The sequence below is a fragment of the Leucoraja erinacea genome, chromosome 10 (genome assembly GCF_028641065.1).
Source record: "Leucoraja erinacea ecotype New England chromosome 10, Leri_hhj_1, whole genome shotgun sequence".
In the NCBI taxonomy this organism is placed as follows: domain Eukaryota; kingdom Metazoa; phylum Chordata; class Chondrichthyes; order Rajiformes; family Rajidae; genus Leucoraja; species Leucoraja erinaceus.
This window is the reverse complement of record NC_073386.1, coordinates 44,915,930-46,032,265: the sequence shown is the minus strand read 5'-3', so window position 1 is coordinate 46,032,265 and position 1,116,336 is coordinate 44,915,930. Positions and strand designations below refer to the sequence as shown.

General features: G+C 41.5%; 10 protein-coding genes across 24 annotated transcripts; 7 read left to right on the top strand and 3 right to left on the bottom strand.

The window, feature by feature from the left end:
* Positions 1 to 237,464: 237,464 nt before the first annotated feature.
* gorab (golgin, rab6-interacting) lies at positions 237,465 to 260,463 on the top strand. 2 transcript variants are annotated; one of them, XM_055642114.1, is made up of 5 exons: positions 237,465 to 237,660; positions 252,198 to 252,630; positions 253,715 to 253,816; positions 254,677 to 254,817; positions 258,144 to 260,463. In XM_055642114.1, exons 1-5 carry the CDS (start codon positions 237,603 to 237,605, stop codon positions 258,595 to 258,597), a joined length of 1,188 nt encoding a protein of 395 aa, XP_055498089.1. In that variant the 5' UTR covers positions 237,465 to 237,602; the 3' UTR covers positions 258,598 to 260,463. The 2 variants fall into 2 exon arrangements, with proteins under 2 accessions (XP_055498089.1, XP_055498090.1); XM_055642115.1 differs by having other exon boundaries at positions 237,466 to 237,660; positions 252,198 to 252,564.
* A 16,022-nt stretch (positions 260,464 to 276,485) lies between these two features.
* Positions 276,486 to 305,516, top strand: LOC129701115 (paired mesoderm homeobox protein 1-like). 5 transcript variants are annotated; one of them, XM_055642112.1, is made up of 6 exons: positions 276,486 to 276,711; positions 276,974 to 277,946; positions 282,226 to 282,401; positions 287,350 to 287,525; positions 301,292 to 301,395; positions 304,709 to 304,847. In XM_055642112.1, exons 2-5 carry the CDS (start codon positions 277,697 to 277,699, stop codon positions 301,362 to 301,364), a joined length of 675 nt encoding a protein of 224 aa, XP_055498087.1. In that variant the 5' UTR covers positions 276,486 to 276,711; positions 276,974 to 277,696; the 3' UTR covers positions 301,365 to 301,395; positions 304,709 to 304,847. The 5 variants fall into 5 exon arrangements, with proteins under 5 accessions (XP_055498087.1, XP_055498088.1, XP_055498085.1 ...); XM_055642110.1 differs by lacking the exon at positions 301,292 to 301,395 and having other exon boundaries at positions 276,489 to 276,711; positions 276,974 to 277,510; positions 277,687 to 277,946; positions 304,709 to 305,516; XM_055642113.1 differs by lacking the exon at positions 301,292 to 301,395 and having other exon boundaries at positions 287,350 to 287,539; positions 304,709 to 304,849.
* A 75,153-nt stretch (positions 305,517 to 380,669) lies between these two features.
* pde4dip (phosphodiesterase 4D interacting protein) lies at positions 380,670 to 745,202 on the top strand. Its single transcript, XM_055642108.1, is given in 49 exon segments — positions 380,670 to 380,905; positions 415,450 to 415,499; positions 421,212 to 421,279; positions 547,328 to 547,438; positions 562,668 to 562,744; positions 603,197 to 603,320; positions 604,375 to 604,541; positions 606,073 to 606,232; positions 610,683 to 610,736; positions 622,917 to 623,054; positions 623,667 to 623,786; positions 624,791 to 624,883; positions 626,774 to 627,010; positions 627,668 to 627,826; positions 630,200 to 630,313; positions 633,256 to 633,393; positions 634,795 to 634,974; positions 635,800 to 635,994; positions 638,416 to 638,604; positions 640,699 to 640,804; positions 641,731 to 641,858; positions 643,699 to 643,815; positions 644,191 to 644,328; positions 645,161 to 645,273; positions 647,661 to 647,800; positions 659,580 to 659,680; positions 661,160 to 661,371; positions 666,156 to 666,582; positions 669,103 to 669,289; positions 671,472 to 671,588; positions 678,226 to 678,757; positions 679,651 to 679,886; positions 680,557 to 680,608; positions 702,041 to 702,294; positions 711,227 to 711,361; positions 712,233 to 712,409; positions 718,485 to 718,730; positions 720,693 to 720,824; positions 725,236 to 725,375; positions 725,378 to 725,427; positions 727,872 to 727,993; positions 729,474 to 729,692; positions 730,151 to 730,267; positions 734,049 to 734,275; positions 735,312 to 735,455; positions 737,519 to 737,657; positions 739,700 to 739,746; positions 741,353 to 741,404; positions 743,466 to 745,202. Coding segments are annotated over 49 exon segments (7,566 nt in total). The 5' UTR covers positions 380,670 to 380,684; the 3' UTR covers positions 743,630 to 745,202.
* A 554-nt stretch (positions 745,203 to 745,756) lies between these two features.
* On the bottom strand, positions 745,757 to 777,445 carry LOC129701113 (5'-AMP-activated protein kinase subunit beta-2-like). 2 transcript variants are annotated; one of them, XM_055642107.1, is made up of 8 exons: positions 777,330 to 777,445; positions 762,036 to 762,270; positions 760,769 to 760,917; positions 757,132 to 757,225; positions 756,391 to 756,505; positions 753,873 to 754,006; positions 749,722 to 749,790; positions 745,757 to 748,187 (listed from the first exon to the last, which is right to left on the bottom strand). In XM_055642107.1, the coding sequence occupies exons 2-8, from the start codon at positions 762,201 to 762,203 to the stop codon at positions 748,110 to 748,112; spliced, it is 807 nt and encodes a 268-aa protein (XP_055498082.1). In that variant the 5' UTR covers positions 762,204 to 762,270; positions 777,330 to 777,445; the 3' UTR covers positions 745,757 to 748,109. The 2 variants fall into 2 exon arrangements, with proteins under 2 accessions (XP_055498082.1, XP_055498081.1); XM_055642106.1 differs by lacking the exon at positions 777,330 to 777,445 and adding an exon at positions 773,556 to 773,992.
* A 21-nt stretch (positions 777,446 to 777,466) lies between these two features.
* On the top strand, positions 777,467 to 811,414 carry scyl3 (SCY1-like, kinase-like 3). 5 transcript variants are annotated; one of them, XM_055642104.1, is made up of 13 exons: positions 777,467 to 777,916; positions 785,714 to 785,899; positions 792,031 to 792,144; positions 792,305 to 792,361; positions 793,042 to 793,144; positions 794,682 to 794,787; positions 795,733 to 795,810; positions 797,032 to 797,171; positions 798,148 to 798,332; positions 805,781 to 805,949; positions 807,121 to 807,303; positions 808,562 to 809,313; positions 810,154 to 811,414. In XM_055642104.1, exons 1-13 carry the CDS (start codon positions 777,752 to 777,754, stop codon positions 810,205 to 810,207), a joined length of 2,292 nt encoding a protein of 763 aa, XP_055498079.1. In that variant the 5' UTR covers positions 777,467 to 777,751; the 3' UTR covers positions 810,208 to 811,414. The 5 variants fall into 5 exon arrangements, with proteins under 5 accessions (XP_055498079.1, XP_055498077.1, XP_055498076.1 ...); XM_055642102.1 differs by having other exon boundaries at positions 795,730 to 795,810; XM_055642101.1 differs by having other exon boundaries at positions 794,676 to 794,787.
* A 2,375-nt stretch (positions 811,415 to 813,789) lies between these two features.
* Positions 813,790 to 858,645, bottom strand: firrm (fignl1 interacting regulator of recombination and mitosis). The gene is given in 25 exon segments (XM_055642099.1): positions 813,790 to 814,318; positions 814,993 to 815,115; positions 816,839 to 816,919; positions 818,637 to 818,741; positions 819,356 to 819,469; positions 820,715 to 820,810; positions 824,364 to 824,486; positions 826,792 to 826,977; positions 832,631 to 832,720; positions 836,380 to 836,431; positions 836,814 to 836,896; positions 837,964 to 838,150; positions 839,609 to 839,739; positions 840,861 to 841,008; positions 841,613 to 841,677; positions 844,271 to 844,360; positions 845,993 to 846,082; positions 846,084 to 846,132; positions 846,351 to 846,435; positions 846,543 to 846,708; positions 850,129 to 850,269; positions 852,490 to 852,594; positions 853,874 to 853,962; positions 856,641 to 856,681; positions 858,161 to 858,645. Coding segments are annotated over 25 exon segments (2,730 nt in total). The 5' UTR covers positions 858,250 to 858,645; the 3' UTR covers positions 813,790 to 814,117.
* A 4,428-nt stretch (positions 858,646 to 863,073) lies between these two features.
* usp1 (ubiquitin specific peptidase 1) lies at positions 863,074 to 891,677 on the top strand. 2 transcript variants are annotated; one of them, XM_055642096.1, is made up of 10 exons: positions 863,074 to 863,226; positions 864,272 to 864,376; positions 868,835 to 869,006; positions 872,318 to 872,447; positions 875,168 to 875,275; positions 875,752 to 875,921; positions 880,476 to 881,209; positions 885,408 to 885,566; positions 886,579 to 886,780; positions 889,613 to 891,677. In XM_055642096.1, the coding sequence occupies exons 3-10, from the start codon at positions 868,843 to 868,845 to the stop codon at positions 890,364 to 890,366; spliced, it is 2,421 nt and encodes an 806-aa protein (XP_055498071.1). In that variant the 5' UTR covers positions 863,074 to 863,226; positions 864,272 to 864,376; positions 868,835 to 868,842; the 3' UTR covers positions 890,367 to 891,677. The 2 variants fall into 2 exon arrangements, with proteins under 2 accessions (XP_055498071.1, XP_055498072.1); XM_055642097.1 differs by having other exon boundaries at positions 863,169 to 863,278.
* A 413-nt stretch (positions 891,678 to 892,090) lies between these two features.
* dock7 (dedicator of cytokinesis 7) lies at positions 892,091 to 1,026,630 on the bottom strand. Its single transcript, XM_055642095.1, is given in 51 exon segments — positions 892,091 to 892,976; positions 893,494 to 893,661; positions 894,749 to 894,855; positions 895,878 to 896,021; positions 896,708 to 896,944; positions 897,324 to 897,413; positions 898,861 to 898,986; positions 908,003 to 908,017; positions 908,264 to 908,395; positions 909,204 to 909,347; positions 912,392 to 912,584; positions 915,629 to 915,729; positions 917,953 to 918,111; positions 918,231 to 918,383; positions 919,358 to 919,492; positions 921,610 to 921,706; positions 927,113 to 927,130; positions 928,652 to 928,748; positions 931,156 to 931,291; positions 931,687 to 931,869; positions 932,655 to 932,809; positions 936,786 to 936,955; positions 938,136 to 938,275; positions 939,341 to 939,511; positions 940,205 to 940,318; positions 941,098 to 941,238; positions 944,142 to 944,237; positions 945,105 to 945,191; positions 950,929 to 951,018; positions 954,019 to 954,194; positions 956,308 to 956,472; positions 957,984 to 958,215; positions 959,854 to 959,940; positions 962,073 to 962,174; positions 964,177 to 964,315; positions 967,959 to 968,029; positions 969,465 to 969,582; positions 991,973 to 992,201; positions 994,622 to 994,715; positions 994,857 to 994,999; positions 998,458 to 998,623; positions 998,897 to 998,977; positions 1,000,453 to 1,000,602; positions 1,001,748 to 1,001,814; positions 1,004,859 to 1,004,944; positions 1,007,438 to 1,007,650; positions 1,008,187 to 1,008,316; positions 1,008,410 to 1,008,478; positions 1,011,630 to 1,011,805; positions 1,023,493 to 1,023,595; positions 1,026,481 to 1,026,630. Coding segments are annotated over 51 exon segments (6,477 nt in total). The 5' UTR covers positions 1,026,519 to 1,026,630; the 3' UTR covers positions 892,091 to 892,933.
* Positions 977,067 to 980,604, top strand: angptl3 (angiopoietin-like 3). The gene is made up of 2 exons (XM_055642098.1): positions 977,067 to 977,888; positions 979,412 to 980,604. Exons 1-2 carry the CDS (start codon positions 977,340 to 977,342, stop codon positions 979,523 to 979,525), a joined length of 663 nt encoding a protein of 220 aa, XP_055498073.1. The 5' UTR covers positions 977,067 to 977,339; the 3' UTR covers positions 979,526 to 980,604.
* A 4,971-nt stretch (positions 1,026,631 to 1,031,601) lies between the features above and the next one.
* atg4c (autophagy related 4C, cysteine peptidase) lies at positions 1,031,602 to 1,081,599 on the top strand. 4 transcript variants are annotated; one of them, XM_055642091.1, is made up of 11 exons: positions 1,031,602 to 1,031,677; positions 1,037,759 to 1,037,868; positions 1,039,810 to 1,039,893; positions 1,051,052 to 1,051,285; positions 1,051,592 to 1,051,946; positions 1,057,292 to 1,057,362; positions 1,063,965 to 1,064,110; positions 1,069,744 to 1,069,822; positions 1,074,807 to 1,074,883; positions 1,077,823 to 1,077,942; positions 1,081,219 to 1,081,599. In XM_055642091.1, the coding sequence occupies exons 2-11, from the start codon at positions 1,037,793 to 1,037,795 to the stop codon at positions 1,081,393 to 1,081,395; spliced, it is 1,419 nt and encodes a 472-aa protein (XP_055498066.1). In that variant the 5' UTR covers positions 1,031,602 to 1,031,677; positions 1,037,759 to 1,037,792; the 3' UTR covers positions 1,081,396 to 1,081,599. The 4 variants fall into 4 exon arrangements, with proteins under 4 accessions (XP_055498066.1, XP_055498068.1, XP_055498067.1 ...); XM_055642093.1 differs by lacking the exon at positions 1,031,602 to 1,031,677 and adding an exon at positions 1,031,737 to 1,031,754; XM_055642092.1 differs by lacking the exon at positions 1,031,602 to 1,031,677 and adding an exon at positions 1,031,739 to 1,031,864.
* Positions 1,081,600 to 1,116,336: the final 34,737 nt, after the last annotated feature.

The following is a 1,116,336-nucleotide window of genomic DNA, read 5'->3' as shown; positions in this document are numbered from 1 at the left end:
TATTTAAGAAGCCAACTTTGATTTCAGATGTAATCAGCAAAATCCAACCACTGATAACATTACCATTCAATGTTGCAGAGCAATCTTTAATTTGAAGCTATAAAATATGTCTGATTACCCCAAATACATTAGACATGAGGTGAAATTACCATTTGAACTTTTTTGTTCTTATTCCTTTCCCTGGATCCAGCTGACAGTAAGAAAGTGTAGGAAGGAACTACAGATGCTCATTTAAACCAAAGATAGACACAAAAAGCTGAGCAACTCAGCTGGACAGGCAGCATCATTGGAGAGAAGGAATGGAGGAAGAAGGAACTTCTCTCAAGTGATGCTGCCTGTCCCACTGAGTTACTCTAGCAGTAACAAAGTGTAAATTGGTGTTCACTAGCTGATAATAATTGATCAATTTCTATAATGAACTTCTTATGATGATCATTTTATCCGTACACATTTTCAGGGAATTTCCACCGCAATTGGCGGCGCGTTCAGACGCAACGGCTTTGCGCTCCCAAGTCCGAGTCAATTCAGTGCAGCCCAGTACCAAACGCGGCTGTGAAAATAAGGTATTAGTTACTTAAGATGATGTCGGATGGAAGCTGCATACCCAAATCTCGTTGCACTTATGTGCAATGACAATAAAATATATTATTATTATTATTATTAATTGTTCAAAACCCACCCTAATTCCAATTATCATATGCGATTGGATGCTCCTGGTATCAAATTCAAATCGCAAATTAAAACACACTTCTTTTTTTAAAAAACACACTGGTTCTGGTTCACACTTGGTTAATTTATAAAGCATAGTTGGTGTTCTCTGTTCTTGAAGATGTATATAGAACAAAATAGGACAAGGAGAAAAGCCACAACTATAAATTGGGGAAGAAGCAGGCAAGGTTAAGAGAATAGTGTGTCAATATTCTCACTTATTTAGCAATGTGAATACCAGAAGTTAGAATCTTGGTCAATAATTATTCCTTTACTGAGTGTGCTGAATTGTCAGAGGTGCCATCTCTTGGCTGATCCCTAAACTGCTTTCCTACTTGTTAATTGCAATTGCAGAAGTGGAAATTAAAAATGTCAAGAGCATTAGGTTCTTCCAGTGCCTGACAACATTCACCCCTCATCCAATTTCAACAGGAACAAAGGAACTGGTTATGTATCATATTGCTGTTTATTAGAGCCTGCTGAGTGCAAAGTCGTTGCTGATCTGGTATCACATTATTAAGAAAGCTTTAATGATTTCTATAAACAAACATTTCTAAAACAACTCGATGCTGATTCAAAGTAAAATTATAACTATAATTGAAATTTCTAGTAAATCACTGTACCAGAAACAATTTCAGATTTTATTGTAATTTACAATATGTGCAGTTCTGCTTAATCATCATGCATTTAGTGGGATCTTGTAAATTGCTCCTCAAGTTCCATCAGTGGCAAGGGGTGGATATGAGAATTGCTCCTTAAAATAAGTTATGCTGAAATGTGGTTTATGACTAAAATCATCAACAGAATAATTTCCCACTGTACATTTTGGAGTAAATGGATGTGAATAAATGTTGATTTTGCTTTTGTTCTAGTGTGTTTTTGTATATATAGATATATATACACAAAAACATATATATTTATTTCCGGTGGCGGCGCCTTGTGGTTGAGGCTCGCCTGCAATCCGTCTGTCTTTTTTCTTTTTTTTTGTCATGTTAGGAGTATGTTTTTGGTTTATTTTTAGTTGTGTATATGTGGGGGGGGGGGGGGTGGACGGGGGGGGGGGGGAAACTTTTTAATCTCTTCCTTGAACGGGACATGACCTTTTCCTGTCGTGTCTCCGTTTCGCTGGGGACTAACATCATGGAGCTGGCGGCCTCCAACAGAAATCAACCTGAGGGCTCCAGTCGTAGAGCCTGCGGACCTACCATCACGGAGCTGGCTGACTTCGGAGGCTGTGGTGGCGCTGCGGCTGCGACTCGACTTCGGAGGCTTCGGCCGCAGGCCCTGTGGACAGTAAAATCGGGAGCTCGCAGGTCCCTGGTAGGAGGCCGATTTTCGGGAGATCCCTCAAAGGCAACTTCGCCCGCCCCGAATTTTGACGGATTTGAATCGGCCCGTCACAGGGCCTTACATTGCCCGGCGCGGCTTAATCGGCCACGGGACTTACCATCGCCCGCCGGGGGCTTTAACTTCAAGAGCCTTGATCGCCTCGAGGCAGCAGTTTGACTGCCTGACCGCAGGAGAAGAACAGAGAAGGGATAAGACTTCTGCCTTCCATTGAGGAGGTGTTTGGAGATTCACTGTAATGGATGTTTGTGTGGAACTGTGTTAATTGTGTGGGTTTTTTTTGCTGTTATGACTGCAAGGAACGATATATGGGATGTATTTGCAGACATATATGCGGACATATTTTCTGAGCTTCTCATGTCACATGTATAAGACAATGCAGTCTGCAATGGACTTTGTTGAGCATATACAGTGGCTTGTAAAAGTACCCCTTGAACTTTTCCACATTTTGTCACGTTACAACCACAAACGTAAATGTATTTTATTGGGATTTTTGTGATAGACCAACACAAAGTGGCGCATAATTGTGAAGTGGAAGGAAGATTGAGATGCGGCCTTTAACATGAACAAAAAATATTGCACAAAATTGACTGGACAAAAAGGGCCAAATCTAACAGTTGTCAAAGTGGTAGATAATGCACAAAGACAGTCCAGTCACAGACTGCATCAGAAAATGTAGGGGTCATCATGAGGCACAGAAAGCCTCCAAGTTATACATTAAAAGGGGGGAAATATGTCTCCAATCAATAATATTATCACAACAGCTGGTGAGAATGAAAGTATTTGGAATGATGCCACACACATATACAAGATGATGATCTGGTTGTTGAAATCAGGCCGGATACTTGTGTGATGTTGGCACACTTGTACTCTGTAAGACATCAACATCCCATTTACCAGAGTAGTAGAGAGGTCACGACATCGATATAACCCAGACACCACCAATGATGTAGAAAGTTCAAGATCTGGAACCTGTAATCAAAGATCAGGAGAAATAATTAGCAACTATATAGTTACTCTAAAGATTTGTCATGATGGTATTGCAACTTCAGTGCATTTCTGAATCATGTGATGAGATGAATGGATGAGTAGGTAAGCATCTCCATTCGAAGGTTAACATTTGAATGAGCACGCTATATCTTTGCAAATGGCCTCTATAAATGGAAACAAACTATTACCAGTAGGTACAAAATGCCATGACCAGGAACAATTACAGGTGCTCTGACATCATGCCAGGTCAAATGTTTATGAGTGATGCAAGAAAAAGGTCTTGTGGGAAACTGCTCAAAGTAGACACAAAATGCTGGCGTAACTCAGCAGGTCAAGCAGCATCTTTGGAGAACATGGTAGGTGACGTTTCAGGTCAGGACCCTTCTTCAGACTCCTTGTTTAACCAATGTATGTACGTCCATCCATCCGAACATCCATCCATCCGTCCATCCATCCATCCATTTCCTATCTATCTATCCTCTATCAATCTATACATAACTAAAACTCTGATCTTGTTATCGTCCGTTTTGACGGTCTTTCGATTTGCGCAATAACGGTTTGTGAGGGGGGGGGGGGGAAAAGGGGGGGGAAGAAAGAGGGGGGAGAGGGGGGGAGGGGGGGGAGGGGGGGGGGGGGGGGAAGGGGGGGGAGGGGGGGGGGGGGGGGGGGGGGGGGGGGGGGGGGGGGGGGGGGGGGGGAGAGAGAGAAGTGGAGACAACTTTTAGGAAGCCAGAAGCTTTACATTACCAGTCGGTTATCCTTGGTTCTGAAAACTACTGCTTACATTTTTTTTCCCCCAATGAGCCAATGAAATTCACTGGTCAGCACCGGATACAGCCTAAGAGAACCTTCCACCTCCTGGCAACCCACTACGACCTCTTGGCGACCCACCTACGGCACGAGAATTCTCGCTACTCTCCATGGCGGCTTCATTCTGGTCGCCGCTAATTTTTCAACATGTTCCCAGCATGCGGGCACTCCTCACGACCATGAAGGCAACTCTCCGGCAACAACCCGCGAACATGTGGCAACCATGTAGCGACTGCATAGTCTCCTGCGGTCGCCTGAAAGGTCGCCTAAATGGGACAGGCCCATTAGTAAGAACCTGCAAATTTAGACTCACCTTCTCTTTTCACGGATGCTGCCTGACCTGGAGTGTGTTTCCAGTTCCATGTTCAGTTTTTATTTCACATTTAAGCATTTGCAAGATTTTGAATTACAGAGTGGATTGCTGGCTGGCTTCAGGACAGTAAGCAGAGAGTGGGAATGAAGGGTAGCTAGTCACCATGGAATAATGTGGGTGGTGGCATTCCATGAGGATTAGTGCTGGGACCACTGCTATTCTCAATTTACATTAGTGATTTATAGTTTGGAAGCAAAAGTCACACACCTCAGATTCACATGGCCTTAAAAAATGGAAAATACCAGGGTATACTACTAAAAGAATACATTTGAAAAGTAATAAAATAATGCGAAATCTGTGTTGCACCTTTGTTAGACCCAACTGCTATTAAATAAATATTATAAAATAGATAGTAGACAAAAATGCTGGAGAAACTCAGCAGGTGAGGCAGCATCTATGGAGAGAAGGAATAAGCGACGTTTCGGGTCGAGACCCTTCTTTGGACTGATGTTGGGGGGGCAAAGAAAGGAAGAGGCAGAGACCGTAGGCTTGTGGGAGAGCTAGGAAGGGGGAGGGGAAGGAGAGGGAAAGCAAGGACTATCTGAAATTAGAGAAGTCGATGTTCATACCACTGGGGTGTAAACTACCTAAGTGAAATATGAGGTGCTGTTCCTCCAATTTGCACTGGGCCTCACTCTGGCAATGGAGGAGGCCCAGGCCCAGAAAGGACAGATTTGGAATGGGAGGGGAAGTTGAAATGCTGAGTCATCGGGAGATCAGGTTGGTTAGTGCCGACTGAGCGGAGGTGTTGGGCGAAGCGATCTCCGAGCCTGCGCTTATAAAATAGATAGGTGTTATATGTTGTTAAAATAGATATTGGTGTTATATGCATCTATAAAATAGATATATGTTGTGAATCTTCAGAAAAGATATGCAAGAATTATGCCAGTATTATGAGGATATACAGTGTCTTGCAAAAGTATTCATACCCCTTGAACTTTTCCACATTTTGTCACGTTACAACCACAAACGTAAATGTATTTTATTGGGATTTAATGCGATAGACCAACACAAAGTGGTGCATAATTGTGAAGTGGAAGGAAAATGATACATGGTTTTCAAATTTTTTACAAATAAAAAACTGAAAAGTGTGGCGTGCAAAAGTTTTCAGCCCCCCTGAGTCAATACTTTGTAGAACCACCTTTCGCTGCAATTACAGCTGCAAGTCTTTTAGGGTATGTCTCTACCAGCTTTGCACATCTAGAGACTGAAATTTTTGCCCATTCTTCTTAGCAAAATAGCTCAAGCTCAGTCAGATCGGATGGAGAGCGTCTGTGAACAGCACTTTTCAAGTCTTGCCAGAGATTCTCAATTGGATTTAGGTCTGGACTTTGACTGGGCCATTCTAATACATGAATATGCTTTGATCTAACCCATTCCATTGTAGCTCTGGCTGTATGTTTAGGGTCGTTGTCCTGCTGGAAGGTGAACCTCCGCCCCAGTCTCAAGTCTTTTGGAGACTCTAACAGGTTTTCTTCCAAGATTGCCCTGTATTTGGCTCCATCCATCTTCCCATCAACTCTGACCAGCTTCCCTGTCCCTGCTGAAGAAAAGCATCCCCACAGCATGATGCTGCCACCACCATGTTTCACAGTGGGGATGGTGTGTTCAGGGTGATGTGCAGTGTTAGTTTTCCACCACACATAGCGTTTTGCATTTAGGCCAAAAACTTCAATTTTGGTCTCATCTGACCAGAGCACCTTCCTCCACATTGTTTGCTGTGTCCGCCACATGGCTTGTGGCAAACTGCAAACGAGACTTCTTATGGCTTTTTTTCAACAATGGCTTTCTTCTTGCCACTCTTCCATAAAGGCCCGATTTGTGGAGTGCACGACTGTTACGACTCCCGAATGCAGGTACTTCAGAGCCGCGTAACATAATTCAAAAACCAGGTTCAAGTTGAAAAATAGTTTTAATTTTTCAATGGAACACAAAACCCAAACCTGATTCAAACAACCCAGTCAGGGATATGGATGGACAGTGCTCCAGCCAGCCACGTAATGGACCGTCGAACCAGAGACTCTAAAACCTGCCTAAAGAGATATAACCCTGAAACAAAATACCCGAAAACACTAAGGTCAGCCCTTATCTGTCCCAATTCAATATTTGTTAACAAGTAATGGTGAAAGTACATAAAGTTCTATGACATGTGGCCAGGCCTTCCTCAGCTCACACCAGCAGGCTGCTCACGTCAGGGTCGACAAAGAAGAGAGAGAATCCTGGGAAGCTCTGGTATTTAAGCTTCAGATGAGTCACCCGTCACCTGACGCAGCTTGGCCAATCGGGTACAGGAGCCTTTAACCCCTTGATGCCAGACTCACAGCCAAGAGGCCTGTACTCGGGAGAGAAACAGAGAAAGGTAAGTATATAGCATTCACTGGGGGGGGGGAGGAAGCGCCTAACAACGACTAATAGCTTTCCTGTGGACAGATTCTCCCACCTGAGCTGTGGATCTCTGCAGCTCCTCCAGAGTTACCATGGGCCTCTTGGCTGCTTCTCTGATCAATGCTCTCCTTGTCCGGCCTGTCAGTTTAGGTGGACGGCCATGTCTTGGTAGGTTTGCAGTTGTGCCATACTCTTTCCATTTTCGGATGATGGATTGAACAGTGCTCCGTGAGATGTTCAAAGCTTGGGATATTTTTTTTATAACCTAACCCTGCTTTAAACCTCTCCACAACTTTATGCCTGACCTGTCTGGTGTGTTCCTTGGGCTTCATGATGCTGTTTGTTCACTAATGTTCTCTAACAAACCTCTGAGGCCTTCACAGAACAGCTGTATTTATACTGAGATTAGATTACACACAAGTGGACTCTATTTACTAATTAGGTGACTTCTGAAGGCAATTGGTTGCACTGGATTTTATTTAGGGGTATCAAAGTAAAGGGGGCTGAATACTTTTGCACGCCACACTTTTCAGTTATTTATTTGTAAAAAAAATTGAAAACCATTTATCATTTTCCTTCCACTTCACAATTATGCGCCACTTTGTGTTGGTCTATCACATAAAATCCCAATAAAATACATTTACGTTTGTGGTTGTAATGTGACAAAATGTGGAAAAGTTCAAGGGGTATGAATACTTTTGCAAGCCACTGTACATGTAAGGAACAGATGGGGAGACTAGATTTATTTTCTCTTGAGAATAGAAGGCTGGAGGATCTCGTAACATTCTTCAAAATAATGAAGTGTTTTGATAGAGTGGATGGGGAGAAAATGAAGGGAAGAGTAAAATCAGAGGCCATCACTTTAAGATCAGAGGAAAATCAGAGGCCATCAATTTAAGATAAGATAGTCATGAAGAAATCCAATAAAGAACTCAAGTTTGACATTAACACATATGCCATAGAAAAACTAATTTTGAAACAATTAATTAATTTTATTGCTGAATTAAAGCATCATGTTGAGATTGAACAGGGGCATACATTTTGGACAGGAACAGCTAAGTGATTCATAATTCATAATTACCGATGTAAATTTTAAAAAGGAACCCTTAAGAATTATGTATAGCCACATTTCTCTCAGATGATCATATTTACCAGGGAACCAAGGAAAATGTGGCCAGTTAATGAATTGTGTAGCTATGAAATAGACACAACAATATTGAGAAACATGGGAAGGATATAAGATGGGATGAAAAAGATGGTTGTAATGAAGGTTAGAGGGAGATACAGAAGGAGAAGAGGATTAGAAAAATAGTTTGGGACAGGAGAGGTAACAGGAGCTGCTCCTCGAACCAAATTGGTGCTGAAAGTATCTGGATACATAACACAACTATGCCAATGTAACGATAGAGGATATTGTTGGAGCCAAAAAGGTCAAATGTTGCACAATTCCAGAAACTAGCCAGGACCTCTTGACAACAAGGACAAGGCAAGACTTTCTGGTAGATAGTAAACCATTGAATGAGATTACTTGGGACAAAGTTGAAGGAGTAAAAACAAACATGAGAAGGGACATTTTAATTTCCACTGCAGGGACATATATGCTTAACCATATATGTATGCTATACAGTGCAACCAAATTATATCCTTCATAGATTAGAATGTGATCAATGAATGGTGGGTGGGATTCATTACCACAAGAAGAGTAACACAACATGCCATATCCTAAAGAGCAAGGTGAAATGGAATGCAATGTAATATAACAGTAATAGTTCTGTAGTTGCTTCACCTCCAAAAAGACAATGAGCAGAGAGTATTCATAGGGGAGTTTAAATGAACTTTAGATCTGACCATGTTCTGACCCAGGCTCGCTACAACAGGCGTGTGTCCTTCATCGGCCCTCGCCTTCACTGTCCCATTCTTGTCCCATATGGTTTCCAGCTCCGTTTCAAGGCCTTCCACTTCATGGCCAACCAGGATCTAAGATACCTACAGTCTAACCATCACTTCTCACAACAGTTCTCCCTCCATACCCTACACTCTCCACCTTCTGGCCGTCCCAGAGCTCCAGCCCTTGTTCTCTCAGACCTGCATTGGCTCTCAACTCCACTTCATCTCTGCCAGATCCACACCTTCAACCAGCACTTCTTCACTTACCTGATGCCCATCAATGATCACAAGCACACTCCGCTCCAGACCATGACCCAACCTTGCTCCCGACTGTCCCCACCTGCAGTTTGTGCCACATGCCTGACCGCCTGCAGGATAGGACCCGCAATGCCATCAGGCGGGAAGTCAACGCCAATGACACCGAATACAGGCGTCTCCCCTTGTCCGGGGCCAATCGCCGCTGGTCCTCAACTCCTCCCTGGCTGCAAGCAGCCCAAGACCACTGCCTTTGCCTGATCCGACTGCTCTGCCAGCTTGGAAGTACCTGGGGGTGTCGATGTTGTTGGTTCGTATTGCTTCTCTGGCTAGCCACAGGCCAGGAACTATTAACTCTCCTGGTTCCAACTGCTCCCCCCTGTTGCTTCCAGGCAGGAATCAAAAACACCACCACCACTGCGTCCCACTGCCCTTCCTTTAATGCTAACCGTATCACTTCCCCTGTTATCCACTCATACAGCACCCCACACAAGTAAATCTGAATATTTGGCAACAATACTATTCAACGCAACAGAAACTGGGAGATAGTCCTCATATCATTGATCCTGCAAGGCAATATGCTAGTTCAGCCAAGAACTTAAATTCTCATGTCTTCCAAACCTTATGTTGCAAATTCCTATTTGTGTCCCTGTGACCTGACGAGAAGGCAAATTGGTATTTTTCTCTATGCTCCTTCTTTGTGTTGTAGCATCGGAATTAATTGGGTAGCACACCAACAAAAGCTTTTCACTGTACCTCGGTACATGTGACATTAATAGACCTGTACCTAAACCTACACAGAGGGACGTTCCCAAGGCTTGCTCTTGCATGGCTCCTAGTGGTCAGTTATGGGAGCAATAACTGAAATAAATTACCTTGAGATATACACAAAAAGCTGGAGTAACTCAGTGGGTCAGACAGCATCTCTGGAGAAAAGGAATAGGTGATATTTTTGGATAAGACCCTTCTTGATCATCGTTGCAGGCTTTGATTTGTCCTTTTGCATACCTCTCTTAGTTCTTTGTTTTATGTACCTTTTCATATCTCTTATTTCCCTCTCCCCTGACTCTCCATCTGAAGAACGGTCTCGACCCGAAACGTTACCTGTTCCTTTTCTCCAGAGATGCTGCCTGACCCGCTGAGTTACTCCAGCTTTTTGTGTCTATCTTCAGAGGAAAGTATTATGTTCGGGATGAAACTGATAACATTAAGAATGATCATATCAATAGGGTTTAAAATAAGGAAACCAAAATAGAATATGATGAATCTGCACAAATATCTGGAGTGCAAAAGGTCAGATAATAGTTTTAACAAATAAATTTGAAGTACTGCCAAAACAAGATAAACTAGCCAGATGTGGTATTGGATTGCCAGATGTTCTGTCTTGTTTATTCCACAAATAACAACCTTCACTGTCAGCCACAGCTGCATATGTTTTCATTCTGTCACTTAAGATATTCTTAATTAGTTATGAAGTAAATGATAAAAGTTAGACTCATTCCATAATGGATGTTGACAGAAAATTTGTCAATCTGTGATGCAGATTTTCAACTTTGATCATCATAAAGCAGCGATCATAAACAAAGTAACTGTTCCCTAAATCACTTCTGATGGGAGCACCATCAAACATCATTCTGGAGCAGACACTATTTTGAGAAAAGCTTACAATTTTATCATCACACACAGAGACCTAAGGAAGTTATTCAAATCATCCATATTTTTGTCAGATTTGTTCAGTCAAAAAGTTACAAAATAATTATAATGGCCCGGTTAAAAGAAGATAATGGCATTTACATTTGCATGCAAGCTAATAAAACTGATGCTGAAATTGTGAATCAAAAACCAAAAATGTTAGAACCATGAAGCAGATCAGGCACCATTTGTCAAAAGAGAAACAGAGCTATTGCTTCACCTCTGATGGAGGAGTGAGGGTGGTGGGGTGCTTTGATCTGAAACATTTACTCTGTTGCTCTTTCCACATATTGCTTCCTGACCTGCTGAGCATTTCCAGCGTTTTTTTAATTTGCAATGTGTCAGGTTTGACTGAACAATATGCAGGTATCTTTATTATCCTAAAGAAATAACTGTAACCTCTATTACCATCTGCAAATATTAACTCTACTGCTTGTAGACCTGTTCCCTATTGTAGACCTAACAGCTCAAGCCTTTTCCCATGTCTATTTTTAGAAAGGGACATTCCTTAAAATCTGGACGTTTCTTATTTCCTGCACTGGGCAATATCATCTTACTTTTATCCACACGTTTATCCATTCCATAGCTGTACAGCAAATCACAAAACTAAAAAAAAACTATACCTTGTGAGAAAAAAAATCACTTCCAAATAATGCATGTTTACCATGTACATCCTCTTTTGTGACTTAATGTTTAGCATTTAGGTTTTGTTGCTTTGTACCAAATGGTTCAAAACCATGAAAGGTTGAAAGGTCTGTCTCTACATATTTCCTGTCTGGATCCAGCTGCTGGATATTCACTGAAAATGTCATTATTTATCATTGTAACCACATCACCTCCTACCTTTATCACTGCTTTCAATTTGAATGAAGTCAACAGTTAGGAGACAGAAAAAAACAAACAGGTAAAATGATTAAGTAGGAGCACACTGGTAAATCAGGTGCAATGATGTGTCCATAGAAGAAACTTCAATACTTTTTCATCTGCTTTCAAGAAGGTACAACACATTTTCAAGTAACTATGTTGTGAACAGCAGAAACCTCAGTTAACCAGGGAATTTATCTAGATGCTGGCTTGGAAATTGAACCTTATAACACTATTCCAAACTCTGAAATAAAATACAATGTGATACTGCAGCCTGGCACTGTAGAAATGGAATAAAGGTCTTCCTCAGCTTACAAACACATGTACAGCTCACACATACAACCCAGTGTATGGGAGAGCGACAGGGTGGAGTTGCTGGTGGCTGCAGTTATCTTCGGTTGTGTGGGATCTCAATTTGTAGCTGTTATTCTGGATTTAAGAACTGTTTGTGTCACGAAGAGTTCTCGCAAATGAAAACTTGCTGTAACCTGGGAAGGATCTTTAATATTCAAATGCTTTATCTTATTTATTTTATTTAAAGATTTACTCTCTGCTGTAGAGAATATCCTGTCTCACAGAAAAAGAAACATCCTTCAATTCACCGGGTAAATATGCAAAATAAAATGTTGCAGAGCTATTGTGAGAGGGCGGTGGAATGGGATTATTTGGATTTTGTCTACCAATGGATTGAATCGCCTCTTTTCAGTGTAACTTTATTCAATTCTGTGAATCACTGTGAGTGCGAGTTCAGTGTCATCCAATCACAAATTGATGACGCATTATATAATTACCAACAGTTTACACAGACCTCCTGAAATGATGCACATTGTGATGTAGTCCTTCATTAAATATCTCCATGTTGTTGACTTGGAGCTGCAATTTTCTCTGATAAGAAATCTTGGGTATCAAGGATCATCTTTCAGATCCCTTTGATGGCGGGGAAGTCAATACCCTTGATATGCCAGGTAATCTCAACCATGTTCTACAGTCCACTTCATTCTTTTGGCTTCAAATTACTGAACCAAGCTGAAGCAATGAGTCAGTAAGCTCTTCATTATACCCTTGGAAATGTTTGCTAGAGTATTTGATGACATGCTGAATCTCCCCAAACTTTGGCGGAAGGAGAGGCGTTGGTGAACGTTTTTTATGAATGCATCAATGGGCTGGGCAATATGAGGGCCAATCTGCATGTTATTGGCCGATACAAAGCAATGGATGCTAATGTTTCCTAAATATTTTTTTTCATCTCACAGGAAATGCATCTTATTGTACTCTATGTGTTTGATGCTCTACTGACATGCTTTACTTCATTGCAAGATCACTGAGATTCTCATCCAGATGCTGTTTATCATTTAGATGATTGTCATTCAGGGCCAAATGCAGGGAAAGGAGGCATCTTGGTCAGCTTGGAGGCGTCTGACCCAAGGGCCTGTTTCCATGCTGTATGACTAGGCTCTGATGTTTGGCCTAGACTCAAATGCATCAGGATGGACTCATGCGCCTCCCTCTTCAAACATTTTGTGAAGTGTTAAACAATTATCCAGACAACAAGCACACCCTTGGGTAGGATAATGTGCTGGAATGGGCTAGGCTCAGCATCTCGCAGTCTAACGGCCATTTCTTGCCCACTTGCACAGTCATCAAGACACTGTTGTAATTCTTGTTAACCATCTTCACTGTTGATAATACCAAGTAGTTTAGTGTAATCTGCAAACTTCCCAATCATGCCTTGTACATTCTCATCCAAATCGTTCATAAACAGCAATGTGTCCGGCTCTGACCTCGGAGATACACCACCAGTCACAGTTCTCCAGTACAAAAAAAAATAAAATTCCGCCACTGCCCTCTGCTTCCTGCCATCACATCAATTCTGTATCTCCCTGGGTCTCATGTGATTTAACCTTCCAGAGTAACCTACCACATGGAACATTATCAAAGGCCTCAAATGAAGTCCATATAAACAGTCTACAGCCCTGTCCTCGTAAACTTTCTTAGTTACTTCTTCAAAAAACTCAAATGGAATTCATGTGACATAATCTCCCATGCACTAAACTAAAACCATGTTAACCATCCCTAATTAACCCGTCTTTTTAAATGCATGTGTCTGTAATCCATCAGGATCTTCTCTTGTAATTTTCCCGTCATACATGTTAGATTTACTTGTCTATGGTTCCCAGGTATATCTTTGCAGCCATTCTTAACCAAAGGCACAACATTGACCACCATCCAGTCTTCTGGCACCTCACCCATGTCTATCCTTGATTCATTTATCTCAGCCAGGACTTCTGAAATTTATTCTCTGGCTTCCCAGTGTCGTGGATATATACCTGATCAGGCCCCAAAGATGTATGTGTCTCTTGGATATACTTAGTTATTATCTCCGCCCCTTCCCTCCCACCTATTTGCCAAACAATCTCTCCTTATTGAATTCACCTATCACCTATCAGCTTTTGGCCCACCCCTTTCAACCAACTATCTCCCTTCAACTCAATTTTCTACAGTCCAGATCTGAAACGTCATCTCCCCGTTCTTATCTATGCAGCCTGACCAGTTGAATTCTTAGAGCGGTTTGTTTTTTTGCTTTGAGGTCACTACTTGAATATTTGTACATCCGTTTTTCAGTAAACTTCTAGTTATGCAGCTACTAACTAACTTAATTCTGCTGAGGGGAGAAAGATATTATCCCTTATCCTAATATTTCCTTCGTCTGATTTCTGGTAGCATAAAATAGATATCAACATTTGGATCACAAGATTTTTACGGTTTCTTCCCAACATCCACTTCTCTCACTGAAGTAAACAGCCACTGCTGAGTTTCTGCACTGGGGGTTTGTCTTTTGCCAACAGATTCCAGCATCTGCAGATCTTTGTATCTCCCTGATTACACTTCTTTTATTGAACAATCCTGGGCAGATTTTGAAACAAATCAGCATCCTTAAAATTGGCATGAAGTCCCTACACACTAGGAATGCAGGAATTTCATGTTGTAAAATCCAAACAACATACAGGCCAACCTAAATGGTAACAATCCAAATGGTTATTTACATAAAAGTCTTTGCAAGTTTGTAAGAGTTCAGTGATTTACGTGTTATCCCAATACGTAGAGCATAAGCTATATCCTTCAACTGAAAATGTATTTTCTTCATTATCTTGACAATTCTTTTTAAATATTATTCAAGCGATGGAACACTTCAGAATCGAATAATGTTTAACAGCTTAAATATACACACGATCAAACTTTGACATCCATACATACCAATAAGTCCAGACAATGGCGCTGCAAAGAAAATACAAACAGAACAAAATAACAAAAAATTACATTGTGGGATGCATACTTTCATGACACACAATTGTGATATTATATATGATGTGTCCATTAATAACCACAAGTTGAAACGCGATCCTTCTCAACACTGTCAACATTCACAGGCATAAAATTTGTGGAATTCTCTTAAAAAGAACAGAACGAAAGATGCAAAATTCAATTGAAAAAGAGGGACATTTTCAATAAACGTCTTTACGTGGGGGAATAGGGTACGGTAAGGGGGATACCGTCCTTCAGTCGCTTCCTGGAGAGGACGTGACTATTATTCGGGTCGAGTCCTCGCCCCCCTCACCCCCCCCCAGTGGTCTACCTACTGGATTGGTGCGGCCTTTCCTGCCGGGACCGACCAGAGCTCGAGCAGCGGCGGCGCAGCGCCGGATACATAGCGGGGTGGGCGATGCCTTACCGGGGATCGCCGTTTGGAGCTCCGGAGTGCTGGGCCTGCTGCACTGACATCGCGGAGCTGTGGTTCGCGGAGCTCCCAACGCGGGCGGCGCTGATCAACAGTCGACGCCCGCTGATCAACAGTCGCTGCGACTCCGCCCGGCTCGGCCTGTGGACTCGGGAGCCGCGGACTCCGGTGGGAGGCGGCTGATCTGGAGGTCCGGGCTGCTGAGGATGTTCTCCGTCGGGGTTCGGCGTCGGTGTTCCACCGTTCCCGGCGTGAGGGCCTGAGCATCGGGCCGCCCGTGGCGGCGACTGCGGGTGCTCGGGAGGCCCCGACCACGGGTGAACATCTGGGAAGATCGGCGGGGAGGCTGGCTGGACTATGGTACCTTCCTCAACTTTGGTGCCACTGTGGGGTTATGTTGTGTCGTGGACTTCTGTGTTTGTGCTTTTTTTAAATATGTTTTATTTATTTATTATTTATTTTTATGGTACTTGACTGTAAGGAAAATCCATTTTGTTGTCTCTTATGAGATAATGACAATATATTGAACACACTCCAATACAATACAATAAACTTACTTCAGCTAAAATGTTCAACATGGTGGTTTCAATTAACTACATGTGATTATAATCTTACATGATCAGCAGTGATTGGGCTCTATTGGTGACTGTTGACAAATATTCAATCTTACTGAAGGAGATGCGTCAAATTACCACATGATGCCAACTCTGAAATTAAAGGAAGAAAAAAAATATGAATTTACTTTAACGACAAGATCATATAAAACTAGATTTTGTTTAAAAAAACTGAACTGAACTCATTCCAGTCCTTTCAATCTATCTTTGAATATTCTCTTTCAATTTCGACACACTTTCTCTTTGTAACTCTATATCACTGCAAATTCATCTTTAAAAAGTTACATCAATAGTGTCATAATGCTTGCCAAAAATAATTTAACTCTCATACAATAAAGTTACCAACACAGATTGGGTTGACCACTGCCACATCAGTTGCAATCCTGCAAATACCTCCTATGCAAATGTAAATATGATGGATTATTTTGCTGTATTTGTCGATAAAGGTCATAGTTATTCCCATCTGGAAGGATCATTAATCAAAATTATTTTTGTTATAATATATCATGCTCCAATTTATAAAACCTAATACATCACGTTTTCTAATCACTTTCTCAATCTGCCCGGCCATATTCATCAAACTAAATACATAATTTTCCGTTGCTAAACTGCTTTAAGGATCGCACTCTCAACTTCATATTATTTCTTTGAATTCTTGCTGTCAAAATGTAACGTCACATTCCTCCACAACAAATGTAACCTGCTATTTAGCTGTCCATTCTACCATCCTCATAGAGAGTCATATAGCATGGAAATAGGCCCTTCAACCTAACTTTCCCATGCCGACCAAGACGCCCATCTACATTAGTCCTACCTGCCCGCATTTGGCCCATTTGTCTCTAAATCTTTCCTATCCTATACCTGTTCGAATATCTTTTAAATGTTCTGTCAGAGCTGAAGATTTTATGCCCCTAAGAATCACAATTTAACTCATAAACATCACCTCTCATCTTACTCGAAGCTCAAGATTACTATTCTTTGTGAAGATGTGGGAAAAGGATCCAGAAATGTATATAATTAAATCAGGCATATTTAAAGCTCATACAGCTGGTGAATATTCATTGCATCATATCACTCAGAGGTGTTGAACTTCAAAGTATTACTATCTCCAAAGTGATTTGAATGAGAAACAAAAGTGAGATTAGGTCAAACAATCACTAACTATTACATTTACCAAACTACATTTACTCGCTCCATAGATGCTGCTGCACCCGCTGAGTTTCTCCAGCTTTTCTGTGTAACATTTACCAAACTGTTTGATTGAAAAAAACTTTGGTTAAAGGGGCACTAATCGAAATCCAGTCACCAGGAGAGAAAATACCAATCAATGCCTTCTTCCAACATTAGTACATTTCTTGATCAACAAAGATTTATATTTATCCCGTATATTTAAGAAACCTAAATAACTCCAATCATTCTACTGAAGCAGCAACAAAATAAAACTTGCCATAGGGTCACATAAAAAGAAGACTACAAACGTTTTCAATAGATAGGCCTTAAGAATCCTTAAATGGGGAGAGTGAGCTGGAGGGTTGTTAGAGGAAGTAAAACCAGAGTTAAGCGCCTTGGCAGCTGAATAGAATAGTTACCAAAGATGATATGATTACATGCAGGACTCTTGATTAATCTATTTTGAGGATGATAGTTGGATGTGGATTAGAAAAAGCAATGTTTCACAAAGGTATGAAGGAAGGTTTCAGCAGCAAATTAGACTAGGCCAGAGCAGAATAAACCAATATTGTAAAGGGGGGAAGGTGGAAAAGGTTAGTGATTCCATGGATATGCGTTTCAAAACTCATTACGGAGCCAAATATGACAATGCCCAGGGCATCATAATATTGAGTTAAATTGTCCGACCTGCAAACCTGCAGTACTAAATGTTGGGAGGAACTGAAGATGCTGATTTAATCCAAAACTAGACACAAAAAGCTGGAATAAAGTCAGCGGGACAGGTAGAATTTCTGGAGAGAAGGAATGGGTGATGTTTCGGGTTGAGACCCTTCTTCACACTGGTCAGGAGAAAGGGAAACAAGAGGTATAGTTGATGATGTAGAGAGATAAAGAACAATGAATGAAAGATATGCAAAAAAGTAACGATGATAAAGGAATCAGGCCATTGTTAACTGTTTAAGAGGGAACTGCAGATGCTGGGGAATCGAAGGTTACACAAAAAAGCTGGAGAAACTCAGCGGGTGCAGCAGCATCTATGGAGCGAAGGAAATAGGCAACGTTTCGGGTCTGAAGAAGGGTTTCGGCCCGAAACGTTGCCTATTTCCTTCGCTCCATACATGCTGCTGCACCCGCTGAGTTTCTCCAGCTTTTTTGTGTAACCATTGTTAACTGTTTGTTGGGTGAAAATGAGAAGCTGGTGTGACTTGGGTGGGGGAGGGATGGAGGTGTCCTCTGTCCTAACCAAAATAGTATAAAGTTATGCCCAGTCCACCCTTCCCTTATACTCAATACCCCGTATAAAGAAGGCAAACAGTCCCATATGCCTTCTTCACAATCCATGAGAACACTGCTAAGGAAATATCGATGGTGTAGTGCTCGTGAAACGTTTGTGGCTGCAGGAGTCAGTACTTTGAAGCTGTATAAATTCATTTGCAGGATTAATGACTCTGAAAATGTAATTATCATGGTCTTATCAAACATAAGATTTAGCACTACATGCTACCAATCCCAGTTGTGGAGACATTGGTCTCGTTGTAGGACACTGATCTTTCTTCTTATTCTGGATTTTAAATCACGTGTTGTGTTTTTGTATATAATTTATGATGCTCTTATAAGTAACTAGACTAAGTGGGACCCGTTGGGTCCCAGTCACACGGGAGGCCTGGTCCCCCAACGCAAACCATTCCCCAACGCAATATTCCACCACTCACCCATAGTCCCTAACTACGCAGGCAGGGGGCTGGGCGATTGTGGGGGGGGGCTGTGTGCGGGGGGGGGGGGGGGGGGGGGGGGTGTGGGCAGGGGGGGTATGTGGGGACGGGGGGTTGTGAGGGAGGGGGGGGGATGTGGTGCGCGGGGGTGTGGGCGGGGAGGTGTGGGCGGGGAGGTGTGGGCGGGAGGTTGTGGGGCGTGTTGTGGGGGGAGGGGGGGGTGTGGGCGGGGGGGAAGTCTGAAGGAAGTTATGGGGGGAGGGGGGTTGTGGGCGGGGGGGGGGCGGGGGGAGAGGGGGGTGCGTGTGGGGGGGGGGTGGTGTGTGGGGGGGGGGAGGGAGGAGTGAGCTTGGAGAAATGACAGGGGAAGAGCCATGGGCGAGAGGAGGGTATCACGGGGGAGAGGGGGAGGAGCCAGCAAGGAGGACCAGAGGCTGGAATTTGCAGTGTGATGGGGACTCACAGTGGGCGCTGGTCGCTGGTCGTTCTCCTCCACCGGGATCAGAGTCTCCGCTCGCCATTTGGCGACATCGGCGACATCTCCGACTGGGCCGGGCTGGGTCTCCAATGCTGGGCTGGACTGGGCTGGGTCTCCGACACTGGGCTGGGCCGAATGGCCTACTCCTGCACCTATTGCCTATTGTTTCCGACTCTGGGCTGGGCTGGGCAGGGTCTCCGATGCTGGGTCTCTGATGCTGGGCTGCTTGGGGCTGGGTTGAAAATTGTGTCCTGTTGGAAACCTCCACCAGCCATTCTCAGCTCCAGTAAAGAAGCGACGGCGCAGGAAGGGGCGGACCGTCCCGGTGAGTGACAGGTGAAGAGACTAATGAGCGCGGCGCTGAATGGCTGGAGAAGAGATCGATCTGCGCACGATTTTTTAAACCTTGCTAACTTTTATGACATTCAACCGATCGGAACAAAATGGTGCCATCGCAGCATAGGAGAATGGTGAGTGACCTGGCGAAAAATCATTGCGCTATCGCGAACTGTTTTTGCGCAAATAGAAAGACCACACAAACCGGAAGATAACAAGATCAAGAGTTTTAGTTATGTATAGATTTACTAAGCTTTTATATGTATTTTATGGTGTTTTTATATGCAATGTATTTTATGTAATGTCGTCTCTTGTCTGGACCTTGAGTCTGAAATAAAGTTTAATAATAATAGTAATAATCCTCTCTACCTTTGCTATCACCATATCTTCCTACGTGACAAAGTTAATATTAGCCAGTATATCTTTACCTTTTTATTTTCTTTCTCATCAAGATATAGTCAAGTAGCTGTTATCATTTTAGCTAATGGCATAGAAATAAGTGTGTGTTGGCGAACGGGACAATGGTGAAAATGCCTGTAGTCCAATAGATAAAATATTGGCCTTTTAGGTCACAAAACTAATCTCAACTTTGAAGAATTGATTCAGTTTGTCTCCAGGTAATATTCTCACCAGAGGGTAACATCAATATAAAATACTAAAGAGTAATTAAGATTCAAAGTTTAGTGGGCAGACGCAAAGCCAATGTTGACGTAAATAGAAGGCTAGTCCAAATTAACTTGTCATATTTGATTTAAGCAGGACACTCCTTCCCATGCATTGGGTCTTCCATTCCTCAGTTAAACGGGACTGGATAATATTCCAAAATATAAGAAGAATTAATTGAATGAATGGTAAATCACGAGGCCAGGTGAACATTTTGCTTGGTTTCGACCAAGAGGACTGAGTTAAAATTGACCTTAATACACCCAGCTACAATATTCCAAAGATTGAAACATGTGCCTAATATCCTCAATGTTGCTGGTGTTGCTCTTATTTTGGTGCTATATAGTGTGAACAATTCATTTTCTGTTTGTTTACAAATTAATATATTCCCTTTGGAAATTTAGAAGCCATAAAGAAGAAGCTGAATGTTCACCTTGTTTTGTAACAACATTATATTTTGACTTGGTCTCTTGCTCAGTATGCCAAATGATGAAAAGTGATGAATAATGAGCTGTCACTTGTGACTTATCTTCTTTTCCTCTTGGGGGAGCAGTAATACACTGTTAGGATTATTTGAGTATTTTACAACAAACCTTGCATTTTCCATTCCACTATTTTTATTAATTCTTAATTAAAATATTGTGCACTAACCTAGTATTGTATTTCAGATTTTTAAAAGCATACAAAGCACACAAGGAGGTCATATTGTTATCACACAGAGTGCAGATGTAACTCTAAATGCAGAGCTGCTAACTAATTATTGAAAGGGTATTTTTAACTTTTGGCAACAAAATGAGGCAAAAAACAAAAACATTTTTTTGAACAGTAATAAAAGCTAAATGTTAATTGAAGGAATATGGGCTAATCAAATCTCTGTCTAGTTCTGGTACAGGAGAGGATGGCAAGGACGACATTAAAATGTGAGCATGACTTGAACCTTGTAGCTGTGGGGAAAGATGAGAAAGCTCGCATTGTGTTCTTCAGAACATAGGAGCATAGGGAAGATGTAACTGAAGGTAGACACATAATGCTGGAGTAACTCAGCGGGGACAGGCAGCATCTTTGGAGAGAAGGAATGAGATGCTGCCAGTCCCGCTGAGTTACTCCAGCATTTTGTATCTACCTTCGATTTAAATCAGCATCTGCAGTTCTTTCCTGCACGAAGATGTAACTGAGGTGTGTAAAAGGCTTACTCACAGTATATAGGAAGAACTTATTTCCCTTAGGAGTTAAAAACCAGAAGGGATGCCTCTTGATGTGTCAGGTGCTGGAGTCTTGAGGGGGATTTGCAAAGCAGCAGTGGGTGGTGTCTGTGTGGAACTTGCATGTTCTTGCTCTGATCATGAGGATTCCTTCCACATGGCAGAGATGTGCTGGTCAATTAATTGGCCACCATAAATTATCCTTTCTCCTTGGCAAGCCGTTAAAGAATGAAAGGGAAATTGATGGGCATGGCGCGACTCTCGTCAGCAGCGGCCTCTGTAGCCCGTCCGCGTTTTTATTATTTTTTGTCTATGTTTATATGTATTTTTGTTTTTTTTGTTGGGGGGTGTGTGGGGGGGGGGGGGGGTGGGGGTGGGAGGGAGGGGGTAACTTTTAAATCTCTCCCTGCACGGGAGACCCGACCTTTTCTTGTCGGGTCTCCGTTGTCGTTGGGGCTGCAATGAGGAGCGGCCTCCAAAAGAAGAAGCCGGGGACTCTGGTGCCGACTCACCTCACCGTCGCGGAGCTGGCCGAGACCGGAGCGGGTGGAGCGGTGGAGGAGCGCTGCTGCTGCTGCTGCTGCTGCTGCTGCTGCTGCTGCTGCTGCTGATTCGGAGGCTGCAACTGCGGGTCTGCGGACGGCGGCACCGGGAGCCCGCGGGTCCCTGGAGGGAGACCGCTTTTCAGGGCTCCTGCAACGGCGACTTCTCCCGCCCGAGTTGCGGGGTCGAAGAGCTCCTGGAGCGGGGCCTAACATCACTGCCCCGCGCGGCTTGGAATGGCCGCGGGACTCTGCGAGCACCCGCCGGGGGCTCCAACATCAAGACCCGGTGTGCGACCTCGCACCACCCGGTGTGGCTTTAATGGCCACGGGACAATCGCCATCGCCAGCCGGGGGCTTTGACTTTGACTGTCATCTGGGGGGGGGGGGGGGGGGGGGGGGGGGGGGGGGGGGGGGGGGAGAGTGCAGTGGAGAGATAAGTTTTTTTTGGCCTTCCATCACAGCAATGTGATGGATGTTTATGTAAAATGTAAATTATGTTGTGTCTGGGGTCTATTTGTTTGTAGTGTATGGCTGCAGAAACGGCATTTCGTTTGGACCTCAAGGGGTCCAAATGACAATTAAATTGACTATTGACTATTGACTATGTGAGAAAAAAGCAAGTTGTGGTGCTGGAGGAAATGAGGAGGGGGAATGGGTTTTTAGAGATTGTTTGCTAATTATCAGTGCGGACCCTTTCAGCCACATGGTCTCCTTCTGTGTGGTTACAAGCAAACACTCACAAATTACCTCATCAACTGTATCCGCTATTCCAGGTGTCGACTCCTGTATATCGGCGAGACCAAGCGCAGACTCGGCGATCGTTTCGCTGGACACCTCCGCTCAGTCCGCCTAAACCTACCTGATCTTCCAGTTGCTTAGCACTTTAACTCCCCCTCCCATTCCCAATCTGACCTTTCAGTCCTGGACCTCCTCCATTGTCAGAGTGAGGCCCAGCGCAAATTGGAGGAACAGCACCTCATATTTTGCTTGGGTAGCTTACACCCCAGTGGTATAAACTTCGACTTCTCTAACTTCAAATAGCCCTTCCTTTCCCTCTCTCTCCATCCACTCCCCCTTCCCAGTTCTTCCACCAGTCTTACGGTCTCCAACTACATTTTATCTCTGTACCGCCCACTCCCCTGACATCAATCTGAAGAAGGGTCTCGACCCAAAACATAACCCTTTATTTCTCTCCAAAGATGCTGCCTGGCCCGCTGAATTACTCCAGCATTCTGTACCTACCTCACAAATCCAATTGTTTCTCTAAAACACTTACGGAGTAATACTAAACAAACAACCCCGATCAGGATAAAATGTTGAACCAGGACTGCATGGCAAGGTCCACCCTTCAATTTTGTCCTACCATTCGTTATAGCTAATGTCCTCTAACCTGGGCAGCATTTCTTCTTCTGCATTCTCTCCAAAGCCTCCATGTTATTTTTGTATTGGGACAACCAGAACTGCACACCTTCTCCTCGCCTACCTCTTTAACAAACCTTGAAATGATCACCAGGCCAGGGGATTTATCTACCTTAATGCTTTTACGATACCCAGTTCACCTCCTTTTTGATTTCAAAATACCCTCACCTATTAGTATACCGCATACTAGTCTCACTGTCCTCCATGTCCTTCCCCTCAGTGAATACCAATGCAAAGTATGTGTTTAATATCTCACCCACATCCTCTAATTCCAAGCATTAATTCCTTCCTTTATCATTGTGGGCCCTATACCCTCCCTAGTTACACTTGCGTTTTTAATGTAGGTATAAAAATCCTTGGTCTTTTCTTTAATCTAACTTGCCAATGACATTGGCCCTCTGAATTCCTTTCTTGAATTGTTACCTGCTTTCTTTATATTCTTCAAAGGCCCAAACTGATTTCATCTTCCTAAACTCTTAATTTTCTTTTTAACCAAATTTACAACCTCTCTCATCATCCAAGGTTCCTTTGCTTTGCCATCCAGGAGTCAAGAGTCTAGAGTCAAGTCAAGTCAAGTGTGTTTAATTGTCATTTGTACTGAAACAAAACAATGAAATTCTTACTTGAAGCAGTACAACAGATTTGTAACCACAGTGCTCAATAGCTAACATAATAAAGAAACAAAAGAAAAGCTCAATAAATTAAAAAAATAATATATAGTGCAAATCGAAAACAAAGTCCGAAGTCTCTACTGCAACCAAGACTGTTCGTTGTTCAAAGTTTACTAGAGTTTGCAGTGTTCAATAGCTTTATGATTGTTGGGAAGAAGCTGTTCCTGAACCTGGAGGTCACCTTTTTCAGACTCCTATACCTTCTTTCCAATGGCAGGAGTGAAATGAGAGCATGGCTTGGGTGAGATGGGTCCTTGATGATGCTGGCTCCCTTTTTGATGCAACAACTCCTGCAGATCTCTTCAATGGTGGGGAGGTCAGCACCTGTGGTGGATCAGACAGTGTCCATCGCTTTTTATAGTCGCCTACATTGCTGGGTGTTCAAGCTGTTGATCCAACCTCTACTCTCTACTACACACCTGTAGAAGTTCAAGAGAGTATTCATCAACAATCTTCTCAATCTCCTATGGAGGCATTGATGGGTTTCTCTATGATTGCATCATTGTGCTGGATCCAGGACAGATCTTCAGAGACAGGCAGGCCCAAGAACAAAGTTGTTGACTTTCTCCACCACCGACTAAGATGGAGTTGGATCTGTGTCTGTCTACACATTCATGGGTATATTGTCCCTCTTGCACATTGGAACATGCTGCCCTGAACTCAGATAAGCTGGTCTTTAAATGACTCCCACTTATCAGATGTGAACTTTCCCAATTCACTCTTGTCTAATAATGTTGTAATTTGTCCTCCCCCAATTTAGTACTCTCCCCAAAGATCAGACTTATATGTATTCAAAACTATCTTAAAACACTAGGAGTTGTGATCACTGTCCCCAAAATCCTCTTCCACTGCAAACATTCTACCTTTATTTACTCAAACAAAATGACTTAATAGTTGAAACACCTGTGTTAAAACTCCTGTTAACCTTTTTTGCTGGCAGATGCTGGCACAAATTTTCTTCTGCCACTAAAATGTTCCATGCATATCAAGGATTGAGTTTGAAAAGGCAACTTGGAAGAGTCAATGGGAAATCTCAGGTTTCTTTGAGGCTGATGCACCAGTGTTCTCTAATCCACTCGTGGATACAGGATGTGATTCTGCCCAGTTCAAGTTATCAATAGATCTATTTCATTCCGATCATTCTATTTGGTAAATAAAATAGTGACGAACAGTTGTATAGTTTTATAATAATTTTTTCTGTAATTAGTACTTCTCCTGAGGATAGGGTCATGTTGGAAATTGTTCTGTTTCAATGCAGCATTTGTGTTATGTTTGGTGTGTTTCCATGCGAGAGTTCCACATCAATTGTAGACATGTTGAATTTGTTAATTCATCATAAGGATTGTATTTTGGCAGAACCGGTCACATAACAAATGTACGGGTGATGTCACTTTAAATGTACCAAGCAACATCTGAAAAATGGCTGAACATACTCCTACAGTTTGCGATTGTGAAAATATTTCTTTCACGGATAGTCCATAGAGACTAAAAAGCTTCAGGCATTTCCTGCAGGTTAGAGCCAAGACAGTTAATATAGTTCTTGCCAGAGTCAAATCATTGGTGGTTATGCGATTTTTTTTGCTTTGTTTTCCTGAAAGTCATGAGGCCAGATTGTGAAACTGCTGCTGAAATGGACAGAAATGTGCATATTTTTCCCATGGTACATTGCAGAGGAACGTTGGAAATGCACACATCTCATTGTGCATCAATCTTTTTACAAACACCAAACCACTCAGCAAGTGAATGGATAGTTCTGGTGAATGTTAGTTCTTCCTCCTGCTGCGTGAGATTATTAATTCACCATCAGCTTGATATCACAATTGTTTAAGCTAGATCTAAGGTATTGATGATCCTCAATACCACCATTGACTCTTCCTTGAATCCAGCCCAGCAATCATTGTTATAATTGCCAGTACATCATTTTGATTTAACAGGTGGATTTCATGATGATTAAGTGAAGCCTTCCTTCAAAATGGGGTAAAAGCTTCAGGGTTGCTGGGAGATTTGGTCTATTTAGAGTTGCTCTCTGCAGAGCTGGGACAAGCTGCGAAGAGGTGCCAGTGTGTTTGGAGCTTCAATACAATTTGTAAGCAATGAATGAGATAATCTGCAAACCCTGTCAATTAGGTGTAAAATGCATAGAATGGATTGGATGGCTGCAAACCAGACATACACCTTGTAAAGCATTGTAAATAATGTTGCAGAGTTTGTCGTGTCTCTGTCTGAGCGAGGCCTGGAGGGCTTGAACAGGCAGATACGAGGATCGAACCCACGGTGGGATAGGTACAGTAGTTGGACTGTGACGCGCTTTTGTTAAAATAAAATTTGTTTCAAGTGCTTGATTCAGTGTTTTTACTGAAACTAGACTGGGGGAAAGCTTAGAAATGAGCAATTATCACATGCATGGATGGAAATTGCAATATCACTTTTAAATGACATCAAAACAGTGCTGTAGGTCACCCAAATTCTGTCAGTGAACATCATAGATCTTCAATGCGTAGTTTGCAGATCAGCATAGTGGGTTTCCCTGTATAATGTTGCACTGAAGCTGGTTTCATTGAAGATTAATTACATGTTCTCCCAGCTGCCAACAGTTAGCTCAGCAGGTCTGAAGCCCTCAAGAGAGTGATCGTGTCCCTGACCACCAAGAGCAAAGTAGCCAAGGTACACTTGTGAGATTGTGGTTGAGTTTGCATGTGGTCCCGTCCCGTGTGGACAAAGAATGCAATTTGAATGTAAGCCCTCATGAGAGTGCATGGCTAGAAAAACCCGAGTGTTCTGTGTGTAAATATGAACCGTGTGTTTAAGACAAGTGACATTGAAATTCTCACACCAGAATACTTCTATGTGCTATTCCATTGTTGACATAATCTGAGGAAGTCTAATGCCAGAAAAAAGAGTGCTCGTGCAAACAAAAGTCTCATTGAAAAGTCAGGAGTCAAAATTCCTGACAAGGGTTAAGACGCTGAGAAATGTGTACAATATTCTAAACACCCTGCGAAGGTAATTCGCAACGGCACAGCATTAGTTATTCCTGGAGTTATGCAAACAGATTTTGAAGCCATAACTCACTGCTTTAAGTTATTATTAAATCTTCTCAAATACTGGCTGGATTACAAATATTAAAATCATTTTAATGGGCCTGTCTCACTTAGGCGATTCTACAGCGGACTGCCGGCGACTGTCAAGCTGCCGGCAATCACCTGAAAAACCGGCAACTGGAACGGCGACTGTCAGAGTGGACACACACACACACACAAACACATCGCTTCCTTCACCAGCCCGTTATGCAGGCAGGGGACAGGGCAAGCGGGGGGAGCGCTGTCTAAAAAATTCACACGGTGCAAAGCCAAGGTGAAACAGACACACCGCGATGAACAGGAAAGTTGGCGCTGTAATAAGACGGCTAAAGCACAGTGTACGGTAAGTCCTGTAAAAGTGGGGGGGAGACGGGGAGAAGGAGTGGTGACAACTTTTAAGAAGCCGGAGATACACACTGTGAAGCTCGGCTGACATTTAACATTACCAGTCGGTTATCCTTGGTTCTGAAAACTGCTTCTTACCTTTTTTTTCCCAATTAGCCAATGAAATTCACAGGTCAGCACCGGCTACAACCTACGAGAACCTTCGACCTCCTGGCAACCCATTAGGACCTCCTGGCGACCCACCTACGGCACGAGAATTCTCGCTACTCTCCATGGCGGCTTCATTCTAGTGGCCGCTAATTTTTCAACATGTTGAAAAATTGATGGCGATCATAATGAGGCCACGATTCGTTTCCAGAATGCGGGAACACCTCACGACCATGAAGGCGACTCCCCGGCAACCACCCACGAACATGTGGTGACTGCATAGTCTCCTGCAGTCGCCTAAAAAGTCATCTAAGTGGGACTGGCCCATAAGTGTGTGGCTGAATGCCCGATATTCAAAGGTCTGCTTTCAAATGTCACATATTGGCCCAAAATACGGCATCACTCGACACACAAACACCCTGCAAAGGTATTTTAAAACCTGCAATTTCATTTCTGTTTCTTCAGTCTCAACTTGTAAAATGCAAATGCATTTATTTTTACACAAGAATGCACACAGAAAGTGAGAAGCCAATTTGACACATAGTGTTTTTATGGCATGTATAACATTTGTAGACTGTTCCTGTTTTGGGGTTTCAAAACAAAACACTATGCTGATAGTTGTATGAAATTTGATTGGCATTTTAATTAAAGATTTAATGGAGGCAATGTTGACTTCATGTGAAGGTGAATCAAATCTGCAGCAGGCAGCCACTTCTGCCAATTTTCATACAAAGTTGTTTATGGAGGTCATTGTTTCGAAGTTTAAAAATCTTCCCTGCAGCGCACCTTGTTTAATCATCTACCCAATTTGTCGACAGACTCTTATAACACACGAGAGTGAGAAGGTCAAACAGATTGCCTTGACATCTCAGGCAGAGTAATTTACTATATTATCTGCTGGATTAACCTCTATATTCCCCATAGAATTTTGATTTTCTCATCCGTGATCACTTTCAGCAATAATTGAGGCAATTTCAAACGGGTTAATTTATTGATGTCATCCAATGTATCGATGCAACATAATGCAGATGGCCACATAAACAGTCAATAATTATTTCGGTCCCAATTAACGTTTCAGGCATTAAGATTTAAATATGTTTCCTAAATCTATTTTGATTTGAGAGAAACACTGAAGCACAGTAACAGCATGTGAGATTTGTGTTTGTGGCAACATTAAAAGTGCCACATGAAGACGGAACAATAGCTAAATCATAGATCAAAAATCCATGCCCTGCAGCTTCTATTTTAACATATCAGTAGTGGGTAACCTAGGCCAAAAATATACTGTGGGAAACTTCCTCTCTCTGCTAGCTTTCATGATCCTTCAAGATGGTAAAATAATGAGCCATGATGTCTCACTCACATAGTCTGAATTCTGATTCATTACCCACAAGAACAACATATTACCCTGTTATTAGCAGTTTTCCAGATGAGTCATGGATGTTTGGCAATGTTGGTTCCAGTTATAAAATGGAAGTTTCCAGTATTGGTGGGTGTGAAGTGGATGTTCTGTGAAGATTGATATAGAGAACAATTGAACCATAAGGAAAGTTCAATGGCAGGTATTTCCTGTCCTTTGATCTATGCATTCAAAAATCAATTTTCTCTGCAGGACAGAATATATAGCAAGGATTTAGGGCAAAAGGTAATTGTTTGTTTTCCTATTTTTATGCCAACATGACTGGAAGGAAAGTAAATTTCCCTTCCACAGTTTAGAGCAAAGTGAGCCCAGAAGATTTAAAATGTAGACTTTCTAATAGCTTTAACCAAAGTTGCCAAATTACCCCTTTGCTATTATCATGTCATAAAACATAAAGAAATATCTTTACTGTCACTAAACACATTGAAATGTTTCCATGGTCTGTGGTTTTAGTTAATTGAATGGAAGTATGTAGACAGTGAAAGTTATAGTCATTTAATCAACTTACTGAGTAATTTAAAAACTTTGGAGCTACATGAGCTGTAATAGGAAAACTGAAAGAACTCAGAAACTGACATATTTTAAACCTATTTTAAGTTTGTATGTTCTTTGTTTCTTGGCCAAATGTTATTCCACAGAGATCAGGGAAGCGAAGATACAAGGATTGTGAACGTTTTCTAAAGCTGATCCCATTTATTTTTATTTTAAATCATCATCCTTGTTTTTAAAACCTTCCGTGACCTCACCCCTCCCACCTTTGGAGACTCCTCCAAATCTCCAACCTTTACCTCTCCAGCTCTTTTTTGGCATGGCTGGGTGTCTCCAGGGTGTTATTCCCTATATGGAGGATGCCTGCGTGTGATTGTTTAACTTGGGGAGACCAGTGCACAGACAGCCACCCCACGGTCCTTGACAGATCTGGATCAGGATCCAGTAGCATGGAGTCCAAGACGACCGGAGACCTTTTCCTGCTGCAGCCTTCATCTATCTACCTTCCCAGCCATTGTGACACTCCACTAAGGTCAGCCATCATCCTCCGCCTGTTCCACCATTGAGGACTTGGTTGGATTGCTCTTTGTCAGAAACCTCCCCCTCGACCTTACCTCTCCAGCTCTGGTCCTCGAATATCTCTGATTCCCTTCACTCCACCAGTGTGGGCTGTGGCTCCAGCAGCCTTGCTCGGAGTACTGAAATCACACCTCCTGCCCCCACCCCTGTCATCAGCTCTTTGTGTCTCTACCTCCCCTTCCTCCTCATAAAATACCTCTGAAAACACGTCTTCAAACAATGAACATTCCAAATTCCTTCATATTCAATACCATTTCTTTCCTCCCAATTCTCTCCTTTTTGAATGTACTGTACCTTACAAATTTGAGGCTTTCGACCATTGAATATTCTGCTTAAATCCCTGCAACCAGGCTTCATTCTCAACCTAATACGTAAGCTGACAGTTCAGAACACATTTCTGCTTCCTCATTAATTCAACGTATTTTGATTTTTGTAGCGCTGTCCAACTCAGCCCATACCTCAACTCATCTGCTGCTGAAACTCTTATCATCTGAGTTTCTTTTTACCACGACAAATCTATTCAAACTAGAGGTCTCTTTGGGTATGCAATTGAATCCAGTTCAAAGTGACGCTAGCTAATCTAAACAAGACTCAAGGACTATGATGTTTTCTGCATCTAAACCTGACCCAACTCAGAAACATTTGCAAAATAATGATAATACAGTAGCAATGTTACAAAATTTTGAGATTTAAAAAATCAAGTCTGCAATTTATCCCATCAGATAAAGCATAACAATAAGTTTAATTTGACGCCTAATTCACTTTCATATCTCAAGTAATAAAAAAGTTATGGCCATTTTCATACTCGGAAATTAGCATCTTGTTCCCTATTGATTTTCTATGGACATAACAAAAAAGCTGTGATCGTGGACAGTCAAAAGCACATAACCTTCTTAAAAATTAAGAGAACTGAATGAAATTTTCAGTTATCATAGATTGAACCATTCTGAAACAAATATAAAATAATCTAACTTGGATGACCTGAAATTAAAGCATATAATTAGTTAGTTACCCAATTGTAGCTAATTTCAAACTTCAATTTACTAGATCTAAACATCTATCCATTTCTTAATAAATGATTAACATTTTTAAATAGCCCAAGTGTCCAAATAATATTCACAAATAATTCACAATAAAACATGATTTTTAAATCTCATTTACATCAATTTATAGGCCAAATGGAAGGAATTTAGTGTTCAATTGCTGTAAATTAAAGTCAATTTAAATCGGCTTTCTAGTGGGTTCATGTGGAACGCGCTGGTTTAGAACCTTCACATTGCGCTAGATTTATGCCCTCAAATGCCCAGAAAAATACTGCGGGATATAAAGAGCCAAAAATGAACTACTCGCTATAGAAAACTTAAATTACAGGGTTATATACATGCCCCATTTAATGTAAAAATAAGGTACATACCTTTAATTGTTTGCTTTATAAAACCCTGGGGCTGCGAGAGGTTGCGGAGTGAGATAGTGGTTTTTAAATTACTCTAACTATTTTACAAGGCCATAAAAACTAATAATACCTTTTGCGACGGGGTCTTTCAGCGATTTTCCGTTAATGATTTACTAGGCTGAACATTTTCGATTGCAACAGCCTAGTAAAAATCGCGTTTTAAACCCGCCCACTCTAAACAGCGCCAAAATCACACACAAGGGGTGGGGCAGATGCTCAGCCACGATTCAGGTAGGTTTTGTAACATACCTAAATACAGATGAGTAATACTGCATTTGAGAGGACACTTGCAGTAACACTAAGTAAATCACCCCTACCTGTTTAAAATACATGGTCCAACCCAATCACAACCCAATTGTTTCAATCGACCTGACCTGACCCTGACAAATGATCGTCCCATCACATTTGACTGATTTTATCCTTAGAAAATCTGAAGTCATCCAGAAGTTTGTTTCTGCCTTAGAGCATACTTTCATTCATCAATCCTCCATTTGATGACTTATATTGGGTTCTAATTAACCAATGCCTCCGTTTAAAAATTCTCACAATTTTTGATGTATCCATCCGTGCCCTTGCTGCCCAATACCCTTGAAAACTCCTCCATCACCTGCAACAATTAGCGGTATTTATGCTTCTCCAGGTTTGGTCCCGTGGACATTATCAAATTCAATCACTCCACCATTGCTTGGAGCGTATTCAGCTGCCAGGGCCTTAAACTGGGGAATTCCCCTCCAGAACTTCTCCGTCTCTGTATAATTCTTTCCTTTTTTAAATATTTTAATATTCCTAAATTCTGACAGTGATCATTTGCCCCCAATTTCTCCTTTGGTGGTTCAGTCAAGTTTTGTATGAAAACATTGATGTGAAGTGCCTTGGGACATTTCGCAAAATTAAAGGCAACTTCAAAATACAAGTTCCTGGTTTATTCACTGATTTCACCTTTACTTTGCTGAAACCACAGCTCCCACATGGATTTTTTATAATATGGAAACACAAATTTGATTCCTTGCTAATCCAGGTGAGGATTTTTGTATGCTTTCTACTGTTTAAATCTACCCTCTAACAAGAAATATATGTTTTCCAATGGTTTTATTAACTTGCTTTTCCACTTTTAGTGATGGGTAGATCTGTCAACCCTAATCTCTCTGGCTTACTAATTTTTACCAATGGTCTTTGCACTCCTTCTTTCAAAATGTACAACCTCACACTAAGCTAAATTAAATTGTATTTATCATCACACACCCTTTCTATATATTTATTCATGTTGTTCTGTGCCTTGTGGTCTGCATTACATTACTTTACTTTAGACTTTAGAGATACAGCGTGGAAACAGGCCCTTCAGCCCACTGAGTCCGCACCGACCAGTGGTCACTCCGTACATCAGCACTATCCTACACATGAGGGGCGATTTACAATTTACAGAAGTCAATTAACCTCCAAATCTGCACGTCCTTGGACTATGGGAGGAACCCAGAGTGTTAGGAGAAAACCCATGTGGTCACGGGAAGGATATATAAACTCCATACTTAAAGCACCTGATGTCTGGATCGAAACTGGATCGTAGAACTTATGAATGGACATTGTAAGCCGGAGGACCTGGTCCTGTGCTGTACTGTTCTATTGTCTATATGTTCCATGATAGGTGCCTGGAATCCCAGATGCAGAGCAAGAACAACTGCATCACCATCACTAAAACCAGGAGTTGGAGCAGCAACACCAGAGCACCAACAGTCATGACGGAAGTTGTTGCTGCAGCACCAGCTGCAACAGCAGGAGGAGCAGCATCACCAAGAGCATGGCACCGGAGGGAGGCAGACGCATCACTAATAGTCCAAGCATCACAGACACCAGCACTGGCATCACAACAAGCAACACCACCAGAATCAGACACAAGGTGAGCATCTATACCACCAGCAGTACTACCAGAAGCCTCACTAGTGGCACAGCCTGCAACAAAACCACAAGAACCAACTAGTGGAGCACCTGCAGCTATTTTGAGACTCTAATTGAATAACAGGAAGATAAGAGCAAAGTGATGCACCTTACAGGGTGCACTCCTGGTGACACTGTGTTTGAGCTGATTCTGGGTTCATTGACATCCAAACAGTAGTGCTCAAGGATATTCAGATGGTGGCAGCAAACATTTAGGGTCTCCCAGAAGACGGGTTCACTTATGGAGTAGGTGGCATGAAATATTAGCAGCAGCCCAGTTGCCATCCCACCTTCTCAACAGCTTGTCATCCAGAATATGGCGGGGTTGTTTTGCCTTTTCATCATCTTTCAGTCGGTGGCCCAACATTCCATAAAAGAATGACTTTAAAGTTTGTTTATAAGGGCAAGCAATGATATAATTGTGCCTGCAGCATTGTTTGTCAGTATGACTAGTGTTCTATTTTGTGGCTTTGTCTTGCCACATTGGTGTTCACTATACACATAATTTGCCTATCAATGTGCACCCATACTAGCCAGGAATGTTCACCAATTGCAGGGACCTTGCACTCTTGACATGTAGACAAATTCCAGGAGGCTACCACAATGCATTTATTCTGCAGCAGTCAAGGCTCGCTGCCATCTTTGAACATTCAAGTACATCTGACGAAGTCGTTGAGAAACAATAACTGCTTAGACTTGGCGGATGACCCCATTAGAAACCCTGCTAATATTTCTACAATGACCGTCAAAACATTAACAGATCAATTTACTGAAGATGCATTTTGGTTGAGGTTGCACACCATTCCCTAATGGGGCCCACCCACCCTGCAACTTAATAAGCTTACTTTGTGTCCTTCCCAGTTCTAATGAAGGATCTTCAAAATGAAATTTTAACTCTGTTTCTCTTCCCACTGATATGGTCTGACCAGCTGAATATTTCAAGCATTTTCTGTTCTTAGGTCCATCAAATAATTGTCAGTTAATGACGATTCCCAAGAAAGGGGACAGTCCAAACGTCTAGCTCATAAGTTCATGTCATAGGAGCAGAATTAGGCCATTCTGCCCATCGACTCTACTCCACAATTCAACCATTGCTGATCTATCTTTCCATCTCAACTACATTCTCCTGCCTTCTCCCTATTACCCTTAACACCCTTAATAATCAAGATTCTGTCAATCTCCATCTTAAAAATACTCAATGACGGTCTCCACAGCAGTCTGTGGCAATGAATCCCACAGATTCACGACCCTCTCACTAACAAAATTCCTCCTCATCATTCTATAGAACGTCCTTTTATAATGAGGCTATGGCCTCTAGGCTGAGACTCTCCCACTGGTATTAACATCTGGCATTCACCATCAAACTGGGAATCACCAATTACCAAAATCTTAACTATTAGCTACAAAAATATAGTTGTTTCAAGAGCAGGACTCTAAGTATTTTAAACAACCTGTTCCACTTTTATTTTTGCTTTATTAAGCTTTATATGCAGTAGTGTTACACCATTGAACATATACAGGATGGCGTTTTGGTCAAAAAGAACAATTTTTATTCATTTTGATGCTTCTTGTTGAAAGTTCCACTCTCTTAAATTCTGGCTGTTTGAGACTGAGGCCAAAAATCTTGTGCTTGATAATCATGGGCCCAATTTTGCCAAACCAATTAACTTGTGGAACTCAAGTCATTTATTCTTCTTGAGCAAACTGAATTGTTACTGTAGCCAAGAAGATACCAGGTTTCACTCCAAAATCAATTCAACAGCTACTTTTAAGTCAACCACTTTACCGTTTTGTTTTGAAGTACTTTTTCACCGCACACTGCTTCACTCCACTGATTAAAGCCAAGAGAATGATTGATGTGCAGCCACTCACGGCAAACCTCAAAGTCAGCATCTGCAGTCTCTTGTGTATCAAAGTCATTTTCTTCATTTAGTAGCAATAAAACTGCATTTCTTTCACTTCTTGTTTTTGCTATTGAAATGCCTTTTGAACCTTTCAGTCCTTAACATGTCATGGGAGAGAAATTCGTCCCCAGTTGCATGTGACAAATGTGCAATAAGGTGGCAGCTGTGTGTTGTGCTCCACTTCAAATGTCTGACTCTGGTGATTCACTGAACAAAAAGGCACCAGTAGAATTGTGCCTCTTGTTACAAAAATAGTTTGGTTATGATTCGGCCATAAGACACATCAGCCAAGCCTGTGTACTGAATCCGGTTAAGCTTTGCCAAAGAGCAACAGTTGAATTTATGGTAATGTGCGGAGTTACAGGTGCAATGAAAAATCTTGCTTGCATTACAGGCACATACGATCAGACAACACACAAAACAAATCACACATAAATCATACATAAATTACACACACAACTAAAAGAACAATAACTGTTCAAACACAAGGCATTGGTCCAAAAACATAATTAAGTGAGAAAAAAAAGCAAATTAAATGAGAAATAGGAAAAAGTTATTGACCATTATTTATCCCCTAAGGAAATTATCTGGATGCAGAATAGTAATATCTACTGTACAAGGCAACTCAGGACATGTTTGCAGAAGTAGTGATCTGTCTGAATCTTCCACAGAACTTGGACAGAGGCTGGTGAGCAGAGAGGGAACTGAGTATTGCAAGCTTTACAGCCACTTATTTGGTTGCAGCTGTTAAAGGCACAAACATTTAAAAATTAATTTTTGCACACTTTCCCCTCTCCACCTGTCTCCTGAAAGACTTATTTATTCAGAGCCGCTCCCCTAAACTTCCCCATCATTTTGCCACAAGTTATGAATACAGTCTTCTTATTCTCTTGTCTCTACAACCTTCCACAGCCAACATTGTCCTTTCAAATGGGCAACCACGCAAACAGGCAGCAGAGAACCACAGAACAACATAGCCTGGTAGTAACCTCAGTAATAGCTTTCTCCTTTCAGGTCTTTTCACTGTTACGCAGTTATAAGTCACTGATATAAGTGATCATTTGCCTCTTTTTACAGTGTTGGAGATTAACAATGTCAAAATTAAGAACAAAGAGACAGAATAATCTGGTTAGAATAAAATCACCAGAGGCAATTATAGCTTTTAAGACAGAACTCTTGAATTAATAATAATAATGCATTTTATTTGTGGGCGCCTTTCAAAAGTCTCAAGGACACCTTACAGAATTTAACAAGAGTAAAAAACATATAATCAGAGTAAAATAAATAATAAAGACATCACCAATACACAAATTAAAGACAGAATTCGATCCAAAGAAAAAAATCAAAAACATAATGTGAAGAGAGACTGGCACTGAATGAATCATATGAAGCATTTTTAGAGACATTCTTGACAATTTATGATCGACATTGTCCATTGAAAGAGTATAGACACAATTCCAAAAAGAGGATGAAACCATGGTTAACAAAGGGGTTGGAAAAAGCTTGTACAAAGACAAATAGGCTTTATAGGGAATTTATTAAATATCGAACAAAGGAAAAGGAGGACAAGTACAACAAATATAAAAACAGACTGACATTAATTATGAGATCACAAAAAAAGATTATTATGATCAAATGTTGCAAAACATAAAAATAATATTAAGGCTACTTGGAGTGTACTTAATGATATAATTAAAAATAGTAGTAAAATGGATTTTCCAACATATTTTGTAAAAAATGACAATTACAGAGGACATTGCTAATGAGTTGAATGATTTATTTGTTAATGTAGGCCCAAATTTGGCAAAGGAAATTAGCCTTCCTGGAGATGAAAACATAAATTTTGATTTTGAACTTAACAACAGCAATTCAATGTTCATTGTTGGAGTTTGTGAGAGTGATGTGTTAGAAGTAGTCACAAAGTTTAAGGATAAAAAATCAACTGATGGTAACCCCATTGATATGAAATAAGCAATTGATTGTGTCCTCGAGCCCTTTACCCATATATGCAATAAATCCTTTCTAAAAGGTGATTTTCCCAATAAAATGAAAATGGCTAAGGTGGTTCCAATCTATAAAAATGGTGACAAACAAACATATTGTATCAAATTATAGACCTGTGTCTTTGCTACCTCAATTTTCTAAAATACTTGAAAAGCTATTTGTGAATAGACTTGATGACTTCATTGATAAATATGAGTTATTGAGTGATCATCAATATGGGTTTAGGAGTAATCCATCAACATCTTTAGCGGTGATGGATTTTGTAGAAAATATAGCAACAGCAATAGATAAGAAACTACACACTGTGGGTGTATTTATTGATTTACGTAAAGCATTTGATACTATTGATCATTCTTTACTTTTGCAGAAATTGGAAAGTTATGGTATAAGAGGTGTCACACAAAATTGGTTGGGAAGTTATTTAAGTAATAGGTTTCAGTATGGAAAAAATTAATAATAATGAATCACAGCTTAGAAGAGTAACCTGTGGTGTTCCACAAGGTTCGGTACTGGGACCTAAGTTATTTATACTTTATTTAAATGATATTTGCAAAGTATCCAATATGTTGAAGTTTGTTACGTTTACGGATGATACAAATGTATTTTGTTCAGGGAATGATATAAAAGAACTATTGAAAACAGCAGAAAGAGAATTGATAATGCTAAATAAATGGTTTGATATTAATAAATTATCCCTAAATGAAAATAAAACAAAATTTATATTGTTTGGTGATGACAGGGTTCATTGTGAAATAAAATTGAATTGAATGGAGTTGATTATAGATCATAAACTTTGTTGGAAGCCACATATAGAATACATCAAATGGAAATTATCTAAATCCATTGCTATTCTTTACAAAACAAAGGATCTGTTGAATAATAAGTGTTTGTATATATTGTATTGCTCGCTTATAATGCCATAAATGTCATATTGTGTTGAAGATTGAAATGTGTTGAAATGTATATAAAACAAATATAGACCCTATAATTAAACTCCAGAAAAGAACTATTAGAATAATACATAACGCTTCTTACTGTGAAACTACAAATCGATTATTCATACAGTCCGGTACCTTAACATTTTTGGATATTGTGCATGTAAAGACATTAAAAATACTTTTCCGAGTTAGGAATAAAAGCCTTCCTGTTAGTATTCAAAAACATTTTTAATTAAGAAAAGGACATTGTAATTTAAGAGGGATGTTTATTTTTGAAACATGTAAAGTGAGAACCAATGTAAAATATAGATGTGTCTCAATTTTGGGAGTCAAATTATGGAACGGGCTTAGTGATGAGTTGAAATTTTGTAGCTCTCTGTCGAGTTTCAAAATAGCGTTAAAATGTAAAATAATTAAGGATTATAATGTGAAATTATTAAAATGTAAAATATGTAAGGATTACAATTTAGAGTAAATGTTATTATTTTTTCTTTCCTTTGTAATGCTGATATTCTGGGTTATCTTACCTCATGGATTGTATAGGATAGGCAAAAATAAGCTTTGTGGCTTCAGCCTATTCCTTTTTCGGTCATTGATTATGTGAACGTTGTGTGAATACCGTGTTGGTTCGTATTCACACAGATTGTAAAGTTTTGTTCTTTTTAATGTATGACTGAAATAAACTAATCATTCATTCATTCAAATCATTCATTCATTCAAATCATTCATTCATTCATTCATTCATGCATTCATTCATTCATCATTCATTCATCCATCATTCATTCATTCATTCATTCATTCATTCATGCATTCATCATGCATTCATGCATTTCAATCATTCATTCATTCATTCATTTAATTCATTCATTCATTCATTTCATTCATTCATTCATTCATCAATTCATTCATTCATTCATTCATTCATATTGAAATCCCAAAAAACATTAGCATCTGAAAAAAACAGCCTTTCAACTAACGCGTTCAACCACATAACCATATAACAATTACAGCACGGAAACAGGCCATCTGGACCCTTCTAGCCCATGCCGAACACGTATTCTCCCCTAGTCCCATATACCTGCGCTCAGACCATAACCCTCCATTCCTTTCCCGTCCATATAACTATCCAATTTATTTTTAAATGATAAAAACAAACCAGCCTCCACCACCTTCACTGGAAGCTCATTCCACACAGCCACCACTCTCTGAGTAAAGAAGTTCCCCCTCATGTTACCCCTAAACTTCTGCCCCTTCATTCTCAAGTCATGACCCCTTGTTTGAATCTTCCCTACTCTCAGTGGGAAAAGCTTATCCACGTCAACTCTGTCTATCCCTCTCATCATTTTAAAGACCTCTATCAAGTCCCCCCTTAACCTTCTGCGCTCCAAAGACCAAAGCCCTAACTTGTTCAACCTTTTTCTGTAACTTAGTTGCTGAAACCCAGGCAACATTCTAGTAAATCTCCTCTGCACTCTCTCTATTTTGTTGACATCCTTCCTATAATTAGGCGACCAAAATTGTACACCATATTCCAGAATTGGCCTCACCAATGCCTTGTACAATTTTAACATTACATCCCAACTTCTATACTCAATGCTCTGATTTATAAAGGCCAGCACACCAAAAGCTTTCTTTACCACCCTATCTACATGAGATTCTACTTTCAGGGAACTGTGCACAGTTATTCCCAGATCCCTCTGTTCACCTGCATTCTTCAATTCCCTACCATTTACCATGTACGTTCTATTTTGATTTGTCCTGCCAATATGTAGCACCACACACTTATCAGCATTAAACTCCATCTGCCATCTTTCAGCCCACTCTTCCAACTGGCATAAATCTCTCTGTAGGCTTTGAAAATCTACTTCATTATCCACAACCCCACCTATCTTAGTATCATCTGTATACTTACAAATCCAATTTACCACACCATCATCCAGATCATTGATGTACATGGCAAACAACAGTGGACCCAACACAGATCCCTGTGGCACCCCGCTAGTCACTGGCCTCCAACCTGACAAACAACCATCCACCATTACTCTCTGGCATCTCCTATTCAGCCACTGTTGAATCCATCTTGCTACTCCACCATTAATACCCAATCATTGAACCTTCTTAACCAACCTTCCATGAGGACCCTTGTCAAAGGCCTTACTGAAGTCCATATATACAACATCCACTGCTTTACCCGCATCAATTTCCCGAGTAACCTCTTCAAAAAATTCAAGAAGATTGGTCAAACATGACCTTCCAGGTACAAATCCATGTTGACTGTTTCTAATCAGACCCTGTTTATCCAGATGCTTATATATATTATCTCTAAGTATCCTTTCCATTAATTTGCCCACCACTGACGTCAAACTAACAGGTCTATAATTGCTAGGTTTACTCTTAGACCCCTTTTTAAACAATGGAACAACATGTGCAGTACGCCAATCCTCCGGTACTATTCCCATTTCTAATGAAATTTGAAATATTTCTGTCATAGCCCCTGCTATTTCTACACTAACTTCCCTCAATGTCCTAGGGAATATCCTGTCCGGACCTGGAGACTTATCCACTTTTATATTTCTCAAAAGTGTCAGTACTTCCTCTTCTTTGAATCTCATAGTTTCCATAGCTACTCTACTTGTTTCTCTTACCTCACATAATTCAATATCATTCTCCTTGGTGAATACCGAAGAAAATAAATTGTTCAATATCTCCCCCATCTCTTTTGGCTCTGCAGATAGCTGTCCACTCTGACTCTCTAATGGGCCAACTTTATCCCTCGTTATCCTTTTGCTATTAATATAGCTGTAGAAACTCTTTGGATTTACTTTCACCTTACTTGCCAAAGCAACCTCATATCTTCTTTTAGCTTTTCTAATTTCTTTCTTAAGATTATTTTTACATTCTTTATACTCCTCAGGCACCTCATTTACTCCATGCTGCCTATAATTATTGTAGATCTCTCTCTTTTTCCGAACCAAGTATCCAATTTCCCTTGAAAACCATGGCTCTTTCCAATTTTTACTATTTCCTTTCAACTGAACAGGGACATAAAGATTCTGTACTCTTAAAATTTCACCTTTAAATGTACTCCATTTCTCTTCCACATCTTTCCCATAAAACAAACTGTTCCAATTTACTCCTTTTAAATCCTTTCGCATCTCCTCAAAGTTAGCCTTTCTCCAATCAAAAATCTCAACCCTAGGTCCAGTTCTGACCCTCTCCATAATTATATTGAAACTAATGGTATTGTGATCACTGGTCCCGAACTGTTCCCCAACGCATACCTCTGCCACCTGACCCGTCTCATTTCCTAACAGGAGGTCCAGCACCGCTCCTTCTCTAGTAGGTACTTCTATGTATTGCTGCAAAAAACTATCCTGCACACATTTTACAAACTCCAACCCATCCAGCCCATTTACAGAATGTGTTTCCCAGTCTATGTGTGGAAAATTGAAATCTCCCACAATCACTACCTTGTGCTTACTACTAATATCTGCAATCTCCTTACATATGTTCTCTTCCAATTCTCGCTCCCCATTTGGCGTTCTATAATACACCCCTATAAGTGTTGCTACCCCTTTCCCATTTCTCAGTTCCACCCAAATAGCCTCCCTAGACGAGCCCTCTAATCTATCCTGCCAAAGCACTGCTGTAATATCGTCCCTGATAAGCAATGCAACACCTCCACCTCTTGCCCCTCCAATTCTATCACACCTGAAGCAACAAAATTCTGGAATATTTAGTTTCCAATCACAGCCCTCCTGCAACCATGTTTCACTGATCGCCACAACATCATACATCCAGGTGTCAATCCAGGCTCTAAGTTCATCCACCTTTCTTACAATGCTCCTAGCATTAAAATATACACATTTAAGAAACCCACCATCTCTTATTCTCTGTTTATATTCTTTTTCTTCTCTCTCCCCTACATTTTGGGTCAGAGTGCTACCATTCTCTGCCTCCTGCCTTACACACTGACTGCTCGTTTTCCCAATTTGAGTCCCTCCCCCCAACCATACTAGTTTAAAGTCTCCCCAGTAGCCTTTGCAAATCTCCCCGCCAGGATATTGGTCCCCCTCGAGTTCAAGTGCAACCCGTCCTTTCTGTACAGGTCGCACCTTCCCCAAAAGAGGTCCCAATGATCCAGAAACTTGAATCCATACCCACTGCACCAGTCCCTCACCCACTCATTTATCCTCCACCTCGCTCCATTCCTACTCTCACTGTCGCGTGGCACAGGCAGTAATCCTGAGATTGTTACCTTTGCAGTCCTTCTCTGGGAAGTATTCTTCTTAGGTGCTTGTTAAGGATTTAGGATAACCTGTTTCCACTCCAGTTCAATGGATTGAGGAGACTACTGTGGGATCTGCAGGTTTTGCCACAAAGAGGGCAGAAGATGTTTCACATGAGGTTGGGAGCTGGTGCCCTCTTTCCACTGTTTATGCCGTGTTCATAATGCTTGGATTCAAAGTTCTCAATGTCATCCAGAACGTACTTTACCCACTTTGGAAGGCCATGGGCTATAGGTTGCTGGGGATGTTACTTTTCATAAGTAAGTTATGGGAACATGCTTGAGTTTTTTCCTCTGTCCATCTGTTAAAATCTTCCCATTAACAGAATGCCTGTTTCAGAAATCTGATGTTGGGCATGTGAATTGGCTTGACTGATGAAGCCAATTGAGTGTAATGAAAAGCCTTGATGGTGGGAATGTTGCAATGTAATACATGGATTTTCTGAAGACTGTATTGGTGATATTTCTCCAGTGCCTTAAGATACCTGTCACAGGTAAGTCATGTCTCAGTAGAGTACAGGGGGGTGGGATGGACCACTGTTGCCCAGCGTACCAAAGGTTTTATGTTGTGTTTGAGCCTTTGATATTGGTATTGGTTTCTTATCGTCACAATTAGAAAACATATACATGGCAGGTGTTGGTGTGTTTTCTTAGCTCCGGGCAGGTGGGATAAGTGTAGATGGGCCATTTTGGTCAGCAACGACAAGTTGGACTGAAGGGATTTTTTCCATGCTGTATGACTCTGTGACTCTGCTATCAAGTATGGAGGGAACACTTTGAAGAATACTTGATGTGAATGCTATAAGTTCATCCCAGGGCACTATGATCTGGTTCAGCCATGCCACCATCCATGACAGGCAAAAAACTGAAAAATACATATGCCGGCCTTATAACAACAAGGCTTTGTTTCTGAAACATGGCAGTGTGGAACTTCAGTCAGAAATCCACAACTTCACCTCCCACATCTGGGAGGAGGAAGCGGATATGCCTGGGATTTCACAGATGTCGTGATCGTGGCCATCCAATTGCGGTAACTACAAACGGGTTTCCCTGATGTCTGCCATAAGGATAGTCGCAGCCTGAGTCCTCACCACCCCCTCCCAGTTGAAGAGCAGCTGCCTGAATCACAGTGTGGATTTTATCCAGCTGATGTACAGTGGACTTGTCTTCAGAAGGGAAGGAAGCAGCATCAGTCATTGAACATTGCCTTCAATTACATCACTAAAGTCTTTATCAAATGAAAGGATACTTTCAGCTCCAGACACATAAACATCTGCTGGCTACAATGATAAATATTTAGGCCAAATAAAGCACCAAATTACTTTAAAGATGCTACTTCTTGTTCAGTCAGATGCTCAATTTGAAGTTCTTTTATCTTCTATTTCATTTTTGTTCTCAGTACCTCAGACCCTACTTCAAGCAGAAAGGGTTTTAGAGGTTCATTTTATATTGCCATGCTTCAGTGCTCACACAGCAGCTTGCTCTGGGCTCTCTATAGATCTTGCAACTGGTTGCAGAGAGTTCAGCAATGTATTCCAGACTTCCAGGCCTGCGTTCTACAGTGCAGAAGTTGGGTATTTGAGGTTACATTTCCATTGCTTGTTGGGCTGATCAGCCAGACATACTTCACATCTGGCCCCAGCCATTGCTGGTGCATCCAGCACACCATTCATTTCTTGCTCACTGACCCATGTGGAACGGTAAACTCAGGTACGTTTTGTGTGTTTTTTTTTAATTCATAGCCTAGTTGTAATTAGTTATCAGTAGTTTTGTACATTTTTAAATAGATTATCGTTTGTTTTTTTTTTGCCCATGGATGGAGTCTGTGTTCCTACTGCTCACAGCCAGTCTTGCATCAAGAAAGGACCCACTACGTTGGGTGCGTGAAACAGGCCCGTGAAATTGAGGGCAGCCAGAAAGCTAGCACACGCATTAACTGCAGGATGCTGTCAGACACCAGATCAATCTCTCCCATTACTTTAGCTTACTTACTTTTCGTTAGAACTTTGGTACTTCAGTTTAGGAAGAGCCAACACAACAACCTCCTGAAAATCACACAGCCTTTCATTCATTAACATGGTTCCCATTCATGACCACTTTGCCAGAGAGTGCTTTTTGATGTTCTATCTGATGAACAAACAATCGATTTGGGCGCAAAGGTGACGCAAAGGTAAAGTTGCTGCCTTAAGGCGCTAGAGACCTGAGTTTCATCCTGACTATGGGTGTTGCCTGTATGGAGTTTGTACATTCTCCCTGTGATCGCATGGGTTTTCTTCAGGTGCTCTAGTTTCCTACCTATAAGTGTACGGGGTGATCGCTGGTCAGTGTGGACTCATTGGGCCGAAAGAGTCTTTTTCCACACTGTATTTCTAAAGTCTGAAGTCTAAAGTCTAATCAATCAACACAAATTGTCCCTCACTTTTGATGCTTCACAGTATATTCACACGTTGCTTGTCCATGTAGTTAATAATAATAATAATACATTTTATTTGTGGGCGCCTTTCTAAAGTCTCAAGGACACCTTACAGAATTTAACAAGAGTAAAAAAACATATAATCGGAGTAAAATAATTAATAAAGACATCACCACTACACAAATTAAAGACAGAATTCAAAAAAATCAAAAACACAGTGTGAAGAGAGAGAGCAGCGGCAGTTAAACCGCACCAGCGTCCACTCTCCCTTCCGACAGTCATCTTGGACACAAACTAAAATAATCACTTACACACAAAAATCATCCCCCCACAATGGATACCACTGTGGGGGAAGGCACAATGTCCAGTCCCCATCCCCAGTTGTCCCAAAGTCAGGCCTATTGAGGCCTCCACAGTTGCCTCTACGGAGGCCCGATGTTCCTGGCCGTTCTCGCCGGGTGCTGTTGCCCCGGCGTCGGGAGAGTCCTCTCAGCGGCTGGGCCACCTGGAACGGCCACTTCCTTACCGGAGGCCGCGGCTTCCGAAGCCGACAAGGCCGCGCCGGTTTGGAGCTCCCAGGCTCCCGATGTTGAAGTCGGCGCCGCCCGCTCCGCTCCGCAGACCCGCAGCCCGGAGGTGTTGAACTCGGCGGTCACAGCTCACCGGATTTCCAGCGCGTCGATCCAGCGCGGCGACCCAGCCAAGGCATTGCCCGCTCCGCTCCGCGATAGCGCTCCAGCGCTGTGCCACCACCGAAGCCGAGGTGCTGGGCGGTCCCCGCCAGGAAACGGCGCTCCACGCCCGCTGGTAGGCCACGAGGACGGGTCGACGGGCAGCCCGGAGAAAAAGCTGCCTCACCAACCAGGTAGGGACCTAGAAATATAGTTACCCCCTTCCCCCCACATTAAAAAGTCTATTTCTCCCACAAACAAAACACAGGACTCACTAAAACTACAAAAAAAAGTGAATTAAACGGACGGATGCTGGTTAGCAGCCGTTCCCCAAGATGGCTCCTCCTCCGATTGTTACATCTACACTGCTCCTTTAAACAAAATATTCTCAAGGCGTGGCTTAGGCTGGCAATGTCTATTTCCTTCAAATTTCCTCCTTAGCCTGAGAAGATGGTGAATGACCAACAGAATGATTTGGCCAGAAATTCTAGAGAGAGGTAAGAGTACACCGCAATGTTGTAAATAAGGGTAACAAGTAGGGTATATGATGGAAACTGTTGTGTTTTGAAAGTCAATGCAGCAACATCATAGGCAGACAAAAATGTTGGAGAAACTCAGCGGGTGAGGCAGCATCTATGGAATGAAGGAAACAGACAATGTTTTGGGTCGAGACCCTTCTTCAGAGAGTAACTTCATTATCACTTTTACTAGTTTAATTTAAATTCATGTCTTCTGCAAAATTCATCAAGGCCTTTGATTACAGGCCCATTAGCCAAACCATTAAAGCAACGTAAAGTTAATTTACAGTACTTCCAACTACATGGGCTGCTTACATCTGCTTCTCTTCTTCCAGGGAAGGTTAAACATAACCACAAAGAACAGAACTCAGAGGAGAAGTGTTGAGTAATTAGTTGCCCTTCAGCTGCTTCGAGTAAACTAAAAATAATGCTGCTTAGCATGGATGTTATTGAATCTTAGGGAGATGCACGTCCCTGCCACCCAAAAGTGGACGTTAGGCTAATCCTATTTCTACACTCTTGACCCATAGCCCTGCAGTTATGGCACAGGTTCTTGACCAGTACTTTTTTCATGTTTCCAACATGCACGTTATTTATGCCGTAAAATATATAATTGGATGTATAAGGTAGACAGTTGTCCTTCTCAAAGTCATCAAGTGTCATGGTGTTTTTGAGGGCTTATCTTTCGTCACTATTTTGTTCTATGACGGGTTTGGTTGATTTCCGAAAGGGCTCTGTTCTCAGTAGGCTTCAAGAAAATAAACTTTCTAAATCCAGCCTCAATCTTCATGTAAAACAAACACCTCTTGGGCACAGAGTTGCAGACAACCACAACGCTGAGAGAAACGATTTGTTCTCAACTTCCTACGAAGTCTTTATCAATTAATTTAAATCTAAGTCCCCTCATTACTAACCACTCTCTAAAGAGAAGTAGCCTTTACCATTTACACTACCACAGCTTCTCATAACTTTATGCTGCTAAATTTTCACAGTTAAATTTTCCATCAGCCGTCCTTGTTCCAAAGAAATTACATCACAGTGACTTCTCGTAACTATTATTCTCCAGCCGTGGTAATGTCCCTTTAGATCAGCTCTGCATCTTTCCCGTAGGTGGTAGCCATAGTTGTACACAGTTCTCCAGTATAGTTTAGATATACATACAACATTGAAACAGGCCCTTTGGCTTATTGAGTCCACACTGAGCATCGTAATCCCAATCACACTAGTTCTATGCTATTCCATTTTCACATCCACTCCCTGCAAACTAATGACAATTTACAGAAGGCAATTAACCCTCAAACCCACACGCTTTTGAGATGTGGGAGAAAACGTGAGCACCCGGCATTAGCATTTCTGTGTTACTTAATCTTCTTCACATGTGAATTTACACATGCAGAAAAAGCAATGAACTAGTGTTAACATAAACATAGAATAGAACACTATTGCAACAGGCCCTTTGGCCCACAATATCCGTGTCATGGTATTAAATTAAATTAGTCACTTTTCCCTGCAGGTAATCCATATCCTTCCATTACCTAGATGTTCCTGTGCCTTTCTAAAAGCCTATTAAAAGCCACTTGATTACTTTTTGGCTTCCATCAACACCCATGGCAGTGCGTTCCAGGTGCCTACCATTCTCTCTCTGTGCAAAATAATTGTCCCACATATCTTTTTGAATGTTTCCACCTCTCACCTTAAAGTTATGACCTCTATTCTTTGACATTTATACCCTGGAAAAAGGTTTTGATTGTCTACCATATCTATGTCTCTCATAATTTCATAAATTCTGTTAGAACTCCCCTCAGCCTCTGACACTCCACAGGAGGTGTATGCGTTAGGTAACTTTTTCAAAGTGCTGGCACAGGCTGAATGGACCCATGGTCTCTGCAATATAAATCTAGGATTCTTCTTTCACTTTCAGCTTCTTGGCAATACCTAATTAAACTCTGGATTCACACCCTATTGATGAAACATGAAATGGATGAGGAATCGGTATGACCAATTTTCAGGTCTCCAGCGTTCATATCTTACCATCATTCCTGGCATTAGAGTTGAACATGTAACCTAGTATCCTTTTTCATGCTATCATGAATTCTTAAATATTAAATGTTTTATGTAAAGTATGCAAAGGATTTGTTCTGCATTTCTATTGCTGAAACTTGGTGCCACCCTCGTCTTATTAAGTTCATTGTGTCTTACTCATTGTTTGCAGATTAATCACCACATGGTGAATGCATTCCTGTGGTCATTGGTCATACTTGTACCATACAACATGGAGTTTGTCATTAATTATAGCTCCATTGTACCAACTACCACATTGTACTGTCAAGGACTCAAAGCTAATTACTTTTTTTATTTGATGGGCACATTTACTTTATGTTACGAGGAAATTGAAATACGAAAATACTTAATATGCCACCTACATTTGAGGAGTTATTTTAGCAAAATCAAAGATAAGCATGTATTCATTAATACTGTGAGGTTTCATCTGCTAAATCTACCAGTAATTAGATATCACAAGGATGCTGGATAAACAAAGACATATCTGGCTTCCATATAGATTCAATTTTTAGTAGTGAGCTTTATGCTTGATAAATGGACAATTTTATTTTGAAATCTCGTGATGAGACTACGTGAAGAACCTGCTAGCCCGCATGCGCGTCAATGCGTAGTCGCATGGCGCAAGATTTAGATGCATTCGAAATACTCGCAATACTGGAAATCCTGATTGAGAGGCTGGTCGAAGGGAATGTGTTCCGCACACTGGCGACCGAGACAGGTAGTTTCAGTCAGATGCCTGCGGCAGAAATACCTGGTTCAGGGGTGCATTATGATATCTCCCACTCTGAGGGAGGGTGGTTTGAGGATTATTCGTGGAGACTCTGACTGTGGGGTAGTTGATAGTGAACTTGAATTTCCACAACAAGTGAATGATCTGCTTCAACTCAAGTCTTATAAGGATCTGCTGGCACTTGTGACTAAATCTGCCATCCCTTCGGGGATGTGAGAACCATGAGAGAAAGAACTGGCAAGTAGCATTGGTTACGACTTCTCATCAGTTGATAGAGAAGATCATGCAGGACACTGCTGGACAGTATGCTAGTCCTGATTTCTGCCAGACACTGGAGGTTAATGCTACCATTTGGGGCTATCTGAAGGGTAAAACAAAGTCAAAAGACTTTAAACTCCCAGCAGAGATTTCTCAAAGAAGAATTACGGCCTTTGCAAGGTCGGTGGAGGGAACTCAGGTGTCTAAATTGCAGTAGATACCTTAACACTTATGTGTTATGCACAGTTTGAGCTCAATTGTGTTAGGATGGTATAGGCATGAGATCAACCCAATATATGCTAATTTTGTGCAAGGCTAGTATGTGCAGCCTGCAAGTATCTCTTTGGAGAAGACTTGGGCAAGCAAGTAATAGACTTGCAAGAGGAATTCAAGGCTGCAGTGGGTGTGGTAAAGATACCCTTAATGGGTAAGACTCCCGTTTACCTGCATGCATATCATCCCTACCAAGCGAGCGGCAGATACCGCTACACTGAGGCTGGTTGGAGCACCAGGCCTACACAATTAAAACCAAGCCAGAGGGCTTTTATTCGCAGGTTTTCAGCGCTCACCATGGAGGCAGCGCACTCCACATACTCAGTATCATTCCCTAGCAGGCCACAATGCCAGAGACAAGAGGACAGAGCAAAGTCTAGGGTCAGTTGACTCTATTGATCAACCGCCTAAGGCCATTTTGGTGATGTCAGTCTCAGGGGTTGCTGGATCTTGGTGGTTCGGGGTGATAATCACCTTTTGACTATTATTTTATTGGCAGCCTTGGTGGTTTTTATAGCAAGTGCTCTCTTAGAAACTGCCTTGGTCACCGTCTGTCTCGTCATGGACAGCAAAGCGACAAAGAGGAGGAGGCCGTTGAGGTATGCAAATATTATTCCATCAGTCATCTTATTGTCAGCACAGTATATGTGCTGACAATATTCAAGTCGGAGATAGGTTGAGACTGTTCAAAAACAGGTGGGGACAGATAACCTCCGATCCTTCCATTTTACAAATCATAAACGGTTATAAGATTCAGTTTCTGGCTGATCAATTCCCCCCGTGGCAAGGGAAGCCAAGACTACCGTACATACAGTCTAAAGAGGAAACTATGGCTATCCAAGTTGAAACAGAGAAATTTCACAAAATAATTGAGCAGTCTGCCCATGAACAAGAGGGGGTATATTTCCGATATCATCTCAAGGTTGAAGAAAAGTGGAGGATGCCAAATCATTCTAGGATTTGGCTAGTCTGAACATGTGCTTGGAATCTAACCATTTTAAGATGGATATTTTTCATTCAGCAAAATAGCTGATTACAGACGATTGCTTTAGGGCCTCAATCGATCTCGAAGATGCATACTATTCCATAGCAATACACGAGAGTCACAAGATATATCTGAAATTTATCTGGCAAGGCCAGATGTGGCAATTTTAAGCTCAACCTAAGGGGTTGAGTTCAGTCCTAGGCTATTTACAAAGATTCTAAAGTTAATGTTGCCCTACTCAGATCTAAAGGGCATTTTGTCATGGAGTTTATAGAGGACATGCTTATTGTTGGGAAGAGATCAGATGTCACAGAGTCAGCTGTTTCAGCAACCAAGGCACTCCTAGAATATCTAGGGTTTGTTATTCATCCAAGAAAGTCCATACTGGAGTCGGCATTATCTATAACATATTTAGGTTTTGTCATAAACTCTGCAGATATGTCTGACCCTACCCACAGATAAGACTCAGGGTATTTATTAGTAGATGCCTCCAAATATAATTTAAGACGAGACAACATGAATTACAGTAGTGCCAAATTGGCCTATTCAACCATGGCTTCCATTGTAAATAAGTCAGCTGAAAGAAGCTCCTATATTTGCTCGCAGACACGAGCAGTGGTTAGTTCAACCTATCACTCGTGCACCTATCACTGCATGGTTATATGGAAAGTTTTGTGAAGAGACACATGTGAGCTACTTTTAAACAGAAGTAGCAGAGGTTTGTGGGTTTCTTTCAGTTTGGGTTTATGAGAAGCGACTATATTATAGCGCAATTAACACTGCAGGTACTGCTTTGTCATTGTATCTAGTACTAGAAAAGTGGGACAATAAACAATTGGTTCTCACCCACTGGTGACTAAGGTTATGGAAGGTGTCATTTATATGAACACTCTAAAGCCTAGATACAAAGTAATGTGGTATGTGTAATCAGTATAAATTTTTATGCAGATTATCATCAGCTGTATCGCTAACGATGGAGCAGTTACTCTTAAGTTAGTCATGCTTATGACACTGATGCGCGATGAGCACGATGAGCACAGTCTTTACACAATCTCTGTCTGCATTTTATGCGAATGAACTCATAAAGCAGAGCAGGCACGGTCGGGTACAAATTGGAGTTGACAGCATACCCACCAGATTGGAGATTGTGGGTGTTTATTATGTGAAAAGGTACACTGAGGTTACTAAGAACCTATGAGATGAAGGAAAGGTTTCTTCATAGTTATATAATAGTTTCACAAGAGATTGTCGGTGCAGTCTATTTCAAGATGGATAGAGTGTAAGCAGCTGAAAGTGGCAGTGAATACAAGTAATTTCAAGTCTCACTCTACCAGGGCGGCTGGCTCGTCAGCAGCCAATAGAATGGATATTCCCCTTTGATCACTTTCTTGTAACAGCAGGAGGCTCAGATGAACGCACTTTCGGAAGTTATAAAATTTCGTTGAACATGTCTGGACGTTTGCAGATAGAATTCTGAAGAGTGCTACATGAGCTATTGTCTAACTCAAAGGCGTTGGACTGTGGTCCAATTAAGGGCGATGTACATGTATGTAAAGTTAGCATCATGTTGTTAATGGCCCATGTCTTTTCTATCATTTATGATTTATCTGTGTGGTGTTTTCACATACGGATTGGTTTACTGCATGAAACCACAGAGCTTCAAAGGCTTCATGTACTCATCACGAGACTTCAAAATAAAATATATATATTAAACGAGAACTTACCGTTTGAAGTTTGATCTTTATTTTATGAGAAGTTGGAGTGAGAGACTACGTGCCCTCCACTCCCAACCCTGAATCTCATAAAGATCATTCGATAAGTCAAGCGTTATTAATCTTTCTATAGTTTAATTTGGTGCAAGTGGTCTATGGTTTCATACAGTTGCTTTGAAGATTGACGCGCATGCGGGCTGGCGGGTTCTTCACATGGTCTCCCACTCCAACTTCTCATAAAATAAAGATCAAACTTCAAATGGCAAGTTCTCATTTAATCTTTCTATTATTTCTTAATCATGTGAAATTACTGCATTTTAGCATCTCAAAATTGCCAGGACTACCACAATGTATTGTGTTTTTAATCAGATTGGGTATTTTTGTCATTAATTTAATTTGTTGAAAATCATTTGAAGCCCGATGTGGCTTACCATATTTTTAAAGGTAAGAAAGTAATTCAGCACCTTTTGAACCGGTCTTCATCAAGTAACAGTTTGGAGGTTGTCCTTGTAGTAAATATTAACGGGAGCAGCTTCCACATTCCTCAATCATTGACACCCACTGATAGCTCAGGTTCAATCTCTTAGCTCATCTTTGCCAAGGCAGGAACAGATACATTACAGTGTTGGAAATAGAATAAATAAAAATCATTGTCCAAGGGACCCTAATACTAATCCTCCACAGTGAACGAGCGAGGAAGTGCAAATTCACAATGAGAAGCTGAATATAATATAAAAATAGCAGATTATTCATTAACATTATACCTAACTTTCTTTTCAATTGACGTTCATCTAAACAAAAATTGAGCAGCATGTTAAACCTGTGACAAACTCAATGGTGTCTGCTTTATTTACAAGATTAAAAGTTAATGTGTACCATTTACCCTAGGAGCAGACTTGGCTGGTATCTAGGCTCACAAGTATTACTTACATAGAGGGATGTAAAGGCAATGTGAGTGTTCAGAATCAAACCAAAGGACTGAAAACTGAATAGAGAGAGCAGCTAATCAATCATTCTAGAAATATGGTTGAAATAATTACATTAATAAGTGAAGCAATCTTTTTATAATTAGTTAAACACATTTTGCAGACCTATTTGGATCTTTATTTTAACAGAGTACAAAAATATAAACGTTGGCATGAGCCTAACAGGGCACGTCACAGAATTCAGCAACATCTGCAGATTATTTCACACATGAAGGAAGAACATTGGCATTTCCGTGTTACTTGATCTTCTTCACTTGTGAAATTACACATGCAGATTTCCCTGGGTTTTGTGACATTCTATACTTTTGTGTCTGGGCATTCTGTCTTTAGACAACCCATTATGTTCTATTATTGTGTGATTGTAAAAACAAAGCATACTTTAGGCTGAATTCTAAGCAATCTATTTTTGTTATGTGAACCATGAATCCTTAATGTAATGATTTCACCCTGCACCTTTGAAGCATTACTTTGAGAGTGATACGTTCTGCAACAATGAAATTGTCATGAATGTGAGTTGTAATTTAGCGAGAAAATTAAGGCTATAATCAATGGTAACACATGCAATAACCATCCAAGTAATGGGATGTCGGAATGGCAGTGGCTATTTGCACCAATGTTAAGGATGCACTTTGAAAGTTCAAATACTTTGTAGCATCCATTCTTTTCACTTCTAGTTTTATTATTTCCTTAAATGAGGATACCATTTCTTGCTGGAATACAATTCCCAGAGGGCTTCTAGTTTTGCATGCAACTCAACTGCGTCACTATCCTTCATGTGTGATAACTGCAATAAGTACAAATATTACTTTTAAGACTGATTAAAGGTTGGTCATTATCACAAGTGGTTTGGAATACCATGGAAAGGAAGATGCTTCACCTTGAGAAATACAAACAGAAAAATTCAGAAAGTACAGCAAATCAAGCAGCATCTGCAGAGATTAAAGCAAAACAGAATAGCTCCCTTCACTGTTCAGATCCCCAAACATGTTTTCCTTGTGAAACAGATATTTAACTTCGGAGTCACGCGAGTGACTACGTGAAGACCTCGCCAGCACGCGTGCGCGACATTGCATCTCACGCAGTGCAACAGCGACGGGCGGGGGTGGAGCACTCCCGCGGGAAAAATTCAAACGGTAAGGAAAAACTGAAGTTGTATTCTTCCCCTTGCTGTGCTTTATGTTACAGCACGTTGGACAAGGGGAAGAAAAACTGGACCTGGACCTCAGGCTGCCGCGGGGAACCAGGCAGTTCCCGGCAGCCGACAGCCACGAGCTACCAGCGGCTCCAGGACCGCAGGCTGCGGGGAACAAGGCAGCTCCCGGCAGCCGACACCAGAGACGTCCAGCAGCTCCAGGACCGCAGGCTGCCGCGGGGAACAAGGCAGTTCCCGGCAGCCGACAACTCTAAACGTCCAGTGGCTCCAGGACCACAGGCTGCCGCGGGGAACCAGTTAGGTCCCGGCAGCCAACACCACTAACGCCCAGTGGTTCCAGGACCGCAGGTTGCGGGCAACCAGTTAGGTCCCGGCAGCCGACACCATGGATGCCCAGCGGTTCCAGGACCGCAGGCTGCGGGGAACCAGGAAAGTTCCGGCAGCCCACAGCCATATGCAAACAGCGGTTCCAGGACCGCAGCCTGTGAGGAACTAGGAAGGTTCCGGCACAGCCAACAAGCCTTGGGCAAACAGCGGTTCCAGGACCGCAGGCTGTGGGGAACTAGGAAGGTTCAGGCAGCCCACAGCAGGGTACGACTGGTGCAGACTGAGCCCAGCACCGCGAGCTGTATACCTGTAAACAACACAGCGGGCTGCAGGCAGGCAGGAGTCGGTACGGCCAATAGACTCAGGGAGTCCGGCCAGAAGGACGCACTGCCTAAGGGCAGTGAAAGTGACCGTTGGCGTGGTTACTAAGGTCCACTTACCGACTCCAAGCTGAATCCAGCGCCATGAGTCGTACAACTCAAAGCAGCACAGCAGGCTGGAGGCAAAGCCCAGCAGGATTCAGCCCGGCCGATCATACTCATCTGAGTCCGGCCGAAGGGGTGCGCTGCCCGAGTGCAGCAGAGGTCCGCCCGTGACTTGCTCCGGGAGATGGAGCAAGCTCACTATGGGAGTCTTCGCACTCCCACAACAGCACCTTATTGAGGGCTGTAAAACAATGCATCTCCCTCGATAGAGGAATGCGTTGTGGACCTGGGCTGGGCTGGTCCAGAAGAAGGGGACATGGCTGAAGAAAACGGCAGTGTGCAGGGGGTGCAGAATCCTAAGGAGCTACTGGGAGTGATCACCAAAAATTACGGATCAACGAAAAGTACCATTACAGACCAGGCTGGCGGCCAGCATCGACTACCTGTACTTCCATCTTCTGCAGGAACAGGCAACAAAATTACGCAGAAGTATAGGCCTCCTGTGAACTTTACTTCATTTTAAAAATGCCTGCAGCAAACAATGCCATCTGGGGGTACAGAGTGACTGGCACAAAAACCCAGGAGGCCAAACTACAGAAGATTCCAAAACTTCTGACAGAGGGCATATCATTGGTTGCTCGCCCAGATGATGGTACAGAGAAAAGCTCGACAATGAGATTAAAACCGTCGGGCTCATAACAGCGTTATCAGCAACGATAACACCCCTATGCATCCACCAGCAAGTATCAACACCAGGACGCTGGTGAAAGCATGAGGGCCGCGCAGCACCACGAAGGTCCTTTTAGGCCAAGGCCCAGAGCGACCCTCATGGAAAACGTGCCAACCCCGTACTCCGGCACCTCTTCCGCAGAAGAGGCAGAAATTGAAGAAAGGGACGTACCACCGGCAACCAGGTAAGTAGGTGGATCTGGTTCCTTCCAGAACACAAAGGTGTACAACCTGTACTAACAGGGGGAATATTACACTTGTTTTGGGAGACATGGAGGGATCATTGTCGATACCTAAAATTTAACTGGATGGGGCAACTATGGCAGGGCATAGCGTTGCATAATGGACTGACTTCAGCCCCAAGACTTTTCACCAAGATATTAAAACGGGCCTTGGCAATATCAGAAACAAAAACATATTGTCATGGCATATCTTGATGATATATGCGGGGGAAAAACCCTGGAACTAGCTAAATCAGCAGTTTTAGCTTCCAAACATAGGGTGAAACTCTGGGGTCATCTCCATCCAGATAAATCTAAGTCGACGGCATCCACAACTGGACTTTCTGGGATTTACAATTAACGTTATCCATATGTCTGTAACATTGCCAAAGAGTAAAGCAGACTTGGATAAACCTACAAAATAATTAATTACTAAAAACACTGGTGTTGGGTGCATTTTATGGGCTAAAAGCCTACTGCTAACAATGCACCATCTGCATGTCCGCCTACGAATTGATAATATCACAGTGGTGGCATATATTAATCATATGGGAGAAAAGATTGATACCATGTGTCAATCAGGCCAATATATTTGGCTATGGTGTGTTAACATACATATTTGGCTATCAGCAAACTTACCTACCAGGTAAGCTCAATACTGAGCCACACACCAGGTCATGAAAATTCAATGACAGCATCAAATGGCTGTTGGACCACAAAAAAGTTGCTGATATTACCAAATGAGGGACACCAGATATCGATCCATTTGCATCTAGACCCAATCACCAGTTACCAACATATGCCGCTTGTGAACCACACTTGGGGCAGCAGCAATGGACGTTACTCACTTAATGCGGAATAATTGTTTACAATGTTTTTCCGTCCTGCCTCATCAGTCGGATCCTAAGCAAAAACACATATGGACTCAACATCAAGTGGCTTGAAAGTACCTGATTGGCCTACACAGCCATGGATCCCTGCGGTCTCGAACATAGTCTCTGAACCATAGTCCACCATGCTAGATCCGGGCTTGCGGACAGGACCATGAGCATGATCACGACAGCCTATCAAGAACCAACAAGGGCTGATGTAGCGTATAATACAGCTACAACCACCAACGTCCTGGGAATTCCTATCCAGCCTTCATGTAGATGAAGGACTGAGCTGCAGTACTATAATTACGCAGGAGTGCCCTGTCAGCTTGCTGGTGGCAAGCGTCACGACAACTCTCCATGGGATCTCACCCTCTAGTTGTCAAACTTATGAGGATTATTTTCAACACCAACCCTCCTAGAGGGAAGTACTCCCAGATCTGGGACGTCGGTGTTGTACTAACATTGCTAGGGGCACCAGCAATGTCCCTGTGCCTGGGGGGGGGGGCGGAGGAACTGACATTTAAAAACAGTATGCTGATAGTACTGGTCTCAGCTCTGGGGATCCAGTTTCTACATAAACTGAGCCTGGGATATATGATGGCATCTCCAGAAAAGATAGCTTCGCATATTAGAGCTTGTTAAACAAGATAGACCATGATCATCAGGACAAAATTTGGAATTCCAGATATACCCAACTGACACCCGACTATGTGTCATGACACAGCTTCTATTATACCTTAAAACTACTAAAACTTAAGAGGAAGTAAATTAGCACTATGGGCAGCCATAAACAGCCTAATGGCCGGGTATCAGCACTAACCATCGCTAGATGGCTCAGACAGGCTTGGGAGCTGCTGGGGTGATACTGACATCTTAAGTTTCTATCCACAAGGGCAACAGCAACACCGGCAGCTAGAGACAAGGAAGTGCCTATGGACCATATCCTGGCTACAGCAGGATGGTCAAGAGAAAGACCTTCCAATTCTTTATAATAAACCAATAACTCACTTTTATTCACTGGCTTTCGACACTGGCTGAGACATTGTTCCTATTTTTAGTGCTTTTAATGTCTTTTAATTTTTACTGTTTTTATAGTCCTGTCGTCTTAATGGTTTTAGTAGTTTGTAATAACTTTTTGTTGACTTCCCATGTACAGCACTTTGTGGTAACTGATGTTGTCTAAAAGCGCTTTATAAATAAAGTTATTATTATTATTATTATTATTATTATTATAACCAAACCTGCGGTATTGCAGAATCAAGTTTGAATTCCGCAATATATTTAGCCCTAGGGAGGATTATTTTGTTAAAATAAATTGTTATTGCCTGAATTGGATGCATGTCTGAATACAATAACATACTTCCTCCCTTGAATGACTTCGGCAGTGAGTGAAGCATGGACTGTTCCACGGCTTGAAATCACAGAGATTTAAAATCTTCACGTAGTCACTCACGTGACTCCGAAGTAAAATAGTAAGATTAAACGAGAACTTACCAGTTTGAAGTTTGATCTTTATTTTATGAGGAGTTATGATGAGGGATTACGTGCCCTCCGCTCCCGCCCTCAATTATAAAGGTCAACTGGTATCTTAGTTCTCCTTGTCTTTACTATGTTTACTTCAATTACTATTTTCTGTGATTCCACACCGCTGCTTTGAAGAATGTCGCGCACGCGTGCTGGCGGGGTCGTCACGTAACTCCTCATAAAATAAAGATCAAACTTCAAACTGGTAAGTTCTCGTTTAATCTTACTATTTTCTTGTAATTCTTTCAATATGGTATCCTTGTCCTCTACTTGCACTTCTTTCAATATGATATTCATTCAATGCTCATAATATGGGATCCTTTACAATTGTGAGACTAAACACAGATTAGGCACATGTTTTATGGAATCGCTCTGTATAGTTTGCAAGTGGGACCCTGGTCAATTGAAGTCTCGGTCTCACTTCCATTTCGGTCTCTTGTGCTGTTCCAATGAAGTCTGGTGAACATAATCTTGCCTTATTACAAGACACATAACTAGATTCTGGATTCTATGCTTTCATATAATTAATATTGAAGGGATTTTATTCAAATTTACAGCATTGCTTCCATATTCCTTTTGCAACCAGAAAATTGTTCTGCATTTTCATCTCCTCTAGGTTTTTGATACCTTGCCCTGACTTCCCCCTGTTGCTCACAAGCTCCTACCTTTTGCTCTATGAACACTCTGCCTACAGTGCTTTACTTCCCTCTCTCATGTCTGCAACTTAAAAGTATGCTTATCTCACGTTAATGATTTTCAGGCTTTTTAAGGCAGTAATTAGCATGCCGTGTGGTTTTCACATTATGCTGGACAGCAGTGTCCTCCGTACTCTTGTGACATATACAGGAACAGTAACAGTAACCAATTTGGCGCATTAAAAGGTGGACATAACCAAGTCTACAGGCACGTTTCTCCTCTGCATATATTGTTTGCTTCTCTGAGCTTTTTGGAGGCCTTTTATGAAGTTTGCATTTTCACTAGCTGCAATCCTGAGCAGTCATTTTGTGTTGTCCACCTTGTCTGGTACAGTGTCAGTTGATAAAGCTCACGGTGCTAGAGACCTTGAACTCAGTGCTAGAGACCCTGAACTGTGTGCAATTTGCTCGCTCTTTCTGTGACCACATAGGTTTCCTTCAGGTGCCTTCAGATTCCCTCCCACAGGCGGCAGAATCTCCCAGTGGGCCGCATCCTGCAGTGGGGAAGTCGCCGAGCAGGTCCCTGCCCCTCTCCTGTGGCCGGACGCACAAAGACCCGGTGGGCTGCGGTCGCTAAGGGGGGTAGCTGCCGAAAAGGCCCTGCTCATCCCCCAAAGACCAGAGACCAGGAAGATGGAACCGGTGTGATGACAGACATTATGGGCGAGGAGCAAGGTCAGTGGGAGAGGGTTCAGGATCTGGTCGACCGGCTGGTTAATCTAGATGTCCATGGAAGGCGATGGCTCTAGGCCCTGCCGCAGACTGGAGCTTACCTGTATCGGGCGCTGCTCATAAGACTAAGAGCACAAACTGGCCTTTGTAAATGGTGCCAAAACCTGGCGCCTCTTCCATGCAGGCTCGGTGAACTATTTGTACACTTTGCTAATCAGGGACTGTGCAATAGGTATGGTAATACTTCACTGGACTGTATGTAAGAAAACAATTTCACCGTGCGTTTGCGCATGTGACATTAAGGAACCATTGAACCATTGAGGACCATAGGTTAATCAACCTCAGTAAAATCCCCCTAGTGTGTAGGGTGTGGATGAGAAAGGGGGATAACATAGAATTACTGTGAATGAGTGATTGATGGTCAGTGTGGGTTTGGTGGTCCGATGGGTTTGTTTCCATACTGTATCTCTAAACTAAACTAAATTAATGTCCAGCACCTTAATGGGGGTTTTTCACGGGGCGACTTGACGCAAGATGTGACCAGAGTGAAGTGGTCGTGGTCTAGCACGATATCTTACGATATAATGGGGGGATAGACAAAGAGTTCCCACGGTACTCGGCATTTCTGTTATTTGTGCGAGTGACTTGTCCGTCTCCCGAGCTTTCCCGTTAAATCTTGAATGAGCATTGTAAACTGTCAAGTGCAATTAAATCATCACGTGGCACAAATGATGTCATAATTTATTTTATGGCACTTAGAGACATGATTCCAACCTCAAACACAGAGGGTGTAAAAGCTTTCTGCGACTTTTTTACTTTGCAGCTGTAGGGCACAGACAGACTTATAAGAGAAGGTTAAGTTAACTGCAAAAACAGCACTTTTACATCTATAGCATTGTATGTTTTTAAATCTTGGATAACATTAAATGGTTCTCCTGTTGATGAACTGATATATCGTTATATATACTCATATGAGCATCCGGGATACTCCGCAGCCTTTGTCTCCAGCAGGTTCCGCTTTCTCTCCCTGTTTCTATAATCCTCTCTGGATTTATCATAGAGAATCTCGTTAAATTGGTACCATTCTACAAGTTCCCCCTCTTGTTCCCTGGAGAAGTTATATGGCCTTACCTTCTGCCATCTTCCCTTTACATAAGCGTCTGCAGAGGCTATTCCTACAACGGCTACTGGGGAGGCAATCTGAAATCCACCTTGCTCACCCTCTCCCTGCTCCAAGGAGCCCACAGGCAGTGTTATCTCTGGCATCTCCTGTTGCCTCTCCACCTGTCTCTCTTGCTGCGTCTCCTCCTCATTCTCCTGCATGGCAAAAACCTTTCTGACACGCTTTACCCCCTTTCTTTGAGCTTTTCTGGGAGCCATCTCTGCGTGTTCCTGTTAAAAAGATTCTCCAACAATGACAATGAGGTGGGACGTCCTCGATGGACACATGTTCCATTGGCGACATTGAGAACACCTTTTTTACTCACCTTCTGTCCCCTCTGTCCAGCTTCCGGGTTTACCGTTCGCAGGAGTTCCCACGGTAACCGCAAGAGTTACTACGGATATCGCACTGGCCACTACGTTCATAAAATGTTGCAATGCTCAACCACAAGTGTACAAGTCACTCTTGGAGAAATTCAAGCTTGCTTGAATTTTCTCCCGAGTACCCAAATTACACGATTACCTGCCGTTAGCGCCACGGTGGTCCACGAATGCCGTACTGTTATCGCACGATGTTCCCATGATGTTAAACTCTGGTTACCTCTTGCGTCAAGTCGCCCCGTGAAAAAGGGGTTTAAGGGCTTTCTATCTTGCATTTGTCATTGAAGTACAGGCATCTAATTAAATTTATTCCTGAGGTTTCTTCTCTGTAAGAATTCACCAACCATTATTATGGTGAACATCCAAGTCAACAAATGCTCTATTGGCTGGGCAGTGTATACTACATAGCTCGATTTTCTTCTCCAATTTTGATGAAATGACCAAAGAATAAGCATTTTTTTCTTTCCATAGCTGCTTTTCGATCTGCTGAGGAACCAACATTTGTGTTAAATAAGAAGGACGCAGAACAGATCGGACATATTCGGGGCACGCAAGAGGCACAGTGGGGCATCAGCTGTAGTGAAAATGTACACAATCTATAACTTCACTTTGTTAAATCAAGATTGATAGCGAAACAAAGTGAAGTTATAGATTGTGTACATTTTCACTACAGCTGATGCGAATAGAAAAGGATGAAGCAGTCACTGTTGTGTTCAACCAGGAGAGCTGACAACATAAACCATCATGGCTTCCTCCTTCCTGCCCAGCAACTCAGAAGCCAATTGCCAGACAATTCTATGCACTCGAAGTCATGTCAAAAACTAATCAAGAAGACTGGATACAGCAACCACAGGACCAGAAAAATTGAAGAACTGCAATTTAGAACTACTTTACACACACCTCTAGTCAAGTCTTTCCAGTACATTCACAAGAGTCAAGAGAGTGTTGAGCATGTGTAACGCTGAACAACACTGCAAAGGATGGGTTGCCTGCTGATATGAGACAATCTGTTTATTCCCCCAATTGATGGAGACCTAGGTGTCTCATTGAAGGTGGCATGCAAAGGCAGTAAAGAAAGCGAATGGTATTCTCAATTTGAGTTTGTCAGGGAGGTTCTACTGCTACCTAGACCACACCTGGAGTATTGCTGCAGTTTTGGTCTGCAAATCTGAGGAAGGAACTTATTGCCATAGAGGGAGTGTTGATCACCAACTGTCCTGGGATGTCAGGACTGTAACCTTAGAATTTAGGAGATTGAGAATGATTTCCAAAGAGCTTTTAAATGAGGAGAACAAGTGGTGAATCCGTTAAGAGGGAGTTAGATGTGGCCCTTGTGGCCAAGGGGATCAGAGGTATGGAGAGAAGGCAGGTACGGGATACTGATTTGGATGATCAGCCATGATCATATTGAATGGCGGTGCAGGCTCGAAGGGTCCGAATGGCCTACTAATTTCTTATCTATTCTGCCATACATCCTCAAAGAACTCCCGCAGATTTATGATTTTCCTTTCATAAATCCATCTTGTCTGCATAATCTGGTTATTCTTTTCAGGGAGTCCTATTATTAACTTGTTCATTATAGACTCCAACATCTCATACCCATAACTGCCATGTTCAGATTTACAAAACAACAGTGACAGCTTACAATCTGTTTTATTTAGCTTTAAGTATATGAATGACCAGTGCCTCAATAGAATGGGAACCTCAAATTTTGCATTTCACTGAAGAGGTTCTGGTGAGAAAGATGGTGCTATGTGATAGCTTCAGGGCTGAGCTAATACCTCCTCTCAGCAACAATTACAGGATGTAGCAAATGGTGTAAATGCAATTATTTCATATTGCTAGGTCTGTGGAGGAGATAGGCTGAGATACTGTGTCAAGATAATTTGAAAATGGATGTCCTATTACAGGAAAGTACAGTTTACACTTTCCTTTCTCCAATCAGTCAGCACCCACTTCGACAAAATGTACAGGAAGGAACTGCAGATGCTGATTTAAACCAAAGATAGACACAAAAAGCTGGAGTTACTCAGTGGTACAAGCAGCATCTCTGGAGAGAAGGAATGGGTGCCGTTTTAGATCGAGGTACTTCAGTCTGAAGAAGGGTCTCAACCCGAAACGTCACCCGTTCCTTCTCTCCAGAGATGTTGCCTGTCCCATTGAGTAATCCCAGCTTTTTGAGTCCACTTAGATGCATGTCAGTATAACAGTCTGAAAATTATTAGGATTAAATCTCACTGTCAACCATTATTGTTAGGCTGCTAGCCCGGTGAAAGGCTGGTTAGCAGTACACTGAGTACCGAGGCATGTATCTTCCCCTTCAGGTCATGTCTACTCAAACTATTTGTTTGTTCTTTATCTCTCATTTCATTACAGATAATCAAAAACGTTTTTTAATGTCATTTGGCATAACTTTGTTGCCTAAATTATGTCTGAAGGCAGCAGAAACTCCCTTTCCTACAGGATCAGGTGAATATGTGAAAGCCCTGGGTAGAGTGGTTGTGGAGAGGATGTTTCCACTCGTGGGAGAGTCTAGGACCAGAGGCCATACCCTCAGATTAAAAAGATGTACCTTTAGAAAGGAGAAGAGGATGAATTTCTTTAGTCAGAGGGTGATGAATCTGTGAAATTCATTGCCACAGATGGCTGTGGAGGTCAAGTCAATGGGTATTTTTTAAGGTGGAGAGATTGACAGATTCTTGATTAGTAAGGTGTCAGAGGTTATGGGGGTAGGCAGGAGCATGGGGTTGAGAAGAAAAGATAGATCAACCATGATTGAATGGCAGAGTAGACCTGATGGGCCGATTGGCCTAATTTTGCTCCTAAGAATTCAAGAATACCTGATTTTCTTGCATCTATGGACCCTATTCCGTGATGTTCACAACATCAGCTGGGCCAAGATGACAAATTTTCAGCCAAGTGAAGTATATCGGTTAGTGGAGAATCATTCACATCTAAACAACACTAAATTGTTTCAGATCATCTAACTTTACAATTGTATAATTTTGCATGCAGTTATCTCTTGATTTATGATTATATGATTTTTTAGAATGTGCAATCTCGACTTATGAAACATTTTACAGTAACAAATAATAAGACAGAGAGGCAGATTGAACTAGTGATAGTAGGGCCTCTTCGGTCATGACTGACCAGGAGTGATGCATCCTAGTTTGCAGGTGGTGTGTGGTCGGATGCAAGCCCGGGCGATGTCATATGGAGGACAGGCTTTGCCCATGCAGCATGTCCCCCCTCTCCACATCATTGATCAATCCAAAAGAACAGCAGGGCCGTTACAATTTGGCTCCAGCGCCGTCGCAGGAGCTGCCAGAGCGAGGTTGTAGACAACGACAAACTGCCTTAGGGGCTCCGACTCCGGATTTTCTTGAGGTTTACTCCAGGAGCCTTTTCCATGACTGGCCACAAGGCAAGGGAGGTTTTAAATCAGTTTTCCCTCTCCTAGATGGACTGCCTTCCCAGGTTGACAATCCCCATCTCATTGAACTAATATTAGCAATAAACAGTTATTGAAATCCTCAGCAAAGCTGTGCCAACAAAGATTCCCATCCATAAGTGTAACATCAGTGTGAAATAGACAGCTGTTTACATGGAAGATTAACATAGCACCGGTGGAACAAACTGTGGCATATTGATATAATTGATTATTGCCACATTTAGCTGTTGGAAATAGACCTCTCTTAGTTGTGGCAGAACATTACCAATTTATCAATGACAGAGATGTTATAATGAAGAGAATAGAAAAACGGTTAAACATTTGCTTAGAAGATCAGAAATAATAGCATGTATCTCTGGGTTTGATAATAATTCAGGAGAAAAGATATATTGATATAGAAAGACAAAACAACATAAAGGGTAATGGATCCTCTGAAAATAGCCATATATTTAAAGCCAACCTCTGTTGATTTGAACATATCAAGACCCATGCAAATGCACATAATATTTACCATATCAGGTGGACAGCAAGTGCATATAAAGTGCTAGCAAAATATTTTTCAAAGGACCTAAAGAATAATCATTGAGGATGATGGCCTTTCTCCTAAACAAGTGCTTAATTCATGCTGTTCTTTATAAGATGATTTCCTCACGTCTTCATCTTGAGGGAAGAGTAATCTCCACCAGCTTTCAAGGCAGTCAAAGATTATAGTACTTTACTCTGCACATCAGAGGGGATGCCTTGAATGACTACAAACATAAGAATACAGGGTGATACAATGTTTAAAGAGGTGGTGGATGGGAAGCTAGCCAGGAGTGCTATGGAACATTTTGAATCTATTTATGACAAAGGCAGTGAATAAGAATGTGTGTCAGATAGTGGAATTGATAGTTTGATATTCATGGTGAAGGTCTAACTGTGGAGCAGTGATTGAGGAGTAAGGTGAATGAGTTTAAAACTCCACATTGACAAATTGTGAAATTGGACCCAATAAATCTGATTAATATTGAAAACTGAGAATGAAAGCTTCCAGATGGTCAGAAAAACTGAAATCTAGTTCAACATTAATTTGCAGGAATGAAGCCTGACCACACTGGTTTGCAGTCCTCTACTATACTGTTTTTTGGGGGGGGGTTGGAGTGGTGTGGCGGCGCCTAACAGCAGCAGCTCGACAGCAGTCCGTTTGTCTTTTTTTTAATTTTTGTCTCGTTAAATGTGTGTTTTGACTCTAGTTTTATTATTATTTTTAGCTGTGTATATGTGTGGGGGGGGGGGGACCGTCAATCTCTTCCCTGTACGGGAACCCAACTTTTTCCCTGTCGGTTCTCCGATGTCGTTGGGCCTAACATCGTGGAGCCGGCGGCGACCTCAAGCCTAAACCAACCTGAGGGCTCCAGTCACAGAGCCTGCGGACCTGCCATCGCGGAGCTGGCCGTCTTCGGAACGGGAAGAGCTGTGGTGGCGTGAGGCTGCAACCTGACTTCGGAGCTTCGCAGGTCCCCGGTGGGAGACCGCTATTTGGAGCTCCCGCAACGGCAACTTCTCCCGCTGTAATCACGGGGTTAAATTACTTGAAGCGGGGCCTAACATCGCCCGGCGCGGCTTAACGGCCGCGGGACTTGCCATCGCCCGCCGGAGGATTTATCATCAGGAGCCCCAGCCGCTTCGACACTGCAGTTGGACTGCTGGACCGCGGGAGAAGAACAAAAGGGAAGAGATAAAACTTTTGCCTCCATCACAGTGAGGTGGCGTTGGAGATTCACTGTGTTGGATGTTTGTGTAAACTGTGTTAAGTGTGGGTCTTGGGTTTTTTGTAATGTTAAGACAGTAGAAATGCAATTTTGTTCAAACCAAGCTGTTTGAATGACAATAAAAGGCATTCTATTCTATTCTATTCTACTGTGAACTCATTACCCTCTGAAGGAAATAACCCAGTTATAAAGAATAAAAATAAGATTCATGGAAGAGCAATGTTTACAACTCATGACCCTTCTTCAGTCTTAAGTAGGGTCCTGACTTGAACTGTCACCCCTATCTATGTCCTTCAGAGATGCTGCCTGGCTCACTGAGTTCTTCCAGCAGTTTGAGATCTATGCAAGATTCCAGCATTTGCAGATCCTTGTGTCTCAATAAAAAATAAGCAACATGATTAATGTGCTGCTTGAGCCCATCTCAGCTGAGCATTTCATATTAACTTTTGTAATTCTTGCCAAAGCTAGCTGAACTGTCACAAGTGGACGTGAAAGGCAGTTTTCAACTGCGCTTAGCACCAAGACACTGTGGTAAAACTGAAGCCATCAAGGGGAAAAAAGTCCAATGGTTGGAGTCATATCTCACACCAAAGGAAAAAGGCTCTAGTTGATGGAAGTCCATCAATCCAGCCACAGGATATCACAGCAGCAGTTCCTTAAGACAGTATCCAAGGCTCAAACATTTTTTAACATCAATCTTTGTTTTAACATAAGATTAGAACTGGGGATGCTTACCAATGACGGCGTGCTCAATTCTATTAGTAACTCCTCAGTCAAGCAACCAGTCCACACTTACACACAACAAGATCTAGACAATATTTAGGCTTGGAATGATAAGTGGAATTTAACATTAATGTCCCAATAATAAAGAACCCAACCATGTACGCTTTACATTTAAAGGCAATGGTGCTGTGAAATCCCCCACCACAACCAGGGGGGCACCATTAATTATAAACTCAGCATGACTTACCCTAGAAACACAGTGACGACAAAAGTCAAAGACTAGGCATAGGCTGAGCAAAGGGCTAGCAGCTTGATATCCCAACGTACAGGTACTGCTGGCGAGATAGAGGTTGGGGTAAAGTGGAAGTAGTGTTACTTTACTGATTAAGGAGAACATCACAGCAATCATCCGAGATGACATTACTGACGGTTCATCCAGTTCCAAGAAGCTATATGGGTAGAGCTGAGAAATAAAAAGGGTTGGATCACCTTGTTGGGAGTGTACTATAGGCCCCCAAATAACCAATGGGATTGAGAAGAACAAATACGGCAGAAGATTGCAGGCAGCTGCAAAACAAACTGGGTTGTCATACTTGGGTATATTAACTTTCCCAATGTCAACTGAGACTGCCATAATGCCAAGGGCTTGGATGGGGTGGAATTCAGATTCAGATTCAGATTCAGATTATTTAATCTGTTTGTCAAATGTGTTCAGGAAAGTTTGGTTAGCCATAATGTAGAAGGTCCTACAAGGGAGAGGGCAGGTCTTGACCTACTGTTAGAGAGTTGGGAAGGGCAAGTGACTGAAGTATCAGTGGGAAAGACTTTTGGGTTTAGCGACAACAGTTCTATTAGCTTTACAATAGTTATGGATAAGGACAGGGCAGGTCCATAAGTTAAAGTTCTGAATTAGGGCAAGGCTAACTTAGACAGGAAATTGCAAAAGTTGATTGGAGTAGGTTGTTATCAGGCAATGGGATATCTGGAAAGTGGAATGTTTTCAAAAGTGCGATGGTGAGATTTCAAAGCTTGCATGTTCCTGTGAGAGTGATGAGCAAGGTCATGGGCTAGCTATTTGCAGCTGATATCAAGTGTAACCCTGGAGAATTTTAGGATACTGATACTTAAGAAAGAAATCAGGAGGGCAAAAAAGGGGGGCAAGAAATAGCTCGGGCAGATAGGATTAAGGAGAATCCAAAAATATTTGAGTGGACCATTCAGGGAAAGAGGGTAACTAGAGACACTAGAAGGCCCCTCAGAAATCAATATGATCATCTTTGTAAAGCACCACAAGAGATGAGCAAGGTCTTCCATGAGTTTTTCTCCTCTGTTTTTTCTGTGGACTGTAGCAATTCAAGAATCATCGTGAATGGGCAATGAACAAGGTGCATGCAATATTGGTCATGCCATCAATACCCAGATCTTGGAGAATGAACAAATAAATAAAATCCTGTCAATCACATTCTGATGTAATTAATGTCTAAGAACCACATCAATCAATCAATGTTTCAGATTATTTCATTACTGTCTCTAAATGTGTCCTGTCCAACTTATAGGATTGACCTCTATCAAGTGGGAACATAGATTCCAAAAGTTCAAGACTTATGAGGTATTTTTTTACAACTGTATCAAATTATAAATGTGCCTCTGCATCTGGACCCTCAAGTCTTAGCACAATACTTTTCCACCCATCAAATTACCCTCAGATTAAGAGATGAACCTTGGGTCAATGTCATTTGCAGAAAAATACACCAGCAGCACATTAAAATGAGGCATCCGCCTGTTACTTTCAAAATTGTTATCTTTGTGCACTGTGGATTCACGTTTCTCATGTAAAAAAATCACAAAAATTATATATTCGGACAGAAGTAAAGGATGAGTTTTACGGATTCAAAAAATCGAGATGTTATTTACGAAAACATACATTCATTGAAGCAACACGATTAAAATAAAAAATTTCCATGTTGTCAGATTTCTTCCTGGTCATTGGAAGATTAATTGCATTATTACAGAATATTTACAACCACAATCTTGGATACCTACCGGTTTTATCACTGTTCAAAAGGTTGATCTGGGGATGAACTTTTATACATTTCCCATTTTTCGAATGCAATTACATTATTGTGGTTCATTGTGAATTGTTTAGTCTGCAGATAATGCTGTTCTTCATTTTAAACCATGTGCATGGTTATTAACTTGCCACAAAAAGTGACTTCCTGTGCCTTTGGCTGAAAGTAATGTTCTTCTGAACTCATTCATTTTTAATTCACAAAATTAAACTTAAAGACCACAACGCCCTACCACAATCTTGTTCAAATGATGCTCACAAAGTAGAAAAGCAGAGAATACAATTGTTTCCCCACATTATGGGAGGTTTGGATGTGACCCAAGACGGCAAGGGGATGCAATGGGATCCTGAGTGAAGATGAGCGATACCTTGCTGGAAGGAAAAGTAAACAGGGACATGACTTGCCCCTCTGCCCCATTATTGATTCCTAGAATTTGAACCTTACCTGATAGAAACTGGCAAGAGAAGAGTTAATAAGGACCAGGTGACATAAACACACTGAAACTCCAAGACTACTACTTTGGCTTCATCAACTTAGCAACCAGCTTGAAATCCACACTTAACCAGCAGGGCCCTATACAAGGAAGTGTTGAGGTCAGTCACTGAGGGTATGCAATGTCTTAATCTACAGCTGGTCATGATAACAGCAGCAAAAAAAATCTTTGTTGCATTCAACAATAGAATATGTGTCAAATTTATGAGAATCTGAATCCCTACTTCCCATGGGATGTGGGAAGCCATGAGTCAGTGCTGCCTGCTCTACAGAAGTACAGACTGCTGCCTTAGTTGTAGTTGCAAGCTGCTGACTTAAGTTGTAGTTGTGGAGCACTTCCAGATGCTGGCAACTGGGCTATGACTTCTTGAGCTGCCACATCTGCTATTGTACGAATAGTCTGATAATCAGTAGGCCAAAGTAACCAAGCTTGACAATCATGACAATTACAATGCTTCAACTAAAACCACTGTAAAGTCATGACCTATATTTTTTCTCCAGCAGCAGAACAGTGTTGGTGTCTCATTGAATGCTATGACCCCCGACGCATGTGGCAAGGCATCCAGGCCATCACGGACTACAGACCCTCCAACATCACCCCCACATCCAGCGACGCCTCCTTCCTTGAGGAGCTTAATCACTTCTATGGCCGCTTCGACAGGGACAATCTAGAGACAGCCATCAAGGCTGTGCTACCTGCCGATCACCAACCCCTCACACTCACCCCCTACGACGTGTACGTGGCACTGAGTAGGACTAATGCACGTAAGGCGCTGCTGGCCCTGACGGCATCCCCGGGCGCGTGCTCAGTGCCTGTGCTGCGCAGCTGACAGACGTCTGGACTGACATCTTCAACCTGTCACTTGCCCAAGCAGTTGTCCCCACTTGCCTTAAAGCCACCTCCATCGTGCCAGTGCCAAACCACTCCACTGCGGCAAGCCTCAACGACTTCCGCCCAGTTGCACTTACCCCCATCATCACCAAGTGCTTCGAGAGGCTGGTCCTGGCACACCTCAAAAGCTGCCTACCCCCCACACTGGATCCCTATCAGTTTGCCTACCGCAAGAACAGGAGTACGGAGGATGCCATCTCAACGGCACTTCACTCCGCCCTCTCCCACCTTGACAACAGAGACACTTATGTAAGAATGCTGTTCATCGATTACAGCTCAGCATTCAACACCATTATTCCATCAAAACTGATCACCAAACTCGGTAACCTGGGCATCGACCCCTCCCTCTGCAACTGGATACTGGACTTTCTAACCAACAGACCCCAGTCTGTGAGGGTAGACAAGCACACCTCTTCAACCCTCACCCTAAACACCGGCGTTCCTCAGGGCTGTGTGCTGAGCCCCCTCCTCTACTCCCTCTTCACCTATGACTGCACACCTGTACATGGTACTAACACCATCATCAAGTATGCAGATGATACAACGGTGATTGGCCTCATCAGCAACAACGATGAGCTGGCCTACAGGGAGGAGGTCCAGCACTTAGCAGCATGGTGCGCTGACAACAACCTGGCCCTTAACTCCAAGAAGACCAAGGAGCTCATTGTAGACTTCTTTCAAAAGTCCAGAGGCGGCACGCACACCCCCATCCACATTAACGGGACGGAGGTGGAACGTGTTTCTAGCTTCAGGTTCCTGGGAGTCAACATCTCCGATGACCTCTCTTGGACCCACAATACCTCTACTCTGATCAAGAAGGCTCATCAGCGTCTCTTCTTCCTGAGGAGACTGAAGAAGGTCCATCTGTCTCCTCAGATCCTGGTGAACTTCTACCGCTGCACCATCGAGAGCATCCTTACCAACTGCATCACAGTATGGTATGGCAACTGCTCTGTCTCCGACCGGAAGGCATTGCAGAGGGTGGTGAAAATTGCCCAACGCATTACCGGGTCCGCGCTCCCCTCCATTGAGTCTGTCCAAAGCAAGCGCTGTCTGCGGAGGGCGCTCAGCATCGCCAAGGACTGCTCTCATCCCAACCATGGACTGTTTACCCTCCTACCATCCGGGAGGCGCTACAGGTCTCTCCGTTGCCGAACCAGCAGGTCGAGGAACAGCTTCTTTCCGGCGGCTGTCACTCTACTAAACAACGTACCTCGGTGACTGCCAATCACCCCCCCCCCCCCGGACACTTATTTTTTTTTTTTATTCAAATCGTTTGCTATGTCGCTCTTCAAGGGAGATGCTAAATGCATTTCGTTGTCTCTGTACTGTACACTGACAATGACAATTAAAATTGAATCTGAATCTGAATCTGAATCAAATGATTGAATAAATGAGCTTGTCTGGGGAAACCATTGGATATAAACCTCTGCACAGCAGAACTAGATATAAAAGCATTTCAGGTTTTAGCTTCCAGTGTGTAACAGAAATCAAAGATGCATTCACGTTAAAAATATTTCCCTCTCTAGATACCAGGTGTGACAAAAATTAGGTAGATGTTGTCATTTTTATACAGTCACCCTACAGATTGTTAGAAATTCATCCTTACAACAGTGGTCTTCTACTGCAAACTGGCCTTAAAAAATTGTTGGAAGATTCGATAATGGTCGTATACACCTGAGTACAATAAAATTCCTAGTTGCTAACAAGATTTTACATTTTGTAGGTGTGAGCTTTCATCTCTCCTTCCCCATATATTTTCAAGGCATAGATAATCACTTCAAATTAATGGAAGAGGGTGGTATTGCAGGAGTTGGCACTGCCAGTCCCACCATATATAATCAAGACACGTGCAGTGGTCACACACACGGATTTTAGCAATCACATAAAATTGAAAATCGCCTACTTTGATATTGATTGATTCACTTTGGTTATCATAATTTTTGCATTTTCATTTGTACAGAACGGTCCATTAGCATTACTGGATAGTTGCAACAGCCTGTCATTTATCTTCGGAACAACTGCCTTCATCTGTCCCCAAATCAAGCAAGATTTGTGTGGTACCTGCCCTTCACCATGACAAAAAATACTTGCCCTGCTTACAGCAACATTAAAAAGTAGAACATGACTTTAAATATCTTTCACCTTTTTGGATCCCTTGGTGTACCTTCTTGGCAACAAACAAATAATGCTTTTCATGGGATTTGGGCACACAAATAAATGAAAGATAATAGGCAGAATCCCTCCAATTTATCCAATACATCTGTGTCTTCTGGTACATCACACCATCAAGGAAAAAAAACCTTGAGGGTGGGGCATCCAAAGAATTTCAAGAGAGTCAAGAGTCAAGCGTGTTTTAATGTCATATGTCCCGGATGTGACAATTAAATTCTTACTTGCTGTTGCACAACAGAATATGTGAATATGTAAACATAGTACATAACGGGGGAAGAGAAAAAAAAGAAAAAGTTCAATAAATAGCAAATATAGTGCAATAATAATATAGTCTGATGCAGTTCAGAGCTCAGAGCTTATTCACTGATGTATTGCCTGATGGCTGTAGGGAAGAAGCTGTTCCTGAACCTGGACATTATAGTTTTCCGGATCCTGTACCTTCTTCTTGATGGCAATGGTGAAATGAGTATGTGGCCAGGATGGTGTGGGTCCTTGATGATTTTGGCTGCCTTTTTGAGGCAGCGACTATGACGGTGGGGAGGTCATAGCCGGTGATGGACTGGGCAGTGGTCACAATTTTTTGTAATCTTTTGCACTGCTCGACGTTCAAGTTGCCGAACCAGGCCACGATGCAACCAGTCAGAATGCTCTCTACCGTGCACCTGTTGAAGTTTAGGATAATCCTCGTCGACATGCCGAATCTCCGTAATCTTCTCAGGAAGTTAAGTCGCTGATGTGCCTTCTTTATAATTGCATCGGTGTGCTGGGTCCAGGAAAGATCTTCGGAAATATGCACGCCCAGGAATTCGAAGTTATTGACCGGCTCCACCATCATCCCATTGATGTGAACAGGATTGTGGGTCCTCATCCTTCCCTACCAAAGTCCACAATCAGTTCCTTGGTCTTACTGATGTTGAGAGCCAGGTTGTTGTGCTGGCACCATTTGGTCATTTCTATACTCTGACTTATCGCAGACCTCAAAATTACTCATCCACTGAACACCAGATTGAATGGATTGTGAAGCCAATGGATTGTGAAGCCAATATTATCAACCCAATAAAACTATGTGGCCAATAGTGGTTTGGTCATGTAAGTCAAATCCATTGTTATCAAACCATCTCTGAGTCTGTGTAGGTTGTCATCTTCTAAACAGCACGGTGGTCCAGAGATGCGGTCCAATCCCTACTAAAGGAGCTGTTTGTATGGAGTTTGTACGTGGGTTTTCTCTGAGATCTTCAGTTCCCCCCATATTCCAAAGACAAACAGGTTAGTAGGTTAATTGGCTTGGTGTAAATGTAAAATTGTCCCTAGTGTGTGTATAGTGTCAATGTGTGGGGATCGATGGATGGTGTAGACTCGGTGGGCTGAAATCTCTCAGCTAAACAACTAGAAGGGTCTCGACCCACAACGTCACCCATGCCTTCTCTCCAGAGATGCTGCCTGACCTGCTGAGTTACTCCAGCATTTTGTGTCTACCTAAACTAAACATCAGAAGATTCCCAGGGTGAAGAAATCTGAGTAACTATTTGAGCACTCATGGAAGCCCATCAAGGAACAGCTTCCACAGCCAGTCTAGTCAGAACATTGTTGCCATCCCATCTCCACCCAATTTTGGTTTCCAGTATTGCTTTGTATTGGGTAGTTTGCCATTCACTTCTGGATGTTTTCACCAACTCTACAATCTGCTACACATTGCATGTATTTCATGTGTTAAGCTGCATTATCACTCAACGTACTGTGGGTCCTGTCCAAATACGCACAGCCTACAGTAATACTGCAGCTGGATCCATTCTGAATCAAAGTCAAACTTTCACATAGTAATGTTTTCCTTTGTTCTGGTGCCATTCAGATGGATTTTTAATGCAGCGTTCGACTGAATGTAAAGGAGTCCCAGTATCAAAACTGTAGAATGCACAAGTGGAAAATGAGCCTCTCATGGTTCTGCCCTCTGGAGAAGGAGCAACGTGGAAATGAGCCATGCAGACGGGAAAGATTGCATCCCTCGGGGAGGGGGAAATTGGGAAAGCCGAGGATCCCCCTCCTCTTTGCTATTATGGCTCATGTGCCCTGCGTCACCACTCATTTCAAGCGCCTGCCAACGCACACAGTCTGATTGAACCCCTGAAAAATGAGCCGTGAGGAGTCAATTGAGCACGGTACTGGATGACGGCCGGCACAGACTGAATCACACCACAGCAGGATTCAGCATCGAGGAAGGAGTGCAAATAATGATGCTAGAAAAGTAAATGAAAAGGATTTTTTTTAAATCATATTAACTCCGTATATATGTAAATGTAAAAAAGGTGTTATATTGGACAGATATTAATTTGACAGATATGTAAGGATTTTATGACTGCTGTGATATACTATCAGTAATCAAGGGTTAAAGTGTTTTTCACAGTCACATGATGTCAGAGAGCTGGCTCATGGTACAAACACGAGCCCTCCAACAGCCAAGAACATCTTGCCTACAGATGTGTCGGGACCGCAAATACTTCAAAGTGCCTCGATCAAACCAGGAGAGAATTCTGGTGCCAATAGTAAATGGCCTGAACATGCTGAGTGGAAAATGTTAAGCTTTCAAAGATGAGTGTACACACACACACACACACACACACACACACACTCACACACACACGCACACACGCACACACGCACACACACACACACACACACACACACACACACACACACACACACACACACACACACACACACACACACTAAAAGGACATCCTACGTAAACATACCTGAACTCCAGTGCATACAGTATGCATTCAAACTCATAGAAGCGCATACACTTGTGTATGGATAGATAGAGAAAATCACCTCCACACAAGACATTTTAAATAAATATATCTTAATCAAGAGATGCCATTTGGCAGTTGGTGAATTTTATACAGATAATTTATCCTGAAGTGGCACTATTTTCAACCTTTGTCAATCAGGAATACATTACTCCAAAATTTGACTGTATTGTGTTCTTGTGTGATGACATGCCTCAAACACATAGCATATACATCAGGGTAGAAAAGTACAATATAGCAGCAAATTCACAAAGTATTCCACTACTGAAATTTGGATTTATTGACCATACATTTTTGTCCATACAATATAATCACATAAAGGAGATGAGTGGCATTGAACTGGTTAATATTCAATGCCGTTGGTTCCAAGGCCAAAATAATGTGGTTCATTTATTATTTTTTTAAGTTTATGCCATAAATATGTAAACTAATCACCAGCATTCAGTCATACTGTTATAAAACCTCTACCTTATTAATTTGGAAAATGCAGTCATCCTTCAACAAGCGAAGAGGGAAATTAAGAAAAGATGAATTGTATGAACTAAGTGTGGATGGATGAAGAACCCAATGCACTGAGGTACCAAGGCATGCAACTCATCAACTCCCATTGTGTTTATATCAATGGTGCCAATTTTACTTTCATCTGGCTGGTGAAAGTTGTGTGGGCGAAGGGGCAAAACAGAGCAGAGGGGAAGACAAAGCACATTAAAGGGGAAATCAACTGGTCCTTTATCATCTTCAATTATACTTTACATCCTATTTATAATGCTCATCACTTCCAGCCCAACCCACCCCAAGAAAACTCAAAACAGCACACTTCAAACTTTTGCAAATATTGCACATAGGATATTTTGCTGTGAAAAGATCAAATTCACATTTCTAATATTGAAGTCTATCTGGCAAACATGTGATGAAATTTACCCGGTGGGGAAGCTCAGAGGAGTCTGATTTTGCCTAACTCATAAGGTCTGGAACCCAATTGTGCCTTAAATCTGTCACACATTGGAATCCATTACTGCTGAGTATGGAGAATGCCTTCCTCATAGTATGCTAAAATATTTCCTGGTCCACACAGTGTTAAAAAAAAAATCACACCAAGGAACATAGCTCACTGACTGAATCACAAATTAAGCCAATTATGTTGGGATGGATTTCATTCAAATAAGTAAGATTGGTATTGTTATTCATTTTCCTGACTAAAAATGCCATCCAAATTGAATTTAATACCTCCCACTGTCTTACTCACAATACATGGTTACAGATGTCCCATCACTTTTTCTGTAAATATACATCTGATGTGAATCTTTCAACAGTGGGAATTTATTAAAGTCAGGATGGAAGCAGAGAATTTTGTAGCAAAGTATAATGGATTAAGTACAGTTATGTTACATTACAAAATAGTACAGTTGTGACAATCATCCTGTAGGGCCTCCTGAGAGCTTTAAGTTTATTCTGCGCATAGCTGCGTTTTATTGGTTCCAAGTTCAGTCCCAGCTCCGTGCTTAGTTCGCAGACTTTAAGTAAGACTTTCTAGAGTTACCCAAAACACCTTGAATTAGACCGGAGGAGGATCAGCCCAGCCGGATACTTCTGAATGCTTTTAGCACTGCTTGCCATAAGTGTTTATTTGTAGACATTCCTGGATTGAAATGAGCCCCTATGAAAATTCTTACCTTTCATTTGTGAACACAGCTTTGGCCTGAGCAGCAGCTGAAGCAACCTGAACAGGATAGGCCTGACTTTTATCACCACCAAAAAGCATGAAGGGGTCTTTGAAACAGACGTTAATCTCACATCCTTATGTATGTAAAAGGCTAAACACCAAATTTAGGTGACATTTTGAGTCAAGGCCCTTTTTCAGACTGGACATCTCTGGAGAACTGTGCAAGGATCTTGACCTGAAACATCACCTATCCATGTTCTCCAGAATTGTGTAGGAAGGAACGGCAGATGCTGGTTTACACCAAAGATAGACACCAAATGCTGGAGTAACTCAGCGGGTCAGGCAGCATCTCTGGAGAAAAGGAATCGGTGGCGTCTTGGGTCAAGACCCTTCTCCAGAGATGTTGACTGACCCATTGAGTTACTATTATGTAAACCAGCACCTGCAGTTCTTTGTTTCCACTTAAAAATAATTTAATCGATCTTCAAGGCCGATCTTGTACCTTTGAGAAACTGTGGCAACAGTTCCTAAAATTGGATCATATTTTGATCCATAATACATCCAAAAGGAATTGTTTACTTATTATCTTATTCATCAAGAATTTAGCTTTCAATATTTTCCTGAAGTTATTCTTTGATGATTAATAATTAGAATAATATTGGTCTACAAGTACTACAACAACTGATTGCATGCTTAACCATGAGACCGAATGGTGTGGATTCATGTCACTCGAACATATTCGAAAGGTGGTTTCTGATGCTACATTGCTAACTATGTCATTTCTCAAAGGACATGTTAGACCGCACTCCGTTCTGTTTTCTCGCGTGGATTCGAGATATTTCATCGTACTAATTTCACTGTCCCACTTGGGCGACCTAATCTGCTAGTTCTGGCGAGTTTGCCCTCGACTCATACTCGCAGCATCGTCGACACGAGGTCATAGGAGGTCTTCGTAACTCTCCTTCATGCTCGAGAGTGGTCTCCGCGTATTCGAGGCCTCAGCTAGGTCGCGGTGTTTATTTCAATATGTTAAAAAAATTCCCACGAGTAAAAATAGGTCGCCATGGAAAAAAACATTACTTTTTTTACTCATAGGTTTAGTCATAGTAGGTCATGGTAGGTCGTAGTAGGTTGGCATGCTAGTCGTAGGTAACCGAGGGTAGTCAAAGGTAGTCATAGAGTGTCTTCATCATAGTCGAAGGGAGGTCAAAGGAGATCGAAGGAGGTCGTCTTCACTCTCCACTATTCGGTGTCCAATTTTCCCGAAGTTAGTCTTGGCTTGTCGTAGCTAGACGAAGCTAGTCTTCTACATAGTCGAAGGAGGTCTTCAACATGTCATTTTTTTCAAACTCTTCTAAACTCGCCAGTTAGGTCGCCCACATGGGACAGCCCCTTAATGAAAAATAGGGATTTCCCCAGTTTGCCAAACATTACTCAGCGTTTCCCCAGTTTGCCAGCCAGTTTCTCAGCATCTCTCTCTTCCCTGGAATTGATGGAATTTTAACTTTTAATTTTTTGCACTTAATTACAATTATTATTATCTTTGATATGGTGTGCATAGCCTGTTTTCAAGGTAGTACCAGTTGTAGCATCAGTTACTCTGTCTTTCTAATGTTCACGTTCAACAAGCATGATGAAGTCTGGATGTCCAGAACGTTAATGCAATGATACATGCATGGACTCGGCAGAAAGTCTCACTTACAATGCATTTGAAAATGTTGTTCACAAAGGAATTCATGATACCCTTGCCATGGAGGTGATGTCAATGTGGCTCAAACCTGCAATATCACTTTGCAGTAGGAATAATTATTTTTCTCTGACTTTCTCCACTTCTTTCTGGTTTTTGTTAGTGCTTGAGTCACATTTTCTTTGGCAACCTTTTCTTCTCCTCAGGCATTTTTTTTTTAGTATTTGGTATTCCTTGGCAATATCCCATCAAAGTACCAACCTTGTTTGTATAATCACCCTGATGTCTTATATTGTTCCTTTAAAGTCTAGCTGTACTACAATTTGTATCACAATTACATACATTTGGATTCATATCAACATATTGTGTTGAATGATTCAGGTGTTAAATCATTTCATGTAGATAGAATCATAAATAAAAAATCACTCTCAGTTATAGAACTGAAACATAGGAGCAGAGTTCATTGCACATATGGTATAAAATTGGACCTTTGGTGCATATAATAGAGGACAAAACTTTTACCTCTCAAAATCTCACAGCACAGAAGGAGGCCTGTTCTGGCCCTTTGTAGATTATATAACCTTTGAAAATTTCCTATTGAAGTAAATATCCATTTCACTTTTGAAAGCTAAATCTCCTTTCACTGTTGTACATTCCAGATCACCCTGTGTAAAAATACCTCCCCCTGTTCTTTGGTGCTTTTGCCAATTATCATAAATCTGTCTTTTGTTTAGCAACCAGCTGAAGTGGAAATAATTTCTCCTTATTTATTCAATCAAAATCCTTCATAATTTTGAACACCTATATTAACTCCCCCTTGAAATGTCCCCACTGTAAGAATACTTTTTTTCTCCAATCTTCATTTTAAATGGTGTCTCTCGTCCTTACTCAAACCTTCTAAACTGTGAAATGTAGATCTGAATTCAATTGTCCAGCAAGGGTATAATTAGTAATTTACAAAGTTATAGCAAAACGTTCTCATTCTTTATGAAGCAGTGCACGTACTGCAAATCCAAAACAAAGTAAAGAAATATATGAAACAAGGAACAAACCACTCAGCGCACACAAAGGAATAAGCCAGTTACAACTAATTTTCCCAAAGTAACCTAAAGACATCATCTACTATTTCCTTCGCTCCAGATGCTGCCTCATCCGCTGAGTTTCTCCAGCATTTTTGTCTACCTTAAACATCTATATCATTTTATATTTTTTAATGAACATTTTTCTAGATTGCAAAATAATTGCAAGTGCAATAAAAAATCAAAATGCAAGATCTGTGGAGAGGGAAACAAACCTAATATTTCTGATCAATGACATTTTACCAGATACATTTTTAAATAAATGAAATACTGCAGTTACAAACAAGATCACCTGCAGACCAGACAAAATCTTAAATCCAATAGAGTAACATCTTAAAACCAACAGAAAACCAACAATTTAAACTCAGCAGAATAACAGCAACCAGTCAGAGAGGATAATCATCACAACGTGTCAACCAACAATTTTCTTCTTTCTCAAATTCCATTGTTAGTGCCCTGTTTTTTTATCCTTGTTTTGCTCCAGGTTTACTGGCCAGTCAATACATTATGTGCTATTCCATTCCATTTCCATTCTCTTTCTTTCAACTTCCTTCTATACTGCTATTCCTGAAAATTGAATATCTCTTGAGCCTCCTGTTCTTTGGGAGTGGGGAGAGCACAAGGAAATGCTAGAAAAGACAGTGGATTCCCTACATTTATGTTTAGATTTATTATAGTCACGTGTATCGGCGCACAGTGAAAAGCTTTGTATTACATGCTATCCATAATAGAATTAAGTCAAACTCAAGTACAATAGGTAGAAAATAATTTTAAAATAGGAGAGTGTTTGTATTGGAGCGGACTCCAATCTGAAGAAGGGTCTCGACCTATTCCTTCACTCCAGAGATGCTGCCTGTCCCGCTGAGTTACTCCAGCATTTTGTGTCTAGAGCGTTTGCATTGATGAGACCAGCACGCAAAGAGTTGCCATGCTCTGGCGCCATGGGAAATGTTCACGGGAATTAATCTTACAAAATATCAGCGGTCCTTTGGACAAAATTCAATTTAAATGAAGCTTCAAATACAGAAATGATATTAATTGATCATTCCATCTGTGTATCAAAAAAATGCAGTATATAATCTGGCAAATTGAGTAAATTCAGTAAATTATAGTTTAAATAGTGTTTATTTCAGTTGAATTCTGAGCCAAACATTCAACAGCCTGAATCTTAAGACAAGTGGTTCATTATGCACCTTAATAATGAATGAATATTGGTTAATTCTCCATGACCTTTGTATGTGCAAAACCTAAGACCATGGACAATATCCATGTCTAAAAATAAATGCATGATTTGAACTCAAACCTAGGAGGGGGAAATGGCACAGGGAAAGAGAAAGAAAGAAATGGAGAATATGACAGATCAGAAAATAATTTTCCCAGCAAAACAATTCGACTTCACATGTTGACATGTCAAATGGAATCCAGCAATAAAGATTCTCTCTGATGAAGATAGACACAAACTGCTGGAGTAACTCAATGGGACAGGCAGCATCTCTGGAAAGAAGGAATGGGTGATATTTCAGGTCGAGACACACTTTGCTCCAGAGATGCTGCTTGCTTTATTCAAGTGAAAGTGAAATGAAACTGGGTAGGACAAGAATTAAGTGCGTTTCAATTAAACATATTCAATGCGAGAAAAATGTGGCTCATTCACTGGAAGCATCTTACCAAGTGTTAACTATGGCCAAATTTAAAATTATTTTTAGTTTCAGAGATACAGCATGGAAACAGACTCTAAATCCCACCGAGCCACGCCAACCACTGATCACCCATTCACACTAATTCAATGTTATCTCACTTTTTGCATCCACTCCCCTGCACATTAGAGACAATTTACAGAGGCTGATTAACCTACAAATCCATACATCCTTGGGATGTGGGAGAAAATCGGAACACCCACAGGAAAGCCACTGTTACAGGGAGAATGTGCAAATTCTACACGGGTAGCACCCGAGGTGTGGAGTGAACCCGGATCTAAGGCAGCAGCTCCACCAGCTCCGTTTAAAAAAAGCTCCATTGTAACAATTACAACCAGGAAATCTTTGTCACTGTGGGAAAGGCCCTTGAAACAGTAACTCTGGATCTCTCTTTACGGATGCTGCTTGACTTAGGATTTCTAGCATTTTCTGTTTTTAATGTTTGGTTCTTGTTGCACAGAACAATCTTCAACCATTAAATATTAGCTAATATAAACACAAAATACATTCCATTCATAATACAAACAGGTTGGTTAACAATTGAGACTTGGTGCATGACCCAACTAAATTGTAGGCTGTAGAGCGGATTCATAAAGAAATGTGCCAATAGAATAGCAGGATAGCAGTTAGTAAAACCAATTCCACCTAATGGACTGCACCACTTTGCTATGACTATACTGTAAAAAGTTCTAAAACATTTCCTTCTGTAGAATTTTTTCTTCAGGCAAAATATTTGAAATTTAATGCAGAAAGTTGAGACAGCGTACCTCTTAAAAAATCTCCGTCTTAATCCAATGGTCGAATAGACCTGTTTAAAACAGTGCAGGTAGAAATTACTGCTGGTGATATTATCACACTAATTCTTACCACATGTATCAAATTTCTTTCTCCCAACTTAATGGAAGCGCTAATCCATTTATTGTAACCTGGTTAATAGCTTCATTAAAGTTGTGGAGAGGGGAATTTAAGACAAATGTTTTCAATGTTCATAACCGACATGAATTTCTACTCTTTAATTAAGTAACTGAAATTCAATTTGAATTCTAGACATTTTTATTTAAAAAATATTTCCATTTTAAATTGGTGGAATTTATTATGCTATAGTTCAGTGTAAATTCACAGCAGACCACATTTTAGATCTTGTCCTTTTTGCTGTCCAAAAATATCTCATAGTGCTGTAGGTCTTCTCAGGCGCAATCATACCATATGTGAGCAATCACAAAAATTGCAGCACAATATTACCCTGAAGCTAAGTGGCAAAATGCATTGCATACCCATACTAGATGAAAATCCACCTCCATTATGCAGATTGAGTGGTGCGGTGCTTTCAAACACAATTCTTTGAGCTCAAGGATCAAGATTTGAAGTCGGCCCAGACTGCTGGATTTTCAGGTGCTCTAATAGTTACCTTTATTTCCATCTGAGACAGCTTGCTTTATGCTACACTCTGCTTAGTCTTTTTGTTTGTGCCAGACTCTGTGGGTCAGCTAGGTTTTGTGCTGTGGACTGTGGACTGTGAACCAAGGCCACAGAAGCATTCAAGTGGCAGCGCTATAATTTTTAGGGTGGGCTTGTTGCTAAATGTTTTATGTGGGTGTAGAATGCAATAGGTTATTTCACAGAGTTCAGCTAATGGATGGAAAATTATGGAACTGCATTCAAATATAATAGAGTTTTATAGTCATAGAGTCATAGAGTGATACAGCGAAGGAAACAGGCCCTTTGGCCCACCTTGCTCACACCAGCCAACATGTCCCAGCAACATGAGTTCCACCTGCCTGCTTTTGGCCCATATCCCTCCAAACCTGTCTAACTGTTTATGAAACGTTGTGGTAGTACCTGCCTCAACTACCTCATTTGGCAGCTTGTTCCATGTATCCACCTCTTTTTGTGTGAAAAAAGTTACCCCTCAGATTCCTATTAAATCTTTTCCCCTTCACCTTAAACCTATACTTCTGCTATACATCTGGTTTTGAGGATTTAATTTTGGAATATTTTCTGGCCAGTCCCTGTTGTGGCAGCACGTAATTTTTTTTTTTAAAAATTCTTCATACTGGTCTCAAAGAAAGAATTCTTCTTCGGTAAGATCTTAGGGAAGACCACAGCAATTTTTAAAAAGCTACACTTTACTTCTGGACCATTTTATCTGAATTTTGAATTTCTCACTACCCATGCAAGATATTCAAACAAAAGATTCTTCCTTTGACCCAATTCAAAGTCCTCATCTATACATTAGAAAATAAAGACCATACTCAAACATTTAGAAACAAGTAAACTATGATGACATTTGAATTAATTTATGATTTTATTGGTTCACAGTTTGCTGAACATGACCTGTCATCTGCCCTCATGCCCCCGGTTCAACATTTACCTGTTTACATCCATAAGAGTGAACTTGCTTGCTGGTAGTGTCCTCGGTTTGATGTGCCAAAGCCTTGTGTAATGTTGCATGTAGGCTGGAATAAAATCTGCCAACAAAACAGACGAGATATTTTTGATACATTTCTCATTCTTTTTAGTCAAATAACTTCAGAAACTAGCAATGAATAAAAAAATCAAAATATTTTAATTAGCAAAAAATAAATCACCCAAAACATTTTAAAATGTTTCTACAATTAAAAACCATTGTAAATACAAAATTCCAACACACCTTATTCTTACCTATCTTCCTCACAGCTAAAACATATATTTTTAAATTAGTGGTCTTTCAGATTCTACACCAGATCTAATCTGGTACAGGATGTATGATCTAAATCCCCAGCAAGATGGCTGGGGAATATCAGCAAGATTGTGCTTTCTCATTGCATTGCAATGCAGAGCCTAACTGTGCCACGCAGTGACAACTTCAACATCTGGAGGCTGTCAGCTAAATCAAGACTTTCATGTTTGGATGCACATGTGACAAAGCCTCAATTTATTGAGGTAAGTGCAAGATTAGCCTCATTAACTTCAAAAACTAAATCTACTGTCCAATTGTCACAATACTTCACATATTTCAGTGTCAACAAAATTATAAAAATAAGAATTGGATGTTGTTATTTTCTGAAAGGTGCTTTTAACACCAGACCTCCTTTCTTCACTAAAAGCAGACAATTGCTTGCCATACTTAGAATTTTGAGCACTTGAATGTCATTAATACACAACATTAAATAATTCCATATTGCTCATTAAAATATAAATTGCATAATAAAAATAACCATGAGGACTGGAAATTTGCTACGTTATTTTTTTGTTTATTCTTATGCCTGCATTTTACTAAAATTATGAAATGATGGAATAAGCCATTTGCTGATGAAACCTATGGTGGTTTATTTGTTTCTATTTGGCTTTTTGGTTAACAAGGCTTATTCTGAGGTTTGGCTGTTTTTCACAGGGCACTTAAGTAGGACTTTTTATTGGTTTGCCTATTTTTAACAAATTGCTCAATTAAGGTTTTCAGTTATCTTTAGCTGCAGAATAATATTGTATCAACAGAAATAATGCATGGAGGACAAATGCTTCACAGATTTAAAATGATCATGTCCCCACTGCTTGGAAGAGGACTCCACCTCATCTTTCATGTTGAAGCTTCGCCTTTGGTACCAGATCCAGATTTAACTCATCTTTTTCTATGTTCCCAGTAGAAATTTGCAGTTTCAAATTACTTATGAGCAACTTTGATGGTTTACATCGGGGTTCTTTTCAAATTGGGATTTGAAAGTTCAGTGACATTTCAGTAGAGCTATAGAGGGAAGAACTCTGAATATATATTTTTTAATGATGGAGGAACTCAACAGGCAAGGCAGCATTTGTGTAAAGAAATGGATAGATAGTGTTTTGTGTCAAGACCTTCCTTTAGATTGACAATGAAGCCTCCATCAGTCTGAAAAAGGGTCACAACCAAAAATGTCATCTGTTCATTTCCCTCCACAAATATTGTCTGGCCCTGATTTCCTCTATCACAAAGAGGAAGAAAGATTCTAAGGGGAGTAAGAGGCGATCATTGCTGACAAGGGAAGTCAAGGACAGATTAAAACTAAAAGAGAATACGTATAACATAGCAAAGATGAGCGGGAAGCCAGCGGATTGGGAAACTTTAAAAGAATGACAGAAGACAACTAAAAAGGCAATATGGGGAGAAAAGATGAAGTACGAAGGTAAGCTAGCCAGGAATATATAGTGTATTCAGAAAGTATTCACATTTTTCCACATTTTGTTACGTTACAGCCTTATTCTAAAATGAATTAAATTCATTTTTTTATCATCAATCTACACGCAATACCCCATAATAAAAAAGCAAAAACAGGTGTTTAGAAATTTTTGCAAAGTAATTAAAAATAAATAACTGAAATATCACATTTACATAAGCATTCAGACCCTTTACTCGGTACTTTTTAGAGGCACCTTTGGCAGTGATTACAGCCTCAAGTCTTCTGGGGTATGACAATACAAGCTTGGCACACCTGTATTTGGGTAATCGCCCCCATTCTTCTCTGCAGATCCTCTCAAGCTCTGTCAGGTTGGATGGGAAGCGTCGATGCACTGCTATTTTCAGGTCCCTCCAGATTTGTTCGATCGGGTTCAAGTCCGGGCTCTGGCTGGGCCACTTAAGGACATTGACAGATTTGTCACAAAGCCACTCCTGCGTTGCCTTGGCTGTGTGTTTAGGGTCGTTGTCCTGTTGGAAGGTAATCTCTGCCCCAGTCTGAACGCTCTGGAGCAGGTTTTCATCAAGGATCTCTCTGTACTTTTCTCTGTTCATCTTTCCCTCGATCCTGACTAGTCTCCCAGTTCCTTCCACTGAAAAACATCCCCACAGCATGATGCTGTCACCACCATGCTTCACTGTAGCTATGGTATTGGTCAGGTGATGAGCGATGCCTGGTTTCCTCCAGACGTGACACATGGCATTCAAGCCAAAGAGTTCAATTTTGGTTTCATCAGACCAGTACAATGAAATTTAAAACACCAGAGAATTGTGTTCCTTTTGGCAAATTTCAAGCGGACTGTCATGTGCCTTTTTCTGAGGAGTGGCTTCCGTCTGGCCATTCTACCACAGATAACTGATTGGTGGAGTGCTGCAGATATAGTTGTCCTTCTGGAAGGTTCTCCCATCTCCACAGAGGAACTCTGGAGCTCTGTCAGAGTGACCATCAGGTTCCTTGTCACCTCGCTGACCAACGCCCTTTTCTCCCGATTGTTCAGTCTGGTCGGGTGGCCAGCTCTATGAAGAGTCCTGGTGGTTACAAAGTTCTTCCATTTAAGATTGACGGAGGCCACTGTGCTCTTCGGATCTGCAATGCCGATTCACTGGATGCATTCAAAAGAGAGCGGAATCAAGAGATATGGGGAGAAGGCAGGAACGGGGTACTGATTGTGAATGATCACATTGAATGGCGGTGCTGGCCCGAATGGTCTACTCTTCCACCTATTGTCTATGTTTTTATGTTTGTATTTTGCTCAAGGTTCCAACAGTCTCTGCAGTCCCTCGTGATTCCAACTCTAGTTTGAAGCCACCCAAAATCAGCAAATCTATTTACCTTTTTACCTTTTACCTTTACCTAAAATTTACCTTTTTGGCAGTAAATCCAAGAGCAAGTGAAAGACTTCCTGCATGGCCTTTTCAAAAAGGGTTGCAGTTCAACAATTAAGTGAAAATTGACAAAACAAAATAGCTGCCAATGACCAATAATTGTGAGCTTCCTTGAAGATTTCCAGATTTGAGCAACCAACAAATCAAATACTATTCAGATGCAGCTACTTTGGTCATTCTGGAGTTTTGTTTGATTCTCACAAGCTTCTCAGTAATGGAGATTGCTTTGCTGGTTTGTCTTCTTATATCGAGCAGTTCAAAGTTTTAAAAACATCACTTGTGCTCTCTTAAGGTTAACCAAGCACCAGATCAAGAGGTAACCCTATCTGTTACTAGTTCTAGTTTAATTCCTCTCCATTGACTAATAACTAGCACATGAAGCAAAGTAATGGTAACCACCAATGGTAACCAGTGGTTCTAACATACACATGACCCACTGCAGGTAACCATGTTGAAGACTCATGTAACATTGCGCACCATAGATTTGTTGTTTGCTGAATTTCGTGTTAAAGAGCTGTTAGTGCTACTAATTATATTCCTATATTTTTGTTTTTTGTTTTCCCCAAGCTCTCGTGTTAATGCTCAGACATAATTAATTGTAAATTCCTCCAAAGAACTAACGCATGTTGCTGCTTATTTTAGCACTGCAGTCAGTAAGCACTCTCTTGATATAATCACAAACAGAAGCATGCAGTTGTCTCCCTTCATAAGAGAAGGATCATAGAGCTATTATATTTTGCTTTCTCCATTAACAAGCACTCCCTTCAACCAACAATCTTATTGTCCTCTGCATTTCAAACAAGTATATGAAATACTATTGAAAACTAATTGTGAGAAATTAGTACAAATGAAACCTAGCTATGGATCAGGGAATGTGTCTGAAATATGTCTGAAATATTAGTAAACAAACTGTGCAAAATTAACAGGGCTATAAAGTGCAAATTGGCAGGCATTTAATGCTAACATTAAAAATGCATTTTATTGGCATGCTTAAGTCTAGAAATTCCAGATCCAGTCAATGCAAAATATCACAATTTTGAGAGTTATGGCTCAGCGGCCAGGAATAGATGTCACGATGTTGGGTGCAATAAAGAATATTCAATCAACACTGCAATTATGCACTACTACGAGGTAATGGATTAGCAGTGACATGGTCTCTCCATGTCAACTGCAGAAGTGATTCCTAGCAAAATGTCAAACAGGACATGTTAGATTACCAGAATCACAAAAGGAAGGCTTCACATCTCTCCTGTCCAAAGGGACTTCAGCAAATATGAGCTACCTTTTCTTTGAGTTCTTGTGTGTGCTGCTATTATTCTGTAGGGGCATGGTGGAAAGGGAATGCACGAATTAATTTTATATTTAAAAATAGGCAACTTAACAATAAATTGAAAATAAGGAATAACATTGAGTGAGATTTTGGAATGAATAAAAAAAAACTAAGGGCACGCTGTGGAGTCCAATCAGGTGGGAAGAATGAACCACGACTACAAGTCACTTAAAGATCTAACTCAGTTACAGTTCAGACATAGCTATAAGTTAATTCAATACGTACCCAATTTTCCATTGAAAACAGATGCCAAACACAGCATTTAACTTAATGAGAGATGAAATATAAGCTTCCATTAAATGTATCAAGCTTAAATGGGTCACAGGTGTTCTTGTAAGCAATAGCTAATAGCCTAAAGCTAAATTACCTGTTATGAAAGTTAGGCACTGTGTTTTCTAGGTACAATTTCTGCTAGTTAATAAGTATACTGTCAGGTTTACATTATTATTTCATAGAATTGTGAAATATGCACATTTGAGCATGTCTGAATGAAGTGAATGTATCAGAACATTTTTTGTGCGAATGAGCTTTTGGAGTTCAGCATTCAGACAGAACAAATAAATGAAGATATCTATGTCATGCCCAGCTGTGGCATGAACGCACTTTAGGAATGATGTAAAGGCTTTATAGAGCATGCCAAAGACATTTACCTCAGTGATTTTACGGAGAAGAAACTGCAGTTACATTGAGTATGGAGAAGCTGGGGTTATTCGCATTGAACCAGAAATCGTTAGGATACCTGATAAAGATACTTAAAGCCATGGAGGGCACAAACTGGACAAGTATGGAGAATTTGTTCCCATTGATGAAGTAGTCAAGAACTAAAAATAACAATGAAAAGCACTTTTCAACAAAACCTTCCCCCCAGCAGAACTGAGAAAAAGGACACAGAAACAGTAGTACACAGTCCCCCCTCAGCAGAATTCACTGTGAGGGAAGGCACCAAAAATATCCAGTTCTCCCCCTCATAGTCCACCCGAGGTCGGGGCCTATATCTGGCCTCCTCAGCCAGCCCGGTTTCTTCAGGCCCTCTTGCCGTGAAGCTGGACCATCGGCGTCGGTGAACATCCATCAGCGGCCAGGACTGAAGCGGCCATTCCGAAGATCGTTCACAGGACTTTTCTCGGAGATTACCCAAAACGTCATCGCCCCCTCCTTGTAGATGTCCCCTTCTAACCGCCGTCCAGAGATGCTGCCTGTCGACCCGCAGAGAGGACGAGATTATTCCAACATTTGTGGGGTTTAAAAATAATTTCCCCTTCCCCTATCACATTCGGACCTCCAATAAACACCAGGACTAAAAATAAAAATAAATAAGGGTGAAAGGACGGACAGCAGGAGGAGCGGCCATACACAATGGCGCATCACCCCCGCTGTCCGCCATCAAAAAGAGCAAAACAGATGCATGGATGTGGTTAAATAGTGATTGCCTAGAGTCTGGAATTCACTAACAGGGATGATAACAGAGGCAGATTTAATTGCAACTTTTAAAAGGGAGTTTAGTGAGTATCTGAAAGAAAAGGATTTGCTAGAATATGGGAGTGGACAGAGGACTGGGGCTATCTGGAATACTCGTACAAGGGGATGATGAAGAATTAATGGGCCAACTGGTCCGTTTCTGTGATTCACACTTTACTCACGAGGACTCAATGTATTGGAGCAGATTCACTGCCAGTTCTCTTTGCCTCTTGAAATTTGGTATAATTGAGTTACAATTGGAACAGAATGCAACAAGATAAAAGTATCTGAATCTACTGTAACTCTAAGACTAATTAAATAGCCATTAACAAAGACAATGAAGAATTCATGTTGATACATTGTTTTTCTGACCAAAGTCAAACAGCATGGAAACCAGCTCCTCAGTCCATCACATCGTGGTGTCCATCAAACATCTTTTTATACTAATCTGATACCACTCCATTCCTCCACATTTCCATCAGATTATACTACTGACATAAGGGTGGTGGGTACATGGAATGTGTTGCCAGAGGAAGTAGTTGACATTTAATGTACATCTGGATAGGTACATAGATAGGAGAGGTTCCAGGGGATATGGGCCAAACCCAGGTGAATGGGACTCTTAGATGGGACATCTTGGTTGTTATGGACACGTGGAGCCAAAGGGCTTGTTTCCATACCATATGCATTTATGACTAGGGCAAGGCAGTTTACAGTGGACAATCAAACTTACCAATCTGCATGTCTTTGGGATGTAGGCTGATATTTGAGCACCCAGAGAAATCCACGTCTTCAAAGGAGAAAGTATAAACTTCACACTGACAGAACCCAAGGTCAGGCAGTGCAGCTTTCAGGCAGCAACTCTTCCAGCTGCATCATTGTGAGGCAAGAAGAGGCTAGCAAACAGAATGAAAGAGAATATTACAAGCCTAGGTTCTTGGAATGGATCTACTGTAAATGGGAAAATAAATTTGAGGTTAGATAATCATTCTACACTAATGAGATCTACTTCAGTCATTTGAAATGCCATAGACAAAGGGTCAAAAAAATCTTCCCTATCGGCTAAATGGAATTTAGCACATGAAGTAGAACATTTCAAAAAATGTGATTTTGTTAAGCACATCTACTATGCAACAAATGACAAATTAATTATAATGCAGTGGCACTTTTTTATTAAAAAATATTATTTTATTCATTTTTTGTGATGTGATTATTGCTGGCCAGAGTTTATTGAATATCCCTAATTATTCTTGAGTAGGAGGTGCTGACTTCTTGAACTGCTGAAATCCTTCTGATGAAGCTACGTCCACAATGTTGCTGGGCAGGGAATCCACAATCTAACAAGTGATGATGAAGGGATGCCAATATATTTGAAAGTCACGTTATTGTACAATTTTTGAAAAAACATGCAGCTGATGGAATTCCCATGGTCCTACTGTTCCTGTCCTTATTTATGAGATGCTGTCAAAACAGCTTTGGTCTGATATGTATTGTAGGTGTAACACACTGCAGTCACTGCGTGCTAGTAGTGGAGCAAATCGATGTTTAGAATGGGCTGAAAATAGACACAAAATGCTGGAGTAATTCAGTGGCTCAGGCAGCATCTCTGGAGAAACTGTTACAGAGAACAGAAGGTGACATTGGAAATATCCACAGATGAGGCAATGTAAATGGACAGAGAACAACTGAGGTAAATTTGGCTTCCAAATTCCTGGCATTCTCTGGATTTCCAAATATTGTGTCTCGCCTGGATAACTCTGGATGTAGGTCTCAACTGCTGTCTCATTTCTATTTTCTGTGTGCTTAAAAGTAAAAATAACTTTGATCAAGTGATAGCTGTTAACTCACCACTATTTTGCCTATGACTCGGTCCACCTAGCCATGTTTCCGGGTTAGGGAGAATAACAATGCAGACCTACAGGGAAATAAATAGAGAGGGAATCGGACTGATTGGGTTGTTCTGCTGGGTGCTAGCTTGGATCTGTTGGGCCAAATGGCCTCCTGTAACTAAATAAGAATATTCTGCTTCAGGGTAAACTACATTTCTCCATTGATTTGTGATGTTATGGTGATCTTCACCACTATGTCGTACTGCCTTGAACTAATTCTATACATCTGGTGGATCTTCAGTCCTGTGGAAACACCTCCCAAAGTATGTCCTTCAATTATATATTTAGCAAGTAGCTTTGGGACCTCACTTGCTCACCACAATGGTCTCCTCAATGCTTCAAGCAACCTCTACTCTATAAGCAAAAATATTTTCTCACCATAAAGTTCTGAATTGGTCTGGACATTCTCATACTGTCTCTTCTCTATTCCCAATTTACTCCCAGGATATATGTATTCAATTTTTCCCTCATGTATGTTAACAAACTATCACATTTAAATCATTCTGTTTGAAAATGGAATTATCATTGGACATAACAGTGATCTACAAAGGTAAATAATCACAGGGATGCCTCTGGATGAACAATGGCTTTTGGCATTAGCCTTGGTATGGCTTTAGACAAAAAGCACAGTGCTATGGTCGACTTACTGCCAAACCTCCAGTCAACATCTGGTCTGAGACTGTGGGAATGAAAGAAGGATGTGAGAATATAGTATATCTGCAGTATCACTAATGGCGTGCAGATGTGTATGAGGGTGGTGCTGTCAGGGGAAACCCTTCACTGGATTTTCATAAAATGTTGCAAATTTCATTTTTTGCATCTGCTGCATGCTTTGATATTGTTGTAAATGAATACTAAAGATTAGAAGCATGCCGCCAGATTCTGAATTTCCTGTTAATGCTGCATTGAAATGCTTTACTAATAATAGTGCTAAATAGTAATATATTAGAAACACATGGGGAAACAGCAACACGAGAATCACGTGTCATTTCATCAGGAATTTTAATATAAATCAGAGTGTATGAAATTTCATTCAATAGTGTAAGGTCACAGGTTAATATAATAAGTCTTCAATAATCACTCCTTAAATCTAAAAGCAAATAGTTAAACCGTATTGTAAGCTAGACCTTTTTGCCTTTAAAAGAGTTACCCTTAAGCAATATTTTGGTTGAGCAAAAGTAAAAAAGAACTTTGAAATATACAATGCTGAATAAGTTTGTTTGTAAAATATCACCACAAAGAGGTTCCACAAATATAAAATGATGGAGAGGGCTCGATGCTGGACATGATTTATCTCTGCTTACTTTTCTACAGTGAAGCTGGGTGATGTGGATTACCAGTCAGCAGAAATTATAACTTGACAAATTGATTTAAATAATTATAATATAGGTACTTGTAAACTTAGCTAAATGGTTTCAAGTGTGTATTAAAATTTAAAAAAATTGAAAGGTGGTGGTATAAGGCAGTGACACATCAACGGGTAATAAATGCCTCTTTGTGGTGAGAAGGGAGAGTAACAAGGATGTAAATACAGCAAAATAATATATCGAGACCAGTATCAGATGAATAAAGGCTTCAAATATTTTTGAAATAAATATTCTCTTTGGCCATACCTAGACCTACAAACCCTCAGTTACTCAATAGCTCCTGTGCTGCATGTCTGCCTCTTTGCTAAAGCATTCCTGGATGAATTAGCAGGAATAAATAAGACAGATGCAGGACATGTCAATATGTCACCAGCTGCCCTGTGTCACTCATTCTGAGTGTCCTCATTAATTGTGTAATGGCTATGCTCAAAGTGTGTTAGAAAGAGCAGCTGACATATCTTCATTGCTGCAGCCAATTTCACCTTGTGCCACAGAATATAGTTTGTACGACTTTTTTCTTGCTGGTGTGCTCCATCGAAAGGCAAACTAAACTAAGCCAAGAGAAAACATTAAATTCTACACTCCTAGAAAAATTCCAGGCTAAATTGCAGTAGGAATTAAATTAGCTGATCTCAAACAATACCAACAGTGGGGAATTGTAAATGGCCTCAGAGACTAAGAGTAAGGAGATTTCTCACTGCAGATTACAATTCGGTGATCACTGCTGAAATAGCAGTTATTCTGTTCTCCTGTGAGAATAGTGCTTGATTTCACCTTCCTCCGTTCTTGAATAAGCTGTTAACAATCTACTTACTTCTTAAATAACGTACATGAGGAGTAGCCACTCAAGTGAGTTACTAGAGATCCCAATGAAAATGCCTCCCACCCAGCAACAATTTTGGCCTTTTGCACTGATCCAGCGTAAATCCATTTTGCTTGCTTTAATTTTCTAACCTAAACTTTAAATTTCCATAAAACCTTGGTCAGAAGGCAAAGTGGTAATTATATTTCTCCCTAATGTTCTACTACACGGCAGTGGTAATTTTAGCAGACTATCCCTGCAGTACATACAGAAGAACCTTTGTTTCGTCTAGACCCACACACGCTTAAATATTACCTGTTAATACTTTTGCTTTTTCTTCTATTGAACGGTAGATGCACCACTAAATTGCCATTAGGGTCTTTATGATTGGCATAGGATCCCAATTAACATGTATAATCAGGCCTCCCAGCCAAGCAAAAACAGCAGGTTTAAACATTCTCCAGACAAGGGGCGACCTAGGTAATCTGCTCAGAGATGATTTAGGCCGCTTTATGGGTCTGCTGCTTAAAACAGCATCACAAACACCCATATATATATCTTACATTTTTCAATCCTTTTCTTTAACACATGTCTGATGTTTTATATCAGCAAGTTCTGAACACGCAGGCATCATGAGATTATCTCCCACCTTGCATTTTAATGGCATGATGTTGGTTATGATATGGGGGAAAATGGAAAGAAAAAAGTATGCTCTTAAATAGGGACATAAAGAATGTGGCGACAAAATAAGGGCTAAGACGAATACCAGTTTTGAACTGGGAATTTTGGAGCAGGAGGCTTGCCCCACTGTGAACGAGTGGAAAATTGGAATTTAATCTAGTCTAGAGTGTAGTTCCTTGACCACGGAACGTTGTGGAGGACAGACAGATATGAAAGGAGTAACATGTGATGAGGTGAAAAAATTTAAGTTCAAATCATATTTGTAATGATTTAGCAATGCAATTTAGATTTTAGGTTTAAATCCACTAATTTGCTCAATTTTAAATGCTCTGAAATCAAAAATTATGAAGTACAAGAAGATAAATGAATTAAAGCACCTCATTTGAAATGTAAGGATTTCAGCAGATACTTTTCCACATAAACATACAATGTTTTGGCCAGTAATACTTTAAACAGCTAATGTGTCTAATGGAGGTCTGCAGAGGTTGAGTGAGAAAGATTTAGTGCTTGCTTATTAAAATCTTAATAGTCAGCTACTGCTAAATTTTCAAACCACATTGTTTTGATTCATTTCAACAATGTGGGTGTCACAAAGTAAGCGTTGATTTGCTCATCAATAGTTTCATTGAGAAGGCAGTAGCAATGAAAGTATTCCAACAATGCTAAATGACAGTGATTTCAGGTATTTTAATCTACTGATGATGAATGACGCCAAAGTACTCTTGGGTCACCGTCATGTTTGATTTGGAGTGGAACTCGCAGCTGGTAGGATTTGTGTGCACCTGCTGCCCATGTCATTCAAGTCACACAATTTGAGGGGCTGTCAAAGTATACCTGTCAAACTACAGCTATGCTTTTCATTGGTGGTGCACATTGCAGCTACAATGCAGCAGTGGTGGGGTAAGTGAATAGTTTAGTTTACAGGATGCCAATCCTGTTTTATGACAACCATGTCAAACTTTCAGGTCTGGGTTTGCTGTGGAATGAACCAAGTCACCTTGAGGAAGTAAGCTAAACTGACATGGAGATCATCACAGACAAAAGAAACAGTGTTAAGGGCAGTCAAGATAAGAATTTAAGGCCAACAAAGCAAGACATTAGACATAAGGAGCTGCAGATGTAGGTTTACAAAAAAAGACGAAGTTCTGGAGTAACTCAGGCATAATCCCTGGGGAACATGGCAAGGCGATGTTTCGGGTTGAGGCCCCTCTTCAGACTGATTGTAGTGGGGAGGGAGAAATATGGAAGAGAGGTGTGTGCAGGACAAAGTCTGGCAAGTGATTGATAGATACAGGTGAGGAGAGTTTTGGATTGCCAGATGGTTGAACAAGGACAGAGTTGAAAAGACAAAATGTGATAGATAAGGCGAAAGGATAGAAGAGGTGTGAAACATGAAACCAGAAAGGTGAAAAGAGAAGAGATGGAGGAAAAAATGGGTGTGGGTGGGTGGGTGTTTGTAGGTAAATTACCTAAAATTGAGAATTTAATTTCCTTATGGTTGAGTTATAATTCACCTAAATGGAATATAGGTGCTGTTCCTTCAGTTTGTGTGTGGCCTCACTCTGGCAATGGAGGAGGCCAAAGAGAAAAAGGTCAGTATAGGAATGGGAATGGGAATGGGAATGGTTAGCAACTGGGAGATCCAGCAGGCCTTGGTGGGCTGAATGCAAGTGTTCAGGGAAATGGACGCATGGTCTACACCTTATATCACCAATGAAAATGAGGCCACATTATGAGCATGAAACGCAGTAGATGGATTAGGGAAGGTGCATTTTAACCACTGTCTCACATGTAAAGACTGCTTAGGTCCCTGGATGCAAGCGAGCGAGAAGGTGTAGGGACATCTCCTGAGGTTTCAGGGCAAAGTACCTGGGGATGGGGTGGTTTAAGTGGGAAGGGATGAATGAATCAAGGAGCTGCGGAGAGAGCAGTCTTTGTGGTGGGTGGGAAGGGATGGAAATGGGAAGATGTGATTGGTGGTGAGATCATGTTGAAAGTGGCAGAAAATTTAGTGGATGATTTGTTGGATGCGGAGGCTGGTGGGATGAAAGGTGAGGACCAGGGGAACTCTTTGCTTGTTGCGTCTGGGGGGGGGGGGGGGGGGGGGGGGGGGGGGGGATTGAGAGCAGAACTACAGGACATAGAGGAGACTTGGGTGAGGGATCCCTATCACAACAAGGAAGAAACCACCTTTGCTGAAGAAAGAGGACATCTCAGATGTTCTAGAATGAAAAGCTTCATCTTGAGAGTTGATGTGGCAGAGACAGAGAAATTGAGATTAGGGGAAGGTGTTTTTGGAAGAAGCAGGGTGGGAGAAGGCGTAGTCCAGATTCTCTCCTCCCCTTCCCAGCTCTCCCTCAGCCCTCTGGCTCCTCCTCTTCCTTTCTTCTCCCCCCCCCCCCCCCCCCCCCCACCCTTCATCAGTCTGAAGAAGGGTTTTGGTCTGAAACACTGCCTATTTCCTTCGCTCCATAGATGCTGCCGCACCCGCTGAGTTTCTCCAGCACTTTTGTCTACCGTAGTCCAGATTACAATGGGAGTTGGTGGGTTTATGGTAGAAGGCAGTCAATAGTTTGTTCCTGTGATGGAGACAAAGAAAGTGGAGAGAGGAGTCAGCAATAATCCAAGTAAATTTGAGGACAGGGTGGATGTTAGTGGTAAAGTTAATGAAATCCACACATTCAACTAGATTTTCCAGGCAAGATGTTATCGAGGTTGCGAAAAGGGCACGTAAGTAATTTTGGAGTGAAAATTTCTGCTCTTTTTTATGTTCCATATGACACCTTCAAGTATAATAGCAGCCCAAATTAATTACATTTTTAATATTGACAGAGACTTAGATTTGGAAAAAAAAGGAAATCAAGAAAAATAGCATGGAGAAATTCTGGAGGATTTTATCAACAGAGGTTCATTAGATAAGAATGAGAAGTGGAAAAGCACTGGCATCATTCAAGATGACTACAGCTGGACTGTATCCTGCTTCTTGACCGAGGTGCTGAGCATGTGTGTCGATTGTGGAATTAGCACCAATTTTGTTTCCTTATTGCTCTCACTTCGTGAGCAAATACAAAAATATTGTCAAAGAGTTTGCAAAGCTCATGATATCAGTTTCAGAAGTCTGTTAAGGCTTTAGATAAATTCAAACTATACTCTATAAAATAGGGGATTTCTTTCTAAAACAAAGTTGCTTTGTGTTAAGTATTTACAAGACTGACAGTTAAATCTCACATCTGACTGCAATCAGTTAGCAGCATACTGCTGACAAGTAATTAAAAGTTGTTAAAATGTTCACTTCACTGGTGGGGCACTCTCAAATCAACACCATGCAATGCTAAACTGCTTATAGGAGTTCTTCCGAAGTATAAGATTAAAGTCAGCTATTATAACATAAGGAGCTAATTTGTTTGAATATGAAAAGTTGGATTATTTAGCAAAACCTAAGCTTCTTGTTTTCTCATATGAGTTCCTTTCTCAATGGAGGCCACTTGAGAAAGGAACTCACTCGTATGATTATTTGAAGAAGGGAAGAATAAAATAGGGGAAAGAAAACAAAGTACAAGTCAGCTCGAGTTTATTGTCATATGCACAAGCATGGTGAGGTACAGGTCCAAAGAAAAATCCTGCTTGCACCAGCATTACTGGTACATAGTCTGACAAACCAACAAACACACCAAAAAAAACAAAACAATTATGCATAAATTACACATAACATTTCTAAAGGAAAGGGGACTGCAAAAAAACAAGACATTAATGCAGAAACATGATTAGAAGAATAAAGTATGTGGTAATGCATGAGGTAGACCTTAGTGTCCTGTTGTTGAGGTAGGATTAGGGTTGTGCAGGATGGTTCAAGAATCTGATAGTTGTAGGAAAGTAGCTGTTCTTGAATGTGCTGGTGTAGGACTTCAGGCGTCTGTCCCTTCTGCCAGAGGGCAACATTGAGAAGAGGCCAAGGCCCGGATCCTTGGTGATAGATACCACCTTCTTGAGGCAGTGGGTCATGAAGATGCTTTTGATTGGGGGAAGAGGTGCCCGAGATGGTCCAAACTGAGTCCACCGCTCCCGGCAGCTACTTGCTTGTTGACTGAAAAAAGGGAAAATAAGTGTTGGAAGCAAACAAGAAACACAATAATACGTAGAAACAAGGAACTGCAGATGCCGGTCTACAAAAAAAAAGACACAAAGTGTTGGAATAAATCAGAGAGCCAGGCAGCATCCCTAGAAAACATGGATAGGTGACATTGTCAGTTGGGACTCTTCCTCAAGGGAGGGGGGTGGGAAGCTGGAAGAGAGAACGGGCAGGACAAAGCATGACAGGTTATAGGTTAATAGGTGAACAGAGGTGGGGGGGGGGGGGGGGGGGGGGGAGACAGATAGTTGGGCAAAGGCCAGAGAAGAAAAATAAAAAGTGAGACAGATTAACTGCCACGTAGAAGAATAATATGCAAGCATTGAGAACCATAGAGGGAGGAAGCTATTTCTATGAATTCTTGAGTGGGGATTCTACGTAATGGGGATAACAAAATAATGGCAGGCCAGGAGAACAAGTTAACTTGAACAGCACAGTCATAATTTTTCAGAACTGATGGAGCAGAAAGAAAATTGGATGGTTTGGCTCGATGTCAAAAACATTGAAAAAATAAATGGTATCAAGTCCTGGCACTTTGGACAATAGCAAGTTACCGAACATTCTACTCTGATGAGACAACTCCATTATAAAAATAATGAAACTGCAGAGGCTATGCACAAATTTTAAATAGTTACATTATGAGGGAATAAACTACTTAAAAACTCTTACATTTCCAAACAGGCTAGAAAATTTAAAAAAAGCACAATTGAGTTATTTTAAGTTGATTCCTCCAAGTGAAAATCTGAGTCATATCTTCTCCATTCAACATATTCCAGGCATGATTAATAGAACAAAACAAACCCTGAGGATAGAGGCAATTACCTCAAAGAGATTAGTGAGTCATAAAAAATTGTTATCAGAATCCCATTTGGTACCAATGAAACAGACAAATGTTCTTTCCAAATTCAAGCACGGGGAAAATTTTACTTGGAGCTGTCAAACATTTACTAGACAATATGATTAGTCCCATGGAATTGTTGAATCTCGCATTGCTTCTTATTGCCATTTAAATAACATCGTTACTGAATTCAAAATCACCATCCAAAAAAATTGAGATGAGGAATAGAATTTCCTCTTACAAAATTTAGGTGACAAAAGTAAATAAATAAACACAATCTTAATTTTTTTTAACTTGCATTTCTTGACACATGTCCAGATGATGCAGCTTCGCAATAGAACATTGTGACACAGGTGGTTTTCTATGGATGCAATCCCCCTGTAACATGGTTTTCGCCGATATTGGTTCTTTGAAAAAAATTTGCAATCTTGTCCCATTCTCCATAAAATAATTAGCAGTATCACAAATTGTCTTCATTGAGGAAACTGAACATCAGTCCTGCACCTAAGATGGTGCCATCTTGGTGCCCCAAGTCTTATGGCCCTATACATTTTACTTAATAAAAATGTAGTTCCATTATTTGATTCAGAATGGAAGTAATGGCCCTGTCCCACTGTACGAGTTCATTCAAGAGCTCTCCCAAGTTTAAAAAAAAATCAAACTCGTGGAAGCACGTAGAATGTACGTAGTGGGTACGTCGGAGCTCCGGACGTCTCTTAGCGGCTCGTAACGCTAACGGCAGGTACTCGGGAAACGCAGTAAGCTTGGGAAGACTCGTGAAGATTTTTCAACATGTTGCCACAAAAATGTCCATGAGAGCCCCGAGTACTTACGAGCGGCCATTACCGTAAATCTCCGAGTTCAAATCAGGGCAAACTCGGGAGAGCTCTTGAATGAACTCGTACAGTGGGACAGGGCCATTACTTCCATTCTGTATCAAATAATGGAACTACGTTTTTATTAAGTAAAATATATTAACTGTCATATCGGAATCAAGTTAACACAGTTCAGAAGTAGAAAAACTATTTGAGTCAATGTCCTTAACTCCAGTGAAGAGGTGACAACCAAATGGATGATAACAGACCCTTATAGGCCTGTCCCACTTAGGCGATTTTTCAGTGGACTGCCGGCGACTGTCAAGTTGCCGGCAGTTGCCTGAAAAACCAGCAACTGGAACGGCGACTGTCAGAGTGGAACACACACACATATCACTTGCTTCATCAGCCCGTTATGCAGGCAGGGAACAGAACAAGCAGGGGAGCGCTGTCTAAAAAGTTCACATGATGCAAAGACAAGGTGAAACAGACATACACCGCAATGAACAGGAAGGTTGGCGCTGTAAAAAGATGGCTAAAGCACAGTCTACGGTAAGTCCTTTAAAAGAGGGGTTAGAGGGTGGGGGGGAGAGGGGGGAGAAGGGGGGAGAAGGAGTGGAGATAGCTTTTAAGAAGCCAGAGTTACCCGGCTGTGAAGCTCGGCGGACATTTAACACTGCCGGTCGGTTTTCCTTGGTTCCGAAAAATACTGCTTACCTTTTTTTTCCCAATGAACCAATGAAATTCACTCGTGAGCATTGGCTACAACCTACGAGAACCTCTGAGAACCTTCGACCTCCTGGCAATCCATTAGGATATCCTGGCGACCCACCTACGGCACGAGAATTCGCGCTACTCTCCGTGGCAGCTTCATTCTAGTCGCCGCTAATTTTTCAACATGTTGAAACATTTGCGGCGATCATAATGAGGCCGCGACTAGTTCCCAGAATGTGGGAACTCCTCCCGACCAAGAAGGCGACTCCCTGGCACCACCCGCGAACATGTGGCGACTGCATAGTCTCCTGCAGTTGCCTAAAAAGTCACCTAAGTGGAACAGGCCCATAACACATTTGTGACAAAGTTCTAAATAAATGGGTGCTAATTAACCTCAATACATTAAAGGTTCAATCTTAAAAAGATAATTAATTAGTTAAAGAGTAGAAACATAGAGACGTCATGTTGGATTGAAGTACATTTTGGAAAAAAAGCAATTCAGAATTTGCTTTTTTTCCATGAATGCCTTGGTAAGGTTATGTTGTAGCATTAAACTCCTGCTTCCAAATAATCGTAGCACATTAAATCCAATTTACATTTTGGTAGACTACATCTATACTATTTGGTGATAATACTCACCAGACTTTTGCTGGAATATTATTGCCATATGATAAATGTAAACACATTTATTAATCCTTAACATCAGCTGAGCCGTATATTACTGTCACTGACAAATTAAAATAATATTCAAGTTAAGACTAAACCTAATGCCAAATTAATGACATACAGGAATCTTTAGTTATGAACAACATCAGGCCTGACTTAGTCACTATCTTTTCTCTGCCACCTCATCACCCACTTGCTCTGTCACCCAGCTATAGCCATTGACTATAGAGTTTGACAACCCTTTCATCATGTTTGCCTAATGAGCTGGACAATGTACCAAAAGGCTACTTGAGTTTGTGGAACAGGAACTGGGCTCAATGTTAAGAACAGTACAACATAGTCTATCGCAATGACTAACAAGATTTATTTGGAGAAATGGGCTGTCATTTCACAATAATATAGCACAGTCAAAATTATTCCACTGTTCAGATAAAGAGAGAAGAAAATGGGGAGGGATAATAAACTTTAGGCTAATTCTTTACAAGCTTTCTGCAATGAAAAAACTGACATCTCTAATGCATCAGTACTGTCAAGTTCCAATAAAAAGGAAAGCAGAGAAAAGAAATGTAATGGGCTTTAAATGTAACTGAATGACTTCAGTTTCTGTCAGCTCCCTTCTTACTGCAAATGCTGACAAGGAAAGAGTTACTTTATTCGCTGTCATCAAAATGCCACAAATATACAGGAAAAACATAGTTGTTAAGTGCAAATGTGAAAGCTGTCCAGGCCCCTAACCTTGAAGGTAATCAGGTTCATAACTACTGTTAGGCATCCATTTAACACAAACAGACTAAATGGCAACCTAGTTCTCGTTGTTTTATATCCTATCAGCCCATCAATGGAACATATCGATGTCACATAATATATAAAGTATAAAGATGTGGAAAGATGTTATTTATTTTCTTTGGTAACTACCCAATTCTCTCTATGTCAAATATAGTACCTCAATACATACTTCTGATGCCCAAATAATTTGATCATAAATAAATCCATTCAGAGTATGTGCTGATTCTGGCAATATAACTTTGGTCAGTCATGAATCTGCTGTGGAAAATTTTAATTTATTTCTATAATCCCTCAACACCACCAAAAGTAACCCTGTCTTTCATCTCATTTGTAGTAGGTAATGATGTTATTTCATGAAAATTGACTTTCCTTTTTGCTTACAAAGTACTCAGTGCTCAGAAGTAATTCACGTTCTAAAAACTGGAATACATGGAAGGCCTGTGAAGTTGCTGCAATAACGCAAAGTCCACCTTACTATGTATAAAAATAATGAAATACTTACATTTTAAATAAATGTGATTACTGATGAAATATAAAAAAAACTGCCTGAGATCACAGCAGCTAAAATATTTCCCCTGATTTGCATTTGGTGCACTTGCAAAGCCTAAACATAATTATTTTTCCATTAATTAAATGTCCATCAAAGCTACTTCAGTTGCCTGCACACTTCTAAAACTCTTCTTCATTTTTCAACTTCAAAAAGGCGGGCTGGCAGGGCTTTGCTACGGACCTTGACCAGTCGATTGGGGATTTGGAGCCTACACCTGAAGCATATGACCAATTTGTGCTAAGAGTATGGAAGTCGTTGAGAAGACATATCCCCAGAGGATGCCACACGGAATATGTACCTGGTCTTTCCCCAGATTCTGCTGCCATATATGCCTTATACAAGGAGAAGTATGAAGCCGACCCCTATTCTGCCAAATCTATAGCCACCGGGGAAGCTCTTACTGCAGCTATCGCATCTGATCGGCACAAGTCATGGCAGGATCTGATTGAATCTGTGGATATGACACACAGCTAGAAGAAGGCTTGGGCCACTCTCAATCGGATTAACAAGGACCCAGAGAAGGCCAAGTCACTCCATATTGACCGGCCTAATGCTGAGTTGGATGATCAGCCATGATCATATTGAATGGCGGTGCAGGCTCGAAGGGCCGAATGGCCTACTCCTGCACCTAATTTCTATGTTTCTATGTTTCTATGTTTCTAATCAAGTAGCACACCAACTCCTACTCAATGACAAAACCGACTAACCAGTGATAAACCCCAGCAGTGCTATGAAGGTAACTCTGATAACCCACAACTGTGTCAGCCTTTCACTATGAAAGAACTAGATGCTGCTATATGCACAGCCAAAATAGGTAAAGCTGCAGGTCTGGATAACATCATGACTGAACAAATCAAGCACCTTGGACCAACTGCAAAACAGTGGTCGCTGGCCATGTTTAACACCTGCAAGGAGAGATGTCAAATCCCAAAGATCTGGCTTCGCGCACGTGTCATAGCATTGCTGTAGCCAGGCAAAGATCTTTTAGCAACAAAGAACTACAGGCCAATATCACTTCTTTGCCATACCTACAAGCTGTTTGAGCGACTCAACTTGACCCGCCTCAGCCCGGTGATAGAGCCATCCCTAATAAAGGAGCAGGCAGGGTTCCGGCCTGGGAAGTCCTGCACAGGTCAGCTTCTCAATCTCACCCTGCACATAGAGGCAACATACCTCTCCCTCAAAAGTGCATTAAATTATTCATCTGTATTAAAAATTCAATTCTCTCGACTCATGCTTTCTGACTCGGAAATGAAAGTGCTTCTGCTGAGCAGAAACTTAGGTACAGAAATCCTGTTGAGTCATGATATTTCTCAAACATCCTCCAAAATCTGAGTGTAATTTTGTTACGAGACTATAGCACGAGATTGATCCCTGGGATGGCGGGACTGTCATATGAGGAAAGATTGAAAAGACTAGGCTTGTATTTACTGGAGTTTAGAAGGATTAGGGGATATCTTATATAAAAAATATAAAATTATAAAAGGACTGGACAAGCTAGAACATAAAATGTTCCCTATGTTTGACGAGTCCAGAACCAGGTGCCACAGTCTTAGAATAAAGGGGAGGCCATTTAAGACTGAGGTGAGAAAAAAACTTTTTCACCCAGAGAGTTGTGAATTTGCGGAATTCCCTGCCACAGAGAGCAGTGGAGGCCAAATCACTGGATGGATTTAAGAGAGAATTAGATAGAGCTCTAGGGGCTAGTGGAATCAAGGGATGTGGGGAGAAGGCAGGCACGGGTTATTGATTGGGGACGATCAACCATGATCACAAAGAATGGCCTTGATGGCTCGAAGGGCCGAATGGCCTCCTCCTGCACCTATTTTCAAGGTAATATAGACTCAACAACATTTCTGTACCTAAGCTTTGGCTCATCATTAGCAGTTTCATTTGAAGATGTTCTGGGCGACAATATTTTGCCAGGTAGAATCACTGGGATTCTGCCATTTTCATTAGTAAGAGTTGTGTGTATTAAATTGATGTAAGGCATTGATTGATGATGCAATGATGTATTGATATTGGGATGGAAATCAATGAGGCAAATCTTACTGTGTTGGAGTCCACAGAGCTGCCAACTTTTAGATGTGGAAATTATAATAAGTGCTGCCAAAAGCAAATGTCTGAGAAGTACTGAATGACAAATCTATTACTAACACTCTGAAGCCAGACTCCACGTGAACTTTGACCTTGCTAATGTTCATCAATGTTACACACAGGAAATCACCCCTCCCACCCTACACCATTGATTTTGATGGGAGGTTCGGGCCTGCAGAGTAGGAAACAAATAGAAAGGCAACTAATCCCTTATTGGATTATTTTACATCAATGTTTTAATTATTTTTGTGCTTTTTATATTTTTACTTATTTTCATTTTTAAGAGTTCTTAAATGCTTTTGAATGTCAAAGGCATGTAAAGGTTTTAGTTTTTTCAATGCTCCACTGCCAGCTTGGGCTTCTGTAGAAGCCAGGGTTGGGACCTCTATGCTGTGTGGTTGTGATCTACTCACTCTCAAATCATGCTACCGTTCAAAGGCATAGAGGACCAGCAACATTGAGCCTCTGCCTCTTCACCTGGTGGGCAAGGACTGGGAACAGAAAGGATGGGCAATGGACAAGATTCAATCATTCTCTTTGGGCTTCAAATGTGTCTATTTATTCACTGATGTGAAGAGGATACAAATAGATAATTGTTTTGCAATTTTAGTTTTGTTTAGAGCTACAGAGCGGAAACAGGCCCTTCGACTTACTGACCAGCGATTTTGTGATGTGAACCCTACGCTGCCCATATTTTTCATCAACTTGATCAAATTAGTCAATCCCGTTCAATCAATTAGTCATTTTTAGAATTTGTCCCTTAACAATATTGTCTATTTGGTTAAAAAGTCCTTTCCCAACAAAGATATGCCAACTCAAAATGTATCACTCAAAAGGGACAAACCAACCAGGAAAACATGTTTTATCGAAACAGCGGTGAGCTTGATTGAACTGACTGGGAAGAAGCAATAGTTACTCTGGCAACCACCCAAATCCATATGCAGGAAAGCACACTGGGAGGATATCTCCAGTTGTGTCAACCTACATATATCAACCATGACAGATGAAAAGCATGCAAGTTTGAATGGAGCCACTGGAGAAAGCAATGTTGAATTTATCAGAGAAGCTGCTGTTGAATTATTTAGTTTGCCAAGAAGAGGGCCATAAAAATAATTGAAATATATTTCCCACAACCCAAAAAAAGTATTTTTTTTTCTTTCCATGTGGTTTATTGGTTTGGAAGAGCTGTAGGCAAGAAGTGCAGCGGCGGACAGAGGAGTGGATTGATGCCGTTGAGCGGGTTATGGGCTCATCTCTTGCATCCTTGGATGCACTCTGCTGGTCCTGTGGTTGGCTGTGGGGGCCACCCCATGCACTGAGAGTTGAATTTGGAGTTAAAAATTGATTGCTAAACTTTCCTTGTCAGTTCTGTGTGTGGTAGGCCAAACACTGTACTCACGGTCCTTTTTAAAGAGCGAGCAACTAAATTTTGAACCTGTTATTTTCAACAAACCATCTAGTGACCTGATTGCTTCCATTTCTGATAACATGATATTCAGAGGTCAGAGAATATAATGACAATGTTCCAACTGCTAATGTATTTAGCTGAACAATCACTGACCAAAGCGATGAGTGAGATGAATAGTTTTGGAGGAATAGTTTTGCTTTCCAATATAGTTCATCTGAACTTCATCAAAACGTGCTGTTGTCTGAAGTAGAACTTGTTTCCCACTGGCTGAAACTGGTTGGGAAGGGGGAAGGGGAGAAGGGGTAGGGAGGCACGTGATGCCAAGAGGCATAAACTCAGCGGCTCAGAACAAATCTATGCACAGAAAGATTCTACAACAGATTCAGGGAGTAAACATTTCACTCGGAGATTGCAATATTTTATTTGCATTTCCATCCCTTCTCTATTACTTGTATCCCTTTATTTCTTTTTTTTAATTTTTTTTGTAAACATTTTATTTTATTAGAAATAAGTACAATCATATGGCACCAAAGTGCCTAATATGTATTTTCATAATACATTTTATGTACAGCTTCTTATTTTTTTTTGTTAGAATAAAGAAAGATAAGAATAAGAAAAAGACATTGGATAGTAAAGGATAGAAAGACGTGATATATAGTGTGTGAAGATAAAGAAAAAAGACAAATGAGTGAAGAAAGTTGAGAAAAAGAAAACAGGAAAAAGAGAATAAGACATAAAGAAAAGAAGTAAGGAGATCATTGTTTATAGTCTTGACCATCCCTCATCCAGTCCTGAAACAGTTAGCTTTTACAATTGTGTTGCACCATATGATTCCAAAAAGACGACAAATGGAGACCAACTCGTTATGAATTGGTCTGATTTGTCCATTATTTCTGTAAAGAGTATTCTAATTATTTACACAAACAATACAAAGGGAAGATTTTCAACTGAAACATGTTTCTAACCTAAAATGGTGGATCAGCAGTTGAAAATTAGAAGAAAAACTGCCTCCTCTTCCCAGTAAAACATAAAGTGCAATTCGTAGATACATTTGTAAATATTTACCTGAAAATGACAAACGCTGCTTAAATATCCAAATTGATATTTAATGCATTTAATGCATTTCGTTGTCTCTGTACTGTACACTGACAATGACAATTAAAATTGAATCTGAATCTGAATCTGATATGCTTTGCAAGCTGTTATCTCCCCATTTCTAAGATTTCAAGTACTAGAATGCAAAATAGTAATAGTAATCATATAGTAACCCAGAATAGTAATCATTCCAATTGAAAACTAGAGTTTATTTCTCACAGCAACTCGGACCCCACAAATGAGGGCTGTAAGTATAACAATGGGATGGTCGGTGCTAATTTGAGACTCTTCCAAAAATGAGGGGCAACTCTATTGAATTGTCTATTATAGTAGCTTTTGTGGTTCTTTGGTTGTTCATTGCCCAGGTGAGGAACAGTGCGACAGTTCCTAACTCGGTAAGAGAATTTTCATAGAGACCAAGAAATTGTGTTTCTGATGCTATTATAACACGTTCTTTTAAGTAACTTTAATAACCAAAATAATTACATTTCCATGATAATAATTGGCATAACCAGGCGTTCCATGCAAAGCACAATGTTCTATATGTTGCTCCACATTTTGTACTGTATCTCATTAGCACCAACCAGCACTCATATATTTACTGCTCACATATGTAGAGATCACAGATTGTGAACATGGCAATGAGAATTAAAATATATAATTTCTAATTATGCTAATAAGTATTTTGAGGATGATTTTGCAAATCCATCCCCAATAGAAATAACTGCTGAGAAACTGCTGTCATAATTAGCAACAAATACCAATAAACACACATGTTTAATTGTATAGCATAGGGCTTCTAGTTCCCATTCTTCTGAGGTATAAAGTTTCAACATGCACATATTGCCATAATGCAGCAATTAAAAAATGACATTCCTGCATTAATTCATTTACTTCTCTCATACAACCATCACTGAGATGATAGGCATGTAGGAGTTATTTTTAGATGTCAGTGACCTTCTTTAAAACCTAATAAGCTTTAATATGTAACCAAAGAGAAAAGTTAAGGAATGAACAAAAAGAAAGTTCTGTAATCTGATGTGAAGGCAAGGGAGATTAAATAGCAAAAGAGGTGATGCTGCAAAGCAACAGGAATACTAGTATGAAAATTAAAAAAAATTGATCCAGAAGCAATATAAATAGAATCAATAGAATGAAATTGCTAAGCTTAATGTTAAATGCAGGTTGAAAACCGCCTCGTCTAAAGATGATGTGTTGTTTCTAAAGGATGCATTGAACTTTTTGGAAGGAAATTGAGGATAGAGCTGAGAAATGGAGTGAGACTAAAAGTTAACATGATTAATGACTGGAACTCAAGGTCTATATTTTTAAGTGAATTAAGGTGCTTTACCCAGTGGTCCCACGACTTCTTCTCCCCACAGCAAAGGAGAGCACACCGTGAGCAAAATTGCAAAACACTAATTTGAAATAAATAAAAAGGTATTGCTGTTTCACATAGAAAGAGTATTTGGAGCATTGGAGTTTTGGAAGTAGAAATTAAAAGGATAGGTGTTGCACCTCCTATTGAAAAGAAAGCTGCCCTGGGGAGGATAAAGAGTGTTGGTTCAGGAACAGTTTTTCCTCACTATTGTCAGACTTATATGGAACTAGCAATGTCTCTAGCCAACTTCTTCCAGTAAATCTACCAGACTGGCCTTTTCTTGACAATATGGAACATTAATCAGGTGTGTTTCACCCACAAAAAGCAAAACAGGTCTAATCAGAATAACAACCGCACAATCAGACTCTTCCATACCATTTGCAAATTGATGGAATATTCTATGAACAGCAATATCAAGTGCAACTAGCGGACTGAGATCATAAGATGTCCATTCTGTGTTTTGCAAGGTCCATTCTGTGTTTTGCAAGGTCCATTCTGTGTTTTGCAAGGATCACTTGCCACCAGATCTCATCACAGCATTGGTCCAAACATGAACCAAAGAGCAACATTCCAGCTGAGAGATTAAAGTGACATAAAGGCAAAATTGACTGTGTGGACTCAAGAAGCATTAGTAAAACTATAGTGAAAAGGAAACTTGTCAGAAAGTGAAGAATGCAACATCCATAGAGAAGACTGAAGACTGTGAACGAATAAATAACAAATATCATTATTGCCAACACAAATGCCATCCCAAACACAGAATGTCTAACTGCCTGCTCCTATTAATCACTGGCATTACCTTTATCAGGATCCCAATATCAAAACCTTGGGGGTCATCATTAATCAGAAACACAATAGGACCAACTACATAAATACCATGGCTATATTAGTAGGTCAGAGTACGGTATCCTTCAGCATGTAATTCACCTCCTGACGTCCAAAAGCCTCTTCATCTTTTCTGACTCATAAGCCAGTAGAATGATAATTTACTCATGCCCAGCCTGGATGAGTACATTTCAACACCCAAGTATCTCAACACAATCAAACTAAAGTATTTCTGCACGATTGTCATCTTACTCTAAACACGCGTGGGTATACCAACTACAAAATATATTGATGTTACTGACCTAGGCTTTTCAGAAATCATTTCCCAATCTCTGAATCTCTACTGCCAAAAAGAGCAAGGGCAGCATGCCTTTGGGAGCAAACTCTCCCTCAAATCACACAGCATCTTAGCGTCTTCAGAGCTACTGGAAATCAATCCAGGGATCCTCACGCAATGGCATTGTGCAGGTACATTTACAATATGGAACTGTAACAGTTTAAGATAGTCCATCTAACAATGAACAATAGGTAGTATGTGCTTGCCTTCAGTATCCAGAACAGTAACAAAATAATAAAGTGGCCACTGTTATTAGAAACATGTTAGGTCATTAAACGTGTGTTTATCACTAAAACCTCTATTATATGCTGAGACCTAACATACTGAGAGCCACTACAGTTCCCAACCACAATGGGGCATGGGGCTTTCTCCAATTTTCTGTTTGACCAGGTCTCTATAAATATTAATCTGCGAGGATCCTCACTGGGATCCTCACTGGGACATGAGGGAAGAGAACCTAAGGGAGGACAAGGAGCAGTGACCAAGCTATGGATAAAGCGTGAGCTTCCAGAGCAGTGTATACTCAAACCAAGTAAGAAGACCTTCACAGGGACCAGTGAGATGGTTTTCAGAAAGTAAGATTTGGCAATAAGAGCAGCTGATTATATAGTAAGGGATATTTAGGTTTAAGATCCCCCAGGAGGTTGTGACCACTGTACAATAGTCCCAGCTGCAGTTTGAGGGTAAACACCAGAGGGCTAAAACCACTATTTTCAACTTAAATTAACGTGAAAAATGAAAAGATTTAAAGGGTCCACAGAGGCAAGCTTATTTTCACACAGAGAATGGAGGGGATACAGATTCAGATTAGCTTATTGTTGTATACACCAGTGTACAATTAAATTCCTTGTTCACATGAAACTCACAGGTAAACAGCACATGTAAAGGAATGACGTATAAAACAATAAATACAGTGACAAGTGCAAAATAGTAGAATGATGCAAGATTGTAGTGCAAAATCTGAGAAGTGGAACTGTACCTTGGTACACATGACAATAATAAGTTACATGATACATAATACGGTACATGATCTTGCTACAATTTTTGGCCCACCTTACCCACCATTGTCCTGTGATGTAAATTAAACATTTTGTTCAGTTTGGTGGTATATTTTACATTATTGACAATTAAAATTTAAAAGTAAATAAAACAGCACCCCCACTTGCTCTGCTCCCACTCGCTCCGCCCCCATGCCCCGCCTCCACTTGCCCCACCCCCTCTTGCTGGCTTTAGGGAGGGGGGGCTTAAGGCAGGGATGTCGGGGGGGTCGAGCATCCTCGAGCAAATTTGAAAACAAACACCTCCAGATTCAGGGACTGCTTCTTCCCAGATTTTATCAGGCAACTGAATGGCCCTTTTATCAACTAGAGTGCAGTCCTGGCGCTCACCTGTCTCATTGGAGACCTTTGAACTATCTTTAATTGGACTTCAATGTTAGATCTTACAATAAATGTTGTACTCTTTATGCTTTTCTGTGCACAGTAGTCAGCTTGATTGTATTCATGTATAGCATATTCTTTGACTGGATAGCACGCAAACAAAAGCTTTTCACTGTACCTTGGTGCGCTTGCCAATAATAAACTAAACATTTGGACAGGTACATGGACAGGAAAGGTTTAGAGGAAAATAGGCCAAATGCAGACAAAGGAGGTTAGCTCAGGAAGGCACCTTAGCGCATGGACAAGTTGGGCTGAAGGGCCTGTTTCTGTGGTGTATAAGTGGTATGGTTGGAATTGTCCAAGATGGACTGGGAAAATAAGCTAAGAGATAGGTCAGTAGAAGATATTTTTAAAAACCTGGTCTATAATGCTCAGAGAGAGTTTATTCAAACCAAAAAAAGGGAACTCCATGAGAAAGAACACAATCCCTGGTTAACAAAGGCAGCAAAGGATAATGTTAAATGAAAAATAAGGTCTACAAAATGACAAAGTTAGAGGTAGCCGCGAGGACTGGCAGATTTTTTAGGATTCAGCCACCGCAGAAAAATACAACACTCCTGAGAAGGGTGAAAATGAATTTTGAGTTTGCATGTACAGGTATAAAAACAAACAATAAAAGTTATTATGAATATATACATGGGTTGGTAAGGTAAATGTACTTAGGGCCTCTAAAGAACGAGGCTGCTGTAGAAATCAATCAATCAATCAATCAATATTTATTACATGTCATTTGAACCTCAGTGAGGCTCAAACGAAACTCCGTTTCCACAGCCATACAAACAAAGACAATTTCCTACAGACATACACACAATTCAATTTACAAAAACATCCATCATAGTGAACCCACTGTTGTGGGAGGCAAAGTCTTTTCTCTCCCCTGTTTTCCATTTCTCTCCCGATGTCGAAGCCCCAGGCGGGCGATGATAAGTCCCACGGCCATTTTAGGCCACGCGCGGACGATGTACGGCCCCGCTCCTGGTCTAAATGTCACTAAGTTGGAGGCCCCCGGCGGGCGCTGGAATGCCCCACGGCCATAAAGCCGTGCCAGGCGATGTACGGCCCCGCTCCAGGTCGTTCCAGCCCCGCGACACGGGCTGGAGAAGTTTCGTTGCGGGAGCTCCGGAAAGCGGTCCCTCCACCCGCGAGCTCCCGATGTCCCAGTCCACCGGACCTGCGGCTGCAGCTGGAGCCTCCGAGCTATGTGGTCGGGCCGCAGCAGCGAGTCACCACAGCTTCCCACGATCCGATGCCGGCCAGCCCCACGATGGTAAGTCCGCAGCTCGTTCAGGCTGGAGGCCGCTCCCCGGTGCTAGGCCCTAACGACAACGGAGACCCGACAGGAAAAAGGTCGGGTCTCCCGTACAGGGAAGAGATTTTTACAAAGTTTCCCCCTTCCCCCCCTCGCCCCCCACATATTCACTGTTAAAAACACTATTAAAAAACACAAACATCTCCATTTAACTAGACAAAACATAAAAAAAAGACAGACAGGCTGTAGGGCCGCTGCAACAGTGAGTCGCGCCGCCGCCAAATAACACCAAACAGTCTCATTTGCCTGCATTTGGCTTGTATACCTCAATGAACTGCATGCAAGATTTTAGAGGAGATGGCTACAAATATAATGGAATTATATTTGGTTGTAATTATTCACCACTTGCTAAACTCCAGGAGGGTACCGGAAGATTGGAAAACAGCCAATAATGCTCCCTTGTTCAAAAAGGGAGATAGGCAGAAGGCAGGGAACCACAGGCCAGTTAGTTCAACAGATATGATTGGCAAGATGCTAAAGTCAATAATCAACGAGGAAATAGTTAGTTATTCAGGAAAGCTGAATATTATTAAACCCAGTCAGCATGGTTTAGTGGACTTAAGTCATGTGGGGGTGATTTACTTGAATTTCTTGAGGATGTAACAGGGAGAGTTAATCAACAGGAACCTGTAGTTGCTGCATATTTAGATTTCCTAAAGATGTTTGATAAGGGGGGCACATAGGAGGGCACATAGGAGGCTGGTGCATAAAGCCCAAGGTATTGGGAATGGATTGCAAACAGGCTGCCTCATAGAAAACTGAGAGATGGAATAAATGGGTCCTCGTCAGGCTGGAGGATTGTAACATGCAGAGTACCCCCACGAATGGTTCTTAGCCTTCAATTGTTTACCATTTACATTAATGGTTGCTTGTCTCCAAATATTCTTGTGCCTGTAAAGGTCTGCAAGCATGACCCTGAGACCAATGTCACCTTAAATCCTATGCCATTTTCTCCCTCTTCTCCTGGACTGTTCCAATGAAACATAGAAACATAGAAAAATATGAGCAGGAGTAGGCCATTCAGCCCTTTGAGCCAAGCACTGCCATTCAATATGATCATGGCTGATCATCTAAAATCAGTACCCCGTTCCTGCTTTTTCCCCATATCTCTTGATTCCTTTAGCCCTAAGAGCTAAATCTTTCTAAATCAAACAGAGTTACTTTTTTGAAAACATCCAGTAAATTGGTATCCACTGCCTTCTGTGGCAGAGAATTCTACAGATTCACAACTCTCTGGGTGAAGAAATGTTTCCTCATCTCAGTCCTAAATTGACTACCCCTCACTCTTAAACTGTGACCCCTGTTTCTGGACCACCCCAATATCGGGAACATTTTTCCTGCATCTAACCTGTCCAATCCTTAAGAATTATTTATGTTTCTATGATCTCCTAAGATCCCCTCTCATCCCCTCTCAATGAACCTCGACATAAACTCAAGAGACATCATTTACCTTTCAAATAGCAAAAGAACCAAAGACAATATGGGGTAAACCTTTATTACCCAAACAAATGGTTAGCATCTGGAATGCATTGACTTAAAAAGTAGCATCAGATTCAATCATGGCTTTCAAAATGGAACTCGATCTGCACTTGAAAGGAAAGAATTGCAGGGCTACAGGGAATGGGCGGTGGAATGTGGCCAATGCATTGTTCTTGCAGAGAGTTGATATGAAGTGTTGAGTCTTCTGAGCTGCTTTGGTTCCAGGCATATTATGGCCTTACAGACCTAACAATTTCAGATAGCTCTTTGACTATTTACTTTTACACCTCTTCTCAGCTTATCCTTTGTTTCCCACGACCACCTGCATCATCATATATTTCATGTCTTTAGCCTTAACTGTCTTCTATTCTGTGAAAGGACTTTTCTCCTGTTCTTTCTCACTTTCTCTTTCTCTTCACCTGTAACATTTAACTGTTCTGATAAAAGACTAATGGCTTGACATGCTAACCATTCCTCCTTTCATGGATCCTGCCTTAGCTGCTGATTATTTCCAGTATTTTATTTTTACTTCAGATTTCTTGCAACCGAAGTACGATGCCTTTGTGTTCAAGCTAGCACTGGTTAAGCAGATGTGGTTCTCCATCAAAAGTTGCAAAGCTTTTGTGGGTGTCATTTGTAAGTACAGGCTTCTGACAAGTCAAAGTTATAGCTGTTTAATGTTGTGGTGTTCTTGGTAAAAAAACATTTTCCAATTACTAAGTCACTCATCTCGTCCAAAGACAAATATTGCATCATTTTGTGTGAGATATCACTATTGTCAACAATCCAATTGTAATTGGGGGAAAAAAAGGAAATCATTTGTAGAGTCCAAGACAGCCGCTGTTGCATTTAGAGAGTAGGTTCTTCTTAAAAATGTGTCAGGGATTCCTATGATCTTGTGTGTGAGTACAATCAAACACAGACAAACGTTTTTCAAGTCATATAGGACAAAATAACTTTTCATTTTATATATTGTGCATATAATGCAACATAGGGCTCTGGAGCATTAAGTAAGTAAGTAAGTTTATTGGCCAAGTATTCACATACAAGGAATTTGCCTTGGTGCTCCGCCCACAAGTAACGACATGACATCCAGTGACAATTACGAATGACTCAGAAAACACTAAACATTAATAATAATAAAACATTAATGATAAAACACCATTGGTCAAGCATGTGAACCAACAAAATACCAGATCAAAAGGAGGCTACAGATTTTTGGCTGTTGAGTAGAGCAACCACTCGTGGATAAAAACTGTTTTTATGTCTGGCTGTGGCAGCTTTGACAGTCCAGAGTCGCCTTCCAGAGGGAAGTGATTCAAAGAGTAGTGGCCAGGGTGAGAGGGGTTAGAGATGATCTTGCCCGCTCACTTCCAGGCCCTTGCAGTGTACAGTTCATCAATGGAGGGAAGGTTGCAGCCAATAACCTTCTCAGCTGATCGGACGATTCGATGCTGCCTCCAGGTGTTGTGCTTGGTGGCTGAGCCAAACCAGACCATGATGGAGAAGGTGAGAACAGACTCTACAATGGCTGTGTAGAATTGGACCATCATTGCCTGTGGCAGATTGTGCTTCCTCAGCTGCCGTAGGAAGTACATCCTATGTTGTGCTTTTTGACTTATTCTAAGTCAGTCTTCTTTGAAGGTTTCGACTCAGCATTTGACTCATGGTCAGTCAGTCTTCTTGTGCATAAAAAGTGGTAAGCATCTGTCCCACAATTCGCATTAAGGGCACAAGTGCTATTTAAATTAGTTCATAATCTTCTTAAGCTTTTGAAGCAAGATCCACTTGGGAGGTAGCCTTAGACAACAGTCTGCATCAGTGGAATCCAAAGAAAATCAGATTAAACAAGATTCTGCACGCATCGGCTGTAACCTGTACGAAGTAGGCCAGTCCATAACATTGGACCTCAGTTGAGAAAGTGTCAACATCTATGGTAACACTTTCATTGTAGTAAACATCTTGGTCAGAAGGTGCTGCAGTTCCAGATTTCTCTGCTTCCTGATAGGTGCCCTAAAAAAAAAATACAATACCTCAATCAGAGGAGATTAGGAATAACTTCAATCTAACCTCACTCAGATGATTAATCTGAGGGTTCCTGAGGTCATCATATGGGCTACATAATGTGCATTTCATTCATTCTTTCTTTGCCTCATGTTTTAACCTTTGCTTTGATTTTCATTTTTGGAGCATGAGGCTTTAATGTCCTTGATTACTTGGTGGTGAAACATTTTCCTGAATAGCTGCTATCATAGAGTCATAAAATTACACAACATGGAAACAGGCCTTTCCTTTTCCCGAAAATGGTTCTCGACCCGAAATGTCACCCATTCTTTCTCAAGAATGAGCAAAAATGAAAAGAAATGTTTAAAAAATCTGATCGATTAAAATTAATAACAATAGAAATTAAATTGTTACAAATGTATGAAGTTCCATTGGAAGGAGGAAGGCTAAGGAGGTTATAGTTTGCTGCTTCCACTGATTAGTATATATCTGCAGTCATGGATTGTAGCTTCATTAGGTTGCCAGCTCATTTTTCGGTGTTCCTTGTCCTGTTTCTGTAGTCCTCACTTAACCAGAGTTGGAAGTCCCCAGAAATTGTGATGTATTCATCAGGGAATGCCAAAAGGTATGATTCTGTGAATATGGTTATCTCAGGTTAGTGTTTGACTAATCTATTTCGACAGTTCTGCCAGCTTAAACACCAGATATGTCCATATATTATTAATGGTATACTTTTGCCATGTCTAAACCTGCTGCCAAGGTAAATGTCAATGTTTGTTATTGGCCCAGACTCTGTGGGAAGTGGCAAGCTATCCACATTCATCACAGTGCTTTAAAAAGTTGTACTAACCCAGAGGGAACTTTCTGAAAGAGCAAATGGGATCCTCAGTGGCAAGTCCTTGCCTGGGGGCAGGACCTTCCAAGGCATAGGGAGCCAGAACAAGCCACAAGACTGCCAAAAACAGCACCAGCTGCTGGCCGAGCCACTTTCATTCAGCAAGTCTGAACAGGATGGTTGTTCCAACTGATTGTCCACCTGAGCTATGATTTCTAATAACTATACTCCCATGCAGGATTCCAAGAGGAATTCAATATCAGAGTACAGTGGTGAAAAGCTGTGAACAGCTGAAAACAACTTTTGGGAAGTTCCGTTGCAATCGGTTACATGGGAAATGCTGGTCATTACAAAAGAACAGTTGATAGTTCCTGTAAAAACTGGCCCTCGATGTTTTCATGTAGCAGCAGTATTGAATAGTCTATTTCAGAGGGCAGTTACCATATTGGTTTCAGTCTGGGTTTATACAAAGTCCAAAAGATTTCTTTCCTTAAAGGGAATAGTGAAATTCATGAGTTTATTTCAATCCAAAAGTTACAAAGTCATAATTACTGATGCAAATCTGTAATTTTAAGTGATTTAATTTAGTGAATTAAAATTCCCCAGCTATTGATTCAGATTTGAACCCTTCTTCCAGACCCCTGTTCAGACCCCTGCAAAGGGTACTCACATGAAACTCATTAACTGGCTTCCTGCAATTCCCTGTACTGATTGATACCTGTAACTGTAAACTTTGATGGCACAATATTCTGTGAGGTGCAATGTGAACCATGTCCTCTTGTTGCAACTGTGAAAACTGAAAAAAGATTTTAAAATGTCGTCAGTAGAACACCCGTTCAGATGTGAAGAAATCTCATGTGAGGGTATCAAGAATTAGAAGTGAAGGACAGATGCTTGGGAACACATCCAAACCCATCCTTCTCATCCCTATTACTCCATATTCAAAGACTTCAGGGACATCACCTTACAGAAGTCATATTTCAATTTCTCTCAGCTACTCCCAGCAGTAACTACATCCCCTACTTTATTTCTATCAACTGAAAAGTAATAAATGTTGTATAAAATGCTCTGCCAAAAGGGCCTGATCCACTTAGGCGATTTTTTCGGTGACTACAGGTGACTAGGCTGTCGCCACATGGTCGCGAGGTGAAGCCTGTATGGTTGTGAGTTGTCTCTTCAAGTCACCTAAAGAGTCGTAATTTTTTTCTTGTCGCCGCTGGATTTTGAAATGTTCAAAACCTTTTCGGCGACTGTGGGCTTGACGTAGCTTGTCTTCTCCTCTCGGACGTGCTGTCGTAGGTTGTCACCAGGATGACGCAGGTTGTCGCCAGGTGACGTAGGTTGTTGCCGGGTGATGCTTGTCATAGGGTGACTTCGGTTGTCATAGGTTGTCGCCTGTGTGGTCGTAGCTTGTCGTAGGTGTGGTCGCCGGTTGTCTTAGCTTGATGGCGACTAGGTGGTAGGTTGTTGTAGACATTGTCGTGGGGGGGTCCAGTCCCCGGTTTTTCGTGACTGTCTTTCAACCGTGACTGTCTCCAGCAGTCGCTGAAAAACTCGTCTAAGTGGGACAGGCCCTTAGTTAATTCCGTGAACATGCAGATACCTTATTGTCGCAAGATGATTGGCATTGAATGCATATTGCTTAACACACTTAATGGGTCAAAGGACAAACTCATTACCATATCAAAAAAACATAACAACATAAATTCACAAGCATTTAGAAAATAGATGAATAGTTGTCAAATTGTAGTGTGATTTCACTTTTTGTGATGCAGTCCAAACTTAAACTGAAATTACCTTTTGATACACTGCATGAATCTCACATTTTAAAATTAAGCTAGTTATGTAATTATGTCAATACTTACCTTAGCAATCTTACCCAATCAACTATTTCCTTCCTTATATGGTTCCGTGTTTGATGCCTTGGCTCTGACTCCCACTTTCGAACAAGTTACATATCTCTGCATATTGATCCTCAAAATGAGCCCCTTTATTTTACAGTATTTCATTTATTCAAATGCATGAGATATTGTAACTTCAGTGATTCAATGTAGATACTTCACACAACATGAGCCGCCTTTCCTTGACACCCTTCGTCTCCCTCCGAGACGCAGGGAGGCGTGTCCTGTACAGACTCCTCCTCCACACCCTGCACTTCCTCGCCCTGGTCCACCGTCCAGACACCAAGTGGAAGTCGGTGTTGCCTTCCGGTCGCGAGGGGGGCCCCCGGTGGGGGTCCCTCTACACAGGGATTCTCCCCCTCTACATTGGGGACCTGGGGTGGAGGGTATTCCCGAGGTGTTCCCTGCAACCTGTTTCTCTCGCGGTTCACAGACTCACTAGCCGCCTGCCACTTTTGCGGGCTGGAAGAGTCTGTGTACCACGTGTACATGGAGTGCGTGAGGCTGCAGCCACTGTTTGAATACCTAAAGGGGCTGCTCCTTGCCTTCTGGCTGCATTTTTCACCCACCATCCTCATCTTTGGACTCCCTGTGCGTAGGGGAGAGGGTAGGGCTGAGGATGTCCTGGTTGGGTTGCTCCTGGGCCTGGCCAAGCTGGTCATTTCACGAGTCAAGGCACCAGACGGTGGAGGGCTCTACCCGAGCCGGCTGCCTGCCCCTTTTCCGGGGATACTTCCGTGCCCGGGTGTGTGGATAGAAAGGGAATTCGCCCTGTCTGCGGGCGCCCTGAGGGAGTTCCGCGACCGCTGGGCACCGAGGGGGGTTGAATGTATTCTGGACAAGGATTGCAATATAGTTGTTTAGCAGTTGCTTAGCATATTTGTTTGTCTTGTATTATGGTGGTGTTTTGTTTTATTGTATTGCAAATACTATTTTAATATTTGAATAAATATTTTTGTAAAGTAAAAAAAAAAGGCAAAAGGCCAAATAGCAACATTTTAAGAGTTCCTATGCTCTAAATCTCACTGCAAACGCTTTGAAACTCTTCCATGCATACGGTGTGCCATGATAACTAGGAGACTGAAATGGTGCAAGGTCCGGTCACTGTAAATCAGACTCAAACCATGCCATATTCTGTATCTAAATTGCAAACATACACACAAAGTATCTGTGTTAATATTGCACTTTACAATGCTGGGTTAAATTTCCCTCAATAAATTTACAAACATTTAAAGAGAGAGTTTAATGACTACATTATTATGTAGCTAAATGGGACAAGTCTGTAACAGTTAATTTGGGTATATAAAGCACAAATTATGTTATTAAGACCATGATCATGGTATTTTTTAGAAATACTATTAGTGTTTAATTGTTTCCCTGAGATGCTGTAAGGAATTTATGAGGTTACAATCCTATGAATTGAATGTCTGTTTATGAGAATTGGAATTAAGGACAGAATGACTATTCCTTCTTACTTTGGAGATAGGAAATAAGCAAATCACCGAGTTCAGAAACTCTAAAAAAGAAATGTATGCTGAAAACACACAACACACACAGCCCATCTATCAGCATATGAAAGAAAAAGGAAACTGAATGATAGCAAATAATATCACCACGTTGATGTTATCTGGGCTCAAAGGTGATTGAGTTCAAGTGCTCTACTTTGTGATTGACAACATCAAACAAGGCTACTCTGGTAAAATGTTCTAAGTTTAGTTCTAATTATCAAAGTATACCAAGCTCCATCCTCATATCTTTTTAAAAAAATGTTATGTTTTTATTATTCATACCAATATTTATTTTCCAATCCTGGCTACTATTCACATCTTTTTGATCCATTGTAATTTTTTGCAGCCGTCTTTTTGAACCATTGTTATTTATGAGATCCAAATACAGTGTTGGGGAAGAAGGTTTGACCTGGTGATATATACAGTCCATATAAGAAATTTCAATACAGTTCAACATCAAAATGGATGATTAAGGTAAACCACAATATACCTATCCTGCTCTAGTAACTAATTATTTCTGGCTCACTGAGCTTTTGATTAAAGGAGATCTGCAGGATGACAGCAGAAATAACATCTCATCAAAATGGATACTCGCTTACTGGAGATGGTCATTACCGGCATTTTTCTGATACAATTATTGTCTGTCAACTATTAAACTAATCTTGGATATTCTACAGTTCTTGATGCCTGTGGCCACGATGTGAGGAACTACAAATGGAGGTGAATGCCGTGCAATCATAGTATAGAATTCAATTTCTCACCTCATGGTAAAAAATAGGTCACTGATGAACAGATTCATCTCTTCAATTGCAAGGTATGTATGACAGACTCGCTGATGGTTTTATAAGGGCATAAATAGCGTCCTACTATGCTGTGTAGATATTTGTGTGCCAAGGTTATTTGAAAGCTTGGCATGGATAGTATCTGGTTCCAGTGTGCAATTGTTAATACAATAGGTTACTGTTTCTGTATTCAATATAATTAACCAGGGCAATGCTGAATGGAGAGTAGATAGTTTCTATAATGGTGGAAACTATAGGAAGGAACCCATGTGGAATAATTTGCTACTTTTGGTTCAAAATGTTGATAAGAATTTCAAACTCAGTTCTTCCATCCAGTATATTAGGCCCTGTTGCAGGTATGGATAATCATGCAGCCTTCTTTTCCGCTTAGTTGCTTGATTGTTGCCACAATTTTCTGAATATGAAATAGCAATAGTAATTAAGGAGAGCATAAATATATTGAAAAATGATTACTGAAGAAGAGAAATTACAATTCATTTTCTCAACATGATAATAAGTTCCACTCTGGTGCCTCTGGAAAAATGGTTCTTTCTTTCCCAAAAGAACAGACTTTTTAAATTGTTGAATTCACACAGAAAGTGTCACCGAAGAGCTGATTGAAATGTGCTCCATTATATGTCGCTCCCACTTTCCAACAGAAGGTTCAATTCAATGATATGAAAAGCTTGACTTTGTTCCAAACTATTTCCTCACAAGCTCATGTGGGCTTTGTGATTTGCAAGTTTTATTTGATCACAGCGGGAAGAGAATTTTCCATCCATATATTTACAACAACGGCTGCATTGCCAGTCACACCGTTTTATAGTTCTGTTTGATGGAGTGGTTCACCTAACTATACTCAGCTCCAATTATATCTCCATTTCATTTATTTTCTGTACATAACATGACAAAATTAAAGGTCAAAGTAAAGGTTGCACTTCTTACAGGTCAGTTCTCTGTGCATTTGGAAGAGAAAGAAGTTTATAAAAGCGTGTTGATCAGTTTCAAACACAAACTGAAGTCAGAAAATGTTTTGTATGAAAACTGAACACTACTTTCTCTACTTTATTATCATTCCACCAAACATACCTAAGCTGTTTCTCTTCAGGATTGCGAAGGCCCTCAAGAATAGGTTGAGAGAACACAATGGCACTATAATATTATCCATGCTGCAAGTTGCCTCAGAGAAGAACAGGAAATAAAAATAACAAAATCAATATATTTTTTGTCTACGAATCTTTTAAACACTAGACGCATTTCTTGCAAGTATCTCAGGAAACTAAATAATCATTTGATTTTGACAATGCAACTGATTTACTAATGAATGTTTAGTAGAAAACTGTTCTCCTGTGATTCAGTGCGCCTTTGCCCATCAGTTTCTCAATATTATATTATTTTCATTATGGCCAATTATGTTGTTTAAATATTATCAAATAATATTATTAAATAAAATAAAATATATCAAGTTTCATGAATTTTTGTGACTTTTTGAGAGTGGATAATACATGGTATTTATACATGGTAATACATGACGGAGACCCGACTCGGCCTCGGAGCTGTAGCGGCGGCAGCGGAGTCCCGACTAGGCCCCGGAGCTGTAGCGGCGGCAGTAGCGGCAGCGGAGATCCGACTCGGCCCCGAAGCTGTGGCAGCGGCAGTGGCAGCGGCAGCGGAGACCTGACTCGGTCCCGGAGATGTGGCGGCGGCAGCAGCAGCAGCGGAGATCCGACTTGGCCCCGAAGCTGTGGCAGCAACAGTGGCAGCGGCAGCAGAGACCCGACTCGGTCCCGAAGCTGTAGCGGCGGCAGTGGCAGCGGCAGCGGAGACCCAACTCGGCCCCGGAGCTGTGGCGGCGGCAGCAGCGGCAGCGGAGACCCGACTCGGCCCCGAAGCTGTGGCGGAGGCAGCGGAGACCTGACTCGGCCCAGAGCTGCGGCAGCGGCAACTGGAGACCCGACTCGGCCCCGGAACCATGGCGGCGGCAGCGGAGACCCGGCTCGGCCTCGGAGCTGTGGCGGCGGCAGCGACCACCCGCGGAGTTTGAACTGTCGCCTCGGCGCAGAGGGAGAACAAAGAGGGAAGAGACAGAGACTTTAAGATTTCGCCTTCCACCACAGTGAGGAGGTGTTTGGTGAACTCACTGTGGTGGATGTTAAATTTGTGTTGATTGTGTGTTTTTGTCATTTTTTAATTATATGTATGACTGCAGGGAAACAAAATTTCGTTCAGACCGAAAGGTCTGAATGACAATAAACAAATCTAATCTAATCTAATCTAATCTAATTGTGCCACAATATGATACAACAGCTTGGACTTTGAATTATCAGCAATTACCTGCATAGCCAATAGATTTCCCTGAATAACTATCAATAACCAGAATTTTCTCGCGAACTTGGATCTCCCTAAGTTGGAGTTAACTGTTGCATTTTAAAGTGCAATAATACTATTACTTGACAGCAATTGGAAAGATGGTCCTGGCCTGCCCCATGATTGCAACTTGTGGCAGATGTCTGTGAAGGACTTCCATGTAGAAGCACAGTTTCTTCAAGCAACGCTCCACTGTCAGGATGGTCAGGTAATGATGCCAGAATTTTCCTTGCAGGTAGAGGTCTCGACTCTCTCATCTCCTCCTCTTGAATCCTCTTGTGGCACTTTGCCCAGCTTTGCAGGTCCTTTTCTCTGCTTCCTTTTCATCTTCAAGGTCAAAAGGAAGGGCCACTAATGTTCATCCCACATCATGACAGCTTCAAGCAACATTACACATTAAACTAGAGCAATCCATAACTTTTGAAACTCCAAAGGTGGTGGAAATCAAACTCTTTTCACACACAACTCTTTTCCCAATCTACTATTGGTCGCCGGAGCCCTTGAAATAGCCGAAACTATGGGGTTCACCCAAACAATAAACTCTCAGTTTATAGTCCCTGCCCAACTTACAAATTACAGCATGGAAACAGGCCCTTCGGCCCAACTTGCCCATGTCGTTCAAAATACCCCATCTACACTTGTCCTACCTGCCCACATTTGGCCCATATTCATCTAAACCTTTCCTATCCATATACCTTTCCAAATGTATTTTAAATGTTATTATAGTACCTGCCTCAACAATCTCTTCTGGCAGCTCGTTCCATGTACCCAGCACCCTCTGTGTGAAAAAGGTACACCTCAGATTCCCATAAAAACTTCCCCTTCTCACCTTAAACCTAGTTCTTGATTCCCCAACTCTGGGTAAAATACTCTGTTGTCTATCTATTCCCTTCATGCTCTTATACACTTCTGTAAGATCACCCCCTCATCCTACTGCCTGACCAGAGTACTAGCCTGACCAACCTCTCATTATAGCTCAGGCCCTCAGGTCCTGGCAACATTCTTGTAAAAGATCCATCTCCTTGCAGGTCTCTTCCTCAATCTCCTCCTCCAGCTGAATGAGGATAGGAGCCAACATGCTGAACATAGAAGGTCTCTCCTGGAAACCTCCAGCAGACACAGCACAAAGTTCTTCTCATTTTTCCTCAGAACTAATTCCTCTATCTCAGACATTAAAATGGCTTTAATCACCAGCTCCTTGTGGCACTACTGGATGAAGTTGGAAACGACATCCTGGGACATGAAGGTGCCTGTTTGAGCAGCCACCGTGTAGGTGACCCTGGACCGTGGCAGATTCACATTGGGCAGGTGAATTGATGAGTTCAGTGGTTGTGTCAGCACTGCCAGAGGCTTGATACCACAGTCATCCTACTCTTCATTTTTCTGCACTGCCAGAGGCTTGATACCACAGTCATCCAATCAATATTTGCAATTAATTCACATTAGTAAGCTGACAATCAATCAATCAATCAATCAATCAATCAATCAATCAATCAATCAATCAATCAATCAATCAATCAATCAATCAATCAACCTTTATTGTCATCTTGCAAGCAACAGTTGTACAGTGCAAAATGAAAAGACGTTTCCCAGGGAATAGCGGAGCATCGCACATGAAATTTAAAACATTTCACACATAATAACACTAAAAAAAATTCAGTCCCTGATGGAACAGTATAAATAAATAGTTAAAAGCAGGTAAAACACAACGTTAAAATACAATAAACCAATCATAAAAATGTCTGGGGCAGCTGATTTGAGTGGCCAGTGCCAGTTATTAAAATGGCCAGTGCCAGTTATTAAAGTGTCCGTGCCAGCCGCAGAATCAAGTGACTGTGAGTACAGAGTGACTGTTTAGCAGCCTCACAGCCTGTGGTAGGAAGCTGTTTAGCAGTCTTGTAGTCCGGGCTTTGATGCTTCGATATCTCTTGCCTGATGGCAGGAGATCCAGGTGTATGTGGAGGGGGTGCAGTTTGTCCTTAGCAATTCTCTAAGCTTTTTTCAGACAGCGGCTCTGGAACAGTTCTTGTACCGAGGGTAGGGAGACGCCAATGATCCTCTCTGCTCCCCTCACTACCCTCTGCAGAGCCTTCCTGTCCGAGCAGTTGCAGGTGGAGTACCACGTATTTATGCAGTATGTGAATACAGACTCCACCGTACCCCTGTAGAAAGTCCTGAGGATGTTGGTGGGGAGTGAGGCCTGTTTTAGTTTCCTCAGGAAGTGCAGTCGCTGATGGGCCCGTTTGACGGTCCCAGTGGTGTTCCTGGACCAGGTGAGGCTGTCTGTAATTTGCACACCGAGGAACTTTATGCTCTCCACTCTCTCCACTGCAGTGCCACTGATGTTGAGGGGTGTATGCTTTGGCTGCGCCCTCCTGAAGTCGACAACCATCTCCTTCGTTTTGTCGACATTTAATTCTAGATTATTTTTGCCGCACCAGTCCACTAGTTGTTTTACTTCCTCCCTGTACATTGATTCGTCATCTCCGCTGATGAGTCCCACCACTGTTGTGTCATCCGCAAATTTTATGATCTTATTGTCCCTGAATCTGGCAGCACAGTCATGTGTGAGCAATGTGAACAACAGCGGGCTGAGCACACAGCCTTGAGGGGAGCCGGTGCTCAGCGTGATCGAGCCTGAAGTGTTCTTGCCAACACGGACTGACTGCGGTCTCTCTGTCAGAAAGTCCAAGATCCAGTGACACAGGGTGGTGTTGAGGCCCAGCAGGGTTAGTTTCTCCACAAGTCTCTGTGGGATGATGGTGTTAAACGCTGAGCTGAAGTCAATGTACAGGATTCTGGCGTATGTGTTATTGTTTTCCAGATGCGTGAGTACTGTGTGCAGCGTGGTAGAGATGCAATCCTCTGTAGAACGGTTGGGGCGATAGGCAAATTGGAGGGGGTCTAACGATGAGGGGAGGCTGGCAGTAATGTGGTAACAAGCTAGTGCCATGTAGTTCAATTATGCAGTTGATACGTTATAATTTCAAATTGAAATGGAACTTAAATTCAATGCTAAATAGGTAATGATATGTTTTTAGTCATTACCTGTTGAAGCAAAGAGGAAATTGTGGGAGCAAACATCATAACCTTTCAATGCTCTTTGGATATCAAGATGGTGCTAGAAAAATGGGGATTGACCTTGATCAGAAAAGAAAGTAAGAATAAATCTAGCAATACAGGCCAGTCAGTTTAACCTTGGCAGTGGGTAATCTGTTTTATATCATTGATCCAGGATGGAACTAATACATCATCTGAATGAAAATAGATTAATGAAGGCAAGCCAGCACAGATTTGTTAAAGGTATATAATGTTAACCAGTGTGGTAGAACATTTTGTTGAGGTAATAGACTTGATGAGAGTATGTGGCTTTTGATAAACTGTTATCAGCAAAGTTGAAACGCATAGCATAAAAGAGCCATTGAAAGTGTGGATACAAAGTTTTTTTCTAAATGATAAATGACAGAGAGTTGTGGACAAGTTGTTTTTAGGACTGGATGAAGATGAATAATGATATTCCCCTGGGATTATTGTTAGTCATTGCTATCTTTGATCATTGTTAATTACCTAGACTTGGGGGAGCAAGCCACAATTTCTAAATTTGTGGATGTCACAAAGCTTGGTTGTATTGAGAACTGCACAGACGAGAATGATAAATAGCAGGGAAATGCAAGTTACAGACTGATTGACTGGACAGATGAAGTTTAATCTAGAGGAATGTGAGATGATATATTTTGATAGGAAGAATTAAGAGACACAATATAGAACAAATGAGTAAGACGCGATGTGCCAGAGTGACTCAGAAGATCTGACAGCATCTGTGGAAGGAATTGATTGGCAACATGCGGGTTGGGACCCTCCTTCAGTCTGAAGGAAGACCCCAATCTGAACCCGCTGAGTTACTCCAGCATGTTTTACTCAAGATTCCAGCATCCGCAGTTCCTTGTGTCACATTGAATAAAAGATTCTTAAAAAGATGCAGGACCTTCGGAACCTGGATGTGTGAATGTGCATGTCATTGAAAGTAAATACACAAGTCTGAGCTTTATTAACAGAGGCATGGAGTATAAATCCAGGGAAATAATTTGGAGTAATAGTCTTACAGCGTGGAAACAGGCCCTTCGGTGAAACTTCCCCACACAGTCCAACATGTCCCATCTACAATAGTCTCACCTGCCAGCATTTGGTCCATATCCCTCTAAACCTGTCCTATCTATGTACCTGTGTAAATGTCTCTTAAACATTGCTGAACCTAAATAAAATATTGATTCAGCTTCAGTTGGAATATTGTGTTTAAATCTAGTTGGCTCATTGGAGGATGGATGCAGAGGCATCAGTGAAGTTCCAGATGAATTTACAAGAATGGTTCCAGGGATGAAGAAATACATTTATAAGGATAGATTAGAGATGCTAGGATTGTTTGCTCTGGAGAAGGCTGAAGGGAGATCGAACAGAGGGTCTGAGCAGTGGACAGTGGGAGGCTGATCTTATTAGTGGAGAAGCCAAGGTCTTGAGATTACAAATATAAGATAAAGGACAAGAAAATTAACAATGACATGTGGATGAGCTTTTTTTTATGCAGCATGTGGTTACAATCTGGAATGTATTGTCTGCAGATATGGTGGATGAAAGTTCCATGGTGGTCTTCAAAAGTGATTTGGGTAAATATATATTGAGGAAAAATGTACACGTCTTTGAAGAAGGGATTGAGTTATGAAATGAATGTATTGCTCTGGTACAGAGCTACGGCAAACATATTGGACTGAATATCCTTCTGTACTGTATGTATTCTGCGATTCTATAAATCCGTTTATCTTTTTTTGTTCCACAATAGTAATATGCGATTATGGATGCACCAAAACACTTGACATGTAAAGTCAGGACTGTGGATCAGTAATGATAGGATTTTAGGTTCAATGTATCTGTTGAGCTCAAAAGGGCCTGTCCCACTAACGCGACTTTTAAGTGTCTGTCTTCGACCTTCAAGCTCGAGGGCACCATCAGCGATGAAACCGCAAGTCGGATCGACCATCTGCTCACACACACACACACACACACACACACACAAACATCTCGCAAAGGCAGGGCCAGGGAAAGCGGGGAAGCGCTGTCTGAAATTCACACCCGTGATGAACAAGAATATAAAAGACGGCAGGCACAATTTGGTAAGTACTTTAGAGAGCGCGGAGAGGAGGGGGGGAGATAAGGGGAGATAAGGGGAGAGAAGGGTGAGGGAATGGAGACACTTTTAAGAAGTCAGGCAACTTTTAATAAATTTTAGTGGGCATTTAACATTACCGGTCGGTTTATTTACCTTTTTTTTTCAACGAGCTTTACCTTCGACTACCTTTGAATACCTTTGATTACCTTCGACTACCTACAATAGCATTACAACCTACTACGACCCACCTCGACTAAACCTACGAGTAAAAAAATATTGATTTTTTTCCATCGAGACTTTTTTTACTCGCGGACATATTTCAGCATGTTGAAAAAACGGCGCGACCTAGCTGAGGCCTCGAGTATGCGGGGACTACTCTCGAGCATGAAGGAGAGTTACAAAGACCTCCTAGGACCTTGTGTCGACCATGCTGTGTAAACTCGCGAATTAGGTTGCCGCAGTGGGACAGGCCGTTAATTTGCATAGAATTTTATCAGAACACAAAAATCTTGGTCCTTGTATTATGTGCAATATATGTTTATCTCTAAGAATTTACAAATGCAAGCAATAGATGTGGCAGCTTTATGAATAAGTTGGGGTAAAAATAAGAAATCACAGCTGTGTGCTATATGCCTGGCTTCGGTAAAGAAGTTTGTGAGAGCTAATGATATTGTCAAAGTCTCAAAGGGAGCAGAGAACAAAGCAACACCTGAAGAAGAGAGCAGGCCGAGGAGAAATGACTTTTTCCATTGAATTAAGTGAAATAATGGTAGTATATTTGAGATGCGCTGAAATCATTGTAGACATCCAAATACAGCCCATCTCAAGAGAAATGTATGCCTTACGACATCAGACAAGAATTATCTAGAGAGGAAAGTCAGATGTTGGCCAACGCACACAATGGGGAATACACCTGTGGGGCTGTGGGTCTTAGTGAAATTGCATGAGAATACATAGAAAATGATTTGGAACAGACAGTAATCTTGCCTTTTCTAAATAATGAACCGTTAAGAAGAATACAGATCATGGAAAGGTTTGGTATCGATGAGACTTCTGGTTTTCATGAAGCTAATAAATGCAGTGAAAAGAAAAGGTCTGTGTTACAAAGGAAATGCAATAAGAATAATGAGGTAAAATAGCATGTGCGCACATGAAGGCAAGAAAATGAAAACCATTCAGAAAAATTTTAATGATAAATTATTGTTACAATAATGTATACTGTCATATTGCAAATTGGATATAATTAAATTGAATAATTAGGGAACAACATTTGTATTATGAGTGCCAAATCGGTTATAGTGCAATTTCAATCGACAACTAGAGAAACACTTAGAGGTCACTTTGGAACTTGACATGTAGAAAATAATGTGTCTAAGGGAAAAAAATGTTCGTGGGAAAAAGAACCATTTTCATATAACCTACCTGTAGTAATCAGAGATCAATTACTCTTTACAAAATACAGACTGTATTTCGCCTGTATATCTGCTAATTCACTGCCTGTGACCACTGAAACTGACAATTGCTTCGATAGACACTTATCCAATGTCACTCCAGTAAACAATGTTAACACACAGCCTTCGGTTTTTCTGGCTTGCATAAAACAATGTACAACTAGTGTATTAAAAAGATCTTTACTTTTCAAATTCCTGTGAGAAAAAAAATATTTTGCAAGTCTTAAATTCTTTCAGGCTTTTTATGATACTTGGGAATATTTTGGGATTTACAATTGATGTACAGAATTGCCTGTGAAACTACTTTTGTGGCCATTTTTAGTTGGAGTTATCAACCTTTCTGTCCTGGACCCCCAACATGGCCTCCTTTGCGTCGGTGAGACCAAGCGTAGACAAGGCAACTGTTTTGAGCTAAATCCACCAAGGCCTACTGGATCTCCTGGTTGCTAAACATTTTAACACCCCTTCCCATTTGCATACTGACCCTTCTGTCATGGGTCTCCTCCAGAGTGAGGCCACATACAAATTGGAAGACAACACCTCATATTCCACCTGGGTACCTTACAAATCAATGGTATGAACACTGAATACTTTGAATTCTCCAATTTTAGGTACCATCCTACAACACCCCACCAACTATTTTTACCTCTCTCGCCCTTTTTTCCCTCCTTCCCTTCCCTGTGCCCCACCTCGATGTGCACCTATTTCTCCCTTTCCCCTTCCACTCCTCTCCCCTGCCTCTTCCTCGCCTTCATATTTGCCACATCTTCCATCTTTATCTCCTTATCGCAGACTTAGTGTCTTTTCATATCTGGCCTTTGTCCAACCATATGCCAATCAAACAACCCCCCCCATTCCAAAACCCCCCCCCCCCCCCCTTATCTGCATCCGTCTATGACTTGTGTAGGAAGGAACTGCATATGCTGGTTTAAACCGAAGAAAGACACAAAATGCTGGAGTAACTCAGCAGGACACGCAGCATCTTTGGATAGAAGGAATGGTTGACGTTTCAGGTCGAGACCTTTCTGAAGAAAGATCTAGACCCGAAACGTCACCCATTCCTTCTATCCAGAGATGCTGCCCATCCTGCTCAGTTACTCCAGCATTTTTGGTCCATCTATGCCTTACCAGGCTTTGTCCTGTTCCCATCTCTCTCCAGGTTTCTCCTCCCATCCCGTCCCTTCCACCAACTACAATCAGCCTGAAGAAGGTTCCTGACCTGAAATCCACGTTCTCCAGAGATGCTGGCTGAGTAATTCGAGCACGTGCCATTTTTATAGTTAAAATAACTAATTTGTGCAAGATCTACTTTATGAGAAGAGTATTGCAGAAATCATGTAACATTGAGGGGTACACACTGTTGAATCGTTAAATCCAGCGCACATTGTTGTGTTGTAGTTGAGCCTAGTTAGATTATGTTTAGCTAATTTTTTAATTGCCACTAATTGCTCACTTGAACATTTTTATATTGTACTAGACTAAGTGGGACCCGTTGGGTCCCATGTTCACACGGGAGGGCTGGTTCCCCAACGCAATATTCCACCTCTCCATCAATTCCAATATTGGTGGCCAGTGGGGGGGGGGGACTTTCTGGAGAGCTGATATGGGTGTTGTTGGCTGCAGGGACTACTGGTCTCCAGAGGGCTAGTATGGACATTGTGGGCCAAATGGATTCTTGGCGTGGCAGCTCAGTCCCTCAAGCCTGATGTGTTGGCAGCTCAAACAACCATTAGCAGTGCATTTTTACTTCATTAGCAGTGGATGTTTACTTCATTAGCAGTGCATTTTATTTCAACCCAAACAACCATTAGCAGTGTATTTTTACTTCATTAGCAGTGCATTATTACTTCATTTTACATCTTTAGCAGTGCATTTTTACTTCATTAGCAGTGCATTTTTACTTCATTAGCAGTGCATTTTTACTTCATCAGCAGTGCATTTTTGCTTCATTAACAGTGCATTTTTTCTTCATTAGCAGTGCATTTTTACTTCATTAGCAGTGCATTTTTATTTCATTAGCAGTGGGTTCTTGGGGTGGCAGCTGAGTCCCTCAAGCCGGATGTGCTGGCAGCTCATGGTGGGCTGGTGGGCTGGCAGTTGACTCACGGCTATTCCTTGAAATTCCATTTCAAGCAGAGTACAAGGCCTCCAAATTCAAATCCATTTTCCTACCATTTCAAGCAGGGTGCAAGGCCACCAAATTCAAGTACAGTTTCATACCACTTCAAGCAGGGTGCAAGGCCACCAAATTCAGGTTCATTTTCCTACCACTTCAAGCAGGGTGCAAGACCACCGAATTAAAGTGCAGTTTCCAACCACTTCAAGCAGGGTGCAAGGCCACCAAATTCATATGCAGTTTCATACCATTCAAGGAGGGTGCAACACCACCAAATTCAAATGCAGTTTCATACCATTTAATTCAGGGTGCAACAACACCACATTCAAATGCAGTTTCATACCATTTCAAGCAAGGTGAAACTACCATAAATCCACATAAAACACCACACACAATTCAGTAGACATTCTGTGTGTTCAGTTGATTCATAGCTCAATCAATCAATCAATCAATCAGTTTTATTCGTCACATTGCACATAAAGTGCAAGTGAAATGAATTTGTCAGCAGCGGTACAATGATAAAGAACACACAAACAAAATAAAAATTTAACACAAACATTCACCACAGCATTCATCACTGTGGTGGAAGGCACAGAAATTGGCCAGTCCTCCTCCATTTTCCTCCGTGGTCGGGACCTCAACCCTCCGCAGCCATTGCTGTAGGCGTCCAGATGATAAAAGGACAAGATAAAAGTCAAGGTAAGTCCAGGATCGACTCTTCCCCACCGGAGACTTCAGCTTCAGGCAGCTTCAGGCAGGCCGGCGGTCGAAGATTTAAAGTTCGCGCCGCAGCCAGAAGCACTGCACACTGCAGGGCCGACAGACGAAGCTCCCCTCCAGGGATCCCCAGTAGTGGTAAGTCGCCACCGTGCCCGCGGTAGAAGTTGGCCGCGGGCCGGCGGTGGAAGCTTCTTCCTCTCCCGGGTCCCCAACGAGGGATCCCGGGCTGTGGACGACATGTCAGCTGGAGCTGTGCAGACCGCGGTTTCAGGCTGCCGGCTGCCACGGGCCAGCAAAACGTAGCGCTCCCCTCCGGCGAGCCCCAGCGAGGGCCCGCCCGCTCCACGCTGCGCCCGCCGCTGAAACCCCAGGCGCGTCTCCGGGAAAGGCCACGCCGATCCTTGTTGTTAGGCCACGTAGGAGGCGACCTGGAAAATGTCGCCTCTCCATGGAGGAGGTGACCGAAGCGGTTTCCCCCTCACCCCCCCACACTACCCCCCACACAAAACGCACAGAGGAACATTAAAAATCATCCATTAAAACAAACTCAAAAAACAAAAAAAGTAGAAAAAAAGGACATGCTGCTGACAGGGCGCCGGCTTGCAGCGCCCCCACCGAGCTCAGACAGTTGTGACCTCTCCCTCCCCCATCATACAGAGATTGAGCCACACCCACACTTCCGGGTTTTATAATCCCTTCCCCTTCCACCGGAAAAGGTGTGGCCTTCATGGTGTGATTGACAGGCGAGAGATTCTCAACATTTTTTAAACACTGACAACCATTAGCAGTGCATTTTTACTTCAACCCAAACATTTTTACCATTTGCAGTGCATTTTGACTTCATCAGCAGTGCATTTTTACTTAATTAGCAGTGCATTTTGACTTCATTAGCAGTGCATTTTTACTTCATTAGCAATGCATTTTTACTTCATTAGCAGTGCATTTTTACTTCATTAGCAGTGCATTTTTACTTCATTAGCAGTGCATTTTTACTTCATTAACAGTGCATTTTTACTTCATTAACAGTGCATTTTTACTTCAAAGCAACCATATTTTCATTTTCATACCACATTAAGAGCACTCACAGTTGAGTAGACATGTGTTCAGTGTTATTCAGGGAGACATGACCCTCTTGGCTCCTCCATCTTGCAGAGACTGAGTGAGTCACACCACTTCCGGGTTTTATAGTCCCTCCCCCCTCCCACCAGCAGGGGCAGCAGAGAGAATGGCAGTTTTTAAAAAGACATTAATATCTCTCTGATTTTTCATTGATGGGAAAAATCCTACGGTCCTGGAAGGCGGAGGGGAGGCTCTGAGCGAGGTGGCCAAAAATGACGGCCGTAGGTGTCGGCGTTTTCTCGGAAATCACGTCACAGCGAGCCAAAAGCGGTCAAGATCAGACTTTTAGTAGTATAGATTGAACAAGTTTTTTTAATTTACGCAACTGATGTCATGAGTTTATAATTTTTTTTAGGGGAAACAATCAGGATTTAAGGTAGGCGGCGCGACTTTCGTCAGCAGCGGCCTCTGCAGCCCGTCCGCGTTTTTATAATTTTTTGTCTATGTTTATATGTAGTTTTTGTTATTTTTTTGTTGGGGTGTGTGTCCCATCCAGGGGTCCCTGGGGTGGGGTGGGTAGAGGGAGGGGGCAACTTTTAAATCTCTCCCTGCATGGGAGACCCGACCTTTTCTTGTCGGGTCTCCGTTGTCGTTGGGGCTGCAATGAGGTGCGGCCTCCAACAGAAGAAGCCGGGGACTCTGGTGCCGACTCACCTCACCGTCGCGGGGCTGGCCGAGTCCAGAGCGGGTGGAGCGGTGGTGGAGCGCTGCTGCTGCTGCTGCTGCTGCTGCTGATGCGGAGGCTGCAACTGCGGGTATGCGGACGGCGGCACCGGGAGCCCGCGGGTCGCTGGAGGGAGACCGCTTTTCAGGGCTCCTGCAACGGCGACTTCTCCCGCCCGAGTTGCGGGGTCGAAGAGCTCCTGGAGCGGGGCCTAACATCACCGCCCCGCGCGGCTTGGAATGGCTGCGGGACTCTGCGAGCGCACGCCGGGGGCTCCAACACCAAGACCCGGTGTGCGACCTTGCATCACCCGACGTGGCTTTAATGGCCGCGGGACAATCGCCATCGCCAGCCAGGGGCCTTGACTTTGACTCTGTCATCGGGGGGGGGGAGAGTGCAGTGGAGAGTTAAGTTTTTTTGGCCTTCCATCACAGCGATGTGATGGATGTTTATGTAAAATGTAAATTATGTTGTGTCTGGGGTCTATTTGTTTGTAATGTATGGCTGCAGAAACGGCATTTCGTTTGGACCTCAAGGGGTCCAAATGACAATTAAATTGACTCTTGACTCTTGACTCTTGACTCTTGGATCATATTGCATATATATCATGAAACTCTATATGCCACCTGGTATGATGCTTGATATATTATTACATCAATGACTGCAGTATGTGTTGGGTATTTCTCACCATTATTCTTTGACTAGAAGTTTTATTCTTACTTTCTTTGTAAACATCAGAAGAAAATACAAATGCTACAGTCACAATATTTTTTTCCCAACATCTATCCAACATCTATCTATCTATCTATCTATCTATCTATCTATCTATCTATCTATCTATCTATCTATCTATCTATCTATCTATCTATCTATCTATCTATCTATCTCTCTAAAACTCTAATCTTGTTATCTTCCGGTTTGGCGGTCTTTCTATTTATGCAAAAACGGTTCGCGATAGTGCTACGATTTTTCACCAGTTCACTCACCGTTCTCCTATGCTGCGATTACACCAAGTTTCGTTCCAATTAGTTGAATGTCGTAAATGTTAGCGAGGTCTAAAAATCTTACAAACCGCACGTGCACAGATCGATCTCTTCTCCTCCCAGTCAACGCCGCGTGGATTAGTCTCTTCCCCTGTTACTCTCCGGGACGGTCCGCCCCTTCCTGCGCCATCGCGTCTTTACTGGAGCTGAAGATACCGGTGTAGGCTTCCAAGTGGTCTTTCGGAGGGACCCGAAGCAGCCAAGCCCAGCCACAAACAGCCCAGCCCCGAGCAGCCTAGCCCCTAACAGCCCAGCATCGAGCAGCCCAGCCCCAAGCAGCCCAGCCTCGAGCAGCCCAGCCCCGAGCAGCTCAGCCCCGAGCAGCCCAGCCCCGAGCAGCCCAGCGTCGAGCAGCCCAGCGTCAAAGACCTGACCCAGCCCAGCATTGGAGACCCTGCCCAGCCCGGAGTCAAAAACCCAGGCAGCCCGGAGTCGGAGATATCCCCAAAGTCACCAAAACGGAAAGCGGAGACTCTGATCCCAGCGGAAGAGAACGACCAGCACCCGCTGTGAGTCCCCATCGCACCGCCAATTCCAGCCACTACCCCTCTGGTCCCCCTTGCTGGCTCCTCTCCCCCATGGCTCTTTCCCGTCTTTTCTCCGAGCTCACTCCCCCCGCCCACACACCCCTTTCCCCCAACACAACCACCCCCCGCCCACACACCCCACACCCCCCCCAACAAGCCCCCCTGCCCACACAACCCCCCGCCCACACACAAAACACAACCCCCCCCCCCACACACACACCCATCCCCACACACACACCCCACCTCCACACACCCCCCCTCCCACACATCCCCCAACCCACTCAGACCCCCCGCCCACACACCCCCGCCCCCACAAAGCCCCCTCCCACACACACCCACCCCCCCCACTACCACTCCCCCCACACCCAACCCCCCCATACACCCACCACACACACACACCCGCTGCCCACACACTCCTCCGCCCCCACACAACCCCGCGCATACAACCCTGCCCCGACACAACTCCCCTCCCCCACAATGCCCCTTCCCCCCACACACACCCCCCCCCCCCCCCTCACACCCGCCCACACACCCCGCCGCCCATACACCCTGCCGCCCACACACACACCCCTGCCCCCACACAATCCCCCCTCCCCCAGTTAGGGGCTATGGGTGAGTGGTGGAACAATTTGTTGGGGGGACGGTTTGCGTTGGGGGAACAGGTGAATGGTGGAATATTGCGTTGGGGGATGGGTTGGGTTGGGGGACCAGGCCACCCGTGTGACTGGGACCCAACGGGTCCCACTTAGTCTAGTACCCAATAAAATAGACAAATTATTCTAAATATCTCAATGCACTGGGACAATTTAAACATCCCCCTCATGCCTGTGCTTGAAATTAAAGGTGCATCACATTAGTGTGTTTACGGTGTCACAAGGAGAATTATGAAATATGCAGACAAATCACTGCAGGAAGTAACTTTGAAGATAATTCAAATAATTAGAACTCATGTCAAATTAATCAAAATAATTGTAATAAAATCCCTTCGGAGAATATTTATTTCCTCTGCTCATTTCAGACATCATATTGTTAACTATTGCATATGTTGCCAGCTTTAAGTATTTTTTTCCAGCCATGGTACAATAATGAAATTGACTCCATATTGCTACTTTTTGATTTGAAGGCTTAATCCCATGGCAGTCCTCAACTAGGTAAAATAAATATATATCTTGATTTGAAATGACAACATTGTGCTCTCATCTCATTTTTCCATGAAAATGCCATATCACAAGTTTTTAGAAAGTCTGCTTTATTAAAATTAAGCAGAATATTCAAACAACTTGGTCTGTCTGCATTGCCAATGCTGATTTATCTACCTCTGTCCCAAAGAGCTTCATAGAATCTTATCTTCAAATATGTTATGTGCAGTGGGGCATTGTTCTGCCAAACCTTAAACATTGGTTGCCCAAAGCCGCTAAAGCCCATGCATGTTACAAATGCTCACCACTTTTACTGGCATCTGGAATTCATGTACAAAACTGTCTAAAAAAGTTACAAGATTTATGTCCCAATGAAGAATTCAGCAGTTTAGCTGCGAATAATTGGATCCCATATGGGAACAAGATGGACAGATTCACTTTTTATATTTAGCAATCATTGCTTGTTCCAGTAGATTAAAGAACATAAAAAACAAGATCCAAAAGGGTTGGGATAGTTCTGGCAGACATGTACTGAAAAATGATGTGCCATTTTTTTTTTTAATGTACCAGACAACTAGACTTCAGCAAACCTATCCATAAATTATTTTAAAGGCCCTTGGGGAAATGCCATACCTGCATGCATTGAATTCGAGTTTCCTTTTGTCTTTTTCCACCACTAGGCTATTTGCATTTTCCCAAAGGGGGTAAATACGTTAATGCCCTACAGAATTCCAAATTACAACCCTTGATCTGTTGCTTTAGATTTTCATACCTTATGTAACTGAATCCATGATTCTGCGCTCATCACTATGATAACATCTCTCGGAGCACGAAACAAAGAAAAATGAATAGCACAGACAGGAAGGTTGAAAAAGTCAATACACATTTTAAGTAAACTAGATTAGCATGTCGTAAGTAACTATTTGATAGAAAGGATTTCTACTATCAAATATTTAAAAATATGATAAAAGAAAAAAAAATGACTGCACTCAAAAATGGATGCATTTTTATGACTATTATGATATCATATGGAGACACTGAAGAGTTTAAAACAGACAACAGTTTAAATATTTGTGAAAGGTAAAATTGTAGCAGTATAACATAGGCAAATCTTCAATGGAGTTTTAAAAAATTGTGGCCAAGTAATTCAACTGCACAACACTGCCTTTTCAGTTTTATACAGTACAAACAAGAATTAATTATTGTCAGTGTGAAACTTGATAATGTCTATTTCTGGTTGGGTACATTCCCAATGCAACACTCCTTTTGGAACATTGAAGCTATTGGTAAGGGGATGGTGGTTTATGTTGGTTCTTTTCCATTTTTAAGATCTTGGAGGATTGTGGAATTTTGGGTTAGCGGGGAAATGCTTGGAACTTGAAGTGAGGAGAATCGAGCAAGGTTGAGTCCAGGGCCCAGGCCTCAAGGAGTCACAGCAACATTAGGTGGGTTAAGTGGGTGCTGATGTGGTGATCAAGTGATATATTAAATCTAAGAATATTTGACAGTAACCCCAATCCAGCATCATGATATGAAGATCTAGTTGTACCCAGTCAACCCATCCATATTCAACATAACTCCACCTTTGTTCAACCATTTTGGTTTACGTTCACTTGCTTTCTCTTATCTATTTGATTATCCCCAAACAATGCCTTCTTTTCCTGTACCACTGTACTGGTCGGTGGGGGCGCTGCAAGCCGGCAGCCCTGCCAGCAGCGTGACCGTTTTTTAAAAACTTTTTTTGTTTTTTTAGTATGTTTTAATGTATGGTTTTGATGTTTCTTTGTGTGTCTTGTGGTGGGGGTGGTGTGGGGGGTTAAGGGGGAAACCGCTTTGGTCACCTCCTCCACGGTGAGGCGACTTTTTCCATGTCGCCTCCCTCGTGGCCAAACAGCAAGGATCAGTGCGGCCTTTCCCGGGGACGCGCCTGGGGCTTCAGCGGCGGGTGCAGCGTGGACTCTCGGCGTGGAGCGGGCGAGCCCTCACCGGGGCTCACCGGAGGGGAGCGCTCCATTCGTTGGCCCGCGGCAGCCGGCAGCCTGAAGCAGTGGTCTGCAGAGCTCCTGCTGGCGCGGCGTCTGCAGCCTGGGATCCCTCGTGGGGGATCCAGGGGAAGTAGAAGCTCCAAATGCCGGCCCACACCGGGGACGCCTGGAGGGGAACTTCGACTGCCGGCCCTGCAGTCTGCGGTGCCTCTGGCTGCGGCGCGAACTTTAAATTTCGACCTGCGGCCTACACCAACTTGAAGCTGCAGTCTCCGGTGGGGAAGGCACCGTTTCAGGACTTACCTGGACTTTTTACCTTGTCTGCACATCTGGACGCCCGCAGCGACGGCTGCGGAGGGTTGAAGTCCCGACAATGGGGGAAAATGGAGGAGGACTGGCCAAACGTTTGTGCCTTCCACCACAGTAATGAATGCTGTGGTGGATGTTTGTGTTAAATTTTTAGTGTGTTTTTGTGTGTTCTTTTTCATTGTACCACTGCTGGCAAATTTATTTCACGCATTTATGCAATGTGACGAATAAAACTGATTGTTGATTGTTAATGCTAGTTTTCATGTCTTTGCTTCCAGAATACTGCCTGGTCAAGCTAGGGTCAAAGGATCCCACTGATGTTAAGACAGGAACCATGTTGTGAAATGGAAAATGCTGACAAATTGAAAATCTAAACTGATTATATCTTATCTGCATCTGCAAACTTCTCACATATTTATTTGTTAATATTCTTCTTACCAATTCTTCTCCAAAATCCTAGTAGACCAACTCTTCTAATTCTCTGGTAGACGCAAAAGGCTGGAGTAACTCAGCGGGTGAGGCAGCATCTATAGAGAGAAGGAATGGGCGACGTTTCGGGTCAGGACCCTTGTTCAGACTGATGTCAGGGGAGGGGGCGGGACAAAGGTTAGAATGCAGGCGGAGACAATAAGACTAGTGAGAGAAATGGGACGGGGAAGGAGAGAGAAAGCAAAGGCTATCTGAAGTTAGAGAAGTCAATGTTCATACTGCTGGGCCTCACTCAAGCTACGCAAGCAAAATATGAGGTGCTGTTCCTCCAATTTGTGCAGGGCCTCACTTTGACAATGGAGGATGCCCAGAACAGAAAGGTCAGATTGGGAATGGGAGGGAGAGTTGAAGTGTTGGGCCACCGGGAGATCTGATAGGTTAAGACGGACTGAGTGGAGATGTTCAGCAAAATGGTCGCCAAGCCTGTGCTTGGTCTCGCCAATGTAGAGAAGTTGACGCCTGGAACAGCGTGAAATCTATGCTTGCCCACTCAATTCAGGTCATCCAACTCTTTGTCCCTCAATTAATCAAACTCTGAATTCTCATTGTCAGGGATACATCTTTTCATGATCTCATCCCTTCCTATAACTTGATTCAGCCTTGCAGATTCTTTAGACAATGTACCTCTACCTGACGGAAATGTCACATTCCCACAAAACCGTTGTAACATTATTTTCCGTAATGCAAAAAAACCTTTTAAATGCATCGCATGTTATAAGCGGAGATTCATTCGTATGGGAAGATTTTCTCTCAAAGGTTATATCCCCCATGGAGCACAGCCTATCGGCAAACAGTTTCTGATTGTATAGTAGACAAAAGGGAAGTAATTGTTGCTATAATTAATTATAAATGGATGTTGATAAACTATTGTTGTACAAAATATCAATGGAAGATATTATTTTGATCATTTCCAAAGCAAACCTCTTAAATTGATAGAGAGGTAAAGAAGGTGTTTGCTGTGCTTGCCCATATCAGTCGAGGAATTGAATATAAGAGAAGGAAGTCATGTTGCATCTTTATAGGACTTTGGTTAGGTGGCATTTGGAGTATTGTGTGCAGTTCTGGTCATTCCATTACAGACTGGATGTGGAAGCTTTGGAGAAGATTCAGAAGAGGTTGGCAGAATGCTGCCTGGGTATTAGCTAAAAGGAGAAGTTGGACAAACAGGGATTGCTTTCTCGGAAGTGTTGGAGGTTGAGGGGAGACCTTAGTTTAATTCAATTTAGAGACCCAGCATGGAAACAGGTCCTTCCACCGAGTTTATGCCGACTAGCGATCACCCGAAGGAAGTGTATAAAATTATGAGAGTCATAGATAAAGGTGCCCAGTCAGAACCTTTACCACAGGTGGAAATGCCAAAGTCAAGAGTGAATGGCTTTAAGGTCAGGATGGAAAGTTTAAAGAAGATGTGCAGGGCAACATTTTTTACTCAGGGACCAGCAGGTGCCTGGAATGCATTTTCATGGGAGGTGGCAGAAGTAGATAAAATAGTCCATTTAAGAGATTTTATATTGATTTGCAAGGGATGGAGGTACGGGGATGACATGCAGGCAGATGAAGTTAGTTTAACTTGGCATCATGTTCAGCACAGACGTTGTAGGCTGAAGAGCCTGTTCTCTCATGGTATTATTCCATGTATTGCATACGTATAAATGACCTCCCACTGTGAATCATTGTCGTTAGAAACTAGTTCAGTTCTCCATATGCATTTTGTATTTATTTTTTCTCATATAAATTCTGTATGAGGGATTTATTATTCATATATCAAAGGTTTTGATTATTCATATCTCAAATGGCAGTTTGCACCCCAGGGGTATGAACATTGACTTCTCTAATTTCAGGTAGTCCCTACTTTTTCCTCCCCTTCTCAGCTCTCCCTGAGCCCAATGGCTCCACCTCTTCCTTTCTTCTACCCCCCACCTCACATCAGTCTGAAGAAGGGTTTCGACCCAAAACGTTGCCTATTTCCTTCGCTCCATAGATGCTCCCTCACCCGCTGAGTTGCTCCAGCATTTTTGTCTACCTTCAAATGTTTTGTAGCGATTTGCAAATTCTGCAATGGCACCTTTCTGTTACCAAAATTGTCATAACACTACCCCATTTTAATTTCTAGTAGTGCCATCTGAGATTCATGTCCTGAAAGTCCTTTTGTAACTATCTCTGCCTCGCCAACTCCCTCTCCTATTTGAAGATCCTCCTGATACTGCATTTCTTTAGGCCTTTAGCCACCATTCGCATTATTCCTTGCTTCTGCTCATTGTCCATTTTCTCAATTACACCTCTGTGAAACAACTGAACGTTATTTTAAGTGGGAAATGGTCTATAAACTAAAATATTGATGATTTATAAGCAAAATTTCCTCTTGACAAATAAAGACAGTGTTTGAAATTTACTATTTCAGAATAGTATCGGAAATAGTAAATTAATTCAAGATTCAATCGAATAATCTTATGGAGTTTAAGGTTTTATGGTTAGATCGATGAGACAAGAAAGGTCAAAATGGCCTTCATTCATTCTCTTATCACTACCTAGTGATGAGAAGTATTTGGCATGATCTAGCTTATCCTTAGTAATTTATTTATTTTCCTGATGACAGATTGCATATGGGGCATTTTATTCCAGGCTGATTTATTTTACTTGCCATCTTTCATCTTTGACATTGCAATGACCTACCTGCATGAACTTTCCTCAGCTGAGGAAAGCTGGCTGTGGATAATACTAAATGTCAGCCAAACAATTAATTGAAGCTGTTTAAGAAGGAACTGCAGATGCTGGAGAATCAAAGGTACACAAAAAAGCTGGAGAAACTCAGCGGGTGCAGCAGCATCTATGGAGCGAAGGAAATAGGCAACATTTCGGGCCGAAACCCTTCTTCAGACCCTAAATTTAAAGACAACGTATCATTTCTTCATAGCTAATCCTTGCAGCACTGTAAACATTAAAATCTATTCATCAATACCACATGCCTGGAAATTAATGACGATAACGGAAGAAAATATTTTGTCTGAAATGTCTCTTAAAATGATCTGAAGGCAGTGAACCAATGTAAGTGAACCAATGCCCCAATAAAACTGTGGACAAAAGTACAAGATGATGATAAGCCACATTATATAGTTATGGTTGCCCTATTGGACAAAAAATGTTGTTAAACTAGAAAGGGTGCAAAAAAGGTTTATGAGGATGTTACCAGGTCTGAAGGGTTTGAGCAAAAAGGAAACTTTTTTTCCCTCGAGTGTAGGAAGCTGAGGGGTGCCCTTAATGGGGTTTAGATAATCATGCGATAAGGTGAGTATTCAAAGTCTTTTCCATGGTGCAGATAAATCTAAACCTAGATACCATAGGTTTAAAGTAAGAGGGAAAAGATTTAATATGAGCCCGAGGAGCAACCTTTTCATTTAGAGGGTGGTAGGTATAATGAACGAGCTGCCAGAGGCAGGTACTATAACCACATTTAAAAGACAGATGCACAGGTGCATGGATAGGAATGGTTTAGAATGATATGGACTAGGCACGGGTAATTAGGACAAGCTTTGTTAAGTATCTTGGTCGGCATGGACAAGTTGGGCTGAAGGGCCTATAAAAAAACAGTCACAAGTATATGTTAAGTAAGTATATCAAAAATTAACAGTGACAATGTCTCGCTATAACAATACAAAATCTAATATCCAGAGCCTGCACGGTTACCAGTGCATGGCCATCAACACCCAGTTCTCATCCATATGTTGTATCTTCAGAACATCATTAGAAAATATACTATCAGGTTCCACATGATTCCCAGTTCTATCTCTTCCACTATCCACAGAGCAATATCTAGTACTGGATGGTCAATGATTAACAGCACATCAATATGGGAATGTTAAAATCATTTTCTCTTAAACTGCACTGTGAATTCCATTCCAATTTCACAAATTCCATTCCTTTGCCTGGCAAATGTTAGAAACAAATCCAAATATTTAAATCCAAATAAGCTTAGGTTCATTTTAATTTAAGTACACCTTTTCCATCACAAATCAATGCCACTGTTCAGGCTCACTAATTTCACCTTCACTCAATTCCACCTCTGCCTCATTTGAATAATTTAATGTTTATATTAATCAGCTAATGCAGATTCACAAGATAAGATGATGGATGACCTAAACTTGAATGTAGAATCTTGATGGACAGCGGTGATCTAGAAGAGTCAGTCTACAAAGATGATATCAGCCTTAAAATTATACTGCTAAAAATTAACCACCTTTTCTTTATATTCCTTCTCCTTCTGTTCTGTTTGCTCCCACTTCTTCTTTAGTGTGAAGTGCTTCAGGATGATTTTGCTTGCACTTATCAGAAATTATAGGACTCTTACAGTCTTTAACCATGTGTCCTTTTTGCAAACATCCAAAACAGATTCCCTTCTCTTTTAAGAAATCCACCTTTTCTTTATATTCCTTCTTCTTGAATCTTCGACACCACCTTATGGTGTGACCAACTTCATCGCATAGCAAACAAAATCATTTTTGCTTGATAGTAGATGCATCTCCTTTCATCCCACCTGTCATTTCCACTGGTATTATAGCGGTAGCAAAACTGCCTCCCTTAGGTCCTGATCTTCCTTTAGTTTTGGAAAGGTTAGAACCTTTGACAGCTGCAATTGGTTTATGATCTTCAATACTCCCGTGGTGTGGCTCTAACGTACCATAGAGTATTTGCATACCGTACTTGCTTTTCCAAGAAATCCACCAGGTCTGGTAGCATGGCTACTCGCTTCTTCTTATCCATTATTCGGCCTGCATTATCTCTCCACTTTTCTTTAAGTCTTGTGGGCAGCTTTTTGTAGGGTATGTCGAACAATCCTTGTTCGAGACGTACCAGGGCCCCATCCCCGACCTCTACCTCCGCTACATCGACGATTGCTTTGGTGCTATCTCCTGCACCCACACACAACTGACTGACTTCATCTGCTTCACCACTAACTTCCATCCGCTCAAACACACCTGGACCATTTCCGACACTTCCCTACCATTTCTTGACCTCACTATCTCCATCGCAGGTGATAGACTTCTGACCGACATCCATTATAAACCTACTGACTCCCATGGTTATCTAGACTACACTTCTTCCCACCCTGCTTCCTGTAAGGACTCCATCCTCTACTCCCATTTCCTCCGTCTACGCCGCATCTGCTCCCAGGATGAGGTGTTCCACGCCAGGGCATCGGAAATGTCCTAATTCTTCAGGGATTGGGGGTTCCCCTCCCCTACTATAGATGAGGCTCTCACCAGGGTCTCTTCAATACATAACACTGTAATACAGTGTCTCTCTCCCCATCCCCCCACTCGTAACAAGGGCAGAGTCCCCCTAGTCCTCACCTTTCACCCCACTAGCCGTCACATACAACAAATAGTCCACCGTCATTTTCGCCACCTCCAACGTGACCCCCACCGCACGTCACATCTTCCCATCTCCTCCCCTGTCTGCTTTCCGCAAAGACCGCTCCCTCCGGAACTCCCTGGTCAATTCTTTCCTTTCCTCCCGCACCACCCCCTCCCTGGGCACTTTCCATTGCAACCGCAAGAGATTCTACACTTGTCGCTTTACCTCCCCCCTCAACTCCATTCAAGGACCCAAGCAGTCATTCCAGGCGTGACAGAGGTTCACCTGCATCTCCTCCAACCTCATCTATTGCATCCGCTGCTCTAGATGTCAGCTGATCTACATCGGTGAGACCAAGCGTAGGCTTGGCGATCATTTCGTAGAACACCTCCACTCGGTCCGCATTAACCAACCTGATCTCCCTGTGGCTCAGCACTTCAACTCCCTCTCCCATTCCGAATCCGACCTTTCTGTCCTGGGCCTTCTCCATGGCCAGAGTGAGCACTGGAAATTGGAGGAGCAGCACCTCATATTCCACTTGGGGGGTTTGCACCCTAGCGGCATAAACATTGACTTCTCCAATTTCCGTTAGTCTTTGCTGTCTTCTCCCCTCCTCCCCTTCTCAGCTTTCCCTCAGCCCTCGGGCTCCTTTTTCCTTTCTCCTTTCTTCTCCCCACCCACCCCTCACCCTACATCAGTCTGAAGAAGGGTTTCAGCCCGAAATGTTGCCTATTTCCTTTGCTCCATAGATGCTGCTGCACCCGCTGAGTTTCTCCAGCACTTTTGTCTACCGGCAGCTTTTTAATGATGGCTCTAGTATTACTAACAAGATTCATTTCCTCCATGCTGACGAGATTTTTCATCAAGCTGAAACAACCTCTCAGAAATATTGCTTAATTACTCACTGCATCCACATCTTCTGGCTTGATATCTTTCAAAGTATGGGCCTTCTCCATGTATGCGTTAGCAATCCTCAGTTCATTACCAAAACGTTCTTTAAGTAACCTTCTTGCCTCTTTATAGTTTTGGCCATCAAGCTCATTTTGACAACTTTCTACAAGTACCTTAGCACGTCCACTTGTGTAATGCATCAGAAATCGTAAGCGCTCACTTTCATCAGTAATTTTCATTTCTACTACTTCATACCACAAAGGATCACCATTATATGTAGGAATTTTTATTGGTGGTAGAGTGAAAGAGGGATTTTGTTGAGCTATGATCTTGTTGAATTCAGCTTGCCTATTTGCCAATGCAAATAATCCATCCTGATATCCTTGGCTTGGCGCCAACGGACGATAAACAGGCCCCAGGTAATCATACTGGTTTGCTCGAACCTGTGTATCAGGCCTCAAAAAAGCGTATTCAACTGTTGGTTTGTCCCGAGCCTCTACAGTGGCCCCATAAATAGTTTGTTTCAGTCTAGCACCCATTTACTGAAATTAAGTTTTGCCCATCTTTTGGCTTTGTGCTAGTTCTGAGTCAGGGAACTCAGTTCTGACCGTAGAGGGACATTACATTATTAAACTCAGATCTCTGCAGATATCTGCCGACATATCTTCCAACATACCATACATGGTGAAAGTCCTCTGGAGAAATTCTAATTTCCATAGGAAATCCATGGATGTATCATTTCACAATGATTTGTTAATGCGATTTTAGACTAGGTGATATGTTTCCATCATGTCAGATATTTAACTATCCAAAATTAATTCTGATGATATGCTTTCCACTGAGCGTTTGAAGGCTGGATTTTAGAAGAATGAGGGGAAATCTCATTGAAACTTACTGAACAATGAAAGGCCTTGATAGAGTGAATGTGGAGAGGATGTTGCCACTAATGGGAGAGTCTAGGTCCAGAGGCCATAGCCTCAAAATAAAAGAACATACCATTAGAAAGGAGATGAGGAGGAATTTATTTAGTCAGCGGGTGGTGAATCTGTGTGGACTGCTGTGGAGGCCGTCAATGGATATTTCTAAGTTGGAGATTGATAGATTCTTGACTAGTAAGGATGTCAGGGGTTATAGGGAGAAGGCAGGAGAGTAGGGTTGAGAGGGAAAGATAGATCAGCCATGATTGAATGGCAGAGTGGACTTGATGGGCTGAATGGCCCAATTCTGCTCATAGAACGTATGAAGCTGAAGGTAATCTGCTGACTGCTTTGCTCCTTCTGAAAAACATGGGAGATCAAGGAGAAGTCAAGTGCCCAATTGCAGCTCCTTTCAGTCCATATCGATTGGTTGGAGCTGCAGTTGAACTCACTAAGTAGCAAAAAGTGTCATAGATAGGAAGTTTCATAAGTTGGTCACATTGCAGGTTCAGCAAGATAGTGGATGGGTTACTGCCAGGAAAGGCAGGTGGAGAGTTCGTAATTCTCTCTCCAAGAGTTATACTGTTTTGGACACATTTGGTGGGGGCGTAATGGCCTTTTAGGGAAAAGCAGCTCCAGCCAAATTGCTGACAGCAGAGAAGAATAAGGACTGTATGAGTAGAAGTGCCAGAGGACTTGACAACCATGGGGACAGGCAGATGTTTCTATGGCTGTGATCAAGAATCCAGGATGGTGCGTTGCTTCTCGGGTACCAGGATCAAAGATGCTGCACAGTTAGTACAGAACATTCTGAAAGGAGAGGGTAGACACTTGGAGGTCATGGTCCGTATTATCAGTAATAATATGTAAGAAGGGAAATATGGTCCTGCAAAGGGAATTCAGGGAGTTAGATAGCAAGTTGCAAAATATGATCATCAAGGCTACGCTCACAGAAATCCTTCCTCTGCCACATGCTAGAGTGTACAGAAATGAAATAAGAGGATAGAACTAATATGTGACCGAAGAGTTGGTTAAAGGCTTCAGGTTTCTAGATCATTGGGATCTCTTTTAGAGCAGGAGCAATCTGTACAAAGTGAATGGGTTTCATCTGAACCGGGAGAGGTCTAACATCCTTGTAGGTAAGTTTGCCAATGCTACTCAGAAGAGAAACTAATAAGGCAGGGAGCAGGAACCAGAATGACAGTGCAGCAGATGATGACTGATTCATATGCAGAAAATAAAATAGGCAAGTGCAGTGTAAAGGGCATATAGGATCGGATGCATAAGAAGGCTGGTAGAGTGTGTGAGACTCCTGCAGTTACTTTATTACAAGAAGCTGAGCAGTTAAGGCAGTTAAGGTGAGAGCGTGGCTCAGCACATGGGATTATGATATTGTTACAATCACAAAAAAGTGGTTGAGGGAAGGCCGGGACTGACAGCTCAATGTTCCAGTATATAGATTTGGCAGGTTTGGCAGAGGGAGGTGCAGAAGGGGAGGAGTGTTATACAACTAATCATGGGGAGTAACGCAGCAGTACTCAGGAACGATATCCTGGAGGGAGAGACCAATGAGGCTACATGGATAGAGCCTAGGAATAAGAAATTTGCAATCACTGTAGCCTCCAATAATCCATAGGTATTGGAAGAACATATAAGTGGGCAGATGACAGAAGGCTGTAAAAGCAATAGGACTGTAGTAGTGGGAGACTTAAACTTCTCCAATACGGTAAATCCTCAGTGTAATGGACCACAGAGAGGGGAATGGTGTCCATTTATGCGTTGTCTGCTCTAACTGCATAAGATTTAATCATTGTATGCAGTTGAAACAAAGAACTGCAGATGCTGATACACAAAAAGACACAAAGTGCTGGAGTAACTCTCTGGGTCTGGCAGCATCTCTGGAGAGCATGGATAATTGACATTAAGACTTTTCATCAGACAGAGTTATTCCAGCACTTAGTGTCATTTCACCTTAAAACTAGGCGCCAATGCCCTTGGTCTGCACCAATAAGCTCTTCTTTAACAACTGCCGTGGCTGTGTGTCGTGGTTCACATTGTAGCCCCAGTTCTTATTTCAGGCCGCCATCACCAACAAAATGCGTTTAGTCAGTGGCGCTCCCCCCCTCTCACCTGCTGTCATTTCATCCTGTCGGCCCTTCACTTTGTCCACTCCACCGCTGCCTCCATCTCCTTCTCTCCTGCAGTTGCCGACCTCTTCCAAGGTGGAGTAGGTCGGGGACACTGGGGGAGAAGGAGTTGCTACGGAAAGTATACCTCCCTCTGTGACGAAAGGGGAAATTCTATATATGAAGGCACTAGATCAGAGTGAAGTTCACAATGAATACCTCATCAATATTCACTGCAGAGCAGAATGTGGAATTGGACATTTAAGGGAGGATGCTGATATTATGACAGCATGTCAGTATGATGAAGGAAGAAATGTTAGAAATATTAGAGAACATTAGGATGGATAAATCCTGAGGAAGATAAGGGAAACAATGGAAGTGCTTGCTGGGGCTCTGATGGAGATTATTGCATCTTTACTAGCCACAGGAGAGGTATCTTATAATATTGTCTACCTATTCAAAAAGGGTAGGTGGGATAAACCTCAAACCTTCAGGCCTGTGAACTACTCCAGTGGTAGGTTAGAGTTAATATTTAAATATGCTTAAACCACCTTCCTGAGGAACTTTGATCATGTAAACATCTGAATATTTGACTCACAGACTAATGATTGAGAGTCAGAGTAACCAGGGCTGTCCATCACTCAGAAGTGTTTACTTCATTGGAGTTAGTTCAAAGAACTTGCATGCCGAAATAAGATGTTAACATTTTAGAAGTGAGAAGAGGAAGAACAGCTGCCATGGTCCAACGCAGCATGATTGAATTGCACCACCCAGCTAGATAACCGCAAAGTGGCACTGATTTGTACATGGAGACATCCACAGTACAAACTACTCTCCAGGCTAAGCAGAAAATAAGGAAAAATAGCAAAAATCATTAAATGAAAACACTGAGTTTTAATGACACTCTTCCATAGCTGTTGTTGGAAATATTAAGTAATGATGCGATCTTTCAAGCACGTCTGCTTTCTTTTCTATTTCAGATATTTTTTGGACTTCGTGCAGGTTCACATATGAGCATAGTTGTGCATTTGGCTTTCTTAACATTTGCATCAGCCTTCATTCATATAAGATCATGCTTATGCAGTACCAGCTATTGGAAGGTTGCCCGGGCTGCTAAAATTCCATACTGGAAATTCTGGCATGAACTGCTCATGATTTTCCATTCTGGGATACTTCCAACATATGCTCTCAGCAAGAAAGGCTCTCTATTAATAGTGCCAGGTCATAAAGTCTTATGACAGCTTGTCTTCAGTAGTAGTGTTACATAGACAAACACAGAGGCAACTATGCGAAGCATAGGGGAAATTTCACCGGCTTAGTTGGCTGTTGTTTCTTGTAGGCCGAAATTCGGTGGGGTGTGGGGAGAAAGGATTAATTAAACAATTAAAGAAAAATATGTATATTCACCCATGAACATACATGGACTATGATTAGTTTCTACTTGAATGGATAATGTCTAAGCAGGTTTGTTGGCACTGTTGGGCTCATTTTTTGTGATTTGAGAACCATACACAATTGCAATAGTTTCCAAATATTATTGCACCGACATTCTGAAGGTTGGATCACTGAAGTTCAGTGGTTTGCTAGTTTATTTGTTCTTAAATTTGTTAATCTTGGCTCTTATTATTTCAAAATCTTCACTGAAGATTTTTTGACATTTCTCTAAATCTCAGCACAAACATAAAGGGCTAAAAATCCAAAAGGTATTTAAATGGGGCTGGATAAACTAGCTGTATCAATTTGTCCCAGTATCATAGAACACTACAGCACAGGGTCAGGCTCTTTGGTTCATAATGTCTGTACCGAACATGATGCCAAGACCAACTTTTATCTGTCTACTAATCCATATCCTTCCATTCCTCACATATTCATGTGCCTATCCAAAAGTATTTTAAATGCTCCTATTGTTTGTCTCCACCACAACCCCTGGCAGCACGTACTAGCCACTTACTTTCTGTGTTTAAAAACAACTTGCTCCACACATCTCCTTTAAACTTTGTCCATCTGATCTTAATGCTTTGTCCTCTACTATTTGATATTTCCATCCTGGGAAATAGGTTATGATTGTCCACCCTATCTATACCTCTCATAATTTTATATACTTCTATCAGGTCTCCCCACAACTTCTAGCGTTCCAGAGAAAATAATCAATACAATACAATACCAATACAATACAGTACAATACAATACAATACGGTTTTATTCGTCACATTGCACATAAAGTGCAAGTGAAATTAATTTGCCAGCAGCGATACAATGAAAAAGAACACACAATACACTATAAAAATTTAACACAAACATCCACCACAGCATTCATCACTGTGGTGGAAGGCACAACATTTGGCCAGTCCTCCTCCATTTTCCCCCGTGGTCGGGACCTCAACCCTCCGCAGCCGTCACTGCGGGCGCCCAGATGTTCAGACAAGGTAAGTCCAGATAAGTCCTGAGGCGTCTCCCCACCGGAGACTGTGGCTTCAAGATGGTGTAGGCTGCAGGCCGGCGGTCGAAGATTTAAAGTTCCCGCCGTGCCGCAGCCAGAAGCACCGCAGACCACAGGGCCGGCGGTCAAAGCTCCCCTCCAGGGGTGATGGTAAGTCCACGCCGGACCCACGGCAGAAGTTGCCCGCAGGCCGGCAGTGGTGGCTTCTTCTTCTCCCGGGTCCCCGACGAGGGATCCCAGGCTGCGGACGCCGCACCAGCTGGAGCTCTGCAGACCGCTGCTTCAGGCTGCCGGCTGCCACGGGCCAGGGAACGTAGCTTTCCCCTCTGTCGAACCCCGGTGAGGGCTCGCCCGCTCCACACCGAGAGTCCACGCTGCGCCCGCCGCTGAAGCCCCGGGCGCATCTCTGGGAAAGGCTGCCCGATCCTTGCTGTTAGGCCACGGGGGAGGGGACCTGGAAAAAGTTGCCTCTCCGTGGAGGAGGCGACCAAAACGGTTTCCCCCTTACCCCCCCTTACCCCCCCCACACCACCCCCCACACAAGACACACAAAGACCCATTAAAAACATACTTTAAAACATACTTTAAAAAACATACTTTAAAGTTGAAAAAACTAACACGCTGCTGGCAGGGTGCCAGCTTGCAGCGCCCCGCAGACCACTGGATTCCAAGTCTGTCCAACCTCTCCTTCTAGCTAATACACACTAATCCAGGTCCCATTCTGGTAAACCTCCTCTGCACCCTTTCCAAAGCCTCCACATCGTTCCTGTAATGAAGCGATCGTAACTGCACACAATACTCCCAACGCGACCTAACCAAAGTCATATAACACTGCATTACTGCTTCCTGGCTCTTATACCCAATGCCCTGACCAATGGCCAATGAAGGCAAGCGCACCATATGTTTTCTTGACCAGTCTAGCTACTTGTGTTGCCATTTTCAAGGAGATCAATTCTTGGACCCCAAGATCCCTCTGTACATTGATGTACATGCCATTAAGGACTGTGCCATTAATTGCATCATTCATTTTCTTACATTCTTACTGCAAGGAATTGTGCCTCTAATATGTATTTCCCATGACCATGTGCAAAGCATGACTAATTTCAGTCATCCCAGACACCTGTTGAAGTTAACTAATTTATGTCATGTTTGCACCTCTTAAAGAAGAGGTGGCTAATCAAGGAAACCAGCACTGAACGTCGATGGAAAGCACTGATAACAACAGGCACAGGAAAGTTCATCCAATTTTAATGATCTTCAGATCCTAGTAAAGGAGGGCGAGCACTTAGAAGAAGATCCTGCACACAAAGAACCCCAGGTATCGCCAATTTTTATTTCATATTAACAGCGCCTTGTTGTCTATACTTATCACCCAGCCTCCGTCGCAAGTCCCCACCTTTCGGTCTCCCATCTGACTCCATCTGCCCCTCCTCACTTGGCATCTCTTACTTCACCCCTCCTCCTCAACACTTTATAGTGGCTACCTCCATTCTATTCTTTCAATCCAGATGAAGAAAAAGCAGCATACCAGAGAAAAAGCAGCCTACCAGAGGACTGGGAGAAATTCAGAGTCCAGCAGAGGAGGACAAAGGGCTTAATTAGGAAAGGGAAAATAGATTATGAAAGAAAACTGGCAGGGAACATAAACTGACTGCAAAAGCTTTTATAGATATGTGAAGAGAAAAAGATTAGTTAAAACAAAGGTAGGTCCCTTGCAGTCAGAAACAGGTGAATTGAACATGGGGAACAAGGACATGGCAGACCAATTGAATAACTACTTTGGTTCTGTCTTCACTAAGGAAGACATAAATAATCTGCCGGAAATAGCAGGGGACCGGGGGTCAAATGAGATGGAGGAAATCCAGGTTAGCCGGGAAGTGGTGTTAGGTGAATTGAATGGATTAAAGGCCGACAAATCCCCGGGGCCAGATAGGCTGCATCCCAGAGTACTTAAGGAAGTAGCCCCAGAAATAGTGGATGCATTAGTGATAATTTTTCAAAACTCTTTAGATTCTGGAGTAGTTCCTGAGGATTGGAGGGTAGCTAATGTAACCCCACTTTTTAAAAAGGGAAGGAGAGAGAAAAAAGGGAATTACAGACCAGTAAGTCTAACGTCGGTAGTGGGGAAACTGCTAGAATCAGTTATTAAAGATGGGATAGCAGCACATTTGGAAAGTGGTGAAATCATTGGACAAAGTCAGAATGGATTTATGAAAGGTAAATCATGTCTGACGAATCTTATAGAATTTTTCGAGGATGTAACTAGTAGAGTGGATAAGGGAGAACCAGTGGATGTGTTATATCTGGACTTTCAGAAGGCTTTTGACAAGGTCCCACATAAGAGATTAGTATACAAACTTAAAGCACACGGTATTGGGGGTTCAGTATTGATGTGGATAGAGAACTGGCTGGCAGACAGACAGGAAGCAAAGAGTAGGAATAAACGGGTCCTTTTCACAATGGCAGGCAGTGACTAGTGGGGTAACGCAAGGCTCAGTGCTGGGACCCCAGCTATTTACGATATATATTAATGATTTGGACGAGGGAATTGAATGCAACATCTCCAAGTTTGCGGATGACACGAAGCTGGGGGGCAGTGTTAGCTGTGTGGAGGATGCTAGGAGGCTGCAAGGTAACTTGGATAGGCTGGGTGAGTGGGCAAATGCATGGCAGATGCAGTAAAATGTGGATAAATGTGAGGTTATCCACTTTGGTGGCAAAAACAGGTAAGTAGACTATTATCTGAATGGTGGCCGATTAGGAAAGGGGGAGATGCAACAAGACCTGGGTGTCATGGTACACCAGTCATTAAAAGTAGGCATGCAGGTGCAGCAGGCAGTGAAGAAGGCGAACGGTATGTTAGCATTCATAGCAAAAGGATTTGAGTATAGGAGTAGGGAGGTTCTACTGCAGTTGTACAGGGTCTTGGTGAGACCACACCCGGAGTATTGCGTACAGCTTTGGTCTCCTAATCTGAGGAAAGACATTCTTGCCATAGAGGGAGTACAGAGAAGGTTCACCAGACTGATTCCTGGGATGTCAGGACTTTCATATGAAGAAAGAATGGATAGATTCGGTTTGTACTCACTAGAATTTAGAAGATTGAGGGGGGATCTTATAGAAACTTACAAAATTCTTAAGGGGTTGGACAGGCTAGATGCAGGAAGATTGTTCCCGATGTTGGGGAAGTCCAGAACAAATGGGTCACAGTTTAAGGATAAGGGGGAAATCTTTTAGGACCGAGATGAGGAAATCATTTTTCACACAGAGAGTGGTGAATCACTGGAATTCTCTGCCACAGAAGGTAGTTGAGGCCAGTTCATTGGCTATATTTAAGAGGGAGTTAGATGTGGCCCTTGTGGCTAAAGGGATCAGGGGGTATGGAGAGAAGGCAGGTACAGGATACTGTTGGATGATCAGCCATGATCATATTGAATGGCGGTTGGTGCAGGCTCGAAGGGCCGAATGGCCTACTCCTGCACCTATTTTCTATGTTTCTAAGAGTCTCAGCCGAATATGTCAACTCAATTTCTCTCCACAAATGCTCACAGAACATGCAAACTCCACACGGACATTAGCCAAGGTTAGAATCGAACACGCGTCTCTGGTCTTATTAATGACAGTGTGGCGCGGCGATAAGCCAGGTCTGCAAGAGAATAATCGCGCCTAAACCCCTGCCCTTTATCCCTGTAGCTAACGGGCCACCCCCGGTCTAGTTCATTCCCATGCCGAGGGGTTCGATAGTGGAATGGCCCGACCCTTGGGAGCCGCCACAGGACTGCCCCCCAGAACAGGAGGCAGGAAACGCACCAGTGGGCATACACATACGGAAGTCGGGCGACAGAAGGGTCGGCGGAGGCACAGGTGGAGGGAGCCGCGAAGGGAGGGTGACCTCGCGGCCGAGGCTGGGCAACCAGCACTGGCTGGTCAATGTCCAAATATGCCGGCTCTAACCGGTCAATCGACACGGCCTTCGGCCGGCCCCCCATGTCCAACACAAAAGTTGTCTGTCCATGCTCCAGCACTCGGAACAGGCCTTCATACGCCGTCTGGAACGGCATCCGGTGAGCATCACGGCGCAAGAAAACATTGGGGCAGTCTCAGAGGGCCGATGGCACGTGCGAGCGAATGTCGCATGGCGGGTCATCGGCACGGGCGCGAGCCTGCCTACTCGCTCGTGAAGGCGCTGTAGGGTGGATGAGGGCAGTCCCTGCTGCCCTGGCGCCGACGGCACGAACTCCCCGAGCACCGTGAGCGGCGACCCGTAAACAAGCTCCGCTGAAGATGAGGCCAAGTCCTCCTTAGGAGCGGTTTGGATGCCTAGCAAGACCCACGCCAGTCCGGGCCGGAGAGTCGTGCCTTCAGCGCTGCCTTGAGCTGCTGGTGGAACCTCTCCACCAGGCCGTTTGCCTGTGGGTGATAGGCCGTGGTGTGGTGCAGCCGCACACCCAACAGGTGAGCCATGTCTGAACACAACTCAGAGATAAACTGTGGCCCCCAGTCCGAGGAGATGTCCAGTGGCAGCCCTAGCAAGCAATGCAATGCACGGACAACGCATGAGCGCACGTAGCTGTCATAGTATCGGCCAGTGGTATGGCCTCCGGCCACCGCGTGAAGCGGTCCACCATCATGAGGAGGTGGATGATGTCCCGGGACGGTGGGAGAGGCCCCACAAAGTCCACGTGGAGGTGGTCGAACCGCCGTGGTAGGCCGAACTCCTGGAGTGGGGCCCGGACATGCCGCTGGATATTTGCCGTCTGGCACGGAATGCAGGTGCGGGCCCTGTAGCAGACCATGCCACATGAACCGAGCAACCACAAGTGCTGTCATCGCCCGGATAGATGGGTGAGCCAGACCATGGATCACATCGAAAACCCTCCGGCACCAGGCAGCAGGGACGATGGGGCACGGCTGACCGAATGACATATCGCAAAGTATTGTTGCTCCTCCAGGTCCGAGAGGCACATCCTCAAAGCGAAGGCATCTCACCGTCCGTGAGTTGAACCTCCACCAGGGCAGAATAGTCAATGCCGGGTGCCAACTCAAAAACAGCGTAGACGGCGGGGTGGGACAATGCGTCGGCCACCTGGTTCTCCTTCCCCTCGATGAAGTGGATGGAGGTGGTGTACTCCGAGATGTACGCCAACTGCCGCTGCTGCCGGGGCGAATGTGAGCGGCTTGTGGTCTGTGTAAGTGGTGAATGGGCGGCCCTCCAGGAAGTAGCGGAGGTGGCGCTCCGCCAGGTACAGAGCCAGGAACTCGCAGTCAAATGCGCTGTACTTCCTCTGGGCGTTGTTGGGGTGCTGGCTGAAGAAGGCCAGGACCCGCCAACCCTCGTACGTCAGTTGTTCCAGCACGGCACCAACCACCGACTCCAAGGCGTCCACTGTAAGGGCGGTCGGGGCATCCTCCCGCAGGTGAACCAGCAGCGCAGCCTGAGCAAAGGCTTCCTTCGCACTGTCAAATGCTGCCACCGCCTCATCGGTCCACTCAACGTCCTTACGCCTACCCGTCAGAAGATGATACAGCAGTCGCATGATGTGGGCCACAGATGGCACAAAACGGTGATAAAAGGCCACCATGCTGACGAACCCCTGCAGGCCGCCCACAGTGTATGGACGGGGAAACCAGCGGATGGCATCGACCCTATCCGGCAGGGGAACCATGCCTTGTAAAGTCACATGGTGGCTGCGGAAGTCGATGGTGTTCACTCCAAACTGGCACTTCGCGAGGTTCACAGCCAAACCATGCTCACTGAGCCGCTGACAGAGCTGCCGGAGGTGGGCACAGTGCTCCTGTCACGAGCGGCTGACCACCAAGATGTCGTCGAGGTAGACAAACACAAACTCGAGACCGCAGCACACCCCGTCCATTAACCGTTGAAATGGCTGCGCGGCATTCTTAAGGCAGAACAGCATCCGCACGAACTCGTACAATCCAAATGGCATAATGTATGCCGCCTTGGGCACATCCTCCGGGTGGACCGAGATCTGGTTATAGCCCCGCACCAAATCCACTTTTGAGAAGATAGTAGCCCCAGCCAAATGGCCGTTGGAAGTCCTAGAAGTGGGGCACGGGGTATCAGTCTGTGGCGGTAGCGGCATTTAGCCGCCGATAATCCCCACAAGGTCACCAGCCCCCGCTTGCTTTGGGGACCATGTGGAGTGGGGACGCTCATGGGCTGTTCGAAGGGCGGACGATCCCCAAGGACTCCATCATGCGGAACTCCTGCCGTGCCAAACGTAGCTTATCAGGCGGCAGTCGGCGTGCCCGTGCGTGGAGAGGTGGGCCGGTAGTTGATATGAAATGCACCACCCTGTGCTTGGGGGTTGATGACCGGAACTGTGGGGTCAGGCCAAGACCCGAGCGAAACAGGAATCCATGGACAACAGGGGCCGTGCAATCGGCTCATCCAGACGCAGCGTGATTGGCTGCATCGTGACGGCGTGGACCAAGCGCTGCTGCCTGACGTCCACCAGGAAGGAGTGAGCCCGAAGGAAGTCGGCACTGAGCAACAGCTGGGAGACATCGGCGATGCTAAACTGCCAAGAGAAATGATAAGAGCCAAAAACGATCTGGACCGTGCGAACCCTATACGTACGGATGGGGCTGCCACGGTGAGGACGGGTCCCCGCTTACTGGAACGAATGTCCACCAGTGAAGGGGGCAGGGCGCTCAGCGTCGCCCCAGTATCCATGAGGAAGCGACCCCCGGAACGCCGCTCCCAGGCGAAGAGGCGGTGAATCTAGCCAGCCGCCCCGGGGACTATTGGCAGCCAAACGTGCATGGCTGGCGGCATTGTTGTGCTGCAGCACCCCAGCACTGGTGGTAATAACACCAGTGTCTCCTGCCAGTGGCGCTTGGAGCCTACTGATGTGAGACTGCAGGTGCGGTACCCGCCACGGCCGCGGGGGGCGATCACACAGGCCTCCGGGGCGCAACTGTCACTCCCTCCACAGCTCCCCCGCCCAACCAAAGGAAATCGGGTGCTGCCGGAGTGACGGCCAGTGCACTGACAACATCCCGGTGCGCCATCCACACCGCGATGCGCGCTTGGCGAGGGCCCGGGTGTCAGCCGGGTGTCGGTGAGTTGCAGGCGGATGTCAGCCGGCAGCAGATGCATGTAAATATACTCAAACATGAGGCACGGCGTGTGCCCATCCAGGAGCATGACCATCTCGTTAAGGAGGCTTGATTGCAGCCAGTCGCCTAGGCCCTCCATGTGAAGGAGCCTGGTAGCCCGTTCCATCTGGCTGAGCCTGTAAACCTGGAGCAGGAGTTCCTTAAGGCCGAGATATTTCTCGGCGGCCGGAGGGTCTTCGAGGAATTTAGTGACTTCTCCGGCCGTGTCCTGGTCGAGGGCCCCCATCAGGTAGAAGTAGCGGGCGTTGTTCGCTGTAATGCCCCGCAGCTGGAATTGGGCCTCCGCCTGCAGAGGCAAACCAGATGCAAGGCGATAAGCCCAAAATGAAGGCAAAGAGCCAGGTATTTTGGGAGGAATTTTATTAGCTGTTGTTCTCTTGTCCAGTCGGGTCTGCACGAGAACAATCACACCTAAACCCCTGTGGCTCTTTATCCCTGTGGCTAAGGGCTGCCCCCGGACTAGTCCATTCCTGTGTCGAGGAGTTCAATAGTGGAATGGCCCGACCCATGGGAGCCGCCACAACAGAGTTTTGTTAATGACAAAACATAGCAAAAGAAAGAAGGTAATCCATTTATTACAAAACTCTGATGCAGAGCATCAAATCATTGGGATTTATCAGTTAGCTGCATTATTAACTTAACCGACTAACCCATTCATAATAACAGGGCTTTTTAGAGGGTTGTAAACATCCTGGAACTGAAAAGTAGTCTTGCATTATTTCTACTCAAAAATAGCTTTTTTTAATAGTATAAACTGAAGGGAAGTATACATTGAATTTTTCAATTCACAAGCCAAAAGGACATCATCTAACTTGCTCCAGCAGTGACATCAATATTATTGTCAAACTGGTCGACTGAAGCGGTGGTTTATACTGCAGAGTACATCTTTCATATTGAATATGTTGGCTCAAGCTGCAGTGGCAACCACCACCTTATACTACAGCATATTTTATTGTATAAAGGTCTTAGTACTGTTTGTACTTGTTTTATTACGACTGGAGCATGGAATCCTGATCTGGTCCTTAGAAGAGCTTCTTGCAGAAGTGGAGGTGGATTGCATTTGATGGCAAATATGAGTGGAAACCCTGACAAATTTAACTAGTGACTACGTTTAGCCACTTCAGCCAATTCCTTGACTGGGTCAACTATCTCACTGCCAATGAGACCTCAAAAGTTCTAATATAACAGTCGGCAATGCTATTGCTCGCTAGATCATTAGAGAATCTTAAAATGTCATTAGTTCTCTTCATTATGCTGGACAGCATCAGTCAATCTTCATAATGAAAGAAGAATCATCTCAGAAAATCTTATGCAAGTAGTCATAGAGTTAGTACAATCATGAAAAAGATTAATTCTGTTTGTCAAAGGCTACAGCTAATTTGTAAGATTACTTCCTTTCTTTAACCATATATTTTTTCAATAATAAAAAAAGTGGCTTTTGCTGATTTTGTGAGTGCATCTGTCGATCTTGGTGTTGGTGCAGCTGTCATGGATCAGACTCAAACCTGTGACACAGCATTTTGCGCAACAGAAAGGAAGGACTTTAGAGTAATGGCCTTACATTAATAGCTTTTTCCTCCTATTTCTGAAAATGTTATGAAACCTAAATAAGCTGTACTCTGAAACCAAGATTACTGAAAAAATCATGCCATGTGCCTGCAGCAGATTAATTGTCCCAACAGTAGGCGCCTTGGTTTTTTTGCACTTCCCTCAAGGCACAGTCTGGCCTGCTCTGTTCAAACCACGACTTTAACTTTTCTTATTAATGTCTTAGCCGTCCCCTCCCCCAGTTTTTCCCTTCCCCCAAGTAGAGTTGACCATTCAACATTTTTTTTAGTATAAATTACACCAGCTCTTCATTTCAGTCACCATATTAAACCAACATTTTATGGAACTACAAAGCAAGACTGAGAGATTGAAAATCTGTTGGCAATTGTTTCATTAAATCCATGGATGCAAATAGAATGAGAACAAAAAGCAGTTCCTGATCCCATAGCTTTCATTTAGAAAGCAATCAAGTAATTACAATTAAACTTTTTCCATAAATCACACTGACATCCCTTCTTCACTTCTCAATATTTCACCTTGCTTTGAGTAATCCAACCCAATATTTGCTTCAGTGCCAAAGAGAGTCAAATTTCAGTATGAAAAGCTTGACATGTGTTCATGCTGAAATAGGGAGCCTCTTTAAAAGGAAAGTGTATTTAGCAGGGTTTACTCATTTTTGATGAATTTCATCCCTGGTTGATTAGAATGAACGCAATACATGGCAATGTTAGTGGTATTAATAATATTTATGTGGCTATCATTACAAATGCAAACTTTTATATTTGGAAGAAAATGTATGGGAGGATTGTTTGAAAAGTGACTTGTGGAAAGTGTTATACCACAACAATCAACAAATCAATATTTTAAAAATGACCCACTCCTCTGAATGATCATCATCTTTGTAAGCAGTTTTTATGTGTTTATGAGTACCTTGTACAAGTTATTTCATAAACATCTTTGTTTTAGTTTTAGAGATACAGCTCGGATACAGGCCATTCAGCCCACCGAGTCCACGCCAACCAATAATCACCTGTACATTAGTTCTATGTTATCCCGGTTTTGTATTCTACACACTAGGGGCATTTTACAGAAGCCAATTAAACTACAAACCAGCACATCTTTAGGATGTTGGAGGAAACAAGAGCATCCACAGAAAACCCCACATACAGCGCCCACGGTCAGGATCAAACTTGGGTCTCTGACGCTGTGTGGCAGCAACTCTACCGCTGCACTACTGTTCAGCCCTGTGTTCTATATAAATTTGTATTTTGCTATCATTTTCGTTACACTATACTCCAAGTATCATAAATACTTTATAATGCTTTATGATCAAAGAGAAGGAAATAATGCATAGCTATTCATACCACTCGTGCTAAGATGTTATCTAACGTGCTTCGGTATTAATTACTCAGATGTTCAGATCATCTGATAAGGATGGCAGCAGTTCAAACTGTCACAATGGAGGACCTCGATGTTAGCAACAGGGACAGCTGCAACTGAAAGGGAGGAAGCACTAGCAGGTTGAGGTCCAGTAGAGATGAGGACATGCAGCAGTAGTAACCACTGCCTGCTGCTCAGAAACCTCAACATCAATAGAAAAGTGGCACAGCGCAAGGCCGGTAGACCTACAGCCTCACATTACCAGAGTACTGAGTTCGATCCTGATCTTCGATGCTGTCAAGCTGCAGGATACTCATTCCCCCTGTAATCGCATGGGTTTCCTCCAGGTGTTTCTACACGGTATCTCTAAAGATTAAAGTCTAAAAGTCCTCACCTGATTAATCAGTGCTCATCCATGTTGAACGACACTTGAAACCTGCAAGGACACAAAACGCATTCAGACTGGGGATCTTTAATATACATAGCTGTGAGTGAGTGAGTCAACAGAAGGGAAAAAACAATTAAACTCATCTTCATCAATTTGTGGTAGATGCGCCTCTCCATAATAATATTCATAGAAGTGATTGCTGTACTGCCAGTGAAGGGATATCAGAGGGATAAGAAACAGCTTTGATGATTTTGGCCAGGGACCCTTTGTCAGAATTGGAAAGTCATACAGTCATACACCACAGGCCCTTTGACACAACTCATCCATACCCATCAGATACTCAACTCATTAGTCCCATTGGCCTATAAAAATTTCCTATCCAGGCACCTGTCCAAATATCTTTTCAAAGTTGTAATAGTATCTGCCTCAAACACTTTCCTCATGCAGCTTGTTCCAGGTATTACCACCCTCTGTGTGAAACAGCTTCCCCTTAGGTTCTATTCAATCTTTCCCTTCTTAATTTAAACCTTTTCTCTCTCCTTTAGGATTCCCCAACCCTGGGGAAAAAGGCAGTGTGCATTCACCTCATGATTTTGCCATTATGATCTGTGCCCCACATGATTGTATATCTCTGAGATCACTCCTCAGTCTCCTCCACACCAAGGAATAAAGTTCTAGCCTGCCCAACCTCTCTCCATAAGTCAGTCCCTTGAGTCCTGCCAACATTCTCATAAATCTTTTCTGCACTTTTCCTAGCTTAATGGCATCTTTCCTACAGCAAGGGTGACCAATACTGAACACAATGTTCCAACTGTGGTATTACCAATTTCTTGTACAACTGCTAAGACAAATATCCAACTTCAATACTCAATACCCTAATTGATGAATGTCAGCATGCCAAAAGCCTTCTTCACCAAAATATCTACTTGTACTTGATCCCCTTGTTCTATGACACTTTGCAGCACCCAAGTGTTCACTGTGTCAGCTGCCTGGCATAAAGCAAGAAATTGGTTCTACTATAACAAAATGCTTCATTCGTTTTTTGTGAGTTTGTTTTTTTTATTGTGTCTATTATTGTCACATATAACACGATACAGTAAAAAGCATTTTACTATCGATCTGCCAAAATGCTCAAGAAAGATAAAATGCAACAGAGATGCAAGATAGATTCCATTTTTTTTCTTTTCATTTGGAAATGGTTGAATGTTCTTGAGAAACACAATAAGTGTAATGAAAAACATTTTGTTCAACAATTTTGTGATGTTTTTATATGCACTGCCATAAATTATTGGCATCCATGGGTTATCCTCCCATTACCCATCATTGTTCTTGTTATGTAGCAAAGTACTCAAAAATGTGGTTACAGCTTAATTCCCCATTTTGTATATTTACACATTTTTGTTATAAATTTAATCTTAAATAATGTTATCTTCATTGTCTTAAATTATTTAACTTTTTCTGCAATCCTCATGGCCCTCTTGATATCTAAAACAGCTTATTTTGTCGAAGGGTTATTTGCTCAGGGGAAAAAAGGAAAATTATGGCAGATATAGCCTGATGGGATCAAGGGAGCCATTTGAGCAATGTAAGGAAATGTTTAAGAAATAAATTACGTCCTTAAGGCGTAGAAATTAGTCCTTAAGAAAAGGTGCCCTTGACTATGCTTGGCAAGTAAGATTAAGGAGAGTCCCAAAACATTCTATAATTATATCAAGAGGATAAAGGGAGCCAGGAAAAGAGAAGGTCCCCAAAAGTACCAAAGTGGGAACCAATGCATGAAGTCAGGCAATGTAGGCAATGTCTTAAATGAATATCTATCATCTGTATACTCCAAGAAAGGTATTAAAGATGGTGAGTTCAAGGTGGTGTACAAGGGTAATCTGCAGCAGGTCGGTGTTAAGGAAGAGGCGGTTTTAAATGTCATGCAACACATTAAGTTAATAAATCCCTAAACCAAATTAGATTAATCCCACATTGCCATGAGAAGCAATTGAGAAGATTGCTGGGGCGCTGGCAAAGATTTTTGCATTGGGTGAAGTGCCAGAACACTGGAAAACTAATGTTGTTCATTTTGTTTACGAAGGCCAGCAGGGATAAGCTATGTTTTCACAAGCTAGTAAACCTTGCATCAGTAGTAGGGACATTTTTGGAGAAAATCGTCATGGATAGGAGGCATGATCATGGCTTTGTGCCTCATTACTATAGATTGTTTTTGTGGAGTTAACAAAAGCAAATAATGAAGATAGGACAATTGGTATAATCTATATGGATTTCAGTTTTTGATGAGGTTCTGCCTGGTAGGCCAGTGCAGGGTTTGAAGCATATGGGATCCAAGGTGGGATGGTGTTGAGCTTCTGCTGTCGGAATAACTTAAGTCACACACCGTGATTAAGATCCAAAGACTTTATTAACGTTACAGCATAGGCAACTTCATCTTAGCACATTACTCTAAAAGTGAGAGAGAAAGGGCAGAGAGGCTTTCTGTTAAACTAGTGGGCATAGCTACAAAGTATGACTCAGAACATGAGTCACTGATCTACATCCTCCCTCTTAAAGAATTAAATGTCAGTACAAAACCATTGACTAAATAAGGCATGCAATTGGTAATAAGCTGGAGGAAAGTCAAACATAGCCATAGTACTTCACGGTGGGCTTGCAAACACGACCAGCATGTGTGCGATAAAGACCATCTCCACTTTTCCCCACCGGACAGAACCGGTGGCTTCACAGGTGACGGAGACTGAACCAGCATTCCCGGTGATGGAACAGGAGACTGTGGCGCAGGCGGAGGGGGCGTCTCCACTGGACAAGCAGCCGTTGCAGAAGTGGGTTGTTGTGCTGGTGTAGGCGGATTAATGCCGCTGGACACGGATGGAAGTACACTTGTATGGTCTGGATAATACAGAGGTGGAGCTGGCTCATTCACAGGCAGGATATGTTGTTTGTTACGCTTCTAGGGGCCGCCATCGGCACTGACCAGATATGAGCGTGGCTCAGAAGCAGATCCAGAAATTACACCGATACAGTCATGGCCTTTGTCAGTCTGCAAATGAACCACCTGCCCTTGGGTTAATGGTGGCAGCGGCCTATTTGTAATGTCATACCACTGTTTTTGAATATCACGCTTTTGGCGTCACCTGGACTGGACTTCCGATGGTGGAACCACCTGTGGGATCAATGCCTGATCCGCCACAGGCACCGTGGCTCGGGTCTGCCTCGACAATAAACGTTGAGCAGGTGAACCCAAAATGGGGTTGCGGGAGATGTTGTATAAGTTGAGTAGATCCAGGTACATGTCGGAATTAGCTCTGTACGATCGTTCCATGAGCTGTTTGGCACTTTTGACAGCCCGCTCAGCTAGTGCATTCAACTGTGGATATTCAGGGCTGCTGGTGATGTGGCGAAAACTCCAGCGTGCAGCAAACTCCTTGAAATGTTGGCTGGTAAATTGACTGCCGTTATCAGATAACAGTATGCACGGAGCTTCGTGGTCTGCAAAATGGCGAGCAAGCTTCGAAACTACAGGAAGTAGGGCTGTTAAGAAAATCAATGTCAAACCATCCAGAATACGAATCATCAAGTACCAGGTACTGCTTGCCATGCCCCTCAAATATGTCAGTTGCCACTGTAGACCACGGGAGGGCAGGAGTCGGATGTGAAAGATAGAAACATAGAAACATAGAAATTAGGTGCAGGAGTAGGCCATTCGGCCCTTCGAGCCTGCACCGCCATTCAATATGATCATGGCTGATCATCCAACTCAGTATCCCGTACCTGCCTTCTCTCAAGTCAAGTCAAGTCAAGTCAAGTCAAGTTTATTTGTCACATACACATACGAGATGTGCAGTGAAATGAAAGTGGCAATGCTCGCGGAACAACAAAACAACCAAACAAATTATAAACACAATCATAACACACATATTATTTTACATAATAAATAATAGAAGGAAAAACGTTCTGTACAGTTAGTCCCTGGTGAGAAAGGCGTTTACAGTCCGAATTGCCTCTGGGAAGAAACTCCTTCTCAACCTCTCCGTTCTCACTGCGTGGCAACGGAGGCGTTTGCCTGACCGTAGCGGCTGGAACAGTCCGTTGCAGGGGTGGAAGAGGTCTCTCATGATTTTGTTTGCTCTGGAGTTGCACCTCCTGTTGTATAGTTCCTGCAGGGGGGTGAGTGAAGTTCCCATAGTGCGTTCGGCCGAACGCACTACTCTCTGCAGAGCCTTCTTGTCCTTGGCAGAGCAATTCCCGAACCAGATGGTAATGTTCCCGGACAAGATGCTTTCCACCGCCGCTGCGTAGAAGCACTCCATACCCCCTGATCCCCTTAGCCACAAGGGCCACATCTAACTCCCTCTTAAATATAGCCAATGAACTGGCCTCAACTACCCTCTGTGGCAGAGAGTTCCAGCCAAGAAAGATGTGGTTGCTTTTGTAGATGAGGCGGCAAGCTGTTACACACTGCACAGGACACCACATTCCCAGTGATGTATTCGGCCATGCCAGGCCAGTAAAACATGTTTCTTGCCTGTTGGACGGTGGCTTCAGCGCCTGGGTGCCCTGCGTGGGCAGCGTTAAACTACTTGCTGTGCAGTGAAGCAGGGACCACAGCCTTGTGTCCTATTACAATAATGTCATCCTGTAGCACTAGCTCATCACAGACGGCAAAGAAAGGCCAAACTGGCAGCGGAACATTGTAGTGTTTGTCTGGCCAGCCGCGCTTAATGACGGAGGCAAGCAACCGTAAAGTACTGTCAGCAGCAGTGTGAGCAAACAAGTCCTTCATACAGGACAAGGGAATAAAAGACACAGTCATTACAATAAAGTCATCACCCACACGTCTTCCGGAGTGCACGGTAGAGAGTGTCAGCTAGGTGCATATCCTTACTACGTTTGTAGGTCAGAACTATGTCATATTATTGAAGCTGCACCAGCATCCACTGTAGGCACCCTGGAGAGGCAAGAATTGGTTTGTTAAAGATGCTGATCAGAGGTTAATGGTCAGTTTCAATCGTGACCGTTTGTCCGAAGATAAAATCGTTAAATTTCTTGCAGGCGAAAACAACCGCCAACACCTCGTTCTCAATTTGAGCATATGGTTGTTCTGTGTCAGTCATAGTGCGCAAGACATAGGCAACAGGCTTATTGTCGCTACCATCATTTTGAAGACATGAGGCGCCTACTCCATGTTGTGAAGCACCACAAATCAGTGTGACCGGTTGTTTAGGATCAAAGTAAGCGAGAGTAGGAGCACAAGACATCTGCTACTTAAGAGTGTTGAACGCCCTCTGCTGCTGCTCGTGCCAAGTCCAAGCAGTGTCTTTGTGTGTAAGCTGGCACAATGGGGATGATATTTCACTGAAGTCCGGAATAAATTTGCTCAAGTAGTTAACCATGCCAAGGAATCTCTGCAGACTGAGCACATCTGTGGGAGCTCATTGATAGCACTGGTTTTCGCCGGATCAGTTTTTAGGCCATCTTTAGTGCACACATGGCCTATGTATTTCACCTCACTTATCCTGAATTTTCATTTTTGAGGGTCTAGCTTGAGGTTAATGGCCTTGGCGCGATCCAGGACCTTCGTCAGATTAGCATCGTCTTCTTCGACAGTTCGTCGCGCAACGAGGATGTCATCCACTACAATGGATCACGGGTAACCTGCAAACAGCTGCTCCATAGCTTGTTCAAATACTTCACTAGCAGTGCTTATGCTAAAGGGCATGCGAATAAATCTGTAACGCCCGAACGATGTGCTGAAAGTGGTTAACATGGAGGAGTTGTGTTCAAGGGAAATCTGCCAGAATGAACTCTTGGCATCTAGTACTGTGAATATAGTTGCCTCAGGCATCTGTGCTGCAATCTCATCCACAGTTGCGCATGAGATAGTGAGGTCATTTAATGGCTGTGTTTAAGTCCTTAGGATTGATACAAATCCATATTTTGTCTTTATTCTTCTTCGTGGAAACCCAATCTGAGGGGTCAGCGACGGAACCAATCACACCTAGAGACACCATTCTGTTGTTCACTTTGAACACGGTCCCACATAGCATGGGGAATCTTATGAGCTGAACGAATAACTGGAATTACCGCAGGGTCAATGGTAATTGTGTACCTAACATGCAACCTGCCCAGCTTGTCATCAAACAAAGTTTTGTATTGTGTCAGAATTTGTTGACTAAAATCATAGGTTGTAGTCAGATAACAAACAGAAGGGCTGAAAGAGACAAGTCCCATGTCTTGACATACATTAGCACCCAGCAGAGACGGCACATCCTCATGAAGAACCTAAATATACAGATTGTGGACACGCGAATTAAGGCAGCAACGTAACTCAACTTGACCGATAGGGTGCATTGGACCTCCAGCAAATGGGAGAAGGGAGGCAGCCACCGGAGTGACAATCGCTGTTTTTCGTAACTTTTTAAACACAGCTAGACAAATCACATTACATCTTGCGCCTGTGTCCACTTTGAGATAAAAGTTCTTGCCATTAATGAGCAAAGCGATCTTGGGGTCTAATTGTTTATGCATTAAATCAGACAAGGAATGTACATCGAAGTCAAAACCTTTGCCAGCAGCCTGAAAATTTGTGGGAGCTGGTTGAGAGCATTTTGCAAGCAAGTTCTCATGGCCAAGTGAATTAACAGATTGCCTTGTTGCCACGTGAATGACATCTGAAGAAATTATTTCTTTTGTTGCAAAATTGACATAATTTTCTATACGCAGGGTAATGGTCACGAGCAGCAGCTGGACACCAGCCGGGTCAAATCTAGCCAGTTCATAATGAAATCTTCAGGCACGTCGAGCAGCTTCTGTGCCTGCCAGATTAAGAAGAATTGACGCTCGCACACCTGGAGCAGCAGTAGGTTGAGCCGCTTCAATGTAAATTGAAAAATCCTCTTCAAATACGCGCCACCGTTCTGCGAGGTACTCGTCAAACACCAGGATCTCTGGTTTTCTGAGAGCAGAAACCATAGTGATACATACCGGAGAAAACAACAAACTAAAATAAAAGCAATATAATTAAGTAAGGAGTGAGTCCGTACACTCTGACACCATGTTGAGCTTCTGCTGTCAGAATAACAAGTCACACACCGTAATTAAGATCCAAAAACTTTATTAATGTTACAGCATAGGTAACTTCATCTTAGCAAGTTACTCTAAAAGTGAGAGAGACAGGGCAGGGAGGCTTTCTGTTAAACTAGTGGGTGTAGCTACAAAGTATGACTCATAACTTGCATCACTGATCTACAGATGGTTAATTGGATCTAAAATTAGCTTTGTAATATGAGGCAAAGAGTGGTGGTAGAAAAGGCTTTACTTATTGCATATCTGTAATTAGTGGTGTTCCACGGTGATCAGTGCTGGCACCCTGATATATGTTCACACTTAGATGTGAATGTAGGAAGTATGATCAATGAGTATGGCACGAAAGTTGGTAATGCAGAAATCAGAACGATTGTCTTAGTTTGGAGCACAATAGGGTTCAAATAGAAAATTGTGCAGATAGAATTTAATCCCAACATGTGTGAGCTGTTTCACAGTGAAAAGTCAAATAAGGGCATATACAGTAAATAGTGAATGCCAAGGAATGCTGATGAACAAATGGATCTTCTAGAGGTTTAAGTCCATTGTTCCCTGAAGGTGGCCACACAGGAAAATAAGGCGGTAAACATGGCATGTGGCATGCTTGTTTTCATTGGTCGAGGCATAGAATATAACAGTTGGGGCGCTATGTTGCAACTTTACGCAACGCTAGTTCGACTGTACTTGAAGTATTCTGTGTCGTTCTCATTGCCATGATCTAGGATGTGGTATCAAAAACAAGAGGGCTTAGGTTTAAGGTGAGAGGAAAGAGTTTTAAAGGGGATTTGAGGAGTAATTTTTTCCCCTGCACAGTCAAGTTGACACAGGGAACTCACTGCCAAAGGAGGTGGTGGAGTCAAATACAATCACTACATTTAAGTGAAATTCAGACGGGAACTTAGATAGGCAAGATATAGAAGGATATAGACCTATTGCAGGCAATAGATAAGTCAATGGGCAAAATAGTAAAATCTGGACAGGTGGGCCGAAGGATTGATTTCTGTGCTGTGCTGCAGAACAGTTGGATTAGTTTTGGATTAACAGCCATGGACATAATGGTCAAATGATTTCCAGCTGTGTTGTAAATGTCAATAGTTCTGTTAAATCTTTCGGCAGTTTGAGTGCTAACTCTGAATGGAACTCATTTGAGGCACATGACTAAAGAACCTTTTAATTAATTCTTCCTGTGATATATAGCCCATTTTCTTTAAATTGTATGATTTCTAACTTTATAAAATGATTGTTTGTTTCATTAACATTATTGTGCAGGTCACCAAATGAGCCCCATGACAGCAGGGATTCCTTTGTACTATTTAATTGCTTTAGCTATATGACTGGGCTTCATCAAGAATACAAATAATGCAGTGCTATTTATTGCAAATAATTTGACATCCTCTGCAATCACAAAAATAAGTTCATAACATTTCTGAAAAGCACTGTCTGAAAAGATTCATTGATTAGACTTTCATCCAGAACCCTGGAAAGTCACAATATTAGACTAATTATTTTGTGGAATAGAACCCAGTGCTGCTTTGAAGAAACATTTTCTCTCAAGATTAAATAATGTGTATGATTACAAATTATCTGAGTAACTTTGCTTGCACATAAAATACTGGAAGAAAAATTAAGATGGCAACGGAGCATGGCAACACTCTGCATACTGGCTCCAGAATATCTACAAACTGAAAATAATATTGAATTATTCTTTGCATGAGACACTGCATATTGAATCTGGGAACACAATGACCAAAGCAGATTATTAATAGGATGAGATTCACTATCGATGTCATATAATCTCAGTAGAGAGCAACTCCCCTCCTAGTTGGAAGTTCCATCCCATCAAAACCTAGTTTCCTGCTTCTCAGGTTAGCAGCAAAATGAAATTTGTCAATACAAGAATGGCCAGGTACCATAAGCGCTGTAGTAGAATTAATTGAATATAAAGGCACTGAAATTGATGAAGACAAAGAAGTAGGGAATACCATGACTGTTATTGAAGAGGAATGTACTTTTTAAGCAATTATCATTTTTGGTTGCCAGGACCAAATACCGGGCTGCACAATATAAAAATGTCCTTAATACCCTAACATTCAAGAAGCAGAAAATAATTCTGGTACAGGTAATACCAAAAAAGATGCTGAGTTAAATGGTGGGAAAATATATTCTGTATATTAAGCATCATAATTTATTCATTAAGGTTGGAAAGCTTCTGTTGCTATCACTGGAGTTGACACATAATATGATTTAAGAATAAAAATGATAGAAGTTGCATTCAATAAAATATATGCCGGCGCATGAAATAATCTATATTATTAAAACTCTGTTCTTGACCGGTTTTGGCGATCTGTGCTGCGATTTCCGAGAGAACGCCACCACCTACGGCCGTCATGTTTGGCCACCTCGCTCAGAGTCCCCCTCCGCCGTATGTGTGCCGAGGATTTTTCCCGTCGATGAAATATGACAGAGATATTAATGTTTTTACAAAATTCCCCATTCTCTCTGCTGCCCCCGCTGGAGGCAGGGGAAGGGACTATAAAACCAGGAAGTGGCATGCCTCAATTAGTCTCCGCAAGCTGGAGCTCTGTCAATTAGTCTCTGTCACTCTGAGCTCTGAATGACTGAACAAATGTCTACAGCACTGTGAGTACCCTTAATTTGGTTTGAAAATGACAATATAGTTAGATTGAAGTAAAAAAGCACTACCTGCAAATGGTAGTTTGGGTTGAATTAAAAAGGCACTCTCTCGCTCTCTCTCTCTCTCTCTCTCTCTCTCTATCTCTCTCTCTCTCTCTCTGCCTTTGAACAGGCAGTTTTTAATTTTTCATATTTTGTAACATTGGTCATTCAAATAATTGAGTCAATACTGGAATTCAGAGCAGTCACATTTGCTCACTTATTCTTTCTCAAAAGCCTATCAACCACCTTGATTCACCTATCCTCTCCACTCCCACTCCAGGGCTAATTGATCTACCAACCAGTACATCTTTTGGGATGTTTGAGAAAATCATAGGGAAACCACTTTATAAGAGGGAAAATGTGCAAATTCCACACAGACAGCATCGAGGTAAATTAGTGTAAAGTAAAGTAAAAGAATATAAAGCCAGATAGTAAAAGGTTCTTTAGGTATGTGAAGAGGAAAAATTTAGTTAAGACCAAAGTTGGACCCTTGAAGACCGAAAAAGGTGAATTTATTATGGGCAACAAGGAAATGGCAGATGAGTTGAACAGGTACTTTAGATCCGTCTTCACTAAGGAGGACACAACCAATCTTCCTGATATAGCACTGGCCAGAGGATCTGGGGTGACTGGGAGGAACTGAAGGAGATCCATATTATGCAGGAAATGGTGTTGGATAGACTGATGGGACTGAAGGCTGATAAATCCCCAGGGCCTGATGGTCTGCATCCCAGGGTACTTAAGGAAGTGGCTCTAGAAATCGTGGATGAATTGATGATAATTTTCCAATGTTCTATAGACTCAGGATCAGTTCCTGTGGATTGGAGGGTAGCTAATGTTATCCCACTTTTTAAGAAAGGCGGGAGAGAGAAAACGGGGAATTATAGACCAGTTAGCCTGACATCGGTGGTGGGGAAGATGCTGGAGTCAATTATATAAGATGAGATAGCCGCACATTTGGATAGCAGTAACAGGATCGGTCCGAGTCAGCATGGATTTAAGAAGGGGAAACCATACTTGACTAATCTTCTTGATTTTTTTGAAGATGTAACTAGGAAAATTGACAAGGGAGAGCCAGTGGAAGTAGTGTAGAAGATTAGTGGGCAAAATTAGGGCACATGGTATTGGGGGTAGAGTGCTGACGGATAGAGAAGTGGTTGGCAGGCAGGAAATAAAGAGTAGGGATTAACGGATCCGTTTCAGAATGGCAGGCAGTGATTAGTGGAGTACCGCAAGTCTCGGTGTTGGGACCGCAGCTATTTACAATATACATCAATGATTTGGATGAATGGATTCAAAGTAACATTAGCAAATTTGCAGATGACACAAAGCTGGGTGGCAGTGTGAACTGTGAGGAAGATGCTATGAGAATGAAGGGTGACTTGGACAGGTTGGGGGAGTGGGCAGATGCATGGCAGATGAAGTTTAATGCGGATAAATATGAAGTTATCCACTTTGGTAGCAAAAACAGGAAGGCAGATTACTATCTGAATAGTATCAAGTTGGGAAAAGGGGAAGTACAACGGGATCTGGAGGTCCTTGTACATCAGTCTATGAAAGTAAGCATGCAGGTACAGCAGGCTGTGAAGAAAGTGAATGGCATGTTGGCCTTTATAACAAGAGGAATCGAATATAGGAGCAAAGAATAAAGGAGTAAAGGAGCAACTTTGCAGTTGTACAGAGCCCTAGTGAGACCACATCTGGAGTATTGTGTGCAGTTTTGGTCCCCTAATTTGAGGAAGTGCAGCGTAGGTTTACAAGGTTAATTCCTGGGATGGCGGGACTGTCATATGCTGAGAGAATGGAGCAGCTGGGCTTGTACACTCTGGAGTTTAGAAGGATGAGAGGGAATCTCATTGAAACATATAAGATTGTTAAGGGCTTGGACAAGCTAGAGACAGGAAACATGTTCCCGATGTTGGGGGAGTCCAGAACCAGGGGCCACAGTTTAAGAATAAGGAGTAAGCCATTTAGAATGGAGACGAGGAAACACCTTTTCTCACAGAGAGTGGTGAGTCTGTGGACGGTGAGGGCGGTGGAGGCAGGTTCTCTGAATGCTTTCAAGAGAGAGCTAAATTGGGCTCTTAAAAATAGCGGAGTCAGGGGATATGGGGGGAAGGCAGGAACGGGGTACTGATTGCGGAGGGTCAGCCATGTTCATATTGAATGGCGGTGCTGGCTTGTAGGGCCAAATGGCCTACTCCTGCACCTATTGTCTATAAATAAAACCATTGAACATGTGAGAGTAATTAGGCCCATCGAGTCTACTCTGTCATTCAGTCATGGCTGATCTATCTTTCCCTCTCAACCCCATTCTCCTGCCTTCTCCGCGTTACATTTGATGCCCTTTCCAATGAAGAACCTATTAATCCCCGTTTTAAAAATACCCAAATGTCTTGGCCTCCACAACTGTCTGTGGCAATGAATTCCATAGATTCACCAGCCCCTGGCTAAAGAATTCCTCCTTATCTCCATTCTAAAGGTGCGTTCCTTTATTCTGAGGCTATTCCCTCTGGTCCTAGATTCCCTCATCATTAGAAACATCCTTTCCACGTCCATCTGGGCCTTTGATTATCTCGTAGGTTTCATTGAGATCACCCCTCATCCATCTAAACTCTAGCGAGTACAGGCCGAGAGTACTCAAACATTGCCTCATACCCAATCATCCCTCGAATTATTCTCATAAACCTCTTATAGACCTTCTCAAAACAAGCAAATCCTTCCTCAGATATGGAGCCCAAAACGGCTTACAATATTCTAAATGTAGCCTCATCAGAGCCTCATAGAATCTCAGCATTACATCCTTGCTTTTATGTTCTAGTCGCCTTGAAATGAATGCTCGCATTGCATTTGCTTTCCTTACTGCTAACTCAATATGCAAATATGCAAATTAACCAGCACTCCCAAGTGCCGATGCACCTCCAATTTCTGAATCCTCTCCCCATTTAGAAAGTAGTCCACACCTTTATTCCTGCTACCAAAGTGCATGACTCAACTCTGATCAAGAAGGCTCACCAGCGTCTCTTCTTCCTGAGGAGACTGAAGAAGGTCCATCTGTCTCCTCAGATCCTGGTGAACTTCTACCGCTGCACCATCGAGAGCATCCTTACCAACTGCATCACAGTATGGTATGGCAACTGCTCTGTCTCCGACTGGAAGGCATTGCAGAGGGTGGTGAAAATTGCCCAACGCATCACCAGTTCCTCGCTCCCCTCCATTGACTCTGTCCAAAGCAAGCGTTGTCTGCGGAGGGCGCTCAGCTTCGCCAAGGACTGCTCTCACCCCAACCATGGACTGTTTACCCTCCTACTATCCGGGAGGCGCTACAGGTCTCTCCGTTGCCGAACCAGCAGGTCGAGGAACAGCTTCTTCCCGGCGGCTGTCACTCTACTCAACAACGTACCTCGGTGACTGCCAATCACCACCCCCCCCACTTATTATTATTTATTAAAATCATTTGCTATGTCGCTCTTCCAGGGAGATGCTAAATGCATTTTGTTGTCTCTGTACTATACACTGACAATGACAATTAAAATTGAATCTGAATCTGAATCTGAATCTGAATGACCACAAATGCTTAAGAGCTGGGCAAGATCTGAAGTATCATCATCAGTTTTATGTTTTTCTTTTTTTCATAGTTCAGAAAGACGAAATTACTTTATTTGTGAGGTACACTGATTTGGGAATATTTTGCATTTATCAAGATGAGATTAATAACGGAGATCAAGGGGGTATGGGGGTGGGGGGGGGGGGGGGGTTGTAGGGGGAGGGGGGTGAGTGGGGGGGGGGGGGTGTTGGGGGGGGGGGGGGTTTGTGGGGTGGGGGGGGGGGGGGGGGGGTAGGGATGGTGGGGTTGTGGGGGGAAGGGGGTGGGTGGACGGGGGGAGAGCTTGGAGAAAAGATGGGGGGTTGTGGGGGAGAGGGGGGGTATCATGGGGGAGGAGGGCAGGAGGCAGCAAGGTGGACCAGAGAGGAAGGGGCCTGGAGCTGGCAGTGCAATGGGAGGTCACAGCAAGCGCTGGTCACTGGTTGCTGGTCATTCTCCTTTGCCAGGATCAGGTTCTCCGCTTTCTGTTTGGTGACATCTCCTGCCACGGGCTGGGTCGCTTCGGGTCCGCCCGAAAATTGTGTCCGGTCGGAGACCACTGCCAGCCATCCTCAGCTCCAGTAAAGACACAATGCAGGAAGGGGCGGACCGTCCCGCAAAGTGACAGGAGTAAAGACCAATCCACGTGGCGCTGTCTGGCAGGAGAGGAGATCGATCTGCACATGAGCATTTTTTAAGATTTTTAAACCTCGCCAACTTTTACATTGGATCACCGATCGTAACAAAACTTGGTGCACTCACAGCACAGGAGAACAGTGACTGAGCTGGCAAAAAATCTTAGCGCTATCGCGTACCGTTTTTGCGCAAATAGGAAGACCGCACAAACCGGAAGAGCACAAGATCAGAGTTATGTAAATGTATGTATATGTATGTATAGATAGATATTTAATTAACTTCCTCCCACCATTCTAAGTTGTATCCCAATTTTATGCTTTCGGGTCAAGCCTACTAGAATTGGGTCAATACTGCCAAACTTGAAGTCACAATACAAGGTAGATTATGAACAAGGATTAAACATTGATGTAGAACAAACTGCACTTTCCAATCCTTTCATTGCACAAAATCCTCCTCCATATACCATTGTTCAAAGTAACTAAATTTTATTGGATTTTTATATACCCAGGATTGTGGTTGCTTTCTTTCCTAACTATATTGGTATAACTAATATTAGTTTATCTGATTCCAATGCATCAATTCTCACTATTGTTTCCTCAGATCGCATTCAATCCGTTTCGGCCGCCACCTCCATGGAGAGGCGACTTTTTCCAGGTCGCCTCCCCGTGGCCTAACAGCAAGGATCGGCGCAGCCTTTCCCGGAGACGCGCCCGGGGCTTCAGCGGCGGGCGCAGCATGGACTCTCGGCGTGGAGTGGGCGAGCCCTCGCTGGGGCTCGCTGGAGGGGAGCACTCCGTTTCGCTGGCCCGCGGCAGCCGGCAGCCGGCAGCCTGAAGCATCGGTCTGCACAGCTCCAGCTGGCGCGGCATCCGCAGCCCGGGATCCCTCGTGGGGGACCTGGGGGAAGAAGAAGCCATCACTGCCGGCCCGCGGCCAACTTCTACCGCGGGCCCGGCGTGAACTTACCATCACCCCTGGAGGGGAGCTTCGACCGCCGACCCTGCAGTCTGCCGTGCTTCTGTCTGCGGCGCGGTGGGGACTTTAAATCTTCGACCGCCGGCCTGCGGCCTACACCAACTTAAAGCCGCGGTCTCCAGTGGGGAAGAGCCGACTCTGGACTTACCTGGACTTGTACCTTGTCCTTTTACCATCTGGACGCCCGCAGCAACGGCTGCGGAGGGTTGAGGTCCTGACCACGGGGGAAAATGGAGGAGGACTGGCCAAATTGTGTGCCTTCCACCACAGTGATGAATGCTGTGGTGGATGTTTGTGTTAAATTTTTATTGTGTTTTTGTGTGTGTTCTTTATAATTGTATCGCTGCTGACATATTCATTTCACTTGCACTTATGTGCAATGTGACAAATAAACCGTATTGTATTGTATTGTATTGTATTGTATTGAGGGTTAAAATGATCAGAAGTACCAGTTATTGATTTTTCTACATCGTACACTGATGTAAAAATGTTGGCATATTTGAATTGTGCAATGATAGTTTCTCTGTGAAGAAAGTTGTAAAGCTCACATTCAAATACTCTGCACGTTGCTATCAAGCCATCAACTAAACAGAAAACTCTTGGAAATAGTATTTAATTATCTTTCTTTTTGTGGGAGTGCGACTTCAAATACAGTAATACCACTTAACCCATGACATTCTTTTTCTGGAAAATACTTTGAATATTACTAGAAATCAACCCCTCACCTAAGAAAATAAATCTTCCACCATTCTGACATGATATGAGCAATCCTGCGGGAATAACAAAAACGATAACAGTTATTACATTGCTACCAGTTTTAACACCTGACCTTTGGCCTCAAGGCTACACAGATCAGGGGTTAATGTAAGACTAGGACTGGCGCCAGAAAGAACAGTTATCCCTGAGGGAGTCTGAGAATGTGATAAAATGAGCTATTTTGATGGGTTGCTGATTCTAGAAGTATTAAAAATAAAGAAAGGCAAAGGATATCAAACCTTTACTTAATGACTACAAAACAATGCAAGTACGTTTTTCATTAGCTGATTTGTACTAATAAGAATTTCCTGTTCTATTAAAACACTGTCTAGACAAAACTGTGACAGCCTTCCCTTCAAGACAGCATTAACTTTAGTGAAAAAAAAAGCATAAATGTAAAGCTTTCAATTTCATTTTGAGCAGTATTTTATGGACTTTTCTCTATAAGCAATCCTTCCAAAAACTTTAGTCTGTTCCTACAGATAACAGGCTAGACATTATATCAGGCCACACAAGGGATCCATGCAGATTACAAGGGCCACAGATTTTGGATGGCACTTTAAGAGCAAGTGACATAATTCCTCGCCCTTCGGCATGATTATGCACATTATTTCTCAGCAGATGAGGGCTACCCAATGCCATAAAAGGAGGGTCAGTATCCAGTATAACCATCCCACTTCTCGGCTACCCAAGTGGACACCATGTCAGACAGAGCAAGGATCTGATATTTTGGGCACCGTCTCCAATATTCCCCACATTCACAAATAAAATAAAAATCTCATATACAAAATACAGGGAGAGCAGGTGCAATGGAGATTCCACTGTTGTCTGTAGTAAATTGATTAAACGTTCTGCTGTCCTGCTCTTTTAAGGGGAGGTCTTCCTTCCTTTGTGTCAAGTGCCAAGCAGTTTCATTATCGTACATACATGCTCGAAAGTATACACTTGCAAAGCTAAACATGCCATGCTATCCATGATCTTTAACACTCAAACTTGTGTCCCATTGCTCCTGAAAATAGGTCAATCAATTGCAGGAAAAGGATCAATTTGATTATCTATCTATCTATCTATCTATCTATCTATCTATCTATCTATCTATCTATCTATCTATCTATCTATCTATCTATCTATCTATCTATCTATCTATCTATCTATCTATCTATCTCTCTCTCTCTCTCTCTATCTCTCTATCTCTCTCTCTCTATCTATCTCTCTATCTCTCTCTCTCCTCTCTCTCTATCTCTCTCTATCTATCTCTCTCTCTATCTCTCTCTCTTTCTCTCCCCCCCTCTCTCTCTCTCTCTCTCTCTCTCTCTCTCTCTCTCTACATATATATATATATATATATATATATATATATACATCTATATACTTAAAGGTCTGATCTTGGATGTGTGTTTGTGTAGTGTTTGTTTGTGCATAATCACATCTTCTCGAAAAAACAACGCGCTAACTGTAAGATTTTTACATATTCCGGTAGAGATTTCTCCCGTGGGGTCCGAAATCGCCTTATCTGAAATTTTCATGCTTTATTTCTCGAGTTATTACTGAAAATTTTCAAAAATCTGACAAAACTTTGAATTAAACACGACTTTCTTTCGCTGATGATTTCACAATGGGTCTGCGTGCCCTTCCTCACACTGTGAGTGACGTAACCCCTCCACCACCTCTCCCTCCTCCCGTTATTCAAAAGACGCTGCCAGAGATGAAGTCGAGCCCTGCACTGAATTCGCAATCCTTTGGCCCGCTGCCTGCGGCTCCCTCTCTTCCCCCCCCCCCTCACCCGCTACAAAAGACGCAGAAAGAACGAGCTAGTTGGGCCCCGTACTGAAGCCGCCAAGATCTCGGGTCGCTCGGTCGGCTCCTCTCTCTCCCTTCTCTCTCCATTTTCTCTCCCCCCCCCCCCCCATCTTCGCCCCCCTCCCTCCCCCCCTCCTCCCCCTCTCTTCCCCACTTTATCTCTCCCCCCCTCTTTGTCTCTGCCCCTCTGTCTCAGCCCCCCTCACTCTGCTCTCTGTCTCTGCCTTCTTCTCTCTCTGTCTCTGCCCCTCTCTCTCTGTGTCTCTCTGCCCCTTTCTTTCTGCCTTCTCTCTCTACCCCCCTCCCTCTCTAGACTCGCCATATCAACTGGGCGGTTAGTGTGTGTGTGTGTGTGTGGGGGGGGGGGGGGGGGGGGGTGGGTAGTGTGTGTGTGATGCCGCAGGCTGCTCCCCCCCCCCCCCCAAATGCACATTGAGTGGATGGGACCCAACGTCTATTTGTACAAAAACGGTACACGATAACGCTACAATTTTTCACCACCTTATTCACCATTCTCCTGTGCTGTAAGTGCACCAAATTTTGGTCTGATCGATGGTATATTTTAAAAGTTATCAAGGTTTAGAAATCTTAAAAACCACACATGCGCAGATTGGTCTCCTCTCCTGTCAGTCACTGCCACGGTTGGGACAGCGACGCCTCTTCCTGCACAATCACCGCACTGATTGGCGGCATCCGCTGTCTGTCACCCGGCGCTCAGCCTGGCTCTGACGCTGATGGTTGCAACCTCGAGATCCTATGGAGGTGAGGGGGGAGTGGGGGGATTGAGGGAGAGGAGGGGTAGTAGAGGGGAGAAGGGGGAATGTGGTGGCGGTGATGAGGGACTGTGGGGGAGGAGGGGGAATAGAGGAAGAGGGGGGCAGTGGGGGAGGTGGTGAGAGATAGTGGGGGAGATAGGAGGAAGTGAGGAGTGAGGGAGGTGGGGATAGAGAGATAGGAGGGGGTATGGAGAGGAGAGGAGTTATGGGGGGAGGGAGAGACGGAGGGTAGGGGAAAAGAGAGATGGAAAGGTGAGGAAGGGATTGGGGAGGGGAGGATAGGGGAAAGATCCTGGGGAGGTGAGGAGAGAGAGTGGGGGATTTAAGGAGAGGAGGGTGTAGGTAGGGCGAGGGGGGAAATGGAGGAGGTGAGGAGGGAGAGTGGGGGAGGAGGAGGAGAGGTGGGTAGTGGGAAATAGAGGGAGAGGAAGGCAGTGGAGGAGGTCAGGATGGATAGTGGGGGGGGTAGGGGAGGTAAGAAGTGGGGGATAGAGGGGGGTAAGGAGGGACGAGGAGTTATGGATGGAGGAAGTGACTGAAGGTAGGGGAAAGGAGAGGGAGAGGTGGGGGAGGGATCGGGGAGGGATTGGGGAGGGGAGGAGGAGAGGGAAAAGAAGAGGGAGGTAAAGAGGGGGAGGGAGTACTGGGGGATGAGGGAAATGAGCCATGCCTGTTACGCGTGGAATATTGCGTCAGGGGAACGGGTTGCGTTCGGGGAATGGGTTAGTGGTGGAATATTGCGTTGGGGGAACAGACCCAACGAGTCTGCACTTAGTCTAGTACAGTATAAAAATGAATTTCTAGGAGACCTAGTCCTAATAATTTAATGCAAAATCCAATGCAATTTTCACTTTACAAATGAAACTGGTTCAATTATTTATTCAAAAGCTGAATAAAACTAAAATAATTATTTAAGTACTAATTATTATTCAGAAAAGTTATATTTCCATTTATTCATCTAGAGGTACAAACTGTAAAATGTTAGAGTAAATTTAGGATTTATTTATGAATTCATTTTATCAGTCATTTCATCATCTTCATCCTCAATGTATTGAACTTTTTTGACGCATCTGGAAGATTTTGTATATCTGAAGAAGGGCCCTGACCTAAAATGTCATTCGTCCATTTCCTCCACTGGTGGTGCCTGACCCGCTGACTTCATCCAGAACCTTGTGATTTGCTCAAGATTCCAACATCCAGGGTACAGAAAAGATTTACTGGGATGTTGCCAGGACTAGAGGGTCTGAGCTCTAGGTTGAGTAGGCTGGGTCTCTATTCCTTGGAGTACAGGAGGATGAGGGGCAATCTTATAGAGATATATAACATTGTGAGAGGAATAGATTAGGCAGATACACAGTCTCTTGCCCAGTGTAGGTAAATTGAGGACAAGAGGCCATAGGTTTAAGGTGAAGAGGAAAAGATTTAATAGGAATCTGGGGGGCAACCTTTTTCACACAAGGGCTGGTGGGGGTGTGGAACAAGCTGCCAGAGGAGGTAAGTTAGACAGGCACATGGATAGGACAGATTTGGAGGGATATGGGCCAAACGCAGACAGTGGGACTAATGAAGTCGTGACATGTTGGCCTGTGTGGGCAAGTTGGGCCGAAAGGCCTGTTTCCACGCTGTATCACTCTATAACTAACTGCAGTTTCTTATGACTCAGTGGAAAGTGAACTAATTGTACTGCAGTGACATGCATCCACTTTAATCATCATTTTCTCTCACTCTCATGGTGACTGCCAGTGTCTCAGAAATATCCTCCTATGTTTATTATAAAAGACCTTCTATTTCTGGGTATTTTGTTGATGTTTAATATTTTTTTGTTATTTCAGATTTCCACCACATAATAAAGAACATATGAAATAGGAGAGGTATAGATATTCGGTCACTGGCTCCACCAGCACGATTGCAGCTGATCTTCTGTCTCTTGTGTTGTCTCAACATCCCTTGACTCTCATATCCTGTTGTAATTTGAATGACTTCAGTGACTGAGCCTCCACTGCCCTCTGTGGTAGGGAATTCTAAAGCCAAACCTTTATTTTGTTTATTTATTATGATATCTATTGGGTAAAGCATTTACAAACCTGTTGTACTGCTGCAAGGAAGAATCTCATTGTTCCATTTTGGTACAGATGGCAAATAAACACTTGATTCTTCACTTGACTCAGTTTTAATATAATTCTAATTTCTTTTGCAATCCATTGATGAACAACTTTTTATGTTGTGTTTGTGACATAGGAATATATGTTGCAAATCATTTACAATTTCTCTGCTGCTAACCTTTGCTTGTCCACTCTCTAGTGCGGTATCCCAAACTACCACAGTCCTCATGGCTTTGGTTTCCTTTGTTTGGAATGAAGTCACCAGTTACAGATTGAACTATACCCTTAATGAACTTAATATGAAATTATTGTCTTGGTCCCAACAAGCGCTGTGGTGACGCAGAAGGGGAGCTCCTGGCAGCGGCGTGGTGCCATGCAAGAACAAACTCGGCAGCCGGCCGAGTTCAAGAACGAAACTGGCGGGCGACAAGCACAAAGATCCGGTGGCCATCGAGAATTGGTGGTCCGGTGGAGAGGCAAGGAGAGAGCCGCTAGTTGTGATGGACGCAAGGAGTGGGCTCATAGGAGAAGGACCGGTGTATTGCCTCCAGCGCCTTCAAGTTCGGCTGCAGGAGGCCTTCCCTGGAATTCAGAGGAAGAAAGGCGAGGAGTGGGACGTCAGGTTGCGGGCTTGCAGCAGCCTAGGGGTTACCTGGATTTACCTGGGCTGGGGGCATTCCAGTACTTGCAACATTTAGTCCGGACTCTGGACATTTTTTTTCTTTGTAAATGGCGCCAAAACACGGCGACTGAGCATTTGTGGGTTGTGCAAAATAATTTAACTGTGCTGTGCATACGTGGCAATAAAGAAATGTTAAATTACATTAATGACACTTAAACATGATTTTACTTCGGAGTCACGTGAGTGACTACGTGAAGAACCCACCCAGTGCGCAGGCGCGACATTATGCCAGCAGCGCAACAGCGGCGGCAGCTGGAGTCAGGCTCTCCAGCTGCAGGATAAAACAAGACCTTCAGGTAAGTGTTTTTTCGTTGAACAGGAGAAATTGCGAGTATGGCTTCCATAAAACGGCTCGCTAAAAGAACTGCCTGCCCGACTCCCCCCGAGGAGGGTTCGATATCTGGGCGGCAGCCACTGGCGGCGGGACCGCTTTTTGAGCGCTCCCCAACACCTGAACCCGAGCCGCTCCCTGTGCCGCCGATTTCAACACCGCGCACAGGGAGGAAGTCCACTCGGAAAACGGACCGGCCGGTGGTCTCCGATTCATCGGAGGAACAGGACGAGTCTCCCCCAAGAAAGCGGAGAGACAGCCGCCTGAGCTGCATGAGACAGCTCCTCGAGCAAATGCTCGAACAGGAGATGCAAGACAAGCATCCCTATGGAGGACGGGCTTATGCCTCCTCTAAACTGTCACCACACCCCTCTGCTCCCTCTTTATTCGAGGTTAGCAAGGGAGGCCAGGGCTGGGCTGGCTCACACCAAGGGCAGGCGGACGATTGCACTAGCATGCCAGGGGAGCAGGAGCAAGAAGAGCTGCTGGGTGTTGTCGGCCGCTACGCGGCACCTCCACGAGCAGGGAGAATACTGGAACCCAGGATGGCAGCCAGTATTAATAAACTTTCAAATAAAGCCCTGCAGGAAAAGGTCATCCTAGAGGCTCTAGAGACGTATACAGCACCTGAAAACTGCGAGGCGCTGAGAGTCAAAACCGTCAACGGACAAATCTGGAGCCAGCTGGGACAACATATCCGCGGACAAGAGCTAAAAATGCAGCGCATTTTAAAGCTCCACACAGCGGCTATCACCGCCTTCGCTCGGTCCACAGAAAACATCGATCTGACTACCTGCCAACAGGACGTACTAGCACTTATGTGCAACACTCAGTACGAAATAAATAACCTGAGGCGGAATAACATCAGACCTGCCCTGAACCCCAAGTATGCGGGGCTATGCAAAGCCCCTGCAGCAGAAACCGAGGCACTGCTGTTTGCGGCCGACCTAGCCAAAAGGCTAAAAGAACTAGAAGAGGCAGCCAAACCTGTGGGCCTCATGAGGGCAGGCCTAGGATCGAGCAGGACACAAACACCCAGCTGGCAGCACCCCTCGGCGTCCACCAGCAAATATCCACGAACAAGGACTGGTGAAAGCTCGGCAACCGCTACACATTACCCCCAAATGTCTTTTTTAGACAGGGGCCCAGAGCGGAACCGTTGGAAGATGCGCCGCCCTACGACAGCACCGATAACAGGACAACAGAACCGCGCCTACAAGAGAAGACAACTCCAAAAAGCTGTGACCCCTTGTCCAGGACAAGGGGTCACAGCTTAAGGATAAAGGGGAAATCCTTTAAAACCGAGATGAGAAGAACTTTTTTCACACAGAGAGTGGTGAATCTCTGGAATTCTCTGCCACAGAGGGTAGTTGAGGCCAGTTCATTGGCTATATTTAAGAGGGAGTTAGATGTGGCCCTTGTGGCTAAGGGGATCAGGGGGTATGGAGAGAAGGCAGGTACGGGATACTGAGTTGGGTGATCAGCCATGATCATATTGAATGGCGGTGCAGGCTCGAAGGGCCGAATGGCCTACTCCTGCACCTAATTTCTATGTTTCTATGTTTCTATGTAAAAATGAGAATGAACTTGGAGGTAGGTGGGTCTGGTTCCTGTCAACATACGCTGAACAAGGGTGCTCTACTAACAGGTGGGCGACTACACTTGTTCAAAAAAGCTTGGGGTAATGTCACAAATAACAAATACATACTCAACAGTATTAGTGAATACAAAATTGAATTTAAAACAGGCATATTACCGCCGGTTCAGCATATACCCCAAAGGGTATTTCGCCCCTCTGAGAAAGAGAAACGGGAAGGACAAGCTGAACTAGAAAGGCTCATGTCAAAAGGAGTCATTGAAAAGATCAGACATGAACCTTTGGAATTTGTATCAAACATATTTACCAAAACCAAAAAAGATGGTGGATGTCGCATCATCATTGATCTAACATCACTAAATAAATCTGTTGAGTATATACACTTTAAAATGGAGACATTTGTCACTGCCAGACAACTGATCTCAAAAGGATACTTCATGGCAAGCATTGATATCAAAGATGCTTACTATCTAATACCCATACATAAGGATCATTATAGATACCTAAAATTTATCTGGATGGGGCAACTATGGCAGTATAAAGCATTGCCCAATGGCCTAACCTCAGCCCCCAGATTATTTACCAAAATTCTAAACGTAGCCATGAAAATATTAAGAGAACAAAAACATATAGTCATGGCATATCTGGACGATATTCTCGTATTGGGAAAAACCAAGGAATTAGCTGTAGCAGCAGTTTCAGCTACTAAACAGCTCCTTGAAACGTTGGGGTTCGTCCTACACCCAGATAAATCAAAATTGAAGCCAGCAACTACCATGGATTATTTAGGCTTCACTATTAATTCAATCCATATGACTGTTACTCTGCCAAGGGATAAAATGGTTGCATTAGCACCATCATGCAACAATTTAATAGTCAATAAACGACCAACAATCCGACAAGTTGCCAGAGTAATTGGAATAATTGTAGCAGCAATTCCAGCTACACAATTCGGACCTTTGCACTATCAAAATCTACAAAGAGCAAAGGTACATGCACTGCATAGATGTTGGGGTCATTATGGCCGAAATATGTATTTACCCACTGAAGCTATATCAGAACTACAGTGGTGGGCAGACAATGTTTGGCACAGTTTCAGTCCCATTATCATCACTAATCCTAACTTAGTTATTAAAACAGATGCCAGTGCTTTAGGCTGGGGAGCAACTAACTCAATATCCAGCACAGGTGGCAGATGGACTAATTCTGAGTCATCGTTACTACACACACTGGGCATCAACTATTTAGAAATGTTGGCCGCCTATTATGGGTTAAAAGCATATGCATCTAAAATGCAGCACGTGCATGTTAGGTTACAGATTGATAATACTACGGTGGTGGCTTACGTTAACCACATGGGTGGCATAAAATCATTATCATGCGACAAATTGGTCAATGCAATCTGGCTATGGTGTGTCAAAAGACATATTTGGTTATCAGCTGCCTATCTACCAGGTAAGCTAAATACAGTGGCAGACACCAGGTCACGAAAATTCAATGATAACATCGAATGGATGTTAGATCCAAAAATCTTTGCGAAAATTATTAAGCAACATGGAACGCCAGATATCGATTTGTTTGCATCTAGATTGAATCACCAGTTACCTATGTATGTGGCTTGGGAACCAGACCCAGAGGCAGCAGCGGCAGATGCTTTCACGCAGGATTGGGGAAATTTCTTCTTCTATGCTTTCCCTCCCTTCTGCCTCATCAGTCGGGTACTCCAGGAAATTCAGACTGACTCTGCTTCTGGAATTTTGGTCGTACCCGACTGGCCTACCCAACCATGGTTCCCAGTCCTTCACGACATGGTGGTCGAGTCACCAATGGTTTTCCAAAGTAACCCACAACTGCTGACTCACCCAGTATCCGGCATGAGTCACCCATGCCATCAAAATATTAAACTCCTGGTTTGTAGGTTCTAAACAGACCTTACCAGGGACTGGGGCTATCAGAAAGAACAATCACCACCATGTCGGCAGCCCTGCGGAATTCCACAAAGAAGCAGTACCTGACGTACATCAAAAAATGGGAGAAATACTGCTTGGACGCAGGGACAACGTATGACACAGCCACAATCACCGACGTGTTGGAGTTCCTGGCCCACTTACACCATGATGAGAAGATGAGCTACAGTGCCGTGAATGCAGCACGAAGCGCCCTGTCTGCTTATCTTAAACCAGCAGGACACGGGAGCATAGGGTCCCATCCGCTAGTGATAAAACTCCTAAAGGGTATTTATAACAACAAACCCCCAACACCCAGGTATACCCATGTATGGGATATTAGTGTGGTGTTATCACATCTCAGAGGATGGCCACCAGCTGGATCCCTCAGTCTAGAGGAATCTACTCTAAAAACACTTATGCTCATGGCTCTCATATCTGCTCAAAGGGTCCAGTCATTACACAAGCTACGACTGGCCAACATGGTAACTACCCCAGACTGCATCACGTTTGTTATTCCAGATCTGGAAAAACAAAGCAGGCCAGGTATGCCCAACTCACCGATAATTTTCCGGGCCTACCCACCAGAACCAAGGCTATGTGTTGTGACCCATCTCCAGAACTATGTAGACACAACCCAAAAACTCAGAGGGAGTGAAAAAGCCTTATGGGTCAGCCACAGAAAACCTTTTGGACGGGTAACTAGCCAGACCATTTCAAGGTGGCTAAAGCAGGTGCTGAAAGCTGCGGGAATTGATACTAACGTTTTTAAATCCCATTCCACCAGGGCAGCATCAACATCAGCGGCGGAACGCATGGACGTCCCAATAGACCACATCCTAAATACGGCAGGATGGTCGAGGGAGTCGACATTCCGTAAATTTTATAATAAACCGCTGATGAAACCAGACCTGTTTGCAGAGAAAATTTTACAAACTGCAAATCTTTAATTTAAGCCCGGGGGAGCTTTTTGAATTTTGTTATTGTTAATAAACACTTTTTGTTTTTAAAAACAAACAGATTCTTTGGTCATTAAGATACCACTTCCTCCCTCAAGAACTTCGGCAGCGAGTGATATAAAGCTGTTACACGGTTTGAAATCACAGACCTTTGAAATCTTCACGTAGTCACTCACGTGACTCCGAAGTAAAATAGTAAGATTAAACAAGTACTTACCAGTGCGAAGTTTGATCTGTATTTTATGAGGAGTTACGATGAGGGATTACGTGCCCTCCGCTCCCACCCTCATTATATGGATCAAACTAGTAAACTGATGTCTCCTTAATCTTTACTATCTTCACTTCAAATATTGTGTCTATCTGTGATTCCACACCGCTGCTTGGAAGTATGCCGCGCCTGCGCACTGGGTGGGTTCTTCACGTAATCCCTCATCGTAACTCCTCATAAAATACAGATCAAACTTCGCACTGGTAAGTACTCGTTTAATCTTACTATTAATCCTTCACGTTGCACAAGTGCTTGATCTAACATAGCTTGGTCCTTCATTAATTCCTCAACAAACTGAATTAGAAATCCAAATACTGCATTTTCATGGAATTTGCTTGATTAGACAAAGTTCCCATGATTACTGTATTATCCCTGTTACACTCACCTCCAAAACGTTCTTATTCATTCTGTTGTCTACAACTACAATTACTTTTCTGAGGCCCATTAGCAACTTCTACCAATTTTTACCGCAACTTATTTTTCCATACCACAATCAAAATCCATTCTAATTACTGTACTGATGTCAGTCCGTACAGATGGTGCAATCCTTTTTCAATCTGCTTTGCTGATTTTCTTGTTTGGAATGGACAGGATATTCCTGATTTCATATTTAAAATTTCAGAATATAATCATCTGTAACATCGGTTCTTAACCTGCGGGTCACAAAGCGGTGATAAATAACATCAATTTGTTGAGCTCATTTTTAGGAACCTAACAAAGATACATACTACACACAGTATTTTGTTCGCGTATGCGCATACGTATACGCACACGAACTGTGTGTGTTGTGAATCATGTCTGCCAAGAAGCGCACGTATAGTGAAGCATTTCTCAAGTTCGACTTCACAAGCATTGTTCAAAAATCCATGGTCAGGCCGCAATGTGTTATCTGTGTCAAGGTTTTGAGTCACGAGAGCATGAAGTCCAGCAAACTGAAGATCCATTTGGAGTCTTGTCACAGCGACCTGGCGGGGAAAGGGCGTGGACGATTTCAAACGAAAAGAGCCTGGATGAAGAAAGACTGGATAGACTCGGCTTGTACTTATGAAGAAGACTGGATAGACTCGGCTAGTACTCACTAGAATTTAGAAGATTGAGGGGGGATCTTATAGAAACTTACAAAATGCTTAAGGGGCTGGACAGGCTAGATGCAGGAAGATTGTTCCCGATGTTGGGGAAGTCCAGGACAAGAGGTCACAGTTGAAGGATAAAGGGGAAATGAGAAAAACATTTTTCACACAGAGAGTGGTGAATCTCTGGAACTCTCTGCCACAGAAGTTAGTTGAGGCCAGTTCATTGGCTATATTTAAGAGTGAGTTAGATGTGGCCTTTGTGGCTAATGGGATCAGGGGGTATGGAGAAAAGGCAGGTACAGGATACTGAGCTGGATGATCAGCCATCATCATATTGAATGGCGGTGCAGGCTTGAAGGGCCGAATGGCCTACTCCTGCACCTATTTTCTATGTTTCTTTGTTTCTAAGCCACACTCAAAGGTTCCCGCATCGATTTGACAGGTAACTTCACTCGTCAAAATGAAGCAGCGCTGGAAGCTTCATAGCGGATTGCACAAACTAAGAAACCTCACACCATCGGTGAAGAGCTTATCAAGCCATGCCTTCTCGAAGCAGCGAAGTTGGTGCTGGGTGAACAGCTGTCAAACAAATTCACTGCAACTGGATGAGTCAACAGATGTTGCCTCATGTTCCCAACTGCTAGTCTACGTTCGTTACCTTGACAAAGAAGCCATGAAGGAGGAGTACCTGTTCTTGGAGCCATTGGCCATTACCACTTGGGGAGAACATGTGTTCAGAATGCTGGAAGCCTTCCTCATCAAACATGAGCTTGGCTAGGAACGACTTGTCAGTGTGTGTACAGATGGGGCACCTACCATGTTCAGATGCAGATCCGGCATCAAAGCATTCGTGAAGGATGTCGCTCCCCATATCTCCTTCACCCACTGCATGATACATCGCCATGCTTTAGCGATGAAGACTCTCCCTCCTGGTCTTCGAGAAGTGCTTTCAGATGTGGTGAAGGTTGTGAACCGCATCCGAGGGAGCGCAACAAACTCAAGAATCTTCAAAGCGATGTGTGAAGAAATGGGAGCCGATTGCACTGTTTTGATATTCCACACAGAGGTGCGCTCGATTTCGCGTGGTAAAGTTCTCAAAGATGTGATTCAACTTCGAGAGGAAATAGCGCAGTTCTTGGAGAGAGGGTGTTCCAAGAAGAAGAATCAGCTTCAAGAAAAGATGCAGGATGAACTGTTCGTGATGAAGGTTGCTTACTTGGCTCTCTTCTTCACCGAGGTGAATTCCATAAACCTCCCAATGCTACACATGGCTCATGACAAAGTGGCAGTGATCATGAGGAAGATTCACCTTTACCAGAGAAGAGTACAGGACGGTGACCCGACTATCTTCCCTGAGATGATGAATATCCTGGATGCTATGCTAGATGCTGAATGCCACTTCCATGAGGAGATCTCAACCCACCTTCTGGCAATCAGTGAAACCATCGAACCTTACTTCCCTGGACTGGGCGACCGCTCTCATGAGGAGTGGATTGTCCGACCCTTTTCCGTGGAAGACGGAGCCATCAGCGATACTGGCGTGGCTGCGAAGATTGAATTTTACCGAATTCTTGAAGATGTGCAGCTAAAGAGTGACTTCATGGAACGAGCTTGCCACATTTTGGCTGAAAGTGAAGGACTGTCCTGTTCTTTTGAAGAGGGCCTTGACCCTATTGGTCCAATCCCCCTCAACCTATCGCTGTGAGGCTGAATTCTCAACCATGGTAACTCTGAAAACGAAGGCACGGAATAAGCTTGTGATCGATGCTGACATGAGGTGCTGCCTGTCAAGCATTCGTCCTCGTTTTGATCGGCTGATGGCTGTGAAACAATTTCAGCCGTCCCATTGACTGAGTATTGGCAGACTTTTAAAAATAAATCTGGCTGTCTTTTTTTCAATTTTTGTTTCGGGGGTCACGTTACTGATGGGGTTGTGGGGCGGAAAAGGTTAGGAACCACTGATCTAGAATATCCACAAGTCTGTGCTTATTTTTTACTAATATGGACCGCTGATACAGTGTTTCATGCATATCTCTACTGCAGTGGTTTTGTCCATATACATTTTCATCTATCTAGCCATCAATTAAATAATTCTTATAAATGGCATTAAACTTCTTTCTGTTGGCAGGTATGTGGAGAGGATATTCCTTCAAAAATTAATAACTCTTTTGAACTTGCATAATCAATGCACAGTGGAAACAAATTTTGAATTATTTGAAGGCAGAGGTAATATTTTGCTTGCTAAGCAAGGGAGGTGAAGGGTTATCAGGGATAGAAGGGAACAAGATTAAATTGCAATCACATCAGCCATGATGAAGGTGTATGCTTGACAGACTGAGTGTCTACTTCTGCTCCTACTTCATAGGAGCAGAAGTAGTAGAACACAGATGTCCCAGTGTTCCTGTGTTTATTAGGACTGAACTTGTTGATTAATGACTTGTATTTAACTTGCATGTTAAACTATACTTCTTTAAAACGAGTTCAACTTGTTCTCCACGAAGTACTTTAAATTAGTTTTGAAATAAAATGTGATACAAGCTTAATCCTAAAGTTCAGGGTCAGATTGTTTATGAAATAGATTGGGTTAAAGAGATCACTGATTATTCCATGAGAGTATATGAAATGTTAAGAGGAGGATTAAATTCTTGCAATTTCCACTGACGAACATTGATAGTTGATTTAAGATTACAACATTAGTTTGCACTCAACACTATGGAATTTTTCGGTAATTTTAACTTTGGCTGGCGGACAAAATTATTTTGAAATTAAAACCCAATGTGAATTAAATCATTAATGTCCACATTCCACATCTGAAAAGCAGGGCACCTTATCTTTAAAATGACCACCGCTAGGCTCTCATCCAACAAACTTGAATCACTTACATATTCCTACCCTCCCAAGTGCAGTCCACTCCTCCCTTTGGCCAATAATCTCTCCCAGTCTCCTTTCTCTTGGAACTGGTATTCTGATTAATTTCCTATTTCTGGTAACCATTCCCAATTGTCATAACTGTATCCATAAGTTAGTAAGGTTAAGTTACTGTAAGTTAACACAAAATGCTGGAGTTACTCCAGCATTTTGTGTCTATCTAGGTGTAAACTAGCATTTGCAGTTCCTTCCTACAAGTTAAGTTAACAGGCAGGCCAAGTTATAAGGGGTAATAATATGACATTATGTCCTGCTGTTAAACACATGAAATCCCAGCATCCCCAAGAATAGTGGGTTGTTGCCCACAGATGTGTTTCCCTGCTCCCTCCCCACCTCACTAAATGGAAAGGACATTCCAGCTATTCAACAGCTACTAACAATCTTTTATTTTAATTATGCTAAACCCGGGAAATTTGTTGTGACCAAAAATTATAGTCAACTTTTCATAAATAGACATTACAACACCAGTCAATACCAATACCAATTTGTGATGCCACATTTAAAATATTGCATCCCTTAGTGGTGACCCCCAAGGTTGAGATCACTAATTAAGAAAATAGCTTGAACTATTGTGTGAGAACTTCCTAACACTCATCGGTGAAACTCTTCATTAATCAGTTGCAATGTCCTTTTGGAACTCTCACTGGGTATACGGTATACTTTGGTAGTCAGAAAACTTCCTTCATTGGCTAACACTCCAGGGTGAGAAGGGAATGCAATGCAGGTGGACTCTTCAAAAGGCTGAAGCCATTTAAAAAAACATTAATGCTGATCATGAACAGCAGGAGGTTTCAGTAGTTAGTTGAGACCACAGATATTTCTGGTCAAATTTATTTAATTAGTTAAATTTAAATTCCCCTGCTGTGGTGATGGAATTTGAACTCCCATCTCTGGATCACTAGTTAGTAAAAACCACGATGCTACCATACTCCTAATTATCCACATCTGTAATACATTGCAAAATGTTTCTCTTCACTCGTGGCAGAGAGCCAGGTTCCTGAAGACATTCCCCAATATCCCACCCACAATGGCTACACATGAGGAAGCTTCAGACATAGTCTTCCTACTGCAGGCACCAGGCTGGCTGAAGTTTGTGACCTCTGCTAACCTGAGATGAGTGTTCTCTCAGGTCTCTAAATCTCTAAAGGCAACTAACCTGCCCAGGCACAACTTAATTTCATATCATTTAATGAATATTTTGGAAGAAAGTGTAAACTGAGAATTAAGTTTGCTACATGGCATAGAAAAAAATAATGATGCAAATAAATTCCTGGACAAAGGGGTATATGTTTTTGTGGTGAACCGCATTGATTAGGTTAAAAATTGATGTATTTCCATGTAGAAATTATTTCTGCTTTATCTTTCTGGTGTCGTTGATATTCATGAAAAAAAAACTGATCGATACAGGGACTTTTCAGAAACCTTTGAACAAAAAGGTGAGACAGATTGAGATGAGAACAAAAAGTGTGAAGTGCTTTTTGTTACTTTAACAAGTATTTTTTTTTCTGGAAGTTTGACCTCACTCTCTTTGCTCAGGGAGCATAATGCTAGTTCTCCAGTTTCATTTCCTTCTCTTTCTACTTACTAGGGATGTCTGAAGTATGCCTTCTTATTTAAGGAGGGACGAAATACTTATTATGCTGCCTGCCTCAGAAAGCCTCTGACTCTTCCATATGTTCACATTCTTCAATAAATACGAAATAACAATATTCTTGCACATTCCTATAGATATTTCTATGCTTAGATCCCAACCCGAGAAGATAAAAAGTAGGAGTAAAATTCAGATTTAATCCATGAAATTTGCAACTGAAGAAATATCAACAGTCAGTAGTTTTACATAAAAGCATTGTTCTCAACTTGATAACTAGTCTCAAAATACTTGCAGCAGATCCTAATATGATATCATTAAGTATTTGGAAGCAAAACTAGAGGGGAGAAGACTGAATGACTCACCACACCCATTTAAACCTACAAAATTTGCCAGGAATGCTGTGTGCAATTTGCTAAATTTAATTCAGGCATTGCTTTTATTCTAGCAACTCTCTAGATATTATCTTTCAAAAATAAACCTAGATATTCAGGTGCATCGTGCCATTATTTAGTTATTCAAGATTGTAATATATCATCAAATCAATTGCTAAACTTGATTGAAAGTAGCAGTATGGAAAAGTGCTACTTAACAATGCCTAGCCATTAAGTCAAACAACACAGATTAACTTGGTGTCATGCATGAAACCAAATTTTTGAGTGCATAACCACAGAAAAGATTGTAAGTTACTCCATGTGAGCACATAAAGCAATACTTGATGTGTGCCAATGCAAGCCTTCTAACATCACTGGAACAAACTGGCTTGCCACCTTACAAAGCCATTTTACTTCGGTGTCATGTGAGTGATTCCGTGAAGAAGGCCATCAACCCGCATGCGCATCATTACGTCTGGCGCATTGCACAACGGCTAACTGGCAGACACGCTGTTCCTGCCAGCGGTAAGTTTAAAGGTAAGTTTTAATCATATTGTCAGTTTATGCTTTCTTTTGCAGGTGTCTCTACTTACAGAGAGTTCCTGTAAAAATTCGGGGCGAAGTCTGGACGGGCCGCGGGGGAACCTTTTGGACCGCGGGGAACCCCAGTCACGGACGGCAGGGAATCCCGGTCATGACCTCGGGGAATCCCGGCCACGGACCGTGGGGAATCCGCAACGGATACCGCGGAAGTGCAGGTAGCGGGCGGCGTTCAAAATTTGCCTTTTTCGAGTCACTGGCGGTAGAGCCAGCGGCTACAGACTTGGTGCCGGCAGTGAGCACCTGGGCTACCCCGCAGGGGGGGAAAGCCACTAAAAAGTCTGTTAGGGCCCTGGATTCGGATGAGTCGGGCCAGGAGGACTCTCCTCCTTCTATGGGCAGTATGTTTGGAAGACTGACCCATCTGGAGCACCTATTGGAGAGGTTGCTCCAAAGAGATATGCTCCGAAGAAGGGAGCTATCTGAACCCGGGTATTATGGAGTGCCCGAGGCAGCGGCACCTGTGTCAGGGCTGCTTGATGTCTTCCTCTCTGAGGAGGGGAGCGTAAGAGGCCAGTTTTATACTGAGTCAGATGCAGGCAACCTCAGAGGCCTGCGGCAGCACCTGTTCTCAGGGCTGCCTACGAATCTCCCTCTCGGTGGAGGGGAGTGCGAGTGGTCAGTGTGTAACTGACTTCAAATTCAAAGTATGTCCGTGGAACATACTGGAGCACATGCACATGGCTCTAAGGAAATACTCGCAAACGAAAGGGTTACTGCTGTGGGCAGAAAATCCGGAAGGGGCCAGATTTTTCCCCTCACGCTACAAGTGCCGGCAGTGAACAGCACTATCAGGGGTGACATTGGAGGGAATGAAACCAGCCGCCGAATCTTCTCTTCAGGTAAGACTTATCCAACAGGTATACCTGGATGAGGAAGCTAAAGATGTCGGGCTGATCAAGGTACCAACAACGAACAAAGCTTCATCGTATCGGCGACAACACACCCCACGCCTCATCGGCAGTAAGCAGTTCACTGAAGCTGGTGGCAGCTTTAAAGCAGCGCAGAGGCCAAGGTCCAAGCCGGTCTCAGGAAATGGAATCCACATACACTACCATTCCTACTATCCTATCAAGGACGGGAATAGAACCCACATCAGGGGCCGTTGGGCTTACCATAGACCACCGGTAACCATGGAGGTAGGTGGGTCTGGTTCTTCCGAAACATGGGGTAAGTGGACCATTTATAAGTTGGTAATATTTACAATTGTTTTTGTACAAAAGATAATGATAGTATGAGGTTGTGTTGTTATTGCAAAATACAAGGGTACCAAGCTTGGCTCGGATTTGGGGCCAAAGTTGTCTTTCGAGGCAGGCTCAGTATTACGGCCAGTATTGCCTTCCGAGACAAGCTCGGAAATTGGCCAGGGTTGTCTTTCAAGGCAGGCCCAGTATTATGGCCAGAGTTGTCTTTCGAGGCAGCCTCAGTATTATGGTCAGTTTCAAGACAGGCTCGGGAATCTGGCCAGAGTTGTGATTCAAGGCAGGCACGGAATTATGGCAGGCGTAGCCCGTTTCATTGTAAAAGATGGAGGATGTCGGTTCATAGTTGATTTAACTCGCATTTGCAACATAGATTTCAGTATATGGTACTTCGTTACTGTCTAACAAACTGATTTCTTTAAGGTCTTTATGGCATGCATCGATTTCAAAGATGCATACTATTTCACTTCACATTCACAGGGGTTGCAGGAGTCATTTGGAATGTATCTGGATGGGGCATGAGTTAATGAGTTGTAAATGGGCTAATTTCAGCTCCCAGCTCATCTACCAATTTACTTAAAGCTGGGTCTGCTCAGAGCTCAAAAACATTTGTTATTGCTTATCTGGATAAGATTCTAAACGCTATGTTTTGCTAAAATCAACTGTTTTTCAGCCGCAACTATATTTGAGAGATTGAGGTTCCTCATCCATCCAGTTAAATTTAAGTTGATACCAACTACAGCTATTGTTTTCGGTTGTACCCTTAACTATTATTTATCTGTGACTCCGCTCTGGGGCAAGAGATTGGAATCAATAGAAGCCTGCAACAACCTTGTTATCTAGCAGTCTTCTATTTATCAAGTGTAATTGGCAATATAACAGCTGTATTTCAGCCGTGCAATTGAGCCTTTGCATTATCAAAACTTACAACGTGCAAAGTAGTAATCTCTCAAGTGCCAGTTTGGTCATTGTTACAGACCTATGCTATTACCAGCTGAAGCCACCAGGGTCACAATGGTGGGTGAACAATATTCAGCATTGCTTCAGTAGTTTTTGGTCAATAAATCTCCAGTTGTATTTCAGACTGATGCTAGTGCTCAAAGATGGGAAATTACAAATGCCATCTCTAGTTGGAGGGATGGGATTTGCATGAATTACCAATTCTTCAGTTATTGGTATCAACTACCTATAGACACTCAGTGCATATTATGGGTTACAAGGTTTGTTGAGCGGATATGCATGATCTGCATGCTCAATTCCAGGTTGATACACTGTGGTGGTGGCTTATGTTGGTCACATGGGTGCAATCAAGTTAAATTATCCTGTCATAATTTACCTAACTTTATTTGGCATTGGTGTATCATCACGTAAATCAATGACAACACAGAATGGATGTTGGATCACTAAGTATTTTATGACATTATGGCTCGATGGAACACCAAATATCGATATATTTGCATCCAGGCTCATTCACCAGGTTGTAAAGACATGTGGCATCGCAGTGGCAAGAGATACATTCTTGCTACACGAGGGAGGAATGTTCTTTTGTGTCGTTGCTCCATTTTGCCTCATCAGTCGGGTCTTGCAATGATTCAGCAAGATCCCGCTTTAGGGTTTTTCGTACCGTCTGACTGGCCTATGTAGCCATGGTTTCCCGCAAATGCTGGGAATTATAGTAGAATATGGGGATTCTAAACATAAAAACTTGCTGGTTCAGCCTGGGACTCGGGCAACCAGCCTCTGTATGATTAATCAATTCATTGCCTCACCGAATCTGAGAAAGACAGCTCCTGCGGCTTGGGTTGTCAGACCAATCCATGTTTGTGCTCACTGCAGAGTGCAGGGAATAGCACAAAAAAGCAGTACATTTCCTCTTCAGGAGATGGGAAGTGTTCTGTTTAAATACAATACAATACAATTTTACTTGTCATTTGAACCTCGTTGAGGTCCAAATGAAATGTTGTTTCTGCAGTCATACATACAAAAAGAAAAAGACCCAAGACACAACACAATTTACACAAACATCCATCACAGCGCATCTCCTCCTCGCTGTGATGGAAGGCAAAAAACGTATCTCTCCCCTGCACTCCCCTCTCCCCCCCGATGTCAGAGTCAAAGCCCCCAGCGAGCGATGGTAATTATCCGCGGCCATTAAAGCCACGCCGGGTGATGCAAGGCCACGCTCCGGGTCTTGTTGATGGAGCCCCTGGCGGGCGCTAGCAAAGTCCCCCAGCCATTCCGAGCCGTGCGGGGCGGTGATGTAAGGCCCCGCTCCAGGTAATCTTCAACCCCGCAACTCGGGGGGGGAGAAGTCGCCGCTGCGGAAGCCCCGAAAAGCGGTCTCCTAGCAGGGACCCACGGGCTCCCGGTGTTCCTGTCTGCCAGATCTGCGGTTGGAGCCTCCAAATCTCCAGGGGTCGGGTCACAGCAGCGCTCCACCACCGCTCCACCCACTCCGGACTCGGCCAGCTTCGTGATGGTACGTAAGTCCGCAGCTCCGACTGGAGCCGCAGGTCGTTCCTGCTGGAGGCCGCTCCACGTTGCAGCCCCAACGACAACGGAGACCCGACAAAGAAAAGGTCGGGTCTCCCATGCAGGGGAAAGATTTTAAAGATTTTAAACTCACGTGACTCCGAAGTAAAATAGTAAGATTAAACGAGAACTTACCAGTTTGAAGTTTGATCTTTATTTTATGAGGAGTTACATGCCCACCGCTCCCACCCTCATATTATAAAGGTCATCTGGTAGTTCTAGTCTTCTTTAATCTTACTATGTTACTTCAATTACTGTTATCTGTGATTTCACACCGCTGCTTTGAAGATTGATGCGCATGCGTGGTGACGGCCTTCTTCACGTAATCGCTCATCGTAACTCCTCATAAAATAAAGATCAAACTTCAAACTGGTAAGTTCTCGTTTAATCTTACTATTTTAGCACATCTTTTCATGCACATTATTTTCTTAATCATTTTGTTTACATGTTTTTAAGATTTTTAAACCTTTATAACTTTTAACAACTGTAACCCAGACAAAATGTGCAGGAAAGAACTGCAGTTGCTGGTTTAAATCAAAGGTAAAAGAAGGGTCTCGAACCGAAACGTCACCCATTAGCCTGAAGGAGGGTCTCGACCCGAAACGTCACCTATTCCTTCTCTCCAGAGATGCTGCCTGTCCGCTGAGTTACTCCAGCATTTTGTGTGTACCCCAGCCAAGTTCTATTCATTGTATAATCAATGCTCGGACATAAGAAATGTTGTAATTGTCTGTTCAGACGACTACTCTTGAAGTTGAGAATTGGATTGCTTAACCTTCTTTATCCAAAACAGAATATCAAAACAAATTAGAGTTTTGTGACAGCCAGTTTTCAATCCATGCTAACATATTTCTTCCAATATCTTGGGCTCCTAATTTGTTACTGCTTGCACCAATGAAGATGGAATAGTCTGTCCATTGCAGTTCAAGTGTCCTTGTTAACAGCATTACTATTAAATAACCTAAATAACACAGAGAATGGAGTCTCATTTTAAAAAGTTAACTAGACTAAATGGTACCCGTTGGGTCACCCATAGCCCCCAATTGTGCAGGTTCAACTCATTTCCCCTCATCCCCAGCACTCGCTCCCCTTCCTCTTCACCCTCCCTCTTCTTTCCCCTCTCCTCCTCCCCTCCCCCAATCCCTCCCTCACCTCTCCCTCTCTCCTTTCCCTTACCCTCAGTCACTCCCTTTCTCCCTTCATAACTCCTCTCCCCTCCATACCCCCCTCCTATCCCTCTATCCCCCACCTCCCCTCCCACCTCCACCTATCTCTCCTCACCTCCCCATTGTCCTCCTCTCCCTCTATTCCCTCCTACCCCGCCTCATCTCCTCCCTCTTCCTTCCCCCTCTTATCCTACCCTCCCCAATCCCTCCCTCGCCACCCCTTTCCCCTAACCTGTCATTCCCTCATTCCCTCCATAACCCCTCTCCCCTCCCTACCCCCCTCCTCACCCTCTATCTCCCCTCCTCCCCCACCCTCCCACCTCACCTCCCCCACTTTCCCCTCCCTCTCCCCCTCCCGACCCCCCTCCTCTCCCTCCTCACCTCCCCCACTTTCCCCCCTCTCGCTCCTCTCCCTCAATCCCCCTCATGCTCCCTCCTCACCTCCCCAAGATCTGAAGGTTGCCGCTCCTCTCCCTTCTTGCCAGAGGAGCATCAGCCATCGGCGCCCTCAGAGTCAGGCTCAGTGCTCAGGCCTCGGGGACCAGCAGCTACAGCCACGCTGGCAGAGGCGGGCGAGCACCGGCAGAGGCGGGCAGGTGCTGGTGACTGACAGTGGACGCGGCCAATCAGTGTGGTGATGGTGCAGGAAGGGGTGTCGCCGTCCTGGTGATGACTGACAGGAGCGGAGGCCAATCTGCGCGTGCGCGGTTTTTAAGATTTTTAACTCTTTATAACTTTTAAAATATACCACCGATCGGAACAAAACTTGCAGCACAGGAGAATGGTCTGGTCATGAAAAATTGTACTGTAGTGCTATCGTGTACCGTTTTTGTGCAAATGTTTAAAAAAACGCAAACCGGAAGATAACAAGATGAGAGTTTTAGTTATAAAAATAATAGATTCTCAATCATTCAAATTTTGATTAAGGTTGGATTTTTTTCAACTGTTAACTTTCTCTTGTAATTCAATCATTATCTCTGTAACTGCCCCCATTTAACTGTGAATTCAATCATCTAACCAGTCTCTGCACTGCTCCTTATTGATTCTTCAGTCTGACTGGATAAAGTTGCCAGCTCTGTTCACTCAGGGCATATTCAGGGCAGTATACTAACGGCTGTTAGTCTTGATATCCAACTAACAGCAAAGCCAAGAGTGAAACCTTTTTGGGGGAAAATGCAAACATATTGAATAAGAACAATGTCACTTTGGGCAAAACCCTGCACAATGAACCGAGATAATACAGAACATAGTTCATCATTCAACAATGTTTTGTTTAGGTTATGTTGCAAGAATGCACAAATTGGTCAGATAATAATTTTACAATCATTATCAAACAATTATAAAAGTCTAGTTAAGAGTGTGCACGTCATTTACATAACACTTTAACCACCAGTAAACTATTTTTACCTTCTTTTCGCACATTATCATATCGCCAACATGTTGAGAAAACCGAGGCAAAGGTCATCGAAAAATTGACAAACAGCTCATTTGGAAGAGACCCAACAACAATCCACACTGCAACCCTGGCACTCTGTTTCTCAGTGGCAGAATATGCAAGCCCCGTCTGGAGCCGCTCTAAACATGCACACAAGGTGGACTCTGCATTGAACACTGCCTGCAGGAAAACCACAGGATGCCAGAAGCCGACAAAGCTTGAACATCTGTACGAGCTGGCAGGCATCGATGAACCATCTCGAAGTCGTGATCGGGCAGCTGCAGTAGAACGCCTCAATGCACTGACAGACCCCCGCCACTCCTTGCACAATCACCAACATGCCAAGAAACGCCTGAAGAGTCGGAACAGCTTCATGGAATTAGAGCCAAAACCAAACAATAGATGGCAGCCAGGCACCAAAACCAAACAATATATGGCACCAGGAGACCATCTGCCACCTTATATTACCTGGAAAGCCCGAAACCGCCTCTACACTGGAGTGGGACGCTGCGAACTCAACCTGAAGAAGTGAGGCCTCGCGAACTCTGACAAGTGCAACTGTGGAGAGGTACAGACAATGGCCCATCTATTGACTTGCGGCGGAGAGGCATGCACTGCGGAGGATCTTCGCAGAGGCACAGATATGGCACTGGCTGTGGCAAAGCGATGGCAGAAAGTCGTCTGACACACGAGCGAACTAACCTTCTTTTCCCAACTGCATCCCATCTGAATGTTGAGACATTAATCAATAACATAAAACATTGCCTGTTCCTGGCGTACGCTGCTGAATTATGAAGAAGTTTGAAATATCTATCTCTTCTATCTTCTTCCCTTTGTTTGGAAATACCAATGTTTCAGCAACTGGCTCACTGAGACCCACGCGTCCTTTAAAGACACCACGCCTCATTTCTACACTTCCTCTAAATTCACCAGGGGCTTTGTTCCGATGCTCACTTCAAGTACAGCAGGGCCTCATTTCACATGCTCTTTTTAAACTCACATTTCCCAAACTCCTTTTAAAATCATAATTTCCCATGCTCCCTTAAACTCACCATTTCTTATGGTTGCATTAAATTCACCATTTCTAATGCATCTCTTAAACACAGCATTTCCCAACCTCCCATTAAACTTATCATTTCACATGTTCCCTGTAAATTCAGCATTTATAATGCTTCCTCTAAGCTCAGCATTTCCCAAACCTCCTTTAAACTTGCCATCCATTCCCACGCTCCCTCTAACCTACTAGGACCATGGCTCCCATACTCCCTTTAAACTCACCTGGTTCCATAGAAAATTGATCACACACTGGAAAGTATGTCATATCTAAAAAAGTGTGTTGGTGTATTCAAAGGAGTAATATTCAATAGTCCAGAAAATCTGCCACTACTGAAGTCACAAGAATATCAGAGCTTTACAGCACCCAGATATTTATATAGTGCTGAAATACTATATTTTGTACAATCCATAATTACAGTACAATAGAAGAAAAGCTGAACTGAACTAAATATAGTTTCTAAACAACAATAATTTTCAGAATAATTTCCTGATTTTAAATAATAATCTGTGACCTACCATCACTCAATATATTTAATCCAGCTAACAGATAAATAGCATTCACCAAAATGTATCAGTAATTTGAGAAATACTGGTTTGGTTAGGATATATGCTAATATATAATGAGGTGAAAATCTTTGAACCCCAAAGCGGGCAATCCAAGTTGCCACGAAGGCACGAGCGCACGACTGAGTTGAAGTGTCCGTGAGCGGGATGGCCTCCAGCCACCGCGTAAAACGATCAACCACCCTGTAGATGATATGTGCATGTACCTTTAATATAGTTACCTCACCACTACTAACCACTCCCCATATCACAAGTATAATTACAACCTCCCCATCCACTGCTCTCTCTCTAGTTCCCGTGACGGACCACGTACAGCACATTGTAATGTTACAGTATGTTACAGTATGAATAAAATAAGTAAAGTTACACCACTTCTTTACATGGTGTCATATCTCTTACCCTTGCGCCTCCTGTTTATCGGTTGTTTATTTACTTTTGCCCCAGTTTCCCGTTCCCTTTCTCTATTTTCTCGTTATGGCCACTTCTTGCCGCAAGCCCGATGTGCTTGTTTTCGATTCAGACATTGCCCATCGCTGAGATGTCTTTAGACGTGACTTCGACCACTATCTCACAATCGCCCATCCTGCCGCCACGCCTGAAGTCAAAGTTTCTCTGCTTCTCAACCTGGCTGGTCCCGATGCCCTGGAACGGTCTGAATCATTCGTCTACGCTGCGGGTGAAACTGCTCGGGACCCGGTATGTTTATTGGCTAAGTTTACCACGATGTGCAACATCCCCTCTAATTGCATCTTAGAGCGTTTTAAACTGTTCGGGCGGCGTCAGAACTCGGGTGAATCTATTGAGAATTACGTCGCTGCGCTGCGACACCTGGCCAGGCGGTGCCGCCTTGGCACGCTGACCCCCGATGAACTGACCAGGGATATTATGGTTTATGGTCTGCGCGATGAAAAGCTGAGGGCTGAACTTTTGCGGAAGCCCGACCTGTCTTTTGACGAGGCTATGCACGCCTGCCGTCTGGCCGAAGCTGTCACCTCGGCGGTGTCACCGGCTGATCACGATATTAACTTTGCCAGCGTTGCTAGCCGTCGGCGGTACATGGCCCCGCCACGACCACGGGGGTCCGGCACTGCTCCAGGGGGAGGCACCCCGCAGCGTTGCCCCAATTGCAACTTTGCCACTCATCAATTCAATGTGTGCCCTGCCTTGGGTAAAACATGCAACTACTGCAGGAAACTGAACCATTTCTCTGCTGCCTGTCGTTCCCGTGGGAAGCCTGTTGCTGCTCCACGGCGTATGTTAAACAACTTGGTACCAGCTGATAGCGCGCTCGGTTCCCAGAACCAGCCTGATGAACTCCCTCTGTCTGACTCGGGTTCCTCCCAGGGGGAGACCAGCATATTTTCACTGTTGGATGCACCTGCCCTGATAACGGACCCTTCAGTTTGTGTAACTGTCAACAACTCGACCTTCACCGCGAAGATTGATACTGGGGCAGTCGCAAATGTAATGTCAACAAGCCTCTTCAGAAAGATAAGGGCTAATGAGCAAGTTACTTCTGATCGCTCCACTTTGCATGCCTACGGGGGAGGGGTGCTCGTTCCTCTGGGAAAGGCAACCCTGCACTGCAAGATACTGGAGTCCACTCGCCCCCTCACTTTCTATCTTCTCGATTCCAACTGCATCACCCTGCTTGGCATCCGAGCATGCCAGGCCTTGGGCCTAGTCTCCTTTCACCGTGACATCCACAAGGTGCAGGCCCTAATGAACCCGTTGATCGAATATCCCAACCGTTTTGAAAACGAGCTGGGGTGAGCTGCCCTGCAACTACAAGATTGTTGTCAACCGCAAGGTTGAGCCAGTGATCCGTCCGCCACACCGTGTCTCCTTCGCCATGAAGGATAAAGTTGAATCGACGCTGCATGGCATGGTAACCATGGGCATCCTGAAGGCGGTGAGCGAACCCACCCGGTGGGTCTCCACCATGGTTGGTGTCGCGAAAAAAGACAAAAGCGAGATACGCATTTGCATCAACCCCAAAGATCTGAACCTGGCCATCAAACGCCCGCACTACCCCATGTGAACAGTAGAGGACGTTGCTGCACAGGTCGGCCCGGCCACAATCTTTTCTGTTCTCGATGCCAAGAGTTCCTTCTGGCAGATACCACACGATGAACAGTCCTCCTACCTGACAACTTTCAGCACCCCCTTCGGCAGGTTCCGGTTCCTCCGAATGCCATTCGGGATCAACTCTGCTAGCGAGGTGTTCCAACGGACAATGGAACAACTGTTCGCCGGTTTACCGTGTGCCATCATCGTTGACGACATCCTGGTCTATGGTAAGGACGTCGCTGAGCACGACTTCAACCTCCGCCAAGTCCTGGACCGGGCCCGGAAGATCAACTTGAAATTGAACCCCAAGAAATGCCGGTTCCGAGTCCCAGAGGTCACATATGTTGGACATGTATTCACGGCCTCGGGGCTGAAACCCGACCCGCAGAAAACGGCTGCCATCTCCGGGATGTCTTCACCCACTGACGTGCCCAGCCTGCAACGTTTCCTGGGCATGGTTAATTACCTGGGGAAGTTCATCCCCGACCTCAGCGAGCTGAGCGCGCCCCTTAGGGACTTTAGGGATTAAGAAGGACAATGCATGGGCTTGGTTCCCTCAACACCAGAAAGCTTTCGACGTCCTGAAATCCAGACTGATCAGTACTCCCACGCTCAAATTTTTTGACCTGAAGCGTCCCATTGTCATCACCTGTGACGCCTCTCAGTTCGGGCTCGGTGCCGCTTGTCTGCAGCTCCACGACGGCCTGCAGCTGCCTGTTTCCTACGCGTCCCGCACCATGACCCAGGCCGAGCAGCGCTATGCTCAGATAGAGAAGGAGTTGCTGGCTGTGGTGTTTGCCTGCTCGAAGTTCAAGGACTACATTCTGGGCAACATTTTCACCATCGAAACCGACCACCAGCCGCTTGTCACCATCCTCAACAAGCCGATCCATGTTGCCTCATCCCGGCTGCAGCGCATGATGATGCAGCTCCAGCGTTTTACTTTCGACATTGTCTATCGTAAGGGCAAAGACATGTTCATGGCCGACACGCTATCCCGCGCACCGCTGACGTCCACCGTTCGCCACCCCTATGAGATGTCTGACCTGATGGTGCTCAATGTTAATATTGTCCCTTCACAGCAGATGCAGTCCCTGGTCCAGCACACTGCCAGTGATCCTGCCCTGCAACAGCTTGCTGCAGTCATCCGGCAGGGCTGGCCCGACCGTCGTTCCGCTTTGCCGGCTGGTGCCGTGCCCTACTTCCTGGTCCGTGATGAGCTCGTACTGCACGATGGCGTGGTTGTGAAGGGACACAAGGTTGTTGTGCCTGCTGCGCTGCACGACCACTATTTTCAGGCCGCCCACTGCGGTCATCCTGGGGCCGAGGCCACTTTGTATCAAGCCCAGAGCCAGTTCTACTGGCCTGGTATGGCTCAATACATCCGGGAGAGGGTCTCCTCGTGTTCCACCTGCAACAGCCTCGCCCCCCACCAGCAACGACAGCCGCTTCTGCAGCAGCTGCTCCAGAACTACCCTGGATGGCGGTCTCCACTGACATTTTCGAATGGCGTTGCAAGCACTTCCTGGTGCTTGTCGACTCTTACTCCAACTGGTTCGAGGTTGACCAGCTGCGCTCCCTCACCTCTTCGGCCGTTATCGATAAGCTGCGCCGCCTCTTCGCTACCTTCGGAACCCCGGCTAGCCTGCAGTCGGACAACGGCAGCCAGTTCACGAGCGCCGAGTTCCAAGCTTTCGCGTCCAGCTGGAACTTCCGCCACTACACCAGCAGCCCAGAGTACCCGCAGAGCAACGGTCTTGCCGAGCGCGCCGTCCGCATTGCAAAGGACTTGCTGGAACATTGTCGTTTGTCTCGTTCTGATTTTTACCTTGCCCTACTTAACCTTCGCAACATCTCCCGCGAGCCTGCCATGGGCTCCCCTGCTCAGCGGCTCATGTCTCGCACCACCAGGCCCCCGATCCCGGTGGCCCAGCGCTCCCTCGTGCCCTCCGTCCTCAAACCGGCTGTTGTCCAGGAACGCATTGCCCTCAAGCACGAGGTCCAGAAGCGCTCCCATGATAAGTCCTGCCGCCCCCTTCCGCGCCTCTTTCCCAGTCAGGTCGTCCGCATGCAGTCCCCCACCGGTCACTCCAGGCTCGCCACCATCGTTGACTCCGCGGGCTCGCCTAGGTCCTATCTGGTTGACCATGCGGGTACAGTCTACCGCCGGTCCCGCCAACACCTGCGGCTCGTCAACGAGCCTCCACCACCGCCCGCGGACCCCTTTGCTCCTCCGCTGCAGTCTCCTGCTCCACCCGCCGCTCCTCGCATGCCCCGGTCTCTGCCTTCCCAGCTCTATCAGTCGCCTCCTCCTCCGGCTCAGCCCCCCTCGCCTGCCCGAGCGCTGCCCGACGCTGAGCCCGTGTCCCCTCCTTCTTCTCTGTCTCCTCCCAGCTCCCCTGTTCCGGTTATAACAAACCTTCAGCGGCGCTGCAATTCTGCCACTGGCCGTGTGCGCGATTTTGGCGCTTTGAGGGGGGAGGCTGGGGTTAAAACGGGGATTTTTTCCGACCTGGTCCTGGATTATATTTGTTGGAGTGCAAGATGTTGCTAAAGAATCGTTCCTACGGCCGTTCTGTGTGGTTTTTTTTTAAATTCACCCGACAAGTTAATCGCTGGAATGATTTTAAAATCAGCTTCTGAAGCCGCCAATTCCGACAACGGGTACGGATTTTATGGAGGACCAGGTAAAAGAAAGTCGTTTATTTTTATGTATAAAAGTGTTTCTTAAGATGTATTTAATTCACATTTTAAGTTGCGAAACGGTGATTTAGTCCCCGAACGAACCGGCAGTGTATTTGCTGCAGATATGGGGACTAAATTCACCGCAACCTGAACATTCCAAATGGTCCCGTTCCAGAAAATCACATTCGCAAGCTGATTTAAATGGCCATTAATTTACAGGTATTAAACATTAAATTCCTTCCATTTGGCCTATGAACCCATGACAATGAGATTTAAAAATTATGTTATATTCTGAAGCAAGTAGTTTATTTTTATGTATAAAAGTGTTTCTTAAGATGTATTTAATTCACATTTTAAGTTGCGAAACGGCGATTTAGTCCCCATAAGAACCGGCATGCCGATATGGGGGTATAAATCACCACAACCTCAACGTTCCAAATGGTCCCGTTCCAGTAAAATCCAGCGTTGATTTAAATGGCCATTAATTTACAGGTATTAAACATTAAATTCCTTCCATTTGGCCCATAAATCCATGACAATGAGATTTAAAAACATGTTTTATTGTGAATTCTTGTGCGAATGTTATTTGGACACTTAGGCTATTTAAAAATGTTAATCTATTCTTAAGAAATTGATAGGTTTAGATCTAGTAATTGAATTTTGTAATTAGCTACAATTAGGTAACTAACTAATTATATGCTATAATTTCAAGTCATCTAAGTAAGATTGTTTCATATTTGTTTCAAATTGCAGTATAATGTGGATAAATGTGAGGTTATCCACTTTGGTGGCAAAAACAGGAAAGTAGATTATTTTATGAAAGGGGGAGATGCAACGAGACCTGGGTGTCATGGTACACCAGTCATTAAAAGTAGGCATGCAGGTGCAGCAGGCAGTGAAGAAGGCGAATGGTATGTTAGCATTCATAGCAAAATGATTTGAGTATAGGAGCAGGGAGGTTCTACTGCAGTTGTACAGGGTCTTGGTGAGACCACACCTGGAGTATTGCGTACAGTTTTGGACTCGTAATCTGAGGAAAGATATTCTTGCCATAGAGGGAGTACAGAGAAGGTTCACCAGACTGATTCCTGGGATGTCAGGAGTTTCATATGAAGAAAGACTGGATAGACTCGGTTTGTACTCGCTAGAATTTAGAAGATTGAGGGGGGATCTTATAGAAACTTACAAAATTCTTAAGGGGTTGGACAGGCTAGATGCAGGAAGATTGTTCCCGATGTTGGGGAAGTCCAGAACAAGGGGTCATAGTTTAAGGATAAGGGGGAAATATTTTACGACCGAGATGAGGAAAACTTTTTTCACACAGAGAGTGGTGAATCTCTGGAATTCTCTGCCTCAGAAGGTAGTTGAGGCCAGTTCATTTGCTATATTTAAGAGGGAGTTAGATGTGGCCCTTGTGGCTAAAGGGATCAGGGGGTATGGAGAGAAGGCAGGAACAGGATACTGAGTTGGATGATCAGCCATGATCATATTGAATGGCGGTGCAGGCTCGAAGGGCCGAATGGCCTACTCCTGCACCTATTTTCTATGTTTCTATGTTTCAGAATGCTTCAATCCACAATAACTGAAAATTTCTTTCAGTTCTCTTAAATTTTAAGAAAGTTATCGGCTTTTAAATGTTCTCGATCACAGCTTTTGTGTTAAGTCAATGGAAAAGCAATTTCCAACAAGATGCCAATTTCCGAGTATGAAAATGGCCATAACTTTTTAATACTGAAGATATGAAAGTGAATTAGGTGTCAAATTAAACTTCTTTTTATGCTTTATCTGATGGGATAAATTAAAGACTTAATTTTTTAAATCTCAAAATTTTGTAACATTGCTAAACAATAGGCCTAAGCTGACCCATTGATACCTCACAAAGGATGAAACCTGAGGGACCCAACGGCACATCCTCAAGCACCAAGCCAGAGATCGCGGTGCGGTACACCGGCATCTCATCGTGCGCCAGCTGGGCCGCCGCCAAGGCTGAGTAATCTATTCCTGAGGCCGGGTTAAGCATGGCTGCAATTGTCGGACGGGACAAACTATCCCCCATGAGGGTGCATTTCCCGGCGATGTGCCGGACGTCCGTTGTATACTCTGAAATAGCCGCCAGCTAGCGCTGCAGACGGGCGGACCAAGTATATGAAACTTTCGCGAACGCAAATGTGAGGAGCTTGTGGTCCGTGAAGTCTACAAAGGAGCGGCCCTCGAGGAAGTACCGGAGGTGCAGCACTGCGAGGTGTAAGGCGAGCAACTCCCAGTCGAAAGCACTGTGGGGCTGCTCCACAGCGCACAGGTGACGGCTAAAGATGCTGAGAGTCCGCCAATGGCAGTTACCGACTGTTCCAAAATGCCACCGACCGCAGAGTCCGAGGCATCCACGGTAAGGGCTGTGGGAGCGTCGGCCGACAGATGCACGAGCATAGTCTCCCGAACCAAGGCCTCCTTCGCCCCTTCAAATGCCGCCGTGGCGACAGCGTTCCACTGTATCTCCTGTTGTTTGCCCGTCAGCATCTGGAAAAGCGGCCGCAAAAGTTTGGCAGCCGCCGGAACAAACCGGTAGTAAAATGTACGATCCCTACAAACTCCCGGAGGCCACATACCGTAGCAGGCTGCGGGAACTGGCGGATTGCCTCAACCATGTCCGGCAGAGGCACTGCTCCGTGCCATGTCACCCGTTGCCTCATGAAGTTGATGGCCCGAAGGCCGAATTGGCACTTGCCAGGGTTAATTACGAGGCCATGGTCACTGAGGCGTTGGAAGAGCAGACGCAGGTGGGCGCAGTGTTCCTCTCACGAGCGACTTGCCACGAGGATGTCGTCCAAGAAGACAAACAGGAAGTCGAGCCCGCGCACCACAGTGTCCATCAGGTGGTGAAAAGCCTGTGCGGTGTTCTTAAGGCCGAAGCGTATCCGCAGGAACTCGAACAACCGGAGCGGGGTGATAATTGCCATCTTGGGGACATCCCCCGGTCGCACGGGGATCTGGTGATATCCCCAGGCCAGGTCGATCTTGGAGAAGAACCTAGCCCCGGCCAGATGTGCTGAGAAGTCCTGTATGTGGGGAATAGGCCGGGCCGGATTTACATATAAGCTTCACAAGCTTAAGCTCGAGATCTAGGGGGGCATCGGTAGGGCCGGATTTACCTATAGGCTTCATAGGCTGAAGCCTAGTGCCTCAAAATCTAGGGGGCCTCCAGCCAAGGTGTTTATTTCCCAGAGTAGAAAATGTAGGGACGCAAAATGACACGGTCTCTCCGCGCATGGGCAGTGGGCCCAGGCGGGTTCAGATCTCCATTTGCACTCCACACAATCACCTCGATGCCTTGTGTCTACCAAATATCCTAGGTGTCTACTCCAGATAAGTAGTGGAATATTTCGTTGCGGGAGTGCCCGTTTCTCCGGGCGGGGGGGGGGGGGGGGGGGGGGGGGGGGGGGCTTGAGGTGTCTGTGGTGCGGAGTCGGAGCCTCGCTGCGTGGGAGGGGGAGAGAGAAGGGGAGGGAGGGAGAGAGAGGGGGGGATGTGAGAGGGGGAAAGGGTGGGTTGAGAGAGGGGGGAGTGAGAGATGGAGGGGAGGGGGAGAGAGAGAGAGATGGGGAGGGAGACAGAGGTGGAGAGAGAGGGAGGGGGAAGGAGGAGGGGGAGGGCAAGGGGGATTATCTTTAGTGAGATTGCAAAATTAAGGTAGGTTTTCGAGCAATTATATTTTCTCCTCCATATGAATAATATCAAGCAATTGGAACAGCTTTCTTTTCCTTGATAACAATACTGAAAAATATGTATTCCATAGTTTGCGACTTTCATTTTGCATCATATTTTAAATGTGCACACTAACAGTCGAACAGTAACAGGCAATCAAATCAACACACAAAACATTTTCTAAAAAAAGGTTTTATTCACTGCAAAAACTTACAGCATTTTATTTGCAGTGTTTGCATGCTCCTTTATAACATTTTACATAACATTTTACAGTACAACGTGATTATTAAAACAAGGACAGCTTCAATTCTTGATTTAAAAAACAACAATGACCCCAATCATCCCATTCCAACCACTCATTACTCTTGACTCAACCAAAATTATTTATGAAATATTGGTCATAGATTTGGTGCAAAAATGCTCCAAAGTAAGGCTCAGAATGCACCAGAGAGCATCTAAAACCTCTTGAGCGGGCCCTGGATGCACCAGAGAGCATCTAAAACCTCTTTTTGAAAAGCTTCAGGCGGGCCTGGTGTATAATATTTTTGACACTGTCATAGGCCTTTCTTACATATGCTGTCACGCGCACTGTAGTCTCTAAACAACACTTCAGTAATTTTCCTTCCCCTCCATTTCAGAGTAATAGTGTTTTAAAGCCAATAACTCGACACTAGCACTGGCAATAAATAAAATGTGCAGCTTTCCAGCTGTTATCTCATTGGCCACACTCGGCTGCACATCGGTGTCAATCTGGTGGACTCTTCCATCTCCTCTCGTTGTGGGGTTGGGGGATTGGGAGGGGCTTCACAAGTGGAATAGCCTAGGGCCTCTCTTCATTTAAATCCGGCCCTGGGAATAGGGTGACGGTCAGCGGTCGTGGCCTCATTAAGACAGCGGTAGTCCCCGCATGGCCTCCAGCCGCCGGACACCTTTGGAACCATGTACAGCGGGGAGGCCCATGGGCTGTGGAGTGTCGAACGATGCCCATACTCCATACTCTGAAACTCCGCCTTTGCTATGAGGAGCTTGTCAGGAGCAAGCCTATGGGCACAGGCGTGGAGCGGTGGACCCGATGTCAGAATATGGTGCATGACACTGTGCCTCAGGCTGGCTGAGCCGAACTTGGGAGTGACAATGTCCGGAAACACAGCCAGTACCTGTGCGTAGACATTGTCCACCATCGTTATTGGGTTGCTGACCGGCCCGGTGGGCGCAGTGGAGCGCAAGGAGATCTTCTCAAAAGTTGATGAGTGGACGAGACGTTGGCCCCTCACATCCACGAGCGACTGCCCCCGCAAGAAATCTCCAGCCTAGCAGCGGCTGGGCCACGTCCGCGATGATGAATGGCCAGGTGAAATGGCACGCGCCGAAAATGACAGGAACCATGCGGACGCCATATGTGTGGATTGAACTGCCATTTGCAGCAGTTAATGGGGGCCCCCTATCACCAGCACGAAGGTCGAGTCCAGATGGGGGCAATACGCTGATCTCCGCCCCAGTGTCCACCAAGAATTTGAGCCCCGAGCGCCGGTCCCAGACATACAGTCGATGCGGTGACTATTGGCGGCCGGCAGGAGGGGGTACCAGGGTTATGTTTCTGCTTGTCAAACCTGCAGTAGAACTCATTCAGGTCATTGGTCAGCTGACGATTGTCCAAAGAGCGGGGGACTTTCCTCTTGTAACTGGTGATTTCTTGCAAGCCCTTCCAAACTGAAGAAGAGTCACTAGCTGAGAACTTGCTCCTCAACTTCTCAGAGTACCTTTCCTGGGCAGCTCTGATTCCTCTTCTCAGCTTGTACTTCACCTGCCTGTAGAGGTCTGCATCCACGCTCCTATAAGCTTCCTCTTTAGACTGTCAGAGCTGTCTGAGTTCTGCAGTAAACCAGGGCTTGTCGTTGTTGAACCAGGTCCGGGTCCCAGTTGGAATACAACTGTCCTCACAAAAGCTGACATATGATGATACAATGTCTGTATATTCATCGAAGCTTGTGGTTGCTTCCCTGAACACATTCCAATCCGTGCAGTCAAAGCAGGATTGTAGGTTCTCAATGCCCTCTCTTGTCCACCTTTTCATTGTTCTGACCACAGACTTAGCAGATTTTAGTTTCTGCCTGTAGGTCGGAATAAGCTGGAGTAACTCAGCGGGACTCTCTAGATAGAATGAAAGGGTGATGTTTCGGGTCGAAACCCTTCTTCAGACTTTATGATTTTGATGTTGGTTTATATTTGCTGTTATGACAAATTAAAGTGAAGAACAATTATATTTGTTGCACCTTTAACTGTCGATTTTCTGTATTATATACCAGAGCCTCAAGAGCCTCACCCGTCATGGACATATATTATAAAGAAGAAAACTAGCACATGAAACCACTTTCCAGGAGCAAACAAATTAATTTTTTGAAATTGACTCTAAATCTCCATTAACCTAAAATCAGGCAGACTGTTAATGCTTCATTTTTTTTTAAATAAAACCAAACTGAATGAATAAAGGTCACCTAACAGATTGCTAGTGGTCAAATCACAACATTAGTTGCTCAGTCCTAACAAGTTCAGCCTCAGGCATACTGCTCTTTTAAACAATAGTTAATTTTTTAAAAGATGACCTCATTTCATTGGATCTTAGACCAGTAGTTTGGTTGAAACATAAACACCCTTATGTCAGCCTGTCAAGACTGATCATGTTATAATTAGTAGAGAACAACAGCTCAAGGTTACACATCAATTGGCTTATGATTGCTGTGTTATTATATTTATTCAATAGTTCTGTGTTGACATATATAGCATGATACATAGATAATTATGAATATGAATTAATGTAGATCAGCTGTTCATGAAAGTATTTCATTTTGTAGTAATTTCAATTTGGTAAATATTTGGCATTCCAGTCTAAAGTGAACTGAGACTGATTAAGCTCTTATATTTCTGTGAGTTTTAATGACAAACATTAGTAATAGGAAAAAATTGCACGTAGTGGCCAATGATAAGATGCACAGACTTATTTTAAATTGTAAAATGTTTAAGAAAGAACTGCAGATGTTGGAAAAATTGAAGGTAGACAAAAATGCTGGAGAAACGCAGCGGGTGAGACCTCCGTCTACGCCGCATCTGCAACCAGGATGAGGTGTTCCAAACCACGGCATCGGAGATGTCCTCATTCTTTAGGGATCGGGGGTTCCCCTCTTCGACTATAGATGAGGCTCTCACCAGGGTCTTCTCTAGATCCCGTAACTCCGCTCTCATTCCCCATCCCCCCACTCGTAACAAGGACAGAGTCCCCCTTGTCCTCACCTTCCACCCTACCAGCCGTCACATACAACAGATAATCCTCCGACATTTTCGCCACCTCCAACGGGATCTCACCACTGGCCAGATCTTCCCATCTCTTCCCCTTTCAGCTTTCCGCAGAGACCGCTCCCTCCGTAACTCGTTGGTCAATTTGTCCCTTCCCACCCAAACCACCCCGTCCCCTGGTACTTTCCCTTGCAGCCGCAGGAAATGCTACACTTATCACTTTACCTCCCCCCTTGACTCCATCCAAGGACCCAAGCAGTCTTTCCAGGTGAGGCCGAGGTTCACCTGCACCTCCTCCAACCTCATTTATTGCATCCGCTGTTCTAGGTGTCAGCTGCTCTACATCGGTGAGACCAAGAACAGGCTTGCTGATCGCTTCGCCCAACACCTCCGCTCAGTTCGCATTAACCAACCTGATCTCCCAGTGGCTCAGCACTTCAACTCTCCCTGCCATTCCGAATCCGACCTTTCTGTCCTGGGCCTCCTCCATGGCCAGAGTGAGTCCCACCGCAAATTAGAGGATCAGCACCTCATATTTTGCTTGGGTAATTTACACCCCAGCGGTATGAACATTGACTTCTCCAATTCCAGGTAGTCCTTGTTTCCTCCCTCCTTCCCTTCCCCTCCCAGCTCTCCCATTAGCCAATATTAGCCAATGCCATGGCACAATTGATCTCGTGCCATGGATTGTAGGCAGGAAGACATGCCAGTCTTCACATTCACTAACCAACAGGCAAATTCCTTGTATGTATACATACTTGGCTGATAAAATGTATTCAATTCAATTCAATTCAATTCAATTCAATAAACAGTGCATATTCAAGGCAATTCAATCAAGTACAGCAATGGCAATTGCCTAACATTATTTGTTGAAACTCATCAATGAAAAATGGCACTCAAACATTGAATGTGCATGACCCATGAGGATTGGAACCTCAAAGTGAGGCACTGTATTCTTACATTGGTTCTTGTCGCTGTTTACTGTAATATTCTATTGCTGATTGACCAATGCTGTTGAAGGTTGCTGTGTGCTTAAGAAAGTAAAGGTAAAATCTACACGAGTTGGCCATAGTAAGACTCAAATAAAACTAATTTAGGCTCATCCTTGGCCTATTTCCCTCACAGTTTATTACCAATCATCAAAGTAGTGAGGAATGAGAGGGATTATCAACAATGTCATCAAATGTCATCTAGACAAATAATTTGCCCATTTTTGCCAGAAACCTACCAGAATTGAATGACAAGAGAAGACATAGCATTTGACTGACTCTGTTACGAAGCCCTTACAAAAATCAGATGAAAAGATAAACCTCAGAAAGATCAGTCATAACAAAAAAATGGAATGATTGTTTGAGACTATACTTTACATCCAAAGAATATCAGTGTGGAAATTCCTCATGGCAAAACCCTCAGGCCTACCTTTTCCAAATGGCTTATTCTATTTTTAAATAAGGGCAGATAAATTGACTATTAACAGCTTGGGAGTTAACAGATGTGAACCTTAATAGGTCCATTGAAACTTTGGCCACAATAACAGATTTTCAGAATACAGGTTCTTCCAAGTGTGAAACATCTCCTGACTCCTCAAAGTGTCCCCCCTATATTCAATGCGGATTGGAACTATGATAGAATATTCCTCTTTCACATGGCAAAGCAAATCAGAATTATAGGATGATCATAACATGGAAGAACAATTTGGGCTAGAAAGTGAACACTAGCTCAAAGTAACAACAAACAAACACATTCCATCTCCCTAGCGTTCTACCAATGTTTTTGCTTTTAGATCCTTAACCACACTTTTGAGTGCAACAATTGAATTTGTCTCCACTACCTCCTCTGCCAATGCATTCCAGTTCCCAATCATTCACTCACCAAAAAGTTTTCCCATGCCTCTTTTGGTTATTTATACGATAGAACTTTATTTATCACAGGAGCAAAATTAATTTGCCAACATTCATAAAAAAACACAAAAATCTACCTACCTACCTACCTATCCATCTATCTACCTACCTATCTATTCATCTATCTATCTATACATCTATAAACATAACTAAAGCTCTGATCTTGTGCTCGTCCAGTTTGCGGGGTTTTTCTATTTGCGCAAAAACGGTACGCGATAACACTGTGATGTTTCGTCTTCTTACCATTCTCACGTACGAGGTCAGGACGCCTGCATGCGACGCAATACGCCCGTGTGCGTATGCAATACGGAGGCGCGCAAAGAGTTTGTGCCCTACAAAATCCTGGAGTTCCGCGCGATATCGCGTGCAACTCCATACCCCCCGGCGCTTCTCCATGCGACCGTCTAGCGCGGCCCACACGCTACCCGTGCGTTTCAACACGATGAAGAGGTCGCGTAAATGTCGCGCAGATGACGGCCAAGTGGGACAGGCCCTTTACGCACCACAGCGCCGCATCCCGGCCCACAGCACGGGGGGGGGGGGGGGGGGATTAGGAAGGGAGGGGGGAGGGATGAGGAAGGGAGGGGGGAGGGGGAGGGGGGAGAGAGGGATGAGGGAGAAGAGGGAGGGGGAGGCGAGGGATGAGGGTGGGAGAAAGTGATGAGAGAGGGAGAGAGGGATGAGGGGAGAGGAATGAGGGTGGGAGGGGGAGAGAGAGGGGTGACAGAGGGAGAGGGGAGAGAGGAATGAGGTAGGGGGGAGAGGGGGAGAGAGAGGGAGGGGGAAAGAGAGGGAGGGAGTGGGGTAGAGGAGTAGTGGAGTGTAGGCGGGTAGGGAGGGGGGTAGAAGGGATCTGGGGTGATGGGCAAGGTGGCATAGAAGGGGGAGGAAAGGAAGAGGGAGACAGGGAGGGGTGGATTTGATGGGAGGGGGATAGGCGTGAGTGGTGGAATATTTTATTGGGGGAACGGGTTGCGTTGGGGGAACGGGTGATTGGTGGAATATTGCGTTGGGGAACGGGTTGTGTTGGGGGACCAGGCCTCCCGTGTGACAGAGACCCAATGGTTCCCACTTAGCCTAGTGAAACATGAAACCTTTCTATCACCTTCATTCTGTCCTGTAGTGTTTGATTATTCTATTAATGAGATTTTGTGTCCATCTGTCTATAACCTTAATGATTTTAAGTATCTCTAATGGAGATATTTGCAACTTCTTCTGTCCGTGCTTTCCGTGCCTTCATTTTGTGTCACCCACACACTTAGGATAGGGAGTGATCTGGACCCAAGGTCACTAAGATAACAATATCAGAGAGTATAGTATTTACAGAAACCCAGCCTGCAGAGAAGCCACATATTTATTTGACCTTGCCCAATGGGATTTCTTTCAAATCATATTCCATTCTTGGAAGTTCAAATAGTTATCCAATGGGTGAACAAGCTTCACATTTAGTCTCATTACGAAGTAACGCCCGGATAATATCTTGCTTTAGCTGAGAGAGCGACTGGTTTGTTTATTCTGTATATTCATAATATTTCAGAGGTAACCCTTGGGTGCTTTTTCTGTGTGATACCGCCCTCATTTTGCTTTAAGATTCAAGTGAATTCTAATGTTAGCATTGTGGTGCGTGGGTCTCAAAAGGAAGCACGAAGTCCAGTGTTTTGAGAGGCACCTTTAATTATGTTCCTCCCGGTTGTAGGGAAGACCAAACAAGAGAAAGATGGCACCCAAACCCCTGCCTTTAAACCCTCTGGCTAAGGGTCGCCTCCGGACTGAACCACTCCCATGCCGAGGAGTTCGACAGTATGATGGCACGACCCTTGGGAGCCGCCACAGGACACCCCCCCCCCCAGAACCAGAGGCACGAAACGCACCGGCGGGCGCACGACCCGGCCGGCCCGCGTGCGGAAGTCAGCCGATCGTAGGGCTGGCGGAGGCATAGGTGGAGGGACAGGTTGAGGGAATGGTCGAGGGACCGGCGGGAGGACAGGTGGAGTAACAGGCGGAGGGATCCGTGAAGGGGGGCGCCCTCGAGGCCGAGGTTAGGCAACCAGCTGGTCAATGTCCACGTGTGCCGGCTTCAAACGGTCAATCGACACTGCCTCCAGCCGGCCCCCCATGTCCAGGACAAAAGTCGACTGCCCGTGTTCCAGCACCCGGAACGGGCCCTCGTAGGACCTCTGGAGTGGCGTCCGGTGGGCATCACGGCGCAGGTAGACGTATGGGCAGTCCCTGAGGGCTGATGGCACGTGTAGGCGAAATGTCTCATGGCAGGACGTCGGGACGAGTGTGAGCCTGCCAACTCGCTCGCGAAGGCGCTTTAGGATGGATGAGGGCGTTCCCTGCTGCCCCGGCGCCGACAGCACGAACTCCCCGGGCACTGTGAGTGGCGACCCGTACACGAGCTCCGCCGATGATGAGGCAAGTCCTCTTTGGGAGCAGTCCGGATGCCCAGCATGACCCACGACAACTCGTCCATCCAGTCCGGGCTGGAGAGTCGTGCCTTCAGTGCTGCCTTTAGCTGCTGGTGGAACCTCTCCACCAGACCGTTAGCTTGCAGGTGGTAAGCCTTGGTGTGGTGTAGCCGCACCCCCAGCAAGCGAGCCATGGCTGACCACAGCTCGGAGGTGAACTGTGGCCCCCGGTCTGAGGAGATGTGCGCCCCGAAACGAGCAATCCAGTGCGCGGACAACGCACGAGCACACGTAGCCGTTGAAGTATCGGCCAGAGGAATGGCCTCCGGCCACCGCGTGAAGTGGTCCACCATTGTAAGAAGGTAGGTGATGCCCCGGGACGGCGGGAGAGGCCCTACAATGTCTACGTGGAGATGGTCGAATTGCCGGTGAGGTAGACCAAACTCCTGGAGAGGCGCACGGACATGGCTCTGGCACGGAATGCAGGTGCGAGCCCAATGGGCAACCTGCTTGCGCAGACCATGCCACATGAAACGAGCGGCCACTAGTGCCGTTGTCGTCCAGATTGATGGGTGAGCCAGTCCGTGGATCACCTCGAACACCCTCCAGTGCCAGGTGGCAGGGACGATGGGGCGCTGCTGACCGGACGACACATCGCACAGGGGGATTGTCACTCCCCCAGGACCGAGAGGGACATCCTCAAGGCGGAGGCCGGAGATGGCAGTCCGGTAGGCGGGCACCTCATCGTCCGTGAGCTGTGCCTCTGCCAGAGCAGAATAGTCAATTCCGTGTGCCACCTCGAACATGGCGTTGATAGCAGGACGGGACAATGCGTCGGCCACCTGGTTCTCTTTCCCCTCGATGTAGCGGATAGATGTTGTATACTCCGAAATGTAGGCCAATTGCTGCTGCTGTCGTGCGGACCAGGGGTCGGAAACCTTCGCCAGGGCGAAAGTGAGCGGCTTGTGGTCCATGTAGGGCGGCCCTCCAGGAAGTAGCGCAAATGGCGCACTGCCAGGTACAGAGCCAGGAGCTCGCGATCGAACGCGCTGTATTTCGTCTGCGCACGATTGAGGTGCCGGCTGAAGAAGGCCAGGGGCCGCCAACCTCCGCCCGTCAGTTGCCCCAGCACAGCACCAACCGCCGACTCCGAGGCGTCCACCGTGAGAGCAGTCGGGGCATCTTCCCGCGGGTGCACCAGCAGTACGGCCCGAGCAAGGGCCTCCTTCGAGCCGTCAAAAGCTGCCCCTGCCTCATGGGTCCATTCAACGTTCTTGTTCTGGCCACCCGCCAGAAGTTGATACAGAGGCCGCATGATGTGGGCCGCGGATGGCACGAAACAATGGTAAAACGCCACCATGCCGACAAACTCCTGCAGGCCACGCATCGTGCATGGGCGGAGAAACCGACGGATGGCGTCGACCCTGTCAGGCAGGGGAACCACGCCTTGCGCAGTCATGCGGTGGCCGAGGAAGTCAATCTCGGTTACACCAAAACGGCACTTGTCAAGGTTGATGGCCAAACCATGCTCGCTGAGCCGCTGACAGAGCTGCCGAAGGTGGGCGCAGTGCTCCTGCTGCGAGCGGCTGGCCACCAGGATGTCATCCAGGTACACAAACACGAAATCGAGGTCGCGACAAACCCCGTCCATTAGGCGTTGAAAGGCCTGCGCAGCGTTCTTGAGGCCGAACGGCATCCGCGTGAACTCGTAAAGTCCGAATGGCGTGATGATCGCCGTCTTGGGTACGTCATCCGGATGAACCGGGATCTGGTTATAACCCCGTACCAGATCCACTTTTGAAAATATTGTGGCCCCAGCCAAATGGGCGGTGAAGTCCTGGATGTGGGGTACGGGGTATCGATCCGCTGTTGTTGCGGCGTTCAGCCGTCGGTAATCCCCGCAAGGTCGCCAGCCCCCGCTCGACTTAGGGACCATGTGGAGTGGGGACGCCCAAGGGCTGCTCGAAGGGCGGACATTCCCCAAGGTCTCCATTGTGCGGAATTCCCGCCGTGCCAGACGCAGTTTATCCGGTGGCAGTCGGCATGCTCGTGCATGGAGAGGTAGGCCAGTAGTCTGGATAAAATGTACCACTCCGTGGCTGGGGGTCAATGATCGAAACTGTGGGGTCAGAATGTCTGGGAACGCGGCCAAGATCCGTGCGAAGCGGGAGTCCACGGACGCCAGGGGCCATCCCACCGGCTGGGAGACGTCGGCAATGGTGAACCGCCACGAGAAATGGCAGGAGCCAAACACGATCGGAACCATGCGCACTCCATATGTGCGGATGGAGCTGCCATTCGCCGCGGTGAGGACGGGCCCCCGCTTACCGGAATGAATGTTGGCCAGCGAAGGGGGCAGGACGCCGAAGAAGCGGTGAATTTGGCCGGCCGCCGCGGGGACTATTGGCAGCCGGCCCAGGTGTTTCCCGGGAACGTGCACGGCTGGCGGCATTGTCGTGCTGCAGCACCCCAGCGCTGATGGAAATAGCACCAGCGTCTCATGTTGGTGTTACTTGGAGCTTGCCTGCTCCCGCTGGTGGTGCCTGCAGCTTGCTGGCGTTGGACTGCAGGTGCAGTACCCCTCACTGCCGCTGGGGGCGATCGTACGGGCTGTCGGACTGGAGCTGTCACTCCTTCCACAGCTCCCCCGCCCCACCGGAGGAAATCGGGAGCTGCCGGGGTGACGTCATCAGGGCGCATCGGCCTCAGCGCGACCCTATCTCTGCTGACAGCCAGCGCGCTTACGTCATCAGGGCGCGCCATCCACAGCACGTCTGCGTGCATCCCGAGGGCCCTGAGGTCAGCAAAGGAGGCGTCTGTGAGCTGCAGACGAATGTAGGCCGGCAGCAGATGCAGGTATGTATCATATAGCAGGCACGGCGTGTGCCCATCCAGTAGAGCCACCATCTCCTTTAGGAGGCTAGATGGCCGTCGGTCACCTAGGCCCTCCATATGCAGGATCCTAGCAGCATGCTCCATCTTGCTTAGGCCATAAATCTGGAGCAGGAGCTCCTTAAGGCCGAGATATTTATCAGTGTCCGGGGAGGCTGCGAGGAAGTCCGTGATCTCTTCAACCATGTCCTGGTCGAGGGCCCCCACCAGGTAATAGAAGCGGGTGGCTTCGACCGTGATGCCCCGTAGGTTGAACTGGGCCTCCGCCTGCTGGAACCAGATGAGCGGCCGGGTGGTCCAGAAGTTGGGCAGTTTCACCGAGTCTGCGTCCAGAGACAGGGCCGGGCCAGCCTGTGAGGAGGTAGGGCTTTCTCTTCTCTCCATCATGACGCCAATGGAGCGTCGGAGGTCACCGATGTGGTGCGTGGGTCTCAAAAGGAAGCACGAAGTCCAGTGTTTTGAGAGGCACCTTTAATTATGTTCCTCCCGGTTGTAGGGAAGACCAAACAAGAGAAAGATGGCACCCAAACCCCTGCCTTTAAACCCTCTGGCTAAGGGCCGCCTCCGGACTGAACCACTCCCATGCCGAGGGGTTCGACAGTATGATGGCACGACCCTTGGGAGCCGCCACAGCATCATCCTTATGATATTTCTCTCCACAATTCCAAGGTTTTGAACTTTTGTTCTCCACCTTTGTAATGAGAACTGGACTCAGTACAAACACAATGTTCAGCCTGGAAGAATATACAATTTCAGCCTTTCCATTGGCTTAAATTCTACTGACCTGGCAATGTGGCTCAGAATTCATTAAAAATGCAACAGAGGCAACTGATAATGTCTGATGCTGGATGAGTCTGGTTCTTTTCTCCTCTTTCAAGTCTGTCCACCTCCCCCAGTTTTGTCAGAAAGAAAGCCCAATAAAAAGGAACACTACGCAGATACACAAACATAAACTCCAGTATGAAACCAATATATACATAATCAAAATGTGGCACCACTCTGGTACATCTCACAAAAAACTATAGAACCAATAAATTTCTCAAAAAGGAATAGTCCATGAAGCAAAGTTATGAAATTGCTTCTGCACCATAAGCACAATTTATGTTTTGCTTCAGTGCAAAATACAGCTTGGATCCCTTTGCAAGCTATCTTCTTCTCAAAATAACCTATGGTAGTTAAGCATTTCAAAAGACTAACAGATTAGCTGTTGACAATGGAAAGGTCATTATTTTCTTCATTAAAATAAAGCAAGGGCATGGTGTGGAGGAACAGATAATTCTGCAGTTTCCATTCCTTTCATCAACTCAGGAATGCGTAGAATGATAACAGGAGCTTCATTAGATGATAACAAGCACAAATCAGTCCATCAGTCCTCGATGCAACTTTTCTGTCATGGGGGCTAACTGCATCTCACAACATCATCTCACACAAAAAAATAAACACCAACAGTAGCATTGCCTAGGAGTACCCATCCTTTTAATAACTACCATACTGTGAGTGCCAGTTGTAAATAAAACATGTACTCTCGTGTAGCAAAATGAATAAACGCAGTTTTTATATTTGTAATCTTGATTGGACTGATAAGAAAACTATCAAGACTTAAATAACATTTCAATTTCACACAGGGGTTAATAAAGCCCAAAAGATGCAAAGGATTTTCTAGGCTTCTGCTTTTGAAGGAGCCGAGAAGGATTAGTGAAGGCAATAGTAATTGTAGATTCCAGAAACGGAAACAGTTTATACCTAAATATCTGTCACTGCATAATGGGGAAAAAAAGGTTTGTCTCTTCTAAGTAACTATGCCTAGCTGTGAACTCACCTCTTCTGTGGCATGTCTCCCTATGCACTCCAGGAACCCGGCTTCATGAGACCTACCTCTGTGTTCCTCGATCCTATACCACTAAATTGTTGACCATATCTCACTACCCGAACCCATGTTAGTTGATTGATAAACACAAAGTGTTGGAGTAACTCAGCAGGTCAGGCTGCTTCCCTAGAAACATGGATAGGTGACTTTTCAGGTCCGGCTGAAAAAGGGTTCTGACCCGAAATGTCACTGATCCATGTGTTCCAGGGATGCTGCCTGACCTGCTGAGTTAGTCCAGCATTTTGTGTCTATCTTTGCTTTACACAAGCATCTGCAGTTTAGTTTAGTTTAGTTTAGAGATACAGCGCGGAGACAGGCCCTTTGGCCCATCGAGTCCTCACTGACCAGCGATCCCTGCACACTAACACTAGGGACAATTTACATTTTATACCAAGCCAATTAACCTATAAACCTGTACTCCTTTGGTGTGGGAGGAAACCGATCTCGGAGAAAACCCATGTGGTCACAGGGAGAAGGTACAAACTCCATACAGACAGCACCTGCAGTTGGATTCAAACCCGGGTCTCTGGCGCTGTAAGCGCTGTATGGCAGCAACTCTACTGCTGCGCCACCTTGCCGTTCCTTGATATTATATTATATTTGTTATTATACAAGTTGATTGATAGTTCTCTCTCTTCCTCAAATCCACTATCAACACCCTATTCCTTAGAAAAAGAATTGTGACCCTCTCTGTCACCCTTCACCCCCTATCTTTCTGCCCCAATGCCCTGGAAGCCTGCCTATCCTGGAGCTCTGTGTAAATCATCCAATCATCCACTTTGTCTGTGGAATTTTCTGCCTCAGAGCGCGATTGAGGTTACTCAGCTGTGGGAATTTAAGGATTTGCCGGGAAGCGGCTGACATGAGCGAAGTCGGCAAGCGGCAGGTGAGAGATGTTCAGACGGAGAGCACTGCCAGAGGTGAGCGGGCTGGCAGAAGGCGCTGATGTGGCGGCCAGTTCCGCTGTCCGGTCCTGGCGGCCGCTCGTAGCCACCCGAGCTACTTCTTTCCCCGGCTACAATGGTGGCTCCGCGCCCAGAGCGCCGCAGCAGCGGTGAGTGAGTTACTGGCATTATCCCCGCCCCCTCCTTCTCAACAGTCCTACCCTCCCCGCAACTTTACCCTTGGCACAGACTCTCCACACGCTGTGAAAGGCACTCTCCTCCCAATTGGTCCCTTGAACAAGTGTTGTCATTCAATTAGATGACAACTGATTCAACTTTTCCCTGTGCTTCCGTTTTTCCCACCATCTCTCCACCTGCCATCACCCTTCACCCCCACCCATTCAGTACAGAATAAAGGAGACTAGGAAGCCTTGGACAAATTGAATTGTTACTGTTTTTATTTTTATTTTTTATTTTTACGGAGAGAACAATCTGCACATGTGCGGTTTAATTTTTTTTTAAGCCGACTGACTGCCTACCCTGAGTAATTACCCTGAGTAATTAATGCCTGGTACACAACAATAATAAATCAAACCAATACCAATAATCATGGCAAGCATTGGGTTACCTTAAAGGGCATGATCGGAACAAAATACAGGAACATTTAGGATAAAATTTAAAGATAAAGTACATCATCTATGACTAAATGCATTAGCTAAATGTGACATTGTTGTCACTTAAGGAACAGTCCAGGAAATGACTTAGTGGCTTAATATAGATTACGACATAATACAGTGGCTACCAATTCTAGTAATAGGTTGAAAGGTAGGGCCTTGGGACTTGAGAAAACATTAACACCTGTTGCTTAAGAGCTACTTAATGGGAGAGAAAAACAAGTTCACACAGTATCTGGGAAATTTTCCATGAAGAATGAATTAACAGTAAATTGCTAAAAACGAAATGCAGCTCAAATCACTAGCAGCTAAACCACCATAATGAGTGCCGACCACACAATCTACTCCACGCACTTTCGAAAATCAGACTACCCAGCTTGCTTTGTTATTCTGCGTGCAGACAGAGACTGAAGAGCATGCCACCAGTGAAGAGAACTACGAGGTGTTGGTCATAGGATGCAGAAGAGCAGTCAAGAGACCGCTTTAAAATAAGTGGACGGAGCCATGCTCTAACAATGGCTTCATGGACTGAGATCAGGTGCTGTGGTGGCTCATGTAGGTTTGTCATTGTTCTCCCTTTCAAAGCATGCATCAAAGTCATTGATTTATCATTGATGAACTAGGAGCTTTGTGATCTGCTGAGAGCTAGACTGTGGTGTTTAAGACTGGTGGTCCGGAGTCACACACACAAAAAAAAAATGTTTGTATGAACTTCTAAAGGCCACCATGAGCAGGAATTATAGTCGAACGTTTGACAGCAGTGGCAAGGCTTTCATGCTATCACCTTCTACACAGCAAACCACATGCAAAGGGAGAACAATGGCACACCTACATGAAGCACCACAACCGATGACCCTGTGGTCTCAGTCCTTGAGGCTGACGTCAAAGATCCAAAGTGTCAGGCTCAGAAAACATACCTGGTTCGGTGGTAAAGATCTGTGTGCAACAACTGGCAGGAGTAGTCAAGGACCAACTTTTTGCTTCGGAGGTTCCTACCTGCTTCAGAAGAATATCCATTGTACTGGTGCACAAGAGGAGCATTGTGATCTTCTTTGAATGCTTTGGAAGGTTAGTTATGACATGAATCAATTCCTGCCTCAGAAATGACCTTAATACGATTCAATTTACAGATGCTATCTCACTGGTTTACCACCATCTCAGCATTCAACACAATCATCCCCTCCAAACTTTTCATAAAGCTCCAATAGTTGGGCTCTGTATCCTTGGCTTCCTCATGGACAGACCACAAACCGTGCAAATTAGTAACAATATCCCCTGCTCGCTAACCAACATAAGTTCAGGTTTAGGTTCGCGTTTATTAAGTACAGTGAAAAGCTTTGTTTTACAAGCTATCCAATCAAATCAGATAACACTATATGTAAACACAATCTACCATTATTATTACAGATCTCTTTTGGATTTTGGTTGTAGCAAATTAAATCTGTTGTAGCTGAGGCATCCATTCATATCGGGAGCAAAGCCTGAGCATTGGGCCAGAGATCAGCTACCTCACTTTACCAGTGTCCCATTAGAAATGCAACAGGAAGCAGCCTTGTGATGCGTTTGCCACTTTAACAGGATGCAACTGAGTGACAGAAACATTTGCTGAAAATCAGCTGATAATAGACAATAGGTGCAGGAGTAGGCCATTCAATAGGCTTCGAGCCAGCACCGCCATTCAATGTGATCTTGGCTGATCATCCCCAATCAGTACCCCGTTCCTGCCTTCTCCCCATATCCCCTGACTGCTATTTTTAAGAGCACTATCTAGCTCTCTCTTGAAAGTATCCAGAGAACCGGCCTCCAAGGCAGAGAATTCCACACACTCACAACTCTGTGTGAAAAAGTATTTCCTTATCTCCGTTCTAAATGGGTTACCTCTTTTTCTTAAACAGTGGCCCCTGGTTCTGGACTCCCCCAACATCGGTAACATGTTTCCTGCCTCCGGCGTGTCCAAACCCTTAATAATTTTATATGTTCCAATAAGATCCCCTCTCATCCGTCTCAACTCCAGAGTATACAAGCCCAGCCGCTCCATTCTCTCAGCATATGACAGTCCCCCCATCCCAGGAATTAACCTTGTAAGCCTACGCTGCACTTCCTCAATAGCAATAATGTCCTTCCTCAAATTAGGGGACCAAACCTGCACACAATACTCCAGGTGTGGTCTCACTAGGGCTCTGTACAACTGCAGAAGGACCTCTTTGCTCCTATATTCGATTCCTCTTGTTATGAAGGCCAACATGCCATTCGCTTTCTTCACTGCGTTCTGTACCTGCATGCTTACTTTAATTGACTGATGAGCAAGGACCCCCAGATCCCGTTGTACTTCCCCTTTTCCCAACGTGACACCATTTAGATAATAATCTGCCTTCCTGTTTTTCCCACCAAAATGGATAACCTCACATTTATCCACATGCAACATACGAGGAATTTCATTTGCCAAGTCAGTCATACAAAAAGAAGCAACGAAACACACATAACACATTTTAACATAAACATCCACCACAGTGACTCCTCCACATTCCTCACTGTGATGGAAGGCGAAAAAAAGTTCAATCTCTTCCCTTCTTTGTTCTCCCGCGTTCGGGGGCCTCGAGCCTTCCGTCCCATAGCCGGCGGCATTTTGGCCCTCCACATCGGGGCAATCAGCTACTGCATCGGAGGGATGTCAGATCGAACGCCGCTTTGGGGCTGGTTGAACCTTCCACGACGTTGGAGCTTCCCGACTCGGCCTCTCCCGAGACTGAGCTCCCGATGTAAAGTCCGCAGGTCGTGGTTGGAACGATCGCAGGCAAGGGATCGACTCCGATGTTAAGTTCACTCCCCGTGATGGGGTCCAAGGTCAGTCCGAGGAGGCCTCCAGCTCCATCGATGGTAGGCCGCAGAGCGACCGGAGAGATGATCCGAAAAGTAATTGCATCTCCGGCAAGGTGAGAACTGAAAAAAAAGTTTCCCCCGACCCCCCCAACCCCAACCCCCACATAAAACAAACCAGAGAACATTTACACAAACTTTTAACACACAGTAAAATGTTTTAAACAGACGAAACAACAGACAGACTGTTGACGGGGCTGCCAATCGTACAGCGCCCCTGGTGGATATAGAAGGAAGTGACAAACATGTGATGAACTGGGCTGTATTTACCACACTCTGCGGGTTCAGATGGTCATAAGCAGAGCAGAAGCCACGCCAGGCCAAGGTGCACCTCGTCAGAATACTTTCTGTAGTGTATCTGTTGAAGTTCGAGAGAATTCTCATGAACATGTTGAACCTTCTCAGATGCCTAAGAAAATAAAATGCTATTATGCTTTCCTGATCAAAAGTTTCAAAGGTATTTTCTTGTCACGTGAACCAATTAAGGTACAGTGATATGCGCATTACCATACTGCCATACCAAAAATAGCAACAAGACATAACTACATAAAAATCCACCACAGCGGATTCCTCACTTAGATGATAAGCAATTAAGTCTAACCTTCTGCCCTCATTTTTCTCGTGCAGTCGGGGCAGTCGAACCATCCGTCGGGATGATCAAAGCTCCGGCGTCGGGGTGATCAAAGCTCCTGCAGCCGATGGTCGAAGCCCAAACGTCGGGGCGGTCGAAGCTCCTGCGTTGGGGCGATCGAAGCTCCCACATCGGTGCGATCGAAGCTCCTATGGCAAGGAGTTCCCGATGTCGGTCTCTAACCAGAGACCACGAGCTCCGTGATGTTAAAGTCCGCAGGCACACGCGGTAGAGCTCAGAGGTCGATCCATGGCAAAGGGATTGCGAGCTCCGCGATGTTAAAGTCCCACAGCTCCCGCGGTGGCACTCTCGAAATCGGTCTTTAGCAAAGGCGGACAACTCCTCAATGTTAGACCTCAGAAATACAGAAAAATAGCGCATCTCCATCGAGGTAAGAGATTAGAAAAAGTTTTCCCTAACCCCCTCTGTAGATGGTTTATGCATGCAACCAATAATATAGCTACCTCAATACCACTAACCACGCCTTAGTTACCAATTATAATAACACCTTCTTCTCCTTCTGCGCGGTACAGTAGCAGACTGGACACAGTGACTGCAGATGTGTGTTTAACCCTGTGTTCTCATTAAAGACTAGTGTAAAGTACAAGTGTGTTTGATCACTCATTTACATGGTGTCAGTCGGAAAAGACTCGCGTCTGCTGTTTCCCGGGTTTTATTTCTTTTTCTGAGTTTTATTTCTTTCTCTAAATTTTGCTTTCACTGACCATGGCATCCTCGTGCCGAAAGCCCGCGCCCCTCATCTTTGATTCTGACATCGCAGAGCGCTGGGCTACCTTCGAGTTGGACTTCAGCCACTACATCAACATCGCACATCGGAACGAGCCCGATGCGGTCAAAGCCTCTCTGCTCCTCAACCTTGCCGGCCTCGATGCCATGAGGAGAACAAGAACCTTCACCTACGACCCGCCAGTCTTGCGTCCCGATGATCAGGTACAGATACCTCTAGAGACCGCTGACGACCCGGTATGCCTGCTGCGCAAGTTCAGGGAGATTTGCGACCTGCCCTCGAACCGTATTTTAGAGAGGGCGTGTTTTTTCACCAGAAAGCAGCTGCCGGAGGAACCTGTTGAATGTTTCATTGTTGACCTGCGATACCTAGCCGAAAGGTGCCATTTCGGTGCAATGACAGACCAGCTTACCAGGGACATTTTAGTGACGGGTATGCTAGATCAGAGGTTAAGATCGGAGATCCTCAGGAAACCAGATCTGACTTTGAGCGAGGCCATGCACGCCTGCAGAATGGCTGAGGTTGTTGACCCGCAGATCGGTCAACGGGGGTCGGACACAAAATCGATCAATCTGACCGGGTTAAACAGACCGCGTCCTCGGATGGATAACACAAAATTTGTGCCACGGGCCAGCTACAGTCCCGGTGGGGTGCCCCCCCGTAAGTGCCCCAATTGCAACTACATGCATCAAAAGCAGTCACCGTGCCCAGCTTACGGCAAATCCTGCAACTTTTGTAAGAAGTTAAATCATTTCTCTGCAGCTTGCCACTCCCATGGGAAAGTTCCACAGGCTTCTAGACCTAACTTAAACATGCTGATGCAAATTGATAACCAGTATGGTTCCCAGTCCTCGCTAGGCACGGCCCACGATTCTGATCCAATTAATTCTCAAGGGGAGGCGAGTGTGTTCTCACTCCTCCACGCACCTGGCCGACTACCCGATCCGACTGTGCTGGTTACTGTCAACAATTGCAGTTTCCATGCTAAGCTCGACACGGGTGCCAAGGTCAACGTAATGTCAACAAGCCTGTTCAAGAAGATTAGAAACAATGAGCTCCTAACTGCACGCTTACGGGGGCGAGGTGCTGAGACCTATGGGAAAGGCCACCTTCAATTGCGTGCTGAAGAAAACATCGCGGGCCTTTACGTTTTATATTTTGAACTCTGACTGTGTGACTCTGTTGGGCAACCAGGCATGCCAGGACCTGGGACTGGTGTCGTTCGACCGAATGGTCCACAAAGTGCTGATTTCGCTGGATCCGATATCGGAATACCCAGACCTGTTTAACAGTAAGCTGCCCATCACCTACAAAATTGCCATTGACCCGAAGGTGGCGGCCGTGGTCCACGCACCGCATAGTGTCCCACGCCATGAAAGTCAAAGTTGAGTCGATGTTGAACGACATGGTCGCCATGGGAGTGCTGGAGGCGGTCAGCGAGCCCACCGAGTGGGTCTCCACCATGGTTGCCACCCTGAAAAAGGACAGAAACGAAATACGGGTGTGCATCAACCCGAAGGAATTAAACCTCGCAATCAGGCGCCCCCACTACCCCATGAAGACTGTGGAGGACGTTGCAGCCCAAGTCGGATAGGCCACCGTTTTCACAGTCCTCGACGCGAAGAGTTCCTTTTGGCAAATACCACTGGACAAGGTCTCCTCCGACCTGACGACGTTCTCGACACCGTTTGGCAGATTTAAGTTTCTGCGGATGCCATTCGGCATCAATTCTGCAAGCGAGGTGTTTCAGAGGGCGATGGAACAGTTGTTCTCCGGCCTGCCGTGCGCCATCATCGTGGATGACATCCTGGTTTATGGAAAGGATGTTGCCGAGCACGACATGAACCTCCCCCGCATCCTGGATCGGACTCGGCGGATCAACCTGAAGCTGAACTCTAAAAAGTGCAGGTTCCGGGTCTCGGAGGTCACTTGCGTCGGGCATGTCTTCACTTCGGACGGACTAAAGCCCGACCCATCGAAGGCTGCCGCAATCACCGAGATGCCGGCTCCCACCGACATGCTCGGTCTGCAACGATTCCTAGGTATGGTGAACTCCCTAGGGAAGTTTATTCCCAACCACAGCAAGCTGAGCTCGTCCCTGCGGCAACTGACCAGAAAGGACACCGCTTGGTCCTGGTTCCCGCAACACCAGCAGGCGTTCGACTGTCTGAAGTCCAAGTTGATCAGCACCCCGACACTAAGGTTTTTCGACCTACGGCGCCCGATCACTGTCACCTGCGACGCCTCCAGGTTCGGGCTCGGTGCGGCCTGCCTACAGTCCTCTGATGATGGATTGCTGTATCCTGTCTTGTACGCCTCCTGCACCATGACCGACACCGAACAACGGTATGCTCAGATCGAAAAAGAGCTGCTCGCAGTTGTGTTCGCCTGCTCCAAATTCAAGGACTTCTTTTCTGGCAGCCGTTTTACGGGCGAAACTGACCACCAGCTGCTGGTGACCATTTTAAACAAGCCGATCCATGTTGCTCCTGCCAGGCTGCAGCGCATGATGTTGCAGCTACAGCGCTTTGACTTTAAACTAGTCTACAAGAAGGGCATGGAGATGCACGTTGCCGACACTCTCTCTCGCGCCCCACAGATTTCCTGCGACCGCCACCCCTACGAACAAGAGGATCTACTCGTGCTCGGCGTTAACTTTGTTCCCACTAAGCAGCTCCAGTGCCTGGCCGAGCACACCGCTGCTGATCCCGCTCTGCAGCGACTTTCTTCCGTGATCAAACGTGGCTGGCCAAGCAAGCGCGCCAGTGCACCGGCTGAGGCTCAACCCTTCCTGGTCCGCGACGAGCTGGTGATCCAGGACAGCATCATAGTTAAGGGTCACAAGGTCGTGGTCCCTTCCTCCCTATACGACCAGTACTTCAACGTGGCCCACAGCGGGCACCCTGGGACTGATGCGACAATTGCCCACGCTCAGTGCCAATTCTACTGGCCTGGCATGGCCAAGTACATCCGAGACCGCATCTCGTCCTGTTCTACCTGCAACAACCTTGCACCCCACCAGTAACGGCAGCCTCTTTTACAGCAACCGGCGCCTGCCATGGCCTGGACTTCGCTGGCTGCTGACTTCTTCGAATGGCGTGGCAAGCAATATCTCGTCCTGGCCGACTCATACTCGAACTGGTTCGAGGTGGACCTTCTTACTTCCATCACGTCCGAGATGGTTATCCGCAAGCTGCGAAGATATTTCTCCACTTTCGGCTCCTCGGTCCGTTTGCAGACCGACAACGGCAGGCATTTCACGAGCAACGAGTTCAAGGCATTCGCCAGCAAATGGAACTTCCACCATTTCACCAGTAGCCCGGAGTACCCGCAGAGCAACGGTCTTGTGGAGCGGGCTGTCCGGAATGCCAAACTTTTAATGGAGCAATCGCGCCTGTCAAACTCCGATTTTTACCTAGACCTCCTGAACCTCAGAAATATCTCCAGAGACCCGACCATGGGTTCACCTGCCCAGCGCCTGATGTCCAGAACAACCAGGCCACCGATCCCGATTGCTCAACACAAGCTGCTGCCTCAAGTGTTGGAGCCTGCATCCATCCAGAAGCGCATACAGGAAAGACATGACGTCCAACGGCGGTCCCATGACAGGTCGTGCAAACTTCTTAAGCCTTTGCTGCCAGGACAGGTCATTCGGCTGCAGACTGCCAGCGGCTATTCCCGTCTCGCAACAGTGGTTGGCGTGGCCGACTCTCCCTGTTCCTACCTGGTTGACTTTGAAGGAACTGTTTATCGCAGGAGCCGTCAGCATCTGCTTGCCGTGAACGAGCCGAGACTGCCGCCTGAGGGTCCATACGCTCCGCCGCTGCTGTTCCAGCCACCGACAACCGTCCCGGTTTCTGACCCCTGCATGCCCCAGACCCCTCGCGTGCCGCGATCTCCTCCGCGTGGGTCGCCCTGTGCCGACCGCGTTTTCACCCCTCCTGCATGTCGGTCCCCCCTACCGTTCTCGGTTTCCCCTGCGGCTTCGCCGTCTCCAGCTCCCGCTGATTCCTCTGTTCTTTCCGGTGAAGGGGGAGGGAAGGCATGGTCCATACGCGCTCGGGTCAGGTTAGTAAGCCGCCTGTTCATTACGGCGATTTTGTTTAATTTTGTTTAAATCTGTTGCCATGGTTCCACGCCATGTTTGATTTTCTAAGGGGAAGGATGTAGATGGTTTATGCATGCAACCAATAATATAGCTACCTCAATACCACTAACCACGCCTTAGTTACCAATTATAATAACGCCTTCTTCTCCTTCTGTGCGGTACAGTAGCAGACTGGAGACAGTGACTGTAGATGTGTGTTTAACCCTGTGTTCTCATTAAAGACTAGTGTAAAGTACAAGTGTGTTTGATCACTCATTTACACCCTCCCTCACCCCCCACATAAAACAAGCTAAAGAACACTACAAAAATACATTTAACACATGCTAAAAAATCAACGAAGAAGAAAGGGTGGCAGCAATGAGGGGATCAGGTTAGATCTCTGGTGATATGGATGCAGAGCAAGTCAAAGCTGTTGACCATCTCCATAGCGCCCCGTAGATGTGGATACGGTTGTGTTCACCCCTCTGTCCTACCCCCCCCCCCCCCCACCCCCCCCCCAGCTTTCTTAGTTCAACCACCAACTCCTTCCTCGTGCTGACATGAAGGACTAGATTGTTCTGACACCACGGCACAATGATCTCCATCACATTCCTGTACACCTTGTCATAATTGTCGTTGATCTGGCTGACAACAATGGTACCATGTGAGTTAAAGATCGTTGGTGCTTTACTGAGCCATATAGTCAGATGTACTAGGAGTAGAGGATGAGCATGATGGGGTTTATGTTATTATCAATTCGACCCAACAGTACAGATCTTTCAAATCTTAACTTAATCATACAAGGAGACCAATTGATTTCAACATCTATATATTTCCAGGGTTTTTTGCATTGTTATTGTAGTCCTACCCTTCAAGCATTCATTGCATAAAAGAATGCATCCAGGTATCAGTATTCAACTTTGCAGCAACTAAATGTAAAATTAGATCAGTGAAAAAAATGAGATTTAAATGGGATGAAAATAAGGAGCGTTGAATATTTCAATTTGTAAATACGTGTACCTCACAAAATTCGGGAAATATTAAAGGACATAAAACGGATTAAGCTTGTTCTATAAACATCAGAGCTCATAACAAAAACTAAAACCCAATGTCAGATGGTATTTATCCTCCAGCTCTGGGAAAGGGTAGCGATTTGTAAAGAATTTAAAACCACTGAGGGAGTTTTTAGTTAACAGGCCAATAAACCAAAAGAGCTGGCATCAGAGCACACTATGAATCTTACACTGGAAACAACAAATTGGTGTTTGCAAAGCATTGCCTATCTCTTTACACCACCCAAAGGAGTGTGAAGAAAGAAAGACACAAAGTGCTGGATTAGCTCAGCAGGTCAGGCAACATCTCTGGAGAAAAAGGATCGGTGACGTTTCAGGCAGGGACCCTCTTCAGACTGAATGTGGGGATAGGGAGGTGGGACTGGAAGCAAGAAAAAAACAGAATAAATCAGGGCCAGCAACAGATTACCTCAGGCAGGGTGGTTCCCTGATAAGCAAATTATTGGCAAGGGACAGTGTGATTCCATGAGGGATACATTGTTGCAAACTGGGGAACTTGTTAACTGACCTTTAGTGGAGGGAGAGTGGGAAGCTAGTGGGAACCTGAAAATGAAAAATATTACATTCACACGGCTGGGTTGTAAACTGCCCAAATGAAATACGAGGTACTGTTCCTCCAATTTGCATGTGGCCTTAAGGGCCTGTCCCACTGTACGAGGTAATTCAAGAGCTCTCCCGAGTTCTAAAAAAAACCAAACTCGTGGTAAGCACGTAGAATGTACGTAGTGGGTACGTCGGAGCTCGGGACGTCTCTTAGCAGCTCGTAACGCTAACGGCAGGTACTCGGGAAACGCAGTAAGCTCCTGAAGACTCGTGAAGATTTTTCAACATGTTGAAAAATGTCCACGAGAGACCCGAGTACCCACGAGCAGCTATTACCGTAATTCTCCGAGTTCGAATCAGGGGAAACACGGGAGAACTGTTGAATTAGCTCATACAGTGGGACAGGCCCTTTACTCTGACCATGGAGGATAAAAGGGGTTCAGAACAGAAAGTTTAGTATGGTCATGGGAAAGGGATTTAAAATGGTTAGCCACTGGGAGATCCAGGCCATGACGAACCAAGCATAATTGTTCAGCGAAACAGTCGCTGAGTCTACGCTTGGTTTACACGACGTAAAGGAGGGTGAAATGTCCAATCCGAGACATCGTCTTTCTATTTCCTCCAGAGATGCTGCCAGTCTCGCCGAAGTCCTCCAACATTTTGTGTTTTGCTTGATTCCATCATCTTCATTCACGTGTAACCGAAGGGCCAAAATGATGGGCCAGGTTCTTAGTTCTAATCTGTCACTACATTTCATGCAATTATTCAGTTGCTTTTGAGCAGCGAAATATATCACACACAAAAATCAGCCTGTATGTGTCTCTAAAGTCCTAACATGTCCTAAATATAAAGTATTGGGCGTAGTGGTAGAATTGTTGCCTTAAAGCGCCAGTGACATAAAAGCAGTATTACAACAGCGCCAGAGCCCCAGGTTCAATCCTGACTATGGGTGCTGTCTCTATGGACTTTGTACGTTCTCCCCGTGAGTTTTCTCCGAGTGCAACGGTTTCCTCCCACACTCCAAAGAGGTACAGGTTTGTAGGACACTTGGCTTCGGTAAAATTGTAAATTGTCCCTAGTGTGCGTAGGATGGTGTAAGTGTACGGGGTTCGATGGTCGGTGGGCTGAAGGGCCTGTTTCTGCGCTGTATCTCTGAACTAAAACTAAACTCAGCGGGTCGGGCAGCATCCGTGGAGGGAGATGGACGTTGGTTGGGTCACTCCTACACTCTTAAGCTTTTCAATTAAATGTTCTCAGCATTTAAAATAAAAATAAAAAAAACACCTTTGCAAACTGTCAACTGACCTTCCGACAGTATAATTAGTTTGAACAAACCGTGCAAAGTTTCCTGACAACTCCTGTAAAATGCACCGGTCAGGTGATCAGCGCCAACCGCCGCGCTGGGTCACGTGCCTCTCCTGGGGCAGGAGGCGCGCGCGCACCACCAAGCAACTGCGCATGCGCAGCAGGTCCGGTGCCACGCACTCGGCGTCCTGCACACGCGTGCGCATTGCGTTGGCTCAGAACCAGTAGGCCTCGGTACAGCCTCACCACTCCACACATTTGCACCGGCAGTTTTTCCCTCTTTAGAATCACTGTGTGGGAAGTATGGCTGGTTGGGCAGGATTTTCTGACGAGGAGGTGACGCGAATGAAGCAATTGAAAGGTAAAAATGTGCATTGAATGCGCGAGTTCGCTAATCTGTGAATGAGCATTGCTGACGTCCTTAATGTTTCACCCATGGGCTTTCCAATTAATGCACCTCCCTGGGCCTGAGTTGCTCCAAGAGAGAACGACGATTTCGGTTATATTGTCATCTTTCTCTTACCCCACAAAAATAAAGTAAACCCATCGATGTTAAAGCTCTAATTGTTCGGCTCTTAGCGGATTGCCTCAAGGAGTAGAAAGGTCTAAGCATCTAATGTTAGAAGGAAATAGTTTGCACTTATTTCTGTAGTGCCATTGTTTCAAGATGCCCTGCACGATACGAGTTACTCGATCGTACAGAAAATACGGCAACCCATATGTAGTGCTTTTTTTTTCAATTTCAGTCATATTTTAAAGTAACACTTTTTTCCAGCTGCTCAAGATTTCAGTTTTTTTTAAGGTCAAAATCACATGATTTCGTTTAAAATGGGTTAAAAACATTAGCACTGCAGGATGACGTGAATGCAGATCTTATTTGTAAATATATTTGCGAGGTTTCTTCGCTTGGTCTTGCTCTAATATTGCTTTTAAACCTAGAAGTATAGGGTGGTTGCACATAAGGTCATCGGGTCAAAGGGTGTGATGCATGGAGTAGCTCAATCCAGAAGGCAAGACAATTTCTGGCATACACTAGTAACACATGCAACACATATGTTCTTACCTGTTAAAAGCTGCCAAAATGGTAAATTTTTGCGCTGTATAAAATTGTGGAAATAGGGGTAACTGAGTGAAAACCGCCAAAATCACTACTGCTCAATGACTTGCGAAAGAGCAGCATGCCAGCGGATTGAGCGCAAGTCCTGTCCCAAGACCGCCCGGGGCTGGAGGGTGACTGAGCGCTCTGAACCAAATGCTCTAGTATCTTTGCTCTGAACTCAAGCACCAAGGTGTAAGCAGCCAAAGGAGTGCATCCCTCAGAACATCCCCCCCCCCCCCCCCCCCCCAGGGTCAGTGCTGTCCGCCACATCTCCCCTTGTGTGGCCGCACTGTCACACAAGGGGCCGGGTGGAGCGGGGCCGCGGCTCTGGGTGCACACACACACACCCCCGACCCCCCAGCATCGACCCCGTCAACTGCAGCCGAGTTGGGGACAGTCTGGTCCCTCCGTCCACCCAGAGTCACTGACCGCGCTGCACCAGCACCCTGACCCCACCCCGAGGCTGTCATAGGGAGAACATAGATTGCTAAGGATTTGGACACGCTCGAGGCAGGAAACATGTTCCCAATGTTGGGGGAGTCCAGAGCCAGGGGCCACAGTTTAAGAATAAGGAGTAAGCCATTTAGAACGGAGACAAGGATACACCTTTTCTCACCGAGAGTGGTGAGTCCGTGGAATTCTCTGCCTCAGAGGGCGGCGGAGGCAGGTTCTCTGGATGCTTTCAAGAGCGAGCTAGATAGGGGAGAAGGCAGGAACGAGGTACTGATTGGGGATGATCAGCCATGATCACATTGAATGGCGGTGCTGGCTCGAAGGACTGAATGGCCTACTCCTGCACCTATTGTCTATTGCATGAATTCCATACAGACAGCACCCATAGTTAGGATTGAACCTGGGGCTCTGGCACTGTAGTAACACTGCTTTTATGTCACTGTGCCGCCCTGACAATATATGACAATAAACTAAACAGATCTGACATTACAATGGAATGTGCAAGCTGATAAGTTGAGTGAAAATTGCAGTTTGACGTCAAATTATTTGTAATATATCGATGCATGTCAGGCAATTGATGCATATTAGAGTTATACAGAGACCACCAATCTTTTGTTTGTGAATTCCCTTCTAGTTGTTAAGTAGTGTCAGTAAACTTGCTTTGCAGACGATCTAATACTTTGGTTGTGAAAATAACAAGAAATTTAGTGTAATTAGGCTAAATGGTTGTTTTTAAATCTTGATTGATTCATTGATGTCCTTCACAAAAGGCCCTATAACATTTAGCTTTGTGTCCCTGCTTCTTGAAAATGTCAATGACGTTTGTTGCCATGGAGTTGGGTAATAAATTAAAAAACCTCCAACTGTATTGTGCCTTTCATTACCCCCCCAAAAAAGCCAAATGAAGTACTTGGTCACAGGTGGTAGGGCCTTGTTTGTTAGTTGTCCGTATACTGTTTTATTTTTATATATAAATCACAGCAAAAAGATTCTGGCTCTGACAGCATCGGCACTGCACCAAGATGTCACCTACGATAATGTATTCAAGCTGCAGATTAGCGTTTAAGTTCATGACATTCTGTTAGGGAATTGGTGAATCCTTAAAAAATTATGGGGTGAGAGGAATGTCCTCCCGGATTGAATAGTTGTCTTGTGTCTACTGTTTGTGGGTAAGTGTGTCTGTTTAGTGTTCAGCCATGAGCGAATGGCGGTGCGGGCTCGATGGACCTGGTGGTCTGCTCTCGCACCTACTTTCTATGTTTCTATGTTTTGGTTATGACACAGGTTATGACCCATTTGGTCTATTTTGTGTCTGGAGTGAAAACGAGCAGCCCAGCCATATCACATCTACAAATGTTTGGCATAAAGCCTGCATGTCATGGCTTCCCAAGTACACTTCTTTCTTTTTAAATATTTTTTTTGTTTACAATCCTTTCCCTATTCCTACAACACCACCCCTTCCTCACTGTCCACTTCCAGAGAATATTGCCATTCTCTAATCCTACCAAGCCCTGTGCCCATTTTTTGAAAGAGAAATAGGCTTTTCCTTTGCCTCATCTGATCCAAAAAGAAAAACCATGGCATCTGAACCTCCTTGTGTCTACACTATTCCAAGTTGGGCAATTCCCTAAAATCGATTCTACACTCTCCAGTGTAATCGCACCTCAACCTTTTTTAACCAATGGATTAAGTTTCGTTGAATCATGGAATTACTTTTTTTTAATGAGTGATGTAGCATTTTCCCTCTTCTCCCCTTCCTCATTGAATCAATTACTCAAAATCGTGGATCTTGATGCCTGTTTCGTTGAACCAGCTGCTTATGAACAGCTTTCTTCTTATATACCCAAATTAAGCCACTTGTGATTGTGCAATGTCCATTAAATTTCCACACAATTTTCATTGTTTTATGGAGACCAACACAGATTCCTGAGTCTAACCTTGTGAAGTAATGATTAGAGAGGTAAATTTGGTCGAAAAAGAAAAGGCAGTATGCGCAAAGTCTAGGGAGATAAAACCTAACAGGACCTTTGAGGAGTATAATAAAAGTAGGGAATTAGGAGAGCTAAAATAGGCCATGAAATGTCCTTGGTAAATTGGATTAAGGAGAATCCCAACGCATTTGATATCTCTCGCTTGTCTATCTATCTACATTTAAAACTCTGTGTGTGTCTAGCTGTGTGTGTTTCTGACTTGTGGCTGCCAGCCTTTGATTCGTTGCTACGCCAACACCCGACCCACAAACGCCCTGATTTTTTCCATTTCGGTAGAGATTTCAGTTTTCATTCCAAGTATCCACTCATTAAATTTTGTCGTGTTTATGTACACATTTTGAATAAAATCCTTCTTTCCCCCCCCCCCCCCCACTCACTCATTTTGTCGCCTCCTGCTTGCCAGCGACCATAACGGCTGCTGGTGCCCGCATCTCGCCTCAAAGACGCCATTTAAAAACAGACGCTCTGCTGATTCCTGAGCCGCTTGAGTTGGAATACCACGTCTCCCGTGGGGGCTACGGGTAGAGAACGGCTGCGTTGGGGGAGCAGTCCCAACGGGTCTGCACTTGGTCTAGTATATTACTAAAACTCATCTTGGACAATTAATTGGACATACAATTTTGGACCCACCTTACTCACCATTGTCCCGTGATGCAAATGAAACAAGTTTTGTTCAGATTGATGGTATATTTTACAAGTTATTAACATTTTAAACTTTACAACAAACACGTTAAAAAAAAAACACTTTTCCACTTGCCCTGCCCGTCGTTACAATGGGATCCCGAATTTCAAGGGGCGCTGGTGTCTTGAAGAGCTTTATGGTGATTCCCATCAGCTTCATCGGTGCTCAGAGAGAGGAGAACAAGGATCTGAACATGTTTTAAACAATTCATCAGAACGGAAATGAATGCCACAGTTCTGTAGTTGTGGATGTGGCAGCGATAGTAGAAGCGTACCCAGTCCCATTTTATTTTCTAAGGCCAAAAGACACCATTAAGTAATTTTTTTAAAGTTTCTGGTGATGTCAGTTGCAGAAGAAATATGAGTGAAAACAATAGCCTATATTAGATATTTTTTACTTGACCAGGCAGCTAACATTTCATTGAATCACATTGCAACAGTATTAAGCTGTACTGTACGAAAGTGTCAAGAGAGAGTTTATTGCCATGTGTCCCAGATAGGACTATGAAATTGTCCTGCATTAAATATATTGCCATGACCTTTTGATTAATCCATAACGTTTTAATCCTAAAGGGAGAAATCACTGTTCAAATTGAATTACAGGTTTTCAATATAATTAACAATGTTGCAAGATATAACTGGTCTCGTTTGGCTGTATAGAGAAGTGCATGGATATTTTTGAAGCAAAAAAATGTGGGGGGCGGGGTTTAAAGCTGTTTATTTAAACTGCATCTTTCCTGGACAATGCAGTGTTTTAAGGAGTCAACATGATTTGGAATTACAAAATAAAATAGTTCAAAACTCTTAATTATATGTATTATAATTGACATAGATTACTAAGGCAGCATTCAGATGAAGTCAACCAGAAAAAAAAGCTTAATTCGACTGAAGAAGAGTCTGTGCAAATCCAATCTTTTGAACACTATGGAATAGGTTTATGCTTTTGTGGGAGAAATACATTTGTTTCTAAAAGAGTTGACTTGTGCAAACCATGCCCACATTAGTAAGGATTAATAGTTCATGATACCTATAGACTTCCTGTTCATGTGTTTCTGCGTGTTGAAAGTCTGGCATCAAATCATGGGTGGGGAGATTGGGTGCCAGTCTGTCTGTCTCCCATCTTGCTACCTGAGTTCCAATTTAAGTATTTCTTAAGGTCTTAGCGACATCATGGCTCTGCGGTATAATAAATAATAGAAAGGTAGTGTAGCAAAATCAAGAAACTTAAGCCAGCCACTGTTTATCTTGATGCAAGCAGGTTTTGTTAAATGCTCATAGTTTGAACATAAGCATTATTCATTTAGACAAGTGTATTTTCAAAGGAGTCACCAGGCTGGCACATACTCCAAAACTGCCTGAATTATAAATCAGAAATAAAACAACTGCATTTTTGTTGATAATGTGTAGTACATTCACTTAATTTAGCATTAAGATGGGAAAACATAAGGTTGCTGCTGAGCTCTTTCCTGAAAAGTCATTAAAATGTTTAAAACTGTTAAAACTGGGTTGAGGGAATTCAGTCTTTATAGAATCACTGGATTGAATAAAGCAAACAGATTCTGAAAGTGTGCGACAAATCATTTCATTCAGTGGTTAAAATATAATGGATATTTTCTAGTGTTGAGATCAATAATATTGTTTTGGTTATTTTTAACAAAAGAATCTTGAATGTAAGCAGAAAATGCTGGGTACTTCAAAAGAGGTGGCATCTTTGGAAAAATAAACAGTTACCGTTTCAATTCCAAGAATCTTTGTCAGAACTGGAAAGAGTTTTTAAAATAAGTAACTTGTAAGTTGCAGAGGAGGTGGGGAGGAATGTTCAAAACAAATAGAATATCTGATAAGATGAGGACAGGTCAAATGAGTACAGCAGTTAGAAGGTACACAAAAATGCTGGAGAAACTCAGCGGGTGAGGCAGCATCTATGGAGCGAAGGAAATAGGTGACGTTTCGGGTCGAGACCCTTCTTCAGCCGTTAGAGGCCGATTTATGCCACCTTGCCTGATTGTGAAGCTGATAGCAGGTCACTCTATTCCAATGGAGAAAGAAACATTGAGCTAAAATCACAGGGTTAGGGCTAGTTTCCTCAATTTGGAGATCTAAACCCCAAAAAGGTTGTAACATACTCAATATTCTTCCAAATGTAACTTAAATTTATATTATTATTTTAAAACAGATATGCCTCTTTTACTTCAGTTTATATGAGGTAATGCAACATTTTTGGGTTAAATTTATTTGTCAATTATACATTCTTGATTTAATCTAGTTGCATTTTGAAACTGATCACTGCTTTCCAAGAGGCGCACAGAATTGAAAATTGTGAAATGCTAAATGTTACCTTTAATGAGGCAATATTTACCTTGGTTAAATTCTGTTCCAGCCATTGCTCCTTAAACTTTTTTTTCTTGGCATCTGTTCATATGACATAAAGATTCACTTCAACTCTTATCCAAACTAGACACAACAGGCTGGATGGCAGCATCTCTTGGAGAGAAGAAATGGGTGACGTTCCGGGTCGAGGCCCTTCTTCAGACTATCCTAATCCTTATCCTAACTAACTCATCCTAATTGCTTCAAATTCCTTTCTTCTGTCTTACTTTTCTTCCACAAATTTGGAGCTTCCATAATATAGTAGTGCTGCAAATCCATCTTACATCATGCTGCACTTTTTGTCTTTGGTACTATAGATTCCAAATCTTGACACCCAAGGCAATTCCACATGCCAATTATTGCAAATATAAAGTAAACATTTGGATTTTGGCCAATCTGGAAGTTTAACATTTTAAGAATATTTTTACATGGTTCAGTGGTTCAATTTTGATAATGTACCGACAAGAAATGTAAGTTCTAATTGCTTATCAGAAGCAGAAATCATAATCTCTTCCATCTGTGAAACATTGAGAAATGGACAAAGACTACCTGTCAAAAGAGAATGGAAGCAAGAAGGCAGGAAATTATAAGGTGGCTAGAGAGATCTAGTTGAGGATGTGAATGACAATAAAATGGGAATACGCAAGTGTTTGGTAAATAGTTTCTGACAGGAGTAGCAGGGTGGAGATGAGTTTAAGGTGCATATTTACAATACAGACAATTCAACCCATCTGATGATTATGCATTGTTTAAGCATCTGGTCATCTTTTGTTTGTCATTCTTGGTAGGGTTGTGCATATTTCTTCCTCCCACACACCCATGTACAATCATTTCAATGGGGGGGGGGGGGGAGGGGGTTCAAACCAACAGTATTTGACATATTTTGAGTATGTAGGCAAAGAAAGATGAATAAATCCATCTTGTCCGACAGCTTGAGAGGTGAACTGATGTTTTGAAAGGTCTGTCTAAGTACACTTCTTGTGGATCTACTCCAATGGTGAGAGAAGTAAGATAGTTACACATGCAGATATAGAAATATACAATTATTAGTAATACATGGTCTAAATACATTTCAGTTGATCTGGCCCTGATGTGTTGAACTGGCTTTCAAACTTTAACATCATTCATCGTGCGCCTTTTTTTTTTGTCTTTGCTCACCTCGCAATAAAAGAATGGATTAATAATCAACGTCAAATTTTATTAATCTTGTTTGCAATTTCTTTGTGGAAATTATAATATACGACAATGGTATCCGTAATCATGATGTCGCTCATAATTATTGAGGACCTCAGGTCAAACTTGTTGATTTGTAAAGAACATGCTCAGAAAGAAGGCACCTCAGCTGATAACCAAAGCGAAAATGTTACATAAAAATGTTAAATGTTTGGGTGCCAATTAGTTTCACATCTGAACAGATCATATGTATGCAAGTGCTTGAATTAGCAGCGTAATTCCTCTCTCAAGAAGGCTTCCAGGAGACCAAACTTGTTTAATTGTACGGTTGTGTTAAGTTGCTTCTAAGCAAGGCAGATTTTTTTATTTAATAAGTAATTAGAACTAAGAACCTAATATCAAGATAAGGGAGACATGAAACTGGGTCCATGTGTTTGTGTGTGTGTGTACTTGTTGGTGTGTATGTATACACACTGGACTTTTTCTCCCGTTTATCATATTGTTTACAGTGTACTATGTTTACATATTCTGTTGTGTTGCACAAGTAAGAATTTAACGATTCTATCTGGAACATATGACAATAAAACACTCTTGACTCTTAAGGTATAACCTTGAGTCTCAATTGGTTCATGTTGAATTGTGGTGTCCAAATACAGTTTAAGTAATTCAATTAATATTCAAGAATCGAGTGTGTTATTGTCATATGTCCCATATAGTTACAATGATCACTTTAAATATAATTGGGACATCAAATGTCCAATCTACTTCAATGAGTGATGTTGTACTTTCCTACCTTTTAGTTGGGGTAGTTCTGTAAGCTACATGTGCTGTGTGTCCATTTGCCATGATGTCTTAGACCTATAACCGAGTTCGGTATTCCGACTGCACATGCCCAGGTCATAGCCACTAGCTATAAAACAGTCTCGGCAACGTTGGTGGTGCACTGTGTGCAGGCTTGTGTTTCGTTCAGGTTCGGGGTCAGCTGTCCGTCGCCGCAGACGCTGTTGGGCTGTCCCTGTCCCCTACCTGGTGTCCCGTCCCTGTCCGGGGTGGCCCTGGGCTGCCGGGGCGGCCCCAGACGTGCAGCAGCTGCCTCCAGCTCGGCTCTGCCTATCCCGCCGGGTTGTCCGGCAGCCCTCCACCTCCACCCCTCCTTCCCTCAGTCCAACACTGAGATCCTGCTGAAGATGGGCAGCCGCCAGCTGCTGGAGTCGTCCTGGTCGGAGAGGGAGTCTGCGACAGGCTCCTGCCGGCCATGGGCAGGCCGGGCGCCCACTGTTGCTGTCGGCAGCAGCAACCTCCTCCCCCTCCCTTGCCCAGCCCCAAGCTCAGTCCAGGCCAGCTCCAAGTTGGGGCTGAAGGTGCAGCCCAGTCTAGCACCGGACTGCGCCCAGGCTGGCACTCTGGCACGGGCGAGGCCGGGGCCCTCGCTCCACCTCGTGGTGTGGATTAAGTGGCAGTGGGTATCGTAGGAGCAGAAGCCGGTGGTGTGCAAGGTACGGCGGCTGAGGGAGCTCGTCGCAGCCAGGCTGTGGGCCAACTGGCAGTTGTCGCCGTAGTGGCCCATCTGGTTCCTCTGCAGTTGGAGTGGGGCCGTGCTGGAGTTGACACTGGCTGTGGGGGTCTGTGGGCCTGGGGCAGCTGGTGTCATTGATCCAGGCTGTCGGTTGGCCCAGCGGGAGAGGCGGAGACGAGCTAGGGTTGGCGCTAGGAATACCGAACTGGACAGTCCTGTTTCAACCACCAGATGTCATCAGTTGGCCTAGTTGACACTGTAATGATTTCCTGAAGATATCAGGTTGCACTCTTAATATTCTATCAGAATATCTTCTGAAGAATGAGAGCTGAAATAAAATAGCTGATTCATCTACATCCTGAAAATCTCATTCAAGTATTGGTTTGGTTTAAAAGATGGGTGATCATCAGTCCTTGATAATGCAACTTGTAAGATAAAGAGCAAGCAACAAATTTCATACCATTCTTATCCACCAGTTGCTAAGTGGATCAGCAACAATCATGCAATTCTTGGAGGATACTTTACAAGTTACCATTGTTTATTTAAAACTTCCAGAACGCTTAAACATTTAAGATTTTCTTCACTCCCCTATTCATCTTCAAAATAAGTAAAATTCTCTAGCTCTTATAGGTATTTCAGATGTGATTACTTCAATAACAATCTGTGTTCACAGGTGGAAAGTGTTTCTTTTAAATATCCACTGCTGCCCAGATATTTTAAGTGTCATTTGCCAACTGTATCAGACATCTATATAAAACATATGAAAAGATGCAACTTGAATGTCGAACCTTGTGACTATATAACACATAGCAGGTGTTAATTGATAAAAAAAAAAGCTTCCCCATACCCCTGCATGCAGAACTTACTGTGTCCTGGCATTATATTAGTGATGACTAAGTTGGTCTTTGTTCCATTCCTACTCCCACCATTTATTCCAATCCTACGCCTACTATTTTAATGGAAACTGGATTTTCCTATTAAACTATTTTATGAGAGAGACTAACATTAATTTCAGAAATGTCAAGTTCATTTTTATCACTTTGTATCTGCTGCACGATTTAGAACTAAAATCTCATAATTGACATTCTTTAATAGATGTTGTATTTCTTTCGCATTTCCACACTTAATGGGTGCAAATGTGCTATTAGGTTTGAGAGAGGAATAGCACCAAATAGACTGGACTAGACTAAGAATTTAAGGCTTCAACTAGGTAAAAGCTTAGGCAGCATCTGAGGCAAAAAAGAGACGCAGTTAATGTTTCCGGGTGTTCTTATGAAAGGTGCATGTGAAACATGGACTCTATTAGAGGGGAAGTGAACGTTAATATGAGAGCGACAAGGAGACCGCACAAGAAAATATAAGCTGCCAACATAACTGGGAATCCAAATGTGATCTTATGGACATAGAAGTTGTCAAAGGGGACTACATGGAGAAGTGGGATTATTAAAGGTAAAAATGGAAACTTGTACAAGATCCCAAATTAATGTTTTCCATTTATCTTCATAAGGGAAGAAAGTTCATAAGGGAGGAAAGCTTCCAAAGTAATGGTGAAAAACAAGATAGTTGAGACACAGCATACTTTAAAGTTAATAGCATAAACAAATTAGAACAGTTGGTTTAACTTAAGGTAGTTAAGTTAGCGGGACTGGGTCCCATTCTGAAACTTTGAGGAAAGTATAGGAGCTCTAACCATTATTTTCCAAATATCTTGGGATTTACGAGATGCCAGGAAATGATGAGCAGTGCATATTGTTCAATAAAATGGAGCAAGCATAAGACCAGCAACGGCAGGCCAGTTGGATTAATCTTGATGTTGGGGAGGTTTTTAAAAAAATATCAGCCTGGGACAAGAGTAACTCATCTGGAGGAAAATAGATTAGGGCAAACTCTGTTCAACCAATTCAATAGAATTATTGGATGCCACAAAAAATAGAATTGAGGTTGATATCGTCAATGACAGACAAACAAACGGTAGGCTTTTGACAAAAGTCTTAGCAGCAAATTTGAATAAAAGCATGACTTTGAGCAGTGAAAGCATGACTATAAAGTTGATCAATTAATAGAAACAAGAGTCAGATTCAGATTCAATTTTAATTGTCATTGTCAGTGTACAGTACAGAGACAACGAAATGCATTAGAGACAACAAAATGTTGTGATGAATGGATGTTTTATGGACGGGGGGGGGAAGGTGAGCAGGATTTCAAACCCTCAAATATGAGGTCTTGGACATTTTCCTTTCAGAGTATGACCCCAGCATGGAACATCAGGCCATTGCCTCCAGGTGGTCACTGACTTCATTTCCTCAGGAAATCTTCTCAACAGTGCCTCGAGCCAATGTTCTACAGTCTGCTTCTGCTTCGTCCCCAAAATCTGCAGGCATGACCACCTCAATCACCTTACTCTTGCCACACCAAACTTGTTACTAACTTGACTCCCTCCTTTCTTACCTGGTTCAGTCCCTTATCCATGTATCCATGACACCTCTGATGCCACCGACCATTTTGACAGTCTGTTCTGAATCAACTTCACTGTGGACATCCAGCTCCTCCAGTACCCCACCTCCAACACCCTCATTTACCACCTGAACGTATACTAGCACCAAACAAAATTTCCTTCAGCTCCACTCACTTTCTCCAGATTATTAGTACGGTTGTGTAAACTGGTATTTACACAGCATGGTTCAGTCTATCCCTACCTCTTTCTGGGATACAAGAACCAATTTCAAGTCGCGTTGAGTTTAACGTCATACGCACAAGTATGGTGATGGACAAGTACAATGACAATTTTGCTTGAAGCAGCATCTCCAGCAGATAGACAATGTGCAAAACCATAAATTGTACATACATTATGTAAGAAAAAAGACAGCAAAAACAATATATTAGTGGAAAACACTTAAACAAACCCATGGTAGTGCAAGAGCTGCTCAGTAATATGTTGTTGAGGTGAAAATAGGATTGTACTACATGGTTCAGACTGGAGGAAAAAGGGGTCCTGACCCAAACCGTCACTTGTGCATTTTCTCCACAGGTGCAGCCTGACTTGCTGGGTTGCTCCAGCACTTTCAGTTTCAATTCAAGAGCATTATAGTTGAAGGAAAGTCACTATTTCTGAACCTGGTTATGTGTGACCACCCGCCAAATGGTAACTGTGTGAACGGCATGGCCAAGATGGTGGGAATCCTTGATAATTGATTATTCAGCCTTTAGGCAACTCCTCACACAGATGCTTTTGATGGCTGTTGCTGTGATGAACTGGGCTGAGTACCACTCTCTTCAGCATCTTAGGTTGTGTGCCATGCCAGGGCATGATGCAACCAGTCAAGATACTTTCTATAGTACATCTGTAGACATACCAAATCTCTTTAATCACCTTCTCCATGATTACATCTATATGCTGGGCCCAGCACATGTTTTCCAAGATATTAGCACCCCAAATTTTGAACCTGCCAACTCCCCACTGCCGAACAACCAATGAAAACTGGCACGTGGTCTCCAGACTTCCCTTTCTGAAGTGAATGGTTACTTCCTTGGTTTTGTGACATTGAGTGAGAGGTTGTTGTTGTGGCACCACTCAACCAGGAGTTTTATATCTCTCTCTCAACTATTTTTCCAGAAAAAAACTTAAATTGTGTTGCTGCCAATTTCCACCCTGCTCTCACTTTCACATGTTCCTGATATGATTCTTCCCTTCACAAATTTCTCTCTCCATCTCAGTGGGGAATTGGTTGCCATATCTATTACAAACCCCAGAGTGATTTTGATTATACTTCCTCCCATCCTGTTTCCTGTAAGGATTCCATTGCATTCTCCCAATTTTTCAATTTCCGTTGTATCTGCCCTTGTGATTAAACTTCCCATACAGGTACCTCTGTTTGTTGCCTTTAAAATAGTTCCCAAAGCCATTGCTTATCTATTTCCCGAATCTTCAGTCTTCCCTCTATCCATTTTACCGAGAACAAGGATAGTGCTCACCTTGCATCAAATAGTTTGCATATTTAATGATCATCTTTTGCAATTTGAATCAAAATCAACAAGGTTTCACTCCCTCAGTGTTCCAACAAAGCCCAATGTAAGCTTGAGGAATAGCATCTCTTCCATCTAAGCACACTACAGCTTTCAAGACTCTATCAAGTTCAATAATTTCCAAAAACTGTAAACAGACTTGGTAATTATGCAATAAATGTATCCATTTGTAATATATTAACTTTATCGTTCAACAGCCACTGTTTAATCTGGGCATTTCCAGCATTCTTTTTGTTTCGGTATCAGCTCTATCCTGCATTTCACAACTTTAGCCTGTCCATTTTTATTATCTCTAGATGCCCTTACTACTCAACTAACCAAGCAACTCTACCAACATTGGAATCATGTAGGCAACTCTGTCTTCACCATATTAGAGATATATTCTCATTTTCAATCTTTCCGTAATATAAAACTAACTTGTTTTCTCACTTGCACAGTTTCAGCTTGAAAAAATAATTTGACCTGCTAACAAAATGTTCAGTTTTTTTAATCTAAGATTGTGTATGTACATGTTTATAAGTATAAACATTTTAAACGAGGTCGGTGAGCTGCAGGCACAATTAACCATGTGGTTTATGGTGTTTTGACAATAACAGAGACTTGGCTGGTATTGAACTGGCCTGGGCAGGCAGTTCTGAGAATTGTGGCCAGAGTGAGTGGAATAGAATGGAATACTTTATTGTCACATGTGACAAGGCACAGTGAAATTCTTTGCTTGCATACCCAAGGTATACAAATAGCCGCCACATAAACGTCACTGACAAAGTTACAAAGTAGCCCCAGCCGGCTCCTCCTTTGTTCTTTCCCCCACCTCCCCTTCTCCCACCGGGTTGCAGGTTGTTGATAGGGACTGGCAGCACATACTCTTTGATCACAGAGTGCTCAGATCCTCGTCTGTCTCACACCTCCTGCTGGATGGGACGTTAGCTCATCTCTCAACTTGGCTACATTGCTCTCCCCAGCCTTTGTTAACAAGTTTTATGATCACTGGCTCCACTGGAAAAATAACCACCCAAACCTCTCCACATAGCTATGGAGCAAATCCTTGTTTAACCGTGCCAATGGAAGGCAGGATATTTAGTCAGATTCGCAGTGCAGCAGCGTTGAGTAGCACACAATAACTCCTTTTGGCGCTGAGTTTTTTTTTTACTACTTTCATTCCTGAGGACAGTCTGAGCAATGTATCAACGTAGAGTGAATTAAAGGTGGAACCGACGTGCTTTTAACAAGACAAGATATTAATCTGCTGTTCATCATGAGTTTGGGATTTGCCTCCAAACACATAATTGGTCCAACAACTCATTGGGAACTTGTTTCTTTATCTTTTTTTCCACAACAGCACGTATATTCTCCAGGATCTTTTTGATATTTCTTAATATCGTGACCAAATTGAATAATAAAGGTTTTACCTCCAATGTGCTGGACACATGAAGCTTTGAACAGTTTACTCTTCTGTTAAATTAAGAATGTATTTTGAATGGTAATTAAAGTTATCGCTGTGTTTAGTTAATTATGGCAGCCATGTGAGTTATCATCGACTTTGGGTCACACAGTATGGAATCATTTTTTTAATAAAATAATTAATTTTCCAGATCCTTTGATCTCAGAAAAGGCAGAAAAACTTGGACGAACACCATCAACAAACAAAAGTCGTCAGCAACTCCAAAGGGAAAGGGCATTGAACCAACATAGCCACAGAACAAATGGACAAAATGAAGTTCCTTTCATCCTTCCAGAACAACAACTGTCCAAAACAAAGATGAATCTTCCAAAAGCTACAGAGCTACCAGCATCTGAGCTGGGACCAAAGCCAAATGTAGAAGAGGCTAATAAACAATTATCTACAACTGAGGAAAGCTGTAAGAAAGAAACCGACAACCCTGGAGCCAAAGCATCATGTATATTCCAGGATTCTACAATTAAAGAACTCTCAACAGTACAGATCAAAGGGATGGAATTGTTAGTAAGTCTAGAACTAACTATTGGAAATGGTGCTTCATTATTTATGCAGCCATCTTGGCAATGGTGAGATTCAATGCCTCCCACCCCTTCGGAAAGTAATCAGAAACATGCCAATGAACCATATATTCTGCCTAACTCTATATAGAAACAGGAGTTGACCTTCAGCCTCTTGAGCCTTTTCTACCATTCAGTTAGCCCACATATCATTATCTTGATTTTGTTTAAGGGACCTTGGTTCCTTAAAATTTGTATAAATCTATAATCTCATTTGGAATTCTGGATTAATCTATCCTGAAATAGGCCATTTCTACCATTTTTCATGTAGAAGTAGTCTTTGATTTTCGTCTTATGCAGCCTTGATCTAATATGAAGATTGTTTCTCTCTCTCTCCCCCCCCCCCCTCCATGTTCTGAACTAACACTTGAGGACCTATATACCCAAACATATTGTTATAAATACCTAATTTAGATTGCCCCATAAGCTTCTCTCTGCTTGCTAATGCACACCTGATGTTTGCAACCTGTGTTAGTGTTATTTAGATAATTTTAGTGGAAAATAGTACAAAATTGCTAAAGCATGGCTGACTAGTTTGCAATAACGAAAAGGCTGGTAATAAAAGATAATATTTTGATGACTTCAGAATTAAGGGACAGAAGTTTAGGGACATGACTTCGGAATTAAGGGACATAAGTTTAAGGGTAATATGAGGGGGAACTTCTTTACGCAGAGAGTGGTGGCGGTGTGGAATGAGCTCCCAGTGGAAGTGGTGGAGGCAGGTTCATTGGTATCATTTAAAAATAAATTGGATAGGCATATGGATGAGAAGGGAATGGAGGGTTATGGTATGAGTGCAGGCAGGTGGGACTAAGGGGGGAAAAAAATTTGTTCGGCATGGACTTGTAGGGCCGAGATGGCCTGTTTCCGTGCTGTAATTGTTATATGGTTATATCCACATAGATAAAAATAACACGCTGCTGGATCTTCCCTAACAGCAGGCGTGTTTTTTTGGGTTTTTTTAAGTATGATCATGTGTAACATATTTGATTTTGTTACTGGTTATGAACAACCGGCTATCTTGTATTTATTCTTTTATAGGCACTCAATTGGACCTCTATAATGTTGCTTCAATATTATTGTTTATCTGCAGGCGCGAGAGATCACGGCTGGAACAACTGCAACTAGAACAGCGAGTAATGGAAGAGAAGAATAAACGCAAGAAAGCACTTTTGTCAAAGGCCATTGCAGAAAGGTGAGGGTGTGGCGGGGGCTCACAGGAGTCCAGCCAAAAACTAGTCGGACACGAGTTGTGTGCACTAGACGTGTTTATTATTCACCAACACAGCTCCCTACTCCTCACCTGGCACGGGCGTTGCCCGGCCTTAAATACCCACTCGCGTACCGACCCCGTGCCTCCCCCACCAAGACGCCGCCCTGCCCTCCAGAGCCGATGGTTCGTTGTGACCTTGGGTTGTCACCAGGTGTCGCCACAAGGGATATTATTGACATCCAACCCTCATTAATTTTGGACTACATGCTTGCTGAATCAAAATCCAATAACGCTTCATGTACCAGAATTTGACCTATTATGAAGATCGGATTCTAAAGCCCATCATTTATTTGTTCCATGGACGGCACTTAAATATTGCAGTTCATTGAATTCTCAGATCAACAAAGAAATAATTGGGTCACTCTCGGTGACCCCTATATTTGCATGGTTTAGATAAGCTGTACATCTGACCATTCAGACAGTGCTGCAATTCACTGTGAAAGTTCTCATGAAGCATGAGCACTTGCCTATGGTACAGAAGGGAGATTAACAAAATGTATACAAGTGAAGGAGTCTATATATAAGGGAAGGAGTAATTTCCTTCTGATGAGTGGATTGCAAAATGAAAACTAATATGTATTTTTTTTAATCTCATTTGATTTCATGTTGATGTTGGGTATATGTTAATAAATCTAAGAATTTTGAGCACCTGTTAATCTTTCTTTGACAATGTTTTAAAGTTTCTTAGATTAAATTCAAATAGGTTATTTTTGAAAGATGCTGTGACAAGATATCAGTGGCTATATCCCCTATGCCTTCCTGACCAGTTGTTTTGATTCTAGGTCCAAGCGAACCATGGCAGAAACTGTGAAGCTAAAACATATCCAAAAGGAGCTTCAGTGTTTGGATGACTTGTTAGCGAATGGCGTTAATGTTCTCCGGAATCGGATTGAACAGTCCAGCTGGGAATACTTACTGGCTAAGTAAGAATATATATACATATACATTTTAAGTGACAAACCACTGCTAGTTTGATCATCCATCATCCTGGAACAGTTATAATGTCTTATAGTGCTGACCATTTCCGGTAATTGTAGGAAGTGTCATGGTATCAGTAGTTAGCATTTATTTTACTTCAATTCTGAATAAAATTGTATCTTTAATATCGGCTAATTATATTTCCCGTGAACAATTTTCAGTTATTTTCTTATTGGCAATATCAAAAAGTAATTTTCAACTATTGTTGAATCTTGATTTTTGTGTTTTGCCAGAAAATTACATCCAATTTCTATTGCATATTGTTTGAGTCGCCCTAAACATGAACACACTAAATATCTTATCCTGCAATGATTATAGGTTACTAAAATGAATTATCTTAAGTGGATATTTGACAGAGGAGTGAGTTGCATGCTGAATTTTTTTTTAAAAAGCCATGTCACTGTGGTAGAGTTGCTGCCTTACAGCGCCAGAGAACCAGGCTCGATCCTGACTCTGCGTGCTGTCTGTACGGAATTAGTACATTCTTCCTGTGAACGCATGGGTTTTTGCCGGGTGCTCTGGTTCCCTCCTACATTCCAAACACTTGCCGGTTTTAAATTAATTGCATTTTGTAAATTGTCCCTGGTGTATTGGATAAAACTCGTGTGATGGCAATTGCTTGTCAGGGCGAACTTGGTGGGCTGAATGGCCTGTTACCATGCTGTATCTCTATACTAAATTGCAAGTACACTCAAATTTGTAGATATTATCTGGTATGTAACTGAGGAAATTAATTGGGCTTGTAGTGGATTCTGGGTGCAGCCTTTCCCCTGAAATTGAGGTAGAGAAGTCCAGGAAGAGAATACTCAGATAGACCATGTGACAACAAAAGCAGTGTTGAAATTAGAACCAAATGTGAGAATTGTTCTAGTTTGGGGTGAGTGGGAAGCAGCATCAATACAATAGACAATAGATGCAGGAGTAGGCCATTCGGCCCTTCGAGCCAGCACTGCCATTCAATATGATCATGGCTGATCATCCCCAATCAGTATCCCGCTCCTGCCTTCTTCCCATATCCCCCTGACTCCGCTATCTTTAAGAGCCCTATCTATCTCTATCTTGAAAGTATCCAGAGAACCGGCCTCCACCGCCCTCTGAGGCAGAGTATTGCACAGACTCACAACTCTCTGTGAGAAAAAGTGTTTCCTTGTCTCCGTTCTAAATGGCTTACCCCTTATTCTTAAACTGTGGCCCCTGGTTCTGGACTCCCCCAACATCAGGAACATGTTTCCTGCCTCTAGCGTGTCCAAATCCTTAACAATCTTATATGTTTCAATAAGATACCCTCTCATCCTTCTAAACTCCAGAGTGTACAAGCCCAACCGCTCCATTCACTCAGCATATGACAGTCCCGCCATCCCGGGAATTAACCTTGTAAACCTGCGCTGCACTCCCTCAATAGCAAGAATGTCCTTCCTCAAATTAGGGGACCAAAACTGCACACAATACTCCAGGTGTGGTCTCACTAGGGCCCTGTACAATTGCAGAAGGACCTCTTTGCTCCTTTACTCGACTCTTGTTATAAAGGCCATGAACTGATGAACAAGGACCCCCAGATCCCGTTGTACTTCCCCTTTTCCAACTTGATGCCATTTAGATAGTAATCTGCCTTCCTGTTAAAAATAACCACCGGAAAATAAGTGAGAGAGGGAGCCTTTTATGAAACTGATACAGAAAATCAGCATAACTTGATTCTAAAGGGGCTTCCACAGCATCAGATCCATTCTTAGTCACGTGTGACCAAAAATATGAAAAATTGTGGAATGCATATCTTCGAATTCTAAAAGCATTACAGGTATATTGTTTTATGCTGTATAGTATATATGATTCATATTTTTTTTAGTTTATCAAGTGAAATATGTTATGCTGACAATGTTTGTTTAGGGTCAGAGGTCAAATATGACTGGTGACATCACACGGAAGCATTTTTTTCATCTCAGATTTATCTTACAAACTCTTGTGAATTTTAAAAAGCTAATATGTTCATATCTTTAGCAGACATGCATTATAGTTCTGTAGGTAGGAAAATAGCAATGAATAAGATTAATCTCTTACAGTAATTTTTTAATGTATTACTTTATGTGATGCCATTTGGTAACATGTGTGACATTTTGGTTCACTTTCCAAAGAATGGCCCAACAGAGAAAGTAAGTAGTGTTTGGAATCACAGCATGTTCAGATAATTAAAGGAAGGTGGTGGGTGAAGGATACAAGTTGGATCTCTGCTCAAGGAGGAAATGATAGGCTCTGTCTATCCTGGTGGAGGATGGGGGTGTGACATGGACATGAAGAAAATTAGGTAGTGAGTCAAGAAAATAGAAACTGTTAAAGCCAGAAGGGCCATAAATGTGAATGAAGAGAAAACTTGGTCTGAATAGATGTTGCCTGACCCGAGTTTTTAAAAGTTTTGTTTTATTTCAGATTTCAAGAAACAACAGTAATTGGCTTTTACTAGATTTTGAGAAACATCCACTGAAACTTTATATTAAGCATATGTAGTGTATTTCCAAAATAAGTAGCATAAGTAGTGAGAAAAACTATGATTAGCACGTGAGAGGGAAAGGAACAGCAGGATATGAGAGGATGAGAGATAAATGGCAGCAAAGAACTTATGTACAGAAAGACCCTTTACCGTAAGTCTTGAAACTCTCTGTAGGTCTAACCAGTATCCTTTTAAATTATTTCAGATTATACTGTTACAAGAACATTGCATTTATAAAGTCAATAATCTTGGGATTAGAAGAAAGATTTGAGGACTTCCATTTGTTTAACAAGTTACAGTCTGTGTTTGTAATGTCTTTAATGACATTAAGGACTGTATTGGCTCCTTATTTAATAATGAGAGATTTTGTTTATTTGGAAAGATTTTCAAAAACACAAATACCGATGTATTATATATTGTCACAAGTGATTCTAATATAAGGCTGAGTTTCAGATCCTTCTGTATCACTGGAGAACGCAACATAATTTATTTGCAAGATGGGCATTATTATCCCTCGATATTCTGCACAGTGATGGGCAGTCATTTGTACACCAGCTAATGGAACAAAGTTGTGTTAAGTTACTAGAGGCTCAGTGTCCCACAGCAGAGCTAAAAAGTGATTCCCCATCAATTAAGATGATTTTCCTATAACCCAAAGAGGAAGATTGGTAAGGGCTCATTGCAAAATAAATATTCACAGCCCCATTGTATTTCAATGCAACTGTTTTATTGCCTTCAGATGGCATTTCCACAATATTGCCTCATTGTTTGTCCTTTCCTGGCCCTCAGGAAGAGGTATGATAAAGCAGAAGTGGAATATGTTGCAGCTAAGATGGATCTTCACAAGAAGATTGACCAGAAGGAGCAACTGACTGAGCATCTGTGTGCCATAATCCAGCAGAATGAACTACGCAAATCTAAGAAGTTGGAGGAACTGATGCAGCAATTGGAAATGGAGACAGATGAGGAGCAGCTAGAACTAGAGATTGAAGTGGAAAGTATGTTACAGCGTCAAGAACAAGCCAAGGCAACTGATCAGACAAATGCAGGAACTGACAAATCATCACAGCAGAGTATTCAACAGGGTGACAGCAAGAATCAATCACTGGAACAAATTGAAACGGAAACAGAGAGTGCTGTTACTTGTGAAACGGATAGGAAAAATTCAAAGGACAAATTAAAGGAACTGAATTTGAATTGCAGAATTCCAGAGAAGATTGAGACACTTATTGCGATAGCTTGAGTATGTGTGGTGGCATTCCAAAAACACATTTGGGCAAAATTGGTGCTGATTTTCATAATGTTGTAAATCTTTTGGGAAACGGAACCCAAATCATTTCTTCACGTTTTATTCAAATGTTGTATTTGATTATAATATCTTAAGTTTACTAACGGTTCAATCTTTGAACAAAATTTTGGCTTTGGGGTGGAAAATAAATCATAATCGGTAATACCTGTCAGAAGTGTGACCTGTAATTTTTGGCACTTTACAAATTTTTATGCACTTCATAAATTATTTGATCTCACTACGTTTCTGTAAAATATGAAATGTGCAATATAGTTTACCCCCATGACAGTTTATCAAATATAATGACAAATTATTGAGAGTGGCTAGAGGATGTCTCAATTTTATGCAAGTTTTGCTCAAAAATGCAAAAATATACTATTGTCATTTATCACTTTAAGTTTGCATGCATTTTTCTTTATTTTTAATAATATTTCTGGATTATGGTTATTAGAATTTATAAATATGACACAATGCAATTGTTGATGAATGGATTACTAGTTCTGTTAGTTTTATGGAAATTTTAATTTTAACTTGTTGATGTTTAAAAGTGTTACTACCAGTAGTGAATTATGTTTACGGACTTTGTAATAATACACTAAGACATGATCTTTACCATGGGTGCCTTTTTTTATAAAATTCAACCATGTACATTAAACAAATCAGAAAGGAGCACCAGTGAAGTAGGTATTTGAAAATAATGTATTTTATAGAACTTAAAAATACAAATTCTATCAATTCGAATCTTCCAACATATACAAAACATCCCTGGGTTTGTTTTAAGCCTTTTATTTTGGTAATGCAGATAACTTATGATTTTGCATTAGCACCTGTAATCCTCCTTTAATGCGTTGTCATATCATCAATTGTGGTAGCAGGCCGCTGTACCAAAACATATTAACTTGCATTTTGTTCCTCTCCACTGCTTATTGGATCATTCCTTAGACTTAAGTGGATGACAGAACTATGCAGATGGTTGGACATTGTGAACGTGACCTATTGTATTTATGTATGTTCTGAGCTTGCTCATTTAAGAACTTTATTTTTTATTGATGCATTGATTCAAAACTATTCTGTAAATACAAATGACTGGTCCTGCAATTCTTGTAATCTAAAATGTAAATCGCTTTGATCCCAAAGTACAATTGTGTGTTGTTTTTGCCTTTTTTTCCCCAGATTAATTTGGTTTGGCATTGCCAAGTTACAAATATTTGCACAATTATCCTTTGATATTAAAGGAGATCACATTAAATCTAAACTTAGCTTTATCTAATATGCGCACGCAAAATGTATTTGCTTTCCTTCCCACCAAAAACGTTTCAATGTTGGGCTTGAGTCAAGTACTCAACTACTTCGTTTAGGAGTTATTTATCTTACTCACTTATCTTATTTATCTGCACTCTTTTCAAAGTTGTTATTGGTATTTACAATTGAAGATTGAAACAAAACGATCTCCAGATTGACATTCCCGACCGAGAGAAGAATTGCTTATTTTCTGTCAGACAGCCCCTTTTCCTGGCACAGAGCAAGTATGAAACTAAATGGGCTTTATTTTAAAAGTAGGTCTAGAGTGAGTAAAAAGTACATTGGAGTTTGAGTTTCTCTAAATTGGTCTGCATTGGTGCAACCCATTTCAGTGAATGCCTGTTGCAAATTTAATTTAATTATGTTCCAGGGGCTCACTTAACTATTCTTCGATTGTCATTCCAAGCCATTTATTCTCTTCTGATTTCACCACATGGGATCTCTGAGAATTTTGTACACTTGTTTTACAATAGATTTTACTTAGTAACTTGTAATATTCTTAAATAAATTATTTTGCACGCTGATCTTTGATCCTTTGTCTCCATTTAAGGCATGTGGAAAATGGATGATGTTTTCTGGAACAACGTGCCAAACTGTATTTTGACTTGGCACAAGGAGCGGAATATAATCCATATCTTCAGCTAACAAAGAAATGTAATATTTCACAGTCAAATGATCACAAATGTTTCTAAAATTGACTTTGATCTGCCATTCATTCATTCTGCTTTTGAGCTGTAATAATAGCCAAAGCAATCAACAGTGGCTTTTTTTATCCATGGCTTCCTCCTGTTTCTCACCTATTATTTTCAGAAGTGCTGCAGTGGTTCATGAAGATGGTTCACCATCACACTTTGAGCACAGTTAGGGATGGGCTAAAAATACTGGCCTTGCCAGTGATGCCCAGATGTAATAAGAAAACATTATCATCTGTGAACCAGAAGCATTGGCTTCTTAGATCTCTGCCGCTCAGAATAATTTGACAACATTGCAGGATATCAAAAGTTCACTTTTATGCGCTAAAGTAAATTGCTCAAATTTCCATGAATATTAACAGCCAAAGCAAGACCAGAATGAAATTTGTATGTACTTACCTAACCTTTTTACAAGCTGTTCTGCTCGCCTGGCAGTAAGTGAAGTTTAAGTCTCAGGCTAGAAACAATTCTCTAGGAACAAATAGATATAGTTTTGCTGGAAATGTTGTGTTCAGTACAGGTATTGGTGAATGGACTGATTCTTTTATAAAAAATTTAAAAAACATTGACTTAACCAACTCTTATGATACTGAAGGCTGTGTACATAACATACAATTGTGACTGAATTAAATATAGGGATCATAAATCAAGGATATAATTAATTAGGAAATTAATTAAGGATAAGGGGAAAATCCTTTAAAACCGAGATGAGAAGAACTTTTTTCACACAGAGAGTGGTGAATCTCTGGAACTCTCTGCCACAGAGGGTAGTTGAGGCCAGTTCATTGGCTATATTTAAGAGGGAGTTAGATGTGGCCCTTGTGGCTAAGGGGATCAGGGGGTATGGAGAGAAGGCAGGTACGGGGTACTGAGTTGGATGATCAGCCATGATCATATTGAATGGCGGTGCAGGCTCGAAGGGCCGAATGGCCTACTCCTGCACCTAATTTCTATGTTTCTAAATGCAATTAGCCCTTCAATATCCATTGTGAACCCAGCAATCATGGTTGACGATGTTGTCAAATGCAAAGCATGAATCTGCCTTGTTTTATTGTGAACAAGTGGGATAACCCATATTGTCAAACTCAATCCATATGGCATTACATAAATGTGCACAATATGCTTTTCACACCAGTAAGTTATTTTGCCTTGCTTCATAATTATCCTTTAGCATTTCTAATTTAAACTCTAGGATGGCCCTTTTTTTTTTTTTTTTTAAAGTTTGTCCTCATCCATGTTCCAGTTTGCCCTTTTATCTCTTTCCACTCACAGGCACACAATTCTCAAAGGACTGTTTAAAACAACTTTTCCAATTACCAAGATAAGGTTTTAATCATTGGTTACTTAATCCCGAGAGAAAGGTGCTTCTGTTTCGCCTATTAACCATCATTCTTCGAGCCGTTTACAAAAACATTAAAATTAACCACAAAATTTTCAAAAATCTTGAAATCTACGTCGTTCTCGCACCTTGTCCTTCTAGCTTGAAGTTGTGGGTTTAATTTTATTTTTCTGTTGAATTCAGTACATAAATAAAAATATGGAATGTGTAAAAGCTGGTTTGCCTCTCATTCTCTTTGACATTGTCTCCAGAGCAATTACTCCATTCACTAATCTGGAACATGGTCTTCTTGGTGCAATTAACTCATCAAGTCAGTCCCATACCAATTAAGAACAGGAGCAAGCTACTCAGACCCTCAAGCTTGCTTTGCATTTCAGAAAATCAAGGCTGATTGGATTGTGACCACAACTTCAAATTCTTGTCCACCCATGGTAACCTTTCACCCACTTGTTTATCAAGAATCTTTTTACCTCTGCCGTCAAAAGATTCTGCTTTGGATTTGGAAGAAAGTTCTAAAGACTCGTGACCTTAAGAGAGAAAAGATTACCATAACTGGTCAACCCCTGATGTTTAAGCTTGTCTAGGTTCTCCAAGAGGAAACATTATCTATACATACATCCATACAGAGCATCTTGTGTTTTCATCAATTTCTCTTCCCCCCCCCCCCCTCTTTGTACTTCTGAACTATAATTTACTTGTGCTTGCCTTATGTCATCCACCGTCTGATGTCTCTCAACTACATCCCTCCCTCACCCACCTCGCTCCATCTGCCTATCATCTCTCCCCTCACCAGGTTCCACCCATTGCCTGCCAACTATCACCTTTCTAAACCCTGCAATTTATTAAATTGTCAGACTGCCCAGCATTCACCACTTCATGGGCAGAAATTTCTAGGTTTTCCAGACATTTAGTTGGACGCAGAAATTTCATCCAACTTAAATACCTGGAAAAACAAAAACATCCTTGTTTCTTTTCACCAACACAGTATTTTAATCCCTAACTTTTTGAGGTGAAGTAGATGAATCACCATATTAGTGCCACTCTTGATTCAGAGACATCATTGAACTGTGTATCCATAGGTATGATAGGATTGCCTCGTTTTACTTCTGTAACGTTACTTGATTACAGTCATTTTAGTTTAGATTAGAGATACAGCGTGAAAACGGGCCCTTCGGCCCATCGAGTCCACACCGCCCAGCGATCCCTGCACATTACCTTTATCCGACACTAGGGACAATATTTTACATTTACACCAAGCCAATTAACCTGCAAACCTGTATGTCTTTGGAGTGTGGGAGAAACCCATGCAGGTCACGGGGAGAACATACAAACTCCGTGAAGACAAGTTCCGGATCGAACCCGGGTCTCTGGCACTGTAAGGCAATAGCTCTACCGCTGTGCCACCGTGCCACCTGCTGTTGAAACATTTACTGAGCATTATTACCTCTATTTGGAAGCTCACCTTTTTCCTTTCCAAGAACATGAAGTCATCCAAAATGACACTGCTCATTTCTAACTTGCATTATGTTTGCCCATCCCCTTCTTAATTACCTACATTGACTCTGTTAGACCAATACTTTAAATTAAATTCTCTCTTGTTTTCAAATCCTTCCACAGTTTCAACTTAACATGCTTGAGTCCTTATAGCCTCTCCAAGATATCTAAGCCTTGCTAATTCCGGGTTTCTGATCACTGCATTTACTGTAGCATTGGCAACATAGTTCCAGAATCGGATATTGTTAAACTACACTGGAGTGATTAGTTTGACACCACTCCTAATTTGATTTCAAATATTTTCTTCATGCAAAGCTCTAAATAAAGGGACATCAACCCCACTTGTAAAATCATTATGTATATAATACCTATCAATGTCTGAATTATATGGTTCTTTCCTATTTGTTGTTGAAACAAGAAGATATATGAAACGCAGCTATCTCCACAACACTAATAAAATGCCAAGTAAACATTTGATGGGGAATACCTGTTTGTGACCCATTTGTGATATATTTCACAATAATCTCTACCATAAGATATTGATTCGTTTTGTGATGATCGGGGATGTTTTGGGGGTAGATGTTTCGGGGATAATCTGTTAAAAAGTAAATATTAATGAGCAAGACTTTCCATAAGAAAATAAATATTTGGCAAATGGTTAAGGCCACAGAATAATTAATAGAAATACTACCCACTATGGAAAAAAACGTTTATCTCCAAAGCCATTGCTGCTATTTTTCCCTGCAGTAAATTTACTTCCTCTTCCTTGAAATTAACAAAATTATAATCGTGCCATGTTTCCCTGCAAAGCTACCAGAACAGAGAACCATTAGTTGCCCAGTTGTTTGCTCAGTTAGAGAACAACACACAACAGGTTTTCAAAGGAAGAGCCATACAGCATGGAAACAGGGCCTTTGGCACTACTTGTCTATGCCGACCAAGATGTCCCATCTAAACTAGGCCAATTTGCCCACAGCCAATATCCCACTGTCGTTCCTATCATTTTGAAATGGTATACCAAAAAAAAAACCCTAAGCAATTCTCTAATAGTATAATGTAGGCTATGGTGAAACAGTGAGCTAATGCAACTGGTTAGGATATGGACATTACTGCAAAAGAAGGCTGTTTGTACTGAAAAGGCAGTTATGGCGCAGCTTTATACTGCAGAATGACTCAAAGTGTGATTAAGAATTTATCATGTTGGTTGGAGATTGCAGTCACACATAATGTGAACCAGCTAAGAAGAACTTCGAGGAGCAGTAATTAATTTATGTCAGTATAATGGTTGAAAATCATAACCGATTTGTACCTCAAATCCAATCAGCCACTTGAGACAACATCCATAATATTTTAGGGCAGGAGTTCCAAATTTCTCCTACCGGTAGTTGTAAAGAGAAAGGATTTCCTGCCTACGATCCTGGATGGCAGAGCTCACCAATAATTATTGGAATGGTGGTTTCAAGATTTTCCAATAATATTAAAGATAGGTGTGTGTGGTTAACATGAATGATTGCTTGCGTGGGAGTTTATTGAGAGTTTAGAACCCTCTGTGTTGAGGACCGATCCTTTTTCCATTTTGGTAGTTAGTAATTATCTTCAACTTCCCTGCCTATAATAGACACTGATCACTTCATATTCTAAACCATTTCAGTACGAGTCCTTAAGTAAAAGGCTCAAAAGAACACCCCCTCCTGCATTTTCATTTCACACACCATTCATCCTAATGGCCTCTCTAAACGAGGTCGTCCAATTATGCCAATAACTTGATAATGTTATCAGGTTTATTGCAATAGGTTCAACACTACGGCGAATGGTAGTGACCCAGCCCAAATTAAGGTCCTTAAACGCTTCATGCTCGCCGTTTAATATTCATCAGGGGGGAGACTTCCAAACAGCACCCCAAGCTGAATTTAAATTCCGATACTGCATTTGAAAAGACTGATCATATTTTGCCAGGTTAAAATAAAATCCTCTCTGTGAAATCGTTGTAAGGAATTAATTAGGTTCATAGACAAAAGGATAAGAACACGAAATAACTGGTCCTTTGTACATTACACCCCATCAGAACAAGGGGCAACTTCACATTTGCAGTCTCTGGACAGTCTCTCCGAACCCTCTGCAGAGAAAACGTGTAATTTCCACCCCATCAGCATTGGTGTTCTTAAGCACGGTGTTCACGGCACGGCAAATACTCCGTGTAGGTAAAACATTCCACTGCCACACCACATCAAAATTAGAATTTAAACGTATTTTTATCTCCATGACTCGCACAGCATTTTTAAATTAAAGTTAATCTTTCCCATCACAGCAATTAGAATCAGATCTGACAAATGTACAATCCGGAGCCACTGGTTTATAACCAGCGCCGAGACATATATTGCAGAGAAGTATCGTTTATCGTCTGGAGCTAAATTACGTTCCCTTGGTCCAAGAAGAGATGCAAGAACCCTGTAGCACGTTATACCCTGGGTACCGCCAGGAATACAATGCAACCCGTGAACACGTAATTGGAGGCGGGTGATTTTCTTCATTCTGGTCATTTCAAAATTAACAATATTGAATTGAAATATGTTTTAGGTTGAGGAACCAATTGATCCAAACACATGGTAAATATAAAAAATAAAATCAATTTTACTGCAGAATATAAAGTTGGGACTTTCTAATCAAGCAGTTGTCGTCATTGGGTTATATTGGCAAATATGCGTTTTAAATAGTTAGGACAGAGCGACATTCGCGGGAGTGGGACTTTGCGGTAATTCCAGGGTTGGTGCAATTTATCCATGAGATGCTCCGAAATGCGCTGGTTAATCGGATTTGTCAAATCTTTCTCTCAAACACCTTTGCTGAGATTGAAATGTAATCTTTAACAGTTTCGCTTTTTTTTTCAAAATCACGATTTACAAACCTAAGGTAACATGTTTACAGTCCATGTCGCTGCCAAGGTGGAAACCCTTGGGATGTTTACTGAATGCAGTAATGTTTAATTCAGACCATCTAGGAGCGAATACTCGCCAGTTCTTTTTTTCAAGGATATTTCTATAGCTAGCTCACGTTGTATTCAACTTGACGTGGGCGAATATATTTATCAAAGTATACAAACTTATTTTAACAACTGTCACAAAATAGTTATGAAGTTTTCCATTCTTGCTCGCTTTATATGACAAGGTGAGTGGAGAGGACATCCGTGATTGTTTGGACTGCCATTTACTGGATATCTCTAAAGTAAGCAATATACATTTTAAAACGAAACAATACTGGCAAGTGAATAAGATGGAAGCTCGATTCAAATGCTAGAGGATTATGTTTATACCATTCACCACTCGGAAGTGACGGCTATAAGTGTAGAAACAAGGAACTGCAGATGCTGGTTAAACAAAAGACACAAAGTGTCGGAGTAACTCAACGAATCGGGCAGCATCTCTGGAGAACATAGATCGGTGATGTTTCGGGTCGGGACCCGTGTTCAGAATAATTCGGTCATCAGTCTGAAGAAGGGTCCCGACCCGAAACGTCACCTGTCCATGTTCTCCAGAGATGCTGCCTGACCCGCTGTTACTCCAGCACCTTGTGTCTTTTATTATAGTTATGCAGTGGCAGATCGACCAAATTACTCAGATCAAAGTAAGGATCAATGGCCTTCCAAATATTCCGTTGCAGGTGTTAAATTGTATCTCAAAGCTTTGAGCAGAATATCGAATTATACCATCAAGTTCGCTGCTCCACTGATGAGCAAACTTCGGGCCGAATGGACTGTGGAAAGTGAGTAGGTTTGTCGTGCAGATTGTCGATGTCGAACTGGCTTTGGTGACTTTCCCAGTGTGTCTCGGGTCTGCTGTACTCTTCAGGAATTTAGACAGAGTTACTGTACTTTAAATGTTTCAAACGCCCAGTCTGGCGCCCTCAACACAATGTAATGCACTGAGGGGAGATCTACGCTCAGGGAGTGTATGTCCCAGAACTCAGTCCAGTATCCTGACTACGGTGACAGCAGTACAACACAATCCGGTTCTCCCAAGTCAAAATTGATTCTGGATCAGCTTGGATCGCATATTATTAGGCGCAGTATAAGCATAACCAAGACGAAGACAGGGAGACGATTAATCTCTCGAGTCTAGAAAGATGTATTTAACTGAATAATCTCCCAATTCACTGTTCTCAAGGGGCCCCATTGTAGCAGTCTACGCAATGCCATTGGGTTACCATGGTTAAATAAATCAAATGCATGCGCTCTTCAAGTAAAGATCTCTGAAAGGGTCAAACAATCAGATTTAATCTAAACTGGTTGCTTCAAACACGTGGGAGAGACATTGCGGGTCTTAAATTTCTATCCACAGACGATAAACCCGCAAATCTCCCCCCCCCCCCCCCCCCCCCCCGTAATGAACAACATTCGGTGATGCGATGTACAATGCAGCGAAAGTATATTAGTTAGGTTGTTTCATTTCTCCCGACAAATAAAAAATCTTGTTGCTACTTTAGACGATCTCCCGTTAAAAGTCTTTCTGATTTTTGTGGAGCCAGTCTTTCCAGACATGTTGGAGCGGATTATGTAATCTGAGAAGTGGCTGGACAGTGAATTCAACCTTTCTTCTGTAAACGTTGCCTCCGGCAGTGCAATCGCATTTTAGCTTTTAACAATTGTGTACATGAACCTAATATTAAATAGCATTAAATCCCGCAGCTATTTTTAGAAAGAGTGGTGCGTTGTACTAAATTCATAAACTATTAATTCCATACATTTGGCATTCATTATCTTTAACATTTCCCTTACTCCGTCGGTAGTAAATTACAAAATTACCTTTTAATTTTTTGTGAAGATAGAAATGAATTTTAATCTCTGTTTCTTCAGGGCGGAGCAGGGACGACCATAAATCGCCCTCCGTAACCGGATTCTCAAAATTCCTGGTTCTTATCAATATTCAGTCAGATAAATGTCAAAGAAATTATAGCTAGCGTTTTGCCAAAAGAAAATTACGGTATGTGATTGGAAACATTTTGTTCCCAAGTCTGTGTCTTAATGTTTGGCGGTTTACGAAAAATGCTTTTATCGTTCCAGCATAAATTGGTTAGCATGGATGACGCATATGTCTCATAATTAACGGACCTAAAGAATGACAACATTGACTGGCAGTGGTGGAGTCAGAGTAATCTTCAATATGTGAAACGTGTTGCTATCTAGAATAACAATCGAGCAAAGAAACTTTGCACATATTGTGACACAAAAAAAACTAATAATTGGAAACAATTGCAGATCTTGTTCGTTTTTTTAAAATGTTTTGATAACCTGAGAATTTTTTTTTAAATCAATGTACATATATATTCAAAAACTGGGTTTATGTATCCATTTGTTTTCCTGATTTGTTATTAAAACTTTTAAAATCTATAATGGAAATTGTGCACTATCGTCCGAATGACGATGCCCGATTGTCATCTTTCAGGTCAAATTAGATACTATCTGCCCTGTGACATCTGTAAGTAGAGGCTTGGTTAATTACTTAATTATTAACAAACTTTGATTGATATCACGATGCTATTCACCAACCGACATCGCTACTAATCCGACGTAACTTTAAAAATCATAGCGCATTTGCCTCTGTTCCGAACGCCAAAACAATAGTTTGGGATATATAAAGAAGGTTATATTAACTAGTTCAGATGGTTCTGGGATTCTAGAAAACGGTCTGAAGAAAGGTCTCGACCCGAAACGTCATCCATCCATTCTCTCCAGAGATGCTGCCTGTCCCGCTGAGTTACTCCAACATTTGTGTCTACCTTCTAGAAAAACCTAAAATGCACGGCATTGAGTAAAATCATATTGGTTAATTATATGCCAGCAGCATAAAATAGATTTTAAACTAGACCTCACCGCCATATCAAATAGATAGGTAATTTGAAAGTAACTACTATCAATTTGTTTTATACCCGTATCATATGTGTAGGTGAATTCCTTTGCTTTTTGCAAGTGACTAATTACAATTACTGCATCATTATCCCAGCATGCATACACACACTGTTGATATATTCTACCAGGTCGTTTGAAACTTTGCCACCGCAAGTAGAAATAGACAAATAAATCACAGCGTGGACAACTGATCAGCTAATTTTTACATTATATTCGCTAAGCACCGCGCAGGTGTTGATCAGATGGTTGGGCTGATCATCGCACTCGTAACACTTGTACGACGTTTCAGGTAGGAAATTAACTTTTGTGCAGTAGTCATAATTTATTCAAATTTATATCTCAAATTGCTTTCTAATGTACTGCCACTGAAGGTCTGTTTACTGTTAGCTGATTACTGTGTGGGTATTTACGTATATGTGTGGAGAAGTTTAACAGAACATGTGCTGTGCAGTGATAACTAATACATGTGCGCGTTATCTATGGGCTTTGCAATTACACACACACACTCGGTTTGGACAACTGTAGCAGGATGTCCACATCCATTCATCTACCTGATATCTGATGTACACCGCTTTTTAATATTGCACAATACCACCAATTTTACAAAAATCATTCAATTAATAAATTACAATTACATGAACGACCATAAATGAAGATGAAAAGATGACATCTAATTGTATTTAGCCTCCATCGTTCACTGTTATGGCCGTGTCGATAATGAGACCTGCGAACCCGGCAGCAACAATGATCGTTGGACGAGTTCAGGTAATGAGTCGCAAGGACGGTGTTTGAAAAAAATGCTTGAGAATATAGATAATCTATTCTCCTTTGTACTCTTCAGCAAGGACATAAAATGTTAACGATAGTGAAAAGGAGAGCTGTTTTCAATGATGGGGTGTAGTTCTGCAGTGCTGACTGGATTGTCCAGAAAAATGCACATTCATGTTTTCTTTAAAAAAGTAAACTTTGAATAGCATTCATTGAGGATAGTTGACATCCTATTTTATCCGCATATCTTCCCCGGTGCTTGTCATCAACTGGTCTAGATTTCGATTTAATAGCTGAGTCTAAGCAGTCTCGCTGAGGATCTGCCATTGATAACGTATCCGCGGGCATTGACATAAACCAAGAGCAATTCACCTAGAAAACAGCTACAATGGCCTGTTTCCTTTATCGTAATTTCTTTAAAAAATATATATTTCATTCTGCAGTTCCTTCCTACACAATGCGACTTCCTCCTCCACTCAACCCACGCACACATGTGTTCGGGGTTTGGAGAGTTAATATGTATTCCTGGTTTAATTATGGATCTAGCTTGTCTTTAATACCAATGAATTGGATGGCGACAATTGAAGCACTCGGATCATGTACCAGCATACGGCCGGTTCACATTTATAGTATACAGGTGTTTGGTGCTCTGGGTATTACAGATACCAAATCTTCACATTAGCACTCTCCTCAAATTCGTATTATCTTTACTAAAGCAAAGCAATTGTACTATGATCATTTGGGACGAGCCAAGTGCGTTTTAATAAATGCAAATTCATGCGCATTTCTTAAATAAATGTATTCTAACATACACTTCCGGAAATATACCAGTTTAATTATATTTCAATACTTTAACATTTAATTCCACACTACCAAAGCTCTGCTATAGGATCTTTGCACACTACTACGCGGTAACATTTTGTTCAACGTTACAGATATCACGACAAAGCGAATATGAGTTACCCAGCAATCCTGCCTTGGAGATTCTGGTTGTTTCTGTGAAGTTTATCTGTGATTCCATGAACTGCTGCTGTTAATCCTCAGAGAAAGGACAACAAAAACAGGACTGGCCATTTGTCCAAAATTCGTATTTATCTAATAAGAAGAGTGGCGTTAAAACGTAACTTGGTTTTATTTACATTATCACAGTTATAACATTTGTTTCAGTTTCGCTCTGGAAGTCCTCATCCAAACCATCTCTTTAATTGACCCACATTGTTAATTGGAGAAGTCCCGTAAAACAACGGCCTTTTAATTTTTGCTCATTCCTTGATTTAAAGAGACCATTTCAAATATCATTTGGGAACAAAACTGCACATTATGTCAGTTCCATTGCTGTTTTTCTTTTCAAATTGCACAAGTATATATGAACAGTTAAAGGTCAAAACATCAAGGTCAAGGTGCAGTTGTAGCGCCGGCAACGTTTGAAAATGTGTTCTCAATGTAAACCGAGAGGGAAAATTATTTTTAAATTGTATGCGATATTTACCCAATACAATCAACCTTAAGAAGCACATAAACCCTAATGGAATCAATCATCTCTCAAATGCAAATGATTATTATTTGGAACAGAAACGCCACTTATTTTTAAAGATTAATCACTAATTTTACTCTGTGTCAGATCAAATATTCACTTCATTTATTGGCACGGACTTGTTTCTTAAATGGGCTCATTGAGAACTTCTGAAACAAACCAATATTTTGCAGATGTGGAATTGTGCTGACCATAATTTCATTTCAGCGCCAGTGGTGCCAATCCGTCTGCCTAAGGCAGACTTTTTAACAAAGGGATTTGGGGTGAGTCAAATCGTGGGAATTTACCCCCCTCCCTCCTCCCCCCCTCCACCCCTCGGCCCAGCCACCAACCCCGCCGCCCCCCTTCTGAGAGAAACCGCTGATACCGACCCAGATGCCAGATTGGACCCAACCATAAAGTTTCATGAATAAAGTTATTGGCTGCATTTCCAATAGATTTTTGCGGTTTCCATTGGTAAAGGGATAGCAGTTTAGGACCCAACATCGAATAACTGGGACATTTGGAGGAGGGGGGGGGGGGGGGGGGGGGGGGGGGTGTTTGCGCAAAGAAACGGATTGCACCGACCGTTGACCTGATATCCTGGCGGGATTTCATTTTTGCTGGGGCTGAGACGCAGACTTGGAGCAACGTTTCTGTTGAAGTGCCGGGCAGTGACCTCTTGTGATTATTAAAGAGCCGACTGACCGCCACTCTGTTCCGTTGCCCTCATTTATAATAAAATATGGTTTTAGTGGCACTCTATTCGTACCACTTATCTTAATTAGAACTTGGTCTACACAAGGTTTAACTAGGATTGTGGGGGCGGGGTGATGCGGTGAAGGAAGGGGGGCACAGATAAGGAATGCATTGTATATGTGTGTGTGGATTTATGTGGGACAGAATGGTACACTGCATGCCACAAAGTAAGTGCAAAAATAATCCGTGGTTGCACGGTTAACATGTTCTTACTAGCAGTTAATCGATTAAAATTGAATTAATATCGGATGTTTTGTTTTAAAGCATTTTAAACCTAGACTCCTGGTTGATTCCAGATGTACCGTCTTTTGAGAGTTTTGTTTTAGCTTCTGATCTCTTATCATCGGAAAATATAGCACACATTTCTGGACCTAGAATTGCATGTAGGTTATATGACCAAGTATTTGTCAAAGGCTCCGACCAAGGTGGTCACACCAGAAACATTAATTTCTCGATTTTTGCAGATACAGGCACGCCTCCTGTCATTTCCTGCACGTTCCTCGTTCCAGGTTTTCAATGTTTAAAAAAATTATGTTCTGTAACATTTCAGCATTAGCATTTCATAGATCCAGCAAACCAGTGTACAGATCATGAAATAATGGAACACTGTGACCAATTTCTGTCAAGATAAATATAGCAATTCAAGGAGTGGCTAACATTTGAAAAAAAATAACATTTTCAGCGATGTTTTGTTAATTCGCCCACGGAAGGACATTGTGATTAGACACGGTGCAATCTGATTAGAAATGCAACATATATAGACCGGAACAAATGTGGTAGATTGTGAAATAACATCCTTTGCGATATACCGTGCACAACGTAAACTGGATCAAAACCTTAAAAAGCACCAGTTTTCCGCCAAAATTTGCTATTGGACGTGCACCAGCGAAATTGACAGCATTTGATGACCACGTGAATTCATTCATGTTCTAGATTTAACACTAACAGAGCTTTGCAACAAATTGCAATGAATCTGCCCAATTCCATTAGGCGAAGTTTTAAATAGTAAATTATAGTGAGGCTGGGGTTTCAACCAAACTGCACTAAAATCAACCGGATTTTAAAACCAAACTCGCAAAGGTTGTGTAAACTCACACGACTCCATCTATTTTTACTTGGATTTATTTGATAATTTTATTATAAGCTCGCACGCGTTTTATATTTGCTCACTTAACGCCGCCAAACCGGAGCATAAAATTCACCTTCGTCAATGCTTTTCGTTCCCTAGAGAAATAATGAAAAATGCCGAAAACAAACGAGGAAAAATATCCCTATAGTTATAACCACAACGCGTTATCCGCTGTTCTGAAATATTGCCTGAATTTTGGCGATGCTAATTATATTAAGCTTTGCCTTTCAATCGTAGATAGGTAAATAAAAGAAACAATCGGGTAACTACAATCTATGTTACATTACTCTATCGTATTTATTTGTTAAATTTATATGGATTCGATTCGAGTCCATATTTTCCTTAATATTCTGAATGAACTCACTGCAAAATTCTTGGGGTAGCCTCGGAAACATAAAGATCAAAACAAACATAAAGTCTGATGAATGATCCCCGACCCGAAACGTCACCTATCCATACTTCTCCAGAGATGCTGCCTGGCCTGCTGAGTTACTCCAGCACTTTGTGTCTTTGTTTCCCTCGAAGACATAGACATTTTAAATATATATTGTTATAACAATTACCTCGACAAGACAAGGGGTGACGGTAACTTTAATGGGTTTTGATAAACGCCTGGAGTGAACGCGTTAGATGACAAAACATAAAACGATTGTTATTTTAAAGACTCTCAAGAAAAATCACCCATGGGTTGTCCTATAACATGAAGTTATATATTGATGAACAGAGAATAATATAGTATCCTAGCATTATTTGTATATATCAAACAAAGGATAACATTTTGCAAACAATAGACCATTCTGGGCTCCACCTTTCCTTGAACATCGTTACTTTTTGCATATATTTCATTCATTTCTTCTATTTACCTCCTATATCTCTCGTTTTCGCTTCCCTCGACTCAGTCTGAAGAAGGGTCTCGACCCGAAACGTCACCTATTCTTTTTCTCCAGAGATGCTGCCTGACCCGCTGAGTTAATCGAGCGTTTTTTGTTTCTCAATGGATAATATTAACGGTTTTAGCGTGGAAGTGCCGTGGATACCATAATGTGCCGTGGATATATAATGGGAATAGTGATACTATTACCATTATATGATTTTTCTTTCTTGGAGCGAGGACATCCAAACTAACACTTTATATCGGAAATCATCTTTGGGATATTCTATCACCGCCCCTTCAGCTAATGGGGCACCTTTAGCACATGTCTGTGAGACAACGTTTAAATACCAGTGAAGCAACTAGCCTGCATTAGGCTGCTGGTGAATTCTGATCAAACATTTGGCTCCCCATATAAAGTGATCCAGGAATTGAAAGGTGGGGACCTCAATGTCCAAGCTGCCAGCTGAATATCTAAAACGAAGAAACGAGCTGGAAAAAAAAAATCACATAAAGATATTTTATGTCTGCTATTAAGTCGAAGAATTTCCTCTCAAGTTTCCAGCATCTGCGACTATTTTTTTTTTAACATTCATATTCCATAATTGGAAACATTTTTAAAATACAAATATAACAATAATGCAAACAGCCAGTGCGAATGCAAACCAAATAGTTTTGGTTATTTGGACTGGTTAGCATCATTTGCGTTTCCACCGCTGCTTTGCCGGCGCTTCAAATAAAGAACAGAGAGACCTGGGTTTGGTGTATGGAGAACTTCAATAAAAGCAAATCTGACGGGGATCCTGTTGGCATTGCATGTCAGATTGTATTCTAATAGATCCCGCCAACGATTAAACAAATCATTCTCAAAAGTGCGGAATTATACCTCACGCTACCAGAAGAGAGGTGATTACGGCATACTGAGCGTGTTAAATTCTGATTCTATTTCAGAAGTACTTTATTAGTCACATGCACCGGATATGAACCGGAACAATGAAATTGTTACTTCAGCAGATTTATATAATTCTATATTAGTTTTAAATTAAAAATAGTATCTCCGAACTTAGACCTGTGCAACTTCATCAACCCAAAGTGGGTATGTGTTTGGGAGAGAAGGGATGATTCTATGGTACTTTAAGTGGGTCCCGCCGACGCAACCACGCCAGCAGAACGAGGCGTTTTGACATCTGGCAAATTTCTTCAAAATAAAGGTTATAACGCGATTTGAAAAATAAACACGCACGTCGGTTGGAGGAGCAATTAGACACCGTACAATATCAGGTTAATAAACTTCCTGGCGAGTTCATTTGACGTTTCCTTCCGTGACTATGAGTCCGGCTTTAACAAATAATGGGGAAAGGAGGGGGGAGGGGAACGTTTTCGCCAAACAGATGTTGACAGAAGTCTCAATTCAATGATATTTGTAGATGAAAAAGACAGACATATAGCACTGGCACCGAACTGGCCGCCCAAATCTAGGAAAAGGGTCTGGAGGGAAACTAATGATGAAAAAAAAACGTCTACCCCGTCTCAGTTGCCTTAATTAAATGCATGGAAAGAACCGAGAGGCTCACATCTGGTTTCAATATGGTTCTCTTTGATGGCATCAAGTGTTCTTTTCCCATATCAGGCCGCTGCAAGTAATGGGACGTCTATTGCAGCGCGGAGCCCAGACTCCTGCCATTTCCACACATGGACTCCCTTCAGTCCTGTAGAGTCCTCTTTCTGTAAACTCACGCAATCTTCGGCATGAGGACAGAATATCACGGAATGCTGAGGGGAGGGGGAGGGGGAGGGGAATGATAACTTCAAAACTATATAACATCTTTGCAATTTTTTTTTAATAAAAGCGAGAAAGGAACAATCTTTCACATGCTTGTTTTTGCTGGTAAATGCGTTCAAACGCACCGCGAGACACTCGCGGAAATCGCCAAACAGAAAAAAAACACAAGTGAAAATGCCTATTCGTGAAAAAAAACTTCTGGCATTTTTCCCTCCCCCTCCCCCCCCCCCCCCCCCCCCTCCCCCTCCCTCCCCCGATCCGTGCGGTTCTGATCGCTGCTGCACAAGTGAAACAAAAGCTAAATGCTGGCCGGGCTGGCTGCACACAGGCAAGATCACTGGGTCTGTGTTGCTCGGACTAGGAGCGTCCCTCCCGCCAGTGCCGGCAGGCGCAGGAGCCCAGGTCACGTTCAAACGCACCGGGTACGGTTTCTGTCAGCCTGGTGATTGAAAATGTAAGTTAGGGCCATTGGATTAACTCTTTTTGCCACAAAGTTGACTTGGCGTTGCTTGTGTAGGTGAGTACATGGCCCTTGTAATATTTTCTTTCGCCTGAAGCAAGGAACTATTTATGGCCGTATGCAAAGGAAAAGCGGATTCTTTTTTTTTGAAGGGGAGGGGGAGGGGAAGGTGCTCCACGATTGGTATAAAACATGCAAATTAGTTCTTTAACCGCAATGCAAAACAAGTCTGGGTGAGTTGACGGGATAGATAAACAAGCTGACTCTTTGAAGTATTTTCCTGGCTGTCAGCTTCTCTCTTTTTTTATATATTTTTCAGATGATAATTACGTCTTCTAACGAATTACAAAGGGATCCGAGGACAGATTACAAGAGAGCAAAGGTTTCACTTGCCCGCTCTAATCAAAGTGGTGGGAGTGCTGTGATGGAGAGGGGTCTGTAGAACGTCAGAGGTACAGAACACAGGGGCTTTGCCACGTAATTACAGGCCTGTATTACCAGAATCTCGTCTCCCTGGGGTCACCAATTTTAATTTATTCGGCGCAAAACAATCCCTGGACGGCACTCCGCTGGCTTTTGAAGTGCCAGAAAGGCCTTTTTTTCTGCAAGCAGAAGTATTGCACACTTCAGAGTTCCCCCGCCTAGAATCTTCCAACCAAAAACTATTTTACCCTCCTGTGTGTGTGTGTCTCTCTCTCTTAAACCAGAGTAAGTTGAGAAACCTCACTTGTACATCTGCAAAACATCATTCTTTCTAAACTGATGTCACCTATGTGAGTCAAGAAGGAAGGACAACTTTTCTTCAAGTTCCTGACTATGTACTGCTGTTGCATTGGCGCCGGAGAAGTTACCGACTGTAAGGAAAGTTTGCTCATTTTTTCTCTTTTTTAACGTTTTGATTTTTTCCGGCGTGGGGTTCAAGTGTGTGGAGACCTATTCTGACAGCATTAGCCTCAACTGGAGGCGAAAGGTGCCGAGGTTCAGAAGATTAATAGAATTTGTATATATACATTTTGTTTTCAACAAAAATAGTACCTAAGCCATGACCTCGAATTATCCCCACGTAATGGACAGGCAAGCGTCCTCTGTACCCACTCGCTTGGAGAATACTATCACAGCCAGCATGGACAATTTACAGTCTAAAAAGAACTTCACGGTGAGTCACCTGCTGGATCTGGAAGAAGTGGGGGAGATGAATCTTCAGCAGGCCGACGAGGGTGTGAGTGAGGCGGGCAGGAAACTGCTCGAGTCCCCGGCGGTGACCAGCGGCAGTGACACTCCCCAACAAGAAAGTAAGTGTGAACAAAACATAAATAAAATGGGGGACAAGGGTTTACTAACGGGATTATCACTGTGGCGCAAAGAGTGATCATCGCATTAACACGTACGTGTAAATGTCGTGGAGCCGTTTGTTATTACGGAAGCTTGGAGATGTCGCTTGGCACAGTCCCGAGGCGCCTTTTATGAGGCAGATGGAGGTAAATGTTTTGCGGAGGGGGGCGGGTGAAGAACAACACACTTGTGCAAGATATCCCGTATTCTCGCCTGCTATTTACAGAATTTCCCTAATGCGAATATGTTTTGGGTGTAGTGGAAATTTAAAATCATCTATATCGAGTTTCGCCTCCTAACACAGTGCGATCTAACTAACTAGTGTTTCATACTGAAAAGAAGAAGTACAGGTATGTAGGAAAACAGAAACGACTGACTCAGAGACTGGGAATTAACAGCCAATGTCAATAGTTGTGACTTCAAGCAGTAATGTTACAATGCAATGTGAGTATTGGAGTAGGACAGTATGGAGAGAGATGTAAGCTGTTGCGTTCTGGTCGACCACATTATACCAATGGAGAATATTTCAAGGTCATGTCTATATGGATAACGCCATTAAATACAATTGATTTGGCAAAGAAGGATTATTGTAAATTCAGAGTTGTGCCGTCCAACTATTTAGCAATGCGTCGGCCCCATTAGCAAAACCATATTGCTTTTGATCGTTCATTATCTGAGAACATGTGTAGCCATTACAAGTGGACGTATTGAATTTGACAAAAGTGCTTTAAGTGTCCCCACAGACAACATCACTGGTAATGACAGCTAATCTGATTAGATTGATAAATTGATTGGTCATGCATCAACGATAAAAGACGACATCTTTGTTTTCAATGAATCATGCCTCGCATGTGAAGTTAAGGAAACATTTACTTCCAATTATCCACGGCAACAGGCTGGCCAAAACTCACTCTCTCCCTGTGCTCGGAATAACTCCGATTTTTATCACTTTTTGAAGTGAAATAATTTCCACAACCAGTAACACTTCAATCTGTTGCATTTTCCGTAAGCGCCGAATATAACGGAATGCGAGGAATTATTTAAACTATCTACCCTACATAGATGGAGGCCCAGATGGGAAAATAAGATCAATTGGAACATGATTTGTGGTGGGGCAGTCAGTTTTATTTGCTTCAGTTATGGTTTTTTTAAACAAGCCCCTGAACATTCGATTCTCTTCCAGTGCTGGCACCAGTTTGCTAATAAAAGATAAGGGAAAAGCGTGTAAATTCTCTGCTTCTTTCATCCTAGTGCAGTTAAGATAAAGATTGTTAGATGTTTTCCGCCTGCCTGTGGATCAGAGTGAGTTCGATGCTGTCTGATTGATGTGTGGTGTTCAGAATGTCTCTCTCTTACCCCCCCCCCCCCCCCCCCTTTCTTCCCTTTCCCTCCAGAGACCTCTACTGACCATTAGATACGGCTTATTGAGCCAGCCTGGCCTAAATTCATCAGCCCCCACCCCTTTACATTTCTCTGACAGCACAGCAGATGTGGCTCGGCGCCGGCAATGTGCCCCTGACCGGAGATCTGCCTTGATCCCCTGGTCTGAGAATCTGCCCCGAGCAACACAACCAGTCTGACATTCTGAACAGGGCCCCGGGAAACGCCGACTAACATTTTATAGTTTATAGTTGCCCCCGCTACATTTTAACAGTCCAATTACGGAACACGTTGCTGGTTGAGACCATTTTATATTTATAACAAGTTTGGTAATGCCGGGTATTAAGCCAAGGGAATATTTGAGGAGAGGAAAGGGAGTCCAGTCCGTTCTATCAAGTTAGTACACGCTTTCAAATGGAGACCCATCCCTCCTAATAAAGCTCCCAAGTTTAAAGGCCCGCTGGCCTCCAAGGGATGTGATATTAACCAAAGTCGTTTAACCAAAGCAGCACCAGGTTTTTTTTTTGGAAGAAGTGCCCTGCAGTGGTTCATCGCTATGCAGCTAGTGTCACCCTAGGCAGAGTGTTGGGTGCTCTCACCCAAACACAGGGGATGATCCATTCAGTCGACACTTTTAAACACTAGCGGCAGCCAGACCAGCCAGGCACAGACCGACTCGTCCGCAAGTCGGAAAGTAAACTGAAGAGGGGTTATACAATTAAAACAACGTGACACCATTTCTAGTGGCGTTAGAAACCTAATTTGCTTTCCTTTTGAAGTAATAACGAAGTGGTTGCATGTGTAGAACGGACATCATGTGTTGTCACAGGTTCGCATGAGGTTGGCGGATAATTACAATACAGACAGAATGAGGCTCACTGCGGAAGTGTTGTTGCATAACCTTTCACCGGTTGGTTTTTCCTGGTAGATTGGAAGGCAAACAATCAAGAAACACGGCCGTTATAATGTTACAGCAAGAAAGTTGCTATTTATTAATCTGATTCGTAAAGTCATCGGTTACAGCTGTAAATAATTATTTAGCGTTTGACAATAAGAATTATGTCAGTGAAAGTCAGAAGGTCTCCACTGGATATATACGGAGATTATGAGTAAAAGGAACAGCAGATGCTGGTTTAAACCGAAGATAGACACTCCACATCACCGTCTATATCTCTCGTTTTCCTTATCCCTAACCAGTCTGAAGAAGGGTCTCGACCCGAAACGTCACCCATTCCTTCTCTCCAGAGATGCTGCCTGCCCCGCTGAGTTACTCCAGCGTTTTGTGTCTATCTACGGAGATTGTGATTTGCTTAAGCCTTGATCTGAAGCATTTTCGGCCGGAATCAACTGTTCGTTAACAGTTGCTTGCAGCCGTCAACGAAATCATAAAATACAGATTGACTTGCGCAAGATTACAAACCTATTCACGCACCCTTGTAAAGGGGCATAGGAATGTAAGTTCGAATCTGGAGGAGGGTTGGAATACAACCCGACACCGCAACAGAAATAAATTGTCTAAGAAATACCTAAATTGGAATGCACAACCCGCTGGCACTTCAAGCTTTGTAGCCATTTCTTCAATGGATGTGAGTAACAGGCATCGATTAAACCAGGTGCATTGACCGATTCAAGCAAGAGGCTTTTTTCTCAAATCAACATGTACCACATTCACTGCTATAAAATTACAATGCCATCAAAAGCACATATTTTCCGCGCTAAAGCTCAACTATCCATCATGAACGAGTGGCTATTTGTTAATGCAGTATAGTGCCCAGTCTATTGTATCACAACAGTTAACTCGTACAATATGTAACTCGCATCCATCATATAATTATATTATTCTTCAGTATACAGTCAGATCATGGGGAAAAAAATCTGGAATTGCTTGGAGACTCCTGCAGGAGACACGATTTTCATTGGTAGGATGGCCATTCCATTGCCGTTTCAGCCACTGTAAGAACTGCCTTTTAATGGACAAAGGGAAACATCTTAGCTAAATATTTCTCTTTCCTCGCGCAAGTTTCCTGTTCTAGGAAGTTCCCTGTCGTGGTTTCTGTTTCAATTATAGCTCGGGAAACCTGTACTTCTTGGGACAATATTGATGCTTATAACCGCGAATCCACTCATCAATCAAAGCATGAGCCTGATTTTGGAAATGAGAAATAAAGATAAAAGAAACGGTTTAGTTAAATGGAAGATGCAGCCCCAGGTATTCAGGGCAGAAATAACGTTGGGTAAACATGGAGCACACAAGCCCTATTTTACGATCCCTTTATGATTTATTTTAAAAAAAAGGATTGTAAAAGGGTTCGAAAAGCAACAGGAAAGATTCATCTGATAAATTGAAGTCATATCAAATAGCTACAAATGTAAAACTCACCTACGGAGAGAACATGCTAGCCTGTCCCGCTGAGTTACTCCAGCTTTTTGGGTCTATCTTCGGTTTAAACCAGCATCTGCAGTTCTTTCTTACTCATGCTACATTTATTAAATAATTGTTCAGGATCAAATGGCCGTTTGGTCTGGACATGTGCCCTTCGCTTGGGGCGATCGACCAGTTTTGCAGACAATTCCAAGTGCGAAATGGCAATGTTTGGAGTGCATAGATTGTGTTGTCTCTCCCTTCTTTCTCCAGTTGAAACCTAGCAGTAGTTTTAACAGAATGATAGTCATTAACCTTCGCGGAGAGATATTTGACGGATATGCGCGGCCATAAGACAGAGAGACAGGCTACAACCGAGCTGCACAAACAGTGTGTTCTTCACATCCCTTGTACTCCAACTAGAGCCTTCTTTCTCGTTTAATTCCGCAAGTGCTAACTGATTAAACGGTGCGTATAATTGTTTTTATGGAGTGTAGGTGATAAAATAAACACAGAGCAGAAGAAGAAGCGGAAGCAGAGGAGGAACAGGACCACATTCAACAGCAGCCAACTGCAGGCTCTGGAGAGGGTGTTCGAGCGGACGCATTACCCGGACGCATTTGTACGCGAGGATCTGGCCAGAAGAGTCAACCTCACCGAGGCCAGAGTCCAGGTAGCTTCTTTATATTCAGTTTCATATTTTGTGATCATTACCTGTCCAGGGCGGTGTATTTTGATTTATCCATGGTTTGTGTAAAGGAATTGAGAAAGCAAGTAGAGATTTTTTTTTAAACCTATTTTTACAGGTTATGTACTCTGCTGTTGCCCACACCGTCACCTGTGCGGCATGTGATGTTTCCTCTATATTAAGAGCAGCTGAATACTCTTCCCCGCCCCACCCTTTTTTTTTTGCTTTCACTTCAATAAAGCACAAAATATAGCAACTGTCATCATAAACAGTCTGGATTAGGGCACTGAATTATTAGTGCACTTTTTAATGTACAATACGCATAAATGCTTAAACGTATTTATCATGTCACCTGTACAAGACCCAAACATGTTTTGAGAGCACAATAATTTATTTAACAATGTTTGTATATCTTGCTCAGTCTTTAATTCTATGAACATGTTCAAATTATCCATTTCCAAATTATAAAGTTCCAGCGTTTCACGCAGTCCTCGTATTCTCGAGAATGATAGCATATATGTAGTTGAATTCAGCATTAGCGTGACTGGAAATGGGCACTCAGTGACCTGCCTGTCAGGCAGGGTGTTCATTGCAAAAGCAAATACGCTGTAAGAATGGCAACGACAGATCTCAACCGCACGGTGCGAGCTGGAATGAATATATCCCATTTGCGGTTCTGATATTATTATCACAATAATATCCAACTTTTATTCAAAACATCGTTTCTCTGAGCCCGTGTCCCCCAGTTTATCAAACGCTACAATCGAAATAATTTGTGCATTGGTGTTAGATTTAAAACCCAATATACTAAAGGGTGGGATCATGAACCAAGCAAATTCCTTTTCAACTTGAAGATACAGAACATTTTATTTTAATGTTTTGAGCGACTCATCATGATGAATGTGTTTCAGATGAATTTAGTTACGCGCTGCAATGCTATTATCTGGGTTCCATGGTCTCCCTGGTCAATGTAATACATGAACGAATTCATGGGCATTCATTGTCCGTCCGCACATTTCAATATTTTTGCTTGACCAGGCTTTTCCTGGTAAAATGGGCGTATTAGCCAATTAGTGCCACATAATGCAATGTTATGGATAAACACCTCTGGTAAGTAAATGATATGGAGCGACGCATCACAATGTATTGTAGACATAACTCCAATGCTGAAGATGAACTGTAGAGGAGTTAATGTCCTGTTGTGAGCTTATAAACGAAACCCGAAAGCCAGAACATTGAAAAATAATCTCCCGCATTAACTATTTCCATCTCGAGAATGGATGTAACGCACCAACCAGGAGCCCGTTGCAAATGGCAATATATTAATAGCATGGCAGCAATATATAAATGTCTGCCTTGCAAGCAATCTGTAGGCAGATTGGTCCCATCGTTTTCTTTAGTCCACGAGGTCCCCATGTAATATTAAGATATGTGGGAAGGAACTGCAGATGCTGGTTTACACCGAAGATAGACAGAATGCTTGAGTAACTCAGCGGGACAGGCAACATCCCTGGAGAGAAGGAATGGGTAACGTTTCGGGTCGAGACTTGGGTGCGGAATGAAATCCCCGACTCTCACGAATCCCAATGTAAGAAACCAGGGGAAGCTTCACGCTTTAAGCAATTGTGCCTTCAAGCTGAGAACCGAAATCTCCCAATCACAAGGACTCCAAATCAATAAATGTGCGTAAATCAGAAAATGAAATAATGGTATCGGTATATTCTTCAATCCTTCCGTTGCCCAGTGAGGATCCAACGTGCCACGTGTAGGAACTGCAGATGCTGGTTTAAACCGAAGTTAGACACAAAATGTTGGAGTAACTCAGCGGGACAGGCAGCATCTCTGGAGAGAAGGAATGGGTGACGCTTCTAGTTGAGACCCTTCTTCAGACTAGTCAGGGGAAATGGAAACGAGAGATGTAAACAGTGATGTAGAGAGATATAGAAAAATGAATGCTGTGGTAGCGAGTCTGCGTTAAAACGTTATCGTAGAGGAGGCGGAATCACAGACATGTTCCTTTATGTTAAAATGTCCTTGTATGCTGACGGCCTGTGGGTATTTCTCGATATTTTGAGAACATGCTTCATCAGCAGGTCGGGGAGGAAGTCTAGGACAATCTCTGTTTTACCACGCAGATGGGAGGGGAACCTATGTTCCCAGGTTGACACAAAAAGCTGGAGTAACTCAGCGGGACAGGCAGCATCTCTGAAGAGAAGGAATGGGTGACGTTTCGGATCGAGACCCTTGTTGTGATGGGAAAGGGAAACGAGAGAGGTCTGAAGAAGGGTTCTCGACCCGAAACGTCACCCATTCCTTTTTGTGTCTATCTTCGGTTTAAACCTGCATCTAGAATTCCTTCCCTCACATTATGTTCCCAGGTATTGGGCTCATGTATATATTCACATTTCACTATTTTCAAATTCAGCAGGAAAGATAGGAGACATCATCCTCTCACTGTCCACCTTTATTCCCATGCTGTAGGTCAAACACTTTAAAACGCGAGCCGGTTCGCACGACAGCCTCCGCACTCTACGAATTAAAATTACTTCCAATTTTTATTTCCATCAGGACAATGTTAGATCAATCATTTGTTTAAACAGCGAAGTTCTTTAGGTAGAATTGTAAATTTGTTTTAATAGGTCAGCAAGGTCATTCAAAATGGACTGACAATTCGCCAACTTCTAAATGGGCCCCTTTAAATCCGCAAATTGTTCGTAACAGTTTATCTAGAAATTATTTGCAAAATATTGTATTTTTGGTCAATCCCTTGGGTGTTTAAAAAAAAACAAAACTGGGCACTAATTAGATTCCTATTTCCAAGAATTCTTATTCGAAATAAAAAATAAAAATCACATATATTGGGCTGTGCGGATTCACCCCAGAAGCGAGACGGTGCAGTTTGGTTTCGTTTCAAGTGAATGGGAGCCGTCCACTATCTTCCAGTAAAGCAGGAAGGATGTCGTGAATAATGAGTAATGTGGATATTGAGGGTTGGTTTTTCGATTGTTTACAGCAGAAGCAACAGCCCGTCCCCGTCTCGCTGGCAGTAAAGTAATTCTCCCTGCTCGTGAATAGATTTGAAACTTGTGCTGGGAGTGTGCAGAAAAGCTACACTAAAACCCCGATCGATATTGCTTGTCAAGATTTATAACGCTGGCGTTCAGTCTCCAACATACAGTCCTCAATTCAGTTCCCCGACAGCTAACTGTCCTTTCACGCAGCCACAGTCTGCGAAAGAGTTGTATTTTACGTGGCATGTCGTTGTCAGGTAAGCTCTTCATTGGGTAACGAACACGTTTACGATGTATCTGTAGGAAGGAACAGCAGATGCTGTTTTAAACCGAAGAAAGACACAAAACACTGGGGTGACTCAGCGGGTCAGGCAGCATCTCTGGAGAAAATGAATAGGCGACGTTTCGGTTCCGAAGAAGGGCCTCGACCCGAAACGTCACCTAATCTTTTTTCTCCAGAGGTGCTGCCCGACGTGCGGAGTTGCTCTAGCTTTTTATGTCTTTCTGACGTTTGTTTGGATGTAGACGGGAGAGGCAAGGCACTGCAGATGCTAGAATCTTGGGCAAACACAAAGTGCTGGAGGAATCCAGTGGGTCAGGCAGCTTCTTGGAAAGGAATGAACAGACGGCGTTTCTGGTCCAGACCCTTCATCAGGCTCAATACGTAGATGTATTCTGAAACTAGTTTCCATTTAAACAAAACTTCCAGCAAAATATTCTAATGGTTAAACAACCAAGCCCGTTTAAAATATAAGTTTGAATTCTAGTGAATCTACTTGAGAAACCCAATGGTATGGAATGGTCACACTCATAAACGATTGAAACCTTTACTAAAGATGGCTAGTTGAGAAGATGTACAATTAGTCTATTCGTTCCGCCTGCCAAAACTTGCTCCTAAGGTTTGATGATGGTACAGCAGTGGGGTTTTTTTTCGCTAACGTCCCAAATCAAAATAACATTTCAAAAATACAACTTTAATGTTGTCTCCCAAAATATCCCTTCTGTAGCTCTTGTCTCTTGAGATTGCATCATCAAAGCCATTTTCTCCCGATCAAATGACGATCCCTAAAGGGCTCGCCAGAACGCTTTACTGGGGCTATGCCCCATTATAGAATGTAATGAGCGATACAAATTTTGGCCCGGCAAGAAACGGAGCCACAAGTATAAGCGCTGTAGGAACTCAGCGGACCAGACAGCATCTGCGCGGGGATGAATGAACCTGATACGTGATCCATGTGGGATTATGTGTCTCCCTGATTACATTTTATCTCTGTTTGCTTTGTTGTCACCTTCTTCCAGCTAACAATGATCGATTCTAAATTTTCCTTGAGCTTTTATCTCTTTTGATATTTCGTTTTGACACCTTATCCTTCCTTGTCGCTGAGTCTTCCTCTCCAATAAGGGTCTCGACCCGAATCGTCACCCATTCCTTCCACCCAGAGATGCTGCCTGTGTTTAAGAGGGAACTGCAGATGCTGGAGAATCGAAGGTTACACAAAAAAGCTGGAGAAACTCAGCGGGTGCAGCAGCATCTATGGAGCGAAGGAAATAGGCAACGTTTCGGGCCGAAACCCAGAAGGGTTTCGGCCCGAAACGTTGCCTATTTCCTTCGCTCCATAGATGCTGCTCCACCCGCTGAGTTTCTCCAGCTTTTTTGTGTAACCAGAGATGCTGCCTGTCCCGCTGAGTTACTCCAGCATTTTGTGTCTATCTGAGACACGGGTCTGTCCAATGCTTCCGCGGCCGCTGCCTGAAGGAGCCGCTGAGTCTCTCCAGCTCTTTTGTGTTTTTTAATGTAACTAAAGATTTCAGCACCTGCAGCCATTTGAGTTCTCCCAGAAAACGGCCTCATCTGTTTTGGTCAACATTGGAAAGGATAAACGCACGGGATTTATTTTTGTTTGTTCTCCCTCTTCTCCCAGGTTTGGTTTCAAAACAGAAGGGCGAAATTCCGTCGAAACGAGAGGGCCTTGTTGGCCAGTAAAAATGCGTCCATCCTCAAGTCATTCAGCGGAGAGGCGGTGGAGCAGCCGATGGCGCCGCGCCCAGCGCCAAGAGCCCAGGATTACCTGTCCTGGGGAACGACATCTCCATATGGGTAATCTCTTATTGGTAATATAGATATATATTGTCTGGAAATTGACTTTGTATAGTCGCAGCCAATCTCTCCTGACTGCAGCCTCCAAGACTCCGGTTTAACCAGCCCTACATGGCGCTGTATTTCATATCGTCCGTACGTGTAAACAATTGGATGCTATAATCCCCGATTCCAGATCATGCAGTCTGGTTTTAACTCTGGTTTGAACTGAGAACAATTCAAATATGACCATCAATTTCAAGCATAACTAAAATGAAACCATCCGAATCCAGGGACACTTATCCTGGTTTAGTTCTTTGGTTAACGGATGTAATATGTCAACTGCTTAACTGCAGTGCTTTATGAAGGCGGTGCATGCAGAATAGTGGATGTGTGCGGTATCAGCTTCAAATTTATAGAGGTGACTGGATTTCAAAGGTGCTTCAGTTGGCAAGCCCTTTGGATCTTCAATATAAAATGGAAGGTGTTGTCGAAAATAAAATATGCTCAAAGTGTTTTCTTGGGCAAGTGCAAGCACCACAAGGAACAGACAATTCAATAGAATTACATAATTAGATAATTACCTACAGGCCAGGGACTGATGAATATCAGTGAAGCATGAGCTCGTTCTCAATGCAGTGGCAATGATCCGTTGGAGATTTTGTTGTGACGTACATTCAGACTGAGAAATGGTTCTGAGTTAATCTATAATCCATAATCTAAGGGAAATTTGGCAGGAAGTTTGAGTAGGGTAGAGCCCATCCAGCAAATCCCTATCCCCAGCTGGACTCAATAAAGGTCCCAATGTGGCCAAAGAAATGTGCACCTGTGCTATCACCTGTCTTTGTCAGAAAAATGTCTCCAGGTAGCCGGTACTCTTTGCTTCAGATCATCAGGACAGAAGGTAATAAACATTTCAGTAGGCATGTTTCTTGGCAGCACAACATCAATGTCCCCATGGCAATTTAAAATGGAAGGAAAACAAAGCCAGCACTTTGGCAGCAGACTGTTAGCAGTGGTAAATAAGGAACTGAATTATGAACAAGGAACTCATTTCCCATTTGAACCATAGTTAAGGAACAAAATGTTAATCAATGTGCAGCATTATTCAAACGATTTAGGAAGGTATATAAAACATTAAAATATTTCCTATGAATTAAAAATTTATAAATGGAATCTCAAATTCAACTCACAGGCATGAACTCGTATCCAGTATATAACCTTTACTGTACTTAATACTGAAATAGCACACATTGATTAAGGTAAATTAAAATGCAGGATATTGAGAGTGTTCTACTGAGGATGTTAAATGTTCTTTGGAGAATAAGTATTCCAAATCCATGTTCAAATGTAACTCCACCTGGTGCATTTGACTGTTGAAATTCAGGTGATCCAAATACCAATGTTCATTCTTTAAGCATGATACTTAATGGCTATTTTCAAATTTAATTATTTAAAATCAAATGAAGCCATTCCCCATTGTACTTAAGGAGAAGAATAATATTTTATCCAAGCACCACCACAAGAGTAAATAGCGTTATTGCATTTTCAATCAATTCCACTCACTGCACCATACATACATGGTTAAATATCATAATTAGAACTAGATTGCCTTTCCATCTTTCAAGAGACTGAACTTAAAACAATAATTACGGGCTATTATACATCCAGATTTTGAGAGTATTTTTTCTGTTGCAAATGGAATCTGTAATTAGATGGTTAATTTTTTGATGGTTCATCTCATACTCACCAGGAACCAGCTGTGACTTGTTAAAAGTTTGTTCTTTGTTAATTAGTGGATTCTGGAAAGAGATCTTTCAGTAGTGTGTTCTTCATAGCAATCATAGCAATGGATTTTAACCTGGTGGATGTAAATAGAGAGCAGCAGAAGTATTGTGTGATTTGAAATTCAGAGCTAGGTCACATCGAGTGAATGTTTTATCTGATATTGTTAGTACCCTGTACCATGTTTTATTCATAGTAGAGGGTATATGCACTTCACGTTTTAATTTACACCGTTATAGATTTTTAATTTACAATCAGTTTTCATGTTTAAGGCTAAATGCTTTTTAGGGGAGGTCAGGTAATGGTAAATATTATACATTGATGCAAACTCTCACTTCCCTCACTATGATCTGCTTTATATTTTAACGCTGACACTAAGAGACAGTATGGCAACAATTTTTTTTACACAATATCATGAAACTATATTCTAGTGATTTCATCAGTTAAGAGGGCTGGATAAGTCACACCCTTTTCTCGCAACTATTTAATGTAAATGGGCATCATGACATTATATGGAGAAACTCTATTCAAATATCTGTCCCTCTGCTAAAAAAAAACCCAAATGGAATAGCATGTAGGCAGAACTCCATTATATTATTTGTAATTCTGACAATTCAGCATTATATTTGGAAATGGATATTCACTATACTTTTAGTGGAAAATATTATGTTGAAAATACAATGGAGATGATTTTGATTTGGAAGCCGAACAATGTAGATCTAAACAAACTGCTTGGTGGATAAACGACAGGACTGAAATAGTGTATGGGAAAGTTAATTTAACTTCCAACCGGTTGGAAGCTGATACATTTATTGACCTATTACACAACCTGTAAAATTTATTCAATTCAATTCTATTCGATGGTTTGAATATTGCGTGCAGAAAGATCAAAATACAGACACAGCAGAATGTTACCAGTCATACTTTTCAACATTTGCTCCCACTTTTCAAAAACTATGTAACAGAAACCATCAAAGATTGAGATGAATATTATCAACATTAACAGCCAATAGCTCAATAATTTTCACACAGAAGTCAATTTCTATATTGTTGTTTGTCACACTTAACGACTGAGTAGAAAATAGGGTCATTTTAATATAGGGCAATAAATATAATCATGGAATCCAGGTAATTGATTTAAACTGATTGGATATAATATTTTTCAATGTTACTGTGAAATTAATAATTACAAACCTACCAGGAAATAATGCTAATAGTTAAGAGAACAATACTGTTAAGAAGATTGCCAAAATAAACTCACTCAGTAACCACTTTATTTCTATTTGCGTGATAGATTTCCTCTTACAACTGTTTTGCACTTTACCCTCTTGCTTTACCACATCTAGTTCAGACTTCAAGCAGTTAACCGAGACACATTGCTCAGTTCTAAAGGATGGAAAATACTAGCTAATCTTTCTTACAATTAATTGTTCACACCCCTTTGAACATCCTAGCCACTATTATTTGAAAATCCTTTGGATACAAGGGAAGACATTATTTTTTAATGTCTTTACATCGTTATATTTTGTAGCGTTATATATGCTATATATATATTATATATATGTATAGATATTATATAACATATATAATGTTACAAAATATAAAGATGTATTTGGAGGCATATTCGATTGTTCAAGAGGCTTTTAGATAGGTAGATGGAAGTGCAAGGAATAGAGGGTTACGGATCATGTACAGGCAGAGGAGATCAGTTTAACGTCATCATGTTCGGCACAAACTCCTGTGCTGCAGTGTTCTAACTTTATACCTGCCCAACAATCTTAAGATTCTCCACACTTCCCAGTAGTTTACCTTTTACTGTGTATTTCCTCTGTAAATGCATTACTTCACAGTTAAATGGATTCATTTAATTTGCAAATTTCCTACCCACTTCAGCCTATTGATATTGCCCTGCAGTATGGAATTTTGTCATTCAGTGTCAACCATAAACCTAATTTGGCATTTTCTGCAAATGGTTTAATGATGTCCTTTATTTTTATGATTAAACCATTGATACATACATATATCAAATTGAGGCCAGCTACCCCCGTAGTAAATCAGTCAGCAATGATTAGAATAAACTTTGCTATCTATCACTCAGGCATTTTGAATCCAACTTGTCACTTTGCCAATGGATTTTCATTTAGTGGTCAATCTGACCTTGTTAAAATTCCCATATATTACTCCCACACCTCTGGCTCAGCAACACATAGTGGATAAGCTTGGTCTGTAGATACAGTCTCCCTCTCATAGTGCAATTATTCCAGCATGGCTGAAATTGATATCAAACACCGAGAAGGTTTATGGAATACAATATTGCACCCCATCAGTTTGCAAGAGTCAAATAATTGTATAGTTACTGCCCCTTGAGCTTTATAAATTTTAGATCCCTTTAGTAAGGGCCCAGAGAACAAAATTAATCCCATGTAGCTCCATATATTATAGCAACAACTTGCACTAATGTAACAACTTTAATGTAGGTGTATTCTGTGGCACTTTTAAATATGTTAATATGATAAAATTAATTTCAGATCATTGTTTTTTACCCTTTTATACAAAAACTATCGCATTGCATTTCAATTTTCTTTAATCTATGTGTTCAGTTTTGTTATATCCATATTATTAACCGACATACGCTAAGAATTTAGCAGGTGGGAATCCTTTCCACCCATAGTCTTTTCTTCATACATCCATGATGCTCACAAGCTTGATATTACCTAATCGGTGGCACAGTAGTGCAGTGGTAAAGTTGCAGCCTTACAGTGCCTGAGGCCGGGTTCGACCCTGACTACGGGTGGTGTCTGGACAGAGTTTATACATTGTCCCCTTGATCACTTGGGTTTTCCACGGGAGCTCTGGCTTCCTTCCACACTCCAAACATGTATAGGTTTGTAGGTTAATTAGGCTCTGGTAAAAATTGTAAATTGTCCATAGTGTGTAAGATAGTGTTAATGTATGGGGATCACTGGTCGGCATGGACCTGGTGGTTCGAAGGGCCTGGTTCCGCGCTGTATCACTAAACCAAACTAAACCAAACACTATTTTTGGATTTACCTACTCATTTGTTGACTTAGAATATGAGCCTAGGACCAGCTTCTTTATGCATTTATATGATTGGCACAAAGTCCTAATAATATAGCATTTGGCTAACATTTTTAAGTATAGAGGGGGAAAAAGGTCATGGTGTAAAAACCAATTTTCAGATATTATTTTATAATTAATGTGCATGACATTCATCTCTATAACCAGTCTATCCACAGTCAATTTACATTTACACATTACTTACTGAATCAGCTCATTATTCAAACACCACCTCCCAATGGGAATCTGTTTATTTCTCCTAATCAGGTTCACCTCATTTTCACACGTCGGATAAAATTCCTGCTTTGAGAATTTTACCAATAGGATCAGTAAACACTAATTGGAATGGAGCGGGGGGGGAAAAAAATCACACTTATTATGGCATAGTCCAAGGTTGTTTTTATGGTGCACAAAATTCCATCCGTTTTTGCTGCAGCTGGTTAGCAACCCAAGAGTAAATCATTCAGGTTTCCCAAAACTAGTAGAAATTGATTATTCATGTTTAGTTTATTGTCACATGTACTGAGGTACAGTGAAAAGCTTTTGTTGTGTGCTAACCAGTCATCAGAAAGACAAGACATGATTACAATCAACCCATTTGCAGTGTGTAGATACATGAGAAGAAAATACAATTTGTTGCTAGCTAAAGCCAGTAAAGTCCAATCAAAGATAGTCCGAGGGTCACCAAAGGAGTAGATAGTAGTCCAGCACTGCTCTCTGGTTGTGGTAGGACGATTCAGTTGCCTGCTAACAGTTGGGAAGAAACTGTCCCAGAATCTGGTGGTGTGCGTTTTCACACTTCAATACCTTTTGCCTGATGGGAGAGGGGAGAAGAGGGAGTGGCCAGGGAGCGACTCATCCTATGATGAACCCAACAAGGGGGATATGTACACTTTGGGTACTAGGGGTGTCCTTGTAGTCCTTATAGCCCACAATGCACAAAACAATTTGTTTATGATTCTGCTTTCTTGCATCGTACTCTACATACTGACAATATGATTAACTCGCTCATTCCTCTCCTCACATGAACTCATGAACAGTACATGTTCCTTCATCAAAAGAAACTGGAGAGTTAGATCTCGGGCAGGGTCCTACCAGCCAGCTGCTACAAATCTGACATTTCTTTTCTCTCCTTGTAAACAAATATTGGCCTCCATCCAGCCCATCCTTCTGGTGTGATAAATGTTTATTAAGTGCCATCTCATATGATCCAACAAAGCATTTTGTTTGAATTAATTCATTTTATTTTAAAGTTGTATTTTGGTCCCTATTTGCTTTATCTATATTAGTCCACAGTGTCTCCTCCTTTACTCGTCATAGCTTTCCTCAGATGTGGCTGTTTTCTTTTAGATTAGATTAGATTAGATTAGATTTGTTTATTGTCATTCAGACCTTTCGGTCTGAACGAAATTCTGTTTCCCTGCAGTCATACATATAATTTAAAAAAAATGACAAAACACATAGTCAACACAAATTTAACATCCACCACAGTGAGTTCACCAAACACCTCCTCACTGTGGTGGAAGGCAAAATCTTAAAGTCTCTGGCTCTTCCCTCTTTGTTCTCCCTCTGCGCCGAGGCGACGGTTCAAACTCCGCGGGTGGTCGCTGCCTCGCCACAGCTCAGAGGCCGAGTCAGGTCTCCGCTGCTGCTGCTGCTGCCTCCGCCACAGCTCCAGGGCCGAGTCAGGTCTCCGCTGCCGCTGCTGCTGCCTCACCACAGCTCCAGGGCCGAGTCACCGGGTTCTCTCAGTGCTTTGAGTTTTCCATTCTTTGAGCTTCTGTGCTGGAAACCCCTTTTGCAATCTCTGTCTATAATGTGAGAAGTTAAGAAATTTGGCTGGTGATTAATCATAGTCACAGAAAAACTGGGGAATATTTTGACAATTACAGAATTAATCCATTATACACAAAATATCAATCTGCAGTGGATCCATGGGCACAAAGTACAATTTACCTTTCAGATTGAAGAAACTATCAGAACTGGGAAATGGAGAAAATTAGGGGGATTTGAAGTGCAGAGAGGGGAGGGGAAGCATGGATAAGACAAGGGGAGGCCAGAGTTGCAGTGGGAATCATTTGTTAATGAAGTAACTTCATTCATAGATTACTGACGACAGTTAGCGAGAGTGAACATGAACAAAAGGTGACATGGAAGCTATGAACTAATATTTATATGCAGCGGGGGAATATGAATATAGGAATGTAAAAAGTGCAAAATGCAGCATTGTTAGAAATGCCCAGTAGATCAGGCAGTGCTAAAGATGAAAAATAATTCTGAGCCAATCTTGCAGATGACTGACCGAAGAAGAACTAGGCAGTTCTCATGCAGGGAAGGCAGGTTATCTGGTTTATACAGTAATTCCATATTGAGTCCAGAAGATTGCACTGACTTAAAATAAGTGCTGTTTCGCAAGCTTACAATGGGCCTCATTATGACAATGCAATAGACCACAGGGCAGTCAGAGTGGGAAGGAAATGCAGAATTAAACTGGTAGGTAATCAATCAATCAATCAATCAATCAATCAATCAACCTTTATTGTCATCTTGCAAAGCAACAGTTGTACAGTGCAAAATGAGAAGGCGTTTCCCAGGGAATACCAGAGCATCACACATGAAACTTAAAAACATTTCACACATAATAACAGTAAATTAAAAAAAAATCCAGTCCAACAAGAAGCGTTCTTCACTCTGCTTCAACTCTCCTGAACTCGTCACTTACCATGCGATGATGCCTCCATTAGTCTTTGATGCCATGCTCCACCAAAAGGTCCTTCTTTATTTTACTCTCTAACTATTCATACATCTGTTCCACACAGCAATATTTATAATGGATGGACAGAAAAATATTAGAAAAAGTTGTGCTTATTAGAAGAATTAGCAATTCATTATAGGCATTAATTAGGTATGTAAGTGCTACATAATTAATTAATTAAGCTGTTAATTAATTAATCGGGTAGCATTTTCATAAGCTCCCATTTTATGCCTATCTTATCGAAAGTTGAAACATAGATCTCAATTTTAACATTTTAGAAATGCCGTATTTAGGAGGGTACACTTTGCTTTTGTAATGGTAATGTTAATATATAAAGTATCCCCACAGTTATTGCAGTATTAAGAAAGGAATGATATGCATTTAGAGAAACTCCCAGAACTGACTAACACAACTTTCTAGAAACGGTTATTGTTCAGTTACTTTTTTTTATTTTTGCACATTTTCCTTTTATTGATTTTTTGCGATACATTCTTTCCCTTGACTTCCGTGCAATCATGTCATGTTGCATTCGATTCACTAATCATTAGCACTGTTTTTTTCACTGTGCTGGTGAAAAGTCTTGGACAATAAGCACTGGTACATGAACATGGTACACTGGGAAGTTTGCATCACATTCTATCTGTGATCAACTAGGAGAATGTTTTTTTTTAGTTCTATTTTGAGTTCCCAACATATGTGAAGGTACATGGATAGAAAAGTGAGGGATATGGGTCAAATAAAGGTAAACCAAACTGCTCGGATAGACATCTCAGTCAGCATGGATCAGTTGGGCTGAAGGGGCTATTTCTGTGCTGTATAACACTATGATTCTAACTGTGAATGTAAATGGCTGGTCAAATTTGGCAACTGGGGGCCAGCACGGTTTAATCTGATCCTATCCTTAAATATTTAGAAAGTGTGATGGGAATCACCAAAAAACTAACCGCAGCAACAATGACCTACTTGTGTAGCTGCAGTGATTAGCACTTGAAACACTGGCTATTTTGGGTAAACTAGATTAGGCTATTTTAAACTTTGTGATTTATGTAGCTGATTGTTAAATATGTGCAGACTGTAGATGTGACGGTAACTTGATTTTTATTGTTTGATGTTACAATAGGCATTGTGTTTATCCACATAAGATACAGCAGAGACGTGAAAATGTGAATGTTCCTGTATAAATGATCAACAGTGTAGGGCAGAGTTTTAATATGTGCATGAATAATCCCGTTTGATGAAGCGTGTCGATCTTTTCGCCAGCGATGCTGCTTGTGCCGCTGAGTTACTTCAGCGCTTTGTGTTTATCACCTGTATTTCTTCTATAATCAGCATCTCAACAAAAATCTTTTCACTGTACCTCGGTACACGTGGCAATAATTTAAACTGAAACATTTTCATTACAATGTATTCAATCCATACCCAAACCATCTGCAATATAGAGTAATTTGAAAAAGTAATATTTGTGCTATTGCCCATCCACTGCCACTGGGGGTTGTCTTAACCTTGTTATATGTGCCCCACAATTTATGATTTTAATGACAATAGATCCCTTTCCTCCAGTCTGTACAGACTATATTAGCAATTATTACGCACAGGCCTCTCTTCTCTTCTCTCTTCTTTTTTCTAACCAGAGAAAAATAAATACTTTGGAATGCCCACTATTTCGGGGGAACCTGCTGTGGGATATGATTGTTTCCAAAATTACTTGGAACTCACATCCCATTGCGTGGATTAGGCACAAAATGCTTAAGGATATGCAGTCTTGGACTTTTTCCAAATTTTAAAGTGCCGTGAAAGATATTTAACAAAACATAAAATACACTGGATAATGCAGCAAGGATTTAAAAAAAAAATATTTGCCATTGGAAAATGTTAAAATATGTTATTACGGTCAACAGGGCACATGGAAAATTAAGATAATCAGGCAAATTCAACAAGGTTTTTTGAGAGGGAAATTGTGTTTGACCAATTTAATGGAGTACTCTTAAAAAGAGTCTTAAAAAGTAAACTGCTATGGGTAAAGGGGAATCAGTGGATCAGTGCACTTAGGTTTTCAGAAGGCTTTTGATGAAGTGCTGCATCTAAAGTTATTGCAGAATATAAGAGCTCTTGTTTCGAATCTTACATATAAAACAGGCTGCTTAATCAGAAACAGAGAGTAGGCAAATATGTTATTTCACGTCGGCAACATGTGATGTGTGACATGCCTCAGAAATCTCTGCTGGCATTTCAATGTTTTACAATTTAATAACTAATTTGAATGAAGGCGTAGTTTCTAAATTTATTCATGGCATAAAAATAGGCAAATATTATTTGTGAAGAAGTCATAAGGAGCTTACAAAGGTATTTTGATCCATTAGGTGAGGGGGTAAAGATCCAACAAATAGATTTTAATGTTGGTATATGTGAAATTATTATTTTTGGCAGGAAACTAAATGCATACTATCCATATGATTAAAGATTAGTAGGCCACCAAAAGGTAAAGGAAAACCTTGTGCATGTTTTGCAAAAGGCTAGAATACAGAGGCAATAAGTAATTAAGAAAGTTAATGTTGCTCTTTGTTGTCAGCAGAATTTAATGCAAAAGTACTTTTTTACTTATGTTATACAGGGCATTAATGAGACTACATCTCAGGCACTGTTTACTTAGATTAGGACGGATGACTGTACACTGGAAACAGTACAGGGAAGGATTATTGGACTGACTCCCAAAATGGACACGTTGTTATATGAGGCCAGATTAGGCTTAAATATGCTGCAGAAGTGACTTGATAAAGTACGCAAGTTCATGAAACCGCCTTGCAGGTTGGAGAGGATATTTCCTATTGTGGGAGAATCTAGAAGTAGGAGATGCTGGCTAAAATAAGGACTTGCCCATTTCAGATAGAAATGATCCTCAAGGTTTTTCTCTTCAAAATTTTGTCTTTGCAACTTTCTGCCAAAGAGCTGTCGAACCAGTCTGTGAATATGTTGAGGCATAAGTAGATATTCTTGATAGGCAAGGGGTGGAAAATTATTGGAGGAATGTGGGAACGTGGAATTGAGGTTAAAACCAGCATCAGAATGCTGGAGCAAGCTTGAGGAGCCAATTGTATGTCCATGCACATCAGAAAAATGATGTATTTCTCTTTACTGCTAAAATACTGGGTGCAATTTCACATTGATTTTAAACAATTGTGATTTTAGGACTTCCACAAGTACTGTTCAAAATGAGCAGGCTCCTCATAATGATTGGGTGCAGGAATCAACAGATGTGTTGTACAGTATAAGTATGTCAAAAACAAATGTTTATTAATTTTTTTGACTATGGATTTATGACTAAAAAATAAGCAAGAAATTCCACCCTAAGGCATCCATTTCCAAAGAATACACTTGACTACTATGCTCCTTGAATCTTGGCTTTCAACACAGCACAATTAAAAATATGCACAGGAGAAAAGGAATGTAACTTAAAAACACTAGGTGTCTCTCACATGCGAGCCTTTTACAGAAGGACATGTACATTTTTGCAATTATATTATCAGAATACATTGGGTTAAGAATGGAATTTCACAGGGAAGTCAACCAGTCTGAATAAAATCTATCCTAGATTTCTGCAGGGATTTAGAGAGCTACAAGTCAATCCCTTAATGAAGGAAATGATTGGAAATCATTTATTGGAGCAAAATAAACCGGAATGGTACCATTTGGCGCCGCCGTTTCGGCACCGCTGTTTTGGCGCCTCCGTTTTGGAGGCGCCGAACTTTTGCTAATTCATCTAATTCATCTAATTCAAGCTGTTATATACTTATTACGTAGTTTTTCTTAATTAGTTCTTTTTAATTGAGGGAAATTCAGAAAGGCCGTGATGCATATTATGAACACTTGGTTGCCGGGCATGCATCTAAACAAATACTCCTTAAATACAAGAGAGCTGATGAGCGCATTTTAAATATTGTACAACAGTTTGGTACAAGGGATTGACTAGAAAACTTGCGTGGTTTACATTATGAAATACATTAAGTTATTGAATTTATTTTATACGAACTTTTTTTAACCCATTTTTAATTCACCTATTCTTTATTTAATAAAGCCTCCCAAAAACTATTGAAAACTATAGGAAATAACATGAACTAGGTGATAAGTATATAACAGCTTTCCAAAATTTAGATGAATTAAGATGAACTAGGTGATAAGCATTAACTATGGGCAACGCCAAAACGGAGGCGCCGAAACAGCGGCGCCGGAACGGCAGCGGCGAAAAGTACCCGACCCAAAATAAACTGCTAAGTTAAAAATGCTTGAATTAAAGCCACATCATATCTGACTAAGTTGATTGAATTCTGTAAGGTATTGGGTTAAGGCTGATCAAGGTGCTGGGATAGATAATACAATGACCCATACATAGAAACATAGAAACATAGAAAATAGGTGCAGGAGGAGGCCATTCGGCCCTTCCAGCCAGCGCCGCCATTCATTGTGATCATGGATGATCGTCCCCTATCAATAACCCGTGCCTGCCTTCTCCCCATATCCCTTGGCTCCACTAGCCCCTAGAGCTCTATCTAACTCTCTCTTAAATCCATCCAGCGATTTGGCCTCCATTGCCATCTGTGGCAGGGAATTCCACAAACTCACAACTCTCTGGGTGAAAATGTTTTTTTCTCACCTCAGTCTTAAATGACCTCCCCTTTAGTCTAAGACTGTGGCCCCTGGTTCTGGACTCGCCCAACATTGGGAACATTTTTCCTGCATCTAGCTTGTCCAGTCCTTTTATAATTTTATACATACAGGATTTTGACTAAGCTTTACGGAGACTAACAATGAAGACTGAAGCATATGTGATTAAGAGAAACATGGTGTTATTGAGATATAATTTGAATCAGAGACAGATAGCAGGGGATAGCATTGGAAGACAAATAATTTTACACTGGGAGGTGGCTTGGGGTAATGTAAGGTCCATTGCTCTTCTTCATCTTTGAATAAACCTAGACTTGGGAGTAGAAGGCAATGTTTGAAGATGATTCACAACTTATGATGACTGTTGTTCACTTCTGGATGATGTAAAAGTTATGAACATGGCAGAAGCTTGGTAGAAGAAGCTTAATGCGGCAAGGTGGTAAAGACATATTTGGGAGGAATAACATGGGAAAATAATAAGCAATAAATGGCATGGTTTAAAAAGATAAGTGTGAAGACAAACAATATGCACAGATTCGTAAAGGTGATAGGTGAGGTTAATGTAATTTCAAAAGTATACAGACTGCTTGTCTTAATGTAGAGGTATAGTACATAAAAACTAAGAGATCATAGATTTATAAACCATTGGTGAGATCCCAGCTGGAGCATTGTGATCTCAGCTGGAGCATTTTGAGTAGCACACTTCAGAAAATATATAATGGACCAGAGGAGAGGTTTATTAAACACTACCAAGACGAGGAACTTCAGTTATGAGAAAAAGTTGCAAAACCCACAACATTTGCTTTGTATCAGAGAATGTTAAGATTAGATTTTATTGAGGCTTTCAATATGATGCAAAGCATTTTTAAGGTAAACTATTTTTTTCTGCTGGGTGAATCAATTGCCAGAGCATAGATTAAAAACCTTTGGCAGAAAAAAGAGACAAGGAAACCTCTTGCATGAAGTCTTTGAGATCTTCAATGCTCAGCATGATGAGATAGTGGAAGTTGATTCAGTTAATGATTTTAAGATGATTGAACAAGTTACTGAGGATGAGGAACTGCAGACCCACATTAAAAGCAGAAAATGTGAATTGAAGCATGACTGTTATTTCAAAGAGCTGGCACAGCAAGAGGCTCAAATATCTTCCTTCTTTGTAGTAAGAGTCCATGGTTCTCTGAGGTAGGATTATCCCAGCAACCATAAATGGAGTGGATGCTCTCTATTGAACTTTAGACTCGATAGTTTCAATTAGATCTTTGTGTGTAGAGTAGTGACTGATAATCAGAACATTTGTTCACCCACACATAGGAAAACACAGACATGGGCACATGAATCTGTGGTTTTAATTCTATTGCTGTGCTACGCAATCTGAAATGTATTTATTCACTTGGGACTGAAGTTATTAATTTGGAGTGATTGCCTTGTCAATTATCTGATGTCAATAGAACATTATACCAGTACATCAAGGGTAATTTCCACATTTTCTGTGCATAACCTTTCTAAACAGACTGTATACACTTGAGGATCAACCTTATCCTTCAGCTAGTCTCTTTGGCCGTACATCCTATTGGACTCCATAAATCCCATCCACAATTCCTCTGTACACAATAGGTATGTATCAATCACATTAATATACACTGTACCCATAATACCTTGATGTAAAAAGCACGAACCAGTAACACGCAACAGTTATTATTTTACAGAACTGTAGTTGAGGTTTGTCAGAGAGCATGTAACGACAGGGTTCAACTCGTGCCTGTCTGTTTACCTCTGTGTTCTCCTCTGTCTCTGTCTGCCTCAGAAACACATGCACACAAATGATTACAACAAAATACATATGTTGTACTTTTCTCTTTTTTTTAAATCAAATATGGTTATTACCTACAATTGCTCCTTGAGTAAATAAAGCAGATATTTATTCAACTAAAAACGTAGCAATTGAGAACAAAAAAATGTTATTCCAAACTTACTGTAAGACACGAGGAAAGTATCACGGTATCTATGAAATATCTAGGTCCTCCATAATTTATGTACACCTATGATCAAGTTATGTGCATTCCTGATTATTTTCACTAGCTGCTAATATAAATTATTAAATTCCCAAGCATGTATGTTCATTGTTGGCCATTGTGTCAACCTGTCAATCTATATTGTTTCTGAGTTGTGTTGAAGTCATGAAAGTGTAGAGAATTAGATTTAGGATAGAGTTTCAATTGAAAGTTAAGATTGTATGCAAATATTATGTCTTGGACAACAGTGCTATTATTTAGAAGGTTTATAAATCAGTAAAAAGTTGTGCTATTGCATGAGTTAAGAGCATTGCTTGTGGTTGCTATTTCAATTCTGTGGTTTCTGTTGATTTCTTGTATTGACATATGTCCGATTAGGGCTACGTGGATCTCAGTTTCAGTGCTGATAAGTACATTAGTACCTAAGACATTTAGCTCTTAGAATCTGCTTTGCTGTTCATCAAGATCACTGTTGATCTTCTGCTTCTGTCTGATCTTTCCACACAATCCCTCTAACCTTTGACTCCGAAAGAAATAATACACAATCAATCTCTATATTTGAATGAACTCAGTGACTCGGTCATCATAGTCTTCCAGGATAGAGAATTCCAAAGATTTACTATCCTTAGTGAAGAAACTTCCCAACTTCTCAGACATACATTTTCCTTCAGTTCAGTCCTAAATGGCATATCCTTTAGTCTGAGACCATGACCCCTGGCTTTAGGCTCCTCAATCAAGACAAACATCCTTGCCACATTCACACTGTGTCAGATGCAAGAACTATACGTTCCAAAGACTTCACCAGGTTTAGATTACTCATTGTCTTCTCACATAGCATCACAGGAACCATTGCAATGAACCTTCACTGCACTCCCTCAATGGCAATGTTTTCTTTTTTAGGTAGGGAGACCAAAATTGTACCCAATATTCTGTGTAGTCTCATCATAGCCCTGGGGAATTGCAATACATCTTTTTACTCTGTTACTCAAATACCCCCTCAGTAAAAGCCAGCATGCCATTTACCGTCCTAATTGCTGACTGTAATTACATGTTGCATTGAAGTGGTTTACAGGGAAGGACACATAGTACCCTTTAAATACCAGTATTACTCAATTTTCCATGATTCAAACACTATTCTTCCCTTCTTTGCACCAAAGTAAATAATTCCATATTTTCCTACACTATATTCCACATACCATGACCTTGCCCATTCACTCCATCTGTCTATTCCTCTTTATTGAACAGCGTGAGGTGATGCATGTTAAATTAATGTTAACAAAAGATCAATCAGCTCTTCTTAAGTTAAACACTTTTACTCAAAATCTGATGATAGTGAGGCTGCATTGTTCTTCAATGCAATTTGACACATGAATGTAGGATTCTGCTTTATATAAGCATGGGATAGACAAAGGTTGAGATTTAGGTAGTAAAGATAAACGCAAAAGGGAATCAAAACAAGGAAGCTTGAAACAGATTATTCAAAATAAATGTATCAGCCTTGCTGTGCTTCCTAGAGAAAACATTGGAGATCCAAAGCTTTTCTGGTTTCTATTATTCTCCTTAAAGAAAGTTCTGATCTAAGAGGGGGGAAATGTTACTGCATACACATCTGATGCCTGCATCATTTTCTCATAGTGATCTAACATGAGAACAAGTTCCCTGCTCTTATGATGTACCCAAAATACTGGAGTAACTCAGCAGGAAAGCCCACATCTCTGGAGAAAAGGAATAGGTGATGTTTTGGGTCGAGACCCTTAATTTCACCTTTTTCTTGTCTCCAGAGCTGCTGCCTTTCCCGCTGAGTTACTCCAGCATTTTGTGTCTCTCTTCTGTGTAAAGCAGCATCTGCAGTTCCTTCTCACACATTTTCTCTGCTCTTAAGTTGTTTTGAGTTCCTAGCATTTGGACGAATACCTGAATAGAAAATATTTCGAGAAATATGGGCCACATTTAGACAAACGATGCTAGCTCAGATAGACATTTTGATCAGTAATGGATGAGCAGGCCAGAGGACTATGGAAAAAAAAGAAACTTTGCATAAAAAGATTGAATGGCCAGGATTTGAGTGTTATGTGAAATAATTGGATAATTGGATAAAGTCGAACACCTGTAAATGCAAGCATGTGGCTAATTAGCCATCATTTAAATGGCATCAGACTCACACATATTGATCCCACAGTGCTTTCCATTTTGAAATACCATGGGATGAGGGTATTTGAGACTCCAACATGTTTTGTGCCCCCCTCTGCAATAACACTGGATGTTGAGTCAGTAAGCTCCCCAGCTCCTTCCTATGTGCATTTCTGCATTTTTTGCATCAGTGAGCAGTTATCTAGTCTCAGGGCTTACTATAGTGCAACAAAAGTGATCTATGTTAAATACTTTATAATTCAATTCTTGATCATACGTGGGCCACCACTACTTTTTGCTGTCCTAGGAATTCTACAATCTTTCTCAAATGCTTCCTCTTGCCCTCAGTTGTGTGCATTGTAAACGTCATTCTCTCGTTCCATGTAGGCATCTGATTGGGGTCTAAATGAACACACAACTACAAGGCATGTTTGTTTATGTGTAAAGATTCAAATCGATATTTTATTGCTGGTTATGGGCAGCATAAAAAAACACTGAATTTAAAAGGAGCAATTTGTCTTGCAACATGATAACATTTGCTTTGTCAGTAAAAGAATATGAATATAATTAAATCTCCATTTTCCACAATGGAAGTTTTTCTTGAAATAGATCCTGATAATATTGAATGCCACTTGTAATTTACCTCTGTAATTTGCCTCAGTAAATAAGGGAAAGCTACTGATTTAGAAACATGTTGAAAATGTCCATGGAAACAATGCATTGGGTACTATTTCAAGGCATGGGTTTTGTTGCTCGCTCGCCAACATTGTGTGTTTGTCCTGCAGTGCAATGGCCAGCTACTCTTCCAACTGTGCTACCACTAGCCCGACTCAAGGAATGAACATGGCCAACAGTATTGCAAACCTTCGCCTCAAGGCCAAAGAGTACAGCTTACAAAGAAATCAGGTGCCCACCGTGAACTGAGTGCCCCTTATGGACTATCGCAACCACGGGTCCGTACATTCTCTGCAAACAGACATCATCAGAATCAGGTCGCAAAGAAGGGACAAGAATGAATACTACATACATCAAGGTTATCCCAATGCAACAACCTAATTAAACACACTGACGCGCACAAATACTTGACCTGTATAGAGCCAGAATTGCTGACGCGTTACATCCCTGTGGATCTTTAAGTAAAGGCAAAAGTAAGTATATATTCCAGTTTTGTCAAATAATTGTTTTCCAACCCAGATTTAATATACTGGGACACAATTTTTCAAACTTTGGCTAGACCAATTACAAGATTTTTTTGATGTATGTTTTTAAGGGACTTTTCATGAGTCCCCAACTGAGTGTTGTATTAAAGTTATATTGTATTGTTTCTATACAGATTTTACATTTTGTATCCATGACAAGGTTATTGTTAGCAATGCATTTTTTTTTTCTATAGAGAAGCTTGGTAAGGCTATTTTTTGTTGACCAATCATTTTCTTTCAAGATAAGGCAAATCTGATTTCCTATTCTCTCCATGTCTGTAACAACATTTACCAATTCTGAAAGGAAAAATGGTTCTTTTGTGCACAATAAACAAGCACTCAAAGACGTGGGTTTATATCTGACTAGAAACTTCAATAAATTATTATGAAAATATTGCTGGTGCAAAATGGGTCTTTTTCAAAATAATTTTACTGAATATTTTGTTGCAACAATACTCTATGCATTAAAGTCTGTTAGGTAAGGATAAATGGGCATTAATGTTTATAATGCTTAGTTAGATGGAAAGCATGTACGTTCTGGACTAAAATTGTATGCTGTGTTAAATATTTGGTAGTGTGTCTCTTAATTCGAGTGGCGAATATTATCATGTGACAGGAGTAAAATTAGGCCACTCGGCCCATCAAGTCTCCTCCGCCATTCAATCATGGCTGGTCTATCCCTCCCTCCTAGCCCCCATTCTCCTGCCTTCTCCCGATGACCTCTGACACCCGTACTAATCAAGAATCTATCTATCTCTGCCTTAAACTATCCACTGACTTTGCCTCCACAACCTTCTATGGCAAAGCATTCCACAGGTCCACCACCTTCTGACTAAAGAAATTCCTCCTCATCTCCTTCCTAAAATAATGTCCTTTAACTCTGGGGCTACAACCTCTAGTCCTAGACTTTCCCAAAGTAGAAAAATCCTCTTCATATCCATTCTATCCAAGCCTTTCACTATTCTGAATGTTTCAATGAGGTCTCCTCTCATTCTTCTAAACTCCAGCGAATATCGGCCCAGTGCCGTCAAACGTTCATCATACGTTAACCTACTCATTCTTGGATCATTCTTGTAAATCTCTTCTGGACCCTTTTCAGAGCAAGCACATCCTTCCTCAGATATGGTGCCCAAAATTGCTCACGGTATTCCAAATTATAGAATTAGTGATCGCAAATGAGCGAGAGCACTTCCATCCCATATCTTCTTCTGCCCCAGAATAGTTTCTCCTCACTCCCCCGCCCCCCACTTCAGACCAGTTGGAAATACTGTTGCCTGGCAAGATATTTTAATGAAATCATAGGCAAAGCAAGGCACTGTGGAGTTAAACCAGGCATTTACCTCAACCATTCAGATTTCTCCACAAGATGCAATGATACTGCTGGGTATGAGTCTCCACATGTAGAAGATGCCTGTAACCCTGCAGCATCCTGCTGGTCTCCCAGGGAAAGATTTAATAGGAATCTGAGTGGCACCTTATTCACACAAAGAGTGGTGGGTACAGGTGCACAACCTTTTATCCGACGATCCAAATAACGAAAACCTCCGAATACCGGACATTTTTTCGGTCCTTGAAGAAAGGTCCTTGAAAACGTTCACCGAGGGCGACCCGCAGAGGTGACAGCGGAACCTCCGGTCGGTCCTCGAAGAAAGGGGAACTAAATCCCCATTCATAAAAGAGGTGAGGGTATATTGCGCGGGAAGGTTAATAATTTACAATATGCTGCTACCTGCCAGCTGAGTTAAAAAGTTCCCACGGTAGACACGATACACAGTGTATCGTGAGTCTTGCGTGGGAACTTTTTAACAGCGTGCAGGCAGCAGCAGATTGTCACTCCCTTCAGTTTCACCCCACCTACACCCCTCTGCTCCCCGGCCATGTATGTGACCCCTTCCCTCCGCTCTCCAGCTCCCCGCTCATTGCACCAGCGCGGGAGCTTTGTACTGTCTTTACGTCGGCGATTCTAGCAGCGTAGTGCAGTCACCGGAGACGTCAGGACCAACGGGACACCGACCTCCAGGCCCACCGCAAGCACGGAGATCCCAGAGACCCACAGCCAGCAGCAGCCCAGCCCCGTTCCAACTCCAGAGGAAAACTGCAAACTGGCCGGCGACGGCAGGACCACCAGAAGCCGCTCCCCGATGGGCCACTACGGCGACAAGTGGCAGTTCGCCCACAGCCCGAGCTGCGCCCTCTCATCGGGGCACCGACCCCCAGGCCCACTGCAAGCACGGAGATCCCAGATCAGCAACTCCAGCCCAGCCCCGTTCGAACTTCAGAGGAACACGCAGTGTATTGGCAGAAGCGGATAGTGTGGAAGGTACTTCTTGTTCTTGGGGTCGCGCAGCTCGGGCTGTGGGCGAACTGCCACTTGTCGCCGTAGCGGCCCATCGGGGAGCGGATTCCTCTGGAGTTGGAGGGGGAGTGGGGTATTGTGCTGTTTGATTGCCCCCTGCTATCCCAGGGACAGGGAGACAGGACGTTCACTGAGGACGGCCCGCAGAGGTGACAGCGGAACCTCCGGTCGGTCCTCGAAGAAAGGGGAACTAAATCCCCATTCATAAAAGAGAAGGTGAGAGTATATTGCGCGGGAGGGTTAATAATTGACAATCTGCTGCTACCTGCCCGTTGAGTTAAAAAGTTCCCACGGTAGACACGATACACAGTGTATCGTGAATCTTGCGTGGGAACTTTTAAACTCAGCGTGCAGGCAGCAGCAGATTGTCGCTCCCTTCAATTTCACCCCACCTACACCCCTCTGCTTCCCGGCCATGTGTGTGACCCCTTCCCTCCCCTCTCCAGCTCCCCGCTCATTGCACCGGCGTGGGGGCTTTGTACTGTCTTCACGACGGCGATGGCTGCAGGTCAGTGCAGTCACCGGAGACGTCAGGACCAATTGGACATCGACCACTAGGCCCACCACAAGCACAGATATCCCAGAGACCCACAGCCAGCAGCAGCCCAGCCCAGCCCCGCTCCAACTTCTTCTGCCGGGATCAAGGCGCAAACTTGCGACCTTGCGGATATGAGCCGAGCACTCTACCACTGAGCCAGCCATTAAAATCTACGCAAAAAAATTTCCATTCCGAAGACCGACAAATTCTGAATTACGAAAGGTGTCGGGTCCCAAGGCTTTCGGATAAAAGGTTGTGCACCTGTATATGGAACAAGCTGCAGAGGAAGCAGTTGAGGCAGGTACAACAACAACATTTAAAAGACAGGTAAATGGATGGGAAAGGTTTAGAGGATTATAGGCCAAACGTGGGAAAATGGTTTTAGATTGGATGGGACATCTTGGTCGGCATATACGAGTTGGCCTATTTTCAGGCTGTATGACTATGCCTGAAATGTTCATTTCTATGTATGAGGGGTACAAAAATTGGGCAAACTTGGGGAGGACCTGTAATGCAAAGATACACACCCAGATACAGAAAAACGCAACATTTGAGTGGTTTGTACAAAATTGAGAATACTTGATTTTTATGAACTCCATGGGAGATAGAAAAGACAAAAATTGAATTTTTTCGGTGTCACAGAATTGAAGTTGACCTTTAAGCCCATCAAGTCAATAACAGCACTATGTAAAAGCCACCCAGATAACAGCTATTCATGTATTTGGTGTCTGATAACTGGTTATTATTATTAGTTCATCATTTTTATTTTTATTGCTCTCAGTCTTCATTTTATTTATCTCAATTTATTTCTGGCTGCGTTTCTTATTTATGTGTTTTTGATTATTTTTGTGTCTCTGTCTTCAATTACATGTGTATTCATCACTGCCTGCATACATGTTTGCCATTCGGCTATTACTTGTACAGTATTTACTTAATCCCCTCCCCATTCATCCATTTTCAAACACATCGAGCAATTTCATATTATAGCATTGGAAATCTGTTTGTTTGTCATTTTCCTCCAACATTCACTAAATAATAGAAGTAACAGAAGTATTCAGTTTAAAAAATTGGCAACGATCCTATAATTTAATGAAAAAGAGTTCTACAAATTTTTGTGACAGTGCGGATTACCCTTTTTGCTGCTGAACTTTATAAACACGGTAGTCCATTTTCAGTAAAGCTTTCTACAAAGTATCAGCAGTGGAAATAATAATTTGAATTTGGAAGAGTTCTGGAAAATGGATCACGTATTCAGTTTTGGTCCCATCAACTATTTCCAACATCTATCTGATTATTTTCAGCCTATTTTTTCCATCTATCTTTCCGATTATCAATCGTCCTATTTCATTCCTAACCTGTTCTTTCCCTGCCCATTGCCCTTTCCTTCATGCAAGATTAAGTTAGTACAGCAGGTTTACCAGTGAATCTGAACATGAAATACTCCAATTCCATTTCAGTAACTTGAACACATAATCTCAGCTGATATTTCAGTGCGACATGGAAAATGTGCTGTGCTCTCTGTTGATGAGACAGCAAACTGCCTCTTCACTTGGATAGATCCCACAAATCAGTAAAATAGAAGCAGAAAATGCGGGAAATCATTAGCAAGTTGGATGAGGGTGAGTTTTATCAGAATGTTGCCAAGACTCGAGGGCCTGAGGTTAAGCAGGCTGGGACTATTTCTTGGAGTGCAGGAGGTTGAGAGGTCATCTTATAAAGGTGTGCAAAATCATGAGAGGTATAGATAAGGTAGACGCACAGAGTTTCTTGCCCAGAGTAGGGGAATCAAGAACCAGAGTACATAAGTTGAAGGGTCTCAACCCAAAACATCACCCATTCCTTCTCTCCAGAGATGCTGCCTGTCCCGTTGAGTTACTCCAGCTCTTTGTGTCTATCTTCGGTTTAAATCAGCATCTGCAGTTCCTTCTGCACACTCCTGGACGTAAGTTTAAGGTGAGGGGAGAAAGTTGTAATAGGAATCTGAGGGGTAACTTATCCACACTAAGGGTGGTGCTTGTATGGAATGAGCTGTCAGAGGAGGTAGTTGAGGCAGGTAGTATCGTAATGTTTAAGAAACGTTTGGACAGGTGCATGGATAGGACATGTTAAGCCGGATATGCGTCAACTGCAGGTAGGTGGAACTAGTGTAGATGGGACATGTTGATCGGTGGGGGCAAGTTGGGCTGAAGGGCCTGTTTCCACACTGTATGACTCTACGACCATGGGCAGCTTCTGTGGGTAAACACAGTTAATGTTTCATTGTAACTGGACAAGTGAGAAAACTTGTCTTATGTTGAAAAAGTGGTGGTATATGGTGAGAACGAAGGGAATGTATGTTATTGGACAGAGGCCAGTGTTATCCAAGTGACACAATTGCTTTCAGTATCATTGAGTTAACAGATGAATGAGGGCAGTTATAGAGAGGAGATATAAACAAACATGTTGTAACTGTGAACGACAGAATGTAACAGTTGTTGGTCACCTGAAAACAAAAGTGAATGCTGTGGCACAGTGGTGCAGCTGTTGGACCTACAGTGCCAGAGACCTGGGTTCGATCCTGACCTCAGGTGCTGGCTGTGTGGAGTTTGCATGTTCTCCCTGTGATCGCATGAGTTTCCATGGGTTTCCTTCCACATTCCAAAGACTTGCGGGTTTGTAGGTTTATTGCCCTCTGTAAATTTTCCTTCGTGTGAAGGGAGAGGATGTTTAAATAGGATTGGTGTGAATGGGTGATCGATGGTGCGGACTTGGTGGGCTGAAGGGCCTGATTCCATGCTGTATCTCTAAACTAAACTCAGCAGATCCAGCACCATCTGCGGAGGACGAAAAGCTGAGCTAATGTTAGAGGTGGATGATCCTACATCACCATTGGCCAATGATGACATAACTGGTAAGCCTAGTTATCTGGAATTGTTCAATTTAAGACTAAATCCTGAAGGCTACAAGAAGTATTTGGGTCCTAGGAATGTGGGAAAGGATGAGAGAAGATCCTTCCAGCTGAAGCAGCAATCAACTCGCAGATTTTTCCAATCTCATGTCTTACATTTAGTGCTCATGATGTGGTTTCCTCTAAAATGCTTTGTACAACAGCTTCATTTAGTCTGAACCATGTGTACTTTTTCAATGTTCTTGACCAACACATATCCCTTCATCAACATCAACTAAACAGATTGAAGTTCCTATCTTGTTGCAGATTGTGGAGTCTTGCTGTGTGGAAAGTTATTGCAGCGTTTTAAAGCATTATTTCAGGTATAATTCTGCAAAATAACTTTGGGAGTGTTTCAGTGTCTGATATTTTTAACCTTATTTTCTATCTTCCTTTTGCTTTCCATGTATCTACATTGCAGTATCTGACTCCCTCTTTGCCTTCGTTCCTCCTCCCTGACATTTACTGTATCTTGAACACTTTTACTTCCTTTGCATCTCTGACTTCCTTCCCCTTACTCCATGCATCTCACTTTTACACCCCTCTCTTCCATCTGCTCCTTTATCGCATTCTCTCTGCTCAAATGCCGCTCCAAGTGGTCTAGCACAAGGAACACACACACAGACTGTAGCGGCATGGAGCGGTGTTGCAGCGGTGGTGGACATCGAGACATCAGCTAGCCAGGATAGCCCCACAACTATGACCCAGTGCCACTGCCAGGCCAATGGGTCTTTAGGGCCAAGTTAAAACTCTAACTTATTTCAAAATTTTGGAGTTAAAAGGTACAAGATGGCACCTAAGACAGAGCGACTTGTGTACTGACTCAGTGTGGTCTACTCTCTTACACTCTTATACCCAGCATGATTGGGCCCAATGTATAGTCGGATTGTCACTGAACTGTATGCATTTCACTGTACTTAGGTACAATAATGTATAATTGAACCATTGAATCAAATACCTGTCCTGTGCAGTTGATTTTAATACTCTTCCTCTATTCAAACATTCTGTGGAATTCTCTGGCATAGAGGCAGGTTCTCTAGATGCTTTCAAGAGAGAGCTAGATAGGGCTCTTAAAATATCGGAGTCAGGGAATATGGGGAGAAGGCAGGAACGGGGTACTGATTGGGGATGATCAGCCATGATCACATTGAAGATGGCTCGAAGGGCTGGATGACCTACTCCTGCACCTATTGTCTATTGTCTATTGTCTATTTTCTGTGTATTTCAAAATATTTTTCCCAATCTTATGTATTCTCCCCATTTCCCCTTGTTTTGAGAGTCTCCACACCACAATCCCTCAGCCCGCTCTCTACCCTTATGTCCCATCCCTCCAAACTCCTGCAAGTGCACTCCATTGACCACTGACAGATTAAAGTGGAGAATAGATTTATGAGCTGCCAGCTTAGCAAAGGCACAGCTTCAGAACAGTGGTATTTCAATATTATCTCACATTGAATGGACTTGTGAGTATTTATTTTCATCAAATGAAACCAACAGTCTCCAGGACAGAACAATAGGAACATCCATACATGCTACATGAACAATGTGGAGAGATACGTTTCTGAGCAGCAGCAGTGAAGAGGCCAGTCCAACAGTGGATGGATGGAGACGTCAGATCGACAATGGGTGGACGGAAATGTCAGATCGATGTTGGGTGGATAGAGAGGCAGGTCCAATAGTGGATCAATCCCACAGTGGAGGGCTGAAGAAGTCAGATCAACAGTGGTGGATGGTGGGAGTTAGTGACAACTTGGCGATTCAAATGAACCCTCAGATGATGGTATGCCCCACAGTCAGGGAATACTTTGTACTCTGCGAACATGTGCTCTGATGTACGTACATCCACATGTAAGTTGCAATCACCAGCCCCCACAACCAATTTTTGTAGCCACTTCAAAAAAAATTCCAGAATATCAATTTATACATCAAATTTAATGGTAAGTGTCAGCTTGGTTAAATGGTAACATTTCTACTTCAGAATCAAGGCTGTGGATTGAAGTACAATTTCAAGCCTGATACAACGCAAACACCGCTTTAAAAAAAAATCCCAGGCATAAGTTTAAAATAGATAGAGAGTTCTTCCAAGGTCAATGTTTATAATTATCCTTGAAATAGGATTACCACAGTGGATATCTGGTTGTTTTCAAATTGTTGTTTGTGAGATCTTGCTGTGAGGAAATTAGCCACATGTTTCCTCTTGTTACAACAGTGGCTGCACTAGACAAGTACTTCACTGGATGAAAAATACTTTGGGACATCTTGAGGCTATTTATCGCTTCATTTAGAGGATGGACATATGTCTGGCAAAGCCAGAACTCATGGCCCAGACCTAAATGATATTAGTGGCTTGTTTGGTTTTCCACCTAAATTAAGTTCAGTTAAGGATAACCCACAATGATGATCCAGAACCCAAACAAACCTGAATAGATAAATAGGGTAAAACTACTTTCCACGAGGGACATTAACAACCTCTTTTATTTTTTATTCCAAGGTTATTTAATTGCTTGAATTAAATTTGTCAGGTAGCAAATCGGGATTTGAACATGTATCTCAGGATGAATTGTCTAAGCTTCTGGATAGTCGAGGATACAAACACAGCCATTCTGGATACAAACACAGTAACAAATATTCAGCCATCAGAGCTAATTCCTCTCCAAGTGGAACTCAAGTTTTTAGCGTTTTTTAATTTTTTTTTGTTTTTTATTGTGTGAAATAAATCTGTTAATTTTAATTATTAAACCAGTCAGAGTTGAATAAACTGCCCGTCTCTGAATTTCCATGTGGAATAACACATCGATATTAAAATTTGCATTTCAATAAAATCTATTCAATTCATTACTTGTAACGTGTCTTGACATTCTTTACTCACATAACTGCTTCTCCTATGCTAGTAAATAATTTAAATATATACAGGATAATAAATCACTTAAAATATATACATCCAGTTATAAGCATAATGAGCAGTTGAAATGTTGATGTCAACTTTGAAGATTAAGAAGATTCATGAAAAACATGATGGCAAGTCATGGCAGACACTGTTAGTTAGACATTGGTGCTTTTTCTTTCCACTTATTGATGACAAATCTACGAGGAGCAGTACACTGTTTACAGAAGCCACTACAAGCAACCAGAAGTGCTATAACATCGGGATTTATGTTGGGTAGAGCAATGGGGCACTACTCTTTTGCATGGAGAGCAAGATTTACTATTCAAATACTTCTGAAGACTACTCACATGAAATGTGTTTTATTTGAACCATACACAGATAGGTGCAGATATGTTTAGTCATGTTTAAAGAGACCAAATGCCACAATACTCTCTACAATGCCTTCAGCATCTCCCCACTGCTCTGCTCACCGCTCCCTTGCTGCTTCCTTCACCGGCCCATTATTGAGTTACTCGCTGTCCCCAAAAAGGCCAACTTGCCATATTCCATGTGTAAGAATGATTCCAGGAATGAGTGGGTTAGCACATGATGAGCGTTTGACAGCACCGGGCTGGAGTTTAGAAGATTTAAGAGGAACCTCATTGAAACTTACAGAATAATGAAAGCCATGGATAGAGTGGATGTGGAAAGGATGTTTCCATTGGTGGGAGAGTCTAGAACCAGAGGTCATAGCCACAGAATTAAAGGGCGCTCTTTAAGAAAGGAGATATGGAGGAACTTCTATAGTCTGACGGTAGTTAATCTGTGAAACTCATTGCCACAGAGGGCTGTGGAGGCCCAGTCAGTATATATTTTTAAGGCAGAGATAGGCAAATTTTGATTAGACAAAGGTGTCAAAGGTTATGGGGAGAAGGCAGGAAAATGGGATTAGGAGGCAGAGATCAACCATGATTCAATGGCGGAGTGGACTCGATGGGCTGCATGGCCTAATTCTACTCTGATAAGTTGTGAACTCCTTCCTATCTAGTCTTGAGTTGTTTACACAATTACCACTATTTTACTTCACGTAGGGAATGGAAAGATATAGACCATTTGCAAACAGATGTGCAATTTAAATTGGCACCGACATCATGATGCTGCCTGACCCGTTGAGTTAGCCAGCTTTGCGTCCTTTTATTTAAATATAACCTTGGTTAGGCTGCATTTGGAGCATTGTGTGCAGTCCTGGTCACCACATTATATGTAGGACTTGGACAGGGTGCAGAGGAAGTTTAGAGGAAATTAGCTATAAGGAGCGGTTGGACTCACTTGGATTGAAGGGAAACCTGACAGAAATTTATAAAATGATGAGAGGTAGACTGTCAGAATATATTTTCCAGGGTGGAAATCTCAAATACTCGAGTGCATTGGGTTCAGATGGGAGGAGGAAGGTTCAAAGGTGAAGTTCAGAGCAAGTGTTTTGCATAGAATGCTTGGAACAGGCTGCCAGAGGTGGTGGTGGAAGTAGAGACGATAGTGGCCTTTAAGAGGTTTTTAGATAGACAATCATCACTTCATACTTTGTTTCATGACTGTTTTCACTTGTGGACCTGGACAGTGAGTGCTGGCTGGATATTTGTGCACTGATACATGTCTAGATTTCATCCAGAATCCCTGAATACACTTATTGATTGGGAGCAGTATGTTCTGAATCTTTTCACTACAAACATCCATCCCCATCCTGTGTATAACAAGCAATTACATATCAGTCAACTATTTCTCCGTGCTATTTACAAAAGCAATAGCTTTACTGATATGATTAAACATTCCTGTATTGGTCATTTTAAGTTTTGTGGGTGACCCCATGGAATCGAGAAGTGAAAATACTCTGGTATTTTTCTCTTTATACTATCCGTTGCAATTGTGTATGGTTTGATTATACTCATGTACATTATGGTTTAACTGGGCAGGGTATAATCAAAGTTTTCCACTGTATTTCAGTATGCATGACAATAATAAATCAAAACCATATTCTAATGATATTTACTATATACCTGTACCGTGTTATTAACAATTTCCTAAGTGTCCTTGTACATCAGTCACTGAAAGTAAGCATGCAGGTACAGCAGTCAGCGAAGAAAGCTAATGGCATGTTGGCCTTCATAACAAGAGGACCTTCTGCAGTTGTACAGAGCCCTGGTGAGACCACACCTGGAGTATTGTGTGCAGTTTTGGTCTCCTAATTTGAGGAATGACATTCTTGTTATTGAGGAAGTGCAGGAATGACATTCTTGTTATTGAGGAAGTGCAGCGTAGGTTCACGAGGTTAATTCCCAGGATGGCGGGACTGATGAAAGAATGGAACGAGTAGGCTTGTATGCACTGAAATTTAGAAGGATGAGAGGCCATCTTATAGAAACATATACAATTATTAAGGGATTGGACATGCTAGATGCAGGAAATATGTTCCCGATATTGGGGGAGCCCAGAACCAGGGGCCACAGTTTAAAAATAAGGGGTAGGCCATCTCTGAGATAAGAAAAAATCTTTTTCACCTAGAGAGTTGTGAATTTGTGGAATTCTCTGCCTCAGAAAGCAGTGGAGGCTGACTCACTGGCTGCATTCAAAAGAGATTTTTTTATATCGAGCTCTTAGGGCTACTGGAATCAAGGGATATGGGGAGAAGGCAAGAATGGGGTACTGATTGTGGATGATCAGCCATGATCACATCAAATGGCGGTGCTGGCTCAAAGGGCCGAATGGCCTACTCCTGCACCTATTTTCTATGTGTCTATATATCCATAATATAGTACTTGATGACTTGCAGAAGTAGCAATGGGGATTGTCGGTGTTGTGGATTCCATCTTCCAAAATTCAATAGATTCAAGAATGTTCCCACTGATTGGCAGTAAATATAAACACATTATTTAAAAGTGAGGAAAAAAATTATAGTTAAACTGACCCCAGTGGGAAGGACTCAGAGAATGATTACAGTACCTAAGGAGGCCACTATCCCCATTGTGTCTATGCTGGCTCTCGACCAAAGCAAATTAATAGATCCACTCCCTGCTCTTTCTCCAGAGCCATGCATTGTTTTCCTCTCCAGCATTCACTTCGAGGGGACTAGAATATAAAACAGGGATGTAATGCTGAGACTTTATAGAGCACTGGTCAGCCCGCATTTGGAGTATTGTGGGCGGTTTTGAGCCCCATATCTGAAGAAGGATGTGCTGGCTTTGGAAGAGGTCCAGATGAGGTTTACGACAATGATCCTAGCGATGATTGGGTTAATGTATGATAAGTGTTTGATAGCTCTGGGCCTGCACTCATGGATTTCAGTAGGATGAGGGAGGATCTCATTGAAAGTTATCACATAATGAAAGGCCTGGATAGGGTAGATGTGGAGACGGTGTTTCCACTGGTGGGAGAGTCTAGCACCAGAGGGCACAGCCTCAGAATTATAGAATGTACCTTAGGCAAAGAGATGAGAAGGAATTTATTTAGTTTGAGGGTTATGTAGTTCATTGCCACAGATGGTTGAGGAGTAGGGGCGTCAAATGTTATGGGGAGAAGGCAGGGGAATGGGATTGAGAATAAAATATAAATCAGCCATGATTGAATGGTGGAGCAGATTTGATGGGCCAAATGGTTTAATTCTGCTCCTATGACTTATGAGCATGAACATTCATGCATACGTTTAAGTTTTTGTCTATTTCTCATGTTTTCATGTTTTCACCATGTACTATTTTTTTTAACTATTGTATGCCCATAGAACACTTTTGGATTCTCATTAATGCTGGAAGTCAGTAAATAACAGCAGCAGTCGGCAGAGTCAATGTGGATTAAGAAAGGGGAGACCATGTTTGCCAAGTCTACTGAAGATTTTGAGGTTATAACCAGGGCAATTGTTAATAGCGAACCAGTTAACAGAGCTGACAGAGTGGGTTCAAGGAAAATGTTTCTCTGGTTGAGGAGTCTAGAGTTCAGGGTCACAATTTAGGAAATAAGGGTAGGCAAAATTTGGGAATGACATGGTGAGAATTGTCTTCACTAAGAGGGTGAAGATTCCTTGGAATACCCTTCCCGAAGGATGTGGGGGCTCAGATGTTGTGTTCATATAGCATGGATCGGAAGATTTCTGGGCATCAAGGGGATAAAGGATTACTGAAACAGAACGGACAAATGCGTTGAGGAGAGGATCAGCCGTGATCTTCATGAATGAAGAGTAGGTACAGAGGGCAAGATGATGCAGAAATACAGAAACTAATGGTGCATAGAATTAGTAAAACAGCAGGATGGGGCATTGTGGTACAGCATGTTAAGTGCTATTACTGGTTTCCAGAGACATGATTCTGGCATTTGGAAAACGCTAAAACCTTTTCACCTCTAAGCCTCTCACTTCGTTTTTTTTAGAGGCAATACATCTTTCACTACCTTCATCCATAGGTTGCATTTTTATAGAACTCCAGATTTGCACCATCCCCACAAATCACCTTTGATGCTCCTTGCAGTCAACAAATGATGTTCTCTAAACAACACAATGAATTATTGATTCTTAATATAATGAAACTGAGAATTAAACTAGGTATGTGGTAACGAACTGCAGATGCTGGTTTAAATCGAAGGTAGACACAAAATGCTGGAGTAACAGCGGGACAGGCAGCATCTCTGGAGAGAAGGAATGGGTGACGTTTCAGGTCGAGACCCTTCTTCAGACAAGATGACGTCTTCTGTTTCTTATTCTCATGTTCCTAACTGACCAAGGAAGCTCTTTTTGCTGAGTGACATGATCTGCACAAAAATGTGAGGCATTGCTTTAAGAAAAGAGCTATAAATGAAAGGGACCAATATTTTACTAGTCCTTGATGGAAGGAGAAATACACATGAGTAATATTTTCTCTCAATAATACAGCATGCTCTTTTAAAACTATTAAATAACTAATGAAATCAGGAACTGAATCATGATATTGCCATGGCTCCCTTATACCTGATCCAACATTAAACCTAACTCAAGGTTTGAAGTCTGGGAGTCTGCACCACAGCCTGTAGTGTAGAATTCTTCTTCCAAGCATAATATTTAAATCTGAAACTCTGTTCCAAAAGTGGAACACTCTTATTATCAGTGATCTATTGCTATGCATTTTAAAGTGCAACATTCATCACCAAACAACGCATACATTTGGAGCTGTAACCAATTCAAATGAAAATGGTCTGTTTATTCTTTTGGTGAAGGCATTAGCCCATTTATTTTATGCCCTGTGAAACCAGAGTACTCAGTATTTTGCTCCCACTGCTCTCCAATGACTAGTCAGATTTTACTGGGTACTCTCGTCAGCAGTAGGCTTTCTTTGTTCATTTAACTGAGTTTAATTTCAACAAGACTACAATTCTCATCCTTGTTTTCAAATCACTTCATTTAATTGTCTCCCCTCATCTCTATAAGCTCCATAAGCTCCCCCTTAGATGTGTGTGCTTCTCCAGTTCTGGCATTTTGTGCACCCCTGATTATAATCACTCCTCCATTAATAATTATTAGTAACACTAATCAGCACTGATCCATCACAGTGTGGAATGAATGCATGCCATTTGAGTTTCAAGTGAAGAAAATCATGTTACACCTCCATTAACAAGAGATCTCAATAAAATAGCAGCATCAACCTGAACAAGGACCTGGCTAGTGACCCAATTGAATCCAACATCTGGACTAGATCTTCTATTCCACAGATGGAGAGCTTTGTGCTGGATATAAACTGGACAAGTAAGATGTGGCCACATTTTACATTGAATTAAACACAAATTATGTCCTGATCATTTGCACATCAGTCCTCATGCATACAGTCAAAATTTAATCCTGTCGTTAGTTGCAACTAGGTGATGGACGTGTCATGTGACATGAAAATGATGTAAAGAATCACATGGTAATTTCACTGCACTGGCCAAAATATAATGAGAAGTAAGTTCAGTAAATGCATGAATGTGTGACAAAAAATTCTCCACTACCATCCTCCATCAGCAGGCCAAATGTGTTTCTTCTTTTAACTCCATTGACATCCTCAAAGTCAAAGTTGTAGCTGTGAGAACTTGCATGGTTCTTTGTAGGACTTGTGGAACAATCTTATTCCGATCCAACAGGAGACCCTTCCTTCACCTTAACTTCCATACGTTGATTGCTCTACTGTCCCCTGCTCTCATACAGAACACATTTGGAGCCAGTTTCCACTCTGCTCTTACTTTTACATCATCTATATTTGACACTTGCCGTTCTTGATGTATCTATCCTCATTTCAGGGGATAGGCCAGTGAACAATTTCCTTTACAGGCCCACAGACTCCCACAGTTATCATGACTACACTTCTTCTCTCTCACTTCCATTCCCTTCATCCCAGTTTCTCCACTTCTATCATATCTACTCTGATGATGACTCGTTTCACAGCAGTATTTCTGATGTCCTCCTTTAATCTTCAAAGAGAAAGGAGTTTAGAAAAAAACTCAGAATTTTGCCTAGGAAGCTGAACATGATTTAACTTTATCCCCGAGGCATTTCCTGGTTGATACTGATGGCATTTACAAGGCTTTTAATAGACAAGTAAAATACAGAGAAGTGAATGCATTTCTCTGGCTGAACTTGTAAGCAGTTTGTACCTGAGGGAGAGAACATTAACCATGATTTTACAACCAGATTTTATAACCAAGTTAATAACAGCACAATTATGAGGACCTTTTTAATTTCCTGATGAGTGCTTCGAAGGAACAAGACTCCCTTACAGTATCTCAAACTCGAAAAGTAAACCTCACTAAGGAGACAATGATATTTGCATTTGTATCCAAGGAAACTACAATGAATGTTCCATTGAACAAAAACAAATTATGGCATCTTAAATATCTCATAATATTGTAACTTAACTTAATTGAAATAAAGATGTAATTGCTGATACACACTGTCAATATAGTGAAAAGGCTTTATACTGTAATAGATGTAAATAGATTGCTACAGGTTTAAAAATCAACTGAACAGAACCTTTTCGTCAATCTCATGTCATTGTTTGGCAATTTCCTTGCGTTACACATATGAAAGGCCTAGTGAAGGGCCTTTGAAATTCAAGGTCCGAGCTATTTTTGGAGCGGTCTGTTCAATAGCACTGGTTATAGAAACAGACAGAATGAGTCCATTGAGGTTTTATGCTAAGTTTTGCTTTGAATGGATTTGGCAGCTGGCAATCCAAACAGGACACAGTTATTACATGAGACGTGAGAGGTTTCTTCAGCAAATGGACCAGCTGAATTTGGGAACCCTGCCCAGAAGAAACCAACATGGTAACAGTGACACTAATCAATGGATTTTGATTCCAAACATCTCTGTTATGGTTAAAATTGGACAACTTACCATTTAACTGCACATTTTGCAGCATTTTCCTCACATGACTTCAAGATTCTCACATCCAATATCCAATATCACATTCCAAATACAAGGCGTAGGTATGGGCATGTGCATGTAGGTATGTTACAAAACGTACCTGAATCGTGGCTGAGCATCTGCCCCTCCCCTTGTGTGTAGGGTGGCGCATCGAAAAATCCTTGTTCTAGGCGTATCGCAGTGGTCCTAGTAAATCATTAACGGAGAACTGCTACCTCCCCACTATTATTGTTTTATAGGCCTCGAAGACTGCAATGGTAAAAGCTCACGTTCATTCCGCCTCTGGCACCCAGGGTTTTGCAGAGCAAACACTCACTGTACCTTCATACATTAAATGGGGCATGTATATAACCCTATAATTATAATTTTCTATAGCGATCCGGCTTTTTATATCCCCCAGTATTTTTCTCGGCTGAGGGCACTAATCCAGCGCGCTGTCAACATTCTAAACCTTTCTAGAAAACATCTCCCTACCGTCTCTAGTCATCTCCATCGCAGGTAAATGTAAATTTAGATATAAAGAGTTATATTGTGAATGACCGACATCTACTACAAACTCACTGACTCCCATAGCTATCTGGACTACACTTTTTTTCTTCCCACCCCGCTTCCTGTAAGAAAACTCTATCCCCTACTGCCAATTCCTCTGTCTACGCCGCTTTACTGATGGGATAAACCCAGGATGATTTTTTTCCAAAAAACCAGTGGCACCAGCTAAATGCCTCTTTGTAGGGTACATCTTTAGGGTACCGGGTCCTATCCCCCTACCTCCACGACTATGAGCATGCCACCTCCTCACCAGCGTCTTTCTCTATATCCCACTACTTCCATCCTGCTCACCTGGACCATTTCCGACATCTCCCCCCCTAGTCATCTCATAACACTACTGACCGACATCTACTACAACTCAGTGACTCCCCTAGCTGTCTGGACTACACTTCTTCCCACCCCACTTCCGTAAGAACTCTACAACAGATAATCCTCCAACACTTTCCGTGTTCCAAACCTCCAACAGGATGTCCCATTCCACTGACCACATCTTCCCATCTCCTCCCCTTTCGGCTTTCTGCAGAGACCACTCCCTCCATAACTCCCTGGTCAACTCGTCCCTCCCCACCCAAACCACCCCCTCCCCAGGTACTTTCACTTGCAACCGCAGGAAATGCTGCACAAAGAACCATGCAAGTTCTCACACTTTACCTCCCCCCTTGACTCCATCCAAGGACCCAAGCAGTCTTTCCAGATGAGACAGAGGTTCATCTGCACCTCCTCCAACCTCATCTATTGCATCCGCTATTCTAGGTGTCAACTGCTCCACATCGGTGAGACCAAACGCAGGCTTGGCGATCGCTTCGCCCAACACCTCCGCTCAGTTCGCAATAATCTGATCTCCCGGTGGCTCAGCACTTCAACTCCCTCTCCCATTCCGAATCTGACCTTTCTGTCCTGAGCCTCCTCCGTGTCCAGAGTGAATCCCACCGCAAATTGGAGGAGCAGCTCCTCGTATTTTGCTTGGGTAGTTCACACCCCAGCGGTATGAACATTGACTTTTCCAATTTCAAGTAGTCAGTGCTTTCTCCCTCATTCCCCTCCCCTTCCCAGCTCTCCCACAGCCCACTATCTCCGCCTCTTCCTTTCTATTTCCTGCCCCCCCCCCCCCCCACATCAGTCTGAAGAAGGGTCTCGACCCGAAACATCGCCTATTCCTTCGCTCCATAGATGCTGCTTCACCCGCTGAGTTTCTCCAGCATTTTTGTCCACCTCCAATATACTAGTTTAGTTTACTTTAGAGATAGAACATGAAAACAGGCACTGTGGCTCAATGAGCCCACACTGACCATTGACCCATTCATTCACCCTTGTTCTATGTTATCCTATTTTCTCATCCACTCGTTACACATTAGAGTTAATTTTACACAGTGGCAAGTTAACTACAAGCCCACATGTCTTTCGGATGTAGGAGTAAACCAGGACACCCTGAGGAAATCCACTTGATTGCAGTGAGAATGTGCAAACTCCTCACTGACAGCATCTAAGGTCAGGATGGAAGTCGGGTATCGGGCACAGTGAGGCTCCAGCTCCACTACTGTGCCATTATGCAGCCCTCCAAAAAGTAACTGCACTCCTTGTATTTATTGCACTGCATGAAGAAAAATATTCCAGACATCTTAAACATGTCACTTTCTAGTCTAACTAGAACATCCTTGCTCTAAACTCTCCGTGTAAAGTGAGGCCATTGTTTCACATTTATATATGTATATTTAATTATTATACAGTACACTCCTTCTACTCCCATCTCAAATGTCTTTCTGGGTTCAGTCTTTCAATTTAATTTTATAGTCCAGTCTTTATGTACATTGGTGGTTCTCCAACAAGCCTGAGAAAAAGCAGCTGTATCATTTTTTTCCAATCCTGATCCACTATTCAAATAACAACATTGCTAAATCTTCTACATCATCTCCACTTGCCATTCCTGTTGCTATATCCCTTGATACCCTCATGCAACAACGGCAGGTGAACTCTCCTAGGGCTATTAAATTCACAATAAAGTCAAGCATCAAGCATTAAAAGAGTCAGTTGGAGTTTTGAAAAGTAATTTCACAAATTAGAAGAGAATTATCAGAAGAACAAGGCAGAAATTCCCAGAGATATATTTTTGCTTTACAACCATAGCGTTTCAACATCTAAAGCATGAAGCATGGCCGTGCATTTTCTTTGTAGCTGAACAAATGGGGGAATATATACCTCATGTAAAACTGCACATGCAAAAAAAAAGTTTAATCCATGTTTAATTCAGAAACTAAGATGCAATTGGTTAAGTGCTCTTAATAGACATTTCGCAGCATATTGGAAAGGAATTACGACTTTATTAAAGAAAATTAGGAAAAGTAATATTTAAGCTCTTATTCAAGAATTACCCAGAATATTGTTATTTATTTTTGTACATCAGTTTTGAATCAATATCTATTTGTAATTAAGTCTGCTCCATCTAAAAGAGAACATCTCATACTCGACTTTGTAATTTCTTCTGCATCCTACAACTTGTCAGCCAGACTCTTATATCTCTTACTTTAATATGATGTTTTCCTATGACTTTCCCATGCATTTTCTGTATCTAGGAACATGCTGGGGATCACGTAGAGCCATGGGCTAGCCGACAGAACAATATGCAAACCCACTCTAATTTATTTCAGTTTTGTGTTAAATGATTATTTAACAAAATATTTAATTTCATAAATAATGTATTGCTTGTAATGCTCTTTGTATTATGTTGTGGATATGAAGAGCGTTCTGTAAATTCATTTTGATTCTTTCCATTTTATAACTTCTTAACTTGAAAGTTTGCCATTAACTGAAGATATATTGGCTAGATGTTGGGAATAATCAGATTTTGACTATAGCCGGACCAAGCGAATTAAAATGAAATAGAAGCTGCACAACAATGTCCAAGTAACCAGTTGCCAGATTTAAGGATTAATTCAAATTTCATAGTTCACAATAATAATTTACTTTGGCTGGAAATGTATTAAATTAATTGCCAAGATAATGTGAATAAGAAAATAATATTCCTAACTGGTTTAGTGCTTAATTGACATATAGAAAAGTAGAAGCACAGAAAATAGGTGCAGGAGTAGGCCATTCGGCCCTTCGAGCCTGCACCGCCATTCAATATGATCATGGCTGATCATCCAACTCAGTATCCTGTACCTGTCCTCTCCATACCCCCTGATCCCTTTAGCCACAAGGGCCACATCTAACTCCCTCTTAAATATAGCCAATGAACTGGCCTCAACTACCTTCTGTGAAATCATATTTTTGATTTGGTCATAAAATTTATATTTAAAATAAATAGATAGCAATAAGCTGGATAAGTAAGAAAGAAAAATCCTCACGGAAACTTATTTCTAACTTGCATTACACTTGCAATCGAATTTATTTGAAAGGGAACAAGAAGGTAAGCAGTGGGGAGAAATATATGATATGATCTCAAGAACACAGTTATAAGCCCCATGAAAAAAAACATTTTACTTATTCAATCAAAGAAACCCACTGGTTCTAATTACAACAGAGAGTGAGATGAAGAAAGTAACGTGTGCAAAACAAATAATTTGTTCTTTGGAAGAAAGAAAGTAATGGGAAACACAGAAATGGCAGATAAACTGAATACATTTTTTGTGTCAGTCTTCACAGTGGAACAAAGCATCCTTAAAAGATTGAAAAAATATTTATTGTAATCCAGTGCCAACTTGCATTTCTTCTGGAAATAGAAAAGGCATATAAAAATGGTAATGTTGCAGTGGTCATGGGAGATTTCAATGTGCAAGTCGACTGGGAAATTTAGGTTGGCACTGGATTCCAAGAGAAGGAATTTTTAAAGTGCCTATGGGATGGCTTCTTGGAGCAGCTTGTGGTCCAGCTCACTAGGGAAAATGCAATTCTGGATTTGGTGTTGTGTAATAAACCAGGCTTGTTTATAGAGCTTAAGGTGAAGGAACCCGTAGGCAGTAGTGATCACAATAAGATAGAGTTTGACCCAAGTTTGAGAGTGAGATGCTGAAATTGGATGTATCAGCATAACTGTTGAGTAAAGGTAGCTACAGACGCATAAGGGGGGAACTGGCTAAAGTTGATTGCAAGGGAATCCTAACAGGAATGATGGGGGAGCAGCAATGGCAGGAGTTTCCGGGAGTAATTTGGAAGATGCAAGATCTTATCATCCCAAAGAGGAAGAAACATGCTGCATACTAAGAAGAGAATGAAGCTAAGGTGGCTGACAAAGGGAGTCAAAGACTGCCTAAAAACAAAAGAGAAGGTCTATTATACGCCAATAAATAGCAGGAAGCTACAAGATTGAGAATGTTTTAGAAACAAACAGAAAGCAACTAAAAAAGTATAACAATGAAATATGGTAAGCTAGCCAAAAATATAAACGAGGATACATAAAGACTAAAAGAGAGAGAAGAGTGGACATTGGACCACTGCAAAGTGAAGCTGGAGAAGTAGCATTGATGACGGTGATGATGATAATACTTTGCTGTCACTATATACCTAGGTACATTCAAATTCTTTGTTTTGAATACAATCCAATAAAGTCATACTATAGATAAGCACAGTATGATTTTACTGGATCGTATGCAAAACAAATAATTTGATTTTTGCAGCAAAAGAAGTAATGGGGAACAAGGAAATGGCAGATAAACTGAATACACTGAATTCACAGTGGAAGACACCAGCAACACACTAGAAATTCAATAGGGTCAGGGGGCAAAAGTGAATGCAGTCACTATTACTGAGGAGAAGGTGTTTGAGAAGCTGATCGGTCTGAAGGTGAATAAATCATCTGGACCAGATGGTGTACACACCAGGGTTCTGAAACAGGTGGCTGTAGAGATTGTGAAGACATTATTCGTGATCTTTCACTAGAGTCAGTAACGTTCCAGAGGACTGGAAAACCACAAATGTTTAAGAAGGGGGCGAGGCAAAAGGATATTATAGGCCAGATAGTTCCTTTGACACTCTCATGCTGTCTCCGCCCTTGTTGAGGGTGCTGGAATAATCCAGCGGGTCAGGCAGCATCCCTGGAGAATGTGGATAGGTGACATTCAGGCTGGGACCCTTTTTCTGATCAAAGAGTGGTCCCAACCCGAAACATCACCTGTCCATGTTCTCCAGCAATGCTGCCTGACCTGCTGATTCACTCCAGCACTTTGAGTCCTTTTGTGTAAACCCGCATTTGCAGTTCCTTGTTTGTTCACCATTGTTGAGGTCAGTTATGTATATTGAGCTGCGTCTTTCCGTCGGCTGTTGAGATGTCCATCACTATTCACAATGATATGTGGTGGAATTACAGATCTTTGATCTGTTTCATTGGTTGTGGGATCATTTAGCAATACATCTACAACAGATGGAGACACAAGGAACTACATATGCTGGAATCTTGGGGGGCACGGTGGCGCAGCGGTAGAGTTGCTGCCTTACAGCGCCAGAGACCCAGGTTCAATCCTGACTACGTGTGCTTGTCTGTACGGAGTTTGTATGTTCTTCCCATGACCTGCGTCATTTTCTTCTGAGATGTTCGGTTTCCTCCCACACTACAAAGATATGCAGGTTTGTAGGTTAATTGGCTTGGTATAAATGTAAATTGTCCCTAGCATGTGTAGGATAGTGTTAATGTGTGGGGATCTTTGATCAGTGCAGACTCGGTGAGCCAAAGGGCTTGTTTCCGCGTTCTATCTCTATAAACTAAACACAAAGTGTGGAGTAACTCAACTCAAGTAACTCTCTGGAGGAGATGTTGCATGACCCACTAAGTTACTCCAGCATATTGTGTTCATCTACAGCAGATGAATGATGAGGACAAGGTTATCATTTTATTCTTGCTTGGTTCATTCACCAATTATTGAAATACCAATATCACTGTTGTATCCTTCAGGCTGATCATCTCATTGATAGATGGTGCTACGGTGCATATTGGGTTTGGGTATTGAAATTCTCCATCTGGAGGGCATTTTGTGCCTCAGCTACTTTCAGAGATTCTTGTAGAGTAGAACTGACTCATATGCTGAGAGTGAAAACAGTATGTGGCTATTAGGAACTAATTTTTCTGCCATTCTTTCACATGAAGCCAATAGACTTCATTGGTTCCAGAGTAAATGATTAAAAAAACAAAGATCTTTGAAGACTGAACAAATTGAAGGAACTTTAAACCGGGCCAAAGCAATTCTTTACTTTATTAACATAAAGTAAGTAAGTAGGTAAGTAAGACATATAGTAAGTAAGTAAGTAAGTAGTAAGTAAGTAAGTAAGTAAGTTTTATTTATATAGCACGTTTTAAGTCAACTCGCATTGACACCAAAGTGCTTTACATAAGGTGAAGAGACGGACTGCGAGCAGGCTGCCATACACAGACGGCACCCACTCCTGCACACCCGACATGGAGTACAGAAGGAAAAATGATATGCTCACCAAACACAGAGCATTGTGTTCAAACATCAACACCTCAATGTAAAGTCATTAAAGGAGATGCAGATGAGATTTATTTGAATGATACTTGGAATCAAAAGGCTTTTGTTACATAAAGAGAAGCTCCTTGGGGCAGATAAGTTTATTGTGAAATTTGATAGATGTGTTCAAAATCATGAAAGAATCTGCTACAGACTGACTGTTTTTATTAAAGTTTAAGGGTTACAACACGGAAGAAAGACGAATGAAGAATGCGGAAACAAAATAACAGTGGCTGAAAGAGTAGGTACGGTGGTTAATGTAATCGTGCACAAGCTTCAGTCATTCGACTCCATCACCAGACTGTCAGAGCCCAGTCAGGGTGGTGTGTGATTTGGATAATCATGTTCCCATGATCTTGATCCCTTGGTCTTCTTGGTGGAAGAGTTCACGTTTGGTCTCAGAGTATTTTTGACAAGAAGCTGCAGCGAATTAGAAAGGTGGCACAAATCACAGCCAGAGTGAGCAATGGTGGATGGAATTAATATTTAGTTTAAAATCCCTCTCCTCAGTCTGCATGCAAAATTAAATCACTTCTTGCTTCCCTGCTTTAAATCATCGGCCAATTACTTCCTCAAGTTTGCTGCTACCTTCTGTGAAGAATTATATCACAAATTGAAAATGTGCCCAGTGTAGTGATCCAGGTCTTGAATATACATTCCAAAAAAAATGCAATTGTTGCAACTCTAATGCATAGGGAAATGGCTGCATACTTCCTTCTGAAATAGGCTACTCACCATTTTTATATTTTAAGTCCCTCATCTATAAAAATCTTTCCTGAATGATATGGGCCTCAATTTGATGTCCTTTATTTGAAACTTCAGCAAAAGATCTTTCAAAGCCCCTTTTCATATTTATCATATGACATTATCTAAGCTTTTCATTACTTTCCCAAAATTCACTTTGATTATTTAAGCATATTTATCTTCAACATTCAGTTTGGCTTCATTTTTTTAACCTATATCTTTTTCTATATTCCAAATCATTTTATTTTAGTTTAAGGTATCTAAACCTTTTCCTACAATCAAGAAGAAATTGAACTTTATGGCCAGAGCCAAAACAATTTCTCTTTGTACTTTCAGCAGCTTTTGTATCTGTTTTAGCACCTTTGAATAAATCTACCTTACACTGGGAACTTTTTCATTTTGGGCACTACAGCCTTTTCCATTATTTCCTCTTTATCCATTTTTATCCTTTCCAATTTCTCAACCATTTCTTCCTTTACGATGACATTGGCAACATCCAATAAAACAGATACAAAATCTGCTCTGCAAATCACTTTCAGGTCACGAATCAAATTATTCAACTGCCTATCACATTTACATTTATTAAAATGTTTTGGATTTCCAATGATGTAAAATTAAGTAAATGACATTTACCTCTGTCTGCCTTTTCATTGTTTACTGCATTTTCAGATTATCCCTGTACATTGTGAATTTAACTTGATTTTCTACTTCATTCTGATCCATGCAATTATTTATTTCTCCTCGTAAGATGTATTCATTCTGCATTTGTACCATTCTATTTTTGAAGCCCTGTTTTTCAATTAATGATGATCAATGCTGATCATTTTTTTTCAGTCCAATTCACCAGGGCCTTATCACTTCTAGACAAACAAAAATTAATTATTTTACGGTAGAGTATATAAGGTGGACATGGAAAACACAATTTTAAAATATTGATTTGATTTCTCCTCGACATTCCTTTAGCCAGAGGATGGTGAATCTGTGTTTTTAAAGTGGAGATTGATAGGTTCTTAATTAGCAAGTGCATCAAAAGTTGTGGGGAGAAGGCAGGAGAATGTGGTTGAGTGGGAAAAATAGATCATCCATGATCAAATGGTGGAGCTGACCTGATGGGCTGAATGACCTAAATCTGCTCTTAAGTCTTATGGTCATATGGTCTAAATAAAGACTCTAAACCTGCTGTGGTCGTTGTTTCCCAAATTCTTCCTCCACCAACCGAACACTCTTCATTCTATAGCACCAAGTCTCGTACTTCCTTTACCATTACATTGGCAGCAATGCTAAACACACTGCTAAACATACTAATCAAGAAGGCTTGCATTAATTTCAACAACTATTCACCCCTTTCCTCTTATATTTTTAGTTTCCCCAAGTATGTTTGAATAAATCAAATCTCCCATTATTACCACTCTAATTCATTTGCTTCATTCAGCAATCTGTCTGAAACTGTCTTTCCTCAGTTTTCTTTACTTGAGGGCCTAGAATTTTGTGAGGAAAATATAATGGCTCCACTTTTGTTCCGACCGAATAGATTCTCTGTTTTTAAACCAAAGTGCATCACCCATTTTTTTGTGGTGTGATATTTCATCAATACCATCATCGCTTCTTTTCTTCTCCCCTCTTTTCTGAATATATTGTTACTATTTTTATGACCTTTTTTTCCCCCTTTATTTAAGCTGGATCTTTATTTGAGCCTGCTGCTCACCAAATGTATTTACCATGTGCTATACATTTACACATGTGCACTCCAGTCTTTTCGTCAGTATCATATTTTGCTGCTTGTTGACCCAGGTACAGAGTCCATGGTATCACTGAAAGGAAAATGAAATACTTGAACTATGTACAAAAAGCAGGGAGTGGCATTAGTCTTAGACTGCATCCAATTTGAGCTGACCTTGGCACAATTTAAGACTTTTCAGAAAAATTTATATTTGAGAATAAATTGACTCAGAACTAGGAAGTAAATTGAGGTGTTGCAAAGGTTTCCCACAGGTCCTCTCAAATTTAATTGCAATATAAACGACTTTCTCAAGGTGTTTCCCACTTGATCGGCAGCCAATTCACAGGCTGTCTGCCCGAGGGGTAGAAATAGGCTGGGAAGCATGGGTAGGGGATGGGGACAGTGCATGTTGGGGGGGGGGGGGGGGGGATGGGGGATGGGGGGATGGGGGGGGATGGGGGGGGGGGGGGATGGGGGGATGGGGGGATTGGTGGGGGGATGGGGGATGGGGGGGGGGGGGATGGGGGATGGGGGGGGGATGGGGGGATGGGGGATGGGGGGGGATGGGGGGATGGGGGGTGGGGGATGGGGGGGGATGGGGGGATGGGGGGATGGGGATGGGGGGGATGGGGGGATGGGGATGGGGGGGATGGGGGATGGGGGGATGGGGGATGGGGGGGGGGGGGGATGGGGGATGGGGGGGATGGGGGGATGGGGGGATGGGGGGGGGATGGGGATGGGGGGATATCGGATGGGGGATGGGGGGATGTCGGATGGGGGGATGGGGATGGGGGGATGGGGATGGGGGGATATCGGGGGGATGGGGGGGATATCGGATGGGGGGATGGGGATGGGGGGATGGGGGATGGGGGGATCGGATGGGGGGGGGGGATGTCGGATGGGGGGATGGGGGGATGTCGGATGGGGGGGGGGATGGGGGGATATGGATGGGGGATGGGGGGGTCGGATGGGGGGGATATCGGATGGGGGGGGGGATGTCGGATGGGGGGATGTCGGATGGGGGGGTCGGATGTCGGATGGGGGATGTCGGATGGGGGATGATGGGGGGTCGGATGGGGGGATGGGTCGGATGGGGGGGGTGATGTCGGATGGGGTGGCAGAGTTACTGTGAGGACATCACTAGCAAGTTTGTTATCACTATTAAGTGGAATGGTGGCTGGAGAGGTTGATTACCATAAATGGGAGTGTCCATCTTTCAACCACTGCGGGAGACAGAGAGCCAGTGAGAACATCAGGTGAGTGAAAGGATGGTCAGTCATGAAGTGTATAAAAAGGAAATTTGGGCATGAGACAGAGGATTTTACATCTCCTCCCAGTCCATAAGCTTTGCAGTATGACATTTACCTTGATCTAGCTCCTTGTGTGCCTTCATTTTATCGAGGATGAGAGATCTCAGCTAATTCCAATGAATAAATAAAGCACTAGTTAAGGTGTGTTGGTGTTAAGCTTTTCTTTTACATTTAAACCCCAACCCATTCATCTGCATTCATCTCCACTACCACTGGATTTTAAAATTACCTTCACGATTATCAAAGTCCCAAGTGTGGCTGTACTGATGATGGAGAGTCAAAATTGTTCTAGTAAATTTCAGCATAAGTAATTTAACTTGTTTCCAATGCAGTACATTACAATGCAGGGTCTCTTGCTGTGTCTTGATCTGAAGCACCGACCATCCATCTCCCTTCACAGAGTGCTGCTTGACTTGCTTAGTTTGGCCAGTAGAGATTTTCTGCTCCAGACTCCAGCATCTACAATCTCTTGGGTCTCCCTGGCACATTACAATGTGGTGTGCCAAGTGTTTCTGGGTAACTTGCAGTAAACAGAATTTGCTAAGTGCTGTGCTGTCAGGGCAGGTCTTGAAAGTTCCGGATGATCATATTGAATGGCGGTGCTGGCTCGAAGGGCCGAATGGCCTACTCCTGCACCTACTTTCTATGTTTCTATGAGCTGGTACTGTTGTGTTTGAGGATGTTAATGAACCCCAAACCTTGGCAATTGAAAACCTTTCAGCAAATAAAGGTTTAATTAGGATCATGCTTGAATCAAGATCTCTCAATAAAGGAATGTGAGTGGAACTGCCTGTTGGAATATTATACTTGGAGTGATGATGTGTTTATCTGGGCTCCATTGTTACTCAGCACACTGTTCGTTTTATACATTGAAAGGAGATATCAGGATTTTCTTAAAACCGTTCCTGCTTACACAGACCTGGCAGACTGGTTGAAAAAGTGATAGCTTGCAGGATCCAAGGAAGAGTGGCTCCAAATTGGATCCAAATTTGGTTTTAATGGAGGAAAAGCTAAGGGTGAATGTTGATAGGAAGGAAATTGCAACGTTAGCATTTATTTAAAGACACAAGTAAAAAAAATAAGGATGTAATGCAGAGGCTTTATTAGGCACTGGTCAGACCACATTTGCAGTATTGTGAGCAGTTTTGCGCCCCGTATCTGAAGATGGATGTGCTGGCGTTAGAGAACGTCCAAAGGAGGTTTACGAGAATGATCCCGGGATGATTGGGTATTGTCTCACCTCTCCCTTTTGGCAAAAGATACAAAAGCATGAAAGCATGTGCCACCAAACTCAGGACAAGCTTCTTTTCCACTGCTATCACATTACTAAACAGTCATCCCATGACATTGAGGGGACACCTAATAGAAGTGTATAAAATTATGGGAGGCATAGATAGGGCAGACAGTCAGAACCTTTCTCCCAGGGAGGAAATGTCAAAAACTACAGGGCATAATTTTAAGGTATGAGAGGTAAAGTTTAAAGGAAATGTGTGGGGCAAGTGGTTTACACAGAGGGTGCTGGATGCCTAGAACATGCTGCCAAGGGTGGTATTGGACCGATACAATGTTGTGGCGTTTAAGAGCTTTTATATAGGCACATGGAATGCAGGGACTGCATGTGATATGGATACAAGCAGATAAGATTAGATTATCTTGACATCACGTTCAGCAGAGATATTATGGGCAAAAGGACCTGTTCCTGTGCCGTACTGTCTATGGCCACCACAGTAACTTTCTCCACGTTGGCAAAACCTGACTCTTTGGGCGTACACTGCAAACACTTTGTAAGTTACACCAATGAAATTGCTACAACCTGCCTGCTTTTAAATGCTCCTATGTTGTTCTCTATTCCTCCAACATGTTGCTTTCCTCTTTGGCTCACTCTAGCAGGAATTGGCCAATTGAGGCTGTACTGCTATTTGGGCAGCTCTGTATTGTAGCCTGCTCTTATTGCATCAATGCATTGCACTGTCTTTCCAAAAATCCGTCGACTTCAATAAATAATGGGCTAAGAAATTACATTGTGCATTTCATGCTAGACTGAGGATGAATTTCAAGGCAAATTTTTGAAATATTACTTGAAGGATTAGCATTGGCCACTGAAGATAAAAGTCTTGCTATTTCAAAAAAAAAATGTCATGGGCTCATTTGAGTGACCAGATTGACTCCAAAATTACAGCTGTCCCTCAGTACTTCACTGGTGTGAAAGCATAGGCATTTGTGCTCAAGCGAGAATGTGTGTGAGAATAGAACCCACAATATTCAGGCTAGGTATGAAAATATCTCTATGAAAGGCTCATGAAGCCAAAGATCATGCAAATACATAGTCACACCTCATAGCCACACCTGTTACTGTATATGTGCACTTCTATGAATTTGATACAATGCCCAAAGACCCACCCACATCAAGCACAAACCAAACTACATATTCCAAAATATATATTTAGGTTATCCTGCAGATGAAGAAGTAGTATAAATAGCAAGAATCAATTACAGATTCAATTGACTTGGTTGGGCAATCAGAAGCAACAATAGACAATAGGTGCAGGGGTAGGCCATTTGGCCCTTCGAGCCAGCACCAGCATTCAATGTGATCATGGCTGATCATCCCCAATCAGTACCCCATTCATGCCTTCTCCCCATATCCTCTGACTCTGCTATTTTTAAGAGCCCTATCTAGCTCGCTCTTGAAAGCATCCAGAGAACCTGCCTCCACCGTCCTCTGAGGCAGAGAATTCCGCAGACTCACCACTCTCTGTGAGAAAAAGTGTTTCCTCGTCTCCGTTCTAAATGGCTTACTCCTTATTCTTAAACTGTGATCCCTGGTTTTGGACTCCCCCAACATCGGGAACATGTTTCCTGCCTCTAGCATGTCCAAGCCCTTAACAATCTTATATGTTTCAATGAGATCCTCTCTCATCCTTCTAAACTCCAGAGTGTATAAGCCCAGCTGCTCCATTCTCTCAGCATATGACAGTCCCGCCATCCCGGGAATTAACCTTGTAATTCCGATGAGGTAAACTGTTGAAACCAGGGTCAGACATTTTGCACATTACATAAAGTATTCCGCATTACATAAAGTCTGAAGAAGGGTCTCGACCCGAAATGTCGCCTATTTCCTTCGCTCCATTGATGCTGCCTCGCCCGCAGAGTTTCTCCAGCATTTTTGTCTACCTTCGATTTTCCAGCATCAGCAGTTCCTTCTTAAACACAAAGTGTTCCGATGCCCACACACATACTAGCTCGAACAATAGAAATTTGACATCTTTTCCATGGTTTCAGTGCTCTATTTGGAGATATTCTCTCCTGTAAATAATATAGATAATCTGGAAACCAGAGCAATGGAAATGTAGTAAAATAGTTGAATTTCAGTTAAAAATGAGGACACTCCATATTGAAGGGAGTATGCCAGACATCCACATCTGCTGTGCTAATAGGAGTGTAGTTTCAAAAATTAAAGTCACAACAAACCATGTAAAACATATTCATTTTCCACAAATATATAATAGTTGTCATATGGATCAGCATTTTCATCACTGTACTGATGTGGTTTGATTGACCAGGAAGGTGCGAGGTTGAATTGTTTGTCAGCTGGTGAATTATCTGGTTTCCCCAGGTTGGAGAAATGGGAGAATAAGAGAGGGATTCTACACTATACCAAAATCTACATGTTCGGACTTCTGTGGGAATGGTGGCCTCTGATGTAAAGTATCTTACTAACACAACCGTGATAATATTTTTAAAGTCATTAATGAGTATCGCACAGAAACAGGCCATTTGGCCCAACTTGTCCATGCTGGGAAATTGCCTGCTCCTGCTAGTCTAAAATATATTTAGATGAGATATCACAAAGGCAATGGCACTGGTGAAACCATGGTCTGGCAAGAGTTGGAATCCTGAGGGGGGAAAGTACACAATTTATAAAAAGGTAAAAGAAAAATCTGCAAGAGTTTCACTTCATTGAAACTTGAAATTCAAGCACATGAGATTCTACAGACGTTGCCCATCTGGCGAGAACATTAGATGCCGATGGCATTTTGTCAAACACATAAAAGTCCAGTAAGACACAGGACATCGTTTATATGATTAACTGTGTTGGTAGCTGGCTTTCTTGCAAATAAAACACTGCACAGTTTGTTCAAAACTAAAAAGCTGACTTCCTACAGAACTCTGCCACTTCAATATTGTGATATGCAATATATCTGAGCAGTGATGGTGATCCTCTGTGGGGCCAGGAGGAATGCGATGCATTTCCCTTTGTGCACTCACTACCAACCAGGCTCCAGTTGCTCCATGTGACCCATTCCTGCAGGAGTTTCCTGAGCGATCCGTATTGGGTAATTAACCAAATATGGCAAAACATTAACAGGCAGCTAAGAAGAATGGAATTAGTGAGTTTATACTGACCAACATAACTCATGAATTTAAAGATTAAATCGACCAACAGGTGTGGTCAGTACTATCTAAGAAAATTTACAATGAAAATCTTCTATTTCTCGGAATTTCTTTGGGAATGGCTGAATCAGATTTACGTGGAGGGAAAGGATCAAATATGCATATCCTGCAGTAGTGTAAATAATAATAATAATAATATATTTTATTTATGGGCGCCTTTCAAGAGTCTCAAGAACACCTTACAAAAATTTAGCAAGTAGAGGAAAAACATGTAAGAGGAATTCAATAAATAGTAGAGACATGACTAGTAACCATATAATAACCATATAACAATTACAGCACGGAAACAGGCCATCTCGACCCTTCTAGTCCGTGCTGAACACGTATTCTCCCCTAGTCCCATACACCTGCGTTCAGACCATAACCCTCCATTCCTTTCCCGTCCATATAACTATCCAATTTATTTTTAAATTATAAAAACAAACCTGCCTCCACCACCTTCACTGGAAGCTCATTCCACACAGCCACCACTCTCTGAGTAAAGAAGTTCCCCCTCATGTTACCCCTAAACTTCTGTCCCTTAATTCTCGTCATGTCCCCTTGTTTGAATCTTCCCTACTCTCAGTGGGAAAAGCTTATCCACGTCAACTCTGTCTATCCCTCTCATCATTTTAAAGACCTCTATCAAGTCCCCCCTTAACCTTCTGCGCTCCAAAGAATAAAGCCCTAACTTGTTCAACCTTTCTCTGTAACTTAGTTGCTGAAACCCAGGCAACATTCTAGTAAATCTCCTCTGTACTCTCTCTATTTTGTTGACATCCTTCCTATAATTAGGCGACCAAAATTGTACACCATACTCCAAAATTGGCCTCACCAATGCCTTGTACAATTTTAACATTACATCCCAACTTATATACTCAATGCTCTGATTTATAAAGGCCAGCACACCAAAAGCTTTCTTTACCACCCTATCTACATGAGATTCCACTTTCAGGGAACTGTGCACAGTTATACCTAGATCCCTCTGTTCACCTGCATTCTTCAATTCCCTACCATTTACCATGTACGTCCTATTTTGAATTGTCCTGCCAAGATGTAGCACCTCACACTTATCAGCATTAAACTCCATCTGCCATCTTTCACCCCACTCTTCCAACTGGCATAAATCTCTCTGTAGACTTTGAAAATGTACTTCATTATCCACAACCCCACCTATCTTAGTATCATCTGCATACTTACTAATCCAATTTACCACACCATCATCCAGATCATTGATGTACATGACAAACAACAGTGGACCCAACACAGATCCCTGTGGCACCCCACTAGTCACTGGCCTCCAACCTGACAAACAACCATCCACCATTACTCTCTGGCATCTCCCATTCAGCCACTGTTGAATCCATCTTGCTACTCCACCATTAATACCCAACCATTGAACCTTCTTAACCAACCTTCCGTGAGGAACCTTGTCAAAGGCCTTACTGAAGTCCATATATACAACATCCACTGCTTTACCCTCATCAATTTCCTGAGTAACCGCTTCAAAAAATTCAAGAAGATTAGTCAAACATGACCTTCCAGACACAAATCCATGTTGACTGTTCCTAATCAGACCCTGTTTACCCAGATGCTTATATATATTATCTCTAAGTATCCTTTCCATTAATTTGCCCACCACTGATGTCAAACTAACAGGTCTATAATTGCTAGGTTCACTCTTAGACCCCTTTTTAAACAATGGAACAACATGCGCAGTACGCCAATCCTCCGGCACTATTCCTGTTTCTAATGACATTTGAAATATTTCTGTCATAGCCCCTGCTATTTCTACACTAACTTCCCTCAATGTCCTAGGGAATATCCTGTCCGGACCTGGAGACTTATCCACTTTTATATTTCTCAAAAGTGTCAGTACTTCCTCTTCTTTGATCCTCATAGTTTCCATAGCTACTCTACTTGTTTCCCTTACCTCACATAATTCAATATCCTTCTCCTTGGTGAATACCGAAGAAAATAAATTGTTCAATATCTACCCCATCTCTTTTGGCTCTGCAGATAGCTATCCACTCTGACTCTCTAATGGGCCAACTTTATCCCTCGTTATCCTTTTGCTATTAATATAGCTGTAGAAACCCTTTGGATTTACTTTCACCTTACTTGCCAAAGCAACCTCATATCTTCTTTTAGCTTTTCTAATTTCTTTCTTAAGATTCTTTTTACATTCTTTATATTCCTCAAGCACCTCATTTACTCCATGCTGCCTATAATTATTGTAGATCTCTCTCTTTTTCCGAACCAAGTGTCCAATTTCCCTTGAAAACCATGGCTCTTTCCAATTTTTACTATTTCCTTTCAACCGAACAGGGACATAAAGATTCTGTACTCTTAAAATTTCACCTTTAAATGTCCTCCATTTCTCTTCCACATCTTTCCCATAAAACAAACTGTCCCAATTTACTCCTTTTAAATCCTTTCGCATCTCCTCAAAGTTAGCCTTTTTCCAATCAAAAATCTCAACCCTAGGTCCAGTTCTGACCCTCTCCATAATTATATTGAAACTAATGGTATTGTGATCACTGGTCCCGAACTGTTCCCCAACGTATACCTCTGCCACCTGACCCGTCTCATTTCCTAACAGGAGGTCCCACCGCCCCTTCTCTAGTAGGTACTTCTATGTATTGCTGCAAAAAACTATCCTGCACACATTTTACAAACTCCAACCCATCCAGCCCATTTACAGAATGTGTTTCCCAGTCTATGTGTGGAAAATTGAAATCTCCCACAATCACTACCTTGGGCTTACTACTAATATCTGCAATCTCCTTACATATTTGCTCTTCCAATTCCCACTCCCCATTTGGCGGTCTATAATACACCCCTATAAGTGTTGCTACCCCTTTCCCATTTCTCAGTTCCACCCAAATAGCCTCCCTAGACGAGCCCTCTAATCTATCCTGCCAAAGCACTGCTGTAATATCTTCCCTGATAAGCAATGCAACACCTCCACCTCTTGCCCCTCCAATTCTATCACACCTGAAGCAACGAAATCCTGGAATATTTAGTTTCCAATCACAGCCCTCCTGCAACCATGTTTCACTGATCGCCACAACATCATACTTCCAGGTGTCAATCCAGGCTCTAAGTTCATCCACCTTCCTTACAATGCTCCTAGCATTAAAATATACACATTTAAGAAACCCACCATCTCTTATTCTCTGTTTATATTCTTTTTCTTCTCTCTCCCCTACATTTTGGGTCAGAGTGCTACCATTCTCTGCCTCCTGCCTTACACACTGACTGCTAGCTTTCCCAATTCGAGTCCCTCCCGCCAACCATACTAGTTTAAAGTCTCCCCAGTAGCCTTTGCAAATCTCCCTGCCAGGATATTGGTCCCCCTCGAGTTCAAGTGCAACCCGTCCTTTCTGTACAGGTCGCACCTTACCCAAAAGAGGTCCCAATGATCCAGAAACTTGAATCCATACCTACTGCACCAGTCCCTCATCCACTCATTTATTCTCCACCTCGCTCCATTCCTACTCTCACTGTCGCGTGGCACAGGCAGTAATCCTGAGATTGTTACCTTTGCAGTCCTTCTCCTTAACTCTCTACCTAACTCCCTAAATTCTTCTTTCAGGACCTCTTCTCTTTTTTTACCTATGTCGTTGGTACCTATATGTACCACAACCTCAGGCTCATCTCCCTCCCATTTCAGGATTTCTTGGACACGTTAGTACACAAATTGAAGACAGAATTCAATTCAAAACACAATATGAGGCAATTCAAGCACAGATGAAAAGGGAGAGGGATGTGGGGCTAAGGATAGGCAGAGGTGAAGAGGTGGGTCTTGATCACTGATCATATTGTGTAAATGAATAAAAGAGAAATATAGATCTTTATATGTGAATCAATTTTATTCACTTCCCACAGATTAAATCTCCATGTTTATTAGCTCCCAAAATTAATGTATTTATTATCATTAATTCTCCACACATCTAATGTTACCGTTACCTCTACTTGGTAAAAGATAACATTCTGTTGATTATGCTGTAAATATACTATATCTGTTCATTTTTTTCTAAATTGTGTCTTTGAGTCTTGGCATTCCTAGTATTAGAATCATTTTTCCATCTTCAAGATGGAATCTTTTTTCCAAGTCAAAAGTGTTTAATTGTCACCAGAAAGGGAACAATGACATTCTTACTAGCTGTAGTTTTATATGCACATTAATGCAACAAGATAACAAATACATACACAGTAAGCAATATTACAATAAATTATCAGTTATATTCAGTAACTGCTCTGGATTTTTAATAATATTAAGCTGCCTTACTGGGCCAGCGCCTCTTGAAGAATCTTTTGATGGTGGGGAGGTCAATATTTGTGATGGACTTCCTGCAGCCTCCTTCCTTCTTGGGTATTCGAGTTACTGAACCAGGCCACCATGCAACCAGTCAGTATGCTCCCCATCTTACACCTAGAGAAGCTCGATAGAGTACTCACATCATGCTGAATGTCAGACCTCTGAAGAGACGGACGTGCTGATGAGCCTACTTTGCGATTGCATCAATGTGCTGGGCCCAGGATCTGCAGAGATGTGCACACCCAGAAACATGAAGCTGTTGACTCTCACCACCACCATTCCATTGATAATGACATGTTCATGGACCCTCTGCTTTGCATTCCTGGTCAACAGTTAAAGTTCCTTGGGAATGCTAATGGTGAGAGCAAGATTGTTGTTCAACACAGTCAGCAAGCATTTCCAAGGCAACTATGGCATTGTTCGATGCTGAGCTCTTGTACCTCTTTCCCAATATTGGTCTTGAATCCTAACTAGGGATGAATACTGTGCAGTGTGCAAACCACCCTTTTCCCACACTGAGTTGTTCTGGTGACCAGTTAAGTATATATCAGGACATTCTCTTACAGTTATTTCATTATCTCATTTATCTCATTACTCTGCATTGTATTTCAAATCTAGATTCTGGAAACGAATGGTAACTAAATGCATTTTCCACTATCTGTTTTGTCGACATTCCTTATGCATAAGTCATAAATAAGATGTAAGTTGCTCCAACAATTGGTTGACAGCGTGCTGCTTTGAAACAGCCTGCGGGATTATGAGAAGGAATTCTTATATTTATTCTTGAAAATTGTGCAAATGCATTGAAATGTCTCTCGGGTCCTAGTGGCTGCCCCAATGTGTTATCAAAGTTGATGCATGAAAAATAGCCACTTAGGCTAGGGTTTTGCAGAAATGTACAACAACACCACGAAGTGGGAGAGAAGCTAAAGATGAAGCACAAATCATTTACTCTATCACAGGTCAAAGCTTTCCATGAAGGTTGTAAATAAATGTGGCTGTAACATTGAAGGGAGTTTCTCCAAAGTATCATTGCCACACCTTCCTGAGAGAAAGTGACAAAGACATATTTGAAGCCTCTTTAAACATCGGTGTTTCTACTAAATTGTATACCATTTTGAATCTCCACTGATGTTACCTGATGGGTCTAGTTACCATCATCTCAAATCATTTCAATCTCCAGCTGCTCCTATTTCCTCTGACAAATAGATTGAGTAAAGTGGGTCTTCAATTGCTAAGTCCATTGAACATGAGTCAAACATGAGTTCAATGTTATCTAAATGGAGTTGTGAGGAGTCATCAGGGCTTAGCATGACCAGGATCTTCCATAATTGCCTATATTTCCTTTTTTCCACATTTTCCTTTATTATTGCTGGATCTAAATCTTGAAATTCCCTATATGGCAATGTTTGGGTAAGCCTTTGTCACATGGACTGCCATGGCGCAAATCATCACTACCACCCTATCTGAACAATTATGCTCAGGCCATAAATATCAACAACACACACTAACCAAGAATTAATTGAAAAATGAAGGAATATGTTTCCTGAATGTGAGATTTAAATAAAAGTATCCACAAGCATTCCCTCTCCTGGGTGATTATATCCTGTCAAGCGCTCATCTTTAACAACAGCACAGATTGTTACAGAAGGACAGCAAAACATCTCTGGGGTGTTTTTACGTGATTTCATCATGTTCTAGTTCTTGTGATTTGGATTTAAGATCCTCGTTCAGTAACATGGTGTACGTACTGTATATACTGGGTATTCAACGACATTGCCTAAACAAATACAGTATAGCCAGCCATTAGTGTGTGCTATGTAATCTATTGGTAGAAATGGGGGAAAAAATGGGTATTTCGTGAAATGCTGATCTCAGGAGGCCAATTGCAACAGACAGGGTGGGGACAGTGCTGACTTCAGCATGCCATATGGAAAAGGCATTGTTGAGTGGCAAGGTCTGTTTCCACAGTAAATGAAGGAATTGGTCTGGATTCAATACGAGTTGTTCTCGGATGACCCCTAATGGCTGTTGTTGATTTTTGACATCTGGGTGATGGTCTAGTTGAGAATCAAGTGATTAGAAGACCATAATAATGGCAAAGATGCCCTTATGACTTTGACCTCCTTCTCTCCTTAATTCGGTCAGCAAGCTAGGAGGTGTGGCAACCAGATGAAGACATAAACTTGGACTGAGATGGCCCCTAGCAAATTAAGTCTGGGCAGTGGAAGAGGGGCGTATCCCAGCAGAGAAGGGAAACATTGGGATTACATTTGTGAATCCTGGGTCATCTGCAAAACTATATCAACACTTGGCTCTCTGGTTCATTTATCAGTGAAAATGATTGGAGCTCGTAGTCCTTGAAAAGGGCGAATGTTTTGGACAAAGGACTGTGATGACTGAGGTGGCTGCATCATCAGTGTTATGGATTGATAAGATTAACCCAGATTTGAGGCTCTTTGCACAGTTAAAAGTCAGTGAAAGTTGACTACAGGGCTTGCTTAAACCTTTAAATACTGTAAAGATTCCCATTTAAAATGTGTTATAAATATGCCATATAGTTCTTTAAACTCTAGTCTAGTTTCACTTCTGTCAGAAAATTTAAATATAAGTTAGAAAGAATGAGTTGCACCTGGTTCATGACCTTTCCCTTCATTGGAAACTTATACCGTTACTTGACATAGATTACACGACAAAATGAATGGATATTTACTGAGAAAATAAACACCACACTTGCATTCTTTCATACATTCTTTTATAAGGTTGTGTTTAGTATTTGACAGTATGTAAAACTCATCCTAGCCTACAGAGTAATGACTGAAGTAAATGACAGATCTGGAATAGGTTGAAGTTCCTCTTTACATATCGTTCCCTGAAAACGGCAACTGAGCCTTCAAAAAGGTGGGGGTATGGATGAGGTTTTTGCATGACTTCAGCTGACATAGCAATAATGTGAAAATCCTCTTTAAAAAAAAATCTCCACCCTAACTTTTGGCAGCACGAGATGAGTCTGCAGTCAGATAATTGACCCTTTAGGCTCATCTGCACTGCAAAGGTGGAAAGCTCCACCCTGTGGCCAGTCGATGAACGGGGAAATCTCATGGCAATGACAGCAGGTAAGTTCCAGCCTCAGATAGTTGGTCTGTGGTTCAGTTATCAGTGAAAATGATTGGAGTCCTTGAGTCCATAGAGGTTTGTAACAAGAAACTTATACTGTAATCTTTAAGTGCATAACAGGGCTCTTACACTTTTCATTTATCCTGGAATAGGAAAATGTGTGATATTTTAGGATATATTAATCATTTTTTTCAGATAAAGGAAAAGAGTTGCTTTTAAATTAGGGAGTTTGCATGCAAATGCATTCACACAAGTTAAAAGAGAGACACCAAGAACAACTAGAGCTGAATATTAATGTTAATTCTTTAATGCCATTTTCTCTTGGACTAGGAAAAATAAAGAATATCCTGGCCTCTTTAAACAATTAATTGTCACCACACATTCACCAACTCTGGCTTCCATGGTTGTGAACATGGAATGATTTTTTTTAAAAAGCAGGCAAGCAGCCAAGTTCAGCAAAAGCTGCCAAATTAATCAGTATTTAAAAGCAAGATGATTAATATCTAGCTTTGACTTGCTAAATGTTTCCTTGGTCTGATTTTGAAGAGCTGAGAAAAGTATACATGCAAAAGAAATGAATATTAAGATCTGATTAGAGAGGAAATACCATTCATACACTTCTGGACAGGACGTACAATTTGACATTGGTGAACTTTCAAGCACATACTACTTGACCACAGCTAGTACAGATAATACCACTGTACTCAGAGAATATTTAAGACTAGACCATCCGCACACAGTGGTTAAGGAATAAAAAGGCAGCTGAATTGTCTGCGCTCAAGCACGGCATGCAGCGTTCCCCAGGCACAAGTCACTTACACTTCAGGATCATTTTTAAAATTTTAAACGGTTCTGGAGGGACCATTATTAATTTGAAAGCATTCACTTCCAAGTGCTGTATAAAAAACATAAAACATCTGGTGAAATTTCAAAACACAGCATATGCAGCTCAGACAAGAGAATTGCTGAGTTATCAAACTGTAATGTTTTTATGACCATATGCTTTGTTAATCCAAAGGCAACTTTATAATAATGCAGGTGTCCTTTTCCGAGTACAGTACGGAAATTGTGTGCATAGAATAGTGAATACAAAGATTTGTCAGTAGTATCTTCCTTTAGGCATGGATCCAAAATAATCCATTCTCTCCCTATTCACCTAGTGACCCCACGAGACCCTGACATAAATATTGGAATGCATTTGTCGATCACGACTCAGTTTGCAAAAGTTTTTTTGAGAGCTGGATGACCCCCTCATAACATTGTTAATGGTTGGTGCCAGATCACAAGGAGCGTATTGTGATAGAGGGAAACAAAAAGCTGGAGTAACTCAGCGGGACAGGCAGCATCTCTGCAGAGAAGGAATGGGTGACGTTTTGGTTCAAGACCCTTCTTCTGATAGAGGTATCTGGATATCTGGATAAACTTGACAGTTTGAGAGAGGAAAGAGATCTCCCCATGAATCTTCCACTTTCTTGTTTAACGGAACTGTCAGGGGTTTGCAAAGATAGGAATTGATTATGCTAGGGAGGAGAGAATGGGAATTTAATTAATTTAGGTGTCGCCATGATAGACATCAAAAGATTCACAGTAGAATCCATCTCAGTGATAGTCGATGTCAAACAAAGCAGTGTCAGTTTACCAACACTTTTCTCAATCCTTTTCACCTCCAACAAGCCTCCAGTGGGAGTGAAGTTAATCTTCAGAATTAATGGGAAATTGTTCAAACGCTCGGTGGTACATTTTTAACATCTCACTCAGCCAGGCAGTAGTGCCCAACTGTCTTAAGAGTGCCACCATCGTCCCTGTCCCGAAGAAACCAAACCCAGCCTGCCATAATGACTTTCGACCAGTGGCCCTAACACCCATTGTAATGAAGTGTTTTGAGCGACTAGTTATGCAGCACATCAAAAATAGTCTACCTGCCGACTTAGACCCACTGCAGTTCGCCTACAGAGCCAACCGATCCACAGAGGACGCAGTCTCAACAACACTGAACCTCGTATTGTCACATCTCGATCGGAAAAATACCTATGCCAGGATCCTCTTCATAGACTTCAGCTCTGCTTTCAATACAATCATTCCGCAGCAGCTGGTGGAGAAGTTGGAGCTATTGGGGGTTGATACTGGCACATGCAACTGGGTCCTGAACTTTCTGTCGCAACGGCAGCAGACAGTCAGGGTGGGCAGTAGGACATCAAAAACCATAGCCGTGAGCACTGGCTCACCCCAAGGCTGTGTCCTAAGCCCCCTTCTGTTTAGTCTGCTGACACACGACTGTACTGCCAGACTCGATAACAACTTCATCAACAAGTTTGCTGATGACACAACAGTGGTGGGTCTCATCAGTGACAATGATGAATCGGCGTACAGGATGGAGGTGGAGCTGCTCACAGGTTGGTGCAAATCCCACAACCTCATTCTTAACGTGGGAAAAACTAAGGAGATGGTGGTTGACTTCAGGAGGGCGGGGAAACAACACCATACACCTCTGCACATCGACGGAGCTGATGTGGAAAGGGTCAGCAGCATGAAGTTCCTAGGACTACATCTGTCTGATGACCTGACATCCACGGCCAACACCACAGCTCTGGTCAAAAGAGCCCAGCAGCGACTTCACCCTCTCCGAAGACTACGTAAAGCAGGCCTCCCCACTACACACCTACGGACTTTTTATAGGGGGACTGTCGAGAGCACATTGACCTACGGCATCACTTCCTGGTTCGGGAGCTGCAAGGCGTACGAACGGCACCAACTAGACAGGATAGTGAAGACCGCCAGCAGGATTATTGGTGCTCCACTCCCCTTCCTGCTGGACATATACAGGAAGAGATGTATCAGCAGAGCCATCTCCATCATCAAAGACCCTTACCACCCATTGCATGACATTTTCTCCATCCTGCCATCTGGGAAGAGGTACAGGAGCATTAGCTGCAAAACCAGCAGGATGCTCCTCAGCTTCTTCCCACAGGCTATAAGACTGCTAAATGGACTTTGCCCCCTGCCAAGTATCGCGCACAAACCCCCACACTGCAGCAGAGCCACTGTTGTGCCGCTGCGGGTCGGAACGCCTGTTGAATGTTTAGTAGAGTGTTAAATTTGTTCATGATACATGTATTTTTTTTTTATTTCTATTTATTTTTCATGCACACTGAATGGACACTGGTTGAGCAACGTTTTTTTGTTTCCTCTGGGTATGTGAATACTCAGGAAATTATAATAAAGATATACAATACAATACAGTGACTACATTCTAAAACCAAAGTTACCTGATCCTTAGTAGAAGGGCTGCAGTATGCAGATTATGTTTATGTTTGTGCAAGGTCAGAGTCCAGGCTACAAAATATTGTTGACTCATTCACTGATATATAGGAGACGACGGGACTTACATATGACATCCAAGGTGCCACTTTACTAGGCTGCCCCTGCTGTGTCACATTGACCTCCAAACTAATGATCCACAACAAAATCCTTTAAAATGTTGACTTTATCTTGACTAATGGCAGATATTGGTGATGAATTTCACCAATGCCTCTAATGTGTCAACACTACCTTTGGTCGTTAAGTTAAACGGTACTTGAAAATCAAGACATCAGATAAAAAACTACTGGGTAGGTGATAACTGCTCACATATATGCCTCTAAGGCTTGGATTATATGCAGTTGGCATTGAAGGTGCTGGAAAAAAATCCAAAAATGCTGCGTCCTCAAAATCCTCCAAATAAGGATATGAGAACAACTTCAGTGTCTCTCCTAGGGTAATGACCCAAAACGGAGGTCGAGCTACGTATATTGTTGGCTACATTGGGCTGATCACATAATTTACAGGCTCCTAACCACCATATTCCAAGCTCTTGTTTAGGAGATTACTAGTGGACAAAGAAAACATATTCTAGGATATGTTCGGAACTCCCTTGAGGAAATGCAACATCTGTATTGATTCCTGGGAACTTCTGATCCAGGACTGCTCAAAGTGGAGAAGGGGAGTTTGGTTTAGCGTGTAGAACCTTGAGGCTGTACATCAGGAATACACAGAAGCCTTGTGTAAGGAATGGAGCACACCACCACCTCACAAATTACCTATCCACATCCCTGCAGTTGTCATCTGCCCCATCTGAGGAAGAGCCTCTGGTTCCCACATTGGCTTGATAAGTTGCCACATAGCTCATAAAAACAGAGTGAAAGCAAGTCGGATTACTTAAGCTGAAAACAAGAGAACCTGTTATTTTACCAGAAACATTGACTCTGTTACCACAGACACTGCCTATCTTGCTATCTCCAGCATTTCTTATTTTCATTGTAGAACCAGGAAGGTTAGTCAGGAGTGCACTGGAACAGCCGAATCAATGTAGCAGAGACATTGATGATGATTTTCACCAGAAAGGAAGCTGAGGCAGATGTGAAGTCAGAGAAAGATGTAAATATGTAAATGATTATGTGATGCCATGGGTTTTTGGTCTGAAATTTATCTCACAGCTGCAGATGACACCAAGATTGCAAAGAATTTGAGACAGTTGCCAGGGACAGGAGAGCTTTGGAACAGTTTGTGACAAGGATCAACAAAATTGGCTTTGGCTTTTCCAAAACTTATTTTAATGACATTTATATTTATCCTGACCCAAAACATCATTCCTTCATTCCCTCCACAGATGTTGAGTTCCTCCAGCACTTTGTTTTTTTGCTCACGATTTCTGCAGTTTATTTGGTCTTTGTCCAGATAAATCCAGTCCAGTCTGTGTTATAAATATTACTTGCACATTTGGAGTATGGGGAAACGCAATTTCAATCCTCTGTGTAACTACTTGTTGCATTATTTGAATTGACAATAAAGTTTACTTTACTTTACTTTATTTTACAGTATGTTGGACAAGCAGTCGGACAACTTAGGGGCAATGGGCGGGCGGGCTGGGGTAGCAGATGTATGGTGGTATTAAAAGGTAGAAATAGAAACAGAAAAAGCTGGCAACTCTCAATGAGCCAGACAGCATCTGTGGAAAGTGAAACAGAGCTAAGCTTTCAAATCAAAGACTCATCATCACATAACTAGAAAAGGTGAGGTAGAGCTGATTTTTACCAAAATTGAAAACAGAAGCTATGCATACAAATGAATGCCAGAGGCTTGGCATGTGAATGGGGGGGAAAGGACAAAATCAGGGATGGGCTCAAAATGATACCAGGGTTAATGGATGGGGGAGTGGTGAGGATAACCAAAAGGAGAATATTTGCTTTTAATTGGAAAGCAAATACAGTTAACGGCACATCAATGGAAACAAATTGTGTTGAGAGAGTTGACAAAAGCTGTGCATGGATCATAAAGTCCAAGCAACCATAGATTATATGTAGGAAAGAACAGCAGATGCTGGTTTAAATCAAAGGTAGACACAAAATGCTGGACTAACTCAGCAGGACAGGGCAGCATCTCTGGAGAGAAGGAATGGGTGATGTTTCGGGTCGAGATCCGAAACGTCACCCATTCCTTCCAACCATAGATTATGGTTGTCACAATTACACAAGCTATCATTCGGGATTATGATGCAAACTCTTTTAGTGCCAAAGTAATTCTATAAACCTGATTAGAATCTTTCAGTTCTGGAAATGACTCTCAACTATATTCAAACACTTTCTAAGATACAAAAGATTTTGGATGGGCAGTAGTTGGCAAGAATGGAGGTAATCTGAGTGAGGTGATGAGAATGATGCAGAGAATACATAGCATGTAGTGGGTGGGGATTTAGAAACTGGGCATGGCAATAGGCAGACTGATTGAGTCTTCAGGCAAACTGTACCAACAAAAACTTGGTGAACAAAACCTCAGGACTGGGCTTGTGGTGCAGTGACATGTGGATACATTTTCAAAAGGGGTAGGGAAGGTAAATGGTGAGGTGAGCAAATGTTGCCAATGGATTTAGTTGACAGTGGATGGACCAGGAAATAGATTATGATTGGCATGGTCTGGATTTTGCGATCAATGAGGATGGGTACAGTGACTAACAGTAGACTTTGCTTTGAACATAGCATTGAGGAATCACTCCTGCAACTTACAAATTCACATAGATTGAAGTGTATTTTTAAAATGTGCATTTTTCATGAAGATCCTATTTTCCTGAACCCAGCCAGTATGACCCAACCTAATTGAATTCTTCATCACAAGCTGTATTTAGTGTGTCCACAAGGCGGCACCATAAATACATGTAGTAACCCATCTTTATCTCCTGTATGTCCTTGCGCAAGTGTTGCTATTATGACGTTTGTGAGTGTTATCATCAATAATCAAATAATGATAATCCTACACACAACCTGTGTTCAGCCTAACTTTTCTTATGGCAATTTCCAATTTCAGTTTGTTATTATGAAATAACTTCTACTGTATTTTTTCTACGACAATTGATTTCTTTAGTTTATTTTGGACGTACAGCGCGAAAACACGCCCTTTGGCCCACTGAGTCGCACCGACCAGCAATCACCCCCATACAATAGCAGTATCCTACACACTGGGACAATTTACAATTTTTACCAAAGCCGATGAACCTACAAACTTATACGTCTTTGGTGTGGGAGGAAATGGAGTACCCGGAGAAAACCCACGTGGTCACAGGGAGAACGTACAAACTCCATACAGACAGCACCTGTACTCCGGTTCAAACCTGGGTCTGGTGTTGTAAGGCAGCAACTGTACAGCTGCGCTACAGACTAGTTACTTTCTTTCTATATCACCTATTGTTCTATGCATTCCTGTTGGAAACCAGCTGGCCTTTATCCATTACCTCCTATGTAGGTACTCTTGAAATTGGGCTGTTAAAATGGAACCAATCGAGATCATCTTGCGACATAACATGAAGCACAGTAACTGTGATCTAAATTTTGTAAGTTTAGAAATCCAATGATTTAGTACAGACAATACAATAATTTGCACTTTAAACCAGTCAAAAGCTAGGACGATCAAATTGGTAAGTTGAACAGGTGTTTAAGACTGGAGACATTCCAAGGTAGAGAGGTATAGGGAGATACTTACAATTTTTAAAATATTTTCAGGATATCATAGCGTTTGTAAGACCATTATATCTAAGAAACTACCTTTTAAGCACTTATCTTCCATCGATGATGTATTGATGAAATCCTCAGCCAAGTCATGGTTGTTGGCTAAACACACGGTTGGAAACGTTAACAATTTGTTCCCTCTCTAACTCAGGCATTCTCAGGCCAGTTATTGATTTGCACTTTGGCAAAGATCAGCTAACTCAGCATGCAAGGGAACGCAAAGCTGGTTTATGCTTCAACAAATAAGCATGAACCTATCAACCAGCATGGAATGCATTTCGTTGTCTCCTATCAACCATTGAATCTGAATCTGGGATGGTTAAAACCTTGATTTTTTGACCAACAGGGTAAAGTTTGCAATCAAAACTTCAAAATCTATGAATTCTTTAAATCGGTGGTTGAATCTGCAGTTGATGGGAATGTGTGGAGATAATGGGAATAGTGTAAATGGCCGATTGGTGGTCATGTGTGGACTATTTGCCAGCTGCATGACTCAGTGACTCTATTACTTAAGAATCCAAAGAGATCTTATGTACATGAAGGAAAAAGAGTAACCAAGAGAATAAGGCCCCTCAGAAACCAAAGCGGTATGGAGCCGCAAGGGACGGGCAAGGTCCACGATGAGTATTCCTCCTGATTTTACCATGGGGAAAAGTTGGAGAATAATGGATTGCACAATGGCGCAACAGTAGAGTTGCTGCCTTATGGTGACCCAGATTTGATCCTGTCCATGGATGCCCACAGTCTGTATGGAGGTGGTACGTTCTCCCCATGACCACGTGGGTTTTCCCCGGGTGCTCCGGTTTTCTCCCACACTCCAAAGATGCACAGGTGTGTAGGTTAATAGGCTTCAGTAAGGATTGTAAATTGTTCCTAGTGTATAAGATAGTGCTAGTGTATGGGGATCACTAGTCTGTGCGGACTCCATGGGTCGAAGGGTCGGTTTCCGTGCTGTTTCTCTAAACATAACTATACTAAATTAAAACAACATGGGAATGTGGGATAGTTCATGGAGATGCCGAGGACAGTTTGTATTACAGTTGAGGAAGTGCTGGATGTCCTAAGGCTTATGAAGGTAGACAAAGCTCCCAGTTTTGAGCAGGAGCCTTATCAGTGCTACATGAATCATCATTAGACATAGGTGAGAATGCTGGATGACTGGATGATGGTTAATTTTGTGCATTTAAATGGATTACCTCATACAAAGACAAAGGACATTTATTGTCACATGCACCATTTCTGATGTAGTGAAATTTGAGTTGCCATTTGCAGCACAACAATAAAAGTAAGACATCACATTAAAGAAGAATTTAACATAAAACATAAAAACATCCCCCCACAATGGTTCCCACTGTGAGGGAAGGCTACAAAGTCCAGTCCTCAACCTCTTGTTCACCCATGGTCGGGGCTAGTTTGAGGCCTCCGCAGTCGCCGCAACGGCGGCCTGATGTTTCAGACCCTCTCGCCGGATGATGGAGCTCCGGCGTCGGGAGAACACTCTTCAGCAGCTTGGAGTGTCTGGAATGGCCGCCTGCTGCCAGAGACCGCGGCTGCTGAAGTCCACAGGCCGCGCTGGTCGGAGCTCCGACACTGCCGATCTCGGTGAGAGATCCCAGGCTCCGCGATGTTTAAAAGTCAGCGCTGCCACGGCTGGAAGCTCCGCAATGACAGCACCGCGATGTTGGGAGTCGGCGGTCTCAGCACTCCGGAGCTTACCGTGCGGCGACCTAGGTAAGGCATCGCCCGCTCCGCGATGGTGCCTCAGCGCTGCGCCGCCGCCGAAGCTGAAGTTCTGGCCGGTCCCGGCAGGAAACGCCGCTCCAGTCCCGTTTGTAGGCCGTGAGGAAGGGGCGAAGATACGGCTCGGAGAAAAGCAGCAGGTAGGAACCGAAAAATGCAGTTTCTCCCACCCCGCACATACAAAAGATTAGATTTCCAAACAAAACTTTTTAACATTCTAAAAATTTTTTTAAACTACAGGCTGGGCAGCCATACTCGACAGCATCACCTCGACAGTCAGGATTAAATTCCATCGCTCTGCCCACAATTTATTTATGGGTTGTAGCCTTAGACAGTCTTCTTCACTCAGTACCACACCATTAATTTTCATTTCATCTGCAAACTTACCTATCATTCCACCTACATTCACTTCTAAGTTATGAATATATATCACAAATAGCAAAGGTCCAGCACCAATCACTGTTTATTTGTATCTGTGTCTGATATTGCTTATGGTCATTGATTTTCCCCTATTGTTTCCTCTTCATTTGTCTTGTAGAATTTATAAGTGATTTCTATATAATTTATTTGTTTTGTCTGAATCTCTGTGCCTGTGATGCTGCTGCAAGAAAGATTTTACATGCACCTCACCATACTTGTACAGTGCATGTGACAAAACCTCAACTTGACTTAAATTGAGATACTAAGTTAGAAGTCGTGAATTAGTTGAACTTAAAAACAACTGTTCCCTGGAATTGTAGAACAAAGTTCTGTTGAAAATATTTTCGACCATATATCCTTTAGAATATCCTTTAATCAAAAAATATATGTAACCTCTCACCTCTGAATAAGTATCCAAATGGAAGAGATATTTAAAAACATTTTTGTGCATTTTTTTCCCATTAAGGAAAGATTCACAAGGATGTTACCAGAACTGGAGGGCTTGAGTTATAAGGAGACACTGGATGGGCTGGTGCTTTTGTCTCTGGAACCTAGGAGGCTGAGGGGCGATCTTATAGAAGAGTATTAAATCATGAGGGGCAAAGAGAAGGTGAATGGTCACAGTAAAGAAGATTAAAACTAGAGGGCATAGGTTTAAGGTGAGAGGGGAAATATTTAATGGGCAAAACATTTTTACAGAGAGGGTGGTGGATATATGGAACGAGCTGCCAGAGGAAGTGGTTTGATGCAGGTACAACTAGAACATTCAAAAGACAGGTAAGTACATATAGGAAAGATTCGGAAGGAAATTGAAGGAACCTAGAACAAGCAAATTGGTTGGCATGGATCTATTGCGTCAATGGGATTGTTTTGATGTTGTGTAATGCTATGACTCTTTTACATTTGGAAAGATTTATGATTTCTAATTGTATATTTGTGATAAAAGTATCCGTAGAGATCGATCTGAACTGAGGTTAATCCCATTTTCAAAATCATTATGAAGTCAATTTTCTCTTTAAAGATTTGTTGCATTAGGTACTAGCTTATTGCACTATTTCAGCAATAAATGTCATTAAAAGAGCAATGATTCAGACCAAAATGTAAATTGGATGACAAATTACAATAAGGTGTGAACTTTAAATCAGTATTAATAATTACCATTATGTTGCTGTGCATTCAAGAAACAATTATCAGGAAGGAAAAGACATTCTCATAAAAGCTTAGAATTGAGGCTGTCATGTACCGTTGGAACATGGAGAGAAACTGCTATTTTAGCACAAAAGCACATCTGCCCACGCAAGTGACTCAGATGGATGTGAAGAGTGCCAAGACATTATGTTCACAACACAGGGAATTCTCCCAGTATTCTACAAAACATTCTTGTACCAACTATAATCACTGAAAGTGGATTAACTGACCACATTGCCATCCGTGAATGTTGGGATTAGCAAGAATCATTGCTTATGATTCTATTATTGCTGCTGTGTATGTCTTTGAAATGCAAGCAATCATTCTTCAAAATCACATGATCTGAGTGAAGTGTTTTGGAATATTTCCAATTGTTGTGATAAGGTGATTATATAAGTGCAATTTTATTTGTTTTGTTCTTAGCGGGAAAGTCATGGAATACATTATCAAATGTGATGGGAAATCATGCAATACTTCTGCTGAATTGTGATATTATTAATATCATGTTTGTCTTTGGTGCGGTAAACAGATTCAATGCACTGATGCCAAATGGGTATGTGAAACTAGATCCAATATACTGGAATATGCAGAAAATACCCATTAAAATAACTATTATAAAATACATGGAGAGTAAAGATGTCCAATATGAATCCATTTATTTATGAGGAATGGAATGAAAGTGCAGAAAGATGAATTGATTTGTATGTGACTTTCCTAATGATTAGACTTTGCAACCTATCGCAATATTCCACAGAAATGGCAATGCAATGAAAATACCTCTACCGATTAGAACTGGTTGTCTCATTTGTAGGTTTCACATGATCCTGCACGTCAGTCCTTTTTTGTAGATAAAAAGGTGTTGATATGCATATCAATTAAAAATTAAGCAATGTTTATCAACAATTATATCCATTAATATGCCTCCTATAGAGTATAAAATCAACACCTGGTAAAAATTAAACGTTATTAAAATAACATACACCAAAAAATTTACCAAATTGAGTTTTTATGATAGAAAATTTCAAATTTTGTTGCCATCAAAAGCAATCTCACAACTTTGTTCCATGCTGTTGGTGTCTATGGCGGATCATCTTCCTGAAAGTAACCATGAATTAACAATCTCATGGAGTCAAAGAGTGGCAGAGGTGGGCCAACTAATATAAGGAATAGAAGTGCAGACCAATTTTCATCAGCAGTGATGCTCTGGTCGGGATGGTGATCAGGTTCATTTGAGAACATCCCTGTTCACACTCACTTGAAGAAATGTCGCCCAGAGTGTGCTTCAGAGGCAGCTCCTTTCACCGTGTACTTGTTTTCTATCAGGTAGCAATGTTACAAAATTTTGAGATTTTAAAAATCAAGTCTGCAATTTATCCCATCAGATAAAGCATAACAATAAGTTTAATTTGACACCAAATTCACTTTCATATCTCAAGTATTAAAAAGGTTATGGCCATTTTCATACTTTTGTTCCCTATTGATTTTCAATGGACATTACAAAAAAGCTGTGATCTTGATGCAGTTTAGATAACATTTTTAAATAGCCTAAGTGTTCCAAAGATTATTCACAAATAATTCCAATATAACATGATTTTTATATCTAATTTACATTAATTTATAGGCCAAATGGAAGGTATTTAGTGTTCAATTGCTGTAAATACATGCCCATGTAAATCGGATTTCTTGTGATTTCTGTTAACGCTCCGGGATCGGATGTTGCTAGCGCGCTAGATTAGTGCCCTCAAATGCCGAGAAAAATACTGCGGGATATAAAAAGCCCAAAATGAACCACTCGCTATAGATAACTTTAATTACAGGGTTATATATATGCCCCCATTTAATGTAAAAATAAGGTACATACCTTTAATTGTTTGCTCTATAACCCTGGGGCTGCGAGAGGTCGCGGAATAAAACAGTAATTTTAAAATTATCATAACTATATTATCGAGGCCTATAAAACTAATAATACCTTTTGCGACCGGGTCTTGCAGCGATTTTTCGTTAATGATTTACTAGGCTGAACATCTGCGATTAGTACAGCCTAGTAAAAATCGCGTTTTAAACCCGCCCCCTCCAAACAGCGCCAAAATCGCCGACATGGCTGAGGGCAGATTCCCAATGGCGATTCAGGTAGGTTTTGTAACATACCTATATCAGGTGCACAAATGATCTATTTTTTTGGTAGTTGATGCAGTTTAGATAGGTTTCCAACTTCCATTCACCCAATATCAGGCCTTGAATGCTGACAGACCATTGTTTTTGATCAAGTATGTGTGCCCACTGTGCAAACTTAGCATCTTCTCACTCGAGCAACCTGTTTTTGACTAATTCCTGTAGTTTTGTACTAAAGCATTTGGATCAAATGGGTGGCCATTTCATAATGTGAACCTGGTGTCTCTCGCTTTTCCTTGAAAACTTGAATGAAAGTTTTTAGCATTTAATTTGCTCTGTACAAATCCATGTTCTGGTTTTACTTTCCCATACTTAAGCCTGACATTTCATGGAGAGTGAGCGTCACATCAAGTCCAAGTCTATGGTCTTTTGCAGTAAACCCTTGCATGTGGATATGTCTTTTTGGTTTCGCAAAAGATACTCTCTGCCTTTGTTCAATATATTACACCAGTAATTTGTTGTTTCCCCAAACTGCTGAAACAGCACAAAAGCTGGATGCCACCCGTCCCGTGTTCAGTATTTAACCAATTTATAACAGCCAGACCTCCAACAAGTTTGCGCACATTTGCAGTTCTCTGCTGTTGATCAGCGAGGCATGATACAATGCATATAACTTGTCAATGAATACTTTAAATCTGTTCATTCCAGATGTTTATTTTACTATGTCAGCCACCGACAGTTCTAATCTAACTTAGCGCAGTGCCAAATTATTACAGATGGGATTTTTCTCTCAGTAGCTTCTTAAGTCATATACATTCTAGCATAATGGCTGCACTGGCACACACAACACAAACTAAATTACTTTTCAGGCAGTCCTCTGTAATAGCATAAGGCTGAAGCCATTTGTGTATTGAATCAAAAATTCCTCTTGCAATTACATTTTTAAGTTCAACCACGTCCAAAAATGAATTCACTGGCAAGTTAATTCCACTCTCTAGCACACAAGTAAGAACATAAACAACCAGTGTACATTTGTTGCTTAGAGTTGTTGACCCATAAATCATCAACAAAATTGTACTTTTTGGCCAAATGATTTCTTTAGTCAATTTCACTCTCATTTCACCACTAATGTGACTTGTGATGTTGATTCACAAATTAGTTCTTTGGAAAACGTAGCCTATTTCGACTATGTTTAGTTCTGATAAATTAGTCTCAGATTCAAAATTATGGAAGCTTTGGTTTTCTCTTGCCACTCTATATGTAGTATGGAATATTTTCACTATTTTGTTTTATTGTGAGATTATGCCCTTAAAAAGCACCATCTGAAGAGGCTCTTCATTGGCTTCTGCACTACCTTCTCTTCAGTTTTATGACATGGATTCCTCGTGGTCAAATGTTTTCTTATGTAAAGATATTTGTTGTTGCCTCTGATTTTCGCTAAAGTAGGTCATCATATTGTTGGGCCACTCTTTAGAAACCTTCGATCCCATCTTTGTCTCTGCTCTCAAAGTTCCAGCCTCCAGATTCTTATTGCAAATTGCTTATTGTATTCAAGGGAGAGTTAGATATATGTCTTAGGGTTAATAGAATCAAGGGATATGGGGAGAAAGCAGGAACGGGGTACTGATTTTGATGATTAGCCATAATCATATTGAATGGTTATCTGGCTCGAAGGACCGTATGGCCTAATTCTGTACCTATTTTCTATGTTTCTTTGTTTCTGTGATAGCTAATCGTAGTTGATACGATAGTTATCTTTCTGATCCAAAGTCTGGCAGGTAGGACAGTCATCAGCAGCCTGTTCTTTTTCGCTGGATAAAATTGGAATATTGGCCCATGATGTTGATGCCACTTCAACACAGGATGAAACAGGAACCGAAGCTGAAGACGTTAGTTCCTTTTCTGTCCGAGTACATGCCCTAATTTCTTCTCTTGTCCATGATTTTTTTATTTTCAGGAGGCAGCCCTTCGCATGACAAGTATCTCGTCATTTTGTTTGACTAATCTTCTGGAATTTTTTGAGGATGTAACTAGGAAAATGGGCAAGGGAGAACCAGTAAATGTAGTGTGCCTGGACCTTCAGAAAGCATTTGATAAGATCCCACATTGGAGATTAGTGGGGAAAATAAGAGCACATGGTATTAGGGGTAGAGTGCTGACATGGATAGAAAATTGGTTGGCAGAATGGCAGGCAGTGACTAGTGGGGTATCGCAAGGCTCGGTGCTGGGAGTGCAGCTATTTACAATATACATTAATGATTTAGATAAAGGGATTAAAAGTAACATTAGCAAATTTGCAGATGACACAAAGCTGGGTGTCAGTGTGAAATGTGAGGAGGATACTATGCGGACTTGGACAGGTTGGGGGAGTGGGCAGATGCATGGCAGATGCAGTTTAATGTGGATACATGTGAGGTTATCCAATTTTGTGGCAAAAACAGGAAGGCAGATTATTATCTGAATGGTGTCAAGTTGGGAAAAGGAGAAGTACAATGAGATCTGGGTGTCCTTGTTCAACAGTCACTGAAAGTAAGCATGCAGGTACAGCAGGCAGTGAAGAAAACAAATGGCATGTTGGCCTTCATAACAAGGGGAGTTGAGTATAGGAACAAAGAGGTCCTTATGCAGTTGTACAGGGCCCTAGTGAGACCATACCTGGAATATTGTGTGCATATTTGGTCTCCAAATTTGAGGAAGGACATTCTTGATATTGAAGGAATGCAGCGTAGGTTCACGAGGTTAATTCCCAGGATGGCGGGATTGTCATATGTTGATAGATTGGAGCGGCTGTGCTTGTATACTCTGGAATTTAGGATGAGAGGGGATCTTAGAAACATAGAAACATAGAAATTAGGTGCAGGAGTAGGCCATTCGGCCCTTCAAGCCTGCACCGCCATTCAATATGATCATGGCTGATCATCCAACTCAGTATCCCGTACCTGCCTTCTCTCCATACCCTCTGATCCCCTTGGCCACAAGGGCCACATCTAACCCAATAAGATATCACTCATATAGTGATATGTTATTGAAACATGTAAGATTATTAAGGGTTTGGACACTCTAGACGCAGGAAACATGTTTCTGATGTTGGAGGAGTCCAGAACCAGGGGACACAGTTTAAGAATAAGTGGTAAGCCATTTAGAACAGAGACGAGGAAAAAACTTTTTCACACAGAGGGTTGTGAATCTGTGGAATTCTTTGCCTCAGAAGGCAGTGGAGGCCATATCCTTGTATGCTTTCAAGAGAGAGTTGGATAGAGCTCTTAAAGATAGCTGAGTCAGGGGACATGGGGACAAGGCAGGAACGGGGTACTGAGTGTGGATGAGTGGCCATGATCACAGTGAATGGCGGTGCTGGTTCGAAGGGCTGAACGGCCTACTCCTGCATCTATTGTCTATTGTTTTCCTCCATCTCCACCAGCAATGGGGACACTTTAACTTGTAATGTCACAATTGAATTCTAAGTCCAAACAAATGAATGTTTTAATTCATCAGCTTGCGTTATTCATTAGCTAAAGATGATTAATAAAAATACATGTCACATTGCCGGAAAACATATAGTGACATTGTCCTGGGCCCAGCACATCGATGCAATCACAAAAAAAGCTCCTCGGGATTGAGGGGATTCAGTATGTCACCAAATACTCTGTGAATTTCTACAGTTACATGGTAGAAAGCATGCTAACTGGTTGCATCACGGTCTGGCTTGGTAACTGAACTCCCCACTCTTGAAGGGATCTTAAAGAGGCACTGCCTCAAAAAGACAGCGAATATCAACAAAGATTAATACCACCCTGGCTATGCTCTCATTGCCATTCTATGATCGGGAAGAACATACAGGAGCCTGAAAACAGTAGCCTGGAGGTTCATATCAGCTTCTTCCCAGTGGTCATCAGGCTGCACAATACTAACTATTACCTCAGCAACTATGATCTTCTATGGACCTTGTTTTTCATAGCATTACGAACTTCAGTTTTTACACTATTATGGTCTGTTTATCTAGTATTACTGATTAGTAACTGTCCGTGTTATTGATTTCCCTATATTTATTTATATGTTACTACACTAATAGACCCGTTAAGTTGCAACAAGTAAGAATTTCATTGGTCCATTGCCTGTACATATGAAAATTAATTACTCTTGACTCTTGTATGGTTTGATTGTAATCATATGTGGATGGTCTGCTTGGATAGCAAACAATTTTTTTAATTTTATCAAGTTTGATAACTATAAACCAATACCGACACCAAACCATCTATCCTGTTCACCCTTCTGAAACCTGCTCTTTTTCTCCGTATATCTTTTGCCCTTTCTCCCTTTTATCTGTTCCTCTCACCTTTCAATCCACATCCTCTCTTAGTCACACAACCATTTAACTCACTCATCCACTGTCTCTTCCTTATCCCCCCCTAACTTGCATTCCCTTTATCTCACTTTTGCTTGTCCCTCTCTTTATATCAGTTACCTGGCCTTCTCTCATCTCTCTCTCTTGCTTGCCCCCTTTAATCCTTCTGATTCTTTCATCCTTCTTTCTTTTGTCGTCCTCTCGATAGCTCCCACCATTTTTTCTTGGTGCCTCTCTAAATCTCAATCCAGCTCACTTGTCCACCTCTTTCACGCTCCCACCTCTCTCTTGCCCTGGTTTCTCAAATCCATTTTCCTCTCTCACTTCCCTCTCTTCTCAATTTTACATACACATACACCTCTCCTCCTCACTCTCGCACCCTTTCGCCTTTGCCACTCAGTCTCATGGACTCCACCATCTCACAGCACTCCTTTGTTCTCTTCCATTCTCTCCACATACCCTTTTCTTTGTTCTTGCGTCACCTTTTATCTCCAAGCAACTGCTGGAACTGAAATCTGATCTTTGGCTAAGGTTAATTTAGCAGCAATCAATTTGACAGATTTAAATAAGCTGGTTATTAGTGAGGGACAGGGTGACAGTGCAGCTTAGATCTTTGGAAGGTAGTCACAAAATGCTGGAGTAACTCAGTGGGACAGGCAGCATCTCCAGAGAGAAGGAATGGGTGACGTTTTGGCTCGAGACGCTTCTTCAGACATCTTTGGATCTTTGGGATGTTTTCACATCCGTGGCTAATGAACAGTGAGTGCTTCAATATCACAGGTCATCACTGCCCATCAAAGGGGGGGTGGGAGCATTTCTGGGGTGACACTAAATTGGTCTGACACCTTCCATAGTTAATATTTAGAACTGGATGGAACATAAAGCAGGGCTCTTCAGGGTGTCCCACTGTCCAACAGTTCACGAGGAAAGAAGGATAAAGGCTGAGTATGTTTTCAGATCAAAAGTGCCTTTACTGGAGAAAGTCTTCTGCAGTCCACAGTCTTCTCCAGCCTTCTGTGACCTGCACTGCTATTCAGTTTATACCAATAGAATAGGAATGAGAGGGGGAGAAACTTACAAAATTCTTAAGGGGTTTTGTTTTTCACAATTACCACTAAGGGTGCATCGAGATGAGAAGAATACATTGAAAAATGATGCTACAGATATTGAATCCAGGCTATATTTAGTTAGATTGACAGGGGCAGTGAAATAGAAGTCTTTACTACTTAAGATTTGATACTAAATGCAGGCCCATTGGCCTACTTGCACCTAATTCTAGTTTCTTGATGCTGCAGTGAACCAAAATTAAAGTTTATTTTCACAATTATACTAATTGACATGGTACATTAAAATGTTATTAAACCAGGCCAAAATTGACAGCAGTGACATAAATATTTGAATTTGATTATATTTTCTTCCAGTTCAAACCTCATTGACATGCTGCTTGGATTTTTTTCTTATTTTTTCTTTTTTTGTACATGGTATGTTTCTCTGTACTTTCTGTTTTCCCCACTTCCCCTGTGTTTCCTATCTATTTAGATGAAGTTGCAACTTGTTTCCTGTCATGTGCATCTTTTCTTTCAATAGGTAATGTATTCATCCTATACTGATTATTGGACAATTCATTCCCCCAATTAAAATAACTCTATCAAATCTGTCTTGTGAGAAACCATGACTGTATCCATTTTTGGTTGTGCTTGTTCAACAGTGGAATCCCAGTAGAGATGGGAACAATGAAGCATTCAAAGAATCACTTCACGTGTGAATCAGGGTCAAAACTCCTTTGCAGCACTGAGCTTGAGAAGCGGTTGAGCCGCTAATTAATGGTGAGAAAGACGGAAGTATATTTTCCCCAGTGCAGGAATGTCAAAGCTTCATAAGTTATTTGGCTGCATAGTTAAGAATCTCATGGGGCGCACGTGTTCAGTCAATCTCCTTGCTATGTTGCGTGTATCACAGGATTGTGAGAATAGGTTAAAGTTAAGGATTTATCCATAATCAAGAGAACAACACTGAAGCAGCTCTTCTGAGCCAATAGATAATTTAAATAGAGTAAATCCCAAGATCAGAATTAGATACATAAATAGAACTTTATTATCTCTACCTAATTTGGGAGATTACTTTACATTAGCCATCATTTCTATTTGTTGTATTCAACATTCAACTTGACATTGCTAAGAAACATTGAATATGTATTGCCCTATGTAAAACTCAAAACTTGAGTAACAAGTCAGAGATAAACGAAACTATATGTTATGTGCAAAAGCATTATGCACAATATAAAGGTTATTTGAAAAATGCACATATAATTATTCTGAATCGGCAATGGGGAATACAAGGCATTGTGGTCATTAACTATTTGCCATTTCCAAGCATCCAAGTACCCAAGCATTCCAAGCAAGGCGTGTATTAACTGCTGACCTCTGATTACCATTCAAGGAGTTACAGGCAAGCTGCCTCCTTCAATCACTGTTGTCTGCTTATATTTTGACGGAACGCTACGAATGACTCGAGATGGAATGACAGGAAGAGGTTGGATTTTGTGGAATGTATAAGGCCAGTCTATTTTCTATATTTAAGGGCAGATGCAAATCTGTATGTGGACTGAAATAAAATGGATTGGTGCAAGACTAGGAGCATGTCTTCATTATTACAGGTTAGATATTGCCAGGATCCACAGTCTTTATTGCATCCAACAAAATCACCTTTCTTCTGCCTTTGGAGTAAATTGAATTGTTTGACGATTGTCGACTTTCCCAGTCAAAAGCAGGCTGAAAATAAATGATGGGTGGACAAAATACAACTGGGCCCATTTTTTCATGTTCTCTCTAAGATTACTGGGTTCACTACAAAGTATATATTTTAGTTTGGTTTAGTTTAGAGATACAGTGTGGAAATAGGCCCTACGCCCCACCGAGTCCACACCGGCCAACAATCACCCATACACTAGTTCTATCCTACACACAAGGGACAATTTACAGAAGCTAATTAATATTCAAACTTACATGTCTTTGGAGTGTGGGAGGAAGCCAAAGCACCCAGGGAAAACATGTGCAATCATAGGCAAAACATGCAAACTCCATAAAGACAACACCCATAATCAGGATCAAAACAATGACTCTGTTGCTGTAAGGCAGCAACTCTAATGCTGCACCACTGTGCTGCCCTACTGTGCTACTTTGCCACCCTAATTGTGTACTATTGTGTATTATTTTGTAAAATCTAAAACAAATGAATTAGAAGTGACAGTGTGCTATTAAGAGTAACATCCAATATTATGAAAAATCTGTTAGTTTGACAACATCAAAGTCCCAGGAGAACCCAATTATTGGAGTTTTTCCGATACCACTGGGAGATACATTTTCTTCATAATAACTTTTATTTATACTTAAAGAGACACTGCTGAGATTGGGAGATATGAGTGTGGCCAAGTAAGTCAGCAAGTAAGCGAGTTGGCAGATGGAATATAACATGAGAAAATGTGAGGATATCCATTTGGAAGGAAGAATGAAAAACGTTCTGATTTAAAAGCTGTGGTACACAGGGAACTGAGGAACCCATGTTATGAAATGTAGGTGAGAATGTACCTGGAAGACTGGGTACAGATTTGCTCTTCATATTTATGAAAGGATATACTTGCATTAGAAAAAGTACTACAAGATTCAGAAGTACAAACATTATTATGATTTAATCACATATCGCAACAAAATTCTAATCATGAAAATTGATCATTGGTGTCTGAACTTTTAACATCATGCTTCATTACTTTTATTGATGAGGTTTGAATCCTGGCATCATGTCATGGTGTTCCCCTTATCCAAAACCTGCAAACTATGCAACTCTTGGTGCAACAGTTCAACAATCTGCTGTCACTTAAACTACTGGACCATAAGTCTCCATTGTCTTAATTATTTTTCCCAGTTCTCTTTGCAGTTAGATTTGGATGCTGCTCACTATGAAGAACAGTGTAAGTTGGTATCGGGCAAAGGGTTGCCATGTCACTGTTCCTGCTGAGGGGAGACATGTTCCTGCTTAGACACAAAGTGTTGGAGTAACTCAGCGGGACAGGCAGCATCTGTCCTGCTGAGCTACTCTAGCACTTTGTGTCTATCATTGGTTTAAACCAGCATCTGCAGTTCCTTCCTGCACATGTTCCTGCTTGTTCTTCTCATGCATGGCATCTGTGGGCTCGTGCAAGGCAGCTGACATGCAGTTTCTCCCTGTCATGCAGGACAACTGGGTTGCACCCCTGTATCTACTGGAAGCGGTAGTTGGCTCTGCTAATAGCATCTCACTGTACAATTAGGACAGTGATCTCTTCTGAGTGGCTCCTCCATCAAACTGCTCTCTAGTGGTACATTGCCATAATTTTACAGTGTTACGCTGTTCCTACATCGCAAACACTTAGCCAAACTCCAGACCCCTGATCTCACCATACCCACTGTACCCTGCACTCTGAACCCCCATCTCAAATCACAGGATTTGCAAATAATTATATTCTGGCTTATTGGCAGTTTACTGCACTGACCTCCAAAAATACCATGCTAAGCAGAATAATCCAACAATATATCTTCTTGAATGGGTTCATATTGGATTTTATCTTACAATTTGCTTCTAATCCATTCTGAATTCCAACTATTTCGAATTTTACTCTTAATCTTTTACAATATACAATACAATACAATACAATACAATACAATACGGTTTATTTGTCACATTGCACATAAAGTGCAAGTGAAATGAATATGTCAGCAGCGGTACAATGATAAAGAACACACACAAAAACACAATAAAAATTTAACATAAACATCCACCACAGCATTCATCACTGTGGTGGAAGGCACACACTTTGGCCAGTCCTCCTCCATTTTCCTTTTACCAACAATCTTTCTATAAAACTGTCCAGTTAAGTCCTTCAAGAATCAAGGATTCAAGAAATTCTATCAGATAGGGTTTTCTCCTGTTTGGATTTATTTTAATGAGAATATTGAAGAGAAAATCAAGATTTTTTTTTATGATTGCCAATATTATTATTTTACATAGAAATGGGCAGCACAGTAGTGCAGTAGGTAGTGCTTTTTCCTTACAGTGCCAGAGACCCGGATTTGATCCTGACCTTGGGTGTTGTCTGTGTGGAGTTTGCACGTTCTCCCTGTGACATGTGGATTTTCTCTGGGTGCTCCAGTTTCCTCCCACAACCTAAAGATGTGTGTGTTTGAAGGTTAATTGGCTTTTGTAAATTGCTCCTAGTGTTTAGGGAATAGGTGCGAAAAGTGGGATGACGTAGAGCTAATGTGAGTGGGTGAACAGTGGTCAGAGTGGGCTTGCTGGGTCAAAGGGCAGTTTCCAAACCATCTCTGAAAAAATAGAGAACTAATGGGACAATGAGTGCTTTGTCTATTTTGCGATTCTTTGAATAAGTGTAGACCTTTCACCTTTTTACAATTCTACTTATATCTCCCCATTTTCCACTGATTCAAACTACTTCATGAAGTTAGTACAACTGTACATTTGCATAGAAAATGGTCTGCAAATGTTTGGACAAGACATTTAGCTATTACCCAAAATCCTGAGAGAGACCTCGCTGTTGAACAATGTAAACCTACAAGGATTAGGTACTTACTTACCAAACCTGTTGGCAGAGAAAAGACCTGCAACAACTTGATCTTGTGTTGCAAAATAATAGATCCTGTCAACAGGTCAGGAGGGTGTTCAGACTAGTATCAATGTCTTGCAATTATCGAGGGAGGATCTCCAATGTTCACAATTGCTGGAAGAATTGCCAATGTTCGCCTTCAATATACATTCCGATACGATACGATAGAACTTAGTTTATCCCAGGAGCGAAATTGATCTGCCAGCAGTCATAAAACAAGATACATGAAACATGAAATTAAAGTGACGAGTGGAAAGGATCGGGGATGTGCAAAGATTTGGGGAGGGGGGTGGGGGTAGGGGAGTCAGTCTAGCCCACGACAGAAGGTGGGACAAATTGTACAGTTTGATAGCCGTAGGGAAGAAGGATCTCCTGTGGCGTTCTGTACTGCATCTTGGTGGAACCAGTCTGTTGCTGAAGGTACTCCTCAGGTTGACTAGTGTGTCATGGAGGGGATGCGTTGTATAGTCCAAGATGTTCCTCAGTTTGAGGAGCATCCTCCCCTCCAAGACCACCTCCCATGAATCCAACTCCGCCCCCAGGATAGAGCCAATCTTCCTGATGAGTTTGTTAATCATGTTGGCGTCCACAGCCTTCGTCGTGCTGCCCCAACACATGACAGCGAAGAAGATGGCACTGGCTACCACCGATTGTTAGAACATCTGCGGGATCTTACTGAAGGAGCGGAGCCTTCTCAAAAAGTACAGCTGGCTCTGTCGCTTCTTTTACAGGCCCACAATGAAGTTACTGAAAATAACATTCAATTTTCTGTCCACCCAAAATCATTTCTGAGTTTTGAATTTTTTTTTAATAACTATCTTTGCAAGACAGGGCTTGATTAAACATTCATGGCACAAACTATAAAACCGTCTGTACTTAATTACAGGGTATTACCTGAGATAATTCTATTACACACCCTGATATGTAAAAGGTTGTGCCTGTCCCAACTTGTACCGTGAATCAGGAATTAAGACCTGACATTGGTTGCATTCACTTGCTTGTTGTTGTAGTAGAAACATCATTCTTTATCCAAACCCAACTTGTATCTGTACTAACACTTAGATGAAATCAACCAAAACAAAATTAGTGTGTGAATATAGAATTCACAGTTCTATTTGAGTAATTTCATAATTGTAAAACAGGTTACATTAAACTGGAAGCACCTTCTAATTTTCGTTTGAAAATCAGTCTTCTCCTCCCGGTAATCCATATCTTTGGACGAGATTTATTTTAGTAGCTTTCCTCTAGTAACACAAATATAATTAAATTAGTGCACAGATTTCATGTTGTGATGCACAGCTGATTATTTTACTTTTTTAAGGTGACATTTTACACAGTTAGGTATATGCATGGTATCTAAGCTGATGAGACATTCATTGAGTTCATAAATTCATAAGTCATGGCAGCAGAATTAGGCCATTTGGCCCATCGAGTCCACTCCACCATTCAATCACAGATAATCTATCTTCCTCGCTCAACCCCACTTACCTGCCTTCTCCCCTGAACCCTTGACACCCTTACTAATCTACAAGCAGTCAATCCCCACCTTAAAAATACCCAATGACTTGGCCTCCACAGCCATCTGTGGCAATGAATTCCACAGATTCACCACCAGCTAATAAAATTAATTCCTCCTCACCTCCTTTCTAAACGTACGTCCTTTTATTGTGAGGCTATGCCCTCTGGTCCTAGACTCTCCTACTTGTGGAAACATCCTCTCTGTATCCACTCTATCCAGGCCATTCACTATTCGGTAAGTTTCAATTAAGTCCCCCTTCATCTTTCTAAACTTCAGCGAGTATAGGCCCAATGCCGTCAAACGTTCATCATAGATTAACCCAATAATCCCCTGGTTCATTCTCGTAAACAACCTCTGGATCCTCTCCAATGCCAGCACTTTCTTCCACAGATATAAGGCCCAAAACTGCTCATAATACCCAGTGTGATCTGACCAATGCCTTATAAGGCCTCAGCATTACATCCCTGTTTATATGCTCTAGTCCTCTCAAAATAAATGCTAACATTGCATTTGCCTTCCTTACTATCGATTTAACTTGCAAATTAACCTTTTAGGAATCCTGCACCAGCACTCCCAAGTCATTTTGTACTTCCGATTTCTGAATCCTCAACCCATTTAGAAAATAGTCTTCTCTTTTATTCCTACCAAAGATCCTATAGCGAGCAAGATAGTCCACTTCTGCTAAATGCAATGAGCTGACGTGTAGTACGCAACGGAGCTGAACATGACCCATTTCTTCGTCCATTTCAGTAACCCGACCCGACTTTGTATATCCCTCTCGCAGTGTAATCAGCGTTGCGGGGGAACAGTTTGTGTGTGTGATATAGGGTTAGATTCATAATTCTGTTCAATCAATTCTGTTAAATTTTGTTAAAGATGAATATGTTAACAAATTATGATTTTGTTAATTGTCTTTTTTAATGTGTTTTTTTTTAAAGGTTTTCTTTTTAAATGACTCATGTGCTGTGTTTGAGTTGATATTTGTATTACTCTTGCGCTCTGCAATTCATCTAATCACACTGTACACAACTGCGGTATTTGGAAAATAATAGCAATATGAAGATTCCAGTTGCTCTGCTCTTGGAATCTTGGAATGTTCCTTAATGTTCCTTAATGTTTTTTTGTTTCTATGGAATTGTTTTTCAACAATAAAATCTTCCCAATAGCCAGAGAGTGGAATGAGATCTGTCTGTAATGGTAGGGTTATCTAAATGAAGTATTTAACAAAATAAAATGTGTTTAGAGCAAGATTAACAAATGATGTATAACTTAAGGAAGGTTTTATTCAGTGACCATACAACTGATTAGATTGTGTAGGAAAGAACACACATGCACACATATCTGTTTAAGAAGGAACTGCAGATGCTGGAAAATCGAACCCGCACCCGCTGAGTTTCTCCAGCACTTTTGTCTACACACATATATGAATGTGATATCGATGTATATAATCATATAATGCACATATATATATTTCTCCAGATTTGTATATATAATGATAAACTTTATTTCGGACACAAGGCCCAGACAAGGGGCAACATTACATAAAAATACATTGCGACCTCCCTGCAACTGCTGATCCGGGCCAGACTTCCCACTCACAAGGAACATGGGCATCTTTTTGCTTTTTATTGTGAGGCAGAGAGGCAGAAAGAAAATGAGAAGATTTTTACTAAAGATGTTTGGTTTTTACGAGGATGTTTCTGTAACCGGCTTCTGTCGCTGCTCTAGTATCTTTGCTCCACTACGGCAGACAAAGGTGGCGGAGACGGAAGTCGGTTACGAAAATGGGGCTGAAATTTACCCATTAATCTGCCCATGACCGTACCATGTCTTTTTCGTCGAGTGGACTATCTTGCTTGCTATAGGATCTTTGATTCCTACTACCAAATGCATGACTCCATTCTTTGCTATACTATATTCCATCTTCTGCATTTTAGCCCACTCTCCCAAACTGTCTAAATCCTTCTGCAGATTCCTTGGTTTCTCCACACTATCTGTCCCTCCACCTATCTTTGTATCATCTGCAATTACAACGTGAAGAGTAGCGCGCCCAGCACCAACTCCTGCAGTCCACCACTGGTCACTGGCAGCCAACCAGAAAAAGTCTCCTTCATTCCCACTCTTTGCCTTCTGCCATTCAGCCAACTTTCTATCCATGCTAGTATCTTCCCTCTCTTCTTCCTCTCATCTTCCAGCAGCCGCATGTGTGGCACCTTATCAAAAGCCTTCTGAAAATCAAGATAAAGAACATCCACTGACTCTCCTTCGTCTCTCCTGCTATTTACTTCCATGAAGAATCCCATCAGATTTGTCAGGCAAGATCTCCCCTTTAGTAACAGCTTATATTAAGATGAATTATTTAACTAGGTCCACCATCCCATGACATTTGACATAAATAAGATGCCAATCAAGAAACTCGTAGATAGGTGGGGCAAGTATGGTCAAGCCCAAAATATGAATGGTTGGATTTTGAGGAATATTTCTTTAAGTATGAATTTGTATTTTGAGAAGAGGCTTCCGGCTTATGAGGTTTGATAACTGAAGAGCCCAACTCCATAGTAATGTGAAAAGCAAAGAAGAGTTTTGCACAGAGATGGAGAATAGAGAGAAAAAAAGTATTAATATTAACATTTAAGATGAGGTTAGTAAATTTGTTAAAATAAAAAATGACTTTATAAATCTATTAATCTATTATTTAAAATAGTGTAATCAAAAACTCCTTAGATCTTAAACTGTGCAAACTTATTTCCCTTTTAAAAGTGGTCGAGGGGAAATGAAGCTACTTTTCACTCTATTGCTTCCTAAAATAACATTGACTTTAAAAACAGTCCCCAGTTGAAACAAAATCGCTGAATTGGATTGTGTTATACTTGTTTACTTTTGGAGCTGTCGGTCAACTGTATGGCTATAGCAAAAACCACAAACCCCGGACCTAACTGCCTTGTAGTCATCAACACATCGTAACCCCGGCATTCCCACTCTCTCTATCCCTCCCTCACCCAAGTCGCACCAGCTTCTTGCTTTTGCCCAACAAACAGCCAGCTAGCACTGGCCTGTTTCCTTTATCATCGTTACTTTTTTGCATATCTTTCATTCATTGTTCTCGTTTCTCTCTGCATTATCGTCTATATCTCCCATTTACCTTTTCCCTAACTTGTCCGAAGAATGGTCTAGACAAAACGTTACCCGTTCCTTCTCCCCAGAGATGCTGCCTGTCAAGCTGAGTTACTCCAGCTTTTTGAGTCTATCTTCAATTTAAACCAGCATCTGCAGCTCCTTCCTACACATCCTCATGGCAAGCGGGCAAAGTATAGGCTATAACATATTATACACTTATAACATATTATACACATATAATACGCTGCCAGAATATCTTAACTAGGTCCATGCAATAAATTGCTTTCTGAAGTGCAGATGCTGTAGAAACATAGGAACATTTTAACAAATATAACACTTCTTATCGCTCCAATCCATCAACATTTCTCTGGGGTTGGAAACATATTAAGAAACATTATAAGGAAAATACAATTGTATTGTCATGCAGCTGAATGGTTATCTATTTTAATATTTATTTTAAATTACTCCCCCTTTGGATAAAACTGCTTTGACGTAACTCTGGTTGGATCTCCAGATAAAATGTTTATGCAAGTATGCACATAAGGAACACTTAGTTTATACCCATTAAAATGAATCCATCAACATTTTTCATCAAATTCTGCTTCCAAAGAATGCTGGATTGTTCATTGTATTTCAATATTTTCCAAGTGGTTGTTTTATATTGGAAATTTAGGAACAAAGCCTCTGGGAATATCCAAAAAATTAAAAAGTCCAGAGACCATGCTATTAGTTAAATAACCAGATGGTCAGACGTTGGAACTGTATCCCATGAGCCCGCTAATGCTTGAAGCAGTTTAGACTGGAATATGATGAATTCAAACTGCAGGATTGCTTATCTTTCCGATTCACTTATCTCCATTGCAGGTTTCTATCTGTTCGTTTTCTCTCTATTTTTCAAGGTCTGGACTGAGACATGAAACGTGTAATCTATCTTCTCGAGAGGTACGGTAGATAACATACTGACTAGTTGCATCGCGGCCTGGTTCGGCAACTCGAAAGCCCAGGAACAGAGGAAACAAAGAGTGGTAGACACTGCCCAGTCTATCACAGGTTTTGACCTCCCCACCATCAAAGGGATCTACAGAAGACACTGCCTCAAAAAAAGCCTACACCACCCTGGGTACTTTGGAAGCATGCTCGCATTCCACTCCTACCATTGAGAAAAAGGATTTTAGCTTAGTTTAGTTTAGAAATACGGCAAGGAAACAGGCCCTTCGGCCTACCGAGTCCAAGCCGACCAGCGATCCCCACACACTAATGCTAACCTATGCACACTAAGGACAATTTACATTTATTCCAAGCTAATTAAAAGCTAATTCCAAGCTAACTACAAACCTGTACGTCTTTTTTTTGGAGTGATGGAGGAAACCAAAGATCTCGGAGAAAACCCATGCAGGCCACAAGGAGAACGTACAAACTCCCCATAGACAAGCACCCGTAGTCTAGGTCAAACCTGGATATCTGGTGCTGTAAGGCAGTAGCTCTACTGCTATGCCACCATGCCACCCTCAATTCTGTGATCACACAAGAACACAGAAAGCGCGCATCAAACCTTGGTTGGACCACATTTGTAGTAATATCTATAATTCTGGTTGCCATATTACAAAAGGCTATCAAGATGACGGTGAAGGTACAGAAAAGATTTACAAGGATAACATCAGAAAATTGAGCCATCAATATAAGACAGTAATAAAGAAATCTGTTGGGGAATTCATGACTGTTTGTATATATATTTTTTTGGTGAGATTAAAACTTGCTTCCAAGGGGGACAATTGAATGAAATTGTACAGATGTATTTTAGAGGAGAGCAGAAAAAGGAATAGAGGATCACGCTAATAAATATTGATGAGGTAAGATCTAGAGGGAATAGAACAGGTGACCTTTTTCAGCATTGTTGTCTTTATTTAATGTTGCTTGAATTTCTTGAAAGCATTCACATTCCTTGGTATATTTTTTTAAATCTTTAGGAGGGTGTGCTGCTTGGAATCATCGTCCACAATAATACCAGTAAGCAGAAATTTTGCAACCTAATCTGCAGTGTGAAATGTTGTACTTTCAGAAGTAACTAGCAGGAGTCAACATTAGTCCCAGGCAACATTTCAGGTCAGAACCTGTCTATTCCCTCCACAGGTTCTGCCTGATTCACTATTGATACAGCACTGTGTGATTTGCTCAAGATTCCAGCAATTGTAGTAATTACAGCAGTTTGCTTCGACAATTAGGTCATTAGTAGTTTAGTCACTAAACCTAGACACATGCAACATAAAAAAGCTTGCAAGGAACTCAGCTGGGTGTTGTCTGACAATAAAATGATCAGACATTTTTAAAAATTGTTTATTATAGTTATATGAATACTATTTTTTATATGTTGTGCTGCTGCAACTAAGAATTTAATTGTTTCATTTCGGGGCTTTTGACAATAAAACACTTTTGACTTGACTTGTGATGAGACAATCATCATTGCCAAAGTGAAGGATTTAAGGCAAACTAGGTATCCAAGTACAATTTTTCTGCAACAAAAATTGGACATAATTGTAAACAAGTACTGTAACTTTTAGGATTGTGTCTGTGAGAGGGCATGGATAGGTAAAATGCGATTGGGACGTTGTGGCCTTGGTGGAAATCTAGCTAAGAGAGGGACTGGCAGCTTAATGTTCTAAGGTATGAATGCTATAGGCAAGACAGAGGCGGGGATAAAAGAAGAGGGTGTGGTGCTTTATTGATTAAGAGAATGTAATGGCAGTAGTCCACAATGACATTACTGATGGTTTGTCCAGTGTGGTTGTATGGGTGGAGCTAATGGAATAATCATCTTGTTTGTGTGTATTATAGGACGCCAAATAGTCCACCGGAATTAGAAGGACAAAAATGTTGGGATATTGCAAGCAGCTGCAAGACTAATAGGGTTATCATAGTGGGGGATTTTAACTTTATAGACTGTGACTGTCATAGTGCCAAGGGCTTAGATAAGGTGGAATTTGTCCAATGTGTTCAGGTAAGATTCTCAGACAATATCTAGAGGGGCCTACAATGAAGGGGCAAATGGAAGGGGGCAAATAGAAATATAGAAACATAGAAAATAGGTGCAGGAGTAGGCCATTCGGCCCTTCGAGCCTGCACCGCCATTCAATATGATCATGGCTGATCATCCTACTCAGTATCCTGTACCTGCCTTCTCTCCATACCCCCTGATCAATTTAGCCACAAGGGCAACATCTAACCCTCTTAAATGTAGCCAATGAACTGGCCTCAACTACCTTCTGTGGCAGAGAATTCCATAGATTCACCACTGTTAATGTTAATTTACTCTTATGAAATTGGGACAAGCAATTCATGAAGTGGCAGTGGGCGAGCCTTATAGGACCAGTGACCACAGTTCTATTATCTTTAAAATAATTATGTGTATAAAAAAAGAGCAGGCCAAAGTTAAAATTCTGAATTGGGCCAAAGCCAACTTTAATGGTATTAGACAGGAATGGTATTAGACAGGAACTCATTTAAGTTGATCGGAATAGATTGTTTGCAGGCAAAGGAATGTTCGGAAAGTGGGATACTTTTAAAAGTGTGATGACAAGAGTTCAGGGCATGCATGTGCCTGTTAGAGCGAAGGGCAAGGCAGGTGTGAGTAAGGAAGCCTGGATAATGAGAGAAATTGAGGCTCTGGTTAGAAAAAAAGGAGGCATGGGCGAGGTATAGGCAGCTGCAATCGAGTGTATCCTTGGAGGAGTTTTGGGGACTGAAGAGCATATTTAAGAAGGAAATCAGGAGGGCAAAAAGGGGCATGGAATATCTCTAGCAGATAATATGAAGGAGAATCCAAAGAGGTTTTAATAACATTAAGGCAAATAGGGTAGCTAGAAAGAGATGGATAGGCCCCCTCAGAAACCAAAATGATAATCTCAGAGATGGGCAAGGACCTTAATGAGTATTTCTCCTCTGTTTTTACTGTGGGAAAGATATGAAGACTGGGGAACACAAGACAGTTAATGGAGATATCTTGAGGACACTCCATATCATTGTGGGGGAGATGCTGGACATCCTAAGGCATATGAAGGTAGATACATTATCTGGGCTTAAGCAAATATATCCAAGCACACTGTGTGAGGCTCTAGATTAAATTGCAGGAGCTCTGGCGGAGATATATGAATCATCGTCATTAGACATGGGTGAGGAGCCGGAAGATTGAAGGGTGGCTAATGTTGTGCTTCTGTTTAAAAGGGCTGCATGGAAAAGCCTGGGAACTATAAACCAGTGAACCTAACATCTGTGGTATACAATTTACTGGAAAGGATTCTGAGGGATAACAAATATCTGCATTTGGATAGACAGGGACTGTTCAGGGATAGTCAGCATGGTTCTGTTTGTGGGAGATTGTGTCTACAATCTGATTTGAGTTATTTGAAGTAATCAAAAAAGGTTGACGAGGGCAAAGCCATAGACATTGTCTATATGGACTTCAGCAAGCCTTTTGATAAAGTTTCAAATGGTCAGCTGCACTCAAAGAATAGTGCAAATGGGATCCATGGTGAGTTAGCTGAATGGATAGAGAATTCATGGAAAGGCTTCATGGAAAGAAGCACAGGGTGATGGTGGAAATTTGTTTTTTGGGCTGGAGGCCTGTGACTAATGGTGTGCCTCTGGGATCAATGCTAGGACCATTGCCATTTGTGGTTGATATCAACGATTAAATGAAAATGTACTTGGCATGATTGGTAAGTTGGCAGATAACACTGAAGTGGGTGGTATCGTAGATGGTGAAGATTGTTATCAAAAATTACAGCAGGATCTTTATTAGCAGGGCATGTAGGTTGAGGGATGGCTACTGGAGTTTAATGCAGATAATTGATTTTGGGAAGTCAAACCAAGTTAGGATCTGCATAGTGGTAGGGCCCTGGAAAGTATTGTAGAACAGAGAAATCTAGAACTACAGATACATAGTTTAGTTTAGTATATTGTCATGTGTACTTTGAATAGCCTTTATTGCGTGTTTAACCAGTCAGCGGAAAGACTATATATGATTACAATTGAGCCATCCACGGTGTACAGAATCATGATAAAGGGAAGAACATTTAGTGCAAGATAAAGTCTAGTGAGGTCCGATTAAAGATAGTCAGAGGGCCTCCAATGAAATAGATAGTAACTCAGGACTGCTCTCCAATTGTGCATAGGATGGTTCAGTTGGTGACAACTGAGAAGAAGCGATACCTGAATCTGGAGGCATACGTTTTCATATACATTCCGCTTGCCTGGGGAGAGGGGAGACGAGGGAATGACCAGGGTAAAACTCATCCTTGATTATGCTGGTGACCTTGTCGAGGTAGCGTGAGGTGTAAATGGAGTCAATGGAAGGGATGTTGGTTTGTGTGATGGTCTGGGCTGTGCCCACAATTCTCTGTAATTTCTTGTAGTCTTGGATGGAGCTGTTCCCAAACCATGCCATGATGCATCCCATTAAAATGTTTCTACGGTGCATCTGTAGAAGTTGGTGAGAGTTGTTGGGGACTTGCTGAACTTCCGGTGGAGTCCCAGGTCAACAAAACTTTTGGTGCATTGGCCTTCACTAGACAGGGTATTCAGTATAGAAGTTGGGATGTTATGTATTAGTTGTACAAGACATTGGTGAGTCTGCATTGGGAATATTGTGTTTAAGTTTGTCACCCTGCTAGAGGAAGGATGTCATTAATCTGGGAAGACTGCAATGAAGATTTGCAATGATGTTCCCAGGACTCTTGGTGGATCAAATGAGGCTGATGTAGAGATGTATAAATTGTAGAGATGTATAAAGTCATGAAGGGAATGAACAGGGTGAATGCACCGTCTTTTACCCGGAGCACAGGAATCAAGAACCAGAGGACATAGGTTTAAGGAAAGAGCGGTAGATTTAATAGAAACCTGCAGGGCACGTTTTTTCAAACAGAGGGAGATGGGTATATGGAACAAGTTGCCAGAGGAGGAAGTTGAGACGGGTACTATAGCAACATTTAAATGGCGTTTAGAAAAGGTACATGGATAGGAAAGGTTTAGAGCATTATGGGCCAACACATAGCGAGGTGGGACTAATGTAGAAGGAGCATTCCGGTCGGCATGGACAAGTTGGACTGAAAGACCTGTTTTTGTGCTGTAAGATTCTAAAATCATGACCAACTCTGGCTGCAACACAGGCACTCTTTAAAAGGCTTAAAATAAACTACACAATATGAGTTTCTTATGTTTCATGTAAACACTATACACACTGCAATAGATTTTATTGAAAGTTAAGAGGCCCATTGAGCTTTGTTAATAAGCCAAAATAGTTTAAATAAGTACCTGCTTATGATCTGTTGTTTTCTTTGAAATGTTATGCTCAACATGGGCATTTTGGCAGCAGATCTTTTTTATTAGAAAAGGAAAAAGTGAGTTGCAATAACATGGCTTTGTGAACAAGGTGTGAGTGAAATGGAAATGCGTTAGTGTCTGGTGCATTTCCTGATAATTAAACATATAAAGGAAATAGGGTTGAGGGTTCATTTGAAAACAAAGTTCTAATAAGTGCTTATATTGTAGGCAAGTGAGAGAATTTGTATGGGGTGTGATGGTCAGAATGGATGGAAATATAAGGAAAATAATCTAATAATAAGTATTAGTGTATTTGGTCTTAGTAGAAGAGGTGGGTTAAAGAACCTGTTTCTATGCTATGAATAAAGTCTATATTATAATAATCCAACATAAACTTGGATAGTTTATATAATCCAAATGAACAACATCTATTTATCCTTCACCTAAATAGATGTAGTTTATTTGGATTATGAGTTGGCATTCAATGGGGTTTCACATACATTTATTAATACACAGGAGCACATGGGTTTAGGATAATATATTAACATGGACAGGGGTTTGGCTAACTTAACGGAAAACAAGGAGTCATGATAAAGGTGTCACTTTTGGATTGGCAATTAGGAATAAATGTGATGACATGGGGATCAATGCTGAATTTTCAACAATATACGGTCCATACTAATCACTTGAATGAGAAAACGGAGTGTGATTAGTCAGAATTGCTGATGATACAATTATAGGTGAGTTAACAATTTGTGAGAATGATATCGATAGGTTAAGCAAGTGGGCAAAATGTCAGAATTTTAATGGATGGATGGAATTTACTACGGGAATATGTGAGAGTATCCATTCTGAAAAAAATAATGAAAAGCAAATTATCATTTGAAAAGAGTGAAACAACAAATGGCAAAATGTTGTAAATCTGAGGGTCTAACGGCATGAAACACGAAAGCGTGGCTTGCACATTGTAGCAAGTGGTCAGTAATGATGGAATGTTGGTCTTTATTATGAGGGTTATGTAGTGTAGAGGTCGGGATCCTCTGATGCAATCTTGAGCAAAACACAAAAGGCTGGAGGGACTAAGTGGGTCAGGCCGCATCTGTGAAGGGAATGGACTTTTGTATTGGGATCTTTCTTCAAACTGATGGGAATGGGGGGGGGGGGGGGGGGGGGGGGGGGGGGAGAAAGCTGGAAAAGAAAGTTGGAGGCAGGCCAAAGCCTGGCAAGTGCTAGGTGGATCCAAGTGATTTAAAAAAATAATTTGGTTGCAGGTAGAGCATGTGACAAAGCCTAGAGGTGAAAAGGAGACAATCTATATTACTAAAAGTCTGATCTTGACCATGTCCTGTTGTTCTGAATATTGATTTTAGAAAAAACGCTGCCACTTGCAGCTGTGATTATTGGCCATCTTACTCAGTCCCCCTCTGCTGCGCGGGACGAGAGGATTTTTCCCATTGATGAAAAATAAAAGAGTTATTAGTGTTTAAAAAATGTTGAGATTCTCTCTCCTGAAGGCCACACCCCTTCTGGAGGGACTATTAAACCCGGATGTGTTGAGTGCCTCAGTTAGTCTCTGCAAGATGGGGGAGCAAGAGGGTCACATCTCTCAGTCTGAGCTGTGAATAACACTGAACACATGTCTACTAAACTGTGAGTGGCTTTACTGACCTGTCAGTGCCCTCAATGTGGTTTGGAAATGCTAAAGCTGTGTTGCCTTTGATTTGGAAATGCTAAAGCTGTGTTGCCTTTGGTTTGGAAATGCTAAAGCTGTTACCTAATTAAAATTGCCTTGCCTAATTTAAGTTGCCGTGCCCAATTAAAGTTGCCTTGCCTAATTAAAGTTGCTTTGCCTTCTATATAATTAAAAGTCTAATCTTGACCACTTCCTGTTTGTGCTTTATATTGATTTTAGAAAAAACACTACCAGGTACGGCTGTGATTTTTGGCCATCTTACTCCAAGTCCCCCTCCGCTCATCAGGTGCCGAGGATTTTTCCCATCGATGAAAAATAAAAGAGTTATTAGTGTTAAAAAAATTGAGATTCTCTCTCCAGTCAATCACGCCATGAAGGCCACGCCCCTTCTGGTGGGAGGGGGGAGGGACTATAAAACCCAGAAGTGTGGACGTGGCTCAGTCTCTGCAAGATGGAGGAGGGAGAGGTCACGACTCGCTGTCTTTAGTGGCCTTGCACACTGCTTGAAATGGTATGAAACTGCACTTGAATTTGGTGGCCTTGCACCCTGCTTGAAATGGAATTTCAAGGAATAGCCGTGAGTGAACTGCCAGCTGTGAATGAGTGAGCTGTCAGCACAACAGGCTTGAGTGACTGAGCCGCCAGCCCAAGAATCCGTTTGGCTCACAATGTCCATACTAGCCCTCTGGAAACCAGTCCCTTCAGCCTACATCATCCATACTAGTGCTCCAGAATGACCTCCCCCCCCCCCCCCCCCCACTGGCCACCAATATTGGAATATTGCATTGGGGGACCCGCCCTCCCGCGAGATGCTGGGACCCAACGGGTCCCACTTAGTCTAGTATCAATTAAAATGTAATCTAAATGTATCAATATTTTCATCAATATACCCCTCTCCTTTGTTATGATTTTGTGACCAATCAACTTCTAATTTAAGAAATAACAAAAATGTATAAAATCAACACGTTAAAACTGTGAAAAAAACTATTTCTTAACATTAGAGGTGTTGGTACGCCGTATGGGCACAATAAAACACTGTCTGACATGACTAAAGGAATTTCGTAGCTACAGAAAAGCACACAAGGTGCTGGAGTTACTCGGTGGGACAGGCAGCGCAAGGACGGAGAACTGTCTGGAGAACAAGGATAGGGTTCGGGTCGAGACCCTTCCCTTTCAACACATCTCTGCAGCAAACGTCTCCCTCCAGATTTTCTTCCTGGTGTAACACACCATTCCAACCTTTCACAGCGATCTCACTTCTCCCTCACGGGGCTTGATTATTACTCCTTAAAGAGCAATTGTACAAAATAATAAAAGTGTTACTTATTGAGCTAGTATACTAACTATTTCAAATGTTCACAGTTATGGTATATTTCAAGGGACTATGTAAATAAATTAACTTGTTTGCAAACTGGACTAAAGCTGGACTATATTCTGGAACATATATATTCTGATTGTTATGTTGCCTCTTAGTTACTGATGGCCAGGTATCCCTGAGTTTTGGTGAGTGGTGGGCTGATCTTTAAGGCAGGCGGAGAGTGAGGGTGTTTCACTGCCCACCTGCCAGCAGCTTGCGGGGGCGCGCAGACAGCTGTGACCATGGGGCGGACAGAACGAAGCCCGGGGAGCGCGCGCCCGCCCGCCCAGCCGCACGTGTGCGCGCCTCGCTCATGACAGCTGCACACACTCTCACACACACACAACCCGTGCCCCCAGCTCCTCCACCAGCGCCCAGCCATGCCTATTCCCCACCCCATCCTCCACCAAAGGTACCAGATGGATTAACACACCTCCGTTCTCCGGATGCCGCAAGAACATATTCCACGCTGACAGCCCGGGGAATGGATTGGGCTTGGAAAGAGGATGAAACTTGGAAACGCAACGTGGAAAGGTAAGCACGTTTCTTTAAAAAAAAAAACAACGCAAGAGCGGAGAAGTCGGTTTGAACGTTGCCTCCATCCAGCCTCCGGCGATTGATAGTCAATGGAATGATGACCATGTTTCGTGTGGATCCAGTTTCCAGATTGTAATTTCGGCAGCGATCCAAGGGCTTTGCTGCAGTCCCTGGCTGTTCATTCCTGTGGTAGAATTTACCCCCTTCTCTCTTTCTGGGAGGTTGCATGCGGAAGCTTGTCTCGTAATAGTCTTGCTTTTGATTACCCTGTGTCCAAAAGCCTCCGGGCATTCAAACCCCCCCCCCCACAATAAGTACATGTACGGTACAATTTCCCCATGCAACTCTGTCAGTTTGTACACCTAAGGCTACATATGCCTTCGTTCCTCAGAATTTCATGGAAGCGCTGGAGGGAATCATAATTGATTAATTTATAATGGAATGTATTAAAGGTCATTTCAAAGTTGAACATTTGAAATAGTTGGTACGCTACTTCAATAAGTAGTATTTAGTATAACTGCCCTTTGGAGAGTAATAATCAAACCTCATGAAGGAAAAGTGACACCTCCCTGAAAGGTTGGAATGGTGTTTTATACCAGGAAGAAAATCTGGAGGAGCACTTCCTGCAGAGATTTTTTTCCTTTAGTTTACTCAGTTCATACATTCTCAAGGACCAAAGCACAGGGCAGAACAAGTGTCGGTTTTAATTTCCAGATGTAATTTTATAGAAGAAATCAAGACTATAAATACAGAAAGGTGTTACATAATATACCATAATATATTGCTTGGATGTTTGTGTGTACAATTTACCCAGAAACCTAGATGAAAAAACTATTTCTATGTTATAGCCAAGGTTCTATGTCACACTCCCAAGGTTGAAAAGAGGAAGGGAGATGAGTATAACCCATGGCTAAAGGAGGAAAGGCAAGAAGATGTCAGGAAATGGCCATAATTTTGACACCATGGGAATAGTAATCTGGATTTTAACACTAATGCAACATTAGTTGTAATATAACAGCTGTTCTTCTCAACCTTTGACTCTACTGGATACTTTAGACCAGTGACAAACATGTTTGCTCTGGTGTTGATTTTGTATTTGATGTGGATTGGTTGGTTCAGCTGAGTGCAATTTGCTGGATTGATTCGATTTGGCTTGTGCTTTAAAATATCCCTGCAGTAGTTAAGACCATTGTCCCACATAATTTATCTTCATTTTATGAATCTAATTATAATGGAAGACAAACAAACTTGTTACTTGCAGAAGCATTTTGCTATGAGTGCAATGATAATATTTCATCCATAAGTTAGGCTATTTTGCTGAATTTCTTCCTCTGATTAATCACTTAAGCGACTGACATTACCATTGATTTTGTCCTTAGTTAATACTAATTCTCTCCTAGTTATCTACATAAAATATAACGAGGACACTGAATGTAACAGTTGCAGAAATACGGATGCAATACATAAAACATATTTTGTTCTCATTACAAAGACACGCTGATTTAACTTGAATATGTTTAGGATACTTTATGCTTTCTTTGTTTTTTTGATATAACGGAGCCATAAAGTAACTCAATCCGAAAATGGCTTAATGATTCAAGAAGAATTTGAAATAATATTCCACATACTTCACCCTTAAATAGTCTTTAGAAAGAACCTATTTGTATCATATTCATTTCAAAGTTTAAAAAAAACTTTTTGAATGCATTTCCACAAGTTTTTTTTTGAATATTTCCTGGTTGGAAGTTCCAGCCAAGGAACAATTATGAGGTTAATTTTTAATTTGCTTCATCATCTTCTTGCGTATGGCACGCCGGGTTGATTGCATTAGTCAAAACAGGGCGGACCACGTGAAGGTTGCAATCTTCCACCCCCTTAATTTCCTAATACAGCATAAATCTAGCATTTTATATTGTGTATCTGTTATAGACACCAATCAGTTTTCATTTCTATTGAAATTAATAGAATGACTCAGAGGTTTTTTTGAAAAAATGGGATATTCAACACAATCAGTACGCAATGACGTTTCTAATCCACATGAACAGAATTTGTTAGTAATTTCCATGCTGCTTTTAATGTCATATGAAACTAAATCCCTACTCAGTGTACAGTTGCTCATAGAAATCAATAATTTGGCAACAAAGCAAGAAATAAAGATAAAATGCAGAAGTATTCTTTATATAACAAAGCTAGCTTTCTGAAAACATGATGCTAGGGATATTTTTTTAAATAATTATTTCTGCAGTTTAAAATCTGTCCTTTATTCATCTAACTCTCTATCTTTCACAGTTTTTTGCCATTTGAGTTTCAGCTGCATATTTGACATAACTCATTCTAGCTTTTTTTCCCCAAATGACTAATAGGCTGTGTGAATAGAACCACTCGCACAACACAGCCCTGGAGATCTGAGCTACTCAGAGGTACACATTGTGAGAATCTGCCAGTCATTCCTACTCTCTACATCTTTCCCCGAACCAGTTTTAAAAATATTTTTGTTCAACTCCATGCCTTTGAAATTCAGTTTCTTAGTAGCTTTGGAAAGTATTTTCTTGTATCCACCCACTGCATTTATCCTTGCAACCTTATCTATTATGAATCCAAACGTCTTGTCTCTATCAAAAAACTGTTTATAATTCTGAATATGTGGGAGTTCCGGGTACGTTTATTCAATCTTATAATTTAGCACACTATGGTCAGCTGTCACTTAGGGGAAGAATCATCATTGTAGTCTCTTCAAAACCATGTTTCTTGAGTAAAAACAGTGAATAATGGCAATAAGTGGGTCAGGAGAGCCAAGCAAAGTTAACGTTTCAGATCAAAGACTTCACATCAACTGTTATTTTAAATGAAACATCATTTTTTAATGGAGAGCTTTCATGTTTGAATGCTTATTTTTTTATTAGACTTGGATTTTTATATCTATACCCAAGTGATTTATGTACTGGGATGCATACATCACATGGTTTCTCCAGTTTTTAATCTTTCCCCATGAAGAAAATGTTTTAATTGACCTTTATCAGATTTTTATCTTCCCCAGATCAAAAATGGATTGCCCCACATTTTTAAGAGATTGACCTCCATCTGGCATGGTTTCATTCATTTACTTAACCTTTCTGCATCTCTCTATATCTTTTGGTCTCTAACCATTGAACTTATTCCTGACAAATTCCTCGTATGTTGCAAAACATACTTGGCTAATAAAGTACTATTATGATTATGACATGGTGCTGTCTGCAAATTAGGAAATGCAGTTCTGTTTTGCTTGATTTAAGTCATTGTTATATGTTTACAACCTGACAGCCCAGTACAGTTCTGTAGTACTATCAATCAGTACAATCAATCAGAGAGTGTCGGGGATTGGGGTGAACTTTATTCTGAGGGGTATTGGTTTTAATTTTTATTCAGTTTCCCTTTTACCAATGTTATTTTGTTCATTTCCAAAGTATTTTATTTGCATATAATCTGCATTAACTATTTTAAGTGCATCCATCTCTGATGGACCCGTGTTCTCATGTACTATTTAAGAATGTATTTCAAAAATAATGAATATTGCTAGCAAGTTTTATTTTGATGTTCTCTTTATGCACCTCTTATACTTATTTAATATATTTTGTTGATTAAGTATATACATTTAATTGTGCCTGGAAGATTTCCAATTTTCTTTGCATTTGTGTATGCCTTTCTACTTAAACTGATGCTGTCCCTTACTGCGTTGTTTTGAGCCTGGATGCTCACAGAGTTTCTCCTTGTTGGTAACATAATAGAAGATTTTGTATAACATCAAATATTTATTTGGTGGGTATGTGTTGGAGGTGATGAAAATGTTGGAGGATGATGTGCTGGATGCAGAGGCTGGTGGAGTGAAGGTGAGGACCAGGGGAACACTATCCTTATTGCATCGGGGAAGAGGGTGAGGATGAGCAGTACTATGGGACACTGAGGGAAGTACGGTGGCGTTGCGGTAGAGTTGCTGCCTTACAACGCTTGCAATACTAGAGATCTGGGTTCGATCCCGACTACTGGTGCTGTCTGTACTAAGTTTGCACGTTCTCCCCGTGACCGCGTGGGTTTTCTCTGAGATCTTCAATTTCCTCCCACATTCTAAAGACATACAGTAATGTAGGCAAATTGGCTTGGTGTAAGTGTAAATTATCCCTAGTGTGTGTAGGATAGTGTTAACGTGCGGGAATCGCTGGTTGGTGCGGACTCGGTGGGCCGAAGGGCCTGTTTCTGTGCTGTATCTCCAAACTAAACTAAACAGAGGAGATGCAGGTGAGTGATCCACCTATGACAGCAGGGAACAAATTTACTAATGATAGACGACATCTTGAATATCCTAGAATGGAAAAACTTATCTTGGGAGAACATGCGAAGCAGATGGAGAAATTGTGTGTTGGGGATAGTGTCTTTGAAAGAGACAGGGTGGCAGGAGTTATAGTCCAGACAACTGTGGGCGAAGGTATGTTTGTAGTAGACTTATAGTAGATTCTTTGACATTTCCGCCACCTTGAACATGATCCCACCATGAGTCACATCTTCCTGGCCCCACCCCTTAACACCTTCCACAGAGGCCACTACCCACATAATTCCTTGGTCCACTCATCGTTTCCCACACACCACCCCTTCTCCAGACACTCTCCTCTGCAATAGCTGGAGATGTAACACCTGCCCCCGTGCCTCCTCCCTCACATACATGCAGGGAGCCCAGAAGGCCTTCCAGGTGAGACGGGCTCACGTGCACCTCCTCTAACGTCATCTGCTGCATTTGATGTTCCCATTGCGATCTCCCTTACATCAGCAACACCAATGGTAGACTCCACAACCGTTTCGCCAAGCACTTGAATTCTGTCCTCCAAGGCCAGCTAGATCTCCTGGTTGTTAACCATTATAATTCCCCTTCCCATTCTCATACTGACCTTTCTGCCCTGGGACTCTGTTGCCTGAGTGAAGCCACATGCAAACTGGAGGAACAGCAGCTCCTATTCCATTTAAGTAGCTTACAATCTAACAGTATGAAACTTATTATCAATTAACTATTTACGTACCTAACCGACAAACAACCCCTTCCTCTTCTGCTCTTTTCCCCCTCCCCTCTTCCTTGTGCCCCACCTGGATGTACAAATATCCCCCCTGCCCCTTCCCTTCCACCCGCATTCCTTCCTCTGGGTTCAGTCGCCCTTCTATCCTTATCTCCCACCTTTTGTAACTGGCCTTTGTCCAACGATTTGCCCATCAGCCTCTCACCTGTATCAATCCGCCAATCCACCCCCACAACACAATCAGTCTGAAGAAGGGTCCTGATCTGGAGTGTCACCGATCCACATTCTCCAGAGATGCTGCCTGACTTGCTGAATTACCCCAGCACTTTGTGTCATAAATTTCTAAATAGGCATTATCTTGTGTACTTTATTAATAAAAATGATGGAGGGAGTATTATTGTAAGGCTTGACATTAAACATGTCAATTTACATTGTTACACAATTACTTACATAATTTGCAATAATTAGAGTAGTTGGGATGACATTGCTAAATCTGCTTTGATCTTTAATAGTAATTAAGGTGATCTTTTGGATTTAATTGGAACCTGAGGGGCAACATTTTCCACACAGAGTGTGATGGGTATATGGACGAGCTGCCAGAGGAGGTATTTGTAGCAGGGACTATACAAGGTTTCATTGACATTTCGACAGGTAAATGGATAGGAAATGTTTAGAGGGATAATAGGCAAATGAAGGCAGGTGGGACTAGTCAGTCGGCATCTTGTCGGCATGGGCAAGTTGGGCTAAAGGGCCTGTTTCTGTGACTCAGATCTGAAAATAAATTCTATTAAAAATATATGTCAGCACATTTGGCATATAAGATGTAAAGTGTTGAGTAATATATGTACAAAATGTTTAAGAAGGAACTGCAGATGCTGGACAAATCCAAAGTAGATAAAAATGCTGGAGAAACTCAGCGGGTGAGGCAGCATCTATGGAGCGAAGGAATAGGTGACATTTTGGGTTGAACCTCGCTGCCTCACCGGCAGTACCGACCTGCGCCGCCTCACCGACAACGCTGATCTGTGCCGTCTCACCGGGACTGCCGATCCTCGTCGTCTCACCGGCCATCCACTGACCAGGACTTCCTACGTTTCGCCCGTTGACCCGGACTCCACTCCCCGCGGGCCTCCACCATTGACTCTACCGACCCTCGCCACTCCACCGCCCGCCAGCAGGCCGCAGCCATCGCCTTACCTAAGTCCTGGGCTAAGCACCAGGCCTGAAGTCTCCACGCTGCAGTCTTACACCATGAGGTCTGACTGTGCTGGGTTCTAGTGCTCCCCCCCAACACAGGGAACCTCAGTGGTCGTTCCACTGGGTCTTCCCCTTCCCCCTCAAACCATGTGACCCCAGCTCCTTCCCACCCACACTACAGTCCTCATACCTCCCTCCTCCCTGACCAGCCACCACCCCCCTACCAGACATCGCCTTGACCTCCATCCACTCACCTGCCTTCCTCCAGCCCCAAATCCCATCCTTGCCGTGTGTTCACCATCCCCCCTCACCTCCTCTCTGATACAGAACAGTCTGTCCTCAGCTGAGGCCTCGCCTTTGTTCCTCTCCGTCCCCGCCTCAATGAGTTCCGTGTCAGCCACGATGTGGAGCTCTTCTTCCGTCGCCTCCACATCCAAGGGAAGGAGTCCTCACCCCCTAGTAATGACCGCGTGTCCCGTCTCCAAATGGACTCCCTCCTCTTGGACTCCCCCTCATGGCCATCTACCTGCTGTAGATCTTTTTATTTTAAACTGCTAGTGGGACATCAACCGCCTCAACTTCTCCACTCCCCTTTCTCACTCTAGCCTCTTCCCCCCCCTGAACGTACAGCCCTCACTCACTCTGCAACAACAGATTTGGTGATCAAACCTGCCGACAAGGGAGGTGCCGTGATGGTCTTGCGCGCTGATCCCTACAAGTCTGAGGCCAGGCACCAACTCTCAGACACCTCCTCCTACTTATCCTTGGACCATGACCCCACAGACGAGCACCAGGCCATTATCTCAAACACTATCATTGGCTTCATCACTTCCGGCTCCCTGCCCTCCCAAGCCTCCAACCTCATGGTTCCCCAGCCCTGCACAGCCCGATTTTACCTTCTCTCCAAAATCCGCATACCTGACTCTCCTGGCAGACCCATTGTTTCTGCTTGTTCTTGTCCCACGGTACTTATTTCCACATACCTCAACTCCATCCTATCCCCCCCCCCCCCCCCCACACCCCATTTTTAAATCCCTCCCCTACCTAAGTCAAAGACTCCCCCACCCTCGCATGTTTCTTCGTCTCCTCCATGACCTCCATTTTCTAGGCCTCCATTCTGTCATCTTCAACATTTTTGTCCAGTCACTCTACCTGAACCATTTCCGTCATCTCCCTACTGTTTCTAGACCTCACTATCTCCATCGCAGGTAACAGACTAATGACCGACATCTACTACAAACCCACTGACCCCCATGGCTATCTGGACTACACTTCTTCCCACCCCGCTTCCTGTAAGGACTCCATCCCCTACTCCCAATTCCTCCATCTACACCGCACCTGCACCCAGGATGAGGTGTTCCAAACCAGGGCATCGGAGACGTCCTCATTCTTTAGGGAACGGGGGTTCCCCTCTTCGACTATAGGTGAGGCTCCCACCAGGGTCTCTCTATACCCTGTAACCCTGCTCTCACCCCCCCCCCCCCCCCCCCCCCCCCCCCCCCCCCCCAAGGGCAGAGTCTCCCTTGTCCTCACCTTCCACCCTATTAGTCGCCAGATACAACAGATAATCCTCCAACATTTTTGCCACCTGCAACGGGATCCCACCACTGGCCACATCTTCCCATCTCCTCCCTTTTCGGTTTTCCGCAGAGACTGCTCACTCCGTAACTCCCTGGTCAATTCATCGCTTCCCACCTACACCACCCCCTCCCCTGGTACATTCCCTTGCAACCGCAGGAAATGCTACAGTTGTCACTTTACCTCCCCCCTCGACTCCATCCAAGGACTTAAGCAGCCTTTTCATGTGTGGCAGAGGTTCACCTGCATCTCCTCCAACCTCATCTATTGCATCCGCTGCTCTAGGTGTCAGCTGCTCTATATCGGTGAGACCAAGCGTAGACTTGGCGATCGCTTCGCCCAACACCTTCGCTCAGTTCGCAACAACCAGCCTGATCTCCCGGTGGCTCAGCACTTCAACTCCCCCTCCCATTCCGAATCTGACCTTTCTGGGCCTGCTCCGTGGCCAGAGTGAGTCTCACCATAAATTGGAGGAGCAGCACCTCGTATTTTGCTTGGGTAGTTTACACCCCAGTGGTATGAACATTGACTTCTCCAATTTCAGGTAGTCCTTGCTTTCTCCCTCTTTCACCCTCCTCTTCCCAGCTCTCCTGCAGCCCACTGTCTCCACCTCTTCCTTTCTTCTTCCCGCCCTCACCACCCCCACATCAGTCTGAAGAAGGGTCTCGACCCGAAACGTCATCTATTCCTTCGCTCCATAGATGCTGCCTCACCCGCTGAGTTTCGCCAGCATTTTTATCTACCTGTAATATATGTACATTCTCTTTTTAATAATCTTTAATCTGTAATCCATAAATAAGAGGGATGAGTTGTCACAACAAATTATTTTGATTTAAAAATTGATCTCGCAAGTGAAAGCAGTATTTTACAATTTTAACATTTCATGAGACAGCAATCAAAATATGCATAGTAATCAGTTGCATATCATCACAAACATTCCCATATTTACAGATAATGCATTAAACATGGAAAAGAGTTGGAATTGCATCCTTCCAAGGAAAGAAAATATATATTTTTTATGATTAGAGGATTTCCTTTCTCCTTGGTCACAATTGAAAGATGAAGGAAAAGCATCATAATTATTTTTTGACGCAATCTGAGAAATCAACAAATCGGCTGAAGATTCATTCATTTATGGTAGGTACTAAGCGGTATAAGAGAAAATGTGCCCAGGGAGATAAATAATTCAAAAATGGTGGCCAATTAAGCAGCTTCTGGACTTCCTTCCTTCCTGGAGGTACTATTACCAAGATAAGATTTCATATATCCCATTAGCCAAGTGAGTATTGTCAGACAATTCAGCTGTGGGCAACATTGATTTTGAGCAATCCTGTTATTGTTCAATATGCTTTCCAGTTCATTGAAACATACTTTTAAATTCTGTATGATTTTAAACCATTCCCTAACATAGGACATAGGGATTAGTGCTTGTGCTCTTACCTGCTTAAATCAAGTTAACAATACCGGTGAAAAACCATCCCTATGATCTCCACAGCTAAGCCTTTCTGAGTTGATGCCTTCAAGGAGGGATTTTCTATACCATTGATAAATAGGGAGCGTTTATAAGGATTTTAACTTTGTCATCCCCCATTGATTTTCTGTATCTTGTCTTTTTGTAGTAGTTAGACTGTGTGTAATATGGTATTATTATTATAATCTTATTTATATAGCACATTTTTAGTCAACTTGCATTGACCCCAAAGTGCTTCACATAATTACATTACATTTACACACAGGCAAAGGTGGGTGAAGTGCCTTGCCCCAAGGACACAACGACAGTATGCACTCCAAGCGGGATTCGAACCGGCTACCTTCCGGTTGCCAGCTGAACACTTAGCCCATTGCGCCATCTGTCGTCCCACTGGAATACATGGGCCGCAGTCTTACATTGCCAGCAATTCTGATTTAATCCTGACTACCCGTGATGTTGGTATGTTCTCCCTGTGACCATGTGGGTTTTCTCCAGTTACTCCGGTTTCCTCCCACCTTCCAAAGGCGTGCAGGTTTTTAGGTTTATTGACCTGTAAATTTTCCCTGCTGTATTGGATGCTAAACTGGGATAACATTGAATTAATGCACTGGTGATCGTTGGTCAGCGTGAACTTGATGGGCTGAAGGGCCTGTTTCCACGCCGTATCTCTAAACTAAACCTCCCCCACCCTCCCTCCCTCCTCACTCACAGACTAGCCTTGGTATTTTAGCACATGCCATATCAAAACTATATCATCATGGCAGTCCACATGTGGTTACATTTTCATTCCAATTGTGAAAGGTAAATCTCCATCGGACTCAATGTAACTGACTCTCATTCTAATTACTAGGATGTTCTGTGGAATTGACTCCAACGCCCGTTCTCTTGAACCAAAATGCACAAAGCAATCTTATGTTCTGATACTGATGATATCTCAAGAAAATTTGAGTAACTTTTTTGATTTGAGTTACTTTTTTTTATTTACTGGTGCAGTTGAAGAAATTGCCTCTCGTTGGTAATACAGTTAGTGAACACTATGTTGCACCTCAAAAATATCTCAAAACCCTTCACATACACTCAGCAAGCAGCGTGTGGGACATTCCCGGCAAGTAATCCCGGCTCATCGCCGTGGTCCGATGACTGAGCGCTCGACCAATGATGGAGGACTCGCCCGATAGACCCGGCTCGCCCATCGCCGACTCTGAATCAGTCCCGATCCACTGGTGTTGATGGGAACCACACAGCAGAGAGCAATGAAGTGGACCAGCAAGAGCAATGGGGAGGATGAGAATTAAAGGGGGGCCAGTGGAGGGCTGCCGAGAATGAAGGGGGAACTGGCAGGAGAGGGGGAGGGGGAGGGAGAGCAGCTGCCACGTGCGGCGGCAGGCAGTAGACTGCATTTTAGGTATTTTTTAACTTTGTTGGAGCCAAAACGTTACGACATTTGTGTACTGCCTAGGTTGTCTGCAAAACAAAGCATTTCACTATACCTAGGTATTCCAGGTATAGGTGACAATAAAGTATCATTAATTAATTCATTATTATTCATAAGATAGATAACTTCGATTCAGTAAAAATCATTGACTTGAAATCTCTTTTTGTTATTCTATCATCAGACTTTGCTTATCACCAGGGTAGTTTGACCGAAGGTTTGATTATTGACTGATAAAAGCCTTATTCCCCTCCATTTTGGAGGGATTTGAACTTCAGAAGTCTTATCGCAGACAAACTGATGATTTCCACCAATTCATATGTTATTTTTGTTTTGTTACCTGTAGAAAATTCAGGAATGTTAAAATATGCTGCATTTAAAAAGAATATTTTTGAAAAGCAAATACTAGAATAATAATATGCATTACCGTCGGACATATGTTACAAAAGTCTGATACTTTCTGTTATCTCTTAGCAGGTTATGCAGTATCAATGGAAAGTCTATTTGATAAATATTTTAAGCATTGATTCTCATGTTTGTAAAGTCGTCACGACTGAAACAGTGTATTTGTTCATTCCATGGATATAGCCTGACCTGAGTATTTTCCAATGTATCTTTTTCCATATCTTTTATTACATTTCTCACACCCGCAATGTTTATGTTTTATATATATTACTCTACTGTTTCATCCTGTATTTTGCTTAGAATATATTCGTACATTATGCAAGTACACAAGCAGAAAAAAAAGGCAAGAAGATCCTCAATAAACAGGATGAAAGTGAAAAGATTCTAACATCAGTGTAACATTTAATGAGCAGGAGTGTCTGAAGAATATAAGAGGATTATTGATATTTATTACTAACTCCAGCATTTTAGTCATCAGATAAAAAGGGGTATAAAACTGACATTGATGTGAGTATAGAATTACCAAGTCAGGAGAAAGTGATACTGCTTTTTCTGACCCTCAAATCCCCACAGGCCTTTCTTGTATCCTCAATGACATCATTTTCCAGACAGCACTTAAATAGCATGTTACTGGCAGAGCTTTGTAGAAGGATGCACATAAAGGAAACAATTCCTACTTGCAAAATGTCTCATGTAGATTCCACGTGGCAGTAACCTGAAGAATGTTTACCTATGTACCTCAGTTTACAGTCATTTTGATTAGAGGGTTATTTTTAAGTAAAGTGCCCTCCATAATGTTTGGAACAAAGACCCTTCTTTTATTTATTTGCCTCTGTACTCCACAATTTGAGATGTGTGATTTAAAAAAAAAAAATCACATGTGTTATTAAAGGTTTTTTTAATACATTTTGGTTTCACCATGTCGAAATTACAACTGTGCTTACACATAGTCACCCCCATTTCAGGGCACCACAATGTTTGGGAAATGTGGCTTCACAGGCATTTGTAATTACTCAGATGTGTTTAATTGCCTCCTTAATACAGGTCTAAGAGAGCTCTCAGCACCTAGTTTTTCCTCCAGTCTTTCCATCACCTTTGGAAACTTTTATTGCTGTTTATCAACATGAGGACCAAAGTTGTGCCAATTAAAGTTAAAGAAGCCAATGTGAGACTGAAAAACAAGAATAAAATTGTTATAGACATCTGCCAAACCTTAGGCTTATCAAAATCAACTGTTTGGAACATCATTAAGAAGAAAGAGAGCACTGGTGAGCTTACTAATCACAAAGGGACTGTAAGGCCAAGGAAGACCTTCACAGCTGATGACAGAAGAATTCTCTCTGTAATAAAGAAAAAAACCCAAACACCGACAGATCAGAAACACTCTTCAGGAGCCGGGTGTGGATTTGTCAATGACCATTGTTCGCAGAAGACTTCATGAACAGAAATACAGAGGCTACACTGCAAGATGCAAACCACTGGTTAGTCGCATAAATAGGGTTGTTGGGTTTTAAGAAGTACTTAAAAGTGCAACCACAGTTTTGGAAAAATGTCTTGTGGACAGATGAGACGAAGATTAACTTATATCAGAGTGATGGCAAGAGCAAAGTATGGAGGAGAGAAGGAACTGCCAAGATCCAAAGCATACTGTGAAACACATACTGTGAAACACATCTGTGAAACACAGTGGTGGGGGTGTTATGACCTGGGCATGTATGGCTGCTGAAGGTACTGGCTTACTGATCTTCATTGATGATACAACTGCTGATGGTAGTAGCATAATGAATTCTGAAGTGTTTAGACACATCCTATCTGCTCAAGTTCAAATAAATGCCTCAAAACTCATTGGCCGGCGGTTCATTCTACAGCAAGACAATGATCCCAAACATATTGTTAAAGCAACAAAGGAGTTTTGCAAAGCTAAAAAATGGTCAATTCTTGAGTGGCCCAGTCAGTCACCCAATTTGAACCCAATTGAACATGCCTTTTATATGCTGAAGAGAAAACTGAAGGGGACTAGCCCCCAAAACAAGCATAAGCTAAAGATGGCTGCAATACAGGCCTGGCAGAGCATCACCAGAGAAGACACCCAGCAACTAGTGATGTTCATGAATCACAAACTTCAAGCAGTCATTGCATGCAAAGGATATGCATCACAATACTAAACATGACCACTTTCATTTACATTACATTGCTGTGTCCCAAACAGTATGGTGCCCTGAAATGGAACTATGCATAAACACTGCTGTAATTTCTACATGGTGAAACCAAAATGTATAAAAATGACCTTTATTAAAATCTGACAATATGCACCTTAACTACAAGTGTTTTTCTTCTATTACAAATCTCAAATTGTGGAGTACAGAGGCAAATAAATAAATAATGGGTCTTTGTCTCAAACATTATGGAGGGCACTGTATATCTGTATAGTGAGTTCAACAATAAGGGGTTTTTTTTATGATTGATTTTAATATTCCTGATGGAAACCTTAGATCAAGGCTTTTACCAAGGGTTAAGCCCCCTGAGAGAGAGTGGCTGCAAGTGATTGGCCTAACATGGCAATGTGTACCAGTTAGACAATATGCACAGTTGCGAATATATGGCAACAATCAAGAGGGATGAGACTGCAAAATCACTTCACCAATTTTCTTTGTGAATGAATCATGAATTGTGTTTACCATTCAATTATTTCCTTTGTTAATTTTTAAGTGGCCCAGATGGATGAGTAAAGAACATTCAGGATGCATATTCCCTGCTGTGATATTGTTCTGGATCACAGTCCCTTCCAGGGAGGGGTTTTGATGTCTTACTTTTTAGCCATGAAATCTTAATGTGTTCAGACTTGTCAAAAGATTACAGGTATCCCGTATGCTGTATAATAGCCAACAAGAAAATGTAAAGAATAATGACTAATCCTGGCCTCGCCCCCACTCACTTTATAAACAAAGTTTAAAGTTGAATTTTTTCAAATAAAAGACTCAAAGTGCTAGAGTAACTCTGGGTCAGACATCATCTATGGTGAACATGGATGAGTGACGTTCGGGTCGTGATCCTTAAAACATGGAATTTGGTAGAGATCCATTCAAGCAAGTAGAGCTGCTGCCTCCCAGTACCAGAGCACTGGGTTCGATCTTGATCTCGAGCGCTGCCTATATGAGTTTGCACGTTCTCCCTATGACCGCGTGGGTTTTCCTTCAGGTGCTCAGGTTTCCTTCCACTTTCCAAAAGCATGTGGGTTTGTAGGTTAAATGTTCTCTATAAACTGTCCCGAGTGTATAGGGAGTGGATGAGAAAGTGAGATACATAGAACTCATGTGAATGGGTGATCGATGGTTGGTGTAGATGCGGTGGGCTAAATGGCCTATTTCCAAGCTGTAATCTAATCTAAAATAAACTAATGGGAATGTTGTTGCTGTGAGCAAAGAAAGAAATGCTGCAAGACAAGTCATAGTATATCGCAGTTGATGATATAATTGCTTTCTGTTTTACCTCCGTTTAGCTAGGCAGGCATGTGCATTTAGGTTCACTGAAGTAGCAGAATAAATATTAAGCTTTAGCGGTGACGATCTTTGCTGTAGTAGGACAGGCTAAATCAATCACCTCATTGAAGTAGCCCATCTCCAACGTTAGAATGAGAATGTTATGAATGACTTTCTAAATTAACCTTGGGCAAACAATAGACTTTGAGTGGAAATGAAGGATTGTTAGTCAGCATCAATATGTAATGTGTAGCCTAGCGTGGGTGAAAACCTTGCCCTCAGCACTATCTTCAGCAGGTTTTGCACAGCTGTGTGATGCAAGGACATTTTGTGCAAACAGCACATGGGTCAGTATGTCATTGCTAAACAAACAAATTAAGGCAGGTTCCAATTAGATAATTTTCAAAGCAATTGAGGTTTTCTAAAGCAGTTAGCAAAGTTCCACATTGGTGCGATATTGCCCAACCAAATAATAATTTAGAGCATTAAACATTGCCACCCAACATTATGTAACTTGCAAAACAAAACGCCCTCAAAGAAAAGGCAAAGCTATTAAATAAGAATTGCAAAAATGTAGTATGAGGATAATGTAAATGTTTAAATCATACCTTGGTCTGTTTTCTGTGGGCAATAATTATGACCAATTCTGAGTTCTGTTACTTTGATCTGTTACTGCAATTGTGAAAAACTCATGAACCCTTTTATTTATATGTGAACGTTGTTCATTTTACATTATGTTTCTCAATTTCATGATGTCTCAGTTGTAGCTATTTTTTTAATTGAGCTGTAAATAAGCCATAATCATGACAAATATTTAATCTGTCATTGATTAAAAAGGTAAAGAAGGTTGGACTGAATTTTTCAATATGCTGTCTTTGTATCTGAGTTTTGAACACATACTGAAAATGTGCATCCATTTAGGTCTTCTACTATTGCAATCTGTTGCATGTGCTTTACAGGGTTATTATTATAGACAGAAAGAGGTAGAGAGTCTGATACAAATAGGAAGGTTATTCCAGAGTTTAGGGCTTTGGCAGTTGAAAATATGACCATCAGAAGTGAAACAATTAAATTTGGAGGTGATTAAAAGTTTAGAATTGGAGGCATTTTGGAATCTCGGAGAATTATGGAGCTGGGATTGGGAGGGGTATAACAATGAGGGGATTGGAAAGCAAGGATAAGAAATGTAAGATCAAGAAATTGCTTATGTAGGGCCCTATGTGGATTAGCAAGCTTGACAGTAAATCAGGCGATTTGTGTGTTAGGACACAGGCTTCAAACTTTTATATGACTTTAAGTTTATGGAGAGTAGAAAGGAGAGGCCAGCCAGTTAGAATAATTGGGTGAAAATGTTATGTATTCCTTTGATCCTATCCTAGTGTGTCATCTGTCTCACTGGAATCTTAATCCCTTTGTCCTCGTCTCCTGGATCATTTATCAACCTTGGAGTAATTTATGTTTTAATTAGTGCGTTAAAATGAATTCTTACTATAACATTTATGTACCATCGTAATGAGTGGTTGGCAAATAACATTCCTTATTCAGTGTATCTAAATGTGCGATTTAAGATTTTATGTACCTCAATGAGCTCACTTATCTCTAAGTAAACCATCAGCTGCCTGTCAGTTCTGCCTTCCAGGTATTTGAACCCTTGAAATGAGGATCTGCCAAACCTATTACAACGTTCTCTTAAAGGTTTTGCAGTGATGGAGCCAGTACTAAAGCTTGAAGCTTTCTGTTCTTGCCAGTAAAAGATCCTTCCTTCATCTTTTCTCAGTCCTGACTGCCGATATTAATCAACGAGAGAGAAAACAAAGGCCATTCATTCAGTGCGTTGAATTGTTATTTAGTTTCATTTAAATTGCTTTAAAAGAGACTTTTTAAACTTGGTTGGCAAGTACAAATATCATTTTGCCTTCCATCACAGTGAGGAATGTGGTGGAGTCGCTGTGGTGGATGTTTATGGTAAAAATGTATTTGAGTGTCTTGTTGCTCTTTATGGTATGACTGTATGGCAAATCAAATTCCTCGTATGTTGCAAAACATGCTTGGCTAATAAAGTACTATTATGATTATGAGTGCAGAGTGGGAATTTCATTTTAGTTCTAAAGGTTAAAACTTATTATTCGGTTAGAACAGATAACTTGTGCTCTGCTCCTCATTTGGGCCGGTTCCATTTTGCAGGATTTTTTTTTTTAAACCCATAGGAAGTCTTGCCTGGGGACAATAGCAAACTGGAAACTCAGGAAAGCAGAGTCTACATTTAATGGTTCATTCGGTTTAATGGTTGCCAATGGCAATTCGAGACTGATTTTACGACTTGCACTGGTGGTAAGCAGATTGCAAAATTACCTCAGAACTGCTAAAATTTCAAAAATATATTCTATCTCTGAGGAACTATGTTTATTTCAATGAGCACCTATGCAAATCTGCACTGAAAATTAAACATTTAGTTATTTTATTTTTGAGTGCTTCCAATAGAACTCTTAATCTAATTTACTAGAGAAGATTCAATTGTCTGAAATGAACTAGCATTCATTTGCAATATTATAATAATGAATTATGTTAAATTGCATTTTAAACCTTTTATTATATTTTGACTTTCCTTGCCAGAAGCAATGTGAGCACTTTATCTAATTGCTTCCTGTGCATGCTGACTCAAAGGCACACTGCAGTTTTACAGAGGCCAAGGGAGAATTAAGAGCTGTATTGCCAGACATTTAAACCTGGTACATGCATCTTGGATAATACACTCTTAAAAACACATTCTTAGTTCTCTAGGGCATGTCGAAGAGGGTGAAGACATTATTAACTAGGTATATTGTGTGGTATGTTCCTTTGTTTCAAGATCATTTATTGAGCTAGGGAGCGTTTAAAGCAGTGTTCATATTTTTCGGAGTCATTTGCAATTAACTTTGTTAGGATTTGAACTCGTAACCTCCAACTCTATAACACTGAATCATTCACTGACAACTCTATAACACTGAATCTATTTCAAAAATAATTTATTCACTGACAATTATTTCAGATCATCCCTAATTTAAATGCATCCTATTTTCACTCATCCTTTCAAGATATATATTTTACCGCAAATCACTTGATGGGACTCGGAGCAGATATATTAGTGAATTCCTCCCTCAGTATTATCCAATGGTCCAAATTTAGGAACAACTCGGATTTGTTAACTCAGTACAGATCAGGAGTCACTACATTGCCTATGACCACATATATCCTTGGTAGAAAGAATATACACACATTTATTATTTAATTGTTCAAGAATGTTTATTTGTCATATATACCAGATACTTACAGGAACAATTACATTCTTATTTGCTAATGTGCCTGAAAAAGTATATATGTATATTCTTCAAGGAGAATTACATTCGGAAGGTGAGAAGTATCGTCAAGGATACCTGCCATCCTGGCTATTCCCTTTCCCCCCCCACTATCTTCTATGAGAAGGTACAGGACTTTGAATGCACAGACATCCAGACTTGCTTCTTCCTTGCAGCTTTCAGACTGCTGATTCAATCACCTGTTTCACAGTTGCTTTTCATATGTTGTCACATATTCCTACTCTTAAATCTACCTAATTTGGTTATTTCATAGTGCATTTTGGCATTCTTTTTGCACTACCTCTGATTGCACTGAGATCTTTGCACCATTTCTGCTGTTTTAGACATTGCGTTTATTGTTGTATTTATTGTACAGCTTAACTTATGAACTTTTATTTGATTGAACCCTGGTGTATATGGCAATAAACACACCTGAATCTGATCAAGCAGTATTTAAATAGCACTGTAGAGAGCAAAGATAAGAGACATTAAATGCTGCATGACTGAGTCTTTCCCATTGTTTCCAACCATTACTAATGATCAGAGAGTAAAAGATAAGGGGTGAAGCAAAGTACATAGATGCAAGCAGATGGGACCATCTATTGTATTGTCTTTAAAACACATTTTCCATCTCTTGCAGTCTTTAACGAAATAGGCCCGGTGGCGCAGTGGCGGAGTTGCTGCCATACAGCGCTCACAACGCCAGCGACCCGGGTTTGATCCTTGCTACAGATGTGTCTGTATGGAGTTTGTACGTTCTCCCCGTGACCTGCTTGGGATTTCTCTGAGATCTTCGGTTTCCTCCCACAATTCAAAGACGTACAGGTTTGTAGGTTAATTGGCTTGGTATATGTGTAAATTGTCCCTGGTGTGTGTAGGATAGTGTTAATGTGCGGGATCGCTGGTCGGTGCGGACTCCGAGGGCCGTAGGACCTGTTTCCGCGTTGTATCTCTAAACTATACTAAACTAAAGGCTCTCTGTACCACACACTGTCCTTAACCTTTGAAACCAACAGTGTCCTCATGCATGGCACATGTTTTAGAAAATACATTGAGGAGATACAAAGGTACCGTGCAGAATTCAGATGGTGGGAGTAAATACAATTGTAACCTTAACAAGACATTAACTTTTAGAAGAATAATGGCGGAAGGGATGAAATGGGAACATTCTAGAGTCATTGAAAGATACAATTCAAACAGATGTTTACGATTAGGTCAAAGGGATTTATCCAGAATCTGGCCCTTGACCTGTACAACTCGTACATTGTGTCCATGGCTATGGGGTTCCCTTCCTACTGCCGGTACAGTTTGCAAAGTGGGGTGATCCATAAAAGGCAGCTTTGCCATAGTCGTGGAACTAAGGTTTTTCCTGTGATCTGCACGTGCCATTAGAAGCTTTTTTCCAGTACTTCACATTGATTTAGAAAACTGCATGCTTGTAAAAAATCAAGCAAGGTGACTATGCCTTCCAATGCTGTTTGTGCAGGGCAATTGGTGAGTCTAAGGCTCTTACAAAGTCAAGTTATAGATGATGAATGACATTCTCTACCCAGTTTGCAGATTGTGCAGAGGGTTAATAGGATCAAAGGTATTCACAAAATGAGACCTCCCATTTGTATGAACGATTAAATATTATGAAAATAGTCAATAGTATTTCGCTATCAACATGCAAAAAGGGCACCAGTTATAGATTTGTTATATTCACTACATATTATGTGTCAAATCTGCCAAGGCTTTCCAGGCCAGTATGGATGGAATTTTGCAAGCAGTAGATCATTGCTTTTGTTACTATGGTAATATGTTGGTACTGACGAGTGCAGAAGAGAAAAATCTGCTGATCACAGAGGCAGCATTCAGTGCGTTATGCAAGCTGACGGTGAAGTTGAAGCAAAGCAAACCGTATTGTTACATTGAGAATCGATGCACCTTGGCTTGAAGGTCAATGTTAATGGCATTCCAGCAGAGAAGGAAAGAAATAGATGGCATTACTAGTATGCCTAAACATAAGAATATAGCAGAGCTAAGATTACTCCTATACATGGTGAAGTATTACGTGAAATTTCTTTCAGATCTTCTGACAGAGCTCACATCATTGCATTGCTTGTTTGCAGATGAGGAAAGCAGAGAGGGATCGAGTTGTTCTTGTGAATGACAGATTTTAAAAATTCCATGTTGGTACAGCAAGTGGTTAAGTGGTTAAGAAGGCAAATAATTTATTGGGCATTTTTGCAGGAGAGTTACAGTTTAGAAATGGGGAAGTATTATTAAAATTGTATAGAGGCTATGAGTATCACTGCAAAAGGTCCACAGCAGATGCCATCTCCATGGCCCTACACTTACTCTTGGACTATCTGGATAACAGGGCATATAAGTCAGACTAAAATGTATTGACTACAGCTCCACCTTCAACACAATAATTCCAAACTAAACTCATCTCCAAACTCCTGGATTGAGGACTCATACCTCTCATCTGCAACTGGAGCCTTGAGTTTCTAACCCATAGACCGTAATGTAAGAGTTGGCTACAAAGCATCCTCCATGATAATTCTCAACACCAATCGCCCACATGGGTACCTTCTCAAATGTTTACTATACGCAATGATTCAATTATATTGCTTGCACACACATGACAGTGCAGCCAAAATGTGTTCTAACTCCATTACAGGTTTATATTGACACCACAGTGGTGGGTTGGATCTCGAGCAATAAGGCGGAGTACAGAAAAGAGTTAGAGCTTCTAACATTGTGTCAAGCCACAAACCTCTCCATCAATGTCAGAAAAATGAAGGAGCTGGTTATTGACTTCAGGAAGTTGTTTTTTTTGCTCAGACATTTGAAACTAATGTGATAGGAACTTTTTCTCTTGAGGTTGGTGAATATCTAGAATTCGCTATTCTGAAGGATTGTTGAGGTAAGATCATTGTAGGTATTTAAAGAAATAGTAAATACATTTTGAATTATAGGGGAATTGGGGGAGATGAGGAACAGGCACAGAAAAGGAGATGAGATCTGTGGCAGACCAGCCATGATCATTTTGAATGGTGAGGCAGATTTGATGGAATCCTATTCCTGCTCCTATTAAATATATATAAAAAATTACAGCAGGTTCTTGGGCAAGTGGGCTTCTTGCGTATGGTATGCACAGCCTAAAGTTGTAGGACAACTTGTTCTATTTGATCTTACTTGATTGTGCACGCCAGGTTGATTGCATTAGTCGAAACAGGTTTCAGGAACTCCTCGCGGCCATGAAGGAGACTCACAAAATGGGTGTAAAGGGATGAACAATTAAATACATATGTGTAAATCAAAACACTTTGCAATGAATGTGTTTGTGTTCATTACCTGTCAACTTCAACTGGATAGTATTGTAATGTAGTGCAGGAGCAATAATAGACTACATGATAAATCCTGGGCATGAGAAAGCCTTCACTTTTGTTTTACATATAGCTGTGAAAAACAAGAGGAACTATGCAGCTAAAATCCAATCTCAAATCAAGAAATTCTTCAGATTTTGCTAAAGTATATTCTTTATCTCATAAACCATTCCCAGTCCACAAATCAGCAAAAGAAGACACAGAGTGCTGGAGTAGCTCAGCGGGTCAAGCAGTATCTCAGGAGTACAAGGATACAGTGCATTCAGAAAGCATTCAGACCCCTTCACTTTTTACCACATTTTGTTACATTGCAGCCTTATTTTAAAATGGATTCAATTTTTTTTTAATCATCAATCTACACGCAATACCCCAGAATGACAAAACAAAAACAGGTGTTAAAGTAATTAAAAATAAATAACTGAAATATCACATTTACATAAGTATTCAGACCCTTTCCTATGACACTCAAAATTACCCGTAGACCTCCGAGACAGGATTGTGTCGAGTCACAGGTCTGGGGAAGGGAACATAAGAATTTCTACAGCATTGCAGGTCCCAAGGAGCCTCCATCATTCTTAAATTTGAAGAACTTTGGAACCACCAGGAGCCTGGCCAAACTGAGCAATCGGGGGAGAAGGGCCTTGGGCAGGGAGGTGATCAAGAACCCGATGTTCACTCTGATAGAGCTCCAGAGTTCCTCTGTGGAGATGGGGGAATCTTCCAGAAGGGCAGCTATTTCTGCAGCACTCCACCAATCAGGACTTTATGGTAGAGTGGCCAGATGGAAGCCACTACTCAGTAAAAGGCACATGACAGCCCGCTTGGAGTTTGCCAAAAGGCACCGAAAGGACACTCAGACCATGAGAAACAAGATTCTCTGCTCTTATGAAACAAAGATTGAGCTCTTTGGCCTGAATGCCAATCATCACGTCTGGAGGAAACCAGGCACCGCTCATCACCTGGCCAATATCATACCTACGGTGAAGCATGGTGGTGGCAGCATCATGCTGTGCGGATGTTTTTCAGCGGCAGGAACTGGGAGACTATTCAGGATCGAGGGAAAGATGAACGGAGCAAAGTACAGAGAGATCCTTGATGAAAATCTGCTCCAGAGCGTTCAGGACCTCGGACTGGGGTAGAAGTTCACCTTCCAACAGGACAAGAACCCTAAGCACACAGCAAAGACAACGCAGGAGTGGCTTCGTGACAAGTCTGTGAATGTCCTTGAGCACAATTGAACATCTTTGGAGGGACCTGAAAATAGCTGTGCATCGACGCTCCCCATCCAACCTGACAGAGCTTGAGAGGATCTGCAGAGAAGAATGGGAGAAATTACCCAAATACAGGTGTAACAAGCTTGTAGCATAATACCCAAGAAGACTTGAGGCTGTAATCGCTGCCAAAGGTGCCTCAACAAAGTACTGAGTAAAGGGTCTGAATACTTATGTAAATGTGATATTTCAGTTATTTCTTTTTAATTACTAAACACCTGTTTTTACTTTTTCATTGTGGGATATTGTGTGCAGATTGATGATTAAAAAAAAAAAAAAGAATTTAATCCATTTTAGAATAAGGCTGTAACGTAACAAGATTTGGAAAAAGTGAAGGGGTCTGAATACTTTCTGAATGCACTGCATGTGGCATGGGACCCTTCTTCAAATTAATTGTGATGGGGAGAGTAGGGAGTAAGAAAGCTGGAAGAGAGGAGGTGCAGGACAAAGTCAGACAAGTAATAGCCCTCCACGGAGGGGAGGGGAGTTACCAGATAGTTAGGTGCTTGGACAAAGGCCAGTGATATAAAGCAGGGGTGAAACCCAATGATTGTGGCAGAAGTGAGGGTCATCTGGGTGGAAAAGAGACAGGAGAATGGTTATATTGTTATGTGAAATTGGAGAATGCAATGTTCATACCGTTAGTTTGTAACATACCCAAGCGGAATATGGGGTTTTGTTCCTCCAAGGCAAAGAAAGCAATGGGTAAAGAATAGATTTAGTTTAGATAGGTACTTGCTAGAACGCAAGGAGATGCTGGGCCACGGGGGCTTGTTCTCTGCTGTATGAGCCCATAATTGTATGGCTCAATCACTGTCATATGGTGAATATGTACTATGTATACTAATATATTTGTGAAGACATTGGAATTTCAATTCAAAGTTTGGCTCTCTGCTGAAGGAAAATTATTGTAGGTTTAGACTTTAGTCGTTCCACATCAAGCTGCAACATATTAAATCTGCAGGGCTCCCTGAGCAAGTGGGGGTTTGATATTGTGACCACATTTGTTCTCATTGTCGTTCCAGTGAGGGAGTACCATGACCACAAGATCTGCAGCAGTTTAAGGCAGACTGCCATCTTCTCATGGTGGGCTTTGCAGATGTCACTTGCTTCCCATGAGCAAGTATACAAACCTTGCTCTGCACCTGTAACCTCATTGAATGTCCATTTCCCTCACTCAACTATTCACTTAGCCTGCTTCAGTTCACTCCATCCTAATTAACATCAGGCTTGAAGCTTTATTTGTAATCATGATTCCACTGCTAACAATCTGCAGGATTTGTGGCTGTTCCTCAATTGCTAACTGTTTCTACTTGTAATTAATTGAAAGCAGCATTCCAATGTTGTTTTAAACCATAGGAACAAATCCCTAATGGTTTACTAATCTCTTCAGGGCACAAAGTTTAAACTATAACTTTTACATCTTTCCAGTAGTACATCGCTCTTTGTAACATATAACATGCACTGTAGCTTTTGAGTTGCTTCTTCTAATAGTTGATTCTTGATTTCCCCAATGAGTAGTACAGTAATGCATTAATTGAAATGTAATGACCAGGAAAGACTATATTCATTTCTGGCTGAGTTGCCTGATTTGACTGGAGGTAATAGGCACAATTTTCAACTCTTCTGAACTGAGAAGGATAAAATTGGCCAGAATTGCAAAAGAACTGGGAGCAGAAGCAAGCAAGTTGGCCCTTTGAGCCCACCGCACCAGTCATCAAGATCATAGCTGATTATGTTTTTTACTTCAGCACAATTTTCCTGAATTATCCTCATGATCTTGATTCCCTTAATATCCAAAGGAACTCAATCATTGAGCCTCCTAGGTAGAGAATTCCAAAGATTCACCCTCTAAGTGAAAAGATATTCCTCCACACATTCCCAAATGGCTTATTTGTTATTTTGAGATTGTGATCCCAGATTCCAAACACCTCAACCAGTGAAATACCACCGTGTATCTAACTTGCTGCATCTAAATTAAGAAACTACTTGGTCACTTCAAAAAGGGCAAGTTGGGAGATCACGCGCATTTTTCATTGGTGGGTTGGCATTGGAGTGAGTTAGTAACTTGTCTGCCCTGATATTTACTTCCTCAAAGAATTCCAGCAGATTCATCAGGCATCACAAAGCCAAGATCCCCAACCCCATCCCCACCCCATCCCACCCCATCCCCACCCACCCCCAACCAACCCCACCCCATCCCCACCCCATCCCCAACCCCAACCCAACCCCAACCCCATCCCCATCCCCATCCCCATCCCCATTGCTGTCACAATTTATAAACAGGATAGTAATAAATTAAAATCTAATTTTGAAGGGGATTGTGGCTAAATCACATTTGTGCAATAAGAAGTTACACAACAGGATTGAAATAATTTACTGTTGCCAAAAATATGTTTGTGCAACCATCTTGGTGGGGACCGGATTCTGGAACAGAGTAGACTAAACTGTGTAGAGAGATTGGTGCACAACTACAGAAACTAGAAAACTGAGACAAAATCGAGTAAATTCTCAGCAGTGAAGATCCAAGGAGGTAATTTCACACTTGGCACACTGTATTTAATATTGTTCTGTGAGTTAAGGTATTTGTCCCCAATGAGCAAAGTTTAAGGAACGTCAGTTTTGGAAGTCGCTGCCCGTTCACTGGGAACAGAACTGGGGAGCAAAGGGCACCTTTCCTACTTTGGAAGATTCTTTGGAATTCAAAGGGCACCTTTTTTTAAAGCATGTAAAACCTCTTAAAGCATTAGTTTCTGCTCATTCTATACTGCCTCGTTTCAATACTGCCTAACCAGTATTGAAATTTCACATTTTGCTAACCTTATAAACATCTCCAATTATCATTTCTATTACTTTAATTATTGCATTGAAAATCAAGTTTATTGCCTGTCATTTAAATATTATTAAAAAATGACTTACAATTCCGTAATGGTCAGCAATAAAATTGGAGACATTCAACGTTACTGCAAAAATGAGATCATTGATGTTTGCCAACATTGTTTTCTGTGTGTTTCCTTTTCTCTGAGTATTTCTGTGTTTAGTGGCTGAGAAACCTCAGACATTCTTGGATTTGTAATGAAGTGAAACATGAAAATTGTGGCTACAATTATACTATACTGAATATCATGGGCTAATGTGACATTCCCAATGTTTTAAATTCTATCTTTTGACGAGCATTAATAAAAATATTACAGGGGTAGAAATTCTAAATAGGATTATGAGCACAGAGAAGTAGAATAATAGCCTTTTTGTAACTAAATCACAAATGCTCTACAAAAAATTGTTGCGATTCAGTGTGGTCAGATATAACGCAGAATATATGCAGTTGATGGAATACTTTAATTAAGTTCTGGTTGCAACATTAGAGGATTCACTGACGTGTACATTATACGTGGCAAGAAGTCATGTCTGGAGTAATTAGGGGATCCTGAAAAACTTCAAATTAATTAAAATGTTTAGCTCAGTGTGTGACTGCGCAGCATGTCCCAGTATTTTTTAATTTGACACATTTGTTGGGCTGTTTCAGGCCTACATGCCTTCTACTAGCCCGTTGGATGATAAAATTCCAGATTCAGTGTCCTGCTTTCTTACAAAAGTACACAATAAATATTTCTTCAAAGGTGACATTATTAATTGTGGATTATTATTATCAGAGAGGAGATTATAGTTTAGTTTCTAGCCAGAAGCCAGGCAGATTTCCACTGCATGATCCTCTCTCTGACTAACCCCGTTGCTTTTTTTCCGATTTTAAACGTGGCAGTAATTAATAAGTGATGATGCATGCTGGCCACCAAGACCAGTTGGACCAAACACAGACAAGCTGAATCAAAGCAATTCTTCAAATATATAAACTTTTAAAACTGATTAAACATATTATTGGCTTTTAGAGAAATATAAAACTATTTTTTACAAAAATGTGTGTAACTAATTCAAAGGGCTTCTTTAAAGCTTGAAAATATTTAGTATTTTATAGTAGGCCCCCCTCGGTCATGACTGACCATGGGGGATGCATCCTGGTGGGATGCAAGCCTGGGCAATGTCATATGGAGGACAGGCTGTTGCCCATGTAGCACGTCCCACCCTCTCCACGTCGCTGATCGATCCAAAGGAACAGCAGGGCCGTTACAGTTTGACACCAGTGCCGTCACAGGAGCTGCCAGAGCGAGGTTGTAGACAACGACGAACTGCCTTAGGGGCTCTGACTCCGGATTTTCTTGAGGTTTACTCCTGGAGCCTTTTCCATGACTGGATATGGCCACAAGGCAGTGGAGGTTTTAAATCAGAGTTTTCCCTCTCCTAGATGGACTGCCTTCCCAGGCTGACGAGCCCCATCTGCCCAAGACTCGTGGGGGCAGAAGCGTCTACCTTCCTGTGCAGGTCTATAGCACCTGCCCACTGCCCATTTTATTCTTTCGACAAATAGCATTGGTTTATTAATGTCACGTACACTGACATACTTAGTTTACGTTGTTATCCAGGCAAATCATAGGATCAGTCCATTCCTACAAAACCATTGTTTCTTTACAATATGCCATCTGAGCAGCTTTGAGTTGCAGCAATTTCTCTTTTATGAAGGAATTTCACAGAGAGTGGTGAATCTCTGGAACTCTCTGCCACAGAGGGTAGTTGAGGCCAGTTCATTGGCTATATTTAAGAAGGAGTTAGATGTGGCCCTTGTGGCTAAGGGGATCAGGGGGTATGGAGAGAAGGCAGGTACGGGATACTGAGTTGGATGATCAGCCATGATCATATTGAATGGCGGTGCAGGCTCGAAGGGCCGAATGGCCTTCCCCTGCACCTAATTTCTATGTTTCTATGTTTCTATGAATGTTGTCTTTAGATTCTGGTTGCAGTTGCTTTTGAGAGAGGAAATAGGGACTAAACTCAAGGGCTCATATGATGCAGGTAATATGTGATAATCTACCATATAGACCAAAGAAGAAATGAAGCATGTTTATATATTACTAGGTGAATTATAGTAATTTCATGGATGTGTGCCTTTAATGAAAAGCTTCAGATTTTGTAACGTATTTTGGAAATTCAAGTTGTGCAAGGTTTATCTGGTAACACAATGATTCTCTGAAACAGTAATAAAATAGAGATGTGCATTGTGTGGAAGCTACTTTGACATTGTATAAGGTAGAACAAAGAGATGTCTGGTAGGAGTATCATACAGTATTATGGAACAAATTTTGTTTATCAGTGATAGTTATTGCTGGAGACGAGCTTCACCATGGTGTACAAGAATGGTTCAATTCAAACAAACCAGGACTCAACCCCAAGTTATTTCAGTCCATTAGTCTCCTAACATGATTGATAAATGTCCTCAGGTTCCCAGTAAATATTCTACTTTATAAAGATAATTGAAAGAAACAAGAATACATTTAAAATAGGAGCCATTTGAACTTTTTGTAGGACATTGAACTTTTTTTCGCCTCCTTCACAGTGAGGAATGTGGAGGAGTCACCCTGGTGTATGTTCAAGGTAAAATGTATTTTGTGCGTTCTGTAGCTTTTTATTGGTATGACTGTATGGCAAATCAAATTCCTCGTATGTTGCAAAACATACTTGGCTAATAAATTATGATTATGATATGATCTTTCGGGCGTGCTCCATTTGATCATGGCAGATCAATGCCCTGTTCAAACTTTGTTCCTATTTCACCTGATTTATTTAGTTTTAGAAATAACTAGACCAAGGGCAGACCCGTTGCAGCCGGCAGCCGTACATGTAAATGGATCCATTCCAATTGGACATCTGCGAGCATCGGCCATTCCGATTGAACATCTGCGAGCATTGGGCATTGTGACATCACACGATGGAACGAATCAAAAGGCAGAAAGGCAGCCGGACGGCAGCCGGTCGGATGGCACGATTTTTATATAATAATAGACAGATAGATAGATAGATAGATAGATAGATAGATACATAGAAACCAGTTCATTAGCTATATTTAAGAGGGAGTTAGATGTGGCCCTTGTGGCTAAGGGGATCAGAGGGTATGGAGAGAAGGCAGGTACGGGATACTGAGTTGGATGATCAGCCATGATCATATTGAATGGTGGTGCAGGCTCGAAGGGCCGAATGGCCTACTCCTGCACCTAATTTCTATGTTTCTATGTTTCTATTCTCTCTAGCCATCTTAGAACTTAGTAAGTTCCTATGAGCTCCCATGACATTCCTCTAAACTCCAGTGAATATAGGGCGAGTTCAACTAACCTCTCCAAGTATGTCAACCTTGGAATCAGTCAAATATTTTTTATTGCACCCTGGCCCGAGCAGGAGCAGCTTTCCTCGGATAAGGAGACCAGTACTGCATACATAACTCAGTGAGGGTCTCACCAACATCCTACACAGCTACAGAAAATCCCCATGCTCCTGTAGTCAAATCCTAGAATGATACAGCATGGAAACAGGCCCTTCAGTCCAATTCATCCATGCCAAGCAACATACCTCATCTAAACTAATGCCATTTGTCTGCCTGATCCATATCTCTCTAAACTTTTTCTATCCATGTATCTGTACAAATGTATTTTAAATATTGTTAATTTACCAGCCTCAACTACTTCATCTGCTGCTTCATTCCATATACCCACCTACCTCTGTGTGGAAAACGTTGCCCCTTGTGTTTCTTAAAATTTTACTTAACTCACCTTAAAACTATGTCAGCTAATTCCTGATTCTCCTACCTTGAGAATACTGACCATTCACCCTATCTATTCCCCCCCATGATTTATACACCTCTATACATTCACCCCGCAGCCCCCTACATTCCAGTGAATAAAGTCCTGGCCTGCCCAACCTCTCCCTTTAGCTTGGTCCCTCGGGTCCTTGCAACATAAATAAATCATAATTATATCATAAATCTTCTCTGCATTCTTTCCAGCTGAATGGCATATTTCTTAAGCCAGGAGCTCACCAACGTCTTGTATGACCATCACATGACATTGTAACCTCTATACTTAATTCCCTGACTGATGAATACCAACATACCAAAAGCCTTCTTCACCACCCTATCTACCTGTGATGCAATTTTCAGGGAACTATATATGCCTAGATCTCTGCATTCTACAACATTCCCCATGGCCCTACTATTCATTATGTAGATCCTGCCCTAATGTGAATTCTCAAAATGGAATATCTCATACTTATCTGGATTAAACTCCATGAGCCATTCTTCAGTCTACTTGCCCAACTGACGAAGTTCCTGTTGTAATTCGTGTAAACCATCTTCACTGTCTTCCTAACTGCTTGCTGCACCCAAGTGTTCCTTTTCTGAAAAATAATATCACATCTCCTGATTCTCCCTTGTCATTATGGTCATAGTGTCATACAGCATGGAAACAGGCACTTCGGCATAACTTGCCAATGCTGACCAAGACGCCCATCTAAGCTAGTTCTATTTGACCCGTATCTCTTTAAACCTTTCCTATGTACTGTTCAAATGTATTTTAAATGTCATAATTGTATTTACCCCAACCACTTTGTCTGGCAGCTTGTTCCAAACACATACCTGCATGAAAATGTTGCCTCTCGGATTCCTTTTAAATCTTTCCCCTCTCACCTTAACCCTATGCCCTCTAGTTTTTGATTCCGTAGCCATGGAATAAAGCCTTCGCCTGGCCAACCTCACCATATAATTCAGACCATTGATTCCACCTTAATGGCATCTTTTTTAATATCAGGATGACCACAATTGGACACAATATTCCAAGTGTAGTCCCACCACCGTATTGTACAAATGTTATACAAGTTAATGCAGAAAAATCTCCATTAATTTTGTTAAGCATGATTTTCTATTTGCAAGCCTATACCAGATTTCTCCATCCACCAGTCACCAGTCTATCCACCAGTCACATTGTCCCTCTCCCCCCCCTTTCCATCTTCTGCAGCTCTTTGGTCCCTGCACAAGTCACCCTCTCCCTATGTGCTTTCCCTTGCAACCGCAGTAGATATAACACCTGAGCTATACCTCTTCCCTCACCTCCATCCAGCAACCCCAGCAGTTCTTCCAGGTAAGACAGAGGTTCATGTGCAGTTACTCTAACATTATCTGCTGTTTTCACAACGTGGCTTCCTGGAAATTGGTGCGACCAAGCGTGAACATGGCAACTGTTTCGCTGAACACTTGCGCTTGGTCCACTGAGCCCTACTGGATCTTTAATTAAGAAATCATAATTAAGAAATTATGGTTTCTTAATTATATACTCTTGTTATGGAGAAAATTGGACATCAAGTTGCAAAGGCCCAGTTGTGACGGGTTAAATAATAAAATCAGGTAGCCGTAGCCAGATCTGCCCTCTATGGGTGCCTTGTTATTGAAACGCATTGTAGAAAGGAAGTTGAGAAATGCAACCATTACATTTGCCAGGAAGTATAAGTGAAATTTACAGCATGGTAAATTATAATTGCTATTAAACGACCACTGTGGCGAAGAAAAATTACTTTGTATGATTGAAAATTGTCTTGTGGAAAATTCTTAAGTTTTAATGTTTTCCTTAAACTTTTTTTTCCAGTTTCACTTTGTCTGAGGTCACCTCCGGTTCCATAATCGGACATGGTGTGTGCTAAGTACCAAAAGATTACTAGCCAAAATTGTATTATGCTCTGAATCAAATGGTTTATTGTCAGAATAATTCATTAGAATAAAATGAAAAGTTCTGAGTACTGTTTTTGTAACAAATCTTCGATCCCGATCCGAATCACTTTGTGAAATAGAAATAAATCTAATGTAGAAGTGAGATATAGTAGGCATCAGAAATTTGGAAAACAAAGGATGTTTACACTACGCAGCTGATCAGTCAGTATCTGTGCACTGAGAGACTTCATTAATTTGGTTGCTCTCTCCACAGTCGTTTAGCCACCGAGTATTGCTTGTATTTTCTGATAACTTGGAAATACATTGCAGTGCTTAAATGTACGTGAATTTTACTCAGAATTTTGCAAGCCCTTATTCCAGAAGGCTGAATTATCTGTTTGGTCTCATCTACACAAATGATTCATGACGGCAGAGTACAATGCTGAACAACTTATCAAAAATTTGCAACTGACAAATGCAGAAAACAAACCTCTCCCAAAAGTAGCCCAAGATTGAACCTTTTTAAGAAAACTGTCAGAAAGGTAAGCTATGGTTTTTGAACTAACTGCCTTCAGGATACTATTAACTATATTTGGAACTGTGTTTATTGCTTTCAGATTTTGCATTTGCTTCAAGAATGCACAGATAACAGAGATGGCCAGAAAAGTCTCTTAATGCTATAACACGATAACTATTCTCATAAGGTATCAGTGAAATAGTTAGCTAGCTAGCTGGTGCACCTTGCGAGCCGAGGGTGACTTTGGAAGCCAGGGCTGTAAGCGGAGGGGAGGCGGTGGGAGCTGGTGTGGTGTCGGCAGGTCCATCCTATAGCAAAAATCCATTAATCAGGTGTGTGTTAAATTGAATCTTTACTGTATAACAAAAAAAAGCTGGCACCATACTTAGGAAAATATATCTGTCTATCTCTCAAGTTGGAAAAACATCATTTTACAATTCTGCTTATTTTCTTCACAAAGTCAGTTTTATATTCAAACAACTACTGCATTTTCTGTATGAGGTTCAATTTTGGTAAGAATTATGTAGAATATTATTTAAAAATCCACACAAATCAATTGCATTTTAATTGTCCTCCTCATGTTTACTCATCAAAGAACATGCGTAGGAATTACTCTTAATGATATTTTATCCGTCTGCAAAAATGTCTTTTGTGAAAAAATACTCTATTAAAAGCTTGATGGGCTGTATTTTCCTGAGAAACACCAGCACCTAAATGTGGAACTGTAAGCATTCATTCCTTAAGTATCAGGAAAGCTGCAGGCTCCCATTCTCAAGTGCAATAAAGTATAGGATTTCCTGATGAGTGTTTGATGATTTCCCCCGCTGCACATTCATGTTGACCTTGTAGAGTCCAACTCAAGTCTGGTTTATTGTCACATGCACAAGTGGGGCGAGGTACGGTTATAATAAAAATCTTGCCAGACACAGAGTGACTGTTTCCTGCATGTTTGCAGCAGTTTTGCAAGGGAATGAAACTGCTCTTATTCCAGGTTAAGTCTGGTGCAGATTTTGCAGTTTCGTTCATTTGAAGGAAAGGAACATCTGCAAAATCTTGATGCATTCAAAATGAATTAGCACTTAATGGATAGATTAGCAATGAATATGTGCCATTCAATGCTTCCAGGAAATTCTAAGTAATCTTTTCAATCTGCTAATTGAAATAATCACTCCTGCGTGGACCAATTTTTGACTCATTAATGTATTCACAATACACATGCTCTATAAGTATAAATGAACCAAAATATTGCTGTATTTAAAATTACAGCAAGTTGGATTCCTCCACAATAGGATTGTACACGCTATCAGAACTTTGAACAAAGGATTTTCTTTTAGGTAAACTACCAATCTTTAAGGTGAAATCAAATTCCTTTTTATGTTATTGCTTATAGTGAATGGCTGCAGCATGTAAGAGACTGCCCCAAACTTTCATTCCAAATATTGAAGATATTGTGCAGTTGTCCTTCATTATAAATATTGCAGTTTGGAAGTGAAAGCTTCTTGTTGGCTGATAGTTAACTGATGATTATTGAAAACATTTTGCTGCGTTGTTGAGGAAACGATGAATAACAGTTCAAGTTACATTTATTGTCACATGCACCAATTGGTACAATGAAATTTGAGTTACCATACAGCCTTACGAATAAAAAGAGCACAATACACAATAGAATCTAACATAAACATCCACCACAGTGGAATCAACATTTCTCACTGTGATGAGGGCAATAAAATTCAGTCAATCTTCCTCCTTGTCCTGTGGTCGGGGCCATGAACCCTCCGTAGTTGCCGCTATTGATGGCCCGATGTACGGGCACTCTCGTTGGGATGATTGAAACTCCGACTTCGTGACAGATTGGAACACACACTCTGCGGCTTGGAGTTCCCGAATTGGCTTCTTACCGGAGACCGCGGCTTCCGATATAAAAGTCCACAGGCCCCGCTGGACGGAGCTCCAACACTGGCGATCCTCGGCAAAAGATCACAGGCTCCATGATGTTGAAATCAGCGCCGCGCCTGTGGCTAGAAGCTCCGCAGACCACAGCTCCACGATGTTAAAGTCAGCAGGCCCAACACTGTGGAGCTCCAACACTGGCGATCCTCGACAAGGATCCCAGGCTCTGCAATGGTAATTCTGTGCTGCGCCTGCTGCTGAAGCTCTAGGCCGGTCTCTGGTCAGAAAGGCCGCGCCTATACAGTTTTTAGGCCGCGAGGGGGAGCAAAGATGCGACATGGAGAAAAGACGCATTGTAGACAGACCACTAAAGCATCTCCGTCCAGGTAGGTGACTGAAAAACGGTTTCCCCCTCTTCCCCCACCAACCCCCACATAAGACATACTAAGAAACATTAAAACATGCATTTAGATGCACTAAAAATAACAAAAAAGGCGAAAAGACTGATGAGCTGCTGGCGAAGCAGCCACTGCGGTGGTGCCACTCGATGTACATTACCATTGGGTGGAGGCAAAGAGTTTTATTATTTATTCATTAATAATGTGTCCTATAGGTTTTGTACTCTGTACAAGTGTAAACGTTCCTTTGAAAATTGAATGTACCATGAGAAATCACTTTTGATTTTTGAGGCAGATACTGTCTTCAATACAGTGTCCCGGTGACGAACAAAAATAGCTTACAAGCATTTTAAAAAAGTCACAAGTACTTTACAATGACTTTTAACTTATTTATAATATAAAGCAGGAAGAAAGTTGGTATCTGCACTATGAGTGTATTTGACATGGATTATTGGATTGTTAAAGAATTACATTTTGGTTTCAGTAAATAAATTGGTCCATGTACTTTTCAGTAAAACCAGGCCACCTGCTTAAAGAAATGGACAATAAGGCCACTAATCCTTTCTTTGTGTTGCAGGGATTACCCCAATGAAGACAACAACGTACCTACTAAAGGTCCTGTAACAAGTAAGTAGATATTGCTTGTGTTCCAAGAAAGATTTCATTGATGAGATGCTGCTCCTTGACTACCAATTTGAACTGCTAAAACCTGCCAATAGTGCAACCACATGAGGATAAATATCCCTTTAAATGTTCTGAGCTTTGAACCTCATCATTTGGATGCGTGGGAAAGAAAATTACCTAAGGTGTAAATCTACATTTCTATCTCCTGTTATTTTGTACAATAATATAAAGTTAAAATTGTCCTCTTGAAAGTTATCAGCATTACATAAACATATAATTGAATTAAATGGTGGTAGCTTGCATCTATACCCAGTGCAAAGATTCAGCATAATTCAGGAAAAGCTGATGATAAACTAAACATATCATCAAATATGGCAAATTAAACATCAAATTCAATTCAGGAAACAAAACACGTTAATTTGCATTCATAGTGCGTTAGTATGTTGTAGTGGATACAATATCGGTATTGGTTTACATTTTCCACATGTGCAGGATATTTTGAAAGATTTCTGCTTGCATATCATTCAGTCAAATCATGCTTACATAATGAGTACAATCATGTCACACAACAGGTAGTACAAAAATAAAAATTACCAGAGTGAAGATTTTAGTGTTACAGTGTTATTGTGTTACAGTTACAAAGTGCAGATAATAATGCGTTGGGAGATCAGACTACATTCTTAGCTGAAGAATGGTCCATTCAGCAGTCTGATGACAATGGGGAGGAAGCTGTCCCTGAATCTGGTGGTTTGTGCTGTCAAACTTTCTGTCCAACAGGAGAGAGAAAATGAAGCAATGACAGGGTGCAAATAACCCTTGATTACTTTAGCTGCTTTCCCAAGGCAGAGTGATGTGTGTAGATGGAGGTGCCGGTCTGTGTGATGGACTGGACTGCATCCACAACTGCAATTTCTGCAATCTTGGGCAGAGCAGTTGCTAAATCAAGCTGTGATGTATCCCAATAGCATGCAGGATATATTGCAGGATGTAGTGCAACATGCAGGATAAATCGCAACAAGTCACACAGCTCTATCACTGGAAAGGTCAAGGCAACAATGTCAAGGTCATATTACAATCACCTATTCACCGCCCCCAACAGTTTTTTGGGAGTCAGTGCAAGCCCCATTGGAAGTTTCTTGGCTGTGTCCCTCTGTGCATCCCATAAACTTAGCTAGAAGAAACTGAATCCAGAGGCGAGGACTGCTCTCTTCAGCCTCATCATTTTGCGACTCCAGCTGACAACAGACTTCACTTGAGTGCATTAGAGGAAGTTCAGAAAATCCCAAACTACATGGAGGACCAAAAGTTCAATTTAAATAAACAATTGGTTTATGGGATCTGAGTGCTTCTGGCAATCCTGCATTTATACCTATCTGTAATTACATTTGAGAAATGGCAGTACACTGGTGCAATGCTGTGAGAGTACCTTCATTTGTCATCTTGGAGAGAGTGTTGCAAGACAGACTCAGTGACAATGAAGGAACAGTGATATATTTCCAAGTCAGACTTGGCAAGAGGAAAGAGTGTTTAACTGTCATATGTACCTGGAACAAACAGTGTTATTCTTACTTGCTGCAGCTTTACAGACACCTTCTTACTGATATACTGAAAGTAGCAGCAAAATGAGAGCATGGCTAGTGTGCTGTGGATCTTTGATATTAGCTGCCTTCTTAAGGCACTTCTTAAGGTGTTTCCCTTCAATGGTGCAGAGGTCAATACCGGTGATGAGCTAGGCAATGTCTACCACTTTTCACAGCCTCCTTCCATCTTGGGCATTTGGGCTACTGAACCATGCTATGATGCAACAAATAGCTATTGTTGGCCCTTATTTTTTTGTGATGCAGCTTGTAAATGTGTGCTGTTAGAGAAGTCTAGACTAGTAGATGATGCGCCAGTGATGGGGGCAATGCATGTTTAGGTGGCAGATTGGGTACTAATCAAACAGGTTAATGTATCTTGATTTGTAACACATTTCTTGAGCATCATTGGAGTTAATTTAACAGGTCTCTCGCCTGTTTTCTCTCAATCACCTGGGAACTGAGTGTTTTGCCAACAGAACTATGATGTTGTGGCCATTAAGGAAACTTGGTTGTGAGAGGGACAGGACTGCAACTCAATGTTCCAGTGATACAATGTTATGGATGGCACAGAGAGGGAGGTATTAGAAGTGGAGTAGTTGCTCTACTAATCGGGGAGAACGTCAAGTCAGCACGCTCTACCATATTGAAGGGTACATCCACTGAGGCAATATACCTACTTTCCCCACTTAAATCTCGGATAAAGCAACTTTTGAATAAGTATCCTCTGACAAAGGCTTATAAGAAGCAGTATCTGAGAAGGCAGCAATGGTCGACATGAAATGTTTAAAAATTATATTTACTTAGAAATTAGGGTTTTGGAACATATGGAGAAAAACAGGGAGAGTGAATTTACAAAGTATTTACACAATGGAGCAGACTGAATGCCCTACATCTTTTCCTATAAACTTTTGCATTCTGCAGGAGGTGGAAAAATATTGAAAGAAAACAGTAAATTGCACAATCTTCCAGTAATGTTAATAAAATGGGTTCATAAAATAATGCTCTGTTAACAACATATAAAACCAGTATATTGGTCATTTTGGAATAATAAATATTTTATGTCATTTATTTTAGTGATCCCAGGATGATAAATACTTAACAATTTAGAAATAACTGATATTAGCAAGATTGAACATTGCAATCTGGATACTGTAATTACTTTTACAATTTTGGTATTATGGCATTTTGACCATACATATTTTGTCTTCTTCAGCACTATCACAATGTAGCAATTCTGAATTGTGAAATTCCATTGTAATGATGAGCTACATTAATACAATATGCAGACATCACAGTGAACATGAAACAGTATCATTATTTTACAGCTTTAGTTCTTGAATGACACTTAGACACAGGGAAATGCAATTGCTAGTTTACAAAAAAAGACGCAGTGCTGGAGTAACTCAGTGGTCAGGCAGCATCTCTGGAGGACATGGACAGACGATATTTCAGGTTGGGGCCTTTCTTCACACTGCTTGTAGTTGGGGAAGAAAGTTGTAACATGGTCGGAATGAGGAGAGGCATGAGGAGAGCTGGTCCCTGGACTCAGTACGGTAGAGGTCAGCCTGACAGACTTACCATGGCACATCTTTGTTGGCTTGAATCCTTGTCCGCCTCCAGATCGGGTGCTCCATCAACTCCCCGACCCAGCCATGCTCCCGATTGCCTGAAGATGGAGGCTTCACCGCCAGATCACGCCACGTGCCTGATCGCCACTTGTATAAGACCCGTAATGCCATCGCCATTGGAAGACACAGCACCAACACACACAACCGCACCACTACTCAAAGGCCAGGCTTATCGACTCCGCTGCTGACTCTCACATCTTCCCTGGCCAATTCCCTTCCCAGGCCGAGGCCACTGACTTTGCAGGTACTTACCGGCTCCCAAGCCGTAAGTATTCTGTCAGAGGGACTAAAAGTTAACTAACTATGCCATTCCAAATACAACTTCTCCATTTTGAGTGGTCATGGGCAAAAGACTCCCATGGCAGTGAAGACGTTTGGAGGTTTGGAGAGCATTCTTAAATCATTTCCTCTGTCCACCTGTTAATGTCTTGATGTAGTGGAGCTTGGAGTACAGTGTCTACTTCAGGAGTCTGGTGCTGGACATATGAATGACATGGCCTGTTCATCAGAGTTGGATCCCTGTAATTAGAATGGCTCTGCAGGCTTGTTAATCTTGGGGAAGATGTTGCCATTGGTTCACAACCCTGACAATGGATTTGGAGGATTCTGTGGAGGCCTTATAGGTGATATATCTCCAGTACTTTGAAGTTACAGCTGTAGACCAGCCATATTTCATTCGACAGAAATCATTCTTAGTCTTCAAGTACTCATTTCCTCCTCTCAAATTCAACAGCCGGCATGATGCTGAATGCTGTACCATGTAATCACTTATTTGCAGATTAATTCTTGCACCTTTTGAGTTCCCTTTATCCTCACCCATTTACTTCTTAATTCACTAAATTTTATCCCTATCTTTGTGACATTTTCCTTTAGATATCCCCACCTCCTTAAACTTGATTTGCAGACAGTTTTTTTCCCCCATGTATCAGTGATGTTTGTCTCTGCAATTGTGAATCATCTTGTAAAATTACATGTTAGCAACACTTGTCATTCGAGCAGACGTGCAGCTGTGCCAGGAACTGTTGTTATCTGAAAGCCTCCTCCGGATGATTACTTTAATAAAAAAATATTTTTTGTGATTTCCCTTTTAACCATCTTTATCCTAGTTTGTACTGAACTATATGTCATTAAACTTCTGAAAGGAATCAGCAAACAGCCCATTGAGGCTGCTGTTCTTGCTCAAGATATCAGGAGTCAGTGGAACCAATGATCTGAAAATATTGTCAAAAATTGACTTTGTCTCTGGAACAATTGCACGACAATGCTGAGAACTATATTCTGCACTCCGTATCTTTCCATTTAATCTGCCTATTGTACTTGAGTTCCCGCCCCCATCAGTCTCGGGCAGATGGGGCTCGTCAGCCTGGGAAGGCAGTCCATCTAGGAGACGGGAAATTCTGATTTGAAACGTCCACTGCCTTGCGGCCATATCCAATCATGGAAAAGGCTCCTGAAGTAAACCTCAAAAAAAATCCGGAGTCGGAGCCCCTAAGGCAATTTATCGTTGTCTACAACCTCGCTCTGGCAGCTCCTGCAACGGCGTTGGTGCCAAACAGTAACGACCCTGCGACGTGGACAGGGGGGGACTTGCTGCATGGGCAACAGCCTGTCCTCCATATGACATCGCCCAGGCTTGCATCCAACCACACATCACCCGCAAACTAGGATGCATCACCCACGGTCAATCATGACCAAGGGGGGCCTACTACTGTACTTGAGTTTGGCTTGATCGTAAATATGTATAATATTATCTGATTTTGATTGGATAGTTTGCACAACAAAAATTTCCCCTCTATCTTTTTACACATGACCATAATAAACCTGAACCTAAACTGAGCCATGACACAAAATTGACGTTCATGCAAAGAGCAAAAAACTGCTGGAGGAACTCAGTGGGTAATCTGTGAAACATTGTCTGTCCAATTTCCTCTAGAGATGTCACATGACCCAGATGCTGTAATTCTGAGCTGAGCAGAAAAACAAACTGCTGGAAGATTTCAGTGGGTCAGGCAGCATCTCTGGAGGGAAATAGGAAGACAATGTTTTACAGGTGACCCACTAGGTTCCTCCAGCAGTTTGTTTTTTGCTCAGTATTTCTTCGCCTGCATCTCAATTGTCTCCACTGATGTCATGATATATATTAAAGGAATTATACGTTGTCATTCCATTGTGGAATCGCAAATTGTCAGATGTGAAAAATATGGTGTATTCCTAAAACTTGACCTGGGCTATAAGTTAAAGGTCTATCTGTGTAGCTCCATAATATATTTCATTTCTTGCTACAGTAAGAATATAATTCAGTACAGTACTTACATAGCTTATATGCAGTAGTGTGTTAGCTTTGGATGGTTTTTCAGGTTATTTTTGTTTTTTAAATTATATTTATATTTCATCTATACAATCTGTCTTGTAGTACTAATTAGTGCTTTGGTTAACATGTTTCAATATTTTGCAATGTGTACTTCATTTCCGTTTCAAGTGCATGCATCTTGTGTTTTTCTTCTCAGCTCTTCTGAGAGAAACAAAGGAGACAGGCCTCCCTTTGCAGACACACACACTAAGAGAATTTGGAAAGGTAGGTTGACCATCTTTCATCAAATAAAGCAGGGTTTTTCTCCTGGCTTAGCATCCTACAAAAATGTTTATTTCCTTTATAGTTGTATGAAAGTTTATCTTAAACTCTCCAGAAAGTTTGTTTTCAGATATACTATGTTGAAGTCAATGCCAAATGTTTTTTAGTTAATTAGTTTAGTTTATTGTCCTGTGTACCAAGGTACAGTGAAAAGCTTTTGTTGGGTGCTAACCAGTCAGCGGGAAGACGATACATGATCGAGCCATCCACAGTGTACAGATATATGATAAAGGGAATAATGTGAATAGCGTTTAGTGCAAGATAAAGTCCTGTAAAGTCTGATCAAAAATAGTCCAAGGGTCTCCAATGAGGTAGATGGTAGTTCACAACTCTCTCTAGTTGTGGTAGGATGATTCAGTTGCCTGATAACAGCTGGGAAGAAACTGTCCCTGAATCTGGAGGTGTGCTTTCTCACACTTCTAAACCTTTTGCTTGATGGGGAAAGGGGAGAAGAAAGAGTCGCCAGGTATCGACTCATCCTTGATCATGCTGGGGGGCCATGCTGGTGGCAGCGTGAGGTATAAATGGAGTCAAAGTAAGGGATGTTGATTTGGGTAGGAAGGAACTGCAGATGCTGGTTTAAACCAAAGATAGACGCAAAAAGCTGGAGTAACTCAGCGGGGCAAGCAGCATCTCTGGAGAGAAGGAATGGGTGACGTTTCAGGTCAAGACCCTTCTTCAGATTTGGGTGATGGTCTGGGTTGCGTCCGTAACTTACTGCAATTTTTTTGCAGTCTTGGATGGAGCTGTTCTCAAACCATGCTGGGATGCATCCCGATAAAATGCTTTCTGCTGCAAATCTGTAGAGGTTAGTGAGAGTTGTTGGAACCACACTCTAACTGTTGAGAAGACCATTCAGTTGTCTGATAACAGCTGGGAAGAAACTGCTCCCAAATTTGGAGTGTGCGATTTCAAACTTTTGTACCTCTTGCCTAAAAGGAGAGGGGGGAAGAGGAAGTGACCAGGGTGAGTCCTTGGTAATGCTGGTTCTTTGCTGCGGCAGCGTGAATTGTGGATAGGGTCAATGGAAAGGAAGTTGGTTGGCGTGATGGTCTGGGCTCCATTCCCAACTCTTTGCAATTTCTTGCAGTGTTGGATGGAGCTGTTCCCAGACCGGGTCGTGATTCATTTCGATAAGAAGGTTTTTGCAGCACATCTGTAGAAGTTGGTGAGAGTTATTGGGGACGTACCAAACTTCCTAAGCCGTCTTTACGAGGTTCACAAGGTTAATTACCGGGATGGAGGTTTACGAGGTTTATTTCTGGGATGGCTGGACTGTCATAAGTTGAAAGAATGGAGCGACTGGGCTTGTATACTCTGGAATTTAGAAGGATGAGAGGGTATCTTATTGAAAGACATAAGATTATTAAGGGATTGAACATGCTAGAGGCAGGAAACATGTTCCTGATGTTGGGGGAGTCCAGAACCAAAGGCCACAGTTTAAGAATAAGGGGTAGGCCATTTAAAATGGAGATGAGGAAAAACCTTTTCACCCAGAAAGTTGTGAGTCTGTGGAATTCTCTGCCTCAGAAGGCAGTGGAGATCAATTCTCTGGATGCTTTCAAGAGAGATTTAGATAGAGCTCTTAGCGATAGTGGAGTCAAGGGATATGGGGCGAAGGCAGGAACGGGGTACTGATTGTGGATGATCAGCCGTGATCACAGTGAATGGCGGTGCTGGCTAAAAGGACCTAATGGCCTACTCCTGCACCTATTGTCTAATGAAGTAGAAGCGTTGGTGTGCTTTCTTGGCCATTGTTGCAACATGGGGAATCCAGGAGAAGATGTTGAAATTTACTCCTAAAATTTTTAAGTTTTCAACCATCTTCATTTTGGCAGCTTCAATGCACACCTGGGTATGTGTACCGCTACACTCGCTGAAGTCGATCGCTATCTCCTTAGTCTTGCTCACATTAAGAGAATGGTTGTTGTCTCGACTCCAGGACATAAGTTTCTCAATCTTCTTCCTGTACTCCATCTCATCATTATTTGATACCCAGCCCACAATGGTGGTGTTGTCTGTGAATTTGTAAATTGAATTAGATGTGTACATGGCTACACGGTCGTGGATGTAGAAGGCATAAAGATGGGGGCTGAGAACGCATGCTTACGGAGCTCCAGTGTTGAGGATTATCGTAGAGGATCTCTAAGTAGTGTGAGACTGTTGTGTGCTATGTTTCAAATGTTAATGCATTTCGTTGTCTCTGTACTGTACACTGACAATGACAATTAAAATTGTATCTGAATCTGAATCTGAATTTAGAGAGACATGGCTCACACCTGACTGTGCCATTCAGCCGAGGGCTTCTCCCTTCACAAGGTACTCACTGATCCTCGTCCTTAATTCATCTACCACAAGTTTCTTCTGAGATTCAGCCTTTACAATTAAATGTGAAATATGCACATCTATCAAGATGTTAGTCAGATGTTACAAGTATCCCTTATTTCAAATGGAGAGAGTAATACGGTTGACCAACAGTAATACTTATTCAGAGACAATGTAAAAGAGGAAAAATAAAACAATGTCCAAATGACAGTGAGAGAATAATGTGTAATAAAATAAAATAATCATCGAAAAATCATGATTTGCATGTATCAACAGAAATTACAGTTTTGCTAGTACATGAAAATGAATTTATTTCTTAAAAGAAGGGGAGGATGGGTTATTGTTGTCATCTAGTTTGATGCGAATATTGTGTTATTTTCTTGGCTATTAAGATAACCATCTCTTGGACCTTTCTATTCCATGTGACTTACTTAGTTCTGTGAGGGGCGAGAGGAGAAGTTGCCAATTAGGAACAGGTCATTAGTTTGTCTCATCAAGACACAAAGCAGAGTCTGATTTTGCAGTCATTGGTATTTTAATTTGGCAGGGGATTTCTTTATAAGTATATAAACTTTATTAAAAGTCCTTTTCATTATTTTGATTCCAACTCTCCAATGTAAATTTGTTCTTCTGGATGTATTTACTGGTAATTAAGATGGTTGTCATTGGGTAAAAGAACAATAAAGGAAGAAAGAAAATACAGAAACTAATGGTGCATGGTTAGAATTAGAAAAACAGCAGGATGGGGCATTGTGTACAGCATGTTATGTGCTTGTTTCCAGAGACATTATTTTGGCATTTGGAAAACTCTGAAACCTTTTCACCTCTAAGCCTCTCACTTATTTTTTTTTAGGGGCAATACATCTATCACCACCTTCATCCATAGGTTGCATTTTTATAGAACTACAGATTTGCAACATCCCCACAAATTACCTTTGATGCTCCTTGCAGTCAATAAGTGATGTTCTCCAAAGAACACAATGAATTATTGATTCTTAATATAATGAAACTGAGAATTAAACTAGGTATGTGGTAACAATCTGCAGTTGCTGGTTTAAATCAAAGGTAGACACAAAATGCTGGAGTAACTCAGCGGGACAGGCAGTATCTCTGGAGAGAAAGAATGGGTGACGTTTCAGGTCAACACCCTTCTTCAGACAAGATGATGTCTTTTGTTTCTTATCTCATGGTCCTATCTGTCCAAGGAAGCTCTTTTTGCTGAGTGTCATGATCTGCACAAAACTCTGAGGGATTGCATTAAGAAAAGGGCTAAAAATGAAAGGGAGCAATATTTTACATCCTTGACATGAATAATACTTTCTCAATAATATATCATACTCTTTTTAAACTACCAAATAACTAGGTATGCAGGAAAGAACTGCAAATGCTGGTTTAAATTGAGGGTAGACACAAAATACTGTAGATCAAGTAACTCAGCGGGACGGGCAGCATCTCTGGAGAGAAGGAATGGTGACTTTTCGGGTCAAGATCTTCTTATTAAACTTCTTAATTAAACTAGATGTGTTTCTGGGCATCATTTTGATTTTTGGTAAGTGCAATTTGGATAATTTCAACTTGCTCATCTCATCATTGCTCCTTTATCACACTCAAAGAAGAGAATGGACATTTAAAATATAACAAAGGGATGTCCCTTTTTCCAAGTGCTCATTTCAATGGAAGCAAAATGCTGGATACTGCATATCTGAAACTAAGGAAATAAAATTTCAGAAACTCTCAGCAGGCCAGGCAGCATCCACGGGAGTAGAAACAGATTCAACTTTTCAGGATACTGGCTCTTCATCAGTACTGGAAAAAGTACAGAAACAAGCATGTTTAAAGTTGGGGGTGGGGTGGAGAGGTGGAAAAAACAAGGAGAGTATCTGTCACCAGATGGAGCCCAAGGTTGTCCAAGTAGTGTAATTATTTTCAGTGCCCTCTAGTTAGTACATGACAGAGGACAGAGAGAGAGAGAGAGAAAGGGTACTAAAGAACACACTGACATCATGAGATGCATTACTGAAATTCTGAAACAAAAAAAGAATGCTTTAAATACCCAGTAGATCACAGCACCAATGGGGAGAGAGGGAGAGAAAAACACAAGTCAGTGGCATAAATGGAGACACAAGAGTTTGCAGATACTGGAATCATGAACAAAAGACAAAGTGCTAGAGGAACTCAGGGGGTCAAGCAACATTTACGCTCAATCTGAAGAAGGATTCTGACTTGAAAAGTGTCTGTTTAATTCCTTCCACAGATGTTGCCTGACCTGCTGAGTATTTGCTGATGATGAGACTTTGGCTGGTGGTGTGAGGGGTGGAAGATGTGCCTGGTGGTGGAACCTTGTTAAAGATGATGAAAATTACCACAAATGATACTTTGAAAGAAGAGGCTGGTGAGGACAAGGGAAACTGCATCTGAATGCTTGTTCTGGCTGAGTGGAAGCAGAGGAGCAAGAAGTAGAGGATTGTGGGTCAAAGCCCTGTCAATGGTTAAGACCATTAGACGTTAAGGGAGACATCTAAGACATTGTTGTGCAAAGTCTCATCATCAGCAAATTTAACAGTGAGAAACTAGGAGAAACTCCGGAAGGAGGGATTTTGTTGAAGCACCTGTGGAGCCTGTGGACTTGTACAGGTTTGTAATGGATATTGGTTGTGAACCCCTGAGATGGAGACATGTATAGACCATGGATATTGACAGAAAAGATAATAAAATGCATTGCCTATTACATTCCTGTTAAATCCCCATTGGCAATATTTTAATTGCCATTAATCCATTAAAAAGCACAGACAGGGTTTAACAAGAGTGAGCTAATATGTTCACTAAAGTTTAGTGCACAGAGGAAATTAAATCACATAGAATGTTACATATGGTTGATTAGCATTTGCAGCCCTTCTCATACCAGTAACCATCCTTCATTTAAAGCTTTAAAAAATAAAATATCCTGCTACTTCTGTTACATCCAGTCACTGCTAGACACAAACTAGTGGAAATTCTTGATCTTTGAACAGGTTCTTTGGTGGACTCCCAAATTGTACCCATTTCTTAAAAACTGATCTGCAAATCTATTTAACCCATGCATTAAGGATAACCAAGTCGTTGTCTCTGGACAACACACCATTGAACCTCGGTGTACATGTCTCATCAGTGGATTGTAAGGCATTTAATGTATCCATTAAGTGGGGAACCAGCTGAAACAAATAGTGTATGTATTGGCACAATAACTTTGTTTTGTTTTAACCATATCTGGCCAACACACCTGAGGAAGGATATTTTGACTTGTAGATCTTGTTTTGATCATTTACTTGACTGACATTAAGATTGGGAGGACGGTTATGTGAAGACAGAATCTGGGATTTCTCTTTTGGAACACTGATGATTAAAGATTTAAGGTGCGGCTTTGGTACGGCAAAGTGGAAGTAACATTCTCCTGATAGTAAAGCTGTTAACTGAGGGATACAGATTTGGTGAGGGGAGGACGGGGAGAGGTGTGGAGAACTGTTGTTACGCATTGCTTGAAGAGGTCATGAGAGCAGATTCATCAAAAATAGCGACAACTATATCTTATGTTTATATAGCAACTGTGATGTAACCAAAAAGGTCCCTATGCATTTCATATGATAATTAATGGACAAAAGCCTAATGTCAAGTCGCATAAGGAAATATTAAGGAAGATTACCAAAAATTAGGTTGAAGGAATAGATATCAAATAATTTAAAGAAGAAAAAGATGTGAGGAGATTTAGGGATGGAATTCTTGAGTTAGGGACCTTGGGAAGAGAAGGTTCAGCAGCCAAGGTGGAATAAACAAATTCTAGAATCAGGATACAGAAATCTAAGAAGGTCACAGGACTGGAGAAAACTAGAGAAGTAGGGAGAAGGGAGAAAAGAATAAAAAATGAATGTCCTTAAAAAGGACAAAAGAAAAACAAGGCAGCAAGAATGGGGTATGGAATGGTACCGGCCAGATTGATCTTTGAGAAATTGGCATAGGCTGTAATGACCTCTAAAACTTTCAATGACTTCCGTTTATGCAGTGTTCTGATTCTTTCATCTTTTCCCAACTCCACAATATGTAATGCTTTACTTTTAACTTCCTCACACTGTAACATATTTGATAGTGGAACAAACAACCTGACTAACTAAAATAAATCTAAAAGGGCATTTTGAGAATGTGTAAATTACTACTGAAAGGATTGGTGAAATTGAATAGCATAGATACATTTAAGGGAAAGCTCGATATGAATATGAAGGAAAAATAAGTTTTGAGTCGGGTGAACTGTTGGAAGGAGACTTATATGGACATCAAATACAAGAATACAGCTGAGGAACCTAGTGGCCTGTCTCCATCCGGAAAACACAATGCAATTCTGCTTAACATAAATTTCCAATAGTTTTGTGGCTGAAACATTTAATTCCTATTTTTTTTAATGTAGGTTTACAATGAATGCTTTAAAACAATAAAAGGTAATGGAAACTACTTGAGGATTTTGAACACGGTCTGTGCAGAAGATTGTTGCAATTTGGAATAATAGTAAATAATATAAAACAGATGTTATTCAGGTTTCTTTGACCAAAAGTACATATTTGCTGAGAGATCTATTAATAACTACCATTTTTCAACAAAAAAAAATCTCCATTATTAACCTGACACCATTAAAAGGCTCAAAGTAATAGAAAAGCAAATTAAAGCATATGCTTTAACTGTTCCTGGCTCTTGGAAGAAAGCAAATGGTAAAAGTTTTTGAAGTGGCTGAGTCAAGACATAGCCCGAGGTAAAGCAAAGCAAGCAAGCAACTGGGTGCTCAATGATGAGCTAGGGCTTTCTCATTTTTTGTCCCAACAACCAACACCAAATATGTTTGGAAGAAAGTAACGGGCCTGTCCCACTTAGCCTATTTTTAGGCGACTGTCATAGTCGTAGCAGGTCGGCGAAAAACTGGCGACTGGACTCCCCTTCGACATAAAATTTTAAATAAAACCATTACTTTAACAACAACAAAAAACGAAGTCAGCACCGGTGATGACCTACGTCACCTGGCGATAACCAATGCTAACCTGATGACAACCTACGTTAACCTGACGACAACTATGACAGCACCTTCGTTAGGTGAAGTCAAGCTATGCTCATTGGCATCAAACCCACTGTAGCCGACTGTCTCCGAAATGTTTTTCAACATGTTGAAAATCCAGCGGCGACCAGAAAGATGCTACGACTCTTTGGGCGACTGAGGAGACGACTCATGACCATACAGGTACAGTCCGGCAACCATGTGGCAACAGTCTAGTCGCCTAAAAAATCGTCTAAATGTGACAGACCCATAAAACACCTTGTGCCAGCCATTTCCCACCTTATCCAAGTTACTTTCATGCATTAATTTAGACTTTAAGTGGAGCTACGGTGAAACATATAAACCCTGAGCACAGCCCTGATTCCAGCCATTTTTGCATTTTCATTTTCTGGCAGGAATCACAATTAAGTGACCAAGAGTGAAAGAGAGAATCAAAATGATTTTATTTTCTTGATGCTCTTCCCACAGCAGATACAGTGATGCATGAGAAGACGAGCTAAATTAATCTTCCAGGCAATGCCAATTAACGAGCAATTTAAACGAACAATAAACTTTAGGCTTTCTGATAAACACCAAAATAAATATTATCTAGTTCCAGGAGATTTTCTGTGTCATTGCATTTAACTCCTATTAATACCCCAATACTCTGTGAGTATTCCAGTGAGTTTAAGGTGAGTGGAAAATATACAAGCATTTCAGACCCGGGCACAAGCCACAAGACTTCCCATGCTCGTGACTCCTGGTATTGAGGACCCTAACCCTGCCTCCATCCACATACCCAGCCCACGGTCCAGGACCCCAGCTCTGACTGAACATTCCCACTTTCACTCTGAACCCTTGGTTCACAATACAGTCCAATGAGTGAACCAGATGCCAAATAATCAGATGCCAATTCATGGAGTTTTACTGTATAACCAAAATAACTGAGAATCTACTACTTGTACAAGAATCTACAACTTTGTATTAGAATTTAGAAGTGAAAAAATATGATATTGAAATGGGTAAATTGTATAATTCAACTTGATGGTGGTAGAAGTGATATTGAATGCAAGTATAAACATGTATAGAAGAAGTTAATTAATGTCAAGACAGATATTTTTAAAACTGGATAGAAGAGGTGTGGCAAGCTGATGGCGACCTGGTCACGTGCAAAAACAAATAACATGTAACCAAAAATGTTGTAATTGAAGACAATTAATAAAGTAAAAATAGGCAGCTTAGAAACTAAGGCGTCCATTCGAGCAGTTACAAAGGTAATAGGGAAAAGAATATAGACCGTGAGAAATACAGTTTCAGATATATGGGATCTGTCAAAATTGTGCCGTATTCTTGATTGACAATGTTAAAGCATTGGCCAGGGGAACTGTAGGGATAAGGTGGAAATATTAATTGAATACGTTACAATGATCAGGGCCTCCATTTGCAGCTGGCTTCTGCACTTGTTGACCAGCAGAACCTCAGTCAGTTAGAATTGGTCATAACATTTCTTCCAGCCTTATCCTCAGTATTGGTGCTGCTCAAGGTTGTGTGCTGAGTCCATGACTTCCTGTGTGGACAAGTACAATGCCAATCCTATTTTTAAGCTGGCCAATTATATCATCGTTGGCGGCTGGATCTACAACAACCATGAGATGACATTCAGGAAAAATGTTGAGAATTTTGTGTCATGATGTTAACCTAGCCCTTAAAATGAAAGATAAGCTGGTTCCCCACAAGTATCCAACTCCTGAACCACTTTCACACCCTATTCCTGGAAATGCTGCCACTCTAACTCTATCTCATTGGTAGTTCTGTTAACACTTTCATATTCTATTGCTGGGATGGGAGATTGCAACCTTCCCTGTTTCGACGAATGCAATCAACCTGGCATGCACAATCAAATAAGATCAAATAGAACAAGTTGTCCTACAACTTTAGGCTGTGCACACCATACGCAAGAAGAGGATATTCTTTTACTCAACTTGTTCTTTTGCATGTCAATGTTGTAACATTCTGCTGTTTTGCACATTGTTGTATTTATTATTACTCTCTGCTCCTGTTTACTCTGTGAGCTCAATGTAAAGTAGGAATTCTGTTGCAGCCTGGTGTATATGATGATATCTATATCCAATCTACTTCTGTGTCTGACACCTCAAATTGCCCTATGCAGAAGCATCAACATAGAAAATAGCAGGAATAGGCTGTTCAGCCCTTTGAACTCTGACCTTTAATATAATCATGGCTCATTAATCCCCAGCTCGTTCCATAGTCTCCTTGATACCTTTTGAGGCTGTAAATGTCGTTACCGACTTAAAAATATTGAATAACGCCTCTTGCCTTCTTTAATACCAATCCCACAGATTAATCAATCTGTGAGATAAGATGTTACTTCTCACTTCAACTTCGCCTAAACTTCTTGTCCTGAAATCTGAGACTGTAAGTCCTCATTCTGACTGGAGAAAATATGCTTCCTCTGACTATTGCACCTAGCCCTGTCAGAATTAGTTTTAATTAGATCCCCTTCTGTTTTTCTAAACACCCATAAATACATATAATCAACTTAATCTCTCCTCATGCAGCAGTTTCACCATGTTAGTGATCAGACCTTCACTGATCTCCCAGCATTGGTTGAAACATCTGATATGAACTGCGCCAAATTAACCAATCATAATTAAACAGGCCCAATAGTTGTAGTTGGAAGTAGCAATTGTGGACGGCTTGATTGTAATCTTGTACAGACTTTCCGCTGAAACAAAAACGTTTTTCACTGTACCTCACTATACGTAACAATAAACTAAACTAAAAAAATAAAGGTAGGTTTACATGCAAGATAATGTATATATTTAAATGTGATTTAAAAGTATTGTTTGTAATTTTTTTATTAATTTCAATTGTTTAATACTATTTCTCCTTTAGTAAGAGAATTTGAATTACGTTGAAATTCACAGATGTTCAATCTCCTTAACATTTAGTAATCCTGGGATGGGGTTTAACTGGTTCTGAAAGCACTTTGTTATGGTTGGAAAATTCTGCAGTTATTGCAGAGGTATAGCCCAGATTTGTGTATTTACCTTTGAAATCGGGTATTTTCCATATTTGGAAATGTTTGCATATAGGGTAAATTCATTTTTTGATATTTAGATATTTCAGCTACTGTACCAAGGAATGAATGGCAATCAGTGGTTCGATGACTTTTGAGAAACATGTTCAGGATTGCCACCTAGTGGATAGATCCTGCAAATTCATGCAGCCTCATTTCAAGTGTTTTTAATAAGGGTTACATAGAATAACATAGCTTTTGTAAGAGGTAAATCTCAATTCTGGCCTCAGTTTGCTAAATGAATTAATTATATTGCAATGCCACCTACTGTGTTTACAAGTGACAGGATATAATCTATATGGACTTCCATCTTGAGTATGTTAAACTTAATTTTTAATTAAGAGAGCTATTAATGGAAGAACTAACCATGGAAATATGCAGAAAATATGCATAATCAGCATAGTAAAAATAAGACCCCAAGCACAAAATTGAAATCAAAAATTATTAATAATGAAAGCATGTTTTGTTTTTAGTTTTATGTGAATTCCATTTTATGACTTGCAGAAATGTTTCATTTATTTGCAGCACATTATATTAAAATCTGATATTTGGAGTGTACAAAAATCTAACAACCTAAAATGGCATGGTAGTATGGAATGTTAGTCTGGTACCAAAAGCACTCGCTACCCTTCTTTACCTGCACCCTAATCACTAAAATCAACAATTTATTTTCACGATAGGAGAACTGCACTGACCCCCAACATCTATGGCAAATAACTCAGCTGTTCTTTCTCACCTGAAAGCTCTTTTATATGATTGAGAGGTACATTGCAAAATTTCAAGTCTGGACATGAAGGAAAATACAGACAAATTTACCTCTGTAGCCGGTTTATTTTTTTACCAATTGAGTATAACAGTGTGGCAATGACTATACAGCAGTCCTTCAATATATTACGGCAGTTCGGTTAATGGAAGTTTGCCCTTACAAAGTTCAGAAATCACTGGCAACAGAAATTGAGCTGCAGGATAAATTTTTGATCTCATGGAATTTATGTGAGAAAGAAATAACTACAGTAGCACAAAATACATTAGAAACAGCAAATTTTGTTAATTTTTGTTATCGCTTTTGGTTTCCGGAAAATAGCGAATCAAGTCATTTTCTAGGATCACAACACCTCCATAGCACGGACATTTATTCCAGTTAGAATTTCAAGTCAGGAGTATTATTCAGAAATTTGAGACAATGGGATTGAAAGGATTTTAAAAAGTCAATTGTATTATCAACAATCACATTTTCCTACATTGGTAAACCATTCCAATAGCATCTATGACAAGGTTTTGTGTGCTGTTTTAGTTGGATATCTCTTGAATCACAGAAGGGAATTTAAGAAAAGTGGCCAACACATTTTGTCACAGGTGTTGATTTTGCAATGATTTTCACAGGTGGAGAGAGTGTCACACAGGGATGTTTATCCCATTATGTAATAGAGGCATATTAAGACATAGGGAATAAATGAGAGACGATAAGGAGATAACAACATAATAAAAAGGTTCGTGAGTAGGCCACTCGGTCCATTGCGGTTGAAATTGTGATTCAACAAAATGCCAACTGGTCTATCTCAGTACGTTCTTCCATTGACCCCATATACTTTGATTTTCATAATATTTAAAAATCTACTTGTATCTAACTTGGCTATACTCTATCACTGAATTTCACAGGCAGCTTGATTAGAGAATTTATAAAAAATCATTATCTTCTTCTTCTCCCCATACCCTGTAAATCCAATCCCTTATGTTCACTGGGTTTTGGATACATTAGTCACATCGCATCAACGCCATTTACTGTATACCCTGTCAAGCCATTTGAATTTTGTATGTGTTACTGAGATCACTGCTCATTCTTCTAAACCAACAGTATAAGCCCAGTCTGCTTATTCTCACCTCTTTTGACAAACTCACCATCCTAGGGATCAGTCTGATGTCCCTCTCCCAATCGTGAGTATATCCATAGATAGGAAATCCATATTAATACACAATACTCAAAACAAAATCTCAACTGGTCTCTATATAATTGGAACATATTGCCTCTTGCACTCAAATTATCATGTAATAAAGGCCAACATACTGTTGACTTTCCTAATACCTTACAGTTCAGTGATTCATTAACACCCTGTCCAGAGGCAATGGATCAGAAGTGTTATAGGGCTACAGGGCATGTCAGAGAAAAGCTGGACTGAGGCCATAGATGCACAAGGGTGGAAGTGAGCAATTAGAATTTAATAAGCCAGAGAATTGGCAGCCATGTAGATGAGTGAACAAGCGGAACCACATGCAGGATAAGATGGATGTAGGAGAGATTAAAGCATCTTGAGTTTATGCATGATAGAGAGGTTAGTTGCAAACCTCTGAGGAGAGTGGTCAAATGTCATAATGCGGTAGGTATAAAAGTTTACATATTGAGGGGAGCTGAGATTGGAAACTTGTGGAAATAAAAGTAACTGACTTGGTGATGCATTTTTTTATAATCAGTTCAAGATTGAACATCGTGAGATGGGCCAGATGGTGGCCAGTGGGATGGAGGCAATTACAGAGAGCAGAGATGTCTTCCATAATCTACTGTTAAGATAGGAGGAAGTTATGACTTGATGCCAGACAATCATTCACAGGGCATCAAGGCAATTACTAGTTAGTGTTTAATGTGCGTGTGAAATTTAATCATTGCCAATTGAACCATATATTCTAGGAAGGTTACAGATTTGGATCCCAAAAAGGCGATCTGTTACCTAAATGTGCTGTATGCCTCAGTTACACAGGGTTAAGGTTGTATGCTTCAATGGAATTAGTATATTGGAACATGAGAAAACATGAAATAGAAGGTGATTACGTTTCAGGTTGTTACGGAGAACAGTACAGGCCTCTAGGTAATTCACAATTTAAATTAATAACTGAGCTGAAACTCAATCACTCCTCACAGTACAACCACCTTAGTCTTGAAGTGAAGTCAGTGAATCTACATTGCACTGATTCCAAGGTGGGTGTCATCCTCTTTAGGTACAGAGATCAAACCTGTCCAAAATTCTAAGAGGCCTGACCAAACCTCAGAGGTTTGTGTGCTTCAAACCCTATATACTAAAGGGCAAATCGTCATTAGCCTTTCTAATTGCATATAATACCCGCAGATTTCTGCATTCAGTGCATGAAGTTCTCTCCATGCACAAATATTGACTACTTTCTCCTCATTCTGTTTTTTTCTTCTTACGAAAGATGCTGTGGGGTAGCACACCTAGCAAAACTGCTGCCCCTCTTGTTCAAGGTTGAGCTGTCTGTGTGGTGATTGCACATTCTGAGAGTTTATGCTACCTTCAGAGCCACGTCCCAAAAACGTTTTGTTCAGTGGTTAGCTGAAATCCAGTGGTAATAAGAGTTTACGTAAATAATCTGGCTATTACTTTTGCTTTGATGTTTTGGCTTTCAGGATGTAGTTTCAAAGAGGGAGCCTCACAGAACAAAATGTGTGACAGTAATGTTACGTTGAGTGTAATTAGCTATTGTGATAGGAATGACAGAAATGCAGGGATTTCTGTACAGAATAAGGCCACTGCACTAGGCCCCCCTCTAGTACAATGATTTAATTGTGTTGTTAGCTGAGAATTCTATCCCCATGATAAAATGCCACAACAACATTTTGCTTTTCCTCCCATGACTGATATTGCTGGCCATTTGCTTTTCTATTATCCCATTTTCTGAAGATGGTATGCATTTTGGTATGCTCCAATACTTCACCCACGTGGGAATCCTCAATGTGCAAGTATTAGAAATATATTATTCCATGAGCATGGTTCATCACAACTGGGTATCTCTTCACTGATGAGGATAGAAACATAGAATAATAGGTGCAGGAGTAGGCCATTCGACCCTTCGAACCAGCACCACTATTCAATATGATCATGGCTGATCATCTAAAATCAGTACCCTGTTCCTGCTTTTTCCCAATATTCCTTGATTCCTTTAGCCTAAGAGCTAAATCTAATTATCTCTTGAAAACATCCAGTGAATTGGCGTCCACTGCCTTCTGCGGCAGAGATTTCCACAGATTCATAACTCTCTGGTTAAATAAATTTTCCTCATCTCCGTCCTAAATAGCCTAGCCCTTATTCTTAAACTGTGACCTCTGGTTCTGGACTCTCCCAACATCAGGAACATTTTTCCTGCTAATTATTTAATAAACCCGTCTAATTATTTAATAATTTGATATGTTTCTATAAGGATCTAGAATAGAAGCCCAGTGTGCTTTTGGCTTACTCCCACCATCTTCATTGTCCCTGGCAGAAAGCACTTAACATGTCACAAATCTTGCTGGTCTGTTTGCTTTGCTTTCACATTCGAGAATATGCACCTAATTAAGCTTTTGGAGTAATAAAGTTCTTCCTGATATTTCATTGTATTTATTAATTTATTTAAATTTATTTAGATACTTGAAATTAGATTTCCCTGATAGAATGGTGAAATCTTAACGTACGTTTTTTGATCAATATTATAAAGGACTAGACCAAGCGCTTGGGTCCCGTTCCTCCAACGCAATATTCCACCAAACTATATTCTACCAAGTATTCCCCCAAGCAGGCGCGACTTCCACGTTCAAAGTTGTGCCGTTGACGGCTGAAATTAAGTTAAAGTTAATAAAGTGAATAGAGGACCCGTGGAGCCGTTTGTAAAATAGAACAAAACTTACCCGTGGAGAAGTTGGGCCAGACAAAAAAAAACGTCGATCTGAAAATAGGCAAAGGCCCAAACTGCGCACGTACAGATACCGGGCCCACTGCGCATACGCAGGGAGACAGTGTCATTTTGAGTCACTGCCGTGTCACCAGCGGCATTTTCAATTGTGACGCGGCTGACGGACCTCCTCCAACTGCGCATGCATGGCCGGCAAGTGGGGGCGCTGTTTTAAGTTAATTTAAGTTTTAAATGTCAATAACTTATAAAATATAACATCAATCTGAACGAAAATTGATACTGCACACCGCAGGACAATGGTGAGTAAGGTGGGCCTAAATGTTGCACTGTCGTGTACCGTTTTTGCGGAGTTTCGAGAACACACAAACAAACAAACAAGATGAGACTTTTAGTACTAGATAGATAGATAGACAGACAGACAGACAGACAGACAGAAAGAAATGATGATATGCTTCAGATGGATGGTGGGATAATAAAGAGACTTCCCAGAAATTAAACGTACTCATTATGATATACTGGGCTTTGGCATACACTGGTGTTACATAGTGTTCCCACGGGAACAAGCCAACATATTCAGGTATTTAATTGTTGATTTGTAGTAAATGAAACATTTAATGAGAGAATGTAAAAGCATTTCCAACCCTCTTTGAGCTCCTGGGCATTTATTTTACTGGTGTTATATCACTACAAGAGCACAAAGAATGAAGGCGATGCTCGATGGGTTTCATTCATTCGGTTTTGCTGATAAAACATGGTATGATAATTACAATGTAATTCTTTAAATTATGTTAGTGCAGACATGAAGAGCTATTTCCTAATGGGAAAAGTCAGAGGTCTTGGATTTCATGCATGGAAGGATTTGTGTTTATTCCATTTTGGATGCAATTTGGAGATGTTCAGAAGGGAATTGGATTTGGAGTAGTTCTTAAAAATTCCCTAAATTAAAACGCAAGTTGGTATAAATTGGGCTCCATGAATGGAGTCCATTACTGCACTCATCATTTGGTCTTTCACAGTGAATGTCAATGATTACATAAAGCACACCGAGTATAAGATACATATTACAGATTTCACACCTCTTAATCTGAAAACCATCCAACAAAATGTGTATTTCACTGCCAGTTATGTGTTTTTAAAGTATTTTTTTAAAATAGGTCAGAGGAGTGTAGCAATAAATTCCTGGCTAAACTTGTTGCATAGCTTTCTCATATTCTGTCATATTCACATTAATACAAAATCCAAGATAATACTCCAGAATACCCTCCCTTTGTTTTTCAACTAATGTCTTTTTTACTGTCTGCTTCTAAACTGTTGGATGAATCCACATCCTTCGTTATTGCTCCCTTTGTCATTACAATTCTCATTAACTGGAAATGTTTTACCATATCTACAGCTTCCCCTGGGAGAACAAAAGAGTTCATCACTGATTAGAGCAGCAGTTTATTCTGTTCTCAAGAGAGCCAGGGCAGAGCAGGTCAGGTAACAGTTTCCTGGACAAGCTATTAACAAGCTGCTGTGTTTCCTCCCCAGCATACACTACCTACAACTCCATATTATTTTCTATTGATGTATTTATTTTTCTGTAGGTCGTTGAAGGAGACATCAGTTTCTGCAATTCATCTTTAACAAAATTACATTTTTTGCTTTTGTCAGAGGTGGTTTCATTATTCGGGATAATCAAATTGGGCACAATCTTTAGAGACGATCACCTTTAATTTTAATTGGTTTCTATCTTGTACTCTCAAAATGAAACTAAAGCAAATGCTGATGATCAAATCAAAACAGAAAATGTTGGGTAACTCAGACATTATCTCTGAAAGATCAAACCGGTTAATGTTTTTAGTCAGAATCCTATTGTTAGAAGCTTGAGGTAACATTTTTAAACAAGTACAAAGACAGGAAAATGTGCATTGGGGAGGCAGACAAAAGGGAAAGTCTCTGATAAAAAACAGGATAAATGACAAAATGGCAATGGTGGTAATGTGGCATGAAGAAGTATAGGTGAATTATGAGGAACTGTAATGTGGAATCATTGCCAAACACTGCTGCCTTAATAAAACAACACACAAATGCTGGAGTAACTCAGCGGGTCAGGCAGCATCTCTGGAGAACACGGATAGATGGCATTTTGGGTCAGGACACTTCATCCCTGTATCCACATGTTGCTGCCTTAACGAAGGCTGGTCTGAGGAAACAGATGAAATCCTTTGTGACTGCATTGAGTCGGTGGACTAATCCATATTTAAGGTCTCTGTGCCTTTAAGGCCTAAATAAGTATGGCATTGCTGTAAGTACATGGAGACCGTGTGCCAAAGAAGGCAATATGAGTGTTCCCCAACTGGGAACTCCTGGTTGAAGTCCAAGTCTGAGGAGATCAAGACAATTGATCCCAACTGGTACAAGATATCTATATTTGACTTTTGCAATACTATCAAAGACGCCAAGAAGGAATTCTGAACCAACCCAGAATCTCAGCATAACCATATGGACACTCGTGGAGTGTGGCAAGGCTTGTATGGGCTACAAGAAGTCGGGCAGTATTGATCTCAACAATGCATCCCCCCCCAATGAGAGTGCCTTCTAAGCTCACTTGGTACAGAGGTTTGGTGGAATGATGCCACTCACCCCGACAGTCTTGGGTCATTGTTACAGATTCCGAAGAGTGAACCTGCGAACTGGTATGGATGGAATTCTCAGCCATGTTTAGTTTAGTTTAGTGATATAGCAGGTAAACAGACCCTTCCGCCCACCAAGTCGTGCTGACCAGCGATTCCTGTATACTAGCACTATCCTACACACTGGGAACAATTTACAATTTTACTAAAGCCAATTAACCTAGTAACCTGTAGGTCTTTAGAGTGAGAAGAAACTGGATAACCCATGGAAAACCCACATTGTCACACGGAGAAGGTACAAACTCTGTACAGACAGCACCTGAGGTCAGGATCGAACCCGGGTATCTGGCGCTGTAAGGCAGCATCTCTACCACTGCGCCACTGTGCTGTCCCAGAACCATGGGGCTGCTGACAGCAATAGACACAGACGTATATAGACAGACACTCTCCCTCTTCCATTCAAGGACATATTTAACCTCCCTATTCCATTGTGATGATTCCACCTGATTTACGGGCGAGGCTCAACCTGCTGCCAAAGAAAAGCAAGATAACGTATATAAAAGATTACCATCCAGTGGCCGTGACATTATCATGAAGTGCTTCGTAGCTGAACATGTCATATATCATCTCCAGCCACCCACACAGCCTTGATCCACTGCAATTCCCTTTTTGTTGCCACAGATCCATGGCAGACGTTATCTTTCTGGCTCTGCACTCATCACTGGACCATCCGGATAATAAGGACACATCCATCGGACTCCTATTTATTGACTATACATCCACCTTCACCACCATAATTACAAACAAACAGGTCTCAAACATCTAAGACTCGTCAACCCCAACTGCACTGGATTTTCAAGTTCCTGTCCTATAAACGACATAGATAGAGACAGTCTCCACAGTAATTCTCAACACTGGTGTCCGGCAACGATGTGCTCATATTATACTCGTAATACACTCAATGACTATGTGACCAATTACGGCTCTAACTCTATTTACAAGTTGGCAGTTGACACATCCAGAGCTGGCTGGATTTCAAACAATGATGAGACAGAGTATAGGAAGGATACAGAGAATTTAGTAATATGATAGCAAGCCAACAACCTCCCCCATTGCCAACAAAGGATCTAATCATTGACTTCAGGAAATAGGGTGTTGTACACGGTACAGTCAGCATCAATGGTGCTGAAATGGTGGTGGTTGAGAGCTACAAGTTGCTCGGTGTAAATATCAACAATAATTTGTCCCGGTCCAAGCATATTGAAAGCTCAACAACACCTCTACTTCCCCAGAAGACAAAATATATTTGGCATGCATCCAATGACTCACCAATTTCTACAGATACATTGGAGAAAGCATCCTATCGGGCTGCCTCATGACTTGGTTTGTCAATTGCTCGAGCCAAGATGGCAAAAACTTGCAGAGTATATCATGCAAACCAGCTTTCCCCTCCAACCGACTCCATCTACACTTCAAGCTGCCACGGGAAAGCAGCCAACATATTCAAGGACCATTCACACCCCAGTTATTCGCTCTTCTCTTTTCTCCCCTCCCTTGCCAAGCAGAAGAACAAAAGGTACAGAAGATACAAAAGTTTGAAAGCACATACCATTAGAATGAGGAACGGCTTCTTTTCCGCTGTTATTTGATTACGGAACGGACCTCCCATAATCTAAGGGTGTATTCCTTCTCTTCCAATTTACCTCCTTTGCACTTTTTGTTTATCTGCACTCTGGTTAATTTTCTCTTTGCATTACCTGTTGTAGTCATGCATGGCTTGATTGTACGTGTGTATGATATGATTTGACTGGATAACACACAACAACGTTTTTCGCTGCATCTCAGTATGTGACAATAATAAGCCAATACAACACCAAATTAATCCTTGTTTATGACCTGTTGAGCAGTCGTCGTTCTCGAGATTTATAAGTACTTAATGTAGTCCAGAAGACTGTTAGAAGTATCAGAGTGGAATTGTGAAGTGAAGTAACGTTTTTTGGAAGCTCACATACAAAGCATTAAGGGATGTTCCGCAGGGCGATCACCCAATTTGTTTGTGATCTCCCAACTGCAGAAATGATTACATTGTTATCTATGAAACTAGTATTCTAAATTTTAAGAACAGTAAATAATAAATTACTGTTTAAACTGGAATAAGTATCTGGCATTTAATAATGGGAAGGGAAGAAGGGAAAATGCAGGTGTTACATGTCCAATGCTTGCATGAAAGGCACCAGGAAGAAGGTCACAATTATTAATGGTGATTGGTGTATTGAGCAGGATGTCGCTAAGTGAACATATCCTTTGCAGCACCTTCCTCTATAAGCTTGTACATAATTAACCATTGCCCATACCACTTTCACCACCTTCCTCTGCATCCTAGAGAGCCCGGATCATTTTAGCCGGAGCAGCAAACTACTTGAAGTTAATTTCACTTCATGCACGGGACCATACATTAAATGGTGCCAGAAAAGCACTTTCTCAGGACAGTTTATGGCAGGTATTTGCGGGTCATTCAAATGAAATTGGCTAAATCTGGATTAATAGTGATGTAGATAGTAGAGAGGTGAATTAGAGGTGATTAAGATCTGGAGGTCTGAGTAGAGGAAAAATTGATGGACTTTTTTGTTGCATTCCATATGTATTCAGCCCTTTTCCATTCTCTATTCATAATTATAAAACTTTCTGTTGTTATAATTATGTCATACATTACATCATCAGCTTCCCCTTGACTAGTCCCCCGACCTTGGCACCCAATCTAATGCAACATCGCTTGTATGGTCATACGGAATTGGAGTATAATTAGGCCATTCGGCCCATCGTCTACTCCGCCATTCAATCATGGCTGATCTATTTCTCCCCCCTAGCCCCTTTCTCCTGCCTTCTCCCCATAACCTCTGACACCTGTACTAATCAAAAATCTATCTATCTCTGCCTTAGAAATATCCACAGCGTTTATTCTGATATCGGAAAGGGGGGATTGGAACTGTTATAATAATGGTGAAAATGTATGTTGCCCATTGTATGACAATATCTTGCATCCAACAACTACTTGTCTACTATCCAAACCATCCACAGACAGATGTCCAACTCTGTGCACCATCAGTGTAGTACAGGCTTCCATTAGCCAATGTAATTTGTAATCAATACCAGACAAGTTCCTTGAGACAGATCTCACTGTTGGTTTTGAACACCATGCTAATCAATAGCCTTGCTGAGTAGGTTCTGAACTGGGTAAGACCAATGTTCAGCCATCCTTCACTGTTAGGATCTTGGCAACAACCTAGAATGTTGCTGTGGCAAAACAGCAGGTATGTGATTTATCGTTGAAGATTGCCCTCTAATTAAGTTTAGTTTTGATTGCCAGCATTGTACTTGACCACTGAGGGTGCAATAGCATGCCTTAGCTATTTCATCCACAATAACTCACAATGTTAGAAGTTACTTCCCCTTTCAAGGTTGCAGATTGTCTTTAAATAATATCACAGATGCTCAATTTCCCACTATTTCAGTCCCACCAGACCACTACAGATGGACAATTATTTCCACAATGGTTGGGTGCCTCTTCAAAGCTTTCTATGCCCATGTGAAAAGACTCAGACAGTGTGCATCACTTTTAGCATAATTGAATCGAGAGAGATGAGATAACATATTGTCCAGACTCAGATATTGTGAAGCTGTGAAATCCTATACTTGTGCCCCCAAGGAATTTCTGTGCTTAGATTTACATGTAACGCCCCTACAGCTACAAGTCTGTTGCAAGACAATAATTGTTCTCTTATGTGAAGAATGAATTCTGCTCCATGTCAAAAGAGTCTCTCTAGATATCTCCGACAATTAAAAACATTACATTAAAAACATTAAACGAGGTCTCCCTTGTAATGAAATAGTATCCTACTTGGATGCAGAGCATCCATAGACGTGGATTATAATTAGGATTGCCTAAATGGGAAATGTATGCATCTGTGCTAACAGAAGGTGACTAGCGAAGCACATTTTGCATCTTGCAGCTTTGGAGAGGGAGGAGATAGGGGGAGTAATAATGTAAAAATGATACTCACAGATTGGTTATAGAACAGAAGGGTGCCACTCATCCCATCTAATTCATACTATCTCAACCAGTCTTATGTATCTACCCTCTCACCATAGTCCTACATTTTTTTTTCCTTTCAGCCCTAATCATCTAGTGTGTATTTTCTTCCCCTCGTGTCACTGGTGGATTTTTTTGCTAATTGCTTCCCTTCATTCTTTGAACAGGGTTCTATCTCTTTCTAATCCCTTCTTGATTTTACATACCTGTGTCAGATCTCCTCACATGCACCACTGTTTGAAGCAAAGCTGTCCCAGCTTCTCCAGTCTATCCACATACTGAAGTCTCTTTTTCCCGTAACCATTTTAGTAAATCACTTCTGTAACCTTACCAAAGCCTTCTCATCGTTCCTATAGTGCAGCACCCAGAAAAGGACATGTTATTTCAGTTGAGGTCAAACCAGTGTTTTGTAAAGGTTCGTCAAGACTTATTTTCCCACATCAAAGGGAATCTACAGGAGGCCCTGCCTCAAAAAGACAGCAAGTAAAATCATGGACCCACACCACCCTGGCTACACTCTTATTTCACTTCTGCTATCGGGAAGAACGTATAGGAGTCTAATATCCATGACTTCCAGGTTCAGAAACATCTTCTTCCGAAGAAGCAGCATAAACTATCAGGCTATTGAATACTACAAACAAGAATTAAACTTTGAACTATCAATTGTCTTGGTTGCACTTTGGGCTTTTAGACAATAGACAATAGGTCCATTCGAGCCAGCACCGCCATTCAATGTGATCATGGCTGATCATCCCCAATTAGTACCCCGTTCCTGCCTTCTCCCCATATCCCCTGACCGCTATCTTTAAGAGCCCTATCTTGCTCTCTCTTTAAAGCATCCAGAGACCCTGCCTCCACCGCCCTCTGAGGCAGAGAATTCCACAGACTCACAACTCCCTGTGAGAATAAGTGTTTCCTCGTCTCCGTTCTAAATGGCTTGTTCCTTTTGCTTTGCACTACATGGGGATATATTATCTATTGAGTACTGTGTTTACAAACCTATTGTGCTGCTGCAAATAAGAATGTCATTGATCCGTTTCAACATAAACGGCAATAAAACACTCTTGACACTCTTGAATCCCACATAGCAGAATTCATCAGGTGTAACTAAACAAGGTTCTCAAACAGGTTCCTCTATTTGGGTAACATATCGTTATTCCAATTTTAGACTCTGCTGCTAGACTCTATCTTAAGTCCTGCATGCATACATTCAGGAATGGCCAATGTAGACCAGTAAACAGATTCAGGACTTTAGCATTTGTGTGTACAAAAGTGAAAATCTCAAGCTTAGTATCAGTTCACAAAATAATTGACCTAGTTTCTATGTAAAGTCTGGGTTGCAGAAAATGTTCTTCCATTATGAATAAGCACAGAAATTCCAAAGCTCACCCAGTCACTTAAGTTATTGAATGGATTAAGTACTAAACAATTCAGTATTGGAGCAAGGAAAAGCATTCAAAGTCAAAAAATATGTGATAATTGAACACTGGTTCCACTCCTTTTTCTACACCATTGGCAATGTTTTTATCAGCAGTCAGCGATAATACTGTACCCTTACTATCTTTCTTGATAGATGATATTATCAAAATTGACTACACTATATTGTATATGCAGCGACTGTGAAATATTTTTTCCCATTAGATTATGGTTGATCTTCTGCTTCAAATCCATTCTCTTGTCTGATCCATCTACTCTTTGATAGCACCTGAGCCCCAAAAACTATTGATATTACCCATGAATGTACAGGGTAACCATCCACAGGTTGGCGAGTTAAAGATTCGCCAGCCTAATAGTGCAGACATTTCTCCCCACCTCGGTCCTAAATTGTCAATTGTCATTTATTTTTGGAGAATGTTTCCCCTAAGTTTAGACTCTTTAGGCAACGGATGGAGCCTCTCAGCATGTATCTTCTCAAAACACTCAAAACCTTGCTTTTCAAGATTGCACCATATTTGTCTTAATATCAGAGAATTATGTTTTTTTCTACCCAAATCTATTTTTATTAAAGGAACCAGGAAACAATGTAGTGAATTTATACTGGATTGTCCTCAAAGCGAGTATATTTTAACTTGTATATGGAGACATACAGGTAAGTATTCCAGTTGTGATCCTATTAAATTCCTGTACAGTTTTATCTAACTATCTTTACTCTTTCACTCATTAACAATATACAATTTTCCTTCCTACCTGCATGTTAACTTTCTTTCCTTCCCACAAATACCTAAATCCTTTAGTAATCATTTAAATAATTTAGTAATATTTCCTTTCACTCCATTTTTGCATAGCTTTTTAGAATCCAGATATACTGCATTCATTGTTTTCCCCAGCCATCACCCTTACCGACCCTGCTAATTACATTTACAAACACTATATTAGATTCGTAATACTCAATTTTCCTTTCAGCAAACCTTGTTAACTTTGAAATATCCAATTCCGATTTTCTGCATGTCTTGCTATAATTTCTTTGATAACAGATTCCAACTTTTTCCCCAGAAATTGATGTCAGGCTAACTGGTCTGTAATTCCTTATTTTCTTAAATTTCAGTTTTACATTTATTACCGACCCACTGGAACCATTCCAGAAACTAAGAACTTTTGAAAGATTACTCCTAATGCATCCACTTTCCCTTAGAACCCCAGACAATTCCCTAGACCAGGGAATTAGTTAGCTTTTGATCTAATAATTACTCCAATATAGTTTCTGTACAACATTAATTAATTTCAGTTCCACGCTCTCATTATACCCTTGGTTCATTACCTCTGGTATGAATTTCTACTGAGAAAATAATTCAGTCATTTCCTTATTCATAGATTACATAAATGATTTGAATGAACAGGCATTGGAAGGTTTTCAGCTGATACAGATCCAGGTAGGAAAGTGAGCAGTGAGAAACATACAAAGGGTCTAGAGGAGGAGACGGGCAGAATGAGCACACGGACAACAAGAGGCCAAACGTGAGGGGAGAAAAATGTGGATGTGTACTTTAGTATGAAGAATAAAAAATCAGAATATGTTTTAAATGCTGTAAACTGATAAACATTTGCACGGAGAGATTGGTTGCTAATTCAAGCAAGTAGGTACACAAGGCATTTAGGAAATCGTCTGGTATATTATCTGCTTTTAAAGGGTTTGGAATACTAACATAATAGTCTTGCAATTGTGCAGGGTTTTGGTGAGGCCATCATTCGTAGTAAATTTTAAGAATGAGACTTTGGCCTTGAAATCAGCAGAAATTATTTTCTGGGACAGCGGATTGTACATGTTTGTGATATTTCCTGCCATCCTGCTTTTCCTGCTCACTGATTAGCACAGAAAATGTTTTTGGTTTTGATGCTATTGTTGGATTGAATCAGATTTCTTTATCCAGCTTTCAGGATTTCCAAATTGGAATGTGCAATTCATAGCAGAAGGAAAGCTTGGTTCATAGATTGTTTTTGAATAACCTCTTGCGAATCATAATGTGACAGATTTTGTTTAATAGATCAGGGATATGTTGAAGTACCATTTTATTGGTGCAATAGCCAATGCAATTTGAATATCTTTGACCTTTTCAAGTAAACTCCATGGTCCAATGCCAAATGTCTAAAGCAGTGGTTCCCAACGTGGGGCGTACGCTCCACAGGGGGGCAATTTGATTTTTAAGGGGGGCAATTGAGCGCGACTGAGGAGGTCTGGGTCCAAATTTTCGATTTTTATTTTTTTGGATTTTCCATCAGGTAAACATATGTAGTTTATGTTTCAGATGTTATTTTGAGTAAATAATTTTTTGGGGGTAAAAAAGGTCTTTATTGTGTAGTTATTACATAATCACCGTGCCATCGCTCTTCATGCACGTCGCACGAAGCGTGCGAGGTCATGGGAGAACCTTATTGATTGAATTGGATTTAGAAGTTCACTTTTTAAATGATAAGAATTATATATCACCACATGGGGGGGGGGGGATCAGGATTTTAGAGGTGATTAGGTGGGGCATGGCCAAAAAAAGGTTGGGAACCACTGGTCTAAAGGAATCTATTATAAGCCTAGATCTCAGTCAACATAATTTCACAGCACTGTAAATAGCTTCTTCTCCAAGTTCACTAATGTAATAAGTGAATCTTAGGAAATATTGCTCTTTACGCCCTCTTTACCAGTGTGTAACTGAAAGGAATGGAAGAGTGGATGTTGATTTTAACAATAGGGGAAGTAGAGCGTTTTGTTCAATACTTTGAGTTAGTTAATACTGCCTAGATGGACTACAATTGGGAAAGAAGATTGAGATGTTAAAGCCTCAAATGTGAAGTTATTCACTTCAGTTGGATAAATAGGAAGGCAGAGTATTATTTAAATGAAGGTTAAGGAGGAAACAAGTGTGTTGACCTTCAATATAGTATTACAAAAGGTTTTGAGTATAGAAACAAGGATGCTTTTCTGCAATAATCTGAGAGATCATACCTTGTACAATTTTGGATCTTTATTGAAGAAAGTTTGAACTTGCCAAAGAAAGTGCAATTAAGATTTACCAGATTAAGGGTCTAGATCAAGGGTGTCACAGTTTTGGGAAATAGGATAAGACATTTGAGACTGAGTTGAGGAAAAATGTCTTTAATCAGAGGGTGATGAACTTGTAGAATTCTTTGTCACAGAAGGTTATGAAAGCCAAGATAATGAATATATTTAAAAGACAGGTACATAGATTTCTTGTCCTAAAAGGGATCAAGGACTATGGGGAGAGAGCGTTTGATGTCACTGGGCCTTACTCGCTAGAGTTTAGAATGATGAGAGGGGACGTAATTGAAACTAACTAAATAATGAAAGGCTCGGATAGAGTGGATGAGGAGAGGATGTTTCCACAAGTGGGAGCGCCTAGGACGAGAGGTCAAAGTCTCAGAATTAGAAGACGTTCCTTTAGGAAGCAGATGAGAAGGAATTTCTTTAGTTAATGGGTGGAACTTTGCCACAGAAGGCTGTGATGGCCAAGTTAATGGATATTTTTAAGATAGCGATAGATACATTTGTGATTAGTACGGGTGTCAAGGGTTATGGGGAGAAGGCAGGAGAATGGGGTTAGGGAGAAGAAATAGATCAGCCATGATTGCATGGCAGATTAGACTTGATGGGCCAAATTCTGCTCCTATCACATGACCTTAAAAGAGCAAGAAAATTATAATATAACTGAAGATCAGCTATTGAGTGGCAGCACAGGCTCAAGAGACCAAACACCCTCTTCCTGTTCCCATTTTCTATTCTTCTGTTTCTAACAAATATTAGTGGTAACTGTTTTCCTTAACTTTCTACATTGCTGCACTGTACTTCATCTAACTTTGGCAACATATTCATTTCTGGTCATAGTACATTTGAGTTATTCACTCCAACTACTGCTTGGGCTATAATGGTCTACTTCTGCCTGTACTTTGAGAATGTTGTTTCCCCCAAATTGGATTTATCAATGATTCTCATGCTTGTGGCTACTTATTCTGCCTCCCCCCCCCCTCCTTCCAGTAAAAAAAATATATTCCCCATATTTACTTAATGACAATTATTTTATAATCTCTAAAACCTCAATCGGCCCATTCCTCAAGTTTTTTGAGAGAAAGGAGCCCCAGTTCTAATATTAAATTTCCTCCTAAAAGGTGACCATGCTTATAATGAGTTGCAGTCCAAAATGACTGCAAGGCTGTATTGTATGTCAGCAGTTTCATCTTTAACGTAACTCTGCTAAACCTTGAAATAAAATACATTGCAAGCCACCTGACAATGTTTAAATTAATCTGTGGTATATGAAAAGGCTCAGACTAAATCAGAATAATTGTGGAATTCGCCTAAACAAAATTAGACCTTTATGAAAAAAAAAAATCAAACAAGAAGAATTATAATGAAATAAATGTCATTTTAATGGTATTCTGAACATTTGATACGCAGATTCATATCTGAAGAATTTTGCTAGTTCAAAACTGGCAACAGTGAATGGAAAACTTCCTTGGCAGGGTGCTGGCAGCCTGCAGAGATGGCCCCATGGCGGTGCCTTCATGTAATTGGTACCATAGCAAACACATCTGGAAACAATTTAGTCAGAGTTTTGCTAGCAGAATAATGCAGATGCATGGCTCAGCCCCAGAGCACAGAGCCCAGTTTGTTTGTGTAAAAAAGAACACAAGCCATGGGATTCCAATAATTAACCATAAATTTTTACTTTCAACTTTTGACTGACATTGACCACATTTTGTCCAATTGCCTTGGCGGGGGCAGTTCTTGCCTCTGGATTTTGAAAGTATGTGAAACATGTAGCTGCGTTCATCTTGAGAGACGGAGAGAATTAGATGGGCACATAGAGGGGTCTGGGCGGAACTTTATCTAAATTAAGTGAAATGGATTCTGAGTCATTTCAAACTAAGCTGTCCAAAGTTTGGAATCAGATAAGTTTCAGCAAAATTGAAAATGACTGAGAGAAAGGAACCAGGTAATGGGGTAAAGGAATTACAAAATCAGTGGTTTACTTTATCTTTAGGATCCAAGTGGGTTGACTTTCATGGTTCATTCATTGCCTGCAATAAAAACAGTTGTTATTATCGGTATAACCTGCAACTAACAAAAACTAATTGTATGAGCATTTGTGTAAAGCCCAACATGTTCCTACTGTGGATAAATATGGTATTGGTTTATTATTGTCACTTTTACCAAAATGCATTGAAAATCTTTGTTTTGCATGCAGCCCAGATGAATTCTCCCATGCATGAGTACAATCAAACCATGCAGAAGTACAAATAGGTAATGCAAAAAAAGGAAACAGAGTGCAGAATATAGTATTACAGCTGCAGGGAAAGTGAAGATTATAAAAAGTACGGGCCACAGTGAGGTAAATTGGGAAATCGAGACTACATCCTTAGCTAATGAAATGTCCTTTCAATAGTCTTATAACCTAGGGGAATAAACTGTTCTTGAATCTGGTGGTCTTGCTTTAAAGTTTTTGTACGTTTGGTTTTGGTTTATTATCATCACATGTACCGAGATACAGCAAAAAGTTTTTGTTTGTCCAGTCAATTCAGAAAATACTAAAAATGAATACAAACAGGCCAAATGCAAGTACAACAGATAGAGTGGTGAGAAAAACCAGAGTGCAGAATATAATTCCTCAGCATTGCAGTATTTCAATGCAGAAAATAAGTCCAATGCCCACAATGTGGTCGATTGGAAAATTGGGACTGTATCCTAACTTATGGAAGGACCATTTAGAATTCTGATATCAGAGGGGAAGAAGCTGCTCCTGAGTTTGATGGTGCGAGTTTTTAAGCTTCTGTACCTTCTGCATGATGGGTTTCAACGGTCAAAGGTTTCAAAGATATTTTATTGTCACATGTACCAACTAAGGTACAATGATATGCGAATTACCATATAGCCATCTGGGAGTGGGGTGAAGAAGGGATGCCCAGAGTGGGAAAGGTCCTTGATTATGTTGGATGTTTTTCTGAGGAAGAGTGGAGTTAAGTAGAGTCAACGTTGGGGAGTCTGGTCTATGTGTTGGACTGTGCCACATCCACAACTCTGGAATTTCTTGTGGTCTTGGGCAGGGCTGTTGTCAAACCAAACTGTGATGTATGCTTTCTATGGTGCATCTGTCAAAGTTGGTAAAAGTTGATGGAGGCATGTGACACATTTCCTCAGTCTCCTGAGGAAGGTGAGACATAGGTGTGCTCCTTTAATGAGGTTACTCCAGGACAAATTGTTGGTTATATTTGTGCCTAGGAACTTGAAGTTCCCAACCATTTTTCGTTTGGTACAATTGATGCTGATTGGGGCATGTGCTCCACCACACTTCCTGAAGACGATAACTAGCTCTGTTGTCGTGTCTGACGGCCTGATGGGATGAAGGAGTGGAAAGAATGACCTGTGTGTATGTGGCCCTTGATTATGTTGCCTGCTTTCCTGAATAGCATGAAATGTGGATGGAGTTGATGGGGAGAGGCACAAGAGACTGCAATGCTTGATGGGGGAGACGCTGGTTGGTGTAATAGACTGGGTTGCATCCATAACTCTCTGCAATTCCTTGCAGTCTTTGGTAGAGCGGTTGACAAGCCAAGTTGTGATGCAATCTGATAAGATGTTTTCCACTGTGTACCTGCAGAATTTGGTAAAAAAATGATTGGTGACGTATTGAATTTCCTTAAGTGCCGGTCCCACTTGCATGCGATTGCGTGCTTTTGGCGCGACCAAATGGAAGCGGAGTTCACGCGAAGTTCGCGCTAAGTTCGCGCTTGACGTCATTTACGTCATGCATACCAATCAGCTGGGCAGGAGGCGGGCCGACTGAATTTGGGCGTCGGGTGGTGACGTCATCACGCAACGCCACGCCTGGCGGTGACGTCATCGCGCAACGCCACGCGCTAGGTGTACGCTGTCAAGACGCTGCATACGGCGTCAAGACGCTGCGTACGACCGCAATGCGCCTGCATGCCGACAGGTTGTTGGCGCGCAAAGATTTTGGCCACTGCAAAAATTTTGGAGACCCGCGCGATGTCGGGACCAGTCCCGCACAACTCCGCGCTTCTAAGTGGGACCGGCCCCGCGCGGCCATACGGTGCCCGTACGCCTCAAGCGACCACGAGGGTACGTAATTTGCGAGCCAAGGTCGCGTAAGTGGGACAGGCCCTTTAGTCTTCTGACGAACTAGTGATTTATTGGTCTTAGCACAATGTGTTTAGGACAAATTCTTAATACTCGTTAGTCTGTTCTCAAATTCAAAATGGAACGATGTGTAATTTTATGGATATACAAATACCCATATTTGAGTTTTGATAGGATTTAGATAGTAATGTTACATTTTCCTCCCTTCATTCTGAGAAGATAATTATGTGATTATAATTGTGATGATATGATCCAGTGTTTCTAATCAATTTATGTGATGATCAATGAAAAATGAGAAAGTAAATAATATGCATTTCTTCGGAAATTTATTGACTAAAAGGAATAGTTGCATACTTTGACTTAATCGTCATTGGATTTTATGGGATCTCCTGTGACCTAATTACAAAACGTTTCATCACTTTTCACCAAATTTTACTGAACTATTATTGCAAGACAATTATAATACACCTTCCCTGAATACCAGTATCAAAACGTTGAACAGGTTAATGAACAATGGGAAAAGCTGAGCAGTTTTAAAATGCTAAAGCTCTCAGTAACTCAGCATGGATAGAAGATGCTGTGGCCTTTGGCAGGGCTTTTTAAAACTGGGTGTGTACAGTTCATGGAAACATTTATTGTGAAAGTCATAAAATATAAATCAAACTGGGACTGAAAATCCGTGAGATCTTCTGAAGTCTGGGTTCAAACCCTGTGCTAGTAATTGGGATAATCATAAGTGGATTATCAAGTTAAGACTCCATAACTTCTGACATGTTCAGAATTGGCAAGTCCAGCAATGAGCTGAATACAACCTGGTCCTCAACTGGTGAATTTCATCAAAGAGTGGCTGTTGTGGGGGGGGGGGGGGGGGGGGGGGGGGGGGGGGGGGGTGGAGCGGATCACACTAAATGACCGTTGTTTTTATCTGAAGCAAAGTTAAATAATAGTGTACATTTTATTTGGTGCTTTTTATCCTGCCTGTGACCTGTACTTTTCTCTGTTTTGTTGTTTGGGATGTTGTGAAGAGGGAAATGCTGTCCATGCCAGTAATGAGTTTTCCCACAATGACAAACTCTGTTGATGATACAGAGCTGTAATTATTGGTGAACCACAGGGACCTGAACTAGAGCTTCGGTTAATCACCATTTATATTAACAACTTAGATGAAGAGATTGAGTCCAAGTTTGTTGACAATACAAGGGTAGACAAGAAAGTTAATTGTAAGCAGGACACAAAATGTCTGCAAGGCAAAACAGATGTTTAGAATTGTGAGGTAATGTTTGATATAAAATGGGAAAATAAACAGATATTTTTCATGTTGTGAGTAATAAATAATTGTATTCAGAGAGATTGTGATGTTCACACTGAAGAAATATTGCATTAACATCCAAATACAACAAATGCTCAGGATAGCAAATGGAATATTGGGAAAAGGGATGCAATGCAAAAGCAAGAACGTTTTTCTGCAAAAGGGCAGAGCTTTGTTGAGACCACCCTGTGGTACTGTGTATCATTTTGGTCTCTTTACTCAAGGAAGGATATACTTGTACCAATGCAAAGAATGCTTGCTAGACTGATTCCTGGGTTGAAAGGGACAGATGGAGTAGAGTGAACGTATATCTTTTTGTGTTTTGAATAATGAGATGTGATCTTAATAAATTGTGGTTGCTGAACTGCAATTAACAGCAAAGTAGCTGTGACAATGTCTCTGTAATTTATGCATGTGAGCTGTGTTCATTCTCGCACATGCTCAGTAAATCAGTCAGTGACCTTTGACTTGGAAATAAATCATTCCTGTTTTTGATTCCAACATGAGTGTGTGTGCAGCCATCTTTCTCTGTACATTATGTACTAGTTTACTTATTTTATAAGCAGACAGATATCAAAACATGGTGGCAGAGGTGAAAGTGAACATTTGTGAATCAAATGGACACTGTGATGATTAGAAAAATGCTTTGAAAAGCTTTGAGGAATCAGTGTTTCAGCGCTCAGCGACCGGACTGGCTGCATGCATGAATGAATGCAGGTCAGTGAACACACAAAGATAAGACGCTGTGTGTAAATCAGTGCTGTGGGTGTCGAAGTTTAAAACGATGTGCTGTGAGAGTCTGCTTATAGATAAAATAAGCTTGTAAGAGCTAGGGACGACGCTGATATTTCAAAATGACGCAGACCAGTCCATCTTCCCATGTGGCTCCACCACCCAATCTAAAGCCCAAAGAGAACAGGATGGAAGAGTGGAAAATGTTTAAACAAATGTATGAAAATTATGCAGTAATAACAGAACCAGAGAAGAAGGAGATACAGTATCAAAAAGCAGTATTCCTGCATCTGAAGAAGGGTTTCGGCCCGAAACGTTGCCTATTTCCTTCGCTCCATTGATGCTGCTGCACCCGCTGAGTTTCTCCAGCTTTTTTGTGTACCTTCGATTTTACAGCATCTGCAGTTCCTTCTTAAACACATTTCTGCATACTGTTGGACTGGAAGGCGTGCAAATCTACAATACCCTGACGTTCGAGATGGTAGCAGATGAGACATGTGTGAAAGTCATCATTGACAAGATGTCTACCATCATCATCATAGAAGGGACAAATGAAACCTATGAAAGATTTGTTTTCAATAAACGAGACCAGAAATCAGGGGAAAGCATTGAAGCGTATGTTGCAGAGCTGAAGGAGCTTGCAGAGACATGCAACTTCTGTGAGTGCCTGAGAGAAAGCCTCATTCAAGATCACATCGTCATTGGTATTGTAGACGATGTGATCTATACGGTCAACTAGGACACTACTTCAGAAGAGGAATCTGACACTGCAGGCGACTGTGGACATATGTAGGTAACAGCGGCAAGAATGCAGGTCATCGGCGAAGAGCCGACAATACACAAGGTGGAACGATTCAAACCAAGGGAAAAGGTGGTTGATTTTCCTTCGCAGAGGAAGAATCAGGGACTAGTAAAGTGCAAGTTCTGTGCAAGGACACACAAGCGTAGGAAGGAGGAATGCCCAGCGTATGGGAAGGACTGCAACAGATGCGGATGACAAAACCACTTTGCCTGCTGCTGCAAGCAGAGGAAGGAGAGTGTGCAGAAACGGGGTCTGCACAAAGTCGTAGAGACATCTGACACAACATCCATTTCTGACACAGAGTCTGTGAGTTGCATTGAGAACAATGCAGCTGGAAACAATTCCTCTTCAGGCCTGTTCGATGAGATGCAGGTCGGCACAGCAGCCATCAAGTTTCAGATTGGTTCTGGTGCCAGTGTTAATGTGATTCCTAAGCATCTTATACCTAACAAAGAGGACATTAGACAAGAGAAAATCATCGTAAAGATGTACAACGGATCCAACCAGCTGGCGGAAGGAAGGACAAAAATCATACTCCAGAACAAGACGAACAACAACAAGTACCGTGTTCACTTCATAGTGGTAGAGGGAGGCTGGCTCACATCGCTCCTGAGCGGCAAAGTTGCACAACAGATAAAACTCATCACGGTTCACTACGAGAATTTCAAGAGCCTGAATGCTGTTAGCGAGGTTGGCTCATTACTCAAGAGCTGCAAAGATGCATTTGACGACGAAAGACCTGGGAGACTGCCTGGCAAGGTCAAGTTGATAACTAGGACGGAGCATGTGACCCCATCACAGTGTTCTGCAAAGGCGGTACCTGTAACCATGAAAGAGAAGGTCATGAACGGTCTCATGAAGCTGGTCAAGCAGGACATCTTGACTAAAGTCGAAGAACCAAATGAATGGTGTAGCATGCTGGTCGTTACGGAGAAAAAGGACAGCACGGAGTTGAGGTTCTGCATAGATCCTAGACCCCTCAACAAAGTTGTGAAAAGGGAGATCCACAGACTACCAGTCATAGAAGATGTACTCCCTGAGCTGTCCAAGGCGAAGATTTTCTCCAAATTCGATCTGAAGTCACGATACCTCCACTGCTAACTAGATGAGGAGAGCAGTTTCCTAACAACCATGAACACCCCTTTTGGGAGATATCGCTGGAAGAGGTTACCATTTGGTCTGAAAGTAAGTGCAGAGATCTTCCAGAAGAAGCTGCAACAAGCCCAAGAAGGATTAAAGGGAGTGGAATGTGTTGCAGATGACATCATCCTATTCGGAGTAGGGGACACCAGAGAAGATGCAGAAAGAAATCATGATGCAAGACTGCAAGATCTTCTTCAGCGATGCAGAGACAGAGGCATCAAGCTGAACTGGAGGAAGTCGGAAGCGAAAACTACGTGTCACATTTCTAGGACATATAATTACAGATTGTGGCCTGAAACTGGATCCGAAGAAGATCCAAACTATCGTAGAGATGCCCAACCCAACCAATCCAACAGAAATCCAAAGATTACAAGGCAGTGTAAACTACTTGGCAAGATTCCTGCCAAGGTTGTCGGACACATTCAAGCCTTTGAGGAGATTGACCCACAAAGAAGTAGAGTGGGAATGGCAACGTCAAAGATCAAGGAGCTGTTGACAACGACACCTATCCTGGCGTATTACACACCAGACGAACAGCTGACCATACAATGTGATATAAGCAAGGCAGGTCTAGGTGCAACACTTATGCAGAAGGGACAACCACTGTCCTATGTGAGTCGAGCATTGAAGCCAACCGAGCAGAGATATGCTCAGATTGAAAAGGAGACACTGGCATGTTTGCCCTCGAGTGCTTCCATCAGTACACCTACAGACAGAGAGTGATCATTGAGAGTGACCACAAGCCTTTGGAGGTCATCGTCAAAAAGCCTCTGCATACAGCACCACGACGTCTCCTGGGCATGATGATGAGGATGTTGCACTACGACATCGAGATCAAGTGGGTAAAGGGAAAAGACATGCATCTAGCAGATATAGTATTCAGAGGAGAGAGAGTTGTAATCACTGTCACTCTACGTAGAGATATGAAGGAGACACTCCACACCTCTCACCTGGGAGTGGAAGGAACCCTCAGACGTGCTAGAGAATGCATTTTCTGGCCCGGAATGAACTCTGATGTGAAACAGTTCATTTCAAACTGTGAAGCCTGCAGGACCTATGAACATCAGAATCAGAAAGAAAGTTGGATGCCCCATGACCTCCCAGATCGACCATGGGTGAAAGTGGGAACCGATATGTTTGAACTTGAGGGAAAGCATTATTTAATCACAGTTGACTATCTATCTATCTAATTTCTGGGAGATAGACAGAGTGCATGACCTGAGCAGCAGGACAATCATTGTGAAACTCAAGAGCCACTTTGCAAGATACGGAATTCCCAGCACTGTGATAAGCGACAACGGGACACAGTTCTCATCAGAGGAGTTTGCCAAATTTGCCAGGAAATGGGAATTTGACCACAACACAATTTCTCCAAGACATAGCCAAGTTAACTGAAAGGTGGAATCGGCAGTCAAGGCAGTTAAGTGTTGCTGAAGAAAACTAATCACTCTAAGACAGATGTTTATCTGGCAATACAGGAATTGTGCAACACCTCTGCGCAAGGAGTGAACAGTAATCCTGCACAACGACTACATGGAAGGAGAACAGGACGACATTCCTAACGACCTCTAACCTCCTGAAACAACGTGGTACTGAGATACTCACAGAAGAGAGGAAAAAGATGAAGGATTTGCAAGGAAAACAGTCAAAAATCTACAACCGACATGCCAAGGATCTGCCAATCCTGGAAGAAGGTGTGTCTAGGGGTGATGTGGGGGCAAAGGTAAGGCTGGGGGACATTGTTGCCAGTTTTACATATAAAGGTGAAAGTTTTCACGTTGAGATATTGAGAGACTAGAAATCTACATAGATCAGTGAGGAATGATGGGTGAGTGTGACTTGATATAACACAAGCAACAGTGATTTAGATGAGATTTCTGAAAAAGGGTCTCGACCCGAAAGGTCGCCTATTAATTTCTCCAGAGATGTTGCTTAACCCGCTGAGTTACACCAGTTTTTTGTGTCTATCAGTGATTTAGATGAGCTGTACATGACCACTACCTATGTAATAAATATTACATAGTAATTATGCAGAGGGATAAAACATCATGGTTGAACCAATGTTTTGCCTTTATTCTATTTAAATCTAATGTATAACTTTGAAAAACCAGACAGAAGTCTGGAAGGCTCCAGTTTCAGAATCCTGTATCCAACCATGTTGGCAGCATTGTAACATGATTGAAGTTTCTCCAGTTAAATATAAATTGATACCTGCACTGCCAAAATATCAGGAAGCCTCTTTGGGTGGTAATTTAAACTGAGAGAAAAATTCTGCTTTCACTAAATTCAACATGCATGTACAAGTGAAAAAAGTCTGGTCAGAGACTAGTTAACATCTGCTACTTTAGTCAAACAGATTATTGGGTTCGGTATTGAGGGAAGGAATGTGTTTCTCATAAAAAGCAGAAGGAGTAAAAATGGAACCCCAAATCGACATTTATCTTGGGGATATGAGGAATTGGCTTTGCACAAAAAAAGACAGAAAAGGCTGAAGTAACTCAGCAGTTGAGGTAGCATCTCTGGAGACATGGATAGGTGACATTACGGGTCAGTACCCTTCTTCAGACTTGCGTTTCAGGTTCAGACTATGAGTCTGAAGAAGGGTCCCAACCCAAATCCTTACCTATCATGTTCTTCAGAGATGCTACCTGATATCGTACTTTTGCCATCCATTAGATTGCCCACTCCATCAGAATGTCAGCAGAATTTTAAGAAAATTATCTAAAATAAGATCAGCCTTGCATTAAAGATTATATTATAAACCATTAAAATGAAGGTGAAGTTGACAATAACCACTTTTTATTTCCCTAATATCGTTTACAGTTGCAGGTAAGAAAGGGGCGCAAAGTTTAAAGGAGATGTACGGGGCACTTTTTTTTTTACACAGAGGGTAATGGAGGCATGGAACAAGCTGCCAGGGCTGGAGGCAGATATGATAGTGGCATTTAGAGACTTTTAGAGAAACAGAAAGGTATGTAGGGAATGGTTCATATACTGGCATAGGAGATTAATGTATTTTGGCATTGCGTTCAGTGGAGACATTGTGGGCTGTAGAGCTTGTTCCTGTGCTGTATTTTTCTAGACAAAAGTGCTGGAGAAACTAAGCGGGCACAGCAGCATCTATGGAGCGAAGGAAATAGGCAACGTTTCGGGACGAAACCCTTCTCGGTGGGTATATCTGGGAGTCATTGCAGCAGGCTTCCGCATCGGATTGGCTAAACCATAGATACTGCTGCACCCGCTGAGTTTCTCCAGTACTTTTGTCTACCTTCGATTTTCCAGCATCTGCAGTTCCTTCTTAAACACTGTATTTTTCTATGTTCTATATTCAATGTACAGCATATCTACATGCAGAATAATCTTCCCTCGCTCTGGCACAACAGCTTTGCCCGTCCTAACTTCAGAACTTCAATATGCATGTATTACTTTGCAGATTTTTCGCATTCCACAAGTTATTCTTTACTCCCATACATGTTGTGGAACAAACAGGTTTCAACGATTTGGATTAATGATGGTTCTTCTTCTTACTGAGTCTACGCTCTACACGATTAAAAGTTGTTCAGCCAGAGCTGAACACACTCCTCAGCATCTGCATACAATGGTGTCATTTTGTGCTTCTTGTGTGTGGTGGTGGAACGATTGGTGAAAACAGGGCCGCGACGTGAATGCTTTTTCCTTGACCCCTTTAATGAGGGTGAAAGAACGTTTCAAGGTTTCAAAGAAACTAAATTTATTAAAGCATAGTAAAATACACTAAGAGTAAAGGATTAAATAAGTCACAAGTCTTGCCCTTCTGTTCGTTGGGTCTTAACTGATACGAGCAGCACCTGGTAGCAAGGAATCTCACGCCTTTCTTCTGCGCATTGGAGACTCTTTAACAGAGGCCTGGCCTAGAGAACTCTAGGGTCTCAGCACCTTCCTGGATCCCGATCCAAGGAAAAGTGCAGTGAACTCATTCACAGCGTACACTCTTTGAGACCATGTTTCTTCCCTAATCTGCAAACAACAGTCAACTATGTTTTTAAAACTAGGCATACTCCTTAATGATGGGACCAGGGTTATTTATTTAGACAAAAATGCTGGAGAAACTCAGCGGGTGAGGCAGCACCTATGGAGAGAATGAATAGGCGATGTTTCAGGTTGAGACCCAAAATGTCGCCTATTCCTTCTCTCCATAGTTGCTGCCTCACCCGCTGAGTTTCTCCAGCATTTTTGTCAAACTTCTTTTTATTCCAGCATCTGCAGTTCTTTCTTAAACAGGGGTTATTTATTTCATCAGTTGTGCTAATCTGAGACATCTTTGGAAGAAACGTTTTTCCTATTTTTCCATCATTTGTCCTTGCAGCTCTGTGATCTGAAGCCTCAGGAGTTACCAGTTGTTTCAAGTGAGCCCAATTATTTTCCAAAGCATCTAATAATTGTTTTTCTAAATGCCTGCTCACTTGACACGGGGACAATAGCTCCATTTTAGCTGAAAAGCCTCTTTCAACACTTACATTGCAACTCAAATGCAAATTGTTGCTGGATTTGGAGTAGTGTTGCTCTCTGTTTGCCCATAAGTACTGCGTTTAGAATAACAAAGGCCATTTCATTTCGAACCTTTGCAACCTAAAAGAAATAGCTGTGATTACATCATTGTGGCTAAACCTGAATCGAAAATCTAAGGTTGAAAGAGCAAAAACATAGTGCCACTCAATCCCTTATAGAGAGGGAAGTGGGGTAAATCTGAACCATATGGTATGTTTTATAATTTTCTTTTAACATATTTTGTAAATTCCAGACTTAGTTCTGTTCTTATTGTTGTGCAATTAAGGACTATTTTTGAAAAGTAGATAATTCTAGATAAGATTTATTCTACTTACTAGAGGTTTTATAATATTTTGGCAACCTGCTAACCATTGTAAGAATGGCTATTTTGGTTTAAATGCCATATTCTGCATTTATATTTGTATTCTTAGAACTTTTGATGTGCTTTGTTGGTTAGTATGACCCCATGCTGTGGTGGCGACTTTTTCTTTACAATTTTAAATCAATATTCTCTCTACATTGATGCTGATGCTTTTGAATGCCCTTTTTAAAGATGCATTATGTGACAGTATAATCCATGGTTATGTTGGGATAGTACATTTGCAAAATTTTTATTAAAATATAATAAATTCTCACATGGAAAATAATAGTCACAAAATGGAGGAAATGTGTTTTTCTTTAAAATTAAATGCCGTCTCTAGGAATGTGGATTAGTGTCACTCATAAAATAACAGAACGAGCCCTTCAGCCCACTGCATCCATGCTAACCATTGAATACCAATCTGTACTAATCTCATGTCTAAGCATTTAATTCACAGCCATCTATGCCATCATTTCAAATGGTCATCAAAATACTGAATGAATGTTGTAGAGTAGCTGTCTCCACCAACCGGTCAGGTAGATTATTCCAGATTTCACCTATCATCCTGGTGAAATAATATTCCACATACTATCTTTAAAAATCTTGTATCCTTTATCATTAAAACTTTGACCTCTGTCTCTACAAAAGGAAAAAGTTTCTCACCAATTACGCCAACTATGTTCTTCATAATTTTGCGCTCCTCAATTTATTTCACCTCTTGCCTTTGTAATTATCTTCACCCTTTTGCCATTCACCCTTCTACACCTGCATCCACCTGCACCACCTTTTCTCTTGCAACTCTTAACCAGCTTTCTCCTACACCAAAACGCTATTTGTCCTTTCCCACCACGTATGCTACCTGACCCTTTGAGTTCATCCAGCACTTTGAGTTTTGAGTCCTACTAAAGTATGCGTAGACGCACACCAAATTAATATCCACATACCTCGACTCCATCCTATCCCCCCTCGTCCGACCCCTCCCTACCTATGTCCAAGAAACCTCACTCGCTCTTTGACTCCTCAATGACTTCCGTTCTCCAGGCCTCCATTCCCTCATCTTCACCATGGATGTCCAGTCACTCTACACCTCCATCCCCCACCACGAGGGTGTTAAAGCCCTCCGTGTCTTCCTCGACCGCAGGACCGGCCAATTTCCATCTACCAATACTCTCCTCTGCCTAGCAGAGCTGGTCCTTCCCTTCAACAACATCTCATATGACTCTTCCCATTTCCTCCAAATCCAAGGCAAAACTATGGGCACTCGCACGAACCCTAGCTATACCTGTCTCTTTGTAGGGTACATTGAACAATCCAGACATACACTGGCCCAATCCCCGAACTCTGCCTCCGCTACATTGACGACTGCATTGGTGCTACCTCCTGCACCCATGCAGAACTCACTGACTTCATCAACTTCACCACTAATTTTCACCCTGCTCTCAAATTCACTTGGACCATCTCCAACATCTCCCTACTGGTTCTAGATCTCACCGTCTCCATCCCAGGAAACAGACTATTGACCGACATCTACTACAAAACTACTAACTCACATAGCTATCTTGACTACACTTCTTCCCACCCTGCTTCCTGTAAAAACTATCCCCTACTCCCAATTCCTCCGTCTACCCCGCATCTGCACCCAGGATGAGGTGTTCCATACCAGGGCATCGGAGATGTCCTCATTCTTTAGGAAATGGGGGTTCCCCTCTTCTATTATAGATGAGGCTCTCACTAGGGTCTCCTCGATATCCTGCAGCTCCGCTCTTACTCCCCATCCTCCCATCCATAACAAGGACAGAGTCTCTCTTGTCCTTGCCTTCCACCCCGTCAGCCGTCACCTACAGCTTATAATCCTCTAACATTTTTTTCCACCTCCAATGGGATCCCACTACTGGCCACATCTTCCCACCTCCACCCCTTTCTGCTTTCCCCAAAGATTGATCCCTCCGTAACTCCCTGGTCAACTTGTCCCTTCCCACCCAAACCACCCCGTCTCCAGATACTTTCCCCTGCAACCGCAGCAGATGCAACACCTGTCCCTTTACCTCTCTCTGGGCCATCAAAGGACCCAAACAGTCTTTCCATGTGAGGCAGAGGTTCACTTGCACCTCCTCCAACCTTATCCACTGTATCCGCTGTTCCAGGTGTCACAGACAATAGACAATAGGTGCAGGAGTAGGCCATTCGGCCCTTTGAGCCAACACCGCCATTCAACGTGATCATGGCTGATCATCCCCAATCGGTACCCCGTTCCTGCCTTCTCCACATATCCCCTGACTCCGCTACCTTTAAGAACCCTATCTAGCTGTTTCTTGAAAGTATCCAGAGAACCGGCCACCACTGCCATCTGAGGCAGAATTCTACAGACTTACAACTCTCTGTGAGAAAAGGTGTTTCCTCGTCTCCGTTCTAAATGGCTTACCCCTTATTCTTAAACTGTGGCCCCTGGTTCTGGACTCCCCCAACATCGGGAACATGTTTCCTGCCTTTAGAGTGTCCAAACCCTTAATAATCTTACATGTTTGAACAAGAACCCCTCTCATCTTAAACTCCAGAGTATACAAGTCCAGCCGTTCCATTCTCTCAGCATATGACCGTTCCGCTATCCAGGGAATTAACCTTGTAAACCTACGCATCAATAGCAAGAATGTCCTTCCTCAAATTAGGGGACCAAAACTGCACCAGGGCCCTATACAACTGCAGAAGGTCCTCTTTGCTCATATACTCAACCTCTTGTTATATAGGCCAACATGCCATTCGCTTTCTTCACTGCCTGCTGTACCTGCGTGTCAGGCACGTGCCGTGAGTAATTACTCAGGGTAGGCAGTCAGTCTGCTTTTAAAAAAAATCTTAAAATGCGCATGCGCAGATTGTTCTCCTCTCCATAAAAGTAACAATTCAATTTGCCCAAGGCTTCCAAATCTCCTTCATTCTGAATTACTGGATGGGTGGAGGGTAACAGCAGGTGGATAGATGGTGGGAAAAACGGGAGCACGCCGGGACAAGTTGAATCAGTTGTGTTCTTATTGAATGACAACAATGAATGAATGAATGAATGAATTAGTTTATACTAATACTAATTCAAGGGGCCAATTGGGGGGAGAGCTCCTTTCACAGCATGTGGCGAGTCTGGCCAGGGGTAAAGTTGCGGGGAGGGCAGGAGCATTGAGAAGGAGGGGGTCGGGATCATGCCAGTAACCCACTCACTCACCGCTCCCGCGGTGCTCCAGGCGTGGAGCCACCGCATTGCGGCCGGGGAGGGAAGCAGCTTGGGTGGCTGCGAGCGGCTACCGGGACCAGACAGCAGAACTGGCCGCCACTTCAGCTCTTTCTGCCAGTCCTGCCGCTCGCCGGCATCTCTCACCTGCCACTCGCCGGCTTCACTCATGTCAGCTGCTTCCCACAAATCCTTAAATTCCCACAGCTGAGTAACCTCAATTGGTCCCTTGATCACGCTGACGGAATTTAAGGATTTGCGGGAAGCGGCTGACATGAGTGAGGCCGGCGAGCGGCAGGAGAGTGGTTTTCAGATGGAGAGCACTGCTAGAGGTGAGCGGGGGCCTGGTAGAAAGAGCTGTCCAGTCCCGGCGACCGCTCGCAGCCACCCCGGCAACTTCTCCCCCCGGCCACAATGCGGTGGCTCCGTGCCAGGAGCATTGCACTGGCATGATCCCCAACCCCCTGCTTCTCAATACTCCTGGTCTCCCCGCAACTTTACCCCGGGCCACTCCCACACGCTGTGAAATGAACTCTTCCCCCCCCCCAGGAAATATGGTATTTAAACACATATAGTACCAAGAAATGTACTTACCGCATTGTCGGTACACGAACACCATTTATCTCTCTTTGTTTCCTCTTAAGATAATGATATTCCTTGTTTGAAAAACCCGCCAAGAAACTTGTGCTGTGCATGCGCAGTAGGCTACTGTGCATGCGCAGTACTGCAAAGGCAGAATTTCAGCTGCCTTCAGCTCTCCCTGTCATTGACGGCTTGAAGCAGCATTGACGGCACGGAGAATTATGCCTACTTAAGAGATCGATCTCTTAGATAGGCATAATTCTCCGATGCCTTTACTATTTATATTTAATAATTACTATTTTATAATTTTAGTCAGGTAGTCAGTGCCCACCTTGCCTACCCTGAAGGGACGTGCCTGCTGCCTGCTTACTTTCATCTTCTCTACATGAGTGTGACCAAGCGCAGGTTCGGCAATCGGTTCAATGAACACCTCCGCTCAGTTCGTCTTAACCTACCTGATCTCCCGGTGGCTCAGCAATTCAGCTCCCCCTCCCATTCCCAATCTGACCTTTCTGTCGTGGGCCTCCTCCATTGTCAGAGTGAGGCCCAGTGCAAATTGGAGGAACAGCACCTCATATTTCGCTTGGGTAGGTTACACCCTTGCGGTCTGAACATTGACTTCTCTAACTTCAGATAGCCCTTGCTTTCTCTCTCCATCCCCTTACCCTTCCCAGTTATCACACTAGCCTTACTGTCTCCACGTACATTCTTTGTCCCACCCCCTCCCCTGGTATCAGTCTGACGAAGGGTCTCGACCCAAAACGTCGCCCATTCCTTATCTCCAGAGATGCTGCCTCACCCGCTGAGTTACTCCAGCATTTTGTATCTACCTTCGATTTAAACCAGTATCTGCAGTTCTTTCTTATATACTAACATCACAACTTCCGGTGGCGCCATGCTGGACTAGCAGTCGCAACTTTTAGCTCCGCTGCTGTAAAATCGCGATTTTTCGCGTTAAAATCGGGTCTGGAGGTCGGGACCAATCCAAAAACTCACCGGAGCCCCGGGACATCGCGCTGATGATGTCATCAGTGAGCGCTGTGATTTAAAACGGAGGATAAAGGATTTTAAATGAAAAAACCGTCTTCAGCTCAGAGCCCTCAGAGAACAATCTCAAAACTGCTGAAAACACAGAAAACTGAAGAACAGACCCCTGAAGTGGGTTCTGGAATGGCTACAAAGGCCAAGACTGAGATGGCTACTAAGGAGAAAAATGAAATGGAGGAGACAAAGAACTCAGTAAGAGAACTGAGAAAGGATATTGAGGCTGGAAACTCAAAAATGATGGAAAATATTAATGTTAAATTGATGTAAAATATGTCGAACATCAATGCTGGTAATCAAAAAGATATTGACTGCATTGGCATTATACAAAAACGAATTGAGGATGTGCAAGAAGAGCTAACGGGCAGAATTAATAAAGGGGAAGAAGAATCTAAGAAGAAGTTTGAGGCTGTGCATGTAATTGTTTCTTCACATGTAACTGAAATAAAAGACATGGAAACAGTTGTTGAACAAATGGCTGAAGATATGCAGGGAATGAAGCTAGAACTAGACAGCCTCAAGAGTCAACTGGCGAAAGTCTCAGATAAATGTCTTGATCTCGAAGCTCACTCACGACGCCAAAATTTACGAATACTGGGAGTAACAGAAGGGGCAGAGGGGAACAACACCCATGAGTTCACTGCCAACTTAATCAAACATGTACTCAATTTACCTGTGGAACCAGAAATTGAAGTGGCATATCGAATACCTACATTTAAGCCAAGGTCACAAGCAGATCCAGCCCACCCACGACAGATCATAGTCAAACTTCAGGACATTTCAACACTTGAAGAGCTGATGAAAAAAATCAAATATGGAGTGAAGATGACCTTTGGAAACGACTCTATCAAACTCCTCCGGGATTATCCCTATGAGATTGTGCAAAAGAGAAGAAAGTTCGCACAGACAAGACAGATTCTCTATGGAGTTAAAGATGTCAGATGTGGCGTTTTTTATCCGGCCAAGATGCGCATTACTTTCAAGGGAAAAGAGAAAACTTTCACTAATTCGGACGCATCTTATAAATATGCCCAAGATTGTGGTAGAAACAGAAGATTAATCAAGGCAGCGGGACGATATGGACAATTTCTTTCCTTTTATTACTTCACAGAGAACACCTGAAGATAAGGGAAGAAACACCATTCTCTAAAAGTTTAAAATAGAAGAGCATTTCCACGTGCGCTGGTCTAGACACCTTATCTCCTTTGGACGCTTTGGAATTCAACTCGAGGACATTCTTTGTTCAAAATGAAGGAAAGACTGATAAGCAACGCAGAGATGAACAGCAGAACCGAATGTGGAACACACCACAAGGACAAATGGCGGTTTAAGATCTTAAAACAGCTTTACAAAATATAGAGAATTAATAATAATTAACAATACTGATATAGAAATATAAATGGAAACTAACCTGAACTATATAATGGGCAAAATGTAATAATCTGCTAATAAGACTGACTAGCTTGTATATAGAGATAACAAATGTTAGAATTAAAGTAGATAATACTGAAAGGTTAAGTGTTATGTAGTTTGTGTGGAGAGGGAGGAGACTCAGGCACCTGGCATAATTCCTGGTTAACCCTTACAGCTAACAGCTTACTATTATCAAAGGTATAACTAATTATAAATAATTATAAATAATTAGTAGATGAAAGTGTTAGATAAATAAATTTCACAGTAGCTGAACACAGATCTGATAAGTCTGAATGAAATACATATATATATATATATATATATATATAGTGTAATTGGGTGAAATATAATTGATTTTGAAATGGCACCGCCTTCCTAGGTTTAGAGTAATAAAAGGAGCGGAGCTAATTGTACAACATCAACTTCGGAAGTCAAATAGATGTCGAATCCCACAGATGCATGGGACACGCACTACAGTGTCGAATACTTCAGACACTGTAATTTTACTTGTTCAATTTTTTTTTTAACACAATATGTCACTACTATGTGGGTTTTTTTTCAAGGAAAATCGCAAAAGGGTTCTACCAAGGAAGTTAATAATATAAACGCCCCCCAAATATCCAGAGTCCTGAGGTATGGATGCACCGTAATAAATAAGGGTATTAAAATCAGAGAAAATGCAAGATGATAAACAAAAGAAAATGGGAGGAATCACACTGTGTAGCTGGAATATAAGGGGTATTAATGAACCAATTAAAAGGGGCAAAATACTAGCTCAGTTGAAATCATATAACACGGACATTACTTTTCTACAAGAAACGCACCTTAAACATCAAGATCAGATGAGATTGAGGGCGAATTGGATAGGCCAAACATTTCACTCCTCATATACTTCGAAATCCAGAGGCACCGCAATTATTATTCGCAAAGGAATACCATTCAAATCAAAGAACATTATATCAGATAAGGAAGGGAGATATCTTATAGTTACAGGAGAGATCCATGCTACGCCAATCACTTTGGTAAACATATATGCGCCCAATTTTGATAATCCTCAATTTTTTAATAAAATCCTGAATATAATCGCAGAATTTAACTACCAAAATGTTATAATTGGAGGAGACTTCAACTGTGTTTTAGATCCGTACTTAGATAAATCGATGCAAAAACAAAGAGGTAATATGAAATTTAAAACTAGTGAACTCTTAAATACATATATAAAAAATACAAATATAGCAGACGTCTGGAGGATCGCGAATCCGACTGGAAGGGAATACTCGTTTTATTCAATGGTACATAAAACATACTCACGTATAGACTACTTCCTAGTGGATACAAAACTAATCCCTTATACTATGAACCCTAAATATCACACCAATACAATTTCAGATCACTCCCCGCTAACTTTCGTTTTAAAATTAGAAGGAATGTCTACGAACAAATCGTTCTGGAGGTTTAACTCGCAAATTCTGAAAGACCCACAAGGGAGTAGATATCTAAAAAAACAGATGGACCTATTTTTTGAGACAAACGATACACCAGATATATCGCCCACTTTAATATGGGAATCCTTCAAAGCATTTATTAGAGGAGTCATTATCTTGTATCAAGCTTTTCAAAACAAAAAGAATAAGAATGAACAAAGGCAATTAGAAGAACAAATCAGACAACTAGATATAGATAATGCTAAAGACCCAACTATGGATAAACATAATAACATTTTAATACTGAAATTTAAGCTAAATAAATTATTATCAGAGAAGATTATAAGATTATTCCAAATTACAAAACAAGAACATTTTGAATTTGGGGATAAACCCTATAAACTTTTGGCACGCCAACTGAAAAAACGGGAAAAAGATCATGCAATTTTAAAGATTAAATCAGATAGAAGGGAATTATTAACACTACCTAATGATATCAATAAAAGATTTGCTCAATTTTACAAGAATTTTTACACATCGAAAACGCTAATAGACAATAATAAAGTTTCAGAATTTTTGGACAATTGTAACCTTCCAAAACTAGAATTGAAGGAACAAGAGGAACTGGGAGCACAAATTACATCTAAGGAAATAGAAGACTCAATAAACACACTTAAGAATGGAAAAACACCAGGACCAGACGGATTCAGTAATGAATTTTATAAATGTTTTTACGACATAGTTACACCACGTCTACAGAATATGTATACATACGCTTTTAAAGAACAAATCTTACCTGAAACACTAGCAAAATCAACGATCACATTAATACTTAAAAAAGATAAAGATATAGGAAGAACCAGGCTCATATAGAGCTATTGCTTTGTTAAATACGGATCAAAAAATATTAGCGAAAACACTAGCTAGAAGACTAAGTCAATATGTTAGTAAATTAATAAATGAGGATCAAACGGGATTTATACCTAAGAGACATTCATTTAATAACCTGAGACGTCTGTTTAACATAATGCACTCTCACAAACCTCAAGAACAAGAGTTATCTATCATTTCATTGGACGCAGAAAAAGCGTTTGATCAAGTAGAATGGGATTATATGATTAAAGTATTGCAAAAATTTCAAATGGGAGAGAACTTCATCGCATGGATAAAATTATTATATAACAAACCCACGGCTAGAATATTAACTAATAATATACTATCTACGAAATTCCAATTAACAAGGGGCAATAGACAAGGATGTTCATTATCACCGCTGTTATTCGCTCTGGTAATTGAACCTTTAGCTGAAAAAATTAGAACACACCCGGATATTTACGGTTATAATACAAAATATTCAAATAACAAAATATCCTTATACGCAGACGATATATTACTGTATATCACAAAACCCCAAATCAGTATACCAAACATATTAAATCTAATTGAGGACTTTGGATTTCTCAGGATACAGAATAAACTGGAACAAAAGTGAAATTATGTCGATAAAACCGAAAGACTCAACACATCTCTTGAAATTCCCCTTTAAAATAGCCACAAAAAAATTTAAATATTTAGGAATTGAAATCACTAGAAATTATCACGCTATGTTTAATGCCAATTACAGCCCCTTACTTAAGAAACTAAATAATCTAATCAAATTCTGGAAAACGCTCCCGATGTCTTTAATAGGTCGAATAAATGCTACAAAAATTATCTTTTTTCCACAAATTCTATATTTATTTCAATCAATTCCAATATATCTTCCAAAAAAGTTTTTCAAAAAACTAGACTCAGACATTACAAATTTTATATGGGATTACAAATCCCACAGAATACAAAGAGCACACCTTAGTAAACCAAAAGAGATGGGTGGTCTAGCGCTCCCTAACTTTATGTACTATAATTGGGCAGTGAATATTAAAAATATGATTCACCTGCTGGACATCTCTGCCCAGCAGGTGGACTGGATTGTAATGGAGAGAGAGGACTGCTCTCCATGTAATAGCGACTCTCCTCTCACCAATGAATCTGAATAACAAAAATTATAATAAAAATCCAATGATACATAGCACAATTAGAACTTGGAAACAAATAAACCAGAATCTAAAATTAAGAAATCTATCTCTTTTAATGCCAATAGTCAATAACCCGTCGTTTAAACCCTCAATTATAGATAAATCATTTACACAATGGGAAAGAATGGGAATCAAAACGCTCGGAGACTTGTATGAATTAGGAAAATTATTATCATTTCAACAATTACAACTGAAATATAATTTGAAAAATAATCAATATTTTAAATATCTTCAAATCTGTGACTACCTGAAAAAATACACAAAAGACTATCATAACTGCACTTTTTTGTTGATAAGGTTGTTTCCTTAAGGGCTAACATTTCAGCACCTGCCTCTGACCCTTCTGTTTCGGTCCCTTGCCTGGTGGTATTCGACAAGTTTGAGCCTGTGACTATATCGTATTTAAAGGATATGGTTTCCCATATTAAGCCATCGGGTTCTCCTTGTGATGCGGTCCCTCCACATCTTTTTAAGGAGGTTTTCCCTAGTATAGGGTAGTCGGTTCTTACCATTATTAACAGCAGCTTGTGTTCTGGGGTTGTCCCCATGAGTTTTAAACATGCGGTAGTGCAACCACTACTTAAGAAACCTGGCCTGGATCAATCTGTTCTGGCCAATTTTAGACCCATCTCGAAATTGCCTTTTATTTCTAAATTACTGGAGAGAGTTGTTTATGCTCAGCTAAAACAATTCCTGGAGGAGCATGATATTCGGGAGATCTTCCAGTCTGGGTTTAAAACCATGCACAACACGGAGTCAGCATTGCTAAGGGTTTTTAACGACATCCTCCTGGCTAATGATTCTGGGGATTGTGTGGTTCTTGTCCTGCTGGACTTGTCTGCCGTCTTTGATACGATGGACCATAATATCTTATTATCTCGGCTACAGCAGTTAGTGGGCATCTGCGGCAGTGCCCTGGGATGGTTCAGGTCCTATCTGGCGGGCAGAACCATGTGTGTTAGCCTTGCTGGGTTTGAATCCTCTTCCGCTCCCCTGTCATATGGGGTTCCACAGGGTTTGATTCTGGGGCCCCTGCTTTTCTCGCTGTACTTACTTCCTCTGGGTTCCATCCTTAGAAAGCATGGCATCTCTTTCCACTGTTATGCAGATGATACCCAGCTTTATTTGCCGCTGAGGGGGGAAGACGCCTTTTCTGTAAAATCGCTTCTGTCTTGTCTTGATGACATTAAGTCCTGGATGGCCCTAAACTTTCTTGGATTTAATGAAAAGAAGACAGAGGTGATTTTATTTGATCCCAATGGCTGCCGTGAACCTCCATTTGTTGATTTAGGTCCATTGGCAAGGTACGTGAAGCCAACAGTTGTGAACCTGGGTTTTAGGATGGACAGTGACTTTAAATTAGATCGCCAAATATGCGCGGTGGTTAAGTCCAGCTTCTTTCACCTAAGGAAGCTGGCGAAGGTGAAGCCCATTCTCGAGCGGCAGCATTTTGAGACAGTAATCCATGCCTTTATTACATCTAGGCTGGATTACTGTAACGCGCTCTATTTTGGTGTTGCTCGTTCTTCACTGGCTCGTCTCCAGTTGGTTCAGAATGCTGCTGCTCGCCTTTTAACAGGGACTCGAAAGAGGGAGCACATATCGCCAATTCTGGCCTCCCTACACTGGCTCCCGGTGCACTTTCGAGTTCATTTTAAGATACTGTTATTTGTTTTTTAATCTCTGAATGGGCTCGCCCCGCCTTACCTCTCTGAGCTGCTCCACCCATACGCTCCTGCCCGGTCCCTCAGGTCAGCTGGTCAGCTGCTCCTGGAGGTACCGAGGTCTAGTCGGAGGCTCAGAGGGGATAGAGCCTTCTCTGTTGCTGCTCCGGCACTCTGGAACACCCTGCCGTTGCACATCAGACAGGCCCCCTCACTGTCCATCTTCAAATCCAGTGTTAAAACACATTTGTACTCCCTGGCTTTTGACCATGCCTGAGGCTTTGCTTCTGTTTGTGGTGTTTTTGATGTTTCTTTATTTTACATGTCTTTTCCTACTATTTCTTTTGATTGTTATTTTTGGTGTGTATTAACTTTTTTGTCAATGATTAGTGATGTACAGCACTTTGTTGCAGCTATGTTTGTTTTTAAAGTGCTCTATAAATAAAATTATTATTATTATTTATTATTATAACATGCCCCCAGACTTATTGGATGAAGCCATGAAGAAAAAGGCTGAATCAGCAAATCTAATATCATACTTATACAACATTATTTTAAATATAGAAATACCTACAACCGATGGTATTAGAAGAGACTGGGAACAAGAACTAGCTATAAAAATTTCAAAAGAGAGCTGGGATAAACACTTACTATATGTGCATAAATGCTCGATCAACGTACGACATACTCTAATTCAATATAAAACATTACATAGACTATGTTATTCAAAAACTAACATAAATAAACTTTTTCCCAATGTCTCACCCATTTGTGATAAATGTCAGTCACAAGAAGCTAACATAGCTCACTCTTTTGTTTTCTGTATAAAAATTCAAAAATTCTGGAACTAAATATTTGAAATCTTCACAAAATTATTTAAAATAAAACTGTACCAAAAGCAGTATGGATCATTTTTGGAATATCGGAAGGTAACCCCGAATTAAATGTGTTTCAAAAGAACTTACTTAATTATGGGCTAATAATGGGAAAAAAGCTTATATAGGTGCACAATCTTTTATCCGGAGTTCCGGAAACTGAAAAGCTCCGAAAACCGGCCATTTTTTCCAGGATGTCGTCTGCACACCAAAGCTCGCATTTGGCGCCAAACTTGACCCGAAACGACCCATGGTCAACCTAGGTCTGTACTACTGTAGCGGCTGCCTCCTCCCCGGAGACCGGGGAGACACTTAAACAACTGTAAATCATTGCTTAAATGTTAGTCAGTTAGTTTGGAGGGCTTTTATGTGTGGGGGGGGGGGGGGGGGGGGGTGAAGTGGGAAAACTTTAATTCTTAGTCCCATACCTGGTCGGAGAGGCGGGGAGCGGGCAATGCCTTGCCGGGTCGCCGTGCAGTAAGCTCCGGAGCGCTGTGGCCGCCGACTCCCAACATCCCGGAGCTGGGGCTGCGGGCGTCCGGCCACGGGCGGCGCCAGTTGTAGCTCCAACCCCGGCAACTCTACCCCTGGCTGCGCGGCGCTCCAAATCCAGCACGGATTGAGGGGGGATCTTATAGAAACTTACAAAATTCTTAAGGGGTTGGACAGGTTAGATGCAGGAAGATTGTTCCCGATGTTGGGGAAGTCCAGAACAAGGGATCACAGTTTAAGGATAAGGGGGGAAGTCTTTTAGGACTGAGATGAGAAGAACGTTTTTTACACAGAGAGTGGTGAATCTCTGGAATTCTCTGCCACAGAATGTAGTTGAGGCCAGTTCATTGACTATATTTAAGAGGGAGTTAGATGTGGCCCTTGTGGCTAAAAGGATCAGGGGGTATGGAGAGAAGGCAGGTACAGGATACCGAGTTGGATGCTCAGCCATGATCATATTAAATCAGGTATTGATGGACACGCACGCAGACAAGATGAGAGTTTCAGTAATATATATATATATAGATAGATGGTTTATTTCTTCCAATATGGATGATGGAATGTTAGCTATGTCTCTAGGATAAATTGATTCCCTATGCTTCTCCGAATTATCAAATTACAATGTATTATTGACTTTTTGTTTGACTTGCTTTTGAGAATTATTCTTCCTGCTTCCAATTTACTATAAGTAAACCTTTGCAAGTTAGATCATGGTTAGATATTATTCCACAATATTTCTTGTGATTTTAAATCAAAGTGTTGTATTAAAGAGGTTCATCAATAATGAGTAGTGTTATGTAACATTTATTAACTCCAATAGGTGGACTTAAGTAAGAGAAAAGTGGCAGGTTGCAATTATTACCAAATTCCTGTAATTTTAAGATTTTGCATATTGCCCAGGGCGGTTGTCGCAAAGAACACAATAGCCAGTTCAAACACGGTTATGATTTCTAAATGCTTGTTGATCTTTACCTGCTTACATGGTATATATCGTAAAAAGATTACACAAATAGTCGCCATTAGAATATGTCTATTGCAATATCAGACATAAGAACTAGAAAGAGTATTAAAGGGGAGAGTGACAGAAAAAAACCTTAAATTGAAACTACTGCCCATGAAGGGGCAAGTTGATATAAAATAAGACTGAAGCCCAGCTAGCTCTCAATCCATGTCAGACATAAAAAGGTTGAATAACCTTGAGAAAAATGAATTTAAACATTGGATCCACAGCTTTTCAGATGTAAGGCTACAGCAGAAAAGTACTACCCATTCATCACCAGTTACAGCAATTCATTTCTTTGTCGATTCTTCAGAAGTAAAATGTAAATGCTGGCCTTTTTAAATGTCCATTCCATATTTGCTACCTTAATTTATACAGATTGTAAAATAATCACACCCTGCTGTTTAGGTTTATGGTCATCTGTATTACCAAGTGCACTTGACAACATAATGGTAATTGAAAATAAGGATGAATAAAAACTGCTCAACTTTTGGAAGTGTAAAGCCAGGCCGCGCTACTGTTTTTACGAATGGTCTCCACAGGTGGGCAGTTTGCAGAAATTAAATACAGTCATACTGTTGTGGTTGTCATTTTAATGTCTGCATTTAAATCCCATTAAGGGCCTATTTCTATTCAGTCTATGAGGCTATGCAGAGACCGCACGAGATGATCAAACAAGGCTGGCCAGAGAACAAGAAGAATGTTGACCCAGAACTTATCTCCTATTTCAATGTGAGGGACGAGCTGAGTGTTGGAGATGACCTCATATTTAGAGGAGACGAGACGTGATCACACGAGTACACGATTCCCACATTGGTGTGAATGGCTGTCTAAGAAGGGCAAGAAAATGCCTGTACTGGTACACAAAAATGCTGGAGAAACTCAGCGGATGCAGCAGCATCTATGGAGCGAAGGAAATAGGTAACGTTTCGGGCCGAAACCCTTCTTCAGACTGATGTCTGCACTGGCCTGGAATGAGTGCAGAAATCAAGTACTTCGTACAGAAATGTGAGACATGTCCAGCTCAAGGTAAAGAGCAACCAAAAGAAACACTGCATTCCCATGAAATTCCAGAGAGGTCATGGGCGAAGGTGGGTGCAGATTTGTTCCACTTGGATAGAAGGAAATATTTGATCACTGTGGACTACTTCTCAGGATATTGGGAAATAGATTATCTAGAGAAAACACTGGCATTTAATGTCATCCATAAATTCAAAGGCCAGTTCGCAAGATATGGAACACCAGATACATCATCAGCTCATCACAGATAATGGTCCACAATTCACAGCTGAGGACTTCAAGAGATTTGCCAAGAAGTGGCAGTTTGAACATACGACCGTATCACCCCATTATCCACAGAGTAATGGAAAGGCGAAGAGCAGTGTGAAACGTTGCAAATTCATTGCTGAGGAAAGCTAAGGCTGCAGGAGCTGACCCTTACCTGAGCATACTAGCTTTTCGCAACATACCAACACCTGGCATGAGTAGCAGTCCAATACAAAGATTGATGAACAGACGTACCAGGACCATTCTACCAACTACTGCTCAAACCTGAAATTCAGAAAAAGGTAGGAGCTGAGTTGAGAGCAGCTTGAGACAGACAAGCAGAAAACTACAACAGAGGACCCCAAGATCTGATTCCCCTGAAAGCTGGTGATCCAGTTCAAGTGAAGCCGACTGGTGACCGACATCACTCCTGGAGCAAGGCTGTGGTTGTAGGCTGTGTGGCGCAACCCAGATCTTATGAAGTCAGAATCGAGAAAGAAGTCATCTATCGTCAGAATCAGCGTCATCTGAGGAAGACCAAAGAGCCATTTCATTGCGCTGATGTTGACCTGGATGACCTGGAACCAGAGCGAGACAATCGACCTATGAGCTGATCACCGGTCCCCAGAGAGCATCAAACCCTGACAACAAGATCTGGTAGATGCCACACTATCTGCAGGATTATGTGCCCAAATAAGGATAGGGCCTGTACTTGTAGTTGATTATAGATTTAAAAGGCTATTAGGTTATGTTTAAAATGTTAATGTATATTGTTCTTTTATAGTTTGATATGCATAGTTTATGTAGAAGTAGTGGCAGTGGCCATTTAAAAACTAAAATAAATAAATAAATAGATAAATAAATAGATAGATAAATAAGGGGAGAGGAAATGAGGAACCAGATGTGTTGTTCAAAGTTTAGATAATTCCGAGCACTGAACTGACGCAGATCCAAGGAATGAGAATTTGGAAGCTACCACGGAAATCGACTGTCAAATGCATGTTGGAAAATGGACTGTCGGACACATGTTGGACTCAGTGAAATAGGATGCCATGGAAGAATTTAATCTATTGCTATACATGTAAAGTGCCTGCACATATGTGTTTTGTAAACAAAGGGGTATGTTATGGGAACAGTGCCATCGGTGGTGCAGTGCTGATGATGCAATACCCATGAGGCAGTAGCCAAGATGGATCCTGAATTGAAATGGCTGAACCCAAGCTCGAATGTAAAGCCTCTGTTAATTAGTTGTGTAGCTGTAATGGAGCAGTTTACAGTAAGGAAACACAATATTAAAACACTGCAGAATTGTTATAGCAGTTTCCAGCAAATAATTGCACCATCCTTAGACATCAATCAAAAGTATATTTCAACCAACAGTAGACAGCTGGACATTAATGAGATTATTCAGACATAAAAGCATTCTAAATTTCGTTGGGGAACAAGATGTAGAGGTAGTGTTCATGTTGGCATCCATAAAGCTGCATATGTGTCCCACCTCATTCGGGTCTCAGAGAATTACTAAACTGCAATAATGAAAGTGTACCTTCTTGGAAATTTATTGCCATTTTGCATCTGCCACACAATGACATGTACGCTGTGATCCTAAACATTTTTTTCACCAAAAAACCCGAGTCCAGTAACTGGTGTGCAGTATCATCATTGCAAATCTCTTCGTAATCTTCCTCATAGCAATATGCTGCCAATGAGCTTCCGGCTGCAGTGATGTCGATGTACAGGATGAGCGGTAAACTGTTTAACCTCTATAATTTCCACTGCAGAATCAAGATCAGCACACAACTTATAATATGCAGATAATGTTTACATAAATATCCTCTTGAGATGAAGTGTTGCGTCTTTGTGAACTTGGAGTCAAAGTTAAGCCATGCGCTAAACTTCTGAAAGACATTGGTCTCTTGCCAGGCAATGGAACACTAACTCCTAATATTTAAGAAGCACAGTGAGACCATGGAAAATGTGGATCCCTTTGGGAACAAACTTTCAGCAAAGGCAGATCTCAATGATAAAATTCACCACAATCTCAACTGCTCCAGATGGCTGAAAAAATGATATTCAAAAACACAACTTCAAATCTGCCATCAGGCTCATGATCTTCCGAGCAGCAGCAATCCATGCCCTCCTATGATTCATATGGAGTTGTGGATGATCTACAATAGACTCCTCAAAGCACTGGAAGAAAACCACCAAACGTTTTCAAATGAAAGCATAAAAAATTAATTGGAAATACAGGCAACCCAATGTTAGCCACCTCTCCAGAGCCACTGCTCCCAACATCAATTACACCAATTCTAGTGTGCAGACCACATAATCTGATATCAGGCTCCTGAAACAAGGATCCACTATGGGTGAAAAGAGGACAGAGAAAATAATTCGGGGGCATTCTCAAAGTCCATGAAAAATTGTAACAAGCACACCATTCAAGGGAATTTCTGGCCTCTGACCACTCCAAAGTGGAGGAGAAGCATTCAGGAAGCTCTTCAAGTTTGCACGATTGGAGTGTGCAGAGCCCATGCAGAATCAGCAGAGCACATGGTTCACAGCTACCCACTCACTTACCTCAGCAAGCACCATCTGTGCCTTACCTGTGGCAGAGACTGTGCATCCTGCATGAAGCTCTTCAGTTACCTCACAACTCATAGAACTAGAGCTGATGCAAATCATCCTTCACTCCAAGCGACAACTTAAGAAGTGTGCATGTGTTTGTGTATGGAGTCTTGGATACCAAAAACAAAGTCAACTATGTACATGAAAAATTTTAAAAACTTTAAGCCAGGATCAAAATCTGTTTCTAGCAGTTAGATATCAGTCTAAAATCTCTGAAAATGTTACGGCATGTATTAAAATGTCAAGAAGGTTTTAAGACGTTTTACTATATTGTAAATATATTTTAATTTTACATTGAATCTAATTTGGATCTTATTACTGTGCCTTATACTTTTAGAACTAATAAATCAAATTAACAATGAGGAATCATGAGACTGTCTGTGGAAGAAGTGGTATTACCGTTTTCTATAATTCTGCAAGGGAGGAAATAAATCTGGCCCATAAATTGTGTCGTATGGTGCAGTGATGATTATGCTTTGTGATTCTTAAATAAATGTAATCAGTACTCAAAGTTAGAAACTTAATGCATACGGGATGAAATGTGTTATTCTATCTGGACTGCTGTGTGTGTTAAACTTCTAAATATATGGACGCAGCCAGTCTGTTTCTGAATAGCAAATGACTTCTATTATTTTCATTGTTAATTGCAAGTCCTGCACAGGGCACTTGTGCAGTAGCAGGGCTTCGCGTGAACTGTGCAACCCACTTTGGAGTAATTAAATGGGAACCTGTCTGAATTATGGAATCCAATGTGGGATCCACCTCCAGATAGGTTACTTCTAAAACAAACTTAAATTTCACACCGGCTCTTCCGCAGACTCCAATTTACCCCTTAATGCAACCATATTTATGACTCCAAGCCCTCGCTTGCTCCTCTCCTTCATCAGATCCTCATAAACCTGAAACCTCTCTGAAATCGCAACAACAAACCAGTTTTCTCAACTTGGTCTGAAAAATAGGGAAGGTATGTAATGCAATCATGCACATCATTCGATCATATCTTTCCAGACATAGAAACCAGACTGTGCCTTGAGTGTTCAAGAAGGAACTGCAGATGCTGGAAAATCGAAGGTACACAAAATTGCTGGAGAAACTCAGCGGGTGCAGCAGCATCTATGGAGCAAAGGAAATAGGCAACGTTTCGGGCCGAAACCCTTCTTCAGACTTGAGTGTGTGACTTACATTTCTGCATCTGCTGCAGTGGCCCTGTTGTCCAAAGCCATTCCATTCCAAAACATATGGGTCCTGTGCCCTTTCTATTACATTAAGGCTAAATTTATAAAATTTAAATGGAGCCAATATTTAAGTAAATGCAAAAAATGAAGGATAATTGACCTAATACTTGGCCTGTCCTTCTCAGTGGCTGAAATAGTTGGACTCTCCATTGAAATGATTGGACTTATTATTCCTGAGCTAGGTCAAAACAGGTATAGATCCAGGTAGCAGATCCCAAACAGCAGTGCTGAGGATTTGTAGCACATTGCATCTGTTACCGTGGTCCATAAGACTGCAAATGCATAGACAGTGACAGGAAAAAAATAACAATCTGTAGTTAAGGAAATCTGAAATGAAAATGTTCAGCAGGTCAGGCAATATCTGTGGAAAGAAAAATAGATTAATATTTCAGGTCAATGATTGGTGAATGATGGATCATTGACCTGAAATGTTGACTCTGTTTCTCTATAAATGCTGCCTGACTTGCTGTGTGTTTCCAGTGTTTTCTCCTTTTAATTTACTTGTGTGGCCAGTGCACATTCCATTGTATCAAATCACACGTGACTTCCTTAGAATCTTGAATGCATCACTTTTTAAAAGTTCCTTGTAAACAAAGCCACTGAAATCTGAGTTATTCACAGCTGGACTATCTCAACCAACAGTGGTAAAATCTTCAAATCATTTTGTACGTTTCTGATATTTTAATGCTTGTGATCAAAGAAATCTTTTTGTTTCTAATCATGAGCCTATCCCGGAATATATTTAAATGGGAATATCCTAATTACATGTTTTAAACAAATTTATTCATAAACAGTGGAAATAATATTATTTGTGAAGATACTTGGATACTGTCTGATTCACCTCTACCCCATTGCAGTCATTGGACTTTCCCCCTGGAAATGGTGTGCCACAATGCTAGGAATTACAGTATATTCGGTATTTTGTATCTCTGCTCTACCTATTGTACCTCAGTTTGGTTTCATTTTATTTATATATATTATCTAATTTGATTGGATAGCATGCAAAGCAAAGCTTTTCATTGTACCTCAGTATGTGACAATAACCCTAACCCGAAGCCTAAACCTAAAGAAGGTGCTCCAAACAAGCTTCTCAGTTATAAAATGCCTTGGAAATATTTCATATTGAATGCAAAGTGGTGCCATGTAAATATTTGTTAGACAGCATGTAAACCCCTGAATATGAGGGCTATTTATTGCTTTCACTCTGCACAGATGTTTGCCATCACAGAACAGCTGGTAAAATAATTTCTGTATAAATTGGTCATTGTAAACAGAGGAGAGCGTAGCAGGTTAGAACATTCCTTAGACGGGCGTTCATTCAACTATTATTGCTGCATGTGTTTCCTCCTTGTATGCTAAAATAACAGAGAGTCAAAAACAAAAGCTACCATTAGTACCTGAAATTCCTGAAAGAGCCTGAAATTCTTGAGGTTGAGAAGGCTACAGTGTTTTTGGGTTGCTCTGGGATTCAGCACAGGAAATTTTGCATGGTGGAACAAGCATTTCTTCAACTCAAGACTGACAGCTGGAGCATATCTGTAGGAATTCTTGAGTTATCCCGGACTTTCACCCTATTAAATCTAATGTAATATGCTATTTTGGAATAAGCAGGGTAAATGTAATTGTTTTCACAGGTTGCCTTTACAATGGTGACTTTTGAACACCAAAGAACAAATTTGAAATATAATGGACATGTTATTCATCAAATTCTGTTTGTTCTCTCCTTCATTCAGAGCAACATGACTTTTGTTTTCCTTTCACTGATGCAGTCTTTGAGATACCAGTCTCAAGCATTTCACTGCTGCAATATTTTATGGGAGCAATAACAGGATCTGAAGGCTTATTTAATTACTGTCCTGCTGCACTTCTGCAGGTAGATTTGGGACCACAGGGGTTCAGCCCCAAAAGCCCAGCAAGAAAGGAAATAAATCTTATAATAAATACTGATCACACTACATGAAATACATTTGCAGTACAGCAACTTTTGATGTAGATGAATGTAAGAATCAATATCCTTAAGGTGATAATCGTGAGCAGATTTAACATACATGATCAGATAAAAAATGCTTTTAGTGATGTTGGTTCAAGAATATTGGTTGGGACATTAGTAAATATATTTTACTTTTCAAAGTTTTTATTTGTAATTGTTTGCTTTTATTAAAGTTTAGCAAGTCTTATATAACACAACATCTCCATCTATACAAGTTATAGCTGAAAGGTTCAGTCTACATTGTATGAAAGGCCTCTGGGGTAGAGCTTGTATCGTAATTGTCTGAATTACTATTGATAATCATGCCAATAAACCAACATTAATCCCTGGACAAATGTATTAAGTAGTAAGTGCTGAATCATAAAACATTATATAAAGTAGATCTGTTCCCCTGTTCTGTGTTGGCTTTGCAGAAGCTCTCATAACGTTTCTGGGTTTAGGATATGAAAATCTGCAATGCTTGGTATGAAAAACACCAAGTTATGATACTGATTTAGAATAGGTAGGATGGATAAAATAAAGTTCAACTGAGAACTGTATCTCAAATTAAGCTCAGCAACAAATGGATGACCAAATGTTTAAAACAAAAAAATCCGATTTAAATATCTGAAAACCATTTTAGCCTGAAAATGGTTATTATCCATAATTGGAAACTTATGGAAAAAATGGTTTGAATTCCACAGCTTACAAAAGGGTTGAGTTCCTAGAAAATATTTTCTCAAAATGCATAATAGTATTTGAGTACTACTTTTGAATCTATCTCCTGTCACTCTCTTCCCCAGAATCCAGGCCTTTTGAGACCGATTTACCCTCCTGTCTCATGATGCCCTCACTGAGCTGGGAATAACTCTTTGAGTGCAAGAGACCTGTTCTATTTCCATATGATGACTCATCTCAAAAGCAATAACGTAACAGGGTACACCACTACCATCACAGACCTCATCAGTAAGTGTACTGTATTCAGTAGGAATACATACCAAAGATCCACATTGGTCAGCATGGACCAGTTGAGATTACGTCGACTCTTGGACCAGCTTGGCCGAAGTTCTGCATTGTATTATTCTATGACTATGAACAATGCAAGAGCAATGTCAGGTGATATTAAAAAAGGAAATAGAGCAATTATTTCTGCATATTTCCTTCAAATCGACTTTCCATATGAAATGGAATATTTGACTTATTCCATTTGACTGCTGCTGGCATTAAGCAGCATCACACAGTATTTGCCTAGTCATTTGAAGAGCATGGCTCATTTGTAATCATATATTGTCTTTCCGCTGACTGGATAGCATACAACAAAAGCTTTTCACTGTACCTTGGTACATGTGACAATAAACTGAACTGAACTATTTATGTCTGTTGGAGCACAAACAATTATCCTCTGCATAGCTTCAAAAAATTGAATGTACAACAGTAAAGAGTCAAAAGTGACATAGCAAAGGTTTCTAAATGTATATTCGGAAATCAAAGAATTATTGTATTTTTATTAATTCCTGGAAAGTGTGTATTGTTAAGTTTTCATGCATTTCCCAGTCTAGTTGCCATTGAGAAGGAGATAACGATCAGTCTGCCTGCATGGTGTGTGATCTCTTGCAGTACTGTTAGGTTTTCCTTGATCTCTGACCAATTCTGCTCTGGCTCTTTGAAGTCATACGTGATCATGTAAAATGTTTTGTTCAAAGGCATCTTGCCTTCATCTTGCCTTCAAATTCAGGTCTATGGGTGAGGATTATAACAATGTCTGGAGCCAAATAGTCCTGCCAACACCCAAACTGAGCTTCAGTCACATGTCATCAGTGGGTTCCACTTGATTGCTCTTCACAGAGATATCTTCCTATACAGTGCTGATGATGAAGAAAAGACTACGGGACAGAAGTGGGACTCATTTTTTTTAAATTCAAAGCAGAGGATTTGTGGACAATTTTCCACATTGCTGAGTAATGCCAATTGTGAATATATTAGAACAGTCTAGCTTGACTTCCAACAAACAGATCTTCAGCACTACAATTGATGCTTTTTTATTGCTGTGTAAAGGCTGTATGTTAGTGATGATTTCTGCAGACAATTATCCACATTTTAACATATATGACAAATACAGGTTAGGAGCAGTGCAACGCTACAGCTAGGAGTGCTGCTGCTGCCTCACAGTGCCTGACAGAGATACTCGTCCGTAAGGTTTGCATGTTTTCTGTGTGAGTGTGGGTTTCCTTTGGGTGTTTTGGTTTCCCCGTGTTCTGAAGATTTGCATGTTGTTAGTTTAATTGTGTAGTGTGTAGTGTGTAGAAGAGTAGTAGAATCTGGGGTGAGGCAGAAGAGTTAATGGGAATGGGGAGAGAATAATATTGGCTTAGCATAGAAATTAGTATTTAATGATTGGCATAGTCCTGGGGGGGGGGGGGGGGGGGGGGGGGGGGCAAAGGGCTTGTTTCCATGTGTATCTCTCTATGCCTCTGTTAATATTCGCTTATGAATTCCATCTGCTTATCATCATAATGAAGGTTTATGATGATAATGAAGGTTAAGGTTTAATGAAGGTCCCCAAGGGGGGTCCGTTAGGTCCCATCCCCTCAATGCACGGTTGCAGTGGGGGGGGGGGGGGGGCGGCCTGCAGCGTCACACACACACACACACACACAACCACCCACACACACACACACACACACACACACACACACACACCCCCACACACACACACACACACATCCCTCACACTCACCAAACCCCCCCCCCCCCACCACCCCTTGCACCCCCCTTGATATTATATTAATATTATTAATTAGCTCCTTTTAAACCACCCCCGCCCTATCCACTCACGCATAGTCCCCAACTCGCAGGCACGTCTGGGGAGGGAGGGGAGTAGAGAGAGAGAGAACAGAGAGAGAGGGGGCAGAGACAGACAGAGAGGGGCAGAGACAGAGAGAGAGGGGGGGAGAGAGAGAGGGGGAGAGTGAGGGATGGGGAGGGGGGGGAGGGGAGAAGGGGAGGGGGAAAGGAGGTGGGGTGGGGAGGGTGGGGGGGGGAGGGAGAAAAGGAGGAGGGGGGGGGATGAAAGGGGGGTAGGGAGAGGGGGGCAGGAGAGGAGGGGGTTAGGGGGAGGGGGGGGGTGGAGGAGAGGTGAGGGGTAGAGAGAGGGGAGGGGGAAAGGGGTAGAGGGGAAAGAGTGGGGGTAGAGGGGAGAGAGGTGGGGAGGGAGAGGGGGTAGAGGGGGGAGGGGGAAGGGGGGGTTGTGTGGGTGGGGGTGGGGAAGAGTGGGGAGGAGGAAGGGGGTGGGGGAGAGAGAGAAAGGGGGTGGGGGAGGGAAGGGGGAGGGGGGAAGGGTGTGGGGAGGGGAGGGGGTGGGAGAGAGAGGAAAAGGGGGTGGGAGAGGGGAAAGGGGTGGGGGATGAGGGAGAGGTGTGAAGAGAGGGAAATGGAGAAGGGGAGGAGAGAGGGATGGGGAGGGGGGGGAGAGAGGTGTGGGGGAGGGGGGAGGAGGGAGATGGGGTAGGGGAGGGAGGAGGAGAGAGTGTGTGGAGGGAGGGGGAGAGGGGTGGGGGGAGAGAGTGGAAGGGGGAGGGGTAGGGACAGTCCATCTGTTCCCCATTCCCTATCACCCTCAATCCTCTTTCTCTATTCCCACACATGTGATGACGCGCTTCGACACATGCTACGGGGGGGGGGGGGGGGGGGGGGGGCTGGGGATGGGGGGGCTGGGGCAAAGGCATTTGTAAATGGATCCATTCCGATTGGACATCTGGGAGCATTGGGCATTGTGTCATCACACGATGGAACGTTCACCAACATGTTATGGGTGAGAGTTGTTTTTTTTTTTAATTTTGGGGAGGCAGGGGGGAGGATTTTATTAAAAATGTGTACATAAACACAACTAAATTAAATCAGGAGTGGATACTTGAAATGAAAAGTGAAATGTCTACCGAAATGGAAAAAATCAGGGCGTTTGTGAGTCGGGTGTTGGCGTAGCAACGAATCAAAGGCTGGCAGCCGCAAGTCAGAAACACACACAGCCACTCAGCCAGACACACACAGAATTTTAAATATAGATAGATAGATATGTTATAAGATGTATTAGCCAACAGTATTGGACAACATTCTTTCAACTTATCTCAGCCCCAATAATTAGTGGGGAGCTTACTGTGATTTATTTTTATTTAAAATCTAATATTGTATATTTTTAAAGCTTCTTGGAGCAAGGAACAGACTGCTTGTTATTGGCTTCTACCATATTAACTATTGATGTGTTCAGAATTGAAGTCTACTTTATTGATAAGATATAAATCGACAAATCATTTCAAATAAATTGGGACACGGAATAAAAATTCGCTCTTATGGAATTCATGTGAGAAAAAGTCCACCGGTTGGCGCCTGAAATGGCCGCCTCGTCAACAGTCTGTCTCGTCCCTTCTCTGTTTTTATTATTTTAAGTATGTCTTAAATGTATGTTTTAATGCTTCGTGGTATTTTTATGTATGTGGTGGGGGGGGATCGGGGGAAACTTTTTTCAGCCACTTACCTCGACAGAGATGCGATTTTTTTTTTTCTGTCGAATCTCCGTCCCCCTGCGGCCTACAACGTGGAGAGGTGCAGCCCCGGAGCTTCAAGCCGTGGGCGCGGCGCGGACGTACCATCAGGGAGCAGGCGATCCTTTGCCAAGCATCACGAGTGAATGCTCTCCGACCGCGGGGCCTGTGGACTTTAACACCATGAGACCACGGTCTCCGGTAAGAAGAGGCCGACTCGGGTGTGTTTATGATGGATGTTTATGTTAAATTTTATTTTATGTGGCTGTGTGTATTGTTGTTCACTGAGTATGGCTGTATGGTAACTCAAATTTCACTGTACCTTAATTGGTTAACTGACAATAAATGCAAACTTGAACTGAACACTAAATGGAAATAAATACCAAGTTATATCCGTTTTTGTCAAGGGTGTACTTTACAGAAAATCGCAATATGGACAGTTTTCACAAGACGCAACTCCTCCATGGCGCTGTGTAACACTGCAATGCTTTTTATCCAAAATAAAATTGAAATAGTTAAAAAGCATATTACTGACAACCTTACAGTATTTCAGAAGCTCCCAATAACAGATCTGCTGGGTTCTGATGAAGGGTCTTATCCAGATTACTAAAAATTTCCAATATTTACATTTATTGTTATCTGTACGTTTTAAAATTGTGGTATTTTCATATCAAAGGAAAATTCGAGGTTCCATTCAACATGTGTTTAATACATTGAATCCTTAGCATACTAAATCTTGGCATCTCTCTGGTTTATTGTTTTATAATATTGCAGCTGTAAAAACAAGATTCAAAGTCAGTGTTTGGTTCTTTTCTTGGTGCTACGTGGTAGCTTGAGCCAGAGATATCTGTTACGATTGGTTGCTGTTTAAACATATGAAATGGTCTCCAGACATCGTATTAGGGTGCCAGTTAGGAAGTTGTTGATATTTCATTATGCAGTCCAGGCTCTGGCACTTGTGGTTCAGTAATGATGCAAAGTTCAAGTGACTTGCCACAGTGCAAATTTCAACACAAGCCATGTGACATTTATTTAACATATTTTTCTGCAATTCCATTTATTATTCTTAACTACAAAAAAAATCCTATACACGTTCTAGCTTGAAGTGTTCTTGTTTATTAATAATAGAAAAAAGAGTACTGTACTGAAGAAAATAGATAGAAATGCATTAAGAAAGAGCGATCTCATCAATGAGTACAGCTTATGACATTTTTGGAACCAGGTTAATACTAACTATTCAAAAGGTGGTGAGATATGGTGGTTTTAATTTTTCAATACTGATTAGATTAATTAATGATTCAATGGGTTGAAAAATAGCAAATTCTCTTTCATTCAAAAAGAGAGGGAGATAGAATGTATGGTCAAATTCAATCAATCAATCAATCAATCAGATTTATTCATCACATACACAATAAAGTGCAGTGAAATGAATTTGCCAGCAGCGGTACAATAAAAAAGAACACACAATACACAATAAAATTTAACACAAACATCCACCACAGCATTCTTCACTGTGGTGGAAGGCACAAAGTACAGTCAATCCTCCTCCATTGTTCCCCCGCGGTCGCGGCCATGAACCTCCGCAGTCGCTGCTGCGGGCAGCCAGATGTACAGGCCCTCTCTTCTGGAAGGTAAGTCCTAAATCGGTGTTTCCCTACCAGAGATCGTGGCTACACTGTCCCTGTACCTCCTTTCTGTGTCCTTCACCGCCCTTCGCAGTCTGTAGGACTCTGCCTTGTAGTCATCCATATTGCCGGATGCCAGGCCAGAGTTGTAAGCAGCGGTGCGAGAATTCAAGGCAACCCGAATTGACCTGTCCACCCAGAGTTTTTTTTTAGGTAGGATGCTAACCCTTACTGTGGGAACGATGTTATCGGCTATTGTTGCGATGAAGTCCGTGAATGCTTCCGCGAACTCACTGATGTCTCTGGAACTTGCTTGGAACATATTCCAGTCGACATCGCTCAAACTTTAGTTAACTCACTTTTCTATAATAATTGTATCTCATCAGGAGATATTCTCTTTGTTCTTTTTTTAAAAATATTTTATTTTATTAGAAGTAAGTACAGTCATATGGCACCAAAGTGCCTAATATATATTTTCATAATACATTTTATGCACAACTTCTTTTTTTTTTGTTACATTGAAAAAAGATGAGAATAAGAAAAAGAAGTTAGATAGTAAAGGATAGAAAGATGTGAAATATATAGTGTGTGAAGAAAGAAAACGAGTAAATGAATAAAGTTGAGAGAGAAAATAGTGAAAATAAAATAAAATAAAAAAGAAAAGGAGATCATTATTTATAATCTTGACCAACCCTCGTCCAGTCCTGAAACAGTTATTTTTTACAATTGTGTTGCAGCATATGATTCCAAAAAAACGACGAATGGAGACCAACTCGTTATGAATTGGTCTGATTTATCCATTAGGAGGAATCGCATTTCTCTTTGTTCTGAAACAAAATTGTATTCTCACTTTCCCTAATCTAACAAAGGGTCTTGGCATGAAATGTTTCCTGACTCAATGAGTGTTTATGGCACTTTCCATTTTATTAAATTTCAGATTTCCAAGATCTGCTTTGTTTTTTTTTTTAATTTTCAAGCCTTGTGGCTTCACCTGAATCAGCAATGGAACAACCAAGAATGCCTCAAGGCCTTTTTGTTGGTTACTTTGGACACTCTGTCTTCCACATACACCCTCGCATCATTCCCCAACTCCATCCACTTTGCTCTAAATTGGGGGATGAGACAAAGGTTTGGCAGATGTGTCAAGGCTTGTACACCATCACTTCCTACAAGATGAAACCAGGGGCAGCTCAAGTGACAGTGAGGCGTCACTCCCAGACGAGCTCAATGCGTTCTAAGCACACTTCGATAGGGAGAACACTGATGTGCCTTCTTGGCTTCGGATAGCTTCTGACATTATTGTAATCTCAGTCACTGATGCCATCATCAAAAGATCCTTCATGAGGGTGAACCGTCTGAAAGCATCAGGATTTGATGATGTACCTGGTCGTGTTCTCAAAACCTGCATGAACCAGCTGGCTTTGCACACTTTGAGTTTTTGCGCACTTCTTCAACCTCTTATTACTGAGGTGTGAGGTTCCCAGCTGCTTTAAAAAGGCATTAATAATACTGATGCCCGGGAAGAGTAAGGTGACATGCCTCAATGACTACCGACCGGTGACCCTAACATCTGTGGTGATGGAGTGATTTGAGAGATTGGTTATGGCCTGTATGAACTCTTACCTTAGCAAGAAATTGGACTTACTACAATTTGCCAACTGCCACAATAGATCAATGGAGGATGCAATCTCACTGGCTCTCCACGATGCACTGGACCACTTGGATGATAAAAACACGTACGCCAGGCTGTTGTTCATAAATTACAGCTCGGCGTTCAACACCATCATCCTCTCCAAGCTTGTTACCAAGTTCAGGAAACTGGGTCTCTGCACATCCCTTTGCAGCTGGATCCTTGACTTTGTCATCAACAGAACATAATCACTTCCTCTTCATTGACCATCAACACTGGGGTACCTCAAGGCCATGTGCTCAGCCCCTGCTCTACTCGCTCTATACCCATGACTGTAAAGCCAGACACAATTACAACTACATCCTTAAATTCGCTGACAACACCTCCCTTGTTGGACAATTATGGATAATGATGAGTCTGAGTATAGGAGGAAGAGCGATCGTCTGACTAAATTATGCCCAAATAATAATCATGCTCTTAACATTAGTAAAACCAACAAACTGATTGTTTACTTTAGAAGAGGAGGGCTGAGGATCCACAAACTGACAGGTCATGGTGGAGAGAGTCACTAACTTCAAGTTCCTGGGTGTGCATATCCCTGAAGATCTGTCCTGGATCCAGCACATTGATGCATTCATAATCAAAACGCCCATCAGCGCCTCTACTTCCTTAGACGATACAGGAGGTGTAGTATGTTAATGAATACTCTCTTGAACTTCTACAGGTATACGGTGTAGAACATATAGACTGGTTGCATCACGGCCTGGTTCAGCAGCTTGAATGACCAGGAATTAACATGTTTACAACAAGTATTGAACAGTGGCCAATCCACCACAGGTCTGACCTTACCACATCAAGGGGTTCTACAGGAATTGCTGCCTCACAAGGCAGTCATCATCATCAAGAACCTATACAACCTTGGCCACACTCTTGTTTCATTCCTCCCTTGGGGAAGAAAGTATAGGAACCTGAAAACTGTAATGTCCAGGTTCAGGAACAGCTTTTTCCCAACAACCATCAGGCTATTGAAGACTCCAACTAAACTCTGAACTACAAACTGCCTTGATTGCACTAGGGACTTTGAGCTTTGTTTCTGTTTTTCCACAATCTTAGTTTTCTTTCTCTTTTCTTTTTTGTTTATTGTTGTATCTACTGGGTACCACGTTTACATACCTATTGTGCTGCTGCAAGTAAGAATGACAAATGATAATAAAATACATCTTAAAGGCCTGTCCTACTATGGCAACCTAACTTGCGAGTTTAGAAGAGTTTGCGCTCACCAGAAGCTCGCAGCATGGTCGACACGTGGTCCTAGAAGGTCACGGTAACTCTCCTTCATGCTCGAGCGAATGGAAGAGAGATAGAACCAAAGAGGTTTAGCTAGAAATTAACTGGAAGTCTGAACAAAGTATAGGAATTTAAGATTCTGCAGAACATAACAGTGGAGAGGGCCACAGTCATGAAGAGATTTACACAAAATCTGGAATTTGTGGTAGGTAATACCATTGTGACAAATTTATGGCATTGACATTCATAAGGTCATAAGTGATAGGAGTAGAATTAGGCCATTCGACCTATCAAGTCTACTCCGCCATTCAATCATGGCTGATCTATCTCTCCCTCCTAACCCCATTCTCCTGCCTTCTCCCCATAACCTCTGACACCTGTACCGTTCACAAATCTATCAATCACTGCCTTTAAAAATATCCACTGACTTGGCCTCCACAACCTTCTGTGGCAAAGAATTATCTTCAATCCAGAAGAAATTAGGGAACATTACTTGGACTCAGTAAGAATACTACTGACATGGAGGTTGTAAAGGGTGTAAGGAAAGTAATGGAAAGGTAATTAGAATATCTATAAACAAAGTCAAGTTAGGGAAATCGAGAGATAGCTTAACAATATCAGGGAGGTTTAACTAATACTTGAACTGCTATGGTTAAGACTGATATCAGAGGACGGCTGTATAAAGGAGTCTTATAGTGCTGGGCAATAGGAAGAAAGAGGATGATCTTGACAAACAAGTTAATACCACCGAAAAATCAAGGAAGGTGAAGAGGATATTGAAAAATAGTGACTGGTGTGCTTTCTGGATTTAGAGTCATTACAAAAGTAGTAACTAAGATTAAGGAGACATGGGGATATATATATGAGATACCAAAAAAGGTTTAATCATCGGTGTGTGGGTAAGATGCTTGTGAATGTGACGAAACATTCAAGAACTTTGAGAATGAAACGGAAGGACTGATATTGGAAATAATGAGGCAATTTGCAAGGGCAGAAGGTTAAGTGAAGGAATTAGTTAAGAAGAGTTAGTACAGACTATTTGGTGATTTTAAAGAATGTTATCACTATTGCTGGCCATTGATGGCATATCCTGATATTTACAGCTCAAGACTGTTTCTGCAAGAATTTTATTTTGCATGATAATTGCACATTTGAAAATATACAGAAATAACTTAGTGTACTCCATAGTGACTGAGACCACCAAATTCTTCAGCATCAACAAGTAATCAGACATGACCTTTGGTTCTCTCCTTACCACTTTTTTCACCTATTTATTACTTTTGAATGAAATTCGATTCCTTGCGCCTTTTTCATGTGTACATTTTGATTAATGGATGTAAATTCCATAATGGAAAATGTCAGTGACTTGTTTTAAAGGCATCATGCATCATCTTACCATGGCTCCTGTTGTTACTCTTTGGGAAGAGTAACAACAGGAGGTACGGTAAACACGATGCATAATGGCTTTTAAACAACTCACTGACATTTTCACTGCAAAATTTGTATGCGTTTATGTAGCAGTGAAGGAAAAGGTCACAAATTACACTTTAGGGGTTGGCCATGAGCCTTTAATTTTAAGGAAAAATGCAGTGTAGCATCGAATCCAGTGGACTTGACAAGTTTCAGACTTTTTGAGCGAGACCTGCTGCTTTTAATTAATACATAACCTCTTTTAACCTGTATCTCAATTTTAACATCAATGTGATTATACTGTACATACCCAGTGAAAATACCTCAGTGTTTTTCTTTTACTTCCTGGAAGCAATGGCTCATGCCCGGGCACTTTCTATAGGCTCCATTGTTGCTTCAAAACCTCTCTCTTGGGGCCATTTTACATTTTGAATCTACCCAGTGTGTTGACAGCCCATTTGACCATAGGGAACATCGTCGCTGATCCGAAACCTGACCATGACCATCCTTTCCACACACACAATTTTCAGCTGAAATTATTGTCAGGGCTTTCAATTGCAAGCCATATACCTGAGCAAACTTACACAAAAAACCTGATTGAAAATGGCAATATGAGACCCATGAGATGGCCGAATTACTTCAGTAAATTCTTTGCTCCCATCTAGCTGTATATTATGCATGGTTTTTTTTATCTCTATTATTGCCTTTTTCTTTATTCCTGTTTGCCCTCGTGAGGTATTTTGTGATATTTTAAAATTACATTTGTTTTCATTCGTTGACAATTGAACACAACGATCTTTGGATATCGATTTTGACGTGGGAAGACTTTCCTACGTGTGATTTTGTCTGTCATTTTCTATCCCTGGCATCATGGTGGCGCAGCGGTAGAGTTGCTGCCTTACAGTGCCCGAGACCCGGGTTCGATCCTGGCTATAGGTACTGTCTGTACGGAGTTTATATGTTCTCCCCGTGACCTGCGTGGGTTTTCTCTGTGTTCTTCGGTTTCCTCCCACACTCCAAATATGTACAGGTTTGTAAGTTCATCGGCTTGGTATAAAGATTGGTATGAATGTAAATTGTCCTTAGTGTGTGTAGGATAGTTTTAATATGCGGGAACGCTGGTCGGCGAGGACCTGGTGGGCCGAAGGACCCGTTTCCGTGCTGAAAATCTAAAAAAATGAAGTAACTCTTTCTGTACAGTCGTGTACAATACACAATGGAAGCTAAAATGAACCAACTTGACATTGACCCTGGATTGAATTTTGGAATATGTCAGTCTTTTTAACTCCTAGCTCTTCCTAAGCTAACAAATAGTTTACCCTGCATATGAGGAAATATCCTCTTCATTTGGGAATATGTGGAATTTATTTTCAAAGGACTTTAACGAAAATATATAAAAGATATTATCATATATCCCAGGTACCACGTGATAATCACTGGCTCAAGTGTTCAAAATAAAGAAGGAATATTTGCAATGATATTGAAAATCTATTCCAGAGGAGCAAAGAGAAGGCCAGCGAAAATGGCAGATAGACTGAAGCACCTCCCAAACTACCCACCACCAGTGTCATCAGGTGCTGCCTCCCACACTGGTTGTTAAGCTGCAGGTGCCACAACAGCCACTGCAGAACCCACAGAACCGAAGTGGAAGCAAACCATCTGCAATTCTGAGCGTCTGTCTGCTAGTATATAATTTAAATATTTTCAATGTACAGAATATACACTGTGGAACGTCATCCAATGCAGTGTCTCATCTTCGGGAGACCATTATTCTATGAACAACACAGCGACAGCCTATCCAAGCACCCATCTAATTTCTCAATCCCCAATTCTTTCTCCAACCTCTGGATTGGATTACAAACTCCTGTGTATGGGAAGTTATCACTACTTTCTGAAATATCTGATACTTCACTACCTTTTGATAGCTAAGGAATACAGCCATTAGTCAGAGTGTCTTGTCTTCTTTTGAGGGCACCTTTAACTTCTCAATAATACTGGGATTTAAATCACACTATATGATAATTTACAGAGGCTTGTCCTACAACATAGAGTCATTCAGCATGGAAACAGGCCCTTTGGCCCAACTTTCCCCACACCGACCAACATGTCCCATGTACACCAGTCCCACCTATCTGCATTTGACCCATATCCCTCTAAACCTGTCATATCCATGTACCTGTCTAAATGCTTCTTAAACGTTGCGATTTACTTGCTTTAACTACCTCCTCCGGCACCTCATTCCACACACCCTCCAATCTTTGTCATCATAGAGTCTAACATGATTTGGTTCATTGGATTACTTTGCATAGCCTTGTTTATATATGAAATGTTGTTAAGAAAACGTATTTAAAGACTCTCCTTGGCCAGGTGTCAAAATGCTAGACATCAGCAGAACAACTTTTACTTTAATAGCTGTATGGCACCTTTGGTCTGTAAATTAAATGCCCCTGAGTAATCACAGTTTATGCTCTACAGTTTTCTCATCAAGGCCCAAGTTAAAAGTTAATTATTTTCACATGTTGTACTTGCCATATCCTCTGGTGTTTGACGGAAAGTGAAAACACTTAAATTAATAAATAAACTGTTTTGGTATTTGGGCTGGAAATCGCGTGTATAGGCAAATGATTGGCAGGGTGCCAGGGGTCGGAGATGGGATTTCAGGTCAAGCATTTGCTGTTTTTTTACACTTAAATTGTTATTCTGCGTGTCTAGCTCAGAGTCTGAACAAAATATTTCCCAGCACATTTCCTGCCAAAACTCCTAAGTTTGATAGGGATAAATTTTTATGAGTTTATTTTGTTATATTTTTCTCCCTTTAGGAGCTGATAGCCCTGCTGTCACCACCTGCTCTCCATTTTCTCCAATAAAAGGCATTCCCGATAAACCCTCCCACCACAATAAATGCACCAGTCTCTCTATCCCCTTCCATTTCTGAAGCATTGACATCGCATTTCAGCATTGTGACCCTTTTACCAATCTGGGGATGAGACAAATTATTCAGGTTGCCTCAGTCCTGATCTAGCTGACTCAGTGACTTTCAAATTCAGTACCAAGTCAAGTCAAGTCAAGTCACATTTATTTATATAGCACATTTAAAAAACAACTATCGTTGGCCAAAGTGCTTTACATTTATTATAAGAATAGCACAATCAAACAGGCTACATACATATATACATGTAGCCCTCACTCAGAGGACATCAGGAAAGGCTTGGGAGTATAGATAAGTCTTTAGTCTTGACTTAAAAGAGTCGATGGAGGGGGCAGTTCTGATGGGAAAGGGGATGCTGTTCCACAGCCTAGGGGCTGCAACCGCAAAGTCGCAGTCGCCCCTGAGCTTATGCCTAGACCGTGGGATATTCAGCAACTCCAAGTCGGCCGATCTGAGGGGCCTGGAGGTGAAGTGGTGGGTGAGAAGACTTTTTATGTAGGTGGGGGCAAGCCCATTGAGGGCTTTGTAGACATGGAGGAGTATTTTGAAGCTTTTACGGAACCGCCCAGGGAGCCAGTGGAGAGAGGCCAGGATCGGGGTGATATGGTCCCTTTTTCGGGTGCCCGTCAGGAGTCTCGCTGCGGCGTTTTGGACCAGTTGCAGGCGGGACAGGGAAGATTGGCTGATGCCAGTGTAAAGGGAGTTGCCGTAATCTAGGCGGGAGGAGATGAATGTGTGGATTCCCACATCTCAGCCCCCGCATGCCCTCACTTCCCTCGCCAACCTCTGGGCAGGTTTGCAAGTCCCGATGAATGGATAGAAGCTGGAATTAATTAACAATGCAAGGTAGAAATTTATTTTTTTTTTCAAGTTCATGCATGGAAATCATCAAAATTTATAAACATCTACACTCTGATATGGGCTAGATATTTTCAAATGAATTAGATTTTTGTAAAAGAAATGTATGGAATCAGCAAGGATTCCACATTATGCAGTAGTTCTGCTCCATAATATGTATTGATGTGAGAAATCAACTGGCTTCATAAAAACAAACTTATTGTTGTTTGGCTCTCCATTCAAATGCAATACCTACATGAATGTGAAATAAACTTGCCAACGTTTATTGTCATGCTGAATCTTAACTAGTCTTTTAGAGCCAACTTAAATATTACAAATATAGAATCTCCCTCCTTCAGATTTTGAATTATTGTCCGAGAGATAAATCTTGAAATTATTTCTCATTGTTTCTTTCTGCACTTCAACACACTTTGAGACTTTGTCTTGAGTTGAAATTCTCCTTGTGTGTTACAGTCCATGTAATTGTGGGGTAAGTGGAATTCATGACTTCATGACCGCTGAGTTTCACCAGCGGTCATTTTTGTCTACCATGACTTCTCCATGGCTAATTTGCATGCACTCCAGAATATTCCTAGGCATCTTGTGGGAATTAATTTCAGGGTGTCATTAGGTGTTTCGATTGATGGCGTACATCATTGAATGATGATAGAAGTCTATAAAATAATGTTGGGCCTAGATGGAGTAGACAGTTAGAACCTTCATCCCAGGGTGGAAATGTCAAAGGCTAGTGAAATAGGTTTAAGGTGAGAGGAGCAAAGTTTAAATGAGATGTGCAGGGTAGATTTTTTATATGAAGGGTGGTGGGTGCCTGGAATGTGGTGCCATGCATGATGGTGGAAGCAGATATTACTGTGGCATTTAAGAGGCTTTTAGAGCAGCAAGAAAGGAATGGAGGTGCAGACAGGCAGATGAGATTAGTTTATCTTGGCATCATGTTCAACATAGATATTGGGGCCAAAGGGTCTGTTCCTGTGCTGTATTGTTCTTGTTCTTATTCTTGATTGGGGAAGAGCAAACAATGGGCATCAGACAAAGAGAAACTGAGATTTCAGAAGATTCCTCTCATTGGATATTTCAGTATGTTCAGCAGTTCATGGCAATTATACGATTATCATTTGCATACACACGAACATCTCTGCAAAGATAAATAATGTTAAAGTTCATTGAAAATTTTGCAGATGCTTGTGCATTCTTCTTCTTGCATCTGGTGTGCACAGCCTAAAGTTGTAGGACAACTTGTTCTATTGGATCTTATTTGATTGTGCACGCCAGGCTGATTGCATTAGTTGAAACAGGGCGGACCACGTGAAGGTTGCAATCTCCCACCCCGCTTGTACATTGCGCATGTTGAAAGGTATCATGTTTCCTAGGCAATATTGGTATTTTAAGAAAGAATGCATAAGGTACAAAAAATATATATCCTTGAAGACACAGCACAAAGTGAAATGTCCGTGGCTGAGAAGAGAAAAGGAAGATAATGTTAAACCCAAGGAAGATGCTCATAAGGTTACTCGAAATAGCAGTAGGACCCACAAATGACAGCGTTTTATAACTCAGCAAAGAAGGACCAAGAAATTGATATAGAAATGCCACATAATAAATGAGTGCTGTCCCAGCAAAAAATACAAAAACGGACTGTAAGTGGTTTGACAGGCACTTTGAAATGAAAAGTCTAATAAAGGCCAAGAGTGGGCCCCTTACAGTCAGAAACAGGAGAATTTATTATAAGGAGTAAGGAAATGACTAAGGAATTAAGCAATTACTTTGCATCTGTCTTCACGGAAGGGGGCATGCAAAAGCTGCCAGATATGTGAGAGAATAAAAGATCTGGTTGGAAAGAGGAATTTATGGAACTAAGCATTAGTCAAAAATTAGCACCAGAATAGCTGATGCTTGAAAGCCAATAAATCTCTTGGACCTGATCATTTACATCCCAAAGCATTGAAAGCTGTGACTTGAGAAATGGAATTTGCTCCAGTTTTCATCTTCCATTGTTCCACAGTTTCTGGAATTGTTAACTTGTTTGAAGGGTAGAAGATGTGACCTCACAACTAAAGAAGAGGAAAGAGTCAAAACAAGGAACTATTGACCCATTAGCCTAATATCAGTGGGGGGAAGTCCCAAAATGTATCATAATGTAAAAGTAGAATGACCTGAGAAAGATGATGGGATTAAGAAGATGTGGAGCCTTTTAGGGCCAGTGACCACTGTTTGATTAAGTTTAAGATAGTTATGGGTAGGGTCAGACAGGGCCCATGAGTTTTGATGCTAAATTGGGTAAGACCAACTTTGAGCACATGAGAGAGGGACTCGTTCAAGTGATTGGAATAGCTTGTTTGAAGGAAAAAAAACCGTCATGAAAGTGGGATCCTGAAATTTACAAGTCGTCATTGAATTAAAGGAGAGGGGGTGCAAGACTGGAGGGTGACAAACGTTATGCCTCTATTCTAGAAGGGCTGTAGGGAAAAGGCCAGGAACTATGGGCCAGTGAGTTTAACATCTGTAGTTGGAAAGTTACTAGAGAGCATTCTGAGGGATATGATATACATGCATTCAGATGGACAAGGGCTGATTAGGGAGCCTCAGCATCGTTTTGTACATGTCTCGTGAATCTGATTGAGGTGTGAAGGTGTGACCAAAAAGTTTGCTGAAGGAACAGCTGTAGATGTTGTATATATGGACTTCAACAAGACATTCGACAAGGTTCCACATATAGGCTACTCTGGAAGGTTAGATCGCATGGGATCCAAAAAGAGATTGCTAAATGGATAGAAAATTGGCTTCATGGAATGAAGCAGAGTGGGATGGTGAAAGGTTGCTTACCGGAATGGAGGCCTGTGACTAGTGGTGTGCCTTGGTGATCGGTGCTGGGCCCATTACTGTTTGTCATCTATATCTATGATTTGGATGAGAACATATATGGCAAGATTAGCAAGTTAGCAGATGATACAAAAGTGGGTGGTATTGCAAATAGTGAAGATGGATGTCAAGAATTGCAACAGGATCGTGATCGATTGGCCAGGTGGGCTGAGGAATGATTGATGGAATTTAATAAAGAGAAATGTGAGGAGTTGCATTTTGGAAAGTCTAACATGGGCAGGACCTACACAGTGAATGGTAGGACACTGGGGGTGTTGTGGAGCAGAGGGATTTAGGAGTGCAGATACGTAGTTCCTTAAAGGTGGTGTCACAGGTAGACAAGGACATTGGCAATTAGTCAGAGTATTGAGTACAGAAGTTGGGAGGTCATGTTGCAGATATGTGACATTGATAATGCCACATTTAGAGTATTGTATTTATTTCTAGGCACTGTGTTATAGGAAAGATGTTGTTTAGTTGGAAAGGGTGCAGGGAAGATTTACAAGGATGTTACCAGGGCTCCTTCTTTCCCCACATAGCCTCCTCTTATTTCAGGAGAGGGTCCCAGACATATCAGCCATGCGAAACATTCTCTCTGTATCTTGCCTGTCAGCCCCTTTAAAATGTTTGAATTTCAAATAAATATCTTTACATCTTTCTGAATTCTAGACAATACAGCCATGCTCTTCTCAATCTCTCCTACAGCAAACCTGTTATCCATGGAATCAGTCTAATGAATATTTTTTGTGAAAAGTGTATCCTTTCTTGGGGAATAAGATAAAAACTATGCAATACTTCAAGTTCAAGGCCCAATAAAACTGCATTAAGCTATGTGGGGAAAAAGAGACACCGAGTGCTGTAGTCTTCTTCTTGCGTATGGCATGCACAGCCTAAAGTTGTAGGTCAACTTGTTCTATTTGATCTTGTTTGTGCGCATCGTGTTGATTGCATTAGTCGAAACAGGGTGGACCACGTGAAGGTTGCAATCTCCCACACCAGTGCTGTAGTAACTCAGCGGGTCATCACTGGAGAACATGGACATTTCGAGTCTGAAGAAGGGCCCTGACCCAAAACGTCACCTATCCATGTTCTCCAGAGATGATGCTGTTCCAGGACTTTGTATATTTTTTTGTAAGCAAGCATCTGTATTTGCTTATGTTGCCGGAGGCTATATGGGACTGAGATAAGGAGAAATGTCTTCACTCAGGGGGTAGTAAATCTTTGGAATTCTCCACTCCAGAGAGCTGTGGGGGTGCAGCTGCTGTGATCATTCAAAACTGAAATCGATAGATTATGAACTGGGGGGGGGGGGGGGGGGGGGGGGGGGAGAGGGGTACATGGGGATGGTGTGAAGAAGTGGTTGTATGGTGAAAGAACGTGTAATCTCAATGACTGGTGGAGTAGACTCAAAGTGTCGAGTGACCTACTGCTGCTCTTGTTTACTATGTTCTAAGTAATAGGTGACCAATGGTAAGTTGGCCAAATTACAGCAGTGCTGTTCAACAAGCAGTCAATGTGATACATTTTGTACGTTTCAGAGAGATGTGATAAGACCCTTCATAAATGTACATCTTTCTTTAGCAGTTATTAAATTGTGCAAAATGTGCTTGGATAATAAATATAAATGGGGCTTCCTAACAAGTTATTTTTAGGGTTGCCGAGGCTGCCCACTGCAGAGCCAGTGAGAGCCATGCAATTAATTTGCTGCTATAAATGCAATTTCTCTTTTCATTCTTTTTTGTTGTTGCATTATTTGGTGCAGATACAGCTCTCCAGCAGCCAAGGAGTTAAACCAAAAATATGCAACTGCACAGTTAGATGAAGCCAAAATTCCTTTGACATGTGTGTGTGTGAGTGAGAGAGAGCGAGAGAGGGTAGAAATTGTTGTGGTCAGGAATAGCAAATGCTATTGCATACATTTTGCACATCACCACCATCTGGATATGTTATGTTCCAAGCCCATCCCCCAGGGTAATATATCTGGACAGTTAAAGCAAAAATGAAATCCTAAGGGGGACAGAAACAGACATATCAAAGGTATGTAATAGATCAGCAGAGTCCCCACCCTTCAAAAAATGTTACTCTAAACCGGATTTAACAGTTTAACCAACCTGTCATTATAATGTCCCAGGCTCAATTCTAATCATTCCAAAAAATAATTTATTTTCCAAAAGGTTGCACTTAGACTTTATGCAGATTAATATTGTGTGGCAATCAAGCCCAGCTATTGCCTTCTAGTAAAACATTACTTTTTGGGTGTATGCCGCACCAAATGGGCCCAAGAATGTTTTACAAAATTGAGTCTTTGCAGACATTCAAACTACAGGGCTAATAAAAAATATAGTTAGCTCTGTATATCAATGCACAAGTCAGTTCCGACAGCCCTTTTGATGAGCCCAGCAGTAATAGTAAAATTTAAAAAATTCACTCAAAATAATTGGTATTCTAAGGTATGTGCAGACAGTAGATTTAAGGGAAATTGTGCCATTTCATGAAAACATTGAAGAAACTTTTGCAATGCCTGCAAAAAAACTATTTTCTTTTCTTGTGTGAGATCCTCCTGTTGCTTATACTGATTTTCACAAGCAAAAAAACTGCAAATTCTGGAAATTTTAAATCTGGAAAAGGGGAGTCCTGTTCTTGCTTTGGCTGGGATGGAAGGCGGCGAGAGCAAAAGTGTGGAAATAGAGGAGGTGTGGTTGAGAACCCTGTTAACTATAATGCAGAGGAAGCTCCAGTTAGAGGAAACATGAAGTAATCACAGAACAATTGGAAGGTTTTGTCATCTGAATAGGTACAGTTCCTGGATGGAGATGCAACTGGTGTCATATCTCTGTCTGCACTGCGGCCTAACACCATGGAGCTAGGGGGCCTCTTGATGGGACCTCGGGAGCTCCAACTGCAGGAACCTGTGGGACTTAACATTGTGAGCTGGCGACCCCTTTGCCAGGGATTGACCTCGAAAGCTCCAACCGCAGGGGCCTGCGGACTTTAACAACGTGGAGCTCGCGGTCCCTGGTTAGAGACCAACTTCAGGAGCTCCAAGATGCAGGAGCTTCGATCACTCCAACGCGGGAGCTTTGATTGCCCCGATGTGGAGTCTTCAATCGCCAACTGCGGGAGCTTCAATCGCCTTGACTGTGGATGGTTCGACTCCCTCGACCGCGGGAAAAAAGGTGGAAAGAAGATAAGACTCTATTGCCTTCCAATACAGTGGGGAATGTGGAGGAGCCGCTGTGCTGGATGTTTATGTCAAATTTTTATGTAGTTGTGTGTCTTGGTGCTTTTTTGGTATGACTGTATGGCAAATCAAATTCCTCGTATGTTGCAAAACATACTTGGCTAGTAAATTACGATTATGATTATTATGAAGTTAGAGATGCTGGGAAAATGGAATGGGAATCTTAAATATCCTCCGAGATGATAAGACAAGATAGAGAATGAAAGAGTTAGATATGAAAGCGCAAACATAATGGAAATAGACAGCATAAGCCCTGAAATGTTCATGTTCTATTCAGTGCAGGAAGCAGCCCGATATAATCTTCAATGTATCAGAAGCACAGGCGAAGGAAGCTTGGAATAAGACAGAAAAGGACTATTCTTTTTATCCCACGATGAAATAGGCATAACTTGGTTTGATGCCAGTTCTCATAGCTATAACTTTGATTTGGAAAAAGGGAGTGGAGTTAAAAGAGATGTGGTTCAAAATAAGACCTTGAGCAACTAACAGTAGGACTGCAAGAAACTGGTTGGGCCTCTGTTGAAGGAAGAAGTGAAAAGTACTCAGGTCATCCCAATGTGGGATGGAGGTGTAAACGCATTGGATATTAATGGTGAAGATGAAGGATTTCTCTGCCATGCCAGAGGTTGTGGGGAGACCTGATAGAACTATATACAATTATGAGAAGCATAGATAGGATAGACAGAACCTTTTTCCCAGGATGGAAATAAAATCAAATGCTAGAGGGCATAGCTTTAAGGTGAGAGGGGCAAAGTTAGAGGCGATGTGCAGGGCAAGTTTCTTATACCTAGAGGATGGTGAGTGCCTAGACCAAGCTAGGTTCAAATATGCCAAGAATGTGGTTGAGGCAGATACGATCATGACATTTAAGTGTCTTTTGTATAGTCACATTGATAAACAAGGAATGGAGTGATACGTATTATGTGCAGGCAGATAAGAGCTGGTCTTAGCATCATGTTCGGTACAGATTTAGCCTGTTCTTGTGCTGTACTATGTTGGAACTAGTAAATATATTAGAGATAAACCCTAAATTCAGGACATTTTAGTGACTGTGACAAACATTAAATGCCCGGACGGTCAATAATGTACAGTTATCTATCCACAGTATGTGGATTTCTTTTAGTGCATTGGGGCATTAATAAGCTCTTATGATACCAATAATTCCCTAATGGCATTTCCCACTGGGATTCACCATCTTATAACAATCTTAATTAGGAGTACCCTGTTTTCGGACAAATGTTGAGGAATTATAGGCAGAGCTATTCAGATTCCATCTTTACTAAGCAGTATTCTTGTATTTAACTGTTGCTTTGGGGGTTAGATTTTGCACACTGCACAGCATGGTGGCCTCCACAGTTTTTGCAAGTTAGTATTTTTTTGTTTAATAATTACCATAGTTTTCGCTCGGAACAGTCGAGTGAAGACTTTGTATAGCCGTCAAGAGCTACTGGATCTCGGTCGTCTCTGCACAACCAGTACACTAAGCGACTTCCAACTACCGCCGGAGATCACCAGGACACCGCGGTCTAGTGTGCCAGCTCCTCCGACAGGAAGTGCCCGGAGGCGGCGCAGAGACCGCAAACAAAGACGTGGGAAGCAGGGAGGCTATCGGGCTAGGCTAAAGCTAAACCCTCACCAGCCAGCTCTGCCACGAATTTTCCTCGCCAATGTTCGGTCCCTGGTGAATAAAATCGATGAACTACGGCTGCGGATCACCATACATAAACGGATCGCTGACTGCAACGCTATGGTCTTTACCGAAACATGGCTCAACGACAACATCCCGGACAACGCCATCGAGCTGGAGGGGCGCACTGTCTTCAGGGCCAACAGAACAGCGGAGGACTCCGGTAAGACCCAGGGCGACGGACTGTGCACTTATGTGAACAACTCATGGTGTATGGACGTTGTTAGGATTGGTAGTCACTGCTCTGCTGACCTGGAATACCTGATGATAAAGTGCAGGCCCTTCTATCTGCCCAGAGAATTTACATCGATTGTTATCACGGCAGTCTATGTATCCCCGGACGCTAATGCCAGGCTAGCAATGGAAGAGCTGCAAGCTGCTATCAGCAAACAACTAACTGCACACCCAGAGGGGGCATTTATTGTTGCGGGTGATTTTAACCACTCCAACCTTAAAACTGTACTCCCCAGGTTCCATCAACATGTCTCCTGTCCAACCAGAGGACACAATATTCTGGATTTAGTATACACTAATATCACTGAAGCCTACAAAGCCCTCCCCCTCCCCCACCTGGGACAGCCTGACCACCTCTCTCTGTTCCTGCTCCCCAAATACACACCTCTCATCAGACGTGTGAAACCAAACGTGAGGACATTGAAGGTTTGGCCTGAGGGGGCTGTCTCTGCACTACAGGAACAGTTTCAGCAAACAGACTGGAGTCTGTTTGCCACTCAGGCCACCTCTGACTCCCAAGTGGACATTAACACATACACCTCATCCGTTTTGGACTATATAAAATTCTGCACCGACAACGTCACTACCCATAAACAAATAAAGACCTTCCCTAATCAGAAGCCGTGGATGAGCAGAGAGGTCAGACTCTTGCTGAAGGCTGGCGATGCCACTTTTAGATCTGGCGACGCTGAGGGATACAGCTCATCCAGGGCCAATCTGAAAAAGGGAATCAGGAGCGCTAAACTCAAACACAAACGGCAGATCGAGGAGCATTTTCAAAACAACTCCGACCCCAGACGCATGTGGCAAGGCATCAAGTCCATTGCCGACTACCATAAAGTTAACACCCCCCCCCCCCCCCAGACAACGCCTCCCTTCCTGATGAGCTAAACTACTTCTATGCTCGTTTTGACTGGGCCAACAAAACACCAGCTATCAAAGCTGCCCCACCCCCGAACGAACAACCCCTCAGTCTCTCCACCTCTGCTGTACAAGGTGAATGAACACAAAGCCGCCGGCCCTGATGGCATCCCCGGACGTGTGCTCAGGGCATGTGCTGGACAACTATCCCTGGTCTTCACCGACATTTTCAATCTGTCACTGGCCCAGGGTGTCATCCCTACTTGCCTCAAGACTTCAACCATTGTGCCAGTGCCCAAACAATCAGCTTCAGGGAGTCTCAACGACTTCTGCCCGTGGCACTCACCCCTGTCATTGCAAAGTGCTTTGAGCGGCTGATCTTGGCTCACCTCAAAGCCAGCCTCCCCCCCACACTGGACCCCCATCAGTTTGCCTACCGGACCAACAGGTCTACAGAGGACGCCATATCTGCGGCCCTACACTCTGCCCTGACCCACCTGGACTACAACAACTCCTACATCAGGTTGTTGTTCATCGACTTCAGCTCCGCCTTTAACACCGTCATCCCCGCTAGCTTGATCACCAAACTCAGCGGACTTGGCATCACCACCTCCCTCTGCAATTGGACACTGGATTTCCTCACCAACAGACCACAGTCTGTTAGGGTCAACAACCTCACCTCCTCCACTCTAACACTGAACACCGGCGTGCCACAGGGCTGTGTGCTCAGCCCTCTCCTCTACTCCCTCTTCACCCATGACTGCGTCCCTAAGAATGGCTGCAACGCCATCATAAAATTTGCCGATGACACCACGGTAGTAGGACTGATCAGCGACAACAACGAATCAGCCTATAGGGAGGAGGTCCAGAACCTGGCAGCCTGGTGTGCCAACAATAACCTCGTCCTCAACTCCAAGAAGACGAAGGAAATTATTGTTGACTTCAGGAAGACCAGAGGTGGCAGACATACCCCCATCCACATAAACGGGACTGCAAATTCCTCGGGGTACACATCTCAGAGGATCTGTCCTGGTCCCTCAATACCACCAAATTGATCAAAAAGGCGCAGCAGTGCCTTTACTTTCTGAGGAGGCTCAAGAAAGCTCACCTGTCCCCCCAGATCCTGTCCAACTTTTACCGCTGTACCATCGAAAGCATCCTGACCACCTGCTTCATGGTATGGTACAGCAGCTGCACCGCAGCTGACAGGAAGACACTGCAACGGGTGGTGAAAACTACTCAGCACATCATCAGTGCCCCGCTCCCTGCCATGGATGCCCTCCACCGAAAACGGTCTGAGATGGGCCGGGGAAAATCATCAAGGACCCCTCTCACCCTAACCATGGACTGTTTGCCCTCCTCCCATCAGGGAGGCAGTACAGGAGCCTCAGGTCTCGCACAAGCAGGCTGTGGAACAGCTTTTTCAACAACACCATTACACTGCTGAACTCAAGAGTCCCGTCGCTAGCTATCTTTAGACTGTCCCATTTGTATACAGTTATTTGCCTATGAACGAGTTTTAATTCATCCACAATCCACACATTGTTAACCAGTATTTTTTATTTTTATTGTATGCTTATTTTGTATTTTTATTTTTACTTCTACTATCTTGCACTATGACTATGACCAGACGCTAAACTGCATTTCGTTGTACCTGTACTCGTATTTGTGCAATGACAATAAAGTTGAATTGAATTGAATTGAAGGTGCACTTCCATTTTCTGGCTAAATTTCACAGACGTACATTCAGGGGAATAAAGGTAATTGTTTTTCTCAACTTAAGCAGCTTACTGAAGTTGATTGAAGGGTGCCGGCTTGAACCGGTTTAATCAGTGGATCTTGTTTCCTTTATTTCATCTCTTTCTCTCTTTGTCTCTCTTTCTCTCTCTCACATGCACACACACGCATGCAGATTCAGTGATTTAAAATCGCATAGTTTGTTTAAAACAAAAGTCAATATAGACTTTTTCCAAATAAAGTTTCTGATATTCATCTTTAGCTTTTATCAGATAATTTGGAATTATTGAGAGGAAACTGCTAAAAACCAAAGGAGGATGTTCCAGCTGCTATCGAATTTTATAAAGTTGAGTATGGAGCACATACCTAGACTACACCACCGAAACTCATAGAGGGGTTTGACTTAATCGCCATGGACAAGTTGGGCCAAAGAGCCTGTTTCTGTGCTGTATGACTACAGAAGAATATATATATTTAAAATTAGCTAATAATGGATGGGATTCAGTTTAATTTTGGCCTGTCATTTCCACAAATACCTACTGAGATTAGAATAACCAACATTCTTTTCCTCACTGGAGAAAAGATTGAGATAAGAGTTAATTGAGGTTTTGAAAGTAAGAAAGAGTTTTGATAAAATAAATAAATAGGAATTGTCTCTAGTGGCAGATCAGCCAGTAACTGGAAAATTTTATATTTAAAGGAATTGGCAAAAAAAACAATTGAGGTAAAGAGAGCAACAAAATAGACCATTGGAGAAACTCAGTGGGTCAGGCAGCATCTGTGGAGGCAAAGGGATGGTCAATATAAAGGTCGGGATCCTGCTGCCTGACCTGTTGAGTCTGTTCTTTGCTGTAGATCCCAACATCTGCTGTCTCTTGTTTCTTCATGAGGCGAAGATAATTCCTTTTACACAGTTGATATGATCTGGAATGCACCAAATGAACAGGAAGTGGAAGTAGATTTAAGATCAACTTTCAAAAGGAATCAGATAAATATTTGAAGGGAAACAATTGCATGCCTACAGAGGAAATACAAGGGATTAGAAGTAAATGACCACACCAGAGACACCGCAGGGAGGCTGGGTTAAATGTCACCCTCTTTGTTGTAGCATCCCACACTGGTTACATTGTGCGACCACGTAAAACATTGACTCCTTGAAAATTTGGGTTCCCTGCACCATGCATTTTGTTCATTTTATATTGATTAATGGATTCCATTGGGTCAAGAAATGAACACATAATGTCTGCAGTGTGCAACCTCTTCCTTCCGCTTGAAGCAGGCAAAGGTTACAGGCGAGTAAAAGGAAAAGTTAATCATTCTTCCTGCTGAACACACAAACTTGCCCATCTCCAAAAATAAAAAAAGCTAACACTCCCTCTCTCCAGTGACATTATTTACAATTGCTAGATTGAGTGTGCAGTTTCTTCTCAAGGTAGTGACCTAATGCCACATTTACATTACATACCTGCTTGTGAAGTGGGAGCTATTTAAATATCAGCATTTTGGGGTGATGAATGTGAGTAATAAATACGTTGGTGGGGAGGTTATCTGCTTTCTATTAATTGTGTAGTATAATCTTCAGATCTGTCACTTAAGTAAGAAGGTCTGACATTGGTCAGTGCAACTTCTCACCTCTGCTAATCACCTTATCCTTTCAGATGCCGAAATTGTAATTGAGAAAGAATTTAAGGGGAGCTAACTCATAAATGATTGAAAAGCAGGTAATAAAAAGTAATAGAACATGGAAACAGGCCCTTCGACCCAACTTGTCCATGCTACTGAGAAGCCCCATCTAAGCTAATCCTATTTGTCTACATTTGGGTCGTATTGCTCTAAACCTTACCTGCCTAAATACTGTTTAAGTATCTACCCCACCTACCTCATTAGCAGCCTGTTCCATATACTCACTACTCTCTCAGTGAAAAAGTTGCCTTTTAGGTTTGTGTTTCTCATCTTAAATCCATGTCCTCTTGTTTTTGATTCCCCTACCCAGGGTTAAAAGAAATCTGTGCATTCACCCTATCTATTCCCTTTTTGATTTTGTATATCTTTATACGAACACCCCCCAGCCTCCTGTGCTCCAAGGAATAAACTCCTAGCCTGACCAATCTCTCCCTACAGCTCAAACCCTCATGTTCTGTTATATCCTTGTTATTCTTCTCTGCACTCTTCCCAGCTTAATGACATAATTCCCATAACAGGGTCACCAAAACTGAACACAATATTACAAATGCGGCTTCACCAACATCTTATATAACTAACCTAACATCCCAACTTCTATACTCAATATATTCATTGATGAAAGCCAATGTACTAATAGCCTACTTGACCACCCGATCTACCTGTGATGCCACTTTTGGGGATATTTGTACCTGCACTCCTCTATCCTTCTGCACTACAACAATCCCCAGGGTCCTGCCATTCACTGTGAAGTTCCTGCTTTGGTTTGTCTTCCCAAAATTCAACAGCTCGCACTTATCTGCATTAAACTCCATTAACCATTTCTCCATCCACTTGCCCAGCTAATCTAGAGCCTGCTGGAATTTTTTGATAACCATCTTCTATCTATAATACCACTCACTTTAGTGTCATCTGCTACATTACTGATCATGCCTTGTACACTCTCATCTAAATTGATATAAACTACAAACAGCAATGGAACCAGCACTGATCCCTGAGGCACATCACTCATCACTGGCTTCCAGTCCAAGAAATATCCAGTTTGCTAACTCTTTCTGGATCCCATGCGATCTAACCTTCCAGAACAGCTTGTGGAATCTTATCAAAGGCCTTGCTGAAGTCTATTATAGACCATATCTATGGCCTTGCCCTCATCAACATTTTTGATTACCTCTTCAAAAAATTAAATCAAACGCGCAAGACATGATCTCCCACGTACAAAAGCATGCTGATTATCCCTAGATTTGAAACATTTAAAAATATCCTGCAGATTGAAAGATTGGTGTAAAAAAATATAAAGTAGATCAAAATACAAATTAATTGATTCTGAAAGTGAGGATATGTGTCGGTGTCATGAAGTAATTATGATAAATAGTTCAGGTCAGGGTTTTAGATATGCTAATATTTGATTCAACAGGCAATGAGTAATTAGCTAAAAGAGAGAGAGACCCAGACATGCTAATACGTCAAAGCTAGTTATTACCTTCATACAGGAAAGCACAAATAGCCTGGTTCAGAGTGTACGTGTACATTAAATACAAATAGCTTGCCTTGTTAAAGTTCTACCTAACAAAGAAGCATCAATTAGGCTTACTTGTGAAACACGGCAGAACAAAATGTACAGACTAAAAGAAATGAGTTCAGTGTTTTACAATTGATCCTCTCATACCTGAATTCAGCTTTCCCCTATACCTCGGTACACGTGACAATAAATAAACAAAACTAGATTTTATCAATTACTTCTTTCTACAAGTGAAATTTACTGCACATTAATCTAACCAGAATTTGGAGATGTAAATTACACAAACATGTTTTAATTAAAAATAAAATGAATAGTAAATCACAGATCCAAAAAGTCAATTATTTTCCCTTTTGAAATTTGAGCTATATCAATGAACCTGGACGAACAGAGTCAGGTGTTTGCGATGGGATCAAGTGAATCTCTAGAGGAGAAGTGGGAATGGGAGCATACCTAAGAAAGAAATCAGAAGCGCAAAAGAGTGCATGAGTTAGTTCTGACAGATAGGATTTAGGTAAATCCAAAGAGCTATTATGGAATAAGGCCCTACAGAAACCAAAGTGGTCATCTATTTATGGAGCTGCAAAAGATGGGCAAGATCCTCAATGAATACTTATTTTCTGTTTTTACCATGGAGAAAGACACAAAGACTAGGGAATTTGGAACACTTGATGGAGATGTTTTGAGGACTGTGGGCTCGAGTCAAGGAGACGCAGGATGTCCAAAGATGTAACCACGATAGATAAATCTCCCAGGCCTGATCAGATATATCCAAAGACATTTTGGGAAGCTAGAGAGAAACAAATTGCAGGAATCCAGGCTGCAATGTATGAATTATTGTTAGGCATGGATGAGGTGCCATAAGACTGGAGGGTGGCTATTGCTGTGCCTCTATTTAAGAAGATCTGCAAAGAAAAATCTAGGAACTATAGACAAGTAAGCTTACAATCTATGGTAGGAAAGTTACTGGAGAGGATTCTAAAGAATAAGATATCCATGCAATTAGATAGACTGATATGGGATAGTGAGCATGGTTTTGTATGTAGGTAATTATGTTTCATGAATTTGAATGAGTTTTTTGAAGTAACCAAGGTTAACAAGGGCAGGGCTGTAGGCGTAGTTCATATGGATTTCAGCAAGGCCTTCAATAAGGTTCCGCATGCTAAGCTTCTCTGGGAAGTTAGATATCATAGGGTCCAAGGAGAGCTCGCTAACAAGATACAGGATTGGCTTCACAGTGGTAAACAAAGGGTACTGATGGAAGGTTTTATTTTTGACTGGAAGCCTGTGACTGGTGGTGTACCTCATTGATCAATGCTGGGCCCATTGCTGTTTGTCATCTATATCAACAATTTGGATGAGAATGTACATTCAAGGCATAATTTGTAAGCTTGCAGATGACACAAAAATATTTGGTATAATTGACAGTGAACATGTTTATCAGGAATTATAGCAAGAACTTGATCAGAAATGACAAATGGAGTTTCATTCAAATAAGTGTGAGGCCTGCATTTTGTGAAGTCAGAACAGACAAGTTCTTCATAGTAAACTGTAAGGCCTTGGGAAGTGTTTTTGTGCAGAGGGATCTAGATATATAAGTGCATAGTTCCCTGAAAGTGGCATCACCGGTAGATAAGGTAATGAAACATAGAGACATAGAAAATAGGTGCAGGAGTAGGCCATTCGGCCCTTCGAGCCTGCACCGCCATTCAATATGATCATGGCTGATCATCCAACTCAGTATCCTGTACCTGCCTTCTCTCCATACCACCTGATCCCTTTTGCCACAAGGGCCACATCAAACTCCCTCTTAAATATAGCCAATGAACTGGCCTCAACTACATTCTGTGGCAGAGAATTCCAGAGATTCACCACTCTCTGTGTGAAAAATGTTTTGAAGAAGGCTTTTAGCACACTGGCCTTCCTTAGTCAGGTAATTTAGCATTGGTGATTGTACATTATGTTTCATTTGTACCAGATGTTGATGAAGCCGCACTTGGAGTATTGTGTTCAGCTTTGGTCACTATGCTACAAGAAAGATGCCATTAAACTGGAAAGAGTGTAGAGGATGTTGCCAGGGCTCATGGGTGAGGGGGGCAGGCTAGGATTTTATTCCTTGGTGGGCAGGAGGCTGAGTGGTGATCTTACAGGAGGTGCTTAAAATCATGATAGTCTTTTTCTCAGGGTAGGGAAATCAAGAACTAGAAGGCTTTTAAAGACAGAAGGCAAAGACGTAATAGAAACGGGAGGGGCAGCTTTTTCACACAGAGGGTAGTACATTAATGGAACTAAGTACCTGAGGAAGTAGTTGAGGCAGGTACAATAGCGACACTTAAAACATATTTGGACAAGTACATCGATAGGAAAGGTTTAGAAGGTCATATGTCAAACACAGGTAAAGATGGGGCATCTTGATTGGCATGGATGAGTTGTCCTGAAGGACCTGTTTCCATGCTGTATGACTCTACGGCTAACCTAAGAATGACAAAGCAGCATCATACATAAGAGGAAAATGCTTTCCGGTAATCGTAAAAAAACACCGGGTGGCACCATCAGTGATAGCAGCCTCGCCAGCGGTCTTTTTGTCTATTTTGTTACTTTTTGGTGTGTTTTAAAAAGTATGTGTTAGGGTTCTCTGGTTTGTTTTATGTGGAGGGTGGAGTTGGGGAAACGTTTTTTTCAATCTCTTACCTTGCCGGAGATGCGATCTTTTTTCCGGATCGTATATCTACGATCGCCCTGTGGCCTAACATCATGGAGCTGGAGGCCTTTCTTGAGACTGACTTTGAGCCCCACCGCGGGGCCGTGGACTTACCATCGGAGCCTGCGATCACTTGCCTGGGATCGATACTCTATGTTTCTATGTTTCTATGACACTCCATCCGCAGCCTGTAGATTTCAACATCGAGGAGCTCGCAGTCTCGCAGTAGGTTCGACTAGCTCCGATGTGGGAGTCCGGTCGCCTGACGCGGGGAGCTGAGATCCCCCAATGCGGGAGCATGATCGTCCCAATGCGGAGGGCTCGACTGCCAGTTGAGGGAGCCAAGATCGCCCCGACAACGGAAGGTGGCCCGACCTATGGAGACCATGGAGAAGAAGATTGAACTTTTTTTCCCTTCCATTACAGTGAGGAATGTGGGGGAGTCACTGTGGTGGATGTTCATGTTAAACATTTATTTGGGTGTCTTGTTGCTCTTTATTGGTATGACTGTATGGTAATCTGAATTTCACTGTATTTAATTGGCACATGTGACAATAAACAAACCTTGAACCCTTGAAACTGCTATATTGATGAAGTAATTTTATTGGGTAAGGCTGTGACTAAATTTTTGGCTCAACATTTGGAAAGAAACATTTGATTTGGTAATCCACAGGAATTTATTTTGTTTGGAACTGAACTTGTTTGGGAAATCAACTCATTTGGTTACACATTTCAGCTCTGCACAATCGACAATCTGGCATCAATTTCACCTTGAATTCTGATAGTTTTGATTAATATTTTTAACCTACCTTAACATGCATGACCCACCACAATGGGACTATTTTAGAGCACACCTTCTTGCTTTTGTGGTAAAAAAAAAACCCATCCTATTCACAATGTTTCTAAGACTGCTAATTTTTTCCAATGTTTTTAGTGGCATCACATGATTTTCAGATTGCCTAGTCATTCTAGTTTGGACACATGTTGGGCCATTCATATAAATACCAAAAATGCAAACATACTAAAGCACATCATTGTACTTTTGCTCCACATATACAAGCCAGATATGAAGATATGAATCAAGCTAAACCAAAGACAGGGTCACAGAAATTTGAAGGAGAATTTTAAGAAAGGAAAAAAGATATAGAAAAGGAACTGCAGAGTAGACCTGATCAACTGAAGACACACCCACAAGAATGCAAAGTAGAATATATACATTTAGTGCACAACTCTGGGAATATGGGAATTGTGAGGGGGTTGGTATTGTATGAGATAAAAACATAATTATTTGTATCTGCTTTTCTGGTATATAATGCCATGTTTATGTGAACCAATCAAGAATTCACTACGGATACACCAAAATCAAATCATGATACGTATTTCTAGAATGATGGCTAATGGATGAAGCCTTGGTGGTAAAGTTATTAAAGGTTCATTATAATTTGCACCTGTCTGCGATTGAAATATCAAAAAATTACAGATAATGATGTTTACATTAACCTGCTTTCTCCACCTATTGGTGTGTTGAGAAATCACTTTTTATCACATGTATTACCATATCTTAACTATACGTGACTACTGACTCAATCGATCCAGAAACAAGATCCCGTGTGGTAAGCTAGTCTCAAAGATGAGGTCATAGGAGATGCAGAGCTAGGCAACTGGATTCAAAAGTGACTTGGTGGAGAAGTCAGAGGGTGGTACTGGAGAGTGCTTTTTCTGAATGGAGGCCTGTGTCCAGCTTTACGCCACTGAGTGCACTGTTACTTGAGACCTGTATTAATGATTTGGTTGACAATGTAGTCAGTAAATTTGCAGATTACACCAAAATTGGTGATATAATGAACAGTGAGGAAGGCTCTCAGTTTGCAAAAGTATTTGAATCGCCTTGGGAGGTGGTCAAAGGAATGGCAAGTGGAATTTAACTGTGACACGTCGTCTTATCGAGTCCACATCACAAGATTAGAAATTGTTCAGCCAGCACTGAACACACTTCTCGACATCTGTATCTTGCGCTTCTTGTGCGTAGTGGTGGAAAGATTGGTGGAAACAGGGCCGCGATGTGAACGCTCTTTCCTTGACCCCACTGTGATAAGTGTGAGGTGAGGCATTTTAGCAAGTCAAACCAAGACAGGACTTACACTGTTAATGGATCAGAGGGACCAACGATACAGATACACAGTTACCCAGACAGTGGCAACAAAGGTAGACTGGGTGGTGAAGAAGGCATTGACATGTTTTCCTTCATCAATAAGAGTATTGAGTTCAGGAAATGGTGAAGCCGAAGAAGATATTGGTGAGACCACATTTGAATATTGAAATATGTAAAGTTCTCATTCCCTCGGAAAGATGTCAAAGCTGGAAAGGTTGTTTCTAGGATGTACAGTAAAACAGGACTCAGGAGCTTAAGCTTATAACGAGAGGCTGGGACTTTTCCCCCATGTGTTTGGGAGGCTGAAGGGTGGCCTTATAAAGGTATACAAAATCATGAGAGGCATGGATCAGGTGAATGGTCACTGGCCTTTTCCCACGCTGGTGTCGTCCAGAACAAGTGGGCATAGATTTAAGGTGAGAGGGCAACGATGGGGAAAGAAAGCTGAAAGGCAATTCCTTCCTACATTAAGTGGTGCATATATGGAACGAGAATTCAGATGGGTACATGGATAGGAAAGGTTGGGAAGGATATGGGTCAAATGCAGGCAAATGGGACAAGCTCAGTTATAAAGCCTGGTCAGCATGGATGTGTTTGGGCAAAGGGCTGGTTCCATGTTGTTTGGCTCCATGACTCCATGATTCCAAACATAGGTTACAGGGCCATAATGGGGCAAGGCCATGAAGCATTTGAACACTATCATGAGAATTATTAAATAGTAGTATGTACGTGGCCATATACATTTTAGAACATGGCCAAATTTCCCAACAGGAAAATTTGTAACGCTTAGAACTCTGTCAGGACTTGATGAGAATATTTCTGAATAATTATTAAATATTTTATTTACCTTCCTGACATCAGAGGTGTGGCCTCACTGTTCCATGGAACCCTGAATGCAGCTGCTAACTGTAGTCAGCCCTCTTCCTTTCAACAACTCTCACTTCTGGTAATAAAACAAACAGCCCAGTGTGAAGTCATGCCTCTGAAGGTGCTTGCTCCAATTATAAATGAAGCACAATTTCTGTGGGCACCGTGTGCTCAGCATCAGCTGCGTACCAGAAACTGGGTCATGTTGAACTTCTGCCCCCGTAAATGATATTATACTCCCTACTTCAGTCATGCTTCAGGGAGTTTTTAAGTAATAAAGAACTTGAATAGTGACAGATTTGATTTATAACACAATGAATTCATTTAGTTTTAGCCTGCCACATCACTCAATTTAGAAACTCGCTAATGTGTCTCACAAGGTCCTTTACCTAGATGGTGCTCCAAATGTAAACAGGATACATAGAATTAAGAAGGCTGAATTAAAATTGGAATTAACTAGCTGCAGTTTACATTTTTGACATCGAAGGGTCTGCTTATATTTGTCTCACAACAGCTGGACGAGGAGAGAGAAATTTCACACTCATTTACAGTTATGGAGAGACCTCCTGCCCTTTCTGTCAGTCATAGCTAACGAGGTATGGCATTCCATAACATATCTGACATGGACAGAGCTATAATGTCGACCTGGCTAAATTATGATTGACAGAGATCAAAGTTATGAATTATAAAGGCAGGGTGAAACAAAATATCACTAAGAACACTAAAAATAATAAGATTCTAAGATTTGACAAAGGATTTTACACATGCCGAGCAGTACAGAACGCCACAGGAGATCCTTTTTCCCTGTGGCTTTCAAACTGTACATGGGGTAGACTGACTCCCCTTCTCCTCCCCAATCTTTGCACATCCCCAATCCTGGACTTTCCACTCATCATTTAAATTTCATGTTTCATGTATCATGTGTTTTATGACTGTTAGTGGACCAAACTCCCTCCTGGGATAAATAACGTTCCATCGTATCATGTTGATGTTGAAAAACAGAAATCTCAAACTAGCATTGTTAGGATTGGATCAAAAACTGGGTTGTTTTGTAATTTGAATATAGATATAATTTTGGTGATTCATTCTAGGAAATGTAGCATTGTGGTATTTCATGAAACAAATATTGTGTAAGTTCAATGTCCTGATAACGCAGCTCTAAACAATACAAACTCTCATTCTTGGGTTGTACTGTCTTTCACTTTCACTGTATTTACATCATAGCCTTCAAACTTCCTATGCTTAACAGAGATGATTTGATTTTGATTTTGAAACTTGAGAAATTGATGCACCTCGAAGGTCTCAGCTCTGTATTTGGAAGGGGTGTGAAACCCATTCTACATGGTATCACAGGCTGTGCTGTGATCATTAAATTGTCTAATTAGGTGTGAGTTGGTAACCAAGGATTTTGTTTATATTTCCCATTGCAAAGTTGGGTTAAATGGTTCCATCATGTACAGCATCTTTAAGAACAGAGGGTACCACATAATATAAATTTGATTCTTTTAAGCACCAGGCACTGCTATTAGTTGAGTGTTACTGTATTCAATTAAGCTCTGTTTATGGCTCAAACTCAGTTTATTTGCCTATGTGGGCAGTAAAGGGCCTGTCCCGCTTGGGCGTCATTTGCGCGTCACGCAGATGGGGCGCAAAGATTTTGTACATCCCAAAATCCTGGGGCGCCTCGCACGACCGCACGTTACTGCCTATGTCACCACACACCATGCGCACGTCGTGCGTCGTGACGCGTAATAATGTCATGTAAATTACGTGCAAATTATGCCTAAGTGGGACAGGCCCTTAACATGAGGCAACTTACAGTTCGTACATTAACAGAAGGAGAGATGTTGCTGCTTGAGGGAGTTGGTGACAGTGATCTTGTCTGAAGAAATAGAGAATGGGGTTCCCTTAGCAAAGCATTTGTAAGATTCAGATGTGTTTGGGGTCTCAGAGGCGTGAGTGGACTCAGCCATTCACCAGCAAGTGGAGCAAGTGGAAATTTCCCTTGGGATGAACCATATTGTCAAAGTCCCAGAACTGAGAGCACAGAACAGAGAATCATTGCAGTACACGAGAAGAGGGAAGCAGTATTGATGGCGGTGGTAGGGCTGGAGACAAATGAAATGTCACATATTAAACAAAATTAGGAGCAGAGGTAGGTCACATTGGTCCCAGGTCTGCTCAGCCATTCAATAAAGTCATGCCTGCAGCATCAACTCTGCGTACCTGCCTGCTCCCAGTAAGATGTCACCCCTTCTAACGGCCTTAAAAATATCCAAAGATTTTAGTCTGGTATTGTGGAAAATTTTGAAAATCCTCTAAGTTTGGCTCACATAGCCAGGAACTGGAGAAAACGGTTAGGTCAGTCTGAAGACACAAATAAAAAGATGTAATTTCCAGATTTTTTTTAATTAGGTGTATCGCAAGATTACCTGGTGTTTGTGCAGGTGAATGAGATAATTCAAACAAAGTTGTTTAATACATTTGAAGGAACGTATAGAATAACAACCAGTATGGAGATGGCACTTAAAACATTTCAAGCAGTTTTGTTCAGGGCATTATTTCAAGGAGTAGAGAGGAAACAAGCCCACAGAAATGCTAATGGTATCTTTGTCTTCTTTAAGTCATGTGAATGCCACATGTGCTTTCAGCAGAAAACATGAGTCCAAAACATGGCAGGGCTTAACGTCATATGGAAACAGAATGCTTTGTCATGGACGTTATAAGAGAATAGTTTTCTAAAATGACAGATTACCATGTTCATTTTTGGAGTTTTGGGCATTACTTCCGAGGTCAGCAATAGTTTTTCATTCTTAATTGCTCATGCGAAGGAGGTGTGTCCTTATTGAAGCACTCCAATCCTTTGGTGAAGGTATACATGTGTTGTTGGCGGAAAATTACAGAATTAGGCCTAGCGATGATGAAGGATTAACAATATGTTTCCAGTTCAAGATGGAGTGCAACTTAAAGTGGAACCTATTCTCATCTGCCAGCTGTCGTTCTTTATTACAGAAGTGCAGACCTAAGATGTACTGTTGGAATAGCCAACAACAAGTACTGCAATGCATTTTGTAGATAGTAAACTTGGCAGCCAGATTCAGGTGATCGAGGGAGGGAATGTTTAGAGTGGTAGATGCGGGTAGATGCGGTGCCAATAAAGCTAACTGCTTTTTCCTCAGTATTGTAAGCTTCTTGTTGGAACAGCACTCATCCGGTTAAGTGGAAAATGTTCCAACGTGGATATTTAAAAATAGATAAAACTAGTACAGATTTATGAAACTAAAATCCTGCTTAGCAAACCGATCTTGATTTTTTGAAGAAGTAAAAAGTGGAATAGATAAGTGAGAACCAATATAGGCAATGTTTTTTGTTTTTTGGGTTTGATAAAAGACCCATTTGTGTTCCAATTTACTCAGGGTTTCTTTTTAAACCTTTGACAATGGTGATTTGAAAAGAAAAGCTCTTAATATTGTGCTCTCAATGGTGAATAAACATAAGAAGAAAAACATTTAATCACCCTTCTATACTGGGCTAACATGTATAGACCAAATTATTCCACCAGGATCAACAATATACAATAGCAGAAGCCAAAGGATTTCCTTTCTTTACACTGTATGGGCACATCTAATGCATCAGAATTATTCTATCTTAGAATTCAGAAATGGTCGATATTCTGTGGAGAGAGAAACAGATAATTTTAAATATTGTGACCTCTCATCATTTTGGAAAAGTTAACAGTTCTATGGCTTTTACATGAAGGGAAAGGGGAAAGAGTGAGAATAACAGCGAAAGTCTATGATAGGGTAGAATGCATGAGACATTGACCAACAATAGTGGTGATGAGACCAGGTGAAAGAGTTGATAATGGCATTTTTAAATATGGAGAACATGAATAAAAATTGAAATTACTAGATGACTATTGCCAGTTGCATATTTTTATTCTGTATTTTGTTTCAGAATTCTAGTATCTGGGATATTTTGATTTTAATTATTCTGATCGGAGCCTGAACATTAGGCACGTGATTGAAACTTTTAAAATCACAAATAGACTAAGCTAAACACTGAAAGCAAATAAAAAGGGGGAAAAATTAGAAGGAATAAGTGCTTAACCTACATAACACTTCAATCCATTATTACTGCAACTAATTTAGTTTTGTTTAGTTTAGAGATACAGTGCGGAAACAGTCCATTCGGCCCACCGAGTCCGCGCCAACCAGCAATCCCCACATGTTAACACCATCCTACACACACTATGGACAATTTACACGTACACCAAGCCAATTTACCTACATACCTGTACGTCTTTGGAGTGTAGGAGGAAACCGAAGATCTCAGAGTAAACCCACGCAGGTCACAGGTAGAACGTACAAGCTCCGTACACACAGCACCCGTAGTCGGGATTGAACCCAGGTCTCCAGCACTGAAAGCGCTGTAAGGCAGCAACTCTACTGCTGCGCCACCATGCCGTCCTCACTGTGCCACCATAATCTAGCCCCTGGTGTTTCCGCCATCTTTCTGCGGTCTCTACTCACTTCAGACCACTCTGATGATTTTTACATTTCACAATTCTGTGCAGAATTTGTGTTGGAGTCATAGAGTGATGCAGTGTCGAAACAGGCCCTTTGGCCCAACTTGCCCACACCGGTCAACATGTCCCAGCTACACTAGTCCCACCAGGCCCATATCCCTCCAAACCTGTCCTACCCATGTACTTGTCTCACATGCTTCTTAAATGTTGGGATAGTCCCTGCCTCAACTACCTCCTATGACAGCTTGTTCCATATATTCACCACCCTTTGTGTGAAATAGTTACCCCTCAAATCCCTATTAAATATTTTCCCCTTCACCTACATCCTCTGGTGCTCAATTCACCTACTCTGAGCAAGACTCTGTGCATCTACCCGATCTATTGCTCTCATTATCTTATACACCTCTATAAGATCACCCCTCATCCTTCTGCGCTCCAAGCAATAGAATCTCAGCCTACTCAACCTCTGTCTATAGCTCAGATCCTCTAGTCCTCGTAAATTTTCTCTGTACCCATTCCAGCTTGACAACAAGCAGTCAAGTTGGCAAGGTAAATCCTGGTAGACATTGAAATTGCTTCCAAACAACATCATGCTTTGGGAGAGTTTCCTATAAGTCATGGACTTTGTATAATTTAATTGAAATACCTCAATCGTAAATACGAGTTCAAGTGCGACCACAACAATAAAAATAGTAAAAATATAGACATCCATTTCACAGTAACAATTAGACCTAAGAATGCTCCTTTTTTTGTGTTTTGAGGTCATGACGGGATTTATTTAGTGCATTGAAAATGTATAACCATTTGAGCAATAATTTGAAATATTTGACGTAAAAGTTGAATCTTATTTCCGTGAGAAAAGCTGGATATGCAATTTGATTCACAGGATAGTTTTTGGATCAGGATTTCTCCTACCCCAGGTTTTCAGGTTTTTCCTCCAAAAAGATTTGGTTACTGCAATAAAAGTTGTCTATGTCTATGTATTGGATTATGTTCAAGGGACGGATTAAAGCATGGCATTGTTATATTAGACTTTAAAGTCACATTCATGTTATGACTGAAACAAAAGTGTTTTTTTGTTTCTACATCAATTCAAACATTCCATGCTGCTTCACTGAAGTTAGCACTATCGCTCCTGTGATTGCAACCCACATCTTGCTGAGTTCCTTTTACCATCTCATCCAAACCAATTTCTTTCCCTGAGCCAATGTGTATAAATTGAATGTTTTTTACTGTATCAACATAGCAAGACAGGGCAGAGCTGCAGTTAGACAAATTTCAAGATTTAACATTAGACAGACTCCTCTTGGAAATCAAGGGAGCTCATAGGAAGTGTACTGTTACCTTTCTCCAGAGAAAACCTCATATTGATAGCATTACACAGAATTGATTATGGACATTTTTGTGGTAGAGAGAAATTAAAACTGCCTGTTCATGTTTAATCAAGGCATAATGCCATGTTGTGTTTAAAGAATTCCCCCACGTTGATTACGATTTAATCCAGAGGAGTATCAGATTAAAGAATGTCAGTCCAGCAGTGTTTTTGTCAATTCCCTCAGAGCTTCATTCATGGTTTTGATTTAATTTCTCTCAATAGGAAACAGGTTGAGGAAATGCCTGTCTTCATAATGTTTATGTGTTTGACGTTAAGTTTGCACTAATCGGCATGGAGTTTTAATGTGTGCTCGTGTTATTGGGTGAGCTCAACAGTGTACTGTTCTGCTCAAAGTGGCCACAAAAACTAGTGCCTTTGTTAGCTTAATTTACTGTACTTGGCAAAACTCTTCCAAATGAATATATTTTCAATTAGTGTAATTTTAATTGGATTCCACCCAGATGCAAGTGAACCATGTCAACTCCATTTGTATTTTAAGAAAAAAATATGCATTTGAATCCCTGGAGGGTGGGCAGAAGCGTGGACCAGATCTTTTAAATCTAATGAAATACAGAGTTTGAGCTAAAAAAAAGTCTAATTGTTATTGTGTGACTGTTTTCTTCCCAAAGTTACTGCATCATAATAACTGATGGGCACTATGATGGATCATCATAATTTTAATTGAAATTTCCACAAGGTTTGAAGCTAATTGCAATAATCGTAAAATCAAAGTATCTCACATCGTAAGGCTCGACAGCAAAATAAAGCAAAATTGGGATGTAGTTCTTTAATCAATGTAATGCAAAGACATGTGGATGGGAGTCCACTCAATTGGGTGCTATCAATTTTCACTTTGTTAAGTAAATCACTGCACTGACTCTCAGACATGCATTTGGAAAAATAACAATTAATTTGATCAGCAGCTTCTGGGTTATTATGTTTCAGAATATTGAGGTCTTAAAATAAATGTGAAGGATATTATGAATTAATTCATATTTGTTTTTGTCTTTCTGACATTTCTCCACTTCTTCCAACTATTTTATTTCAGTTGGTAAAATATCAGAGCCTTTTCAAGGTCATTGCAATTTATCCTTTTTCCAATTAATCTGATTACATTACTGATATAGACAGCACCACTGAATAACGATATGGAATAGTTGACATCAGGTCTGAAGAAGGGTCTCGACCCAAAATGTCACCTATTCCTTTTCTCCAGAGATGCTGTCTGACCCATTGAATTACTCCAGCTTTTTGTGTTTATCTTAATTTTGTAAGATGTTTTATGGGTACACAATACATTTGTTGGAATGTGTAGACAAAATTGTGCAATGATCCATTTGTGAAACCGTGCATATAAACAGTGGGTGGGCTACGTTAGAGAGAAGGTCGGGAAGGTTGGTTTAGAGAGATGGCCGTGGAGTTGGTCAGGCAGTTGAAGGGGGACTGGTACATGGGACTGGGCATTTAAGGGATGTTTGAGATTAAAATATAAAAATAAGTTGGTAGGAATCTACAGGAAGCTGACAAATCTCAAAGTGGGTGCATGTAGAAGAAAGGTTTGGAAGTAACTGCTCCAATGCCTTCCCGGAATGAATGAGCTGGAATTCTTTCCAGCCTGGAAAATTAAGCATTCCTGCTAGTTCATAATTGTAATTGTAATTAATTTATTAGCCAAGTATGTAAAAACATACAAAGAATTTGATTTGCCAAAAGCAACAAGACACACAATTACATAAAAAGTAACATGAACATCCACCGCAGCTCAATGTGATGGAAGGCAATAACGTATTATCTTCATCCATCCTTTTGTCCCGTGGTCGGGGCAGTGGAACCATCCGCAGTCGGGGCGATCGAAGCTCCTGTAGCCGGTGGTCGAAGCCCCTGCGGTTGGAGCTCCCGTAATGTGTGTAGGAAGGAACTGCAGATGTTGGTTTAAACCAAAGGAAGACATAAAATGCTGGAGTAACTCAGCGGAACAGGCAGCAACTCTGGAGAGAAGGAATGGGTTACGTTTCGGGACGAGACCCTTCTCCAGAGATGCTGCCTGTCCCGCTGAGTTACTCCAACATTTTATGTCTATGTCAGTTCATAATGTGTGTTCTGCTTGTGTGTGCGCATGTGTGTGTGTGTGTGTGTGTGTGTGTGTGTGTGTGTGTGTGTGTGTGTGTGTGTGTGTGTGTGTGTGTGTGTGTGTGTGTGTGTGTGTGTGTGTGCGTGTGTGTGTGTGCGTGCGTGCATGTGTGTGTGTGCGTGCATGTGCATGTGTGTGTGCATGTGTGTGCGAGTGTGTGCGTGTGCGTGCGAGTGTGTGCGTGTGTGCGTGTGTGTGTGTGCGTGCGTGTGTGTGCGTGTGTGCGTGCGTGTGTGTGTGCGTGCGTGTCTGTGCGTGTGCATCATTTGGCTTCTTGCTGTTATGGTTACTAGTTTTTTCCGTTCAATTTTTCCACATTTATAATGGCAAATACCTGCATAAAACTCACTTGGCATAATCTGATAATTGGAATACCATCAAAGTGCTTTCTAGAAATGCTTACTCTGCCATTTTACTGTAATTTTTCTACTATACAAATTAAAAGGATGTTCCATACCACAATAATATGATTATATTTATCAATTAATGACATTGCTCACATTGTTAAATGACTGCCTTCCCCACTATTAAAAATGTTTGTTTTAAGTGTTGCATTTTATGATCAGATTGATGATGCTGTGAGGATATATTGTCACCTGAGAAACAAGTGTCAAAGAGAAATGGAGGGGGAATACTGTCTCCCTTTGGAGTTATATTTGATGCACCATTAATTAGGTCCATAAATAAGCACACAACATGCAAGGGAAAGTTCAAATATCTAAATCGTATCCTATGCCATTATGAGTGAAATATTAAAGTACGTGGGAATAGTGTGTAGTGGAGCCACGAATGGCAGGCAATGAATGGCCCAACTAGCTACTCTTAAATGGACAAATGTTTATGCCTTTCACTGTCTGTTCCAAACATCTGGGATTCCAGGAGCAACAGCATTTATATAAAGAAGGAACAAAGCTGAGAGAGGAATAGTCAGTAAAATAAAAGAGAGGAGAAGAATTGGAAACTGATTCGATTGTGAGAATCTTCACCACATGTTAGAATTGGCACAGAGTCCATTGTAGAACATGAAAGAAAAGGGGATAAGTATATGGAAAAAAAAAAGAAATTATTTTGTGGTTATAGTAGAAAGTACCAGTGTTAGCGGCTGAAGGCCCTTTGTGTGATATATTCCCATTATCTCTCCCCTGAATGCTCAGGGTTGATCTCTTGATTCTTGGAACATTCCACACAGCTGGGGAGAATGAATCTAGAATGGCAACAAAATGGGAAATCCAACAACAGAAATAGAGTGAAAGCAGCAAAATGCTGGAAGTACTTAGCAGGTCAACAGAAAACAAAATTGAAATCACATTTCCTGGCACGACTCCAGGATTTGGCATTATACAAGGTGAGAGCAGAAACTAAATACTGCGGAAAATAGAGCCAGCCTTGAGTTTGTTGAACCCACTGCTTACATCAATTCATACATTCATAAGTGATAGGAGCTGAGTTAGGCCATTCAGCTCATCAAGTGTACTCTGCTATTCACTCTTGGTTGATCTACCTTTCCCTCGCTGCCCCATACTCCTGCTTTCTCCCCATAACCCCTGACACCCGTACTAATCAAGAGTCTATCAATCTTTGCCTTAAAAATATCCATTGATTTGGGCTCCAGAGTCTTTTGTCTGTCTGTAACGCTGTATCTCCTATAGAGATTCACAACCCTCTGACTAAAGAAATTCCTTCTCATTTCCAAACAAAAGGTACATCCTTTTAATCTGAGGCTATAGCCTCTGGTCCTAGACTCTCCCAATAGTGGAATCATCCCCTCGACATTCACTCTATCCAGACCTTTCACTGTTCAGTAAGTTTCAATGTACATTCCACGACCATTATGAAAACAACATGTATGCAAAATACTTTGTTTCTCGTTACATTACGTACTTCGATTTTGCACTGTCACGGTCTGGTTACCGGATTTTATTAATTATTGCATATATATTTGTTCTGTTGTTGCATTAATGGGCCTGTAAAGTTGTGGTGTTAAAAATCTTATTATTCAGTTACTGGTACATATGACAATTAAACATTCCTGACTTCTAGAAAACAAAAGCTGTCCCAAATTCACTGGTTTCATGTTGTAGATATATTGCTGCCAATTAGATCAGAATTGATAAGAGGATACATAAAGATGTAAACCATGGTTTTAGGCTTTTAACATAGCTTTGCAGGCTAATGTTCACAACCGCTCACATTTTGCTCTCATGGAGCATAGCTTCATTGAAACAGCTTCAGGAAACAGCATCACAGAGTGCTACCCAAAATATCAATTTATCTAATTACCCATAGAATTTCCCTAAAGGTCATTTTATAGGATTAAACTTGTATTTTAGTCATTTTAAAGTTTTAAGAAAATGGAATGGTGAATGTTAATGGGTGGCATTATTAAAACTACCATAACAAAATACAGGATATTTCATGAGGAAATTATGAAAAACTACTTATGTTCCCATGAGTATGGATAATCCAGTAACTAAAAAGAAAGATAGATATTCATCTTTTCAAGTGATAATAAAAAACATATTTCCTAATCATCTGAGAAATGCACTTTTTGGGCCATAGAGGAACTTGTGAGGATGGCCTTGAAATGCAACTTTATAGTTAGAATGGAATTGTTAATGTTGTCCAGGGGGAACTAAATGATATTTTCACAATCAATGCTGGCCATCTATACACACAACTCTGTGGAATTCTGTATCCCAGAGAATTGCGAAGGTGTCGTCATTGAATATATTTGTGAAGGAGATTGACAGATATTAGAACTGCAAGGGAGTGAAGGGGTATAGGGAGAGAGTGGAAAAGTGGTATTGAGGACAAAACCGCATCAGCCATGATCTTACTGAATGGCAGAGCGAGCTGGGGACTGAAGAGCCTGCTCCAGCTCTTATGTCCGATGGTCTTATGTTTATGGTGTAATATTGGGACAACAGCATTCTTTTGTAATTATTACAAAAAAACTTGCAATAGACACAATAAACTGTGTATGTTACTAACATAAAGATAGAATTTAGTGAAAGTCTGGTGCTGATTAGAATGCCTTGGGCTGTGGCTGACTGCCATGTAAGAAGATTTGTTAGCCAAAACCATGGGCTCCAAAATGATCCATACTCTGACAAATCTGTACATTTAGGATACTGATGGTTTACTTACATATAATTCAAGTGTTTTGCTTAATGGAAAACATTCACAAGATGTACACACCATGGCAACTGGGCCGCAGTCCAATCTTAATCCACCCTCTATGGAGCAAAAAAATGCCTTAATAGGGAAGAATGGAAAACAGACAAAGCAATCATTAAAAAAAAAAAATCCATTGTGGGCAGCAGATCTTTTTACAATGAAATCTGGTGAGAACAGCAAATCTTTTTTTTTTAAAGAAAAAAACATTACTAGCATACAAGATATAATTGAGATTATCCACATGAGAAAGAAATTAAAAATGATAAAAATACCAATGGAATAGTATTGTAAATGTATTTTTAACAAGTGATAATGGAAAATACCCGAAGGCTGTGGTAATCATTGCAAAATAATCTTGTCTTGAGTAAACAATGAGGAATACCAGAGAGACTGATGTAAAATGAGGAAAATAGGAATTAGCTAGATTAGGAAAACAATTTGGTGATGAAGATCTTTTTTTTATGACAGATGATTTTTCAGATTTATTAAAGAATAACATGACGGCCAAAGATGGTTTTCTCACAAAATTATTTCTCAGTCCCTCTCACCCTCTTTCCTGCAACCTTTGCTCCCTTCCTGCTTCAATACCCTCTCCCCATTCTCTCCCTTATTTTAACTTTTTCTTACTATACAAACCACAGCGTTGGCAATCTCACATCTCTTGATACCTTCCCTGAGGTCCACTCCCCCTAACTCTCTAACATCAAGAAACCTTGAGAGCAGTTTCAGTTGCCCAACCTGGAGTTGGAGGAATGATTCTTCCCAATCGCATTACCAAGTGGGGATCCCTGAACTTTGTCCAAATGCTTTTGTAGGGCTGCCCGACATTGGCAGAGTGCAGGCTTCTTGAGAGTTGCAGATGAGGTGGAGGATCCTGTTCATTCTTTGTCTGACAATGGGGACAGATTCATTTTCGCTCTGGAGGAGTAACTCACACCCCAGCCACCATACAGATTAAAACAATTACTCACCGTGCCTTGACACTACGACTATGTTACTCAAACAAATAGATTAAAAAGCACTTTTGTGCATAACAAGTTTCTACACCTAGTAATCCAGTAGTTGACAAACTGAAAATTAATATTTTTTAAATCAACTATTGCTACTCTTTATAAGATAAAGAGACTGCTTTAATTTTGTGTCTCGTGGGTATTCTCTTCAAAGAAATACAATTTATAATCGTGCTGAGGAGAAAATAGTGTTTAAACAATACATATATTTGTGGAAGTGTTGTTAATTTGGGGCTTTAGTGGAAATCAAAAACGGCAGATGCTGGAAATCTTTAAACAAAATTAGAAAATGCTGGAAATACACAACGGGCCAGACTGCATCGGGGGGGAAGAGAAACAGAGATCATTTTTATAAGTCAATGACCCTTCTACTATACTGACAAAAAGTCCACAACCTGAAATGTTAATTCTATTTATTTTTGCACAGACGCTCCCTGAGTCGCTGTGAATTTCCACCATTTTTGTTTTCATTTTAATGCTTTTGCCATTCATTACTTTTGGTTCTGCTTGGTAAAAGAAAGGGCTATTTCAGCCCCTCAAGAATATTTTTTAAATTAATGCAAAGCTATAAACACTCTGCTCTTGCAGAACATTTCTAATTGTAATTTATGGCACATCATATATTAGATGTTTATTTTCAAACCTTAAGTGATGTTCGATGTATTGATATGACAGCCACAATCTAATTCAGGTATATGTAAGATTGTATATTTTTTAAAACCTTATATACTGGTTTATTTTATTGCTCTTTGGTTTGATACCAGTTTGGTTCTGACTTATTCTGCGCAAAACAAGTATTTTAAATATAGGAGACACAAGGAACTGCAGATGGTGATTTACAAAAAAAAGACATGAAATGCTGGAGTAAATCAGCAGCTCACGCTGGCAATACAGGAGATCTAGGACAGAAAGCTCAATATGGAAATGGGAATTGGAGTTAAAATGGTTATCAACTGGAAGTTCCAGCAGACCCTGTTTCGAGCTCGTGTTTAGCGAAATGGATGCCAGGTCCACACTTGACTCTTCAAGAAGGCAACGGATGCAGGAAAAGAATGATGCCAGTGAGCAGGCTGCGGGTTTACCTCAACACAGAGGTTAACCAATGGCTATTGGAGGTGATGGACAACAGTTTGGCACATCCTAGGTCCTGAAGATGCCATGGGGCTTCAGTGGATCGGCTGAAACCATGGAGCAGAAGCTGCCTGCAGTGGCATGGAGAGACTTGAGACCTTCCTAGTGAGGGATGAAGGTGTCAAGGGACTGGACGTCCATGGTAAAGATGAGGCAATGGGGGCCTAGAAAATTAAACATTATTGAAGAGTTGAAAAGTGTGTGAGATGTCTCAGTTACAGGTTAGAAGGGGCTGGACAAGAGGGGATAGGATGGAATCAATGTATTTGGAGGTGAGTTCTGTAGGGTAGGAGCTGCCAGTCCTGTTTGTGAGTTTTGGAAAGGAGATAGAAGTGTGCACTGCAGGGCTGGGGAACTAGATACAGTATATAGTTTTAAATATAGGGTCTTATTAAAAATTTGGGAGATCTTTATGAGAAGGGGATCTTCCTCTCGTTTCAAGAATTATAGGTGAAATATCATTTGAAAGGTAGTAATTTTTTTAGATATCGTCAAATCCGAGACTTTGTGAAAACACACATCATAGATTGTCATTCTATGGGCCCAGATATATTAGATGAATGCATGAATAGAAAGGCGGTATTAGAAAGTAAGTTAATATCCTATTTTTACAATACCCTTTTAAATGTACATATCCCATCTTCGGAATAATTAAGCGAGCATGGGAAGACGAATTGGGTTTAACAATTTCAAAAGATAGTTGGGAGGAAAGCCTTTTATATATATATTACTGTTCTCTTAATGTTAGGCACTCCCTGATACAATTTAAAATACTGCACAGACTCTATTACTCAAAGTCTAAATTAAACAAGATCTTCCCAAATGTCTCTCCTATTTGTGATAAATGTCTCCTCCAAGAAGCGACCATAGCCTACTCTTTTGCTTCCTGCACAAAGTTACAAAACTTCTGGAGGCGAATTTTTGATATATTTTCCAAAATACTTAAAACTAAATTGGACCCCGATATAAAACTGATCACATTAGCTATGATAGAGACCTGTTCTAAGCTAACGATATTTCAAAGACGTTTCCTTAACTATGGCCTAATAACGACGAAAAAATGAATACTCAAATTTTGGAAACAGACAACAGTCCCTACAGTGAAGATGTGGATCACAGATATGTCCGAGACACTACATTTGGAAAACATTAGGCTTGTCTTGGTGGAAAAACCAGAACAATTTCTTAAGACATGGACACCCTTTACTGAATTCTTACAACAATAAACAAATTTAAATTTAAATCCGATGCTTGGTTGGGGGGTGGGGGAGGCGGGGGGGGGGGGCAAGGTATATCTCCATTTTTCTTTTTTTTTAAATTCTTCTATCTTTCTGCTACATGCTTTGGTAGTTTAGGGGACTTTCTCTTGTTCTCCTTTACTCTATCTTTTAACTTTTTACTTCTTGCCTTCTTGCTTTCTCTCTCTTTCCTTTTTTCATTTTCACACTGTTTTCTGTAAGAATTTCATTGTTCTATACAGGGACACATAACAATAAACTCACTTGAACTTGAACTTGATAATTTAGGTTATGGTTAAAAATGAAGCTGTACAATAATTGTATAATTTTAGATGCCGAATGTTTTATCTTTGTACAATTGCTTCTAATAAAATATATATATATATGTTTTTTAATATATAGGGTCTTATTTGTCTACGATTTTATTGTTTTTTTCCCATCGCCTTGGGCACTGTGTGGGGAATGCTTTGAGGATTGCTAACTCTCATGAGTTTTTTGCATGTGTCAATTGCGCGTCAGCTACAATGAGGACTTGACAGAATGAGACCTTGGTCCAGTGCAAGAAGTTCTAAGACTTAATCCTGAGTTGATAAATCATGTCCCTCTGGTGACGTACAGGGTGCAATGCACGTTCAACGATGTGGTCATAGTAACTATTTCCATTCTGGTCATTTTCAGACTTTGTGAGCACATTAGTAGTAATTTAGTAGTCGGTAAGTTGAGAGCAGCACAAAACAGCCCAAGTGCTGAATTTTGCTGAACAAGCAATACTTCTGTGTGCTCTGAGCTACATTTAATTGCTGCAGTCTGCTTCATTTTTGGTGGTTAACCACAGCAGAAAACTCAGAAGTAGCTGGCCCATGATTGTCTGCAACTCCACCGTTTTTCCAGCATTCAAAGCTTGAGAGCACTGGGCTGGCTCCCAGAATCCTGCCAAAAACCATCTTCCTTTACATTGCTGTATAAGGTTTCCAGATGTTATAATTGCTGATATTTAAAGAAAGCCTCATTTAAAAAAAAAGCAATTTCAGAATATTCTGCTTGGCACATCAGAGGCTTTAGGTTCATGTTGTGAGCCAGACTGGTCACAATTTGTCTTACTCACCAACCCCATATTCTTTCCATCACCAATATCACTTAGTTCCACTTCGATAATATCGCGTATCTTAATCTTAATCCTTTTCTGCCGAGTCTGTCAACCGTACCTCTATTTCAATATTATTGTGGGTGGCCTACAACTTCCGCTCTTAAGCTCATCCAAAACTCATGCTCAAATTCATCTAATTTGTGTTCACTGGACATTATACATTTCTTGTCCAGAATTATGTGGAATTTAAGGTATTTAATGTAATTCTTCCATTGGAATCTCTGCATTATCTCATCCATCCTGATCTCTGCAAGTGTGTCCAATTCTGTATCCTCAGGCAACTCTTTTTTTCAATTCTGCCATCTTCTGCTTTCTCAACTGTGCCTCCCACAGTTACCCCATCCTCCACACCTCCCCATCCATCTAAAATGGTCAGACCAAAGTCTTGGTATTACCAACCTCTGGAATACCCATCTATACATCTGCCTCTGCACCTCTTTTTTATCTTTTATGATTCCCAATAACTCCTACATCTGATGGAGCTTTTGGACCTGATGTTACCACATTACAATTGACGAATAAAAAACTTGTGACTTTTCCTTATTAATCTTAAGAATCGCAGTACATTTGGACATATACTGTGGTTGAAGAGAAGACATGTTTTTGATTGTGGATTTGACAGAAGAACACAAAACTTTGTCCAAAATACTTGAAAGAACTAATGTAAACTGATGTACATTTTCATGGGCAGCAGAAAAAACTCTTGAAACCCAATTTTTACGGGTTAGTCAAAAGTGCAATAATTTCTCCGCAAGGCTACTTTCTATAGTATAAACTTGCAGTGTGGGAATTATATTTTACGAGTTTATAAGTGAAACCATTTTATATCCTGGAGACTAGAAATAAGGAACTGCAGATGCTGATTACAAAAGAAAGGCACAAAGTGCTCAGCAGGTTAGGCAGCATCGATAGAGAACATGGATAGGTGATGTATCGGGTCACAACCCTTCTTCAGACTGATTGTAGGGGGGTGAGAAAGCTGTAAGAGAGGAGGCGCAGGACAAAGCCTGCCAGGCAACAGGTGGAAAGACGTGTTAGGCAGATGTTTGGACAAAGGCCAGAGATGAGAAGGCAGAAGGTGTGCGTTCGTTCGCTCGTGTGTCAGATGACGCATAGCTCGCTGTTGGCTTCCGGCGTCGTCCAACATGTTGACAGAGTTGGTCACCCGATGCGTCACAAAGTGCATCGTGTCGTCGTTTCAGGGGATCGCCACGAGGGGGCTTCTGTCATGATCCCCAAGGTGTGAGTAAATAGGATTGATGAGTTGCGAATTGTGAAGATTAAGGAGGGAATGCAGGTTGTACCTGTATTCATCCATTACCTATTAGGATTTGCCCTGCCCTTCCTCTCTTCCAGCTCTATTATTTCTAATTGTTTTAACGTTGTTTTTCTTTCCATCTCTTTTCTATAGAGTTGAGCTCATAAGCCAATGAAATCTTGCTGAATTTAGTAGATTCTGCAGTGATACATTCTGATTGAAACAGGAAACTACAGGACAATATTTACCATCTGGATAATAATATTGGTGAACTTGTATTTTTCTTATTAACTACTCATTTGTAAGAGCGTATAAATGTACCACTCTTGCAAAATGTAATTATTTTCCATCTCCTCCTAGTTTGCTGTATTCATTATCATAAGATGTAACCATCAACATTTCTAACACAGCCCGACTGGTGTTATAGTTGGAAGAGAAGAAAATAATCTTAAGTGGACTGCGCTGTTTAACTAAATGAATTTGATTTGTTGATTGGAACATAATGGCCTACATTATTAAGTTTCCATCAAAAATCTGTACCACAGAGTTGTATAAACCTTGTCACTCTGTGAAGGCCAGGTGGCTTATTTCTGCTTACTGCAATGTTAAGTTGCACATAATCAGATGTTTTAATTTCCCTGTCCTCTGAGGTTTTCCAAATTCCTTTCCTAATTATGTTGTTTAGCTTATTATCATCACATGTACCGAGGTACAGTGAAAAGCTTTTGTTTCTGTGCTATCCAGTCAAATAAATGAATACACATGAATACACTGAAGCCATCCCACAGTGTACAGATAAGAGAGAAAGGGTATAGCATTTACTGCAAGAAATAACAAAGGGGAAAAGAGGGAGTGACCAGGGTGAGAATGGTCCTTGATAATGCTGATGGCTTTACAGAGGCAGTGTGAAGTGTAGATGGAGTCAATGGAAGGGAGGCTGGTTTGTGTGATGGTCTGGGCGACATCCACAACTCTGCAATTTATTGCAGTCTTGGGTGGAGCTGTTCCCAAACCAGGTTGTGATTCATCTCGATAAGAAGCTTTTTGGGGTACATTTTAGAAGTTGGTGAGGGTTGTTGGGGACGTGCCAAACTTCCTAAGCCTTCTAAGGAAGTAGAGGCAATGGTGTGCTTTCTTGGCCATTGCTTCGTTGTGGGACAAATTGGTGGTGATATTTATTCCTAAGAACTGGAAGCTTTTGACCATCTCTACTTCAGTGCCATCGATGTAGACTGTGGTGTGTGTACTGCTTTGCTTTCTGAAATTGATCACAATCGTCTTTGTCCTACTGACATTGTGGGAGTGGTTGTTGTCTTGGCATCAAATAACAGGATTCTCGATCTCCTTTCTATATGCCGTCTCATCATTGTGTGTAGGAAAGAACTGCAGATGCTGGTTTAAATCGAAGGTAGACACAAAATGCTGGAGTCATTCAGTGAGACAGGCAGCATCTTTGGAGGGAAGGAATGGGTGATGTCTGAAGAACGGTCTCGACTGAAACATCACCCATTCCTTCTCTCCAGGAATGCTGCTGAGTTACTCCAGCATTTTGCTGAGAGAATGGAGCAGCTGGGCTTGTATACTCTGGAATTTAGAAGGATGAGGAAACACTTTTTCACACAGAGTTGTGAATCTGTGGAATTCTCTGCCTCAGCCACCGGCGGTGGAGTTTAGTTCTCTGGATACTTTCAAGAGAGAGCTCGATAGGGCTCTAAAAGATACTGGAGTCAGGGGATATGGGGGGAAGGCAAGAACGGGGTACTGATTGGGGATGATCAGCCATGATCACGTTGAATGGTAGTGCTGGCTCGAAGGGTCGAATGGCCTACTCCTGCACCTATTGTCTATTGTGTCTAACTCTTTTGGCCATGAAGTTGAGGATCCAGTTGCAAAAGTGAATGCTGACACAAAGATTGACAAATTTGGAGATGAGCTTGGTTGGGACAATGATATTGAAAGCAGAGCTATAGTTGATGAATAGGAGTCTGATGGATGTGTCCTTATCCAGGTGTTCCAGGGATGAGTGAAGGGCCAGGGAGATCAGCCCGTTGTGTCAGTAGGCGAAGTGCAGTGGATTAATGCTGCTTGGTAGGCTGGAGATAATGTGTTCCATGACCAGCTTCTCAAAACACTTCATGATGGTGGATGTCAAGGCCACTGAACAGCAGACATTAAGGTATAATATCTTGCTTTCCTTTGGCACCAGGATGATAATGGTCTTCTTGAAGCAGGTTGGTACATCAGAACAAAATTAGGAGAGATTAAAGATGTCGTGAACACTCCGGCTAGTTAGTCTGCACAATTTCTAAGGAATGCCGCCAGAAATCCAACTGGGCCAATCGGTTCGTGGGTTCACCCTCAGGAAGGCCGATCTAACTTCTGTAACAATGACCATGGGACCAGGCACACTCAAAACAGATGTCAAGTTGGCTTTCTGCTCAATGCAATCATAGAATGCATTAAGTTCATCAGGGCGGGCTGAACCATTGCCAGTGATGTTGCTTGACTTTGCTCTTTGCTCTTGTTAACCTCTTGTTTCACCCACTGCTGCACAAGGCAATAGAACTGGATGAAACTGACATTTTAGCAAGTTATATAAATTCTAGATGTTGGGAGTTGTGAGACCATGAAGGTGTGAAAAAAAGACTAGGATTTTTTTTTTTTTTTTTTTACTTAACTGGAATCCAGTGTTGGCAACAGAAGGTGGTTAGCCAGAGGTTCATTAGCTTAGTCAAATTTTGGGGCAAAAAAAAAATGGATAAGAATTTTAACAAAAAGGCACTGCAGGCTGATGTTACACAGATGAGAATGGCCAGTCATACTAATATACAGATATACAGTTAGAAGCCCACAGTGAAAAGAAACACAAGATTACATGATCTGGTTAAATCTCAGGCATTTGCCAAAGAATTGCTGCAGTCAATGGCTGGAAAACAAGGTTTGTGTTGAAAACTAAAAGATGGGATTTTAGATGGAAAAGTAAAAGATTTTCTTCGGTATTCACCAAGGAGGATATTGAATTATGTGAGGTAAGGGAAACTAGTAGAGTAGCTATGGATACTATGAGTTTCAAAGTAAAAGAAGTACTGACACTTTTGAAAAATATAAAAGTGGATAAGTCTCCAGGTCCTGACAGGATATTCCCTAGGACATTGAGGGAAGTTAGTGTAGAAATAGCCGGGGCTATGACAGAAATATTTCAAATGTCATTAGAAACGGGAATAGTCCCCGAGGATTGGCGTACTGCGCATGTTGTTCCATTGTTTAAAAAGGGTTCTAAGAGTAAACCTAGCAATTATAGACCTGTTAGTTTGACTTCAGTGGTGGGCAAATTAATGGAAAATATACTTAGAGATAATATATATAAGCATCTGGATAAACAGGGTCTGATTAGGAACAGTCAACATGGATTTGTGCCTGGAAAGTCATGTTTGACTAATCTTCTTGAATTTTTTGAAGAGGTTACTAGGGAAATTGACAAGGGTAAAGCAGTGGATGTTGTCTATATGGACTTTAGTAAGGCCTTTTACAAGGTTCCTCATGGAAGGTTGGTTAAGAAGGTTCAACTGTTGGGTATAAATGCAGGAGTAGCAAGATGGATTCAACAGTGGCTGAATGGGAGAGGCCAGAGGGTAATGGTGGATGGCTGTTTGTCGGGTTGGAGGCAGGTGACTAGTGGGGTGCCTCAGGGATCTGTGTTGGGTCCTTTGTTGTTTGTCATGTACATCAATGATCTGGATGAAGGTGTGGTAAATTGGATTAGTAACTATGCAGATGATACCAAGATAGGGGGTGTTGTGGATAATGAAGAGGATTTCCAAAGTCTACAGAGTGATTTAGGCCATTTGGAAGAATGGGCTGAAAGATGGCAGATGGAGTTTAATGCTGATAAATGTGAGGTGCTACACCTTGGCAGGACAAATCAAAATAGGACGTACATGGTAAATGGTAGGGAATTGAAGAATGCAGTTGAACAGAGGGATCTGGGAATAACCGTGCAAAGTTCCTTGAAGGTGGAATCTCATATAGATAGGGTGGTAAAGAAAGCTTTTGGTATGCTAGCCTTTATAAATCAGAGCATTGAGTATAGAAGCTGGGATGTAATGTTAAAATTGTACAAGGCATTGGTGAGACCAAATCTGGAGTATGGTGTACAATTTTGGTCGCCCAATTATAGGAAGGATGTCAACAAAATAGAGAGAGTACAGAGGAGATTTACTAGAATGTTGCCTGGATTTCAATAACTAAGTTACAGAGAAAGGTTGAATAAGTTAGGTCTTTATTCTCTGGAGTGCAGAAGGTTAAGGGGGGACTTGATAGAGGTCTTTAAAATGATGAGAGGGATAGACAGAGTTGATGTGGACAAGCTTTTCACTTTGAGAATAGGGAAGATTCAAACAAGAGGGCCGTGACTTCAGAATTAAGGGACAGAAGTTTAGGGGTAACATGAGGGGGAACTTCTTTACTCAGAGTGGTAGCTGTGTGGAATGAGCTTCCAGTGGAAGTGGTGGAGGCAGGTTCGTTGGTATCATTTAAAAATTAATTGGATAGGTATATGGATGAGAAGGGAATGGAGGGTTATGGTATGAGTGCAGGCACGTGGGACTAAGGGAAAATAATTGTTCGGCACGGACTTGTAGGGCCGAGATGGCCTGTTTCCGTGCTGTAATTGTTATATGGTTATATGGATAAAATTAAGAAACTCAGGTCAACCAATGACCTGACTCTAATTGTCACTGCATGTGTTGGACACTGTCCATCATTCCCATTTGCACTTACACATCTCTGACTGTACTATATGTATAGTGCTATAACAATCCGTTCCCTAAGCTGGCCTCTCTACATCTGACACATATGGGGGTTACTATTTTCATTGGTTGCTACCTTCTGCAGGAACGTGAAACTGTGTCCAATGTGCCCGACCTTGTGACCCGTAAGTTTAGTTTACTTTAGAGATACGGCATAGAAATAGGTCGTTCGGCCCACCGAGTCCACCGACAACTAATCACCCGCGTGCTGGTTCTGTTATCCTACTTTCGTATCCTGCACACTGGAGGAAATTAACACAAGCCAATTAACCTGAAAACCGGAACACCCAGAGAAAACCCACGCAGTCACGGAGAACGTACAAACTCAACACAGGCAGCCCCTGTAGTCAGGATCGAACCCAGGTCTCTGGCACAGTTAGTTTAGTTTAGTTTATTTAGAGATACAGCGCGGAAACAGGCCCTTCGGATCACCGGGTCCACGCCGACCAGCGATCCCCGCATATTAACACTATTTTACACACACTAGGGACAATTTTCACATTTACCAAACCAATTAACCTACATACCTGTACGTCTTTGGAGTTTGGGAGGAAACCGAAGATCTCAGAGAAAACCCACGCAGGTCACAGGGAGAACATGCAAACTCCGTACAGACAGCATCCGTAGTCAGGATCGAACCCTGATCTCCGGCGCTGCATTCGCTGTAAAGCAGCAATTCCACTGCTGTACCACTGTGCAGCCCTTATAAGGGACTGGACCATCTTGAATGCAGACGTGGCTCCTTTAATGCACATAGAAAGGCTTCCTTCTGGACGTTTGCATTACCACGACCCACTAAACTTCCACTGAATCTAATCTGGAGCTTCTACATAGCGCAGCCTTGGCGAACACTCAATCATTACAGTCTCTGCAGGCTTGTTGTCTTCTTGCACGTGAAATTGTGTCCTGAACAAAACTGCCTCATGTTTTAAATGGTATATTTGCCCAAGTTGCAATCCTCCTCACTCCCTCAAATATTATGTCCACAATATTCAACAAATTTACCTGAATGTTCACATGAAAATTCTATACACAAAGCAAACCTTCTATGCCTGACTTGAAAATTCCACATATTTGCCTTTGTCTCCAGCCTGTTCATTAATTGCTTCCTCAGTCCCCAGATCACACATGCTATATATTTGTAGCTCTGAAAATTATCTGGCAGCATTCGGTTAAAAAGTATCTAGTATGAGCCTACGCCAATAATTCATGGCCCTTATAGACTCACTACCATTTCATGTGTCTTGAGTCCTATCACCAGAACTAATTTCATCTTTCTCCTCTCCATGGCACCACATTTTCTGACCTTCCCAGAACCCAAGGATAACATTTCCCTTTTGGAACATTGCTACTTGTTCCAGATACAGGGCGAATGAGTCCATGTATACTCCCTGATATATCTGCCTGCCATTGACATGCTGAAATTAGAGAACACACATTTTCCTTGTTGTCCTGTCCTGTGGAAATCTTGTTGGAAGTGAGGTGCGGGATTGCAGGGAGAAAGATTGAGAAGTGTTCGAATGATGACATGTCCTTGCGTAGCACTGGTCTGCACAGTAACTGGACCCATGGCTAAGATGAAGGCTTACATGCTATTATGCAGCAGATATAAGATAGATAAACATTTCTGCAGGGAACCAAATTTGAGAAGGCTGCTCCAAAGTACCTCTCGACTGATCCATTGTTCAGCAAAATAGGCACTTTTACGTACAGCGGCCAATTTTTACCTCCAGAACTGAGTGAAGGTTCAGGATTCCAGAGAGAAGGTGTAAATCCCAAAGATTTATGCAACTGATTAAACTACCATAAGTTCAGAGGCCCATTTGGCATGAATATCTGCATATGGAAAAGTGTGTACAATATTATTTTGTTTTCTTAGTTGAATGAGTTGATTTAAATATATTTGTTGTTTCTCGGTGAGTTTGTTTTTAAAATAATTAAATGATTTTTTGGAAAACTGTTACGGTGTTTTTAATAGGTTTTGAAGTTTGTGGATGTCAGACACATTCAGGTACATTTACAGATGTTCAATCTTCTTGACTGCTATGACAGTCAGTAAATCTGGGTAGGATCTTAACTGATATTCAAAGCATTTCTGGTGGGTGAGGCTGAGGTCTGCAAGTTTTGATTGGATTTACTGTCCATTGCACAGGGACTTATTAATCTATTAGCAGTTAACTTCCTGCAGCAGTATTGCCCCTATTGATAAGCCAAGTCAAGAGTCAAGAAAGTTTATTGTCATGTGTCCCAGTTTGGACAATGAAATTCTTGCCTGCTGCAGCACACAGAATATTGTAAGCAAAAATACAGAAGAGTTCAGTGTGTCTATATAGCATAGACCATATATATACACATAAATAAACAGATAAAGTGCAATAGGCTGTTATAGTTCAGAGTTTGCTTGATGGCGAGTTTAATAGCCCAAAGGCTGTGGGGAAGAAGCTGTTCATAAACCTGGATGTACCAGATTTCAGGCTCCTGTACCTTCTACCTGATGACAGCGGAGAGATGAGTGTGTGGCCAGGATGGTGCGGGTCCTTGATGATGCTGGCAGTCTTTTTGAGGCAGCGACTGTGATAGATCCCCTTGATGGTGGGGAGGTCAGAGCCGATGATGGACTGGGCAGTGGTCACAACTTTCTGCATTATTTTCCGCTCCTGTACACTCAAGTTCCCAAACCAAGCCACAATGCAACCAGTCAGCATGCTCTCTACTGTGCACCTGTAGAAGTTCGAGAGAGTCCTCTTTGACATACCGACTCTCCGTAATCTTCTCAGGAATTAGAGGCACTGATGTGCTTTCTTTTTAATTGCATCAATGTTCTGGGACCAGGAAAGATCTTTGGAAATATGCACGTCCAGGAATTTGAAGTTCTTGACCGTCTCCACCATCGTCCCGTTGATATAAACGGGATTGTGGGTCCCTATCCTACCCCTTCCAAAGTCCACAATCAATTCCTTGGTTTTGCTGGTCAGTGTTCTCCCTATCAAAGCATGCGTAATACGCATTGAGCTCGTCAGGGAGTGATGCTTCGCTGACAATCGAGCTGCTTCCTGATTTTGCCTTGTCACCATCATTGATTGTGGTTATAGTATATGGTGATGGCATTCAAGCTCCAGGTAAATTAAGACTTTGAAATCTGGTGACTAGAGAGTTGGGGCAGCTTACAAGAATGTGGAAGGTTGGGGTCAATGAAAGGAGATGGGAGCATGAAATTCATGTCCCACATTCCTCTGTAGTTAGTTTTGCTGATTTCTGGGATTGTTTTCACAAGGTTATTTACGGTTTGGAAAAGCACCAGCTACATCTGACCTTGCTGATGTTTAAGATCAGTTACATGTTTTTAGAGAGCCACCAAGCTCACCAAAATGATGGAGCAGATATTCATTATCAACGTGTTCTGCAATCAGAGAACTTCCCACAGGACATCTGTTACTGTTAACCAATGCTCCCTTCCATTTATGATGATCAACACTGTAGTCCAGCTGGGGAACATGAGAAAAGCTTGGTAGGAAGAACAAAAGCTGATCATTGATCTTTCATATTTAGGTTTCTTTGCACCTCCATGCCCTGTGCAACTCAATGAAAATTGTTCTAAGGTCCAGGAGTGGCCACGATTAATTTTCTAAGTGCTCAAACTCTGTTTTGTAGAAGGGATAGAAACATGGATGGGCTAAAGATGAAGATGGACTGTCCTGAGGTCAGAGGAAAAATGAGTCTTGATTTCCAATCACTGAGATTTAGGCAAAAGAACAAATGAGTTATGATGCAGTAATGTTAATGACAGTGAAGATATTTATGCATCAGGAGCATATATTTAGACTGAAATCACTAAGGTCATCATGCATAATTTTCAGCATGCAATAACAACACTCAAACCTCTGTCTCACGGTACGAGTTCATTCCAAGAGTTCTCCCGAGTTTGCCCCGATTCGAACTCGGAGATTTACGGTGATGGCCACTCGTCGGTTCTCGGGGCTCTCGTTTACATTTTTCATCATGTTGAAAAATCTTCACGAGTCTTCCCTTGCTTACCCGCCGTTAGCGAGTCTTCCCGAGTACCTGTCATTAGCGCTAAGAGACATCCCCGAGCTCCAAAGTACCCGCTACGTTCATTCTCCGTGCTTACCACGAGTTTGATTATTTTTTAACTCGGGAGAGCTCTTGGAATGAACTTGTACCGTGGGACAGGGCTATTAGTATAATTTGCACTTTTTACTGTTACTGGATATCATGAAGATCATGAATTGCATTTGCTATTCTCCATTGAATTTCTAGTGTATAATTTACTGTACTAAGTATTGCATTATAAAATGTACCCTATGTCATGATATGTATAGTGATGTATCAAACACAAGTTAATATAGCAAGCATTTGGCCTTGGCCCAATGATATTTAAAGCATCCAAATGTGTCCAGAAATAAACTTGTTTACTTTTGAACATGAAGGGTTATAGAAGTTTATTGGAAAGAATGATGGAACAAGTGCTGACCATTGAGACTCTGTGTCTCTAATTATCATGGAAGCTAACTTAGGAATATGCCATTGGCTCATGTTCACCATCCACCACCTCTGGATCAGATGATGTGATTAGTATCACATTGCAATAGTTTTGGAAATTCCACTGCTTCTGAAGCACGTCTGTGCACATTTCGCTTTTGAGCATCACTACATGGAAGGAATTAGCATTGCACTTTCATCTCCAACTCAAGACTTTCTGTTATCTGGCTTCTGAATGGTGCTTCCATAAGTTTGAGGACTGTTTAATTCACCTCTACCCTATTCTGGAGATTGGACTTCATCTAAGGAACTGATGGGCTAAAATGTATAATTGTAGAGAATATACTTCTCTATACTGAGAAGTATATTCTGCAGTCTCTATTCTCCCCTTTGTTCTATTTATTGTACTTGAGTTTGAATTGATTGTGGTTATATATAGTGTATCTGTTTGGACAGGATGTAAAACCAAGCTTTCTATTGTGCCTTGGCACGTGATAATAATAAACCAAAACCTAAACCTGATATAAACATTATTTCAGTCAAATAAATTCCCAAATTCCTGTTGTGATGTAGTATGAGGTGGCTTTTCATTATTTACATTTTACAGTTTAAGTATTTTTTGAGTAAACTAGTATTTTATTACTCATTAAAATTACACTTAGCAAAATTCTGTTCATGGAACAGGCTTGGCTATGAGTTGATCAGTTTTAGATACAGTGCGGAAATAGGCGCTTAGGCCCACCAAGTCCGTGCCGACCAGCAATCAGCCTAGGGACAATTTACATGATTTTTACTGAAGCCAATTAACCTACAATCCTGTACGTCTTTGGAGTGTGGGAAGAAACCTGAGCACCTGGAGAAAACCCACGTGATCACAGGGAGAACATACAAACTCTGTACAAATAGGTCAGGATTGAACCTGGGTCTCTGGCGCTGTTTGGCAGCAACTCTACCGCTGCGCCACTATGGCGCCCTGAGGCTTGAATTTGAATGTGATACAGGTTGATTTGATCAAGGCTCATCAAGAAACATTCTCTCACATCTGGGATGCATGGGGTCCTACCACAGAATCAAGCCATTTAACAGTAAGACAAAACTGGGATTTCTTCTCCATTGGCACTAAAGTACCAATATCAATCCTTGTACCTTACATGGAATTTAAATGGAAATATTCTCCTGAAGCCTCAATTAATATAGATGTAAATAAAGTGTTTGCATTATATCTAAGGAATGATTGTTTCATAATAATAGTGTCAATAATTGTGATCTGCTTTCCATAATAAGCATCCGTCACCTTGACCAACTAAATATTCTGTTTGAAATTAATGTGAAAATTGCTGTTCTACAGTTTCAGCTTCAAGAAAGTTTGAAACATTTTTGGTTATGAAGAAACTGTGTGGTAATTGTGTCATTTTATAACCTCTCATTCAGAATATACTCAACCAAGGAGGCCCATGTTCCAGGCTAATGTCATCTAGTTTTATAATTATAAGCCAATATTTTACATTCTAGGTAGGGTCGGGTGTATAATATTCCACACTGATAATTTCTTCATTTAATTCAATTGTCAAAAGTTAACTCCAAACAGAGGCCACAGAAAAGAGAGAAAAATAAAGAAATTAGTGCAGAAATAGTATTAGGTTTCTTGTCTTCCAGTGATAAGTTACAGAGTGCTACTCTCCAACCTTGAAGTGACTTTGTAAATGACGAACTTGTTCTAATGTCATGCCAATGTTTTATTTATATGCTGCTTAATCTTTGGAATATAATTAGCTGTTGGAAAGTCAATTTATAAATCTTTCAGCTCACTCTTTTCAGGCTATTTTTATAATGTCATTGTACAACAGTGTTTCCTGACTAGATATTTATGCTTCCATTCATAGTATTTATTCAATGCCAGGTTATTGAGAGTTCCTAGAGAACATGTATGATATATCAACCTTTATTACAATGCCCTAGAGCTATGGTTTTAGTTTGGTCAACTTCAGCAGTAGAATTGCATAGATATAAGGAGGCTGATAACAGTAAATAAAGTTTCAGTGACATCAATAGAACCAAATATTACATGTGGGAAGGAACTGCAGGTGCTGGTTTTTACCGAAGATAGACACAAAGTGCTGAAGTAACTCAGCGGGTCAGGCAGCATCTCTGAGAAAAAGGATGGGTGACGTTTCAGGTCGGAACCCTTCATCAGACTGAATGATTAATGGAAAAAATTAAGTTCAAGCAAGATAATAACAGAATTACTTGGCTGCTGTTTCAATCAAGATCAACAATTAGGTTTAATTACATCAGCTACCCAAGGCATGAAGCAAAGTGCATCAACTCTCTTGACTCATGATATGGGTAACCCTGAATGTAATCTCCAGCTTGTTCTTGGCAAACATGCTGTAATTCATATATGTGGAAATCAGGAATGGCCTGAACTATATATTGCAGCAAGCAAACAGTATTTCATGGAATACTTCCAGCCTTTCAGATGCAGTGCACCATGGAGATGGACTGTGTAGAAACAAGTAACAAGCTTGAGATGGAGTGTGCTGTGTTCACCACTCTCTGCAGGTTCTGGCAGCCAAGAGCAGAGCAGTCGCCATATCAGGCTGAGATGCATCCCATTAGAATGCTTTCAATAGGACATCTGTAGACGCTTTCCTATAATATAGTGCCTAAAGCTGAACAAAATACTCTAAATGTGGCCTCATCAACGTCTTACATTTTCTGCAACATGACCTCCCAACTTCTATCCTCTAGACTCTAGACTGATGAAGGTCAATGTGCCATAAACCTTTTTGACCACCCTTTCTACCTGTGATGCTACTTTCAAGGAACTATGTACCGGACTCCTAGATCCCTCTCATCTACAACACTCCCCAGACCCCTGCCATTCACTGCGTTAAAGGCTTGTAGCCCATGACTATGAAAGGATTTGATTACAAAGGGATAAAAGTCTTATTACAATTATGTTCAACCTTGGTAAGACTACCGAGAGTAATGAGAACAGCAAATGTGTATCTGAGAAATGATGTAATAAAAATGAACTACAGATGCTGGTTTACATCAAGTACAGACACAAAATGCTGCAGTAACTCAATGGGCCAGGCTGCATCTTTGGTGAAAATGGATAGATGAAAATGGAAAGGATGTATTTAAAATAGATTTACAAAACTGATTCCATGGACAATGGGTTTGCTGTATGAAGAGAGGTTGAGTAGACTGGGATAAAAACAGAAATTGTTGGAAACACTCAGTTTAGGCAACATATGTGGAAAAGGAACCATTTGCTGAGTGTAAAAGAAAGAAAGGAGTTCTCATCACGACTTGGAAAATTCTTAAATGGCATGATGGGTTAGATGAAGGGTAGATGTTTCACTTGTCTGGGGAATCTCAGGCAAGGGGAACAGTTTAACAAGGGTAGACTGTTCATGAACCAGATGAGGAGAGATTTCTTCACTCAAAAGGGCGAACCTTAAGAATTTATTACCATGGAGGCTTGTAGAGATTCAGTAGTTGAATTCATTTGAGGCAGAAATCGACAGGTTTCTGGAGATCAAGGGATATGACAACTGTACTGCAATCTGGAGCTGAGGTAGATGTACACCCATCTTGAATGATGGAGCAGGCTTGAAGGACCAGATGATCTACTCCTACAATTTATTTTATTTTTTTGCAATCACATTGGTATTTCCATGTTTAGATTGCGTGACAAATTCTGGGATAAATCCGGGTATTGAGATGTTTTTATGTGCTGTTGAAAAGAAATATTTATTACATATGCCTCGAATTTCCACAGGAACTCTGCACTAGCAGAATGACTGAATTGCTGAAGAAACTGCTGAGTTTTGAAAGACCACCTTGATATGCAATAGGAAGGGCTCTAAGGAGCAAATAGTGTTCCATTCTTAAATATTTCAGGAGCTTTTAATGGAGTATTGTACAGCTGCCCAGTGCCTTGATGATTTCTATTTTAGACAGTTTTGGTGGGAATTTGTTTTGATCTGGTTAAAATAGAATCTTTAGCTCTCGAGTTGCGGTCTATGTCAATGTAGTTACGGCATAAAACTTCACAAAACTAGAGGTCGAGAGAGATGGAAGATGGTGTCATGATGTTGTAGGTAGATCTTAATGTAAATATCATTGTAGCAGAACTTTTACAATTTGCTACTGATGCACATTTTTAAAATAGAAATGAAATGAAAATAATTGGGGGTCAGAAGCAAACTGTCTTTGAACTCTTTCCTACCATAGACAAAGTTGATTGTTGTCTTGGAGGTTGATCATCTTTGCCCAGGACAGCTTTCCAGGCTATTAATGTTCAAGTTTTACATGAAAAGTTGCAAGTGACTGTCAGACCATGACTGTAGCCAACAACAGAATCCAAACACATCCCTCCAAACTCCCTGTAACTTCAATTATGCCAAATTCCCTACCATCAAAACCTGGTGATCACCATTGCCAGAAACTTAACTTGACCAGTCGGTGAACTTTTGTAACTTTGTTGGTGCCAGAAACGTGGCGACTCTTATGTACTGCCGAGATGAGATCTGCTGTAGGGTTTTACTGGGTTGTATGCACCACAAAGCATTTCACTGTACCTAGGTACATGTGACAATCAAGTATCGTGGGAAGTACCATTGAAGGTGAGACAGGGAAGACTGATAGGAACCTGAGGGGCAATCTTCTCACACAGAGGCTGGTGGATATATAGAGCAGGCTGCCAGAGGATGTGGTTGAGGCAGGTACAATAACTACATTTAAAATACATTTGGACAGGTACATTGATAGTAAAGATTCAGAGGGATATGGTGCCAAATATTGGTATGAGGGACTAACTTAGATGAGGCATCTTCGTCAGTGTGGATGAGTTGAGTCAAAGGTTCAGTTTCCGTATGGTGTGACGCTGTGACTCAAAGACGGTATCAAAGACTAGCAACTCTCTGAGAAAATAAGTAGTACAGCGCATGTTTAAATGGGTAACTCCCTAGTTCTATATTCTCCCATGGGACGCGCTGTCACATTTATCAAGGATGACTTACTTCATGCTGCTAATATGCAAAGTGAGCCAAAAACAGTGTGAAACTGGCTCACATTGTACATTCAAACATATAGTAAAATGAAAAGTATAATTACATCATATAAGATGATTTTTTTATAATTGTTTAAAATCGATTTGAAATGAAGCAACTATTTGTTCATGAAATAGGATGTGTATTAAATTTTGGACAGGTGGTGAAGTTTATTTACCACCATGGGTTATTGCTAACATTTACTCTGCAATTGTGACATTTGTTCAAACCGAAATACAGCTAGGAAGGCAGAAGGAGACTAGCTGGCACCCGTCAATATGTAACTAATAAGGTGATGTGAAGTTAGTCATAGACTCTCAGTAGCAATGAGATCAATTTACATCACTTGTGTCACTTGTCATGCAGTATACTGGTCAGTTCAAAATGCCAGGCATTCCTCTTCAAGATAAAAAAAGACTCTCGGCTTTCCCTCGGCTAACACTGACTGTGCTGAGTTAGTCTGTGCAACCTTCAAAATGATTCAATGGTTTTACTTCTAGGTGGTTTTGAAATGTTACTGCACTGAGCGAGGTGGGGGGCATTTGCCCCCCACTCTATCACCTGCCATGTCTAACGGTTACCGTACTCTTTCCCAGCATCTAAATGACTTGAAAAAAGAAAATTTCAGCCTCAAGCTCCGGATCTATTTCCTGGAGGAGAGAATACAGCAGAAATATGATGACAGCAACGAGGACATCTACAAAAGGGTAGGAGACTTTCCCACTTTGTTTGGTCAATGTATTGAGAATATATTCTCTGCAAGATGGCAAAATACAATATTTCTAACCTAATCTATTGGAAAATGAATAAGCAGTACAAGGAAGGTTCAAATGTCAATATTCATGCTCTTTTTATTATTATTTTTTATCTCAACCACAAAAAAAGGCAGAAGACACCACCCCATATATCAGGGGCACGCTACCCCTTATTAATATGCAATGTAATCGCCAAATAGTGTGTGAGGATATTGGAGAAATATGTGAAGCACATCAAACTAAGATAGTACGGGAAAGTTGAGAAGAAAGTTGAAAGAACATGATTTAACCTTTGTTATCAATGGCTTATTAATACTGGAAGGGGTACTAGTGTCATGCCATGATAACAATGCAGATACGAGAATAAATCTGGATTGGAATTATCCCTAAGCACACCTCAATTTCAGCCCCACAGTTTGAATATAGTTGCCAGAATATATAGTGTACTAGACCAAGTGCAGACCCGTTGGGTCCTGTTCCCCCAACGTGCGGTTGTGGGGGGGGAGGCGGCATGCAGTGTCACACACACGATCCCCCCCCCCCCGCACTCACGCTAATTACCCCCCTTGGTATTATATTAATATTATTAATTTGCTCCTTTTACCCCATAACCACCCTATCTACTAACGCATAGCCCCCAACTTGCAGTCACATCTAGAGGGGGGGGGGGGGGGGGTAGAGAGTGAGGGCCGAGAGAGAAGGGGCAGAGAGAGAGAGAGACAGAGACACAGAAAGAGGGGCAAGATGGAGAGGGGGGCTGGAGAGGAGGAGAAGAGGGAGGGTGGGGGTGAGGGGAGAGGGGAGGAAGGGGGGGGAGGAGGGTGGAGAGGGGAGGAGAGAGGGAAGGTGAGAGTGAGGGGGGGAGAGAGAGGTGAGGGGGGGGAGAGGTGGGGGGCAGGGAGGAGGGGGGGGGGGAGGGTGGAGGGTGGAGGGAAGAGGGTAGGGGGTGTGGGGAGGGGGATGGGTGGGGGGGAGGGGGAGGGGGGGAGAGGAGGGGGGAGAGAGAGGGGGGAGAGAGAGGGGGGAGAGAGGAGGGAGAGAGGGGGGAGAGAGGGGGGGGGAGGGAGTCCCTTCCCCCCCTCAAGCAGGAGGGGAATAGAGGGGGGATAGAGGGTGAGATGGGGAGGAGGAGAGGGGGAGGAGAGAGGGGGGGAGAGGGGGGAGATGGGGGGAGAGAGGGGGTGTGCTGAGAGTGGGGGGGGTGAGGTAAGGGGAGGAGGAGAGCTGGGGAGCAGGGAGAGGGAGGGAGGGTGGAGGGAAGGGGTGGGGGTGTGTGGAGGGGAGGGGGGTTTAGGAGAGGGACGGTGGGGGAGGGGATGGGGGGGAGGAGTGTTTGGGGGGGAGAAAAAGAGGGGAGGAGAGAGAGAGAGAGGGGGAGGGGGCGATGTAGGAGAGGGGGGGGAGAGAGGAGAGGGGGGAAAGTGGAAGAGGAGAGGGGGGGAGAGAGGGGGGGGAAGAGGAGAGGGGGGGAGAGGGGGGGGAAGGGGAGGGGGAGAGAGAGAGAGGAGAGAGAGAGAGAGGAGAGAGAGAGAGAGAGAGGGAGAGAGGGAGAGAGAGGGGGAGGGAGGGAGAGAGAGAGAGAGAGAGAGAGAGAGGGAGAGAGAGGTGGGGAGAGAGAGGAGGGGAGAGAGAGAGGAAGAGAGAGAGACAAGGGGGGAGAGAGAGAGAAAGAGAGAGGGATGTGGAGAGAGTGAGGTGGGGAGAGAGAGGAGGGGGGAGAGAGAGAGAGAGTGCCTTTTTACTTCAACCCAAACCCCCCAAACAACCATTTGCAGGCAGTGCTTTTTTACTTCAAACTAACCATATTTTCATTTTCAAACCACATTAAGGGCACTTACTCACAGTTGTGTAGACATTTGTTCAGTGTCATTCAGAGCTCAGAATGCCCTCCAGCTTGCAGAGACTGATTGAGGCACACCACTTCCTGGTTTTATGGTCCCTCCCCCTCCCTCGAGCAGAGGCAGCAGAGAGAATGGTGATTTTTAAAAAAACATTAATTTCTCTCGGATTTTTCATCGATGGGAAAAATACTCTGGTCCAGGAAGGCAGACGTGGGCTCTGATCGAGGTGGCCAAAAATGACGGCCGTAGGTGGAGGCATTCTCTCGGAAATCGCAGCACAGTGGGCCAAAAGCGGTCAAGATCAGACTTTTAGTAATATAGAAGATTATCTCAGTCATCTGCAGTATCCTTATGAGAGTCAGGTTAAATGACTGCACAAAACAACCAGGAATCAATGCAAGGTTTAAATTAAATTTAAACATACTCTGGGCCATAAACCAAAGGAGAGCCTTGTTGCCTGGATATCTGAATCTGATAGGATTCCAAAGAGATATCAATGTTTAGTTTAGTTTAGTTTGGAGATACAGTATGCACGGAAATAGGCCCTTTGGCCCACGGATCCGCGCCGACCAGCGATCCCCACACATTAACACTAACATACACCCACGAGGAACAATTTTTACATTTATCAAGCCAAATTACCTACATATCTGTACGTCTTTGGAGTCTGGTGGTATTTGTTATCTTGCTGTATTTCAGTTATCAGCACATTTTAAGAATATTGTTTAAGAAGGAACTGCAGATGCTGGAAAATTGAAGGTAGACAAAAGTGCTGGAGAAACTCAGTGGGTGCAGCAGCATCTATGGAGCGAAGGAAATAGACAACGTTTCGGGCAGAAACGTTGCCTATTCACCCACTGAGTTTCTCCAGCACTTTTGTCTACATTTTAAGAATAGCTCAGTTTTAAAATGGGACAAAAAACTGACATATCAGCTCATCTTGGCGACTAGATTTGATAATGTAAATGCCAACTAGAGAATATCTGTGGTTGATTTTAATGCTGCACTAAAGAAACTGGCAATGAACAGGTAGATATCCCACCTGTAGATTAACCCTTATTAATGCATGCCATTTATAATCTCCACTACACATATGTGCATGCCACCCTTTACATGGTATTACGGTACTACACAAGGTCAGCTAACTCGCTCTCGCTCTCTCACAAGCCAGCGGAGCTAGATGCGAGCAGCTGGCCGTTTGAATGTTCCTGTTGCGTGTGGATCATTCATAAACACCACCTGTCCACATTTGGTCCATATTCCCACTAGACCTTTCCTATCCATGTACCCGTCCAAATATTATTTGAATGTTGTTATATTATCTGTCTCAACTATTTCCTCTGGCAGCCCACCTGTATATCCACCACCTTCTGTGAAAAGATTACCCCCTCAGCTTCCTATTAAATCTTTCCCTCTCACCTTAAACCTATGTCCTTGGGTACTTGATTCCCCATCTCTGGGTAAAGAATTCTGTGCATTCAACCTATCTATTCCCATCATGACTTTAAACACATCAATAAGACCACCCCACAAACACCTGAGCTCCAAGGAATAAAGTCACAGCCTGCCCAACCTCTCCCTATAGCTCAGGCCCTCAACTCCTGGCAACATCCTTGTAAATCTTCACTCCATTCTTTCCAGATTAACAACATCCTTCCTACAGCAGGTGACCAAAATTGAACACAATGCTCTAGCTTCACCAATGTCTTGTACAACTATAACATAACATCCCAACTTCCATACTCAATATCCTGTCTGATGACCACCCTGTCTACCTGTGATGAAAATTTCCGGGAACTATGAACCTAGATCCCTCTACACTATAACTTTCTCCAGGATCACTGTGAAGGTCCAACCCTGGTTTGACTTCCCAATATGCAACATCTTGCACTTACATGCATAAACTCTATCAACCAATAAATACTCTACTCACGTGCCCAGCTGATCAAGATCCTGCTATAATTTTTGATAACCTTCTTTGCTGTCTACAATGCCACCCACATTAGTGCTATCTACAAACTTACTAATTCTCGTAAATATTCAACCTGGAATCCATTTTTATGTTGAGTTTGGCTATTTGTCCACTTTCAGTGGTGGTCTGCTGGTGGATTTGTCAGCTTATTGGTTTCCTGCCTGCGATACAATCAGCTAACAGCCGGCTAATTAACGTCATGTTTCATGTGCATTCCTGCAATTCCCAGTGGTGTTGAAGTGGGCAGACATGTAATCCCTAGGTTGAGTAAGAATTAATGCCAATTGTATCAAATTCCATGCAGGCTGTGAACATTTTGGAGACATTATAAAATGAGCAGGACTAATTATTTTCTAGGGCTACTTAGATCTCATCATGATTGATATTAATAAGTCTCTTTAGTGTATTGTAAAATTGCCCACCTAACACCAACTGGATCATAATTAGCGTATTCAAATCAGGGAGCAATATTTTCAATCCAATGCTGTCAACATGTTAATATCCATGAGTAGGCTGAAGCTTCTGAGGAAGAGGACCTGTAAAGCATTTACATTTTTTACCCTCAAAAGTGTAGAACACTGTTTTGGTTTCATTTCCTCCTGTCATGGAGTCCCTCTTGAGAATCTCTTTCTCACACTTGGCCAGATACAATTTTCACTTTGCCAGCAGCGGCTGCCTAATTAAAGCAGGTACAAAGTAAAAGAGCAGCTTGATATATTATTGTCTATTCGTTAAATACGACTATGATTTTGAGTCAGAAACCAACACCTGTACTCTCATGTAAACTAAAATCTCCTGTCTCCTTGCATACAGGCTTCATTAGACCAGGACCAACAAAATCCAAACACACTATTTTGAGAGAATAAATACAAATTATTACAGTTGCTACGTAGAACATAGAAGAGTACAGTACTGGAATAGGCTCTTTGGCCCACAATTTCTGTGTCAAACACGATACCAAGTTAAACTAATCGCTGCTGCTTGCGTGATACATATCCCTCCATTCCCTGCATATCCATGTGCCTGAACACAATACTCTAAAAGCCTGTTATATGTCACTATTATATCTATTTCAACCACTACCCTTGGCATTCAACACTCTGTAAACAAATACCTACCCAGCACATTTCCTTTAAACTTTGCATTTCTGATGTTATAGCTACACCCTCTAGTCTTTGACATATCCACTCTTGAAAAAGGTTCTGAATGTCTACCCTATCAATGTCACTCATGGTACACAATAGGTTTTATCCACATTTTATGGGTTATGAATCGATTGCTAGCACATTCAACAGTGAAAGACTTAACAACTGGCCTAAGATATTTTATGTTGGTAAAAGGACGGCGTGTTGCTAGTACATTCAACAGGAGAAAGCCACAACATACATATTGTCTCATAAATTGGCAGTCATGTTAAAAGGAGGCATAAACGTATCAAAACAGCTTTTGATATATTGTTTTAATTTGTTGTTTTATATTTTGGTGTTGCAAGCCAATGATTCAAATGTTGTTAGAATTAGTTCCAATAAAAGTAAAATCCATTGCAATTTATTTCTTTTAATTGGGCCTCATGAATGCTGTGAAATCAAATGGTGCATTTTTATGGGGTATAAATCAGACATCTTGACTATCTTCACCACCATTATTTCCAAGGGAACATGAATGAGTTATAGGATGGATGTGAACACATGTGATGTTTGGTCATGCAATTTGGATGAAGGCTTAGTTCGATCAGCATATGTTTGAGCTTTATTTGCCTTATATTTGATGAGAAAATAATTTAGGCTGACACACTAGTGTAATATTTTGATGAGGAGTTAAACCAAGGTTCTGCCTGCCTTGTGAGTGCTTGTGAATAAAGGAAGCAATGAAAGCAGTTTAATATATCCTCACCTTGGTTTATCTTTGAACAACTTAGAAGGAGGGCATTCAGCCTATCAGATCCATAAGTCATACAGCTATGCATGACAGAAATAGGCCCTTCAACCCAAATGATGACGGAATGAATCGACTAGGCTTATATTCACTGGAATTTAGAAGGATGAGAGGAGATCTTAAAGAAACATATAAAATTCTTAAGGGATTGGACAAATTGCAGGGAAATGTTCCCAGTGTTGGTGGTCCAGAACCAGGGGTCACAGTGTAAGAATAAAGGGTCGGCCATTTAGGACTGAGATGAGGAAAAACGTTTTCACCCAGAGAGTTGTGAATCTGTGGAATTCTCTGCCTCAGAAGGCAGTGGAGGCCAATTCACTGGATGTTTTCAAGAGAGAGTTAGATATAGCTCTTAGGGCTAATGAAATCAAGGGACATGGGGAGAAAGCAGGAGCGGGGTATTGAATGGCGGTGCTGGCTCGAGTGGGCCGAATGGCCTACTCCTGCACCTATTTACTGTGTTTCCATGTTTCAAATTGCCCATTCCAACCAAGCTGCCTAACCAAGCTTCTCCCCTTTTCCCCTGCCTGGCTCTATATTCCTCCAAACATTCCCATTCCACGTGCCTGTCCAAGTGTCCTCTAAATGTTGGAATTGTACCTACTGCTACTGTGTCCTCTTGCAGTTCATTTCATACACGCACCATCCTCTTTGAGAGAAGGTTGCTCTACAGGTCCCTTTTAAACCTTTCCTCTCTTACCCTAAACATAAGTTTATGCTCCTCGACTCTGGGAAAAACTGTGGGATATTCACCTTAACGTTTTTGCACTCTTTCCAATTTAATGATATATTTCCTACAACAGGACAGCACGAACTGTACAGAATACTCCAAATGCGGTCTTACCAAAGTTTTACCGGCTGTACCATATTGTCCCAATTCCTGTACTCAGTACCCTGACCAATGGTGTCAAGCATGGTAAACACCTGTCCACCAGTGTGGCCACATTCATGGAACAGGTGCCTGCACCCAAAGGTCTCTGTTCTACGACACTCCCCAGCACCCTACCAATTGCTGTGTATGTCCTGCCCTGACTTCTGTTCCCAAAGTGCAACCCCTCACATTAAAAAAAAATCCATCTGGCATTCCTCATCCCATTGGCCCAGTTGATCAAGATCCTGGTGTAATCTTAGATAACCTTCTTCATTGTTGACCATCCAACAAATTTTAGTATCATCTGCAAGGAACAAGCATGCCACCAGCATTTTTTGATACAAATAGAGAACAATGTGTTGGTGCACTGGGGCACATCACTCATTACAGGCCTCCAGTCTGAAAAATAACCCTTTACCACCATTCACTGTGTCCCACATTCTAGCCAATGTTGGCTCGTCCACCCTTGATCCCATATCACCTAACCTCACAAGCTTTACGATGTTAAAGGCCTTGCTAAAGTCCATGTAGACAATGTCTACTGCACTGCCCTCATTAATCTTCATGGTCAACTCTTCATAAAATTAATGAGACATGGTTTCCTAGGCACAAAGCCATGCTGATTATCCCTAATCAGTACTGACTTTCCAAATGTATGTAGATCCTATCTCTCAGAATCCCCTCCAATAAATTACTCACCATTGATGTTAGGCTGATTGGTCTGTAGTTCCCAGGGTTTTCCAAGCAACCGTTATTAAGGAGAAACATAATTAGTAGAGGCCCTCCAGTTTTCCAGGACCCCACCCATAAATGTGGAAGGAATATCTCTGTTGGGTACCCTGTCATTTCATCCCTAGCTTCCCACAATTCCGTAGGATATGCCTGAGCAGGTCCCAGGGATTTATCTATTTTTATGTATCTACACTGGCTCTTAGGGAAGCAATCCCATTGGCCTATTTTTCCATTTCCCTGCAACTTACTTTCAAGAGTCAAGTATTTTATTGCCTTACAATATGTCCTGAAACAGAACAATTAAACTCTTAATTGCAGCTGCAGCATCACATATGTGTAAACAGAGCGCTCAATAAATATAATAAACAACAAAAAATAAGTTCAATAATTTAAAAAATATAGTGCAAAAACAAAACAACGTCCAAAGTCCCTGGAGCAACACAAGCAGTTCATAGTTCAGAGTTTCATTGGAGCTCGTAGTATTCAATAGTCTCATGGTTGTTGGGAAGAAGCTGTTCCTGAACCTGGACATTACAGTTTTCAGACGTCTACACCTTCTTCCTGATGGCAGGAGTAAAATGAGTGCGTTGCCTGAGATGTATGGGTCCCTGATGATGCTGGCTGCCTTTATGAAACACTCTCTTATACAGTAGATCCTTTTCCTTGTGTGGAGGTCAGTACCTGTGATGGATAGGGCAGAGTTCAGCCCTTCCTGTAATCTCCTTTAATCCTGGGCATTTGAGATGCTGGCCAGGCCGTGATGCAACCAGTCAATATGCTCTCTATCGTATTTCTAACTGTAGAAATTAACGAGAGTATTGATTGACATACCAAATCTCCTCAATTTTCTAAGGAAATAGAGGTGCTGATGGGATTCATTTATGATTGCATCAGCACTAGCCAATTAACCAATAGGGGTGAAAATAAATTCACTCATACACAGGGAGAATGTGTATACTCCACTCCAAGTAGCGCCTGAAGTCAAGATCGAACTCGAATGTCTGGAGCTGTGAGCTAGAAGCTCAAACTATTGCATTAATGAAATGCTCACATCATAACAACTTTACATTAAATTTGTTCTGGATATGCAACCACTGACACCGTATGAGTAAATGTAAAGCTAAATTCATATATATTCATATCATGGTCCCACATTTTTCCAAAGACCTGTTAGGTTAGAATATACACAATGGCCAGACCCTAGGAAGACTTATAGAATGGGTGTACACGTCCAAGATCCCAGAGGTAACAATGCAAGTGAATAACGTACAAGGAATACTTGCTTTCATTAGCCAGGGTATAGAATATAAGAGAGGTCACAGTACAACTGTATAAAGCAGGAATCAGCTACAGATGAAGTACTGTGTGCAGTTTTGATGTACTATATTAAACAGGACTATGCTACTGTTGCAGCACAGTGTGCAGTGTCATAGAGGAGTCTGATTGCACCTGGAGAAAGTATAAATAATATACACTCAGATATTGTCCTGGATAGACCATTACAGTCATGAGGAGAGATTGGATAGGCTAGGTAGACACAAAATGCTGTAGAAACTCAGCGAGTGAGGCAGCATCTATGGAGAGAAGGAATGGGTGACGTTTCGGGTCGAGACCCTTCTTCAAACTGATGACGGGGGGGGGGGGGGGGGGGGGAAATAGAAAGTGGGGCGGAGACAGTAGGACGTAGGAGAATTGGGAAGTGTGAGGGGAAGGATGGAGAAAGCAAGGGCTGTCTAAAATTAGAGAAGTCAATGTTCATACCGTTGGGGTGTAAACTACGCAAGCGATAGGCTAGGCTTGCTTTCCTTGGAGTAATGACCTGATTGAGGTACGTAGAATTATGCAGAGCACAGTGGGTAGATAGTGAGCATCTATGACCAAAGAACATAGGTTTAATGTAATGGGCAGGAGATTTAAAGGGGATTTGAAGGAGGGTTTTTTTTTCACCCAGAGAGTGGTTGAAACTTGGAACTCGCTGCCTCGGAGGGCGATGGATACAGTGATTCTGACAACATTCAAGGAGTATTTACCTGTAGATGAGCACTGGAAAATACTTTGATTTAGAAGGCACAGACTGATTGCTGGGAAATGGGATTCATTTAGATGGGTGCTTCATTGTCTGGCACAAAGCTGATGGGCTGTAGACCAGTTTCTGTGACCCTGACAACCCGTCAATGCTGAGGTTGGTTGAGTTGACGGTGTGGGCGTGCTGTTCTTCATACAATCTCATTTGTTATTTGGGCTTCTAATCATCCTACTTAAAGGAAATGCACTAATTTCTTATCCCATTTGCCTTAAACTACTACAGGTACTTCCATCTTCAATTCAGTGCTTGAGGTGAAGGGCATTAACCCTACATTCAACCCTACACTCTCTTCATTAATATGTTACCCGGTGATACAAGAAGTTAGTGTAACAATGTTCATCACTACAGAACTACTGAGTATCTCGACCCAAAACATCACCCATTCCTTCTCTCCAGAGATGCTGCCTGTGCCGCTGAGTTACTCCTGCTTTTTGTGTCTATCTTTTGTACATCTCAGAGACTGTCAGTTTCCCACACTTATTACCAGGGTTAGCCGAGGAAGAGCTAATCTGGATGCTATCCGTGCATTTCATAGTGACTGCAATGAATATCGTGCAAATAATCTCCATGCATCTTTTGAGAAGAAAAATGGATGTGGTCAGTTCATGATAGGCTCGGCAGCAGGAAACTAGTATATCTTACTGAAATTGTCTTCAGAAGTCTTCTACGTACATTTCACTAACTAGCCTTTAATCTTATTTCACCATTCCCCAGTCTACATTTTATTTTCTCCTGCTCAGTGTCCATACCTTTCCTCATTAAGAACTGAGAGGTATTTAGGTTACATGAGCAGTATGATACCATTACCAGCTATTTTAAATGTGCCTAGGTAGACAACGAGGCAAAGGGTCTCAAGTCGCATATTCTTCTTTGAACGGGCCACTGGGTGTTGCATGTGCAGCCAAATAAAAAGTCTGCGATAATAAATTAAAGGATTCTATCTAAAATTGTAGTTTTATATTGTGATACACGGTTATTTAAATATTCCCTGTTAAAATGTTTCCTACTCATCAAAACCACCAGTGAATGTTGTAAACATATGAAAAATTAAAATGCCAAAGGTGAATAATGTTCATTATCAGTTGGACTCGTGCTGGAATATTGATCTGACTAAATAGCCAAGCTGGGGAAAATCAGGGTGGTAAACTCAAGTGTCAGCTGAGCATGTGATTCTTAAATGCCTATTTAGAGAGGAAAGGTTATCCTGAGATATAATTTTCAGTTATATTGTAACATAGCATTCTGGAGACAAATAAAAAGCAAATTGTATTTTTAATCCGCTTCACAAACTTAATGCTTTTTACACATCACGTTCTCAAAACTGTCTTGTGGCGTAATCGACAGACACACCTCGGGCTTCAATATAGGGCTGAGTTGTACTCTGAAAGTTTCTCAATCTGATTGCAGTTTGTTGTTTTTGATTTTGTTGATCTATGATAGGAGAGGGGTACAATTGGACTCAGTGCCCCCTTAATTTGGGAGGAGTCAAAGTCCTGCCAGAGGTAGGTGGATACAGGTGAAAGGGGGTTGATTGGCAGAGGGTGGAGTAAGTGACAAAGTCTCAAGATGAAAACGAGTCAAAAGGGTGTCAGATAAGGAAAGAAGAGGAGGAGTGGAATGTAAAGCTGGAGGGAGGCATATGAGTGAAAGGAGAGTGGTGGGCAGGGTAGAGGGAAAGGTGAGACTCGAGGACAGGATATTAGTGTACGCAGGAAGTGAAAGGAACAAGGGGCCAAGAGACAGGTTAGTGGGAGAAATGGGTGTGCACTGGGATGGTGGAGGGGGATGTACAGGAAAGAGAGATGGGGTGGTGGTGGTGGGGGTTACAATTAGGAAATTCAATATTCATATCAATGTGTTATAAACTACCCAAGCAGAATATGAGGTGTTGTTCCTCCAGTTTGCATGTGACTTCATTTGTAATGGAGGAGGCCAAGGACAGAAAGGTCGGCATGAGGATAGGAAGGGGAGTTAAAATAATAAGCAACCATGAGATCCAGCAGGCCTTGGTCGACAGAACGCAAGTGTTTGATGAAAAGGTCATCTCGGCTAAACTTGATCTCGCCGATGTAAATGAGACCACATCGGGAACATCGAATGCAGCAGGCTAGGTTTGAAGAGGTGAACGTGAAGCTCTGTCTCACATTGAAATAATGTTGCAGGGGCCCCTGGATTGAAGTGAAGGATGAGATGTAGTGGCAGGTGTTACATCTCCTTTGGTTGCAGTGGAAAGTACCTGAGGAGGGGGCAAAACAAAATCATATTTCAGTTTAAGTCAATGATTTCAGATGGAACAAGAAAACGACAAGATAGATAAAAATCTACAATATGAAAGGGACTAACAGATGAAAAAAGAAGTCTCTCTTCTGCAGAGTATTCCCTCTTACACACTCCCTACTAGCTGGATAGGAAGATTGATAAATGTGTTAACAGGTTAATTACAAAATCTGTCTCACGTACTTGGAAGCTGCCAACCAATGAGAGAGTTCCACAACATATTTATTCCAGGTTGGATTTATTCTTAGAACTGTTGCTGAGGAAACATCAAACCTAAATATAGAAACTGTTGCTGCTGTCAATTCTTGCAACAAATTACCTATCAGAGTTTAATCGTTCACTGCTTAGAAATAATTAAAAAAGAGAGTGTAAATAAATTCAGGGGTTACATAAGACCATCGTTTGAATGTAGATTCTATCTCTGATTTTTAAAATTCAAAGTGTTGAATTAACCAGTAACTCAATTTAGCTGATAGAATTAAAACAGCAACATTAAATATTTTGCAAAAAGTTACATATATTATAATTGAAGTCAGCTGCTTGGAAGATCAATGCATTTATTTTATATTCTGCTGTTATATGATATTGAACTTTACCCTCCCCTATTTTTATTTGCTTGATGAAGTTTAATATGCCTTAATCTGAGAAGCAGCAGCAACCTGAGAATGGTGGCTTAGGCTGTCCTGCATCTTTATTGGGATGTTGCCAACAGTTTGAATATCAAAGGCACAGGACATTTCTGCATGGTCAGTTTTAAGTATACTGCTTATCAAAATGAGCAATTATTCTAATTTAAAAAACAAATATTCAATTGGTGGCTTTCCTAAAATATGGCAAAGTGAGTTAGTCCAGTGAGTTTGTTTGTGGGATATGTAGATGATTAATGAATAAAGTGATTTCAATTGGACTGGCAGGAATCACTTCTAATGGGTTTGCAAAAGATCTTTAAATCTTCAATATCAACCACTATACAAGGAGATTGTGTGAACTAATCTCAGGGTGCCTCAAATTTCTGCAGTACCTAAATACTATTTTTTTGCAGAGCATCCATCAGTCTATGTCATGAGATGAGATTGGAGTTTAAGCATCTTGCCTGTCTTGGCTGAAACTGAAATTAATGACGAGAGCTTCTACAACTGACTTGAACAGCTTACACTGTCACCCAAGAATGATCTGACTGCAAACCCACAATATTACTGCGATTTCACTCCCAATAACTATCACTGGATTTCAATAAAAGGAAACCTGTAGTTGCATTTTTAGAGGTCAACAAACTCTGCCATAGCAATCTTCCACCCCACTAGTCTCCATATCCAATACATTGTACTTTGGTGCTTTCACCTGCTCCAACACGATCCCACCTTCAGCCACATCTTCTACTCTCCCATCTTTCTACTTTTTGCAGGGGAACATTCTGTGTCCCTGGTCCATTAATATTTTCCCATCCACCCCACCCCATCCCCTAGCGCTTTCCCCTGCAAACATGTGAGGTGCAATGCTTGTTCCTACACTTCCTACCTCACCACTATCCAGGGACTAAAACAACCGTTGCAGGAATGGCGAGAATTCTATGTGCACCTCCTTGAACCTCCAACTATTGCATTCAGTACTCGTGATGCAGTATCCTCTACATTGATGAGACAAAACATAAACAAGTATGAGCTCTGTCTGCAATGGCCAACTTGAGTTTCTGCTTGCACATCATTTTCAACTTCCCTCCCCATTCTCACACTGGCCTTTCTGTCCTTGGCCTTCTCCACTGCAAGGGTGAACAGAAATTAGAAGAACAAGAACAAATCAGTAGCTTGCAGCTAAGTGGTATAGAAACATAGAAACATAGAAAATAGGTGCAGGAGTAGGCCATTCGGCCCTTCGAGCCTGCACTGCCATTCGATATGATCATGGCTGATCATCCAACTCAATATCCCATCCCTGCCTTCTCTCCATATCCCCTGATCCCTTTAGTCACAAGGGCCACATCTAACCCCCTCTTAAATATAACTCTTAACTGGCCTCAACTACCTTCTGTGGCAGAGAATTCCACAGATTCACCACTTTACACAGAAAAAATGATTTTCTCATCTCAGTCCCTCTTATCCTTAAACTGTGACCCCTAGTTCTGGAGCCCTAGTATGAACATTGAATTTCCAGTAGCCCTTTCCCTATGGGTTCCTTTCCCATTCCCACCACTGATCCATGGTCTCTCTCCCTCTATTCACCTTTCGCATCGCTATCCCTTACCATCTCCCCCCCCATGCTACCTATCACCCTCCCCCACCTGGTGCTATGGGGTGGGAGATTGCAACCTCCACGTGGTCCACATTGTTTCGACTAATGCAATCAACCCGACGTGCACAAACAAGATCAAACAGAACAAGTTGACCTCCAACTTTAGGCTGTACATGTCATACGCAAGGTGAAGAAGACCTGGTGCTATCAGTGCATCACCCACATACCTATTTACCTGCACCTCTTCTCCCTTGGGTCATCTTTCCTATCTCCTCCCCCACCTGATTCCATCTGTCATCATCTTCCTCTTACATGCCTCCATCTGTCACCCATCAGCTTGCCTCTGTCTGCACTCCTCCACTTCTCTCCCCTGTGTGGCTCCATCTGTGCATCGATGGTTTTAAATGCAGGACATGAAGAAAGGAAATTGGTTTTCTCTTCAGTCTTTATTTTGTCCCTTCACAATTTTCTGTGATCCGAGCAGATCCCTATTGTCCAATATCTCCGAAACGTATAAAATACCCATATAAAACTCTCAACTTCCCATTTAATTAAAAAAAAACTCAGGTCAATCAAGCGTGATTTGCTTCCAACAAGTTTTGGCCCTGTCCCACTTTCCCGAGTTACTCACGAATTCTCCCGAGTTTTCCCCTTGATTCAAACTCGGAGAATTACGGTAATAGCCAGCCAGTAGGTACTCGGGGCTATTTTTTTTACTCGTGGACATTTTTCAAAATGCTGAAAAAACGTCCCGACTTAACTGATGCCCCGTGTACCTACGGCTGGCATTACGAGCCGCTACGGAATATCTACGGACTCATATGGTCTCACACAGACTCGCTAAGGACATTCCCTGAGTTTGAATCAAGGGGAAAACGCAAGACAATTCATGAGTAACTCGGGAAAGTAGGACAGGGGCTTTTGTGACACATGCATGTCCAAGTGAGTACTAATTTTGTCCTCAAGAATCTTTTTGCGAAGCTTTATTACCAGTTTATCCTTTCAACAATATGAACAAAAATAAATAAACTGGTATTTTGTCCCTTTGCTTTTTTGAAACACTATTATGAGTACATTTGTTACCAAACTTACAAAATTACTGAAATAACTGCATTCCAAAGGCACCTGTTTGGTTGTAAAGACATTTGGATCATTTAAGTCATAACAGTTGCACGATAAATGCAACTCCTTTTGTCTTTCTTACATTATCAAAGCTGACCAAATAATTTGCCTTTCAGAACATCGAGCTGAAAGTTGAAGTGGAGAGCCTGAAACGAGAATTGAATGTAAAAACTGGGCTACTTGAAAAAGCCTCGTAAGTCACAGTTATTATTTCCACCCAAATCATTGTGCATGCCTTAAAATTTGCAGTCAATGTAAAGTCATTCTGTCACAACTTCCACCAAGGTTATATTTGTTTGAAAGCAGCTGTAAAATTGTGTGATAAAAGTGCAGTGTTTTTTCTATGTTAAAAAAAAAATACACCACAGTATATAAATTATATACACTACATTCTTGTTGATATGAATAATGATATTATGCTGCCATGTTCCAGATGACCTTTTGATTTGATTCTGTCCATCAGTGACTGTGCCAAAATTCTAGTGTATACCATTGAGTGTATTAGACTGTGGTAGCAGGGCATGCAGCTGAATATTTCACAATCATGTGGCTGCAAACCTCCATATATATCTGTGAACAACTGACCAGGCTCTCTGCATTCATGCCATTCATATTGGGATAGGGGTATGGAGGAACCTGGGTGTCACATTGGCAACGCATTAACTGGAAAGAGGTATGAAAGGGTGATTATGTCGTTCTTGGTGACGTTCATGGACTTCATTGAAATTGCTGAGACTGGGGCAAATCAGAGGATTGGGGAATGAACTTTTGTGGATGGGGAGGGGGTGAGGAACTCTCGGATGGGAGTAATCAGTGAGTGGGTGGAGGAGTCAGACCCCCCCGCAGGATCTGGTCATAATTGTTCTTGAGCTACGTTTGTGAATCATTGCAGTCACCTGGTGAAGGTACTCGCACATTACTGGTGCTTTGAGTGTTCCAAAAGTTTAACCCTGGAAATGTGATAGTCCAGTGATATATTTCCAAATTATGTAGTGCAGATCTGCAATGGGATGTTGCAGAAAGTGATCTTCATGTGCATCTACTGTCCTTATCCTAAGTGGTGATGAAGGTCACGAGTTTGCGAGTGGCTGTCAAAGCAGCCGGGACAAAAACATTTTACAGATGGTGCATAGTAGAGCCATTGTGTGCCAGCGGGAGTGGGAATGTTGAGAGTGGTGGGCGGCGCATGTCAAGAGGGTTGCTTTTTCTTGCTCATTTTCATGCTTCTAATTATGTGGGAGATGCACTCATCCAGGAAAGTTCATCACACTCTTGATTTGTTCCTTGTGGAAATTCGAGCAGCTTCTAACTAACAGTGAAGTAAAGTCAATATGTGACGTAGTTTTATGGAAACCCAATCTGGAGCTGCATTGTAAATTCCCAGTGTATGAGGGAGGACCCAACAATGCACTCTCTGGAACTACTTAATCTAATTTCACTCACAGTGCATACAGAGAACATAGAACAGGGAATGAGAAAACTTGATCCAAATCATTATGGAAACCATATGAGATGTGTAAGTGTGCCCCATCCTCCTTTTTCCCTAAAAGTTCCAATAAATTTATTGGGACCTCCAGGTCATATTTGTGTTCAATCACCAGATTGTCCTCTGCTTAGTCTTCAGTGTTGCTATGTTTTTCTCTTTCCTGGACTATGTCTCAGTGATTGCACAGTTAAGGGCTTGTCCCACTGCGGCGACATAATTTGCGAGTTTAGAAGAGTTTGCACTCGCAGCATGGTCCACACGTGGTCCTAGGAGGTCACTGTATCTCTCTTTCATGCTCGAGAGAAGTTCCCGCATACTCGAGGCCTCAGTTTGGTCGAGGAAAAATTTTCAGCATGCTGAAAAGTTTTCCGCCAGTAAAAATTGGTCGGCATGGTTCTTTTGAACTCGTAGTGCAATGGAGTGGGGTCGCTATGTTAGTTATAGGCAGTGGAGATAGCCGTAGCCAATCTCCTTCGCTGACCGGGCATTTTAATTGGCTCATTGGAGTTTTCAGAATCAAGGAAAACAGACCCGTAATGTTAAATGCCCACTAAAAATTATTAAAAGTTGGCTGGCTTCTTAAAGGTGTCTCCACTCCTTCTCCCACCACCTTCTCTCTCCTTCTCCTCCCCTTCCCTTATTTTCCCTTCTCTCCCCTCCTCCCCCCTCCCCCCCCCCCCGTAAAGGACACCCGTACACTTTGCTAGCTGTATTTTACTTTCCTGTTCATCGCGGGTGTGAATTTCAGGCAGCGCTCCCCCGTTTTCCCTGACCCCCGCCTTTGCTGTGTGTGTGTGTGTGTGTGTGTGTGTGTGTGTGTGTGTGTGTGTGTGTGTGTGTGTGTGTGTGTGTGTGTGTGTGTGTGTGTGTGTGTGTGTGTGTGTGTGTGTGTGTGTGTGTGTGTGTGTGTGTGTGTGTGTGTGTGTGTGTGTGTGTGCGCTGACGGTCAATCCAGCTCACGGTTTCATCGCTGACGGTCGATCCAGCTCCAGGTTTTTCAGGCGAGTGCCCTCGAGCTTGAAGGTCGAAGACAGTTGCTGAAAAGTCGCGTAAGTGGGACAGGCCCTTTAAGTTATAATGAATGAAACACTAGCGAGTGTCCAACTGCATTATATTTTTTATTTTATGAATAGCCAGCAAGCAGCTGTATTTCTTCCCAGCCTTTATGTCGCAGCCTTTCAGTTGAAACTTGTACTGCTAGGTATGAAGTTTGAAGGGGGCAAATATATAAGTATCATATTTGTAGTGCTACATTGGCATTATTATAAAGCCATATTTGGGAAGCTTTACCATTATAGTTACAGGGATGCACTGTTAATAAATCAAGGGTCACTTATAATAATTTTGTTTTGGGATTAAAGCTGATGCAGATACATTTTTAACAATTATTTGAAAATATTTGCAAATTAGATTAAAACCATAATATCTAGTTGATAATTGAGGTTATCATACTTGCTGTGGTCATTGAGGAGGATATAAAACTTAGTGAGTTCAGTAATGCCCCTGTCCCACTTAGGAAACCTGAACGGAAACCTCTGGAGACTTTACGCCCCACCCAAGGTTTCCATGCGGTTCCCAGAGGTTCCCGGAGGTTTTTGTCAGTCTCCCTACCTGCTTCCACTACCTGCAACCTCTGGCAACCACTTGCAACCTCCGGGAACCGCACGGAAACCTTGGGTGGGGCGCAAAGTCTCCAGAGGTTTCTGTTCAGGTTTCCTAACTGGGACAGGGGTTTTAGGGGTAAGTTAGGGTGGATAATAAGTTATAATTCCAGTGGCAGAATTAAGCCATTCGGCCCATCAAGTCTACTCTACCATTCAATCATGGCTCACCTATCTTTCCCTCTCAACCCCATTGTCCTGCCATCACCCCATAACCGTTAACACCATGACTAATTAAGAATTTGTCAATCTTCGCCTGAAAAATATCCATTGACTCCGCAGCCATCTGTGGCAATGAAATCTACAGATTCACCACCCTTGACTAAATAAATTCCTTCTCATCTCCATTTTATTGTGAGGTGATGGCCTCTGGTCCTGGACTCTCCCACCAGAGGAAACATCCTCTCCACATCCACTCTTTTTAAAGCCTTTCACTATTTGGTGTATTTCAATGAAATCTCCCCCTCATCCTTCTAAATACCAGCAAGTCCAGGCCCAGCGCCTTCAAATGCTCATCATGCAGTGCCCTCCATAATGTTTGGGATAAAGACCCATCACTTATTTATTTGCCTCTGTACGCCACAATTTGAGATTCGTAATAACAAAAAATCACGTGGTTAAAGTGCACATTGTCAGAATTTAATATATAATAATAACTAGACTAAGTGGGACCCGTTGGGTCTCAGCATCACACAGGAGAGCTGGTCATCCAACGCAATATTCCACCTCTCCACCAATTCTAATATTGGTGGCCAGTTGGGGGGGGGGGGGGGGGGAGAGAGAGAAGGGGAGAGAAGGGAAAATAAGGGAAGGGGGGGGGGGGGGAGAAGGGGGTGGGAGAAGGAGTGGAGACACTTTTGGGGGGGGGGGCTTTCTGGAGCGCTAGTATGGGTGTTATGGGCTGAAGGGACTGGTTTCCAGAGGGCTAGTATGCAAATTGTGCGCCAAATGGATTCTTGGGCTGGCGTCTCAGTCAATCAAGCCTGTTGTGCTGGCAACTCACTCACTCACGGCTGGTGGGCTGGTAGTTGACTCACGGCTAATCCTTGAAATTCTATTTCAAGCAGGGTATAAGGCCACCAAATTCAAGTGCAGTTTCATACCATTTGAAGTAGGGTGCAAAGCCACTAAAGACAGCGAGTCGTGACCTCTCCCTCCTCCATCTTGCAGAGACTGAGCCACACCCACATTTCCGGGTTTTATAACCCCTCCCCCCCACCCCCCACCGGAAAAGGTGTGGCGTTCATGGAGTGATTGACAGGAGAGAGATTCTCAACATTTTTTTTTAAACTAATAACACTTTTATTTTTCATTGATGGGAAGAATTCTCTGCACCTGCTCAGCGGAGGGGGACTGAGTAAGATGGCTAAAAATCACAGCCGTAAGTGGTAGCGTTTTATCTAAAATCAATATACAGTGCAAACAGGAAGTAAGTGCATTCACAGTAGTGCCTTTTAACTGCAAGCCAATGCACCCAAGCCACCATTTGCAGTAAGTAGTGCCTTTCAACTTCATGCCATCATTTGCAGTAAGTGGTGTCTTTCAACTTCAAGCCACACCCAAGCCATCATTTGCAGGAAGTAGTGCCTTTCAACTTCAAAGCTCCCAAGCCGCCATTTGCAGTAAGTAGCGTCTTTCAACTTAAAGCCGAAGCACCCACGCCACTATTTGCAGTACGTAGTGCCTTTCAACTTCAAGCCAGTGCACCCAAGCCACCATTTGCAGTAAGTAGTGCCTGCCAACCTCATGCCACCATTTGCAGTAAGTAGTGCCTTTCAACTTCAAATCAAAGCACCCAAGCCACCATTTGCAGTAAGTAGTGCCTTTCAACTTCAAGCCACCATTTGCAGTAAGTAGTGCCTTTCAACTTCAAGCCACAATTTGCAGTAAGTAGTGCCTTTCAACTTCAAGCCAATGCACCCACGCCACCATCTGCAGTAAGTAGTGCCTTTCAACTTCAAGCCACACCCAAGCCACCATTTGCAGTAATAGTGCCTTTCAACTTCAAGCCAAAGCTCCCAAGCCACCATTTGCAGTAAGTAGTGCCTTTCAGCTTCATGCCATCATTTGCAGTAAGTAGTGCCTTTCAATTTCAAGACACACCCAAGCTTTAGAACCAATAGACATTTTTTGCAAGCTTTAGAACCAATAGACACTTTTTTTGCAAGCTTTAGAACCAATAGACACATTCTGCAAGCATTTTAGAACCGCTGAGGGCACTTACATTTGAGTGGACATGTGTTCAGTGTTATTCACAGCTCAGAGAAACGTGACCATCTGCCTTCCTCCATCTTGAAGAGTGAGTGAAGCACACCACTTCCTGGTTTTATAGTCCCTCCCCCTGCCGCCAGCGGGGGCAGCAGAGAGAGTGGGGAATTTTGTGAAAACATTAATATCTCTGTCATTTTTAAATGACGGGAAAAATCCTCAGCACACATGTGGCAGAGGGGGACTCTGAGCAAGGTGGCCAAAAATGACCGCCGTAGGTGGCGGCATTCTCTCGGAAATCGCAGCACAGATGGCCAAAACCGGTCAAGAACAGACTTTTAGTAATATAGATAATAACATTTTATACATTTTGGTTTCACCATGTAGAAATTACAGCAGTGTCTTCTCATTTCAGGGCACCATAATGTTTGGGTCACAGCAATATCATGTAAATGAAAGTAGTCATGTTTAGTATTGTGTTACATGTCCTTTGCTTTCATGGCCTGCGATTCATGGACATCACCAGTTGCTGGGTGTCTTCTCTGGTGTTGCTCTGCCAGGCCTGTATTTCAGCTTATACTTGTTTTGGGGTCTAGTACCCTTCAGCTTTCTCTTCAGCATGTAAAAGGCAAGCTCAATTGGGTTCAGATCGGGTAATTGACTTGGCCACTCAAGAATTGACCATTTTTTGCTTTCAAAAACTCCTTTGTTGCTTTAGCATTGTGTTTTGGGTCATTGTCTTGCTGTAGAATGAACCGCCAGCCAATGCTTTTTGAGGCATTTGTTTGAACTTGAGGAGATAGGATGTGTCTATCCACTTCAGAATTCATTATGCCATTACCATTAGCAGTTGTATCATCAATGAAGATAAGTGAGCCAGTACCTTCAGCAGCCATACATGCCCAGGCCATAACACCCCCACCACTATGTTTCACAGATGAGGTGATATGCTTTGGATCTTGGGCAGTTCCTTCCCTCCTCCTTACATTGCCATCACACTGATATAAGTTAATCTTTGTCTCATCTGTCCACAAGACCTTTTTCCAGAACTGTGGTTGCTCTTTTAAGTACTTCTTGTCAAACTGTAACCCGGCCATCCTATTTTTGCGGCTAACCAGTGGTTTGCATCTTGCAGTGTAGCCTCTGTTCATGAAGTCTTTCATCTTCATCTGTTCATGAAGTCTTCTGCGGACAGTGGTCATTGACAAATCCACACCTGACTCCTGAAGAGTGTTTCTGATCTGTCGGACCGGCGTTCGGGGATTTTTCTTTATTATAGAGAGAATTCTTCTGTCATCAGCTGTGGAGGTGTTTCTTGGCCTGCCAGTCCCTTTGCGATTAGCAAGCTCACCAGTGCTCTCTTTCTTGCTAATGATGTTCCAAACAGTTGATTTTGGTAAGCTTAGGGTTTGGCTGATGTCTCTAACAGTTTTATTCTTGTTTCTCAGTCTCACAATGGCTTCTTTGACTTTCATTGGCACAACTTTGGGCCTCATGTTGATAAACAGCAATCAAAATTTCCAAAGATGGATAGACTGGAGGAAAGACTAGGTGCTTGGAGCTCTCATAGCTGCATTAAGGAGCAATTACGAATGCCTGTGAAGCCATGTGTCCCAGACATGGTGAAGCCAACATGTATAAAAATGGCCTTTAAGAAAATCTGGCAATGTGTACTTTAATCACATGTGTTTTTTTTCTATTACAAATCTCAAATAGTGGAGTACAGAGGCAAATAAATAAATGATGGGTGCATTCTTGTTAACCTCCTCTATTCCTGCTCCAATTGCTGCATATCCTTCCTCAGATGTGGTGATCAAAACTGTTCACAATACTCCAAAGGCAGTGTGGCAAGTGCCTTATGAAGCCTCAGCATTATATCCCTATGTTTGTATTCTAGCCCTCTCGAAATAAATGCTAACATTGCATTTGCCTTCCTTACTACTGATTCAACTTGCAAATTAACTTTTTATGAATCCTGCACCAGCACTCCCAAGTCCCTTTGCACTTCCAATTTCTGAATTCTCTCCCCATTTGAAAATGGTCAGTGCCTTTATTCCTACTGCCAAGATGCATGACTCCACACTTTGCTACGCTGTATTCCATCTTCTCAGCCTAATCCAGAATTGCCTTTTCCCTAGTAGACTCAACTACAAACTGCTCTAAGAAACCATCTTGTAGGCACTCTACAAATTCCCTCTCTTGGGGTCCAGTACCAATCTGATTTACCCAGTCCATCTGCATATTGAAATCCCCATGACCACCGTAACATTACCTTTCTTACATGCCGATTGTACCTCCTGATGTAACTTGCACCCTAATTCCTGGCTACTGTTTGGAGGCCTGTAAATAACTTCCATCAGGTTTTTGTTTACCCTTGCAGTTTCCCAGATCTACCTGCAAGGATTCTACATTTCTGTAGCCTATTCCTGTAGCCTCAGAACCAGATAAATATAATTGAAGCTGGATTAATGAACTAGTTGATGATCACTTGGAACATGGCATCCAAATGTGTGCATATGCAGACCTTATCTGCACAGAATAGTTTGTTGACTGAGGTTGGAGCTTGATTCTGGAGTGGAGACATGGTAAGTTGAACAGTTTCCAATTTGTCCTGTAGATTGGCTCCACTCCAGCAGGAAGCTTGTTCATTCTGTGTCCCTGTAGGATTTCATTAATGGGTTAGCTGGTGAGATCAAGAACTTAATCAGATCCATCTGGATTTTATTTCACTTGGAAGCATTCTTTAAAGATAGCTATCTCCTCATTTTCTCACCTACAATCACAATTTATAATACACAGTGTGAGACTGACATTTGATTACATGCTGGAATTCAGCGCTGCAATTGTTTAGATATTACTGCAATGGTTCGGCTTGCTGTAAGAACAACTCCAGCCCACACCAAGAGTGTCCAGCTGTCCCAGTACACATTTAAACTGCAGGAACTTGCTTGAGGCTGATAGTTTTAACATTAGTTCCAATTAATTTTGCTAATACTATTGTCATGCTGAGCACAACTCTTTCCATTGGCAACTGAATTTTAAACATTATGAGAGTCTGAATGGGTATCTGGATTCTTCTGCTCAGGTCTTTCACATTGTCTCAAACACCAGGGTTGACACTCTAGAGTTGCACTCTTTCGAGATAACATATAATGAGCGTTTGACGGCACTGGGCCTATATTCGCTGGAGTTTAGAAGAATGAGGGGGAGCTCATTGAAACGTACAGTGTAGTGAAAGGCTTGGATAGAGTGGATGTGGAGAGGATTTGCGAGAGTCTAGGTCATAGCTTCAGAATTAAAGGACGTTCTGTTAGGGGGTGGTGAATCTGTGGAATTCTTTGCCACTGAAGGCTGTGGAGGCAAAGTCAGTGGATATAATTAAGGCAGAGATAGATAGATTCTTAATTAGTACGGATGTCAGAGGTTATGGAGAAAAGGCAGGAGAAAGGGGTTAGGAGAGAGAGATAGATTAGCCATGACTGAATGGCGGAGTAGACTTGATGAACTGAATGGCCTAATTCTACTTCTATCACATGATCTTATGATCTTATGAAACATAGCTGGTATGACATTGCTTGCTTCCTTCCAGGCACAGTCTTCAGAACTGCATTTGCAACTTTACTTTGAGGCAAAGTAGAAATGTTGCATTTTTTGAAATAGTTTAATTTGCTGGTGCAGCAAGATTGTGCAGAGACCAGTTTCAATTACCAGACTCCTTATTGAGAAAACTCAGTTTAGCAGCATGTGGGTAACAATCTATAACGATGGCATGCTGTGCATATGCTGTGAAATCTCACGGGCTGCAGAATGTGCAGATAAATAATACAGAGTAATCGATCTATCATCTGCATATAAATATTTCTGAACATATGATTAATATTTTGTTATTCAAAATGTCAGGCACCATCTGGTGGATTGGATGAACTGTAATCCTGCAATTTACCCAGATACGACACATTCTTTTAGATTAATTACAATGGAAAAAAGAACCTGTATTTTGCAATAGGAAAAATTGTGAAGCTTTCAGCAAGCAGGGTATTACTGTACTTAATCACTTGTTACCCAATACACAAAGCTAGAAAATGTTAGGACTGTTCCATTCAATTTATTTTCATTATTGGAAATAATTTTAAAATATGTTTTAATTGCTTTTTCTTCTTCTTTTATTTTACCTCTTTTAAGCCCAATCTTTCACCTCTATATTTCTATTTCTGGACATGATTTTACTTTGAAGAAAACACTTCAACCTTCACACCCAAATGCAGGCTCTGTACATCTCATAAAGCAGTTTAGTTGAAGAAATACATTTTGATTCACTTCTTCATACAGCTTCCTGAAGAGGGGACTACAATACATTTGCATTAATTGTCACAGAACATTTTACAAAGTCTATGAATGGTTGTAAGCATAATTAATGGTTTGAGGAGCTATTCTCATATATTTGATCTTGAAATTAATCTTTAGAAAATATTAATTACATTTCTATTGAGTTTTTAATTGCAACTTTAAAACTTTAACATATTTATGGCACTTTCCGACATGGCACATTAGTTGGCTGAATGATAAACACACAAACGCTGCATCAAGAGTGTCCAGGCCAAACAGTGCATATCAGCCTAGCCAAAGCAGCACATCAGAACATCTTGCACAAGAAGAAAATGACTCGCCCATCATCAAGCATGACTGCTTGGAACTAAATTAACCTACTGAAGAAATATTGACTTTTGTTTTAAAACTAACTTCACGATCAGGTGTTTAATTTTCTGACCTTGTTTCATCTCCAAATAGATGGAATGGGCAACATCGTCTTGTGACTTAGGCACTGTAAAAGGATGTATTTGGCTTTTGCACCCTCTTGTGGAACTGTAGAGTGCAGTACAGTTCAGGGCTATTCCTCTCTTTAATACAAATGTAGGTTTTACAGAAAAATATATATCATTTTAAATTATGGTCTAAGTTACAGAAGCACATAAATAGTATAGATAATAACTATACTGGAACCTATGAAGGTATTACTTCTTTTCCCTCGCATTTTATCATCAATATAAATTGTAGATTGTCAGCCTCGTTATGCATAATCCTTCTTTGGTGAGTCTGGTAATGTTCTAATCAATAATCGTTTTAAGGATTCGGCCAAGAAGGATGCTGCTGGGGGATGGAACTCCAGTTGATTCTGAGTAATGATTCACATGAACTAATCAAGAACCATGCTGTAACTCTAAAACTAAAACTAAAGGGTGCGGTGGTAGAGTTGCTAACTTACAGCGCCAGAAACCCGGGTTCGATCTGTCTGTACAGGGTTTGCACATTCCCCCTGTGACGACGTGGGTTTTCTCTCGGTGCCCCAGTTTCCTCCCACATTCCAAAGACATGGAGGTTTGTAGGTTAATTGGCTTCTGTAAATTGTCCCTATTCTGTAGGATAGAACTAGTGTTTAGGTGATTGCAGGTCGGCGCAGACTTGTTGGGCGGATGGACCTGTTTCTACGCTGTATCTCTAAACTAAACTAAAGTAAACTAATGCCCACTACTGTGGGGAGGTGCAGGAAGCATGCTTATGGTCCACTTCTCCATTCAGTAAGATCGTGGCTGATCGTTTTTTGGCGATCGAAGCTCCTGCGGCTTGGAGCCCCTGAAGTCGGTCTTTAATCAGGGACTGTGAGCTCCACGATGTTAATGACCGCAGGCTCCCATGGGTGGAGCTCAGAGGTCGATCCCTGGCAAAGGGACCGCTAGTTCGGCGATGTTAAGTCCGCAGGCTCCCACCGTTGGAGCTCCCGAAGTCAATCTCCAGCAGGAGGCCTCCAGCTCCTCGATGTTAGGCCACGGTGCGGACAGTGATACGATACGGAAAAAATCGCATCTCCGTTGAGGTACGAGATTTAAAAAAAAGATTCCTCAAAGTCCCCATCCCCCCACCTCCCACATAAAACAAGCTAAAGAACTCTAAAGCATACTATAAGACAACAAAGATGGAAGGGACAGACAGACTGTTGGTGAGGCAGCCATTCTATAAGACATCTACAAGATTATTCTGGACCTTCTCACGCTCCAAGGAATAAAATCCTAGCATACTCAATCTCTCCCTATAGCTCAGGCCCTCGAGTCCTGTCAATATCCTCGTAAATCTTCTGTGCATCCTTTCCAGCTTAGTAACATTCCTAATGAGATGACCAAAACTGAATGCGATACTTTAGATTTGGCCTCACCAATGTCTGGTAGATTTGGCCTCACCAATGTCTGGTGGCAAAAACAGGAAAGTAGACTATTATCTAAATGGTGGCCGATTAAGAAAAGGGGAGGTGCAACGAGACCTGGGTGTCATGGTACACCAGTCATTGAAAGTAGGCATGCAGGTGCAGCAGGCAGTGAAGAAAGCGAATGGTATGTTAGCATTCATAGCAAAACGATTTGAGTATAGGAGCAGGGAGGTTCTACTGCAGTTGTACAGGATATTGGTGAGACCACACCTGGAGTATCGCGTACAGTTTTGGTCTCCAAATCTGAGGAAAGACATTCTTGCCATAGAGGGAGTACAGAGAAGGTTCACCAGACTGATTCCTGGGATGTCAGGACTTTCATATGAAGAAAGACTGGATAGACTTGGCTTGTACTCGCTAGAATTTAGAAGATTGAGGGGGGATTTTATAGAAACTTACAAAATTCTTAAGGGGTTGGACAGGTTAGATGCAGGAAGATTATTCCAGATGTTGGGGAAGCCCAGGACAAGGGGTCACAGTTTAAGGATAAGGGGGAAATCCTTTAGGACCGAGATGAGAAAAACATTTTTCACACAGAGAGTGGTGAATCTCTGGAACTCTCTGCCACAGAAGGTAGTTGAGGCCAGTTCATTGGCTATATTTAAGAGGGAGTTAGATGTGGCCCTTGTGGCTAAAGGGATCAGGGGGTATGAGTTGGATGATCATCCATGATCATATTGAATGGCGGTGCAGGCTCGAAGGGCTGAATGGCCTACTCCTGCACCTATTTTCTATGTTTCTATGTTTCTACAACTGTAACATGATCACCCAATGTCTAAACTCAAGGCCAATATGCCAACAGCCTTCTTGGCCACCCTATCTACCTGTGATACCACTTTCAAAGAACTTTGCAACGGCTTTCCTAGATACCTCTGTTCTACAACACTCCCCTGAGCCCTGCCAGTCACTGTGTTGGTCCTGCCCTGGTTAGACTTTCCAAAACATAGCATTCATCAACAATTCTTCAGCCCAGATGCCCTACCGATCAAGATCCTGCTGCAATGTTTGACTGGCATCTTAACTACAATTGCACCCACTTTAGTATCATCTTCAATCTTATTAATCATGTTTGGAATGTTCTTATCCAAATAAATGACAAGTACCAATTGGCTCAGCACCAAACCCTGAGACACACCATGTCACAGATCTCCAGTCAGAAAAACAACATTCCATCATCACCCTCTGCTTTCTTCCAAGAAGGCGATTTTCTATCTAGTCAGTTATCTCACGTTGGTTTCCATGCGATCTAACTGTCCAGACCTTGTCAAATGCTTTGCTGACATCCATATGTACAACATCTACAGCTTGACCTCATCAACCTTTGTGCTCCATTTAAAACCATGTCCAACCTACCCAAAATTCTTTGGGCCGTTTCCCTGCCATGAGTGATGGGGAATAGCTGTTACCCTGCTTCATGCAGGATACAGTAAAGGGCCTGTCCCACTTTCACGTCCTAATTCACGACCTGTTTTACTCGTGGACATTTTTCATCACGCAAGAAAAAACTCACTGACCTACTTAATTCCACGAGTACCTACAACTAGCATCACGGCCTCCTACGACCTACGACCCCACGACCTGGTGACGACCATGCTGCGAGTACGCCAAGGGCAAACTTGGCAGAGGTCGTGAATTAGGTTGTGAAAGTGGGACAAGCCCATTAGAAGTATAGAAGAATAACAGAATTGGGAGAACAGAATTTGTGAATGGTCTTTGGCAAGCTCAGGACTTCCATATATATGCATGTACAGTACATGTGAGAACCTCAATCTTGGTGGCATTTATATGGGAAATGCGGACAGTTCCAGTTGGAATTACTGGCATTTCCCTGTTATTGTCTTTTAAACATCATAACCAAAATTAATCGTTCTCATTGGCAACTCTCTGAGTTTGAACCAGATTGTTTGCAACCCACATGCTCGAAGATAAACATTTGCCTACATATCTCTAATGTAATTTAAACTACCTATTTTACCTGTGTAATATCACCTAACTATCTTTTCTTTAGGTTACCTACTAAATACTTATTTGTGCTTTTCTTATCTTTTGACTCTTCTAACAAACTGTTGCCTAACCTCCCTTGTCCAACCTCTATGGAATTCAAAGGTTTCAAAGGTCTGTTTATTGTCACGTGTACCATTTAAGGTACAGGTGCACAACCTTTTATCTGAAGTTCCAAATAACGAAAACCTCCGAATAGCGACATTTTTTCAGTCCTTGAAGAAAGGTCCTTGAAAACGTTCACCGAGGGCGGCCCGCAGAGGTGACAGCGGAACCTCCGGTCGGTCCTCGAAGAAAGGGGAACTAAATCCCCATTCATAAAAGAGAAGGTGAGGGTATATTGCGCGGGAGGGTTAATAATTGACAATCTGCTGCTGCCTGCCCGCTGAGTTAAAATGTTCCCACGGTAGACTCACGATACACAGTGTATCGTGAGTCTTGCATGAGAACTTTTTAACTCAGCGGGCAGGTAGCAGCAAATTGTCGCTCCCTTCAGTTTCACCCCACCTACACCCCTCTGCTTCCTGGCCATGTGTGTGACCCTTTCCCTCCCCTCTCCAGCTCCCCGCCCATTGCACCGGCGCGGGGGTTTTGCACTGTCTTCACGTCGGAGCTAGTGCCAGTCACCGGAGACGTCAGGACCAACGGGACTCCGGCCCCCAGGCCCACTGCAAGCCCGAAGATCCCAGAGACCCACAGCCAGCAGCAGCCAAGCCACGTTCCAATTCTAGAGGAACACTAGGGGGCGCAGCTCCCCGTAGGGACCGAAGCTGATGATGTGCATGGTGCGTCTTGGTCATGAGGTTGCGGATGAGGGGGCGCAGCTCGGGCTGTGACGTCTCCGGCCACGTACAGGAGCTGAGACTGGGAACTGTGGAGTTGTTTGCAGTTGCAGAGGGAGGGGGCAAGGGCGGTACAGTTCCCAGTCTCAGCTCGTCCAGAGGGGTGACCGGAGACGTCAGGACCAACGGGACACTGACTGCAAGCACGGAGATCCAAGTGACTCACAGCCAGCAGCAACTCTAGCCCAGCCCCGTTCCAACTCCAGAGGAACCCAGGTTGCGGATGAGGGGGCGCAGCTCGAGCTGTGGGCGAACTGCCACTTGTCGCTGTAGCGGCGCATCGGGGAGCGGGTTCCTGTTGGTCCTGACGTCTCTCAGGGCCATCCCCCTGGACAGGAGCTGAGAGACGTCAGGACCACCAGAAGCCGCTCCCCGATGGGCCGCTACAGCGACAAATGGCAGTTCGCCCACAGCCCGAGCTGCGCCCCCTCATTGGGACACCGACCCCCAGGCCCACTGCAAGCACGGAGATCCCAGAGACTCACAGCCAGCAGCAACTCTAGCCCAGCCCCGCTCCAACTCCAGAGGAACTCGGATTGCGGATGAGGGGGCGCAGCTCGGGCTGTGGGCGAACTGCCACTTGTCGCCGTAGCAGCCCATCGGGGAGCGGATTCCTCTGGAGTTGGAGGGACAGGGAGGCACAGCGGCTTTTGAGAATGGTGGGCAATCACTTCCAAAGTTCTGCCCACACAGTAGGTACACCTCTCCTACACTTGTCTCCCACACTAAGATCATCTCGCAGAGAATGATCCCAGCCTAACCCTCCCTATTCTCTCCTATTCTGCAAGAAAAAACTACATTGAAGACTCAAACTCGCGATCGAGTAACTGCCGGGATCGAGGCGCAAACTCGCGACCTTGCGGATATGAGCCGAGCACTCTACCACTGAGCCAGTCGTTAAAATCTACGCTAAAAATCTTCCAGTCCGAAAGCCGAAAAATTCTGAATTACGAAAAGTGTCTGGTCCCAAGGCTTTCGGATAAAAGGTTGTGCACCTGTACTGTGAAATTCAGTTCATCCAAAGCTCTGCTACCTGTGTCCTAACTCGTTAGTTCTGTTCCTGCTGACCCATCAAAGTAGAAGTTAAGGGCCTGTCCCACTTGGCCATCATTTGCACCTCATTTACGCGTCGTATGTAAAATAGGTCGACGCATCATGACGCGTGGGGTGCGCATGCGTTGCCCATGGTGAGGCGTGGAATTGCATGCCGTGGCGCGCGGCGCTCCAGGATTTCATAGAGTAACAAAATCCTCGCGCGCCACGAGCGTGACATATCGCTTACGCACGCTGAGGCATTGGGTACGCACGCTGACGCACTGGCGTCCCGATGTCTCACGTTTATCGCATGGTGACGCATGGTTATGTCACCGTGCGTAACCGTGCATCGCCACATGCTGCAGGGTATTCTAATGACATCACGCAAACCAGGCGGCTGTGCTGACGAATGATGACACGTGATTTGCGCGCGACGTTGCGCGTAATGACGCGTCAACCTATTTTACATATGACGCGTAAATGAGGCACAAATGACGGCCAAGTGGGACAGGCCCTTTACTGTCACTATTTTCAACCAGCCTGTTGCATAAATATTTGTTTTGTGTCAGTCAAAGAGCCATTGGGTTTAGTTATTAATACACTTATAAACTGGATACCAAATTCTCCCAAATATTTCTACCCCTTTCCTGAAGCAGCTGACTCTTATTTAGTTTCTATTTCATGACCGCCAGTACTAGACTCAGCTGCATATTTTTTATACATGAAGTGCTGCAACTAATGTCATCAGGCTATTCAATCATCAGCACCAAACTTGATCCTGCCCGCTATGGCCCCTGTAACAACACAGCAGCTAATATCAGCTAACAAACATGGACTATGGAATAAACTTACTGCTCTGGGCTCTGCATTTACTCCCTAAACCCTTGATTGAAACCTCCAAGTGGCTTTAATTTTTAGGAGCAAAGTGGGCATAAAGGAGATGTATTTGTCAAGATAAATGCAAACTTGTGCGCAGTTAGTATTAATTACAGCTTTTCTTTTTCTGGATATAGTTTGTAAAATCTAAACTCTTAAAATGTAAAATGTTATTCCACTTAACACTGGTGTAACACATGGTAGAAGTAACCTTCCCCTTTCACAGATAAGCATCATCAATCATCAAGCTTGAACATGCTTGTTATAAAAATATTTTCATTTTTTCTCACCGAATGATTGACAGATTCATGTTACAATAGACAATAGGTGCAGGAGTAGGCCATTTGGCCCTTCGAGCCAGCACAACCATTCAATGTGATCATGGCTGATCATCCCCAATCAGTACCCCGTTCCTGCCTTCTCCCCATATCCCCTGACTCCGCTATTTTTAAGAGCCCTATCTAGCTCTCTTGAAAGCATCCAGAGAACCAGCCTCCACCGCCCTCTGAGGCAGAGAACTCCACGGACTGTGAGAAAAAGTGTTTCCTCGTCTTTGTTCTAAATGGTTTACTCCTTATTCTTAAACTGTGGCCCCTGGTTCTGGACTCCCCCAACATCGGGAACATGTTTCCTGCCTCCAGCGTGTCCAAGCCCTTAATAATCTTATATGTTTCAATGAGATATCCTCTCATCCTTCTAAACTCCAGAGTGTACAAGCCCAGCTGCTCCATTCTCTCAGCATATGACAGTCCCGCCATCCCAGGAATTAACCTTGTAAACCTACGAAGCACTCCCTCAATAGCAAGAGTGTCCTTCCTCAAATTAGGGGACCAAAACTGCACACAATACTCCAGGTGTGGTCTCACTAAGGCCCCGTACAACTGCAGAAGGACCTCTTTGCTGCTATATTCGATTCCTCTTGTTATAAAGGCCAACATGCCATTCGCTTTCTTCACTGCCTGCTGTACCTGCACTAAACATTGGCTGAATAATCCTTCTGGTGCTCTGGTCATTCTTAACCTTAGCTTTGTGTGAAAGGACATGGAAATACATTTATTTTGCTGATTACATGAGGGAAAAGATATTGAAGGCACAGGTTTGGAACTGTAATGTGGTAAATTGCATGTCAGGAGAATATCACTGGAGCAGTTTCTCCAGATACTTTTAAAGTTTTTCCTATATATTTACGTATTATAAGTTTACACTCTATATTTAGCAGACCAAGGCAGATAAATTGGAGCAAAGCATGGTTTCTAATTATAGAAAATGTAGAGTTTTAAGAAACTTCTACTATCATTCCCCTCTTCCCATCCCCCTTCCTCCACCCCAGTTGTTTAACCAGTTCCTTAATTCACAACAATGTATCTCTCTGATCACACCTCCCGTGTCCAACAATTGGCCTACGAGGGAAGCACCCTGCCTTAGGTCAGCTGTAGCCAGCCCTGGTTTGTCCTGGTCTGTTCTCCCCTCCAATTATTACCCCCCCCCCCCCTTTCAGTATGAAGAAGGGTTCCGACCCGAAACATCACCTATCCATTTTCTCCAGAGATGCTGCCTGACCTGCTGAGTTAATCCAGCACGTTGTGTCGAACCAAGGTTTTTAATTGGTTAGCAGGGGAGAGAATTGTATCATAAAGCCTACAAATGACATCCTGAAGAAGGCATTACAATAAACCCTCATTTTAACGGACCACTTTATGACGGTTTTTGGTTATGGTGGACAGACCTGCCGACGCCACCCCAGCTCGCACAGTTTCCCCAGCCCTGACTTCTGACGCTGCCCCTGGCTCGCAAGGTGTACAAGCGAGCCCTTCTACATCCTCCACATGCTCCTGTTGACAGCTGTTTGCGACAGCATGTTCTTCAGTCCCCCGCCACCGACAGGACATGCTCCTCCTCCTTTTCCCATCGTTTTGCCCACGCCGCCACTCCCTCGTACACTGCCGCCTCCTTCTCCCATCGCTCGTCCACTCAGAGGGTGCCCCATGGTAACCGAGCAGGTCCTGTTGGCAGCAGCGGCCTGAACAAAGTGCGTCCTGTTGGTGGCTACAACGCCAACCACAACAACAGCTGCGTCAACTGGTGAAGAAGGGCTCGCTGGGGCAGGCGAGCAGCATCAGCGCCTAGCTTTAAAGGGAAATGACACAAAGTGCTGGGATAACTCTGCAGACTGAATCAGTTTGAAGAAGGGTCCAACATCACCTATCCATTTTCTCCAGAGATGCTGCCTGACCTGCTGAGTGACTCCAGCACCTTGTGTCCTTTTGTATATCAACCATCACATGCAGTTCTTTGTTTCAACTGCATACAATGATAATACCTTACTCGGTTTTAGTAGATAATCTGTAATAACAGAGACTGTTTCCCTGGTCCATTATTACAAGGGTTGGCGATATTACATAACACCTAGAAATAAAGTAAGTTGCTGTTCCCAATTCTTTATACACCTCTAAGAGGTGGGAGAATCATTTGAAACATTTTTAATGGAAGGAAGATTGGTATCAGATAATTGCAGTTTTGTCGATTTTTAAGGACTCGTTCACTATTAATTGAATTATTCGTGGAATTTGGGAGACCAGCCTGAAGGAATAGTTATTATGTGAGACAAAGCTAACTCAAGAAAAGTGTTTACAGACATGCAACGCGTCTGACCAGCTGGCCAACAAAAGAAGTAGATGGAGAGAAAGTAAGAAGATAGAGAACTCCCAGGGTTTCTGAAGTGTTGCTGATATTGAGGCATAACCTGAAAATATCATCTTATTCTGGATGAGGAGATGCATGCGGGTAGTACATTTACCAAGACTCACTTCAGTGTATGGTAAGCATGGTAGTGATAAATATAACTGATGATACAATTCATGATAAATTATCAATAGTGCCAATAACAGACGGAGACTCTGAGGCCAAAATTCCTGGAGTTTGGAGATGAGCTTATTCGGTGTTATGGCGATGAAAGATAAGGTGCAGTCTATGAATAGCATCCTACATAGGTGCTCTATTTATCCAAGTGATCTAGAGTTGAATGTAGTGCAAGGGAGATAGCATCCTACATTGTCCTATTTGTCCATTTAGCAAATTGCAAAGGATCTGTATAGTCCGAGAGACTGAGGCTGATTTGCACCATTACAAATCTTTCAAAGCACTTTTTTATGGTTGATATATAAGCTACTATATATTAGGCATTGAGACAGATCACAGCTGATGATAGACTGGTCCAGAAGTTTGTCACATGTGTCAGATTGCCACAATGAGTTTTGCTTCATCATAGAAGGTAGTGGTGGAGGGGTATTTCTTGAACTGGATGTCCATGACCAGTGGTTCATCAAGATTCAGTGCTGAAATGTCACTTATTTGTGATAAAAGGAACTGAATGAAAATGTAGGTGGTTTAATTAGTACATTTACAAGTGACTTGAGAATTGATGGAATTGTGGATAGTGAGCAAGATTAGACAATAGGTGCAGGAGTAGGCCATTCGGCCCCTCGAGCCAGCACCGTCATTCAATGTGATCATGGCTGATCATTCCCAATCAGTACCCCGTTCCTGCCTTCTCCCCATATCCCTTGACTCCGCTATCTTTAAGAGCCCTATCTAACTCTCTCTTGAAAGTATCAAGAGAACCACCTCCACCACCTTCTGAGGCAGAGAATTCCACAGACTCACAACTCTCTGTGTGAAAAAGTGTTTCCTCGTCTCCGTTCTAAATGGCTTACCCCTTATTCTTAAACTGTGGCCCCTGGTTCTGGACTCCCCCAATTGTCAACTGGATTCTGGATTGTCAACTGATGCAGCAGAATAAAGATCAGTGGAAATTTGGGTGGATAAGTGACAGATGGCATTTAATCTAGACATCATTATCTCTGAGGCAACACTAGCAGCATTTGTGCATTTGTGCCATCTGTTCATCTTGGTTACTGCCCTGTCACAGACATTGTAATTGTTTCCTCCAATCCTACCCTCTCTGCAACTTGTGGGGGAGGTTGGAAAAAACTGTGGGTGGGGGGGGGGGGTTGGAAAACTGGGGGGGGGGGGGGGGGGGGGGGGGGGTGGGGGGAGGGGGTTGGTGGGGGGAGGGAGTGGTTGGGGGGAGTGTATTTTAGTGTAGAAAGGGCCAGAAATGGTCAGTGTGAAAGAAAGCCACATTGAAATTGCTGCATGACATGTAAGTTCATTCATTTAATTAAGTATTGTTGATGTTGAATAATTGACTTATTGTTATACCTGCGAGTGACTGAGAGAGATGCTGACACATAACTAACTTCACTACAAGTTTAATCATGCTTTCAATTAGCTTTCAATGTAATGTCCTGTGTCCTGTAAATTTGAACTTTCTGTCCTTTTCTGTCTTTTCCTCTTCATTATTTTGACTTTTTCTCGTGAGCTCTAAATATTGTAACTGTTTTAAAACATTTTTATTCTTTTCTACTCCCAAGTCTTTCTCTCCAGAAGTCTTTTGCTTCATAATTCCACAGGTTTCAGAACTATTGAACAATTTGCCACAGTGTTGATTCACATATTAAGCTTGACAATAAACCCTACGTTAACTAGTTGGTTTATTCTGGGACTTGTTTAAAATGACTCGTTGTGCAGTGTCCTTAAAAGTTGTTGCAGTTGAATAGGATCTTGCCCTGACCCAATTTCCACTTCCAGAAATACAAAGAAAATAAGCCTTCCCTTCAACACATTCCTAATGTCCTTGGGTACTCTTTATGCTTGCCTCTGTATCCTCCAGGGGCAGTAATATCTTAGTTTTCTAGATGGTCGGAAATGTAAACTCGGATCATTAATTATTGCTTTCACCAAATAGATTAATCAGTGGATCTACTAAATCTCTGGCTGTTAGAACTTAACACCTGAAAAAATAACCTCACTCAACACTAAATGTTTAAAAAAAATATCTGAGGCATTTAAAAAAGAAAATTCTAAAGTTTGATGTAAATAAACTGAAAGAGTACAACTTAAGGAAGAGTTTCCTTTGAGGAAAAATGGTGAACAAATCATTTTGGTAAAGTCGGAGCACAGTCTATAATCTGTCGCTGATCCTGAAGTTAGTAGTAACGATACTCCAAGGAAAAACATTCTCATCATGAAATTCCTTTGTACAATTCTGTAAAAAATCTTATCGTTAAAAATCACAAATATTTCTGGTAGGCCTAGAAATTTATATTCCTAACCATTCAGTGTGAAAAGCTGGTGTTTTTTTTTAACGAGCCTAAAGGGGCTGTCCCACTAATTCACAAGCTAATTCGTGAGTTTAGAAGACCCTAGACGGGTTGAAAAAAATGTCAAGGTCGTGCCCTATAACCTCCTACGACTATGTCTACGACCTCCTACAACCCCCCCCCCCCCGACCTCAGTCTTCCACACCTAAGACCAACTACGACCAGCTACGAGTGGAAAATGATCACATGATAAAATGATGTCATGTTTGCATTTTTTTTCTCGTGCCAGTTATCGGCCTACGGCTACCTGAGACTGTCTACGACTACCTACGACTACCATCACGACCTATCTACTACCTACCTACGAGTAAAAAGTATCAATTTTTTCCATGCCAACCTTTTTTTTTACTCGTGGACATTTTGTATCAGGCTGGAAAAAAACCGCTGTGACCTACTTGAGGCCACGAGTACGCGGAGACCACTCACGAGCATGAGGAAGAGTTACGAGGACCTCCTACGACCTCCTATGACCTCGTGGCGACCATGCTGCGAGTATGAGTCAAGGGCAAACTAGGCAGAGGTCGCCAATTAGGTCGTGAAAGTGGGACAGGGGCTTAAGACTCCCATAATGACATCACCATTAGTATAAACACCAGCATTGTTCTGCAGCATTATCTTCAACCTCATAGGTTTGAAAAATGATATGTAATTTGGTTGCAGACAACCAGGTTTCCCTGATGCTGTTTCCCCCAAAGCCAATTTATTTATAAGTCCGTTCCCTGTACTTACTGAGATCTGTTTTCTCAAATATCAACTCACGCATGTGCCTTGACTGCATTGTTTATGGAGGTCATGGTTAATGTCACTCTCAGCTTCATGACCTCAAGATTATCCCAGGCTGCTGCTGCCCACGTCTGCCTCATTTAGAGGGTTTTTTTTGCTTATTCCTGGATAAGGGAGATTACCGAACCACTACACTTAGGGGCAGAAATCTTCCAACTGCCTACCTAAAGGTTTAGGCAGAAAGGACCTGGTGATTTTCCAAACTCGTGGCTTCCTCAAATTCCAGGCATTTATAGACCACACTAATGCAAGATGTTTCTCACAATAGTATAACATCGTTGAAGCACTATCATCATTAACTCTGGTTGAGAGGAGATTTACTGGGCAGACAGAGAAAATGATTTCAAGAATATGCAACATACTCACCGACTCAGGAATCTCTGGCCCACATTTGCTCAAATTGGAGAAGTAGCATTTGGGACGGTAGTGATATTGGTTTATTATTGTCACATGCACTGAGGTAGTTTTTAGTTTGGTTTATAGATTCAGCAAGGAAACAGGTCCTTCGGTCCACCAAGTCCACATCGACTAAAGATCTGCGCACATTAACACTACCCTACACACACTAAGGACAATTTTACATTTACACCAAGCCAATTAACTTACAAACCTATACGTCTTTGTCGTGTGGGAGGAAAGCGAAGATATTGCAGATAACCCACACAGGTCACGTGGAGAACGTACAAACTCCGTACAGACAAGCACCATAGTTAGGATCGAACCTGGGTCTCTGGTGCTGTCAGACAGTAGCTCTACCGCTCTGCCACCATGCCGCCCACTAAGTTAGAGGTACAGTGCAAAACTTTGTTTACCAGTGCAACATTTTGTTACCCAGTCAATTTATGCAAACATTAGTTCAATTGAGTCAATGCAGATGTACAACCAGTAGTACAAAGAGAAAAATACCAGTGTGCAGAATATAGTGGTACAGATTCATAGCAATACAATTACAGAGAAAGTGCAGGTAAGAACAGTGCAAGGGCCACATTGAGATATGTTGGGAGATCGGAGCTTATGAGAGGATGGTTCAGTAGTATGATAACCGGCAAAGAAGCTGTTTCTGAATCTGCTGGAATTTGCTTTCAAGCTTTTGTATCTTCTGCTTGGTGGGAGAGGGAAGAAGAGGAAATAAACAGGGTATAAATGGTCCTTGATTATGCTGGCTGCTTTAACAAGGCAGCGTGAAGTACAGATGGAATCAATGGGGAGGAGGCTATCGCACAACTATGCTATTTCTTGAGTGGCTTGGGCAGAGCTGTTGTGATGCATCTCAATAGGATGCTTCCATGCTGCATCTGTAGAACTTGGGATGAGTTTTTGGCAACGTGCTGAACAGCCTTACACTTCTGAGGAAGTAGACGTGCTGGTGTGCTTTCTCAGCCGTAGCTTCAATGAAGTCAGTTCAGGACAAATGATTGGTAATGGTATTGAGAACCTCAAGACCATACATATGGAGAACAGAGAAGCCACCCATAAGTGAGGAAGGAGTAGGCATCTTCACAAGCTATTCACCTCCTACCTCATCTGCAGAAGAATTCTATACTGGTTTCATCACCCTCAGAATTCAGAACACACAAACCAGGATGAAAACAAATCACTCTTGATCATGACAAAAAAACATCTTCTTCAAATAACATTTCTCTGTTATACAAAAGTTAGTGGTTTTGCAGATAGTGTAGTTGGTTGTGAACGATTGCAGCAGGATCTGGATCTGGATCGATTGGCCAGGTGGGCGGGGGAATGGTTGATGGAATTTAACAGAGAAATGTGAAGTGTTGCATTTTCGGACGTCGAAAAAGGGCAGGACCTACACAGTAAATGGTGGGCCTCTGGGGAGTGTTGTAGAGCAGAGGGATCTAGAAGTACCAGTGCATGGTTCCTTGAAGGTCGAGTTGCAGGTAGATAAGGTGGTCAAAAAGGCTTTTGGCACTTTGGCCTTCATCAGTCCGAGTATTGAGTATAGAAGTTGGGAGGCCTTGTTGCAGTTATATAAGACGTTGTTGAGACCGCATTTAGAATATTGTGTTCAGTTCTGAGCACCATGTTATAGGAAAGATATTGTCATGCTTGAAAGGGTTCTGAAAAGATTTACGAGGATGTTGCCAGGACTAGAGGATGTGAGCTACAGGGAGAGGTTGAGTAGGCTGGGTCTCTTATAGAGGTGTACAAAATCATGAGAGGAATAGATTGGGTAGATGCACAGGGTCTTTTGCCCAGAGTAGGGCAATTGAGGATCAGAGGACATAGGTTCAGGGTGAAGGGGAAAAGATTTAATAGGAATCCGAGGGGTAATATTTTCACACAAAGGGTGGTGGGTGTATGGAACAAGCTGCCAGAGGAGGTAGTTGAGGCTGGGACTCTCCCATCGTTTAAGAAACAGTTGGACAGGTACATGGATAGGACAGGTTTGGAGGGTTATGGACCAAGCGCAGGCAAGTGGGACTAGGGTAGCTGGGACGTTGTTGGCCAGTGTGAGCGAATTGGGCCGAAGGGCCTGTTTCCACACTGTATCATTCTATGACTATGACTCTATGCTCTCTCTGGCAGGATGGCCATTGCTTTTATTGTGTTGAGTCCTTTTAATGCCTGGCTGCTGAGGCCACATCTGCAAGGCTAAATATCACCATCTGTGTGAAGTTGCAATTAATTAGTAACAAACTGAAAGCGACACAGTGCAGTATTGCATGAGAATCCTGACAACGTTGTACTGGGAACTTGGCAAAAGAAGATCACAATCTTCATCTGGCTTATGCAAACAACACTAGGGTGTAACATTATAAAAAATGTCGTAAAACAATTTCTAGGTCTCCCTGACCCGCTGAGTTACTCCAGATTTTTGTGTCTTATCTCCTGTAATTCTTCGGTTGTTTGTAAAAGACACAAAGTTTAATTTCATTTTTCTACTTATTCGTTTTTTAGGTTCAGGACATCACTGGCAGAGCCAGTAATAATTGACAATTCTTAATTGTCCTTGAGCTGAGTGTCTTTCCAAGCCATCTGAGAGGGCATTTAAGAGTCAACTAAATAAGCCCCAAAATTGGGCAAAGGGATTGTGATGTGCAATTTTACTTCGGAGTCACGTGAGTGATTCCGTGAAGAACCCAGCAGGTACTGCGCATGCGGCATTACGCACAGCTGTGCAGAACGCGGCCAGCGGGAGTCGGGCTAGCTCCCGCATCCAAGGAACGAGAGGTAAGTACTTACCTTAATCGGGCCTTGTGGTTTTTGCTCCAGGGGGAGCAAAGTAGAGAGGCATGGTGAGCGGCCCCGTTTCGACTCCAGCGTGGAGCCGACAGTGGACGGGGAAAAAGCGCTACCCGGACCGCAAACGCTGCGGACCGCTGCAAGGAGCTGCGCTAATACCGGTCCGCTGAACAGCTGTTTGGTAACAGCAGCGAACCGGCGGGAAGTTTAAAAACCCGACCGGCAGCCCTGCAGACTCCTGACTAGGAGAATCACCGCCCGGGAACCGCCACAACGCCGCCTGGAAAACGGCAGGCAGCCTCTACATGCAGGTAAGAGAAAAATCTTCCCAATTTACAGGTTCTATAGGAGCCAACTTCCTCCAAAACTGGAACAGGTTGGAGAAGGCAAAAATAAGTATGTCTGTCTCCCCAAGCCAGAGGAGGTCATGGAGTTCACCTCCAGGAAAAAAGGGGCACTGGCTGAATGCCAAGGGAGCTGACTCCTACCCCAGTGCTATTGCACTAGCCATCTCCCTTGTCGAGGGATTGATGCAACAGCGGAGTTTGAGCTATGCCTCCTCCAATTTAGCACACCCTTTTGCTCCCTCTTTTGAGGCTAGCTAAGGAGGCCAGGGCTGGGCTGGCTTAAACGCTGGGCAGGCGGACGAGAACAGCAGTATGCCAGGGGAGCAGGATCAGGAAGAGCTACTGGGTGTCGTGGGCCACTACATGGCTCCTCCACGCGACCATCTTCCCAACAAAAGTCCTGCAGGAGCAGGCCTTTCCAGAGGCAAATCCGCAGGCAGCTGGGTCAGCAGACTCGCAGACAAGCAGCGAATTCTACAGAAGGGTCAAGATGTTACCGCCTTTGCTCGCCTTTTCCACGGATTATACTCTCCCAGGATGAGACTATCCCATTGCACTACCAGGGTGCTGACGCCTAAGATGTTCCCAAATTTGGGATACTCGACTGAACAATGGTGCATATAGACCTGCCCGCAACCCCAAATATATGGGGCTATGCAAACCGCTGCTGCGGGAAGAGAGGCAGCTAAACCTGTGCGCCTCATGAAGGCAGGCCATGGAACGAGCAGGACATCGCATCCAACACCCAGCTGGCAGCACCCCTCGGCATCCACCAGCGATATCAAACAAGGACTGGTGAAAGCCTGGCGACCGCTTCACATTACCCCCAAAGTTCTTTTTAGACGGGGCCCAGAGCGGAGCCGTGGGAAGATGCGCCGCCCCACCGACAGCACCAGCATACCAGCAAACTACGCCTTCATGAAAAAACAACAAACATGGAGGTAGGTAGTCTGGTTCCTCCCGTTTACACTAAACAAGGGTGTTCTACTAACTGCGTGGGGGGGCATTTACACTTGTGGATAAAGCATGGGATGCTGTCACAAATAACTAAAATATACTCAACAGTCTTAGAGGATAAAAACGAATTCAAATTGGGCATATTACCGCCAGTTCAGCAATGCGCCCAAAGGGCATTTTCTCCCTCTAAGAAAAAAGAAGTGAGAAGGTCAAGCTGAACTAGAAAGGCTCATTACTAAACGGATCATGGGAGTAAACATGAGCCATTGGAATTTGTATCGAATATATTCACCAAAACTACAAAGATGGTGAATGTAGCATCATCATTGATCTAATATCACTAAATAAATCTGTTGAGTATATACACTTTAAGATGGAGACGGGTTTTTGTCACTGCCAGACATCTGATCTCCCTAGGATACCTATGGGGAGCATTGATTGGAAGATGCTAACTATCTTATACCCATACACTAGGGTCATTACAGATACCTAAAAAAAGAATTACCTGGATAATGGATATCCCGGTTAGGGCAACCATGGGAGCATATAGCATTCCCTATGGTCTAACCTCAGCCCTAAACTATTATAAATGGCCATGAAAATATTAAGAAAACAAGCATAATCATGGCATATATTGGATGATATCCTCATATTAGGGGAAACAAAGGAATTAGCTGTGGCAGCAGTTCTAGCTACGAAACAGCTCCCTAAAGCTGAGGTTTATCCCACGCCCAGATAAACCAGAATTGAAGCGTTAACCACCAAGGATTATCTGGGCTTCAATAATAATTCCGTCCATATGACTGTTACTTTGCCAAGGTACTTGGGTCACTATAATCAAATCATGAATGTACCCACTGAAGCTATATCACAATTAAGGTGGTGGGCAGACATATATTTGGCATAGTTTTCAGCCCTATTATCATCACCAATCCCAACTTGGTTATTAAAAACCGATGCCAGTACTTTAGGCTGAGGAGCAACTAAACTCCATATCCAGCACAGGTAACAGATGGACCAATTCACAAACATCGTTACTACACATACCGGGCATCAACTACTTGGGATTGGTGATCGCCTATTGGGCTAAAAAGCATATGCATTTCAAATGCAGCACGTACATATGTGGTTACGGATTGATAATACTATGGTGGTGGCTTATATCAACCATATGGGGAGCATAATAATCATTATTGTGCAACAAATTGGTCAAACAAATCTGGCAATGGTGTGTCAAAAGACATTTTAACTATCAGCTGCCTATGTCCTAGGAAGCTAGAACACAGTGGGAGACACCATGTCACGGGGTAAAATCTATGATTACATTGAATAGATGTCAAACCCAAAATATCTGCTAAAGTTATCAAGCAGTTTGAAAGCCAGATATCAATTTGGTTGCACAAGACGGAATCACCAGTAACCCATGTATGTGACTTAGGAACCAGATTAGAGGCAGCAGCGATAGATGCATATACGCTGGAAGGGGGAATTTCTGCCTTCCTCCCTTCTGCCTCATCAGACGGGCACTTCGCAATACAGATGGGATCTGTCTCCGAGATATTGAAAGTGCCCAACCGGCCTACACAGCCATGGTTCCCAGTTCATCACGACACGGTGGGCGAGTCACCTATGGATTTCCCTAGTGGACCATGGTTGCTGACTCAACCCAGTATCAGGCACAAGCCACCCATGCCAGGGAAACATCAAACTCCTGGGTGCAGGTTTTGAATAGACCTTACCAGGGACTGGGATTATCCAAAGGAACCATTACCACCATGTCGGCATCCCTGCGAACAGTCACTAAAAGCTAACATGGGTAAAATACTGCCACGACGCAGGGACAACGAACTATTCAACCACTGACGTATTGGAGTTCCTGGAACATCTACACCATGACTAAAAGGTGAGTCACAGTGCCGTAAATACAGCATGGAGCGCCTTATCTGCTTATCTAAAACAGCATGTCAGCAGAGCATGGGATCCCATCCACTGAAGGTAAACTTATGAAGGGCAACTATAATATAAGCCCCAAACACCCAGGTATATACCCATGTATGGGATATTGGTGTGATATTGACATGTCTCAGAGATGGCACCAGCCAGATCCCTCAGCTTGCTTAATCTATGTTTTAAAAAACGCTCATGCTTATGGCTCTCGTACATGCTCACAGAGTCCGGTCACTCCATAAACCAGACTGGATAACATGGTGATTACCCCAGACGCATCACGTTCATATTTAGGTCTGGTAAAATCTAACTCGCAGGTATATGGGACTAGGCGAGATTATGAGTTCGGCACGAACTAGTAGGGTCGAGATCGCCTGTGTTTTCCGTGCTGTAGTCGTTATATGGCTATATGGACCAGGAACGCCCAATTCACTGGTGGGATTCCGGGCCTACCCACCAGAGTCCAGGTTGAGTGTGGTGACCCATCTACTACTATATATAGACACAACCCACAATCTTAGAGGGAGAGGAAAGCCTATGGGTCAACCACAGTAACCCAAGACGGGGTACGAGCCAAACCACTCCAAGGTGGCTCAAACAGGTACCGAAAGCTGCCGGAATAGATAATAATACATTTAATCCCATTCCACTAGGGCAGCATTGGTATCAGCGGCTGAACGAATGGACATCCCGGTTGACCACATTTTCAATACAGCAGAATGGTCAAGGGAACGGCGTTCAGAACATTTTTTATTATAAACCGTTGATAAACCTGATTTAATTGCAGGAGAATATTACAAACTGCAATATTAATTTAAGCTCAGAGGAGCTCTTTTATGTTGTTATTGTTAACAAATACCTTTCTGTTTCTTTTGAAAGCAGATCCACTGGTTGATTACGATAACACTTCCTCCCTCATAAACTTCGGCAGTGAGTGAAATAAAAACTGTTACACGGTTTGAAATCACAGACCTTTGAAGTCTTCACGGAATCACTCACGTGACTCCGAAGTAAAATAGTTAGATTAAACGAGTACTTACCAGTATGAAGTTTGATCTGTATTTTATGAGGAGTTACGGTGAGGGATTAAGTGCCCGCCGCTCCCACCCTCATTATATAGATCAAACTAATAAACTGATGTCTCGTGATCTTTACTATCTTACTTCAAATATTGTGTCTATTCTGTGATTTCACACCGCTGCTTCGAAGTATGTCGCATGCGCAGTACCTGCTGGGTTCTTCACTTAATCCCTCACCGTAACTCCTCATAAAATACAGATCAAACTTCATACTGGTAAGTACTCGTTTAATCTAACTATTAACCTAAACCCATTGATTCCAATCCAGCCAGCACGTACACTTGATGCTGACAATTAATTTAAATCATTGAAATACACTGCCCAGGCTAACTTTAAGCTATTCAGTAGCTGCACATTCCAACATGACGTTTAATATCCTGACTAGATAGCTCCACTTAAAGCTCACTGTCCCATTAAAAGGGAAGATATGTTATGGTTATAACTTTCAGATGCTCCATTCTGAATTTTCACTTTTCCTCTCTTGCCTTCGCTATGTCCATTTTAAGGGAAAGATTTATGATTAATATCCAGTTCAAGCCTACTACTGGACAGTTACCTTGATTATATTTCATTCCATCGTGCCTCCTGTAATGACTCCATCCATTTAGCTGTTTCACTCTCTACGTTACATTGTTCTAACGATTACGTTCCATGCCAGCGCTCTATATATATATATATATATATATACCCTTCTCCTCAATTGTTTCACCTCACTTTCATTAACAGCTCCTTCAATTGTTTCTATGCCACGTCCAGCATTTATATTTTCATCCTCTTTCCTTGCACCCAGAATGCAAAAATGGATTTCCTTTTCTATTTCAACACAACTGTGATTTGTGACACCTTTAAGGTGATGCCACTGTCGAAAACATCTTCTCATCATCTTTCAGCATTCCTTACACAAAACTTTGTTCACTTTCATCATCCTGTTATAGGAAAGATGTTGTTAAGCTGGAAAGGGTGCAGAGAAGATTTACAAGGATGTTGTCAGACTTGAGGGCCTGAACCATAGGAAAAAGTTAAGGAGGCTGGGATTTTATTCCTTCAAGCACAGGAGGATGGGGTGACCTTATAGAGAGGTAAGATCATGAGAGCAATGGATTTGGTAAATTATTTTGGGTAGAGTCGTTTGCCCATAGTAGACGAATCAAGAACAGGAGGACATAGGTTCAAGGTGAGGGAGGAAAGATTTAATTGGAACCCAAGAGGCACCTTTTTTACACAAAGGGGGGTAGGTACATGCAAAGGCTGCATGGGTATGGGCCAAACATAGGCAGGTGGGACTAGTGTAAATGGGACATCACAACCAATACCTATTCCCCTCTCATGGTACATTATTATATGACCGCTGCAGAGGCAACCCTGGCCATTTCAACCTTGCCTCCTAACCAGGCAGCAAACATTTATTTCAGATAAACCAGCAATATAATTGCACTTTTTCCTTTTTACTGTATTTGATGATCGTAATGTGTCTGCTCTACATTGGGGAGGCCAAATGCAAAAACATATGACCACTTTGCTGAGCACCACCCAGCTGTAAGGGTAACCCTGCTTCCATTCCCCCGCACATTTTGACTTCTATGACTATTACCTCCTATAATGGTCTAGCAAAACTCAGCATAAGCTTAAGGAGCAGTAATTTATCTTGTAACATGGCACTGTACAGCCTTCAGGACATGACATTGCATTTAACAATTTCAATCATTATATTAGAACTTTTTTTTATTCTAACCTTCAAATATTAAGATTTCATTCATCTCCCAATAGTATTTCTCTCTCAATTCTTCATCACCCTCTTTCAGATGCACCACACCTATCACCAGCGCCTGTGTTGATCATTCTCGCCTCGATTCCACCGAATCGCAGACCTTCTCATTTGTTTTTTCCATTTCTCCAACCTCTCTGGAATTGAAACCATGTGTTGCTTCAATCTTCCCATTGTTCTCATGAAAGCCAATCAACTTGGAACACTAATTCTGTTTCTCTCTCCTCAGAAGTTGTCTGCTCTGCTGAGTATTTCCAGCAGTTTTGGTTTCTATTTCAGGAAGAGTTCCATGTTTGTTTTGAGCTAAATTATCTACGAAGCTGCATCTGTGGCTGGGAAAAGATAACATCAGAGAAGGGTCTCAAGATCCACCAGGGCAGGGAAAAGTGCCTGGGAGAGCTTGGTGTGGGGCCTCACATTGACCATTACCTTCTAAGAGGTAGGCCAAATCAGTCGAGTGAAGCCCAGTGGCAGGTTACCCACCATAGTCCACAGGGTATCAGCACCCCAGGTGAAGCTCAACCAAGTACAGTCCCACCAACGGACACGAGTCCAGAGCCCAACCAGCCACAGTCAGCAGTAGAGAGGAAGATGGAAGGGAAAAAAGCAGAATGGAGCAGTCAATGGCTGTGGCTGAAGAGAAAAGATGCTGTCTGGGCTGCCACGTGACCATCTAGAGGCTAACCATAAAACACACACCCAGGGCTGATCACCCTGCGGTAGGCCTGCCTCGACTGAGGGTGTCTTGTGATAAAAGGCTGAAACACCCAGTGATGTTGAGGTACACAACTGAAGATGTGTCTGATTGGTAGCCAAATCACCTAGTGGTCACCCCCAAGAATACCGGGTGTCATTTGTGGTGAGGAACCTTAGGGATTGTAACATCCAGTCCTACTAATCAATATTATAGCATTCAGCCAGGCAGCAAAAATGGAGACAGGGCGCATCTAAGAAAGTACTAACTTCTAATAATACATAGATTAGAGTTCTTCTCCTAGTTGCAATGCAGAGCCAACCTACTTAGAAAGGGAAATCATGTAAGAACACACTCATTTCCTTTGTCTGGACAACCACAAATGGTGCCATCCACACTGTTTATGCAGATGATTTGCCTCCCCTCACTGAACTGATAAGTCTGAAAATCTTCAACAGATTCATTTACACAAATCAAGGGAAAATTCTTGATTTGGGGACTCCTTGACCTTGGTCCCTTTTACTTCAATGAAGATGTTCAGGGTAGGCATGCTTAGGCCATGCCCCATAAGACCACTGCAAACTCCATTACCAGGCTAGGTAGGGTGCAAGGCCTCTCTCCATGAGGCGTCTGTAGTCATTTCATCAGAATTTCACACGTCTGCTAAAATAACTGAACAGTTTCAAATCCTCTGCCCTTTGACCATTTACAAACACTTAGCAATGTCAACAAAGACCTAATCTTTAAAGATTTATTTTTATAGTTAAGGATTCCAGCCTATGAAGTCATTTGGAATTCCTGTTAGTCTTGCGAGTATCTAACATTTAATTACAAACAGATCCTGCAGATAGACATGGGTTCTTTGTACAGCCAGGCAGTTATCATCACTAATATATGTTACTAGATCTTTAAAAAATTGATTGTCCTCCTAACAGCTGGTTTATTAGGAAGACTGAACAGTACATTGTCGCCACTATTAATCCCCTCTAGCAAATAGTTCCCTTCTGAACTCCTGATGTGTGTTTCTATATATAGCATTGTACAGCATCAGAAGAGCGAGATTATATTATACAGATTCCAGGCAGATGAAACCTGATATAACCAGCTGTTTCCTCGCTAAAATCAATATCAAATGTCAGAACGGTTTCAATATTTTTTTCAGAACGCTTAAAGCGAAATGAAAACATATACGATTCATCTTCCATTATCGTATGTGAAGCAATCTCCATCTATTTCTTGCTTACAGAATACAGAGGAGCTATACACTTCTGTCAGCTTTGATTTAATATTTCCTCTGCAAGGCAGAATACAGCTTTTCTGATTAACACCCTGCTTTTCACTCTTCCTTTTTTAAAAGCGCACATGATTGCTTTCTGTTTCTCAATGCTAGCCATTCGTCAGGAAGAGTATTCAAATCTGCTCTGGGTTTATTCCCTGAAGTCAGCACAGATACAGTACATTCCACCAGAGTCACTCGATAGCGATCAGGAACAGGCATCCTGGCTGATATTTCCTTTCCCTCAGGCAAGTGGTGCTAAGGCCATCTGTAATAAACTGTTCTTAAATAGCATGCCAGTAAATTGGGATTGGGAACACTGGAACAGGAATTGGCCAATTTAGCCCTTGGGCCTGTCCTGCTCTTTTATTGAGATCATGGCTGATCTATACATTCAATTCACCCATCTGCCTTGTCTGGTGAAAATCTATCAATTTCATATAATTAATTGAGATTAACTCTACTTGAGGAACTAGGCTCTTTTAATGCTGTAAATAAATTAACAAAGAAATAATGACAATTGATTTATGCTGGCATTTAAATGATGTTCTGGCTTGTAAATTGGACAAAAATAATTTGATTTTATTTAAATCCGAGTCTTGTCCATACTTTATTATACAGCTGCATTTTTTTCTGATTCATGCTGATTTGGAAATAATCCCCTTTGCAGATGTCACAGAATAGAAACCATCTGTGGGCAGTTGCAGAATGTTTGTATAATGGAAGACTGGCTTGGGGAACATTTGATCAAAGACAATCAGCAGAGTGCATTTAACAAATATATTTCCCCATTCACTGACCCATGTAGATCAAATTCTGAAAATAGTGGTTATGCTCCTTCAATCATTTATTTTTTTAGTATTTCATCCATTTTCATCAAATATGTTTTGTTCTTTTAACTTGGAATACTGTAAGGTGAAGAAGGGTCTTGACCTGGAAATGTCACCCATTCCTTCTCTCCAGAGATGCTGCCTGTCCCGCAGAGTTACTCCAACATTTTGTGTCTATCACTGTAAGATCTGAACCAGTTTTGCTAATAAGCATCGCTGGTGGGGCAGCATTGGGCAGATAAGAGTTTTTCATCCTACTAAACCCTTCCTTTGACCACTTTGTCAATATTTAGCTAATTACGTGTATCTCATTGAAAACTTTTGTCATTTATGTTGAGAGGTGAAAGGATATACTCAGGATGAATCCTCAATCGAATTTCCTCCAGGACTTTTACATAAGGGGATGGAAATTTCTATTTAATTGACACTCTTCAGTAGAAGTGCACTAATTTATATATGGGGAGATTGATCTCCATAGGAGTGGCTATGACAGCCTGCTGCAAATCATCTCAAGAAACTCCATCGCATTCAAGCAATGAAGGAGAGTTCATTGTCTGTAACCTTTGACGGAAGCAAGTGAATGCCATTGATGCTTGTGGATACATTACTTAGAGGAAAGGGCAGCAGGAAATGTACAAGGATTACAGGGATAGTTCAGTGAGGGGTGCAGTGAGGTTTGCGATAAGAATGAGGGTTAATAGGAAGTAAAATACAGAAGATAAATGTTTAGAGGTTAAAATAACATGAGTTGAATGTGGGAGTTCAAGAGAAGAAAAGGAGTGACATGAAAGCACAAACAAAGACATGAGGGACAGTAAGAATCAGCAAGGTAAACTTGATAGAGACAGGTAGAGATCCTATTCTCCTGATACTGTTTACTGCTTATATCATTTCTGCGCTAATTAACAAATGAATCAATCTCTTTGGATAGACAAGGTCCGACAAAGTAAGATTATTTTGCCCTTGCCCTTTGTGTTATTTTTGGTTTGCTGGTGCATTATAATTCAATCTGCTTTATTAATGTTTACAAGTATCGTTCACCTTTCCCGGTTGCAGAGTCAGCTGGCAGTGCAGCTGCACAGGGTGCATGTTACCATAAATGGTTCTGGTGCAGAATGTTCCTGCGGGTGATCATACAAACTCCCCATCAGTTGACACACCTGCTTTTCCTCTCACGCTGCTGATGACCAAGTAACGTGAGCTCCAATAATGCTGCTGCAGAAAGCCTCAGTGATTTACATTAACATTTAGAAACGTTGAACTTTGAGCTTTTCTACCTTCCGAGGTACATGCTTTTTGTAACTCTGTGCCACCTGTTTACTCTGTTTCTCGTTCCAAAGATGCTGCCTAAATGGTTGAATGTCTTCAATATTTGCAGATTTCCAACTACCAGCTTTTGATTCCCACTAGAATTTTCATTGTTTTCAATTTTTATTGCTGTCCATTGTGAATTGCCCAGCATATTCCCGAATTATATGTTTCTGCATATGTTCCTATCACATTATGGGTGCTACCCATCTTCCTATCTGTGTAGTCCCACAGCAGTGTTGTGAACTGCGACAGGTTCTGCAGAAATGCTACTCAAAACATGGCATTATTCCACATCAGGAATGCTGCAACTAAGCTTTCACTACTACACTTATTTATTTTCTAATATTTCAACATTTGACTTTGAATTGAATTGAATTGAATTTAATTTCCTTTATTGTCATTCAAACATTAAGTTTGAACGAAATGGCGTACCTTGCAGTCATGACAGAAAAAAGCAACAAAACACACAATGAACACAGTTTAACACAAACATCCATCACAGTGTATCTCCAGGCACCTCCTCACTGGGATGGAAGGCAAAAAGTCGTATCTCATCCGCGCTTGTTGTCCCGCTGCGTCGAGGCAATCGGGGCTCTCGATGTTGAAGCCCCCGCTGGGTGATAGTAAATACAGCGGTCGATTTTAACCTCCGCGAACGGGCCAATTCAAACTCCGTGACTCGCAGCGGACAAAGCCGCCACCCTCCAGTCCAGCAGACAAAGCTGCTGTTGCGGGAGCTCCCGAAAATCGTTCACCAACCAGGGACCTGCAAGCTCCTGATGTTATCGTTCACAGGGCCTGCGGCCGAAGCCTCCGAAGCTCCGAAGTCGGGTCGCAGCCACAGCGCCACCGCAGCTTCCGAAGTCAGCCAGCTTGTCCACAGGCTCTGCCATCGGACGTCCCAAGGTCGATTCCATTTTGAGGCCACCAGCTCCACGATATTGGGTCTCAGCGCAGATGGAGACAAGGAAAAGGTCACATTCCCGTTGAAGGAAGAGATTTAGTAGGAACAGTTTCCCCCACCCCCCACATATACACAACTAAAAATAGACTAAAACATACATCTAACAAGACAAAAGGAAACTAAAAAAAGGAAAGACAGACGGACTGTAGGCGAGTCGCAGCTGCTTTGGCAGCGCCGCCACTTCCGGAACTTGAATGTTGCATTGTCAAAGATACACATGTACCTTCAACAAGGCAACATTCAAGCCTGGCATACACTTTCATGCACAAAGTGAAAATTGCAGTTCTCCATGTATATAGTTTATATATACAGACTTGCTACTTTATTTTGCAAGTTATTTTTAATGATTTTGTAAAATATAAATGTTTATATAAAATATAAATATCAAATCAAAAATTCAGAAATATGCAATGAACAACATTCAAGTCAACATTTACATAGCTAGACCTGTTACTTCCATTACTTAACGATAGACTGTCATCAGATATCATTCACGAACATTGGTAGAGGGAATGGGCTTTATCATAAATTTCAGCTAATTTAAAGGATTTAGTAATTTCTTGTCAATCTCTTGTCTACTGCTGCAATCAGCCAAGAACAGAGTAAATGCCTATTTCAGAGGATTGCAGTAATCTGAAGACTTGCTCACATAGGGATATATTGGAGGACAATGAGATTGTAAAAGATAGAAGGAAAGAATATGCAAGCAAACATCTGAATTATGTGTATTAAATGGATTGTACGGTGGCTTTTACAGTGAACAAGTTCTTGTGTGTGAGGGGTGGGGGTGGAATTGTGCTCAGTGTATATTTATAGCTTTGGAGATAGACAAGATTTTTGAACAAAAGCATAACGCATGCCATGGGCAATTGACGTGGATGGTATAACTGCTCAAAATGTCACGTGAGAATCTTCGTTCAGAGAGAAAATGTAAGGATCGAATTAAATGTAATTTATGATCTTACAACACAATAAAATTGAAACTTAGCATGCTGCATTTAGAAAGAGAACTGATTGACGGCCTATTAAATATTAAAGAGAAACAGAATAAATGTTTTAAGTCAGAGACCCAGTTCTGAAAGGTTAACATTGTGTCCTTTCCACAGCTGCTGGCTGAGTTGCCGAATATTTCCAGCATTTTTCTGAGGGCCTTTCTTTCAGTTGGTTTGGATGAAATTATTTCTTCAATTTTTGTTCATTCAGAAGCCGAATGTTCTCAGAATTCTGAAATGATATGGCTCAACATTTTACATGAATTAGAAGAACAGATTACAATTAGAGTCATCATAGAGTCCATCGAGCCAAACAGACGGAAACAGGCCCTTCGGTCCAACTCGACCAAGATGCCCCATTTACGCTAGTCTCATTTGCCAATTCCTAGCCCATATCCCGCTAAACCCTTCCCATCCATGTAACTACCCAAATGACTTTTGAATGTTGTTATTGTTGCTGCCTCAACTACTTCATCAGGCAGTTTATTTCACCATCATCAGGTTTCTATTAAGTAAGTAGTCGGAGCTGCAGAGATTTCAGGGCAGATGACGTTCCTCCACTGAACTTCTGCTCAAAGCGGGAATAGAAATCATTTGGGTTCATTGGGGTGGACCCGTTGTTGCTATAATCCTGTATGCCTTTGCTTTGTAGAATGTTATAGCATGCAAGCCTTTCCACAATCTACAGGTCACTGGCTTGAGACTCCAGCTTAGTCCACAATTGCCTCTTGGCATTCTTAATGGCTATGCGCAAGTTGTAGATAGATTTCTTGTACCACTTGGGATCATTTGACCTTAATAATGTAGACTTGGCTCACCTTGCCCATGGGCATTCTGGGCATCCCATTTGGCTCCATTTGGCCCATATTTCTTTAAAACCTTCCGATACATATATATGTTCAAATGTCCTTTGAAAGTTGTAATTGTATCTGTTTCTATAGCATTCTCTGGCAGCTCATTCCAGATACGGACTACCATCTGAATGAAAATTTTACCCCTGACGACTCATAAATCTCTCCCTTTTCACCTTATGCCTGCCTCTGCTCTCTAGTTTTAGAAACCTCTACCCTGGGGAAACAACTATGCTCCAACGAAAACAGTCCCAATCTATCAAGCCCCTCTCTTGAGCCCCCTTTTAGATTGAGAGTTTTGAGATTTGAGGTATTTTATCCAAATTAAACAATATTGAAAATTATGTATTTGTTGCCAACTTCTATGCTACGGAATGAATTGCAAGCTTTCACGGACTTCCAAATGAAACACAGTGCCAAGTTCGACTTTACTGCAACTAAACTTATTTGTGACCCAAAAATGTCACTGGCAACGATGGTCATCTGTGGTTAGAAGCATGGTCAGCCACAGTATTGGAACAAGCCCTCTGTAAACAGTTTGTTGTTTTCAGTATTCTCCTTTGCTGAGATAATCTGTCATCAAACCTTGTGTAACTGAGACAGAAGGAATTTTGGAAATCCACCGAGAGTGTGTACTCCAGTATTGCATCCACGGCCCTACTCTTCCCTGGTCACATCGTAGTGTTGTATTAATAGTTAATGACAGCTGCAGACTCCATTGAGTATGCAACAGGAACCTGTCAACAGTCCTAACTACATTCGCAGCAAAACATGGCTTTCTTCTGAGTGCAGGCTAATGAGAAGATGAAAAAGAGTGTGTGCAGTGGAATAGTTTAGATCCATGCAAAGTTTGAATGGTGATGTTTTGCAGTGTTAGCTGGAGAAAAAGTTCAGTAAGGCTTCCATACTTGTACACAGTTATACGCATCAATATTATTTGCAAAGATGTGGAGAAGATAGTAATGACGTAATTTATAAAGGCTCTGGAGAATTGTGTTCAAACTGCTGCTTTTCAGGTGCTCAGATGCTTGTCTCAATATGCAGGGTCAGTTTACTAAAATATTTTTGATATTCCTGCTACAATCTATGAGGCAGACTAGGAAAATAAACACAGTCTGGGTACTAACACATAATATTAATGGTCCTCTGATGCGTTGTGGTTTGTCATTGCTATCCATTCAGGAATTTACATAACCACATGCTGATTTGTCCTTCAACCTGTTTCTGAAGAGTGATTTCCCATCCTACCTTTTGGTATCCGTGCACATACAGATAACAAAAGGGTATAAATATTGATCATCAACGAGGCTGTGTTTCCAGAGGATCTCAGCGTGCATGGAATTACCTACCTTGGGTTATTGCACAGTTTAGCTGTCCCATTCTCCAGAACAGAAATTGAACTCAAGTCAACAGAAGACCAGGCATATCATATGAAAATAAAACTGAAGATCAATTATTCTTCTGTCCAAGAGACTTCCACTGTTGATAGAAAGTATACATTGAATAAAAAGTTTCCACTATCCATAATACTGAGGATGCTACCTATGAGAATTGTAAATCGGAATGAATAGGAATCCCAGGAAATCGCAACATTCTAAGCTTGTGAACAACATATAAAATAATATTATATTAACTTTATTGACTTAACAAAATAATCATGATCTAAATAATAAACCAAACATTAGTGGGATGCATTGATGTTTCTTTCCTACAAAAACGTTGATAAGAAGGAAAGTGAAAAATAGAAATGGAAGTTCCATTTATCGAGAAAACATTTGTCTATTACCAAACACCTCTCATAACATAAACATATCTCTCATTTCCCTTTCCACAGACTGGTCTGAAGAAGGGTTTCAACCTGAAACATCACCCATTCCTTCTCTCCAGAGAAGCTGCCTGTCCCGCTGAGTTACTCAAGCATTTTGTATCTATCTCGGGTTTAAACCAGCACCTGCAATTCCTTTCTGAACATTTCATTTAATAAGTCTGTCCATCGATTATTATCCTTTAATATGAGAATAAATTGTAATTTTCTTCTTATTTTGTGCTTTTCAGGAAAACAGTAGAAACATTCAGCAACCAAAATGAGGCTGAGATCCACCAGGAATATGAACAGAAGCACCAGGAGACTGAGCATGTTCAAGCTATATTGCAGAATAAGATTCAGCTTCTGCAAGAGGTGGGTAAAGATCTGGAAGCACCGTTGCTTCAGTCCATGATGTCCTTCATTATCATTCCCATGTGGATCAGAACTTTATGTAACATCACAAACAGATGAGAAGATTAAATTAATCATCGTATCATTGATCCAGCCGGCAAATGGATTTCTCTCATTTTTGAAAAGAGTTACAATAATCCCCTTATTCTTTTAAAATAATTATGTACATTTATGGTCATGACTGTTGAACATCATCAAGTCAGAAGATTACAAGTTTAGTTCTCTGCTCTATTTTCTTCCCTCAGCCACATTCCAGAGTGAAGGACCATGCAGAAGTTTGTTTCCCCTCTACTTAGTGATGTCCTCTTTTCAAATAGCCTTGATAGAGAGACAGGACTGTGTACGTACTGACACTGTAGTAAACATAGCATGCATGAAAATAAATTGTTGTTGGTTTGATCTTAGTTTTATTCCTCAGTTAAGTCTTTCTGCATTTCCAATGGAAAATTGAGACGTCTAAAGGCAGAAGAAGAAATAAATCCTGGATGTCATTTGTGCCATTATGTGAAATAATTTTAATTCATGAATATATAATCCTTCACTTTCTTATTCCCTTTGCTTCTGTTGGATATACATTGTTCATATTGTTAAAGTGACTGCAGAGTTCAATACGGGGATTCCATTGGGATTCACACATTTTGCATTGGCACTATGACAATGTACATCCCGAGACACAGGGAACTATAGATGCTGGAATCTTGGAATAGAACACAAAGCTGGAGTATCCCAGTGGGTAAGGCAGCAACTCTGGAGGGCATGGATCGGTGATGTTTCAATGATGACCTGAAAGCCTGCCTATCGATGCCCTCCAAAGGTGCTGCCTGACCCGCTGAGTTACTCCAGCACTATGTGTTTTAATGTATATCCCTATATCTTTTTGTGAAGGTAGCAACCAAAAAAGGAAAAGATTCTACCTGACTGAGACAAACATGGATCTCTAACTTATTTGAGATTTGTAAATTCAAAAACAAAACTTGAAGAAAGCTACAATGTCTTTCTGTGTTGTTTCAAACAGGAAGCCCGAATGGCCAAGAATGAAGTGGAAAAGATGACTGCTATTGTGCAGACTGAGAAACTAAGATCTCTTGAACTGGAGAAGAAACTGAATGACTGCAGTTTGGGAAACCAGGAGAAGCTAAAAGTGTGGGAAAATAATGAAAATATTTTAATGGAAAAGGATAGGTAATGCAGGAAACCTATGTTGAATTATTATAGCAATAAAAGCACTGGTTTGGATGGGTGATGCATGAATCTGAAATTTTTTGCTGCTCCTTTTCTCTCCAAATATACTGCAAAACACATATTCAGAGGTTCCCCTCTGCTTGTTCATTTTCATAAATGTTATTGTGATGATGTGCATAATCAAGGCCAACTTTCCTGGATGGAACTGAAACAAAGTGAGTTGTTGAATGTTCCAGCAAATCTCTAGGCCCCCAAAGCATTATTTAAAGATAATCAGAGAGTTATCCTCTTGTGACGAAGAATATTTAGTTCCTAACCTAATGGCACAGTGGTACAGAGGTAGAGCTGCTGCCGTACAGCACCAAAGACCCGAGTTCGATCTTGACCACTGGTCTGTCTGTACGGAGTTTGCACGTTCTCCCTGTGACTGCATGGGTTTTCTCGTGGTGTTCCGCCCTCCTCCCACATCCCAAGGATGTGCAGGTTTGTAGGTTAATTGGCATCTGTAAATTGTCCTTGTGTGTAGGACTGGAACTAGTGTATGGGGGTGATCGCTGGTTGGCATGGACTCTGTGGGTCAAAGGGCCTTTTTCCACGGTTCATCTGTAAAACTTAACAAATAATGCATAAAAGCTAAAACATTTTGATTTGGAATTTGCAAACGGTTTAAAATAGATAGTATTTTGGCATCTGTAACTGTAAATCCATATGTATTTGTGTGTTAGGACTGGAACTTGTGTATGGGGGTGATAAGTTATGGTTGGCATGGACTCCGTGGGTCAAAGGGCCTTTTTCCACGGTTCATCTGTAAAACTTAACAAATTAATGCATAAAAGCTAAAAGATGGTTATTTTGATTTGGAATTTCCAAACGGTTTAAAATAGATAGTAATTTTGCCCAGAAAAATCTGTAACTGTAATCCATATGCATTTCAATGTGTTCAATACTGTTTTAAAAATCTTTGTGATAATGCTGTACATAAGTATTATGCTATTTTTGTCACATGCAAATAAATTTCATACTTTTTATGCAATGTCCATTGTCAACAAAAATGATCAACAGAACTTCTGCAAATATCTTTAATTGTAGAATTGTAGATTGTAAATATCAATAATTTTGTTGGTATTCAAAATCTTAAAAGTCTTGTATTTGTGTTGTGTAACTAATCTTAATAGTTCACTGCAAAGTTTTAAGTGCAAGTACAACAACATTAGCAAGATGTTTTTCTGAACAATATTGAAGTAATTGTTCTTCTGGTACAAAATCGTCCCAAAAATAGGACATCTAAGTGGTGCTGCATATTTAGATGTACTGTACTTATTGGATCCATTGAATCACAGTGCAACAGCAGTTTACTTTTTTAGCCTGCAGGCATTTAATATAAATGCAATCCAACACAAGAGTGCAGTATTCCACCACTGAAGGCAATGATATTCCCTTAGAGTGTTTAACTGTATATATTTCATTGTGATTAAATGCCTGCATACTTTTCTTAAGGAATTTCAAACTAAATATTTTTATGATCTTCCAGAATTATTGATCACCTGACCCAAGCACTAAGATATAAAGATATTCAGAAAGGTCATTTAAATGATGAAAATCAGAAAGTGATGGATAATCTTGTCGGATGTCTGGAGCTCCATGTAGAAGAATTAAATGACACTCCATGTCAGAAAGAAAATGAAGTTGAGGTAAGTATTGGTTTAAATAACATAAAAGTCAATGTTATAATTTAATCACATGTCCATGTCTAATTGGTATTACATCTATGATAATTGCTTTAAATCTGACTTTATTAAATTAATGTATTCACACCACATAATCCTCAAGGGGAGAAAATGGCGGGAAGTGTCAGAGATAGTCCAAGAACATTTGAGGATTTGAGGGCAGGATGGAAGTTAATAGTAAAGTTGCTGAAATCATTGAGTTCTGCATGGGTGTCAGAGGCAACCCTAATACAATCAGTGACGCAGCAGCAAAATAGTTGCTGAATGGTGCCAGGGCACATTTGGAACAGAGTGTTCTAAACACGAAAATCATGCCAGCTACATATAGCACATACTTTCTTAAATAGAACATCACAGAGTTGGGAGCTGTAGGAACTCACTTTAAAAACATTATCTCCCTATCTAGAATATCTCCCTAATATGGATCCCCATATTTGGATCTTATTCAAATATAAAAGGCATTTTAAAACATCAGCAGAGTTACAGTTTGAGAATTTATATAAAAAGCAAAATAGTTTAAAACATGGTTGGCCTAAATGGTTGGGTTTAATGAGGACTGTCTCCCAGCCGGTAAGAATAAAATTATGCCGTTTTTTTGTTCATTTGGAGAAAACAATAATTTGTTTCCCATGAGAAAATATTGATGGCTTAGAAAGGATAGAAAGGATAGAGAAGTCAGTGCTTCCAGGCAAGTGGAAGTTGTGGTGCTTGCAGTTTGAGTTATTGCCTAGGTTGATATGCCGTTAACTTTATTTGAGGTATCAATATCTAAGGTGAAAAAGGTTGAGAGATTGGTTTGTTCATATATTAGGGAATAGTTAGGTTCCTTGATGTCTTAGTAATGTGGCTTTGTAAGGGGAAGGTATTCTCCATTTACCATTGTCTAGCCTAACAGAGGAGTTTATGAGCATTAAGGTGAGGTTAGTTGCAATTATCAGGAAGCAAGGATACCTTAGTTAGTAATCTGGTGCCAAATGTAACTACAGGGAGGAAGTAGAGGCAATACAGGAAGCACAGACAGCTCTGAGGCATATAGACATTGTTGGTAGGGTGCAACAAGGGAAAGGAGACTTGGGGCTTAGCACAGAAAAACTAGTGTGGAATAAGGCAGGGCCAACAGAGAGGAGGAAATTAGATGTGGGGCAGGTACATCGTCAGGTGGAAGCAGTGAGATGTATATGGGCAGTAGCCCAGGTTAAGCAGAGGCAGTGGATGAATTGGAAAATGTAGAGAAAAGGACGTTTAATTGGTGGGGCCTGTGATGCATGGAGGCAGGTCATGTAAATTTCCCTATAGGAGCTATATATGATGTGCTCCTATCACCACAGAACCTCCCTGTGTTCAGAGGTGGCAACGTTAAAGCATATTTTGTCAGGATGTAAGACTAGTCAAGGTCGGTATAGCTGCAGCAATTGAGAGGAGGAAAGCACAGTGAATTCAGTGTGCAATAGGGCTGAGTTTAGCTATTCCTTTTGGCCATGAGGGAGAAAAGGGTAGAGGAGAAATGTTTTCTGACAGGCATGAGTTAGGTCAGCCAAGGGGAGGTGATGATTGGGAAATGCCGGTAAATTTTGTGAGGAAAGCTTGTTTAGTTTAGTTTAGTTTAGTTTGGAGATACAGCGCGGAAACAGCCCCTTTCGGCATACCGGGTCTGTGCTCACTGGCGATCCCCGCACATTAACACTATCCTATTCCCACGAGGGACAATTTTTACATTTACCAAGCCAATTAACCTACAAACCTGTACGTCTTTGGTGTGTGGGAGGAAACCGAAGATCTCAGAGAAAACTCACGTAGGTCACGGGGAGAATGTACAAACTCCGTACAGACAGCCCCCGTAGTCGGGATCGAACCTAGGTTTCCGGCGCTGCATTCGCTGTAAGGCAGCAATTCTACCGCAGCAACACCGTGCCGCCTGTTCTGCTGTTGTTCAGTAGGAAATGATTAGTACCAGTTTGAGCCCAGATTAATGCCAGTTAGTCAGCGGATAGTGTATTTTGTAGAACTGACCAGTTTGGAAGAACTCAGTGGATGAGGCTAATGAAAGTAAAAAGCTTAGATATGTAGATTTGGCAACAGAAGTTGAGCAGCAAGGATGGCAAGCAAGAGTAGGTCCGCTAGAGATGAGTTGTAGAGGTTTCATAATGTGCTCAACCACAGAGCTAGGAATTTGCTGGCAGAGTTTGAGTCAGGCCATATAAGAGATGTTAAAGGCAGCACATCAAGGCAGTAGGTGGATTTGGTGCAGAAGAAACTTTGTTAGTTGGGGACAGAAAGCAAATGCATAAGGTGTGGCGGCACCTGGTGGCAACACATGGGCACAGCGAACCATCGGCTCTGGAGGGCGGCATCTTGGTGTGGGAGGCGCGAGTCACTGGGTCGGTACCCGAGTTGGTATTTAAGGCCGGGCAACGCCTGTGACCTGGGAGGAGTAGGGAGCTGTATTGGAGAGAATAAACACGTCTCGTTCACGCAACTCGTGTCTGATTAGTTTTTGGCTGGACTCCCCGCTACAAAGGCTCAGTAAGTGCATTTTGTCCAGTTTTATATGTAAGCTGGATATTAGTGGTGCTACAATTGTTTGATGGAGGGATAGGATAAGTGTAAGATGGGACTTGGGTGTTTATTATTTATCTGGGTATTAGAGGGTAGTTTCATTTACTTAGTAGATATGTACATAGTTAGTAGTGCATACTGGTAGCATAGGTGGTGAAAGCAAGTGTTGAGCCGGATGCCAGAACTGTTGAGCCTTCCTGAAGTGTCGTTGGCCTAACTCACTGAAACACCAGTGAAGGGAAGTGCCCACTTGATTAGTCCAATGATAGACTGGGATCTACACACCTAGTATTTGTTGTCACACAACTGTGTAAAGGCATTTTAGATTCTCACGTGGCATTAGGATTGGATTTCTAGGTTAATCATTTAGCTTGTGTGTTTGTTAACATGTAGATAGCTTATTACTGAATATGAAGTTAGTTATTGGCCCATTGGATAAGTGTGTATAGGTTGTTTAGATACAATTTTGGCCATGGGCTTGGTTTTCTTGGTTGAGTACTTATCCTGGTGTTATAGCACTAGCACTTTGTGTTTTAATAGTAATGAACAGGGAGTAGAGTTGGCATTTCCTTTATTCCAAATACATATTGAGGCAGAGTTTTCAATCTGCCCAAAATTCCAGTTGAACAGACATCATAGGAAAGAAAAAAAAAGAGGATGTCTTACAATTATTATTTTGGTCAAGGATTTATAAAGATCTAAAGTATTGTAATTCCTGTCCAAAATATTATTTGCAATATTACATGTGTTTTAAATTCCAAAAGAGATTCTGAACAATCAGGAAACTCCATTTACATACAAGTTAAAGTGAGACAATTGAGGATTACTAACTATTTTCAAACTCCGCCAATCATTGTATAACATGATCAGACTGATGGGGTAATATTTCCGTAAAATGTTGGATGTTTGTGGCAAAGAAAATAGTAGGAAGTGTCTCACCTGGTTACTAGGCATAAGGTTTGCAATTTGAAATGTTCCTCAGGTAACTTACAGGATAATCATCATTCTAGCTTCATTAAGTGGCCATCCTTAAATTTTCCTGAAAATGAGGAAAGGGTGATGATAGTTATTAAGTGAACAACATTAAGTGAACAACAGGGAGAGAAACAAGTACAACAAAAATGCAAGAAAATTCTGAAAAAGAAATTCACCAGAATGTTGAGCAAAAAACAAAAGGCTGGATGAACTCAGCGGGTCAGACATCATTTGTGGTGAGAATGAACAGGTGATGTTTCAGGTCTTGACCCTTCTTGTCCATACCTCTAAAGATGATGGCTAACTTACTGAGTTCATCAGCCTTTTGTTTTCACTCAAGATTCTTGTATCCACTGTTTCTTAAGTCACCAGGATGGTTCCAGGATTAGAGGACTTTAGTCATGGGAGAAATTGGATAGGCTAGATTTGAATGAAGGTGTCTGAGGAGTCATCTGATATGAGTTTATATGATTAACAGAGGTACAGATAGGTAGATGGTCATGGTCTTTTGCCCACGATAGAGGTATTAAAACAAGAGGGTGTACTTTTATGGTGAGAGGAAGATGTTTTCAGGGAATCTGAAAGGTAAGTTCTTTATAGAAAGTAGATATGGAATGAAGTTCTTTACATCTGGATTGCGCTGCCAGAAGAGATAGAGCAATTTGATACTTCTTAAATGTAGTCTTAAATTGTATCTAGGCAGCTACTTAAATTGGAAAAGCATAGAAGGAGTGGTCCTTATGCAGGCAAATTGAATTAGTATAGATGGGCAACAAGGTTGGCATGGACATGGTGGGTGGAAGGGTCTGTGCTGTACAACTTTATGACACTATAACCAAACTAATCCAGTCCCACATTAAATAATTGGTTCTCTATATGTTAGGAATTGCAAGATGAATTGGACAGTGAAAAGTTGCGAACACAAGAAGAAATGCAGGTAGGACTACATTTTTTTTATTACATGAACAATAAGAATATGCAATGTGATTGCTCTGCATTGGCATAAGTGGGTGGTTTTGCAGATAGTGAAGATGGTTGTGAAAAATTGCAGCCGGATCTTGATCAATTGGTTGATGGAATTTAATGCAGAAAAATGTGAGGTGTTGCATTTTGGGAAGTCTAACATGGGCAGGATCTACACATTGAATGATAGGGCTCTGGGTAGTGTTGTAGAGCAGAGGGATCTATGAGCACAAGTGGTCGGGTGGTCAAAAAGTAGATCGGGTGGTCAAAAAGGCTTTTGGGCACATTGGCCTTCATCAGCCAGAGTATTGAGTTAGACGTTGGGAGGTCATGTTGCAGTTGTGTAAGACATTGGTGTGGCCACATTTAGAGTATTGTGTTCAATTCTGGGCATCGTGTTATAGGAAAGATGTTGTCAAGCTGGAAAGTGTACAGAGAAAATTTACGAGGATGTTGCCAGGACTAGAGGGTCTGAGCTATAGGCAGAGGTTGAGTAGGCTGGGACTCTATTCCTTGGAGCGCAGGAGGATGAGGGGTGAGCTTATAGAGGTGTATAAGATCATAAGGCAAATAGATCGGGTAGATGTACAGAGTCTCTTGCCCAGAGTAGGTGAATCGAGGAACAGAGGACATAGGTTTAAGGTGAAGAGGAAAAGATTTAATAGGAATCTGAGGGGTAATATTTTCACACAAAGGGTGGTGGGTGTATGGAACAAGCTGCCAGAGGAGATAGTTGAGGCAGGGACTACCCAACATTTACGAAACAGTTAGACAGGTATATGGATAGGACAGGTTTGGAGGGATATGGAACAGGTGCTGGCATGTGGGACTAGTGTAGCTGGGACATGTTGGCCGGTGAGGGCACGTTGGGCCAAAGGGCCTGTTTCCACACTGTATTATTCTATGACTATGACTCTATCAGGTTTAATGTATTTATGTTGATACTATATTTGATTTGAATTGGTGGTGCTCAATTTATGCAACATTGAAAAGTTAATTGACACAATGCTGTTTGATTCTACTTCTTGTTAACCACCAAGATCACCTAGTCCCAAAATAAAAATAGAACTTGCTGGAAACACACAATTCAGGCAGCAACTATGTAAGAGAAACAGAATTAACATTTCAAGTCAAAACCTCTTCATCAGAACTGGGAAAGTGAGGAAACAAGGTATAGGTTGCAGTGATGTGGTAGGGATGGATCGAACAAAACAAATATCAATGACAGGGCGAGACAGGTCTTCCATATTAATAGCGTCACCTGGACAATAATTATTGAAGGCAGCATGAGAAAGAGGAAACAGATGACACAAACCATACCGAACCATAAATCAATGATTCATTTGCACATCTTCCAAACAAGTGTGTACACTCATTGCTCATGAGAGTGGTAGCGGTGTGGAATGAGCTTCCAGTGGAAGTGGTGGCGGCAGGTTCGTTGATATAATTTAAAAATAAATTGGATAGGCATATGGATGAGAAGGGAATGGAGGGTTATGGTATGAGTGCAGGCAGGTGGGACTAAGGGGAAAAAGTTGTTCGGCACGGACTTGTAGGGCCGAGATGGCCTGTTTCCGTGCTGTAATTGTTATATGGTTATATGATTATGATGCAGACTTCTCTGCAAGCACAGATTGTGTGACCATTTTGCAGAGAACCTGCACTATCCACCTGCACAAAGGACACTCTATCAGGCCTGGATAGAGTGGATGTGGAGAGGATGTTTCCACTAGTTGGAGAGTCTAGGACCAGCCCTTCGCCTCAGATTAAAAGGACATACTGTACCTTTAGAAATGAGATATGGAAGAATTTATTTAGTCAGATGGTGGTGAATCTGTGGAAATTATTGCCACAGAAGCCTGTAGAGGCCAAGTCTAAGGTATCTTTTTTTAGGTGGAGATTGCCAGATTCTTGATTAGTACAGGTAATCCTGTACTGATCAAGATTAGCCTTCACTTCTCAATATCAACGCATCAGGTAGCTCACTTTTTCTATATGTCAGAATTGGCCAATTTTGCTGTGAGGTTATCTGTCTATACAGTTCATTTAATTTATCTCTCTCCTGATCTGTACACTGCCACTGAGTTACTCCAACATTTTGTGTCTACCTTCAATCTTTTTTATTTGTTTTGTAAAAAAAAATTCTTATGGCATCATTTCGAAGAGAGCTTGGGGGTTCTCCTAGTGCTTTGACCATATTTTTTACCCAAGTTTAAAAATCAATTAACAATGGAAAACAAACTTACCAGTTATTTATCTCAGGCAAAATTGCCAGGGCTGTGGCAAGAATAACTATCAGAATAAACATTCAGAAAAATATTGAAATAATTGTTTCAGAAGTTATGGCATCTTAAACATATATGTAATTTATTATACATATTATGTAAGATGATACTTAATTGGTGGGAAATATATGTGTTTTACATTCCACACTGATCTGAATGTGATATGTGGACTAGTTGGATATTAATTTCACTAGAATTACTACCGAACATCCTTTAAATAACTGACAAATTAATATAGTTCTGTGACCAATATGAACGATTTCCCGTGATGACATTGTTTTACTGTTCAAGAAATTCTTGGTATTCAACTAATTAAACACAAATATTCCCTTTTAATGAAAAAAGCCTTGTCTATCGAAATTCAGCTGCGAAATATCACCTGATATTTCATATTCTCTTTTCAGATTGTCCTCCAAAGTGATTGATTTGAAATTTACCATACAAAAAAATAGTTTCCTGTAATTACATAGAAAATAGGTGCAGGAGGAGGTAATTCGGCCCTTCGATCCAGCACCGCCATACATTGTGATCATGGCTGAACCTCCCCTATCAATAATCCCTGCCTGCCTTCTCCCCTTATCCCTTGACTCCACTAGCCCCTAGAGCTCTATCTAACACTCTCTTAAATCCATCCAGTGGTTTGGCCTCCACTGCCCTCTGTGGCAGGGAATTCCATAAATTCACAACTCTCTGGGTGAAAACGGTTTTTTCACCTCAGTCTTAAATGACCTCCCCTTTATTCTAAGACTGTGGCCCCTGGTTCTGGACTTGCCCAACATTGGGAACATTTTTCCTGCATCTAGCTTGTCCAGTCCTTTTGTAATTTTATATGTTTCTATAAGATCCCCCCACATCCTTCTAAACTCCAGTGAATACAAGCCGTCGTTTCAATCTTTCCACATATGACAGTCCTGCCATCCCAGGGATCAATCTCGTGAACCTACGCTGCACTGCCTCAATCACAAGGATGTCCTTCCTCAAATTAGGAGACCAAAATTGTACACAATACTCCAGATGTGGTCTCACCAGAGCTCTATACAACTGCAGAAGAACCTCTTTACTCCTATACTGAAACCCTCGTGGGGGACCCGGGAGAAGAAGCCACCACCACTGGCCCGCGGCCAACTTCTACCGTGTACATGGCGTGGACTTACCATCACCCCTGGAGGGGAGCTTCGACCGCCGGTCCTGCGGTCTGCGGTGCTTCTGGCTGCAGTCTCCAGTGGGGAGGCACCGATTCAGGACTTATCTGGACTTACCTTGTCTGAACATCTGGACGCCCACAGCAACGGCTGCGGAGGGTTAAGGTCCCGACCACGGGGTGAAAATGGAGGAGGACTGGCCAATTTTGTGCCTTCCACCACAGTGATGAATGCTGTGGTGGATGTTAATGTTAAATTTTTATTGTGTATTGTGTGTTCTTTATCATTGTACCGCTGCTGGCAAATTCATTTCACTTGAATTGAATAAAACCGTATTGTATTGTATTGCATCCTATGAGGATGCTTCACAGCTTGGCATGGCAAAGGCTGTGAATGCCCCAAACCATCACGCAAACCAATGTCAACCCCATCGATTCCATCCATACTTCATCCTGCCTTGGGAAAGCAGCCAACATAATCAAGGGCCGCTCACACATTCTCTCTTCGCTCCAATCCTGTCAGGCAGATACAAAACTTGAAATTAGACACAAGCAGATTCAAGCACAGCTTCTTCCCCACTCAAATGCTTAAGGATAAATTCCCAATCATTCTGTCTACAGTCGCTCCCTTCAGTTTCCCAGGGGGTCGGGACGGGACTGGAGTTGAGAGCGAATTGAAAGGAGCGACTTCCCCGGGGCGACTGGCACTGACCTGCTGGCATCGCCGACGTGAAGACAGTGCAAAGCCCCCGCGACCGGTGCAATGGGCGGGGAGCTGGAGAGGGGAGCGAAGGGGTCACACACATGGCTGGGAAGCAGAGGGGTGTGGGTGAGGGTGGTGACAGATAGGGCCAACAATGAGTGGAGAAAGAAAGAAACACTGACGTGCAAAGGAGACCTACAACAGTGCATGATCTCTCTCGCGTTATGACAGGTGATTGTCGTTGGGAAACTGACGGGAGCCACAATCTGCTGCTGCCTGCCCGCTGAGTTAAAGAGTTTGCACGGTAGACTCACGATACACTAAGGTAAACGCACGGGCCACTACGTTATTACAACGAGTTAAAATGTTTCAATTCTTAACCACAAGAGTAAAATTGACTCGTGGAAAATTTCGAACATGTTTGATTTTTTGGAAGAGTCGACAAGTTACACGAGTACCTGCCGTTAGCGCCACCAGTCTCTAAGTTGCGTCCACGAGTTCCGTACGTTAATCGTACGTTATTACCACGAGTTTTAACTCGGGTTACTTCTTATGTGAAGTCTGAAGAAGGGTTTCGGCCCGAAACGTTGCCTATTTCCTTCGCTCCATAGATGCTGCTGCACCCGCTGAGTTTCTCCAGCAATTTTGTGTACCTTCGATTTTCCAGCATCTGCAGTTCCTTCTTGAATACTTCTTGTGTCAACTCGCAACGTGAGACTCAGCTATAACTCGAGCACGTTGTGTCCTTTTGTGTATTAACTAGCATCTGCACTTCTTTATTTTTACTTCTAGACCAGTATGTGCCTTTGTTGCCATTGGTGAGTACTCTTGCCTTGTGCAGAATGTCTGCTCTTTGTTTATCTGTAGTGATTGCATTTTTGGCCGCAAAGAATGTTGAAGGGTGCTAAAGCCGATGAAAAACGTGTGTTTTACGTGCTGAGTTTAGCCAGCTGAATACACAATAATATTTACTTCTGCCAAAGGTACTTATCAGAATCTGGTAGGATTTAGTTGTTTTTTTAATCAAACGTAGGATTAAGAAAATAGGGACGTCCCATAAAGTCTCTCGGCATTTTGGGGGCTGAGAGAATAGACGTTCAGTTGTATTTTTAAAACGATTGCAGTGTGAATTGTTGGGGATTTTCCTACAATGCGCGCCAACAACGCGACGTGGATTTTCTGTGTCAAAACTGGCTCGTTGAAACTGGCAGCGGCGATGGTCTAATTCGCGATGAGTACAAAGGGATTGCTGTACAAAGTATATTTCTGCGTGTAAGCTGCTATTCGGGAGGCAGAGGCGCTACATCAAAGCCAGGGCAGTAAATACATCGCCGGCCGACAGACAGACAGACAGACAGACGAGGTGATTGCTAGTCGCGGCCGCGCTGCTGGGAAGAGAGCTCTACCACCGCCCAGACGGGTGCCAATGAAGGTCACTCCTTTCCTTAAAGAGGATTTCTGAATTTTTAACGTCGTTAAAGACTACCGGAAATTGAATATAGTTTCATTTTTGTAAGCTTGTACTTGGCACCGAGGCGTTTGACGCCGGGTTGAGTTTAAAGCGAATAGATGAGACGGACTCTCCCCCGAAACGACGTGGTTGGTCCCAGGTCCCTGGAAGCCGTAGTCGCTCTCGGCTACATTGTTGCCACATCACTGCCGGGTTAGGAGTTGCAACAGCGGCTTCCCCTGTAGGAGAGGCGGGCGTTGAACCCAGGAAACCCACCTTACGGCACCTGATTTCACCCGATACCCGCATGGAGAATCCTCGACAGTCTGTCCCGTTACCCGGTGGCAGCGGCTTTGTTGAGGCGCAAGGGGCGGTGCCTCTGGTCTGATAATTCCTATCCCTCCATCTCTGTGAAGACGAGGAACACGGGCGGCGGTCACATCATCTGTCTGTCTGTCTGTCTCCCTCGGGGCGTGACATGGCCGAAATTACCGGGGCAGAAGAGGAGCTCTTCTCGCAATTTATCCAGTATTTATCCATCGGGCAAGGACATTCTCCTGAACAATACGGACTACTGTGCATTTCCCGGCCCCGTTGTTTTCTCTATTGATCGTGATGTTACTGGCTGATTTGAATCCCGAATATTCCCCAAATTCAAAAACCCGGAGGGTTGGGACGAAAACAGAAATCACGGAAATCCCCCGAGCACAGATTGCTTTTTAATTCACCCGGAATTACATCTAATATATTATGAATCGTTTAACGGAGACTATATAACAGAACATATTAGGGAGTTATAAGAGGTGCTGATTTATCATTAATATTTTATTGCAGAGTATTTATGTTTAAAAGAAGATTTTTAAAGGCGTGATATTTGTATGGAGATGTAAGGCGTTCATTCTACACCGGAGATGGTTCCAGATTGCGCCCACACCACGATTTATCTGAACTGGTGCCAGAAAGAGAACCATTCATCGAACTGAATTACAGACCAAAATTAAAAATAAATGTTGGAATTCCTCCTGCCTTATTATTTCAGACTACACTTCTGAATCATTAATTTATTAATGGTACAAACAAGTTGACTTTTTGACATTGAGAAAACTGGACAAACGGCAAAACCTTACATTGTAGGATAAATGAAGATTGCAACGTTTATTTAAGTTTTAATCTTGACTTTGTATACTTTATCACTCTGTGCAGTCATCACAAGAGTGGGCACCAGAATGAAGGAAGTTTGCAGGATTTGTGCCCGGGAGCTGTATGGTAACCAGAGACGATGGATATTTCACACAGCTTCCAAACTGAATCTTCAGGTCATTCTATCCCATGTCTTGAGCAAAGAGGTATCCCGAGATGGGAAGGCAGAGTTTGCTTGCAGCAAGTGTGCTTTCATGTTGGATCGTGTCTACAGGTTTGATACAGTCATTGCAAGGATTGAGGCCCTGTCCATTGAACGTTTACAGAAGCTGCTTGCAGAAAAGGATCGGATCAAGCATTGCATTGCCAGCCTTTATCATAAAACCAATGAAGAACCGAGCACTGATGCCAAGGGGGAGGATGTTGCAGTGGATATTTCAGACCTACCTGATGTACGATACCATGCTCTGCTGCAGGATGATTTTGTCTATTCAGGATATGAATCTTGGACAGAACATGGGGAAGAAGCTATGGAAACTCACAGCTGTCAGACTTCAGAATCCTCAACCGTCAAGTCCCGGAAATGCCGCAGCTGCTCAGCATTGCGTGTGAACGATGCGGACTATGAGGCAGTTTGCAAGGTTCCTCGAAAGCTAGCAAAGACTGTTCCTTGTGATGCATCCGCCAGGTGTGGGAGTAGTGCTATTGGTAGTGTAACTGCTGAGGAAGGACTTGCAATGCCAGTCATTCATGAAACTATGTCTATCGGTCCATGTGAATCTAGGACTTCTGTCTATGCTGACTCTCTGGATAAAATGTCTCCAGCCTCTTCTGTGGAGTCTCTCCGGACAGCAGGAGAGCCCTGTCCGGCATCCAGTAGACAAGCGACACAAGGAGAAAAAAGTGTTAAAGATGACAAAAGTCCCAAATCAGATTTCTCTGATGGTCAAGTCTTGAATCCTTCATTGCATTCTCAAAGGCTGGACTTTGTTCTCAGCTTAGTGAGCAATGTTGAATACAGACCAGTACAAAGCCCAAAAGGCAGCAAGTTACCAATTCCTGTTAAGACAACTCTCTCGGGCTCTCAGTCGAGTGGTAGTTTGGGGGATGGGATTTTCAGATCTCACCTGCAGAACAGTAGTTATGAATTTATCAATAGATTCACAGAAGCTCCCAGGATGCACCTGAACCTCGATGATATGGCAGATCTTGAAGACCTTCTACAGGACGTCCTTGATGAATATATTCCAATTCGTACGCAGGTACTTGAATAATGACTGCTTAGGGTATTTTATTTTTTCCAGTTGTCTCCGGGCACCTCTAAACTATTTTGCAGGAGTCAAAGTAAGCTTGTATTTCCAGACAAATCCATAGGTAACATTTTTGTAATTGCCATGTGGTATTTCTTTTCAACTGTCCACTAAGCCCCCTTGCACACTATTTTCCCCTTCAATTTAAATAGATGCACATAAACAATTCAGAGTGAGATAGTGAGTGTTTCATGACATTATGCTTCCGTGCTGTATTATAAATAAAAGCTTGTTCCATGTTCATATGATCCAGTAAAAGATTCTAATCCACACAGATAAATGGATGGCACTGTCTAGGCAAGTCTAAGTATTCTAATGGGCCTGTCCCACTTAGGCGATTTTTCAGGCGACTGTCAAGTTGCCGGCAGTCGCCTGAAAAACCGGCAACTGGAATGGCGACTATCAGAGTAGAACACACACACACCCGCAAAGGCGGGGGCCAGGGCAAGCGGGGGAGAGCGCTGTCTGAAATTCACACGGTGCAAAGCCAAGGTGATGCAGACACACACCGCGATGAACAGGAAGGTTGGCGCTGTAATTAAGACGGCTAGCACAGTGTACGGTAAGTCCTTTAAAAGAGGGGGGGGAGAGAGAATGAGTGGAGACAACTGTTAAGAAGCCAGACAACATTTAAGAAGCCAGAGATACATGGCTGTGAAGTTCGGCGGACATTTAACATTACCGGTCGGTTATCTTTGGTTCTGAAAACTGCTGGTTATGTTTTTCTTTCCGCAATAAGCCAATGAAATTCACCGGTCAGCACCGGCTACAGTCTCTACCAGAACCTTCGACCTCCTGGCAACCCACTAGGACCTCCTTGCGACCCACCTACGGCTTGAGAATTCTCGCTACTCTGCATGGCGGCTTCATTCCAGTCGCCGCTAATTTTTCAATGTGTTGAAAAATTCTTGGCGACCATAATGAGGCCACGACTAGTTCCCAGAATGTGGGAACTCCTCACGACCATGAAGGCGACCACCAGCAAACATGTGGCAACTGTAACGTCTCCTGCAGTCGCCTAAGTGAGAGGCCCATTAGAATCCCTTCAATGCTTTTACTTGGTTGCATTATAATCTTCCTTCGTATGTTCAGATTTCATGTCGAGTCTTCAGATCGAAGAATATAGGGGAATAAATGTGGGATGTGGAGTAAATTAAGTGTCCTACATCCCGTTTTATTCCCGAGGCCTTGGCACATTATTTTTTAAATATATACAATTGATCAGTATCCATTCTGACTAATAATATTGCACTTGGGTCATGTTAGTACTGGAGAATGGAAGAGTTTAACTATCACCACATGGCTTTTTGTTTTTATACTCTGGAGTGGGGATGCAGCAAGTAATGTTGGAGGTATTAGCGGGCTGGCTTTCCAAACAAAGTTGTGAAGTTCATGGAATGCAACTGCATGGCTGCTAAAATTCTGGCCTCTTACAAACTGCTGTCTCCATGCAGCAAAGTACAACATCCCATATCAGTCCCTTTTTGCATATCAGTGCCAATCTTTTACTGGAGACACTTGCCCTCCTGGAAATGGATTGAGATGCCCCAAACTCATTTCATATTTCCTGATGATAGACTTTGATTAGAACCCAAGAATCAACGTTAGGCAAAGTCTAATTCATCGTGATGTGATGTGTAGGCCTGCCTGAAATGTTGTATTTTTCCAGCATTTTCTGCTTTTGTGTTATCCTTGCTATTGGAAAAATAGTGAACGAGGCACATCAAAGATCAAAACTCTGGAGAACCATAATTCAAGACACCAGCAGCCAGTAATGTCAAGCCGAGTCAGCAAGCTTGATATTTTTTACAGAATGATGACTTGCTGAGTTTTTCCAGCCATTTCTAAAATGAGAAACAGAAGCCACAATAAGCAAAACTGCTTTAATTGCCCTTGCACAATTGAATGATGCCTGTCTCCAATGTTTGGTAGAAGGGTCTTCATAGCTATTGGAAAGCACTTGCTGTTTGTGATAAATTACAGCCAGTTTGTGCGCTCTTTCAGATTGAATAACATAATCGAGGTTCAGTAACCTACTGCTGACCTTTTATTATGTCCATTTATTAGAGGGCACAACACCTAGTCTGGGAGTTTGTAGTGACATAGCTGTCCCCAGGTTGAAGCGATCAATTGTACGAATTTCACGACGCATATGATCTTTTGAAATTTGTGCGCTGATATTTTTGTCTTTTATCATTTCCCTTTTTGGTCAATTATTATTCAGATGAGATGGGAATCCCCTCTATATGCCGATCCTGCTGGCTCAATCAGCACTGAATAGCTGTGGATTAACTGATTATAATGAGGGGAGGTGAAAGAAAAACATGTGGAGAAAAAACATAAATGTGCAAACTTTCCTGTAACTGAAAGATGCTGATAAGTTTTGTACATAGACTCAAATTATCATCTTTCGGTGCATTTTTTGGGTATTTTCTGCTCTTCTAAATTGCAGCTCTTTCAATCAAACCCGTGTTACAACTGCTGTAATATAAACAATACATCTATTGTCTGAAGGAGGGTCTCGACCCGAAATGTCACCCATTCCTTTTATCCAGAGATGCTGCCTGTCCTGCTGAGCTACTCCAGCATTTTGTGTCTATCTTCAGTTTAAATCAGCATCTGCAGTTCTTTCCTACACAATACTCTATTGGAATAGATTTTGTTATTAAAATGTATTATGGCTGGTTCAGTGAGATTTTTGAAACTAAATTATTACAACTGCCATTATTCAATTTCCAAGTCAAATTCTCAATCTTAACCTTGTGTTTCCGTTATATGACTGAATTGCAGGTTGTGATCATGCTGGCATGGAAAATGTCAAGACGCTAGCAATAACTAGGGCTTTTAACAGTTTTACCTTTGGCAGGGTCCATTTCGTTGCTTGCCCTTTTGTGCAAGAGGAGAGAAAATACAAGACTGCTTGATTGAAAATCGACTAATATTCACAAACTGTCAGGACCTTTCCATCATGCAGCGGTAAACAGTAAAGACCGTTTACATTTACTATGGACATAGGGTTGCACAGTAGCGCAGCGGTAGAGTTGCTGCCTTACAGAGACCTGGGTTCGATCCTGACTACGGGTGCTCTCTGTACGGAGTTTGTACGTTCTCCCTGAAACCTTGTGGGGTTTCTTCAGGTGCTCTGGTTTCCTTCCACGCTCCAAAGACGTACAGATTTGTAGGTTAATTGGCTTCAGTAAAAACTGTAAATTAATCCTACTGTGTAGGATAGTGTTATTATACGGGTGATCGCTGGTCGGCGCAGACTCGGTGGGCCAGAGGGCCTGTTTCTGCACTCTTTAAACTCCAAAGTAAAGCTCTCACCTGCTGAACACTCAGATCTATTTTTTCCCCCCTATATACCCATGCCATCATACAGTGCTCCATATGGCTAGACTTTTGGAGGTAGGGTGGGGTAATGTAAAACGGGTCAGCTGGTGTACATGTACTATTCTGCTCATTCCATTTCAAGTAATATAGCTACACTGCTACATGCCAGCTGAGGGGATATTTTGGGCTTTTAGCTAAAAATATTGCTGATAACTTTTATATTTAACTAGATCAGTCATTTGGCTTGCAGCCCTTATTTACTTGCTAACAGAGTAATGAGAAAAGCAACACAATGTTTTTAACTTAAATGAGATTGTATTCCAAAACACTTCATATGTGTTCATGCTTATCATTGGATAAATGTAACCTCACATGACACTGAACCATTTAGGCTGATTTCTACCCATGCTGAATTGTGTTTTCCTGCACCTTTAAATATAGTCTGTAACATAGCACATGTTTGTGCTAGATTGAAACACCCCAGTTTTCTCTTTTCCTTCACTACATTTTAAATAAATCATACTCTACTGATATCCAAACTGGGATAACAGCTAGACAGTTGGATCCAAGTTTGTGTTTTCAACGCAGATTTATTTTACTTGTATCTATTGAGTTTTCTTTGAATTCCTTGATTTTGTTTTTATTCTAGACAGCCAAGGTGGATCTTGAGAAATAATGAAATTGTTTGTTACCAAATGGAGCTTTGCACTGAACAGGCCGACTGAACGGATTGCATTGCTTTGTCATAGTGTTGAAGTATTTAACCAATTAAAGGTTTGATCATTTAATTTCCAGAATCTAATTGGGGAACAGCAGCAGCAATTGAACCAGTATGAGTCGGCGGCTGGTCAGTGTGTCGACGAGTTACGGAAAGCCCAGGTCCAAGTGCATGGGTTACAGGAGAGAATTCAAGATTTGGAATCTGCTAACAAGGTGAGATGGCATATTATGAGGAGTAGTGGATGTTTGTGGTATGAATGGCATGCAGATGCAAATTGTTCATTGACCAGTTCTGCTGTTGTTGCTGATTTTGAAGGGAACACTTGTGAGCTGTTATTTTTATTTGGCGTTGGTTTATCATTATAATCTGTCCTGAATCTATAATTTCCAGTATAACCTGCAAGCATGTTATGTGTTAACCTCTGTAATCAGGTGCCAAATTACATCAACTACCAAATGACTGGTAGATTTTATGATCCACATGGTGTATCACAATTTTATCACCTCTGTGCTGAAAATTGAATATTCCGTTAACTCTTTAAGAGTTAGGCAAACATAATGTTAAACTGCAACAAAAGTCGGATGGGATAATTGAGCAAAGGACATCCATATATTCTTGATCTAAATTCAAAGCTATTAAGGGTTCGTTGTTTTACTTTGTAAAATCCACTGCCATATTTCCTATGAATTGGGGATAGGGTGGTTATAGGTATATTCTGTTCCTGTGAAGAGTAAAATTAACCAATGCAGTCCAGGTAATTATACAATTAAATGGTGTACATTTTACAGGCGTGCTGTTTATCTCTCATTGCTTCATTTTCCCAGATGTTGCAGGAGAATCTAAATGAAATGGAAAGTGAATTGAAGGCAATGCACAGTAAGTCACAGAAGCAAGAACGTGACCAGCTGGGGCTGAGCGAGGCATTGAAAAACAAAGACAAGGAGGTAAATATAGCCACAGGTGGAAAAATATCATCCACTGAACCAACTGGAGGACACCTGCAAAGTTATGGAGATTGAAAATTAATCGGGTTAAATTGTATATAAAATGCTCTTTGAAAATTTCAAATAGAATCTGCTTTGACTATCCTGTCAGTTGCAGATTGTAATTTCCCTCTTTTCTGGAGAGGAGGGTATAATTCCTCGCTTGTTCCTTGCCAATTATTTTAATTCTATCTCCTATGGTCAGTGGCATGGTTATTATGTGTTTAGTTTAGAGATACAGCGTGGAACCAGGCCCTTTGGCCCACCGAGTCTGTGCAGACCAGTGATCCCTGCACACTAACACTATCCTACACACACTAGGGACAATTTACAATTTTACCAAGCCAATTAACCTACAAACCTGTATGACTTTGGAGTGCAGGGGGAAACCGGAGATCTCAGAGAAAATCCACACAGGTCACGGGGAGAATGTACAAACACCATACAGAGCACTTGTAGTCAGGATTAAACCTGGGTCTCTGGCACTATAAGGTAGCAACTCTATTGCTGCATCACTGCACTGCTGTGTTGCTGTATCAAAATTCCTCTATCAGTATCCATTTAGCCCTTTCTAGGAATTGTGTAAAAAAAAAAAAGATCCTAATGCAGTCTTGTCAACCTGAGCATACTGGATCAGAACCTTAATATGACTATTTTTCAAGCTGGTTCACCAATCCCTCCATCCATCCAGCATTGATGCCCCATACTGAACCGGTAATGTAATACCTCTGAATAAATCCTAGAGAAAAAGAAATGAATAGGAAGAGCAATTATTTCCAAATGGGGGGGGGGGGGGCAGATATAGATATATTGGGGAGATTTTCTAACTTTGCCTCCTCGTGGGCAAATCACTTCTGTGCTCTAACACCAGAAGCAGCAATCAGTGAAAGTTAATGGCTTTCAATAAGAGCCTGTGCCATGTGGATCTTTTTATTGGTGGCATATTCCAGTCTTTCACTCTCTAGATCCAAGAGCTTTATCATGTGGTTGATGGTCAGAATGAAACGGAAGCCAAGCTAACGGAGATGATTTACAGAAATCAGCTTGAAAATCTGAAGGTAAACTGCAAGTGAAATTATAATATAAATAACAGCATTGAATTATTTATCGTACTGCAAATGTTTATTTTTTTTAATTCATGTTGCTACTAATGCCCTTAAACTCCCCAAACTGTTTAAAATTTAATTATCTTGTCTAAAGCTTGCTTCCCTTTATCCTAACGTGCAGCACAATTGATTCCTTGTCTAAGGAGGGAAAGGGCATTGCCTGTTCTCATTCTTGATAACTGCATTTTGATCCTTCTTGACAGTCATTCCCTGGATCTCCGCATAGATTGTTAAATGTATTATATTATTATGGAAGGTTGTTTTTTTAATATATTCATTTTGGGGAGCTGGATATTGATGGCAAGGTCAGCATCTTTTGCCCATCCTTTTTTTGGAAGAGGGCAGTGAGCTTGAACAACTGCAGTGCTTCTGGTGAAGGTATTCCCACTGTGCTGCTGAGAAGACAGTTTCATGACTAAAAGCAGAAGATGATGGGAACCATTCAGTGCCGTCAGTGGAATAAGACACATAATGTTTCAAAGACCTTTTGTCAGAACTGGGAAAGAGAGAAGACAAGTTAGTTTTAAGTTGCAGAGAGACTTGGAGACAAATGGATAGGACACGAGGAATATCATTTGGTGAGACCATGATTGCTGTGGGGATAAGGTGGCCAGTTAGTATTTGATGAGAACATTTGGAGTATGAACAAATGAATGCACAGGCTCTGAAAGACTGGTTAGAGAGCACAAATAAACATTCACATTACAAAATGCATTGCTCTGGACTTTACTCAGCAGCTGAGCTCTGCTGATTGAAAGGGGGAAAAGTGAGCTTGTATTGTAAATGTACAACTGTAGATTATTATTGCTTTTAATCCAACTAGAGAAAGTGAGTTACAACAAATTCCAGCAGAACATATTTCTATACTGCGAATTGGCTATATAACTATTGATTGAGTGGGGAACACTTTATATTATGCAGACCACATTGGTGTCATGAAATTGGGAGAAACGATTTAAATCTGTGCTTTTAAGGCATCTGCAGGCTGTTCTGCTATAACTTGACTTTTTATAACATTAAGTTTCTTAGCAAAGTAATTATCCTGTTGTAGCAGAACTGCCTATCATTTGAAAGCTGCAATGTGCTATGACAACAGTGAGATGCTATTCCATAAGCTTCCTTCCTGCCTCCTTGACTCCGTTTCCAACTTGTCCATAACAATGCTGACCTTCTGAGTGTTTTCAACCATTTTCTGCTTTTTATTTCAGAATTCCAGCATCTGCAGTTTTTTGAATTTCATTTATCTGTGAGTTCCAGGATTTAGACCCATTAATGATGAATGATTGGTATCCAACGTAGTGGAGAAATCAGGTGGTGGTGCTCACCTGTGCGGGTAGCCCTTATTTTTGGTGCTTGAGGTCATGGATTTGGGAGTTGTCTCAGTAGCCGAGGAAGGAACTGCTAGACAAGTTGTAGAGAGTGAAAACTACAGCCACTCTAGGTCTAGGACAATGAGACAATGAGACCACCTGTTCTGCTACGGAGAGTGAGGGAAACAGTACTGTTTCATACCTCATCTCTCCACAAAGGAGCTTTCAGTAGTGCAGAATTCCTTTAATTATTTCTTTGAGATGTGACTGGATTGAAAAAGGCCACTATCAGAATGGCTAGGCTGATGGAAAGAGAGGTCGATATGTAGCTAAGTGTCTGATGACTTTGATCTGATGGTGGAGGAAATAAATTCAGGGAGTGAAATGTTTACACTGTTTTGAAATGAAAAAAAATAATGTAAATAAAAATCCTATTAATGCAAATGATGTAAAATACATTGTTGTTCGTGTGTGTTCTCAATTCATCATTCTAATTTCCTCCACATACCCTCATGTCTCCTCTGGATTACAGTTTTGTTCATCCTGTCAGAGGGCTGATGGACAGTTGACATCAACACACGCACAACAGGCTGAGCTGCTGCAACTTCAGAGTACCTCCTTTTCCAATCAATTGGAACTACAGCGAAACATAAGGCTAATACGCCAGAAGGAGTACGAGTTGGTTGAAGTCAAACGGAGGAAAGAGCTGATGGAGACCGATCTGCAAGAAATGCAGCAGCAAGAGGAGGCGACCGTCAAACACAATCAAGTGAGTGTGGGCTGTTTTATTTTAATGACATCTTGTTTTATTTTTCCTAAGGGTGCATTTTCCCAGCCTGTAATGTAATCACATTTTTTTTTTTTGTCCAGTTTGGTTTTATTTTGCTTTTCACTAAGTTGTGGCATGTCTATATTTTGGACTGGAGGCATCTGGTGTCAAGAGTCTGCATCACTGGAGCAGAAATTGCAACACATAGACTAGCCTTAGGAAACAGTCTATTCTGCCTCATCTGCAACTCGGTATAAAAGTATGTTGTTCACTCTGTAACCTTTTCCATCGACTGTATAAAAACCTCAGGCCTGCCAGACTGAGGTTGCATGTTTCTGCCAAGTTCTGGTGGCAACTAATATTTGGACTGTCTGAAGTAAACACCAAAAGCTTTCACATGGCTGGGTTTGAAGTTAGGTGCTTGGTAGGAAAACTCTGTTATTGGCAGAATGTATCATCAAGTCTCACCAGCGTCCTGCATAAGTTCATTAAAAATGGTTGCTGATGCAGATGGTCTGCTGTGTATTTTACAATACAGTAAAGTTAGTTGTCCTGCAGCATATAAAATAAGATGCAATGCACAGCTTGTTTGATGGGCAGCTGATGCAGCAACTCATTTTGTTTTTATTAACCTTGGCTATTTATTGTTTATTTTAGGAGCTGCGCAGCGCACTGCGACAGGTACGACAGGAGCAGCTAGAAAAGGAGCAGCTCTACAAAGCCTTGGACAGAGAGCATCAACGTGAAGTCCACGTCCAAGAGGAGAACATCCTGTGTCTGAAAGATAGATTATGTGACAAAGAGCATTTCCTACAGGTACAAAGATCTACTTAATGCTTGCGACAGCACAATCCAGTTATTCCCTGGTTTAATAAATGTTCCAGTTGCTTTTCAATCATTTCCCCAGGATGTTTTCCCATCCCTCCCATTTCTTTGACCAAATAAAATTCTGGACTTTCCTGATCAGTAGGGTTCCAAGCCACACCAGCCAGTTCTTATTTTATTGATATACAGGTTGTGAGAGTTGCAGACAAGTCCAAAATTAATTGCTTATTTTTAAGTTATGAGGGTTGTACTAACAGCCCTTTTATGCTCTGCTGATCATTGTATTATGATGAAAAATAGAGAAAATAAAACTTCTCCCTATATTACATTCCCATGTTCCATTGAGAACATTGTTCTGTTACATTGAGAATATAGAAACATAGAACATAGAGACATAGAAAATAGGTGCAGGAGTAGGCCATTTGGCCCTTCGATCCTGCACCGCCATTCAATATGATCATGGCTGATCATCCAACTCAGTATCCTGTTCCTGCCTTCTCTCCATACCCCCTGATCCCTTTAGCCACAAGGGCCACACCTAACTCCCTCTTAAATATAGCCAATGAACTGGCCTCAACTACCTTCTGCGGCAGAGAATTCCAGAGATTCACCACTCTCTAATATAGGGTAACATTTCAAAGTGGTATTGAAGGAGATACCGAATGAGTTTGGCTGAACATAAAGATTCTATCTTCATCCATAAACAAAATTTGGGAGTTTCTCTTTGCAGTCCAGCTTCTATCTGTCATCGTATCGTAACTCACAAACTTTACTGAGGATTATACCTGGAAAATGGATTGTACTTGAAACTTTGGGGGGAGGTTGAAATTTTGGAGAAATCTGTTGGAGGTACAATGCATTGGGATGTTTTTGACAGATAAGGCAATGTGAACGTTTTTAATAAATATATGCCTAAAAATGTGCTTTGGTGTTTGCATAGAGTATATATTTCACACCGAGAGTGGTGAATCTGTGGAATTCTCTGCCACAGAAGGTAGTTGAGGCCAGTTCATTGGCTGTATTTAAGAAGGAGTTAGATGTGGCCCTTGTGGCTAAAGGGATCAGGGGATATGGAGAGAAGCAGGTACAGGATACTGAGTTGGATGATCAGCCATGATCATATTGAATGGCGGTGCAGGCTCGAAGGGCCGAATGGCCTACTCCTGCACCTATTTTCTATATTTCTATATCATAGATTAATGTGGGCAGTAAATTGGATTTCACTATCATTGAAGGTGTTATCATATTGTTTTTAAATGTATTAATTTTTTGGGATGTGAGTGTCATTGGCAAAGCCATTCTTTGTTATCATTGAGTAGGTGGTGGCAAGTCACCCACCTTTAACGATTGAAGTCCATCTGGTTAAGGTTTCCACAGTAATGTTGCTTAAAGAACTTCAGGAATAAGTGAGGCTAATCGCAAATAGGAGGAACAGCATCTCATATTTCACTTGGGCAACATACAACCCAGTGGTATTAATATTGATTTCTCCAATTTCAAGTAAGCTCTGCACTCCCTCTCTCTCCATCCCTTCCCACCCAAATCGTACCAAGTTCCTGTTCTCATCTTACAAACAGCTAACAATGGTCTGTTTCCTTTATTATTGTTTCTTTTTTTCATATCTTTCATTCATTTGTTCTATATCTCTCTACATCACTGCCTATATCTCTCGTTTCTCTTTCCCCGTCTTGTCTGAAGAAGGGTCTCAACCTGAAACATTAGCCATTCCTTCTCTCCAAAGATGCTGCCAGACCCTCCGAGTTACTCCAGCATTTTGGGTTTATCTTCAGTTAAAACCGGCATCTGCAGTTCCTTCCTACACATTTCAGGAATTAACCCATTGACAAAGACCAAATGACAATATAGTCATTATGGTCAATATGGCCAACTACCCAGCCTTTAATTGTAGCTACTGTATTTATGTGACTAATTCAGATGGTCTTTTGATCAGCAATGACATTGGGATGTTGATGGAGAGATGCTTGAGTGATACCTGAAACGGATTCAGATTCAATTTTAATTGGCATTGTCAGTGTACAGTACAGAGACAACGAAATGCATTGACACATGAAACAGATTAACAGGTGAATAAAAGTCAGATTTTCTGTTTCAAGCTCCAGTCCTTCAGGTTTGAATGAGGTTTCAAGTTGAGTAGGAAACTATTGAAGCCTACTATGCAGTATCAGGTTACATCACAGTTTGATAAATGCATGCTCGCTGCTTTACAATGAACCATTTAGAAGCACAGACTAATGAAAGTTTCCAATTTGGCAAACTTGGCCTAGAACGAGCTAGGCACTTAAAATGAAAGGTTATTGCAACAAACAATCGTTGTAACTTGCATTTCTCTTTGTTTGTTCACAGCAATATATTGAACTCTTTGAATACCAGCAGAACGATGAGCAAAGTGCAGAAGGAAAAGATATTCTGGTTGATAAACTCTGGGAGCATATCAAAGAGAGAGATAAAGCCTTGGAGGTACTTCAGAGTGTCTTGCTTCATATTCACTTCTGTTTCATGCGCAAATGATTATGCTATGCATCTTGTAATTGTGTCACAGTCAATTATTATTCCATTAAACTTATTAAAGGTGAAACTAAAACAAAGTTCATGAGGACTACTTTTGGGAATTGTAATATTTTGAAATGAACATTGTAAACTTTGGAGACTACATTTTTGTTGAGGTTCATTGGAGCGTCAATAGATTTTATGCTGGAGGGAAGGAAAGTGAACTTGATATGATAGACTATGTTGTAACCAATCTTTTGTCACAACATTCAGTTGTTTGGACAAATTGGATTTTTCCACTGTTTTTTAGAGTGTAGATAAATTCTTGTTGTGAAGGGAGCTGGTCAGGCAGCTCATTATATAGTATATATAATTAACTTGGACATAAAGGTTGACAGGTTGGTTAGTAAGTTTGCAGATTGTGAAAATTGCTGGGATGGCAGACCGTGAGGAAGGCTGTCAAAGTATCCAGTGGGATGTAGATCAGCTATATAAATGGGCGGAGAAATTGCAGAAAGCATTTAACCCGAGCAAGCGTTGGGTGTTGCACTTTAGGAGGTCAAATGTAAGAGGAAAATTTCAGACGATTAATGGGGAAACTCTTAACAGCATTGACGTATAGAGGGAATGCGCGATCCAAGTCTATAACTCCTTGTTACAACAAGTACTGAATTTCCCGGCAATGAAGACGCACCCCCATTTTGAGTTGCTAAATTTTGAAAAAAGACTGGCGGGACAGGATCCAAGGGTTTGGTTTAGTCAGTAGAAAGGAAGATGTGAAACTCCTTCAAAGAGGCAATGGGGACCGGGGAGTCTCCATCTTCGCCTGTCCCACAATGCTCTGTGCAGTTCAGGTCTGAGGGACGGGGACTTCCTGGCTGAACGGGGAGAGAGAGAGCGAAAGCCCGGGACGGAGCAGCCAGCCTTCCGCCCAGTAACGATCCACCATCCACCACCGCCACCGGTTGCGCATGTGCTGAAGGACACCGTGGCTGGCTGGCTGGCGTGCGGGCGGGCTGAAGGCGCTGGGCTGGTGGCTGGCCGGTCTCAGTGGCCGCTCGCAGCCACCCGAGCTACTGAGTGAGTTGCTGGCTTGATCCCCGACCCCTCCTCAACGCTCCTGCCCACCGCGCAACTTTATCACTCGCGGCCCAGCCACGTTTACTACTTTGTGCAGCCCAGACCGTGCTGACCCAGGCCAGACTCCCCACACACTGTGAAAGGAACTCCCAGCGGCGATGTCCTTTTACAGCCGCTTCCCACATTACAGCCGCATTCCATCAGCTGCCAGCAATGAGGGATAGACTTGGCTATCCCCCAATACAGCAACATCGTTCTTGATGTTGCTGTTCTGACAGATAGCCAAGTCTATCTTTCTTGGCTAACAATCTAACCTTCGGCCTCCAAGATGCAGGTATATTTTCGTGCTTTATTTTTGGGTTAAAAAATAGCGTCTTCATTGCCGGGAAATACGGTTGATAGAGTGGTAAAGAAGGTATATGCAATGCTTGCCTTCATTGGTTAGGGCATAGAACATAACAGTGAGGAAGCCACGATAGAGCTTTATAGGACTGGTTAGGCTGCATTTGGAGTATTGTGTGCAGTGCTGGTCGTCTCAATACCGGAAGGATGTGGAAGCTTTGGGTAGAGTGCAGAGAAGATTAACCAGAATGATTAAGAAGGAACTGCAGATGCTGGAAGATCGAAGGTAGACAAAAATGCTGGAGAAACTCAGCGGGTGCGGCAGCATCTATGGAGTGAAGGAAATGGGCAACGTTTCGGGTCGAAACCCTTCTTCAGACTGACCTGACCCTTGGCCAGATTGATGCCTGGATTAGGGGCTATTGGCTACAAGGACGGATTGGACAGACTTGGATTGGTATCTCTGGATTACAAGAGATTGAGGGGTGACTCAAGAGAAATATATCAATTATGAGAGGCACAGATAGGATAGAGAGAACATTTTTCTAACGATGCAAATTTCAATTACTAGCAGGTAAAGTTGCAAAGTTCAAAGGAGATGTGTTGGTTTTTGCTTTTACACAAGGTGGCGAGTACCTGGAACATGCTGCCGGTTCAGGGGTGGGGGTGGGGGTAGAGGTAGAGGGCGATTTGATAGCGACATTTAAGAGACTTTTGGAAGGGACATGGATATGCAGAACACAGAGGGATATAGTTTATATACAGGTTGATAAGAGTTGGTCTGGGAACTTGTCCGGGAACATTACCATCTGGTTTGGGAATTGCTCTGCCAAGGACAAGAAGGCTCTGCAGAGAGTAGTGCGTTCGGCCGAACGCACTATGGGAACTTCACTCACCCCCCTGCAGGAATTATACAACAGGAGGTGCAACTCCAGAGCAAATAAAATCATGGGAGACCCCTTCCACCCCTGCAACGGACTGTTCCAGCTGCTACGGTCAGGCAAACGCCTCCGTTGCCATGCGGTGAGAACGGAGAGGTTGAGAAGGAGTTTCTTCCCAGAGGCAATTCGGACTGTAAACGCCTATCTCACCAGGGACTAACTCTACTGAACGTTTTTTCCTTCCATTATTTTTTATGTAAAAGAATATGTGTGTTATGATTGTGTTTATAATTTGTTTGGTTGTTTTGTTGTTTGTCTTTTGCACAAAAGTCCGCGAGCATTGCCACTTTCATTTCACTGCACATCTCGTATGTGTATGTGACAAATAAACTTGACTTGACTTGACTTGACTTGGTCTTGGCATCACATTCATCACAGACATTGTGGGCTGATAGGTCTGTTCCTGTGCTGTGTATTGTTCTATCTGTGCAGGGAGAAGAGGAGGGTAGATTCTAGAGTTCAAGATGTATTCAGGTTTAGAACTTTTCAAAAATTACAAGAGTCTGGCTATCTTTGAGGACCGGAGTCTAATTTTCTGTTATTTTCCAGAGAACCATTGAAGAAAAGTTCAGCTCCTTGGATGAAAAAGAAAGTGAAATCCAGCAACTGCACCTGGCTCTACGTGAAAAAGACAGAGATCTGGAGAGATTCCGTCACATCTTCTCCAATAATGAGGAAACAATCAATGTAAGTGAACACTGGATTTGCAAATATTGATATATCAAAAATAAGTAAATGTACGATGAGAGCACTTAGAAATAAATAGATTTTGCTTGATTCGATTCAATGCAAGGTTTCATTGTAACTTTCCTGTATCAGGTTAGTTTTACCTCCGAATTCTGATCTATCTTTAAATGTCAAAGAATTACTGCTAACGGTAAATTATTTTCAGTTGCTGTCAACTGAGCTGAAATGTTTAAATTACTTAAGGTGTGAAGAAAACCTGCAGTCAAATATTCCCTTTTGTTTCATTGCTAAAATATGGTCTCAAAATTCTGTATTAACGAGGTTATTTTCTAGTGTTTTATAACCAGAAGCTACTGACTGTATGATCTGCACATCTATCAATAAAGGATTGCAAATAAATCAGTTACAGAGTTGAGCTGCTCATTCTTTTAACAAGAAAGGGTCTTGCACACACACGGAGCCTTCTGCTATGCTTCTGTGTAGATTTTAGAATGTGTAAGTACATTTTTGAGATGGTAGTTACGGAGAGGCATATGGATGTATAATCGGAAACACTGCACCTCTGGCAGAGTACTCCCTCAGTCTGCTGAATTATCAGCCCAGACTGGCTCAAGCCGTGGAATGGAGTTCAATGAAGTTAGGTCTTTATGCACCTGACTCAAAGGAAAGAGTAGACACAAACTGCTGGAGTAACTCAGTGGGACAGGCAGCATCTCTGGAGAGAAGGAATGTGTGATGTTTCGGGTCAAGACCCTTTTTCAGACCAAAAGAAACAATGTTGGCCATTGAGGCTATGCTGAAACTGATGATTATTTTGGTTCCTGATAATTTCAAAAATGAGCTATTGTTTAAGGCAGGGAGGTGGGCGAGGGTAGGAGGGAAGGAATTGAATGGTCTTTGTATTAAATAGTTGAGGAATTTGTTAAGTTCCTTAAATTTTAGAGCAACGATTCTAGTGCTGTATTGTAAACTGAGCAATTATGAAGAATGTGCTGAATGTGAAAGACCAGTTGCTTGATACTAAATCCACAAGAGGATCTTGAAATGATTGGTTATGTATTGTCATACAATCTGTGAAGAGAAATATATTCTGCTTGACTGGGGCAGTAATGATGTAATTTTATTCCTTGTCTAAAAAGTGAGGATGGATGAGAGACCAGAACAATGCTCATTTAAAACTATAGTTAACTTTGAAACGGCTTGTTGCAAATCTTGATTATTTCTACAAACCAATTCCTTTAGTAGTTTGAGATTATTTCTGTTCTCGTCTTAATGGCAGAATACTAGACTGTTAAATGTGTTGGTTTTATGGAAGATGTGATTTTTTAAATTATTTTTTTATTTTTTAACTTAATGGCTTTCAACTCGGTTTGCTATTTCTTTTTCCCCTCTGACTTTCAGAGCCTGGATGGTCTTGTGAAAGAGAAGGACCTGGAGGCCAAGCAACTAGGAACAGCGTGCAAGAATCTGCAATGGCTAAAACAGGAGGTGGAAGAAAAGCTTGGCAGTTCCCTCAAGGAAAAAGATGACGTCAACAGCCAGCTGCAGACAACTTTGCAGAATTGCAATAAGGAGATAGAGGTAGGAAATTTGTACGGCCTTGTCAAGAAATGTGAACAAGGCAAACCCTGCTCATTGTGATGTTGAACAAAATTTCTGAAAGTTTAGCTTTGCATAGGAAATAAAAGAAGATTTCGCAATTGTGCACATACCAAGCAAGTTTGTTTTGCCTGAATAGTTTGTAGGAGGAAAATTATATTCATAATAGTCTTTAGTCTAAAAATTGGAAGATTCTTGAGCACCTTACCTCCAAGAAGAGCAGATATTCCATGTGTCTTTGTTGTGTTCAGACCTGCTTTCATTATGAAAGTCAGACTGTAATCTTCTTGCTGCTACCACCACCTCCGCCCCCACATTCCCCAGATCACCTCAGCCATCTGACCTGTCGTCGGGAAAATAAAATAGCACTTAGACTTCAGAATCTGTTTCTTGGTTGGTTCTGTAAATAATCATCTTTCATTTTAACATGTTTCTCTGCAGATGTTTCTGGTCATTCAGTACCATTCCTGTGGGATAGTAAGTGATATGAATATAACAGCTTATCACCGATGTTTGAAACGAGCGTCTAGGAAGCCTTTCATTTCTTTTGGGAACACTAATTAATATGTGCCTCTTTAATGCAGTACATTAGTTTCAAATAAACAGGCTGATGTATATGTGAAAATAATGTGCACAGAACATCACCCAAGGGTGTCAAATTTGGATGTTCATCAAGCCATAGTGCAGAGTATTGGGACACTTACTAACTAATTTACACAAGTGGGATTATTTGGGGTTGTGTGTCTCTCAGGAACAAGTTTGTGCCCAATTCCTGTCTACACTCTTGATCTAAATTCTTCTTGGCAGGACCTGACTGCAGTGTTGATGAACAAAGTTTGTTCTGGACCCAATGAGATTATGGAGCAACTAAAGCTGCAACTGCAGCAGAAGGAGCAAATGCTGCAGGAGATGCTCACCGACAGATGCAAGGTGGCAACTCATCACGAGCAAGAGGTAACACAGTTGCTGCAGTCTATCAACACCCATGAACAGCAGGCCAAGGTAATGCACAAGGTTGATGCACTATTCCTGTGAGGTTTAATTCCCTAACAACAAAAGATCCACGCCATCTGCTCTGCATGTATCGCAACTTTCTGAGCTAACAGACACTTGTTTCTCTTCTCTTAAATAACAGGAACCATTGCCTTTCAGAAACAATTTTTAAAATTGAGATTTAAGTTCTTTTATACCACAGCCCAATCCGATGCATGGTTTTTTTTTTAACCATTATAAAAATTGTAATGATCAACATTGTTAGTGCAAATGACAATTAAACAACTCATGACTGTAAGTACTATTGTACTTCTATCTTGGAATCGGATTATTTTCTGAAATATTGTCATTTGAAATAATATGCATGCCTCTTGAATTTGACTGCATTTTTTGAAGAAGTAACCAAGAAGGTCGATGAGGGCAGTAGATGTAGTCCATTTGAACTTGAACAAAGCTTTTTAGCAAGGTAGGTTTCTGTGGGAGGTTAGATCGCATGCAGTTGGGGGAGAGCTAATTCATTGGATACGTAACTGAATAGATGGTAGGAAGCACAGGCTGATGGTGGAAGGTTACTTTTCAGACTGGAGGCCAGTGACTGGTAGTTCGGGTCTGCGCTGTTGACATTGTTTGTCTTCTATATCAATGATTTGGATAAGGCATGGTTGGTAAGTTTGCAGGTGACACAGATAGGTCATAAGACCTCACGTTCATAAAGATGCAGTCCTTGAAAAATGCCTTTTCTGGTAAATAAAGATGGTGATAATTCCTTTTCACTCGTTGCAAATCTGTATTTGGTAAACATGGGATCAAATTGAAAAACAACATAATTGTATGTAAATATCTTAATTAAGGCAGATTTCCTTTGGATGGAATGAGGAGCACCACATGGGGTCAAAATTCAAACAATAGGAGAAATATAATTGCCTTGAATCTTTAATTTAAATGTTTCTCAGTCTAATTAACTGGATAATGGACATAAGTATCTGAGCTACTGCCATCTACCTACATTTGGTCTCTAACCTGCTGAACCTTTTCTATTCAGGTACCTGTCCAAATGTCTTTTAATCAGTATAATTGTATCCACATCTCCAATAGTCCTCTGGCAGCTAGTTCCATATACCCATCACCCTCTGTGTGGAAACATTTATCCCTCAAATCCTTTGGACCTCAGACTACCGTGTGGGATCTTGTCAAAGGCGTTGCTAAAGTCCATGTAAACAATATCTACTGCTCTGCACTGGTCAATCCGATTAATCACCTCTTCAAAAACTCAAATTTGTGAGGCACAATTTCACACACATAAAGTCATGCTTACCAGCGAATCAGTCCATGCCCTGCCGAGAGCAGGTAGATCCTGACTCTCAAATCCCCTCCAGTAATTTTACCGTCACTGATGTTGGGCTAATCGGCCAGTAGTTCCTTGGCTTGTCCTTCCAGCCCTTTTTAAATAAAGGCATAGCATTAAGCATCCTCCAGTCTTCCAGTACCTCACCCAAAGCTAACGGTTCTTTATAAATCATTGAACCATGATGCACATATCTCTACTAAGGACCATGCAATATCTTGGACCCAACCTTCCCACAATGTCCTAGTGTACACATAGTTGGATCCCAGAGATTCATCCACTTTAATATGCTTTGACTAACAGCACCTCCTCTTTTGTAATGTGGATATGTTCCAGTACAACACTTTTCAATTCCTTAATATCTGGGCTTCCATGACCTAATCCACGATAAATATAGATGAGAAAGATTCACTGTACATCTTACCCCATTTCCTGTAGCTCCACACATCGATGACCACACTGATCCTTAAAGGGACCTGTTCTCTCTCTAGTTACGTTTTTGTTTTTAATGCACCTGTAGAATATCTGGGATTCTTCTTTACGTTTATGAGGGTGCCATTTAAGTTATTTAAACCCAGTAAGTAGCTAGACTGCAAGATGCACTTAATATATTAATGAGTACAAGCTGAAAATATATAATTGGGGTAAACATATTTGCACAATCAGCTAATCTAAACTGAGCACGTCTGATCAAGTGAGTCCAACATTGCTTTTAATGTTACTGTAGGTATTCATAAAAACAGTGCGATAACAACTGATTGTTCGGGCAGAGACATTAAAACTGGCTCTGTGCTTCAGCTTAGAAAGTTCTATGGTGAATTACAATGTCAATTGGCAGAGAGTATTTCCTCTTTGGATTGTATTAAATGTAAGATGTTGAATCAAACTCAGTGGCCTATTTTGGTGGTTGTTCCAGTCTATATTGACTCGACTGTGCAGCTTTATTTTAGTATTAGTCAGTAGAAGAATGTTCAAATAGACTTGAAGCAGCTATGAGGGTTAGTATGTGAGCCAAGTTGCAACACATAATTTGCCACTGTCTTTACAGCATTTAATTTACAGCATGTTTTCTTTCAATTATTCAGGATTCAGCCGAGAGGTTAGCTTGCGCTCTTGCGGAGAAGAAATGTGAACTTCAGGCCTTGCGTCACCAGCTCATGGAGAAGGATCGGGTAATAGCAAAATTCACCAAGCAAAATATTTCTGCGCCAGAGCTGTCAATGGAAATAGCCCACCTCAAAGAACTTCTTCAGAAAAAGGACGAACTAATTCAAGTAAGTTCTTGAAGTTTGATGGATCAACAAATACGGTATGCGGAATTCTACAGCCTTGTGCAACGGAACTCCCCTTTCTTTATGTCTTAAGTATAAAAGTGTCCCGTCAGAGATCCTCCAGCATTATCTTCCAATATAATATTGCCTACTCTTAATCTGCCAGGAAGGGATGGTATGAGTTGTCACCCGCCTCCCCCTCCCCCCTTACCCCTTTGACCAGCTGCAATCCTACGGAAGGTGCTTTCACAATAAATAGGGATTTAATCTCTAGGACTATAAAGCAATTGCAATAGATTTTGAAGTCAGGATACCGTTTGACTTGGGCAGCTGCCGATAGTGGTCTGCCTTGATGCCCATTATCTTAGATAAAGAGTAAGTAAAAAACATATTAATTACATTCAAGGTCATTGTATTACTCCTATTATTTGAATCCTGACCCTAGTGCTGTCCCTCATTATATTCAATATGATCGGTGGTAAATCTGCCCAAGTTGAAAATTAATTGCATCCAAATAAGTTGCTTTTCAACTTGCTCCTATTGTGTAGAATTACTGTTAACATTCCAGATGTGAAATATTTCCTGAGTTTTAATGTTTTGTTGTCACCGATGCTCGCCCTTGAGTCCACTGTCATCTTTCCCACAGATTCTAGGCGTTGTGCTGAGTTAGTGGGCTTTAACAAAAGCAATTGTCTTTAATGTTCTTCACTCAGATAAAACAAAAATTGAAGCATGTCCCCTTTTATTTGTAATCCAATGAAATCTGCCATCCCTGTTAGGGAGGAGTAAAGCATGCATGTGATTATGGGGGTGAGGAAAGGATATACATTGGCTTTAACTACTCTCTGTCTGCTCCTGAATGCCCACTAGAAAATATAATCCTTTAAGGTATCAAAGGTATTTTATTAGTCACATTCACATACACCCAGGTGTAGTGAAGTGAAATGCTTTTTGCCATTTTGCAGCACACAAAAAAAGAATACAGACATAACACCAATGAGAGTCTTAAACACATAGAACATCCCCCCACAATGGCTCCCACCATGAGGGAAGGCACAAAGTCCAGTCCCCAACCCCAGTTCACCAATAGTCGACCCATTGAGGCCTCCACAGTTGCCTCTACGGAGGCTTAATGTTCCAGGCCGTTCTCGCCAGGTGATGTTGCTCTGGTGTCGGGAGAGTCTTCCCAGCGGCTTGGGAACCCTGGAACGGCCGCTTCCGCACTGGAGGCCGCGGCTTCCGAAGCCAACAAGGCCGCGCCAGTTGGAGCTCCACAATTGGCGATCTCATCTAGAGATCCCAGGCTCCCGGTGTTAAGTTCAGCGCCGCCGCCCGCAGCTGGTCGCTCCACAGTCCCGCAGCTCCGCGATGTTTTACCCAGTGGTCTCAGCTCACCGGAGCTCCAGCGTGGTGACCCAGGCAAGCCATCGCCCGCTACGCGATAGCGCTCCAGCGCTGTGCCGCCGCCAAAGCCGAGGTTCTGGGTGGTCCTCGACAGGAAACGCCACTCCAGGCCCGCTGGTAGGCCGCGAGGACGGGTCGAAGCTGCAGCCCGGAGAAAAGCCACCTCTCTGACCAGGTAGGGACCCTGAAAGGTAGTTTCCCCCCCCACCACACCCCCACACCCCCACATAAAAAAAGTCTAGACCTCCAAACAAAACACTTAACAAACTAAAATAAAAAATAAAAAGATGAAGAGACTGACAGCTGCTGGCTGGGCAGCCGTGCACAGGACCTTTAATAGCACAGAAACTGGCCCTATCAGCCCATCTGATTGTAATGCTTTTCCATTTGCCCACAAGGCCAATGTGCCTCTTATTGTCTCTTATTCAAGTACCAATCCAAATGTCAATTAACCATTATAAATGTATCTGCCTCCACCACCTGCTATGGCAGAAATTATCCTGGTGAATGGAGTTGTTTTTAAAGTTAATAAAGGTTGATCTGAGCCTTTTCATGGTCTGATCTATGATCTTGGGCCTTTCTTGCTGTGTTTGGCCCATATCCCTCTAAACCTATCCTATCCATATACCTGTCTAAATTTCTTGATGTTGTGTTAGTACCTGTGAACATGTTCTTTTCCTTTGACATGTTCAGGAATTGGTGCTGGATGGTCACAGCAAGAATGAGACCACCCTCCAGCCTGAGAAGATGGAAGCTTCTGAACCCACTGACACCCGACAGAATGCAAATGAAATTGAAGGTGTGTGAAATTAAGCGGTAATCATTGATTAATACACTGAAAAGTCGGCTGAAATTCTCAGGATCTATGATTGTCAATGGTGGCAAAAACAAGCAGAATCTATACAACATGTTGTCTAGTCAAATTCAGTACAAAGATGAATTGGAATTAAGTTAGAATAGAGGAATTAAATTGAACATTGTTGCTTATGTGACATCCATAAGTGATGAATGTAGATTATGCGAACTATCTCAACGGTGCAGATGAATCTGCGCAACTTGACCTTTAAGAGATCTGATTGATCAGATCTTGCACCTCATAGGTGTAGTCAGAAAATTGCTTACCTCGTCAGCTGACAAATTGAATTTAACTTTCTAGCAGGTTCTGTGTTTAGCTAGAGTCTGATTACTGGAAGATAATACAAGTAATAAAAGCTTCTTCCAACTGCCAGTACAGAACCAGCTGGAAGTGACATATTAAGGGCCTGTCCCACTTGCGCGACTTTTGCAGGCGACTGCCGGCACCCGTGAAAGGTTGCCAAAATTTCCAACATGTTGAAGATTCAGCGGCGATCAGAATGATGCTACAACTCTTTGGAGACCTCTCACGACCATAGGAGACCTCATGACCATACAGACGACCCCTAGCAACATGTCACGGGTGAACTCTCATGACCATAGGAGACCACTCACGATCATACAGCCTGTATGTATGAGAGGTCTCCAAAGAGACGTAACATCTTTCTGGTCGCCGCTGAATTTTCAACATGTTGAAATTTTCGGCGACCTATCACACGGTGTCAGCAGTTGCCTGTAAAGGTTGTGTAACTGGGACAGGCCCTTAAATGTGTAGAAAGGTACATGCTCATTGTAGGTTTAATGCTTCAGAAGACTGCTTCTGATGTGATATGCACAGCATAAATTGAAATGTCTTTGCTCTGTTGAAAGCTCTCCAGAAGGCCTTGGATGCAGAAGAAGCAATGGCTGAGTCAGACCAGGAAGATGTCGGGCAGGCCGAGCTGGAAATGAAAAAAGAGGAACTGCAGCTTGCATTAAGGAAAGAGAAAGAAACCAGGGTGAGTGATAAACTAACATGAATGTAGACAGCAAAGTCGTCTGGGACCCATGTACCCAGCTGTGGTGTGGGGTGCCATTTAAAGACTTCACCAGGTCACTTGGGTTCAGGATTTCTGATGTAACTGTGATAGTGTAAGGGATTTCTCAACATTAAGGATGGAATGGAGATCAATACTGAGATAAGTTGAAGCTCTAAATGTTTGGTGCTATGGTGGGGTAAACTACGGTTAATATCTGATCAGGTGATTGACTTGGCCACTCAAGAAGTGACAATTCTTTAGCTTTGAAAAACTCCTTTGTTGCTTTAGCAGTATGTTTGGGATCATTGTCGCTGTAGAATGAACCGCCGGCCAATGCGTTTTGAGGCATTTGTTTGAACCTGAGCAGATAGGTTCTGTCTATACACTTCAGAATTCGTTATGCTACTACCATTAGCAGTTGTATCATCAATGAAGATAAGTGAGCCAGTACCTTCAGCAGCCATACATGCCCAGGCCATAACACCGCCATCACCGTGTTTCACAGATGAGGTGGTATGCTTTGGATCTTGGGCAGTTTCTTCTCTCCTCCATACTTTGCTCTTGCCATCACTCTGATATACGTTAATCTTCGTCTCATCTGTCCACAAGACCCTTTTCCAGAACTGTGGTTGCTCTTTTAAGTACTTCTTAGCAAACTGTAACCTAACCTGGCCATCCTATTTTTCCGGCTAACCAGTGGTTTGCATCTTGCTGTGTAAGCCTCTGTATTTCTGTTCATGAGGTCTTCTGTGGACAGTGGTCATTGACAAATCCACACCTAACTCCTGAAGAGTGTTTTTAATCTGTTGGACAGGTGTTTGGGGATTTTTCTTTATTATAGAGATAATTTTTCTGTCATCTGCTGTGGAGGTGTTCCTTGGCCTGCCAGTCCCTTTGTGATTGATAAGCTCACCAGCTCTCTCTGTCTTCTTAATGATGTTCCAAACAGTTGTTTTTGGTAAGCCTAAGGTGTGGCTGTCTCTAACAATTTTACTCTTGTTTCTTAGTCTCATAATTGCTTTTTTGACTTTCATTGGCACAACTTTGGTCCTCATGTTGATAAACAGCAATAAAAGTTTCCAAATGTAATAGAAAGACTAGGTGCTGAGAGCTCTCTTATACCTGCATTGGGAGGCATTTAAACACACCTGAACAATTTCAAACTCCTGTGAAGCCATGTGTCCCAAACATTATGGTCTCCTGAAATGGGGGGACTATGTATAAACGCAGCTGTAATTCCTACATAGTGAAACCAAAATGTATAAAAATACCCTTTAATAAAATCTGACAATGTGCACATGTGATTTTTTTTTCTACAACTCTCAAATTGTGGAGTACAGGGCAAATAAATAAATGATGGGTCTTTGTCCCAAACATTATGTAGGGTACTGTGTTATTTTTATTGAAATCAGACTGACTTTACCATCCCAGAATGGTGTCATTCCTTCGCAGACTTTGAAAGCTACAGCTCTTTTGGCTTTAAGTTGTAATTTTTTGATTTATCCTGTCTTTAAATTTGGTCCTTTTTTTTCAAAATCCTATTGCCCATTAGCATTGATGTGAATAAATTTTCTACACGGGTTATGAAAATAAATCTTAATTGCATGTTTGACAACAAGATTGATTCATAAATGTTGGCAATTTGCCAATGATCATCTGTTATTGGGGAACATGGTTTCAGATTGAATACAATAAAAAATATTCCCTGAACCTTATTAACCATTTTAAATACGATGTCACCATTGCTTTGTTGAGTGACTGCTTTTTCCTATGTAATTGACTCAAACATCTAAACGTGGGTTATATTTTATCTTTGCAGCTTGAGCTGACCACATTACAGTCTGCCTTCTCCAACCAGCAGCAAGAATTCAAATGTCAAGCAGTGGAGATCGAAGCACTTTCAAACAAGATTCATGACAAGGAACAACAAATTCAGGTTTGTTTTAATATAATCAATGATTGAATTGTTCTGGGGAAAGATAATATGTTAGAAAGTGCAGTCTACTTTTTCAGGTTGATATGCTTTGTGGATTACCGATTTTTGTGCTGAAGTGGGGAACGTTTTGTGAAATAACCATGGTTGTAGGAAGTGGGACCAAATATTTTTTTGTTTAATGGCAGTTCAGTAGATGAGACATTTTAGAGCTACACATGGTGTGACTTTTAAAGATTGCTAAAATAATTTGTATTATTGATGCCATGTTCTGTTCCTAATCAGATATATAAAATTCTATGTTTGGTGATGCTTTAGATTTGACAATTGAATTTCGGCTTAACAATGATTTTCTTGATGATTTTTCTTACATCACAGGATCTGCAGATACAGTTGGTACAACTAAGGGAGTCTCCAGAAGTGGAGAAGTGTACACAAGAGCTCCTAATATTGAGGGAGCAAGTGAAAACCATGGATTTATCTGGGCCGAGTACTGCAGGGAAAAAACACCATCAGGTATGTATCTTAAATAACACCCTATTTTCATAAGTGTGCATAAGTAGAGAATCTATTGTTTGCACATTTAGCTCGTTAGTCTTAAATATGCTGAGCTCCAGCAAATTAAACCTTGAGGCAGCAAAGAACATTTTCCTTGGTTTATTTAAGTGGTTACTGGATTAAATCAAGTTAACTTGAGTCAAAAATTTGGAGTTGGGGGTGAGAAAACTACACGGAACTAAATAACTGAAACTGAATCACAGCAAGTACATTAAAACCAAAATCTTAAGACACTGAATTTACCATTCTACAATAAGATGCTGATACGGCAACTTTCCCAAGACTAAATGTAGTGAAGCTGAAAAGTTTAGAGTAATGAAGAAAAATGAAAATGTGAATCAACTTTTGTCGTGTTTAAGAATGTTGCAATTTTTTAAGAGGTCAAAAAAATAAAATAGAGTTGAATTAATAAGTGATTTATTTAAAGCCGTTGGGAGTTGATTGTTTATAGTTTTTTTTAAATTCTCCCAATTTCTCTCTCAGTTAAGGCACAGTCTACTTGCATTAAATATCTTGTAGTTATGCGTACTGTTTTATCATTTGTGTCTACTTATTATTCGCAGCAGATTCTCACATCTATACTTCTCACGGGGGTTTCTAGTTAGTGATAGGGAATAGGTAAATATAACCCTTTCCGACCCACAAATTCAAAGACAAATTTGACTGATGATTTGGGGCTGCAGTGCAAATGTATATGTCTCAAAATGAACATCAACATAAAGGGACCATTTCACTCTGCAATAATAAGAATACTTCTGAGATTCTTACATTTTCTAATATCTATTGGCAGCTGATCTGTGCTCTTGAAGAGCAATTTTCGGAGCAGTCAAGATTAAGTGAAGCACTTCGAGCTGAAAGACAACTCTACAATAGCCTTGTTAAATTCCACAATCAACCTGACAGGTAAGAGACCAATGCAGATTTTGTGCAGATTGTCAGATTTTGTGCAGATTGTTAGACTGTGTAGAATTAGTTTCAGTACCTAAAATTACATTACACTTAATATCTAGCTAGAATTACTCACTAATTTTAGGCAAAGTATTTAATTGGACTCTATGACATTTCCAAAGTAAATATTTTTTTCCTGTATATTTCATCATAGAATATTAAAATGCGTAATTGTTAAAATAGGAAAGTCGTAAGTCATTGATTAGTAACACATGCAACATCAAAATAAAATTCCAGTTATACTTGATTTCAGTGGTCTGGTCCAAAGTTGAATAATCCATTTATAAAAGAGAAATTGTATAAATCTATTGGAACAAGATATTTGCTTGGAATAACTGGTACCATGGCCTGGATTTTTATTTGCACCACATCCAACATGAATATAGATGGTGATGACGTGCCCTAATGTTTGGGACAAAGGCCCATCATTTATGGGTCTCCACAATCTCCACAATTTGAGATTTGTAATAGAAAAAATCACGTGGTTAAAGTGCACATTGTCAGATTTTATTAAAGTCCATTATTTAAAATATTTTGGATTCGCCATGTCTAAAAATACATCAGTGTTTATACATAGTCCCCCCCCCCCCCCCCCCCCCCCCCCATTTCAAGGCACCATAATGTTTGAGACACGTGGCTACTCGGTTGTTTGTAATTGCTCAATGCAGGTATATGAGAGCTCTCAGCACCCAGTCTTTCCATCACCTTTGGAAACTTTTATTGCTGTTTATCAACATGAGGTCTAAAGTTGTGCCAATGAAAGTCAAAGAATCCATTATGAGACTGAGAAACAAGAATAAAACTGTTAGAGACATTAGCCAAACCTTAGGCTTACCAAAATCAACTGTTTGGAACATCATTAAGAAGACAGAGAGAGCACCGGTGAGCTTACTAATCACAAAGGGACTGGCAGGGCAAGGAAGACCTCCGCAGCTGATGACAGAAGAATTCTCTCCATAATAAAGAAAAATCCCCAAATACCTGTCCGACAGATCAGAAACACTCTTCAGGAGTCAGGTGTGGATTTGTCAATGATCACTGTCTGCAGAAGACTTCATGAACAGAAATACAGAGGCTACACTGCAAGATGCAAACCACTAGTTAGCCGCAAAAATAGGATGGCCAGGTTACAGTTTGCTAAGAAGTACTTAAAAGAGCAAACACAGTTCTGGAAAAATGTCTTGTGGACAGATGAGACGAAGATTAACTTATATCAGAGTGATGGCAAGAGCAAAGTATGGAGGAGAGAAGGAACTGCCCAAGATCCAAAGCATACCATCTCCTGTGAAACACGGTGGTGGGGGTGTTATGGCCTGGGCATGCATGGCTGCTGAAGGTACTGGCTCACTTATCTTCATTGATGATACAACTGCCGATGGTAGCATAATGAATTCTGAAGTGTATAGACACATCCTATCTGCTCAGGTTCAAACAAATGCCTCAAAATTCATTGGTTGGTGGTTCATTCTACAGCAAGATAATGACCCCAAGCATATTGCTAAAGCAACAAAGGAGTTTTTCAGTGCTAATGCTAAAGAGAAAACTGAAGGGGACTAGCCCCCAAAACAAGCATAAGCTAAAAATGGCTGCAATACAGGCCTGGCAGAGCATCATCATAGGAGACACCAGCAACTGGTGATGTCCATGAAACACAGACTTCAAGCAGTATATGCAACAAAGCATATGGAACAAAATACTATACATGACTACTTTCATTTACATGACATTGCTGTGTCGCAAACATTATGATGCCCTGAAGTGAGGGGATTATGTATAAACACTGCTGTAATTTCTACATGGTGAAACCAATATGTAATAAAATGGCCTTTATTAAAATCTGCCAATGTGCATTTTAACTACATGTGATTTTTTTTCTATTACAAATCTCAAATTGTGGAGTTCAGAGACAAATAAATAAATGATGGGTCTTTGTCCTAAACATTATGGAGGGCACTGTATGTGACGATTGAGAATAGTAGTTTGTATATGCAAACGTCTCTCGACCGCTCCCAGTTATCAAGGCGTGTCCTTTTTGTTTCATAATCTCCTCCATGTCCATCAACTACAATTCAGTTTTGATTACTCCGAACTCAAAACTGTCTTTTCCGCCACTCCCTTCCTCAATATCTGTTTCTGTGATAATTCTTAAGCCAAAAGGTCATTTCAGTTAAGGTACATCGAGGTGAGTGGTTGGGGAAATGGAAGTGTTAGGATATGGTTACTCCAACAATGTCTTGTGGTTGCTGTGGGAGAGCACATGCATCTGTTGTCCTTTCAGCAGGTATTGTCTTCAGTAGTTTGATTTAGTTTATTTTTGTCTCCAAATTCACATTTCTATATAGCGCCAGCAGAGAAACTACGCTGCAGACGGAGCTTTTGGCTGTGCAGGCACTCCGTGGACAACTGGAAGAGGCCCTCGGGACGACCCAGGAGCAGATCGTCAGGATGCAGGAGGAGTTCGAGATGCCTGCAGATTCTGGAGGTGGGAGAAGTCTGCAAGAGCATGAGGCCGGCTCTGCTGAGGTGTCTCGTGCCCACACCACATAGCGTGCAGTGGAAAGTGTGCTGGGGGTTACCCTGAAAACTTTGCTAACAGGAAATGCCTGCCTAATGGGGTTTTTTACTGTTTACTAACTAAATGTGTGCAATGTTAATCAACCTGGATTCATAAAATCACGATTGTACCATATGTTAATAGTTCTCCTTGTCTTATAAATATCATGACCCAGAATGTTTTACATGCAACCATGAGAGGATAAAAAAAACATTCCATTTTAAGTTATTGCTTTTTCCCTGTTTATGTTGATCAAATAAAAACATCATCTCGATTTCTTTGCACATTTTCCATTTTGAATGCATGAACCAACCTTCCTATAGTATTGCCTTCAAACCTTATCATTCCTGTTTCATTTATCTTTTGGAGGATAAAGTCAAAAACCCATTTGCTGACCCACCTGTGATTCTAAGTTAGTGAATGTATAGATCGATTAAGCAATTTTACAATTAAGTTATAATGACGTATACATATATTTAATATGTATATATTTAATAGCTTGATTGAAAATATTTGAAAATTGCACCCATAATAGTTTGGGTTGCAATTGTTCATGTAAAGTTTTATATATTTATAATGTTACTTTTTCTAAAAGTAGATCATTTTGTCACCTTTGTTTGTGTTGTGGAACATTCCATTTCTGTTAAATGAAGTAATGGTGGCCATAAACTTGTGTCCAAGATACTCCTCAGCCAATAATGTGTATTGTTACAGCATCTTGCTGAACATTTTAGGAAGGTTTGGGCTTTATCCAGGGTTTTAATTTGAAAGTTTGCTATGTGAAAAGCACAGAAGTTGCACTCTATATCCAATGTACCATAGGAGACTTGAGATTGGATAACGGAGTTTGAATACTTGGATTGCTAACATTAATAATAAAGTTGGCATCTTCAAGCTGTTGTTTCAGTATTCTGTGCTGGGCATGATTAAGTTATCAACTGATTTAAACTTTGTAACTAATATGAAATTGGAAAACATTCTCAGTTCTTTACCTGGTTGAGACACAAGCAACTGCAGATGCTGTCTTACAACAACAGAAAGTGCTGGAGTAACTTAAGGGCCTGTCCCACGAGCATGCGGCAAGCGCGACCAAATCGGAAGCGGGGGCCGCGTGGAGGTCGAGTGATCCCCGTACAGGGCCGGTCCCACCAGCATGCGCCTGCATGCGGCGAGCGCGACGCCAACCGGAAGCGGGGCCGCGCGGGAGGTCGAGTGAGTGACCGTGAAGTCCACGGAAGTTCGTGCGTGACCTACAGCGGTCAAGCAATGCTGCGTAATGGCGTCAAGACTCTGTCGTACTGCGTGCGAAGATCGTCCGCCGAACCTCGTCCGAGGCAGTGTCGTACGGGGTCGAGGCGGCCGGCAGGCGGATTGAGCCAGCGAAGAATTTGTGGGAACACGGTCATTGTGGTTTCGGAGCTCGCGCGATTGTTGGGAACCAGCTCCGCACAACTCCAGCGATGACGAAGTTGGACCGTGGGGCCGGGCCGCGAGGCCGTACGGCTCAATGCGACCACGCGTAGGTCGCGCTGCCGCATGTTAGCGCTCATGTCCGTGGGGCTCAGGCCCTTTAGTCTGACGAGGATCGCGGTGTGTTCCAACCTTATCTACCCCTGGTGCCTCCAGATTGTGACTGGCACTTTCCACCAGGGTTAGAATGGAATAGACCTATTACGAATCTCGGTGCAAGGGTGTAACCAGTACCCGATTGCATATGTTGGAGCCTGAGACCCGCATATTTTTGGCAGTTTTTCCAGTACGAGAGGGAGTAGTGACTGCAGACCGTATTGTTACATATGAGATTCCTTCCTTGCTTTGGTGAGTTGTTCCTTTTGGGAGCTTGCGGGCCTGGCACGTACAAGGAAACAGTATAACCTATGGACAGGCCATCATCTGTGTTGTAAGGAGAACCTGTTTCCGGACTAAAGCAACTAGAACGGAAGTTAGGAACACGTTGAAGTGGCTCGAGAGAATGTGGGCCGCAGTCAAGCAAAATCAAATGTTTTGAAGGCAATTGTCAGCTATCGATTTGGTGCCCCCAATCTGATCTGCACCTGCCCTGCGAACCACGGATTCATGATGAGTGCGGAGATTTGAATGTGTTGGTGAGCTCAGCAATTCTTGGAGTCGTGTACAAATGCAAGAATGGATGTGATGGGGGAAATCATATTGTATTGGATCTTGGGCGCGTGGGGACCCGCGTAGTGGGTCAAGAAGAAAGACCGGTTTCCCATTCGTGCCCGTTTGTGAGATCATTCCAGGCCTGTCATAGGGAGTATTGCGGGGTTCGCCCCAGCTCAAAAATCAAATATGTGCTATCAGCCGGGCTGACAAAATAACAATCCATTTTGATAAGTCGATTAATGGAGGAGCATGCAATTTATTGGCGATTTAGATCGCCAGGATAAAGAACAGCAGGCCTACCCTCACAGTGGGTTTCGGTAAAGAGAAGAAGTGGAGGCACAATACCTCCGTGGTGGTCGTGCACAGCACCTGAAGACCTGGTAGCTCGCCGGTGCCCTCACAAAATGGGGATATAAGATGAATTCACATAGTGTGAAATAGCAAAAGCAGAAGCAAGAGACTGTACGAGACTGGGGGTATAGTGCGCAAAAAGCCAGGGCTGAGAAGACCGTGTAGCACAGAAGCCCCTTTGCGGAGCAAGAGAGTGATCAAGTTCAATCGATGCTGCGGCATCGGGCTTGAATGTAAGGAAGAGTCCAAAGGTGGTGGGTCAGGACTGAGAGATAAGACATGAAACCGAATACACTTCTGTGGGTGATAGCAAGGGTCGTGTATTGGCGAGTTACACTGGTGGTAATGTGAAACGCAGGATAGGGAGCGGGTATTAGCCCGATGGTGGGTCCTGGGGAGGGAGTACTGACTAGGTGGGTACCAAGGGAAAAAACCCCGGGGTCAGTGGAATCATTGTCGCAGCCATTTAAAGAGTGAGTCACTTTGAATTGGGCATCACAGTGTCTCGTAGGGAGTGCTGGGATGTGGACCCTAAAGGCAAAAACATACCATAGAGACAATGCAAAGGTTTCGGGATTGGGTTAAAAATAGAATTAATGAAGGAATCCCAGGTGAGCGTAAGGACGACTCGCAAAGTCAAATTAACCCTGGTGGGTAATGTGGGCCAATTGCCGACGTAGTCTCACACCGACTGAAGGTTTCACTCGTAAGCCATAAATTCATGTGTTCGGGCGTAGTGTGCAACAAGGGCCCCAAACAAACAATGAAGCCTTAAGTACTACTTCACCTAAGTCAAAGAGGCCAAATGGGATATCACAATATAGTGGCGTGGGAAATACTCAGCAGGTGCGCCCTATGCTGCAGGCGAAGGTAACCAAAATCTACCGGGTGGGTCAAACGGCCCTTGGTGAGGATGCGTATCAACGGTGCTATGTCCACGCGTGCAGCGAGGGATGTGCCTGCTCCAGGAACGAAGGGCGTGGAACGGTCTGGATTAGTGTCCAACAGATGGGCGTAGGCCCAAAGACGCAAACCAAGAGGCAGAGGAGAAAGGGGCTCTCTTGGGGGCGGCGATGTCCGGGGACCTACGGGGCGCGCGCGGCCCCAAGCCCTGGCATGGTGCCAATGACAGCTTTAGGTTGGAAGGGCACCGAGGACAAGAGGGTCTGCTCTGGCGTTTTGGGGGGGGGAAAGGTAGGCATGCACGGAGGGGGCGTCACTTTCTGCTCAGGCCATGGCTCATGGTAAATGGCTGGACCGGTGAACAAACCATAGGTTCAGCGATAGAAAGGCTAAAGGGCGGTGCTATGTTGGAGATGGTCGCGGCGTCACCTCAATGAGTGTCTGTGGTCTCGACCCCCTCAAAGCGTAGAAGGGGGGCACAGACCCTGAGGCATAGAAGCTCACTTAACGCCACCATTGTATAATACCCTTGCGAAATTACAGATCAATTGTCTCAACAAAGAGGGAAAAGATGTGGTACTATGGGTGGGGGGTGGGGGTGGGTGGGGCGGGGGGGGCGGGGGGGGGGGGGGGTGGGCGGTCTCGGGGTCGGAATGAATCTGCTATAGAAAGTCATGGGAAGGGTGGATGACCCAGCAGTAAAAAAAGTTGGTGAAGTCTGGGGCGCCTGGTAAAAAAAAATGCATAAAAGCCCTGAAGTAGGATGAGAATATTCGGATGCGGCACTGGGGACGGGGTCAGCCCGCGGGAGGAAGGGGAGGGAAAGGAACTTGGAATGCGCATACCGCCCCGTCATAGGCTACTGTCGGCTAAAACCAAGCAAAGGAGCATCGGTTGAAGAGCGGTGCAGGGGGGCGAATTGGTACAAAAAACGCAACTCCGGAACGGAAAGGCAACGATGGGAGGAAAACAAGGCCGACACCCTTGGTGCAGGCTTGGTAAACCACCATTTGCTAGGTAGGTGCTCGCCGGACGGGCGTAAAATGATAACGCAGAAAGATCGTAGTGCGCCCGGAACAAAAAAAAGAACGCATTACCACAGCGGCCAGCTGAGAGAGGAGGCACAGAGGACCGACGCGTGCCGCCCAACGTGCAAGGAGGGGTCCAGGCTGCGGCACCATAGCGCCACCCACCTCCTAAGGGATTTCGGGACAAGCGAGGGATGCCATGGCCAAACCAAGCCGAGGCGTTAAAGAGTGGTGGGGCGTCGCCGGTACCTCGCAGACGCATCATTTTGATTAACCTTCAAAGCAGTCGGTTGCAGGGGCGTTCCCTTCCTTTTTAGCGGAGCGCACATTGCTGGACGTACGCTTGCGAACATAATAGATACGAAGCACAATTAAGCCCCAGAACGCGGGGGAAAAAACAGGGGGGGCCCACGGGGGTGCATGTAGGCCCCCAGTGTGGTGACAAAAGCCGTGCCATCAACTGACCTGGGCGACGCGGGTGGGAGAAACGTTTTGTGCCCTCAAAAGCCCATTTACAACCCGACAGTCACAGGACATACTCACACACCAAGCCCCAAGGTTTACCATAGGAAGCACGGGGCGGGGGGGCCTGACACGGTTCTGAATAGCAGTGCGGGCAGCGAGGTAGAACCGCTGGCGGAAATGAATCCGCTTGCGCGGGCTGAAACGACGGAGATATTCGAGCGCCTCTGGCCCGAAATGAGAGTTGAGACGTAAACAAGCGGGTGTAGCCTGGAACTTGAACGAGCAGGGGCACACACAAAGGGCAACGAAATGGACATGAATGATTTATGGGGGTGGTGGTTGGGAATCTGAAGACACGGCGTCGGCAAAACCACGGGGATATCTTAAGTGGCGTAAGGAGTTGAGGAGGTTGAAGGAGTCCAAGAATGGAGGAGGAGTCCTGGGCTGGCATTTAAGTCTGAATAGCGGTTTCGGCCGCAGGCGAAGTTGCTTGTGATCGGGCCCTCAGTGCGCTAACATGGGAAAAATATGCAAGTTCTGTCTTAGGTCCCACTAGTCGGGAATGCCGTCAACCAAGCAGACGTTTATCACGTTGTTCCGGACTTGAGAAAAAGTGCAAAGGGGATCCTCAGGGTCCACCTCATTAAGTGCCGTTCGCGGCCAACCTAAAAGGGGGTGCCGGCGGGGACAAGAAGTTAGTTGTGGAAAACAAAGCAAGAATATTAATGTGACATGAGCATGTCATCGGCACAGGCGAGGAGTCCAGAAACGGACTGGATTTAATAGGTGGAGCTTCCATATGTTGGGTTGATTGATGCAAGAACCCTCGTGCATCTCGGGCCATCTGGTGCAGAACTCGATGGGTAGGCCAGTCGGACAGGAAGCACGGTCCACGAGAGATTAGGGGGGGTGGAAGAAGTTGAGGTATACATGTTGGCGAAGGCGCGGAGTACCTATTTACCTCATCCGCCGTCAGGTTGGAGCGGGGTTCCGAGGGGGACGCAGGTAAAGGTCCAGCAAGGGTGCAGGTTACCATTGGCAGTAGACACTGGGGGGGATGGAAGAGGTCTAGGCCGAGTGAACAGAAAACGCGACCGCATAACGCGACGTTGTGGCTAGCCACTTGTTGCATGTGGAGGCACTTGTCCGGCCAGGCCGTGATCGGTGAGAAGGAACCAATTCTCACAGAACCGGCGACCGAGAAAGATCAGATGTGGGGGAGAGGAGGAGCGGGGTAGAGCGGGTAGGGGGCCGTTAGCCGTAGAGGGAAAAAGGAATTTGGGGCATACTTGAGCGGACGTGGGGAGGGGGGCTAGCTGCACGGAGGGACCTGGTAGTGTGGAGAGTAGATCGTTCAATACTGGATGACTTATAGGGTGGAGCAAACATCTGAGAAACCCATGGTATCGAGGCAATCGATGACCCAAAAGCCCCAGGGAGGGTGAAGAAAACTACACTCTGTGTCCCGCGTCCGGCGGGGGGCGCATACAGCTGGTGCCTGTTTCGATAATGTATGAATCTACCTACTGCAGTATCTTGCCAATAGCTAGTGTCAAGCAAACTTATGGAAAAATAGCTAGAGCCCTTGGAACCTTATTTAAGCTGTTTATGCTTTTGGTTGGGTGGGCATATATGAAGGGAGAGGGTGAATTGGGTGTGGAAGCTGGAAGTGAAAAGAGATTGATAGCTGGCCACTCTGTTCTGCAAACTGGAGATGCACACAGGGTAAATAAAACACTCTTTCCTTTCTTGCTGATATTTGGTTAAAGAAAACATTTCATTAGACTGGAGTAGGGAAAGAACTTGTCTGGCCACCCTACTGATTTGAGAATGGTATCCAGTTTATACAACTAACTAGAACAGTGGCCACCCTACTTCCCTTGATGAATGCAGCAACTACAATGCACATGTGCATGAACACAATTAATACTTTTGGTGAAGAAACGACAAATGTGTGATCAATATTATAACCCTGTGGAGTATTTATTGTATTTTGAACTATGGCAGGCAGTTCAAAAACCCAAAAGGATGCTGGTAAATGTTGCTACAACTAACCCGGACTGTGCAATAAGAATGTGCTTTTTTCCCCCCTGATTCATTCTTTTTTTCCATGCATTAATGGATTGTGATGTTCGAGCAATTTCTAGCCCATAATAAAATATCATTTAAAATACTTCAAACCAAATTCTTCTGTGTGCAACAGGAACAATATTTGATCCCAAGATTAGGAAATGCCATTTACTTAATAGTTTTAAGGCATTCCAAAAACAAATTTATTTAATGTTCAACATGAAAGTTGATCATTCCATTTCAGTTCTTGCTGCTTTCATTCTAGTTATATTTGTCAATTACGATGTGTTTGGGGAAGGAGGTGGTGAAACAGTGTGCAAATTCAGTGCATTGCAGTGGGAAAGAGTCAGCCAGGTTTTCTTTCAAATGTCCAGTAGTCTATTTTGAAAATGCCAATGGACAACGTTAAATGAGATAAGATTAGATTTGGCTCAATCTTCCCTTTTGCAGTTTGCAAAGATGCATGTTCCTATTTTTGTTGGTTCGAGAGGGACTATAGTCTATCAGAAGTCATTGAGCATGAATCTGTTCCTTCCAGATAACAGGAAGAACAATCTGATTCCTGCAGTTCCCATAATGCTAAACCCTGGATTTTGTTTCAGTGAAATAAGCAAAAACAACTATGTAACATAATCTAGCAACCTCGTGACGCAGACCTCCCCTTCCCCAATGTTGGTTGCTCTCAGGCCTTGGTCCTTGGTGATCAATGGCATTCAATAACAATGATGTCAATAATATTTAAGCATTTACATAGATGGAAAACCTGGCAGTAGAAGGTATTGTAAACATGTTACAAAATCCAAATCATTTCTGGGTCATACACATGAGAATGAAGGAAAAAATGAAATATTTGATGGAAAAAAACCCATAAACCAGAGAACTTTAAAATATTTATGAGAAAATGCTTGTACACAGATCTAGTTTCTCGGTCTAGACAGGTTGTTGTTGTAATTGTAGCTCGTAGTTAATAAAAAGTCACTTGTACCTCCTGCAGCATTGTGTTACAGCAATCTCCAAAAATTCTTCTCTGTGGAAGAATAAATAACCATCGACACAGAATTTTTGAATACCTCTGTTAATCTCGGAGATTTGTTGTCAACTTTGTGGTGTAACAATGGCGACACCTAATGGTTTTGCCTGAATCCTGTTTGCGAAAACTGACCCAGAAGTGAAGCATTCCAAAATAAATGAATTGTTATGCTGTGTGAATGTGGCATGCAGGACAGACATGTGTTGCAGACTAATAGACTTTCAGAACCAAACAGACAGGAAACTGAAGTGTCATTATTGTTAGCTATAGCAACTTGCCTCTTCCCCCAATCACCCCATAATCCTGCATGTTTTATGTGAGATCATCATTGTATGGTACAAATTAAAACCAAGCTTATTTCCTGTGGGTTTCATGTTCACTTGAAAGTTAATGTGTGGTAAGATTAAAACTCAGCTAGTCAGATGTCTTTAAACACCGCTCCTCGATCACACTGAGAATCAGAAACTATATGAATGATAACATCCAAGTCGGATAATTCTGTTTTGTAAACTGGGGATGGTGGAGGAGAGAGGTTAAATTACCACAGTAGTAACCTAATAATCTGGTGATTGAAACTTGAGACCCACCACAACTGCTGTGGAATTTACATTCAGTTAAAAGATGGAATGTGGAACAACAACAACCAGATCTAGTTCAGTATGTAGTGCCATAAGACTCCACATGGGGGACTCTGAAATAGCCCAGCAAACCATTCAGTTGTAGAGGGCTTAACAGCACCTTCTCAATGAGCATTTGAAGATGGGCAGGGAATACAAACATTGCCACTGATGACCTATAAAAAAAAGGAATGGAAAGAAAAACTTCAAAAAACAGTTTCATGATGAGCATTCCCAACACACATGGAACGTATATGCTTAAATAAACAGCTGTCTTAATTCATGAAGTCTTCAGTTAGTTATCTATAAATTGTCAACTATAGGCAGAACTTTCATTATTTTCCTCGTCAATTTCCTACCCTTTTCTAAAACCAGAGTTATTCAGGGAGAAACCATCGGTTGTTAAGTTAATTGTATAAATAAGGCCAATTTAAGGTTGCTAACTGTCCAAGGTTGTTTTGGACTCTACAGGAATTAGACATTAAGCTAAACACCACTCCCAACAATCTAGGAGACATAATGGTAAGAAAAGGATTGGGGGGGAAAAAAAATCATAGTTTTTTTTACAAAATATTTGACATGGGTCCTGACCCAAAACGTTGCCTATCCATTTATTCCGGTGATGCTGCCTGACCCACTGACTCTCTCCAGCATTTTGTGTCCTTTTTTTAAAGATAAAAAAGTTATTTGAATAACATTAAATCTGTTGCCAATCTGCCTGTTGTTGGTAGGTAGTGCAGCAGGCTAATGAGCCAATGTGTGACATCTGACCATTGGGAGGTTTTGGATTACTGGAGTTGGAGGCAGAAGATCGTGTGATGGAATCTCCACAATAATGTTTGAACTGGTTTTGGAATCAATGCCCCGGATGTTAGTCTCATCAGTTCAAGTGCTTGCAACAATAACAGAGTATTGATGAGCAGCAATATATTTCCAACTCTGAATTATATAAGACTGGACGGCATACTTGCAGATGGTACTATTACCGTGCCTCCTCTATCCCATTTCCACTAGGTTGTGGAACTGTCAGGTTAGGAGATTAATGATTATTTTGGTAAATTGTTCTGGTACATTTTGTGGATGATATCACATTCATTGGTAGAAAATATGATTCTCAGGACGTTTATTGGCCAGCCTGTGAGAAAGATTAAATATCTTTCACATCACATGTAATGTTTTATTCTTATGTTTTGCTGTAATTGTTTGGTTTAATTAAGTGGCTTTTGGGGGCATTTTTGGAAGGCACTTAACAGTCAAGTATTTTGGTGTGGTGCTGGAATCATCATGGCCACAATGAGGGAAGGGCAGATTGAAGAAGGGTCTCGACCGAAATGGCACCTATTCCTTTTCTCCAGAGATGCTGTCTGACTCGCTAAGTTACTCTAGCTTTTTGTGTCTGTCTTCAGTTTATACCAGCATCTGCAGTTCCTTCCTACACAAAGGGCTGATTAACTATCATGGATATTTAATGGCAACCAGTACTTTTGTAGTTACCATTACTGCAAGCAGCTTATTTTAAATTCCAAATTTATTTAATAAAATTAAGTTTCCCAGCCAGTGTAGTGAGATTTGAATTAGTGTTGGATCACTACTAATCCAGTAATTTAACTATCATGCTAATGGTCTAAGTAAATAAGATCCTCATTGAATAAAAGTACATGTTCCTAACATACTTGCACTTGCATCCAATGTTAATGGAAACCTTTGATACTAATTTGCTTTGTAAACCAGGTTTATGTACAGTACATCACTGCAAATACCTGGTATTCTTGTATATTCCCAATTAGATAGAATGATGTTGGTCTAGACACGTGGCCTTGCAGTGATTCTGCAGATAATGATAGAATTGTGAGAATCAATTCCACCTGTGAAAACTATTTAAATTGAATAGAGGAATATTTGTGCAAATACATTCCAGAGTGCCTCTGGTTTTGCTGAATATTTTCTTGCCGCATTAGTTTCTAAAAGCTCAGCATCCACCACAGTGCATAAATTCCAAATTTATGAAGTTTGCTGAAGCAGCATATTCGAACCTCAGCTTGAATGCCTTCCTCAGACTTCTGGGTAATACTCTAGTGCAGTGAAATCCATTAAACTGTTGTGATCCAGCAACTCGTATACATTTTAAACAAGCAACATGGGGGAAAAATCCTCGAGCTCAATGTGATTCATGTTACTGTACATCTATTGCGATGTGACGTTCAATATGTTCCATGTTAACCATGTAACCATCTATAATTTAAGCGGCCCTAATAAGTGACGTTTCCCCACCCAATACCATAACCCTCCATTCCCTTCTCATCTCCATATTTGATGAACCTGGCTCCACTGGAAGTTCATTCCACAATATGGTTTCCCCCTCTTGTTGTCCCTTAATTCTGCACTTGTTTGAACGACTTAACCTTCTTTGTCTATGGTTGACAAAATTTTGATAGGCTTTTAAATATGGTTTGTACTCTTGTTGGCACTTAAACTACTTTTGTCTATGGTTTGATGAGCAAAGTTAGAAAAAAGCAGGTGAAGTCGGCTGAACTGGAACTGATCTATCACTTGCTCAGCATCCGATTAGAATGCAGTTCAATTAGAGGTTCCAGGAATGTAACAGTAGCAACTTTCAGCTTACTAATGAAAAGCATTATAACATAATATTATAACTCAGCCGAGATTTCATTTGCCTGTGAATGTGGGATTGCTAGTTTTAATCAACAGCATGAAACGGGGGAAATGAATAGAACATTTTTTAGTATTTAAATCTCCAGAAAAGATAAATACCACCATTTCAGAACACGCATCTTCAATTGAAACATAGAAACAGAGAAAATAGGTGCAGGAGTAGGCCATTCAGCCCTTCGAGCTAGAACCGCCATTCAATATGGTCATGGCTAATCACCCAAAATTAGTACCCCGTTCTGGCTTTTTTCCCCATATCCCTTGATTCCCTTAGCCCTAAGAGTGAGAAAGCAAGTTCTTTTAACAAGGTAGAAGTTGATCAATATAATATTTTAAAGCAATTTTCATGTTTATAAATGTATTATGTTCATTTTAATCAGGAAGAGATAATGGGCAGAAGCATCCTTTTATATGTCCATGACCAGCATCTGCCTTGAATTCTCTTGCAGAGAACTACAGTGAGAATGCCGAAGGTGACGAGACCACTTGGTGTACACACAACATCCAATTGTTGAATGAACATCCAGAAGTTGTGGAGAAAAACCATCAGGTAACATCAAAGGCTGCAGTGGAAACTCAGTAGCACAATCTGGGGGGGGGGAATGGTTTAATTTGTGACGAAGGTTCAAAAAATATAAAAATTGTATGCAGAGGCTGTAAATCTAAAATAAAAGCAGAATACTGGAAACACTTGGCAAATCAGGAAATGTCAGTGGAGAGAGAGTTATCATTTGAGGTTATCATTTAACTTTTGTTGTAAGGGGCATTGAGCAGAAACAGTTTCCTTCTCTACAGATGATGCATGATATATTATTTCCAACATTCATTTTTGCACAGGAAAGGGAAATAATATATGTCCAGAAAGTCCTGAGAAAAGGCAGTCTCAATATAATTTGGGTGGGTTGAGATGCAGCCATTGGGAATATGGAGAGAATCAATTCCATTCTCATGGTTTTTATTCATATTTACTGATAAAGAAAAGTGTCCACAAATGAATGTGAGCTTAAAATGTTTAACAGTTTTAAATACAACATTTTGCTTCAGCAATGGGTGGAAAATTAAATAATTCAAGGTGGGAAAATAAGTCAGCATCAAAAAGTTGTGTGATCCACAAGTACAGGATGAATTCTAAATTGATATTCCACATCTTCATATTCAAGTTGTTAAATAGCGGTGCGGTGGTGCAGCAGTAGTGTTGCAGCAGTAGTGTTGCTGCTTTACAGTGCCAGATACTCCGGTTCAATCCCGACCACGGGTACTGTCTGTACGGAGTTTGGGAGAGTGTTAGTGTGCGGGGATTGCTGGTCGGTGCGGACTCAGTAGGCCAATGTGACTGTTTCCGTGCTGTTTCTGCAAACTAAACTAAACTAAACTACTGTGTTCGAATATCATTTTATGGTTTGAATTATTTGTTATTGGCATTTTTTCCAATTACGTGCTTAGGAACAATATGTTTTGTCAGCTCTTTTTGCTGTTATACAGTGCTAACTTGTGATACATTCAGTTTGATCAGGTGGACTCTTTTTCTTTGTTTCTCATCTCGCTTCATTTCCTGAATAGTCATTGATTTCCCATTGTCGCATGCTTCCGTTGTTGCATTCCATTAAGTTGCAATCCATTCTTTGTGCATGGCTCTCAGTGCTGGCAACCTATTTGAAGTAGAGGGATTTGCAACTAAACTGAAAGTTATATCACACAATATTCACAGTTGTAGAATTCCAGTGGAAATAGCTGGACCACATCATGACCACAAATCTCAGCAATGTTTCTTTCTCTAACTATGGCATCTTCACAGCACACATATCTAAAATTAGATTTGTTGTTACATATTTTCATCCTGCACAAGGAAAAAAAAAAGAGGCTGGTAATATCAAGGCTCACAAGAATATTAAACTTGAAAGAGGATATTTAAGCATGTAGACTGATGATGCGTTATGTACCAGTTTCATAGATTAGCTGCTCTCTTGGGTCCATTCATACTGTGACAAGTAATTTATTCAGTTGCAAATAAATCTTTTTGTCTTTACAGAGATCCTTCAATAATTCTGGATTTAGAAGTCAGATTGGAGAAACGGACACCAGCATCTTGTTTCACAATTCGTTGGTCACCAGCACAGAGGCAGTGGGCAATGTTGAGAAGACAAAACTTGACGTGCAGAGACCGAGGGAAGAAAATAAACTGATGGAAGACAAGCTTGTGGAGCTGAAGTCACAGATTGAGTCACCAGTGCCTCATATGAAGTAAATATTTACTTTATTATATGTAGATGCTTCATTCAAATTGTTCTAGGTTAACATTTATAAGACAGAAAAGATTAGACTTATTAGCAAGTGATTCAGACACATATCAAGTTAAGATGTTATTGTCCCTTGCCCTTCTCCAGGAGCATGATTTATTATTCATAGATCTTGGAATATCTTCCACGAGCCCACTCAAAATTTCCAGTTGGCAGAACTAAGATTTAAAAATGACACGTCAAAAAATAATTAGACCAAAGGTATCTTCTCCTGCACCCCTCATCCAAACTTATCCCATCAATTCCCAAGGAATTGTGATTACCTTCCCCAAAATGCCCTCCCACGGAAATGTCAGTCACCTTTCCATGCCTGTTTCCCAGTTCATGGTCCAAAATGGTTCCTCCTCCAGTTCGATAATCCACGCAGTTTCAGGAAACCCACCTGGATGCACCTAACAAATTCTGCCCTCAAAGCCTCTTGCACTAAGAAAAGTCCAAGTCAATATTGAAGTTAAAGTCACCAAATACATCAATACTGTTGCTTTTACATCTTTCTATAATCTGTCTACATATGTCTATCTTTCACTGGCTATTAGGAGATCTATAATATAACCCCATCAGACTGAATGCTCCTTTCTTTCTATGGCGCTGTACCCATATAGCCTCAATGGATGAATTTTCTGTTGATGAACTGTCCATTCTGAGTGCAGCAGCGACATGCTTTCTGATTAGTATTGCAAATCCTCCACCTCTTTTAGCTCCATCTCCATCACATCTGAAATGTGGAAAGCATGGAATGTTGAGCTGCCAGTCCTGTCCCTCTCGCAACCAAGTCTCTGTAATGACCACAACATCATTGTACCTTGCACTCATCCAGGCTGCAGGTTCATCCACTTTACCTATAATACTCATTGCATTGAAATAAACACATGTTGTCTCTTCAGGCTCACCGTGTTCATTAACCTGTTACTGCTTGCCCTTCCTTTGAGACTTACTTGTCATAAACTTTGTCTTCCCATCAGTTCCTGTCAGCACCTCCACTTGCTGATCTACCACCTTAACTTAAACCACTCGTGCAGTGGATATTATGAGGATATCAAAGGATATTTCCAGGCTGAAATTGACTGTTCAAAGCCCTGCCCATTTGATTAAATTGAGTATCCAATTCCATAACCTTCCAAACACCAATATTGTCTCCTCACCTCAACCAATCTGCTACTGAACTAATTTGAGCATTTTCATCTTTTCCTTTATCGTTAACAATGAAATATGCAATTTGAAATATCAGTAGCACATGACTTATTTTTCCCCTGCATCTGTGATATTGCAAATGTTTGCTCATAATTTTACTATAGATAGACCACAAGTAGTAAGACTATTCATTATTGCCGGCAGTCATTTACATAAGAACATAAAAACGAGACCCGCCAGCCTACACTGCCATTGAATAAGATAAAGGTTGATATAATCCTGGCCTCATCTCTACATTCCTGCCAGTTTGTCATAACCCATGACCACCCTATAGTCCGAAATATGTCAATGTCAGTTGCTCAATAGATTTGATAGCTGACTGACCAGCTCTGAAATTAGATCCTGCCAACTAATGAGGCATGAGTTTTCTAATAAGCAGTTTGTATTTTGAAAAGACAGCAAATTTCAAATTAACAAACACTGCTAATGTAAAGATACAACTAATGCTAGAAAAGGTTAGAAGTCCTGAGGTGGTATGTTAATCACAGCACAATATGGACATAATATTTCCCAGAGATTTTCTCTTGCTGTTTAAAAAATTGTTCCTGCATTTAGATTAAATAATATCCAATGATGGGTGGCAAAGCAATGGTACAATCAATAAGGAAGAATTAATTAACCACTGTCAGAACTTCTCAGTGGTTTATGGCAAATTCACTCGCGTTGCAAAAAGAAGGGAGTTATATTGGCCACCTTTGACATGTGAACCAAAAAATGGGCTTATACTTTGGCAACCCTCCATGCAGGCAGACACAGTGAGAATGCCTCCATCAGAAAAAGGGCCTGCTGCACAGCGGTGGAATTTCTGGAGCAGCTAAACTAAGCTCCACCTCCAAAGAATAGAGAACAGATGTTGACAGCTGACTAAATCACATTGCCAGACTGTCGTAGCACTAATACGCACAAACTAACAGTTTGAGATATTCTGAAGCATTAATTAAAAAATATTTTTTTTAGACTTTGAAAACAAACAAAATGGGATGTTAAAAAATATTTAAAACCCATATAATGTTAAAACACTGAAACAATGTATAAGAAAGTATTAAGTAGGAGTAGGTCATCCTGTTCTTTGAGCCTGCTGTATCTTACACAAGATCATACATAATCATCCACCTCAATGCCATCTTCCTGCACTACTGCTGTATCCCTTGATTCCTAGAAATGTGTTAATATTGTTTTGGAATGAATACAATAACTAAGCCTCCACAACCCTTTTTGTGTAGAGAATCTTAGTTCATCAACTTCTGAGAGAACACATTTCTCTTCAACTTGATGGCGTCAAGTTGGGAGAAGGGGAAGTACAAAGGGATCTGGGGGTCCTTGTACATCGTCTATGAAAGTAAGCGTGCAGGTACAGCAGGGAGTGAAGAAAGCGAATGGCATGTTGGCCTTTATAACTAGAGGAATTGAATATAGCAGCAAAGAGGTCCTTCTGCAGTTGTACAGAGCCCTAGTGAGACCACACCTGGAGTATTGTGTGCAGTTTTGGGCCCCTAATTTGAGGAAGGACATTCTTGCTATTGAGGGAGTGCAACATAGGTTTCCAAGGTTAATTCCCGGGATGGCGGGACTGTCATATGCTGAGAGAATGGAGCAGCTGGGCTTATACACTCTGGAGTTTAGAAGGATGAGAGGATATCTCATTGAAACATATAAGATTGTTAAGGGCTTGGACACGCTAGAGGCAAGAAACATGTTCCCGATGTTGGGGGAGTCCGGAACCAGGGGCCACAGTTTAAGAATAAGGAGTAAGCCATTTAGAATGGAGACGAGGAAACACTTTTTCGCACAGAGAGTGGTGAGTCTGTGGAATTCTCTGCCTCAGAAGGAAGTGGAGGCGGGTTCTCTGGATGCTTTCAAGAGAGAGCTAGATAGGGCTCTTAAAAATAGCGGAGTCAGGGGATATGGGGAGAAGGTAGGAACGGGGTACTGATTGGGGATGATCAGCCATGATCACATAGAATGGCGGTGCTGGCTCAAAGGGCCAAATGGCCTACTCCTGCACGTATTGTCTATTGTCTATTGATCATAGCCAACCTTTTGTTGTGACGCTGTGAACCTTTGTTCTAAACTCCTTGTACTCAGGCTGCCAAGCTCACCTGTTTCACTTTGCACAACAGCGACTGCACATCTCTCTCCATTTATAAATACTCTGCTTTTCTTATTAATTCACCAATGTGGATGACCTCACAATTTTCCCAAGTTATATTTCATCTGCTGGCACTCAGCCTATCCATATTCCTGAGAAGCCTCTTTACATCCTGAAAAAAAACACCAATTCATCATTAAAACCTAAATACCATTAAGTATAAGAAATTTAATAAGCCTTCAAAATATTACAAATTAAAATTATAAGAATATTCTTGGAGGATTAAAAAGTTTATTTTTTACACTGCGATCTAACCATTTTCTCCCTTAAAGACATCTTCTGAAGGCTGCTTTATCCATTCACTTCCATTAAAAACAAGGGGGGAAAGCCAGTTGTTCTTCCATTTGCCTGGCACTGAATTCTTTAGCAAGCGTGGGGCATTTGTAGCAAAATCCTGTCCCCTTCTAATCTCCATCAGGATTCCAGTATTGGACTTTGACCAGTTGCCAGCTTATAACTATACATATTTGTGGAAATCTTGATGTTCTAAGTTACACGTCGGAATATTGATAAACACCAGCATTTTGCATGACATTTACTGACATATCTGTGCCATTGTGGAGTGGATCATTGTGCTGATTGAATATTAAATAAATATTCTATACCACGGACTATTCATTTAATAAATAATGTAACAAGTTTAGAACTCAGAACTAATTCCCTAGTTTCCATGTACAACCATACCTCTCACTTCTATCTCTAATCATGTTAATGGATCATCTAATTAAACAATGAAATAAACTGGACTGGGCCAATTTACTTGTAAGGAGGAGGTATGGGGGAGGGGTTTGGTAAGTGACTCATCGAGAGACAATAGGTCAACTGATCACATTAAATAAACTAGATATACAGAAGGAAACACAGATGTTTGTGAGGACTCTAAATTGAACATCCAGCAGTTGAGGAGAAACAGTTTCCGATGATGATCGTTTCAGAATAAGGTATGGTACTGTTCAGTTGCAAGCTGTCTCTGTGAACCATTAACTGTTTTCAATGTACTGAATAAATGTTAACCCATTGCAAGGTCCATCTGACCACATAGCAATTTTCATTTTCATGGTGTATTTGGGGAAGTGAATCAATATATTTCACAAGCCTGGTGACTGACAGAAGGTGGGAACACAGTTTATGATTTGTCAAACCAATTCCAACGAAACCTTTGAATGTGTGGATTGTTGATTGTCTGCAATATCAGGGACATGACAGAGGGAGGGGTAGATATTTGTTGATGTTCTTGATTATCATAGTCTTTCATGTATTTTAAATGGTATTTAAGTAAAAAAGATTTGAAATAGTTTAATCATGTTGCCAGACTGTCATAGCACTGTCATAACATAGCATTAAACTGATGATGGCATTCATTTTAATCTACCTTCATTTATTGATAGGCCATTACATAATCAGACTTTGGAGAATGCAGAACAGAACAACAGCGTGGAAGAGTATCTTGCGTTGCAGGGACAGGGGACAGACGCAAAGAAGGACAGCCTTGATATATGGGGCCTCAGAGAGGAGATCATAAAGCTAACTGTGAAATTACAAAACTCGGAAACAATTATCAGTCTCCTGAAAGAACAGCTGGAGCTCAACTCTTCCCAGACTGGAGAAAAACATTTCAATCCAGAGCTCATTGTCAATATGGCCAAAGAAATTGAACGACTTAAGTTTGAGATCGGCCTAACTCAGCCCTTGAAGGCAGACATGCATCAGTGTGACCGAGGGACAAAGCGGGCCAGACCCCATTCACTTGACCTTGGAACGATGTTGTCACAGGGTAAAAATGGGACCTCAAATGTATCTGATGCTGGTCAGCAGGTTAGTGTGAATAAACCCTCTGACGTGTAATTACTTCAATAATTTAGCAAAAAAATGAATATCTGACAGTAATATTTTAACTTGCACCTCCACTTCTTAAAATTAATTCACCAAACATTATAGTCATGTGTGTTTATGTGAGCACACGCACACTGCTTGTGCATATATTGTCCATTTTGATTTTAATGGTGTTTGTTGGAAGGTGTATTGATTCCTCTCAGTGTCTGCTCATGGTGAAAATAATGTGGATGAAAAGCTTGAGGCTGCTATTATTCATTAGCTTGTGTGATCAGTTAGGCATTCACACTGGTAAGTTGATAAGATCCTCTGTTCTAGTAATTGAGTCAGATAGGATGGTTTTCTTTCATATTTGTTCTTTCATGAAAATATTGAAAGAACATTTTTCCATTTTTTGAAACATTATCCCCAAACCTACTTTTTACTGGTAGTTCTAATATAACGTATGTTTCCATAGCATGAATTCGATGTAACATGAGTGATGAATCAGTATTTGCATTATGGGCGCTAAATTGGTTATAACGCGAGAATTTGAGAACAACTTAAAAGTTACTTTGGAAAGTGACAAACGAGGAAGAGCCATCTTGGATTTAAAAAGCGTAGGGGAAAAAAACTGTTTCCATGTAACCTCCCCGTAGTAATCAGATGACAATGTCTCTAAAGATCACAGTTGCTACTTCAACTGCTGGTGCCCATTCGAATTAACAGTTGGCACATGCACCCTTTTAAACAAAGTAACATACAGCCTTTCCTATTTTTTAGCTTGCAGTCACAAAATAAATACAGAAAATGCTAGGGAAACTCAGCAGGTCAAACATTTGTAGGATAATTTCAATAGGAGAACGGGTGGGGGAGGCATGTGTAGAATGATGGAGATGTCAGTGACATCACATTGATTTGTGCACATGTTGTCAATGGTAAGTTTGTGGAACCTGCTTGGGAGCCCAGATGTACAAGAAAATAAGATAAAATGGGCTAACATGATATAAATACAGAAAGTGAAAAATGTTAGAGACGAGGGACCCTACATCAAGCCTGAGAGATGGAAACATGCTAATCTAGAGAGAAGAAAATGGATTTAAACATTCTGAAATGTATTTGGATTTGTGATGTATTCTAATGAAAGTAACATCTTCTATACAGTGCTTTATGACGTATTCACCACAAATAAGTCAATGCAATATGCATGGCTTGTTTATCATTGTCATGTGTCTGAGGATTAAGATTTGATTCAAAATCCAAGTTTAGAGCTTTTGTTTCCTCGTGGATGATTTCCAACTTTTGTGTGCTGAATTTCCTTAAGATGTTGTGCTGTAACATAGACATGGTTAGTTTTCAAATTGACACTTTTGATAATAATCTGCCATAACTTTGGGTGCTTTCATACCCTGACACCAATTTGTCCCTTTCCTCATCTCCTTATTTCCCTGTAACCCTGCATCCACTCTTCATCACACCCGTCAGCTCCTCAATAATTCCTTTAGCCATTAACCTATCTTAAAGGCTAATTTACAGTGAGTGATTATCCTACAAACATCTTTGCAATGTGGGACAAAACCAGAGCAGCTGAGGGAAACCAGGTGGTTTCAGAAAAGATATTTCAACTCCACACAGAGAGCACCCATGGGCAAAACTAAAACTGGGAATTTAGAGTTTATGATGAACTAACTGTGTACTGTTCAAACCAATCCAATACAGGTGTTTTAAATTTTGTGATAAGTGCCACATGGCAACTAACAGTCACAAGGGACGTGAATCTGTAGTTCTATTAATAAACAGAAGTTATTTAATGTCTAACTAACATCTCATTTTCAGCATTCTGTTGATTTGAGGATATACAAAATGGCTTATAATAAACATTAGTATCCCCATATTTGGTAAGTGTATTTGTTCTCCTTCATGAGTGCACAGTGCCATGCAGACTAGGCACATTTTGGGGCTCAATCCTGGATCTATGCTGAGTTGGCTAATCTCCCTGACAGCAATGATGGTTCATTTGGTTTATGGCTAGGATGTTGAAAAAGCAATTATGCTTTCAGATGAAATGTGTAAGAAGGAACTGCAGATGCTGGTTTAAACCGAAGCTAAACTGAAAGGGTCGACACGTCACCCATTCTTTGTCTCCAGAGATGCTGCCTGTCCCGCTGAGTTGCTCCAGCATTTTGTGTCTATTATGCTTTCAGAGCTCCTTTGACATCCTTTCACAATTACCAAGTGTCTCGGTGTCAGCTAGATGTTAATTCAGGCTCTCCTCGGTGACCTCTGAATACACATGGACTGGGCTTATATCTGTAGAACAATACAAGGAGTAGGGACTGGATCATGACAAATGTATCGCAGCATCATCAGAAAGAGACTGAAGTAAACTGCACGAGTAATTAGTAACTGATTTTACTGTATCCCTAAAATGTATTTCTACCTATTGATTGCTATAAAATACTCTTATGTGGTTTATTCTCTGTGATTTCTCTTTAACTTTTCTCCTTTTGTGCTACTATCTAGGTTGGATTAGTTTTGCATGATGTCAGTCCGTGGCATCATGGGGTGCTTGGACAGCAATCCAACCCGTTTCAAACCAAGCTGGCTGAGTACAGACAACAGAACAAGGAATTACAGGAGAAACTCGTAGTGACCGAGGCAACTGTAAAGGCCCAGGACAACCAGTTGCAGCAGTACAAAGACCTACTCAGTATGTATCATCTCAGCTTATCAAGAACAAAGTCCTTGTGTATTGTGCTAACATGGTTATCTGCCATTGTCTTTTGTTGTGTTGTGCATTAACACATCAGCCTCAACCTTAATATAAAGGCCCATTAGTTCCTCAGAAGTAATTGGATGGTTGGGGAATGAGGGACTCGGGAGTGGATTTCCCTTTTGTATGTGTTTGTAAATCTTTTGGCCCTGTGAGGAAACGCATTAATTGTAAATGGTTGGTCGATGTCCTGTTGATTACAATCAACTACTTGGATAAAAAATTAGCTCTGTTTTATAACAACTCCTCTGTGCACTTTTCTTCCAAAAATCACAAGCCCCTGGTTATCTTGGAAGCCAGTTCCTTCTCATGCAGTGCTGTCATTCATTATTGCCAAAGGAATGTATCTTACATTCCTTGTTTCACAGTTTCAGCACACCAGCCTATTTGTGGGCATCTTGTGGGTCGCATTCAAAGGTTATGGAGGATCTGGGTGCATCCTAGGTTCTGCTCCCCTTTAACCTCAGTACTTGCTAGCAAAATCAAACCAATGTCCTACAGGAGGGTCCAATTTCCCTCAGATTTATAATCAAAATGGAAACTAAACTAAAACATATCCTTAACATTTAAGGCCTTGCTCCAAACTGTCCAACTTTACATTTACAGAAAAAAAAAGCATGGATACAGGCCGTACAATTCAATTCACCCATGCTGACCAAGTTTCTCCAACTAAGCTAGTTCCATATCCATCTGAACCTTTCCTATCCACATACCTATCCAAGTGCCTTTTAAATGTTGTTATTGTATCTGGCACAATTACTTCCTCTGGCAGCTCATTCTATGTACCCACCACCTGCTGAGTAAAAAACTTGCCCCCCTCAGGTGTCTATTAAATCTTTCTCCTCTCATCATAAACCTACATCCTCTTCTTCTTGATTTTCCTGCACTGGGTAAAAGACTATGTGCTCACACCCTATCAAATCCCCTCATGATGTTTTGCACCTTTATAAGATCAGCCCTTAGCCTTCTGCACTCCAAGGAATAACATTCTAGGTGCCCCAATCTCTCTATAACTCGGGCCCCCAAGGTCTGGCAACATCCTCGTAAAGCTTCCCTGCACTCTTTCTTGCTTAATGACATCCTTCCTATAGCAGGGTGTGCAAAAGTGAACACAATAATCCAAATGCAGCCTCGCTAACATCTTGTACAACTGTATCATTATGTCCCAACATCTAGTTTCAATACTTTGATTGATGAAGGCTAATGTACCAAAAGCCTCCTTTACCACCCTATCTACATGTGAGAGCACTCTCAGGAAACTGTGTAACTGTGCACATGTACTACTAGCTCCCTCTACTCTACAACCTCCCTAGGACCCTACCATTCACTGCGAAGGTTCTGCCCCAGTTTAACTTCCCAATATGCATCACTTCACACTTTGCCTGCATTAAACTACATTAGCCATTCTTCACCACACTTACCCAGTTTATACGGATCCTGCTGTAATTTTTGATAACCATCTTCACTGTCTACAATACCATCAAGTTTAATGTAATCTGCAAACTTACGAATCATGCCTTTCATGTTTTTATCTAAATCGTTCCTTTGAACAGTTCGGATTCAAATTAATTGAGGCGCTAACCTAAACAAATCTTTGAAACCACAATGACAATTTGGGAAACATAATGTTCTATTTCAAAAGGACATTAGTGCTGCCACTTCTAGTCCATAATATGGACTACGATAGAGAAACTAATTCGAAAAATCAACATAGATTTATACAGATAAATGCATGAGACAATTAATTTTTTGGGAAGTGTCTTGGATGTTTAAATGGAACCTTGGAGCCCATTTGACAGTGTCCCATAAGGCTCTTCTTGCAATAAGTGAGGTACATTATTAATCGGGTATCCACATGATGAGAAAGGTGGCAAGATATTGGTAGCATGTCAGCAGCTTAGTTTGATGACTTGTTGATATGATGACGGGTTTATCTGTATTTCTTCTGCATAATTGACCAACAGAATACTGGGATGACAAGCCACTGAGGAATAATACGTTATTCTCTAATAGGTTATTTAAATTCCAGGGTACTGGGGAAACCTACAGATCTGAATGTTGCTTCTTGACTATGACTTTTAGTTCTTCCCTCTTATTGTGATGTTTGTACATTCCCCAGCTGAATCATCAGTGGAGCAGGACAATAAACAGGTGCAAGTGGACTTGCAGGACCTCGGTTATGAAACTTGCGGAAGAAGTGAAAATGAAGCTGAAAGAGAAGAGGCCAGTAGTCCAGGTAAAGACAGGAACATCTCTGTGATGGAGACTCTAGTTTACTTAAGTGAATGTTGCATTGTGCTAAGTAGTTCCAGCATGAAGGATGATCTGCAAAGGGAGACCCAGAAGCTTGGTCGGTCATCCTTCCTAGCTTTCTCCAATGTGTTACAGTACCCAAGAGTAGAAATTTGAGTTCACACTTTGTAAATGGAGAGCTGATATTTACTAATAGGACCTGCTGAATTGGGTCTCTGCTCGACAGTATATAATTGGATCCTCATCTTCCTCATCAGCAGGCCTCCATCATAATAAATTGCTAATAGCACTTCCTCTTTATTGACCATCAATGTTTGTCCACTTTATAGAGCTCAAAAACAAGAAAGGTGTCATTGCTATAATAGGATTTATTATAGACCTCCTAATAAACCTTCAGATAGATTACGGAAAACTGCAAAAGCAACGGGGCTGTTGTAATTGGCAACTTTAACTTTCCCAATATTGATTGGGACATCCTCAGTGCAAAAATCTTAGATGGGGCTGAATTTGTTAGATGTATCCAAGAGAATTTCCTGAAACACTCTGTGCTTAGTCCAACTTGATGAGGGATCATACTGGACTTTGTATTGGGAGACAAGCCTGGCCAGGTGACTGGTATATTCAAGAGCATTTTGGGAACAGTGATCATAACTCCATAAGTCTCATCACATGGCCTTTGAGGAATATAAAGAAAGGTGAAAGGAACGAGGCAATTAGAAGGACCAAAAGGGGCTATGAAATGTCATAGGTAAGTCGGATTATAGGAAATCCCAAGGATTTTTATACATATATTAAAAACAAGAGAGTGGGACCACAAGGATAAAAGAGGATAAGATTATGCTTGGAGTCAGAAGATGTAGGCGAGGTGAGAAACGCGTACTTTGCATCTGTCTTCACCAAGGAGTAAACGGAGGGTAGTGCAGACAGCAATTTATGCAAAGACAATTCGAGATCAAGAGAAGATAGTGTGGAGCTCTTAAAGATCATTAAGGTGGATAAATCCCCAGAACTAATGGAATCTATCCCAGATATAGAGAACCAAGAGATGAGATTGTAGGGGTCTTAATGAAGATCTTTGTACCTTCTCCAGCCATAGGCAAGGTTCTGGAAGACTGGAGAGCAGTCAATGTTATTCCGTTGCTTAGGAAGGGAAGTAGAGATAATTCAGGAAATTATAGATCTCACAGAATTTGTACATTCTCCACGTGCCCTGCGTGGGTTTTCTCCAAGATCTTCAGTTTCCTCCCATACTCCAAAGACTTCCGGTTTCCTCCCATACTCCATGAGCCTCACGCTGGTGGAGTGGAAGCTATTGAAGAGGTTTATTCAGGATATGCTCGCTCCCAGTTGGAAAATAATGAGATAGTTAGGGACAGTCTGTATAGTTCTGTCTGTGGCAGGTCATGTCTTACGATCATGTGTGATACTTTTGAAGAGACAAAGGTGATCAATGTAGATAAGGCTGTGGATATTGTCTACATGGATTTTAGTAAAGCATGTGATAAAGTCCCAAAGTGCAGAAGAAACTCTGTGGGTCAGGCAACATCTCTGGAGAACATGGATGGGTGACGTTTCAGATTGGGGGCCTTCTTCTTCAGGCCATCGTATCCCAACTCTGATCATCTCCCCTGCATAGCCTCCAACCTTATCATTGCCCGCTTCTATGTCTTTTCCAATATCCACAAACAGGAATGTCCTGGCAGACCCATTGTTTTTGCCCGCTCTCCCTCCTAGAATTCATCTCCAAATATCTTCATTCCATCCTTTCTATCTTCCATCCCATCCTGTCTCCATCCTTGTCCAGTCACTTCTATCCTACATCTGAGACACTTCACATGCCCTTCAATTCGTCAATAACTTTCTGTTTCTTGGGCCCCACTGCCTAACGGTGGCGGTCACGGTGGAGCAGCAGTAGAGTTGCTGCCTTGCAGCAAATGCAGCGCCGGAGACCCGAGTTCGATCCCGACTACGGATGCTGTCTATATGGAGTTTGTACGTTCTCCACGTGACCTGATTGGGTTTTCTCCACGATCTTCAGTTTCCTCCCACACTCCAAAGCCGTACAGGTCTGTAGCTTAATTGGCTTGGTAAATGTAAACAATGTCCCTAATGGGTGTAGGATAGTGTTAATGTGCGGGGATCGCTGTTCGACACGGACCCAGTGGGCCTGTTTCCACCTCTAGACTAAACTAATCTTTACCATGGGTGTCCAGCCCAGTCCCTTTCCACCTTCATCCCCCACCGGGAAGATCTCAATGCCCTCTGGCACTGTCTGAAGAAGGGTCCCGACACAAAACATCACCTATCCATGTTCTCTGGAGATGCGGCATGACCCTCTGAGTTGCCCCAGCCTTTTGTGTCTTTTTTTGTATCTGTAGCTCCTTGTATCTACTATTTGATAAAGTCCCTCGTGGTAGACTGATTTAGATAATGATGCATGGGATCTCCAGTGACTTGAACTGGCTTACTCATGGAGGACATAGGATTGTGATAGAAAGGTGTTATCTGGCTGGAGGTCTGTGACCAGTGAAGATAGACAGATATGATATGCCATTTATTGTCACTATACATGTACAATGAGATTAAAAGCAGCTCGTACTCAGTGCATACATATAATTTAGCACAAAAAACAAGAAACAGAAAACAAAACAAAAGGGGGGGGGGGGGGGGGATAGGTGCACAATTCTGCGGCGCTATATACATATCTATAAAGGCAAAATGGTGAAGGATGAATAGGTAGCATTCTTAGGCAGATGTTTAAAGATTATATTAAATATTTTAAAAAAAGTTTTAAATATTAAAAATTACAGTTACAATACACATTACAGTTCCAAATTTCAGTACGTGGATAGAATAGATGGAAGTCCGGGTGTTGGGCTGTGAAGTCAGTGCATGTGTGAATTAAGAGTAGTTATGACTTTCAGAAAACAACTATTCATGAGTCTATTTGTCCTAGATTTGATGCACCTATAGCGCCTTCCAGAGGGCAGCAGGTCGAACAGTCCAAACGCAGGATGGGAGCTGTCCTTGATGATATTCTTTGCCCTGCTAAGGCAGCGGGAGGTGTAAATATCCATCAGGGAGGGGAGAGGGCAGCCAATGATCTTCTGTGCTGACCTAGTTACCCTCTGAAGCCTCTCCCTGTCTGCCATGGTGCAGCTGCCGTACCATGCTGTAATGCAGTATGTCAGCAGGCTCTCATACTGCATTACAGATCTGGAGGGATCTGTGCTGGGATCTCTATGGTTTGTGATATATAGAAACAACTGAATGTAAATGTAGATGTGTTGATTTGTAAACGTGCACACAACGGCAAAATTGGTGGAGTTGCGAACGGTGAGGAACACTGTCAATAAATACACTGGGATATAGATCAGCTACAGAATTGGGTGGAGAAATGGCAGATGAGGTTTAATCTGATCAGTTTAAAAGACATTTTGACAGGTATAGGGATAGGGGCCAAATTAGATCATATCGGACTAGCTTAGAAGGGGCATTTTTAGAGACATGGACGAGTTGTGCCAATTGGCCTGTTACTGTCCTGCACTGCAGAGTTTTCATTGAACATGATTCTATTTAAGGGCCGTGTGATGCACAGCTACTACTGCAGAGCCACACGACCCAGGTGCATTCCCAACCTCGGGTACTGTCCATGAAATGTTTTGCACATTCTTCCTGTGATCACCCGTGCTTTCTCTGGGTGCTCAGTTTTCCACCCACATTGCAGAATCATACTATTAGGTTAATTGGTTATAGTATAGTGGGGAGTTAATGGGTATACTAGAGAGAACAGGTTACATGGAAGTAAATGGGATTACTCTAACAGCTGGGATAGGTGCAAGTTGTCGAATGGCCTTCTATGTTGTAACAAAAAATGAATATTACTTAGTCAAGCTAATTACAGCTACAGTGGATGAAATGGAATAAAAGAGAAATAGAATTAATCGGGATTGATATTTACAGGGAGACGGGGAGATGAAGTAGTGTGGAATTTGGATGTTTTGAAGAGTTTAACAACAGCACTTTAACAAAATGGGAGGGGAGGGGGGCTAGTTAGTCAGTTTCAGTCAGTTTCATTTATTGTCATGTATACCGAGGTACAGTGAAAAGCTTTTGTTGCGTGCTATCCAGTCAGTAGAAAGACAATACGTGATTAGTTATAAGTTATAATATCTAAATGACCTCGGGTCATTCCACGACATCATCCCTACCACAAGCAATCCTTTATGACATGATCCCACCTCTCTCACATCAGAAGACAAACAGGGAACATTTCAGTCATGGCAGTTTAAAAGAAAGTTATAGCAAAGCTTGGTATTTCAAACATTAATTTTCTGGCATCGCCAAAAATAATTGTTTCCACTGGTGTATAAATGGACAGTCTCTGCACTGGACATAATACCACCTGGTTGTCCTCGAATGCAGAGTGTATTCAGAGAACACTGAGGTATTTTGCAACAAAGTAAGTGATTCGAACAATTAATTAATGATCTGATAATTTGGTTGTATTTATGAATGATGCTTCATCTTGCTATGTTCTCCTTTTGGGGGTGTTTCATTAATAATAACGACCCAGGTTTCATTAGATGAAGCTTGGAGGGAGCAAAGGTGTGGTTAATGGGGGAAAACATAGCCAAGGTTCTTAAAAAAACAGATTTGCTCAGATTCTGACAACCTAAACCACATCTCACCAAATGACTGGCAAAATAAATAGGCTGTCAAAAGGCAGTGGGGAAAAAAATCCCTGGTGATTGGGAGAAAGGAGAGAGACCACAATCAGAAGAGAACCCATGATAGGCTGTGGAAGGGTCTCGACCCAAAACGTCACCCATTCCTTCCCTCCAGAGATGCTGCCTCTCCCGCTGAGTTACCCCAGCTTTTTGTGTCTATCTTTGCTTAAACCAATATCCGCAATTGCTTCCTACACATAGGCTGCGCAAGGGCTGGTGAAACTGAAAGCTTCCCTAAGGAATGGGGACACTTTATTTGGATGGAGAACATTAGGTGGACATTAGGACAAGTAAATTTGTTTCGGAGAGATGGGATATATTATTGACAAGTTTAAATTCAGGCAAACATAGTGTAGCTGGGACTGAAGTAAATTTAACTGAGACATCCCACCCAGGCTGAATCTGAAGCTGACCCAATGAATTGGCAATAAAATGTCCAGAGATACGTACCTAGACATGATTACCACTGCTTTTCCTGCCAGCCAGGCTATGAACTCAGAGAGCAAGAAGTGAAAGAATTACAAATAATATTTAAGTCCTACCTTTAAATTTTTCTTGCTATATTTTCTCCACGTTTCCAAGCCTTCCGAGGGAAATTTTGGGGTGACCACATTATGTAAATGTAGATGATCATGTAAATGATGCAAGTCAGTAAAATGCTAATCCCATGTGGGGCCTGACAATACCTTAATTTGAATTGGGAAAGGATAGGAAAAAGATAAATAAACCAAAACGATCTTATTGTAGAGTGTTATATGTCTTTCTATCAAAATGTTAGATAATAATAACCCAATGAACAAATGATCCTTTTATTTTTAGTGACTTCACAGTTTTATAGTCAACACTGACTACATTTACAGGCTGGTCTTGTGCTGCCTCTCTCAGATTCCTGGCAAATAGGCCTCATCCGTGCTGCATCAATCAATGCATTAACTTATTGAATTCACTGAAATTGATTGTTTGGATAATTGTTTTTGCTGCACAACTTGAGGCGGCACAAAGTTGCTGCCTTACCGTTTCAATCATGACTATGAGTTGTGCCTTGTACAGCGTTTGTACGTTCTCCCTGTGACCACGTGGGTTTTCTCCGAGTGTTCTGGTTTCCTCCCACACTCAAAGATGTGCAGGTTAATTGGTTTCTGTAAAATTGAAAATTGTCCCTAGAGTGTAGGGAAAGTGCCAGTGTACCGGCTGATCGCTGGTCAGCACCGACTCGGTGGGCCGAAGGGCCTGTTTCCACGCTGTATCTCTAAAGTCTAATGCCTTTTTAAAACAAAAACACAATTATAGAGTGATATAGTGTGGAAAACGGCACTTCGGCCCAACTTGCCCACACTGGCCAACATGTCCCAGCTACACTGGTCCCACCTACCTGCATTTGGTCCAATGATGGTGAAGATCTGTTAGTGGATAAAATATTTTTTGCACAATTTTGTATCATACAGTTATATATAACATTTTTGTTTCACCACACAAAGACTGCTGGATTTTTAATACATAATTGAAAGAGTTTGTAAAAGCTATTTAATAACTCAGAAGTGCTAGAAAAGTTGATGGTTATCACAACCTATATAGGGCACAAAACTAAGTTTATAGTGATGTACCATCTTGTTAAGCTGTGAAATTTCCGTTTTATAGCCAAAGTATTGAGTAAGGGAAAGATTGAACTGTTATGTTCAAGTAATCCACAGATATTGAAGCATGCAAAAACACATGCAGACACAGGCCCAGGCATACAGTCTTGTGGGCAAAATAATCAGAGATATCTATGGCATGTTGCAGTTCAAAGAAGAGTAAATAAAAATAAGTACAAATTGTAACATAACAAAGAGGAATTAACTGTATGCAAGAAAAAAATAAACTAACTCATTGTATTATTTCCTAATGCAGACTACGGTGAAGTTGATTTGCAAGAACAATTGTACCCAAAGAAGAAAATGGCCCAGCAAAACTCTACCCTCGGGAAACAACGCTCCTCTGCCTCCCACCCTGTCTTTTCCCTTCCACAGTCAATGAAGTCTTGCCTGAGGAGGGAGCTTACTTATGAAGATGATGGAAAGTTTAATGACATTGCCATACTGCACCAACATGTCGATGACCTCAAAGCACAACTGACTGAATCTGACAAGGTCATCCGGAGCTTGCAGTCTCAAATCCGCTCCTTCTCAGAGACTAGTGATTATGCCTCCAGCCTCGAGAGACTGCAGAACATTGCACAAGGTGATGTATTTGAGGCATTGCAGCTTGATGAGCAGGAAGATGATGACGAGGCCTGGCAGTCTGATGGAGGTGACCATTGCCAACCAACGACGGGGTCCAACACAGAAATAAAGAAGCTCATTCACAGAGTTACCAGTCTAGAATCACAGCTCAAGAGTGCGAAAGTGGCAGGTCCTTCGGCTAAAATTGCGTCCTGGTCAGGGTAAATATAGAAAATCATTCTTTTATTGACCATTTTTTTCCCCCTTTCCTTTTAAAATGATGCTTCTCATTTGAAACGCGTGCTGAATATGGTTCGTTTGAATTGATTACCTCATCACCACTTTAAGACCATCTTTAAGATACTTTTCAATCCGCAAGATTCTATTAGTGACATCGAATAACCAGCGATTCTATTCTGGTGACGTTGTTAGAGAGAGGAAGATAATCCAGAACACTGGAAGAAATCCCTACCCAACCTTGAAGTGCTTGATGAATTTCAAAACAGAAAGTTGGTTTTAAGTCACATTTGCAATTTGTCACCTCAACACTACAGTCCATGTACTTCGACTTTAATGTGTGTTTCTAAAGCGTGAATTGGATATAACACAGGCTGATGAATAAGGGAATACTATCTGTATTGAGCAGGCCAAATTAGTAATAATGTGGATTTTATCGGGAACTAGAGAACCAATTAAAAGTTTGTTTGGAAATGTGCAAGCAGAAACCAGAAAACATTTTATTAAATTATATAACTTGTGGTCATGTTATTTCTAGTTTTCAGTGACAATAATTAAACATAAGTATTACAAAGACCCTTTTCTTAAAAATCCTGCAGAAAAATAATGTTACTGCGAGCCTGAAACCCCCTAATCCCCTTTTCCCCAATAACACATTTGGGGAATATCGATAAACAAAACAGGAAAGCAGCTGCCATGTTATAACAGAACTACCTGTACTATTTTCGTACTACACTAAAACATCGCCATAGATTTGTATGCTGAAATAGGGCTGATTTTATAGCTACTGGACACCCCTTCACTACATCAGTGTGTTTACTTTCCATCTGATCTTTTTTTCTTTTTTCTCATTATTCAATTCTGCTTTGAATTCCAGGAAATACGACTGTTTGATCCAGATCCAGGCTCGAGAGCTCTCCCACCTCCGTCAGAAGATGCGTGAGGGCAGAGGCATCTGCCACGTACTGAAACAACACCTGGGAGATACCACAAAGTCCTTTGAGGAGTTGCTCAGAGCGAATGATATTGACTACTATATGGGGCAGAGCTTCCGTGATCAACTGGCACATGGAAGCCAACTGGCAGAGAAGATCACTCATAAACTGACTGGTCGTAAGTTGTTTTTTAGTTCCCTTGAATCAGCATTGTTTGATTATACCATTATGGGGTGCGGTGTCGTATAGTGTCATGCTTATTTTGGTTGGAAAATCTTGCTTCAACTGCCACAGTGGTGCAGGTGGTAGCACTACTGACTCATAGCACCAGATACCCCGGTTTGATCCTAATCTCATGAGCTGTCTGTGTTGAGTTTGCACGTTCTTCCATTTGACTACATGAGTTTCTTTGGGTGCTCTGGTTTCCTCCCACATCTCAAAGCGATGCAATTTCCATGTTATAACTCTAAACTAAACTAAACCTGTATGCCTATATGATTAATCAAATTGCCTGGTACTTAACATGTAGCTACTGTATGAACCCAAACTACTGTCAATGTTTGATGCAGCATTAATTCATCATGGCACCATTTTTGTGTTCTCCAATTTCTGATTGTGTCTGATCAGTAACATCAAAGAAATGAAGGTGCACTGGAGTGATGGCACGACTCTCCTCCTTATTCTTTTGAGCTTTCACCGAGCCAGGAATACAGTCTTCTTTTTGCTTTAATGATAAACCTATGTTTGTTTAATTTGTTTTTAAACATTTGACATAATTGGTAATTAAAACAGGTTTCAGTGAACTTTCTTTTCAACATTGTAATGTAATCTCTCTGTATGTACTACAGGAGTCCCTTTGGATAGCAGCAGCAAAGGAGACCAGGAGCTATTTGTTGCCAGGTAAGGCGCTGGAGAAATTATCAACGTTCATCAGGTAGTCGAATGATCTTAGTATAAGAACACTGTGATGCTAACATTCGGCAACTTAATCCCTTCGTGTGAGATCCTTCTTGCATATTTTTATCACTACTGTGAAGGAGGAACTTCAATGCAAAACAAACACATTAAGCATTCATATCCTATTATCCTGTGTTATATTACCATGGTCACCGTATTTACAAGATATTATTATCCGCTCAAGACATTTGACGATAATCATGGCATCATTTTATGTCTGATTCTCTGATTTCTGATTGTGTCTGACCAGCAGCAACAAAGGAAGAAGAAATGAAGGTGCAATTGAATGCTGGGACTACTGTTCCCCGTCCACATAGACTTGCATTGGATTTGTGTAGATTCAACTCTACAGATTATCTTCCAATATCATCCTTGATTCATCTAGTGCACATCTAGTGCAGTGCTGATTGGAATTTCAGAACCAACATATATGGTGATAATGTTTTTAGAAAGCATTATTTAAAGAAATTGTGGTGCAATATATATAATTTTTGTGAATTTGAGAAGGAGCTTGATGTGGATTTTTTTTAAGTTTGTTAGAAAACTGCAGGCATACTGTATGAGGGGACCTGATAGAAGCAAAAAAAAAGTAAATAACTGGTGTTTCGCAATGAATAGAAGTTTTGCACTGGGTGTGCAACATGCCCATATATTTGAAGCTGTTAAATTGCATATCCAGATCTTGCACCTGAAACTGCTATGTTCTTCCATGTCAATGTTCTAACATCAGCATTGGGCCTTTATCTATATGGCACCAAAATTGCAGCTGCACAAAACATAGGTCAGTCCAGACTTGGAGTATTGTGTACAGTTCTGATCACCACCCTACAGGAAGAATGTGGAGTCATCAGAAGAAGATATTCACCAGGATATTGCCTGGAATGGAGGGCTTTACTTATAGAGGGAGATTGAATGGAGGAGGTTGAAGAATGGCCTTACAAAAGTTGATACAGTTTTGAGAAGCATATGTAGGGTAGTTAGTAATATATATCTTATGGCGGGGGAGTCCAAAACTCAAGGTTTAAGGCGAGAGGGGAGAAACTTAAAGGATATCTGAAGGACAAGTTTATCACAGTGGTTGTTTTATGGAATGAGCTGCTGGAGGAAGTGGTAAAGGGAGACAGAATGACAGCACTTTAGAAGGCATTTGGACTGTTGCTGGCCTGTTAAAGCAGAGATAGGCATCACAATTAGCGAGTTGGGGAAAGGGCAGCAGAGATGATCCAGAAAATGGTGAACCTCACATCAGTGGCAGGGAAGCTATCGGAGAGGTTCTTTCATGATCAGGTTCACTTCTATTTGGAAGAGAATGGAATAATTAAGGACAATCAACATGGCTTTGTCATAGACAGGTCACGTCTTACAGACTGTTTTGCGGTGGTGAAGAAGATGATTGACAAGGGTCGTGCAGTAAATGTTGTCTACATGGATTTTAGTAAGGCATTTGTTAAAGTCCCATTAGTAGTAGGCTGAACCAGAGATGCATGGGATCTCATAACCTGGTAGTTTGGATTCTGAACTAGCTTACCCATAGAAGACAGAGGGTAGTTGTGGAAGGTGGATATTCTGGCTAGAGGTCTGTGGCCAGTGGTGTTCAACAGGTATCTGTGCTGGGACCTCTGTTGTTTGTGAGATATCTAAATGACATGGGCATAAATGTAGATGTGTTGGTAAGTAGGTTAGCAGATGACACAAAACTGATGGAGTTGCAAACACTGAGGAAGGCTGTCAAAGGATACCATGGGATTTCGATCAGTTACAGAAGTGGGCAGAGAACTGGCAGATGGATTTTAATTTGAACAAGTGTAAGATTTTGCACTTTAGGAGATCAAATGTAAAATATACAGTTAATGGCAAGACACTTCACACCATTGAAGTACAGAGGTATCTTGAGGTCCAAGTCCAGAACTCCGTGAAAGGGCTACACAGATAGATAGATAGATAGATAGATAGATAGAGAGTGGTGAAGGATGTGTATGGTATGCTGGCTTTCATTGGTTGGACATTGAGTATAAGAGACAGGAAGTCATGGTGCAGCTTTATAAAACTTTGGTTTGGCTGTTTTTGAAGTATTCTGTGCAATTTTGGTCACCCTATTACAGAAAGGATGTGGAGGCTTTGGAGAGGTTGCAGAAGAGGTTTACCAGAATGCTGCCTGGATTAGAGGGTACTAGTTAGAAGGAGAAAAACTAGGATATCTTTTATCTGGAGGATCAGGTTTGAAGGCAGACCTGATAAAGGTATATAAAATTATAAGAGACATAGATAGGGTAAATAGAATCTTTTTCTCAGGGTGGAAATGTCCAAGAATAGAATACGTGGCTTGAACGTGCGAGAGGCAAAATTTAAAGGAGATGTGCAGTGAAAAAATGTCTTACAAAGAGAGTGGTGAGTGCCTGGAACATGCTGCCTAGGGTGGTGGTGGTGGTGGTGGAAGCAGATACAATAGCAGTGTTTAAGAGGCTTTTGACACATGGATATGGAGGGACATGAAGAGGAGATCAACTTGGCATTCTGTTAGGCACAGACCAAAATAGCCTGTTCCTGTCCTGTATTGTTTTATGTTCTATGATCAGCATTTAGCTAAGGATTATTGTCCCATTGATAAGGAAACAGAATGCACAATAGAAGAGCAAGCTAATGATAAGCATTAAAAAAAACCATTATTACTGCTCCTTTAGAATACACATAAATGGAAAGATTACCTGAAGTTAATATGTCCCTCATAGACTACACAAGGACAAATTATATTGGTAAATAAGGAAATAAGGCAAACAAATATTTGATGTTTTTGAACAAATTAAGAGAGGCAAGCCCTCCCAGACACAATGGAGATTCACTGGTCTAGTGAATTACTGATTTTTTTTAAATGATCAAATCACTGATATTATAAAAGTGTGTGGTATTGAAAGGCGATGTGTGGGACCACATGCCCTGTGGGTTGTTTTTGAGAGAGGTGGTAATGGGGATAAATGAAGGCCATTTTCCAAATGTTCTATTCATTATAGAATGGCTTCCATAGATCTATAGGTAGGTAGGTAGGTGACAGTAATAATTAAGAAAGCAGGGAGAGAGGATTCTGAACTATTGATCAGTTGGTCAGGCTTTAGTAGTAAATAAAATGCTGAATTATTATTAAGGAAGAGGTGAAAGTATACATGAAAAATAACAAGTCGTAGAGTCAACTTTCGGATTGCCAAGTCCATGCTGGCCTTTAAACATCCATTTGCATTTGTCCTATTTTGTTCTTTGCACATTTTCATCAGCGCCTGTCTCAACTGCACCCTTTTATCCCCAATTCTACAACTCGCATTAAGAATAGGTGTAATCTATGATGGCCAATGAACCTACTAACCCACATACTTGTGGGGGGTCTGGGGTCAGGGAGGAAACTTGTGTCTGGAGCAAACCCATGTGGCCACAGGGAGAACATTCAAAGTACACAGAAGCACCAAAGTCTGAATTGAACCTGAGGCATTGTGATACTATGTCGCCTCCTAGTTGTATCCGAGGAAGGTCAACATGGATTTATGAAAGGGAAATCACTGACAGTTTTTTTTTTAGATTGTAACAAGCAGAATAGATATGATGAACCAGATAACCTGAACTACTGAACTTTGAGAAGGCCCTATTAAAAATATTTAACAAAATTAGACAGCACATTATAGTGGATAATACACTGGAATGGATTAAGGATTAGTTAATGGATTGGGAAAAAAGAGTAGGAATGTGAGAGTAATTTTTGCATTGAGAGGCTCTGACCTAGCATCAGCTCTGACCTAGCTGCAGCAACTGTTCACATTCATAGATTGCAGTGATTTGGATAAGGGGAAGAAGACTGATATATTCCAATTTGCAGATGGTACTAAGCTAGGTGGCAGTGTGGACTGTGAAGAAGACACAGGGGCTTTAAAGGGCCTGTCTCACTGTATGAGGTAATTCAAGAGCTCTCCCGAGTTTAAAACAAAAATCAGACTTGTGGTAAGTGCGTAGCGGTAGTCAGAGCTCGGGACGTCTCCTAGCGGCTCTTGACGCTAACGGCAGGTACTCGGGAAACGCTGTAAGCTTGTGAAGCTCGTGAATCAGGAGAAACTCGGGAGAACTCTTGAATTATCTCGTACAGTGGGACAAGCCCTTAAGGAGATACAAATAACCAAATTTGCAAGATACAAATAAGCAAGGACATGGCAGATGGAATATGGTGTGGAAATAATGTCATCTAATTTGCGAGAAAAATAGTCATAAAGTGATACACTGTGAAAACAGGCCCTTCGGCCCAACTAGCCCACACCGGCCAACATACTCCAGCTACACTAGTCCCACCTGCCTGCATTTGGTCCATATCCCTCCAAACTTGTCCTATCCATGTACCTGTCTAACTGTTTCCTAAATATTGGGATAGTCCCTGCTTCAACTACCTCCCCTGGCAGAGCTTGTTCCATACACCAACCACCCTTTGTGTGAAAAAGTTACCCCTCAGATTCCTATTAATCCCTTCACCTGAAATAAGGAATAACTTTTTAAATGGCAATAGAAAGGTCTTGGTTAGTAGAGGGAGTTGCACACAAATCACTACTAATAGGTTTGCAGATTCCGTAAGAAATTAGGAATGCAAATTGTATGTTGGACTTGTTTAGGAAAGGATTTGAGTACAAGAGTTGGAACAACACTTGTTTAGTGTCCCAATAAGACTGCACCCAGAACATTGTGATCAAGGCTTGTGTTCCAGAAAGAACAAATATTCTTCTGCAGTCGATATTAGTAAGGTACCCAGAATGATCGTAAATCATCTTTTTCCGTGGCAAATCGGAGATTAAAGAAAGAAAGCAACAATCCAGCAACCAGGTATTAAGGGTGGAGTTTATCATTAACAGGGAGATGGTATTGAGATAAGAGTTAAAATAGGAAATGCTCTGCAAAGCCGCAGTACTAAACCTTTGCTGACTTATTTGAGATGCATCAGACAACATCTGCCCCCTGACCATTTAAACTATGCTCCATATGAGAGCCATCCTTGGAGAGTGGGAAGCTGCAGTCAACCATGCAGAAGTGAGACACATGAGAGGGAGAGAAATAGAATATGGAGATATCCAGGTGGACACAGACGCTTGAAGGAGGAAACGTATCGAAGGAAGAGACATATGGCAACTGAAAGGGAGATGGGACTGAAACCAACTGCGAATATGTATACACGCAGAGGACAGCAAAAATAGGGGAAAATAAGATCGAAAGCGATGCATGGTCTTGAGTGATTCTTCTTTTGGTACCATTAGATGGTAAAATCCTTGGAATGTATATAGAATATCATGGCATATTGCCCTCTTTCATGTCTGCATTTTCCTAAATGTAGAATGGATTCCAGCAAGCATGAATTTTGAAACGGTTCCCCAGAGGTAAATTTTAAAACTCGGTGCAGACAGGGGAGCAGGTGCTGTGCTAACGGCAGAGATTGCAGCTTCAGTATAAAGCTGCTCAGACTGTTCAGTTAAAGGCAAAGTATACTGTAACAGCGGAGCTTCACGAGTTGAAGGCATCATCGGCATAAAGTGTAATCAAAGAACAGCAATATGGTACAAGACTAACAGAAATGGTTATGGAGACATTGTGGCACAAAGGAAGGCAATTCAATCTTATTCTTCATATCATTGTTATAGGATTTTCTCTCCCTCTCACCCTCCCTCTCCCCATCCCTCTTGCTCCCCCCCCTCTCCCCTCGCTCCCCCTCTCGCTCCCCCCTCTCCCTCCCTCTCTCCCCCTCCCCCCCTCTTTCTCCCCCCTCCTCCCCTCTCGATCCCCCTTCTCTCCCCCCCCTCCCCTTCTCTCTCCCCCCCTCCCTCTTCTCCCCCCCCCTCCCTCTCCCCCCCCTCTCCCTCTTTCCCCCCCCCCTCCCTCTTTCTCCCCCCCCCCCCCCCTCTTTCTCCCCCCCCCCTCCCTCTTTCCCCCCCCTCTCCCTCTTTTCCCCCCCCCTCTCTTCTCCCTCTCCCTCTCCCCCCCCTGTCCCAGTACTTAGTCTGGTCATCTGGTCATTAATGCTCAATTTGGATTTTGACATGACGACTCGACTACAAGCCTCGGCATCTTGGTGCAAATATGTAAAAATTAGGAATTATACAGTTCAGATCTCAGTCTGGCACAAAGGCACCTTGATCAGTGGAAATCCGGGGGAGCGGGAGGGGATCTTTTCTGCTTAATGGGAGTCGTAGCCACTACAAAGGATGATAGGTGTGGTTATCGGAAGTCCATCCTCTCAGCCACTGTACATGTTTGCTGAAGCTCCCCAGGACAATATCATCGGCTCATATGCATCTCTTCAGATAACAAAGCAAACCATGCATTTGTGCATTAAAAACAGAACAGCATGTAGGCATGGGTTATAAGTGGGAAGTAATATTTGTGACATACAACTGGCCGTATGGAAGAAAAACAGTCTCATAATCGCTCCAAAACCTTTACTGCCATTATCATCGTAGAGTCCTGCACCATCATCAACTTGGCAATCATCATTGATCAAAATCCTTAACTGGACTCGTCACATAACAGACTATTCAGAGACTGGTTATCATGCTATGAGTCACTAATTTCCTAATTCTCCAAAACAAATGCAAAATTCACCCTCGTTGCTGTGCTTAACACTGATTTATTAGTACTGAAATAGAGATTAACTGACACCATGTGATTGCTTTAACTCCAACTAGAAAAAGCTTGCAAGATTATTTTCCCCCTGGAGAGCATATCATTACTTCATTAATAATTTTAACTGGAACTAATTTGTAAAGAAATATTGTTATCCAGTACGCTGTGACTTAATCAAGATGTCGGGCAATTAAACACCGTTAGGCAGAAAGAGTTGGTGATCATCTGTAAGTGTATAAAATAAAACAGAGGTCAGAAATATGAAGAATTCTTTCACCTCATCACAGTGAGAGATTTATCCAAATGTAAACTCTGGAAAAAACATAAAACAATTCAAGAATATGTTTGATTTGATTTGGCAATATCAGTATATGAAACTTGTCACTAACTTTTCAATTTAAATTTGGATTTGCATTAAGGGCTATGACCCTTCTTGATTACTTCTTCAAAAATCTCAATCAAATTTGTGAGACACGATCTCCTGCACACAAGCCAAGCTAACTATCCCTAAGCAACTTATGTTTAAGAGGGAACTGCAGATGCTGGAGAATCGAAGGTTACACAGAAAAGCTGGAGAAACTCAGCGGGTGCAGCAGCATCTATGGAGCGAAGGAAATAGGCAACGTTTCGGGCCGAAACCCTTCTTCAGACTGATCGGGGGGGGGGGTGGGTGGGGACAAGAAAGGGAAAAGGAGGAGTAGCCAGAAGGCTGGAGGGTGGGAGGAGACAGCAGGGGAGCTGAGGAAGGGGAGGAGACAGCAAGGACTAACAGAATTGGGAGAATTCGATGTTCATGCCCCCGGGGTGCAGACTCCCCAAACGGAATATGAGGTGCTGTTCCTCCAATTTCCGGTGCTGCTCGCTGTAGCCATGGAGGAGACCCAGGACAGAGAGGTCGGAGGCGGAGTGGGAGGGGGAGTTGAAGTGCTGAGCCACCGGGAGGTCAGCTTGGTTATTGCGGACCGAGCGGAGGTGTTCGGCGAAACGATCGCCCAACCCATCCCTAAGCAACTGTTGTCTTTCCAAATGCATGTATGATTTTATTCCTCAGAATATTCTCCAGTAACCTTCCTACCACAGATGTAACTTTTGTACCACAATTACTTTCTGGTCTGTAGTTCCCAGGTTTTACTTGTGGATTTTAAAAAATACAGGCATAACATTAGCCGTCCTCCAGCTTCCTGGCACTTCACACGTGTCTAACAATGATTTGTATGTCTCGGTCAAGGCTCCTGCAACTTCATTTCCAGCTTCCCATATTGGATATATCTGATCAGGCATGGGAGGTTTATCTTCCTTCATATATCTTAGGATATTCAGCACCTCCTTGACTGAAATTCAGACTGTCCACAAGATTTCTCAATTAAAAATTCCCAAGTTCCCTCATCTTCATGTCTTTCTCTGCAGTAAGAAATTAAGAGAAATGGTCATTGAGAACCTTGCCTATCTCTTGCAGGTCCACGCATCTGAGGGGGCCCTAATCTCTCACTAGTTAGCCATTTGTCCCATGATATATTTATAATATCTCTTTTATCCCATTCCTCTTTTATCCTATTTGCCAAAATGATCTCATGCCCCTTTTATGTCCTCATGATTTCCATCTTAAGTATGCCACTCAATTCCCTGTATTCCATCTGGGATATTGTTGTTCCCAGTTACCTATACCTGACCGATATCACCTCCTGTTTCGTGAGCAGAGCCTCAATTTCTTTTGTCATCCAGAGTTCCTTATTCCTATTTTAACTCTCCATCCCATTCCCATGCCGACTTATCTATCCTAGGCGTCCATGCCAGAGTGAGGCCACATGCAAACTGCAGAAACAGCACCTCATATTCTACTTGTATGAGCATTGAATTCTCCAATCTTAGGCAACCCCCCTCCTTTTTTCCCCTCTCTCCCTGTACACCACACAGGCATGTACCTATTTCACGCAGTATCCTACCCCACTTTTTCTTCTCTCCCCCCACTCCCCCTGTCTTTTCCACAAATACCCCTTCCTCTGGCTTCACATTTCACCCCTCTGCTCTCCTCATCTTTGTCTCTGTTTCATCTCTACCCTTTGTCCAGCCACCTGTCCCTCTCCTTACCTGTATTCACCTATCATTTGTCAGACATTTTCTCGGCCCCACTCCTTCCCCAGCTTTTTCTCTTCTACAACAATCTGAAGAAGAGTCCTGACCCGAAAAGTCACCTATTCACGTCCTCTAAAGATGCTGCTTGACCCACTCAAGCAGTTGGTGTCTTTTTTTTGTAAAGCAGCTTCTGCAATTCTTTGTTTAGGAAAAAAATGCAGATGCTGGAAAAATCAAAGGTAGATGAAAAATACTGGAGAAACTCAGTGATTGAGGCAGCATCTATGGAGGGAAGGAATAGGCGACATTTCAGGTCGAGATCCTTCGTCAGACTGATGTCGGGGGAGGGGGGGGGTCGGGTAAAAAAAAGGAAGAGGTGGATACAGTAGGCTTTGTGGGAGAGAGGATGTTGCGAAACTGTCTTCGGAGAGAGGAGGAGAACTTCTCCATAGATGCTGCCTCAACCGCTGAGTTTCTCCAGCATTTTTTGTCTGCAATTCATTGCGGCTCCCAAACTTTTTTTTGGATTATAAGACATCCACTTCACCCGCCAACACCTCCATCCTCACACCTCTTGTGTCGTCTGATCTCCAGCTCTGGTCCAGGCACATTCACCTGCACAACATTCCTCAGTGGTCAGTGTTCTGATTCTTTCCATATTGGACCATATTGCAACATTTACTTGTTTTCGCTTAGTCTTATTGAAAGAGTGACTGTTAATGGCTAATCCCGATGCCCCAGGCCACTTTTTTTTAAAGAAAAAAAATAATTTTTTTTTTTTTAAGAGCTGAGCAAATTATCCCTTCTTCTCGGGAGTAAATTGGTTTAGAACTTCCCACACTCGGGTATTGAACAGTCTGCTGCAGGGCATTACAGTTTGATTTCAGAGCAATCCCTATTGAATTCTGTTAGCATTGATGGAATTTCATTGTTACCATGGGATATCCTGCAGACATCTTTTTGTGGTATGCTCATGGGCTTTCTGTTAATCCTTCTATTCAACTTCAAATGCAAATGAAGCTTTTGCTAACCAGGCTGCAACCTGTCAGAACTTCTCCTTCTTGTCGAGTCCACACACAAGATTAGAAGTCGTTCAGCCAGAGATGAAAATGCTTCTCGGCATCTGCATACAATGATGTCTGTCTTGCATTTCTTGTGGAAAGATTGGTGGAAACAGGGCCGCGACGTGAACGCCCTTTCCTTGACCCCATGTCAGAACTACCATTTATACCATTTATAGAGCCGTTCAGATTTTTTATTCCATTGATTAATAGGCCAAATTAGTTTATGTTGTCACCAATGTCACTGAGATTTGTAGTACAATGAGAACAACCTGTTTGCTTTTTAAACTTCTACTGATGATCGTACTCAGCCTTCTTAATCTGTAGGACAAATAGAAAGTGCGTGTGTGGTAAAACATGCAATGTATTGTCCACTTTCATTTAACATTTGTTGGTGTTCCAATGACGCATTTATCCTTGGACCTTTTGATCTTCCAGAGCTCTGCAAAGAAGATGATCCTGTGAACAGATGTCTTGGTGAAGGCATAGCAGAAATGCTAGCTGGCACAGAGTTGACCCTTCTAAAATCTGCAGAGAAAGATGAAGAGACGCAGGGAATCTACCTCTGCCAGAGCAATCACATAGAGAAGAGCAGTGGTCTTAAAGGGGTAGAAAGGGCTTTGCAATCTACACCATTTCCTATGGCCCTTATTGGTCGTCTTCTTATCGAGTCCACACACAAAATTAGAAGTTGTTCAGCCAGAGCTGAACACACTTCTTGGCATCTCAATCAAATGCTTTATTGTCATTCAAAAATACACCAACAGAAATTTCGTTGCATCTGGCTCACCGTGCAACATAAAATAACAAAAGGATAAAAAGATAAAATCGATAAATAGATAATAGTGACGGCACATTATATGGAATCTGCATACAATGGTGTCTCTCTTGTTGCTTCTTGTGCGTGGTGGGGGAAAGATTGGTGGAAACAGGGCCGTGACATAAACCCTCTTTCCTTGATTCCACCCTTGTGAAACTTGTAGAGCCCTGCACAACCCTGCTATCAATCATAGATGTATTTTTTTTAATCTTTGTTCCCATTAATACTTTGAAGAGTTCAGTTAAATCCAGAATCTTACTAACTCCAGGGGATAAAATCAATTTTCAATATTATTTTATAGTAACAAAATTTGAAGTTCAGATATTATTCTGGACTGTGCATGCACTTCCTTACCAAGTGTGATGCACATAACTGAATACATACAGTGCCCTCCATAATGTTTGGGACAAAGGTCCATCATTTATTTATTTGCCCCCTACTTTGTAAAAGGAAAAATCGCATGTGGTTAAAGTGCACATTGTCAGATTTAAACAAATGCCATTTTTATACATTTTGGTTTCACCATGTAGAAATTACAGCAATGTTTATACATAGTCCGCCCATGATCCACCCTTAACACATCTATGGAAGCTCACACTGATCAGCTGTAAATTTTCATTCCTTTTGATCACAGCATCCTTAATTGTACACTCCTCCCTGCATTTGTGTCTCTTATGCTTATCTATAATAATATTGTGATATATTGCTAATGTAAAAGAATCTTTCTTGCATTGAGAGTACATAAGGAGATTGTACTTGGGACATGTACAAAATCCTCACCACCTTCCTTTAAGGCTTTGGTAACACCTGAACCTTGCTGATTTGTCATATTTCAATGTATTTATTTTCTGCATTGCTATTACTTGTATTTTTGGTGAGTCCTGCCCAACTGGCTAGACCATTGTAACCTTTCTACAATCTACAATTTTCCTCCTCACTGGAAACCAGATTGTCACTTGCAGTGTCGTCTCTATGTTTCTTTATCACACTGTGTCCAAATACTTCTTACAAAAAGGAAGGGGCTGAGTATTGAACCTTTTGGAACCTCACTGTTAATAGCCTTCCAGTCACAAATATACGACAGCCATTACCTTTTGTTTCTTGTCAATGAGTCAATATTGGGTCCAATTTGCCACTCTCCCTTGGCATACTTGAGTCTTTACTTTTAAGCTGTACCTTTCTTAATAAAGCCTCATACTGGATTCTGTCATTGAAGTGTAACTGGCCTGTAATTACCTGGTTTATCCACCCCAACCTTCCTTTTTAAAACTATGTTATGACTTTAGCCATTCTCCAATCTCTGGCACCATTCCTGGGACCTGAGAGAACTGAAAACTTGAAGACAGTAATTGCAATTTCCTTCCTGGCTTCTTTTAACAGCTTGAGATGCATTTAATCCAGATCTGTCTGTATAACCATTTTCAAAGATGCTCAATTCTTTAATAATTATTTCACTATTTCATGCTCTTTAGCCTCAACTTCGATATTGGCACGACCCCTCTCTTTTGTGAAGACAGTGACATAAAAAAGCATTAAGGATCCTATCTACATCCTCTACCCTTTTGGTCCTTATTTGTAGCAATGTTACAAAATTTTGAGATTTAAAAAATCAAGTCTGCAATTTATCCCATCAGATAAAGCATAACAATAAGTTTAATTTGACACCTAATTCACTTTCATATCTCAAGTAATAAAAAATGTTATGGCCATTTTCATACTCGGAAATTAGCATCTTGTTCCCTATTGATTTTCTATGGACATAACAAAAAAGCTGTGATCGTGGACAGTCAAAAGCCCATAACCTTCTTAAAAATTAAGAGAACTGAATGAAATTTTCAGTTATCATAGATTGAAGCATTCTGAAACAAATATAAAATAATCTTACTTGGATAACCTGAAATTAAAGCATATAATTAGTTAGTTACCCAATTGTAGCTCTTCAATTACCGAACTAAACATCTATCCATTTCTTAATAAATGATTAACGTTTTTAAATAGCCCAAGTGTCCAAATAATATTCACAAATAATTCACAATAAAACATGATTTTTAAATTTCATTTACATCAATTTATAGGCCAAATGGAAGGAATTTAGTGTTCATTTGCTGTAAATTAAAGTCAATTTAAATCGGCTTTCTACTGTGATCCTGTGAACACGCTGGTTTAGAACGTTCACATTGCGCTGGATTTGTGCCCTCAAGTGCCCAGAAAAATACTGCAGGATATAAAGAGCCCAAAATGAACTACTCGCTATAGAAAACTTTACAAACAGGGTTTACAAAACAAGCCCCATTTAATGTAAAAATAAGGTACATACCTTTAATTGTTTGCTTTATAAAACCCTGGGGCTGCGAGAGGTTGCGGAGTGAGAGAGTGATTTTTAAACTACTATAAATATTATACAAGGCCATAAAAACTAATAATACCTTTTGCGACGGGGTCTTTCAGCGATTTTCCATTAATGATTTACTAGGCTGAACATTTTCGATTGGAACAGCCTAGTAAAAATCGCGTTTTAAACCCGCCCCCTCTAAACAGCGCCAAAATCACACACAAGGGGTGGGGCAGATGCTCAGCCACGATTCAGGTAGGTTTTGTAACATACCTATTATTTGGGTCTACTACTTCCTTCGTTCCTTATTTCCTTGCTCTTTATGGGGTTTTTTGCAGTTCTAAAACATTTTTGGAGTTTATTTCATTTTATTTGCCGTTTTTTCAAACCCTCTTTGTTTTCAATTTCCCCTTTGTTTCACTTCTACATTTACCCTAATTCTCCAGTCTAGCAGTAAATTAAACTCACATTGTTTTTTTTTCCTTATCCTACTTTCTATACATTTAGTTACATGCAGAACCCCTGATTTGGAAATCCCACCTTTCATCATTGTGGGAACCTGATCTCTGAACCGCATTCTTAAATGATTCCCATATCCTAGATCAAATAACTGATTCCAGTCCATTTTTGCTAATTCACTCGCCTAATAAAATTGATTTTATCCCTGCGTAAAACCTTTACCCCCTTTTGATCTTCATCTTATTTCACAACTATATTTACTATAATCTATCCTGCAGCAATGTTCTCCCACTGATATCCCTTTCACATAATTAGTAATTCCTTAAAACTGAAACTGGAATTGCACCCTCCATTCGCTCCACATTCCGTGTATAGTCTTCAGAAATGTCTTCCCTTTTTAAATGGTTTCTCCAAAGCATTTGACACATTCAACCATACTAATCTCTGTTCTGCCTGTTTTTAATTGGCCATCTTCATAGCTCTGATCTATGTGGTAGATCCAACCATTTTGAATGCAGGCCACATATCTCCAGGAAAGGTTCATCTACTTGCTCCCATGAAACCAGGTTTCATCTGCAAGCTGATTCTACCCATCTCTTATTGGTTCACTGTTTCTTTTGGCCAATCGACCTGCTCTGTATTATCAGATGGCTTTCTGGCATGAAGCCATGGATGAGCCACGCTTTCCAAATTAACAAAAAAGAAGACTGATATCATTATTTCTGGCTCTCACCATCATTTCCATGTTGTACTAATTCCACTCAATTTATTGACGAGGCTCAACGTTAATTGGAAGAAAAGCACCTCATATTTCACTTGAGTGGTTGACAACCCAGCAGTATGAATATTGACTTCACTAACTTCAAGTAGTTTGACTGCCTGATTAAATGTTGCCTTTGTATGCCTCATTGTCACCTTCCCCGAGCTAACAATGATCTATTCTACATTTTCCTTGACCTTCGTCCCCTTTAAACCCCTTTGTCAGGGGTTAAGGGGGAAAGGCAGGAGAATGGGGTTAGGAGGGAGGAAGGGATATATCAGCCATGATGGGCTGAATGGCCTAATTCTACTCCTATCACTTGTGAACGTGAACTTTGATCTCTCGTTTTCACATCTTATCCTTCCATATCGCTGTCTCCCTCTCTCCTGACTCTCACTCTGAAGAACGGTCTTGAGCCAAAATTTCACCCATTCCTACTATACAAAGATGCTGCCTGTCCCGCTGAGTTACTGCAGCATTTTATGTCTATCTTCGGTGTGAATCAGCATCTGCAGTTCCTTCCTATACCATTCAATATATTGTTTACTCCAGTTCATCACATCTTCTACGACGTGATGCTCATTCTCTTTCTAATTATTTGTTGTAGGCAAAGGAAAGTGGAACTGAAAGTTACAAAGTTGTGTTCTTTTTCTTGTTCCGTTTGATTCTTGTCAACATTTAAACGGTAAACCTGACCCAAATAAACATGAAACACATGTTTCAATATTGACGAGTAGCTAATGTAAGAGTACCTTTCAGACTAAATGTCACAACCAGTAGTGTTGCTGTCATTCCTACTCCAAAACCATTTTTATTTTTCTCTGGGTTTCTTTGGGACTGGATCTGGTCATTAAATTTGAGGCAGATATTTTTAAATATTATTGCCTTTGGGGAAATAACCACAAATGTCATAGGATTGGATTATTTTCAATAATTCTGTGCTTGAACAGATTATCCTGTGAGGAGCAGGGATTTTGTCTGTTGAGTCTAACCGTCTGTGGTACATCTGTGCTTTGTTAAATTGCCAGTGCAGCTGCTAACCACTGACCGTTAAATTTTACCTTAATTTATACTATTCAGTTGCTTTATTACGTAAAACCTAGTTATAGGTCAGTAATGTTTGAACAAAGCTCCAGATTTTGCTATTGGGCAAATCAGTTGATCTTTAATCTAATTTTTTATGGCAGTGCGTTGATGTGTTTTGATGTTGAGTTGTAGGGAGGGAAGGCAGTGGGGAGGAGTAAGGATACTTGAGCATTTAGTCTGGACACTCGCAGGGAAGAGAGAGCAGCACAGGCAATATGTGCTATTCTCTGTGTCAAGCTGTCACCATTGACTTGTCCACTGTCATGTTGCTACGAGATATTCACGATGGTGATTCCTGCTGACATATTGATTAATGATTGCAATTTCTTCCTGGAACTTGATTTCCTGTGCTTTCCTTAAAGTAAAGGAAACTCTCAATGCACTGATCATTGACTGTGGCACTTAGATTCTCCTGGCAGGGAGATGGCTCCTCTGTGGCTGGCCATGCTGTCAAAGAACAGCCCGATCTACCGAGAATCCCTCTTCTCCTTCTCCATGAGTAGTGCCCGTAACCTGGAGAAGGACATGACCGTGCTCCGCAAACAGATGGAGAAGGAGCGAAGCCTGCTACATGGGCAGCTGAGAAACTTAAAACGGCAGCAACAGATCCTGGCTGCAAGCACCAAGGAGGAACTTGACAAGTAAGAGTTGCACTGTATGAATGAGACAATAAAGGTCCAGTGATAGAGAGACTTCAACCAGTTAACTTCAGTTAAGGAATTGTCAATGAGCAAGTCTGTAAACCACCTCCAACTGTGCACGTTTGCAGGCATGTGTAAGCTTATGAGAAGCTGGAAGAAGGGGAAATAGTAAATAGGTATTTCACAGCCGGTGTAAGATTTTATCAATTAATGAAAATGTCTTAAGTTCCTTTTTTGCTAGAAAGAATGTTGAGAATTTATTGTAAGCTTTAGGTACTTAGGATTATTGTGGAATATGTGGATCTCTTTCTCGTAATACAATGGTGATATATGAAGTGACTTATTGAGTCCAACAGGTTACACAGTTACTGTTCATACAGAGATTAATACACCACATATTATATGTCAATTGTTAATGTCCATAGGTTATTACAATTGATCTGCAGTTTAATTTGTTTTATGAACAAATTTATATTTATTGTACGTTCAGTTTGATAAACTGGCTGAGTACAGAACAATACAGCATCTATAAATATAGATTTAGATTGTCAATAGATATAACTCGAGCCTCTGTGTATCTTGACATCTACTGAATATATAGTAGTTTTATATTTCTAGTCTAATGCATATACGTTTATTTCCTATATATTGAGAATTTGTGTCTCAGGTAGAGGTGCTGATTATCACATTATTTTCAATACGTATATATAATTATTATGTATATAAATTAACATAATCTTAATATGTACAGACTACCAGAAGCAATATATGCAAGTTACAGCGGTGTAATACAATAAATATATATATATTTAAATTCATGCACCCCCTGTATTTGGTTTAAATTACTCTCTTATTACTGTCTATCTGCAGTTAATACAAATTAGAGCAACTGTTGTATTTTTAAATTAATTTACTTGAACTGTGGAATGTTTATTGCCTGTGTTATGGGTAAAGAAAATTGGTAGTAATTACATATGCAAGCTAAATAAATCAGTATACAGAGGCGATTCTGTCACTATATATACTGGGTAGAATAGAAGATGCGTACATAGGATATAGCAGTTACTATATACTTGTTGTATAGTTAGTTTAGTTGCTCAATGTGGGAGTCATTATAATTCATATAGGTACAGGTTAGTACAGTCAATATTTATCCAGGTCAATACTGTCACTATTCCTGTGCAAAGAAATTAACTGCAATACAGAATTCAGTTAAATTTGATCAAATTACTGTGCATTTCTCTGTGTTTTTATGTCAGTGCAGCAACATTGACAGGTGAATGCTGCACTGGGTTGTACATTGTATAACAAAAAGTGACAGTTCCAGTACTTGGATGTTTGAAACTGTCTACTGTCTACATGTAGATGTCCGACTTTCAGTTCAGCTGTTTGATGAACCTGGGATTACTGGATTCCTCATGGAGTCCAACGAGAGAGCAGAAGCTTCCTCAGATGTCATGATACTTAGGTCGGAAATCTGTGCATGGAATCTATGCCAGTCTAGCAGCCCATCGCAGTGACAGCTGGCAAGTTGGCCATGTTGGCTGCCAAGGCGATCATGTGTGGGGTATATCATTAGGCCAGATAAGCCCTACACAATGCTGAGGCCCCCTGATAGCATGATGATTACCTTCCCAAGAAAGTGCAAACTCCATGACCAGGCAACAAATGGGCATAGCAGCTTACAGATCAACAGAAGTTCTGCTTCATTGCTGATGCAGGTAAGTGCAGTGCACTCTGTGCTAACATGCTGACTTTATATATAGGTCAAAACAATGATTGTGTGTACGCATGGTATTGCATGCAGTATATAATAAGATAATACAATTGCAGTATGGAGCTCTGCTGGTATATACATTTTGGGTACTGATTATAGGAAACAAAATATATTGAGTCTACAGATCATTTCAGATCCTGTGGCAGGATTAAGATCATAAGGAATTAGAATTAAGCCATTTGATCCATCAAGTCTACTCCGCCATTCAATCATAGCTGATCTATCTCTCCCTCCTAACCCCATTCTCCTCATAACCTCCGACACCCGTACTAATCAAGAATCTATCTATCTCTGCCATAAAAATATCCACTGACTTGGCCTCCACAACCTTCTGTTGCAATCATCGTGATCTATCATCGTGGCAGTTTTCTTGCATGAAGGTCTTGTCCTATATGATTCTATTTTTATTGTGTTATTGTGTGTGGTGCCACTGAAATACATGGTCTACTCTGGCTCAGTTTATAATTATGTGAAGTCAATGACACATTGTTAATTGGTATGTGCACATACTAAAAAAATATTGAAAATTACATTGTGTGGCTTCAGGATAATGGGTTTGTTTTCCTACTCTTTAATAACAAGTATAGAATGTCCATACAAATATTCTATGTCACTAGAATAGTGTGGAGGGTTACCCTGGATTGTGTCTGCGATACATCATAACTGAGATTGCTTAAGGCAAGATTTCTGACATGGAAAATCATGTTATACTTTTGTAGTGATATCTTACAAATCGCACAGTATACCAAAAGATAAAAGGTAGACAATGTAACGTATTAGCTTGTCCCAGAGAATGGTTTCTACCCTAGGTGGGCTACTGGAAATGGAATCTGAATCAATGGTAGCATTTAAATCATGAATAGGGGAACTGATCCAAACAAATATCTTGGAAATTCAAGAGACTGTAGATGATGGAATCTTAAGCAAAGAGCTGGAGGAAGTTGGCGGGTCAGGCAGGCAACATCTGTGGAAAGAATGGATAGACCCTACTTCAGGCTGATAGTGTGCGGGGGGGGGGGGGGGGGGGGGGGGGGAGGGGAGAAGATAGGTAAAGGAGGGGAACACCTGGTGGATACAGGTGAGTGGGGGTGATTGGCAAATGGGTGGAGTTAGTGACGAAGGCTTGATGTAAAAAGAGAGAATGCCACATTAGGAGCACTGAATGCAGTAGATAAGATTGGAGGAGGTTCATGTGAACCTCTGTCTCACCCGGATGATGGAAGTGAAAGAGGAAGTGTAGGGACAGGTGTTACATCTCCTGTAGTTGCAAAGGAAATGCCTGGGGAGGATGCGGATTGTGTGGGAAGGGATGTGCAAACCAAGAAGTTGCAGAAGATGGTCTCTACGGAAGTGAAAGAGGTGGGGATGGGAAGGTATGACTGGTGGTAGAATAACGTTGAAGGTGGTGGGAGTGTCAGAGAATGAAATATAAAAACAAATATCTTGCTTCATGAAGCCGCTACATGGATGATGGGCCATGTTACCTACTATCCTTTAAAATTCAATGTAAATAAAAATAACCCACTGTTTATGAATGACAGAAATGTTGTAGCGCAGGAGGCTCTTTGACCCATTTATTCCATGCTGACTCAATGCAAGAACAATGCAGCTTCTTCCACTCCCCCACCATCTCCCCTCCACTGCATTATTTTACCTTTTGAATACCATGTTTGAATCTACCTCTATTACTTATTCTGGCAATGGACTCTACTTGCTGGGAACAAGTTATATTCAGCTATTCTGTACAGACCCTTCCTAATCTTAAATACCAATATCTTACTCAACTTCTCCTGTTCCAAGGAGAACAATCCCTATTTCTCTCATATATTCATGGAACTAAGATCATATTCCAGTATTCATTTCAGTAAATCTCTTGTATATCTTTTCAGTGACATTTGCATATTTTGGCCCAATTATATTTTTGTTGTGATTCAACCAGCATTTTGTAAAGGTTCATCATGATGTCATAGAGTTATGGAGTGAAACAGGCCTTTCGGCCCAACTTGCCCACACCGGCCAACATGTCCCAGCTACACTAGTCCCATCTGCCTGCGTTTGGTCCATAACCCTCCAAACCCGTCCTATCCATGTACCTATCTAACTGTTTCTTAAACGTTGCGATAGTCCCAGCCCCAACCACCTCCTTTGGCAGCTTGTTTCATACACCCACAACCCTTTGTGTGATAAAGTTACCCCTCAGATTCCCATTTAACCTTTTCCCCTTCACCTTGAATCTATGTCCTCTGGTCCTTGATTCCCCCCACTCTGGGCAAGAGACTTTGCATCTACCCGATTTATTCCTCTCATGATTTTATACACCTCTAAAATATCACCCCTCATCCTCCTGCGCTCCATGGAATAGAGACCCAGCCTACTCAACCACTTCCAATAGCTCAGACCCTCTAGTCCTGGCAACATCTTCATAAATCTTCTCTGAATCCTTTCAAGCTTGACAATATCTTTCCAATGTCCTTTCTCCTTTACTCAGAACCCCTATTTGTAAGTCCCTGGGTCTTGTATACTTTTTTTAAACTGCTTGATTGATTTGATTTGATGTGATTTGATTCAATTTATTGTCATTGTCTTCAAGTAAGAGACAACGAAATGTTATTTCCCATACAGTCATACGAATAAAAAAACAAACACACAGAACACAATAATCCACAACACAAAGTTCCCCACTGTGAGGGAAGGAACCAAAGTCCAGTCAACCTCCTCGCTGATGTTCCCTGATGTTCCCCGATGTTCACCCGTGGCCGTGGCCTCCCGAGCCCCCGCAGTCGCCGCTACGGGCGGCCCGATGTTCAGGCCCTCTCACCGGGAACAATGGAACCCCGACGTTGGGCGGAAGAACATCCTCAGCGGCCTGGACCTCTGAATCGGCCACCTTCCACTGGAGTCCGCTGCTCCCGAAGTCCACAGGCCGAGCTAGGCGGAGATTCAACGCTGGCGGCCCCCGGCAAAGGGTCCCAGGACTCCGCGATGTTGGTCAGCGTCGCCCGTGTTGGGAGCTCCGCGAACCACAGATCCGTCGATGCAGCAGGCCCAACACTCCGGAGCCTCAAACGGCGATCCTAGGTGAGATATCGCCTGCTCCGGGATGTATCCAGCGCTGAAGCTCTGGTCCGGTCCCGGCAGGAAAGGCCGTGCCAAACCAGTTGGTAGGCCGCGAGGAGGGGGGCGAGGGCGCGACTCGGAGAATAGTCACGTCCGTACCAGGAAGAGACTGAAGGACGGTTTCCCCCTTTACCCTACCCCCCTCCCCCACATAAAATACTAAAAAAAATACTTTAAACATACTAAAAATATTTTTTTTTAAAGACAAACGGACTGCAGTCGGAGGCAACCATCAACAGCGCCAACTGCTTTCTTAACTTCCTCTGTCCATTTCAATTATTTACAGCTCTCTCTATACTGCTGTAACTATTTTAGGACTAATTGTGCCATTCAATTTATATATTACTTATACTTGTTTTTTCTTATCAAAATATAATCTACCTGTTGCTTTATATTTCATTGGCCTTTTGATCACACATTCCACCAGCCTATCTATATTCTGTTAGTAAATTACCGTTCTTCTCATAGCTTACAGCAGAGGTTTTCAAAGTAAATGTGCCCTTATTTAATGAAAAATTTTCCAGCGACTAATGTATATAGAATGCTGGAAGGAAATTGGCTACAAACTCTGACAGGTTGATGATATTTATTCCTTGTCGTTTTAACTTATTCACAGACTGAACAAAGAACTTGAGCAGAAAAACAAGCTAATTGAATCCCTAAACTGCAAACTACAGAGCCGGGCAGACACTCCGACCAACAGCCACGTTCTCTCAGAGTCTGAGCAATCTGATAGAGGATCGTTTGTATCGGATGAGCAAGAGTCAACCAACGATGACCTGGATGCTTATTGTTATGAAGTTGACCTGAGCAGTGAGTACTCGCACGATGATCGACAGAGCACGGAGCTGGAAGCACACGCCACATCAGGTAGGGTTACATTTAAAGCTCGGACTGCCTTAAGCACTGGAAGGGCAAAGGAGCATAATTACATGTGTTAAAATGAAATCAGTGTTGAAATCAGTGTAGCTGCAACATTTGTGTCGAGACATGGCAGTCACATTGAAATAAGAATGTGAACTAATATTTTCAGTGATGGTGTAAGTAGAGCAAGTCTCTACCTGGTCTTTCATGTGAACAACTTCATATCCAGCCTCACTCCCATGAAACAGTCCTCGGCAATCTTTTGTGAAGTATTTACAATAGGGTATAATTGAAAAATGCCAATCTGGCCTTCGTGTAGGTAACTCCTTGGAATAGTAGAAACAACAAGAAATGTGGAAGCAGAATGGGTCATGTTAGGACTACATGGACAGCCGATTATGTTTACATACGTTGCATATTCTGTGTGGTATGCTATCTTAAAGATCCTTGATGAATATGCTGAGCATTTAGATAGGTAACCAGCTATTAGATTGGTAACAGCATTTCACATCTTTAATGTGTGTAAAAGGTCTCTCAAATTCTAATATCAATGCTAATACCATGAATAAATTGCTGTATGAGGATATCCTCATTAAGAAGGCAGGCACGGGTTATTGATAGGGGACGATCAGCCATGATCACAATGAATGGCGGTGCTGGCTCAAAGGGCTGAATGGCCTCCTCCTGCACCTATATTCTATGTTTCTATGTTTCTAAGGCACATAAGTAAGTCCCTTGGGCAGCTAACCTTCACTACTTTTTCTCACCCTTAAAAAAGAGTTGAGTTGCACTGAATTTTCTGAGAGAACAATCCATTGTCTGACATTTTTTCTTTAGAGATAGAGATATTAAACTCAATGCACTTTGATAAAGGTAAACCTGGACCTTGTGGGAAGATACTAAATTAGAGTTAAGCAAATTACAGCATTAAGCAGCCGATCAGGAGAATAAATTGGGAGCAGTTGTTATTGGGCAAGTCCACACCTGAAGTCCACGCCTAACCTGTGGCAGTCATTTAATAGCCAGTTGATCAGTCTAAGGCCAGCATGGTCTTAGTAAGGAGGAAGAATAAGGGATAGCAAGGTAAGGGACCCTTGGATGATCAAAGTGTTTGTGAATTTAGCCAAAAAGTGGATGTAAGATGAAATCAGACTGACTTTGAGGAACATTAAGCAAGCAGGAAATAACTCAAGCAGGCAATTAGAAGGACCAAAAGAGGCCATGAAAAGTAATTGGTGAGTCAGATTAAAGAAAATCCAAAGGCTTTTTATACATACATTAAAAACGGGTATCCAGCGAGAAGGTTCAGTCGCACACGGATAAAGGAGGGGATTTATTCCTGGATTCAGAGGATGTGGGCAATGTACTAAACAAGTACTTTACATCTGTTTTACAACAAGGGGAAGGACATGGACGACAGTGAGATCAGTGTGTTAAATATTAATACGTAAGGGCAATTTGAGATCACGGGGGTGGTTTTGAGGTTCTTAAGGAGCTTTAATGGGGATAAATTCCCAGGGCCTGATGGGAGCTATCCCAGGTTATTGAGAGAGGCAAGAGAGGAGATCACAGTGCACTTGACAAAGATCTTTGTATTTTCTATAGTCATAGGCGAGGTCCCGGAGGACTGGAGTGTAGCCAATGTTTTTCCTTTGTTTAAAAAGGGGAAGTAGAGATAATCCAGGAAATTATAGGTCAGCGAGTCTCATGTCAGTGGTAGGGAAGCTATTGGAGAGGATTCTTTGGGGTAGAATTTTCTTTATTTTGGAAGACCTAATTAGAGACAGTCGGCATGTCTGTGAGATCTGTGACCAGTGTGCATTTCCGCAAGATTGATGCTAGGACAGTTAGTGTTTGGAATATATATAATTGACTTGGATGTAAACGTAGATAGGTTCATTTGGAGGTTTGCAGTCGAAAACAAAGCTGGTGAAATTGCTTACAGGGAGGATGGCTGTCAAAGTGTGCTGCAGGATATAGATTTGCCACGGAAATGGGCAAAGAAATGGCAGATAGAATTTCATCAGAGCAAGTGTGAGGAGTTGCACTTTGGGAAATTGAATGTATGGTGAAAGTACACAATTTTACTTCGGAGTCACGTGAGTGACTACGTGAAGACCCCGTCCAGTACGCATGCGTGTCATATCGTCTATCACATTGCGTGATGACTGGCAGGGTGAACGTGATTCTCCTGCCAGCAACAGACCTGAGGTAAGTTTTTTTTTTTTTTTTAACTTTCAGGTTAAATCTTCTTGCAGGAACCTCTACTTAGAGGGTCTGCTAAAAGTCCGGGGAAAAGTCGGGACGGAGGGGAAACCCCAGTCTCGAACTTCCAGGGAACCCCGGTCAAGGGGAATCCAGCCCACGGACCTAGGCGCTCGGAACCGCGGAATGCAGGTAGCGAGCGACGGTGGATTCACCTTTGAGCCGCTGGCATATTGGTGGAAAATCCGCTCGGGAGACCACGGGAAGTGGACGGCGGTGGATTCGCCTTCGAGCCGCTGGCGTAAGTCACCTACTGTGCCACTGGCAGAGGCTTCATATACCCCCCCCCCCCCCCCCCCCCCCCCCCCCCCCCCGAAGCAGGATACCCTCTCCCCCGCCTTTGTAAATAGCGTCTAGTACCAGCGGCTTCATATTGGCTATGACTTTGTAAATAGCGGCTGGATATCCCGTTGCAGACACCCCTGGAAAACCGCTCCATGGAGAAGCCCTGTTATAAGGGACCGCGGGGAAGCGACCTGAGAACCCGCTCCGTAGGACTGCGGGAAACCACGACCACGAGACGGACAGTAAGTCAGGACGTTGTGCAGCATAAGGTTTAAAAAGGACATGCAGGTAAATTCCAGCGGCTTCGAACCCCCCCCCCTATTTTGAAGAAGGATACAGGAATGGACCGCCCCAGACTGACTGCGGAATCGCGGAATTGCGGGCTTTTATAGGGCACCTGGATCGCTATTGATCAGCAGTCTGCAGTTACTGCGGGCACCTGCACAGTCGGAATCGGGGGGACTGGTGGGAAGACCAAGCAGAAGAAAGCCCAGGCTGGAAAACACGGTGGAGAAGCCCTGCTATAAGGGACGGCGGGAGCAACTGCGATCGCATATCCCACATGCAGGGTAGATCGAAAGAACCCCAATGGAAGTGTTTCTACAAGGACCACATAGAACACCAGGGGTAACATGCCCATGACCAGCACCTTATTGAGAGGCTGCATAATGCATCTCCCTCAACAGAGGGGAGCATTAGGAGGGTATCACTTCTGGGCTTACTCGAAGACAGGGTTTTGGCTTTGTGAGAAATATGTGTGCAGGGGTGCAGGAATCCACACTACAGCAGCAGGAGCGCGACAAGTGGCCGGGGGTTCAGGAAGCTGTACATCATCATGCAAGACCTCACATCTTCGACGGCAGCACCCCTACGCACCCACCAGCAAACCACGATGAACTGAAGCTGGTGAAAGTGTGAAAGCCGTACAACCAGGACAAAGGTCTTTTTTAGGGACAGCCCAGAACGGCCTTCCTGGAAGATGCACCAACCTCGTACTCGAGCTCCTCTACCTCCCAGGAGCAGATGTAAAAACATGCACACATGTTTGAGGCAGCTCTTGGGTCGGGTTGCATAAGTCCACCCATTCGGATAAAGGTATGGAACCTCATCGATGATGTCTCCTGTCACGGATACAAGTTGGTAATATTAAACTGGTTTGAATATTTACCCTGGTTTGGGATAACACTAGATTAGTTTATACTGCACACAGGTATGGTTGGAGTTGCCTTTCAAGACAAGGCTCACAAGAATGGGATGTAGACTGATCATTGTCAACAGCCTCAACCCGCATGTGCAGTATAGACTTTTCTGAATAACTTCCATGTGATAATTTCCGCTCACAGGGTTGAAGATATTTGAAATTTAACTGGATGAGGCAACGATACACTCAGAAGCGTTACAAAATGGGCTATCTCCAGTTTCCAGATTATTTACCAAATCACTATCAGTGCTTATGCACAGAGCTATCAAATAAGTGCATGGCCAATCTCCCTCGACAGAGCATACTGTATTTTACTAAATTAGGAGTCACCACTGGGCTGACTCTGAAGACAGGGGTTTGGCTGAAGAGTTAACCGCAAATTGCAGGGGGTACCACTGAAACATTGATTACTATACAATCATCCATTGGTCTGGGAGGAGCTGAGACAAAAAATTAGCCGTTAGGAAACATCAAAGTCACAATCATCACGCAAGACCTCACATCTTCGAAACCAGCACCCCTACGCACCCACCAGCAAATCGATGAAACTGAAGCTGGTGAATTTTGATGATGCTATTGCCGTACAATGGGTAAGGGGTTAATTTTTAGGTTACGGAGGCAGATGGGGCCTTCCTGGAAGATGTATCAACCCAATGTACTCGAGGTGCATTCTACCATAAAGGGAGCAGATGTAAAATCATGCATGCACAAGTTTGAGGCAGCTTGGTCCGGTATATGTTAATCCACCCATTCGGATAAAGGTATGGAACCTCATCGATGATGTCTCGCTTTAGCACGGATACAAGTTGGTTATATTAAATCAATGGTTTGGATATTTACATGGTGACGATCAAAACACTAGATTACAATTTATATTGCACACAGGTAACTATTGAGTTGCCTTTCAAGACAAGGCTCACAAGAATGAGGCATGTGGACTGGCGATTGTGCATTCTCGCCTCAACTAGGATGTGCAATGTTATTATATGACTTTTGGCCTGAATAACAGGTCCATGTGCAAGATTTCCGGGTTTTCATAGTGCCTGCCTGGGTTATATACCTATGGAAATTTAACGAAGATGAGGCAAAAACCTTACATGGTTCAGAAGCGTTACAAAATGGCTAACTCCAGTTGTGATTTGAAAACCATCCTCTGCATGATATAATCAACCTTACAGACTCACTATCAGTGCTTCGGCTGCACCATAAGCGAGCTATCACTACAATTAAGATAGCATGGCCAATCTGCATATGATATTGAACATACTGTATGCTTCCGTACGTTTAAATTAGCCTTATCAGACACATAGCTATATTTGGGATTAGGACATTGTTACTCTCACCATTGTCCAGTTAAGTTTAAATTATTTGGTTGATACCAACTGAAACTACTTGATTCCGGACTCACCCTCTGATATCCTAAACTAGATGTTGCTTAAAATCCCATGGACCAGAGATTGGTTGGTGCATGTGATCACGCATTTACACACCAGTATGTCAAGGTTCCTAAGAGCCTTATAGACTGACAGCAATATTATTAGTTACATAATATATTGTTAGAAGGAATCACTACGAACCTTCTCCAGATGGTTATATTGGTCTGGCATATACAGGAGTAGTACATTGACCTTCCCGTGGACCTTGGGTTGCATGTGATCACGCATTTACACCAGTATGTCAAGGTTCCTAAGAGCCTTATAGACTGACAGCAATATTATTAGTTACATAAAATCTTGTTAGAAGGAATCACTACGAACCTTCTCCAGATGGTTATATGGTTCTGGCATATACAGGAGTGTACATTGACATTGAGTCTCACTCCACCAGGACCGCTATACACCAGGACCGCTATACCTCAGCAGCAGGGATGGACCACATCCTAGCGGTTGCAGGATGGTCAAACCATTGATCTGTCCAAATATTCAGAATAACCTATTGCCAGATATGGGGTATTTGCCAACTCTATGTTAGGTATGGTTCATACTTCCTCCAGGTTGAGGGAGGTTACTATTGCCACTATTATTCATTAATAGCATCAACATGTCTATATCTATGTCATGTCTGAATGCATTCTTAATGTTCACTCATCATTGGCCTACTGATGCAGTGTATGACGCCTGGACTCGGTTCCACGGCATGAAATCACAGAGCTTTAAAATCTTCACGTAGTCACTCACGTGACTCCGAAGTAAAATAATAAGATTAAACGAGAACTTACCAGTTTGAAGTTTGATCTTTATTTTATGAGGAGTAATGTTGAGGGATTTTGTGCCCTCTGCTCCCAGCCCTCTATCATAAAGTTCAACTGGTATTATGGTTCTCTTATCTTACTATGTTCAGTTCAATAACTGTTATCTGTGATTTCACACCGCTGCTTTGAAGATTGACACGCATGCGTACTGGACGGGGTCTTCACGTAATCCCTCAACGTTACTCCTCATAAAATAAAGATCAAACTTCAAACTGGTAAGTTCTCGTTTAATCTTACTATTAATGGCGTGACCTTTATAAACATTGATATACAGAGGGATCTTGGATGTCAAAGTCCATAGCTCTTTGAATGTGGCAACACATATATATCTATTTGGAGAGAGTGATAAAGAAGGCATGTGGTATGCTTGCTTTTGTCGGCCGGGGCATTGAGTACATGAGTCAGGAAGTGATGTTGCAACTTTATATAAAATTTTGGTTAGCAACATTTGAAGTATTGTGTACAGTTCTGGTTGAATAATGTGAGGCTTTGAGAAGGATGCAGAAGAGTTTATGAGAATGCTGCCTGGAATACAGGGTGTATAAGGAGAGGTTGGAAAGACAGATAGTTTTCTCTGGAGTGTCAGAGTTTGAGAAGAGACCTGAAAGATGTATATAAAATTATGAAAGGCATAAACAGGTAGACAGTCGGCACTTTTTCCCAAGGTGGAAATGTTAAAGACGGAAGGGCATAGCTTTAAGTTGTGAGAGGCAAGGTCCAAAGGCGATGTGTGGGGCAAGTATGTTACTCATCATCTCCCACCAAGTGCGTTGCAATGGATGGTGGTGGAGGCAGATGAGATAGTGATATTTAAGAGATTTTTTTGATAGGCACATCAATATGCAGGGAATGGAGTAATATGGATGGCATGCAGATTGGGGAGATTAGTTCAGAATGGACATTGTGGGCTGAAGGGCCACTTCGTACGTTCATAATTTGGCCATTTGGCCCATCAAATCTACTCTGCCATTCAATCATGGCTGATCTCTCTCTCCTTCCTAACCCCATTCTCCTGCCTTCTCCCCATAACTCCTGAGGCCCATACTAATCAAGAACTTATCTATCTTTGCCTTAAAGATATCCATTGACTTTGGCTCCACAGCCTTTTGTGGCAATGTCTTCCACAGATTCGCCATTCTCTAACTAAAGAAATGTCTCCTCATCTCCTTCCTAAAGGACCGTTCTTTAATTCTGAGTATGGTCCTAGATTCTCCCACAAGTGGAAACATCCTCTCCACATCCAGTCTATCTTCCGGTGCTGTACTGTTTTATGTTCTGTATTCGATGCTCGATGATTGTTCATTTTGTTTAAGTGGGTGCAGAAGACATCAGGATTTAGAAAGCCTGCATTTCGTCAATAGTTTCCTGGCAGTATTTATGCTTCAACCAGCACCACTTCTGGTTTATATCCGATGTGCTGATGCTTTATGGCTGCTGTATTGCTATATAAATAAAGTATACTTCGCAAATAAGTTTAAAATGTATCGCAGCAAAGTGTAACAATGTCTATTTATGACTTTTACCAGTTATAAATTGAACCTCATTTATGAAAATCAATATTCTGTCACAAAACACACTATAAGGGACAGTTTTTACTCACTAATGGGCAGGCCAGAAGAAATCACTCGGGTATCCAGATGGTCTCATACAGTTACCGTGTTATTCTCGCTAACTATTGTATCATGAGTGTGTTGCTCATTCTGTGTGCATTGCTCATTCTGTCCCTTTATCGTCACAGAGTGCCTTTGTGATATCATAGGATGACTATATCACTCAACAGTGATCTTGTAACCTCATCACCACCTTCGTTAATCTTAAATATCTCAATTCATTTCACCTGATTCATTAAACTGAATTATACTGATATATATTACCCCTTCATTTAGTAATCCAGTTATAATTTGACACTCTACATGTGTAGAGATCTAGAACATACTGATAGCAGTACATACAATGAAAATTGCTACATTTTTTTGCTTACTCTGAAGGGCCCCAAGTCAGAATGCTATCTATCGAGTACTGTCAAACCATTTTATGAAGATGACCAATTAATTCAATTATATATCTCAAATGTTTTATTAAAACATAAAATTGGGGAGGAGGAATGGGGGTTTGTCCCACATAGTCTACAGGCACAACAGTCCATGCTTCAATCATTTGTCTCATTATCATGAGTTTGTTAGCTATGGGCAGTGCTTTCTTTGTGACAGCATGCACTGATACGGCAAACCAGCGCCTCTAAAAAGGTCAGCATCCTTATTTTGTCTTCCAGCCACATGACATGCAGTATATGTTAATTGAAGGTGCATACCAGTACATTTTTGTCTGTTGGTAAGTCAGGAGGAATTTGGTTTGAACACACAAATTCTTAGCTAACATTTCATTGAAGAAGTGCTGCATTGTTGTCCATCGCTAAGAAGTTAACAGAAGGACCATCTGCTTTCTTGGGGGGACTTAATAGATTCCATGGCGCTACCTTGAGAAATAACCAGGGCATTTTCCTCAGTAAGCTGTTCAATGTTTATCTATCATACAGTGTTAGCAAAAAATAGGTTTTCTTGCTATTATCGCATTGCTCAAAGAGGCAGCTATTTTATATTCAGGCACTACACCGGCAAAATATTTCATTGGCACTAAAGCTCTTTGAGCTATTATAAATGGGACAGTGATAACTTTAAATTGACGATCCATCATCACTGGCCTCTCAACCAGAGAAACTATTATTTGGATACATTCACATATTGGAATCTGGTGCCAAGGCCCTGAAAAGGTGGTGATGAGTCATCTTTTGAACTGCTATAGTTCTTCTGGTGGAAGTGCCCTTGTAGTGGAAATTATGTTCGAGAATTTACATGTTGACTTTGTTTTAGTTTCATGTCTTTCTATGAGTTTGTGGCTTTTTGACACCTCATTACATTAACAATTGCTCTCATCAGATGATCAAAATCATTATGAAAATTCATCCCAACATTCATCTCTTGCATCTGCCTCTTCATGTGAAAGTCAACCCAAGGATAATGCCAACATCTCACTCTCTCAACAACCCTGTGACACTGCTAAGACACAAAAAGGTACAGTTAGAAATTGGTCAATGTTTATAGCTTTAATTGGGGCTTTAAAACTAGTGTAGACACTTTAAGTAAAAGGTTTTGATCTTCCTCCCTTCAATTCAGGTAATGTTTTCAGTGCAGTCGTGGTTACATGTGCTGGGTTATTATAATTTGATGTCACACTCATTACTTGATACCCTTTTTTGCTCAGGGTATCTAATGTTAAATCTAACATTTAAATACAAGTTAGAAGTAGAAGATGCAAAATGGGTACAATGCTGCCTTCCATGCACTGAACATCAATCCCTGTCATGTTCATCAAAAGGTAGATGGTGGTTTAAGGCGTAAAACTTCTAAGAACAGATGATTTGCTTTCTGGGTTTAATCTTTCTGACACTTGCATTGTACGGTTGGTCCAGTTACACCTGTCCAACATAAACCAAGAGTGCAGATCAGGAAAATAAAGGTGCTAAGCTCTATACTGATTATAGCCTTTGCTTCAAGTCTTTGGGCTAAGGAGGAGAAAATCGATCCAGAATTCCCTCACCACTAACTCCCGCAGTAATAGGTTTGTATTTAGAAGTTGAATGATGAAATAACATCCATTGACAGTCGCGACCTTGATCTCAGTGGGAATGAGCATTTCGGTAAAACATCAAAGAATTAGGAATATACCGAACGTACCTGAGCAACAGTCAGATCATTTAGGGCTTGGAACAGCAGGAAAAATAAAATCACAAGTGTAGTAATTCCAAATCTGGGTGTATTTATGCACAGTAGGAGCAGGTTTAATAAGTGTTTCCACATTTACTGTGTTTTATGTTGAAATTTGTGTTTATTTCTATAAAACTTTTCATTTTATTTCTATTTTGATTCTGCTGTCCACCTTTAGGTTTCTATTCCAGCAGTGTGCCACCAAGCCCTCATGCCTGTCAGGCTTCATATTGTGCTGGCTTCCCTTCTCAGTTTGGAAGCAAGCCCTTTGGGCCAGCTTACCTGACACCATCAACATTTTCACTGGCCGAGGTCCAACAAGAACTTCACATGTTACAAAGACAGCTGGGAGAAAGTGAGAATTTTACCTGATATTCTGCTTGGATACCACCAATGTAACAGAGCATGTGCAAACCAGCATGATGTGGAGTGGTGGAAGTTTAATCGGGAGCACTAAAAATATTTGAGCTTTAATTGTCTATTCTAATTCATTTGTTTTCTTTGCTGATGATTAAGTGTGATTTAAAAAAAAAATCTAAATAGTATTAAATTTCGGAGGCTCAGCCACTAATCTGCGCTGTTAGCTTATCATACCTGCAATTGGTGTAACAATACCAAGATTAGCCTCAACACAAAATATAGGTCAGCTTCAGAAAAGGTTCACAATCATGGTCAATTCTTGCTGAAATTGTGTCTGTGTGGATGTCAGCTGAGAACAAAATGATAATTAACTATGATGCCCCAAGTACACACGTGGCTTGTGTCAGAAATGCTCTCCTGTATATTTACACTCATTACTGCTTCCCTTGCAAAAAATAACAACAATGTTTTAAAATGTAACCAGGTCTTTTTTTCTCAACATTTTTAATCTCTCATTCTTTGAGCTTTTTCCAGTTTATCATCTGCTGGAATAAAGTAGTCCACTAGAACTCTTCTGGGTCTCTCAACGGCTCTTAGAAGATTAATATCGCACTATTATCCTTGTATCCCATCTTCTTACTTCCGACTTGTAAAGATGTGTCACACAAAAACTCTAACATGCAAACTGAGCTTATGTTATGTTGCTAACAATTATCTTTCTTTTAAAATTTGGCTGAAAAATCATATTTTACTGTCAGTAAAATTTAAATGTTGTTTTTTGGGGGTTTTGGAGCATCTTCACAAGATAGTTTAGTGTGGCATCAACTACGGCGATTTTGTTTAGATTATCTGTATGCATTATCATCATTATAGTGAGATTCATGCCATCCAGAAATGTTGGTTCATCGGTATTACTGCAGAAGTGTATCCTTCAGGAGTGCAGCATTGTTCCATCAGTTTTAAGCAGTGGTACGTTGTTATTTCGTGACTCTTTGGCCTATTTCTTCAATGCCTTCTATAAATTAAAAGGGATCTTTCCGCTTCCCCATTTGAATCTGGGTGATAAGGGGAAGTGAAATTGTATATTATTCCCTTGTTCTAAATAAATTGTTCATCAAAAACAATCTTGGACCAGTGCCTGATGCTACATCCAGAATTGTGCCTGGCAAAGATTCCTCTAAGATAACACTTGCAGTAATACTTGATCACACAGTCATTACTTCCAATTAATTTGAATATGATTGATAAATACTAAAATGTTGTCTGCCCTTTTATAGAATTATGTATGGATTCACAGAAATGGGCCTGTAAACCATTTCCACACCTGCAGTGGTGCTTTACGAGTTGTGTTTGCAGTCCTGCCATACAGAATATCTATCTACCAAATCTCCTCTGTCTTTCCCAGTGCCCGGCCAATAGACAAATCCTCTAGCCCAAAGTTTTCACATTTGCCCAACACAACTTCTTCTTATCGAGTCCACACAAGATTAGAAGTTGTTCAGCCAGAGCTGAACAGACTTCTCGGCATCTGCATACAATGGTGTCTGTCTTGCGCTTCTTGTGCATGGTGGTGGAAAGATTGGTGAAAGCAGGGCTGCGACATGAACGCTCTTTCCTTGACCCCTCAACACAACTGATTTGCATTGAATTCTAGGATAAATATGCTTTGCAGCTCCTTCAGCAGCTCTATATCATCTATACATTCTTTAGTAGACAGTTAAAAGTATTTAAAGTCTTGAAAACCGTTTCAAGTCTCCATTTAGATCTGTGTCTGAATCTTTTCATCTAAATATGTGTTCATAAACTTGCTTCAAAAGTCAGGTCTTCTTTAATAAATCAGGTGATTTCCAATGCTAAGCCAGAAAAATCACCTTTTACTACGGTCAAAGATTTTTTTTTAAATAATATTCTTTAATGATTGATGAAATGGAGTCAATGCTGTGGCAACAGAAGGTGTAAATCTGAAGTATTGGATCAGACCTAGAAATATTAAGAACTCGATAACCATTACAATTATTTTAAGTTTAAGGTTTATTTGATGTTCTCTTGAACTGGCAGCAGACCATTTTCATCAATTTTTGGGGATATAAATCATTGATTTATTTCTGATCAAAGGCATACTTACTTTTTCAAATTTGACATTATTGTAATTATGTCTTTGAAACATTCTAGCCAAAGATTTCTGTCCTCTGTGGTGACTGCAGTTAGCACGTCATGCTAATTGCACACACATGCCCTCATCTAGTCACCTTGAATATTTTGGTGATTAATTTTCCAGCATAGAGGAACATTGTACATAAGTACAACCATTTCTGAGTAGTCAGATAGTATTGACTTTCTCCATCTGAATGAAGGCATTGGCGTGACATTGGTCGGTCTTAGTGCAGAGCTTAGTATTGTGGCATATACATTTTGAGATGCAAGTAGAAGTCCTTTCTATTAGGACTATTTTATAAACTATACGGAGCTGGGTTGTCTTATCACCCTGGATGACTATGATGGCTGTGGCACATTTCACAAAATGAATGGACAAAACCCATGAAGGTTATATTCAAGGGCAATCCAGCACTGTGGAATGTATGCAAATCCCAATAATGTGGACAATGAACAACCTCCTCCAACCATATCTCAAGATTCATTTGCCCATTATCTAGGCCTTTACTAAGTTTGACCAGTCAAGAGTTTCAACAAATTATATTGGCATGAGATGTAATATGTAAATGCAAGAGAGATACTGTAATACCCAGTCAGATTTTAAATATATCTGAATATTGTTTCAGGAGCTCCTTTAAACATAGTTGTGGTATTTAGGCTAAATATGTTTTTCCAATCCAACTGCAACTTCAGTCATTCTGTCCTAAACTGAGAAAAACAGGGACTAAAATTGGTAGCTTTCCTTTTGCCTGCTACGAAGGACTATATGTTCTATTTGTCCTAATGTCCTCAACTTTAGTGTGATTCATGTGGTGGGGGTTGAATTATTAAACTTTTTTTCACATTCCATGATGGGGTAGTCAATGGTTGTGTCAATTTCATATAATTGTCTTGCTGTTTACCTTTAATTTTGAAATAGCTGCTTTTACGTTGCCACTAGTGATGTTATAGTGATGTAGATGCTATTTAAAATAATTTTACTGCATTACGAATCCTCCGCAGTCTTGGTAAACTTTCTGTGGTTTCCTCGCTAATTATTACCCTTCCATCCGGTCACTGCTTGAATGTCACCACTTTGGTTTCCATTGCTATATTTACCCCTCCGTACAGAGGATATGATTCTTTACGTTATGCAAGTGAAACATCTTACTACTTTGACCTGATATACTTGTGCTGAAGGATCCCAGTTGCAACAGAAGCAGAGTTATTCACCAGACTCAATTATCACACAAGTTCAATGAGGGAATTTTAATGTTGCTTCTCCTGTTGCTCCATTACCTTATTGTGCCAGCTGAAATTCTCTTTTGTTTCTAGATACTATTACTAAAGATTACTAAAGAACTTGCATTCCTATTTGAACATTAGGTCCAGTTTGTTCAGTATCTTAAACTGAGTAGGCTCAGTATGCTGAGTATATTCCACACACAAGTGCTGCCACATTTTTTAGAATGTCTGCATTATCACAAACCATCTTTATAATACTCTAACTGTGGGTTTTAAACTTACAGCTCTCCACAATTTCCAGTGCTGGGCTGAATTGATTTTGCAGTGATTGTTACTCTTTCTTCAGTTAAGATTGCCTATATTGCATACTTTATCTACTAACAAGTTCAACGTGCTGCATTTCATTTGGCTCACTTAAAATATTTTTGCTCTTTTGGTCATTCTTCCAAAAAACAATTTCATCTGTTTCCTACCAAAATTGTAGTGGATCTTGTATTTATTAAATACTAACGAGGTTTCCAATAAATCCAGCCATGGAGGTGTGAACTATCAGGTTGTACTGTTTTCCACTTTAACAGTTGACTGGCTTGTGTTATTTGCAAAACATTTAAAAAACACTTTTTTTTTGTATTCAAGTCTCAGATTTGTTGTAATCTGTCATGGATGTTTCATGCTCACTCTACCAACACAGACCTTTAGTTACTTGACATCTTTGATGACTTTTTAACTTTTGCTCTTCCACCCTGTTTGCTGGTGTTGAGTACTCAATAAATTCTTAACCTCTAATCAAGTTGACTGCAGAGATTCCAGATTAGTACTTGTGAGACGTGTTTAAACAAGGAGTTTTTCAAATGATTTCCTCAGACTCTGCTTGTGCACAGAATTACGCATAGTGCAATAGATGAGAAACATTGTCACATATATTGACAAACCGCAAAAGTTGAAAATTTTGCTGTATTGTTGGTGAGTTCAGTGAGATAGCCAGGGCAGCCTTTCCATAAGTAACATGGTATAATGGTTATAACTTGGCTAGAGAAAAATTTGGTGTAAAAATAACATGGTACATTGAACATTCCCATGCACTCAGCGAAGAGCCACTTGCAAAGTAAGAGTAACTCTGAGTGACTACTACAATATTATTTTCAAATCAAGTCGAGTTTACCGTTACATGCACAAGTACTTCAAAGTGTGTGCAGGTCTTCAGCAAATAATGAATTGACCTTGAGAGACACATGAGATGTAACACAATGTATGAATGTTGATCAAGGCTAAAGGAAATAAGATGACTAACTAGAAACAAGGAACGGCAGATACTGGTTTACAAGAAATACACAAAGTGATGCAGTAACTCAGCGAGAACGTGGAGAAGTGTTATAGGTCTGGACCCTTCGTCAGGCTGATTGTGGTGGGGGCGAGGGGGAGGAACAGGACATAGACTGGCAAGTGATAGGTAGATACAATAGAGGTATATGTCACAAACTAAAGAACATAGTTTTAAAGGCCGATAGCTATGATAGTAACATTTAAGAAGCTATTAAATAGGCATGTGGAAATGCAGAGAATAGCAGAATATGGATCACGTGCAGGCATATTAATTTAACTTGACATATCTGTACTGCTCTACATTTAAGTGTTCAAAATGAACTTATAGAGGTGTATGAGGGGAAGAAATAGGGTGAATGTGCAATCTTTTACCCAGAGTAGGGGAATCAAGACCAGCGGACAAAGAGGAGCAAGAATGTAGTTGAGGCAGGTACTATGACAACATTTAAAGGATAATAAAGATTTACGTGCCAAATGTGGGCAGATGTGACCAGTTTAGATGGGGCATCTTGGTAGGCATGAATGAGTTGGGCCAAGAGGCCTGTTCCATGCTCTGTGACTCTATATCCTGTATAGGGGAAAAGAGCTATACTTATCATTTTTAACATTCTTAGGTCTGGATATCAACAATATTAATACAACAGAAAACTAATTGTGTGAAAGCATGGAAAGATTATTTTTCATCCACTGTGATATGACTGTTCAATAAAAAATGCTTTAGTGTTGAAGATGCAATTCCCCGCTTCTAGTCCTTCACTGCATGCTTTGAATGCACCATTTGGTTCTAAAAGCTCAGCATGATATACACTTAGTGCTTTTAACACAAAGTGGTTGATCAGTGACGCTTGCTTGCACAATCAATGTACCCATTCACATTTGGCACATCTTAACAATTTAACACCAATAAGGAAATGATCCATTAATGTTCTGCAAGCCGCCAATAGAATGGTTATTACAGCATATTGCATGAAGTTGCAGAATGTATTTGTTAAAAGGCTATCATTGCTGCCCTGGAATGTGGATGAAGAGCAAAGGAAGAGTGATTATTATAACATGAGAATTAAATAAACTGGTTCCTTAAGAGGTGAATGAATCCCTACTTTATGGAAATCCCTCTGCTTGACTATTTTACAGTTTACCTAATAGTATTGACACCAATAGCATAAAGTGACCTCAATTAGCTTCACCGTTGGATAAGTAGAATATTTGAAAGCTGTTCATTCTGCATCTTAGGTGCAACTTGTTTGTTTCAAACTCTATTTTTGCCCTTAAGTGGTCCTCTCTCTCTCTCCTTGAATGAAAGCTAAATAATTGTTTTCTTTTTTCCTCGCCCAACTGACATTCCCTCCGCTGAAAACCACTCCTGTAGACATGACCTTCTCAGGAACCAGCCCAGGTGTGTCTTCACATTTAGAACAAGCTGACGGTGCATCTCAACCACAGAATACTCTTCAGCACCAGTTGAATGCTGCCAACAATCTGCAGGAGAACTTGACACCCTCCAATGTTTCTAGTATTGCACTCTGGGGAGCAGCTGATCAACCAGTGAGAATGAGTACAGTGGGCGATGTCTCCTCTGGATCATCGGGGTACCAGTCGGGGGTAAACATGGCAGGTAAGAAACATCTTTGGCTCTGGTAACTGAAAATAATCTGCACGGGCTGCAAGATAATGGTTGCCAGCAAGAAAATGATCAAAGTAAGAGCTGCATTGATCACAATAAAATTAATTACTGCTTTTCTAAATTGTAAATTTGTCCATTTGATTGTGTTGAAAGTGGTAATACCTGTGACTGCAAGCACTGCAGGAGAAATAAAGAAATAAATAAACCAGCATTAAAACAAAACAAGGTTGGTGAACATGCTTGTATGTGAGTACTAGCATGGCATGTTGCTTAAGGAATGATGCTTGACTTCATGGGTCATGAACTCCAAACCCCAGCTATTAAAACCAGGAAAGCCAAACTACTGATTGATGAGTTGATTTCTCACTCACTGCCCTGTAAGTTTAGAAAGTCAGCTTTATTTAAAATGATCAATGATCCTAATCAGAAAACTGTTATTCAAATCTCCAGTTTGAATGATTTGCACCATAAAGGGAACATTTCTTTACATTGTTCCCGTGTTTTCATTGACTCAACTACCCAAGAAAAAGAAAATACTTCTATTTATTGCCTGCAGTAGATTTTGCTGTCCTGAACCTGATGATAAGTCCGTGCCATTAAATTGCATGTGTTTTCTTTAATTGGAATATAATGTCAGAGAAAATGACATCAAACTATATTTTGTACAAAATCTGAGGAAAATCTCCACTCAGAAACTCGATTGTACTGAATGTGTTTTTATATCACTTTCCTCAACCCATTCTTCCCACTGTCCATCCATTTCCCCAGTCAGCATCCATACACCCACCTACATCCTGTCACACTACAACTGGAGTAAAGGCAAACATTTGATCCTGGATTAATGTTATGTACTGTATGTGTTTAATGCAAAAGATCACATATCACTGGTTGAAGATAAAAAGTGATTTTTTTTATAGTATCATGGTCAATATACTAATTTTCTTGCCAACAACACTAAACAAATGAATCATTTATTGGCAGTTTGCAGGGTCTTACTGTGTTCAAATTGATGTTTCTGTGTTTCAATAATTGGGATTTTTTTAAATGTTCTATATCCATCTTTCTGGTGTCTACAGTGGTCGATATTGGTTAAACTCATCAGGTTTGATGTTAAATCATATTGACTATTCAATTTTGTTTTATTCCACCATGTACTTGACAAATCTTTGAATGGCCTATAGCAAGAAATCTCCTCTATTTTTCCTAATTTTCTTGGATCTATTGTTATGTAAAATGTGGAGGTTTGCAAAATTATATAAACTAATTGGATAGCTATATCTGCTGTTTACTGCTCCAAGGACGATGGGAAGATCCCCCCTTTTTAATCTATTGTCTTATTATGAGAAGTGTAATTTAAGATTAAATGAGGGAATGATGTCCTGTGTGTAAGTCCCTTCATTGCCTCTCCTATATCATTAACCTTTTCATTGTTTAAACCTATTTTTAATGTATTGTTAGCAATCAGGTCCTTACCTATTCAGCCCTGCTTTCTTGAATTTATTTAACTCTTTCCATCCACTCTTCTGTTATGTGGCAACTATTTTGTTACATCAATTTGAATGCCGTATATGACTTGCTATGTTAAATCTCTCATGAGTGTGCATTATTGTCATGATCATAAGTATTAAAATATTAATAGCATTGTACATAAAAAATACAGAGTAAAGTTAGACAACTGTTAGTCTCAACAAAAAAAACAATTAAAACATGCAGAGTAAATTGGTAGCACATGATCCTTTATGTTAGAAAGTAGTTTTGAATAGGAAGCTTCTTGCTGGGCATTCTTCAGTGTTTAATGAGTTCAGGAATAATGGGGAAAGGAAAAGAAAAGTTATTAAGATTAAATTTGATCCAATCATTCTTAATTTTTACATAAAACCATGCAAATATTATAAAATGTGTTTTAATGTAGTGGAACTATTTTATCATAACTGCCTACACATTTTCACGCAGGTACAGAGTTGTTGGAGGAACATTTTCGGGAAATTCGCACCATGCGTCAGCGTCTGGAGGAATCCATCCGTGCCAATGACCGACTCCGGGAGCAGCTTAAAATGCGCCTGGCAACTGCAGCCAAAGAGAACGGTGAGACACTCTCAGCATCCAGGTTTTGTTAGTTGTGTTCTTGATGTTTAGAGCAAATGCTGAATTTTAGCAACAGGATTGATGAAATATGCGAGACAACAGTACTACCATGCTGCGTAGGGCGGAACTGCAGATGCTGGTTTAAACCGAAGATAGAAACAAAAAGCTGGAGAAACTCAGCAGGGCAGACAGCATCTCTGGAGAAACGGCATAGGTGACTTTTCAGGTAGAGATCCTTCTTCAGACTGAGTCGGGAAAAAACTACCAGCTCCAAGGATGATCTCCCCTTTTTAATCTATTGTCTTATTATGAGAAGTGGTACCTATCCTTTACTTAATATTTATAATGTGGATAAGTTGGGAGATTTAGCAAAGTACTTCACCAGAGTTATTTCACAAACAATGTGTGTGACGCCCCAAGGCACATGTTACTTGATTGTAACCAAAGCAACCATGAAGAAGCAAAGCTAAAGTACATCAGCTGAAAGAACCACATGTAATTCTTAGTTTTCACATCTCCTCCAGGACATAAGTTCATAGATCTCACATGAGAATAGCACAAACAGCGATCAAAAGGACCAGAAACTGGACTTGATGGAGTTGGTTTGTCTTATGTTTAGTATTGGATGAACTGTTATTCTTCACAGAAAAATATTGGTAAAACAAGACTCTTCAATTCCCACCACAAACTCTATGCATTTATTACAGCCACAAAACAACCCCCACCCACCCATTGTCTTCGACTAAACTGAAGTGCCCGTAATGTTCTCTGTTCGACTTTGAACTTGAATTCTCATCTCTTTCCACATTTTGTAACTTCATTTGTTTCTGTCCCTTAATATATCCCATGATATTTCCCCACAATTTCAAAATGTCATTATCAGCTCATTTAAAACTCTGTTGCCATATCTTATTAAATCCGGCACTATATTATATTAATCTATTACACGTTTCCTCATTTACATGCATGGTCTTCTGGTTTCACATCCCACAAATTTTACATATATTCAAACTTAAATACCTTTTTTTGTTTTACTTTTTTTATCGTTTCATCTTTTTACCAGTATGCTGCCCGGATTTTTAGTTTCATCATTTTAGCAGAATGCTGCCCGGATTGACTACAAAGAGAGGTTGGACAAACTTGGATAGTTTTCCCTCAAGGGGAGACCTGACAGAAGTGTGTCAAATTATGAGAGGCATAGATACGATAGACACTCATAACCTTATCCCAGGATGAAAAGATCAAAAATGAAATGGGGTTAACTTAAAAATGTGAATGGCAAATTTTAAAGGTGACATGTGGGGCAAGTATTTTTACACAGAGAATAGTTGTTACCTGGCACTCACTGCCAGGAGTGTTGGTGGAGACAGGTATAATCATGGCATTTAAGAGGCTTTTACATAGGCAGATGGATATGCAGGGCATGAAGTGATATGGATCACATGCAGACGGGTGAAATTAATCTTGGTATCATGCTCGGCACAGACATTGTGGGCCAATGGGGTTGTTCCTGTGCTGTAAATGTATACATTCTACATTCTATGTTCTATCCCTGTAACTTCCACTATACCTGCAATTATATTTTCTCTCCCCACCCCTCACGCCAAATTGGATGACTAACAGTGGATATGTGGGTGATCCCGCTTTGCTCTGCACACATCTTTTATTTACCAGCTACCTAGACTCGTGGCTTTGAAATTCCTTGCTGCATATCTCCACTGCCCTTTACCCTTTCTAATCTCCTTAAATCCTACCTGTCTGTCAAAGCTTTTGATCATTCATTTCTTGTTCAATGGTTTGATCATTTTCATGGGCATTCATATGTATAAATGTCTCATGTTGTATTGCAAGGTAAATTCCTGTTCTTTGCTTCTATCTCTCTCTTGTTTTAACCTCTGACACAGTGAATTCATAATTTGCACGTTTCAGTGTAAAATAAATATGTACAGCAATAGGTCCTCAGTGCCTCAAGGTTGATAATTGGTATTGATTAAGAGGCTACTTATTTCAGATGCAGATAAACTCAATTCATTGATGAAGATCTTTCACCTGATATTTTCCGTATCTTATCTGATCCCCTCTTATTTTCTTGTAGCTGTTGCACCCACTAACATCTATATCCAAGGATTAGAAACAATGACTCGGTCGTCAGACGAGAACAAAATGCTAAAGGGCCTGTCCCACTTGGGCAACCTAATCCGCAAGTTTTGGCGAGTTTGCCCTCGACTCGTACTCGCAGCATTACAGAAAGTGCGACAGATAATGTTTACCATTTTGTCTTCCTTCGTTCATTAAGTTAAAACATAACACATATGTGGATTTATTTTAAGCATTCATAAGAAAAATGGGCAGATTCCCATTTTAACAAATCAATGAAAGATACAAGTTTGATGAATGAAGAAACTGGGAGATAATGGTTGTCAGTTTGTCCTAAGTAATATGATCTGGATGTTGGGCAAGATTTTCCTAATAACCCTTACCTGCCATGCTATTATTTTGATGCTTTTCTGTATTTCAATAATTTATTGACTGTTAAATGCGCTCTGCTGATTGTGCCGTATTGTACGTTGTAAAACTACATCTGTTTTCTTTATTTCTTGCCATTTTAAGAAGTGAAAGAAAATTGTGCCATCTGTCTTTTAAGAATGAAGACAGATGGCATATTTGGAAAGAGAAACAATTAATATTTCAGTTTTGGTAACCTTCATCTAACCTGCTGATTATTTCCAGCATTACATATTTTTTTATTTCCACATCTCCAGTTTTGTTTAATTTTCGATTTTAGGAAGTTGTTACCCGATCCTCCACAGACAACAGTGTGATTACAAACACTAAACCTCCCTTACTCTTAAGGAAGCTGGATAACTTCCGAATGATCAAATTTGGCAGTTTGTGGAGCTACTGCCTCCAGCACAGACCTTGACACGAGACGTTGAGCAGCTTCTTCTCAACTCCACCAGCATTGACCTGCACTCCTTAGATAGTTTGAACAATTGAATCAACATAGTACACCATTTTAGCAACTAAACACACTGAATTCCATAATAGGATAGCTTAATGTATTATATACCTTTCCAGCTCTCCACCTACTTCTTTTCTTTTCAGAAGATAGACACAACGTGCTGGATTAACTCAGCAGGTCAGGCAACATCTCTAAAAAGGATGGGTGAAGTTTCGGGTCGGGACCCTTCTTCAGACTCAAGAAACGAGTCTGAAGAAGAGTCCTGACCTGAAACATCCTTTTTCTCCAGAGATGCTGCCTGACCTGCTGAGTTACTCCAGCACTTTGTGTCTATCTTCAGTATATAACCATATAACAATTACAGCACGGAAACAGGCCATCTCGGCCCTACAAGTCCGTGCCGAACACTTAATTTCCCCTAGTCCCATCTACCTGCACTCAGACCATAACCTTCCATTCCCTTCCCATCCATATACCTATCCAATTTATTTTTAAATGATAAAATCGAACCTGCCTCCACCACTTCCACTGGAAGCTCATTCCACACAGCTACCACTCTCTGAGTAAAGAAGTTCCCCCTCATGTTACCCCTAAACTTCTGTCCTTTAATTCTGAAGTCATGTCCTCTTGTTTGAATCTTCCCTACTCTCAATGGGAAAAGCTTATCCACGTCAACTCTGTCTATCCCTCTCATCATTTTAAAGACCTCTATCAAGTACCCCCTTAACCTTCTGCGCTCCAAAGAATAAAGACCTAACTTGTTCAACCTTTCTCTGTAACTTAGTTGCTGAAACCAGGCAACATTCTAGTAAATCTCCTCTGTACTCTCTCTGTTTTGTTGACATCCTTCCTATAATTGGGCGACCAAAATTGTACACCATACTTCAGAATTGGTCTCACCAATGCCAGTCTCACCAATTGGTCTCACCAATATACCAGCATCTTAAGTTCCTTTCCAGATGCTCTTTTCTTTCCAGCATCTCTTAAAAGCTTAATTAATTTGCCAATCATTTGGTCACACCTAATCTGTTTTTCATCAGCTCGGTATTTGTTTGTGCTGTTGGAATGCAAAATACACCAGGTGTTGGAAATCTGAAATAAGAAACCGAAAATGCCGGAAATACTCTGCTGATTGGGAAAATCCTGTGGAGCGAGAAACAGTGTTCCTGATGAAAGGTGATTAATCAGGAAACATTGAATCAGGTCCTTCTCCACAAATGTTGCCTCACCTGCTGAGTATTTCCAGATTTTCTGTTTTTAATTTGCTTTCCTTGTGCCTTTTTATGAATCTTGTTGGAATGCACTTCCTCCCCTTACTCCATCAAAGTAAGCCTTTTTAAAATTATTTTATGAAGGTAACATTTATTTTAACTAAAACATTTAAATAAAAGTTTAGCTACTAAAGATAATTATGTTTGTTCTGAAATGTGTTTTATTTGATCTCTGTAGAACAAGCTAAAGAGGTGGAACAAATGCGAGAGACCCTTTTAAACTCCAGGACTAGATACAAGCACTTAGAGACTGAGCTGAATCACTGGAGGGAAGAGAACAAAATGTTGCAAGCTGATATCCGGGAAAGGGAGCAGGAAAAACACTGCAACTGAGGGAGGAGCAGCAATGCAGCCAAAGCAAAAACAACAGGTGCTGAACACGGATGTCTAACATATTTATATATTTGGCTTTGGGCTTGGTTTTCTCAGTTGTGCGCTTATCCTGGTGTTATAGCACGTACTTTGTGTATGAATTGTAATTATATGCAAAGACTAGCTTCAGCTGTATAGAATATTACAGATGGATGACGCAATTATAAAACTCATTTCATCCCGGGAAAATGGATTTCAATTCTGCAGTGATTGTTGTGAATACCCTTGCAGCAAAGGTTGAGTATCTGATTATATGGGCCGATTCAGCTTAATCTCTTCTTGTATGACAATCCCACCAGCCCAGGGATAAATTCAGTTTGCAAGTAAAATCTACCTAAGATTGGGAAACCAGACTTGAAAACAATATTTAAAATAATGTCTCACCAGGGCAAGAATTTCCTACTCTTGTACTCAAATCCTCTTGTAAAAAGGCCAGATACCAAAGATAGACACAAATTGCTGGAGTAACTCAGCAGGACAGGTAGCATCTCTGGAGAGAAGGAATGGGTGACGTTTCAGGTCTAAACTTCAGTCTGAAGAAAGGTCTAGATCCGAAATGTCACCCATTCCTTCTCTCCAGAGATGCTGTCTGTCCCACTGAGTTACTCCAGCATTTTGTGTCTATCTTCGGTTTAAACCGGCATCTGCAGTTCCTTCCTACACCCAAGGGCAGATACTAGTTGTTTGTTATACCTGGATGTTAAATTGAACTATGCCACGTGTAAGGCTATCTAGGTCTTTCCAAATGTTTTAAACATTTCACCCTCAGCATCGAAAAATTGTCTCTACATTTCTATGTTTTCGACCAAAAATGCATGACCTCACATTGTTCCACCTTACATTCTATCTACCTTGTCCTCACCCAACTAGTTGACCCCCTTGAAGCCTCTCCTATCTCACAGTTAAAGGAACTAAAGATCAAATCTGCTAATTTTTTTTTGTTTTACATATCAATAGAAGCTCCTACAATGTTTTTTTTAATGTTTCTCACTCATCACTTGTGTATTACACTTTCCTTTACCTGATCAATGCCTTGATCCTAATAACTGAATTTTAAAATGTTCCCAATCCTCAGGCCTACTGTTTTGTTTTGAAAACATTATATACTTTTATTTTAATCTAATACGATAGACCACCTTTCATTTATTTTGGCAAAAAAGGTTTTAAATTCAGCTCACCGGGACATTGCTCCTGATCCAAATCAAATGAGCCCATCTCAATGGCACTGCTCCCATTATTCCCATTGCTCATGAACTGAAACTAATTTTTATGGTTCCAATCTTTGAGCCATGCTTTCAGCTCTTAGATATGATTTACCCTTTGAAATGGCTCAGTTAGTGTTCAGATATGGATATGCTTTTAATTTGGATCCTATGTGTTTGTATTAACACTCTAGAGAAAACAATCAAGTTGTCCAAACATTCCTTATAGTTATTACCATCTGGGAAAATTTCTTCTACACGCTCTTCAAAGTTACTACATCCTCCCTATAATAGTTTGACCACAACTGCATACAATACCCCAAATGTAGCCAAACTAAAGTTTTATAAAGCTGCTACATCACTTCTTAGACTCAGTGCCCTGACTGATAAAGGCAAACATAGGTGGGTGAGCCCTTCTGCATATCTACTTGTTTTGCTACTTTCAGAGGGCTCTGGACTTGCATCCAAAATCTGTACATCAATGCTGTTCAGGGATTTGCCATTAACTGTATACTTTTTCCTAGCATTTGACTTCCTAAAGTGCAACACTTCACACTTGTCCAGATTGTACTTAATCTGTCATTTTCTTCCCATTTTTGTTACTGATCTGTATCACGCTAAATCCTTGGACCACCTTCTTGATTGTCTGCAAATCCACTAATCTTCAGCAGAACCCTGCTTATTGCCCCTTCTATGCCCCCAAATAGAGCCTTTCAGTGCTAACTGCTATAAGAATATGTAATTGTGGATTTATTATATATCACATGGTGGTATTCCAAGATGGGCTGCATCATACGACTCAGAATGGTAGTATGACATTGCATCATTAGAGCCTCTTAAGTGGCAGTGTTTCTATCGTATTTGCCTCATTGACAATTTGAGGTTATCAATGTTGTGAAAGGGATGCTCAATGAAGAGCCAGGTGTCACAGGCTGAATAGGTAATTTATTTAAACATAGGAAGGGAATGTTCCGCTTTGCCTGCAGAAACTAGGAACTGCAGATGCCGGTTTACAAAAGAAGACACAAGGGACTGGAGTACGACACCTATCCATGTTCTCCACAGATGCTGCATGACCCACTGAGTTACTCCGGCACTTTGTGTCTTTATTTCTTTTTGCTTTTCAAATAAATTAAGAAAATGATTAGAAATAAAATAAGACCAGCAGAAACCATCCCCTGTCTGAAAGTCAACATTTGTACTCCTTGTTCTTTCATGTTTGCTATCTCCATCTGTACAGGCTGTTGCAGGAGCTGACTATGGTTCAACAGCAGCTGAAAGAAAGCCACCAACTGACTCAGTCCCTCAAGTCAGAGATTGAAGTGTATGAGAAGATGTATGAAAAAAAGAAAACATTCCCAGGTAGGAACTGCTCCATCCCAATGTTATGAAAGACCTTATGTTTATTTCTTGAGTTCTATCTGTATTTTAATCTATCCTGAAAAAAACTATAATGGAAATAATTCTGAATTCCTCAAAGCAGTTTTGGAAATTGTGGATATAAATTTATTTTGGCTAATAACGCTAATCTGGCAATGTATTGAACATCTAGCTTGATAATTAACTCAATTGATGTCATTTGAATACGGTATCAGGTGGGATGTATAGAGCATATTGTGCTTCCATCTAATATATTTCTGTCGCTGTGTTATGTGTAACCACTGGGTTTATATTGTTAATTGATACTTTCAAGAGAGAGCTAGATAGGGCTCTTAAAGATAGCGGAGTCAGGGGATATGGGGAGAAGGCAAGAACGGGGTACTGATTGGGGATGATCAGCCATGATCACATTGAATGGCGGTGCTGGCTCGAAGGGCCGAATGGCCTACTCCTGCACCGATTGTCTATTGTCTATAAATGTATTATATTAAACTGATAGATGTTTATGTCTTGCAAACATCAATATGCTCCGTGTACTCAATTGAGTACAGGATATAAACAATTATTTTCAGATTTCTATCAGCAGCATATTTTTTTAGGGTTGCTCTGTTAGATTTTTTTTACACTCCAGTTCAAAATGACATTCATTAAAACTGAACCAAAGAAATATATGAAAATGTAAATAGACACAAATTGCTGGAGTAATTCCAGCAGGCAGGCAGCATCTCAGGAGAGAAGGAATGGAGGGATGAAAGATGGAGAGATGAAAATGTAAATGCAGAAAATACCCATCCAGGCTGGCAAGATCCCTGTGTGTACAGAGTCCGCACACCGTTCTCTAAGATTGCACACAGTTCCTCGGGGTTCCCTGGCTTCTTTCCCCAGACCAAAGCAACACTGGTAGGTAAATTATCTCTTAATACCCAACAGTTGCAAAATATTGTTTCACCTTCAAGAACAAATATGAGGCTTCCATATGATGGCGTTTTTAAACTGCACTCACGTCCTTGCAGAAACCTCCATGACATTCCTGTCACACCTTGCTTTGTACTTGGAAGGCCTCTGGCCTGTTGGAGCAGAGAATATGTTCTACCACACCTGTAAATGTTCCTCTGATCTCCTTCTTACCATCATTGCAGGATCTATTCATTCAGCAGCAATAGTGGCCTAAAGCTGAAAGAATGTTTTCAGAAATCAGACTTCAAGTCTAAATGTCAGTGCCTGAACAACTGAAAATAAATAGATCATTAGAGAATAGCTGATATGAACTCGTGGTATTACATTGTTCTTCTCAATTGAAGATCTTAATTTTTATAGGGCTTTCGCAAACAGCATTGAGACCTTACATGCTGTTTTACTGTCCTTATCATGAACCAAAGCAATCTCTCGGCCAAGATGTAGAGAAGTAAATCAGGTGTAAGTTCACAAGTTTTAAAAGTAACCATGTTTTTCCCCTTCTCAGTTTATCCTGGAAGTGTTCAGCCCCATGCCTTCGACATCAGCGACTTCCTGATGGAAATCAGAGGCCTTCGGATTCAGCTGGAACACAGTATCCACACCAATAGCTGCCTACGGAGGCAGCTGAAGGAACAGATGGATGAACACCGACCAGCTAGCCTCAACATCAATCATTTGACCCCATCAACCAGTGAACATAGCATCAGTAAACAGCTCTTCCAGGGTGAGAGTAGCAGAAATACGGAAAGGTTTTCCCATTCCAAAATCCTCCATATCTAAAATCTCTTTAAATTGGGTGTCAGTCTGGTCCATTTTCCAATTTATGTTTGCAATTCGTCACAAAGATATAAAATAGTCTGTACTTAACACTATTGCGTTCTAAGGAACGTAAGGCCTATTGCGAAGAACACATTTGTGAGGCTGATACTCTTAGTATGTTTGCCTTCCTTAGGAAAATCAAATAGCAAATTTTTAATTAGTCTAGTTATGGTTTATGGGGCCTTATTTGTTTGCAGGTGAGAAATGTTAAACAAATTTCACTACCTCAGCATCATTGTTTAAAGGTAATTCATAAGGACATTTCTTCTTAATTGATAAATAATGTAGGGTTATTGGTGATACTATTCTGGAAAAATTAGTTTCATGTCTTTTCAGATGTTAACTGTGTAATGCATTTTGCAGATTGTGTTCCTTCACCACCTGTTCGAGACACTGGTTTGTTTTCACCTTTCCAAATAAACCCCAAGGCAGCATCGTCTGTGGCAGATTTTAACATGGAAGACACATCACAGCGGAATGGTAGGTTTATAGCGTTGTCTGTAATTTCTATGATATCCTTAATGTGCGTTTAGTTTAGTTTATTGTCACGTGTACCCAGGTACAATGAAAAGCTTTTTTGTTGCGTGCTAACCAGTCAGCGGAAAGACAATTGAGCCATTCACAGTCTACAGATACATGATAAAGTGAATAATGTTTAGTGCAAGATAAAGCCAATAAAGTCTGATCATAGATAGTCTGATCAAGACAAATCAACGAGATCCAGAAGAAGCCACAACAACCAAATTATAGTTCAACAACACACATCTACTCCCTACATCCAGTAATTTTTTCCCTGAAGCAATTTTGCTCTGGAATGCCCTCCCACAATCCTCTGTTGACATCACCATCTACACAACCTTCAAGAGCTCCATCCAGGCCCCACCGACTGCACAGCCCCCGCTAGACCAGACCCACTCTCGTCAACTTCCAGTATAGTTCCTGGTGGACTCTTCAGGAGTGATGACCACAAGGTACAAGTTTGAGGGTCTCCAATGAGGTAAATAGTTCAGGACAGCTCTCTATAGTAGGATGTTTCAGTTACCTGATAAATGCTGGGAAGAAACTGTCCCTGAATGTGGAGGTGTGCGTTTTCACACTTCTATATCATTTGCCCGATGCGGGAGGGAAGAGGGAGTGGCCAGGGTGCGGCTCATCCTTGATTATGCTAGTGGCCTTGCAAGGCAACGTGAGGTGTCAATGGAAGGGAGGTTGGTTTGTGTGAAGGTCTGAGCTGCATCCACAATTCTCTGCATATAACTTCTCTGTCACCTTACCTATTTAATGCATTTATCCTTGTCCAATAATTGCATATTTAATAGTGATCTATATATGTGGTGAATCTGGCACTTTAGATATTGGTGCTGTATCTGTTGTAAATCTATCCCATTGGTTTTAGTTTTACTCGGGTAACTTGATACCTTGGTCAGAAATGAGTTGTCATGATTTTTGTTCACATGGCACATAGTGAGTGTAAAACGACAAACGGTATATGATAAAGTTCTAAGGAATGACTCTGGCCAAGTGGAAAGAGTAGCAGACAAGGGATAATTCTGGAGGCAGAGATTAGATTCACCTTGAGTATGGAGAAGATCATGGATAATCCAGGAATAACTTCTAAATTGGGCTAAAACCAGCTTTTTTTAGGCTGATAGATATGATATAACCAATGTGAACTAGAAACTGTGCTCAAAGGTCAACCAGTGTCAGAGCATTTAGAGGCAGTCAAATAGGAGATCATGTTCAGACCAAACATGTTTCCATAAAAAGAAAAGGTGAACTTCCAAATCAGCACCACCGTGAATGTTGTGAAGCTTTTGAAAAAATAAAGACGGGTAAAATCAAGGACAACCCCAAAATGCGTAATAAACTTCTGAAGGGACGAGATGACAAAGGGAGGAGTTGGGCATAAAAGAGATCAAAATGACAGTCCAAGTTTGAGTTGCAATACCTCACAGACGAAACATAGACATATTAATGAGGGGAAATAATAAATACGGAGAAAGGATACGTTAACCGTCAATGTTTTTTAAAAGTGAATAGTTTGCCTGGATAAAATGCTCAAAAGAAATAAGGCAGGAAATTGTGCTGCATTGACTATCATTCATCAATGTTCATCCACACTGCCGGAGGACTGGGCGACTGCTGATGTGAGAATGTTGTTGAAAACAAGAGGATTTCAGTATAGGAATAAAGAGGTTCTTCTGCAGTTGTATAGGGCTCTGGTGAGACCACATCTGGAGTATTGTGTACAGTTTTGGAATTCTAATTTGAGGAAGGACATCCTTGTGATTGAGGCAGTGCAGCGTAGGTTCACGAGATTGATCCCTGGGACGGCGGCGGGACTGTCATATGAGGAAAGATTGAAAAGACTAGGCTTGTATTCACTGGAGTTTAGAAGGATGAGGGGGGGGATCTTATAGAAACATATAAAATTATAAAAGGACTGGTCAAGCTAGATGCAGGAAAAACGTTCCCAATGTTGGGTGAGTCCAGAACCAGGGGCCACAGTCTTAGAATAAAGGGGAAGCCATTTAAGACTGAGGTGAGAAAAAACTTTTTCACCGAGAGAGTTGTGAATTTGTGGAATTCCCTGCCACAGAGGGCAGTGGAGGCCAAATCACTGGATGGATTCAAGAGAGAGTTAGATAGAGCTCTAGGGGCTAGTGGAATCAATGGCTATGGGGAGGGGCAGGCACGGGATGATCGGGGACGATCAGCCATGCACAATGGGTTGTTGATTGGGGAATGCCTCATCCTGCCTATTTTCAATGATCACAATTATAAACTAAGTAACTGCATGTCAATAACAGTGGTGCTGGCTCGAAAAAGGGCTGAATGGCATCCTCATCCTGCACCTATTTTTTCAATGATTTTCTATGAAAAAAAATGGGGATAAACTAAGTGGAGATGTACTGCATTTGGCGGTTAGTCAGAATATATTGTATTTACTGGTGCTGGATGAACATTTTAGCACTTGTTAAAAAAAAAATTCAGTGCTGTCTGTAAAAAGTTGATGAGAGATGGCATCGAAAATTACCGGCCATTTTTTCCAGATCGTCTGCGATACGGGTTAATCATTAACCAGGTTTTACTGTTTTTTTAACAGGTTTAACATCTTAAGGAAAATGTAAATTAAAATGGAGGGATGATGTAGTAATCTCTATTGTGGAGCGGTCAATGTAGGCTAACCCCTGGCTGCGAGGGTCGCCCCTATTTCGCAGCGCTGGGAAACACGGGGTTACCGGGTCGCTACAAGAACAAAATATTGTAGATTTACTGATCTTCTCTACTCTAACATATTTTAGCACTTGTTAAAAAATAAAATGATTCAGTGCTGTCTGTAAAAAGTTGCCGCTGCTTTTCTAGTACAACATTAGTGGAGTTTAGGCCCAAAAGCATTAACAACATCCAACGCCAAAAGACATTACAGACTCATAGGGAGGTGAATGTTGTACTTCCTACCAATATCCTACCCCGAAATTGTTATCTGTGAAGACAGGAATATTGATAGTCCACTAAAGATTCAAAATTCTTCTATATATAACTTTAAATGACTTGGTTACAATCCAGTGAGTAAGGCAAGGCAGCGCCTTTACCACCTCAGGCAATTGAGGAAATTCAGAGTGTCTCCGAGGATCCTCCAGTGCTTCTACGCAGCGGCGGTGGAAAGCATCTTGTCCAGGAACATTGCCATCTGGTTTGGGAATTGCTCTGCCAAGGACAAGAAGGCTCTGCAGAGAGTAGTGCGTTCGGCCGAACGCACTATGGGAACTTCACTTGCCCCCCTGCAGGAACTATACATCAGGAGGTGCAACTCCAGAGCCAACAATATCATGAGAGACCCCTTCCACCCCTGCATCGGACTGTTCCAGCTGCTACGGTCAGGCAAACGCCTCCGTTGCCACGCGGTGAGAACGGAGAGGTTGAGAAGGAGTTTCTTCCCAGAGGCCATTCGGACTGTAAACGCCCATCTCACCAGGGACTAACTCTACTGAACGTTTTTCCTTCCATTATTTATTATGTAAAAGAATATGTGTGTTATGATTGTGTTTATAGGTTGTTTGGTTGTTTGTCTTTTGCACAAAAGTCTGCGAGCATTGCCACTTTCATTTCACTGCACATCTCGTATGTGTATGTGACAAATAAACTTGACTTGACTTGACAGATGACATTTCTCTGTTGTCTAGTGGATGTAAATAGTTACCAAAGTGGATTGCAGAATTATTTTTCCTTGGTGCTTTTTACATTCTTTTTATTTTAGATGGTTATCTCAGTGATTCCATGAGCCAGATCTCCTGTTCCCTGACAGACGATGAGCTTCCGGAGAGTTTCTTCGCTAAGAAAAATGGATTTCATGTGATTGGACACATTGATGACTACAATGCCTTGCAACAGCAGATTATGGAGGGCCGAATGTTGGTTCAAAGGATGGAATCTATTGTCCAATCCTGTGTTAACGCTGCCTTTCTCGAAATTGATGGATCCAAGGTAACAGTGGGAAAACAAGAAACCACTTTAGCACATTGCTGTCCAATGTCTTTTTCTCCAGAGATGCTACCTGACCCGCTGAGTTAATCCAGTACTTTGTGTCTATTTTTGGTATAACCAAGCATCTGCAGTTCCTTCCTACACACTTTTTGATCAATAGATGAGACTCCCAAGGCATCAATGCATTGGGGACATTTGAATACAACATTTTAATTGAAATCTGCATTACTATACTTGCCTCATCTGTGAAGATTATTTCATATGTCCATAATTAATAAAAAATGTAGTCTAATAAGCTGCTATATTGGAATTTTGATGGATCTGCAAACCTATATTTTTAAGGTAGAGATAGATAGATTCTTGATTAGTATGGGTGTCAGGGATTATGATTAGTATAGAATGAGATTAAAAGGGAAAGATAGTTCAGCCATGATTAAAGGATGGAGTGGACTTGATGGGCCGAATGGCCTAATTCTGCTCCTATCACTTATGAACACTAAAAATTCTGCCATGCAATTAAACCTTTGTAGAGAAGCTGGCAATACTTTGGTTGGGCACAAAACTGGCAATTATGTGAAGTAGACTAAAGGGCCTGCCCTACTTGAGCGTAATTTGCACGTCATTTACGCTACATCATTTACGCGTCGTGACGTGCACGTGATCAGCGCATGGCGTGCATTACGCGCGCATGGTGCGTGGTGACGTAGGCAGTTGCGTGCGGCGCCCCAGCAATTTGGGATTCACAAAATCTTTGTGCGCCACCTGCGTGACATGCAAATGACTCCCAAGTGGGACAGGCCCTTAAGAGGATTTGCTACTTTCCAGAGCTTAATTCTTCCTGTCCTTCAGGAAGGAAGAACATCAAATAGTGCCTTGCACGTTTGTATAACCCAGTCGTGTACCACTTTTTAATGTGCCTATAATTTTATAAGGAAGGGGTTTAAATGTAAGGTCTGGTTGTAATTTAGAACAAATTTACATGTAGGAAAAGGAAAGCTCAAAATGGTCTCCTTTATTTGTGGATTTACCTGTGTAGGATTTAGATCATCAGACGGTCAAGCAACTCTTCTCCAATACCAATACTCTGCGCCAGATCTTGGATGAAACCTGCTCATTGCTAAAAATGTTCTGGAGAACTGCTCTGCCAAATCCAAATGGTGATGTGCTGAACAATCAAAAGGTAAGGTCCTCTAACAAGCCTGCTACAAATATTATACGGTAGAACAAATAATATTATAACATAGTGAAGTTAAAGTTACTTTATTCCTTTATCCTATGTGCAGCCTCCTAAAATGTTTTTTGTGTTCCACAATATCAGATGTTTTTGTTTCAATTGACGTTCTTCATCCTCCACTTGAAGATGAATTAAACTGTTAAAAAGATAAATAATGCTAATATCTGAAGCATTGCTGAGCTTATCAGACCTGATGTGATCTAGTTATTTCATTTTACAATGTTTTGTTTGCCCTGCTATACTGCTCAGTAGCACATTCCAACATTAGTGACACACCGAATAAAACAACTGCAACACTCCTGCTGGTCCTTTGCAACTTTCTAGCAGAGCCTAGTCTCCAAAACATTAAAGACTTCCAACTCAAAAAGTGTGGCAATCTTGCTGTGAGGTGGAGATTGCACTTCGTCCTAAGATCCCAGCCTTTTTCCTGTACAACTGAGTGCCAAGGTGATTTATTTAGTGTGACCATTTGCTGACTGATCATCCTACCCCTTTTACTGATACAAAAATCGATCAGTTTTGCTTCCTTGTTTTATCAATCAATCAATCAATCAATCAATCAATCAACCTTTATTGTCATCTTGCAAGCAACAGTTGTACAGTGCAAAATGAAAAGACGTTTCCCAGTGAATAGCGGAGCATCGCACATGAAATTTAAAACATTTCACACATAATAACACTAAAACCAATCCAGACCCTGATGGAACAGTATAAATAGTTAAAAGCAGGTAAAAACACAATGTTAAAATACAATAAACTAATCATAAAAAATGTCCGGGGCAGCTGATTTGAGTGGCCAGTGCCAGTTATTAAAGTGTCCGTGCCAGCCACAGAATCAAGTGACTGTGAGTACAGAGTGACTGTTTAGCAGCCTCACAGCCTGTGGTAGGAAGCTGTCAGAGGCTCTTATCCTGATCATTAGATTGCTGGAAGGCAATTGAGAAGTGATGCATGTTCAGATCCTCATTCTGATCAATTAAATTATATCAATAACAGAGGGTGGGAAGAGAATTAAGGAGGAGTTTCTAGGCATGTGTGAGAGTGAAATGTGACTGAAAGGATTATTCTGAGAGCTCACATAGACTTGGTGGGCTGACTAACTTCCCCACATCATAAGGAGAAATGAGAAGAGTTGACCAATGCATGGCCTGCTTCTGCCTACCGGTAGACTTCTTCTGTCAAGAGTGTATTGTCGTATGTCCCAGACATAACAATGAAATTCTTACTTACAGCAGCACAACAGAAGATGTGAACATAGTACTGTGCAAACAATATAAATGAGTGTAAACCAGCATCTGCAGTTCCTTCCTACATACATGCATGCAAACACAGGAGCACACACGCAGGCGCAAACATGCACACGCACATACACACAAATAAAAACAAACAAACAATAATAAGAACATTGCTAAATACTGTGTCAGAAATGCCTTAAACGGAACGGAATAGACACTCTCAGGACCAAGTTGTATACATACGCAGTATCTCTGCGCCAGAAGGGTTTAGAATCAAGTCCCCCTCCAGGCACTTGAGCACAAAATAAAATGTGATGATCCATGCAGAATTAATGAAGAACTGCACTCTCATTGGTGCTCTTTCATGGAGCAAATATTAGGTCACGGCTGTATGCTCTCTCTGGTGACCATAAAAAATCCATTGGCACGATGGGTAACTTCCCAATGTCCAGCGTAGAGTTTATCCAAAACTAAGATAACTGAAATAAATGATCTGATTATGATCACCTTGCTTTTTGTTGGGACTTTTGTGCAGATTTTGCATGATCTTCTTCACTAAATGTACTACAGTAACTACACTTCAGAAGTATTTGCTTGGCTATAAATGCATTGGGATGTACTGACACTTTGAAAGATAACATCTGAAAATAAATATCTTTGTTATTTTCAACGAATAATCGGCCTGTCATAAAAGTGGGAGTACATTAGTATATTAACATATTATGACACTGATGCAGATACCCTCCTGGGATAAATTTCTCATGGTTATTGCAGGAGCAGTCGATGAAAGAAGAGATTTGCAGATTGAAGAATAAAATAACAGAGCAGGAGAATCTGTTGCAGAATGCCATCAGTCGCCTGAGGGCTACTAACCAAGTGAAGGAAGGAATGGAGCAGTTCATTGTCAGCCAACGTACGTGGAATCGACACAGAATCATGCGCCACACCATACAGATACCCAAATGGGAACTACACACCGCACGCGGGTTGTACAGAAGTGATATTTAATATCTGCCGGCTATTTTGCTGTTGAGGCAAAGTGGGCTGAGAATCAGTCATGTGGACTTGTGCGAGATGATCCTTCCTTTGAACTAGTGTACAGAAACACCAAACTAGTGGTATACCATGGAATCCACTGTTGTCCACTGGGTCCACTTGTTCAATATGTTTATTAACAGTTTGAATGTGAATGTAGGTGGCATGGTTAGGGTTAGTTTGCAGATGACACTAAAATTGTCAGTATAGTGGACAGCGAAGGTGGCTTATCTACAATTTAGATTAACTGAGCAAATGTGCTGAAGAGTGGCAGATGGAGAGTTAAATTCAGATAAATATAATATATTGCATTTTGGTAAGACTAACCAGGGCTGGTTTAAACAGTAAATAACAAGGCCTTGTGTACTATGGCATAACAGACATTGGAGTTGAGGTATATAATTCCATGCAAGTGACAGGGTGGTGGTGAAGAAGGCGTTTGGCACACCTGCCTTCTTTGGACAGGGGACATCATATTAAAGCTGTACAAGACTTTGTCGTGGCCACATTTTAAATATTGTGTGCATTGCCCTGCTATAGGAAGAATGTTATTAAACTGGAAAGAAGGCAAAAATGATTTATAAGGATGTTATGAGGCTGGAGGGTGTGATATACAAGGAGGCGCAATATGGGCTGGGTCTTTTGTCCCGGGAGTGATGGGTTGTTGATGTTTATAAAATAATAAGGTGAACAACCACAGTCTTCTCCTCAGGGTAGAAGAGTCTAAAACTAGTGGTCATGGGTTTAAAATGAGAGGGGAAAGGTTTATAAGGGACCTGAGGGCCAGTTTTGTCACACATGGCATGGTGTGTACATGGAACAGATTGCCAGAGGAAGTGGTAGAGGAAAGACAACAACATTTAAAAGACCCTTAGACAGGCACATGAAGTACATGGATAAGAAAGGTTTGGAGGAATATGGGAGAGATGCGGGCAACTTAGGAGTAGCTCGGTTAGAGAACTTAGTCATGGTGGATGAGTTGGGTTGAAGAGCATTTTCTGTATGTCTGAATCATTCAGGTAAGTGCTATTAGCATTTTCCTTCTGGACCAAGTGATGCAAGAGTGTTTCATCTAGGTAAAGTAGGTTTTCTTGTAAACCTAACCCCATCTCCCTAATCGTATTCCATCATAACTGAACCATGATTTCCTTTATATTCTCCCCAAATTCTTTTTAACACTGAAGCTCTAACTCTCGCCTTCCCCCCTCATCACCAACCACATGCCCCCACATTCTCTATTCCAGGTATCCATCATTTACATAATCCTTGGCTGTATTCTTGAAAGGTTCAAGTATTATTTTGGTCGGCAGGGCAGGGTTCCATATGAGAAATCTTTTGGAATCTAGACTCCATGCAATATAGGGAAAGCAATCCAACCATTACCCAACCCTTCTACAGCACCATCCACTCACCACTCCGGGATAATTCTCCAGTGTACCAGAGTTCATATTCTGGAAATTTGTTGCCTTATTACCTAAATATTTCAGACAAGAATATTTCACTTTTATCTTCCCAGGGAATAAATTTAGTGAAGGTCTTCTACTGATTAATTTCTTCTAAATGAACAATAATAGTTCATTTAACCCTTCTATCAGCTTCAATAATTGTAATACTTTAGACTTTAGAGAGTCTTTGTTGCATTTAATATTAAGTAATACAGACTTGCTTTACTGGAGGTTGTCTGTCTTTGCTGAGTTAACTAATATAAACTGGAAAGCAAAAGGTGAATCAGTTTACCTCTTCTTTCCACTCACCCTGAGAAAATGGAAGTAATAAATCAGTCAGTCTCTGCCCTGATCTACAACCAGATTCCTGCCGGAAAGTGACAACAAGCAGTAGCTTTATCTCTTACTTGCTTTCCTAGTGCACTGTGTCAATGAAGATATCGCATCTGACAATAGCAATACTTTTGTTTTTCAGTTACAAGGACACATGATGTTCTAAAAAAAGCAAGGAATAATTTGGAGGTAAACTTTGATGAGAACTGTGAACTTAGTGACTATTAAGGTGCAATTGCAAACAATATTGCCTTTTTCTCATATATATTTTATTAAGCCTCAATCGGACTCAACATTTTTATTGAACAGGCTGCATCTTTGACTATTATTAGCAAAAATGGTACTCTATAATCCAGTAAATTTGAAGAGTTTTCTTATTATCAGGCTGAAATTGAAACAGCCATATGTACTCTTTCAGTGACATTTGTTTTATTAGTAACCCAGAGGGCCAGATTAATAATCCAGTTATCCGAGTTCAAATCCCACCATTGCAACTATGGAGTGTAAATGGAGTTAATTATATGGACGTTTAAAAAAAAAAAATCTTAGAATTAAAGACCACAAAACCACTGAAATGTCAAAAAAAAAAAACCCCATCTGGTTCATTAATGTCCTTAACTGAGGAAATCCTCCACCAATTATGCCCATTCTGGCCACACAGGGTACCACTTCCTCAGCAAAGTGGTTGTCTTTCCATCGTCCTCTGAAATTGTCGAGAAAGCCATTCAATAAGGGATGGCAAATACATGGTGGCCTTGCCAATGATGTCTATATCCTGAAAAATATGTGTTATTTATGCTTGTGGCCTGGTTTTCAAAACCGTCATTTATGCCTATCTCCAAGATGCAAGGCTGCTGCATAATGGTATTGCTGTCTTGACCTGCAGCAACAAATCCCCTCTTTTATTTAGCACACATCACACCCCAACTGACAGGGCAAACGGGAGATTCACAAGTTGTTAACCTTCCGTTGCGTGATAATTTTGGCCAACAATGACTTCTCTTCCCTCTGAACTATTTTGTTTTTCGATTCCTAGCCCAATAATAACCTTGCATTTGCCTTTTATAATAGACCATAAAAACAGAACAGTTCACTTGCATGGACCAATCATAAGAGAATTGAGGATGCCACGCTGCTTTAGAAGAACTGACTTCCAACATTTAACTTGTACAGCACTTGGCAGGAAAAGGAATTTCGATTTTATCATGAGACTCTACGGGGCCTTTGCTCGGGGCGTTTTATTTCTTTCCAATCGAAATGATTAACAGCTAATAAATCATTAGGGCGCTGGGATTTATATGATCTAGTATGTTTTTCAAGTATTTAATTTTAAAACCCTTTAAATTGTATAAGTTAAAGTCTTAATATCAGTTGTTGCTCCGATCTCTGCTAACGAAGGGCTATATTTCCTCGATCTCATGAATCACAATAGTGGGATTTCAATCGGATTGGCCACTGTTCATTGCTATCCAGTGATATGTTAACAATGTGTAGAACAGTATCAGGATCATCGTACATAAGAGTCTGTAACCTGGGGGTAAACGCCTCTCCATAAACACTGCCCATTCTCGCATTTTAACAAAGGATCTGTTGGTGTAGCATTAAATAATTTCTAGTCCTCAAAGGTTATTAGCCCAGCTTATCAAGAAAAGGGGCATCTCACTTGAAAGGATAGGAGCGAAGGATTGTCCTTGCTTAATCAGACTGGAGATAGATGATCATATAAAGCTACTGTTTCTCCTTTCTGACTTTCTTTTTCCCTGTGTGCCTTTGTTTCTTTTGTGAGTCCATTCAGATGAATGATTGCACAATTTCTGGTGCTAAAACTTCCCAAAATGACAACAAAGGTTGGTAATAATGCTTTATTATTGTTAGCATGTGCAATGAGCGATCAGATAGATTTTGTCTCTTTGTGGACTGTTAACACTGCTACCTGTAAAATCGTTGCATGCGTCAGGCATGTTGCCTGCCATTTTCTCATTTACATCTAACAGTTTTCATGCTGCTCCCTTTGAAAGTGTAAGGTGCTTATCAATGCTTGAAAAGGCTTTTTATGGATAATCTCAGTTATCTAGAAATGAATTTAGACGATTGGGGGAAACAGGTTACACAATAACATTTTATGGTGGTCTGTACCTCAAACATACACTATTGTAGATGTATAATCCCTGATTCTACAGTATCATTGGGGTGTGGCTGGAAGTCCTAGGACATGGGCCATGAGCTTGTTACTCAGCAGAGCATTAGCCTACTCCTAATCAAATCAATGTCCACGAGGACGTTCTTTTAGGAAGGAGATGAGAAATTTATTTAGTCAGAGGGTGGTGAATCCATGGAATTCTTTGCCGTAGAGGCCAAGTCAGTCAATATTTTTAAGGCAGAAATAGATAGATTTTTGATTAGTACAGATGTCAGAGGTTATGGGGTGAAGACAGGAGAATGTGGTTAGGAGGGAGAGATAGATCAGCCATGATTGAATGATGGATAAGACTTGATGGGCCGAATGGCCTAATTCTCCTATTACTTATAACCTTATTATTTATACTCAATGGTTAATCTTTCTATTGCTATTTAAACTTTAGAGAACTAGTTAAATTGCAAATTATATTGTCACTGGAAAGAGCAACAAGATTCACCCAGCTTTGATGGTAGATTTGAGCTATAGATTTCAACCATGGCATTCAGTGAACTGATGATCCTAGACCTACATATTTTGTTCCCTAAAATTCTGCAGTTATCTAAATCTGAGATCGATAAAGGATCATGCGTGTATTTGAATTGTCCAGTGCTTTTAATGCTGTAAAATATCACAAGGTATTCCACAAGAGCAATATCAATCACTACAGTTATGCATTTAGGACAGGTGGCAGGTTTTGGCATTTATCTTAATGGTGCTGAGCACATTTTAGGAGGGAAATTTCAGAGTAGACGAGGTCATTTAGCCCATCGTGTCCTTGATGAGCAATCCAATCAGGCTTATTTCACTTCTCATTCCACAATGCACTGTTGTTGTCTTCCGTTAAAATATTTATCCAATTCCCTTCTGAAAGTTAATACTGAATCTTTTCCTACCACCCTTTTTATTGGTGTACTCCAAATCATAACATCTCAAAGCAACTACAAAGAAAATCTTTCTCTCCTCATTCCCGGTAATGTTTTAAATTTCCTAAATCTGTTAATTAGTTACTTATCTGACTATAACAAACACCTTTTTCTTATTAATTCTTCTCTGAATTTTCACTTTTCAATTTCCACTCTTCCCATAATGAAAGTTCTTCATCACAGATACTATTTCAGGAAATCGTCATTGCACACTTTACTGAGTAATAATGTGTACCCAGAAATATGGACATACACCATCAAACTTTTTCCTTGAAAAATAGCTAAAATAGCTTCAGATTGATAATGCTGTTTTGTGACTGAAACGTTTCCTAGTCTGAATGATAAATTTGCAATGACTGAATCTGTTAGCCCATTGCCCAATCATCCACTATTGTTAATGTTTGTACAGCCAGAAGAAGCATTTTGGGCAAGTTCTATCCACCTACATTTGAATCATATCCCTCTAACCCATGTATCTGATAGTATTTATATCTTATGCAAAATTAAGCTAAAATACATACTTATAAATGTACTACTATCAGTTAATTAAAAACTGCAGCATATAATTTTCCTCAACTTTATTCAGTTGTCTTTTTTAACTTTAGTGACCCTCAAAGAGATTAAGAAACTGTGAAGTTCAAAAGGTTGTCTATGGCACAATCGCTCACTACATCAGCACAAGTTTTACATGTTGAATCATTCCTTCTATTCAGTACATTCCTGTTTTATCTATTTTGTGTTTTCATATTTTACATTGCTTTCCATGTCCAAGGTAATTATTTTGTTTGACCTGATTAATTTTTCAGCAGAAATCTCAACACTTGGTTACATCCATCCCCGAGACTGGAACTTCATGAATCAGATGTACCCTGAAGCTGAAGCAAGAAGCCTGGGTCAAAATTCACTGCCTGGGAAGATTAAAAGAAATGGCCCCAACCTGGTTCGAGTCGGAAACATTGCAAACTACTGAAGTAGTACTTCCCTTTCTGTCTCACAACGAAAGCTAAACAATGATCTTGGAATCTTATTCTACCAAAAGAACTTGGGACAAGCAGAAGTAAATTTATTCTTTTGTGCCTCCAGAAAGAATTATTCTGCATAATCCACATCTAATGGTGGCTCTCTGATGATCCTACATAAAACAAAAATTCAGCCAACATTCATTGTTTTACATATAAATCTGAAACGGGAAGTTGTTTTTTGTGGGTCAAAACACATTTACCATAAGATGCTGATGTTTTTGCCCCTAGCAGTTTTAGAGGCTCATTTGAAATGCAATATTAACTTATAAAGCTCAGTGTGAGAGATTTGCATGTAACGTTTAATCATGCTGTTTCAACACCTAAGAAAAACTCTTAATGTCAAGAGCTACATTGCGTTGCTAATATATTAACATGGATGTATTTATTATGAAAAAATAACCAGTTCCAGAAATGCTTTGAGCCCAATGATAACTTTGGTGAATAGTGTCCTGTAATTTATAACAAAAAACTATATCCTGGCCATAACTGGAAAAATAGAGCTGTACAACATTTAAGACAGGATAGAATGTTCACTAAGCATAAACAAACAAAAAAATGGGTTATGTGCAATAAATTTGCCAAAGCTGTAACATGAGTTTGGCCAAACACTGGAATAAGACAAAAGCAATCTTATAAACCTCAACATGATCTAGCATCATGACATTTCAGAGTTTTTATTCAAAAATACAGTATGGTGGGTGAGAGTACGGTACAGAGTTAAGACAATGCTGGCAACTCTGTATTTACTATTGTACACTTATTAGAAATACGTAGTGGATAACTTTTGTAGCACTAGCATTGTTTTTGTCTGAGCTGTATATATATAGCATGATGGCAAATCTATGGTGTTAAGTATAAGTTGTAGTTTCTATGGAATTGTTTGCTGCTTGTTATAAATAGCTAATACATCTGCACATGGAATTAGTGTGTACATATTACAAAACCATATTGCAGAGAAGTATGGTTTACGTTAACTGTATTCATGTGTTATTGATGTGCCATTTTTATAATTATTATGAAGAACATTTTTGTTTCCCAACTGAACTGAAGAATTTTCCCCATTAAGATTCATAATTGTCAAATCAATCCTTATAATTGATTTCCCAGGAACTCAGATTAAATCTGTATTACGAAAGCTTTGAAAGGCATAAAGATAATTGGCACAACTGCATTGAAGCATGTTTTATAGGGTGCAAACAATTAACATATAAAGGTTACTAAAAATCATGATGCAGTATGTGCCCTTATAGCATTGTTGTACACTGTATAAAGCGTATATACTGATCAATATTTGGTGTCTGTTCTTCGCACTGTACATATTATCCCAGTGTATATACATTCAGTAATATGGTAGATTGTAGCATGTGTATATGGTTCAATCCTGGGAGGTAAAGATTGTTGTTCCTGGATTGTTTTAAGAAAGCTGTTCTGCGAAAATGAAATTTGTGAAGTTGTTTATTTAACATCTGAAAGAATAGTTTGCTTTCTTTGTTCAACAAATAAAAAACATTGAATACTCAATGCCTGTTTAACTTCTGTAACATTTCTGTAGTTTAAGAAAATGAACAGTACAGCATGGGATCAAGCCCTTTGGCCCTTGATGTCTGTGCTGAACATGCATTGATGTTTCCCTTTAAAAAATAATCAGGTTTGCAAACCCAATGCTCTACAAATTACTTGCTGGCTCTTTAATCGTCTCAAGTATTTCAAGGTGTTCAGTCAGTCAAGCCCTAATTAATTTACTCTAACAGGTGCCACTAACTGATCTTTATAGCTTTTGTGTCTCATCACCATTCTTTAATTCACACTTAATTTTAAATATAAAATAATTGTTCCTAAGTCAGGAATCTGAAGACAACAGCAAATTTCCAATGTCTCAGCATTATCAGGTTGACCTCTACCTTAAAGCAGGTATAAAGCAAAATCCTTTTGAGATTTACGAGAATCGAGTAATTTGGATACCCAAAAAACAGATTATCTATTTTGGTCCTATGTTGATGGAGAGGGGTAGGGGAGGGGTTGGGGACAAAGAAGAGAACAGATGGTAGGTTAAAGCACTACGAAACCCATTTTCAATCGGCTGAGATATTTTATTTGTATTAAAATCTCATAATACACACATGTATACATTAAAATCTTCACACTTCAATAGTCTCTATAAATGAATAAATATTCATGCTATTTCACAAACATGTAAACCTATACCTTTTTTCTACTCAGCAGAGGTCAAAGGGGAGAAAACATTTGGCATCCAATCATAAAATTGTGCAGATCATCAATATAAGGCTTTTGTATTGCACAAAGTACTCACACATGCCGAAGAAAATCTTTTTACTGTGTCTTCCCTGGAATGCCACTTTGAAACAATAAGAAAACTGCTGTCAAAGGAGGAATAGTTGTAGGATTTTTTTTTTTTGCATCATATGCCAGAAGTATCAAATGCATAAATTTGCCTTGTGCTTCAGCACTAGTGCTCCATTCCTCCTGTTAGAATATGGCAGTGGTTTACAAAAATGCTTGTACACTGGCTGCCATTTGTCAAGTAAAACCAAATTTTAGTTAATTCATCAGTTGTAGAAGACCGCCATACTCTGATCGTAACATTTACAATGTTCAAACAAGGAAGTCCTTTCAGCTGTGTCCACTTAGACTTTAGGTCTAGTTTAAGTGATGATTAAATGTCTTTCAGTAGCTTCTGCATTCTAAACAAGAATGACTGCTGGCATTTCTACAAAAGTAAATTAGAAGCAGTAGGTCTATGTTGCTACTTTTACTGTAAACAGCATCAAAATCCAATCAGTATGGCCTGAGGAACTTCCAAAATATAAAGAAAATTTGTTCCAATGCTCCCCACTGACCTTAGTCATGTTCTGTATATATGATTTTCTTCTATTCCCTCAGCTGCTCTTTCTCACAACTCAACATCAGGCCACACAAGCAAAGTGGTGAACTACCTTTGGTAAATATTATAGACATTTCAACATTACAGTCATTGTACATTATGATGCCATTCAGCAGGTCACTCCCTGCCTGCCCTTTGAGAGAGCTATCCTTTGAATCCCAGCCCCTTTCCTTTTACCCCAATAATTTATTCCCTTTTAAAAAGTTACTATTGAACCTGCTTCCATTACAACCGCTCGATAAAAATAAATATTTCCACACATCACTTCAAATTTTTATTGCCTTGAACCTGTTCCCCATGCTTACCAATTCATCTGCCACGTCACTGAACATAGTTTTCCTTTACTTCATTAAATCTATTCATGATTTTTCATGTCCAGATCTAATCGTCTGTGCTCCGACAACACTTCAGCCCCTGATTCCCCATTCTTTTAAAGGATCTGAGGTCTCCCATTCACTGGTAAATTTCTTCCATACCTTCTCTTAATCCCTAGAATATCTTTTCTAGTTTGCTGCCCAGAATGAACATGCTACCAGATGAGGCTCAATCAATGTTTCAACATACATTCATTTATTTGGTTTTGAACTCTGTGCCTTCAATATAAACACCGCATCCCATATACTTTAAATTAAAACAGGTCTCAGAAATTCTATCACATTAAAACATTTATGTAATAAGCCTCAGCTCTGTTCTTTCACTGTTTTTCATTGGCTCTACCATCAAAATGCATCACTTCTGTGTTAGTATCTGGCCATTTCACAGGTCTAAGCCCTCGTGGTCTGTAACTCTCCTCCTTAATTAACTACAAAATAAATCACATCTACCTGCAAACAAGTTCTTGATCTGTATCTTATAATATTTTAACTAACGACACAGACTGCAAATTATTGTTTTTGTTGGTTTGTGAACAATATTGCAAATATATTTGCCAGTTCAGAGGAGATCGTTACTTCACAACTTGTGAACCAAGACAATAAATAACATGTCCCTTCTGGAAACATTCATATTTGTAAATCTACATCAAATGAGTAGGCACACAGATATAAAGCGGAATCTGTGTGTTAAAAACAACTCAATGCAAAAGCAAAATTTCCTTACACATAGAAAATATGAAGAGAATCCAATCCAAACCAAACTAAAACAATTAGGTTTATTAAAATGGACTGGATAACATCTCCAAGTAAAATGCAATATTTATTAAATACCAAATAATCTATTTTAAGGTATTTAAATATAAAATCTTTTAAACTCCAACTGTAAACTTTTCCTGGTGTAACAGCTCATCATGACTGAGATGGTCTCGTCATTCCCAAAAATGCAATCTACATTGACAAACTGCATTGTCATAATTAATGCAATAACATTCAGTGCTGAACTTGTACCTCAATCTGGTAAAGTGCTTGTAGCGATTATGTAGAAGGCAACCAACACAACTGCTAAAGTCCTAATGAAGCTCCATCACTGAACAGCCAACTATCATGGGCATGTGTTTACCATTCTGGCATGCTGGTTACAGATATAAAAGATCAGATTGGCTTATACAATAAAGTAGTAACATATTTCTTCTTATACCGATGTGTAGCACTGAGAACCATCACTCCATCCTAGGACAGAAAAATATGGTGAAAAATGCATTAACAAAGTAATTAAAACATGGTTGCACTTGCATTGGAACAATTAATGAATTAAAACAGCAATGGTGGAAAAAGTCTTTAAAAGTGTACTTCTCAGTACATTTGACATATTTGGACACCAAGAAATTGAAAACCCGTAGGATTATCAAATTAGAGGTCAAGTAGCTTTGGAAACCAAAGATGACATTAAGATACAGTGGTGCATTTTTAAACTTTCCTACAATTATTGTCAAATCTTGGAACTAGAAAGCATATTAAGACATTAATATCCTGGTGAAAAGAAAATGGCTCATGTAAAGAAAGGTATAATCTTATTTAATTCTTCCCCACCACAAAAAGAGGAACTATTCAATTCTACACAAATCCTCAAGGCAATACAATCAATCCCATTCCCCATTTATTTCACTGTATCCCCCATATGCCATTATCTCAGCCTCAATTCTCCTGCCACTTACTACATTTGGGGTAATTTACAGTAGCCCATCAATCAGCACATCTTTGGGATATAGGAGGAAACTAGGGCACTTGAGGAAAGCATGCAAGTTTAGCCATGATAACTCTCTGAGGTTTGTGGGAGCTTGCAATGTGTATCTTGAGAGCCGTATTTCTTACACATGCCCTCCAAAAAATGTGCTTCATTGGCTGCAAACCTTTTACAGCATCCCCAGATAATGAACGTTGATCCATAAATGCAAGTAATTCTTCCAAAGTTGAGGATGAATCATTAGATGAAAGCTATAAAAGCTAAAAACAGCCACTTTCAAATAACGCAACTGAGCTGACACTCGACGTGAAGAGATTATTAGAAAATGTGCAGAAGTCATGAAAACAATTGTAAATCAAAGTTATATAATACAATTGTGCATCATCCTGGTCTTCACATACAAGGCTCTACTATTTTGACACCAAGAGGCTTGGCCAATTACCTTTGGCCAATACCTGGAGTCTGCAAATGTACTAAATCAGAAATATATTAATGTTCAAAAGACATACGACACAATCTGCAACTTCTAAATGTATAATTCCCTAACATAGTAACTATCGTGACATACCACATTGTTGTTCGATACTCAGACATGAGTATCGAACAACACCCTAATTAAAATTCATTCCAAATTGATCTGGATCTCCAGGATGACTTAGAATCATTTGGATTTAGAGGAGTATCTAATAATCTCACTTTAAACTTCCATGTTGCATGGCATCATGCACAGGACAGTGAGAGTTGGAAAACAACTTCCATCTGTGGATTATGTGATTAATGGAATAAAGTATTTTCATAAACACAATCTTAGTATAATAATTAACCTCCATTAACCACTTTTAATTACCAGGTAAGTATCCTGTCTTAAAATCTCTCCAGTTTTTTTTGCACTCTGCATAAAGTTAGCAGTGAACAGTTAATTCAAAGTTGTGATGCATTTAAAATAGCTGGAAAATTGACACATTTCCACAGAGATTATACTTCATTCAGAATAAAATTTGACAAAGTTGACAAACTTACTTTTATAGAAAGTGCATAGAGATGATTCAGCATGACGTGGTTTGGTTCAGGGAGTAAAGCAGGATCACACTGGATAAACAAGGCCAAGCAACTGGTTACTAGTACAGATTTACAGCCCATTTTCATTGTTTAACAAGATTAATACTTGGGTTGAACCCAAAAATATGGAACATAATTTCCACAGATTTCTAAACATTGCAAACGAGACATCAAATAAAATCCTTCATTGAAGATGTATCTCAAATCATACAAGCTACATGAGAGTTCATACAGAGTAATGTAGTAAATCAACAAGATGTTTTGTGAAGGAGCTTTTTGAAGCAAAACATTTCGGGGCACCACATATGAAGAAATATGACAGAAGATTGAAAGGAGATGTAATAGGTTTTAATGCTAGAGATATGCACAAATTAAGAAAATAAATCCCAGAATTTATTTTTTAGCAATAAAGCAAAAGTCATCAACAGTTGTGCGAGTTAAAAAAAAAATTATGGCAGAGGTCAGGACTGAAAGATCATACTCAATAAATTGTAACACTGGTAGACATTACAAAGAGGTAAGGAAACAAGGACGAAAGTTTTAAAATCATGGTGCTGCTTAACTGGAAGGACGATTTTTCTTAAGAACTGAATCTACCAGGGTGTAATTCAACTTCCTGGGCAAATTCCTTGTATGTGGAATTACTTGGTATTACTTGGCCAATAAATTTATTCATTCATTCATGGATGACGGTGATAAAATGACAAGTAGTGGAAGATGTTCAATAATATCAAAGGCTGCAGTCGGGTCACGAAGAATTGGTTTTTTTTGACAGTTATATCCCATATCTTTAGAGATTTTTGACAAGGATAGATGGAGATCTTTCCCAAGCTCCCTTTAAACTCATCAAAGCCTTGTGACCAAATTTCCTTTAAACTCATCAGACCCCATTTCCCATGTTCAGCGTTGGTCAAGTCACCCTGCTATAGGAAGGATGTTGGCATGATGGAGAGAGCGCAGAGAAGACTTACAAGGATGTGGTCAGGACTCAAGTGTGTGAGCTGTAGAGAGAGGCTGAACAGGGTAGGACTTTATTCCTTGGAGCTCAGGAGACTGAGGGAGTTATCTTATAGCGGTGTATAAGATCATGAATGGAATAGATAGGGTGAATGCACAGAATCCTTTACCCAGCGCAGGGGAATCAAGAACCAGTGGACATAAGATTAAGCTAAGAGGGGAAAGATTTAATAGGAACCCAAATGGTAATTTTGTTCACACAGAGGGTGGTGAATATATAGAACAAGCTACCAGAGGAGGTAGTTGAGGCAGGTACTACAACAACATTTATAAGACAGGTACATAGACAGGAAAGGTTTAGAAGGATATCGGCCAAACAGGCAGATGGAACCAGCGTAGATGGGGCATCGTGGTTGGTGTGGGCAAGTTGGGCTGAATTACCTGTTTCCATGCCGTGTGACTCCATGACTCAATCTCTTTTTATCTTATATAAACTTTTGACAAATGCATTTTGAAACATTTAACAAATTCCTGCCAAAATCGTGAATGTGCTATTAAAGATCTTGAATAATTAAGATTAACATTTTATATGAAGTCAATAATGCCGCATGCCAAAGACAAAATGAAATAGAGTCATACAGTGTGGAAACAGGCCCTTCAGCCCAACGCACACACTGACCAACATGTCCCATCCACACCGGTCCCATCTAAACTACTCTCTGTGTTTGGCCCATATCTTTCCAAACCAGTGCTATGCATGGACCTATCGAAATGTTTCTTAAACATTGTGATACTACCCACCTCAACTACCTCCTCTGGCAGCTTGTTCCACCACTCTCTGTAGGAAAGTTAGCCCTCCGGTTCCTATTAAATCTTTCCCGCCTCACCTTAAACCTATGTCCTCTGGTTCTTGATTCCCTTACCTGGGCAAGAGACTCATTCCATCTCCCAGATATATTCCTCTCACTTTGTACATAAGATCAAGGTCAAGTGAATTTATTGTCATGTGTCCCTGATAGGACAATGAAATTCTTGCTTTGCTTCAGCACACAGAACATAGTAGGCATTGACTACAAAGATCAATGTGTCCATATACTATAATATAAATGTATACACACATGAACAAATAAAATGATAAAGTGCAAATAACAGATAATTGGTTATTAATAATCAGTTTTGCCCGAGCCAGGTTTAATAGCCTGATGGCTGTGGGGAAGTAGCTATTCCTGAACCTGGTTGTTGCAGTCTTCAGGCTCCTGTACCTTCTACCTGAAGGTAGCAGGGAGGTGAGTGTGTGGCCAGGATGTTGTGGGTCTTTGATGATACTGCCAGCCTTTTTGAGGCAGCGACTGCGATAAATCCCCTCGATGGAAGGAAGGTCAGAGCCGATGATGGACTGGGCAGTGTTTACTACTTTTTGCAGTCTTTTTGTAGACCATGCCTCATCCTTCTGTGCTCCAAAGAATAGAGTCTAGTGACAAATTTTAGTTTGTTTTGGAGATACAGCGTGGAAACATGCCCTTCAATCCACCAAGTCCACGCAGACCATGGATTACGCTTTCACACTAGCTCTATATTATATCACCTTTGCATCCACTCCCTACAGACTAGGAGCAATTTACAGAGGCCAATTAACCTACAAACATGCACGTCTTTGGGATGTGAGAGAAAAACGAGAGCTCCGGGGGTGGGAACCCATTCGTTCCCCGGGAGAACGTGCAAACTCCACACAGACAGCACCCAAGGTCAAGATTGAACCCTGATCTCTGCACTGAGGCAGCAGCTCTACAGCTGCACCACTATGCCACTCTTTTGATTACACTTATTTCGATTTAAATCTTTTTATTTGAATTTCACAGCAATTTGCATACATACAATGATAGCAGACAGTGACAGTCAAGGCATAATGGTGCAACCGTATGTAAGCGACCCTCAAAGCCCTTGCCCTTACCCACCTTCAACCCACCCGAATCAGGTCGGAACCAAACGGGGACAAACAACACTCACATGCATACACATCCACACAAATATGGTATGATAAACAAAACAAAGTACTAAAAAAAAAGAAGAAAAAAAAGGTGTCACTAATAACAGTAAATAAGTAAGTAATTAAATAAATAAGTGTGGGGGGGGGGGGGGGGGTTAAGGGGAGAGCAGCTGCAGTAGAGCAGAACAATGGTGGAGAGCACTCAGTCTTACTATTGAGAGAGTTAACAAGTTCCAAGAAAGGGTTCCATGTATCTAGGAATGTCTTGGTAGAGCCTTTGAGAGAGAACCTAAGTTTTTCAAGCTTTAAATTGTAAAGCACCTCCTTAATCCAGCGGGCGTGTGTCGGGGGACAGGTGAGCCTCCAGTTAAGCAAGATCAGTCTCCGGGCTAACAAGGTTGTAAAAGCCAGGACCCGCTTCAACGCAACAGAGAGGTTGGTGTTGGGAGGGGTTCCGAAAATGGCTGACAGTGGGTTTGGAGGAATAGTCTGGCCATAGGCTCTGCTTATCAAGTCGAAAGCACTCCTCCAAAAGGCTGCTAGCTTAGGGCAAGACCAAAACATATGGCTATGGTTGGCAGGGGATTGATTACATCAGTTGCATGTGTCCCTAACAGCGGGGTAAATTCTAGATAATCTTTCATTTGTGTAGTGGACTTTGTGAAGGACTTTGCATTGGATTAGGCCATGACGGGCACATATGGAGGAAGAATGGATCAAATCCAAGGCAGTCCCATTGCTGGTCTGTTAGTTTCGTATTCAGCTCGCCCTCCCACGCAGCTTTTAATGAGGTATGAGGTTTCAATATAACCGACCCTAGCAAGTTATACAAAACAGAGATGCATTTCTTCCGGTTGGGATCTAGAGCTAAGATGGTATCAGGGTTTCAGGGGGGCGATTTGGAAAATGGGGGAATGTCTTCTTCACAAAATCCCTAATCTGGAAAAAACGAAAAAGGTGGGAGTTTGGGAGGCTATAGTTGTACGAGAGCTCCGCAAAAGATGAAAAGATGCCATCCTTGTATAGGTTTTTGATACTACTGTTACCGATGCTATGCCAGGTTTTGAATGCGTGGTCTGTACTTGAAGGTTTAAAGATGTGGTTTTTAAGCAGTGGGGTCAAGATGGAAGGGCCTTGTAAACCTTATTACACTTATTTAACGACTTACTGAAACGTGTGTGTCCTTGTTCAGAATGACTTGGAGCAGATGAGGAGGTAAAATAGGAGGTGCCTTAAAGCGTTCTTCAGGCCTTAACTCATACATCTCCTGATGGTATGGTCCAGGAGGGGAGCTTGACAAATCTGAAACAAACAGGATATTCTGTCAACACAATATAACTAATCTATCAAATAAAAAAAACTATGCATGCAATGGATCCCAAAACAGGATCACTCCTTGCACTCCAGATGTGCAATGGAGTGCACATCTGGTGCAGATGAATCCTGCTCCATTCTACAAATCCGTGGCTACATTCTGTCCTACCAGATGGATAGAGTCAGCAGTACAGTGGCAAAGAGACAGGCAGGAGCAGCTCTGTCTGATTCCACTGTTTTAGTTAAAAAATTGCAAACTATTGACAGAACACTTGGAAAGCAGTAATTGAACTGGGCAAAGTCAGCATGGTTTATGTAAGGGATATTGTGCCAAACAAATAATAGAATTTTGAGTATGTAATTATAGAGAACAAGTGTGTTTGATGTATTTGGACATTCAAAAGGCTTTTGATGATAATCCAATTAAGAAGCTTGTGTATAAAAGAAAACAATTAAGAAGGTTGTGTGTAAAATTAAACAACATACTGTCATGTACTGGAATGGATTAAGAATGGGTTGAAGACAAGAACAAAAGAGTGAAAATGAAGAGGTTTTGTTTGCAGGCAGTAAAGGTCTCTATGGGAAGACTGCAGGGATGAGTGCTTTGGCCCAGGTTTGTCTTCGTTTTTTTGGTGTGTGTGTGTGTGTGTGTGTGTGTGTGTGTGTGTGTGTGTGTGTGTGTGTGTGTGTGTGTGTGTGTGTGTGTGTGTATGTGTGTGTGTGTGTGTGTGTGTGTGTGTGTGTGTGTGTGTGTGTGTGTGCGTGTGTGTGTGTGTGTGTGTGTGTGTGTGTGTGTGTGTGGTTTGTCTGTGATTCACATCTCCTCAAAAACACGACGCGCTAACGGTGAAATTTTTACATATTCTGATAGAGATTTACCTCATGATCTCAAAAATTGCCTCATCTGAAAATTGGATTCATTATTTCTTGAGTTATTTCTTAACATTGTTCACAAATCTGAGACCTTTTTTAAAGCTAACCAGCTGATGACTTCACAATGGCTTTGCTCTTCGCGGCCAGCTGCGCCTCGTCTCCCCCCCTCCTTCCCCCCATCTCTCTCACTCCACCTCTCTCCCCCTCCCTCCCCATCTCTCCCCACACCCCCTCTCCCTCCTCCCCCCCATCTCCTCCCCCCCCCTCTCCCCCTTTCCACCCCCTCCCTCCCCCCATCTCTTTCTCTGCCCCACTCTCTCTGCCCCTCTGTCTCTCCAGACATGCCTGCGAGGGGGGGACTATGCGTCAGTGGATAGGGCGGGGATGGGGTAAAAGGGGCGGATGAATAATATTAATATAATATCAAGGGGGGGGTGGTTAGTGTGTGTGGGGGGGGGGGGGGGGGGGGGAAGTGGTTAGTCTGTCTGTGGTTAGTCTGTGGGGGGGGGGGGGGGGGGGGGGGGGGGTGGTTAGTGTGTGTGTGACGCCGCAGGCCGCCCCCCGGACGTTGAGGGGACGGGACCCAATGGGTCCCCCTTGGTCTAGTTTATAATAAATGTTAATAAATTTGATAACAGAACCAAATGTAACATTTCTAAGTTTACAAACAACACAAATCGTGTAGGTGGGAGGGGAGGGGGCTGTGTGAGACGTGCATAGGATGTAAAGGTGTTCCACTATGATTTTGTCATTGTGTATGGGTGGGCAAATGAATGGTGGATGCAGTTTAACCTGGAAAATTGTGTGGTTATTCACCTTGGTTGTAATACAACAAATGCAGATTATCAATATGGTGATTGATTAGGAAATGAGAAGGTGCGATGATACCTGGATGTCCTTGTACACCAGTCACTGAAAGGAAACCTGCAGGTGTAAATAGCATTTACAAAGCCAAATAGTATGATTTGAGCACAGGAGCAAGGATGTCTTAGGGCAGCTTAAGGCCCCATCTGGAGTTGTGCACACAGGTTTGTTCTCCTTATCTGAGGAACGATATTCTGGCCACAGAGGTGGAGTAACGGAGGGTCACCAGTCCAATTCCTCAGAGACAGGAGTATGAGAAAAAAAATAGGTCAGTTAGGTCTACTCATGCACCTTGTCAAAATCATATTGGAACATCCTATGCACATCTCACACAGACACCTCCCCTCTACAAGATTTGTGTTGTTCCTAAACTTGAAAATGCTGCATTTGGTGCTTTTCTGACGTGACAATAATAACTATATTGAATAACGCTTTGCTAATGAACAAAATGAATTATATAATGAATATGTCACGACTGAAAAAACTCTCCTTCTGGCATCTTTACATGCCAGAGGAGAGTGCTAATATCAATCCTTTGGGGATGGGCAAATTTAGAAACGTTAATAAGTTGACATGAAATTGTAATATTGACTGATTGTACCTGTACTATCTATGTGTGGCTGAACACACCTTACCTGAGGTATCAGAACACTGTAGTGAGTCCAGTTTAAGGGCATCAAATACCTCAAAGTCAGATTTCTTCACCTGAATTACATTATTAATTGTTCCAAGCTGGCTGGTTACCACCGGCTGGGAGAAAGAAAAGAAACATTTTGAGAAAAAGAATGATGTAAAGTTTTATAATTTACAGGCAATAGGTTCTCTCAGCATTTTATAAAGATTGTCTTTTATTAGATTTGTTTTAATGTATCATTTCTACTAGTTTTTCCTCCATTTATTTCCCACATAATTTATATATAGTTTCCCAAGTATAAATTATAATATAGGAGGCCATTTAGTCTATCATGACTTCTATGCTTACACATTTCCTATTACACAATATTTAATAATTCTGTTTCAATTGTAACTTAAAGATATTCACATTATCATGATCATTGGAAAGTTTTCCTGAATGCATCTTCATTTAATTTGCAATATTCCAAAAGAAACCAATATTCAAATTCATCAACCAGTTTACCGTCTTTAATTTTTATTAAATCTTCCTAACCTTCCATGTTGCAATGCAAAAAGATTCAGTGTTTAAATTTTTTCTGCAATTGGCAAGAAATTATCCCAATCTACAATGAAAGATACAATATAAATAAATTTTAGTATATTAATTTTCCCCCTAACCAGGTTACAGATTCAGGATTTTCAAAGATCCTTTCCAGTGATTAAAGTTTTAATTAAAAATCAAAAAGCAAATGAGCACTTACCTCTGACATATCATGAGCCCACTGCCCATCTACAAAGAACTTATATTGGTGTTCTCCTTCAGGCAGGTCCAGGATAGCAACAAAGTCATTATGGCTGTTGAAAGATAGAAATCTTAATTGGTATTATTAAAAATGTGATTATCAAAACACAATTAATTATATTTCGATCTTCTCATTTACCCTTCTGTTCTGTGTTCAGGTAAAGCTCAGTACTACCAGAATACAAGCATAGTGCTCAGAATGTCTAATTCTCTTCAAATTCTACATTCACACTGCAGCTGGAAATGCAAGATAGCCTCATTACCAAAATGTGAGGCTGTAAATTATACACACACATTCAAGAAAGTCTACTACAAATAATGCACAGTGTTTCTTGAAAATACTGTTTACTCATGCTAAGTGGGAAGTGCAAAGTTCCAAAGATGTCCACCCTTTCCAGTGATTAAAACTTGATCTTGTTCTGTAAGTATCTAAAAAAGTGTGTTAATGGATGAATAAGGCACATATATAATGGAGCATTCACTGGAAATATTACAGTTTGTCCAACAGTTCCAGCAAACTTTCCTAACCAATAAGAATGAACATGCATACGGTCCAAATACAACTGACTGAATAAAATGCATCTTACTGTAAAATATAAAGACATTGGGAACCAAGTAATTTGGTGAGCCAAAAGCATGTAATTCACACTGATCAGTTTTAAGATACGATTTTAGATTCCTCAGATTCCAGCATTAATTTGCTTAGTATCCATTGGGTTTTTATGACTCCTGTAATGATTCCTCTTTACTGTAACATGAAACATGGTGTCTATTCTTGTGAACTAATACAAATGAAAACTGATGCTGTACTTTTGCCTCTGGCCATTCAAATGTGCAAAAGCTATTATCCAGATATATGATTTCAAAGAGACCACTACACCCCAGAATAAGCAAAGGTGCATTAAAATACAATAGTCTTGTCAGGGGGACACACTTTGACAGTACAAGCATTGCAAAAGCATCTTGCAGCAGGAAACTAATATACATTGAACACAGAACAGTGTAGCACAAGAACTCGCCCTTCGGTCGACAATGTCCGTGCCAAACATGATGTCATGTTAAACCAATCACCTCTGCCTGCACATGATCTATATCCTCCCATTCAATAGATAATAGGTGCAGGAGTAGGCCATTCGGCCTTTCGAGCCAGCACCGCCATTCAATGTGATCATGGCTGATCATATCCAAGTGTTCATATCCATATAATTATGGCTGATCATATACACATGCATATCCATGTGTATATCTAAAAGCCTCTTAAACATCACTATCATATCTGTCTCCACCACAAACCCTGGCCACGCATTCTATTGTAAAAAATCGCAACACACCCTGCACATCTCCTTTAAACTTTACTTCTCTCAACCTAAAGCTTTGCTCTCTAGTCTTTGACATTTCTACCCTGGGAAAAAGGTTCTGAACGTCTACCCTATCTCTATGCCTCATCATTTTATAAACTTCTATTAGGTCTCTCTTCAACCAACATTGCATAATAAACAATTGAAGTTTGCCCACCTGCTCTTGTAGCTAATACCCTCTATTCCAGGCAACATTCTAGTAAACCTCTGCACCCTCTCTAAAGCTTCCATATCCTTCCTATAATGAGGTGGTTAGAATTGCATACAATGCTCTAAATGAGGGTTAATTGGAGTCCTATAAAGGAACATCATGACATATTGACCTGCTTAAGGACACAAAATGCTGGAGTTACTCAGCGGGTCAGGCATCGTCTCTGGAGAACATGGATAGGTGACGTTACGGATCGGGACCCTTCTTCAGCTGGACTCTTAAACTCAATGCCCCAACAGATGAAGGCAAGCATACCATACACCTTCTTTACTCTATCTTCTTGTGTTAACATTTTCAGAGATCTATGGACTTTGACTTCAAGATCCCACTGTACATCAATGCTGTTAAGGGTCACACCTCACATTTGCTCGGCTTTAGCTCCCTCTGCAATTTTTCTGCCCATTTGCGCAGCTGCTTTATATTCAGCTGTATACTTTGACAGTCTTTCTCACTGTCTACAACTTCACCAACTTTGGTGTTGTCTAACCAACCTGACTACATTTACATCCAAATTGTGATTTAAATGACATTGACTTAAGGAAACAATCCAATTTTATCCTGAAAACTGACAGAACGTCAACCCCTTTCGTGTGGACATTTACAAGACAGAATTTCTTATCTGCTACACACCAATGGAACAAAGCGTAGTTTTAAAACTATTGTTGCAGTTGGCTGATCCACACACTTATATAAAGAGAATATCAACTTGTCTTCAATTGAAAAACAGTAGATCTTCGGATGAAAATTTAATAAAAACAAACACTGGAAATCTGAAATAAAAAACAGGAAATGCAGGAAAAACTCAGCAGGTCAATGCAGCATTTGTGTAGACAGAAAAAGGAAAAAGAGATAATTGTTTCTCTCTCTCCATTTAATGCTGCCTGACCTGCAGAATTTTTTCAGCATTTTCTGTTTTTAAATTTTAGGATGCTACAGCATGTTATGTTATTTTTAATTTTAGGGTACCATTTATGCCACATTTTGCACCCAGCATCACACGGGAGGGCTGGTCACCCATCGCAATATTCCACCTCTCCACCAATTCCAATATTGCTGGCCAGTGGGTAGGGAAGGGGCTTTCTGTTGCGCTAGTTTGTACTATTCGTTATTTGTTGATCACACACACCCTCCACCTCACACAGACACTCACACACAGACTCTCTCACACACACACACACACACACACATACACACTCATTCATCACACACTCATTCACACACACACAGACTCATCCACACAGACTCATCCACACAGACACAGACACACAGACTCATTCACACACACACACACACACACAGACTCATTCGCGCGCGCACACACAGTCACCCAATACTAAAATGCCAAGTAACTTCAGAACGTGTTGAATATACAGTGTGTAAAACGAATGTTAAAAGCCTCCTGTAGAGGCTGCTGGTGTTGAAGCAAAAACGTGCTTTAAATAACATCCAACAAACACACTCACCATAGACAGAGCTGTGACCCTCTCGCTTCCTCCGTCTGGCAGAGACTGAGTGAGCCACGACACTTCCAGGTTTTATAGTCTCTCCCTCCTGCCGCCAGTGGAAGCAGCAGAGAGAATGGCGATAAAATTTTTTTAATATCGCTCTGATTTTACATCGATGGGAATAATCCTCCGGTCCAGCCCGGCGGAGGGGGGCTCTGAGCGAGGTGGCTGAAAATGATGGCCGGAAGTGGCGGCGTTCTCTCGGAAATGTTATGAAAATCTTATACTAAGCAGAGCCGCTATGAAAACCTTGGACTTCATATGGTTTGAATGCTGGCATCTTCTACTCATCGTTGTAGACCTAGATAATAGGGCTTTATTCCTAGGAGATAAAGTAAAGGAACTCTGCAAATTGAAACTCAGTGCATGGGTTTTTTGTTAGATTCTTGAAGAGACAAATCTTCCCCAAACTACAATGAAATCCAAGATTGGATATGGAAATATTCCCTTCCACAGACTATTCTGGTATGGTTTTGTAATAAATGGATCTTCAGCTACTTGTATACAACACCAAAAGTGTACCTTTTTATAAGCGGAATCTTGGTTTGCCAATTGTTGAAGGATCCAGAAATGAATATATCTTTTCCTCCACCATTCCAACGGATTACAGTGGGACGAGCTTGCTTAGAAAATTTTACAGACTCATCCACAATTTCCTTATCAGTGAGAGTCTAAAATATAGAAGCACAAAGGTATAGGTAAGACTGGAGAACATATAAAACATGAGCAGGGGTATGCCACTTGACCCTTCAAGCTTTAATAAGATTGTGGCTGATCGGACCATAGTCGCAACTCCACATTCCAGTCCTCCCTGGTAACCTTAATCACCTTGCATATCAAATACCAATCCACATTTGTCTCAAAAACGACTTAACTCTCCTTCTGCCATACTTTGAGAAAAGATTCTGAAGACGTGGCTATTTGAGAGAGAAAAAATTGTTTTACATGGGCAATCCCTCCTTTTTAAACTGTAACCCCAAGCTTTAGAATCTCCTGCGGGAGGAACTATGCTTACCATATCCAACCTATATAAGATCCGGAGGGGCTCTGATGTTTTAAACTTTGGTAAATGCAAGTGCAAGTAATATCAACAGAAAAAAAAACAGCAGCAGGAATAGCTTTGTCTACCCTACCATTCAATATCATGGTTGATCCTCTACAATTTCCCTTCCGTATCCCCTGATTTTCCTATTATCCAGAAATCTATTGATCTCGTTTTTGAATAAAATCATGGCAGAGCCTCCATAACTCTCCAAGACAGAGAACTCCCAAAGGTTCACCACCATCTGAATGAAGAATTTTACCCTTATTTCAGTGCTTACACTGCTACCTCTTATTATAAGAGTGTGAACGATAATCTAGACCCCCCAGACAGCATCTAACCCATCAAGCTCTCTCAGAATAGTAAACAGCATTTAATAACAGAACTGCTACAGTTGTAGTCTTGCTTTCAAATTTGCTTTCAGTGAGCCGGGGTGGAATGTCAGCAATCAAGGAGATCATTTACTCAAGAAGGGAGATTTTCTAATTGTGTATAGTAAGTGACCTGTGCAGCCAAAGTGATAAAATAAATGAGTCAGTCTGGTACTAACGTCTCCAATTTTAAAGAGAGTGTTAAGCACTGAGTCAAGAATCATTGCATGGGGTCTCTGAAAATAATTGACTCACACGTGAATCTTGATGGTAAAGAGCAGTTATTTCAGAAATCACCACTAAACAGTTGTTCTTAAATGGAGGGAATCTACATATCTGTTAAGCTAGAAACAAACAGCACAGATTCATATTGCACCTTGGAGTCCTGTGTATGAAAGATGTTGGGATCATCTGAGCTATCCACCATAATCTTAGGCCGTTCATTCTCCTTTGACGACTGAGATATTCCTATGTTGTCAGCACGCTGGGTCTTGTGGCCTCCATGGCGATCTGCTCCCACACGCTCACTGCTGGTGTTCCCCATTGCCTGAATGGTATTGATGCTATTGCTCCAATAGTACAACAGCACAGCTCTACAAGCACGTTCCTGTCTGGATATTTAACAAAAGATGTGTTTGTTAATGGGAAACATTCTACTCTTAACGAAGAACACCAACAACAAACAATCTACACAAACCAAACACTGAGTTACTCTAGTATTTTGTATCTATCTTTGCAGATTTTGTCTAATTAGTTTAGACCCCCATACTGATATCAGATACATCTCATGAAAAAAGTATTTTACATCATGATCCAGACTTTATTTCCTATTCCATATTTAGGCTTTGCAAAACATTTCTAATAAAAACCCAATGTACAAACAGCAAGAAGAGGAAGAAATTAAGCTTCACCACAATGATTTATTGTGTAAATCTACCTAATAGTGGAATTGAACTGCACAAAGTCTACAAGGAAATTACCTGTCTACTGGTGGGCCAACAGATATATCTCATCATGATGCTTCACATGTTATGACTCTATGGGGCAGGCATTCACAATTTTCCTGACTGCAGCAATAAATAATTTTAAATACCTATTCAAATTAGTACCCAACATCAACTAATTAGAAAATGTCTAAATATCTGCAAAGATAGACACACAATGCTGGAGTAACTCAGCAGATCAAGCAGCATCTCTGGAGAATATGGTAGGTGATGCTTTGGGTCGGGATTCTTCTGCAGACTGATTGTAGTGGGGGTGAGTTTACAGAGTTCAATTCCACTATATTATATATTTGTAAAAAAAAATCATGATTCATTAATAAATCATAAATCAAAAATAAGTCATTATCCATGAAGCCTAAATATGTGAGAGGGAGAGAGAATGAATTAAAACCAGTTAACATTTCACATCAATTATCTTTCATTCTGCTTTTGGTCTTTCTGACTGTTTGATGAAATTGCATGTTAGCTTAGCGAATTGCCAACAAGAACACCCAAATCCCATTCCACAACTGAATTTCCCAGTCTCACCTTCTTAAAAATATCTTATTTTTCAACCTTCACACCATTTGGATGGTTTCACATTTCCTCACATTACATATCATCTGCCATTGACTTGGCCATTTACTTAACACCTGTATCAACTTACTGCTGCTTTTCATCCTCCTTTAATATGTCACTAACTGTTCTTAACATTGTTGATCTATTTTTCTAGTGCAGAGCTTTTAGAGGTTGTCTATTGTTGCAGGGAATGCCACTCTAAACAAAGCTGCTTTGCACAATGCAAGGTCTTGAATACATTTTGTATTTGTTAATGTTTTAGTAAATGAATGAGAAGAAACCAGAGATTCTGAAGTACTAGTAATGAAACAATGACATTTTGTCTGATTTATTACAGTATCATAAAATATTTGCTTATATTTTCTTGTCTAAGAGTACAGAGTAAGGCAAAAATTGGACTGCTTATACAGCTGATCTAGAAGGCATGACCTAAAATGACAGTCCACTGAAATGGTATCTTAAAGATAATGTCCCTTAAGAAAGTGTCAAATGGTTACGGTTGTCTTCGCAGAAATCCCATGGCAATAAGGGACCCGAGTAAGCACTTTGGCCACTTTTGACACACAGACGAAAACAATTAACAGGTGCCTAAAAAAATGCGGAAAATAGATAAGCGGTCTTTCATGAGATAAGTAGCTCCGTGGGGACAATAAAAGGAACAAAAGGCCCTCTTCCAAAGACACTGCACAAATGCATCTCGATGACAAAACTAAATGTAGATGCTCACCAAAGACGGCCAGAAATAACAAGCCTCTCAAGTACAAATACCCTCTGAAGTGAATGGTTAACATTCATATTGATTATTTGAATCAAAGGAGATGTCTTGTTATGATCAAGCATTAACCAGAGGCAGGAATGGGTCCCCAAGGTACATAATGGTCACATGGAGAGGTGGTATCAAAAATAACCGATCATGCATCTTCTTGCTTAGGATTGGTTAGGAGATAATACTAAACCGTAGTATCTTGGTGGAATTATTGAACCTCAGATCCAAAATGTATAAAAATGCTGTGCTCTGTATAATCGGAGGTCTGTGGATTCTACCTATAATGTGATTAGTCCTTCTTCCTTCTGTTTAACAACATTTTTAAAATAATAAATATGCTTGTTTGACCCAAGACCAGACTTTGTGTGAATAGTTATCTTGCTTCAAAACAATTGGACTACTGAACCTTGTGCTTAATCCCACCCAAATGAGATGGGTTTTTAACTGAGAGAGAGGGACTGTGTGATTCAACTGAGATTGCAAATCATCGAATAAAGCTGATTAGGTAGCTGTATTTCTATCCAAGTTAGCAGTCTAAATAGAAAATATTGGATGGAGGAGTTTACACTCTATATTATGCTGGTTATAGCAGTTAAACCCAACCAGATCAAAGTTGCGCTATTGCAAAGATCACAATTATGCACTAAACCATATATCGCTGAAATGAGACACGGGATAATTCATTGGATGAAATAAAAAGTACACCTAGAAATAAAGGTGTTGAATTTTACTGGTTCTTTGCACATGGCTGAGAGCAGGGGGAGTGTCTTTGACATTTTCTTAACAGCTAATGTTATTCAGACTTATTACTTAATTTTGCCGATTTGAAGGATTCACTCATCAGAGATCAGATTATTTGTTTAATGCAGAAATCGGGTCTGAGGGAACAGCTATCACGCAAGATGGAATTAACTGAAATGTGCAGCTGTGCAAAGCTGCGGACCTATCTAAAATTAGCCGAGAAATGTTGGCTGACCAACAGAAGAAAGTACAAACATCGGGCCTCAAGTCAATGTTCAGAACAAGGATGTAGATGAGTAGCTGGAAAGAAATGTCCAGCATATGGAAACATAGTACACGATGTGAATTGGAAAATCATTTCTACAAATAGGGCATGATGAGGAGTCCTTGGAGTTGACAAAAAGAGACGTTCAACAATGAAGGGAGGACTAAATTCAGATAATTGATTGGGTACAATGTACCTGGTACCAATGGAGGTCAATTCAGTGAGAGGAACACTCAATAGAATATCTATGCCTAGATTTTGGTGAAAGAGTATTTGTTGATATTTCAATGACTCAAGAGCAACATGTCCTTCTTAACCTTCAGGATGGTGCGGTTAAAACCAGCTCGTGCTACTGATGTACTATTTGAGCACACCGAATGAAAGCTTAAAAACTAAAAGATGCTGGAAATCCAAATTAAAAACAAAATGTTGTGAGTACTCAGCAGGTAAATTAGCATTGGTAGAAAGAGCTGCAGTTAGCATTTCAGGTCCAGGAACCTTGATCAAAATACTGACTACACAGAAGCTGCGCTCTTTGAAGGTGGAAAGCTTTCACATTCTAGATTTCTATGATGTGCATTTTATCATAGCAGACCTGAAAAATGGTACAAACATACTTGGAGGTAGTTACAGTCCAGAAGATGGGAATTGTAAAAGGTACACGACAGGATCATAAAGATTGTTTCAATGTAAACAAGCACAGATGAATAGACAGATGCTATTCACAAAACATGGAAGCCTGTAAAATGAAGACCGGCACATTCTTGCAATAGAGGTGCCAAATAGCTGTTACTTAGAACTAGAAGCATGGTGAGAATGAAACCCTGCTTCAGACTAGCAATAGGCAGTGCAGAAGCTATTCACAAACATGGAAGCCTGAAGTAAAATGAAGACCACCCACATTCTTGCAATAGAGGTGCCAAATAGCATGCCTCTGCTACTTAGAACTAGAACCTTTTATGAGAACTTGTCGGAAACCCTGCTTCAGCGTAGATTAGGTAGGTAGCGCGGGCGGCTTGAAAAGTCTAGCCTCCTCCCCGGGAGACCGGGGAATCATTGTGTCAGTTAGTTTGGAGGGATTTTGTGGTGGTGGTGGTGGTGGTGGTGGGGTGAGTGGGGAGAGGGGTAAACTTTAATTCTTAGTCTCCTACCTGGTCGGCGATCCCAAGATGTTGAAGTCCGTCCGGCCCGCGGGCGGCGCCGGTTGTGCTATGACCCCTGGCTGGAGGCGAGCGGCACCCAATATTGGAACTGGTGTAGGTCCAGATCTAGAGAAACAGTCCACAACCCAAGTACCTGTTAAAGGGCACAAGATCTGAACTGTTACAAGTCATGCAGCATGCCTCTGCCTTGTGCTTTCTTACAAAAGCTTTAAGAGGCTGTCTCTATATATAAAGCTACTACGTATAAAAATGCAATTTTGCACAACGTAAATTATTTTATACACAAATATGTCTGTTCATGTGTTAAAGTTCCTGATTATCCTTTAGTATCCTATTGAGTAAGATACTGAAACATTTCCTTGTAGCTCACTTTTCTAATCTTTGTATCAACAAACTTAGATACATTACTATTTTATTATTCTGCTCCCACAGAAATCGTATTATTAATCTACAAAAATATCTAACATGCTTCATTTCATCATGCTAGTTAGCCAAATTATGCAGTTACATACTATGTGATTCAGCAGAACAACATGGTCTTTTGCATAATCGCTTGCTGCAGAGGTGATCACCATATCTCCTGCATCTTGCACACCCTGAACATCATGTAGGCATAGTTATTGTTCTTATCTGAACCATAGGAAGAAGAGATGGAGGAAGACCATTCAACAAAGAGCTCTCTAGTCAAACTCTAGTAATCCGTGTTGTCACTTTTAGAGAGCTATGGACTTGGACCCTGAGCTTGCAAGTCTTTTTAGGTGAATCTGGCTGGTGAACCTACCTGTTGTTCAATTCATTAAAATAAACGGATCCAACTACATGGGATTTGTTTTAAAAGTTATAGCTTTTGCATTTTAATTTAAAAATTAACTGCATTTAAAATAACACCTTATTTATTATTGATGTCTGATACCCAAGTCATAAACTGTTTGACATCTTAGTGACCCAAGTGCACAGCTGAATCAGACGCCAAAGATTGGCGACTAGTACGGTACTGCACATTGCTCAGAGCAACAATTAGGTGGGTGCTGACTTCACTGCGGAGATTTGAACAGCAGTCCCTGCTCAATATAGTAGAATTGGAAGAGAGGCATGTCAAATTGGATGTATATAGTTTATTTCACTGAAATAACCATAGTGGAAACTTTGGAAATGCCTTTACCACACTCATCCAGCCATTAACCACCACATATTCCGACATTCAAAATTTCATGGTCTCAACCCTATAAGAAACGGTCCTTTCTGTTAAGTTTGTCCCTCCCTCTTGCTCTGCAACTTTAAACTGGTGTTCCCCTTTTCCCAGCCTGATGAAAGGTAATTGGCCTGAAATGTTAACCGACTGCCGTAGGAAGGAAATACAGATACTGGTTTTGTAGATGGTTTATGCATGCAACCTATAATGTAGCTACCTCAATACCACTAACCACGCCCAGTCATCTCAGTATAACTGTGATATCTTCCCCTTGCTCCTCCCTTGGTTCCAGTACTCCTGAAGACTAGATGCAGTCAGTACTGGGACGTGTTTGACATGTGCCTTTATTAAAGACTCAGTAAAGTTATAGGGTGTCAGACGTAACTCATTTACATGGTGTCAGTAAGTTAAACGCGCGCCTCCTGTTTATCGGGTTTTATTTGCTCCTAGTTTTACTAGTGTTTAATTCCCTATTTACCATGGCATTCTCGTGCCGCAAGCCCTCTCCCCTTGTCTTTGACGCTGACATTGCGGAGCGATGGGCTACTTTCGTGATGGACTACAACCACTTCATCAACATCGTGCACCGAAACGACCCTAATGCGGTCAAAACTTCACTCCTGCTGAACCTTGCCGGTCCCATTGCTATGAAGCGTGCTCAGGCTTTCACTTACAATCCAGCGGTCCTGGATGACAACGACCAGGTCGTCGAGCCAGCGGAATCTGCCAACGACCCGGTACGTCTCTTACGCAAGTTTGCGGAGATTTGTGACTTGCCCTCCAACCGTATATTGGAGAGGGCTAGATTCGTTACAAGGAAACAGCAGCCTGATGAACCTGTTGAATGTTTTATCGCTGACCTGTGCTGCCTTGCTCAGCGGTGCCGTTTCGAGAACATGCGTGATCAGCTCACCAGAGATATTTTGGTCACCGGCATGCTAGATCAGAAGCTACGAGCGGAGCTGCTGCGAAGACCGGATCTCACCCTGACTGATGCTATGCATGCATGCCGAATAGCTGAGGTGGTTGCCCCACTACATGGGCAGAGGGGATCTGACAATCCGGCTATTAATCTGACTGGTGTTGCTATGCCCCGTCGCAAGCAAGACAACGTTCGCCCTGCACCGCGGCTGACTTATGCCGCTCGGGTCCCGCTTGTCAAGAAGTGCCCCAACTGCAATTATGTCCACTCTATGCAGTCGCAGTGCCCAGCATTTGGTAAAGCTTGTAATTTCTGTAAGAAGATGAACCATTTCTCAGCTGCCCGTCGCTCCCTTGGGAACATTCCTCCAGCTCCCAGACAAGTTTTAAACAACCTTCAACAAGTGGAAAACGAATTCGGTTCCCAGTCTTCTGTCGACACTGCCCTTGACTCTGAGCCCAGTATTTCCATAGGAGATGCCAGTGTTTATTCTCTCCTTCATAATCAATCTCGCCTCCCCGATCCTTCTGTGCTTGTCACTGTCAACAACAAATCCTTCACTGCTAAGCTGGACACGGGGGCGAAGGTGAATGTTATGTCAACATCCCTGTTCAGGAAGATAAGGAATAATGAGCTGTTAACTGCTGATCGCTCCATATTGCGTGCTTATGGGGGAGAGGAGCTAAAACCTGTGGGGAGGGCCACCTTCCACTGTGTGCTGAAGAAATCTTCGCGTGACCTGTCGTTTTTCATTCTTGACTGTGACTGTGTGACTCTGTTGAGCAATCAGGCGTGTCAGGATCTCGGGCTGGTGTCCTTTGACCGTACTGTCCACGAAGTGCGGGTGATGCTGAATCCACTCTCCGAGTACCCTGACCTCTTCGATGATGAACTGGGTAAGCTGCCCCTTGTATACAAGATCGCAACTGACCTGTCGGTTGTACCAGTGGTCCGTACTCCACACAGGGTGTCGTTTGCCATGAAGGGCAAGGTCGAAGCCATGCTGAAGAACATGGTTGACATGGGAGTGCTTGAAGCTGTCGGCGAACCCACTGAGTGGTGTTCTCTCTTCACCATGGTCGCCACCATGAAGAAGGCTAAGACCGAGATACGGGTTTGCATCAACCCCAAAGACTTAAATCTGGCAATAAGACGTCCTCATTACCCCTTGAGGACTGTAGAAGATGTTGCTGCCCAGGTCGGTCAGGCCACGGTGTTCTCTGTCCTTGATGCCAGGAGCTCATTCTGGCAAATACCTCTAGACAAACACTCCTCAGACTTAACCACTTTTGGCACCTCCTTCGGAAGATTCAAATTTTTGCGGATGCCATTCGGCATCAACTCTGCTAGCAAAGTGTTTCAACGCTCCATGGAGCAACTGTTTGCCGGCCTGTCGTGTGCCATTATCGTGGATGACATCCTGGTTTATGGGAAAGATGCTGCTGAGCACGACCACAACCTCCGACGGATTCTAGACCGCGCTCGCCAGATCAACTTAAAACTTAACCCATCAAAGTGCAAGTTCCGTGTAGCTGAAGTACCCTATGTTGGCCACATCTTCACAGCCCACGGGCTGCAACCTGATCCGCAGAAGACCAACGATATCTCCGAGCTGCCTGCCCCGACCGACGTGACCAGCCTGCAGCGTTTCCTGGGCATGGTCAACTATTTGGGAAAGTTCATCCCCGACCTCAGCGTGTTGAGCGCACCCCTGAGGCAACTGACGAAAAAAGACATTGCCTGGTCCTGGTTTCCCCAACACCATCAGGCTTTCGACCTTCTCAAAACAAAGCTGATTAGCACACCGACTCTCAAGTTTTTCGATCTGCAACATCCAATTGTAGTTACGTGTGATGCTTCCCGCTTCGGACTCGGTGCTGCCTGCCTGCAACTCCATGATGACGGCTCGCTGCAGCCCATTTCTTATGCCTCGCGTACCATGACAGACACTGAGCAGCGCTATGCACAAATCGAGAAGGAGCTTCTTGCGGTTGTATTCGCCTGCTCCAAGTTCAAGGACTTCCTTTTCGGTACCAGGTTCACCGTCGAGATGGATCATCAACCCTTGGTGACCATCCTCAATAAGCCTATCCATATCGCTCCAGCTAGACTTCAGCGCATGATTTACAGTTCCAGCGGTTCGACTTTCTGATCGTGTACAAGAGGTGCACCGAGATGCATGTGGCCGACGCGCTGTCCCGGGCCCCCAGGTCCTCCTGTGACAGGCACCCTACAAGCAGGAGGATCTGCAGGTACTCAATGTCAACTTTGTTCCCTCGAAGCAGCTGCAGTGCCTGGTTGAGCACACCGCCAACGACCCCGACCTGCAACAGCTCGCAGCTGTCATCCAGCGAGGGTGGCCCAGCAGACGCACCTCACTGCCTGCGGGCACCCACCCTTTCTTTCTGGTCCGCGATGAGCTTGTGCTCCGGGACGGCATCATCATCAAGGGTCACAAGGTGGTCGTCCCTGCCTCCCTATAGGACTTGTACTACAACGCTGCCCACATGGGGCATGCCGGAGCCGATGCCACCATCTCACATGCCCAAGAACAATACTATTGGCCCGGCATGACCAAGTATATTAAAGCCCGAGTAGCCTCCTGTCCTGATTGCAACACTCTTGCCCCACATCAGCAGCGCCAGCCATTTCTGCAGCAGCCTGCGCCTGCCATGCCCTGGACCTCACTGGCTGCTGACATATTCGAATGGCGAGGCAAGCACTACCTGGTGTTGGTTGATTCATACTCCAACTGGTTCGAAGTGGACCTTCTCCCTGCTATCACCTCTGAAATCGTTATCAGTAAGCTGCGCAGACACTTTGCTACCTTTGGGTTACCGGTCCGCTTGCAGACCGACAACGGCCGTCAGTTTGTCAGTGCAGAATTCCAGGCTTTCGCTGTGAAGTGGAACTTCACTCACTATACCAGCAGCCCCGAATACCCGCAGAGCAACAGCCTGGCCGAGCGAGCTGTCCGCAGTGCCAAGAATTTGCTCGAGCAGTCTCGTCTCTCCAATGGTGACTTCTACCTGGGTCTACTAAACCTTCGCAACATCTCACGGAACCCTACCATGCGACCCCCTGCCCAGCGTCTGATGTCCCGCGTGCTTCGCCCACCGATGCCGATCGCCCAACAATCCCTGGTGCCCAAGGTCCTCCAGCCTGCCGCCATCCAGCAACGGATTGCTCACAAGCATGAGGTACAGCGCCGCTCTCACGACAAGTCCTGCCGCCCGCTCTCGCACTACTGCCTGGCCCGGTCGTCCGCATGCAGACAGCCACCGGATTCTCCCGACTCGCATCCGTTGTTGGTGTGGACACTTCCCCGAGATCTTACCTGGTGGACTTTGATGGAACTGTCTACTGCCGGAGCCGCCAGCACCTGTTGGCCGTTAACGAGCCTCTGCCTCCTCCTGCAGATCCCTACACTCCTCCGTTGCGTTTCAAGCCTGTCATTACTAATTACCCCACAGCTCCCTGCATGCCCCGGTCAGTTTGCTTGCCGCGTTCTCCTCCCTCTGCGCTTCCTGGTTTCGGGCAGATGATCTCCTCCCCTGCTCGTTCTCCTTCTCCTCCTTCTCCCCCGTCTTCTCCTCCTGGATCATCTGTCCCAGTTGGATCTCCGCCGACTTTCTCCTTCCCGGCTGCTACTGCTCCGCCTCCCCTTCTATCTGGTGGGGAGGGTGATGGTGCTATACGCACATGCTCGGGTCGGGTTGTCAAACCTCCTGTCCACTACGGTGATTTTGTTTAAATTTGCATGTGTTGTATAATCACACTGCCACTGTTATAACTTCAATTTTAGATTTCTAAGGGAAAGGATGTAGATGGTTTATGCATGCAACCTATAATGTAGCTACCTCAATACAACTAACCACACCCAGTCATCTCAGTATAACTGTGATATCTTCCCCTTGCTCCTCCCTTGGTTCCAGTACACCTGAAGATGCAGTCAGTACTGGGACGTTTTTGACATGTGCCTTTATTAAAGTCTCAGTAAAGTTACAGTGTGTCAGACGTAACTCCTTTACACGTTTAAACCGAAGCTTCTTTGCCGGACTTGCTGAGTATTTCCTGTATTTTATTTTATATTTATTTTGATTTACGTTTTGTTTTCTTATGCTTATTTGAATAAAGGGGGTCCAGGTAGTCATAAGATTAGAGTTGTTTCATAGAAACATAGAAATTAGGTGCAGGAGTAGGCCATTCGGCCCTTCGAGCCTGCACCGCCATTCAATATGATCATGGCTGATCATCCAACTCAGTATCCCGTACCTGCCTTCTCTCCATACCCTCTGATCCCCTTAGCCACAAGGGCCACATCTAACGCCCTCTTAAATATAGCCAATGAACTGGCCTCAACTACCCTCTGTGGCAGAGAGTTCCAGAGATTCACCACTCTCTGCGTGAAAAAAGTTCTTCTCATCTCGGTTTTAAAGGATTTCCCCCTTATCCTTAAGCTGTGACCCCTTGTCCTGGACTTCCCTAACATCGGGAACAATCTTCCTGCATCTAGCCTGTCCAACGCCTTAAGAATTTTGTAAGTTTCTATAAGATCCCCTCTCAATCTCCTAAATTCTAGAGAGTATAAACCAAGTCTATCCAGTCTTTCTTCATAAGACAGTCCTGACATCCCAGGAATCAGTCTGGTGAACCTTCTCTGCACTCCCTCTATGGCAATAATGTCCTTCCTCAGATTTGGAGATCAAAACTGTACGCAATACTCCAGGTGTGGTCTCACTATGACCCTGTACAACTGCAGTAGAACCTCCCTGCTCCTATACTCAAATCCTTTTGCTATGAAAGCTAACATACCATTCGCTTTCTTCACTGCCTGCTGCACCTGCATGCCTAATGTTTCCTAATGTATCAACAATTATAGGACCGACCACAAACTAATATAAAAGTTCAATCATCACAATTATGTGGTTGAAATGTACAAATTATATGAATAACATACAGGTACAAAAACATGAAGACAAATTGCCATTAAACGGAAAATGAGGGCCGGCGTCAGATACAGCGGCCTGGCTTCCCATACACGTGTGAGACCACCGGCTTCACACTTCTGCTAAAATGCTCAAACCGTTCACAACCATGAAGCGAGGCCTCCCCAACGCCAGGGCTAAATTTAGGTCCAACAACAACCACCATCATCATCGTCTCCCCCGCCCCTTTTAGACCTAAAATAGAAATGACAGCCACGCACAGTGGGAGCAGGTCACACACACAGGATGCCTGACAGCGGTGAGCGGCCGGTAGATAAGTAGGTGAGTGAGTGTTACCTGCAGTGTTGCCGGCTGACCTGTTGCTGGTCACCTCGTCGCCCAAACGTCAACGCTCCGCATCGCGCGCGCGCGCGCCCGGCTCTGGAGGCTGTGCGCGTGCCCGGTCCACTGGAGTCTGGTATCTTTGGTCTGGAGTGTGAGTGCGCGCGCCCGGTCCCGGCTCTGGAGGCTGTGCGCGCGCCCAAGCCCGGCTCTACGGAGAGTGTATGTGCGCGCCGGAGCGGAGCGGTTGTGTGTGTGCGCGCGCTCGGCTCATCCTCTCCCTCCGCTCACCCAGACTTTGTGATGAAACCCTCAGTCTGAGTAAACACACCGACAGAGCTGCAGACTCAGCACCAAGCCAACTGTTTATCATGGATCCGAACAGGTGGCTTGCTGACACGTCCATTTTGTGCAAGGAAAACATTGCAATATTTGAAATTTAAATTGAAAAAAAACCTATAAAGCTAGAATTACTGGGTGGGTCGCGCAGCATAATCCGTTATCACTTAGAAATACCAGCGATGCAATATTTGAAGTGCAATTTCCTATTTATATTTTACATTTCCTCTTGACTCATCCTCGGCTTTGTCCATTAGGTTCCGGTTAGGTTGCATCAAGATTCGAGTTTAATCATCCCTTTAAACTTTAAAACTCCCACCCCGATTATACACCTCTTGTTACTCTCCCTCCGACATTTTCGTGCATCTTGATTCATTTATAACTTCTGCCTTCGTATCGTTTATCTGAAACTTAACTTTTATTTTGCTCCAGAAATGCTGCTTTCATTACAGATTTCCAAATTTCGCAGCATTTAGCGTTTGTAAAATAAAGCTTTTGATGTTGCTGAAACAAAACGAATTAAAATCTAGAGAAAATTGACATACATCAATAATGGGTGGAAATTAGGTAAATAGTCAGACTCACTTTAATGCCTCTTTATAATGTAACAACAGTCATAGTTGATGCTGAGTGTTTAAAATTACAATTTTGTATCAAGATCGTGCTATATTTGGGTTAATAAAATGTATCAATCAAGACATAAAAATTTACAAATGTTGCCTGTTATTTATTATTATTATATCTGGTTTCAAAAAGGGCCACATGTTAAAATGTCAAAATTAACTATTAAAATTAAAAATTTTAAAACTATCCTTGACTTAGATTCTGATGCATCAAGGAGAAAGCTATGCAACTGATGTGATGTGTTTTGACCAAGATTTGTCTTTCTTCAAATAATGTAATTGTAAACTGTCCTTGAGCACGGTTATTAAACTTTTCATTGGTCAAACCTACAATTTTGCATAGAAATACTTTAACTTTCATCTGTTAATATCAACACTGTGTTATTGGTGACACCCTGAATATGGGTGGTAGAGCTGCTGCCTCAGTGCCAGGTTCGATCCTGACTTGGGGTGCTGCCTGTGTGGAGTTTGCACGTTTGCCTGTGATTATATGGGTTTCCTCTGGGTGCTCTGGTTTCCTCCCACATCCAAAAGATGTGCAGGTTTGTAGATTAATCGGCCTCTGTAAAATCCCCTGGTGTGTAAGAAGTGGATGTAAAAGTGCGAATGGGTGACCGATGGCCAGCATGGATTTGGTGGGTCAAAGGACCCGTTTCCATGGTGTATTTCTAAACTAATAACTGATACTTCCAAAGTTCGTATAGGTATATTTCATATATGGGAAATAGTGTATTCTCCAGATGAAACTGAGCTAGAATTATGAAGATGAAGGAACACATGCATCTCAGAATGATTTAATGTTTTCTTGCTCTTAGACTTTAAATTTTATATTAATTCTATGTAACTGGTATTTTTATTTCAATCATGGAAGAATTTGTTATATTTCTAAAATCAAGATGTCTAGAACCAGTCAGGTAAAATAAATACCTGCAGTGTTACCAGTACTACGAGTTGATGTGCAAAACTACTTTGTCAAGCAAACTTACAATACGCAATTACTGATACCTGTAATAAGAACCAGGTCCAACTCAACAAGGATATACAATTGGAATGTTGCCACCTAACAGAGCAATGACAGGTTTTTCTACCTTTCACTTTTTCTTGTTATTATTTTATTAAAATGAAATAACAGATCAATTTACCTTCCTCTGAATTCCAATTGCACCAGTTGAATGTTCTTTTTTCCCCACATCTTTACCGATTGAAATGGTCCTTTTGGATATTCTCAATTATTTAACACTTTCCCTTTTTTCCCATTAATTCCCAGTTAAAGCTGCTAGAGCTGGTGCCTAACAGCTCCAGCAGCCCAAATTCAATCCTGACGTACGGTCTTGTCTGTATAGTATCCCTGTGAGGACACGGGTTTCCTGCAGGTGTTATAATTTCCTCCCATGTCCCAAAGACGTGCATAGTAATACACTACTGTGTTACCCCTGGTACATAGGTAGTAGAATTTTGGGGTGGGGGTTGGGGGAATTGATGGGATCACGGGGAGAATAAAAAAGTAAATCGGTGTTTGTTGGTTAATGGGCTGAAGGGTCTGATTCCATGTTATATGATAAACAAAATAACAGGTAAGAAAGATGCAAAATATAAACAGCTGGAAGAACTTAGCAGTTTGAGCAGCATCTATGGAGCAAAGAGAAGTCGACATTTCAGACTAGGACCGTGCATTAGAACTGTGTAAAGGGAAGTGAAACAAAGGCTGGAAAGTGACACATGGATCCGGATGAGGGGTGGAGACCTAGATGAGGGGAGGGTGGCGGATGAAGGATAGGTGAATCCGGAAGATATGGAAACGGAAGCTGTAAGGTGATATGTGGAATCAGGTTGGGGGGAGAGAGGGAGGGAGTGATGGACAGGTAGAACTGTGAGGAATAAGGTAGAGACAGAGGCTGAAAGGTGATAGGCGGATCCAGATCATGGTTATGGTGTTGGACAGCTGCAGTTGTGAGGGGGAATGGTAAAGTCAGAGGCTGGTAGTTGTTAGGTGGTAAGGAGGGGGTGATGAGCAGATGAAATCAGGCATGGGAGGGGATAGGAATGATAAACCAAGAAGAGTCGCAGATATGTGGGTGATGGATGGGTGCTACCAGGCACGATGAGTCCAGGTATTTGGGGTGGGGGGAGATATGGAAAAGTTGAACAAAGAGTAAGAGATCCTGGAACTGAGGGGGAGTGCGCAAAGAATGCAGGATACGTGAAACCAATGTTCATATATTTGGGCCGGGGCTACCCAGTTGAAATCGGGGGACTGCTCTAGTTTGCGTTTGGCCTCATGGTGGCAGTGAAGAAGGGGAAACAGACAAGTCGATGTGGTAATGGGAGTTGAGATGACATGCAGCCGGAAATGGAAAGGCGAAATCTGGGGAGTGTAGATGTGAATGTGGGTAGACTTAAAAATAGGACGAATTCGTATATTCGGGCGGTTGACGGTCTATGCGGATTCGGTGGGTCAAAAGGCCTGTTTCCAAACTGTATGTCCATGACCCAAAAATAGACTTGTAAAAAACGCAAACCACAGAGTGATGGAGGAACTTATTGGGTCAGGAACATCTATGGAGGGAATAGACAGGCGACGTTTCGGGTCTGGACTCTTCTTCAGACTCCGCTTTCTTGTGTCTCTTACGAATGGAAATGACAAAAACGCATTTATTTTTTACGCTGGCCCTTGGTGAGAGATCAAACGATTAGTTTTAGATCGGGTCCCGACCCGAAACTGTGTCTGTCCATTCCCTCCACAGATGCTGATCGCTGAGATCCTCCAGCACTTTGTGTTTTGTCCAATATCCCAGCGTCTGCAGTCTCTTGAGTCTCAGTTTCAGACCTTGGTCCTTTGAAGGAGATGTGTGTGTGGCCAGGCCTCGGGCCATTCCAGTTGAGGAGATGCTCCACTGACAGCAACGGTACCGGGCCAAGCCGAGCCGAGCCGAGCCGATCCTAGCTGATCTGGTCCGGTCCGGTCCGGTCCGTCCGGGCGGGGCTGAGCTAGACTGAGCGGAGCTCCATGATCTTTGGACTGAGCTGATGCGGGCTGATCCGGGCCTGGCTCCGCACCCTCGCCCGCGGACGTCTGTCTCCCTGCGGCCAGTTGTTGTCGGGGCGCCGCGTGTGTTTCCGGGTTAGCCGGATGCCCGGCATTATTGTTTCGTGACCGGAGTGGAGAAGGCACCGACGAGTGAGATTAGCACCAACTCCCGGGGTCGGTCGGTGGGGAGGCTGCCCGTCTGTCTGTCCGGCCGGACGGCCATGGGGGCAGAGAGCAGCGCGGCGAGGAGCTGCCGAATGGACGGGCCGCCTGTCACCCTGCCCGGTGGCCTCAGCGTTTACCGGGCAACACTGGAGGAGGAACAACTGGTGTCCGTGTTCGTGTACCAGCGGGGCAACGAGGAAGCCGTCAACAAGGCCGCCCAGGTGAGCAGTGTCAAGGCCGGGCCGGTGTCAGGAGAGGCAAGCTCGGTGGGAGCTCGATCACACAGGGCCAGTGTTTACGGTAGGAAGCTTGGCTGCAGTAGCCAGGAGTCAGTCGAGCAGCGTCAATTTGAGTTTATTGTCAAAACAGCAAACAGTACAGCACAGGTAGCAACATGGAACAGCAGGTGCTGGTTTGCAATGTAAAGAAACATGCATAAAGTGCTGGAGTAACCCTGGGTCAGGCAGCATCCTTGGAGAACACGAATAGGTGACGTTTCGGGTCGGGACCCTTCTGAGTCTGAAAAAGGATCCTAATCCAAAACGTCACCCATCCAGATGTTCTTCAGAGAATCTGTCCAACCCGCTGAGTCTGAGTTTCTCCAGCAGCTTGTATCTCCTCTCCCTCTGTTCCTTACATATCCCTCCATTCCTTACATATCCATGTGAGTTTCTAAAATGCCACTATTGGATCTGCCACCACCACCACTCCTGGCAGCACAGTCCAGGTACTCACCACAATGTGTAAAAACAAAAACTTACCCTACACCTTTCATTTAAACTTTGCACTTCTAACCTTAATGCTATGCTCACTAGTCCTTGACATTTCAACTTGGGGGGGGGTAAGATTCTGACTGTGTGTCCTATCTATCTATTACTTTAATAATTTTATATACTTCTATCAGGTGTCCCTTCAATCCCTGAATGTTTCGGGAAAAAAACAATCCAAGTTTGTACAACCTCTCTACAGTTAATGCAGGCAGAATTCTGGTAAACCTCTTCTGTATCCTCTCCAAAGCTTCCTCATACCTCCTGCAATGGGTGACAAGAACCGCAGGCAATACTGCAAACACGGCCTAACCAAAGCCCTACAAAGCTGCATCATGACTCTTATACTCAATGCCTTGATCAATGAAGGCAAGCATATCCAATGCCTTCTCTACCACTTTACCACTTCTTGATCTACTTGAATTATCACTTTAGGGAAACTGCAGACTTCAAACCCAAGATTTCTTTGCACATCAAAGAATATAATTTACAATATATATTAATGATTTGGATGAGGGGATTAAAATTAACATTAGCAAATATGCAGATGACACAAAGCTGGGTGGCAGTGTGAACTGTGAGGAGGATGCTATGAGGATGCAGGGTGACTTGGACAGGTTGGGGGAGTGAGCAGATGCAGTTTAATGTGGATAAATGTGAGGTTATCCACTTTGGTGGCAAAAACAGGAAGGCAGATTATTATCTAAATGGTGTCAAGTTGGGAAAATGGAAAGTACAACGGGATCTGGGGGTCCTTGTTTATCAGTCACTGAAAGTAAGCATGCAGGTACAGCAGACAGTGAAGAAAGTGAATGGCATGTTGGCCTTCATAACAAGAGGAGTTGAGTATAGGAGCAAAGAGGTCCTGCAGTTGTACAGGACCCTAGTGAGACCACACCCAGGACCACACCTGACCACTTAGCATGACCGCTAACACCCAGGACCACACCTGACCACTTAGCGGTCATGCTCACACCTGCATATAGACCCAGGGTGAAACAGGACAGGCCAACGGTCAAAGATGTCAGAACATGGCCACAGGGAGCAACGGCAGCACTACAGGACTGTTTTGAAACCACACAGTGGGCCATCTTCAGAGAGGCAGCAACAGACGACAGTGGCATCAACCTCCAAGAATATACTGAATCCGTCATCGCATACATCAACAAATGTATTGAGGATGTAACGGTGGTAAAAACCATCAGGAGGCGTGCCAATCAGAAACCTTGGCTAACTGGGGAAGTGTGTTCCCTACTGAGAATCCGGAATGCGGCATTCAAATCTGGGGACAACGAAGCATACAAACTGGCAAGGGGCAACCTATCCCGGGGGATCAGGGAAGCGAAGAGGCTGTACGGACAAAAACTCAATAGCCACTTCGAAAATGAAAAAGACACACGCCGCTTGTGGCAGGGATTTCAGACCATCACTGACTACAAGCCCCCCCCGATGCGGATATGCCAAAGCAACCCCTCCCTACCAGATGAACTGAACGAGTTCTACGCACGGTTTGAGGTTTTAACGGTGCACCACTGCCATCTCCCAGTGACAGTCGCTCAGGCTGTCCGCAGCCAGAGTTAAAAAGGCCTTCGCCAGCGTCAATCCACGCAAAGCTGCAGGGCCGGACAACATTCCTGGATGCGTGCTAAGAGACTGTGCCGAGCAACTGAAAGATGTCTTCACAGACATTTTTAACATCTCACTCAGCCAGGCAGTAGTGCCGAATTGTCTTAAGAGTGCCATCATCGTCCCTGTACCGAAAGAAGAAACCAAACCCAGCCTGCCATAACGACTTTCGACCAGTGGCCCTTACACCCATTGTAATGAAGTGCTTTGAGCGACTAGTTATGCAGCACATCAAAAACAGTCTACCTGCCGACCTAGACCCACTGCAGTTCGCCTACAGAGCCAACCGATCCACAGAGGACGCAGTCTCAACAACACTGAACCTCGTGTTGTCACATCTCGATCGGAAAAACACCTATGCCAGGATCCTCTTCATAGACTTCAGCTCCGCTTTCAACACAATCATCCCGCAGCAGCTGGTGGAGAAGTTGGAGCTGTTGGGGGTTGATGCTGGCACATGTAGCTGGGTCCTGAACTTCCTGTCGCAGCGGCAGCAGACAGTCAGGGTGGGCAGTAGGACATCAAAAACCATAGCCGTGAGCACTGGCTCACCCCAAGGCTGTGTCCTAAGCCCCCTTCTGTTTAGTCTGCTGACACACGACTGTACTGCCAGACTCAATAACAACTTCATCAGCAAGTTCGCTGATGACACAACAGTAGTGGGTCTCATCAGTGACAACAATGAATCGGCGTACAGGATGGAGGTGGAGCTGCTCACAGGTTGGTGCAAATCCCACAACCTCATTCTTAACGTGGGGAAAAACTAAGGAAATGGTGGTTGACTTCAGGAGGGCGGGGAAACATCACCATGCATCTCTGCACATCGACGGAGCTGATGTGGAAAGGGTCAGCAGCATGAAGTTCTTGGGACTACACCTGTCTGATGACCTGACGTCCACGGCCAACACCACAGCTCTGGTCAAGAGAGCCCAGCAGCGACTTCACCCCCTCCGAAGACTACGGAAAGCAGGCCTCCCCACCACACATCTACGGACTTTTTACAGGGGGACTGTCGAGAGTACACTGACATACGGCATCACTTCCTGGTTCGGGAGCTGCAAGGCGTACGAACGGCACCAACTGGACAGGATAGTGAGGACCGCAAGCAGGATTATTGGTGCTCCACTACCCTTCCTGCTGGACATATACAAGAAGAGATGCATCAACAGAGCCATCTCCATCATCAAAGACCCTTACCACCCATCACATGACTTTTTCACCATCCTCCCATCTGGGAAGAGGTACAGGAGCATCAGCTGCAAAACCAGCAGGATGCTCCTCAGCTTCTTCCCACAGGCTATAAGACTGTTAAATGAACTTTCCCCCCTGCCAAGTATCGCGCACAAACCCCCCACACTGCAGCAGAGCCACTGTTGTGCCGCTGCCGGTCGGAACGGCTGTTGAATGTTATTGAATGTGATTAGAGGGTTAAATTGTTCATGACTGTATTTTAATTTTAATTGCTATTTATTTTGTAACGAAAACTGAACGGACACTGGTTGAGAAACGTTTTTTTGTTTCCTCTGAGTATGCGAATACTCAGGAAATGACAATAAAGATTTACAATTACAATTACAATTACAATTACCTGGAGTATTGTGTGCAGTTTTGGTCTCCAAACTTGAGGAAGGACATTCTTGCTATTGAGGGAGCGCATCGTAGGTTCACGAGGTTAATTCCCAGGATGGCGGGACTGTCATATGTTGATAGATTGGAGCAGCTGGGCTTGTAGACTCTTATTAAAACATATAAGATTATTAAGGGTTTGGACATGCTAGAGGCAGGAAACATGTTCCCAATGTTGGGGGAGTCCAGAACCAGGGGCCATAGTTTAAGAATAAGTGGTAAGCCATTAAGAACGGAGATGAGTCCCCCCCCCCCCCCCCCCCCCTCCCCATTATAGAAGCATAGAAAATAGGTGCAGGAGTAAGCCATTCGGCCCTTAGAGCCAGCACTGCCATTCAATATGATCATGGCTGATCATCCAAAATCAGTACCCCGTTCCTGCTTTCTCCCCATATCCCTTGGTTCCGATAGATAGGTAGATAGACAGACTGACAGGCAGACAGACACCTCACCCCTATCTCCTCTGCGTCCCACAATTCTGGACTCGCTCTCCCACAGACTGAACAAGGATAGAGTTTCCCAGGGCCTCACCTTTCACCTCACCAGCCTCCACACGCAACACATCATTCTCCGACATTTTCCCAACTTTCAACGTGAACCCACCATCAGTCACATCTTCCTGTCACTACTCCTTTCTTCTTTCTTTGGAGACTATTCCCTCCACAATTCAATGGTTCATCCTTACCCAATCCACCCTACCCCAGGCAATTTCCCCTGCAAGCACAGAAGACTCTTCAGTCCCCAAACCCTTCTCTCACTTCTATCCAGGGATCCCAGCAGCCCTTCTAGATGAGACAGAAGTTCACGTGAATCTCTTCCAACTATGTCTATTGCATTCAGTGCTCCCGATGTAGCCTCCTTTACATCGGCAGCGAGACCAAGCGTACACTAAGGAACCGTTTTGCGGAATATTTGTGCTTGGTCTGCCAAGGACTGCTGGATCTCCCGGTTGCTAGACATTTTAACTCCCCTTGCCACGGTGACCGAGCGTGTCCTGTTGACCAGTGCCGGCAAGGGGCCACAACATTGAGCTGCCAGAACAGCCATGTCAAGCGGACCATGCAGCAGCAGCTGCTGAAGAAGGGCTTGCTGGTGCAGACCAGCGGCATCGGTGTCTAGTTTTAAGGTGAAACTACACACACTGCTGGTGTAACTGCAAACTGAATCAGTCTGAAGAAGGGTCCCAAGGTCAACTATCCATGTTCTCCAGAGATACTACCTGACCCGCTGAGTTTCTCCAGCACAATTTGCCTTTTTTTTGTATTAACCATCACCTGGAATTCTTTGTTTCACTTGGCTCATTACATTTTGCCAGCCAGATAAAAATTAATTTATGGTTATAGTTTTGCCAAAAGTGGTGCTGGAAGACATAATATTTAAGAAGTGTCTTGGGCTTATGAGTAGTGGTATATGAAAGATGTGTAAATTCCAGCTTGATTAGTTACAACAGTGCCCATTTATTTTGCGACAGCCAAAGCACCATTAGATATGTTGCTGCAAATAACATGCTGTGCTTGGAGTGTTTGCCAAGTTGGCCTTAGTTAACCTTCCCTTGAGTTGAGCAGTTTAAAATGGTCAATCAGTGATAGGAGAGCTAAGTGTTGCAGGAATATGTAACACTGAATACAGCTGGTTGAACAATGGCTTCTTGCAGTTGGTTCTGATCATATTCATAGCAAAATATCTTTCCTTCATTTTTCTTTGCATTATTTTCTTTTTCATCGTGTAATTGCTTCACTTTGCGAGTTAGGGACTGCCTATGCTATAAAAATAAAGCACCACAACCACAACATGGATAGGTGGCACTTTAGATCAGGATCCTTTTTCAGACTATCTGCAGGCAGGGGGAGGGGGGGGGGGGGGGGGGGGGGGGGGGGGGGGAGCTACATTACTTTCTCCAGCTTTACAATTTATAACTCTATCCTCAAGCTTCACATTTTGCAACTTTTTGTCATTTTATCATTGGGCACCAGTAGAGTTGCAGCCTTGCAGTGCCAGACACCCGGATTCAATCCTGACCACGGGTGCTGTCTGTATGGTGTTTATACATTCAATCCGTGACCTGCGTGGTTTGTAGGATAATTGGCTTGGTAAAATTGTAATTGTCCCGTGTGTGTGTGTGTAGAGTAGTGTTAGTGTGTGGGGATTGCTGGGCGGCGCGGACATGGTGGGCTGAAGGGCCTGTTTGACTTTTATCCTGCTTTTTTAATATGCGAGTTCGGTATTTCAACTGCGCCTGCCCAGGTCATAGGTCATTTGCAATAAACATTCTCGCCAGCTGAGCTGCTGTGTATATAAAGACCTGCGTTTCATCCTTATTTTCCAGTTTTGCTTCTTCGAGGTAAGAAAATACTGCTTTCAAAACTATTAACTAGGTATATTTATGGTTCATTTGTACAAAACTACGATGAATTTGTTGGTTTTATTGCTTTATGCTTCGGTGTTTTCATGCTTTATGCTTCGGAGCGTATAACTGTTATAGCAGTGTCAAACTAACTGTTATGTTCAGTAGACATAATATTGCTTTAAGCAATATTATGTCGTGTGAACATAGCAGTTAGTTTGAGACACAGTTAGTTTGATAAAAGTTATACGCCCATTGCAGTTATTGGTGTGCCTGGTAGGATCTTCGGCAAACAAACTTTTACAGTATTCTGTGATATATTTGGATTTGTTCACTACTTGCGCTATAGTAATGTAACTTTATCGATGGCAGTATGTAGGACATCGGCAGGAAGTGCGGTGACCATTCAGGTCGCTATGTGTTTTTTTTAAACTCAGCAGAAATAAACAAACTGTTGAAACAGGCACTCGCTCACTCTACTGCCATTGCAGTGTCAACCGTTGTGGGTCCATCATTTACATGCCGCTGGAAATTAAATCTCGCCCCACACTCCTCCACTCTCTCTCTCTCTCACACTCCTCACGAACAGCCACCCGCTACAATAGACGGAATGGTCCTTTCGTCTGTTATTCCTGCGTGCAGTTTCTGATGGGGCTGGTTTCACAGACTTAACCGTGACCGGCCGCATTTAACCAGGGCTCTGGGAACGCGGCATCTGATGGGGACGAGGAGGGTTCCATAGGGAAGGAAGGGACAACTAAGAATCCGGCAGCAGAGTGGCTCTGTTAATGGATTCATTCCACAGTGAGTTCAGTTCGGAAAGTAAACACGCTGGTAGATCCGCAGCTACTGGTTCAGGAGATCGATCCAATTATTGACCAACAGGCGGTTGAATCCATCTGTGACGGACTCCACAGTGAGACGTGTCCAAAGGAGCGGGTGTTCACTCTGATCAATAACTCAGGCACAGTGAACTTCACAATGTAAAACCGTCCCAGTTTAAACCGGCCTGGAGAGTTGCCTTGCCCGAGCACTGAGACAACTCTGGGCAAGGTCCCACTGAAGACAAGAACATTCTAGTCACTAAAAAAATACGCATGCCGGCCGTAGGTTGCCGACCCTTGCCTTAATGGAACATTCACACTGCCTGTAGGTAAAGCATCAGCCCACATTACACTGATACAGTCGCTGCCTGCCTCAGATTAAATATTTTTACATGTAAATTATGAATAAAGATAAGAAAATGCTTCAAACACAAGTAATATTTTCTTATTCCAGCAGCAAACACATTAAGGATTAAATGAAAATAATACATTCTGTAACTTTTTGAATATCTCATAATTTCAGATTAATGAACTGAACTAGAACTGGGACTACTCTAAGTAGTGTGTGAACAGCAGAACAAGAAAGGAAGCTATTGAGTTAACAGAATTCTAGATTAATTCATACACAGTTTATACAGCGCTGTGTTCGCTTGTTCCCCCCCCCCCCCCCCCCCCCCCCCGAGTGACCTTTGACGAACCCCATAATTCCTTGTGTTTATCGGAATACCAAACTCACTTATTATACTAGTAAATTGAGCTAACTGCTTGTGAGATGTAATAAAAATACTTATAATTGCTCATAATTAAAAATCACCATAAACATTGTTTCAGCATCTGAAAACCTTGCGTCACCCATGCCTGCTGAGGTTCTTATCGAGTACCGTTGAAGTTGATGGAATCCACCTCGTTACTGAGCGTGTGCAGCCATTGCATATGGTCCTGGAAGATATCTCAGCAGATGAGATCTGTGCTGGAATTTTTGACATCCTCCAAGCACTTATCTTCCTGCATGACAGGGTAAGTATGAGAAAGATCTAGAGAAAAGCAGTTGTTTAGTTCAGTAGAGACAATGCAACAATGTTTGTGCTAAGACATCTTTATTTGTAATATAGAATGGTGTTTATTGGTCATGTAGGTCAGGAAATAGAATCAGCTTGAGTGGAAGCAAGAAATAGAAAGTGACAAAAACTGCTGAGATTCGTTAATGGCTCCCTAAAAGGAGCTTCAGCATTGAATAGCTTGATTAAAGAATAAGAAGAGATGGTTTGAATTATCAGAGTTTTTTGCTTTTCTTGCAAATTGGTAAATGTAATTTGGAGAGCCTGTTCACGTAATGAATTTTGGAAAATTTCTTGGAGCATTATTTCATTGAACCAAGCAGGTTATTGAGCAATTTAGATTGTGACGTGTAAGAGAAAGCTTTGATTAGCAATCTCACAGTAATAGATTATCCGATGGGAAATGATTGTATTACAGAAATTTGTATTCAGTTTAGAATTAATGTACTTAAGTTTAGTTTAGCTTAGAGATACATGCCGACCAGCGATCCCCGCATATTAACACTATCCTACACCACACTAGGGACAATTTTTACATTTACCAAGCCAATTAACCTCTTTGGGGTGGGAAGAAACCGAAGATCTCGGAGAAAACACACACAAGTTATGGGGAGAACGTACAAACTCTGTATAGACAGCACTTATAGTCGGGATTGAACCCGGGTCTCCGGCACTGCATTCTCTGTAAGGCAGCAACATCATGCTGCCCTAAGTTCGACACATACAATCCTTAAAGCCAGCTAGGGTACAATGGAAAATGTAAATTTAATGATTTGCTGTTAGTTGCAAACAAATAAAGAAATAATTATCACAGAATATGCATTGCATGGAGAGACTTTGTAGGAAAAGTATTCCACCAGGATGAAATAATAAAATGAGAGACCATTGGATTAAAAAATATTGCCAAATATATAGTAATGTTGAAAATTTGGGAAAGGATTGGAGATTACCAAACGTGTCTAAAAAATTACAGGGAATTGAGATTGTGGGCAAAACTAACAAGAAATATTTATAAAGAAAGTGTAAGAATTTCTACATATCTGCAATAAAAGTACATATTTGGGGTGTGCAGGAGAAATTATAATAGAAAGATAAAGAAATGGCTGACACAGCAGAAGCCACAACACATAAACAGTGGGAATACAAGAATTTGATAAGAGTGAGGAACTTGAAACTGTGTAAAAACTATAGGAGAAACAGGGGATTAAGAGTTGTCAAATTCCTTCTGTTGTACAACCTACATTAATCAATGTTTTACTGATTAACTTACCTTTCCATTTGCTGTTCTGTTCACTGTGCTACTGTTGTTAATCTGCATAGTATCACGCTAAATTCACCTTCGGTTTGGAGATTCTCCTTCTCTCTGATATTTCGGTCCTTTATTGGAAGACTTTCTTCCCTCATCCACTTTGCAGCTTCATTTAGAATGTCTTGATATTTAACCAGGCATATTCTTTTATTTCCCTCTTTTATCTATTTGTGTATTTATTTATTTATTTATTTATTTTTAATTAGAAGTAAGTACAAAAATGTAGTACATAAGTATCTAATACATAATGAGATAATACAGTTCATGTACAACTTCTAGTTTCAAATTTAGCAGAATAGAACAGAAAATGAGACAAGTCAAGATACAGAAGAACCAGAAATATTCTATCCCATTTTCACAGCGCTCAATCTTTTTTTCAATTTTGATGCTGCAACCATTCATATTATAAGTAATATTTTCTTGCAAATAAATCCTTTTGCTTCTGCTAGTGCCATATTTTCAATCCCTTCATATTAAATAGCCTGTATATACAGATACTGTATTATACAATCCAACATGATTATTCGTCCTTGACATCTTGAATTAGTTGATCTTGTGTATGCCGCAACTGGTCTCATAGTTCTTGTAGAGTAAAGCTCTTCCTGCTCCTGATTATTGCCACTAAATGAATAGCACATGCAGATGTGGATTGAATGTGCATCAGATTTGGTCCAATGTTACTGAATAGCATTCCTTTAAGCTCATGTGAAGGACAGACTCCAGGGAGATAGTAAAAAGGAGAAAACGCAAAGGGCAAATGATGCCTTGTACAACAGTAGGTACTTTTAGAGTTGCTGTTTACAAAGGTGGATAGCAGATGGAGAGCTGCCAAAAACATATTCCTTGTTGAAGGCAGTAAGATCTTAACTAATTGCAGTGTCTCGTATAGTAATGTACTGAAAATCATAATTGCAGCATACACTCACTTAATTGTTGTGTAAACTGTATAGTCTCCTGCAGTCGCCTAAAAAGTCACTTGAGTGGTACTGGCCCATAATGGGCCTGTCCCACTGAGGCGACTCGTTAGGCGACTGCCAGGGACTAGTTTCAAAGGAATTCACCTACGACACCTGGCGACCACCTACAACAGCACCTACGACAACTTACAACAGCAAAAATTGTCACCACTGTCGCCAAAACATTTTCAACTTTGAAAATTTCCCAGAAGTTGCCTGAGGCCGCCCCAAAAAATCGCCTATGTGGGACAGGACCACAGGTGTTTACACATGTAAAATTCTACAATGAGTTAATGCATTGTGTCTAACCCTGTACTGTTTGCACAAAACTTGGCCTAGGGTTAGCAATACTTGCTGTTACAGTAACCACTATTATATGTCGTATTTGCCATGTTACTGGATACAATTAACTCATTGTAACAAATCTCCGCTTTAGTTATTTCTAAAGGCCCTCATCTGCTTTTATTTTTGTATGTCTTGCAATTTATTTTCCACTTCCTGGAGACTATGGACTTCTTTCCTACTGTTCCTTTTGAAGTAATATCTTCTGATTTCCCTCTTCAGAATCGATTTCAAGACTTCAAATTCTGCTGTTTGCTGCATTCTGGCTGTACTGTATGGGCCTAACATTATGAAATCCATAATTATGAATTCCCTCTACATTCTTTAAAATTTTGAAGACCCTCCGCTTAGTAATGCATCTGTCCCTCAACACATCAAACTCCATCTGTACTTGTCTTGGGCAGTTCAGTAGTCACTTAAGCAACAGGTCTTGTATATTTGAACCATTCTCTGACCGTGCACTGTCCCACCTTCTCAATTTATTGTCTGCCATATTTAATTTATACTACTTCACTATCAGTAGTTGGAGTACTTGTGGTGCGAGTACTATATTGAGCCTAATTGAACCCCCCCGACCTCCCCCTCTCCAACACCGAACGGTCTGTCCTCAACAGAGGTCTTACCTTTGTCCCCCTCCGTCCCCACCTCAATGAATTCCGCGCCCACCACGACCTGGAGCTCTTCTACCGTCGCCTCCGCCTCACAGCGTACTTCCATGGGAAGGAGTCCTCGCCCCCCACTGATGACCCCTTTTCCCGTCTCCAACGCACCCCCTCCTCGTGGAACCCCCCTCGTGGCCAATTTCCGGCTTTAGAACTCTTCATCAATAACTGCCGTCGCGACATCAACCGCCTCAACTTCTCCACTTCCCTGTCTCACTCCAATCTCTCCCCCCATGAACGTTCTGTCATCGACTCACTCAGCAACAACCCAGATTGGGTTATCAAACCTGCCGACAAGGGAGGTGCCGTGGTAGTCTGGCGCGCCGATCTCTACAAAGCTGAGGCCAAGCGCCAACTCTCAGACACCTCCTCCTAATTACCCCTGGACCATAACCACACTGACGAGCACCAGGCCACCATCTCCAGCACCATCACCGACTTCATCAACTCCAATGCCCTACCCGACCGAGCCTCCAACCTCATCGTTCCCCAGCCCCGCACAGCCCGATTTTACCTTCTCCCTAAAATCCACAAACCTGACTGTCCAGGAAGACCCATTGTCTCTGCCTGTTCGTGCCCCACCGAACTCATTTCCAAATACCTTGACTCCATCCTATCCCCCTTGGTTAAATCCCTCCCTACCTATGTTCAAGACACCTCAGACACTCTCCGTCGTCTCTGCGCATTCCATTCTCTAGGCCCTCATCCCCTCATCTTCACCATGGACGTCCAGTCACTCTACACCTCCATCCCCCACCAGGATGGTCTCAAAGCCCTCCGGTTCTTCCTCGACCAGAGAAGCAACCTATACCCAGCCGCTGACACTCTCCTCCGCCTAGCGGAGCTGGTCCTTACCCTCAATAACTTCACATTCGACTCCTCCCATTTCCTCCAAATACAAGGCGTAGCTATGGGCACACGCATGGGGCCCCAGCTATGCCTGCCTATTTGTCGGTTACGTCGAGCAATCCTTGTTCAATACATACCAGGGCCCCATCCCCGACCTCTACCTCCGCTACATCGACGACTGCTTTGGTGCCACCTCCTGCACCCGCACACAACTGACTGACTTCATCCGCTTCACCACTAACTTCCATCCGGCACTCAAATACACCTGGACCATTTCCGACACTTCCCTACCATTCCTTGACCTCACTATCTCCATTGCAGGTGATAGACTTCTGACCGACATCCACTATAAACCCACTGACTCCCATGGCTATCTGGACTACACTTCTTCCCACCATGCTTCCTGTAAGGACTCCATCCCCTACTCCCAATTCCTCCGTCTACGCCGCATCTGCTCCACGGATGAGGCGTTCCACACCAGGACATCTGAAATGTCCTCATTATTCGGGGAACGGGGGTTCCCCTCCTCCACCACAGATGAGGCTCGCACCAGGGTCTCTTCCATACCCCGCAACACTGCTCCCTCTCCCCATCCCCCCACTCGCAACAAGGGCCGAGTCCCCCTAGTCCTCACCTTTCACCCCACCAGCCGTCACATACAAAAAGTAATCCTCCGTCAGTTACGCCACCTCCAACGTGACCCCACCACTCGCCACATCTTCCCATCTCCCCCCATATCTGCCTTCCGCAAAGACCGCTCCCTCCATAACTCCCTTGTCAATTCTTCCCTTCCCTCTCGTACCACCCCCTCCCCGGGCACTTTCCCTTGCAACCGCAAGAGATGCAACACTTGTCCCTTTACCTCCCTCCTCGACTCCGTTCAAGGACCCAAGCAGTCGTTCCAGGTGCGACAGAGGTTTACCTGCAGCTCCAACCTCATCTATTGCATCCGCTGCTCTAGATGTCAGCAGATCTATATCGGTGAGACCAAGCGGAGGTTGGGCGATCGTTTCGCCGAACACCTCCGCTCGGTCCGCAATAACCAAGCTGACCTCCCGGTGGCTCAGCACTTCAACTGCCCCCTCCCACTCCGTCTCCGACCTCTCTGTCCTGGGTCTCCTCCATGGCCACAGCGAGCAGCACCGGAAATTGGAGGAACAGCACCTCATATTCCGCTTGGGGAGTCTGCATCCTGGGGGCATGAACATCGAATTCTCCCAATTTTGTTAGTCCTTGCTATCTCCTCCCCTTCCTCAGTCCCCCTGCTGTCTCCTCCCATCCCCCAGCCTTCGGGCTCCTCCTCCTTTTTCCTTTCTTGTCCCCGCCCTTCTCAACCCCGATCAGTCTGAAGAAGGGTTTTGGCCCGAAACGTTGCCTATAGATGCTGCTGCACCCACTGAGTTTCTCCAGCTTTTGTGTGTACCTTCGATTTTCCAACATCTGCAGTTCCTTCTTAAACACTATATTGAGCCTTTTGCTTTTCACCTTCTTTATGCATTCCAGATTCTTGTAGTGGCACAGTTATTTGTGAACTATTGTTCTCAATGTATTGTGAACCCTCTCTCTGAATTATTGTTTGTTTGGGACTAAGGCTCTTTACTATGAGTGTTTGCTGGATTCCCCTATGCGTGTCACCCTACCTGTGACAATTGCAGCACCATGGATCTAGGAAAATGTAAACCCGATGCCTCATATAGTTTTTACTATGCATGTTTTGATGTGGGATTGCTTTTGGTTAAGAGTTCTGCTTTTCAAAGTTTTATTAAAAGCCTCAAACGATCATTATCAGCAGTTTGTAAAGGGAGGGGTGCACAGAGACATAAAGGACAGAGCGTACTTTGCAAAATTTTGTTACAGTGTTGTTGCCCCATCACTGAAAATCTTTTGCACAGAAGGACATTTCAGTTAATGTCATGTTTTTGTTTTGTCGTGGCTAAAATGTGTACGGGCACTTTGTTATTTTGTATTACAGGGTAAACTGAGCCACAATAATATATGTGTTTCGTCTGTGTTCGTGAGCGAGGATGGTCACTGGAAGCTGGGAGGAATGGAGATGATGTGTCATTTCTCACAAGCATCATCTCAGGTGAGGTTGTTGAGCCTAATCTTCTTTCCTTTGTAAAGTTTCCACTTGGCTTCTGCAAATTCTTTATGGAGTAGAATGAATCATAGTTTGCAGAGTCCATTTGAGTTATTTAATTTTGCGATTTAAAAAAAATAAATCTATATTCTGTTTTCTCTTGCAGTTCCTGTCGAATATTAAGTCATTGAGAGATTTGAGTGGAATTTCTCCAGAGGAACAGGTCTGTCTATAGTGTGGAATACAGATAAGAAGGGTATAAAATAGAAAATGCTGGAAACAGTCGGATGCCATCTTGGAATGAAAATCAGATTACATTTCAGAATGAAGAATGTTTCCTCTATTTTCTGTGGGATTTCTTGCATGATTGTTTGAAATATTCCAATGCTTTTTTTTATAAGCTTTAAATAATATGGAAATGCATAAGTATAAATTCTCCAGGTATTGTAGCTGGATTTAAGCTATGTTTCTCATCAGTAGCTACGACTCTCGAGTGGCTGTTCAGCAACTTAATCAGTATTTTGCCTGATCTAATAAAAAATAAATGTGTATTCACCACTAGACTAAAACACAAACAGAAAATTCCAGATTTCAGCAGGTTGGGAAGCATTTTGTATTGTATTGTATTGTATTCAAATTTATTGTCATTGTCTCTTATAGAGAAAGCGGTGATTTTAGCTTGGGACCAAGTTTGTTGTTGTTCAAAACAAGTGTTGTTTTTCTTCATTGCAAATATTTGCCATATAAAATTTCTTCTGGGTTAGTTACTTGGGGCTTCAGGAAAGCAATTTGTGCAACTATTGAATATTGCCATGTGAAGTACTTGAGTGATGTCACCTATTTTTGTTGTGCAAGGTATAGGACACAATAAGGCCCTTTGCAAACTGATCTTATCCAATTTAGTCCTCAGGTTTTCAGTTTCTTCCTGAATCGCATGGACATGCACGAGATGGTTACTCATTTGGGACGATGATTGCAAAATTTCTTCCTTTGCTAAATGAAATGGGTAAGGATTTTCATGCTGGATATTTCAGTGACCATACACAATGTTCCTAATTACTATCCACTGTCAGGGGATCACTCTTGAACTCGTCAGTACAAGCAAATTAATTTATTCCAAGTACTTATTTTAATTGTTTCACTTTTATTGTTGATGTTTTTGTCACTTTTTTTGTAATTATTTCGGGAAAGTTATATTTTAAATCATTTGGTTGTTTATACATGTATTATATCCATTGTCAAAAAAGGAAGTATCCTGGCAAGGAGAACTTAAAAGCAATGAATAAATTGGATTTCGGCAGTGATTTAACAAAGTGCCTCTAATACAATCATATGAACTTGCATTTGTATAGTATCATTCATGAGATGCTTTGGATCAATTTGCAATAGTCAATGATGATGATGTTGGATTTTAAATATGGGGAACTGAGTAACTTAGTGAAGTGGAAAGGCTTCTTTCAGAAGGAAGTGGGACACCTAACTATGGCAAATCGATTGTGAAAATATGTTCAAAATGAAGTTAACCCGTCATCCAGAATTTGAGGAACCTAGTGGGGATTGGAATGCTGAACTGAGGAAATTCATTTATGTACACCGACTTCTAGCTCGGCCTTCAAGACACATTGCCAGGGCCTACGCATTGCAGCACATGGCCCAAATGATAGTCTTATTGTATGTAAATATGGTGGGGGTATTTACCTATATGTTATGACTTCAGGATCAGTAATGATATGAATCAATGCTGTGGGTTTGTTAACTTGGGTACCATTGTAGAAGGTGAATTATGAAATGATCAAATAATTTAACTGTGGGAAGTTAGTCTCCTTGTTGAATACTTGGTTGAAAAGAGAATGAGTGCAAAACTCTCAAGAGCCAGGGACAGTGAAACATTAGCTTTTTCAATGGGAACATACTGAAATTATTAACAGAATGTTTGGCTCCTACACTGTAAGTACCATGATTGATGATTCAATAAAGAACATTCATAGTCACTTGTGTAAGCAGCAATTAAAAAGACCTGGGAGAAGAATGACCTAAATATGTATACGGAAGTTTTCATGTTCTCTGTATGTCCCAACCAAAATTATGTATTTTTGAAATGTAGTCAGTATTGTAAAGTTACACACATTTTAGCTAATATATGTGCAGCAATATCAAAGAAGGGAATTATATAATGATGCATTTAGTAATTTTAGTTGATCATTACAAGATAAATATTGAGTAACACATTAACTGATCATGACATTAAATACTGACATTTTATGGAATTGGATGAAACTTGTCCAAATGCAGTATCAAAACACCTTATCCAGCAAACATTTAGATTTTATGTTAAATCATGTGCTTTGTCTGAGAATGTAAAAACTAAACTGCCAATGATCTTTAATGCAAAATATCCATTTATGACAATTCAATGTTTTATATGTTCATAATTCTATTTTATGTTTGGAAATTCTTTCCATTAACCTTTGTGTATTACAGGGCAGAGACATTTCTGTACTCGGTGATGGTTTAGGGTTAATTTGTTTGTTCTCAAGTTGCAGAACATGTACTAACAAAATTCCAGGAAACCTTAAATGCTACTCTTCTTAACCCAGACCCTATGCAACGGCCATCTTTACATAGCTTATTATCTCATGATTTTTTCAGGTAAGTAGAAACATTCTTAGAGTACTTGTGTACAATGTTGCCAAGCATTAAATCATTTATTTGTTAAATTAAGCAAAATATTATTAGAAAATAACTTGTGCTTGTGTTACATGAAATCCAACTGTAAACTTTAATCAAAAGCAGGTACATGTCCATTATTGTGTAGCTGACTGTATATACGCAGAAGTCAAAGTATGCTCAGTTAACAACATCTTGTGCTATAAAATCCTATAAACCTATTGGTTGTAAAATGGCAAAATATAATTATTTACTTATGATTCAGATGGTGTATTTTAACTGCCATATTTAGAGAAGAACAAAGTAACCATGTCATAAAGAATGCACAAAGTTTACAATGATTATTGAACACCGTGTGTAGTGGCATCACAGATAATACAATTTTCATTCATTCAGCGTATACAGATACATTATTTTTCTATTTTTGGCAAATTTGAGATGGCTGTGGAATAGGCTTAATAAGAATATCCACACTGCTTATGACTGAGTGAATACATTTCTGATTTCTATCACTTTAACATGTAAGTAGGTTTCTTAATAATTGCACTTAGTAGAGTGAAGAATTGGACATTCAAATTTAGACAAATGGTTGTAATTATTATCTGTGATGTGACTGAATATTTCCAAAATACACTTGAAATGAGTACCTGTATCAACCAATTAATGAAAACAGAATATGTTTGCACATGAATGCCTTTCACGTTGTAAAATGGGAGAATATTTATTCTCAGTCCTGTACAATATGTGCAAAGATATATCTTATGTGATGGCACATTTTATAATTGGACTCGAAAGTCAATTAGTTGCATGTTAAGTAATGGTGAATGTAGATGAAAAATGGATCTCTTCAAGAGCATTTTATAGACAAACATTCAATTAGTTCACAATTTTATGGCTAATAAATGCTACCCCTCATATAATCAGCAGGAATGACTTCTTGGACGTTGTAAATTTTTTACAAAGTTTGACACTGAAAACAGAGGAAGAAAAGAATGAGTTTTTCAAGTAGGTATTCTATTTCGACATGAATACTGTTGTATCAAAAACGTTCTTCCTCATCTACTCAGGCCAAAGACAGGTATGTTCAATACTTGTATTGAACATACCGGGGGGGGCGGGGGGGGGCAGGTTATAATGGTCTATGTTGCATTTTCAACGCTCTGCAACTTTTTGCAGTCTTGGGCAAAGTAGTAACCAAACCAAATTATGATGCATCCAGGCGCAATGCTTTTTTACAGTCCATCTGTAGAAATTGGTAAGCGTTGTTGGAGACATGCTGAATTTCCTTAGACTTCTGAGGAAGTGGAACTGTTGATGTACTTTCTTGGCCATAGCGAAAATTTAATTAGACCAGGACAAATTATTGGTGATATTTATGTTCGGCATGGGAATGTTTTGTGTTATCCCAACAGCCACTGCAACTTCTCACTGACTCCACAAGTGTTCATAGCATAACCAGCAGTGCATTTATGCACTCTGCTTCCACAGAAATTTATAACCTCAATTGCAACCTGTTCTTAGTTTAGTTTAGTTTAGTTGCATGAGCATCAGCAAAAAAATCACAAATACTAAAATAGTTTCAATCTACAGCTCTTCTACAGCTTTCAATTTCTTTATTGCAGATAGTTCATACTTGTTTGACATGTAAAATTAATCATAACTTGGGGAAATCGTTCATCTATTTTGATAGATAGAAATCTCGATGACACGAATGGGTCAAAGATTGCGTTTTTGCTTTTCACCTTTATATCTGCCTGAGTTTTGGGTTTTATCTGATCAAACCCAACGCGACTGATCAGAAAAATGATTATGAAAGGAACACCTAAAATTAACATTACCTTAACCATTGCATGGTTTGGGTGACATGAAGGTTCACTGTCACCATCGTGACATTTTTAAATTTCTATTCTGCGGCTTTATGTTAGTAAATATAGCCAATTTCGCTTTTTATTTAAATAATGCTGTATGTGGGCAAAGCCGCTGCTTTGTATTATACACTCAGGAAATTGGATTGAAATTGCCCAAGTTTCTCACTCGAGCTGCGGGAATGAAATTTCCTCCTGACATTAGACTTGGCAAGATTTCATGCACCACTCAATTTGCAATGAAATGTGCTTTGTGAAGGATTTCACCTGCAGCTGCATCAATCCCATTGTCATAATTGCCTTGAAGCTAATGTTTGAGCATGAGGAACATGTTATATTGCTTCACTGTTGTTTATAACAGGTTCCTCTTGGATCGAGTCCAGGCCTTGCCTGAAAGTCTTATGGCCTCTCGCCTAGTGCCACAATTGCTAACTCCACTGGTGTTCGCAGAACCAGTGGCGATCAAAAACTTTCTTCCTCATCTACTCAGGCCAAAGACAGGTATGTTCAATACTTGTCGTATGGTCTAAAGATGCATAATCACACAAACCATATGCACATAACTTTATGATATCTTTCTGAATTTTATATAATGCATCAAAACCCTTTAGGTTTTGTATTTCATGGACTGTTACATTTAGTGAAATCAATTAATACTAATCTTTTTATTGTGATTTGCATTGGTGGAGAAAATGAAGTACCATGTTGTAAAGGGCCAATACGGTGGACTAACATCTGGAAAACAACATTGTTGTCGTTTTTTTATTAGCTGATTTGACTGGCTATGTATTTCCTACATTGGGAGTTTTTCTTCCAGCTGACTGGTTCAGAGCACAGGATTAAAGGTTAACTTTTAAAGCAGCCCCCCTACAGTCTCATTAACTGAACTTTCAATTGTTATATAGTACGTTATTATTTGCCTAGAAAGAGACCATGTTTTATCAAATTTTATAAGCTGTACTAAAATTTTGTATTGATGGAAAATATGCATTGAACAGTGGTTTTGGTTAAAATTCACCTACATTAATGGATGAAGCTCGCTAGCTATAAGCGTTCTAAAGGAAGTGATTTAAGTTCCTGGTAAGTATGGGTTCAAATTGATTAACTATCTATAAAAATGATGGTAACTTTGATTAGGGTTAGTGCATACTTTTGGAGTATCAGGTTGCAATAAATTGGACCTGGAAATTCTTAGTGCAGCTTTTTAATGACCATGGTGTTCATTATTGCCAAAACCAAGAAATGTTAATCTGTTTAATGTGATCTGCACATGTGAGGGAAAATGCGCAGTAATTGCTTGTATGATGTTACAAAATGCTAGCTTAACATCTGAACCGCATTCACACATCAGGAACACAACAGGAACTTTCATCAAAACAAAATGTGTTTTTGGGGTGTTTTTGCATACCAAGTGTAAAATGTAGACTGTTTTAAAAATGCAGGTGTGTAACAAATTATTTAAATTGCATTATTGTAGATGCATCTGGTGATGAATTCAATTGCCTTCTGTCGCCCAATGTCTTTCGAGAGCATGTGATCCCTATTCTATTGAAACTCTATAGCATACGGGAGGAGCACGTGCGGATGGTGCTGTTGGCTCACCTCAACACTTATGCAGCTCTTTTTTCACTGGAAGACCTACAGAACATCATTCTTCCACAGGTGGGTAAAAGTTAAGATATTCATTTGTGCTGGAGAAAAATGAATGGCAAATAGTTTATAATTGTTTTAGATATTGTGCTGGTCGGTTATACATTTTCTTATTATGATTTCCTTCTGCAAGTTTTGTAATACTTTTAATACAGTAAAAAGCAATTTATGAATTGGAATGAAAACTTTCATAAAGTATCAAGTCCATGCACATACTCAATCTTCAGGCACATTTGCTTGAATTAGTTGTCTGCTTCCTACAGATAATATCAGCTTTGAAAACCTACTGAAAATCCAAATACACCAAGTCCACCAGTTCTGCCTCATCCACTCTTTCACAATTTAGAGCCATCCAGCACAGTAACAGGCCCTTTGGTCCAAATGCCTCAACAACATTCTCTCACAGCTCATTGCATGTACCCACCATTCTCTGTGTCGAAATGCTGCCCTTCGGGTTGACTTGATGGCCTCAGAGAAGCCACAAGAACAGAAACCACCTGGGGTTTATTGCAGAAGCCTAGACTTAATGGCACCAAGGTGTCACAAAAGCAGAAGCTACTTGGAGTTTCTCTGGAAATCCAGACTCGATGGCACCAGCTGGGTTACATGGACCTCTTGCACCTGGTGTTTTGTCACCTCCGCCAGCTCAACCATGCTCACTGGCACTGTCAGCTATTTTCCAATGCACCATCAGCCATTTCCCAAAGTACCCATATTCTTACAGATTATCATTCCCCCCTTTTATCATTTCATGATAACTACGTATTCACAAACAAGGAAAAATGAAATGACAATAGTACGTATCAACAGTCAAACAATGATCATGATGTTATGCCATGATCCCATAAGTCTCTGCCTCCCGACTTTTCATGGGCGTAGCAAATTCTTAGGCAGTTGACCAAGAAATCATCACCTCCTGACTTTTCATGGGCGTGTAGTCTCTTGTAGTTATCACTTGCAGCAGAAGTGTATTCAGGTACTCAACACACCTGTACTGAAAAACATTTCTTCAAAAAAAGAAAGAATTAGCGCATTACTGATAACTTTAAAATGGTGAAGGTGGACCCACAAATTTTTCCCTTCTACTTTAGCAGCAGTGAGGAGAACCTGATAAGGTCCTTCCCACCGAGCATCCAGACCCTTTCTTACCCAGTTTTTTACCATGACAAAATCACCAGGTCCGACTTTAGTTGAGGTAGATAGAGGTGGTAATTCAATACACGCTGCTCGTACCCTGGAATGCAAATCCTTTAGTGCTTTGGTCAATGACAGAATATAATTAGTCATATCTGATGACATATGATGGAAATCTGGTCCTCTGGTTGGGGTACTCTGGTTCCATGAGGTTCTAAGTAATGACCATACACAATTTCAGCTGGGCTCATTCGTGCTCTTCCTGCTGGTGAGGTATGTATCTGAAACAACGCTATAGGAAGTAATTTAACCCGGTTAACCCCTGGTTTAGCTTTCAATTTAGCAAGCTTAGTTTTTAAGGTCTGCAGTCTGTGGTCGATAGGCATAGTGCAACTGTTGATTCATTCCCAATTGAGTACAAAATTATTTATTCACTTGTCCTATAAAATGAGGACCATTATCAGAATTTAGCCGAATTGGTATACCGTATCTAGCGATGATCTCTCGCATAAGCACCTTGACAACAGTAGAGGCTTTGTTGTCAAGTGTTGGGCAGGCTTCAATCCACTTACTAAATACATCTACAATTACTAGCACATACTTATACAAATCTTCCCTAACAATAGTATCTTCCTTGATCACAAACAAGCAGTCATGCCCTGCTTCCATCTGTTCTTTGGGTGGATTAGCAAGAAAGGATGCTGGATTGATAGTAGTGCAATTTTGGAACTGCATTTTAGGGTTCTTTAACAGGTATATCTTATATTTATTCTGACGAGCCACGGTAAGGTGTTGAGTTTGCAAGGCAGCAACTGAATGAGAGCTATACACTGTAATGTTCTGCTGTAAGGTCAAATTAGCGGCTGATTGCAAGCTGTTGTAGATAACAGTGAAGATCTGGGTGCAAATGGGATGTGACTGTGCTACAGGATCAAGCTTTGAAGAACAGGTCATTGGTCTATGTTTGTATCCATGCTTCTAAGTCAATACTGCAGTTGAACAATCAGAAAGGATTGTACAGTATAGTTGGAATCCTCAATCATAGAGTGGCCTTCCTAATGCTGGTGCCTGTAACGGAGACTTCTTTAAATTTTCAAAAGCTTCTTGGGCTTCCTCAGACAATTGAAACTCGCCCTCCATACTAGTGTATGGCGTCAGCTTTTTAGAGTCCAGAGCAATGTTGGGTATCCACTGTCGACAATAGTTCACCATGCCGAGCCACTGTCTCATCTGCTTTGCCTCCTGTGGCGCAGGGAATTCACAGATCGGTTTAACTACTAGACTGTACTGATTTGGCTTCCCTGCTTTGGGTATTGCATGGATCGGTCTGTTGCAAGATGATTGACATTTAACTAGAACGCCCCTGATCCAGCAATCCCTGAATTAGCTTGTCAATACTGTTGTTTCAGTGGGTGCTGTCATATAGAAGACAGTTTTTCTGTCATTTAGAAGGTTACATTTTTCTGGAGACCTACCTGGATGGGATCAATCTGAACACATCCTACCCGAATAGGGTCTTCTGCCCACACCTGCATGTCCACATACTCGTTCATGTACCTCGCTCCCCCGATGATGACACAACTGTGGCTGATAAAACTGAACAGTACAATGATTAGGCAATTCTTGTTCTTGACATGCTAGAATTTGCCATACTGATCGCTCGCTGAACCATAATTCCTAAATCCTTTGCATGAGATGTTCACTTTCTTTGTTATATGCTGGGCAACTTCAGAAGCTTGCCTCCACAATTCCTGAGGTATTGCAGCGTACTCTGCTATTGCCTGTGGTCCGGTCGCTAATGCCAAAATGGTTACATCCCATCTAGATCCTTCACAGGACTTGGAAAAGTTTTCTAGCTCTTTATCTCTGCCACTTCAGTCATATGCTAGTGAGAAATGGAGTGGAGGCTCATCTTCCAGATCTAAAGACCACCATTGAGGTATTTTACTGACATGTAACTGTCTTTTAGGAGCCCATGGGGTTAAGGTTATACCGTTATCTCCACACTCAATTTTCAGCTGGAATGCACACAGCAAATCCCGAGCTAGCAGGTTACAATCTAGACCTGTGATATTGACTAATGAATGCTGCACTGTCTCTTCAACTGACAGAGATGGGGTATTGGCATACCTGCCCTTGGAACCCGGGTAGTCTCTGAGTTTTATCAGGCTTGGGAAAATTATAAATGGACTGAATAGATGACATGGATGCCTCTGTGTCCACTAAAAAGGTGCATTCTCTTCCAGCGACTTGCAATGATTAAAAAAAGGTTCCTCATCAGTTTTACACCCGTTCACCATTAAATTGACCCGTGGGAAAACGTTGCCTGCCTCCCTTGTCCTCGATTTCCCTGCCAATCTCCCCTTTACACACACGAGCACACACACACACGCACCCCCCCCCCTCTCTTTTTGAGACAGCGACTGCGATAGATGCATTCGATAGTGGGGAGGTTAGAGCCGATGATGGCCTGGGCAGTGGAGTGGTCACAACTTTCCGCATTCTTTTTGCTCCTGGACATTCAAGTTGCCAAACCAAGCCACGATGCAACCAGTCAGTATGCTCTACTGTGCACTGTAGAATTTCGAGAGAGTCCTCCTTGACATACCGACATTTTCTCAGGAAGTAGAGGCGCTGATGTGCCTTCTTTATGATTGCATCAGTGTGCTGGGACCAGGAAAGATCTTTGGAAATTTGCACGCCCAGGAATTTGAAGTTCTTGACCCTTTCCATCATCGACCCGTTGATATAAATGGGATTTTGGGCCCCTATCCTACCCCTTCTAAAGTTCACATTCCTTGGCTTGCTGGTGTTGAGAGCTAGGTTGTTGTTGTGCTGGCACCATTTGGTCAATCGGTCGATCTCACTTCTAAACTCTTCACCATCCATGATTCGTCCCACAACATTGGTGTCGCGGCGAGCTTGATGATGGAGTTCGAACTATGTCCGGCTACACAGTCATGAGTATAGAGTGAGTACAGCAGGGGGCTGAGCACGCAGCCTTGAGGTGCTCCCGTGCGGATTGTTTTTGAGGATGACACATTTCCACCAATACTGTGGATGAGGAAGCCGAGGATCCAATTGCAGAGGGATGCGCAGAGACCCAGATCTGAGAGCTTTGTAACCAGCTTGGAGGGGATGATGGTATTAAACGCTGAGCTATAGTCGATGAATAACAGCCTGACATATGAATTTTTGTTGTCCAAATGGTTCAGAGTGGAATGGAGAGCCAGCGAGATCGCATCCACTGTTCATCTGTTGTGGCGGTAAGCGAACTACAGTGGGTCGAGGTTCTTGTCAAAGTAGGAGTTGATATGCGCCATAATCAACCTCTCAAAGCACTTCATCACCGCAGACGTTAGTGCCACTGGTCGATAATCATTGAGGCACGTCACCTTGCTCTTCTTCTGCACCGGTATTGTTGATGCCCTTTTAAAGCAGGTGGGAACCTCAGACCTCAGAAGTGAGAGGTTGAAAATGTCTGTAAAAACTCTAGCCAGTTGGTCCGCACAGGTTTTTAGAACACGACCGGGTATACCATCAGTTCCAGGCGCTTTCCGAGGGTTCACCCCCCCTGAAGGATCTTCTGACGTCGGCCTCTGTGACTGTGACTGAAATACGATTACGGCGAATGGGGGCTCGGGAAGGCACATCAGTGTTCTCCCTATCAAAATGTGCGTAAAACGCATTGAGCTCGTCAGGGAGTGATGCTTCACTGACATTTCAGCTGCCTCCTGATTTCGCCTTGTAGGAGGTGATGGCATTCAAGTCCCACCACAGCTGCCAAACATCCGTCTCATCCTCCAGCTTGGAGCAGAAGTCCCTTTTTGATGGCCTTACCAAGGTCGTATCTGGACTTCTTGTTGACCTCTGTATCTCCAGACCTGAATGCCCAGGATCTGGTCTTCAGAAGAATGCGGATCTCATGATTCATCCAAGGCTTTTGGTTATGAAACACTCTGAAGATTTTTGTTGAGATGCACACATTTCTTTATGAAGTCTGTAATGACTGTGGCACACTCAATCGGGTTTGTTACCGAGTCCCTGAACATTGACCAGTCTACAGACTCCAAGCAGCCCTGGAGTTGGTCCTCTGCCTCCCCCGACCAGCCCTATGCAGTCCTCGCCTCTGGGGGTGCGCTGTTCAATTGCTGCCTGTAAGCCAGGAAGAAGCAGCACCGCAGTATGGTCGGATTAACCAAAGTGAGGGCGAGGGATGGAGCGATAGGCATCCTTTATGGTCATGTAGCAGTGGTCGCGGGTGTTTGGTCCTCTGGTGCTGCAGGAGACATGTTGGTGGAAGTTAGGGAGCGATTTCTTCAGGTTGGCTTTGTTGAAGTCCCTGGCTATGGTGGTAAGTGCCTTTTTTAAGCCATCCGGTGCTAGCTGACCACAGTATGCAGCTCCCCCAGTGCCAGATGGACATCAGCCTGGGGTGGGATGTAGACCACGGTCAGGATGATGGAGGTGAATTCCCTCGGTAGGTAGAAGGGACGGCACTTCACCGCCAGATGTTCGAGGTGTGGAGAGCAGGAGTTGGATAGGGCTGCCACGTCTGAGCACCACGCAGAGTTGACCATGAGGCAGACGCCCCCTCCTCTCCCTTTCCCAGGTGCCAGTGTACGTCCATGCGGTGGATGGAGAAACCTGCGCTGGAACGGGGATTCCCTTGCAGACGACAGCTCCAGCTCCGTTGCGATCGGGGATTCCCTCAGTCAGCAGCTCCAGCTCAGTTGCTCTTGAGAGAGCCTGCTCGTCAGCTCCGGAGGTGTTTCCAGGTACCGTACCTGTGATCCTCAGTCGAGTCGGGTGTTCTGCAGCGATCGAGGGATCGCTTACAGTCGGGGGGCTCCCGCAGCTGCGAGAGATCACGATATTGCTAGTGCCTTCAAGTACACGAGTAGCTTGTCCGATACGCCGCTGATTTCTGCCGTTTTTCTGATCCAGGTGAGTTGAATGAAACTAATTAATTCTCTGCTGTTGAGTTTGTGACAATACTGAACATTCAGCAATCACACTATACATGAATGAATTGCACAATATACACGCTTAAGCAAAAACACAACTATAATCAGAAGTAATTACACAGTATTAAGCAAAAGCATTCAATATGAATACTTCAAATTTAGCAAAACTTAGAATCAAAATTTGGATCACAATCCAAGAATATTACAGATGCATCTTTATAATAAACTTCAGTACTCATTTTTACAGTAATATTGCCAATTTACCTTGGTACTGATCATGAGTACCACCAGGGACATGAACCCTTCGCATGCTGGAACTCTAGCCAGGAGGATTAACTCTAACCCACTTCTCTGCAAGGTCCTGGTCTTCAGCACTTACTCCCTCTTAATGCTGGATCCCAGCACTGATTTTTAAAGTGTCTCTGCCAATCTCACTCAGTCTCAGATCCATTCACGCAAGCCCACAGTAGCCTCGTGCAAACAGAACAGAAGGAAGACAACCGACACACCCAAACAAATTACATACACTTTTATACCCCTTAATGAAGACGGGGACACTAAGTACGATGGGGGAGGCCACCCCTACATGCCAATCACTTCTTACAGATAAGAAAACGCATTAAGAAGCACTTTAACAAAGTACAAACTATGTACAGGACCTAGATACTAAGTGTAAACAGTTAATCCTCTATCCAATCACACGCTTAGGTTCAGCAACTGGTCAACAGAACCTAGACTTGATGGTTTCAGAGAAGCCACAAGAACATAAACTACCTGGAGTCTCTTGCAGAAAGCTAGACTTAATGGCACCAAGGTGTCACAAAAGCAGAAGCTTTTCTCTGGAAATTCACTCGATGGCACCAGCTAGGTCACATGGACCTCTTGTATTTTGTCACCTCTGCCAGCTCGACCTTGCTCACAGGCACTGTCAGCTATTTTCCAAAGTACCCATATTCTTACATATTATCCTTAAGAGTATGGTAGACAAAAGTGTTGTTGAAACTCAGCGGGTGCAGCAGCATCTAAGGAGCGAAGGAAATAGGCAACGTTTGAAGTCTGAAGAAGGGTTTCGGCCCGAAACGTTGCCTATTTCATTCACTCCTTAGATGCTGCTGCACCCGCTGAGTTTCTCCAGCACTTTTGTCTACCATCGATTTTCCAGCATCTGCAGTTCCTTCTTAAATACTTAAGAGTATGACAGCCTTAGTAACTTATCTAAACCATCAGTTATGGTAAAATAATATCAGCAGGAATTATTTGTTTATTATGCAGTGCTTTATTTCACCATGTGTAATTTTGCCAGGTTTGATAAATTTGACGTGTTTGATAAGAAGACACAATCACATTTTCTCTTTTTAGATATTGCTAGGACTAAGAGATACCAGCAACACACTGGTATCAGGAACACTTTCAAGTCTAGCAGTATTGGTGCCACTTCTAGGAGCTGAGGTGGTAGTTGGAGGTGAAAGAGCAAAGATCTTCAAACGTGCAACACCGAACTTCAAATCAACTGAGATCACCCCTGAAGGCAAGACAAAAATAATTGTTCACTGACTTGATGGCAACTATTTGAAAAAGGTTCTAAGATAGTAATAAAATAGAAAATGTTGGAAACATTTTTAGCATCTGTGAAAGGTGTGGTAGGTAAGATAAGAGGATAAATGGTAAAGAGGATAAATGTCTAAAATTTCCTGATTTTAAATTGTCTGACAATATCTTAGTGTCTGTAATAAGGTAAAATATCTAGGGCATATTATTACAGAACAAATGACAGATGATGAGGATATTTATAGGCAACGACGCATGCTGTATGTACAGGCAAATATTCTCTTGCGTAAATTTGGTGCGTGTGCAGATGTGGTGAAGATGTCGCTATTTAGAGCATACTGCACACCACTCTACACTGCGCACCTGTGGTCGAACTATGGAAAGACAAGTTTGCAGAGACTAAAGGTGGCATATAACGATGCCATGAGAACACTGCTAAGGAAACTTAGATGGTGTAGTGCCAGTAATATGTTTGTGGCTGCAGGAGTCAGTACTTTAGAAGCTATCCTAAGAAATCACATGTATAAATTCATTTGCAGGATAAATGACTCCAAAAATGTAATTATTGTGGCCTTGTCAAACATAAGGATTAGCACTACACGCTACGAATCCCAGCTGTGGAGACACTGGTATCGTTGTCTCGTTGTAGGACATTGATCATCTTTTAATCTGGATTTTTAACTTATGTATTGTTTTTAAAAATATATAATTTATGATGCTTTTATGTGATATACTGAGATTTTATATGTACTTTATGATATTTTTTAATATGCAATGCATTTTTTTAATGTAATGTTGCTCCTTGTCTGGACCTCGAGTCCGTAATAAAGTGTATTATTATTAATAATATATTATTTCAATTTTGGGACCCTTTCCCATCCCTGATGTGTTAATTGTTTCCCTTTCTACCAGCTATGGTAGAAAGGGAATGTTTCCAGCAATGTTTGTTATTATTTTAGATTTTCAGCATCTTTTCATTTTCTGCTCAAGATTGTATTGAGAATTGACAAGGGTGCAGTTTTTCTTGGGTGGGAATATTTTTTGAGCAATTTGAAATTGTTAATTGATTTATGTCTTAATTCTCATACTTGAAATGTGAGTATTCTTGCACAGGCTGAACTTTGATTTGCAGTCTTGTGTTTTTATTTAAGGGTCTCCTGCACATATCGTGAACAGTAGTGAACATCTCAGTTCTTTGGCTGTAAACAATTCTTTCAAACTGCTCTCAAAGAACACTGAACCTGAGAAGATGCTCATAAGTGGGACGGAGAAAACAAGAACAAACCTCACTCAAAATTCCCAGCCCGCAAGGTTTCAAATACTGACAAAACAAGGTAACCTTTTGGAAGATAATGCAAAAGTGAGATTTTTGCACACACTAAAACTTGGCATAAAAATAATTGTATTTGTTCAGGCGATTCCAACAATTATTGCCCATCATCATTAATTGCCTGCCAATTGAAATGCATTTAACCAAATCTTAATTTATACACCAAATGTAACCTAAAGAGTCAACCAAAGATGGTGTGGAATCTTGTTAGATACCAGATTTGGTCAGGTCAATGACTATCCTTTCCTTACACCAAGACACTTGTAAACCAGATTGTTTGGTATAGAAATGCATTACTGAGATGAGTTTTTTAAATTAGATTCAATTACTGGAATTTAAATTTCTGTGTTGCCATGATGAAATTTGAACCTGCTGCATCTTTTCATACTATACAGGGTTAGGCTACTTAGACTACAGCGATCCTGGCTCTCAGCATTCCCATTAGCCTTCATTCCCCCACTTAGTATGGGGGAATGATGGGAAGGTCATCTGTTGGTGGCATTCCCATCAGTAACATGTTCTTTCTGATGAATCCATCAACCTCCAGTTCTCTTGCACAAGGGGCAATTAACATAGCAAGTCTTTTGATTATTTTGGGAGGTAATGGGGAGTGGGGGAAGAAAGAAGGAAATGGTCTATGTGGTCACACGGAGAGGGTGTACAATTATTTAACTCTGCTGTTGCTGTGCGACAGTATCTCTGACTCCCTTGCTCTTGGTCTCTGGGTCAGTCTATCTGGCCCTAGCTAATAGTACTGTACCTTGATTGCTATCATTCTTTTTCAGTGGCTACGAGCATGATCTGGTTGAGAGATTAAATTTTCTGTGAATATATTTTGATTAAATATTTATTACATTTGGGATTTGTCACACAATGAAGGCATTGAGAGTCACTAAAATTGAAAATCAGCGTTTGTGCCTTATCTGTTGCAAGAATGGTTTTGACTGTTAGAAACATTGAAATATACTAATTTAAGATTTTCATTTGCTGTGTGCATTTTCTAAAGATAATCCTTCCAGCTATGTAGGAAATAAGATGCATAACAAAGATACACATTTAATATAATCGCACATCTGATGCAGTAATTTCAGTTTAATTTTGTTTTCCCTCATACTTGCCTAATTTACCCATGTCTACCTGTTACAGTAATTAAATTGTTTTCGTTTATTACTGACAGAACCAAATTTAATGCCAAGTTTTGATACAGTTAGTAACTTAAATATTTTAGTAACGTGAATATTTTTTCTTTATGAACTTTGTAGCCCAACATAAAGGACAAACAGCCATAATCTCCATGAACGGTATTCACGGAAATGATATTTTGGGTGTTGACAGCACACACAAATCAATGCTGATGCACAAATCCGCTGACGATTGGCCAGATTGGAGCAAATCGGACAATGAAATTCTGCTTGAGCCTAAAAAGGATTGCATCCTTGCAGGAAACACCAAATTTGGGGATGTTACAGTTGATAATGAACCATGGGATGACTTTGAACCTGATGAACATGCTCCTTGTGAAAATACAACACAACAGGCAGTTAAACCACATGCATCTCTTTTTGAGAATAAGCCTCAATCTAAGAGCATGAAACTTTCTACACCACTGAAAACGCACTCGGAGATGTCTTGTGAAAGTTGGAAGAATAACTGCAACCAGCAGAAAATGTCAGTAAAGGAAAATAGGAAAACAAATTCTATCGCACAGATGTCCTCCTGGCAGAAATCCTCAATAAAGAAAACATTTTTGAATGATGAACTTGGAGAGGAATTCACAATTAGTGTCAAGAAAAGACCAGAGAGAGACCCTGAACTAGATCTCTTTGCTGATATGATACCAGACATTAAACTCTCATCCAGAGGCATGTTAGTGCCAACACAGGGAACAGAATCAGTTGATTCCGCCAAAGAAACTGAAGTAGCTGCAAGGGGAACAGAGAAGACATTGACCGCAAGAGACAATTCACAAACTTTAGCACTTGCATCAAAGTTTGCTGCAACAGACACTATTGAGGTAAGTTGCCTATTATGAAATCCACTGGCATGCTATCAATAGCGTGTACTTTTTACAACGGCATATTGTCCTGTAATGGATGATACTTCCCAGAACACGCTGGGACAAGCAGATGGGAATGTGAGATCTGGAGGTGCTTGCCCACTGAAACCAAAGGAAAGGCATTAACAGTGCAGAGACATAATGGCAAACATTTTGACCAAGGTGGAGAATATAATGGCAAGAAGTGAATTTTACCACACATTACTGACTACAATTGTGGTCTGATAACATGAGAGATGCAGGGAAGTTTAATGTGGATGTGGGCAGACACAAATTCTGGTTATAAATAGCTTAACTGGGTCTTTTAAAAAAAATAAGATATGTGGCTGAGAGAATATTTAATACGGGATGTATTGATTGAGAGATGCAGTAGAGTGAACAGGTAGGACTGGTATCACGTTGTACTTGGGTTAATGGCGAGGAGACATCAATTATAAACAATTGGTAGGCAGATTAAAGAATGCATTGCTTTTTCACCCAAAGAATGATGGCAGGTCTTGTACACCCTAACAGTGCAGTGGTGACAGAAATATTCTACACATTTAGAACTTTTGGATGAATACTGCTGGAATCTACAGCCCGAGACCAGGAAAATAGAATTGGCCTAAGTAGTACTTTTCCTAGCCATGGACACAGTGGGTGAATCTATGCCATAGATATTGTAACACCACATGCTATCCAATAATCTGCATTCGTAGATTTCTTACTACTTGAACCTTTTAATGTAAACATATTCCCCTTGGACAATGTAAGAGATCATAGTAACTTTGCAGTAATCTGCTGTGCATTGTTTTGCAGATGGAAACTGAAGGTTGGGATGATGACCTGAACTGGGAGGACAATACCTGGTAGAAGAATCATCTTCCTAGCTGAAGATCGTATTTGGATTCACAAATCTCCCTTCCCTTTGTCCTAATATCTTTTGATCGCACCTTTAAGACTTTGCCAATCAGCTAGGCTTATGTTCCGTGCCGTAAACATCCAGTGCAGCTTACTGGAATGAAGAGTGGAATTTGAATATACCTAGAAATATCTAAAATATCTAGAGCATATCTAGATAAAATATGCAGCAGCATCTGCTTAGTGTTTACTGTGATAAGTTACCTTACAGATGTTTACAAGTACCTTAAATGCTTTACTTAGATATTGACTCTTGTGACGATGTTTTATTTAAATATTATATGGGAGGGGTAAAGAAAATGTTCAGGTGCTTTCTGTCTGGCCTATATTTCCACCTGCAGAAAATTCCAATCAATTGACCCAATGTTCAGTTCTGAACTTGTGTGAAGTGGTGATAATTACAATTTATTGTATATCTGCATTTCAGGATAAATATACAATTAAGCTGGAACCCATCCCACTTGATGTGGGAATAAAAGAGAAATTCCCTGGAGGAGTTTCTCATTCGGATGTCATATTGGTTAGAGTTGATATGAAGGTGAAGCCACTATTGCTAGATACCAAACCAGGAGGTCTGTGAAAAGTCATTTCTCTCTTTCTCCCCTCCCCTCCAGCCTTAACAACACATTCGCCAAGGTGGAGCAAAACCTGCATTAGGAACTCCACATTATTACAACTGTTATTGAAAGTATTTGAAATCTAGTTCCTGTAAAATGAATGTTTTTAAGTTGCAATGTAAGCAAGTTCAAGCTCATGTTTAAGAAAGAAAATTTAAATGTTGAAAGATAAATTTGTAATCATGGTGTTGTTGCAGCAAGGCCAAAACTCCCCCCCCACCCACACAGCAAACATCACTAATGAAACGCGGAAATAAATCCTGTGGTAATACGATTCAGTCAAAATTAAAATTATAAAAGCACATGTCCTTCTGGACATCAGGACGCTGCCAGAAACCTACAGATTTTTACATGTTCACTTGAGGCCCATTTACATGCTTAAATGCCAAATAGAAATTGTAACTAAACCAAGGGCTTAACCTGCTTCCCATTTTTCATATTAGAGTGCTGACACATTGGAGATCTTAATTAAACGTTGTTCTATAAATGCAATTATTTAATTTGGTTGATTTACACTGAGCAAATAAATTGTTCCAAATGAAGATTGTGTATTTTCTGTGTATGGATTGTGAAAGGACAAATTATTGACTAAAAATTAGTTTCTCTGTCAAAATGCCTGCATATTAGAAAGGGATGTTTTTAAACAAGCCTGCTTTGAGGCATTTGCCCAGCTACCTTTGCTGTTTGGCTGCTGGACTTTGGAATCTAATACTTGGGACTAAGAAATGGGCATTGAAATCTACTGGTAATAGAATCATTACAAATATTAATGGAACAAGGTAAACATTGGTCTTTCATTTCCAGTATTGTAGTACCACTCTAATGTTAGATTGGAACTTCTTGATGGATGGATAATAAATGAAAATGGACTGAAAACAGTTACAATTTCCACAGCTTATCTGATTATAGGCAGGATATTTGCTAAAAACTAAATGATAATGAGGGTGATGGAGTGAAAAGATTTACCTTTAATAACATCAAGTACAATAAACCCTCATAGCTGACCACGTGGGGTGGGAAGAATGGTGTCTATTATTGCTGATAGTTTGTTATAACCAAGTCAGGTAGTATCATTTTATGTAGTTGAAACAGAGAATTGCAGGTGATGATTAATACAAAGTGCTGGAGTAACAGCAGGTAAGGCAGCATCGCTGACCATCAGCAGGTGGTCAAAGTGATCATGATGATCGAACATATCGTAGTTTTCAGCAGCCCGAAGAAAGCACTGTCCGCAGGGCTACAATATGAGCTGCGACAACAGCCATGTTACTGGACCATGTGGTGGATGAAGGGCTGGTTGGAGCACCTTGAGAGTCAGGTGTGGGGTCGGAAGCCAGGACTCTATAACGGCCAGCGAGATGGTACGAGCCAGGGGTGGGTAGGCAGGTCCATCCGCTATATTTGAAATCTGTTATGAAGAGAACTGTTAAAATGAGGGTTTACTCATTTTAAAATTAACATTTTGATTTCCAGAAAACCAAATGAGTGCTTTTACTATTCCTTTATTTCCCCATATAAACCGAATAAGAGCCTTGCTTTGAGTTTAAGGAATTTAAAAACAGTATGGGACCAAAATGCTCAAATTCATTGCACCATTTAATTTAATTGTTTAATCAAAATTCTGGGTAATATTCAAATTTATGTAGACTGAATTTATGAAAATGGCACACAAAATGTCGAGCCGCTCAAAAGGCCGAATGGCCTCCTGCATTCCATCTTCTAAAATAAATTATGCTAATTTCTAGTTTTTTTTCAATACTGAACAAATTGTCATCAAAAGCTTAACTACTTGAAGGTAGTGAATACTGAGGCTTGATTTCTGTTCATGAATAACTATCATCTTCATTCTATTTCTTCCTTTCCCTTTTTAAATTGTTATTTGAATCATCTACTGTACTTTAGAACACATTTTTGGGCTGATTGTGCAATTTCAAACTAAATTGGTAAATACTTCTGTTTAATTTGAATGTACTGGAATTAAAGTCTAAGGACATAGGCTGTTTTAATGTTACATCACGGAACCATGTTGAAAAATATTGCCTCTGGAGTTGTACATCCAAAATATCATTTAACTTATTTATATATGTATGTGTGTCCTAGCTCATGAACATCAAAATTTGATCTAATAAATATGTCAAATGCAACACATTAAGCAGCTCGAGTAGGAAGTTGTTTCCAAGGTGACCTGATTCTTAAAATCTATAACATTTCACTGATAGACTTATCTGGCTGCTTTTATTAATATCCAGTACTGATAGCTTGCAAAACTAACGTACCTAAACATTAAACAAATGCAAAGGTCATTTGGAGAGATACCAATCCTTCAGATTATTCAAAGTCAGTTGATTCTTTCTTGTATTCTACAAGTTTGAGCCTCAGGCTGAAACTATTATTATAAAAAGTGATTTTTGTCAATTTTGGCATGTTCAAATGTATATTTTTGTACAATTAAAGATCCTTTAAAAAAAGTTACACAACATTCTAAACATTGATAGTTTTCTATTTCATTGTAAAACTAGGAACATTCTACATTTTCATTTAATTTTCTTTTCATAATAGATTGTTTTACTTAAGGAGAATAGAAAGAACTAGTGCACCCTCGTATCTCCTCTTTAATTGACTCCCTACAGATGTATACACATTGTGATAATCTATGGTTGTGACCCTTTGAGGTATTTGCATCAGTGGATGGTCTAGCTCAAGGGTTCCCAATCTGGGGTAAATTTACCCCTAGGGAGTAAATTTGTTGTTTCTGGATTTGTACATATTTTTTCTCATTGACTGACTGACTAGCTTGTATTCTTCTGGTCATAATGTTAAAACACTCTTGGGGATTTGAGTACAACTGTGATTTGTGATAGTTTATGATCTAGCATTCTGAGGCTGGAAGATCATCTTGAGTACCACACATGCAAACGATCAAATCACTGTCCAATGCCTAGCTACCTTAAGACAAGTATGACCATAAAACATGAGATTTGCTGTATCATTTATTTTCCTCAAAACTACTGTTGTAGAAAAGCAAACAAAGTCTTGTTACAGTAAAATGTTTTTAGTATTAAGAGTATACTGCAAATTATTCCTCCACTTATTTTCATGCAATTTACTCTGTGCATTCTGTGTTAACTCTGCATTCTTTCTTCTTTCAAAGCTGGTTAAAAAACAAGTTAATTGACGTTAGGAGAACTAGCAGAAGAGCTATGGACCATGCATTCCTTCTGTGGAGGAGGAATGGTGCAACTTATTCAAATTTTCATAGGTTCTTGCTTGCTGCTATTCAAAGCAATGATCGTTTCCTGCAAGGCTTGTAAACGGACTGTTACCCAGTGTGGTGTCGGTTCCTGTTTTAACAAATTCTGCAATGTTTTAAAAACATTTTCTGCTGTTTCCAAGGCTGACTCATACTGCTCCTCATGTGGTTCCTTTCGGGCACGCTTAGCAGATGGCTGAAAATTAAAATAAAAGCTCACGATTTGTGCAACAGTTGAATAGATGACAGTTCACAAGCAAAAATCAAGTACTGAAGGAACTCAATGGGTTAGGCTACATCTGTAGGGGGAAATGGACAGACTACATTTTGAATCGCAATCCTTCCTCACACTGAAGGCGACCTGACCCAAGTTTCTCCAGCTTAAGTGTTTTGCTTAAAATTCCATCATCTGCAGTTAGTATCTCCAGGTGACAGTTCTCTGCCGCTACAGCACAGCAATTAACCTCTTGAGCTTTGACTAACTCATGTCTGCTCTGTTATCTTGCTGCTTTCTCATAATTGTATGTATAAATATTGACAAGAAGACATGCTCCAAAGTTCTAAATAGCACTAATTTCATTGAGGGCCACAGAAACATAATTTTGCAAGGAAAAAAATGGATTAAGGTGCTTGCTGCAAAAGGCCATTTGCAAATCATTTGAGATATACAATTAAACTTGAAAGAAAAGGAGATAATGCTGCGAACATGTTCATTATCATGGTCTATCTTTGGCCATAAAATGAAAGCAGTAGCGAGTCTCAGCCCAAATTTACTCCCATCAGGTGGGGGTGGGGGGGAGGGGAGGAAGGGGAAGGGAATAGAGAGAGAGAGAAAAAAAGATTTAGATCAATTGAGGTTTGAAACTATACCTGCATTGCAGTGTCATTCGTGGCACATTGGCTTAGACTACTAAAATGTGCCTCGAGAGCAGTATTTTCTTGTTTCATCCTCTCTATTCGTAATTCCTTGCACTCAACTGTTGTGATTGCCTGCTTAAGGGGAGGAAAAAAAACATTGTTTGAGTGTTCTATGGGACTAGGCATGTTTCTGGTTTTCCAGAAAGCTAAAGATAGAATATACTAGCCAATCTTGACTTTTAAGAAATTGACTAAATCCTATTTGACTGTTACAGTTGTTTGCTCTACTAGCGTTCTGTTCCAATTTTTCATGTAAATAAATTGAAATTGGAACATCACCAAAAAATTCTCAATCCAACTGAAGTTCAACCTCCAATTCAAAGCCTACAGGATTCAAATTATGCAGACAGGATACTTCAACTCAGGCTCATCATTTTTATTCTGACGCCAGCCATATTCTGAAATGAGTACCAAACATGTAGGATTATTTAAAATATGAATTCAAATGAGCTGGCTATGAAATTTATATTAAAAAAAATCTTGGTAACCCATAAACTTAAAGGATGGTGGATCGAAACCAAAGCAATGTGGCCTTACAGCATCGTCAGTTCCGTGAAAACATTCTAGAAAGATAGCTGTAAAAGTCTATTGTTGTTTTAAAGCCAGAAAAGATCTTGAGTATTATTTGTCAGAACAGATCTGGTGGCTCAAAACTGGGCACCAGAAGCAGAATGGATACCATTATCTGGAACCTCAACTTGGCTATCAAGCTAGGGGAACAACCCTGGCTCATGGGCAATGACATCAAGAGTAACATCAAAAATATAAATACCAATCTGAAGCTGCTAAGATGGAGAATATGCTTGCTAAATTGAATGCGAGAGCCAAGCATTTCCACAATCAAGAGATCAGATCAAAGATGTGCACTCCTGCCACATCAATTCATGAAAGGCAGTGGACAAACAGAACAGCCCAATGAATACAGTCAACACTAACAGAGCCCCGTTTGTGAAATGGTAACTATCTCATGTTCAACAAATGGGTGAATGTCCCATCTGTTTCCTCCTGCAATTGTCATCCTCACCAAAGTCATTCTTCAGCCAACTTCAGTCATTCCTACATGACATCAATTTATGGAAAGGAATGAATTTTGACAAAATCTATTGGAGGTTTCTGAGGATATAACTGGTAGAATGGGTATGTATTAGTTTAGATTGGGTATGTGTTAGATTTTCAGAAGGGCTTGGATAAGTGTGCAGAATTCATGTATGTGTAAAGAAAATTGGTTGGCAGAAGAAACAAATTTGGAATAATTGGGCTTTTCACCGCTTGGGTTCCTGCTTTCATAATATATAATATGAAGTCTGCAGATGACAATACTGTGATGGGTCAGATCACGATGTCAGGACAACAACCTTTCCCTTAATGTCAGCAATACAAATGAGCTATTTATCTACTCCAGGAATCACAGTGAAGTATATGCATTAAACAGCATCAATGGTACAGACGTAGAACAATATTGGTGTCTGTTTAATGTTGCTGGGTCTAAATTCTAGAACTCCTTGTCAAACAGCATTGTTGGAGTAAATACACCAGAAAGACTGCGATGGTTTATAGTGGTGCACTCCCATTTTAAAGACCAATGCAGATGGGCAATAAATGGTGAACTTGCCAGAGATAACTATAAACAGTTCATTTAAATATTTCATCTTATAGCCTTTTGAGTCATTTGCTAATTGTTTTATATCAGTTTCCCAGAATAACATTACCAAGACCAATGAAGCAATTTTATAATGAAGCAAATTTTAAAGAAAGAAATTAGGCCATTTGTTCCACCATCAATTTTAATTTCTCATACCTTGTTCAGAAAGCTTACAACTTTGCTCTTTGTACTCCCAGACACTAGACTCCGTGGAACCACTTCCTCATGGCAAGTTTCCTGAAAGAAAGGCTTTGTTACTTATTCTTCATCTCTGCTGAAGGTTCAAAAACAATTTAAAAACCCCCCATGTACTTGTTTATATTCAATTGATTTGCAATTAGATGATGTTCCAAAAGTGTCAATTTTCAGGGAAGGTCTAAAATATAAATTCTGCTAAGCAGTAGGGACCTCTTTAGTCCATCTTATTGATTATCTCTTTAATGTAATGCATGGTACATTGAAATTAATTATATTTGGACAGCTTTTATACACCTAGGTATAGCTGGAAAATGGGATTCGTTCAGATTTCAAAATTTTAATTGGTGAGGCGCTGGCCATTTTACAAATAAATTAATAACTGGCAGGGCTCCAGGATCATGATATATTTAATAACGTGCTTTCACACCTATTCGACTGAAAATGTGCTCAACCTGGCGGGAAAAGGATGAAATTGGTCAAAAGATGCAAGATAAAGGATGATATAGATAAGCAAACATATGATGGTCTCCCAATAATACGATTAAATTACTAATGTATACAGGATTACCCTGTCAAGCTGCAGGACTATACTCAATATTAATTGTATTCATATTATATTAAACAAACACAGCCTCTACATCCTCCGAAGACTAAGGAAGTTTGCCATGTCTCCAACAACTCTTACAGATGCACTATAAACATTTTATCAGGATGGATCACACAGTTCTGCCCAAGACCACAAAAATAGCAGAATTGTGGATGTAGCCCAGTCCATCACACAAAGCATCCTCCCGACCATCAACTCCATCTACACTTCATGCTGCCTCGGGAAAGCAGCCAACATAATGACCATTTTCACTCTCGCCATTCCTTGGTCCCTACAAATGCGTGAAAGCACGTACAACCAGATCCAGGAACAGCTTCTTCTCCGCTGTTACCAGACTATTAAATGATCCTTCCATTAGCTATGGTGTAGTCCCAATCGTGCAACCTACACAATGTGGACCTTGCACTTTTTTTAATACCGAGTAATCTCAGTAACTATAACATTATAATGATGTGACAATATATTCTGCCCTCATACTATTTCTCTTTGCACTACCTGTTGTACTTGCATATGGCTTAAATGTGTAGTTTATATAGAGCAAGGGTTCACCAACCAGGGGGTAAATTTGTTGATTCTGGATTTGTACATATTTTTTCTCATTGACTGACTGTGTTTGGTTCCGGTATACCGGTATCTGTTCATCATTAGTTGTTCATAAATAAGTGAAATAACATTGTTATGTTCTATTAAAGTTGCCAGGGGTAAACAGGACAAAAAAAGTTGGGAACCCCTGACATAGAGCATGAAAATGGACCCTTCGGCCCACCGATTCAATGCTGACCATCGATCACCCTTTTACACTAGTTCGATGTCATCCCACTTTCAAATCCACTTCCTACATACCAGGTGCTATTTACAGAGGACAATTCCTACAAATCTGCAACGTCTTTAAGATGTGGGAGAAAACTGGGGTACGCAGAGGAAACCTGCTTGGTCACCGGGAGAATGTGCAGACTCCACACAGACAGGACATGAAGTTAGGATCAAACCCAGGTCTCTAGTGCTGTGAGGAGGCAGTTGCACCACTGTGCCTCCCTCACTCATATATAGTATGATTTGACTGGATAGCGTGCAAACAAAGCTTTTCACTGTGTCTCAATACACGTGACAATAATAAACCAATACCAATATATAAATATCAATTGTCACCTCAGCAAAACGTGTAAATCCTTGCAATGCGTGCTGAAGAATTAGCCAGGACTGGTCAGCTAGAAGTAAACCAAATAGACAAGGTAGCTTTGGAAGTACCACACCCTGCAATGGAAATGAAACACAGCTCTGAAATCTTATTTATTTAAAATCCGAACATAATTAAAAAAAAACTTTTTGACAGCTGGTTTATTCCATTAGATACCTTTGACCTCAAATGTTTCGAGATATTCTATTACTCTCGCTTTGCTTAACGATCTTCCATTAGCAATGAAGAACTCTGGGGCTTTACTGAGGTTACAAAATATGCCCAACACAAATACTTCTTTCCATTCAGGATAAAAATCTTGAATTCCTGTGAGAATGGCATGATGCTCGATTTCACAAGACAGCCTCAATGGCAAGGACTGGAGGATGGTTGGGCTTGCATGGCCACAGAGGTGTGGCTGTAGGAATAGTGAAGGGAGCAAACACAATAACTGGGCCGGACCTGGCTCAAAGGCACAGTACTTTCCCAGGGTTACCATGGCTGATTCTCGTTGCAGCTGCCTTAGGAGTACCCAAGGTTAGAACAGGGCATGATATTTTATAGCAATTACAGTTTTCACCCTGTGGAATCAAATTGACATTAAAAGGTGCAGGACAAATGAACTGCAAATCGCATGTTTTATCAAAATAGTCTAGATTTTTTTTTAAAGATACAGTGGAAGTCAGGGTACCTGAACATCTGGCGATATGACAGTGGTCCCCAGGGATCCCAAAAATTCCAGTGCAGCAAGACGAACATGATCAGGAGGATTTAGGGGTAGAAGGAAACTGAGAAACAATACCACCTATAGCACAAATAAGATTAATTGTTATCGTAAGGGAATCGCACAGCAGTTTCTGCTCATCAGATCAAGAAATCAAAGAACATCACATGTGTACGACTACTTGCTGCATCCATTTTGTCAATAATCATCTAATCGCTTCCTAATATGCATCATTCTGCATATAAATGGAGAGCTGATGGAATGTTGATTCAAACAGTCAATTTGACACTCGGTCACCTTCTTCACCTCATTCGCACTGGGCTCAGGGAATGGTGATGGGCTCCTTGGTGTTTTGTTGTTAAGTGTACTTCTGCATAATACATCGTATAACAAACATTTGCCCTTACTGAATTCACTTATCAGTACCCAAAAAGGAGATACAGAATAAAAATTTAGTCCGACAGCAGTTATGTGAAAAGAGTTTAAAAATGAAATTTAAAAATCCCAAAATTTCCATCATTCCTATCCCCAGGGACAAACCCGACACCCTTCAAAACCGTTTATTGCAACATAAAATAAAATAATGTTCGACTCTTCCCAACCATCGTCAAGAATCAATTCAACTCCCATTTCCATTTAAAGTTCTGAAGCACATCAATATCTCATAAATATAAGTACAAGTCTTCCAATACAAGTACATTGTGACCAAAGCTTACAAAATGCGATTCTATGATGCAAATAAAAGTGATGTGAATGAAACTATAATTTGCAGTCTCTCCTCATCTTCCACAATCTTTCCACCAACATCAACACTGTGTACTTCTGACAAAAATTATCTTTTATTCTTGCAAACACTGCACATTCAGACATGCTGAACATACTTCACAGCCACATCTGATCCATTTCCAAGGCTATTTTCTTCACCAATATCAACTGCTTACACCAAAACACGTTTCATCTTTCATGTCACCAAAACCTGAATCTACATTCTTATCAATAAATGGCTGGACGTCTGAAGATCATTCCTATTAATACTGTCACAGAAAGCTGCATGAATAAAAATGCTACAGCCCACGGTGAAATCACATTAACAGTCCAAAGAATGTATTAGACTTAGTTTCCTGTGTCCCTTCGTCAAATTAAAGCATTTTCGCTTCACTTTAAATGAATTGTGCAATTTCCATGCAGTCTTTCAGCTTTCTATAGCAGCATTCAGCTTGAACTTCTCCAACGTCATGTAGTCATTCCAACAAACTCAAATTTACATTAGAAAAATATGGGAACCATTCGAGGAATCAAAATCAGTTCACCCATAACCAGCATTACCTGAGCAATTAATGCGGCACCTACAACACGAATCAGGCTTGCAACAAGAGAAAGGACCAGAGCCATTGTCTGCTGAACACAGTGCTGGCTTAACACCTATATGAACAACAGAAAAAGTATATTCCAAAGGAAACAAAATATAAAGTATATTTTAATAGGAAGTAATCATGCTGGCTAATAGGGCTATCGGTTATATGTAACTCAGGAACTCTTGCTTACCCACATGTACAGTAAGAAACAAAAGCCTAAAATTAAGGTTAGATGCGGACATATCTGATAGTCCGCTCCTTTTCTGGATTCACTATAAAGTGGTAGACGAATGACTTAGCACTTTGTATACAGTGCCTTCCATAATGTTTGGGATAAAGACCCATCATTTATTTATTTGCCTCTGTACTCCACAATTTGAGATTTGCAATAGAACAAAAAAATCACATGTGGTTAAAGTGCAATTTGTCAGATTTTAATAAAGGGTATTTGGGACACAGCAATGTTATGTAAATGAAAGTAGTCATGTTTAGTATTTTGTTCCATATCCTTTGCATGCAATGACTGCTTGAAGACTGCAATTCATGGACATCACCAGTTGCTGGGTGTTTTCACTGGTGATGCTCTGCCAGGCCTGTATTGCAGCCATCTTTAGCATGCTTGTTTTGGGGGCTAGTCCCCTTCAGTTTTCTCTTCAGCATAAAAAAGGCATGTTCAATTGGGTTCAGATCGGGCGATTGACTTGGCCACTCAAGAATTTACCATTTTTTAGCTTTGAAAAACTCCTTTGTTGCTTTAGCAGTATGTTTGGGATCATTGCCTTGCTGCAGAATGAACCGCCAGCCAATGAGTTTTGAGGCATTTGTTTGAACTTAAGCAGATAGGATGTGTCTATACACATCACGATTCATTATGCTACTACCATCAGCAGTTGTATCATCAATGAAGGTCAGTGAGCCAGTGTTGTTGAATGATCACATAGAGGTTGTAACTCATAGTCTTTAGTGCAGTACAAGCGGAGGGAACACAATTTGCTTTCATCCCCGTGGTACTGTATTTCTGTTCATGAAGTCTTCTGCGGACAGTGGTCATTGACAAATCCACACTTGACTCCTGAAGAGTGTTTCTGATCTGTTGGATAGGTGTTCGGGGATTTTTCTTTATTACAGAGAGAATTCTTCTGTCATCAGCTGTGAAGGTCTTTCTTGGCCTGCCAGTCCCTTTACAATTAATAAGCTCACCAGTGCTCTTTCTTCTTAATGAAACAGTCGATTATGGTAAACTTAAGGTTTGGCTGATGTCTCTAACAGTTTTATTCTTGTTTCTCAGTCTCATAGTGGCTTATTTGACTTTAATTGGCACAACTTTTGCCCTTGTTGATAAACAGCACTAAAAGTTTCCAAAGGTGATGGAAAGACTGGGTGCTGAGAGCTCTCTTATACTTGCATGAAGGAGGCAATTAAACACATCTGAGTAATTATAAACACCTGTGAAGCCATGTGTCCCAAACATTATGGTGCCCTGAAATAGGGGGACAATGTATAAACACAGCTGTAATTTCTACATGGTGAAACCAAAATGTGTATAAGTGGCCTATATTAAAATCTGACAACGTGCACTGTAGCCACATGTGATTTTTTTTTTTCTATTACAAATCTCAAATTGTGGAGTATAGAGGCAAATAAATAAATGATGGGTCTTTGTCCCAAACATGATGGAGGGCACTGTATGCTAGGGAGAGCTGATGTAGGAATAGTAACCCTCATTCATTTGAATGGGGTCATTAAAGTGTGGAAAATGTGTTTTTTATGCATCTTACTTTATTTTCACTTTTCTAACTGCATGAAAGTGTTTCAATGCATTTAATTAAATTTAAAACATTTCAAACTACTGTAACATTTTCAAATGTCCTGACTTACAGACATTTAAAAACTATTAAGGTAGTGACTTCTCAAAAAACGGCCTCCAATCAATCTCAACAGGTACCTGTCCCATGGCGTGTGTGAGAGTCCTGGCATGGTTCTGACTAGGAAATAAAGGTACCACTGTAGTGCGTGGGTCTCAAAATGAGGCAAGTAGTCCGAAGTTTGAGAAGCACTTTACTTTAATTCCTCCCGGTTCAGGGGAAGACGAAACCAGGGAAAGATGGCGCCCAAACCCTGCCTTTTATACCCTCCGGCTAAGGACCGCCTCCGGACTGCACCACTCCTGTGCCGAGGGGTTCGGCAATATAATGGGACTACCCTTAGGAGCCGCCACAGGACCCCCCCCCCAGAACCAGAGGCACAAAACGCACCGGCGGGCGCACGACCCGGCTGGCCCGCGTGCGGAAGTCAGCAGATCCCGGGGCTTGCGGGGGCGTAGGTGGAGGGACAGGTCGAGGGACTGGCGGGAGGACAGGTGGAGGGAGTCGTGAGGGGGGGCACCCTCGGGGCCGAGGGTGAGCAACCAGCACCGGCTGGTCAATGTCCAGGTGCGCTGGCTTTAAACGGTCAATCGACACGGCCTCCGGCCGGCCCCCCATGTCCAGGACAAAAGTCGACTGCCCGTGTTCCAGCACCCAGAACGGGCCCTCGTACGGCCTCTGGAGTGGCGTCCGGTGGGCATCACGGCGCAGGAAGACGTATGGGCAGTCCGTAAATTTGGAGCAGGAGCCGTTTCAGGCCGAGGTATTTATTATTGTCCGGGGGGGCTGCGAGGAAGTCCGATACTTCTTCCACCGCATCCTGGTCGAGGGCTCCCACCAGGTAATAGAAACGGGTGGCATCGACCGTGATGCCCCGCAGGTTGAACTGGGCCTCCGCCTGCTGGAACCAGATGAGCGGCCGTGTGGTCCAGAAGCTGGGCAGTTTTACGGAGACCGCGTCCAGAGACAGGGTCGGGCTGGCGTGTGAGGAGGTAGGGCTTTGTTCTGTCTCCATCATGATGCCAATGGAGCGTCGGGGGTCACCAATGTAGTGCGTGGGTCTCAAAATGAGGCAAGTAGTCCGAAGTTTGAGAAGCACTTTACTTTAATTCCTCCCGGTTCAGGGGAAGACGAAACCAGGGAAAGATGGCACCCAAACCCTGCCTTTTATACCCTCCGGCTAAGGACCGCCTCCGGACTGCACCACTCCTGTGCCGAGGGGTTCGGCAGTATAATGGGACGACCCTTAGGAGCCGCCACACCACTGAATATTCAGCTCAGAAAACAAGTACTGGAAGCAGAATTTCTCCTCGGAAAATACATTGTGAATTCAAGCATGTAGACATTTCACCAAATAATTTCACATGAGATTTATGAAATACAGGAGAGATACCTGTTCAAGTTTTGCCTCCTAGTTGTAAAAACAATACTGATCTATTGATATTAGTCGTAACATTTTAAATGATTTAATGGTACAAGTACGTACGCAGCTAACATGATTATAGCATTAAGGCAGTCTAATTGAATCATGGATAGGCTGCATTTTGGACCAGAGGGTTAGATTTTTAATTGACTGCAGCACTTGAATGAATGAATGAATGAATGAATGCATAAGTTTATGAAGGAATAAGTTGTGCTTGTGCTTGTTCTTTCTATGCCATCCTGATCACATAATTAGTGCAAGTAATACAGTGTTGCATATATATTAACAATGCTTATTGGATAACATCTCAGAAACATGTTTCATCTGCTCACCTGTTCCACAGTGAGGAATGTCCATATCTGGCAGAGTGTTTCTGTGATTGCTAGCTGCAACTCTGAGGTCAAGCCATCCCCTTGGGCGTGACACACAGCCAACAAAGCAGCAAGTGCAACATTCTGACAAAAATAAAAATGTTTAATCTCTTAATTAAAGAGTTAGTCATAGAAGCACAGAAACAGGCTGCTCGGCCCACTGTATCCATGCTGAGCATCAAACGCCCATTTACATTAATCCCATATTTCCATCAGCTCCTCCAGCTGCATTCCCATTGCCATCCTCTCCAATAGAGATTTGCAGATGTGAATTAGCCATCTAACAGCATGGCTTCGGAATGTGGGAAGAAACCGGAGAGCCTGGTGAAAACCCATCGGGACGCAGAAGAACATGCAAACTTCACACAGATGAGACCAAGCATAGGTGGCTGGAGTTCCAAGGTGGCAATGCTAACTCCTCTGGTGACCCTTAAAAACATTTTTATAATACTTTTAATTGGTGATTTTAAAGATGAAAAATTGCATGCAAGTGATATGATCAAAGGAACAGACAAAAAGCATCGCAAGAAATATGAATAGGCGGTGGTGGATTATTCGTTTGATTGGACAAACTGGGAAAATCACATTTGCCACAAATAATAATTTTAAAAGAACTTCCTTTGGCAGTAGAACTTGTGTTTTGTGACTTTTAACAGAGGATTGCGGCCCCCTTCCTCTGTACCACACCGTCCTTTTCAATGTGGTCCAGGAACCTGGCTCCAAACACGCTAATGTACAAATTAAAGTGTAGAGGCCACCTCAACTCAAGCAGCCAGCTGCATTCAAAGTAAGGCTTAGACAGCTTGGTTGCAACAGTACACCTAAACAATTTTATGAGACAAATTTGGTTTGATTTTTAATTGTGACATTAAAAACATTTCAAAGATATAAAGCAATTAAATTAAAGGCTCTCTTCCTGCCTTTCTCACAGCTGTCACTTTCCCTCATTCATTTTAATGGGCAACTAGGGTTGCACCAGGTTCAGGAGGTAGATTTCTCAGGCTGAAAACTAGGAAATCTGCTGAAGTTGGTGGACTCCATGATAAGTCAGTTGTCTTGGGTTTGAAACTCTGCTGAGCCAATGACAATGCTACATCTATAGTTTAGAAGTTGCCCAGTCACTTAGCTGATAAGTAGAAAGTTCAATTTGTTTGCATTTGTACTTTTGATCTACTAGTATGATCGCACTGTCAAATATTTGCCCTTAAATTCAAAAAGTTTTTTTTTTTTTAAATCATTAAACGTGTTATGTAAAAATTGTACTTTTTTCCTAAGATATTGGAAACATGACTCAATGCAGGAATCCCATCAGCATGCAATCAATAGTTGGTCAACCAATTGCAATTTAATATTTTATAATGGTAAGTGTAGGGGGGGGGACCACGATGACGCAAGGTAAAGATGGTAATTGTCATGAAAAATAGGTAAAGCCCATGGATATATGCGTATAGTCACTACACATTATTTTTCGTACAAGTATAATAATTTATATACGAGGTGTGTTGTTTAATGGTGGCAGGATTTTACACTGGTGATTGGTCTAACAACTGGCTTTCAGTCCCAAAGACAGGATGACAACATTTCATATGTGAAAGTGTGTTGCAAGATGAAACAAGTCCAGATGAGTCCAGCATTGTATCAGTACTCTTTTGTGGGGAAGAGTACATCCTTTTTAAATAATAGAAATGCTGTCAGGTTTCAGCTCCCTGTGCTGAGGTGTGGGCGAGCAGTGGATAAAGATGTTTGGAGATCAAGGTCTGCACTTCACGTTATGATTTAGGCAAGTCCTTATTTAAGATCACCAAATTAGCCACAATGGCGCTCTTCATAGTAGCATTGTTTTTGCTGAAAACTTGAATTCTTTTTCAGCAAATGGATGTCTAGTTACTTCTCTAATCCTGGATATAAAATCTTGTAAACTGAGTATTTTTTTAATTGGTAGAATTCAAGCAAAGCTTTACATAAAGAGTGAGTGATGTATAAACCTATAATGTGGAGCTAGCTGCTAGGTATTTATTCCAGCCCTGGACTTTAAGAGTCACTGAAATCAGGATCACTGAACAGTAAATACAATCTAACTTGGGAGGCTAAAGGAATTGGCGTGCCATAAAATTAATGTGGTTATGAGTACATATGATGGAATGAGGAGGCTTCTAGGAGAGCAACTAAATGTGTTCTCCAATCTTTCTTTTCTTTAAACAAAATCATCACAGGATGGGTAGGAAAGAACTGCAGATGCTGGTTTAAATCGAAGGTAGACACAAAATGTAACTCAGCGGGTCAGGCAGCATCTCTGGCTGTGCAGAAATCCATAGATTATCCTTTATGCTGAACATTGAAATGTATTTGTCTCTTAAAGGCTCTGAAGAAATTAGATAGTACATCTTACCACATGTTCCAGTTCTCCCAAGGAACATTTGCCGCTTTGCCATCTCCTGCACTGGTCAATTGCTGTCCTGATAATATCAGAAGTAATGGGTCTTTGAAGCTCAGGGGCCAGAGCTTTAATACTAACTTGACGCCATAGCAATAAATTGCTTGCCTCCTTTGGAGAAAATCTCTTCACAAATATAACCTGTGGGTAAAGAAGGAATATGATAACTCAAAGTGAAAATTAACTTTCACTACAATGATAATGCTTCTTTATGGAAATCCTCACAGGTGTTGCAAATGTTGACAGTCATGGGATATTAAGGCACTAGCACAGACTAGAAATCAATTTTTAACTCAGAACTTTTCCAATTTATGAGATCAGGAGAAATGTTAGTTCTCCTGATCTCGTCAATTGGAAACGTTCTGAATGTAACATGGCAGTTTGCATGTTACATTTTGATAAATTATAACAATTTCAAAATGCTTTTCCTTTTCTTGTCATGATTTCCTCAATGTTCCAGCGCTGGATTTTTATATTTCCGTGAAATCCATGTACTCGTATATGGTTGGCTTGTATAATGATTTACCTGGATAGCAAGCAAAACAAAGTTTTTCACTGTATCTTGATGCACATGACAATTAGCCAAACCAATATCGACTGACCACTACAAATTCTCCGACTGCCAGTTACCTGGACTACATCTCCTCCCACCCTGCCTCTTGCAAAGATGCTATCCCAACTCTCAATTTCTCCATCACCATATTTGCAGCCAGATGAGGCTTGCTGAAGAAGGGTCTCGACCGGAAACATCGCCTATTCCTTTTCTCCAGAGATGCCGTCTGACCTGCTGAGTTACTCCAGTTTTTTTGTGTCTATTTACCCATTCTAGGACATCAGAGATGCCCACTTTCTTTAGTAAACGTGTTTTCCACCCCCGCTAGCATAGATGGATACCTCACCCAGAGCGGCCAAGTTTTGTCAGAGCATTTCAGTGTTCTAGTACTTGAGAATCAGTATTTTGCTGAGGAAATCAGTATTTTAACGCGGTGCCATTTTGCTGAAATTTTTTTATTTTTTATATGCGGTCATACCCATGTAAGAGTACAAGAATGCATAACTTTGCTAGCAATTGAAATGTCTTCTATGCACCTTACTTGACAGTGCATTCATTGCCATCTCTTTGTATCTCCGTCTCTTTAGAGAAAATATTTTTTACATAGAGAGTGGTGAATCTCTGGAATTCTCTGCCGCAGAAGGTAGTTGAGGCCAGTTCATTGGCTATATTTAAGAGGGAGTTAGATGTGGCCCTTGTGGCTAAAGGGACCAGGGGGTATGGAGAGAAAGCAGGTACAGGATACCGAGTTGGAGGATCAGCCATGATCATATTGAATGGCAGTGCAGGCTCGAAGGGCCGAATGGCCTACTCCTGCACCTATTTTCTATGTATACTGCTGTTTGAATGGCTGCTTCCTGCTTTTAGCACCAGATGATATAGAAGCCAGTTTGCATTTATAATCCCCATTCTTTCTAATCTTGTCGCGTCTCGTCCCTCGACTCGCAACAGCTTCGCATCCACCATGCCACGTCGTACGTAACGCGCGCGAGCGCCCGTGAAGACCCGACCAAAGATCAAAGCTGTAGTACATCATGGGTCATTTTTTGCGCCATCTTAATGTGCTCGTGATTACCATCACGGCGTCCACATCTACATCTACAGCTCACTGAATGATACAGACGTCCCGACTGAAAATCACACCCTTCTGATCATTTATTTTAGGATAAGCCTTTCCAGATAACATGCCACTTTTTGTTTATCCCATTTTCAAAATATTCATTCATGGGCGGAAATCGCTTTTAAAACATGGCGGGGGGGGACAAATTTCCTGGGGGCCGGTGGCAAGTGTGCAAAACAACGAACAATTTCATCTCCCCCCCCCCACCCAACAACTAGAAGCACATTTTATTTATTGGTTAAACACAGTAATACCAACGGTTGCCTGCGTAACACACACAACAAGCTCCCACTCACAAAACACCAGATAATCTGTATTTTTTCCGGTTTATTTGCAGTTCGTTTGGTTTTTTGAACATTGCGCAGTTAACAGTGCCATTTTAGCAGCGGTGTCAAGTAAGTCGTACTTTCCCCCCCCCCAAAAACGATACATTACTCTCAAATCACATACCTTACCTCTATTACCACTCTACATTAAAACAAAGTGTCAATGCCTCTTCAAGGTCTACTAATCCCAGTGCTTCCACATCTCAAAAAAAAGTCCTGAAATAGAATCCCAAATTTCCTGGAATTTGATGGCATTTCCTTAAATTTTCGAAATGCTTCTTGTTTTTTTTTTTTGCGGGCACACGTTAACAACACAAAGAAGAACAAGGCAAAACAGATCTATGTAACTACACCGTATCTGCCTGCTTCTGTTATTCACTTGTACAATGTTATGCAAGGCAGCTTTTGTTGCCTCCAACACCTTTCGTTATCTTCATTTTTTCAACCTGCTCTCATGTGTCTCAGCCTCTGCTCTCTCCGTCCCACTCTCCCCCTCCCTCCCCCTCTCTTAGTCTCTCCCTGCCTCTCTCTCTCTCTCCTTCCTCTCTCCCTCCCTCTTTCCCTCCAACCCTCCCTCTCCCTTTTTTTCTCCCTCCCTCTTATTCCCTTCCCCTCGCTCCCTGCCTCACCCTCCCTCCTTCCCTCTCACCTCCTCCATCTCTCTCCCTTTTTTTCTCCCTCCCTCTCATATTCCCACCCTTCCTCCCCCCTTCTCCCTCTCCTCTCCACCCCTCCCTCTCCCCCTTGAGCCCACCCACCGTTCTGTAAAATCAAGGCCAATCCCAATGTAACTGCAATCCCACTGGTAACCTTTCACCACTAGGCTTATCCAGAATTCCACCACTACCTGAAAAATAATCAATGGCTCAACTTCCACTGAGAAAGAGAATTCCAAAGATTATTATACGAGAATTTTCCCGAATGTGACCCATAGCGCTGTGGCCATAGTGCTATGTTTAAAGCCCATAGTGCTATGTTTAAAGCCCATAGCGTTCCAGCTGATAGCGCTACATTTAGAACCCATAGCGCTGCAGCCGACAGCTCTTTGTTTAAATTCCCACGTGTTAAACTGATAGCACTCTGTTCAAACCTGGAGCGGGACAGGCCTGGAGAGAAGGAATGGGTGACGTTTCTGGTCGAGACCCTTCTTTAGACTGAACTGAACTCCGTCGGTTACTTGTGATTGTCTGAAGAAGGGTCTCGACCCAAAACATCACTCATTCCTTCTCTCCAGAATCGCTGCCTGTCCCGCCGAGATACTCCAGCTTTTTGTGTCTGCCTTCAATTTCAGAGTTAAATAAAAAACACGGAGTGCTGAAGGAACTCAGCGGGCTAAGCGGCATCTGTGGAGGGAATGGATTAGGAGTTGTTTCGGGCCAGGTTCTTCTTCAATAGGAAGGAACTGCAGATGTAGTTTTCTTTGCAAAATGCCAAATGATTCCGGGAATGCCAGGGTGAGGGGGAGGGTGAGAGGGGGAGAGCGAGAGCAGAGAAGAGAGGGGGGAGAGGGAGAGTTAAGGGCCTGTCCCACTTTCACAACCTTAATTCACAACCATTCTTACTCGTGGACATTTTTCATCAGGCTAGAAAAACGCCCCGACCTACTTGATGCCACGAGTACCTACGACTAGCATCACAGCCTGCTACGACTTACATACGGCGTCCTATGACCATGCTGCGAGTACGAGTCAAGGGCAAACTCGGCAGAGGTCGTGAAAGTGGGACAGGCCCTAGAGGGAGAGAGGGAGCAAGAAAGAACGATAGAGAGATTCCAGCCTCTTAACCCTAAGCACCATGGTAGATCAACACTTTCAAAAATAATCATCCAGATCTTGAAATTTTAAATAATCATAGATTTAATCTGCTATAATTTTTAGAGTTACAGTACAACTTTTTATATCCTTGCATTTTTTAAGCAGCAAGATCTTGTCAATTTCACCGGGTTATTACTTTTCCATTGGCGAGTGGTATGTTAATGAATCAGGAAGTCGGGCCGATCTCGGTTGTTCCCACCTGCCCGTTGCCCCTCGGCCGGTACAGCGGTGACTCGTTGTTACGATTATCTATGGTCAGATTTTTTTTTAATCCGTATGTATCAAAGCAAAATCGTACATCAGTATTCTTATCGCATTTCCGTACAAAATATGGAAAGTCTGCACTACTTGGCAGCTCTGCTCACCTACATCTCCTCTGTGTTCCATGGTTAAGGTCTCACTCCCCATCGCCCCAAAAGGAACAAGGATAGAGTTCCCCTGGTCCCCACCTTTCAACCCACCACCCTCCGCATCTAAACATAGAAACATAGAAATTAGGTGCAGGAGTAGGCCATTCGGCCCTTCGAGCCTGCTCCGCCATTCAATATGATCATGGCTGATCATCCAACTCAGTATCCCGTACCTGCCTTCTCTCCATACCCCCTGATCCCTTTAGCCTCAAGGGCCACATCTAACTCCCTCTTAAATATAGACAATGAACTGGCCTCAACTACCTTCTGTGGCAGAGAATTCCAGAGATTCACCACTCTCTGCGTGAAAAATGTTTTTCCCATCTCAGTCCTAAAAGATTTCCCCCTTATCCTTAAACTGTGACCCCTTGTCCTGGACTTCCCCAACATCGGGAACAATCTTCCTGCATCTAGCCTGTCCAACCCCTTAAGAATTTTGTAAGTTTCTATAAGATCCCCCCTCAATCTTCGAAATTCTAACGAGTACAAGCCGATACATATACATACACACACACACACACACGCACACGCACACGCACACGCACACGCATATATACAGTATACATCATCATCGGCAGTCACTTGAAACGAGTATGACTGTCCTCTCCTCTCCATAGGGTCCATAATATAAACATTATAGACATTTCCATCACCTCTAACATGAACCCACCACCAGTCACATCTTCCAATCTCCACCCCTTTCTGCTTCCCACAGCCACTGCCCACTCTGCAAATCCTTAATTAACTCATCCCTTCGTATCCAAACCATTCCCTCCCCAGTTACTTTCTCCTGCAATCCTTATCCCTCACTTTTACCCAGTGGCCACAGCAATCTTTTGGGGTGAGACAGAGGTTCATGTGCACCTCCTCAAACCTAATCTACTGCATCCAGAGTTCCTGATGTAGTCTCCTGTACATCAGCGAGAGAAAGCGTAGATTCGGTGATACTTGCACTCAGTTCGCCAAGGACCACTGGATATCATGTTGGCTACTAATAATAAATTCTCTTCCCGTTCCCATACTTTCCTTTCTGTCCTGGGCCTCCTCCATTGCCAGAGTAAGGCCCAAACTGGGGGCACAGCACCCCGTATTCCGCTTGGGCAGTTTACACCCCAACACTCTTATGCTGGACTGATACCAAAGTAAAATCGTGGCACATGAAAAAGTTTTACAAGCTCTTGGATGGACATCTATATCCTCTCTACAAGGAACAGTTTCAGGATCAGCTTATTAACAGTCGTGCAATAATTATTCTGCAACCACAAGATGGCAACAATAAAATCCATATGCCACCTCGGTAGTATCACAGATGGAACTGTAAATGACTTCCATAGAATTGGAGTCAGATTCATCTTTTAAATATTAAACTGATTCTGATAGTAAAAGCCACGCATTCTGTGCAAATATTCAGCTCATTTTGAATCAAATATTGCATTGCTATACTCAGTATAAGTGTTCAAAGCTCACTTTCATGTTACCCTAAGTGGTGGTGAAATAAATGAAGACTGACACTTTTGCTCAAACTGCCCAAATTAAATATCATTTTCATTTCTGCCATCCAAGAGACTAACCTGATGCTCCGCTGCCATGAGGAAAAGCAAACGCCATAGGAGTAAAGACAAATGGGACAGCTGGAAACAGTCGCCACAACAAGACTTCACCTGAAAAATAAGATACAATGTTAAAAAAGAAAAATGGAGTACACCAGAATAAGATTCTTCAAAAGTGATCATTTATTTCCAGTTTTCAATGCACATCAATACGTGGCCAAACCATCAATGTAAAACAAATAGCAATCCAACAGAGCCCAAGGACAGCTATTAAAACATTAGGGGCTGAGCGAGAGAGACAGTGACTGAGCGAGGGACAGCAAGACAGACAGAAACCAGCAGACAGAAAAGGTATCCGAAAAAATTATCTTCTGAAAGAAATTTAAATTGTGACTTAATATAATCAATATTTTGTGTTAGGACTGCCTCGCTGAGAATTTTGTTCAATAGATTCATCATTGCTCACAGAGTTGTTCTGCAGATTTGTTTTTAATTTATTTAATTACTCTGCACATTAAGTTGTTTTATTTCAGATCTTGGAGCGTAAATGAGCGAATGACCTGGTTGAATCAAACAGCTGGATACAACTTTTTACGAGATATCTTCTAGAAATAATTGTGATATGATAAATTCAACAAATGAAGACTTATGCCCCTGTCCCACTTAGGAAACCTGAACGGAAACCTCTGGCGACTTTGCGCCCCACCCAAGGTTCCTGTGCTGTTCCCGAAGGTTTTTGTCAGTCTCCCTACCTGCTTCCACTACCTGCAACCTCCGGCAACCACATGCAACCTCCGGGAACCGCACGGAAACCTTGGGTGGGGTGCAAAGTCTCCAGGGGTTTCCGTTCAGGTTTCCTAAGTGGGACGGGGGCATTACAGTAAGTTAGTGCAAATTAAAATCTGCCTCTATTTTAGGTTATGAGGAGAAAATTATAAGTCTGTAAATGGATTTATTTTTGTTGATACAAAGAAGGTCCTTTAACACAGCCTACAAGTCTAAAAAAGAAAAAATAATGCATATGCTGAAAATCTGAAGAATAAAAATAATGCTGAAAATACTCAGGTCAGGCAGCATCAGATGAAAAAGAATACACATACAAGAATGAAAAAAGAATAAGAATATGCAGAAAAGGGGAGAAGAAAAATAACAAAGAAGATCTACGTATTGTTTAAGAAGGAACTGCAGATGCTGGAAAATCGAAGGTAGACAAAATTGCTGGAGACTCAGCGGGTGAGGCAGCATCTATGGAGCGAAGGAAATAGGCAAAGTTTTGGGTCAAAACCCTTCTTCAGACTGATGTGAGGGTGGGGAGGGCGGGAGGAAGAAAGGAAGAAGTGGAGTCAGAGAGCTGAGGGAGAGCTGAGAAGGGGAGGAGAAAGTAAGGACTACCTGAAATTAGAGAAGTCAATGTTCATACCACTGGGGTGCAAACTGCCCAAGCGAAATATGAGGTGCTGCTCCTCCTCCAATTTACGGTGGTCCTCACTCTGGCCATGGAGGAGGCCCAGGACAGAAAGGTTGGATTCAGAATGGGAGGGGGAGTTGAAGTGCTGAGCCACCGGGAGGTTAGGTTGGTTATTGCAAACTGAGCGGAGGTGTTCGGCGAAGCGATCGCCAAGCCTACGCTTGGTCTCACCAATGTAGAGCAGCTAACATCTAGAGCAGCGGATGCAATAGATGAGGTTGGAGGAGGTGCAGGTGAATCTCTACCACACCTGGAAAGGCTGCTTGGTACCTTGAATGGAGTCAAGGGGGAAGGTAAAGCGACAAGTGTAGCATTTCTTGCGGTTGCAAGCGAAAATGCCCAGAGAGGGGATGGTTCGGGACGAATTGACCAGGGAGTTACAGAGGGAGCGGTCTACATATTATTAACTTGCACATTCCAGGTTTTTACTTTTAATAATTATTTCCATCTTCTTATATTTGGAAGATATGACGTGTTTAGTGGGTATCATTATGTGCGAGTACATGCTTTGAAATTATCATGCATCACTCTCTTAACCTAATCCAAAGTTTTTAGGCAATATAATCAAGGTCATACTTATTTGGCTCAAGTTCTCGATTAGGGTAAATAGAGGATATTTCAAACAGGCTGTTTATACTCCCTCACACAATAAAGGCCAGTTAATATATATAATTAAACCCAATTTTATCATTTGTCAACGGAATCTGACTGGAGTTTTAAATATTTTCTTTAACCAATTATCGTGATTAATGCAAGTGCCAAACATGCTATTGATCTGATGAAGATGAAATATCAATCATTGATCAACAACAGATAAAACATGCAGTATCACTCAGCAAATTACTCTAACTGAGATATAGTAATCAACTGCGCTAATGTACAGCTGACCCAGTACATGTTGTTTTATCATCATTCTTCATTCAACCTGATCCACACCCAACACATGTAGACAGGCTTTTCACCCAGCTAATGTTTTTTATGATTGAAGAAAAATATAAACAAGCACTTCCACCTTTGTGAGCTCAAAGTTGCACTGAATCCAAAATTAGATATGTACTTACCTGCAGCACTTTCAGAAAAGCAACCGAGACATTTTTTGGCCATTAGAAAAATACTTTTTGCCTTTATAAGTGGAGAACATTTGAGGGAAATGAAACCCAACTTCAAATATTTTACAAGAATATAAATTGATATAAAGTTATTTTCATGTGAAAATTCCCCAGTATTCTTCATTCAACCACCTTGCCATTTCACTCAATTAAAAAGAACAATAGCAGGCTGCCATTTAATCCACATCCCTGAATGGCCCTAGAAAGTGTTGCTGAGCTATCCTCTGACCCGTTATGGTCCTGGTGAAGGTCCACCTTGAATGCTGTTGGGATAGTTCCATCCACTTTGAAGGATCGGTGATATTTTCCAAGTCAGGGTGATGTGCAACTTTGTAGGGCACCTGCAGGTTGTGGTGACCTTGGTGGTGGAAGTCACCGGTTTGAGAGGTACTATTGGAGCAGCCGAGATGTGTAACTGCAGGACATTTTGTAGTTGATACACACTGCAGCTATTGTGACACTAGTGGTAGAGGAATGAGTGTGAAGAGTGATGACAGAGTGTCAATAAAGTTGGTTGCTTTATCCAGGATGGTGTCACGTTTTAAAGTGTTTCTGGACCTGCAACTATCCAGGAGTGAAAGTATTCCTTTTCACTCCTAAATTTGTACCTCGTGGATGGTGGAGAGGCTTTGAGGTGTCAATAAGTAAGTCAGTTGTCTCTGATATGCCGGTCCAGTTGAGTTTCACGTCAGTGGTCAATCCCAGGATATAAATCATGAGGGACCCAGCAAAGGTAATGCCTTTGAAGGCTAAGTGGTTGGATGCTCTCTTGATGGAGATTGTTGGCCATTTAACAGCCCAGCACTGTAGGTTGTATAGAACTTGCTGTATGAAGGCTTGGATTGCTTCATGTACTAAAGAATGTAATTGAACATCACAATCATCAGCAAACATCCTTACTCTATTGCAAAATTTGCAATTAGTACTCCGCAGCACACCACTTTGAATGACATTTTAACATAGTTTACACAAAAAAGCTGGAGAAACTCAGCGGGTGCAGCAGCATCTATGGAGCGAAGGAAATAGGCAACGTTTCGGGCCGAAACCCTTCTTCAGACCCGAAACGTTGCCTATTTCCTTCGCTCCATAGATGCTGCTGCACCCGCTGAGTTTCTCCAGCTTTTTTGTGTAACCTTCGATTCTCCAGCATCTGCAGTTCCCTCTTAAACTTTTAACATAGTTTGTTGGCTTACCAGGTCAGCTATGAGGGAGACGTGATGAGCACAAAGATCTGCACTTCCATACCTGCAAGTGAGAAACAAAGACACACCAAACGCATGTAATTAAAAATTGTTGCAATTCATTAATTTTTCAACAAAATTTTATACCCTGACACAGTTAAATGATGGATAAAAAATACATCTATTGATGCTCCTGAACACATCATCAATGATGTAACTTGGGTTCATTGGGTGTTTCGGGTCTTTCAACATCAGACAATTTCACCTATCGACCCAGCCGTGGTTGATCAGACCACGACTTTACTTCGATAGATGGCCCAGACGATTCAAATTCATGGCAACTTGCCAACAGATTTTTTAAAAAATCTTTGTTAACAGAAGTAGATAGAAGAGATTTGTGTAGATTACCAATTTGGTTATAATTTCATTTGCTTTTCAGTACCTACCGTGCAAGAAAGCACCATGTATCTGAAGCCAACAGAGCAGTTAATACGTAAGGACTAAGTACAGCATCCAATAAGGAGCATTCCTGAAACAAAGAGCGAGACTAGTAATATACTGAAATGTATTTAAAAAACTTCAAATTAATAGAAACTTGCTTTTGTAGAACACCTCGTACAAACTCAGGATGTGTACTTACAGCCTAAAAATATTGGAAGTGCAATTACACCAATAATACAGTGAAACACAACAAATGGCTCACTGAAGGAAGGTCGCATGCATGATTGTAAAATAATGACCAAATAAGCAGGTTTTTTTTTTTAATGAGATTGGTTAGGGCATGAAGATTGATCAGAACAGATTCTTCCTTGCTTCCTTAAAGCAGTGCCACAAAATATTTTATGTTCACCTGAAATGGTGCATAGGGCATCTTTCATTTGACCAAAACTAATTCATTCAGGGAACCTAACTGTATGGAGGACAATGTCAATCTAGGCTTTGTGTTCAATCCTGTGGAGTAAAATACTTTTTTTTTTTTTTAAAGTTTAATTGCAGACTTTTAACAGACTTTAAATTTAATCGTTGCCGCTGGGATTTGAACTTGCATCCTCGTCAATATTGTGTCTTTGTGTCCTGTTGTTAGGTTACAATGCCCTCTACATCCTGCAGCATGTTTTCCAGGGACAAGAAGCAAAACGAAAAAAATGGCACCACAAGAATCTGCAGATGTTGGAATCTTGAGCAAAATAAAAATCAAGACTGGAGGAATCCCTAGTCACAAGTTCACTTGTTTTTTTAAGTGAGAAGAAAATATTTCAAAGAGTTAATACACATTCTGCAGTTCATAACACTGTAAAACGTATCCTTTGTTTCAGAAATCATTAAGAATTTGCATTTAAAAAATCTGAATAATTAAATGCATTTTAAAGGAATGTTGATGTGGGCAGTACTTTTAATTATCACTATTCTCTGACATGCTTTATAAAATACAATGCCAGCATCATAAAAAATAAATAGATTAAGTAGGCATGAATCCTCATCATTTATGGTTTGGGAGCATTTTTTGATGGAGGGGCTAAATGCAAAGAAAGAAAGTTCCTCTTCAAAGCAGCTTAAAGACTGGAACACTTACTCTAAGGCAAAACTTAAACTCACCAACTCTGGAAAATACGACGCCGAAATGGATGTGATAAAAGAACATAAATGAGTGCACACATATTCATATAAACTGACACTTTGCTGAGCCTGTCCCTTACTCATCACGCCTGGTAACTGTGCTGGCAGAGAAAGTTCTGCATGACACCGCTTGAAGTTAAGAAACAATGAATGGAGCAAAGGTAACCTGGAATCAAAGGAAAAGATAAAAGATTAGGTGCCAATTTTGTCTTCCTCGAGCACATTTCCAATTCTTATCCTTTCCTGTTCTATGTTCTGTTAGCCTATCGCTGCTGAAACCAGTTATTGGAGCTGCTCAGGGGGAGATGTAATTATCAGAAAAGTTAAAAACTACAGCTTCATATTGGGTTAATTGCAGTTCTGAAAGTACATGTGCCTGACATACAAATCACATGCATGTGGTGGTATTTCAATTCAGGGATTTCTATGTTTGTGAAGATTAGTATTTGTTTATTTCAAGGAAATCGAGAATTAAGTCCATCAAGTTGCTGCTGGCTGTGAGAGATCCATGGATCAGGAGGCAGCAAAACCAACAACGTCACTATCAAAGCAATACAAGAAGGATGTCTTATTTATCATCCATTTTCTTACCATTCCTGTGTGAAAAAGACACTGTTAAAATTGCAAGCTCCAAAGTAAGCCATATGGAAAGGATATCCTGACCAAGGATATACTCTGAAGACAAGTCAAGAGTTGAGTGTGATTAATTGTTATGTAGAATAGAATGCCTTTTATTGTCATTCAAACAGACAAGGTTTGAACAAAATTTCATTCCTGCAGACATGACGTTACAAAAAAAACCAAGACACACACTTAACACAGTTTACACAAACATTCATCACAGTGAATCTCCAACACCTCCTCACTGTGATGGAAGGCAAAAGTCTTATCTCTTCCTTCCTCCCGCGGTCCAGCAGTCCAACTGCAGCGTCGAGGCGACTGGGGCTCACGATGTTAAAGCCCCCGGCGGGCGATGGTAAGTCCTGTGGCCATTGTGCTATATAACTCTATGCCTCTAAGTAAATGCTCGCCAATGTAATTTTAATTCGCACTGTTAATGACATGTCAGTAGCCTTCTTTTACTGGAAATGCCCAAGCACAGAAGTCACCAACTTGTCATGGCCAGTCTGTTTTACACATAATCTGCTTTCCATTCATAGAAACATAGAAATTAGGTGCTGGAGTAGGCCATTCAACCCTTCGAGCCTACACCGCCATTCAACAGTGTTGATGCGACTCAGCGGGTCAGACAGCATCTTTGGAGGCCATAAATAGGTAATGTTTCAGGTCGGGACCCTCCTGGATCCTACTACAATCAGCACTGCGTCTATGCAAGGTCCCAGCAACCTATATTTCCAATTTTAAATGTTGGTAATGTTAATGTTGGTGTCGAGCAGATGTTGAATGAGGATGTTGAATGAGGAGCAGCAAATACAATATCACCCACATAACACATTCACCCATTGAGTTCCAAAGGATGTACAGTCTATTCATGAAAAGCAGCTTCCAATAAGATGTTTGATATATCAATTAATGACGCATTATAGGAAGGAATGCAAGCACTACTTCCTGATGTGCCAAATGCATTTCCATTTGATACTATCTGTGTAGCGGGACACCTCACCTAGTCTTTTCTTCTGAAATCTGGTTACCAGAACACCAGAGGCTTTGAACCACTTCCGACTGCGAGGGAAGCTTGTCCATGATGTTAAGTAATAATAAACATTGTGGAAAGGCCAGCTCTGAGCAGAAATCTTAACATGAAAGAAAATACAGATTTAGTAAAATGTCATCTATAAAATAATAGGTGGCTGAGACAAATACAACAGACCACAGTACAAACTTCACAGTGCTACCAAACTACTGGTTGAAACTGATAAATCTGCAGCAAACCCACTGATTTCAAAGGGGTTGAACTGCATTCCGAAGAGTAATTTTCTTTTTATTTGATCTAATTCAATTAACAAATGCAATTACAGTCCACCGTTGTTTTAACAAACCCCTTTCGTAAAGAATTTTGGTTATAGCGGGTGGACCTACTGATGCCGCCCCTGGATCACACCTCCTCCCCATCCGCTTATAGCCCCGGCTTCTAACGCCACCCCCGCCTCGCAACATGCACCAGCCAACCTTTCTTCACCCACTGCACTGTCCGGTTGATGCTACCGTTATTGTGGCTCACGTTGTAGCCCCTGAGACAGCACTTTCTTCGGGCTGCTGCGACAGACAGGATGCGCTTGGTTGCCATGGGGCTGCCTCCCTTTCCATCAGCTGCTGCTTCTTTCAGCTGGCCATTGCTTTGTCCGCTCCCCGCTCCTCCTCCCGTCGCTTTGTCCACTCAATCTCTCCCTCCCCACCACCGCCTCCTCCTCCTCCCAAAGAATCAGCTACGTTACTGTACTCTGATGTGTCACTAAATTATATTTCTTCTCTTCGTACTGATAGAATATGTTAGATAGGTTTCACTGACATTTCCATCAGCAGCTTGTATTAAGTAAGAGTGAGAGTTTTCTTCATTAAATGACTAAATTGTTATGCATAGGAAGGAATTGCAGATACACCGTCTGAAGAAGGGTCTCAACCCAAAACGTCACCCATTCCTTCTCTCCAGGGATGCTGTGTTTAGGTTGTTCTAGAGATGCTGTGTTACCCATTGTGCGCATTTTTGTCTATCTCTAAAAATTTTTAATATCGAAAATAAATCATTACATTGCTACAGGGCAAGTTTGATGGCCTGTAGTTAAAAAACAAACGCAACCTTCAGCCTCAGGGTATTCAACCAAACCAAGACTGGGGTTGTTAAACCCTGTTATAAAGTAGCAAAAGCAATCTATTTTTCTGGGCACTGAGGGCACAAAAACGCTTTGAACTCACCCCAGATTATCTTGCAACACTATCTCCATAAAGGGCCTGTAGGACATCAACTGTGAGACAAGAGCATCCAGTGCAACTGGAACGATGCAGGCAATCTGGTCATAAGATCCATCAGGTAAAATTGGTGCATTTATGCTCGGAGGGAATTTACTGCAAAAAAATTAAAAAAATTAAAGTTAACCTACTCTAATGCATGCAGAAGTTACCTCTTAAATTTATATCTTCACCTTTTTTTTAATTAAAGAAAAAAAAAGGTATTTTCTTCCATTCTCACTGCAACAAACAACTGTTGGATAAATGTTTGTTCCTAGATTATTCCAGTGCAATGAAACTACTACTGGAATAATACCTAGTTTGATTTGTCCACCTAAAAAGAAAAAAAAATCACTGTTTTCCCTCAAATACCAAGAATAGATTAATGGAATGAAATAATATCAGAATTCCTAAACAGATATTACAATTTACACAATGCAAGTTATTACAGCTTTAAGATTGAACAAGTGTCATAAGTGCATGCTCAGAGAGAACATGTGAAGATCCCTCCATGAAGAAATAGCCTTCTTGCATTCATTTTGTGCCTGCATTACCATCGTACATCATCACGTCAACAATTACAGGGAACGAGGAAACAAAAGAAAGAAAAACAAACCTTATTCCATTCCTCAAAGCAAGTATATTATCTAATTACCTTAATTACATATTGATGACATCAGATTAAGTGTCAAATTTGCTGCTGCTGAATATGAAGGCTTACCAGTACATTTGAAGATAAAGGTGGTGCAATAAACGACAAGATGTTGAGAGGAAATCAGTGAATTCCTAAAATTGAGAATGAAATTAATCAGAAGAAGATTTATGCTGTTTTCATATTATAACTGAAAGTGCAAGTTAGCATTGGTTGAATAAAGACCATCTGCATTTTTCTTTAACCACCATGCCACCAACTTTATTATTTTCTGTTCGACAAAAAAAAATAATGGATGCTAAATGCTTTTTAGTTTGTGGTTTGCTCTTTTTTTTTTGCATAATTTCAGAAAATACAAGGATAGCACTTCCTGAATCATCATAAATGACTTGTCATTAATAAGTTTATGTTTATTATTGTCACATGTACCAAGTACAATGAAAAACATTATTTTGCATGCTATCCAATCAAATCAGATGATACTAAACATAAGTACAATCCAGCCAAACACAAGTACAATAGGTAGAGTGAAAGGAAAGATATAGAATGTAGAATTTATATCTCAGTATTATAGCGCAATAGTTCTAGAGATAAAGTCCAATGTTTGCAAAGAGGTAGAGGAGAATCAAACTGTACCGTAGCTCAATGCTTCTTAAACTGGTGAATGAAATTATTTTGGGGTGAATGTTAATCTATATTTTTTGCTCATTAGACAAAATAAATTATATATAAAATTATACACATGGGAGAAATTATCAAAAAATAATAACATATAGTCGAGGGTGAATGAAACTTTGTGATAAAGGCTCAAGGGTGAATGACACTGAAATAGTTTAAGAAGCACTGCCCTAGCTTATAAAAGCCTGATAACAGAGGAGAATAAGCTCTTTCTGTAACCGGTGGAACGCACTTTCAAGCATCTGTACCTTCTGCCCGATGAAAGCAGAGAGAAGGTGGAATGACCAGGCTGGGAAAGGTCTTTGATTATGTTGGCTGCTTTCCCATGACAGCATGAAGTGGAGATGGAGTCAATGGCGGGGGAGGAGCAGGCTCTGTGCAATGGACTGGGCTATATCCACAACGCTCTGCAATTTCTTGCAGTCTTGGGCAGGTTTGTTCTCAAGCCAAGCTTTGATACAATCCAACATTATACTTTCTCTGATGCATCTGTAGAAAATTGAGAGAGTCTTTGGAGACATGCCGATTTTTCACAGTCTCCTGACAAAGTGGAGGCATTACTGCGCTTTCTTGGCTGTTGTTTCAATGTGATTGGTCCATGACAGATCATTGGTAATATTTATGCTAATGAACTGGAGGCCCTCAACCATTTCCACTTTTTTTGGCACCATTGATGCTGATTGGGGCATGTGCTCCACAACTCTTCCTGAAGCCAATAACTAGCTCATACATCTTGCCCGCATTGAGGAAGAGGTTGTGGTCCTGACACCATGTTACTAAGTTGTCTATTGCCTTCCTGATCCAGCCCATCACAGTGGTGTCATCTGCAAACTTGTAGATGGAGTTAGAGCCGAATTTGGCCACTCAGTCTTAAGTGTGTAGATAATATAGTAAGGGACTGAAAACACATCCTCGTGGGGCATTGGTGTTGAAAATTATTGTGGAGAAGGTGTTGCAACCTATCCTCGCTGATTGCGGTCTGTGGATCAGAAAGTCAAGGATCCAGAATCAGGGGGTACTGACTCTGAGGTCCAGGGATTGTAGACGAGATTGGATGGCATTACGGTGATGATGGTGGAGCTACAGTTGATAAATATGAGTCTGATGTTGTCAAGCTATACCAGAAATGAGCTTAGGGCCAAGGAGATGTGTCTGCTGTAGACCTTCTTTTCTTGCATATGGCGTGCACAGCCTAAAGTTGTAGGCCAACTTGTTCTATTTGATCTTATTTGACTGTGCACACCAGGTTGATTGCATTCGTCGAAACTGGGCGGACCACGTGAAGATTGTGATCTCCCACCACGCTGTCGACCCGTTGAGAAGGTAGGCAAACTGCAGAAAATCCAGGTTGTCTGGGAGGCTACAGTTAAGGTGTGTCATCACCAGTCTCTCGAAACACTTCATGATGGTGGATGTCAGAGCAGCTGGATGGTAGTCATTAAAGCACACCACCTTAGTTTTCTTTGGCACCGGACGACAGTGGTCTTCGTAACGCAGATGGGAACCACAGAAAGAAGTGGTGAGATGTTAAAGTTGTCTGTGAATACCACTGCCAGCTGGTCTGTACAGTACCCAAAGATGCTTCTGGACTCCACCCGAGCCAGTTGCTTTCTGTGGATTCACGCTCAGGAAGGTCAATCTTACGTTTGCCTCATAATCGTTGGTACAGGTGTACCAGAGATGCAGGGGGCCTGTGACATTCCTCTACCAACCTTTCATTCAAAGCGAGAGTAGAATGCATTGAGCTAATTGGGGAAGGACCGATCGTTGCCATTGATACTGCCAGCCTTCGCTTAGTAGCCTGTTATAGCATGCATCTGCCCTGCATCTACTACATATAATCCCATTAAAGGGATTTGAGAGGAATGGGGGAGAAGAGGGTGTGGAATTAATAAGTCCCACCAATGCAATTGTTTAAATAAACCTTCGAGAGATGTATTGCTCTTTCCATAGAAAATTGTTGTTTTTCTCAAAATTGATCATCAATGAATGTTTGAAACATTATATTGACAACATTTCATAGCAGTTAATAATAATATATTATATTACCTTTACATAATGTACAAGTGTGTTGGTAAAAAAGCGGCACAGCTTCAAGGTCTTCTGGAAGAGTTTGCAATCTACACTGTTGGTGTTTCCCTGAAAGAAATGCATATGCTCAATAAAATGTAAACCTTAATCCTTTTAGATCAACTCACTGAAGTTAAAAGTAAAACTATTAAACAAATTTAAGAACAGTGACACGTTAAAGAATATCTCAGTAGCAGTTTACCATCAACATATTTTAAGGTATCTCTTGGAAACAAATTAGGTGTGCTAATGAAACAATTTCATAAACAGTGTAGACACAGAAAGCACACAAGAAATTGTTTGAAGTTAGGATTTACAGGTAATTCTGCTGTAGCATTGTAGTTGCATCCTAAGAAACATTGTGTTGTAGAAAATAGACTAAAAAACCAATTGCATCATTGGGGGGAAAAAGGGTTGGGGCGAATTTCAGATGTAATAACAAAGATCTCCCCCACACATGATCAACCATTGATCACCTGTTCACATTAGTTCAATGCTATCCCACTTTCTCATCCACTCCCTACACAATAGAAACAATTTACAGAGGCCAATTAGGCTACAAATCTGCACATCTTTGTGATGTGGGAGGAAACCAGATACCCAGAGGAAACCCACAGTCACAGGGAGAATGGGCAAATTCCAAATAGATAGCACCCACAGTCAGGACCGAACCTGTCTCTGGCATGTGAGGCAGCAGCTCCACCAGCTGTATCACTGTGTTGACATTGTTATTTTAACTTACTTAGAGATACAGCATGGAAACAGGCTCATTGGCTCACTGACTACACAGTGACCACTGATCACCCATTGACAGTAGTTCTATGTTGTCTCACTTCTCATCCACTCCCTACACACTTGGGGCAATTTACAGAGAGGCCAATTAACCTAACAACTGCACACAGACAGCGCCCGATGTCAGGATCGAACCCGGGTCTCTGGCACTGTGGGGCAGCGACTCTACCAGCTGTGTCACCGTGCGGAACTACCTGTACAATAAAGACGGACACTGTAGATGTATCCAAGATGCATCTATCAAATACAATAGATTGATAGGTAGAAGGAAGAAGATAAAACAGTTCCCTATGTTTATTATTAAATACATCTGCTACACAGTTTGGATTAGTGATTAAGTTAGCTTGCTACGATGCAAGCCCAACGGTAAATTATTTGTAGTACTTTGCTAAGATAGCTATTGGCACATTTGAACATAATTTCAGAAAATACAAAGACAGCCATTCTAAATCTTCATTATGACTTGTCATTAAAGATAATGTGCTGATGTAGCACTGCGTACACATGACCTAACTGAAATAGATATTTGCCTCTGGCAAAAGGATGGTGGATGAAGACAGCCAGTCCTTCAGCGATAATATGGTCTGTCAGCATTTGAGCGCAACCACAAACATGAATTATCACATCATTAAGTCATTATATGCATCTGAACACATATCAGTGACTTCAAAAACACATTAAAAAAAAATTATTGAGTTTATTGTGTCTGCTGGTTCAGGCAGCAGCCAATAAACCTTTGGCATTACCCTATCCCCATCCCATTAACGCTCGCCTGGATAAAGTAGGCTCTCTGCTGGCCTACTTCAGAAAAGATAACTGTGAATTGAGCAGCTGATAATGACTGTTGTGCTCTGTCAAATGTCAGACATTATACAAGATTTATATATTTGTAAATTAATTCATAGTTACCTCTACTGCTGGCTGGATCATTTGTTCAGCAAAATGCAAGCATGAATTGAACGAATACAGAATGTCTTCGCAAAGACCCAGCAACAAGTCTGTCATGTGGCAGCTTATCCTCAAGCAATGCCCGGTGCTTCACACTTATTCTAAAATAAAATGGCAAACTATTACAAACAAAATCTGATTGATAACTAGTTTTCTCCAAAAATCAACAGTGAAAAAGATTTTAATTTTCATGAAAGGCTGCTGCACATTTATTTGTTTACAGCCCCCTAGTGGGATAGTTGTGTTGCCTTTCATTATAATACAATAATAGTTTGTTAAATTCATACTTCCCCCAACCCCCCCCGCCCCCTGTACTTACTTAATAAGGAACTTCCATGTGTTAGCATGTAGAGCATGATCCATCTTAGAAATGACTGAACAAATTTCCAAAACACTGTGAACCACTTGAAAATGGGAGATAGTTTGAAATAAGCAATTACAAAATAAATTATAAAAATAACTTATAAAAATAACAGATGTTAAAGTTAAAGATAGGATATTCTGAACGGACCTGTCACCATAGATTCAATATCTTCATCAGTGCTGGTTGCTGATTCCAAAACTATACGATCCAACAATTCCATGAATTGTTTTTGAAGGGAATAAGCTTCCTTAAATAAAGACTGCAATATGTCTGCAACCAAGTCCAATCGACCACTGTACAAGGTCTCACTCTCCTAAATACAGATTTAAAAATATTGTCATCAGTGAATAATCTCTGGGTAAGGCAATAATTTGTTACCTTAAAGTCATATCATTGGCATGAATTTATGATGCCCATTTCAGAATTTGTTTTACACTCAGATGCTTAGCCCAAAGGCAGAAACTCAGCTTAGATTACAAACTTTTCTGTTATTTAGTTATTTACACACTTGAACAAGTCATGTTGAACAACTATAGAAATACACAAGATTTACAACAGAACTATTCTATTGTCTCCCTATTGTAAAATAATTATGCTGATCTGAGAATGGAAGGGCGAAGAAAGTAAAAATAATGTGGAACGGGAAATTACATGTTTTACTTTACAGCTTTTATCCTGTAAGGGTATTTGCTTCATAAAAGATAAATTAGCACTTCACTCAACTTCTATTAAGCAACAGGTGATACTGGTCAACAAGGAACGCAGATAGACACAAAAAGCTGGAGTAACTCAGCGGGACAGACAGCATCTGTGGAGAGAAGGAACGGGTGCCGTTTCGCGTTGAGCCCCTTCTTCAGACTGCAGATGCTGGTTTACCATAAAAGACAGTGTTTAAGTAAATGGCCTGTCCCATTTGGACGTCATTTGCGCGACATCCTAAAAATTGGCTGGCGCGTCATGACGCGCGCATGGATTGTGAGGCGTGCTGGCGTAATCAGTGACGGGATAACGCGCGGCACCCTAGGATTTTGCGGTGCTCAAAATCCTCATGTGCCACCTGCGTGACGTATCTCTTGCGCACGCTGACGTACTGACGGCGTACGTGCAACGCGTGGTGAAGCATGGTTACGCACGAACATTGCCTATGCTAATTTATTATGTGTCACCATGCGTCAACGTCCATAACCATGCACCGCCCGTACGCCGTCAGCGCACCATTTGCCTGTCATTTGAGTGGCGCACCACGTGACCCCCCCGGGTATAAGGCGCGCGTGGTTTTGAAAATTTTTCACCATAGTATCTTTGATTTTCACTGGGAAAATCTTTGCCACGGAGATCTGACTAAGTCAAACGACATCGCAAATGACTCCCAAAAGAAGCAGGGCCCTCAAGAGCACTTGGCACATGACTGTCGTACTGCTAGACGATTTTCATGCGACAGTTGCCCGTCAGTCACTACCAGCCTGTCACGCAAATGACGCCCAAGTGGACAGCCCCTTAATTTAGCAGGTCAGGCAGTATACCTGGAGAACATAAAATAGGCACTGTTTCATGTCAAGACCCTTGTCAGAATATGTAGGAAAGAACTGCAGATGCTAGTTTAAATCGAAGGTAGACACAAAATGCTGGATTAACTCAGACGGACAGGCAGCATATATCGAGAGAAGGAATGGGTGACTTTTTGGGCCTGAAGAAGTGTCTCAACTCGAAACATCGCACATTCCTTCTCTCCAGAGATGCTGCGTACCCTTCTCAGAATGATTGTAGTGGGGGGAGAAAGCTGGAAGAGAGATGGGGGTGGGACAATACCTGACAAGTGACAGGTGATATGTTTTATTTTATTGGCGGATGGTTGGATAAAGGCGAGAGAGAAAAGACAAGAAGTGTGGGATAAGGATAGAAGAGACATGAAATATGAAGCCAGAGGAAGGAAGATAGGTGGAAGAAGATGGGAGGAAGGGGAAAGGGAAAAATGATTGTGCATTCAGGTGAGACACAGGGAAGAGAGCTGGAAAAAAAGAGGTGGGGGGGGGGGGGGAGACGGGGTGGCTACCTAAAATTGGAAAATTCAATGTTCATGTACTGGGTTGTAAACTAACCAAGAGGAATAGGAGGTGCTGCTCCTCTAGTTTATGTGTGACCATACTCTGGCAATGGAGGCAGCCCAGGAAAGAAAGAGAATAGGAAAGGGAATTAAAATGGTTCACAATCAGAAGATCCAGCAGGCCTATGCAAATGTTCAGCAAAACGATAACCTAGTTTACATTTGGTCTCAGCAAGGTGATGTAGGTAGCTTTGGACGAGTGAGATTAATTTGCACTGTTCTATAATATACCAGGTTTTGGAAAAATGGTCAACAACTCATTGGGAATAAGTTCAAGAAATCAGGAGATCCATTTCTTGCAGCAAATGAACTTGAAAAGAGCATAACAGACAATAGAAATTAAATTCAGGATTCAGAGCAAAAGCAGTTAATTGTCCATTGGAAGATTTGGGTAAAAAAAAAAAAAGGATGATCTTCCCGTTTCAGATATAAAACTCAAGCTTCTGACACATTGTTCAGTGGTCTAGGTCATCACTTTTACATCAATGTCAGAAAATTAAACTCTCCAAATATTATAGCTTCAAAATCTTGACTAATGGTTTTTCTGCAGAAAGAAAAAAGTGCTGCACTAAAGTGTCCTTACGCCAGATAAAAGGCTAAACTCTGAACAAAACTCAGGGCAGAACTCCCACCACGTAGCTCAACATATCCCTCGATTTAAAATGGGCAAATTGATGCAATTCCAAGCATTACAGCTTCACATCTTAGACTGCAGGTTGATTGGAAGGTCTGGAAAAGAGTGACTGGAATGTGACAATGTAGTGGTTAAGTTAAGTTACTTGAATGGCAGTTGTAGACTATTGATCACAAGGTAAAAGTTCAAATTCAGTTGCAGCAGTGGGATAAGTTAAATTCAAGTAATTAAGTAAATGTGGAATTCTAAACAAGATAGTCAACAATAACCATAAAACTACTGGATTGTTGCAAAAACTCATCTGGTTTACTCATGTTTGGGTAGGAAATCTGTCATTCTGACTTTATTTGGCCTTGATTTGACTCAAGGCTAATTTGAGCACTTAAAGGTGAGAGGGATGGACAATAGCGATGTTTATATTACATGGGCAATTTGAGTAACACGTGCAAACCTTTCTTTGTAGTGATGGTCTCACTAGAGATGCATAGGTTTTTTATTACGCAAGATTATAAACACTTGCTTTACAAAACGTTTTGTAAAACAAAATCCTCCCCAGGAGGGGAAAAGGAATAAAAAAAGCACAACAATGTTACTGCTGTCAATTCAAGCTCCAAATCGGGGAGCTGACATCTCCCCCGATGCGGGTGCTGAACGCCACCGGCTACGGGAGTCAAGACCTTCCCGTCAACAGGGTGCTCGAGGCCCCAGACCAAGGAAGAACGACATGGGAAGGAACTTTATTTTCGCCGTCCATCACGGTGAGGAATGTGTAGGAGTCACTGTGATGAATGTTTATGTTAAAATGTGTTTTCCGAGTCTTGCTTTTTTTTAATTGTATGACTGACCTGGCCAGTGAATTTCACTACACCAATTGGTGGATGTGACAATAAATGAACATGAACTATGAACAAAGATTGCCTTTTAAATAGGGAATAGGCCATGACTGCAAGAGAAAGGCAAACATTTACAACAAGAATGTTTCTCATCTATCTAACCTTGCAGTGACAAAAGGTATTCTTGAGGATGTGAATAACAGCCAACGATAGTGAATGAATATTTTTCAAAGCTAGAGCCTCCTCAAATTTGCACATATGATCCACAAGGTTCACCAGAATCTCCAAAATCTGGATCTGAAACTATACAAAATGCAACAGAAATTATATGAACAGTTTGCTGAAGATACTGCACAAATGTTGATAGATCACAAAACTTCTAAAACCTGTGTGACCACAAACTTCGGTTTCAAATGTCTGTCACAGCATATACATAGCAGGTACAATATGTCAATTATTCAGAATGCAACGCTGATTTGCTGCCAACACTGCTAAACAGCTAAGGTCTGTAGTTCAGCGGGAGGAGAGCCCCAGCAGCCCCTTTCTCCATGCAGTCAGACATCCACACAACTAAATGGAGTGTGGCGCCGGAGTATGGCTGCCTCGCCTGCAGCTTTGCGACTTTTTTAAATTTCTAGTTTGTCAAAAGTTTTGTTTTGGAGGTCTTTTAGTCTATGTGGGGAGTGGGGGGGGGGGGGGGGGGGGGGGAGGAGGGGGAAACTGTTTTTTCAAGTCGCTGCCTAGTGGATGCATCTTTCCTCTTCGCCCCCTCCTCGCGGCCTACCATCTGGATTGGCGCGGCCTTTCCTGCCAGAGACCACCTAGAACTTCAGCTTCAGCAGCGGGTGCAGCACTGAAGTACCATCGCGGAGCGGACGATGCTTTACTGGGATCGCAATGTGGAGCTCCGGAGTGCTGGGACTGCCGATTTTAACACCGTGGAGCTGTGGTCTGCGAACTTCCAGCCACGGGCGGCGCTAACTTTAACAACGCGGGGCCTTGGGAGCTCTCGCCGAGGTCACCAGGGTTGGAGATCCGTCCAGCTCGGCCTGTGTCTCCGGTAGGATGCAGCTGATTCGATTCGGAACTCCAGGCCGCTGAGAGTGTACTTCCGACGCCGGCGTTCCATCATCCAACAAGAGGGCCTGAACATTGGGCTACCGTTGCAGCGACTGCAGAGGCCTCAATAGGCCCCGACCACGGGTGAACAAGAGGAAGAGGACTGAACTTTTATTGCCTTCCCTCACAGTGGGAAACGTTGATTCCGCTGTGTGGGGATGTTCATGTTAAATTCTATCGTGTGTTGTGTTCTTTTTATTTGTATGGCTGTATGGCAACCCAAATCTCGCTGTACCAATTGGTACAGTGACAATAAATGTAAACTTGAACTTGATTAACTTGAGTTGTGGTTAGATACAAAACTAAAACCTATTCTGACCACTGAGAACCTGAATGGAGACGGAATAGTTGTAATCTTTATCTTCAACTGACACACATTGTTGCCAATGTAATCGCTAACACGCTGTAGACCTGACTGATGATGAATAATAATCAGTAGCAGTAATTTTAAACAAATCTTCCAGACCTGGATACAGTACTGAGCCACACAGGCATAGTCTGACTGTTTTGTAAGAATATACACCCAATACATTATCATCAAATCCTATTGAACATGTGGTCAGATAACCAGTTTGATTGGCAGGTACATTCAAGTTAGTTGCTGATTAATTTTGACTGGCTGTCGCTATAATTGTACAAGTGTTTGCTCATTTTGTTATGAAAAAAAGAAATATTGTAAAGTCCACAGGGAATGATATACCAGGCTTTGTAGAACTTTGTCGACTTCAAGATTTCATATAAACCAGTTGTTCGAGTTTCCATGCAGCATGATTGGGAATATGAGCAGAGAATATACTGAGCAGGAAAAAGTTGCTAGAGCCGTGGAGTAAGTCAAGGAGGTCATATTTCAAGAAGACACCCTATATATCCAGTATTTCAACATGGCACCCTATATATCCCTTCTCCCCATAACCTCCAACACCTGTACGGTCTGCAAGGATGTTAGGCTGAAGGGGATGTTACTGTACTGTAAGTACAGGCTGCCTCCGCATTGCGGCCATTACAGTAACAAAAATTTGCCCTTACAGAACTTACAAATCACGACCCAAAGATTTGAGATACAGAATAAAATTCTGTTTTCACAAAATTTATGGGGAAAAAAGGTGAAATTTTTTCATCTGGAAAGTCATGAAATCAAGGACAAATATGGACCGTTTTCTTGGAATGCAACCCCTTTGTTATGAGAGGGGTTGTCTGCACTTGTTTTCCAGTGATTATTACTTTACGTTGCCCAGCCACATCTTTAATTTTAATCCCCAATTTAGCTGACAAAACTAAATGTCATTTCCTCAAAATGTAGATATGTCATGCAGCGCAACTCCTTCTAAATCGACACCAACTGTTGTTAACAAAGATTTAATTATATTGATAATAATAAAGAACTTGAAATCGAAAAGATTCTACCTGTATAGTGTTCCTCAGTGCTGCCTGCAAGCCTGGGTTCTGACTGGACAACCCTCCTGTATGTTGTGTTACCTCATTTGCAAGCTCATCAAACAATGTCATTGCCTGGCATGAGGAAAAGCATAATGGATTTTCAACAAGAGAATGTTGGTTAGTGAAAGCAAGAAGGAGTATTAAAACATCAAAAAAAAAAATAATTAAAGGATGACACTAGCACTCTGCTTAACACTGCTACTCGGAGCATTAATTCATTACAGCTCCTGGTCCTCCCACTCACAGATATGTAACCCGTTCCACTTTTGAAAAGGCGTCAAGTTATGCACATTATGCTGGAATATGAATATTCCAGGAATCCGGCGTGAACCTCTGCCCAGCACAAGGAAACTGGGAGTCGAAGAACTGGCATGAACTGTCTGCTTCCCTTGACTGCATGATACAATCCCAGGAATGTAGTGCAAATCCCTGCCCTCTTCTAGCACTCCCCCATCAATGAATTGCACTTGGCTCAGTGTGGAGATATTACCAGTGAAGAACAGTATGGTTGCTTAGGGCCAGTGTGAAGCTGCTCAGCATCAAGTTGCGAGTCTTAGGCTGATCAGGCCAACCATCTGGAAAATTAACTTAATGTATATGCAGCATAAGGGAGAAGCAAGTCCCCAAGTCTTAAGCAGGTTAGAAGAAATGTTTATTGGACAATGATAAGCATGAACATAATTGATTTAGTGACTGGCACGAGGGTGTTGTGATCCCCGAAATAAAGATTGTACACAAAGACTATCCAGAATAGAGAAACAGATAAGAGGGGAGAAAAATAAAAAGACTGAAATATCTTTGAGATGTAACCACTAAAGGGTTCCACATCCCTACTGCTGAGTATTTTATTAAATGTTGTAATAGTAATAAGTGTCCTATTTAATAACCGTGAGCATTAATGCAATTTTTCTATTAAACTGTTGACTAGTCTTTGAATAAATTGAGGTACACTGCTGAAATATTGTCAGTGATTGTACCATTATTCATTAAATGTAATACACAATGTATTAAAAGAAATTAAAACAACTGACCTCTCGAAAAACAGTTCAATTTAACGATGCATGGCGGGAGCAGGAATCACCAGGAATAGCCCAAAGCTGAGAAACGTGCTGGAGTTCCCCCTCCTGATCACCAGCCTGCAATCCAGCTAAGGACTGGCACTAACGTTAGTAGAAAATGAGAGTAAACTTTCTGAAAGGTGTTATCTAACCAGATCAATTGGCGGCTACTTGATACGCACAGAATAGTATACTTGTAATTAGTCCACTTCCACTAAGAAAATCACAAAGTATTCCATATTTTATGTGAAATATAAGAAACAAAATACATAGAAACTATTAAATTCACATACCTTGGGCAACACTTGAGAGGCAAATGTCTGTTCTATCTCAGAAAGCCTGATATGGGGCAAGAACTTGTCTATAAGAATCTTCAGTGATCCTTTAAATAATATCAAGTTATTTAGTTTCATTGATAACAAACTTTATGTTATGCTTTACTTCACACAGACATTTTTCACCACTTTGCTGTATTTAGTTCCAACATCTATTGCAACATAAATCATGAAAGGAAAGAGAACACATCAAACAAATCACCAAAAAAGTGCAATAAATACAATTTTACTGTCGGGCCAAATGAAAAGCACAAATATTTGCCTTCATATTAGGAGAAAAAAAAATGTGGACAAGAATAGCACGTCTCTTCAACCTAATTTTATAAATACTAAATGAAACCAAAAGAATCTCTGCAGGTAACATGTTCATATTTAAAATTAAATGTTAAATGTTAAAATTCAATGTTAAAGTGATGTTACAAAAGTAATATCACACCGAGAGGAGTCATTGGATTTAGAAACAAAGCATAACAAAGAAGAAAATTGGATTGAGAGCAATAAACTAAAAAGTTTAATTAATTCCCAACATTATTTAGGAAAGTAGGGGACATGTATGAAGTGGGCAAACTGTTATCATTTCAACAATTAAAATTAAAATTTAAATTGAAGGATAATCAATATTTTAAATATATACAGGTATGTGACTTTATGAAGAAATATACACATAGATTTCAAACTATATTTTTAGATCCTTTAGAAGAAGCAATGAATATTAAGGCTGATTCACAAAAATTAATATCATACTTTTATAATAATATATTAAATAGAGAATCACCCTCAACAGAAGCATTAAGGGAAGATTGGGAACAAGAGCTAATGATAAAGATCTCGAAGGATAGATGGGAAAAGTATTTGATGAATACACATAACTGTTCTATTAATGCAAGACATAATTTAATTCAATTCAAATTATTACATAGACTATATTATTCAAAAACGAGGTTGAATAAATTTTATCCAAACGTCTCTCCCAGATGCGATAAATGTCTGTTTCAAAACGTTAATATAACACACTCATTTGTTGGATGCACAAAGTTGAATACATTTTGGAGTGATATATTTGATATATTTACAAAGATTTTCAAGTCAAGAATAGAACCCAAAATGGAATGGATTATATTTGGAATAATAGGAGAAGATACCAATTTAAATAAAGATCAAAATGTTTTTTTTAATTATGGGTTAATAATTGGAAAGAAATTGATACTTAAATTTTGGAAAAATACAACCACACCAACTGTTAAAATGTGGATTAGGAATATGATGGACATAGCACGCCTTGAAGAAATGAGACTCCGACTAATAGATAAATATGACCAATTCTTAAAGAGTTGGTCTCCTTTCATCGACTTTTTGGAATCATGTGATGCAGCGGTGCCGTAAGGATTGCTGATTTCAGTTCATGACGCGGATAGAGCTACATCTCCGAATACAGATTTGAAAAATTCTCTTTTAAGGGGCCTTCTCTTCTATTTCTACTTTCCACTTTCTCTCTTCCTTTTTTTTATTTTTTATATACACACTTCACGTTTTTCTACTCTCTACCATCTATTTTTCCACTTTTTCCCCTTTCTATTGCTTTCTTTTTCTTGTTCTGCTTACTTCTTTCTTATAACATAAAACTAGAGGTTGTACATAGAATGGATTATGGTATTACATAGTTGGCACCTAAAATTAGGTGCCACTGTACCGTTTTGTGCTGTATTAACTTCTAATAAAATAAACCAAAAAAAAAAAAACAAAAAAAAAAATTCCCAACATTATTTTAAGTCTGAAAGAACAAGACACCATTCATGGAAAAGTAACATTTTAAGTTTAGTGCTATTTACATTTCTAACAGCAGTAACGTTCACTTACAATTGAATGGGCAATTCCTAACTATTTCTGGTTTATATCATGGGTATGAAACAAATGTTCCCACCTTCACATTTTTTTAAATGACAAATCTACTGATGAGGTATCGATGCAGAATTAATTTGAGGAACAAGACAATGTTCTGATTTCCATGTTCATACTGTACATATATTGACCCTAGAAGTTGCTGTCCAACGAGCTCAATAATGAGTTGTTACTGCTACTAAAAAAATATGGACCATTAAAGTAGTAAATATACTTTTCAAAATATATCTAGTATATTAGACCCCAGATAAAATTTATTTTGAAACAAATATTCCAGGCAGTAGATTTAAAGGGCAATTGATGTATTTAAAGTGGAAGGCTACTTTTTTCAATTTTGGGTGCAGGTGACTTTTATGGAACCAAATGACCACCAATCCATAAAAACAGGAACTAGTTTCCATGAGCATACCATGCTTATAAATAGTTCTCTGAGGAGTACAATATTTTGGAAGCTGTTTATTAGGTGCTGAATATTTGCATGGCTGGCTCACAGATTGAACTAGTAAACGACTATTTACTTTCAAGTCTCAAATTCTCTCAACCACCAACAGTCATTGTTTATTCCTACCCAACCCACCGATTTCATGGAAAAAGAGAGTACCAATCAATATATAACTCATTCACAAGCCACATGCATCACATTGATTAAATTGTCATAGTTAGAATTAGCAAAGTTGCAAAAACTTTAAGAAAGTTAATACACAATCAAGGGATGGAGAAGTAGTTAATTGTGAAAGTTGTTAAAAATATTTAGTTTAAATGTAAACTATTTCTAAGGTTCATATGATAATTAGTGTGAAGAAGTGTGTATTTAGTTATTACTTACGTAATAGTTTGCTACCACTCTCGCTACATTGGTATATACTGTAAATATTGTTAAAGAGATTATTATCATTGAAATATAGGAATGTATCACAAACTGCATCATTTAAAAACATTAGTGATGTTCTGGAAGTTTGATTATCTTTGCTCTGCACAATAGTCATCTAAATCGACCCTAACACATTAACTGCTTCATTTTATCCAGCCTACTGAAAGAAGAGTATAATTGACTTGCAACTGAATGAAACTCAACTCCAGTGATATCACGATGGAATTAAAATGGGCAGAGGATTAGTCTCTGACCACTGGTGGCTTCACGTACAATCTACTATTCACTCTTCCTTATCTATATTCTGCCCTATGTTGCCAATTAAGATAGCACATATAGCCACATCAACCCATATAGCCACATCACCACCACTTCAAACACCAGAACTCTGTTGTCAACCTATCGACTTATTTAAAATCCTTTTTTCTAGAAATGGTTTTTGATTAAAAATTCCCAGAATGCAGATAACTGAAGCAATCATACTCCAAGAATGCCAGAGCACAAACATAATTATAAAAGTAGGGTGCAAAGCAGGATTCAGTATACATCTTGCAGTCAGGCTTGCACATTTTCACCTAGGCCAGGTCCAGCAACACTCCCAAACCCATTATCAACTTCCTCCACCCTAGTCATCACCATCAGTGTGATCACTTCACCCAGAGCCCCCATCACAGATTGAGGCAAAACGTTGCAGACACAGCATCTAATTTAATCTATTCCCAAGTTTCCAACCTCAAAAGATCTACATTATATAAAACACACCAATCTTCACTTCCAAAACTCCCACTCTTCCATCAGACCTGCTGCTGAAAACTTCATACCCTACTTTTTCATTTAGGCGCTCCTTGCTAGCTTTTCTGACTGTTGGCTATATAATTTCTTGTACATTTAGCCATCGTCCCAGGTACACAAAAATACTGGAGAAACTCAGCGGGAGCAGCAGCATCTATAGAGCGAAGGAGATATGCAATGTTTCGAGACGAAACCCTTCTTCATTGTCATTCAGCCATCGTCCCATCCTTACTGGCCTACTTCAGCTTCCATCCCACAAAGCCACAAACTTAAAATTCCCATTCTTCTGTATAAACTTACATCACGGCTTCTTGTTACTGTGCAAATCTATGCTATGGCATAGGTCAAGATGATGATGAAATCATATCCATATCATTAATTGCCTAACACGTTATTTTCATTGTAAATACATTGTCATATATTGTCTTAGTATACTAACTTCCCTAACTTCATTCAGAAGGTCCCGATAAGAAACTTCACCTGTCCATTCCCTCCAGATGCTGCCTGGCCGTCTGAGTTACTCCAGCACATCGTGCTTGGCTCAATATCCCAGCATCTGCAGTTTCTTGTGTCCCCAACTTCACTAACGTGTTTGTTAACCTTGTCTTATGTTGTCATCCTAATCAGCTTTATAAAATCAAATCCGAAATATGAAATATCAAGTAAAACAGTGAAAGGATATGATAAGCTCAGGCAAAGCTGTTTTCAGCATTGTCCTGCACATCTCCTCGTTCCACTGGCAAACTTCGTCTATTGTCGAACTCTGGGACATTCTAAAAATTCCTCAGTTTGAAAACTCTCGATTTTCTTTTTTTAAATGTAAAAAATATATGAAGTCCTCGGCGGTGGCTCAGAAATTAAACCCGAATTAGCGGCACACAGGGCCTGCTCCTGGACTCCAAAGAACCTATGAGCAAGATCTTTGCTGGACTCAACAGAACCAGCCGATTACACCGCCAGTTTCTGGGGGAACCAGTCACCCTGCTATCAAATTCAACATGATCTGCCCTTTTTTTTAACTGCTCGTTCGGAAGACTCTGTCGTCTGTGTGGCTACAATGTGCTTGGTCCATCCCTCTGATCCAACAAACTTCCACAGCCCCACTTCCCTCCTCGACAGTCAAATGTTTCCACCCGCCAGCCTTCGCGACAATGCCACCGGCAGGCGAAAGAAGCCGACTGCGCATGTCAATAGCAAAGATCCAATAGCGGAGCAAGATGGGCTACTCCTGCGACATGCAATGGGCTGACGTGTAGTACGCTACGGAGGGGATCCTGGGCATTTCCCCGCCCATTTTAGTAACCAGTACCCACCCGACCCGACTCGTAGGGTGATCTTTGGTCAATAGTGCGCCTGGGCAAATGCCTCTGCACTGCGCATGTGCGCTTGGGCAATTCTTCTGCACTGCTCACCAAAGATCCTATAGCAATAGGATCCTCCGTTATAGGATCTTTGCTGCGCACAGCGAAGGCTTTCGTCGATGAGTTTGCTTTGTGGATAAGGTGACTCAAGGAGTTGTTAAGAAGGGATCGAGAAACGTATGCGTTGCTCTGCGTTTTCAGGCACTCTTATAAGGCTGAATTCGGAGGAAGCAAGAAAGTTATGAAGACTGAAGGAACTACAGATGCTGGTTTACAAAAAAAATAGACACAAAGTGCTGGAGTTCTTCATTCAGAATGTTTATTGTGTGCCATACTCATGGAGAAGAGCGTATATATGTGTTGTCACATGTTTCCAGGATATGATGAAAAGAGTAAAGGCTGCTGATATCCGCGAGTTTTGTAATTTAATTAAGTGGACTTTTAACCAAAGACCACAAGTGTAACCTGCAGTTGCAACGAATGCTACATGGATAATTTGGGTTGTGAAAAGATATCGGAAACCGAACCCTGCCATAACCTGGGGCGGGGGTGGGGGGCACCTGTGCCTTGGTTTAAAATACAGAAAAAATGTGACCTGGTGAGGTTGGCAACAACGTATTGGAAAGTCTGAAGAAGGGTTTCGGCCCGAAACGTTGCCTATTTCCTTCGCTCCATAGATGCTGCTGCACCCGCTGAGTTTCTCCAGCTTTTTTGTGTAACCTTGGAACGATGACTAAGTTAATAATGTATTGTAGCAAGTGAGGCCAGTGTGGGAATTGAAGACGTACAGATGGAATAGGGAATAGTTTATAGGAAGGGCAGGGTGTAGTTTATGAGGTGCACCACTTCTGCTGTTTACACAGGCTTTGGTGCTCAATGCTATCCCAAATACCCCACCTACACTCCCCATTTTGACTGGTCATGAGCCAGAGTGTGCAGTTTGGATCTCTTTACCTATAACAGGATATAACTACCATATAAGGGGCACGATGAATGTTCATCTGATTGTTTCCAGGCTGATGGGCTACAGTATGAGGCAAGATTAAGTCAACTAGGTTTATATTCACTAGACCTTGGATAGACTGTAAGATGATCTGATTGAAACTTGCAAAATGTTGACATGGCTGGACAGACAAAACGTGTAGAGGATGTTTTCCCTGGCTGGGGGTATCTGAAATGAGAGTTCATGGTTTCAGGTTAAACAGCAAGAATTTGGACAGCTGAGAAATGTGTTCACAGAAGGAGCTGTGAACCTGTGAAATGCACTGTCATGTAGGGCTGTAAAAGTCAAGTCATAATGTTATTAAGAAAAAATAATTCTAGATGCAAAAGGAATAACGAGGGATAGGGCGAGTATAGGAATATGATATTGATGTACATTGAATGATTAAGTTGGCAAAAATGGCCTATGCTTCTATTTTCCATTGTTCTGTGTAAGTATCTAGTACTCCATACCATTAATTTCAAAGTATGTCAGGAAATTAGAGGATATAAGGTACACAAAAAATGCTGGAGAAACTCAGTGGGTGCAGCAGCATCTATGGAGCGAAGGAAATGGGCAACGTTTTGGGCCGAAACCCTTCTTCAGACTGATTAGAGGATATAAATGGAAACAAATGAAAGATTATTTAAAAATGTCACTACATTATAGTAAAGTAGATTTTGATTTTCATTCATTCTGATTTTTGAGACATTTTGTGGAGGAACAGAGTACTGGCTGCAAACGAATCATCTTTCATATTATAGTCTTACATTATAATAATTATGATGCTGCATAATTTACATTTAAAATCCTACAAGCATTCCATTTGTCATGAAAAAAGATTCCCATAAGAATCCAATATCAACATCTTTCTCAGATGAGTTGAATGGACTATAGTTTATATATACAATTATCTTTATGTCCACCCACCTAAACAACCATCATGCATTAGAAACATTACAGTAGTATTCTTAAATATTAAAGTAGACATTTTAAGAAATATTTTTGCACTACTAGATGTTCTGTCAGGAAAGGAAACATACAACATAGATATCTGATTTTTATTTCAGTTTTATCCGTAAGCATCAGTCTAATCAACTCAAATTGTCTTGCTTCTTTGTTTGAACTGTGTGGAAAGAATTATAATTAATCTATATATTACTAAAACTCTTATCTTGTTTGTGATTCTGTCTGTCTGCTTGCGTGGCCTTGTGCTCCTGGAACTACACCAAAACGGTACATGATAGCACTACAATATTTGGACCACCTTACTCACAATTGTCTTGTGGTGTTTTTTTTTAATCAAGTTTTGTTCAGATTGATATATTTTACAAGTTATTCACATTTTTAACTTTACAAAATCGTAGTTGAAGTTGAAGTTGCAGTTAGCAGCTATGATGTCACAATGGGATCTCATTTACATAAACTACCCCTCAGCAGTGTTCCACTGGCAGTTAACAGCGTATGATGTCACAACGGGATCTCATTTACATAAACTGCCCATCAACAGTGTTCCACTCAGTGCAATGAGAGATTTGTTAATATTGTTGTAAGGAGAGGGAGGGAATGGGGGAGGAGAAATGTTATTTAAACATTATGTTTAGTGGGGGAGTGGGATTGGAGGGAGGGAGGAGAGAAGAGGGGGGGGTGAAGAGGAGGGGGAGTGAGTGTTGGCGGATGAGGGGGAATGGAGGATCGGGGTAGGAAGAGGGATGGCGAGGCGCAGTTGGGAGGATTGCCGTGACTCACTTCACAACGGGGATCTCTGACGTCACATGGGAACCCAGTCAGCCACGCCTGTGCAGTAGGGGGCTATGGGTGAGTGGTGGAATATTGCGTTTGGGGACCAGCCCTCCCGTGTGACAGGGACTCAACAGGCCCCACTTGGTCTAGTATTATTTAAAAACTCGAGCAATTGAGGACTTGGCCCACTAGCTCTGCATTTTGGAATAATTGCAGTATCATTGTTACAGTCGGTGGACAAGGCTCTGTATTACTCATTGCATCTTTACTGTTTTCTGTCCTTCAACAATGAATGAATATGAAAAGAAACATAATGTAAAATATTAAATTGACACGCAGACCCCACCCCTATTCGATCCTAAAATCTCATTTGTTCAGTGTTCAACATTCAAAAGGGAGAAACGGCAACAGATAAAAATCAACAGATGGGGCTGGAGACTATTTACCACGATTACCATCTCACTGGCGTCTCACTAGTAGAGCCTCACAGCTCTGGCCACTCAGGTTCAATTCTCGACACAAAATAAAACTCCCAATTGCTGAATCATGAGCAAAATATAAAGTGTGGAAGAACACAATGAGTCAGGCAACATCTTTGGAGGTAATGGACCCTTCTTCAGACTGATCTTCTGACCTTCTTTAATCCTAAACTGGAGTTTGCACGTTCTCCATGAGGTTCCTCTGGATTCTTCCTAGTTCTAAACACATATGAGTTGGTGCATATCTACAGTGGCCAATATAAATGCCCACTGTGTAGTGTCCCTATTTTATAGGTGTGGTAGAATCTGCAAGAGGTCAATATGATTAGTGATGGTTGATGCAGATATTTCCATGCTGCCCTTTTCTATAAACTCTTCTATAAAACTAGCTGCCCTCTCATTTTTTTAAATGTTTTAATTACACTGAAAATCTCGTGGGTCTGAGCTATAGGGGAGGTTGAGCAGGTTGGGACTCTGTTTCTTGGAGCGCAGGAGGATGAGGAGTGATCTTATAGAGGTTTATAAAATCATGAGAGGAATAGATTGGGTAGCTGCACAGAGTCTCTTGCCCAGAGTGTGGGAATCGAGGACCAGAGGACATAGATTTAAGGTGAAGGGAAAAAGATTGAATAGGAATCTGAGGGGTAACCTTTTCACACAAAGGGTGGTGGGTGTATGGAAGAAGCTGCTGTAGGAGGTAGTTGAGGCTGTGACTATCCCATTAAGAAACAGTTAGACAGGTTTGGAGGGATATGGACCAAACGCGGGCAGGTGGGACTAGTGTGGGTGGTTGGCCAGTGTGGGCAAGTAGGCAAGTAGGGCCGAATGGCTTGTTTCCACGCTGTATCACTATCAGCCTGCCACCTCCTTGAGGCAACCTCGACTATTGGTTCACCCACTACTTCACTCCAGGTCCGGCTGCGGGTCCCGATCCGCCTACACACCATCCACGATGGACCCCTCATCGTTCACTCATGTACATCCGGTGAAGATTTATATTGGTCTCGCAAAACATAAAACGACCTTAACAGTTCGTTTAAAATTAAAAAAAAAAAACAGTTCATTGTCAGTCGGAATTGTAATAAAAATAAAGTCAATTAGTGAAAAGGGGAGGCGGGCGTTCTGTGCAGCCGGCTCGTTGGGTCCTGGTGCGAGAAAGGGCGCCAAGCTCCGTTGCTAAGAAGGTGAGCGAGCGGCTCCGCGCCGGGGCTGGTGGTCGGTGGTCTGTCGGCCGGGGTATGTAGACCGGGGCCGGGGGGGTATGTAGACCGGGGCCGCTGGTGGTGTAGACCGGGGCCGGGGGGTATGTAGACCGGGGCCGGGGCTGGTGGTCTGTTGACGGGGGTTTGGGGGTCGGGGGGTCGGGGTCTGTGGCCCGGGGTCGGGGGTCTGTGGGCCGGGGTATGTAGACCGGGGCCGGGGGCTGGTGCCGGGGTCGTCGTTGGTGGGGGCCGTTGGGCCGGGGTATGTAGACGGGGCTGGGGTGGTCTGTGGTCCGGGGGGGTGTGTAGACCGGGGCCGGGGCTGGTGGTCTGTTGACCGGGGTTTGGGGGTCTGTGGGTCGGGGTCTGTAGACCGGAGCCGGGGGGTCTGGGGGCTGGTGTCTGTACACCGGGGTTTGGGGGTCTGTTGACCGGGGTGTTGGGGGTCTGTGGGCCGGGGTCTGTAGACCGGAGCCGTGAGGGTCTGTGGGCTGGGGTCAGAGACTGTAGACCATCGCCGGGGTCGGGACCGGGTCTGTACACTGGCTCTGGGGTCACTGTGCACCTTGCCGCGGACCCTCGGGCTTCTAACAGGATGGGCGAGCGCGATGTACATACAAGGGTTGTCCACCGGTTTCTCGCCAAAAGGGAATGGGAGAACGAAACTAAGTGCGCGGGAGAGAAAGGGAAGGAATAGGAAGGCGGCGGGAATAAGACGGCGGTAAAGAAATATGTTTGTATCTTTCGGCCTGTGTCATCCCAAAGCGTGTTTACGGACGATGAAGTTATTTTGAAGTCTTCGTCTTGTCACTGTAATAAGGAGCAGGAAAAAAAAATGGGTGAAAGGAGGGAAAGTGATTTAGCGAGAAGGAATTAAAATTAATCCCTCATTTATGATGTGAAATGCTTATTGGAGAGCATGTCCCCGTCACGAATGGGTTCCGTTTTACAGACATCCATAAGTTGAGTTTTGTTCATAAATCGGAAAAATACACAATCGCTCAATATGGTAACCATATTTTCACAGCATTGTAATGTATGACATCAAAAGGAACAAGAAAAGACTTACGAAAGAACAATTAATAAAAGTGGAGGAGAGGGGAAACTAATTCTGCCATTCACAGGAACAAAAGTAAGTACATCCGAGCTGTTTTTTAAATTTAATATTATGTGTGCGTGTATGGCTGTCCTTAAGTCAGGTGTTTGTAATCTGGCGATGGCCTGAGTAGATTGAATACATTTTAGTTTGCAAAGAGTGCATGGAAGCTTCACATTCAAACTGCAAGATATAAATGTTTTGGTTTATTTGATATGCTTAAGACTTACAGTGAGTGTGACGTTGAAGTATTCTTCATCTGTAACTCAGCAGGTCAGGATAATGTGGATGGGTGACGTTTTGGTTTGGGACCCGTCTTGAGACTGAAAGTAGAGGGGAGGGAACTGGAGGTAAGAAAAGGCCAAAACAAAGCAGGGGTGGCAATAGATGACCAATGAGACCATAATAGCCCATCGTTAACTGGGGAAGAGGTGATAAATAACGAGGGGATACAAGGAGGCAATCAGTGGAACTAGTAAAACGACTAGAGGGGGTGGGGAGGGAATGTAGTGGTTACTTGAAATTAGTGAAATCAACGTTCATACCGATGCATTGTAAGCTGCACAACCCAGTGGTATGATAATTGATTTCTCTAATTTCAAGTAATTCCTTCCCATCCCCCCCCCCCCCAGCATCCTAATAGTTCCACTGTTTTCCTCCTTTCCTTGCATCCCTTGTTAACACCTCTTTCCCTAGCCAACAATAGGCTATTGTAGGCTCCACACTTCCTTGGTCATCTGTACTGACCCTGCTTTGTTCTAGTCTTGTCTTCTCTCCGGTTCCCTCGTCTGAATAAGGGTCCCAACCCAAAATGTTGCCATTTCTCGCCAGAGATGCTGCCTGACAAGATAACACGAGGAGTTGAGTATAGGAGCAAAGAAGTAATTCTGCAGTTGTACAGGGCCTGAGTGAGACCTGGAGTATTGTGTGCAGTTTTGGTCCCTTAATTTGAGGAAGAACATTCTTGCTATTGAGGGAGTGCAGCGTAGGTTTACAAGGTTATTTCTCGGGATGGCGGGACTGTCATGCTGAGAGAATGGAGTGGCCGGGCTTGTATACTCTGGAATTTAGAAGGATGAGAGGGGATCTTATTGAAACATATAAGATTATTAAGGGTTTGGTCACGCTAAACGCAGGTAACATGTTCCCGATGTTGGGGGAGTCCAGAACCAGGGGCTGCACTTTTTCTACACAGAGTGATGAGTCTGGAATTCTCTGCCTCAGAGGGCGTGGAGGCCGGTTCTCTGGATACTTTCAAGAGAGAGCTAGATAGGACTCTTAAAGATAGCGGAGTCGGGGGATATAGGGAGATGGTAGGAACGGACGGGTACTGATTGGGGATGATCAGCCATGATCACATTGAATGGCGGTGCTGATTCGAAGGGCCGAATTTCCTACTCCTGCATCTATTGTCTGACCCACTGAATTACTCCAGCACTTCGTGATTAATTGTGTTCAGCTTGATTTGCCATTACAGTGCCAAATGATGACATAATCTAATAACTTGTTTAAAGGCGTTTGCAACTACAATCAGATATCACTATTGTCATATTTAGAATCTTCCAAGTAATAACAAGCTCTTCCTGTTCCTGCTCAATGTGTTGCTTTCTGTGGCATTATCTTGAGCAAAGTGGTCATCTTCACATTTTTCGATGACAACCATCAGTGTTTTGACCCTTTTGTCTTTTTGTTTTGCTGTTTTACTATTTGTTGAATATCCATTCTGATGAGCCTCAAGGTATTCTAGCTACTTTAGCAAGAAGATTAAAGTAGTTCCCTGATCTTTGCAGCAGACCCCATCAGTGGCTTACTGGCCATTTTTATTTTGCAAGCTTTTTTAAATGGTTTGATACTGCATTTTTTTTTACACTAAAACCTTCATTTGTGCTCATCCTCCCTCCCTCTGTTCTCTTCTGTTCTCTGTTTGGGGCTTTCCCGTGACAATTTGTGCTGGCCTCTTGTTGATGTGCTGACCTATTTTGAGTATTGCGTTAGTTGTTGTACTGGTACAGAGTATTTGTTGGTATTTCTGTTAAGTGTTTCCTAATGTAAATATGAGGTACTACTGCAAAATAGTATACCTCTAACTTTGAGTGTAGGCTCTAAATAATTTGGCATATATGGCACTGATATAGGGCATTTAGTCAATCCAATCCATGTGTTTCTGCTCCATTTGGGCTGTCTCCTTTGTTTCCTCATCCTATCAGCATAACTTTATATTACAGGTGCACAACCTTTTATCCGACAGCCTTGGGACCAGACACTTTTCGTAATTCAGAATTTGTCGGTCTTCGGAATGGAATTTTTTTAGCGTAGATTTTAATGGCTGGCTCAGTGGTAGAGTGCTCGGCTCATATCCGCAAGGTCGCGAGTTTGCGCCTTGATCCCAGCAGTTACTCGGTCGCGAGTTTGAGTCTTCAATGTCGTTTTTTCATGCAGAATAAATGTTTGTATGAAATGCAGTGTAGGAGAGGTGTACTGACTGTGTCGGCAGAACTTTGGAAGTGATTGCCCACCAGTCTAAAACGCCGCTGTGTCTCCCTGTCCCTGGGATAGCAGGGGGCGATCAAACAGCACAATACCCCCCTTCCCCTCCAACTCCAGAGGAATCCGCTCCCCGATGGGCCGCTACGGCGACAAGTGGCAGTTCGCCCACAGCCCGAGCTGCGCCACCCCAAGAACACCTTGCACACCATCAGCTTCTGCCCCTAGTGTTCCTCTGGAGTTGGAGTGGGCTGGGCTGGAGTTGCTGCTGGCTGTGGGTCTCTGGGATCTCCGTGCTTTTGCAGTGGGCCTGGGGGTCGCTGTTTTTTGGTTCTGACGTCATATTGCCACCCCCTTGGACTGGAGCTGAGACTGGGAACTGTACCGCCCTTGCCCCCTCCCTCTGCAACTGCAAACAACCACACTCTCCTGCAAGGGCGGTACAGTTCCCGGAGGATAGCAGGTGGCCGGAGACGTCAGGACCAACAGGAACTCGCACCCCGATGGGCCCCTACGACGCCCCGAGCTGCGCCCCGTCATCCGCAACCCAGGTTCCTCTGTAGATGGAGCTGGGCTGGGCTGCTGCAGGCTGTGGGTCTATGGGTTCTCCGTGCTTGCGGTGGGCCTGGTGGTCGACGTCCAATTGGTCCTGACGTCTCCGGTGACTGCACTAGCCTGCTGGCTGCCATCGCCGACGTGAAGACAGTACAAAGCCCCCGCGCTGGTGCGATGAGCGGGGAGCTGGAGAGGGGAGGGATGGGGTCACACACATGGCCGGGGAGCAGAGGGGTGTAGGTGGGGTGAAACTGAAGGGAACAACAATCTGCTGCTGCCTGCACGTTGAGTTAGAAAGTTCCCACGCAAGACTCACGATACACTGTGTATCGTGTCTACCGTGGGAACTTTTTAACAGCGGGCAGGTAGCAGCATATTGTCAATTATTAACCCTCCCGTGCAATATACTCTCACCTTCTCTTTTATGGATGGGGATTTAGTTCCCCTTTCTTCGAGGACCGACCGGAGGTTCCGCTGTCACCTCTGCGGGCCGCCCTCGGTGAACGTCCTGTCTCCCTGTCCCTGGAATAGTAGGGGGCGATCAAACAGCACAATACCCCCCTCCCCCTCCAACTCCAGAGGAATCCGCTCCCAACTGGTATTTTTATACGCCTTGCATTTTATCAATTTTAATGTATCCATTTTTTTTTACATTAGATGCTCTAATGCTATTACCATCATACAACATTGTGTTCACCTGTGACATTTTCCCTTTGTGGAATATAAAATATATAACAAGCAAAATAGTAATTGTTTTAGTTCGTATGATGTTTTAAACTTCTCAAAATCTGAACAATTTATACAGTGTAGTTAAACTTCAGATCGTTAATTTGTTGCATTTCAATCTGTTAAAACAGCTCATTCTAATAAAACATTTCACCGTGAAATAGTTGAAATCGCATGATCATTTCTGACAAATGGTATCATTTAAGTAAATCTCTTTTTTCCATACAGCCAAAAATGAAACTTTCTACTTTAAAGACTGCAATGGCAAATACCTTATGCAGTTAGTGAGCATAATTAGAAACCTGTGTAAATGCCAGTTGTCAATTATAAAGACAACTGTCACAATGCCTAGTGATGTCACAAAGTAACATCAACTGAATTTTCATAAAACAATAATGATTTATTTTCAGTTGAAATTCTCCAAGCAAAATGGTCTTTTACTGTACTTCATCCCTGTGGTTATAGCTGGCAATATTCTTGTACCTTTTTCCTATTATTTGTGATGGGATCTCCATATTTGGCATGGCAAGAGGTTGGAATCAGGATTCTCGTAAATTCGACAGATATTGTTTGCCTATTGATAGTTTAATTTAACTGTGACATTGATTTCACAAGGCAACTGAATGAAGATTTATAACTATTTTTAAATACTAAATCTATATGCTAAATAATCTGTTATGTTATTGCTCATATTTATTTTAATCCACAAACTTTGTTTCTGTTTTCTAGCGAAGAGGATGCCTGGCCTTGTCCAGAATGAGTGTAATGGAAGGGGGAGTCCTACCAAAAGAAAACGTCTTTCCCTTAAGTTCTTTCAGAAAAAAGAAGCCAAACGAGCACTGGATTTTACTGAGAAGCAAGAAAATGAGCCCATTACTTTAGAGCCAAAAAGGCTTGATAAGTATGATGCATAGTTTACTGCACCCAAAAAAATTTCAGACAAAAATTTGTAGAAATGATATTATTGTTTTATTTTAATCAAGTTTGAGGAAAATTTGATATACATTGAATAAAGGACAGAAGGCTACATCATAAATATGCCTTGATATGTTAGATACGCTGTAATAACAGAAAATCTTCCCAGAATTTTTCAAGCTGTTTGCCTGGAAGCTTTGCAGCTGATACAAACTATTATGTTTTTATAAAGATTAATAATTACGTTGGTCTTGTTTTTCACATCCATGTGTTTTATTAACTACTTTTTCTCAATCTGTCTTGCTGCTTTCAAAGTACCATGCAAGTATGCCTCCAGATCTCCATGTTCTAACGTATCAGAATTAATGTTTTAAAATTATTTCTTGTAGTTCATACTGCCACCTTTCTTCCTATCTACACTTCACATTTTCAAGCATTAAATTTTGTCTGGCACTTGTGTCCAAAGTCACTAATAAAAACAGATGGTCCTTATAGCAAGTCACATGGGACTCCTATGTATTTCCCTCCAATGCAGAATTGCAGCCTTTTAGTTTAGTTCAGTTTAGAGATACAGAATGGAAACAGTCCCTTCGGCCCACCGAGTCCGCACCGACCAGCGATCCCCGCTCATTAACACCACCCTACACACACTAGGGACAATTTTTTTACATTTACACCAAGCCAATTAACCTACAAACTTGTATGTCTTTGGAGTGTGGGAGGAAATCGAAGATCTCAAAGCGAACCCACACAGGTCATGTGAAAAATATACAAACTCGGTACAGACAGCACCCGTAGTTGGGATCGAACCCGGGTCTCTGGCGCGGTAAGGCAGTATGGGATTGTCTCCTGTAATGTACAAATGTTCGTCGCTGAGGCCAAGTTTATCTCTTGGTCTTTGATTGTGACAAGCCAATTAAGTAACATCGTATCATATGCGTTTTGCAGTGCATACGTGTCATCTACATTTCCTTCATTGACCCTCTTCATGAAAAATCTCATCAAATTAGTTGGACACCATTTGCTTTTAACAGTTCAGCCCTGGCTTTTTGAACATCAATTTGCAGTTGGATCCGCGTGTTAATTCTGTCTCTACTTTGCCTAACACTGAGATTAAACTGATTGATCTATAGTTACTGGTTTATCCTTGAAGCCACATTTTCTAACAAGAGCGTTGTTAATTTGCAATTTTCCAGTCCTTGGCATCACCTCTGCTTTTGGATTCCCTTTTCTGTTTGCTTCCAGGCTTTTCTCATCCAGTCTCTCTTGTTCTTATTTCATTTTTAACTTCTACTCCTGAACTTATCGTCCAAGCTCTCGTGTATTAACCACCTGTCTTTTTTTTAAACCCTGGCGTATTTAAGGCCTTGTCCCACTTTCCCGAGTTACTCACGAGCTCTCCCCGAGTTTTCCCCTTGATTTGAACTCGGGGAATGTTGGGTAATGTGTGAAGCGAATCCGTACATGTTTCGTAGCGGCTCGTAATGCCAACTGTAGGAACTCGGGGCATCAGCTAAGTCAGGACGTTTTTTCAACATGTTGAAAAATGTCCACGAGTTTAAAAAATAGCCCCGAGTACCTATGAACAGCTATTACTGTAATTCTCCGAGTTCGAATCAAGGGGAAAACTCGGGAGAGATTGTGAGTAACTCGGGGAAAGTGGGACAGGGTCTTTACACCCTGATCAACCAGGAAGATAGAGAACCTTGCATTTACCACACTTCCCAGTTTGACTTTATTTGCAATTTAGAAATGTTGATCTATACACAAATGTTTAATTTTTTGAAATATATCCAATAAACAGTGGTCTGAGCACTGATTCTTGAGATCTCTACTGACTACAATCCTCCAGTTGTAGGAAAAACACTACAAAAATTAATTATGACTCTTCAGTTATTATGGCAGGTTTTCTTTTATCAGTGATGTCGGTAATGCTTTTATTCTATTACCCTCATCTGTTAACCAGCCTTTATCAGTTTCTGAAAATCCATATAGATGAAATATCCTTCAATTCCTTCTACTAGCAGTCGTGACACCTGCCCTAAGGCTCATCAACCGGCGGGACTGGGAACCCGCCTGAATGTTCGGCGGAGCCCGTCTGAAAGCTCATCAGTTGGCGGGACCCGGAACTTGCCCAAAGGCTTGACGGTTGATGGGACCAGGATCCCGCCCGAAGGCTAGACAGCCGGCAGGATTGGCGTAACCGGGGGGGGAGCTGAAGAAATCGGACGAGAGGAGCATGGAGTAGGAGGGTGAACTGGGGTAATGCCTCCAGCATCCCCGAGAGACACAGTTGGCTGGGCAAGGAGAGGATAGGGACAATGGTTCGCAGGAACTGATCCAGTACATCAAGCTCGGGGGGGGCTGACCGGACATTGAATAATGACGCCAAAAATGGCTGCTCCTGCATGTGCAATATATATATATATATATATATATATATACAAAATTAATTTCACTGTGCAATTGCATACGTAACAAATACAACATATTGTAATATCCCATTACTTATCTGCTAGTTTATTAATGCTTCCCATTATTTTCATAATTCAAAAAATAGATTTATATTCATGAATAAAATAGAGCTAACTGACACTGGACAAGTGTGCAACACAAGAACTTTGTATAAATGTGTCTTTAAATCTGTGAGAGTGCAAACAAAGACAGTGCATGAACGAATGGGAGATTCAGTTCTAATTGAACATTGCCCCGTGTAATCAAAAAAACTTCAATCAGATGAGGAAAGGTTTAGAAATTACAGATTTTTGTTACTAAACTGGCCATACGGAAAGTATAATTTCTCTTGCTAAGATCTGTAAACAGTTCACTTTTCAATAGTTCAGGTGTATGTTACCTAGCATTTAATAAATAACTGGTTATATTTAAAAACAGCATTACTCATTCTCAAAAACAGGTTACTCATTCTTGCATTTCCATAATTTAAATTGCATGAATGATCTCCTTCAATGAAGGAAATTTTAAAATATTTTCTGTGTCATGTTGAAAACATTCGGGTAGCAGAGTAGTAATTTTCAGGTAATGTGGCTTTCAGATAATGCTGCTTATTTACAGTGATCAACCCACATGTGAACTTTTGTTTCCCATTCTTTTGTCAGTATATTGATTTTATCTTCTCTCTTGCACCTCGCTATTGTTCCTTATTTACATTCAGAGTAATTTATTTTAATGTAATTTGATTTTGCTCAACTGTTGTAAGATTTTTTGACTTTTTCAAAATTAATTACTGTTTTGGTAACTTGGTGTATTTTTCCTTCCCCATCTGCTCATTTAAAATAGATGTGACAAGAACATTTCTGGAGCCCAACTGGTATCTTCTGCAGTTGATTGTGAAAAGAGGGAGGAGCTTCTACCTTTTGTGGGCCTGAACAATTTGGGAAATACATGTTACCTCAACAGTGTGCTTCAGGTAAAGTAGTCTGATCTTGGTGATGCAAATTCTTGGAACTATCTTCATTAGAATCAATTAACGTAGTATTTGTCACTTTCTGATTTTTGTATCGAATTAAGGGCACTGATTCTGGAATATTGTTTAGTTTTTAATTTGAATATGGAAGTTTTAAGTTCTTTTAAATATAAATTGACGAGCATTCAACATGATAATTATCTTCATTTATAAACTGGTATGCTAGTTTTAAAAATATACTTAATGTAAAAAATCAGATCCCTGTCAATGTTCAATACTAAAATGGATATGGATTAGGTGAAAATGGTCTAATTTAATTCTGAGACAGAACCATGATAATCAAATTAAGTTTAAATTCTTTAATTGACTCTTGCTCTGTGGGACTAAATCAGGCACGTGCCATGAGTAAGTACTCAGGGTAGGCAGTCAGTCGGCTTAAATTTTTTTTTAAAAAAAACTTAAACCGCGCATGCGCAGATTGTTCTCTCTGTAAAAAATAAAAATAAAGACAGTAACAATTCAATTTGCCCAAGGCTTCCAAGTCTCCTTTATTCTGAATTACTGAATGGGGGTGCGTGGGTGGGGTGGGGGGGGGGAAGGGTGATGGCAGGTGGAGAAATGGTGGGAAAAACAGGATTACAGGGAAAAGTTGAATCAGTTGTCATCTTATTGAATGACAACACTTGTTCAAGGGACCAATTGGGGGGAGAGTTCCTTTCACAGCGTGTGGAGAGTCTGTGCCAGGGGTAAAGTTGCGGGGAGGGCAGGAGTGTTGAGAAGGAGGGGGTCGGGGATCATGCCAGTAACTCACTCACCGCTGCTGCTGCGCTCCGGTCGTGGAGCCACCACATTGTAGCCGAGGATAGAAGCAGCTCGGGTAGCTGCGAGCGTCCGCCAGGACCGGACAGCGGAACTGGCCACCACTTCAGCGCCTTCTGCCGGCCTGCTCACCTCTGGCAGTGCTCTCTATCTGACCTCTCACCTGCCGCTTGCCGACTTAGCTCATGTCAGCTGCTTTCCGCAAATCCTTAAATTCCCACCGCCGAGTAACCTCAATCGCGCTGTCAGAATTTAAGGATTTGCGGGAAGCGGCTGACGTGAGTGAGGCCAGCGAGCGGCAGGAGAGAGGTTTTTAGATGGAGAGCACTGCCAGAGGTGAGTGGGGGCCGGCAGAAGGCGCTGAGGTGGCGGCTGGTTCCGCTGTCCGACCCGCTCACAGCCACCCGAGCTACTTCTCCTCCCCCTGCTTCAATGCGGTGGCTCCGTGCAAGGAACGTCGCAAGTGGCATGATCCCGACCCCCTCCTTCACAACACTCCTGCCCACCCCGCAACTTTACCTCGGGCCAGACTCCCCAAACACTGTGAAAGGAGCTCTCCCCCCCCCCCCCACATCGGGAAATACGTTATTTAAAAACATATAGCACCAAGAAATGTACTTACCACATTATTGGTACACAAACTCCTTTCTTCTCTCTTTGTTTCCTAAGATACTTTTCTGATAATGGCAATCCCTACTTGAAAAACCCACCAAGAAACTATCGCTGCGCCTGCGCAGTACAGCAAAGGCAGAATTTCAGCTGCCTTCAGCTCCCCTTGAAATTGACAGCTTGAAGCAGCGCTGAAGGCACGTGGGCTGCACAGAGCTCCGCGTGTTGTAAGTGCTGCGGATGAAAGGCACGGAGAATTATGCCTACCTAAGAGATCGATCTCTTAGATAGGCATAATTCTCCCATGCCTTTACTATTTATATTTAGTAATTACCATTTTATAATTATAGTCAGGGTAGGCAGTGCCTGGACTAAATGCACATTTCCTCTCGTAAGTTGCTGCTTTTCAAGCAATTTGGTGTTCTGAGGTGCTGTGGGACACAAATGTAACGAGCAGAGGAAAATATCTAATTTAATCAGTTCCATTGGTTATAGATAAATGTTGCAGAAACAGAAATGGCTATTCAGCCCAACCAGTCAATTTGCACCCCACTCAAACCAGCTTCACATGTTTCATAATAATGCTTCCATTTTGAGTATTCCCTTGACCGCATGTGTGACAAAAAAAAATCCAAACCCAGTAAGCAGTATCATTTCTCAATTAGTCAGTGAGAAAATGAAAGGCCACATTTGTAAAATTATTCCGAAAGAAATTAAACTCGGGGAGGGCATGGTGGGTGGGTATCAATTTTGAAAGTAAGCTTAAACCAAGGTTAGAATTTGCCATAGATCCTTTGCTGGTCAGCTTTGGTTCAAATGATAGTACTTTCCTCCTGGGAGGATGTGAAATATCCCAGGAAACTTTGAAGAAAAGTAGGATAGTTATCAGGAATGTTCTCGTAATAAAAAAAGTGGTTATCTAACCATTTTTTTGGTTTATGTTCATATTGGCTGCCTTGTCCTTGTATAACAGTTATTCCATTTCACTGTCTGTAAAGCAATTGGGGATGTTTTGAGAACCTAATGCAGATCTTTCCTTATTGAAACAGTTGATAAAATATTTAATAATAAATCATTTGTTGATTAAAAGAGCATTTTTGCCACAAATGGACAAGCTGGCTGATGATAAAAGGCTGACAAACAAAATATCTGTTGTGCCATAATAAAGTGTGATTCCATTTAACAGTTCATAATGAGTGATTTTATGCTGATAAATGTCCATTTGTAAATTCAGACTAATATCTTCGTTTGTTTAGATTTGTTTAAATTGTTTAATTTGCTTAATAAATATCTAGGTGTTGTATTATTGCCCTGGATTTAAAAGTAGGATGGAATTTATGTATGACATAATCACCAAGAAACAGGAGATACTGAAGAGGGATGAGGACTCCAAAACAGACCAGGTAATTTAGAGTGGGGAAAAAACACCTGCATGTTATCTGTGGAAAATGTTATGCATTTATAGGGGCATTATAATTTACTGCTAGGTCTGTATCTAAAATAGCTTTCTTCATTTGTGTTGGTATAATCATGTTGTCCACTGGCAACGCTAAAAAAAGACTTGGTTTGAGTTCTTCTCAAACCTGTAAGTTGGTACGAGGTGGTATCTTAAACCAGCACCAACTTGGAGAAACCAAATAGAGGATTCCAGCAAAGTAAATCTCAAAAGTCAGTAAACAAGCGTAAAACTGCGATGATAAAAAGTATGACGGCTTTTTACTTTTCAAAGTAACACGAACATATGCATGTTATATTAACACGAGAACAACAGTAGTTAATCTTAATCAAGTATGTCCTGACAGTTCTAAATTTACATTTGAAGCTAACTAAATTTATGTAAAATGTACACGACTGATCTGTGAATGCTTCTGTGCTGCAGGACGTAACAAATGGCCGAGAACAGTTGCCAATTTGTCTAGAGCTGATCTGCAACTTGCATAGCTTGATTATATCTATGGAACAGATACGGTCCAGCTATCTTCTGAATACCGAGAATTACACAGAAGGGGAACTGGCTATTCAGCCTAAGAGATTGATGGGCACATTGAGGTAATGTAACAATAAATGCAGCAGCAAATTGTTAATAATATGTGGAAGGGGAATTGCAGAAGTTAGAATGCCCTTTCTCAACCACTGAGTACTTCACCTTTCATTAATTATTTTTAATACCAGAATTGTGTAAAAAGATCAGAAATATGAATATTTATACATGCCCAGGTAGAAATTTTGAACTAAGCATTTGTCATATATACTTACAGATACCATGAAAATCTTGCTTGCAGCAGTATCATTGGCAGATAGATTCAGGCAACACATAAATATGTAAATTATGGATAAATTATCCAAATTCTACAAGACAGTGGGGAGAGAAATGTCTGCAAAAAAAAAAGACAGTAGTGCTAAACATGTGGAAAACGAGTCTTGTAGAGTACAAGAGGCATTCCTTTGCTGAGGTAGAATTAAGGTTGTGCAGGCTGGGTCAATAACATAATGGTTGTGACCTGGTGGTGCGGGACTTCAGATTTTTGTACTTCCTTTCCAGTGATCGTGAGAAGAGGGCATGGACCGGCTTCCAAAGTTCCATGATGAAAAATGAGTTTTCATGAGGCAGTGCCTGAATGCAGATGCTTATGATGTTGAGGAAGTCTGTGCCCATGTTGGGCACTCTCTTAAGCAGGGGTTGGCAACCTTGTTCTGCAGAGGGGCCAGGACTCATGACTGAGCGGATGGTGGGCCACACCTATCACGTGTACACATGGATCCCGCATCGGATGGCAGGCATCAAATCGTGTTCACATAGATCCCGCCTTTTCGAGGACACCACCCGGATGGCACCTAGTTACGGCATTCATGAACATGACGCACCTACGGACATAGAAACATAGAAATTAGGTGCAGGAGTAGGCCATTCGGCCCTTCGAGCCTGCACCGCCATTCAATATGATCATGGCTGATCATCCAACTCAGTATCCCGTACCTGCCTTCTCTCCATACCCCCTGATCCCCTTAGCCACAAGGGCCACATCTAACTCCCTCTTAAATATAGCCAATGAAGGCTGGCCTCAACTACCCTCTGTGGCAGAGAGTTCCAGAGATTCACCACTCTCTGTGTGAAAAAAAGTTCTTCTCATCTCAGTTTTAAAGGATTCCCCCCTTATCCTTAAGCTGTGACCCCTTGTCCTGGACTTCCCTAACATCGGGAACAATCTTCCTGCATCTAGCCTGTCCAACCCCTTAAGAATTTTGTAAGTTTCTATAAGATCCCCTCTCAATCTCCTAAATTCTAGAGAGTATAAACCAAGTCTATCCAGTCTTTCTTCATAAGACAGTCCTGACATCCCAGGAATCAGTCTGGTGAACCGTCTCTGCACTCCCTCTATGGCAATAATGTCCTTCCTCAGATTTGGAGACCAAAACTGTACGCAATACTCCAGGTGTGGTCTCACCAAGACCCTGTACAACTGCAGTAGAACCTCCCTGCTCCTATACTCAAATCCTTTTGCAATGAAAGCTAACATACCATTCGCTTTCTTTACTGCCTGCTGCACCTGCATGCCTACCTTCAATGACTGGTGTACCATGACACCCAGGTCTCGCTGCATCTCCCCCTTTCCCAATCGGCCACCATTTAGATAATAGTCTGCTTTCCCGTTTTTTTGCCACCAAAATGGATAACCTCACATTCATCCACATTATACTGCATCTGCTAACCCTTTGCCCACTCACCCAGCCTATCCAAGTCACCTTGCAGTCTCCTAGCATCCTCCTCACAGCTAACACTGCCCCCCAGCTTAGTGTCATCCGCAAACTTGGAGATATTGCCTTCAATTCCCTCATCCAGATCATTAATATATATTGTAAATAGCTGGGGTCCCAGCACTGAGCCTTGCGGTACCCCACTAGTCACTGCCTGCCATTGTGAAAAGGACCCGTTTACTCCTACTCTTTGCTTCCTGTTTGCCATCCAGTTCTCTATCCACATCAATATTGAACCCTGACTGAATACTGACCACGTCCAGCGGGAACCCATTGCTTTGGCTCTGTCCTGAAGATGGTGGCTCAAATACTCATACTCACTTGTCCCCGGCCTATTGACAACCCCGATCCCGACAGTGAAGCCTAGACACAGAAGGTGCGCAGCAGTGCGGCAGCTTTCCGCAGAATGCAGTACAGCCAGAGCTTGGCCGCGTTCTGCAGCTCCGCCATTGCGGCCGCCAGCGCAGGTTTCCTTGAGTCACCGCGCCTGGGCGCTGCAGCCTCGGGCCCGAGAGGAGGAGCCCGACCTCGCGCAGGGCGATGGGCAGCAGGATTGAATGTGTCTTTCACAGTGTTTCACCCGACCCTCGGTCCGAAAATCACCTTCCAGGTGACGGAAGTCTGAGGGCCTGATGATTACGGGGAAAAAGATACGCCTGCGGGCCGGATGATTTCGGCTTATGGGCCGCATTAGTGGGCCGTAAGCTGCCGACCTCTGCTCTAATGTCTTGCATTTCTGTACATTGGAATGTTTAGATGTATCTTGCTTTTCCTATTCTTACTGCACGTCACTTATCGTAAAGGCGATGTCAAGAAAATCACAATGTAACTCCATTTGCATACTTCAGACATTTAGTAATTTAAAAGTATCCATCCTTCGTGAGCCTAAGCATTCATAGGTTGCCCTTTTCCATTAGTCTCTGTTTGAATTGCACTGCAGGTTACTCAATATCAGAAATAAATACGAAACTAAGATTGTCATTTTGCAGTCTGAAAACATCCAAGTAATTTTTGCACTGTTTGTACAGCTCCTGATACTAATTGAATCATTCCTTGTCTCACTGTAATTGAACTTGGATTCATCATGGTCACTTATGTCGGATAAATGTTGCAGAAACAGAAATTACTATTCAGCAGAAGAGTACAAGTACATTAGCTTCCTAACAATGGCTTCACAGGCAGATAAGGTTGTGAAGGAGGTGTCTTCATTCGGGGTGCTGAGTACAGAAGTTGGGACACAAGTTGCAGTTGTACATTAGTGAGGCTGCATTTATAGTATTGTATGCAGTTTTGGTTACTCTACTATAGGAAAGATGAAATTAAGCTGGAAAGAGTGCAAAGGAGATTTTCTAGAGGTGCTTGAGTTATACGCTCAAAGGTGCCTGAGTTATAGACCGGCTAGGATTCTATTCCTTGGTGTGTAGGAGATTGAGGCTGGCCTTGGAGGGGGGTGCCTAGATGTGGTGAATGCACACAATCTTTTTCCAGGATAGGGTCATCAAAAACTGGAGGGCATAGATAAAAGGTGAGAGGGGAAAGGTTGTGCAATTTCTTCACACGAACGATGATAATGAGCTAATGGAGAAATTAGTGGTTGAGGAAGGTACAATATTTGAAAGACTCCCTTCAGCCTCCACAATGCTGCAGAAAAAACAATCTAAGTTTGTCCAACCTCTTCTTGTAACTATCTGGACATCTCGCTCTGCCTCCAGTCAAGAGTCTATACCCTACTCTAAATTCCTCCATCGACGCTGCATCTACCCAAGACGCACGCAGTGCACCATAATTGGACATCCGAGATGTCCTCATTCTTTAGGGATCGGGGGTTCCCACCTTACACCCCATCAACTGTCGCATACAGTTCATAATCCTCCCACCATTTTTGCCACGTCCAGCGGGATCCCAACACTAATTGCATCTTCCCATCTCCACTGCGTTTCGCAGAGACCGTTCCCTCCACTACTTCCTGATTAACACATCCCTTCCCACCCAAACCACCCCTTCCCCAGAGATGCAACACCCGTCCCAATACCTCCTCCCTCGACTCTGTCTAAAGACCCCGACAGACCTTTCGGGGGGGGGGGCAGAGGTTAATTTACGCCACTTCCGACCCCATCTACTGTATCTGTTGTTCCAGGTGTGGACTCCTATATATTGGCGAGACCAAACGCAGACTCGGCGATTGTTTCGCTGAACACCTCCGCTCAGTCCGCCTGGGCCTACGTGATTTCCCGGTCGCTAAACACTTTATCTCCCCCTCTCATTCCCATGTTGACCTTTCTGTACTGGGCCTCCTCCAATGTCAATGAGCCCAAATGCAAATTGGGGGAACAGCGTCTCCTATTTCACTCGGGCAGCTTGCAACCCAGCAATATGAATATTGATTTCTCTACCTTCAAGTAATCCTTGCTTTCCCTTTCTCTCCGTCCCTCCCCCACCCTAGTTCTCCAACTAGTTTTACGGTCCTAATTAATTTTATGCCTTGTTATCTCCTTCCCTATAGCCAACAATGAACCATTCTTCTTGAATGAACACATTTCCTTGATAATAGTCTGCTTTGATTTGTATTTTTCACACCTTACCTTCTCTCTGTACCCTTCCATATCACTAGACTTCCTCTCCCCTGACTCCATTTGAAGAAGGGTCTCGACTTGAAAATTCACCCATTCCTTTCCAGAAATGCTGCCTGCCCTGCTGAGTTACTCCAGCATTTTGTCTATCTTCCTTATATGATTACAATTGCAATGTGTTACCAATATATCCAAGTTCAGTGTAAAGAATGAATTGACATTAGAATAAACTAATGCACAGTCCAAAATAATGATATATACTTTCCACGTGTTTTAGGGAGCTGAATCCAATGTATGATGGATATCTCCAGCATGATGCACAGGAAGTTTTGCAGTGCATTTTAGGATATATCCTAGAAGCTTGCCAGTTATTAAAGAGTCGCACATCTACTGAAGAAAATATCGATCCTGAAACAAGTATGGAGAATAAAACGAACAAGTCCATTGAAATCTCCAATAACAAAAATATTGTTGTACAAGACAACCATGAAATGCCTGATCTGAAGAAAGAGGATATACTCAAGAAAAACGGAAAAAGAAAAAGTGACACACAAACAGGCAATGCCATGAAAAGAGCCAAGTTGCCAAAGGATCCAAAAAACATAGAAGGGAAACGACAAACACGAGCGAAGAGGAAACCTTCAGGTGACGATATTGTGCAAGAACCTGACACTGATGTTAAGCGTGTATCTGTAAATGGCACTGCTTGCATAGTTGCTGAGAAAAAAAAACGACTTGGGTTAAGATGGCTAAAACCTACATTGAACCAGCCAAGTATACTTTCAAAATTCTGTAGTCTTGGAAAATCAGGATCAAATGTAAGCACGAAAGATTCACGTAATGTAGATGCAAATGGACATCAGCCAAATGTTAGCAAAAATGTAAATGGGGACTGTTCGACAGATTGCAACTGTTCTTCCCCAAGCTGTGCAACCCAGTGTGTTAAAGAAATTGCCAATAAGAAAAATCAAGACTTGTGTGAAATTGAAGACATGTGCAGAAGTAAAACAGGTTAGTAAATCTATAAGATCCATTGAGTTTTTTTAGCAAAGGGAGGATGCAGAATATCAGGATTCACTCATTATCTCAATTGGCATCTCACAATGCCAGTTGTAGACTTTTTTCTGATCTTGGTATGATATAATTCCAGCAAGATGTAAAGGCAAATAAGATCTGGAAGAAAAGAAAAGCAAAGAGATGCAATCAAGTTGTTGAAAGTCATGACAGAAAAACGAGAAATGAAATTGTCCATGAATCTGGTGGTATGTGTTTTTGCACTTCTGTACCTCTTGCCTGATGGGAGAGAGGAGAAGAGGGTGTCAGGGTGAGACTCGTCCTTGAATATGCTGGCGGCCTTGCTGAGGCAGCGTGAAGTGTAGATGGAGTCAATGGAAGGGAGGTTGGTTTGCGCGATGGCCTGGGTTGCGTCCACAATCTGCAAATCGGCGGAGCCCATGGCCTAGGTCAAAGCCTGCGGTTTATGGAGCACTTGATTTATGGAGTCTGAGTCGGCAGAGCCTGCGCACTGCGAGTCGAGAAACAAGCGTCGGCGCGTATGGGGATGACGTATGGGGATGACCCGGCAGTGATAGTGAGAGGTCTGTGTGGCGGTCGACCGACGGACGTGGGCGGACCATGGGGAGTGAGGATGCCGCTGCCGAGGGAAGGAACAAAGGAGAATGCGACGTGGGGGGTCGCCATGAGGGAGAGGAAAGTACAATGTGGGGACCGTTGGGAAGGGGAGAACAAAGGGGGACCTGCCGTGGATACTGTGTATGCTTCGTAACTTAGTCAGCGCCCTTGTGTTGGCGACCTTTGCATACCTTGGGTATGCAAACAAAGAATTTCACTTGTCACATGTGACAATAAAGTATTCATTCAATTTATTGCGGTCTTGGATGGAGCTGTTCACAAACCATGCTGTGATGCATCCCGATAAAATGCTATCTATAGCGCCTTTAGAAGTTGGTGAAATGCTGAACTTCTTAAGCCTTCTAAAGAAGTAAAGGTACTGGTGCGACTTACTTAAGGGTTATGTTCCATAAACCTTTGTGCAAGTCAGATTTTATGCAAGTCGGAATCAACAATAAACACAGACTCCCAAAATATATCTTGTATGGGAGAATGAGGGAGTAGGATTGAATGTATAAAACCAAACGTGAAGAGTATTCTTCAACAGACTATACCAATCCAAAGGGTCTTGTGCAAATTGCTCAGGACAAGTGAATGGAAGTCATTGACAAAATTAGCATATGGCAATTTTATGCTCGATCAAGAGATAACTTCTCCAAACTGTATGAAAGTTGATAGATCTGCCACTACAACCAACACTAACAGAATTCTCATGACCACACTGACCAGCAGTCTGCAGCTTAGATTGGATTTAAACAGGATCACATTGCCTGTGATCAAGCATCTCTATTTGATCTTATTTTCAGAACCAGTTGCTATAAAAGAAACAGTAAGGGGTTTATTGCTTTTACATGATGAGTGAGCTGCTCAATGGGTTTCAGACTAATTCTAAGCAGAGTCAACATGTAACTCAGTATTTAGCGAGCACAGCATCAACTATTGATGCTTATGTAACAGATTGGTTACAGTTTCTGCCATGCTTTTGACATTTTCTATTGAGGCTGTACTTGTGTTTACAGTGCTGATTAACTGAACAATGGCTTTTGTCAAATTAGTAGACAGCTCCTTGTGCAGCCATGATTCGGTGAAATCCTTTACGAAACCCAGAGCAGCTCCTGTATGAGTGCAGGCAGGTGGGACTAAGGGAAAACATGTTGTTCGGCACGGACTTGTAGGGCCGAGATGGCCTGTTTCCGTGCTGTAATTGTTATATGGTTATATGTTATATGGTTAATATCATGCCCGAATAGAAAAAAAATCACATGTGGTTAAAGTGCACATTGTCAGATTTTAATCAAGGCCATTTGCATACATTTTGGTTTCACCACGTAGAAATAACAACAGTGTTTATACATAGTACCCTCACTTCAGGGCACCATAATGTTTGGGTCACAGCAGTCATGTAAATGAAAGTAGTCATGTTTAGTATTTTGTTGCATATCCTTTGCATGCCATGACTGCTTGAAGTCTGTGATTCATGGACATCATCAGTGGCTGGGTGTCTTCTCTGGTGATGCTCTGCCAGGCCTGTATTGCAGCCATCTTTAGCTTATGCTTGTTTTGGGGGCTAATCCCCTTCAGTTTCCTCTTCAGCATATAAAAGGCATGCTCAATTGGGTTCAGATCGGGTGATTGACATGGCCACTCAAGAATTGACCATTTTTTAGCTTTGAAAAATTCCTTTGTTGCCTTAGCAGTATGTTTGGGATCATTGTCTTGCTGTAGAATGAACCGCCGGCCAATGAGTTTTGGGGCATTTGTTTGAACTTTACCAGATAGGATGTGTATACACTTCAGAATTCATTATGCTAGTACCATCAGCAGTTGTATCATCAATGATGATAAGTGAGCCAGTACCTTCAGCAGCCATACATGCCCAGGCCTTGACATCCCCACCACCGTGTTTCACTGATGAGGTGGTATGCTTTGGATCTTGGGTAGTTCCTTCTCTCCTCTTTGCTTTGCTTTTGCTATCCCTCTGATAAAAGTTAATCTTTGTCTCATCTATCCACATACCTTTTTCCAGAACTGTGGTTGCTCTTTTAAGGTAGACAAAAATGCTGGAGAAACACAGCAGGTGAGGCAGCATCTATGGAGCGAAGGAAATAGACAACGTTTTGGGTCGAAAATGTTGTTCTTTTTAGTACTTCTCTTGCTCTTGCTCTTTTAAGTACTTCTTGTCAAACTAACCTAGCCATCAAATTTTTGCGGCTAACCAGTGGTTTGCATCTTGCAGTGTAGCCTCTGTATTTCTGTTCATAAAGTCTTCTGCGGACAGTGGTCATTGACAAATCCACACCTGACTCCTGAAGAGTGTTTCTGATCTGTCGGACAGGTGCTTGGAGATTTTTCTTTATTATAGGGCGAATTCTTCTGTCATCAGCTGTGGACGTCTTCCTTGGCCTGCCAGTCCCTTTGCGATTAGTAAGCTCACCAGTGTTCTTTTTCATCTTAATGATATTCCAAACAGTTGATTTTGGTAAGCCTAATGTTTGGCTGATATATCTAAGTTTTATTCTTGTGTCCTAGTCGCATTATGGTTTCTTTGACTTTCATTGGCACAACTTTGGTCCTCATGTTGATAAATAGCAATAAAAGTTTTCAAAGGTGTTGGAAAGTTTGGAGGAAAGACTAGGTGCTGAGAGCTCTCTTTATACATGCATTAAGGAGGCAATTAAACACACCTGAGCAATTACAAACACCTGTGAAGCCAGGTGTCCCAAACATTATGGTGCGCTGAAATGAGTGGGGACAATGTATAAACACAGCTGTAATTTCTACATGGTGAAACCAAAATGTATAAAAAATACCCTTTAATAAAATCTGACAATGTGCACTTTAACCATATGTGATTTTTTTTTTCCTATTACAAATCACAAATTGTGGAGTACAGGGGCAAATAAATAAATGATGGGTCTTTGTCCCAAACATGGAGGGCACTGTATGTTGCTTATTGTGTACTTTCGAAAGTCTCTATTTTAACGTACTTACTCCCTTATTTGAACAACTGCATTTCACACTGCAGATAATAACACTTAACTGTACAATTCAATCACTTTTCACCATTTGTACAATGGCAATGTAACTATCAAGGAACAAAAAAATCTCATTCATTGGGGAGTGTCTAATTGTGTCAGCAGAATGTGAGAAATTTGAAATGTAATGCTTCTGTGTTTCCAGATCATAAAAAATAATTCAAAGCTACATATGAGCCTTATTTCTGCAGTTTTTCGTTCAATTGTTGTGATTTATATGACATACAGAAGGGAGTAGCCTAATTGTTAAGTTACAGTATGTTATGATGAGATTTATATGTGGTAATTAGTGAATAGAATATAAATATCTGCACAGTAGTACAATATTTATCAATAGTTCCTACCATTCATTACCCTTATAATGTCTCAGCAAAGGTTTGGTTTGTTGATTTCTGTTCCAAAGCATAAAAGAGACAAGTGGGCAAGACATTTAGCTTTGTAACTTCAAGGACACTTGCAAAAATGTCAACACTCTTCGCTCCTTAGATCACAGGATTTTTTAAAAATATAACACATGGTATTAACAGTTCTTTTTTGTTTAGAATTGTCTGGCTTTGAACTGATGGATGCAATGTTCCAAGGGCAGTTAGTTCTAAGGACACGATGCTTGGAGTGTGAATGTTACTCTGAACGAAGAGAGAATTTCCAAGACATCAGTGTACCCGTTCAAGAGAATGACGCCAAGGAGAAGAGCTCTGAGAGTAAGTTATTTAATTACTCCATTTGCATTTAGTAAATGCAGTGCATAATGTTTAGTATAGTGGAACATTATTTTATTGCTGTAAAAGCAAACTACCGCAAAAGCAAGAAATCTGAATTTTTTTTTAAATGCTGGAAATACTCAACTTATCAGGAAAAAAATATTGATTGCCCTGCTGGATATTTCTGTCTTTTTTGTTGTGCTTTTGTGTTACTTTTGCATTTGGGTAGGTTGGGGAAAGCTTAAAAAATTGGGAGGAGAATGATATATCCATGAAATTACCTCTTCTCAAACACCAGATGTGGTCGGACTACATTTGAATACACTATTCAGTTCTGAATAAACCCAGTAACTACAGACCAGACAATTGAATGCTGGTGGCGGGGAATTATTCTAAGCAATGATCATGGACAGAATTAACAATCGCTTGGAAAAGCGTAGATTGATTAGAGAATGTCTGCATCAATTTGTTTAAAGATAAATTTAGTCCAACTAATTTGAAAGTATTTGGATGGAGTAACAGAAAGAGTCAAAGATATGGTGGAATACAGTAGAACTCTGATATCTGACTTTGGCGCCAGCCAGACCGATTTCCAATTATTGGGGCAGTTATAGAAAAAACATCCAATACAGTATTCAGGTGACTTGAAAGAGAACACAGCAAACATCACCTGGTGAGTCAGAAGCTGAACCATTCATATTTCTTAAGTCTAATAATTGGAGTTTTATTGTCAATAAATTTGCAACCATTATTTGATACTGTCATGGAATGGTCTTGTCATCAAGGTTGAAACCCATGGAATAAAAGAGGCTGTAAAGTGAATTTTAAACACTTGGCTAATGAGCAGGCAGCCATTGTGATGCAAGTATATGGTCTGCAAAGTGTGCAGCGGTGATCCCCATGGTTCAGTACTGGGATTGTATTGGGAGTACTGCATTTCTTAACAAATTGCTTTAAGGCACGAAATTACAAGAAAAAAATTGAATAACTTTTGTGATTAATTTTCTTCCAGTCTCACCCGAACCAAAGATGGAGATAAAAACATTGAAGTGGGCAATATCGCAGTTTGCTTCAGTGGAAAGAATAGTTGGTGAAGACAAGTATTTTTGTGAAAACTGTCGTCATTACACAGAAGCTGAACGCAGCTTGTTGTTTGACAAGATGCCAGAAGTTGTGACTATCCATTTAAAGTGCTTTGCAGCATGTAACTCAGAGTAAGTATGAAAATCACTGTGATTTGAGATTTATTTTTCCCCCCCATCTGCTTTGTTTTGCTCCTTGTATGATATTTTACCATTAGACTTTTTAATAGTGAAAACTAGGGGGAGAGAAACTCCACATACCTGTATAGATTTTTTTTTAAAGAAAATTAACAATTGAAAAAGTGCTTCGTCGTCCACAGTGTTTTTATTCATTTCTTTCTGGATCTGGGCACTGCGGACGAGGTCAGCATTTATTGTCCATTCTAGTTGCCCTTTTAAGTTGGTGGTAAGCTGCCTTCTTGTACCCTTGCCTTTCTTCTGATAAGGGTATTCCCGCAAAGTGTTCCAGGATTTTGACCCAGAGACGTTAAATGACTTGATATTTCCAAGTCAAGACGGTGAATAACATGGAGGAGAAACATAGAAATTAAGTGCAGGAGTAGGCCATTCGGCCCTTCGAGCCTGCGCCGCCATTCAATATGATCATGGCTGATCATCCAACTCAGTATCCTGTACCTGCCTTCTCTCCATACCCTCTGATCCCTTTAGCCACAAGGGCCATATCTAACTCCCTCTTAAAGATAGCCAATGAACTGGCCTCAACTACCCTCTGTGGCAGAGAGTTCCAGAGATTCACCACTCTCTGTGAAAAAAGTTTTTCTCATCTCGGTTTTAAAGGATTTACCCCTTATCCTTAAGCTGTGACCCCTTGTCCTGGACTTCCCCAACATCGGGAACAATCTTCCTGCATCTAGCCTGTCCAATCCCTTAAGTTGGACTGCAGGTATTCCATGGCATTCCATGTGTCTGCTGCCCTTGTCCTCCTGGCTGGTAGAGATTTGGGGTTTGGGAGATGTCCTTTCATTTTGTAGGTGGTATGCACTGTAGCCATTGTACTGCTACTGAAGAGAATGAGGTGGAGATGAGTATTTAATTGTCATTTGTACCAATTAAATTATTTCTTGCAGCAGCGTAAAGTTTGTAAACATAGTACACAAACAAAAAAGTTCAATAAGTAAAAGTAAAAATACCAATATAGTATAAAACAAATCCCTAAGTCTTTGGTACAATCAAGTCAGTTCGTAGTGTTTAATAAATAGCCTGATGGTTGTTGGGAAGAAGCTCTTCTTTAACCAGGCCGTCAGTTTTCAGACTCGAATAACATCTTCCCGATTGTAGGAATGAAATGAGAGTGTGGCCAGGATGCTGTGGGTCCTTGATGATGCTGACGTCCTTTTTGAGACCGCACCTTTGTTGAGGATGTCAGCACCCATGATGGGCCAGCCAGTATCCACCATTTATTGAAATCTCTTTCATTCCAGGGCGTTCCAGAGTTGCCAAACCAAGCCATAATGCTCTTAAGAGAGTATTTGTCGACATACCAAATCCCCTCAATCTTTTAAGGAAGTAGAGTTTTCATTATGATTGCATCAATGTACTAAGCCCAGGACAGATCTTCAGAGATATGCGCATCCAGGAACTTGAGCTGATGGTTATTGAGGAACTGTTGATGCCAATTCTTACCAGTTGTGTTCTGTTAATGAGGAAGTTGAGGATTCAGTTGCAGAGATGAGCTTGGCAACAGGTTTGGAGGAGATAGTGTTGAACGCTGAGTTGTTGATGAACAACAGCACAATGTGTGTTTATATAGTCCAACTGGTCCAGAGTAGAGTGGAGAGTCAGTGAGATTGCATCCCCTGTTGATCAATTGTGGCAGTCGGCAAATTGTGTATCCAGGTTCTTGCTAAGGTAGAAGTTGCTCTGCACCGTAACAAACCTCTTAAAACACTTCTTCACCATGGACGCAAGTGCCATTGGTCAGTAATCATTGAAGCACATCACCTTGTTCTTTTTGGCCTTTTTAAAGCAGGTGGGAACCGCAGACCTCAGTAATGATAACTTGGATATGTCCGCATATTATTGATTGCTGGTGTGCCAAACAAATGGACTGCTTTGCCCTGGATCGTGTGAAACTTGTTGAGAATTATTAGAGCAGCAATACTCCTGGAAGCTAGCAACTTCATTTTTTTTAAGAGATACTGTGTGGTAACAGGACCTTCGGCCCACCCGAGTCCACACCAACCAACAATCATCCCGTAATTATAGAGGGACAATTCACAGAAGCCAATTAATGTACAAACCTGCAAGTCTTTGGAATGTGGGAGGAAACGGGAACGTCTGGAGAAACCCCACTAGGAGAATGTGCAAACTTCGTACAGGCAGCATTGTAGTCTGGCCTATCAGCTTTGCTGAAATTCATAATATTTACTGCCCTGTTCTCATCAATTTTCTTAGTTTCCTCATAAAAACTCAGACGTTGTCAAACAGGATTTTTGCTGCATAAAAAACCATGTTGACTCCTAATTTGCCTCTGCAATTCTAAGCAAACATGAATCCTATCCTTTAAAATTGATTTCAAATAATTTCCCTATTGATGACAATATTCACTGGTTTATAGTCTCCTGGCTTATCCCTTATGCCCTTTTTGAATAATGGAACCACATTGGCTATTCTCTGGTTAACGAAGAAGCAACTTCTCCCATGTACTGGCATCCGGCCTTGGGAATGTATCCATCTTAATGTGCTAATATCTCTAACATTCCTACATAAAGATTGAAATATGATTTAGAAATTGATGTTTCACCAGCTTCTCAAATCCCCTATTTTCAGCAGCGCATGTGAAGATCGTGCAATTCAGATAACATTTTAAGATTTAATATGCCATTAAATTTTGGGAAACCCTAAAATTGCAATTAATTAGGCAAATCCCAATTGATTCATCTTTCATTGTTAATGCAAAATCCAAGCCTACATCATTGCTATCTATGGTCTTATTATTTTTAGGTTGGAACCGTACGGCAATCTCTCAAAAGTGAATACTCCATTACTGACGCCTCTTACACTTTCGCTGGAAGAATGGAGTACTAAAGAGGCCAATGACAATTATGAACTGTTTGCGGTAGTCATGCATAATGGGGTGAGTATTAGTAGTGGTCATTACACAGCCTACATAAAAATGCCATATTTTGGCAGTCAAGAGATGCACAAAGAAGAATCTGCGCCAAACTGTGCAAAACAGGAATCACTCGGAGAAGAAGAGGCAAAGAACACTGTTTGTTCACATGAATATGATGATGGTGAGGTGTCGGTTAAATTGAAAGGAAACCTCCAAACAGCATCTGGTAAAACTACAAAGAAGAATGCAGAAAGTGTTGGGCTGTTAGGTGGACAAAAACACATGTCCAGCTTTTATCTAAATGCCTCCAAGAACAAGAATAACCTTGAAAAACCTGGATTTGCATTCAATGAAAGTGACAAATCTAACGCAAACTATGAAGACAAACAACATTGTTTCCTCAACAACCAAAGCAGTTTTACCGGTCAGCATAGTGTATTTAAAACTGAGGGGAATACGCCACACAATCTATTTCCTCAAAGTTGCTCTAGTCTGCAGGAGTATGAAGGAAAATGGATGTTGTTCGATGATGCTGAGGTAAAGCTTACAGATGAGCAAGATTTTCTCAGCTCACTTTCTCCTTCAACTTCTTGCACATCAACTCCATATCTATTGTTTTATAAGAAAGTGGCAAATGCATAAAAATGCACCTTTAAAGATTACTATTAATAATTTCACCATGGGGAATCTTTAATTGCTTGTCTATAATATAGAGGACTATTTAAACTTTACAGTGAAGCTTCATGAACAATCAAATATAATCAAAACAGCCTGATAAAATAAGCCTCCAAATATGAAAAGATTGTAGGCTCTAAATTTATTACCAGTTAATAAAAATTAATATAAATACTGTATTCACACGTTGTGTGCAAATTATACATCCCTTGTCTCCTTAGGAGATGGTCTTGAATTTACAACTGTACTCCATCCTAATTTGTTCAGCTGGTTAAATTTAAGTGATTTAAAATCACCACAGCTATGTGTAAAACACTTGCCGTATTTATAAAACTGCCCTGCAGCCCATAATAATAAAAATCTAAAGAATGTAATCACATCTATTTTAGATGATTGGAAGATGGTAGAAGCCAGAGTTTGATCTCAACCCCCTCCTTTACCCCTAACATTAAGATATCTTGAGGCACCTGCTATGCTACTCAACTCAAAGCCCAGATATTAAAGTTAAATGTGATTTACTGCCAAGCATTCGGTCCTTGATCTTGCTATGTTGGCGAAGATCAACTCTGAACAAACTGCCTATATAAAGTCTGAATGAATCTATTTAGATCTAATCTTGGCACTTTTTGCTGAGCTAACATCTTAATAAAACTACACATAATTTAAGAGTATAATGTTTTGCTCTTAGTTAAAACATCGATGTAGATATATCAGACATTAACATTTATCATTTATTTGCCACACAAGATGGTGATTTCAGATACTTCATATCCTAAAAGAGACCTGGCCTTTGATTACCTTCTTAGAAATTTCTACATTTGACAATATGCGCAAGGAATCTGGAATATTGTCACATTCTATTTTCTTATGCATTGTATTATAGATATTAGTAATGTAAATATAAGTCTTTGTACAGAATTATTTGAGTTTAATTATACAACCGGTGTCTAGTTTTTTAAGGCATTCTAGAAGCTGTCCTTATTGATTCAAATCCAATTTGTAAATGCACTTAAAGATTGTACATATACTGCACTGTCTTTCAATAACATTTATTTGAGTTGATTAGCCTGCATGCTCATGTCTATATTATGTCTTTGGTCTTTTTTTTACATTTCTCACAAGTGATATGTTTAGCATAATGTGGAGATTAAACAAGATCTGATCACTGACCTACGTGGGTATCAGTAAACCACAGCAGCTTTACTGCCATAGAAACTAAAGGTGTTTTGTAGATGTTCATTTAGCAACACAATTAAAAAAGAAAGCCATTACCACAAATATTGTATAGTGTTTTTTTTTCCTTTAACATTGGCAATTTTATCTTCACGTGAATATTTTAGTGAATTGTATGATTTCAATGTTGCTGTAACAGGCCTGTGCTATAATGGACTGTTTTCAATGAATTGGTGTGGGCACTGGCAGAACACCATTTGCTTCTGATTTGAAGTTAACTAACCCTGAATACAACATATTGTAGCATAAGCAACTATGTTCAACCCTTTCCTTCCCCCCACGTCTAATAAAAACAAAGGCAAAATCATATATGCATTGTTATAAATAACCTTTTTAATATTTTCATTAACTCCTTTTAAGAGTACAATTCCATGCAAACTATCTCAGTTTGAATGCGAGCAGTGATTCCAATCAGACCTCAATCCTGTTGTTATTATTTTTTTCATATTTACTAGTCCTAAAACTAATCATTGTAAAACTTGCAGGAACATTCGTTCGTATGCATATTTCACACTTTAAAGGAATGCACAGTTGCAAGAAATTGCTGTTATTATCATTTTACTTTGGCATTAATATCAGTGCAGTCTTGTTGTGTTCGGGTTGAGTAGCATATTGTGATATACGTGTTATATTAAGGGAGTAAATGTATTTCTTTTACATTAATCCAAAACTGTTAAAAGAATATATAATGCTTGATTGGTGTTTTTAATTAAAATATTCTTATCTAGATTACGCGAAGCGTGTTAGGTCTTAAATCCGCTCTCTCAGTAATCAAACGCTTATATAAATATGAACCGGCTAGAGGAAAACAAACCAATGTACCAGATCTTTAGTAATTACAATATTTAATCGTACCTTTTTTAAAAAATAAATGCCAATCACACAAAACTCTTCAAAAGATCTTGTTCAAACTTGATAAATAGTACATCAGCTGACATTAAGAACTTTTAATACATAATGGTAGATAAATAATATGAGTTAGTGAATCTGAACAACTGCAAATGCTTGTGACAAAACTAACAAAAGCACAATACCGACTTTGTGCAATTGAATGTAACCGTGGGAATATTAAAATAATTACAAGTACCATCAATGCTGACATTTATCCTTGCTTTCGCACTTAAGGAAATGTAGTGTTTCTAAAATATCCCCACATGTGGTTGTATTAAAAAAATTGAGGTATGAATTTTTTTAAATTTTTAATTATCTTTTCATTACCATGTTTCTTGGGCGATGATGAAATGGATAGCTTTTTATTGTATTCCTTCACATGCAACCGGATAAATGTCAAGTCCGCCTTTTCAGATGTCTATTTTTCGAAGGCTCAGACGACTGAAAGAATCCCTGCAACCACAACATGAATGAATCAATTAGTGTGTTTTTAATTGCACATTGTGGAAAATTGAGACCAACTCCTCAAGGATATGATAGATGATAAACATTGCTGAGATTTTTGGACAAGCTGTTCACTGATATATTATACCACAGTTAATGCCTGCCTTCACCCAGGATCTTTAAATGTACATTGCCGGGGAGCTTGTAATGTTACAACACCAATTTAGGAGATTTTACATCTTTTTTGGACTCTGGTTTAATAGCTCATGAGGTAGTGGACGATGATACCTTGAACAGCGCTTTTGCAAAACAGGTCCCATAAGGATAAATCTTCCATTTTTAACAGAATCCTAATCAAATTCAACTGACATAATATAGTGCTCTTTAATTAATGTGCAATTGCAGATTTACCATCCTTACCGTTTTGTTTCCTGAAGACTTATTGGGCAGTGTGAAAATCTGAACAAATTCATATTAAGCAGACATCAAAGCAATGTCATAGGCGAGTATATGAATTATAACTTACCTATGGCAACTGATTGGTAGCACTGGTTTATAAAGTTGGGGAATTTTCCTGTTTATCAAAGGCTGGAGAGCTTCTTTGAGACGGTGATAGTTCCGTTCGAGCTCGCGTTGATATTCTTTCTGATCAGGACCTATTAAACTCTTATTCTTCCGCAATGCATCTTCACATCTTCATTTAAAAAAAAATTAGTTAATTAGCATCAACATCCCCACAACTACTAAACAGGAAATATGTTTCAAGCTGACAACATACTGTATTTCCTGGCAATGAAGACGCACCCAACGAAGTTTACTACTTGGTGCGGCCTAGGCCGTGCTGACCCAGGCCAGGCTCCCCACATGCTGTGAAAGGAACGCTGTCCTTTTACAGCCGTTTCCCACCAGCTGCCAGCAATGAGGGATAGACCTGGATATTTTTCTTGGCTAACAACCTAACCTTCGGCCTCCAAGACAGTCAAATTTCCGTGCCTTATTTTTGGGTAAAAAATGGCGTCTTCATTACCGGGAAACATGGTAATGTTATTTCAACTTATACTAATTATTTAATAGCATAGTTGAAGTACAATGTTCAGTCTAGAAATGCAGCCCACATGACGATTATTCAAAAGATATGGAAGTGATGTGATGACTGTACAGGGCCCTTATAATAATTATTATGAAATGAACTTGCATTATACACACAATGGCACATCAAGATCTACACAAATATATAGAACATTAAAATACATATTTTGAATATTGTGCCAATTGAGCTGGTATATGCTTATTACAACATATTGTGTTTATCTGGTAAAGGCCTTGGTGCCATCTAAGTTGATTAGATTGTATTTTATCTTTAAATGCACTTTATATAATTAAATAATTTAGTTGCCTTATCCTTAGCTGTATAGTGTATTTATTACACGAGTCGTCAGGATCTTGGTCTGAACCTTGAGAAATAATGTCATATTAGTATAGACTTTTGTCACGCAGCTTTCGTAAGCAAAACAATTTCTGATTCAGAAGTTTGCAGAAGTGTAGAGGGATCCAAGAAGTCTCAATATAGCATAAACAATGGCTTGCAACAGTTAGGCCAGCTAATGAAAGGGAACACTGCCACCTAAGGCTTTCTTCCTGAGTTGTATGAGCAAAGTGGCATAGCAAATCTGACACTCAACATGATCAACAGCAATTCCAGATAGCTGAGATTTCAGTTCCATCTAAACACTAGCATGAATGATGGATTTCTTCAATATGGAAAATATAAGAAATCTTACTTTTTGGTGAAGTCTTTGAAGCACAAGCGTAATTTGTTGTGGTGTCGGAATAGCTTAGGATCATTGGGAATTTCAGACAAAAATACTTGAGCAACTTCTAAAGGTCCCTATGCAGAAAGATTAAACGTTACAGTAACAATTATTTAGCTTTCATGACCATCAACAACATTTAATGCAGGATAGAGGCAATATACCAGGAACCTACTGTTCATGTTTGAGCATCGAGTGAGAACAATAAATCGCTAGTTGACTATAGCGATATTAAATTAATATAAGAACAAATATCAGAAGTAGCATTACTGATACGTTATTCCTAACCAAGCAACAAAATGAGAACAAATGTTATCATTTTAACTTATTTTACCTTTCAACCATCACATTTAAAAGGAATAACACATTTTCTTGACCAATAAATGTATTTGTTGCCAAATGGGTATGATAACCTTGTAATGACATTTTCAGTATCATCAGCCTCTTCATTCTTTATCATTAGTTCCAATTTCCAAAAAGTAACATCAGTAATTCAATAAAACTAATACTCAGAAACACTATTTGATTACGGGTTCAAATTAGATGAATTATAAAAACACAATGGTAGCCATAAAGCTGCACTGTGTTTCTTTCTGCCTAATGTTTGAATTCCATTTAATGTGCTTTTCTAATTCTAGTGTTTGCACCTTGCATATAATCTTTTCCCCTTAAAATAACCGGCCAGCCTCTTACATCACCCAAATAGCTACGCAGTGATTTCACAAAACTGCCAACCGTTTAAGGTACTGAGGAAAATAAGGAAGACACATTTCTGTCAAACTCAGACTAAGTCCTCAAATGGAACATAGCCTGGGGTTGACTAAGTGGAAATGTGTTTACATTGAACTGAAGTAATTGAAACAATGCAGCACCCAGACTCGTAACAAAACACCATATGAATAGGGCCTATCCTTAGGTGAAAATTTGTGTATTTATTACATAGGCCATCAGAGAATCATGGTCTGAACTTTGAGAAATAACGATATATTAGCGTAGACTTAAGTCACATAGCTTTTTATGCTGTTAGACTCTGGTTAATATAATAATATGCTAAATGTGGTATTGGATTTGTTTTCCTCTGGTAGATTAGAAGCCATACTTGATTAACTGTTGTTCCCACTGAGCCCTGTAACACCATCTGAAGCATTTTAGGATCAGCTGGATCTTGATGTGTTGCAAAAGCCAGCTCTTGAGTTTTTTTCTGCATGTCTTCTATTGCCACTTCGATTGGTGTTAAAATGACCTGTGGATAAAGAGTCATTGTGCTTAATTTTTAAACATCATTTCCATTAAACCCAGTAACATTTCTTAAGATGGACACAAATAGCTGGAGTAACTCAGCGGACCAGGCAGCATCTCTGGAGAGAAGGAATGGGTGATGTTTCGGGTCGAGACTGTTTGAAGAAGGGTCTCGACCCGAAACGTCACCCATTTCTTCTCCAGAGATGCTGCCTGTCCCTCTGATTTACTCCAGCTGTTTGTGTCGATCTTCAGTTTAAACCAGCATCTGCAGTTCCTTCTTATACGTTTCTCAATGCTAACCCTGCCTGTTATTTTTTTTCAATGAGTAGGACAAGAAAAAATTAAGGACTGTTGATATATAAGTTGTTTCAAACTGTAGTCATCAATTTTCCCTCTTGGCTGTAATTACTGCACAATCTACGAAGAAAACGTTACCCTGAAAAGAATAGCCACACTTCCCAAAATAATTCAGTTTTTTTAATTTAGATATAGGTTTCCACAATAGTAAAAAGTGAATACTGTTGAAATTATTTACATAACATCACAATGAAAGATGGACTAGAGATCACAAAATATTACCATTCTTGTATTCATTGAAAATGAAGCTCCAGAACGTACTATTTTCTGTTCATTTTGAGCTTCATCAACTGTTACAGTAAATGCCGAATCATGAAATCATTTCCTCACCTCTTCTTTGTGTATGACATTGATCCTGGTTTTAATGTAAGGGAACGCATGTGACACTGTCAGGATCGTTTTGCGTTTGAACTGTTCATGAAGATCACCGTGTGCTCGTCCATCTAACGTGAATGGCGTGCAATACATGAAACGTCTCAGGTTATAATTTTTGTCAAAGTAAGTAATCCTATCCTTCATTTCATAGGCGTCAAAATATGGTTCCACGTAAGTTATCTGAATATACGCCTGTAAAAATAATTTATAGAACATCTGATGAGCACAAATTACAACTCTTTTTCAAATTACATAGGATTTAGATTTGTTATCATTTAGGTTTAGTTGTATTGTACTGAGGTACAGTGAAAAGCTTTGTTTTGCATGCTATCCAATCAGTTCAGATACTACTATGCATAAATACAATAGTCGAATACAAATCAAGTCAAACTCAAGTACAACAGATAGAGCAAAATGCAGAATATGGTTCTTAGCATTATAGCACCCCAGTTCCATAGACAAAACCTAATATCTGCAATGTGGTAGAGGTAAATCGCACAGAACCTTAGTTTATGGAAGGACCATTCAGCAGCCTGTATTACACCGTACAGACATATTCATATGTTCTTACCCTATTAGGATCCAATTTGCATTTGTCCACTGGATTAGAGTCTTTGATAACTTCCACACCATCCTCACCAAACCGTTCCCCATAAAATGCCTAAATCAAAAGAAAACACGTTTGTTATTGATGTATGGCGTACAGGATTCTTTTGTGAAAATGCTATCAAGTCGGTGAAGAATGGTGCTCTGTATTGCAGTACCTATTATGATGACAGGTGGCACTGGAACTGCCTTTCAAACATGAGTAGGTGCATCTGTTGTTGAACTAATGTTACAAAAAATATTCAATGTGATGAATTTAACCTGCTTAGAAAAATGAGTTACCCTGCAGTCATGAGCAATGTCACTATTTGCTATTGGATAACACATTCTGATCTGTCCCTTTATGTTTACAAATACAATTATATATCAGAATTATATATATATACTAGACCAAGTGCAGACCCGTTGGGTCTGTTTTTCCCCAACAGCGTTGGGGGGGGGGGGGGGGAGGGGAGTAGGGGCTGCGGCATCACACTCAAATAATAAAACCACACAAAGGGGAGAGCATATGGAAGAACTCGGCGGGTCTGACAGCATTGCGGAAGGAAATGAACTAGATGTTTCGGGTCAGGACCCTACATCTAGACTTTTCATTTCCCTCCAGACGATGCCTGACCTGTGTTCCTCCATGTGCTCTCCTATATTGTTCCAGGTACCAGTCTCTTGTGCATCCAAATCAACCAAATGAGTAAATCATCCTTAGACTGACATATCTGGCCAGCAAGCAATTGATTTCTCTGCACCGCTCGCTGTAATCTGATGGTCTGTGATCTGTTCTTGCACAATTCTACATTTATCATGTGTGCAGTCGAACCATACTTTGCTACTGCCTTTATGTCTAGGTAAGGAAACCATGATGTCCCCACGAATATGCTCAGCTCTTCTCTCAAGAATGCATCAATGTTGTAGTCTGACATTTGTCTCCTGAAAATTATCGCTTCTGTTTTTAATTCCAGATTCCAGTTTCTTATGCATTCAATCAAGCAACCAAACAAATCCCCCTCCTCTGTTATGTTAATTGATTCCTCTCCTACAAGTTTGGGCTGTTTTACTTTAACCCCAGAAAAAATTAAAAACAGCTGCTGCAGTCTATATTCTTCCCTGCACTGTCCCAACTCTACCTGAACGTATGCTGATAACATTCAGTTTTTCCCCCTTTGGGTAGCAACCCACTGTGACAATCTCATTGGCCTTCAGGTTTCTTTATCACCTCGCCTCCTCTGGTCTTCTACAATGTTCAACCTTTTCCTGACATCTTTCAGGAAAGGTGGCAGCTTTCCTTTGCCACTTCCTCCCAGACACCAACTATTTTCACTTTCATTATCTCTTGCCTCTAATCAGATAGGATCTAAAGTTTTATCTGCTCCTGGTTCCTCGTCTACAAATCACTGTCAATTGACTACGTTTTTGTTAAAAGGGAAGAAAATCTAGTAACAAAGAATTCAAATTTTCCATTTTTGTGGACAGAAGATCAATATTATCCCATCATTATCTTAGCATACCTCAAGCCGATGAGAGATTTCAGCCAGTTTTGTAATGGCTGGTTCTTTGTAAACAAATTCTTGTTCATCCAGGTCACCAAACCTGGACCCATAAAAGCCAACACGGAAGTAGGTACCAAACATCCTCTTTCCATCCTATAGAGGGAGTAATTTGTATAATTATGTTGGAGTAACCAGATAACATCCACAAGAAGCAAAGATTCTTACTTTATGAAAACATGAAATGAGAAATGCCCATCAAGCTCCTTGCCTCCAAAGTTTATGCATATTCTGCCGCATTTATTCAAACTTACCATCTCAATATTCTTTCATTTGCAAAAGGGAAACTGAATTGTTTTTCCATTTAATCGCAACTTTCTGCAGCAGTTTCCTTTTAAGTTTAACACCTCATTCATTTTAATTATTTATTACATTTTAACCATGATGATCTGTCTTCCTGCTCTAAGATATTTTCTGTCCATTCCGGCATTGTAAAACATGTAGTGCATAAAGAATGAGTATTTCCCAATCTTCACATAAAAACTTGGGATAGATTTTACAATACCCCTCAATTTTCTTAACTCTCCAGTAAGAATTTATATGGCACTCTAATAGGCAGATGGCCACATTTTCATTCTGCCTTCCATTGATACAGTGTTTTGTTGGTATTTATATTTTCATATTTTCCTACTTAAAGTCATTTAAAGATTTAAGTTGGTGAAACTGTGTGAATTCTTATCACTAAAATGCCAGTTTATACTTTAAATGTATGAGCTATGATACAAATCAGATTTAATCCTGACAATACCCTATATTTCTGTGCTCCACCTACGCTATTTCTCTGGAACGCTGAGGAGTTTGTGTGGTGAGTTGTTGCCATTATTGAGATAAACATGTTCAATACAGATTCACGACGTCCTTATCTACTGTACAATCACGAAAAATGAAAGGCAGCTTTTCAGTATTATAATGGTCGAAATGATCAAAGGCTGAAGTGCCTACACATTTCTTCTGTTAATTTGTGACAAGGGGATTGTCCCAAGATAATTGTAATGCAGAAAGATATTTAAGAATTTGATCCTGGAGGCTAAGAAAGATTGTGCTGGATACTGATGTGCAAGCCCCACCATTCCAATATGCAAAAACTGTATGTCCCAGCATCTCTGAAAGTAATACTTCAAAAAGTCCATTATTCCCTCAATAACATTTATAACATTTATATTAACACAAGTAACAATTCTGTGCACATTTGGGTAGTGGAAAGAAATGATAAAAAAAAAACAATTCACACCAACACGTATTGTTAATCCTTAATCACCAACAAAAATCTTTTGATATGTTAATGATTGCTTTGATTGCATGTGTTGAATGCAATTATGAATAGATTGACAATTAAAATATACGTTTTATAATCATGAATTTTTTTGCCTGTTTATGTGGTTTATGCTAACTGTCATTTCTAGGTGTCAGTTATGGATGCCTTTGGTGCATTTTGCTTGTCCAAAATATTCAAATTGCAGCTTTTAACGTAAATAATATCTGTCATACAGTGGAAAGGAAATACCTACTTTTAGCAAAGATCAAAACCAGACACACAAATTTCAGATAAATGTTACTGGATTAGAAGATTGAGGATTTTGCTTTCAATTTGCTATTGCGGAGTGGGGAAAATAGCATTTGCCTTCCCGATCTGTACTACTACATTGGCATTTCTGCATGGATATATTATTTTGTTTGTTTTGCTGTATGTAACTGAAGCACAATGAACCATGTATTTGCAACACATGGAAAGTGTACAAGTGAAACAAAGACATGGGAGATAACAGCAGGAAAAGCAACAATGATCAGCCACAAACTAACCATCAGAAGAATTACTAAACACAACAGATATTTAAGATTGTAGACTAAGTGCAACATGCAGGAAACAAAGCTGAGGTGATTTAAGATACATTTATGCAATATTCACTCCCAAAGGCATTACGTTAAACCACCCCCCCCCCCCATTATTTTTGTACATTAATGTGTTTGAAAGATCCACATTTAAATATGACCATATGTATTTACCTTACAGTTAAGTAATATGTGAACTAAAGAATAAGGTTGATAACTGAACTTTTAAGCAGATTGTTTATGTGCACAGAGACCATCAGAAAAAGGCTAGACTACATTAAATTGGACAATTGGAAGATAGACATAAACTGCTGGAGTAACTCAGTGGGACAGGCAGCATCTCTGGAGAGAAGGAATGGGTCGAGACGCTTCTTCAGAGTGAAAGTCAAGAGAGAGGGAAACTAGAGACATGAAAGGGCAGGGTGTGAAAACAACAGATAAAACAGATGATCAAGGAAATGTAGAATGGTTCATTGTTGGCTGAGGGGAAGGTGACAACAGGGCATACACACAATAAAATTAGTCAGGAGGACAGTGAAACTAGGGTGGGGGAAGGACGGAGAGAGAGGGAACATATTGGACTTGTCTTGGAAATAGGTCCTGGAAATGTTGTGTTTTTATGACTTGACAGATCAATTTCCCTCCTGGGATAAATAAAGTTTTATCGTATCTTCTCCTTGCGTATCTTCTTCTTCTTGCGTATGGCGTGCACAGCCTAAAGTTGTAGGACAACTTGCTCTATTTGATCTTATTTGATTGTGTCCATCGTAACAAAATAGGAATACAGGATATGCCTTCTGAGTGATGGGATTTAACACATGATGTCCTTCAGGGAGATGCTGTAGAGACTCAAATTTTTCACCAAACTTAAGGATGATTGTATTCATTCTTGAGTAGAAGCAACAATAAGTGATGTAAGCATTACAGAAACATAGCTGATCGAGGGGAAAATGTTTAGCAAATTGTGTTTTACATGGACAAGTATATGAGGCTTTCTTTCTCACAACCAAGCATAAAATAGAATATATAATGAAGCAAAGAGAACTGGAAGATCAACCATAAATCATTAAAACCAAGTTAATAAAATTGCAACCAAGTTACAAGATATGGGACGGTCATTTTAAACTGAGGTGCAAAATAATTTCTTCTCAGGGTGGTAATCTCTGGAATTGCTCTGCCACGGAAGGTTATAGAGGACAACTAACTTGGGTTACTGAAAGAGTGAATTTGAAAGATCAAGAAATTGAGGGCAATCGGGAACTGGCACAGATGAGATGAGGCCCGTAGATCAGCCATGATCATATTGACTGGAGAACAGGCTTGAAGGGCTGGGTGGCCTATCGTTGCTCTATCAATGAAGCAAGTAGCCTTTATTTCAAAGGAGATTGAAAATAAAGAAAAGGAAGTTATATTACATTTCTGTCGAGTTTTGGTTAGATCCCAACTGAAAATATAATTATTTTTTTGGCACCGCTTGTCCCATTGTCTGGAGGGGCTGCATCACAAGTCCACCAGATTGATCATATATTTAGATGGTTCAGTTATGAAAGTGACTTGAACACATAAACGTAACTTGTATTCCCATGTGTTTGCGGAAGACTGAAGGGGTGGTAAACTGAATAAGGTGTTTATGCATGTTCATTCTTATTAGGTAACCAAATTCAGTACCACCCACGTAGCACAAATGTTCCAAACGATCAATGTAAGAACAATTCGACCATCTATTTTATGGTGGTTTCAGTTGATAGAAATCAGACAACTCTTGGGACTCCAAATGATGACTCCAAAAATGACCAGGTTGTCAACTATTTTAATCTGATCTCATGAAACTAAACCTCTTTTATGATCATGTATCACACTAAAATAGTATTTCGAAAATTACTGCTCAAAGAGAATCTTAGCAAGGCAAACACCAACCCAGGGAGAAATAGATAACATAATGGAATAGTTTCCTGTTTTTGTGTAACAATTCCATGGAACGGCATAATACACAAGCTATAATTAAGATATTAGACAGTAGAAGCCTTTCTTCTGTTCCTTCAAGGAACAGTTATTCTTCCCATGCCAAAGGGACATTGGAGGTCTCTGCTCCCCATACGGGGCCTTGCGATTGAGAGTTTCCTGTGAGGTGAGTGCCTGCCTCTAGCTAAAGGCAAAGTGTGGCATGTCTAGAAGCTGTTCCCATTCTTCTTAGCTGAATATCCTCTGTATCCAGTATGCTGCTGATTTGAGAGAAAGCAGACGTTCGGCTCGGCACCAGCTCATTTCAGGTCAGAAGAATGAATAGTCATAAAGTCATGTGGTAGGAGTAGAATTAGGACATTCGGCCCATCAAGTCTACACTGCCATTCAATCATGGCTGATCTATCTCTCCTAACCCCATTCTCCTGCCCCCCCCATAACCTCTGACACCTGTACCTAATCAAAAATTTATGTCTCTGCCATAAAAATATCCACTGACTTGACCTCTACAGCTTTCTGTGGCAAATAATTTCACAGATTCACCACCAGGTGACGAAATAAATTTCTCATCTCCTTCCAAAAAGAACATCTTTTAATTGTATGACCTCGAGTCCTAGACTCTCCCACTAGTGGAAACATCCTCTCCACATCCACTCTATCCAAGCCTTTCACTGTTATGTATTTCAATGAGGTCCCGCCTCATTCTTCCAAACTCCAGCGAGTACAGGCCCAGTGCCGACAAATGCTCTTCATAGGCTAACCTATTCCTTCATAGTGACAGATAGCAAATAACAATATTCTACTAGCAGGTCCCATTCAGCATTGAGTCAATGGACCAGGGAACATCATTGCAGTTTCATAGCTTTCTGGACAACAGCCAGAGGAATGACTAACAGCACTTGTCTTTTCTCAGAAGGGACTCTGTTGGGGAGCTGGGGTGCAATGAGAAACTGCAGCCTTTTAAATGACATGCCTCTGCAAACAAAGCTTTGCTTCATTCATTTCATTCATAGAGTTGCTGTCTCACAGAGCTTGTAACGCCAAAGACCCAGATTTGATCCCAACTATGGGTGCTGTCTGTACGGAGTTTGTATGTTCTCCCCGTGACAGCGTGGGTTTCCTCCTAGATATTCGGTTTCCTCACACCCTCCAAAGACGTACAAATTTGTAGGTTAATTGGCTTGGTGCAAATTGTCCCTAGTGTGTGTATGATAGTGTTGCGGGGATCAATGGTTGGTGCGGATTCAGTGGGCTAAAGGGCCTATTTCCGCGCTGTATCTCTAAACTAAATTAAACAAAATCTTGTGAGGTAGCTTCACACAAGGCATCAACTTATTAACAGGACATTAACTAGTTGAAGTACCTCTGCAATCTACAACCTTCCCTTTTGGGGAAACCCCCATATATAGGTCTAAGATATGTTTACATATCAAGTCACCAACGATATAAGAGTTTTCCATGATGAGGGAAATGCAGCTCACATACATCAGGACCTCCAAAGGATGTCCAATGAATTGGTGCGCAATAACATGCTTATCGTCAAGATTGAAGGCAATGGGATAAAATAAACTATCATATTATGAACAAAAAATTGCTTAAAGAAAATAATTATAGTGAAAGGCTTTTCAGACTGAAGGGAAGTATACAATATAGTGTACAATAGAGGTCAGTTCTAGACACTAATATTTTAATGTATATTAATCATCTGGACTTGGGTATACAGAGCGATAATATAAAAGTTTTCAGATCACGTAAGACATGTAGTGAACTCTGAGGAGGTTAGTAATATAGATTGAAACTCCCTGGTCTGGCACTCATGGATCCCGAATACAGACCTGATGGACTACAAACATTGCCCCCCGATAGACCGTGGGCCGAGGTGCTTTTTCGTTTCATTTCGTGACCCAAATCACGTATCTACCTGTATTTATAACGAATTGTGTAAAAATATTATAGAAATCATACCTGAAACTGGTCAAGAACAAAACCTGCATATATTTTTTAAATATGAGAAAAAACTCAAATTTTCTGAGTAATAATTGTCCAATCAAAGCACGTTTAACATTGAGTCGGACGCCAATCACGCGCTTTGTTTCATGCTAGCTAGGCAGCAAGCACACTGGGATCATAGCTGCCTCCTAATAACATCACAAAAATAGCAAGGTTTCGAAGGAAGAAAGGTAATGCTAACATTTTGTATTATAACTGATTTATCTTTGTAAAGTTATGATGTTGAGAACTGTGAAATAAAAATGATAATTAAAATGTGGAGCTAGGGTTAGGATTAGGGTTAGGGTCAGCGTTAATGTCAGGGTCAGGGTTAGGCATTTTCCTCTCAGTGGAAGAGGGTTAGGGTTAGGGCAACCTACGGCTCACAGGCCAGATCCTGCCCGTAACCCGAAAACATCCAGCCCGCAGACGTTTTGTTTCTGAGGACTTCCGTGACGGAGCCGGCACTATGGGGGTGCTGAAGGCGGCCCTGGGCCAGGCAGCAGGGGGGAAGAGAGGGGGTCAGTCAATCGGTCGGGCTGTCGGCCAGCCGGTGGGTGCAGTGAGGGGTTGGTCGGGCTGTTGGCCGGCCGGTGTTGCAGTGAGTGGTCGGTCGGGCAGTCGGCCGGCCGGTGTTGCAGCGAGCGTTCGGGCGGACTGACGGAGCTGGCACTATGGGGGTGCTGAAGTCAGCCCGGGCGGCGTGCAGGGCAGAGCTGCTCCCCACAATGTTGACATTCGGTGTAATCGTGCGTCGGGTGGGCTGCTGTTGTTGATCTAGAACGGCATGCTGGCCGAGGTGGACCCGCTGAGCGGCCCCACATATACGGAGCCCGCAGCCGGTCCCAGATCGGCTCCAGCTCCAGCCGTGGGAAGCTCTGGAAGGGGGGGGGGGGCGAGTTAGGGTTAGGCGTTTTCCTCTCAGTGGAAGATGCCTTAGCCTTCCCCCAGCCCGGCACTGCCCCAGTCCCACTGTGGCCGTGACCCCCACTCTGCACACTGGCAGTCAGTGAGGTTCAGTAAACTGGGGAATGCACAGGATCTGCCCTCACCCATTTATTAGGCAGGTTCAGGAGCCGGTGAAACCCGGGACCTCTGCGGCAGTCCCGTATGCAATGTTCCCATATACCTATATATTATTGAGCACAAGAGGGCGCTATTACTTTTCCTAATTAGCTTAATTAATTAATGTGTAACTTTTTGCACTGACGAGTTATGAATTCCTTATCAATAAGTAGACAAAAAGGCTGGAGAAACTCAGCAGGTGAGGCAGCATCTCCAGCCTTATTGTCTACCTTCGATTTTTCCAGCATCTGCAGTTTTTTCTTAAACAATTCCTTATGAATGATGTTTTATCTAAATCTGTGCCAAATTTCAAATAGATACAAGACATGGGTCACGAAAGTTAAAATCTAGAGCCCTTTTGGCACCTCGACCCACGGCCTGTGATAATCTTCCTCTGTACAAGAGAACTATTAAGGGCCTGTCCCACTTAGGCAACTTTTTAAGCGAGTGCAGGAGACTCTGTGAAATTATACTTTTACGAAGAATGAGAAGAGGCACTATAAACCTGAAGGCAGAATTTAAAAGGAAAAGAGAGATCTGGGACATACAAGCACTGTTCATTGAATGGGTAGGGTAGGGAGGACCCTGGGCTTCATAAAGAGAGACATAGAATACAAGAATAAGGAAATCATGGTCATATTTGGCCCTGTTTAAGGAACGATGTCACAGGCTTTTTAGTTGGCAAGGTAAAGATTTAGTAAATTTATTCCAGTAAAAGAGGCATTTGTTGTGTGGATATAATGGAGAAGCCGGTCCTGTTCTCCAAAGAATTGGAGATTGTCCCAGAATCTGAAAGAGATATTTTTAATCAGCCAGGTAGATAGAGAGAGGCAGAATCAAGAACCAGAAAATCTAAATGAATTGGCAACAGAACCGAATCAGATGTGAGGAAAAGCCTTTTTTACAGTGTCTGGGTCAAACTGGGAGCACACTGCCTGGGAAGGCAGAGTAGGATAAGTGTATGAATGGAAAGAACGGGGAGAGTGGGGTAGTGCTCCTACATAATGACTGTGTGGATGTGAAGCACACAATGACTTTCTTCTAAAAGTAAGAATGTAATTGCTCTATCTGGCACATTTGACAATAAAACACTCTTGACTACACTATACCTATTCTGTGATAACTGGATATGAAAGCTTTGTGGTAACTAACTGTCAGGATTTTGCCTCAATTGAATTTATTAGAGTGAACAAGTAACTGCTGCAGTAATCAACATAAACAGGAGAGGATTTGGCAAAACTGATGGTCCTGGAATAGGGTTGTTGGCCTCACCTTTTACTCTGCTAAAGTTAATAATAACTACAGATAAAAAAGGTTTTGGGAGTGAATATTGACGAATGATTTGAATATTTATTCACATAAAGCACCATCTTGATTCTAACAGAATGAACACAGGTAGGTGGGATGCAATACTTTGTGCAATACAGGAAAATAAAATAAAACGCGTTGAATGATAGCAAATTTAATTTCTTTCCCCCAACAAGGACTGCTCAGTGATTGCATCAGCTATTGCAATAGATCAACAAAGTGCAAAACTTACCACAATAGGAAAGTAATAAAAGTGGGAAGAAGGGGCCACCACCAGGGCGAGCAAAAAAAGGAGAGAGGGGAGAAAACATAAATTATTTTAATCAGGGCGGGGATCTTTGAAACAAAAATAGCAATAAATTCCAGCAATAAAAGTAAATTAAAAAGACAACATCAATCAAACACACTCAAATAGCACAGCAGAGCAGGCAGCATCTGTATAAGAGGGTTAACATGTACACACCACAAGATAAGTGATCAAGATGTAAAGGAAGCTAACAGTGATCACCATTGGACAGGCAAACAGGCTAGTAATGTACTTTACCATGCAATGTTGCGATGTGTGACTCGTGAATAATGAACGCAAACAATTGCATTGAAGAAAAAATGTATGTCAGAACTAGAACAAATAATAACCTTACTGCCAATAGCAGTGAGAGGCAATAAGATGTCTGTGAAACAAAAAATAAATAAAAGCTAGCGATGATGGAAGTGACTCATTCACAGGACTCTTCATTAGTGAGAAAATGTTTATTTGACACGCACTGTCTGTGAGATCTGTTCTTTTGAAAGCATTTCATATGACCTCAGCAGAAGAATTTACAATTCTGAGATCAAAAGAAATGACTTCACAACAGAATCCCCACAGGCAGCACACACACGGGCAAAGCATTCGCATGAGTCTCAGAATAAACATTAGTGCTCCAACATCAACTGAAGTGATACCTACCTCCCAGCCAGTACTCTGTGTAATAGAAAGTAGAGTCATGTAAAATCGTCACAAAACAGATAACGTTCCTAGAAAATTAGGATTAGCATGCACGTTCAATTTAAACCTAAACTTCCAGATACATGATTCCAAATGCGTAATTCTTACAGGAAAACTGACAGTCAATACTTTTGCTAAGAACTTACCTATATCAAATATTTTCAATTATATTTTTTCCAAAACATCTGAATTTACATTTAACCAAAGACTAAGGTTAATTACCTGATGAACTATTTTGCTGAATGCATCTTGGAGTCTACCATGAATAGCCGCCAGTTTTTTTGCATCACGATTAGCCTCGTGGATTGGAATTAGAACTTTGTAAACTTCATTAACTGCCTCGTACATTCCAGCCTGTTATTCGAAAGTCCGAAATTATTAACAATAGCAAGAGAAAAATGAGCCTCATATAATATGCACCAACCTTACTCAAAGTAAGTTATGAATTCACAGAAATCAACAATCATTCAGGGAATGTTTTCTTATACAACCTTAACCAGCTTCTTCCAGCATTATTTCTCTGTGTCTGTTTGCTGTCACTGTTCTGAACTGTGTAACATCAAACACAGCTCAGTTACATATAGCCCATGGTATCCTGTAGACTTGATTGCTGCTGTAGAATCACCTGTCTGTCACCCGAACTGTCGAGTCTCCTCCACTTTAGCTCTGCCTGACATTACCTTTCACTGCTGTGCCACAGACCTGACTGCTGCTGCTCATCCCTGACTTCTCAGCCCCCCCCCCCCCCCCCCCAACAGTATCCAAATCTGTTTTGAAGGGGAATGGGCACAAGGGTCACCTGCACTTTCTGTCTACTACTTTTCCTCACGGTCACCCACTACCCTTTTCCTGTACCTTAGGTGTGACCACCTCATCATAACTTTGATCTGTGAAGCTCTCATTCTCCCGTATGATCCTGAGGTCATCCAGCTGCAGCTCGAGTTCCCCAACTCATCTTTAAGGAGCAGCACCTGGACACACTTCCCACAGGTGTAGCCAGTGACACCAGCAGTTTCCCCGACTTCCCACATTCTGCAGGAGGAACATTGCACCTGCCATCACTACTCATTCACATGTAACTTGGTCTGGTGCCCTTCATGGATGCCATTCCACTCACCAAGACAGCAACACAAGACAGCTATGAAATTGGAACAATATATACCATTGAAAACAGGTCGGCGGCTTGCTCCATCAATCCCACAAGACCAGCTTCTGTAAAATACTTCCCAGAGCAGATCCCTTCCTCATCTGGTGAAAGGACATCATCAGAAACTGCAGACTCCTCCAAAACATTGAAAGAGATGTTCTGCAAGGAAACATAACAAGATACAAATTTCAGATGATTGCAATGACAAAAACACATTTTACCATAAGCTTGTCATAAAGTCTTACATTGTGGAAACATGTCCTTGACCCCATCTTGCCCCCATCTTGCCCACATCTGCCAACATGTCCCATCTGCACTGATCCCACCTGCCTGCATTTGGTCAGTCTGTCTGTCTGTCTGTCTGTCTATTTATATATATATTTATATAAAAATTGTTTATATATATATATATATATATATATATATATGATATATAAAACTAAAAGTCTCATATTGTATGTATGTTTGTATGTATGTTCCCGAAATACAGTCAAAACCGTACACGATAATACAACAATTTTAGGGGCGCCTCACTCACCATTCGCCTGCGGTGTGCAGTATCAAGTTTCGTTATATTTTCAAATGTAAATCACTTAAAAATGTTTTAATGAACTTTATATTGTGAATGGGGCAAGTTTCAATGTGGCAGTCACGCCTGCGCAGTGCGCTCCCACTACCCGGGCCCGTCAGCCGCGCTTACGCAGTTGGGGGAGGGTTGCCAGGCCCAGCGCCATTTTCATCTAATACTTCCGTGTGCACTTAACTGGCGTTACAATGGCAACCCGACGGGCCGTCTAGTATATCCCTCTAAAACTGTTCTATCCATGTACCTGTCTAAATGTTTCTTAAACGTTAGATCGTCCCTGCCTCAACTACCTCCTTGGTAGCTCATTCCATACAGCTACCACCTTTTGTGTCAAAATGTTACCCCTTGGGTTCCTATTCAATAGTCAATTTGATTGTCATTTGGACCCCTTGAGGTCCAAACGAAATGCCGTTTCTGCAGCCATACATACAAACACATAGACCCAAGACACAACATAATTTACATTTTACATAAACATCCATCACATTGCTGTGATGGAAGGCCAAAAAAAACTCATCTCTCCACTGCACTCTCCCCCCCCCCCCGATGTCAGAGTCAAAGTCAAAGCCCCTGGCTGGCGATGGCGATTGTCCCGCGGCCATTAAAGCCACGCCGGGTGGTGCAAGGTCGCACACCGGGTTCTTGATGTTGGAGCCCCCGGCGGGCGCTCGCAGAGTCCCGCGGCCATTCCAAGCCGCGCGGGGCGGTGATGTTAGGCCCCGCTCCAGGAGCTCTTCGACCCCGCAACTCGGGCGGGAGAAGTCGCCGTTGCAGGAGCCCTGAAAAGCGGTCTCCCTCCAGGGACCCGCGGGCTCCCGGTGCCGCCGTCCGCAGACCCGCAGTTGCAGCCTCCGAATCTCCGGAGGTCGGGCCGCAGCAGCAGCAGCGCTCCACCACCGCTCCACCCGCTCTGGACTCGGCCAGCTCCGCGACGGTGACGGTGAGTCGTCGGCACCAGAGTCCCCGGTCTTCTCCTGATTAAATCTTTCCCCCTCACCTTAAACCTGTCCTCTAGTTCTCGATTCCCCTGCTCTGGGCAAGACTCTGTTCGCCTTCCTGATCTATTCCTCTCATGATTTTATGCACCTCTATAAGATCATCAACCCTCCTGCGCTCCAAGGAATAGAGTCCTAGCCTGCTCAACCTCAATCTATGGCTCAGGCCCTGGAGTCCTGGCAACATCCTCATAATTTTTCTCCAGCTTATATTGATTATAGTCTACAGGTGTACAGTGGAGAGCATATTGACTAGTTGCAAAAGTAGAATACAAAAAGTGGTGAACACTGCCCAGTCCATCACGTACTGACCTCTCCACTATCGAAGGAATCTACAGGAGTCGTTGTCTCAAAAAGGCAGCCAGCACCATCAGAGACCCACACCACCCTGGCCATGCTCTCATTTGACTCTTGCTATCGGGAAGAATGTATAGGAGCCTATAAACTGTAATGAACTACATGAACTTGGTGTGTGTGAGGGGGAGGGGGTGGGGGGGTGGAATCATCTCATCCACGTTTGATCTTACCAATTAGGAGAGACCATATCAAGAAAACAAATTGCATCAGACGAGATTGGTGGAGGTGCGTGTCAACCTCTAGCTCACCTGGAAGAGCTGATTGGAGGTGAAGGATGATTGGGGGAACATGTTTGGCATCTGATGTTGCAAGGAAAAGTGCCTGGGGAGGAGGAAGGATGAGTGGGAAGGGTTTAGCAAACCAAGGAGTCAGAGAGAATGGTGTCTGCAGAAAGCAGAAACGGTAGGGGAAGATGTGACTGGTGGTAGAATCACCATTAAATCTCGCAGAAGCGTCAGAGAATAACGTTTTGGATGCAGAGGCAGATAGGGTGAAAGGTAAGGGCAAGGGGAACTCAACCCCATTTCTATCTGGGGAAAGTGCAGGTGAGAGCAGAGTTGTGGGAAACAGAGGAGGTACATGGATGAAGTTGCCACCAGTATCTCCTCCAGTCAACGCAATTGCTATTGCCCCCGCTCCCTCCAGGAACATAAATTAATCTGGCTGTGATTAGAAAACGCACAGCAAAACATACAGACTTAAAGGGAGAGAGAGAGAGAGAAACAAGTTTCAACGTGGCAGTCGTGCCCGCGCAATGCGCTCCCACTTGCCAGGCCCGTCAGCCGCCCTTCATCCATGTATCTCTTCTTAAAGGGAGAGAGAGAGTTAATATTCTAGGCCTATGATCTTTCATCAGAATATTCATCAACCTGGCTGTAGTTCTCTTTCCAAACAAAGGGCTTTAAATGTAGTTAATATGTCTCCATCTGACCCAAGTTCACAGCATCACCACACTATACAGGGAATGATCCTGATCTGAAGGTAAAAGGGCATTTCTGTAATAACCATCACGTCAAACAATCAAAACAGTCATTTGGCCCAATTAGTCTGTGCCAGTGCGTGCACCTTACTGGAACCTCCTTTCATCCTACTTCATTTCACCCTATCAGTACATCCTTTCATTCTCTTTATGGGATGGAACTTCATTTTGCTTCAGGCAACATTAACATTTATCCCAGGAATATCAAAAATGAGAGGATACAGGAAAAAAATCAATTTATACTGGATGATTTTATGCAGATGTGAAAAAACGAATCCAATCTCACCTGGAAGGTCACACATCCAACTGGGAGATACTTGCGATCTTCCAACATACTTAGGTATTCTGCTACAAGTGCTGCTGAATGCACCAGGCACTGTGCTGCTTCAGCACGGTTGCTCTTCTCTGAGTGCTTTCCAGCCATGTTTTGGAGCCACGTTAGACGCAGATCTGGTGAAGTCTGGTACCCTTTAGCAATTCTAACCGACGAAAAATGAAAAAAACATATCAAGCACTGATAAGCTTGCAGGCTCAAATCAAAATAACCCAAGCATACCATTTAGTTTTAGTTTTCTTCTTCTCTTCCTTTATCCCATTTCCAAATCTTCTTCTTTTCCCTCCTGAAAGTATCGATTCTTCTCTGCAAGGATCAATGGGTGCTGTCGAACTCTTAGGCATTTTTCTGAATCTAAATAACAAGCCATGACTGACTAAAAGGAAGTACCATCTAATCCACAGTGGCCATCTCAGCTGTAAGCTGTACGGATTCAACTTTTTGTTTTCACGCCACATGGCATCTTAATGGGTAATCTTGCTGAGATTAGATTATGCAGTGAATCTTGAAATCCTAGTTCCATGACTCAAGAATATCCTCGATGGTGGATTTAAATAAGTCTATAGGTACGTCTCTACCCGAGTTATACTTACATTATTTCATCTGTTACTGGAATCAACCAAATAACTGGTTTCCCAGAGATTCTGTTTTGTGGTCATTTTAATGCAATTGTTATACACATTTGGTCTACACTTCTAAACTACCACACTGAATCAATTTCCTTTACTGGATATTTCATTATTCATTACAATCTACAAAAATGAAAGTAGCAAAGTTACAGGAAAGGATTCTGAGGGATCAGATATAATTGCATTTGGGAAGACAGGGATTGATTAGGGATAGTCGGCATGGGTTTATGTCATGTGAATTTGATCGTTTTTTTTTAAGAAGTAACCAAGAAGACTGATGAGGCCAGGGTCATGGATGTAGTCTTTCTGGAGTTCAGCAAGACCACTGATAAAGTTTTGCATGGCAGGCTGCCTGGAAGGTTAGATCACTTGGGTTTAAGAGTGAGCTAGCTAAATGAACACAGAATTGGCTTCATAGAGTATGGTGGTGCCGGATTATTTTGGACTGGAGGCTGTACCTACTGGTGTGCCTCAGGAATCGGTGCTATGCGCATTGCTATCTGTATCAATGATTTGGATGTGAATATACAAGGCATGATTATTAAGTTTGCAGAAGACAGTAAAATAGGCGGTAGATTATGGTAATCAAGAATTATAATGCAATCTTGTGGAACTGGGCATGTGGGCTAAGGAATGGCTGATGTAGTTTAATTCAGATAAGTGTGAGGTGTTGCACTTTGAGATGTTGAACCACAGAAGGACCATCATGGTGAACGGTAGGGCCCTGAGGAGTGTTGTACAGCAGAAGGGTCTTGGAAAACAAGGACATAATTTCCTGAAAGTGGCATCGTAGGTAGAAAGGGATGGTAAAGAAGGCTTGTGGCACACTAACATTTATCAGTCAGGAAATTAAGTATAAAAGCTGGGAAGTTATTACAGTTGCTCACAAGGTTGGTGAGTCGTGCCAGAAGTATTGTGTTCACTATGTTATAGGAAGGATATCATTAAACTGGATAGGCTGCAGAGAAGATTAACAGGGATGTTGCCAGAACTTGAGGGGCTGAGCTATAGGGGAGAGATTGGGCAGGCTATGACTTGCAGAGTGTTGGAGGTTGAGGGGTGGTCTTACAGAGATGTATAAAATCATGGAGAGAAATAAATAAGATGAATGCACAGTCTTTTTTAGGTTAGGTTAGGGAAATCACAACACTAGAGATGTATAAAATCATTTGAGAGAGATCTCAATAAATAAGATTTCCTTCCATTATTTATTACAGTGTGTTATGATTTTTTTAGGTTAGTTGGAAATCGCAAACTAGAAGGCATAGGTTTAAGGTGAAATGGGAAAGATTTGTAAGGAACCAGAGGGGCAACTATTTCACAGTGGGAGGTAGGATATTGAACAAGCTATCAGCGGAAGTAGATGAAGTAGATACAATAACAACATTTAAGTCATTTTAGTGGGTACATGGATAGAAAAGGTTTAGATGGACATGGGCCAAACGTGGGCAAGTGGAACTCGCTATGATGGGGAAACTTGGTCGGCATGGATGAGTTTGGCCCAAAACTCCAGGGAGCTGTATGACACTATGAATGCATTATTTGCAGCACAGAATGATAATAAGTGTTTAAAACTGTATGATAACTGACACATAGTTTGGCAGGAGATGTCATCCATATGGACCTACTGTTCTGCTTGTCCCTTCAGCCAGATGAATGGTAAGTGTGTAGGAAGGGATTACAGATGCTGGTTTACACCGAAGACGGACACAGAATACTGAAGTAACTCAGCAGGACAAGCAGCAGGAAAGGAATGGGTGACGTTTCGGGCCAAGACCCTTCGATGAATGGTAAGTTTTGGCTAGTGGATGGGAACAATTAAAATCACCTAAGTTGAACTATATCCTTCTTTTCTGATATTCCATTGCTCTCATAAATTCTGTTTTGTAACAACTGTTCAAGTGTTTTGTTCTAAAAGGGATATTTCTGTCATAGTTTCCTTGAGGAAACCTGTTACTGGTCTACCAAATATTACTCAAGATTCAATGGAAATTTCTCACACGGATTCTTAGATGTTTCCGATATTCATGACTAAATATGATTGCTGCCTTTTGGAAGTACCGGCCTACAGACTTTTTTGTTAGCTAAGTTGCCGAACTTAACATTTTGTTACGTGGGAAGCACAAGAGGAGGCCACTCCCATGCATATTCCTACCACTCGCTTCACTGTTGAAGGCTAAACAATCCTCCACCAACTTTCAAACAACTGCACGATTAAATCAGAGGCATGACAAAAGGAACTCGGGGTGTAGGGCAAGCTGGATACTGAGAGCCAATAAATCTCAGGGAAGGCAACGGTAGTGTTGAAAACTCCCAGCTAAGTTCCTAGTCTAGATTTCTATCTAATGAATCCTGCTCTGATGTTATGATGGATGAGTACAGCATGAATGTCTGTTAGCAATTTGATGTCTGAGTGAGGAACCATGAATATTACTGCCCCTGTGACTTCATGAATTGGAGCCTTGAGAAAAGCAGAGGCTAGCGGAATAAATTCAGATGAAATGTAGAAAGCATCCTGTATTATTAATTTACCAGCCGCTGAACATTTGCAACAATGTACCTGTACATGAGATCAATGAGCATCTCTGGATCTTCTTGGTGTTCTTTCATTTTCACCGTGTCGGAGAGGATCATGTGGAGATTAAAAACCAGGTCCTGCACCTACAACAGAATTAGCACAGTAATAATGAACAGCGGGGAAATGCAAAATATTTACTTCAACCATGAAGAATACCCAAACAGTTCAGGCAATATTCAAAAACAAGCCCAAGAATAAAAATTAGAACACAGAGAATTATAATTTAACCAAAAATATCATGCAAAGCCAAATCAAAGTTTAGTTTTAATACTATGCAAATGACTTTGCTAATAAATCAATCACAAATATGCATTCTTAAAATGCACAAGATGACAAATGTCCTGAGTTTCAGAGAGTGCCACTCCTTTGATTTAAAAACCTATTTCTGGTCCAGGTAACTGTTTCCATAGTCCCATATCGTTTACTTCAGTTCCCTAAAGTGCAAATTCATGCTTCCAAAATAGAACGAGGTTATACTTATGAATTTGTTATCCAACAAAGTCCTTCTGACTCCAGTTGGAAGCATTTTATAAATTATGAGGAAAAGATTTTGAAATAAGTGTAATTAGGTTTTAGCAATTTTGCTAAACAAGGTGGCGGGTTTATGTCCTACTCCAGATACAAGCACGTAATCCATGTTGGTACTCCAGTAAAGAACCAATGATATTCTGCACTGTACAAGATGCCATCTTTCAGGTAAGAAAGGGTGACATAGTGGAATTACTGCCTCACAGCCTCCAGCAACCCAGGTTCAATCCTGACCTCAGGTGCTGTCTGCTTGGAGTTTGCCAGTTCTCCATGTGGATTTAATCTAATGCTTGTCTCTCCCACAAAACAGACAGGTTAATTAACCACTGTAAATTGCATAGGGAGAATAAAATGGGATTAGAGTAGAGTTGGTATGAATGAGTGCTTGACGATTAGCATGGACTCTGTGGGCTGAAGGGCCTATTTCCATGCCAAGTTTAATCAAGCAACTATCTGCCCTTGCAGGTAAATTTAAAATATATAATTGCTCTATTTGTAATTAAGCTGGGAGTTCGCCAGTTGTCCTGGCCAATATTTATTCTTTAGCCAAATATCACAAAAAACAAATACAGGTGCACAACCTTTTATCCGGTGTTCCAGAAACCGAAAAGCTCCGAAAACCGGCCATTTTTTCCAGATGTCGTCTGCGCACCAAAGCTCGCGTTTGGCGCCAAACTTGACCCAAAACGACCCACGGTCAACCCAGGTCTGTACTACTGTAGCGGCTGCCTCCTCCCTGGAGACCGGGAGACGCTTAAACATCTGTAAATCATTGCTTAAATGTTAGTCAGTTAGTTTGGAGGGCTTTTATGTGAAGGGAGGTGAAGGGGTAAACTTTAATTCTTAGTCCCCTACCTGGTCGGAGAGGCGGGGAGCGGTCAGTGCCTTACCGGTTCGCCGTGCAGTAAGCTCCGCAGCGCTGTGGCCGGTGGGGCTGTGGGCGGCGCCAATTGTCGGGATTCGGCGGCGTCGCAGCGGCAAGCTCCGGAGCGCTGTGGCCGCCGACACACAACATCGCGGAGCGTCGCTGGATTTGGAGCCGCGCAGCCAGGGGTAGTGTTGTCGGGGTCGGAGCTCCAACCGGCGTTTCCCGCGGCCGGACGGAGCCCCCAGCTCCGCGGTTCCAAATCCAGCGACGCTCCGCAATGTTGTGTGTCGGCGGCCACAGCGTTCCGGAGCTTGCCGCACGGCGACCCGGTAAGGCATTGCCCGCTCCCCGCTGGTATCCCAGCACTGCGATGCCGCCGACTCCCGACATTCACGGAGCTGGGACGTCCGGCCGCGGGCCGCGCTGGATTTGAAGCGCCTCGCAGCCAGGGGTAGAGTTGCCGGGGTCGGAGCTACAACCCGCGCCGCCCACGGCCGGACGGAGCCCCCAGCTCCGCGAGGTTGGGAGTCGCCGACCAGGTAGGTAGGGGACTAAGAATTAAAGTTTCCCCCTTCACCCCGACTCCACCACCACCACATAAAATCCCTCCAAACTAACTAACTAACATTTATACAATGATTCTCCCGGTCACCCGGGAGGAGGCAGCAGCTCCAGACTTTTCAAGCCGCCCGCGCTACCTACCTAATCTACGCTAAAAATCTTCCATTCTGAAATCCGAAAATGTCCGAAATCCGACAAGTGTCTGGTCCCAAGGCTTTCGGATAAAAGGTTGTGCACCTGTAATCTGGACATATATCCCACAGATGTATCTAATCTAGATGTGCTGAATTTACTGCAAAGGACTTTGTGATATCCCGTAGTCTTAAATTGTATTATGTAAATAAATTACCTGGTCAGGGAAGGTCGTTTCTCTCAATTCCAGATCCTCCTCGGCATATGTCAGTATTGTCTTTAAAGACCTTCTCAGGAATTCCTCATTAAAATTCTGGGACGTTCCAACCAGCGAGGAAAGGGACATAGTCACTTGCATCTTCACCCGTGCAAAGTTCTGAGAGGAAAAACAACAATTACTTAATGTTCCTACTCAGACTGGATTTTTAACAACAATTAGAAAATATAACATCTGAAAACTTTAAGCAAAGTTCAAATGGTGTTGAAAACTCTTACATTTCCAATCTCAAAGTTTTGCCTCATGAGGAGGTAAAGTGATGCACTGGCATGTGCTCGGATCGTGCCAATACTGCTGCTGCAATGTCGCAGGAGCCTTAAGCAAAGATCAGCACACTGTTCAGTTTCTTCTTCAAAAAGCAGTTCAGGAAACTGTAACAAAGGGGATAAATCAAATTAATCAACTTCTTAAATTCCTTGTTTTTTGTTTTTTGAAAGAAACAATGCATATTTTCTTCAGATCAATAGAGGTCATCAACATGTACTCTCGCCTTCATAGTAATAAGAAGTATAAGCATATTTTAAACCTGGAGCGTCACAGACATTTAATATGAAGAGTATGTTTCCACCACATCTAAGCTAAAGTAAAGTACTGCAGTCACCTGAATGCCGTCTTTTCACAATGTTTCTAACAGTAGTCTTTCAGTGTTGGTGCATTGCCACATTGCGACTGGATTTTCGAGTGCATCATTTTAAATAATCAAATATATTTAGTTTTTCTAAATTCATCGCTCAGCAATATCCTGTGCTGTCAAGGTAAATTAATGAGTAACTTAAAAACAGAAAAACACTGTTAAAGAGATCTGAGGATGACTGGTGCTTTGCTTTTTTCTCAAGTGAAAGAAATTGATTGGACTCTTTCTCTTGTACATAATAGTGTGATATCTGGATGGTAAAAAATTATTTCCAAACATTTTTCAAATAAATTGATTGGACTGGCATATATTCTCCCATACAATATTGAAGAATCACACCAATGATCTTTTATATTACCAAAATGGAGAATCTAAGCTGGTAATTAGAGTAATGCTACATTCTTGTAGGTCATTGCTTCAAGTATACAGGGTCTGCTGCATCTTGTACTAGATCCATTGTGTAGCTCAACAGCGAAACCCCAACCAAAGTCTGCAAGGAAGAGTAGGGTTTAGATTTTACTCTTATTCTCTCCTTATCTGGCATCTTTTTATCTCTTTTTCATCTCTAATCTTTATCACTTACTCCACCCATCTGCCAATGAAGCCCCGCCCCTCACCTATATCTACCTATCATTTGCTTTGTCCTGCCCCCACTTGTCTTTTTCAGCACAACAGTCCTGCACGCTAATTCAACAACAATGCAACACCTACTTTGGATACCAAGGCTCTCTGTGTCGCAAAACAATGCTGCAGGTAAAGCGCACTCTGGTTACAGGCCATAGTGTGAAGAAGAACCTTCAGGACTCCTCCAAGCACACTCTCCTTAGACTCTGTCACCGAAACAGTCTGTAGCAAGAGAAAATAAAGATTACATTCACAATTTTAAAAATCTGATATTCAACAAAAGGTTTTATATTGTTGTAGTGCCAGAGAGTCAGAGCTGTAGAGCATGGAGTCAGGCCCTTCATTTTACCTTGTCCATGTCTACCAAGTTGGCATATTGAGCTAGACTCATTTTTCCATAGATGGTCTATGGCCCTCTAAACCCTTCCTTTCCATATATTTGTCCAAATAAAATTGTAATTGTACTCACTCTATGACTTGAGTAGCCTGAAAATTGTGACCACCAAGTACAGAAATAGCTTCTTACCATCAACCATCGATGTAACAGCATGCTCATTGATCCTGGGTGTACAGAGTGTACATCAGCTGTGGAACAGGGTAGATGTAAAGCTGTCCCAGCCAATACTATCCCAATGTCATGATAATGTACAACGCATGATTAGTAAATTTCCAGATGATACTAAAGAGGGTGATATTGTAGATAGCGAAGATGGTTATCAAAAATTACAGAAGCATCTTGATCAGTTGGGCAAGTGGGCTGAGGAATGGTTAATGGAGTTTAATGCAGATAAGTGCAAAGAGTTGCATTTTTGGGAAGTCAAACCCAGGGCAGGACCTTCACAGTGAATTGCAGGGCTCTGGGGGATGTTGTAGAACAGAGAGATCTAGAAGTTCAGTCCATAGTTCCTTGAAAGTGGCACCACAGGTTGATAGGGTGGTCAAGAAGGATGGTCAAGAAGGGTGGTCAAGAAGGCTTTTGGAACATTAGCCTTCATCAGTCAGGGTACTAAGTATAGAAGTTGGGAATGTCATGTTACAGTTGCACAAGACATTGGTGAGGGCACACTTGGGAGTGTGTGGGAAGGGACTGAAGCTGCTGGTTTACACCAAAGATAGACACAAAATGCTCGAGTAACTCAGCGGGGCAGGCAGCATCTCTGGAGAGAAGGAATGGGTAATGTTTTGAGTTGCGACCAGTATTGCGTTCAGGTATTGAAGGGTGATCTTATAGAGGTACAAGATAATGAGAGGAATAGATAGGGTAAACACACAAGAGTCTTTTGGCCAGAGTAGGAGAATCAAGAATCAGAGGACATAGGAATAAGGTGATGGGGGAAAGATTTAATAGAAACTCGAGGGGCAACATTTTCACACAGAGGGTGAAGGGTGTATGGAACAGGCTGCCAGAGGGGGTAGTTGAGAAAGGTAATGTAATAACATTTAAAAGACATTTGGGCTAATGTAGATGGGGCATCTTGGTCGGCATGAACAATTTAACCAACGGGCCTGTTTGCATGCTGTATGACTCCATGCATGGCAGTTGGTCAACTTCAGGTCTATTAAGTATCAATGATGTAAAATAATTTAAATCTCCAAAACGCATTCCCACATCACCATGTGACCAATCACATAGTTTACATATATTTATGCTTTTTAGAGGCACTTCTTTTTAAAATTCCATTTCCATTTGCCAATTCTAAGAAAATTTAACATTTTGGAAAAATAGCGATATACCAATTTTCACAAATGAATAAACGAGCCTTTCAACCCTTTAACGCAACCTGAATTTGTCAAGATGTCAAGGTGGAAGACACTGTGAACTAGATTATATTTCATCGAGGTTAGAGTGCAAATAAGAAAGGTTGTTGAAATGATGCCAAAGAATACAAATGCGCTGCAGATTGTGAAGGTCTTTCTTTGTTCCAGCAACCCAGGTTCAATTCCCTTGCTGTTTGTATGGGATTTCAATCGCCTGTAACTGCATGAGTTTCTTCTGGGGGGCTACAGTTTCTTCCCATATCCCAAAGACATGCTGGTTGTCAGGTAAATTGACTAAACTATTCCCAGTGCGGATGGCTGTTGGGAGAGTCAGAATGGAGGAAATGATAATGGGCATATCAGGAAGAGCAGGTCGCATGCAAATAAGTGAGGGAATAGGATCGATGGGATTATTCTGAAACCCATCACGGACTAACTGGGCCAAGTGGCCTCCTCCTATCTCATACAGCCAAATGAACAAAAAGTGAAAATAGGTGTCTTCAGCAGAACATTGCCAACTCTATCATTGGTACTTCCCTGTACCTTTGGGTTTGCTCGTATCTAAATTATTCTTCACTTACCTGAACAACTATTTCCAAAGTATCCAAAATAATAAGGTTTGCTTCTGTTGCGAGATTACCGTCAATCAGTGCTTCATGTTCCAACTCTGCCCTTGATCTGCCATATACAAATATAGAGTCAGAAATTGTTCACACTTTTGCATGGTGTCCTAAAATGTCATGAATTCAGCCATAATTCAAAGGCTAGTTTAATCTGAAGGATTATCATGTTGTGTGCTTTGAATTTCGTCTTTGTGAGCTTGAAATTCATTATAATGTAAAACTAATATTTGAAATCAATATATTTTGGTTTGCCTTCAGTTTTCTTCCTTATGAGTACTTGGTACTTCCATGAATTGATTCCAAAAACAGCAGACTCCAATGCCTCCCTAGATTTTGAGCATTGTGGTAAACCTGGAAGCCAAACCGTTTCCACCTTTTTATCTCTCAGTAAATCTGCAGAATTCAGTGGTAAATGATTTGAAATACAATATGTTGGGTAGTGATTACCTCTCGGGATGCTAATAACAAATTGCATACTTACTGCTTCCCCCATTGGAATTTGTTAAACAATAACCTTGCTGACCTACACAGTTGAGTTTCACAAATTGCAAATGACTACACAGTGGGAGGGCTAAAAAGTCTGACAATAACTCATACAGTCAAGTAAAAGTTCTAACCACATCACTAGAAAGTGGGGAAGAGAGGAAAACATGATAAAATATAACAATTTGGAAAGAAAGTAATATTTTCTACAATAGTGGGTAGTCCACCCCTGACATACAGCCAACAGATACTTTCATGTATTTATAACTTGATTACTCATGTGACACAAGAGTTTGATCTTTTGCACTTTTACTGCAAAAATGTTAAATATATAATTTAATATTTATCTTTTTTTATGGCAATCATTTCTATTGCCTTTAAATCAAATTAACTGCCACAATAATGTGGAATTTCCAATAGTGATCAAGGATAAAATGAAGTAAGAATGTAGATAGCTGAGTAATTGAGCCATGAATGTGGTAGACTGTATATTTAACGGTGCAGATAGACATACATCTGAAAGATCGAGGAATTGAGGGTTATGGGGGACTGGCAGAAGAGTTGAGGCCAGCTAACATTAGCCATCATCATACTGAATGATGGGGCAGGCTCAAGGAGCTTGATGGCCTAGTCCTGCTTCTATTTTCTTGTGTAGGGACAGAGCGGGTTTGCAATGTAACGACTGCAAAATAAAATGTAAATCTGGTTTTAAATAAAGACAAGATCCTTAGGTGGGGCAAGAATTGAACAATTAGTGGAAATCTATGGCGAGTTCCGCATGGATTTCTGCACCCAAATGCAGCAATGTATGGAAGAGGAACACACAAAGTGAGGTCGTGGTTCAAAGAGTAAATTAAACATGAATCAATATTGAAACCATCCTCTGTACTTGCTGCACTGAGAACTGAAAGCAGATGACCTCCCCTTCCACAATTCCCTGGGATTATATGTGAAGTGCACACTGGTGAGATTAGCTTCATGAAGGGACAATAAATCATTTATAAAAATTGTTACAGCAAAGAAACCTAACAAAAAAAAAACACGAAAATATCAGTGCCATGTTGGTGACTCCAAAAGTCAGCTTGAAATATATTCGACTAAAAGATCCTTGCTGCAATTTTCACCTGGCTATAGTCTAAAATGATAATTTAATTATTGGGATGACAAAAAATGGATGAAGGGGTTGAGGAGACAGGGAGAGAGGAAGAACTATTCTCACCATAAGGTGTAATATAACCTTAAAACATACTTTAAATAAATGTGCACAAACCGCGTAACAAAATTATAGGAAGAAAGATGTTTATTTAAATGCAAGAGTAAAAAAGGAGGCAGAGTGAGGAAAGATGAAATGAACTCGAGACAGAGATGCAGAGGAAAATGGATGGATAAAATGACATGGTAAAGATTCATGAGGAGATAGAAAAAAAAAAATCACACCCAGTTTTCATTTGTAAGATTTAGGCACAGCGTACCATGTTTGAATTAGAATGCAAAAATACCAGTCATGTATTGTGATTACAGGCCTTTGTAACCATCTAAAGGAAAGTAATGTAATAACTTAATATATGAAATTCTACTGTTGTACATGTCTCTTGTTACATGTAATACCTTCAATATGAAACTGCAAAAGATTGTTAAATCTCACATTTTGCACTTCATTATTCATGCTGCAATCTCTCTGTAAATTTTGTTTTAGTGCTTTAATCTTCAAGCCACATGCAGACCAGCAGAGGCATCAGTGCAAGCAGAGTTTTTCCACACCTCTTAATGTCCAGTTGGTGTGCTTAGCGAGCATTCTACTCAGCGCGTACAGAAATAGCAATTGCACCAGTAGATTCAATAGGTCAAATTGTTTACAGATGAGTTGAATCTTTTAGGGTTTTAAATGACTTTTTTATTTGCTAACTGTCCTATATACTAGAAGAAACTTTTGCTAATTATTATTTGGGCTAAGTCCCAGTGAAGTAAAGATAGGTTAGTGGCCAAGAAAGCATGAAGCCAAATATTGGACATATGTTGAAGAACGTATTTCATTCACAGTATACATCAGCTGTCATACATTCAAACCTATTTATTAAGATGCACATTACTGTGTGTTGCTGCTTTCTGGACAGAATCATTAAGTAACCCCATAGTGATCCAATATCTACTTCACCAGTCCCTCACTTCAGCAAATGTCTCTAAAATAAAATCACTGTGGGGGAGGGGGGGGGGGGGGGTTAATGTTTCTAACATTATCAAAAGTAATGGTTGCCTCCAGAGATAAATCACCCCCAACAACAAGCATAAATGACCTGTAATGACCATAATACAGCAAAGGCAACCTCTCATGCCACAATGTAAATTAGCCACAGTGTGACTTGCATCATTTTGATCAACTGCAACATTTGCTCCTTTCATACCAAATCCACGCAACTAGAAAAATAGGAGGAATGTGGAACAACAGGAGCTGGATCACACAAGTGAAATAAATTGCAGTAGCCGTGCGACATTACTGAATGCTCTTAATGCTAAGGTGCTATTTAACCACTGCAGTATTAAAAAATCCAGGAAACTTAAGTCAATGGGAAACCAATGTATATAAACATATCGAGCATTAAGAAATTGGAGGCCAGTTCCCGCAAACCTAGAATATCAGAGTAGAAAACCATCCTGACATTGTCTTGGACACAATCATCTTGAGCCAATTATCAATGACCTTGCCTTCGTCATAAAGTCATAATTCGGGGGAATCTTCAGTTCCATTCACAACTCTTCAAAAAAGGATGAGATCCCTGGGCTTATGAAGTCGGTCTGGATAGCTTTTAGGCAAGACTGATCTGAGGAAAGTTACTTTCATTCCACACAAGTTCATGCCAGGAGCATCCGTCAGAAGGGTGTAGCTAATTTCCTCTGATATTCAACAGCATTCTGCTGCTGCAACTGCTGCCCGCCCCCCCCCCCCCCACTTCACGACAACAGCAGTGCCATCATAATTATACCACCACCTTTGAGGCTGCAAGCTAAGAGCAAATTTTGAGGATCCTAAACTGAATGATTCATCATCTGAGCTTTTCCATCACATGGCAGTCAGAAGTTGATGGAATACTCTTATTTTGCCAGGATGAGTGCTGCTCCAACACACAAGAAACACAACACCATCCAGGCATGCTTAACTTGTATTCTAGCTTCCAAGAAAAAAAGTTCTTCCTTAAACTGTGATTAGTCCACAATGGCAGGAGTATGTATCAATTGCATGGCAGGAACTCACCAATATATCTTTAATAGCAATGCTCAAATCCACAAAATTAAGTGCCTGGAAGGGCAAGGACAACAGTATCACACCTGTAATGATCCGATGATGATATGAAAGTTTGATCCTGGTCCTTTACCACAAAAAATAGTGGATCTCCCTATCATCATCACTTTGTCTTCAATCCACAAACAGATATGCAGCTGATCACTGTCCTCTTAAAATTAGTTAGATGTGGGAGATACATATGGGCTTTGCCAACTACACACATCTTTAACAAAAAGATAGAAAGTGCCACTAAAACATCAACTATTTTCAAACTAAAATAATGGCAGATGTACAAAATATGCTAAAACATAAAATGCTCAACAGATCTGGCAGCATCTGTGGAAAGACAAACAAGCGATAACACTTCAGGTGTAAGCTCTTTTGACAGATCTGAGAAAGAGAGAAAAACAAGTTAGTTTTAAGTTGCCACAATGGTAGGAGGGATGAATATGGTAAAGAGAATATCTCACAAAGGGTGAGGCAGTTAGATGATACCTGACTGATAGGTTATAAGGACAATTAGAGAGAGAGATTATGATTCAGTCTTATCTCTCTCTAACCACTCTCTAAAGTAGACCAACTAAATAATCAGGATAACAGAGCAGGTACGTTAAATTCATTTCCATTCTCTGATCCTCATGGACCATTGGACCAATCAATAATTCTATACATAACTTAATCCCACAACAGCAGAGGCCTCACCTTATCCCAGCAGAACTTCCTTTAGTTTAGTTTAGAAATACTGCGCGGAAACAGGCCCTTCGGCCCACCGGGTCCGCGCCGACCAGCGATCCCTGCATATTAACACCATCCAACACCCACTATAGACAATTTTTACATTTACCACGCCAATTAACCTACATACCTGTACATCTTTGGAGTGTGTGAGGAAACCAAAGATCTCGGAGCAAGCTCACGCAGGTCCCGGGGAAAACGTACAAACTCTGTACAGACACCGCCCGTAGTCGGGATCGAACCCCGGTCTCCGGCGCTGGATTTGCTGTAAGGCAGCAACTCTACAGCTGCGCCATCGTGACCTTTCTTTTACTTTAGAGCTCACCAGCTGGTAATCTGAGACTATTTGACCATGGAGCCAAGATCTCTGTCCATGAGCAAATCTATTATTTCTGACTGGATGGTGTTAAGTGGATGGAGATCTTGGCACTGCCTCTGCTAAAGCTGACTTTTTACGGAAAATTATGGGAATTAGAAAATGGCTTGATCAGCAAGCTTTCGAATGCTGCCCCATTAAAATGGTCGTGCACCACATTGTTATTTTGTATCCAATATCTGGCAAGATATATCCAGCTGGGCTGGCCAAACTTTTAAATGGAGTGGGATTTGAAGAAGGAGATGAAACATCAAAACAGCAAAGTTATTTAGCTGGATAAAACAGAAAAATACAAATCCAGCATTTGCAACTAAAATTAATATTTTAAAAGATGGTGGCTAATTTGTAAAGTGTTCCTTCTGGCATTTAGCAGGCTCATTCCACTTTTTAATTTAATACACAGAAATAATTTTTGCTATTGATCTCAGGGCACAATAATTATTCACACACACAAACACACACTACATATTATATCAAGCAGATGTGTGCACCAAACAGAACTCAGCCCAGTTGTAAATCAATGTTTTAATTTGTTCACCAATGTTATGCAGAAGCAGGGATGGAAGCAGCAGCCAGTGTTACCATACCTGACAGATTTCTGACTTCTTTAACAAACAGCACATGTGAAGAAATAATTACAGCTGTGGATTAGGATATAGGCAGTGAGACAGAATAAGAGCAAACTTAACAACCAAGAATGCTACATCAGGAACACACCAAGCAACTCAGCCACCTCAGGTGCTTAAAGTCACTAACTCTGTTGTACTGAGACAGGCAGACTGGGAAGGTCCCATACTCTATCCTTGGCCTTAATGAACCAATGAATCAGACAATCTCCTTAACATCAACATTGAAATATGTGAAATATGTGAAAAGCATTTGTCTGTTGAATTTGTCCAATCGCAGCTATCTTTCTTACAAATATCACTATTGGCCTCCAGAAATGTTTGCCACCCCCCGCCAATCCCCTCACCCAACTACAGACCTTTATAAGAGAGGGTCTTAATTAAATGAGGCACATACCACACTATTTTTTGAATCCTGGATGAATGCCAGGTGAAGAAAGTTTCAGGTACAGTAACTATTGTTTCAGTTAGTTGAACAGCCTGCTGACATTTAATTATATAACGAAGGGTGGGAGGATTGTAGAGAGTTACATTTCAGCAATCAATGCTTTTAAAAGATGGGAAAACATAAAGGGTTATAATTATTGGATGTTTTATCTCATAAAATTTGACTATTTTACCTGGGGGAAAAGGAAACACAACAGGCTGTGGATGTTGAAATCTGGAGCAACAAACAATTTGCTGGAGGAAATCATGAATGATACAAACTTTCGACCTAAAACATCAACCAATTCCTTCCCCTACAGATGCTGCTCCATCTGCCGAGTTCCTCCAGCAGATTGTTTCTTATCCGAAAAAAGACCTGGTTTAATGCTCAAATATAATTCCGCTGGTACTTTTTAATCCAGATTTCACATCACACCTCACACCTTTAACAAAAATCTAAACCAGTGTTTGGAGGGCTGTGTGACCAGAAAGTGCACCGTGTTCGAGTCTAATTCTTCCTTGATTTCATGTTAATGGATGCTCATTATACCAGCACGGTCTAGTGGCAGTAAAAAGTTTATGATAAATCACCCTTTTTTGTTTTGCTCATTCAGAATAGTTGCAGGATTCCCGAAATCAAATTTCCCTCAAATGAAGGCAAGTGCAGTGAAAATATTCTTAGTATGCATCAAAATGCATCTTCAAGTTTCAGCAGAAAACAGAACCAGTGCACACCTAGCGGTGTGTGTGTTCAAGTCAAATGACCTTTTAGTCTACAAATCTACCAGGGACGGACAGGTAGGTGCTTCTTCACCAGACAGACCCAATGCATCTATGCAATGCAATGTAGACTGTCTTCTGGAATGCACTGCTGGCTCACATCATTAGGTAATTGGAGTCAATGCTCCCATCCAGCAACCAACAGCCATCAATAGAAATAAATGTTGTTGGAGGAACTATGTTTTATATACTGTGAATCCATCCTGATTCTCCATTTTCACAATCTATTATGGCAACAGTGCAATGTGATATTGTTCCATCTTATTTACAATAATCTCATTATACTTAACGCACTTATCAAGTTTTTCGCTATTCTGGCGCCAATGGGTCATATCTTTTCTCCACCTCAGATTTTCTTGGCTTCCAAAAGCACTGCCAGATGGACTTCGCTCTGCATGTGAAGCATACATTAGTGCAGTAACATTATATGGGACACGTAAAGGGACAGGACATACAATAAAAAGTATTTACTTCAAGATTATAATTACCAACTTAAATATGCATGCATTACTATTTTGTAAACAAGATTTTAAGAGTATAAATAGGTAAGCAGGTTCATAGGTTACAGTAAATTACCCTCCGTGTAGGTTAATGGTTAGAAGAATCAAAATGGAGTTAATGGACATTAGTAAGACAGAATTAGCTTCAGGAAGAGAGGGAAATCGAGGCAAATTGGATTTTCCCCCAGATGTTGGGAAGGACATAAAGGGCCTCATCATTGAGAAATCAGTTGGACCTCTTTCTCAGGGTGGAAATGTCCACCACTAGAGGGCACGACTATAAGATGAGAAGGGGAACGTTTAATGGAGATGTGTGGGGCACATGAAGGCAGATATGCCAGTGGTGTTTAAGAGGCTTTTGGAAAGGCACATGGAAGTACAGGGATAGAGGGGGGGATATGGATCATGACCAGGCAGGTGAGATCAGTTTAACATGGCATCATGTTCGGCATAAACATTGTGGGGCACAGGCCCCGTTCCTGTGCTGTACTGTTCTATGTCCTGAGTAAACAGTAAGGTACAACATAGGAGCCGACAAAATGTGTAAGAAAAAACTGCTGATGCTGGTTTAAATCGAAGGTAGACACAAAATGCTGAAGTCACTCAGCAGGACAGGCAGCATCTCTGGAGAAGGAAAGGGTGACGTTTCGGGTCAAGACCCTTCTTCACACTGATATCAGTGGAGTGGGTGGGACAAAGGTAGAATGTAGTCGGAGACAGTAAGTCTGGTGGGAGAACTGGGAAGGGGGAGGGGATAGAGAGGGGATTGAAAACCTCTTACTTTGGTTGTGCTTTTGCCAAGTAAAACCAAGGACAATCTCTCCAAATGATATGAAATTAATTAAGAGTTGGTCTCATTACAAAATTACATTTAGATGTGCTGCACAAAGTCTATATCTAGGTAATCCAACTACAATTACTGCTGAGCAAATTTGCTAACACTAAAATAAACCATGTGCTTAATTTTGTGATTCCCTCATATTTCAATGGCCATTATAGGCTGAATGGTGCCCTAGATTCCTATGATTATATCAAATATTTCAAAATTCAATAGATTTTGAATGAAAAGTAATTGTAAATAAAGCTTTGATAGTTTAGCTTCTACCATAATCACATGTATATATTCCAACCTTTATTTCACCCGTAGAATGTTTATAAAATGAATTTTAAAATGTTTTTTCCCTTGTGTTCAGTTTATTTAGAATGGAAACAGACCCTTCAACCTACCAAGTTAACGTTGACCATCAATTACCCATTCACACTAATTCTATGTTATCCCATTCCCTATAAACTAGAAGCAATTTACAGAGGCCAATTAACCAAACCTGCACATCTTTGGGTGCAGGAAGAAACTGGAGCAACTAGAGGAAACCCACATGATCACCGAGAGCTAGACAAAAATGCTGGAGAAACACAGCGGGTGTGGCAGCATCTATGGAGCGAATGAATAGGTAACGTTTCGGGTTGAGACCCTTCTTTAGATCACAGGGAGAATGTGCAAACTCCACACAGACAGCACCCGAGGTCAGGATCGAACCAAGTGTCTGGCGATGTGCGGCAGCAGTTCTACCAGATGCGTCACTGTGCCATCCTGTCTTGCTGCCTGTGAAAATTCTTTAATGTAATTGGCTGGCCATCAGCCAGAGGACATTATTGCCTGGAATTATGTTAAAGTGACAGCAATCGTGATTGGATAAAGAAAGGCTCTCTCCACTGAGATCAGTAGATTTTCTGTGCACCCTTTTTTCAAGGCCAGCCGTGACCACTGTTAATTTGCTGACCACTGCAAAATGCAACCTGAAAATCATTTCATTTAGAGGGTGAAACATTTCATTTAGAGGAAGAAAATTAATTTAAAGGATGGAGCAAGCTAAAAATACAGTGGAAAACAGACGTGGAAATTGTAAATATTCAAAACCCAGAAAACTAAAACAAGGTTAGAACGAAGTGTGATTGGAAAACAAGGTCAGAAAAAATGGCTGTCATTCGAATTTAACCTTCATTGCTTGTTCTTGGGAGAGGAAAAATATATATATTTTGGTTGAAGAAATTAATTTTTTTTTAAATTGTGAATTATAATGACAATCTGGATTTTGGAGTAATTTCTATTAAGAATACAGAAGTGCATGGTAGAACAAATACATGGTATTAAATATTGAATCGTGTGGTTACATATCGTAAGCACAAACACTAGTTAATCTAGAGTCCATGTGAAATGAGAAGTGTCCAGATAAAGGTGCCAACAGTTAGAATGGGGTCTGACAAACATGTTGGTACGGGTGAAAATAATGAAAGTACCTAATTGGCCTCTGCTACGCCGAACCATTTCCTGACGAGCTCCAATGCTTCCTAGAATCGCTTCTTCAAGTTTTGCTTTCATGTCTTTTGATTTTTTGAATGTGAGACTGTTCATTCGCTCAAAGGCTTTCTTGCCCTGTTATGATTTGAAACAAAATAAGCAACTCAATAACTTTTCAAACTGGCGTATGTAAGTATTGTGGTACAATTTTATGTCCGGTATGTAATTCACTTCAGCTTTGCAATATTCTATCTCCAACACAGCATTAGGGTTAGGCTTTGTGAACAGGGACCATAATGTTCAGAGGGCATTTAACTATGGAGTGCATTTAAACAGCTCAATTCAATCATGTTCTGACAAATATACACATGTAGCAAAGTGCATTAAAGAGCAGTAAAACAGGGATCATGGCTTTTCATTAACCTTCTGTCACAGAGAAATACAGTAAATTTGTTATTTCTGTTTCATGATTAAATGTTGGGTCTTGCATTAGCAAAATCGGGAAACTTAGTGATTTGGGGGGCTCATACCTTGTACTCATAGCAGGACACACAAAGATACATCAAGTCCAATAAGCGGTTTAGTTGAAGGACAGAGAGATCCGCAAACCACTTCTGCAAAATTGCATCATCTGCATTTTTCAAAACCCAGAGAAGACAAATCAGCAAGCTGCGGCTTGATTCTGCGGAGAAGGTAGTATACTGCCGTCCACTCTAAAACAAATCAGAGTTAAAACTCAGTTATTTCAATTCTAACTTTCTGCCACAAAGCAATGACTAAGATTCTAATACTAGTGCATATTTATTTTTATTCATGGGCCTTTCTGTCATTATTTCATTAGATTCACAGGTAATCTATATTTTCCCGTCAGTGAGGGATTGGCCTCTCAGCACCTTTTCCTTTAAATTGGAAGATCATTTGTTCCATCCAATTCAAGAACCCAGCACATAATCCAGGTTAATATTAGAGTGCAATGGAGAGTGAGTGTTTGAGTCACGATGTTCTATTGAATTGGATGCTAAACTGCATAATTGTCCACCGACCCCCACCCCCTCTCTCCCCGTAAGCATAAAAGATCCAATGATACTCTAAGATGAGTCCCTTCAACATCCTGGGGAAAATCAATTTACATCCTTAAGACAGATGATTTGATTACTCATCTTGCTGCTGATTATGCATCTTTACTCTGCAAATCAGCTGCCGCATTCCCTCACTGCAACACTCCAAAGATATTCAATAGGCTGCAAAGAGCTTCAGCATGCCTTGAGGTCAGGAAAGGTGTTACAAGTACATTGTCCTCCAAACTACACTTCCTACACTGCATTAAAATTCATCGTTGCTGCATCGTCTTCTCTGATTCTTTCAAAATTGTGATATCTACAATCTTGTAAACGTTATTTAACCACTAACAACTGACCTATCCCATTTTCTCTTTTATTCTCTCTACGAGCCGTAGCCTCTCATTTGGACCCTCTTGTAATAAAGTTGATTGCATTACCCCAGGTGTCAGCAAGAAACTGCTCGGCCGAGAAAGCTGAGGGACGGATGCTCCTGCGATTGCCATTGCGACAGTTTGATTGATCATGCTGCTGCTCTCCGTCTCATAATCATCCGTAGATGCAACGTTAGGGCGACCTCGCAGATTTTGGGATTCTTGAGAGAGGGCAAGCAGAGCAGGGGAAATGAGGAAAAATAATATCTTACATGATGCTTGAAACGTTATCAACAAAGTCATTCTCAAATAAAAAAGATGCTAATTTAATGGTTTATAAATTCTGAGATAGTTGATATACTTTTATAACCTAAAAGATAGTTCAGTTTTTGTGAAAGGTCTGCAATTACTTCTTATGGTAAAGTAAGTACGCTCTACAGCTGCATGGTTAGTTTCCTACAAAGCCAGGTTGGTGCCTAGTTGCCTTACATCAGACCAATTTGCCAGCTAAACACAGAAACACTTGTGTGATGACATCCTTGTCTAGCACCCTGATGATGCCACCTGTAGGTACATACCAGAAAATTCTACATTAACAAGAATTGGTTCATCTGTTCATCTACCATAAGCATTTTTCACATGTTCATGTTCAAAGTATGTTTGATAATCTGGAGATTACAAATAAAAACAGAAAACACTAGAAATACTCAGTAGGGTAGGCAGCATCTGTGGAGAGGGGAAACTGGGGTTGCCATTCTTTCATCAGAAGTGGATATTTTTATTAAAATAAAAGAGCTGAGAGCTCAGTGATGGGAACAAACAATTTCGAATTTAAGACACACTTTGTCAACATTGCTAGGTAAGATTATCAAGGATTAAATGTATAATGCTGCCTCTCTTATAATGGACATCGATTTCAGCCTTGGAAGTGTACCTTGGAAGTGTAGTCAGTGTAATATTTTAAATTTTACATCAGTGTTTCGAGCCATTTCATGGGCAATCACAAGCCAACTATCAATGAAGCTGAGACTGTCCCACAACTAATTTAATCTATCATAGATATAAAAATACTTTTGTTTTACTCCAGGTGGGATTTGGACACTGAATCCAGATGTCTAAGGATAATTTGCAAAATAAATAAGAGGCAGAGAGAATGGGAGATGAACAGGAAGGAACACAGAGGAAATAAATGAATACAAAAATCAAATAGAAAAATGTAGCATGAACAACTGAAAAATGTATCTGACATTAAAAAAAAGGAGTGAAAGTCAAACAGAAAGAGAGAACAGGAAAGTGATAGAACAAGAATTCACAAACTGCCTATAAAAAGAGAAAATCCAGATTTTTCTTGGAGATATTTTCAGATTACACAATATACAACATTCTGAATCTGACCTTTCTGGTCTGGGCCTCCCCCACTGCCAGAGTGAGGCACAGCGTAAATTGGAGGAACAACACCTCATATCTCACTTGGGTAGTTTACACCCCAACATCGACTTCTTGAATTTCAGGTAGTCCTTGCTTTCTCGCTCCTTCCCCTCCCCCTTCCTAACTCTCCCACATAGCCTACTGTCTCTGCCTCTTCCTTTCTTTTTCCCACCCCCCCTCCCCCCGACACCAGTCTGAAGAAGGGTCTCAACCCGAAACATCGCCTACTCCTTTTCTCCATAGATGCTGCCTCACCCGCTGAGTTTCTCTAGCATTTTTTGTCTACTTACAATATACAAGTACTTTGAAGACCATTAAATACTACCAGCCACAATACAGGTGCAAATTTTCCAGCCTACCCAGAGCATGAGATCGTTTGTAAATAACCAATAACTAACTCTTTTTCTCAAATACATCAGTACTCAATATTTATGTTATGATGAAACTTTAGATATGTTAAAGACTGATTTTTTAATAAAGCGTTAGATATGGTAGAGACTGAATTAGACACTATGATGGGGAAGACTTATTTTCACTACATAGTTGGTTGGTTGGAATTATTGCCTTTCTTATCTATATCCATCTTTTGATTTTCTCACATCGACAAACTTTTGTTCAATTCCTGATTCAGTTTCTTCTCAGCTGATATCAGGCAACTGAACCATTTTCTCAGCAGCAGGAACACGATCCTAAAGATAGAGAACTATCTTTAATTGGACTTTATCTTGCACTAAACAATAACCCCTTTATATTATCCCAAAACTCTGGGGACGGCTTAATCGTAATCATGATTAAGCCTTCTTTTTGACTGGATAACACACAACAAAAATCATTTAACTTTATCTTGATACATGTGACAATATTAAACTAAACTAAATATCTTGCTCCTTCTGCACTTTTTAATTGAAGCACTTAGGGAGCACTTTAAAAACTATTACTATGTGTTGAATGTTGATGTGCGGTGTGTGTGGTGCGATTGTGCAGTGTGTCTGTGAAATGCGTGTGCTGGTTGATTGTGCAGTATGCGTGCTGCTTATGTTTGTTGATTGTGTCCCTTTTTAAAAAGCTACTGTAATGCGCCCTTTTAAATTGCCCCTCGGGGACGAATAAAGTGCTTTGAACTTGAACTTGAACTTCTTTCTTCTAGCATCTATTTGCAGCAGTTTTCATGCTCGTAATACTTTCTGATCTACCTTTCTCCTGAGAGGGGGAAGTGGCTTGAGTAAATTTCATGATTTCAAATGAAAGTTGTGTTCAAGAATAGGTGTTTGTAATGAAATGTCTTTCGATACAATATTATTGAATGAATTTTTAGAATGAGATATCTTTAATGTTGCAAATCAGCTTTTCCACAAAACAGTTTGTTCAGAATGGAAAAAAAAATGCCCAGTTGCAAAATACTTCCACGGATTCTAACAAAACCCCAGTGCTTCACCAGGTGTGCCTTGACAATGCAGTACAACAAGCTGTTGACCAGTGGAAGTATCTTAATCAAGCCTGATGTTCTTAGGAGCACCATGGATAATTATCTTAAATGAGACCAAATAACAACTAATGACACCTTCAACCACATTAATAATTGCAATTGTTGGCAAAATCTGTTGAAGTGAACACTTTGATGTAAAAGCAATCCCTTGTTCAATTAAAGGATTTGAAAAATACCATCCTGCTTTTCTATCCTGGCCCCCTCCATTGCCAGAATGAGGACACCCCCCTCCCCTTTTCCCCCAACTCTACCCATTTTCCCCCATTAACCCTTCCATTCCCCTCCTCCTACATCCCCTTCCACCTACATCCCTTACTCTGGCTTCACGTTTCATTCCTCCTTTCTCCTTTGTACACCATTTTGTCACATTTACATCTCTAGCCTTTGTCCACCCACCGAATCAAAACCTCCCCTCACCTGTATCAACTTATCAGATTTGTCAGGTTTTGTCCCGCCTCCAACTCTTTTCCAGCTTTCTCCCTCCTACTACAATCACTTTAAAGAATCCCCGCCCAAAAGGTCACCTCTCCATGTCCTCCAGAGATTCTGTCTGACCCGCTGAGTTACTCTAACACTCTGTCACTTTTTTGTTTGTAAATTGCCACCTGCAGTTCCTTGTACCTCCGCAGCAAAAAGCTTTCTTATGGAACAAGTATTTAGGGTTGGAAATGCATTGCATCAATTGCATTTTAAAAGGAGCTGGACAAATATTTGAAAGTTTAAAAATTGCAGAATAGTAGGGGAAGATCAGTAGACCAGCTGGATTACTCTTAATAGACTCATTAGATGGGCCACGTGATTGAATCAATCCTTCCATGTTGTTTCTGTCATTCTTAGAAACTTACAACATTCTTAAGGGGTTGGACAGGCTAGATGCCGGAAGATTATTCCCGATGTTGGGGAAGTCCAGAACTAGGGGGTCACAGTTTAAGGTTAAGAGGGAAGTCTTTTAGGACCGAGATGAGAAAATCATTTTTTACACAGAGAGTGGTGAATCTGTGGAATTCTCTGCCACAGAATGTAGTTGAGGCCAGTTCATTGGCTATATTTAAGAGGGAGTTAGGTGTGGCCCTTGTGGCTAAAGGGATCAGGGGGTATGGAGAGAAGGCAGGGATGGGATACTGAGTTGGATCATCAGCCATGATCATATCGAATGGCGGTGCAGGCTCGAAGGGCCGAATGGCCTACTCCTGCGCCTATTTTTACTATGTTTCTATTCTGACATCTCCCTATTCTTTATACTAAAGATGTTATAAAGTGCTGCAGCAAATTGATTAAATTACCTGTGAAATCATAAAGCTGCGGTACAGTTTCCATAATGATGCCAATCAGCGGTAAGTATAACATTGCCACACGAGCTTTCACATCTGGGTCTGCATACCGAGGATCTGAATCATGACTCGACAGCAAGTTGTGAACAACACTGATGACCTTCTTGTGTAATCCAAACAAGCTGTAAAATGGCAGATTATTGGTAAAGGTTATCCAAACTACACCAACCTCATTAAGGAGACAGATTTGTTGTCAAGAGACAGTTACAGAGTCAGGTAAAAAATATTTACATATTATCCTCCGAAATTCACTTCAAAAATAAATCACAGTTATAACCAACCATTTTGGTTCATTCTTTTCCTGCTCTCATCTTTTTCTTTAAAGGTGCATCAATAACATTGGGACAATTCTGAATGTAGCAGTAGGATGGAGAAGTATCATTGGTTAATGCTGAATACAGTCGAACCTCGTTATTGCAGACCTCTTTATAACATATTTCGGTTGTAGAGGGCTCGGGCATCTGTTCATGATGGTGGTTTGCAGGCTGTGTGCAGCGCTGCGTTGGGCAAGGGACAGGCAGCAGACGGGAGAGAGCAGGCAGTAAAACATGGTCAAGGGTTTGCAGCGGCTGCAACAAAGCAAGACCCTGGGGTGTTGGATGCAGATGCAGCACCCGTCGCTGCAACGCATGTGTCAGTAAGAAGTTAAGAGCACGAGGCTCCCAGTGCACCGCCCCACCCCACCCCCCCCGCCCCCCCCCCCCCCCACCAGGTTATCCAAAGAGCTGGCGCCACGTGGCGTGCTTCCGATTGTGAGATCGGAGAGAGCAAGCAACATGAAAGTGGTGGGAATCCCAGGCCATACCTGTTGCACCACATGTAGGGTTGGGGCTCTGTAGCTCCCAGGCCCGTGAATTCCCCTGGATTACCCCCCCCCCCCCCCCCAAAAATCCCCCAGAGAGGTCGGGTAGTTTCCTCCCACCCGCCTCGAGCTAAACGGTTATAGGGGACATCGGCAATAACGGACGCAATTCCCCCTCCATATTGTCCGTTATAACATGGGTTTATTATATTCCCATATTTAACATCCACCCACATCTAGTTAAGCAATACAACTCATTAGAATTAGATTCAGTTCTAAGTTCAGTTTCTAAAATCCCTTTTGTGCCAAGTTCACAATTTTGGTGAAATTGCCGAGTGAACAGAAGAGGAAAGTAGTTGTCTAGAAATTCGCCCTGGTCAGCATTGCAGAAATAAAATTGTATACTACATCCCCACTGCTCTGGAGAAGGATACTTTATTTGACATGTAACAGTAACCTGTGTGCAAACATGCTATGAACATGCACATTTTCCAACTTACCCCTCTGCCTCTGGGTCTAGAATAAGTGTTAACTCAGTGAGCACAAGGCCTGCTGGGTAATGCTGCTGGCGGAATGGGACTGACAACTCAAACATATTTGCAATCTTCTGGTCTTGGACAATTGTAGAAAACCCAGAGCTCTAGAGAATTCAACACAATAGAATGAATTACATCATGCAAATCAACCCTACCCATTTCTCTATCCTTGTTCCTACATACATTTATTTTCACTTACTCAAAAACATATTTTGATCCTTTTTTTGAATATAATAGATTTGAGTCCATTGCCTCTCAAACACGAGTGTAAAACAGTTTCTCTTGTCACTTATTGAAACGTCATTCATCCAATTATGTCCATTTTCCTCTAATCCAGTTCATTCATTTGCAAGAAGCACATTGTTTCTTCCTAACCTTTCCCATTATTTCATAATTTAGAACACCTCTAACAAATTATCCCTGTAATATTTCCTGAGGAAAATAATATTTATTCTTTTCATTTTTTATTTTCAGACAGCAGCCTAACAAATCCATCTTTCGCCAAATTTGCTCAACACTGTTCCAGAAGGGTAAATTGCAATAAAGACACCCCTCCACCATGATTTTACCTACATTTTATAGGAATTATCCATTACATCCTCTGTTCCATATTTTTTTTTTTCACATTTACTCATAAGTACCAGGTATTGATTACATTTCTAAGGCCTTATCCATGTTAAATATCCCTTCTAATATTTTTCGAACCCAATTCCAAACTTCCCAGCTCTTCTAAATCATCCACCATACAGTTAACCCACTTTTAGTTAATTTCTTTTAAATTTACAATCTCAAGTTAAGCACATTGATTTAAAAAAAATGTTTTTTTTGTCATCCATGCATTTTATTAGCTTCTCATTAAAAGTTTCTAAAGTACCTTTGCAAATCCAAAGCCTACCGCCCTTAACGTTACTGATATAATCGCAGTGGTCTCTCAACAGAATCCTGTGAGACATCATGAAATAAATTTTCAACCATTCTGATCCACTGGTCTTAGCTTCAGATTTGTTTCCTCCCTACCAATATCTTTTCAATCCACTTTGCCTACTTACCATTAATTCCACATCCCTAATCTTTCTGAATAATCTTATTCAATTATCTCCTGTCTGCTGCCTTGTTCAATGCTTGTTTTGTTTTAAAGTTTCAAATCAATTCCCAGTAAAGAAATCTACCTGACTAGTTGCAGATGACACGGAGGGGGATGGAGAGGATGGAGGCGTGAGGAGGCTGCATGGCAAATTCAGTGTGACGTAATGTTCATGACTACAAACGATCCGCAGAAAGTCTAATCTCAGTGATACAAGCATACTTGGTGTCTGCAATGCGTAGAGCTTTGAGGAAACCTGCACAGAACAGATAAACAGCAGATACAATTTTTATAAAGACATGGAAATCATTGTAAAATGGTAAAGTCAAACAATACATATCTAAAATTAAAATAAATAATATTTGACATATTATTAGTCGCTATGAATATATTTTCCTGTCACGGTGTGGATGTGTGTGTGTGTGCGTGTGCGTGTGCGTGTGCGCGTGTGTACGTGTGTGTACGTTGTCAGCCATGATTTGCCAACAGTGGTAATATTTCATGGAATTATTTCCAAATGGGAACATGAAAGGATGATTTGCTATAATGCAATTTCTTTCTTTCTGTTAATCTGCATAAGTGACTTAAAATTCATTTTAAGATTACATTTTTTTTAAAGTGATGACTTATTTAATAACTTCAGAAAGCTATTTCCTGGGCAATTTGGTCTTCTTCATCTGTATTTAAAATTTGGTTTTCTGTTTGGAAAGGCTATGGAAGTTTATGGGTGGTTGAACCCTAAAATTTCTAATTTCATTCAGTGGGGTCAACATGAACTAGTCAAATGGAGTTAACTGCTGTTGTGCTTGATGTCATTTGTTTTTTGTGGAACAAGGAACAAATCTGGATTTTTTTTTTACATGTACGGCTTAGTATCAAACTTGCAACTAACTTTATCTTTTGTACCATGGGACAGAGTTAAAAAGTAGGTAATCATAATTTCCAATACCTGCTTCCAATAGGTTTTGATGAGAGAAAAGACAAAGCCACGATCCATCACAGAAAACAGGTCGTTGAGAAAAAATGCAAGACTGATGTTTAATCTCTCAATCAGTTCTACATCCTAAAAACAAAGGACTCATTAGTTGCACCATCAGCATCCTTCTGCAAATCTTAATTTGGTAAATAATACCGAATGAATACAGTAAAATCCTGTCACTAGAACCCAGAGCTGGAAAGAGAAAATGTATATTTTCATTTTGCCCCCACTCTTAGGACTGGATTTATGGCTGGATTATCTGTTATTTCCCCCCCATCCCCACTGTTTTTCAAAATGTCTCTCCTTTTCTGAAAGCACACATTTCCAGCCAGCATCCTGCCTGTCCAATGCAGCCTTCATCATGTTGTTCAAGAAGGAACTGCAGATGCTGGAAGATCGAAGGTACACAAAAATGCTGGAGAAACTCAGCGGGTGCAGCAGCATCTATGGAGCGAAGGAAATTAAATTGGTAAATAATACCGAATCCGAGTCTGAAGAAGGGTTTAGGCCCGAAACGTCGCCTATTTCCTTCGCTCCATAGATGCTGCTGCACCCGCTCAGTTTCTCCAGCATTTTTGTGTACCTGCAGCCTTCATCATGCCTGCTCAACTATGAAAAGCTGCATGTGCATTCATAACCAAACTCCAATTATTTTGTTGCCTCATATTGACCCAACACCTGCAGGATAGAAATCAGAAACAGAAATCATATTTTGTTTCTCCTCTTCTTAGCCTGTAAATAACTAACGGATGATCTGACTGAGGTCAGTTAAGGCAGCAAAGATCAATAATCAAATTTGATTTTTATCACATCCGTACTTTCAGGCAACTGAAAATTGAAATAAGAATGTATTCAGTCCTTACCTTTTGAAACCTTGTAACAATATCTCCTGTAATCATGCTGACCAGTGCAGCAATATCATCCATGAATCTTTCTGGAAATCGAGCTTTTCTCAGGATGTCAAGTTTATCAGAAAAATATAAATGGTGCACCATGCTTTTCACCTGTTTAATCAACAACAAATTAAACAGCATTAACCCAGATATATTTTAGTGATTTTAAAAGAAGAATTTTCAGGATACTTCATGCTCTGTATGGGTGCCAATTGACCCAATGGCAAATCTAAATTGTGAAAGCAGGAAAAGATTATTTGGACCCAAAAGCCTCCCTATTATTGATTACCCCAAGCTCATTTAACTTGCATTATTTCTCAATTAATGGGGCTGTCCCACTGTATGAGCTAATTCAAGAGTTCTCCCGAGTTTCCCCTGATTCGAACTCGGAGAATTACGGTAATAGCCGCTCGTAGGTACTCGGGGCTCTCGTGGACATTTTTCAACATGTTGAAAAATCTTCACGAGTCTTCACGAGCTTCCCGCGTTTCCTGAGTACCTGCAGTTAGCGTTACAAGCTGCTAAGAGACGTCCCGAGTTCCGACGTACCCGCTCCGTACATTCTACGTGCTTACCATGAGTTTGTTTTTTTTAAAACTCAGGAGAGCTCTTGAATTACCTCGTACAGTGGGACAGGCCCTTTATTCCCTCATCAAATACATAACTATTTATGTCGTTGATATACTTATACCCTCCACATCCATTAATTTCCCTTGAAACTTATTGCCTACTACTCTGAAAGGATTAGGGAAGGAAGGAAAATTATTTTTACTCATTAATTAGTTTCCTGTAAATATAAAATAAGAGTTTAAAATAAGAAGTCCGGTCACTATCTTGCAGAAGTTAATTGGGTAATTTTGAACTCTTTTGAAAGAGTACAGAGGAATCTAAAATTTGAGAGCATGGGTTTAGGGTATTGGGCAGGAGATATCGGAGGGATCTGAAGAAATAACTTTTCACCGAGACGGTAGTTGGTATCTGGAAAATACCAACTACCTGAGAGGGTGATGGAATGGAATGTATTACTTTATTGCTAAGGCACAGGCACAGTGATTTTTTTTGTTTGCATACCCAAGGTATGCAAACTCAATTTTTGAATTAAGGGACCATCACAATATTTAACAAGTATCCAGACAAGAAGTTACCTATAAAGCCATGGGCCATGAGCTGGTAATTGGGATGAGACAATGTGGTGTTTGATTGACAATATGGACGTAAAAGGCTGAGTGGCCTATTTCTGTGCTGTACAACGTTCACTGACTTCCCACTACATTTACGTTTTTCAAATTTTCAATTGGAACAAGTCAAGAGTGTTTTTTTGTCATATGTCCCAGATAGAACAATCAAACTCTTACTTGCTGCAGCACAACAGAAAATGTAAACATAATACACTGTAAACAATATAATAAACAAGTGAAAAATAAGTTCAGTGTGTATATATGCACATACTCACAAGTACACACATATCACACACATACATACACACACAAACAATAGTAGTACAATAATAATGCTAGTCTATTGTAGTTCAGAGCTTATTTGAGGTTTAAGTGTTTAATAGCCTGATGGCTGTAAGGAAGAAGCTGTTCCTGAACCTGGACTTTACAGTTTTCAGGCTCCTGTACCTTCTTCCCGATGGCAGGGGTGAAATGAGTGTGTGGCCGGGATGGTGTGGGTCTCTGATGATGCTGGCTGCCTTTTTGAGGCAGCGACTCCGATAAATCCCTTTGATGGTGGGGAGGTGGGGATGGACTGGGCAGTGTTCACACCGTTTTGCAGTCTTTTCCGCTCCTGGGCGTTCAAGTTGCCAAACCAGTCAATATGCTCTCTACTGTACTTAAGAAGGAAAATCAAAGGTACACAAAAATGCTGGAGAAACTCAGTGGGTGCAGTTGCATCTAAGGAGCGAAGGAAATAGGCAACGTTTCGGGTCTGAAGAAGGGTTTCGGCCCGAAACGTTGCCTATTTCCTTCGCTCCTTAGATGCTGCTGCACCTGCTGAGTTTCTCCAGCATTTTTGCGTACCTTCCTGCTCTCTACTGTACGCCTGTAGAAGTTCAAGAGAATCCTCTCTGACAGACCGAATCCCTGTAATCTTCTCAAGAAGTAGAGGCATTGATGTGCTTTATTTATAATTGCATCAGTGTGCTGGGTCCAGGGAAGATCTATGGAAATATGCACGCCCAGGAATTTGAAGCTTTTGACTGTCTCCACCACTCTCTCCACCATTGATATAAACAGGATTGTGGGTCTTCGTCATCCTTTCTCTCCAAAAGTCCACAATCAGTTCATTGGTTTTACTGATGTTGAGAGCCAGATTATTGTGCTGGCATCATTTGGTCAATCGGTCGATCTCACTTCTACACTCTGACTCATCACCATCTATAATTCGTCCAACAATGGGGCTGTCGTCGGTAAACTTGAAGATGGAGTTCGCACTGTGTCTGGCTACACAGTCATGAGAGTGTAGAGTGAGTAGAGCAGGGGGCTGAGCACGCAGCCTTGAGGTGTTCCCGTACTGATTGTTAATGAGGATGAAGTGTTTCTGCCAATTCGAACAGACTGTGGTCTGTGGATGAGGAAGTCGAGGATCCAATTGCAGAGGGATGCGCTGAGACCCAGTTCCGTGAGCTTGGTAACCAGCTTGGAGGAGATGATGCTATAAACACCAGCCTGACATAAGTGTTTTTATTGTCCAAGTGGTCCTGTGCGGAGTGGCGAGCCAGTGAGATCGCATCCTCCGTTGACCTGTTGTGACGGTAGGCGAACTGTAGTGGGTCGAGGTTCTTGTTGAGGTAGGAGTTGATGAAAACATGAAAGCGGCTTACAAATGAGAACATTCTGGTTAAGGTAAGGGAAAGAGGAATAGGTTCATTCAAGTTTCAGATATCTTTAAAATCCAGAACAACATTCTCGTTTACTTCAATTGAGAATGAACTCTTCAATAATCGTCAATAGAATTTGGGTTTTAAAACTTTTAACCAGTGTTTCAGAGATCTTGTCTGGTTTACTCACCATTAATTCAAAGAAGAACCAAGCTTGATGGATGGCAGTTTCACGCACACTCCCACTGCTCACAACCCATTGTAGGGCCAGCTCCTCATGCAATAGCTGTGTTACACAAGTCACACAACACAGTAAGCATTAAAACTTATTCCAACATGATACTTTAAAAATAAAGAATAAGATATTAATGCTGCCAGATCTCAACCATTTACAAAGAGATGATGACTATTATGTGAGCTTTTCCTGGTTTAACATTTTTGGAAGAAATGTCTATGTTTGTATATGTACAATATCCAGAATCTATTTGTAAAATATTCAAGTATTAAGTTGTAGCTTTATCAGAGAAATAGGAGATCCAACACTGTTTTTTAATCAATATTCATGCTTGAGAGAAGGAGTGGGTTAAGGTAGGAGGGAATTCCATTATAAATGGTAATCCCGCATTGCAGAGAATTATATTTAATTATTATTAATTTTGTAAACATTTTGATAGTCCCTACCACCAATTTAAATCGCTCGGGAATCAAATGAACAGCCACTGCTGTAACTGTGAAAGTTCAACGTCAGAGAAATGTTGTCGCTGTTAATAATTAATTGTGTCCTACAAATGTTTATTTATTCAGGTTATGTCCCAATATTAATAACAAGCTCTAATATGGGGTTATTTAAATGTATATCAGTCTGATTCATCTTTTTGTCTGCAATTCTGTATGAACTGAATCTATTTCAAGTTGGTTGATTTTTGTAACACTCGTGCATTCCAATTAGGTATTGGGTAACACATAAACTGGGTACGATCAATATAGTCCACAGATTCTGCAACTAATTCTCCCACAAAGCCCAACTTGATCTCGGTCTGAATTGCAATCTATTAAATCTGAGAAAGTAGAGCTGGAGGCCATATTTAAGATTTCCTGAGATATATTTATCCAACATTCCTTATGTGGCCCACACAACAGTACCATCCACTACCTTCTTAGTTGGCAATCGTCCCGTTAACGTTTGTAAGAAACTTGTACTCTCGGTATGCGATGACATGCGATTACTTCGATCCATGGCCTATGGAATGGAATGAATGTTGGTAACAGATTGGTGATGGAAGAGGTGGCACAAACGAATGTATTAATTTAAACAGACAAGAGTTGGAAGCATAGAATGGCTGCAATCAAATAACACACAAAAGAAAATGATTGTAATTTCTCGTCCATAAGATGGGTTATACTTTTACTCATTCCTGAAACTGAAATGACAGCAGATCAAGGGCATGATTTGTGCCTTAAGTCCTTACAAGAATGTTTTTAATTGAAAATTTTAATTATTTCTTATGGGAGATGGAAAGTTAAGACACAGTATTTCATACATTTTCCACCAATATACAACTAAACATTAATTCATCGTGTTCTTTGCATTTACTGGATTGATGATACATTGTACCTTCCCATCATACTTAAAAAGTAAACTCTCTCCCTGATACTTAATTATCATTTTCTGAATACATTTTAATCACTCCAACTGCTTTAAGTTGATGATTTTTTTGTCAGAAAATTAAAGAAAACAGGCTAGTCTTATGATGCAGAGAAGGAGTAGCATTGGAGAGAACAAAGGGAACCAGGACAAGGGGTCACAGCTTAAGGATAAGGGGGAAATCCTTTAAAACCGAGATGAGAAGAACTTTTTTCACACAGAGAGTGGTGAATATCTGGAACTCTCTGCCACAGAGGGTAGTTGAGGCCAGTTCATTGGCTATATTTAAGAGGGAGTTAGATGTGGCCCTTGTGGCTAAGGGGATTAGGGGGTATGGAGAGAAGGCAGGTACGGGATACTGAGTTGGATGATCAGCCATGATCATATTGAATGGCGGTGCAGGCTCGAAGGGCCGAATGGCCTACTCATGCACCTAATTTCTATGTTTCTATGTTTCTATGAATGCCACACAAATCCAGGTCACATTATATATAGGAGAGGATGGTGTATGCCTGTTAATCTCGACTGGGCTCCACTGGGCTGAAGTACATGCTGCATCCATCCTTTTATCTCTTCTCTTCCTTCCATCCAGTCAATCCAAACTGACCTTCCAGGCAAAGCAGCGATTCACTTGTAGTTCTTTCAGCCAAGTGCACTGTATTTGCTGCACATGATATGATCTCCACTACACTGGAGAAACCAAATGCTGTTAGGCGATTGTTTTGCAGAGCACCAGTTAGTCAGCGGGGAACTATATTAAGCTCCCTCTTGCCTGCCATCTTAACTCTTCATCCCACTCGCACTCTGACCCATCTGTCTCTGGCTTCCTGCACTGTTGAATTGATATACACAAAGTAAGGTTGAGGAATAGCACCTCATCTTCCGTCTGGGCCTGTTACTGTTTTCTAGACTCAATATCAAACTCAATGACTTCAGTGAACTCACTTTCTGCTGTAGATAACCTGTAATATAAACTCAGTTCTCTCTCTCCATCTAACCTGCTGAGCATTTCCCACAACTCTGTCTTTCCCATCGGATTCTCCCTCTAACTGCATCGTCTTGTCAGATATATGCCCTTTATCCTCATCGCTTCCTCACCCTCTGCAACTTAAAGCAAACCTATTTTCTCTTTTTCACCTATACCTACTCTGTTCAGTCCGCCTAACCTACCTGATCTCCCGGTTCCTCAGCACTTTAACTACCCCTCCCATTCCCAATGTGACCTTTCTGTCCTGGGCCTCCTCCATTGTCATAGTGAGGCCCAGTGCAAATTGGAGGAACAGCACCTCATATTTTGTTTGGGTAGCTTACACCTCAGCGGTATGAACATTGACTTCTCTAACTTCAAGTAGCCCTTGCTTTCCCCTCTCTCTCTATATCCCCTCCCCATTCTCCCACCAGTCTTACTCTGACTACATTTTATCTCTGTACCGCCCACCCACTCCCGACATCAGTCTGAAGAAGGGTCTCGACCCGAAACGTCACCCATTCCTTCTCTCCAGAAATGCTGCCTGTCCCGCTGAGTTACTCCAGCATTTTGTGTCTACCTTCTCTTTTCCAACTTCATAAGATCATAAGTGATAGGAGCAGAATTAGGCCATTCTTCCCATCAAGTCTACTCCATCATTCAATCATGGTCGATCTATCTCTCCCTCCTAACCCCAATCTCCTGGCTTGTCCCCATAACCTCCGACACCCATACTAATCAAGAAATGCTGAGAGAACTAATCAAGAAGTTCTGACAAAGGTCTTCAACCTGAAACATTAACTTTCTCTTTCGAAGATGCTGCCCAACCTCTAGATGACTAATATATTAAATAGAAAATAGGAGCAGGGGCCATTTGGTCCTCCGAGCCTGTATCACCATTCATTGTGATCATGGCTGATCATCCACAATCAGTAACCCATGCCTGCCTTCTCCCCATATCCCTTGATTCCACTCGCCCATAGAGCTCCATCTAACTCTCGTTTAAATTCATCGATTGAATTGGCCTCTACTGCCTTCTGTGACAGAGAATGCCACAAATTCACAACTCTGGGTGAAAAAGTTTTTTTCTCATCTCAGTTTTAAATGCCCCCCCCCCCCCCCCCCCTCGCCACCTTTCCACATTCTCCACAAATTAGGACAAGTTTGTATTCTTATATTTCCAGTTCTGATGAAAAGTCATCTGAGATATTAAATGTTTCTCTCTCCATGAATGTTGCCTAACCTACTGAGCATTTTCAGCATCACTATCCATAACTTACAAACTTTTCTCTTCCTCCTAAATACCTTGATCCAAACCAGAAGTTCAAAACTGTAATGTTTTTGCCTGCTCAGTCTTCTTCTTAGCAGGAACATCATATTCAGAAAGTCATTTTATGTTAAGCAGAATCAGCCTGAGATTATAAGATTTCTGGATGCAAAAGGAATCAAAAGATATGGAGAGAAAGTAGAAATGTAATCCCATTGAATGGTAAATGAGGCTTAACAGGTTAAATGGCCTCCTTTTGTTCCTATTTCTGAAATCATTATGCCCTGTGATCTTCATGGTTTTGAAACCCAAGGTTAGTACTATCAAATCATTACATTCAATTTTATTCATTCTGATCCTCTTTAAGGATTCCCAATGAAAACTATGTAAATCGATTTTCTTTGCTTAAGAATAATTATCTGGATGCTTTTCTAAACACTATTCAAATATCCAATGAAGATAAGTTAAAAATGTGAAAATACCATGCAGCCAATTTTGAAAAACGTTATTTTACACATGAACCTCCACAATCATTTGGTACTGAGGTATTTTCTACCACAATTCCTAAGTACTGGTTTAATCATGACAAAGTGCTTTTTAATGATTTTTTTAAAAGTTTTTAAATTTAGAGATACAGCGCGGAAACAGGCCCTTTCGGCCCACCGAGTCCGTGCCGACCAGCGATCTCCGCACATTAACACTATCCTATACCCACTAGGGACAATTTTTACATTTACCAGGCCAATTAACCTACATTCTGTACGTCTTTGGAGTGTGGGAGGAAACCGAAGATCTCGAAGAAAACCCACACAGGTCACAGGGAGAACGTACAAACTCCGTACAGTCAGCACCCATAGTCAGGATCGAACCCGGGTCTCTGGCGCTGCATTCGCTGTAAGGCAGCAACTCTACCGCTGGGCCACCGTGCCGCCCGACTATGTAACACATGCAATGATCAGACTCTGAATTTTATAAATTAATAAAATGAACATGGAAAGTAACTTAAGGGATTCAGTTTTTATTTTCAGACAAGCTTCTTGACTATCCATTCTCTCACTGTTAAAGCAATGTCCAATGTTCACATACCAAGTGGTCTAGTCACATAGGAGATTGGGGCTGTTGATATACAACCCACACTCCCTCCCACACTCAGTTATGAACATATCTTTTCATCTTTAGCTCCATTCCAAGGTCACATGTAGCCTCCATTGATGAAAAAAAAAAACAGGCGACTTGCAGACACTATTTGACCACGGCCAAAAGGCAATGTTTTTTCTGAAATTATTTATGTTAGTGCTATAAGTATTTTCTAAACTGGAGAAGAGGTATATATTTAAACACTGCAGTCGCAATACACTTTAAAAAAATGCAAAGATGCTGGATATTGTGATAAAATAAGTCATGCCGTTTCTGTGACTTTTCCTTTAAAGATGGTAATGGATGGCAAATGTATATGCTGCATAAGCCAGAGTTTAATATCCTTCAGTTGAAATGATGTAACCATACAATTACTCTGTTCTTTCAAGCTTGCATTATGTAAGGTGATTACACTTTGAGCTGCACATTTCCACACTGGAGTAATGGTGATCGCTTTTATCACTAGTGTGGCAACATTTAGAAAAAAATCAATTAATTCCAACAAGAGTGTTGCACTCCATTAAACAGAGTTAGTTTTGAGATCACTTTCCTGACAGGCCCACTGACCGGTAAAGTACAGTAAATAAGTTGAGAGGTAGCAACATGAGAACTTTCAGCAATTGAATGACCATAAATCGAAGAAAACCCACACAGGTCACAGGGAGAACGTACAAACTCCGTACAGACAGCACCCATAGTCAGGATCGAACCCGGGTCTCCGGCGCTGCATTCGCTGTAAGGCAGCAACTCTACCGCTGGGCCACCGTGCCGCCCGACTATGTAACACATGCAATGATCAGACTCTGAATTTTATAAATTAATAAAATGAACATGGAAAGTAACTTAAGGGATTCAGTTTTTATTTTCAGACAAGCTTCTTGACTATCCATTCTCTCAATGTTAAAGCAATGTCCAATGTCCACATACCAAGTGGTCTAGTCACATAGGAGATTGGGGCTGTTGATATACAACCCACACTCCCTCCCACACTCAGTTATGAATATATCTTTTCATCTTTAGCTCCATTCCAAGGTCACATGTAGCCTCCATTGATGAAAAAAAAAACAGGCAACTTGCAGACACTATTTGACCACGGCCAAAAGGCAATGTTTTTTCTGAAATTATTTATGTTAGTGCTATAAGTATTTTCTAAACTGGAAAAGAGGTATATATTTAAACAGTGCAGTCACAATACACTTTAAAAAAATGCAAAGATGCAGGATATTGCGATAAAATAAGTCATGCCGTTTCTGTGACTTTTCCTTTAAAGATGGTAATGGATGGCAAATGTATATGCTGCATAAGCCAGAGTTTAATATCCTTCAGTTGAAATGATGTAACCATACAATTACTCTGTTCTTTCAAGCTTGCATTATGTAAGGTGATTACACTTTGAGCTGCACATTTCCACACTGGAGTAATGGTGATCGCTTTTATCACTAGTGTGGCAACATTTAGAAAAAAATCAATTAATTCCAACAAGAGTGTTGCACTCCATTAAACAGAGTTAGTTTTGAGATCACTTTCCTGACACCCACTGACCGGTAAAAGTACAGTAAATAAGTTGAGAGGCATTAGCAACATGAGAACTTTCAGCAATTGAATGACCATAAATAAATTATTTTACTAAATATACAATGAATCATAACTTATTCCAGAATTCATTTATGATTGTTACTCAACCTATAACCATAAATTTATAACTATGAAAATACATATATTTGAAACACATGCAATGATGTCTTGATGCACTATGTACTTCATGCATTTTTATTGCATGCACAGGCACTTAAGCATAAAGCTATGGAAAATGGACAAAAGAAAAAATTAGACGCACGCACTATTGAAATGCAAAGGTATTGTTCAAAGTACACAAAATAATAAAATGGAAGGAAGTTTAAAAGAAAAATCAAGCTGCAAAATAATATCCTAAAAAAAGATGTATTAGCATCTGAAACCACCTGCATTACTTCAGAGCTTGATCTGGGGGGGCTTCTCCATGGGACAGTTGGGCCACCAGCATTAACCCAGGAATTGGAACGATCTAGTCCCTGAGCAGGTGAACGAAGCAGAGGGAAAAGCGAATTTTTAAGTATTTAGCTGGATATTCCCTAAATTCCTCCAAAAGCATACAATTTACAAGGAAATTAACTTGGAAGAAGTCCATCGTAGATTAACCAGAGTAATGATATAGCTTTCTCCCAAACTTCTCATTAATTACTCAAGATTTTCATTGTTTCTGTATCTCACCGTACTTGTACATACGACAATAAACCAGACCTGACGACCATTTCTGCCGTAGGATTCTACAATAAATGGGAAATCCTCCAATTTGCACAGACACCTTTTATTTTGAGCATGGAAGTTAAAGGGAGTACAGTACGAGAGAAACAAAGCAGAATAACATATTATCCTGCTCTGATGTCCATGCATATACACTTTCCAGTTTGGGCCACTGAAAATAATCAGCAGGAATGCACTGATTTTGACCCACTTCCCCACAAAAAGTGACAAAAAGCTAATTACATTTAACGAGAAGGTAATTCAATACGGAATACCAATCGAATTTTCCAGATTTACATGCCTTGAAACTAGCCAACTGCTAACGACCTGGCCCACTAGGGTAGATGTAGGAGAACTTCATAATTGAAATAAGCAGAAGAATGAAATTGCAAAAGCAACAGGAGCATCAGAAAAATAATATTATTTTGCAAAGCCTTTTAAGTATTTAAATCTCAATTAAGTTAGATTAACACTGCAGATGATTTTATCCATAGTTAAGAAGGTTAAAAATGCAAAATTTATTTACTTAATCCAAACTTTAGAATTAGAGAGACAGAAAAGTATGTCAAATACAAATTATTATTCACGGTGAAAATACAAGATAAAACAGAAAATGCTGGAAATACACAACAAATCAGACAGCAGTAACAGAGCTAACATTTCATGTTGATCTCCTCCCTATCACATATATCCCTTTCGTCTTCTCTGCAACTTAAATCTTACTTCATTTCTATTTTTTCCCCCGATCGGATGGGAGTTTGTTGACCTGAATGATTAAGCCTGTCCCAAAGATGGACGCAAAATGGTAGAGTAACTCACAGGCAGCATCTCTGGAGAGAAGGAATGGGTGACATTTCAGGTCGAGACCATTCTTCAGCGGGTGTAAACCAGCATCTGCAATTGTTTCCTGTGCATAACAATTCCTTCCTATGCATAACAGAGGGTCTGAAGAAAGGTCTCGATCTGAAACATCACCCATTCCTGCTCTCCTGAGAGGCTGCCTGGCCCACTGAGTTATTCCAGCATTTTGTGTCTATCTTCAATAATAATAATAATAAATTTTATTTATGGGCGCCTTTCAAGAGTCTCAAGGACACCTTACAAAAATTTAGCAGGTAGAGGAAAAACATGTAAGGGGAATGAAATAAATAGTAGAGACATGACTAGTACACAAAGTAAAGACAGAATTCAATTCAAAACACAATATGAGGCAATTAATGCACAGATGAAAAGGAAGGGGGACGTGGGGCTAAGGATAGGCAGAGGTGAAGAGATGGGTCTTGAGGCGGGACTGGAAGATGGTGAGGGACACGGAATTGCGGATCAGTTGGGGGAGGGAGTTCCAGAGCCTGGGAGCAGCCCTGGAGAAGGCTCTGTCCCCAAAACTGCGGAGGTTGGACTTGTGGATGGAGAGGAGACCGGCTGATGTGGATCTGAGGAACCGTGAGGGTTGGTAGGGGGAGAGGTGGTCAGTGAGATATGGGGGGGCCAGATGGTGGAGGGCTTTGTAGGTGAGGATCAGGATTTGGTAGGTAATCCGGTGGGAGATGGGAAGCCAGTGAAGTTGTTTGAGGACTGGAGTGATGTGATGCCAGGATTTGGTATGGGTGATGAGTCGGGCGGCTGCGTTCTGGACCAGTTGGAGTCGGTTGATGTAGGTGGAGCTGATGCCAAGGAGAAGTGAGTTGCAATAGTCCAGTCGGGAGGAGATGAAGGCATGGATGAGTCTTTCAGCAGCGGGAGGTGTGAGAGACGGTCTGAGTTTGGCGATGTTGCGGAGATGAAAGAAGGAGGTTTTAATGACATGGCGGATGTGAGGCTCAAGGGAGAGGGTGGAATCAAAGATCACGCCAAGGTTGCGGGCCTGGGGAGATGGGGAGACAGTGGTGCCGTCGATGGTGAGAGTGGGGTTATTGATTTTGCTGAGTGTGGCTTTGGAGCCTATGAGGAGGAATTCTGTCTTATCGCTGTTGAGTTTGAGGAAGTTATGTTGCATCCAGGTTTTTATAGCTGACAAACAGGAGTTGATATGGGAGAGGGGGGGGGGGGGGTTGTGGGGGGATTTGGTGCCGAGGTAGATCTGGGTGTCATCGGCGTAACAGTGGAAGTCCAGGTTGAAGTGGCGGAGTATCTGACCAAGGGGGAGGATGTAGATGATGAAGAGGAGGGGGCCGAGTACGGAGCCTTGGGGAACGCCTTGAGTGACTGTGGCTGTAGCAGAGGTGTGGTTGTGGAGAGAGATGAAGTGGGATCTGTTGGAAAGGTAGGAACGGAGCCAGCTGAGTGCAGAGCCTTCAATGCCGAGGTCTTTGAGTCTGGTGAGCAGGATGTTATGGTTCACTGTATCGAAGGCTGCGCTCAGGTCGAGGAGGATGAGGATGTTGAGGGAACCAGTGTCAGCAGAGGTGAGGAGGTCGTTGAAGACTTTGAGGAGAGCAGTTTCTGTGCTATGGAGGGGGCGAAAGCCAGATTGGAGCCACAATGTAAACCAGCATCTGCAGTTCCTTCCTACACATTAAGTCTGTCCCAATCTCCCCACAGATGCTGCTTGACCTATTGAGTATTTCCAGAATTACAGGATACAGAATTAAATATCCAGGATATTTAAACGGGTAACTTTATCACCAACCCACCTTCTAATTATTAATTTTGTTTTACCACACTGGAAAGAACTCATCAAGTGAAATAATAATTCAGTTTCAACACTACAAAATGTTTAACTCCTCTTAATACTTATCAATGTCTATGGAGTGAAATAAACTGTTTACCTTGCTGCCAATAATTGTCCTTACTTCATCATCTGGTGAGGCTGGAGTACCTGAGATGTCTGGGTTGCTGTTGCTGAGACTCCTGGACCGACTGAGGCTCAGGCTGGCCAGCCTTGCTGCTGAACGGGCCATTGTAGCATAATGCATAGATCCCCCCAACATACAGCCACCAGGCCCTGCCGCAAGGATTCAAACATGAGCAATGTGTACAGATGCCTAAATTCAGATGAACTACAAGATGAGACATTTAAATAAGCACATCAATATGCAGGGAATGGATGGATACGGTTCACATGTAAGCAGAAAAGATTAATTTAACTTGACATCATGTTCGGCAGAGAGTGTGGGCCAAAGGCCTGTTCCTGTGCTGTACTGTTCTATGTTTTTTTGCAACAAAAGTAAATATTTTGTGTGCTTAATTACTTGCTTATCTACATGCTAACTTTCAGTGATTTGTGTACAAGGCCACCAGGTCCTTCCTTACACAAACAATTTTCAATCTCTCATCACTTGAAAATACTCTATTTTTCTATATGGTACATTTTTCTATATACATTTTACATATTTCACACTTATCTATATTATATTTTATCTTCCCTGCCTTTGCCTGCTCACTTATCTCCTTTGCTGTCTCTCTGCATCCTTCCGCCAAACAGCTTTGATTTATCTGCACATTGGGATATATTGCACCTTGTCCCTTTATCTAAATCATTGACCTAGATGGTTAACAAATTAATTTCTAACATTGGTTCCTGTATCAGTTATAACTTTCAATTTATTCCTACACTGTTTTCTGTCTGTTAACCAATCCCTAATCCATACCAATATATTAACCCTAAAGTTAATATATTAACCCTAATGGTATGTTATTAAAGGCCTTCTGAAAATCCATATACATATCAACTAGTTCATCCTTGTTTACTCTGTAAAATGAATTTCAAAATTAAGCCAGAAATCAGGAAAACAACCCTTCACAAGTACCCTTTGACTTCTTTCCCCAAAGCAATTTTGACTCCAATTGGTCAACTCACCTTAGATTCCATGCACTCTAACCGTACAGACTAGCCGACCATGCAGGACTGTGTCAAAGACCTCGATAAAGTCCACATGGACAATGCCCACTGCCCTGTCCTCGTCAATCCTCTTGGGGACCTCTTCAAAAATACCTTATCAGCTTTGCGAGACTTGATTTCCCACGCATAAAGCCACACTGACTATCCCTAAACAGCCGTGCTGATAGATCCCGTCTCTAAGAATTTACTCTGTAGTGGCCATTTGGCCTGTTTTGAATGTCATTGAGGTTGGCATGTGCCTTTAAATTTTAGACTGCCCATTATACTGTGGGTGGGATTTATGGCGTGTTTTTGGGCGTGTTTGGAGCTTAGATGCTTGCGCAGAAGTTTAGTTTTTAGGTTAGTTTGGAGAGACCATGGGGAAGGTTAACCCTTCTACCATGTGAGATTGTGCGGGGTCCATGGGAGATCTAAAGGAGATCATGCCAGATCTTGCCAGTGTTACGGAGACACAAGGATTTACTAACATCTAAAGTAATAAGCTGGAGTTCGAAGAATATTGTAGTAACGAGTCGGAAGAAACTTGGATGTATCTTACTGTTTTCTATCAATAATAAAGCATTTATTCATCAAAAGTGTGTTTTGAAGATATATCTGAGAAGAAGCTCTGAAGGTCTCTGTGAGTGAGCTTGCATGCGTTTAGAAGACACCCCCTTCAACCATTCTCATCCAAATAGCGGCTAGGGTGCTAATTACCTGAAAGATTTGAAAATCTGCCACTACACCCTCAAATAACCGTTCATCAGATTCATCTTCCAAATTCTAATCTGCCTCTTTCTGCTCCATGACACTCTCCCCTGCCATCCCAGTTTAAACCCTCCCAAGTAGCATTAGCAAATCTTCCTCCCAGGATATTGGTCCCCTTCCAATTCACGTGCACTTCTTCCCTCTTGTGCAACTCACCTCTGCCCCGGAAGAGATCCCAATGATCAATGAAGACCTGTCCTTCTATTCCTGCCCTCATTAGCACATGGCACTGGGAATAATCCAGAGATTACCACATACAAGGTCTTACTTTTTAACATCTTTCCTAACTCCCTATATTCACTCCGCAGAACCTTACTCCTTTCCCAACCCATGTTGTTCGTAAAGATGCACACAACGACTTCGGGCTGCTCACCCTCCCACTGCTTTGCAGACTGTAGACTGGTGTATATTTTCATAAACTAATCTGAATTTGTCGCGGAATCTGAAGAAAGAGAGATTTTACTCTGACCTGGTGACGTCGGGGTTGACTCTGTGCTTGGAAGACGGAAAACATAGTAAATGTAGGATGCCAACAAATTGTTTCTGCCATGCTGGTCCTGGCTTGTTTCTAAATTCTTGTGCAATCTGTTCACAATGGATGTCATTGCCTCAAAAGATGGTTGTCCCATGTTCACTGAAACCAAAAATATGGCATACAATTGTTTACAATCACTGTTGCAATTTAATCTTTAGTTCTTCAGGCAAAGTCAGGGAGGCAGTGGAATAGAGAAATAAAGTGGTTGGCAAAAGGGACCTCTGAGTCTCCCCTGCAGTGAACTTGCCCTTCTTCCAATCTCATGTTCTGTACTTAGTGTTCCCAATGTGATCTCCTCTACAGTGGAGAAACTAAACACTGTTTGGGTAACTACTCTGCAAAGCACCTGTTGCCCACCATTATAATTCAGCATCCCACGCTCGCTCTGATCTATCTGCGGCCTCCTGCAGTGAAGTCCAATGTAAGCAGGAACAGTATCTCGGTTTCCGACTGAGCACATTATAATCTTTGGACCCAATGATGATTCTATAATTCATATAACTTGCTTTCCCCATCTGTATCAAAAGGGATCATTTGTGTTTTAAGTTATCCATTTGTAACATTAGCTCACCTTTTCTCCCGCAATTAGCAGAGTCTGACCTGCTAATGGGTGCATCCTACGGCTCTGCATTTCATATCTTTTTGTCTACCTTTGTCTCTATTCCCACTCTCTAATGCCCTCATTTCAGATTTTGTTCCTTGTTTTTCTCTCTAGAACTGCCTCCATTAATCCATTGACCAAATGACCTCTACATCTTGTCCCAATGGCAACCATTTTGTGTACTATCAAAGATATTCTCATGCTTCCCTGTAATTTAGGAGTGAATAAGCATGATCCATGCTTCAGATCTTTGCTGTGTTATCTGATGATCCATCACAAAGAAGATATTTCTACCTCCATGCACAGCCTGGCTCTGGCCCTTTTACCGTTTAAATCTCAAATCTATTTTAGATTATCCACAAACACAACTATTCCAATTACATTATGGCTGGCTGTCCATCTCATACTCTCCCTAAATGCATTAAGAACTTTAATCTCTTTCACCCAAACCACACCATGCTCCAGAAATATTTTAAAATTTATCCACATAAATTTCCCAACTTGTAATAACCTTTCTGACATTTGTCCTGCAGGCACTGGTTTGTGGTGATGCCCGCACACAAACACTTCATGCCAGAGGCTTTAATGGCATCCAATCTTGAATATTAGGTATTAACAAGCTATTAGAATAACATCCATTCAAACATAAGCACATGCCCTCCCATCAGCGGTCTTTGCTTAGTGACCAGAGCAGGTCCCAAACATTTATCCTTCTGCCTGCCTTATTTTAACTGTAGTAAACCTAATACTGATGTGGCCAGGATATCTAAGCCAGTGTACAACTAGGATCAAATCTATTCTATGCATTTGCGAGTTTTGTGCATTGTTGACAAATATTAATGGTTAAATAACATACATTTGTCTTCCAAGACAGTTGAAATAATGTGGCCTCCTGACCGATTTGACATTTAATGCAGAGTTTTCTGTAAATTCACTTTGCATTAGTAAACAGAGAGTAAACTCACAATTAACCCACTAAAAGAATCCAAACAAACATAAATGGGCATACCAATCTGTCCAGCAATTACTGGGGGCCTCACAACCAACAAGGCAAGCTTGTCAAGTAGCTGATGGAGGAATCGAACCACCAATTCCAGTTGAGCTGAACTCAACGACGCTATACTGCTCTTCAACTCATTCTCCAAGTCAATCTCCAGAATTCTTAGATCTCCGATCCGCACAGGAAAAGAATGCTCCTCCAGGGCATGGACTAGCGCAAAGAACTTGTCAAGGGAGGAATCCTGTAACAGACATGAAATTCATAGATTTTTTTTAATGTTAGTCCTTTAAAATAAAATATCTCTAATATCTTAGCTATTGTAGAAAAAAAAGAAACTCCAGATACTGGTTTACCAAGGAAAGCCACAAAATGTTGAAGTAATTCAGCAGGTCAGGTAGCATCTCTGGAGGACATAGATAGGCGACATTTCAGGTCTGGTCCCTTCATTAGATTGATTGAAGGGATGGGGTGATAAAAAGCAAGAAGAGTGAACAGGCAGGAGGACAGGTCGCAGGTGAACATGTTTTTGAAGCCTGCCACTTGACAAAACAACAGAAGGAAACATATGGATCAGTCGTGGCTATCCAAAATTTAAAAAAAAATAAAAAATGCAGATGATGATCTGAAGAACGTTTTTTTTAGCTGTTATTCTTTGCTCAATCCTGTGTGTTCAGTGAGTGATACAAATCTAATACAATTTTTCCGATTAAGATCCGACTACCCTCTGTGTGAAGAATTTTACGCTAACCATTGCCAACAAAAGAAAGCCAAACCATATTTCTGTTAAAACAATAGTGCCAATTCCGGGTGACATTTCGGGTTGAGACCCTTCTTCAGACTGAGAGTCAGGGGAAAGAGGAACGGGGAGAGGGCACTACCCTTTCCCAGATCTTGTTCACAATAATCTTTACACGGATATATATTGCTCATCCTTCATTCCCATGGAGTCAGTATCCTAGTGGTCAAACTAAACAGCGATGACAGAGAGGTGTAGGACTGTACATGGTGTAGGTTCCAGAAATGGGGTTAACTAGGGAGGTACAGAACACTGACCTGGGTAATAACATACACTGAAAGGAGGTACAAAAACTTGGTGGATCAATGTTACCTGACCCTCTGATCTGATGGGCTAACAAATGCACTAATACTTGCTGACATGTATTTGTATCTTTGTGTTTTTTGAGAAATACCCCACGGGCAAATCTCTGTCAAAAGGTAACAAAATGTGCCTCACTTCTTATCCAGGCACCCATGTACAGAAAATAATACAGGTGCACAACCTTTTATCCGAAAGCCTTGGGACCAGACACTTGTCGGATTTCGGACATTTTCGGATTTCAGAATGGAAGATTTTTAGCGTAGATTAGGTAGGTAGCGCGGGCGGCTTGAAAATGGAGCACTGCCTCCTGAATCTTGCATAAATGTTAGTCAGTTAGTTTGGAGGGATTTTATGTGGTGGTGGTGGAGTAGGGGTGAAGGGGGAAACTTTCTTTGTGACTCCCAACCTCGCGGAGCTGGGGGCTTTTGGTAAGAACTCGACCCCTAGCCATAAACCCCGGACGTCCCAGCTCCAGGGCAAGTTGCCGGGTCGGAGCTCTGGAATCTGCTGTCAAAAGTTTGACCGCTCCCCGCCTCTCCAAAGTAAATTAAAAATGTGCCCTCACTTCTTATTTTCCATGTACAGAAAATAATATTATCTTTTTTTTTCCCACTACCTCTGACCATATCACCTTTAATGAGACCGCTCTGGTCCAAAATAAATTGTATGAGACGACACATAAATCATTTAGGCATATCTCAATCCTTGGGGCACAATGCAGAACATGGAAAGAATCTCACTTTCCAATTAAGTGTAAATCAAATCCAGCTTTGTTCTCACCTGGGTGTGAATGGAAGATACAGCAACCACCTCCACATTGAATACACCCTTATGATTATCCACCCATTTCATTCCAGGCAATGGTACCTAAAAAAGTTGCAAACTCGTACATATTAGTACATGTTGCATGAATCCGAATGGTTCATTTGTCAAGTACAATATTCATGTTTCACAAAGTTTAAACTTCAATTAAAAAGTTAACACACAGATGGAATTTATTTTCAACCAGTGGCTATGATAAGGCCAATGGCTATCTGTACTCAGTGGCACAGCATGCAAGTTTGATACTCAACATAGGATCCAGTGGAGGGGCACTGGTATACTGGAGAGACGGGCTGGACGATGTACGCCAAGGATGACTGGTGCAAGAACTGCATTGGTCACCAAACCCACAAAAACACTGAACTTACTGCAAATGGATCATTTATTTTGTTTTATTTTATGAAGTTAATGCAAATGGATCATTTATTTTATTTTATTTTAATATTTACATGCAAGGTATTTTCAATTAAATGTGATTAATTTAAATTCTTGTACTTTATTAGCTTATAGGTATCCTTTAGTTTAGAACAATTTGATATTTAAAAGCTGTTGCTTTTGACAATGGTAAGTAGCCAAATGTTCTCGGGGCATTCTAGGGCAAGGCCTCAATATCTCAGGCCCAAGACCTGTTCAGTTTAGGTTGCCCATTCTATTTTACATGATACCTCTCAGATATGAGCTATCCTCTGTATCCAGATAAGTTAGTGTTGGTGGATTGGCACAAGAGTGATGAGTACGGACAGTGGTAAAGCACCAGAATGTTTCTGGCTAATGATCCTAAAGGGGAAACCAGTTACAGGAATGTAGGAACTCCAAACCCACTGGGGAATGGCACAGGTGAACAAACACAAACCAAGTTAACGTCAGGTAAGTTGAAATGAAAGGACTACACCTATCAAATCTCAAATACTAGTGACACCAAATATAGTAGGAGGTAGACAAAAACTGCTGGAGAAACTCAGCGGGTGAGGCAGCATTTTTGGAGAGAAGGAATAGGTGACGTTTCGGGTCGAGACCCTTCTTCAGACCAAATAAAGTAGCTACACATATTAAATCCAAAAATAAATTGCACTTAAAAATAGCCATTATTCTATTAGCTCCTGTTCAGTGCATCCCGCCTCCGACAATATAATTATAAACACACAAGCACTTATGATTGTTTTCTGCTTCATTTATTTGAGGCACAATGGATCATTTATTAGAATTATCATTTAACCTAAAGAGCATTTTCGTTTGTATTTTCCTGAAAGCAGATATAAACCTGAATTTAACCTGAAGGCAAGTATTAACATTAGAAAAGTAAAATGACAGCAGTTTCATGTCAAACTGTTGACATTTTTCAATGTAAGACCACTAGGTTTGAGTTTCTTATATAAATGTGGAATTCCAAACTTGCTGACTACTCCACTGAGATTTTTCCAAAAGTGCTCTAACATCAGGGTCCACATGAGATCCAGCAACACCCAACATTATGCTGGGGAATCAACCCAATGAACATCGAGCCCATCCATTTCAATATGTCGGAGAATATCTTTTCATACACACATTTTGAATTGAGTTGTATCTTTCAATTAATTTATTTTTGATTTTTTATAAATGTATACCTTGTTGATTTGTATTTTAGTTTCTAAATGCTTCTGAAATATCATAGACTGTTTGACAACTGGCAAAGTCTATAGGCTGGGTTTAGCAGACTGTCAACTATTTCCATGAATAAGGCTTCTTCTAACCCACCTACGTGTGTGATGACACTGCATCACAGAAGATGTGGCAAGGACCTCACAGCTCCTGATCAAAACCATTTTCAAAACACTTCCCATTGTGACTGATGCAGGGTTATCATCAACCCGTGATTTTCTTTAAAACAAACCCACATGCACTCAGAGCCGATCTGATCAAACAAGCAAAATGAATATTTTTTCACTCAGTGACTCTCGTGCACAATTTTGTATCACTTGTTTCGCTGGCACAATCAAAGATTTTTGAAGTTCTGTGTTGTTATTTTCACAGAGCACCACTTTTGCCAGCAGGAGTGAAGTTCAAAGTCGGCTAACCAAGATGAAAGGACAAACAACTCAAGAACTGTCTCCTTGTTTCCCTCTGTCCAACAGCAAATCTGAGCAAATGTGATACAGGGAGAATATAATCTAAATGAAGTATTAATTAAAGTAACTTACTTCTGGAGATAAAACTGAATAAGACTGTGGTGGCTTCTCAAGTGACACAGGAAGGCATAACTGACCAGTTTTCAGGCGACCATTCTGGAGCATTGGAATCCACTGACATGGAGGGAAGAATAAGGAAAGATTACTGCCAACCTGTGTCTGGGTACAATTACTTTTTTTATGAGAGAAAGTGAGATTCTAAGTTATTTGCATGAACTATATTGCCCTGGGGAAACAGCTGGGACATCTGCGGCTCACTACAGTAAAATGACTGTGAACGGAAAATGCACAGACTGAGAGAAATATATTTCTATATCCCATCTGCGGAGCGGTGTGGAGAGAATGAAGGGAATTTCTGTGATAGGGTGCAGACCAATAATGTAGCAGCATCAATTACATTAAAAAACAGCAGAGACAGAATTTTAACTATAAAAAAAACTAATTTAAACAGGATGGTACAGCAACATCTGTCAAAAGAGAAAAAAAGGGCGGATGCCAGAAATTATTGAAATCAAAATTGAGTCTAGATAGTTGCAAAATTACCAAATGAAAAATGTGATGCTGCTCCCAAGCTTACATTGGAATAATACAGGAGGCCATAGACAGAGAGTTCGGAGTAGGGGTGACAGGCAACTGAAAGCTCTAATACTCTTGTGGACTGAACGTAGGTGTCACCCCATCGCCGTTTGGTTTTTACAGTGTGGAGGAGACCGTATTGCAAGCACCAAATGCAATACACTAGGCGTGACAGTGAATTACTGCTTTATCTATAAGAACTATATGGATCACCGGCTGGTGAGATAGAGATAAAAAGATATATGTTGCATTTTCCCGTGGTTGCCTGCATAACCGCAAAGCGAAGTGATTCATGGAGATAGAAGAGCCAAAGAGGGAGTCGTTGAAAGCTTAAGGGGAGGGAATGAAAAGACCAGTTTGGTGCTGAAATGCTGTAGAAGGTGACAGATTTATGTAGGGTAATCCACTGAATGTGGCGGCTGGCAGGGTTGAAGTTGAGGGTGAGGAAATCCTACACTTGTTCTGGGTGGAGGGCAACGTAGTGAGTACAGAACAGGGTAAATAGAGACAAGGTAAAGACTCTGGCAAAGGGAAAGTCACAATGAAAGAAGAGGATGATGCCTTAAAGGAGGTGTAGAGCAGATAGAGTCACAGAGTAATACGGGGAAACAGACCCTTGAGCCCAACTTGCCCACGCCGACGGAGATGTAGAAACTGGGAGAGTTACAGAGGTGTAGAAACTGGAAGAATGGAAGGGAATTCTTAAAGGACGCAGGTTGGAAAAATTCGTAGTTAAGAAATATATTGTCTGTTCATTTATTCCTTTACGGGACGACAAAATGATCATGTCAGGCCAAAGAAAGTAGTTGAAAAACATTTAAATATCAACTCAATGGATTAGTGTTAAAGCTCTAAACATCACAGTCCTAAAATCTATGGCAAACCTCCTGGTTCTTCCCTTTCCACCCCACCCTCAATCGCAACTGAGAGGCTGCCCATGCAATTATAGGAGGTCTCGGTGACCCCACCTGATGGCTGCAATGACACCCGTGCTGAAGTATATGCCCATGCATGGACACTGGGTCCAGATGGGTTAGGCTCAATTGCAACAGCCACACATCATTTCTTGGCAATCGAATAGCCTCACCAAACTCACGCACAATATAACGTGATGGAAGTTTTAAAGGTTCAGGGCATAGAGCAGAGAATGGGCGCGTCCTTTTGTTTAAAGATGCAGCATGGAAACAGGCCCATTGGCCCACCAAGCTCAGGCCGACCATCGATCACCCGGCTTGGCTTTATATTATCCCACTTTCTCATCCCCCCCCCACACATTAGGGCCAATTTACAGAAGCCAATTGCAAACCTACACATCTTTGGACGAAATCCTCACGGTCACAGGGAGAATGTGAGAACTCCACACGGACAGCACCCGAGGTCAGGATTGAACACTGGTCCCTGGTGTTGTGAGGCAGCAGCTCTATCGACCCAAAAGACTGTATTTGCATGGGACATGTTATATTTCCTGTATTCTCACTTTGAACATGTCATGATCACCACCGAGAGACCAAAACAGCAAAGTCTGAAAGTTAGAACATACCGTGTACCCGACTGGAGTTTCTAAGGGCGTGTTCTGCTTCTGCTGACAGCTGACGTGGTAGAAGGTGAAGAGCAAGTGATGGTGATCAGTCAGATAAGCAGGAAGTTTTATTTTAATCTCTTCATGAAAATCAGGGGATCTACAAAATAAAAATACATTTCATGTAAAATACCACTCACTCACATTTAATCCAATGTGAAAGGTTATTAACCTACACAATGGTTCCTTCATGGTGTCAATCCACGCTTTCTCATAAGATACCTATGAAGTTGCCAAGTCTATTTTGGTTTAGTTTATCCAGTCTGTATTATGCAGTCCCCAGTTAGAAGTCAAAAGTTAGCACTACTGTTATGTTGTTCCGTAGAAAGTTTGCATTCATAAAAACAAGATAAGATTTGGCTGTGGAATCATCCACATCTCTGCCAGCTCCAAATCACGAAAAATTACGCATCAAAATAGCTAGTTAGGGAAGCTGTTAAAAGGTTTTCATGATCCTCGACCTTTATCATAAATTAAACACTTCAGGAGTGGAGAGTGAGAATTGCAAAACATAAATGCACCAAATGCTTTAAGTATTTAATTGTATGCGCACCATTTTTGCACACTCTTGAGCATTGGTACCCAATTCACGTTTTACAAAGCAATGCAATGTTGTACGGTAGTATGACATGAACTATCGTTATTCAGTCTAAGGGCCTGTTTTACAAATACTGATGTAACAGAGCCTGCATATAACCAATTTGCTAACTTACTCTCCACAGTGGTACAGCGGTAGAGTTGCAGCCTTAAGGCCTTGTCCCACTTACGTATCCTTGGCACGCAAATTACGCGACCTTGTTGTCGCGATGAGGCACACGGGCATCTGGTGGCCGCGCGGGGCCTGGTCCTACTAAGAAGCGCGGAGGGGTATGGAGTTGTGCGCGGTATCGCGCGGTGCTCTGAAATTTTGTAGCGAACAAAATCTTCGCACACCTCTTGCCTGTCGCGTAACTGACGGCCAAAGTGGGACAGGCCCAAGACCCTGGCGCGACGCAACGTCTCACCTCCAACAGCAACAGGAGCAGGCTCGGCCTGGTGCTCACGGCCGTTGCGGTCCGGATCTGCCCCCACTTCTACTCCCAGAGCGGGGCCAAGAAAATTGAAGATAGACACAAAATGCTGGAGTAACTCAGCGGGACTGGCAGCATCTCTGGAGAGAAGGAATGGATGACGTTTCGGGTCAAGACCCTTCTTTCAGACTGAAGAAGGGTCTCGACCGGAAACATGACCCATTGCTTCTCTCCAGAGATGCTGCCTGTCCCGCTGAGTTACTCCTGCATTTTGTGTCCATCTTCAAATGACGTCACACACTCCAGACGGCTGTGCGGGCGCATGAAGTCGTGCGCGACCTTCGCGGGACCGTCGCGCCCACAAGGTCCCACTTAGCGTGCCAAGGACACGCAAGTGGGACAGGGGCTTTACAGCACCAGAGACCCGGGTTCGATCCAACCACGGGTGCTGTCAGTAAGGAGTTTGTACGTTCTCCTTGGGACCGCATGGGTTTAATCCGGTGCTCTGGTTTTCACCCACACTTCAAAGGTGTGCAGGTTTGTAGGTTCATTGGCTTTGGTAAAATTGTAAGTTATCCCTAGTGTGCAGGACAGTGCCAGTGTACAGCGTGATCACAGGGGGCAAAGGGTGATCGTATAGAGCTGTACAACATCATGAAGGAAATAGATAGGGTGAACGTAAAGTCTTTTACCCAGTGAAGGGGAATCAAGAACCAGAGGACAGAGGTTTAATGTGAGAGCGGAACGATTTAATAGGAACCCGAGGGGCAAAGTTTCACACAAAAGGTGGAGGGTATATTGAATGTGCTGCGTGGAGGTAGTTTAAGCAGCTACATTTAAAACATTTAAAAAGACATTTAAAAGACACCTGGACAGGGATATGTTTAAACAGATATGGGTCAAACGCAAGCAGGTGGGACTAGTGTTGATGGGACATGGACAAGTGGGACGAAGGGCTTATTTCCGTGCTGTATGATTCCTAAGGTTTCCATTAATGGATGCAGAATTGAAGAAACCATGCAAACATTTCTCAGAGTATATTGAGAGCAGGGAAAGACTCTTGGTAAAGCACACTTCCAGAAATGGAACCGCTTTAAAAAAAAAAGAAACAAGCAGTCTATGTATTAGCATTTTGCAAAGGCATATGGTCATGAAAAATTGGAACGAGAAGCTAAACGATTTCATCATCATTTGAACTTTAAAGCATAACATGTCATTGACCACAGTTACATAGATCTCATTCACTTTCTGGTGGGCTGTATGTACTGCTGATGAAATCTACCGAGGGTCACTTCACTGGTCAGCAATTTCACAGCCAGGCTAACTCAATAACTGGTGCTTATGTTTTGCCATTAACCATTTCTGAATATTTCAAACTGACGGTAAAATAATTTCATGACTTTAATGTTTCCACAATTATATTTCACCCTTGATGACTATCATCACAATGTTAGATTCCACTAAATGAAGTAATTTACTGTTTCATAGTACATTTTTACAGATCTTTATCAATGGGTTAACATTATGCATAAACAGGCATCCTAACCACAAAGGATGAAACAACAAAGTCCAATATTGACTTTATCGAATATCCAGCCAATTGCATTTTTCAGCAGAGGTCAGCTATAAGGGGCAGAAACCTCGGCTGATTTTATTCAACCATGGGGCAGGGTGTCATGAAAAAGGAATTCAGCGGATCAGGCACTATCTGCAGATGGAATGAACAGACAACGTTTTGGGTCAGGACCCTTCTTCAGACAGATTCTTCATGACCAGGTGGTCATGACCAGTTCAAATACTTCGACCGTCTCCTGACCAACGTGAAATCATAGTGTAAATATACAAGATTTTATTGTGGTGTCACTTTGGTTCAAGAACAAACGTGTGAATGAAATGAAGCTATTTAATACAACACTTTCAGATTTTGGGAGGTCTTATGTAGCACTGGAAATAATTTCATACACTGAAGCAAACACACGTTTTTAACCATCTTAGATAACATGAAAATATGGTCAACCACAGAGGAAACACCCACAGTTTACACCACAAAATTCAACTTTGTTTGACTCAGAGATGACAATGAAGAAATTAGGAAGAGATCCATTTTGAACAACAATCTACTTTACCTAGCACTACAAAGAAACACAACAAAAATATATATCTTCATGTAAAGTAAAAATAAATGTTGGATAAAAACCCAGCAAGTCAGAAAGTATGTGAAGAGTAAAACAGAGTTGCCATTTCATGGTGACGACTTTTATCAGATCAAGGTAAAAGCATAACCCAAAACATTGCTTAAGACAGAGTGAAGCAGAAAACAAAGAGAATGCCTGTGATAACTGGAGACCTAGAAAGATGAAATACTACAAGTGGAGGTGATGCTGGCTTTGATAGAGTATTGAAGGCTGGTTAATAGTCATGGGAAAAAAAATCATAAAGACCCTTCTGGTTCACCAATATCCTTCAGTGGGGGAAATCTGTCCTTGTTCCCTGTGCCCTATTTGTGAAAACAGTCTCGCTAATGTTGACTCTTCACTGTCTCTTCATTTCATGGGCAGATAGAATGGACAGTAACTGATGGTCTTACGAGCGGTGTCCACGTTTTGGGAATAGCTTTTTTTTAAAACAAAAACAATCTCTCTAAATCGCTCACTTCTTTATCAAGTATAAACCAAAAGAATATAAATAATCTGATTGTTACTAAGACAAAAATATTTCAGGACTTTCACTTACCTGTTGTGATATATAACTGCAGTATATGACTCTCTTGTAAATTCTGCACAACTTGACTTTCCAAAAATGGCCTAAAATGGATAAAGGTCATATTCATGAAGATGTATTCATTAGTTTAGTGCCCTTGCTCAAGCCAATCCATCACTCCATCATTCAAACAAGCCTACAGCCCCTACCCTCCCACCACTGACTCCATTTGTATTTTACGTTATTTTGGGACAGCAACCAACAATATCATGGACTGCTCATACTCCACTCATCCCCCCTTCTCCCCTCTTCCTTCAGGCAGAATATACAAAAGCTTGAAAACATGTACCACCAGATTCAAGAACAGCTTCTCTGCTGTTATTAGATTCTTGAGCGGAATTCCCAAATGCTAAGGGTGTATTTTTTAACCTGCATTTTCTCTGTAACTGTAAAATTATATTCTGCATTATATTTATTTCTTCTTTTACACTGTTGTTGTCCTAATGTATGGCATAATTGTAATTACGTATAATCCCATCTGCCTGGATAGCACACAAAGGTTTTCACTGTATCTCGGTACACATTGACAATAATGAACCAATACCAATACCAACTTTAGAAATGTTGGTCCTTGCTACAATAATCAGACGGGTGCATACTTGGCGATGCTGTTCATGTAGATATAAAAGATGCCACCGAGCTTTTAAAATCACTTAAATTGGGCTGAGATATACCGCAAAAATCTTGTGAAGGAACATCGACAATAATGTTTTGACAATACTGGCCAGGAGGCAAATCCAAGGGGAGGGAATGCCTTGAAATTGAACAGACATTTTTTTAAAACCCATTTATCCCTGGTGTTAACAAAACAGGAAAGCGGTTGGAGGACTTCAGCAGGTCAAGCTGCATCTTTGGAGGGAAATGGACATCAATATTTTGGGTAAAGAGCCTTCTTTTGACTGAAAGAATAGAGAGGAAGTACATGTTATGAAGAAGTTAGCAGGAGAAGGAAGTGGGGGGGGGTGCGGGATCCACTGGAAGCAGTATGTGGGGAAGGATGGAAAAAGGAACAACGTGATGAGAACGGTGGGTAAGGTAGGAGAAGAGTGTGAGAAAGGACTAGGGCAGATAGCAGAAGAGAGAAACGGACAGGGGGGTATAATCTTTGGGGTTATTTAGAATGAATTCTGAGAACTTGCTTTCTCTTGAGATCTCCTTGATACAAGGACCTGCTGATAAGAAAGGGAGTAATAGATGAAGTGTCAGTTGTCTTCCTTCGGTGGAAAGAGGGGAGAGCTAAGTGTGCAATGTTTACATTTCCCACAACCACTTTCCCGGTAACATTCCTCGATGGCACTCAACATCCTAATCTAAATTCATACCATCTCCAGGCTTCCTCTTTAAATTCTCATCTGGTATCACCTAACCTCTATCTGTGAACTTACTTTACTGCCACTTCACTTTTCAGAGTTTAATGATGTAATGGAAGATTAAACTGCACCAATTTTTTTACAATTATAAAATGATAATTTGTTTTACCTGCATTGCATTGTTCTGATCTTCCCCAGCCATAAACTGGACTTTCACAGTAATGTTTCGAGCTGAACCTTGACGATTTGCAAAATTAAGACTCTGTGGATACACATACAGCAAGTTCCTAGGGAATTAAACAAAGTATTTTTTTTTTAAATATTTTATTTTATTAGAAGTTAATGCAATACAAAACAATACAGTGGTACCTAATTTTAGGTGCCAACTATGTCATAACGTAATACATTCTATGTACAACCTCTAGTTTTATGTTTTTGAAAAGGAAGTAAGAAAGATAGGGAAAAAAAGAGGAAAAATAGAGAGTAAAAAATAGAAAAACGTGAAGTGTGTATATAAGAAAAGAAAGAGTAGAAAGTAGAAATAGGAGAGAAAGACCCTTAAAAAAGAAATTTTCAAATCTTTGTCCGGAGATGTAAATCTATCCACGACCTGACCTGAAATCAGTAATCTTTACGGTACTGCTGCATCACATGATTCCAAAAAGTCGATGAAAGGGGACCAACTCCTTAAGAATTGGTCATATTTATCTATTAGTCGGAGTGTCATTTCTTCAAGGTGTACTATGTCCGTCATATTCCTAATCCACATTTTAATAGTTGGTATAGCTGTATTTTCCCAAAATTTAAGTATCAATTTCTTTCCACTTATTAACCCATAATTTCAAAAAACTTTTTGATCTTTATTTAAATTGATATCTTCTACTATTATTCCAAATATAATCCATTCCGTATTAGGTTCTATTCTTGACTTGAAAAGCTTTGTAAATATATCAAATCTATCGCTCCAAAATTTATTCAACTTTGTACATCCTACAAATGAATGTGTTATATTAGCATTTTGAAACAAACATTTATCGCATCTGGGAGAGACGTTTGGGTAGAATTTATTCAACCTCGTTTTTGAATAATATAGTCTATGTAATAGTTTAAATTCAATTAAATTATGTCTTGCATTAATGGAACAATTATGTGTGTTCATCAGATACTTTTCCCATCTATCTTTCGGGATCTTTATCATTAGTTCATGTTCCCAATCTTCTCTTAGTGCCTCTGTTGAGAGTAATTCTCTATTTAATATCTATCTATCTATATATCTATAAAACTCTGGGGCCATCCGACCGACTGCCGACCGGCGCCCTTCCTGCCTTTCGATTCGTGCCCGATACTCGCAGATGTCCAATCGGAATGGCCGATGCTCGCAGATGTCCAATCGGAATGGATCCATTTGCATGTATGGCTGCCGGCTGCATTTCTTCCTTTGATTCATTGCCACGCCCAATCCAGACGCTCAATCTCCGAGATATTTTCCATTTCGGTAGAGATTTCGCTTTTCTTTCTAAGTATCCGCTCCTCATTACATTTCGTCGTGTTGAAGTACACGTTTTTAATCAAATCCTTCTCCCCCCCCCCCCCCTCCCCCCTCCACAGCCAAGTATTTCAAAAATTAACTGGCTTCTCCATTTACATGTCTGCTTCCAACACACTTCGAAACAAAGTTGCAAGACAGGAACACTCTGAACTTTTCACTGCTGCAGCAGGCAGGGGAGGTGCCATTGGATTTTATTTTTAATTCACTGCTCAGGGAGGCAGGGCAGTGCTGGAATCTTACTTTTGAGAATGGCTTCAGTTCCATTGGAGGAGACGGGTGCATGGTGGAATATTGGGTTGGGGGATCACACCATTGGGGGAGCAGACCCAACGGGTCTGCACTTGGTCTAGTATATCTATAAAACTCTGGGCCATCCGACCGACTGCCGACCGGCGCCCTTCCGGCCTTTCGATTCGTGCCCGATACTCGCAGATGTCCAATCGGAATGGCCGATGCTCGCAGATGTCCAATCGGAATGGATTCATTTGCATGTACGGCTGCCGGCTGCATTTCTTCCTTTGATTCATTGCCACGCCCAATCCAGACGCTCAATCTCCGAGATATTTTCCATTTCGGTAGAGATTTCGCTTTTCTTTCTAAGTATCCGCTCCTCATTTCATTTTGTCGTGTTGAAGTACACGTTTTTAATCAAATTCTTCCCCCCCCCCCCCCCCCCCCCCTCCCCCCACCCCCAAGTATTTCAAAAATAAACAGGCTTCTCCATTTACATGTCAGCTTCCAACACACTTCGAAACAAAGTTGCAAGACAAGAACACTGAACTTTTCACTGCTGCAGCAGGCAGGGGAGGTGCCATTGGATTTTTTTTTAAAGAGGCAGGGCAGTGCTGGAATCTTACTTTTGGGAACGGCTTCAGTTCCATTGGAGGAGACGGGTGCATGGTGGAATATTGGATTGGGGGATCATACCATTGGGGGAGCAGACCCAACGGGTCTGCACTTGGTCTAGTATTATTATAAAAGTATGATATTAGTTTTTGTGAATCAGCCTTAATATTCACTGCTTCTTCTAAAGGGTCTAAAAATGTAGTTTAAAATCTACGTGTATATTTCTTCATAAAGTCACATATCTGTATATATTTAAAATATTGATTATCATTCAGTTTAAATTTTGATTTTAATTGTTGAAATGATAACAATTTGCCCAATTCATACATATCTCCTACTTTCCTAATCCCCAGTCTATCCCATTGTTTATATGTTTTGTCGATAAGAGATGGTTTGAATGCAGGGTTGTTCAATAGTGGGGTTAGTACTGATAGATTATTTAATTTCAAGGATAATTTTATTTGTTTCCAAATTCTTATTGTATTGTGAATAATTGGGTTCTTCTTATATATTATACTATTCAATTTTATCGGTGAGAACAAGATCGTTCCTATATCGTACGGGAAACACTCTTCTTTCTCCATTCTTATCCACTCCGACTGGTGAGTGGAACTATCCAACCAGTACATTATGTTCTTAATATGCACTGCCCAGTAGTAATACATAAAGTTAGGTAATGATAAACCCCCAACTTCTTTAGGTTTACACAAATGCTTTCGTTGAATTCTGTGTGCTCTGTAATCCCATATAAAATTAGTGATAGTAGAATCTAGTTTTTTGAAAAAATATTTTGGAATATATATTGGGATCGCTTGAAACAAATATATTAATTGTGGTAAGAAAGTCGTTTTTATAGCGTTAATTCTACCTATCAATGAGAGCGGGAATGTTTTCCAAACTGTAGTCATATCATTCAGTTTATTTAATAGTGGCTTAAAATTGGCGCTAAATAATGATTTGTGTCTTCTCGTAATTTAAATACCCAAATACTTGAATTTTTCTGTTGCAATTTTGAAAGGGAATTTTAATGTCTCGCATCCTGTGGTTTTAAAGACTTAATTTCGTTTTTATTCCAATTTATTCTATATCCTGAAAAAGAGCCGAATTCCTCAATTAGTGTTAATAAGGTGGGTATACTCGTTTGTGTATTAGTAATATATAAAAGAATATCATCAGCATATAATTAAATTTTATTCTCCTTAGTGTTATATCCGTGAATATTCGGATGATTTCTAATCCTTTCAGCCAGCAGTTCTATCATAAGGGCAAATAGCAATGGTGATAAGGCACAACCCTGCCTATTACCCCTTGATAAATACAATTTTGGAGATAACATATTATTAGTAAATATTCTTGCCGTAGGTTTATCGTAAAGTAGTTTAACCCATCTAATAAAATTCTCTCCCGTGTTAAATTTTTGGAGTACGTTATATAAATACTGCCATTCTACCTGATCAAATGCCTTCTCTGCATCCAGCGTAACAACTGAAATATCTTCATTGTCCTCATTGTGAGAATACATTATATTGAAAAGCCTTCTCAAATTATTAAATGATTGTCTTTTGAGTATAAATCCCATTTGATCCGGATTTACTAATTTGTTAATATAATTATTCAGTCTTCTAGCTAGAATCTTTGCTAATATTTTCTGATCGTATTTAGAAGTGATATAGCTCTGTAAGAACCCGGTTCCTCTAAATCTTTATCTTTTTTTGGTATAAGCGTTATTGTTGATTCTGCTAAAGTTTCTGGTAGTTTATTTTCGGTATAAGCCTGCGTATATAAGTTGAGTAATCTTGGTACAATTGAGTCCTGAAATCGTTTATAACATTAATTACTAAAACCATCTGGTCCTGGGGTCTTCCCATTTTTCAGTGAGTTTATTCTTTGTTTTATTTCTTCACTAGTAATCCGTGCTCCTAATTCCTCTTGTTCTAAACTATCCAATTTAGGGAGATTGCAATTATCTAAAAAAAATTGTAATTTTACTATCATCTGTATTTATTTTAGTTGTGTATAAATTATGATAAAATTGAGCAAATCTTTTATTAATATCCTTTGGTAGTGTTAGGAGCTCACCCTTATCAGATTTAATTTTAGTGATAGTATTTTCCTTTTCTTGTTGCTTCAGTTGCCTCGCAAGTAATTTATGTGGCTTATCCTCAAATTCGAAGTGTGCCTGTTTTGTAATTTGGAATAATCTTATTACTCTTGAATTAAACAAAGTTAATGAGATGGAAGGCGTAGTGTAACAACAGAAAACACAGAGGTTTCTGTATCAGTAACTAACCATGATGTTGGTATGAACTTCAAATGAGTAAGGACAGATATTTCAATCCTATTTCAGCTTTTGTTAAATAGCTGTAAGCTATCAGATCCAATTCACTGCATAGGAAAAATAAATTAGAAGTCACAGATTTATCCATTGGAAGATTTAGTCAAGTACAGGGCATGTTACCTAGGCATGGGCTGGAAAGATATTGTCCTTAAGGCTTAAGATCTAAGTACCCCAAAATAAAGTTCTTCAAAATACAGGCTAAAATTCCTAACCAGCAACATCTGCATTTTGTGAAAAACAAGAAAGATTGCAGCAGCTTGAAATGTGAAAATACTGGAAATTACTCAGCAAGTCAGGCAGTATCTGGGGAAAGAGAAACAGTTAATATTTCAGCTGTGGGACGCTTTAAAGAGTTTTGAAGATTCCTGGACTCGAGATGTTAACTTTTTCTCTCTCCACAGATGCTGTCAGATCCGCTGAATGGATGACTTCCACAATTCCTTTGCGCCCTCGAAAGTTGAAAGTGAAGCTGATGCTTTCTCAATAGTTGAGTGACAAGTGGGGAGAACTATTTATTTAAGAAAGAACTGCAGATGCTGGAAAAATCGAAGGTAGCCAAAAATGCTGGAGAAACTCAGCGGGTGAGGCAGCATCTATGGAGCGAAGGAATAGGCGACGTTTCGGGTCGAGACTCTTTTTCAGACTGATGTGGGGGGGCGGCGGGATAAAGAAGGGAAGAGGCAGAAACAGTAGTAAGAACAACTTATTACTTAATTACTTAAAGTGGGGAGAACTAGATGATTAATGCTAGTAAAGCAGTCGTATAATCTTTTCATTCCAGCCTCAAGTATACCTATGAAACATTGATGATCATTTGCAACAGTCCCTAAGAGATGTTAATGAATAAACATCCATGAATAACCATCCAAGAGTCCCAAAATCTATAATGAAACAAACCCCTAATGTTCAATGTTGACAACAGTCTTGTTGTTGATTACATTAATGTCTGTTTGAGTAGAAATCATGAATCCAATGATCTATCAGTCAGTTAGCCCAACATTCATTTTCATCCAAATAAGAACATGAACACACAGTTTAATGATTCCCTTGTGCATCTCATGACTGCAGATTTTCAGTATGCCTTTACCAGCAACTGCTTCCACTCAGTGTGGCTGAGTGATAGCAACCAGCTGGAAGATGGATAGTTCCTTGCCACAGAGGATGCAGCAGATGTTTACTAAGGACAATCTCAAGCAGGTCTGGGCTTAGACTTCAGATGAGAGTGTCTCACCCCCAGTGCAGCAGTCTGGGATAGATAAACATCCAGGCAGTGGAGAGGGTAATATATCGTAAGGCTGAGTTGCCTGCTACCAGTGCAAGTGCTGGAGTAGTGGTAGATGTATGGAGGTGCGACTGCTTAAATGAATGTTAGGTTAGGTACGAAGAGTAACTGCTGGAGATTATTGTTCAGAAAGTGTCAACAGAAAGGTGCAGAGAGTAGTGCATGAACATTTTGGAGGGAATTGCAGAAGCGTTCACTGATTTTCACTGCATGTATGGGATTATTAAGCTTCCTGTCGCAATGCGACCTGGTCCGAGGGTCATAACTCCAAGCATTTACCTTTGTGCCAGTCTCCTCTTATTGTCCATCCCCGCGTAAACAAGCAAGCACACTCTCTCTCAGCATCAATCTCTTCAAAGATTTGCAGGGGAAGTGATGAAAAGCAGTGTCAAAGTTCCAGAGTCCGAGTAGACAGTATTATGCCAAGTGCAGCCATAGCTATCCAATGATATTCAGCAATCATTTCTGGCAGTGAACAGCTCCACTTCAAAAGATGCCGGTAAGACCTCAATCAAGGTTAAGATTAACTGGTCCGTGTAATTTCTCTTATTGAGGACTATTTGCAATACAATCTAATTAGTGCTGACTGAACATTGGACAAATCATTTTAGGCCCTCAAAGCATCAAAGCCTCAAAGCACCATTGTCAGAACATACCTGTTTGGGAATACATTTCATCAGGCTCTGGGGGTTAATCCACCATTCAGTGCTCCAAGACTTCCAATACCTCTTTTTTCTAGAATTCCAATATCTCTTTGTTCCTTGTTTCTACTTAGATTCTTATTTCTGAGCAATTTGACTACCTTTCTTGCCAAAATGTAATACAGCATAACTCTGCTAATCCATTCAAATTTGGGACTTCGGTGCTGCCTGACAGGCATATTTTCCAGACTACTACTGTTATTCTAATTAACGCTCCAATACACTTTTTACTCACAATTTTCCAAAGAATCCAGTATATTTAAAGGAAGCTCAGGGACTGGGCCCTTGTGAGTTTCAAGAGAACACAGGACTTGGGCTGAAATGAGTTTCAAGGGAGACAGCAGAAACTGCAAGTAGTCGAATCTTGTGCAAAGCACAAAGTTTAGTTTAGTTTAGAGATACGGCGTGGAAACAGGCTCTTCGGCCCACCGTGTCCGCGCCGACCAATGGTCACCCATACACTAGTTCCATGCTATCCCAATTTTGCATCCCTGACATTCTACAAACTCTGTACAGACAGCACACGTAGTCAGGATCAAACCCAGGTCTCTGACACTGTAAAGCAACAACTCTACCACTGCACTTGCTCTTAATGCTGGAGGATTTCAGTTGTCAGGCAGCATCTGTGGAGGGAATGGACAGATGGCGTTTCGAGTTGGGAGTCTGCTTGAGACCGAGACGAAACGTCAGTCCATTTCCTCCACAGATGCTGTCTGACCTGCTGAGTTCCTCCAGCACTTTGAGTTTCTGGAGACCACAGATATGGGGGCCCTGTGTATTAAAGGGAGGTGCATGTACTGTGGCTCAAAAGAGTTTAAAGGGAGCATGGAATCCAAGGTCCCAACATATTGAAGAAAATATGAACAACCCAAATTTCCAATTAATCACATAGCAGAATATTGGAGTTTTATCGAGCCATATATCTGTTGGAATTTATCTGATTAACAACATTTTCAATTATCCTGGTCATAATGCAGCAACCTGCTGAAATCGTCTATTCTTGCTCTGTCCAGGAGGTAAGGGGTTAAGTGCAGAGCTGTGGGATATAAATGATGTGCAATCAAAAACTCTATCCACTTTGGTGGAAGGGAAGTCCAGTTAAGGAAATAAGGACGACATTTCAGAGAAACAAAGGAATGATGTACATCTGGGGTAAAAGGAACATCAAAACTCAGACTAAAACATCTTAGTATTTAACTAAGTAACAATCATATTGTTTGCTCAGTTTTGTACTATTTACACATGTTGACTTTACCGGTGGTTCTTCCCCATTATGTCTCAACACCAGTTCAAGATGAGCCTGTTTAATCATCAACTTGTGGAATGAAATGGTCAACACAGGCATGTATAAAAAGGACTTTGCTGGAAGGGCCAGTGACACAACTACTGACAGAACGAAAATGTTTTTTGCAGCATTCCTCATTTTATTACTGTCCGGTTACTCTGTCCAGATGCATGTTGACTATTCTGGATCAAAACCTTCTTCTGGGTTTGCAATGCTGGATGATGTGAGGATTTTAGCCAATGGGCTACTTCAGTTGGGACATGGTCTGAAAGACTTTGTCCAGAAAACTAAAGATCAAGTGAAGGAAATATTTGAAAAAATTAGCATTTTCGACAGATCCTTCACTGAACTCTCAAAGGAAACCAACGGGATCAAACTTGATGAGCAGACGCTGAAAAACCACACTGCAATTCTGCAAGCCAGAAATGATGAACTGAAAATTATATCGCTTGATATCAGAGAAAAATTAAATGGCATTGTGGAGAATCAAACTGTTCTAGAAACAAAAGTAGAAGGTCTAGAAGACAAATTATACAAACTGAATGAAATCAAATCAGAAATATTGGAGATAAAGAAGATCCCATCTCTAAAAGTAGGTATATTTTTATGTTAAAAATATGGGGTAGTATGGCTTGGATCTTGTGTTAGAGACCAGAAAGGGCCTGGGAATGAACATTTCTCTCTGTACTTAGCCGTCTCAGTCAAGTGGGAATACTATTGCTCTCCGTGCACTTGAGCCAAGAAACAACCTTCCACAATCCCATTTAGTGATCCCCATTGGAAAGGGAATTTGTGGATATTAGGTGCAGGCAATGTAAGTTGGCTACAACCCATATGGTCAAGTGACATAGCAGTACTATCTAAATTTACATTTGAAAGAATCGTCCCTTGCATGACTTGCTGTCATTTAAACGACATACAATACCACAGAAACCCAGCAGAGAAAGGGAGGGGGTAGATCACTAAGAATGCAAGATTCCATTATGCCAATCCAGCTGCAAAATATTAAGAGTTTCAGTAAAACTTTGTATTTAATTTCTCACCAGCAAAAGTACAGAACGCCATTAATATGGGCGCAAAGATCAATACAAGAATAACAACGTGCACACAAGAATAATATTTTTTTTTTAATTAATGGCTTTAGAGGGTTTTTTCCATTAGACAAATTCCGTACTGTCATGACGGATATATAGGCTTGCATTGAAAATGACAAATACTGATCTCTGTCATGTCTCATGTGGTGCGGCTTAATTACTGCGTTCTTTAGAGCAGCTCACAAGTATAGCTTAGAGAATAGAAATGTTTAGCTACAGCTTAGCATGTTAAATTACACTGTACTATATTTATATCTACTGTGAGAACTAAGTGTGTTCTGAAATAGTGCGGAGTTATTGAGAGGCTTGAGATGCATGCCAATAGTTAATGGCTTTCCATATGTTGTATTGCAGAATGCATTATTGTGTAAATGCCTTACACCACGTGCTACACTCATCTTGTGAAAGAATCCATGCAAGATGTGATAGAGAAACATTTCACAGTAGAAACTGTTTTGTGCTGGAAAGGGCACATTAAACAGTAAGGTTTGGTGGGCCATAAACATTTAATTGTGGACCTCCCATAGTTAAATCCCATGGTAAAGTTTACTCTCATTTGGCATTGTCAGGGTCAGGGTCAGGTCAGGGTATCGGGAGAGTGGGGTATGGGATTTGCGAAATTGCAATTGGATCTTGAGAAAGGTGTCTGGCATTATTTGGGATAATAAGAGATTCCATATATAATGGCGGGCATCCAAAGGAGAATTGCGTAGAGGGCAAATACAACATTTGAAGGAGTCCAACCTGAAGGTTCTCTTCCACCACTGAGTTTAATTGTGCACATCTGAGCACTTCCTTTCAATCAAGCACCATATGCACAGAGCATCCTAAAGCAGTTGACAACCTTCATAAACTTTTACTGCCATGTTCATATCAACATCACACTGTACCAATAGCAATGACGACCTACAAATTACATTTAGTTATTCGTTACAAATGTTAAAATGGTCATTGGGAAGTCTGGCACAGAAATTTACTGTTATTTACTTTGAGTATTATTTCATCCATTTTGTTCCACTAGGTTCTTATTGAAGAACAAAACAAAAATATCAAAAGCTTGATCAACACTTTACATAATCAACAGAGTCACCTGAACAAGCAGAAGCTTCAAATACAGAAACTGGATGAAAAGTAGCTGCTTTTTCCGAGTCGTTTCTCTTTCAAACAAATAAAACTCTAAAACTGTTGTGTCACACAATCCATTTAGGAGCTTAATGAACTGGGCAGAACTATCAAAACTCTGATTGTAAGGACCATTTCTCACCAATAGCCAGGTTCAGCCTTGCAATAAAGTTTATGTGGTATCTTGATTGATAATTTCCCTTGTAAATACATACAGATCAGCAACACCCTACGTCCAAGGATATGTAATGATACAGGGAATTACAACTATTCTCAGCGTCTGTTTATTTCATATGGAAACAAAATCGAGATTACAAATTCTGCACCCCATCTTCAGCCAGTCAATATTCACAGACAAGACTCACAAACAAGCATATCTAATCTGTGATGAAATGGACAAGAGCAAAATGTGGTGGGTCTGTTAAGCCAGAAATTATTGCAAACTACAAAGAACGTGCTGAAGACAGAACTATGCTTAAAACATGAAGGGGTGAAAGCTGAGCACTAATTTAGACTGTAGACCACGAGACTGAAAAATCACATGAAATAAAGCACTATGGAGACAGGTATATTGATTAAATAGCATGCTGATGAAGTAAGGCACTGGAAACAGTTGGGCCAGAACACTAATTAAGAAATAAATAGAGCAAAGGAAGGGTCAAATGGTTCATGCTGTTGAGGCAAGCAACATTTGTCACACAATTCTCCACAATTAGTACAAGGGTCCCATTCAAGTCTGTAAGAAAGTGAACAAGGATGATGAAGAATAGCTCAATCTGCAGAAGAGAGGAGAAGGCAAGTAATAAATTAAAATACAAAATGCAGTTTTGAAAGGAAAGGAACCCGAGGAAGATTCTGTGAATACAATATGTAGTTTGAGGTTAGATTAAAGAGAAAAAGCACATCAAATATAGGGTGCGTGAGAGAGGGAGAGAGAGAGATATAGAGGGAGAGAAAGTGCAACCAGAGGGAAGATAATCTGCGGTCAACAGGGGACAACAGACACAACACCACCAACTATCATCTTTGTAATGTATTGCTTCTTTGTACAGGTTACAACTTGCGTAATAAATCTGTTATTCATATAATCAATATACCTGTCTCCATAGCGCTTTGTTATACAAACAAATCTCTTGGGAAAGATTAAATTAACTATGGATTGGCAAATCCTACAATCCCTTTCTTAGTTGAGTACTATTAATTTTGATTCCGATATCTAATCTTTTATTTTTAATAAATGCAGACCTTCCGGCTAATTGCAAAGGCTTTTATAGTCAGTGAAAATACAACAAAACTGACATACTGTAAAGTCAATCATTGTATGTTAATGTTCCTGTAGCCAGTTGGATGTTTGGAGAGTGCTACATAAAAGCAAGTGCTGCCATATAAGTACACAAATACTATACCAGCAGTACAGAGACATAGCAGGTAATGTTGCTGTCTCTTGGCTTCAAGGACCAGGGACTAATCTGACCGTGGATGTTGTCACTGTGGAGTTTACACACCCTCCCCATGACCGATGTGTTTCTGCTGAGTGCTCTAATTTCCTCCACCATTCCAGAGACATGTTGGTAGAATCACTGACTATTGGACATTTTCTTTTTATACAAAAAATGCAACAGAAAATGAGGGGGTTGCTCTGTGGGGACCTGCAAGGATCTGCTTAGGTAAATGACCTTCTTCGGGGATGTAATGATAGGTAGATTGTTGTAGTGTGGACAGCACCATTCAGAAAACTGTTGAAATAAAATCCAGAAGACTTGAGTGAAATAAAGTGAGAAAACATTACCAACAAAAAAACCAGAACAAATCAGAGCCAGCAACAGATGAGGCGGTACTGGAGGTAAGTAAGGAGGTTTGTTGGGCAATTGTTGGCTCGAGACAGGTGGGATTTCAAGAGGGAAGCATAGTTGTGAACTGTAGAACTGGTTAAAGATCTTTTAGTGGAGGAAGAATGGGTAGGAAGAGGATTTGTCGAAGTTACTTAATATTGGAGAATTCAACATTCATACCACTGGGTTGTAAGCTACCGAAGCTGAACATCTTTGTTCAGTCCGCCTTGGCCGACCGACTGCCAAACACTTTAATTCCCCTTCCCATTCCCACAATGACCTTTCTGCCGAGCCTCCTCCACTGTCAGAGTGAGGCCAAACGCAAATTGGAGGAACAGCGCCTCATATTTTGCTTGGCAGCTTACAACCCATAAATATTGATTTCTCTAAATTCAAGTAACCTTTACATCCCCTCTCTCTCCGTCCCTGCCCCACCCTAGTCGTCATACTAGTTTATTTGTCGTCCTGCTGAGTTTCACTGTGTTTGTATCACTTGTTATCACCTTCTCCACAGCCAACAGTGGACCACTGTGGGCTCCACCTTTCCTTGGTCATTATTGCTGGGTTTGATTTGTCTTTTTGCATACCATTCATTCATTTTCTCTATGTACCTTGTCATATCTCTCGTGTCCCTCTCCCCTGAAGATGAGTCTAAACTCAAAACATCACCTATTCTTTTTCTCCTGAGTTGTTACCCGACCCGCTGAGTTATTCCAACTTTTTCCGTTCCTCTGGCAATGGAGGAGGCCCAGGACAGAAAGGTCAGTATGGGAATGGGAAGAGGAGTTAAAATGGTTAGCAACCAGGAGATCCAGTAGCCCTTGGTGGGCCGTCGACCCTATGCTTCATCTCACCAATGTACAGGACCTCCTACTGGCCTGTCTATCCTGGGCCTCCTCCTTTTCCAGTGAGGCCGCATGCAAATTGGAAGAACAGTACCTCATGTTTCGCTTGGGTAGCTTGTACAAACACCTCTCTCCACCCTCCCTTCCCTATTTTCCTCATGTTCCAGTTTCTCTCCCCCCCCACCCCTCCCTCCCCGACTGCAATCAGTCTGACGAAGATTCACGACCTGAAACGTCACCTAATCCTTTTTTCCAGAGATGCTGTCTGACCTGCTGAGTTACACCAGCCTTTTGTCTGTCTTCAGCAGAAATCTTATGTGGTACTATAAATATCTTTGAAACAACGTTTTGTGCAGTTTATTCATTGTTTATGCTCAATGTTCCTCCTTATGGAGGAGCTATTGTAGGGTTTTTACATTTGGTTCTTACAGTCATCCAGCAAAGATTTAATGGATCAGGCAGATTTGACCAGCCTATAAAAATGGCTTTGATTCACTGGAAGATATCTCAACATCTCTGGAAAAATCTTCAGTAAATTATATCCGTCAATTTGAGAGGGATTGTTATGATGGAGTAGTTGGGAGTTGTTGAGATGCTGGTTGAGTTAGATTAATATACATCAAATTGTACTTGGTCATTCCCATGGAAACATGTGTGTACGTGCATTAATGAATATTATAAGAATTGGGCAGAATCATTTTTTGGTTACAGAAAGACCTGCTAACACTGACCAGACCGACACTAAAAATAATCAGAATTTGATAAGATATCAAAATTGCAGTTTCCAGAGGGATAACATCTTTGCAAAAGGAATTCAGAAAACTAAATTGAATAAAATGGTCTCAACATTTATTTCTCAAATACTGATTAATTTCAATATCACTGAAGTTTATATGAAATGCAATTCCTCCCAACCAATGAACCATTCTGGTTTCCTGCTGAGCTTAAAATGTGGAGAGAACATTTTAAAAAGAACCAACATGGAGGCCTATTTCCATCTGGCTGTTTGGGGAGGAGAAAACAAATTACATTTAAGTCTCTTTATTAAATTGGTCAGGTAGGTTCACAGCAGCACACTACACAAAGTCAGGCAGAAGTACAGTAGCACAGTACAGGTCATCAAGGGGTACAGTAGCACAGTACACTAAGATTGGAAGGGCTACAATAGCATTACTGTAAGTCAGGCAGAGATATAGCAGCACTGTACAGTCAGTCAGGCAGGAGTACAGCAGCACAATACACTGTGCCAGGCAGTAGCATATTACAGTGAATCAAGCAAAGACTCAGCCAGTGGATTCTGGTTTGGAACTCCAACCAGACTGACATTCTTTTTGTGTTTGGTGTACATTAGATGTCAGAAGGTTACTTTCTGAACTGTCACAACCACGTGTCTCCATTGTTTTAAGCTGTTTTTCGTGAAGCACTCCTTCCAGCATGTGTTAAACACCAAACCAGCATCATCTGACCCCGTTTCCCCAACCCTCAACCTCTGAAAGCCAATTCCCCGAACTCAGCAGAGATGATTAAATAGCTCCTTGATCTGTAACCAATGTGCCCACAAAAAAAAAAACTGAACTATTGGGAGCTTTCAAAGGTCTGCCCAGAGTTTGAACTTTCGGTCATGTACCTCTTTCCGCAAGTTCCATTAAAAAAAGCGAGTCAATCATATCAAGCAAGCTTTATCTGACCTCAATAACCACCACAGTCAATTTTTAACCCTAAAACCTCAAATGTTAATTAAAGCAAACATTACAGTCCTATTACACAACCCTACATCAAACTTACTGATCCTACATGTTCTTTACATGCCTTAGCAATGATATGGTGATTGCATCAATAAAATAGGTGCATAGTAGGTTTATAGTGCATTCACAAAAATACAAAAAGCGTTTTAAACAAGGTTGGTGATCCACAAGTGCAGCTAATCACATGGGATTCTGGTGTCACATTAACAGAGGACATACTAGGTTTGCGTCTAAATCTAACCTAGAAACTAGGTGTTAAATAATCATAAAACACAGGAAGGGAAGAACGAAGCAGACACTAAAGGCAGTACTACAGGTGCACAACCTTTTATCCGAAAGCCTTGGGACCAGACACTTGTCGGATTTCGGACATTTTCGGATTTCAGAATGGAAGATTTTTAGCGTAGATTAGGTAGGTAGCGCGGGCGGCTTGAAAAGTCTGGAGCTGCTGCCTCCTCCCGGGTGACCGGGAGAATCATTGCATAAATGTTAGTTAGTTAGTTTGGAGGGATTTTATGTGGTGGTGGTGGAGTCGGGGTGAAGGGGGAAACTTTAATTCTTAGTCCCCTACCTACCTGGTCGGCGACTCCCAACCTCGCGGAGCTGGGGGCTCCGTCCGGCCGCGGGCGGCGCTGGTTGTAGCTCCGACCCCGGCAACTCTACCCCTGGCTGCGAGGCGCTCCAAATCCAGCGCGGCCCGCGGCCCGGACGTCCCAGCTCCGGGAATGTCGGGAGTCGGCGGCATCGCAGCGCTGGCATACCAGCGGGGAGCGGGCAATGCCTTCCCGGGTCGCCGTGCGGCAAGCTCCGGAACGCTGTGGCCGCCGACTCCCAACGTTTGCGGAGCGTCGCTGGATTTGGAGCCGCGGAGCTGGGGGCTCCGTCCGGCCGCGGGAAACGCCGGTTGGAGCTCCAACCCCGGCAACTCTACCCCTGGCTGCGCGGCTCCAAATCCAGCGACGCTCCGCGATGTTGTGGGTCGGCGGCCACAGCGCTCCGGAGCTTGCCGCTGCGACGCCGCCCGACTCCCGACATTTCAATTTTTGGGGCGTCAGGCCGCGGGCAAATGCTGGATTTGGAGCGCCTCGCAGCCAGGGGTAGAGTTGCCGGGGTCGGAGCTACAACCAGCGCCGCCCACAGCCCCACCGGCCACAGCGCTGCGGAGCTTACTGCACGGCGAACCGGTAAGGCACTGACCGCTCCCCGCCTCTCCGACCAGGTAGGGGACTAAGAATTAAAGTTTACCCCTTCACCCCCCTTCACATAAAAGCCCTCCAAACTAACTGACTAACATTTAAGCAATGATTTACAGATGTTTAAGCGTCTCCCGGTCTCCAGGGAGGAGGCAGCTGCTACAGTAGTACAGACCTGGGTTGACCATGGGTCGTTTTGGGTCAAGTTTGGCGCCAAACGCGAGCTTTGGTGCGCAGACGACATCTGGAAAAAATGGCCGGTTTTCGGAGCTTTTCGGTTTCTGGAACACCGGATAAAAGGTTGTGCACCTGTATAGTATTGCATCTCTGGAGAGAGTTAACATCCTGAAATGATCAAGAACGGAGTCTATCTGTTAAGACATAAAAGCTAAAGAGGTGCAATGACCCCACTGGGACTGCTCTATAGGTTGCCATATACAAGAAACTAAGGGTAATGGCAGAGAGGTGTTAACTTTACAGAAGAATGATAATGATGATTTAACTATCCAAATATAGACCTGGATATTATAAAAGGCAAAGTAAGAGTGAGGTTTCTGAAGGTGACCAAGTCTCTTCACCAATATGTTTTTAGTCCATTGCTAGACCTAGTTCTGGAATAGAGTCAGCAAAGAGGTAACAAGTATTAATGGGAACATTTGGCTGAAAATATCCTACGATATAAAGCAGTACAGAAAAGAATGCAGACTGATCCAAGATAAAATCAGTGAATCAGAGAAGGCCCAATTTCAAATAGATGAAATCAGATACAGATCAGGTAAACTGGAATCAAAGACTTACAGGCAGAAATGTCATTAAACAATGGGAAGCCTTTAAGATTAAGATTTTCAGCTCGTCTAGGTACACTCCATGATGGTGGAAAGCAGATAAATTAAAAGCAGTGCTTCCTGGATAAGCAAGCAGAGAGTAATATAGTGCAGAAAAAAATAAAACACAGCTGTTGACATAATTGAAAACAATCGTCACCTATCCATATTCACCAGAGATGCTGCCTGACCTGTTGAGTCACTCCAGCACATTGTGTTTTTTTTGTAAACCAACATGTGCTGTTCTTTGTTTCAGCGTGTATAGCTAACTGTACAGAAATGTTGGATACTGGGGTCTAATGAGGCAAGTCTTGTTGATGAGGTATACTATACTCTCAAAAAGCTTCTAATGAAATGCCCCAGCAGCATTGTCAGTAAACTGGTTCAGCAACATGGAAACAGGGAGTAGCAGTGAAAGGTTGCTTTTTGAACTGGAGGCAAGTGGAATACTTCAAAGGTGAGTACCAGGACTATTGTTCATCTTAATATACATAGGTCGAAGGAGAAGGGGAAAAGATTTAATAGGAATCCGAGGGGTAACTTTTTCACACAAAGTTACAAGTATATGGAACAACCTGCCAGAAGAGTTAGTTGAGGCTGGGACTATCCCAACTTTTAAGAAAGTTAGACAGGTACATGGATAGGACAGGTTTGGATGGATATCCAAATGCAGGCGGGTGGCACTAGTGTAGCTGGGATATGTTGGCCGGTGTGGGCAAGTTGGGCCAAAGGGCCTGTTTCCACACTGTATCACTCTATGACTCTATACACTAATGACTTGGATCAAGTATAATTTTACAAAGTACAAATCTGCAGATAACGCAAAACTTCAGAGGTATAGTAAATTTTTAAAGAACAATAAGACGTATCTAAATCCTCTGGTGAAATTGAAAAACAGATGGCAGATGAAATTTGAAGTTTTACATTTTGGTGAGAAGAATGTGAGGAGGCAAAGTTATAAAAGGGGCAAAGAAAGTATATGCACACAGTTAGTTGATAATGGATGAGCAGGATGAGAAAGTGATTCAAAATCATTTAGGAAAATGTTTTTCATTATAGCACCTCTCCATCCCATGATCAAGGACAAGGGCATTTGGAGCAGGGGAACACCAATAGCTGTGAGGAGATCTGAAAGAGGTATTTAAAATGATGAACATAGCGGGTAAAGAGAAATATTTCCGTTGGTGGGAAGGTGAAGACCAGTGTACAAAGAATGAAAGTGATTAGTTAAAAATAGAAACAACATGAGAAACATTTTATTTACACAGAGAGTGGTTTGAGTATGGGATGAATTGGCAAGGCTTGCAGTTGGAAGCCGATTCAACCGTACCATTCTAAAAGGTACCTGCTATGGGAAGAGGGCAGGACAGTGACCAGATGGCAATTTGGTAACATTCAGCCAAAGGGAGCATTTCCTTTTCTCTCTGTTTTCGCTCAATAATACAGTTCAATAGCACAGGGGGGGGGGGGGGGGGGGGGGGAAGAGAGGAGAGAGAGAGGAGAGGGGAGGGGAGAGGAGAGGGGGAGAGGGGAGGGGAGAGGGGAGAGAGGGGGGAGGGGAGAGGGGGAGGGGAGAGGGAGAGGGGAGAGGGGAGAGGGGAGAGGGGAGAGGGGAGAGGGGAGAGGAGGGGAGAGGGGAGAGGGGAGAGGGGAGAGGGGGGGAGAGGGGGAGAGGGGAGAGGGGAGAGGGGAGAGGGGAGAGGGGAGAGGGGAGAGGGGAGAGGGGAGAGGGGAGAGGGGAGAGGGAGAGAGGGGAGAGAGAGAGGAGGAGAGGAGAGAGTGAGGAGAGAGAGAGAGAGAGGAGAGAGAGAGAGAGGAGAGAGAGAGAGAGAGAGAGAGAGAGAGAGAGAGAGAGAGAGAGAGAGAGAGAGAGAGAGGAGAGAGAGAGAGAGAGAGAGAGAGAGAGAGAGAGAGAGAGAACAAACAAGCAAGCACAGACTTATAAAAGTCAGAAGTCATCACAGTTAAACAGTTAAGCTCATATTTATATTCACGAGTACTTTTGAGAATGAGTCAGTGGAGAACAATCTTACGCTGAAATGCTACATCATTGGACAGGCGAGAGTAATTAATTTCCTTCCTTTGGTACCCAAAATGAAATCAGGAAATCAGCAAGACTAAGGATGGAAACTATGATCATCCAAAGTTCAAATAACTTTTTAATTTGGCCTCCACAGAAATTATGAAGACACAACGCTGTGTTAGACTTTGGCTGTGATTTCTACTCAGGTCACCATTTTTCAAAATGATAAAGTGGACATGTACAGCTTGGCTGAGTGGAATCAAAGCTGATCTGGGCCTTAAGTTCCACTTCAAGCATGTACTAATTCACTTTTACAAATGTTTTTATTCTCAAATTCTTCTTCAATGTTGTTTAAAGCTGGCAGCATGTAGCAGATGCTTATGATACATAAATTCTGGTTCAGACTGGAAAAGGTACACCATACAATATGACAAGGGGATTACAGCCTGCACATTGAATTGGAAGACTAGAAAAGTGACAGGCATTTCATAAAGTATACCTCCAGTCTGCATGAAAGGGAGATAGATTACACTGTCTAGTAACCTCCTGGGAAATCTCTTCAATACAATGACTGAAAAGACAGGAATGAAATTCTCTACTAAAGACAGAGACAACAGCATGAGAAATGATACCGGCTATGCTTAAAGTTATTCAGGTAAATCTAATGAAATAAAGCCTTAACTATCATTTCCCATGACAATGGATTCAAATACAAAATAAAAAATAGGTGATTAGAAGAAAGGACATCATGGTTTTCATCTGAAAGGTAATTAAATTTTGAAAGAGGGTAGCTGTAAAAGACAAAGAAAGCAGCCAGTAATTGGGATCCAATAAACATTACAAAGGATTTGGGGAAAGGTGAAGATTAAGAGATCTGATGAGGTAATGAATAAATGCATTAAAGAGAAATTGAAATAGAACTTGGCTGTTGTGTGTAAAAGAATGTCCCTGTGCTGCAACATGCTCATTCAGTCAGACAGCACGTTCTAGAATTTAGATTTAGCAACGATGAAAAAAGCAGATGTTTCTAATTCAGGATAATGTGTTAATTAAAGGGGAACCTGTAGATGGTGGCTCCCATATGTCTGATCTGATCAAAGGTAGACACAAACAGCTGGTCAGACAGCATCTCTGGAGAGAAGGAATGGGTGACGTTTCGGGTCGAGACCCTTCTTCAGACCTGATCCCCCTGCCTGAAAGCAGGGACAGAAGATATGCAAGGTTCAATCATATAGCCCAAGCAAGTAACCACAATATTTTCTTTTTGTGGCACCCATTGAAGTCACAGTGTTTCAGTGGTGAAGGATATGACTGTTTAGTTGGATGGGATGGGTACAAAAGGATGGGGCTTAGCTGACCACTATTTTCTGGACGATGTTGAATATCTCAAGTGTTGCTGAAGTTACAGTCATCTAAGCTAAGTAAAAGAGTACTTATTCACACACCTGACCATGTTTAAAAGCCCTAGAGGTGAAACATTTAATGAAAGGTGCCCAAATTCTAAGTTGCTCCTCTGGCCAAAATAGTTATGTGACTGATTCAGCTGAGTTTCTGGTGACCCCAGGATGTTGATGATAATGGAATCTATGGTGGTATTCCCCAAAACATCAAGGTTGAGTCATTACTTTATCTTCTAGGATTATTGCCAGGCACATGTGTGGTGCAAATATTAAATGCCATTATCTAACCAATGCCAAAATAATGTTAGTGCAGCAAAGACTTTGAGCTTCTAGTCACTCAGAAAAATAAGCATAAATATCAAGTTTAAATATTATACTACTCTATTTTGTGTCAATAATATTGACTTAAAAAAAGTTTAGGGTGACAAGTTTAGGGTAATAGTAAATGAGCTGATAGGGATTCAAAAAGTCAAACTCGGGTACAGGATGTGTTAGCCTTCGGCCTGGATACAAAGCACTTCTCCATCAATCATGAACGCAATCATTTCAGATAACCAGTTTTTGTCAGAAAGGTGTAGGAAGGAACTGCAGATGCTGGTTGAAACCGAACATAGACATAAAATGTAGGAGTAACTCGCTTTGTCAGAAAGGCCCTTTCTAATGCTTGTGCATCAACCTGAGTTCAGCTTTTCTCAGGTGCTGCTTGATCCACTGATATTAGCAAGATTTTTTCAGCTCACAATGTTGTTGATGGGTTTGAAGAGATTACAGAGAACAAAAGGAGAGAAATATTAAATCTGTCTGAGTCATGGGTGGATGGCCCAGCATGGTTGGGATACAAGGAACAGAGTTGTAAATGAGAGAAGATGGACAAGTAACCAAGAGAACATCACAAAACTTGAGTCTGAACATAATGAAAGTATGGACAATGCAGAGAAAGAGGTGCGTGATGTTCCTGACATTACAATAGATGGGTTATATCTATAGAGAGTGCATGAGCTCGGAAGCTCACCTTGATGTCTAACAGTTGGCTGATTCAGCCTATGGGTGTGCCTCGAAAAGGGGGTGGAATCATTAACAGATGTGAGGGGAGGGTTGTGGTCAAGAAATCTGACCGTACAGAGAGAGTAGAGTGGTTGGGAGGATTGAGGAGGGAGGCGCTGAGACAAAACAAAAATGTGAACGGGTTCACATGGAACCTGAAATTGTGTCTTGAATGTGGTGTTTTACTGTTCTTAACATTTTTATTTCGAAAATTATAAATGTTAAATTCTTGTTAAAATGTTCATAAAGTTAACTAATCACGTCATAGGTACAATGACAGCTGAACTAAACTTAAAACAATAGCACTGCATTTTTAATTTTAATTGAAAAAAATCTTCCAAAATAATTCCATTGTAAATTGGTTTTTATTTGTTTCTTTACGTCTGCACAGATACTAATTCCAAATAATTACATTAATGTCTGATAAGATAAAGTAGAATAAAGATATATTCCTGGCTTGGAATACTTCCATTGTACTGAATGCTATTTTACTCATATAATTAGTCATATTATTTGTTTGATCCATTATCTAATCTTCATGGTAAGTCACAACCAGGTTTCCCATGAATTAGTAGAAATAATACCATCTTGACCTAGTTAAGCACTTTTCCAAGGTGCCTCGACAGATTGATCACAGCGAATATAATGTTGCTAATTTCATAAAAAATTTTTACATAAAAACTAACCCGTAAAAGACAAGATACCACTAACTCTTTTAAACTTTTACAGAATAACGTAAAAGTGGGACAGTTAGAAGAAAATCTACCAAAGGAAGGTAAATATGCCGCGGGATAATTCAAGAGAAACATTATCTCCCGGAAATCCAATCTCATTAAATCTAATCTTTATTGACAAATTCTCACAGTGTTCTCACAAAAACAAATCCCCAAATCCTGATGGCAAACTGATATTCAATCTTATCTTCATCTGCTTTATCCAAATCTGCATAGAAGATATACAGGTCACTGTATTGGCACTGGTAACACAGCAGTTTATAGACAAATTTAGATGCAAGATAATGAGATGACTTTTGATCCAAATTTTACTCCGTCATTTTGACATTGCTATATTTGCAGTACTTCATTGGCTATTTTCATGCAGCAAATACAGATAGAATAACACATTTCTGCAGCCTTTCAACCAAACAGATTAACCATAACAATCACAAAAGAGAAGCCTTTGACAGGAACTGCTCCACAGCCTCAAATGGTCCATATTCAATGTATTAATGACAGCAATGTTCAATTAGACACAAAATGCTGGAGTAACTCAGTGGGATAGGCAGCATCTCTGGAGAAAGAATGGGTGACATTTCAGGCCGAGACCCTTCTTCAGACCCTTCTAATGCTGCCTGTCCCGCTGTGTTACTCCAGCATTTTGTGCCTATCTTTGGTTTAAACCAGCACCTGCAGTTCCTTCCAACACAAATGTTCAATCAGAATTGACTGTGAGTTGCAGCTCTGCTCAATGTCCCTATCTATTTCCCCCAAAGAATTATTTGCACACTATACAAGTTATGAAGAACCAGTATAGTGTATGGTGTATTAATCTCACCTGTAGGTGGTGTAAGGAACATAGACATCCCTCGATGGAAACTCCAGGATATCTCTTGTCGGTCTCACTCGAGTGTCAGGATAGGGTTTGTCAGGATCGGGGTTTGACCTAATGGGGTAACTCGGGCGTGAGCTGCATAAAGAAATAAAAATAATAAGGGGATTTTCTGGAGAACTGGAGTTTTTTAACACTATATTTCGATTTTAGCGTTTTAATTTTTTGAGTTGGGCTGCAAATTATGGAATTTTGAAACAATGAATTAAAATGAACATTAAGTGGGAGGCTCCGCTCTTTCAGGGAAAGGAGAACTCAAGCCGAGTGATAAAGAAGTTTTAACACTATTACATTTCAGAATCTTTAGGGTTTAATTTTTTCAGACGGTAGAGCTGCAAATTATGGAATTTTGAAACAATGAATTATCGTTTAAAAATGTTGGTACATTTCATCATAGCTAAGTGGGAGGCTCCGAAGATGTCCTGAATGTGAATGGACAGAGAATGAACTGAAGGGTAAAAGATTAGTGAGACTCAAGCCGAGTGATACATCTTTGAAGAAGGATCTTGTCCCGAAACGTCACCCATTCCTTCTCTCCGGAGATGCTGTCTGTCCTGCTGAGTTACTCCAACTTTTTGGCTATCTTCGATATATCTCAGTACGTCAGTCCAGTCAAACTCTGGCCTTTGATTCAACCATCTGCCTCACTTGCGTCTAGTTATTACCTGTACGCTTTGTCCTGCCTCTCCTTTCTCTTCACCCCTACAATCAGTCTGAAGAAGGGTCCCGACCTGAAACTTCATCTATCCATGTTCTCCAGGGATGCTGCCACACCCGCTGAATTACTCCAGCACTTTCATATCCCAGTGATACAAAGATTATTCAGTCATTTTTGTGAATTTTAAGAACCAGGCAGAAAGGAGGATCAATTTGGAAAACAACGAGTAGGAAAGGGGGAAGATGATCTGCCTTAGAATGTTGGGAACATTTGAAAATAAAGTTAATGTTGAAGATCACATGGAAATCTAGTACTTCAACAGCTGACAGATCCTGATTGTGCATTTCCAGTATTTTCTAGATTTAGAAGTATTTTTTAGGAATGAAAGAAAAAACTCTCTACAATCACTAGAAATCACCTTTGTCTTACAGCACAGTTGGAGGTCATTAAGTTCATCGGGACAATGCCGACTGCTAGAAGCACAATTCCTTGGTCCCATTCTTCTGTTTAATGCTCTGTCAATTATTCTTTCTATCCAATTCTTTATTGAAGGCATCATTTGAATTTTTTCCACTATCCCTACAGACAGCGAGTTCCAGATGATGACCAATAAGGTCATCCTCGTATCACTCTTGTGCCTTGCGCGCAAGATTTTAAATCTGTATCCCTTGGCCCACACACCATCTGCTAATGAATGCAAAATCCCTCTATTTATCTGATATAAACAAGTCATTATCTTGGGCACTTCCAGCAAATCTTCTTTCAATCTTTTTTGCTCAAGAAGAATAATCCCAGATTCTCCATTTTGAAATTAATCTGAAAAGAGCCATTCAAATCCTTGTTGCATACCTCAGTATAAGATCCATCCTGCAATCCAAACGTTTTTGCAACCTACATCCTTGTTTAACATTAGACTTGATTTATGCGATAAATATTTACATGATTGACAAGGAAACTTCCATATCTCGTTTTAATTTTTTCATCTGTAGAATATGGATATCGCTGGAAGAGTAACTGCAAATTTACATTTAAATAATTAAATGGAAAATTCTTATTACTAATAGCATTTATGGCCATTCTCAATTGCCCTTCAGAAGATCTGCTTGAACCACTGCAGTCTTTCAGGTGAAGCTAATAGACAATAGGTGCAGTAGTAGGCCATTTGGTCCTTCGAGCCAGCACCACCATTCAATGTGATCATGGCTGATCATCCCCAATCAGTACCCCGTTCCTGCCTTATGCCCATATCCCCCAACTCCACTATTTTTAAGAGCCCTATCTAGCTCTCTCTTCGCTCTAGATATTCCCACATTATTCTTATATTGGAAATTCCAGGCAATAAAAGAGCAGTAAATATTTCAACGTTCAGATGCTGTTAGAGGGGAACCTGAAGCTTCAGGTATTCCCTTGACACGTTTGCAGACATGTAGTGGATTTGTGAGCATTGTGGGAGCAGCCAATGTGTGCAACTGCAGTGCATTTTGTACGTGGTCCACAATGCAGCCACTGTGCATCAGTGGTGGAAGGAATGAATGTACAGGGTGGTTGGATGGTATCTAACTCTTTGAGATTCATCTCACTCAGGCAAGCATAAAGCACTCAATAATAATCTTGTGTGATACGATACCCATCCTACTGACCTGTTCTTTTAGCCACCACATCTGTGTGGGTGAGTTGAGTTTCTGGTCAGTGGCAACCCTTGAGTGTTGATGAAGGGGGATTTGGGAACAATAATGTCTTTGAATTACGATCATAAGTAGGGTGCCCGGCTGATTTTCTCTGGCTACTGAGACCAAATATCATGCTTCAACCATTCTGTCTGCAGAATAGAGGCTTTACCATGAAACATTCCATGTCAGCATGTACTGTCCCATTAACGGTAGTACTTTCACCCACATTTCAGCTACTGTCAGCAGCAACAGAGAAGAACAACTTACCTGTGATTGGTCTTAGTCTTCTCAAAACAGATGAGGGTCTTCTCATGTCAGCAAGGAATTTATACAAATCTTCATCACTAAGACGATCTCCCTCCTAGACATTAGCGTGAGGTGAAAGAGAAGCAAAGAAGGGATTGAAAGAGGTATGTTGTATTTATGGATAAAATTACTAACTGCTTTTATATCAGGTGGCCTTATCTCCTCTTATGTATGATGTGAAACTACGTCAGGATACCTGTTTGAAGAAGTTTGTGACCGTCAGTGTAGCAGGCCTGAAACTCGAAAGGTTGCATGATTCGTCCCCGGTTGACATTCGTTCAAGAGAGCGTCTCCCGACCAGTCCAGAGTTCCTTCTTTCTGACCAAGAACCTTTCCGCTCTATCGGGAAATTACATCACACAATTAAGAAAATCCTCAGTGTCACAGAAAGCCCCTTCCCTCAAATACTGCAACATAACTTCACGTTGTATCTAATTTCCTCCCCCAAGCCTTAAACTTTGAACATCCCTCCAAAATCCCACATGTTATTTCCGCCATTCTCAATCCCGTCATTCCTTCTGATGTTGCTGTTCAGGAATAACTGCTGCATTGGTCCTTTAAAATAGTAATTGTATTTCATTACACGAAGAACTAAATAATAATTCACCTGTTACCTACTAGTCAGTGCCTTAATACTAATCCATTAACCAACAAGGCGGGAATATCAAATACTAGAGGGCATAGCTTTAAGGTGAGATGGGGAAAGTCTAAAATTGAATTTCACCAAGACAGGAATGTGCTGCAAAAAGAAGTGGTGGAAACAGATATAACAGCGATGTATAGACACATTTGGACGGACACAAACAGGCAACAAATATGAATGTAGACCACGTGCAGGCAGATGTGCAGGTTAAATGATGGTTGGCACCAACATAGTGGGCTGAAAGGCCTGTTCTTATGTCGCACTGTTCTATATTCTAAAGCTTTGACAGCAACAGCAGAATCTGGGAACGAGAAAACCAAAAATCTGCAGATGCAGGAAAACTGAAATAAAACAGAAAAGTTTGGAAATACTCGGCTGGTCAGGTAGAACCAGTGGAAAGTGAAAAAAAGTTTGTGTTCATCTACAAAGAGAATACCTCAGGTCAGGCTAGTCACAAGCAGTGGTAGGTGAAGAAGCAATCTGGTTGAATGATTAATAAGGACAGTTAAAAGAGCGAAATAATTTTTTTTTAAAACACAAATAAAATCAGGGAGATGACTGGCATGTTAGGCCTTGTCAGTTCACAAGAATAAATAAACAATTATAATAGATGAACAACATACAGTATAAATGGCCAGTGATAATACTCAGTGAAAACATGAGCTTTTAAATAGCTTTTAAGTTTAACATTGAATCTGGAAGGCTGCAAAATCCATTAGGAAGATTAGGTACTATTTCTCAAGCTTACATTGTAGCGTTGTTACAAAACCTACCATCAGCGGCGCTAGAGATCTGCCACTGCCTGTGCTTGCGATTCTGGAGGCTTTGGGTGGGCGGGATTAAAATGCAGGTTTGTATTGGTTGTCGGGGAGGGATTTCCTCGGGCTGCTAGCTGATGAAAAAAAATCATTTGCGCTACCGTTCCCGTTAAAAAAATTGCTGACGATTTAATCGCTGGATTGAAGTTAAACGCGACTAAAAACACTTTCAACGCCTTCAGGCCAAAACAAAAGGTATGTCTATGTCGTATATTTATCATATTATCTTGCTTTTTGGTGTGGTTTCATTTTAATTTTATGATGCGAAAATGTTACTTAGGTCCCCATACCAATCGGCCGTATCTTGTCTGCCGATATGGGCTTAAAATGTGTGGCAATGGCAACATTCCAATCGATCACATTCCAGAAACAACCACTCTCAAGATAATCAAATTCTTTTTTTTTGCACAATCATGTCATAACAACATCTAAATCATCTATATTTTGTGTTATTGTCTATCCATGATCAATATTTCCATACTATATATCCACACTACAGTTTTAGTCAGATGTATTGTGCAAAAAATAATGATTTTGATTATCCTGAGAGTGGATGTTTCTGGATTAATTTATGGGAATTATTAAATTCTTTCCATTTGGCATAGAAATTCATGACAAAGTGAGAATTAAAAATCATATATTGTGAATTCTTGTGTGAATGGGATAAGTTTGTTATTTGGATACTTAGACTATTTAAATATTTTAGCCTTTTCTTAAGAAATGGATAGATGTTTAGATCTAGTAATTGAATTTAGATTAATTTATTAATTGATTAGATGAATTTAATTGATTTGATGAAACTTATGAATATGAATTTTTTTTGGGGTATTTACTATTTGTTTTAGCGTTTAACTTTATCATTTCTACCTTTTATTTCTAAAACTGAAAATAATAACCTGTTTCTGTTAATGCTGTTCAGTGTTTTTTTCCCGTTACATTTTAAACGGATGTCTCCGAAGAATAAATGCAAAATTGTCAATCCAAGTGCCCAGCAAAAGAGACTGATTTAGACAGCATTCGCAGAGATTATCTGAATTTGGACTACTCCAAATGTGATGATCTACAGGACATTCTTAATGGGAAAGTAGTGGGCAGAAAGGTGTGTCATGCGTGATTAAAGAGCAAAAACATAATAGTTTACAGTGCCAAAATTGAAAAGTTGAGGAAAAACCAGGTGTACAGAGTTGCTTATTGGTTACAATCTGAGAACTATGATGATGCTACTGATTATGATATGCCAATGTACCAGCTAGCAACTGATCTTCTCCATAAAGACTTGGTCTTTTGCTAGAAATTGTAATTTCTTTACCAGTCTGTTATGGACTCACAGCATATAATACAATAATATTAAAGTTCTGATCTTGAGAATATCACATTTTTGAATTTTCGAGGCTGGGTGTTTATTACTATTTCCTTCACAACGGTCAATTTTGCAATTAGCTACAATTAAGTAACTAACTAATTATATGCTTTAATTTCAGGTCATCCAAGTAAGATATTTCATAGGTACACAAAATTGCTGGAGAAACTCAGCGGGTTCAGCAGCATCTATGGAGCGAAGGAAATAGGCGACGTTTCGGGCCGAAACCCTTCTTCAGACTGATGGGGGGTGGAGATGGAAGGAAAAAGGGAGGAGGAGGAGACCGAGGGCACGGGGGTGGGAGGAGACAGCTCGAGGGTTAAGGAAGGGGAGGAGACTGCAAGGGCTAGCAAAATTGGGAGAATTCAACGTTCATGCCATCAGGGACGCAAGATATTTCATATTTGTTTTGGAACGCTTCAATCTATAATAAATGAAAATTTCATTCAGTTCTCCTAATGTTTAAGAAAGTTATGGGCTTTTGACTGTTCTCGATCACAGCTTTTGGTTTGATCAATAGAAAAGCAATCGGGAACAAGATGCTAATTTCTGAGTATGCAAATGACCATAACATTTTTAATACTGAAGATATGAAAGTGAATTGGGTATCAAATTAAAGTTATTTTTATGCTTTATCTGATGGGATAAATTACAGGCTTGATTTTTTAAATCTCAAACTTTTGTAACATTCCTACACATTGGGCCTTGTTATGACAATGCACAAGGCCAGGGATGCACGAGTCAGGAGTGAGATAGAGAACTAAAATGGTACGCAGCAGGAAGGTTGGGATCACCCGCATGATCTAAAACAGATGCTCCACAAAGCAGTCACCCAATGTGCATTTGGTTTCTCCAATGCAGAGGACACCGCAAAATGAGCAGGGAATACCATTCTCTACACTGAATCGTTGCTTCACTTGGAGGAACTGTTTGGAATGGAAAGTTATTTATGAAAATTCAGTTAAATGTGCATTACCTCCTGTTCCAATCTCTAAATCTGTACTGTCTCGCTCCAGGCTTCCTGCACTGTTAACAATGTTCATTAGATGTATGGCAGTCCAAGCAAAAGGCATGCGGTACTTTCCCAGTCTATGACAGAACTGCTCTGCTTGGCTCTTCAGCTTCTCCAACTTTTCCTTGTTCTGTAAGAAATGAAAATATATATATATATACACACAATTAGGGGCAACTGAAGCTCTGTCACCGTTCTTAAACTTGCGAGTTAAAAAATCAGCTAGGGCAGTCTACCCTTCACTGTCACATGATTAATAACTATGTGCAAGCTTGTTAAAAGCAAATCAGAGTTATAACATTTCAATTACAATTTAGAAATTACTTATTAGTTTTAGGTTAGAGTCATTGCTTGGTAAATATAAATTCCTAACATTCCCAAAATATTTCAGAAAGACTATTACTTTGGCTGTTTCTGACTCCTTGAAGATCATGTAGGGTTCTGCACATTCACCAATGTCTCCTTGTTGCAGAACTTTCTCCAACTGAAAAACGAAACAAAATAATTTATAACAGCAGGTCGCATGTTCTCTTCAATTATAAACTCGGGCTTGGAAAAGTTTCAGAATTCACATTAGGGTGCAAGAGATTGCTTTAGTGAACCTAGCCTGAGTCTCTTGGCCAGCAAAGAGTTTATGCACTACCTTCAAAATAAATATAAATTGCCTTTCACAGAGGGATGACTCAAATGGAAATAAATCTAAAGCTAAAGACTGGTGACTGAATGCTTATTCAAAATGTGAATTTAAAGAAGCATCTTGAAAGATGTGAAGAGGCGAGAAAGTTTTATGTGAATAATGCCTGACTAGAGATCTTTGACAGCATATTGCACACACCTATAATGAAAGAGATCATCAAAATCGTTTTGCGAAGGGAATCTGTAATTGAGTATGACTGCTCTATATATACATCTGTAGTACAGTCCTAACCTGTAGGTGAGAAACAGTAAGCTTCCTTACAAAATGTACTTAAACAAGGTGCCTTCTCCCATCTCTTCTTTGGGTGGTACATATTGTTGGCTAGATCTGGAAATGCATAGATACAAGAAACTTACCTGCATATGGGTGATATCTTCTGTTCAATCTCAATGTCAGTCTGCAGATGAATCTGCCATCTCCGACCAGTTTGAACTGGCCATGAGGGCCATAGTCAATTGCGGCAAAGCTGCATTCTTCAGCAGCTAGTGCAACCAATTTGTTACCTTCACTGTCAGGTCCGATTACCTGAAGGCGTTGCTCCAGAGGGGCTGGAGCATGCACCAGGATCAGGGTGGAGCATATTGTTAAGGTAAAGAAAAAAAAACAATATACTGGCAAAGGCAATCACTGTCCTTCAGGGGAAAGAACCTGGTCAGCAACGCAAGGTGCACTTGATCTTGTTGAACCTGGCACAGGTGTGGCCCATACCCAACAAATGTCCTGTGGCAATCACAAACGTTTCTCCTTGATTTTGAGCTCAGAAATTGAATGATCTTGTAGCTTGAGTATATTATACATACATTGCAAGGAGTGTATGGAGAAAGACTTTCCCCACATTATTCACGTAAATTAAAAAAAGACCAATTAAAACTATACTTAATTGTGCAGAGCAAGTTCGCTGGGTGATAATTTGGTACACTTCACTCCAGTAATCTGCAAATGGCTTGAATATTCATACACAAGTTTTGGGTAACAGGGCAGTAAGAAATATCAATCAATGTTTAACATTAAAGCTGCTTCAATAAATACAAGTTGTTATTGTTGCTCCTCCCCTCTCCTTCTGATTTTCGAGTAACTTCTGCCACTAAGCAAAGGTAACAAAGCCCATGCTGTTCTCCCACCCCCATGGCCCATTACCATATAATCAGTGTCCAGGTTCACATTTGAAGCAGAATAAAGGGAAACCAAACACGGCTACATCTTACCACAGTGTTAGAGAGCTGTAGAAGGGAAGAAAATATTTAAAAATAAACATTTCTTACCTTTATAACTAAAAAAACATCCTGACATGGATAAGTGATTGAAAAAATTGCTGATCGGGCTAACGTTGAAATAGCTGCAGGAGGAACATGAGGACGCAGCATGCCTTTAGTTTGCTCAGAATTCAAATCAAAGAAGAAGTTTTCAGAAATCTGTGGAGTAGAAACAATATTTGGTATAACGTAGAAAAATTAAAGACCCAATTTTTATAAACTTACAAAATATTCAATGGAGCTATGGTATTTGCATTAGCTCCACGCTACCCTCTAGAGATGCACACATGGAATTTCAGTTAATAGGGAACAACGCACAATGAAGTAGACAAGACAAACACAATTATTAATTTAAAAGTAACAGCACAGCAACTAGAAAATATGTGACATTACAATTCATGGAAAGGGGAGTTTAACATTTGCAAATTAATTTCCCCTTTAAAAAAATGACCATTAATATTACTATCAAAGATGCCTTAATATTACTAAGTTATTTTTTTAAATAGATTGAATGCATTGAGGACATCCTACAAATTCAGCCTTGAAGTATTCCTCATGTCACTTGCTATCTTTGATTATAAAAACATAACAATTCCTAATTTTTAATTAACAAACGACCCTGCATCAACTGACATTTACAGAGAGGAATTCAAACATTCGCATCTTTTGCAAGCTGATTTTTGTTTTCCTATCTTCACCTCTAAAAACACCTTAATTGCCCCACAAAAGTTCCAATTTTAGATTATATGCCTTAATCCAACATTCCCTAACAAGCAAAATTAGTCGCTGACCCATGGGTACTTTAGGTTGTGTCCTATCCCAGTTATTTACATTGCAACAATCAGATCAAAGAAAAGTACAGCAAGGAGAATCTGCAATCCATCATATAAACAAAACTGCATCAAAACAGAGCCAACATTGTAACTGGCCCATGAGAAAATTATTTTGCGAACTGCATTCACATGACATGTGATGAGCAAAATAACAATAATCAAAGGATCTATTTTACGAATCCAGACACTTTGGTTGGTTATGGAGCTGTCCAAAGTTGGTTATGCACCGCTGAGCAGGGGGTCGAGATATTCCACATTTGAATACTTAATTGGTTGATCTCACGCAAGACAATATTTAGGAAGAAGAAAATTCAACCCTGCTCTTAATTCTTGTCCAGCATTAAATGCAAATTTGACAAAAGGTTCCTATATATATTTAATGGAACACAAGTTTCATTAACTTGCTAAGTGTCCTTAGAGAGAAAGAGAATTAAAAAAAATTAAGGGCCAAAATATATTTACAGTACCAACCTTTTTCTTTTCTCTCACGTCATACAAGGCCAAGCTTGCAAAAATGGGCTCAATTTCAATTTCAAACCTATAAAGACAAGAATTTTGTAGTCAAATTGCGTAAACATAGAAATTAGAAACAAGCCTCTTGTATCTGCTCCACCATTCAAGCCAACCATGGTTGATCCATTTACTCAATATCATTTCTTACTCCATCGCTTATGTCTAGATACTTTTTGTGTCCTGAAATCTACCATCTTAAATACATTTAGCAATAAGCGAGTTCGGTATTCCGATAAACGCAAGGAATCATGGGATTTGTCAAAAGTCATTCGGGAAAAAACGAGCGCAGCGCTGTATAAACTGTCTATAAATTGTTAACTATTCTACCAATGAATTAATCTAGAATTTTGTCAACTCAATAAGTTCCTTTCTTGTTCTACTGTTCACACACTACTTGCACAGTCCCAGTTCTAGTTCAGTTCATTAATCTGCAATTATGAGATATTCAAAAAGATAAAGAATTTATTATTTTCATTTAATCCTTAATGTGTTTGCTACTGAAATAAGAAAATATTACGTGTTTAAAACATTTTCTTATCTTTATTCATAATTTATGTGTAAAAATATATTTAATCTGAGGCAGGCAGCGACTGTATCAGTGTGATGTGGGCTGATGCTTTACCTACAGGTGGTGTGAATGTACCGTTAAGGCAAAGATTAATCTCCAAGGAAAACTGAGTATATGGTTGGCCCTGTGAAGGAGCCGCCAATCCGACATTTAACTGCAAAATGCCTGCCCTTTAGTATTGGATAGATTAGGTGGAGGGTCTGTGCTGTTCCACGTTTGCGGTGAGTTCCCCCAGCCATCTCACCCAGTGCACGTTGACCAGCACAGTTCGCCAGCCCTTGTTAGCAGAGGCTCTTTGTGCAGCTGTTACCCGAAGCCCAAAGGTTTTGTGGAGGTTCTGCATTAGACAACTGTCGACAAGGTCTGGCTGAGAAAATGCTCCCACTCATATTACGAGTTGGCCCCGCGTTTGCCCACTCGCTGGGGCGGGCTGCGCCTCCTTCAAAGAGAGTGAGAACAGGTCCCGTCAGCTGGGGAGCTGCGACCCACTCCTGATTGAAGCCTCTAGTTTAGCTGCGGTTCAAATGGCAGCAAATTCTCATAATTAGTCGACCACACAACCTTTAATTCGTGTAAATCAATATCAAATTTGAATGGCTGTGACTCAGGCTAATGCTAGGGTTTTGATAATTGAAGGGTCATTCCAGGCATTCTTGCATTTTCAAGGCTGGTGCTGTATTGAGTCAATAATATAAATAGATACAATTGTGGATTTGTGCAGCCTGTAGTACACTGGGGCCTACTGCTGACGTATTTGACGGATACATTTATTTATAAATCTCATTGAAATGAATAAGCAGGTCCGTACACATGCAGCAGTTCAGCCAGCGAGAATGTTTTTCCCGAGTGACCTATGACCTGGGCATCTGCAGTTGAAATACCGAACTCGCTTATTTGGCCTCCCCCCCCCCCCCCACCACCCTCAAATGAATAAATCTCTCTTCAGATTTCTCTTAATTTCACTTAAATGTCTTTTTGTTGTACCAACATGGCAACCCATGGTTCTAGACACTCCCAACTGCCACCCACCCTCATGCCAACCAAAGAAAATATCCTTCATGTATCCAGTTTCCATATACGTCAGAAATTAACATCAATGAGATCACTTCGCAACCTTCTAAACTCAAGTGAATTCAGGCCTAGTTACGTCAAACATTTCTCATTTTGTTATACCATCTTCAGAATCACTGCGATCAACTTTCACTGCATTCGCTTTAACGGCAGGTATATCACTCTTTAGATATGGAGACCAAAATTTCACACACAATGTCACACAATGTGGTTGCACGATATTATTATAGATATACACTCCAGTATCATTATAAACACCCCACATATTTTGAGTTTCTGAAGCCAAACCAGTGCAGAACCTTCAGTAAATAGTAGGGTGCTGGGGAGTGATATAGAGCAGAGGGATCGAGGAGTACAGTTACATTGTTCCCTGAAAATTGTGTCACAGGTAGATACGGTGGAAAAGAGGACTTTTGGTACATTGGCCTTTATCAGTCAAGAGATGGCGTGTAGAAATTGGGACATTATGTTGCAGTTGTGCAAGACTTTGGTGAGGCCGCATTAAGAGTAATTTGTTCAGTTTTGGTCACCTTGGAAGAATGTCATTAAGAGGGAAAGACTGCACAGAAGATTTACAAAGATGTTGCCAGAACCAGAGGACATGATCTATAGGGAGAGGTCGAGCAAGCTTAATCCTTAGAGCGCAAAAGGCTAATGGGTGATCTTATAGAGGTTTACTAAATCATGGGGAATTGATAGGATGAATGTACAGTATGTAACCCACAGTATGCAAATTAAGAAACAGAGAACAAGTTTAAGGTGAGAGGGAAAGATTTAATAGAAACCCAAGGGGCAACTTTATCACTGGGTGGTGAGTATGTGGAACAAGCTGCCCAAGGAGGTAGTTGAGGCAGGTACCAAAACAGCATTTAAAGGACACTTGGACAAGTACATAGATAGGAAGGGTTTGGAGGGATATGGGCCAAATGCAGGTAAATAGGACTAGTTTAGATGGGGTACCTTAGTCAGCATGGATGGGTTGGTCTAAGGGGCCTTTTTTCTTGCTGTGTGGCTCTATGTCAATCCATTTTCAAACCATGCATGCATATTATCCCCAATCCTGTATGCCTTTATTTCCCACATGTGGAATTCCTTACATGGGACTTTATCAAAGGCTTACTGCAAATTTAAATAATCTATATTGTTTCTTTCCAATTTATTTATTCAACAGTTACGTCCCAACTCCAGTAGGTTTGTCAAACATGATTTTCCATTCATAAATTCATGTTGTCTTTGTCTAATCCCCTTGAAAATTTCAGAGGATTATGTTATCATCCTTTGTAACAGACTCCAGATAATGTTAGGCTAACTGGCCTATACTACCTGTTTTCTCTCTCCCTCCTTTATGAGATGGTGGGGATTGCATTTGCCATCATTCAATCTGACATATAATTTAAGCATACCATATAGAATTTATTTTTAATACATACTTCAATGATAAGCATTTTACAAGGAGCCTTTGACCAAAATGTTCCCTGGGAACTTCTGGAATACTGTGCCTTTCTATTGGTTCATCCTGCAATTAGAGAAGTTAGTACATGTCAAGGAAACATCAATGAACATTTCATACTGGCCTTAATCTCCCAAGGATGGGAAATAAAATGTCTCACTTTTACACAAGTCTCATTCATCACTACATCATTCTGGATATCTTCCCTAATGAGAAATATGTTGTGATATTGAGCCAAGCATGCAGATGAGTAACTAATTTCTAGACAGGATAGCTGCTGGGTTACTCCAATTAGACTTTAGTGATGCAGCATGAAAACAAGCCCTTTGGCCCACTGAGTCTACACCAACGAGCAATAACCTGCACACTGGCACTATCCTACACACTGGGGATAATGTACACAAGCCAATTAACCTACAAACGTTACATCTTTACGACTAGGGAGGAAACCAGAGCACCCGGAGGAAACCACCGCAGTCACAGGGAGAATGTACAAACTCCTTACGGACAGCATCTGTAGTCAGAATCCAACCTGGGTGTCTGGCGCTGTAAGGCAGCAACATACTGCTGTGCCACTGAGCCTTGTTCTTAAATTTGCAGCAAGGGAAATCAGACAGAACTCAAACTTCTGAGAACTGAAGATGAGCTCTGCCAGAGTAGTACCATATGGGCGTTGGGTAAAGACAGATCTAGGAAAGTACCAATACCCTTCAGTATTAAAGAGTCTGAGATATATGGAGCAGGCTCCTGCATGAAATTTGGCAATCAGAACAGTGGGGAATTGAAATCAGTGAACGGTAGAATCATCTTCAAAAAGTAAACCAGAAAATTGGAGAAGTTAGGGTGCGAGGAGGTGTGTGTGTGTGTGTGTGCGTGTGCGTGTGTGTGTGTGTGCGTGTGCATGTGTGGTGGGGGGGGGGCAGTTCGAGTCAGAGGAGTGTTGGAAAAAGCAGTTATTTAAAAGCAGTCAATAAGTTCATAAGAAAAGTTTCTCGCAAAGTGGTAAGTATAAATGAAAAAACTGGGTGAAACCCTGTTCCTGTTCTTGTATTTTTCTGGGAATGGAGAAATGAAAGTACTAAGTAGAACCCATGGACTGACAACAAATAGAATAAGGAAAATAAGCATAGTCATTCAAAATGAAAACTTTCTTATTACTGGTTTTCACCCAGCTGTCCACACAAACTGCCACCAAATACCATCAAATTCAGAAACTATTTTGCAGGAAAAGCAATCTAATCATGCTAAGCTTTGGATAGCATATGCCTTCAGCTAACTGAACAGCACAGCAGAGCAGAACATTATTTGGAACAAAAATGGAAAAGGCTTCATCATATTAGTCCCAAATTTACACATACATGAAGCATTTTATAGCAACAATAAGTACATTTTATATAACATAAATTTTTTCTGACCAATTTTTTTTAAATGTTGTACATAGTAGTGAAGAACTTCAGCTCTGCACAATAGAACAGTTCACAATATAGGTGTTCAACATCCACATCAAGTATTATAATGGTAAGCAAAGCACATTGGATATAAACATAGAACATAAAATAATACAGCATTGAATAGTGCCCTTCGGCCCACATTGTGCCTAACATGAAAAAGTTAAACTGATCACAGCCGCCTGTACATGATCTATATCTCTCTATTCTTCACTTCCATGTGCCTATCTAAAAATCTCTTAAACGCCATTATCATACCTGTCTCCGTCACCACCCCGGCAATGCATTCCACGCCTCCACTGCTCTGTGTAAAAAAAGTTGCCCCGCACATCCCCATTAAACTTCCCTCTCTCACCTTATAAGCTAAGCCCTCTAGTGTTGGACATTTCCAATCTGGGAAAAAAAGGTCTGAATGTCTACCCTATCGATGCCTCTCATAATGTTACACAGTATACTTCTATCGGGTCTCCCCTCAACCTCCAATATTCCAGAGAAAACAATCAAAATCTATTCAACTGCTCCCTGTAGCTCCAAGTGCGGCCTAACCAAACTCACAGGGAGCTGCATCCTGAATTCCTGACTCTTATATTCCTGCAATGAAAGCAAGCATACCATACTTCTTCTTTACAACCCTATCTACTTTTATCTATTCACCTTCAGTGAGCTATGAACTTGAAGTCCAAGATCCCTCTGCATATCAATGCTGTAAAGGGTATTGCCATTAACTGAATGAATTATACTTTATTAACTGTATATTCTCTTCTTACATTCAACCTCCCAAAGTGCGACACCTCAGGTTAAACTCCATCTGTCATTTCCCCACCCACTTCTGCAGCTGGTCTATCTCCCGCTGTATCTTCAGGCAGAATTCCTCACTGTCTGCAGCTCCCCTGATTTTGGTGTCGTCAACAACCCTACTGATCATCTAAAGCAATCTCAGTGTATCTCCTATTGCACCCAGTAGGACAATTTTCATTTCCGATACCTGCAATTGTGTGGTTTATGAATGAAGTTGCCATCAATGAATACCAAACTTGTTACCTATAGATAAAGTCACACATTATGTAACTCTGTAAAGAACACAATATGCAAACACAATTAATTTTCCAACCTCATCTGGTGCAGGATAAAGTGCAAATAGCTCCCTGTGTCGATTTCCCTTCCTCTGTTCTTCATTCAGTTGGTCTATTTCTTCAATAGGGGATCGATCTAGTAGATTTGGAAGGACAGCATCAGGAAGCGAGTTTTTGAGATCAAAAATACTGCAGGCCCAGCTACCTCTAGGAGTATCATCTATTGATACAGAACGCCGTTTCAAATCATCCTGCAATCAGAGAGCCGTTTGTTAAATTCCATGCTCCAATTTTTTGCTCTATAATAAAAGTAATTGAATGTCGATTTGTTTGTTTCCAAATGAGGCGATAACTCCAGCAAGTCATGGTGAGTGAGAACATTTGGAAAGTTAGAAATATTTGAAGAGGCATCATGTAATAAAATTTCTAATCACATAAAATCATCTAATTCTGCATAGATTGTAGCCTGCACATTAATCCTTGGGATTGATCATTCCACATGACCATTTGATTAGATATAATGACTTGAATTTATATAGTGCTTTCACAATTTCAAGATGTCTCATAGCACTTTATAGCCAATTAAACACTTTGTTGTGTTGCCATTATCGGAATGTATGAAATATGATCAATTTGTCCATAATAGCTTCCCATAAAGAAGAATGGAATAATAATCAGAGATTTCATTTTATTGATCTCTATATTAGATAATATGAGCCAATAATTCATATTGGGTTTTGTATCTAGTTATAACCTTGCAAATACATTCAATGAAATGCCTCCTCACCTGATCGTCCTGGTAACTGTTGGTGTCTGGCATTTCATCCGATTCAAAGATCTGCTTTGGCAAACCTTTCTGCCTTTCCTTCTGTTTGTCAAGTGTGTTGGGATTAAATCCTGTGCTGAGTTTGTGATACCTGTATTTGTGAATGTTTAAAATTTACGTTACAATAAAACTTCACTAAACAAGTAGAACGGAATCTAGTGAAAATACACTACCTAAAGCTTACTTGCGATTGACAATGGCCCAATCTTCAGTGTATGTTCGCACACAGTCCCTGACATGAGGGCCCATGTCACTGAAAGTAAGAATGAACATATCAATAACAAAAATGTTGAGTTGAAAACTGGCTTTCATCGTACTCTATGAAAACTTATAAAAAAACAATTGACATTCAACCAGTCCCCCTAAAATGCTTCTACTGGATGTTCAGAAAGGAAGAATATTCCACAGAAACTCATGTAACTCTGCTTTGCCATTGAAATAAATCAAGGGTGAGCTTCAGTTTTACTATCTTACACCATATCCTTTGACTGCCCTAATGAGAATCACGAGCCTTCTGGGAGAGGATTCCTAAGATCTGGAACCTTCTTTATTTCAGTCCCTACCCTGAAACCACAAGTTCAGTGAGGGGAAACAGACTCTCAGCAACTACCTTGTCAAGACCTCAAAGAATTTCATTTATTGCAGTCTCCATGATCTTCTGGTTTCACTTCATCAAAAATAACGTTTGTTGCTTTGAAATGTAGAAACAAGGAACTGCAGATGTTAGTTTACAAAAGAAGACAGTGAACACTGGAGTAGCTTGGCAGATCAGGCAGCATCTCAGAAGATAGGCGATGTTTCTGATCAGAACTCTTCCTCAGTGTGTGTGTGTGTGTGTGTGTGTGTGTGTGTGTGTGTGTGTGTGTGTGTGTGTGTGTGTGTGTGTGTGTGTGTGTGTGTGTGTGTGTGTGTGTGTGTGTGTGTGTGTGTGTGTGGTGGGGAAGAAGGAAGAAAGCTGGAAAAGTGTGCGTGTATGCGGCGGGGGGTTGGGGGAGAAGAGGGAAGAAAGCTGGAAGAGAGGAAGAGCAGGACAAAGCCAGGCAGGTAAGAGCCCAACGCAGGTGAAGATGGTTATTTGATAGCAGAAGGTTGGACAAGGACAAAATACAGAATACAGAAGATATGAGACAAAAGTATTGAGGAGGTAAATTGTGAAACTAGAGGAACAAATGGAGGTAGGAGTGGAGAAATGTGTAAGTCCAGGTGGGGCACACGAAAAGGGGGGTGGGGGGGAGGGGGGAGAAAAGAAAAGGGGAATCTGTTATATGGAGGAAGAATGGAGATGGGGAGGGTTATGTGGCTACCTAAAATTGGAGAATTTGATGTTCATACCTTTGGGTTGGAAGCTACCCAAGCGTAATATGAGGTGTTGTTCCGATAGTTTGCGTGTGGCCTCACTCTGGCAATGGAGGAGGTCCAGATCAGAAAGGTCGGTACAAGAATGGGAAGAGAAAGAGGAGTTAAAATTTATATCAACTGGGATAAACCGGGATATCCTGCAGGCCTTGGCATATCAAGCGTACATTACAATGGTCACTGAGTCTATGCTTGGTCTGGCCAATGCACAGGAGGCCGGATCGGGAACACAAGATGTAGTACATCTTAGACAAGGTGCATGTGAACCTCTGTCTCACATGGAAGGATTGCTGGAGTCCCTGGACAGAGGTGAGGGAGGAGGTATAGAGACAGATGTTACGCTGTCTCCCGCCTCCTGCGGGGGATAGTACCTGTGTGGGGTGGTTTGGGTGGGAATAGATGAGTGAACAAAGGAGTTGCAGAGGGAGGGGTCTCTGCGGAAGACATAAATGGTGGGAAGACATAAATGGGAAGATGTAACAGGTGGTAGGATCACATTCGAGGTGACAGAAATGTTGGAGAATGATGTATTGGATGCAAAGTCTGGTGGGGTGACAATCAGTCTGAAGAAGGGCCCTAACCCAAAAGTTGCCTAATCGTGTTCTCCTGAGATGCTGCCTGACCCGCTGAGCTATTCGGGCAGTGTGTCTTCATCCTTTCATTGAACTCCATTTGTCATTGTTTTACGTACTCAATAAGCCAGAATATGTTATTAAAGATTCTTTTTCATGAATATGCAAACACCACCAGAACTTCAACCCTCAGGTAAAGTGCAGATGTTAGTTGAATGCCAATGCTGATGTCAAGGTTAGGCAAATCCGTCTGAGATTTTGAGAAAATGCAATCTTGCTGTCTTTCTCACTATTGAAATATTGAAAAATAACATAACGTTTCAATGCTTATCATTTAATGACAGGCACAATGAGTGTCTCTGGATTTTCTGTTTTGATTTTAAATGTCTTTTAGACACAGTACTACTCAGCATGGCAGTGACCTTTTCAAAACTATGTCTATCAGAAATGACTGATCTTCACAAACCTTTCATCTCTTCATACATGCAAGTGGTGGTGTGTCTCCGAAGATCAAAGCTACTGACTCGCAAACATTTATAATTACTTTGCCTTCTCTCTCCAATCCAAAAGGCACAATTTCGGAGTTATGAGTTTCAAGGTTATGAAAAATGCTATCCAACTAATCTGCAATTTCCTCACCAATTTAGTCTGAGAATCATAGTCGTACAGCATGGAAACAGACGCTTCGGCCCAACTTGCCCACACCGACCAAGTTGCTCAGTCTCCATTTGTCTCACCTACCTGCATTTGGCCCATATCCTTCTAAACATTGCAACAAAATTGAACTGCAGATGCTGGTTTATACCAAAGATAAACACAAAATGCAGGATAAACTCAGCAGGTCAGGCAACATCTCTGGAGAACATGGATAGGTGGCATTTGGGTTGGGCCCTTCTTCAGAACCTTTCCTATCCATGTATCTTTGTAAATGTCTTTTAAATGTTGATGGTACCCGTCTCAACTACCTCTGGCAGCTCATTCCATATACCCACCACCCTTTGTGTGAAAAAGTTTCCCCTCAGGTTCCTATTAAATCTTTCCCCTCTCACCTTAAACCTATATCCTCTGGATCTAGATTCCCCTATTCCCCAACTTCTTTCATAACTCAGTCATTCTTGCCCTTTGTTAAGTTAACATGTGATTAGTTATATTTTTTAAATGCAAACATTGTGCTGATGTTTTGTAATCCAAATAACAGATAATTGCAACAAGAATTTCAAACAAAAATATCCAAGTTGAACGTGATCAAATACTCGACCCTCACACTGCATTCCTTCACCTAAACCACAGCAAGAAAGAGAATACAGAAAAGTGCAAATACATCAGAATTGCCGTCATTTAATATTTCAAACATTTACTCTCCATTAAACCAAGTTTTAGCTATCATATATTCACATGACTATTCTGTGCATACAATAACTTATTTTTAGCTTACATCTGATCAAACTCTCAGCAAAGGTAGAATGTAGTTCTTACCTTTCATCAGGTACTGCTTGTACTAGTGTTCGACATTCTCTTGGGCTGTAAATAACTTCAACATCATCTGGTGGAAATTCCAGCAAGTCCCTTAAGGGACCTGGATCAATTATGGGAGGGTGCATTATCAGATAATCTTCAAAATCCACTGGATCCACTGCCTCAGTTAACGGAACCTGGAATTCACACATTAATAATGGTAGATATTGTCTGAAAGATCCCCATTTTAAACTTGAACTAAATAATCAACATTTTGTTTTGGTTGTATGATCAAGGAACAGCTCTATAGATTTCACTCCTTTGCTAAATGTGTTGATCAAACAGGAGTACAAGCTCACTCATTTTCTACAATTTAGATCATAGTTGATCTGTACCTCTACTGCAGTTTGCCTCCCATTACACCCCCAACCAAACTAATCCCATGATACCTTATCAAATAAACAATCAGTTTATCAAATAGAGAATCAACCTGCTAAATTTCACTGCCATTACTGGCATAAGAATGGGCACTTGAACACAGTATTGGTGGATACATTCCCAAGATTGAGTGAAAAGTGGAGTGTGCTAAAAACTGGTTATTAAAAAAGCTAATTTGACAATACCTGTGGAAAGTCATAACTTGCATTCCTGCAAGGCAAAGTTAAACTTCTTCAGGCAATTCAGCTGGGCACTAAGAAATAAAATTTGACAGCCACAGAGAGAGATATTAGGGCAGGTAATTGTAAATTTAGTCAAAAAGATAGGCTTTCAGAATCATCATAAAAGAGAAAATGTGAGGCCTGGAGATGGAACCATAAACCTTTGGTTTGAATAACGATTGAAATCAGAGTGCTCACTGGTGGAATTAAAATCAGCAAAATACAAAAGGCCAGAATTGAAGACATGCAAAGATCTTGGAGGGCTCCATGGATGGAAGAAGTTACAGTTGATAGGGAAAGCAAGGCCTTGGAGGGAGTTGAATGTTACAACCAGGAGGTGTCTGAATTATTAGCCAATGCAGACAGTGGACTTACAAAGTGGACTTTGTAAGAATTAAGATACCGACACCAAAATTACAGAAGAGTTCACATTTATGGAGGTTACCGGAAGGGAGGCTTTCCAGGAGAATTCTGGAAGTCAAGATTAGAGATAACAATGACCCACATAGAAGAGTTTCCCAGATGCAGACAAACTGAGGCGGTGGCCAAGATGAAGGAGCATAGAAAAAAAAATACCTAACCAAAACCTGAAAAAACCCTCAGAAAACATATACATTTGCAGATCTGTGTAACATCCCTTCAAGCTTGATTTGCTATACAGTAAGATCTTGCTGATCTTGGCCTCTATTTTCTTGCCTCATATCCAAAAGCTATAAGGTAAAAAAAAATTCTAAAGAAGTTCCTCATCATCTCAATCTTTCTTGGATCACTTCTATACTTGAGACTGCCTCAGAAGAGGAAGCCAACACAAGAAGCCTGCACAAGTTCTAATATACTGCAATACGTTCAGTTTGCATTCTTATCTCCAGAGAATATAAACTCAATTTGATTAATCTTATTCATAAATAAACCCCTTTGTCCTGGAATCAATCCAGTGAAACTTATTTTTGCTGTCTCCAAGGCAGCTATATCCAGTACAAATGAATGCAAAGTGGTACACATACAGCATGGAAAGGGACCCTTCAGCCCAAGCCCTCCATTTTCACCAAGATGACCATCAAAGCTAATCCCATGTTTTTGTGTTAGACCCTTTAAACCTATCCTATCCATGTAACCCGACCACCCAGGTTCCCAATAATCATTCCCCTCTCACCTTAAACCCATGCCCTCTGGTTCTTCATTCCCCAACTCCAGGAAAAAGCATTCACCCTATCTATGCCACTCATCAATTCATACACCTCTGTAAGATCACTTCTCAGGCTCGCATGCTCCAACAGGGCTCTCGCTTAACTTTTTTTCCCTGTTGCCAGCCGGGCAACCTTGGCAGCTTTTTGGGTTGCCAGATGACAGTTTAGGTGGTCATTTAAGATGGCTTGCATGACACGTGCGATAATGTGCTCGGACGAAGTGCGTAGTTACCAGTCGGAATTATGCTCAATGAAGCATTCACATATTATTTCTGCTTCAAATAAAGTCACAAGCTAACATATTCACCATTCAAGACATCTATATACCACAATGACGTGCAGCAAAATTATAATACGGTATCTCAACACTTTTTACACTTTGCAATTAATGCAATTTTTATTATTTCTTTCCACTTCCAAACAAAAATGTGGTTGGATTATTCAGCATATGATCAACCTGTGTCAATAAATCCTGGACCTTGATAACATATATGCTTAACCATGCACACTACAGATTGATGCAAGCATGTTTTCTGTGAAGGACCAAATGTTATCATGACATGGCCATAGCAAGGGTCGTTATTGCTATTGGTACAGAAACACTCTCGCTTCCCACATAATTTATCCACAACAAAACATACAGGTTGCAAGGAATTTTCTAAAGGCATTTTATGATAATAGCTGTTAAAACTGACTATACGCATCTGACAGGTTAAACATTACATTAACTGACAAGAGATGGCCAAAGGACATAAATGCAGCAAATGTTCTTTTGGTAATATATTTAAAGGTGTCAAGACACCACATTACCAGACATTTAGATTAGATGTATGTGGCAATGAAGATACCCAGTTTGAAAGCAACATTTTTTTTGTAAAATTTGTGATAAACGTTTTTTCCATCATTCCCTCTTCAGAATTAACGTTAAAATTTCAACTGAAATATCTCCTGACCAAATTTGTGATGTATATGACTGATTGTAAAAGTAAAATCTGGATAAATCCAACGTATAGTTGTGAATGTTGCTCATTAAATAACTACAGTACTGATACTCCATATATAGAGCATTGATTTGCCATTAAAATGAATTCTGTAATAATCAGTGACAATCGAACACTGCGGTTTTAATGTTTCACGTGTTCACAATTTAATTAATCCATCTTTATGGATTTAAACAAATAATAACATTGGGAATTAAAACATATTTGATTGCATTCCATTATCAAACATAGTCAATGTTAGCTCTGAAGACATTTCCAGCACAATAGGGTCGGGAGGGGGGGAGGGTCTGAATCAGTGCAGGATGGGATTGAGAAGGCGATTAGTGCAGATTGGATGGATTGAGTGCATGTTGGTTGGAGTAGGTAAAATTGTGAGGGGAGAGCGCGGGGATGTCAGTGGGGTTGAATGGGGGATCTGTGATGGATGGGTGGGCGGAGCAGTGGGGATGAAGGGGGGGGGGGGGGGGCAGTGCAGGATGGATGGGAAGGGGGGTCAGTACAGGATGCGGGGGGACCAGGGAAGGAGCGTGCAGCATGGATGGGAGACTGGGATCAGGAGGATCAATTGGGGGACCAGTGTATAGGATTGATGGAGAGTGGCAGGGCGTTGGATAGGCACGTCTCCAGGATCCAATCACCGCGGGGGGGGGGGTCACGCCACACTGAGATGACCCGGGGCCGGGGACAAGGACATCAGAGAGAGAGAGAGAGAGAGCTGCTGGACCCGAGAGGAGAGAGAGAGAGAGAGGAAGGGGCAGAGGAGGTGGGAAGGAAGGCCAGCGCTCCTTGGACAACACCTGTCAGGCACGGAAATCTCAATCAAAATATGGAGGAGACCGCGGACAGAATATCTTGGTGGCCGCGCGCGCATGCGCACACCCACACACACAGCGCGAGGCTTTGGAGGCTCAATCCAGCGCGAAATGCAGCTCAACTGCCTGTCTTGCCCAAAGATACTAGAGGAGCTCCTCTATAATCTCTGGTCTCGCCAACAGCCTTGTCTCAATCCAGACAGGGACAGGCAGTCTTGAGCAGCGCTGCTTCTCTGCGCTGGCTGTGGGCCTGGTGGCACCACTCCCGTCTGACTCCCGACGCCTCTGGCCACCCCCGGGGGGGGGGTGGGGGGCTCGCGGGTGGGGACGGGGATGGTCCAGTGGCAGCGATTGCAGCGCCGGAGACAGGGATCGATCCTGGCTGTGGTGCAGGTTTGCCGAGAGTGTTTTGGCACGTCTCCCTCCTCCAATCACCGCGCTTTATCCTCCCCCCCAACCCCCTCCACCTAATATGTCCTCCACTGACCGACACCTCCCTCCTCCAAGGGTTTGTTGGCGGAGTGGCAGTAGCGGCCATTATCAGGCCGGGCGGGGTGCAGGAGGAGGAGGAGGAGGAGGAGGAGATGGAGATGGAGCCGCCGCCGCTGCTGCTGTGCGGGGCCCGACATTCGCTCGGACCCTCCGTCACGCCACACTTTCCCACAACCGTCGCCGACACAAAACATCACGTTCCTTTTCTCCAGAGACGCTGCTGGACCCGTGGAGTTACTCTAGTTTTTTGTGTCTATCTTCGGTATAAACCAAGTTGTCAAGCCGGGCAAAAAGACTCGCCGTTTAGGTTGCCCGTCGGCACTTTGAGTGGTCAGTGGCACCCGGGCAACCGGTAATTTCGAGCCCTGCTCTCCGTATAAGTTAGTCCCTCCAGTCTTTTTTTAGATAACACAGGGATCTGGGAAGAAAGGATACAAGACCAATATGCCTTTATGAAAACTGCTAATAGTCGAGGCACACAGGTCAGCCAGCATCTATGAAGAGATACACAGTTAATGCTTTAGGTTAGTAACAGTTCATCAGAACTAAGACATTTTAGAAATCAAACATGTTGATTTTTAATTTCTTGGTTCAGATGGAAGATCATTCACCTGAAACTCTAACCCTATTTCTCATTACCCAGTTGCTGCCAGGACCACTGCCATATCCCCCCCACTCGGTTTCATTTTCAGCATCAGCAGTTTTTGCTTTATAATTTGCACAATATTCATCCCCTGGGTACATTTTAACCAGGAATACTGCCTTCAAAGCTCCTTGGTGAGAAAGGTAAGGGAAAGAAAAAATGTTACTGTTCAGTGACCTCCACTGGAAAGTAATGCTGCTGACATTCACTGTACAATCTCATGTAAAAAAATTATACCTGGATGAAGAAACCTTAGCGGGCGGCACGGTGGCACAGCAGTAGAGTTGCTGCCTTACAGTGCCAGAGACCCGTGTTCGATCTTAACTACCAGTGCTTCTCTGTACAGAGTTTGGTTCTGAACCTGCATGGGTTTTCCCTGGGAACTCGTTTCCTCCCACACACAAAAGACATAGGTTTGTAGGCTAATTGGCTTGCGAAAATTATAAATTGTCCCAAGTGTGTGTAGGATACTGTCAATGTCTGGGGATCGATGGTCGGCGGGGACTCAATGAGCCGAAGGACCTGTTTCCGCGCTGTATCTCAAAACTAAACTAAACCAAAGCCAGCTAATGTGGCTTTAAGTAAAGAAATGCAGCAAATCAGATTTAGAACCAAACTATAGTGAAGGAAATTGGTATTGGTTTATTAATGTCACATGTACCGAGGCACAGCAAAAGGCTTTTGTTTGGGTGCTATCAGGTCAAATCAAATCATACTGTCGTCTAATCAAGCCATGCACATGTACAACCAGTAGTGCAAAAAGTAAAATACTAGAGTGCGGAATATAGTGCTACAGCATTATAACTTTACAGTTACAGAGAACATGTCCAAGATATCCAATGAGGTTGGTCATAAGATTGAGATGACACCCTAGTTTATGGGAGAACAATGCAAGAGTCTGATAACAGCAGGGAAGAAGCCGTTCCAGAATCAAGTAGTATGTGCTTTCACACTTTTGTATCTTCTGCCCGACTTAAGAAGAGGGAATGACTAGTGTAAATGGTCTATGATAATGTTTGCTGCTTTCGCAAGGCAGCATGAACTGTAGATGGAGTTGATGGGAGTCCGGTTGGTCTGTGTGATAGACTGGGCCACATTGAGGGAGAGGCTGTTGCCTTGACACCATGTTACTGACTCCCTATTCCTACTTATATTCTGACCTCATTATTTGAGATCTGGCTCACTACTGTGTTGTTATCCCCAAACATGTAAATGGATATAGAGCATAATTTAGCTGCGCAGTCGTGAGTATATACAATACAGTTTATTGTCATTGGAACCTCAGACGAAATTTGGTTTCTGCAGAAAAAAACCAAGACACACAATTAACACAAACATCCATCACAGTGAATCTCCTCCTCACGGTGATGGAAGGCAAAGTCATTGTCTCTCCCGTTTTCCATTCTTCTCCTGATGTTAAAGCCCCAGGCGGGCAATGGTAAGTCCCACGGACGTTAAGGCCGCACCAGGCGTTGTAAGGCCCCGCTCCGGGTCTTGACGTTGGAGCCCCGGCGGGCGATGGCAAGTCCCGCGGCCGTTCAAGCCGCGACGGGCGATGTAAGGACCCGCTCCGGATCGTTTTCAACCTCGCAACTTGGGCGGTAGAAGTTGCCGTTGCGGGAGCTCCGAAAAGCGGTCTTCCACCAGGGACCCGCAAGCTCCGGATGTCACCGTCCACCAGACCTGCGGCTGGATCCTCCGAAGCTCCGAAGATGGGTCCCAGCCGCGCGTCACCACAGCTCTCCACACTCCGAAGCCGGCCAGCCCCACGATGGTGTGTCCGCAGGTTCCGCGACTGGAGCCCCCAGGTTGTTCCGGTTGGAGGCCGATCCATGGTGCTAGGCCCCAACGACAACGGAGACCCGACAGGGAAAAGGTCGGGTCGTCCGTACAGGGAAGAGATTTAAAAGTTTCCCCCCCGCCCCCCACATGAACACAGCTAAAAACAATATATAAACTACAACCAAACTATACACTCAACAAGACAAAAATGTTTTAAAAGACAGACGGGCTGCAGAGGCCGCTGCTGCGAGGCGCCGCCATCTTTACATATAGGGAATATAAGGGGTTGAGAATGCATTCTTGTGAAGCACCAGTGTTGAGAATTATGTGGGGGAAATCTTTTGCCTATAGTCACTGATTGTGGTCTATCCGTCAGGAAGTCAAGGTTCCAGCAGCAGAGGAGGGCGGTGCTGACACCTAGATCCAGGAGTTTGGAAATTACTTTGATATCAGATCTTTATTTAAGTTACAGATCAACACTCATCAAAGTCCTGTGAGTATAAGGAGACAAAATATATTCCAGTCTTGACGTAACTTTGCCAAATGCTTAGAAATCATTGTGGTGACAAATCATTTCAGAAAATGCCCAAACATGTGGATGTTGGTGAACACAGCTTTGAGCAAAAAGGGATGGAATGCAAGATTAAATGAGGACTTACGCATCAACCTCAACCAAGGTTGTTACATTCCTCTTTACTGATGTGTAAACATGAAGTAATGGTTCCACAAATCAAATCCACTTCCTTAACACCCAAACACCCCCCCAAAAAAATTGATATCACACTGAATTCATGCATATTTAACTGGAAGTAGCTGTCTGGTTTGTGAGATGCCAGACCAAGAGGTGCTACAATTACATTTGCTGACTTGGATTATGACAGAAATTAAAGCAGAAAGCTTGACTTTAGTTGCTACACCGAATCATCGCCCTCAATCTTGTGTTCAAAAGCATCGATCTGAAGACTCCATGAGAACACAACTAATTTTACTGACTTGTAAATTTTCCAAAAAACTGTGATTTAGGTGGTTTTGGAGCATCAACCTGTTAAGAAGATCATCTCTGAACCCTCATCTCCTTGAGGCTTTCCCTTTACAACCTCCAACCTCAGAAATCTCAACCTTAATATTGTCCATTTTTAACTTATTTTCAAGGTGAGGACTGGGGGGGGCCTCAGTCCTGTTGCGACTGGGGGAGGGGGAGCAAGAGAAGAGCTGCGGGGTAACATGGGGACAAGTGCGAGGGCCGCATCTATGATAGAAGCACAGTAGGCAATGGCAAATTTCAAAGTAAATACCTGCTTTCACAGAGAGATGGCATCCCAAATTATGGGAGTACTTTTATGCATAATATATTAATCAATATCCACAGCCCATACTAATTCTTATGATATGCTTTATTTTCTCCTAAACACAGTGTTTCACCTCCATCTTAGGTTCAGTACATTGACCGCACTCTTCTCTCAGATTTCCTTTCCTTTCTTGTATAAAGGTCCCCATGTGTAGTGTTCCCCATGTCCCCACTTTCCAGCCTATCATGCTCCACATTCAGAGGCACAATGGGGTGGGAGATTGCAACCTTCACATGGTCCGCCCTGTTTCGACGAATGCAATCAACCCGGTGTGCACAACCAAATAAGATCAAATAGAACAAGTTGTCCTACAACTTTAGGCTGTGCACGCCATGCGCAATAAGAAGAGGCGTAATCTTTGGTGCTATACCATCACTCAGCAATCCAAGTGGATTACTTGGGCATCCGAGTTCATTTTCCAATCACGACAAAATCCTGACACTTTCCTGTGGGTTCTCCTCCAGCAAGTACAGAAAATACTTAACTATTCCATTCCCAAATAGTTCTTCTGGACAAATTTGTAATTCCTATTAATCCCTTCATGTTATTATTTGTATTAGCTAGTCATGGTACAATTTCCACTCCATTGCGAAAACCAAACACAAACTGGCTTTGCTGAGCACTGTCATTGAATGAGATCATTAAAAGCCCAATTGAGTCCATGCTCTTGCTCAAAGCAAATACCGTCGATCTCATTCCCCATTTATTTCCCTGTAACCTATTTTCACTCTTACTTGCCGATTAACCTCCTGCTGATTCTTGTGATACCCATCTAGTCTGGTAGTCGACAGCCAATTAACCAGTCAACCAGCATGTTAACGTAATGTAGGAGGTACCGAGGCACCCGAGGAAAACCCACTAGTCACAGAGTGAACGTGCAAACTCTGCAAAAACAGTACCAGAGGTCAGGGTCAAACCAGAGTTTTGAGGCAGTAGCACTGTCAGCTATGCGACCACCATCTCTTTTTTTCATTTCTGTCTTTGGTTCATACTTAATATATTAATTAATCTTTTCCTGTTCTGACGAGGTTCAGTGACCTTAATTTTTTTAACATTGCTTCTCCCTCCAAATGCTATTTTTTGTTTAAATCAGATGTCTTGCTTTTATCTTCATTTCCTTTATTCCTGACTTAAATTTAAGGACAGTGGTTTAGTGCACAAGTAAAATGTGGAAACATTTTGTTCATATCCACAAGTTTATAAACAAAACTAAAGTGATTCCACTAAAAATAAATTACAGGCCTCTTTAAGAAGCTAAATGCCGTGAAAAACAAATCAGATGCACAGCAATTTATTGCTGATATAATAAGTGTGAACTCCAGGGACTTGTTTGAGCTGCTAATTTTCAATGTTATTATTTCAATGTTTCTTTCACATATTCAAACACTAATTCTACCAGACACATGAATAGTTACTGTGCGAGTGCATCACACACACACAGACATACAGTATAATTCATTGTTTTCATTTTAGATTCAAGGAGTAATATTGTAAGCTTCTGTGCTTGCTCTATACACGTGGCATTTATATAAATCGGTACCAGCCAGTATAATTCTGAGACAGGATTGAAACTTGCTTTGTGTTAAATTTGTTATATCAGGGATAATATATATTCCATAATTCACAGCAACATCCACTATTGAAGCAAGAAAATGAATGCAATTCAACAACTTTTATATTTTACACAGAAAACACTTGTGGGTGCACTTGGCGAAGGAAAGACCATGAAGCTATCTACATTCAGATACTATCAGTCATATTCTCAGCTCAACTTGATGAACCGCATGGCAAAATATCAGCATACTTTTGTCATTATCAGGAAAATACATAATCAGGCAGCATGCAGCTGGTTTCAGGAGAAACCTGCATCACAGATTAATCCACCGAGCAATACTGATTTTAGCATTGCTGTTTTAGATGCTCATTGCACCATAGATGTTTATTCTACCTGCCTATTTAACATCAAGAACATTAGTGGGATTACAGAACAGTAATTTCATGCCAGATAATACACAAATGACATATGTTAAAACTGTTGAACACAGAACAATTTCCTAAATTGTCAAGCGCAATGGAATTCCAATGCTTGTAGGGTCTTTCAATATCTCCTCAATATCTCTATTGCAGCTGAACTACGAAGCACACTGAGACACCAACATACCCACTATCCCCCCAGAACCACAAAATGACTACAAGTGTGTGCAGTTGAAATAAAATCCTCTTAGTTGGCACAGAAAATAAGAGATATTTCAAAATCACAATAATAAACAGCAATATAAATCCTTGCAATATATTTGTTTTAATTTTACACAAGCCAGACAAGGTTTTCCTATGTGTATCACTGTCGTAATGATGTGGCTGGCAGCTTATCAAATCATATTACATCTTTTGTGGCCAATTTCTCAACGTACAAGTGATTTAGTTATCCATGAGATCCCAGCCAACTATAACTAAAAGCAAATTTATTTTGAACAGATATAAATTTTTTTTTTTAAACTCAGGAACTTCAGTAGATTATCAGGAATCATCCTTCAATCGTGGATTACAATAAAATCGCTTTAAAACATTTTCTCTATGACTCCATATTTTATATACTTTACACAATTGTGATTTATTCCATAGCTTTGTTGTACTTTTAGATCCCAATTCTATTTCGGTTTTTAGAATCATAATTTATGAAAAACTAAAACCATTGCTGCCAAAAAAATCCAAAGAATTTTTGTTTAAAAAAAAAGTTCAAACTCCATGGTCAAATTGAGAGATTTTACACTAGGGAATGAAATGTTTTATGCTGCAAACGCACGTTAAACATGAAAGTCTTGAGGTTGAATTGATTGCATGCATTTAAAATTCCCTTGAGACTATTGATCTATCCTCAAGTCTCATCATTTTAGCCCTGCTTCTCTGCTTATCATGACTACTTCCTCTACCAAAAATTACATTATTACATTAAGATAAATAACTGGAACATGCAGAAAAAAACGTAACCCAGTTATCTACAACTGTTTAACACAATGAAGTCACCAATTCATTAAACAAGAAACCGAATATTTTGGAAACACACGGCAGTTACTTAGCATTCTGAATCGAGACAAAACAGATTTACACATCCTTCTTCAGAACAGTTAAAAAGACTTGATTAAAATTTTGTTCCTTTCATTTTTCATACAGAGCAGAGACAGATGTATGCCATGATAGTCATCTGAAATTCATTTTGGCTTCTCTAGTGTAGAGTTGACACCATAAGCAATAGATACAACCTACAATGTTATTTATCTCCTAATACTGACAAAGGTATGAATTTAAATTTTAAGCATTCTTTTTATTCCACGTGGTGATTGACCTCGCTTTTCCTTCCATCATCGCTGTTTTATTTCTATTATTACATTTTATACTTTCTTCATTTTAATAATTATTTGTTTGGTTCTTGAAACTGACTATTTCTATTAAATACAATCCACTTATTCACAAATCCAGAATCAAACACCCAGTTGTAATTTTTGCTTAATGAGGAAAAAACATCAATTTCAATGGGGGAACTGATTAATTACTTTGTCATTCTCTATGTAATCTCCCTTGGCGAGCCATGTAGTTATCTCCATGATCAAAAACATTATAGGAAACAATTCTTACATTATAATATATGCTATTCTTCCCCTTCTTAAGATTTAATCACATTCCAGGTATTGTTAAAAGGGATTTGGCTGGTATTTCTATTGAACAAGTTGCATTTTAATGTGGAAATATTTGGCAAAACCAAGCAATGGGATATTTAACTGAAGATGCCGTTACAAACCAAACCCAATCACAACACTACATTCAAGGGCAGTCCTGCTCACTTCCACTCTTGTATGATCTTTGGGTCATCCTCCAAGAAATGTTGAATTTGGCAAAGAACATCTTATCAAACCAAATCCCATCAATTCGCAATGTTCTAATATATTTTTTAATGAACTTACTGAATGGTGGGAAACGTTTGCCCCCACGTTGAGGTTTTTGAGCAGCTGTGGAGAGCTGCCATACTGACCAGAGATTTGCTTCCTTACTTCAGCTGCCACAGTCCTGGAGAAAAATTGAAAAAAGCTATTTTACTTCAATTTTGTGTTAAGAATACAACTGTGTCCCAGTATATTTAAAACACATCAACAATCAGCACAGGTGGTGCAACAGAACATTATGATGTAATTCAGGAAGACCTTCTCTCTCCTCTGTTATCAGGCTTCTGATCTAAAGTCATATGAAGAAAGACTGGATAGACTTGGCTTGTACTCGCTAGAATTTAGAAGATTGAGGGGGGATCTTCTAGAAACTTACAAAATTCTTAAGGGGTTGGACAGGCTAGATGCAGGAAGATTGTTCCCGATGTTGGGGAAATCCAGAACGAGGGGTCACCGTTTAAGGATAAGGGGGAAGTCTTTTAGGACCGAGATGAGAAAAACATTTTTCACAAGAGAGTGGTGAATCTGTGGAATTCTTTGCCACAGAAGGTAGTTGAGGTCCAGTTCATTTACTATATTTAAGAGGGAGTTATATGTGGCCCTTGTGGCTAAGGGGATCAGGGGGTATGGAGAGAAGGCAGGTACTGGATACCGAGTTGGATGATCAGCCATGATCATATTGAATGGCGGTGCAGGCTCGAAGGGGCGAATGGCCTATTCCTGCACCTATTTTCGATGTTTCTATGTCATAAACCAGAATATACTGTCAAATTTGACCTGTGGCATACTTGGGCCATGAGTATAAAACACGAGTAATCAGTATGTTTTCAAAATATTTATCTGTTTCATGTCAGGGAATGAATAGTGAAATTTACAAATAATGCTCAGAACAAGATCAAAATGGATTGGAACACTAGGTAATTCTTTCAGTAGCATGTGAGCTAATATAAGCAAAATCTTTATAAGTAATGTTTTAACAATGAGATTAATGGCATTCAGATTTAAGCAAACAGTGTTTTTCACCAACTGTTTTCACCAATGAATTGGTGGTGGGACAGACCAAATAGTTCATGGTAAAAGACTATTGTACAGAAAAAGGCATCAATTTGGCAGTAAGCAGGATGCATTGAAAGATCAAAAAACAGCAACTTTTCCCTACAAAAGCTTCTACAGGAAACAAAATCATGAAATGTAGATAACTGCATCTAAAACTGTGCATAAAATCAGTTTGTCAATTACCATTCACCTAGTTTCATTGAAATTATCTCTGCCTGACTATTCCAATATCACAATGCAGCATTAATAATACAGTAAATTAAACTTCCTGAACTTTAGAATTTGAAAGTTGACATTGCATTTGGTACAGGACAGACCAATGATATCATAAATGCACCAACGGCAAAATTAGAACTGCCCTTAAAATTGAAGTGCCACAAGATGAAAACCAGGATATGTCAAAGTTAAACCACACCACAACTGGGCAATTCAAGTTTCAAGTAACATATTTTTGGGCTCTGGAGTTCTTTTCAGTTTCCATAAAGGAAATCCACCAACCACAAAGAGGTCAACATCTAAATGACTTCTAAAAGAGGAATAAATGAACTTGTGCTGGTTCTATTCCACCGGCAATTTTTACCGCACACAATAAAATGCTGTGTTTGGCTTGATTGCATTTACATCACTTTTAAGAATCACTTTGAAACAGTCAATTCAAATTGAAGTCTAGTTTAATTTTTTTTTAATCTATTCTAACTTCTATTGTCGATGGATCATATTTTACGGGGAAAATGTCACAAAATGTTATAATCCAAAATTTAAAGAAGGTTTGTCCGATATGTTTCTTGTTGGAAATTGTGTTGTTTGAAAATATATTTTAAAAACGTTATTTATATTCACGTGTAGTTACAACTGATAAACCATATATGGCTCTGAAACATTATTTTCTCAACAGAATGGAATTTTTTTAAAATATTGTATGTAGCAGACTACAAAACCTGGATCAAACAGAAAAGCGTAGCCCAAAGTTAACCTAGCAAATCCAACCAGCATTCCATTTCTTAAAATAACTCTCAGTAAGAGATTTTATCTGCAAATTGCATTCTGAACGTCAAACATTCTTAAAACAGACGTAATAGTTCACAGTATCAATAAAATTGCGGACCAGGAGTCGGCAATTTTGCGCATGGAGTGATTGTAAATGTATGAATATTTCTAATTCCAACAACTACATTTTTTACTTTCAAACTTATGGTCCACAAATGGTGCTCGCCAGAACCAGAAGAGGACACAGTATTTACACTATATAGGTGCCAATCTAATTTAATATAAAATATAAATTACATAACACCATCTTACATCTTTAAATCTCATCTCATATACAATAAAGATGCCGCTGAGATCACACCGTATTCGTCCGTTTACTTTCCCCCATGCATCATGCATTTAGACTGCACGTTCATAAGTTATGTCAAAATAATTTATTCGTGGGTGGGAATGCCCTATGCAGAGCGAACTAAACTTTTATTGGAATTAACATTTCGTTGCATTTAATATGCAATCTGGAATAGATAATGCAAATCAGATCAACTGCACGGCTCGGGCACTGCGCTTTCTCCGGAGTACACGATCCCACTCCGCATAACAACAGCTGGGATTGTCGCTGTTGCATGGAATGGCATTTGGAAACTCTTTGTACGGTTTTGTAATTGCAACACTTTGTCATTCTGTGCAGCCTCACGGATTGTTTATTCTTTTTTTAATGATCTGTCCCGGCAATGTTGCTCTGTTGATTGCAGCGCTTTCAGCAGACTGCTCCTCTGCTGCAATGCAATGCAATGCAATGCTCTGCACCGCTACATCTGTCTACAAAGCTGGGTCAGGCCGGGCCGCGCCGGGCCGAGCTGAGCTGAGCTGGCGAGGCGGGCAAACCTCCTCCCCCCGACCAGCCGCCCACTAACTGCTCACGGTGAGCCACGGTTCTGCCAAGCAGACGGGAGGAAAAAGCTTTACCTGCTGATTTTTTGAGCGAAGGCGCGTCGCTCGGCCATTTGTACCGAGAGAGGGAAAAAAAGTGTAGGCAGGGCGGTGGCGCAAAACCGAGCCCCCGGCCGTAAAACACCGGAGAGTGCGACTACCGTAATACACCGGAGAGAGGGGGGGAGGGGGGGCTTCCACCGTAATGTACTGAGAGGGGCTAAATTACCGTAATACACCAGAGCTAGGGGGGGGGCTTCACCGTAATACACAGAGAGGGGCTAAATTACCGTAATACACCAGAGAGAGGGGAGGGGGGCTTCCACCGTAATGCACTGAGAGGGGCTAAATTACCGTAATACACCAGAGCGAGGGACGGGCTTCACCGTAATACACAGAGAGGGGCTAAATTACCGTAATACACCGGAGAGAGGGGAGGGGGGCTTCCACCGTAATGCACTGAGAGGGGCTAAATTACCGTAATACACCAGAGCGAGGGAGGGGCTTCACCGTAATACACAGAGAGGGGCTAAATTACCGTAATACACCAGAGAGAGTGAGAAAGATAGAGGCAGAGAGGGAGGGAACTTCCACTAATACGCAGAGAGACTATCACCATATAACATGGAGGGAGTCAATTACTGTAATACACCTAAGGAAAAGGGGCTTCTACCCGAGCACACCCTACTATGACTCCGTCAACTTAATACGTTAACTAAAAGATAGAAGGCAAAACTATCCGTACTCTGGTCTCACTTTAATAAACTAGATGGTAGACAAAAAAATGCTGGAGAAACTCAGCGGGTGAGGCAGCATTTATGGAGAGAAGGAATAGGCGACGTTTCGGGTCGAGATCTTCAGACTATTAAACTAGAAGGTCTGATTTACTCCCCAACACATCGGAAGGTAAGAGCCTAATGTCTCCTGGATACCAAACAGTTTAACTCTCCTTCCCATTCCCACACTGATTTGCTGTCTGGGGCCGCCTCCATTGTCAGAGTGAGGACAAATGCAAATTGGAGGAACAGTACCTCATATTTCGCTTTTGCAGCTCACAACCTAGTGGTATGAATATTGATTTCTCTAATTTAAAGAACCTTTGCATTCCCCCACCCAAGTCTGTAACTCGTTTTCTCCTAGCCCACAGCTAACAATGGCCTGTTTCCTTTATCTTTGTTACTTCTTTTAAATATCTTTCATTCATTTGTTCTATATTTCTCGTTTCCTTTTCCCATGGCTGAAGAAGGGTCTCGACCGGACACATCACCTATTCCTTTTCTCCGGAGATGCTGTCTGAGCTCCTCCAGCTTTTTATGTCCATCTTCAGCCCAATGTTATACCCGAGGAGAGTCTGTAGAATGGAAGTTGCCAACCTACATACCAGAAAGGAATGTTGCTCAGAGGATGTATTTTCAGAGTGTAATTGATATTAAAATGTAGCAGTAGCAGTGTTATATGAGAGGCCTTCTTGTCTTCTCTAACAGTGTTAAGATATTTTTACTCCCAAGTTGGGGACCAGATATGTTTCACCCATCCTATCCAACATTGGAATACAACCCACAGAGCAGCATTTCCTCAAGGGGCTGTCCCACTGCAGCGACCTAATCCGCGAGTTCTGGCGAGTTTGCCCTTGACTCGTACTCGCAGCATGGTCGACACGAGGTCCTAGGAGGTCTTTGTAACTCTCCTTCATGCTCAAGAGTAGTCCCCGCATTCTCGAGGTCTCAGCTAGGTCGTGGCGTATTTTTCAACATGTTGAAAAATGCTCTTGAGTAAAATAATGTCGCCATGGAAAAAATCTATACTTTTTACTCGTAGGTTTAGTCAATGTAGGTCGTAGTAGGTCTGCATGTTATTTGTAGGTAATCAAGGGTAGCCGAAGGTAATCAAAGGTAGTCGAAGGTAGTCGTAGATAGTCTTCAATATAGTCGAAGGGAGGTCGAAGGAAATCGAAGGAGGTCGTTTTCACTCTCCATTATTCGGTGTCCATTTTTCCCAAAGTTAGGCTTCAACATAGTCGAAGGAGGTCAAAGGAGGTCTTCAACATGACATTTTTTCAATCTCTCCTAAACTCTTCTAAACGCACCAATTAGGTCGCCGCAGTGGGACAGCCCCTTTAGAATTGTGCTGCTGATTTTGTGCTGGGTACTGCATACTCTAAAATCCAACTTGGATTCACCATGTGATTTTCTAAATTTAATGAACATAACAAAACCAGAGGTGGCATGTGGCAATTATTGTGATATTTCCCAATGATTGAACGGCTTTTAGTTCTATTCACAACTCTTCAGATAATGAAGCAGACTCCTCATAAATTTTGCAAGACTGTGACAATAACCAAGCTTAAAGCTGGTTCAAATTGGTGTATTGGTATATTATTGTCGGATGTACTGAGATACTATGGAAAAACCTTTTGTGTGCTCTCCAGGTAAATCATGCAATACATCAGTACAATCAAACCAAACACGAGTACAAAAAGTACAAAGTGCTGGAGTAACTCAATGGTCAGGCAGCATCTCTGGAGAAAATGTATAGGCAATGTTTCAAGTCAGGACCCTTATTCAGATTGTAGAAAAGAACTGCAGATGCTGGTTTAAATCGAAGGTAGATACAAAATGCTGGAGTAGCTCAGCGAGACAAGCAGCATCTCTGGAGAGAAGAAATGGGTGACGTTTTGGATCGAGATCCTTCTTCAGACTGATTGTAGTAGGCGAAGAAAGCTGAAAGAGAGGTGGGGTGGGGGAAAGCCAGCAAGTGATGGATGGATGTGGGGGAGGGGGGTTAGGTTGATTGGCAAATGAATGGACAAAGGCCAGAGAATTTTTAAAAAGAGACAAAATCTGTGAGATAAGGATAGGAGAGGCAGAACTGTGAGTCCAGAGGAAGGTGGAAGCGGAAGGTAAAAAGGAGGTGGGAGGTGGGTGTGCATCCAGGTGGGGAAAAGGAAGAGAGCAGGGGTGGGGTTGAAACAACGTGGGGTGGGGGTGGGTGTTGTTGATGGGTAGTTTCAAAAACTAGACGTATTTTGTGCTCTTACCATTGAATTGTAAGCTACTCAAGCGGAATATGAGGTGCTATTTCTCTAGTTTCTGTATGGCCTCATGATGGCAATGGAGAAGGTCCGTGACAGAAAGCTCCAGCAGTCCTTGGTGAACTGAGGCCAAGGGTTCAGTGAAATGTTCACCTGGTATATAAAGATGCTCACATCAGGATATCAAATGCAGTAGATGAGGTTAGAGCAGGTGCATGTGAATCTGTCTTACCTGGAAGAACTGCTCGGGCCACTGGATGGATGTGAGGGAGGAGGTGTAGGGACAGATGTTATATCTCCTGCGGTTGCAGGGGAAAGTATCTGGGGAGGGGGTGGTTTGGGTAGGATGGGATGAGTGAGCTGAGGAGTTATGGAGGGAGTGGTCTATGTGGAAAGGTGGGTTGAGAAGATGTGTCTGGAGGTGCAATCACATTGAAAGTGGCAGAAATGTTTTTAGCATAATGTGTTTGTTGCGGAGGCTGGTGGGGTGAAAGGAGAGGACTGGGGGAATTCTATCATTGTTCCTTCTGGAGGGAGGGGGAACAAGAGCAGAACTACAGTTCATAGATGAGACAATGGATTTTACATTCTCTCCACGATGGCATTCAAGACATACTAGCCAGAGGGTCTGCAACAAACCAATTTTACTGAAGATCAACATCAAACAAGGATGCATCATTGCTCCCACACTTTTCTCAATCTTTCTTATTGCAGTGTTGCATTTCACCTAGACATGATTACCTGTGAAGTGCAGCTAATCTTTGGAACATATGGGAAACCTGGTTGCGGTAACTGCACTCCAGAGCCAAGGTCACCTGAATCTCAGTAGTTCAGCTGCAGGAGGCAATTGATACTTGTGCTTGTGCCTGCTTTGTGATTTAGTTCCAAGACAATTGTTGCCTCGTTCACTGAAGCAAACAAGGGGATTGCCATTACATGTTAAGCCAACAAGACCGAGGTCCTTGACCAATTAGCCGTGCTGCACCACACTGATCTTTGACAATAAAGGTTCATGACAAAACTCTTGCAAAAAGTTGACAACTTCCCCTATCTCAGAAGGTGATTCTTAGCAACGGCCCACATGGATGAAATTCACTTTTTTTTCTCATACTATTTGAACCATTTGCACTGTCTGTTATTTTATAATGTCATTTATTGTTTTATAACAAATAATACATTTGGGCAATACAGTGGCGCAGTGGTAGAGTTGATGCCTTACAGGATCAGAGACTTGGGTTCAATCCTGACTACAGGATTACAGGTGCGGTCTGTACGGAGTTTGTAGTTCTCCGGGTGACTGCGTGGGTTTTCTCCAAGTGCTTCGGTTTCCTCCCACATCCCAAAGACTTGTGGGTTTGTAGGCTTATTGGCTTCTGTCAATGTCCCTAGTGTGTAGGTTAATCACTGGTCGGCATGGACTCGGTGGGCTGAAGGGCCTGTTTCTGCATTGTGTGTCTAAAGTCTACTGTGTACAACCTATATTACATTGCTGATCTTTTATGTATATGGTCTATTTACAAAGCTTGCAATGAATCTGCATTGTAAATGATACATTGACAACATGTGGAATCTTTGTAAAAGTGTGTGGTATTTGATCCACATGAAATTCATATCATATTAATTTATGTTTTCCATTTAAATTGTACAAACTTATTTTATGTAATGCATGATGCAGTTACGCACGTAGATTATTTATGTTAATTATGCTGAATACGCAGTTTTTGAACTGCCTTCAATGTGTCTAAATCATAATTATCCCTGTTGTTGATAATATGATCCATTTCCAATTAATGAAATCTTGATATTGCTAATCCCTATTAAAAAGCGTGTGATCCCACAACAATTTGAGCAAATTAAATGACATTACTAATCCCTTTTGGATACCTCGATCGTGTGTGCCATCTATTTTATTCTCATTTGCAAAGTGAATAAGATTATCAATTGACATGTGGCAAATATTACAATCAACGGGATCTATATAATATTGCTAATTGCTTTAATGCAACGATTTGAAAGCAATCGGGATCTCCAATTCCTGGCAAATGTGCAATGCATGCAGCATTATACATGATGCCCCAGTGTTTGAGCCGGCTGCTGCTTTCCGGCACGTTGCACGATGAGACGCTGCTCAGTCCGCCCATCTTCCGCCAGCTGCACCATTTTAGAGGAGGAGCGTGTGCGCCCGGAAGCGGGGCTCCCACTGTAAGTGTACGGGGAAAAAACTTCAAAATAGAGAGTAAATTATAATGTAACATGCGAACATAAAAGGGAATGGGCAGGTGAAGTGTGTGCAGATTGTGTCTGTTAAGGTGGGGGTTGGAGGGAGCCGTGGATACGCCGTCTAACGGGTTATTGTAGTTGACGCGGGTGTCTGCTGTGGAGACTCTAGGTGAGTGTTTCTGCACCGTTGATGCAAAGGTGCACCAGCTACAGGTATTTGCACCGACGCACGGCGTTTTTGCTCACCCTGACTGCATCGCTTCTGACAGCAGTTTCCTTTTATTTTAATACTACTGTGCTGTGATACTGAATGCGGTCAAAATCGGATGCACCTTGGATATTTATGTCTCTCTGGATTGGGAAAAACTGCTGGGAAGGTAAATTGGATGGCGGAAAGGTTAAACCAAAACTAATTTCGCACTTGGTGACACTTCAGAGAAGGTAGTTCTTAATTTGTCGCTGTTATTGTATTGACTGCTAGAAATGAAAGGCAAAACCAAAACTTTGTTTTGTGCTCTCGCCAGAATTGAACTTGTTTCTTAATGGGAAGAGTTTGAATTTTGATTCAAATGACGAAAAGATCCGTGTAACGGGCACAGATGAAAGTGCAGAATGGATTTTAGTTCTAAAATTGAACATTTTGTCTATTTTGTAAAACAATTCACTTTAAAACGTTGACCCAAACTTCTCCTTGTATTAATTATATCACTATTTTAGTGGCATTGTCATTATATAATTTATCAATTTCCTTTGTGTTTGTTTTTGAACTGTTTAGGCGATGTCTTAAAATTTGTTCCTAACTATTTTTGAGATCTACCCCAGTAATAACAATACCTGATATTCAACTTGTGGCTATGTAACTGAAAAAAGGAAGTGTAAGTCAATTTCAGTTGCTGCTGTAGAAAACTTTTTTTTAATCCACATTACCTCAGCCATGCAGCTGTGGCACAAAGGACTCTCAAAGGACGACAATGTGGAGAAAATGAGCATTCTGATTAAAAAAATCTTAATTTCATTTCCAAAAAATATTCAAGATTTCATCCTTGGCAATAACAGGCACATTTATTACTCATCCTTACTTGTTCTCGAAATTGGATCCTTGGTCAAACTCTTTAAAAAGGCAGATAAAAAAATTATTGGAACTCAAGTCACATTAGCCAAATTGGGAAATGCAGATTTTTTTTTGTTCTTTATGTGCGCAGGTAAACCAGATGAGGTTTTTCTCCAGTAATCAAAAGGATTGGTTTCAATATCCAAATTTCTGAATTTAAAAATAGATATGGTTATTAGCTTAATTTTTTGCTTTCATATCCAAAATGTTCAGGCTTTGCAGTATGACTTAAACCTGTAAATCAGATTGTCTTGAGATTTTGTGTACTCGTGCGATGGCATAAATAGACATGTACATCAGATAAAATGGTAAATTGATGCCTCTACTCATTAGTCTGTGAATTGTCAACAATCCTGTTCTGTCTAGCTAAATGGATTGCATGTTGACTGAGAATGACTTGCCTCCATAATAGTTTTTGGGGATTCTGAAGTGCCTACTGAAGTCAACACTAGACTCAAAGTACTGTATAGATAGGACAAGTGTTACCTGATGGATTGGACTGGTGGCTAACTTATGAGATGATCATTCAATTTGCATATCTAGGATCCAGGGATGTAATGCTGAGCTTTTATAAGCCAGTGGTCGGATCTCATTTGGAGTATTGTGAGCAGTTTTGTGCCCCGTATCTGAGGAAGGATGTGCTAGCGTTGGAGAGGATCCAGAGGTGGTTTACCAGAATGATCCCAGGAATGATTGGGTTAACATATGATGAGCGTTTGGGCCTGCACTCACTGGAGTTTGGAAGGATGATGAGAGACCTCATTGAAGCTTACCCAATAGTGAAAGGCCTGGATAGATTGACTGTGGAGAGGATGTTTCCAGTAGTAGGAGAGACTAGGACCAGAGCCTCAGAATAAAAGGATGTGCCTTTAGAAAGGAAATGAGGAGTAATTTTGTTCATCAGAGGGTGGTGAATCTGTGGAATTCATTCCCACAGAAGGCTGTGGAGGCCAAGTCAATGGATATTTTTGAGGTGGAGGTTGATTCGTGATTAGTAAGCTTGTCAGGGGTTATGAGGAGAAGGCAGTAGAATGGGGTTGAGAGGGAAAGATTGATCGACCATCTTTTGAATGGTAGAGTAGACTTGATAGGCCGAACCGCCTAATTCTGCTCCTATCACTTATGGCCTTATGTGCTTCCAGTGCTGAAAAGTCTCAATGCTGTCCCAAATGGTCTTTCTCAATTTGAGGTGTCATTGGTCTACAGATTCCAAGAAGACGTTTGGATTGTTACATTTCTTCATTGTTGCATATACTTGAATCTCATCATTTGTCTAGTTCTCATGAAAGAGCTTGGAAAGGTTTCTGGTATTGGATATATGACTGACATGGCTTGGTTAAAGTAACTTAGTGTAACTAGAATCTCAATCCTGGAAATATTGGCCTGGGAGAGAAAAAAATGGTTGTTTGCTCATCCTACATGTAAATTGAGAGGATTTTGCAGACTGTTATTGTTGATATTTGTTCTGTGCTTTAAGCAGCCTGAGGTGTTAAGTAGATATCTCAGAATTATATAAATTACTGCTGCTCAATAAAGTGTTTTGCTTAGTCCTGAGCTCATAAAATGCTGTCTTCAATCAGCCAAAGACTACCGTTCATATCTGCCTTTACTGAAAGATGGCTTCCAAGAAATGGCAAGTGTTCAATGTTGGCTGGGGTTCGCCCCATGAATCGTAATTGTTGGGGGGGCATCATGATAGAGCAGGGAATGGATGTGGAGGCCACAGCATTGTGGCTATTCTGTGTAAGGCGTAGCCTCTCATTTTAGGAAAATAATGACAATACCCTAGCGCTTGGTCTCTTGCTCATGCACAAATATAAGCAATGTCTATATGTTACAGCTTGGGTAAACTTTGTCTGCCCATTGCAGTGTTGAGCCGTTCACAGTGTTTATATACAAATTACTTGTTTTTAATGCAAGCTAAATGGAAAAACAAACTACTTGTTAAAAGTTTTATTTGTCACAAATTTTGGAAGAAAGTTTACAAACTAACAGTTGCTTTTGTTAATGGTAACAATTAAAAGCAAATTATGTTTTTTTAAAGGAAGAATTGTTAGGAAAATAAATTCCAGAGCATTAAATTCAGGTGCTCTGTTGTTTGCCTTTCAAACTCATATTTAATGTGGTTTAGCTAGTAATTGCTAGATTTTAATGCTATTTATGAAGATTATGATTTCTTTAAGTTTAAAAAAAAAAGTCCAACCTAGTACAGGATACTGAGTTGGATGATCAGGCATGATTTTATTGAATGGCGGTGCAGGCTCGAAGGGCTGAATGGCCTATCCTGCACCTATTTTTTATGTTTCAAAAATGTTTAGGCAAAATGAGTGTATGGGAAAATAATCAATGTGTATAATTTCTAAGTATAGCGTACGTTACGGGGGCAAGGGGGAATGATGTATGTTATATGCCAATTGTCTGTTATAACCGAGTAAGGTATTATCATTGTATGAAGTTGAAACAAAGAACTGCAGATGATGGTTAATACACAAAAGGACACAAAGAGGTGGAGTCATTCAGTGGGCCAGGCAGCATCGCTGGAGAACATGGATCGGCAACATCAGGACAACTTCTTCAGACTGATTCCGTCTGCTGAGTTACTCCAGCACTTTGTGTAATTTCACCTTAAAACAAGGCACCATTGCCACTGGACTGCACCAGCGAGCCCTTCTTCACTAGCTGCTGCATGGTCGGATGATGCGGCTGTTGTAGCAGATCATGTTGTAGCCCCTGGGGACAGCGCTTTCTTGACGTCGCTGCCAATGACAATGACAATCCTCTCGCCTGCTGCCACATCCAAGGGGCAGTATATCGGCAATTCAGAGGGAGAAGGGGAGAAAATGGCGGTGGAGGAGGGGATAGAGGCTGAGTGGACAGAGCGATGGGAGAAGGAGGTGGCAGTGGATAAAGCAGGTGAGGGGAGGGAGCCCCACAGTGTCCAAGCACGTCCTGTTAGTGGCAGCAGCTTGAAGAAAGCATTGTCCCCAGGGGCTAAAAATGAGCCTCCGCAATTGCCGCTTCAACTGGACCATGCAGTGGGTGAAGAAGGGCCCACTGGTGCACCTTGCGAGCAGGTGGGCTCAGAAGCTTCAAAAGCCAGAGCTCAGTCCCGAAGATCTGAGAGTGGAGCAGGAGGGAGCCACTGGCAGCGACAGACGCAAGGAGTGGACCGGTGGGAGAGGGACCAGGGTATTGCCTTCAGCACCTGCGAGGTTGGTCGGCTTAGGAGACGCCCCCAGGACACAAATGTGGTCGGGTGAGGAGCGGGATAGCGAGGGGGATGGAGGAGGCATAGCAGCCTGGGGCTTACCTGGATCGGGTTCCTGTACATCGAGAGCCTGGACCGGACTGGACTTTTTGTAAATGCGCCAAAATATAGCGACTTGTGCATGTGTGCGATGCAAAAAGAATTTCACTGCACGTGACGGTGACAACAAAGCACCATTGAGATTGAAACAAGTAACGCAGGAAACTATAAGTTTTAAAGCCTATACTTTTGACACAAGAAATTGCATGTGTTGAAATGGTGCAGGAATTGGAAAATGTGCATTTTCTATCCGATACATTTACACATTCTTTCTACATGTACTGTTCCCCAAGTCAAGTTAAGTCTGGGCACCAGTTTGTGGGCCAGGACTGCTGGATGTTACTATTTTCAGCTTGTACAAGTCATCAGTTATTTAAATTCATGCTACCCGTCCCAACATGAGTGTAACACCATATTTTCGCTTTTACTAAAGCTTCCCTTTTTTGACTTCTGTAAAATAATCTGACTCCATCCTCGCTTCAGTCCATCTGTGAAACTCTGCTTTGACTATTCCAGCACATTCCTCCACACATATCCTATCCTTCATAGACTTGAGGTAATCCAAAACTATTTTGCCAAGTTCTAATTTGTGCTATCCCAGTGTTTGGTGGTTTTCATGTTGTACATTTAGGTCACTAAATTAAGCCACACACTGACAGCATGGATTATTTTTCTATTTAATATTGATGCTGTTTTTGCTTGGGATTGTTTGGTGATATTTCATTTGTCAATAAATACACAAATAGGTAAATCGTTTGTACTTTACCAAATAAAACTGACGTTTGAACATTTTTAAATGAAAATAGGAACTCCAAGAAGGAAGAGAAATGTCAAGTTAGAGCACTATCTGCTTGAGAATGAATACATGATGCACATTTCCGATAATTTGTTGCCAAAATATCTTTCTGACTGAGTAATGTAGTTCTACCGGTAATAAAATATAATTAAATGTGAGAGAAAATAATGTTAAAATGATAGTAGGAGCAAAAAAAAAAAGCCAAGCCTAAAATTCAAAATTGTTTCTATCCTCTATATAATTTGGATTTTTGAAGTTTTCACATGTGTACAGTTAATATTGCAAAAGAATTGGCCTGACTGTCTAGTTGGGTAAATGAACATCCACCCTTTACTGATGGGTTGTGGCCTCCACATGCAGTGCTCGGCTTTCGGAACTCTCAACTGTTGGTAACAGGTTGTCAATGTGAATGTAGGTACAAAGTCACAAACCCAATATCCCTATTCAAAGCTGACCAATCTGCCCAGCATCTTGCTGGGAATGATGGCAAGTATGGTCAGTATGGCATGGGTTGAATAATTAGTAAAGCTCTTCAGGCACTTTTGGATAATTTCATTTCTGTAATAGAGTTTACTGAAATGATAGAATATTTATGTTGGGTTGAAAAAAAATCAATCAAAATAGCTTACCAGTGAAGTTGTATCAATTGGATGTTGATGTGGATAGATAATGATCAGTCTTTTGGATTTTAGTAGTTCATTTTGACACGTGCGTTTTTTAGTCGTTCATCCATTACAGTGATGTCTTCAGAGTTGAAATAGATCCTTTATCAATTTTAATTTTAAGTTGCTAATCCCAATTTTATCTGTTTTCTCCCCTGTTTGATACATGTCCCGTATTGGAATAAAGTTTTCATTCATGAAAGAAATGCTGAAGGCTGAAAATGAAAGATGGTGATCCTGATGAAGTGGATAAACTGAAGATGAAGTTTATGTCTGCATGGCACAATGTGAAATATGGTAGGTGATGTTCACATATACATACCGTAGAGATTAGGGGATTAAATTTTAAAGCAAGTTCATCTTGAAGTATACGGACCAATTCCAACAAATACTTGGATAAACTCCATATGGCAACAGGTTTGATCCCTGAAATTTGCTAAATTTGGTATTGACTGGATAGCAGTGGATTGTACAGTTGGTCTCCATATCTCTTACTTTTGGAAAAGAAACATTGGCCAGAATTCCCCTTCTGATGCTTTAGGAAATTTTGCAGGGAAGAATAGATTGAGCTTGACTCTGATATTTCCTACGACTAAATCGGCTAACCTAGCACAGTCCGGTTCCCTTGGAAACACAACTAGGAACTCAAATGAAACCAGATTCCATCACAACTGGCTACAACTGTATGAAGTTTGTATGTTCTTCCTGTGAGTGCATGGGTTTTCTCCGGGTTCTCCGGTTTTCGCCCACGTTCCAAAGACACGTAGGTTTATTGGCCTCTGTAAATTGTCCCTAGTGTTGGGATACAACCAGTGTTCGTGAGATCGCATGTCGGTGTGGATTCGGTGGGCTGAAGGGCCTGTTTCCACACCATCTCTAAAACAAACCTTAATGAGAGGGAGAGTAAAATGTTGAGCAGGGACAACATCAATAAACGCAGCAATGGGTTATTGAAAAGATCTCTTCCAGTGCCAGCACAGTGATCAGAACATTTTCCCTGGAATGAATTTCTGACTTTAAATCCTGCTTCAAGAAAAGATTGCAATAAAGTACTGAATTAGTGCAATATTTTTGTTGGGTGGTCTTTTGAAAGAGTTGAGAGTGTTTTATTATCATATGTACCAGAACAGAAAAGGAGGTCTTGGCTCATGAAATATTTACATGGAATTATTCAATTTTGCAGAATTCGCGTTAACAGTCGGTCTAGAGCTTGGAGGGCAAGTCTTCAGTATTATAGCTGGGATATTGACTGGCCCCATTGCTGCCTGTGATAGTGGAGCTCTCAGGAGAATGCTGTGATGGATCATCTTTTGACCGTGCTTCAGCCTCTCATTCTGAGCCTTGCTGAGGTGTTCAGAATCACACGGTTTTATAGTTTTTTTTCCCCCCAGGGCACGAGTCAGTAAATGGAAGATGCCAATTTAAGGGAATATGCAACAAAGATGCCATGAATTAAGGAATTGTAATGCAGAGGTAGTATCAGGAGCGGAGACAGATTTAATGACAACTTTCAAAAAGTAATTGCATCAATATTTTCATGGGAAAGCATTTGCAGGGAAATAAGCCCATTTGGATAGTTCAAATTTGATGGGAAAATCTTGGTTTTAAATGTTGATATTAAAATATAGCATTAATAAAAATCCAGAGTGAAATATTTAACTGAAGATTGCCACACAAATGTAGTTTTTGAGAAGCCTTTGCAGAATGGCATGATATGGAGGTCTTCAAGCTTCTAATGCCAAATTTAGTGTTTTGCATTAATTATCTGACTCTGACAGACCAAGAATGGAAGCCTGTGCTGTGTGATTGAAAACCATGTCAGGCTGCACAATTAGAAATAGCCATTGTAAATAATGGGCAAATATTTTCTCGGTAAATGGACTTTTCAACAAGTGATTCAACTTGCATCAGCTTATTCATTTTAGACATCTAATGAATGGTGATGGTGCTAACACAAAATTGATATCTCTAACTTATGCCATCCCAGTATAAAAGTCTCAACTAATGCGACCCCAACTCCATACTCACCCCCCGCCCCCCAATTGTATTAATGAAATCCTAAGCGCTGACACTGCAGGTTTTTGCCAGTGGCAGTGTAAAAAAATTGAAACAATGAGCTTCTGTATTTTTTGTCTGCACAGCCTTTTCTAAATCTCTGTGGAAATAATGGGAAATTCCCCATGAAGGACTTTGTAGTGTTGCTTGCTAATAATACCCTTCTGTCTTCCATCCCTTCAGGCTGGGTTCTCAGAATCAAAACAAAATTTAGTAGAAATTCGCCTGTCTTTTTGCTGGGAAAATGCTATCATTTCAAGTCAGAGGGTAAGTATAAATGCTTGTTGTTGATTTACTTCAAATAATTGACTCTTTTCATGAATGCCTGGTAAGGAGAGGAGCTTGAAGTTGATGTGGGTTACACATTCTTTTAGTTTTGGAGCTGTATTTGAAATAACAAGGTAAAATCTGAAGAAGGGTCTCGACCCGAAACGTCACCCATTCCTTCTCTCCAGAGTTGCTGCCTGTCCTTGCCATGTTACTCCAGCTTGTTGTGTCTATCTTTCTTTAAAATAAAACAGAAGTAGGCTGGGACTCTATTCCATGGAGCATAGGAGTATCTTAGAGGTGTATAAAATCACGAGAAGAATAGATCTGGTAGATGCACAAAGTTTCTTGCCCAGAGTAGGGGAATCAAGGACCAGAGGACATGAATTTAAGGTGAAGGGGAAAAGATTTAATCGGAATCTGAGAGGTAACTTTTTCACGCAAAGGGTGGTGGGTGTATGGAACGAGCTCTCCAGAGGAGGTAGTTGAGGCAGGGATTATCACAACGTTTAAGAAACAATTAGACAGGTGCATGGATAGGACGGATTTAGAAGGATATATGGCCAAACGTAAGCAGGTGGAACACGAGTAGCTGGAACATGTGGGCAAGTTGGGCCAAAGGGCCTGTTTCCACGGTGTATGGCTCTGAGATAATACTGGAAATGCTCAGAGGACTGATCATCCCCTAAAAGTAAAAAATGGCATTGCCAGCATAAATATTCTGAGATCCAGGCTCCACCTAACTTTTATTTCAACCTCTGTCTCTGTTAATTGAGTCCTTCATCTTTTTGTTTTTAATTTTCATTTTAACTTCCTGGACCTGAATACCTATGCCTGCTATGGATTTCATCTTGAGCAGTCCTGAGGGATTATGGCAGACTGGCTTCCCCTTTATTTCAATGGCTTCTATGTTGGGACTGTGCCAATGTGGGACTTGCAGTCTCTGATGAAAGAAGTGCTGGGTGGGTGGGCAGTTCTGGAGCTAGTATCGATGGTATACTGGACGTGTGTTCCCAATTATTGGTTTTGGGTTCTTGGTGTCCTCCTGAATGTTATTCCTCATTTTGAGTGATTATGGACCATGAACATTACACTTTTCCAAGGAGGCTTTGAAAAATACATTTAATCATTTCCTATTGGTATTGGTTTATTATTGTCATGTGTACTGAGATAAAGTGAAAAAAGGTTTTTGCATGCTATCTAGGTAAACCATAGCTGTACATGAGTATATCAAGTAGTGCAAAAGAGGAAATAATCAGTGCAGAATATAGGGTTACAACTACTGAGAAAATGTAGATGATTAGGGCAAAGACCGCAACTTGGTAGGTTGGAAGATTGGAAATTAATCCCGAGCATATCAGATGTCTGCTTCAGAGTCTGATAATCGTGGGTAAGAAGCTTTTGTACCTTCTGCCTGATGCGAGAGGGAAAAAGAGATAATGGCCAGACAGTGCAAAGGATAGATAAGAGTTGAAGGTACACAAAAAAGCTGGAGAAACTCAGCGGGTGCAGCAGCATCTATGAAGCGAAGGAAATAGGCAACGTTTTGGGCCGAAACCCTTCTTCAGGCGGTTTTGGCCCGAAACGTTGCCTATTTCCTTCGCTCCATAGATGCTGCTGCACCCGCTGAGTTTCTCCAGCTTTTTTGTGTACCTTCGATTCTCCAGCATCTGCAGTTCCTTCTTAAACAACATGGATAAGAGTTGATTGGGCAGGGTGGAGTAATGGAGAGGTTGGTTTGCCTGATGGACTGGCCGTGTTCACAACTCACTGCAACTTCATGCAGTCTTTGGCAACAGCATAGGATGCTTTCTATGTTACATCTGTAGAAATTGGCAAGAGTCATTGGAGGCGTGCTGAATTTCCTTTTCCTTCTGAGGAAATAGGCCATTGATGTAAGTTTTTGGCCGAAATGTCAATGTAGTTTGACCAGGATGAATTGTAGATTATATTTACATCTTGGAACATGAAACCCTTGATCACTTTGACTTCAGCACCATTGTTACAGTCTGGGGTGTGTACTTGAGGGAGTGGTTGTTGTCTTTTCTCTCTCGCCTTCCTATATTCCCTTTCAAGTCGCTGTTTGAGATCTGGCAACTGCGATGGTGTCATCTGCAAACTTGTGATTAAAGTAAGAGCAAAATTTGGCTAAACCGTTGAGAATGTATGGGAAGAATCATAGGGAGTTTAAAAAAAAAAAAAATAGCCTTGCAGGACACTGCTGCTGAAAACCATAATGGAGGATAATTTGTCACCTTTCTTTACTGATTGTGGTTTATGGGTCAAGGATTAAAGGATCCAGTTGCAAAGGGGATGCTGAGTCATGAGTCAAGTCAAGAGTGTTTTATTGTCGTATGTCTCGGACAGAACAACAAAATTCTTACTTGCAGCAGCACAATAAACATAGTACTCTGTAAGCAATGTAATAAATAAGAAAAAAAGGTCTGTGTGAACAGATATATACACACACACACACACACACACACACACACACACACACACACACACACACACACACACACACACACACACACACACACACACACACCTGAACATTACAGTTCAACACAAAATGCTGGAGTAACTCAGCGGGACAGGCAGCATCTCTGGAGAGAAGGAATGGGTGATGTTTCCAGTTGAGACCCTTCGGATGTTTCGAGCCGAAACTTCACCCATTCTTTCTCTCCAGAGTCCCACTGAGTTACTCCAGCATTTTGAGTCTGCCTTCGATTTAAACCAGCACCTGCTGTTCTTTCCTGGACATTACAGTTTTCAGGCTCCCATATCTTCTTCCCGATGGCAGGAGTGAAATGAGTGTGTGGCCAGGGTGGTGTCTGATAATGCTGGCTGCCTTTTTGCGGCAGTAAGTCTTACAAATCCCTTCGATGGTGGGGAGGTCAGTACCCTTGATGGATTGGGCAGTGCTCACCACTTTTTGACGTCATCTTCATTCCTTGGCGTTCAAGTTGCCAAACCAGGCACTATGCTCTCTACTGTACACCTGTAGAAGTTCAAGAGAATCCTCTGACATACCAAATCACTGCAATCTTCTTGGAAAGTGGAGGCGTTGATGGGCTTTCTTTATAATTGCATCAGTGCGCTGGGTCCAGGAAGGATCTTCAGAAATATGCACGCCCAGGAATTTGAAGCTTTTGACTCTCTCCTCCATCGATATAGACAGGTTTATATTTATCCTTTCTCTTCCAAAAGTCCGCAATCGGTTCCTTGGTCTGACTGACATTGAGAGCCAGGTTGTTGCACTGACACCATTTGGTCAGTCAATTGATCTCCCTTTTATATACTCTGACTCATCTATATATTTTAACGTCTCATCTTGACCACTTCCTGTCCGCGCTGTATATTGATTTTAGAAAAAATGCTGTGATTTTTGGCCATCTTACTCAGTCCTAACCCGCTGAGCCAGCCCCGAGGATTTTTCCCATCAATGAAAAATGAATTTTTGTTTTGATTTTTAAACTCGTAAAACCTTGAGATCAGCTAATTGGTCCTCTCGCCTGCCAATCACCGCGATGAAGGTGACGTCCCTTCCGGGGGGGGGAGGGGGATGGAGGACTATAAAACCCCAGATGCCTGGACATGGGTTAGTCATTCTGCAAGATCGCGAGGGATAGGCCACGACTGTCATTCTAAGCTGTGAATCAACTGAACTGTGAGTCTGCAATGTACTTGCGATAAATGATTTGTTAGCCCTTAATGCCAATGCAATGAGTTGTTTGACCTGCTGCCCTTCCTGTGCTTGAAAATGCAATGCTTAATTGGAAATAAAATGAAATGACAATGCCATGAGTTGTTTGGCCTGCTGCCCTGCCTGTGCTTGAAACTGCAATGCTTTGTTAGGTCCGACTGTGTTTGGAAGGAATAAATGCTTTATTGGGTATGACTGTGTTTGGAAGGAATAAATGTTTTATTAGCTCCGACTGTGTTTGGAAGGAATAAATGCTGTATTAGGTCTGATTGTGTTTGGAAGGAATAAATGCTTTATTAGGTCCGACTGTTTATTCCAAAAGTCCCACTCATTTTGTGACTTCCGCTCAGTGGACAGGTCACTCTGATTGTGTAATTTCCGGTGAGTGAAGAGGTCGCACTGATAGGGTACTTTCCGTAATTTCCGGTAAGTGCGAGTGCCGCTGACTGCGGAAGCCCCACAGTGGAGAGGCCGCGCTCAGCCGTGTGAGTAGATTCAAGAAAGTTTACTGTCATATATTGTGAGTGCATGTGTGAGTGTGAGTGCATGTGTGAGTGTGTGTGTGTATATATGTATATTGGAATTGGTGGAGAAGTGGATTATTGCATTGGGGGACCACCCCTCCCGCGTGAAGCTGGGACCCAATGGGTCCCACTTAGTCTAGTAATCATCTGTAATTTGTATGTCAAGAAGCTACCATAGCGCACTTTGGTTTGTCCAACAATGGTGATGTTGTCGGCAAACTTGAAGATGGGTCCCACTCTCTCTCTGCTTATACTTTTTCCCTTTATGTACATACAATACCTTGGGATTATCCTTAATGCCATCTGCCAGAGCTATCTCCTGTTCCCTTTGATCCAAATGTGTCCAACCTCAACATACTCTCTAATCCCGGCAGCATCCTGATAAACATCTTCTGCACTCTCTCCAAAGCGTCCACATCCTTCCTGTAATAGGGCAATCAGTTATTTAAAACATTCGTCTAAATTATTCAAAATTATTGTTCAGACATAGCCAAGGAAAAAAATAATGTTTCTAGTCCAGGATATTGTTTTTTAAGCAAAGTACCCCAAAAGTGCAAGATTCCTTTTTACCCCAGTGGATCTTGAACACCTTTTTTTTTAAATATGGTAAATTTGTGCATCTTCATCTTAAAATCAATGTCATTCCAACCTACCCAGATGAAACAATGAGTAATTGTTCATTCTGAGAACTACTTAAAAAAATCTTGTAATCTATAATGCACAAGATAACTTTTACAGTAATGCAGTGCCCTTTACTTGTCACTTGATGTCAGTGCTACCAACATTTAGTTGGATTGTCTTGTTGTGCTATCTAATTCTAGCCACTGAGTGGCACTGCAGGAAATAAATTGCACCAACTATCCACAGCGCTACCCAGTACTCAATATTACATTATCACCTTTGATATCCAGTGTAACAAGAACGTGTTGTATAAATTGGTAATTAGTGGAGGAGAAAAATAAACATTTTCTTGGTGTAAAAAGGTTTAACAAATTTGCAAATTACTTTTCATTGGGTGCTTTTGTTTAAAAAGATCTGGAGCTTGTAAGAAAACTGGAAACACAAATTGCAGATGCTAAAATATTGAGAAAACACAATGCTGTAGGAACAAAGTGTTGGGCAGCTTCTGTAGATGGAATGGAATGATTATGTTTTGAATCGGGGCCCTTCTTCAATTAATCGGATCAGTCAATCATGATCAGAAACATCATCTGCCCATTCCCTCCACAGATGCTGCCTGACCCACTGAGTTCCTCCAGCACTTTTTTTTAGGAAAACTGGAATCAGAATTATCGAGTGAGAGAGGTAAAAGTCATTGATTCACAAAATCTATGGAATAAGCATTTCAAATTAGTATCATAGAGCTATGGGGCGGATAGATATTGGATAGAGAGGAAAAAAACGCCATTCCAAACAGCATATATCTATACATATTGTGGAATTTTGTGATGGAAATGTAGCAAACCATCTTCCAGTCTTTTTGAAGAGATTTCAGGGTACCTAAAAATTGAAATGTAAAAAAGAAACCAATCGATCCAATTTCGGTCACGGGGAAACTCTTGGAGATGACAATCGAAGGAAAAAATAATTCCCACTTAACAGATTTTAATGTGCTTTCATCTGGATATTCAGAGGGTTGATCGTGATGTGATAGATCTCTATACAGTGTTCAAAAGGCTGTCTACCATTCTCTGCACCCTTTGTGTTCCTAAGCATTGGAAAAGACATAACAGGATGCAAATTGGATACTTTCTACAACGCATATGCAGCGAATTCGGTGACATGACAAATCTCTTTCCAAGTTACAGGCAGTGAAGAAAGCAAATGGTATGTTAGCATTCATAGCAAAAGGATTTGAGTATAGGAGCAGGGAGGTTCTACTGCAGTTGTACAGGGTCTTGGTGAGACCACACCTGGAGTATTGCGTACAGTTTTGGTCTCCTAATCTAAGGAAAGACATTCTTGCCATAGAGGGAGTACACAGAAGGTTCACCAGACTGATTCCTAGGATGGCAGGACTTTCATATGAAGAAAGACTGGATAGACTCGGCTTGTACTCGCTAGAATTTAGAAGATTGAGGGGGGATCTTATAGAAACTTACAAAATTCTTAAGGGGTTGGACAGGCTAGATGCAGGAAGATTATTCCCGATGTTGGGGAAGTCCAGAACTAGGGGGTCACAGTTTAAGGATAAGAGGGAAGTCTTTTAGGACTGAGATGAGAAAATCATTTTTTTACAGAGTGGTGAATCTGTGGAATTCTCTGCCACAGAAGGTAGTTGAGGCCAGTTCATTGGCTATATTTAAGAGGGAGTTAGATGTGGCCCTTGTGGTTAAAGGGATCAGGGGGTATGGAGAGAAGGCAGGGATGGGATGCTGAGTTGGATGATCAGCCATGATTATATCGAATGGCGGTGCAGGCTCAAAGGGCCGAATGGCCTACTCCTGCACCTATTTTCTATGTTTCTATAAGATGCTGGTGTACTGTCTTTGATTGCATCTCTATGCAGGTCGTCTAAGATGTTAAAGTCCAGCCATTTGAAACTGCTAACTCTTTCCACCAGGAGCCCACCAAGGAAAACTGATGCGTCTTTTCCCCAACTTCTTCTTTATGAAGTCAATGATTAATTCTTTGGTTCTGTTGATGTTGACGACTGGTTGGTGCATCATTCAAACTGGTGTCATATCTCTCTCCTGTAAGCTGATTCATCACCACCAGTGAATTGACCAACAATAGTGGTGTTGTCAGCAAATTTATCGATGGCATTGGAGCTGTGCTTAGCCACGCTGTCATGAGTGTAAAGGAAGTGGAGCAGGGGGATAAGTCTGTTACCTTGAGGTGCTACTGTATTGGTGGTCATTGAAGAGGAGACATTATCAAACTGCACTGCTTGCATTTATCCCAAGTGCTGTGATAAAGAGGTATTCTAGTGCTAGATACACACTACCCAGATTGTTCTTGATCACTTGCAACACAGGCGTTCAATTTGATAAGGTGGATAATTCATCCTGTATCTCAATTAGGTTAATTATTGCCCCAATAATTTCCAAACTATTTTATTTGCTAGTAAGTGGAAGTTGAGAGAAGCCATTGGTTTTCTTGGCTACCACACCTCCAGTGTGTTTCTTCAGTTCGAGGAACTTCAGTTTCAAGTTGGTGAGATAGAATCCCTTGGAAGTTGAGGTGCATCAGGGAGAAGGAAAGTTACCTGAGCATTTTATTCCAGGAAGCGATCACATATCCTAGATTAAGTTCTGTACTTTTGGTCAGTCAAAAGTTAAAGGATAATGTGACTATAGGGGAAATGGGTATGAAAATTAATTTGTAAGGTTGCAGTCGTGTCTGCTCTTGCAGTTGTCCAACAATCTTGGGATAGATGTTTTTGATGCTGGAATCTTGTTGAAAGTAGTGAAAATTCATAGGAGAATTACAGATTGAATAAGAAGGCCAATGGGATTGCAAGTAGAGAGAAAGTGGGAACCTGCTATTGTTCTCGTTGAAAGTCATGATTAAGGAAATGTAATACAAAGTTAAGGGATAGCTTATCATATCATGCATGACGATAAGAAAGTTTAAATATAATACCATCATATTTCCAATCCAAATGACAACATTAGAGTTGTGAACATGAAATGTAATGGATTAATGTCTATAAAATGTGAAATTATGTTACTATTTCTGTTAGCTTCAAAATTGGTTCCTGCTTCCATTTAAGACCTCACATAATTAACACTTTATATATTTCATGTTCTATCAAGCAATCAGCAATGATTTTATTTATTTCCTCTTTATTGATGACTATATTGAAGAAGAGCATTATTGGAGATGCGATTTTTCAGAGAAGTGGCAACACTTTAAAAGTGATTGTAGACACAGAATACTGGAGTAACTCAGCGGGACAGGCAGCATCTCTGGAGGGAAGGAATGGGTGACGTTTCGGGTCGAGACCCTTGTTCAAACGTGATTCTTTGGTTATGAAGCATATTGCTGTGCCTTGTGTGCACAAAGTGCTGAATAGTGCAATTTGTCTCTTTTCAGTTGTTAGTGTGCTTTGATAGTTCATCGTGGTACAAGGAAGGAAAGTATTGGCAATTTGCTGTGCTCCAATTTTTGCTTTCTGAAAGAAATATAATTTTTGTTTAATAAATGCTACTTAAGAATGGGAGGGATAAACTTGTTTGCCTGTAAATTACTTTTGTGGTGTCAATAATGATCAACAATCTTATGTATCTTGAAGCATGTTCATCACTTGTAACGGGGTCTGCAACCATAAGCACAGCCCCTAACAACAGTGGAGCACTATTCATACTGAGAAAACATCCAGTGCTGAGGGATTTTTCTGGTATTTGATGGAATGCCAGATTGCAGTCTTTGATTAAAGTATGTCAGAGCTTCTCAAGGTTGCCCTTCAGTGGTCCCTAGAACCCTCTGTGGCTTGAACTGAATAAAGGCAACCTTTAGTAAGTCTATACTTTGGGAGTACTTCAGGATAAGAATTGCATGAGGAAGGAGCTGAAGTGAAAATGTAAAAAAAATGAAAATGTTTTGAGTGCCAGGGTATTCCTTGGTTATACCCTGGTCAATTTTACTGGATGTGAAACACTACCACTATGGTTAGCTTTTTTCTTCATTTGTGTACCTTTTAAGACAATCGTGAGAAAATATGGAATGAGACAGTTGCTTTCTCGCAGAGCAAGCCTTCTTTTAAGGTACTTAAAGGCCAGAGATAAAAAGACAACATGTTTGCGATAACGATAGAAGAAGGGTGAATTGTGAAACGGGAGGAAAGAATATGTGAAAATGGGAGGGGGAAGGGAACAAATGGGTGTGTGAATCAGGTGGGGCACAGCGAAAAAAGGGTGAGAAAAAGGGGATGGGAGACGTGAGAGTGGTTTTGTAGGTTAATTACTGAAAATTTGAGAATTAATTGTGCATAAAATTAGGTTGTAAGTTAACCAAGCGGAATATGTTCCTGTTCTTCAATTTGCACGTGACCTCATTCTGGAAATGGAGAAGGCCCAGGAGAGAGATGTTAGTATGCAGAGGGAGTTGAAATGGTTAGCAACTGGGAGATCCAAGAGTCCTTTGCGGACCCTACGTGAGTGTTTGACGAAATACGTCACCTAATCTACCCTCTGCTGATGTAAAGGAGACCACATCAGTATAGTAAGACCTGAGTGATCTCCTGGACAAGTGTCGATCGCCTAGATTGGGGTCGGAGAGGAATTTCCCGGATTTTTTTCCCGAATTGGACCTGGGTTTTTATCCGTTTTTTTGCCTCCCCCAGGAGATCACGAGGTTCTTGGGGTGGAGAGGGGTGAAAGCGGTATAAAGACCACATCGTGTTCTGTGTCTTGAACTACTGTTTGTGGGTAGTGTGTCTGATGAGTTTAGAGCGGGGTGCGGGTCGTGGACCTGGTGGTTTGCTCTCGAAAGACTTTCTGATCGGGAACACTGAATGGTAGATGAGTTAGAGGGGGGGTGAACCTCCGGAAAGACTTCTGAGGTATGGGTGGGAGGAGGTCTAGGGACAGGTGTTACATCTCTCGTGTTTGCAGGGGAAAATACCTGGAGAGGGGGTGGCTTGGGTGGGAAGGGATGAGTGAAAGAAGGAGTTGCTGAGGATGCGGTCTATGTGGAAGATGGAAAGGGTTTGGGATGGGCTGATGTGACAGGTGGGATCATATTGGTGTCAAAAATGTCAGAATGATGTGTTGAATAGAGTTGTAGAGTGATGCTGCGTGGAAACAGGCCCTTTGGCCCATCTTGCCCAATACCGGCTGCACCGGCCAATAAGTCCCAGCTACACTAGTCTCACCAGCCCATGTTTGGTCCATACCCTTCCAAACCTGTCCTATCCATGTCCATATCTAAGTTGAACGTTGGGATAGTCGTGGGGTTGGAACGACCCCGAGCGAGGCCGTACATCGCCCGGCGCGGCCTTAAATGGCCGTGGGACTTACCATCGTCCGTCGGGCTTCGACATCAAGAGAGAAATGGTGCAGGGGAGAGAAAAGACTTTGCCTTTCATCACAGTGAGGAGGAGATTCACTTTGATGGATGTTTGTGTAAATTGAATTGTTTGTATGTCTTGTAGGAATTGTCCTTGTTTGTATGGCTGTGGAAACGGAGTTTCGTTTGAGCCTCACTGAGGTTCAAATGACATGTAATAAAATATTGTATATTGTATTGTAGTTAGCTCACCAATGCACTATTTCTTCTTAATGATGTTCCAAACAGTTAACAGTTAGAGCCTAATGTTTGGCTGATGTCTCTAACAGTTGTATTCTTGTTTCTCAGTCTCATAATGGCTTATTTGACTTTCATTGGCACAACTTTGGTCCTCATGTTGATAAACAGCAATATAAGTTTCCAAAGGTGATGGAAAGACTGGAGGAAAGACTAGGTGCTGAGAGCTCTCTCATACATGCATGAAAGAGGCAATTAAACACACCTGAGCAATTACAAAGCCTGTGAAGCCATGTGTCCCAAACATTACCGTGTCCTGATATTGGGGGACTATGTATAAACACAGCTGTAATTTCTACATGGTGAAACCAAAATGTATAAAAATGGCCTTTGTTAAAATCTGCCAATGTGCACTTTTACTCATGTGATTTTTTTTTCTTCTCTATTACAAATACCAAATTGAGGGGTACAGAGGCAAATAAATTATTTATGGGTCTTTGTCCCAAACATTATGGAGGGCACTGTATTTCTGTGATATCCTACATGACTTCTTTACATCCCAAAACACTTTATAATTAATAAGCAGTTTTGAAGTGTAGTCATTGTTATAATGAACACTCCTTGTTGGTTCTCCATAGAATAGAACAAATTGCCTTTTCTGTTACTGTCAGGTTATTGTAACAAAACGTCAAAGCGATTGATTTTTAATGTTTACATTTTACTGCTTTTCATTTTCCAGGAACGGACGAGACTGCATCAAGCTGCATGGGTGCAGCTACAAACACTAAACTGGTTTCAAATAATGCGCATCAATTCCGTAAGGACTTCGTCAGTAGGGTTTGGCTCACATACCGCCGTGAATTCCCACAGTTAAAAGGATCCTCTCTCACAACAGATTGTGGCTGGGGCTGCACGCTAAGGTCTGGTCAAATGTTGTTAGCACAAAGTCTTCTGCTCCATTTTCTTGGTCGAGGTGAGTGTGTTGTTTTGATGAGAAACTGCATTAGACTTTACAATGCTGTTTTAGTATATACATATTAAAATGCTCACTCTCTGTATGCAATTGACTATACGGATCAACAGTATACCTAGCTTGATCACTGTTTGTACCATGTTAGCTGATTTGAAAGGGAATGATAATAGGATGACAACATGGGGAGGAATTGGTAATCAGAATGTTGTGAGTCTCCTGAAAATACATGTCTTTTATGACAATATTATGGTCAAGATAAGGTTTTGCAGTTTAAAAAATATATATATTTGACATTTTCTTTTGCAGATTGGGTCTGGACAGATGTGCCACAAATGGTTCCCATGGAATCTGAATTCTTCAAGTTGAACATATCAGAATCTGATGATGATAATGATGATACAGGGTTTACCTTTCTGCCACCTTTGGAAAACTCACTTCAGGACATAAGTCAACAACCGGACTTGTCTATTGATGAAAAACTATCTTTAAATACAGTCGATGCAACAAGTGAGGATGAAAAGCTGCATCGGACCATAGTCTCTTGGTTGGGGGACAGTCCAGCAGCAACATTTGGAATACATAGGCTGATAGAGTTGGGTGAAAACTCTGGCAAGCGAGCTGGGGATTGGTATGGCCCATCTGTAGTGGCACACATTTTAAGGTGAGTGGATTTTACAGGTTTTCTATTGACAAACTCGGTGTGATACAGCTACCAGGGCTCAAAAATGTAGGAGTATTAAATATTTTGGAAGAACAAAGTTCAAATAGCTAACTACATTGTGAATATTGATTTTGCACATTGTGGTTTGGAAAGGAAGCAGGGAGCCTTTAAATTGTACACTTGGTTTAAATCACAGATATTGTGATGAGGCTTAAAACCAAAAGAATCAAATATAACCAAAATGTTTTTTTTACATATTATTTTGGATACCTTTCTTTTGCCTTGCCCACTTGGCTAGATAACTAGCCAAGAGAGTTGGCACATGCCTTGCTGAATGATGCCATCTTTATCTATTTCTTGTGATCATACTCCTGAAGTAGCTGAATGTAATTGGGTTCAAACATGCACTCGTTCCTGCCTGAAACTGCAGTTCACTTTCCATAATGCATTTTATGCTCTGAACATTTTTGTATATGAAATAACTTTATTGTAATCACATGCAAAATGTGTTTTAATGCAATTGAAATGTGGAGGAAGTCTGCATTGGTCTTTACTACACGTCATTGGTCGTAGGCTCCCAATCTGAAAATCAACCCTCCATTGCCATCCTCTGACTCGTAGAGCTATGCCAGTTTTACTTCCAATTTGCCAGGTCGCCCTCGATCACATGTATTCTAACCTTCCGGACAAGCCTTCTAAAATTGTCACAACAGAGTGGATGTTATGATAGAGGCTGTAGAAAACAGTAGCTATTGTTGAAGTAAACTTGACAAGCTGTGGTGCTGAATACTTTAAATGGTATTCGCTATAGGTGGATGGATATGCAGTCCAATGTTGGGAGGACTGATTAACTAGCCTTCTGCTATGCTGCTTATTTAGTACAATACAGAACAATCCTGTAACTTATTCTCTGTAGGAGTTCCATCAACTCCCATGTGCTTCTTTTGGAAGCTATCTACATTAGGGTGTATTTTACAGCGATGGGTTAATCTTTCAGCATATCTTTGGGATGGATGAAGAACTAGGAAATCCAGTGTAAACTTCATCATCTGCTCCCAGGTCCCCAGGGTTGTAACACAGCTGCATTAACTGCTGCACCACTATTGTGCTCTTTTTTATCTTTGAAATCTACTGATTCTCATCGAGAATCCACCTTTAGTTGCCCGCACAGCCTCCCAGTCCTTAAATGGTAGCTCTATTCTGCGCACATTCCTTGGCATGAATAATCAAAGGTGGGGTACTTTGAAATGATTATGCCTTCATGGTTAGGAGAGATTTTAAGTCTTAGTTTGAAGGCCTCTTTATCTGATGCTTATTGGAATGGCACAATGGTGCAGGAGGGAGTCCTGCTTCCTGGTGGTTAGAGTGACCTGGTTCTATCCGAAGCTCTAGTGCTGTCCATGTGGAAGTATGCATATTCCCCCTGTACACTGTGGTTTCCTCTCACACTACAAATACGGGCTAGCTGATGCGTTAATTGGCTACTGTAAATTACCCCTCCTGTCGTTGAGTGGTAGGAGAATAGGAGGAGGGGGGGGGGGTGGGTGATGGCTATGAGGTAAAATAGTTATTGGGGAATGTGAGCGAATGAAATTAATTGGGTTGCTTTGAGAGCTGGTATAGACTTGATGGGCCAAATGCTGCTATGTCGTAAGAAAGGATGATAACACGAGTATGCTGCCAGTGTTGTTTCATTATGAATAGATTGGATAAATGGAGCCCAGTACTGTGGAATTGTTTTTGATTAAATACAGTGGTGACTTGCTAGGAAAAATGTAAATGAAATAGTGGAACAGCCAAGGAAGCTACCTTGAGGAATATTTATACAGATATTTTCAAGCGGCAATAATTATCTTCTAATTACTGTAATGAACGTGTGCTGGTATGATTCCAGCTGCTATGCAGTTTTCTTTTCAAGTAAGGCCTAGTTGAATATATGTTTGATCCTGAAGGCATCTACTCTCCCTTTCATTCATGTATATTTAAGTTCGTACCAAATCTTTGAGTTCAAGAACAAGTGGTTTAGTGGGTTATTGATTATTATGTGTCACTTAATGGTACAAAGTGATGGTTCCAACACCTTTTGATTGGGAAGAGAGTGATAATTGTTCATTGCTAGATTTATCTTGGGATTTTATTTTGTGTGGTAACACATATCTGGGCAACTTTCCAAATTGTTGGCTAGATACCAGCATCAAAGATGTATTGCAACAGCTTGCTTGAGATGAAGGGTCGTTTAATTCTGATGTGCTGGCCTTTACCAGTAGAGCCAAGATGTTATCAAGCCTACAACCTTTGCTGTAAAAATGGGCCATTGTAATTGTGAATAATTAGCCCTATGTATGCATCCTTAATCTAGATCTGGTTTCTATGTCAAGCACCACCCGGTGTTTAAAATATGTCCTCCTCATTTCCCCGCACTGTAACTACCTTTTTGCAACCATTCTCCCCCACTTCCCTCCTTCCCTCCAAAGATCGTTTGCTAATGTGAAGAGTGGTACGACAATTGTGCTGCATGCAGCTAACTTGAGTTAATAGAAATATAACATTTAGTCGTCATCTTCAAAGATGATTGATTGCAGTCATTGATGTTGTGCTTCCACTCAGGGCCGGATTTACCTATAAGCCAGACAAACTTAAGCTTAGGGCCTCGAGGTCTAGGGGGGGCCTCCAGCCAAGGCAGGCCACCTACCGTTCAACTCTGGGCGGGCCCCCCTCTCTATCTCTCTCTCTCTCTCTCTCTCTCCATCTCCCCCCGCTATCCGTGTCCGGGCCACCGGACTCTGCTCGGTCCTCATCCGTCTGCACGGCAGGCCGCCTTGCACATGCGCATTGCTGCGTCCTGCACGTCCTTCCCCCGCACATGCGCACAACCACGGCCAGCACATCATCAGCCGCCTTGCGCATGTGCACTGCAATGGCAACTGGTCGGCGCTGGGCACTTTCTCCCTCGCTTTGAATTGTGGGAGATTTGGCCGCCATGGCTGTCCGGTCGCTGCCTCGCCGCCAGTGCTGAAAACCAACGCGGAGGGGGCCTCGCACGTGGAACAGCTTAGGGCCTCTCCATCTAAATCCGGCCCTGCTTCACTACAGTTAGTGGCAGCTAAAGACCATTGTGCACGACTTGCACATTGTTGTGATACTTATGGGATAGGCATATGGGTTGTTTAGAATGTTATACAGTTGTATAAATACTCTTGCCCTTATCAATGCTTCTCCTCTATTCTGTGTGGTCACAGGCCGTGATCTCCTTTGAGGCAGTGTGGATGTTACATTTTAAGAGGTTTGTGAACATTTTTTGTTCATTTTTTAAATTTGTGTTTTAGTATCATGGCATTACAGGCAAGGCCAGCATTTATTGCCCATCACTAATTCCTCTTGAGAAGGTGATGGTGATCCATCATCTTGAACCGCTGAAATCCTGTGGTGTTTGGAGTGCCTGCATTTATACCCAATGATAGTGAAAGACCAGTGATATGTTTCTAAAAGAGAATGTGCAACTTGGAGGGGAACCTGCTGGTGGTGGCATTCTCATGCCCCTGCTACTCTTGCTTATCTTGATGGTACAAGTCATGGGCGTGGGAGTTCCTGTTGTTAAAGTGTGGCAAGTAACTGCAATGACATTTTTGTATGGTATATATGCTGCTAATTTCATCAACAGCAGACCGAATGAATGTTTAGGATGATGGACGATATAGTAACAAAGTGGATCATTTTGTGCTCTGTGATGTCAAGCTCCTTGAGCTGTCAGAGCTGCGTTCACCCAGATGAGTAGATTTATGCTATTTAGATGGTGGGAAGGTTTTGGAATGTCAGGAGGAGAGTCATTTGTTGCAGGATACCCAGTTCTAAACTTGCTTTTACAGTATTCATGCTATTGATGTGGTTGAATTTCTCCTATGATTGTAGGTGACGTTAATACCATTGAACGTCAAGGTTAGGTGGTTAGCCTCTTGTTAGAGATGCTCATTGCCTGGCACTTTGTATCATGAATATTATATGCCACTTACCAGCCAATGCACAAATGTTGTGTTAGTCTTGCTGTGTTTATGCATGGACTATTTCCTTTGTTGAGGGGTTGTCAATGAATTGAAGATATCCACTTCTGATCTTGTGAGATGGAAGGACAGTCACTGATGAATCGGTGGAACATTGGACAGCTCCTGCACTGAAGACTGCTGCAATGATGTGTGGGGCTAGAATGATTCACTTCCATCATCTACTACCATCATTTTTATGCAAGGTTTGACTCCAGCCACGAGCGCAGTTTCTGCTCGATGCAAATTTATACAAGTTTTACAAGGACTTCTTTATGCTGCAGTCAGTCAAATGCCACCTTGATATCTCCTCACCTCTGCAATTTGTCCGATTGGTCATCATTAGGACGAAGGCCTGGAGCTCGATGGTCTTGATGAGGACCGAACTGGATATCAGTGAACAGGCTTTTGGAGAGTAATTGTCACCTAGCAGCACTGTGGATGACCCTTCCAATCCTCTGCTGATGGTTGAGTGCAGACTGATTAGACGGTCTGAGTGATCAAAAAGTCTGATATAATCTTACACCCAGATAGTTTGACCTTTGGTTCACCAAGCAGCTTTTTAAAAGAAGAATAAATGATAAATGGGTTGGAGTGACAGTTGGAACAGCATCTGATAGCCCAGAAAATCTGACAATCTGATACCATCAAAGTCACAAGGTTGTCAGATTATTGGAATTTTACTGCAATTAGTCAAATTGGATGGCCTGCATTTTGGTGAACATTATGTATCAGGCAATTTTGCAAATTATTGGACATGTCAACATTGTAACAGCACCGTTACAGATCCTATCACATGTTTCAGTTGTACCTTAAATGATGGGGAAGCTTTGAGAAGTCGGGACCTGTGTCACTTGATACAGAATAGTCTTGCATATAGGTGAGTATCATGGTATTCTTTAGGATGTTACACTAGGATTTTGGTGGTGGAAATATCGTTGTATTTCAAGGTTAGATGGTTTATCTCTTTTTAAAATGCGCAATGTTTGGCCCTTCGCCATGATATAAGTTGGAGTCCCCATGCTGTCTTGGGAAGCATGAATGAGCAATATATTTACCAACCTATTTTGAGCACATCATTTTGAGTACAATTTTTTTTTTTTAAATTAACATTTTAAAGAAAGTTATTCAAAATGGTGCTGAAGTGCAGAATATTGATTGGTTGTCCTTAAACTTTTCTTCAGGTTTAAAAAAAAAAAAAAAAAATCAGCTGTTTCTTTAGAATTTTTTTAGAATTAAAGTGAGTCCAATTTGATTAACATTGATTCGATGGTGAATGTCTAAACCTATTTAAATTCATTTTGTTAGGAGAGCAGTGGAAGATGCAGTGGAGCCCGAGCTACAAGGAATAACAGTTTATGTTGCTCAGGACTGTACGGGTGAGTGCCATGGTATGGTAATGAGGAGAGCTGGCTGGGCATTTTGCCCAGTTCTGCCAGTCATTTGAAATTGATGATGCCAGGCAGCATTTAACATTATTGAACATAACTCATGTTTGATTTATTAAGAGTCAATGCTCTTGTGTTTTCCAGGAGCATAATTTTAATCCTTTTTGTTCACTGCTGTCAATTTGGAATGAAGATCAAGGTGGTTGTGGCGGCATATTTATTCCTGTATAAACAATGTCATTGTTTTAGTAAACCACAACTCCCACTTTCACTTTGTATAAATACAGAAAATGGTTGAACTGTACAATGGGTCAAGCAGCATCTGAATTAGAAAGAGAAAAGATGGGTTACCATTTTAGGGATATGGGATCGAAGAGCTTTGATTAAGACACCATAAGAGTGCAAATGTAATAACATTGTGCTATGTCGACATCAAAACAAGTACCCGGATGCGGCTATGGTGGTGGCTGGAGATTTTAATAAATCAAATCTCAAGAAGGTCATGCCGAACTTCTACCAACACATCACGTGTGCCACCAGGGGGGAGAGAACTTTGGACCACTGCTACACACCGTTCAGGAAAGGCTACAAGGCCGTTTCACTCCCTCCCCTAGGAAAATCTGACCACGCTGCTATTTTCCTGTTGCCGGAGTATAAACAGAGGATAGTTCGGGAAGCGGTAGAGACGAGGGACGTAAAGTGGTGGTCCGACCAGTCAGAGGCCATGCTGCAAGATGCACTGAGTGATGTCGACTGGAATATGTTCGAAGCAAGTTCCAGTGACGTCAGTGAGTTCGCGGAAGCAGTCATGGACTTCATCGCAACAATAACCGACAACATCGTCCCCACGGTAAGGGTAAGCACCTTTCCGAACCAAAAACCGTGGGTAGACAGGTCTGTTCGTGTGGCCTTGAATGCTCGTACCGCTGCCTACAACTCGGGCTTGGCATCAGGAAACATGGACGTCTACAAGGTAGAGTCCTACCGACTGCGAAGGGCGGTGAAGGACGCAAAGAGAAGGTACAGGGACAAGATGGAGTTGCAGATGGAGCAGCAGGACACCAGAAGCCTGTGGCAGGGGCTACGGATTGTAACCAACTACCGAAGCACCCCTCCCTCACCCGCATGTGCCGGCACCTCCCTAGCTAACGACCTGAACTCCTTCTACGCTCGTTTCGAGAGGGGCAACACCACTCCAGGTCTGCCGACTATCGACAATACCGACAGCGGGCTGGCTACCGAAGCTGAAGGGAGAAATATGCACACATTCTCGCTGTCCGAGCACGACGTGAGGAGGGCACTGACACGGGTGAACACAAGAAAAGCTGCAGGCCCCGATGGCATCTCGGGGCGAGTACTCAAGTCCTGTGCTACGCAGCTAGCTCCAGTGCTCACTACATTATTCAACCTCTCCCTGGACAAGTCCGTGGTCCCTGCCTGCTTCAAAAAATCCATCATTGTACCGGTACCAAAAAATGCCTCCCCAGCCTGCCTGAATGACTACCGTCCGGTGGCCCTTACCTCGGTAGTCATGAAATGCTTTGAGAGGCTGGTGAAGAATCACATCTGCGCCTTCCTCCCTCGGAACATGGACCCATTGCAGTTCGCATACCGTCCGAACAGGTCCACGGACGATGCGGTCTCCCAGGTCTTGCACACCGCTCTCTCCCATCTGGACAGCCAGAAGGGGGGCTACGTGAGGATGCTGTTCATAGACTACAGTTCAGCCTTCAACACGATAGTCCCCACCAGACTGGCCGGGAAGCTACTGGAATTGGGGCTCAACACCTCCCTGTGTGCCTGGGTCCTGGACTTTCTCACCGCCAGGCCCCAGGTAGTCAAGATGGGAGGGAATACATCGAAGTCCCTCACCCTGAGCACAGGATCGCCCCAGGGTTGCGTCCTCAGCCCCCTATTGTACTCCCTGTACACACATGACTGTGTGGCTAGGTTCAGCTCCAATTCAATAATTAAGTTTGCTGATGACACTGTGGTGGTGGGCCTGATCTCAGACAATGATGAGAAGGCCTACCGGGAGGAGGTGGCTGATCTAGCACTATGGTGCCAGGAGAACAGCCTCCTCTTGAACATCAAAAAAACGAAGGAGCTGATCATGGACTTTAGGAGGGCACATCATCCGAGGACGTACACTCCATTGAGTATAAATGGGGATCCTGTGGATAGGGTGAACTGTTTTAAATATCTGGGAGTCCACATCTCTGAGGATATGACATGGTCATCACACGCCTCAGCACTGGTGAGTAAGGCAAGGCAGCGCCTTTACCACCTCAGGCAATTGAGGAAATTCAGAGTGTCTCCGAGGATCCTACAGTGCTTCTACGCAGCGGCGGTGGAAAGCATCTTGTCCGGGAACATTACCATCTGGTTCGGGAATTGCTCTGCCAAGGACAAGAAGGCTATGCAGAGAGTAGTGCGTTCAGCCGAACGCACTATGGGAACTTCACTCACCCCCCTGCAGGAACTATACAACAGGAGGTGCAACTCCAGAGCAAACAAAATCATGAGAGACCTCTTCCACCCCTGCAACGGACTGTTCCAGCCGCTACGGTCAGGCAAACGCCTCCGTTGCCATGCAGTGAGAACGGAGAGGTTGAGAAGGAGTTTCTTCCCAGAGGCAATTCGGACTGTAAACGCCTTTCTCACCAGGGACTAACTCTCCAGAACGTTTTTCCTTCTAATATTTATTATGTAAAAGAATATGTGTGTTATGATTGTGTTTATAATTTGTTTGGTTGTTTTGTTGTTTGTCTTTTGCACAAAAGTCCGCGAGCATTGCCACTTTCATTTCACTGCACATCTCGTATGTGTATGTGACAAATAAACTTGACTTGACTTGATATTTTGCAAGAAGACAAGACTTTATGTTGTTGTCCGTAGGTTTATGGATTTATATACAATATCTCCATCTTAGAAAGATGGTGCAAAGGGCATTATGCTTCAAAATGTCAACTCAGGCAGTCATATAAAGCACATGAGAAAGGCGACGGCCTTGATTTTAATCTCTCCAGCCAGACGACCGGAAGGTGTGTTTAGGTCATAGGTGCAATTTACTCTCAGCCCGAACTGTCTATTTATTTATTTATTTGTTTGTTCATTTGCTTCAGTGAAGTCTGTGGAGAATGAAGCAGTGTGTGCTATGAATTGAGCCTCTGATACCTGCTTGTCCTTTCCAACTAAGAAGTTTGGGTATCATCTTGCAGTTTATATCACCTTGTGATCTTTTATCATCTTTTATTTATTTCCTAATTGATTGCACTTGTCTTGGTCTCTTTATAAATGTCAGGAAAGACATTTTATATTAATTTTGAAGTTAATTATTTTGCTTATTGAATGGGAATGAACTGTGATGTGTCAAGGTATGTTGTGTGAAGTTATTTAATATTTCAATAGTGTATTCTGAAACATTTGTAAACAGAAATGTTTAAATGTTCATGTAATTTGTGTAGTATTTGAGAGATGGGTCTTATTTCCTGATTCATGGCTTAAAGTCCTCCTTGAGGGATGAAAATTTGATTCTGTTGCATGAAAATGCCCAATGTGAACTGTGTCCAATCTCAACACAAACTAGACTACAAAACCAAATTTAGTTTAAAACTAGAACCTGGAAATCCATTGGCCCATTTTTGGGTGTCTTAATTTTGGTACATGATTCTCCTAACACTGTTTTTAAAAAAGCTCTTGAAAGATTGTAAAATTCATTCATGCCCATTTGAAAAATATGTTATTGGTTTAACGCTACTCTGCTTTGTAACCACGGGTCATTAATGAATACAAGCAGCACTCTTCCACTCACTGGGGTTTGAATGAACGCTGCATGATGACAAAGATGTGGTTGATTGCTTTTGATGGTTGGAGAGTGGAGGGTGCAGAATAGTATGTGCAATAGCTGTGTTCAGGGACACTTCTGGCAGGAAATTGTCAGGGTCTTGTCTATAAGGACATGAGTGCACTCTCTGAATGCTTCCACTCTGGAAAACCTTGCAATGCAGTCAAAAATCTTGAATGCTTGTGCCATGTAAATAAACAATGTGGGTGGAGCATACTTGCTGCCAACTCTTGGGATGGGAAATATACCAGGGACTAAACTATGAGAGCAGAGCAAGAACATGTGAATCTGTTTGAGCTTTAAAGTCACAGACACTAGTGAGGACCAGCTTGTGGAAGGGTTTCCTGTGTTAACATTCTCTTAAGAGATATGTGGGTAAGAGAATTGCTCCTGGCTATGCCTAGGTAGATCATGTTGCTGGGTGTTTTCCCTTCTCTTCCCTTCTCTTCCGTGCTCCGCAACATCACTTCTCCATCATTAAAAATAGAGGAGGTGGAGAGGCTTTTCAGAGGACAGAAAAGCCGGAAAGCTCCAGGACCAGACAATGTTTCCCCCTCTACTCTCAAGCTCTGTGCCGAACAACTGGCACCGGTCTATACAGACATTTTCAACCCTGCAAACCCGTACTGTCCCTGCCTGCTTCAAAGTCTCCACTATTGTCCACCAAAAAGGCAAGGATTACTGGTCTTAACGACTACAGGCCTGTCGCACTGACCTCTTTAGTAATGACGACCCTTGAAAGGCTTGTGCTGGCCAAGCTGAAAAATATCACGAACCCCCTGCTGGACCCTCTGCAGTTTGCATATCGGTCCAAGAGATCTGTGGATGGTGCAGTCAACCTGGGCCTGCACTTCATCCTCCAGCACCTAGACCGCCAGGGGACCTATGCATTTTGTTTGTTGATTTTAGCTCTGCATTCAACACCATTGTGCCAGAGCTACTACACTCCAAACTTTCTGAGTTGACTGTGCCTGAACCCCTCTGTCGGTGGATCACCAGCTTCCTGACAGGCAGGAAGCAGCATGTGAGGCTGGGAAAGCACATCTCGGACCCGCAAACCCTCAGCATAGGAGCATCGCAAGTCTGCGTACTTTCCCCTCTACTCTCTCTACACCAATGACTGCACCTCCACTGACTCCTCTGTCAAGCTTCTCCAGTTTGCGGACGACACAACCCTGATTGGCCTGATCCAGGATGAGGTGGAATCTGCCTACAGACAGGAAGTGTCACAGCTGCCGTCCTGGTGCCATCGCAACAACCTGGAGCTCAATGCTCTTAAGACATGGAATTGATAGTAGACTTTAGGAGAGTTTCCCCTCCCCTCCCTCAACTCACCATCAACAACACCACAGTCACATCTGTGGAATCTTTTAAGTTCCTGGGAACCATCATCTCCAAGGACCTTAAGTGGGAGGCTCCCATCGACTCCACAGTCAAAAAGACACAACAGAGAATGTACTTCCTGCGGCAGCTGAGGAAGCACAATCTGCCACAGGCAATGATGGTCCAATTCTATACGGCTATCGTAGAGTCTGTCCTCACCGTCTTCATCATGGTCTGGTTTTTGCTCAGCCACCAAGCACGACATCCGGAGGCTGCAGCGAATCGTCCGATCAGCTGAGAAGGTTATTGACTGCAACCTTCCCTCCATTGACGAACTGTACACTGCAAGGGCCAGGAAGTGAGTGGGTAAGATCATCTCTGATCCCTCTCACCCTGGCCACAAACTCTTTGAATCACTTCCCTCTGGAAGGCGACTACGGACTGTCAAAGCTGCCACAGCCAGACATAAAACAGCTTTTTTTCGACGAGTAGTAGCTCTACTCAGTAACCAAAAATCTGTAGCCTCCTTTTGCTCTGGTATTTTATTTAATTCACATGTTTAATCAATAATGTTTTATATTAATGTTTAATGTTTTATGTATCATTCCTAACTGTCACTATATGTCAAGTTGTCACTTGCATGCGGAGCACCAAGGCAAATTCCTTGTATGTGAATACTTGGCCAATAAACGTATTCATTCATTCAATATTAGTCCACTGGCACCTCACCCATATCTAATGATAATTCGGATATCTCAGCCAGGGTGCTTGCAATTTATTTTCTAGCTACCCACAACGTCTTTGTACATATTTGATCAGACCGGTGAGATGTGTCTACCTGCATGCACCCCAGGATGTTTAGCACCTCCTCTACCATAATATGAACTTCCGCAAGACACTTCCATTCACTGTCCCAAGTTCCCTAGTCTTCATAACTTTCTCCACAGTAAGAACATAGGAGAAATACTCATTTAGGATTTTGCCTACGGAAGCAAATAACTCCTGCGGCTCCACACAAAGATGACACTCTGGATTCTGAGGGGCCCTATTTTCTCTCCAGTCATTCAATTTCCTTTACATTACAAGCACAGATAGCGTAATTTATCCATTTTTAGAAGATTAAATAATGTTTCTACATTAACAGAATGAATAATAATGTAATTTCTGAAGTCATTTAGTTGAATAGATATTTTTTCAACTCATGAGGAACATGGTGAGAGCCAAATTGAACTAAATGTGGGCAAAAAACGTTGATTTCCAATTTGCTTGGGGAAGGCAAGAAATAAAGGACACATTTTCAAGGGAATAGAGCATGTTGCCTTGATTTTTAAATTGAACATAATGTATGTGCAGGGAAGCAGAAGAACATATTTGCAAATGTTATAAGAACAAACTGTGACTAACGTGTTGCACTCTTTTTTAGTTTATATTGCTGATGTAATGGAAAAACATTTACAAACCCATGAACATGGAATGCCAAATTCACCAGAAAGAAATGCTGTTGTTATCCTAATACCAGTGAGACTTGGAGGGGAGAAGGTCAACCCTGAATACAAAGAGATTGTAAAGGTATCGGTGATAGGAAATCTTTCCATCATATTTAGATGATTCTTTGCTGCTTTTTGTAACTTTTTTTCATTTTAGTTTCAAATCCTATAATACTGACCTGGGTCATATTAAATTACTAATGGTGAGAAAATTCTACACATTTTAAAACAAATTTTGATTTATACTGGTGTTATCCTTAACCAGAAGTAGAAACATTGACTCCCTGCTACTAATTATTCTTGAGTAACTTCTGCCAAGTACTTCTTTTGTATTTAACAATGATGAGTTCCAGATTTGTTTTGGTTGTGATGCTCTCCATTGTTACAAAGGCTGGTGCCTCAATGAAAAGTATTTGTATTTGGGGAAGGTGTTCTATATTAACCTCAATAATGTAATGAAACATACAGCAGTAGAGCATACGAACAGGCCCTTCGGCCCACCATGTCTGTGCCAAACATGGTAGCAAGACCATCTTTTTTCCACCTGCACAAAATCCATATCCCTCCATTTCCCTTCATGTCCTTATGCCCAAAGATTATAGAGTAGAGCAAGATGCGCCACTCTGCGAAAAAAAGCGCAGTATGACATGGGTATGACACAACGCCATTTTATTGAGCAGCAATTTACAATAATATTAATAACATTTACAATAATATTAACTAAATATGTGAAGTGATAGATTATGTATAACACACTTTTCCCTACAACACTGATTACACCAAAGATGATAGAGCGGATCAATCTTTGGAACGGATTACACCAAAGAAACTAGAGGAGCATTGCCCGCTGCCTCGGGAGCGCCGGCCGCGGGCAGAAGCTTGAGGCTCTCCCGCCGTCCGCCTTCATCTGGCATCGTGGGGACCGAACATCAGTCCTGGATCAACTCAGGAGTGCAGGAAACGTCCTCTTCCCCCAAAGATACTAGAGGAGCCTCTTGTAATTTTGCTTTTCCCTGCGACCTGATGTAAGAGCAGATTGTATAACTATGGAGTCCGTCCCCGTTACCAAAAATGTCGCGTTTGTCATAAACAAATGGCGGCCGTGACGTTCCGTTACGTACTACACGTCAGCCCATTGGATTTCGGAGGAGTGGTCTATCTTGCTCTGCTCTATAATCTTTGCTTATGCCTATCCAAAAGCCTCTTAAATGCCATATTTGTATCTACCGCAACCACCAACAATGGCAACATGTTCCAGGCACTCAAAACCCTGTGCCCCGCACATCTCCTTTAAATTTGCCCTTCTCACTGAAAGCTATGCCCTCTAGTTTGATGTTTCCATGCTGGGGAAAAAAGATTCTGTCTGTCTACCCTATCTATGCTTCATAGTTTAATATACTTATCAGATCTCCCAGCAGCCATTGGCGTTCCAGAGGAAACAATCCAAGTCTGTCCAACCTTCGGATTACCTTAGCTCACCTGTATCTAATGCCCTCAATTCCAGTCATGGGAAGCATTTTTGTTTTGTGGGCATAGGGTGCTCAAAAGTGCAAGGTGACTAATGATGCTTTTGAATGGTTATGACGGAGATTTTCTGATGTGTCTGGAAACTTTTTTTTTCATCACTGGAAATGGATCTATGAACTACGTCTGCTAGGTCACATCCTCATTTTGTATGATTTAGTACATATATTTGCTTATTTGTGACTTATAAATTAGAATTTTTCTCGCAACCCATAATGAAAAATGAGAACTTTCTAACAATTTGGAACAAGGAGCCAGTTTGATTTTGCTGTTTAACTTGCAAGAATTTATTTTTGGGAGGGGGGGGGAGGGTAATTTTTCATATTTGGTCCACTGACAAGATTTTGAATAGTTAATTTTTTTTCATCCATATCTTTTGTACAAACTTTGCAAAGAGTAATTCAGGTCGGGTTTTGAATTGTCTGCTGCATAGCTTATAAGTACTGATCCAAGAACAATCCATGTTTAAATCTCATCTGGACCAGAAAGCCCAAATAGATTTTCACTTTTTGTTTGGTAATCATATGACCACTAGAACAGTAATATTTTAACAAAAACTGATTGGTGGAGATTGAGCAGAGGAAGTCCAATGAACATAGAAAGCTACCTTAACCTCCAAATGATTAAACTTCTTGGACTAGGTCAGTTTAATGGCCTTTAGTTATTATACATTTATGAACATATCAAATTGCGGAGACTATCAGAGAAAATAATTGTTTAAAAAGTTATATCTCTTCAAAATAAATACCAAGTCTGCATGGCTTTTTTTTTTGACAAAAGCCGCTTTTTGCTATTTTGAGTGTTTGATTTAATTTCATTGTTCGCAAACACTTAGTATCTATAATTTAATCTTCACGTCAATGCTTGACGTGTTCAGATAGAAAATTTGAGTCTGGTTCTCCTTACAAATATTTTGAGCATTTATATTTTCTAGCCTCTATCCCATCCATGGTAACATTTCTTTTTCATTCTGACTCAAGACCTGCTGGGAGTGAAGCAAACAGGTTAAACTATGACAGAGTGAATAGGAAAAACTGTCCGTTTGTCTCAGTAAAGTAACCAAGAGGCGTCATTTGTATTCTAGTGAACTCGAGTTACCCAAGTGTACAGTGCTGGATTAAAGGGCCTGTCCCACTTGCGTGTCTTTGGCACACAAATTACGCGTCCTCGTGGTCGCGTTGAGCCGCGATGGTCCGGCGAAGCTCAGGCGCAATTACATGCGTACGCACAGCCGTCTGGAGCGCGTGATGTCATTTGAAGATGGACACAAAGCTGGAGTAACTCAGCGGGACCGGCAGCATCTCTGGAGAGAAGCAATGGGTGACGTTTCGTGTTGAGACTCTTCTTCAGACTGAAAAGAAGGGTCTTGACCCGAAACGTCACCCATTGCTTCTCTCCAGAGATGCTGCCGGTCCTGCTGAGTTACTCCTGCATTTTTTGTCTATCTTCAATTTTCTTGGCCCTGCTCTGGGAGTAGAAATGGGGGCGGATCCGGACTGCAACGGCCGTGAGCCCCAGGCCGAGTTCGGCGATCGTTTGCCTGCTTCTGCTGCTGTTGAAAGTGAGACGTTGCGTCGCTCCAGGGTCTTGGGCCTGTCCCACCTTGATTGTCAGTTCCACGACAGGCCGTTGGCGCACGAAGATTTTGTTCACTGCAAGAATTTTGGCGCACAACTACATACCCCTCCGCGCTTCTAAGTGGGACCGGCCCCGCGCGGCCATATGGTGCCCGTACGCCTCAAGCGACCGCGAGGTTGCGTAATTTGCGAGCCAAGGACGTGTAAGTGGGACAGGCCCTTAACTCGGCAGATGAGGCAGCAACTCTGGAGGACATGGTTCCAAAGTGTCACCGATCCACCTCCCGACCCATTCCACTCGGGTTGAAAGCATTCTCAAAACAACCTGCAGACTCCTGCTTAGCTCAGCTATTTACTCTGCTGAGCTTTTTAGAATATATAGTGAAAGAGAAACAACATGGAAAAATGCTGACGAGCAACTATCCATTTACACTAATCTTATTAACCATTTAAAAAATTCTTCCCACATTCATCAATTCCTCGCAGATATCACCACTTACCTACACACCAGGGGCAACTTGCACATCTTTGGGAACCGGAATATGTAGAGGAAACCCACATGGTCACAGAGAGAACATGCAAACTCCTCACAGACAGTGCTTGAGGTCAGGACTGAACAGTTTCTAGCATTATGAAGCTACAGTTCTAATAGCTGTGTCACTATGCAACTCTGCTCTGTAGACTGAATATTTGTTTATTTGAAATTTCATTGAAATTACTTGTAGCATTTAAAAAAAATCATTACAGCATCATTGAATGATGTTATAATAGAATGTTGTTTTGAAGATGTGTTAAAAGCCTCCTAAACCATGTAATAGATTACCCATGCCTACGGCCTTGAATTTATCCACATGATGAGTTTTTATTGCACTTCACTTAACATATGAAAAGAGTGCTAACTAAGCATGCTTAGCAGGACAGGTAATAAATACCTTGAATGTTTCCAGAGTCAAGGCTGCTCAGTCATTTAAACAAACAGTTTTTATGTTCTTTATAGAGATTTTACAATGAAAGACAGTTAACAGCCAATTAAATACTTGTGTTTTTGTGGCCATTAAACACTGTTTGGAATGTTATAAATACCAATGTTAAAAACTCAATCCTGTTTTCTTTTAAATAGCAATCACCTCTATGGTTCAATAGGATGCATAATATCTCAGGAAATTAATCAACATTGCAGATTACCAGAGTCTCAGGTTCTTAAATTAGGCAAGATCTTTCAGAATGATAGAATTGGCCACAGTTACACAGACACATTGCTGGTGCAGACATTAGCTCAGGGCATAATCAGATTTAGCCATGGTCTTGTTTTTCAGTCTTTTTATTGTCACTGTTTTGTCTAATTTATATTTTGTGTGTTTGAGTCTATGCCTGTGATGCTGCTGCAAGCAACATTTTCATTATACCTGTATCTCACTGTACTTATGCATAGGATAATTAACTCTATTTGACTTGATTTTTTAATAACTTGCCAAAAATTTAGTAAAATGTAGAACAAATATAATTTTAATGGATGACTGATGGAATCCACACCACTACAGCATAATTAGGATCTTTGAGACAGAAAATTAAGGGCCTGTCCTACTAACGTGACTTTTCAGCGACTGTCTTCGACCTTCAAGCTCGAGGGCACTTGCCTGAAACCACAAGCTCGATCGACCGCGCGCGCTGACACACACACGTACACACACACACGCACGTACACACACGCACGTACACACACACGTACGTACACACGTGTCGGGGGCCAGGGACAGCGGGGGAGCGCTGTCTGAAATTCACACCCGTGATGAACAGGAAGGTAAAAGACGGCTAGCACAGTGTACAGTAAGTCCTTTAGAGAGCGCGGGGGGGGGGGGGGGGGGAGGGGAGGAGTGGAGACACTTTTAAGAAGCCAGCCAACTTTTAATAAAGTTTAGCGGGCATTTAACAATACCAGTCAGTTTTCCTTGGTTCTGAAAACCCCAATGAGCCAATTAAAATGCCCAGTCAGCAAAGGGATTGCCTACGGCTACCTTGACTGCCTATAACTACATAGCGACATCACTCCACTGGAACCATGCTGATCAATTTTTACTGGCGGAGAATATTTCAGCATGCTGAAATTTTTTTCCTCATCCAAACTGAGGCTGCGAGTATGCAGGAACTTCCCTCAAGCATGAAGGAGAGTTACAGTGACCTCTTAGGACCACGAGTCGACCATGCTGCGAGTTTGAGTCAAGCACAAACTCTTCTAAACTTGCAAATTAGGTCACCGCAGTGGGACAGGGCCTTTAGGAAAAAGGTGTTGTTTCACTGCACCCTAATTTCTTCACCACCTTCACTCACTTCATCAATGATGGTAATGGAGATTAACATCAAAATAAATATGAAAAGATCTGCCATTATGCAAACTCTGGTTATCCATTTCCTGCACAATCATTACCAATGTTTTGAATTCTCCACAGCTGTATTGTCAGTTTTTTTTATGGCTTAAACCATAAATGATTGTAGACCAAATGCAAAATCATTGTGGGGGTTGAATATTGTTTTCCATGTTAGAAAAGATATAATTGTAGAGTTGTCATTAAAAAAAAAGTAGAACATGTTTTAACACAGTTCTTTTCTTAAATAGGGGGTCTTGAGTCTTGAGTTCTGTGTTGGAATTATTGGTGGAAAACCAAAGCAATCTTTCTACTTTGTCGGATTTCAAGGTTTGTATATTTAGCAATTGGTGTGGGATTGTTTTTTCTCCAATGACCACCAATGTAATTATCATACATCCCTTCTGATTTGGTTGTAAATTGTAATATATTACAATTTTATCAGTGATGGAAGCATTGAGATATTATTGTCCAAAAAATTCTAAGGAAATGTGGTAGCCTTTCCTAGGTCATATAATAGAACATTGAACAGTACTGTCTCGGGCTTCCAACTCACAATGTTGTGCTGAATGTGATGCCGTTAAACAAATTTCGTCTGCCTGCATTTGATCCATATTCCTCCGTTCCCTGTAGAGTTATGATTCTATCTAAATGATCCTATCTAAATGCCACTATCGTTTCTGCTTCCATCACCACTCCCGAAAGCACGACGCAGGCATCCGCCACTCTGTGTTTTAAAAATAAACTTGCCCTGCCCATTTCCTTTAAACTTCTGCCCTCTTGCCTTAAAGCTATGTTCTCTCATATTGGGCATTTCAATCCATTGTTAAAAGGTTCTGACTGTCTACTCTACAATATCCCTTTCATAATTTGATAAAGTTCTGTCGGGTCTCTCCTTATTCTTTAATATTTTGGAGAAAACAATCCAAGTTAGCACAAGCTCTCCTTATGGCTATTACCCCTCTTACCCAATAACATCATGGTAAGCCTCTTCAGCACTGTCCAAATCCTCCTACATTTACATCCAAACCGTTTACCTATATCACAGACAACAGGGGTTCCACATTCTTCCTGTAATGGGGTGACCGGAAAAAAAGCTGCAACATGACTTACTAACTCTTAAACGCAATGCCGTGATCAATGAATCTGTCCTGTGGTATGCTCTGACAGTTTTCTTCAGTGCCCACCACTCCACCAATTGTTGTGCCATCTGCAAATTTACTAATCAACTTATCTATACTTTTGTCTGGGCCATTGATATATATACACCACACATTATGAGCATGTATTGTTATGGAATTACTATTTAAAGGAAACTTTTAGGACATCAACAATAATACTCCTGCATTTCTTCAAAAATCATGCAATATTTTAAGTTTATTTAAAGAGAGGTTAGGGCCTTCAATTTAAGATCTGATCTGAAAACACAATTTTTATGAATATTGCCTCAATATTACATTTGAATATTGGCCTTGATTTTAGTACAAACCTGATATGGGACTTGAACCTGGAACAACTGGCTTTGAGGCAAAATGCTCCAAACAAGCAAGTTTAAATAAACCTCTTTATAGCGAATGGCCTCTAATCCAGGCAGCGTTCTGGTAAACATCTTTTGCACCCTCTGCGAAGCCTTCACATCCTTCCTTAAAGGGGCAACCAGAACTCCACATAACACTCCAAATGCGACCTAACCAAAGTCTTACAAAGCTGCAACATGACTTCCTGACTTGTATGCAATTCCCCAACTGTACCCTACACCTCCTTTACCGCTTTATCTACTTGTGTTGCCACTTTCAGAGAGCTCAGGCTCTGAACATCAAGAATCCTCAACACCAATCCTGTTAAGGGTCTTGCCATTAACTTTATACCTTTTCCTTACATTTCACCTGCCAAAATGCAACACCTCACATTTGCATGGATTAAACTCCATCTGCCAATTCTCTGCTCATTTCTGCAACTGATCTATATTCCACTGTCTACTTTGACAACCTTGCTACCTCTCTGCAACTCCATCAATTTTGATGTTGTCTGTAAAATTACTAACCAACCAACCCACTTACATTTATTTCCAAGCCGTTTATATGTATCACAATCAAAGGATCCAGTATAGATACCTATGGTAATCTAACCACAGGTATCTATCTATAGACACCTGTGGCTAGAGGAGATACAAAGATCTTCGTCAAGATCCCTACAATACCTTCTTGCCTCCCTCTGTAACCTGGGATAGATCCTATCAGGCTCTGTGAATATTAGTTGCAGCATATTAGTATTCCCTCCATTGATCTCGCTGTCCACCATGTCCTTCTCCTTGGTGAATACAGATTCAAAGTTCTTGTTTACTACTTTGTATATACTCTTGTGACTCCTAGAATAAATTCCCTTTATCCTTTAGCAGTCCTGCCTTCTCCCTGGCTATTTTCTTGTTTTTAATGTACTTCTAAAAACAACTTTGGGATCTCCTTTATTCCCAAAGAAACGGATTCTTTTTTTCTTATTTAAGAAAATGGTATGTTCTAGAACTAGAGAGAAAGAATGAATGATTACTGAAGATAATCCTGGGAACTGCATCTAGAGAAGAATTGAGTGAATTCAGTTTATACATTAATGACTTGTCTCTTATTGACTGTGCATGCAGAGTAACATTTTCTGAATTTTGGAATAAAGCGAAGCTTGGAGGTGTGATAAAGAACCTGCATAGTGGTTAGCCATGTGAAGTTGTGGGATAGCTAATGGGCAAATATGGCAGATGGAACCAAGTACAGAGGATTGTGAAATGAAGAGAATTGTGAAGTGACCACCTGGGAACTGCAGGTGCTCTGGCCCACCATGTCCACGCCGACCAGCAATCACCCCGTACGCTAGCACCATCTGACACACTAGGGACAATTTACAATTTACCTAAGCACTAAACCTAGTAACCTGCACGTCGTTGGAGTGTGGGGCAGGCAAGCTGACCTGGGCGCTGCAGCCATTCCTGGGGCAGGTGAGCTGACCTGGGACTGGCTGTAGCGACCAGGTCACAAAACATGGGGGGGGGGATTGTCCCCCACCTCTCAAAGCATAGGGGGGACAGGTCCCCACCCAGGATTTCCGCCCATATACTGCCGGGTATTGATGCTTGCCCAATAACGACATCTCTCAGTAAACAACTTCAGCTGGGAGACTTCCCACTCCTGGTAAAGTGGCAGTGTAAAAGAAACTTGTGATCACGGTTTAATGAACCAGATCTGTTGCAAAAATTACCGGTGAGCACAGGGCGGAGAACAGCTCGTATCCACCGCCGTTAAGATAGTTCATGTGTTCACCTCGCACCACATCTCAGTGTCACTTTAATCTTACCTTCTAAATGTAACTTTTTATTTTAATAAACTCGGGTTATTAGAAATCTCAGCTATTGGGCAGCAATCTAGAGTTTTCCTGTCACGAATACAATGATGGAATGTTAACTCCTGATTCATGAATTCTTGCAGAATAAAAAGTGTTTTTAAAGAATGTAAACCCATTGTAATTAAGGGAGTCTGCATGCAGTTCTTGATAACTTCAGGAACATTTGCTGGAAATGGGAAAATTCATTCATTTCCTGAGCAGAAAAATTGAGTTGGTTTCTTATGCCCCTGCCCCACTTAGGAAACCTGAACGGAAACCTCTGGAGACTTTGCGCCCCACCCAAGGTTTCCGTGCGGTTCCCAGAGGTTTTTGTCAGTCTCCCTACCTGCTTCCACTACCTGCAACCACCTACAACCTCTGGGAACCGCACGGAAACCTTGGGTGGGGCGCAAAGTCTCCAGAGGTTTCCGTTCAGGTTTCCTAAGTGGACAGGGGTTACTGTAATTGTAATGTAACTACACAGCCCACTGATGCTGGTTGTTAGAATGTGGAGATGATGCAAAGAACATTTTGCTGGAATTATTCCAGGGGTGAAAAATTCAGTTACAAGGTTTGAAAGATAATGAATGAAAACAGGACCTTCAGCCCACTGTGTCCATGCTGACCCTTGATCACCTGCTAACACTAGTTCTATGTTATTCCACTTGTTCATCCACACCTTACACACTAGGGTAAATTTACAAAGGCCAGTAAACTTACAAACAACTTGGGATGGGGGTTGATGGGCTTGTCCTTGTAGCAGAAAAGTTTGAAAAAAGACTGAAAGAGCTACAAAATAATGACTGGTGCAGAATGTAAGCAGGGAAGCTATTCCCAAAAGGCAGATGATTTGAGGACTTAATTTGGGGTAAAAGATACAAAAGAGCATAAGAAAAAAGGTTTTTGTTATTGAGTGATATGGATATTGAACTCGCCACCGATAGGGATGGGTCGGAAATAAATCAATAGATGCTTTCAAAAAGGATTTTGGCACTTGACAAAGTATATAATATATAGTGTTGTGGTGAATGATTAGGGAATGGTACTGACAGGATTGCTGTACAGAGAGCTAATGTAAACACTTTGCTGTTTAGCCACGTGCTGTAACAATTATTTGGTTCTCTTACTGATAATTAGCATTCTTCATTTGTATTAATTAAAAGTTGGCCAATAGATATTGAATTATATTGAAGTTGCACTTTTACACAAATCATTTGGCTCAACCAGCTGAACTAGTTCAAATGATCCTTTCCTTCACCAACTTTGCCTTTTGAAATGGTCTGTGCTTAGTTTCTTACTGTAATTGTACAGACTCAACAGACTTCCTTCATTCTGATAAACATGATCTTTTGCTTTCACCTTTTCCTGAATGCCTTGCATTTAGTCTGCTGCATGTATTCACTTATTTTAGATTCTCTCTTCCCCTCCAGATGTCCAATTCTGTATGGTGGCTCCATAAGCATTATAAAGCAGCAGCTACACATCCTTCTGTCTCTGACACTGAGATCTGGTGATTTTGGTCCTAAAATTGTAATGTATTAACTGTTGCCTTTAATTGAGTCACCAGTCTCTTTACATTTGTCACCTGAGGCAGACCTTGCTCTTTCTTTATATCCCTGTATATATGATATTTTTTCCATATAATGAGTTTTTCTTTTGTACTGCATGGAACATTGAGACTTATTGACAGAAGATCATACTATTAAATTGTCTTTTATTTTTGATTGGGTTTTGCAAAATTATAAAAAATATTGATAATTGCTTGTGTGAAAGAAATGATTTGCTCAAAGCATGGGTCGACCATTCAAAATGTCTGAAAGACTACAGCCAAACTGTGTTTGTAAGGTGATGTATAGGTATCATGCACTCGTAGAACATTTTGAAGGAATGAAATTTGAAGAACAGATCTGATTAGGGGTTTTTAATTTTTTTTTTGTCCTTCAAGATGACAGTTTAATTTACATGGATCCTCATTACTGCCAATCAATCGTGGATGTCAGCTTGGAGGATTTCCCACTCGAGGTGAAGTTTTGTTTCTGTAAACCGCTAACTTCTCCTTCTCCTTTTACCTGTAAATTAAAATGGTTTTGTTTGTGGTGAGGGGCATGTTACATCTAATATAAACACATTTCCATCGTCGTTAAAATCTGTCAGTAATACAGTTGACAGAACCTTTTAAGCTTTCCTGTTTGTTAAATTTATGAGGGTTACTCGTGAATGTGTGGCATATGTTTCAACGTTACGTACATACAAATTCAATTAAGACTATTTTAAGTTCCAATTTCATAGAAACATTTGTGCACCAAGAGATTATTTCAAAACAATGCCTGTAAACTAACCAGGTAGTGGTTTGAGATTGGCTCTCATTTTGCGCAGGATCCATACATTTGGCAACATTTCTAGGTTACACTTGAAGCTAAACTTTTAATTTTAAGCGGCCTCCAACAGGAAGCAGCCGGGGACTCTGGTGCTACGACTCACCGTCGCCGTCGCGGGGCTGGCCGAGTTCGGAATGGCCCGCGGCTCCCTGGAAGACCGCTTTTCAGGGCTCTCGCGCAACGGCGACTTTCTTACCCGGTGTGCGACCTTGCATCACTCGGCGTGGCTTTAATGGCCGCGGGACAATCGCCATCGCCAGCCGGGGGCTTCGACTTTGACTCAGACATCGGGGGGGAGAGTGCAGTGGAGAGATAAGTTTATTAGGCCTTCCATCACAGCGATGGATTTTGTGATGTATTTATTATTCTTTGTGTATAGTTGTGTTCCTGTTATATTTACAAAATTAAGTAGGTATAGTGGTGATGCAGTGGTTTAGTTACCTGATTGGTGACTAGGAAGCCTGGACTCGTACTTAATAGGGGTACGGGGTTTAAATTCAGTTAACAGCATGAAATAAAAAAAAATATAAAAAATCTTAGTAATGATGACCATGAATCTATTAGATTGTTGAAGCTAATAATTAATGGTAGATGTTAGAAAGTGATAAAACAAAGTAACGTAAAATGCCAACAAATTCAAATGTGTATGCTTAACGAGCAGGTCACACTGTGCTAAAGGGGAGAAAGAAAACGCATGCGACTGAGTTGCTGCAATAATGACCAGTTCTAATAAAGACAGAGAAAGCAGATTGCTGAAAGTTGAAGAATTTGATATTGAATCTGGAAGATGCCCAGATGGGACATGAGGTGCTGTTTGTAGCAATGTTACAAAAATTTGAGATTTAAAAAATCAAGTCTGCAATTTATCCCATCAGATAAAGCATAACAATAAGTTTAATTTGACACCTAATTCACTTTCATATCTCAAGTAATAAAAAAGTTATGGCCATTTTCATATTCGGAAATTAGCATCTTGTTCCCTATTGATTTTCTATGGACATAACAAAAAAGCTGTGATCGTGGACAGTCAAAAGCCCATAACCTTCTTAAAAATTAAGAGAACTGAATGAAATTTTCAGTTATCATAGATTGAAGCATTCTGAAACAAATATAAAATAATCTTACTTGGATGACCTGAAATTAAAGCATATAATTAGTTAGTTACCCAATTGTAGCTAATTTCAAACTTCAATTACTAGATCTAACATCTATCCATTTCTTAATAAATGATTAACATTTTTAAATAGCCCAAGTGTCCAAATAATATTCACAAATAATTCACAATAAAACATGATTTTTAAATCTCATTTACGTCAATTTATAGGCCAAATGGAAGGAATTTAGTGTTCATTTGCTGTAAATTAAAGTCAATTTTAAATCGGCTTTCTAGTGGGTTCCTGTGAACGCGCTGGTTTAGAACGTTTACATTGCGCTGGATTTGTGTCCTCAAGTGCCCAGAAAAATACTGCGGGATATAAAGAGCCCAAAATGAACTACTCGCTATAGAAAACTTTATAAACAGGGTTATATACAAGCCCCATTTAATGTAAAAATAAGGTACATACCTTTAATTGTTTGCTTTATAAAACCCTGGGGCTGCGAGAGGTTGCGGAGTGAGAGAGTGATTTTTAAACTACTATAAATATTATACAAGGCCATAAAAACTAATAATACCTTTTGCGACGGGGTCTTTCAGCGATTTTCCGTTAATGATTTACTAGGCTGAACATTTTCGATTGGAACAGCCTAGTAAAAATCGAGTTTTAAACTCGCCCCCTCTAAACAGCGCCAAAATCACACACACGGGGTAGGGCAGATGCTCAGCCACGATTCAGGTAGGTTTTGTAACATACCTACTGTTTGTTAAGCTTGCATTGGGTAGAGGGCCACAGACAGATAGGTCGAAGAGGGAATAGGATGGAGGGCCCCTGTTGTCCTGCAGAGACACAACATGTGCTCTCTCACCTCTTCCAATTCCAAAGTCCAGAGATCAAAAAGTCCTTCCAGTTGAAGCAGTTATACTTCGTCCAGTCCAGAGTACTACATTTGATATACACAGTATTGGAGAAACAACACAGATTGGGCTACAGCTTTACAGTGCACCCATATTAAAGTGCTTGACAATTGACATCTCTGGGAGTGTGTTTAATGTTGGGGAAATGTTTGATCTGATCCCATGCATCTTATCCAGAAAAGTCAGTCCAATTTTGCAATTGGTGCAATTTCTTCAGGAATTTACCAGGTGACTTACTCTGGCTACCATCAATTTTGTATCATGTAACACAAAATTGTGTGACATGATCTAATTTATAGGCAAATGCATCCAACTAACTCTGATTCTGTCTTTTTTATTTTCCATTGGTAACCACGCATTACAACTTTATTTGATTGCATGAGACCGGTTTGGAATTAATTATATAATTTAAATTATTTTGTGGTAAGTTTTCTCTAATAGAAACATAGGTGTTTAAGGAAAGAAAAGTTGATGTTATATACAGTTGTATATATTTTAGTTAGTGAATTAGTGGAGCAGGCAGCGTTTTTTGCCGAAGGGCTGACTCTACTATTTTGTTTTACATTTAGTCATATCACTGTCCATCTCCGAAAAAAATGCCATTTGGCAAAATGGATCCCAGCTGCACCATAGGACTTTATGCTTCCAGCCAATATTATTTTGAACAAATAATTGATGAAGTCACAAAGGTAAGTGGCAGGAATTATTGATGGTGTAGGTTGGGAGCAATCACTGGGTAAATTGTTCTTTCCCTGTTTGTCGTGAAATGTATTCAACTATTATTACAAGAGGTAAATGCTCTAAGTTAATATTGATACTGGAGAATAGACTTCAATGTTTACGCATTATTTCTTCAGAATAAAACTAAAGTAACCATACTTACGAACCTTAAGCTTAGTTGACTGCAGATGTTCACACTTTATTGGTTAATGATGGAGGAACGAATATTCATACTATTCACTTCAAAAGGCTTCTATGATTTCATATACACTTCTATTATGTTTTTGGAACACAAGTTCTGCCTCGCATCCATTTTTCATAACTTACCTGGTTTTTGAATTAATTCATGCAATGAGCAAATTGCCTAGGTCAATCTTGTCAATTCCTTTCATACCAAACTTAATTAACTCACTACCTCAAGTCCAACTAATTTTGTGTACCATACTCATCAAAGCTATATTGAAAGCAGTTTGGTGACGACTGCATGCAAATTAACAATAAACATTCCTGTCAATGAAGTCCAGTATTAAATTTACTTTTTTATTAGCATTGTTCATTCATTTAATAGTCAGTTTTTCTCAAATAGTTGTCAAATATTGTCACCAGTAGGTGGCAATATTGAAAGTAAAATAGATCTAAGCTTGGCAAACCACTTTCATTAATACTCTGACTTAAATGAAGCTTTACATTGTGTGCAGTTCTGATAGATTATTTCATTCATGGCACACATTAATGTTGGTTTGAATTGGGGGAGGAAATGATTCTATTAATGCATGAAAATGTGCTTAACTGCAAGGAAATGTAATTTATCTTAAATTCTATTCTGTGTAAAAATTAGAATTAGCCATTTTAAATGTAAAAACTATTGATTTAACAGATGTAAAGCTATCCTTTGTTTAAATATAGTCACCACATTAGCAAACTCTTCCTCAGGTAGTCTTTGTATTGCATATCACTCAGATCTTTATGACCTAATTTCCTTGGGTGATGTATCCACCACAACCTCCAGCCATAGACCCCCAATTCTATACAGTTCAGTTCTACCCCTTCCAAAGATCTATAAAAAATACTGTTCTGGTAGAGGCATTGATTCAGCTTGCTCTTACCCTCTGAGTCTCTTTCTTCCTACTTTGACTCTATTCTTTCTTCCTTCGATCAGTTCCTTCCCATCTTCTTCTTCTTCTTGCGTATGGCGTGTACAGCCTAAAGTTGGCGGACAACTTGTTCTATTTGATCTTATTTGATTGTGCACGTTGGGTTGACTGCATTAGTTGAAACCGGGTGGACCGCGTGAAGGTTGCAATCTCCCACCCCAAAATTTGCCCAACTCCCTTCCCATATCCATCCATTATAACTCCGATACCCTCCATTAGATGGTTTCTAGTTTCCTGATCCCAGCTGGCACATTCCCTCAGTCCATCCCATACTACAATGGTCTGAGGGACCCACTTCCTTCAATAGAAGCCTAATAAGTCATTCTCCACGTCACTCTTCTTTACCTGCCTGAACTCATTCTTCCATTGAACAATTTATCTTTCAACTCGTACTTGCTTTCTCCAGGTCAAAGATGGCAACTTCTTGGACTCAACCTATGCCTGTCTTTTTGTTAAATACATGGAATGGTTCGTGTTTCAGTCCAATTAGGTTCACCTCCATCAACTTTTTTTCTATAACATTCATAACTATTGCAGCTTCATGTCCTTGTACCTGTATAGGACTGACATTTAATTGGTTTCACTGGCAATTTCCAACCTACTCTCATATGATCCATTTCTGGGTACTTCGTGTTTTGACAGCTCTCTCTATTTTGGGACAGGTTAGCTACCAATAACCATTATGAGCCCACTGATTCACACAGCTGTCTTGCCTACATCCATATTTTTTTGTTGTGAATAAGTTCCATTTCTTTTTTTCTTCTGACAAGACTTTCCATGCTAGTTCCATGTAAGATGTTTTCCTTGTTCCTTAAACGTGTTTTCACTCCACCTTGGTTGTAGCTCTCAACCATGTCTCCTCAATTCCCTGCACTACTGCTCCCATTTCATCTACTCCGAGCCAGATCCCAGATCAGGTTCATCAATCGCACAGTCAACCCCCAGCAGGATCATCCATAAATCCTTTTCCCTCCAGTGGGATTCCACGACTCATTGTATCTTCTTATTCTCCTCCCCTGTTTTCAACATTCTGATGGTATTGTTCTGTCTGTGCCTCTGGTCCTACTCTTCCATCTCCACCATCGACTACCATCCCATGGCATATTCCAATATAACTGTGAAAAATGCAACACTTGCTATTTTGCCACATCCCTTCCCATTCTCCAGGGACCCAAACAGTCTTCCAGATGAAACAGAAATTAATTTGCACTTCTTCCAATTTAGCGTATTGAATTGGGTTCTATTGCAACCATGGTCCCTTCAATGGAGAAACCAAGTACAGATTGAGTGACCACATTTTCAACTTCTGCATTGCAATGCACAAGGTTGGACATCAGGAATGCACTGGCCCATACACTGCAGCTTGCTTGTGTCTCCACAGAACTGCTGACTAGCGAACAGCATGATCCGGCCCATTGAAGTTTAAAAAAAAATTTAGGCACATTAAATAAATGCCTGAGAGGAATTGAGAATCTCTTCATTCATTTATAGTTTTATCAGTGGTCTTATGCAGCATTATATGTATAATTTCACATTTCTGCAGTTTTACCTTTCATCATTGATCTGGGACTTGGTTAGAATGTCTGCTTGAAGTATTGTTAAAATGTAATCACTGGGTTCCCCAGTACGATTATTAATGGTCTCTGATGTGATACTGAATTACACAAACCTGGAAGGTTCCTGGTTTAGTCACTGTTCTATATTGAATGTACTCATTTTAACTAGGACTTGCTCTTGTATTGTAATAAAAAGCAGGATTTCCTGTTTCATATCATTAATTAGGTGTCCCTGCTCCCAGCTAATCTGAATTTTACTGAAAAGTACATGTGCAAAGGTTGAGTGTGAAAAGGATTGTGCATTATTATAGCCTGGTGATAAAGTCATATATCTGGGTAAAGGCATACACAAACAGTAATAGTTTTGTTGCAACTGCTAATGCACAGCCAGTCTGGAGGGAGGCCGAGGAGAGAGAGAGAATGAGCGATAATATTGAACTCATAAGGGGTAGTTTTAAGATTTTTAAAATAAAAGTATTGGTTTAAAAATGTAGATCGTGTTCTGAAAAGTATTTAATTTCTATTTCAATTTTAGGTTTTGATCTCTCCTTCCAAGGATAATTATCCAATATTTACCTTTTCAAAGGGGCATGCTAAAGATTATGAAGTTGATAAACATTGCACAATGAAAACTGAATCAGCAGTACAGGTCTCTGGAACTCGGAGGAGGAAAGCAGAGAGGTTGAGTAATGAGGAATTTGTTTTGTTGTAACAATTTCACAGTAACTACAATAGTTTCCTGTCATTGGTGACAGAAACTATGGGTGTCTCTGTATAATTGATGGATAATCTGTGATTAGATAGCTTGATGTTATTGATTTAAAATTTTGCACAAGTATATATTTTACTGTATATAAAAATTTAATCTTCAGTGTCATTTTTGTAATTTTCTTTAAATAAAAGTATGTAAATACTAGAGTTTTTCCACTGCCTAACACTTCATTGATTTACTTCATGCATCTTCATCTCTCTAAGTTAAATTGCAGCTATTTGAGATCTTTAAAACATGATCACATGGACATTGTGATGGAATTAATTAAATTCTGGGCACCAGAGATTATCCAGTTTTCCAATCTCACTCTGAACATACTGCCTTACATTTATTTAGTCTCCCCCTTAGCCTTGCTGGTGTGGTCATAAAATCATAACTGATAGGTATTTCACCTGCCTTTCCCTTTTATTCCTTAAAACAATCTAAAATCAGTCTCTGAATAAAGTTAATGATTGACTGTTGTTATTTGTGACAGTTCCTAATTTCTACCACCATTGCATTGAGTAAAATCACAATGAAAATGATGAACATACGGGATAACTACTTAGCATCGGTGAACAGGCTCTCTCCTGTTTCTCAACTGTGCATAGACTTGTAGCCCATGGCTGCAAGAAAATCATTTTATCACCCTTAAAATTTCCCTTTAACTTCTCAAATTCATTCAAATTACCATCTAAATTCCAAGGAATATAGCCCCAATTCCAGTACATGCCTATTTTCCCGACCCGCTACACTGCTTACCACGTTTCCAAGTAAGTAATTTGCCTTCAATTTGTGAGCTTCAACATTAACTGAAAATAAGGAGATGCCTTCAATCAGTCAAGGCAGGGAAAAATGGTGAAACAAAACTGAACTTATTTATCTGAATCACACAGCATTTGTAGCATGCTGGGTGAATTAAAGCACAAATATAAATAAGTGGGTATGATCTTGTAGCCATTTGACTCCATCTACACTTCACGCTACCTCGGAAAAGCAGCCAACATAATCAAAGACATCCCAGTCGGTCATTCCTCCTTTCCCTACATTGATTTGGTTGTGGAAATCTTGTGTAATCTATCCAAGTAGAAACGAGGAACTGAAGATGCTGGTTTATTTAAAAAAAGACTTCAAGTGCTTGAGTAACTCAGCACGTCAGGCAGCAAGTCTGAAGAAGAGTCCTGACCTGAAATAAGGTCATAAGTGATAGGAACAGAGTTAGGCCATTCAGCCCATCAAGTCTACTCTGCCGTTCAATCATGGCTGATCTATCTCTCCCTCCTAACCCCATTCTTCTGCCTTCTCCCCATAACCCTGACACCTGGTCTGAATACCCAGTCTGAAACTGCCTTCCTTATTCACATACAGCCAAATTTTGAATTAACTGCACATTTCTTTGTTATAGCACTTAAATTTATGTCTTACACTTTGGAATACACTCTGGGAGAGTGAAAGTGCCTTGATTGACTTAATCCAATAAATGTGCCATTTTTTTTTGTTTTTATCCTTTATTCTGAGCACAGTTATCTACTTACTAATTAGAGGTGCATCATGTTTAAAGATCACTTGCTGAGTTACTCCAGCACTTTGTGTCTTTCTTTGTAATGTATCCAAGTTTGTGAATGATACAAAGCCGAGCAGTGATATGGCTGCATTGTTCCTGCAGAGGATCTGGGATGTGTAGACGGGTTAAGGAAATTGGAAAGGACACGGCAGATAGACTATAATGTGGATAACTGTGAGGTTATATACTTTGGTGGGCAAAAGATAAGTATTTTTTAAATGGTGAGCTACTAAAAGGTGCTGGTATTCAGTGAGATCTGGGTGCCATCGTACATGAATCACTAAAAGTAAACCTGCAAATATAGCAAGTAATTAGGTAATGATATATTGTTTTTTGTAAGTGGATTTGAGTATAGGATTAGCGATGTCTTGCTCCAATTATGTAGACCCCTGTTGAGACACATTGACTCGTATTGTGTGCATGTCTGTTTTCCATATCAAAGGGATGATGTAGTTGCAATGGAGGGAGTGCAATGAAGGTTCATGAATTGATGGTGAGCCCGTGGTATCAGGAGAGACTCAGCAGACTGAACAAAAATGTATTGAATTTAAAAGAACGAAGGGCAATCTTACTAAAGCATACAGATTTCTTACAACTGTCAGAATAAATGCTGAATTGATTGTTTTCACGAGTTTGGGTGTTGAGATCAGGGGCTGCAGTCTCAAAATTATGAGTCAGCTATTTGTGACAGATGAGAAGAAATTTCTTCACCTAGAGGGTAGTAAATCTTTGGAATTCTCTATCCAAGTGGACTGTAGGCTCAGCGGTTATGTATATTCAAGATTGAGATCCAGAGGTTTTTAAATTTTAAGGGGATGTTATGATTATGAATCAGCGGGTTTTGCTGAAGAGCAAGGTCAAAAAAGGATGGGTATGCTGGAGGTTTAGTTCTTGTGAGGACTGGTGTAAAAAAGAGTGAACATGTTGGGGCAATGCCCATATCTGGATGTACTAAATGTGCCACTATATTTGCCGTTCTTGATCTGATTATCTGATTGCCATTCTTGATCTGAAGTGTGTTATCACAATCGTGATTCTATTCTCTGTTAAAACCTCCAGCCATGCCTTCCTATTATCAATGACAGCCTTTTTCCTCTGCCGGCAGAGAACAGTGTTTCCCTTTACGTCCACACAGTTCTAACAATTATTTCAAATGAGAGGCAGCCCTTGAGCATCATCATTACCTAATTCTCACTTGTATTCTCCCCAACTCCAGAATATATGAAATGTCGTATTTGAAATGTCTAACAAAACGTGTGTGTTGTTATTACTGTTCAGCCAAACTTGTGAAGAAACTCAGAAATAATGCAGCTGCAGGAATACAAAGGCACCAACTGACAGATGCACAAACCTCTGGACTTCCTTTGTACAGTCAGAATCAACCTTCTACTCCTCACTCTCTGTGCTACAACTTAAAATTCAGCTATATGAATAAAAATCAATGCCACAATTGGTGGAAATCTAAAAAATAAACAGAAAATACCAGATACACACAGCAGGTAAAGAAGCATCTGTGGACATGAGTTAACATTACAGGTGGAAGACACTTTACCGCTTTGTACTGAAAATGTGGTGTTGGCTCTTCTTAAACCATTGTCATTTTTGGGATGATTGTACTTGCATAATCAGTTTAGATTGAAATTTTAAGAAGCCGAGTGTCAAAAGGAACTGAAACTTGCATTTCTATATGAATGTGGTGTGTGAAACTCTTGCTTTAGTTATCCTACTCCATGGTTGAGGTTGCAAGCAAAGATCCTATAGCGGAGCGTATAGGATCTTTGGTTGCAAGCAGGACAGCTGCTGTTCAAGTAACTTGAGCTAATTGTTGCGATGCATTCCTCACTTTATATACATTTCAGCCTCAATGCACTGTAGATGGAACTGATGGATATTGTCACCTCTGTCAGGATGCTGATCGGCAAAATATTCTGCCTGCATGTTGATGAGTACCCTACAGAAGTAATATCTTTGGTTAGTATTAAGCTTCATCATGCTTTATGTGAAGTTCTGTGTATGGTGAGGAAAAGTAAAGATCTGGAAGTGTGCCAATGAAACAATACCTACCCTTTGATGATAGAGCTCATTCAGCTGGGCTTCTGGTCAATGTGAATATGTGACTGAATATATCAATAGTGTACAATCTCGACGCTTTTAAAGATTTTTAGAGGTTATCTTGTCTTTTCTTGTTTGAGGTGGTAATATGGGTGAAATGCTGTATATATAGATATGTGTATGTGTATGTATGTGTATATGTATGTGTGTATATATATGTGTATGTATGTGTATATATATGTAGGTTACACAGAAAAGCTGGAGAAACTCAGCGGGTGCAGCAGCATCTATGGAGCGAAGGAAATAGGCAACGTTTCGGGCCGAAACCCTTCTTCAGACTGATCAGGGGTGGGGGTGGGTGGGGACAAGAAAGGGAAAAGGAGGAGTAGCCGGAAGGCTGGAGGGTGGGAGGAGACAGCAGGGGAGCTGAGGAAGGGGAGGAGACAGCAAGGACTAACAGAATTGGGAGAAGTCGATGTTCATGCCCCCGGGGTGCAGACTCCCCAAACGGAATATGAGGTGCTGTTCCTCCAATTTCCGGTGCTGCTGCTCGCTGTGGCCATGGAGGAGACCCAGGACAGAGAGGTTGGAGACGGAGTGGGAGGGGGAGTTGAAGTGCTGAGCCACCGGGAGGTCAGCTAGGTTATTGCGGACCGAGCGGAGGTGTTCGGCGAAACGATCGCCCAACCTCCGCTTGGTCTCACCGATATAGATCTGCTGACATCTAGAGCAGCGGACGCAATAGATGAGGTTGGAAGAGATGCAGGTAAACCTCTGTCGCACCTGGAACGATTGCTTGGGTCCCTGAAAGGAGTTGAAGGGGGAGGTAAAGGGACAAGTGTTGCATCTGCTGCGGCCGCAAGGGAAAGTGCCCGGGGAGGGGGTGGACCGAGAGGGAAGGGAAGAATTGACAAGGGAGTTATGGAGGGAGCGGTCTTTGCGGAAGGCAGATAGGGGGGGAGATGGGAAGATGTGGCCAGTAGTGGGGTCACGTTGGAGGTGGCACTTTTAACACTGTATATATATGTATATGTGTATATATGTATGTGTGTATATATATGTGTATATGTATATATATATATATATATATATGTTTATTTATTTATTTATTTTAACAGCCACTCTAGACTTTGAGGGAAAGTCAGCACGAACATCTTCAACCAACTTATTGATTAGAACATCTCTTTAAGGTGCTCCTACTCTGATACCCTAAAGGTTATTTGATTGGCCTTGCGGTATCATAATTTTCCTCGAAAGCAGGTATAACTTTGAGCTGTCATTGACCTTTCCTAAGCTGCACCTCCTTGCTGCTGTTGAGATCAGCTATTCTGATATTAACCTCTCGTTGTCCACATCCAAATCAATGATTTGATAGTCTGATGCTCGACGTGTGTGGCAGAACTCAAATGGAACAGGTGATGGGTTAGTAAATGTTAAGTAGTATGGGGGGATTTCATGTGCCACAATTAGTTCAAGACTGCTGGTTTTCTCTAGATTAGTAGGAAAATGTTGAAGCTTGATTTGTCAGCAGGTGGATGAGCCACAGAGGCAGGGGCTGCAGGGGCTTATAGTGTGGTAAGTGTACTGACTGGCAAGAAAACCAGCATGAAAATCGTTGAGAGAACTCAGCCCATTGAGTGAAGGCGTTAAGATACAAGAGTATTATTTCCATCAGTTAAGCATAAATAAATATATTCATTAATGTTTTATTTTCATAGAACAACACATAGCAAACAGTGACAGGAAGTGATGAAGCTCTGTTAAAGTACATGATAGTATGATAATACTTTATGTGGCAGTGACTATGATGTCCATATTTGGCAGAGTTGAGGGAAAAAGAGAAGTATCCTCCATATGCTATGATCCTTCACATTGTTATTGCCTTCTACAATTTTCACTGGTCTGCAGGTCGACCACCACTATGGCTCCTAAGGAAAGTTGAATTACTGTTTCAGGGCCAGTTGTTTCACCCTGAGCTGGACACTTCTGGTCAGACTCGCTAAAGTCCCTACACCCCAAAACAGGGTCACCTGGGCGTCTCCCATACGTCTGAGTATGATGACTTGGAGCTCAAGTGGTGAGCGATTAATTACATGAACTGTAAATTTCAGCACAGAGGATACGTGCAGTGTTTAGGCATTCCTTACATGCGCAGAATTTGCTTGACCCTGGTCAAACGTCACTCCTTTTCAGGAATTGAATAAGTATGTTACACATTGAAAATAAACGGAGTATACAGACCAAATGTCGAAAAGTAAATTTTTGCCTCATTTACGATGACACCTTTTGATGTGCAGAAGATTTCTGATTAATTTTAGTCAGCAATATTAACATTCAACACATGATCTTATCTACAGCCATTCGCTTTCCCTACCCTCTTCATTCAATTTCTTGTTTTGGAATTATCAAATGGTGATAACTCTAAGTAAAGCTGCTATGAATCATTTTGCAGCTGGTTCTTCATTGCCACCAAGAGGCAAGTTTGGTCATTTATTGCATGTTGCTATGAAGTCCGACCCAGCTTATGAACACCTGACTTGCGTACAGCCCATACATACAAAAACGTGAGAGACCGGTGGGATGGATTTGTCTGCTATTGCAGGGCTGCAAGCATCTTCTGCTGTGTGGGAACTCAGTTCATGACTGCATTTTCAACTTGCAAACTGCTGGAAATCTGAATGGAATCTAGCCATAACCTGGGTAGGACCTGTAATCACAACTTCATTTAAAAAAGATAAATTATTAGGTCAACTATTGTCCTAAATACAAGTTAGGACAACTTAGCAATTTTAGTGCAAAAATGGTCACTTAATTGGCTCTGGGAAATTTTGCTATGCAAGCCTTTTGTGAAAATCATCTCTCATCTTTTATACTGTGACACCAGTGCCTACCTCCTCCGCTCCACTGAGGGATGATCCATAGGAGCTAATCTAGAACCATGCTGTCTGTCTAAAACTAAAGGGAGCAATGGTAGAGTTGCTGCCATACAGCACCAAAAACCTGAGTTAGATCTGTCTGTACGGAGTTTATACGTTCTCCCTGTGACTAACGGGTTTTTCTGAGTGTTCCAGTTTCCTCCCACATTCCAAAGACATGCAGGCTTGTAAATTAATTGTCTTCTGTAAATTGTCCCTAGTGTGTAGGATAGAATGGGTTAGGATAGAACTATAGTGTACGTGTTATTGTTGGTTAGTGAGGATGGTGTGCTGAAGGGCCTGTTTCCACGCTGTACCTCAAAGCTACACTAAAATTAAAGAATGTTGCCCCATTAACCTTGTTTTGTTCTTTTCCTGCTAGGTGTACTGGTGCACTCAAAAATTTCAAGCAGGTTCATAAGACAAAACCCAACATTTACAAATCCATGTGTAGGAAAAAACTGCAGATGCTGGTTTAAATCGAAGATAGACACAAAATGCTGGAGTAACTCAGCTGGACAGGCAGCATCTCTGGAGAGAAGGAATAGGTAATGTTTTGGGTCGAGACCCTTCAGACTTTACAAATCCATGCTGCCTTTCTCTGATCAAGTGAAAATATTCAGTTTGTAATGTCTTCTATCTTTTATCGCTGACTCTAGTGAACGGTCTACAGTCCAATGGTTTCCATCCCCCAACCCCACCTATATTTCATACGACAGAATGGTGTGGGCAATTTTCCAATCAAATAAAGTTCCAAATATAGTCTTCAGGTGCCTCATTCACACACCTTAAAATCTGAGTCCATTTCTTTCAACCTCACTTTTATCTCTTAAACTTGCTTTCATATTTTGGCACTTGTTATACCCTTTTGTCTATGAAACTCAGTGGGTATTACTTTGAAGACTCTATACAAATGCACGTTGTTGTTTGTCATTCTGATCTGAAATGTCACAAAGGTCACATAGGGTACTGTAATTTCCAAAGGCGAGTGTAAACTATATTTTTCATACATCGACCACTAAAAAGGTGCAAATATTGTTTAAGGTAAACAAAAATGCTGGAGAAACTCAGCGGGTGCAGCAGCATCTATGGAGCGAAGGAAATGGGCAACGTTTCGGGTCGAAACCCTTCTTCAGACTTCGCTCCTTCGCTCCATAGATGCTGCCTCACCCGCTGAGTTTCTCCAGCATTTTTATCTACCTTTGATTTTCCAGCATCTGCAGTTCCTTCTTCAACAAATATTGTTTAAGATTCCTTTTGTTATTATTAGTTGCATTTTTCAAAAAATACATGACTGTTGATCATTATTCTGGCTATGACATTGAAGTCACCTGTTACTTTCTAGTGGGTTAATAATGGAGGTGACACCCACCAGTATTTTCTTGTTGGTTACTTATCCGAGGGTTATTGAATTTGCCAGTGGCAATCATGCCCTAATTTAAATTGAGTTTTAGAAATCATTTTACTGAGTGGTCTACTTGGCTATAGACTCAAGACATTATTTTGCAGATTGGTTCATAATTTTGGATTAAGTTTAATTGAAGAAGGGATATCATTTATTTTTCGATCAGCGAAACACTCGTGAGGCATTCATTCGATGCATAAATATGAATTGTATCAGTATATCCTTGTTTATATCAGATAATTTTCAAAAATATTATTTTTCACTGCGGATTTGAGTGCAGAACAGATATTTACAACACAGCAGAGTAAAATGTCCATACATGCTCAATTTTTCAGCAAGAATCACTGGATGTTAAAGCTAAGACAGGATTTAGATGCCAATCACAATTTTGCTGTATTTGATGAAATCAACACAATAACCAAGGAATCAGAGCTTCCTGTGACACTGCCATGAAGTAGGTTTTCCCACTCATGACCTGTCCTCCTCCCATCACCACCACCTTGCATCCAATAGATTATGCTTCCAGAGGTGATAAGTTAATGTGAAGACATGGAATTATTCAATGAAACAAGGCATGACATACTATTTCAAAAGTAAGGATTGGAAGCAATATGGAGATTTATTGACTGATGTGGGAATAATTTTGAAAGAAAATCATTTACAAGTGTAGAAAAAAATTGCAAACATTTATCAAAATGACAGCCGTGCAATTTATAATAGATTTTCATGAAATATGTGTGCATATGATTGTATTTTGTTTTGAAGGGATAACTAGCTCTGGGGTCATTGTTAGGAAGGGGGCACTTTCCATCTTACGAACTCTGTGTCAAAAGGAAATGCTCCAAGTTAATTTACAGCATGGTTTAGATCTAAATTCCCTCTACTTTGTTTTTTGAAGCAATGGCTAAGTGTACCCTCAATTATATGCAGGATACATTTCTGCTCCATTAAGCATTCCAACTTCAGATATGGAAAGATGTTTGTTTGTTTCCCCCCCTTAGCCCTGTTCTTGTGGATTTTAGTGCCAAACTAGACTAAGTGGGACCCGTTGAGTCCCTGTCACACTGGAGGCCTGGTTCCCCCAACGCAACACAATATTCCACCACTCACCCATAGCTCCCAACTGCGCAGGGGCAGCTCATTTCCCCTCAACCCCTAGCACTCCCTCCCCCTCCTCTTCATCCTCCCTCTTCTTTCCCCTCTCTTCCTCCCCTCCCCAATCCCTCCCTCTCCTTTCCCCTACCCTCAGTCACTCCCTCCCTCCATACCTCTTCTCACCTCCCTACTCCTCTTCTATCCCTCTATCCATAATCCTCACCTCCCCCACTTCCCTCTTCTCCCTCTTCCCCACTCCCTACCCCCCCCCCCCCCCACTCCTCTCCCTCTATTACCCCCTCCTCCCCCACTTTCCCCCTCTCCTCCATCCCTACCCCCCTCCTCTTCCTCAATCCCCCCCACTCTCCCTCCTTACCTCCCCAGGACCTTCCTCCTTGCGTGCTTCTCATTCACCTCTCCCTCCCTCTCATTTCCCCTACCCTCAGTCACTCCCTCAATCCCTCCATAACTCCTCTCCCCTGCCTACCCCCTCCTATTCCGCTATCTCCACCCCCCATATCTCCCACTCATCACCTCCCCCTACCCTCCCCCCACTCGCTCTCCTCACCTGGCCACACATTCCCCACTCCCTCCCTCCCCCCCCCTCCTCTCCCTCTATTCCCCCTTCTCCCCACTCTTCCTCCTCGCCTCTCCCCTTTCCCCCCTCTCTCTCTCCCTCCCAACCCCCTCCTCTCCCTCAATCCCCCCCCCCCCCCACTCTCCCTAGGCTCCCTAGGCACCTCTCCAGGATCTCGAGGTTGCCGCTCCTTTCCCCCGGAGTAGTTGTGGCCCACGGCGGCTGCGGCCGTCCCCTCCGGCCGCTTCTGGCTGACTGACTGTGTGGCTGTGGCCATGCAACGCTGGGCGAGGCGTGCGCCGCCGGTGAATGACAGGACAGGCGACCAATCTGCGTGCCGGTCACTGACAGGAGAAGAGACCAATCTGCGCATGCGCGACTTTTAAGATTTTCAAAGCTTAATAACTTTGAAACTATACCATCGATTCGAACAAAACTTGGTGCACTTGAGCACAGGAGAATGGTGAGTAAGGTGGCGAAAAAACATAGCGCTATCGTGTACTGTTTTTGCGCAAAGAGAAATAAAACGCAAACCAGAACACAAGATCAGAGTTTTAGTTATAGATAGATAGATAGATAGATTAGATGCAATGATAACCACAAAGTACATTACAGGAATGATTATGCATTCTCCTTGTGCAACTGGACATAGTGAGTGCCCTTGGCTATTTACCTAACTTGTGAGATAAAAGGCGGGGATTGAGGATATGTCCACAGTCCATTCTTCTCTTCCCCACTGTCCACTTGCATATCATTTTTCACCATGCAGCATGAGCAACAACTTGTACCAAGAATGCTTGCTGAACTTCCACTTTTAAATGCAGAGTTCCCAGGAACAATTGTTGCTTTGCCACTGCTGCCCTGGTAAAACCAACTAAGTCAAAGCAGGCTGGAGATTGAACCCAAACATTAAACACCCGTGGAAATGTTTATCAAAGCCATTAGTTTACTGTGAACAGATTTTAAAATTGATGTCGGGAGAATGCATTTTATACAGAAGCAAAGAAATGTGTAAAAGATATCCAGTTATTTCAACTTGTAGTTGTATGCTAAGCAACTGTGGGAAACACCCCACAGTAAAATATGTTTTTAAGATTGTGTTCTGTTGGCAATGTCAACAATACTATGTTGTCATGCTAAATACAAATTCTTGTAGTAATGGGTCAATGGCCTAAGTTTCTCCATCTGTATTTGAGAACCTATTGAATTGATGGTAAACAAGAGAACAGAAGGATAATTCATTGTGGGCCTCTTGGTAACAGAATAAAAATGGTTGGTATGAAGGAATGAAAGAATCATTTTTAATTTAATTGTCCAACCATGAACATTTTGTAATCGGTCAGAGGGGTACAGTTATGTCCTTTTTGGAAATGGCATTGGAGAGCTTCACTAGCATTGTAAATGCAAAAACATGACCGCATGTTCTGAGGATTTTTTGTTTAAGTTTCTACATGAAAGGGTGCTTGTACTAGGACGCTTTTCTCTGAGGGGATATACTGTTCTGTGTGTATTTACAGAGAGGTATGAATATTTGATTAAATGAGTCATGGTCTCTGGAGAAATTTAATAACTATGGCATACACAGCACACTCCTTTCACAGTTAACACAGCTGCCAATAATGTCAGTGACATTCAGACCTTACAAATCTAATATATTCTGTGGAGTAAATTCCTGGTTACAAAGAGATCTATAAAGTGACACTATTCAGATATCAGTTTTGAACTATTATCAGACCAATTTACTGTGTCTAATTTGTAAAGATTTTTTTCCTACGGAAATGAGTAGCCATGGGAAAGAATCAGCGGTTTACATCGTGGGCACATGACCATGGAGGCCGCATAACTTGACTAATTTTGCTTAAGAAACTCATGATAGAAAAAATGTTTGTATGAACAATACAATGGAAGTAATTTTTAGTTGAAGGTTGATTGAATAAAGCAAAAATGTTTCATTAATGAAAAACTGTTTATTCCGCTTTCATGTTCCAAGGAAGCCTGAGTCTTTGACACCTTTGCCCAAGATTTTCATGCACAACAATACATAAAGAGTGTTGGCCAACTATTCCCTGGAGTGGAAGAATCGTAGTCAAATCTGATCACCCTGCATCTGGCCATACACACTCCTCAGCCGAGATTACTCAAAGGCATGCTTTAACTTGTAATGTAAAGGAGTTTTTCTGCCTCCCTATTCTCAACTAAAAACTTAAGACTAGTTTTCTTTCCACCTGCAGTCTCCAACTATTTCTGTATAAATGGGATTTTAAAACTCAAAAGAAAAAAGAGAAAACAAGAAAAAGAGAGATGAAAAGTAAATTAGATTTGTCTATTTAAAAAAAATACTGTAATTAGTTCCTGGGTAAACTTAGTGTTGTAAGATAAGTAAGTTGTGGAAACTACAATTACCACATCTTTGATATTAATACTGTCAACAATAATAGCTTTTTTTAAAAATACCACTTGGTCATGTATTGGTTTCAAAGTTAGGTCTCAGATTGTGAGGGCCAGAAATACACTTCAAATATACCCAGGGCACTCACGTAGTGGTCTAGCGACAGATCATTGAGGATTTAGTGAGGAAGCAGTATTGGTGAGTCAGTAACATTGATTTAAGTAATGACAGCGGCAGGGTGGGGTGTGGGGCAGGGGTCAAGGAACTTAGCAGCTTTGAAGACTTTAGAAACTGGCAATTGAATCAATTTGTTCTCATGTACCAAACGCAAGAAACTATCAGGAGAGATAACCCTGCAGGATTTTTCATCTTGACTGCATGGGATATAGAGGCTATTTAAAAGAATATTAGTGCCATGCCAGCTAAGATCAAATTGTTGCGCAATAATTGGAAACAATGTGGGGTTTGCTTATTTATAAAGTTCAATAATGTTCCAGGGTTATTTCATGGCATGTTACACAGGGACACTGGTCTGGACAGAGGAGTGTCATATACAGAGATTTAAACTCATGCTTATCAGCTCATCTACTAAATTAATATAAATGCTGTCATCCATTTTAATTACTAAAGGATGTAGATATCTAAGATTCTAGTTTGGACAAGTACAGTAACGTGATGGCCTTGCGTTTATCAATACACGGATCTCACCCATGAGTCTACGTGTCAGCAATCAAAGTGAAAGAAGACAAAATGGTGGGAATGGAAAGTATCTTAATCAGCAACTGTTAGAAAAGGAGGATCAATACTTTGTGAGACACTCGATTTAAACGGAGACACGAGGAACTGCAGATGCTGGTTTACAAAAAAAAGTGTTGGAGTAACTCGGTCGTTCTGGCAGCATCTCTGGAGGACATTAGTTTAGTTTAGAGATACAGCACGAAAACAGGCCCTTCGGCCCACCGGGTCTATGCCGACCCGTGATCCCCGCACATTAACATTACCCGACACCCACTAGGGACAATTTTTACATTTACCAACATTTACTAACCTACAAACCTGTACGTCTTTGGAGAGTGTGAGGAAACCGAAGATCCTGGAGAAAACCCACGCAGGTCATGGGGGGAAAGTACAAACTCCGTACAGACAACACTCGTAGACGGGATCGAACCCGGGTCTCCGGCGCTGCGTTCGCTGTAAGGTAGCAACTCTACCGCTGCGCCACCGTGATCGACATGGATAGGCAACATTTCAAGATTATCTGAGGAGTTCTCCTCATCTCGGTTTTAAAGGGTCCCCCTTATCCTTAAGCTGTGACCCCTGACCCGAATCGTCACCTATCTTCATGCATCTACTTCCAGAGAAGCTGTATAAACCAAGTTCCAGTCTTTCTTCATAAGACAGTCCTGATATCCCTGCCTTACCTTCTCCACTCCCTCTATTTTTCTTCATTTGATCTAAGGTGTGCTACTTATGATATACTATGAAAAAAAATACCTTTAACTGGGATAATTGGTTTGGTGGCATCTTAGCCACCAAACTAAACATTCATTCATCTGCCAACAATGCACAGTGTCTTCAGTGTGTGCAATGTACAAGATGCACTGCAGTACATTACCTAAATCATCTGACAACAACCTCTACCACCAAAGAGGACATGGGCTTTGGGGACATGGAAACGCCACTGCCTGCATGTTCCCTACAAGTTGCACAAATAACAATATTAATTAAAATACCAAGAAACAGAATTGGGAGTAGGTCATTCAGCCCATCGTTCCTTAGTCTATCATTCTCCACTTTGAATAAACCAAGTGCCTGAGCTTCCACTAGGACTGCAGATGTTCAAGAGAAAGTGTCTCACCACCAGCTTCTCAAGGGCAGTCAGGGATGAACAATGACCGCTGAGTACACCAGCAATGCTCAGATCCTAAACAATGGAAACAATGTGTTTAATTGGCCAATAACACCTCTTGATAAAGATAAGCTTCATCTACCTGTAAAGGCTCATTTCAGCCACAGAATAACAGTGAGTGGATGAATTTCTTGCCTCTGTCCAAATTTAGCACACAAGTAATTAATAGTTTGTTATAGGGTTGCAATAAACATTATGGTAACTCATTGGCAGTCAGTTGTAATTGTGATCATGAATCAGCTCAATTGATAATCGCAGTGAGCAAAGCACCATCAACTTAATGTTTTAATCCAACCTTTTGAGCATGAATGGTTTATATTTAAAACAAAGGATCATGTTTCATGTGTAGAGAGCTAAACGTGAACAATTTTATATTTTGATATGTTCACAACATTTTGTTTTTCTAAAGAAATATATTAATATGCTGAGGGAAAATTACAACCATTTTCATGAAAGATGTAATCAGTCACAATTTACAACCTGGAGAGGCTCATGTTTAAGTAAGAACTATAAAATGGAACTGATTTGTGACGGACTAAATACACACTTAAACTGGAAGTTGTTAATATTTTGGCCTCTCCCATTGACAACAAATTTAAATATTAATGTTACACCAGTACAGAAATGTTAAAATATATAAATGGCAACAAACGTCCTATTCTTATCATTGAGGTGCTGTTTCTAGGATAGCTTTTAATAGTTTTTTGTGTCATCTTACCTAAAGGCATCGAGGATGAAAAAGGTATTTAATGATAGCAAATTGCCAGCCCATTATACACCTGCTTGGTTCTGTTTTCTGTTGAAGTCAACAAAAAAATAAAATGAGGCAGAATGTATGTGGGGTGACTGATTTATTATAGGCTGTTTTGTGCTATCGTCAAAGATAAATATCATCCCCTATGACTCTTGCTGATGTACTGTTCTGCAGATGGTGATAGCCCCCGGTGATTCATCCAAATAGTTGCTTATTGCATGTGACCCAAGGCAGTGGGTTTTGTCCAGATTTTGAATCTTGGGGCAGGGCACAATTAAATGCAATTCCGTGCTTATCAAATGTACATCGACCCACTGCAAAATGTTTCTGGACAGCAATCGGAAGGAAAACCCTGTTTGATTTTTACTTGCCTATGACACTGAAGACAACTGTTGACAGGCAGATGAAATCTCAGCACAAACCAGGGTGGGTGGGTAAATCAATATAATAAAATAAAGTGCTGGGAACACACAGCAAGTCAGGCTGCATCAATAGAGAGAGAAACAGAACAAATGTTTCAAGACAATGAGCCAATTTAATTGATGGATAAGTGGAAGCAGTGAGATTAAGACAATTAACCAGTGTCGCTACAAATTTAGAGGTGGCAAGCTATGCTCTCAATTTCTGTTATATATATCAAGTACTTGTTAAAGTAGCTAGAGATTGTGAAAATCCAGTTGACTGAGGAAATGGCAACTCAAATCAACTGTAAATTAAAATCAGACAACTAAAGGTAGTATAAAAGCAGAAATAAACTCAGCAGAAGAAGCAAAGCACTGCAGATGCTCATTAATACAAAAAAAAAGGACACAAAGTGCTGGAGTAACTCAGCAGGCCAGGCAGGACCTTGATCAGAAGTCAACGAAGGATCGCAGACCCGAAACATCATTTGTTTTTCTACCCACAGATACTGTCTGGCCTGCTGGGAATTTTCAGTATTTTGTCCTTATCAACTTAAATCAATTGTTAGAAACTATATAATGTTATAAACTTAGGTTTGTAAAAGCATTTAATCAAATTCTACACAGATATTATTTAAGCTGCAAATTGGGTATTCAGGGTAAAAGTTGGATGTGGATGAGAAATTGGATGAAGGGTGGAAAACAATGTAAGAGTTGATGATAACCTGAGAAGTGGACAGAGGCGGCACTGACAAAGGTGCTCTGCTAGGAGAAGTGCTGCTCTTCCTCATTCACAATTAATTTGATTTCAGAAACTCGGATGTCTCCCAAATTTGGAGGAGAGGTGGTCAAATTGGAAGCAGTCTTCACAGAAACTGCAAAATGTGATTAATTATGTGAGTGGATGATGGAAATTGAAGTTTCATAGAAAAAAACATTAAGATTTATGCATTGGAAGGAGGAATGGAGAGGAAATATAATCCGTATGCTGTACTGAAATAGCTGAGAATGAAGTTAGACACTTGGGAATCAATGCTATGCACAAATCAACAAAGTCAACAGAATACTGAACTTCCACATTATCATACTAATCAAAATACATTGCAATCAATCACCAGAGAGCTTACCTTGAACACCATGTCCATTTCTGATCAGATCATACCTTGAGCACATGAGCTCCATGAACAGTTCTAGTTAGGTCATACTTAAGATCAGCTATTGAGACCCAAAGCATGCTTCTAAGCATGGGTAAGAGTGCAGAAAAGAACTGAGGCTCATCACTGGGTCTTGATTTTACATGTTTCAATGAAGCCTAACCAGCAGCTGTCCATTCAATTCGCTTTTTTAAAATTAGTTTTTAGTGAATTTTGTCCTATGTTTGTTGGGGAATTCGACTTTTTTTATGTGGGGGGGAAGGGGGGAACTATTTTCTAGGTCCCTACCTGGTCAGTGAGGCAGCTTTTTACCCGTCCTTGCGGCCTACCAGCGGGAGTGGAGCGGCGTTTTTCTGGTGGGGACCGCCCAGCACCTTCAGCTTCGGTGGCGGCACAGCGCTGGAGCGCTATCGCGGAGCGGGCGATGCCTTGCCTGGGTCGCCGCGCTGGAGTTCCGGTATGCTGAGACTGCCGTGATCAACACCGTCGAGCTGCAGGACTGTGGAGCGGCGCCGACTTTAACATTGGGAGCTTCGGAGCACCAACCAACACGGCCCTGTCGGCTTCGGAATGCCACGGACTCCGGTAGGGAATTGGCTGTTCCAGCCGTCCCAGCCGCCGTGAGGACTCTCCCGACGCCGGAGCAACACCACCCGGCGAGAACGGCCAGGAACATCGGGCCTCCGTAGAGGCAACTGTGGAGGCCTCAATAGGCCTGACTATGGGAGAACTGGGGATGGGGACTGGACATTGTGCCTTCCCCCACAGTGGTAACCATTGTGGGGGGATGTTTTTTTGTGTGTAAATGATTATTTTATTCTGTGTCCAAGATGGCTGCCGGATGGGAGAGTGTACGCTAGCGCGCTTTAGCTGCCGCTGCTCTCTCTCTCTCTTCATATTGTGTTTTTGATTTTTGTCTTTGGATTGAATTCTGTCTTTAATTTGTGTACTGGTGATGTCTTTACTATTTATTTCATTCCGCTTACATGTTTTTACTCTATTTGCTAAATTTTGTAAGGTGTCCTTGAGACTCTTGAAAGGCGCCCATAAATAAAATTTATTATTATTATTATTGACATGTTATCTTGGCAATCTTAATGGAAGAACGTCAATGATCATTGGTGCTTTATTATCACATGTGCAAACACACTGTAAAAAATTTTCCCCATACACTTCAGTAAAGTATTGGGATGGGAGATTGCAACCTGCATGTGGTCCACATTGTTTCGACTAATCAACCCGACGTGCACAAACAAAAGATCAAATAGAACAAGTTGACCTACAACTTTAGGCTGTGCACGCCATACGCAAGAAGAAGTAAAGTATTGTCATATCTAAGCACAATCCCTGATTGGCAAAGTGTAGTGAAGTAGTCCACTGAGACCACATGCAAGAGGCACCATGTTTTGACACCATTTTCAAAGTGCGTTATCAGGCCATCCTATCAACAAGTAGAGAGCAGACCTGATCTACTATCTACTTAATTGGAAATCCTTGGATTATCTTTAATCAAGCTCTACTGAACTTTATCTTCCACCAATTGTAATTCCCTTTATGATGTACCTGTACACTGGATGGCTTGATTGTAATTATGTATAGTCTTTCTGCTGACTGGCTAGTAGGCAGCAAAGGCTTTTCACTGTACCTTGGTACACATGACAACGGACTAAACCAAAGTCCAATCCACACTCTGTCTTATGAGTGGCGCCCAATCCAGGCAAGCACCAGGCTGCTGCAAGGTTAGCCGTCACCCTCCTTGGACGTTTGGATCATCCAGTGAACCGATGTCGGTCTCCTCACCCATCCACCTTTGTGCCCCAGAGCTGACCTTGAGGACGTGGAAGGCCAGACCCCATTCACTCTCCTACCTGCCTTGCTCCTCGCGTCCACTATCGCCAACCCCTCTCCAGTCTCTAGCCTTCATGGGATGAGCAGGGGCCGCCTGTGCAGGCTTCCCCACACAGGCCATTGGTCTTGAGCGTCCAGCTGCGCGGCCCGCCGGTTCTCGTGCCAGTCAAGGTATGTCTGGAGCAGGGAAGGTAGCAGAAATGGCTGGCAGTAAAACATGTAAAAGAAGGAACTTAAATTTGCAGTGTCTGTGGTTGCGCAATTGTGGTGATTATGAAAAGGGCAAGTCAAGATCTCCTTGTAAGCCACCGAAAATGCTTTGCTGTTCTTTTTGATTCACCTGAAATTGAAACACGGACAAATAGTCAAAACTTTCTATTGAGCCTCTGACACAGTGTTGCTTGCAGTCATTTTAGGCTGAAGTATCAATGACTTAATCAGTTTATGACTTTTAACTGATAGCTACTTTCCGCCCCTCTGCCATTGGGATCCTCGTTGACGGCATAATTCATCATCTTTACAATCATGGAAACTAAGACTTTGGCAGGGTTGAGGTAACATTCTCAATGATGACTTTAAATGATGCTAGGGTTAAAAACAGGGCCTAATATTGGGTGCTGCAGCTACTGTATATATAGTAAGGAATGGTAGCCTTTATAACCTAGAAGAAAAGTGTGTTAATTTTAAGGAAACATAAGATGGTTTAAAAAATATTCATCTAGAACAGGAACTAGAGCAAAAATCTGCAGATTCTGGAAATCTGAAACAAAACAGGTCAAACGGGAGATTACCAGTGCCAATGTTTCAAGATATTGACTTAGTTTCTCTTCCCATTCATGCTGCTTGAAGTCCTGAATGCATCTAATATTATCTGCTTTTATTACTAACGTGGAGGAAATGTCAGCAAAAATAAGTTGCTGATCCTCATATTGGGGCAAATGAATAAATACTTGATCCAAGGGATAGGTTTTAAGGAGTATGACTCAATGAGAATCTTAAAGGAATGGCATAGAGGCGCAGCGATAGAATTGCTACCTTATAGCGCCAGAGATCCGGCTTCAATCCTGACTACGGCGTTGTCTGCATGGACTTTGTACGTTCTCCGGTGAGGTGAGGACATTTGCTGATGATTGCAGTTTTAGTTCCATTCATTGTTGCTCAGCAAGTGAATGGGTCCGTGCCTGCATGCAGCCAGACTTGGATGACATTTGAGCAAGGGATGATATGTGGTCGGTACAATTTGTTCCACAAAAAATGCCAGGCCATAACCATCTCCAACAAGATAGAATCTAACTATCTTCCCTTGACATTCACCATCATTACTGTTGTGTGTCCCCCCACCCCCCCCCCCCCCCCCCCCCACAAATCACAAATGTGCAGTGGCGACATTATGTAACATTTACAAATGCACTGTGTTTTACACAGACACCCAAATCGATGACATTCATCACAAAAAGGAGGACAACAGTTGTATTGGAGCACCATGAGCCTGTTTCCTTCTCCAAATCACATGCCATCTGAAAGTGGAAGTATATTGTTATCCCTTCATCATTGCTGTGTTTGAATCCTGTTCCTCCTTACCCAACAGCACCATAAGAGTGACTTCACCAGCAGAACTGCAATAGTTTAGAACCATCTTCACAAGAGTAATTAAGAAGGGGCATATATGTTGGCCTTATCCTGGAAATTGCTTTTTTTTTTACTATATAGTTAATTCTTACTGTTTATATAACTCAAAGAAACGGGGCACATGTATGAGGATATGAAGGATATTTTGACATCAATGAAACTAAAGCATATGGGAAGTCACTTACCTCAGCAAAACATGGGAGATGCTTAAAACATAAGGCAGTGCAGTACAGCACAGGTACAGGCCCTTTGGTTCACTCAGGGAGATTTAAGCTAATCTCCTCTGCCTGCATGTGATCCACGTCCCTCCATTTCCTGCATGTTCATGTGCCTATCTAATGCCCCTGCCCCACTTAGGAAACCTAAACGGAAACCTCTGGAGACTTTGAGCCCCATCCAAGGTTTCTGTGTGGTTCCCGGAGGTTGCAGGTAGGGAGACTGACAAAAACCTCCGGGAACCGCACGGAAACCTTGGGTGGGTCGCAAAGTCTCCAGAGGTTTCCGTCCAGGTTTCCTAAGTGGGACAGGGGCATAAAACCTTAAAAACCTTGTTAATGCCCCTATCATATCTGCCTCCACCGCCAACCCTGGCATTGCATTCCAGGCACCCACCACTCTGTTTAAGAAACTTGTCCCGCATATCTCCTTTAAACCTAGCTTCTTTTGCCTTAAAGCTATTCCTTTAGTCTTTGACTTTTCCACCCTGAGAAAAAAAAGTTCTGTCAACCTTATTTATTCCTCTCACAATTGTTATATACTTCTATCAGGTGTTACCTCAACCTGGCACATTCCAGAGAAAACAATCCAAATTTGTCCAACCTCCCATTATAGCTAATACCCTGTAATCCAAGCGGCGTACCAAAATGCTACCTGGAATAGAGGGTATAAGCAATAGAGGGATTGGACAAACTTGAATTGTTTTCTCTGGAACATACCAGGTTGAGGTAACAACGTCTCCAAAGCCTTCACATCCTTCCTGTAATGTGGTGACCTGAACTGCATATAATACTCCAAATGTGGCCTAACCATAGTCTTCAGTGCTACTGATGATTTAATAAATAGTAAGTGTATATAAATTGTTCCCTGTTCTAATTTACTTAAAACAGTGAATCCACTGCGTTGTTGCGGAAAACAGCAGCAAGCTCAAAAGAAAGCTGCCTTTTGTTCACGGGAGCATTTTATTTACTTTGATATCAGATTACAAACATAAACCATGTTGATCAATTCATCCTTTCATTTCTAGGGACGTGGATAAAAGTCAGTGAATTTGTCTAATTTCTTGCACCTGTTTAAATTTTTATTACAAAGGATGAACAAATCCCACAGTAACATTTTATAGAGCTTATTTCTGTAATACGCACCAATGCCCTGCAGCAATTTACTTTGTTTTCTAGGCCCTGTCCTGGGTGAAGCTGTTCAACTTGTGTACAGATGGGTCTCTGACAGGCCTACAGCTGTTCCCTAATTGTCCATTAAGTGTTCTATTGATTGTATGATTCAAACTACATGTGTCTTTCAGCGAAAGGCTCTCATGTAAAGTGGCAGAAACATTCCAGGCAGGATGACAGTCAGTCCAAAGCTAAAATGTGAACTGCCAGTTTCAATAGAAGGGATCCTGCAGTGAATAGCAAAGCCTGCAGTAAAACAAAGATTTGTAAGACTGATAACAATTTTTTTTATCTTTCCAAACATTAAAAATGAAGCAATTCAACCCAGAGTAGCTGCATTTAAAAAAAAAACGTTTATATTTTCCTTTAAAAAATAAATCTGCATGTATGAAAAATTCTTCACAGGGTTTTTGTTTCACTGTGAATTTTGGGCTAATTAGATAATAGAAACGTGGAATTATAGGACTCTACAGCACAGGAGGTACTCATACATCTTGATGTGTCCCCTGACACCTAAAGAAAAGGATCTACTTAGGTTAATCCCATACACAGTTCTCTGTAGGTTAGTTCTAGGGAACTGAATGTTTTCCTCATTTCAGGTTCTCAGTGTTAAATACACTATACTCCTTAGGGTAGCTATGACAATATATTTCATCCCCAAGCTTGAAAAGCTCCCCCTCCCACAAAATGTTTGCCAAACCAAGCATTTGGGGCCTTCCTCAGTGAAATTACCAATGATAGTCATTGGTTTGTGATTTGACTGTGTAGCTGCTATGTGTTGGAATCAGATCCTCACAACCAAGTAAAGAAAAAAAAATATTTGTCCCATCGATCTGGACTAGATTTTAGTTGGAATTTAAATTAGAAAAGGCCTTGTTCTAAACTAATTAAATGTATTTGTCCATGCCTTGTTATATGAAGTCAGTGCATGTAACAACAACTTATTACTTGTTTTAATTCGGTTTTTTCCTGTTTTCTTCCCTCCGCTCTGCAAAACACTGGCTTGCATGTGGACAAATGAATTTTAGACAAACAGCAAGAAGAAAGACAGACTTGCAGTTTACATGACACTTTTTACATCCTTTTGACATTTAAAGTATGTAAAGAATCTTGAAAATCTAATCCTTCTTGATTAGTACAGGTGTCGGGGGTTATGGGGAGAAGGCAGGAGAATGGGGTTGAGAGGGAGAGATAGATCAGCCATGATTGAATGGCATGGTCGACTTGATGGGCCAAACGGCCTAATTCTGCTCCTTGAAATATGAATTTCAGTTTAGTTTATTGCCACGTGTACCGAGGTACAGTGAAAAGCTTTTGTTGCGAGCTGTCCAGTCAGCAGAAAGACAATACATGTCTGAATAATGAATTTATAAGATTCTCTAATCTTATATAGACAATGAAATACTTTTGAAATAATGTCATTGCTATAATGTAGGAAGCATAGCGACCAATTTACACATAGCAAGTTCCATGCATGATAATCCCCAGATAATGTTTTAATTGTGTAAGAAAGAACTGCAGATGCTGGTTTAGACCAAAGATTGACACAAATAGCTGGAGAAGGGTCTCTACCTGAAATGTCACCCATTCCTTCTCTCCAGAGTTGCAGCCTGTCCTGCTGAGTTACTACAATGTTTTAATTGTGTTGAATAATGGGTAAATGTTGATTGAAAACTGAGGATAACTCCTTTTTCACATTTCAAAATACTGCCATCAGCTCTTTTAAAATCACTGTGAATTCCCTCATGAGAGGAATAGATCGGGTAGATGCACGGAGTCTCTTGCCCAGAGTGGGTGAATCGAGGACCAGAGGACATGGGTTAAGGGTGATGGGGAAAAGATTTAATAGGAATCTGAGAGGTAACTTTTTCACACAAAGGGTGGTGGGTGTATGGAACAAGCTGTCAGAGGAGGTAATTGAGACAGGGACTATCCCAACATATAAGAAACAGTTAGACAGGCACATGGATAGGACAGATTTGGAGGGATATGGACCAAATGCAGGCAGGTGGGACTAGTGTAGCTGGGACATGTTGGCCAGTGTGAGCAGGTTGGGCCGAAGGGCCTGTTTCCACACTTTATCACTCAATGACACTAAAAGCCTACTGGATCTCAATCTCAATCAAATGATATATCTCATCGAAATGTCATAACTTCCAACAGTGCAGTAACCTCTCAGGACTGCCCTGGAGCACAGCATAGATTCTTGTGCTCACATCTCATGAGGTGGTCTTGGACACAAGTGTCAACATGTTATTTGACCAGCAGGTTATGAATTCTGAACCTCATGAACCTGAACAAATGATTTTCATATTCACACCAGCCACACTAGATTGTGACCAAGAAGAGGAATGTTTGCTGCTGTGGCCTCTTCTTAAATTTGGAGCGTTATTGCGGCCAGCAGTTAGTTAAATGCATGGGGTTTAGATTGAATCTGTCTAATTTGTGACCAGTAGGGTTCGGTAATGAGGCTATCTGGATTCAAACCAATGTCAGTCAGAACAAAAGCTTTTAATCTTTTTATTTTAAACCAAATGCATAACTGAAATGATACTTAAAATAGACAGTGGTAACAAATCTTCAAAAAGTTGGTCTCATTTGGATCCCGACAAACAGAGCAATATATTTCCTTTGACTATCTTAATACAAAGAGTTCTGTCATTCTAATGTTCAGTACAGTTTATTCCATTTTGAGCCTTAATTATAGTCTTTCTGAGCTGACATTTTCAGATTACAATGTGATTATTGAAACTTATTTTCATTACAGAATAAAGAAAGAGTGGTGATCGTCACAAAGGATTTTTGGTTGAGTCTACATTGCACAATGAAAACTAACTGAAGGGGAAAAATAGTGTATTCAATTCCTGATACATGGGGGGGGGGGGGGGGGGGAGAGAGATTGAATGAACATAAGCTGTTCTCAGCTGGTAGAGGCGTTACAATTGGCGTCAATGAACTTGGCTGAGTAAGGGGAACAATCAGATTGAGTTCAGCTGCTCACTATCTGGTCTCTACTGCTGGTAAGTGTGTGAATGTGAACATTGGGGGTGCACAGGACAAATTCTTTGTGGTTCAATAGGGATTTTTTTCAAACATTCACTGTCTATGTTCAGACACGAAAAAATAAATATTTGAGAGGCGTCAGTGGAAAAACTGGCAGATCAGAAATGATCTGTCACCAAGGAGTCACCGCACTTAGGAGAACAAGGAATAAATGTGTAGCTGGTGGAGGTGGCATGGTGCAGAAGTGGAGGGTAATATAAATACAAATTTATACAATAACAATTCAAGAAACTGGGCAGCCTGATGGCTGAGGTAATTCCTGGAAGTCAAGTTTTGATCTAAATATTAGTTTAGATAGATCTAGATAGGCCTCTTAAAGATAGCGGAGTCAGGGGATATGGGGAGAAGGCAGGAACGGGGTACTGATTGGGGATGATCAACCATGATCACATTGAATGGCGGTGCTGGCTCGAAGGTCCGAATGGCCTACTCCTGCACCCTATTGTCTATTGTCTATTGCCTATTAATTGGCCCATTATTTCAAAACGTTGACCTAGTAGAGTGAAAGTTATGGTTTTCCCAGCCAAGCAACTGTAGGAAAAAAGCAGGCATTTGGGCCTGTGGAAAAATGGTGGGGTTAGATTGTAGTTGTCTGTGTACAATAAGTTAGGAGGCTGAAGAGAGCCATTTTCCTTGTGGTAGATGGGGATTGGTAAGACCTGGAATGTTGAGCAGAGGGGAGAAGGTGGTGGTAAGATAAAAGCAAGCATTAATAAAAGGAGCAAGAGAAACCACTATATGCCCTCATCACCTGTCACACTTCATTCTTGCCACTAGTTTAACAGGTAGCAAGTCTGGCATTAGAATTGTGAATATTTATACGAATACTTTACACAATATATAGATTGCAGAACAGATTGGAGAACAGAACAGCGGGGCTGGAGAGCAAGGATCTGCCCGGTTGATGTTACTCCAGCATTTTGTGTCTACCTTTGATTTAAACCAGCATCTGCAGTTCTTTCATACACAATCAGGACTGATTGTCAATACTGGGGAGAAAATAGCGAAAAGGTTAAAAAGGCTCTTTAATTGAGGTTCACTGACTGGGAAAAATCCTGTTCAACCCTCAGACTGTTGATTTCAGGCAGAGAGGCACTCCAATTAGTTATAAAATCTCCTGAGTTAGCAAGGTGTAATCTAGCAACTGTGGTTTCTGGAGCTAAACATTACATTGAAGTAATGTCATGAAAATAATCTAAAAGAAAAAAATAGGAAAACTGCTTTTTCTTTAAAAAGCATCGAACTTACTTTTACAGGCAAGAGTGTGACCTAAAAAACAAATTGGTCTAAGATTTGACAAGGATCGCAAATGCATTTTAAAGGGAGAAGAATTGCATGGTGATTAAAGGAATGCAGACTCACGTGCATCGAATGATAGAGCTCTTTCCTCCAGAAAGCTTTTAACATTGTGGATAAGATGTTCATTGCAGATGATGGTCCCAGTGACAGTGTTTTGTCAGTGTCACCACTTTGCTCCATGTAATAATATGTGGTTTGCCACTGCTCCCTGATGTTCCAAATTATCATTTGTTGATGTGCTAAGTATATGCAGTACGAAAATTGAATCATTTAGTGAGATTACTGTGTAGTTGTCTGCGTGCAGTAGGAGTGTAGGGTGGAGAGAAGCGACTCCCTGCGGTGCATGGGGATTGGTAAGACTTGTGATCTTTTGACCACATTCCTGATTCATGGCAGAATGATTGATGAAGGTTCACAACCAAAATTGAGTAAGCTAACATTATTACTGTCTAGTATTTCAAGCTATTTTCTATTACAGGAACTAGGCTACATGACTGAAAATTACATGTGGGTCATCATGATGAGAACCTTACAACTTGACACCTAATTTTTTTTTTTTAGAATCACTGCTCTCTCTTAAACTGATAGTGTCTTCATGAGGTAGACATAGCTTTTTTGGTGTGATTGGGGGGTGGGGCACGGGCTAGATGCAAGAGAGAAGCAGAGGGCACAAATTATTTTCATGAAGCCATGACCTGTGAGTGATGCGATGATATATTTCTAATCTCCTGCCCTAGATATTCAAAGGCATTACCCTCACTTTGTCACCACCATCAATATTCGGTAGGGTCAGTATTGACCAGAAGAAGCTCAACTGAACCGCTTGTGGGAATACCTTCATCTGAAGGACTGCAACAGTTCAATTGCGGTGGTGAGCCACTATCTTATTAATGGTGCTTGGCAATGAGCAACAAATGCTAGTCTATGCTCTACAACGCAACATAGTCATGGTTATTGTTCCAAAACCTAATCACACGTTATTAAATATTTGTACAATAGTTCTGTTTAAAAGGATGAAAACTATAATACTTGATTAAATTGCTTCTACTGCCACCTAGCATTGATAATTGAGTTTGTTCATTAATGCCAAATTAAATGCAGGTTTGCCTTAAGAAGGTGGTATCTATCATTTAAGGTATCCCCACCATCCGGGCTATTCTCTCTTCCTTACTACCAGAAGCTTGAAATCACATACAGCACCAGGTTCAGGAACAGCTATTTTCCTATAACTATCAGGTTCTTGAATGAACCTACATAACCCCAATCCCACCTCGACAACAGATCACCTTCCACTATTATGGACTTGTTTTTTTTTTTAATTATGTTTTTGCACTAATGCCTTGATTTTTATAATCTTCTTTTAGAATTTTATGTAGAATGTCTTTATGTGTGCTTGTCTCAATCTATTTGCCTGTGAACCTGCTGTAAGCAATATTTTTCATTATATCTGAACCTTGCCGTACTTGCGCATATGACAATAAACCTGAACTTGAACTTCAATTACCGATGGCCAACTCCTACGGGACAGGACAACATTTTTTTTTGTATTTCTCATTGAGCCTTTTTGAGGTTCTTTTGGGGCACATTATCCATTTTGCCACGATTTTGAGCTGCACCCACCAGGAACTGGACCAAGGTTGCCGAGACTCAGTGAGCACAAACAGCCAGACTTTAATCAACCATTTCCCCAAAGTATTGCAGTTATAAAATGCATTGGGATGAATTAGATTGAAATTCAGGTTCTAAAAGAGAAAGGCAGGTCATAACTCACTTTGATATTTACTTTCTTTATTTAAAAAAATTCTCTGGTCATTGCTCATCTGAGCATACTCTTATTTATTTCTCCCATGCTACAGTGTGCATACCAAATATATTCTCCTCTTCCACCTCCATTTATCCGATGTTAAATATTCTGACTCTTACCCTAACTTATCTACTTCAGGTATTTCAAAACTATGAAACTCCTAACTCTGTACATGGTCTATCCACTCTATCCTCTTTCCCCACCTTTCTTGCAACCTACAATATTTCTTCCAGAAAATGCATTGGCATTACTTTACAAATACATAATAACATATCTCAGTGATGCACAATCTTATGTGCATGATTTAAATATGGATGGGAGAACACGAAAGATTATAAAAGGCTTTAGTAACATCGAGGTAATTTGACGTTGTAAAACATATAAAGATAAATAAAGGTAATTTCATCATAATAACTGCTCAGATTTTGTGGAATGTTGCCAGCCCTTCAGAATTTCCAGGACTGCACCACCTAATTAAAGGGAGTCACTTGTGATGATATCAATGGTTTATGGAGGTCCATGTATTTCACTAAGAAGGGCTTTCTTTGTAATGACTTGAATCCATTGATCTGTCTAATTAACATACCTTTCCAACAGGCAATTTTCAGATATTTTCATCCCATATTTTCATATTTAAATAGCATTGGTGATGACTTTTCTTTTAAACACCTGGAAGAGTTAGAATAAACTAATTTGCCATCATAATATTGATGAAGATAATGTTGGTCAGAAAAATATGAATAGTCAAACTGACCTGTAAAGGGGACCCAATGCTCATTGATAAGCCTAATATCTCATCTGGATGCATTGGAAAGGGTGCTTCTTAATTATTTAACTGCCTTATAAATAAGAATAATTGGTTAAGGGTAAATATTATCTAGTAGTTTGTATGGAACATTGTTGTGATACCTTGTTGCGACACCTTGTTTTGCTCCATAAAACAATACCACCAATCTTATTAATTGGATAATTTCCAGGCATTCTCTTTCCAGCAGATGAAACATGAGTGGAAGGAAATAATGAGAGAGGGTAGACACAAAATGCTGGAGCAACTCAGTGGGACAGGTAGCATCTCTGGAGAGTAGGAGCAGGTGATGTTTCGGGTCAAGACCCTTCAGACTCAGTCTGAAGAACTCCCGCTGAGCTACTCAAGCATTTTGTGTCTACCTTTGATTTAAACCAGCATCTGAAGATCTTTCCAACACGAGATAATGAGAGAAATCTGTTATTAAAGTTCATAGGCATTAATTAACAATTCATTGAGATTTACTTTCATTTTAAGTGTATGTCAACATTATAGCTTAATTCATAAATCGTTGGATTTTAATAATAATAAATTAATAACAACGACTCTAAAAGTCACTTCCATTGTGTTTGACACCATCCTCTGCTGAAGAGATGTGTCTCTTTGCACTCCCTAATTAATCTTAGCTTCTCTCTAATTTAAACTATATTACTTTCAGGAACTGAGCATCACGAGCTATGCCAGCATTTATTACTCCTCCCATGTTGCCTTTCGACTGAGTAGCTTGCTTCAGTAGACATATAAAATAACTCACACATGAAGTGTTTGGAGAAGGATGGCACTTTGTCTCTCTGAAGAGCATTAATAAACCAGACAGGTTTCAACAACAATCCTATAGCTATTGCACTCATTGCTAAGAGTAGTGTTTGTTGCTCTTTTGAAATTTCAGATCAGGAATTTAATTTAAATTCCATAGTTGCTGTTGCAGGATTTGAACTCGGGTCTCTGCATTATGGTTAAGGGTTCTGCATTAATAGTTCCACCACTGTACTCAAAATGTTTCCACATGCAGGTTCACCTTATGGCAATGCATACTCATGATTGGGAAAGGGTGGAAGAGCTAAACAATCACTCTGGTTATTATTTTACCCGCACTGTTTCTTGGATAGTGAGGTCAACATAATCTGGTCCGATTTATGCGAACTTCAGGAATTAAAGATTTACTGAGAATACCAAATGCTTATTGAGGTAGAAGTACTTTGGTTAATAATAGACTGAGAATCTAAAGTCTGCTTCTCTTGCATCCATTAGGTGGACCCCTCCTCCGCATCTCCTCTGTGTCCCATAGTTCTGCTCTCACTGCCCCTGCCCTCAATCGGAATAAGGATAGAGTTTTCCTAGTCCTCAGCTGTCACAACGCCAAATGCTCGGCCCGCCAAAGCCTGCTGGATTTCCCGGCTACCAACCACTACTCTTCCCATTCCCATACTGTCCTTTCTGTTCTGGGCCTCCTCCATTGCCAGAGCAAGGCCACATGCAAATTGGAGGAACAGCACCTCATATTCCACTTTGGCAGCTTATCACCCACCAGTATGAAGATTGAATTCTCCAATTTTAGGTAACTACAACACCCCCCCCATGGTCCTGTTTTCCTACCCCTCCCCCACATCCTCTTCCATATGCCCCACATGCACTCATACCAATTCCTCCCTTTCACCCCCAAGCTTCACAATTTGCGACTCTTCAATCCTTTTGTCTCACACCCTCTGTTTTTTCATATATGGCCTTTGTTCAACTATCCACCTACGAAATAAAACCCTCACCTGTATACACCGATTACCTGCCAAGATTTTTCCTGCCCCTCCTCTTTCAGCTTCCTTCCACCCCACCAGCCCTCTCCACCACCATCTGACTGAAAAAGGATCCAGACCTGAAACATCACGTATCCGTTTCCTCCAGAGTTGCTGCCTGACCCGTTGAGTTTCTCTAGCACTTTGTGTCTATTATTGTAAACATCTGAGTTCCTTGTTCCTGCTCTCTCTTGTATCATTGTTGCTTTGTTTCAAGAAAGGAGACCAATAAACTATGCAGTACCTACATTAAAACACAAAAGGGATCATTTGGAATATTTTGAACTGTAGCAAGAAAATTCTCTGAATTTGTAGCAATTTTGCCAGTAATTAGATCTTCATTTAATATTAGTGCAGAAGTTATAACAGTACGGGCCAAAGGGTTGAAATATTGTACATTTATCTAGCTACAAATATTTTTTTTTAACTTGCATGGTTTTAATTGATCGAAGTTTGTCATTGCAATTGATTTTTTTTTTTTTCTGGAGTGATAACAATAGTTTATATCATGGAATTCTGGAAATCTGAGTATAAAATATTGCTTCATCTATGAGGTAATTTCTGTCATAGTGCACAAGAATTTCTACTCTCATAGGACCTCATTAGTGCACTCTGAAGGTACTTTTCAATTTTCCCAAATGGATAAAGTTGGGCAGAACAAGTCACCAGCTTCATTCCACCTACATTCCTTCTTCTAGCTTCATGTTTCACAACTCCTCAACCCTTTTGTCTCATACCTTGTCTCATCATCTCAGCCCTTTATGCCTATCAATCCCCCCTTACCTGTATCGCCTATGCCCTGTCAGGCTTTGTCTCGCCTCTCCTCTCCTCTCTTCCAGCTTTCTTCCCTGCCCTCCAATCAATTTGAAGAAGGATATTTGTCACCTACCCATTGTCCTACAGAGTTTCTGCCTGACCCTCCGAGTTACTCCAGCACTTGTGTCTTGTTTTGGAAATCTGCAGTTCCTTGCATCTAATTCACCTGCAGTTGGGCATTTCAGCCACCCAGGTTAAAACTCCAGCAGTGATTTTAAGAATTACTCCCGCTGTGTTTGAAACCTTTCCACGTTACAGAGATGAATGCTTCTGTTCAATGCAAGTTATGGGGACCTCTATGAAGACATGCACACTAGGAAGTACTTGTTATATACTCGTTATGTACTTGGTACTTCATCCTTATGTAGGAAGACTTGTTCCACAGAGAGCAGAAGGACAAAGTCCCAACTGTGCTCAGTTGGCTAATCCCTGTGGCAGTTGGAGTCCAACAACTGGTGGTGATATCCTGAGGAGGTTCTTGCTTCCTGTTGCTACCAAGTGAATGTCATTTGGTAGCAGAAGACTCAGCTTCCACTTCTTGACAGTTGGACATTCATTCGGGTTTTGCATGAAAACTGACACATGACATATGAGACATGGACATTGGAGTAAGTCATGTCTTGTAAATGCATTTAGAGTCACTTATGTTGAACGGTGAATTATGTGTGGTTGAGTGTGGAAACTGTGATGTGGCCCCGAGTGGGATTATCACTTGAGTGAGGTATGAGAACGTTGCCACATTTTGTGAATCTCTGGATCAGCACTCGGAGGGGGACAGTAAAATGGGAAATTGGGGGAAAAAAGTATTAAGGTTAACAGAAATGGAAGATGTATTTAAGAGAAATATAACCTGCACTCACAAAGCTGTTTCAATGAGAACCAACCAGTCTGTAGTTTAAGGGTAACATTGCTGCCTCTGGCTCAGAAAGAACAGGATTAAAGACATTTCCAACAACCGTAAGCCATGAGTGGCTAGAATGTATGTGTTCACACCCAGTGTCATCAGTGGTTGCTCCCTACAATGGCTATGTACTAAGGCACTGCACTTACAGTACCATGACTTATGTTGGAGTGTGATGCTGTTGTTCTGTAGGCAAATGTGGTAGCCATGTGGTATCCCATCAGCATCACAGCATGATGAGATGCGTTAGCTAATTAATCTGCTGTTGATCATGTCAGTTGAGGGAGGAATATTTACAAGGACATTGGGAAATTACCTGACCTTTCAATAGAACTGCGATAGACTGGCAGACAGGCCCAATCTTAACATTTCATCTGAAAGTCTATTCTTTGATTCGGCGGTTAACATAAACACTATTTTTTTGATACATTAAAGTTTGGGATGAAAGTATTTCCGCAATCTGCTTTTCAGTTTTGTTTTAATTTAACAGGTTTGGCAAAACACTATGTCAGAGAAAAAGGTACATTTATGACACTTTGCAGAGAAAGCTGGCAGAATTCATAGCCACTCCGAGTAATAAAGACCTACCTTAAAGCTCACGTAGCATAATAAAAACTATGGGGTCACCGTAAAGTTTGGGTTTATTGACAAGAACAAATAACTTTAATATTTGGCAGAAGCACTGAACCCTGAGCAGCATTTGTATTTGACACATCAGCAGCCAACTAGCCGTGACTGTTCCTCCACTTGTGCTCATCTCCTCTACAATGATTCACGCTCTGAGCATGACAGGTGTCCATTTATAGAGTCATTCATTTGGAAATTGTAGCATGTTCTGGGGTTTAGAGCCCTAGTTAATTGTCAGTGCACAGATGTCACAGCCCCCCCACCTCCTCCCCCCCCCCCCCCCCCCACACCACCACCACCAACTAGCCTTCTCCTCATTTGTATCCATTGTTCATCCTTTCACAAGCTGAAAACGACTGATGTAGACATGAAAATTTGTTTTAAAAACAATAGGATTTGAATCCGAACCAGAGTATCCTCACAACAATTAAATAAGCACAAAAATATGAAATGTCCAAACAAACATGGAATAGCGACATCATGTGGCTTTTGTAAATTTACCTGGAGACAGCTGCTATTGCCAATAGTCTGTATTTGTTGAGCAGCTACATCATTGCAATCTTTTATTTTTATATGCCAGGCACTGACTGCTGTAACAGAGTGGGTTGATGGTCTGGACTCGTAACTGTTGGTAAAATGTTATGCTAATTTCTCCACGTGGTCACGGACTTGGATACCCAAGGGACTGCTTGACAGAAGAGCCATGATGATTATCATAATTAACACCAGCTTTGAAACAGGCGCAGATCCAAGAGCTTCCCGCAACTCTTCCTGGTCTACTAAATGTTTCCCTATTATTCTAAAACAATAGCTCGTGTTAATATAGAAAAACCTGGGGCCAGATGTACAATGCTATTCTCGGGGATTGCAACAACTCTCTGGTGACAATAAAAAAAAAGAAACTTTAGTTTAAACAAAAAAAAAAGTTCCACCATATTTGCTCAGACTAACTATGATGAAAGGCAATGAAGGCAAAAAGGCTTCTCGTGTAAGTATCAATATAAATATTACTGCAAGGTCAATTAATATGTAAATTAACTCCTACATTTAATTAGCTATTTAACTATTTTCTGAAGCATGGACATATTAAATCATGCTTAAAGACCCCTCTAACTAGCCTCCTGACAATAGTGCTGGGGAGTCACAGGCTCATAAAACACCGACTTGACCTATAAAGGGCTTTGAGTCTGCTAATTCCATCTCAGCCTAATTTTATTACTTGCATAAAATAACCATAGTGTAGCTTTGTGGCTGTAAAACTGATAAGGATAATAAAACATAGCCAGGAAAGCATCTGAAATTTCCTCTTTTTTCCAGTGTCCTCATTTATTATTCTATTATTCTTTGCTAGATACCGAACCCATGCAAAAGACAAATGACCTTATTATATTAAATAATTTGTGAGGATATTAACCGTTAATCACACACAAACAGCATTTAAAGGGTATTGATTTTCCGCACTCTCAACAGCTTGTAAAATTTATGTCCAATAACAAGATTATAGATAATCCGTTGAATTATATGAGTCAAATAGGGACAAAGAGAGATGAGGTCAAGACATAGGGGTCAAACTTGCACAAGAACACTAGGTATAGCTTAGCCTGTGGGTAAACAATTTGCACTGACCACATCCAACAATTTAGAATAACAACCTGAAATAAATTAAAGGTAAAACCGGAAATTTAAAACAGCAAATTCCAGAATGCATTGCTGGTCACTCAGTAACTGAAGGAGAAAAAACAGCACATATTTTAATCAATATACTTGAAGATGCTGTATAAACCATGTTGTAATCCATTGTTTCCACATTTCTCCCATCCTATGCTAACATACATTAGAATGACCTTCAGCCACATAACCGACACCTTGTTAAAATGCCCATTCTTTTTGCCAGTCTTGATAATGATCACTGGCAAACCATTTAACGCTGGGAATTATTATTAGGTAAATTGATTCTTTCCTTACTTGATGTCCATGGATCTTCCAGCAGGTGTCACTGGATAGCAATTAGAAGTGGAAGCACTGGGTAATTTTCCTCTCCCTAGTCCTTGGGTACTGGGCACTAAGGCAATTGCACGAATCCTACCTTCTGCCTAGCAGAGATCGACGAAGCACAGATGTAAAAACAAACCTAGGTCATCCAAAACTGGGAAAACTCAGTGCCCGCTTGGGCAATACTCACTGAAATCTGTAAGAATGGAGACCATTTTCTTTAACAATGCATATTGATGTATACTTTATTCTCTTCAAACATTTATTCTCTTCAAAATTAAAATATGAATGTTTTGCTAATGTTTTCCGCTAGTTTCATATCTAATTTTATTGAATGGTATCTTGTACATTCTGCCTACCCTCTTTTGATTCTGCAACAGTGGTGCTCCTGTCTGTTGCAATCTTGCAATCAGGAAGGCAAAACACAGCTCTCAGCATTCAATGTCTTTGTCACTAACAGCATTGCCTTTTGCCTAGAATCAATTCCTTTCTGTTTACAGACCATTTCACAGCCCTTTACCTGTGCCGGCAGTTGTGTCATTCATATAACCACTTTCAGATATAACGCTTGAATTAGCATAATGGTAAATGCATGACTCTCAAAAAATGCAAGAGGAAAAAAGGCCAGCATCAACATGGTTCTTTCAGTGAGGCAATTAGAGCCCATTATATTGCTTCACTGGCAATATCATCAAGGTTAAACCCTTTCCAACAACCCCTCCAAC

Bases quoted from the DNA above. Each gene is read 5' to 3' on its own strand.
- LOC129701115 (XM_055642111.1), top strand. From the start codon at position 277,697: ATGACCTCGAATTATCCCCACGTAATGGACAGGCAAGCGTCCTCTGTA. The intron at 277,947-282,225 runs GTAAGTGTGAAC...TATGGAGTGTAG, and splicing joins TGACACTCCCCAACAAGAAA to GTGATAAAATAAACACAGAG. The intron at 287,526-304,708 runs GTAATCTCTTAT...TTTGTCCTGCAG, and splicing joins GGAACGACATCTCCATATGG to TGCAATGGCCAGCTACTCTT.
- gorab (XM_055642114.1), top strand. From the start codon at position 237,603: ATGGCTGGTTGGGCAGGATTTTCTGACGAGGAGGTGACGCGAATGAAG. The intron at 237,661-252,197 runs GTAAAAATGTGC...TTAATTTTCCAG, and splicing joins GCGAATGAAGCAATTGAAAG to ATCCTTTGATCTCAGAAAAG. The intron at 252,631-253,714 runs GTGAGATTCAAT...GTTTATCTGCAG, and splicing joins ATGCAGCCATCTTGGCAATG to GCGCGAGAGATCACGGCTGG.
- LOC129701113 (XM_055642107.1), bottom strand. From the start codon at position 762,203: ATGGGGAACACCAGCAGTGAGCGTGTGGGAGCAGATCGCCATGGAGGC. The intron at 757,226-760,768 runs GTACACTTTTGG...ATCTTTCAACAG, and splicing joins AAGATTCCGCTTATAAAAAG to CCATAATGACTTTGTTGCTA. The intron at 756,506-757,131 runs GTAAGTGCTCAT...TCTTTCTCCCAG, and splicing joins GGGCTCATGATATGTCAGAG to CCGGTGGTAACCAGCCAGCT.
- angptl3 (XM_055642098.1), top strand. From the start codon at position 977,340: ATGGTCAACACAGGCATGTATAAAAAGGACTTTGCTGGAAGGGCCAGT. The intron at 977,889-979,411 runs GTAGGTATATTT...TTGTTCCACTAG, and splicing joins AGAAGATCCCATCTCTAAAA to GTTCTTATTGAAGAACAAAA.
- usp1 (XM_055642096.1), top strand. From the start codon at position 868,843: ATGCCTGGCCTTGTCCAGAATGAGTGTAATGGAAGGGGGAGTCCTACC. The intron at 869,007-872,317 runs GTATGATGCATA...CATTTAAAATAG, and splicing joins GAGCCAAAAAGGCTTGATAA to ATGTGACAAGAACATTTCTG. The intron at 881,210-885,407 runs GTTAGTAAATCT...TTTTTTGTTTAG, and splicing joins CATGTGCAGAAGTAAAACAG to AATTGTCTGGCTTTGAACTG.
- atg4c (XM_055642091.1), top strand. From the start codon at position 1,037,793: ATGAAAGATGGTGATCCTGATGAAGTGGATAAACTGAAGATGAAGTTT. The intron at 1,064,111-1,069,743 runs GTATCGGTGATA...TTTCTTAAATAG, and splicing joins AATACAAAGAGATTGTAAAG to GGGGTCTTGAGTCTTGAGTT. The intron at 1,069,823-1,074,806 runs GTTTGTATATTT...TTGTCCTTCAAG, and splicing joins CTACTTTGTCGGATTTCAAG to ATGACAGTTTAATTTACATG.
- scyl3 (XM_055642100.1), top strand. From the start codon at position 777,752: ATGGGGGCAGAGAGCAGCGCGGCGAGGAGCTGCCGAATGGACGGGCCG. The intron at 792,362-793,041 runs GTCTGTCTATAG...TATCCAATTTAG, and splicing joins GAATTTCTCCAGAGGAACAG to TCCTCAGGTTTTCAGTTTCT. The intron at 794,788-795,729 runs GTAAGTAGAAAC...TCATATAATCAG, and splicing joins TTATCTCATGATTTTTTCAG to CAGGAATGACTTCTTGGACG.